The sequence below is a fragment of the Ambystoma mexicanum genome, chromosome 12 (genome assembly GCF_040938575.1).
Source record: "Ambystoma mexicanum isolate Mex_15411 chromosome 12, UKY_AmexF1_1, whole genome shotgun sequence".
In the NCBI taxonomy this organism is placed as follows: Eukaryota; Metazoa; Chordata; class Amphibia; order Caudata; family Ambystomatidae; genus Ambystoma; species Ambystoma mexicanum.
The window spans coordinates 496,136,935-497,256,163 of NC_090936.1; the positions used below are offsets into that span (position 1 = coordinate 496,136,935).

At 47.0% G+C, this 1,119,229-nt stretch overlaps 1 protein-coding gene and 1 pseudogene across 2 annotated transcripts; one reads left to right on the forward strand and one right to left on the reverse strand.

The window, feature by feature from the left end:
* Window positions 1-37,194: 37,194 nt before the first annotated feature.
* On the reverse strand, window positions 37,195-40,823 carry LOC138514869 (28S ribosomal RNA; annotated as a pseudogene).
* Window positions 40,824-50,621: 9,798 nt separating this feature from the next.
* Window positions 50,622-883,385, forward strand: WDR91 (WD repeat domain 91). Of its 2 annotated transcripts, XM_069628779.1 has the most exons (17): window positions 50,622-50,737; window positions 98,207-98,345; window positions 144,113-144,292; window positions 144,652-144,858; window positions 173,653-173,736; window positions 217,307-217,422; window positions 237,514-237,688; window positions 259,353-259,511; window positions 263,892-263,975; window positions 334,369-334,562; window positions 450,339-450,489; window positions 591,824-591,918; window positions 657,673-657,841; window positions 755,820-755,928; window positions 815,249-815,361; window positions 815,493-815,690; window positions 882,571-883,381. In XM_069628779.1, the coding sequence occupies exons 2-17, from the start codon at window positions 98,223-98,225 to the stop codon at window positions 882,733-882,735; spliced, it is 2,322 nt and encodes a 773-aa protein (XP_069484880.1). In that variant the 5' UTR covers window positions 50,622-50,737; window positions 98,207-98,222; the 3' UTR covers window positions 882,736-883,381. The 2 variants fall into 2 exon arrangements, with proteins under 2 accessions (XP_069484880.1, XP_069484881.1); XM_069628780.1 differs by lacking the exon at window positions 263,892-263,975 and having other exon boundaries at window positions 144,652-144,859; window positions 173,654-173,736; window positions 882,571-883,385.
* The last annotated feature ends 235,844 nt before the right edge of the window (window positions 883,386-1,119,229 follow it).

A 1,119,229-nucleotide genomic window follows, 5' to 3' on the forward strand; every position in this document is an offset into this window, starting at 1 on the left:
CTCTGACACAGTGGTGGCATGGTGGTTGTCAAACACTTTTGTTTAAAAGATAAATGAAAAGAAAACCCTATCTTGCCCTATTTCTAAGAGGGGATTCCCTGCCTCAACTAAAATGCTAATGGTTCTGTCAGAATGTCCAAAGTAAAAAGTCCACTGTTCGATGTAAGAATTCCAACTCTTTCCCTTATACTATAAAGTAAACCGAAGAAGTAGTAGGTTTCTTTGATCCAGGAGAACAATCCTTTTCTTCTGGACATAGTATCAAAAACCTTCACTGTATAAAGTTGAGAGTTCTCAAAATAAAGTTCAAATCCAATTGGTGGGGGAATATCTCCCTTCTCCTAGCCTTTCTCAGGCTTGTACGGCAGTTCAACAACTGATGAGGGATTTTCTCCCTTCCCCTGGCCTTTCTCAGGATTGTACAGAAGTTCAACAACTGATGTGGGAATGTCTCCCTTCCCCTGGCCGTTCTCAGGCTTGTACGGCAGTTCAACAACTGATGGGGGAATGTCTCCCTTCTCCTGGCCTTTCTCAGGCTTGTGTGCGGGTCACAGACCACTGTTGACAGACCTGGTTCACTGCCCTGTCAGATAATATGCCAAGGAAGAGGGAGTGTACTTCTCTCTCTACTTGATCGTGGGTCACAGGCCCCCTCGTTATCTTCTGTGTCAGGTTTACCTGGTTCACTACCCTGCCAGGTATTCTCTTGTTGCACTCTCCTTATGACTGTCTCTTCCCCTCTGTTTGGTTCCTAGACCCTGGTTCTCTGGCTTCTCAGGTCTTTCCTGTTCTCCCCAACAACCTTGTTGCCTTTGGTTTTGTTTTCAAGTCTTGCAGATGTGAAGTGCTCCTGCCCTCCGTTTGGTTTTCCGCTTCTTCTCTTTCTCACAGGCTCTGCTCTTTCTGTGGCAGCTCTGCAGTGGTTGGTCCCAGACCCTAGTTACCAGGCTTCTCACCAGTTAAGGAGCGTTCCTGTTGCTCTGGTCTGTTCCCCACATTCTTTCTCTCTCGCAGGCTCTTCTCTCTCTGTGGCGGCCCTGCAGAGTTAGAGGCTGGGGGGTTGGAGTCTCTCTACACAGTCGCGTGGTTCGGTGGCTGGCCTCCGCTCTGCTCCCATTCTTCCAGCTCTCTCTTCGATCTGCTGAAATCAGACCAAAAAGGGACATCGCCTCCATGTCCCATCCTCCTCTCCGTCCCAAGCCGGACGACTTCCAGGCTCTCGGCTCCTCCTGAGAGGATCTATCCTTTCTGGTAGCCCTTCCTTCCTATTAATCATTAGGTTTGTCTCACTTGGTCGTTGTTGTCTAGACTACTCAGGTTGGTTCTGCGGTCTATTCGGTAGGGCTTCGCAGCTTTTCCTCGTCACAGTGGTATTACACATTAGTTCTTTCAACTCCAGCCTATTCTTCCTCGTCTCAGTAGTTTCTATCTCGGTAGCTCTACAGAAGCATATGGGAGAGGATGGTATAGATAGAGAGAGTGGGGTTGAAGGAACGGTGTGGGTGTTGTGTGTATATACCGCATTCTCCCCAAATAGTCGTCACTGGTCCCACAGGGGGTTTCCTCCCCATGAGATCCTCCCGCTGACTACCACCCCCAGGGGAACTATCGGGTAGCAGCCTCACCGCCCTGGCCTCATGGGAAGGGGCTCCCTCTGGAACAGCCTCCCTGCCACTCTAAAACTTGAGGAGAACCATCCCCGGTTCCGGAAGCACCTCAAGACCTTCCTCTTTTCTTCTGCCTTTGCTCCCCCTCTCCCCTGCTGATGTGTTCTCTCTTGGCACCGTGCACCTGGCCACCCTCTGTCATTTGGGCCCAGGTACCTGCTCATCCTGCCACCCTCCCGCACTGCCTCCGGGCCACCCCTTGCACTGGGCTCTGTATCTGCACCCATACAGCCCCGCCTTTTTCTTCCTGCACTTATCAAACCTACCCTGTCTGCTGCCTTAAACCTAGCACTTGCAAATTGCTGGCTGCAATACCACTGTTTGTTGCCTTTATTATTTATTTATTGTTATTTATCTGTTTCTCCTCTGCTTCGCACTTTCCACCTCTCCCCCCTTCCATGCACTTTTCCCCTCCCCCCTCTCCCATGCACTTGCGCGTTCTCAATGTCACTGGGCCTAGTAAGATCACTGTTTTGTTCCCCCCTGTTCCCCTCGCTTGCCTTGTCGCGCTTGGAAACACTTGTGTACGAGCGCGATAGAAATAAACTATCAATCAATCAATCCCCTTATGGAAACAGTGACGACATCCTGGGATTCATCATAGCTAATATAATAGAACCATCTGAAAGTCCTTCTTGTTCTATAGTTTTAGTGGCTAAGCCTGATCAATCCCGATCAATCTGTTTGGCAATTATCCCATGCCAAGGATCGATGAGTGCATCGAAAGACTAGGCTCAGCTAAGTACCGTGAACAATCCTGCGGTATTGTCACTGCTTTAGATGTGGAAGCCCGTTTACATGAGGCCATGGGAGGCTATATGAGAGGGACCGAGAGACGTACTAGACATGCTTAGAGAAACATGGGAAGAGAGGGAGGAAGCAATTTTGCCATAATCTCAAACTGTGCAATGAATCAAGGAGCACATGGCGCTGGTAAGAGATATAGTAAACTCCAATCTAGCCAAAGCCCAAGAAAAAGAGAACAGTTATTTTGATAAGAAAGCAACCTCTCGTTGCTATGAACTCTTAGAGCAGACCGCACCATGTAACTACCAGGTCTCTCAACCAGACCGAAGAATAAAAGTGCAGATACACCACATTAACCTCCTTAAGGAGTGGAGATAATACCCAATAGAGTCAACCTCTGTGGTAGTTGCTAATTTGTTAACCAAAGAAGGTGATAGTTTAAACCCAGTCCCTAATGACCTCCTATCCAAAAACAACACGATATTCAGGATCTTCTGATCCAATTTCCTGATCTGTTTTGACAGGAGCCAGGGAGGGTGAAAGTTGTGTATCATCATATTTGCACCCTCCTAGGAAATGTAATAAACCTAAGACACTCCTGGATCTGGAAAGCCGGAAGGGAACTAATCATTCAGGAGGCGGAGAAGATGCTGGCTGATGATATCATATAAACATCTCAGAAGTCCATGGTTCTCGCCAATGGTCCTTGTAGCAAAACCAGATAAATTGTGGCAGTTTTGTATTGACTTTTGCAAATTAAATGCGGTGTGCCGGTTTGATAATTTTCTGATGCCAAGAATTGATAACCTCATCGATCAGCTGGGCACCGACAAGTATATCTCCACGATTGATCTAACTAAGGGCTATAGGAAGGTCCCCCTGAATCCTGATATAAGGACAAAACATCCTTCTCTACCCCTACAGGGTTATTTCACTTTAAGGTTCTTCCATTTGGACTCCATGGAGCACCCGCAACCTTCCAAAGGTTGATAGAACAAATCTTACAACCTTACTTGAATTTTTGTGGGGCTTATTTAGATGACATCATCATACACAGCAAGACATGGAAAGAACACATGTTGCATCTATATCAAATAGTTAGAGCCCTACGTAATGCCGGACTAACAGCCAACCCAAAGAAGTGCCACCTGGCCCAGTCGGCAGGTAAATAACTATGCTTCTTCTTTGTGGGCACCGGCATGGTACAGTCACAACGAGAAAAAGTAAATGTAGTCAAGGAGAACCCTACACCTAAATCTAAGAGAGACCTAAGGGCCTTTTTAGGACTCGTAGTGCATTATAGAAGGTTCTTTCCTAATTTCTCCTCTATGACTTCCTGTTTAACTGACAATTTGAGAAATGCAGAACCACAGAAAATCAAATGGGGAAAAGAAGGTCAGGCTTGCTTTGACTCTCTGAAAACAATCCTGTGTAGTGAGCCTGTATTACAAAGACACACGTTTGGTTACTCACAGTTGCGGTCTTGTGCAGGTGCTGGCAGTGGCTTACAAGTAGAACTTGGAATACGTCCCCCAAAGTGTCCAGAGGCCAGTTACTGGGCTCTGTGCACCTCGGGGGCAGCACCCTTGGAAACCCTTGTGGGGAAGAAAACCCAATACGTCGTAATCCAGAAGATGCTCCAAGATCCCGTGGAGTAGGTGTTTTGGGGTGCTGATGTTATATTGTAGTGGAGTGGTGGCTGAAACAATCGTAGAAAGATGGCAAGTAGACTGCGAAGTGCAATATGTGCGGCTTGCTGTAGTAAACATGGCTGGGTAAGTATGCCGGAGAGCTGCACAGAGAAAGTCACAAGGTTCCCCAGGTGGCGAAGTAATTGCCGGCTGGAGTCTGAAGCGAAGAGGCTCCACGAAGACTGCAGAGGATTCCAGGTGGCAGGTAGGTAGATGCCAGCTAGAAGGCTGAAGCGGGAAAAGGCTCCAAATAAAGCACAGAATCCCGGCGTCTAGAAAACGCTGCCGACAAGGAAAGAAAATAGAAGAAATAGAAGGAAAAAACTGGTAGAGGGAAACATAAAGGCATAGGACAGGGTAAGAAGGAAAACTGAGAGAAAGTATCGTGAAGAAGCGCAATGAAGAAAGTAAGAAGGAAGGGAGAGAGGGCAAACGGAGAGCGGGAAATAAGTAGCACTAATGAAGTAGCGAAAAAGTCGCAGTGCTGAGGCACAGAGCTTAGGCACAACGGAGAGAAACAGAAGGGACACACCTACCCGTTTGTTGTGATTGAAGATATAGAACGGGTAGTGTGCAGTCGCCATCTCAAGAAAGACTAGAGCGCTACATGGGAATTACTGAGACAGACCCGAGGAGGCACCATCTTACATTCCACTGCCTATAACGAGAATGGTGCTTCCTCCATTTCCTCCACAACAACCCCGAAGGAATCCTAACAGTATGCCCTCCCCTTGGGGCTGTTGGTCTAGGTTTCCAGGGATGGCGTTGATGAAATTTGTGTACTAACCTGGGGGCATATACCGATGTTGCAGGTTTCCATGTTCGATCCGAAGGACTGTATCATTTCCAGTCTGAGGTACTGCAATGAACCACGGTGGTATCTGGAATCACAGATGGCAGCTACTTCCTATTCCAGACCTTCCGGAGTGTCAATTGGAGGGGGAGCAATGGTTGGTTTCCTATGGAATCTGTCCAACACATGTGGCTTAAGTTGAGAGACATGAAAAACGTTGTGAATTCGATGCCAAGAAGGGGGAAGTTGTAATCTATAAGCCACTTTTCCTATGGCCTCAATGATGAAAACAGGACCGAAATATTTTGGAGACAGTTTAGACGGTATAAGACACCTTGGTAGGTATTTTGAAGAGAGCCATACCATGTCTCCGGGTTTATAGATGGGTTCTTGTAGGCGTTTCTTGTCTGCTTGTCTTTTAGACTTACTTCTGGCCTACGAAAGCGCTATGAGAGCTGAAGAATGATCTGTTTGTACATCTGACACAAGAGTATCTACTGCAGGTACCTTGGTGGTTTGCGGAGTGGTCGTTGGGAAGCTAGAAGGATGGAATCCGTACGTACACAAAAATTGTGACATCTGTATGGCTGAATGAAGAGAATTGTTATATGCAAATTTGGCATAAGGTAATAGCGCACTCCAATTGTCCTGTGAAGCAGAAACAAAACAACAAAGGTATTGCTCCAATGATTGATTTAGTCTTTCTGTCTGGCCATTAGATTGTGGATGATACCCTGATGTTAAGTGACGTTGTATTCCCAAGGAGTTGCATAGTTATTTCCAAAAGGTGGAAATGTATTGCGATCCTCTGTCAGATATAATGCTGTTGGGTAATCAGTTGAGACGAAAAATTGTTTGTAGAAAACAACAAGCCATTTGAGCTGCAGAAGGTAGCCTGGTCATGGGGATAAAATAGGCTAGTTTGGTCGTAGAGCCTACGGTTACCATGATTGTCGTGTGGTGAGAGAGAGGTGGCAGTTCCACGATTAAGTCTGTAGAAATGCTTTCCCATGGACGGGTAGGCAGAGGTGGCTGAACCAATTTACCTGTAGGTAGTTGTCGAAGAACTTTCGACTGAAGACAGACAGAGCATGATGAAACATAGTCCTTGCCGTCTTTTTGTACCTCAGGCCACCAGAAGTGCCTGTTCATCAGTTCCAATGTGGTAGTGACGCCTCTATGGCCTGCTGTTTTATGGTTGTGACACATATAAAGTACCTGTGGTCTAGAAGTCCCTACAGGTATGTACAGTTGGTCTACATGGAAATAGAGTCCTCCATCTTTTCTAAGATGGTGTTTGTTTACTTCCATCATAGGTACTTTCTGGCTTTGCATTTGTATGTCCTGCAAAAAAGATGATACGAAATAGATGAATGTTGCATGAGGCATCATCTTTTCAGGGGTGAAAGGCAGTGTATTGTAGGAACTTTGGGAAAGAGCATCTGCAATCTGATTATTGGTCCTTGGAATGTAAGTAAGTACAAAGTCGTAGGAAGAAAGGAAATATGCCCATCGGGCTTGGTGACTGTTTTGGCATTCCAAGTTTTGTAGTACTCTCAGGTTTCTATGATCTGTTCGTATTTGAACTGGATGTTGAGCCCCTAAAAGTAGATGCCTCCACTCTTGGCAAGCTCTTTTAATAGCCAGAAGTTCTTTTTCGAGAACCGTATAGTTGCGTTCTGAACATGTCAGAGACTTGGACATGTAAGCGATAGGATGTTCTATCCCCTTTTCAGATACCTGTTTTAGAACTCCTCCTAAAGCAGACTCGGATGCATCTGTTTCCATTATAAAGGGTTTGGTTTGATCGGGTAATCTCAAAACAGGTGCCGTCGAAAAGGTGTTTTTTTAAAAAACATTTCGAGGGCTTGTTGAGCTGCTGGGTTCCAACAGAAGGTCTTTCCTTTTTGAAGAAGATTGGTGAAGGGCTTGATGATCTGGGAAAAGTTTGGAATGAATTTACGATAAAAATGTGTAAATCCTAAGAATTTTTGTATCTCCTTAAGATTCTGAGGTGGTTTCGAGAGGGCGCTAGAGGGCCGACCAAGATGGCCGCTCCCCTGTAAGCTCTCGGCTACCTCCTGCATGAATCCTGTTTAATTGCGGCAATCCTGAGGCGAAACCACTTAATCCACAAGAAATACACTATCCTAGCGCAGCACCTCATCCCTGCCGAGAAATCCACTGCGTGGTGCGGCCCGCACAACCGCGAATTGCGTGGGCCCCAGGAACACCGGCCCGCCTGGCCACAATCCTCCGTAGATGGACAGGAGCTCCCCGTGGGACCTGCCGAGGCCAACGCCAGTGGAGAGCGGCACAGCAAGAATCGTTCGGGACGGGGGTGCCGCCTCGCCGGCCCTGAGGAGCGGCTTCACGGCTCACAGCCAGCAGTAGGACGGTGTCGGAATGAACACACGCAGGTGAGAGGCGGGAAGCGCGCGGAGGCTCACAGAAGCACACAAAACAAGTGGGACGGCGAGTCTACGCTATGCCAACAAGATAGGGTCGCTCTGCGGCGCCCCTGCCATCTTAGCCCATAACGTCTTTCTGCACAGCTGGGTCTTGGCCCCTCGCGCGGCACAAAGCGGCTAAATCTGAACCTGCACTGCGGCCCTCGATCCGTGCACGCCTCGACTGCGCCTTTTCTAAACTCGAAAAATCAGACGCTCCGACACAGCCACCAAGATCAAGATGGGGACGCCTGACAAGTCCCAGAAAAGACTCAATTTTGACGCAGGCCCAGCACCTAAAACGCCCAGGCCGGAACACTGCCCAGAATCCCCAAATAATCCATCGGAGTTAGAGCTACCGCAACAAACGGACATTAGGGAAATCCTGATGGAAGTAAAAGCTGGGATAGGTGGCCTGGACAGCAAGATAGACTCGCTCTCGTCCAAGGTGGACCTGTTGCAGCACCGTCTCGACAAACACAGTGACAGGCTCGACTCCATCGAACAGAGAGTGTCAGATCTGGACGACGGCACATCAGCACTCACCTCCCGAGTCTCCACGCTTCAGGGCCAAATGAAAACCGTACTCGCCAAAAATGAGGACTTGGAAGGACGCTCCAGACGAAATAACATAAGGATAGTCGGAGTCAGAGAACGAAAACTACCAAACAGAATGGAGGAGCACATCGAAAAACTATGCACTGAGCTATTCGGTCCCGCAGTTCTGTCGCAAATATTCGTAGTGGAAAGGGCCCACAGACTCCCTGCAACAAGACCTGCTCCGGGAGCTCCTGCCCGCCCGATCATCGCCAAGCTCTTAAGCTACAAGGACACGGACGCAATCCTTAGAATGGCAAGAGAAAAGGGCAAACTACATTTCGATGGGGACGACATACAGTTTTAACAGGACTTCTCGCCGTCAGTCCAAGCCCAAAGGAGATCGTTCACCCATGTTAAACACAGATTGCGCGCCAACCAAATTACGTACTCGATGCTCTTCTCGGCGAGGCTTCGCATTCAACTGGAGGGAAATAGCCACTTCTTCAACTCCCCAGATGAAGCCACACTGTTCCTCGACCGGCAGAGATACAAATCCGCAAACCAAATGTCCGGAGCCACAAACAGAGAAAGAGCGGGGAGAGTCCCGCCGTGATGAACACTCGCGACACTGATCCAAAGCAAGAAGGTAACAAGCCATCAGGACAATCTTCGCAAACGGGAGGTTGGGGACTAAGCCTCGGAAGGCCACCTGCGCCCCGTGCACAGCACGCCTTGTGTTCTAGTTGGGGGGGTTCCAAACGGACAAGTTGGGGGTTGTCTGTGTAAGGAAAATTGTTTTATTGTTGTTGTTGTTCGAAACGCGCGCCATCGCCTAACCGCTGGCCTCATCCCGAGCCCCGCCGCCGCCCTTCACATGCCCTCCCGCCTGATGCAGCTCCCATGCATTCCAGCCGCCCCAAATGTCAGGACACCGCCGAGGGGTGGCCCACCGCTTTTTCTGCAAACGGGCGCAATATAAAACATCTCCGTTCCAATTCGAAGTAGCAACCTGAAACATTAGAGGGGGCAACATCCCGGCCAAGACACGTAAGATCCTGCAACTACTCAGACGTCACAAGATTGAGGTGGTAATGATTCAAGAAACCCACCTTTTACTGCAAAACGAACACCTGTGGGCCCGCAGCTGGGGATGCCACTGCTACTTCTCTTCATATTCATCCTAAGCCAGGGGAGTCGCAATACTTCTTCACACTTGGCTGGGGTTTCACTTGATCAAAACGGAAAGAGATAACGATGGAAGGATCTTCTGGTTCGGGACATGGTGGAGGGAGAGGAGGTGGTTTTCGTCAACTCCTACGCCCCCAACACAGACGGTGCAAACAACTTTGACTGGGTGCTGTCCCGCCTTACGCAAGTGCGAAACGCTACCATAATCTGGGGAGGCGACCTGAATACTCATCTCGACCCACAGAAAGATAAATCACAGCTAACAACCGCGCACCCGTCCAAGGCCAGCCTACAAGTGCAGGAGATCTGCAAAGCATTTGACCTATCGGACATATGGAGGATCCAGAATTGGGAAGTCAGAGACTACACATACCACTCAAGTGTACATAATAAGAACTCCCGCATTGATTATCTGCTAGTCTCCGCACACAGCAACTGGCAATGGGGCAGTTGCGAAATGCTCCCCAAAACCTTCTCAGACCACGCCACGGTAATACTTGAATGCCGCTTGCCGACTACCAGACCACAGCCCCCCCAATGGCGTTTCAAACCCAGATCTCTCGCAGATCAAATATTTGCTACTGAACTGAGCGAGGAAATCAACACCTTTCTTGACATTAACCATGGCACCGTCAACTCCGCCGGAGTGCTGTGGGAATCACTCAAATGCTATGTAAGAGGCGTCTGTCTAGCCTAAGAAAACGGAATCCTGAAACTTATCAGAAGTGAGCTATGGACCAGCGAAACACAACTGAAGGAACTGGAAAAGCAGCAAGCCGCTCACATCTCAGACCACATCCAGGCAATGCTGAAAGAAGAACTTCTCAACTTCAGAAACCTAGCTGAACGGGAGTTTAAATTTCTGGGCCACAATCATAGAATTAGACAATACGGCGAAGGCCAGAAGCCTGGAGCCCTTCTTGCTCGTCTTATAGCTGCAGACAGGAGGCCAACAAGGGTGGACAGTATCCGGACACCGCAGGGAAATATGCTGCACAAAGAAGAAGACATAGTCGAAGTATTCAGGGCATTCTACCAAGATCTATACAGCGCCGGGTACCTGGCAGATACCGAGGCGATCCGGAACTACCTCAATGACACAGAACTGTACTGGGTGGAGAGGGAACTCCGTGAGCCGCTGAACGATCCCATAACTCTAGAAGAGATCCAAGAAGCCATTAAAAGTCTACCGCCATCCAAACCCCGGGGCCTAATGGGCTAACTGGTGAGTTTTATAAACACTTCGCCCCTCTCATAGCCCCTCTTCTGCTAAATGTCTTAGAAGAATGATCAAATCTGGCATTCTCCCACAGACGTTAAGAGAAGCCAATGTAATACTGCTACACAAAAAAGACAAACCACCCGAAGATTGTAAGTCCTACCGCCCCATATCATTAATTAATTTCGACAACAAAATCCTGCCAAAGATCCTCGCTAACAGTCTTCTCCCGCTAATGCCTGCACTGGTACTCGCTGACCAGGCAGGATTCGTACCTGGCCGAAACACTACATTCGGGATACATAGAATGTTCGGGGTTCTGGCAGCACTCGACCCCAAACAGCAGGTGGTGGCGGTGCTGCTGGATGCCAAAAAGGCTTTTGACTCTGTCGAATGGCCCTTTTTGTTTGCCGTGCTGCAGCAGCTCGGACTTGGGAAACAGTTTATCAAGCTGGTCTCACTCTTCTATAATCAGCCCCTATAAGCAATCACTCTTGGGTCGACTCGCTCGGCATATCAACCTCCAACGCAGCACCAGGCAGGGATGCCCACTATCCGCCATGATATTCGCCCTTGTGATGGAGCCCTTAGCAGCGTGCCTCAGGGAACGCCAAATCCAGAGAGGGCTTAAAATAGGACCTCACCGTCTGATAATATCCCTCTATGCCGACGACATAGTCCTGTACATGTAAAACCCCAGCAAAAACCTTAACCCGATCATGCGAGAAATAATTAAGTTTGGGCTGGTATCAAGGTTGAAAATCAATCAATCTAAATCAATCGTTTTTCCCTTAAACACAAAGACCAAAATAGTTCAAGACGATTTCAACTTCCATTGGGAGAAAGCCCACATCCGATACCTAGGAATCCGAATGTCCCTGAACCACCACGACATATTCAAAGACAATTACGAAAGCACACTGAAATCACTAAGAGATAAGGTGAACAGGTGGAAAACTCTACCACTCACCCTCTGGGGAAGAGCCTCACTGGTAAAAATGCTATTCCTCCCCAAACTCCTGTATCTATTCTCCAACATCCCCATCCTATTGTCTTGGCGCTTCCTGGGTAATCTGAGAAGCCTAGTTCTAGACCTCATTTGGTCAGGCAATCCCGCAAGGGTGGCATACTCGTCCCTCGTCCCTCGTACTCCCTGTCACTAAGGGTGGCCTAGCTCTAGCCGATTTAGAATGGTACTACTGGGCAGCACAAGCCTAGTTCCTCAGTCACTGGTATAAGCCCCAGTTCGTAAAACCGCACTTACAGGTCGAACGGGCACTAGCCTCACCCAACCTGCTAAGGACCGTGATTATCAGCAAACAGGCTGTGCCACACACAACGCTGAACATAGTGCAATCCACTTATACAATATGGCGGAAAATGGCCCAAAAGTACGAGATACAGCTTAGATACTCTCCTCTTCTACCCGCTAAATTCATCCCCGGGATCCCACTCACCGCTGAGAAAGTGTATCTGAACTGGGCGGACAAGTGCAAAATAAATACACTTGGTGGCCTCTTCATACAAGACACCTTCATAACACCGCAGCAAGCGAAGGAGAAAGGTAGCACCTCCTCCCTTGATATCTTTTTGTACTTCAGAGTGCGGTACACCCTTCAGGCCCTCATTCCACACGGAGTCATTCAGGCACAAGGGGAGGGCAAATTGGTCTCATCTATCTACAAAGCCCTGCTCATGGACACTCTTCCCTCGAACCCCAAAACGAAAGCAAGATGGGAAACCACGCTACAAACACCCATTCTAGATGAAGACTGGGACTATATCTTACAACAGACTCAAAAAGTGGCACTCAACTCCCGCTTCAAACAAATCCACTTTAACTTTCTGCACCAAACCTATTATACCCCCAAAAAGAGAAACAGACATCACCCCGGGTCAAACGCATCTTGCGACAGATGTGGGTCCCCTGATGCTGACTTTTTGCACCTGGCGTGGAGCTGCCCAACAGTGACTAAATTCTGGTCAGATGTGCTTGATGAAACTGACGCAATAATTGTGAGAGGGTGGGGCACTCCCCACTAGTGGCACTCCTTGGCTTAACGAGACCCCTGTCCTCCCACGTTAGAAAACTGGCAAGCATGCTATTGGTTCTGGCACGTAGAAGAGTGGCCATGACGTGGGGACGTGGCACACCCCCCACACTAGCGAACTGGAGGAGAGACATTATATATTGCCAAGAAACAGAATCGGAATTCATAAAGACACTACCCCACCACGCGAGACCCCCAGATATTTGGGACCCGTACATCTCTCACCTCCTCTCCAGCACTGTACCAACCGAGCCACCTGATCAGCCACCACAGACTTCACCTGAGCAAATCAAAAGCGATAGATGCTTGTTGTGTGATGGGACTGTTGGGGGGCGCGGGGGCGGACGTGAGGGGGGCAACGGCGGTATGTTAGTAGCCCACTGTTTGGGCTTGTTGGTACACATGTTTACTAAAATGCAAAAATAAAGTTTTTAAAAAAAAGATTCTGAGGTGGTTTCCATTGGTAAATGGCTTTAACCTTCCTTGGATCCATTGCTGCTCCTTCTGTGGATAAAATGAAACCTAAATAAGGTATGCTGGTAGATGCAAGGAACATTTCTTGATCTTTGCAAATAGATGGTGTTTCTGTAGTTGTCTTAACACCTCAGTCACGTGATGTACATGCTCTTGTAAGTTGTGGGAAAAGATCAGAATGTCGTCCAAGTATACGATGAGGGTATGTAAGAGCAAATCCGCAAATATGTGATCTACAAAACGCTGAAATACTGAAGCGGCATTAGCTATCCCAAAAGGCATTACCCGGTATTCGTAATGCCCAAAAGGCATGCAGAATGCTGTCTTCCACTCATCTCCACTTTTTATTCTGATTAGATGGTATGCTCCTCTAAGGTCAAGTTTTGTAAATATGGAAGCACCTCTTACTGCCCTAGATGTCTTGTATGAGAGGTAAGGGGTATCGATCCTTCAAGGTAACCTTATTTAGGCCTCTATAATCTATGCAAGGCCTTAATTCTTTACAGTCCTTCTTTGGAATAAAGAAAAGCGAGGCCCCAGCCGAGCTTTTGGATTCAGTTATAAGGCCATGACATAAATTAGTTTGTAGATATTCCTTCAAGGCTTCTTTCTCCGGACTCAATAGCGTGTACATCCTGCAGAATGGCACTTGAGCATCTGGTAAGAGATCAATGCAACAGTCGTCTTTTCGATGAGATGGTAACTCTTTGAATTCTTAATTAGAAAAGACAGATTGGTAATTCCGATAACATTCCGGTCGGAGGGCTAAGTTGGAAATGGTCAGATTCACAGAGGATGTATCCTGCTGAACCGATGCAGAAAACAGCCCTATGGCTCCTTCAGGTAGACTGGAATTAAGGCATTGTTCAGATCCCAAAAACAAAGTCCCTGCAGACCAGTTTATGAAAGGATTATGTTTGACAAGCCACGGCAGTCCTAGTATCAGAGGGTAGTGTGCCGCCTTTATAAGATCAAAAGAGATACTCTCTACATGGGTGGAGATTTTCATCATAAGAGCTGCTGGGTTTTCTTTGATCGATCCTGAAGAGAGAGGAGCGCCATCAACTCCTTCTACAGGTAAGATCATGGTTTTACTGATACGAGGTATATTATTTTTAGAAGCCCATTCTGAATCCAGGAACAATCCTGCGGCTCTGCGGTACACCAAAGCAGGGACTTGCTGGATAAGTTCATCATGGAATTGTATTGTGACAGGGATCACTACCATGTTTTGGGATTTGGAAGGACTCTCTTGGGAACTCTGCACCAAAGACCCACTCATGGTTCCCTTTATGGGTGGGTGGAGGCGTTTCCTGGACGTCGGGGAGAGGTTAGGTGGCAATCCTTCAATGCATGTTTATCTGATCCGCAATACATGCATAACCCCAAAGTTCTTCTCCAAAGTCTTTCTTCCGGGGTTAAAGGTCCTCTGGCCATACTCAGGTGCATATGTTCTCCAGCGTAGAGACTTCTGATGGTTTTGAGAGCCTCTGGTTTTGCAACTGCTAGAGGCGAACAGAATTTACCCTTGCGTTTTTCTTGATTTCATTCTTGTATGCGGTAATCCAACTGTAGTACCAAGGTGATCATTTCCGCTAGATTCTGAGGGCATGGTACTCTGGATACTTCGTCCTTGAGTTCTTCACATAAATTCCTTTGAAATATGGTCAAAAGAGCATCATCAGCCCATGCAGTTTCATTGGCTAGCTGTTTGAATTACGTGATGAAAGTAAGGATATCCATGTTGCCTTGCTATGTTCTCCTGTGCTGAAACCACTAGTTCCTTTCTGCCAAACATGGCTTGTAAACTGTTGATGAATCCAGCATAAGAATCCATAAGCTGGTTGTTTGTAGTGACAAGAGGTGTGGCCCAGGCAAGGGCACTGCCAGATAGATTTGAAATCAGAAAGCTGACCTTTGTTCGATCTGTTGGGAAAACGAGGGTTTCAGGGTAAATTTTACCAAACAGGAGTCCAAAGATTCTTTACGTTTTTAGGGTTGCCATCATATTGCCCCATAGGTAGTGGTCCTGGAGGGAGTTCAGTATGGGAAGTAACCATTTGCCGGAGGAGTGTGTTTTCGTTTCTTAATGTCTGAACCTCGGTATTGAGGTTCTGCATTGCTGCCATCAATTGTTGCACGTGCTGATCCATTTCCTTTTTTGGCGTTGCTTACTATTACAAAGACACACTTTTGGTTACTCACAGTTGCGGTCTTGTGCAGGTGCTGGCAGTGGCTGACAAGTAGAACTTGGAATACGTCCCCCAAAGTGTCCAGAGGCCAGTTACTGGGCTCTGTGTACCTCAGGGAAGCACCCTTGGGAAACCCTTGTGGGGAAGACAACCCAATACATCGTAATCCAGAAGATGCTTCAAGATCCTGTGGAGTAGGTGTTTTGGGGTGCTGCTGTTGGATTGTAGTGGAGTGGAGGCTGAAACAATCGTAGAAAGATGGTAAGTAGACTCTGAAGTACAATATGTGTGGCTTGCTGTAGTAATCATGGCTGGGTTAGTATGCCGGAGAGCTGCACAGAGAAAGTCACAAGGTTCCCCAGGTGGCGAAGTAATTGCCGGCTGGAGTCTGAAGCAAAGAGGCTCCAAATAAAGCAGAGAATCCCGGCGACTAGAAAACCCAGCCGACAAGGAAAGAAAATAGAAGAAATAGAAGGAAATACTGGTAGAGGGAAATGAAAGGCAGAGGACAGGGTAAGAAGGAAAACCGAGAGAAAGTATTGCGAAGAAGCGCGATGAAGAAAGTAAGAAGGAAGGGAGAGAAGGCAAACGGAGAGAGGGGAATAAGTAGCGCTAAAGAAGTAGCAAAAAAGTTGCAGTGCTGAGGCAAAGAGCTTAGGCACAACAGAGCGAAACAGGAGTGACACAGCTACCCGTTCGTTGTGATGAAAGATTTAGAACGGGTTGCCATCTTGAGAAAGACTAGAGCGCTACACCGGAATTACTGAGACAGATCCGAGGAGGCACCATCTTGCATTCCACTGCCTATAGCGAGAATGGTGCTTCCTCCATTTCCTCCACAACAACCCCGAAGGAATCCTAACAGCCTGTTCTTAAAGTGGCCAACTTTAGCAAAGAATTTGTCCTATGAACAGACACCTGCAAGATAGCTCTAGGAGCAGTCTTATCGCAGTTCTATGACGGGATAGAACATCCGGTGCTGTTTATCAGTAGAAAACTGTTTCCTAGAGAGAGTAATTATGCTACTATAGAGCTAGAGGCCGTAGCAATCAAATTTGCAGTATGACATCTCCTGTACTAACTCACAGGGAGAAGGTTTAATCACTGACCATTCCCAGTTAGTATGGCTCACCCTTACGAAAGACACCAATCCCTGGGTCATGCGATGGTTCCTTGAATTACGACCATACTGTTTCAGTGTGGAACATCGTAAGGGCAAAGAACAGGGGAATGTAGACTTCCTCTCTCGCTTTCCTTTAGGGGAGGAAGTAGTTAAAAATGTAAGGGAAAGGTTATGTGACGAATTCCGAGATATTGTCACTGCTTTAGATATGGAAGCTCCTTTCCATGAGGCCAGGGAGATGAGGCCGCTACCCGATAGTCCCCCTGGGAGTGTTACTCAGCTAGGGTGTATCTCATGGGGAGGGAGGACCCCATTGAGAGTAGTAACTATCCCGGGAGTACGTGGTATCGCTCTGACCCGCCCACCTTCCCTCAAAACCCTTCTCTTACTCCCCCACCAGATGCCCCAATGTACTTTTGCTATACATCTGAGGTGGGAATCTCTGAGAAGGACAACATCCATAAGGTATCCAATGGCAGTACTGAGACGAAAAAGAGAACAAGAGCAATGCAGATCAATGCTGAGAACCAAGACACGCGGTCTAGTCGTTTAAATCTACCGATTGGCCTGCTGTCATTCAAAGCAGTGGAGTGAATGGAACAGTGGTGTCTTCTACTTCTCGGCACAGACCAGGAGCTCGGCAGGCTACGCAAAGGAGGTCAGACCCGAGAAGCAGACAGAGTCAAGCAATGCAGAGTGTCTGCAAGGGTCCCACGAAGCAGGAAGCTTCCCGCAAAGGGGGAAGTGGTCGGACTGGGAGCAGAACTAGAGAAGCACAGGAAACCCACTGTTTGGCTGCTAGAGAGGCTCGCGGAACCCCAGAGAAGGCTCTGGGTAGCTGGAGAAGCCACAGAAGATGGTGGGAGACCTGAACACAACCGGAGAGCAGCAGCCAGCACCCAGCAGGTTAGGGGTGGCTGAGGTCGGGTTTGGGAATATCCAGAGAATGCAAGAAACACTAAACGAAATAAGGACTAACATATGCAAACACTTACTGAAGCACAGTAAAGGGGGTCTGGGACCCATATTGGGAAAACACATCTGAAAGAGCATTAAGAGCAAATACCAATTTTTCATTTGCAATTGACATTCACAGACCTTGGCAGGGGAGTAAACCAAGGCTGTGGCATCAAGAAATATCAGAAAAAAAGAAAACAGTGAGTGTGACCAAGCAAAGGTGGTCTGGGACCCGCATTGGGGAGTGCACCCCGACAAGTGACAACGAGAAATACAAAGCTTATGTGCATCAGTGATACTCAGAGACCTTGGCAAGAGAGTAAACCAAGGCTGTGGGTGGAAGTGAAACCATAGAGAAGGACAGTGAGGTTGTTGAATACCCCACTTGGCATGATAGTGAACCAAGATGGGGATATTGAGAAAACAGCGTCAGGGACCCTCAGCACAGTCTGGGAGAGAGAACAAGGCTATTCTTCCTTGTCACAATACCCTGGGAGACAGATCTGCTCGCAAAGGGCATGGGGGAGACAGGTCTTCCAAACATAGAGGACATATCTTAATCATTGAAGAGACACAAATCACTTTGGATAAAGCTGGAAACACTCTGTGGAAAGGGAAGCAACCCATTGAGTCTTGTGGAACTTTTGTTTGCTTTTCTACACCATTTTGGAATTTTTATTTTGAACTGCAAAGTAGGGCTGCATGTTGGCAGCCAAACACATTCTCTTTGTCACATTATATTGAGTTTGGATTGTGAGGGATAAATTATGATTTGGACACAGGATGTCGAACTTTACTTTGGACATTCTGACATAGACAGTTTCACTAGCTAGTTGTGTTGAGGCAGACCAACTCCTCTTAGGGGTAGGGCTAGTTAGGATTCCTCCAACTCCCACACCCATTTTTGTTGTTAATAAACGTCTTTGCCAATCAACATGCCACCCTTGTGTCTGCCTCTTACTCTTAGACCCTCACAGTGCATATATCGATCTGAGATTTAACCTTAGAATTCTTTTAGATTCTGCGGACTGAGAATAATAGCCTTTTCAACACCACAGTATCTGTTTCAATTCAAGGTACTACCCTTTGGTCTTCATGTAGCACCAGCCACATTTCAGCATTTTATGGACAGAGTACTTAAATCCTATTCAGCTTTCTGTGTGGCATATCTTGATGATATTGTGGTACATAGTAACAACTGGCCAGAACATCTGTTCCTTCTACATCAGATCTCTCGGGCCCTGAGGAAAGCTGGCCTCATGGGAAACCCACGAAAAAACCACCTGGGTCAATCTGCCCTAAATTACCTGAGTTGTTCCATCAGCAATAGCTGCCACAAATGGAAAAAGTAAAGGCGGTTTTAAAAGCATGTACCCCAAAAAGCAAGAGGTAACTTTGAGCTTTCCTAGGCTTAATAGGATACTATAGGAGATGTATTCCCAATTATTCAAGCATTGCCGCCAACCTCACGGTCAGATTGAAGAATGCCCAGCCACAAAAGTTAATCTGGAGTAAAGAAGACCAAGGAAGTTTCCAAAGTCCGAAAACCAATCTTTTCAGCGAACCCATTCTTAAAATGCCAGATTTCAACAAGGATTTTTTGTTGCAAACAGATGCCACTTAAAAGGGGCCTATGAGCGGTCCTTTCACAACAATATGAAGGAATTGCACACCCTATCTTATACATTAGTCGGAAGCTTTTCCCCAGGGAACAATCTTATGCTACTTTAGAACTGGAAGCTCTAGCCATAAAATGGCTGCCACCCATCTACGGTACAATTTAACCGGCTGAAACTCTCTGTTAATTACCTACCACTCACCTCTCAGTTGGATGCGTTTACGAAAAGACACCAACGCTTGGGTGATGGGATGGTTCCTGGACTTGCAACCTTTTTGTTTTTCAGTGAACACAGAAAACGACAGGAACAAGGGAATGTAGATTTCCTGAGCCTATCAATCAAGAAGCGGAAGTCACAGAGATAAGGTGGAGGGTATGTGATGAATCGATGGAACTCATCACTTCTCCCAATGGGGAGCCCCTTCCTGTGAGGCTAGGGTGGTGAGCATGCTCCACAATAACCCCCTAGGGGTAGAGACATGTAGAACATCAGCGGGAGAGACTCCTTTTTAGGAGACAAGGACTTCCATTCCTGTGAGGAACTCCCTCAAGATGTACATACTGTGGCCTACATGGGATGATTCAGAACACCAGATTCCATTAAACACCAAGACTGAGATAAAGAAGGCATCATGTCTGAAACTATGAATCATTCCTACTGGGACGAAAAAGCCATAAGGCCTGAAACTGTGAATCATTCCTACTGGGACGAGAAAACCATAATACCAACAACTGTGAATTATCTCTACTGGGACAAGGAGAATCTTAAAGGATATTTGTATCCAAGAGAAAAATGACATGTCCCTTTAAAATCACACATCCAATCCACGAAGACGTGGATAAACAAAAATCCATTGAGGGACGAACAAGAGAAAGACGGAGAGAAACACACGCACGTAAGCTGCGTCATGCAATCCAGAGAGAAAGAGAGACCTGCACGCCAGCCGGGGAGTTCTCCAAGCTGACACTGAATCGAAGAGAGAGACTCCATACTCGTGCAGCTTTGCCAAGCACTACACAGATAGAAGTGCAAGCAGAAAGCCAGAGAGAACAAGAGAGCCAGAGCCCAATCGAAGGTGGTGGCGAGAAGAGGGATATGAGCCCTTGGTGGTCCAGGTGTCCAGGCAAAGTCACTGATACCACTGACAAGTGGAAATGCCAGTTGATATGGTCAAAAGCAGAACAACCGCACCACAGTGAAGAAACAGGAAACCACAAGGAGAGGGACGCTGAAGCAGGAGAGACTATGGCAACCCGTACATTGAACAAGGGTCTTACGGAGGCTCCAACTGATATTCTCCTATCAAAAGGAAGGTAACAAGGATAATGCTAGGCTTGGGAAGACCCTGACAAATCATTATAACATTCAGTTTACTCGTCCCACTACACAATTTGAAATAGAATTAAATGGAAGGAAAAGGAAACCCAAATGCAGTAATTGTGTACAGCAACCTGTTAAATGGTTACATTCCAAAAGAGAAATGTTTGTTTGTTTGTTTGTTTTATTACTTGTATTGCGCACCAGACCCAAAGGTATTAGGGTGCATTGCATTAGATTACTCACAGCTTAGTTGTACATAAAAATGCATTTACAGTTACAATGTAGTTATACAAAGTCAATAAACATTTACAATAAAAATAATTTACAGTATAATTACAAGAGGGTGTCAAGACTATAGACTGAGATCAAGGTAAGTGTGATCTAGAGAGAAGAGATAAAGTAACCCTGGGAAAAGAAAAAGTTAACTTGACATCCTGTACAAAGTAAAATCAAGTTCAAAGAGGAAACAGAATTTGAAAAAGACCCTAGAGAAAATTGGCCATTGAATCACACATTAAATAAAGTATACCAGGAGACTGCAAAAGCCTATGTTGAGAATCACAGACAAGAAACAAAGATAAATAAGAGAATCTCTAGAGGGATACAACCCGAGGAAAGGCAGACAAGTAATCAAATTTAGGAATTTAAGAATTTAATGAAAACCGTCACAAGAGATTATTCATAAATCATTTATTGAAATAGTGGTATTAGAAATACCCTGTGAAGAGTGGCATCAGTTTCAAGAGACTATTTTTGAATCACTTACATAAAGTCTGGCACTATAAGTACCCTCAGGAGAAGGGAGTCATTCTCTTGACTTAAGTTAGTTTTGCATAGTGGTAGAGTCAGTGAGGGTAGTTTTGGACAGCTTATTTGTTTGGACAGTCATGACTGACTGACGAGCACCTTAGTTAATAAAATAGGCAAGGAACACCCATAGTGATAGGAAAAGATAGGCCTTATGCTTTTTATTTCAAAAAAATACTTAATACAATGTCCCCAATGAGTCTGTGTCCTTCTTCTGATACGCCACACTGTTTATGTTTTTTTCTATTGTCTGCATTTATTATTTATTTATCAAAATGAGACGCTTATATAATGGATTCTGGGCAAGCACCCATAAAGGTCTCCTTATCTCGGTGTGGAACGTAGTAGGACAGAAAAAGTAACGTGAAAAGCTAAATAAAACAGGTGGAAAGGCTACTGTGTGCTTTGTAGCTGCATGATATCTATAGATGACTTGTAAACAATGAGGGGTTATGACTCCCAACAGCTGAAATGTTACATTAGCTTAGTGAGCAGATTTTCAGGATGTAGCAAGCGTTCTGCACGAAGCTTCTGTAAATGTACTTATTTGTGCCAGAGTTGTGTGCTGTTGTTGAAGGTCCTTGAACCTGTACTGAAAAGGTGAATGCATCCTGTGTATTCCACCTGTGCTTGAAGTCTCCAGACTATTATGCATTTGAGAGATAACAGGCAAAGGAGGCATAAAAGAGGGTCAGCCTAGATTGAGACCCAGCTTTGGAGAATTGTTAAGATACTGCCAAGCACATCGTTCCCCCTCTTTGAGGGCTATCTGGCACTGAGCACAAGCCGCAGCTGCCCATAATTCTGGAGCAAGGGGGGTCTTTCAGTGCCCATTGGATGACCAGTTTGCAGAGAGACAGACCATCCAAGAAACCAACATTGCTGTTTTTGCCTCACAGAATTCGGCTGCTTATGTTTTTACGTGCTGTTTACATTCGAGTCTTGTATGAAATAGCAAATGTGATATAAACGTTCTTAGACTTGAGTAATTTTCTTGCCTCTGTTGTTAATCATTGAACACACACCCCAAAGAACTTTTGCACAGCTGTTTGTCTTGACCACTGCAGTCTGGTGTTGGACAGCCGGTATACATAGCTGCTTGATATATACAAAAGGAAGGATGTCAAAGTGCTTCCGCCTATAGTCACAAATATGCATCTTTACCCAATACTCGTTTTTAAAAATATATATTTTTGAATTTTATTGTATATATCACACACATAAAACACAAACAATTAATGTAAAAAACTCACACTCCACAATAATACACATATGTATACACAGATCGTCAATAGTGGATCGTCAACCATTTGTCATTGAGATACTGAGATCCTCTCCACTATTGACGATTTGTGTATACATATGTGTATTATTGTGGAGTGTGAGTTTTTTACATTATTTTTACATGAATCTTTTGTGTTTTATGTGTGTGATATGTATAATAAAATTCAAAATATATATATTTTTTAAAATGTGTATTGGGTAAAGATCCATATTTGTTAAAAGAGCCCTACTCTCCGCAAATCCCACTAGCGGCCCTACATGGAACCAATACAGAAGATCTGATGCATAGCAGGAAATACTGGGAGGAAAGGGGGATAATCACGGTGGGAGAAATATGCCCAACAGGGGAGCCATTAGCATTCCAGGAATTAGTAGAAACGCATGAAGTACATAAAGCCCAATACATAACATATACCAGACTGCTAAAGAATCTCAAGAGCAGGTGGCCAACCTCCCCGAAACCGGAAGCTGAAACCCTGATATTAGGGTTACTGTACAATATGACCGAGGGAGGACACATGGTTTCCAGGATATACCAGGTAATCCTGGAAATTATCCCCATGAACCTACACAGAGGGGAATCCCCCTGGGAAGCAGAGATAGGGAGAGAAATAACAGACTGGGAGTGGTCAAAAGCAATGCTATACCCGAAAAAAGGTATCCAGAAATGCTAGGCTGAAGCAGATACAACTTTACATACTTCATAGGGTGTACATGACACCTCAAAAGTTCTCACAATTTCCAGGGGTGGAAACACAGGGATGCCTGAGATGTGGGGAGGTGAGCTGAGATATAGGACATATGTTCTGGTCTTGCCCAACTATCCAGAAATTCTGGCAAGAAATTGAAAGGCGCCTGCGGGACAAGGGGATACAAGGCCAGGAATGGTTGGTGGAAGCATGCCTCCTGGGGCTATATAAGTACCCAGGAAAAGACAGAGTAATGAGGAGAATGATTGACCTGGTGTGGATACTAGCCAAAAGGAGGATTTCGATGATTTGGAAATCTGAAAATGGACCGAGAATAGAGTCATGGTGGAAAGATCTGAAAAGATGGTCCATGGCAGAGGCAGTAGTGTGCTACGAGGCGCTAAGAACATGCAAGAGAGAAGGCTCTGTAGATATCATAGCATGGAATGCACTAGTGCATGAACTGTTCTCCTCTCCAGATGGCAATCCCCCTGAATCCGACCCCTGACATATGGATACTAATGGGAGACTCTGCAAAATGTACACTGCAGATATTTGTTGCCTCTCACCCAGCCAATGGCCAGAATGACCCAAGGATCACATAATCCTTTTTTAGACTGAGACTAGTTTATAGTTATTGTTTGTATTGGGGTTAGGGTGGGAATGGGAGGGAGGAGGAGGGAAGAGGAATGTGGACATTTTAATGCTTTGTTAAGGTTTGGTTTTCCTGTTTTCCCGTCCTCTGGGATCCCCCTTTGTCTTTCTTTGGGGCTTCTTTAAAACTTTAACTATAAAAAACAAGATTTATATTTGTGACTATAAACTGAAGCACTTTGATATCCTTCCATTTGTATATATCATGTTGAGTACCCATGTTGGACTAGCCATTGTGACACCATTACATAGCTGCTTAACACAGTGTCCATGAGTAGTGTGTGTGTTTCCTCAAACTTTAAACAATCTCTTCATTAATGATCCCATTCATGAGTGCGCTCCGAAGGAAGTGGATCACACTTGAATCTCAAGCTTCGGCCCACCTTAAGAATTATTATTAAAGTTTAACATAAAATACATTTGGATAGGTATGTTCATTTTTCACTTTGAGGCAGACCAACTGTGTCTGTTTTTTGTTTAGAAATCTATTTTTGTTTTATATTTTAGGTATTGTGGTGCTACAGTGGTTCACAGAACCTAGCCATGCCATTGGCAAGTTCACAGTGCCATGCGTCACAAACAGCCACAAGAACACACCAACTCCCATATGAGGTTCAAGTTTTTTTTTAATGGAGACCTTTCAGGGATCCCGGTTGGATAGTGCCTTCCAATCAGTTTGGGAACTCCCTTGCTCTTCCACGCTCTTCTACTCCTTTCCCTGGATCTTAATGTCTCTTTCCCTTTCTCCTTGTATGCTCCCTTCCAACTCCACCCACCATCTTCCCCTTCTCTCTCTCCCTGCCACTACCTATCTTGCCTCCCTGAAGGTCTCCATCTAGTACTCACCTCCGCCCTCCGATCTTACTCCTTACGACTCCCACCCTCCTCCTCTCTTGTACCTCTACCCACTACTAGTTTCCTCAAACCACGACTGTTTCCTTACAGGTGGGAATTCCGAGATTGTGCCCCACATTCAATCCCATTGGAGGCACCATATAAAACAGCTGCAAACAGGAATACTGCAAAGAACCCAGGTACTCGTTGAGTTGTGTACCTTGCCTCCAGCTCAGTGTCATGTAAACAGCGCCTATAAAAGATCACGCAAATAGATGCTTCATTGTGAGTAGGCTAGTTCCGAGTAGACAAGAGGACCTTTCTGCCTCTCCAGGTTGGAGGGCCGTTTCTCTAATGGGAAATAGATGTTTCCATGTGAGTATGCTAGTTCCCAGTAGATAAGTGGACCTTTCTGCTTCTCCAGGTTGGAGGGCGGTGTCTCTAGTGGGAAATAGATGCTTCAGTGTGAGTAGGCTAGCTCCCATTAGACGAGAGGACCTTTCTGCTTTTTCAGGTTGAAGGGCCGTTTCTCGAAAGGGAAATAGATGCTTCAGTGTGAATAGGCTAGTTCCCATTAGATGAGAGGACCTTTCTGCCTCTCTAGGTTGGAGGGCAATTCCTCTAATGGGAAATAGATGCTTCAGTGTGAATAGGTTAGTTCCCAATAAACGAGAGGACCTTTCTGCTTTTCTAGGTTGGAGGGCGGTGTCTCTAGTGGGAAATAGATGCTTCAGTGTGAGTAGGCTAGTTCACATTAGAAGAGAGGACCTTTCTGCATCTCCAGGTTGGAGGGCCGTTTCTCTAATGGGAAATAGATGCTTCAGTGTGAGTAGGCCAGTTCCCATTAGACAAGGGGACCTTTCTGCTTCTCCAGGTTGGAGGGTCGTTTCTCTAATGGGAAATAGATGTTTCCATGTGAGTAGGCTAGTTCCCATTAGACGAGAGGACCTTTCTGATTCTCCAAGTTGGAGGGCCGTTTATCTAATGGGAAATAAATGCTTCATTGTGAGTAGGCTAGTTCCCATTAGACGAGAAGACCTTTCTGCTTCTCCAGTTTGGAGGGATGTTTCTCTAGTGGGAAATAGATGCTTCCGTGTGAGTAGGCTAGTTCCCATTAGACGAGAGGACCTTTCGGCTTCTTCAGGTCGAAGGACCGTTTCTCAAATGGGAAATAGATGCTTCAGTGTGAATAGGATAGTTCTCATTAGACAAGAGGACCTTTCTGCCTCTCCATGCTGGAGGGCACCTTTCCGTTTCCCCAAGTTGGAGGGACGTTTCTCTAATGGGAAATAAATGCTTCAGCATGAGTTGGCTAGTTCCCATTAGACAAGAGGATCTTTCAGCTTCTCCAGGTTGGAGGGCCATTTCTCTAATGGGAAATAGATGCTTTAGTGTGAGTAGGCTAGTTCCCAGTAGACAAGAGGACCTTTCTGCCTCTCCAGGTTGGAGGGCCGTTTCTGTAATGGGAAATAGATGTTTCCACGTGAGTAGGCTAGTTCCCAGTAGACAAGCAGAACTTTCTGCTTCTCCAGGTTGGAGGGTGGTGTCTCTAGTGGGAAATAGATGCTTCAATGTGAGTAGGCTAGTTCCCATTAGACGAGAGGACCTTTCTGCTTCTTCAGGTTGAAGGGCCGTTTCTCGAAAGGGAAATAGATGCTTCAGTGTGAATAGGCTAGTTCTCATTAGATAAGAGGACCTTTCTGCCTCTCCATGCTGGAGGGCACCTTTCCGCTTCCCCAGGTTGGAGGGACGTTTCTCTAATTGGAAATAAATGCTTCCGCATGAGTGTGCTAGTTCCCATTAGACAAGAGGATCTTTCTGCTTCTCCAGGTTGGAGGGCCATTTCTCCAATGGGAAATAGATGCTTTAGTGTGCGTAGGCTAGTTCCCAGTAGACAAGAGGACCTTTCTGCCTCTCCAGGTTGGAGGGCCGTTTCTCTAATGGGAAATAGATGTTTCCATGTGAGTAGGCTAGTTCCCAGTAGACAAGTGGACCTTTCTGCTTCTCCAGGTTGGAGGGCGGTGTCTCTAGTGGGAAATAGATGCTTCAGTGTGAGTAGGCTAGTTCCCATTAGACGAGAGGACCTTTCTGCTTCTTCAGGTTGAAGGGCCGTTTCTCGAAAGGGAAATAGATGCTTCAGTGTGAATAGGCTAGTTCCCATTAGATGAGAGGACCTTTCTGCCTCTCTAGGTTGGAGGGCAATTCCTCTAATGGGAAATAGATGCTTCAGTGTGAATAGGTTAGTTTCCAATAGACGAGAGGACCTTTCTGCTTTTCCAGGTTGGAGGGCGGTGTCTCTAGTGGGAAATAGATGCTTCAGTGTGAGTAGGCTAGTTCACATTAGACGAGAGGACCTTTCTGCATCTCCAGGTTGGAGGGCCGTTTCTCTAATGGGAAATAGATGTTTCCAGGTGAGTAGGCTAGTTCCCATTAGACGAGAGGACCTTTCTGATTCTCCAATTTGGAGGGCCGTTTATCTAATGGGAAATAAATGCTTCATTGTGAGTAGGCTAGTTCCCATTAGACGGGAAGACCTTTCTGCTTCTCCAGTTTGGAGGGATGTTTCTCTAGTGGGAAATAGATGCTTCCGTGTGAGTAGGCTAGTTCCCATTAGACAAGAGGACCTTTCTGCTTCTTCAGGTCGAAGGGCCGTTTCTCAAATGGGAAATAGATGCTTCAGTGTGAATAGGTTAGTTCCCAATAGACGAGAGGACCTTTCTGCTTTTCCAGGTTGGAGGGCCGTTTCTCTAATGGGAAATAGATGCTTCAGTTTGAATAGGCTACTTCCCATTAGACGAGAGGACCTTTCTGCCTCTCCAGGTTGGAGGGACGTTTCTCTAATGGGAAATAGATGGTTCAGTGTGAGTAGGCTAGTTCCCATTAGATGAGAGGACCTTTTGGCTTTTCCAGGTTGGAGGGTCGTTTCTCTAATGGGAAATAGATGCTTCATTGCGAGTAGGCTAGTTCCCATTAGACAAGAGGAGCTTTCTGCTTCTCCAGGTTGGAGGGCCATTTCTCCAATAGGAAATAGATGCTTCAGTGTGAGTAGGCTAGTTCCCATTACACAAGAGGACCTTTCTGCTTCTCCAGGTTGGTGGGCCATTTCTCTAATGGGAAATAGATGCTTCATTGTGAATAGGCTAGATCCCATTCGACGAGGGGACCTCTTGCTCTCCCGTTGATCATCAACTTGTCCCGAATGTACTCTTTCTGATAATGTTCAAAACAGCACTTTATAGTCAACACTCTCAGTGCTGTAACAAACTTCTCAATGCTCTCACAATATTTCTGTTGTCTGATGGCAAAATGATAACAAGCCAAAATGTTATTCCCCTTCACCTCGTAATGCTTGTCCATCTTGGCTATGCATATATCAAACTGAGTCGGTTTCCCATCTCGATGCATCCAGATAGTTTTAAGAAATTGTTGTCCAGCCCCACCTCTTTCTTTTTAATCAAATAATTAGGACCATATACTGCCAATAATATATTTCTGGAATATTTCTTTCCATTTAATAACCTAGGAATAACCCAGTGGCTGGTATGTTTGCCATAATCTTTGAATTAGTTTCTGTTGCTTTCCTATTTTCATGCCCTTGGTATTTGTCACCTTGTTCAGAGGGACAAATGTCTGTAATCTGCCTTTTAAGGTCCAATGAAAGAAATCCTCTGAATAACAGCCAATAGTGCTACGGCACGCCCCCTTCTTTATGTGTGCAAGTGTTTCTTTCGGTCGCTACACTGCATGTGGGAAGGGCACAGCACGGAGAGCAGTACCCGCAGTGAAAGCCTTCATCTTGTTACATAGCTAAGCAACAGACATATCAACTCCTTATCATGTCTCAAATTGCCAGGTAACAACACCAGACGATGCGTCCTTGGGTCACGTGTTCTGCCGTGTGCATGTATGGCTATGCTGCTAGGGGGCTTCCTGTGTCCTCACAGGTTCAGGCACAGCCCAAATACTGCCCAATACAGGCCTAGAGAGTCCCAATGAGCCACCATTCGACTGCACAGCTAACCCTGTACCGGCTAAGCCAGCGCAATCACAATCAATGGCAAGTGCAGGCTCTTTGTCATTGGCGCAACTCATCACCAGTTAAGGAAGTGAACCAGGACACAGCCAGTATGTGTGACTTCATTTCTTTTTTCGTTCATCTTTATGAAGCAAACACTCTCTCTGTCCTCACCCTCACACTAACCACTGTACTACTTGCCTTGCATTCTCTACTAGTGTTCTGTTCGCATTCCACATTCATAACATTCTCTCTGCTGACATTCCTAACACCATGAGGAGGCCCCCTTTCTTCTAGAGGACTTTATTCCTGCTTCCACTTTCTGTATTCTAATATTACTCAACTAGAGTCTGAATGGTTCAGTTAGTCCCCCTATAGTGCTCTATATGATCATGGGTTGACCCGCCTAGGATTGACGATGCATTGGCCCTACTAGGCATGAAGATTTTTTTGCTCTCCTGGCCAGGAAGACCATTTGTCTGTCCTGGGCTTGAAGACGCGCTGGCACTCCTGGGCTTGAAGACAAAAGATAGGCCCTTTCACGGCCAGAAACTGATGATGTGATGCATCGGTAGGGCCAGAAACCGAAGAGAGGCACCACTCACCTTGGTGCTGAGAGTTAGACCACAGTCAAGTTGGTTTACCCAGGGTACTGCACTCCTCCTCACCTTTCCACTAGCCTGCTCTACTTTTGATGGGCTAGTTATTAGATTAAGATGTACAACCAGGTGTCAGCTAGCATTTCTATCGGACGCAGGCCTTCTTCCACAGTATTTACCTTATTTTCATGGTCCACCATCAGCAATTCTTCCTTCCTCCACCTCCCTTTTCTTCCTCAGTACCTCACCTAAAATGATCCTAAATTGGTGGCCCTCATCTTCCTATACCGATTTTGTCTGTACCTTTCAAACTGTTCTCCAAGTAATGTCCTCCTTTCTCATGTCTCACCTTCCATCTCTCCTTTTCCCCCTTGCTAGTTTTCCCCTCTTCATGCTGCTCTCCCCTTTTCCCTGTCCTCTCCTATCACTCTCTACCATCAACCTCTCTTTAAGTCTTACTCTCCTTCCACTCCCTTCGCCTTCCTCTTTTACTCCGCTCTTTACTGCAACACTTGTTTTCCAAACACCCATACTAGGCCTTAGACCCAAGCCTCCCTGTATAGACCTGCCCCTTTTGAAACTGAAAAAGGAAGGGTGTTAATGAATGAACCCAAGTCCTTGTGTACGTGACAAAAGGATTGGCTCTTCGAAGTAACTCATCTTCAGATCTAGTGGTTTGTATCAGTTATAAATTGTCAGCTGCCAACTTGAAGTGAAGCAGCATTGTCATTGTAGCTGCGTGACCCCACCATGGTGCCTCCTGCAGGCAGCGGCACAAAGCCTCTGCCGACCTTGAACCTCATCTGCCAACTTCATTGCATACCCTCAAGCTCAAGTATGTCTTTTTCACAGTCCATCCTGCAGACTGTGGGCCTGATTCACAGAAGTGTTTTAAAATGGTACACTCCCATTGAAAAATGCTGTGTATTCAAATGTACTTTTAATTGGATCAAAGGCGATACCCACAGACCTTTTGGTCTTCTAATGCTTCAAAATTCTACCAGGCCTTGAATTACAGACTGGTACCTGGCAAAGAAGAAAGTGGATAGGGTAGACGCCTTGGGAATACCTTATTTACTGGCTATTATTTTTCTGAAGGTACAGGGCCCCCCCAGGGTCTCGTAGCTCCATTCCCATGTGTCCACCTGGAAACACTGTCACAGTTCTCTCCTTTTTTATGCCTTCATCCAGTTCATTGTTGTACTCAATATGTAATTATTTTCATTGACTGTTTCATATTTTCAGTCATTTATATTCCATGAAAGTATTTATATTGTTAAAGTAGGCCTTATTTTCATTTATTTTATATCACTCGAGTTATCAGTTAATGGTCCTTACATATGTATCATATTCAAGATTTATTATAACCATTTAATTGGACCGAAGTGTAAGATATCTTATCCATTGGCATAATTATGGGTCTATGTGTTCTAATTGAAATTGAACTAGTTGCACATTTTCTGAATGTTTTGTACCTAATGTGGGGTAGGTCTCCCTTCCACCACCCACCCTCCTCCCCACCCCTTACACAATCCAATATGACCTGACCCCAACCCGCCATCTACCTTTGGTGGTGTAAGAAATGTAAAGAAATGGGGGTGGGGGCCAACCAAAAGATATACACCTATAATTATATTGTTAACTGGTGTTATGTTCACTAATATTCTTAATAAAAATCTACACAAATTTAAAAAAGAATAACATAAATAATAGCTTAAAGAAATAAATAGACAATTGGGTAATGGAAGTGTTTTTATTATGACAAGTGTTACACCGTAAAGCAACAAATAGTACATATACATGTTTAGACTGGATACATACTATACATTACACAGTATATTTGGCAATTGCCTTTTGAAAAACAAAGATCGAATTGGTGGAGCCATATGGAGTGAACCTGCTTTACCTGGGGGGATTGGAAAAAAAAGAAGCCTAATAGTGAAACATTTGTGGAAAAACAGTTCTCATAACGGCACATGAAAAGCTGCAAGAATTTGATAACGGAAAAAGTAAACTTTATTATTGCAAATGTTCACAATCTTTTGTCACAATATTTCCTGTAAGGGATCAACAGATATCACAACTTCACACCTCCAGCAGGGGCACGCTGATACACAGTGCCAGAGGTTTGTGACACAATTATCGATCTATACATTATTTGCTTTGAATAATGGTACTGTAGTGTGAACAAGTACAGGTTAACTATACACAACTAAAGATCTTAGAATGAACATTTCCAAATTAAGATTTTCACTATGAAAAGCAACTCACACTGCCTAAAATTAAAAATGTGATTACAGTGGAAGGAACTCAGAAACACTTGACACTTTTCTGAAGCGCACATGGCCCTTTTTGAATCGGTTATACTCTTTGCACTTTTGTCAAGCATTTCCAATATTGACTTGGTGAAATAATATGGTTCTGCATTGACTTTAGGACTCATTTTGCACTCAGCACTTTTATATGGATGTATAATGGATGTGTATGTACAAGGCGGTTTTGTCAGTATTTAACATGCATTTATGTGCTTAGATATGTATTCTTGTTTTTTGATGAGCTCTTTCTGTTAGGTATGCGGTTAGTGTTTTGCAGTAAGTCATTGTGAGCAGGGCAAAATGAGTGGTACGTATTTCTACATTAAAGTGCACCTGCATATATTTTGCTGCCATTACATGTATTATATGCATTAGATTTTATTTTGGTTCATAAACCATTTATGCTCCAAACTGTGTCTGACATATTGAGGAAAATGGGTCAGTATATCAATGTATTATTTAGCAACATTTATTGGTGATTTCAATAAAAACTAGTAATGTTTATTTAGTCAATTAGTTCATGAAGTTCTTTGTGTATTGAGATTTATTGCTGCACAGCAGACAGTGACATTTTGCAGAAATTGGTAGTGCCATTTCTTCTTTGATGTGGAAGGCGAAATCCACCTTTGGTAGTAAATTGGGGTGCATTCTGAGAACCACCTTTTATAACAGAAGGCTGTTCAGCACGAAGCGCTTGAAGCTCACTTATCCGGCAGGCCAGCAACCAAAAAGTCTACCTTTAACGACAACCATTGACAATTGGCTGTTTAAACAATTTTCACATGAGCGCCGACAGAACCACATTGAGGTCCCACTGGTTGCGCAGTATTCTATGTAGACCGTTAACATGGCTCCAAATTATTTGATTTACAAATGACAGCATCCTCAGTCCGCTGTTATAAAAAGCCCCTATCGCTTCTAAATAGGTTATATAAGAGAACACAGACACACCCCTTTCCACTAATTGTGTGATGAAGGAGATATTATCCAGTCTTGCCTGCAGTGGGTTTTTGTCACTCCCTAAACACCAGTGGCAACAACACCTAGACAGCCTTAGTTTGCGCTATATTACATTTTCAAATGATAATAACACCTCCATGTACTTGCGTACTGTGCCCTGGTGGCCCTAATGCTCCCCATGTTCTTTTGAGAGTCCCAGGTGACTGGAACCTAGATCCAGTAACAATCCTTCAAATGGTGTCACTACTCCCCGGGGGCAACTCTTTCTTGGAGTTTAGGGAGGTGAGGCCGGTAACCGATAGTCCCCCTAGAGGTGGTAACATGAGGGAGGACCTCATAGGGAGGAACTCCCTACCTGGGGATAAGGATGATAGTTTGGGATACAGTGCCTTTAACTTCATCACAAGGGGGAATAACACCCAACTCTTCCTTACACGTGATAAAATCAGAGACAATGTATCACTGTAAGGTGTCACACAGTCTACCTGTGATAAGGACTGGGATGAAAAAGAAACAAAGAACACTACAGTCAAGCATGAAGTATTCAACTAGCTGCTCTCAATCAGACTTATGTTATGCTAGGGCAGCCCCTTCTACTCACAAACAGTAAGGAAGGACTAGGAAAACCCCCTCCGAAGAGAGCCACCTCTGGGAGGAGAGTCCGACAAGCAAGGACGCTGACAAAAAGCCCATGTTCTGAGGCTGTAGCAAGACAGCCGTCTGAAGTGCTGAAGTTAAACCAAGGGGTGCAAGGGAACCGTCTCATCCATCAATGGGGAGCCAGCAAACCTGAAGTCGAAAGTCAGTGCGGTGGCGGTGTTACCCGTAGTGCGTGGATCATACGATCCAAGAACGACACCCAGACCATTAGAACTAGCTTACGACAGAGCCACGTGGGAAGTACGAGAAACTGTGGTGGTTGCGAGACCTGTAATGGGTGGACTGTTTGTCTGAAAGCTTGCGTCCTGATCACCATTCATAACGGACCAGTAATCTGGAGGAAGGTGACTAAGCGTTCTTGTAATCTGTGTATCAAGAGTGATAGAGGGGGACCTGTTGGCAAAAGTGCCCAGGCTCCTTATAGACTAAACTGGAGAAAGATGTCTAATTGACGGCCACCCAGACTTCCAGAGCAGCCTGGCCATCTGGTCCTTGCATTCATTACTATGGTCAACTACCAGATGGCAGGGTTCACAGATAGGGTGGCCAACTGTCCTGCATTCTGCGGGATGGTCCTGTTTTGGAGGACTCTGTCCAGTGCTGATGGATAAAAGTCCTGACTCCGTTCAGTTAGGTAAATGCTTTGTTTGTGGGGCACTGGGAGCCCGTCTCCCATGCGTGTCCACCGTCCCCAAGCCTTGCTGTTGTCGCAGGGATCTCCAGTGGGTTCCCCGTCCCTCCCTGCAGGGAAAAGCTCTAAAGGGGCCCACACTAGAGCTCCAGCGCAGCCCGGCCTTGGGCACCCGTTTCCTGCATGGGTCGTCCGCCCCAGCGGCAGTCCTGGGGCGCCCCGGCAGGGTCCCAGTCCCTGCCCAGAGGGAAAACCTCTAAGGCGGAGGGGAAAGCTCTAAATCGGCCCGGCTAGTGCTCCAGGGTCATACGGGGGTGCTGCCCCCAGCCTCAGGCACCTGCCTGGCATGTGGGTCATCCGTCCCCAAACCCAGCAGCGGTCCCCAGGAACCCCGGAAGGGTCCCTTGCCCGGAGGGAAAAGGTCTAAGGGGGGGGCCTCAAGCTCCAGGACGGCCAGGGTGGGGTGCTGCCACCCTCTGCCTGTGGGCACCTGCCACCTGCGTTCCCGTCCGGGCCCATTGGAAAGCATTACACGACCAGATGGCTCTCTGCGAGTAGGGTGGCCAACTTTCTGAAATCATTTTACAGGACACTTGCCCACAAGGCGGGGGAACGATCACTGCTGGGCTTGGGGACTTGCTCACACACAGGTGATACTTGCCACGGGGACCGGGACTAACCCATGAATGCCATGGAACTCAGGGGCAGCCGCTCTTTGCGGTTCTAATACCACAGAGGAAAGGGGCCCAATCGGGGCACCCCTTGACACCAGCATTGCGTTTTAGACTTGGTCACTCACGGGTGACATTACCCTGAAGGCGGGGAAGGCGCCACGGCCGCCGCGGAGCTCCAGCCATGCCGCGTAATCAGCCTCTACCCATGCAGAGGTACGGGGACCCCACAGGGTCGCTAATTCCGTTACTTGCACTTGCCTTAGCTACGCTGAAATTTTAGTTTCAAACAGGTGCCGGAATTTCAGTTTCCGACATCCATCTGTGCGTTCAGTGGAAGTTCTGCACTCGGAAACAGCGTGGCTGGGGCTGGGACTTAAGGTGCAGACTGCGTGCACTAAGCCACCACCTGCAACCCAAGGCCCAGACTCTCTTCCCTGCATCGGAGCAGGTGTCTTCCGCATGCGCCACAGAGCCACCCTGCAGGGAGTCACTTCCACACAGACTTAAGCCCCCACATAGTGGGGGCTGACGGAACCCGACCGGAAGCAAATGTACAAGTCAGCCGGGACTGGGGCCACCTGGTCCGACTGCCCTGCCCCTCGACCAGATGGTTGGTCGGGCCCTCGGGCAGATGGCCCGGCGGCCGTTAGGCTGTGCCTGCCCTGACGCCATCGTCCAGGGGCCGGGGCTTAAGGCACTACCACCACCGCATGCTGGGGCTCAAGCTGCAACGCCTCTCACCCGCCTGCCTCCCATGAGCTGGGTCGAGCCACTCTGGCTGCCGCCGGCTGGACTATTTGGTCTGCAAGGCTGACCGGGAAGTTAGGAGAGCGCCCTCCACCTAGCCCGCACACCCCATGGGTGTCCACCCAGGGTGGGTGGGAGTTTCCCGTGCACCCCGCGGGACAGCAGGAGGAAGGATGGAGGCCATTGTAGCACCTTTTGACAAAAGCTTGGCTCAGAGGATGACTTTCAATAGATTGCAGCGAGGTAGCTGCTCTGCTACTTACAAAACTCTGTCCCAGAATCTGGTCGTCAACAAATGATTTAACATCAGGTTCCCCACGAACATGCAGTGCACTACGGGCAAAATAGGTGGCCCCCTTCCGTTTACATTCGAGCCCAGAAGCGAGTGGCTCGATGCACCGGCCCAGAGGCTATCCTAGGCCAACAGAGGCTCCACAGCACTGGGGTACCGTTACAGATAGGGGGATTCTGACTTCGAGGTATTCAGTCATAATCCCACAGCTGCTAGCTTTGTCCCATTGGCTCCTGTTAGGGAGAATTCTCCTTCAAGGGCTAATTTTCCTCACCTAGTGAGTCCCCCAGCAGCTTTGCTGGATTTCTGGAGTTTCTTTTTTTTCACCTGATAAGAGTGTACATCCTTTTTCCACTCTTACATGTGTTTTGGCCTATGTGTTTTACTCATTGTGTGATCTTGGGCACTGGAGCACACCACTCCAGGTGCCCCTGTTCTTGTATGGGTTACACAGCACCTTCAGTGTAGTAACCCAGGGTTATCTTTAAGACTTCCCTCCGACTCCATTTGGCTGGGGCCGACTACTGTCCCCCAGTGAAAGGTAAAGTTGCCATTTACTTTACGTAGTCACTTTTACCACAGACCCAGTACACCCCATCTTACATGGAGTACTGGAAAGGGCTAATCTGTACCCCTTTTCTGTTTGTACCTCCCTGAGCATTGTTTCGCTCTTTTAACATTTAGACTTGGCTGGTGGCAGTGGTATCTACCCTAACTTTTCTACCGCGATTATATTCGATAAACGTAGTAATGCTTTTGGCTATTTTAGCAGCCTTAAGCATAAACCCGCTTGACCAAATCGTCTTTCTTTTGGCTTCGGCTGGGTTTATTCGCCATTTCTTTTTGTTAATGTCCTTCTTGTGTTTTACTTTGCGCAGCAAACCAGGTTTGCCTTCTTTGTTCACCTTCTTTTGGCGGGCTTCTCCTCTTTGCGCCTGGGTGTCTAGGTAGACTGAATGTGAGGAAGGGGTGTAGTCACCCCCTGCACAGGGTATCCTAGGAAACCCAAGTCGCACTTTGCCATGATTGGCTGAGGTGGTTGTCCAGGCTGGAAACCGCCCCCCCTGCTGCGTGACTGACAGCCAGGCTGTGTGAATGGGGGTTTTGCGCATAAAAGGCAGGTCTCTTGGGCTAGAAGTCAGTCGCCACTGGAACTACAAGGAACCGAAGGGAAGTGGAGAGAACGACGGCTGCTGCAACTACCCCATCCCGGCAAAGCCCTGCTGCAGACCTCAGCTATCTACCCTTCAACGTCTAAGAAGATCCAGTCCGGAGTCTTCTTCCCGTGAGCTTGGTGGGGATAACCAGCTCATCTTCTTCAGCCAGAGGTCGCCGTCGAAATCGCTGCACACTGCTGTAGTGGGCCGGATAGCCACCTGACGAGCCTCTCCTGTTTTTAAGGAGCGCACCTTTTATTCTTTGTGGCTGCTACCGTCTTCATCCCTGTGTGGTGCAGACCCCCTCCAGACGTCCTCCTTCACAACGAAGCTCCACGAATCGTGGGTCTGCGGGAAACCAACAGGAACAACTGCCAGCACCAGCTGCACCATTGGAATAAGGTACTGTGTTCTGCTTGAGGAAACTGGGTGACTCCCTTTTCTTCATCTTCAAGGCTTGCCCTTGTCTTCCCTCCTTCCTTCCGAACATTGACAATATCAAAGTACTCTTGGCTACGTTGAATCGTGAACTGTCTAAACGGTGTGATCTTCGGCAACAGGCCTCCGGTCACTTGAACTTGGCTCCGGCCCTTTGACTTTTGAACTCCTGTTTCTGAGTGTTTCTCGATTCTGTCTGCCTAACCAAAATATTGCCTGTGATTTTTGCCTCCAACTCCCTCTGGTTATCTCAGGTGCTAAGTGTGTTTTTGCCCCGGTAGCATTTCATGTCACGATATGCGTTTATTTAGTAGACCGAACTGTCAAAAAGTGATTGCAACCATATTTGCGGTATCGTGTTTTGTTCATAACACCGGTTTATTCAAACACAGGGTACTTACCTTGAGATATACTGTACAAAGTGAATTGGTTAGTTGTAGTGCATTTAACGTGTGGTTTTATTTACAGTTTAATAGAAGTGTTGTGTTTATAACTGATGGTTTAAAAATAAATGTACTTATATTTTTTACCTGCAACCTTGAGTCAGTGTTTGCTTGAGTCACAGTAATTGTGGTCCCTTTGTGTAATCTCTGCTACTGCTCATATACTCTTGAGATAAGCCTGGCTGCTCCGCCACTGCTACCACTCTGACATAGTAGTACAGGCTTGTACCAAAGATAAACTTGTATTGCCACCTGTAGTCTTAATTGTGTGTAGTGGTCCCTAAGGACATTGCACAGAATTCTGCCCAACAGCTCCTCAGCCAAACACACACACCAACTGCCTGAACCTGCGGTTCCTCTCATATTGAGCAGGATTACTATTGCAACAACACATCATCAGTAGGGTAAAACGACTGTCTCAATCCAGCTCATGTTCCTTATTAGTGGGTGAACAATCCAACGCTTGGTGAATTCTGTTTCACAATGATAGGAAGAGCCGACATCGAAGGATCAAAAAGCGACGTCGCTCTGAACGCTTGGTCATCACAAGCCAGTTATCCCAGTGGTAACTTTTCTGACACCTCCTGCTTGAAACCCAAAAAGTCAGAAGGATCCCAAGGCCTCGCTTTCGCGGTCTGTAGTCATATTGAAAATCGAGATCAAGCAAGCTTTTGCCCTTCTGCATCGTGGGAGGTTTCTACCCTCCCTGACATCTGCATTATGGTTTGCCAGGTGAACCGCCCCAGTCAAACTCCCCACCTGCCACTGTCCCTGAAGCGGGACACGCCGGGCTGTTGGAGCCAGAAGTGAGAGTCCCACAGTGCTCACCCCCGCCTCACTGTGCAAGTGAAAAAAGTAGTATTATTTCACCAGCGGCCTGAGGACCTCCCACTTATCCTACATCTCTCATGTCTCTTCACAGTGCCAGACCCCACTGATACTACCAGGCCTGTTCTCTTGGCTGTGGTGTCACTAGATATTAGGTAGGGACAGTGGGAATCTTGTTCATCCATTTGTGTGCGTCACTAATTAAATGACGAGGCCTTTGGCTACCTTAAGAGAGTCATAGTTACTCTCGCCGTTTCCCCACGCTTCATTGAATTTCTTAACTTTGACATTCAGAGCACTGTGCAGAAATCACATTGCGTCAACACCCACCATGGACCTAATGTGATGCTTAGTTTTAATTTAACAGTTAGATTCCCCTGGTCCGCACCAGTTCCAAGTCAGCTGCTAGGCGTCGGCCGAGGCAAAACACTGATCCCGAACCCTGGGAGGGGAATGGAGAGAGGCGACCACCGCAGCTGGGGCGATCCACAGGAAGGGCCCGTTCACATCCAGAGTCGGCACTGCCACCGGGGGCTTCGCACCCCAGCCCGACTGACCCAGCCCTTCCCGAAGTTACGGATCCGATTTTCCAACTTCCCTTACCTACATTGTTCCAACATGCCAGAGGCTGTTCACCTTGGAGAACTGCTGCGGATATGTGTACGTCCCGGAGCAAGATTTACACCACCTCCCCCGGATTTTCAAGGACCAGCGAGAGCTCACCGGATGCTGCCAGAACCGCAATGCTTTCCAAGGCTCGGGCCCCTCTCTCGGGGCAAACCCATTCCAGGGTGCCCTGTCCTTCGCAAAAAACATAACACTCCCCAGGGATCCCGCCAACTTCTCTGGGATCGTTTGCGTTACCGCACTGGACGCCGCCCGTCTCCGCCGCTGCGGGTTTCAGAATCTGAACCAGACTCCCTTTCGATCGGTTGAGGACAACGGAGGCCATCGCCAATCCCTTCCGAACAGCGTTCGACCATTTCTTAGGACTGACTGACCCATGTTGAACTGCTGTTCACATGGAACCCTTCTCCACTTCGGCCTTCAAAGTTCTTGTTTGAATATTTGCTACTACCATCAAGACCTGCCCCTGCAGCAGCTCCATCCGGGCCCTTGCCCCGGACTTCCGCGCGCACCACACGCCCTCCTACTCGTCGCGGCTTAGTCCCCGCGGCTCTCAGCACCGGCCGGGTATGAGCCAGACGCTCCAGCGCCATCCATTTTCAGGGCTGGTTGATTTGGCAGGTGAGTTGTTACGCACTCCTTAGCGGATTCCGACTTCTATGGCCACCGTCCTACAGTCTATATCAACAAACACCTTTTCTGGGGTCTGATGAGCATTGGCATCAGGAGCCTTAACCCAGCATTCGGTTCATCCCACAGCGTCAAGGTCTGCTTACCAAAAGTGGCCCACTGGGCACTTGCATTAGATGCCCGGGTCCAAGCCAGCGAGCCGGGCTTCTTACCCATTTAAAGTTTGAGAATAGGTTGAGATCATTTCGGCCCCAAGACCTCTAATCATTCACTTTACCAGATAAAACCGGGGTTTCCGTGCACCAGCTATACGGAGGGAAACTTTGGAGGAAACCAGCTACTAGATGGTACGATTAGTCTTTTGCCCCTATACCCAAGTGGGACGACCGATTTGCACGTCAGCATCACTACGGACCTTCACCAGAGTTTGCTATGGCTTCGCCCTGCCCAGGCATCAATTTCCATCATACGGGTCCTATCACACACGCTCATGCTACACCTCCCTGACAGAGCAGGCGAGACGTGCCGTTGGCACGGCCACCGCGACGGGATCCCACCCCAGCCGGCACACGCCAGGCCCTCACCTTCATTGCGCCACAAGGTTTCGTTCGGCACTCCGACTCACGCACATGTTAGACTCCTTGGTCTGTGTTTCAAGATGTGTCAGGTGGGTAACGACATCACCTCAGAACCCTGGGGCCCTTCGCGGGCCTCCCTGCCCAGCGGCGCAACCTGGTCAGGGTGCACTAAGGGTAGTACACCAGAGTAGACAGTCGAATCGGAAGCCCCGTCTCCTCCCCGGCGACCACCAAGAGGGGCCGGGACGGTTGCCGTAGAAGGGCGTGGCGGTCAATCTCCCTCGGCCCCGCGGACACAGCAAAACTGCTGTCCGGGGGCGGTAACACTCTCTGCGGGAGCAGAGAGCCACCTGTCCCCTGGGACCTTTCCAGCCGACCCACAGCCAGTCACGGTGCACCGCCACAGAGGAAATGAGCCCTGCGGGGGCCAGGTGTGCGCGGGCGGCAGTCCTGCAAGGGCATCCACTGTTCCAGGCGACCGCCGTGTTGAATACTGCGGAAGGACTGCAGACTCCACCCGTTTACCTCTCCACAGTTTCATGCCTTCTTGAACTCTCTCTTCCAAGTTCTTTTCAACTTTCCTCTTACAGTGCTTGTTGGCCATCGGTCTTGCGCCCGTATTTAGTCTTAGATGGAGTTTACCACCCGCTTTGGGCTGCATTCCCAAGCAACCCGACTCTGAGAAGACCCCATACCAGCCTAACAGCATCTGCGGGGTGAGACTCGATCAGAAGGACTTGAGCCCCCTGAGCAACACTGGGAAGTCTGTCTTCTGTATGCCACATTTCACACACCTGCCGCTAAACGGGAATTCAGCGCTGGGCTCTTCCCTTTTCACTCGCCATTAGAGAGGGAATCCTGGTTAGTTTCTTTTCCTCCGCTTAGTAATATGCTTAAATTCAGTGGGTCACAACGTCTGATCTGAGGCCGTAGTCGGGGAGCACAAAGTTCAGGGCAGCCGGCCTTGGGCCCGTAAGGGGAGTTGCCCCAGCCCTGTGCTTCCGGCACGCCCGAGTGAACGCTGTCCCGATCTGCGGTTGAAGCCCACATGGTCTCGAGGCCCACGCTCCAGGGCCATCCTGCGCGGCAGCCGTGAGACACCACAGACAGCCACATGCGTGAATGCCAAAGCCCCGCGGTAGGGTGAAGGTGCGTTAGGCTTTTTTAAGGGCCGCTGCTGCCGGCACCACCACCACGGCGCGCCGGGCACCCGAGCCTCCTGAAACCCGCACAAGGCGGGAAAACTGGGGAGGCCAGGACGCGCCGGCAATAAGCCTGTGCGTCAGGTCCAGGGATCCTGCGGCAGCACCAGCCGCGCCCCTGGGAAGGAACCCTGGGGCGATAGATGTTCAAGCGACCCTCAGACAGGCGTAGCCCCAGGAGGAACCCGGGGTCACAAGGTGCATTCGAAGTGTCGATGATCAATGTGTCCACGGGGATGGAGGCAGGCCACTCTGCCGCCGGCCCAATCCACTCTTCCTTCCTCGATCCCCTCTGCTCCCCTTTTGGGGGCGGGCGGCAGAGAGGCAGGCCAGAGACAGCACAGGCAAGGGGTCGGGTGGAACCGCTAGAGTCTTCGAACCCCAGCCCGGCTGCACGGGGCCAAACTCCAGGTACCTGTGCAAGAGGGAAGATGTGGGCGGCTGGAACCTCGACGCCCGCCCATCGATTAAGCCTGCTGCACCATGGCTCAGGGTTTGTGCCTGGCGTGCTGGGCCCCTGTCTGCCTGGGAAGGCATCCCTCAAGAACAGCCAGGTTTCCCTTGGCTCCCGGCTGCCCGCACTCGGGGCTTCCCTGCCGACCAGGGTGCACCCACCAAAGCCCACCCGCTGGTGTGTCAGAGAGGGGAGCGCACGCCCCCAGCCCCCGCCGGCACAGCGGCCAGCTCGGTGAGGAGAGTGCCGCGTGGGGCTCCCTCTTCCGTGCGTGGTTGGGGACATCCCCAGCAGGTTAACCCAACCCTGCCAGGCGTCCCTGTCCATCTGCTGGGTCGAGGACCCCCCCTGCGGTGGAAGGGAATCCCTCTCCCCGGTGCCTGGTTGCCCACATGCCCCGGACCCCTCTGCTGGCCAGACCGTAGCTGCTCCGCTGTTAATGATCCTTCATGCCCCCACTCACAAGCAGATACCCCAGCCCTACATGTCCCAATTCACACTCAAATGCCACATTTCTCATTCCAAACACACATTCCAGATTCAAATGCCACCTTCCTCCGGACCCACATGCCACCATCCCTCCCTCCGAACCCACACAAGACACCAACATCCGTCCCTCCATAACAAAACCAAGATGCTTCACCCCTCTCTCCAGAGCCACACCCATATGCTTCACCTCTACCTCCAGATTCGCATTCAGATGGCGCCATCGCCTTCTCTATACCCACACCCGGAATACCCCATCGGCACACAAATGTTGCCACCCCTCCCATAGACCAACATTCTTCTCTCCAGACATAATACCCCACCCTGCCATTGAAACCCAGATGCCCTGCTTCCTTCCCACCAGAGGGCTCCAGCCCTCACCCAGACCCACATGCTCCACCATTTTTTTTTTATTTACTTGTCTACAATCAAAAGAAAAATTTGATTTTTACAAGAGATCACATCCCATATCTCAGATGTGAATAGATCATCAGAGCAGTCAAATTGCAGAACAGATAGGATCAAAAAAAAGATAAAGAAGAAGAAGAAGACAGTGCAGCATGAAGAGAGAAGAGATGTGATGTAGGACTGCATCGTGGAGATTTTGTTAAATGGGACCGAGTGCGGACCCACTCTCTGATGCTCGCTTAAGAGCCGCCTCCAAAATGTTTCAGCCGCGGTTGACCATTTAGTTTTTTCGCCTGCAACCAGTCTACACCACCATGTATCTTCTTCTCGGAGTGACGCGTCATGCATTAATGGTGGCAAAAAAGCTTCACGCAAATATGCTGTTTTTGCACAGTTCAAAAGTAGGTGCTTTACAGTTTCCTCCTCTTGAGTCTCTGGGCACAGTCTGCATGTTTTTGTGGTGGATTTTGACCGGATGGCTTTGATTTCCTGAGTTAGCATGAGATTAAGCCTCAATTTCATGAAGTTCTTCTGCAGCCTTTTGTCAGGGAATTTTATACAGTAATTCAAAGGTCTGTTCAGCTTGTTAGTAGTTGGCGGCAAGTGAGCAAATAATTTATTTGCCTTCGCTGCCTCGCATGTTTGAATCCAGTCCTCCTGGGCTATTTTTCTCTTTAACTTGGCAGGATTGTGGATTAGGCCTTCTGATGTACAAGCCAAATCAGCCAGATTTTCCTGTAATTCTTGCTCCCATTTCTTCAGAGCGATGCAATGGCCTTGGGCAAGTTCCTTCTGAATTGCTTTGAATAAAGATAAAGCATCTGGAGAAATGATTTTACCCAGAAGTCTGATTTGGCTTTGCTTGACTGACGCTTTCATCGATAGGAGGCCCAATTCACGCCTGATAGCTGAGATAGATGTTGATTTTGGAAGGCCCAGTACTGCTTTCCACAAAAAGCCCTCCAATTTCGGCCATATCGAGTCTTGGATGTTTAGTGCTGCATCCATTGCGTATATCATTGATGGGACCACCTTTTGTTTATAGAATTGTATCGCTGGTAGGAGGGAAAATTTTCCGTATTTCCGATCAACAAGTTTGGTCTGAGTGGTTAATGATTTTATTTTCAGCCACAAGGCCAAATGTGTGGCTTTTTCTGACCGCGTTGCGTCGAACATTATTCCTAAGTATTTTATACTAGCAACTGTTTCGATTTTCTTGTTGTTCAGGAACCAGCGATCGTTGCTACGTGTAGATGGACAAGTTTTTCCCATGATCAGAATCTTGGATTTGGCGGTGTTTATTTCCAAATCGTTCTCAACGTATTAGGTCAGGTTGTTAAGTTGGCGCTGAAGCCCAATTTGTGTTTGATCCATAAGGATTAGGTCATCCGCGTAGAGTAGTCTAGATATTGCAGTGTTTCCTATTTTTGGTGGAAAGACTCTTAACGCCGTTTGGGTGTGTTGGTAGTCACCCAAAAATGCTATGAAGAGGGCTGGGGCAAGCGGACATCCCTGCTTCACGCCTCGTTCAGATGGAAATTGCGCTGACATCAGGCCTTGTTTGTTGAGACGAACTCTCAGCTTTGTGTCCGTATGTTCGACAATTTTGACCAGAGCTTCCGTCGCCCAATTCTATCGAAAGCCTGCGTCAGATCAACGAACGCTATGAATACTTTCGGTGCACCATTCTTCACATTTTCTTTTATGATATTTAGTATCATAATGTTTATACTTGTACTCGCGTTTTTCACAAAGCCTGTTTGAAGTTCGTCAAGGCATGGTGCGGTTCTTGCCCACCCGTGAAAGCGCGAGAGGAGAAGAGTTGCGAAGATCTTGCCCATGATGTCTAGCAGGGCTATAGGCCTATAATTCGCTGGATTGTCTCTACTTCCCTTTTTAAAGATGGGCACTATCAGTGCTTCTGTCCATGTTCTGGGGATCTGTTTCTTTACCTGGCATTCATTGAAGATTTTGGATATTAAAAAGGACCATTCTTTGGGATGTTGCTTTAAGTCCATGTTTGTTAAGCCATCGGGGCCCGGTGCCCTAGAAGTTTTCAGCTTAAGAATTGCAATCAAAATTTCTTCTCGATCTGCAAGATCTGCCCATGTGGTCGTTATCGGAAGAGCAGATGGTTCTGATGTTTCAGGCAGAGATGCAAATTGAGCAGAAAAGAAGGATGTCCAAGTCGATTCTGGTATAACATTAGATAGTTGGTTAGCTTTCTCATTGCTTTTGATCAGCGCCCAGAAATCTTTTGAATTTTTGGTCATCAAGGTTTTAAGCATTTTTTCCGCATCATTCTGATACATGACTCCTTTGTGGTGTTTCAGCCATGCTTCGAAGGATTTTGAAGCGGCTATAGCAGTTTCTTTTTGCTTGTTATTGTCAGAGACTCTAGCCAAACGCCTCAGTTTACGAAGTTCTCTTCTTCTCAGTACTAGTTGAGAATCATATTCATGGGATCTGTTGTCATTTGATGGGTTTTGGATTCTTTGCTTTTTCCTGTACTTCACAAGTAACGGCAGGTAGTTTGGTCTGGTTTGCGAGGAAGTATTGTTGTCATCTACCTCGTCAAATTTCCGGGCAATATCTATGATATTTGATGCTGAAAGTTGTATTCGCGAAAGGTTGCTTGAAACCTCCAAATCAAATGGATAGAAATCTTTTGGAGTCCACACTGACTTCAGTGTCAGACAGGAGATTACGGTCGCTGGCTTTTGTACGGTAGACTTCATAGGAGTCAATAAATGACATAAGGGAATGGGAAGCAAAAATGTAGTCCAGAGTTGCGAAGGTGTCGAGTCGTTCCCAAGTTGGAATCAATGGAGGGCTGCCACGCAACACTGCCACATTGTGGAAATTTCTAGAGTCCATGAGATCCGACCAAAGTACACCTCGTTCCGAGGATGGTAATAAATGAAGGCTTGTCTCAGATTGTTCACACCTAGCGTTCAGGTCTCCGCAGATAAGGATATAGTCCGTGGCCAATTCGATGGTAAATTTGTCTAAGATGTCTGTGACCGCGTTGCAGAACTCCAAATTTGTTGTTCTTTGTGGGTTCCAATAAACGTTTATGATGGCTAAACTGAATTTAGTTTTCTTTCGCGATGGATTTTCATGGTGGATCCATTCTGTTTGTAAAGCCAAAATACCGTAGGATTCTGACACTTTCTTTTTAATGGAAATGCCTGATCCGAGTTTAACTGCGGTTAGAAGGCCAGACGATGGTCTGCCAAACAAGCCCTTACTTGCCGGAGAAATACAGGTTTCATAGCCGTCGATCGTTGGGAGGTCCATCAACCAAGTCTCTTGAAGGCAGATGATGTCAAACTGTGCTAGGTCAAAAGCATCTAGCTTGGTTAAATGTTCATGGCCTCTCGTGTTCCACGAACACATCGATGCTTCTTTTGATACAAGAGATAAGCGAGATTCATGCGCTGTGTTGTCGGTTGGCGTTTGTAAGGTGTTTCGTTGTTATGTTTGAGTGTTAGGATTTAGCACCTTCTTTAGCCATCTCCCTGGCCCCGAGGGTTCACGTTTTTTGTTGTGGGACCATTCCGCACTTTGCTCCGTCGATGAACCATGTCTTCGTTTATTCTCCCATCTGTCGTTCTTACTCGTATTTTCTATGTAGTTTGATCTCTTATGGCCTTCGTTCTCCTTTGTTATGTAATGTCTAGACTGAAATCTACCTCGTCGGCTCTCCCCGTCCCTCCTGTACGTGTAATCTCTTTTCTTTGTCATCTGGAATTCTGTGCCCGATCGATGATCGTGCTGGATTTCTGTCAGTCCACGCGGGGAATGCAAGCGTTTTTCAAATGGTGACAGCGATGGTTTTGTAATTTCTTCCAGGGCGAAACCCATTTCCTTCAAGGATAGAATCACGTCTGGTTTAAGATGGTTACTTGCTGCCTTTGTTACCTGAAGATACGCTTTGGCCCTCTTGTGTCTATGATAGGGTTCAATCAACACGAGATCTGCCGTCCCCAAGGTTTTCAGCTTCGGTATTTTTGCTAAAATCTTAAGAATTGTTTTCCTGTTTAATACTACATAGTTTTTCCCGGCCGTCAATTGCTCCATCTTGAAGGTTCGTGCTTGCGGGAGCCTTGCACTCATGGATAGACCAGTCCGAGGTTTCACCATGTTTTGTTCCTTACCAGGATTCTGCCTTTGTTTAGGGATTTCAATTTTTGCTGCAGTAGAGTTCTCGTTTTGTTGAATTTTCTTTGAAGGGGCCAATATAGCTCTCTTTGCTTCTTCACCCGCGATGTCTGTAGGTCTCTGAGTTTCAGATATGATTGTAGTTATAAGTGGTTGTCTCAGATTTTCCTGAGTAGCAATGTTTTCTGGTGTGTTTGTTTGCAAATCTCGATTTTGATCAGAATCATCTTGCGAGTCATGGGTTCCTTCATAATCCAGGTGAACTGTTAGGTCTGAAAGTGATATATTTCCCGATGAATCGGCTAAAGATGCGCAGGAATTGTCCAATTCAATTATCTCTTGTTCCTTTATTGGGTTTTGACAAACCGGACCTTTAAACATAGTAGTAGTTTTAGGTGGTAGTGCAGAATTGATGGAAATTGGCAAAGTTGCCTTTGCAGTATTGAAGATTGTCGCTATTTTAGTTTGGTTTTCACTTTTTTTCCCCTTTCGGCATTTTAGGGCGTTGGGTCATCTTAATAGGAATTATATTTATCCTGTCAGTTTTTGGGTCCTTCGAAATCGACGTTAAAATTTGCTCCTTTTGGGTCGTCGAGTGTACTTCTTGAAGGGAAGTTGCAGTAATTTTAGCTTCAATTAGGTTTTGAAGCTGAGCAAATTTGGCATCTTGTTGTTTTTCTTTCTCTGTGTTTTGTTGGATTAACGCTGTAATAAAAGCCCTCTAAGAACGTTACTTTGGTGTTTATTGAGGTTGACAGAGTTATATAGTCTTTCATTGAGTCAATTGCTTCACCATTCCCTGACATGCCCCCATCATATGCCCTGTCCCTCCATTCCAGATCGATGCCCCCCTCTGATCCGGACTCTACCAAGATGCCCCATCCTTCCTCATGACACATACCATGATGCCCCATCCTCCCATCACACAGCTAGATGCCCCAATCCCTCCCTGACCAATGAGCCCCCAATCCCTCCTTCCAGACCCACACTAATGCCCCCCACCCCTCCATCCAGACAAACACCAATGTGCCCCATCCCTCCCTCCAGACCCACACCAATGTGTCCCAGGCCTCCCTTCACACCGACAAAATGTCCCATACCTCCCTCTCAGACCCACACCAAGATGCCCCATCCCTCCATGCCAGACCCCACCAAAATGTCACCAATCCCCCCTCGACAACCATACTATGATGCCCCAGCCTCCCTCCACAAAGGAAGATGCCCCCATCCTGTCCCCCAGACTCAAACAAAGATACCTATCTCCACACCAAGATGCCCTATCCCACCCTTCAGACCCAGACACATTTGCCTCATCACTCCCTCCAGACCAATGTGCCCCATCCCTCCCAGACCCACACAAAGATGCCTCATCCCACTCGCCAGATGCACAGATGTCCCCATCCCACCCAACACCTAGATGATCCATGCTACCCTCCAGAACAGATGCCCCATACCTTTCCAGACCGACGCTAATGTGCCCTCATCCATTGCAGACCCCCCCAAGATGCCACCATCAGTTCCTCCACACAGCAAGATGCCCCGATCCTGCCCTCCAGACCCACACCTAGACGATCCATCCAGACCCACACTGTGTCCCCATACCTCCCCCAGACCAATGTGGCCCCATCCCTACCCCAGACCAATATGCCCGTCCCTCCCATCAAACCCATACCAACGTGCTCCCATCCCTCTATCCAGACCCACACCAAACACCCCATTCCCACCCTCCAAATGCACACAGATGCCCCATCCCACCCTCCAGACCAACAGATGCCCCATACTGGTTGCTCCCATCCCCTCTATCTAGACCCACACCAAATACCCCATTCCCATCCTCCAAATGCACACAGATGCCCCACCCCACCCTCCGAATGCACACAGATGCCCCATACCGGTTTCAGACCAACACCAATGTGCCCCCATCCATTGCAGACCCCAAGATGCCACCATCCTTCCCTCCAGACCGACACCAATATGCCCCCATCCCACACCAATGTACCCCTATCCTTCTGCAAACCAATGTGCCTGTCCCTCCCATCAAACCCACACCAATGTGTCCCATCCCCTCCCTCCAGACCCACACTGTTGTCCCCATCAAACCCAAACCAGGATGCCCCATCCCTCCCTGCAGAGCCACACCAAGGCCCCATCCCTCCCCAGGCACACACCAATGTGCCCCATCCCTCCCATCAAACCAACACCAATGTGCCTCCATCCAGTCCCTCCAGAGCCACACCAAGATGCCCCCATCCCACCCTCCAGCTGCACACAGATGGCCCCATCCCACCCACACCAGTATGCCCAGGATGCCCCACCCCAGAACAGATCTCCCATACCTGTTCCAGACATACACCAATGTGCCCCATCCATTGCAGACCCCACCAAGATGACACCATCCCTCCATCCACACAGCAAGATGCCCCTGCCCACCCTCCAGACCCACACCTAGATGATCCATCTCTTTCCCAGACCCACAATGTGCCCCCAGCCCTACCCGACACAGACCCATGTCCCAATCCCCTCCAATTAAATCCACACAAATGTGCCCCCATCCCCTCCCTCCAGACCCACACAGATGTCCCCATCCCACTCAAACCTGGATGCCCCATCCCTCCCCCCAGACCCACATCAATGAGCCCCATCCCTCCCATCAAACCAACACCAGTGTGCCTCCATCCACTCGCTCCAGAGCCAGACCAAGATGCCCCATCCCACCCTCCAGATGCACACAGGTGTCCCTGTCCCACCCACACCATGATGCCCCACCCCAGAACAACAGATGCCCCATACATGTTCCAGACTGACACCAATGTGCCCCATCCATTGCAGACCCCACCAAGATGCCACTATCCCTCCATCCACACAGCAAGATGCCCCACCCTACCCTCCAGACCCACAACTAGATGAACCATCCCTCCCCCAGACCCACAATGTGCCCTTATCCCTCCCCCAGACACAGACCAATGTCCCCATCCCTCCCATCAAACCCACACCAATGTGCCCCCATCCCCTTCCTCCGGAGCCAGACCAATATGCCCCATCCCAACCACACCTAGATGACCCATGCCACCCTCCAGACCAACAGATGCCCCATACATGTTTCAGGCCAACACCAATGTGCCCCATCCATCCATTGCTGACACTTCCAAGATGCCCCATCTCTCCCTCCAGGCCCACACCCATCTGCCCGATCCCTCCCTCCAGACCCACACCAATGTGCCCATATCCAACCATTCGGACCCCACCGAGATGCCCCATCCCTTCCTCTAGACCAATACCATAATGCCCCATCCTCCCTCCACATAGCAAGATGCTCCTTGCAGACCCACTCCAAGAAGCCCATGTGCCTCTCCCGAACCACACGCAGATATATAGCCCCAGCCAACCCCCTGTAAAACCACCCATCCTGTGCACATCCTCGTCAAACATTAAATGACTCTTATTAGCAGTCAAACACCGCCATCCACTGTCTCTGTTCCTATTCTTAGCGCTCCATACCTTTCACGTTGAATAGCTGAACATGATTTTAAAGTAAATGTAATTTTGCGCTCCATGTCTCAATCTGGTGTCTTTCAAGAACGTTCACGGTCGAAGAAAATGCAAATTGTATTCTCAGCCAGCCAAGAGCACGCAGATTGCTGCTGCTCTTGCAAGCTGGCAGCCAGAGTCTTCCTAGTTCCTGCTTAGAAAAACGACGATGAGGGACAAGACGAAGTCAGACGCTTCATCGGGTGTCTTGCAGAAACGTTCCCGGTATCTCGAAGAAAATGCCCGCTTAACCGCTACAAGCCAAAAGCACGCAGAATCCGGTTGCACTTGCACCGGCAGCCAGAGCCTTCCCGCTCACCAAAATTGCTCCGGAAACTCACAATAATGATGTCGGGAAGTCAGGTAAAGAAGAGTAGACAAGCGTTGCTTATGTCCGTTTCTTGGATGGGAACACAGTGAACGTGTGCATCACGTGATAAGAACACGTTGTTGTGGCCTTTCCTCTAATTGCTGCAACTAGTCGTTAGCACGAGAGAGGAACTTGAAGGGCCCATGTGACCTAACTGCTTGTGTGACTGTCATGTGACATGTAGAAAACCTAGGGTACAGCGAGATAGAGAAGTGTGGGTGTACTACGAGGGGTAAGTAAAGCGCAAGGGTGATTATGTCTTAATATTCTATACGAAGGTGGTTGTGCTGTGTTTCGTTCGAGCTGGTAATGGTACGCAAGGGGTTTAACGTTTTTGCGAGGGGTGTAAGCGGGCGATCTGTATACATATGAGTGTAAACTGGTAGTGCCAATAGTGGGGGTTGTAATATAATAGGCTAACAAATACATCGCGAAAGGGGACCTTCTTATGGCGGAGGGTTTTTAAGATGGACCTGTTAAAATGTGAGGTGTGTTAATACGATGGAGAGCGTGGAATGCATAGATGCCAACTTTTCGCACTGTGCTCGAGGGTCATTTGCATATTTTTCCCACTTCACACATGTGCATATTTTGTATAGCATCCCCTACCTCACCAACAGGACAAAATAAGCTGTGAACCCAGACATTGAAGATAATTCCATAGAATTAGAAACACGCACATTTGCCTTGTATTTACTTTTTTTTGTAATAGTGTTTAATAGAATACATATGTATTTGTCCCAGTAAAAGTGACAATTAGTAGTTTGAAATAGAAACGCATTATCTTATTTGAATCACTTACCTGAAGTGTGCACTGCATTGTACTTTCGAGTTACTGTTTAATAGGCAATTATAAGCGATGGGATTGCAGAGGAGGGACTTTTGATCTTGACAACAATGTTCGGAACGTGTCTTTACTAGCAGTGATTTTTCTTGACATAATGAAACGGCAGCAATTAATGTATGTTGCAATGGAGCAAACACAATCGTCTGGATTTACAATTAACTCATTTGTCAATACTTGCATAACAGTACTTGATTTATATTCTGAAATTAGTATTTCTTTCAAGTCAGCCCACCAATAACTTGTGTGCTGATTCCGAAGCACTTAACTCTATTTTTGGCAATGTAGCAGCAAGGCTATACACTTCTGGGCTGCAAAATCTGCTATCTTTAGGAGGTCGCAAGAGGTCAAAGCTCTGTCGCTGGCAGAAGCAGACCTCAGTAAAGCCATTGTACGGAGATGAAAGTCTCGCTTTGCATGTAAAAGGATCATCACTTTAGTAAGTTTTGACCTTTTTTTCTCAGCCTCCCCTGCTTACGGGTTTCTTAGCACGTTTGCAGTCCTTAGGTGTTTCATTTTATGTGTGATTGGCAGCACTGGGAATGTATTGTGGAGCTGCTAAAGTGTGCCAATCTTCTTCCTTTGGGCTGTTTTCAGAGTGCTTTGACAAACTTACAGACATGCATATAGTAATGCCCGAATTCTGAAAATGCAGGTAGTAACCTTGTCATAAATGCATCAAAAAAACGTAGGCAGTCAACTGATGGCCAGCGCCCTTGTCTGTAATCCCAATTTGCCAATACAGTGGTTACAGAAATTGGCAGCTAGTCCCTCTCTTCCATTACCAAACTACTACAGCCGGTTCTCCGTGTTCTTTTCCATTATCTTAAACTGCCTTTTGTGAAATGGTGAGTCCTAGGCCTTTTTAATGTTTTGCTTTGCTGTCCATCACTTTTACATGTAGTACATTTTCACACTTGACATTCTGTCCTTTCAATACTACCCCTTACCGAGGAGATGGATAGTCTCATGCTGCCTATGGTCTATATTTATAAAAGTGAACATTTGTGGGTGGCTGGGTTTGTGGCACAAAGAGTTGTTCCTTATACAATTCCACACTGTTTAACCAATCTGCACCAAACTTTGCATAGTTACCTGTTAGGACCCTCCGGGCATTATTGGCTACATGTCATTTGGACACCACACCCCTTTCCCTGCATTTCAGCACCTTCACACATAAGACGTTTGCCTGGAATCAGCAAAACATCAATGTGGTCTTAGAAGGACCAGTCCGACACAAAGAATACAACTCAAGGTCCCTATTGGACCTCAAAAACCACATTTCAAGGCACTAGGATGCACAGTTTCTGCGATATTTGCACCATAACACCTGGGTGAGGCGACCGGTGGGGAGAGAGCACAGAAGGTCCCAGTATGCATTAGCATACCAACTCTAACCCCCCCCCCCCCCAACACCCCTCAATGTCTGCTCTGGGGTATGTCAGCCAGCCACACATGCCCATTCTCAGTGAAGTTTACTTCAGAGTGCGAAGCACATCAAGCGATAAGCGAATCGGAACAGCAACCTACTGGAGCATTGATTTTCAACAATTGATGAGAGTGTTGTCATGGCTGTCTGTTGGAGACATTTTCTTTGTGCCTAATTATGCTAGTATTACCAATATAAGAAGACCTGTCCATGATGGCTGTACTAATCTACGTTATTATTCCCATTTGAATATATTCATGTTTGCTTTGCCCATAATGGTGATAGATATTTTGTGCATAAGCAGCTGCTGCCACCACCCTCCACTCTCCCCTTTTCTTTCTCCTCCTCCCCGAAACCCAGAATGCATTTGCACCCTATCTACATGCGTGTCCTTCCTTGTATCTACCTCAAGACATAGCAGGTCGGAACATGCATTCTGTGCATCGGTCACCTACACAAGAGAGTTTTATATGGGAGACCGCAATTTCTTAGATGGTGTGCATTCTCATAGAACTTGACCTTATGATGATTCCTCATTTAGCCAACAGAGGGTCGGCTAATGTGCACACACTCTACACTTGCTTGCAAATAAACATGCAGTGTATTTTGAGATCAGTTTGAAACTACACCTTGCTGTTCATTGTGAACACCTACATGAACCTGATCCTTGTTTTAGCCCAATGAAATGCATGGTTCCTGACTATATTATCGCTGCATTATTATGAGCAGACGTGGTAGTAATTAAACAAATAAAAACGTACTTTGCAGAGTTTCAACCAGCACGAACATATCCAATAGAGGCTCTTAAAATGGTTCATATTTCACGGTTCATTTGTACTGTTTATGGCGTGACAGCTCTCGAGTTTGTAATTTTAACAGCAAACTGACTGGATCTCAGTTAAGTGGATTTTCACTAAAATAGAATCATCACTATTTGTGAGTACAGTAACACAAGCTGTTAAATGCTTTGGCCTTCATTTTCCTCCAGTACTACTACACAACCTGCTGCCTCGCTGTGACCCTGGTCAGAATATACCTGAGCCGTTCTGACAGCCATCAATAGGCTGTTTTGGCAGACACCTATTATATGTTCCACTTTCTTTTAGACACTAAGCAGTCACTTATATCATGCCTTTCACGCAACCTCTACTCCCCCATTCGATGCCCATTTTTGGGCCCTGGTTTAAAATAAGTAGATCAGCACCTTGCGGGTTATGCAACTCTAAATCCTTTTCTATCACATGCATTCGTTGCTTGCTGCACAATCCATCTCATCCTTGCCATTACTCCCACCCTCAAGGAGCTCCTAGCACGACAATCTAGGAAGCATTTATAGTTTTTTCGCAATGAGATAATGAAGGGTTATATTCCGCAAAATTGACAGCGTGTCTGTTCCACAATGGATGTATACTATTCTTAGGGGGTTTGGGTAGACCACCAAGAGAAAATTGCAGTGGTGAATTTTAAGTTTGCTGAGTAAACACGTTGATGCACCCCAGACAGAGTTGCTATTTTCTTTTCAGCTAGAGGACGTTGTTGGACAACCCTTTTTATATCTGATGACCATCAGTGATACAAACCTGTAGGAAGGAAAAAGTAACAATCTCCTTTAACTGATAAATGCGTCTTCAATGTTAATCCCTGCAAATCATATTATAGATGGCATATACTAAAATAAGGTTTAACTTAAGTGATTGGATTGATCAACATGGGATAGATTACCCTTCCCTACTTTCCAGCCTTACTCTCTAAACTTGGTATGCCTCCTTTGTGCTTACTTGCCCTAAAAGGACGCATCATATTGATAATGCAGAGCTTTGGATACGTGGTCTTTGGGTCAACTAAAATCATGTCTCTCATTGAAACTGGTGGTTGAATTTTAAATATATCCCAATACAGTATTTGGCAGAAAGATTTTGCTAATGCTCAGAGCAGTGCTCAAAAGGGACACTCGCCAATCACAATTGATGAGATATTTTAATTGGGTGAGTAAGGATTCATGGACAATTGAAATATCATGTATTTATTTGAAGAACAGGGATGCCAATTTCGATCAGAAATGACTTGCAATAACACATTTACAGATGGTAGAGGCATTTCCATGAAGGGTATAATAGTACAAAGATGAGAACAAGTGGTGAGCCAGTTTGAGGGTGTACAAAAAGTGGGTCATTTATCAGGGGCAAAATAAACAGAAAATTATATATATGAGAAAACGGGTGAATTACAAAGGTTACATTAACCTAAGGGGTGCTTCAAACTAAACAGGAGTACTTAAAAAAAAAATATATATAATAATGTAATTTTGTAAGTATCAATGGAGGCAGTGGTGGGGTCAGATAGGGAGGATGGGGTAGCTCCCTCTTTAAAAGTAAGTGAAGTTTAAGCCGAGCTTTGAAAACATCCACAGTTGGGCTTGCTTTGGCTGTTATCGGCAGTGGGTTCTAGTGGAGCGGGGCGAGTAGGGAGAAATACCGCAAGCAAGAGGAGGCACAGGGAGGGTATGGGATGGTGAGGTTGAAGGCAGGGGAGGATTTTAGGGAAAAAGATGGTGAGTAAACTGCGATACAATCAGACAGGTACTGACAGGTACTGAGGAGCAAGAGCATTGATGGCTTTGCAGACTAAGAGAAGGAACTTGAAAAGAGAGCGGTTGTGAATGAAGCCCCAACCAGCATGTTGTTGGTTGGTATAAGTGAAGGAGTCAGGGTAGGGTCTAGAGCGTGCGGGTAGCTATGTTGAGGATTTTGCTTAAAGGGGGAACGAATAGAGAGGAAGACCAAGGAGTAGGATGGAGCAGTAGTCCTGTTTGCCAAGCATGAAAGTGGGGATTAGAGTTTTTGTTGAAAGGTTAGTAAGAAAAGTACACATTTTCGAAATGTGGAGGTGGTTAAATCAGGCAGCAGACGCACTGGAAGGTATGCATTTTTGCATTTTTAGGTCTCTATCAACGAGGACCCCAAGATTGTGAGCCTTGGGCAAGGGACCAAGAAGGTCAGGCGGGAAGGAGATGGGAGGGGGTCGGGTACAGATGGCTTTGGAAGGCTGGAGAAAGACGACTTGAGTTTTTGAAGAGTTCAGCATAAGGCAGCGGAGAGCCATCCAGTGATGGAATTGCAGTGCAACAGTTCATAATCCGATCCAAGATGGCTGGATTGAAGGTAGCAAAGGAGCAAATATTTTGAGTGTCATCGTGAAAGCCAAAGGATAAGAAGACTTCCAAGGGCAGAGTATAGAGAGTGAAGAGCAGATGTCCAAGGACTGGTCCGTGAGGTATGCCGACAGTGAGAGGGGCGAGGTCAGAGGTTGGCGAGTTCAAAGAGAGTTTAAAGGATTGACCTTTCTGGTAGGAGGCGATCCAGGCAAGAGTATATTTTTGAAACTCAAGGTCCTGGAGAGTGAGGAGCCAGAGAGGAGTGGTTGACGATGTCGAAAGCGACAGAAAGGTACAAAAGGAGGAGTATAGCTAAGAGTGGTGAGCATTAGAGCGAAAGTTAGAGACACGCATTAATGCAGTCTCAGTGGAGTATTTACTACAGAAGTCAGATTGAAGTGGATCGCCAAGGCGATTATCCTCAAGGTATTTAGTGATCCGGTTGAAGACCATCCGCTCAAGGACTTTTGAATAATGGGGAGTGAGAGAAACGATAGGGCGATAGTTTGCTGGGACGTTTTGAGTCAGCAGAGGATTTCTTCAGTAGGAATAAGACAGTTACAGATTTGAAGGAGGCAGGGAAGAGTCCAGCTGGGAGAGAGAGGCTAAAAAGCTCAGAGAGATGAGGGAAAGTGATTGAGGCTAAGTCTCTGACCATTTGGCGAGTAAAAGGGTCGATGGGAGCACAAGATGGGTTGGGACTGTGAAGGATCGGTGCTAATTCGATAGGAGATGCGGTGGACAGAAGAATGGAAGTCATTAGCAGAAAGGGAGGAGGTGGTGGATGTTGGCTTGGGAAGTGTGAGCAAAGATTGGAAGGTAGATTAACGTTTTCAGGGGTGTTTGCGAAAGGAGGAGATTAGTTTTGTGAAGTGTAATTTGGCAGTATACAGTGCAGAGGTTGGGGCAGCCAGGGGATGTTTGTAGGCTGGGAGTAGGGTGGTTGTCTGTAATGTACACCAGCGTCTTCGGTCACAGCACATGTTTATTTTGAGGGCCTGAATTTCAGAGGTGGTCCAGGCCTGAGCATAGGGATGGGAAGGTGTGAATGTTTGGGCAGCATGGTGTTTATCAAATGGATCAGTGCATAATGAAAGTCGGTGAAAGTCAGGGAAAGCCCTGTCATTGGAAGAGGCATGACTAGAGGAAAGGGCCAGAGAGAGTCCCTCACGTAATTATGGTAAGGGGTAAGCGAGTCCTGCCTGAATGTCCTCTTAGTCATTGAAGAGAGGAGATGAGATTAGATGAGAAGTGGAAGTGAACAATGGGGGTGATTAGGAGAGGTGTTAATGGGGTTAGTTAGGAGAGGTGTCAATGGAGAGGTCCGAGGAGGGGACAAGGTCAAAATGGTGGATAGACTGGTTGTCGAGGTAGTGGTCCGAACAGAGTGAGTCAAGTCCAAGACACGTGGTTTCAGAGGATCAACTCCCCGCATCATGACAATGGGGATGTTGATAGGAAGTGACTCCAGGAGAAATGCCAGATCGGGGAACGATTTAAGAGGACCAGGGGGGCAATCGAGAGCCAGAACAGTGAGAGGAGTAGGAGGTAGGAGTTGATTAGTGGCTCATTCAAAAGAGTAAGAGGTGATGTCAGGCGGGGGGGGGTAGAGAAGCAGTGTTGAGGGCCTTATTGATTAGGAGCCCCACACTGATGCCCTTTCCAACAGGTTGGGGAGAGTGTGAGAAGGTAGCAGTGCCAGTGTGGAGAGCTGCTAGTGTAGCAGAGCCATGGGGGTGAATCCAGATTTCTGTGATAGCAAGAAATGAGGTGGTACGAAGACTTGTTTCAGAGGGATTATTCGTTCCAGATGCCAAGTGAAAGAGAGATGGGAGGTAGGGGAGAGGAGCAGCTGTTCTGCTGTAGGCAAAGGGGATAGATGAGGTTGGAGATCCTGAGAACACAGGAGCGTCCTATTTGAGTGGTGCGGGTGCAAGGGGGAAGGAGGAAGAAGGGGAGGCCAGAGAGTGATGCAGAAGTTACACCAAGTTGAGGCTGAAAGCTATGAGAGAAGGGAAGGAGAAGAGTGCGTAGAATGAGGAATGGTGTGAGTCGAGGTGCGTGATGAAGGATAGAAGAAATGGGCAAGTAAAGACAATGAAGAAAGGTTGCTGCCCAAGAAAGCGAGGGATTAGGTGGGTCAGCAGAAACGGAGGGGTGAGAAGAAGCGGGTGTAAGTTCTGAGTTGGGCCAGGATGAGGCTATAGGTTACCAAAAGACAAGCAGCAATGTTCCTTGGTCCTTTGAGGTAAGAGCTCTGTGGTGAATGTATAGTCTATGAATAGAAGGATCCCTATACGTGAAAGTGGAATGTCTGCTCACAAATCCGGCAAAGAGAGTGCTAATTGATAAACTGGCATAATGTCTTCAAGTCTCCCTCACAGGGCCGAAATAAAAGAAAATGAAAGGTGAAGATATGTGGCCATGAACACTTTGGTAGATGAAAGCAAAACGAAAAACAAATGCATCACACTTTCTTTTCTTTCTCTCCATGCACACCTTCACTGTGAGTTCTGTTGGTTCGTTGGTGCAAACAGAAAGTTCTGAAGCAAAGAAAGTGGCATTTGAAGGGCAAGCGGACGAGAATGAGGTAGAGCTAAAGGTGTGAGGGAAAGGGAATGAAAGGAAAGGGCAAAGGGAATAATTGAATTTTGCAGCGTGCTACACATTTTGATGATTGACTGACAGAAGACCAATCAGGTCTTAGCCTATTAAAAGGCACCAGATATTGATTTTGTTCAAGTACAGCACGACTTATTTTTAGTAAAATTCAAACCCGCCCCTCAAACCCAAAGCCACACCTTATCCACCCTGCCTAATGAAAGAGTAGGTATGCGCAAAACACAATAAAACAATGTAATTAGAAAAAGCACAGGATTGTTGCCTTGCACAGAAACATTTTAGAGACACTTTTGAAAAGAAACTTTCCAGTCATATTTGTTCATAATCCACATTGAAGCTAAAACCTGCACAGAATAATTTCCAGAACATGACTTTCGGATTGTGTTTTTCCAGCTACCATAATTTAGAAATTGGAGGAAGATCCTTATAATAGATCAGAATGGGTCTAGGGGTTTAATTTCTGTATTTCCTGTCTTTCGTTCAAAGTTTCTTCTAAAAGTATACCAATGGACAGTGCATTTGTTCTTTTATTAAGGATTTGAGCAGTGCTTAAAGTGGGATGAAAAGTGGGTTTCTAGAGTCCTTACAGGGTTCAACTCCTTTCACCAATACATACTTATAGCAGTTGTTACCAATCTTAGCACCCCGTGAAAACAAGGCACATTGACATAGTGATCTTCCCAGGATGATGACATTGTAGCCAAATGAGTACACCTTGTTAATCAATTTTCCAGTCTTTACCCTCCAAGCTCCCCTCTTCCCTCCTCTATCCTCCAAGCTCCTCTCCCCTCTACTCGCCACTTCCCTCTCCATTGTGCTTGCCAACTACTCTCTTCTTTACTTCCCTCCACTTCCAGTCGCCCCTGCACACTTCTCACCCTCGCTCCATTTATTCTCCTACTCTTTAACTAACCCTCACGTTTTTCAATCACGCACTCTTTCACACAAGTACCACTTTCTCTTACACCCAATACCTCACCTTTAACAAACTCTGTGTCTCCTCGACTCTCTGCTTCACCTCTCTTCCTTTGCCTGGTCTCTTGGTCCACCTCCTCTCTACCTGACCTCACCTGAACAACCAAACTCCCCCATTCCGTTTGCTCACTTTTGTAGTGCCCTTCCGGTGCTTGGCCTCCTTACCCTTTTGTGGGATGACGTGCTCACCTGCTTTTCTTCAGGGGGCATGGTGACACAGGTATGGGGCTATAGAGTGCCCTGCAAGTCCACCCCTTTCCCCAAAATATGTTTGGCCTTTCGTGATGGCACCTCTGTGTTGTAATTGTTGAATTTAGTGTCCATATTCTGCTGCAGTGAAGCATTTTTTTTGCCAGTGTGTAGTAAGTGATGTTCTGCCAGCTGTGGCTCCTTTTGGCCTCTCCCGTAGGTTTGGTTTTCTGTTTTCACCGCAAGGGTTTCTGGGCTTTCTGGTTCTAATTCCCGGCACCTAATCCCGCCTCCCCGCACTCTACACTGATTGGTGAACTGCTCAGCAACAAACTAGCGTGGGCCTAGACCCGGTGCGTCATGACCTCTAACAGCCACTTTTCTCCCTGGCACAGAGGTAAGGCGACATCCCCTGCAATCCAGTGATTTATAAAGTTACATTGCCAATTTTCTGCATTTTTTAGTTATTTGCCGACCCAGCGGCTCAGCAATACTTTGTTCCTGATTCCCGCAGCACCTAATCCCACCTCCCCTTACCCTGATTGGCACTACGCCCATACTACACGACACACCACACCAGTCGACTGCCCGTTCCAACCCCCTTGAAGAAAGTGCCAGAGGCAAAGGGCAGCTCCTCCAGATCGTGTTTGTCAGCGGAGCCTGCAGCCGTAATCCAGCAGTGACTGGCAAGTTAAGTGTGGTTCGGGCAGGGGGTGCAGCTATTACTGCTCCCCACTAAACTGACCAACCTGTCTTACTCTCTGTTAGCCTGCAATCTGATGCATACAGCCCAAAGTTTGTATAGTAACCTTATCTTGCATCTTGCCATAGTGTGTTAGCCAGCCAAATCTCGTATTTAGTCAGATTGTGTTAGCCAGCCGTAGCTCGCATTTAGCCAGATTTTTTTGGTAAACCATAATTTCTAGGTGTTACTGCATTTACTGCTGTGCCCCAGTTTTGGGTGCTTTGTCCCTCTGTCTAGGCACCTCAGGCCTAGGTGTTAGTGCATTTACTGTTGTGCCCCAATTTTAGACTGTTTTCCCTCTATCCAGGTGTCCCAAATGTAGGTGTTACTGCATTCACTGCTATGCCCGCATTCTAGGCATTTCTCCCTCTATCCAGGTGTCCCGGATCTAGGATGTTACTGCTGTTGTGCTTCCATTTTTAGGTCCAGCAGTCCCAAATCTAAGTGTTGCTGCATTTACTGCTGTGGACCTATTCTAGGCCCTTCTCCCACTATCTAGGTGTTACTGCATTTATTGTTGTCCCCCATTTTGGGCCCGTCCTCCTCTATCCATGTGTCCCAAATCTGGGTGCTACTGCATTTGCTGGTGTGCCCCATTTTAAAGCCCTCAATCCAGATTCACTGACCACTGTTGCCTCAATTCTGGGCATCTTCGCGCACGGATCAGACTCTCTCAAATCTTGCCCTCCCATCTACAGTAGTATCTCAATCACAGCCAGTGCCTGCAACCCGCCCACCTCCAGCCACACCCTTACACGACTGTGGCGATCAACATACTTTCAAGCCAGACACATGCACTATCTAGATCCCTACACCCCCCACACCTTGTCCTGCATCACTATCGCTTTCACCCAGACTCACTCACTCACTCATGCAAACACTACCACTCATCACACACCCCCACAGACAAAAGCAGCTCTCAAACACTCCACATTACATCACAACCGCCCTACATCACTCACCCTCGCACCCTCATTCTCAAACCATTACCACACTATCCCAGAATCATGCACTCAAGAATATACCACACTCGCCATACACCAGCCACCATTGCACCCTCATTCTCGAACCCATTACCACACTCTCCCAGAATCATGCACTCCAGAATATACCACACTTTCCATACACCAGCCACTATTGCACCCTCATTTTCGAACTCATTACCACACTCACCCAGAATCATGCACACAAACACACAAAGCCTCTCACCACACACCCCTACTCACATACACATGGAGCTCTCAGACCTTCCAGAACACACCCCATGCGCATTTTATCATTCACCCTTGCACCCTCTTTCCCGAACCCAGCATCGCACACACCCAAAATTCCTCATACACACCCCCTCTCACCACACACTACTCCACTCTCATACACAGAGTTCTCAGACATTCCCATTTACACCCCATCCGACCTACATCCTCCACCCTCATTCCTGAACCCACTTCACACCGACAAAACCCTGTCATCTCCGAGCCATCCATTTGAATCCCACACACACATACCGACCCATTTCCACCCCCACTCATCGCACAAGGCACAAATCGCAGACCAGAGGAGCTCCCTGGCCCACCATGAGTGACCCACTTCACTCCCCCTCCCCCCCACCAGCTACCGTCGCTAAACCTCTTCCAACCCCTCCTTCCTGCCCTCCCTCACTGAGAACCCACAGCCTCCCACTTCCTCGCTTTACTGACCCTCCAACTCTCTGACCAGACGGGCACTCTGGCATGCCCAGAAACAACTGATCTCTGCACCATTCACATCAGCCCCTGCCCATTCCCTCCCTGTTCCCCACCTTCCCCCTCCACTTCCCAGGCAGAAGTCTCCCCCCCCCCCCCTCCCAGAGCATCGCACCACGTAGCCTCTAACTCCCAGACCAGAGAGCTGTCTGGTGTTCCAAAAAACATGGCTCCTCCGCCAGCTCAACCCTTGCGACTACTTTCGGAAGCACTCCTTGCACCGCCTTTGCCTCAACCCTGTCCCTTGCCCCCTCAGCTACAAACCTGTAGACCACCACACTTTGGCCTCAGCCCATCTCTCACGAGACAAGCCTCCCCTCAGCCCAGCTACCCCTCCTGTCCTCAAGCACCCTACAATCAGACACCCTCCTTCGCACACACTCTCGACCTGTGCCACATTCTCGCCACAACTAACCCAAAGGAATCCTGGGGGTGCTGTGACAGCCTATGCCAAACCCCTCCCATATCCGGCGCTACCTCCACCTTCCTCGACCCAACCACACATCCCTCACCATCACGCCATCCACCCCCAAAAGGCCTACCCCGGCAGCTCCTTTCCCTTCGCTGAGCTTGGCTTGACTTGGCCTTTTTCTGAACCATCGCCTCAACCCCCTTCCTTGCTGACCCCTCACCCTCTCACACACTCCCTCTGCACCCAGACGCACAGAACTCGGAGGTAGACAACGACCCTCACCTCTGCATGTCTCACCTACCCTGTACCTCTCGATCCACCTACCCTCTCCTTACCCTCCCACCCCCCTCTTGAAGTCTGCATCCCCCTTCTCTCTCCTTCACCCATCATCCGCTCCGAGCTCCTGTACACCATCCCGTAACACCTAGCCAGACTACCAACTACCCACCACGCCGCAACCCTCCGATCCTTTTGCTACCAACCGAACCACCCATCCCACACCACTACTAAGTCGAATACCTGTGATCGCCTGCCCACTCTTCCCAGTTCCTAGCCTCCCGCAACCTTTTTCGCACACACTACTATCCCCACCCACCCCCCCCTTGACCACCTCCATCCTATTACACTGCCCTTCCCAATCAACCTTCTCTGCACCACCAACACCAAACTTCCGATGACCCAGAGCAGCCCAGCCAACCCTGGACAACCAGAAAACACTGCCCCCACTACCTCTCACAAAGTCACCTGCCTCCTTCATTGCTCGCACCTTAGCCAAGAACAAACACAGCATCTATGATCTCCTAACCTCCGAGAACCCTGATGTTATCTTCATCACCGAAACCTGGTTCTCGGATGACCTCAAGCCTATTGCTCACGAAGCATTCCCACTTGACTACTCACTCATCACCCACAATAGACCTTTAAGAGGAGGCAAATTAGCCATCCTACACAAACCACATATCTCTATTGCCTCCACTGAAACACAACCCAGCACAGCTAACTGCAAATCCTTCCTAGTCAAACTCTCTCTCTTGCCCACTCTCTCGCACAGCTTCCTACTCGTCTACAGACCCCCAATCTATGACAGACACTTCACCAACAGCCTATGCGACTCACTAGCAGCCATTCTAGTTAACCACCCGGCACTCGGCCTACTGGGAGGCTTTAACCTCTGGTTTGACCTCCCCAACAACTCCATGACTCTACCCCTGGTCGACAGCCTAGAGGCACTCAACCTCACCGAGCATATCAGAGGACCAAGCCATACTACTGGCCACACCCTCCATGCCATTTTAAGCTCTTATGACCTCATCTTCACGTCCACTCCCCAACCCCTCATCTGGACAGACCACTCAGCCATACCTTTCTCCATCCTCGCATCACCACTACCACCCAAGGCATCCTCTACTCCTACCTCTCAGTTCAAGTGCTGGAACAAGGTTAAGGTACTGCCGGACCTGGCCGAGGGGCTGCTAAGCGCCCTCCCGTCACTCCCGACCACAGCTAGACCCTTACCCATAGAGCTCTTCGACTCCTGGCTCAACGACTCCCTCATTCCCCTAACCCCCTCAAAGTCTGCTCACTCCCGCAAAGGAATTAACCCCAAATGGTTCACCTCCCCGCCTGAAGACTCTAAAAACCCATAGCTGCTCCCTTGAGTGCCAATGGCGAGCTTCCAGAACCCCGCAATGCAAATCAGTATGCGCCCACCACCAAAGAAACTACAAATCTGAGATCTGAAGGGCCAAAAACCATATTATAATAACAGGATCCTGAACTGTCGTAGAGGCAGCAAAGAGCTACACAGGATCATTACAGAATTCCTGAGCCCTCCCTGCACCGCAGCCCTAACTGCCTCCTCACAAATGCTCTGCCACTCCCTGTCTGAACACTTCCCCAGCCCTAGACAAGACGGCCACCCTCAACGCCAAACTCTCCCTCTTGTCCGCCCGCTCTACTCCTACTCTACCAGACCCAGCCTCTCTCCCCTTCAAGAACCCTTCTTTCTGCTCTTTCATCCCCATCTCGAGCGATTGAGTTCGCGAAACTACTATTCGTCAGCCGACTCTCCGGCTCACCCCTTGACCCTTGTTCTGCCTCTCCTCAAATAAATCTTCACCTTCACCTCCACCTCTGCAATAATTATTCCGTATGCAATCGGAATTCACTGCAGATGTTTTTGACAGATTGGCAATCAATTATAAAAAGAGAATTAAAATGAGCTGTTATCACTTCCCTGGTTGAGCAGGCCTTTCCATGTATGGCTCCTGAAAGTCCTTGGTGCTGTTGCTGTAGCTTGTGGTATGCAGGGAACGCTCTGTGCCATAAATAGAGTAATAATTGATACATTTTTCATAATAGTACATATTAAATCGCCCGCCTCTCTGTCTTTCTACAACCATTTTTGTTCACTTCATCCTTGGTGGCACCATCTCATTAATGCATTATACCCTCAGGAATTCATGGTCATTCACACAAGTGTTACTTTGTATAAATTGTAAGCGTCTAGTCTTTTCGGTTGAGTATGGTAATTTATGTACTTTTCTTCTGACCTGGAAGCCCTTTCTGCATTCAAATATTGTCTGTTAGGATGTCCAGTATTTTCTTTTTTGCCCGTTATAAAAAGATTTAATTTCAGACTTTAGAAAGGTGAAGGTGAGCTCTAAAGTATCTAAAATAGTGCAGCTAGTTAAGTGCTTGAACCATATTTGTGGCCATTCTGCAGGGCACGCGTTCAGTGCCATATGGGGCTGGTTCAGTCGTTCATTCGTCCAAGATGGAGAAATACAGAATCATTGCATTTAATGATAATTTATTTTATTACAGTGGCTAGAAGTGGGAGGAACCCATCTTATTTTTTTTAACAGTATATTTATTGAATTGTTCAGTATACCAAGTGGCAAAAAGCAAAATCAACAAGGCAAATCAAACAAAGAACAATTAGGAAGAGGTATGGCAGAAAAACAGCAACATACATATAAACATTTCAGTCGCGTGCGTAATTAAAGGGGCAAGAGGGAAAATAAATAAATCCAAACACAGAGAGGGCGTCCAACTCATTTGTCAAAATCGAATACAGACAGGAATTGAGTGCTTGCCCACAGAAAACCATAAAACAAAGCCTCAGACTAGGGTCCATCCTTTCCATCTGTAATGTCTCTTATTGCAATAACGTAAATGATTGGTGGGGAATCTGTGAGCTATAGTCATTTGTTATCTCAAATTTGACTAAGGGAAGCCATATGCGCCTATATTTAAACAGAGAGGGTGGCAGTGATCTTTTCCATGGCACAGATGTACCAAATTCTGGCCCACCATATATTAAGCGAGGGAGCATGCGTCTTCCTCCAGTACTGAGCGATGGTTAGAATAGCTCTGTAAGCAAGTGGATGGACAGTACTGAATGGGGAGCCTCAATGATTAAAACATCTTGATTATCTATGCCTCCCAACAAAACCACTAGGGATCGAAGGGAAGCTGAATCCCCACTATTTGCTGAATTAAAGTAATAACCGCATCCCAATAAGGCTTAATAACAGGGCAATGACACCATATATGAGCCATGCATCCGATCTCCGCACATCCCCTCCAGCAGCAAGGGGGAGACAAGCGGATATATAGCATGCAAACAGTCAGGTGTGAGATACCAGCTATAAAGCATCTTGTAAGAGTTCTTCAATATGGTGGTATATGTGGATCTCCTAGAAGCCCTCCTCCATATGATTTCCCATGATCTGATGGGGATCACGCGACCCAAGTCTTTCTCCCAGCTCCTCATATATGCCTCCATCCATTCTCCCGTTTCTGCAACCAATTGCTTATATATTTTATCAAAAACTCTTGGCTGCAGGGGTTTGGTCTAACATGGCGACATTAGCCTTGTTGTGATAAATATATTCCAAAAAGCTTCATTAAGTGCAGATGGTCGCGTCTCAACCAGATTTTGGGTTTTGCCAAGGGAAAAAAAACCTCTTGAGCATAAGTAAGAGGTATAAATAACCCGGAAAGAGACTGCGCCCAATGGTCAAAAAAAGTTGTTTTATTCTTTTACAAAGTGCCCTTAAGTGATGATACGTGTTTCGGTCCCCTTGAGACCTTTTTCAAATCAGGGCTATTAATCTGTCATAGCACCATATAGTAATAACAAAAAATTCAATGTAGAAATAAAATGAGACATTCACATAAATGAGCGTGTACAGATAAGCAAATTGAACGAAGTGCAGTAGTTGAATATGAGACAATAATTTCAAAAGAAAGTAAATAAACGAAAAAATAAAAAGCCAGACAATAATTGGGCTGGAGAAAAGGGGTGGCGGAAAAGGTTTTTTTTTATTTTTCAGAGAGATAAATACAAGACACTTATTAGGTAATGTACTTGGTAGTAGGTATGAATCAACATATATTCATTGTAAAACTCATAATAAATGTTTAAATTTTACCTTGGATTCCTCTAGTGCCCCTATTACATTTGAAAGAAATCCTCCTCAATAAACGGGTTAGATCCCTACAAGTGTAAAATGTTGACAATGTCCCCTTTATAACAGTAAGGGTTAAGGTAAATAAGAGATTCAACTGAAATGTGGTAGTGTCTCATTAGTCCTTCAATGCAGAGAGTTTCAACTGAACAATAACGTTAATGCTAGCGTTTACTTTAATTCCTATTTTCCTAGGCAATCTTGCTTAGATAAGTTCTAAAATGCTCTCAAAAACAATGTTATGTGTCATGCTCCTTCATATTAATACAATGATGATAGCCGGCGTGTAGTTACAGATTAGTGCATGTAAGTGCGGTATAAATTAATGGGCGATCGGGTAGGTATGTGCGCACGCTCTCGTGCAGATAATTTAACTTATTTTTCAGTAAAAGGACAGTGAAATGCCAGATGGTCTCTTACCTTCCGTAACAGTTCTGCATCTAATCGCGTGCTGCATGGTTCTTGAGGGGGCACCATTAGGCGTCCTTTCTGTAAGTATATACGTTGCTATGGCGATGAACACCCTGGGCAGTCCCTTCTCCCTGTTTAGGCAAATGTTAATCTGGCGGCCATATTGTAATGTGTTTGTTGTAAGCAATACAGTAATGCGATGCGGATACAGTATTATTATAATTCTAAGATTTACTTGGTTCAAATTAAAATCCTACATTAATACCTGCGTATTGAGGCAAGTAGGTGCACCCAATGTATATGAAAATAAGATCATTTTTTTTCATTTGGAGAGTAATCCTAACGGTAGTTTGAATGAGCAAAAGGTGCATTCTAACATCAAATGCAAGGATATTCTGTGTGAAGAATCAATGGTTATAGTCTATAACCACATATAAGGATATTAAGAATAACTTCTAAAATGTTATGTTGTTTTTAGGAGTGCATTATATTGTGAACGCTCAAGTTGTCGATGCAAGATTGAAACGGAAATCTCTGTTCCCAAGTATCCATAAACCGTGAGTTCTAACCTAGTGACCAGCGGGTAATATTACAGTAGAGATCTAGGTGTATACATGTAACAATGAAACGTAATCTAATAGTCTATCGGCATGCAAGATAACTATATATGGGGAAACGCCCAATCCCTTATCTAGTTAGGTACACAATGAAGTAGTTAGCATTAAAGAAATAGAAGAAATTCACCTACTTAGATCGATCACTGAACCGGTGGATTATGATATCATCAATGTACTAAGAGATCTTAATGTGGAACCTGATACGTTGCCAATTAAGGAACTGAAACCAACATCTAGATTTGTACCCCAATTTACAGCAGATAACATCATTGATACTTTTTATAAGGCAGTATCTCAAGACCTCTATCGAACGGACCAAAGACGACTACATTCAAAAATCAAACCAAATCTCACCCTTAAAGAACAAGAAGCCCTACGCAAACTAGAAAACGACTGCTCAATAGTAATAAAAGAGGCGGATAAGGGAGGGAACATTGTTATCATGGACAGGGAAAATTATCTGGAGATGGCTAAAGGACACTTAAACACCCCAGGATGTTATGAAATATTGCCTGCCAACCCAACAAAGGAAATTGTACATAAATTGGAACTGAAAATGTACGATTGGCACCGTAAAGGTCTTCTCACGGACAATGAAAAGAGTTCTCTCCTAATTAAAATCCCGATCACACCAATCATGTATTTCTTACCTAAGGTCCACAAGGAATATGACCTAATACCGGAAGGCCGACCAATCCTAAGCGGAGTAGGCTGGTCAACTGAAAACATTTCGCAGTATCTGGACAATATTTTGAGACCTAGAGCCATGAAATTGAAATCGTATCTCAAAGATACCACCGATGTAATTATTAAACTGCAATCTTGGAATTGGGAGAACGACTGTTTACTAGCAACCATGGATGTGAAAGCTTTGTACTCATCGATCCAGCATTCATGGGCCTTACAAACAATAGATCATACCTTCAGGGACGATTCAACATCAATGTATCATCAGATTCTAACGGTTAAGGAAATGTTAGAACTATCTTTAGAGTGCAACATCTTCAATTTCAATAATACATACTACAGGCAAACTAAGGGCGTTGCAATGGGTACCAAATACGCCCCAGCCGTAGCAAACATCTTTATAGGCCTATTTGAGGACACAGTTATTTATCAGGATAAGGCATATCGGAAAGAACTTGTTCATTGGTTGAGATATATCGACGACGTGTTGATACTATGGAAAGGCACAGAATTGGAGTTCACAGACTTTCAGAACAGGATCAACCTTAATGAATGGGTATTCAATTCACTGGTGTTTGTAACGCAAAAAGAATAAACTTCCTAGACCTTACAATATATATATATATATATATGTATATATATATATATATGTATATATATATATATATATATATATATATATATATATATATATATATATTGAACAGAATCAAATCAGAACATGCACATACCGGAAACCTACTGAAGTTAATTCTACCCTACACGTGGCAAGCTGCCATTATAAACCAACAATTTTAAACCTACCATCAGGGGAATTCTTAAGAGCGAGAAGAAACTGTCAGACCATGGAACACTTTGAGAAGGAATGTAACCTTCTGTTTTCAAGATTCCTAGCTAGAGGATATTCGGAACTATGTGTCAGCAAAGCCCTGGACAAGAGTTTGTCGGTAACGCAAGAGCAAACGCTATCACCAAGGAACAAAGTATTGGAACAACCGACTATTGGTTTTATCACTAAATACAGCAATGACTACAGACACGTGAACATTTTTTTAGCTAATCCCTGGCATCTTTTGAAATTAGATGAAAACATTTCTAACTTTGTGGATGGTAAACCAAAGATTATCTTCAAAAGTGCCCAGACATTGAAATATAAACTAAGTCCTTCGAATCTACTGGATACAATGGAGGAAACATCGAACTGGTTAAAAACAACTACCAACGGATTCAGGAAATGTGGGACCTGCACGATGTGCAAATATGCACAGAAGAAAACAGACTCATTTTCTAGCAGCACTAATAACATTTTCAAAATCGGACAACCCATCAACTGTAGGACCAAATATGTGGTCTATGCAATCATCTGTGTGTGTAAGTTGGTGTACATAGGCAGCACGATCAGAGAACCCGGGCCCCGAGTACGAGAACACTTAGCAAAAATCGGAAGCCAAGACTGCCACTTGCATGCCATTGGCAAGAGAAACACCAAATGGACAACAAGGCAGATATTCAATGTATTGGCCTCCAGTGACAATAGAAAGATGTGGAGGTGACAAAGAAAAGAAACTTAGACAAACTGAGGCAAAAATAATTTGTAAATTCAATTCTACAGTATTTGGCCTTAACACAGACAATGAAATGGTGTCTTTTCTGTAGGAACCTAGCTAACATCCACATACACGTCTATTGTGGTACCACTAATATGTTTTTCATTTGCTTATGCATAACTTATTATCTCTTCACAATTAGCGTTGGGCATAATCAGGTAACCACTTAGCAAACTCAACTTATTGCTGTAGTCCTATACTTGGATACCCACCGTAGCACCAGTCAACTACTTCATTATGTACCTAACTAGATAAGGGATTGGGCGTTTTCCCATATATAGTTATCTTGCATGCCGATAGACTATTAGATTACATTTCATTGTTACATGTATACACCTAGATCTCTACTGTAATATTACCCGCTTGTCACTAGGTTAGAACTCATGGTTTATGGATACTTGGGAACAGACATTTCCGTTTCATTCTTGCATCGACAACGTGAGCGTTCACAATATAATGCTCTCCTAATAACAACATAACATTTTAGAAGTTATTCTTAATATCCTTATATGTGGTTAGACTATAACCATTGATTCTTCACACAGAATATCCTTGCATTTGATGTTAGAATGCACCTTTTGCTCATTCAAACATTTTTCTACCGTTAGGATTACTCTCCAAATGAAAAAACAGATCTTATTTTTATATACATTGGGTGCACCTACTTACCCTAATAGGCAGGTATTAATGTAGGATTTTAATTTGAGCCAAGTAAATCTGAGAATTATAATAATACCGTATCTGCATCGCTTTACTGTATTGCTTACAACGAACACAATGCATTACAATATGGCCGCCAGATTAACATTTGACTAAACAGGGAGAAGGGACTGCCCAGGGTGTTCATCACCATAGCAACGTATATACTTACAGAAAGGACGCCGAATGGCGCCCCCTCGAGAACCTTGCAGCACGCGATTAGACGCAGTACTGTTACAGATGGTAAGAGACTGTCTGGCATTTCATGGCCCTTTTACTGAAAAATACGTTAAATTATCTGCACGAGAGCGTGCGCACATACCTACCCGATCTCCCATTAATTTATACCGCACTTACACGCACTAATCCGTAACTACACGCCAGCTATAATCATTGTATTAATATGAAGGAGCATGACACACAACATTGTTTTTGAGAGCATTTTAGAATTTATCTAAGCAAGATTGCCTAGTAAAATAGGAATTAAAAGTAAACGCTAGCATTAACGTTATTGTTCAGTTGAAACTCTCTGCATTGAAGGACTAATGAGACACTACCACAGTTAAGTTGAATCTCTTATTTACCTTAACCCTTACTGTTATAAAGGTGACATTGTCAACATTTTACACTTGTAGGGATCTAACCCGTTTATTGTGGAGGATTTCTTTCAAATGTAATAGGGACACTAGAGGAATCCAAGGTAAAATTTAAACATTTATTATGAGTTTTACAATTAATATGTTGATTCATTACTACTACCAAGTACATTACCTGATAATTGTCTTGTATTTATCTCTCTAAAAATAAAACCCTTTTCCGCCACTCCTTTTCCCCACCCCAATTATTGTCTGGCTTTTTATTTTTTCGTTTATTTACTTTCTTTTGGAATTATTGTCTCATATTCAACTATTGCACTTCGTTCAATTTGCTTATCTGTACACGCTCATTTATGTGAATGGCTCATTTTATTTCTACATTGAATTTTTTGTTATGACTATATGGTGCTATGACAGATTAATAGCCCTGATTTGAAAAAGTTCTCGAGGGAGACCGAAACACGTGTCATCACTAAAGGCCACTTTGTAAAAGAATAAAACATCTTTTTTTACCATTGGGCGCAGTCTCCTTCCTCTTACAATTGCTTATATATGTTGGAGACCCTATGACAAGAGAGATTAAGCAATACCAACTTCTCAAAAGACCTCTGATTTCTACAACCACCTCCCCTGATCTCAGAGTGGGACGCCCATTGTGGAAGCTGTGCATATTGGAATTTTTCAGATTCTGGTAAAGTAAAGGCTGTCTTGCAATGCTCGAAGGTAAGAGGGATCCCTTTGTCATATAACTGACCCAGGTCCCGTAAACCACCATCCTGCCACATAAGGAAATTTCAACTAGTCCGTCCTGGGGTGAACAATGGGTTATGAAAAACTGGTTTCAGAAGCGGAGGTGGGTGGTAATTCAATTCCTATGATTTGTCCTTTCCCTGTGTAGGTTAACATAACCAGAGTAGAGGATACGAGGGAGTGCTTTGGAGAGCCTTACTATGATGGAAGCCAGGGTAGGGAGGCCAGAGGGATATCGAGACACGCCTGCTCCAACTCCATCCAACGTTTGACCAACCAAGCGTCCGAGAAATAGAGCATCACAGATATCTGAGCCTCCATTAAATATTGATGTATATTAGGCACCGCAACACCACACTGCAGTTTCGGATGAGCAAGAATTCTCCTAGATCCTCCAGGGGAAAGGGGAGGGGTAAGCAACACTGGGAAAGCCAAGAAAGCCTAGAACAGCCGATGTAGCACATTCATTTTAATGACCGTGCATCTACCAAACCAGGATATCTCAATGCGATTCCACCACTCATGGTCTTGGTAAAGTTCACAGAGGAGAGCTGGGTAGCTAGGGCAAAAGTGTGTGTCATGGGAGCGGGTGAGATAGATTTCCAAATAATGAATTTTGACCCCCGTCGCACCTAAATGGTGGGTCGGGGGTTTGTTTGTTGTAAAGAAAGAAGGTCTGTTCTGGGCATGGAAACATTAAGAGCTGTCGATTTAGCGTAATTGATAGCATATCACAAGATCTTGCGAAATATGTCCAGTTACTTAGTAACCGCTGGAAGCGATGACACAGGGTCAGTCATCATAAAAATAATATCAGAATTAAGGCCCAATTTGTGCGTAGATCCTCCAGTGTTGATCCCATTAATTAGGGGGTTACTTCTTACTTTTATAGGCAGGGTTTCGAGAGCCAAGGCAAATGAGAGGGGATAAAATGCAACTCTGGCATGTGCCTTGATAGATAGAAATCAGTTTGGAATGTTTTGGATGCAGATGGGTAGGTAATATTTGCTAGGATAAGTTTCACGAAATTAGGACCAAAACCAAAAGCTACTAAAACTTCAGTTAAGTAGGACCAGCTTATGCTATCAAAATCTTTTATTGCGACAAGAGGGCCTTGGGGATCTTCCGCTTATTACACCAACGCCAGTGTTAATCACCCTCCGAATGTTCTCCTGAACTTAGCGGGCAAGAATGAAACCTGATTGATCTGGCCCCACCAGCCGAGGAAGTAAGGGGGCAAGGCAACAAGCTAGAACTTTATAATAAATACGTGCTTTGTAGTTTAAGACAGCTATGGGTCGATATGCCGAGCAGTCTTGCAGGTCTTTTCCAGGTTTAAGCAAAAGGGTGAGGTGAGAGCCCGCCATCAGAGGGGTTACAGAGACCGTTAATAAAAAATGGTTTAACAGCCTTGTAAGCGGTGGCACCATTTGTGATGCAAATTTCTTATAAAACGCTATACAGAACCTATCTGTGCCAGGAGATTTGCCCGAGGGAAAAGCCTGAACAGCATGTAAAATGTCTGCCTCTTCAATCGGGCGCTTAAGCTGTAGTCCTATCTTCTGCATTAAGAACGGGGAGAGATAGGCGTTGAAGATACTGCCGCTGTTGCTCGGGATCTAGAGCTTTGGCCTGGAAAAGAGAAGTATATTAATCTGTTAGAATGTTCAGCTTAGCTGCCTCGTCAGAACAGAGTTCACCTCTAGGGGCCCTAAGACACCTAATATGATTCCTAGTTTGAAGACGTTGCAGCTTCCACGCCAAGACCCGGTTCGCCTTATTACTCCTAGAGTAATAGAATAGATTAGTGTGTAAAAGAGACTTAGTCGCCTCCCCATGAGCACATTTTCCAGCTCCCCACTAGTGTTCCTCAACCGACGGTACGTTTTCCGTGAACCCCTCCATTTATGTTTCAACTCCAAATCCTGGGCTTGAGTCTCAAGGGTGGAAATCTGTGTATGTAATAAATTTCGGTGTGCTGCAGACAAGCTAATAAACTCGCTCCTAAACGCGGCCTTCCATGCCTCCCATAGTGAACCCAGAGAATCCTTCCCTGTGTCATTGAGCTGAAAATACTGAATAATATGGTCCTTCACTTTCTCCTCCATAAGAGGGCTCTGCAGCAGGACATCATTGATGCGCCAAAGGGGAGACCTGGGTAGCTGATCCCGTCCCACCGAAACTGTACTTGTAAGCAAAGCATGTTATGAAGGGATTTTCCTCCCAGTGGTAGCCTAAGGACAGTATCCAATGTGGAGAGGGAGGAAAAAACATATCTATCCTGAAGTAAAGGCTGTGCATGTGGGAATAAAGTGTATAATCCCTATCGACTTGGTGTAGATGCCGCTGGGAGTTCTCCAAACCCAAATCCCAAACCCACTGGCAGAGAGAAGCTGCAGAACGGATACATGCTGGGGAGGCCAACGAGGGACAGTCGCTTATCGGGTCCATTACAGCATTAAAATCGCCTTCAAGGAACAATTCACCATATGTGAACTGGGCTATAGTCTGAAAAAACAGTTGGAAAAAAAAGAGCATTGGTCATCCTTAGGGCCATAAATAGAAAAGAAAGTGACAAGAGATCCCCTAAAACTCCAGACAGCCCCCACATACCGCCCCTCTTTATCTAAGAGTATCTGTCTCTTGACGAAAGGCGTCTTCGCAAACTTTTCTGCTTAGTGCCTCTAGTGGCAAAATACTGGCCAGGAAACCCACAGAAGGCCCGATGCCGGAGGAATCCATCTTGAAGGGCTGTATAACCATGAGATGTTACAGAAATGTGACTTCCTCAAATTTGACTTGCTATTGAATTGTTTTGGTATGGAAGTCTACACCTGCATGTTACACACACAATTGATCCAATTACAAATTATTTGAGTGAGTTAACTAATAACAGGTATCTAAACCTGATATCCTGCTTGGTAGAAATTCTGGAATGACATTAAGAAGCACAACAATACAGAAAAATAATGTGGAAGTTTTTCATGGAAAGAAATGTATAATTCCATCAGACTATTCAAAACAAAAGTGAAATGCAATGAGACAAAATACACAGAGTATTTAAACACAACTTGCAGAGAGCCAAAGGGTAGAGCCTTGGGCATAAGGTCAGGTGGAGAAAGGCAATCCCCTTCCGCATTGGAGGACTGTGATCCGGCACCTCGGGAGGTGAGGAGAACCATACAGATAGAACCGAAAATATTTAATGCAAAAGAAGACCTAGGTGAGAAATATTGTCAATCAAAAGGGGATAATGTAAGGTTATCATCCGACAACACCGTTGGACACTGCGGTACATGCCGGTTGGACCAGAGGGTCCCCTTGAAAGCTGGAGTCTCCCAGGCCCAACTGCAACAACATTACTAGGTCCTATCTGTGGTCTGTCCCTGTGAGGGGTGACCGAGTGATATGGATCACCGGTTAGGAGGCCGTAGGAGATACATCGGCAGCCTGTGAACAAGACGCCTTACAGTGTATATAAGGCCCCAGCCCGTGCCACACTGCACAAAAGATAATAACCTAGGGAGGCGGGAGGAGGTGAATTAACCCCAAGGACCTCAAAGCTGCCCCGGAATAAACAGTCTGAATCAGCGGCAACCTGGCGCTGTGAAGTGGTTAAATGCAACAGGGTTTGGACTGAACCCAGAGTGACCATAGGGAGGGGCTTACACTGAGAACGTTGGAGTGAAGGAGAGTGCCGAACCTGCGTGCAAAGGGGTCATAACAGTGGTCTGCAACACGGTCTCCTAGTGTGCACAAGGGGACCCCCTCCATTACATAACTCTAAACCACGAGCCCCGGGCCTGATTGTAGAGAGCCTGCGGAGCCCCAAAAGGGAAGCGTTGGGCGGGAGTCACAGGGCCCACACCCCAGGAAAGGGAATTACCCATAACACAGCGCACCCATACTCGTGAGAACTCTGGACAAATAAACGGCGGCACCTGACTGGGAGGGGCTACAAACGCCTCAGTGGGAGAGCGCTCGGCGGTAGCAAGAAGTGGAGCACCCTAGGACTGAAGGCTAAACGTACACAACGCCTAACCACTATCATGTAGATTCAAGAGTGGTGGAGATGTCCAAATCCAGCAAAGGGAACAAGCAGCAATCTAAACTGCAAATTGACACACCTTCCCAGACAAAAACTAACAAATCAATGGAGGACCCTCCGGAGACACGGACAGCGGCCCAAGATCCGGCAGGAGCGTTCCAAGATATCATGGTAATTTTTGCCCAGCTGCAAACCAGCATATAGTCCCGGGACGGGAAAATGGACACTCTCACATGCAAGGTCGACCACATGCCGGTCGTCTAGACAAACGCGGAGAACGATTGGATGAAGTAGAGGGTATGATGTCCGGTGTGGAGGATGGGACAACATCACTGACCAGGGATATGGCGCTGTTACAACGTGCGTTAAAGGAGCTAACTGACAAGCAAGACGACTTAGAATCTAGGTCACGAAGGAACAATCTCAGAATTATCAGCGTCCCGGAATCAGTGGAGCAAAGAAACATGAATCCTCTGGTGTAGGAGATGCTGCGGGAGACGCTGGGACCAGAAGAATTTTCATTAATGTATATTGTGGAGAGGGCACACTGGATACCTAGTGAGAGGAGGCCAATCCCGTGTGCGCCGCCTCATCCGATTATAGCCTGCATGTTAAATTACTGGGACAGGGACACTGCTCTTCGCAAAGCCCGGGAGAAGGGAACGTTAACCTACAAAGGAGACACAATCCTACTCTTTCCAGACTTCTCAGATAAGGTACAAGCCTCCAGAAGGACATACACCGAAGTCAAGAAACAGCTACGGGACAGAGGTATTCGATATGCCATGTTGTTCCCGGCCAAGCTGTGCATAGAACACGAAAGGCGAGCAATCTTCTTTCAGACCCCAGAAGAAGCCAACGCCTTTTTGGAACTAAAGCCAAGAAACCCCCGGCAATGGGTGAACCACGGGTGACGACATGCTCGGAGATGTATATCCTTTAATAAAACGCAACATTGGACACTGATCAAAGTCCGGGTGGGACAGGAACCAACCATGTAAATACATAGGTGTGTCAGGAGGGCTGGACCTCTAGCTGTCCCTCAAGCAAAAGCTCAAGTTATGTGTGAAGTTGCTGGGGGATACAGCTGATGAGTTGGGGGATCACTGGAGGGAGGGAGGGAGGGGTATATTTGGGTTGGAATAGGAGAGGGGAGGGGCTGCAATGCACTGACGAATTGGGGTTGTCGTTGGGAGGGCAGGAAGAATGGTATAAGTGCTAGAACATTTACGAAGTACGTGATGCCCCGGCAGCATAAACCAAAGATCGTTGGTTGAGTATTTTATCACATGCACATTGTGCGGAGCTTATGTGGCGGGAACAAAAGGAAGCGTGTTGGGCAACTGATCAGAGAGGCTGACCCCTGGAGACACCAATGTCTTAAAGGAGGGCAATGGCCATGCTTAGTTTTCTCTCCTGGAATGTCAGGGGACTAAATTGCCCCACAAAGTGTTTGAAGGTCTTGCTGTATATGCAGCGTCATCAGGTTGGGATCGCATTCTTACAAGAGACCCACTTAACATCAGAAACGGAGTCTAAATTTGGGAAGAACTGGGGATGCAATAGATATTTCCCGTCATACTCCTCGTATGCAAGAGGGATGGGCACCCTTATACATAGTTCTGTTTGGTTTCGCCAGACCGATGTTGTCAAGGATGGGGGGGCAGGGCTCTAGTGGTCCAGGGCACTATCCATGGGAAATTATAAACGCTAGTTAATTATTAAGGTCCGGTAGACCTATTGGATTGGATAGATCGGCAGATGGGGGTGTTGCCACTTGGGGGGGATAATCTGGGCCTGCGACTTCAATGCAGTCATGCACCCTGCACTTTTTTGGACGGGGGATGGTCACAGGACAGGGGGTAAGGGGACTAATAGGCTGCAAGACATGGTTCTTACATGGGAGGTTGAAGACGTCTGGAGGGTGAGACACCAGAATGAGCGGCAGTACACATGCCACTCGGCGCCCCACAACTCGCCATTGCGGCTGGACCTCTATTTGGTGTCAGTCACTGCTTGAGCAGGTGAAGAATGTGGAGATCCTCGCCCGCACCATGTCGGACCATGCCCCTGTATTGATGGCAGTGGAACTATCAGACCGGGCGAAGGGAAAACTCTGATGCGATTCAAAAGCGAAGGTCTCACAGACACAGTGTTCCGGGAAAGTTTAACAGCGGCCATAGATAACTTTTTTGATATTAACGTGGGATCTGTGGGGACATTGTGGGAAAGCTTCAAGTGTGTGGTTGGAGGGGAATACATATCCGATGAAGTTGGGATACTTAGGCAGATAAGGATGGAATTGGCAGCTAAGGAGAGTAGTATACGACCAATGCAAGAGGCCGCTCCCACCCCAACAGACTAAGAACAAGCAGAGATTTTGCAACAACTACAGGAGTTTCAAGTGCCGCACTCGGGGAGGTTAAATATATTGGGGGCCAGGTTGCAATACGCCAATATGGGGAGGGGCAAGCACCGGGACGGACATTGGCAAGGGCAACTAAGATGGATAACCTTAGAGGTAGGATCCTGGCGATAGTGGACGAGCAAGGGATGAACCGGTTTGAGGATAAAGAGATAATACGGGAATTCTTTAGGTTTTACAATAATTTTTACTCCTCCCAATTCCAGGCCTCCGAGGCGGATATAGATGTGCACCTGGACCAGGTAGCCCTACATTGGTGTACGGACGACCAAAGGGAACAACTAGGCCGGCCACTGTCACTGGCAGAGGTGTTGAATGCGATCAAATCCTTACCGAATGGGAAGTCGTCGGGACCCGACGGGTTCACGGCATAATTCTACAAGCATTACGCTGATAGATTAGCCCCTCATCTGCTGGCAATGTACCAACATGGCCTGGAGGATGGACGTCTACCAGAATCACTGAGGGAGGCAATGGTGGTGGTGTTATTAAAGCCGTAGAAGCCCAGTAATGAGTGCTCCGCCTACTACCCAATATTGCTTATCAACATGGATAAGAACATTTTAGCAAAAATCTTAGCGTCCCGACTATCGCCCATGATGTGAATGATGGTGAGGGCGGATCAGGCCAGCTTTATCCCGGGGCGCACCACCTCGTATGGACTCAGGAGAACGTATGGGCTGATCACAGCAATGCAACATGCAGATTTGATAGTGGCAGGCTTACTAGACGCCACTAAAGCGTTCGATTTGGCCATTTCTGTTCTCTGTAATGCGACGCATGGGGCAGGATATAGCCATGGCCACCTTATTATACACTGAACCGGTAGCCAGGGTGACGGTGAATGGTTAGGTGACGCCGACGATGGCACTGGAAAGGGGTACACAACAGGGGTGCCCCCTCTCACCATTGTTGTTCGCCCTGACAATAAAGCCACTGGCGAAAGAATAAGGCAGCTACACTTACACCGCAGGGTTCAGCTACACACCCACAGGGTAGTGATATCACTATATGCAGACTATATGGTGCTGTCTATTAAGGACCCAGTGTTAACCTAGACCCAATTATGAGAGATGGGCAGCAATTTGGGGAACTTTTGGGGTTAAAGGTAAACGCTTCTAAATCAGTCCTCTTCCCACTAACAGAAGGGGTTGAGCGGTATCAAGACTGGTGGGGATTCCAAGGACACATGGTCCAAACCCGCTATTTGGGGACCAACGTAGCTATTGACAACAAAGTGGTATATCACAGCAATTACGTGAGAGTCCTAGAACAAGCGCGGGAGGCCATGTCTAGATGGAAGAATCTTTCTCTTAATCTATATGGCCGGATATCCGTCGTCAAAATGACGTTGCTCCACAGGCTCCTTTACTCTTTTTGAATGCCCCAATAGTGCTACCGTGGCAATACTTCTGAAGCCTGAAATCGGCGATTTCACAGTTCGTATGGGCGGGTAAACGAGCCAGGGTATCCTGGGACAAGCTAGTGGCGCCTATACAGGAAGCATTGCCCGAATTCAAAACGTACTATAAAGTGGTGCAGGCGGGATTTCTCCGGTATTGGTATGAAATACAGGGGGACAGGAGGCACGTGGAGGTAGGGAAGGGCGATTGCGGTGCCGACCTTGCTGAGATCAGTCATTCTTGGTGAATGTAACCTGCAAAGCCTGGACTCGTATATAGCACAAGACTGGGGGGGTGGGTCCTCTATTCCCCTAGTCTCCCTGTGCTCTACATTCCGGGGATCCCTATTAAAAGCGAGGTGGGGTATGTAACCCTGATGAAGAGGTTGGGTGTGGCACACTTTGGGGATCTTTTTCCTCGACGGGATGTTCATAGCATTGGATGGGCTGAGGGGGAAGGGGGAACTATCGGCTCTGGACATATTCCTATACTATAGATTGATAAGCCTGTGCCAGATGTTCACCACTTTTCCTGTGCAGCCACAGGTTTCCCACATACTGGACAGACTACTTCAGGGAACTCCGGGCCGCAGTGTGATATCAGGCCTATATTCTATGTGCATAAATTCTGAGGAGATGGATAGGACCTCGCCACGGAGGAAATGTGAGGGAACCTTAGGGCGGGAGATTTTGGAAGAAATGTGGAAATATTGCTGCGAGAGGACTAGAAAGGGAGCCATCAACGCAAGGTTTAAATTTAATTAATTTTAAATACATCAGTTTTACTACATACCGGCTAAGCTGAAGGAGTACTTCCCGGACACCTCGGGGAGGTGTATTAGATGTAATAGGACGCAGGCAGACTTTCTTTATGTAGCCTGGGGCTGCTTGGCATACAACGATTTTGGGAGCAGGTGTTCAAAACGATCAGCAGCATCACAGGCCAGGTGATGGACCCGGATCCGTTGACGGGCTTGCTAGGTTATACTAAGACGGCACCCAAGCACACTCTGAAACTTTTTGGGCTGCTCCTCAGACTGGTGGCAATGCTGTGGGGAGGGAAACAGAGCCTTAACATTTCTCAATGGAAGGCGGATGTCCTATATTGTAATGACATGGAAAGTGGGTGGGGGTCACTAACCCGAAGCCGGTGTGGTGGTAGAAGTATGTGGGATGCCTATACGCAATTCCTGATCCGACAATCTGGTGCTGAGGGGGAGGATCTTGCTGCATCCGAACCTGAACCATGAATTGAAGGGATGGACAAGACACGGATGAACTGCATATACAATCTCATAAATGCCACAATCAATACCCACCAACCAAGAATGTTAATCTGCATGTATCAATGTAAATATGATCCAGGGCACAACAAACAATGTGTACTTTGCGAAAAAATTGGGTAGTACCGTGGGGGGTGGGGTGGTTGGGGAGGAGGCAGTTTGATTGTTGGCACATGGTGCCGGTTGTTTTCAAAATACCAATAAAAAGAAGTTAAAATAAAAAGGTCCGGCGGAGAAAAGGGAAATGTCAGAAAGAGCGGGAAGTGGTTGCCTGCATGTTAGCCTGTTTAAAATTCATCACGCCAGAACAGATGCATCTTCTCCTACTAATCATTTTTTTTTCCTGATCTTGCAATTCTTTTTCGAAAAGTGGAAGGGGGCCCTGAATGTGAAACAGAAAGTTGCATTGTATCGCTCTGTTAAAAGGCCTCAAGTATTTTTGATTTTGCCTTACTTGGTAGATCCATAATGAGTATTCATCAGTGACATAAATACAGATTAAAGGGTTTGTACAGCTCCTCGTCTCTAAGGTTCCCGGTGACGCGCCGGTGCCCGTTTTCCATGTGCGAGAGTCCTTCGGCAGCTGGCTCTATGGTTTCTACTAGTTTGCCATAGCCTTTCTTTATTAATAGTGCGTAGTGCTTTCAACGTCCAGATCTTGCTCCTGCGGCTGAGGTCATGGGATCCAGATGTTGGTGTATGTGATCATTACTGACTTCCTCAGAGAGAAATGGCTACATTACCAAACACACAGATATGACCTGTTTGGGAATGGTGTCTAGACCGCCGAGAATACCCTGGAGATTTGAATGTTGTAGTGCAGGGTTTGCATTTGAATGGTGCTGGGAGATATTTAGCTTCTGCTTTGAGTAATGATGCTCCTCATATCAGTGCGACAGTCCATAGCAGCCGACTGTCTCAGTACCTGCTGAATGAGCCTCCTGGGAGCTTGCATTACCCAACCTGCTGTTGGCCCCCCTCCGGAAGGAGGGGTTGGAGGACTCTGATGACAGAAGTCATAGTTGGGCAGCTTCCCATTCCGGGTCAGCGATAGAAATTAAATGACGTACGCAAAGTTAGAAAGATGTGAAGATGGTGTGTACCCCTGAAATCTTTACAGTGCAGCAAATAAATGAACGGAAGGGAACGCTTTTAGGGCTAAGCCAAAGAGAGCCGAACGTTTTAATAAAATGTTCAGTTATGAAAAGTCTTAACAGATTAAAGAGGTGCACAGTCCTTCTTCCACAGCCCTACTCCCAAAAGTACATATGTGATTTACCTTTGCTAAAGGAATAGCAGTGAAAACAGTGACACTACCCAAAGAACCATCCGTACTTCAGTGAAGCAAGTCTTACCATCATCTATTATCCCCGCCCCAATTGTTTGTTTTATGGTAAATTTCATTCTGCATATCTTGTTTCTTCTTTCATTTATTTCATGCATTTCTGCTCACAGACAGCCACATGCTCTGTTCCATATAAAATTGCTACAATTGTGTCTTTCATTATGTCATGAAGTGTGGTTAGTAATGGACACCCACCTCCTTTATTTTTATTTTTTTATTATATATATATTTTTTTATACAAAACTGACTTTAACAAGCTGACTCAGTTAAGAGGCATTCACATTTCAAATCTGCTTGCTCTTGACTGAGTTTCTTATCTCTGTCACCCAAACATCCTGAAGCCCGGAAGCGCCTATGATTTGGTGGATGACAACTGTTTGAAAGGCTGCAAACCTGTGATTAGTAGCATAGTTTCCTCTTTAGCCCACATATTCCTACTTAACCTGAAAGTCTACATCCTTACTTTGTCGATTCTTGGGGTGAGTCCCAAAATGCCGAAGAAGACTCACAACTCAAGCGGAATAACGAGGGAGCTTTGCTGGTCCCTGCACATTGCTCTTTTTGGCAAAGCGCTCTCCAGTGTCTGCAGATATCGGACTTCTCCTTAAGAGGAGTTCATCAAGAACATCTGTTAGGTGCAGCGGGTCCCAAGCCCTCGAGGAGCTGCCAGGAGGTGCTTTACCTCTTGCATGCATGCAACTAGCAACGACAGAGGTATTGGACAGAGAGTACTAACAATCAAGAAATCCTTAGGCCATACTTGCGTCCTGATATGAAGAGGTATACAATACTTAAAGAATATCCTATGCATATTTTGCTTTTTTCATCTTAATACTGGTTAATATCCTTGATATAATTCATGATTTGGATCCAGGAATGCTAGACTGAAGCAGATGCAGCTGTATATCACGCACTGAGCGTATATGACACCCCAAAGAATATCTAGGTTTAAAAATGTGGGACGGCAGGCATGCCCTAAGTGTGATGAAGAGAATGTGGGCATGATGCATATGTTTTGGTCATGCCCGGTCATTGAGCGTTATCGGAGCGAAGTGGCACATAAACTAGCAGAAAGAGGTATGAAGATTGTGGTGGATACTGTGTGGTCCTGCTTGTTAGGGGGGGTTCCCTAGGGCGCAGAAACTTAAGCATGTGAGCAAACTAAAAGACCTGGCATATGCACTTGCGAAGAGAAGGATTGCTATGGGATGGAAGACATGTCACAAACCACGAGCAGAGGTATGGTGGAAGGATTTGCAGAAATGGGCAGAGGCAGAAACTATGGTATGGCAGGAAGCCAGCAATGTAGGCGGGGAGGAGGAGGCAGAGTCCCCGATGGCATTGAAATCATTGATAGCAGATTTGTTTGGGACAACGTTAGACCCAATAGAACCTATGGAAGAGGACACCCCGGCACCAGACACCGGAATGGAGCGTTAAAGGGAATGGGCTCATAATGGGGGGGGGGGGCAGGGGGAGTGAACAAATTAAAAGGATGCTTAATTGAAATGTGAATGTATGCACTGCAAGTTTGGTTTGTATTGTTTGTTAACTATTGAATAAAAATAAATTAAATAAAAAACGTATTCATGATTTGGTTTTAAAATGATATTTTTCTTCACTCAATATTCTGTTGAAAACTATTTTGGTGATTGGTATAGTTTCAATTTGTAAAAGAGCTCTTTATTGTCACTACGTTTACTATGATGTATGCCCCATAGAAGAACTTTGAGCATGAAACACATGTTTGCTAATGTAAATGGGAATGGAAATGTTAATTCTTTTAATTTTTTTAAATTGTACACAGATGTTTTACTGAATAAGTTTCATTATTGATACTTTAATTCCATACAAGTAGCTAGTCTTTACTTATCCAATAATCCTCTTATCTAGAAAACTCACACTAAAAGCTAGTACCAAGTCCTACTTAGTAGCACTGAATGCAATTCCTTTCTGACTCCACGTAAGAAACAACCTTGAGCTTTGAACAACTTCTAACCCTAACTGGTCATAATACCAACAGGTGTACATAAACTTCTCCTATCACATTCCATCATGGTCACAACTACTACGTAATGCAGTCCAGCCTCCAATTATTTTTGTTTTACTCAAAGTTGATCCACTTAGTTCTGCCACCTGGCAGCATATCACCTACTCTGGTCTCTTGCATGGTGCTTTCTTTGTGTCTATCAGTCAGTCACAGGCCCCACTTTCGCACATACACACATACACACACACACATACACGCACACGCACACAACACACACACTCCTCTACACTCCTCTACACTCCTCTACACGAATAGAGTAAACCATATATATATCTAGAGTATGGCTGAAACTAGTTTAGTAATATGGACATCATCTGGATAAAAGGCCAGAGTCTGCATTGCCAGTATTCACACTTCCAGGTTACGCAAAGATCTCCTCAGCAGCAAACCATGAACTCAACCGTCTAATGGGTTGAAAGGGGGATACCAATGGGGTGGTTTCAGGAAGTGATGAAGTTCTTTGAATTCATGTGTTCATCTGTCAGAGTGTCCAGATAAATGTGAAAGGAATATCTAATTTGTCATCCAGATGTCTTTGGTAGATTTAATGGGAGTTCTGTAGGAGGAAAGGGATCCGGGTATGTCACAGATTGCCTTAGACACTCACAAATATGGTGGATGGATCAAGGGTTTTTATTAAAAGGGTTCTTGCATCTTTGTTGTGCGTGGTTAGAGGCTGCAGGAAAATTCAACTAAGGGGTTGTTGTTGCTGGTCCTTTAGTCTCCTGTGGGCTCCTTCCACCCTAACCAAGGCTTCCTTAACAGTCAGGTCAGCAGGAATGCTAATTCTCTGTAACCCCTACTGCCTGGGAAAACCGCTTTACTAAGGGAAAAGCTAAAGCCCAAGGCCTTATCTATTCTACTCCTTACAGGACTTTCTCAGGATACCCTTTTTAAGTGTTAGTGATGTTTGTTTAGGATTTAAGATGGTGCCTGTTTTTTAAGCACTCTACTGTTCACGCTCTCTCCTCCGATTTTATGCGTTTCATTTTGTTCCCCTTCCTACTCCCACTTCCTCCTTCCTACTCTCCCACTTTCTAATCACACTTCCCACTCACTCTCTCTCTCCTACCTTCTCGTTCTTTCCTTCTCTCCTCTTTCTCGCCCACATTTGTCCCTTTGATCTTCTCACTCCTCTCTCTCCTATCTCTAACACTTATTTTCTCCACCTACCACTCTCTCCACCCTTCAACCTTGCTTTCTACAAGTCCTGCCATGCTTTTTTCTCTACTGCTCACCCACACACTCTCCCTCTACTCATCACTTCTCTTACACTTCACTCGTTACTCTCTCGTCCCTCTCTCCTCCCTCGTTCCTCTCTCCTCCCTCACCTACACTTGTACACCCCAACCCACTACCACTCACTCTTCCATGCACTCTCTCAATCACGGCTGCACTCTTTCCACTAGGTACCACGCTGTCACACACACACAATACCTCACCTGTACTCCTATCCAAATTCTCCAGACTCTACAGTGCTCTGCTCCACCTTCTGTCCTCCTGGTCTCTCAGTCCACCTACAAATATCCTGATCCCACCCAAATATCCCACATTCTCTGTGGCTCGCACCAGCTTTTTGTAACCGTGCTTTCCAGCTTTTGTTTTTCCCTCCACCCCCCTCATTGGGTGCATGTTATTAGGAAAGATTTTCTTTTTGCTTCTTTCCTTCCATAGACTTATATGGGTTATATGAGAAACCTGAGGGCATTCTTACTCCTAAACCCCTTAGATCCCCTGCGCAGGCGGCCAGGGAAAGGCCATCGCACTTGGAACCCGAAACTGGGGACGGAGAAGCGAGGAAGGATCACCTGGGTGGAGGGTCCTTGGGATCTTGGGAGCCCTTGGGTGAGACATGGTATCTCCCTTCCCAACTGCGACCAGCCCAACCCTTTGCCAACCTTTTATAGGTAATTGTAAGTCAGCTCCCCTTGTTTCCCCACATGTTAACCCTGACAGTACTGAGACGAAGAAGAGGCAACTAAGACTGCACTCTTTTACCCATCTGACACTAGGACGAGGACTCTGCCTGTTCAGAGCAGTGAAGGTTATCATCTCTCTTTAATTGTGGTTCGGCAGGGCTGATTGAACATCCACACCTGCAGCCTGTCAAGCCGTTGCAGGTTTATAAAAGGAGACCAGCCAACCATCAAAATGAGTGACAGGAGAAGCAGCAGGAAGGCTGGTGTAAGCAGCAGGGAACTTTGTTTGGAAAACATGCAGAGACACTGCGGTCTGCAGAGAGAGGCGATCTATGGAAGCGTGGTGCAGGAGCTGGGGCTCGAACATTGTGAAGGGAGCCGTGTGTAGAGGCTGTCCCTTTTCCTTGTGGTCAAGGTGCTCATTTCCCTGTGTGAGGAGTTCACCTCAGGAGTGCCTGAGGATCAGGAGTTGGACTCCTGTCATCACACACAGAAGGCAGTACGATCCATGCTGCTGGGAAAGCTGTGAACGTGACTGGTGAGTTTCTAACAAGTAAGAAACCTGATGCGCAAGCGTTTGAATTCTTTCATTCTAAAGGAATACTTTGTATCGGAGTGTTTTCGAAGGTCTCTGGTATGAACCATTTGTTATCTAGTGAATTACCTAGAATACTTTGTATCGGAGTGGTCGTGCGTTGAAGGAGACACGTTTTCAAAAGTCTCTGAGGGCTGGGCCATACAATTAAAGCAAACTGAAGCATTATTCAACAACGGGTTGAATTGAAAGTGTGTTATGAATGCAACCCACCTTTATTGAATACAAGACCTAACTGAATATAAACTCTACCAATAAACCAAACTGTTATATCTTGAGTTCAGAAATTAAAAACTTTTAAACAACTATATGTTGCACTCTAAAGTGAAAACCAACTGTGTGCTGAATCCTAAAATTAATGAAACTTTGAAATCATTGGCACTTTAACATTGAAACTAGATGAAACTAAATTCAACTAAAACCATTGCATGCTGCATTCTAAAATCAATGGAGCTTTAACCTTGAACCAAAGAAAGACTATTGAATACTACATTGTGTGAAAACTACATTACATGAAAACCAACAATAAAAAGAGGATCCAAGTGCAACAAGGACCTTTAAAATAGAAAGAATGATCAAGCATATTTTTGTGATATTGAAACTGAGTCTTGGGGAAGGGAACCCTGAGATCGGAAGTATTTACTGACTTGAGGACGGAGCCTCAAGGAGATTTTGTGTTTGGAACTGTTACTTGGGCAAGGAAACCCTGAGTATTGGTTAAAACTGTATCACCTTGAACTTTTTGTTGGAACTATTTTATACTTGGGGAAGATAGCTGAAAGAAAGCTGTGAGCTGGAAGAAGCTCAGAACTTTGTTGGGCACTGTTTCCTTTTGTTGCTCACATACCTAAACATTGTATAGGTTGGTTGTGAGGGCAAGTACAGGTTTTGGACACAGACAGTTTCTTAAGTTGAATCTTTTGACTCAGACTTTCTTTAGTTTCATTTAGGTAGGGAAATCACGCTTTAGCACAGGGCAAGTTATGCCTTTTTTCCATCCTGACATTTAAGTTCATAAAAAGTTTTGTTTTGAATTCTGAATCTGCTGTCTGTGTCTTACTTCATGATGCCTCCAGTTACCCATTCTTTTTTTGCTTTGTTTGAACACTGTCCTGACTTTTTGGAGGCAAGTAAATCCTTATGCTTTTGCTGCCCTTGACCTTTTGCCCATTCTTATGAGGAACCTGATCAGTCCATAAGACTATCAGTACTGAGAGACTGTGTCCCTTTGTGCATTTCTTGTACTGTACAATTGCACACATCACCTTTTTAAAGTGAAGTGCAATCAGAATACTTTGTATCCTTATAACTTTTCTGTAATGGCTTTTGGTTACTTTTACAATGTGCTTAGGACGACGAGCTGGTGGCAGCATCTCTTTTTTTAAACTGTATTTTTAATGTTTTTGCCGTGCACTTTTATATTTGCTGCAAACGGCTACTAACTAAAGGTGGAAAAGAATTAAAGTTCCCACTTGTTGGGAACACCCGTCCCCTTCACTCCATCTGTGGCCTAAAAAAGCCAAATGATTCAATATGAGAATTATGATAATAATATTCATGGTTTAGTTTGCATAATTCAGATTGGTAAAGGGCGATACAAATTTAGAAAGAAATACTTATTTGGCATCCAAATCAATATTAACAAACAAGGTTTTTAATTATTCCAAGCAAAAACAGCTGAACCCAACGCATTTCGAGAAGCAATTCTCTTCATTGGAGGTGTAATAATTTACAGGTTCTGAAAATAATCACAAAAAGACCTTTGTGAACAAGGAATCTTCAAAGCAATCTAATAATTTACAACAAAATATGCAATAATGAGTAGCTCAAAGTAGGCTTGGTAAGTCGACTCCTGCATTTTAAAAATTCGATAAAAATGTCAGAATTGTGACCGTCTTCCCCATGGCACTTCTCAGCCACATGCTAGAAGTTATACCAGATCTGTTAGTACATGAGGAACTCATGTTATAACCGTTCTCCACTAGCTACACACATGCAAAATCATATATCATACTCTATTGGTCAGAATGATCATACCTAATTACAGATCCTACCTAATTACAGATCCTTAGACATTGGCAGGAGAAACAATGTGTTTCCTCCAAAACAACTTATTCTTCATGGCTTTTAGCCCTAAATGATTAACAAGAGATTAACAGAGCTTTAATTTCTTACAAAAAAACGAATAACAATAATATGGATACCCTATAGTGGAGCAATAAAGCTAATGTCTCACCAGTGATAACTTCAAGTTGGGAAAATATGGACTAACTCTCAAGTGGACGAAGGACCTCAGCCCTGACCTTCCGTGTTAAATGCCTGTAGAGACAATGCCCCAAATTGTGCCAAAAGATCGCTATATGACTCTGGCTTGCAAATGCAGGTCTGCAGTTAAAAAGTATGAATCAAAAGTCATCTTACCTAAGGAACTAGTCTTCCCAGATATACAGTGTATGCAAGGGAGGGTCTCCCCAAAATTCACAAAATTGAAGAATACCTAAATAATAAAATGTACCATCACTGAAGACTGTGGCTCAAATACAGCGTTCCAGCAAAACTATTAAATCATGTGGAGGGTCATGGACCGCCTAATTCAAATAGTAACTCACCTATCACATGAGCAGGATAGCAGAATAAAGATAAGTGGTCCTCCCACGGTCATCTGCATGCGAGATGCACCGCAAAATGGCCACCATTTTATAACTTTGCAACGTGATGTGATGACATAATCGCGTCACTCGTTGCGCTTTGTTTTTAATGTGGCTTTGGATTCTGAATATCTTTACACTGATCTGTAAAGCGGTTATCATCCACTTATGTGGTGAGGTTGGCAGTGAGCCTCAGTCACCAAATAGCTATTGCTTGCTTGCTAAATGCGAGTGATGGAAAAGGATAAAACAACATCAGATATGTTTACTTAAAGATCTAGCAGACAACATGAGTACTATTATGAAGCCAGCTGACAAGGGCGGTGCTCGTCTCATCATGGATTCTACTTTCTACAACACATGTCGCTTAGAACTACTGTAAGATCATGAACCTATTTGGAACTAGATCATGATCCTACAAAGGCAATCTTGACACTAATAGCGGACACAATTAATAAAGCTTGTGATAATGAGTGGGTAACAGCTCGCAATAAAAGAATACCTAATACAAAAGCATCCAATTATACCATTGTTCTTTGCAGTACCAAAAGTCCACAAGAACCCTCAGAGACCACCATTTAGACCAACAGACAGAAAAAGGAAAAACCAGTCCCTGTACCTTAACTAGGTACTTGATGGATCGATCACTGGCCATAATTCAGTTCGGTGAACTGCATCATTTCAAAGATATCTCGAACACCCAAAAGGATATAATAATTGCATTCTGTGTGTGAAGCGTACATTATATTTATGGGCACTCATAATAAAATGTTAAGAACTACTAATGTAGATCAAATTACAGAGGACATTGATCAAGCCTACAATGTCACAGTAGTAAATGATCTAGATATGTCAAGGTAATCTGGAGTAATGCAGTGAGGACCCATCACATTCTAGTAATTATTCATACGTTATTCATACGTGTATAGTCTCTTAACACATTGTAGTCCATTGGTTACATAGTGACTACGTACAATCTAGAAGTGGTACAATTACAGTCAATTTGATGCAACGTTTCACTGCAACAACATGCCAGTAGGTGTTAATCAAGATGCATTAGGGTGATGAGGTGTAACACAAAGTGGACATGTCGCACTCTTGTGATTACAGGTGCAAGAACAGTATGTTTACACTTTAATGAACAATGATTGCATAGTGACAATATGCAATATTGTCATGTTAAACTCAGTTAATTTAATACAACATTTCAATATAGCGTGTCAATAGGTGTAGTAACAAGGTATGTTATGACGAGTGATCAATGTCACAATTGTGGATCCTACGTACCATTCAAAGGAATGGGCCCAAATCGAAGTCTTCGTTCATCCCGAAGAGGTGAACTGCATCAAGTTGGTGTTTGTTTGTTTTTATTATTTATATTGCGCACCAGACCCACGGGTAACCGGGCGCATTTTATAAGACAGCTCAAAGCTTTGTTACAGGATTACATGGTCAAATAGAGCAGCAAGAATAATATACAACACAAAATGCAGGAATATATGCAAAATATACAGAAATATACGCAAAAATATACAAAAATATACAACATGTAAAGAATGTAAAAGCATGTATTTACAGTCCTAAACAGGAGTTCCTAGGCTTGGGTAGGTCCAGGCAGTAGGAGATCTAAGGTGTGTCTGCGTTTTTGATCCACGTTATAAGGTTGTGTCTGAAGGTGGGGTAGGGTTGGTCGGACTTTAAGGTGGATGGTAGGGCGTTCCAGAGTTGAGCTGCCGTAACCTGAAAGCTGCAGCCACCGACTTTCGTCAGTTTGACTCTAGGTATGGAAAGGTTATTGGAGTTAGCATATCTAGTAAGTCTTGTTGGTTTTAGTTTGGTGAATCTGGCAGATAGGTACTGCGGTGCGGCGTTGTTAAGGCATTTGTGGACCAAAGAGGCAACTTTTAGTTGGATTTTCTCCTGCGTAGAGAGCCAGTTGTTAGCTCGTCTGAGTGCGGTGATGTGGGCTCTCCTAGGAATGCGAAGTGCTGCTCTGAGCGCGTTGTTCTGCAGGATTTGGATTCTTTTGATGACTTCCTTGTTAGCCCCAATGTAGAGTGAGTTGCAGTAGTCTAGTTTTGATAGCACGAGTGCTCTCGCAAGTGTGATGCAGCTATCGTTTGATAGGAAGGGTTTGCCTGCTCTTATCAATTTGCAGGTGTAGGCGGTTGCTGAAGCCATCGCATTGACCTGCTTGTTGAAAGAAAGGGTGGAATCCAGGTAGAAACCCAGGGTTTTAACCGCGTGGGCGGTTGTGATTTGGTTGTTGTCGATATTAAAGGAGGAGTAGTTGGGGCCCAGGCTTTTGAGGGTGGAGGGTGTGCCCAGGATGATGATTTCAGTTTTGTCATCATTCAGGCATAGACCGTGTGGCCATCCATGCCTGGATGATGAGATACACGAGGCCAAATCCTTGTCGTAATCACCGGTAAGTGGTATCAGAATCTGGGTATCATCTGCATAGTTAGTGTAGGTGATGCCAAGAAGGTCCAGATTATCGAAAAGGGGCTTAGTGAAGATGTTGTGTAGGCGAAACACAGGATCCCTGGGGCACTCCACATGTGATGGGGATGGAGTCTGCTGCCGCAGTGGTAGAGAAGACTCTCATTGTCCTGTTATTGAGGAAGGATTGGATCCAATTTGTGGCTTCTTCTGAAAAGTGCGCAGCTATATCTAGGTGTCTGCAAAGGACCTTGTGGTCAACAAGGTCAAATGCGGCTGATAAGTCCAGGAGGAGGAGTAAGGCTAGTTTGCCTTGATCCCTTAGCTCATCAATTTGCGCTTTTAGGTCTAAGAGGGCAGTTTCGGTTCCGTGTTGGGGACGGAAGCCATACTGTCGTACTCCTAGTAAATTGTTGTTTTCAAGGTGTTTCTGTATTTGTGAGTATGCCACTTTATCTATGATTTTTAAGAGGAATGGTACGGTGGTGATTGGGCGGTAGTTCGTGGGTATGGCAGGGTCTAGTGTCTGTTTTTTAAGCAATGGGAGTACCCAAGATTCTTTTAGGTTGCTCGGTATGGTCCCTGTAGAGAAAGAGGCGTTAATACGTTTTGAGATAAAGGGAGCCAGATCTCTGGCTGCGTCCTTTATCAGTTGAGGTGGACATTGACATTGAGTATTCAAATTAACTCTTTCCGCCAGTTTTTGTTGGACTTCTCCACCACGTGGATGTGGATGAATTGCCTCCAAAACACATCTCAACTGTGCTTCATCTCAGAGAAATGTCTATACACCGGGGATCTAATGTTAGCTGTCCTAATGATAGACATGTGTTACGCCCACCTGTTCTCCACCTTTCTGATAGTTTGACCAACCTATTATTTGCCACAAAGACATCTTAGAGCATAAATGACACTACAGGTCTTGCAGGTGGCATAATGTCTCAGTCTGATCTTTCTTCCAGAGCTAGGATGCCTTACATTATCTCCCTTGATTATACTGGAGCAGTGTTGGCAGTTAAGACATGGGAATGTCTCTAGCTTGATCATGTGTAATGTTCTCTGGACAGGTATTTTAGGACGTTCAGCCTCGACTAGGGTATCCCTAAAGTTGTTGCCTCTCTTAAAGGCCAAGATAGGTGGTTCTGGAAAGTCGATTAAGGTAAGGGTGAAGTTTTAATATAACTCCAATTCTTTTTAAAAATCTTACAGACTTGATGATGCAGAATAGTGTAGAGTGGGAATCATCCTAGTGTTCTCTTTCTTCGGTGTTGACCTCAACAAGTCCTCCCTCCTGTGTATCTGCTCTTAAAACAGACTTGTCCAAACAACTTATGCTCCATGGCTTTTAGCCCTAAATGATTAAGAAGAGATTAAGTTGTTTTGGAGGAAACGCATTGTTTCTCTTGCCAAAGTCTAAGGATCTTTTATTAGGTAAGATCATGCTGGCCAATAGAGTATGATTTTGCATTTGTGTAGATGGTGGAGAACGGTTATAACATGAGCTCCTCATGTACTTACAGATCTGGTATAACTTCTAGCAAGTGACTGAAGTGCTATGGGGAAGACTCACAATTTCGACATTTTGATTGAATTCTCAAACACAGGAGGTGACTTACCAAGCTTACTTTGAGCTACTCGTTATTACATATTTTGTTGTAAATTATTAGATTGCTTTGATGTTTTCTTGCTCAAAATGGTCTTTTTGTGATTATTTTCAGAATCTGTAAACTATTATACCCCAGATGAAGAGAATTGCTTCTCGAAACATGTTGGGTTCAGCTGTTTTTGCTTGAAATTATTAAAAATCTTGTTTGGTAATATTGATTTGGATGCCGAATAAGTATTTCGTTACAACTTTGTATGACTATTTACCACATCTGAATAATGCAAACTAAACCACAAATAGTATCATATAATCCTTATATTGACTCATGTGGCTTTTTTAGGCCACACATAGAGTGCAGGGGGCGGGAGTTCCCATCGATTGGGAACTTTTTTTTTCTTTTCTATGTTGTTGTACAGTTCATGTGCCAGGACTGTTTCTCCCCTGCACCTTGGCACAGTTTTTATATCCTATCTGAATTTACTTATACCTTGGGAGATTGTTGTTAACATGTACTATAGAGAGGTGTGCTCTGCGTCCATTTTGTTCTATACTAACTAAAGCTGCCCAGCACCCTAAGATGGCCGTGCCACTAGTTTTGGGTTTGTCCTTTGGTCATATTGTTCTTCAGCCTTCTTCCTGCCTTCCCAGGTCAGGAAATACCATATATGGAATGCCTTCCCAGAGGAAAGCTGCTATTTTCGTGGGTTAAGGGGCAGTTTGTGTGTGAGCCTATATGTGGGGGCTAGGACTGTCTGGTCCCTGTGCACATCTTGGCGACTGAATGATCTGTTGCTGGGCAGATGTTGTGGTCCGTGGCTATCCATCATTGTATAGCCAATTACAATTTCAATGTTTCAGATCCTTACCTTTGGTGAGCTTGGACAAGTTCCCAGACCAAATCTTAAATAAAAGGAAGACTCCTGCAGCCATTTGACAGATCATTTTTGGAGCCAGGTCCTCTACGAAGAACAGTAGCAAGTTGACAACCCAAGGACGACACCTGCATCTGACTAGCACCAACTTCATTGAAGTCCCTGTGAAGCCCTGACCATCTGTCTGATCTCAAGAAGACCATTGGCAGTGTTTTGACCCTTGGACCAGTGGGACTAACCCCTGCTTGAAGATCCATGGCCTCTGAACCTTAGGAAGTGCCCCATGACCAACTGTTTGACCATCTCCTGGGCTACTTCACTGCAGCTGTCACCGTTCCGAGTGCAACCTTGGAACTTGGTGGATCTTCAACTTGTGTAAACAAGCTCCAGCATTTTCAGCCTTCTTGCATCAACAGAAGCGGTTATGGGCCTGCTCCTTTCTTCGTCCATTGAAGAGCAGCTGCCGCTGCCAGATCGTGATTGTTGCAACTCATCTTCATCGCTCCCTGGAGTTGTCCTGAAGTCTGCATCTTTGCTTCCTTTTCAGGGCTCAAAATATGCACTAGCCAGTGGCTAGTGATAAATGACAATTGGCGAGGCAAGAAATGGTGCGTTTGTGTGTATGTAGAATTGAGGTGGTGAGTGACTTTTTATGCTTTACTAGTAGCTTGAAATGTTAGCCCCCTGTTTGGGTGTTCTGCTGGAGACGTCGGGGACCAAGTCCTAAGAACCACAACCGATCAAAACTAAACCCTGTGTCCAAAAGGGACCTCTGCACATGTGACCCCTGTGCCTTCCTCAATGGTATCAGTCACAGAAGACCGTGCCCCAATGGAATCCGTAGCCTCAGCAGTGGCCTCTCAAGAAACTGGAATCCGAGGGGTAAGTTAGCATACCTGTTTATGTCCCCTGTACCTCCTGTTCTCCAGAGGCTTACATGGGTGGAAAGTCCTGTCCCTAAATCACACATTTTTTACTTTCTTTGGTGAAGGTCTTGTCAAGGATCCCTTCTTGGGCCTATCCTAGTGATTTGGGATTGAGTGAATTTACTTAATTGAACTTTACCTACATTTTTGGCACTTTTAGTCATAACCACTGGCATAGTCAATCTCTTAATAAACCTACCTGAGTAGTGTAACTTTGAAACTTGTGACATTTGGGCTCAAGGCCCCAAACCATTATGGAGTTGGAAAACTGTTCTGTGGTTATTCTAAAGTGTCTTTTCAACTTCTAATGCATCTGAATACTTACCTGGGTTGCACTGGTTGTTGAATCAAATGCTTTCCTATATCTCCTAAGGGTGAATCTATATATCTGTTTTATAGTGTTGGTGTGGTAATATTTGATTAGAGGTTTTGCTTGCTTTGTGTGAATGGAAAGGCCTAATAATGTATTGTATATTTTTATACTTGCATGTCTAACTGGAATTATTGGTAGTGCTCTATGTGGACTCATTGTAGCCATAGACCACTCTCATGCCCCCTCCTCTGTCTAAGCACACTGCTACCTAACTTGATTTGGTTTGGCTAAAATCTCAGTGTCCTCTGTGCACCATAATAGGGTGGCCTCCTAAATTCTACCCACCAGAGTTGATTTTGAAAATCCATTTTAGCATATGTTCCACCTGCCTTTAGGGCCAAATCTTGGTCTCTCTTTTCCCCACGGGTGGGTCGCTGCAGTGTAAAGTTACAAAACCCCCTCTTAACCCCACACCCTTCAGGTTCGCCACAATCTGAAAAATATTTCTCCATTGTGATCCCGTCTGGATGTTGAGTCAGCGTTCCGTGTGTTTCAGGCTGCAGTGAGTGCTGTTTCCCTTCTTTGACATGGCAAGGCATAAATTAGTTTCCAAAAATTGATTAGGAGAATTTGCCAATTAAAATATTCTTGGTTAGCAAACCAACGTATTTGATTAGCAATGTTGTCATAATATTGTTAATGCCACCGGAAGGTAGTCATACCCAAGACATAAACTGAGCAACAATATAGCATTTTTGTGATCCACTGAAGTAAGACGTTAGTTAGGTGAGTGTCTGGAAGATGTAAAGGTTAGCTGTCAGAACGGACACAAACAAATAGATATGATGAAAAGGCTCTGAAAACAGTTTTCAGTGCAAGGCTCTGTGCAGTCAGTATTGCACAGGGCGCTGTCATGTATACTGTATGCTTCCACCATCATTTTCTGTGTAAGGAGAAGTTCAGAAGGTTCATAAATCAAAAGGTTCGCAATGTTCAAGGAAAGTCCTAGCTGGAGACTAAATGCATGGAATGGCGTTGCAGCATGCAGGATGATTGTCAATTTCAGATGGACAACCTAGCCCTTCCATTTCATTGATATCTGCTTTTTTTCAAAATTGCGTTAAATGCCACCTCGGGGGAGGGCAGGGCCGGCGTGAACCAGGTAGGTCCAAGCGCAGCATTATCGCCCTGCACCCCCATGAAAGCAGTATTTGTTGCTATGGCACTCTGAGCTGCCTCTGGGGAGCTGATACTTTTTTGTTTTGAAGAGAAGCAGGCTTTTGCTTGCGCAATTCATACTTCACTTAAAAAGAAATTACGCATGTGTCCGCGAAAGGAAACCTCTATTTCTAGGATCTGGATGTGGGCCAACAGGTGAGTGTGGCTCTGCTGGAGTAGGGTTGGTGGTCAAGGTGAGGCACTCCAGTGGAGACCTTTAGAACTGGGTGAACTAGGTGCAATGTTGTAGTTTTCGGACATCTCACTTTCAGCTTAGCTGGTAGAAAGCAATGGTATGATAAGATAGACTGTCAAAGGGTTTGGGATGAGCTCATGGGTGGAGCACAGTTGCACAGATGTGTTGCACCAGCCGATCACATAAGTAGGTTTTCCATCAAAAGCATTTAACTGTGTGCTCATGTACATTTTCAAAAGTGTTTTCTCGTCAATATAATGCACTTCTCTACAAAATGAAATGTAGTTGATGCTATGAGATTTAGATGCACTAAATATCTCCCTATAAAATGAGCACCCAGAAGGGCCAAGGTGCACCTTTTCCCAGAATAGGTTTTCAGGTAGTTTAATTTTCCTTCTTAGCTGTTGAGCAGTTGGATTTAATTCATCACATTTATTGTTATGTTTTTCTTTTTTGCAGGGTGTGGGGAGACGCAATGGGGGCAGCTGTTGAGCGAACAGATGAACTAGTGCGTGAATATCTAATTTTCAGGGGGTTTACCAACAGTCTAAAGCAATTTGATGCTGATGTGAAGGCAAACAAGGAGAAGGGGTTTCGGGTGAGTAAGCAGTCACTGCAAAGTTGTTTTTATGTTAAGCTTGCACACCTAGTTGAAATTAGTTTAGGATTTAGTGTGAATTATTTAGCTAATACATTTAGAAGAGCATCTCCTGAAGCACCCAGCTAGGGCAACAACTGGAATCTGGCTAGCTTCCTCAATCCTGCACTTCATTGAAGATCTGAAAACCATATTCTTCAGACAACACTTCACCAGTCCCCAAACATCCTGCCCATCACTCCAAACATATGTGTATTCCCACCACTGTACAGTGATCTGTTACTTGCACGCTAGGCTTATGCTTTATACATTTCTATACATTCATGCACACTTTGGTACTGGATTCCGTGTGCTGGAAAATTATGTCGTCCAGAACTGTGCAAGTTGTCTGCTCATGTGACTAAAACCTGCTCCAAAAGGAGAGAATGCAGCTTAGTCCCCTTGCTGATATACATGTACTTTTTCCACCTGATAATAATCAATTTGTTTGTAATGAATGCCATTTCAGCATGACCGGAAGAAACCTCACTGGAAATGAGGTGGAAACAAACAAATATTTATATTGGACTATTAATTTTTTCCCAAATTATTTTAGTAATTATCTTTGTTAGGAAGGTTTTTATACAGCCCTCTGGGGAGATCATAACATTATCAACTCTGTTGGCAAGAGCGGGTTTCCAATTAAAAGATGGACCAAAGTCTCTCAAGGGTAACTATGGTAGAGCAGTCTGACTTCATTCTAGGAAGGATGTAGTCCTGCACTGAGGTACAATTCATCCCAGTAGTTACCTCCAGAGAATATACCACATTGGTATACTGAAAAATATACACTGTATAAAAAAATTACATAAAGAGTAACTACACGTTCATATAGGTGCTTTGAGTTAAACGTAGCACATAGTAAAACACAGTGCATGTATAAAAACGGTAAAAGGCCATAGGCGGACCCTTTCTGCTCCTAAGCTAAATGTATGCCCAACACCTACAACTATAAGGCTAAAGAGTGCAGGTAGAAGAATGGGACCTTGGACAATTATAAATGTAAATCACACAGTCTTGATAAGGGCCCGCATATGCCAATACATGGCTAGTCAGTTATCCCTACAACCTTAAAAGGTTAGTACAATCAGTAATATGCATTGTGGTGAGTCAGAGGTGCACACCCCCCATTTGTATTTAGGAGACCTCACAGGGACGGGGGTGGTCCAGCCACTGCTTGATGTGGGCCCAGAGGAGATGGATCCCTGGGCTCAAAATTCCACCAGATGTGCAGTCTAGCTCCAAATCCTAGGCTGAGACACTGGCTACAGACCTCTAAAAGTGACTACAAACTGCAGTATTCCTGCAGTCGGAGCATCATAAACCAAGACAAGGAATCTCAAAAGGCAAAGGATGCATCACAGACAGCCCTCCCCCTACCCTCCTCAGGTTTTCCAGAGCGTAGTGAAATAATAGGCTCACTGTCTGTACAAACCTGAAAAACCATTAGAAGTACTTACCAAAATACAGCTGGCAACGGTAGAGCACTGCAGAGATGCAGGCATATGACCAGAATTTCTAGGATGGCCCAGAGGCCTGCACTCAACTTTAAAACTTTCCAAATATTTAAAAGGTGAAGTCAAGTGCCTGTAGATCCTACTTTTCAAATTATCCAATCCCAGACCACATATAATGACTTAAGGGGAGAGATTTTTGGCCCCCTATCCATGTCCAATCAGGAAAAGGGTAATAGAGTACTTGCAGGAAGACCCATTTGGGTGTCCGCTTACCAGAAAGGCCACAGCCACATGGGTGGTAAAAGAGGCTTGTCCTGGACCTATTGGAGGTAGACTTGTCTACCACTGGTCCCTTCCTGGAAAGGAGACTGCTCTCTGGGATAAGGAAACCTTGGAGTCTTGCTGACCCAGGGGAAGTACAGGTCTCTTCCTCTGTGGCCCTCTTAGAAGGTGAAAGTCCCTATGTGGGAGAATTATATTGCTGGAGCTTACAGAGCTGAGACTTTTGCAGAGGGGTACATGCCTGGACTTTAACTCTGCAGAGCATCTACTGGAAGGAAGAGATACCTGGTGAAAAGGCCACCATGCGAGCTCAAAAGCTTGTGAAAGTGAAACCTGGTGAAAATGATGCTAGACCAATACTGAGACATGTGACGTGAAAAGGACGGCAGCGAGACCTGGATAGCGGAAACAGTGACACCTGGTGAAGGGAATGCCAGGAGAAACCTGGTGAAAAAGACATCTTCTTCTTTGAAGGAATGAAGGCTGGTGGGAGAGATGCCAGCAAAATCTTTGAGAGCGGAGAAGGGGGACACCTGGTGGGAAAGACACCCAGAAGCTGAGAAGCCTGAAGCTGTGAACCCCCTTGGTATTGTGAGTACTCCTGAAGGGAGGCCAAGGGCACACATTTTGATAGAATGTTTTTTTGTTTAGATGTTTTTATTGTTATGTTATTGAATTTTATAACGCGCACACCCACCCGTAGGTATCATGGCGGTAGGAGAGAGGTGGGGTAGAAAAGCCGGCAGGAGGCCAGAAGCATAATTTTAAACCGTAACGTTTTCAAGTTGCGCCAGAAAGTGAGATGGTCGATAGTCTCACGCAGGGATAGAGGCAGATTGTTCCATTCCTTAGCCGCTGCTACCGAGAACGCACGGCCACCTTTACAAACCGATCTAAAGCGAGGTACCGACAGTCGACAAGACCCTTGAGAGCGAAGGGCACATGTGGGTTTATAGCGAGTGAATTTGGCCTGCAAATATTCGACTCCGGCGCCATAGAAGGCCCTGTGCACCATGCACATAGATTTAAACGCGATTCGTTGGGCAACTGGCAGCGGTATCGGGTAATAAAATCGTGGCAAAAATGTTGCAGTAAAAAAATATTGCGGCAAAAATGCTGTGGTTTGACCCGGTAAAGGTGTGCCCCATTATACCATTTAAGGAGGGCGGGGGTTTCGGGCATGTCCCCCGGTCTCCTTAAATGGTATAATGGGTCCAGGTATTGCGGGGGGTGTCCCCCTGCATGTTTTAATGGATCGCGGCGCAAAAACCACAATATTTTGTTACCACAGCAATTTTTGCCACGATTTTATCACATGGAACCCTGGCAGCCAGTGCAGCTGGCGCAACAGAGGGGTTATGTGGGGACCAAAAGGGGGATAGAGAATGGAACAAGTCGCAGCATTCTGCAGAAGCCGTCCTATCAGGTGGGCAGGTTGCGCCAAATAGAGAGTTGCAATAATCCAGCACACTCCGCACCAGCTGTGACCACGGGAGCCTGGTTGATGGCCGGGATGAACGGAAGGACCTTACGAAGGGTCCTAAGCTTAAAATGGACGGATTTACATACCGCGCTGACCTGTTCATCCATAGTCAGAGCGGCAGGGACCCGCACACCAAGGTTGCATACTGATGACACCGGTACAGGAAGAGGACCGAGGGAGGGGGGCCAAAATTCAGTGGTCCAGAAGGATTGTGGATAGTCGTGCCTACCACGAGAACCTCGGTTTTACTACCGTTAAGTTTCAGCCAGTTCTGTGACATCCAGATGCCTAAATCCTCAAGACAGTGCTTAAGGCGAGATGCTGTTTCGGTTCTGGTTAGGTCGAGGCAGACAAGAATCTGGGTGTCATCCGCATAGGAGTAGAAGCGGAACCCATGAGAGGCGATGAGGAACAGGAGATATCGTATATAGATATTAAATAGGATAGGGGACAGAGCTGATCCCTGAGGGACACCGCAGGATAAGTGAACTGGGACAGAACGGAAGGGAGGGAGGGACACAGATTGTGAACGATCTGCAGGAACCCAGTAAACCATTTTAGCACTTGGCCATCAATCCCGGCCTCAGAGAGCCGGGAGATAAGAAGGGCATGGTCGACTGTGTCGAAGGCAGCTGAAACATCTAATAACAGGAATGCCCCGTCACCGCCCTGATCGGCGAAGCACAGCAGGTCGTCCATGACAGAGTTGAGTACTCACTCTGTGCCTCTGCCAGGCCGAAAGCCAGATTGAAAAGGATCAAGAAAATGGGAGGACTCCAGGAAAGCGGAGAAAAGGGGAGACACCAATGCCTCCAGAACCTTCATCAGGAAGGGGAGAAGAGAAATCAGACGGTAGTTAGCCTGAACCTCAGGGTCGAGTGAGGGCTTTTTTAGCAAAGGAATGACCAGAGCGTGTTTTAGAGAGCCTGTCGTGAAGGAGATGTTAACGGCAGAGGTAATCGAATTAATTATGTCCGGCGAAGACTCTTGCAAAAGGGCCAGAGGTATGGCATCATCTGGCAAAGCAGACTTGAGTTTTAGAATAGCGGATAACACATCTGCGTTGGAGAAGTGAGGGAAGGTGGACCAACAAACATACCAACATTAGACAAGCGTTGCAATATCATTACAATGTTTGAGGTACATGTCTCTTACAATATCAACTGTAGGTATCTATTTACAGTAAATCATTGTAGTCTTTCTCCCGTCCTTTCCCAGTGCCTACTCCAGTTCTTTATTCTGGTACATTATGCAAGTCTGGGTTATCTGTCTCAGACTGGAATATAGTCATGTCAAGGTGTTCCGTGCTTCTATCCCTTCTCCTTTCTCATGGTTCTCTTTCTGTAGCACTCTCAGCCACACACACCGCTGTTTCTGCCAGCACCCATCTTTGCAAGTCTGCCCACCAGGCTTCCAGTCTATTTCCTCAGTCGATTTCCAAGTCATGGCAATCTTGCATTTCACTAGTATGCAAATTAGGTCTTTCATTTTGGCGCGGTGGGCGTTTGGTCTACCCCCCCTCGGGAACAGTCCCAACAGGTAGTACTCCGGGGGCCATGTCTACATCTGAATGCCCCCTCACCCCATGCTACTTTGTTTGCTATCGCGCCCCAGAATTTCTGGATAACCGGGCACCCCCAAAACATATGCAACAAATCTGCTCCATCTTGAGCGCATCTCGGACAGCTCCTAATTCCCGTGTTGGTTATTAGCGACAGTCCATGCAGGGTCATATATGCTCTGTGGGTGACGTATGATTGAATGAGCTGGAATCTAGCATTTCTAGAGATTGTGTTTGTGTAAAGTACTATCCTTTCCCACTCTGCATCCGTCAGCGCTCTCCCAATATCTGCTTCCCATTTATGATGCACCTTGAGTTCTGCTCCCCCGCCCGCCTTGTTCAAGTACAACTCATAGAGTCTGGAAATCCTGTGTCCCTCTTCGGATATGTCATACATGGTATCCAGCATCACATCAAACTCTACTTCATCCAGTGGGCCAGACCATCTTCTCCCGATTCTCCTGACCAGGCCTGAATGTAACAGGAATTGATCTTGATGTATGCCATGTTAGTCAATCAGGGTCTCGAAGGTTATCACCTCACTGTCCCTCACGAGGTCCCCAATAGTAGCCACCCATCCGTCCTCCCAGTGTCTCCTGTATTGCACCAGCGCATCTTGCTGATCAACTATTATTGCTGTCAATGGGGCATGTACTGAGCAGGGATCTGGGCTGCTCAGGATTTTCCAAGTTCTGCACCATTTCTTCCTACCTAATTGCAGCAACTGGGAGGGCGGCGGCTCCAGGGCAAGCTTTTCTACCCAAAGTACTTCTTTCAGGGAGTATTGTTTCAACAGTGGTTGCAGCAGCAGGGTTTCAAGGGAGATCTCATCTCACAGCCAACGCACTACATGTTGCAGCTGCTCCGCCAAGTAATAGTTTTCAAAGTGGGGCACCTTCATCCCGCCCTCAGCATAGTCCATCTGCAGTGTACTCAGGGCTATTCTATTTCTGCCTCCTACCCACTGGAATTCCCTGACCTGCTCGTTCAGTTTTCGGAAGAAAGGTGCTGGTATGTTTTACGGCACATTAGCAAAGCAGTATAAGTGCCGGGGGAGTGCAACCATCTTCAGGAGAGTCGCTCTCCCTGTGACTCCGAGGGGCAGCCTCAACCAGAATCTCATGGAGCCGATTACACCATCCACAGCTTTCTGCGTATTGCTCCTATGTGAGGCCTCTGAATTGTGTCTTATTGTGATGCCCACGTAGAAAGGTCTGTGTTTGCCATCTGAGGCTCAATATGGGCAGCATTCGCTCCTCGAGGGCTCTGACCCCTGCGAGCGGAAACGGGCAGGTTTTATCTCGGTTCACTTTGGTCCCTGACACTTTGGCAAACTCATCTATGACATCCAGCAAGTGTGGTAGATTGTCTTCTGGCCTGCTTACATACAGTAGCATGCCATCTGCGTATAGGAAGATAAGGTGTGTTTCTCCATCCATTGCTAGTCCTGCCTCCGCCTATTCTTTTCTGAGGAACACCGCCAGTGGTTCGATGGCCAGGATGTATGGCATTGGTGACAATGGGCAACCCTGTCTCGTTCCTTTTTGCACTCCGATGCCTTAGAAATCTGTCTGCCCGTCTTCACCCTAACCACAGGTGCAGTGTAAATCAACTTGACCCACTGTAAGAAAGCTTCCCCATGCCATAGTGTACCAGGGCCTTCATCAGTTAGTCCCAATAGACTGAGTCAAAACGTTGACTGCGTCTAGTGATGCTACTGCACATTCGTCCGACAGGTGATAATTTTTATCTAGTACATGGCGTAGTGTTCTCAGGTTCCACGTGGTGTTACGCCCTGGGACATACCCTGTCTGGTCTGCGTGTATTAAATCTCCTACCACTTTTTTTAACCTCTTTGCCAGGATTTTACAGTCCTGGTTGACCATACAGAGGGGACTGTACGATCCACAATTCTGTGGTGCTTTGCCTGGTTTGACCGTCGGTGTGATGGTGGCTTCTCTCAGGTTGGTGGGCAGTGTTCCTAATTCGTATGTGTCTGTGAAAACGCTCTGCAATTTTGGGTGCTAGTAGGTCTACGTATGTTTTATAGAACTCTCCCGGGAGGCTGTCTGGTCCTGGGGATTTGGAGATGGGTAGTTCTCTTATTACTTCCCTTACTTCTTCTAGTCTCAGTGGTGCGTCCAACTCATTCACCTTGTTCTTGCTGAGTTTAGGCAAGTCTATAATGGACAGGGTTTCGTCTGCGTCACTCCTATCCTCTTTTGCGCCATCTGCATACAGGGATTCGTAAAAGTCTGAGAACACTTCATTGATTTCTACTTGTGTCCTGCCCAGGTTCCCCTGTGCATCACTAATGGCATTAATCCTCTCCTTCTGCTCCTCGCGTCTGCATTGCCACGCCAGCAGTCACCCCAGCTTATCCCCTTCTGCATGTATCCTTTGGGTGTATCTGGCAAAGTCCAGGCGTCCCACTCCCCCGTATACTCTTGCCTCAACTTTATCAGCCGCCCCGGTTTAGTCAGTGTCCCTTCTTTTGCATCTTCCGCTTTTGCTATTTTATTTTCAATATCCAACAAGGCCTTCATTTGTTTCCTTTCTGAGACCACCCATCTTCCCAATGGCTTTTCCTTGTACAACCACTTTGAATGCATCCCAGGCTGTACCACTGTACGCTACGCTGTTTGTGTTAATAGTAAAGTATTCCTCTATTTGGTTCCTCAGGTATTCACTGAACTCCCCTTCCTGTAGGGCTTCTGCTCTCAGGCGCCAGGTGGGTATTTGGGGCCTCTGGATCTTGTCTTGTCACGTAGCTATCAGTGGGGCATGGTCTGAGAGCGTTCTAGCCTTGTATTCTATATATTAGACATTCTTCAGTGTTTCTGTCCCTGTGAACATATAATCTATTCGGGTATGCACTGCATTGCAGGGCTGAGAAGTGCGAGTAGTTTCGTTCTGCTTCGTGTCTTTCCCTCCATATGTCCACTAATTTGAAGTCTCGAAGCAGGCCTTGGAGGGTTTTGGCCGCCGGCACCAGCCTTTTGTATTTGGTATCTGACCTATCCAGTACTGGATTCAATGTGCAGTTGAAATCCCCACCCCACACCCCTGTTGGCTTCCTGTACGTGGACAGTCGAGTATATAATGATCTGAAGAAGACTGTAGCATCATGGTTTGGGTCGTCAGTATTCACAAAGCAGACCTCCCTATTTTCCCACCACCCATGTACCACAGCCATTTTCCCCTCGTCCAAAGGAGCTGTTGGCGCGATCCATACTAGGACTCCTCGGGCCTATGCCGAGAAGGGTGAGCTTCCTTGGCTAGTGAGGCCTGCCTTTCTGCCGTCAGGTGTGTCTCTTGGAGCATTGCTACTGGATACTTTTAGCAGATAATTAGGTGCGTATTCACAGACTCTTTGTATAATTGTTCAAGCCCCTCACATTCCAAGTAATTATTTTGACCCCTTCAGGTGTCGGCATAATGGGTTATGCTCGGCTTCTTGGCTCCCACTGCCCTGTTGGTCTGCTGGGTACAATTACATGCATCCTTACACTCTCTGATCTGCACCTTAGCATGCACTTTTGATTGTTACAGTGTGTTCTTGTTTTCACTCTAGTCTTCTCCTCTTGGTTACCCCATTTACTCCTGTTCTCGACATCCCTGCACTCTACTTCTGTTTCTCCATGCTTATGGTTCCACTTGTCTAATAACCAAATAGCCCTTGCCTGGTTGACCTCCTTTCTCACTGATCGATCCTGCCAGGTCCAACTTGGGTCTTTCCTCACTTCTATCTCTCTCTACTTGTGGTGTTCCCCAGGGGTCTAACCTCTCTCCCAGGCTCTTTAACCACTATCTGGCACCTCTTGCCCACCGCATCTGTACCTTCTGATCTAACTTTCACTGTTATGAAGATGGCACCCAGCTCTCCTTCAGGCTCCCCTCAGCCTCTTCTAGGAATGGTGTGCCTCCAACGATCTCTGCCTTATTGCCAGTAAGGCTGAGATCCTCCTCATTGGGACACCTGCTCTCGCCTTCCCTCTCTCACTCTGGTCGCCCACCCTGGGTCCTCTACCTGCTCCCACCTGTGAAACTAAGAACCTTGGGTTCATGTTCGACTCCACCTTCTCCTTCTCTCCTCACCTCTGCCACATCTGTCAGGCTCCACAGCTTCTAGGCACAGGAGTGGCACGAACCAACCACCCCCACTGCGGTCTTGGCGCCTGCCAGTCTAGGCTTATACAGACCGGCCTCCGTGACCCCAGAAGGGAAGGGAAGGGAAGGGGGGTTAGGGAAATGCTGGTTGGATAGGTACATTAGTTGAGGGTAACCGGCTAGAGTATTAGGAAGAGGTAGTGTATGGGTTGAGGAGCATAGGTTAAGGTTAGAAACAGTGCAACATAACTCTGCAGCATACCCATGCCACCACATGCATGCATTCCCCTCAACGTTACAACAAACGCAAAACACTGATCTGAACCAGCAAGAGCACTTGGCTCTGGTTGTGAATGCTGGCTGCTGGAGTGTCCCTGTTGACTCCTGCCTGCGTGCGCTCGGGTCCGGTAAACAGGAGCAGTTCAAATGCTGCAAAGAGAGCTTACATTAGTTTGCACGGATAATGCTGCGCGTGGCTCACACGAGTTCATGCAGCTGTGTCTGGCCAACTGCCTGGGAAGTGCATTCATGCAACGTGGGAGCCGCCTGTGGCTTTTAACATGCAAGCCGAGGACTCTGGGGGCCTCAACAGCGTGTTTTCATGGTTTTAAACATGAGGCTTTTGTTAGCTGGCCGCACGTAGCTTTAAACATGCAGCTTTTATTAGCTGGCCGCATGTGGGCAGCACATGGCTAGTTTTGGATACTTGGATTGCCCGACAGGTAGTACGCTGTCCCAGCAGTGAGCAATTGTCTACAGCAGCTTTGCCGGTGCGCGGTTCATGCAGGGAGGGTTTTAACAAGCATCTATCAGTGCGCAGCACTTGGCTTTTCTAGGAGACAGGGAACTTTTCTGCTTGGCCTATGCCCCCTGCGCGTGTTCCCCCTGATGCTCCTCTCCCCCTGCCCCCCTCCCCTCTGAGCCTGCAGTACTTATCTGTAGTGAGCGAGGGGCCGGAATGTAGATTCCTTGCGGTGTGGCCCCTCACAGAGATCCCCGTGACCGGAGCTCTTCAGAATGCGACTTACCAGGTCGTATTCTCGAGCACAAGCCCTGTGCTGTTGTCTTTGTGCACGCGCGCGAACGTGCCACTCCCAACGTGGCCTGCAAAATGTAGTTCCTGGCCCTAGGGCTGCTGGGAAATGTAGTTCGGAGAGCTTTTCTCCTGCAATGAGGGCAGAGAAGTCTTTTGTAAGGCTTAAATGTTTTCCTTTGCCTTTGCTTCAAGTGTTTCTTTTGTCTGGAGCTTTTATACACGCTCATTGAGGTCACACCCAAATCCAGAACACATGCACTCGCACCCTTAGCCCTGACACCATCTCTGATGTCTCTAAGAAGTCACACTATCAGCTGCACCTGCTCAGTGGTATTCTTCCTTTTCTCACTTTCTCCCAGAAGCTCACTGTCTCCAGAGCCCTGGTATTCTCTAGGCTGGACTACTGCAACAGCCTCTTTCTAAATTTGCCTACCTCTACTTTTTGCCCTTTACAATTTATACAGAACAGGACTGTGAGACTTGTCCTTGGCCTCAAGCCCAAGCCCAGGGATCATATCTCTCCAGCCCTGACATCTCTCCACTGGCTCCCTGTGGCTGCAAGGATCAAGTTTAAGACTCTCTGCATCGTCCACAAGGCTTTCTGGGGCTGGGGACCACACTACCTCCTTTCTCTTCCTAAGCATCTTCCTTCTCGAGCCCTCCGCTCATCCACCTCTAACTCTCTGAGGGCCAGACGCTTTTCCAGGCAGAGAGTTGGTGGTAGATCTTTGTCCTCGGCTGGGGCCTCCCTCTGGAACAGCCTCCCTGCCTCTCTCAAACTTGAGCAGGACCACCTAAGGTTCCGGAAGCAACTCTTTCGCTTCCGTTTTCTCTCTCCCACTCCCTTACTGATATTAGCTATGTATACTGGTTCCTGGCCACCCACTGAATCTATGGGACCAGGCTCCTGCACGACCGGTTACCCTGGCACTGCCCCAGGGCCTCCCAATCACTTAAGGGATTGTATTTGCAACCCTACAGTGACCTGACTCTCTGCACATACGAGCCACCTCCTGGCAGCACGTACAAGTTACTTGCACTCTCTCCTCCCCTTCCACACTTGTGCGATCTGATTGACACAAGGCTTAGTAAGATATTGGTTTGTCCTCCTTCTTTCCTCCCTTCCCTTCCTTGTCGCGCCTTAGAGCACTTGTGTACAGGCGTGTTATGAATGACTTGCCATATCATATCTGGGTTTTCAATGTTCTTCTTGGATAGAGGTTCCCACATACTCTCGTACACGAGCTTTCCCACTATCTCACCCCTATTCATCCCTATCGGAGTGGAAGAGAAGTTGAGCAGAACAAATCTCAACTCATCGCCACAAGAGAGAAGGGGTAGTATTTTTAATTCTCTCTTTCTGTGGGTTATGACATAGCTGGCTGAGCTGATGGAAAAGCTTATTTGTGAATCCAGAGAGATTAGGATCTTGTCTCTCCCTGGTACTAGATCATCTTTGGGACACATAACGTGATAGATATTACCTCCACTTTCCTTTCAGGAGGAATTGCTTGAGGGGTCAAAGGATGAAAGGTAACCCCCATTCTGTAGGTGAATTCTCCGGAGAGCTAATTAATTTCTTTCTCATGGGAAAAGGATCTGTTGGTGGAGAGGAAGATTTTGTCTGTTTCCTTATCACCTAAGTTTGTCAGGGGGCTTTGTTTAAGGGATGTTGTTCTCTAATCTGGTGGGGTCCTAACATTTTTTTCAGTTGAGCTGCATCCCACTCTGATTCTATATGTGAGAGAGGCATGGTATCAAGAGACGACATAGACAGACAAGTGAAACACAATTTGAAAACCTTTATTCTCAATGGTCAGGTTGGTGTAACGCCTAACTTGCCCTTACTCTAAGATTGGAATGTTCCCTAACGGAAAGAAAACTAAGGGAAGTCTAAGTCTGTCAGTCCAAAACAAAATACTGTGTCTAAAAACCTATGCTTGTCCTCACTTCTACAGAATAATAGGGTGCATGGGAGTTGGTCAACTCAATAGTGTTCAAAGTTAAGTTAATGTGACAATGAAGACTTTCTGCAGCTCCCTTCCTCATGTTTAAGGCACTCAGGATTAGAAAGTTCCACAAGTCTCTCGTTTCCCTTGGCACAATGTTCACTTGGCAAAAAGGTCACTGTACCTTTACCTGGTGAGTTCTTTAGGCTTTGCCGGGTCTCCTGTCCTTGTACCCAGAAGTCCTCTAGTTCACACTATCATGCAGCTCCTTGCTTTCAATTGGGCTCCGCTTGTCGCGGCGCAGTTGTCAGACCGCACGGTCCACCCATTACAGGTCGCACAACCAGGTTCCTTACCCTTAATAGAGATCTCTTTTCCTTATACCGAGGTCTCTGCAGCCAGCCTGGATCAATCTCCCACCTGATGGCCAACCCAATGCTTTTCCAACAAACTTTGTTTGTTGTCAACACTTTTCTATCTGTTTTGGGAATGTTGCCCCCACTTAATTTCTCGCAAAGCTCCCCCCCCCTTTTATGATCTCTATTTTGCTCACTTGTGTCCACGAAATGCTCCCTTCTTTGCAGACACTTATTTTCTTTAGACGGTCATTCAAGAACGTGTAATCATACACACGACCACTCTGCCACATTCTATCCTTGTAATTCCATTTGTCAATTTCACCCTATGCGTCTCCAGTCTTGCGCGTTCGGGCTACAATGTTGTATCTTGCTCGCTCACTTCAGTACACACCAGACTCTAACTGCGCTTCACTCACCGGTAGTGTTTTTTTCATTCTTTGGTTAACATCTTTGTTATTTGAGGTCATGGTCTCCCCACCTGCCCCTCAGACACTCCTGGGTTCCTGTCTTGGCCCAGGGGAATGAGCATTTCATTTGACCAATGTAACAAGGGATCAGCACGCCTCTCGGCTCCCTTTGGACTTCTCTTCTTTGCTGTAAAACATGGGTCTGTTGCCATGCTTCTCCCGGATGCTTCCTCACACAGACCCTCGGCGTCTGTGTCCCTATTTCTTCCAGCTGGTCCTGGGCAGCCACAGCTCCTCAGCTCTCCTCCCAAGTCGCTCTCTTTGCTGATGGCTAGTGTTCCTTTTTATGCTCTCCTGAAGACTTGATAGGCTGCAGGTGGTCATGGTTGATTTCAATTGCCTGACCCTGCCTGGCCTTGTTAGTGGGACATGGCCTATGAAGATGTTGATGTGCCTGTATCTGCATCTTCTTCGTTCCAGTACCATAGTGGTGTTTCTCATAGGAAATCTGTACTCCTTGATTTCCTCTTCTTTGTCACAGTACTTGTTGGAAATGGGTAGGGGGGAATGGCATGAGATTGGAAATGCCCCTTAAAGGCTGAGGGTGAGTGTGATGATGTATAACTGGGAAAGGGGGAATACTGTGTCTCTGTACCAGTAGATGTTACATATGGAAAAGTGAGGGAAGCTGTTTTACCACAACCTAAAGAGGTCGTGGGATGGTTAAGGGTAGGTTTGTTGTTAGTAGAACAAAGGGGGGTACCGTATTTCACCCATGCATACCCCACACCTATTCCCCCAAGGACCCTCCACCCAGGTGATCCGCCCTCGCTTGTCAACCCCAGATTCTGGATCCAACAGCGATCCAACAGCGATCCAACAGCGATGACCGTCCCCTGGCCACCTGAGAAGAGGATCCAGGGGGAATAGTATTGAGAATGCAGTCCAGTTTCTCACAGAGGAGAGGGTGGATTGAAGAAGCCCAGAAACAATAGAATTACCTCAATCAGTATGTGAAATAACCAAAGACTGATTTAATAAACAAAGCTGAATAGAAAACACTAAAGATTGAATAGCCGTTAATGATTGGTGGTGATTTATGTAGTGTTTCATGCAGATTTCTGCAGCTTCTAAGTGATGTAATATTCAATGTCAATATTATTTCCCAATCATACTCGATGTATGACCTGGAAGAGGTAGGGGTGAAAGGCTGAGTCTGCCTAATGAGTGTCTAGTTCATGGCTCACAACATTATCTTCCTTCAAAGGCCAGCGCATTGTGCTTCAACTGGCCTCAGGACTTTCACCTTTTAAAGAATGGAGGTGAAAATGAATAACATTAAAGTGAGGAACAAAAGAAATGGACCTGTCCCGTGTCAAACCGAAAGATTTGACCAAATCAGTAAAATATATATTTACATACTAACTACTAAATATTTTCCAAAATAATTGCAACATTTTAATGCTAGGCAGTGTTCTGTCATTCTATATACAGTCAGATGCATATTTGCGACCTCCAGATTTTGCTTTTATATACTTTCACAGGATTTAAATATAATGAGAAGTTTATTTCCATTTCTGCAGCCTACAGCGATGCTTCACCAGAGTAAAAGATAGTTGTATACTAGTTTAGCCAACTCCAAAATATGTCCTAGTTTCTTTGAAAGAGATACATTGGCATTTCCAAGTTGGCAAAGGTGTGCTGCTCTGGCTCTGTGTCTGCATCATTTATTAAAATGAAGACTGTTAACTTAGTTCTGCATTTTGACAGTGCTATTGTGCGGATGTGTGGTAGGCAGCGTAGGTTGGCTCACATTTGTTAAGGCACCGACAACTGATGGAAATGCGGATGTTGAATCCTGCCAGCTTTTACCAAATAATCACGTTATCGGGCAGCAAAAGTAGAGAGGTGTAGTTCCATACAGTTGTGCAGAAATAAGTTGGGAAACAAGCATGGTATTAAATTGTGCCACCCAAGCACAGAAACCTCAGTGTTTGAATAGGGTTATACACAATGAGCATCTTGGAGAAAGATAAGATACATTTAGTCGGTTATATTAATAATGTACTTCCTAACAGTACATCCTCTGACTTTGGAGGGCATGGATTTACACCATTCGGGACCTGTGCAATTCCGCTTGGCCGACCCACGTGATACAGGCAACCCCTTTAGCGGATCTTTCCGCCACACCCAGCACCTGACTCAGTAGTATTCCTTACTTTTCCGGTTTGCAACTTTGCTGAATTTTTATTTTTGACCACTTGTTTTTACCACAAAACTACAGATGGTAAGGTTGGGTTTTGTACATAGAAGGGGGAGTGGCGTAAAGAGGGGGTTGGCATGGGGTCCCGCCTATGCTCTTTTGTGGTAATAAAAGTGGTAAAATGGTCCCAAAAGATGAGGCAAAGTTGCATTTGGCCAAAAAATTGTGGGGCTGAATTGCTAATTGGGTGCACCTGCCCACCGGGACAAAGCCTGACGTAGTACGCACTCTGCCTTATGGGCTCTTGCATGCATGCCAACCAATCAACTTTGTTTCTGCGCCACTTCACTAATGGCTGCGATACACTTTGTCATCTCTAAATATGGCTACAGCTCAGCTCGGTCCATGGCTTATGTACTTCCAGGACTCTGTAGAAAATAATATACTGTTATGTTAGGTAAACTTGATAAAGCGCACGTATGCCGGAGGGCATTTTGGCGCTGTTGTGTGAGTAAAAGAGACCTTTAAGCGTAACCGAGTAAGATCATATCATTGTCCGTTTTGTCACTGGAAAATTTACCGTGGCTTAAGTATTAGGTCAAGCATTTCCATATCGGTTTTGTTCTATGTTGTCTCACAATGTGCTGTGAATACATAAGTGTACACTGTAAGGCACTCATGGTGGCAACAGTAAAGACAGACACAAGTGATTACAGTACAAGGGTGTTTATTAAACTGTATATGCAGGTTGGAAAAGCGCCTAATCTAAACCTAAATCTAAGATGGGAGCAAGCTCCGAACATGAAATAATAAAAAGGCAGTTCTAGTGGCATCTTGTCAAATAAAAAGGCCTATACTAAAAATAAATATTGCCAATCCTTACAACTAAATACAAAAAAAGAGTGTGGAATAGGGTTCACAAGAAAGAAAAGTGTTCACAAATGATAAGTCAGGATGTGATAACCGGGGGTGCACGAGACGACAGTTCCGTTCTTGGGTATCGGGGCCTTCAGTGGTTAAGTCTCTTTTCTACAAAAATGATGTGATCAAAGTAACAAACAAAAAGTCCCTTTCCAAATGTACGTTGGGTGATGACCTTTCACCTTTGCATTCCCCCTCTTCCAGGCTCCGACCCCTCTCGAATCAGCCTCCCTCAGTCGGGTTCACTATGGCTTTTCCTCAAGAAATTTCACCTGTGGCATTTACAAGCCTTAATGTCTTTTTAAACAGTTCACTGTGAACATCCCTCTGTTGGGTTCACTCCTGTCAACACACTATTCGTTTGTTCATTAGGACTTCAGACTTCACCCCCTTTTTTTTTATTTATTTGTATTTGGTTCATTTACAAAAGGAAATTTGTAGAACCTTTACAAAACCAACATAAAAAGAACATTAAAATATTTAAATATACATCGTGTAAGTTTCCATCATAATCAGCACACATTTAATAACAAGAACAAAGTTATGGCAGAAAAAGTCACAAGTCCACAGCGCTTATACAGTGATTAAGAAAATAAACATCAAGTCTGCGGGTATCTGGGTGGTGTGGGTGTACTGCCAATACACATCCACAGGACTAGTTGAAGAAAAACAAAGATGTTCCCAGTCTCACTGCGCCAAGAAATTATAATTAGTTGTTTGTGCAAAGAAAAGCCTTTATTGTCTGTGCGAAGAGAAGCCTGACACGTGTTTCAAGCTGTGTACAGCTTTTCATCAGAGGCTTAAATTGCATAGTACATAATTTCCATACAAATTGGGTAAAGTTAAAAATAAAACATACACATGATTGTTTTGTGCAAAGAATTATTACATAAAGAACATAGGCACAAGTTGTGAGCAAGCAGTCCAGGGCGCGATGCAACCACAAAAAATATAACACATGTACATCACATGTAGGAAGAGTAAAAAAGTAGAAATTAAGTTACCACAAATTAACCAATTTCATTCGTAGTAGTCCGTTGACAGACAAACAAAAAAAGAAGAAAAAGAAACATGATTTTAGAAACAAAAGTTGGCCATAGCAGCGCAATCAGTTCCACTTAGTAAGCTAAGTCTTAAATCAAAGACTGTAATGTATTCCAAAAATAAGTATCTTAGGTTGCAGCAATAAGAACTCCACATTTAGAGTAGGACAATGCCAGATACAGTTCTGTAGGCAGATAGATTAAGTAATTTCTGGAAAGCCAATTGCAGAAAAATATTACGTAAGTTACCAAAACAAACCGTAATGCTGTCAATAAAATCAATAAAAACATACCTCAAAATGCCTCGCAGTTGCGGAAAGCTAATTTAGCCAAAGAAACCAGAAAAAGAAAATTAAATCTCAAATTAGTATTCAAAAAACCACCAAAGTACCCATTAGATTAACTCCAATTAACTCGTGATTCAAAAGGACTTCCTGACTGGCTAACCAAAAAAGCCAATTAAAAGTTAAAACTACAACATGGGGAGAGAAAAATATACAGACCTACCGCAATGACCGTTTGTTTCAGTCTACTCGTGTTACCATTGCACAATGCATGAAAGAAAGGTAGGACTAAATATACTGGAATGCAGTATAGCACAATGCATGTCCTTCCAAGTAAGACAAACAGAAGGGGCAAAAAGGATCGCCATGTTGGGTGAACTAAACACACCTTTAGAAAAGCCTAACTTAGTCAAACCGGTCCATAAACCCAAATTAGCCAAAAAATAAAAAGGAGAATTTAGCAAACAATTATTACTCATGTTTTGCTGAGGATATTTATTTTTTGGTTTTTTTGTATTTTTTATTTAAATATAAATATATATATAATTATTATTTTTTTTTTTTTTTTTTTTTTTTTAGAGACAACCTCTAACTCCCTCAGTGTCAGCCGCTATTCTAAGAAACGTGCAGGTGGCAAATCTCTGTCCTCGGCCGGAGCCTCCCTTTGGAACGGCCTCCCTGCCACCCTGAAACTGGAGGAAAACCATCTACGGTTTCGGAAGCTCCTTAAGACCTTCCTCTCTGCATCTGCCTTTGCCACTCTCCGCCCCTATTGATCTGCCTTCTCTCTCAGCATTGCCTCACCTGCCAATGGGGCCCCCTTGACTCAGCTACCTGCCCTCCCGGACATCCTCCGGCACTGCCTCTTGGCCACCCTTGCACTGGGACCTGTTATCTGTACCCTTACAGGTCCCCCACTCCTCTCCTGCACTTATCAGATGTTACCCTATCTGACTTGCCCTGCACTTATCCCTTCACTGGCTGCACCAATCACTGCTCTTACCACCTTATTTATTCACTTATTTTATCCACTAACTTATATTTTTCCTATGCCTTGCACTTCTTTGCCCGCCTCCCTTTTTCCTTTGCACTTTCCCCCTTTCCCTTCCCATGCACTTGCACGGTCTCAATGTCACTGGGCCTAGTAAGATCGTTTTGTTTTTGTTTTTTCGCCCCTGCTCCCCCTCCCTTTGCCTGGTCGCGCTCTGAAACACCTGTGTATGGGCGCGATATAAATCAAATATATCATTTCATATCATATCATTCTAAATAAGGAAAAGTAATCACAAAAGGCAGAATTAGCCCCAAATACTGTATGGTGTGGGTGTGTAGGAGGCTGCATGCAAAGTTCTTTAATTCTGTGCAATATTTTCATCATATATACCTGGTTAGTATGTAGGGATTACTACAATGCAGAGTGCAGGGGCGAGTCATGAGTTGACAACACTGGGTATTGTTCGACTTGGTTGCATATTTACTGACAGAGATTTTGTTTTGAGCTGGGTGGTAAATCAACTTTACAGTTGGTGATGCATTAAGACCAAAGGGTGTTGTACGAAAGATGTGCCTGGCCTTTCTTAGAGCAACAAACTGTTAAATATGATCCTTGCTGGGTCTGTTAGCAGAGACGTAGCAACATTTTATAAGATGCTGCGGAAATTGCAGCATGAAAACTTTGTTTACTTGAGATAGGAAGAGAAATTTGGTCAACGTCTTGACGCCAATGTCTGGGCTAAGATCTGTGGGCAAACAAGTGAAATATCTAGAAAATAAATACACATGGAGCTCTATTTCAAATCCCTACAATCGGTTGTCTTTAAATGAAATGCTAAAATGTTGACCTACGGTCTGTGGGGCACGCCCCAATGCAAGTATGATGATGGGGATTTCATACATCTGGTCTGGGCATTTCTGAAAGTCTGAATATTCTGGGATTCAGTAGAGTTACAGATTTATCATGTTATTCAGTTGTAGACCCTTCTCCATTATTTATTTTTATAAGTCTTTTTATTGTTTTTTAAAGAATAAAGACAACATATATAAGCAAAACAAAACTGGGGCAACACAATCTATACATCTCACCATAACTCATTGCCGGGGGGAAACTTTAACCTCAGGTTCCCTCCTCCCACCCCTATCCCCTCTCCACCTCCCCCTTATCCCCCATCATCCTCTCCCCTGTCCCCCTTCCTTCCCCCAATCCCTTTCCACAACTCCCCTTTTCCCCAACATCCCTTAAACCCACCCTCCCAGTCCTGAGTGCCGTGTTTTCCCATTGCTTCCCATAGCCCCCCTTCCTTTCTCCATAGTTTTCGAGTGAGGTAGACCTCCCCCATCATCTATTTCATCTCGCCCTTTCCTCTCCCTGTACCTTTCTCTCTGTATGTATTTAGGGTGGCTTTAGGTCCTGTGTGGACACCAATTCGTTCAGTAACTGTCCCCAATCCACTACTAATGCGTCTTCCCCCTCCGGGTCCCTATGTTTGTTTAGGTAGTCCACTTCGGCCAGGCCCCATCGGCGTACCTCGTGTAGCCACTGCCGCACAGAAGGACCTGTCACCTTTATTCTATCGCAGTCTGTTGTAATTCCCTTTGCCTTAGAGAGTTTTCAAATTTCCCCTCTCCCCTTTCCCCGACCCCCTCCCCTTCTCCTTGACTCCCCTCCCCTTCTCCCTGACTCCCGTCCCCCAGCTTTAACCACAACTTCACTACTTTGCGAGTTCAACAGGTTGGAGTTCTTTCCCTGATGGTTGAGTCTGTCTCCTTACGTCTGGTAGAGGTCAGATGACATGTGTGTTCCGGAGAAGGCGATGTTTGAAGAATTGGGCTTCTCTATCCCGTATCAGTTCATGGAAAGGGTTCCAGACGGACAAGAATTTTAGATATTTTCCGGTACTAAGTGCATATATCTTCTCCATAGCCATTACTCCCCAAACCCTAATCCACCACCATGCTGATGTCGGGCCCACTTCATTTTTCCAGTTCTGCGCTATCGTCATTCTTTCCGCTGATAACAGGTGGCTGATGAGGGTGGCTGTCGCTCCTGTCATTGCATATTTTCCCTCCATAGGGACACCTAAGAGAATTATTTTCGAGGACATCGGCAGTTCCACTCCAGATATGTCTTTAATGTGGCTTAATATTTCCTTCCAGTAAGCCACCGCTTTAGGACACGTCCACCACATGTGGAATAGGTCTCCTCTCTCACTGCAGTTCCTCCAGCAGTTTGTTGAGAATGACTTTGTGATTTTATGTATGCGGTTCGGGGACATATACCATCTAAGGCATAGTTTGTAATCAGATTCCTTAATCGTAGTGCATCTGGAGGTGTTGTGTGCGCATGTCCATATTTTATTCCATTCCTCCTCCGTTAGCGACTCTTGTAAGTCTCTTTCCCAGTTCACTTTGTATGGAGGCTGTCCGTCGATTGATCGTTGGAGAGCAGTCTATAGAGTCTGCTAACCCCTTTTGCTGTTTGACAGTCCTGCAGGGTCAGTTCTAGACCTGACCGTGTTCTTGTGCCCGCCCTCTTCACCATTGGATGAGTTATCCAGTGCCTTATTTGTGCGTATCTATAGCGCTAGTTTTCCCCCATGTTGAATTTCTGCTGACAGTCTGTGAAGAGTAATGGGAAACCATCTTTGTACATGTCTCTCAAGTTCAGGGTCTCAGCGCCCGACCATCCCACCCAGTACTTTTGCAGGAGACCCAGTGTGAAGTCTGGGTTGTGCATCAATGGCGTGTATGGGCCCAAGCAGTGCGGGATGCGCTTGCGTTTCCAGGCTTTATCTCATCTTTGCAGTGACCATTTCGTCATTTCCAAAAGCACTCCCATTCAATTCTACACCATCCTTTGTGATTCTCAGGTTTTGCACACCTCAACATTGGCGCTAGCTGAGCTGCTAAGATAAATGGTCAATTTCTGGAACTCTGAGGCTGCCCAGTAGTGGGGGACGCATTAGAATTAGTTTCTGGATCCTTGGTTTCTTACATTGCCATATAAATTTAAATATTGCTTTTTGCATCTCTCTAATCTTGGCTGGCGGTATAGGCACTGGTATTGATCTTATTACATAGAGAAGACGGAGGAGGATAGTCATTTTGACTGCTGTGATGCGGGCGAACCATGACAGCTCCTGAGATTCCCATCCGAGCATGTCTTCCTGTAATTGTTTCCACAGAAGTGTTATGTTTGCATGATATAGCTTATTTGGTTCTCTAGTGAGATGGACCCCCAAGTATTCCAGTGATTCCCCCACCCATATTACTGGGAATGTCCTCTCCAGCGCTTCGATCACTTCCCTCCTTGCCGTAATGTTCATAGCTTTTGATTTAGAGAAGTTTATAGAGAATCCCGAGACCTGTCTGAATTCCTCCAACTGGGCCATTGCTCTGGGCATCGTATTTTCTGGGTCGCCCATGAAGAGCATGATGTCGCCCACGTACAGCGCTATTTTGTGGATCTCCTGACCGGCCAGCACCACCTTGATGCTATCATCTTGTCGGATCTGCATTGCGCATGGTTCCATCGCCATTGCGAAGATCAGGGGGGGGAGAGTGGGCAACCCTGTCGCGTGTCCCTTCTAATCTTCACAAACTCCGTACTTTGACCGTTGATGTTGAAACTTGTCGATGGGTGTTGGTAGTTGGCAAGCACCATCTTGGTGCATTCTGGGCAGCAGCCGAAACGCTCCAAGATCAGTTTCAGGTAGCACCAGTCCATGCTATCAAATGCTCGGCTGCCCTGGACGCCACCCACAGCAAACGCCTGTTGTGTTCGTCGCCCTGCGTCTATGACATCTACTGCCCTCCTTGCGTTATTCTGTGTGTGCCGTCCATAATGAAACCCGCCTGGTCATCATGTATTATGTTCGGGAGGATTTTCATCAGGCGAGTGGTTAGGATTTTCGCATAGATTTTTGCGCCTGTGTTCAGCAACACTATAGCACGATAGATTGCACAGTTGTGGGGATCCTTTCCCGGCTTCAAGGGCAGTATGGTTATAGATCTCCCCATATCAGGCGTAACTGTCCCTACTTCTCTGATTGAATTATAGACTTGTCAGCGGGCTGAGTAACTTGAGTGCGGAACGCCTTGTAATAACCGTTGCCAAAACCATCTGGGCCTGGTGTCTTATTTGCTGGTAATGCTGAAATGGCGTTGCTGACCTCTTGTGCCATGAACGGGCTCCCGAGATTGATTGTCTTGTTCCGCGATCTGGGGCAGGGGAAGTGAGTTGATGTAAGGGAGTTGCCGTCCCGGGTCAAGGTTCTCACTACTTAGGAGTTCCGTGTGAAAACGCTTCATTATTTCTTTTTTGTCTAGCTCTGCCTTGTGGGGTTTTCCTTGTACATCGTTCAGTTGTGCTATATAATTACGGGCTTTTCGTTTTCTCAGTTTCGCAGCGAGGAATCGATTCGCCTTGCCCCCATGGATGTAATGGGATTGTTTTGTTTGTAGCAGTGATTGGGTGATCCGGTCCGCATTATGGTTCTCCTGTTGGGCTCTGATTTTCCAAAGCGCGCTTAGGGATTTTCTCGAGCGGCAGGATTTGTGTTGGGCTTCGGCAGCTTTCACCTTCTTTTCCAGCTGGTGTGTCACCAATTCCCTTTCCCTGTAGTATGCAGCTGCCTGTGACATAAATTCTCCCCTGATCACCGCCTTCCCCGCATCCCATATTACCCCCCCAGCTTGTTTCCCCATTGTCATTTTCTTTGAAGTAATTGTTAATGGCGGCCTCCATATGAGCTTGTAGTGCTGTGTCCTTCAGGAGAATTTCATTTAACCTCCAGGGCGGTTTTGTCTCGCTCCCCTCAGCTCCCCAGTCTATTCCCACCAACTCTGGCGCATGATCCGAGTGACACTCTACTCCTATTTCTACCCCCTTATTTGCGGGACTAATGTTGCGGATATTAGGATCATGTCTATTCTGGAGTATCCAAGATGGACAGCTGAATAGTGGGTGTACTCTCTATTGTCCCCTTGAAAGAATCGCCAAGTTTCAATAACCCTTAATTCTCTGAAGAAGCAACCCAGTGCCTGTCTGTTTTTCTGGTCAGCTGTTGTCGGGGGTAGTGTTTTATCCAACAGTGGGTCCATGACACAGTTAAGCTCCCCACCTATAATCAGTTGGCCCTCACACCAGCTGCCCAATGTGCCCAGTAAATTCGTTATGAACACGTCCTGACGATTATTGGGGGCATAGATAGCCAGAATTGTGTACATTTTCCCCTTTATCAACCCCTTGAGCCCAAGATACACCGTCCCTCTCTGTCTCTCTGGAGTTGTAATTTTTTGAAGTGTAGTGCCCTCCCAATTAGTATGGCTACCCTCCTTTTTTTTCTCCCCACTGGATGCATAATATTGCTGTGGAAAGGCTTGGTGGGCCATTCTCTTCTCATCTTTAGGGAGGAGATGCGTCTCCTGTAGGAGCCCTATCGCCGTCTGCATTGCTTTCAGCCTGTCCAGGACGGCCCCACGTTTTATTGGCGAGTTCAGGCCCTGTACATTCAGGGAAATTATCTTTCACTCAGTCATTTCTGTGTAGGGGAAGTTTACGCTGTTTTGACCTTAAGGTGGGGCGCTCTGGTGTCTCTCTCGCCTTTCCAGTTGGTCCCCTCCCGATTTTCTTAATAAAACCTGTGGCACCCTTTCTCCGCCCTCTTCCGTTCCCTGCTGCCCATCCCGGGTTCTGTATCGCTTAACTGTAGTTTGGACCCTAAATCCCCTCCTCCCTCCCACACTTATTCTCCCATCCCCAGCACCTCCCCCTCTCACCCCACCCCCCTGTGTTCCCTGTGACCAGGATCCCAAAGAACCCCCCCCACCCCTCTACTGATCCAGGGCATTGGGTCATTTTGGGATACATTGGTTCAGAGTAATCAGAAAGGTCCTAGACTCGGAGTAGATTCCAAGGTGTAGCGGTGTCCGCTACCGCTCAGGCAAGTCGTGGTCGTGTGTTAGATTCGATTGAGGCTTTATGCCGCTCTTCAGGGATTTCAGTTTGAAACAAGGTTATCGACGCTGAGTTTCTTGTCGTGGTTGGGTGCCTTGTGGGCTCGACAGTTTGGTTCTCTCCTGGATCTGCTTCTTCGTGCTGTGGACTATTCCCAGGAGTTGGCCCCTGTAGGTTGAGAACCTCGTGCTGGACCGGTGTCTCTGCTGTTCTGATCCTTCTCCAGGTTCAGTAAAGTAAGGCCCTCTTCACAGGTACTGATTCTCCTGGCTTTGCCCTCCCAAGTAAACATCAAGCCAAACGGGTATGACCAGCTGTAAGATATCTATCTCTCTCGGAGGGCCTTTGTGACAGGTCGCATGAGCCGCCTCTTGTGAAGGGTTGTGAGCGCCAGATCTTGCATTAGGTGTATCGTGTGGCCGTTCATTGTCAGGTCGGTTGTGGTCCGAGCTGCACGTAGCATACTCTCTTTCATAACATATGAGGTAAGGGCCACCAGCACCCCCCAATATTTCATCACCACTGGGCAGCCCCATACCATGTGCCAGAAGCCATCATGATCCCCTCCACATGGTGTGCAAACATGTGGGACTGATTGCATGCAGTTTTTCTGGCGTCAGATATACTCTATGTAAAGAGTAAAATTAGGTGAGCTGGAATTGTGCGTTCCTGGATGACTTTTTAACCTTTTCCCACATCCGTACCCACTGCTCTTCGGATATAGGTGCTCCTGAGTCTCTTTCCCATTTGCCCTTAACTGTTAGCTCCCCGTCCTTCCTTGCTGACTGCAATGCTCTATATACCCTTGACACTCTACCCCTACCCTGCCCTAGTTCTAGTAGTGTCTGCATCACTGGGTGCTCCTCGGGTTCCTCCGGGATATCATCCCATAAAGCCGCAATGCGCTTTACCACCTTCGCGTATGTGAGGAAGTGGCCCTTCACTATTTGATATGTTTGTCTCCATTCCTCAAATGTCAGTAGTTTACCATCCTTGAAGAGATCCCACAGAGTCGTGCATTTCCTATCCCTCAATACTTTGAGGCCCACGCTTTGCAACGCCAGTCTAATGGTGGCGTTGAACCCAAATGGGAGTCCCTTACTATATAGCTGTTTACCATGCATTTTCTTCAATCGCTTTTCCCACACCGCACAAACTGTTTTAAAGCCCTCTGTGTCCCCTTTAATCCCTATGGCTCCTCACAGCAGCTCAATTCCTTGCCTCTCTGGCTGTATCGCCCCCCCCCAGCAATCCTAGCAGTTCCCCTTCCGACCCAGTTTGCCATTGTGCCGTCGCCTGCAATTGCGCTGCCATGAAGTACAGTTCAAAATCTGGCATATTGAGTCCCCCCTCTTCTCTCTTGCGGCGTAATGTTCGCATGGCCACTCTAGTGCACCCCGTGTGCCACAGCAGTTACCCCAGCATCTTGTCTAGCATCTTGAAAAAGATCATATTCATCCATATATGGGATATTTCAAAAGTAATACAGAAGGCGCTGGAGGACCACCATCTTGCATAGTGCGATTCTCCCCATCAGAGACAGTGGCAATTTCTTCCAAAATTCCACTGCATCCCCAATCCGTGAGAGTGCCCTTGCAGTGTTGTGCACAAACGTCTCCTCCACATCATGGTAGATTTGGATCCCCAGGTATTCGAACGATTCCCATTCCCAGCAAAGCTCCCCGCACAAGATCTCTACACCCCCTCCGGTTCCTCAAGCCTGCCAGTGGGAATACCAGAGATTTCTCTTTGTTTACCCGGTACCCTGACAGTTAGGAAAATTGCCCAGCACCTCCAGTATCACCGGTATGTTTTCCAGTGGGTTTTCCACGTACAGCAGCACATCGTCTGCGTAGAGCGAGATGTTGTGTGTCACCCCCCCTTACCCAAATACCCGTTTCTGGAATGTAGGATTGGAAATATCTCGCCAGTGGTTCAAGCACTACAGCAAATATGATGGGGGATCGGGGGGGGGGACCAGGCATCCCTGGCGTTTTCCACGTTCCAGTCCCCATCTTTGTGAGACCCACCCCCCTGTTCTTACCCTGGCTGTGGGGGAATTATATAACGATCATTGCCACCTCAGGATCCCATGCCCCAGACCACAGACCTCTAGAACCTTAAATAGCCATGGCTATTCCAGCAAATCAAAGGCTTTGACCGCGTCCAATGCCATCAGAGCCAGTTCCTTTTGTGAGTTCTTTACCAAGTCCATGACATGATGCACTCTGCGTAAATTCATGCCAGTGTCCCATCCCCCTATGAATCTGCACTGGTCTGGGTGTATTAAACCAGGGGTCACTCTCGTTAATCTGTCCTCTATCACCTTCCCCAAAATGTTCATCTTTATGTTCAGTAGAGAAATGGGCCTGTAGGCAGCGCATTGTTGTTGCCCCCCCCCCCCCTTTTATGCAGAACTGTAATTATCACTTCTCTCATTAAGTCTGGTAGTAGTCGCTTCTGGAGCGCGTGATCGTAGACCCATTTCAGTTGTGGGACTAGGATGTCTGCAAACGTCTTATAGAATTCCACCGGGAAGCCATCACTGCCCAGTGCTTTGTTAGTTTGCATTGATTTAATTGCCCCTAATATTTCCTGTTCCTCTATGGATAGATCCAGACTTTCCCTATCTTCCTTGTCTATCTTGGGCATGTGTACCACCTCCAATATGTCTGAGGCCTCTTGATCTGAGTACGTCCTTTCCAATAAAAACAGTTGTTTATAGTATCTCTGGAAGACCCCATTTATCCCTTGTTGTGAAGACACCAAGTTTCCCTCTGAGTCCCGCATTTGGGTGATTGCCCCTCCTGGACTTTCCCGCTTTATTAACCATGCCAGGAGTCACCCTGCCGTATCGCCTTCCCCGTGGATTCTTACAGTGTATAATCCCTTCTCGAATTGTTCTAGCGAGTCTAGGACTTCCCCATGTAGGCTTAGTTTCCCGGCTAGATCTTCCCCCACCTGCTGGGCCCCTTCCTGATCAACTTCCAGCTGCTGTATTTCATCCTCCAGACGTTTGATGGTGTTGTCCAGCGTTCTCCGGACCCCCTACTGCCTGGCCCATGGACACCCCCCTTAGCGTCACCTTAAATGCCTCCGATTGCACTCCCACATCGTTCACCGATCCCTAGTTGATTTCAAAGAATGATGTGATTGCTTCTCTCAAGGTCTGTGTGCTGGCTACATCTCCCAATAACCCCTGCCTCATACGCCACAGCTTTATACCTAGTCGATTATTGGAGCTCTTCAGCTCGGCGACTAGTGGCGAGTGATCCGATAGAGCCCTGTCCAGATATCGCGGCTCATGGAAGAAGTGGCAACTTGCCCTCTGCACAAATAGGTAATCCAGTCTGGAGAACAACCTATGCACCCCTGAGTGGAATGAATATCCCTTCTCTGAGCTGTGTTGTTCCCTCCGTAGTTCCACAAGATCCATCCTCTCCACCACCTGTTACAGAGCTTCCCTCACCAGTGGTTTTGTTGGGCCCACTCTTCCCGTGCAGTCTAATTGTGGGTCCATTGCGCAGTCAAAAGTCTCCCCCCCCACTTATATATAGCCTTGCCCGCTGATCCCCAGTCAGTTCCATCACAGAGGTGAAGTAGAACTTATCGTCCATGTTTGGGGCATAAGAGTTCACCAGGCATATATTCTGCCCCTCCCATTGTCCTACCAGGGCTATTGTCCTTCCCTCTGTGTCTCCCTGTGTCCGATCGATCTGTATGGGGACCCCAGAGGCCACCCAGATTAATACCCCTCTTACATATGTGGAGTATGAGGACCCAAACACTTTGCACCCCCATTTGGTTTCCAACCTCCTCAATTCTTCCCCTCTGGAATGGGTCTCCTGTAGCAGAGCCAATTGTACCCCTTGTTGTTTCAGATATTGTCCCACCCTGACCTTCTTGCCTCTATACCCCAGCCCTTGCAATTTCCACGTGGCTATTCTAAGGCAGTTCCCACCTTCGCCTGTATTGTTTTCATGTCTGCCTGGGTGCGCCCCGGTCCTGGAGCCATCTGCGTTGACCTTCTTCCCCTTGATTCTGAGCAGTATTAAGGTCTAACTTGCGTCCAATCACCCCCACTCTATTCGCTTCTGTCTCCCCCGTTTCCCCGCCCTGCCCATTTTTACATTGTATCTGCCTGGGTTTGCTATGGTCCTGAGGCTGTCTTATCCGGCACCCTTCCCCCTTATCTCGTGTGTCCCTTGGACCACCTCTTTGTATGTTTCCCAAAACCCACCCTGCCCCACCAACTCCCCAACCATAATGCATCCAACCTCCACCAACTATCTGTAACTACCTTCCTCCCACTCCCATGTTCGCTTCAATCGGGATAAACCTCCAATTCGCATGCCTTTACCAATGCGTTAGGTGTGTCCCGATCTCGGGGTTAGCTGGATTCTTTCCTGCTCCAGCCACGTTTGATGTGTATAGTCACCATTACTTTACAGTGAACAATCCCGTCTTTCCCCACCTTCCCGAATTGACGGTCCCGTTATCGGGCCTCTTCAGTGTTCCATTTCCCCTTTCCTGTTTTTTGGATTGGCCCCTCACTCCTTCCATTGCCGTTCATCCGGTCCCTGCGCAGTTTCCTTCGATTCTTTGCCATCCAACCAGTCCCAAGCGTCTTTCGGGGAAATAAACACGAAGGATCACCCTCCGTCCATTACTTTCAGTTTCGCTGGAAAGATTGTCATGTAGCGTAGGTTCAGCTCCCGCAGTCTGCAGCGTGCTGTCGAAAGATCTCCTTTGTTTCTGGACCTCCTGCGTAAAATCTGGGTAGTTCAGACTTCTGGCGTTGTCTGCTTCGATGTATCTGGTTCTGTGTGCCACTTGCAGTATTGTGTCCCTATCTCTGACGTTTAATAGTTTGGCAATTATCGCTCTGGGTTGACCCCCTGGAGGTGGTGGCCTGCCCGGAACCCGGCGTGCCCCTTTTATTGTGAAAAGTTTCGATAAGCCCTTCGGGCAGAGCGTCTCCAGGATTAATTTCTCCATGTATAGTTCCGTGCTAGGTCCTTCCTGGCCGCCCGGAACACCCACCAGGCGTATGTGGTTACGCCGAGAGCGCCCTCCAGAGTGCTCCGCTCTCCTCTCCAGCCCTCGTGTTGCTCCAATTAGACCTTGTACTTTTTGAGCATAGTTGGGTCATCTTCCACCGTGCTCACTCGTTCCACCTCTGTCACTCTTTCACTAACCTTGCGCAGGTTTGCTTGCAGCAGAGAAACATCCATCCCAACCTCCTGTATCTTCCCTTCCAGAGACGTTCAGGATTCCCAGATCACTGCCATGAGTCTCTCCAGCGTGACTCCCCCGCCCCCTTTTGCTCCTGATCCGGATCCTGCGGCTTCAATCTCTGCTTCCTGGTCCTTGGTCTGCTTCTGTTTAGGGGCAGTGTAGTAGTCCATCTTTTGCTAGCCTTTCACCATTGTGCCAGCGTCGTCTGTCTGTGCACGGACGTGTGGGGTGAGCTCTCCTCAAAGCACTTTGCCTCCAGGCGAGGGTTCAGTGTCCTTCCTCATTCGTGCCCACCCTGCTGTGGTCTGTGTACAGAGCTCTCTGCCCCTCGTTCGTTCCAGTGTCTGTTAACGTTTCTCTAATGATGTACTTGTGCCTTCCTATGCCTATTCTGTGTAATGACTGTTGTGGCGGCTTATTTCCCCTTTGTGCTGGCTCGCTCCTTCTCAGCCCTGCTCTGCAATCCCTGATCTGGTCCTGCGTTCTCCACGTAGTTCTTAGGGGGCCCCTCTGCGGCCTGCCTGTCTTGCGTGGTCACGCTAAGAGGATCTCTTCAACTGCCAGCCTGTTCCCTGCCCGGTGGTGGGGGGTGGAGGGGCTTCTGTTCCACGTTGTGGAGGGATGCTTATTGTCCGGTTCGCTGTGTTGTGCCAGCCGTTGGCCCCTGACTCCTATCTTTCCCTTGGGGCCAGGGCTGCCTGTGTCTCAGTATGGGTGCTTTCATGTGCCCACCTGGTCAGTCTCTCTCCTGAGGGAGGGTTTTCCCCAATTATCCGGCTGCTCGCAGTCACTGGAAAGGAAGCTGGGATGTTACTGTCTCCCTTTGCTCTCCCTTTGAGGGCCCGTGCTTTTTCACCTCACCGACCCCGCTGCGTACTATTGTCTCGGTGCTCCCGTTTGCCACAGCCCTGGGCGCCTGCCCCCTCATTGCTCCTCACCTCGATAACGCGTGGCTTATTCAGCCGTCTCCGGCCGAGGGATCCCGCTTTGTTCTTCCAGCGGCCCTCTCTGATGTACCGCCTTCGGGTGACTTTCTTCCCCTGCTGCACTCCTCTCCCTCTGCGACCACGAGGGTGGATGGGCGACTCCCTAGCGCGGTCTCCTCTCCAGCTCTCGTAACGCAGCCGATCTGCGCTGCAGGGTGCTCCCCTCATGTCTCTCTCTCTCTCTCTCTCTCTCTCTCTCTCTCTCTCTCTCTCTCTCTCTCTCTCTCTCTCTCTCTCTCTCTCTCTCTCTCTCTCTCTCCCCCTTAGCTGTTCGTCCTTCCACAGCGTCCGATTCCGGCTCCCCGCTTTTTTGTGCAGACAGATTTCGTGCGCTGTCCATCAGGATCACCAGCTCCTGCTGATAGTGGTGGCCATCTTGCAGTCGCACTCGCTGGTGCCTTCCCTTACTGCGCATAACTTCGCACCGGCTCACACAGCGCGTCTCCCGTCCTCCAAATTACACATTCTGCTCTCTAGGTGTTCCGATCCTTGATTCCACCGGTGTCCACTTTCAAGGTGTTTTATGGCAGGATTTTTGTCGGATAGTCATGTGGCATGAAGCAGGAGCTCCGGAGCTTCGCTACTTCATCCGTTGCTCACTGGCCATGCCCCCTCCCTTCTCCATTATTATATCTGCTGTTTTATATATTAAACCTTTAGAAGAGAACCTTCAGGTTTCTATGATTCACCACATTGATGGATAGAAAAAATATTGCTGTGACCTGGGTGAATGTTGCGCCTCCGAAGCACAATGCTTGGTTTAAGAACGTTTCTGTTCCTGTTATAATGAGCAGGAGGATACCTCGGGGACTAGTTACTTTTAGCTCTAATACCATGGAGATTTGGCCATGATTTCAGTTATGAAAGGAAGCAGATCTTAATTGCTAAGGAGGTAAACATTAATACTAATCAAGGCGGTGATGTATAAACTGTACAAATGTGTCTAACCTGCCATTGACTTTCAATTATGCAGCATGCACGTTCCACTCACACAGACACTAAATAGTCTGCATCAGAGCCAGAAAGTCTCACAATCCAACCTTCATCACTCGAACTGTAAACTTCACAAAGATACAGATTATATTGTAGACCAAATGATGCATTAATTAAAGACAGTATTTTTCTCTAAATGGGGTTTGATCTTATTTGGCAGTGTACATTGTATTAATAAATAGGTTTAACCATGTTTTTTTTTTTTTTTTTTTTTAAGACTACCCCAGGAAAAGGAAAGCAGTTCTTACTCGTACCGCAAGCTTTCTGTCCTTTCAGACTCCATAGGGACACAGACGAGGAGCAAGTGCAGGACCACAGAACAGTGATCTCTGTGAAACACTTACACGCCGAAGTGGAAGCTCAGCAGGGCGACATAGTCGGGAGGACCCAATTCTGAAATTCCCCTGTCCCGATAAGCTTGTGCCTACATTTAAAGCCTTGCTGCTACATAATAGAGAGAATTAGGAAAAGCCCATAATTAGCTAGCCCCCATGCAGCTTTAATTCCAGGTCAAGAATAGGTAAGAACCTGGAAATGGGGGGACGACCAATCCGAACCCTGGGTAATAAAAATCAACTAGGTTATAACACATGGATGAGGGGAGGAGAAACAGAGCCTCTCCTTGAAGTATTAAAGGGGTGGGGAAATCCTTTCAACGGACAGAATCTTGGAGGGCATACATCCTGGTGTCCAACTGTCCTTGATGGAAACAAACATGGCATATGGGAGAGCCCTAGAGGAGATGCGTCAAAGAACTCTTGATGGAAAGGGAGGCCATGGAAGACACCACACCTAGAAAACAGGGATGCTAGTCTAAGCCTGGCAGCTGCTGAAGAAAGGTGCAACTCTTCAGACTGTGAAAACCCCTAAACTGGGGGCCTGGGAGGAAGCCAAAAACAAGTGTTTTGCCTAGAGATAACTGGAGGGTCAGAAGCCATACCCCCACTTGCGACTGTAGACACAGAGACTGCCTCCTTCGTGACAGGAGGGAAAATATGAATTTTGCATATTATATGTACATGACATTTGTATTCCTTATAGGATGTTGGTTAGGCTTTTAGGTATGAATGTGAAAGAATGGGTTTATGGTCTTTCCATCGATGAAAATCCATCGAAAGAAAAATGCATCAATGCAAATCCATCGAATGGAAATCGATCGAAATGCTATCTTTTACATGTAAAAGTACATTTCCATCAAAACTTTTCCATCGAATATAGGGATGGACAAGTTTCAATGGATATGTGCTTTTAAATGTAAAAAATAGCATTTCGATGCTTTTATTTCCCATGGTAAAATGTTACATGGAGCTGTTCAGTGCTGAAATGTCGGTACTGGCCAGCTCCTTGTAACGTTTTAATGTTTATTGTATATTGGGGGGGGTTCACCCCTCCATCCCCCGCCAACCCCCATGCGCACCCCCTTAACCCTAACCCAACCCTAATTCTAACTCTTGCCCTAATTCTAACCCTTGCCCTTGCCCTAACCCTAATTCTAACCCTTGCCCTAACCCTAATTCTAACCCTTGCCCTAACCCTAAATTCCATCGAAATCCATCGAATTTTATTAAAAGAAAATGCATTTAGATGGATATGATTTTAGATGAATAAGATTCGATGGAAAAGACTTAAATGCATTGGATTTCGATGAAAAGTCTAGCTACCGAAAGAATGTGTAACTAACATTTTATGTGCTGCAATGTATAAATAAATTAAATTGAAGAATAAGTGTGATTTGTTCCCATGTTTAACAATTTTCTGTATGCAGTTTATTTCCCGGGTTTCATATGGGTGAAGGAGAACCTGCTTTTCTGAATGTATGTAACATATTGTTTTGTCCTAAAGAAATCTCTCATAAGAGATCTGATGCCTTGAAGCCCCAGGGGCATCTCCCAAAAGAGATCATCCTCTTCATACATCATGGCTCCATTTCCCATGAGGGCTTCATAGAAGCGTTAAGCTATGTCCTAAGAAGATTTTAAAAAATAAACAGAAAAAAGGGAAGAAAGTTAATTTACACTTTAATTCGAACCAATGTTAATTTACACTTTAATTCGAACCCATGCCTTGGTATTGATTTGTGATCATCTCAGTGTCTAGATCTTTTTGATTTCTACACTCCTGTTAATGTTCACTCAAATTGCAATCTTTCAGAGTTGTATTGGTGTTCAAATAGGTGCCTAACGTGCATATTCTTGTCTGTTCATCATCATCACCTATATGAGTAGGAAGGCCAGCATTCCCTAGTTGGTTTTGTAGCCTGAGATGGTGCCAAAATATTCCACCATAGTCATAAGTACTGGGATGGATTTTGAGGGGGAAGGATGTATAAGCAAAATGTTATCTGTGAACAGGAGGAATTTTGTCTCTTAAGAGCTCGGTCTAAAAGCTTCTATTGCTAGCCTTTGCAGCATCACTGCGGCTGAATGTTACGGTGTGATGTTGAAGAGCGCCTCAATTAAGAATGCTTTTAAAGGTCCTAGTGGTGAAGTGATCCTAGTGGTGAAGTCATTATATCAAGAAACAAAATGTAATGTATCAATTTTGATATTTCGAGACTAGTAATTTTTGATATTGTGCTACACTCAATATGTCTAGGGAGTTGTTTGCCCAATTTTGTCAGGTTTTTCTTTTGTGGTAGTAGTTGTTTCATAATTTTTTTTTTTATATAATATTTTATTGGTTTTGTATCGTACAAACTGTGGTCCTTACCGGACCAAAACAAACTAAAACAATAATATCGTACAGAGGTACACTCAAACAAGCAAATCATACAAAATCGCAATAGAGTTGCTATACTACGAAGAAGGGTCCCCTGTTGCTAGCACTTTCTACGTTCAGGGGTGTGACGTCGAGTCCGGTTACATGCTTCACACCTCGTTTTCCCATTGGCGCCATATCTTGTCCGCCTTTTCGGGACAACCGCGGCCTTTAAACACTCTCCTTTCTATAGCAATGGAAATCTGTACATCAGTGATCCACTGGCTTATTTGCGGCGTCTCCGCAGCACCCCATAGTTGTGCTATATTCCTTTTAGCAATTGCAGTAGTTGTCATAAAGCAGAGTTTTTCATACCTTGACAGGTCAATTTCACTGTCCGCTCCAAGGAGTAACAGTTTCGGGTCTCTGGGGATTGTTTTATGCAGTACTCTAGTTAGGATGTCACAGCATTGCTGCCAATACTCGCGGCTGTTCGGGCATTCCCACAGTGTGTGAAAGAAGGTTCCCTCTTCACTATGGCATCGTAAACAATTGGGTTCCGCTATCTTGCCCCAGCGGTATAATGCTACCCTGGGGTAATAAATTCTATGTAATATTTTTAGCTGAACCAATCGCAGTCTGGTTGAAATGGCTACCTCCCTGGGGAACATCAGTATCTGAACCCAGTCTTCCGGTAAAATCTCCCCAACTTCGGTTTCCCACTTCGTTTTGAGGCGCACCAGCTCTGTTGTAGCGAAGGAGGTGATGGCATTGTACATGACTGTGGTGACTTTAGCCTGAATGCTATCCGTTATTATATTGCGTTCTATTGGTGTGGTATCTGGCATGTCAGCTAGTGTGGGGAGATGTTGCTGTAGTGCGTGTCGGAGCTGCGTGTAATGGTACCTTTCCGTCTCTGGGAGGTTAAAGGATATAGCCAGCTCTTCATAGGATCTGATGGTGCCGTTGGTTATTATGTCGCACACTCTCTCTATACCACATCTCCTCCATACTGGCCATCTCGGTAATTTGGCTACTTCGTGTAGGTTCCTATTATTCCATAGTGGTTGGATTGGTGTGACCTTGTCTCCCCATCCTATGAAGATGTGTGATTCTACCCAGATACGGGGCGTCTGTGCCGCCATGTTTCGGGAAATCGCTCTGGGCGTTGCTTTGTACAGCTCCAGGGGGGGCGATGCCCGTACATGTGGTAATGCTGGATCTGCGTGCATCGCATCATTTACTACAGACATGTGACTGGCCCAGTAGTATGTCTGTAGTCTTGGTAGGCCAATCCCACCTTCCCATATTGATCTTTGTAATGTTTGTAAGGCAATTCTCGGGCGTCCCTCCCATAAGAGTTTTCTGAGTATGTTATCTACATTCCGAAATTCTTTCATAGGTATATATAAAGGGGCGTTTTGGAGCACATACAGGTAGCGGGGGAGTGTCAGCATTTTGAACAATGCAGCTCGGCCTAATAGTGTCAGAGGCAGGGACCTCCAATGTCGTACATCCCCTGTGAATCTCTCCGTAATGGGTTGTAGGTTATTCAGTGTATGATCGTCTAGGTTCCTCGTGATCTTAATTCCTAGATACTGGAAGTGATCAGGAGCTATTCTATATGGGCATGACTCAGGAACCTCACTGCCTAGAGTATTTAATGCAAATAGTGTAGATTTAGCCCAGTTTACTCTCAAACCGCTAAAAGCACCATATTTCATGCATGTCGTCTTGGGGTCCCTCAGGTATAGCAATAGGTCGTCTGCATATAATGAGACTTTGTCTTCCCGTTCCAAACCACCCGGGATGCCACTCCATATGGGTGTCTCTCTTAGCAACTGAGCCAATGGTTTCATGGCCAGTGCAAAGAGCAGCGCTGATAGCGGGCATCCTTGTCGGGTCCCTCTCCCCAATGCAAAGGGACGTGAGGTCCAACCGTTCACACAGACTTCAGCCATTGGTGCCTCATATAACAATTGGACCCAGGATAGGAACTGCTCCTGAAAACCCATTTTTCGCATGATAGCCCAGAGTGCCTCCCACCGGACAGAGTCAAAGGCCTTTTCAAAGTCTATTGCAAGTACACCCAGGGGAATATTGAGGGTCTGGGCCCGCTCAATGGCTAAATGAAGTCTTCTTATGTTCATCCTCGTGGATCTGCCCGGCATGAAGCCACACTGGTCAGGGTGGACTAGGGATGTTATGACTTGCTGTAGGCGTATCGCTAGAAGTTTGGCCAGAATCTTGGTTTCAACATTAGTAAGGGAGATAGGCCTATATGACCCACATTGCTCCGGAGGTTTATTCACTTTGGGTATAACAATTATTGCGGCTTTCCTGAGGTCTGCCGGGAGGGATCCCATTGTCCGGGCCTGTCAGAACATGCGTAGTAGGTGGGGAGCTAGGTTGCTACAGCCGATCTTCTTCCAGGTTTCTATGGGGAAACCGTTCGGTCCAGGGGTCTTCCCAGACTGGAGCTGGGTCATAGCCACTGCAATTTCATCTTCCGTGATGTCTCTTTCTAAAACAGCAATTTGGATCTCATTGATGATCGGAAGGGTGATATCATCTAGTATAGTTATCAGGGGGAGTTGTGGGGGCCCTGTATAGCTCCTCATAAAATTTTGAAAATTCCTCAGCTATGTCTGGGTCCGCGAGGCAGAATTCCAAGTTTTGGGACACAATCGATCTCGCATGGTGATGTCCCTCGTCCCTCCGTTCAAGCCAGGCTAGGACCTTCCCTGCTTTGTCTCCAGTGTCATATATTCTGGCTCTCATTGCACTATGTGCCTGTTTGGCGTTGTCCAGTGCGATATTTTGCAGTTTCTTTTGAGCCAGTATCAGTGCTCTATTAGTATCTGGACTATCGTTGTGAGATGTGCATCTTCTGCTTGTTTAACATTCGTTTCTGCTTCATGCAGTGATTCCAAGTGTATTTTCCTTTGGGCCGTCGTCCAGGAGATGATTTCTCCTCGTAATACCGGTTTATATGCCTCCCAAAGTACGGCGGGACTTTCTACTGTTCCATTATTGGTCTCAAAGTATTCTGTTGTGACATTTTGTATACGTTCTATTAGTTCGGGAGAGCCTAGATAATAGTTGTTCAATCTCCACATCGGTGGAGGAGCTGGTTTGCATGTGGTAAGTGATATGAGTAGGGGGGAGTGATCCGAGATGCCCCGCGGAAGATATTCAGCTTGCGTTACTGTGTGTGTTAATGTCGCAGGCATGAAGAAATAATCCAGGCGTGACAGCGATGCATGCACTCCTGAGTGGAAGGAGTACCCCTTTCCTTCCGGGTGTAGGTCACGCCACACATCCCTGATGCCAAACGCCTCCACAAACGTGGCCAGATTGGTTCGGCGGTTGGGGTCTCTGTTGCGTAGATGCAAACGGTCTTGTACATTGTTCATGACGTCCTTGAAATCTCCTCCCAGGACCAGAACATCCGAGGTGTCGCTGGTTAGTAGAGGCGTAATATATTCCATAAGTGTGGACTGAAGAGCCGGTGGGGCGTAGATCGCCATAAGGGATATCGTCCTGTTCCAAAGCGTGCCCGTGGCATATGTAAATCTGCCCCCGGTGTCCTGTATTATTTTGGTGAGGGTGAGCGGTAGCCTGTTATGGATTAACATCAATCCCCTCTGGCTCCCATAGTAAAACCAGCTTGTATGGTCGTGCGGTAGTTCGATCGTTTAAATAGCTCATTGGAAGTACCTGCCAAATGGGTTTCAGTTAGGAAGGCTATGTCCGCGCTGTGTCGGTTCAGGAACTGTCTCACTAGCCTCCTTTTCAGGCTGTTTCCTAGGCCATTTACATTCCAGGTGAGTAGTTTTAAAGTTTTGTTCCTGTTATCCTGCAAAGTCGCGTTTGTGTGTATGGTTCCAGCAGGCGATAAGGCCTCCTACAGCAGGGGCATTGGACTCGCTTGATTCGCAGCAGGGAACAGAAATTGCTGTCTGAGTGATCACAATCTTCTGTAATATGTAGTATTTCATTGAGTAGTTCCAACTTGTAAACTTGTGCCAAACTCCCCCCTCCCCATACTTCATCCCCAACCAAAGCATCTGTCTCCCTTTTAACAATTCAAACTTTACTTAAACAGTTTATCTAGGCAATCTAGAACTTTGCCTATCGTTATGTGTACGTTTCTTGCCAAAGAGGGGGCGGGACGGTATCAGCCATTACTTTCTTCCTGCCATGTGAGACACATTTTGTCTGGGTTCGCTTTCTTCCGTGTCCCGTGATTACATTTGTTTTATCCATTGCCATTTTTCATCATGCATTTCCTTGTTGTGCCGCATCCACCTGTCGCTGTGGTGAGCCGTTGTCTGGTGGTCTTTCTGGATGTGGCCTATTACGGTCGTTTCCAATCTTCTTCCTTCCGCTCCAGTCACCCTCAATGTGCTTTTCTGTCAAATCCCATGCTTCCTTGGGATTCGTGAAGTGTACTGTCGTGCCCTTGTAATATATTTTAAGTTGAGCAGGGCAAATCAGGCCATATTTGATTCCACACGATTGGAGGCATTTTTTAAGTGGGTCAAAGGATTGGCGCGCTTTTTGGACCTCCCTCGTGAAGTCCGGGAAGAAGGAGATTTTTGAGCCATTGAAGGTGATGGACCCTTTCGTTCTCGCCATTTGTAGTATGGCATCCCTGTCTCTATAATTCAGAAGCCTTGCTATGACTGCACGCGGTGGTGCACCCGGGGTGATCCTGCCCGTTGGGATGCGATGGGCTCTTTCGATAGAAAAGAATTTGGAGAAGGATTCAGCATCATATATATCCAATAGCCATCTTTCAAGGAACAGCTCCATGCATTCTCCTTCCGCCTTTTCGGGAAGGCCTCGGATGCGGACGTTATTGCGCCGTGATCGACCTTCCCCTTCATCTACTCTTCCCTCCAGGGACTTTATACGTTGTAACATGCCGGTTATCTGGCGGTTAACTCCTTGCAGATTGTCTTCGGTCTCCGATATGCGTGCTTCCGCCTCTCCAGTGCGTGCAGTCACCTTCTGCAAGTCATGCCTCAACAGGGATACCTCAGCCCCTATGGCGTCCATTTTCTTTTCCATGGATGTCCTGGAGCTGGCAATAGCACCCATCACATCCCTGAGGGAGATGTCTTCTTCCATAATACCAGATTCAGCTGGTGCTGGTCTCTCTGGTGAGCGGGACAGCGGGGTGGTTGCATACTGTTCTATCCTGCTTTGCGTGGAGGTTTTCCTCGGCCTGTCCTTTCCCATCTTGCGAAGCAGGCTTTATATTACGAGGAAAAGCACGTTCTGCGGTTGGGAGGAACTGACCGTTACGCCACGGAGGTAAACTGGCTTAGTTGTTCAGGCCAGCACAGCGTACTCTGGGCGTGCGCGGCTCAGGCAAATGATCCGTTGTTCCTGTGTTGTTAAAAGCAAGTATGGTTTCCAGGCTCTTCCTGATTGTCATTAATGTTATGGGATGCCCTTTTCTTCACTGCTTGGAGCACTGTGGTTTCTTTGCCTACTTGACAGGAGATGATTATTCTCTTTACTGCAATCCGTGTCAGTGACTATGCATCTAGCCTGCTTTATGGTGGTGTCCCTTCTCAGAGCTGCAAAAGTGTCCTGCGTGTGCCCAGGGTATAGCGCACAGTTTCTGTGGTCTTCAGGGTGTGGGGAGACGTTCTCCGCCCTCCCGCTTTTATTGCATGGAGCTCCCGGTTCCCGCCACCGTGATTGACTTTCCTACCCCTGCGTGATTGTTGCTGTAGCACTCACTCGGGCTCTTGAGCAGTAGGAGATAGGCCGCAATCGTATTAGCCCGGGATGGGAGAGCTTGTGGGCTGGGCTCATATGATTTTAGCGCCCACGTCGGGGAAAGTGGACGGATCCCAGTTCAGTTCTCGGATCGCGGAGCCCTCGCCCGGAAATCACTCAGGCTGACATGCCATCCCAGGCGGGGGGGGCAGCCCGCATCGAGAGGGGACCGCGGGTGCTGCGGGCGTTCCTCCTCGGCAGCGCATCCCGGGCAGATGGACTGGATTCAGGGCCCGCCCCCGCCTCTCCTTACCGGGTCCCGCGGCTTCTTCCCCCCGGCACAGGTCGGCAGAGCGGCAGGTAAGCAGCAGGCTGGCGGGCGCTCAACGGTGTACGGAGCGCCCGCTTCCACTCGGAAGGTCGGGGGGGCGGGGAGTCCGGCACGGGTCTCCTCTCTGTCGGTCCGTTTCCCGGTCACCCGCCCTCCGGCGATAAGCTGGTCCGCGTAAGGGGAGGAAGGGCAGTCTCCTCCCTCCGCAGCGGCGATCCTCTCTCCGCAGCACCTCTTCCCCGGGGGATCAGTATTTACAGCGTCCCTGGGTTCGCGCTCAGCAGCGCCCGGCGGCCATCTTGGAGTCTTCCAAGTCGCCGTCGCTCCAACTCTTTGGCGGCTTATTTCTCTGGAACTGGCTGTCAGTTGCACACTCGAACCACTGGGTGCGAAAGACGTTATGTTCCGACACTCGGAAAGACCTTTCTCTCCACATGGAGGTTTAGTTTTTCGGTAGGATATTGCAGGATACGGCTGCCGGCCTCAGGAGCACCGAGAGCTCACGTCTTCATGCCACGTCCGTTGGCCACGCCCCCAGTTGTTTCATTATTGAACCATGGAGACTTCTGTATTTGTTGGCCTGAAAATGACTTGGTGCTATGTTGTCACACGCCGGCTCCCCTCTCGTTCCCGCAGATGTTCTTCGGCACTGTGCTTACCTTCTGGCGCCCAGCCCTGCAAGTATTGCTCCTTGGCTTGCAGCGGTGACATCAGTACTCATGACTACGGTGCCACCATGTTGTTCCTTTTTTCCTAGGGATGCAACGTCCTTCCGTGGGCCTAGCACACATGCCGGGACGGCGTTACCTGGTAAAAAGACCCAAACAACCTCGTTAACACACGGAGGCATAAAAGGGCAGTAGCGCTATGTTCCAGTGCGTCTCATTGTTCGTCCTTTTACCATTAATTCTGCTCTCTGTTCACCCATTCTGTGGTGCTTCTCTTGTCCTGGTCTCTTGCCTTTCCTTATCCTTCTTCACTCCTGATCTTCTCTGGTTTGTTTCTCTTCTCTGTTCTTTGAGCCTGTTGTTACCTTGCCTTGTTCCTCGCCTTGAATAACATTACCATTGTGGTGCCCCACTCTAGTGCCTTGCTCTGTTCCCGAATCACGTTAATCTGGGGCCCCTTTCGTTGTGCAGGAAGACCTGTCTACACCCTGCCTCCAAATGGTTGCTCATCTGGTTCGCAGTTGTAGAGTGGGTTTGTTGGTATTACATCTTTTTTTGGACTGCGGAGGACAACGTGATGACTCCTGCCCAATGGACCCCACGTACAGGTACGTGCCAGCGCTCAGTTCTGCTTGACATATGTGTCTCTAGGCGTTCGACTGGTTTAGGGGTGCACAGGTCTAGAAATCTAAAGTATCAGTTGCGATATGCTTCAAGTGCTCATGTTCCACGTACTTTGCAGGATTCTCACAGACAGAACTTTAGGTAGTTTTAGTTAATTAAAAATGAGTTGCTTAGTGATGTGATCACATTAATAGAAGAGTGTAGAATTGTCCAACCAATTTATCTATAAATACCATCTGGCGTATGGATTTCTCTACAGGTAGGGCCAGAGAAAGTGAGGTATAATTGTTCCCTGCCTGACAGTTATTATTACGGTATTTATTGAGCATGGATCTATATTCGGGAAGCAACAGAGCGTTTTTACAAGTCATGGGGGGGGGGGGACACGTGAGGAAAGCAAAGGTACAAATGAACGGGGGGATAGATGGTGGGGGAGGGAGGACAATTTGGTAGCAAGGGATTTGCAGGCAACCAGGGGGAGCAAATCTACCAGCCTCAGGTTGAAGGCTGTATGGGAAGACCATCATCTTTTGCTGTTTATATGGTTGGGGTCTTTTAGCCAGAAGTTTAGTTATAGTTTTGGTTATGTTTTTATGGTTTTTACATCATTGGTCGACTGTGTATAAAACTACCAATAACAGTCGTCCGATTTGAATGGATGATTTAACAGTAGAAAATAATCTGTTACAAACAGAGAGAGCGTGTAATAAGCCAATAAGATTTCGCAACTAGAGAGGCCACAATCATAAACATTCGGCCTACTCTTCAGGTTATGTTGTCCACTTAGCACCACATCAAACTGGTTTACATTCAGACGTTTTAAAGTCTTCCTGAAAGCCTGTTATTTTGTATTTCAATCCTTCTGGCAGAAGTCATGAACAGGCAAATCAAAGCAATTCTTTTTACAAGCAGTTGTGAAAAAATAATCCAATCCTATGTGTTTTGCACCTCTTCTGGTGCTTTCTCAAGGTGTATGTTTATTTAGTCTTCACAAAAATATGTGCATGTATTCATCCCGTTAAATCGTTATATATTTTATGGTTGTTTCTTTATGATTTCAAGCATTTCAGGCCAGCAATCCACCAATCTAGAATTTAAACTCTATTTATAGTTGTCCAGGTGTATTTTTATAAACCGATTCGGTAGAACCACTACCTTTTCCACTTTTTAAAATATTTTTATATCACCTTACTATCCTAACACTTGCTGTAATGCATTTGTAACATTCTAACTCCATTTTAAGGTGTCAAATAGGTTTGAATGTATGCCCTTTTCGTGTGAACGTATATCTAAATTCAAATTGACACCTACATATTTTTAAATAGTCTAAACTGTGAAATGTGGTGATTAATAGAAATTGTAACAGTTGACAGACTTATCTTTTCTGTGGGTGCAAATGCAGCAGCGTCCAACCACATAATGAAACTCGCATACATGACAGAAGCATTGGCATTATTTTGAAAAAGAAATGTTCACGGATCACAAAACCGCAACTGTTCAGTTTTTGGTTGGATGCAGATTTCACACTAATTAAAGGTCCTGAGAGGTTTTAACAGGTTGTCAAAGGCAGTGGGAATACATTTACGTTGCAAGCTACTAGCCAAGAATAAAATGTCACCGCCCTCTCAATTTTCCACATGCACACAACACACCAGGTCTTACTCACCAAGAGTTCATTCTCACTAGCCAGTGGCTCAGTGGACCACCCAGGAGGTTCAGTATACCTTGACCAAGATCAAACCCTGGACAAGGTAATGGAATGGACACTGGAAGGTTGGCCAGGAAAAAGGGGACTATAGGCTTTTTAGTAATTACCTACTAAGTAATCCAGACTATAGGGTTTGGCAAAAATGTGTAATGATGCCCATGTAGCAAAGTGGGACAACAAAAGACATGAAACCAAGTAAAATTTCACGGTAGGCTTATTTTTCACACCAAAATGAAACTAGAAATATCCACATGTGGGGCTTCACCTAGTTTAACTGATGTCTGAGTCCACATTGCCCTTCCTACCACCCCTCACCCCCAATCCCTCCCCTCAACCCCCCACTCCTCCAAAAAGACTCTGCCTACTTGGTAGCCAACGGCCACTCTGTCTCTGGGTTTCAAGTGACCTACACTTTTTGTGGCTTTTTGTGTGTACGGGGCGGGTTTGTCCTCCTGGACTAATGGCACACCTCGCACCACCCCCATGATGACCAGGGTCATTTGTACAGAGGTCAGGAGGCCTTGAGAGCATGTGGGGATATTGGGGTATGAGGAATGGTTTTGATCCTGAAAGGAATAGTAGTTAGAGGGCAGATGATGAACCCATTGTTGAGCTTGAGGAGTCTTACAAATGGAGCCTCAGGAATACCATGGATCACAGTCACCAAATGGAAAGAAATATATACTTATTGGTTGCCTGCCTTAGACATACACATAGAATGGGCTGTTCTGGATTGTTGGGCATGACTTATCTTTGATAAGAGCATCTGAACTGAGAGGCAGCCTCTCAATCTCATTTCCATTATTCAAGGGATTTAGCAATGGCAGGAAATTGACATCATGAGGTTTTACCAGATCTTGGTGAGGAGAAAAGAAATATATCCTCACCATTATGTGGCACTTTTCTAAATGGCTCGAAGTGACCATAGTTGAATTGGTCATCGGACGTACAGTAACTGAGTACTTTGAGGGAGTGCTCAAAGGCGAAGGGTATCCAGAGATAGTAACCAGCGACAATGGACCCAGTTCGCATGTAAAGAAATCCAGGAATGCTGCCATGACAGATAGGGGGATCGAGTGGCGTCACCCTGCTGTGTACCACCCAGCGACCAATGGCATGGTTGAATGCTGAATAGTTGTCAGTGAATCTGTCCAGCAGGCAATAGCCAGTGGTTTGAATGTCATGCCCTATCATGAGAATGTATTCTGGAGCATTCACACCTCACCCAACAGGATTATGAAAGTGGGGCCCTTCTGGCTAATGAGTGGGAGGGAGGCAAACGTCAAGCTGAACCCATGCCAGGTCACTAAAGAAAAGAAAGAGAGCAGCCTCCAAACAGGGCAAGGATATAGAGTAGGTGATGGAAAGTAATAAGTCTGCATGTGACAGAGGAACAAAGCTTACTAAGAGAGTGTTTAGGTTTGGTGACATAGACAATATAGGATGGGGTTTTCAAAGTAGGGAAGTGTAACTCAAATTTTCAAAGCATGTATTCTGAGTAAAGATTCAGAAACATGGTACAGGTTCATGGGGATTTAACCAGGGGCAGTAGCAATAGGCTGACGATTTGTTGGTCGGGAGGCCTCTGGAAATGTAGGGGTTGCCGATCCCAGGGCAGGTCTAAGTGAATCTAACCCCATGCCAAAGAAGAGGAAGACCCAAGGTTGCTTAAGGTTGCTCAAATTAACACTCGGGAGGGTTGAATCTGTTTAGAAGGGGGAGGATGAAGCATGCTGAAAGGGAGTAGAGGGCACCAGTGAAATTGAAAGACTATGAAATATATTGAAATTTGGTCTGTCATGTTTTGTGAAGGAGGAGAAAGAGGTGTTCTGCTATCTGCAAGTGCTGTGTTCACCCTTCTTCAACTATGTCATAGAGTGTAACTCCAAAGAAATGAGGTACTATGGAGAGAATGCAATGTTTGGTGGAAGATGTGCAGAGACAATTGGTCTTTGGCTGAGGAATTCTCAACAAGGTGGCCTTAAGATTGTTACCTACCTTAATAAACCTTCTCCAAATACTTTTGGCTGTCTGTCTGATCCCTACATCACATTTGAGGCATCCTCTTTGCTTCACAGATTCATCCCATCAGTGAACAAGATAATGGTGAAGACCCTTCCGATTTATCAGTTAATTGAAGCTGATTGCGAAGCAACCTCTAATCTTAGGAATGCATCCATTCAAACATTTTGGTGGCCATCCAGTTACTGGCCACCTTCAAACTTAACAGGTCTGTTCCCGGGCTTTGGGTTGGGTTGTGTTTTCCCAGTTGAAGTCCCATGAACCATTCCACACTAGTCTTATTCTGGCAGATTCTGAGCTGACCAAGCAACAGGGCTCACTAGGGAAATGCCTTTCATTTTTGCAATCTATTTTGACCATATAGGGCTGGTTTCCTTGACTGCCTGACAACAATCTGGACAAGTGAATAAAACCCCTCAGTGTCGCTATTTGTGCGACATTTGCTTAAACTTGGTCGACCAGGTCTACGTGCCTCAAATGCAGGGACACAAACCTTGTTTTAATGTGTTGTCCTTTCTAGTTGCCATCATAACGTATAATATGCATGCTGTTGCTAAATTGGAATCCTATCTTGTGCATGAATTGTGGCATTTTACAGAATTCTTTACTATTAATCATACCCATAATTCTATCAGAATTATGTTTTCAGACTCATGTATTTTCTTTCTTTCTCAGGTTGATAAGATTGTGGAACAACTGCAGCAATTCATCCAGAACTTTGATCTTGGTGGACTTCGGGAATACTGGGTTTACCTTGACCGACGTCTTTTCAGCCGGCTTGAGGATGTCTACCGACCCACAGTCAGCAAACTAAAGACCAGCCTATATCGCTACTACCTAGTCTACACCATTCAGGTTTGTGCTCTGCACCTCTTGCTCTGGAGGCAGGCTTGCCGGTTAACAGGTTGTAGAATCAGACAAGTTAGCATATTGCCAGGACCTGGTGAGAAGACATTTAACTGTAGCATTAAAAAAGATGCTCAAGCCCAGTTCCACTGTAAGCGATGTTTATCTGCTTAATGGGCTGAGTATGTACTTTTTTTTGCAGCCCTTTTTTATTTAGGCTATCCAGTGGCATTCAAAACTCTTAACCATAAGATACTATAAAGGAGTCTTGGGAAGGTGGGGTGGAATACTAATATTTGATAAATCTTCTCTAAGAATACATCTCTAATGATGGGCAAGGATGTAAAACATGTTTTCTTATATTTCAGACAAACCGGATTGATAAGGCCCAGGAGTTCTTTCAGAAGCAGGCCTCAGAGCTTCAGAACCAGCCTGAGTGGAAGGACTGGTTCTTGCTGCCTTTTCTCCAAGCGCCAGAATCCAATCCTACATTTGCTCCATATTTCTCCAGACAGTGGGCAGATACCTTTCTGGTGTCACTACACAATTTTCTGAGTGTCCTGTTTCAGTGTATGCATATCCTTTCACTGCTTCTGCAAGAAGCCAAACCAAAAAGTTACTATTAGGGTCTGTCCTTTTTTATTTCTACTTACTTCAAAGGATGCATTGTGTTTATGAAAAAAATAACTCCTACCGTCTAGTACAGTTAACTGTTATTGTTTTACCCAGACCTAGACCCCTCCCTGGATGAATTCACCTCACTGTTAAGAGTTAGCAGAGGGATCAGTGATTCATGACTTCAGTTTTGCAAGAGTTCTCCCTCTGAGGACATTTAGTTGTTGGATGAAAGTCTCTCAGTAAATCACAGCAACAGATTAGTGGGCTGCTCAGGACTTTCTAAACCCAACCTCTTCCAGGTTATTTATCTCCTATTGTCTTTTAACTCCTTCTTCCTTTTCCAACCTCTTCCTAACTCATTCCTCACTGTCCACCTGCTACCAAATCCTTCCTTTGCTCTCCAACTTGCTCCGCTAACTCTTTCTCCTACCACCCAGCTTACCTGACTGGGACTCTGGGCTTATATAGCCATCTAAACCCTCCTTTAAAGGGCTGGTCTGCTACTTTGAATTCTGATTTCCTTCACTGGTGCAGTCCCTTTCTGTGTGCATGCATACTGGAGCCTGTGTTTGCGGTTTGCAGGGTCATTTAGTGACTGGGAGCTGTGAGGAGCCTGGAATGAAACTCTGACACAAGTTGGACATGGTTTTGGCTAAAGACTTTTATTGATAAATAAAAAGGGGTTGGGAAAATGCCTGGCTGTCCTGCACTAGAGGTGTTTCCCTACCTAAACTCAAAACTAAGGATCTATCAGATGCAGAATGTCCAAAACAAAACAGTCCTTTGTCCAAAGTACTATTCTGAGCCTCACATTCTATGGAAATAAATCTTAAGGTGAAAAGGATAATGTCTTTGGCCTTAAGTGTTTCAAAAGTGTTCAAATAGGAAAAGGATTAAATAACTGCAACAACAAGTCTTTCAAGGATAGTGCTCCTTAATCCAGAAGGTGTCTCCCTCAGTTCTTGAAAATAACGGGTACGCTTCAAAGATTCCCTTTTGAAAATGCACTTTTTCCCTCACTTTCAGTATAAACAAATAGCTTCCTTTCTTTATACGGTTGGGCTGTTTAACATTTAAAATGCAGTGTGTTCACCAATACGCCCCGGTGTTCCCTTTGCTCCAGCGCAGAGTCACCGCTCTTACTTGGCATTTTTCCGTTCTGCTCGCAGCCCTCCGATGGCATCTGCCGGATGTTCTCTTCCTCATGCTGCTAGACTTTCGGCTTCCATGCTTCCTCCTGCTTATTGCCGTCACCTAGGGTCAGGATCAGGTAGCGAATGCCGTGCCCTGGTCACATGGGGGACCACTGCCAGAAAGGAAGTAATGATATCATTGGATTGGAAGAGCATTTTTGAATTTGCTGCAGGTTCCATGTCATGAGCGCTGCTGGCTCGTGCTGCAAGGAAACCATTACGACTGGAAAGTTTACTATGTCTCTGAAGTCGGCACAGACTTGTGCTGCCAGTTGAATAGAAAGAAATGTGCCTCTGATGTTGAGCTGGGTCCCAAAAATGACTTATATGCTACTTTTTCACCTTTGGTACTATGACCTCTGTTCCTTTAAAAGGGATAGTGTCAACAATTGCAGCAGTTCCCTGAATGTACAAAATGCTAACATTTAAGGAGAGGGGAAACATTGAATCACTGTCTTCATCGATTTCAGCTTCCTTACTGCAGGTTGGCTGTGCTCCATCACTACTGGCATCTGTGTCTTGATGCTGATTGCTTCAGATGATCCTAAGAGTGTTATCCCCTGTGAGGAAAAAATGTGGCTGCCTCTGAGTCTTGGGTCGGACCATTGAGTCAGCCACCTGGTCTGCGATTTCTTTTGCATATGGCCCAGCCTTTTGGTGGTAGTAAGCCGTCTTGGTCCAAACCAGACCCGAAGTTCTCAATCTAGGTCACTGTTATTGGCGGTGTCGCTGTTGAGGAAACCGATTACTGGTAATCAGGGGGTTGGTGGTTGTTGTTGGACTGGCACACTCCAGACCTGAAAGAGAAGTCCCAGAAAATCTGTCAAGGGTGGAAGTAGGTGGTCGGTACCCTCACCGGCCTTGCCTTATTTGGCCTAAGCCTGTTGATCCCATTTCTTTGGATAGCAGGTCCATTCATAAGTGCAGTGCAAACTATTATTTATTTTGCGACTATAGTAAAGGTTGGACAAAACATAAACAACAAATGGACCGTTTAATTGTAAACCCTATTAAAGGAACAGTTTTCTTATGCCCTCGGGTCCCTTGACGTTGGCAGATATTCGGGCTTAAAGGGTTTCCTGCACCTTTCATTCCCCTTTTTCTTAGGGTATCTCCCTGACCTCGCACACACTGGCTTAAAGGCTTGTGTGCACCCTTATTGTCTCTGCTTTCCAATTCTTGGATTTAAGGGGTTCCTGCATCTTTCTTTTCTGGTCTTCCTTGCATCTCTTGGCACTCAGTCCCAGGATCAAGGGGTGCCTGCACCCTTCCACTCAGGCTTTCTTGGGCGTTCCACCTTTGTTCCTTAACTTCACTTTGCAGGCCAATAGGGTTTGCCTCCCTTAGGTTTAAGAGAGATGAGCTTTAAGAGTGTCACAGAACTTCTGTCATGACTTTGCCACTGGAGCACAAATTGGCACCCATCATGGACTATTTTGGGACTCATTCATCTTGATAATCCTCCCCAGACAATACCTATTCATAATGTAGCCTTTACTTTTTCGTTTGCAAGACTTTGCTACTTCATTGCTTAATTTCACAAACTACATACCTCACAATGCACCGTGTGGCAGTTCTCATTTCCTGACTATGCCTATGCAACACTCTTAGAACTACAATCCCCAGAAGCCTTGGAGATCAGTGCTGCTGTCACTTTCCCAGGACCAGAGAGGGAGGAGGTAGATTACCTTCAGGTGTGCTCCTCCAGGTGCTGTTAATGAGCATGCTCCAGCACAGGGCAGGTCAGTATTTCGTCAGCTGCCTGCAGGAGCACAGGACTCTTGCATTGAGTTTGCTCCCAGCTCCACTATGCTTTGATGCTTGGGTTTCTGCTGTGTCCTGTTGCTTCCAGAACCTGCTCCTGTTCCAGTGCCTTATGCTCCCTGCCTTGCAGCCCTGCTTCTCGCCCTGCTCTCCCCTGTCTTCTGCCCTGCACCTCTGTGCTTCCTGCACAGCAGTCCTGCTCCCCTGCTTGCAGTCCTCTATTCCCTGTCTGCAGCCCCTTGCTCTTAACAACCAATTATCTTGTTCCCTGCCTGCAGTTCCTTGTTCTGTGCCCATAGTCCGTGTTAGCTGGCTTTAGCTTCCTAGATTCCAGTCCTGAGTTTCCTTGTCATCTGTCTGCAGTCCTACCCTTGTTATTCCAGTCCATAGTTACAGTTCCTGGTTACCAGTGTCCAGTTCAGTCCTTGTTATCGAAGTCCTGAGTTTTCTGGTCTATAATTCAGTCTGCTGTTCCTTGGTTCATAGTTTCTAGTCTGCAGTACAGTCTCCTGTACCCTTGCACTTAGATACTTGTCTTCTTGCTTTTTCTCTTTCTTCCTGTTCTGTCCTGAACCTTGCTCACTTTGACTTCCTACTCTTTCCCTTGATATTTCTGTTACTGTTCTTGTCCTCACTTGTGCTTGTGTAATTCCTTTGTTCAGAGTTTGGCTGCTAGGTTTCCCAGCAGGCAATCTCTGCCCCCTTGCTTTGTCGCGTTTCAGTATTGTACCTTGTACCATATAGTTAACAGTATGCTGGTTCCTGTTTCAGGAGGCAGTCACTGTTCAGTTTCTGCTGGACCCGTACAGGCTTCAGTCTTGTGAATACTGTTTCTTGTTAGTGCCTTAGGGTTCATACACAGGCACCCATTCCTGCTGCTCCTTTCCATGAGCACTCAGAGTGGGGCCCTGTAATAGTAACCAGCTAAGAAGGCTAGCATTTCCCCTGACCCTGTGGGAAACTCTTTCCCCATTCTGCATACACCCCAAATGGGAACCTAATGTGCTTGTCATACTTTTACTCAGTGCTCCATATAGAATTATGGAGTGAGAATATGTTACTCCCAATTTGTAGAATTAGAGAGTAAATCCAATTTCAAGAGAGTAAAAATGATTTCCCTCCTTCGCAAAATAGTAAAAAGTGTCTGACAACCATCCAATGTGAGCTTAAAATTAAAAACTTGTTCGAAAAAATAAGTGACAAAACAGCTGTATTCCAGAGTGGTTCTAAATAATTTATTGCATCTGTGGAAAACATTTTCCCCCACACAAGAACTTTGTAGATGCATACTACCCAGCTTCATCTTCATGATACTTCTGATATAATATGATAGGTTATTTATAACTCGCCTAATACACAGAGTTTTCTAAGCGCCGACCTGGGGATCCAACCTGTGTTTCTCTGTGCCGTCTTGCTTCCAAGGCGAGCACGTTGCCGCTGAGCTATCCTCCCTAGACATTTACTTGGGCACAAACTCAGGAGTTACTACAGATGTCAGCTAGTTACATCGGGTGATTTCATAAATCAAGTCCCTCACTCTACCAGCATCACATCTCTGCCTCCTGTGCCTACTGTTGCTGCCTGGCACTACCTGCTTGACAACCTCCATGTTTTTGCTCCATCTCCCCTTCCCTTTGCTACTTTGTTTTTGTCTGTCTCTCACTTTCTGACGCTCTGCCTCTCACCATTAAATGTTGCGATGCCACATTTTGCGGTGTGTTTCTCTGTCACCCTGGATCTCCCATCTCTGCATTCTATTGTTGCTTTTTCCCTCCTGTAGCTCGCTGTATCGGTTGATATAACTCTGCTTCCTCTCTCATGTCATCTCTCTGGCTATATCTGGTTCATCGGGTCTTGCCCATGGAAAAAAATACCTTTCTTCCCGATGTTTGTTGAGGAAAGGATTCTTTGGTACAAGCTATACCTTGCAATTAAAAAGGAAATGTTGAGAAACCCTTGCATGCCTCACTAAGAAAGTCTTAACTGGAGTACGTTGTGCATTTCTGAAGCCCTTATCTTCAAATGCAATAGTCTGGACACTGCTCTTAGACGAGCTTTCAAAATGACCTATGTATAAAATGTTATTGTAGCTTTTGCATATTTTGCTTGAAAACGTCTGCCCACCAGATAGTGCGCCAAAACACATTCACCTTTTAAAATATCCAATCACCATAACCTCTGACGTGTAAGAGCTCTGACTTCAAAAGCGATAGATACAGATTCTGCTCTCTGTGCCCCTTAACGAAAAGGGGAGTATGAAGGGGATCAATAACTAGGGTATAGAAGAGGCTAAAATGGGCACAATCATAGGTTTGGAAGGGGTTCAAATTGATATCGGGGATACGTGAAAGTTTCTTCACAGAGAGGCGGTAGAAAAGGAGTGAAGCCTTGGGGCACATCAAGGTGATAAACAGAGGGGTAATTAAGGGAAGGTGGGAGATAAAGCGTTTTGTTGGGGTGCTTGCGCAGGACTGCTGTTCAAGACTGGCGAAAACGTTTTCTTTGAAAAGGAAAACTGATTAATGGCTAAATATTTCAAATGAAAATATGTAAACAACGCAAAATAAGGGCAAACAAAACCCAAAATAAATCTGAGGTGAAATTCAAACATTGTAGAACTTTGAATCCTTGCTTACTGTGCTTTTGGGGGGCTCATCTTGACCGAAACACGTGTCTGGGTTGCTGATGGTACTCTTGTTCAGAGGAGAATTGCCTAGCATTTCAGTGCTGGCCTGTCCTTGTGGGTGGGACCAGAATGATATGCAAATGGTTATTTCTCCTCTGTGAAGGGTGCAGTGAGCTTAAACGCGGTTGTAGACCTGCCCGATTGGAGGAAATTCCATAGAATAGGTTGCATGAACCATGTTCATTCTCAGTAGGGGGACTCTCACACTCTTGATAACTTTTAACCAGTGTAATAACTTACATGCATGTGGGCCATATACCTTCCATCAAATCCCCAAATTTAGTAAAGAAAAATTACCTAGTATGAATTAATTGGCAATCAAATCTGCCTGCATAGCGTATTTCTTTCAGAAGAGGTGATAAACTGCGAGAGTCGGCGTAGCCTACAATGATTCCTTATGCGAATTCTGAATGAACATGCATGATGTTATGGTGTTTTTCAAAGTGCTTCATTTTATGTTTTCATGATGGTAGCTAACAGGAGGGAACTTGCAGGAAAGCGAGGTGGATCTGAGAGACGTTGATGAGTTATTTATTGCACAGGTGAAGTCTTTTACTCCATGAGGTGTCTAGTTCTCAGATATTGGCAATGTTGACCCTTCCCCCTTAAACAGCTATAAAGCTGGTTGGCAAATCCTCATCCACCTTTAGGTACGTTAGGGCTTCTATAGCCTACCTGTGTGGGCAGAAGTGGCTCTAGTAGTGCAGTGAGGAAGAATAGGAATTGGAGTATGGAGGTTTCCGGATTGGTGGTCTAGATTACCTTCCAGCCCTCCTTCTTTCTCCCAGTCCTACTCAATAAGGGAATAACAAGCAATGCAGGGAATATTGGATATTGCCAAACCATAATAATAGTGTCCGCTAACAATCATGCTGTGTCCAAAGCCATTCTTTAATGCAATTAAATGAGCAAATCTGTTGTCCATATAAGAAAATCCACAGAATCAAGAGTGGGTTTAGATACTCCCAGTTTGTATCATACAGTGTCTAGGGCGATATGGCCATATGGGCGATATGAAGCCCATATGGCCCCTCTGTAAATATCTCCTAAGACTTTCACTTTCAAGACCTCCCATGAGTTTGAGCTATCTCTTCTGGAGTGACCCTGAATAGTAGCTGGGAGTGCATTGTCTGATACCTTATATACTAAGGCAATAGCTAGTTTGATCCACCTGCTAAATGTTGAAGTAGTCTGCTTTTTTTTATCAACAGGCCTGCAAGCAAAAAATGGGGATTCCTACTGGCGTGAAGAACTGGTACAGTCACACTTTAACAATTCTACCAACATCGGGTGGATGAATGACGGAGGCCATTTCTTCCACACCCTTACATATTTAACAGAGCTCTACATTGGGTTTTATGAAGTGGGAGCTGCTTCTCAAAGTACTGTTATTGTGTGGGGTAGTAATTCTACTATAGGTTGAATGTGATTCTCAATAGAAAAGAATATAATGCGAAAAACTCAAATACTACCTGTCCAAAACAGAATGACTCAAAATAAGCATTGCCACAAATGTAAGCAGAGAAAACATATGCTGAAAAATAGAAGTCAAACATGCCCCCATTTATACATGAAAATTATGCCAAAAACGAACTGAATCCAAATCCAAACGTGCAAATAACATTCTGCAAATTGTACATTGACGCAACCGTTGTTCCATTAAATGAAGGCAACCTAGACTTGCTACCAGTTATGAACTGTAACTTTATGAATGGAAAATGGTGCAAATGCTGTGCTGTCCTCATATTGAAACATCTTAAATATGCAGCCAATCACAAAGGGCCCGATATCCAGACCAGTTACACATTTGCTTAAGTCTGGAAAACAAAATGGTGTCAGTATGAATTGGGCTCCTCGTATATTAAAATGTAGATGCAACTTGAACTTTCCATAGTAAGAGCTTGGACTAGATGAATATTTTAGAGAGTCATAGCAGAAAACTGGCTTTAACAAAATAAGAGTAAAATTAAGGGCAGATATTCCGAATGATCTCTGTAAATTGTAGAACACCCTAAAATATCAACTACTCAAAGATCCTTTCACAAGCCACACGATTCATCGTTCCATCCTCCAGGTTCCTCCTATGCTGCCATTCATAAGGACATGGCACCCTTGTGATTTAGGAGGAACGCATTATGGAATTTGGAAGGAACTACTCATATCATGCAGGCCTTTGCTTGGGTCAAGACATGATGTGTAGCAATGCTGGGCTCTCAGCTGCAGGGTTTAAGAACCATGTTTTTATGCTGTGATTTCTCAATCTAGACTAGAGTCTGTGACGAGCCAGGAATGAGAGGAGGACACAGTGAGCTCATGGTTTTAGCTATAAACTTTTATTCACAATAAAATGGGGTTGGAAAAGGCCTCACTATCCCCACTCAACCAAAACTAATGGTATGCCCAGTGTCAAGATCCAAAGCAAAATGTCCTATGTCCAAAATCCTATCCATGCCCTCATATTCTACAAAACAACTCTAATATGTGAAGGATAATGTCTTTGTCCTTGTAAGTGCCCAAACTTTCAGACTCAAAAGAAATGTATAACACCAACACAAATCTTCCCAATGGATAAAGGTCACAGTTGCAGGTGACTACTCCTTTCCCCAGGTTTCTTCTTTGAGGCACCTCAAATACCCAAGGTTATGAATTCTCCTTAGAGTTCATTGTTCAACAAAGTACTTGTATACAAGTCCCAACCCCGGAGGATACCTGGTGTACTCCCCTGCAAGGTTCTTTTCCACTTTGTTCAACTTTACTTTCAGACTTGATTTTGCCTGGTGTATTCCCCTGCCAGGACTAATTTATGTGATTGGATTTTCACACTGGCAAACTTAACTTTGGCCTGCTGTACTTCACTGTCGGGGCTTTTCATATGTATTTTTATTTTTTATTGTATTTGGTTTATTTACATCAAGTAAACCTTTTACATTCACTCCTTAAAAAAACAACTCCATCAATAAAACAACTGCGTCAATAAAAAAAAGAAAAAATACATCCAGTAAGAACATCTCCTTGGGTCTAGAGCGCAATTACCTTTTTCAATAAACTTCATACCTTCCAATACCAGGCTAACCCTGCCCCCCATCATAAACATTTCCCACCATTCCTCAGTTGACAGAGATTTTGATTGATCAAAAAACCCTCCTGGGTAGCACCATCTTACTTCTGTGAACGCACTACTTTCCATCATTAAATGGAATAACAATTAAATAACCCTCTTCTCTGCATTGTCTACGGGCAGCTTCTGTAATCTCCAGCTGTTTCCTCCTCAATTGGTTCTCTCTAGTAGGTAGTTTATTGAGGCGCGCTCTCATAAATAGATCTCAGAAATGAGCCGAAGGAAATTTCTGCAAATATCTGGGAATTTGGTTCAATTACCTGTTCTTCCAATCTGTTTGACTTCCTTGATATTTGGGTATTGATCCAGTCCCAGTTTTGCAGTTTCTTTTTAGCTTTCAATGAATTTTCTATAAGCATTTCAGTTGAAATATCATTATGCTTTAGTATCGCCTCACACTTCTCCTCCCAGTTCTTAAAGCATTCATCCCCTGTTTTTTTAACTTTCTCTCTTAGGATTTCTAGGGGTAGAGTGTCATCATTCATCATACATTCTCGGAACAGCGATGTTGTTTTCCAAGTTACGATGGACTCCATTGACTGGAGCCCCAGCTCAAATTGCATAGATGTCACTGGCAATGAGTTTGGAAGCCTTAAGACTTTCCTCCAGGAGCGCCCAAACTTTCCATGACAAACGTAACATTTTTTCAGCCCCATATGTTAGAATTTGGACCACCTTCTGTTTGTAGAAGGTGATTAGAGGGCGCATTGAGAAAGTTCTGTATTTCCTATGCAATGCTCTACCTTGTGCTGCAAGTTGTTTAGACTTACTACAAAGTTTTCCCAGATGAGCTTCATCATTCACTTTTCTGTTTAGCATTACTCCCAAGTATGTCATTGTTTCCACCTTCTCTAGATGCTCCCCTCCTATATATCATTGGTGAACATCTCTTTGTTTCCTTTGAGCCAGGGCCATAATCAAGATCTTGGATTTCTTAACATTAACCCAGAGACCGTTTGCCTCCAAATACCCTTGAAAGGCAGTCAGTCTCTGCTGCAGGCCTATTTGGGTTTGGTCAATGAAAACCAGGTTGTCTGCATCTAAAACCCAGGGGACTTGTACACCATTGACTTTCAGTGAAAAGGCCTGAACATGCTTCTGGTAGTCAACTAGATCAGCTATGTATTGGTTAAACAGAAAGGGGGCCAGTGGACACCCCTGCCTTAAGCGTGGGGATCTTGGCTGAAATTATTTGAATTGAGGTGTCCATGTATAGGGCTCTAGTCGCTTCCACCAGATATTTCAGCATTTCCTTTTGGTCTGTTTGTCCCAAAGTTTGTCCCTACTCATCCCATCAAACGCTTGCTCCAAATCCATCAATGCTATGTAAATGTATGAACCTGTCTCGATTGTTTTGAGCTTTAGCAGGCCCAACAAAATCGTTGCAAACAGTTTCCCTAGTGAGTCAAGGAGGGCAATAAGTTGGTAGTTCCGCGGATCCTCCCGATCTCCCTTCTTAAAGATCGGTACCACCACTGCTTCAATGCTTTACTCTTGATTGGACAGATCGTCCGGGCCAGCTGCTCTTGAAGTGCTCAGCCTTCCAATCATCATTTAACATCATCTCGCTCAATGTTAATTGCCCAACTCCCCCCTCTCCCAGGTTGCTGCCTTTATGTTGAGTATCAGACACCCTTTTCTCAAATAGTTTGGTATACAAACCTATCCATTTTGACTCAGATCTAGCTAATCATGAGGGCCTGCCCAGAGTCTCCGGCATTATTCAGCAGGCTCCACAGATTTCTTGTATTCGTCTTACAGATGGCTTTCAACATTTGCTCTGCATCAAACTGGGATCATTTGGCTTTAGATGCCAACAACTAGTTAGGATATTGATGCTTCCTTTTTTTTACTTGGGCAAGTACATTGACTGGATTTATTTCTTTAGCTTCCTACTGTGAGCTCTCAATTCTTTTTTGCCATCCTCACCTCCTTGTTAGTGGCATGTATCGGGTGGAACTCGGGCCTTCTAGACACACCCTGTTTTTCCATATAGCCCCTCAAAATCCAAACATAATCGACTTCACTAGGATGAGTCGACAAGTATTCATCAAAACTTGTCGATATCTTTGGGATTTCCCATGCTTTAATTCTAAGCCCATTCCGCCCGCCTGTTGGCTCGACTGGGATGGTCATATGTTGAGTCATCCTCCTTCCTGATATTTCCCAGTTCAGGGCCAACAGGTCATGGTCCCTTGGCTTCATCCTCATTTCAAATTTTACAATGGAGGATGCGATGTTCTCTGACACAAAGCAATAATCTAAACAGGCACTCAATGTCGCATTTCTCCAGGTCCTTGCCCCTGGCATATCGCCTATTGTTTGGCCGTTTAACATAGATATCATTGGAGCCCATTTCGTTCAGCCATCGTAACTCTTTTTCTCCCAGCGCGGTTTCATCTTTTACTACCCCCAAGTTGTCCAAATAATGCAGATTCAGGTCCCCACACACAATTATTTGCGGGGTCTCTCCTGCCATAAAAGCATTCTTAATCTGGGATGTAATGGAGTCCACAAAAGCAGCATCCGAGGGTACACTGGGGCTCCTGTACACATTCCATAGGATTATGGTAGTTTTAATGCCACCTAGGGCATGGATCTGCAACCTTTGGCTCTGCAGATGTTTTGGACTACAACACCCATGATCCCTCACCACTGACTATGCTGGTTAAGACTGATGGGGGTTGCAGTTCAAAACATCTGCAGAGCCAAAGGTTGCAGAGACCTGACCTAGGGGATATCTTTCCAGGGTTATCATTTTGACATATGGGCACAGGTTTTTAGATGAAGTTACTTTCAGGGCTCTACCCATTTTGACCAATGTTAGGAGACACGAAAAGCGCCGACCCAATTCTCCCTTACCAGCTTCGTTAAGGAAGACTGTATAGCCTTCGCAGATGGGTTTAGTAATTGTACCACTTGGATGTCATCTGTGGTAATTTTTCTCAATTTTGGGATGTGGTGCAATAGGACCATTACGTTCCTGCGATTTAGGTACAAGACATCCTTTGATTTATTAGACGCTCCAAATAGATCCGATTAGGATCCCTCTTGGTCCTTTGTTCCGAGCTCCTTAAGTCGAAGACTTGGCTCTCCACTTGCGACGTATTTTGCCTCCTGCTGGCTCCCTTAGTCATAGTCAGTCTCTGAGTATCCTTTTCGTCCCTCCAGATCTTTCAGGTCACCCTGCCTTATTTACTCCTTTTGTTCCACCCTATTCTTTTTCTTGATGTTTAACCTCTTTTCCTCCCATAGTCCTAAATAGGAGGAATTGTTCATCATGTGTTATCTCTATCCTCAACCGTTGGTCTTCTATCTGTTGCTTATTCTCCCCTTTGTTTGAGATCTGCAGGACTTGTCTATCAATTTCCGCCAAGTCTGTAGAGCTTACTGTCCTCCATTCCTCAGCTGCTTCTTCTCTTCTTCTTGTTCAATAATTTCAACACAGTCACTTAAACAAGAGTCCAACATTCCCCCTTGTAGATTGGCTCCCAACTGAGTCTGTACTATGTCCAAAGATTGACCGGCTTAGTTTTAGTGAGTTACTGCAGTTACTTCTTGATTGTCCTTTTTTTGCCGTTTCTCATTTGATGGTTTTATGGCGGGGGGAGGGGTTCTCAGGTTTCTCAGGAATGCCCGAGATCCATTCGATTTTCGTTTCTCTCCTTTTTTTCATGTTTTTTCAGATCTGGTCTGGGGGCTTTAGCCTGAGACCTAAGTTGCCCCCATAGGGATTTTGAGCTTTAGAATATCGGGAACACGTTCCCATCTGCATAATTTATCGGCCTCTCTTTTTGTTGTATATCAAGACCTTCCTTTAGGTTCCCATCTTGGTTGGGAGGTGGGTCATTTTCCCATCTTTTCTACCTCCAGCCGGGTTCTCAATTAAATCCTTATTCAAACTTCTCCTGGCATTTTGTAAATCTTTAAAGTTGTTCTCCATCCACTTACAGTCTTCTAGTACGGCTGTCATCAGAGTGGACTTGTCTAGCTCCTCATGTCTTGCTAAATTACATAGATGATTTTGCCATACTTGAGATGATTCAGCTTCTTTATCCAGGCGTTCCTGTACCTTTCCTACAAAGCCTTCCAAGTAGCTCATTTTAGACTGAGCCATTGCTATAAGCGTGGTTTGGTCTTTTAGCGTGTCATTAAGAGCTTCGTATAGTTTCCCAAAAGGTGCCAGTGACAGGGTAAGTGTTGCCATCAAAGTGTTTCGAAAATAGGCCAGATCTGTGGTATTTCGGGACCCTCCATGTCTTGCTTCGGCCTGGGAGTCCTGTTGGTATATCCTTTCATCAGTCGAAGCTGAGGTTAGACCACTCTTCATGTCTTCATCCCCCTGTCTCCGGGGGAGCCATTGATTGGCTTCTAGATTTTTACTCTCCTCTTGTCCCCTCTTCTAGCAAATTGATAATTTCATTTGGGCAGAATACCTCTTCATTTAGGATGTTTGCCTCATGATTTGGGCTTAGCCAAGAATCATTCCCTAGTTTGTCTCTCAGACTTGCTAGGCTGAGGCGTTTTTTGGTTTTCGAATCTTGCTGTTAGATTTAAAATGTCTTTTGATAGCCGAGCTACCAGCATTAGCAAATTAGATTCCTCTTGTCCCACCTGAATGGTGTTTGATTCAAACATACCTACCATTTCTGGCCGTTTGTTTTTCATCCAAGGTGCCCAGTACACCTGTGGGGGCTCTGTTCTTACCAGCACACTGGCCTTCTTTCTTCTTCAGTTCCTCCAAAACCTCCAAGTCCATTTGCATGGGTAACTCAGCCACAGAGTGATCAAAGGTCTCCCCAGTTAATAAGTCAATTCTTGGGAACTCTGCTCCTTCAGATTCCCTTTGAGGGGACCTGTCCTGGTTGTCCACATTTATAACAGCCGGGGTCGTGGAAGTGTCTATTTCATGTGTCAAGGGAAGGATTTCCATATCCCTCCAAGCGTCCTGTCGTTTGGATTGCAAATGTGTTCTAAAGCCCAAACCCGCCATGTCAGCACCTCGCTCCTTTAACCCTTGCACCTCTTCACCTTCAATTAAGTCTTCTTGGAAACCAGTCCTGCAGGGGTAGCGGTTTATCTTTAGCCCCGAGCCTCCGGCACTGGTTACAATGGATCTTGAAACAGGCGGCTTCCGACGGCCCCGGCACCGCGAACCAAACACTAAACATTCTGCTCACTCTGCCTCAGCTCTGCCAGAGAGAACAAACTTTGGTCTCAGTTGGGAGAAAAAGAAAATACACCAGCTGCTCACACAGTCCGTAGTTTGTAGTATGCAGAGTGCTCACTCCCACAGGGCTTTTCAGATGATTTACTTTATACAATAGCAAACGTGCTTCTGCCTTGTTTACACTCATGCCAGGGTTTTTCATCTGATTCACTTTATACAGTTGCAAACTTGCTTTTCTCTCACATTCATCTGACTTCCTTTTTTGGGTAATATTGAATTTAATTTTCTTTCTCATTCCCTTCATACACTCTTGTCTTTCTTTGTGTGTGTGTGTGTGTGTGTGTGTGTGTGTGTGCGTGCGCCTCCCTCTCTCTCCGGTTTCCCTCTGTGCAGTAGGAGATACCACTCCGATGTCCCGCCTCCAGCTTGGGGTCTTCACCCACTGGCTTCCACGTCCTTCACAGCTCGCGTTTTCCTCTGGGCTCTCGCACCGTGTTCCGAGGTGGTAAGGCTGCTTCCAGGTTCCCGTGGCCGCTAGGAAGTTTCTTTGTCCTTCCCTCTGTGTTTGCCACACAGTGAACCGGCCTCTGCAGTCCTCTGTCCCCTGCTTTCCTCCCGAGTCTGCCGGCACCACGGTCATCTTGGCGTCCTCACAGTCCCTTGGTCAACACAGAGCGAGTTCGGCTTTCCCAGGTAGCGTTCTCCTACTCCATGCTGGGTAAAGTCTGGGAATCTGCTGCTGTCTAGTGGAGGCAGCAGACATTCGTAGATGGAAATATTTCAGAATCAAAGGGAGTTCCCATCTAGGGAATGGGAAACTAATTCTGGGTCAGACATGCTGAACCCACTTAAGGAGGTGGGTGTCAAGGGACTGCATTTCCGCTCTCATGTACTTTTGATCCGGTTGAAGTTCCTAGCCTGGTTCTGGGGACCAACACAGTGGTGGCTCAGGGGGCCGGGGCGGTATGGACAGGATCTCTCCCGCCCACCCCCCCCCACCATTTCCCGTTCACATGGCAGGGACAATAAGTGCCTACACACAAGCCTGTTCTGGTGACCTGGGTTCTTCTCGCTCATTCAGTTAGAAAAGGCCAGCCCTAGAAGCCTTGACCAAATCAGGGCACTAATAATACACACCCTTACCAACTGAGGGAGCCTGAATTGGTCTCTGAGCAGATACAAAAGCTCTACTATATAAAGATAGCTTACCCCTTAAGGAAATTAATTTCCCTTCAGTCTGCAATGGTAGTGTGTGTTTAAATACAGTTTGAGCTTCACATGCTGCATCAGACTTTGTAGGACCCGCAGTGAACTCCGGAGCTCCGCAGAAATGATGTTGCAAGTCTGCTACTTCCGGAATGTTGCAAATACATTGCTGGAATCAGAGTTGCAGAAGCATTGTTCCCAGGCAAGATATTGCCCCACGCTGTGTAAACAATGTTTCAATTTCAATGTGTGTTTAATACAAAAACAGAAACCAAGCATTTGCATTGCAGACCCGTGGTTAAAGCCCCAACTATGGGAGAGGAGAATAAAGTTTAAAAGCACACAGCCCCAGTTGGTCATTGTGGGTTGCAGGAGATTTGCATTTGGAAAAGGCTGGAGACTGGTGAGCCTTGGAAGAAGAAGAGGGTGGGAGAAATGCAGAATGGGGAGGTGGCAGAGTAGAGTAGGAGGAGGTTGTGAGTGATTTGAGAATGTAAAGGATGTGGTGGTGACCGAGGAGGTGGTGAGTGTTCAAGGTAAATGACGAGGTAGTAACATCCAAAGAAAAGCGGGTGAAGGAGGAGGTGGTAATATCAGGTGAAGGGGGAGTTGCTGGAGGTTGATTTCTTTGCATGCAGCTTTGCACATTTACAGAACCAAGCGGAAAATGCAAGAGTAGAAGCGAGCAAAAATGTTGCTCTCCATTTTGTAAAAAAAATAAATAAAAAAAAATAGAGATCTGCCTGTAAATTACGCTTTTCATACAGCATTTACAATAAGTTCTTATGAAATGTGCCTGCTTTTTGTCAGGTGATATGTGTACGCGAATTTCACAGAAATCCAATAATTTGATGCCAGCTTGAAAATGCATGCTTTTGTTAAACCATATTGCCTTTTCAGCCAGAGGAAAAAGCATTACAGGAATGCTAATTCTGTCTTGTGCTCCTTTTTCCGCCTAAAAATGGCTCTACAATGCCTTTTGAGCATGAAAATAAGATGTTAATGGCTAACTCTTTACTTTTACACCTTAATTGTGTATTTGGGTCCCTTAGGCTGGTTAGCTGACCCAAGTCCGCCGAGACCCTAAAATACCCCACATGGCCAGATTAATTTTATGGGATCTATGCTCAAATCCCTCCCCAATACCTTCAAAATATCTACTGTGGCAATTGTTCAACCCTCCCACACTAACCCAGTTATTTTTCCCCAATCAGTCAATACGGGGAAAAAGGTAGTATTAGCTCAGAGATTAAATAATACCCACCTAACCATATTTCTGCCTGGGGTTGTCTTCTGTTTGGCAATTTTGTGGATCAACTTTCCAGTTCAGAATAACTATCACACGGGGACCTGATTATCTTCCCAACAAGTTAACCGGAGCAACAGGTCTATGGTTGGTTGGCTGTAATGGGCCACCCAAATGCCTTTTCGTTTGCAGGAACTATGGGCTTCTCACTTTCCAACTTTGTTTGCTCTGATCGAACTGGAGGTAAAGGATTTTGAGAGACTCTAGGTGGCGACAGAACTGAGGATCGAGGTACCACCAAGCTACTGTAGAACTCTAAATATCTTATACCTCAACGTTCTGGCTAAGAAGATCTTAGTGATGAAGGTTTAGGGCTCCGAAGACGACCGAGGCGAACAGACCCTTTTGGTGTTTAACCAGACTATGGTCGCCGCTCCATATCCTGCTTCGGGACTTCCAGGATCATCTTTACATCCAGCCCCAATACCACTTGGAGAAGATCACCAAGCCAGAGGGAAGCACATGGATGGGTGCTAGTTGGAAAGGAGATCCAGGCAGCTCATAATGGACAAAGATCTACCTTGCGGCACACTGGTGGACCCAGGGGACAGAGTCAAATTCAAGGGTACTTTGGGAGCGTTGACTCATGACCTTTGGATCACTGCATCACCACTTGAGACGGAGTAGAAAGAGATGCCTAATAAAATGGAGGAGTCCATAAACCCCTCGCCCCCTACTCTGAAGAAGGAGTATGTTTGGAAATAAAGGATGCCTTAAAGTGGACCACTAGCCAGACACCTAAGTGCAAGAGGTGATGTTGGGACTATACCTTGTGGTCAACCAGGGACTCCCTATCCAGTTACATTGTTGGCCCAGAGGAGACCAATGGGAGGAACATCCACCAGGTGTATGCAGGAATAAGTAAGACGTGGAGTACTGAAGGCTATCAACTCAACAGGAGAGAAGTGAAGATCCAGATTGTCATTGAGGCAACAAAGGTCCTGCTGTGTTCCCGAAAGAGAAGAGGGTTTGTCGAAGAGTTAATGTCCCCTCTGGAGTGCAGTAGATGAACATGATATTTCCTCCTATTCCAATAACTCTTGGAGGAATGGTTACAGAAGACCTGGCCTGCTTATGAACTGGAAGGTGACCAGGAAACCTATCCTTCTGACCCATCCCATAATGTCAAGTTAGTTATGAGCAGACTTGTCTTCTGGAGGACCCCCTCGCGAAACACATCTTCCTATATTACCAGCAAGCAAGGAATGTTATCAGTGGGTGAATGGTAGACCTGTAAGATGATCTGGGTAATTCAGAGATTGAGGCAGGTCCAATTTTCCAGACTAGCTCTACTCTCCTAGGACAGTCCAGAATTAGTTAGCTCCTTAGGGGCCTTATCACAAAGACCACCCACAAAGTGGCATGATTGAATTGAGGGTTGGTCAGTAAACCTTAGAAAGGAACCAGTAGGCCCAGGGTAGGTAGGTATATATAGTTAAAGCGCTACAAATTCCCGGGAGGATGGCTCAGTGGCAACGTGCTCGCCTTTGAAGCAAGATGACACAAGGCAACACTAGGTAATAAGCACATTACTATCATATCACTAAAGAGTCATCATAGCCCTACAGTCTTAATATCAGTTTTAACGTCTGATAACTATAGGAGCAATTATCAAGGGACCAAAAAGGTTTTAAAATGTCTGAATTTGAGGTGAATATCAAATGAACATAGATATGAACTGAGCATGTTCCTTGGCTTTTAAGCAACATGGTAAAGGAGCGGATGTCCCCACAACATTAATATTTTATCTTCAGGATTACTAGAAGATTAGATGATGCTGATCTGAGGTGCTAGCCTGGAATATAGTAGGAGAGACCACTGCAGATATATTGGGGTCCTTTGTTGGGAGCTTTATGAATCAAACACAAAGCTTTGAACTCGGTCTGTTTAACCACAAGCAACAAATGTAGATATTGAAGAGAGAAGATAGATGCTCTCTCTTAAATGAAACGGCAATCTAGCAGCAGCGTTTTAAATGTACTGGGGCCTGGTTATCTCCTTCTTGGGGGAGACCAAGATAGATAACATTGCAGTAATCCAGACGGATTGATGCAAAATCATTCATCAGTTGGATCCTGGCTGGAAAAATAGAATAATCCAAAAACCTTTTTAATGTTTTGAGTGGGAGAAAACATCTACTTGTGAGCTTGCTTGTTTGGCCATCCATGTGCAGATCAGAATCCAACCGTACACCAAGATTACTGACCAATTTTGATGAACAGGATCCTAAAGAAACCGGTCAGGGCCCATTGCACCCTGATGCACCCTGATGGTGTGGCAAAAGAATAATCGGGGATGGCAATCTGCTGGATCAAGCTATTTTTACAAATCCAAATTTTATTTTATTTTTGCACATTGAGTTGCAGTTGAATTGTGTTCATCCATATTCTAACCTGCTCCATACAGAGCTTGCAGCAGTCGGTTGGTTTATGATCAGCATCAACCAGCCAAGGAATGATCCGTCTGTCTGCTTACATCTAAAACATCATATTGAAACCACATATTAAATCAGCCAGACGTTTAATTTACAGATTGAATAGTAGTGGGCTTAAAGAGCAGCCCTGAGGAACTCTACAAGTGATAACTGTCTGACTGGATTGATATTGGTACTGATACTGTGAGGGTTTGATTGGTAAAATAGGATTTAACCCAACCCCAGGAGCTCCCCTTGGAACCATCTTTTATAGTCAACCTCAGAGAAAGTGGTGAATGGTGTCAAAAGCCATGGGGGGAGCTAATAAAACAACTAAGCCTGTCCCCCCCCTTAGTCTATCCAAACTCTTAGGTCATCTGAAGCTGCAAATACTACTGATTCAGTATTTTGACAATGTTGGCGAAAATGTCTGCAGCTGGGATGTTTCCGCCACTTCCAGAAGCTTTGTTATGTAGGGAAGCTGTTGAATGGGGCTATAATTTGCCAGAGATGATGGATCCAAAGAGGGCTTTTCAATCAGGGTGTGACCCCAATTTTAACAACTAGGTACAAATCTGGTAGTCAGCAAGTGATTAATACTTTTACTTATGTCTCAGGGACTCCTCAGCAAAAGAGTCAACAATATTTTGTTTGGCAGAGCTACCATTTTCTGCCAAACAAAATATTGTTGACTCTTTTGCTCAGGAGTCTCTGTAAGGGGCTAAAATCATGAGTTGCATCTGATAGTATCAATTTTCTCCTCGAAGGATTGCTCTAGCTCTTCATAGAAGGATTGAGAGGGCGTAAAAAAGGTTTTAAGACTAATGAGTTGCAAAGCTCTGAGAGTACCCTAAATAATTATTTGATCTATAAAATACTCATTCAGAGTAGTATCTTTTCTTAGACTATATCACATTGTGTAAGAGTGTAAATGTCTCGATGGAACAGGGCTACAGCCCCCACAGGAACAAGTACAAAACAGGTCTATGGACAAGGCGCGACCTGCTAGTCAAATTGGGAGTTGATCAGTTATTATGGAATAGTTATGTGGTTTCCTGTTGGGTAAATGCAAAGCCACCTTCAAGGCCCTGCCATCCCTAAAAGTCAAACCAGTGGGAAAGAGGAAAGAGAGTGGGGGGAGGGGGTGTATGTGAAGAAGTCTCCTGCCTAATTATGGGAACCACAAAGTCTGTTGCTCATGGATGTTGGGCCCAATGGTGGTATGGGGAAGGATTCCCTGGTCACCCCTACCTTTTGACCCTCTCGCATGGCAGGGGACAATTGCAGTGTCTCGGTACAGGTGAGCCCAGGGGGCCTGAAGTCTTTCATATCCCTCAGTTTGTTAGAGCAGGCCAGCTCCGGAAGAATTGACCCTACCCAAACCAGGGTAATAGTAATGCACTCCCTCTCCAACTGAAAGCGCTATAAGCGCTCTCAGCAGACCTGAAGTTCCAGCATTTAAAAAGATACCTTTCTCCTGAAGGGAAATCATTCCCTTTTAATCAACGATGGAAGCTTGTGTTTAGATACAGTTTCATCTTCACATCGGAGAAGTTTTCAGCTTCACATGGGAGAAGTTATTTTACAGGGTTAGTAGGATTCTTGGTGAACTCCAAAGGTCAGTCCACACAATGTTACAAGTTCACAACTTCCCGAACAGTGAGAATACATCACGGCAAGCAAAGCTGAACAAGCTTTGTTCTTTAGCAAGAGAATAGCATACTGGGGAAACATTGTTTAAATTTCACTATGTTCATAAATTATATGACAGCAACATCTTTATGCTGGATCACCTCTTTCCTAACTGGCAGAATCAAAGCCACAATCATGGCCCCTTACAAATCCAAGACTCGCCCACTGACCTGCCGAGTACGTCAGTGATCCACACCGTCACCTCTCCTCTTAAACATCTACATGCCACTTCTCTAGGGCCTCTTCAAACACTCTATCGTCACTATCTACAGCTTTGCAGATGACGCACAAATCTACAAACTTCAAAACATGCAGTAAACAAAACCCAAATATTTAAATACTTGGCTTACACAAGGGGGTGCATGGATGACTGCAATCAGACTAAAATTCAAGCCTTCTAAAACTGAAGTCATGCTCTGTAATACATTTCCTTCTAACACCATCTCAACCCCCTGGCCTGACTAGATAGGATCATGCACTATACCACCCTCCATGGTAAGGAATCTCCGAACTACTAGGTGCATTGCTCTCACTTTTGAACCACAAGGGAAGGCCATTGTAAAAAAACTGCTTTTTCCAACTATGCACTCTGCGCTGCATCATAACCTACTTTACATTCACCCACAGAACTATGACTGTAATATCTCTGGTACTATTAAGATTACACTATGCAAACAACCTCTATCATAGACTCCCGGAATACCTTTTGACAAAACCTCCTTACTGCCCATGAAACTCTGCAACACCCTACCTAGACCTCTCCCAATGGAGGAGACATGCCTCACATTTATGAAATAGCTCAAGACATGGTTTGTCAGCTTACCAAACTGGAGAAACCGCAATGAAACAAAAACCAGACAAGTTACTATCTGATCCCTCACCATGCAAAGTATACAGACAAAAGTTCTAGCATTCCTCGAAGACACACTACAATCAGACCATCCTACACAGCCTCCCAAGCTTGAACAACGCTTGTAATCCTCTCCCCTCACTTTAAGCAAGTGTGGGTGTCACAACTCCGATTTTAATTTCTCAATGCAAAAAGCCTTGAACACTGAAATAGAAATACTACTTTGAATACAAATTCTATATACCTCACCCCACATGAACCACTGAGGCTTTCAGTTAATAAGACATCCACCTTGTTGCTGATTTACTCCACTACAAGACACTGAAGCAAAACTCAATTCCTCTACTCAAAGGATTGTACGTCCAAGACCCAGGTAGCGACCTAACCTTAGCCACACTTCCTCCCATTTCTCTTTTCCCCTCAACTAACTTCTCACTATTACATTCTTGAAACCTTATACCTCACTCGCTCCCAATCAGACCACGCCCTAAGTGCAGTTTACTAGAAGTACCCCAACCCTTCTTCATCCTCTATCAATAAACAGAACTATCTCTGCCTGCCCTAATATATCCCCCTCCCAAGAGCAGAGTTCCCACATCAGCACACATGTAAAGGATACTTTGACCTGCATGTATAAACACGGTATTAAGTGAAAAGGACCTTTTAATTTTCGCTAAAATGAAAGACTGATTTAGAAAGACGGCACTGAGAATGCTCAAGCGGTCTTTCTAAATCTTAACTGTCACGCACGAGTCAGCGCAGGCAGGGGTGGACTCGCCCTTAGGGAATTCTAGAGATTTACCGGTAGGCCTCTGCATCCTGGGCCTCTTTTGTGTGGTAACCTAGTTTATTTTTTACATTTTCTGATAGGAAGCAACATAAAGCACCTTGACAAGGTTTCTCCCCAAGGGAAACTAAGGGACACCTTTGCATTACCCTGCAATGTGGGGGCCAGAAGTGTCCCCAAGCAGGCAGAAACATTAGAGTTGCGCCCCAGTGAGACCTGGGTGGCTCTCATTGGTCTGGAGAATTACAGAAATCTGCAAAAAATGACAAATATGCCTGAATCAACAAGGACACTCAATGCAATAAATTGCCCTTTTAATTTGGTAGTTTGTTATGCTTCTCAAAGTCCATTCTTGATTGCTTATATTGAAAACAAGCATTTTCTTCATGATGGGCCACCTGTAATAGGCCCCCTTCATCTTGGATCCTATGGTTGCCTTCCTAGCCAGAGACAGTTACATTGTGGTATGCCCTTCTGACATTTTCTCCTCTCTGATTAAAAGCCTTTTTTGCTGATACTTCATGTAATAAAGCTGCAAGGGCACAGCTGAAATGCAGCTGATACAGCCAGTTGAACCTAGTCAACAGTCCACATGTAACCAGAGAGACAAGTTGATAATCTTTATCTTTATTGATATTTGAAAGTATGGTAGATTTGTTCACACGTGTCAACTTCTAAAATAGTTAACCATGTTACCATAGTGGAGTTCACTGATTTAGATATAAAGTACTGCTTTCACACTCTTTCGTTTGCCACTACTCTTTGGGTAGGAAAACAGATTTAGCTGTTTGCTTATCTATTTGCAGTTCTCCAACATGGGGTCTGGCATGTATTCACATGCTCATGATTATTCCCTGTCGTCGGGCTGGGAATCCTTGGTAAAAAGAAAAATCAGTTTTGATTAAGCCTGAAAACTTAATTTCTCCCCTAAACCAATCATTCTGCCCCCATCCAGTGATGGTGATCTCCCTAAGATCCACCCCTGGTGGGTATTTTCAGATTTTTACTTCACATTTCAGTGTTGGGAGTACTCATCTTGCTATTCGAGCTTTTTGACTATTTCATGATTATTCAGATACATCTGTTCGTTTTCTCTCCAATGTTGCTCCTCCGTTGATCGGCTACTGGCAGTGGGGATCCATTGTCTGCAAAGATCTACTTCATAGCAGGTTCTTTCTTCAAGTTCGGAGGCCCAATGCTTTTGCCTACTTTGCACCTTCCACAATGTCTGAAGAGAAGAGGAGTCTCTTCAAGATATGTGCGAAATGTGGACTGGGGAATGTCTATTGAGAATCGGCACCTCAAGTGCTTGTATTGCCTACACCCAGACCATGATGAGGAAGGATGCGAGATTGGCCGTTGTTTTTTCGAGGAAGATTAAAAAGGACCGTTAGAGCAGGCTGGAGGTGTGGCTCAAGTTGGGGAAGGCCTCTGACTTGGCCTTCGCGAGTAGTCATGCCTCATCCAGGACCGGCCAGTCCCATGAGCTGGCTTCTTCTGAGAAGAGGTCGAGGTCCTTTGAGGATGCCCCTTCCCTGGGGGGGTCCAAAAGAAGGCCAAGCACCACGCTACAGATCCCTCTAGAGTCACTGTGGTTGCGTGACCCAGTTCGAGAAGGACACATTCCCCGTCTCAGTTCACGGTGAGCCTGCCAGTTAGGGGTGCTCCTTCTAAGGAAGTCCCTGACCCCTTTGAAGCTTCAATTGTCGTCCTCGGACAAGGCTACACAGGAGAGGTCCTTAGGTAGCTCATCGCGTCCACCGTCGACGGCACCATCTTCGACCACGACTTTGACGACTGCTTCGTCTTCCAGGACATCCACCTCGTCGACGACCATGATCCTGTCAATGACATCCAGGACATCCACTTTGTCGACGACTCCATTAACGACCATCACTATGTTGTCGAAAGGGTGACTTGCTACTTCCGGGGGTGTCCGACACCAAGTCGACAGCGACCCCGCAAGTGTCTTTGCCTCCACGGCCTCCGGCTACGGCGGCGGCTTCGTCGACGACCACGGCTGACGTGCCTGCTCAAGCGCCTATTAATTCTTTCCCTAAGGAGTCAGGTAGGACCAAGGAGCTACCACTGGCCACAGAGTTCTTGCCAAGGCAAGTGAGGATATCCCTGACAATGTTGAGGGATTCTCTGAGGGAGTCTGTTCAGATCTACACAAGCTCCAACGACAATTTACCCGAGGGCTACTACTCAGACCACGAAGTGGCCTGTGGGCCAGTGTCTATGGAGGGATCTCCGAGGGGCGAACCCGATTCATCATCTAGCCCAAGGAGGTGTTCCAGCTCGAAGCTGTTGCCGGCTGTTCCACTCACGCCTCAGCCACCACCTAGGAATATGTTGTTGGACATCCTTGCGACTCTCCACACGTTGGTGTTGGGGATTCAAAAAAGGCTGCCTGCTACTCCTTTAACTGTCCCTGTAAAGTCCTACAAGGCCGCCGGCTAGAACCCCTTCCAGACCAAAGGGTAAAGCAAGGAACCCTTCAGGCCCGAGACGTCAGCCGAAGCCACCACCGCACCGGCCTGTGACCCCTGTGGTGGAGGAGCGCCCACAGACACACACAGGAAACTGGTGCAGATTCGGATGCTACTGTGACGCATACCGATCAGTCAGATGACTATATCCCGGCAGACGGTAAGCTGCAGGGTGCCAATGAGCCCACCAGTGCCTCTCCACTGGGTGAGGTTGGTTCTTTTCATGCCATGATCTCAAGGGCTTCTGCTCTCTTCAACTTGGTACCAGAGGAGACGAGTAAAGAGGGGTTTCTCTCCTAACGCCGAGAATCCAGACCGTAATGTTGATCCCTCTGCTGAAGACACCAGCTACCACTCCCCCCAAGAGAGACAGGCTGTAGAAGTAGCACAGTGTCCCAGACTCGTCCCCCAGGTGCTTGAGGTGCCAGCCTTCTCCGGACACTGTGGTGTCTGCTGCCGCCCGGACGCTCTCATCGAATCCATCATCTTCGCCCATGGTGCCTCCAGACCGGAGGGGAAGAAGCTTGATGCAGTGAGGAAGTGCATCATTTACAATGCAGCCTCCACTGTCCAGGCCGCTAATGCCCTGGCCATCTTAGCCGGCTACGACAGGGAACCATGGTATGTGCTTGAGCCCATTCTCGGCTTCCTGCCAGAGGATAAGAAAGTCGAGGCACTTGCCCTGTTCCAGGAATGAGAGGTGGCCTTGGATCCTGCCATCACAGGGTGTCCCTTTGATGCCAAGCTGTCTGAAGGCCACCAACTTCAGGGCAGATGTCCAGTCCAAGGTGGTGGACATGCCCTTTGATGGGGACAATCTGTTTGGCAAGACTGTGGTCGCGTTTGTCCAGGCGATTACGACAAATACAGAAATGGCACGCTCACGGGGGACATTGCAGCAGAGGAGGTCGTCGTCCTTTCGGTCTTCAAGGGGGAAGTCCAGCAGGTCACCAAGGAGTAGAACACCCCCTTACCGTCAACCCTCCCATTCCACGGTCCAGGAGGCCTACCAGGGCCGTTCACAGGCCTATGGCAGCGAGGACAGCATCGTCGTCGCCACAGGCCAGGACGCTGATACCCAAGCAGGCCTGAACTGGCCCGTGGATCAAGGCCCCCACTTTCGCACCCTAGTCGGAAGCTGGTGGGGGAACATTTTCAACAAGTGGAAGAACATCACCACAGACAAATGGGTTCTGGACATTTACCAGGGGCACACCTTGGAACACCAACACAGGTGTCCTCCCATTCCTCCTGTGGCACGTCAAGAACTACATGTGGCTCACCTGCTGCAGGAGGTTCGAGCCATGTTAAGGAAAGGGGCAATAGAATCCGTCCCCCAGTGCCTCCGGGTGTACTCCTGATACTTTCTGGTATGAAAAAAGACAGTAGGGTGGTGGCCGATGCTGGTCTTAAAACGCCTCAACAAGTACTTGAAGTCCCCGAAGTTCAGTATGGTCAGATTTCAGCACAAGCTCGGCTAGCTGGAGGAAGGGGACTTCCTAGCAATGTTGGATCTGGTAGATGCTTCCTTTCACGTCCCCATCCACCAAAAACATTGGCAGTTTCTATGTTTTGTAGTCCAGGGGCAGCACTATCAGTTCAAAGTGTTGCCCTTTGGCCTAAAATCAGCCCCACAGTGTTCAAGAAGTGCTTGGGTCCGGTGGCGGTCCATCTACGTCTCAAGGGCATCCACGTCTTCGCTTATCTGGATGACTGGCTCATCTGCTCCTGCTCTCATGCACTGGCAAACGAGCAGACGACTGAGACCATTCGTCTGCTGACAGAGCTCTGATTCTCCATGAATTATCCGAAGTTCTGCGTGGAGCAATTGCAGAACGCTCTGTTCCTGGGTATCTGTTTTAACACGGTTGCATGGTTGCCTATCCCCTCGGAGGAGAGGGTGATGGCTGTCCTGGGGAACTGTGAAGTGTTTCAATTTATGGACGTAGCACAACAGCGTAGGGGAAGCTCCGGCCTTGGCTAGGACCTTCTTACATTCCAGCTTCAGGGAATAATGCCCAAACTCTAGGGCTGCAGGAGCCAGGCCGTGAGGCTCAGCGACGCCGGGTCATGGTGCAGCATCGCCCCGTCTTCCCTGGTGAGCGGGAAGTGGAGGCAGCCGGATGGACACAGCAGGTGCTGCGGGCCCACCCCACCTTTATGCCAAAGGTTCCTTCAGAATTCCACCTCAACAAGCCTTTGGTTCTACCAGTCTTCTTCCCGAACGCTTCCACGCCGGCGGAAAGGACGTTGCATTTGCTGGACGTTGCTCATGCCTTGATGTTTTATGTGGCACACATGAAGGAGTTTCACAAGACATCTCGACTCTCTGTGAATTTTGGACCTGTGAATTATGGGAAGGCCCTGTCTAAGGCTTCCATATCCAGGTGGCTCTCCAGCTGCATCATGCACTTTCACTGTCTTGCCAACAGACCTCTTCCAGGTCGGCCGAGAGCCCATTCCATCAGAGCCATCACAGTGACAACAGCGTTTCTCTAGGGTGTTCCCCTGCTCGACATCTGCAGGGCTGCTACTTGAAGGTCCACCCACACCTTCATGAGATTCTACTGCGTCAACTGGGATTGCAGGGAGGAGTGCCAGGTCGGCCAAGCAGTGCTACGCAACCTGTTTATTTGAGGTGAGTCTGTTCCAGGGATAAGGATATTGCTTCTGTTGATCCTTGCCACATCCGTGGTTGTGTATATGTAGTGCTGTATTCTATTCGTGAGCATGTGAATCCTTGCTGGAGAAGGAATATGTTACTTACCTGTAACTCCTGTTTCTCCAGCATTGGTCTGGGATGGATTCATATGCAAACCCTCCCCCATTTCCTTCTGTTGTTCTTCTTGGTTCATACTGCCACTTTACATGCTTTACCAAATCTGAAGATGGCCACCAGGGGTGGAGTTTAGGGAGACAACTGTCATTTGATGGGGGCAGTATGAACCAAAGGACAGTGATTGGTTTAGAGGAGAAATGCAGTTTTCAGGCTAACGTGAAACTGCATTTTGTTTTGCTGAGGATTCCCAGCCTGACGACAGGGAATATTCATGACCATCTGAACCCATGCCAGACCCATGCTGGAGAACAGCAGTTACAGGTAAATAACGTATTCCTTATTCTCATTTGTACTCTAGCTTCCTTTGAGAGTGGATCATGCTCATTTTACAAATATTTGAAAATCGGGGTATTTTTTCAACTCTCCTTGAAAAGATACATTCATTGAAGAGGGACAAGGAAACTTATTGCATGTGTTTGGGACCTGCACTAGCTTTTGCCCTATTAGGAAATGTCATGAATTGGTAGGCAGTAGGAGGAGATACCCAAGAGATGAGGGCTGAAGTGAAACGGGAGTGGTGAATGCAAAGATTGGTGGAAAGTGCAATGGAAATAATTAGTAAGCAAGAGATACTAGGCCTGAGAGCACAATTTCTGAGTCGGGATATGGTGGGGGTGCAGGGAGAAGTGAGTGTCAGAATTACCAGTGACGAACAATGAAAGAACCATATGTGAGCATTCTAAGTAAGAGAAAGTGAGACACCAAAGTTAAAAAAAAAAGACTGTGCAAGAGAATGTCCACAGCAAGGAGTATAAAGCAAAGTGCAAAGTAGTGAGGGGTGCCGGAAAGGGACAACAGAGCATGACTAAGCAGCGAGACACTAACGCAGTTTGTTTCTGAGAAGAAATATTAGAGCGGAAAGTGGAAGTAGGATGCCAGAAATTAAAAAGAATGAGGCGATACCAAAAGAGAAAAATTAAAGGGGTTGGAGGGGATTGAAATATCAGAGGAGGTAAAGGCTAGTAAATAAATGGATCAAAGTAAATGCAAACCTTGCAGACCGAAGTGTTTTGATAATGGGAGATACCTTCGGCAGATGTTACTTTTGATTTGCTGCACTTTTTACTGGTAGCCATCATGGCTTTCTTTCACCATGTGAATAATAAGTTTGTAAAGCTGCGTCCAGTATTAATTCAATGAAGTGTACTGATATTGTTAAAGCACTCGTCTTCTGCATAGTCAAGACTGACAAGCTGTCACCTTTGCAGCTCTATTTGCATCCTTAACCAAAATCACCTGTACCAATTATTCTCAATTTCGAAGCTGAATGCCAGAAAATGTCCCTTTTGCAAGAGGAGAACGAGGCTTTGCGTCAGAAGGTAAGCTCGGCTACCATTAAGTTCTGAAGCTGAAATTTATTTTAGGTGTCCTGTTTTGCGTAGGGATTGCTCATGCTGGAGATTTAGTTTGCTTTTACTTTTAATTATGTGAGATGGTTTCTCTTGTAATCCTTTGTCTGAAGAGGAGCAAGCTCTATATATATTTTGCCTTGCTGCAATTGCACTGATGTTAATGTAATTTGTACTTGGAGCGCTGGATGGCTCCACTTGTTTACCTCCGATGAACCAACATTTGACCTGACTTTGATGGGTGTTATTACTATGTATTAACTTTACCAACAGACTTTGATTTGGAATGCTCTTTTAATGCACTGTTGTTATTGATTCTCGTACAACACAATTTTTGCCAATGCATGCATTTTCATGGGTTTATGGCATTCGGGGACCCTGAAGGGAGAAGCTGGATTGGTTTTGCCTGTAAAGTTAATATGAGCAGAGTGAGAAGAACAAGGCAGCTGTTGCTGCTTGCATAGTGGAAGAATGTAGAATTTGTGAGCTGGCATTTTTCTAGGCATTGTGATGAATCCTATGAAGTTCTCACGAAAACCTCCTCTCAGGTGGCCAGGGAAAGGCTGATGCTTCCTGATCCTGACCTTGGAAGCAGTGTTAGCCAGGACGATCACATGGGAGGAGATGGGCCCCAGGGAAACAGGAGGACTTCATGGGATGAAATGCAGTACTTGTCTACCTCCAGGAAGGGGATATCATTAATGCCAGTACATGTAATGGCATGTTGTCAAAAGAGAATGGGTACTCCCTAAAGTTAATGATAACAATTTGAGGGAAGACCATTATAACCGGTCATGTATTAGCTTGAGAAAAGCTCTGACCAAAATGGCAACATTCCCAGAAATGGGAAATCCTAGGAGTCTAAGGAAAAGCATTCAGGGGTCTTTTAAAATGACCAATCTGAAACTGGAAAAACTTCAATCCTCTGTAAAACCAAATATATCTTTTTATCCTTGTGAAACTCATTTAAGGAATATGCCTGAGGAGGAAAAGGCACTTGGTAGGGAAAATACTGTTGAGACTGACATTTGTAGTTGGGATTTCAAGTCCCAGAATTCCCAGAGTACTGGGACGAAGAAGAGGGTTCCAGAGGCACAAGGTTGCAGAGTGCAGCCCATTAGGGTTAATGACCCACACCTGAGGATGGCTGAGAGGCATAAAAGGCCCCCTCAGGTGCAGGCAATTAGACCACAGTGGAAGGCTGCAAGGTAGCAGCAGCAGCAGCAGCAGCAGCAGCAGCAGCAGCAGCAGCAGCAGCAGTAGCAGTAGCAGTAGTAGTTTGTGGAGAAGTTGTGGAACCTCGACCAGGATGCCTGGAGCAGAGTAGCAAGAGAAATTAATGCCGGTCCTGAGAGAGTCGTATGGGCTCGAGATTTCAGCTGCAGAGGTCGCGCAGCTGAAATCGCACCCTTTGATAACTTTCCCTATTGGAAAGCGTTCCGCTGTGGCAGCCCAGCACTAGACCGCTGGGGAGGTTTCAGCTGCAGAGGTCGTGCAGCGGAAAGCGTTTCTTTCTGTGACTTTCCACATGGTGAAGCGTTCGCCGGTGGCAGGTGAGCACCGGATTGTTGGGGAAGCCGCAAGGACTCTGGAAGTAGCAGACGCAAGATGTGGGAACCCGTGCAGGAGAGGTTGCCGGGCTGCACAGAAGAGCTGAAGAAGAGTAGTTGGGAGCAGCTAGGTAGACAGAAGCGCATGCCAAACCCGGTAAATTCACTATAAGTTGTGATCCCGGAGCAAATTACTGATCATGGCGCATACCAACATAACACTAGTCAGATGACATAACGCAACTTTAAAGGTCTTACCAGAAGGAGGGGATTGTGATATAGTGGGTGATTATCACAACGAATAACACGAAGGGGCAGTTTCTCAAATGGGAAACATAACCCACTTTTGCACTTAACTGCACGGACAAAGAAAAATTCAATCTACACGCCAAACAACCACAAACTCGCCTAGGACAAAGAGGCTATTCGAAAAAATCTATAAAAATGGCCAAAAAAAGAGCAGCAAACACAGACCATTCCGTCTATCTCACCACCAAAACCAAGGATCCCGTAGACAGGACTGTCTGTGTCACAAATTTGAACCCAGTAAGCAACCTCATAAAAACGACCATCAGCAAACAATGGCACCTCATCAAAAATGAAGGAAGTCTAGGAAAGAAACCACTATTCGCATTCAGAAAGAACAAAAATCTAAGGGACACTTTGGTCCATACTTTTTTGGAACCCTCTAAAACACCAGCGACATTATGGAACCTGCCACCAGTCGTGGGTCACTACAGCTGCGGACACTGTGTGGCTTGCCGCCACACGACCAATAGCAAGACTTTCACCTACAAAGATTTCACATGGAACATGACGAACCACACAAACTGCGAAGGTAGATCTGTTATCTACGTCATCAAATGCCCATGCGACATGATATACATCGGAAAGACCATCAGACCTGTTAAACAGAGGATCAACGAGCATAGATCCTGCATTAAGAATAAAGTACAGGATAAACCCCTGGTCGAGCACTTCACCAAAAAAGGCCATACGCATGAACAATTCACCTGGACTGTGCTGCAACAACTACAGCCACAGAAACGCAGAGGCAACATAGACATGGCCCTCACAAAACTGGAACAAAAGTGGGTCCGCAGACTAGACACAGTCTGCCACGGCCTCAACATAACCGTAGAGTGGAAACATTTTTGGGTCTAATCCCCACCCACGAGGCGGACCCAGAGACGCAGTACCTACTGCACACAATAATGCCATATATTGTTTGTTTGACCCTCAAAATTTTACCCAGAGGCTAGGTGTTTGGACTGAGTACATGCATGTCACTAAACTGTATGAACCCATTTGGACTGTTTTTAATCACTGAATAGAACTGTGGCCACATGCTGTGTCTAGTACTTGATATGTGTTCAACATCGCTTTGCCGTACCACATGATGAGGCACCACATATCCCAGTATCCATAGCGCCTCTCACTAGTTCCTGTCCGCCCTCAGTGCTCCTCAGCGCCTCCACTAGACCAGGTACCACATGTCCCAGCACCTTTAGCATTTCTAGTAGTTTTAGTACTCCACCGAGACAGTCTTCCATTCGCAGAACGGCTCAGACTACTCCCATTGGTCCTAGCACCTCCCGCACCCGTGCCATTGGCCCAGGCACCACACTGGGATTAGCTTATTAGCCAAGCTGGTTTCTTTTGGATGTTACAGCTACCATTACAGCAGCAGATCCCCCGACGACGCACGTTGCTCTCACGGCTTGCGGTAAGTGCAAAATCCAGCTGTCACGCCTCCAGAGGCTGTTGTCACGATGCCTGCCCCCGGAAAGCCAGACCAGGCCCAGCAACCCCAGAAGCAGGCATCATGCCACTTGAAGCATGCCCACAAACCCCAGTTAGGGGCTCTTTGGCTACAGTCCTGGCGCCTATGGCGCCAGGCTCATAAGAATAAAGTCAGTCCTGGCACCATGGGCGCCAGGCTCATTACAGAAATCTTACCTGTGGCAGACCATGCTGCATACCTACCTGATGCAGACCATGCTGCACAAAGCCACAAGCCAAATGAGGCTTAAAGGGACTACTTTACCTCAGGGACTCCTTTCCTCTCGGGTGGGGCTGTGGAAGAATACTTACCAGGGACTTCTCCCAAGGCTATTTAAGCCACACCCGGACAGCCACACGTGCTTCGCGTTATTCTGCTTGCTGCAGCGTAACGCTCACCGTGTCTTCAGCAGCTCCAGTCTTCAGCCACGCCCGCTTCAGCCCTGGAACACCGGAAACAAGAAAAGTAGAAGGAGAAGAGGTCAGAACAAAACCCTTACCTGAATCCTTGATCCAGCACATCGTCGATCTGGAAGAGAGAGGCCTTCTCAGGTGCATTGCCACGCACCTCGCGGAGCCGCGCTGAACTCGCCAACCGAGGCTGCATTCCTTTACTCCATCGCGAATCCAGCATCTCCAGGCCATTCTTCAACACCTGGGGGAGAAAAGAACAGATAGGTGAGCAAGGGCAATACAAACCACCCCCAAAGACTTACCTGATTTACCATAGGGGGGTAGTCACCTCATCTCGGGTCGGCGTAGTCAATTCTGCATCACTGCCACACCCCGGCCCCTAAGGGGGAAAAAACAAGGACAATACAAATCACCCCCAAAGACTTACCTGATTACCACAGGGGGGTACTCACCTCTTTTCGGGTCGGAGTAGTTAATTCGGCATCATCGCTGTACCCCGGCCCCAAAGGGGAGAACCACAATAGACTTACCAGGATCTTACCTATTGCCACTTGGAACTCTTCTGGTGGTTTAAATCCGCAACCTGCAAGGAATCTGGCAGAGTGAAGATCAGACTTTTGAACTCTTACGAACAATTGGACTTAGAGTCAATACTGGAACTCACCAATTCCTCCACGCCAGTGAAGTAACTGGTCGTCTACGCGCCCCTGCGCTCGACGCAGGATGGAGAGCTCATCTTTCCAAATCTTCAGAAAGATATTCGTACGAGTCCAACAGATGAAGCTAAGTGGGTCTGTCCAGTCTGTCATCTCGGCTCTATGTGTTACTCTGGTGGAAGCAACAGCGGGCCAGTGCAGATCGACGCCCCTGTGGGAATCAGGTGAGCGTAACAGAACGCGAAAACTACCCACAAATACCCACCTGGGCGTCATGGAGACCTTGGAAACCGATCAGTTGGCCCAATTATTAGGGGAACTAAGGGCCGAAGTGCATTCCGCCCGCCAGGAAACCAATGCCCTCAGGAGGGAATTGATAGTGTCAAAAGAACTAACAGATGATTTGGCCAGACAGCTATTACAAAACCAGGCTGGACAAACACCTCTACCTGGACTCGGGGCCAGCCCAGCTCCGGTGCCACCGAGTAACCCTGTGCAGATAAACCTTGCTATATTCATGAATCAATGTCGCTTACACTTTTTATGTAGACCTGGAGCTTTCCCAAACGATCAAGCCAAGGTAGCTTTTGTACTGTCATATCTCAGCGGCAGTGCAGCGGACTGGTCCATTCCGCTAGTAAATCAGGATGACCCGATTCTTCGAGATTTCCAAGGTTTTCGAACTAGCATGTAAAGACTGTTCGCCCGACATTCCCAAGGACAGGCTTTGGATAACGAACTTTTATCCTTACGGCAAGGTAATCAGGATCTTTTATCTTACATTGCAACTTTCAATAGATTAGTTGTGGAAACCGAATGGCCTGAAGCCAAGCGAATTGCATTATTCCATCGAGGGCTTCGGTGAGAACTCAAGGATGTTTTAGCCCAAGTCGTGAACCCGCCTTTAGACTGTGCTGAATATATAGATTTTGTGGTCAAGTTAGATCAGACTTCAAACCAGAAAGGCTGATCGAACCAAGTTTGAAAACAAGGTCTTGGTTAAAACCTACGTACCCTCGAAGGGGGTAGATGCCTCAGAACCCATGCAAATCGGGGGGGTTAGAGGACCCTTAACCCAGAAGGAAAGGGAAAGAAGACGGCAACAGCAATTATGTTTATATTGCGGAGCTACTGGTCATTTCCTTCGGAACTGCCCTGTAAAACCACCCAAGAAAACTATAGGAGCAGCAGACGAAAACCACTTGAAACCTGACTCGGGGAAACGATCACGCCTGGCAAGCGTAGAGGTCAGCTTGCCGAGCTTAAAGAAGGACACTCTGACCTCGCATTTCACCATACCCATGGTCCTTATAGATCCAGAGCAGCCATCACGCATGCACGTGGTAAAGGCGTACGTAGATAGTGGAGCCATAGGAAACTATTTGGACTATGGATTGGCTTCCAGGATGAATCTACCTCTCACCCGAAAGACCACTACCGATGTCGTCGCCACTGTTGATGGAAATGAAATTGCCTCTGGGCCAGTAACTCATTCCACTGCAGAGATGACTTTGCTGGGTCAGGATGGACACCGAGAGGTTATGGTGTTTGATTTAATCAAGGCTCCACAGTTTCAACTGATACTGGGAATCCCTTGGTTGGAAAAACACAATCCCTGTATTGATTGGCGAGAGAAGAGACTAACCTTCCCAGAATGTGCCAACACCTGTTACCCAAAGAGAACTCTAAATTCAGTACTGGCCCCAATAATCCCAGCTGCCATACAATTACCTGCTGAATACCAAGACTTTCAGGCTGTCTTTCAAAAGGAGCAGGCAAACACCTTACCGCCGCACAGATCGTATGATTCTCAAATAGATCTCATACCAGGAGCACAACCACCTTGCAGCAGAATCTATGCCCTCATGGAACCTGAAAATCTCCACTTGCGCCAGTACCTAGACCAGTATCTTGCTAATGGCTTCATCCGCCCGTCCAAGTCCCCTGCATCTTCCGCTTTGTTCTTCGTGCCAAAAAAGGAAGGCGACCTTAGAACATGCATTGACTACCGCGCGCTGAATCAGATAACTATCAAGAATCGGTACCCATTGCCTTTGATCCCTGAACTACTAGACCAGGTAAAGAACGCTTGTATATACACAAAACTAGACCTTCGGGGGGCATATCATCTGGTACGCGTCAAAGAGGGTGACGAATGGAAGACTGCTTTTCGCACCAAGTACGGATTATTTGAGTACCAGGTGATGCCTTTCGGACTGTGTAACGCACCAGCAGCCTTCCAGTTCTTCATGAACGATGTCTTCCGAGAGCTCATCGATGTTTGTGTAGTCGTTTACATCGACGATATCTTAGTATACTCCCTATCAGAATCCGATCATGTAAAGCACGTCCGAGCAGTCCTAGAAAAGTTACGCCAGTATAAGTTATACGCTAAACTGGAAAAGTGCATCTTTCACACTACGGAAGTAGATTTTCTTGGATTTATTCTGACCCCGAAAGGAATCCGGATAGATACATGGAAGGTGGACGCAATTCTTAATTGGCCTTCGCCAAGCTAAGTCAAAGGAGTGCAAAGCATGCTCGGCTTTGCCAATTTCTACCGTAGGTTTATCCCGGACTTCTCACACATTGTACATCCCATTACAACACTATTGCGAAAGAATAAACGCTTTACATGGACATAAGAAGCCGAGAACGCCTTCCAAGAGTTAAAAAAGAAATTCACGTCCGCTCCTGTATTACGACACCCGTGCCCAGAGCTTCCCTACATAGTGGAAACAGATGCATCCAGTTCAGCTATGGGAGCAGTGCTCTCTCAAAAGGATCCCGAAACTAACCAGCTGCACCCAGTGGCGTTTTGGTCAAGAAAGTTTTCGGGTCCCGAATTAAATTATGCTATAACCGACAAGGAACTGTTGGCCATCAAGTCCGCCTTCAAAGCTTGGTGGCACTATCTGCTGGGCGCCAGGCATACCATTACGGTCATCACTGATCACCGCAACTTACAATACCTAAAGGTAGCCAAGGCCCAATCTTCACGCCAACTCCGTTAGGCATTGTTCTTCGCCGAGTTTGATTTTGTAATAACCTATCGACCAGGTTGTAAAAATTGAAAAGCTGACGCCCTGTCCCGAATAGGAATGGGAGAAACAGAAAGAGCTTTAGAACCTGTACCCATAATTCCTGAACAGAGGATCCTTGGTCTGACATCCATACACTCTCTGGAGGACATTCAAGAAAAGGTCCATCAACTCTTTGATTCCGATGCCTTACAGGGCTGGGCAAGGAAAGGCCCAGAGTATTCTGTCACCAACAATCTACCTTATTACCAAGGCCGGCTATGTTTGCCACTAGAGGAACTACAGAAACTTGTCATTTCTCATTACCACGACACCTTGATGGAAGGACATCCTGGCATTGCTAAAACTGAAGCCAAAATCAAGAAACAGTTTTGGTGGCCCACCTGGCGAAAAGATGTCAAGTTGTTTGTCATGTCTTGTGGCATTTGTGCTCAAAATAAAGGGGAAAAGAAAAATCCCGCTGGATTATTACAGTTCCTTGAAAATGTTGGCCGTCTACATGGTTTTCCTTCCGTGTTAATTTCAGACCGGGGAAGTCAATTTATTTCACATTTTTGGAGGAAGTGCTGCCAGCTGGCACAAATTGATGTTAGGCTTTCAACCAGCCACCATCCCCAGACCGACGGTCAAACTGAGAGAACCAACCAGACTCTTGAGCAATACTTAAGTTGTATGCTACATCAATCTGAGGAGGATTGGAAAGACATTCTTTGGATCGCCGAGTATGCATACAATAATTCTGTACACTCAGGAACTAAACAAAGCCCTTTTTTTACCATATATGGTCACCATCCTCAAACCTCAGACTTAGATTCTCCCCAGCATTTAGAGATGCCTGCGGTGGACCATCTCCACGCTGTTCTCACACAAGCCTTTAAAGAAGCGACTGCACATTTACAAAAGGCTAAGGATAAATACAAGAAGGATGCTGATCAACACAGGAGTGAAGCACCGCAATACCAAGTAGGGGACCAAGTATGGTTAGCCACCAAGTACTTACCACTCAAGGGAACACAGACTTTTAACCCCAGGTACTTGGGACCTTATTCTATTAAGGCTATTAACCCAGTGGCCGTCAAGTTGGACCTGCCTGGTCATATGCGTGTTCATCCTGTTTTTCACGTGTCTCTTTTGAAGCCTGTGCAACCAGGAACTAGACTAACCACCCCACCTGAACCTATCCTCATAGACGGGGAACCCGAATTCGAAGTCAAGAATATTTTGGACTCTCAAAGGGTGAGATCAAAACTCTATCTCATTGATTGGAAAGGGTATGGTCCGCAAGAAAGATCTTGGGAGCCTAGTGACCATGTGCATGCACCTCAATTAGTGAAAAGGTTCCACCAAGAATTTCCAGACAAACCAAGGCCGAGAGGGAGAACAGCTTTAGGAGGGGCCTTGAGGGGGGAGTGCTGTCACAATGCCTTCCCCCGGAAAGCCAGACCAGGCCCAGCAACCCCGGAAGCAGGCATCATGCCACTTGAAGCATGCCCAAAAACCCCAGTTAGGGGCTCTTTGGCTACAGTCCTGGCGCCTATGGCGCCAGGCTCATAAGAATAAAGTCAGTCCTGGCACCATGGGTGCCAGGCTCATTACAGAAATCTTACCTGTTGCAGACCATGCTGCATACCTACCTGATGCAGACCATGCTGCACGAAGCCACAAGCCAAATGAAGCTTAAAGGGACTACTTTACCTCAGGGACTCCTTTCCTCTCGGGTGGGGCTGTGGAAGAATACTTACCTGGGACTTTTTCCAAGGCTATTTAAGCCACACCCGGACAGCCACACGTGCTTCACGTTATTCTGCTTGCTGCAGCGTAACGCTCACCGTGTCTTCAGCAGCTCCAGTCTTCAGCCACGCCCGCTTCAGCCCTGGAACTCCTGAAACAAGAAAAGGCGAAGAGGTCAGAACAAAACCCTTACCTGAATCCTTGATCCAGCACATCGTCGATCTAGAAGAGAGAGGCCTTCTCAGGTGCATTGCCATGCACCTCGCGGAGCCGTGCTGAACTCGCCAACCGAGGCTGCATTCCTTTACTCCATCGCGAATCCAGCATCTCCAGGCCATTCTTCAACACCTGGGGGAGACGAGAACAGATAGGTGAGCAAGGGCAATACATACCACCCCCAAAGACTTACCTGATTTACCATAGGGGGGGTACTCGCCTCATCCCGGGTCGGCGTAGTCAATTCTGCATCACTGCCGCACCCCGGCCCCTAAGGGGGAAAAAACCAGGACAATACAAATCACCCCCAAAGACTTACCTGATTACCACAGGGGGGGTACTCGCCTCATCTCGGGTCGGCGCAGTCAATTCCGCATCACCGCCGCACCCCGGCCCCTAAGGGGAAAAAACAAGGACAATACAACCTAATCCCAAAGACTTACCTGATTTACCACAGGGGGGTACTCACCTAATTTCGGGTGTGCGCAGTTAATTCTGCATCATCGCTGTACCCCGGCCCCAAAGGGGAGAACCACAATAGACTTACCAGGATCTTACCAATTGCCACTTGGAACTCTTCTGGTGGTTTAAATCCGCAACCTGCAAGGAATCTGGCAGAGTGAAGATCAGACTTTTGAACTCTTATGAACAATTGGACTTAGTCAATACTGGAACTCACCAATTCCTCCACGCCAGTGAAGTAACTGGTCGTCTACGCGCCCCTGCGCTCGACGCAGGATGGAGAGCTCATCTTTCCAAATCTTCAGAAAGATATTTGTACGAGTCCAACAAACGAAGCTAAGTGGGTCTGTCTAGTCTGTCATCTCGGCGCTACGTGTTACTCTGGTGGAAGCAACAGCGGGCCAGTTCAGATCGACGCCCCCGTGGGAATCAGGTGAGCGTAACAGCTGTGCCCTCTACGCTAATCCGTTTACTCACTCACGGGAGGTCTTCGATAGCGGAACCACGTCCTTCTCCGTTTGGGTCCACATTACCATTTTGTGTATAAAATGCACAGCAACCACATGTTGCTATTCGGCCCTTCCAGCGCACTGCGATCCATCAGAGGAACACAGACGCACCACTAGTTTGGACGCACTTTCCAACAAAGGCACTATTTTTGCGCTATTTTAATACCAACTTGTCCTCACCCAATGGGGCGGTAACACCCTTCACGCCCTAGATCACTTAAGGCAACAGTTGACACCACGTTGCCCACACGCCCTGGAGCGTTTATGCACATATGGCATTCACCATTACACAAACGTCCAACAGTGTTTACTAGACCAGGGACACCCTCACCCTAGTTCTAGACGTGTGCATCGATGCTTAAAACTCACTTCCATCATTGCTTTTTTACAGACGAGGGACCTTTCTGGGCCCTCTTCTAGCCAATAGGATCCTGACCAAGTCGATACCTCAGGAACCCACGGCTCCCTCTAGTGCAGTCTTGCACCAACCATCCAGCACTAATCCTTGGATGGTTCTGTACAGCATCACCACTGCTACCACAGCAGCAGGTAAGCTGTCCTTCGACATGGCAAAACTAGGCCTCAATTATGAAACAATAAATAACACAATTAGACCCTGAGATCCTCACAAATCCTTCTCGATTCACAGACAAAACGGACTACACCACATTTGGTGCTCATCCTGAAGAAAGCCAACACCATCCAGGCAACAATTCTGCCTTCCTGGCCGAAACACACCTGTGTCACTCAATCACTCTTGTCTGTTCTTTTTGAGCCTTTCATGCTTATCGGAAGCTATGTAAACTAATTGAACAATAACACTTGTGGTTTTCTGAAATAAACTCTTTTGTTCAGAACCGTAGCTTGCTTTTTTGTAGGATCTCACATCCTGATTATTTTTGATTATTATAAGAGTAGAGATAGTGAGGCGTTTATCCAACCTTTTGAGTTAATAAAAATGGCATTTTTTTCAAAAACCTTCACAAACTTGTCCGCATCACATTGCTGGCCCCTCACAGCATGCTGTCTGGTGAGTCCCAACCTGGTTATAACATGTAGAGAGTGTGTATGTGTTTGTGTTTTTGTGTGTGTTTTTTGGTGATGTCCCATTCGATGCATGCTGTGTGTTTTGAGATTTTGCTCAAGTTTGTTTGGCATGTAGTGTTCTACTGTCATGGTGATGTGGATGGTTGGTGCGGTTTCGGTTAGGGTGGGAAGCTGAAATGGTAGTTGGTGGTTAATGTTGACATTGGGTAAGGCAATTCCATGGGGCACTGCGAAGGTCCCCTCCACCTACATAGTTCACCTGTGCCTAATAAAAAGCATTGGGTGAGAAAATTGCAGAATCATAAACATTTGGCAAGTTTATACCTTGAAAGTGGACATTTATATAACAGTTGATGCAGAATAGCATAACGGTTCATGCAGAAGATAGTACAGTATCCCCTGCCCAGTGTGGTAATGCGGCAGTTGCAAAGTGTGTGGTTACAATGTGGTATGTGATTAGCTATGTCATTTGCTAGTGCATTGCCTACCATGCTGTATAGTAACCCTGTGTAATGCTCTGTGTTGCTACACTCCTCTGTAAATCACTTCCGCTTTCACTCTCATTCTGCTAGTGTATGTCACTGTCTGTCGCACTCCCTTTCATGAGTGCTCTCCCCCTCCTACTACTTCCTCACTCTCTCTAACTCCTCTCCCTACCTCCTCTTTCTTCCTCTCCCTCCCTATCTCTCTTACTCTTCCATTTATCTCCCTCTATCTCTTCGTTCCTCTCTGGTGCCCTCTACACCCTTTCCCCATCTCCCTCCCCCCGGCACACCCTCGCTATCTGTCTCTCTCTCCCCCACCCTATAGACCCCCTTCTTTCACCACATCTTTTTAATCTGTTTCTCCCTCTTCCATCGCAGATCCCTCCCAACATTCCCTCCCTCTTGACCTCATGGATCCTTATTACTTGGTGGGCATCAAGGATCAGGGAATGGCAGATAAGGGGTGGTCTGCCTGGGGTTTCCACTCCATAACATAGCGGCACTGCTAAGGATTCTGGAATTCATTAACTTTAGGTTGAGAGAAAGTGTGCCGGAAAAGGAAAAAACACAGACCCCTATTTCTCTTTCCTTAGCATGTTGGGGAGCAGGCTGCAAGCTTTGCCAGCCACCGCCCTACGGTGCTCGGGTGTTGTGCCAAGTGTGGCTTTCCGGGACTTTTTCCCCTCAGGCAATTAATGTCATACATCGTGGGATTGGGCAACATCCAGAATCACTATTTGTCCCTGAAGTCTTCATTAGGGCCTCCAACCCCTCACATGGCAGATAAAGGCCACATGGGACTTCCACTCACTTGGTGTTGTCAGCTCCACATCCTAGGTTTCAGATTGATGCTGAATCTATGCATGAGGATTTTTACAGGAGGGTTGATGAGATGCACAGAGCAATTAAGAGAAAAAGTGGAGTGAAGATTCCTCATACCGACATGTAAAGCTAGATGCACCATTTCTCAGCCTAGATAGGGCACCACAGCTTCAGGATGGCAAAGAGAAATACGTTGACGGCGAAATCAAGGGGGCAGGGTCTACTGCAGTTCTGACATTGATTAGAATGGGCAATCACACAGTCCTGCAATGTTGCATTTGTGATGTCTCTGGTCTCCTGTTACATACAGGTCTCATTTCACAAGTCTGCTCACGTGCAAAATGAATGAGCCTTGCTGTAACGCTGTAGGATGAGTGATTTTCTGACAAATTAGGGTGGAACAAAGAAAAAAGGCTTATTGGCACTACAAGCCTACCTCAAGAAATATGGAAGGCTGCCAATGGCATCATCTAACAAGGTAGGCAGTCCCAAACAAGATCCTCTTCACGCTGCTAAATTCTTACCGGTGGTTCTTTAGAGTGTCCCATCAAGCAAAATTCACCTTCGGTCAGCCTAGAGTTATCCAGTTCTCAAAGATAACGGCTTTCCTTGATGGAGAGGTATGGGCCGAGGGACACAATTGTAGAAGAATATTCTTTTGACTTTAAATCTGTGTAGTGACTGTCCAGCAAATGCTTCAAAAGACAATTGTGCCTTAGCAGCATTTCCTTTACTGTGTAATCGGCCCTTTTTCCACAATAGCACAAGTAAAAAACAATCGTTACAAATACACAGGTTTATGCAAAAGTGACTCTTGGAACTATATCCAAAGTAAACAAGACTCGGGAGGAGTAATGTTATAGGCGTATTCCACAAACAAGGTTCTGCACTTGAGAATGCTCAAACTCCCAAATGGGGTGTACTTTTGTTTGGTAGAAAAGATTAACTAACTCTGCAGGTATGATCCTGCTCATTATCTCCTTGCTGAATCCATTTTGTGTGCAAAAAACAAGGCTCTGAATGCTGTAGGATAGAAGCCTGGAGTTCACAGTGCAGAGTTTAAAATTGGAATTTACGGAGCAGGAGCTGAAAGTTGCTCCTGGGTCTCAGGATTTCCATTCGGCCAGACATTATTACCCCAGAGCTATTAAAGCCCATCTTCATAAATAGTGTGAATGACAGATTGCTTGCCTTTTTGCCAAACTGTAAAAACACACATTCATTGAACCCCTCTTTCGAAGGGATTGTGTAATCCCAAGTATTCCGTATCTAATGATAATTATCCTTCCAGCTTTAGCTGCTTCAGAATAATTTTTCGACAGGGGGCGCTGTGTGCCGTCTCATCGAATCGATGTCCCTCGAGGGCCTCCGTTCGACTGTCGACGTCATCATCAGTATAAATAGTGCATGCAGCGCCAGTTGGCTACAGTACTGTTTTTCCGAGCTAACGCCTCGAAGAATTACAGCGTGCTTCGGTTCTTCACTGAACTTAGTCACTATTTTCATAATCGAAAAGAAAAAGGTCTTCTTCATCGGCTACATCAATGCCTACGACAGGCTTCAAGAAGTGTCAAGACTGTGGATCGAAGATGTTGATCACCGACCCCCACCACCTACGTCTGTGGTGTCTTGGTACCGGTCACCGTACCTCCGACTGTAACTCCTGTCAGGCAATGACCAAAAAGGCTCTGAGGGAGCGTAAAGGTAAATCAGCTTGGGGAGGTTGCCTTCGAAGTCTCCTTCGAAGAGTTCCAAAAGAAAATCTGAAGAGTCGAGAAAAGGTCGAGAAGTCATTTGCGCCATTCTTCGTCTTCTAAGAAGGCTAAGAAACGGCATCACAGGTCGCCTTCAACATCCACTGATTCCTCGGCCGAGGTAATCAAATGTCAACTAAGTCGGACTCCACAGCTAAATGGGATGCATTTCGTAAAGAAATGCTTAAAATCTTCACAATTGCGGCACGACCCCCTCGTAGGACAAGTAGAAAGCCCATGCCCCTGTCCATCTGCATCAAGATGGCAAAGAGAAGTCAAAGACAAAACTTTTAATATCTTTGAGTCTGAGCCATAAGCCAGAACTACATTGAGAGAAATCTCGATCTGACGAAAAATCGTTGAGGGCTTCTACAAGCCAGGAATCCAGTCCGTCGAAGGTTCCTTCGAAAAAACATAAAGTCGGCAACTCCGGTGGCCTCGCTAACGCCATCAGCGTCAGAGCCATCGACGCCAGTGTCGACTCTGACAAAATCGACTCAAATTTTGAAGATGTTGTCGATGATTTCTTCCAAGTTGTTGAAGCCAATAGTTACTCCGGAAAAGGTTTTCAAACCCTTGCCAAAGAAAGATTTTTTAAAGTATTTAACTTCAATCTATGAAGACAATGAGCCTTCAGACGATAATAAACCACCATTTGGTTTTCAATATGGCACCCCAAATGTGCCAGAGGAGTTGATTTCTGAAGAGTCTAGGTTAAAGACTTGTATGATCACCTACAATCAGCCAGTGGTTAGACCCCCCTCTCCAGAACTGGAATTGGGTAAAGCCAACTAATGAGCAATGTGGTTGATTTTCTAGGTTGGAGCGGGCCTACACCTTCTTTCTCGCAGAATGACCTGACAGATATTTTAGATCGGGGTCCCCAAAGAGATCCAATTTTGCCTTTTCACATTGCCGTACAAAAAAAGAGTTTCATCAAATTGGGAAACAACAAAGACTGCAGCTGCAGTAAATTATTTTGCAAAAAATATAGGCCATCCAGCAGTGACCTAGATTACTTAACAAAGCACCCAACACCAGAGAGTTTGGTGGTTCAAGCTCCTACATGTACCAAGCAATCAGCATATCCTTCTATCCCTCCCGATAGGGACAATAAGAGGGTGGATGCCTTGGCGAGAAAACTATTTACGGCTGAAAGTATGGCTTTAAAATCAACTAACACAACCTGTGCCTTGTCAAAATGTACGTTTACTCTGTGGGACTGCCTAACTATAGCGGATGACCACATCCCGGAAGGAGAAGAAAGAGACGGCTTCCTGGCTATCAAGGATGGTAAGGATGTGTGAATGCCTCCCTGCATGTAGCATTAGCAGATCCCTGACAACTAGCAGTGTGTTGCGCAGATTTGCGTAGTTGAGGCAGTCCGGATTTGCACAGGATGTACAGTCTAGACTCCTCAATATGCCGTTTGACGGCTCGAAGCTATTTGGCAGCAAGGCTGATGAAAGTTTGGAAAAGCCTCAGACCTCAAAAGCGGCGGCTAAATCTCTTGGTGTCACCATTAGGCAGCCTCAACACTCCTCCGGTTCATCATCTTGGAGGGGTAAGTCCTTTTGATTCTACTCCTCAGTTGGAAGAGGAAGAGGACAAGCCAGTCATAGAGGTCAGAGAAGATTCCCTTGTGGTGGATAAGGGAGAGGTGCTAAGTCAGCCTAAGCAACAGCAGTTTTACACGTAGCTGCCACTTCAGCTGCCTCAAAACCACTCTGAGGCCTTAACCCACAAACCCCGGTAGGAGGCAGACTTTCTCAGCATCTGAAAGAATGGTGGGGCATTACTTCAGATGCTTGGGTATTGGAAACTATAGCCTAAGGTTACTGCCTTCCTCGTCTAAAAAGGCCTCAGGATCATCCACTGGAGAACAACTGTTTCAAAATTTTGGATGCGCTCCATGTGCAGGAAATGTTGACCCTGCTAGAGAAAGGTGCTATAGAACTGGTACCTTTGGCGGAGAGGAACAAGCGTTGGTACTCCCTGTACTTTCTATTTCCCAAAAAGGACCGAGGATTGAGACCCATCTTGAATTTAAGAAACTTGAACAAGTTGCTTAGGGAAGGACAAGTTCAAGATAGTTACCCTTTCTCAGATCCTTCAGGCCCCCCAACTCCAAGACTGGATGGTGTCATTGGACCTTCAGGATGCTTACTTTCATGTGCCTATCCCTCGCACGCACAAAGTACCTGAGGTTCGTGGTTGGCGGTTCTCGTTATCAGTTTCGAGTTCTGCCATTCTGGCTGACCTCTGCCCCAAGGGTGTTCACCAAATTAATGGTGGTGGTGGCAGCGAGTCTCAGGAGAGGGGGGGGGGGGGGGATTCATGTCTACCCCTACCTAGATGATTGGCTGATCAAGTCATGTTCACCCAAACAAACCTGGGAACATCTCAGCGTAACCTGCCAATCTCTCCACAGACTGGGGTTCTCCCTCAATTACAATAAGTCCCACATGATACCATGTCAAAGTCTCCAATTTATTGGAGCAGTCCTAGATGCTTCCTCTGGAAAAGCCTCACCACCAGAGGTGAGGCCTCAACACATTCTGCAGATGATCACCAAATTCCAGAGTGCCCATCGTCTTCCAGCCTTTGATTTGTTTGAGGTATCTAGGTCTCATTGCATCCTGCATTTTCCTGGTGCCAGAGGCTCGCCTGAGAATGAGATCCCTCCAATGGGCTCCCAGGACTAAATGGTCCCAGTTCTCAGGCAGAATGTCAGACCACCTTCAAGTTCCGAAAAGAGTTGCACAGGATCTTTTGTGGTGGGCTTGCAAGGACAACATTCTGAAGGGAGAGTCTTTTTGGCAGCCATGGCTGGAAATCACAGTAGTGACGGATGCCTCACTTATGGGGTGGGGAGCCCACGCCAACAATCTGACAATCAGCGGTCATTGGTCTCCATCAGAGTCCAAAATACACATCAACCTTTTGGAGCTGAGGGCAATCGGACTAGCACTGAAGGCCTTCCTGCCCTCTGTACGGGGAAAAAATGTCTTGATAATGACAGACAACACAGTGGCTATGTGCTACCTCAACAAGAAAGGAGGCGTAGGGGGCGTGGCCAACAGCCGAGCGATGAGGACGTGAGCTCGCTTCGCTCCCGGGCCGCCAGCCGTATCCTGAAACAATCCTGCTTCCCGCACAACCCAAAAGTACCTATTCGACGTGGGAACCTCTGCTGAATGTTCCGACCGATTCCTGGAGAGAATCGATGCCGCGGAACCCACTTAGTAAGATATTTATGAATGCGAGCGGACGCGCCACAGAGCTCGCAAGATGGCCGCCGCGGACCGCGGATGGACGAAGGGCGCCGTGGGTCACCAATAAACACTACTGAACTCTCCCTGAACACCGGCTGGACCGGACCGTACGGCAAACGAAGGATCCTAACTTCGAGGGCAAATCGTGAGACAGAGGGGCTACGCCCCTAGAAGCGGCGCCAACGGTCAGTGATCACAGGCACACAGCCTCGCACCAATATTCGCCTACACGCGGCTGCGGCCTACTGACACCATCGGAGCGCCCACTCCCGCCCGTCACCGAATAACTACCACCTCTATCCTGCGGTACGGAGAAAGGGGAAAGCGGGAACCCGCCATTTTGGGGCACAGGGACCCCGTAGGAGCGAACAACATCCTCGCGCATCCTCCGCTGCCCAGGAAAACAGCCGACACGGGGATACGAGGTAAAACTATCTCACGACACATCTACCCACGACGGAACACCGACGATTGGTGGTCGCGGCGTTGTACAATCTTGAAGCAGAACCCAACTGCGCACTGGACCCTACCACAGGATCCAGCGGCCCACACCCGGACGACGCTGTCCAACGGAACATTTGCCTCGGACGCCACCGTTCAACGCCATAGACCATGCCGGCCACTACGGGGAAAGACAAAACAAAAAGGGGGACCAGCCAAAGTAGAATAGACCAATTTACCACGGCCGCAGCAAACGTACAAACGGACCATAAACAATCGAACTCCATGCTAGAAACAGAACAAGCCATATCCCTAAAGGATATCATGGCTGCGATAACCAACTCCAGAACCTCCATGGAACAAAAGATGGATAGCATCAGTACAGATGTCTCGCTTCTCCGTCATGATCTTCAGAAACTGTCCTCCCGTACGGGTGAAGCGGAGCAGCGGATTTCTGGGACTGAAGATGGGCTGCGCACCATGGAACAGAGGATGGCTGGGGTGGTGGCGCGCCTGAAAACACTGGAGGAGAAGGCCGAGGACAGTGAAGGCCGATCGAGACGAAACAACGTTCGCATCCTGGGCGTACCGGAGAAAACGGAAGGCCCTTCCATGGAACTGTTCCTTGAACAATGGATCACAGACATGTTTGAACCCCAGACATTCTCGAGGTTCTTTTCAATCGAACGAGCGCATCGTGTGCCCACGGGAAAACCAATACCCGGCGCCCCTCCACGCACCATAGTCGCAAGACTGCTGAACTATAGGGATAGAGATGCGCTACTCCAGACGGCGCGAGCCAAAGGCACCCTGACCTTCAATGGATCCAGAGTGACATTCTTCCCTGACTACACGAGGGAGGTTCAGAGAGCCAGGCAATCTTTTGATCAGCTCAAAAAGCAACTCCAGTCCTTACACGTAAAATACGGCCTGCTCTATCCGGCCCAGCTCAAAATTTATCACGGTGGGACAACAATACATTTCTCAGACCCGAAAGAAGCGTGGACCTGGGCAGAACAGCACATTGAAGGCGATTGGACACTTGCAAACAACAGAAGCAGAAACAGAAACAGAAACCGCCGCCTGCCACCGGACAGAGGACGCCCAGCTCCACAACCCCCGGTGCTGGAACCACCACAACAAGAAGAAATGGATTGAAACATTGGCACTGATGAGGCATTTTATTCCGCCGCGACCCATCCAACGGACTATAACATCACACTGTGCTATGTAAGGCACGCGGCCCGGGAGGCACGGGGGCACTCACTGCATCGGCCAAAGCCACGCCCTCAGATCGGGACTTGTGACCTGGATCACCAGACTTGCATAAGAACAGTAAGTCGAGAGAAAGGTGTAAAAAGCTCACATTAAGTTAATCTGGCGATATAGTTGTTTGAAGCCAGTAGAGTTAGGGCGACAGATACTTCATGTTGGGGAGGAGTATAGGGAGGGGGGATGGGGATTTGTTTCAAGTTAGTTATGTTCCGAGATACCACACCACCTGCAATGCCAAAAATCACACCGCCCCTGGCGCACCAATTGTCCATCCGCCCTTGCTAGCACTCTACACATCACGAATGGAATCACACCCGATCAGACACCAGCCTGCTTCCAACCTTGGCAGTTCTCACTATAACATGAAACATCACAGGGCTATCGGGGGACTGGCGCACCCTGTTATCGTTGAAACATGTGATAAATGGCTGGAATCACTAACGTGACCAGAAACAGAACAATCCGAGTGTTGACTTGGAACGTCAATGGGCTCGGCAATTGCATTAAAAGACGCCTAGTACTACAAATACTGAATAGACACTCCCCGGATGTAGTATTCCTGACCGAAACACATCTAGCCGGTACCAACTGCTCATTCTTTAAACGCACCAACTACAGGCTAGCATTCCACGCCGGTTTTACCATGGGGTCACGAGGGGTACTGATCCTAATACATAAAAGACTTCCCTTTGTCCCCGAATCCACTACGCAAGACACGGGAGGGAGGTTTGTACTCACGACAGGCACGATTGGAGAACGCTCGGTGACCATGATGGCGGTGTATGCACCTCCTAACCTATTGACCCCCCTGACTAACGACATTACGCCTCTAATCATGAATAACCTTGCAGACCTCACGTTGATCGGGGGAGACTTCAATGAGGTAATGGACGTGGACCTTGATAGAACACACAGAAGATCTAGAAACCCGAACACACGCACAAAACTTGCCACATTTGCGGGCGCACTGGGACTACAAGATGTATGGAGAACGCTACACCCCGCCACAAGGGAATACTCATACCACTCCGGTGCACATGCCTCGCTGTCTAGGCTAGGCTATCTCCTATTACCACTGAACAACATGCACGAGGTCCGTGAGGCACACTTTCTCCCCAGAGGCATATCAGACCATTCCCCGCTTGTGATAACACTTAATACCAACAAATCGATTCCACCACCCAGCTGGCGACTGAACAGTTACTATTTAGGCTTCCCAGAGCTAGTTGAACACATCCAAAAGACCACTGAAGAATATTTTGAAAGGAACACCAATTCAGTAGATAGCCCGGTAATCGTGTGGGAGGCGTTCAAGACAGTACTCAGAGGGGAAATAATAGCCTGGACCACAGCCCATAAAAAGAAACGAGCAGAGGCAATACACCATGCCGAAGCGAATGTGCAGAAAGCGGAGACCGAACACCTAGCCCATGACAACTTGGAAACGCACCGCGCACTACAACTGGCGCAGGCGCAACTCCAACACATAGCGTTAGACAACGCAAAGCAGGCGCATACCGCAATGCGTGCAAAGATATACGAAACAGGGGATAAAGCCGGGAAGATGCTGGCATGGCTGGAACGCAAAGACCTGGGATCCAGCCAGGTCAGGCAACTAGTAACAGGAGAATCAGAACCATTGGTGAGAGACGTAGACATAGCGGAGGGTTTTGCAAAATACTACACTGAGCTATATAAGGCACCAACCTCACCACCCGTGATGAATATCCTAGAGGAAATTGCCCTCCCCTCCTTAAGTGCAGAACAGTCTACCCTACTAGAACAGACAATCACTGAAGACGAATTAACCCAAGCCATGTCAGAAATCCAATCGGGCAAAACCCCGGGCCCGAATGGCTTCCCCATTGAAACATGGAAAAAAATAGGTGCACACGTAATTTCCCCACACTTACTTCGCGCACTACAATACTCTCACTCACAGGGCTGTCTCCCCCCTGACCTAAGAAAAGCCACAATTGTGGTCTTGCCCAAAGCAGACAAGCCACCCGACAAGTGCAGCTCCTACAGGCCCATTTCCCTCATAAACTGTGAGGCCAAAGTGCTGGCCAAGGCACTAGCCAACCGCCTCCAACTGGTCATACACACACTCATACATCCCGACCAGTGTGGATTCATGCCACAGCGATCTACTAGACAAAACATATACAGGCTGCTTACTGCACTGGAGAAGACGTCTGAGATTCAGGACCCTTTGGCTTTACTCGCCGTAGACTTCGAGAAGGCATTCGATTCAGTCTATTGGGAGGCAATATGGGCGATTATGCAACGTATGGGCTTTGGACCATACTTCATGAGCTGGGTCAAATTACTTTACAACCGCCCCGAAGCAGCCACGAAAGTGAATGGACACGTCTCCAACCCCTTCTATTTAGGTAGGGGCACGAGACAAGGTTGTCCCCTGTCCTCCCTAATCTTTGCAATAGCAATTGAGCCTCTAGCAATTCTATTAAGATCTACGCAAACATGGAGTGGCTTTAGATGGGCAGAAAACTGGGAAGACAAGGTATCCCTTTACGCATATGATCTGTTAATATACCTGAAAGACCCACGTATATCCTGCCCCATAGTGACGCGATTATTAATTAAATACAGCGCATTCAGTGGTCTTCGCGTCAACTGGAATAAATCCATATTGTTCCCACTGCAACACATAGACAACGTGGTGCCAGATGACTGTCCATATTATGTGGAGAAGGAGAAATTCAGATACCTAGGCATACAAATCACGAATAACCTGACAGACTATGTGCCCAATAACCTATATCCAATAATGACGAAATTCAAAGAAGACGTCCAGCATTGGATGTCCCTACCACTGACACTACTAGGCAGAGCCGCACTGTTTAAGATGCTGGCACTCCCCCGCTTCCTTTATATACTTCAAAATGCACCGCTATCTATAGCACCTAACGAATTCCAGAAAATAGACCAGACGCTTCGCAAACTGTTATGGAAGGAAGGTCATCCGCGCTTAGCACTAACCACGTTACAAAGATCTGTATGGGAAGGTGGGATTGGGTTGCCCCGAATGCAAACCTATTACTGGGCCAGTCAAATGGCAATAGTGAACGACAAACTCCACGCGGACATGACACTACCACACAACAGAGAACCAGACCCTAACCAAAATGAACGGCCCATACTTCGGTACCTCTACCGACAAAAAGATCGAGCCACTACCCCATCCATGCTATCACACTTATCTCTAACATGGACGAACGTCCACAGATACCTAGGTTGGGATAGGAGGCTGACCCCAGCTCAACCTTTGTGGAACAATAAACTACTTCCGGAAGTGAACAAACTTCCAAAATGGCACTCCTGGACCCAAGCGGGTATCACTAAAATTGGCGATATAACGAACGAAATGTAACGAAATGATACCACTTGCGGACCTAATCGCCAACTCCGGTCTGACGATTAAAGAGCAGTATCGTTACACACAGCTTAAACACGCAATACAAACTCATCTTCCTGAGATGTTGGACATGCCTGAGTACACCCCTTTGGAACGAAACCTATTCCCAGACATGATTAAAAGCAAAGTGACATCTACCATGTATGGTGTCATAACATCATTTGCCACCGCAGAACTAACGAACCTGAAAACAAAATGGGAGGGGGACATAGGTAACATACTTCCAGAGGATTGGGTAACTGCCCTGATGTTCCCTAGAGAAATAGCGATCTCCTCCAGATTGAGATTGATACAACTAAAAATACTGCATAGAATATATTATCCGAGGGTAGCACTTTTCAAGTGGGGTAGGGCTCCCTCTTCCACCTGTTTGAGATGCAAACGAGATGAGGGCACCTTTTATCACATTCTATGGGACTGCACTATAATTCGACACTATTGGCAGCAGTGCTGTGACGATCTCTCAAGGGTATTGGGCAAAACAGTTCACAGAAATGCAAAACTGCTACTACAGGGGATAGATGATGAGATTGAACTGTCACGATACGAAAAAGTGCTATTGTTCACGGCCAGTGCATTAATCAAAAGAAACATAGCGCAACTCTGGGGCTCTGAATCAGCACCAAACTATGAACAATGGACCACGGATGTGAACATTTGTGTCGCAATGGAGAAAAGAATCTACACGGCTAGGGGATGTCCTGAAAAAGGCCCGAAAATTTGGCAAAAGTGGGAAGACTTACACTGAAGGATGCCCCCTGCCCAGCAGTGGGGCAGCACCCAAAGACATGTACGGATATTGCAGAGTCACACACTACTGGCATGATAAAGACAATTGACAACGCTTAGGGGCACTATAGTAATGGGTATGTGGAATGCGCTTGTTGGTGGGTGGGGGAGGAACGTAACCTTTTTCTCGCTGCGCGAGATGTGTGTTTTCTTTGAGTGAAAAAACAATAAAAATTGTTGTATTAAAAAAAAAAGAAAGGAGGCGTAGGGTCACTACCACTGTGCAGAGAAGCAAGGCAGCTCTGGTTCTGGGCAATTCAAGAAGGAATCTCTCTCTCTGCAGTTCACCTAGCCGTAGAAGAGACCGCAGCAGCTGACACTGAGCAGGCAGAGCACACTCTCCCACGAGTGGAAACTAGCTCAGGAAATCCATCAAGAGATCTTTACCCTTTTGGAGAACCCCTCAAGTCGATCTGTTCGCAACCAGTGTCAACCGTAAGTGCAAACTGTTTTGCTCCAGGGAATCTCCTCGAAGAGGAGTTCTAGGGGACGTGTTCATAATGGACTGGGAGTTTCCACTCCTGTACACATTTCCTCCAGTCCCCGTCCTTTCTCAAGTGATCAGGAGGTTGAGAAAGTTCGAGAAATCCAGGATCCTAATTGCCCCGGATTGGGCCAGGAGGACGTGATACCCGGACCTTCTGGACATGGCCAACTCCCCTCCAATATGTCTTCCACAAACAGAGCACCTTCTTTCGCGAGAGGAGGGTTGGGTTCTTCAGCCAGAGGTCAAGACTGTCAACATTCATGCATAGTCTGAGAGGTTGAGATATAAGGATTGGGATATCCCGGATGATGTAATCGAGATCTTGCTTTGGGCCAGAAGGCCAGCAACATAATCTTTGTACTGCTGCCATTGGAACAAGTTCAGCAGTTGGTGCAGGGATAAGAATGTGGATCCTTTTCTTTGTGATCACATATGGTGCTTTCTTTTTTATTACATCTGACGAATCTGGGGCTCCAGATTGGAACAATTAAAGGTTACCCGGCGGCGCCGTCTATTTTCAAGCACTCTTGAGGGGAGGATTCATATTTTAAAATCCCTCGGATTGTTCAATTGCTAAAGTGTCTTACTAACGTATTCCCGCCAGTTCTTTCCAAGCCCCTATACAGGATCTTAACCTGGTGTTAAAATGTCTAGCATGCATCCCTTTTGAGCCAATACATTCATGCCCATTAAGACTGTTAACTTTGAAAACTGTTTTACGGAGAGCAATAACGTCAGCCCGCAGGGTAAGCGAGTTGCAGGCACTTTCTTGTAAACCTCCACATACTGTTTTCTATAAAGACAACGTTGTTCTCAGGGTAAAACCTTTTTTTCTACCTAAGGTAGTCTTCGACTTCCACTTGTTGCAAAAGATCATTTTGCCAACTTTCTACCCACTGCCTCATCCTGGAAAGGAGGAGGAAAGATTACATAGGCTGGACCCAAAAAGGGCTTTCAGCTTTTATATATCAAGAATGGCTAATATCTGTCAAAATGGCCATTATTCATTGGCTACACAGGCCCTAAATTAGGTTTAGCTGTGACAAAACAGACCCTATCCAGATGGATCATCCTGCTTATTGGAGAATGTTACAGGTTAGGGGGCAAAGACCCGCTGGAAGGCTTGAGAGCACATTCCACAAGGGGCATGGCAACCTCTGCTGCTCTTCAGAGAGGTGTTCCAGTTAAAGACATTTGTTCAGCGACCACTTGGTTGTCTGGTCACACTTTTGTGAAACATTACTGCCACCACCAAGTTACTTATCCCTGGTAACGTTCTTTCGATTGGATGTTCCTCCCACGTATTCCTCATCACCCCTCCCAGCCTACCGCACTGTAGAATTTACGTGACTTTACACTTTACACTTTCTTGGAGCCAACTGTCTTTGGTACTCTTGGCAATTACTCTATAGGAGGGGGAAAAACAGAACGGAAGCCAACTGGCGCTGTGTGCGCTATTTATACTGATGATGACGTCGACAGTCGAATGGAGGCCTTCAAGGGACATCGACTCGACGAGACGGCACACATCGCCCCCTGTCCAAAAATCTTTGCGAAGCAGCTAAAGGTGGAAGGATAATTATCATAACATGAGTAATTTGTGGGAGGAACATCCAATCGAAAGAATGTTACCAGGGGTAAGTAACTTGTTCTTCTATCCTGTGTTGAGTGTAGAATCGGAAGGAGGATGCGGACACTGTGAAGACATTTTTACTGGGTTGCCTATTTAAAGTAAAATAAGGGCCATCTTTCCCTAGGACTACGCAGTGTTCCCTAAGATGCTCGTCAGTCAGTATGAATGTCCAAAGGAAGTCCGTCCTCTGTCCAAATATGACCTATCTGACCCTACCACTAGTATTACTAACTAAGGCCAGGAGAATGACTCCCTTCTCCTGGTTGCTGTGTTTTATTGCAGGGATTTCTTGGCTTTCTTGTTCTGCTCAATAGACCGAGTGTAAATAGTCTTTGGCTATTCTCTGGATTAAGTTCTGAAGTTCTTTTAGAGGACTGGTCGTCTCCCTGTCCTCTTTCTTACAGCTTGTTTTAATTCTCTTCAGGCTCTTTCTCTCCTGTAGCTCTTTGAGGCCCTTTTGGTATATTGTTCTCCTCTCAGATATGTTGATGGCTCAATTTCCCATTGCATTTCACCTCTTCACAGAGTGCGGTTTCATATGAGTCTTAACTTTCTGAGCTCATGGGTCTGCACTCCCCAAGTGTCTTTCGAAGGGATTGTGTCCTCCGACGTATTCCTTATCTTTAATAATACGTTTCCAGCTTGCTGGCCTCGGAAATTTTTTCTGTAGAGGGTGCTGCGCGTCGACGTCCGCCGAGTCGATGTCCTTCGACGGCCACTGTATCGGCGCCGACGTCACCATGCCCATAAATAGCCACGCGCTGCGTCCATTGCTCAGTTCCGTTTTTGCGCGCTTCGTGGGGCCTCGGAACGTCGTTGCTCAGTTCAGTCAGGATAACTATCTATTTCTACTCAAATATACATTCTCGTTCTCGATGGCTTCTTCATCAGAACCGACGACGCCACGATCCGGCTTCAAGAAATGACGAGACTGCGGTAAAAAAATGTCAATAACGGGTCCGCACAGGATCTGCTTATGGTGCTTGGGATCCGAGCACCATTGTTCGGAGTGTGAGGACTGCATGTCCATGACGGCGAAAGCCTTAAAGGAGCGCAAGGGGAAGCTCGAGAGAGGTAAGTCAGCCAAAACATCCTCGAAAGTTTCGTCGGCTGAGTCGAGGCATTCGTCTCCTCGCCGTCGAAAACATTCCCATTCTAGATCTCGAAGCAGCTCCCACCATTCGTCCAAATCAAGACACTCAAAAAAGAGACGTCGAAGGTCCCATTCCTCGTCGTCGTCTGTGTCCCCAGAAAGAGTCTCCTGTCCCACTACACACAGTTCTCAAGCTGAGTGGGAGGAATTCAGAAATAAAATGTTAAGCGTCTTCGAGAACGCGCCTCGACCCCCTCGAAGACAGCTGAGGGTGATACCCCGGGTGAAAAACCCAAAAAATAAAAACGCTGCGAGTCGCAGCACCCGGCGAAACATTCCACCCGAGAGCGCCATGAGCCATCGGGTAAAAAGGCGCCATCGACGCCGTTGTCGAAGGGTTCCTCGACGCATCGGTCGATCGACTCGACGCCATCGTCAACGCCGTTGAAAGAGAGGACCAAGGCCACCCAGCCAACGGTGATTTCAAGGGCCTCCGGCACGACGCCGAGACCGTCGTCGATGCCCTCGAGTAGGATCCCGATCCTCTCGAGTTCTTCGAGACCCCTTCCAGTTTTTTCGACGCCGTTTTCAGCGCCTTCGAAGCCTGTTACATCGGCGTCGACGACATCGACGTTTTCTCATCCAATAACGACGAGTTTGGCTCCTTATGCCTTAGAAATGCATTTTACTCCATTTCAGAGGTCAGAGTACCCTGGACTTTCTTCAATTTATGAAGAAGGGGAAGATTCTGACCAGGAAACATTCGGGTTACAGAGGACCACACTGCCTATTGCAGAGGATTTCACCTCTGAGGAAAGAAGGCTGAAGGAACTACAGGAGTCACTACATGAGGCAAGTGGGCTGGACACTTCCCCAGAAGTGGAATTTGTTAAGCCAGACCCAGGGGAACATGCCGAAACACCCTATAGAACCCTGATGGTAAGAATAATTGAGTTTATGGGTTGGTCTGCGCCTTCACCTGTTTTCCAACAGGATGACCTAACAGATATATTAGACAAAGGCCCACAGGAGGACCCGGTGGTCCCCTTCCATGCAGCCTTACAAAGGAAAATTGCATCTAATTGGGAAACTCCCGAAGTTATCCCTGCAGTCAAAAGATTGTCAACCAAGTATAGGGTAACGGCTGCTGACCCTGAATACGTATCAAAACACCCGACCCCAGAGAGCCTGGTGGTTCAAGCGGCAACTTCATCTAGCAGTAGGACCGCTTACCCTACTGTTCCACAGGATAGAGATGACAAGAGGTACGACTCTATGGCGAAGAAAGTCTTCTCTGCCTGTAGTATGGCATTGAAGTCCATCAACGCCACCTGTACGCTCGCCAGGTTCAGTCACACACTATGGGAGTGTGCTTCATCTGCGGCTGACTGCATACCCGAAGGAGAGGAAAAGGAAGCCTTCCTTAACATTATTAAAGATGGCAAAGATGCCATGTGCAAATCACTTCTCGCATTGATTCCGCTGACAGTATCAGCAGGGCCATGGCGGCAAGTACAACAATCCGCAGGCATGCGTGGTTGTGAAAGTCGGGCTTTCCTCCAGATGTACAGGCCAGACTTTTGAATATGCCTTTTGACGGCTCTTCATTATTCGGGAAAAAGGCTGATGACAGTCTGGAAAAGTTACAGACTTCTAAAGCAGCAGCAAAATCTTTAGGAGCTGCTATCCGCCAAACTCCTTTTCGCCCCTCAGGAACCTCTGGGAGAGGAAAGTCCTTTCGCTATTATTCTGCATTTGGGAAAGGCGGAGGACAGCCGGCTCAAAGAGGCCAAAGGAGATCCACCCGAGGTGGACGGGTCAAAAGTACTAAGACCGCAGCAGCAGCAGGTGCCTCTTTACCCTCGGCATCTGCATCAGCCGCCCCCAAACCACTCTGAGGCCTTCCCACACAATACACCTGTAGGGGGCAGGTTCGCTCACCATCTGACGGAATGGCAGGCTATAACGTCAGATGCTTGGGCATTGGAGACAGTTGCCCAAGGTTACTGCCTACCCTTTCTACACATTCCTCAGTCATCCACCGGGGAACAGCTCTCTAAAAGTTCCAGATCCGCTCCTCTTGCAGGAAATTATAGACCTGCTAGAGAAAGGTGCCATAGAACCGGTACCTGTAGCGGACAGGAACAAGGGCTGGTACGCCCCCTACTTTCTCATACCAAAGAAGGACGGAGGACTGAGACCCATCCTGGACTTACGAGAATTGAACAAGTTCCTCAGGAAGGACAAGTTCAAGATGGTAACTCACTCTCAAATCCTTCAGGCCCTCCAGCTCTAGGATTGGCTGGTATCTCTGGACCTTCAGGATGCTTATTTCCATGTGCCAATCCATCTCAAACACAGGAAATACCTGAGGTTCGCAATTGGCGACTCTCATTATCAATTTCGAGTTCTGACATTTGGGCTGACCTCCGCCCCAAGGGTCTTCACCAAGCTGATGTCGGTAGTGGCGGCGAGTCTAAGGAGGGAAGGGATCCACGTCTACCCCTACCTGGACGATTGGCTGATCAGGGCTGTATCTTCGGAACAGGCCCAGGCCCAGCTAGATTATGTCTGCCGCTTCCTTCACAGACTGGGCTTCTCCCTCAATTTAAAGAAGTCACAGATGATACCATCACAGAGACTCCAGTTCATTGGAGCGGTCCTGGACACTTCCCTGGGAAAAGCCTCACCACCAGAGGTGAGGGCTCAAGATATTCTACAGATGGTCACCAAGTTTCAAAATGCCCAACGTCTCCCAGCCTTTGACTTTTTGAGGTTGCTAGGCCTCATGGCATCCTGCATCTTCCTTGTGCCAGAGGCTCGCCTGAGAATGAGATCGCTTCAGTGGGCACTGAGAAGTCAGTGGTCGCAATTCTCAGGGAGAATGACAGATCTCCTCCGGATTCCGGAGAAGGTAGCCCGCGACCTGCAATGGTGGGCCTATCCAGAGAACATCTTGAAGGGAGAACTGTTTTGGCAACCATGGCCGGAGATAACAGTAGTCACAGACACCTCACTCACGGGGTGGGGAGCCCATGCCAACGACTTCAGCGGTCGTTGGTCTCCATCGGAGTCCAGACTACACATCAACCTATTAGAGCTGAGAGCGATCAGACTAGCGCTGAAAGCTTTCCTGCCATCAGTACAGGGGAGAAATGTCCTGATAATGACAGACAACACGGTGGCCATGCACTACCTCAACAAAAGAGGAGGCGTAGGATCACTGCCACTGTGCAGAGAGGCGATGCAGCTCTGGTTTTGGGCAATCCAAGAAGGAATCTCTCTATCGGCAGTCCACCTAGCCGGAGAGAAGAACTTGACAGCGGACGCTCTGAGCAGGCAGAGCACAGTCTCCCACGAGTGGGAGCTAGCTCAGGAAGTCCTTCAAGAGATCTTCGTCCTTTGGGGAACCCCTCAGGTGGATTTGTTCGCCACAAGCACCAACAGGAAGTGCGATCTGTTCTGTTCAAGGGAATTTCCCCCGAGAGGAGCTCTAGGAGATGCGTTCGTCGTGGACTGGGAGTTTCCACTCCTTTACGCGTTCCCACCAGTCCCTGTTATTCCTCAAATGATCAGGAGGTTGAGAAGATTCTGGAAAGCCATGATCCTAATTGCCCCGGTTTGGGCCAGGAGAACGTGGTACCCGGACCTTTTAGATATGTCCATCTGTCCTCCAATCCGTCTTCCACTCAAAGAGAATCTTCTCTCGCAGAAGGGAGGTCAGGTTCTCCATCCAGACATCAGAACCCTCAACCTTCACGCTTGGCTTCTGAAAGGTTGAGGTACAAGGATTGGGATATCCCTGATGACATCATGGAGGTGTTGCTTTCGGCCAGAAGACCGGCAACAAAGTCTTTTTACCGCTGCCGTTGGAATAAATTTTGCAGCTGGTGTAGGGAAGAGAATATCGATCCTTTTTCATGTGGTACACCAACGGTGTTATCATTTCTACTCTACTTGGCAAACTCAGGCCTTCAAGTGGGCACTGTAAAAGGCTATCTTGCAGCGCTTTCTATCTTCAAGCGCACTGCGGAGGAGCCTTCGTATTTCAAAATTCCTCTAGTGGTACAATTTCTCAAGGGACTAACTAATGTATACCCTCCAAAACCATTCCAGGTTCCCTTATGGGACTTAAATTTAGTCTTAAACTTCTTAATGGGCACTCCATTCGAACCACTTCACTCTTGCGCGCTGAGATTTCTCACGCTTAAAACTGTCCTATTGGTAGCACTAACATCTGCTAGGAGGGTGAGCGAGCTACAAGCTCTCTCCTGTAAACCCCCACATACAATCTTCCACAAGGACAAAGTTGTCCTACAGGTGAAGCCTAATTTCCTCCCAAAGGTGGTTTCTGAATTTCATATTACTCTGAAAATTACCTTGCCTTCGTTCTACCCTCCTCCCCATCCGGGGAAAGAGGAGGAAAGGCTACATAGGCTGGACCCTAGGCGAGCTCTTAGCTTTTACATCAGCAGAATGGCTAGGATCAGGCAAGCAGACCAACTGTTTGTAGGATACTCAGGTCACAAGTTGGGACTACCCATAACAAAACAAACCATCTACAGGTGGATTATTTTGGCCATCCAAATGTTATAGACTAGCAGGGAAAGAGCCACCCCAAAATCTCAGGGCTCATTCAACCAGGGGTATCGCAGCCTCTTCGGCTCTCCAAAGAGGGGTACCGGTCCGGGACATATGTGCGGCTGCCACATGGTCGTCCGCACATACATTCACAAAATTTTACAATCTGGATTCCTCCACTGCTCAAGAGACCAGATTTGGCAAGGCCGTATTACATTCGGTCCATCCCTAAAGGGATACATAACACACTCACTCCCACCTCCAATTACATGCCACTGCTATTGGAGTCTATCAAAGATAAGGAATACGTCGGAGGACACAATCCCTTCGAAGAACAAGTTACTTCTTACCTGGTAACGTTCTTTCGACGGGATGTTCCTCCGACCTATTCCTTATCGCCACTCCCAACCATCCCCGCAGTGATAACTTCCCTTGTGGTTGCAGCTTACGCTCCTTCAAGGTCAATAACCAATTCAGGCATGACTTTTCTTATGCTACAAAACGGAACTGAGCAATGGACGCAGCGCGTGGCTATTTATGGGCATGGTGATGTCGGCGCCGATACGGTGGCAGTCGAAGGACATCGACTCGGCGGACGTCGACGCGCAGCACCCTCTACAGAAAATATTTCCAAGGCCAGCAAGCTGGAAACGTATTATCAAAGATAAGGAATACGTCGGAGGAACATTCTGTCGAAAGAACGTTACCAGGCAAGAAGTAACTTGTTCTTCTCTGTTATCTCCTTCTTATCCTCGGAGTACGGGTTAACGTCCCCCTTTTTCCCTGGTTAGCAAGTTTCCAACTCTTCCTTTCCCACTTAGTGGTTATCGCATTTCTTCTGATCACATTACCACAGTTCTGGTTCATCAAATTATTTCCACCTCTTTTAGCATTAGTACTGGGCTGAGTTTTGATTAGCTTATAATGAGTCCCTCTTGTTTGTTCGGTTTTACTGTTCCCCATTCTACCTTCTGTGTTAAGGGGCGATGTTGCTGGGACCTGTTGGACCTTGGACTCTTTTGGTGTCTTCTGGCCTCTGCGGCTTAGTTTCTGCTGTGTTTCTCTCATCTGTGTTTCGTTCTTGTTTTCAGGATATCACTGGTGCCGTGACTCTGACCAGAGGTGGTTCCTCCTGCTGGTGGTACCTGCATCGTTGTACGGGCGGGTTGTCCACTACGATTGCGTGGGGTCACGCCACCACCTAACTCTGTTCCCCCTTCCTCAGAGCATTTCTCGCTCCAAGTTGGACTTGCGCAGGCTTACGCGGGCTCTTTATTCTGTGACAACCCCACCCCCTTCCACTCTGCTACATACAGGGGGACTTCCCCTGGTTCTCTCACTCTCTCTGGGCTTTCTGCCCTTCCTCTGCTCTCTGCCCTCTCTCGGCTCTTCGTTTTTTCTAGCTGGTTCTTTGGCATAACACCCCTTTTCTGTCTCCTCAGCAAAGTCCATTGGAGACTTGGATCTAAAGGGACAGCCTCAGTTTCTGGTTGTTGATAATATAGGTACACTATATCCTGAGGAAACTGATAATATTCTGGTGTATTATAAAAGTTCAAATAAGCCAACACTTGGATGCCACCAGGGAGTTCCTCACAGGAACGGGTGTCCTTTTTCCCAGAGGGGGACTCTCTCCCGGTGAGGTCCTACTTGCCTCAACTTCTAGGGCGGATGTTATGGAGTGGGCTCACTTCCCTAGCCTCACAGGGGGGGCAGGACTCCCCTTAGGGAGAAGGGACGAATTCCCTCAATTCATCACAGTTGCTATGTCTTGTACCCTGTTGCTGTCTGAGGGACTCCTCACGAATTGGGCAGTAGCCCAAAAAATGCGGTGGTAACAGTATTACCGCTGCATTTAAGGGCTGGCCCTATCACAAGTCTGGCGTGTTTACCCTCAGCTCAGAGCTGGGGGTAAGCACGCTGAAGAAATGCCAATTTTCAGCGCAATTACCGCCAGCGGTATTAACCGCGTGGTAATTGCATCAAAGATTCCCCATTGGGTCCAACGGCCCCAATGGGGAAGGGGTACTTACAGTTGGCACCCAACCCGTGATCCAGCGGTAATACCACCGGACCGGTGGTCCATACCACTAATAATGTTGGGCTGTATTACAGCCCCGATACCCTCGTGATGAGGCCCCGTGTCTGTTGAATCCTCTGTCTTTTGCCCGTTGCTTTACATGCCTTCACTTATGTTCACTTGAAATTGCTTTCCTTTTAACATTTATTTTCTGTACTTTATTGCTGCTGGCTCTGCTTTAGTCTGTACTTATGTTTGCTGCTACTTCATAACTCTTCCATCACATCTGTTACTGCATTCATCTTTGTTCCTGCCACAACATTTTTATCTCTGCTGCCGCCTCTTTTTCTGCGATGAGACCTTGATCACTCTGTCTCTATGCTTCTCTGCAGAATGAGTTGCTAATACGTAGTATGTAACAAATCTAACTTCCAAATGAGGTGCACTATAACGTTGTCCAGTACATACAGCCATTCATGTTTTACATGTCTGCTAGAGGTTTACTATTCCATCTTTTTTGCAAATTCCTGGACACGTAGTTAATGTCAGATAGGTATGTATGTATGGTGCCAGTTGACTTGGGGAGCTAAAAGTAGCTCACAGTAGCTGTTGATGTCAAACTGACCAGGCTTTTTTAGGCCCTATCCAGGAGGTAAATAACTGCAACTCCAACATTCATCAATGCGTTTGAAATGAGAGACCTGTAACCATATTACACTAGACCTGTCCTGCACAAGAATTGGAAGTAGAACACGTGTGAACACTTGTAGATGGTGTGTTCTCCTAATCCAAATATGATGACATGAAAGTGTGAGAGGTTAATGACCAGAACCAAAAGAAGTAGGATCAGTCACTGAGTATGCTTCGATTGCAAAAGCCCAATGTGAACATAACAGTCACTATTTTAAGTGTCAGGAAGCACATGGACCCAATGAACTAATTGGAGTATTCAGTCATGCATCAGAGATCCAGATGGGCATTGAAAACTACTGTGCATGGTGTTTAAATTCCATTTTATCCAGTTCTTCTCCAGCTAAGTGGACTCTTCATTCAATCACAATATTGAATGCTTTCTTAGGACTCCTATGAAATAACATGGATTCAAATGACGTAACTTGCTAAACCTTTTGATGATCCATCAAAAAACACTATATAGCTTATTAGGACTCTTTAAATAGACAGGTCCAACTGGAAATAAATAAGAACCCATGGTCATCTGCTTGATGTTCCTTTACTGGAACAAGAATGCTTTTATGCTGTTAACGCAATTCATACAAGGCCACACAGTGCAGCATTTTGAAGATTGCTTGCAAGTTGATACCTACTGTTTACATATAGTTTGAAAGGGGTAGCATGCCTCTGATAGCAATCTTAATTGCCCCCACTAAGATTTGTCCATGGGTAAGTTGAGTTGAAAACATTTGAACATTTTTTTTACACTAATTGTAGGTCTAACCAACTGCACCATCTAAATTCCTGGCCTGTGCAGTTTTGCTAACGAAAGTACTTTTTCTTAAATAACGAATCTGAGAAATGTTATGTTACGCTTGCCTGGTATCCACAGGGACGCCACCCAGCCGGGTTACTCGCTGGTATGCTTCTCAGCTTTGCCCTGATGTGGTCTGCGGGGAAGGTTCTGCCTGAAAATACAGGAGGACTGTGTTCAAGACTGACCGACTGGGGTAAGTAACCTTCCTTCCACCCCCGTATGATTTCAGTCCCTCTGGCGCCCTCTCCTCACCTTGTGGTAGAATTAGGCGCGCTCTCCGTCCTGCCTTCTTTGCAGGGGCGCTTTGTCTTTCATGGGCGAGTGCGGTCCAGTTACTTCACTGACGCCGGCCCGTTTGATATTGTTCTGGTAGGTCTTATTGCTGTTCTTTAGTTTTGTTGCTATCATGCATGCCTTTCTTTGTTTAAAATGTCTCTTTTCTTCTCCCTTAGGTATGCAGAGCTTCAGCGCGGCGAACTGGCTTGGTTGAGCCCCGCTGGCAAATGATGGCGCATTAAGAGCGCTATGATGCGGTAAGTAAGCACTATGTGCAGCGCTGCGAAGTCTTGCCTTTGCTAACCTGTGTTTTCCTTCCTTGTAGGTCGCAGTGTTCTTCAGCACGAGTGGAATGTCCGGAGTGATGCCAGCCGAGAGGTGACTAGCCAGTTAAGCCTTTTGAGCAGTTCGTAATTTGTAAGTGTCTCTACTGCTTTCTTTAATGTTGCCTCTATCTTCCTCTTTCAGGTCGTTCTGTCCGGGAGGCGTGCAGATTCGAGGAAGCTGTTCTCAGTAGCTGCAAGTGTTTAAAGATGAAAACTGCAGGTAAAATGCTGCTGCTAAAGATGTTCCTTTTTTCTCCTTGCAGGTTCTGCTTCTCTTAGGTTCGAGGGAATAGCTGGTGGACACAGTGAGCGCAAGTTGCAAAGTAACGCGAAGCATGTTGTCTTGCTCGGGTGTGGTTTAAATAGCCCCAACAAAATAGTCCAGGTAAAGTAGTCCCTAGGCTGCCACACCCAAAACGCTAGACCGCATAGCTTGGTTCTTAGGAACCAAGCTATGTGGATGCCTCCATGTTGGCTGACAATACAATAAAGTAGTTCCCAAGCACATTGTTTTTCATGGTGTATGTGCCTGGGGCCATGAGGGCTTTTTAAGAGGATGCCAGGCTCTAGAGGCCAGAGTCCTGACTCCACCTGGCCAATGGGTTTGCCAAAGGGGGTTTTGGGCGAGGGTCGTTACATGTTAGTAATGGTTGGGCAGAACTGATTTCAATATACATTTTGAGATGCAAGGAGGGAGAACAAATCAAAGGAACTGTAGGGGAACCCCGGCAAGCGGAAAAGGAAGGCAAAATGCCCAGAAAGGAAGGAAAACATGAGGAGGTTTAGGTTTCCAAGACAAGGAAAAATGGCATCCTGCAACGGGGAAGGACTATTGCGATGATTCACAGCACAGGTGGATTCAAATAGCGTTCCTTCGGGGCCGAACTTCCAGGCGCTTAACATCACTATGCGCAGGGGTGCACGAAGACGATATCCTCCATATTGGTATTCAGTTTGGTAAGAGTTTTGCTGTTCTTATGGCCTCCAAAATATCCGGGATCAAAGGAAGAGAATATCCTTTTTTGTGATGCTGTTCAGTCCTCGGTAGCCTATATAGGTTCTAATTTCATATGTATGTTTTTTGGACATGAAAAACAGAGGCCCCTGTAGATGACTTGGATTCGGTATTAAGTCCATTGGGCAGGCTTCCTTGTAAGTATGACCAAAGCGCCTCGACACAAGGTAAACATCCGGTTGAAAGGCATCTCTGAGTTAGGCAGGAGATCAATTGCAGAGTCTTCTGGTCTGTGAGGTGGTAGGGTTTTTACTTTGTCATTTTCAAACAGAAGTTGATACTCCTGGCATTTGGCTGGTATCAAACAATGAATAGATGAGGTTAAGGTCAATTCCTTAGATGGAACTGAGAATGTAATAGTGGTCATCCTAGTAGATAAACGGGTAGAAAGAAAGTGTTCAGAACCTAACAAAAGACTGTGTACCTTCCAGTTTATATATGGGTTATGTTCTTCCAACCAAGGCATACCCAGTATGACTGATGGTCTGTGTCAGATCGAACAACTTGGTCTCTTGATGATGTATTTGCATCTGTAGGGGTGCTGTGTTAGCCACAGAGGGACTTCCTTACAACAGACGTCTATCAACTCCCTGAACAGGTAGGGTAACTGATTTCCTTTGAATGGGTATAGCTTTAGATCTGGCTCAGGAGTCGTCCATAAATATGTCAACAGCCCCGGAATCCACCAAGGCGGTAGTTTAGACATTACTTATTGAAGGAATCACTATGGTAACATGTAGCACCAGCAAAGTAGTACTAGTTGTATTTGAAATACCAGTGATAAATAAGGGATTGTGTGTCTTCTCCCGTACCGTTGTCCTGCTTAAGGTCGGGAGCTGGCATTTCCGGAACGCCTCGGTGGGGCTACCGGACAAAACCGAAGTAGGTTTTCTGTAGATCCACAGTACATACATAGGTCCTTGGTCCTTCCACGGTTCGTTCCTCATCGGATAACGGATCCCTAGCCGTACCAATTTGCATAGGCTTTGAGGTGGTATTCTCTCTGAGCACAGGAAGAGGAAAGTGTCAACCAAAGCTTTTGTTTCGTTGTTTTTTCGGATTTTGGTTCCTGGAATCTAAAATTCATTTGTAGAGTCAGTTTGACAAGGTCATCAAATGTTCGAGGACTGGGTACACATGCTATTTCGTCTTTTAAATCCTCATTCAGGCCTCTGAGGAACAAGGTGAAACGAGCCTCCTCAGGCCAACCTGTGGTTTGGGATATCTGGAAAAACTTTGTGATGTACGTCAGTGTCCATTCTTGGACAAAGTCCTACAGCGTATCCTGGCTGGTGTAAGTTAACTCTGGGTGATCAAACATTCCCTTGAAAGGCTGTAATGAATCCTGTGTAGTTGTCCAAAATGGGATCCTCAGCAGCAACCAAGGGTGTGGCCCAGGCTAGCACTCTTCCGGATAAATGCATGATAAAAAATCCAACCTTAGAACTATCAAAAGCAAAAGCATTTTGGCATAAAGAGAATACCAATAGATGGGCATCCAAAAACTCCTTCACAATTTTGGTATCACAATGGCATTTATCAACCATAGGCTGACTGGTTAAAGATAGATCAGGGGTGGTATCCTGATTCATAAGTGCCTGTCGAAGATGGCTATTTCAGTCTTCAGCTGTTGCATTTCAATTTTTAAACCCAGGACAGTATTTACCAACTCCTTTATTGATCTTGAAGACATCGCAATCTGTCAATATCATGTCTTACCTTGTTATCAGTAGATGTAGACCTGGGTCAAAAGTTGGGCCTGATTCCCCTGGACAGCCACCGTGACAAAAGAAGTGAAAAATGGTTCTTGGCTCTGCCCAGGGTATGCGGAGCCAAGCAAGAGTGGAAGAAATCCTTCTAGGGTAGAAAACCTGCACTGGATGAAGCAGGTAGGAATTCGTGGAACATGGCTGAATCGAGCAGCAAAAACAGAAAGGAATTCCAAGGCTCGAGCAGCAACGGGCAGGACTCCAGAGAGCGAAGGATGGCAGCAAGGAGAAGAACCAGACGAAGGAACAGTAGGGGAACCCAGGTAAGCAGCAAAGGAAGGCAGAATGCCCAGAAAATAAGGACAATATGAGGAGGTTTAGGTTACCAAGAAAAGGGAAAACGGCATCCTGCAACGGTAAAGGAATATTGCAACACGATAATACACGGTACAGCCGGATTTAAATAGCATTCCTTCGGCGCCCGACCTTCTGGGCGTGAGACCTCACTACACGCAGCGGAGTGCAGAGATGACATAATCCTCCATATTGGTATGGGAGACAACAGCGCCAATGTCTCCATAGCGACCAAGTCCAAGAACGAGGACTGCAGTGGTGAACCATGACACATTTGTGGGGCAGTAGGCTGGATTGACGAGAGTATTGCTGGGCTTTCAACCTGGTGGGTGGACCTTGATTGGCAGGACTTAGTTGGCAAGGCCGATATTATATTGCTCTCCACGATATCTGGTGTCTCAATAATATATCTATAGAGAATTATGCTTCATTCCATGTACCGGCAATCCCTTCCAAGAAGGGTTGCCCGAAGAGTGATCTGGTGGTCAGTGAAACTGGCAGTGGAAATTGAACAGGTTGTCACTGGGTCTGCCAACATACTGTGCATTATTCTAAAGCGGGTCAGCAGGGTTGTGCTGATCATGTTTACTTTGTTTAATGGGGCTCAAACGAGTGATTATGTAATGCCCCAATATTCAGATTGAAAGGTCCCTCAGTTGTTAAGAAACGTCCATCAGAGTCGCCCTATATGTCAGCATAATTCCTGACTTGCCGATTATTCAGGATATTGGAGTCATTCCCCACACTATTAACTCTGCCAGTGCAAGAATTATAACTATTAGTGGCATTTAGTTGTCAATCAAAACTCAGTTTAGCAGCTCTCAGAATTGGTCTTGCAGTACATTCAGATACCAATGGTTTGATAATGAGTGCAGAAGGGTGAGGAAACTGATTTCCAAGGCAGTCAGGAAGGGCAGGTAGAACAGTAGATCTTCTGGGAATAACCCTAGATTGGCAAGGTAGCAATATCAAGTTCTTGTCATGGGGGGAGGGGGTGAGGGTGGTGGGAGAGATGCCAGAGAATTGGCTTGGCAGGAACTCAATGCTGACAGAAGATCTAGTGACACTAAAGCTGTTTGGTCAGTAGTTATGTGGGGGTGCTGTGAGCATCAACCCATCATAAGTATTAATCCCTCAGTGATAGTGTTTTAGGGACCCTTCAGGGGCCTTTATAGTCTGGGTGCCTTCTCTCGCACCACTGTCAAGGAGTACCAAGATCCCAGACGAGCGGATTCCTGGAGGTGGGGAGGGCTTTGAAATTGCAGAATTGACCACATGGGAAACCCAGAGGGAATTGGCCTCTCGGAAGGCTCAATGCTCGAACATTGTCAGCTCTGGGTGAAGTTTTGACATCCGATGTCTGAATTTGCCCCGATTCCCCTCTAACCGCCTTGCATGATGTCGGGTGCCTGTGGAAGAGATCAGGGATCAGGTTAGCAAGCCACCTTGATGGTATAACCTTAAATGTAGCTAAATCACGAGGTAAGCCTGATTGCAGTGTCCCAGAGGGAAAAAGCAGGAAGCAAAAAAACCTCTGATGCTTCGAGGGAGGTTTGGACCTAGAGGAGCTAGATGACTGAAGAACAGGTTGCTGGGGTCGGTAGGAGCAGGATGGCTGAAGAGTAGGTTGTCAAGAGATGACTGAAGAAAGTCATGACCTTGAAGAGGCTGGGAACCAGCAATCCAAAGGAAGGCATGCAAGGTCTAGGAAGGAGAGAAGGGGGTGAGGCGAACAGCAGGTATCGGGAGGAAATGGGCAAGAAAAAACAGACTGCATCGATAGGCGAAGTGCCTGTGTTGCGACACGCTGGTCGACTCAGTTCAGCAGTTTTTATCCTCTGCGTTGGACGCATCATTTTTTTTTTTTTTTATTGAAATATAGCTGAATTCGATCAACTTTTTTCAACAAGCATTTCATAACTTTCCATAAAAACCTATGGTACAGAATTACTGACTTGCAAGGTTACAATTATAGAATTTGCAAAAAGAAAATTAAATTGGACGCATAATACATAGCGGTCTAGGAACGTGATGGAGCTCCCTGCCGTGGATGGAGCCAACATTTCCAGAGGGGCCAGCTGTTCCTTGACGGAATCCTCACAGACATGGCTCCAATTAACTTTTTAAATCAGAGACGGGGTTTGGGGTATTGTGCCATATGTTTAATGCCATTTACACCTCTCTGGGTTATTCCTCCTTTGTGGTATTTTGCTGAGTGATCCCTATTTTCAAGAAAGGTGATGGGACCCTTCCAGGGAACTATGGACCTATTTCATTACTAGATACAGTCAGTAAGGTTTTTGTTATTTGGGATAACCAACTGGTTGCATGAAGCCTCCACGTGTGCCCTCCTGCTGCTCCATGTATATATCGACCTGTTGGCCCACCGCTACCTTGTAAATAACTTTGTTGTATCTCTTTTTCGTTTTATGTATTATCTATGTGTTCTGTAACTAAGCTTTGAAAATTCTTGTAAAGGCTGCCCCCTGATACCTTCGGGTACACTCGCGCATTACAAATAATAAAACAAACCACAAACAAACATCTTCATGCAAGGGCAGTTTCGCAAAGGAAGTTGGTTTGGTTGAACAGGGCATGAGGCTTATGTTCCTTGAGGCCAAACTTGTAGACGCTCATGAAGATTCCCTATATTTAGGATGTGTTGATCCTTCAGTGGCCTTTTATTCCGTGCAGTGTGTTAAATTATGGGCCACACTTATGCAGGAAGGAAGGGACTCTGCCCTGGTGGAAGTACGTCAAGCCCTTAATGAAAAAACAGTAGGATGCTTTCAGCTTGGAACTAAAGGCAAAGGCCTCGTTATAACACTGCCGGTCCGGAATGAACGTGCCGGTAATTTTGTTTACAGGCATGTTTCCGGACCGGCAGAGTAATCGTTTGCCGGTGGGGTAGCCTGATTTACCTCCAGCAAATAGCTGGAGGTAATTCAGGCACCCGCCCGGCAGAAAAACAGCCAGTATTATCCTATGGGCTCCATGGAATGGGGATTTACCTACCATTGCCGGCACCTGTAATATGCTGGTAATTCCTGCATTTCTGGTGCCGGTAACGGGAGGTCTGTTTGCCGATATCCTGCCGGAATTACGAGCTGGATACCAGCAAACTTATGAGGCCAAAGTGTTAGGGAGTTTCCAGTTTTGAAGCGGGTCAGGCAAGGATGTTATTGCCGCCACATTGTTAAATCTTTTTTTAATGTTCTAGATCCTTACCTCCAGAGGAAGGGAGCTGATGCTCCCAGGTTGGGGGGCGTTAATGTTCCTGTCTTTTGGTTTACAATGCAGTACTACCTTAGAAAAACAAACAAGGTCTCATTAAATTGATGGCCAATTTTCAGCAGTACTGCACACACTGGTTGTTTCTCTCCATCAGCAGCTTTAAAACCAATGTCCTTATGTGGAAGTGGCATTCCATAAGGAATACGATGGTTGTGGGTGGTTATGAAAGTGTTGGAGATCTGACAACCAGGCCGAAACACGTTTCTGGGGTTGCTGTTGGTACTCTTGTTCAGACGAGAATTGCCCGGCATTTCGGTGCTGGACTGCCCTTGGGCAGGACAAAGACTAATATGTAGTGTAAATGTTTCTTCTGTGAAAGGATGGTGAGCTAAAGACTCTGGTTGAGACTGTAACCCGGGATATAGGCCGGTAGTAGAGAAACTCCCAGGACACCCCCCCCACCCCCTTGTTTTTGGACAGCTATGATTACCATGGGATCTGTTTTTCCAACTCTGGTTCTTGGCAGTCCTAGATACTTAAGCGATTTAGCTATTAAATGGGTTGGGTGGCATTTTGTGCTTGAGCAAGAGATTGAGCCTATCAAGTGATCGGTGCCCCTAGTGTGCTATATGCTTGCCAACTATGGGGACATGCCAATACAGAGTCCTTGCACGTTGCAAAAAACCTTTCAAAAAATTATTTTAACATATTCCCCAATGCTCATCTAATGCCCTGGTTTATGAGGAGCTGGGATTCAGACTACTAACCAAAGAGAGAGCACTTAGGCCTGTGCTCTTATGGGCCAGAGTGTGGGCAACAGAGGGTGATACAATCTATGAGCACCATCTCAGGGAACTGCTGGTATGAGTAGTTCTGCTTCCCTCCGCTGCTTTAGGCACATTAAAGGCCTATTGTGAGCATTACATTTTGTAAATCTCTGGGAATCGCCCTAAACAATTGCTTGATCTCATATCCACCTTATTTGGGAGACACTTTGCCGTAAAACTCGAATGTTGTATTTAGTCCAAGGCTGAGCTTGTACTTTGAGCTGATGGCTTCCTTTTTGGCGTCCAGCCTTATTTCGACACATTCTGGTCAGCTGAGATGCGCAAACTATATATTAAATTCCGCAGTGGAATTCTTTCTCTGAATACTGTTATTGGGTGCTGGTGAGGGCTTGACCCTTGCAAGTGCCTTTGTGTGAGACAAGGGACAAGAAACCGCACACTTTTTATTCTTGGACAATCAATATAGTATGATGAAGTGTGGTACTCTACTGCCTCTTATGCGCAGCAAGAATAACTCGCCTTTAGGAAGCCCTACTTTGGGCACATTCTTCTTCTAGCTGGGTGGTGGTCCATGCAGTAGCCAGTTTGATCTATAAGGCTTGGGAAAGGTGTAAGCCCTTCAGACGTCACTTCCTAGTATTTCTTGGGGACTGTGAGGACTTTGCACTTTTTTACACTCCCTCCTCTAGTCTTAAATTTTGTTAATATTGTATGTAGAATTTTTATGGCGTTTTATGATGTGGTTTCATGTAAATGTATTTAAAAATTGGATTTTATGGTGTAATGACTTTAAGTTAGACGATAAATGCTAACCTAAACTTGAGAGCACTTTTGTTGTCACTTGCAGCTCTTCGCTTTGCAGGCAGAGGCCTACCGCCTGAGGAAAGAGGATGAGGAAGAGGCCATGCAGCACAAGCTGCCCGCATACGTCTCCGGCATGGATCGTCTGGTTGATTCAGAACTGTAAGTGGCAAGGAGTAGAACTTGAGCTGGATAAACTCAACCACAGGACTTCGTGCAAAACCTGTTTCGCACTTGACTTCTCTGTCTCATTGTTTAAAGGCCAGCCTTGTGCGTTTGGAGTAATAGCAGGTGGCTTTGTCGCCAGGAGGAGATGAGGGAAGCTCGCATGTGTATTTCTGTGAAATGAGTCGGCATTCAGTCTCCTAGTTGTACCAACTGCACATATTAACCCATATCTATATTCTTTTTGTGTACTGTATCATTGCAGGTGGCAGCACTGACCATTTTTACCAATTAACGATTTTCTGCTTCAAATTGAAAAAGCATGCATGTTTTCCTTTGTCATTTCCAACGGATTTCCACTTTGTGCATATCCTCACACAGTGTGTTTAAAGGTCTGCAAACATGATGAATCTTTTGGAGATATATACATATGTATAGTGGCTGGGATTTGCCTACTTGAATGCCAATTATAAGCTCTTTGGAGTGTACTGTGAATGATAAATTATTTGCTCAAAGGAACAGCACAGTCTGTAGAGTATCAGAACATGCCCTGGGATCTCTCTAGCCACGAACCCTTTGCTGACAGCTATACTTGGAGTTTTAATCTGCACTGGCTTTGTGTCTCCAGTTTCCTAAAAGAAAACTATTTCAACTACAACACTTCCTCAAATAGTGTTGCACCTCGTTGGACGAGCATGGACTTTGCGTTTGGGCACAATTGCAAGCTAAAGGGGCTCTTTGCTATTTTGATGTCATCCACAACAGACTCGTTTGACACTACACCAGCATCGAGTAAAATCTGCATAGTCGTGAGGAAGAACTTTCATAGAAGTATGTTGAGGCCGAATTGAACAAGAAGCGAAAGAGCATGAATCGCCCCCTCTATCGGATAAGTCCAACATTGCCCAAACTTCAGTTTATTTTGTCTCCTTTGTCTAGCGAGGTACCAGTATTTTGGCCAGGCAGTGCATTTAACATCTTGGGATGAGGTTTATGATGGATGACCTTCCTTTATTAGCGTTCTGTACTGTAATTTGTTCTTAACAACTTAGGACTCTGATGGAGAAAATCGTTTTTTAAAGTACCAATTACCTGCATTGTAATGTACAGTATTTGTAATTGCCATTAGTACAGCATTCCTTTTCCACTATGCTAAAATGATGGTCTTGCCGAGCACCTTTGTTCATAAAATAAGAGGTGTATTTGTAGAGCTCAAATTCACCCACAGAGGAGCATCTTGGCGCTATTGACGGATAACCAATGTTTTATTGTGCCCCAACTTAATGATAGTCATTTTATCGACCTCAGACAGATGAAAGGCTGAGTACCAGGATTCGAACCTGTATGCATTAGTCCACTGAGCCACAGACCCGGCGTATATAGGGGTAGCAAAATATGAATGCACCTTCATAAACATGATGCCCAAATGTAAGCATTTAACACCAGCTTGTGTGCTCCAATCCTTATTGTGGGGGGAGGTACACTGAGCTGTATCTCTCATCCCTGAAACTATAATACATCCATTGATGTGCTGAAACGCATCTTTTTAATTAATATTATGTGAATGAATTCTGTAGAGGTACATGATGCTGACATTGTTCCTACTCAGACTAGTTGGTTTATACAGTGACATGGGGCGGGATTAAAAGGAATGGGCTGGGATATTGATGCTCGTATCCGGAACAAGAGCAAATCCCCTATGAAGTCAAGATTGCTTCTGACACTGACAACTACTGCAGGTTATCGCTAAGGTTTACTCTTCTTCAAATTACCAGCCCTCACCATATTGATTGAGGCCACCCTAACCAGGTAGGCGTACTGAAGGGCTGCATTTGTGCCGTCATCTTAAAATTAATGTGGTCGTTATTTATTTTTTGACAGATGAGCTGAAAGTATAATTGTGGGTCTTCAGAGCGAGGAGGAGTTGGCCTGGAGAGGAGGGGCTGCCATGTGGATGTTGAAATGTTTTTCATTCTCTCACCCCCATGACTAAGGCTGTGGCTATGGGTTGCCCTGCCTGCTGTTAGCCCAATTTCTTGAGAATCTCTTTGATATCTGTACATGGATGGCTTTCAGTGCTTGCATGCTGCTGGGTGCGCAAATAACTCAATGTAGCACTTCTGCTCTCCTCCGCTAAAAGGCAACGGCCCGAAGGCGAGCACTGCGTCCTCCAAGGAGATTCCTGTGGAAAGTGAGCCGCCTTAACAGTTTTCTTTATGTGCCTTCTCCACTGAGCTCGGAGGAGGAGGGCTCAGCAGCTGTCGTGTTGGCGAAGATATGGTCATTCTCCACCCCCCACCCCCTAATACCTCCACCCTGTGTCCTCCCTGCAGTGCCAATCTATCTTAACGTCCTGGGCTGTGTGGCAAGCTTTGCAGACGGCATCAGGGGTTGCTTGCTGAGACCCCCCAGCCTGCACTCAGGGACGTTATTTCACCAAAATGCCAGTGGAAGCGGAAGTGACATCACATGGCCCTTGACCTCTTATGACATTACAGGAAGTGATGTCATTTGACCACGCCCCAAGTGACATCACAGGAAGCCTTCAGATGCGTCTAACACCCGTGTTTCAAGGTGCTCTCATTTCAGCCAGATATAAGAACCGAGGCACAGAGGAAGGCGTGATTTGTCCATGATCACACATTTGCGGAATGTCACTTTCCAGATTCGACATGGAGCCTATATGTAAAACATACATAATGCAATACTTGTAACAGGGTAACTGAAATCTCTAACTCAGGCTACAGCTATTGTATGAAACACCTATAGATCAATGGACACTGAAGTACTAGTTATCTGTGGCATTGATGTGTTAAACAAGCTAAAAAAGCACTGACCTGTGGAGGTGTGCAAGGCCTGAAAATTAAATAAATGACCAGTATTTAGTATCAACAAAATAACCTGGTTATAAATGTATCATCAGCTACCACTAAGATAGAAGAAACCTATTGTGCGCGTGTAAGCTGAGGCCATCTGTGTGTGTGTTTATCTTTGTTATGTGAGAAGCAACCACATGTTGTCCCCCACAACCCATAGCCGAACATAACACCTTAATGTCCTAGGCTTTGATGTATGAGAGTTCTTCCTTTTTTAACGGGGTGAGATGTGGGGAGAAGGGGCTGCACTTCCCTCAAGAGTGGGGCTCAATGCAGCTACAATTTTCAGAGCTCTATGTACGAGGTGCGTTATTCAATGAACCCACCCCAAAACCGGGTCGTGAATGAAGCTTCCTCAAAGCTCTTTCCAAGAAGGAGGTTGAGTGGGGAGGGGTGGGTCACTCGATGACTCGCTCACTTCTGAGACTCTGTGTCCAACGCTTATTTTCTTAAACGGTGTTGTACCAGAGCAGGGTCCTGGCCTAGTTTGCAGACCCTCTCACCCATTCACATCACACTTGAATGTGTTCAGGGTGTGCAGAGCCCAGTCAGTGGCATAGCACAACATTTGCCCCCCCCCCACTGTGAGTCATGCTGAGGGTCACCACCCAAGCTCCTTAACAAAGCACAGGGCACGTCGCCCCCAGGGCCGGCCCGGACCCCTACGTTTGCGCAATGTCCATGATGATTATGCCACTGCAGCGGCATGCACTACTCCAAGTGAAAGAAGTAAATACGTTTTTTTTAATCAAAGCTTACATGTTTCACCTAGTGTTAAAAGAAACGGGGGTGCCTGGTTCCAAAATGTATCGGCCACCAATACGCACACAAACTAATGGTGCACCTCTGTTTATTATGCCCCTGAGTGACCTGAAGCCTCTCAAATTGCAGTGCCCAGTGGTACCCTGTGTTTTCCTGGCCAAGATACCTTGACCAGTTTGCAATGTGTGCCCCGAAGAATGGGGTCATACAGATCTGTGCAAAGTACCCTTGGCACCTCTCAGAAAGCAGTAATTTGGGAATATTATTGATCTGTGGCATCGAGCCCATAGGCAGCGCTTTTGTATTCCAAGATGTGAAGACATTTCACAGCTAAATTTGACTTCCTTTTTATGAAAGGAAACCAATGTGGCCATTGTGACGCATCATGCAAATCTATCACTTCTAAATGTGAGGCTAGGGAGTTGAACCTGCTATGCAATACCCTCCCTATGGATAGAGACAAGTGTGACCTCACCGGGAGAGACTCCACCCCCCCCCCCCCCCCCGCACCCTGCCCTTTTGGGGACAAGGATTCCTTTTCTGATGAGGAACTCCCTAAGAAACACACCACCAACATACCTCTAAAGACATCCAGTGAAGAAAGGTATGAAGAGCGTACCAACATCTGTTATTGCCATCAAGATGCACTGATTATTCCTCCAAGGGAAAAACTGCCTGACACTTGGACGAGGGAAGAGACCTGTGGAGGAATACAGATCAGGAAGCAAACAGAGAGAAAGAGCTGTAACATTACACTGGGGAAGGCCCAGGAAAGCGTAATAAAGGAAGTAGACTGAGACTGGGAGAAGAGGGAGAGAATCTGTGAGTTACGAACTTGCTTTTTGAAATATCCTGAAGGAAAGCTGCAGGCGTGACATCCTGTGCGAAGGCGAAATACAGTTGAGGTCACCTACGTGTGGTGTTGGAGAAGAGAAGGGAAGAGAGAAGCCGAAGGGTAGGCGAGGCGTCCTAGCCCAGAACAAGAGCTAAGTGGTGGCGTTGCTGAAGTTGTGCAGATGTGGACCAGGAGATCCATGAACAACGCTGATACTACTTTGTTGAATGAAAGGAGATCAAACGAACCACTGAATCGGAAACCACAGAGACCATGTGTGAAACCGCAAGAACTACGAGGGGCCAACCTGACTACTGCAGAAGAAAGTTTCAACCCGTGGAAAGTCCGGTGACATTGTCCTCGAGCTTAAGAGGTAATGGGGGAAACGGGAGACTCGGGAGGAGTACTGGAGAGAATCATTACTCGCACATTCCTACTCGACCCAGTCAGGACAAAATATTTGCAGTGAGTAAAGAGAACGAGAATGATTACTGGCACGCTCATACTCGCCCCAGTCCAGATCAGATATTGAGACTGAATGAAGAGCTTGAGAATCATTACTGGCACGCTCCTACTCGTCCCAGTCCAGATAAGATATTTCCTTTGTGTGAAGAGAAAGAACCATTACTGGCCCACTAATATTCGTGCATGTCAAGATCAGATACTGACATTGAGTGAAGAGAGAGAATCATTACTGGTACACTCGTACTCGTCTCCGTCAAGATAAGAGATTGGCACTGAAAGAGGAGGAAGAGAAAGAATCATTACTGGAACGCTCATACTCTTCCCAGCAGAGATAGGAGATTGATGTTGAATAACGAGAGATTGATATTGAAGAAAGAGAAAAAAATCATTACTTGAATGCTTACACTCGTCCCAGTCGAAAGAAGAAAATTATGTTGAACGAAGAGTAAAATAAATTATTATTGAACATTCATACTTGTTCCATTCAAGGTATAAAAAAAAAAAAAGGAACGGAGGGAGAATCACTCCTGGAACACCTAGTTGCTCTAGATGAGTGAAGACATTGATATGGAATGATAATCCTTACTGGAAGGTTTATAACCTAGGAGATCAAGGGGAGAACCCTGAGATATTACCGAATAGGAGATACTGTGAGAGGAATAAATCAAGATATCAGATTGAAATAGAAAATAAGGGCCAAAGTGAAACCAAAGTCTGTGAAGTAAAGATTAAAAACTCAGGAAGCCGGGGGCGTGGCTTCGTGTCATGGCGGTCGGTTTGGCTCTGTGAGAGCTCCCGGCTGGCGCCACGCTACCAGCCACAATGCCCGGTGTAGACTGAACCCTGAATACCAGAAAAGTGAGACAGTGCCGTCCTTCAGCAACGGATCACTTCGGCCAGCGGCTGCTGATGTGCCTGCCTCTGAGGTCTCTTGAGGCCTCTGCATTCTCCCCAGCCCCCAGACTGTGTTCGGCAAGCTTGCGGGTTCCGACCAAGGAATCCTTACCAAGTGGCGCGCCAGAGCCCTACGACAGTTCGCCCCCGACGGGAGGGCCCCTCTGAGGCACAACCCTAGACGCACCCCCCCCTCCAACGTGGCAGCGGAGGGGGGCTGGCGGCCGGAGCCTCGCGGGTCTGAACGTCCCTATCCATTGTCCCGGACCGGGTCTCCGTTATCCCTGCGATCAGCAGCTACAGTGAGTCCAGCGGGCGAGACTTCCTGGGTGACCGCCATCCTCCTCAGCGGTCAGAGTGAGGCACCCCCCTCCACAGCAGCCTTCAGCTCTCTGACTCTCCGTGCCTTCCCGTCCGGCGGAGGCAATCTTCTGGAGGGGATTTAGTGTACCAAGGCCCGCTCACCCAGCAACGCGGTCCCCTCAACAGGCAGAGTAGACTGCCCTCCAGAGCCCCGGGGGGCCCCAACATCGCTCCAGCAGCTGTACGCGGCTAGTGTGACTGCCTGCCTGCCTCTGAGGCCGCTGCACTCCTCACAGCCCCCAGTCTGTGACACAACCAGGGAAACCTCTGCCTCGGACTTCAAACGGTGCTTGAGGGGGGGCCCCGCCTGAGGGCTTCGGCGATCTGAATCGGTGCCAGCCCACATCATCCTTCCCGGGGGTGGGCTTCGGCTCCCACCACTAACCCAGAAAAGGTAAGGCGGCACCTGCCGCACTATACTCTGTGGGACACCACCCCATTGGGACCAGAACTGCCCAGCCACTGGCGGTTCTCCGCCCCCCCCCACTCCCACCCCCCGGGGCCGAATCAGCTCCCGCCAGAGCACATCACCAGCTTGGACCTGGGCTGCGAGCCCCATCTAACTACCAGCCCGGCCCCTGCTTAGGCCCCGGCGCCCCTGAAGGCTCAGTAGCCTCCCGTGTCTGGCCTGGGCTTAGGTGCCTGTAACTTACTTAGTTGAACCCCTCATCAGCAAGGGCCTATTGATTAACCCACGCCACCTAAGCTAACGAGTCTCCTCCCCTTGATGTTCAAAGAGGAGTGTAGCAGCTTGGGAGGAATCGCTAGAACTGGTCCAGCAGGGGACCCCCCCCCACCCTATACTATCGGTACGGGGGTGCACGTCATCAACATGTCCAAAGCTAACAAAACCACTAAGCAAACGGACATTTCAACACTACTGAACACTCCTGTGGGGGAATAAAAACAAGAAAAGTGAGCGCAACGAGGGTGGGATGGATAATCACCCCCCCCCCCCCAGGGCCAGACAGCCATGGCTTCCCATCTGTCACTAAAGCTGACTTGCATGACCTCCTATCAGCTCTTACAAAGGAATTCCAGAAGGGCACGGAAGAAGTAAAGAGTCAAATCACACGGCTGGATAAGAGAGTGGGGGAGATCGAATCGAGAACCAAGGAAATCGAAACCACACTCTGCGAACAGAACTTTGAGATCGGAGAAGGAGCAGATAGAATCAGTGCCCTGGAGTGCAGATGTGAGGCACTCGAAGCCAAACAAGAAGATGCTGAAAACTGCTCGAGGCGGAATATTATCAGGATAAGGGGTATTCCATTGTCGATCCTAGAGAAAGACCTCCCATCCTACGTATCTGACCTCTTCCGCCACATTATCACCCTTCCAGAAAACGCCCCCCTGGAGCTCGACAGAGTGCATAGAGCGAGGCCTAGGCAGGGTCCCAATGGTGCAGCTGACGTACTGATGAGAGTCCACTTCTACAAGCTCAAGGAGGAGATAATGCAAGAAGCCAGGGCCATGGCACACATTCACTTCCGGGATGCAGAGATCTCCCTGTTCCAAGACTTGGCAGCATCGACATTAGCAAAACAAAGAGCCCTCAAACCCATGGCTGACTGGCTACGCGAACGTAAGATAACCTACCGTTGGAGCTTCCCCTCAGGCCTTGCCTTCACTTGGGAAGGGAAAACTCAGCAAATCCCTTCCCCACGAGAAGCGGAACTATTCATGAACCCGAGCGCAGGGGAGGAGGTCCCCAGGAGCTTGAGCCACTCACCCGAGGAGCCTAACAGGGAGTCTCTCCGCTCATGGTCCCGAGTGGGGGGTCGTCGCAGGATGCACGGCCCGCCCTCCAGGGGGAAGAACATCAACAATCGCTGAGGCCCTCCCCTCCTTCACCTCCGAAAACATCTCCGTGGCGGAGGTCTCTCACTGAATTAGGGGGTCCAGATCCTCCTGGGTTGGACTTCCCGAACTGACGTCCAAACTCCCTTGGGGCTTCGCCTGGGTGCCCAGAACTGTGCAACTGGTCCGGCCCCGCAGGGCCAAGCCGGAATAATCTCCATGCAATGAGCCCCCTTGGCTGAAGTAACCCAACTGCGCTCTTTCCCGCACTGATATGTTTTCACCGACCATGCACGAGGCCCCCGGGTCTCCCACCTAGCTGGTAGCTATGGCCCAGCCGACAGCCCCGTTGGTAGAAGGCTGGTCTGGATACCGATAGTTGTTCACTGTTTTAGGTTTTGTTCTAGTTCTTTTTGCTTGTTCACCATGGTCAGAGGTAAGGGGGGAGCTGAATCTGAGGAGATAGCTGAAGGAAGGGGGGAACCAAGCGTTAGGGTGCATTCTGCAGGGGGGGTTTTCCCTCTATACGGATCCACCGCAACACTGACAGCCCACTGGGGAAAGGGAGACTTCATCCCTACATCCGGGCAAAAGCAAGGGAAATCCGCCAACCAACTCATTGACGAATGGCCCAGCCGGATAGAGAACTTTCTGTGTTAACCTGGAACGTCCAGGGTCTGAACGCCCTTCGGAAGAGCAAGTCCGTGGAGCACAGGCTCTCCCAACTGGCACCTGATATCATATGCCTTCAGGAGACTCACCTCCTCCGGATAGACGAGCGCCGTATCTCCTTCCAGCACTATACAAAACGCTTCTTTGCCTCTGCGGGCCTCAAGAAAAGAGGGGTGGCCATCTTGATAAGCCGAGACGTCACGCTAACTAACATCACGATCAAAAGAGATCCAGAGGGGCGGTATATTCTGCTGAAAGGCCTGCTAGTAGAGCTTCCCATCACTATAGCAGCTATATACTGCCCAAACTCAGCGCAAAGCCTTTTCCTTCGCAACCTCCTTCCTGTTCTCATAACCATCACTGAAGGTCAGCTGCTCGTAGGGGGCGACTTCAACTTGACTCCAGACCCTAACCTGGATAAGACGCTCCCTGCATCCAAGGAGGACTTTGGCAAGGCTCTCGCCATGGCAGAATTCCTGAGAGAAACCGACTACATAGATGTCTGGAGATGGGCCAACATGGGGTAAAGGGACTACACGTTCTTCTCCCACGCCCATCTAGGGCACTCAAGGATCGATGTGCTGCTTCTCTCCAGCTCTCTCATCCCCTGCGTGGAAACTATCCAAATAGGACACAGGGCCTTCTCGGACCACGCTCCGGTTATAATGAAACTGAGGGTACAGAGCTTTCCCGAGCCGTTCCAGCGACAATGGAAACTTCAAGACCAGATCTTGGCAGACTTAGCAATCAAAACGGAAATGGCAGACTCCCTCAAGAACTACTTCAGGGAAAACACCACCAAAGACACATCAATATCCACGATCTGGGATGCCATGAAACCGGTCATCAGGGGCACGGCTAATGACTGCACCGCCCTTCTCCGACGTCTAGGCAAGCTACAACAGGATAAACTCGAAGCGGAGGTGACCGAGGCGGAACGTATCCTGAAACAGGGACAGAACAGGAAAGCGAGCCGTGCGCTCCAGAAAGCGAAACGAGCTCTAGAAATGCACCTAGCAGACAAGGCGGCCAGAGCACTAACATATACCAAACAGTTCTGCTATGTGCACAGCAACAAAGCAAACCGCCTCTTGGTCCACAAACTGAAAAAACTGCACTCGAGGAATAACATTCAATATCTCCAGGACGCACAGGGGACGCCACGCTACGCTAACTCAGAGAAAATGGACATCATGAATGCACACCACAGAGTAATCATGTCGGGCTCCCCCACTGCCGCAGACGCACACTCTAAATACCTAGCAGGAGTACAGCCGTGCGACCCACACCCTCAATGGGCAGCCCTAGAAGCCCCAATCTCAATAGAAGTGAGCGAGGTCATAGCAAAATTGGAAAAACTCCACTCCAGCTCAATTTTATAAGAAGTTCTCATACATTCTTGCTCCCCAGCTGGTGGCCCTCTTCAACTCTTTCCTATCGTCAGGGTCGACCACCCCCTCGATGGAAGAGTCACTAACCGTGCTGCTACTGAAACCTGGCAGGGACCGGAGCCTCTGTGCCTCTTATAGACCCATTACTCTCCTGAACTATGATGCCAAAATCTTTGCCAAAATCCTAGCGAACAGGCTGGCTCCCTTACTCCCAGACATCATTCACCCAGACCAAACCGGATTCATTCCCGGCCGTAGCACTCACGACAACATAAGGAGAACCATAAACCTTATCGAATCAGCCACCAGGAAGGGTTAGGAGCTGATGGTGCTCTCGCTCCACGCTCACAAAGCTTTTGACATGCTAGATTGGGGCTATATCCAAAAAACATTAAAACACTACGGCTTCGGTCCCAATTTCATAAAATGGACACTGGCAAACTACCAGCATCCATCCACCAGGCTGCGAATCAACGGAACTAGATCTGACCTAATTCACATATCAAGAGGCACTAGGCAAGGATGCCCCCTCTCCCCACTGATCTTTGCCCTCTCCATGGAGCCGTTCGCAGACAGGGTACGACGAAACGCAGCTATCCAAGGACTGGCACTCAAAACCCAAATATACAAAACCGCTCTGTATGCTGACGATGTCCTCCTTACATTAACCAAGCCCAGGGAATCCATGAAAGCTCTGTGGAGGGAACTGAAAGAATTTGGGGAAACATCGGGGTTCAAGGTCAACCTTTCCAAGTCAACGGCGCTGAGCATCAACCTACCTCAAACCCTAACTTCAGAGCTGTAAAACGAATATTGCATACCCTGGGCGAAAAAGCACTTACCATACCTTTTGGGTCCAGCTGACGTGCACACCCAGCAGCCTATACAAAGCCAACTTCCCGCCTCTGTTCAAGGAACTCAAGTCCGATCTACGACGCTGACAGAAACAGGAGATCTCCTGGTTTGGGAGAATCACGGCGCTGAAAATGAACCTGATTCCAAGATTACTTTATTACTACTCAGCCCTACCAACTCCCATCCCAAAGCAGGCGGCAAAAAATCTGCAAAGGGGTGTTAGGCAGAAACCTGTGCAGCTCCCTTAGGGACCACTGCAAAAGATTTAGGACTACAGGTGTTGGCAGTAAACACACTTGGTAGCAGTCTGTACCACCCAGATTTACCTGGTAGCTGTGGCTGAGCAGTCAGACTTCCCTCAAGAAGAGTTAGGCAGTATGTAAAGTATACACAATAGGCACTCAGACACAATAGCACAAGCAAACACTGACCAGAGCTTTGGTATCAAGGTATATAATTATTTATTTAAAGACACACTTGTTGAAACACTCCAGCACTATTATTGTAAATCACTTCAAACACAGTTACTATTAATCTATATACATCCCTTATTCCTTATCAGACAAGTCTTAGTTAACACCACTTATTTCCAGACAGAGGTGAGCGCTTAACTATAGATGGCATTCCAATAAGTTAACGAAAAAGGGAGGGAAAAAGGCAGAATGTAGGAAAATACACCACACTAATACTTAGGAACTCTTAAGCAAGGCAGGAAAGTCAAAGGTTACTTGTGAGCCAAAGTCCATAGGCCGGGCCCACTCTTGGAGAGAGCAGGGCACAAATGCACCCAAGATCACACAATGACAACCAGGCTTAAAAAGTCTTGCAGGGAGTTCAGAAAGGTTTTAGTTAGGCTCAGAAAAGTTTTGCCAGGGTGTCCCAGGCTAACCCAGGTTCGAAAGCCGGGGGCTAAATCTACCCCGTACAGTCGGTTGCAAGGGAAGCCAGGCGGAACACGGTACCTTATGTGGAAAGGATCCTCCAGCGGGGGCAGTTGTTCCTGGCAGCGGGTGCAAGTTGCGGCGTCGTCCAGAGGAAGAGAAGATCTTGACGTGGAGGAAAGATGAAGGTCGTTGCACTGCCATGGAAGAAACCAGCCGCAGAGTCTTCCAGTTAAAGGTACCACCCTTTGTTTCGCGGTTGTGTAAAACGTGGTATCCCGGTTGCCGGGGTGCTTGGCACGGGCAAGGCGGCCACGAGATGCTCCAGGAAGCGAAAAAGGAAGGCAGACTGGTTATCCCAACCAGTCGAAGGAAGAAGACTCTCCGGATTGGAGATCTCCTCTGTCGTTGGGAAGTGGTTAGACGGTTCAGCAGGGCTCCACCGGTGGTGTCATCGTTGCAGGTCGGCTCAGCTTCTCCCTCTTCGGATTCTTAGGTCCTGTGGTGACTTTTGAAGAACCAGTCCCCAAGACCCTGCTTTTATGCAGCAAACCGCCATTCATCAGTCCTAGCTGTCACTCAAACATGCTAAGTGGCCAACCAGAGAAGAGTGCGACTTGGGTTGCCAAGGCAACGCAGTCCAGGGTGCCTAAATCCCCCTCCACCCCTTCTAAGTACCCCAGACAGAGTGGCACCACTTGGAGGGCTTCTGTGGAGAAGCCCGCCAAAAAGGTGGAACAAAGGGCTCGAATTGGGTTGGGGTCACAGAAGCGAACACAAACGCCATTTTGGAACAGAGTTTCGGCAAAATATACCAACCAGCGATTTTATATTAATTTAATAAACCGGCAGTATGTTCGAGGCTATATTAAAAAGTGGTAGCCTCGAGCAATGGGAAAATCCCATAGGGATATATTCGCGGTCGAATATAAAAAGTAATTTCCACTGCCACCAGCCAAAACTCGATCAGGGGGGACGGAGACGTGCCCCCTCGAACAACAGACCCCGGGGCAATCGAATTACCCCGACCAGTACGTCCACAATATGATGGTTTGTACTGGTTCTGTTCAGAATTTGCGACTAGTAAAGTCAATGGTGACTTTACATGCCCTGGGAGACAGTAGTCAGTCCCAGGGTATGGAGTCTATGTTTGGGGATCACTATGACACCCCTGTGTTACTGCACTGAGGGTGCTGTGTAACATACATCACAAAAACACATGAAGCCCTATGGAGTAAAAGACCCCATAGCCCATAGAACACATATAGAGTCAAAGAAACACACTCAAATCATGTCCAAGAGTGAGGGTTAAAGAGTCTCACTCTTGGCAGGAGAAAAAAATAAACCCCAAAAATCCAGCAAAGCTGCTGGGGGACTCAGTAGCTTTGGGAAATTAGCCTTTACAGAGAATTCTCCCTAACAAGGGGCCTTATGAGATACATCGGGGAAGGAAAACCACCACGTATCCCCAGGAAACTCATGCTCCGGGGTCGGGCCTTGAGGGGTCTGGGAGCGCCAGATGTTGCCAGATATATCCTGGCCGCCCAGCTCTCGCATGCATTCGCCTGGCCCCCTGCTTCGCCGAAACCGCGCTGGCTGGAGCTAGAAGAGGCCTGGAGCCCTGTCCCGATAAACTCGCTCCCACACATTTGTATTTGTTTATTTGTATTGCGCAGCCTGCCCACGGGCATCAGGGCGCATGTTTAGAAAGGTGGTTACAAGAAAGTGTTACAACAGGTAGTTAGAGGTTACACTTATGTATACATAAACATATATAAATTATGTACAGCATTTACAAGGGTAGTATGCAGATGCAATATATACAAGGTAGCTGGAAGGTGCAGCATGCATCCAGTGTTACATAGGACTGGCCGCCATAGCGTCTTGCTCATGGAGCCAGTGTTTTGTTTTCCTTTTGAATGAATGGAAGGAAGGGACATTCCTAAGTTCATTGGGTAGGGAATTCCAGAGCTTCGCCGCAAGGACTGGGAAGCTCGAGCCTCTGGCAGTTTGAAGCTTGAAACTGGGGATGATAAGTGTGTGCGCTTGTGCAGATCTTAAGGGTCTGGAGGCTGTGTGTTGGCTAAAGCGCGCTGATAGGTATGCCGGTGCAGCGTTGTTCTATGCTTTGTGACTAAGAACAAGTGTTTTGAGGGCGATATGCCGTGCAATAGGGAGCCAATGTATGTTGCGTCTGGTGGAAGAGATGTTGGCGCTCCTGGGTATGTTAAGGGCCGCCCTGATAGCGTTATTCTGTGTTACCTGTAGTTTATCAATGTTTCTTTGGCTCGTACCGAGGTAAAGGGCATTGCAGTAGTCAATTTTTGATAAGATGAGGGTTCTGGCGAGAATAAGGCAGTTGTTCGTTGTAAGAAGGGGACGGCAAGCTGTGATCAGTTTACACGTATACGCGGATGCTGAGACTACTGAATTGGTTTGTCTGTTGAGTGATAGGGTGGAATCTAGGTAAATACCGAGGGTTTTGGTGACATTAGTAACCTTGATAATGTTGCCATCAATGTTGAAGGCCTCATATTTACTGTCGAGTTTTGAGAGTTTGGGCTGAGATCCTAGGATGAGTAGCTCAGTTTTCTCGTCGTTTAGGCAGAGCCCGTGGTGGGCCATCCACGCTTGGATGGCAGTGTAGACGGCATTAAGCGCTTTGGTGTCCGTTACATAATCCCCAATGATAGGGATGAGTATCTGGGTGTCGTCAGCATAATTTGTGTAGGTGACACCCAGCTAGTCAAGAATATCAGAGTGGTTTCGTAAATACTCCATCGACCAGGCGGATAGGGGGCCTCTGACGGCAACTGAAAACACGGTGGTGAGCTGGAGGAAGGCGGCGCGGTTGTGGAGAGTCCGCAGCACTACGGGCCCACTCAACCCGATCTGGATGAACCCGGAATTTTTGCCGGGCTGCAACCCCAAGGACTTCATGAGGTGGAAGGAGGGAGGACTGGAGAGAGTGCAGGACTTTTTCGAGGAAGGGAACCCTCCCGACTTCGAGGCATGCAAGGTGAAATTCAACGTTCCTGAAAATGAGAGGTTCAGATACTCCCAACTGCGGCACTGGCTCTCAAACAGGAGCATGAAACTCCTCGGAAGCAGAGACCTCACAGCCCTGGAGCAAACCCTCACTTCGACTCCCCCCAAGGGCAAGGTATCTACCTTATACAAGATCCTAGACAGATCTGACCCGTCCCGGAAGGAGCCATACATGCTCAAATGGGAGAGAGAAATTGGGCGACCCATCGAGCCGGAGGAATGGGACCACTTCTGGACAAGAGCAAATAGAAGCTCGAAATGCGTGACCAGCAAGGAGGGGGCATTCAAGGTATGCTACAGGTGGTACCGAACCCCAGAATCTCTCAACAAATGCAATCCGGCAATCCCACCGTCATGCTGGAGAGGTTGCCCAGACAAAGGCACACTATACCATCTGCTCTGGACATGCCCCAAGGCGACTCAATTTTGGAAAGCGGTGTTAGATCAAATCAACACGATCAAAGGCTTGTCAATCCCATGGGACCCGGGTATCGTACTGCTCAGAGCAAGCAGCGAGGGCCAATTCCCCCTATCAGGCCACAGAGCAGAATTATGCGCCCACCTGCTGACGGCCCGCCAAGATCTCGGTAGCAAAAAACCCAGAGGGCCCGGCGATCCAGATGTGGTGGACTAAATGTTGGGACATTATAGTGGCAGAAAAAATTACTGCCCTCCGGTTCGGGAACAGAGACAAATTCTTCCAAACTTGGTCTCCTTTCCTGGACTACGCACACTTACCCAGGCTTTGCCCGTCAACCCCCCTTTCTACGGTGGATGGATAAATATGACAGATAGTGAGTATGGAAGGGCAGCCAAAGTTATCGGCCGGGGGAGTTCCTCGCCTGCCTGTTAACTCAGAGACGAAATATCGAAGCCCTTGACCGGGGTAGTGCCTCCTCCCCCTTCCCCAAGAGGACCCCGAAGCATGTTCAGCCTCCCCGAGCTCTTAACTCGTAGAGGGGCGCCTCGATTAGTTCACCACCTCCCCCCTCCCCCCGCCCTGTCCTCCCCCATGGACTTGTCTTCTTCTCTGACCTAATGTTGTTCATGTATTCGGTTTGTTTTTGTTTTCTTCCTTGCGCTCACAAGCAAGGCAATGCTGACTGAAGCATTCTCATCGTACATGCCATAATGTATAACTTTCTTGCATAAAACCAATAAAAACATATTTGGGAAAAAAACTCAGGAAGCCAAGAGATAAGTTCTAACTGTTGGACAAAGTTATCCTATGAAAGGCAATGGATAAATAAAAGTGTAGTAAGATAAGAGAAATGCAAGAAGGAACAAAAGAGGAAAGAAAAGAGACACTCCAAAGTTTAAAGAGCACAATAGTAGAACTGTGTGACTTAATAAAAGTGCTTACTAAAAACTACTTAAAATTACTTAAACTACTAATTAACTGCTTAGAAATCGGAGGTGTAAGCCATCTAATGAGCCACACATAAATGGGTTTCAGAGCAAGAAGGAGATAGCTTTGCAAGGAGAGGAGCTGGCATATGAATGTGCACAGGTGTTCATGAATTGAAATCTTCATATTGATGCCCTTTCCATTTCCTGCACCCGTTACAGCCTTCGTACTTCGATGTTAAGCTCCTCCCCCATCTAGCTCTGTCAGAAAGCTTCTTACCATTCTGGTACAAAAGCGCAGGCATATTTAGTATACCTCCTTTCCTGACATCCTCTCTGACCATCCATTGCAGTAAGTGCTTCTTTGTTTGGTGGGTATTTTCTACTGATTGTTTCCAAGTAAAATGTATTGAAAATCGAAGTAAGTGACTATTATCAGAAGTGTGGAATTCTGAAGAGAATTGCAGAAAAATAAAATGTGTTGCTTTCTAAACCCTATAAAAATGTTCATACAAAAGGGCAGGGAACATGCAAGTGGACTTTCTTAATGACGTAACGCTTTTTGGGAGTCTTTGGTGGGGGGATTAAAAGAGAAGACTTTCTGCTTTAAATCTCAGAGCAGAAGAAGGCAGGGGATGGAATTGTTGATGTAGACCCGAGGACTCGTAGCATTTTAGATTGTGCACAGCTTAAACAGGAACACAGCTAGTGATCCACCAACAAATGAATCAAGACTGAGTTTTCCTCCCTAACCTTTAACCCCTCTCTTCACGTCCTTCCAATTGTACACTTTATAGCCTAGCCTTTGCTCTACACTATGGCACCCACTTCCTTTATCCTCTTGTTGTGCCCCCCACCCCATTTCTTCACAGCTTGGTTTGCACTTTATAAAACTGGCACACACATCTCCCACCAACTTCACACTTGTAGCCAAGGCAATAGCTATGGGTACCCTGCCCACAACCAGAAGAACTGTCCCCCTGAACCCACCCAGCCAACCCCAGGAATTGTTTTATATCGGTACTGTAACAGCTTGCCATGCTCGCGCTCCTCAGGGTAAAGACGTTGGTGCGTCAGATTTCTGCCACTAACTAAAATTATGATATGCAAGGGAGTGATCTCAGCTTTCCTACCCCCAGGCTGATCAGTGGGTACCTATTTTGGTCAGCCACCTCTATTCCTGCCACCCGTCACCACTAAAGGGTAATGTTGAGGGGCGCACAGCCTCCCTTCATCACCCTATGTGTTATTCTCCAGGGCAACTGTTAGGGAGAATTCTATGTTAGGCTGAATGTCCTAACCAAGTCGAGCCCTTTGTTCCACTTTTTGGCGGGCTTCTCCACAGAAGCCTCCAAAAGTGGTGCCACTCTGTCTGGGTACCACAGGGGGCGTGGGAGGGGGTTTAGGCATCCTGGACTGAGTTGCCTTGGCAACTCAAGTCGCACTCTTGTGTGATTGGCCCAAGTAGTGAGCCGGCAGGCTCACCACTTAGCTTGTTTGATTGACAGCTAGGCTGAATGAATGGGGGTTTCTTGCATAAAAGCAGGGCTTTTGGGACTGGAACTTCAGAAGTCGCCACAGGACCTGAGAATCCGAAGAGGGAGAAGCTGAGCCGACCTGCAACGACGACACCACGGTGGAGCCCTGCTGAACCGTCTCACCACTTCCCGACAACAGAGAAGATCTTCTTGCCGGAGAGTCTCTTCCCCTTGAGCCGGTGGGAACAACCAGTTTGCTTTCCTTTTCACCTACCAGGACGTCTAGTGGTCGAATTGCCATTGCCATGCACCCCGGCAACCGGATAGCCACTTACCACTGAACCGCGAATAAAAGGACCACTCCTTTGAATCGAGAAACTCTGCGGCTGGTTTCTTCCCTGGCAGTACAACGACCCCCTGCTTTCCTCCTCGACGAGATCTTCTCTTCTGCCGGACGAAGCACCAACTCGCAATCGCTGCCAGGAACAACTCCCCCCACTGGAGTGTTCTCATCATTTCAAGGTACTGTGTCCGCCTGGCCTCCCTCTCTATAGATTGCTACAAGGTGACAGTAAATCCTTAACCTTCTAGACTGGGCTGGCCTCTTGACCATCTAACTGGTCCCTTTCTTTTGGTCCAACTTCTTTCTGAACATTTTCGAGACTTTTGTGCACTTTTCAACCGTGTGACCTTGGACACATTTCATTCTGATCCTCTTAAGGTGGATCCGGCTTTCTGGACTCTAACTTCACGGTTTGATTCTGCCTTCCTCTCTTGCTGTGTTCTTTTGAAAGTGTTGGGATCTGTTTCAATTTATGCTCTGCCTTTCTCTCCCTTTTAACCCGAATTATTAGTGTCATCTGCGTTGAGCGCTCACCGCTGTCTGAAAATAAGTGGGGCTTTACTTAAGACTTGTCTAATATTCTTTTAAGGGAGTGTATATACTTTAGTAACTGTGTTTTTGAACTTGCTCGAGATTAGTTCCAGTGTGTTTTCTTAGATGTGTTTTTAAATAAATAATTGTATATCTTTTACACCAAAGCTCTGGTCAGTGTTTGCTTGTTCTACTGTGTGTACCTGCCCTATTGTGTATGCTCTGTATACTGCCTAACTCTTCTTGAGGGAAGTCTGACTGCTCAGCCACAGCTACCAGATAAATCTGGGTGGTGCACACTGCTACCAATTGGGTTTACTGCTAACTCCTGTAGTCTTAAACTTTTTGCAGTGGTCCTTAAGGGAACTGCACAGGTTTTTGCCTAACAGCAACATATGGCTGGTGGAGACGCACTTCATGCAGCTGAAGGGTGCTGATAACCTACACCCCAGCAAAGACCCCATGCCTCTAAGTAGGTTTCCCAGGTCCTGATGGAGCCTTGCTACAAATGGACAATATACCAGAAGCACATGAAGAGACACTGTACGAGTTGATGGATCTGCAAATAAAGGGTAGCTTGATAGAACCTCGCTATTGCATGTCCCCACACTCCGCTCTTATCCCCTACCAACAAGCCCCATCTCTCCTTGCGCTCTTTATTATCTTTCTCTTTACTCAGACCCACACTCACTTTCTCTTCTCAGCAAACACCTTTGCTGTCTCGCTCTTCCTTTATAACTGGTACCTTACATACATTCCCTTGCTTTTACCCTTGTTGCATCTTCTCTCACATGCACCCTTTTATTTTCCCTCTTATTCCCTCTCACATTATTGCCTTCTTTCACCCTCTTGCTTACCATCACTGCACCATCATTGACATCATCACTAGCATCCTAGCTTGCTCGCACCTTCGCTCTCGATTCTCAACCACTCTCTCTCCCTCTCTGTTGCATTCTCTCTCATCCTCTTATGCCTTAACGATTGCCTTTGCCAGGGCTTGTTAGAGAGATTTCCCACTCTCAGAATAGAGGTTGTGAATTCTTAGCAGGCAGGTAACGTGCAAATGTTTAAGCTGTTGATAAAACATATTTATTTATTTAGTGTGCTTTAGTTTATACAAACATTTCACACATTGTACCAAATTTATATTTACTATTTTCATATAATAAAATATACTGTGTCTAGCAAAACCTTTTGCAAGTTAAGTAACTGACTCTGCTCTCACTGAAAAAAGCATTTGATCAGTTGTAAATAAAAATAGGAAATTGGATGCATGAATTGCAGTTACTATTTTTACCTCTGAGATTTCCTTGGGGAAAAAAATAAATTCTATGTAACCTATTGAATAACAGGGCACATCACTTTGTGAAATATGCCTTTTTTGTCCCAATAAGAAGCAGAGTGATTCTATTTGACCCTGTATCACTTTACTGAGTTTGAACTTTACTTCTCAGAGAGCAGGTGAAGTGAGTTTTATTGAATCCTGTGTTGTTGACATAGGGAAGAATGCATATATATTTCACATATTCTGCTTTTTTCTTCTATAGGGCAATGGCGAGCATACAAAGGAACCCCTTGCATCTTCAGACCCAAAGGTCCTTTCTATCTTCGCTGCTACCACAGAGCAAGAAGGTCACATCTAAGACACCCCAGGGGTCTGGCCTCTCTCCAACCTTGACTGGAGGCCCCCCACTTCTGAGAAAAGATCCCCAGAACAGTCAGGTAGCCAGAACATTACCTTATTTTTTTCTATAGAGAAAATGGGTAGTCAAGGCTTCCATGTAATAATGATTTAAGATCAAACATTAAACAAATGTAAAGCTATATACATACTTTATTCTCATCATTTAATTGTGATCCTCTCTGCCAGTTGTGCCTTTGCATCCCGTTTCCTACAATTTACACCTTTTGTCCAGCCTCTCAGATAGATCTTTCACTCTCATTGGTTACCGGAAGCCATGCTGATCCTGGACCTGTGCACATAGAGCACTGCAGATTGGCTGAGCGGACAGGTTGCAGCTCACAGATTGGTTGCCTCTGCCTTTCACAGCTCACTTGTCTGCAGTGCTGGAAATGGGAAAAATTGACTGGGGGAACCCTCTCCTCCTTGGATTTGTATAAAAGCAAAGAGCATTATGGGAACATAAGTTTGTTCACAATTTTAAATTTGAAACAGGTCTTATAGTGATTCAGCAAGAAACCCTTTTGAGCGAATAATGGAAGTTGGGCTCTGCAGTTTTGATTGGTCACACTACTCGCCCTAAGAAAATAAATGCCTGTACATTGCAGGACATGTATACCAGTTTGGACAGCTGCAACAAGTATGTGAGGCTTTGGCTGTTTCTGTATTCAGCAGAGTCTACTGAAAGTGTCTGTTAAAACGTGGATTGCTCGTGCGTGGGATAACTCGACTTCAGGGAGGATCCTGTTCTTCAATTATCACACATGCAAGCAACCCACGCTTCAATGAAAAGACGACTTTCAGAATACTTGGCAGCGCTGCAGTCTTCTGAAAGCCACCTGCTTTTTGAAGCCCGGGTTGCGCGTCTTTCCTCCTGATGTGTCACCGACAAGCCACAGTAGACGGAAACACCACTTGCTTCTTCTGACAGCTGAATCGTGTGCAGATGTTTTTCCACTGGGTGCCTCTTTCAGTAAAGTAAATTTTTAGAAATCTTCAGTTACCTTAGCCCACATTTCCTCTAGTGACTTGGTGCAGTATAATATCGTTGTACATATCCTAAAGGGAAACCAAACTACTACCACCCCCACGAAAATGAATACATATTTTTTTGTAATTTTGCACTTTTTTCATGGAGTTTAAAACATGACATTCAAATTGCTAACATGCAACTCCTCCCGAATGTTGATATCAAAAGGGGTTCCAGCTGTGCAAGCAGTACAGATCACTATTTTCCTTCCCTGTGAGTCCATTTTGGAGCACATTCGCATCTGTTCCACTCCCATCCTCTCTACTTTGGCTGACTGCAAATACCCCTCAGTGCTGATCTTTGGGTACAATGGTGTTCACGTTTTTTGGCTTTTGACCTGAAAGCTTCACACCCTCTCCCCTCTCCCCCCCTGCTCCTCAGCCCTCTGAAGTGGCATTTCTATGGCAAAAAGAGCTGTACAAAATGTGTTATCGCCTCATGGTAACGGTCAAAAGATCGTAGCATTATATGACGGAAGGGTCCTGGTCTGTCACTGCATGCAAGAGGACAGGCATCTGGCCCACCTCTCCCTACCTACTGTGAAGTGTCAGGAATGAAACACAGACACAATGGATTCATGTTTTTGGCTATAAACCTTTATTAGAAAAAATGGGTTGGAAAAACACCTCTGTCCCTGCTCTAAGCAGTATTTTCTCTACTAAAAAATAATGGTTTGGTCCTTTGTCAGAATGTTCAAAACACAAAGTCATGTTCCCAAAGTACTATTCTGACCCTTGCATTCTAAAATCAACTCTAAAGTGAAAGGGGGCGTGGCTAGGGAGCCATGGACTGAGTCGCGTATCCGTGCTGTTCCTTAAGATCCGACATTCATCCTGCATTGGCACTCATGGAATCTGTTGCCTTTGAACTATAAACCTAGATGCTGGTATGGGAACATGAGGTGCACAGACTGAGCGCACTCAGCTGCAGAACGGCGAGGGGAAACTAATTATTGAAGAATTCGTTCAGAGGAAGCTCCAGTGCGAGGCATACAAAATGGCGCCTGTATAGCATGAAAGGACAAAGGAACTCCTCGAGCGAAGCCGGAGCGTGCCCGAGGCGGACTTTGGCTGGGGACTGCTGCGGTCGTTCGATATTGGCAAGGGGCTACATGAGGCTGCAATGATATGGGTGGAGGAGCGGAGGTAACCCAGAGAAGAACGGAAGGCTGATCGTGTGCTGGGCCCCAATGCCGAAGCGGAGGGTGTGCGAAGGCAGCCCCTTTGTGATAATGTGAAAGCTGCTGTGCCGGGGCCCTGATATTGACGCGGTGAGGATCTCCCGTGATACTTTTGTTGCAAGCCCTGCAATACTATTGCTTTGGAAACAGCATCCCGGGGCGGAGGGAAATTGGACGCATATATCAACACGAGAGCGGGAGCCCTTTCCCTTTTGTCGCTTCTGCAAGCAGTGTTGCCCGTGTGAGGCCGCGACCAGTTGCGGCCACTCCTCAGCCGAAGGAACAGCAATAAGCCTCCCTGTGAGGCTGTGGGAATTGCCTGGCAGGGATTGTAAAGACTGGATGATGGGCAATGTGCTCCGGTGCGTACTACACTGTTGCACAAACCCGCCAAGCAACGAGGATCATGGCAGAAGCAGAAAATCGTCTGTGAGCCCATATATCGGGCATTGATACGCATCCACATGCCACAATAGGACGCATGTGCAAGACGCCTATGGCCCTGCCTGACACTTAACCCCTGTGGTCCTGGAATAACACTGCCATAGCGGTCTGGTGGACCCTCCTTGTAAGGGAAACGTGGGATACAACATAATTGACCTAAGCCTCAGGGGGAGGGCCAGCAGGAGAGGAAGCTAGAATAACATTGCTTCTGCACTGTTGGAGAGTGCACACCATACAGGGGACGCCCCCTCTGGTTGGTGGTGATCTTGGAGAGTGCAAGAGCACTCCTGCATAAGAGAACTTTCCAGAGTGCAGCACATATCGAGCCACATTGAGCGCGAGAGTGGCTGCAGTGGAGTAGCACACAGATGATAATTATGCGAGGAATGCCTTAATGTCAACCAACAAGGAGGTCGAGGGGGCTAAGCTACTCTGATGACGCCCACTGAAGGGCAGACAGTGCGAGTAGGAGGTGAACGCCCCAAGCCCACCGCTTGACACCTGCAGTGGCCCTACCCATTAACCATACAATTGACCAAGCCCCATGTTGGACGTGCTGAGGCCTCGCAGCAGTGAACATTTGGGGTAATACTGCTGCAGCAGCTAGCAGGTACCGGTGGACACCGGGCGAGAACAAAGGTTAAAGTCTGGTCTGGGATGCACAAAAGAGATGGAGCCCAACCCATAGGGGACAAAGGATCCGTAAGCAGACTGTAGGGGCACTGAATACCCGGGAGGATCATTTGGGGTGTGAAGGCGCACAGGAGTAGTGCCCAGTCGGCAACAAAGCAGTGTACAGACTGGAGACTGAGGGAGGGGCTGAGGACCCGCTATGGTGGTATCAATGACAGTGGACCCGCCCGTTACACAGAAGTAGTGCGTGCGAGACTGGATTGCAGAGGGCCTCAGGCGCTCTTTGCGAGAGGGCTGTCATTCAGCATAAGAACTGATATTGCATTGGTGCCTCGTGACTGGGTGCAGAAGGCAAGCCGGACCGGCGACGGAGAGAGCAATGGCGCTTAAGAGTTGCAAAGGCAAAAGTAAACGGCCAACGATGGACGTATTCACCAAACCGCTGCAGTCCCCAACCGTGCCTGCACAGGCCAAAGGTAACACACAGGATACAGTCGCCTCGCCGCGGGATGACCATCTGATCCAGGACGCCATTGCAGAGCTGAAATCCTCATGGGGGACCACGATAGCGGATCTGAGAGCATCACTGGAATACAAAATCGATGCAGTGGACGTCAACCTCCTGAGACAGGATGTGAGAGCACTGGCCGAACGCACGAGTAACCTAGAAAGCGCTGTGAAAACCAATACGGAGATCAGCACGGCCAATGCCAAGGAGGTCGAACAACAGGTGCGTCACTTTGAGAACCGAGGGGAGGAGGCGGAAGTGCGAGCTAGATGAAACAATATTCGTGTGGTGGGGCTGCCTGAAGGAGAAGAGGGCACGGACCCTACGGACTATGTGTATAACATGTTGATCCAAGAAATAGGGGCTGGAAAGCTCTCCCAAGGGTTTGCGGTTGAACGGGATCATAGGGCCCAGACGAGGAGGCCCCAGCCTGGGTCTCCGCCCGCGCAGTTATTGCCAAGATTTTGAACTACAGGGATGGGGAAAAGATCCTGGAGTACTTTCGTAAGGGTGGAACGATAAACTGAGCATCAGCAACTGTCCCTGCTGGTGCAGAGACAGTGCTTCAGCTACGTGGCAGTGAAGAGACGATTGAGAGCCGCTGGTTTCAAATGTATGCTTTTGTATCCTACGAAGCTCAAGGTTCTACACAAGGGCAAGGCACACAAGGGAGCCGGAGGATGTGACGAGTTGACTGGACGCCCAAGGCTGCCCAGAAGATGCGAATCAACCGGAGCAGGGAGGACAGGATAAGTGAACCAGTGCCATATTGCTGATCGCTAGACGGTTAATGTCGCAGTGTTAACTAGAGGTGGGGTAGGGGGCATGGAAACAGGGTGTAAATATAGACTATATGGCACACTCATCATGTGGACTTGTTGGACTGGAATATAGATGTGTGCAACGTTAGACATGCGCTGGGAGTGCCTGATGGCACCAAGACAGGAGGCACAGAAGGAGCATGACTTGCACCCAGTAGTTAGAGTAGTTCAATCGCCAGTAGGGTGATACCCCCTGCTGTGTCCTGAGTACTGGCATTTGCCGGGAAAGGGGCTAGATGCGGGGTGGCCTGAGATCCAGGGATGGAGCTGGGCATCAGTTTGAGTGGGGGAAGGATGGGAGAGGGCTAGTAGGTGGGGAGTTTGAGTTGGGAAGGGGGTGGGTGGAGGGTGGGAAGGGCGTTGAGAAGTTTTTAGTTTGGTGGGGTTAGTCGGGGACCGAGCTTATGTCTACGTGCCAATGCGGCGGAAGAGGATTGCAAGTGAAGGTGGGGTGGGATATGGTTGAGATGGGAGACCTTAAGATAGTTACTTGGAACGTCAGGGGGCTCAATAGTTATTTGAAGAGAAATAAGGTCATGATGTATTTGAAACGACAAAGGATCGATATTGCCCTATTGCAAGAAACGCACTTAACGAAGGAGAAGCAAGAAACAGTGGGGAGGAAGTGGACAGGCACCACTATAGGAGCAACATACTCAGCATATGCAAGGGGAGTTATCACCTGGATAGTACCACATGTCCCCTTTCAGCTACTGCAGTCTACCATAGATCAGGATGGGAGGATGGTGTTGATAAAGGGCCTGGTGGAGAACAGAGAATTGAGTATCATAAACATGTATTCCCCGAACCAGGACACAGTGGGCTATTTCAGGACCTTATATGGCAAACTCAGTCCATATGTGTGGGGAGCAGTTTTATATAGGGGGTGGGGGGAGACTTGAATTGCACGTTAGACCCCCGAATTGATAGGTCGGATAGAAAGGTAATGCACCCAAGCCCAGCAGCTAAGGCCCTCCGGGCCCTGTTGGAGGACTTTCATTTGATAGACATGTGGAGGTTACATCACCCATAGGACGGGCAATACTCTCACTACGCATCGCCACAAGACCTACATACGCGGCTGGATTATATGTTTGTCTCTGAGGATTTGTTGGGAGAAGTAGTGCGTTCGGAGTATAAAGCTAGAGTCCTTTCGGATCACTCAGCATTGATCATAGAATGGCAGTATTCTCCACCCAGGGCGAGGATTCCGACATGGAAACTTAGAGCGGAGGCCTTGAAGGATGTGATGTTCAGGGAGGACTTGAAAAAAAATAGCGATAGTTAAATATTTTGAGCACAACACAGGGAGTGTGGTGTCGGCAGGTACGCTGTGGGAAGCATTTAAGGTGGTGATGAGAGGGGCTGCAATATCGAAACCCAAGGGGTTGATGGGTGAGATCACTAGAGAGCTATGCAAGACAGAGGAAAAACTGGAGGAGATTATGCCCAAGGGCGGGCACTCACTGGAGGAGATTGAGACTGTCAGACGTTTGCAACAGTAATGTGAGACTCATTGGGGGGAGACCGTGTAACCTAAATTATAAAAAATATGTAGAGAGACAGCATGCAGGAGGAGATAAGCCGGGCAGGCTGTTGGCTTGCTTATACAAGTGTGAAACGCCCAGGCAGCCTATTAGAGTGATATGGGATGGACATGGGCAAACGCTGGATACCCAAAGAGGGGTGAACTAGGTTTTGTTGAGTTTTACCAGCAGTTATATGCAGATGCTGGTGGGGAGTCAGATACGGATATCATTGACACACTGGAGGAAATTGGCCTTCCCCAGATAGAGGCGTCAGATAGAGAGATACTAGAAGCCCCAATTACTACAGAGGAATTGGAGGCAGTGATTAACCTCCTGCCCACCAATAAGGCACCGGGGACAGACAGACTCCCTAGCGAGTTTTACAAAGCACACATGGCGGAACTTCTTCCTCCGATGCTGGCAATGTTGAATGAGGCACTCAAGAATGGGGTTTTGCCGGAATCCCTGAGAGAGGCGATTATTATTCCCCTCCTTAAGCCTTGCAAACCAAGCATGGATTGCGGATCCTACAAACCGCTATCCATGCTTAACCAAGACAGCAAGATCCTGACTGAAGTGTTGGCAAACAGGCTGAAGCCAGTCATAGATAGACTGGTCCATCCCGATCAGACGTGGCATGTCCCACACAGGAACATATCCATCAACCTTAGGAGGCTCTATTACATTATGGAACAGGCGGGAAAGGATCCACAGGAGGTTGCGGTCATATCATTAGATGCAGTGAAGGCCTTTGACTAAATCAAGTGGCCTTGGCTAATAGCGGCCCTAAAAAGCTACAGGATGGGGCCAGTGTATATGAGATAGGTACATCTGTTATACAGCACGCCATTGGCTTGGGTCAAGACGGGCGTGATAATCTCTGACCGTTGGCAGCTTGGTAGAGGCACCAGACAGGGATGCCCGTGGTCCCTGATGCTGTTTATCCTTTCCCTGGAGCCCCAGGCAATTTATCTGAGGAAACAATACGGGGAGGTGGGGATGCACACGAGAGGAGGGCAGCATTTAATATCGCTGTATGCGGATGATCTGCTGTTGTCTCTGAGGTACCCCGATAGAATATGTATTGGAAGTGATGGACAAATATGCTGCATTTTCTGTGATAATGGTGAACCCCAAGAAGTCTTGTATAGTTCCCCTTGGTAGGTATAGAGGGATATCGTGAGAGAAGTTGCCGGTACTCCAAATACCATGGGAGAGGTTGATGTTTAAGTACCTTGGGATAGATGTCTATCACACGACCGAGGTCGAGTATACACATAACACTGTGAAGTCGATGACGAATATTGAACACAGTATGAAGTTTTGGGCCAAGCTACCCTTGACTATGATGGGAAGGGTGGCAATGTTGAAAATGGTGGTGTTGCCCAGGTTATTGCACTTCTTCGGGAACACACCCTACATGATACCTAAGAGGTACTTTGTTAAACTCCAAAGTTTGTGCAGGGGGTTTATATAGCACATTGCAAGAAATAGGATAGCACTGTGGAAATTCCAAAACACATATGATGGGGGGGGGGGGGGGGGGTTGCATTAAATTGCCTAACTTCGAGATCTATTTCCTCGCTAGTCAGTTACAATATGTAGCTAGGTGGTTATCAGATGACGCAACACCTGAGTCTAGGTTATTGAAAGTGGAATGCACCACGTTTTTTCTGAAGGAATGGATCTGGCTGCCGAAATCGAGGCAGGGGGAATGCAAGAGTATGTTGGAATTGGGAAGGAGGGTTTGGCAGAGGGCGAGCCAGGCCATGGGGATCCCAGCCCCATGTTCCCTGCAGATAACATTGCTTGTATTTTCCGAGGTGGATGACCAGTTGCGAAAGGTGATTCGAAGACACTGGGAACCGAATGGTGTTGCGACGTTGGGAGATGTGTGGCAGGACGGGAAAGTTTTGGAATTCGACACATTAGTTGAAAGCACCGGTCTGGGTCGAGGACAATATATTGCTTATGCTAGGCTGATCCGGATGATAAAAGGTACGTGGGAGGAAGGGGTACTGGAGAGTCTGCCAGGCGCAGCCATAGAAACTATTTGACATGTCGGAGGGGATCATGAGGTCTCGCGGATTTATGAACTGTTAATGTCTAAAGTTGGGAAGGAGGTGATCCGGTTGAGGAGGGACTGGGAAGAAGAAACTGGAGAACCCATGGGGGATGGGTTGTGGGTGCGGGCCCAGAGGCATCATAAGAAAGTGTCTAGAAATGTGAGATTGCAGGAAATTCAGTTGTCTATCACCCATAGGGCGTATATGACTCCCCGGAGGATTGCCCAATTCAAGGATGCGAGAACGCAGAAATGTCCTAAATGTGGGGAAGTGAATGCGGGCATGATACACATGTTTTGGGCATGCCCTGAGATAAGGAGATACTGGAGAGTGGTGGCTTGCTACTTGAATGAGAAAGGCATTAAAGTAGAGGTGGAGTCCCTGTGGGCGTGCATGGTGGGGGGGTTTGCCAGGCCACGTAAGATGGAACATGTAAGTAAACTAAAAGACTTGGCTTATATTCTTGCCAAGCAGATGATCGCCATGGGCTGGAATGCCGTTCAAAGACCAAGGGTGGAGGTGTGGTGGTGTGAACTTCAGAAATGGGTAGAAGCAGAGACCGCGGTGTGGAGCGAAGCAGCTAATAGAGGAGGGGATGACTCGGGGGAGTCATTGATGGCTTGGAGACACTTAGTGGCACACTGTTTAACTTGGCGAGGAACGACTCTGGAGATGAAGACTCCTCCGGTGGTGCAGAGGCGTGTACACTCTTAATGGGTGAGACAGAGGTTGATGCAGAGTAAGCTCGGGTGGGGGGTGGAATAGTGGGGTAATGGTGTGGGTGTGATATTTTTGTTAAATTTATGAGTGTTATGGTTTGACTTGTTTTGGTTGTATATGTTGTTAAAAAAAGAAAATCAATAAATTTAAAAAAAAACTCTTAAGTGAAAGGGAAATGTGTTTAGCCTTAAAGTATATAAATGTTCAAAAGAAGAAATGTTAACTCCAACACAAAAGTTCCAAAATAAATATGGCTCACAACTCCAGAAGGTAATTCGCTTCCCCTAGATTTCTCTTCACTTAATAGCAGTTCTCAGAGTTCTTTTATCGCAATAGAATGAGCATAAAAAGTACTGCCTGGTGTACTTGCCTGCCAGGCTTCCTCTTACTCCGGGATATGTTTTATTTACACTCCTTAGTTATCTCTTGATATATATCTGTCCGGATTCTCTTGTATAACATTGTCCAATTTGACCCTGCCTGGAAAGTCTTTTTGCCAGGGCTTGCCTTAAACCCCTGCTTGCAAATGCCTGGTATACGCTCCTACCAGGGCTTTACAATTCTTTCATATACTTGTATTTTGAAATGCCTGCTATACTCTCCTGCCATGGCTTCTTTCACTTGTGATTTGTACTTCCTGGTATACTCTCCTGCCAGGACTTACTTTCAGATGGACACTTGTTAATTTGACAACCTCTTGTTGTAACACTGTTTGGTCTCTAAGTATTTTAGTGTCTTTCGTCCCGTCTCATTCAGCTCATTTGCTTTATTTTCCTCTCAGCACAATTGTTTAAACAAATGCACACTCTTGCAACTTTGATAGTCTTTTGATATTATATGGTTCAGTTTCTTGAAATGATATGGCACCTTCCTTTCAATTTCATTCATTATATTTACTTTGGTTTCCTTTTGGCACCATTGTTCGCATTCCCCGGTGTCCCCTCTTCCTTCAGGCGGAATTACCGTGTTGTTGCAATGGGGATAGTGTCTCGCTCGGTAAACCGTGAACGGACTGCGGGCATCCCAGTACCTTCTCTGGGGTTCGCCTCCTCTGCTACACGATTCCTGTCCTTCTCGCTTGTCTTGTCTTCCCGGACTCCAGTAGTGCAGAGGCTGACTCTGGTATAGCTGCATGTCGCAATGCCATCTTCCTCACTCTGGCGTTCCTGCAGTCTGCCGAGCTAAGCAGTCTTCCTCCTCGGATTCCTCTCCTGAGCTGCCTGGCTCCACGGACATCGCTGGTAGTCCCTCGGTTAGCACTGAGTGGAATCTTGTCCTCCATGCAAGTTCTGCTACACAGCTGATCTATATGTTTAAATGTTCTGTCCGAAGTCAGGTGCTCGCAACAACTTGAATGCAGTGTGCGCTCCTGGCCTTTCATGTTCTTCATTACTTGGCTCATCTTCAAACAGTGGTTTCAGTATTAGAAAAAAGAAAGTCAACTGGTGTTATGGTTGTATTTTTTTGTGACTTTTATAGCACTTTACGTCAAAGTGCTGAAGAGAGAACACACTTAACATTACAATAAAATGCAGTGTTAAAAACTACAATTAGGTATTCATGGTTGTCGTTCTAAGTGAAGAAGATAGTTCTTAAGAGTAGTACGAAATAAAGAGTAAGAGGTAATAGAACAAAGAAATAGGGGAAAAACATTCCAGTTATACAGAGCTAGCAAAGTAGGAGCGAAACCGTGATTGGGCACAGGGGGGAAGAGGAACTGATCATAGAAATTGAGACCGAGAACGAAGAACACGTTCAGGAGAGTAAATGGAAAAAAGAGAGGAAAGAGATGAGGGCGCAAGGCCATAGAGATTTAAAGACAAGAGAGGAAGTTACATTTGAGACGAAAGTGAAACGAAAGCCAGCCAAACGAAGTCAATGGCAGAGTTTTGAGGATAAGTCTTAAGGGTAAGATTGACCTTCTTTGTGTAGGGGTTGAAGTAATGTTTTTCAGTAATTTTAGAAGGGGCATTTGGCAAATTATTTCCAGAGTGGGAAAAAAGCATTTCCAATATTCTCGGATGGCAAATCGGGTTTTAAATAACTTGAGGGCGATGAACATCAGATTACCTGGGGAGTAATTCTCATCACCCCATGCCTCTTCCTCATTCCCGTGGCCCGCATAGTCTCCCTGCTGGGATTTTGATGGCCAGACATTCCATCCCCACATCGAGATAAAAATTGAGGGTAACAACATGCCATTAAGACATGGGAAACTGGTGAAGCACCCTTTAAGGGAAAAGGAGGATATGTGATGTCCTCCAGTGTTGTCATCGGGTATCCCTGAGAGGTACCCCCGCAAACCCCCACAGGTGGTCCTCCCTCATATAACCACCTCCAGGGTCCACATCAAGTAGCGACTGCCCTCCTCTGCCCACATAGGAGGGAGGTCTCCTAGGGAAAGAAGTGATGGCATCCTTGAATTCATCACACTACACTGTTTGGTTGCACATCCACCTCTGCCTTTCAGACAGCTGAATGAACGTATCCTGCAGAGGGAGCTTAGTCTATATTTCTGTAGAAGCCCCTGCATTACTATACTTTGATAACCTATGTGACACCTTGGCCATGTCAAGATGGGACAGGAACCCCTGTCAGCTGGGGGTTGGAGGTCTCCCAGGGAGCCATCCCGAGCCAGGCCTACCCCTGAGGTGGACAGTGACATCGGAGAGGGCCCCAAGTGTGCCCGCATGCCAGAATGCCTAAGTGCAGAACCCTGTCTCCTACCATGCCTCTTGACAAAGATGCTCGACAATGTGTCTCTTCTTGTTTCAGATTCAATGCAACACCAGACTTATCAGCCTGACTGAACCAAGTGAAATGCATAAATCAAAAGCCTATTCATCCACATCAAATGTAGAGAACTTTGGATCCTACCGAGTGACTCATACAGGCCTGACCTAGCGAGAAAGAGAGCCACAGCGGGTAGTCGCTAGCGTACGCGTCTGTCCCAGAGGCAGTGAGGTCCCGTTTGGCCGCGCCAGCAAGTGTTTCCCATACATCCACTAAGCCACCAGAGATAACCCCAGAGACTTAGCACCGTTGTGGAAGTGTTCCACTGTAATACAAACTTGATACACTGCCATTATGCGGCAAGTACCTGTGGAGCCAGTGGGCAGGGCTTAACCCCCATTTGAAAATATCCCTCTACACTTACACATCCTGGGAGGAGAGAGCAGCCCAGATTGGCTGGGACAGAGAACCAGTCCCTAGGAAGGGAAAGATAATTAAGGGATGACATGAAGCAGGAAGTGGTGGGTGTACTGGATGAGGTCAGCATTTGAGGATGACCGAGACCAGCAGGACTAAGAGTCACAAATTGTGGAAGACAGTGTTGGAGCAGGTGAGGTATTAGGTTAGGAGTGATAGTAGTTCTGAAGTTTGTGTACATGTTTCTTTGGATGCGAGAGAGTAGCAGGAGGTTGTGTAATGCGTGAATAGGAAGTGAAAGATACTGAGTGAAAGACAGTTGTTTGTGTAGTAGTGGGAGGAGCAGTGTAACAGTGGGGGGAGCAGTGAAGCAGTGGGGGGAGCAGTGTAGCAGTGGTTGGGGAAAGTAGTGCGAGGAGGAGGAGTAGTAGTAGTGTGGGAAGAGTAGCAGTGGCAGTTGGAAGGAGGCGGGGAGAAGTAACATCAAAGGGTGGAGGCACGAAATAAGAGGAGGGACACATTGGTTGGGAAAGAAGACAGATAGGGAAGGAGTTAAGGGAGAAGGAGTAGGTAGAGAAGAAGGGAGAGGCATGCGTTGCTGTGAGTGGAATAGACAAGTCACACAGAGCATCCGCAAGGCACTATTCCCAATAGAAAATATAACCGTGGCAAGCCTAGGGGAGAGCTGGGTGGACCCTGAGGAAGTCGGTGACCCTGTGTTTGGGGACACCATTAATAGTACAAAAACAGGATTTAGTAATTAGAGGTTACTATTGGGTAGCACTAGCAAGGGGTTTTGTATACCCGAGTTAGGGTGGGAATCCCACAGGGGGGATTCAAGGGTGGGGGCGGGGGTAGAGAGACAGACACACTACTAGGCCCCACAAATAAATCCATAAACGCCCTTGAACTGTCCTTGAGACTTGGGGTGGTTTCTGTGCCACTTAATAAAAAATAAATAGATTGACATAACATGAAACAAACTCTTAATAATAACCTTTTTGACATCCAGTTGCCAGGCCTTTTCTGGTCCATTCCCTTAACCTGTTGCAACAACTTTCACATGTAATATACAGTCTATTCTTGACTACACCACTCCTGGTTTGCGCTTTGCATTCACAGAATTAACATTCTGGAGTATGACGTTGGCAAAACATATAACAACGCCTGTGCAAGTGAGCCACCGAACATCCAGGAATTCCAAAGCACACTCTCAAGACCCTCATGCATATTACTAACTGAAAACTCTCCAAATCTTTTTTAAAAAAAACTTTATTTGTTCAGTGCGATGAAAAACATACATCTTTGCTAAACAATCTACAACAGAGTTGCAGCAGATACATCGATCAGAGGAATACGTGTAGATAGATTTGGAGGACATTTATCGAATGTGATAAATTGCATACAGAGTTCGCTTAGGCATCATCACACAGTGTTCTGTGCAGTTAGGTGTGCCCGGAACAGGCCCCAGATATTTGTCGGTCTGCAGGACGGCATTACGAGAGACACATAGGCCTCCGCGCATTCATTGGCATAGGTCATTTCTCGAATCCACATTTTAATATCTGGGGCTGATCTGGATTTCCATCGCAAGAGAATACAGTTTTTGGCCAACAGATAGCCTCTGTCGAATAGTCGTCTAAGCTTTATCGCTATCTTACCTATATCACCAAACAGATAATTGGGAAGTGTCAAATGCGGGGGGGCTCCCATGCATGTGTGCACTACTTCTGCTACCTCTTGCCAAAATTGGGTTATCTTGGGGCATTCCCAGTACATGTGATGCGCCTGGCAATCTTTGCAGTAGTGTAATGTAGCCTGTTGAGCACTTTGGATTGTATGAGTCTGTGTCTGGCATTGAGAGATACCTCCTATGTCAGGCGGCACAGCGGGTCCACTGTGTGTCTTCCAGCATGGTTCCTATATCAGCCAACCATCTCTCTCTTACCTTCTTGGGTTGTGTAAGTGCATCTTGGCATTTTTTGTATAGCCTTGATACCATGCCCCTGGGAGCCCCGGCCAATAACACTGCACTCAAAACTTCGCACTCCTCAGGTTCATTCGGGATTGATGGCTAGTGACCTCTAACGGCTGCTCTTATTCTGTAATACTGTAGTGTTTTGATGGGGCTGGTGCCCAGTTTTTCGGAGAAGTCAGTGAGTGCAACAAAAGAGCCCCCTGGGAATAGGTTGTGCAGCATCCTGCCATCTGGGTCCCACATATTGTGCATGGCCATGTCATATGTAGGGGGGAGCCCCAGGCAGTTCCAAAGGGGGAGTGCTCCCACGTAGGGTGCTGTGATGTTCAGCCTCTTAAAAATTCTGGTCCAGGCGTGGACAGTCATGCGAACCGGGCCAAAAGTGCATGTGTCAGAATGTTGGTAGCTCAGAACTGTTATAGGCAATTCTGAGGGGGATGCGCTATATTTCTCGAGGCCTGGGTGGAGTGGTTGGGAGTGTGATGGGTACCAGTGCCCAGCAAAGTCTGCCTGTGTGACCTCGTAATATAGCTTGCGGTCCGGTGCTTGGAGCCCTCCCTGGTCCGATGTTCTAGTCATGTCCTCCCACTTCATCCGCGGTGTATTCTTGCCCCATGTGAAGCCAACCACGAGAGACCTCGGTTTGTCAACAAATACGCATCGTGGCCATACCGGGATATTGATAAAGTAATACAGTAGCTTTGGGACAATTCCCATCTTAAGGAGGGACACCCTACCATACAGCGTGATTGGGAGCCGATCCTACAGATTCAATTTATCTTTAAGGACACACATGTAATTATTGTGATTCATTTCCAATAACGAGTGGTGTTGTCTAGTGACCACGATGCCCAGATACTTCAATCTGTCTTGAGCCCAGCGGCAACGTTCCAGATTAGGGCGGGGACTGGTGGCTTTGTTCAAAGGGAATATTTCCAACTTGGCCTCAATAATGCGGTATCCCGAGAATATAGCAAATTTACAGATCTCATTCAGTATCAGGCCGAGATTTGTAGCAGGGTCCCTGATGTATATGAATAGTCTGCATATAGTGAGACAATGTGTGTGGGGCCCTTACTGCGTAAGCCACAATGGATGTGCCTAAGATGCATAATGCATGCCAGTGATTCTATGGTAAGGGCGAACAGCAGTGGGGAAAGCGGACAGCCCTTTCTCGTGCCCCGCTCCAGCAAGAACATAGGGGACAGCATGGACCCGGTTCGAACCCTAGCCGACGGGGAGGCATATAGTAGGCGGACGCATTGTATGTAGAACTCGCCGAGACCCATACGGCGCAGCACCGAGAACAAGAATTGCCATGAGACCGAGTCAAAGGCTTTTTCGGCGTCCAAGGAAACCGCCACAGCCTGCGCCTTCGGATTGAGCTATGAAATGACGCCAAAGAGCCTACATAAGTTGAAGGCTGTCGTCCGCCCGGGAATTAATCCCGATTGGTCGGGGTGCACTAGTTCAGTCCTATGTGGGAGCCGTCTGGCAGCTAATAATTTGGCAAAAATGCTTGTGTCTGAATTAATCAGGGACAGTGGTCTATACGAGCTCATATCTGAGGCCGGTCTATTGGGCTTCAGGAGGACTGTGATCACTGCTTCCGACATTGACGGGGGCAGCCTTCCGGTATTCAGAGCCTCTTTCCATATTCGTAGCAACTGGGGCGGGGGGCAAAGGTGGAGCTCAATTCTTTGTAAAGTTCGATCCCCAGGCCGTCGGGGCCTGTTGCCTTACCTGAGGGGAGTGACTTAACTGCTTAAATGATCTCCTCAGTAGTCAGTGGCATGTTAAGGTCCTCTTGGGCCTTATCCGAGATCGCCGGGAGCGGTATCTCATTCAGTTATGATTCAAGTTCCAGTGTTGTGCAGTTGTCTGAGTTAGTGTATAGGGACTTAGAAAATTCAAAGTTCACCTCTTTGGGAGTGTTCAGGGTGGTGCCAGTAGCCCCGAAAATCCCAGTAATATGTTGGGCCCCAGTCCCAGTTTTGATCGAGTTCGCCAATTGGCGCCCAGGTCTGTCGGACTCTCTGTATCGCCTAACCCGCCCTGGATAATAAAGTAATTGGGCTTCCGTGTCAGCTAGTTCCTGGAACTTTATTACATTCCCCTTAATGCAACCCAGTAGGGCACGATTATGAGTGTTACCATATTCACCTTCCAATTGTTTGAGGTCGGCTTCCACCCCATTCAATTCCCGCCTAGTGATTCTCAGTATCCCAGATGCAGTGGAAATGATTTCCGCCCTGATCCACACTTTGTAGGTCTCCCATATTGTGCTGTGGTGTTGTACAGTCCCTTCATTTCTAAGGAAGAATTTGACTGAGCTATTGTGCAGTCCCTCGAGAAAGACTAGGTCTGCCGAGCACGAGCTGGGCAAGCGCCATAGGGGCCGCAGGGTGGGCTGTGCATTCCATTTCATGGTCAGAAGGATGTGTGAGTGATCAGAGATCGTGCGGGAGAGAATTTTATATTCAACTACGGTTGCCACGAGTGAAGCAGAGACCAGCCCGAAATCTATTCTAGAATATGCGTCGTGGACTGTAGAGTAGTACGTGTATTTCTGTGTTAGCTGGTTATGAGCCCGCCATGCGTCTGTTAATTCCAAGTGCCCCACTACACTCTGTAGCATCCGGGCTGCAGCGGATAACTCTCTCTGCGTAGACCTGGATCGATCCATAATGCAGTCGAGGATCAAGTTGAAGTTCCCCCAGCCCCCACACAATATGTGAATGTGTTTCCCTCATCAGAATATTGAGAATATGGCCATAGAACTGTGGGGCATCCATATTAGGGTCTTAGGTGTTTATAAGGGTTTGGGTACACCCGCCAGGGTGTCCCAAAGGATAACATACCTGCCCTGTGGATCAACGTTTCGCTTGGACTCTTGAAACAGAACAAATCGGTGTATTAGTGTGAGTACACTGCGGGACTGAGACAATTAGTTGGTGTAGCAACATTGCCGGCTCCATGTTTTAGTGAATGAGACATTAATTGGACCCTGGGCATGTGTCTCCTGTAACATGACCACCTTAGGGGCGTGCCTGTTTATGTAAGCTACAACCTTGTGTGCCTTAATAGGGTGGTTGAGGCCACATATATTCCAGGACATAAACATAATATTAGTACCGGTCATGTGTGAACTGTACCAAATAGTTGCCCGACTGTAGCTGGGGCAAAACTAGAGTATGAGCATATTCCATGATCAAGGGGTGATTCGCACTGTTTTCCAGCTTGAACACTTTAACTCCGAACCATGGCCTTAAACAGCCATTGGAATTATAAACCGTTTCAACAATTCCCGCCACCCCCACCCACATCATCTCCCCAAACTTGACGATGAAATCCCTTGCAAGACGTAACATTTAAGAACCTTCTTGGGGTGTACTGTGTGCAGATCGCAAGGCTAGTCAGATGGCTGTCAATGTGCCGCCAGCCCCGCGGCAGGAGTTGCATGTGCCCGGTCATAGCTCCGGGTTAAGGCTCAGCCACTTAAAGGAGGTCAGTCATTCTCAATGTTGGACGGAGCGTTGTTGTCTCTAGGAGATCTGTAACCATCCTCACGGTCACGCCTTGGCAGTGGGATGGAGATGTTGGACTCGATGTACGCTGTGGCTTCATCAGGGTCTTCAAAGAACTGTGCCCCGCATGCTGTATGCGTAGTTTTGCCGGGTATAATGGGGCATATTGGACCTGCCGGGTACGTAGCAATTTCTTAACTGAATCAAATGATTTGCGCTTAGACAGCACATTGGTGGCGAAGTCGGGATAGATGTGTATGTCGGCGGATTCAAAGCGGCGAGCCCCCTTCTCTCTCACCATACGCAGGATGAGATCTCTGTCCCGGTAGTTCAGCAGTTTAGCCAGCGTGGTGCGAGGGGGGGCTCCTGGCTTGGGAACAGGGGCCGAGACCTGTTACCCTCTTTCAACTAAGTGCTGCGAGAATCGAGTGGAGTCAAATAGTGTTTTCAGAAGGCTTTTAACAAATTGTTCCATTGGTCCTTTGCAAGAGGGCTCCGGAATCCCTATGATCCGGACGTTGTTCCGACGTGACCTAGATTCTAAATCGTCGCATTTATTGCCTACTTTACTGAATTCATGCTGGAGGTGTGCAATGTCACGGTCGTGTTTCACTGCTTTGTCTTCTGCTTCACTTACTCGCGTTTCCACTTCTGTGATCCGGGGCCCCTCCTTTTTTTTTTTTTTGAGTTTGGACTTCAGGGAGCCAGTGGTTGAGACAATGTCATTGAGCTTTACATTTACAGCTAAGAAGCCATTCTGCATGGCAGTGAGCAGGTGGTCATCCCTGGAGGCCTGGCACGTCGAGGAGCCTTCAGTTTCGGGTGTCGCAGCTGCAAGATTTGAGGGTTTGGCGGTAGTACTGGTGTATGTATCCATTGGGCCCTTCTTTTTGGATCCAGCCCCTTTTGTCATGGTGGCCACAGTTGCAGTAGTCACTTATTAGGGGGAGGTAGTCAACAGTGGATCCCCCCCAGTGTTGCACAGCTTTTCGTCGCAATGAGTTATCCCCACTCAGCGCCTGTACGAGTTAAGCGTTTTCCAACAGTAGGCGGTCAACCTAGGTGTATCATCTGCAAAGCCTGTTGAACTCTGGGGTAGTAGGGACGCACCCACCGCGCCAGAAAACCTTACACAAGGCGCAGGCTCACAGAGGCCCAGCCAGCAGCGCCACGGACCAGGCCGTCGGACAGGACAGATGCAGTGTAGGGCGCCGTAGAGGTGCAAACCTGAACAAGTGTTGGATGTAGGTGCGCCACGGATGAAAGGATGTTGCACTTTGTAGTAATCGTAGCTCAACTGTGCTCCTTGCGCCAGGGATACCCCAGCACAGTGCATGCTGCACCCAGTTATGTTGCATCGTGGGTTGTCGCATTAGGTATGTTGCTTGATAGTCTGCCCCAAGCCCGTTTCTCATGGGTGCTGCAGCGTGGTGTTGGGTGGTTGCACACCAGCTCCCGGCGACCTTGGCTGTGTCACCGCGGCACGGTCAGCACCATTCAGGACGGCCACAACTGCCTTCCTCACAGTTGCTGTTATGGGTGTGCGGTTGGGTTTGCGCAGCAGCAGGCAATGGGTCGCAGTACACACTAAGGGGGGCTCAACCCGATCCGCCGGTGCGGTGGAATGGCAGGGCACGGCCCCACTGGGGGTAATACATGCATCAAGGGTGGATTACCTGGACGTAATAACCCACCTTCATGCGCATAGCCACGGAGCTCACCATCAACCGCAACACAGCACCTGCTTGCAGCCGGGCACACATGCAGCACCGCGGGGTGAAGCCGACCCAGGAGCGTGGGCCTCCAGCACAACAGCAGGTATCTGGTAGGGCGCTACACGTTTCTGGAGTCCCCAGGCAGCAGAGGGAGCAGAATTGCGGGGCGAAGCAGTCCCAGAAGCGCTGGCCACCGCCCACAGTCACAGCGCAATTCCAGTGATGAGACGGGTCAGAGCCCAGGCCCCTAGCACAACAGTAGCAGGTCTCAAGTAGGGCTCCCCGTGCTCACAGGCAGCGGAGAGAGCCCAGCGGCGGTCCGGGTGGAGGCAGTTCACAGGGTCAGCGTCTCCTACCTCGTCACCGGGCATGAAATCAGGGCGCCATCTGTCTTCGGGGTGCAGGTACGTCCATCGCCGACCTCCGGCGTCGCACCCGACCCCGGGCTCAGCCCGGTCCAAATTCAGCAGCCACAGCAGGAGTAGTGATTTCCTGCAGAGCACCTCACTCGGTGCCGCGGCGTAGGGCAGGGGCTACTCCCGATGACAGTCCGATTATTGCTGTGTTAAGCGAGGTTATCCCGGCAAGGTTGGCAGCCCATCTGTCCGCTCCGTCAGGCAGGCAGATGCACGGCAAGGCAGGGCGCACAACGGCAGGGGCTGGATGGTGGGTAGTCCCCAAGCCAAAGCGCACCAACAGTTCCCCCGGCGCTGTGCTGCAAAAGGGGCAGAAATGCCGGATATTCAGTCGGTCGCCGCTTCTCCAGCACAGTCCGATTTTACTTGGAATTTCGCCCACAGATGCCCCATATCTTGAAGTAGCGTGGGCTGCAGTTCATTACTTAAACAATTTGGCACAAACAGATTTCTTGACGTTTTGGATTTGTACAAGGCTTGAGCTCCTCGTTCGGCAGCCATCTTGCTGGCTGCTCTACAGCGTCCCCTCAGACTCTCCAAATCTGTATTGGAAACGCAACCCCCATTATCACAACATATTAGGATATATCGGCTCCTCCCTTTTCTAGAACCATGGTCCATTTAACTGGACTGACATGCACCCATGTTATCACAAAACATTGTTCCCCTGCTGTATTTCCTCCTCCCTATTTCTTGCTTTCCCACCTCTCATCTTCCCCCTTGCTCCTTCTTTCTTCCAGCAGTCTGTCTGGTTACCCCTAGTGCGCCACACTCCAGTCTAGGTGCTATGATTCTAATACTGATGTGATTTGGTGCAGTATAAAAGCATATTAACAGAATTTCAAGACACTGGATTTGATTAGCTATTCACACCTGGAGAAGGGCACTCAGCCAATCGGATGGCTTTAAACATGGACAGAAACTGCCAGTGTCTGCCCGCGTTCCACCAACCACCTGCATCCCTTCCCCAGGTGCCGGCATTGCTTTTTTGATGCTTCAGTGCTGTAGCCCCCGTGCCCCCTCACCAGCCCCCACGTCATTCCCAACTCCGCTCTCCCCCAATGCCTCCTTACCTCCAGGCCTGGCTCCAGCTGCCCGCTTCTTTCCATGTGTGCGCTGGGCAGCTACATTAGAAATAGAAAAGAGACTTTGTCCAACTTGTTTTTCTTTTGTTTTACGGGAGATTGGGCATACGCAACATCCTCCTGTACAAAAATATTTGTTATCGGCACCACGGACGAAACCCCTCAGTGTGAATAGGTATCACTCCTTTGTCTGGCGATATACAGGGCCTGAATCAGCCCTGAGCTCTCACTGAGGCCTGAGCGTACCAGCCCTGTACATCCCCAGACACGGTGGTGATTGCTATAATACAGGTCATAAACCTATTTATTTTATTTATTTATTGCATTTTTAAAGCGCTCACACAGCCCGTGGGCATCGAGGCGCTGTTACAGGAATTGTTTTAGTTGCGTAATTGCTTTTGTCTTAGTTGCGTATTCATAACGCGCTTAAACACCCAGAGGTTTCTAAGCGCGGACCAGGGGATCGAACCTGTGTTGCTCTGTCTTGCTTCCAAAGCACGCACGTTGCCGCTGAGCTATCCTCCCGGGACCTAATCTTAACCGTTGCATACTGCTTCCTTGTGTCATTTTGCTATGCTACGAATTAATGTACCCATGCCAAGCATATTATAGGAAATTCTACATCATTAAAGTTTTTGTGCTTAGTTGCACATAATATCCCGATAATATATAGTTGTGAATACAGCCATCCCTATAATAGATTGTAAAGTGGTCTGCTTTATGCTACATTAATCCATGCACGTTCACTAATTGAGGCTGTAGTATCTCACTCATAAGTGAAGCCGAAAATGTCATGACTTTAGTCTGATTCTCCACTCTGCCAATTGGGTCACTGTAAATCCTAATAGAGTTAACATTACTGTTTGAGCTCCATGAGCTTTAAAAATGTTCTCCTTTTTCCAGAACACTAAAGGAAAGGAGGTGCTGATGACTTCTAAGGATGTAAAAAGCCCTGTTTTGGGGACAGCGGCAAGTGAAGTGAGTGCGCTCCTTCCAAGACAGAGGCGGTTACAGGATCATGGGAAGGAGAGAAAGGAGTTGCTCTCTAAAGCATCTACACAGGTATTGAAGCTTTATAAGTGTGCTCCCTTTACTTGTCCTTTTACTGTGTTGAATATTATTCAAAGTTATTTGTTCGTGACATGCCACACAAAGGATCTTTAAATAATGTATTATTTCTCTAGCATGGGGTCTGGCATGGATTCACATGCTCATGAATATTCCCTGTTGTCTGGCCGGGAATCCTCTGTAAAATAAAAAAAAACAGTTTCACTTTCAAACTCTATTTCTCCTCTAAACCCATCACTGAGCTTGGGGGTCATACTACTCCCAGCCAATGACTGCCCTCTCCCTAAGCCCGCCCTCTAGCAGCCATCTTCAGATTTTTATTGCACGTTCAAGTGTTGGGAGTCCTCGTGTTTTGCTCTGTGAGCTTACCTATTTTTTTCACACTTTTTCGGTAAAAAGTTCGATTTTTGTCAATTTGGAGCCTGTGTGCTCTTTCTCTACATCGGCCGACAAGTGGGGATCTGTTAGTGAATTTCAACGCCGCTCAAGGGCAAGAAACGTCTGAGTTTCGTCGAAAGGAGGAGGATGAGGATGAGGAAGGCCAGGGCCCCAGCCCCGTGTCCCCAAGCAGGCATGAACCGGCAGTGACCTCTGGCCCCCACTTAAGCACCCCAGTGGTAGGGCGGCCAATGAAGTTCGTCAGCACGTCGAAAAAGTTCACCACCGAGAGATGGGTGCTGGACGCTCTCGGACAGGGGCACACGTTGGAGTTCCAACAAACGTGATCTCGTATTCCACCAGTGCCACGACAGGAACAACACGTCCCACAGCTCCTACGAGAGGTGCGTGCCATGTTACAGAAAGGGGTGATGGAACCCATCACCTCCTGCGACCGGAGCATATTCCAGATACTTTCTGGTTTGAAAGAAAACAGGGGGTTGGAGCCCAATCCTGGATCTGCGTCAGCTCAACTAGAGCTTTAAGTCCCAAAAGTTTCTGGATGGTTCTTACAACAAATGCTCACCAAGCTGGAGGATGAGGATTTTATGAAGTCGTTGGCTCTGGAGGACACCTTCTTCCACATTCTCATTCACAGAAACACAGAAAAATCCTACGTTTCATGATTTAGGGTCAGCACTACCAGTTCAAGGCTCTACCTTTTGGCCTGAAATTGTCTCAGAGGGTCTTTAAAAAGTGCTTGGCCCTGGTGGCAGCACATCTTCGTCTACAGGGCATCCACGTGAACCCTTATCTGGACGATTGGCTCGTGTGATCCCGCTCACACGTGCCGGCGAGCAAGCACACATCGAGAACCGTACATCTGCTGACCGAGCTTGGGTTCTCCATAAACTATCCAAAGTCCTGCTTGACGCCAGACCATGCTGTTTCTGAGTGCCCTGCTCAACACAGTAATGTGTTTGGCATCCCCCTCGGAGGAAATGCGGTGGCCATGCAAGGGAAAGTACAGCGCTGGTCATCGATGCAGACAGCAACGGTGCGTGCCATCAAGAGGCTGCTGGGCATTATGTCCTCCTGCATCAGACTCGTCCACCTCTGCAGACTTCAGAAGAGGCCTCTCCAGGAGTTCCTGGATGAGAGATGGATGCAAGTATCGGTGACCTTTGTGGACAAGATCTCCCTCAACGAGGATTGCCCTTGGAAGATAGTGGTGGGATGTACGACTGCATCTCTTTCAGGGGACTCGGTTTCAAGTCCTGCCTTACCAGGAGACCGTCACCACGGACGCCTCTCTAGAAGGCTTGGGAGCCCACATCGGACAGCTGCCCGCTAGAGGCCTCTGGCAACCAGAAGAAAAGGGCCTCCACATCAACGTCCTGGAACTTCGGGCGATATTCTGGGCCCTCAAGTCTTTTCTACCGTCATTGAAGGGCAAGGTGGTGAGGATCTTCACAGGCAACACCAACACCATGGTTTACATCCAGAAGCGAGGACGGACCCGCTCACCTGCACTCTCCAAGTAGGCCCACGACCTGTGCCGCTCTGCCATTCATCAGGACATGTTCCTCGTCCCTTTTCACCTGGCGGGCATCAAGAACACCATTGTGGACCCGCTCAGCAGAGAGCTGCGTTCTTGCCACGAGTGGGAACTTCGCCTGGGCCAGGTGGACCTTCTGTTCGACAAATGGAGCCAACCCCAGATCGATCTCGTCGCTACGGCGACAAACTCCAAGTGCCAGAAATTCGCCAGCAGGTTCCCTCACCTGAGAAGCATGGGGGGACGCCTTCTTGTTCCTGTCGGAGGGACAGTTCCTATTCACTTTTTCTCCATTTCCACTCCTGCTGCGTGTGATCAACACACTCCGACAGTGCCACTGCAGGATAATACTAGTCGCCCCAGCGTGGCTGCAACTAAACGGGTACCCAGACCTACTGTGTCTGTCAGTGGCCCCATCCATCAAGCTACCACTGTTCCTTCTCACCGGGGAGGGAGCAATTATGCATCACGACCCGGAGTCGCTGAACCTGAGGGCATGGCTCCTGCAGCCCGAGAGTTTGGAGGTTATGCTTTACCCACGTAATGTAAGGACATCCTGACCAGGGCCAGGCCTTTTCAATGTTGAAGTGGTTTGGCCATAAATGGAAGCTCTTCTCCGTGTGGTGCCGGACTCAGAAGATTTCCCCTCTGTGGGTCACAGCCCCGTAACTTCTACCATACTTGCTTTCCGTGGCCAATGTGGAATTGTGTCACGCCTCTATGAAGGTGCATATCTCTGCCATATACATGTATACCAGGTCTCCGGGTTAACCTTAGCTGTGGTCGCCCAGACTCGTTGAGGAGTTCCTCAACGGACTCTTCAGGACTTTTCCGCCGGTGAAGCCTCCTGTTCCGGCCTGGGAGCTCAATGTAGTGCTAACTAGGCTCAATGGAGCTCCTTTTGTGCCTATGCATCAAGACCCGCTCAGGTTTCTCTCATGGAAGACAGCCTTCCTTGTGGCTATCACCTCGGCCAGGCGGGTCGGGAAGATCCAGGCCCTGGCTTGCAAGCAGCCTTACTTGTCTTTCCACGCCTCAATGGTGGTACTGCATACACACCCCACCTTTATGCCAAAGGTACTGTCAGAATTCCACCTCAACAAACCTTTGGTGTTACCTGTCTTCTTCCCGAATCCGTCGTCGCCAGGGAAAAGGGCCTTGAATTCGCTGGACGTTGCTCGTGCCTTGCAGTTGAATTTTTGGTAGACTTCTCATTTGTTCATCAACTTTACACCTGTAAATCATGGAAAAGCCTTATCGAAGGCTTCCACCTCCAGGTGGCACTCCGGCTGCATCATGCACTGTCATCGATTGGCTAGCAGGCCACTGCCAGGCAGGACGAGAGCCCACTCCAGCAGAGCAATCGCAGCAACGACAGCGTTTCTCTCTGGGATGCCCCTGCTCGACATCTGCAGGGCTGCTACGTGGAGGCTTCACGAGTTTCTACTGCGTCGACTGGGATTCCAGGAAGGAGTGATTAGTTTAGATGAGAAATACAGTTTTAAAGTGAAAGTGAAACTGTTTTTCTTTTACCGAGGATTTCCAGCCTGACGACGGGGAATATTCAGGAGCATGTGAATCCATGCCAGACCGATGGTGGAGAACAATAGTTACAGGTAAGTAACTTAAACCTTAGGCTCTGCTCCCTTTAGGCAGAGTCCAAAATCGTGCTTGATACTCTGTGCCACTGTCACACCCATAGGTGGCTTGACCAGCACTCTCTTCCATCTCGGTTTGCTAGAGTTACAGCGCCTGTGCACTACATGTGAATAAAAAAGGGGAAGCAATCACAGTAAAGTATACACTCTATTTCAATTACTACTTCGGTGGAGACAGAAAATCGTTTTGGAACACCCTTGACCTAGATAACATCCCTAGGAGGTGGGTGCAAACTAATTTCAGCGCCCACGTGAGAGCAAGAATTTTTTGCAATGGCAGGCCAACTTCAAATGGGCTTGAGCTGTATTTGATTTATAAAGCATGTAATTCATCTGTAAAGCATGTAATTCGCCTAGTGGCATCTTGCCACGATTGAGTGCAGACAGCAGTGATAAAATGTAGTTGTGTGTTAAGTAAAATTAGGTTTCAGCTATGTTGACTAGCCAACTTTTGATGCTACACGAAATCGTGATGGTTAGATTCATGGACGCTGAAGAACGCAGCAAGCTACAGTTGGTGGGTGCTGGGACAGAGAAGGCCTTACTAATATGCCAGAAAAGCCACTCTGAAGCAAACATTTATGCCCCATGACTCCCCCTCATGTTTACTAGTATTGTCATTTAGCTTCCTGTAGCCCAGCAAGTTTACTATCCCCAATGCAAGTAGGGTTCCACAGGAACCTGGTGTCCGATCCTTAAATTCATTTCTACCAAAATTGATTTGCTGAAACCACCCTGTAGCCGGGTTGTGAAAAGCCTTCTTGGTCATTTATTTCTCAGGCCTCAAGTGACATCCAAACTGGTCATGAGATTTCAGCACCCTCTGGAGTCGACCGCCATCTTGCTGGTGCCTGCTGGATTCAGGTTGGTAAAGAGTGTTCTCGCTATTGTACTTTTCCCTGCTTGTTTGTCCTTTTTAATATTCAACTTGTGCTTCGCATTCTTCACATAATGTTAGAAAGGGGCAAATAGGTAACTTATTTTTTTTAATCATTTGATTGTTAGGGCTAAACGCGGAGAAGGCATGCAATGTAATGGGCCAGCTAGCTTTTATGGTCACCACACCAAATGTCAGGTTCTTTAATTCCCCCCATAGTCTTACTCTGCCTCTTTTAACCAAAAACAAATTATGAAGCTTGATCAGCTTTTTCTCCCTGGCCACTTGTTTGCACATTTCTTTAGTCTTATTCTTTTGGGAGACTAGGCAAACTAAGAGTGGTTAGTTCATTGCTCTCAGAGAAGAGGGAGAGATCAAACTGAGAGGAAGGTGTACACCACTATTGCACTGTTGCATGCCCATCCTATGGGGTTAATACAGGTTCTTGTTGACGGAACCCAGAGGATATTGGCAGTTTTACCACAAGACTAGCTCAGGAAAGACCTTGATGTTTTTGATCAATGAAAATTCCTATCCTGCAAGGCTTCTTACTCCCTTTTGGTTTCCATAAGGCCACAGAAATGCTGTATAAACAGGTTTTTGTTTTTTCTTTTAAATTCATCATCTCCACCGTCATGATCTTCTTATTGAGTAAACCTTTCACCCACCTGAATGTCAGTTGCTGGCCCAGGTAAATTGGTGTGGTACACCTCTTACTTGGTAAGGCAGAGAAGCGTAAACTGGATGCAGTCTGGCAAGGATAACCAGTACAGTTAATTTTAGCGTAATGAGACCAACATTTCTGTCACCTATTACAGGTATAGGTGCAAAAGTGCAGAATTGTTCTTAGAAGAGGGAGAGTAGATTTAGGTAGACCTGTCAATCCCAGTCGTGAGAGGGCCAGAGAGCAGACAATGGTCAGAAAGTGTGAGGTCAGAAATCCTAAACTTCACTCTGGCAAGAGGCCATTTTGTTTATTTTATTTTGCTTAATAGGTTACTCAACTTTTCCCTTGAGTCATAACGGGCCCTATTCTAGATCCACATCAGAGATGCAGATGTACTTTATGTGCCTCAGAGAGAACCCAAACCTCGCAGGGTCAGGGTACACCAAGTATCATTTTCCTCCTTGAGTATTTTCTCACACAATGGCTGAGAGGAACCTCCCATTTGGTGGCAGATTACCTAATCATATTTTGGTACAGGTTTATCTTGGAGGTGGCTCTATTGATCACCTTGCTGAAATCCAGAATGGTGTACTAGAGCATCCCCGGTTTGCCTTTGTGTAGTTGAATGTTTTTCTTCTCCTGGCCTGATTGAACAAAATGGATGGTTCAGGTGTAGCCTTGTTTAGTCGTTTCCTGACTGAGCCCAGTTGCTGAGTCAGCTCAGAAGTCTTCCTGAATAAAACTAATGTGAAAGTGGTGTCTGGGCTCTGATTGGTGTTGAGAAAGATGGTCTTTTTACTGCTTTCCTCCCATACACTTCTATGTGACACCATGTTTTGCTATTGTTTGCTAGCAGACTAGACATTTTGGAGGTAAGTAAAGCCTTCAGGTTTACTACCTTGATTTTTGCTAATTTTTTATGGAGAAACTGGTCAATCCGTAACACTATTAGCACTGGGACACTATGGGCCTCATTACACGGTAGGCGGTAAGGGATTACTGGCACCGGTAAGGGCACCGGTGCCGGTAATCCCTTACCGCCCTACTACGAGGTCCCTTTGCGGGGTCCCTCCCCTAACGCCTTGTTTTACCAGGCGTTCTGGAAGGGACCTGCTAAGGGACTTCAGAGCTAATGGTACCGTTATTAGCTCCTTCCCCATTCCCATTGAGCCCTATGCGTGCTCAAATGGGAATGGGGAATGATTCCCGGAATGGGGATTTACCGGGTCCTCCAAGGTCGGAATGACCCGGTAAGTCCCTATTCCAGGAACACGGACCCGGAATGCGGTAAGGAGGTAGCCATGGCGCTAATAGCGCCATTGCAAACGCATTCCGTGTAATGAGGCCCTATGTCTCCCTTAGTGGATTTCTTGTATTTTTAAAGTTGCACACATCACCTTAAAATGAACTGTGGTTAGGGTACTTTGTATCCTTACAACTTTTCCTTTTGTTACTTTGTGGTTACAATTACAATGTGTCCAGGATGGGCTGGTAACAGTGGATCCTTTTCTACCTAATTTTTGACTTTTGACTCGTGCACTTTTTACATAATAATGCCATAAAGAATACCATATACTCTAAAATGGCTGTGCCGTGAGATATTTGGCTGTCTTTTGGCCATTTTGTACTTTGGCCTTCTTCCTGCCCTCCCGGGCCTGCAATTGCCATGTATGGAAAGCCCTTTGCCTGGGAAAGCTTCTGCTTTCCGGTGCAGAGTAGTGGTCTGTGTGGGTGGCCGGATGTGGGGGATGGGACTGTCTGGACTCAGTCCAGATCCATGCCACGGTGCTTTTGTTGCTAGGCAGAGTGTTTGGCCAGTGGCTGCCCATGAATGGGTAGCCACTGCCAGTTTGAATGGTGCAGATCCTTACCACTAGTGGACCTGGCCACTCCAGTGAGATCTTTGATAAAAGGAGGACTTCTGTAGCCATTCACCAGATCATCGTTGGAGCCAAGCCCCCTACGAAGAAGCGGAGCCTGCTGACGACCCATGGATGACCGTTGAAGCTGACAGTCATCGACTCCAACCCAGTCTCAGTGAAGCCCTTCTATTCTGTCCTGTTCCCAAGAAGGCCCTTGTTGGTGTTTGGACCTATGCTGCCCTATCTTAACTGGGTTTGGCTAGACTTTAGTGCATTTCCTGTACACCAAAATAGGTTGGCCTCTCAGAATCCACCCACCGAGTGGATTCTCAAATGCCATCGTAACATATAGGTTGAACAATAATAGTGCAGTTCTCGCTAAACTCCCATGAACCGCAGTACATAAATCAAGGTATGCCATGCGTAGAGGGAGACCTGTGTCAGACCTAGCCCTTCTGGTTTTGGAGATTTAATATGAGAATATTGAGTAGTAGCCAACCCTTTTCTAAACGCAGCTTGAGATGGTTAAAGGAGTTTCCTCTATTCAGATCAATTAACAAGTTCCATCAATAATATAATGGCTAAAGGTTTGCTGGAGGCATCCAACATTGTACATTATTTATAATTAGCAGGGTTAAGTCTATCACCCCTTTAGAAAGATATAATAAGTACTCCCTCCAAGAGGTCAATATACAATTATTCTTAATTATTTATTTGAAAAAGAAATGCAATGTTTGAGCCCATGTTCCAGGATCTTTCTTTAGCTCAACATTCATTAGGCCGCCGGCGGCATGGGCACAAGAGTTGTTTACTGTATTTACAATGTTGTATACATCTTCCGCAAAATATGGCTGCTCTTAAGGGGTAGAAAAGGATAACTGCTATTCAGTACCAGATGTCCTTCTTGTCACAAATGTCTCTTCAGTTTGTTTATATCAAACATTCTCGCCTAAGGAGTTAACTTGCACTTTATACGCTTCGTCCTTACATTTATTAATCAGACTCCACAATTACTTTGTATCATTGCAATTTAATACCCTCTGCATTATCTGCCTACAATGGGCATTATGAATGGAATACTTTGCCAGTTTTTATACGTTCACTTGTCTCTTCTTGTAAGTCTTCTACGGTATGCATGGTGTGACGAATCTTGGAAATTCGTCCATTTTCCCAAGCGGAGCCACCTCCATTGAGGCTAGGGAGCTAAGTCTGCTCCGCAAGACCCGCCCTTGGGGTTTGGGCAACCGGGACCTCATTGGGAGTGACTTCCCCCTGTAATGAGAAACCCTGTGACTCTCCGCCTACTCTCCGCTTATATGGGGGCCATAGAAGTTGTAAAGGTGATAAACTGACCCCTTCGCAGACTCAATATCCTGTCATCAACTATGCAATGCCTCTCATTGCAGAGTCTCCTATAAAAACAACAAAGCCCTCATCTGGAGGAGAAGATTCCCTGACGCAAAGCCAAACTGCAGGGTGGAGGAGCCATACATAGCAGACGCTGCTGCTGGAGCATGGAATGAGGAGAGCCTGGAGGGGTGACTCCACAGAGAGGACACGGTGGGCCCAGAGGCCGCAAAACATCACTGAATCCAGGAACATAGGGGGCAAAACCTTTTCAGCCCCTGTACCAAGATAGAGCCACGACCACTGGCAAGGCCCGCAGAAGGCCGCCACAGCCAGAGGTACGAACACGTCCGGCAGAGACAAATGCCACCGATACCAGAATCACATGTCTGGCGGAAGTGCTGCAAGAGAGCAGGTATGGAAACAGCACAGGAAGAAGGGAGACTGTCGGTTGATCGCTGCGGGGAAGCCCAAACCCTGCGTCATTCACCAGCTAGTGAGCCCGTGAACAACCTGAGTGAGGACCGAAGCTTCCAGAGTGATAAGAATACTGAAAGCCAAAAGAGCCAAATGGAAAAGTCGGGTTCGGAGAAAAAGACGCAAACCCTGTAAAGCCCAGGGGTTAGAGAACCGGTGAATAGCACAAGGTCCAAGGTATCCCGAGGGAAACGAGAACTAATACTGAAAAACCAAGAGAACCATAAATGTGAATTGAAAAGTGTAACAGCCACAGTACCCCAGACTGTGATGGCTTGAGTGAGCGAGTTGGGCCGTGAGATACAGCATTTTTGGAGGGGGATAGGTGGAGCACCCCGTTAGATTCAGGCTTTGAAACATTTGTTGAATTGAGCAATACTTTTGGTGACTGGAAAACCTTTCCTGAACTGAGGGACTTTGTAATGAGTAGAGATGAGACAGACTTGGATTTTCTAACTTTTTAGATTCTTTTTTTGAAAGCCGGTGTGGAGACTCAGGCTAGGCACCGTGTCCTATAATGAACATTTGATTCTTAAGATTGTCTGCAGGAGAGGGGGTAATCTAAGAGGTGTTGACAACCTCCAATGTGAAAACACTTTTTCTCGTTGGTCGGACCAGTTAGTTGGACAGGTTAGTATGGAGGACTGATTTTTAGTCATTTGACGTCCTGACAAGCACCTTCGTTTTTAGTTGTTGGGAAGGGAACTCCTTCTAGTAATAGGGAGGCCTTTTCTCTTAATTTTCTTTTAATTTGAATAAGATTATCGTGAGAACATGTCCTCTGGTCCAAGTCTTACTTCTTGTTAGCCACAATGACTAATTTGTTTTTCATCGATTTGTGTATAGTTTGTTGAATTTGTCAATTTTATAGAGCTATCTTAGCATCGTATATCATATTTTGGCTTCTCTTTTGTTCGCTAAAGCAAGACCGAGTTCCATGTGCACATTATTAGAGTATTTATTGAGCGCGGACCTAGCTTCGAATGCAACAGATCGCTTTAGGGAGAAGAACATGGTGAGGGGAGCAGAGAAACAAGGCAGTAGGGAGCTAACGCGGGAGGGGGCAGTGGGCAATTTGTCAACAAGCTGAGGATCTAGAAGCAACCAGGAGAGAAAACAATGGTTATCAGATCACCCAGCCTCAGGTAAGTGAGTGAAGGGGGTGTGAACTGTGGTGGCTCGGAAGGAGGAGTCCACTTTGAGGACATTCTGTACTCTCTTTATTAAAATGAAAGAATAAGGCCTATCTCCCTATGCTAAAGGGAATACCTTACCTATCTAAAGAAACTAAAAGTGCTTGTCCGATGTCAGGAAGTCCAAAGTAATTATGTCCTCTGTCCAAACTAACCCTATCCCGACCTACCACTAAACATAACTGAAGTATTTAGGCCAAGAGAATGTCTCTTCTTCCCTTGGTCTTCTTTGTTCTGGATAGTTCTTTTATATGCAGGTTTCCTTTTGGATTACATACTTCTTAGCGTAATCTCCTTCAATAGTCTTTCTTATGAACTCTTGTAGTTCCTCAAAATAACTCTTGGCTCTTTTGCTTTCTGTGATCCTCTCTTTGTAGTACTTTTCCTTACAATAGTTCCTCACACACCTGTCACCCCACAGCCTATTTGCTTAGTGTTTTCCAAAATATATGTACTTGCATTTCCTCTCTGGCTTTCCTTTTCAATGATACTCTCCCTGAGGCTCACTGTTCCTTTATCCTGTTCAATTGCGAGACTTACCTCCTTTTCCCCGTGATATGTTTCAGGATTACACTTTCTCTAGGCTTCAACTTAGCATGTATGGGGTTCCTGCTCTTCCCCACATGTGTTCTCTTCCAAGTCTCTGTTGGCTCCCCACCTGACTTGTTCAAATATCACTCTTATATTTTGTTCACTTCCTTAGTTAACTGGAGTCTTAAGTAATACTTCGTCCTCAGGATTGGGGCGAGTTCCTCTCCTCATATACCGCCGGTTATCTTCTTACCTGCAGCCTTGCTCTGGAGATTCTAGTTGACTCTGCCTTGTGCTGCCTACTGCAATGAAGGCTTTATGGCTCACGCACAGCACACAACAGGAACCAAGAAGATGAGGGCTCCCCAGATCCTGCATTGATATGGTGGAGCTGAAGTGCCTTCCCTTTGCTGCCCCTTTGGCATCTGGATGTGTGGGGCAGTGCAAGAGTGCCCCGCTCTTTCAGCCTTGCAGTACCTCAGCCTCAATTCCCAATGGGCCATGGAAGGCTAGGGAAGCATCCCCGGCCTTGCATGGCTTGTTGGGCATGTGCGCTAGAGTAATACTCCAATGCCAAAGGGAACCTAGAGGTTTCCCTTTGACAGTTCGGTTAGAGCCAGGCCAGGAGCGCTCCCATAGCAGCTGTGAGATGGCTCAGTGTTTTCAGAGGCTGGCTTAGGTCAGAAGGACTTCTAGTACCAGGAGCGGCTCATCTTTAATGGGCGACAGGGCATCGACCCATCACTCGTTATGTTCGAGCTACCCCTGGTAGTTTGTCTTTCTGATTACATTGCCCCCTGGATTTGCACATCAAATTCAGACATTATCTATTTTCCTCTGGGCTTATCACAACCCTACGGTCTCCCTGAAAGACCTTTGAGGGCAACTGTCATGGAACATCTGACCCTCCTGTACACTGTGAGGTATGTAGCTGCTGTACACATGATGGGACTATACAAATGACAATGCAGCCTTCAGGAAATCAAGAAATAGGTTCTAAGGGTGCCGGGCGGGTCTGTTTCGATGTTGAACAGAGTTGTCTGGTTTAGTCATGCATATTGACCTTCCTCTTTGTGGTCTCACTTAGTGGCATATAAAGCACTTGAACAATGGGGCCACCTTCATTCATAAATATGAATGCACCTCATTTCCTTTACCTCTTGTAACCATATTGGGAAGTCCTGATTTTTATGCCACTCTGATTGGTTTGCATTTAATGAACTGGGAAAGGGAGAGTTTCACGAAATTCGGGTTATTGATGTGGGAATGGGGTCCCTCTTCACCACTTTGAGACTAGCAAACCACAGTTTGACTCAACAATGTCAAGTATGCTTCACCATATATAGTAGCACAATTGACTCATACAGAGAAGGTAAAGAATGGTGCTGAAATTGATCTGACAGGTCTTCAGACCTTGACTCTCCAAAAAATGTGGTATCTCATCTCTACAAGGTATGCGGATGATTCAAAGACCACATTACCCTATATTTTAAAATGGGAATCAGATTTAAACAAGGAGAATTGACTTCACATGTGGTCTAGGGAGAAGAAATTCTCATGTTTTTAAATAACAGGGAAAATGTATAATCTGTCCTGACCCACAACATGTTGAGAAGATGTTACCCTGTCAGGTTAATGTTGTAGTGGGTTCGAAAAGAGGATCACTGGGTAGTGGGAACTGCTTACAGATCTGAACATTTTGGAAGGCAATCTTGTTGGACATTAAAGACATCACAGTTATTGCACCAGATGGCAACCCATTAGTGATTCTTCTAGGCGACTGCAGCTCAAATCAAACCTACTCTTTGCATTCTGCTATAGGCCAACGTATCGTCAATCTCCTGGTGGCAGCCTGGATATCTTTGGTTTAGTGTTGTCACACCTGTGACTGGGATTCAATGACCAGACACAAACTAAAAATGTATGTTTATGGGGTTTTCTTATTTTTCTTTATTTTTTTATTGACATTGTACATACAAGGTAGGGTGCAACAACAATCCCCACCGGCCATACAATAGGCAAACAGACAAAGATGTCAACATTTTTATTTTTTTATCCCATTCCCCCTCCCCCTCCCCCCACCCTCTCCACCCCCCCAACTTTGCAACATACCAAGTTTTGAGGTTTTGCGGGTTATAGAAGCTGCAGAGAGAACATTCAAACATCGTTGTATGCATTATTATACACTTTGACATCGTGGGATCACCGTGATTCAAAGCAAAATGAGGGCCAAACTCTAGCTGTGGGGCCGGTGCTGCGATAAGCACGGATGGTACATAATAAAGCATATTTTTACAGACGCATTGAAACACATTCGTCATGAAGGAGAACTGCGGTCCATTCCTGCGTGAATTCCGACACTGTCATTTTTCACTGCTGTAAGCTTTTCATACGTAAAAATCGACCTTAGTTTACAAAGCCATTCCTCCTTGGATGGTGCTAGAGCGCTTTTCCATTTTTGGGCCAATGCTAGCCTCCCCGCCCTCAGCATGGCCCCGATGACCCTCGGGAATGCATTCTGTTCCGTTTCCGGCATGGGGGTACCCAGGAGGATTTCTAGGGGGAGTAGCGATGGCCTGAACCCCTCTATATCCTTAATCCAGCTGAGAAGCTCCGACCAGAATAACCGGACATCCCCACCACATATGGAACCATGTGCCTCTTTGGAGACATAACCTAGGACAGTAGGGGGATACCTCTACAAACATTCTGGACAGGGTGGCCGGGGGGCGATGCCAGGAATGGAGAATCTTGAAGCTGTGCTCCATGGCTGCGGTATACAGGGAACCGGTGAATATAGTTTTGAAAATTGCCCTTCATGTGTGGTCATCCAGCGTCATGCCCAGCCTTTCTTCCCAAATTGTTTGAAAGGTTGCCTGCCCTCCAAGTTAGCCGTTATCAGAGTACTATAAAACTTGGACAGAGAGCCCTTCCGAGAGACACTTTTAGCTATTACCTCTTCAATGGAGGTGAGGGGGCGATTAAGGTTGTCAGCCCACCGGGGGTGAGACAGAATTCCCTTCAAACGCAAATACTCAAAGATCGAGGGTGGTTTGTCACCCAGTGCTTCGGTCAATTGGTCGTAATCTATGAAGCCCTCTTTGCGGGAGAGTTGGGAAATCCTCTCCAGACCCATGTCTGACCAAGCTTGAGTATCACGGAAGCCTCTGGTGCCTAGATTGATAGGGGGGGCCCCATAATGACGTTAAAGGGGGCGGCCAGGATGACAGCATTTTGTTATCTTTATTCGGTTTCCAGACTGCCCATAAAACCGCTAATGTAGGGTGCGCTCTAAGATGGGACGGGAGGGTTTTAGGGGAGGCCCATAGTAGATCTCTAACTTTTTTCGGGTGGGTATGGATATCCTCAATGTATGTCCAATATGTCCTCATATACTCATGTGCTCCAACATCACCCGGAGCTGAGCTGCTTTATAGTATAGTCTAAAGTCAGGAAGGCCGAATCCACCGTGAGACTTTGGAAGGGTCAAGGTGGAGAATTTGACTCTTGCTCTCCTCCCGTCCCATATAAACTGAAGGACTCGGGCTTGTAAAACCTCGAAGAAGGCATCAGGAATGACCACAGGGAGGGCTGCAAAAGATACAGTAAGCGAGGTAAAACATTCATTTTAACCGTTACCATACGCCCAAACCAAGAGAGTGTAAGAGGTGCCCAGCGTTTGAGATCGCTGCTAATCTTGGCCAAAATCTCTGGGAAGTTACACTGATATAGTAGCGAAAGGTTCCTAGGAACGCAGGTGCCTAGATACCTAGTGGACACTCGTTCTATACTTACTCCCAATATTTCGGAGCGATCCCCAATATCTTGGCCCCCGGGACCCATAGGCATAATACTAGACTTGGACACGTTTATCTTAAGCCCCAAAAGGCACCATAGAAGTTTATAAGATCGAATAATCTAGGTAGTGAGACCTGGAGGTTGGTTAGGTAACCCAAAATATCGTCTGCAAACAGGGAAAGTTTAAAGTCGCAATCATCACAGCGTATCCCTGTGATTTCCTGGCCCGCTCTGATCGCTATGGCCAGGGGCTCCATTGCCAGAGCATATAGAAGGGGAGAAAGAGGGCAGCCTTGCCGGGTTCCTCTAGATAAGGCCAGGGATTCCGACGTGCCACCATTGACCAAGACTCTTGCCGTAGGGCCATTATATAGTGTTGAGACCCACCCACAAAAATTCTCCCCGAGGCCCATTTTCTGGAGAACTCTACCCATATAAGGCCATTCGACGCGGTCGAAGGCCTTTTCAGAGTCTAATGCAAGCAAGTAGCCCTCTACCCCCTGCCTCGAAGCCTCATGCATGAGGCCTAGGGTCTTCCGTATATTATCCGAACCCTGGCGTCCCGGAATGAACCCTACCTGATCTCCATGTATTAGAGAGGGGAGGAGCTTTGCCAATCTATTCGTCAGAAGTTTGGCCAGGATCTTAAAATCCACATTAAGATGGGATATAGGGCGATATGAGTGACACTGGGAAGGGTCCTTCCCCTCTTTGGGGATTACTACTATCAATGCAGACATCATCGAGGGTGGGAGGCTGCCCTGATCAAGTGCTGAGTTAAACATCTTGGCCATAAACGGGGCTAGCGTTGACCGATAGGTCTTGTAAAACTTAACTGTGAACCCATCATCGCCTGGCGCTGTTCCACTCTTCAAGGAGGATATGGTATCTATTATCTCCTCTGGGGTTACGGGGAGTTCTAGTATAGTTGCCTTTTCGGGTGAGAGGCCGGGAATCGGGAGGGAGTCCAAGAAGTTGTCAATCTCGGTTCCGTCCCCTGCGTACTCCGAGCAATACAGGTGCTCATAATACTGCCGAAAGTGTTCAGCTATTTTACTATCTCTTACCGTTGATTCCCCTCCCGGTGGACGGATGGAATTCACCCTCCTACTATTTCTGAGCTCACAGAGCCTCCAAGCTAATATTTTATCCGCCTTTTCCCCTTTTTCCATGTACTTCTGTTTCAGGAAGGACAGCTTTTTTTCCGTTTGTCCCACCTGGAGGTCTGCCAAGCTTGAGCGCAACCTTTGGAGTTCCTCCCACTTTCCGGGGAACATTTGCGTTTTTAGTTTCCCTCCCGGTTGGATAGCCTCTATCTTTTCCTTCAATAATTTCTCCTCTTGGCCCCTCTCCCTCTTTTTTTCTTGAACCTGTCTCGATGAGAATGCCCCTAATGGTTGCCTTGAATGCCTCCCAGACTCCCATGACCCCGAACTCCCCATTGTCATTGATGGAGAAGTATTCTGTAATAGCTGTCAGGAGGGATTGCTGTACCTCTTTGTCGTGCAGAAGGAGGTCATTACACCTCCATAGGGACCCAGGTGACAAGGCCGGGGGTATACCCATTTTTATTCTAACCAAGTCATGGTCCGTCCAAGGAACCACCTCTACCCCTGAGTCTGTGACCTCGCCCCGAAGCGTGGAGTCAACTAAGATGTAATCAATACGGGAAAATGTAGCATGAGGTTTTGAGAAAAATGTGAAGTCGGGATCACGATCTTGCTTAGTGTGGTGTGTATCGCTCAAGCCCAGATCTTTAACTGTTTGAAAAGCCTCAGCCAATTTTTTATGGAGTCGCTGATTAGGACATAGGTTGGGCGACCTCCTGTCTCGGTCAGGGCAAAGAACCATGTTAAAATCCCCACCAACCAGTAAATTACCCTCAGAAAATGCTATAATTTTCTCTCTCATCCCCCTCCAGAAGCCATCTTGCGCCTCGTTTGGAGCATATATACAGACCAGGGTGAACAGCCGACCCCTCACCTCCCCTTTAACCATGATATATCGTCCTTCCGGGTCTGACCTCTGAGCTTTGAGAACGAAATGTGCCCCGGGAGAGACCAATAGGGCAACTCCTCGTTTCTTAGCCTGGAAGGACGCTGCATACACTTGTTCAATGGCTTTAGCTCTCAGCTTTGGTTCCTTGTCCCTAACCCAATGTGTTTCTTGTACAAATAAGAAGTGGAGCCGGAGCCTTGAAAATTCCCTCACTATCAACGACCTTTTAGCGGGAGAGTTGAGCCCCCGCACATTTAACAAACCCACTGACAAAAATTGAAATGAATCATCCATCATAGCGATAGTAAAAGCTTGTGTCTCCCTCCACAGGACGGCTAATTTCAGTGCTCCCGCAGTACTTCCGGCCCTGCTATAGTCAAAGAACAAATCTGCAGTTACGAAACAGGCCAGCAAACTTGGCTTGTCCCAACTAAAATCCTCTCCCCAACTTTTCCCTCCCTCCTCCCCACTCCATCCTCCCCCCCTGAACGCCTGGTAGACCAGCGGCTTCATCCTGTCGCTGAGCCAGGCCACCATTGTCTCCCTCCTCCGGGCTCTTGAGCTCTTCAATAACAACAACTTGAGCCCCCGCACCCCCCTGTCATATTCAGATTGTAAATAATTACAGTGCTCCCCCATTTGGCATAAAGAACAAACTTGACCGTGAAGCTTCTTGGGGTTCCTCAAGTGTCAGGTTGACCAGGGGATGTCGGAGCCACTCTTCTGAACTTCCTGTGGCCTCGGACTTTACATCTCTCCTGTGAAGCCTTAATTCCCCCGGGGCCAACCGGCTCACTTCCGCGCATCTTGCTCTCCCACTTCCATGTTTGGTTCTTAGAGAAGTTCTCCCGACACCCTACGAATGTCATCCTCCGTGACCAGGGCATATTTGTATCCTTCCAGTTCAAAGGAAAGTGAAAAAGGGTATCCCCATCTGTATCGGACCCCCTTGGTTTGGAGCATTTTCGTCAGCGGGGAGCAGAGTCGACGTCTTGCCAGGGTGAAGGCGGACAGATCCTGATAGACCGAAATCCAGACCCCTTCCCAGTCCACCGGGCCCTTCTTACGTGCCAGTTCCAGGATTTTGTTCTTCTCCATGAAGTAGTGGAAACGTACGAGAATGGACCTGGGGCCCCTGTTAACCGCACCCGCCCTGTGAGCTCTATCAATAGTTGGTTCATTCGTGTTCGCCCCTTCAAAGAGAGTTCCCACCACCGCATTTACAGCTTTGATTATGTCCATTTGCGTTTCACCCTCCCGCTCCGGAAAGCCCAAAAAGCGCAGATTACAGCGACGTTCTCTATTCTCTAAGTCATCGAGCTTTAGGGAGCATTTCTCTTCTCTCCTCTCGAGTTCCGATAAGCGCATGTCGAATTGAGTCTCAAACGTCATTCGAGGCTGTGTTGTTTTCAAGCGTTTGGACCTTGTTGTCTATATTGTCCACTTTTTTATCCAGGGTATCCAACCGTAGCCTTATGTCCGCTCTGAAGCCTCTTATTTCCTCCAGGAGGGCAGCCATACCTTTGGTAACTGTGCTAGTATCAGACATTTCCTGGTGCGTTGGGGCTGTCATCTCAGGGCAGGTTGGTGATCTTGGTGATCTTGGGGGCAGGCGCCGAAATTTCTGTAGGGCCTCTTTCCAGGTCATAGACTCCCCCCGACCATCTCCACAAGGGCTCCCCCCGGACTCCACAGATCAAGTGGGCTGCGCCCCCCAACAACTCTAGGGTGCGCGCACCGGGGGGATTTATCTGTATACGGCCTTAACTTTATACTCTCTGTTGAGAGGGGGGGGGGTTACTCGTGGCAAATCGTCAGGATTGAATTGGGGCGCTCTCATGCCACGTGGGGCTCGCAGAACTTTCGTCACACCTCACCTGTGAAAAGCAGAGTCCAGGGAAGGCCGGATGTATGAAAGTTACAACTGTTCTGTTGTTTTCAGCTTCCAGAACTGCTTAATTTCTCTAATTGTCACCTTCACCTCACTGCAAAGTACTGTGCTGAGGAAGATGCAGGCTTGTGGTTTGAGGATTACTATCCGTGGATGGCCAAAACTTCTGAAATGATCACACGTAAATGCACACTCTCGGGTGTTTTCCTCTAGCCACCCTAGAACGTTGGTGCTGGTCTGCTTCTCCACGTGGTGGCTCCGAACGAGAGCATGCATCTCGGCCCTCACTGCCAGCGCAGACCCGAAAAAATGCTCTTCCTGTCGGGTCTCGCACACCGCAGGTGCCCTAGCCTGCATTGCCTGTGCTCTTGCTGTGTTAGGCTCCTCACGTTGCTCCACAGACACTGCACACCCAGCGATCTCTGTGCCGGTATGCAGGCAATGAGACGCTTGCTCGCTCGACAGAGTCAACAACACCTTTAAAATACTCGCAGGCTGCCTTTCTGACTGCAGATGTCACAGGGAACAGGCACCGGTCGCTTCACTCCTTCGGACTCTTCTTTTGGCCCCTAACAGCTGACGGGATCACAGGGAGAATACAGGAAGCCGCAGGCCCCAACCCATCCGCGGCTCTCCGTTAGTTCTTGCGGAGCCGCAGCGCGGGGGAAGGAGGAGCTCCCTCTCCCTCCTCTCTCAAAAGGCAAGAACTCTGCGAATTCTCTGCGCCGGAAGATCGGAGTTGGGGCCCGCGGGGGCTCCGCTGCAACAGCAATCTGTGGGGGGGGTCGGCACTGTACTCCTGGGGTTCTGGGGGGGCTCAAGTCCCTCTAACGGCGCCCTTTGGAGGAGACCAGTGCAGATGCATCAGTGCATCTCTGCGCCCCCTGGTGGTTCCTTATGGGGTTTTCTTAAAGAACATTTACAGTGTGGGGACATTATAACAAACTTGGCAGAAATAAAGTGCACATGAAATGTCAGGATTAGTTTGATAGCTTGGACCAACTAAAGGTTTGGGGAAACTGAAAGTTCAAAAGTGGCTTCCCTTAAACTTCGGTTGGTTCCTGGGGTATCCTTCGAAGGAAACCACTTTATAACACAAGAAAGTACTGCAGCAAAAGTGTCTTGTTTCAGAAATGTCCTTCTTCCAGGCCCTATGCTGATTACAGGCAAATACTAGTTTCACTGGCACAACTCCCCTTTCTTGTGCCTTCTGTCACCTGGCCCTACTAGTCTGCAATGTGAAAGGAAGTGTGAGGAAGTGTTCTGCGGTACCTGCGTTCAGAATTGCAGCTTGCTTTCTTTTTCTCACCGCTTTCAAAAGGGGTTACGACTTTGCTCCATATTTCTGCTGTTCACAATGTGTGTAATTACTTTTAACTGAAGTCGCCCCACCCTGTGGTTGCTCTAATTAAACAATTACTATTTCTTTATTTGGATGGAGCTTGTTTTATTTTTGGAACTGCTACTGGATTGATTCAAGCAGTGTCTGCTTTTAGAAAACCCGGCATGTGACTGCAGAGGTACTAATCCTCTTTGAGCCACGCTGAGTCTCATCTATTACAAACAAACATATTACATCAATTGTTAGCAGCTGCTTTGTACTCTTTGTGTAAGCTATTTATTTTTTTTCCTGCCCACATTACACAGCTGTCATTTAGACATTTGGATTTGGCGTGAATTGCTTTTGGATTTAATTAGGCAAAGATTTGTTCACAGAAAACGTGGTGTGTGACTGTGGAGGATTGTATCCTCTTTGAGCCATGCTGTACTCTAGTTTACTAAAAGTGAAATAATATAATCACATCAGCAGTGTTGGTGACTGTGGAGAAGCAGTACTCTTTGAGCCGTGCTGTACTTTGGAGCAAAACTCAAACCAAATCATTCTACTTACTACAATTTGGGATCTACGTACATAAAAACCAGGGCAGCATTGGAGCAGAGTGGGTGACTGCGGGGAGATATATCCTCATCAAACCACACTCTGCCTATTTACGTTTTGGTTTGACTCGACTCTCTTTATTATCTCTGGAAAACTAAAAGTCGATGAACCCGATTCTTTCTTATGATATATCATACATTGATGTGAGGGTAACAGCTTGCTTCCTGTTGATTTGCAATTTCTTTCCCTTCAAAGTGTGAATAATCAATCCTCTGTGATACTTGGGTGCTTGTTAGCAACTTCTGCTGCTATTAAAATGTCATTAACGTCTGGCCTACGTAGCCAAGTTCACCAAGTGGATAGCGATGATAAAAACACTATTGTTGAAATTAATGTATGTGCAAATGAACCTGTTCAATGCCTGCACTTGAACAATGCTGTTTTGCGTGATTCGAATGAAGAACAAGTGGCAGCAGTCTTATATTAGAACTTTGAAACACCTCTTTCACCAATAGACTTAGCTGCTAATTTAAAGAGTTACTTAGAAAAACCTATTGCAAAGGGCTGCAAAAAGCAAGGCGTAAACAATTCTACCGATGGGGGTGCAGATACCACTCCTCATCGCTCGCCGATTGCTGGTCAGCGAATTTGTGACTATTTTCCTAGAATGATGGGAACAAGTACAGAGATCAAACCTGCTGTTGTAACTAAACAAACAGCTACTATTGACTGTACACAAATGCAGAGTTTACATTTCCTTGCCCCTTATTGAATTTGTCGACTCACTGGCCCTCCCGGTGCATTGTATGAATGTAGGGAATGTAACCCAGCAGACCTGCGATGCGACACAAATTGGTTCTCCTACAGAACTTACCAACTACATATCAGATGAAAGCCGAAGATGTCTTTCTATTTCCTCTCCCAACTATTCTAATCAACCTAGTGATGGTGCAATACATCACAGAGGTTGACGACTCTATTAAATTGTCTTCCCCCAGTTTATCTGCATTAAATATGGTACTTGGCTCTTTCGTTAACCTCTATGACAATATCTGGGAGGAGGTAAAAATCCATTCTACAATGTTGTCCACTATATATACACAAGTTGAGGACCTCGAGTTGTGCGTCGGACGATTGGCAGCCAAAAACATGCATGATCTGAAACAACTGATTACACAACAGCCAGAGACTGATAAGTTATCTCACTCTATTTATAAAGAATTGGGAACTGCTGAAGTGCCGACAACGATTGATATTAGTCAGGCCATAAAATCCCTTGTCATGTCCATCAAGCTTGTTGGAGTTACAGAAATTGTTTGTTCCGATGTTCCTCAGATTGTGCCCCAGAAACAACAAATTGTTCCACCAGACTGGCCTGTTGGGAGAGTGGCACAAAGAAAAAAAAATGAAGAATCAAAAAGCAATGAAGAGAAAAAACAATTCCTCCTTAAAATGGTTGAGAAATGTGTCTATTCTCAACGCCTTACAAGCACACACTAACCAAACTAAACCCTTACTCCCTGTTTTGACACCTATACAAGAAGAAAGTGGTTCTGATTTGTTATCTGACTTACCGACATCCTCCTGTCATGCCACACAAACTGCTTTTGTGAAAACTGCCAACAATTTGATTCTAAAGGTGATCTCGTCGCTAGGGGAATCTTCTCACTTGCACCCAAGTAAACTGGCTATGCGTAAAACCAAAGATGGGTCTCTCGATACCAATTGTAGGCCTAGAGGAGCAGACATTGATACCCTAAGGAAGATTAGCAAAGATGTTTGTGTACAAACAACTCCTTTAAATGAAAATAGGAAACCCGTGTCTGAACCCTCTGTATGCCTGACAACCTCTAAATTGTCGCTACTTGTGAAAGAGTATTCCTCTCCAAACGTGACCAGTTCCTGCTGTGCAGTGACTCTGTCCTTGGGACCAAATTAGAGCTCAAATAAAAAAGAACAGTTACCTTTCTCCACTACCTTGGTCCAAGACGGCTCCTCTGACTTGGGAATCCTTCACAACAATCACATCCCAAGTGTTGGTGACAGGGTCAATAACGCAATTAACTTTGGCTGTGGGAAATCACAACACACCACCAGGATTTATTGACTCAGGGAAAAATGACTTGTGATAATCTGCAGGTCATTCTGTTATCTATGTGTGCATCTGAAACAAAATCTAATTCCTTACTAGTCCATACTTCTGTATCATACAGAGAGTTGTGTGAAGGTCATGAAAGACATTTTAATCTTGGAGCCTTACTCGACAAGCTTTATATACCATCCAAGCGCAATTGTGCGATGGCTGAAAGGGGCGTTGCGGCTTTCCTTGACCAAAAGCAATCAAGTTCTGACCCAAGTTCTGGTCACTCTCGCGACTGTGCTCAGAGTCATTTAAGACATAGTAATGGCACAGCTCGGGCGAGAATTGACAATCAAAACAAGCCTCATACAACTGCCCCAGGTCTTGCGCAATCGTTAAAACCTGATGTTGGGAGAATAAGTGTAAATGAGGACACTTTAAGGCTCTCTTTTTGAAATCATCAACTTTCTGACCCCCAATATATTATTTCAATGGCTAGTACATTAGGCTCATCAATACCTATATGCCTAAATCATATTGAACATTCTACTAATACAAGCAAACATAACACTGCAATATCTTCTGCTGACATTGAAAGAGTTCCCTTTCTGGAACAATTGGACGTAACATGTGCACATATCCACCTTCAATCAAGATTGGTTCTTTATCTAATTTTGGCCGAAAGAAAAGCACTCCTGAATCTGGGTTTTCTGGTGGCCCAAATAAAGGAGGAACATGTTGAGGTTCAGGATATTCCCGAGATAACCAACCCCTTTATGAACTATTTTAAAAGGTGGAATGATGGCCAACAAAATATGGGGACATGATTAGAAAGAGCTTCCACAATTCGTGGACCCGCCCAAAGCAATAATTGGTAGGTTCAAAGATGAGTCTGTCCCCCGCCCACCAAGCAAATAGAGGGTTGAAAGTCCTCTCGTGGAATACCTGTCCAAACTAATTTAGCCGTCCTTGAAGTGCTACAGAACGTGTAGTGCATTTTATTACAGGAGACCTGGCTGACTTCCAACCCTGTTCTAGATGGGTTTCAGATTTTTTGTCAAGTTGCAAAATCCAGTGGGAAAGGAAGGCCTTATGGTGGCCTATTGATTGCCTTAAAATCTGATCCCTCCATAACAGCATCCCATATTTCTCCAGCATGGGGTCTGGCATGGATTCACATGCTCATGAATATTCCCCGTCGTCAGGCTGGGAATCCTCGGTATAGAAAAAAATTAGTATCAGTTTCGTTTCTGATCTGTCTTTCTTAGTAGTAACCAATCACTGGTCTGTCAGTCATACTGCCCCCAGCCAATGACTGCCCTCTCCCTAAGCCCCGCCTCTGGCAGCCATCCTCAGATTTTTACCGCACGTTCAAGTGTTGGGAGTTCTCGTGCTGTAGCTCTCGAGCTTTTGCTGCGTTTTCACATTTTTTCAGGAGATTTTTCAAATTTTTTGGTTAAATAGAGCCTCAAGCTCCACCGTTTCTACATCCGATCAACGGGGATCTGTTTCGGAGTTTTCTACGCCCCTCAAGGGTGAAGATTTCGTCAAGTTACGCTTTTGGAGGATTCCAGAAGTTCCGAGGCCTACCCTGGACATGGCCCAGGAGAAAGGAAGCTCGACGCCCGGGAAGCTGTTCAGGACCTGCCCTGGATGCCAGCTTCAGAATGTTTTCAAGGAGGACGAGCATTCGTTATGCCTCTACTGTCTCCATGAGGACAAGACGCACACCGAGAAGGACTGCGTTTTGTGGGAACATGTCGGAGCGGACCATGAAGGATTGCCACCTCCGTCTCGCCAACTGGCTGGAAGGGAAGAGCCCGTCAGGCGAGAAGAAGAAAAAGAAGTCCGAGTGGTCTTCTAAGTCCTGTGAGGGCGCCCCGGCGACCGGTGCCCAACAAAAGGCTAAGCACCGCGAGTCCGCGGGCACCGGGATCGCCGAACGGTCGGGCTCTTTGGCTGCCAGGCAGGGCGCATCCTCCCCGGCGCCATCAACCACGAGCCAACGCTCTGGCTCGGGTAAGAGGAAGTCTGAGAACCCGGCGAAGCTTCTGGAGAGGCCCCGGTCGATCTCAAAGATTCCGGCAGAGGGGGAGTGAGGCTCGGACCCTCCCCCCAAGGTGATGGCCGCAGGCATACAGAAGGTGACGATGGCCTTAATTCACCCTGCTAAGACCTCGATTGTGGATGTCGCCGCGGCCCTGGCTCAACCTGTGGAGGCTACACCAGTGGAGGCAACCTCAGGACCCAGAGTCTCCCTGCCACCGCGGAGGGAGTCGTCTTTCAGGCCCATTGAGAAGACCCCCACGAAGTCCTCGTTGGAAAAGGTGGGGGAGGGGCTGGTGGCCATCGTGGATACGGACACGACCTCTGAAGAAGAGCTCATCGAAGTCGTGGGATCCCGACGAGGGCGACGACGAGAGCGACTGTCGCCGGCGAGGCTCCTCAAGAGCCCTCGCGCCTGTCGTTTCCGGCGCCGCAGGACACTTCGGCGGCCATTTTGTCAGCGATTCAGTCCTTATGCTTGGAGATAAGGACAAGGTTGCCCCTCGCCCCCGACGGAGGTACCTGAGCCAGACCCGACAGGGGAACCGGAGCCAGGACCTTCGGAAAGTCCACCGCATAAGAGGAGGACGACGCATCCTACGCCACCTCTGCGGCCTGCTCTGCCTTCCCCCCGGTCTACTACCCACGGGGATGATAGAGGCACGGACACAGCTACGACAGGTACAGATGACGACGGAGGCGACGACGGGACGTGTCCCCCGTCGCCCCCTGCTCGGGCGTCCCCGCCCGACGAGATTGGATCCTTTCATGCCATGATTTCCAGGGCATCCGAGCTCTTCCAGCTCTGCCCAGAAGAGAAGAAGAAGGAAGGGTTCCTTTACCAACGGCGTGAGGCTAAAAGGAAGACGGTCCTCTCCGTACTGCTTCTTGATGACCTCTGGGATGAGGGGCTCGCTCTCCTCAAGAACCCTGCCACGGCGCCAGCAAAGAGGGACCTGTACAAGAAGTAGTACCGGGTCCCCCGACGCTGCCCCCTTGTGCCTTCGGGCGCAACTTACCCCGGATTTGGTCGTCTCGGCGGCGGCAAAGAAGAAAGCTGGGGAGCATCGGCCTTGACATCAACTTCCCCGCCGGACGGTGAGGGCAGGAAGCTGGACACGATGGGACGACGGATCATCTCATCCGCAGCGACGACTATCAAGGCGGCCAACGCCCTGGCTATCGTAGCCCGCTACGACATGGAGTTGCGGTTCAAAATGGCCCCTCTGTTGGACTTCCTTCCGGACGCCAAAAGGGCTGAGGCCCTTGAAATCCTACAGGAAGGTGAGATTGCGTTGGACCACGCCATCACAGTGGCAACGGACATCGCCGACACCGGTTTCCGTCAGTTGGGCAACGGCGTTTGCTTGAGACGACGGGGATGGCTCAAGGCCACGGATTTCCGCCAGGACGTACAAACCAAGATTTTGGACATGCCCTTCGACGGGAACAACCTGGTTGGGAAGGCGGTTGATGAGTCCCTTCAGGCCATCAAGACAGACACAGAGACTGCCCGGGCACTGTGAGTGCTCCAACAACGACGGCCGTCCTTTCGGAGCTCCGGAGGCAGACAAGATGCCTCCAAGGGATCCGGCAGTGGCTCCTCCACGTACTGCCAAGCGGCAAGATCTTCGTCCCAGGAAGCCTACAGGAGACGCGGCAAGTCAGGTGGTGCCCGTCGTCGTCGACAGGGAGGTCAAGGAGGCAAGGCGGCCTCCAAACAAGATTGAACCGACCGTGGGGTCGGGCCCCCGCAGAAGCACCCCTGTGGGAAGCCGGCTGGCGAGGTTCGTCAGCATGTGGGAGTCCATGTCATGATGCCTACCTCCAAGGAGCCAGGTCCGACCCAGCAACCCCAGAGGCAGGCATCATTTCCCCCAGGGAAGTTCCAGCGGGCCCAAGCTGGGGCCCTTTGGACGCAGTCCTGGCGCCTTAGGCGCCAGGCTCATGTTGGACCCCAGTCCTGGCGCCTTAGGCGCCAGGCTCATAAAGCTGGACATGTGTTCAAGTGTTTTTATGTGCACTTACCTGATGCAGACCATGCTGCTACATCCAGGACCTCTTGATGTCTGAATGGGACTACTTTACCTGTGGGACTACTTTCCACCTGGGTGTGGTCGGGGAAGGATACATACCTGATCGGTGGAAGGATACATACCTGGAACTTCTTCCAAAGCTATTTAAACCCCACCCGAACAGCCACACATGCTTCGCGTTGTTCTGCACCTAGCAGCTGGACGCTCACCGTGTCTGCTCCTGCTTCTGGACTTCAGCCACGCCTGTCGGCATCCTGGGACACCTGCAAAGGGTGATAAGAAGAGAATTCGAGAGGAAGAAGGCCTTACCTGCTAAACCTGCATCACAGAGACATTTCACCGACGATCCTGAAAAGGAAGACATCATTTTTAAAAGCATTCGCTCTGATCGCTGCAGCGCTGCATTTCACTCACCTTTCTTGGGCGCCTCCATCTTCAGCAGCGATCAACCGGATCCGCAGCCACTTCCCAGAGCCCAGAGAGAAAAAGACAAGAACACAAGGTGAGAGAAGGAAGGGAATAGGAAAAGCTCAGTTTCCTTCTAAGACTTACCTGTTGGGTCATTCCCATTTCATTTCGGGTCTTGCTGCTTCCAGGCATTTTCCGGACCCCGGCCCCTATGGGGAAAAAAGACAAAGACATTAGATGAGCGAATGCAAAAACATTACCTGAGCGCTCATCTAGGACTTACCTGATCTTTACTGGAACTGCACTTTTCACTTCGGGTCGGCGCCATATCTCCGGCATTCCGAACCACGGCCCCTATGGGGAAAAGACATCAACATTAGCGCTTTGTTGCAAGAAGTCTCCAAAGGAATCTTCATTCATCACCTGAAAAAGACAATGAACATTATTATTTAAAGCTTGAACTTTTGAACTTGCAACAGAACTTTTACAGCGCCTTACCAGTATAATCAAGCTTACCTGAACTCCCATCCAACCTCAATCCAGTGAAGTAACTGGGTTCAACGCGCCCCTGCGTCAGAAGCAGGATGGAGAGCTCGTCCTTTCAGACCCTAAGGTGAGACTTCACGGGGGATCGTGGAAGGGTATCGAGGAGGGTTGGAAGGAAGTGGGAGGCTCGAGCATTATTCCGCCAGATTGTAATACTCCCTTTTCACGTACAGGAGGATATTCCTGCGAGCCAGTTTAGCCAGAGTAGAGGGGCCCGTCCTATCCATCTTCAGAGCCCTGCGCTTCACCATTGAAGAGGCATCAGCACTCGAAACCAGGCCAGCGCCCCCCTGGGAATCAGGTGAGCGTGACAGAACGCGAAGCCTACCCACAATTTCCCACCCGGGCGCTATGGAGACTTCCGAGACTGACCAGCTGGCCCAGCTTTTGGGGGAATTACGGGCAGAGGTGCACTCAGCCCGCCAGGAGACTAACGCTCTCAAAAGAGAACTGATCCTATCCAAGGAAAGAACAGATGACCTGGCCAAAAGGTTATTGCAGGCCCAGGCAGGGCACACTCCTTTACCGAATTCCGGTGGTACTTCCACATCAATGGGTTTGAATAACCCGGTACAAATCAATCTACCTGGACACATGCCTTTGGCCCCGCCTGAACGTTTTGCGGGGGATCCCAAGAAATATGCCGTCTTTATGAACCAATGCCGTTTACACTTTCTATGCAGACCCGGGGCCTTCCCTAACGACCAGACCAAGGTAGCCTTTATACTATCTTACCTCAGTGGCAGTGCTGCCGATTGGTCTATTCCATTGGTAAATCAGAATTATCCCATTCTCCAGGATTTTCAGAGCTTCCAGGCCAGCATGGAAAGATTGTTTGCTCGACACTCTCAAGGACAGGCCCTTGATAACGAACTGCTATCCTTACGACAAGGTAATCAGGATCTCCTGTCCTACATTGCCACCTTTAATAGACTGGTTGTGGAAACTGGATGGCCAGAAAATAAAAGGATCACATTGTTTCATCGAGGCCTGCGCGGAGATCTTAAAGACGTTCTAGCTCAGATAGTAAATCCACCCCAGGTCTGCGCAGACTACATAGACTTTGTGGTTCAACTTGATCACAGACTTCAAAATAGAAAAGCAGATCGGTTCAAGTACGAAACTCGAGTACCGATCAAAACCCACGCTAACTCCAAGAGCGCCGATGTATCCGAACCTATGCAAATCGGCGGTGTTAAAGGACCATTAACGCAGAAGGAACGAGAGAGAAGGCGGCAAATGCAACTTTGTCTGTATTGCGGGGCTTCCGGTCACTTTCTCCGAAATTGTCCGGTTAAACCACCTAAGAAGGTGGTTGGAGCCACTGATAACGATTTATTGACACCTGATTCGGGAAACGACCTAGCCCGACAAGCGTAGGGGTCCGCTTGCCGAGCTTGAAAACAAACTCTTTGACCTCGCATTTTGTCATGCCAACGGTGCTCGTGGACACAAAACAGCCTCAGCAGTTGCATGCTATAAAAGCATACATCGACAGTGGAGCTATTGGAAATTACGTAGACTGTGAATTGGCTTCCAGGATTAAGCTCCCTCTCCACCCGAAAGTAACCCAAGATGTCATTACTACAGTAGATGGAACTGAAATAGCCTCAGGGCCTGTAACGCATTCCACTGTTGAATTGACACTGGTGGGTCAGGATGGACATCGGGAAGCAATCGTGTTTGATGTGATCAAGGCCCCACAATTTCAAGTAATTCTTGGAATTCCTTGGTTAGAAACACATAATCCAAGAATAGACTGGCGAGCAAAGAAGATAAGTTTTCCTGATTGTGAACCAACTTGTTATCCAAGAAATCCAGCTATGGGGTTAGCCTCAGCAACTTCCACCTCTGTGCAGCTACCGTCAGAATACCAAGAATTCCAAGACGTTTTTCAGAAAGAACAGGCTAACACGTTACCTCCCCATCGATCTTATGATTGCCAAATCGATCTGGTACCCAATGCTCAACTACCTTGTAGTAGGATTTATGCTCTTACGGAACCTGAGAACCTGCATTTGCGTCAGTATTTAGATCAGTACCTAGCCAATGGTTTTATTCGCCCGTCCAAGTCTCCTGTCTCTTCAGCTTTGTTCTTCGTGCCGAAAAAAGAGGGCGACCTTAGAACATGTATAGACTATCGCGCCCTAAACCAAATAACGATTAAGAATCGTTATCCTCTGCCCCTGATCCCTGAGCTTATCGACCAGGTTAAAGACGCTAGTGTGTACACCAAGTTAGATCTCCGAGGAGCTTATCACCTGGTGCGTATAAAAGAAGGCGATGAATGGAAGATTGCATTCCGCACCAAATTTGGGCTCTTCGAATATCAGGTGATGCCCTTCGGTTTGTGCAATGCACCTGCCGCCTTTGAGTACTTTATGAATGATGTTTTTCGGGAACTTATTGATGTCTGTGTCATTGTTTATATTGACGACATCCTGGTGTACTCTTCTTCTGAAGCCGATCACAGAAAACATGTTAGGGCAGTTCTTGAGAAATTGCGCCAGCACAAACTATTTGCCAAGCTCGAAAAATGCGTTTTTCATACCACAGAAGTTGAGTTTCTCGGATTCATCCTGACACCTCAAGGAGTCCGAATGGACTCGCGAAAGGTGGACGCCATCCTCAAATGGCCATCTCCTAGCTCGGTGAAGGGAGTTCAGAGCATGCTTGGCTTTGCCAATTTCTATCGAAGATTCATCCCGAAATTTTCCCGAACAGTCCAACCCATCACAGCTCTCCTAAAGAAAAATAAACGCTTCGAATGGACTCTTGAGGCCGAACAAGCCTTTCAGGACCTGAAAACCAAATTCACCTCTGCACCTGTATTGAGGCACCCGCACCCAGATCTCCCTTACATTGTGGAAACCGACGCATCCAGTTCGGCCATGGGAGCTGTCCTGTCGCAATGAGACCCAGAAACTAACCAACTACACCCTGTGGCCTTTTGGTCCAGAAAATTCTCTCCGCCTGAAATCAACTACGCAATTACCGACAAAGAGTTACTGGCTATTAAATCTGCTTTCAAGGCTTGGCGTCACTACCTTCTCGGGGCAAGACACACCATCACCGTAATTACGGACCACAGAAATTTGCAGTATTTAAAGACGGCCAGAGCTCAATCTTCACGACAACTCCGATGGGCTCTATTCTTTGCGGAATTTAATTTTGTAATTACCTATCGCCCTGGCTGCAAGAATGGTAAAGCAGACGCCTTATCCCGGATTGGCATGGAAGAACCCAATTCGAGTTTAGAACCTGTGCCAATCATACCTGAACAAAGAATCTTAGGCTTAACTTTATTGCAAACTATTGAGGATATCCAACCGCAAGTAAAACAACTTCTAGACTCTTCAGCCTTACTGGAATGGAGTCAAAAGGGTCCTCATTACACCGTTAAGGATGATTTACCCTACTTCCAGGAGCGGTTGTTTCTGCCAAGTAAAGAATTGCAGGAACTTGTTATTGCCCATCATCATGAATCATTAATGGAAGGACACCCTGGTATCGCTAAAACGGAGGAAAAAATCAAACGCCACTTCTGGTGGCCTTCTTGGAGAAAAGACATAGTCTTTTGTGTTGTCTTGTGGAATTTGCGCCCAAAACAAGGGTCAAAAGAAAAGGCCTGCCGGCCTACTTCAACCCTTGGATATTCCACCGGCACCATGGCACACCTTGTCAATGGACTTTATAACTGACCTGCCTCCTTGTGGTGGTTACAACACTATCCTTGTAATTGTGGATCTATTCTCCAAAATGGCCCACTTTATCCCTTTAAAAGGGTTGCCTTCAGCTTCCACCTTGGCCAAGGAATTTCTGGAGAATATAGTTCGCATACATGGTTTCCCTTCCATATTCGTCTCGGATCGTGGAAGTCAATTTATCTCCCATTTTTGGAAGAAGTGTTGTCAACTAGCACAAATAGATGTGCGGTTATCCACCAGCCACCACCCCCAGACCGACGGACAAACCGAGAGAACCAATCAGACTCTCGAGCAATATCTTCGGTGCATGTTACACCAATCCGAGTTGAATTGGAAAGACATCCTTTGGATCGCAGAATATGCATACAACAATTCAGTGCATTCTGGAACCGGACAAACTCCTTTTTATACTTTGTATGGTCACCATCCTCGGACCTCTGACCTAGATCCACCTCTGACCCTGGAAATGCCCGCAGTAAATCATCTGCATTCCACAATAACCCGAGCCTTCAAAGACGCTGCAACTCATTTACAGCAAGCCAAGAAAAAGTATAAAGAAAACGCTGATTTGCACCGAAGTAAAACTCCTCCTTACCAAGTAGGAGACCAGGTATGGCTAGCAACTAAACATTTACCCCTCAAGGGCCCGCGAACCTTCAATCCCAGATTCATAGAACCTTATCCCATCAAAGCTATAATCAACCCAGTGGCCTTTAAACTGGATTTACCGTCCAACATGCGTATTCATCCAGTTTTTCATGCATCACTTTTGAAGCCAGTACAACAAGGAACCCGACTGTCCAAGCCTCCAGACCCAGTTCAAATTGAAGGGGAATTAGAATTCGAAGTTAAAGACATTTTAGACTCCGAGGTGTTAAAGTTGAAACTCTTCTATCTTGTTGACTGGAAGGGATATGGACCTCAGGAGAGATCGTGGGAGCCTAGTAACCATGTTCACGCACCTCGATTAATACAAAGGTTCCACCGGAGATTTCTGAACAAGCCAAAACCCCCAGAGGGAACAACCTTGGGAGGGGCCTTGAGGGGGGGTACTGTCATGATGCCTACCTCCAAGGAGCCAGGTCCGACCCAGCAACCCCAGAGGCAGGCATCATTCCCCCCCAGGGAAGTTCCAGCGTGCCCAAGCTGGGGCCCTTTGGACGCAGTCCTGGCGCCTTAGGCGCCAGGCTCATAAAGCTGGACATGTGTTCAAGTGTTTTTATGTGCACTTACCTGATGCAGACCATGCTGCTACATCCAGGACCTCTTGATGCCTGAATGGGACTACTTTACCTGTGGGACTACTTTCCACCTGGGTGTGGTCGGGGAAGGATACATACCTGATCGGTGGAAGGATACATACCTGGAACTTCTTCCAAAGCTATTTAAACCCCACCCGAACAGCCACACGTGCTTCGCGTTGTTCTGCACCTAGCAGCTGGACGCTCACCGTGTCTGCTCCTGCTTCTGGACTTCAGCCACGCCTGTCAGCATCCTGGGACACCTGCAAAGGGTGATAAGAAGAGAATTCGAGAGGAAGAAGGCCTTACCTGCTAAACCTGCATCACAGAGACATTTCACCGACGATCCTGAAAAGGAAGACATCATTTTTAAAAGCATTCGCTCTGATCGCTGCAGCGCTGCATTTCACTCACCTTTCTTGGGCGCCTCCATCTTCAGCAGCGATCAACCGGATCCGCAGCCACTTCCCAGAGCCTGGAGAGAAAAAGACAAGAACACAAGGTGAGAGAAGGAAGGGAATAGGAAAAGCTCAGTTTCCTTCTAAGACTTACCTGTTGGGTCATTCCCATTTCATTTCGGGTCTTGCTGCTTCCAGGCATTTTCCGGACCCCGGCCCCTATGGGGAAAAAAGACAAAGACATTAGATGAGCGAATGCAAAAACATTACCTGAGCGCTCATCTAGGACTTACCTGATCTTTACTGGAACTGCACTTTTCACTTCGGGTCGGCGCCATATCTCCGGCATTCCGAACCCCGGCCCATATGGGGAAAAGACATCAACATTAGCGCTTTTGTTGCAAGAAGTCTCCAAAGGAATCTTCATTCATCACCTGAAAAAGACAATGAACATTATTATTTAAAGCTTGAACTTTTGAACTTGCAACAGAACTTTTAGAGCGCCTTACCAGTATAATCAAGCTTACCTGAACTCCCATCCAACCTCAATCCAGTGAAGTAACTGGGTTCAACGCGCCCCTGCGTCAGAAGCAGGATGGAGAGCTCGTCCTTTCAGACCCTAAGGTGAGACTTCACGGGGGATCGTGGAAGGGTATCGAGGAGGGTTGGAAGGAAGTGGGAGGCTCGAGCATTATTCCGCCAGATTGTAATACTCCCTTTTCACGTACAGGAGGATATTCCTGCGAGCCAGTTTAGCCAGAGTAGAGGGGCCCGTCCTATCCATCTTCAGAGCCCTGCGCTTCACCATTGAAGAGGCATCAGCACTCGAAACCAGGCCAGCGCCCCCGTGGGAATCAGGTGAGCGTGACAGTCCATCTCCACCGACCTTTGGGTGCTGCACGCCCTGGCCCAAGGACACACCCTCGAGTTTCAGAAGAAGTGCCCTCGCGTTACACCCGTGGCCAGGAAGGAAAATTACGTCCCTCAACTACTGTTGGAAGTAAGGGCGATGCTCAAGAAGGGTGCCATCGAGCTCATCACAAAGAGGCTTTGGGGCTCCGGAGTTTACTCCAGGTACTTTCTCGTAAAAAAGAAGACAGGAGGATGGCACCCCATCCTGGACCTGCGACGACTGAACAAGTACATCAAGGCACAGACGTTCCGTATGGTCACCCTCCAGCATGTGCTGGGACAGCTGGAGGAGGGCTATTTCCTGTCGTCGTTGGACTTGGAGGATGCGTACTTCCACATCCCCATTCTAAAAAGACACCGAAAGTTCCTCAGGTTCGTGGTCCAAGGGCGGCACTACCAATTCAAGGCCCTCCCGTTCGGATTGAAGTCGGCACCCAGGGTGTTCACCAAGTGCCTCGCACCGGTGGCGGCGTGGCTGCGCCTATAGGGGATCCACGTCTACCCCTACCTGGACCACTGGCTCATCAGGGCAAGGGAACTCGCCGTGGAGCACACTGCGAAGACCGTCCAGCTGCTCACAGACCTGGGATTCTCCATCAACTTTTCATAATCCCACCTGGTTCCGTCGCAAGTCGCCCTGTTTCTGGGAGCCAAGCTCGTCACAGTGGCGCGGCTGGCCTCGCCATCGGAGGAAAGGACCAGGACCATTCTGGGCAAGGTGCAGCGTCTGCTGGCCACGGACATGACCAGGGTAAGATCTATCAAGTCCCTCCTCGGGATGATGTCCTCCTGCATTTATCTGGTGCACCTTTGCAGGCTTCGGATGCTCCCCTTACAAGAGTTCCTCGACGCCCGCTGGGTCCAGTCGACGGGCAGCTTCGAGGACAGGATCCCTCTCAACGAGTGGTGGGGTACCCGCTCCCATCTGTCGGCGGGCACAGACTTTCAGACCCCAGCTCACCAGGTGAACGTGACGACGGACGCCTCCCTGGAAGGTTGGGGAGCGCACTCCGGAGATCTTCACGCGAGAGGCCTTTGGCTCCCGGAGGAGAAGTCACTCCACATCAACATCTTGGAGCTCCACGCAGGGTTCTGGGCCCTCGGGTCATTTCTTCCGTCCCTCAAGGGCAAGGTGGTGAGAATATTCACCGACAACACCACCACGATATTCTACATCTAGAAGCAGGGCGGAAGCAGGTCCCCGGCCCTATCCAAGGAAGCCCAGGATCTGTGGCATTGGGCCGTCGCCCAACGGATGTTCCTGGTGCCTCTTCATCTGGCAGGAATAAAAAACACGATCGCCGACTCACTCAGCAGGGAGCTGCGCTCGTGCCACAAGTGGGAACTACGCCAGGATCAAGTGGATCGACTCTTCCGACGATGGGGCGAACCCCAAATCGATCTCTTCGCGACGGCGACGAATTACAAGTGGCGGAGGTTCTCCAGCAGGTTCCCCCAGCCGAGCAGCATGGGCGATGCTTCTCGTTCCCCTGGGACGGCCTATTTCTTTATGCGTTCCCTCCGCTGCCGTTGCTGCTCCGGCTCATCAACCAGCTCAAGAGGTCCCGGTGCAGGATGATCCTCGTCGCACCGGCGTGGCCGAGACAGATCTGGTTCCTGGACCTTCTGGACTTGTCAACATCCACACCAGTCAGGCTGCCGACGGATGCAGACCTTCTCTCCAGAGAAGGAGGCGCCATTCTTCACCACAGCCCGGAGGCGCTGAACTTACAGGCCTGGCTCTTGCAGCACTAGAGTTTGGAGGGTACGACATCCCGGCCGACTGCAGAGAGGTTCTTGCAAAGGCCAGGGCGTCCTCAACTCTCAAGTGCTACGGACATAAATGGAAGAGTTTCTCTGTCTGGTGCCTCTGCGGATTGCGGCCCCTCAAGTACTGCCGTACCTACTGTCGCTGGCCAAAGCTGGACTGGCTCACGCTTCCATCAAAATACATCTGGCTGCAATCTCCCGATATACCAGGACTATGGGACGGGCGTCCTTGTGGTCTCATCGCCTGGTGAAAGAATTCATGAAGGGACTATTCCGATCATTCCCGCCGGTGAAGGCTCCTGCCCCGGCGTGGGAGCTTAATGTGGTGCTGACCAGGCTCATGGGGGGGCCCCATTCGAGCCTATGCATTCAGCGCCTTTGAAGTTCCTGTCATGGAAGACAGCTTTCCTCGTGGCCATCACCTTTGCACGACGAGTGGGAGAGATCCAGGCCCTATCTTGCAAGCCTCCATACTTGACTTTTCATGACACGAGGGTGGTGCTGAGGACGCACCCCTCCTTTATGCCCAAGGTGCCGTCGGACTTCCACCTCAACGAGCCCTTGGTGTTGCCAGTTTTCTTCCCGCTGCCTTTGTCGCCGGCCGAGAGGACTTTGCACTCGCTGGATGTAGCTAGAGCGCTGAAGTTCTACGTGGACCGCACAAAGAGTTTTCGGAAGACGTCACAGCTGTTTGTGAACTTTGGGTCTGTGAATCAAGGGAAGGCTCTCTCGAAGACTTCCATTTCCAGATGGCTCTCCGGCTGCATCATGCACTGTCACCGGTTGGCAAACCGACCGCTGCCCGGCCGTCCAAGAGCCCATTCGACCAGAGCGATCGCTGCTACCACGGCATCCTGTCTGGTGTGCCACTGCTGGACATCTGCAGGGCTGCGACATGGGGGTCGACGCACACCTTCACAAGATTCTACTGCGTCGATCGGGACTCCAGGGAGGAGTCCAGGGTCGGCCAGGCAGTGCTGCGCAACCTGTTCGTCTAAGGTGAGCCTGGTGAGGAGGTAAGAGATGCTTAATGTTGAGTTGTTCTATTGCTTAATGTTGAGCCTGTTGCCACCTCCCGTGGTTGTGCATGTGTGTACTGGTATGTATTCTCTTATTCATGAGCATGTGAATCCATGCCAGACCCCATGCTGGAGAAGGAACAAGTTACTTACCTGTAACTGTTGTTCTCCAGCATGGGTCTGGCATGGATTCACATGCGAACCCTCCCGCCTGCGGCTCTTCACTTGGTCATACTGCCACTTTACGTGCTACCAAATCTGAGGATGGCTGCCAGAGGCGGGGCTTAGGGAGAGGGCAGTCATTGGCTGGGGGCAGTATGACCCAGAGACCAGTGATTGGTTACTACTAAGAAAGACAGATCAGAAACGAAACTGATACTGATTTTTTTTCTATACCGAGGATTCCCGGCCTGACGACGGGGAATATTCATGAGCATGTGAATCCATGCCAGACCCATGCTGGAGAACAACAGTTACAGGTAAGTAACTTGTTCCATCCAATTTACCTTATGGTCTTCTAGCAGTGGAACTTGAATTCCAAATGTTTCCCTTTTTCTGCTGATGACACTTTAGATTACTTAATGATCAATTTAGAAATAAGGAACTAAACCAATATACATGGTTTAGAGGCATTAGCAAAAGCACAATCGATTAGATCTTTGTTGATCCTGTGCTGATTTCTCAGTAATTCCCACAGACTGGAGCGATCATTGTATACTGAATGCCTCATTACAACTTCCTTTCTCAGTGTTTGAATGAGGTACCATTGGGCCCATTTACAAAAGTCTGCCCAAGTGGTAAAGCTGTACGTTGTAAGACTATGAATATCGATAAAGTTGGTAGATTATTGTTTGAAGCAATAAATAGTACCACCTATGAATGGAAGCTGTACATGTTTAATGCCACCAACTACGAACACTTTAAGTTCAGATGCAAGGGATATCTCATTTTATAACCTTTGCTCAAAACGTAAGAAACATCTTCATGTGTACAATCCACAGCTAGCCTAAACTAAAACCCGTGTGAGGAGAACTCTACAAGATATAAAGTGCCAACCTATTTCGCTTGACTTGAAAATTGTATCGAATGGCTGTTGCGCCGCAGCAAGATGGCTGCTTGAGGGAGAAGCTCCGGACTACGAGAGCGCATATCCTTTGATGTAGCCCTGGAAAATGCGTTTGGGACCCTTATCATTGCTATGGCCGTGAGATCAAACTATATTCTACATTTGGGCTGACTTTGGGCCCTGGAGATCCTCTGTGTGCCTCGCCACTGACACCGACTGCAGGGCGCTGCGGGCTGCTGCTCCGTCCCGTGATAGACCTCCGTGGAGCTTGGATCGGCGGAGTCACCCGATCCCCTGGCGTGGGCGGCCTGTGTGGGGAAGGGGCGCCGGAGCGCGCCTCCCGAGCTGTGTAGCCGCGCAGCCTGCCTGATCTCCGTCGGTCCTGCAACTACACTACGCCTTTGTGGGCCGGTGCTTGGGGCCCGGGACAGGTCCCTCCTTTCGTGCAGAGCGGGAGCCGTAAATGGCCGGACCCGCTGCGGCTGGCCCCTGCTTTTGTGCAGCTCGTCTGCCGCTCTCCCTCTCTCCCCTCCTTCTGTGGCGGTCAGCCACGGGCTGACATTGAGGTAAGGAGGTGGGGTGGCGAGGAGCGGGCTATCTTCCGTTGGGGTGAGGGTCTCACCTCTGCAACCTGGACTGGCCTAGGCTCTCTCCTCCCCCCGTCGATGTGTGGATTGGTGGGGACAGTTGGCTCTCCCGCCGCGGCTAAGTGAGCCGCGCACTACCCAAGCGCTCCCCGGGGAGCGGCTCAAGCTCTGAACTCCTTCTTCGCCCGGATTTTGTGTGAACTCTTCTCCCCCCTGCCCCATCATTCCCATTGCACAGTGGTTCTACTAAAGGACCAACGTGAGACTCCCTGAGTGCGTGCTCCCTGGCCCCTGGAGGATTGGGCTGGGTTGGAGCGCCTCGACTCCTGTGCACTTCTGGGACATTACCACTCTAATCCACCCTAGGCACCTATACAACATTGACTGGAATACTCGCCACACGCTGCCCTGGGGTGAAGGGGTGCCACCCCTGGGCTTCAGCCCCCACCGTACACTGTGCTGGCCTGGCTGCACTGGACCACCGATTCCTTTATCCCCCGCTGATCCTCCCCTAGGGGTCGGCCCCCACTGTTACTGGCACGGGTCCAGTTCTGCATATTTTGTAGTACACATATGCTTTGGCAGGGAGACTGAGGCACACCTTCGCTGCGAATTGGTCACTGACCTATTGCCCTGTGAACCTGCACTGACCCAGACACTCTTAATATACAGCTGTTGCTGTGGAGCCGCACTTCCTCTGGTGACCCTGGCTCTCCCTGGATCCTGATCCCCAAGCCTGAACCATTTGTTTTATGCCTCCTGCTACACGAGGGGACCTGAGATCAAGGGAGACACCCGGATACTGGATCTACTGGGGGGGGCAACCCCCCTAGAGTGTAAACCCATCAGGCCAGCTAATCCAACCCTGTGGACCCTGCACAGCATCGGTCTCGGCACTTGCTATTCGCCCACTTGGTGAGGGGTGGCGCCGCCCTGGGCCCCGGCGCCTGTCTCATACTAAACCGGTCCTGCGGTGTTGAACCACCGGTGCCCTCGCTCCCACGGACTCTGCCTCTGGGGGACCCCCACCGCTGCCTCCACGAGGGTGGGCCCTGTCTGTCGGGATACGCTCAAATTACTTGGAAAATAGACTGGGGCCGTAACTTTACCATAAGTTGGACACTGACCCACAGACCTGGTAAACTACAAACTGATGGCCCAAGTTTCCCTAAGCTACAACTATCATTGTGGAATCTTACCACTTCTGAGTAACTACTCTCCTCTGTGGTCCCGGACCCTGTTCCCGGCCTCCATCATGACCAAGGGGGCTGGTGCTGAAGTTTATTGAACATGTTCGTTAAAACGCCATCCAAGCCTGTCCCCGATGACCTTGAGGGGCAGCCTACTACCTCTGCCCCATCGACCTCTGACGACTCGCAGAAGTTGCTGGAATATATTCGGGATGGCTTCACTACACTCCAAACCAAACTGGACGATATGAATGGGACCATCTCCTACATAAAAGCCCATATTGAAAAAACTGATGGAAGGATCGCTGAGGTCAAAACCAGACTGGGAGTTGGCGAAGATGACCTGGGCTGTCTATGCGCCGCAGTCTCCACGCTCACCAATCGGGTGACAGCGGTGAAGAAGAAAAATGACGATCTCGAATCCCGGTCGAGACGGAACAATTTGTGCATCATTGGAATACCCGAGGACAATATTACAGAGCCCAAGGAAGACTATGTGGAATGCATCCTAATGACAATCCTTGATGCCCCTAAACTTTCCTCACAATTCGCCATTGAGAGAGCACACCGCTCCTTAACTGCAAAACCCAGACCGGGCGCTCCACCACGGCCCATTATAGCCAGGATTCTAAACTTCCGGGACCGCGATGCCCACCTACGGGCGGCCAGAATCAAGGGAGAGCTTCTCCTCGGTGCGAATAGGATCCACCTTTATCCTGACTACTCTGTAGCGGTGCAACAGGAACGCCAATCATTCATTGCTGTGAAAAAGACTCCGAGACTTAGGAGTCAAGTACTCCATGCTGTTTCCCGCAAAACTGCATATTGAACATTCCAACAAAACGTTCTTTTTCACGATTCCGGAGGAGGCCTCTAAGTTCCTTGATGAGCACTTCTCTGGCTGATTCACCGCTGCTATGGGCCCAACCTATTCTGACACTTATTACGTTTGGTTGGGACAACGGTGGGCCATATTACACTCCCCCCGTAATGGATCCTGGCCATGTACGCCAACTCTGGATGTTCTTTCTGGTTATTCCTGCTGGCTTGATCCTCAGAGTTGACTGGTATTAATATACTACAGTTCCTCCAGAGTTTGGCGAGGTCCGGTCCCCTGCAGGGGAGCCGGTCTTACTGAAATGCTTACAAATATGACATGTTATGGCTGGAATCTGTGGGAATGAATAACCATGTTTCGTGGCCCACCTGTCTTTACCTTATATCCTCTACTCATGTAACCCAAGCTGAATGCACTTGTTGTTCCTAATGTATTGGCATTATCCTTACTCTCTCCAAGTCCGTCGCGCCACGGCTAGGACTGCTAACAGCCCCCCCAGGCGCTGATGCCGATGCCGGCTCACCACTTAGCATGTTTGATTGACAGCTAGGCTGAGTGAATGAGGGTGTGCTGCATAAAAGCAGGGCTTTGGGGACTGGAACTTCAGAAGTCGCCACAGGACCTGAGAATCTGACGAGGGAGAAGCTGAGTCGGCCTACCACGACGACACCACCGGTGGAGCCCTGCGGAACCGACTCACCACTTCCCGACGACAGAGAAGATCTCCGGGCTGGAGAGGCTTCTTCCCCTGACTGGTGGGCACAACCAGTTTACCTTCTTTTCCTCGCATCCCAGGACGTCTTGTGGTCGAGTTGCCCGTGCCAAGCACCCCGGCAACCGGATAGCCACTTACCACTGGACCGCGAACCAAAGGACCGCTCACCAAAGGACCGCTCCTTTTACCCGAGAACTCCACGGCTGGTTTCTTCCCTGGCAGTGCAACGGACTCCTGTCTTCCTCCCCGACGAGATCCCCTCTTCCCCCAGACGAAGCACCGACTTGCATCCGCTGCCAGGAACAACTGCCCCCGCTGGAGTATTCTCACCACTTTAAGGTACCGTGTCCACCAGGCCTCCCTTTCTAAAGATTCCTACAAGGTAATAATAATCCCTTAACCTTCTGGACTGGGCTGGGCGCCTTGACCATGTAACTGGTCCCTTTCTTATGTCCAACTCTTTTTTAACCTTTTCAAGACTTTTGTGCACTGCAACCGTGTGACCTTGGACACCTTTCGTTCTGATCCTCTTAAAGTGGATCCGGCCTTCTGAACTCTAACTTCACGGTTTTACTTTGCCTTCCTCTCTTATTGTGTTCTTGTAAAAGTGTTGGGATCTGTTTCAATTTATATCTGCTTTTCTCTCCCTTTTTAAAACAAATTATTTGAGTGCCATCTGCGTTAAGTGCTCACCGCTGTCTGAAAATAAGTGGGGCTTTACTTAAGAATTGTCTAATATATCTTTTAGTGACCGTGTTTTTGAACTGCTTAACATTCATGCTTGTGTGTTTTACTAGATGTGGTTTTAAATAAATAATTATCTCTTTTACACCCAGCTCTGGTCAGTGTTTACTTGTTCTACTATGTTCTTTTGACCTATTGTGAATACTCTGTATACTGCCTAACTCTTCTTGAGGGAAGTCTGACTGCTCAGCCACAGCTACCAAGTGAATCTGTGTGGTACAGACTGCTACCAAGTGGGTTTACTGCCAAACACCTTTAGTCCTAAATCTTTTGCAGTGGTCCCAGAGGGAACTGCACAGGTTTCTGCCTAACAGAAGGTTGGGTCCCTATGCTCTTCTAGATCAGGTTTTCGCTACCGAACTCGAATCCTCCATTGAGGAGTTCTTTGAGATTAACACAGACACTGTGTTGACACACGCCACACTCTGGGAATCCTTTAAAGCATACACTAGAGAAGTCGCCATTTCCAAGGAGTGTGGCATCCTAAAGGAAATCCGGGCAGACATCTCCGATAGTGAATCAACCCTAGCCAATCTCGCGACACAATATGCTCAAGACCATTCCCCGACCACTTTATCGACATTGGGCGCGGAACTGGACAAGTTTCGCTCCCTAGCGGAGCGTGAGGTCAAATTCCTGGACTCCCCCAGTTGGCAAGGAAATATGGTGAGGGGGAACGTCCCGGCTGTATGCTGGCAAGACCGCTCCGTCGCGAGTTCGGAGCCCCGAATATCCAGGCTATGTCAAGGGCTGACGGCTCATTGGCCACCTCCCCTCAGGACATCAATTCTGAATTCCTATCCTTTTACGCCTCCCTGTACTCGGAGGTCGATAGCCCCCCTATACCAGAAATCGACTCCTACTTAGATAATCTCCTCCTCTCTGTCCTACCCATTGTGGCTGTCTGCTCCCTGGAACGCCCCATCACCACTGATGAGCTCACTGAGGCCATTGAGACGCTGGCATCGGGTAAGGCCCCCGGCCCGGACGGGCTCCCCATGGAGTTTTATAAGCAGTATATGGCACTCCTGGTCCCACACCTCCTGGCCCTTTGGGAGGAGTCTTGTGAAAAGGGTATACTTCCTCCCTCCCTCCGCGAGGCACTAATACAGTCCTCCTCAAACCCGGTAAGGTTCCTACCCAGTGTGGCTCATACCGTCCCCTCTCGTTGATTAATAGTGATATCAAAATATACGCTAAACTTTTGGCCAACCGCCTAGCCCCGATTATGCCTCATCTCATCCACCCTGACCAGGCAGGATTAGTCCCGGGTAGATCCACATCCCTAAATTTAAAACGACTCTTTAATGTGATCAGCAGGGTCAACCCCACTACACAGGCGGCGGCTGCCACCCTGGACATGCAGAAGGCATTTGATTTGGTGTCCTGGAAATATCTGGTGGGTCCTCGAGAAATGCAGGTTTGGCCCCAATTTCCGCGCCTGGGTTAAGCTTCTATACACAGCCCCTTCGGCGAGAGTTCGCACAGAGGATAGGTGCTCCGCCCCTTTCCAGATATTTAGAGGCACACGGCACGGATGCCCTTTCTCCCCGCTAATCTTCGCTATCGCCATTGAACCCTTTGCCGACATGATGCGCCAGTCACACTCACATAGGGGATTACGTACAGTGGGTCAATCCGATATAATTTCCCTCTACGCAGATGACGCTCTTCGGAAACCAACCTTGCCCCAATCCTTGAGGATGTCGCCCGTTTTGGTGACATCTCTGGATTGAAGGTCAACTGCTCCAAATCTGTATTATTCCCCCTCACAAACTCCACACATCCCCCACAGGACCTGGGAGGCTTCACCTGGTCTCAATCTAGCATCACTTACCTGGGGTGGTGGTCTCCCGACACACGTCACAGCTACGCGAGGACAATTACCAGAGTTATCTGAAGAACCTGGTTACGAAAACTTCCAGCTGGACTAGGCTCCCCATTTCGCTTGCAGGCAGGATTGGAATACTTAAAATGGTGGTATTACCTCAGCTTCTTTATCGATTCACCAATCTGCCCATATGACAGGGGGACACATTATTCAATCATTACGTCAAATCTGTAACACCTTCCTCTGGCACTCTGGCGCAGTCCGCCTCAAACTCTCTACACTGGCTATCCCCAAGGAATTAGGGGGGTTTAACGCCGCTGATTTCATTAGATACTGGGTGGTGGCTCAATCCCAATTTGCATCGTGTTGGTTTAACACCACTCACCCCCCCACCCCCCGCATGTTCGTTTGGAGAAACTAACTGTCGCTGAACGGGTGATCGGCTCCCTAATCCTCAAACCCTTACTTCCCGACCCTGACTCTGCAGACCCCGTAGCCAGCACATCCTTAGCATTAACTAAGCTATGGGCTATGGTTGATACACGTCACCCATTCCATGGGGACCTACCGTTGTGGAATTTCTTCCCTGATGTCCCATCTGTCCCACAATCCATCGTTAACCGCTGGTCGGATGCTGGCTTCCTGACGCTCCGCGATATATATACACAAGACAACTTTATTGAGTGGTCTGATCTCCCACCTTCCCTCAAACGCTGTCCCACAGTGTGGTTACAATTCTCCTCCCTCCAGAGGAACCTCAAATCGAAATACCCAGACTTCCCCACGCTACCCCCTGAAGAACCCATTGTTGCTGAACTCTGTTCCTATTCCTCCTCCAGGGGCAAGGTGTCGAGGCTCTATTCCCAGCTACAGGCTAGGGCAGCCCCACCCTTCACTAGATTGAGGCGCAGCTGGGAGGAGGACCTGGAGGTTGAGATCACGGACGAGAGATGGTCCCGGATGTGTGCTCGCACCCATGATGTGTCCTACAACTAGAAATTTAAGCTAATACAATTCAAGGTACTGCAGAGGTATCATCATACTCCTGGGAGGCTGCATCTTATGTTCAGCGAATCCCCTCCCTACTGTCCCAGGTGCGGCTCGGATCAGGCTACCTACATTCATATGCTCTGGCACTTCCCACACCTTACCCAATTCTGGTCTGACATCTGCTCCACATTATCAGATGTATTGGAGCACACCATCGCCCCCACCCCACTGCATTGTCTTTTTCACGACTTCCCCCAGTTGGGACGTGATTGGAAGAAACTAGCGGGGCTCTGCATGCTGCTGGCGGTTGGCTGTATATTGTTGTGTTGGCTCCGACCCAGGGCACCCACATACGCTCAATGGCTTAGAACAGTTACATGGGCACATGACACGGAAGAAGCCTGGTGTGCAATGCAGCACCCACACACAAGGCCCAGAGATATCTGGCGTAGGTTTCGTGAGTACATGTCTGCCATGGATTCTCCCTCAAACTCTGTTCATTCTTCTCCAGGTTGTTCCCCATAATGTGACCACCTTGTGATCTTGGTATCCGTCTCTCAAATGCCAATGCTCTTATGCGATTTGTATTCCTGCTTTCCTCCATGAGTTGTTCACGTTCTACTGGAAATGATGTAAGTGTATTGTTATTGCTGCTAGAGTCATGTGGCTCCCTGAGTTGTTTCGTGAGTTGTCAAGACAAATAATAAAAAAAGTTTAACATTTTTTTTAAAATAATTGTATCGAATAATTTAGTCAAACAAAAATACTGTCAGTTTTGTAAACAATAGCGAGCAGTGTTGCTTCAGCAGGATGCCGAATTGATCCTTCAGTCCTTGGCTAAAAAAGACTGCGGATCATTTTGGGCTCTAATAAATGGTCTTGAAGTCGCTACCTGTATTGCACAAATAATTTGGTCTCTGAAGCAATATGGGCAGAGTTTTTTTGTTTTTTTTAACATATATACAGCGAGGCCTGTCAAACCGTTTGTTGTGCTACCTGAGCAATGTGGATTACTCTGTCTATGTAGCCCTTACAATTTGCAAGTAGAATGTCTATAATTTGATTCAAAAGAGTAAGCTATTGAGATCAGCCGGTCCAAATGGGGTGTCTAATGCCATACTTAAGGCTGAACCAAGACATTGGGCAAATGTTCTGAACATTCTATTTCAAAGTGTATTAGCTTCTAAGATTTTCCGGATTTCTTGGCAAACAGTGTACATAGCACCAATCTTCAAAAAGGGTCTGAGGACGGAACCTTCTAACTATCGGCCAATTTCGCTCCTCGACACCGATAGCAAGATCTTTTCTGCAATTCTCCTTCAACATCTTGAGAGTTGGGCTGTATCATCAGCCAGAATATCCAAGTTTCAAACTGGATTCGGAAAGGGGTACTCTACATTGCTTAATGGCCTCATTCTTAGACACATTCAGCAGACCACCTGAGATACGCCCCACTCCTGCACCTACGTGGCATCAATTGATCTATCTGCCGCCTTTGATCGTGTGGATCGTAATAGTCTGTGGGCAAACCTAGGATTTGGGGATTCCTAATACACTTTTGGAACTAATTATAGTCCTTCATACCAACTCCTCTGTAAAGATTAGGTTAAATAAAGATGGGGGCATGTCCCGAAGTATTCCAACTGAGTCAGGTCTTCGGCAGGGGTGTACATTAGCAGCATGTTTATTCATCCTATACGTGTCGAATGCTGGCAAATATCTAACTCCAATTGCCCTAATAGCTCCGAAGATAGGCTCACAACATCTGGCCTGGCTCGCTTACGAAGACGATTTCTTCTGGTTTGATAAATCACACGTGGGGTTGAGACATCTATTAAAATCTTTTTCCACATTTGCTTCGGACAATGGGCTGAAGATCAATTCAAAGATAGCAGGAATCTTGGTTGTTTCTAGAAGCCTGAAAAAGCGACTTCAACCATGGGTATGGGATGATACATGCATAATCCCTTCCTCTAATATGACATATATGGGATACATAATTTCAGCTACTCCTGGTATTACGAATGTGAAAACCACGTTATACCAGAGGTCAACAATGCTTGTGTCTCAAAATTTTATCTTGGCAAGGCCGTTCCGAAATTGATCTATGGCTAGGAAGTGTTTTACAATTCTACCCTGAAATGCCTAGAGGTATGGGAAGCTAAGTTTTGAAGGCCGGTGTACTGGGAGTGCCCAACAGTGTGCTGCTCGTGGCAATAAGATTTGAACTAGGGCTATCCTCCATCTCTGTTACGGTGGAATGGCATCGGCTTTCTTTATTTAGAAAAATACTTATGTCTTCTGGGGATTCCTTGTATGTGAATTTGCTTGAAAGTATGCAGACAACTTGTGTTGGGGGAAAAAACAGAATGCTGTGAAGACAATTGGGACGCATTGTGCACAAATTCTTAATTTCTTAATGAAATCAATGTGGATATTGAGACCCTAATATCAAATCCAAATAAAGTGAAATTCAAATTACTGGATTTTGAATGGATTGAACATTTGGAGAAATTCCACGGATACCCCTCTATGGCACATCTAAATAAAGAATATAAGAAACGAGGGGTCAAAGCTTGCTAAGTTCCCAGATAAACACCATAGGCCAACTTTATGCAGGTGCGTTGGAATTTACTAAATACAAAAGAAATTCTTGCACGACGCGGCATGATTGACCATAAGGATTTGGTTTGTCGATTTTGTCATCTAGATACTTCTGTTGCGTCAATAAGATTTATTCTCCTTCTGCAAGGAATTGAACAGGAAACGAGAATGTTATTTGGCAAACGTGTATCCTAACCACCAATGGGCTAATTGGCATCAAATATGGCATAGGTGCTTGAGCGGGTGTAACACTTCAGAAACTCTTGCTGTAGCCACCTTCTTTAACTCTTTGAACCTGAAAGAAGATAATTTTATTAATAATATTGCACCGAATCCAACAGCTTTGTAATTTTAAATAACACTCCTTGTGTTTTTTTTAATTTTCTTTAAAAAAATAAGTTTTATTATTTTAAGCATGAATTTGTGATCAATTCGCCATGTAAGGTTTTTAATTTACAAGTTTATGTGATTAAGGGGTTTATTTGTAGATTTTATAAATGCATATATTCATTTTTTAACATTGTTAATTTGGTCGATTTGGTTTTGTTTGTTTAATGATGTGGATATTTTTGTAAAGGTTATTTAACCACAAACAATACAAAAAAAAAAGAAAAATAGTCTGTAGTCAGTTGTCTTCCTCTGGGATCCCCACTGTCTGCTCCTCAAGGCAATTTCTCTCAGTGGAAAAGTCGGTGTCCCGTAGCAAATGAATAAGTGGCCTGGGTAGCAAGCTTACCACTTCCCACAGTCCTAGAAGCGGACCAGGGGAGATTGGCAGGTTGAGACGGTGGCCAAGCACTCTGTCTGGATCTCAGCCCCTAGGCTTGGCAGAATACTTCCCCTGATCTCTTTTCTTCCATCCTCCTGCTTTCTTACCTGCCCCCTTTTGTTGACTACCAGCTCAGCTTCAACAAACCAGTTCCTGTTTTTCTTTTCAAGTGTCAATTTCCTCAATTAATCTTTCTATAAACTTTCTCTACGTCTTCAAGTTCCTTCTCTCCTTTTGTGACCATCTCTGATCGGTGTACTCTTCCTTCAACTTCCAGCTGCGTTACATTCTCTCCTACTTCACTCATTTGTGTCCTATTATCAGTACTTTCCTAATGTCTCTTCCTCTCACCCTTTTGGGTGCTTTCTTTGCTCCTATGAGCACCACTCTTCCTCTTTCTATTTTCAGCCTCAATAATCTCTATCCGCTGTGCGTTTCGCCTTCACCACCTTTGGCCTCTGATTTGCTTCACTCACTACTGCCCTGCTTCTCACTATGTTCACCTTCTACCTCACCCCTTTGGGTTTCACTTTTCACTAGCTTCCAATCTCCCCTTTTGGCACCACTCCTGCACTCTGTCACATTCAAAGATTGCTAGGTCTTTCTCAGCTTCTTGACTCTACTGGGGTCGGTCTTTGCTATTTTGGGCCAGAAGCCCATTTTTTTATTTCACCCTCTTTGGCTACCACTCTTCTGCTCGTTGTCTCTTGCTCTAGCCCTCTTGCCTATTTGGCTCGGTCTCCTCTGTATCTCCTCCAGCTCTCAGATTCTTCAATCTTTTGCTCTCTCTTCCAACCAAAGTCCTCTCTCCACTCTCCAGCTTTTATCCCCAAACACCTGCAATGCTAGATTGGGCTTGTGAGATTAAAAGCTTTAATAGGGCTTTGGTCCTGACTTCCAGCCTCACTCTAATGAAAAGGAACGAAGGTGTGTTAACTGGGATGGGGATTGGCTGTGGGCTCTGTGAAATACCTGAGAGTATCTCACCTAACAAACCTCGAGAAACCTGTATTCAGGTGGCCAATGAAGGGCTGATACGCTCGGATCTCAACTCTAGGGGTGAAAGAGCGAGAAAGGCTCACCAGGATGGGGGAACCTGAGGTTGTACTCAGGTCAATAACCCAAGGGAGACGCAGTATTGTACCGAGGTAAAAGGAGAGGTTGAGGAAATCTGAGTGGTTTTTGTAGGCTACAACACGTCTACCTCGCCTCCTCCCACTAAATCTCTCCTACCCCAATCAAAATACCCCTCCGTCCAGAGCTAATCCCTTAAGATCTCCAACCCGCTTGCATCCAAAGATTACCCATCTCATACTCCTTGTTTCCCTGCGCCCTACCGGAATTCTTAATCATTTTCTGTCCCGTCCCTCTGATTATTATTTCCTGCACTCCCAACCCGCTCAAGCAAAATACTACCGTTCCCACAATCCCTTTTGTTTATTTCACGATCCTAGGTATTCCTGTTTGCCCCGCAAACCCTACCAATCCCGTTGCTCTGTCACTTTCCGAACGCCCAGTCGAAAGTGACCAACAATTACAGTTTCCACAAACCCTCCTACTCATTTAGAAAACCCTACAAAACCCACCCTTCCGAAACCACCTAACCCTCTAGAACAAAGACTGTAATTCCATGTAACACCCCTCCCCTTTCCAACACGAACACTGCGTTGCCTCATGAAAGACAACGGACTGGTAATACAACTGTTTACCTTACCTGCCCCGACACAAGGGTCAGGCAAAGTCAGGCAATTAAATTAAATAACACACACCTGAGGACCCTTTACTTTCCCCACATGGATAAAAGGTGGAGCAAGAGAGCACAGTACAAGAAAGGCAGACCGCATGACGAGACATCTATCCAGAAACCGGCAGTTCAAGAAGAGGATAAAGGCAGCAAAGTCAGCGAGAGGCTGACGAGGAGAGACATGACCTTGCCCTCTACGACAAAACCCAGTGAACCCTCCGCTGAAAGAATCGTAATGCTGAGGACAGTAGCCCAAGTATGCTGCAGCAGATGTCAACGGTACACAGAGCGTATTGACGCTGATAAACCGGAGCGAGAGAGACTCCTGCTTCTGTGGTACCGGCCTTGACTCCAGTTAGGAGGAACACCAGGCGGTTCATCACAGCTGGTGAGTCGAGGGGAGAGCCGATAAGAACCGGGCTGTGGTGAATGAAAGTCGCAAAATGGCAAAGGGAGAAAAGCTTAGACACCAGAAACATTGTAAAGGGGAGGCCAGCTGCAAGAGAGGGCCGGCACTACCTGGGTGCTGCCCCAAGAAACCCTGGTCAATCCCTGTATGAATGAAACTACAGATACCAGAAGGCCGTAGGAGAGTTGCCAAGATAGGTCAAAGTGGTCATACAGGAGGTCAAGCAAAACCCCCGTACAGTCGCATGCCTTTGACCTAAGAACTGTGAGAAAGCAAGGGAAGTGAATCCCGCAAACATTGAAAACAAATCTGAAGTCCGCAAGAGTGAACCCGCAAGAGGGGATGCTGACGAGAAGGGGGCAAGTCTAAAGTCCCAAGAAACAATGTGTTGACAAGAGTGAACGCACTGTGAACACTAAGGGATGTCCACTGGAACTGTTTAAAAAGAAATTAAGATTTGTAAAGGAAGGAAAAGCCATAGTGAACTCGGTAGAGGGAGGCTGAAAGTAAGAGAAGGGTCAACGCCTGGAAGAGGGGGACCCAGGGCTGAACCCATCACCTGAGAAATACGTAGAACAGAATTTTTTTCATGGAAAACCTATCAGGCCCTCAGGACCAGGAAATTACAACCACCAAGACCTTGATATTGATAGGAACTGTTTTGGGATCCAAGCCTGGGAGAGGGAGATCCAAGGGGTGAATGGCTATCACCCAAAAATCACAAGGAACAAGGGTCAGCGCCCGGAAGAGGGGTACCCAGGGGTGAAGAATCCTCACCATAAGTGAAACCAAGAAACAAACTTTCATTCTGTTGAAGGAACTTTTGTGTTAATATTTGAATACGTCAGGCCCTCGAAGCCAAGAGACTCTCAAGAGAAACAAGACTTGGCCATCGAGGCTCCTGATAAACTGGAACAGAACTATCGTCTTGTGCTGGGGAAGCTCAAGAGTGTGCTGTGCTCCAAGATCCCACCTTACCCCCGTGCTCAAAACACGGGGAAGGGAGACCCAAGCTACCGCATCCTGACATGTTATTTGTGAACACTTCTTTCCTTTCTAGAGAACTATTCCACACCCTTGTTGTATTAGTTGTAAGGTTTGGCAATAGGTTTCTTAGTATAGGCCCTTTTTATTTGACACAACGCCACTAGGACTGCCTTATTTTCATTTGATGGTTGACGCTTGCTCCCATCTTAGATTTCGGTTTAGATTAGGCGTTTTTCCGACCTACATACAGTTTAATAAACACTTTTGAACTGTGATCGCTTGTGTCTGTCTTCACTGTTCCTTACAGCCCCTCCTATGGCGATGGCTTACAAGCCCTGATGTGAGGCTTGGCTTCCCCGTACAGTTTGGCAGGACTCTCTCTGCCTGCCACACCCGGTTCCTGCCTTCTAGCCCTTCTCCAAGGTAAGGGAACTCAGCTGTCACTGCAAGCAGCACATAGTCTGGGCCCTACCGCACTCCTGGATGGCTTCCAGTTCTTATGTAAGATTTGGGGCTGGCTAGTCCATCTCCTTGGGTAGGCCTATCTCTTGTTGTTATACCCTAACCCTTGCCCCATGGTGAACACCCTTAGCTGAGCTGTTCTGGAGTGGGATGGAGCCGCGTCTCCACCGATCTATCTTGTGCCCCTTTTTCTATACCCCTCTGCATATAGGATTCATGTACACACGTGAGGGGTGATGACAACGCGGGCAGTTCATCTCTGTGGGACTGCCGTTGTTTGATCCCCTTTAAAGAGGCAAGAGTATCTGTGTGGCAATGTGTGTATCCCCCTGTATTTAGTTGCAGCTACATGGGGGTAACCAGAAGATCCTCCCCATAACAGTCCCAGGTCCTTCATCCCCAAGCTTGGGGAGACTCCTGGCCGCCTTGGTCAACCAACTGGAAATCCCCAGAAGGGCACTTCCTCACAGATGGAAACAAGCAAACCTTCCCTGATTCATCTTTGGGGGTCAACGGTACGGTTGTTAATGGCAGTGGACAAGACTTCTTAGATCCAGCTAGATAGCTATTGCACATTTTCAACAACCTGGGAACCCATTTGGACACTTGTTAATTTTAATGAGTAAAGGCCCACATCGGGGATGTGCCAGCTGTTCGACCCACCCCCTATCTGACAAATTATGGTTTCGCAGATTGATATATAGTTACACTTTCATGGGATTTCTTGGTGTCTTGTATGTCAAAAACGGATTGGGATAGTCCAACTGACTATTTTTGAGGGCTGATATTATCTTAATATATTTCCCTGGGGAATATGCCACTAGGGTACAATCAGTTACTTTTAGGATCATGTCTTGGCCTCCAGAAATTGGCCTGTTGGGAAAGATTTTCTTGTGGCTGTGTAAAGATGCCCCTCAACGCTCACACCAGAAAGAACACAGCACCCCTCTTGCAAGGAGAACAAGGTTTATTCTCATAAAAGTAAAGTACACAATAGCAAAGAACTCTGCTGCCACGGAGCGCTCTAATGAAACCAACATTATTAGAGCCGCTTATAGGGGCGAAACCGTCACAACTGACATACATCATATAGGGTACAAATCCACATAGCTGGTTGGTATGACCCTATACCTAGGCGGCCTGCTCCATATGGGATGCCAGGTCATCGATCCCAGCTCCTTCTGTCCATCTTCTTCCACATGGGGCTCTTCTAACCGCGTCATCAGGTGCTGTAATTAGCAATTAAGCGTGGAACACATAACATTCCCCATCAGAGGCCCAATGTGCACCTGGTACTGCAAGCATGGGTGCAGAGGCTACATTCGAGGTCATGTTATCTTACAAACCCCAACTCGATCCCAGACGAGTCGGCGCTGTCCTAGGCCTTCCCACCTTGGGTGTTACATTTGTTACTTTACCTCACTGGCACCTCGCAGAACAAATCCTAGGGTCCTTCAATATTCTGTTTGTGATCTTTATAAGGACAGTTTTATGTTCTGGTGTCTTGGGCTGCTGGTGCCTTGGAATGTTGGGGTCTTGGGATGGGGGCATTTGGACACTATAACTTAGGGTTTGGGCCGCACTGGGTCAGAGGCTCACGCCCTCCTTCCCGTGGGATAACTGCTTGCAGGGAGCTCTCGGCCCCCTCGTGGCCTTGCCTGGTGAATTCTGTCTTGGTTACATGTGCTAGCAGTATGAGACAGTGGAAGGGCTATGGAACCTCGTCAATTTGGCCTTCCCCACTAACCGCCCAGGTTGATATGTCTTGTGCTTGGGTCTACTGTCGTGGCAGCAGCGCAAAGCCCAGCCTCAGTTTAAAGATGGCTGCTATTTTCTGAGATGGCGTTCTATGACTAGTACATTCTACACCCAATTTCACTGTGATCTATACCCTAATGCAACTTCTTTGGACAACCCCTTTATCCCTATATTCTCTCCAGACACCTACAGCACAGACTTGGGCTTCTGCCGCATTCTAAACCTCCTGGTGGCCTGGGACGATAGCCCTCGCTACCCAACAGCTGCTTTCCCTCTCTGGAATCCCCAGGTTTTTGATTTTGTTTTGAACCCCTCCTGACTTTAGAAGGTAAGTAAGCCTTCTCGAGCATGTGGTCTGGCATGGATTCACATGCTCATGAATATGCCCTGTCGTCAGGCTGGGAATCCTCTGTAAAAGAACAACCGTTTCACTTTCACTTACAAACTGTATTTCTCCCATAAACCAATCACTGTCCTCTGGGTCATACTGTCCCCATCCAATGACAGTCCTCTTCCTAAACCCCTCCTCTGGCAGCCATCTTCAGATTTTTACTGCACTCTTCAGTGTTGGGAGCCTTCGAGTTTGCTCTGTGAGCTACTTCTATGTTTTTACATGTCAAAAGATTCTATTTTTGTTCCGAAAGAGCTGGTGTGCTCTTCTCTCCATCTGCCGGCAACGGGGATCCCTTATCAGTGAATTTCAGCGCCCCCTCAAGGGCGAAGATCATCGAAGTTTCCAGGAGGCCATTAGGCCTACTTTGCGCCCTCTGACCATGACGTAGGAGAAGGAAGGAAGGTTCCTCTTCAAGTCCTGCACCAAGTGCGGGCTTCGAAATGTGTTTGTGGAGGACAAACACCTGCAATGCCACTACTGCCTGCATCTGGACCACGAGGAAGGAGATTGTGAGATATGCCGTGGATTCTCCAAGAAGACTACAAAGGACAGGCACAGTAGACTGGTGGCGTGGCTGAATGTTAATGTTAATGTTAATGTTAATGTTAAAGGTCATTTGTACCGCGCACTATCACCACCGGCGTGGTCCCCTGGCGCTCTGGCGGCTCTGAAAGAGGGAGGGAGGGGTGGGTTAGTGGGTGGAGGCTGGAAAAGTGCAAGATTGCAGTGATGTGCTGTTGGCAGCCTCAGCCCGGTGGTTCCGTCGGCTGGGCCTGGGGTGTATGCGGCCGGTAGTCGTCGTGTGCTGATGTGCGAGTCTATGTGTGTTTTTGTTTTGTTGTTGCAGTGTAGTGAAGTTCGTGCGGTTTGCTGTGCTGGAGGTTTGTGGTTGTGTTTGGTTTGGAGTTTGAGAGGTGTATGCAGAGAAGGAAGTTGTTAGTGGTATTGGTTAGTTGGCATCTCTATCCTGGATTGAGCCGGTTGGGCTCGTGTAATCTTACACGACGGGATGCTTGTACACCCTGTGCTTCAGGAGGTACGTGCTCGTTTTTTTTTTTTTTTTTTTTCTCCATTCGAGGCCGTTTGAGGATTTAGCTGTCTCCTCCGCCCGCTCCCTTAATAACTTTGCATGCTCCTCACCCCCCCACATGACTAGCGCAGCTGCTAGTGTCCATACTTCCGTTTGTGTGGTGATTAGTTGTGTCTTGTCCGTTCCACAGCTCGTGGTACCTAGTTGTGGCTGTACGGGTGATGGGGGATGGTGAGGGTTGGCTGGAGTCGTTGCCTCCGTCTCCCTGGGTCTCGCAGGTGGACCCCTGTGTCAAGGTCCTTTTTGTTGAGTCATTTGTCTTATTGTTGTTTCGGTTTTAGTCTCTGGTTTTGAAGAGCCAGGTTTTTAGTAATTTTCTGAATTTGAGGTGATCTTTGGTGTTCCTTATTATTTTTGGGATGCTGTTCCAGGTTTTCGCGGTTCCTCCGAGTTTCTTCTTGATGTAAGGTTTTTGTTCCAGTCAGATTTCATTGGTTGACCTGAGCGGTCTCGTTGGCTTGTAGATTATTTTCTTTTGTAGGAATTCTGCTCCTTGTCCGCTGATTGCCCTGTGCGTTATGCACATTGTTTTGAAGATGATGCGCTGTTTTACTGGGAATGCTAAGGCCTCTGACCCGTGCTCTGAGCAGGATCATGCCTCACCCAGGGCTGTCGGTCCGATGAGCGGTCTTCTACGTCCTGTGAGGGCGCCTCATCCGTGGGGGCCCAAGATAAGGCCAAGAAGCGCAAGTCCGGGTCTACTGGGGTTGCGGCGGAAGCGGGTCCCACAGCAGACAGCTGGCAATCGCGCTCCAACTCGAAGAGACACACGTTCAACCCGGCTAAACTGCGGTAGAAGCCTGAGAAGCGGCAGAAAGAGGAGAAGAAGGCCGAACTGCCCAAGAAGGCCCAGGCGGCACAAGATAAATTGTCGTCGACGATAGAGCTAGTGGCGGCGGCTCTCTCGAAAGTTAAGTGGGCTGACCCTGAGAAAATAGTCCTCACAGCGCTGAAGGTATCCCTTCCACCGAGGCGCGAGACCATTGTAGTGACTTTGACAAGGTCTGTCGGCACGTCGGAGAAGGGGATACCTTCAAAGAACCCGGGTCCAGCCCTCAGGTTAGAAAAAAATAGGAGCAAGCAGGCCCCAGATCAGTCCCAGGCTTTGGCCCAGGCCATTGAAATTTTGTCCAGACGGCAAGGACCTGGAGTCCTTGAGCACGGTCCACGACCACGTGGTAGAGGGGGACAGCGACGATGGCGCAGGGCCTAGTGTTCCGATCACGCCAGCTGCACCGTGGGATGTGTCTCTGGACATCCTATCGACCCTCCACACCCTTGTGTCGGAGATCCAGAAGAGGATGCCACAAGGGCCGGTTCCAATGGTCCCCCAGGCCCCTGATCAGCCACCAGCAAAGATGAGGAAGTGTCATCCAACGCCCCCATTTCAGCCTCCACACTCACATCGGGCACCCTCTCCCCCAGCAGACCCAGACACGGGTACAGACATGGATACGGCCACGAAGAACGACAATGATATTGTGGCGGCGGGTCCCAGCAGCCTACGGTGTCCCCACCGGACGAGATGGGGTCGTTTCATTCCATGATCGGCAGAGCCTCCAAGCTGTTCCAGCTTGTGCCTGAAGAAACCAGGAAGGAGGGTTTCCTGTACTAGAGGCGCGAGGCCAAGAGGAAGACAATCATGGCGGTGGCCCTCCTGGATGACATGTGGGAGGAGGGCCTGGCCCTCTTGAATAACCCTTGCATGGCTCTAGCCAAATGGGATAGGCTGGAGAAGTAGTACCGGGGTCTGCACTCAAGTGCCTGAGGTTGCAACCATAGCCGGATTCGGTGGTGTCAGCGGCCGTGAGGAAACGGTCGGCTAACCAGTCCTCGTCATCCTCAGTCCCTCTGGACAGTGAGGGAAAGAAGATGGACGCCATGGGAAGGAAGGTGATTTACACTGCAGCGTCCACTATCAAGGCAGCCCTGGCTATACTAGCCAGGTAAGGACAGGGAGCTGTGGAACAAGCTGTGTCCCATTTTGGAGTTCCTCCTGGACGACAAGAGGATGGAGGAAATCTCTCTCTTCTAGGAGGGAGAGGTAGCGTTGGATCACACCATCACAATGGTGCTGGACGTTACCGACACAGGTTTCTGGCAGATGGGGAACGGTGTCTCCCTTCGTCGCCAAGGCTGGATGAAGGCCACGAATTTCCGCCAGGACGTCCAGGCGAAGGTCCTGGGCATGCCTTTCGACAGAGATAACCTTTTCAGGAAGTCCCTACAGGGCATCAAGGCGGATACGGAGACGGCCCGTTCCTTGGGCACCCTACAGCAGCACTGCAGGGCCGGGTGCCGGTGCAAGCCTAAACCGACCAGGACATCGGGCCCCGGTGGGAGGCTGGCTGACGAGGTTTTGTCAGCAAGTGGGAAAAGATCATCACCGACAGATGGGTGCTAGATACTCTCGCCCAAGGACAAACCCTGGAATTTCAGCCCAGGTGTCCGCGGATTCCTCCGGTGACCCGTCGGGAGCAATACATCCCTCAGCTCTTAGAGGAGGTATGGACCATGCTATGAAAAGGGACGATAGAGCTGGTTCCCCAGCGACTGCGGGGCTCAGCAGGCTATTCCAGATACTTCTTGGTCAGAAAGAAGACTGGGGTTGGGGGGTGGGGAGCTGGAGGCCCATTCTAGACCTACGACATCTGAACAAGTACCTCAAGTCTCAGAAATTCAGGATGGTCACGTTGCAACATTTGCTCAGCCAACTGGCAAGAGTGGATTTCTTGACCTCGCTGGACCTAGACAACGCCTACTTCCACGTCCCCATTCACAGGAAACCAACAGTTTCTACGTTTCGTGTTGCAGGGACAGCACTACTAGTTCAAGGCCCTTCCCTTCGGCTTGAAGTCGGGCCCCCAGAGTGTTCACAAAATACCTGGCACCAGTGGCGGCCCATCTGCCTCTACGAGGGATATACGTATACCCTTACCTCGCCGACTGGCCCATCCAGGCCCGCTCACGAGAATTGGTCGTAGGACACACAGAGGCGGCCCGCTCACGAGAATTGGTCGTAGGACACACAGAGGCGGACGTCAACCTACTGACGGATCGTGCTCTTCCTGGGAGCCATGCTCAATACAGTTTCCGGCCTGGCATCACTTTCGGAAGAAAGAGTAGCGGCCAGTCAAGGGAAGGTGCAGCGGCTGTTGTCGAGGAATACGGCCACGTGCGAACCATCAAGTCCTTGCTCGGCATGATGTCGTCCTGCATATACCTCATCCGGCTCTGTAGGTTACAGATGCGACCTCTTCAGGAGTTCCTGGACGCTCATTGAATACAAATGTTCGGAAACTTTGCGGATAAGATCACTCTGGATGACGAGTTCTGGCGAGCGATAAGGTGGTGGGACGTCCGCCCCAACATCTCCCGTGACATGTCACCACGGACGCTTCCCTGGAAGGCTGGGGAGCCCACACCAGGCATCTGCACATCAGAAGTATGTGGTTGCCGGAGGAGAAGGATCTCCATATCAATATCCTGGAGGTAAGGGCTGTGTTCTGGGCCCCCAAGTCTTTCTTTCCACCTCTGAAGGGCAAGGTTGTGAGGATCTTCACAGACAACACCACCACGATGTTCTACATCAGGAAACAAGGGGGCACTCGATCACTGGCGCACTCCAGGGAAGCGCAGGACTTGTGTCGCTGGGCCGTCGGCAGTGGTCGAAGTGTATGGAAAGAAGTAGTGGAACTATGTTCCCTACTGGCCTGCACCGCTCCCCACAAACCCCATCGCCACGCACCCTCCCATGCACAATACAAACCCCAAAACACATGCGCCTGCTGTTTCAGGGAACGTTCGGTGCATTGCACTGAAAGTGCATGTTTCAACTTCTTCCTACACTTTTATTTTAAATGAAACCATTCCGGAATGGTTTCTTTTTAAAATAAAAATATAGGAACTGTAAAACTTAATTAGAAGAAGTAGAGGAGCACCGCGCCCGCCCACTTCGACCACTGGCCGTCGGACAAGAAATGTTCCTAGTCTCCCTCCACCTAGCGGGAGTCAAGAACACCATTGCAGACTCCCTCAGCAGGGAATTGCACTCCTGCCACGAGTGGGAACTTCGTCAGGACCAGGTGGACCGCATCCTTGCCAAATCGGCGCAAACTCCAAATGCCAGATGTTCGCCAGCAGATTCCTTCAACCCAGGAACCTAGGGGACGCATTGTTCTTCCCGTGTGAAGGGATGTTTATGTACGCGTTTCCTCAGTTGCCTCTCCTGCTATGAGACATCAACACACTCAGTGTCAGTGCAGGATGATACTCATCGCCCCGGCGTGGCCGAGGCAGATTTAGTACCCAGACCTTCTCAGCCTGTCAGCGTCGCCTCCGGTCATGCTACCAGCGGTCCCGTATCTTCTCACCAGAGAAGGAGGTGCAATCCTACATCACAACCCAGGATCGCTAAACCTGAGGGCTTGGCTCCTGCAGCCCTAGAGTGTGGAGGATATGAGTTGCCTGCAGACTGCAGGGAGGTCCTCACCAAGGCCAGGGCGTTGTCAACTTTGAAGTACTACGGTCACAAGTAGAAGCGTGTTGCTACGTTTTGCCGAAATATTACCCCTCTGAGGGTCATGGCCCTGCAGATTCTTCCGTACTTGCTCTCCTTGGCCAAGGCCGGACTGGTGCACGCCTCGATCAAAGTACATCTTGCGGCTATCTCACGCTACACCAGGTCTCCAGGAAGGTCTTCACTTTGGTCTCATCGACTTGTCAAGGGGTTCAAGGACTTTTTCAATCTTTCCCGCCTGTGATACCTCCTGCCCTGGGAACTCAACGTGGTCCTGACGAGGCTCGTGGGTGCCCCCTTTGAGCCTATGCATCAGGCCCCTCTCCATTTTCTCTTGTGGAAAATGGCTTACCTTCTGGCCATCACCTCCGCCAGGAGGGTGGGTGAGATACAGGCCCTATCCTGCAAACAGCCATACCTGACTTTCCACAAATCGAGGGTGGTGCTGCGGACGCACCCCTCTTTCATGCCGAAGGTTCCGTCGGAATTCCACCTCAACGAACCTTTGATGTTACCTGTTTTTTTCCCAAAACCTTTGTCACCGGCTGAAGGGGCCTTGCACTCGCTAGAAGTTGCTCGTGTCATGAAGTTCTACGTGGCACGCACAAAGAGTTCTTGAAAGACTTCACAGTTGTTCGTGAATTTTGGTCCTGTGAACCATGGGAAGGCCTTGTCCAAGGCTTCTATCTCAAGGTGGCTCTCCGGCTGCATCATGCAGTGTCATCGGTTGGCGAACCGACCGCTGCCCGGCCGTCCGAGGGCCCACTAAACCAAAGCAATCGCTGCGATGACGGCGTTCCTGGCTGGTGTTCCCCTGCAGGACATCTGCAGGGCTGCTACGTGGAGGGCCACACGCACCTTCAGAAAGTTCACAAAGTTCTACTGCGTCGACAGGGATTCCAGACTCGGCCAAGCAGTGCTATGCAAACTGTTCCCTTGAGGTGAGTCTGTGCCAGAGGTAAGAGTGAATTGCTTCTGTTGAGCCTTGCCACCTCCCATGCTTGTGTAATGTTGTACTGCTGTGTATTCATTTTTCATGAGCATGTGAATCCATGCCAGACCACATGCTGGAGAAAGAACGAGTTACTTACTTGTCTAGCATGAGTTTGGCATGGATTCACATGCAATCCCTCCCTGCATCCCCTCTGCAGCTCTTCTTGGTCATACTGCCACTTTATGTGCTTTCAAAAATTTGAAGATGGCTGCCAGAGGAGGGGCTTAGGGAGAGGACCGTCATTGGATGGGGGCAGTATTACCCAGAGGAGAGTGATTGGTTTATGGGAGAAATACAGTTTGTAAGTGAAAGTGAAACTGATGTTCTTTTACTGAGGATAGCCAGCCTGATGACGGGGAATATTCATGAGCATGTGAATCCATGCCAGACCCATGCTGGAGAACGATAGTTACAAGTAAGTAAAGTGTTCCTTATTACTTTACTTGCTTGGCTCCCCTTTGTTGGGGTTACTGGTCAGTCCCTATGGTTATCAGTGTATGGGGACTCTGTCCCCTATTACAAAATTCTTATGTTTTACACTACACACATCTTACAGTGAGGTGCGGTAGGGATACTTTGTATCCATTTTTCTTTAGTTTTTTGTATTTTTATGGTTACTTGCGTGATGTGTGCAAGATGGGCTCGTGGCAGCGGATATTTTTCTACCGTGTTTTTTTTACTTTCTCATGGGCTGTTTTGCATTTCTCTGCATAATGCCTTTTATAGTACAATATGTGCTAAAATAGCTGTGCCATGAGATCTGGAGCTGTCCTTTTGCCATCTTATCTTTTGGCCTTTTCACTGCCCTCTTAGGGCCAGATATGCCATACATGGTAAAACCTTTTCCAGGCAATAGTTTTTGCTTGTAGCCGGATGTAGGAACTGGTACTGTCTAGTCGGTATCGGTTAATAAAATCGCTGCAAAAAATGTCGCCGGTAAAAAAAAATCGCGGCAAAAATGCTGTGGTTTGAACTGGTAAGGGTGTACCCCATTATAACATTTAAGGGAAGCGGGGGTGTCCCCTGCTCCCCTTAAATGGTATAATGGGTTTGGGGTTGCGGGGGTGTGTGTTTAACATTTTTGTGTTCATGGACTGTGGAGCCTCACCTACTCCACAGGCATCATCTTTTTACTGTGTGTCACACAGCACCTTTTAGTGCAGTGACACAGGGTTGTCTTTTTAGGCTTCCCAACTCATACTCCATTTTCTGGGACTGACTACTGTCTCCCAGAACATGTAAAGTTGCCATTGACTTTATTGGTCTTTTTAAATTCACAGACCCAGTACAAACTATCTTGCATAGAGTTCTGGACAGGGTTAATAGTTATCCCTTTTTGTCTGTTTCTCGTGGAACATTATTTTGTTCCCCTTTCTTTAAGATTTGGCTGGTGGCTGTGGTATCTACCCGATTATTCCTACTATTTAAATAGCCTTGGTACTGTTTTAGGCTAAGTTAGAAGCCTCGAACTTAACCCCATTTACTTTTATTTGGTTCCGCCTGGGTTTATTCGCCATGTCTATTTCTAAAGGTCTTTCTCGTGTTTTACTCTGTGCGCCAAACCAGGTTTGGTTCGTTTGTTCGCCGTCCTTTGGCGGGCTTCTTCACAGAAGTCCTCCTTAGGCACCTGAATGTCTGAGGGGGACAGGATGTGAGGGAGGGGTTTGAGACTCCCTGCACAGGGTCTCCTTGGAGACTCATATCGCACTCTGTATGATTGACTGTGGTGACTGTCCCGCCGGGACAGCCATCCTGCTGTGTGATTGACAGTCAGGCTGTGTGAATGGGGGAAAACTGCATACAAAGCAGATCTTTGGGACTGAGAAGGAAGGGTCACCACTGGATTGAGAGAACCGAAGATAAGCTGACAGAAGAGGACCGCTACCACAATTGAACCTCCTGGTGAAGCCCTGCTGCAAGTCCGAATCTCCAAACTTCGACGACAGGGAAGATCTGCAAGGTATCTTCTCCCCTTGAGCTGGTGAGACCAACCAGTTCGCCAAACTGCAAGCAGGCCTCCCTCCTCAGGTCGAATTTGCTGTGCACAGCTACAGTGAACCGGATAGCCAGGAGGACCGGACCCTACTTGGGTTTTAAGGAGCGCACCTTTTATTCGTTGCTTTGCTCTGCTGCTGGTTTCTTCCCTGGGCATTGCAGGACGCTCCAGTCTTCCTACTTCGTGTCAGTCCGACAGGCGCTTCAGGAACAGTGAGCCTGCAGGACCTGCCAGGAACGTCCGCCTCAGCTGCAGCCTTCTTTTTCATTTAAGGTACTGTTCAAACCCGGTTGTTCGTTCCATCCGACCGCGGTGAAAGTGTGTGAAACCTTTCGCCAATCCGAGGGCTTGTCCTTCTCTATTCTTTAAGGCAACTTTTTGTCCGACCAACTTCGTTCTGAACTCTTGGCAAAGACTTAACCGCGAACTACCCTGAACTGTGTGATCCTCTGCAAAGACTTTGGTCCATTTGACTTTGGCCCAGACCTCTTGATTTGATTTCCTCACTCTAGATACTTTTTCTAGATTGCCCTGTTTACCTACTTGTTGGTGCTGCTCAACCTTTGTCTAACCCTCCCTTTTTAAATTGCTGGAGTGCCATTTTGCTCACACTTCATTTTGAGCTTAACTTGTCCAGAATCTATTGGGTTAGGGTGTAGTATATTAAGAGTGTGATTTTTCTACTGCTTTACTTTAGTGAATTGTTTTACAACTGATGTGTAAATAAATGTATATTCTTTTACTCAGAAACCTTGAGTCAGTGTTTGTTTGAACCATAGTAATTGCTGTCCTTTGTGTAACTATTGATACTGCTCGCTTTACTCTTGCGATAAGTCTGGCTGCTCAGCCATCGCTACCACTTTACTGTGTTGCACAGGCGTGTACCAAAGGTGAATTTGTACTGTCACTTGTAGTCCTAATTGTGTGTGGTGTTCCCAAAGGGTACTGCATATGATTCTGCCTAACATCGGGTGACTCCAGCTTGAATTCCGGATAAAAAGTGGACTCCTGCAGCCATTCTTCAGATCGTCATTGGAGCCAAGAACCCCTTCAAAGAGGAGCATCCTGCTGACCTGTGGATCGTTGTTGCCGCCAACCAGCATAGTCTTCAGCAACCGTCCCAACAAAGCCCTGCTCTTTTGTCTGTTCTCATGAAGTCCTTCATCGGTGCTTCAACCCCTGGACCCATGGGAGTAACCAGTGTGGACCCATGGGAGTAACCAGTGTGGACCCCTGCTCGAGGATGCTGCATTTGGAAACCTTTGGCAGTATCCCGGAACCATCATATCACTGACCATCTCCCGCCTGGACTACCTTGTTTCATCAGTCACCATCCTGAGTTTGAACTTGGGACTCCACAGACCCTGACTACTGAGACGAGAGGCCTTGCTCCTGCAGTTGCAGCTCTCCACCATGAACAGGGGCTTTGCAGGACCAGCTTCTTTGTACCCTCCACAAGGGTTGTTTTCTGCCATTTGATTGCAGTGGTCATCGCTGTCTCCAACTTGCAATGTGTCCTGGGGGTCCGTTCCTCATTTTGCCAGGGCGGTCCTGCTGTTCAGTGCTAGGAACCATCTGCCTTTGTGCGGACCTAAATACCTGAAAGTGGCCTCTGAACCAGTGACTACTTGTCCAAAAGAAACAAGACCGAAAGTAAGTCGGCCCAGTGGTTTCAGCAGCCTCCAAAGTGGTGTTCTGGCAGAATCTTAGTACAAGGTGTGAGTTTACGTACCTGGCTCTACGGCACACTTCTTACATGGGGTTTAGCAGGTGCAAAGCCCTAACCCTACTTCTCTCTTAGCCTCATTGGGATCGGTGGAGTTCTGGCAAAAGATCTTACCCTGGGTTTCCCCTAAGGTGGTTGGATCAGGAGAGGACCTCATAAGAACTGTGCTTGATTTGTTCTTCACGACTTAAGACACTTAGGCCTACATGTTGGCATTGCCAACCCTGGACAGTCTTCTTAAAAGCCTCCTAGCTCCCTGAAAAGGTTCACCTGTGAGAAAAGTAAGGGGTTGGTGCTCTGTAGCCAGTGTATTTATAGTAGTTTACTTTCCTGTTATTTTAGTTGATTAGAATGTGTTCAGAGTCTGATAAAAATATTGTATTTTTATACATTCTGTCTAACTGGAAATGCCAAGAGTGCTCAGTGTTGCTTAACTGAACCCTTCACTTCCCCCACACCCCATTGCTCAATCAGTCATGCTATCTTGATAAAGTTTGGCTAGACATTTGTGTCCTCTCCTATTTATCAGAATAGGGTGGCCTCTCAGAATCAGTCCACAAGCCAGATTAATAATTGGTGCTTCAGAGTGTGATTATGTGATTGGTACTCACAAAGACTTGCTGGAGGAACCTGTTAGTGCTTGTTATACAGAACTCTTAGACTTCAAAGTCTGAGGCCTGTAAATGTTGCTATAACTGCTATTAACATGGAAGCACACGTTGTTGAAACCATGCCCATGCACAAAGTAGATTATTTGAAAAAGTTGTGTTTAAAAAAAAAAAAAAAAGGGTTTACCTACCTCTGGTACAAAGCTGAATTAGTGCAGAGAATCATGGGTCACCAGATCCCTAAGAACATTGCTTTACCTGTCTCTGTATAAACTAATGCTGGTGTAGGCCCCAGTGTCAGTGGGGCCTAGAATGATTCTCCTAATGATGATTGAAGTAATGATTCTGTTGAGGACGACTCTTCTATTTATACTGTTAATAGTGTCAATGCTGCAGATACTGAAGCTTTTATTGATTTTGCCAGAGAGAAATGCGGCTCAAAGCTGTTGAATTGAAGTTTAAGTTGGTTAAGTTAGACTCTGGAAATGTAGAAAAGGAAATAAGCATAGTCGGTCAGCTAGAAGTGGCAAGACTTACTGGGGGGTTGAAGTAACTTTAGAGTGTCTGGGAATGGCTCTGTGTCTGGGTCCCCCTCTCATTTTCAATTTCCAAAGGATCTGTTGGGTATGTATGATGAGAACGATTATATCATTGAACAGTTGACTGCATTTGAATTTTCTTGTGAGGTACAAGAGGTAGCAGATGGGAATAAGAATGCTTGGCTTCTAAGCAGGTTTCCTTGAGTGGGTACATTATGGAGTTGCCTAAAGCTGATACAAAAGAGTTCAACAAATGTACAGACTCCTGCCCATACTTAGATGTTCAGAGACCACAAAAAGGAGAATGTCTCTTGGTTCACCTATGGGAATGTCTCGCTTTTAAAAACCTGTGAGTAGGTTGAAGACGATAAAGTAACCCCTTTTGCTGGCATGATGAATCTGGTCATGCTTGAGCAAATGTTTGTTTCCTCTTCCCCTGAGCTAAAAGACCACTAAGCTGATTCAAAGGAATTAGATCCTAAGATATTGGCTATTGCTGCTGACCTGTGAGTCTCTTAGAGTGTGTCCCATAAGGGAAAAGGAAAGCCGAACGAGAAGGAAGGGTGGTACTGATAAAAACATTCCATATGGAAGGTGGTAATCCATAGGGAGGCTCATGGAAAGATTAGTGAGACTCATCACAAACAAGAGACTGGGCACTCTAAGGCTCCTTATTTTTACAACCACATGATCAAATGATCCTGTAAAGGGGGACCTCAGATGTTAGGGTAGGACATTCTCCTCCTCGCTCTTTGCAAAGTGGTGTAAGAGCTGAGGTTGCATTAGTGGCCCTTGGGACAGCAACAATTTGCTGAAGGGTTATGGTGCTATTCCTGATAACACTAAGTGCTACTTTAAGGATAGTGTACCGGTAGATGTGGTGGATTCCACATTGGTAAACCCAGAAGAGCTGGCCAAAACTCCTCTGAGGCCCTCCAAATTGGCTGTTTGTCCCCTTCAATTGTTCCCAGGAATGCCTGGCACTGTAGCAGTGATTGGTTAAGATTCATGAGTGTTCAGAACCAAATTCCAGGAAGGGTTCTGCTGGGAAATGATCTCAAAGAGTTAGGTCTTGAGGGTGATACAGCAGAAAGACACGGTTCTAGGTGTCAGACAGAAAAGGCTACCTCTGCCATGTTGAAGGCAAAACCTAGGCTTAAAAGGAAACCCAAGGCCAAGGAGTCAAGGATTCCAAAGAAGAGGTAAACCTCAACCACTAAAATACCTGCAGCCACTATTGAGGTACCTGGCCCAGGACTTGAACCTCAGTAAAGGTTATAGAGAGTGCCCGTTATTGGCAGGCTACATGAGAAGGGCCTGTTCCTAGTTGGAGGTTGAGCCCACTGGGAAATATAGGATTTTTTTTAGGAAGATGGGTTACTTTACAGTGTACCCCTTGGCGTCCTCAGGTGGAGAACATAAGCAGTTGAGGGTCCCCCAGTCTGTTCGCCCCTTTCTCTTACAGTTGGCACATGAAGTCCCCCTTGAAGGCCATCTTGTAACAAAGAGGACCAAGGAGAGGTTGAGCATGTTTCTACTGGCCCACGATTGGGGTCTAGATAGAAAAACAATGTAAGAGTTGCCCCATTTTATAGTTGTATGCCAAAAGAGGAGCAACAATCCAAGCACGTTTGGTAACAGTACCTGAAGTTGGTATACCATTTAAGGAGTTAGGGATTGAGGATGTTGGTCCCTTTGACCCTTCTACATCCTCTGACATTAGGTTTATTCTGCTAGCAGTTGACTATGCCACCAGGTATCCAGAAGCCACCCCACTAAGGACTGTACCTGCCAAACCAGTTGCTAGGTCCTTGCTTGCTATCTTGACCAGAGTTGCCTTTTCTGAAGAAGTTGTGTCAGACAGAAGCACAAACTCTGTATCCAAATATATGCAAGGGGGAAATGTGAAGTTCCCTTCAAGTTATTGTCTGCAAATCATCCACAAACCAATTGACTGGTTGAGTGATTCAACAGGCCATTAAAAAGCATGATTGGAGCTCTTCAAGAGCCCTAAAGAAGTAAGTGGGACATTCCTTTAACTTGGTCTTTTTCTTTGCTTTCATAGAAGTGTTAAAAGAAGGGGTTGGGTTTAACCTTTTTGAACTTCTTTTGGACACTCATTCAGAGGATGCTTAACTCTGGTGAAGGATGGGTGGTACGCTCTGTATACTTCAACCACCTTACATGTGGTGGACTTTGTGTTGGGTCTGAGGAAGAGAAGGTTTCTCTTGATGGCTGAAGCTAGGAACAAAATACAGGCTGGTCAAGCAATAGTAAATCACTAGTACGGCCAGAAGCCTCACCTGTTCATTTTACCTCTGGCTAGGAATTTCTGATCATGGACCCTGTGAGGCCTATAGACTTTCTGGACAAATGGTCACAACCTTATAGAGTTGTAGACCGACTAGTTGCGGTCAACCATTTAGTGGAGGTGGGATGCCCCAGAGAGGCCCCTAAAGTGTTCCACATAAATAGACTAAAGACTTTCATCCATTCAGTGAAAAGGGAGCCCTGATTTCGGTGTCGGTTAGGGAAGAAGAGGAGTCCGAGCCTCTCCCTGACCTATTCCAAACCATCTCTTCATATGGCTCAATTGAGGGTCTTCGCCAAAACCACCAACTGAGATAATGCAATATGAATTAGAGATTGATTGTAGCGCAGTGCGCCTTACGATTACAGAAGCAGGTATTGCACAATTAATCAATCAATACTCTAATGCTGAAAACCAATAAATCAATAGATTATCGTCCACTTCTTATGGCCTTTAGGAAACCGGATGAAAAACCAGCAATTTGTATAAGATCTACAATCCACACATACGATCAAGATTTAGTCACAAAGCGTAGATGGATGCGCAAACTGAAGAGACAAGCAAAAAAAACATCACTCAGCATAAAAGCAGATCCATTAAAGCTGAAAAAGAATACAAAGTCTGGGCGAGAAATCACAGGAAGAAAATGTACCAGTCTGATTCCGAAGAGATGCTGAGGGCTATCTGCGGGAGAAAAATAAGTACTTTGTGGACCCTAGTAAAAACTACTATAAGATCATCCAATGAAACCCTACAGAACAGTGTGGGAGAAGAAAAATGGACTAACCACTTTAAACAGTTGTATCAGGAAAAGAACATCTGCCCCATACAGATACCGGAAGAAACATCTGAGTCATGGGTCATTCCACACAATCCGGCCCAAATGCTAACCAAAATAAGAAAACTAAACCATTGTAGAGCCCCTGGCCCTGATGGGGTGACCAATTTCGACTTGAAAAAACAGGAGGAGGCTTGGTTGATATTCATTTCCAAGGTATTTAAAAAATGTCAGAGGACCAGATCAATTCCAGTGTCATGGAAATGCGCAAATATTGTCCCAATATTCAAGAAGGGTGCAAGGGACAACCCAAAACACTACCGACCAATCGCACTACTTGACACAATCAGAAATATCTTCGCCTCATGCTTATTGAATCAATTTCAAACTTGGACCAACAATAACAACATCAATGATCCTCTGCAGTCTGGATTTGTCAAATCCGTAGGAACAGCAAACATTCTTCTACTGAGCATACTGAAGAACAAAGTTTTGGAAGGTAAACCAAGAGTATTCATGGGATTTATAGACCTCGTTCAAGCGTTTGACCAGGTCAACCGGTCCAAACTTTGGAATAAACGCATTTCCTGGAAATACCCATTACAGCAGTTGGCACAAATTAGAGCTTTACACTCCAAAACAACAATTCAAGTACGCCTTAGCAGAGTGGGTTAAATAACAAAACCTATTGAAACAACCCAGGAGGTCAAGCAAGGCTGTCTCCTCGCACCTGTGCTATACAATGCATACATTGCCTATTATAAGGAGAGTGAATTCGAAGTCCCAGCTTTCCCTCCAACTTTCGGGGGTAAACACCTACCCCGACTAATCTACGCAGATGACATTATCATCATTGATCAAGCTCAAATAGGCCTCCAAAGAAAACTGGACAACTTGGCTTCGTTCATCAAAGCGAATGACTTGGAAATAAACAACTCCAAAACCAAGAAAATGTCTTTTGAAATCCAAAAGAAAAAAAAATGGAAACTCAAAATGGTTTATTGAGGGAAAAAAACTAGACACAGTTACCAGCTTCATATATTTAGGTGTGATCCTTAGCTCAAACAGAAGGGACTTACCAATGCAGGACGCCCTACAAGAAAAATTGAAATCTCTGATTGCCCAGACTAAAGCCGTGAATAGGAAATATGGAAGATTTTTGTTTATACTGGTCCTGAAATTCTATAAGGCTAAGATCATACCAAGCCTAACATATGGCGTAGAAGCAATGCCAAATCTCCCGGAAACCCTATGGGACAAGCTGGAAGGAAAGTTTTGGCGGAGGGTTTTGCTATTGCCACAATCAACTCCGATAGCATTGATTCGGAGGGAGCCAAGTCTTCAATCCATCTCATCAATAGTCGCTCACAATAAAATCATGCTTTACAGGAAGATAATTGACACAGCAAGCCCTCATATATTTGGCCTAATTAACAAAGAACTCCAGGAAGTCAGTACTAAGATCATGTCTAGATGGGTCACGGACATTCAAATGAGACTGGGCCAAATCGGCTGTACAGAGGAGGATCTTCTGAACAATCCAACAAAAATAAAAAATAAACTACTTATTCAGAATTGGATATTAATGCAAGATCAGGCTAACAAAAACAAATTGACAAAGAATATACCTCTGATAATAAACAAAATCAATCAACCTCCAAACTACATCCAAAAATTTCCCAACAAAAATCTAAGGGAACATTTTTTGAAAATAAGACTGAATCTACTAATGACTAAAGAGGTAGTAGCCATAAGAAGCAAACAAGGTGAAAACTTCTGTCGGTTTTGTCAAAACAAGAACTCGACTGAAAATTTAAGACATCTATTGTTAAATTGCCAAGCACTTGAGCAGCAAAGAAAAGTCCATTTTAACCATATTCTTTTTGACCTCCATTCCTATGATGAAAAGGAATGGTGGTCTCGTCTCATGAGCGGCGAACGAACTACTTGGGTAATTGCAGTCACCAAATTCTTCAAGAGCCTGAAATTAGATAATACGAGACCAGATTGAAAGCTAAAACGAAAGACTGCACAAAGGAATGGGGGTGGGAGAAATTTTGAATCAATATGGGACTTGTAGCTGGAAAGGGTACCAACCATTTAAGGATCACATCATATGCTCGTACTGCCTCATCATTTAACTACCCACCCCCTTCAGAGGATCTTGACTTTCTTTTAAAGTTTTATTGGATCATAGAAAAGATGAAATTGCTGATTCTTGTAAAAATTGATTTTCAATTAAAACAAGTAAGAAAATAAATAAAAATAAAATGGAGGGTCTTAAATTGCCCCCTCGAATGACCCTGCAACAGCAAGAAGAGGTGCAAACTTTGTTTAGACAGTTTGCCTCCTTGTTTTCACTAACTCCATGCTCTGCACCTTGCTGTCAGCACAACATTGATCCTGGAGATAGTGTTCCTTCCACATCTAACAGTTACAGCATGTCAGACAAGGTGAGATCCCACATCAAGTCTGTGGTCAAAAAGATGTTGGATCTTGGGGTGACAGAGACCTCCAGTAGTCCATGGTCCAGCCAAAGGCATGTACCTCTAATTTGAGGTTCTGTGGGAATTATAGAGCTCTAAATGCTGTCACCAAGAAAGATGCTCACCTCTTATCACAAACAGATGAGTTTGTCGATAAGGTTGGTGCTTCAAAGTACCATTTTGCTTTCTAATGTTTGTATAGGAAATTGGGCTTAATTCCCCAGGTGGTATGGGTTGTTCAAAGAAGTGTCTTTCTCGGGAAGGACTGGACTCTTTGTCCTGGTCTATAACAGGATATTCATTCAGGTCTGTCTGTGATGGATGTCTGACTTTGTTCCAGCATGCACCAATTTCTTAACCATTAGTCCCCTCAACCTATTCTGGGTGTTCAGCAGTTTCTCCATCAGTTAGTTCTTGGAATTCTCTACACTCACTAGCTCAGTATAGAGGTGAAAGAGTGTTTTTTCTGTTTGTTCTGGGCCCTTGGATCTAGGATCCCCGCATGTACCAAGTCGCAGTGTGTGGTTTCTTCAATTTGCTCTGCGAACCTGGACTAGTGTTCCAGTATGCATTGCTTTTTTCCACAAATTATGTCTCTCCCTCTCCCTCTCCTTGCTCAGCTCATCTCTTCTGCGGACAGTGCTCATCCTATATGGCTAACAGTTTAGGTAGACCCAGGGGATCGAAATTAAGATTGGATGAGCAGGAGCTAAAATCGGGTCCTGGTTACCATCCTTAACCAGTGACCACTGGGGAACGAGGAGCAAGTACATACCATGCTGCAAATCTGACTTCCACAAAAGATACAAATGTATCATTTTGTCCATTATGTATGACCGCTTATGCTTTAAATGTAATGCAGATGTGTCCTAATGTTTATTTATCCATTGTGCGTTAAATTTGCATAGGTATGTTTGTTCAGCATCAGATGGATTGGGAGCTAAAAGTAGCTCCTGGGTAGAGGTTGGTGTCTATCTGACCAGGCTCTTCTAGCCCAAATGCAGTAGCGTAATAGCTCCCATCTCCCCTCAATTTCAAACCCTGAGATCCTATTCCTGTTTGGAGATCTTGGTTGTTTTAATGCAGCACACAACACTCTACAGTGAAGTGCTTATTATCCCTTTTTCGTTTTTCTTTTGTACATTTTGGTTACTTTTATGAATTGTCCAAGACTAACTGACGGCAGTGAATATTTCAATGCTGTGCCTTTACTGTGTGCACTGTTGCATTTTACCGCATAATGCTGTTTTGAGTACCATATAATCAAAATGGCCGTGCAGTGTGTTTCTCGAGCTATTCTTTGGCCATCTTGTCCCTTGGCCACTTTCCTGACTTCTCAGCTCAGGAAATGCCATTTATGTGAAGGCTTTACCAGGCATAAACATGGGGGTTTCCAAGGCAAAACAGTGGTTTGAACATCTGTCCGAATGTGGGGGCTAGGACTGTCAAGTCCCAATTCACACTCCAGCCAGTAATAGGTCTGTTGTTGGGCAGATTTGGGGCAGGTGATTTGTCCATGATTCGACAGTCTTTGCCAGTCTGAATGGTGCAGATCCTTGCCATTGGTGGGCTAGCGGGTGGCTCCAGTTCGAATTTGGGCTAAAAGTAGGAGCCCTGCCGCCAGAACTTCAAATTGTTGGTTGAATCCAAGACCCCTACAAGGAGTTGCATCCTGTTAAAGTCCTGAGGGCAACCATTGAAGATATCCTCCAGCATTGCCTTTAGCCTAGTCCCAGAAAAGCTGTGTCTCTCTGCATCGAACACAAGAAGTTCCTTGTTGGTGCTTCAGCTCTTGGGCGAATGGTTCCAGCCAGTCCAGTCCCCTGCACAAGGATCCTGCCTTTAGAAAACTTTGGGAGCCTCACAGAACCATCATGTGGGCTGACCAGCTTCATCCAAGGCATCTCTGTGCATCAGTCCCCATTCTGAGTTTAGGCTTGCAACTCCGCAAGTTATCAGCTTTTGGCCCAAAACCAGTGATCCTGTAGCTGTTGCCCTCCATCACAAAGTGGGGCCTTCCTGGAGCAGTGTCTTCCTCATCACCATGAGTCTCACCTGCCGCCCCCTGTTCGGGTGTTCTTTGTTGCTGCCCATCTGAGTGAATTCTTGGGGTCTCCTGCCATCATGGGATCTGTGGTGGTGGGCATCCTGTGGTGCCTGGGTCAAGTTTCAAGGTATCAGGAACCGACTTGTTGAAATGCGGAATCGCTGCCTAGCCATACCCAATTCTGTACCCAAAGAAATTAGCTTCATGGTGATTCCAGTACTCTACTAGGCCTACCTTTCCCTGCTTCACAACTGTTTGGAATAGCCTGCACAAAAGAAGGTGGTGCTGTCACTTTAAAGAGTTTTGATTGGGGTTTGGTACGTGCACGCATCCCTGAGCGCCACCAACCGACACCTCCCAGTTCCTGTTTTTATGCCTAGACGGTTGGATATGAGAAGACTTTCTTTGAGCACCTCCCTTTTTTGGGGCGTTCAATTTTTCTTCTTTCGCTGTCTCCTCTCCCTGAGGAGTGCATTTTTCGATTCAATTGGATATCTTGGTGTCAACATTGCCTCTTCCGGGTTCAAGCGATGCATTGGATACAGTAAGTACTACTCGGTGGGGGACCCTCACAGAGCCTACCACTGCTGTCTCAGGAACTTGTATCCGGTGAGTTCTTGTCACTTCTGTGTGGGAATGAAGCCTAGGTGGCTGAGAACACGCTTGGTCTCTTTGCTGAAAAAGGGTCCAGTCCCAAAAGCTACTGTGGACTTCACAGAAGGACGGAAAGACTTTGCTTCCTAGCAGTAAGAAGGATTTAGAACTGGGCTTGTGCTCCAATTCAGCAATGCCTTTTGGTATCAGTGTTAAGGTTGCAACCGCAGATAGACCTAAGGGCCCTTCCACCACCCGTTCAGGAGTTCACTGCGGTCACACGCCCTTACAAGTACATCTTGGTGGGAACGCCAACCAGGTCATAAAACTTGGCTTTTGGTGCCGGCCTAATAGAGTATTTTTGTGCATTCTGTTTAATTTTATTTGAGTGTCTGGGTGTGTCTTATAGTGCCATTACACCAATCCAGGGTCTCCTAAAGTCTTGCTGTACTGCTCGACTACCCTACCTTGATTGAGGTTGGCTATTTGTAAATGTCAATAACTAACTAGGGGGGCCCCCTCTCGTAACCCTCCTACAGGGCCAGTTCAGAAAATTCATCTTCACGTCCATTTGAACATTTTACCTGCAACTCCTATTCACCGACTACACCGTTCCAGTACTTGAATCAACAGCAAAGCAGCTCCATACCCAAGTTCCAACAGTTCAACAATTTGTCTCTGGAGTGGGTCTGCACCCTCTCTAGTGGATACGCTACCCTACTTCGATTCACCACCTCGTCGTTGCCATCTGCTTAAGAACTGGAGACCAACTCTGTCACTGGTAAACGTTGGAAGTTTTCCAAAGTTTTGACAGCTAACTTTTGGGTACCATTGGAGAATATCTGCCGCAAGCACTATGCAACTGAGCATTTTTCTCTAACATTAGGTATATGCTTAACTTTGTTGGGTACTATAGCATCTGCACCCTTATCCCATTCAATACGTCAGAAGCCAGTTTTTAACATCTTTGTATGGACATTCCTTTAATGAATGTTCTATGTGTTATACATATCTTAATCACCACATTTCTCTCCCAAGAATTGCTCTGGACTCCTCGCTACTACTGGATGAGAAAAGAAGATATTGTGCGAAACCTTGTAACCATCCTAATGCTTGATGCCATGATGTCAAGTGCAGTTTACACACACAAGATCTTTCCTATTGCCATGCTATGGTTTTAAGCCAGATAATTGATCTCCCTGAGTTTTAGTTTCTCCATGTAGATAATCAAGAAGCAGTATTTCCACACATGAAGGGACAAATACATCATTTAAAACATAATTACAATGAAAATCCAAAACAAGCAGGTGATGGATGGGTGTTTTAGAATTAATCCTAACCAATGGTATTTCTCCAGGCAACCTTCCATTCCTTTGTTATTTAATCCATATACTGTTATAGATGGGGGTCATACCTATGCAAATTATTATTTATAAATATTTAAACTAAATTAGTCTTGATCCTGCTACCATTGGAAGCAGTCAAATCAGAACTGCAAGGCCACTATCCTTCTGAAGTGGAAATGACACTGCTCAGGGCAATAAGTGGTTATCATTAATAGAAATGTTGCCATCCATCACTTTTGGTGTCTTTGATAATAATCGTGCATGGCTTCGTGCTTTCATTCATTTGTTTATAACAAGCTTTCATTCATTTGTGTATCTTGGGGACTCTCCATCCCCTCCTTAAAGATTTGATCTCATTTACTTTCCATGCCTGCAATACAATCTGCAGCTTTTGAGCTTTCTTGGTAGAGATGTAGTTCTGTGTGGTCTGATTGTGCCTCCCTTGGAGACAGAGCATCGAGAAGAAGGCCAATGGCACAGGAACTGAAGTGGACAACACCCTGGAAGCCAACTTCGATGCAGTGGAGCCGGTGACCAGAACGCCTGCTGCGAGCACAGAGGGAGGAGGGGTCAAACCAGAGCAGCCCTTTATTGTGCTGAGCCAGGAAGAGTATGGGGAGCATCACTCATCCATCGTGCATTGCAGGTAAAGGCGATATTACGAGGCACATGCCAACAGTTGAATTCTTACTCCTCGTCCACTGCTTGCAATGATTGGGGTTGTAGGACATCCTCAGAGGGTGGGGAGCAAATAATCATTCATCAGACCCTGCAGTTAACAAAAAGAGATCCAAAACTATGGGTTGAAAGCATCACAGAGCCATACTCCTTAGCACATAAAAAGGGTATTGAAGTGGTCAATAGCAAATGTAGTCAGCATTACGTCTCAGTTTTGTACTGTATGTGACTGAAAGAACACACACTAAATGAGCAACTCGTTGTAGCAAGCTTGTTTTTTTCCAGTAATCTTAAACACTGCACAGACCTGGATCAAGCTTGTATCAATTTGGCCTGCAACTTCATATTACTTTAAATGTTGTTGGCATGTTAGTCCATTGCACAGGTACTGATCGTGGTCACTTTAGCTGACCCCAATCCGTACCAGTTTTTTGGACTGCTGTCTTAATTCATTTGTAGTGCCCGGGGCCTGCAAGAGTTACTTTTATGGCCAGAAAGGCTTTTCCTGTGCTGTGACTGAAAACCTACTTAACATACCCTTTACAGAGCAGCAAGGATGTATTTTGACTTAGAAAATAATACTTTGACACAGGAAGACTTACCCAGCATCCTTGTGACGATAAAAAGTGATGAAAGAGGCAGTCTACCCAACATCTCATTGAAACACCACAACAAGTGATGGTAATTAGAGGTGTTACTGCTGTGACTGGGTGGCTGCCACAGATAACCACACTGACTCTGGATAGAAGTCCAAGGGTGCCCTTTCTCCCTGCACTTCCCCAGCCTTTTCCCCGTCTACCTACCTAACAACTTCTTATGGAACAGTGCCACCTGTCTGCTTCTGGCTGGAATTAATGGTGTGTTCCCAGAGCCGATGGCTACCTATCTCCGTAGGGTCCTTCTAACTTTCGCTCTCATATACACGCTTAGTACACAAAGGGAGTAGGGGATGGTGCCTCCTTCCACCCGGTTCCACTTGCTCTTCTTGCACACACGGTTTCACCTGACCCTTCTCTGCACTGGACCCCAAGATGTTCTCCTCCTGCCGTCGGTTCTCCCTTGATTCTCACACTCTGATTACCTACCTCCACCCTTTGATATTGTTTCTCCTCTTACTCCTGTGCTCACTATAAATGTTATCCCTCTGCTACTATGTTTAAATCTTCTCCTTCCTTTGCTACCTCCTTACCACTACTACCTCTCCAATACCACTTCCACCTTCCTACTTTTCCCCAAATCATAGTCTCCTAATACCTCCCACTGCTACCACTAATACCTCCTTCTACCACCACCATTTACCATTACTACTACTCCCCCTCTACTACCACTTTTGAACTACTGCAGCTCCCTCTCCCTCTAGTCCTACTACCAGTTCTCACTCCCACCACTACTCTACTGCTGCTGCACTCACTGCCATGGTCGAACACACCAGAGACCCTTCTTTCCTTCTCTGGTCTCTCGGACATCCTGATCTGCTGTCCTCGCCCAACTAACCCACACTCAACCATCCACATGTACTTTCTTATACACCCCACTCTGTCCCAGGATTGGTTACTTTACCCTGTCCAATGACTTAATGACTTGCCTGTCTCTAGGGGGTCTTACAGGGGAAGGGATCAAGAGAGGCTTCTTAAGGGCTTATAAGCCATGATCCGTTCTCAGGCAGTCTGACTGTGTTTCTGGTTTGGAGCCCGTATTGTCTCACAGGTACTAGTTTCTCTTTTATGCCTCCCTTGGGGCCTTTGTCCATTTCTATAACAGGTGGTTTAGTGGATTGGTTTATTATGCCCGATCCCTGACGGTTTAGTGATCGTTCCAATTGCTGCTGTACTGGCGTTGCGTCGTTTGCTGCATCCCATGCTTTGGCTTGCAATGTTTTCCTCTGGTGCCTGGTGTAAAGCTGGCCACTGCATTCCACGACGTCCCCAACTGGCTCTGCTCCGGCATCCCGCCGTCAGCTGTTCTGTGGCCGGCGCAGTCTTCCTGGCTGCAGTGAGACCTGCTGCAGCCCTGCTGACTCCTCTCCTTGCGGCGTTGAATTCCGTTGGGCCCTGCCTACACCATTCTCAGGTAAGCCGGGGTAGGAAGGGGGCCTGCCCACACACGCAATGGCACCTATGGGGCTTTTTGGGGTTGGGCCCTGTCCCTCCTCTGACAGGGCCATGAAGGTAGTCCTGTCACACTTTCCACAAGAGAGGAGCCTTATGATTAATGAGATACAGCAAATCATCTGACATAGTATTAGCCCATTGCACAGAGCTTTAAATTTGTTTTACCATGATGAAGGTCGTTACTAGTACTTGGGAGTGAGAGTTTGTAACATTGTGGTGTTCACTGTGCTTTTATATTTGTTTTTGTTGAAATTGTATATGGCAGTGTTTGAGGCTAAATGTCTAGCACAAGGTCAAAGTGTCAGTTTTGTGAATATGTTTCTGAGAGAATGCAAACACCTACTCGATGCTCAGGTCAATCTGAGAATTAAAATGTTAAAATGTTTAGTGTCAGTCCATATTCAAATATATTTGTGTATGTACATTCCTTGATGTGTTTCACTTACTAACACCGCACTGTGATTGCTTGAGTGTTTTAAATCGTGCTGAGCTAATAATAAATTAATATATTTCCATCTGAGATTAATGCGAAGGGTTTCTTTTGAAGCTTTCATTGAGACAGTGGTGCATTTGATGCAGATAAAATAAGGGTACGTGGGTACACAACAGGCTGACTGGACAATATATATAGGAAATGTTACAGTTAAAATGGTCCAGTCCTCACCAATAACTCGCACCTCAAAAACTCTTGCTTGCCTTCCATAATGCTTTGTCAAAAGCAGAAGGAACTACTCCCTCTCTACTACTCTAAAACACCTTTCGAGGGGATTGGGTCCTCCGACGTTTTCCAGATCTATGACAGTAATCACCACAGCTGTGCTGCTTCGGAAAATCTTTTGGCGTCCTGCGTCAATGACGTCGATACGCTGTCCTCGAGGGCCTCCGTCGAGCCGACGTCACCGGATGTTATAAGTAGGACAAGCGACGCCCGTAGCATCAGTTCTGTTTTTTCCGCGAATGTGTTCACTTCGGAGATCTCGGCGCGCCTCGGTTCTACTGACTCCTGTTCTTTCGGTTCTTCAAACCTGTTTCTTCCTTGCGATATTGTATGTCGTCTTCGGCTTCTTCCACCCCGCAGTCCGGTTTTAAGAAGTGTCGGGTGTGCGGGTCCAAGATGTCGCTGACGGACACTAATGACGCTTGCCTCTGGTGCCTCGGGGAGGACCACGATACGGATGACTGTGTCGACTGCCAATCGCTCACATTGAAGGCCTTGCGGGAGCGTAAGAAGAAGCTGTCGGTCAGTAAAGTGGCCAAGCCCCGGAAGTCGCGTTCCACTGGTCTTTCGACAGATGATTCGAGGGGCGACTCTCTGCATCGTCGTCGTGAGTCCGGGGGCTCTCGGTCTGGGAGTCGGCCCCGCCATTCCTCTGCCTCTTTGAGGCACTCCAGGAAGCGCCGTCACAGGTCGCCTTCCCCGTCCTCCACCGAGGACTCCGCCCGTCGGCGGGTTGCTTGTTCCAACAAGCATTCCACTGCTGAGGAATGGGATTCCTTCCGAAAGGAGATGTTGGCGATTTTCCAATCGCAGGTCTCTGGTCCGTCTGTGCGTCGAAAGACACCGGCCGGGACCGTTCTAGAGACGCTGCTCGTACGCCTTCGGGCTCTAGCCAAGGCTAAACATGTCTTTGTTCCTTTTTCTGTGCCCTCCTTCCAGCCTATGGATTATATTTCTGAGGTGGATGAGGGGTCTGAGGAAGGTGTGGCTCCTGCAGAGGTTCCTAATGACCTCCTTTCTGGTCATAGCCAACTTGAGGGCCTGCGTCAGTCGTTGCACAATGCCAGTGGTCTAGACACCTCTCCGGAGGTGGAGTTTGGTAGGCCTGAGCCTGGCACGCATGCCGCGTCCTCATACCGGCGCCTGATGTCGAGGGTCACGGATTACCTGGGGTGGTCTGCCCCCCCCTGGGGTTTTTCAGCAGGATGACTTGACTGATATCCTCGACCAAGGTCCACCAACTGACCCAGACCTGCCAGTTTGCCTTGCAGAGAAGGGTGACTGCGGCTTGGACTTCTCCGGAGTGTCTCCCGGCAGTGAGCAACTCCTTGCTGAAGAAATATCGCCCAGCCAGTAGCGACCCCTGCTACTTGACCACGCACCCCACTCCGGAGAGTTTGGTGGTGCAGGCAGCTACGGCCCCCGCAAAGCAGGCGTCGTACCCTACCATCCCTCCTGATAGAGACGACAAACGTTTTGAAGGCTGGGAGAAGAAGGTGTTTTCTTCTGGGGGTATGGCGCTTCAGGCTGCCAACTCCGTTTGTGCCTTGTCTCGTTTCACGCACACTCTGTGGAACTGTATTTCCTTAGCGGCTGATCATATTCCCGAAGGGGTGGAACGGGATGGTTTTCTTGCTATCGTGCAGGATGGCAAGGATGCCATGTGTGAATCCGTTCAGTCGGGTCTGGACATGGTTGATTGCGTCAGCCGGACCATGGCAGCGAGCACCGTAATACGCAGGTTTGCGTGGTTGCGGAAGTCGGGGTTTGCTCCTGATGTGCAAGCCCGGCAGCGAAGTCCTTGGGCGCTGCAGTTCGCCAACCTCCGCCTTTTCGTCTTAGGGGACAGCAATGGAGGGGAGGTTCCTTTTGATATTACTCGGCCTTTAGTAAATCGAGAGGAGCTGCAAGTGAAAGGGGCCACCATAGGAGTGCCAGAGGTGTAAAACAAGGTACTCGAGGTGCCAAGGCCGCTCGAGCAGTTGCCTCTTTGCCCTCAGGCACCATGCTTCACCGGTTGGGGGAAGACTGGTGCAGCATCTTGTCGAATGGCGTGCCATTACTTCAGATGTGTGGGTTCTGGAGATCATAGCGCACGGCTACTGTCTTCCTTTCCGGCAGAGGCCTCACGACAATCCACCAGGGAATCTCTCTTTGAAGAGTCCGGATCCGCTCCTTGCGCAGGAAATACAATCCCTGCTGGAGAAAGGCGTCATAGAACTGGTGCCTGTAGCGGAGAGGAACAAGGGATGGTATTTTATTTCGAAGAAAGACGGGGGATTGAGACCCATCATGGATTTGCACGGTTTGAACAAGCTCCTCAGGAAGGGCAAGTTCAAGATGGTTACTCTCTCTCAAATCCTCCAGGCCCTTCAACTTCAGGACTGGTTGGTGTCTCTCGACCTCAAGGATGCTCATTTTCATGTGCCGATCCATCCCAAGCACAAGAAGTATCTGAGGTTCGCGGTTGGCGACTCGCACTTTCAGTTTTGGGTCCTGCCGTTCAGATTGACCTCCGCCCCGAGGGTCTTTACCAAGCTCATGCTGGTGGTGGCAACGTATCTCAGGAAAGGGGGGGATTCACGTCTACCCCTACCTGGACGATTGGTTTATCAGGGCACGCTCTTCTGAGCAAGTCCTGGATCATCTGTCCGTCACCTGCCACTCCCTTCACAAGCTGGGCTTCTCCCTCAACTTAAATAAGTCCCACTTGACGCCAACTCAGCGGCTCCAGTACATCGGAGCAGTGCTCGACACGTCCCTGGGGCAGTGTTTTCCTCCCCAGGGGAGGTTCACCACATTCAGCAGATGGTGCACAAGTTTCAACATGCCCAGAGTCTCCCAGTGTTCGAGTTCTTGAGGTTGCTCGGCCTGAAGGCATCCTGCATTCTTCCGGTGCCAGAGGCCAGGTTGCAGATGAGATCTCTGCAATGGGCTCTCAAGCTCCAGTGGTCATAGTCCTCCGGCAGGATGTCGGACCCCATTCAGGTGCCGCCCTCGGTCGCCCAGGACCTTCTGTGGTGGACCGTGGAAGGCAATCTGATGAGGGGGGCTCCATTTTGGCTACCCTGGCCAGAGGTGACGATTGTGACAGACGCATCCCTCACGGGATGGGGAGCTCCTGCCAACGAGTTGACAGTCAGCGGTCGTTGGTCTCCGTTGGAGTCCAGACTCCATATCAATCTGTTGGAGCTGAGGGCCGTCAGGCTTGCCCTGAAGGCTTTTCTGCCGACTGTGCAAGGAAAGAATGTCCTTTTTCTGACGGACAACACAGTGACCATGCACTACCTCAACAAAAAGGGGGGGGCAGGGTCACTTCCTCTGTGCAGGGAGGCAATTCAGCTCTGGTTCTGGGCCATCCAGCAGGAAATTTCGATCTCGGCAGTTAATCTGGCCGGAGATGAAAATGAGACGGCGGACGCTCTGAGCAGGCAGAGCGTGATCTCTCACGAGTAGGAGTTGGCTCAGGAGATTCTCCTGGAGATGTTCGCCCTTTGGGGGACCCCTCAAGTGGATCTCTTCGCCTCCAGTGTCAACCGGAAGTGCGAAAGGTTCTGCTCGTGGGAATTTCCTCCAAGAGGAGCCTTAGGAGACGCGTTCGTGGTGGAGTGGTCCTTCCCACTGCTGTACGTGTTTCCTCCAGTCCCCGTCATCCCACAAGTGTTGCGGAGGTTCGGTTCCCGGATGATCCTCATTGCTCTGGCATGAGCCCGGAGGACGTGGTACCCGGACCTTCTCGACTTGTCCATCTGCCCTCCACGTCGTCTTCCCTACCGAGACGATCTGCTCTCACAGGAGGGGGTCAGGTTCTCCATCCAGAGGTCAGATCCCTCACCCTTCATGCTTGGCTTCTGAAAGGTTGAGGTATAAGGATTGGGACCGCCCTGAAGACGTGATGGAGGTGTTGCTTTTGGCCACATGGCCAGCAATAAAGTCCCTGTACCGTTGCCGTTGGAGAAAGTTCTGCGACTGGTGCAGGGTTAAGAATGTGGATCCTTTTTCATGTGACATTCCTGTGGTTCTGTCTTTTTTGCTTTCTTTAGCCCACAGGGGCTTGCAAGTGGGTACCATTAAAGGATACCTGGCGGCGCTGTCCATATTTAAGCGCTCGTCTGAGGAGTGTTCTTATTTTAAAATCCCTTTAATTTCTCTGTTTCTGAAAGGGCTCACTAATGTGTTCCCTCCGTCACCTTTCCAGGTGCCCGGTTTGGATTTGAACCTTGTTCTCAAGTTTCTAATGGGTGCTCCATTTGAGCCTTTATATTCTTGTCCTTTGAGACTGTTAACCCTTAAAACTGTGTTTTTAGTTGCGGTCACTTCCGCTCGCAGAGTGCGTGAGTTACAGGCACTGAAGCCACCCTTCACTGTGTTTCATAAGGACAGGGTTGTCCTTAGAGTTTGTCCTTTCTTTCTTCCGAAAGTTGTGTCGGAATTTCATTTAAGCCATTAGGTCATTCTTCTGGATTTTTTCCTCCTCCGCATCCTGGTAAGGACGAGGAGAGGCTCCATAGGTTAGATCCTAGGAGAGCTTTAAGTTTCTACATTTCACGCATGTCCCAGGTCAGAGTGAATGATCAGCTCTTTATAGGTTACGCTGGAAGGCGTTTGGGACAAGCTGTTACTAAACAGACTTTGTCTAGATGGATTATCTTGGCAATTTCTGAATGTTACCGCTTGGCGGGTAAGGACCCTCCGCTAGGCTCACAGGCCCATTCTACTAGGGGTATGGCAGCCTCTACTGCCCTGCAGAGGGGTGTTCCTATTCGTAACATCTGTGATGCAGCCACCTGGGCTTCGGTCCACACTTTTGTACGTCACTACTCCATAGATTCTATCCATGGGCAGGATCTGGCCTTTGGCAAGGTGGTCATTTACTCTGCAATTTGATTGGGCATTCTAAATTTGTATATTCTAAATTATTTTACCACCTCCTTACGTTGGTACTGCTTTGGGAGTCTGTCATAGATATGGAATACGTCTGAGGACCCAATCCCCTCGAAGAACAAGTTACTCTTTCACCTGGTAACGTTCTTTCGATAGGATGGTCTGACGATGTATTCCATATCGCTCCCTCCCTGCCTACCCCGCTACAGAATTTCTTCTGCGATTGCAGCTTATGTTTCTGCAAGGCTTTCTGTGGTCATACTGGCAGAAGATTGGTGCCACACGTTCTGGGGAAAAAACTACAACTGAGGCTACGGGCGTGGTGCGTCCTACTTATAACATCCGGTGACGTTGGCTCGACAGAGGCCCTCGAGGACAGCGTATCGACGTCATCGACGCAGGACGCAGACGCCGAACGATTTTCCGAAGCAGCACAGCTGTGGTGATTACTGTCATAGATATGGAATACATCGTCGGACCATCCCATTGAAAGAACGTTACCAGGTAAGAGAGTAACTTGTTCTTTTGCTGTATAGTGTGCCTTATAAATGTTCAGTAATGAAAAATAATAACTACTACTTGCGGAACAGTGGCAGCATCTTGCAATGACAATTTCTGACACGACTGTTTTGTACCTTGTTTGCCAAAGTAATGACTTTATTTACCAATTTGGAATTATACATGTGCAGATTGAGTGGTAGAGTAGGGCAAGGTTTTGGGAGAGGATTCATGAATCTAGTGCCTGCAGGTAAGTGTGTTAGATGTCAAACCCTGAAGACAGAAAGATGAAGCATCTGATAATAGAGCCAGCCTTAATCACTGTACCTTCCAGGCAGCAGAGAGCAAGGCTGTTCTACATAATGGTGGAGGTGGTGCTACGTAAAGGGTCACTTTAAGCAGGCTATCAACAAGATGCTGACATTGTAACCGCGGTCTTGCAAACATCTGACAGCTGAGTAAAATGGTGCCAATTCTGCATTTCACCGAACCTAGTGGTTCTTATAAACTAATCAGAACGTTCAGTGTTTGAGCTGCAGGATAGGCTTCTGTCTCTTGAACTTTTGTTTTGTATACTTCTTAATAAAATGAAGTGAACTGACATTAGTCTTAAATTCTGTTCTCTCAATATTCTTGTTTGGTGCACACCGACATTTCTTGTTTTTTACTGTACTAGAACCTGTTTCATATGTACTTACTAGTGAGACCCAGGAAGGATATAGGTCCTCAACTCCTCCTTGCACCACCTGCTTTGTGTCACATGCATGCCTGCCTCACCTCCTGAATTTCATTTCTTCTAACCCTCGGTCAGACAGGAAATGTGCCTTCTACCAGTCTTTTCAATTGGGACTGCATAGTTTTGTATTTATAAGGGTCCCAAACTATTTGCAGCAGGTGCATGCCATGAAGGCCTGGATGTATTTTATTGCTTTTATATAATTATGAAACCGATTATGTTTTACATTTTGGAGGAGCAATGGGTGGAGTTCTGATGGTGGATGTTGAGGAGGTGAAGGACTAAATGTGTGGGCAGAACCAACAGACTGGAAGTGAATTTTATAGTAAAGGGGCTAAGAGGGAGAGAGATCGAAAGCGTGAAAAAGTGTTTGAAGGATGTGTAGTTTTAGATATATTTGTGAAGAGAAAGGGAGGGGGAGAACAGGTGTGTGAACCATAATTACAGAGGAAAGGTCCAGCCAGGCCCTGAATGTATTTATAGACAATGTGATAATGAGGGCTTTGGCTGACTTGGAAATAGTCAGATGTTGCATAGATTATACAATTCTTAGCAGCAAGGTTGGCAAGAAGAGAAATGTGCCAGAAGGGATTCTGGGAGAAACATAGTTGAGAGCTCGACACATACAAGAAGGTAATAAGGGGCCTGGGAGGCTTGCACATACTTTCAACTTGTGCTTGCATTTCAGAGATGGCCAGCATTACTCTTGATACCTGGCTGCAGCACATGTGAAACTTGAAAAAGAATTTGGGACCAGGTGCCACACAAGCTGTGAACTCTCCATACCATTCCCTAGTAAAGTGAGGGATTTTTCTCCTTTCTATATGCATTTCAGAAGACACGCTAATATAGGGGTTGTCATGGTGTCATGGTATAGGGAAGCCAAACTGCACAACTGGCTCCGACATTGACCTCGTCGGACTCCTTGTCTGAAATTGCAAAGATTTCACATGATTCAGTGGCACCTATGTCAATGTCTTCACTGATCATATAAAATATTACGGAGCAAAGCCTGATGCCTGATCTTCTTGCAAGAACCAAGAGCACTTGACAATGGAAGTGAAGTTCTCTGGTCTAAACTATCACCAGTCTGAACACTGTCTATCTGGAGTTCTTCACTCTCAAGACAGGAGATATCCAAGGCAGCAGTCATAAGAGGCAGCAGTCATAAGAATGAGCAGCCACTCTTTCAGATCCACCAGAGCGCCAGGGGACCACTCCGGTGGTGATGGTGCATGGTTCAGATATCCTTTAACATTAACGCTACTCTTCTTGCACTTGCCTAATGGCTTGTGTGATGAATCAGGAGTATTTGTCCCTTCTCCCCAAGGGGGAGCCCACCCTCTTTGAGGCTGAGTAGGTGAGCCCGCTCCGCAAGACCCTTCCTAAATGTTTGGGCAAGTGGGGCTTTGCTGGGATTGACTCCCCCTTACGGGACAAGGTCTCCCATTATCCAAAGAGAACTCGCAATGCAGAACACTTTATCTGCATACATGTGACTGCTTTGCATCCAAAACACTGTGCCCTCCTTTTGTTCAGCTGCAGGTAAGGTGGAAATCAACACATTATCTGAAAATAAAGGAGATATCACTTTAACAAGAAATGGATATGAAAATGGGATGAGGAGGCCCAAACCAAAGCGATTCAGCGGGGTACACAGGGGAAGCACCCTGGCGTCGGAACGCCAAGGAGAAGCAAAGCTGAGTGCAGCCGTGTAGTCCTAGGTACTCTGGGAAGGCAATTTGGAGATGCCAGAGGACTGGTATAGCAGACAGCGGGAGAACCATTGTCAGGACAGAATCGGAGGAACCATCTGAAGAGATGGTGTGGCAAAGGAGGTGCTGTGGTGGGCCTGGAGCCCCCTTAACTATGCCGAAACCTGGATGATGGGAAGTGAGGAAAACCTCCACCCGCTGCCGTTCGGGGAACCTGGTGAGCTACAGAGAAGCCGAGACTGGAGAAACCGAGAAGCGAAAGCGAAGAGAGAAAATTGACCTACCCGAGCGTGAGCCGACTCCTGCAAAGTCACCCTAGGCTGATGCAGGTACAGATGTGTGCTGGAGGAGCGGGCTACCTCTTAGAGGACGAATAATTAAGCAAAAAGACTGATTGTAATATATGTATCAACAGAACAATGAGTGAGCAGAAACCGATATCCGAGGAGATATTGAAAAGCCTAAAGCAGGAAAAACGTTGGGAAGCTTTAAGAAAGTGGAAAAAACTATTGTGGGGAAGAGAACCCCCCAAGAAGTGATTTCAAGAGAGAAAAGTCTTAATTAGTGGGGAGACCTCTATAAGAAAAGTTGTGAAAACTATTGTGAGTTAGGAGTACAAAGTTAATTGCATCATGAAAGAAGAAACGTGTTAAAGCCATCTCAGAGGTGGGGAACTTTCAAAACTAATAAGTCAGAGGAGCAACAAAGAGTGAAAGGAAAGTGTTTTAGGGACTATATTCAAGAGAACAATATTAAGGGTAATTTGCTCTGGAAAATACGACCAAGCAACAGTTGGGAAGAGCTGCAGGAGCTCATGAAAGAGAAATTTCCGTACCAGAGGAGATCATAAGGAGTATTTTTGTGATAGAAGAGACATTTAGATATTACAGACTTGTACGAAACTAGAAGACCCTGGGAGAAGCTGCAATACAAAAAGGCAAAGGAGAGACCACCAGAAGAGAGATTCTTTTGGGCCCAGTTTAGTTAGTATTATGAATGGTAGGGTCAGATAGTTAGGTTTGGACTGAGGACATTTTTTATTTTCGACTTCCTGACGACAGACAAGCACCTTCGTTTAATTTAGTTAGATAGGTCATTCCCCTATAGCGATAGGGCAAGCTAGGCATTTTCTATTATTTAGAATAAAGCACTTAAAAATGTCTGTGCTGTGTTCCGACTCCTTCTTCCGACCTGCCACATCTGTTAGTGGACAACATGGGACTCTCGGCCCTTAAATACTGTAACACTTAATAAATGTGAGAGATTCTCTATTTCTCGAGACAATGGGCCTCATTACGAGTCCGGCAGTAGCTGTGCCGGAAAAACCGGCAGGAAGCCGCCGGACCCGAAATAACATTCCGCCTCCGTGATTGCCGGAATCACTGGGGCATTACGACGCCGTTGACCCGGTAATTCCGGGGGCGGAATTCCGTAAATCCCCATTCCCATGGAGTCCGATAGGACTCCATGGGGGTGGGGACAATGTAAACACTGGTTCCGTCTATAAAGGAGCCGGTGTTTCCATTTCCGCCTGCAGGCGGGTGGCGTTAAACCCGCCAGGTCAGACCTGGCGGGAGTGACACCTCCCGCCTACAGAACTCGTAATCAGCCGGTCCGGAAACAATGGTGGCATCAGATTTACTGCCACTGTTCTTTCCGACCGGCAGGATCGTAATGAGGCCCCATGTGTTCATCAGTGTGGGCACTCGGATGGAGAGGGTTTTTCATTAGAGATCTGCTATTTCTTTCGGGATGTGTCCTTGCCCAAGAGCTCATTTTGACCCCTTTTGTGTGAAGCATGAAAGCCTTTCTGGAAAAAAGGCTTTTTTCAGGACCACCTTCATGCTTTGCTTCCTCTGGGTTGCTGGACTGATCACAGCAGCAGGGATCCTGAAAGTGTGCCTACTGATGTGCAACAGAACAGTGTGTTTACACTAACACACTGAACATAAGGCTAGGTCCAAGTCGGTGAAATATATAAGGATATTCCAAAAAAAGCTTTTGCCATTGAGTTAATGTAATAGTGATATCCAGAGATGCAACTGGCATTGTTTACAGGACAACAAATATACACACAACAAAATGATATCAATAGCCAATTAACAACTGTGAGGTACCAGTAGTAAGGCTCAGACACGAGTGGCATATTTTGGGGTATAGACTTTTATTGATCAAAAAGGTTGGGAAAAAGGTCTCTATCCGTAAATCTAAGAGGGGTTTCCCTGCCTTAAAAGAACTAGTGAAAACAGTCAGAATGTCCAAAACTAAAATACCTGTCACTGTCTTGTCCAAAAACCTACTACTGCCCCTAACACTAATATAAGTTAACTGTGCAAGGACAGTCTCTTCAAAGTAACAAGTGTTTGTTGTGTTTTCAACCAACAGAAAAGCTCCCAGTCTCTCATGTAATCAAAAAGGGCTGCAAAACAACGTACCAAAGAACGGTTTATAGTCATAATGTAGAAAGTCAAAATGTAGAAAGTCAAAATGTAGAAAAAAAAATGTAGGAAAAAAAAATGTCGAATTTTATTTTGACGTTTTTTATAAGAAATGGGGGGTTCCCCTCCAACCCCCCTTTTTTTTACTTTTTTTTTTTGTTTTACCTGTTTTTTTTTCCGGACCCCAAAATAAATATATAATTAAAAAAGAGGGAATTCGACATTTATTTTTTCTACATTTTTTTTTTCAACATTGTCATTCTACATTTTATTTTCGACATTTTGACTGACCGCCCCAAAGAACGTTCCAATACTAGGGTTGTGCTCCTTTCTCCTAGACTTGTTATCTCCACAGTTCTTTTGTCCTATCAGTTTGGCACATTCCGCTACCAAGCATAGGATTCCTTTTATTTAACCAATAGAAAAGTTCCCAGTCTTTCTGGAATTAAGTGATGAAAGATAATCATTCAAAACACAGGATTCCTAAGGCTAGGGTTATGCACCTTTCCCTAGACTTATCCTTCTTATCTTAAGTCCTGAATATCTCATGGAGAACTGTTGCTTGACTTTACTTTGCCTGTACCCTACCAGCTTGACACAGTCTGCTATCAAGCTTAAGATTTCCTTCTCTCAGTCCCAGGGTCCTTGACCCTCCTTGCTTCAAACTTGGGGCTTCACATGTGGGTGCGAGGCCCAGACTTGCAAGGTTGTGTTGTATGCTCTTGCTTCGCTCTCCTGCCAACTCCACAATTCCTTTTTAAGTCCCAGACCCTCTTTACTTTATACTTTAGCTGTATTTGTGGTTGCGAGTCGAGTCCCAAGATTGCCTATGGTTCTCTCTCAGCTGCTTCAGGGTCTACAACCCTATCTCTCATCCGGCTCCCAGACCCTCTTGCTTTTGGATGGGGGTCCCAGACTTGCACAGTTCTCTCACATTCGTTTGGTTCACTCCCCTGCCAAGTATACAGCTGTTTCTCCCTGTTTTGATTTGGGGTCCCTGACCCTTCTGTCTCCCTCTGCTTTTCAAATGGTGCGTTACCAGTCTCTCTTATGCTTGGTTTCTCATTTATCCCCCTCTGACTCTCACAGGGTAGGGCCACCAACCCTCTTATTCTTGGTTCTTTAACTCACTTTCTTTCTCCCCTAGACCTCCAGCACCTCCCGGGGACCCTGGATACCTGTTTTCTTACTCCTTAAAGGTATCTGTGTTTCCCGGGCAGCTGCGTCCCTACCTGAGGCTCCGGTAGTGTTCAGGGCTCCAGCGGAGTCTGATCCAGTGGGAGTTTCCAGCTGCCCTCAGTCCCTATCACACTGCTGGGGTTCAGGCGCCCCCCCTCCTCTTTCTGGGAGGCACACTGCTCAGTTCCCCACAGGATATTGGGGTTCAAGGGCGCCCCCTCCCACTGGATGGAACAGCGGTCCTTCGCCTCTTCACGTGCAACACCGGATTCCTGCTCCTTGCCCCTCCAAAGAGGGCTTCTCTCATGCTTCCTGAGTCTGTCTTCCCGAATCTGCCTTCCCTTTTTTACTGGCTATGGCCAATAGTACTTGGGGAAAGACTAGACTGCTGGATGTGGTTCTTACGGGCAAACTTCTTATTTTGCACAGCTAATTTTAACCTCTTAGTGTGTTGCAAACATTTTAGAAAACCTTTTAAAAAATTGCCTAAATTTGATTTTAAAAGACCAATCGTGCTGCGCCGCATCTGGTTTCTACTCATTTTATTAATTTCGAAGTGTTATATGCTTGTAGGGGTTTTATTAACTGCCTAACTAGCTGAATGCATTAGAACTGCAATTAGAACCACAGTTCCCTTCATTCTTGTACTCCTCACAACCTTTTATTACAAGCGCCAGCACGTCAGAGCTGTTTTTTTTTCTGGTTTATGCTTGGTGAGTAGTACAGGAACATCTTGCTACTAGAAATCTCAAGCTTAAGCAGATTATTCTCAAAGTAGCTCAGCAGAATGTCCCGTATGGATCTGATTTCTAAAATCCAACTGAACCAAAAGGCCAGAATAGTGACAGCTATAGCTGATTGCGCATCTGAAGAGACACTGATACACAATGCTGCAGTTCAGCTAGACCCCTTGGTACAGGAGCCTAATCAGGTTAGCCTAATTTCCGGCGATGGCCCAAAAATTCAAACAAGTTTATCAAATGACGTTGATTAAGTAATCAATAGGAACGGATGTTTCTGTCTGTAAATCGGACACTATTATGTAATCCGGCATTGACTTAAAAACTGTCCTACTGAATACCTGCTCACTTGTATGCCATGCTACAGAACTATCAGACTTTATATGCAAATCAAAGTTCAATTTTGCTATTATAACAGAGACCTGGTTACAGGAAGCAAGTCTACACGCTGCACAAATTGCTACCCCGGTCGTGTATAAGATATTGCATTCAGACTGTGTGGGTCAGAGAGGAGGGGGTGTGGTAATAATATTCAGAGACCATTTTAAAATGTTTATATCTAATATACCAGCTGTGGATTCTTGTGAAGCCATGCTGGTGAAAATTGGATGAAACTATACAACCACACTAAGTATTTTTATACTTTATCGCCCACAAATAGCAACCCCTAATTTTGAAAAACAACTTATGGCCTTTCTGGGATCTATCATAAAACCTTGCGCCTCAGATAAAGTTGCTAGCTCATTGTTGAATCTCCTGGATAGTCTGGGATTTAAACAGGTAAAAGTATCCACACATAGTGGAGGGAAAATTCTTGACTGGATTTTAACAAAAAGCAAACCAAGCCATCTCATTAATTGACACTCAAAACTGTATATGGTCTTCCCTGCTATTTGACATTCAGCGTCCAGATGTATTAGCGAAAAGTATTCAAGTAAGTGCTAAATCCTTTCTTTCTAGAAGGACCCGGAAAGCCACATATGAGGCTTTCAAGTTTGTTATTCCTCAATTAACCTCCCTTGAAGAAAGCATTTCTCTTGAGCCCCTCTCACTAACCAGTTTCCTACTGTTACCAACAGAGATTTTGAAACTCTGGACCCCTATGCTTAAGGATCCTATGCTTAAGGTTAAAAAAGGAAACAAACTTAAAGCAGTGGTTTTCTGCTGAAGTCCTGGCTGCCAGGAAGGTTAAGCAGATGGCTGAGCAGAGTTGGAGGAAAACTCCATCAAACTCCCCTCTTGAAATGTATAAAGCGGCTGCTAGATGTTATAAGACAACTATCTTTAAGGCAAAGGAGACCAAACTTGATGAACGGGTTAGGGAAGCCAAGTCAAACTCGAGAGAGCTATTCAGGATTTTATAAGAGTTAAAGGGGACTGTAAATGATTTGCATGTTGTCACCGATATTCTTTAGTGTCAAAAAGTGCATGAGGGATTTACACAGAAAATAAATTGGCACCAAGCAAGCATCGCAGACTGCATTAATAACATAACAGAATCTGACATTGTAACCAGTGCTCCTAGGGTAGAACCAAATCCTGACGATTTTTCATTTACTTTAAAACAAGTCGCAGATAGTGAGGTGCGCACCAGACGAAGTACCTGCAAGTACCCCTTAGCCATTGGTACCCGCTGGAACCCTTGGCTCCAATAATCATCACTGAAGCGGTACACTTTCTTCCTGTGGCTTTCAACACAGAGGACTTTTACAATAGCTGCTGATACAACTGGAACCATTGATTTACACTGTTTCCTTGTATTTCCTTATTTTTAGATCATTATTATTGCTTTCCTGATTAGAGTGTTAAGCTCTGCCCACTATTTCTCGGAATCCTTTATTAACAACTATGCACAAGTGCACGTACACCAGCCGAAGTACCTGGAAGTACCACTTAGCTGCTTGGCAGCGAGTCGAGCAGTGAGCGAGTCTTCCTTTACTTGGCACATTGTTATATAACTTTCCTGTGAATAGGTTTTGCATTGGTTCTGCCACTGTGCGATAATACAATCAAGATCAAACACGTCTGTCTTAACCCCTGGAAAACGGCAATGTCGAAAAACGCATACCATTTGAAAACTGGTATGCCGTCACTAGTTGACACTTTTAAAGCGTCTCTGCAAACCAAGCGTACACTGCAGCGTAATAACCCCGCCGGCACATCGGCGAGCAAATCCCCATTCTCCAGCATGGGGTCTGGCATGGATTCACATGCTCATGAATATTCCCAGTCGTCAGGCTGGGAATCCTCGGTAAAGAAAATATCAGTTTCAGTTTCCTTTCTGAACTGTCTTTCTCCTAATAACCAATCACTGGTCTCTGGGTCATACTGCCCCCAGCCAATGACTGCCCTCTACCGAAGCCCCTCCTCTGGCAGCCATCTTCAGATTTTTACCGCACGTTCAAGTGTTGGGAGTCCTCGTGCTATAGCTCTTGAGCTTTTACTGCGTTTTGCGATTTTGTTTTTCAAAGAGTTTAATCTAATTTTTTCGGTCAATCGAGTCTCAAGCTCGACCGTTTCTACTTCCGATCAACGGGGACCCGTTTCAGAATTTTCTACGGCCCACAAGGTCGAAGTTCTCATCGAGTTTCACTTCTTGGAGGATTCCTGAAGATCTTTGTGGCCTACTCCGCGTGGACATGGCCCGGGACAAAGGAAACACGACGCCCGGATCCAAGCTGTTCAGGAGCTGCCCTGGATGCGGATTGCAGAATGTCTTCAATGTCTTCAAGGAGTATGAGCATTCTAGATGCCTCTATTGCCTTCACGAAGACACGTCGAGAATGACTGTGCGTTTTTCAAAGAACATGTCGGAACGGACTATGAAGGATCGGCGTATCCGCCTCATCAACTGGCTGGAAGGGAAGAGCCCAGCAGTAGGTGAGAAGAAGAAGTCCAAGCGGTCTTCTAAGACCTTTGAGGGCGCTCTGGCGACGGGGGCCCAACAAAAGGCAAAGCACCGCAACTCCACGGGCCCTTTCACTGACACCATCAACCACGAGCCAGCGCTCTGGCTCGGGGGAGAGGAAATCTGAGAACTCGGGTAAGCTTCGGGAGAAGCCCCGGTCGATCCCAATGGAGACAGCCGAGGGGGGCGAGGCGGTGACCCCCCCCCCCAAGGTGAAGGCCACAAGCGCGCCCAAAATCTCAAAGGCCCTGATTCACCCGACTAAGGCCTCTTTCGAGGGAGTCGTGGCGGCCCTGGTGAAGCCTGTGGAGGCTACCTTTGCAGGCGACCTCGGGGCCTAGAGTTTCCCTGCCACCGTGGAGGGAATCCTCTTTTCAGCCCATCGATAAGACCCCCGTGATACCCTGGGTGGAAAAAGAGGGGGGGGGGCAGGTGGCCATCACAGACACAGCCTCTGAAGAGGAGCTGGCTGGAATCCCGAAGATCCTGAACAAGAGGTTCGAGGCGGTCCGGTCCCACGGGAGGGATCCCGACAAGGTTGCCCTTACCCCCAACGGACAATCCAGCGGAGCCTGGACCATCGGAAGCCCTCACCCCACCCCCGTCCCTTCCAGCCTTCACAGCCTTTGCAGCCTTCTTCTCCTTCTCCGGATCCGAGGGATGACACGGGAACAGAGACGGCCACAACGGGGACGGATGACGACGGGAGTGACGACGGGATGGTCCTTCGACATCACCACCTCCTCGGGCCTTCCCGCCCAACGAAATTGGCTCCTTCCACACCATGATCGCCAGGGCATCCGAGCTCTTCCAGCTCTGTCCCGAGGAACAGAAGAAAGAAGGTTTCCTCTATCAATGGCGTGAGGCCAAGAGGAAGACGGTCCTCTTGGTTCCATTACTTGACAACATCTGGGACGAGGGGCTGTCGCTCCTGAAGAACCCGTCGATGACTCCTGCCAAGAGAGACCGGTACGAGAAGATGTACCGGGTCCCGGGTTCCGCCCCCAGGTGCCTTCGGGTGCAGCCGACCCCAGACTTGGTCGTCTCCGCGGCAGCCAAGAAGAAAGCGGCGGGGGCCGGACGGCTAGGGAAAGAAACTAGACGCCATGGGACGGTGGGTTACCTCATCGGCGGCGACGACGATTAAAGCGGCCAACGCCCTCGCGATTGCGGCCCGCTACGACGGAGAGCTGTGGTTTAAGATCGCTCCCCTGCTGGACTCCCTCCCAGACGACAAGAGGGCTGAGGCCCTGGAGATCCTACAGGAAGGCGAGGTGGCGTCGGACCACGCCATAACGGTGGCCACGGACATTGCTGACACCGGTTTTCACCAGATGGGCAACAGCGTTTGCCTTCACCGGCGTGGTTGGCTCAAGGCAACCAATTTCCACCAAGACATGCAGACCAGAGTTCTGGACATGCCTTTCGACAGGAACAACCTGTTTGGCAAGACAGTGGACGAGTCACTGCAGGCCATCAAGGCCGATACAGAGACGGCTTGGGCCTTGGGTGTTCTGCAACAACGGCGGCTGCCCTTTCGGAACTCCGGAGGCAAGCAAGGTGCCTCCAAAACATTCGGCGGCGGCTCCTCGACGTACCGCCTGGCGGCCCGCGCCTCGTCCCAGGAGGCCTACAGAGGGCACGGCAAGTCAGGAGGATCTTGTCGTCACCAAGGAGACCAAGGCGGCAAGGCCGCTGCCAAGCAGGACTGAACCGGCCGTAGCGTCGGGCCCCCAACAGAGCACCCCGGTGGGAGGCCGGCTTGCAAAGTTCCTCAGCGTGTGGGAGCCCATCTCCACCGACCGATGGGTGCTGGATGCACACTCTCGAGTTTCTAAAGAAGTGCCCCCGCATTCCACCCGTGGCCAGGAAGGAAATCCATGTCCCTCAACTCCTACTGGAAGTAGCAGCGATGCTGAAGAAAGGAGCCATCGAGCTTGTCCTAAAGAGGCTCTGGGGTTCTGGAGTGTACCCACAATACTTCCTCGTAAGAAAGAAGTCCGGCGGCTGGCGACCCATCCTGGACCTTCGTCGTCTAAACAAGTACATCAAGTCCCAGAAGTTCCGGATGGTCACCCTCCAGCACGTGCTGGGACAGCTGGAGGAAGGAGACTCCCTATCGTCGCTGGACTTGGAGGATGCCTACTTTCACACCCCCATTCTAAAAGGACATCGAAAGTTCCTGAGATTCGTAGTCCATGGGGGACACTATCAGTTCAAGGCCCTCCCCTTCGGATTGAAGTTGGCACCCAGGGTATTCACCAAGTGCCTAGCACCAGTGGCGGCACGGCTGCGCCTGCAGGGGATCCACGTCTACCCCTACCTGGACGGTTTGCTCATCCAAGCAAAGACAAGAGAACTCGCCGTCATGCACACAGCAAACACCGTCCAACTGCTCACGGATCTGGGATTCTCGATCAACTTTGCGAAATCCCACTTGTTACCGTCGCAAGTTGCCCTGTTCCTGGGAGCCAGGCTCGACACAGTGGTGCGATTGGCTTCTCCGTCGGAGGAAAGGACAAAGGTCATCCTGGGCAAGGTGCAACGGCTGTCTACCATGGACGTGGCCAGGGTGAGGTCCATCAAGTCCCTGCTCGGCATGATGCCTTGTGCATCTATCTCGTGCGCCTGTGCAGGCTGCGGATGCGTCCACTGCAAGAGTTCCTCGACGCCCATTGGATGCAGGCGGCGGGCAACTTCGAAGACAAGATCTCGCTCAATGAGACTTTCCGCCAACCAATGCACGCGGGTGCCCCACCACTGGATCTGGCGGCGGGTATGGACTTCCAGACCCCGGCACATCAGGAGACGGTGACGACGGACGCCTCCCTGGAGGGATGGGGAGCGCACACCGGAGATCTCCATGCAAGAGGACTTTGGCGCCTGGAGGAGAGGCCACTGCACATCAATGTCCTGGAGCTCCGAGCCGTGTTCTGGGCCTTCAGGTCGTTCCTTCCGTCCCTCAAGGGCAAGGTGGTAAGGATCTTCAAGTAACACCACCACGATGTTCTACATACAGAAGCAGGGAGACACCAGATCCCCAGCCCTATCCAAGGAAGCCCAGGATCTGTGGCACTGGGCCGTCGCCCAAAGGATGTTTCTGGTACCCTTCCATCTGGCAGGAATAAAGAACACCATCGCCGACTCACTCAGCAGGGAGCTGCGCTCGTACCACGAGTGGGAACTGCATCAGGATCAAGTGGATCTACAACGATGGGGCAATCCCCAGATCGACCTATTTGCGACGGCGACGAACACCAAGTGCCAGAGGTTCGCCAGCAGGTTTCCCCAGCCGGGGAGCTTGGGCGATGCCTTCGCATTCCCCTAGTACGGCCTGTTCCTGTATGTGTTCCCACCGTTGCCATTGCTGCTGCGACTCATCGACCAACTCAGACGGTCCCGGTGCAGGATGATCCTCGTCGCACTGGCGTGGCCGAGACAGATCTGGTTCCCGGACCTTCTGGACATATCAGCGTCCCCCCCAGTCAGACTGCTGACGGACGCGGATCTCCTTGCCAGAGAAGGAGGCGCGATCCTCCACCACGACCCGGTGTCGCTGAACTTGCAGGCCTGGCTCCTGCAGCACTAGAGTTTGGAGGGTACGATATCCCGGCGGACTGCGAGGAGGTGCTTGCAAAGGCCAGGGCGTCCTCAACTCTCAAGTGCTATGGACACAAATGGAAGAGGTTCTCTGTCTGAAGATTAACCCTTTGCGGATTACGGCCCCTCAAGTGCTGCCGTACCTGCTGTCGCTGGCCATGGCGGGGCTAGCTCATGCCTCCATCAAGATAGATCTAGCAGCAATTTCCTGCTACACCAGAACTCCGGGGCGATCATTTCTGTGGTCTCATCGCCTGGTGAAGGATTTTATGAAAGGACTGTTCCGATGATTCCCACCAAATAGGTTGATTCCCGCCGGTGAAGGCTCCGGCCCCGGCGTGGGAGCTCAACGTGGTGCTGAGCAGGCTCATGGGGCTGCCATTCGAGCCTCTGCATTCAGCACTGTTGAAGTTCTTATCGTGGAAGACAGCGTTTCTTGTGGCCATCACCTCCGCACGACGAGTGGGAGAGATCCAGGCCCTCTCCTGTAAACCACCCTAGCTGACATTCCAAGAGATGAGGGTGGTGCTGAGGACGCACCCCTCCTTCATGCCCAAGGTGCCGTCGGACTTCCATCTCAACGAGCCCTTGGTGTTACCTGTTTTCTTTCCGTCGCCTTCATCGCCAGCCGAGAGGAATTTGCACTTGGCTGGATGTGGCTAGAGCACTGAAGTTCTAAGTGGACCGCACAAAGAATTTTCGGAAGACATCACAGCTGTTTGTGAACTTTGGACCTGTGAACCAAGGGAAGGCCCTCTCGAAGGCTTCCATTTCCAGGTGGCTCTCCGGCTGCATCATGCACTGTCATCGGTTGGCAAACCGACCGTTGCCCGGCCGTCCGAGAGCCCATTCAACCAGAGCGATCGCTGCTACCACGGCGTTCATGTCTGGTGTGCCCTTGCTGGACATCTGCAGGGCTGCTACGTGGTCGACGCATACCTTCACGAGATTCTACTGCGTCGACCGGGATTCCAGGGAGGAGTCCAGAGTTGGCCAGGCAGTGCTGCGCAACCTGTTTGCCTGAAGGTGGGCCTGGTGAAGGGGTAAGTGATGCTTAATGTTGAGTTCATGTAATTGCTTAATGTTGAGCCTTGCTACCTCCCGTGGTTGTGCATGTGTGTACTGCTATGTATTCTTGTATTCATGAGCATGTGAATCCGTACCAGACCCCATGCTGGAGAAGGAACAAGTTACTTACCTGTAACTGTTGTTCTCCAGCATGGGTCTGGCATGGATTCACATGCAAACCCTCCCTTCTACCCCTCTGCGGCTCTTCTCTTGGTCCTACTGCCACTTTACGTGCTACCAAATCTGAAGATGGCTGCCAGAGGAGGGGCTTAGGTAGAGGGCAGTCATTGGCTGGGGGCAGTATGATCCAGAGACCAGTGATTGGTTATTAGGAGAAAAGACAGTTCAGAAACAAAACTGAAACTGATTTTTTCTTTACTGAGGATTCCCAGCCTGACGACTGGGAATATTCATGAGCATGTGAATCCATGCCAGACCCATGCTGGAGAACAACAGTTACAGGTAAGTAACTTGTTCCTTACCCAGTTCTCCCTCACGGAAGAAAAAGATGCCATCACAAACCCCCGACATAAGACAATTTTGTCAGATATGTGAAGCTAAAACTCCAGTAGCCCAATCAGTCATCTCACAATCCCTAGTTTTGAGTCTGACGAACTTCTCCGAAGAGACCAGTGTGATTGTGATTTCAGACTCGTTAATAGTGGCGGCTTCTCGGGTACTCCGTCTGACTGTCCACCTGATCGAACTCCGAACACAATCAGTCAACCTTTTGTTACAGTGCCATCAGTTGAAACAGCGACGACACTGCCCCCGGCTCCAACTAGAAACTTACCTGGCCGTGATTTCAAGTACAGCTCTGATTCACACGAGGTCACCGCCCCCACTTCACACAACCAAGAGACTCCAACCCTAATTTCCATGATACTGCCTAATATACAGAATCAAACCCATTCACTCGAACACAACACACAGGATTCAAGTAGCTTTGTTACTCCCTTGGCCCGAAGGTGTCCTGATATATCGAATGCACTGAAGTTCCAACGTGAGGCAGAGGATTGTCACATCAAACCCTGAGACCAACAACAACCTGTCTCAATCCCTGATAATTTTCGGGCACTCCTTACAGAACTCCTCAGTGCTGTCTTTATCTTTTACACGTCCAATTCCTTGCAAAACCAACACTATACTTCAACCTTCAGTAGCCCCTCAAACACAGTCATCCTCGTCTACTTTAGTGGACATCACACTGTGTGCAATGAACACATCAATGTCATCTTTAGTCAAATGATTTGAAACCTTGGATGCAAAAATAAGCAAACAATCCGCTCTCATCACGAAGCTCCTAAATCGTGATTCTCTTATTATTTCTACATTAACTGAAAGAGGTCTTGTTTTTCCCTCCTTACCAATGACAACAACAAACAGAAGATCTAATTTTTATCCTACTACTTGTGTTGCTCAGGACTCTGCAATTTCAAAAGGTCCAAACTTCATGAACACAGCCTTACCAATATTTGATCATATGTTTCGCCCAAGGGAGGCTTTTGAATCTAACATCGACTTAACCCAGGATCTTCCCTTGCCGTCCCATTCATTAACAGCACTGTGACAGCCAGAGCTATCAAATGAAGCAGACAACTGCTCTTATTCCATCTTTTCTTCAGCAAAGAAAACCAAACATATAAAAAAGAAACTGATACGCCTCATGCTTAAGGGAAAAAAAGAAAAAATGTGAGCATGCTACTCCAGTCTGCAAACTCGAGTACAAAGCAGTTCATAAAAAATATCTCATTTTCCCAAAAACAATCTGACAAGGCCTCATCGGCGGTCATTAAGAAATGTTAAAACATTTTGCAAACTAAGAAAAGTTAGCAGATCAGGATAGGTTGTCCATAGAATTGTATTCTCCTCTAGATGATTTGATCATCGCAGCTGAACAACAGCAAAACGTGACTGCTGTCATGCCTACTGCATCTAATCCTATAGTCAAACCAAAATCCAAAACAGTAGATGTATTACTCCCCGTGCTTCCGCACTCTGATCAGCACACTCCTGAAAAAAGACGGATACAAATCGGCAACGAGGTAGGTCGATATGTCATCTCAACATCATCCTATGCCGTCCAATCAAGACACAAATTCAGCCACAGAATTCTATAGCTGTGAAACACTTCAGTGTGTAGGTTTTAACATGCAGTGGCCTATATCAAGAACACAATGCTGGGCTAAAAGCCCTCCTAACAAGCCATTCCCTTATCCACTTCAACAACAATAACTCCCAGCTAGACAAACAAATCAACCTTCGACATACTCAAGATCATCACTGGGACTGACTACTGTCTCCCAGGGCATGTAAAGTCACCATTGACTTTACTAGTCCAAAATTGTGAACAGAACCAGTACAAACCATCGTATTGTGGAAGTACTGGAAGGGGTTCATTTGATTGCTCCTGGGTCTGTTTTCAAGGGGGCACTGTCCAGTCCCCCCTTGTCGAGTTTCTGGCTGTCGGCAGTGGTTACCACGCAAAATATTCCACCGGAATATTTCCTATGGGATTTTCCCATTGATTTTAAACACACCACTTTTTGGTGCAATGTTAAAGATACCGCCGGTTTATTTATTTACTATTAAATCAACGGTTGGGTCTTTTTGCCAGAACTCTTTTTCTAAAATGGCGTTTGTGTCCGTCTCTGTAACTCTAACCAATGTCGAGTCCTTTGTTCCACTTTTTGGCGGGCTTCTCCAGAGAAGCCCTCCAAATGGTGCCCCTCTGTCTGGGTTCCACGGGATGTGTGGGGAGGGGAATTGGTACCCTGGACTGCATTGCCTTAGCAACCCAAGTCGTACTCTATTCTGATTGGCCCAGTGGTGAGCCGCCCGGCTCACCACTTAGCATGTGTGAGTGACAGCTAGGCTGTTGAATGGGGGTTTTTCTGCATAAAAGCAGGGCCTTTGGGACTGGAACTTCAGAAGTCGCCACATGACCTAAGAATCCAAAGAGGGAAGAAGCTGAGCCATCTGCGACGACACCACCGGTGGAGCCCTGCTGCAACAAACTCACCACTTTCCCAACGACAAGAGAAGATCTTCTGCTGGACGAGTCTTCTTCCTTTGAGCTGGTGGAATCAACCAGTTCACCCCTTTCGCCTTCCAAAGACGTGTCTTGGTCGAATCGCCCGTGCTAAGCAACCCAGCGGCCGGATAGCCAAGCTTCACCACTTTGATCGCAAATAAAAGTAACGCACCTTTTTACTGACGAACTCCGCGGCTGGTTTCATCCCTGTGCAGTGCATGGACTCAATGTTTCCACCTCGATGAGATCCTCTCTTCCCCTAGTCGAAACAGCGAACTGCAACCACTGCCAGGAACAACTGCCACCGCTGGAGCTTCCTCTCTCTTTAAGGTAATGTGTCCTGCCTGGCCTCCCTTTCTTCGGTTTGCCCAAGGTGACCCTTAAATCCTTGGCTTTCCAACTGGGTTGGCCCCAGACCTTCTAACTTTACTTCTTGAATCACCCCAACCTCTCTTGAACATTCTGCAAAGACTTTTAGTGCATTTTAAACTGTGTGATCTTGGGCACATTTCGCTTTGCTCCATTTAAAGTGGGCCTGGCCTATGAACTTTGGCTCTACAGTGTATACTGCCTTTATTCCCTTGCTTTGAACTTCTAAGTGTTGGGAACTGTTTTATTTTCATGCTCTGCCTTTTCGTCTCACCTTTAACTTAACTATTGGAGTGCCATCTAGGTTACGCGCGCACATCTATTTTAACAAATAGTGGTGCTTTAACTCTGACTTGTCTAATAGTTATCAAGGGAGGTGTGTATACTTTACTGACTGTTTTTACTTGCTTTTGATTTAGAGTGCTAGTGTATTTCCTGAAGTGTGTTTTAAATAAAGAACTATATACTTTTGATACAAAGCTCTGGTCAGTGTTTGCTCTACTGTGTTTTTAGCCCTATTGTGTAGACTCTATATATACTGCCCTACTCTTCTTGAGAGAAGTCTGACTGCTCAGCCACTGCTACCAGGTAAATCTGGGTGGTACAGACTGCTACCAATTGGGGATACCGCTTACTCCTGTAGTCTTAATCTTCTTGCAGTGGTCCCCAAGGGAACTGCACAGGATTCTGCCTAACACTGGTGTACAGTGGTGGGATTTGTGTTGAGTAAACATTGTAGGGTTCTTCTGATACTTTAGTGCAACTAATCACAAAGCTTAGCACTGTAAAAGCTATTTTCTAACAAGTCAACTATGGAAAGTTACAGCCAGGAATCCTTGTCTGCCAAAACTGCTGATTGTTTAAGAGTTCTTTGTAGACATAAGGATCTCCCTGTAAAAGGCAAGAAAATGGAACTTATTGAAAGATTGTTAGAAAATCAAAGTCTGGGTAGTGGTTCAGAGGAACCTACCTCCCCAGCAAATGTAGACAACAGTGATGAAGTTAATATGGATCAAAGTGTTGATAATATTGTTGTAGAGTCAGATGAGGACAGTGAGGCCAATGTAACTGCCGCTACTCGCCCTCTGCCTGCTCTAGCACCTCAAGCATTGTCTACTGGACCTTTGTCAGGTCCCACACTAAGTCCTGCATTGATTGAACTAGAAAAAAATGAGACTTGAATTAGAGTTCAAAAGAATTGGTGCCCATCTGAACAAAAGCACCAAGAACTAAGGCTCAGAGAAATGGAGCTCAAGCATGAGCTAGAGATGAAGAAATTGTCTGTTGAAAATACTTCTCTCCCCGGATCCTCTAGGAGTTCCAGTCCCAAAAGACCCCGGATGCCTAAAGAGATTGTAGGTATGTATGAACCTAATTTGGATGTGTTGGATTGGTTGGCTATGTTTGAATATAATCATGGGCTCCAGGACATCACAGGGAATCGGTTGCTTCCTTGGTTGCTCTCTAGACTCCCCCCTATTGCATCTGATGTGGTAATGGAGTTGGCAGAGGTGGATAGGATGGACTATGAATGTGTGAAGCTAGCTTTAATAGCTAGATTTGGGAAGACCCCTTCCCAGTACTTTAAGAGGTTTAGGACCCTCAAAAAGCATGATGGTACCACTTGGGCTACCTTGGTGAGTGAAAGTTTGAAACACTTATTGGGATGTATTAAGGGTTACAGAGTGAACACTTATGAAGGAATGAAAAATCTTGTTATGTTGGAGTCAATTTATGATGCCTGCTCTCCTGAGCTCAGACAGCACTTGGCTGATTCAAAGGAAATAGATTCCAGGAAGCTAGCTAAGGCTGCTGACTTGTGGGTTGCCAACAGGGCTACTCACAAGTATTCTGGGGTAACTCAGAAAAAGGATAAGGGAAAACAGCATAAAAGGACTCCAAAGGAATTCCAATAATTCCAATCCCAAAGAGGGCCCCAAAAAGCACCATAAGGGTGAGCCACATGGGAAACTAAATCAGGCTAGTGTACCTTCTTGTCCCAGAAAAGAAGGAGGTCAGAGCAAGCCACCATTTGTGAAGGTATTTGGTAAATGCTATGTTTGTGGCTCTACTGTTCATGTGAAAGGGGATCCCAGATGTAAGGGTAAACCTTCAGGGGTCCACACTGTCTTCCCTAGCCTTCGCTCCAGAGGAGGAAGTACCAATGACAAGTGGAAACTTTCTACTACTGGCTTATGATCCCATTGGAGTCTCAGCCAGTGTTTCTTTAGTGTCCCTGGGGTTGTGGGAACAACAGAATTTAGATGTATATAATTCTATCCCAGATAATACCAAAGAGTATTATAAGGACAGTGTCCAGATGAATGGTCAGGAGACTCCTGCCATTAGGGACACTGGGGCCAGCATAACTGTGGTGGATGAATCTTTTTTTTTCAAGGCAGAGGAGGTTGCTAGGGCACCCAAATGCCTCACCAAGTTAGCTGGAGGGCCTGTGCAGATGTGTCCCCAGTTACCAGTTCTCATCCAGTGCAATGATATGACTGTGAAGATACCAGTCAGTGTACAACTCTCTCTTCCTAAATATCTGCCTTCACGAGCCCTTCGCTCATCCGTCTCCAACTCCCTCATGGTCAGCCGCTTCTCGAAGCAACGAGCTGGGGGTAGATCTCTCTCCGCAGCAGGGGCCTCCCTCTGGAACAGCCTTCCTGCCTCCCTGAAACTTGAGGAGAACCATCTCCGGTTCCGGAAGCACCTCAAAACCTTCCTCTTCGCTTCTGCCTTCTCTCTCCTTCTCCCTTGCTAAACCTGCTAAACTCCCCACTGAAGTCTGCACTAAACCTGCATCTGGGCCACTCTGTGACCTCGGTCCAGGGCCCAGCCACTCTCCACTTGCACTGCCTCCCTGGCTCCTCCTGCACTGTGGGACTGTCACTGCATCCCTACAGCCCCCTTCCCAGCACTTGCTCTGCACTTACCTCGCACTTGCCACCAGCTGGCCCTTTTATTTATTATTTATTATTTATTATTTTATTACTCTACTTACCTTGTACTGCACTTTCCCCCCCCACCTCCTCCCCCTGCACTTTCTCCTTTTCCCCTTACCTCTGCACTTGCACGATCTGAATGACACCTGGCCTAGTAGGATCGTTTGCCTGTCTTCCCCTTGTTTCCCTCCCTCCCTGCCTCGTCGCGCCTTGAAACACTTGTGTATAGGCGCGTTACAAATACCATATCATATCATATCATATCATATCATACAATGTGCGGTACCAGGAAGGGTTCTGTTGGGAAATGACCTGAAAACTCTTGGAGTTGTGTCACATACCCCCAGACCTCCTAGTAAAAGGTTACAGGAACTAACCAGACCTGCAAGGGAGAAAACCTTAAGAGGTTCTCCTAAGGAGATGATGGAAGAAGAAATCACTCCTACCCCACTGGAGCTACTTACGGCTATAGCTGAACAACCAGAAGCAAAGGGGAAACCCAAGACTTCTAGAAGGAAACCAGCAGCAAGCACTCCAGTGCTTCCAACAAGTACTTCCCCTAGGTTGTCCAAAGTTCCACCTGTAACTCCACCTCCAGCTGAGGCTGAGGCTGAGAGGGAGGTACAACCCTGTGTGGTTGAACTAGACTCTGAAGAAGAGCTAGTAGGAGGCCAAGAACTTATTGGAGATCTGGAGCCTGCTGACCATCCTGAGCTGCAGTCTTTACTGGCAGACAGTGGACCCAGCAGGTCAGCTTTTCGTAAGGGACAAAGAGAATGTCCAACTCTGGAAGGTCTCCGCCACCAGGCTGCTTCTCAGGGTGATGGGCAAGAGCCTGGGAAGCATAGGTTGCACTGTGAAGATGGCCTCTTCTACAGTGAACCGACTGAGTCTGCACCTGGAGACTGCAAACGACTTGTAGTCCCCCAAGAAAACAGACTCCAGTTCTTGCAACTGGCCCATGAGATTCCTTTGGCTGGTCACTTGAGTTTCAAGAAGAGCAAGGAAAGGCTCTCACTCTACTTTTATTGGCCAAAGATGGGGGCTAAGTTCTGCAAGAGCTGTCACACCTGCCAAACTTCTGGTAAGAGTGGTTCCAAGAATGTGGCACCTTTAGTGCCTCTCCCAGTGGTGGGAGTCCCATTTGAGAGGGTAGGGATTGACATTGTTGGTCCCCTTGATCCTCCAACCTCCTCAGGCAACAGGTTTATCCTTGTTGTAGTAGACCATGCTACTAGGTACCCTGAGGCATTTCCTATGAGGACTGCTGCAGCTCAGGCTGTGGCTAAGGCCCTCCTTGGTATTTTTACCAGGGTTGGATTTCCTAAGGAAGTAATCTCTGACAGGGGGTAACATTTTATGTCCCACTACATGAAAGCCATGTGGAAAAACTGTGGAGTTACCTACAAGTTCTTGACCGCCTACCACCCTCAGACAAATGGGTTGGTTGAAAGGTTTAATAGGACCATGAAGAGCATGATAGGTGCTTTAGAAGAACCCCTTAAGAGAAAGTAGGATCTTCTACTGCCATGCCTTCTCTTTGCTTATAGAGAAGTCCCTCAGGAGGAAGTAGGTTATAGTCCCTTTGAACTTCTTTATGGCCATCCAGGAGACCGGTGAGTTTGAGACTGCGAGTCCCAGGGGCTAACGAAGCACACAGCATTTATGCCACAACTAGGCTCTCCCTAATCACATTCTCACCACTGAGAGTAACCAATTCGTCTCCCACAAGTAAGTGACTGCCCACACGGAAATCGTGCCGTTCTGTTAATAAGTCAAATTCGATCCGCCTTACAAAGCTTGCCTTCATGCCGTCTGCACTGACCGTAAAACAGCCACAGAGCACAGGGTTCATGTTATGCGACTCCCTACCGCTAACTGGGCAATTAAGTATTTTGGCAACTGTATATTATAGGGCAGGAGCTCTGCACCATAGCCCACAAACTAGACAAAGATCACAGCTAACATTGGTGACTATAACTTAGCGAGTACCAGTGCAAGTTATTTGTTCGCTACTAAACACTTTACCTGATATTCATTATCTTGTCCCATAATCAGCAAGAAGCGGACCGGATCTTAGACACACAGGATCGCATTCATCTAAAGCGCACAGAAGGCGCATGAAGCATAATACTCATACAGCCACCTGCGACTCTGTAAAGAAATCCTGCAGGTAGGATACAGCACAACACACATTCCAGGAACTATGGTCCCTGCAGAGATACACCCAGTTTCTAATTTGTACGTCCTTACCTTTAGATGTCCCTCCACTGTGATACATCACGGACACCACCAAGTCCTCCACACTCGTCCTGAAGACGGCACCTGAAGACTAGCAACCCACAGGCTGCCAGAAACACCACTGAGTGTCGACTAGATAAATGTGTAGACAGTCATTCCACAATTGAAAGTCACCAGATGTACTAACTCACACTGCATAAACTGTATGCCAATTGTATTTGTGTTAGGCTAAGATGAGATGCCTAGAACAGTACGCTATTACCCAGTGATCACGGACAACAAAAGGCATTTGGATGATAGCTCTGTAAAGCTATTTTTTTTATGTTTTATGAAGTACATGAATAAAATTGTTTTATATGATAAGCAACCAGGGTGTTTCCTGATTACAGATCACCGTAGGGGGCTGTATAAGTGTGTTGAATCCATACCGGGCCGGAGCCAGATAGGTGGGGTAGCCTAAGTCTCTGTCACTATTATACATCCAGTCAGAGGTCCATTGGCCCTGATTAAGGAGGGGTTGGAGAGTGCTCCTTCCCCCCAAGCCAGTCAGAGTGACTGACTACGTGATAGGACTCCGGAGGACAATTTCACAGATGATGGCCCAAGCTATTGATAACTTGAAGGCTGGTCAAGCTTTGGTCAAGCATTGGCATGATCAAAAGGCTAACATGGTTGAGTTCACTCAAGACCAGCTAGTTCTTGTTATGATTCCAACAAGGCAGAGGGCCTTGCAAGACAAATGGATGGGACCCTTCAAGGGTGTGGGAAAACTTGGAGAGGTGAACTATCTGGACTTGGGCAATCCCAAGGAGGCTCCCAGAGTCTTCCACACCAACAGACTAAAAGCGTATGTCTCTAGACCTGAAGTAGGAGCCTTGCTTCTAGCTTCAGCAGAAGAGGAAGAAGAGAGTGAACCTCTCCCTGATCTCCTCAGAGGCTTACCTTTGGATGAAAAGATTGAAGGAGTTAATCTCTCTTCAAATCTGACACCTGAGCAACAAGAGGAGTGCAAATCTATGTTAAACCAGTTTGCCTCCCTGTTCTCACTTTCACAAGGCTTGTCCCCTTGGGGCCAGCATGATATACTCACTGGTGACTGTCTGCCAGTAAAAAGCAGAGGGAACAGAATATCAGAGAATGTAAGAACCCACATAAAAGGAGAGGTCGGCAAGATGCTTGACCTCGGGGTAATAGAGCCCTCTACTAGTCCATGCTCTAGCCCAGTTGTGTTAGTACCAAAGGCAGGATCCAAAGAATTGAGATTCTGTGTGGACTATAGAGCTCTTAATGCAGTCACCAAGACTGATGCCCATCCTTTGCCAAGGACAGACGAGTTGGTGGATAGACTTGGGGCAGCCAAGTACCTCAGCACATTTGATCTGACGTCAGGCTATTGGCAAATAGCCCTGACAGACCATGCCAAGGAGAAAACTGCATTTTCTACCCCAGTTGGCTTATACCAATTTAAGGTTATGCCTTTTGGACTGAAAAATGCACCTGCTACATTCCAAAGGATGGTAAATCGGGTTCTGACTGGGATGGAGGACTTCTGCATGGCATACTTGGATGACATTGTAGTATTCATCCAAACCTGGGAAGAGCATGTTGACCACCTAGGACATGTTTTGCAGGTTCTAAAGCAGGCCAATCTGACCATAAAGGCAAGTACATGCCAGACAGGACAGAGTAAAGTGGTCTACTTTGGACATGAGGTAGGAGGTGGAGAAATAAGGCCTTTGCCCAGCAAGATTGAAGCTGTGCAAAATTGGACAACACCAACTACTCAGACCCAAGTGAGAGCCTTCTTAGGCCTCACTGGGTACTACAGGAATTTCATAGAGACCTATTGGACCATAGCTTCTCGACTGAATGTGATCTCCTCTCCTAAGTTCCCTTAAAAGGTCAGATGGAATGAGGAGTGCAATCAGGCTTTTGAAAACCTGAAGAAAGCCCTTTGTCAAGCTCAAGTGCTAAGAGCTCCTGACTTCCACCAAACTTTCATTGTACAGACAGATGCTTCTAATGCAGGTATAGGTGCAGTCCTTGGTCAACTGGATGGGAAAGGTAGGGAACATCCCATTTGATTCATCAGTAGAAAACTGAAGGATCCTGAGACAAGGTGGGCAACTATTGAAGTAGAATGTTTTGCCATTGTGTGGGCTCTGAAGAAGTTTAGACTATACTTGTATGGTTCTACTTTTGTTATTCAGACTGACCACCAACCCTTGAGATGGTTAATGCAAATGAAAGGGGAGAACCCAAAACTATTGAGATGGTCAATCTGCCTCCAGGGGTTTGATTTCACCATTGAGCACAGGTCAGGGTGTCACCACCAAAATGCTGATGGTCTCTCTAGGATGTTTATAACCGAATAGAGGTATGAGATTCATCCAGAAGTGGATTCAATCCTCCTGTCCCTTAGTCTGGGGTGATTGAGTGTTAGGGAGAATTCTCTTATAAGGCTAATTTCCCACACCTAGTGAGTCCCCCAGCGGCTTTGCTGGATTTTTGGGGTTTGTTTTTCTCTCCTGCTAAGAGTGAGACTCTTTTCCTCCCATTCTTAGGCATGATTTGCGGTATGTCTTTGACTTTTTGTATGTGCTTATGGGCTATGGGGTTTTTACTCCATAGGATATCATCTGTTTTTCATGTGTTACACAGCACCCTCAGTGCAGTAACACAGGGTTGTCATAGTGACCCCCAAACATAGACTCCATACCCTGGGACTGACTACTGTCTCCCAGGGCATGTAAAGTCACCATTGACTTTACTAGTCCAAAATTGTGAACAGAACCAGTACAAACCATCATATTGTGGAAGTAATGGAAGGGGTTAATTCGATTGCCCCAGAGTCTGTTTTCAAGGGGGCACTGTCCAGTCCCCCCCCCTTGTCGAGTTTCTGGCTGGTGGCAGTGGTTACCACGCAAAATATTCCACCGGAATATTTCCTATGGGATTTTACCATTGATTTTAAACGGACCACTTTTTTGGTGCAATGTTAAAGATACCGCTGGTTTATTTATTTAATATTAAATCAACGGTTGGGTCTTTTTGCCAGAACTCTTTTTCTAAAATGGCTTTTGTGTCGGTCTCTGTAACTCTAACCAATGTCGAGTCCTTTGTTCCACTTTTTGGCGGGCTTCTCCACCGGTGGAGCCCCGCTGCAGCAAACTCACCACTTTCCCAACGACAAGAGAAGATCTTCTGCTGGACGAGTCTTCTTCCTTTGAGCTGGTGGGATCAACCAGTTCACCCCTTTCGCCTTCCAAAGACGTGTCTTGGTCGAATCGCCCGTGCCAAGAACCCCGGCAGCCAGATAGCCAAGCTTCACCACTTTGACTGCGAATTAAAGTAACACACCTTTTTACCGACGAACTGCGCGGCTGGTATCATCCATGTGCAGTGCATCGACTCCACGTTTCCTCCTTGACGAGATCCTCTCTTCCCCTGGTCGAATCAATGAACTGCAACCACTGCCAGGAACAACTGCCACCGCTGGAGCTTCCTCTCTCTTTAAGGTAATGTGTCCTGCCTGGCCTCCCTTTCTTTGGTTTGCCCAAGGTAACCCATAAATCCTTGGATTTCCAACTGGGTTGGCCCCAGACCTTCTAACTTTACTTCTTGAATCACCCCAACCTCTTTTGAACATTCTGCAAAGACTTTTAGTGCATTTTAAACTGTGATCTTGGGCATATTTCGCTTTGCTCCATTTAAAGTGGGCCTGGTCTATGAACTTTGGCTCTACAGTGTATACTGCCTTTATTCCCTTGCTTTGAACTTCTAAAAGTGTTGGGAACTGTTTTATTTTTATGCTCTGCCTTTTCCTCTTCCCTTTAACTTAACTATTGGAGTGCCATCTAGGTTACGCGTGCACATCTGTTTTAACAAATAGTGGTGCTTTACCTCTGACTTGTCTAATAGTTATCAAGGGAGGTGTGTATACTTTACCTGACTGTGTTTTAACTTGCTTTTGATTTAGAGTGCTAGTGTATTTCCTAAAGTGTGTTTTAAATAAATAACTATATACTTTTGATACAAAGCTCTGGTCAGTGTTTGTTTGTTCTACTGTGTGTTTAGCCCTATTGTGTATACTCTATATACTGCCCTATTCTTCTTGAGAGAAGTCTGACGGTTCAGCCACAGCTACCAGGTAAATCTGGGTGGTACAGACTGCTACCAATTGGGTTTACTGCTTACTCCTGTAGTCTTAATCTTCTTGCAGTCGTCCCCAAGGGAACTGCACAGGATTCTGCCTAATAGCTTGTTATACTAAATTGTGTATCTTTGGAGTAGGCAATATTTGTGATTTCACATTACTTGTGCAATCAGCAGCTTTTGAGTAAAATCAATGAGGCGGCTTGCTATGCTAAATTGTAAATCTTTGGAGTAGGCAAATTGGTGATTTCATATTACATGTGCAATCAGCAGCTTTTGAGTCAAATCATATATCATTTCTTGTGAGTAAGCAAATTTGCAAATCTAACAAACTCATACTCTTGGACCACAGTTTATCGAGTGTGTTTAAATGAGATTACTTAATTAGACTGTTTTTTGTACGTTATGTGAGGTGACCATACCTGCTTATTAACCTCCAAATAAACCAAGCCATTTGGTGATTTTTTGATAACTGTTTTCATATCATCTGAACGTGAATGCAAAATGAGAGAATATAATTCATCTTGGTTCTATTTTTCAGGTGAATGTGAGAAGTCACCTATTGTTCCTCATTACTGCAGCACACTTTTTGTACTCTTCGTTCATTTGCATTGTTGAGTGGTTGCGCACACCCAGTATAAGGTTTTCTCACACACTATTTTTACAACATTAAAAAGCTCCAAGTGAGTCAGAATGGGGCAGTCAGTACAGTTTGTGGTATGGACAGGATGTCACATATCTCTGGGGCCCATCTGAAGTTGCACTGGCTCCCCATTTAACATAGAATCCACTTCAAAGTGTCTAGTGTGGCATACACATGTTTGGCTGTTAATGCCCCTCCGTATCTCAGTTCACAAATTAAGGTGCTCTTTGCGTTCAAATAAGGATAAGCTTCTGTTTCAGCCACGCTATTTCCTGAAGCGGTTTGGAGGAATCGGCTTTGATTCGTGGGCACCAACCATGTGGAACATCTTACTATTGTCACTTAGAAATTCTTAGTTTCCTGTTATATGCCTTGTGAGCGCCCTGAGGCCTGTGGACGTGCTGGTGCAATATAAAAAAATCTATAGAATAGCATTTCGTGCCCCCACACTTCTCCCTCGTCACAGTGCTGAGCTTAGGACTCCCTTGTGAGTCATTGGGGATCTTCATTGTCACAGTACTGGGAAAGGAATCTTCACTTGGGTACCTCCTATTCTTTCTCTTCCCAGTACTTTCTAGGGGAATGGCAGGGTGACTACAGCTTATGAGCTTATTAGGGAAGGGGTTGTCCTTAGAGTTGTAGGAAGGGGGTCTAGGGTCAGGTGTTTGTTGGGGTGCGAGAAACCAAAGGGTGTCTCACTGCTCAATCCCTGGGGTACTGTCATCCAGGTGGCCAGGATACGGCCATCACCTTTGGATCCTGTTCCTGGGGGTGGACCAGTGCGGGAGGATCACCTGGATGGGGGGTTCCCGGGCAGTGGAAGTGGGTCACCCGGAGGAGAGACACAGTTTTCCTATACCCATTTCCCTATAGAGCACCATCAATACATGTGCTATCTAGGAGCTTTATTCCCCCCTTTCCTACACACACACTACGGCATGGACAAAGCGCTTCAGGGAAAGACAGACTCACACACAACCAGTCCATTTGACATGTCCTAACATCAGAGTCAGGCACGTAACCCTAATTACTTGCACCTGAATCCTGCTACCTTTCCCCACTGGGATAAAAGGTAGAGCATGAGAGCACCCAGAGAGCAAGGTGAGAAGGGCAACCGAAGCGAGCGAGACCAGCAGAACGGAAGGGCAGGAAATCCTGGGACGGCGACGCAAATATGGAGGCAGAGCAGACGGGACCAGGAGGTGAACGAAAGGCTGTGGTCCTACCAGCTGCGAGGTGAAAGTCGCTACAGATTCTCAAAGGGGCAACTCCCTGCCACTGCAGAAGGTCACAGTGGTACCTCCTTATTGTGCAGCGTGAGGACTTGAAAGGAGACTAGCCGTGCTGTGCCAAAAAGCCTTGTCTGAACGGAGGGTAGTGATAAACCGTATGTGCTGCTCTCGGTGAGTGAAAAGGGAGACCGGCTTGTGATGAATGCAGTGAAAAGAACGTTAAGATTTGAAGGGCTCATTGGGTAATCAAGAAACTGTGAGCGGATGCACATGGTAGCAAGAATGAAGAATGCCAAGATTGTGCGTGTTAGAGAAGCCATGAAAGAAAATAACTAAGAGGCAAATAGTCAGTGGTCATACGAGGAGAAAGTCAAGGGTACAAGCCCCCTCGTACAGTCGAAAGTCTTTCACAAAGAAGTGAAACGAACTGCAGATGCCAGAAGGCCTCGGTAGAGGAGGCCGGTATAATCCTTTGAACTGTACCCAGATTGTGGCTTGCGCGCAGGAGGGCAACCGTAAGAAAGAGGAGCTGGATTGTGAAAAGCAAACGCACTTGCTACAATATAACAGAGTGGCCTGGCAAGACATGATCGCCTATCCAAAGTATCTGCATCAAACTGCCAAGTACCTAAAAGTGAAAGCGGGAAAGATTGCAAAGAAACAAGTGTGATGCTGGCGGTTTGAAGGCTTGTGCCCGATCGAGCGAAGCGAGAACCATCTACAGAGGAAGATCTAAGCCCAGAGGGTGTGTGAGGGGGGACCTGAGTGAACTGATGAAAGTGATCCAAATATTTGTTTAAAAGGACATTAACAATGTTTGAATGCTATAAGCTAGAAGAACTGGTATAATTAACTGAACTGTGTTTTAAAGGCTACAGTGAAACCAACAGAGGGATGCCAAGCGAGAGCAAGGGAAAGTGAATCCTGCATTTTGATAAAGTAACTGAACAGTGGTGTAAAGACGAAGATGAACCCAACAAAGGGGTTTCATGAGAAAGCCACAGAAGAGTGGAATCCTTCCATGGTGAGAGCTTGGGGAAAGTCTGGTGCTGCCAGGCAAAAGACATTGATTCGAGGGATCCTGCTTTTTCAGGAGAGACGGCTACCTGATTCCTATAGACTCAAGGGGTGCTCACAGTCATGCCACTGTTCCGCCTTGTGCCATGATGCAACTTGGGGAAGGGAGTCCATTAGTTCAGCAGTCCTGAACTACCGGAACCCTTTTGGACATTTTAGTTTGCATTACACTCTTTTTTTATTTTTTATTTATTTATTTTTTTAATACACCCGCCTCCTTTTGTTATATAGAGTAGGGATTTGGCAATAGGTTTATTAATATAGGCCATTTTGTTTTGACACAACACCACTAGGACAGGGTTTTCTTTACTTTGATTGTCGTAGCTTGCTCCTATCTTAGTTTTGGGGTTAGATTAGGCATTTTTCTCACCCATACACTGTTTAATAAACACCCTTGGATTGTATTCCTTGTGTCTGTCGTGCTTCTGATAACCTTGCCTTCCTTACAGGGGATACCTCATTCTCTGGGGAGGGTCATCCCTCAATCCATAAGGGACTTCCTCTCCCATGCAAGTCTCCCTGGTACACCACCCCCAGGGGGACTATTGTACTCTGGACACACCGCCCAGGCCCCATCGGGAAGGTCTCCCCCTAAGGAAGAAGAGAACCGCTCAGATTTGTCACCCAACAGCCAGCAAGTTATACAATCTATGGAAAATGCCTCGTAAAAAGAGTTCCCTGTTAATCCAATTAAAAAAGCACAAGTTTGGGGACAAGTGTTCTACTCCCTCAGCCCTTGCAGATGATGTAGGTACAGAGGAGCTATCTCTATCCATTGGTGTGTTCTAAAGTGGGACCCTTAGTTAGAAATCTATTGTGAGTTCTCCAGCTAACCTTGTTACCTTTGTGTGGAAGAAAACAGATGAAGCCATACTTATGACCTCTTTGGAAGAGCAAGGACATGAAAGTCCACATGTGGCTGGATTTCTGAGGAGAATCTACAATTTGAGTAAAAGCCTGGGAAGTTAAATGTATTTATTTTATTTATTTATTTATATCTAGGAGAAACAATGTTCTTTTGATCCCAAAAGAGCGTACAATAAGTAAGAAATCAGATTTGACAGGAAGCAGTAAGCTTCTTATAATGGGGTGAGTTTGAGGGAAATTCTGATCAGGTTATGGAGGGGAGTAAATGGAACAGTCACTGGGGACAATACATAAGTGGACAGTCCTAGATTAAGGACAACCAACAATGGACATTTTTAAGTCCAGGTAGGCTGTACGGCCAGCTGTGCTCAGGATGTGACCATGATGGGTGAAATGCTTTAGTGGAGGCAGAAGAAGTGAGGGGCAGAGGCAGGTTAGATGTGAAGGAAATACTGTTAGCTATCCTGCAGATGGGTAACTCTTAAAAAAATAAAAAAAATAAATAAATAAAGCAAAAGGGGAGATGGGTAGACCTCTACTTCGCTGACAAAGAGGAAGTAACAATTATAATATACACAAAACGTGTCAGCGGAATCAGAAATCAAGTTATGGAGGAGTCCGGCAAAAGGAGAGGGAGAGGGGCCTCCAAATTCGGAACCACAGATCAGACCACACAAAAAAGAACGTAATTAGAAAACATGAATATTTTATTTAAATGTCATTATTTGTTTTAAAACATACATATTAAATCATGTTTCAAGCTCATATCTAAATAGCAACATTTTGTTAGAAAATAAAGTGCATAATCAGACAAAGTGCTTATATAAAAACACGACTGATAATTCAGTCAGTACTGGCTTAATGTAGCCAAGCAATCTGGACATCAAGCCGGTTGAAGGGGATCATCCGACTGGTGGTCAGAAGCTACGGCCACGTTTGTTAATATGGAAGCAACCACAAATACATAGACAAGGCAATAATGGTTACTTCAAAAGTTGGAACTAAAAAGGGGTGCCGTACGTCTACGATGGGTAACTCTTAAGCACAGAGGTAGGCTTTTAGTTTGGTTTGAACAAATATGTATGGACTGTATCTCGGATGTACGGGAGAAGAGAATTCCATGTAAGTGGAGCAAAAAGAGAGGAAGGGCGGAAGTGAGAGGAAGCACAGGCAGTGCGAAGAGCCACAAAAATATTTGATGAGGTAGGACAAAGATTTCGAGAAGGCTTGTAGAGTTGAATAGAGGAGGATAGATGCAGTGGTGCCTTACCATGGTTAGATTTGCGAACCAGGAGAAGAAATTTTAATGTGGCCATGTTTTGCATCATCGGCCATCCAGCCTGGTGACGGTACGAGGATGTAGGTGTGAATTGAGGGAGTTGAAAGAGGATCCTGGTAGTGAAGTCAATCATCTTGTCGAGAGAGCAGAAAGCACAGTTGGAGAGACCAAAAAGGGTGCTGGCAGAGTAGTCACGTTTGGAGAAATAGCCAGTGAAAGTTTGAATGTGGCAACCACCAGTAATAGGTAGGCAACCAAATCTTTGAAAGCGTTCAATCTTCTATTTATAAGCAGAATTTGCACTACAGTAACAAGTTTCCTATTTAACATGGGAGTATGCACCTTGACTTTGTCTAAGCCTGGGATGAGTCATGAAGCAAGAAAAGATGATGCCAACTTGAAGATCATGAGGATGTCCTGCTGCTGCATCTTGCCAGATCAGTCTGATGGGGGAGTTATGCTTATGCCTGCTGACCCCTGACTTATTAGGAGGCAAGAGGAAACTGATGGATGGCGGTCTATCCCCTAACATGGATGGCACATCTAGACTGACAGTCTCAAAGACCACATATTTCTAGAATAAGCCTGGCTGCTCATCCCTCCGTGGATTGAAAACCGAGGGGTAGTGTTAGGAAAGATTTCTCTTTTAAGCAACTTTCCCTCCATATTCTGTGGACCCCCAAACTTTTTGCCTAGGTTTCTTTTTTTCTTTTTTTTCCCTCTTTTAGTATTCTCTAGCATGGGGTCTGGCATGGATTCACATGCTCATGAATATTCCCCGTCGTCAGGCTGGGAATCCTCGGTAAAGAAAAAATCAGTATCGGTTTAGTTTCTGATCTTTCCTTCTTAGTAGTAACCAATCACTGATCTCTGGGTCATACTGCCCCCAGCCAATGACTGCCCTCTCCCTAAGCCCCGCCTCCGGCAGCCATCCTCAGATTTTTACCGCACGCTCAAGTGTTGGGAGTCCTTGTGCTTAGCTCTCGAGTTTTTTGTATGTTTTCACGCTTTTTCAGGAGATTTTCGAATTTTTTTGGTTTAATCGAGCCTCAAGCTCCACCGTTTCTACTTCCGACAACGGGGACCCGTTTCGGAATTCTTCTACGCCCCTCAAGGGTGAAGTTTTCGTCGAGATAACACTTCTTGGAGGATTCCGGAAGATCTGCGGCCTACTTCAACGGACATGGGCCAGGACAAGGGAAGCTCGACGCCCGGATTCAAGCTGTTCAGGTGCGGCCCTGGATGCGGATTGCAAAATGTTTTCAAGGAGGACGAGCATTTGCGATGTCTCTACTGCCTTCATGAGGACAAGACGCATGTGGAGAAGGACTGTGCGTTCTGCAAGAGCCTTTCGGAACGGACCAAACAAGATCGTCGTTCCCGCCTCGCCGCCTGGCTGGAGAAGGGCACAGCAGGTGAGAAGGTGAAGAAAAAGTGTGAGCGGGCTTCTAAGTCCTGTGAGGGCGCCCCGGCGGCAGGGGCCCAACAGAAGGCCAAGCACCGCAAGTCTGCGGGCACCGGTAGCGCCGAAAGGTCGGGCTCTTCGGTTGCCAGGCAGGGCGCTACTTCCCCGGCATGTTCGACCACGAGCCAGCGCTCTGGTTCGGAGAAGAGGAAGTCCGAGCGGACCCAGTCGATCTCGAAGGGGGAGCGAGGCGCTGACCCTCCCCCCAAGGCGAAGGCCCAGGACGCACCTAAGGCCTCTATCGAAGTGGTTGCTGCGACCCTGGCAAAGCCGGCTGAGACTACGCCAGTGGAAACGGCCTCTGGGCCCAGAGTATCCCTGCCACCGCGGAGGGAATCCTCTTTCCAGCCCATCGTTAAGACCCCTGTGAAGTCCCTGGCGGAAAAAGAGGAGGGGGGTGCAGGTGGCCATTACAGACTCGGAATCAGCCTCTGAGGAGGAGCTGGTGGAACCCGAGAAGGGCCTCAACGAGAGGTTCATAGGCCTCAACGAGAGGTTCAAGAAGGTTCGGTCCCAGGGGGCGATCCCTACTGACGTGATCGAAGATAGCGACGATGACGACGAAGAGGGCCCAGTGGAGCGGCCATCCCGTCTGTCGCAGCCATTACCCGAGCCCCAGGATAGCTTGGCGGCCATTTTGTTGGCAATCCAGTCCTTATGTACCGAGATAAGGATGAGATTACCACGGACCCCGACGGAGGATCCAGAACCAGGCCCGTCGGGAAGAGGAGAGGAGAGTCCACCCCGCTCAGCCCTTCGTGCCTGCGAGACCTGTGGACCCCGCATCCCCCTCGCCGGACCCTATAGAGGATACAGCGACGGGGACAGACGATGACGGCGGCGGCGAAGACACAGCGGACATCCCATCATCACCCCCCCCCCCCCGCGGGCTTCTCCAGCCGACGAAATTGGCTCTTTCCACGCCATGATAACCAGGGCATCCGAGCACTTCCAGCTCTGCCCTGAAGAACAAAAGAAGGAAGGGTTTCTGTACCAACGACGAGAGGCCAAGAGGAAGACGGTCCTTGCGGTGCCTTTGCTCGATGACATCTGGAAAGAGGGGCTTGCTGTCATCAACAACCCTTCCACGACACCCGCCAAGAGGGACGGGTACGAGAAGAAGTACTGAGTCCCCGATGCCGCCCCCTTGTGCCTCAGGGCCCAGCCCACGCTAGACTCTGTCATCTCGGCAGCGGCTAAGAAGAAGGCAGCGGGTGCGGCGGCTTCAACTTCCACTTACCCGCCGGACAGCGAGGGCAAGAAGTTGGACTCCATGGGACGACGAGTCATCTTGTCGGCGGCGACGACGATTAAGGTGGCCAATGCCTTAGCGATCGTGGCCCGCTATGACAGGGAGCTCTGGTTCAAGATGTCTCCCCTGCTAGACTTCCTGCCTGACGACAAGAGGGCGGAGGCCCTAGAAATTCTGCAGGAAGGCGAGGTGGCGTCGGATCACGCCATAACGGTGGCAACGGACATTGCCGATACCGGATTTCGCCAACTAGGCAAAGGAGTTTGCCTCCGACTAGGAGGATGGCTCAAGGCGACAGACTTTCGCCAGGACGTCCAGACCAGAGTGTTGGACATGCCGTTCGATGGCAACAACCTCTTTGGTAAGGCGGTGGACGAGTCTCTACAGGCCATCAAGATCGACTCAGAGACGTCCCGGGCCCTAGGGATGCTTAAACAGCGACGGTCCTTTCGGAGCTCCGGAGGCAGACAGGGTGCCTCCAAACGATCCAACGGTGGCTCCTCCACTTACCGCCAGGCGGCCCGCTCCTCTTCCCAGGAGGCCTACAGAGGTTGCGGCAAGCAAGGGGGATCCCGCTGTCGTCGCCAAGGAGGCCAAGGCGGCAAGGCCGCCTCCAAGCAAGACTGACCCGGCCGTGTTGTCGGGCCCCCACCGAAGCACCCCGGTGGGAGACCGGCTGACGAAGTTCATCAGCGTGTGGGAGTCCATCTCCACCGACCGTTGGGTGTTGGACACCCTGGCCAACGGGCACTCGCTGGAATTCCAAAAAAAGTCCCCCTGCATTCCACCCGTGGTCAGGAAGGAAAATCACGTCCCTCAACTGCTATTGGAGGTAAGGGCGTTGCTCAAAAAAGGTGCCATCGAGCTCGTCCCGAAGAGGCTCTGGGGCTCCGGAGTGTACTCAAGGTACTTCCTCGTCAGAAAGAAGACAGGCGGTTGGCGCCCCATCCTGGACCTGCGTTGGTTAAACAAATGCATCAAGGCGCAGAAATTCAGGATGGTCACCCTCCAGCACGTGCTGGGACAGCTGGAGGAAGGCGACTTCCTATCGTCGTTGGACCTGGAGGATGCTTACTTCCACATCCCCATTCTAAGACGGCACAGGAAGTTCCTCAGGTTCGTGGTTCAGGGACGCCACTACCAATTCAGAGCCCTACCGTTCGGATTAAAGTTGGTGCCCAGGGTTTTCACCAAGTGCCTGGCACCAGTGGCAGCGCGGCTGCGCCTCCAGGGGATCCACGTCTACCCCTACCTGGCTAATCCGGGCAAGGACAAGGGAACTCGCCGTCGAACACACGGCGAGGACCGTCCGGTTGCTCACGGAGCTGGGGTTCGCCATCAACTACCCCAAATCCCACCTGGTTCCATCGCAAGTAGCACTGTTTCTGGGAGCGAAGCTCGATACAGTGGGGCAATTGGCCTCCCCTTCAGAGGAGAGGACCAAGACCATTCTGGGCAAGGTGCGGTGCTTGTTAGCCACGGACGTGGCCAGGGTGAGGTCCATCAAGTCCCTTCTCGGGATGGTGTCCTCATGCATCTATCTTGTGCTCCTTTGCAGACTTCAAATGCGTCCGCTACAGGAGTTCCTCGACGCCCGCTGGTTTCAGGCGAAGGGCTGCTTCGAGGACAGGATCCCTCTCGACAAAGAGTTCCGTCGGGCTATCCTATGGGGCACCCGTACTCACCTCACTACAGGCACGGACTTTCAAAACCCGGCGTTTCGGGAGACGGTGACGACGGACGCCTCTCTGGAGGGTTGGGGGGCCCACACCAGAGATCTCCACGCAAGAGGCCTTTGGATCCCGGAGGAGAGGTCTCTTCACATCAACATTCTGGAGCTCCGAGCAGTGTTCTGGGCTCTCAAGTCGTTCCTTCCGTCCATCAAGGACAAGGTGGTGAGGATCCTCACCGACAACACCACCACGTTCTACATACGGAAGCAAGGGGGCACCAGATCCCCAGTCCTATCCAAGGAGGCCCAGGATCTGTGGCACGGGCCGTCGCCCAGGGGATGTTTCTGGTTCCCTTCCACTTGGCAGGAATAAAAAACGCCATCGCCGACTCACTCAGCAGGGAATTGCGCTCGTGCCACGAGTGGGAACTGTGCTAGGATCAAGTGGATCGGCTCTTCCAACGATGGGGCAAACCCCAGATCGACCTGTTCGCGACGGCAACGAACTCCAAGTGTCAGAGGTTCGCCAGCAGGTTCCCACAGCCGAGGAGCATGGGCGATGCTTTCTCGTTCCCCTGGGACGGCCTGTTTCTATACGCTTTCCCTCCGTTGCCATTGCTGCTCCGCCTTATCAACCAGCTCAAGAAGTCCAAGTGCAGGATGATCCTCGTCGCACCAGCGTGGCCGAGGCAGATCTGGTTCCCGGACCTTCTGGACTTGTCAACGTCCCCACCAGTCAAGCTGCCGGCGGACGCGGATCTTCTCTGCAGAGAAGGAGGCGCCATTCTCCATCACGACCCACAGTCGCTGAACTTGCAGGCCTGGCTCCTGCAGCACTAGAGTTTGGAGGGTACGATATACCGGCTGATTGCAGAGAGGTTCTTGCAAAGGCCAGGGCATCCTCAAGTGTTACGGTCATAAATGGAAGAGGTTCTCTGTCTGGTGCCGTGCACAGAAGATTAACCCTCTGCGGATTACGGCCCCTCAAGTACTGCCGTACCTACTGTCGCTGGCCAAAGCTGGTCTGGCTCACGCCTCCATCAAAATACATCTGGCCGCCCTATCTCCCGATATACCAGGACTACGGGACGGGTGTCCTTGTGGTCTCATCGCCTGGTGAAGGAATTTATGAAGGGACTATTCTGATCATTCCCTCCGGTGAAGGCTCCTGCCCCGGCGTGGGAGCTTAATATGGTGCTGACCAGGCTTATGGGGGGCCCCATTTGAGCCTATGCATTCGGCGCCTTTGAAGTTCCTGTCATGGAAGACCGCGTTCCTTGTGGCCATCACCTACGCACGACGAGTGGGAGAGATCCAGGCCCTATCTTGCAAGCCTCCATACTTGACTTTTCATGGCACGAGGGTGGTGCTGAGGACGCACCCCTCCTTCATGCCCAAGGTGCCATCGGACTTCCACCTCAACGAGCCCTTGGTGTTACCAGTTTTCTTCCCGTCGCCTTCGACGCCGGCCGAGAGGACTTTGCACTCGCTGGATGTAGCTAGAGCGCTGAAGTTCTATGTGGACCGCACGAAGAGTTTTCGGAAGACGTCACAACTGTTTGTGTTTTTGGGTCTGTGAATCAAGGGAAGGCTCTCTCGAAGACTTCCCTTTCCAGATGGCTCTCCGGCTGCATCATGCACTGTCACCGGTTGGCAAACCGACTGCTGCCCGGCCATCCGAGAGCCCATTCGACCAGAGCGATCGCTGCTACCACGGCGTTCCTGTCTGGTGTGCCCCTGCTGGACATCTGCAGGGCTGCTACGTGGAGGTCGACGCACACCTTCACAAGATTCTACTGCGTCGATCGGGACTCCAGGGAGGAGTCTAGGGTCGGCCAAGCAGTACTGCGCAACCTGTTTACCTAAGGTGAGCCTGGTGAGGAGGTAAGAGATGCTTAATGTTGAGTTTGTATGTAATACTTAATGTTGAGCCTTTGCCACCTCCCGTGGTTGTGCATGTGTATACTGATATGTATTCTTTTATTCATGAGCATGTGAATCCATGCCAGACCCCATGCTGGAGAAGGAACAAGTTACTTACCTGTAACTGTTGTTCTCCAGCATGGGTCTGGCATGGATTCACATGCGAACCCTCCCGCCTACCCCTCTGCGGCTCTTCACTTGGTCATACTGCCACTTGGCGTGCTACCAAATCTGAGGATGGCTGCTGGAGGTGGGGCTTGGGGAGAGGGCAGTCATTGGCTGGGGGCAGTATGACCCAGAGATCAGTGATTGGTTACTACTAAGAAAGACAGATCAGAAACAAAACTGATACTGATTTTTTCTTTACTGAGGATTCCCAGCCTGACGACGGGGAATATTCATGAGCATGTGAATCCATGCCAGACCCATGCTGGAGAACAACAGTTACAGGTAAGTAACTTGTTCCTTATCACATAAACATTACGATCAATACAAAAGTGAGTACAATAATTAAACAATCCAAGCATATCTATCCAACCAGAAATATTCAAAACACAACTCATAAGTATACTCTCTACCCACCCTTAAAACTCAATGTAAAGACACAGCACAAACTACATGAATCACAGGACAACATAAATCCCCCCCTAACATCTATCCCCCACATAATCAGCAAATATTAATAACTACACTATATAACCTACCTCTACCCATATAAGTAATTGAAGGCTCCCCATTTTTCCAAATATTCACCCCCTCGACTGAATCTGGCTGATTGAGATTTTACAAAATGGGAAAGTGCATGCATATCCATCAACCAATTCTCAAGTTGTGGCTTTTTCCTAGTCTTCCATACCTTTAGAATTTGTTTGGTTGTCATCCACAAAGCTCTATCAATCCAAAACGACGAGTTACAAGCATCCTTACATCTACCCTCACTTGAAAGAAAAAGGATAGCCACAGCAATCCGTGGAAAGGAAATATTTACCACAACATCAATTCTATCTATAATTTCTTTCCAAAAGTCTACCACCCTCCTACAATCCCATAACATGTGCACCAAAGAGCCCCTTTGCCTATGTTTCTGACCTGTCCTGAAGTTGAGCCCTCAGCTTCACTTCTCTGGTCTTTTGCTCATTTGTCATGGGGAAACGTTAGTCCTTCAGGCTCTCAGTACTGGGAACGGTTTCCCTTTTTGTCTTTCTACTTTTTACCTTCTTTGGTATCTTTTTAACATTGCATTCAGCATCTTTCAATGCAGTACAGCGGGGTTACTTTTGTATCACCCTAGCCTTTTACATATGGGATTGTTGGTTACTTTTAAATGTGCCTAAAGACAAGCTGCTGGTAGCAGATACATTTTTACGTTTTTTACTATATTTTTAGTTGGCATAATCAGGTTTACTGCATTTGGCTATTAACAGTGGCTGGTGTCCTAAAATAGCCTAAAATTGCTTGTTCTTTGGCCATTTTGTGGTTTGGCCGCCTTCATGTTTTCCCAGGTAAGGAAATCCCTAATATGGTGATACATTTGTCCTGGAAAGCTGCTCCTTTCGCAGTCTAATGCATGCCATTTGTGTGTGGACCCAGAAAATGGGTTGGGACTGTCTGGTCCCAATTGACAAACTGGTAGCAAAATGTCTAGTGTGCACGCACAAAAGAAATCTACAGTGGTCCCTGATGAACCACTGCTAGCTGAGTGAGTGGGGCATATCCTTGCTATTGGAGGGCTGAGTTTGATCACTTAACTGAATGTAGGATAAGAAGAGCAGTCTCGCAGCCATTCCAACAGATCATAAATGTAGCCAAGTATCCTGTGTAACTGTGCAGCCAACTGAATACCCATGGGTGACTTCTGAAGAGGCCTGGCAACCTTTCCTGCAATTGCCCCAGTGAAGCCCTGCTGGACTACCTGATGTCAGAAGCCCCCCATTGGTGCTTCGACTCTCGGACTGGTGGTACCTACCAGTCTCGATTTCTTCTCATGGTCCCGCAGCCTAGAGCCTTTGGAAGTGTCATTAGACCACCCGGGAGACTGACCACCTCTGAATTGGGCTACCGTGACAGAAGCGTCGCCGTTCTGCGTTGTTGCCTGGAACATCGGTTGTCACCAGCTAATCCTACAAGTTGCCTTCCTGCCAAGTTTCAGCTTCCAAGCATCAAGGGATCCTGTCCTGGAAGACTGCCAATGTTCCCGATTGGAGAGACGCCTGCTGTCGCCCATGTGCGTTGACTGTCGCTGGAACCGGGTCCCCTGCGTCTTGTAGAGTGTCCTGAAGAGCCCTTCATTGGTGCCTGCTGCATATCCTCTTCGGAAAGGTTTGTACTCCGCTCCTGGACACAAACGGAATATTCCTTGAACCTGCAGCTCCTGCGTCTTCTACTGGACCCCAACGGCGGGAAAACCTACTGCAGTCGACCTGCCAAGTCACTTTGGAAACTCCGAGTAAGGTCTGTGAGTAATTGCAATACTTACAGCTGCCCTTATCTCATCCATTCTAAAAGGTTGTAGAGAACTTTGATTTATTCCATTCCTTCGCTTTTTAACCATTTACTTAAAAGGCTGTTCTAAAATATACAAAACAGTACCTTACTTAACTGTAAAAGCCTTGAAGTCTTCTGGTACATTTCTTACTACCAGAGGAACATCTCCTAACTTTGTCAGCTCCCTTAAATTAACTTTGTGACTTTAGGACCCAAGGCCCCATTCAATTTATGGATTTCTTATAAAGTTAGGGCTTCTATTTTGTGAACTCGTTTTCTTATTGACAGGAGAGCGACACAGGAGTGGCACTTTTGGTTGGCAAAGACTTTTATTGACTCAACAAATGAAAAGTAAACCTGTCTATCCTTGACATGAAGAGGGGTTTTCACTGCCTCAACTAAACTAAGGACTCTGTCAGGATGTCAAGTTCAAAATAAAAATAGTTCACCGTCCTGTGTCAAAGCTTATTTCCTTCCCTTACGTTCTAGATTCAACTAAAGAAGTGATGAGTCTTCTTGGTTGAGTGGCTCGACCTTAGCCTCAAGAGTAGAGGGGGACTTTGCCTGAGAGAATGACTCCCTTCCCAGGTTTCTGTTCCTTTTCCAAGGTAAAGTTCCGGATTAGGGAAAACAAAGTTCCAAAGTGTATCAACATACAGTACCAAAGTATGTGCAACTAATGTTACTCTGTGGTCGTGAAGAGAACAAAGTTGCAACAAAAAGAAATGTACTTGCCAAGAGAATGGCTCACTTCTGTTGATCTTGCTCAGATTTCTCCCTGTGCTCACAAATACCAGGAGGAATGACCGTCTTCCCCTGGCTCTTGGCTCTTTTCCATAATGTTCAATACCAGTTCTGACTCCCTTCTGGTCAAATTTTTGCATAAGCAAAGAGGATGCATTTGTCCTCTTAGCTCTTTACACAGTGTTTGTAGGATTTACTGGTTCACTATCGTGCTAGGTACTGTGACTATGAAGATGTACAGGCAAGTAATCTTCATATGATTATGCGAGTCCCAGACTCATTGGTTTATATTTTTCACAATGCAAAGGAGTATAGCTCTTCCCTGGGCATTGAGCAAACGTTCCATACTTTTCTAAACTTCCTTTCCAGTTCGGAACAACACCAGATATCTTTCTTGTGGGTCCCAGACCCTTGTGTAATGGTTTGATAATAGTACTTCCGTCGCGTCCCAGACACTTTTTCGGATAATTTAATTCTTGCGGGTCCCTGACCCCCTTATATAATATATAATATAATATAATTGTTCATTTATAACGCGCTTAAAACCAATGAGTAGTTTCTAAGCGTGGGATCAGGATTCGAATCTGTGTTGGGCTGCTTTGTCTTGCTTCCAAGACAAACTCGTTGCCCCTGAGCTATCCTTCCCCTCAAAGGTATTCTGTATTCTCGGTTACAGACCCAGTTTCTATGGCTTCTCATACTTTCTTTTCCTCTCCCTAGCTTCTCTGTATCCCTGCTATCCTGCTGGTAACCCGTGTACCTTTTTCTTTGGTGCGCAAGGTGTTCCGTTCTTGTTGGGACTTGTGCAGACGTCGTCAGGTCTCTCCCAACAGTATTCGGCTTCCTTCAGCCTCTGGAGAGTTGGTAATCTTCTCTGCTTCAGCGGTGGTGGAACTGCTCCTTCCTGCTTTGCTCTGTTGGCCAGACTGTGTGATACGTTGGTCTACGTGTACTCCTCGCAGGAGTTCTTCTCGGGAGCGGCATTTCTGCCCCGCCTTGGACCGCCCAGCTTCCCGATTCCGAATGCCTCACTCCACTCAGGTTTCTGAATTCAGCGTTTGAATTTCCCTCTCCTATTTCAGTCACATCTTGGCCAATCGAGATTGCCAAAGACTAGAATGCTTACTATGGTTTTCATCAGTATTCTTTATGCTTTCGCAGTTCTTCATCGCAGTACTGACCTTGAGAATTCCTAATGTATCAGTGGGTCTCTCCTTCCTCTCAGTACTCCCCTAAGTGGCAGAGTGGCAAAAGCATATAGGAACTTTATGGAAACTACTAACTGGGGGAGATTGGGCTGCTGGGCTACGGATACGTGTGTTATGGGAATACATGTTCTCTCCAGGTCGTCCCTAGTCCCATAGAAGGGGTCCCTCCCCATGCGACCCTCCCGCTGAGCAACATCCCCAGAGGGACTGTTGGGTAGCGGCCTCACCGCCCTGGCCCCATGGAAAGGGGCTCTCGCTAGGGGAGAAGGGAAAACATCATCTGAAGATTTGTCACACTGCTTACCTTACTTTCAAGTATTTAGGTGAATTGTTTGCATTTCTATAACTAAAGATGACTGTATATATGTTTTATATTTAGCGTGTTGTGTGATATTACCTGCTTGATTGATTTTTCTAGTTGTTTTTCGGCCTATAATAGAGTATTTTTGTACTTAACTGTTGAAGTAGAAACATTGTGTATTTCACTGTGTGGACCCCTGATCCCACTCGCCTCTCCTGAGACTAAGCCTTGACCACTCTCCACGCTTACCTTGATTGGGGTTGAGCTGCCTGTCTGACTGCCCTTGCTACTCCGAAGAAACCTACGAAAGTTTCTTGGTCTGATGAGTGTGGGAAGGCCTTCCAAGGACTGATTGATGGATTCCCTTGCCAGGCTCCTGTTCTCAGGGCACATGATTATCAGATCCCTTTCATTGTGCAGACAGATGCCCCTGACACTGAGATAGGTGCTGTCCTTTCACAGTTAGATGACAAAGGCAGGGAATATCCTATGTTTTTTTTTCTCCAAAAAAGAAATTTATTAGCATTTAAAATAAGGCATTACACATCGTTTCACGTCACCCTTTCAAAGGCCAGCCTGGCATTACACCCTTCCCAACAGTTACTACCCCATCCCTCACCCAAAACACCTCTCTCCCATGTAGCAGACTCTGATTGACTCAAGTAGTTTCATACTGAGGGCGTCCACCCCCTCCGGATATGACCGTCTCAAGACCCTAAGGCTGATTTTACAGCTGTTTCATAATGAGCCACATTTTGCAGGGTGGCGTCTGAGGCTATAGATCGCGACATGGAGACTCCTTCATGTTCAAACCAGGCTGCCCTGCCATGATTTAAACCCCCAACGCCAGTGATGTTCACCGGCCATACTTCTAAAAAAAAAAGGGCAGCCACAGCCCTTCATTATTTGATCGGGACTCATCCAGAAGGTGGGTAAGGAACTCCATGTCATATATGAACCGAACTTTAGCCACCCATTCTCTTTCCGTAGGCAAATGTGAACTCTTCCACAGCTGGGCTAAGCAGCTTCTGGCGGCCACCAACATAACCCGTACCTTATGCCCATCATCCACCTCTTCCTCCTCATCTAATCTCGCCCCAAACAGGAGAAACCACGGCGAGAGGTTCCTTTGAACCCCATCGACCCCCTTGATCCACGATAAAACTTCCCTCCAAAAACATTGCATGCTAGGGCAGCCCCACTACATGTGACTGTAGTCTCCCTCCGCCCGGTGGTACTTCCAACAGTGCAGGTCATACCCCTTACACATCCTAGCCAACACAGCCGGTGGGTAGTACCACCTATGTAGCAATTTCATGGCCTAATGTCTGTATTGCAGGGAAATAGTCGAGTCTGCAACCCTCCTACAAATCTGTGCCCACAAGGCGCTGTCGATATCCTTCCCAAAGTCTTGTTCCCATCTGATCCTGGCTGGTGGTGGGTCCCTGTGTTCCACCAACAGTATTGCCCTATAAATCAGGGCAATAAGACCCTGAGAGATCGCCTTTGTGAGGAGTAGTTGCTCAAATTCTGTCAACCCCCTCTGTAAATTCTCATCCCGTTGACTGTTCGTCAGCACTCCCTTCAATTGAAGGTAGCGGAACGCAGATAGCTTTCCAGCACCCAGGCATTCCTCCAGAATGCCTAAGGAGATGAAAGACCCACTTCCCACATTTGATCAGTCCTGCATGTACCAAAGCTGCAAAGCCAGCGACTTCCCGTCCCCATCCCACAAAGGCAAGCCCAGATGCAACTCAAGGGTGCCGGCCAAGTGGAGAGCTATCTATTCTCTCTCCCCCTCCTTCCATAAGGACCACAGGACCTCCAGAACCGGGTGCTGCACCCTCCTCGGGATTCGGGATCTGGGTACTGTGAGAAACCCGAGGCGCTTCTCCTATGTTATTCCCAGGGATCATTTGTTCAGGTGGCCAGGTGAGGGCCATTGCTCTTGGATCTCAAGCCTGGGGGTGGACGAGCAGGGAGGATCACCTGGGCAGGGGGTCCTTGGAGACTGCGAGAGGATCGCCCTTGGGCGAGATACAGTATTCCAATTTTTCCAGTTCACCCCTACCCAATATCCCAGCAGTCTTTATGGGATGTTGTCACCAAAATCCCATCCCCACTAGCACTTTCCCTTACGGAAAAGACAGAAAACGGGAACTCCAAATTACCTCTAAGACCCAATACAAACACCAACCCCCATAATACCCTTCCCCTATTGAAATCCACAAGGGCTGGGACAAGGAAGAGGCAGATGGGCGCTGTGAGGATTACCCATAGGAATCATTGGGCAATGGATTCTTAAGGGGCAGTCTCCATGTTGTCTCGGGAGGCACAACCATCCACACCTGACGCCAATTAACTCTAGGAGTATAAAAGCAGCAGCCAGGAACAGCATTGTGAGCGAGAAGGGGATGCTGGAAGGTACCGTAGAGCAGGAGAGAGCCCTAGTGAGCTGGAGAGACCCCGGGAAGCCTGGAGGAGGAGAAGCAAACCACCCAAACACTGGCCCTGCTACCAGACACAAGATTGCAGTGTGGAGGAGGAAACTGTCCCTCCAAAAGGCAAGACCAGGGGCACCTGGGTTTTCCTGGCGGTACCAACAGTAAAACTCCTCCCCTGAGCCAGACAGGCAAGCCCAGGTCTCTGAGGGGCAGAGGGAGTGACCCTGACCTCCTACAGACATGATATGATCGGTTGTTTATAACGCGCTTAATACCCAGAGGTTTCTAAGCAAGGACCCGGGGATGGAACCTGTGGTGCTTTGTGTCGTCTTGCTTCCAGCACGAGCATGTTGCTGCAGAGCTACCCTCCCGGGTGAATCCCCTTTTGGCTCCTGCAGCTCCCAAAGACAAAGTGCCATTTCGGGGAGCAACGAAGTGGGAGGAAAATCGTCCCAATGCATTCTGGGACTACCAGTCCCAAAACCTTTTTGTTAAAATTGTGACTTTTTGGAAGCAGGGTCTAAGCCTGGCAGAGGTAGAACCTTGAAGAACTTCAAGAAGGTTTCGAGCCCGACAGAGGGAGACCCAGTGGTGAAACTACAAGATGCAAATAAAACCTCCAAGGCCAGCTGCAGTGTGTTCCGGCGCCATGCGTGTGCTTGTGTGAAAGACTCTGGCTGATTCCCCCCCCCCCTTGTTTTGCATTGAAACTACAAGAACCAGAAGGCCGTGCAAGAGCCACAAGAAGAATGTCAAAGTTGTTCCACAGAGGTTGAGCAACATCCGCTGTGCAGCCGAGTACCGGCAAGCAATTGAAAGCTAAAGGAAATGAAAACTGCATGGTGAGAGAGAAGATTGGCAAGAGTGAACCCGGCAGAGGGATGCCATCGAGAGGTGTTTGCGCCTGGAAGAGGACGACCCAGGGACGAAGAACCATCACCCTACAATTGTGTGAAAAGCCATAGTGAACCCGGCAGATGGAGGCTTAGCTTCGAGAGGGGTCTGCACCCGGAAGAGGGGGACCCTGGGGTGAAGAACCACACCCCAAAATTGTGTATAAAAGAGGCAGATTCTGATGCCTCAATGAACAGTAGTGCTGACAATGGTGAACCCAAGAAAGGGAGGCTCACCATGAACTGGTTAAAATGACATAAAAAATTGTGAATGTAACAGAGAAGATTGGTTACAGAGCTATCTTGGAATACAAGCCAGAGTGACCCTGGCGGAGGGAGGTTTACATGCAAGACGGGTCTAAGCCCAGAAGAGGGGAACGCAGGGGTGAAGACATCACCCACTGAACATTTGAAAGGAACTTTTGTTTTGTTCTTTTTGGAACCCATCAGGTCCCTGGAGGCAAGAGACTTTTTATAGAAAAGCGACTTACCCAAGGAAGAACCTGATACTTGCAAAGGCTTGTGCTGGGAAAGCTCAAGTGTGTGCTGTGCACAGGACTCGCACCTTATCCTGTGCTAAAAACGTGGGGAAGGGAGACCCCTGGCTAAAGCCCACCCTGACTTCTAATTTGAGAACACTTATTTCCTTACTGAAAACACCATCCCACATTCTTTCTTTATTAATTGTAAGGACTGCCAATAGTTTATTTTGAGTATAAGCCTTTTTACTTTGACCAGACGCCACAAGGACTGCCTTATTTTTCATTTGATGGTCAAAGCATAGGCCCATCTTAGATTTAGGTGAGATTAGGCATTTTTCCAACTTGCATATTGTTTAAATAAACACCCTTGAATCATGATCACTTGTGTCTGTCTTTACTGTTGCCACCATGAGTTCCTTACAGTACCCACAACCATTCCCCCAGAGAGAGGGTCGCGTTATCCATCGGCACCCATTTCTTGTCGGTTAGAGGGTCCAGATGGTCTACCAAGACACAGAGCTGGGCCGCCTTATAATAGGTTAAGAGTTCCAGGAACCCCATTCCCCCCTCTTCTTTGGTAGAATCATTGTCTTGTAGGAAATCCTATGCTTGGCTCCTGCCCATAGGATTTCAACAACGCTGTCTTAACATCATCAAGAAAAGACTGCCGGAGTACCACCGGAAGCATTTTGAATAAGAATAAGAATTTGGGCAGCACCACCATTTATGTACAATTTAGGCGTGCCATCCATGAAAGCTTCAGCCTCGCCCACCCCTCCATATCTTTCTGCACAGTCGTTCTCAGCGACAAGTAGTTCTTAGGAAAAAGTTCCCTGTGGTGACGCAAAACCTGTATCCCCAAATAATGAAGAGTCCTCTTGTATCTGAAACGGAAGCCCCTTGATGTATTCCCTCTCCGCCACCCAGAGTCCCCCCCCCCCCCTCAATGTTGGCCACCGATTTCTCTGAGTTAACATTAAAGCCTGATAGCTCCCCGTATCGCGCTAAACTCTCCAGCAAGCACGGTACTGACTGTGCTGGGTTAGTGATGTAGAGCAGGGTGTCGTCTGCGACTGAGCTTGCATACTTGCCCCCACTATCGGGATCCCCCCTATTCCTGCATCCTTCCTCACCCCTATCGCCCACGACTCCATAACCAGTGCATCAAGCAACGGAGAGAGCCAACACCCTGGCTGTCTGTTTCAAGTATAGATCCGCGATCTAACCCATCCATCGGGGGCCCATCCCTATGGCCGAGAGGACATCCCCCATTAAGGCCCAACTCACCCGATCAGAAGACTTCTCGGCATCTGAGGCAAGTAATAGGGCCCCCTCTCTCACCACCACTGACGCGTTGAGAATGTGAAGTGTCTTACGCATGTTATCAGCACCATGCCTGTGCATAAATAAGCCTGTCTGGTCTGCATGAATCAACCGGGGGAGGCAGGACTCCTGGCGAGACGCAAGCACTATGGCAAAGATTTTTGCATCCACATTTAGTAGAGAAATGGGCCTGTATGAGGCGCAGTGGGTATGGTCTTTCCCTGGTTTTGGGATTACCACAATTAAGGCCTGGAGGAACGACCCTGTTATGGTGCCCTGTCCGACAATAGTTAAACAACTTGGCCAGTGGTGCCGCCGGTAGGGACTGGTACTGTTTCTAGATGTCTATGGTGAACACATCCTCCACAGGGGCTGTGCCCGCCTTTAACTTTTGGATATGATATATGACATGATACTTTATTTATATTGCGCAAATACACAAGTGTTTCAGGGCGCGACGAGGCAAGGGAGGAAAAATCAATAAAAACACAACGATCTTACCAGGCCCAGTGACATTGAGAACGTGCAAGTGCAGGGGAGAGGAATGGGGGAAAGTGCAAGGTGAAGGGGAGGAGTGGAAAGTGCTGAAACAGGAGTTAAAAATAACCACAGATAGTGCGGTCGGCAGGTGGTAAGTGCAGAATTTAAGCGCAGGTAAGGGGACTGTAGGGTTGCAGATACAGACCCAAGTGCAAGGGTTGCCAAGAGGCAGTGCGGGTAAGCAGACTGGGTGGTAGGGATCTGGGCCCGAATACAGAGGGTAACCAGGAGCCCAGTGCAGAAACGGACAGATCAGCAGGGGAGAGTAAGGGAGAAGGCAGAATCAAAGAGGAAGGTCTTGAGGTGCTTCCGGAATTGAAGGTGGTTCTCCTTGAGTTTCAGAGAGGCTATTCCAGAGGGAGGCCCCAGCCGAAGGAGATCTACCACCAACTTGTTACTGGGACAAGCAACTGACCCTGAGGGAGTTGGAGGTAGAGGAGCGAAGAGCTCAAGTAGGAAGGTATTTCCGGAGGGAGAGTTGAAGGTAGTGCGGACCAAGTCCCCAGAAGGCCTTGTGGACAATGCAGAGGGTCTTGAATTTAATCCTTGCAGCCACTGGGAGCCAATTAAGAGATTTCAGGGCAGGAGAGATACGCTCCCTGGGTTTAAGGCCAAGGACAAGCGTCAGTCATGATTTGGATGAGTTGCAAAGGGCGGAGAATGGAGCCTGTTGCAGTAGTCCAGCCTGCAGATAGCCAGAGCTCTACAGACAGTGAGCTTCTGGGGGAAGGAGAGGAAAGAAAGAATACCCCTGAGGAGGCGCAGTTGGTAATTTGATTTCTTAGAGATGTCAGAGATGTGTGGAGAAAAGGAGAGCGTGGAGTCGAAGATGACCCTGAGGTTCTTAGCCTCACAGGTGGGAGCAGGAAGGGGGCCAAGGGAGGCCGGCCAGAGAATGACAGGTAAGGAAGGTGCAGGAGTGCCAATGAGAAGGATTTCTGTCTTACTGGCATTGAGGCAGAGATCATTGGCGGCACACCACTCCTGGATTGCAGACAGTCAGAGATGACGGGAGGGAGAGGAGGTGGCCGAGGGGAGCCTGAAAACGAGTGTAGTGTCATCTGCATAGCACTGAAAGTTGGAACAGAGTGCAGCAATGCAGTGGGTGAGGGGGTGCCAGGTATTGGTTAAAGAGCCAGGGAGAGAGGTTAGACCCCTGGGGAACACCACAAGTGGAGGGTGAGATGGAGGAAAGGAAGGAACCAAGTTGGACCTGGGAGGGTCGATCAGAGAGGAAAGAAGTTACCCAAGCCAGAGCCTGATCAGTATTACCCAGGTTATCACAAAGGTGGTTGATCAGGATGGCATTGTTGACCGTGTCAAAGGTAGAAGAGAGATCGAGTAGGATGAGGACAGAGGGGAGATTAGAATCAAGTTTGGAGAGCAGGTCTTCACAGATGTTCAAGAGAGCAGTTTCCATGCCCCTGTCGGCTCTTAAGCCAGACTGATGGTCATGAAGACAACCAACAGAAGAGTTTGCCCAGGAAAGGAGGCATGAATATCGGGCGGTAGTTCTCCAGAAGCGAGGGATCAGCTGTAGGTTTCTTGAGAATAGGGTGCACAAGGGAGTGCTTCAGAGCTGAGGGGAAGGCTCCAGTGGTGAAGAAATGGTTGCATAAATCGTCCAGGGCAGGAGTGACAGTGTCATTATGGTCCTTGATAGTTTTTGATGAACAGGGAAGAACCTGTATTGACGAGTCTTTCATAGATCGGACCTGTCTAGAAATCTCGTCAGGGGAGAACAGAGGAAAGGAAGAGAAAGAGGGTGGAGAGGCGGCTTTCAGGGGCCTGAGGTAGCGGGTGAGAAGCGGGAAGAGGAGGAGAGGAAGAGAGGGTGTGAAGGATGTCCTGAGTTTTTGTTATGAAATTAGGAGCCAGGGCCATGCAAGGTGGAGACTGCAGCAGAATTGGCCAGCTTGTTGCAGATTTTAAGGAGTTCAGCCAAGTTGGTTGATGCTGCAGAGACGCAGTCTTGGATGTGGGTTCTCTTCTTAGTGCGGACAGAAAGCCGGTATTTTCTTTGGAGCAGGCAGCAGGCCAGTTTGTCAGAGGATGCACAAGAAGCCTGCCATTTCCTCTCAGCAACCCTACACTTGCGTTTCAGGATGACGAGGTCGGAGTCGTACCAAGAGTTTCACTTGGCTTTGGGCTTCAGACGGATCCTCATGACGGGGGCAAGAACATTGAGAGTATCAGAGATAGCAGAGTGGAGCTTGGAAAGGACAGTGTCAGGATGAGAGTCTGCCAGAGGTGGAGGAGGGGGAGAGAAAGTGGCAGCGAAAGCCACAGCTGACACATGCTTCATGAGCCGGATGACTGAGAAGGTAGATGGCACTGCTGGAGCTGGCTTGGCCTGCAGGGTAGAGATGAAAGGAAAGGAGAAGGTGGCCACTCCAGGAGAGAGGAGTGGTGAGAGGGGTAGAGAGGGGGAAGTCGGGGGCATTGTTGAGAGCATCTAGAGTGTGCCCTGCAGAGTGAGTCGGGCCAGAGGGAAGAATAGAAAGAGAGTCGCAGAGGTCGTGAAAGAGTACAAAGGAGGGACAGGAAGCATCCAGGTGGATGTTGAGGTCGTCAATGAGGAGGAGTTGAGTGGTCGAGGGCAGAATGTAGGAGGAGAGGTCCGCCCACTCGGGGAGGAAGGAGGTGATCTGACCAGGTGGCAGTTAGAGAGTGGCCAGGAGAGAGAGAGAGAGAGCCTACAGGCCAGACATTCAAAGGTGTAGGCCTGATTGGGTATAATAGAGGCAGGAATCCACTCAGGGAAGATCAAGGCTACACCCCCACTGATGCAGTTGGCTCTGGGCGCGAAGAGGATCTTGTAGCCATCGGGAAGGAGTGTGGCAAAACAACATGTGACAGAGCCGGCCATAAACGATATCTTTGTGAGACCAAGTACATTGAGGTTATGCTCTTCTAAAAGACTGCAGATGTCAGAGGAGTGTTTGACAGCTGAGCGAGAGTTTAGAGTGGCGAGGTGGAGAAGGTTGCCGTCCTTCAAAGACTTCCGGGCAGGGGGACAAATCAGAGGTACTCCCTGCGGAGGTGTAGTAGGAGCCCGAGGAGGGGCAGAGTAGCCAAGGTGGAAGAAGGTGCAAGAGAAGTGGCGGAGGGTGGTGGCAAGGACGCAGCAGAAGGGGGAGAAGGGATAGCAGGAATTAAATTGCTAAGGCATGGGAAACTGTCAAAGAAGAGGAGGTTGGCCTGAGGGCCTTGGACAAAGACAGTGCCATTCCAGTAAACATTAATTTTGACCTTAGAGGAGTGAGAGGAGGTAAGGAGGGCCTCCCGGCGGGTGCCACCATTGATGGAAGAGGAGGAGACGGTGAGAGCACAGACACCATATGAAGGGTCCATAGGTCTGGCGAAGGAACAACAAAGAGAATGTCAGCGAGGGTCTGTCTGGTGGAAGCGCTGGTATAGGTAACAGCGATGGGTAGGCCTGTGTTAGAGACCAGGATATCCTTTTTGAACTTCTTCCTACCAGACTTGGTGAGAAGGGAAGGATAGTCGATAGAGTAACAGTTGGGAAAAATAGAAGAGACAGAGAGCACCATATCTGTGGAGGGGAGAGAGGGAGAAGAGTGGGGAATGGAGACACAGTGGGGGGGGGGACAGAAGGCTAGGGTGGTAAGGCAATCGGGGGAAGCACAGCGGTCACTGGGCACAGCACAATTCAAAAGGTGGCAGTCAGATGAAAAAAACAATGGTAACTGGCACAGCACAATTTGAAATGTGGCAGGCAGATGGAGAAACAATGGTTACTGGCACAGCACAATTCGAAAGGTGGCAGACAGATGAAGAAACAATGGTAACTGCCGCAGCACCATAGGTGAAGAGGAGGAGGGGGGGGGGGGGAGAGGGAGGTAGGTGGGAAAAGCAAGGAGAGTGGAGATGGGCGAGAGGAGAAACGGGGGCATGCAAGCAGATGAGGCGGAACTTGACAGGAAAAGCAGGCAGGTAAAACACAGTGATCACTGAGCACAGCTAAATTTGAAATATAAAGCAGGCAGGTAACACAGTGGTCACTGGGCACAGCTTAAATGTAAAGCCGATGGAGATACAATGAAGACGGAGTGATGCAGGGAAAGTCAGAGGGTTGAGAGGTTGTGATGCGACTAACCCACAAGGAGGAGGAATGTCACGAAAAAGTTCAGCAGACATTGATCCTTTCCACTCTCCTCTCCGCCCTACATCCCCCTCACCCTATTTGACAGACATGTGCTGACGGCGTCACCCTTCTCATAGTATTTCCACCGCATGACCCTCATCCTATTCACCACCTTGCCTATCGACACCGAGTGGAGCTCCTGCCTCTTGTCCCTCATCTCTCCCAGGAGCTTCTCCCTATCTGCACCCTTCTGGGTTAGCTGGGCCCTTAGATCTTTAAGTTCCTCCCGAAGTCTGCACTCAACCAGCCCCCTCTCCCTTTTCTTCATGCCCCTTCCGTGATAAGTAATCTCCTAATCATAGCCTAGCTGTCTCCCACACCATAGCCATGGCCACCTCCCCGTTGTCATTGGTTTGTATAGCCTCGCCGGCCCTGGAAAGTGGCCCTGCAGATGTTCGCCCAGTGGTAATCTTACAGGAGGGGCCTGAGAGTCTATATTCTCCTTACCCACCTTCCTCGGCGTGGGGGTTTGGCCCTTTGCTGACCACAAATCTAGCACTCGATCGGCTACCAGATTGAAATTACCCACCAGGATCGTGGCCCCTTCTGCCCAACCTTCCAACACCGCACAGATCTGGCGCAGGAATCCCACCTGCCTTACATTGGGCGCATACCAATGCAGTCAGTGTGGGATGCCCAGTATGTCTTGCCGATGTCTTTGCTCTTTATTGTGGATTCCGACCCCTACTTGTAATGGGTTTCCTGTAGAAAAAGGACCTCCAGGGGCTGCTTCTGGAACATGTTTCTGTTTAACAATCTCTTATTTTGGGAGTTGAGCCCCTTTACTTTTAACGTGTCCACCCTCCGCTCAACCATAGCCCTTCCTTATCTTTCGCCATATGTCCCTCCAATCCCTCAGTAGATGTACCCTACCCTCCCCTTCTGGATAAGCCACTGCATTCCCCCCCACACCCCAACTCCCCCCTTCGCTCGCCTGCCTGAGGTCTTCGGCCGTGTGTCTAGACGATCCTGGTCACACCTGCCGAACCACCAGGGATACAACCTTTTCCCTGGTCGTCTTACCGTCCCCACCCATCACAGATCGATGCACCCCGCTCCCACCGAGCCACCCGTGTTGCCTCCCGAGCTACATTTCAACAAACCCCACAACAACTTAACTCCCCTCACAGCCCCCCCCGCTCACCTCCCACTCCCCCAACATAACACATAACTTTAGAAAGCCAACTCTGAGCCCCACAGGGAATAAACACATTCCCCCTCCCACTCTTCCCGCCACCCCCCCTCGACTGGGATTGCGGAAGACCCGTGGAGAAGGTGCCGGGGATTCATAAAAGACATAAGGATCAGTGCAGCCCTCCAAACCTCCTTCATATCTGTCTGGGGTGAGGGGGTATTGAGTCTCTGAAATTTCCTGACCCCTTGGACATTGTGCCTTCCCGGAGGGGCCTTTGGGTCTCGGGGCTCTCTGCGAGGACCTGCTCTACTTTCTCCTTCTTGAAGGGTCCCACATCAGGGCCCCACCAGGTCCTCCATGACACGCTTGACATCATCCTCCGTGACCAGTTGGTATATCGCCCCTTCCCACTCAAACACTAACGCAAATGGGTAGTCCTATCTGTACTTCACCCCGTTCTCCTGGAGCCATCTGGTGAGAAGGCCGCATTTCTTATACCTCAGCAGCGTGTGGGCTGACAAATCCTGGTAAAAGGCCCCTGTAGAGTCGCTGTACTCAAAATCGCCCGCACATCGCTCCTTCTCAAGGATCTGCACCTTGTCGTCGTAGTAGTGTAACAGTGCCAGGACTGAGAGTGGTCCTCTGCTCCCTCACCCAGCCAGCACGATGCACAGTGTCCAGGGTTACCTGTTCACCCTCCTTTGAGCCCTGGACCATTCCAATTTCCTGGATCTTCTGCTCCAGGCCAGCAGGGGATTCCCCTTCCAATTCCCGCAGCCCGAAGAACCGGAGGTTGTTCTGCCTCTCCTGATTCTCCATGTCATCTACCATGAGGTGCAGCTCCTGCCCCCCTCCCCCGTCTCTCTACCTTCTGGAAACATGCCTCTGCCTGCGCCTCCAGGTCCCCACAGAGTTCTGGTTGGCCTCCACCCTCTCCTCCCTCTCCTCCAGGGTCACCATCTTCATCGAAAGATCTGTCACCTTCACCCCTATGTCCGTCCGAATCCCACCTATTTCATCCAGGAGGTCTGAATGGCACTTTTAATTGCACCAATCTCAGCAGTGCATGGCAGGGCCCCCCCACCCCCCATCTTCCTTGGCCTTTGCCATCCCTTCGCTGTGCGAGTACCTGAACTGCTCAAGGGTACCACTCCAACTCATTCACCTGGGCCCTCTCTGCCTGGCCCAGGCTGTTGGGCAACGCTGAGGTCTGGGCACCAAAGACCTTGATCTGCTTGATCCCGCTGTTCACCTACACTGGTGGTACTCGCGAGTTCCACCAGGCCTCCGTTACCCAGGTCTTCCAATATCTGTCGATCTCCTCAGTGGACATCCTAGTCAACACTCCTCCTCAGGCTCCCCACGGTGGCCTGTCCACACAATGGGATCTCTATAGTCCCCACAGTGCGGCTATCCGCCCAACGCCCATCTCCACTGCCACTGCCTCCAGAAGGGGTGTCACTGCATCCCCACCACAGGGTTGTTTACAGCCTCCTGCGCTGTCCAGGCTCCACTACCGCCCACCACTGCACTGTCCTGCTCAATCAGCCTCCTCTGTGCTCTCCAGCTGTCCCCCCATCCTCCTGCCTGGGGACCCTGCACACTAGCTCTTCCCAGCCAGCTTCTCAACAACACCTACTTCCAGAACTCAGGCTCCAGTAGGCACCCCCAATGTTGGCACTGGCGGCTGCTGGTACCTTCACCCACATGGGGGTGCTGTTGGGTTTGACCAATCCACTCTCCCCAGTACTTCTGAGAATGGCAGCGCCAGTGGGGGTCGCCCCCAAAACAAGACCTTGTCCAGCATCTCCTCTGGGGGATTCACTTGGGCTGCAGGTGCCATCTCTGTGCTTGCCCAGCAACCTAGCTCTCACTGCGCATGGCTTTCCCTGAGACCAACTTCTCCGTAGTTGCTCCCAGCATGTGGTGGAGTCCTGCACCCAGCGCCGGCTAGCCGTTGGTAGCTCCCCTCCAGCCAGCTACAGGATGCACAGCGTGGCGCACTCCTCCCTTCTCTGCTGCACTCAGGGGAAGGGTCAGTCAGTTGTGGCACCAGCCTCAGGCACAATCAAGGCTTCTCTTCTGGCCCTCCAGCCTCCTCCCTAAGCCTCAGTTGGAAGGGATATTGCAGACACCGCCTCTGCAAGTGGGGGGGTCTGCCTGCACTGCTCCATTCTGGGCACCCCACGTCTCAAGGGAGGCGCGGCTGTTCGCACCCTTCCCCCTCCAGCCTGCTCACCATGTGCTGGTTGCAGGCCACAGTGCTTCGGTCTTGGTTTCACCCAGTGTGCAGGGTAGCTTCTGCTCTCTCCCTACAGCACCGGTGTCGCACTTCTTCTGACGCTTGGAGACCCTGTTGTAGCCGGGTCCCAGATGTCCCAACTCTGCAGTGTTGCCACGTATTGCCAGGGCAGGGGCCGGAGCTCGGCGCTTAGGCATCCATATTGCCCGCACCCCATGGTGGCCTCCCATATCCTATATGTGTAATCAGTCGCCAGTTTAAGGATAGAAAGTTCAGGTGGTCTACTGTGGAGGAGTGTTTTCCATGGTGTGGAGTCTTCGGAAGCTGTGATCCTACCTCTATGGGGCTCACTTCAGTGTGCAAACTAACCATGGGCCCTTAAAGTGGTTGATGAGCATGACGGGAGAGAATCCTAAGTTGCTCAGTTGGTCCATAGGTCTTCAAGGCCTGCTGCACAACATTGCAATACAGGCGGTCAGTCCAGAATGTATAACTGACTGAAACAGGACACCTATCTAGGGGGTACATTAGATCCCACTGTCCCTAGTCTGGGGGTGGTGATGGCGAATGTTAGGAAAGATTTCTCTTTTAGCCAACTTTCCCTCCATCTTCTATGGACTCCCATACCTGTTGCTTATATTTTTTGACGCCAAGGACCTCCTTGGCTTTTTGCTCATTTGTTATAGGGAAACTGATTAGTCCTTCAGACTATTAGTACTGGGAAACTGTTTAAAGCTTAAAAAACAGGTAATACCAAAGCTGGTTCAAGACTACAACAAGGCCATTGGGAGGGGTGAAGAGGTGGTCGAATACAAATGGCTGCTCGAAGCATTTGAAGTCAAGTCTGATCCGAATAGAGTAAAAACAATTGAAGCGAAACACGCTTATGATGAACTTCTAGTGGCCAGAAGAAAACAATATAGAGCTGAACTGACACGGATAAAAAAGTCTAACTCCGGCGAAAAATATGATTTACGGAGGAAGTGGCAGCAAACATACAAAAACTGGCTACGCTCTACTCGTTTCCTGAGAGCACAAAGAGATGCACAGAAAATGTTAGCCGCAGTGTCAACAAATAACGCACGAAGCACATGGGACTTACTTAACAACAGAGACCTTAACCAATCTGCAATAGGTGTAAATCAAGTCTTGGAGGAACATTGGTTTAACCACTACACCCGATTGTATGATGGGAAAAACAAGAAAAGGTTTTACAGAGAAGACACCCGAACAAACTCCCTGGGCCCTGGAATTCGACAGACGACATTGTAATGTTGATTAAAAAACTCAGCGGGCCCTGATGGCATCTCGAACAAGATGCTGAAAGACAGCTGTGAAGACTGGTCGGATTTAATATATGCGCTGTTCCAACAAATAAAACAAGCTAGGCAAATTCCCTCTTCCTGGACAGAGGCATACATTGTCCCAATCTATAAAAAAGGGGATCGAGGCAATCCAAGAAATTCTAGGCCGATAGCGTTGCTGGATTCAATTAGCAAGCTATTTTTGTCCATTCTGCTAAGAGACTTAAAAAAAAAAAATGGGCGACCCAGGTGAATATCCTGGACGAGAGACAAACAGCTTTCATCAGCGGAGTAGGAACTGGTTTAAATCTGTTCCTGATTAATCTGATGAAAGCAAAAGCCCTGGAAGGAAAGAAAGCTACCTACCTAGCCTTTATTGACCTCGAACAGGCGTTGTATGGGGTAAATCGGAAGCGCCTGTGGATCAAAATGATGAACTGGGGATGCCCGCCAGACCTTCTAGAAGCTATTCAAGCCTTATACACTGGCACCACTATACAGATCCAAACAACAGCAAATGGATGGCTGATAAAGATCGGAACTTCCCGTGGAATCAAACAGGGGTGCACCTTAGCCCCCTTTCTATTTGTCATATACATGGCAGATGTGAAGATCTCGCAAACCCAGATCCGTGCCTTCCCCTCTAAGATAAATGGGACTGAAGTGCCGTGGATGCTGTATGCGGATGACGCTGTATTTGCCCACCAAGCGGCCATAGGACTTCAGCGACGGAGAGCGGCCTTTAACAAGTACCTTATAGAAAATGACATGAAAATAAACATCAAGAAGTCTATGGTATTAATAATGAAGTCCTGTCGAGGAAAAAAAAAAAGCTGGCAGGGAAACATTATGCTTGGTCGCTAGAGAAGGAAAAACTGGAGGTACACACTATATCTTGGGGTAAGGATAAATAAAAAATGCAATGAAGATGGGCACTACGCATTGATCCGGGAAAAGCTAACGACCTTGACCAATCAAGGGCTAGTCATACACCAAAAGTATGGAAAGTACTCTTTAACGCCTATAACAACCTTCTATAAACAAAAGGTTGTGGCCGTAATTACTTATGGAGCTGAGGCCCTGTTAGCCCTGCGGTGGGAAGTCTGGAATCTGCGTGGGTCCTACTTTTGGCAGAAAATGTTATGCCTCCCGAATTCGCTGCCAATTGAGCTTAGAAAAACTGAGCTAAGGCTCCAATCCTTTGTATCAACTGTGCTGTGGAAAACCTTATCTCTCTACAGAAAATGTATCCTTGACAAACCACCCCAACGGTATGAAATACTAGCACGGACAGGGCCATTAATTGGAGACACGATACTCCAATGTTGGAAAATTAAATGCAAGACCATCTTGGACCAGTTCGGCATCTCTGATGACACCTTGAAATCCAATCCAGACAAGGCCAAAAGAACCATCCAGGAAAAGGATTGGGAAGAAACTCGGGAGATTAGACTATGAAGAAATCAGTGCCATAACATAATATGGGAGCGCAAAGCCTTAAATATGCTCCCACCGTACCTGGCGAAATTGCCATCAAGCCATTACAGAGACCTCCTGCTGAGATGTAGACTTAATATCTGGAACTCTAGAGAGGTAAAATGGAGAAGAAAGCTTATGGAAAAATCAAAAGCGTATTATAGGTTTTGTAAAAACAAAGACCACTTGGAATCCATTAGACATGTGATGCTAGCCTGCCCGGCTCTGATATCAAACCGCCAGACAGCTATGGGAAGCTATACTACCAACATCTCCTCGGAGACGGAGGAGGACTACTGGGAGAGATTACTGACAGTTGAAAAAGTTGGCAGAACATTAGACGCCCTAAAATTTGTGGAATCCCTAAAATTGGAAATGGAGGAAGATGGACTCGAAGAGGGAGAAAATCTAGTGGGCCCACAGCACTCCCTTGCTTAAAACCAGCATAGGAAAAGATCACCACTTAACAATAAACAATGGTCATCTATTAGATGTGACACTATTGAAGATGGAGAAATGTTAAAGGTTTAATCTGGTTAACCAATAAAACCAAAAAAAAACCAAAAAAAGTTTCCCTTTTATCTTTCTACTTCTTACCTTCTTTGCTAATTTTTAACAGTGCACACAGCATCTTTCAAAGCAGTGCCATGGGGATACTTTTGTATCACCCTTGCCTTTTCCCTATGGGATTTCTGGTTACTTTAAAATGTGGCTAAAGACAAGCTGGGGGCAGCAGATACATTTTTTACAATTTTTGCTTTATTTTTAGTTGGCACAATTGTGTTTACCGCATTAGGCGACTAACAGTGGCTAGTGTCCTAAAATGGGCGTGCCACACAATCTTTTGCTTGTTCTTGGCTGTTTTGTGGTTTGGCCTTCCTGCTTTCCCAGGTCAGGAAATCCCTAATATGGTCATGCATTTGCCTGGAAAGTTGCTGATTTCGCAGTCTAGTGCATGCCATTTGTGTTTGGACCCAGGAAGTGGGTTGGGACTGTCTGGTCCCAATCCACAAGACAGTCTAGTGTGCATGCACAGAAGATTCCCACAGTAGTCCCTGATTGGACCTCTGCTGGCTGAGTGAGTGGTGCAGATTCTTTCCGTTGTATGGCTGAGTTTGATCACTCGCCTGCATTTAGGATAAAAGGGGCCGAGCAGCCATTACAGAGGATCAGAAACTGAGCCAAGTATTCTGTGTAGCTGTGCAACCGACTGAAGACCCTTGGACGACTTCTGAAGAGGCTTGGCGACCTTTCCCGCAATTGCACCGGTGAAGCCCTGCTTGACTACCTGATCTCAGAAGGCCCTCCTCAGTGATTAGTTCCTTGGATTGGTGGGACCAACCAGTCTCGAAGCCTTCTCATGATCTGCAACCTAGAGCCTTCGGAATCATCCCTGTACCACCCGGTGGACCGACAAGCTCTGAATTGGGCTACCATGAAACAAGCGTCACCGTTCTATGTTTTTGTCTGGAAATTGGGTAGTTGTCATCTAATCCTACAAGTCGCCTTCCTGACAACTTTGAGTCCCGGATGAACGCCAGCATCCAAGGCTGCCTTATTGATGAACACAATTTGCAAAAAGGCACCTGGGTGGACCATCTTGAGCCCACGCATCTCAAACACACTTACAGATGCGGCCAAACAGTGTGAATGCAGCACCCCATCAACCAGAAGACGAGCAAAAATTCAATGTACTACCGAAAGACACACAAGTGTCCAGCAGTAAACATCCAGAAGCAGGAAACTTAGTCCCCCTTCTTCTCATAAGAGCCAAGCAGCCGACAAGGGAGGACAGACCAGAGCTCATCAATCCGAAGGCCCAGTCGAAGGGGCTCACATTACCAGCCGAAACATCTATGGTCAAGGACCAACTAGAACGCCTCACCATCCTATTGAGTTCCATACTATTCATAGAGACGTAGACCAAGGATTGGTTGAGACATGCTCTTGACGAAAAACAATGAATTATTCAAATGTTTAATTGCATTAACACTTGATATGATTTCAAGATTTATTTATTTGTCACAGTTGTTTTACAAATGTATGTCACAAATTTTTTCTGTGACATGTTGAGATTTAAATGTTGTCTGATCAACCGTATTTTGTATGCGAAAGTACCAAAGCATCATCCATAGCAGCGGTATTCAAACTGTGGGGCGCGCCCCTCTGGTGGGCCGCAGCCTCATGCCAACGGAGGCGCACACTCACAACCTGAAGAAAAGAAAAAAAACAGGACGCAAAAGCATTGGGCTGTTGCTTCATCAAGCAGCAGCCCGATCCACGGCCCCTGTCACACATGCTTAGTGCGACAGGGGCCGGGCCTTTGTGTGGCCTCAGGCTCCATTAAGAGCCTATTTGGAAAGACAAAAGAAAAAAGCACACACCTTCTTTTGCTGTGATGACCAGTCATTGCGGCAAAAGAAGGTGTGTACTTTTTCTTTTGTCTTCATGGAAAGGCTCCTAATGGATCCTGAGGCCACACAAAGGCCTGGCCCCTGTTGCACTTGGGACAGGGGGCGGGCCTTTGTGCAGCCCCTGGCTCCATTAAGAGCCTATGTATATAGACAAAAGAAAAAGCACACACCTTCTTTTGCCGCAATGACCAGTCATCTCAGCAAAAGAAGGTGTGTGCTTTTTCTTTAACGGCCTTTCTGGTGACCTCCTGCTCAACGTCGGGACAGTTTCTAGCCAAATTGGTGCACAAGGGGAGCCATCAGAATGCGACTGCCCACCCCCCCTCCCCCAAATGGCACACATCACTCTCAAACTACACCTTTCGTGTGACAAAACCTCTCCTCAATATGAATACATAATTTCTATAGAAATGAAGCTAGTTTCATCATATTGTAATTCAAGTAGTTTACAGAAGAATTCTAATGTGCACACACAGCTGTTGCTGCCCAAGTAAATGTTTTTCTGTCACCTGCTCTTGGCTTAGGGAAGGCCTTGCCTGAATGCAGTTTCAAACTGTCCGTACTGGCACACTGCAGTGTGATCAGCCTATCGGGGTCTGCGGGCCCACTGGCCTGGCCCTGTGTTGCAGATGTTCTGTTTGTACCACCTCACTTGTATTTCGCAAGGGACAATACTACACTAACCATATTAATAATTTTCTGATAGAAGGTTATCATTCCAAGATGGACAGTCTGGTACACTCTTATTGCACGCTTTCAAAATACCTCTCTGAGTGTGGGAAAGGGGACAAATAGCACCAATGAGGATTCCTGTATGCTTTGCATTAAATCACAGCATTTTAGGACCATACCAGTGATCAGAGATTGCTACATTTGATAATCAAGTCTGTGATAAAAGGATTGTATGTGTGAATCTCTAAATTCATAACTGATGCATGGCTTGGTGCTCACATCATGGTTCACAATACTCACCCTAACATTAAAATGTTAGGAACCATGAGCCATGCATGCTCATTTGGACAGCTTACGTTTTTGGATGCAAGTATAAAATCGAGGGCTATTTTGCTTCTTGGTTTGGAAGAATTTTAGAGGAGGAAGGGCTGGGTCTCAGTGTGGGCATGCCCAACCCCAATACAGAAACATCTTTAGGGAATTGTATCTACAGACATGACAGGATACCGCACAAGAGAGACCCAATAAACAATGCACAGAAAGGCTACACAGAAAGGATTGTACCACCTTTAAACTTTAGCCTGACCAGTAATAAGCTGATGAAGTGTTTTAAAGAAAACCGTCTTCTAATGCATGGTAGATGTTCCACAGATCCCCAGTCACTACCTCCTCAATATTACACAGGCCTCAGGGGTTATTTTGGCAAAAAAGAGGATGCCCATGCTTTATCTAACAGAGCTGGCATTAGCATCTCGTTATTAGTGCTGGCCTGCAGCTAGTGAAAATCACAGAGTGGCAGTGTAAAAGGGCACTTGACCTAGTGGATTTACAACACGAGGCAACTTCTTTGATTGGCATGCTAGTCAGAGTCTCGTATACAAAACATTCCAGTGTGCTCGTGTATGGACATAACGCATTTCACAGCCATCTCTATAAAAAAAAAACACCAGCACAGAGGCATTGGGCAGGGGGGCCCCGAACATTTTATGGTTTGCTCAGGGGGACCTAGGCATAAAAAGTTTGAAGACCACTGATCTATAGAGATGCATGATAACTTTATCAAAACATATAACTAACTGTAAGAAAGAAAAAAGCAAAAAGAAATAAAATTGCTTGAAAAGACACTAAGTGTCATGCACTCATTCTTAAAAAAAACTGTTCTAGGTAGGTAACTGGAATTTAAGTACCACACAGAAACACTTGACTAAAAACCATGCAAGAATGATGCATGTTGTAAACTAATATGGCAGAACACCTTGTGTTATATTTCAATTTAACAACCCACTGTCCATGCCACTTCAGGACTACCCTTCAGTTCTACACCAAATTTCAGCTTCCCAGGTTCAAGGAATCCTGTCCTGGAAGACCATCTTTGTTGGCGAGAGAGACTCCTGCTATCACCTGTGTGCAGTAACTGTCCCTGGAACCTGCTCCCCTCTGTCTGGTAGAGTGTCCTGAAGAGCCCTATATCGGTGCCTGCTGCATTTCTTCTTCGGAAAGGGTTTCACTCAGCTCCGGACCCAACCGGAATCTTCCTGGCACCTGCAGCTCCTGGGCATCTTCTACTGGACACAATGGTGGGAAAGCTTGCCTCTAGCGACTTCCAGTCGACCTGCCAAGTCGCTTGGGAAAATCAGAGTAAGGACAGTAAGTAATAGCAATACTTACAGCTGCCTCTATCTCCTCCATTCTAAACGTTTGTGAAGAACTTTGATTTATTCCATTCCATCTCTTTTTAGCCGTTTATTTAAAAAGCTGGTCAAAAAGCTAGAAAAAGTACCTTACTTAACTGTAAAAACCTTCAGAAGTCTTCTGGAACATTGTTAACCACCACAGGAACATTTCCTAACTGTGTCCCCCCTCTTAAAGGAACTTTGTGAATTTTGGGCATAAGGCCCCATTCAACTTAAAAAGTGAGGGCTTCTATTCTTGTGAAATAGTTTTCCTATTGCATAACTACTTACCTTACGTTGAGGTGTTTAGGTAAATTGTCTGCATTTCTATAACCAAAGGTGATTGTATGTATGTTTTATATTTAGAGTGTTGCGTGATAATATGACCTGCTTGATTTGTTTTTCTAGTGTGTTTTTGGGCCTATAATAGAGTACTTTTGTACTTAACTGTCAAAGTAGAATCATTGTGCATTTCACTGAATGGATTCATTTGGAACCCCTGGCCTCACTTGCCTCTCCTGAGACTAAGCCTAGAACACTCTCCATGCTTACCTTGATTGGGTTTGGCTAACCTCTCAGAGTTCCCCTGTTCACTATAACTAGGGTTGTCTCCCAAAATCTGTCCACCAGGCCCGATATGAGAAATCCATCTTAGCCGGTAGAAACACTGTAAACCCTGAGAGTAGACCACAAGTGGAGCCATAAGCCTTATCATTACAGAACCAAAGACAAGCTACAAACTCTAGACTTGTCGATCAGTCTCAAGAGGGCTTCATTTCATACAGAGTGCAACTGCTGGTCACTGACTACATTGTTACAATACTGGAACCATACTGACTGCCAACAGAATATATCTACATTGTACCTTTGCTTCAATATTTCGTCTTGCCTTCGGTCAAGCACCTTGTCCAGTGGATCTTCTGTCATCCCTCTTGCTTGCAACAGCTCACGACCAGAGCTGTTGCTGAATAATCAGATAACCGCACTGCCACAGGTGAGCTTGACTATTCTAACTTCCAAGGTTTTGGCAGCCAGTGTTGGGTTATCGTGGGGGCTTGCCTTCAGCGAGTACTAGCCTACACGATTGAGACCTAACTGAAACATTAGGCATATTCTTAACATTGAGGGGAATACCCTAGAATCAAGAGTATTAACCCAGTCAGCTAGTCGGAAGCTGATGCATCTTTCCCGTTCATTCCTCTTAGTGACTGGCTTCCATTTGAGAAAATATGGCTGCCAAGGCAATCCATGATATTAACCACATGATTTACTTTCTACAATGTCAGTGGATCTAACTGGTAGCTGTTGGGGCAAGCGTTCAAGACTCTATCTTTGTCAAGAGCTGTGTACCTTTGGCTTTTTCCTTGCTTATTTACCAAACTCTTTTTGTCCCAAATGAGTCCTAATCAAAGGCCTCATCTGGGCTATGGCTCTGGTATACCCCAGAGAGACTGCCCTTCTGTGCTGAGGTGTTCCAGAGATGTCCGGCCCCAATGTCAGCTTCTCTGCAAAGTTACCTGGAACTTGTTGATTACATGCATTATCTTGCACATTCACTTGCGGGCTCCACATGAGTCAGAAATGTAATATGAGTTGTGCAGGTAAATCTGGTTCCTTTTGTGTTCATGGAAACCAAGGTCTTGGATTCTACCTGAGTCAGAAGGCGCGGGATGGGGTAGCCAAGACCAGAGCTGGGCAATACTGAAATGTCTTGGATTTCGGGGTAAAATCCACATTTTAAGTACTGGTTTGGATGTTATCCTGGGAGAGTTGGTATGCACCGACCACCAGTAATTATGCGACTGCCAAATGTTTGGCTCTCAGTATTCCTGTGTAAAATAGGAGACATCTCTGTTACTTTCTATAATCATGACAAGAATGCCAAACTAAAGCAGCTTGTGAGCTTTCTAGTTTGATCACTGGATTAAATCCTACACCCCTATTCTGAAGACATAGTTCCACCTATGCCTTTTTAAATCTCTCCCTGGTGACGTTTTCTCTCCTCTTGAGGTTATTTTTAATCCCACTCTCGCCTAAGGGTTGGTTTCTGACTAGTTGAAGCTTGATCTCATTACCCTCCTGTTGAAAAAGCTTAAGACGTATTTGTACACCATGTCGACTTCAGAGACCTTCTTATTTCGGATCAGTCAGGCTTTTGGACAAATTATTTTACCGAGAGTGTTATTCGGCAGGTTGTGGGAGACATCCTCTACATTACAGATAGGTGGGGTACTTAAAAGCTGATGTTGCGAAGTCTCTTGGTGGAAACTGATATGGTCGACCATCTTGTTTATTGTGCTTCCTGTTTCTGGCGACAAGTTTGGCTGCAGTTAGGAGGTGAGTGATAAATTCAGCTAATCTTACCAACTACGGTTAGCTCCCCTCCGCAATGTCCCCAAACATCACCACCGGAGGTTCCATAGTTAGTTCTATTCCAACAATATCTTTTTTTTCCAGTTTTATTTCCTTCCAGAAAATCTTAGATTTAGGGCAGACATGGGCCCTTGCGCGCACTTCTCCACAGTCTCTTGAACACATTGGGGATTGACCTGGCCAGAATGTATGTGTCCGCTCTGGAGGGAGATACCAGTAGAAGCAAGCCTTGTACGAGCATTCTCTGTTAGTAAGGCGCCTGGACGATTTGCTCGCTCTGTACAAAATATGGGACAAGGATTTGGGGTTAATTTGAATGCCCAAATCCTTTTCCCCAACTCCTCATGTATTGATGCCCCTCGGTGGGACCCAGCCTATCAAGCAGTTTCTTTTAAAATATGGGAGATTCAGGTTTTAGGTAAGTCACTTTGTATGGTAAGTTCTATGCCCACCACCGCCACCTGATTGGGGCCTTGCTCCTTTGTTGCAAACACTGGTTGGTGTTACTTGTGATCTGTGGGCCCAGCGCTGTTAGCAGCAGTTGCCTAAGAACATCGAGGTGAGCCCGGCGCTGTTAGCAGCAATTGCCTGAGACCCTCGAAGTGAGCATTGCTCAATCCGAGCTCCTGCTCATTTTCGAATAACTTCTGAGGATACTTTTTTGTTTTTTGTCTCTATTGCTGCATCGCAGCCTTTCTCCCTGCTTTTCCCCCCCTGACTTGCCCGCCCCCACCGCCTGATTGGGCCTTGCACCCGTGTTGTAAAAACTGGTTAGTGTTACTTGTGATCTCTGGGCCCGGTGCTGTTGGCAGCAGTTGCCTGAGACCATCGAGGTGAGCATTGAGATGATATGTTATTTATAACGCGCTTGATACCCAGAGGTTGCTCAATCCAATCTCCTGCTCATTTTGTAATGGGATACATTTTGCTTTTTGTTTCAGTTGCCGCATTGCAGCCTTTCTTCCTGCACCCCCCAGCCTTACCTGACCTCCAGCCTGTGTCACGATCCACTTCCTGAAACCCCCCTGGCAGGTCCATGGGCCAGAAGGGGTCTCGGCTCGGGCCCCCAACAAGCTTAGGCATCCTTTGCCTAGGCCCTCTTGGGGCCAGTCCTGGCGCCTTCGGCGCCAGGCTCATACTTAATGAAGACTTGTCCTTGGGGACTACTTTATTTCAGTGCCAGTCAACATGGAGGCAACCACATAGTTTGGCTCCTTGGAACACAATTGTGCCGGCAGCTTACCTCACGAATCGCCCATTGCCCAGCATCGCCTTGGGACTTCTTGCTCCGGGTGAGCACCACAACCTACGGGAACAAAGACAACATGTTAGCAAAGGAAAGGCATCATAGTGCTGCGCATAGCGCCTACTTACCGCATCAAGGCGCTCTCGAAACACCATCACCTGCCGGCGAGTCCCAATTCACCCAACGTTCCACAGCAAACTTCCGCGCACCTAAGGAGAGAGAAAAGACATTATTTAAATCCAAGAAAGGCATACAGTATAACGGTAATAAGACCTACCTGGAAGTCTCTAAAGGGCCTGCATCAGTGAAGTAACTAGATCGCACTCGCCTACAAAGGACAACGCGCCCCTACCAAGAAGGCAGGACGGAGAGCACGCCAAAACCCATGACAAGGTGAGGAAAGGTCCGGGGAGGGGCTGTCGGCATATGGGGTGTTGGGAGGCTCTTACCCCAGTTGCCCAGTCTTGAACATTGCCCACCTGTTTTCCAGGCCGAACTTCTCTGCTGATTATACCTGGGAGCGGCTGAGAAGGGCACCAGAGTCCCCACAGCTCGGTGGCATCCCCGTGGATACCAGGTGAGCATAACAGAACGCGAAGCCTGCCAAACCAATCCACCTGGGTGCCATGGAAACATCAGAATTAGACCAATTGGCCCAATTGTTGGGAGAACTTCGTGCCAAGGTTCACTCTGCCAGACAGGAGACTAACGCTCTCTGGAGAGACTTATTGGTGACTAAAGAGCGTACCGAAGATATCAACAGGCAAGTCTTGAAATCACAAGCGGGTCAGACGCCTCTACCTGGGAACAACCCACCGATGCAAAATCCTAGCATGTCATCCACTGTCTCTACTCCGGTACAAGTTGTGTTACTGCAGCGTTTCAGTATTTCATGAATGACGTTTTGAGAGAGTTAATTGATGTCTGCGCCCTAGTGTACATAGATGATATCTTAGTGTACTCAACTTCAAAACAGGATCATATTAAGCACGTCCGTTCAGTCCTCTCGAAGCTCCGGGAACATTGTTTATATGCAAAGCTGGAAAAGTGCTTTTTTCACGTCACCGAAGTTGAGTTTCTGGGTTTTATTCTTACACCAGGAGGCATCAGAATGGACCTGCATAAAGTGGACGCCGTTTTGAAATGGCCATCACCAACATCAGTAAAAGGGGTACAGAGCATGTTGGGCTTTGCAAACTTCTATCGCCTGTTCATACCAGACTTCTCACAGGTCGTACACCCGATCACCACATTGCTAAGAAAAAATAACAGAAAATTTGCCTGGCCCGAAGAAGCAGAGAAAGCTTTTCTGGAACTCAAGAAAAGGTTCACCTCCGCACCAATCCTGCGACATCCTCGCCCAGATCTTCGTTATATCATGGAAACAGACTCTTCCAGCATAGCGATGGGAGCTGTCCTCTCACAAAGAGACCCAGTAACAGGCCAGCCACATGCAGTGGCCTTTTGGTCGAAGAAATTCTCTCCCCTGGAGAATGAATTATGCCATCACGGACAAAGAACTCTTGGTGATCAAATCCGCCTTTAAGGCCTGGCGGCACTACCTTCTTGGGGTCAGACACACCATTACAGTTATCACGGACCACCGAAACCTGCAATACCTTAAGACAGCTAAGGCCCAGTCTTCACGCCAATTGCGGTGGGCCATTTTCTTCGCCAAATACGACTATGTCATCACTTTTCGACCAGGGGTCAAGAATGGAAAAGCTGACGCACTCTCTCGTACAAGTACTGATGACTTGGTATATACGCCCCCAGATCCAGTCCCCATCATACCGGAAGACAAGCTCTTGGGCCTCACTACAGCCTTAACCCAAGTTGAACTGAGAGATGAGATTCAACGAACCATGAAACCAGATGCCTTCCTCGCATGGCAAGCACAAGGAAAACAATATTCCATCAAAGATCACTTACCCTTTTTTAAGGATCTGTTATATGTACCCACCAAAGACTTACAACAACAAATTGTTTCAGGTTATCATGATTGCCTGATAGAAGGGCACCCTGGAATCACCAAGACTCTAGCCAAGGTAAAACAGAACTTCTGGTGGCCTGCCTGGCGTAAGGATATCATCCAATATGTTCAGTCCTGCGGAGTCTGTGGGCAAAACAAATCGCAAAAACCATCCGGTCTTCTGCAACCTTTGGACATTCCGCCCACTCCCTGGCAAACTCTTTCCCTCGACTTCATCACTGACCTGCCTCCCAGTCAATGGTTACACCATCTTGGTAGTCGTGGACTTGTTCTCAAAGATGGCACACTTTATTCCACTTAAAGGCCTCCCTGACGCACCCACTCTAGCCAAAGTGTTCCTGGATGGCATTGTAAAACTACATGGCTTCCCATCAGTCCTGATCTCCGATCGAGGTAGCCAGTTCATCTCCAACTTCTGTGTTAGGGAGAATTCTCTGTAAGGCTAATTTCCCAAACCTTGTGAGTCCCCCAGCAGCTTTGCTGGATTTTTGGGGTTTATTTTTTTCTCTCCTACTAAGAGTGAGATTCTTTTGCTCCCACTCTTAGACATGATTTGAGGTGTTCCTTTAACTTCCCGTGTGTTTTATGGGCTATGGGGTCTTTTACTCCATAGGGTCTCACGTGTTTTTTTGATGTGGGTTACACAGCACCCTCTTTGCCGTAACCCAGGGGTGTCGTAGCGACCCCCCCAACATAGACTCCATACCCTGGGACTGACTACTGTCTCCCAGGGCATGTAAAGTCACCATTGGCTTTGCTAGTCCCAAATTATGAACAGAAACCAGTACAAACCATCATATTGTGGACATACTGGTCGGAGCAATTCGATTGCCCCAGGGTCTGTTGTTCGAGGGGGCACGTCTCTGTCCCCCCTGATCGAGTTTTGGCTGGTGGCAGTGGATACTACTTTTTATATAATTGACCACAAATATATCTCTATGGGATTTTCCCATTGTTCGAGGCTACCAACTTTAATTATTTAATTCTTATAGCCTCGAACATACCGCCGGTTTATTTATTTAATATTAATTCACCGGTTGGTATTTTTTGCCAGAACTCGATTCTAAAATGGCTTTTGTGTTCTCTTCTGTGACTCCAATCCAAGTCGAGCCCTTTGTTCCACTTTTTGGCGGGCTTCTCCACAGAAACCTCCAAAAGTGGTGCCACTCTGTCTGGGTACTACAGGGGGTGTGGGAGGAGGTTTAGGCACCCTGGACTGAGTTACCTCGGTAACTCAAGTCGCACTATTGTGTGATTGGCCCAAGTGGTGAGCCGGCCGGCTCACCACTTAGCATGTTTGATTGACAGCTAGGCTGAGTGAATGGGGGTGTGCTGCATAAAAGCAGGGCTTTGGGGACTGGAACTTCAGAAGTCGCCACAGGACCTAAGAATCCGAGGAGGGAGAAGCTGAGCCAGCCTGCAACGACGACACCACCGGTGGAGCCCTGCTGAACCGTCTCACCACTTTTCCCAATGACAGAGGAGATCTCCAGCCCGGAGAGTCTTCGTCCTTCGACTGGTGGGGATAACCAGTCTACCTTCTTTTCGCCTTCCTGGAGCATCTCGTGGCCGCCTTGCCTGTGCCAAGCACCCCGGCAACCAGGATACCACGTTTTCACCACTACCGCGAACTGAAAGGGTAGTACCTTTTGTACCGGAGAACTCAGCGGCTGGTTTCTTCCCTGGCAGTGCAACAACCTTCATCTTTCCTCCACGACGAGATCTTCTCTTCCTCTGGACGACGCTGCGACTTGCACCCGCTGCCAGGAACAACTGCCCCCGCTGGAGGATCCTCTCCATTTAAGGTACCGTGTTCCGCCTGGCTTCCTATGCAACCGTTTGAACGGGGTGTGTTAAATCCTCGTCTCTCCAACCTGGGTTAGCCTGGGACACCTTAGCTAACTTTTTCTGAACTGAACTAAACCTTTTTCGAACTACCTCCACAAACTTCGAAGACTCTGTGTAACTGTCTGATCTTGGGCATCTTCCACCTGGCTCCCTGGAAAGTGGGCCTGGCACCTAAACTTCCTTGCTCACCAGTAGACTGTGCCTTCCTAACTTGCTGTGGTTCTTTAAAAAAAAGTGTTTAGTGTGTATGATTCCATAATTCTGCTTTTCCCTCCCTTTTAATTTAACTTGTTGGAGTGACATCGAACGTGAAGCGCTCACCTCTGTCTGGAAATAAGTGGTGTTAACGAAGACTTGTCCAACAAGTAATCAGGGATGTGCATATGATAATAGTGATTGTGTTTTAAACTTATCTTACCAATTTAGTGCTAGTGTGTTTTATAAGAGTGTGTTAAATAAATAATTATACACTTTTACACCCAAGCTCTGGTCAGTGTTTGCTTGTGCTACTGTATTTCTGTACCTATTTTGTATGCTCTGTATACTGCCTAACTCTTCTTGAGGGAAGTCTGACTGCTCAGCCACAGCTACCAAGTGAATCTGTGTGGTACAGACTGCTACCAAGTGGGTTTACTGCCAAACACCTGTGGTCTTAAATCTTTTGCAGTTGTCCCTAAGGGAACTGCACAGGTTTCTGCCTAACATTCTGGAAAAAATGTTGTGCAATGGCACAAATTGAAGTCTGGTTATCCACTAGCCATCACCCCAAAACGGATGGTCAGACCAAGAGGACCAACCAGACCCTCGAACAATACCTACGGTGCATGTTACACCATGAACTAAGAGACTGGAAAGATTTATTATGGATAGCCGAGTACGCATATAACAACTCCTTGCACACAAGTACCAGACAAACACCCTTTTAAACCCTTTATGGTAGACACCCACGTACCTCAGAACTAGATGTCCCAACAAGTTTGGAAATGCTAGCAGTAAAAACTCTCAACATCACTCAGGCTTTCAAAAAGGCCAAAGAACATCATATTTTTGCCAAAGAAAAACAAAAGCAATTTGCCGACCAACACCGGAAAAAGGCCCCAGACTATCAGGTAGGAGACAAGGTTTGGCTGGCTGCCAAGTTTGTACCCATCAAGGGAACCCGGACATTTCAACCCAGGTACTTAGGACCTTACACCATCAAGGCAACAATCCAGCGGCCATCAAACTAGACTTACCACCTAACCTACAGATTCACCCAGTATTTCATGTGTCCCTATTGAAACCAATGCAGCCCGGTACACGGATTGAGACACCACCAAAACCCATACTTATTGACGGAGAACCAGAATTCGAAGTCACAAGCATCTTGGATTCCAAGTATTCGAGGGGAAGGCTATACTACCTAGTTGATTGAAAAGGATTTGGACCCCAAGACAGATCCCGGGAACCCTGTGAAAATGTTCATGCACCACGTCTGATCAGAACATATCATCGCAACTTTCCAACTAAACCAGGGCCGGACAGAAGGAACACCTTGAGAGGGGCCTTGGGGGGTGGGGTGGAGTGCTGTCACGATCTACTTCCTGAAACCCCCCCGGCAGGTCCATGGGCCAGGAGGGGTCTCGGCTCGGGCCCCCAACAAGCTTAGGCATCCTTTGCCTAGGCCCTCTTGGGGCCAGTCCTGGCGCCTTTGGCGCCAGGCTCATACTTAATGAAGACTTGTGCTTGGGGACTACTTTATTTCAGTGCCAGTCAACATGGAAGCATCCACATAGCTTGGCTCCTCGGAACCAAGCTATGCGGTATAGTGGTTTGGGTGTGGTAGCCTAGGGACTATTTTACCTGGACTACTTTCTTGATGCTATTTAAACCACACCCGACTTGAATTGCACGCTTCGTGTTACTTTGCAGTCCTGCAACGTGACGCTCATTGTGTTCAGCTGCATCTGCGAACCTCGGAAGAACAGCATCTAAAAAAGAAAAGGACATCGTTAATAGTAGCAGCTTACCTGTGATTCCCCCGCTAGCTGCCCTCCACTCCTGCAAACAGCATCCAAGGAACAGCGAGCCTCCCGGACCGTCGGATCTGCAAAAAGGAGAGAAACAGGACATTAGACATTTTACAATTGTGCCGGCAGCTTACCTCACGAGTCGCCCATCGCCCAGCATCGCCTTGGGACTTCTTGCTCCGGGTGAGCACCGCAACCTACGGGAACAAAGACAAGAGGTTAGCAAAGGAAAGGCATCATAGCGCTGCGCATAGCGCCTACTTACCGCATCAAGGCGCTCTCGAAGCGCCATCACCCGCCGGCGAGTCCCAATTCAGCCAACGCTCCACAGCAAATTTCCGCGCACCTAAAGAGAGAGAAAAGACAATATTTAAATCCAAGAAAGCCATACAGTATTACAGTAATGAGACCTACCTGAAAGACTCTAAATGGCCTGCATCAGTGATGTAACTAGATCGCACTCGCCCACAAAGGACAACGCGCCCCTGCCAAGAAGGCAGGACGGAGAGCACACCAAAACCCATAACAAGGTGAGGAAAGGTCCGGGGAGGGGCTGCGGGCATACTGGGTGTTGGGAGGCTCTTACCCCAGTTGCCCAGTCTTAAACATTGCCCACCTGTTTTCCAGGCAGAACTTCTCTGCTGATTATACCTGGGAGCGGCTGAGAAGGGCACCAGAGTCCCCACAGCTGGGTGGCGTCCCCGTGGATACCAGGTGAGCGTAACAGCCTGCCCAGCCACCTGATTGGGCATTTTGCGCACTTAGGTCAAGTCTCTAGCGCAGCCCCACTGCCCATTGCATCCCCTGTTGCAAAGGGCCCTGAGGCAACGGGCAGCTGCTACAGTAGCAACTCCAGACTGTGTTCGCCTGTGTTCGCCGTAGGAGCATACAGCGCAGCTGTTAACCAGAAGCAATTGACAAGGTAGGAAAGGTGCGGCAGGGGGATCAGCCATTGTTGCTCCCTATTTAACTGTCCCTCCTCTTTTATTACTCCTATTAGCTAAATTTGCAATCTGCTGCATGTCGCAGTTGTATGCTATCCATAGCTGGCATTAGTTGAACTGTCATACTTAGCCATACGGGGCTTTTTCCCCTCTATCTAGGAAAGTCACATCTGTGTGTTTGTATTTGCTGTTGTGTTTGAAAATTCGGCTTTTCCCTCTATCTCTCTATCTAGGATCGTTAGGTTAGATTTTCATAGTAATGATAAATCTCCCTGACCTATGTCAACCCCAGAACGTTTTGCTTTACTGCTGGATTATTGTTCCCTATACCTCAGTGAGTGAGAACCTTTTTCCACACTCACACAATCTTTTACTCTTTTTATGGGTGTAATTTTTTCGACTCCATAATGTCTTTTTGATTTCATCCTCTTTGACAATTTGTGGTACATACTGCCTATTGTTGCTGGGTTGCCCTTTGGGCTCCCCTTTTAACTTTCTCTGGCTAAATGTGTGAGAACTACAGTCCCCAAGGGTAGAAAGGATCTTTGGATCCCTTTTACATTTTATTAGGTAAAACCAGCACCCCCACCTTTCTCATTTTAAATGTAACATTTATGTTACAAGGAAATACTTACCTTTAATGGCTGGTGGCAGTGAACCTCTTCATTAATTTGGTGCACCTTAACCATGGGCTTTGTGCACACCCCCGGTAAAGGCACCCATGGGTGCTCTTTTTACTAAAATGGCCCGTCTTCTTTTTTTTGCCATTGTTCCTTGTCCTTTCGTGTTCCTTCCCCTGACATCCAGGGTGGGAGATTCCTTTGTGTGATTTTTATCTTCGGCGGGTGTCCTGTGGATTCCCTGCCCAGACTCCAGAGTGTCTGTGAAGTCCTCAATCGAGGGAGGAGTCCAACACTCTGCAGTCCTTTGTCTTCCAGCCTGCCTGTGCGAATCCAATTCAAACTGGCATCTCGCTGTCCTGAAAGGATTGCCATCCCCCCAAGTTTGAATGTTGCATGGCTTTTTGATTGGCTGGGTTCCTGCATAAAAGTCTGATTGTGGAAGCTGAAGAGGCAGTCGACCACTGGAACCAAAACCAAAGAGAAAGATGAAGAATTTGCGGCTCAAATGATTTCCAGCAACCAGAGCCTGCTGTTACCCTTCCTTCCAATCGTCCTGTGGACTCTGAAAACGATGACCCCAGCCCAGGACCTTGTGAAACCCACTAGACTCAAGAAGACCTGCATTTTGAGCCATTGCATGTCGTGCTGCGACCTTGCGGGGCTGCAATACCCCAACACCCTGGGACCTCAAGCCATTGTGCGCTGCACGGTCTTCCGAATTCTGAATCTTGCTGAAACTTTGTGGGCATCCTGCTGGACCTCCAGAGACGTGAATCGAGTCTGAAAAGTCCTCTCACCAGAGTGCTGGAATTTGCAAACAACGGAAAACCTTGCATGTAGCCTTTTTCCATGATCCCTGCTGCAAAAGTCCTTCCTTTCATCTTCTAGACAAATGAATCCATCGACCGGGTTTATGGCTGGATATCCTGAAGTCTTCCTGCTGCCACACTTCTTCTGTGCTGAGGTACTGTGTTGGCTGGGAAATGTACTTACCTTCAGTCTCTTGTGACTGCAGTGTATCCTTGGGGTGTTTTCTGTGATTGGGAGTCCTCTTGTCCAGTGCACCCAGGTCCCTGCTGGAATCCTCCTAGGGTGCCTTCTGTGAAGTCCCTGGACCCTCATCTAACTCTAAAGTAAAATACTTACTTGTTTGAACAATCTTCCTCTGGAACTCATAACTTTGCCTGAAACTGAGCCCTATCTCACCCTGCCTACAGCTGGCTCCTATGGTCCCTCTTCTGCCACAGAGAGAACTCATGTACTAGAATTGGGAAGGGCTGGATACTTTAAAGCGTCTGCCTTGAAAAGTAAAACAAGTTTTGAAAAGTGTACTTACTTGTGAATTAGTGAGTTGGTAACTTTAAACTCAGAGTGAATAGTTACAAAAATGTATTACTTACCTTAGATATGTTTTGCCATTCTGATAAGTATATATAGGATTTACTTACCTTGAATAAGCTGTGTGCCTTCTTAAATAAGAATTCTCAAAGTCTTACTTTCCTTAAACTGTTTCGTCATTCTAGCAGAAAGTAGGTAAAGGGTTAACTTGCTTGCCTGTGAATTGTGTTCCCCTCTTCCCAAAAGTAATGCTATTGGTTTCACTTTATTATTCCTGTTAGGAGAGTCCTCAATTGGGTATTGCTTCCCCTGACTTGCTGTTAGCCTGTCCAGAATAACTCTGCCTTAGTCGTACTTAACTTTTAGTTTGCTGGTAGCTCCTTACAAATGTATATAGGTTTTACTTAGCTTAAGTATAACTGTGCTATCCTAAACTAAGTTGATTTATTGATTCCCTTAGTCTGTGAACTGAAAAGCAACTGTAATTGAATATTACACCCCAAGGTCCAACTCCCCTAGAATAAATGTGTCAGCGTTATAGGTGTTTTATTGTTCCTAGACTAAGTGTACCACTATTCTGAAAAGTATATTGTCCAGTTGACTTAGTATATGATTTCTTGCTGAGTGTCACTGTACAACTACTACCCTGGTATTACTGAAAATAATCTGAAAGTAACTGTTGGTTTGACTTTCCTAGAACTCCTGTTAGGTGTTCCAAATAAGGTTATATGGGTTTTTTTGTGCAGCTTTAAGCATTGTGTTGTGATTTTTTTTTATAAATGTGTTTGACTCTTTAACCAGTACTTACCCCAAGACTTAACTTGGCCTACTTTTATTTAAAATAAACCTTTATTTTTTTATAATACTTTTGGTTGTCTGTGTTTGTATTGATTCATTTGTGTGTTATAGATTTGTTGTACCTTTCTACAGCCCTCTATCCCATCTAAGATAAACTTGGCTGCTCCGTCTACGCTACCATGAACTCAGGTGGTACAGCCTTCTACTAAGAGTGGAGTCTTGTACTATCTCAGTTGAATGGTTTTACTAAGTCCTTAGTTGGACTTACTGTTCTAACAAGGATTTTGCCCTCTATCCTGAAAACTCGCTTCTAGGTGTCTTGCTCTTCTGCTGTATGCTGAAACCTAGGTCTTTCCCTTTTTAATGGACACTTGGTTATAGATTGTTGCATTGCTGTTGTGTTGAGGTTGGGCATTGTGCACTGCAGTTTTCCCTCTCCGTCCTTCTCTATGCGCTCTCCATCCATGGTGCTTGCAATCTCCCCGCTTCTCTAACTCTATCACCTATCCTATCTCTCTTTCAAACTCTGGAAGGAAAAAGTTCAAGAAGGATCGCCTAGTCTCCAATCCTGGCCTGCCCATTGCTGACACCTATATCAATGCTTTTTCCAGGCAGACTGTCACCAACATCCTGTTTGTCGTTCCCTATCTGAACATTTGGATTCCCCACATGGTCTCCGTGCTCTCCCCCTTCTCTTCCTCTCCCATTAATGGTGGCACCTGTTGGTAGTACTCTTGGCATTCTTCCTTTCCTCTAGGGCCATCATTAATGTCTTACTGAATGGCACTGTCATGGTCCAAGGCTCTCAGTTCAACCTCCAGCCTTCTTGATAGGCGTCTTCTGTCTCGCATCAAATTCCTCCCTTCTCATGTCACTCTTCCTTCTGCCACCCCACTGGCCCCTCTGCCACCACCGACGGGTGTACCACATTCCTGTACCCCTCCTGTGAAGACCTTCAAAAGTGGCAATCGGCTCAACTTAGCTACCCTCAACTCTCGCTCTGCCGGCAAACACTCCTCTGACATCCTCCACCTCTTTGAAGACCTCGACTCCTCTCTCTCACCGAGTCATGGTTCACGGCCAGCTCTATCACAAGTTTTGACACTCTGCCGAGAGGGCTACAAGATCCTCTTTAAGCCTAGGCCCAATCAGTCCAGGAGCGTAGTGGCCCTTATCTTCCGGGAATGGGTCCCTGCTACTCTCATACCGACTCAGTCCTACTCCTCCTTCGAATGCCTCATCTGCAGGCTTGGTGTCTCTCCTGTCCTTTAAATGTTTCTGGCCACCATCACCAGGACCCCTGTCCCAGTCCCCCTCTTCCTCTCAGAGTGGTTTGACCTCACTTCTTCTTTCCTGGCCTCCACCTTCAAGCGTCTTCTCGTTAGAGACTTCAGTATTCACCTTGACTCCCCTGATGTGGTCTCTGGGCTCTTTCACAACCTATGTTACTCTTTCACAGGCTGGCAGGTGGCAGGCTTCAAGCACATCCTCTGACAAACTGGCCTGCCACCTGCTCCAAAGGCAATACAGACTTTCCATCTGTTCAAAAAAAGAGGGCCTATATCGAAGCCTGCACTCTGGGGCCACTAACAACATTGCTGAACTTTTCAAAATCTGCAAGCAACTCCCCAATCTTACCGCAGTCTCAATTTCTTCTACGCCTTCCCTGGCCCTCTGCACTGCACTGGCTTCTCACTTCATTATTAAAACTCAGGATATCCTGTCCTTGCTCTCCTCTACACCACTCCCTTCTCCCTGACCCTCAGGCCTCCCTTGCCCCCGACCTCCCTCCTACTCTCCTCTTTCTCTCCCATATCTCCTAATGAGGTTTCTAGACAAGTCTGCTCTATGAAAGTCTCATCCAAACAGTGGTGTTCCCCTGCTCCTCCAGAACTATCAAGGGCAACATTGTTCCCTTGCTCTAGCCTTGGCTGATTTCTGCAATCACTCAGTTTCCACTGGATCCTTCCTGTTACTCCTCAAGCACTCCCTTGTGCACCCTCTCCTCAAAAAGCCTTCTGCCGATCCCTCCTGTCTGGCTAACTTCTGTCCTATCTCCATTATCCCCTTCCTGGGCAAACTCTTGGAGATGCTGGTCATCTCCCAGTTTATCTACCCCACTGAATCTGTTGGTTGTCTCCACGACCATCAGCCTGGCTTCAGAGCTGCCAGAGGCATGGATACTGCACTCCTGACACCCATGAAGACTTGCTCTCTAATCTCGATTCCAACTCTCCTTCCGTTCTCATCCTTCTTGACCTTTTACCTGCCTTTGATACGGTCAATCATGCCACCCTTATAAAACGGCTCTGTGATACCTTTGGCATCACAGACCTGGATCTGGACTGGTTGATCCCCTTCCTCACTGTATTGCATTGTATTGTAGAGATATTTATAGAGCCCAAACAGAGACCAGAAAGGCATCAAGGCGCTAGTGAGGTATAGATGACAACCAATCCAAACAAGTTTTAGAAAAGATGAGATTTAAAGATCTTCCGGAAGTGAAAATATTCGCAAATATTGCAGAGATCAAGTGGCAGAACATTCCAGAGAGTAGGAGCTAGCACCATGAAAGATCTTCCTCCTGCTGTGCATGGCGGAATCTAGGAATAGACAGCCGTGATTGATTGGCAGAGCGAAGGAGCTTACTAGGATTATAGGCCGTGAGCCTAGACCGTAGGAATTCTGCTCCAGCATTGTGAGTGGCTTGATGTACAAGACATAGGATTTTGAACTTGACTCAGCTCCTAACAGCAAACCAGTGCAGTTGGCAAAGTAGGTCCAGAGAATGTGATAGTCTGGGAGCTCTCAAGGCAAGACGAGCAGCTGCATTTTGAAGAGTCTGCAGGCGTTGTAGCAGGGACTCAGGTTGGCCCAGATGGATGCCGTAGCAGTAGCCTATGGAGCCCATAATGGAGTCAGTGACAATCTTAGTCCTAAATGCAGACGGTAGGAAAGGTAAGACTTTAAAAAAAACTTTCGTTTTAGTATAGCCCGATTGGCAGACAGCAGAGATTTGAGCCTCTTTGGAGCCAGTGGGCGTTAGTTTAATCCCTAGACTTTTCAGTACAGGGGTAGGCTCAGGACTGGGGCCTAGGGAGGTTGGCCAGTAATGAAAGGTCCAAGACCTCCCTATGCTGTTAGGTCCAACCAGAAGGACCTCGGTTTTGTCTCCGTTAAGTTTGAGACAATTATTGGCCATCCACTCTGACCGCAAATAGGCAGTCTTTCAGTTTAGAAGGAGGGTGAGACGGAAAAGAACCTGCGTGTCATCAGCATATGAGTAAAAACATATCCCAGGGCTCGTAATCGGGTTAATCAGAGCCGCATATATAAATTGAACAAGAGGGGGGAACAAGTCAGAGCCCTGGGGAACCCCACACTTCAATGCTGTGGGAAAAGGCGTGAAAGGAGAAAGGGAGAATGTTTGACCGACCTTCCCAGGTACAACTAGGCCCTTTTCTCGCCTCCATCTCACTCCACCTCTGGCTCTCCTCTCCTCAGGTCTCTATCCTCTCGCCTTGACTTTTCAACATCTACCTTGCCCCTCTAACCCATTTGATCTCCGCCTTCTCTCCTAACTTCCAGTGTTATGCGGATGACACATACCTCTCCTTCAAGCTTCCCTCTGCCACCGCCTCTTCCTCTCATTTCTGACGGTCTGTCTGCTATTCAGGCATGGTACACTGCTAACGATCTCTGCCTTAATGCCAGTAAGACTGAGATCCTTCTCATTGGGACCCTCACCCTCCTGTGATCCAAAAAATCTTGCCGTCCTCTTCGACTCCTCTCTATCCTTCACTCTTCGCATCACAGACCTTGCCAAGAAGACCCACTTTCAGCTGCACCTCCTCTGAGGCATGCTCCCTTTCATCACCTTCCCCCAGAAACTCAATGCCTCCAGAGCTCTGGTCCTCTCCAGGCTGGACTACTGCAACAGCCTCTTCCTCAATCTGCCTAACTCCTCCGTTCACCCCCTTCAACTAATCCAGAATAGGACTGCAAGGCCTATCCTTTGCCTCAAGCCCAGGGACTGCATCTCTCCAGCCCTAACATCTCTCCACTGGCTTCCAGTTGCTGTGAGGATCAAGTTCAAGACCCTCTGCATCATCCACAAGGCTTTCTGGGGCCTGGGACCTGCTACATCCAACTCACTCTCTTTAAATACCTCCCTGCTAGAGCCCTTCGGTCTTCTAGCTCCAACTCTCTGCAGATCAGACGCTTTTCCAAGCAGAGAGTAGGGGGTAGATCTCTCTCTCCTCCGCAGGTGCTTCCCTCAGGAATGGCCTCCCTGCCCCTCTCAGACTTGAGCCAGATCTCCTTAACTTCCGGTGCTTCTAAAGACCCTCCTTTTCTCTTCCTCCTTCCCTCTCCCACTCACCTGCTAATGTCCCCCCTCTCTCTTTTGACTGCCTGGTTCATTCAGGTTCTTACAGATTCTCAACAATGCTACCCCTGCACTTGGGCCCCCATCACCGCTCCCCACCTGCACTTGCTCTTCTGGGCTCCCTCCCCCTGCACTAGCCTGACTGGGCCTGCACCCCTTGAGCGCTTCCAGCTCCGTCCCTCGCACGTAACAAGTGGACCTTCTTTCCCCTGCACTCTCTGCATTCTCCTTGCTCTGTCCACCTGTCCTCCCCTGTCACTCGCTTAACTCACGGGCCCTTACGCCCTGACTGGCACCCCCTCCCCCACCCTCTACCTCCCCCACACTTAACCTTAATGCACATGCACAATCTGAATGTCACAGGGCCTAATACGACCGTTTCTTTGTTTTTCTTCATCCCTGTTCCACCACCCCTCTTGTCTTGGTGCACCTTGTAACACCCTTTGTATAGGCGCATTATAAATACGAAATAAATAAAATAAATTAGTGGGGACCTACATAATGATCTAGCTGGTAACCTTATGTGCAGTGACATGTCTATACGTGTTTCAAGGGCATCTTGTTCAAGGTCCGCCCAAAACAGGCAAGGTTTGAAATTGGTCCATTGAAAAATCACGACTGAGTAGCACAGACCTATTTTACGTTTGCACTCAGTCCTCCAGTGGCTGTTCTCATCAGTTTTGCTGAAATTGTTGAGCGCTTTCATGCCCATATCAACTTCAGAATGTTTTGTTGCAGTGAAGATATGGGCCTGTTAGGCTATTGTATTGAAATTCCTTTACAAATATTTTGCATCCTTAGGATCTGGTTCATTTTCACAGCTGTAATGTGGCCTACCCATTAGATTTCTTGATAGGACAATCTCTCCTTGTTATTTATGAAATCTGTTATTAAGGGTAAGACATTGGTTTTGTGTAGTTCACAGAGTGAAGCTGATGATATATGGATCCCCAGATATTCCAAAGGATTGGAGGTCCATTTAAAAGGAAATTTCCCTTTCAGGTCTTTCACCATGCTTTGTGTTAGCTAGATGCCTTTTGAGCGATTTATATTTAATCTGCTACTTTCTCAAAGACTTCTAATTCGGGCATCAGAGCTGACAGGAAATTGGGGGCTTTGGTTAAGCACAATAAAATATCACTGTATAATGAGATCTTATGGACCAAAGTATCCCCTTGTAGGCCCCAGATCTTGTCATTTGCTCTAATTCTTTGCGCAAATAGTTCCATTGAAAGTGCAAAGAGCAGTGGAGACAATGAGCATCCCAGGCGGGTGCCTCTAGTTATTGCTATTGTGGATATAAGAGAGCCATGCACATTGATCCTCATGGAGTGATCAGTAAAAATATAAAAGATCTGGGTTGAGAATCTTGGGCCATATCCGAATAAGTTTAATATTTTACAAGGAAAGGACTAGTCTACTCTGTCAAATGCTTTATGTGCGTTTAAAACTACGAGTCCTAAGGGCTTTCCTGTTCCAGACCTCGATAATGTTTAAGACGCTAAGAATGTTATTGTGAGTGCTATGTATGTGTATAGATACCGTCTGGCCTAGACATATCAGTTTAGGAAGAAGCTTCCCCATTTGCGCCGCTAAGACCTAGGAATACGTTTTGTCGTTGACTTTGAGGAGACTGATTAGCTGATAAGATTCACATTTGAGAGCATCTTTCCTAGACTTCAGAAGCAAAGTAGTTAGAGATTCTGCCATCCTGGGAGACTCCCTTTGGGTCAGTGTGAAGGAGTTAAAGAGTTGGGTTAAGGGTCCTGGGCGCTGCTACTTGAATGTTTCAAAGAAAAGGGGGTTGAAGCCACCTGGCCCTGGCATTCCTCAGGGTACATATATTCATATTGAGTTCAAAGTTTACTTGAAGTAGTGTAAAATTCTGTGCTAATTTGACTTGTGAGAAACCTGAGGGTGTTCTCACTTGTAGACCCTGGGGATTCTTTGTTCAGGTGGCCAGGGCAGGGCCATCGCGCTTGGGTCCCAACCCTGGGGGTGAACAAGCAAGGAAGGATCACCTGGGTAATGGGTCCTTGGGGAGTGGGGGTGGAACACCCACTAGCGAGACATGTTATCCCCGTTTTCCCCGACAGCTTCCCTACTCCTATCCCAACCTTCTTTGTAGGAGACTACAACTCACATGATCCTCATCCTTCCTACTCTATCAGTACTACTGGGCCGAGGAAGATCAGGAACAGAGTCATGAAGATTACCTCTGACTCTTTTCAATGGCTCTGTCCTGGTAATGAGGCCAGGCAAGGTCAGGTCTCCATTTCCAATCATCCCCACCTGAAACCTGTTAACTTCCCCACCTGGGATGAAAGGCAGAGCACACAGGTACACTCTGAGCGAGGCTGGGAACGAGTTGGGAACCGGAGAAGAAACGCAAAGAGTGAGGAGACTTAGAAGAGAAAGTCGTGCTGGGTATGGCAAGAGTACAAGAGCTCTGAAGACTGAGGCCAAGCGTGCAAAGGAGGCCGTATTAAAAGCCTGCCTTCCCCCTTTTCATTTGAGAATCTGTTCCCCTGTGGTTTGGAAAACACAGGAGGGTCTGTGAGATTAGAGGAAAAGACTGAAACTGCCTATGCCGGCGAGACGCTGTAATCGGAAGACATCAAAGGAAAGCTGGTGAAAGCTATGAAGCAGGGAGCCCCTGTGAATCTTCTAACTGCGAGGTAACTAAAAACAAGATTTCCACTGACAGTTTATCCAGCAAATACAATGTAGTGGAGCATATGTGTGTGAAGAAAGAGCATGTGGTGGAAAGGCTCTGTAACACCCCGGCCTGTGATGGAAAAACGTTTTAAAGTGTTTTCTTCTATTCAGAAACATTGCATGTGAAAATAAAGTAACAAGACAATATTCTCCATTAAACTGAAGTAAATCAAAGACACAGAGGCTCGTTCAAAGTGAAAGACCAACTATTTGAATTAATAATATAGAACTACATCATGGGACGTGTAGTAAACAGCCAAACCCCTAAATGAAAAGGGACAATGTGAAACTATTGGAGAGGGTTTGGGACTTATGCGTGAAGAAACGAACTGTGATGCAAAGTTACAGTGTGGTCCTGTGAAGGGAAACCGCATTATTGAAAGTCCCTGTAAGGTGTGTTTTGAACTGTTGAAAAGCAAACATGAGAGGTTAATACTGCTGTTTCAAAAGTCTTCGACTAATAAAAGCAAGGAACTTGGGGGAGGTAATCCCTCCAGAAAGACAGGCTTGAGTCCAACGGAGGGGAGTCTGTGTGAAACTGAATACTGAGCGGTTTCAAATACAGGAGCCAACAACAGGTTTGAGCCTGACGGAGGGAAGCAAGCCTGAAAGTGTAAAAAGACATCTACAGGCCTGAGCCTGACAGAGGGAAACCAGTAATATTGAGAGTGGCTCGAGCCCGATGGAGGGAAGCCCATAATCCTGCAACTACAAGTACCAGAAAGCATTGGGAGAAAGTGAAGGTAGTGGTTGTCGAAGTGATCAGGCATAGTCAGAAGTCAAACCCATGCCGTCTCAAAAGTCTTTGACCAAAAAATCCTGAGGAAGGGTATCCCTTAGATCTTTGTGAAGATATTGACTATTAAGGTTTTGTTTCAAGACGAAGTCTATTTGTGGAAAAACATTTGTAACCTTTGTTTTTGGTAAGCCCAAACTGAAATTTGATTTCGAAAGAAGCCTGAACATTCTGTTGACTCGCTCTAGTAAGCCAGAGAGTGCCTCACTGGGGAAAATTGTGCTGCCCAAGTCCCTATGCCCTTGAATCCCATTGTCCCAAGGTAAAATCGTGGAGAACGGATTCATTATTGTCTCAAACCCCTTGCCATCCTGATCCTTTTCGTTGAGAACACTATCCTTTTCATTTTGTGTACATTTCCCTTACACATTTCTGTATTAGAATTAGGGCAGGCATTAGGTTTAGAACCTTTTGTTTTGACTGTGCCTACTAGGACTGTTTTACTTTTACTTAATGGTCGAGTTTATTCCCACTTTTGATATAGGGCTAGTTAGGACGTCTCCGACCCCTTGCAAAGTTATAAATAAAGCTGTTGAACTTGCATCTCTTGTTTGTGAATCTCCTTTTGATACCACAAGTTCCTTACAGTCTTTAAGTTCTTGGTCCCCGAGAATTGGCTCACATAACCTCTAAAGAGGACGTTGAGGGGTTGTGGTGGTAGAATTCCTTTTTTAAAACATCTTTTTATTAGTTTTATCAATACACAACACCAGAACTCCTCCCCTCCCCCATCCCCTCCTTCCCCATCCTTGTCCCCCGCACCCCATGGTCCCAAACGCGGTCAACTTTCTCTGCATGGTAATGCTCAAGTATGTTATTCCCAAGGTACGTAGTCTTTGTGGGCATTTGGATTCTCTATAGTCATTATACAGAAAGGACAGTACCGGTCACCATTCAGTACTAAATTGTGCTTGTTCACCCTGTAGGGAGTAAGGCATGCACTCCAGTGAGACAAAATACTAAATCTTAAGTATCCAATCTTGCTCCCCTGGTGGGTTAATCTGTTTCCACCTCTGGGCTAAAACCAGGAGCCCTGACAGAGACAGGATTGTGTATGCTTTCCTTTGGTGTTTGGTCATGCCTTTCTGTTCCTGACATTTAATGCCCAGTAGCCCTTGTTCCATGTCCCCGTCCCTCTGTGTTCCGAACATTTCCCCAGACTATTTTTCACGTCACCCCAGAATTGGTGGCAGGACCACCAAATATACCCCTATTCTCCTGCCTTTCGGCCCCCCCTCCCGCATGGTGGGGAAGTGTTTGGGTAATATCTGTGTAGCTTGACCAGGCTATAGTGCCACAGTGTCACCACTTTCACCCACATCTCCCTGATCTGAATCACCCTAGTCGGCCTAGGGCTATTCGCCCAGAGCCTTTCCCATTGCTCTTAATTGATTGAGTTGCCCAAAACTGTCCATTGTAACATATATGGCCATTGTGGGGTCGCAGGATCGTTGGACAACAATTTATATAATGTTGTGACCAGATTTCCTTCCCCCGGTTTAGTGGTGATCTATTTTTCTAGAGGTGTAAACTATCTGGTTGCTTCACCTTCAACCTGGGGTTGGCCACCCAATGCTGCAGTTGTTGGTACCTGAATCTTTCTTTTTCCTGTATCCCAAACTCATTCTTGCATTGGTCGAAAGACCAAACTCCTGATCTCTTTACATGTCCCATAGTCTCAAGCATGTGTTTCCTTTCCACTGTTTATATGCTCCCTATTCTAATCCTGGGCCGAATTGCGGGTTTTGAAAGACTGGGGTGAATGGGCATAGGAAAGTGGTGATCCCTTTCCGTTTGACCTGCTCATCCCAAAGCTCTTCCACTAGCGCTGTAATCTCACTTTGTGAATGTTCTCCGGCCAATCTCTGTAAGCGAACCAAAGAACTTCATCCAAAGGTTTCCCCACAACAGCCCTGTTCATTCTACACCATATCTTACTACTGTTGCCCGATAGCCACTCTCTGATGATCCTGAGCTGCGCCACCACGTAGTATGTGCGAACGTTCGGAAGTGGCATGCCCCCTTTGTTGCACGCGGCCATGATTAGTCTCATGGCTAATCTGGATTATGCCTCCTTCAAATAAAGGCGTTGTGGCTTTGTCGAGTGTTTTGAAAAAGGATCGCAGGAGTCTTACCGGTAGGGCTTGGAAGAAATATAGTACTTTTGGGAGGATCACCATTTTTATTGTTGACCCTACCCAACCAGCATACCGTCGGCAGGCCCCATTTGCTCAGCAACTGCTTCACTTCCTGCAGGATGGCGACATACTTGGCTTTGTAGAGCAATGCTGTGGATTTGGTAATCTCAGTCAGTTGGGTGACTATCGTTGTGAATAGGGAGTTTTGCAGCAGTGTTGTTAATGTGGAGTCACAATTAGACAATTTCAGAATTTCTTATTTATTGGCATTGATTTTCAGGCACGCCACTGACCCAAAGCCTGCTTTTTCCCTAATGAGCACCAGTACTGACCCCCCCTGGATCTGTAATTGTATCAAATCACCTACAAATGCCAAAATGTTGTGGTCCCCTACCCTCCTTCCCCCGAATGGGATACCCTTAATTAGGCTTGTCTGTCACATTTTTGTTAGCAGGGGTTCCAGATAAATTGCATAGGGCAATGGGGAAATTGGGCAGCCCTGTTTTTGTAGCCCTCTGATGCTTATTGGTTGGAATAGAGGTCCATTTATGGATAGCCTAATAGTTGTGGTGGCATAATTGGCCTAAATCTTGCAAAGAAATCCGGTGCCAAAGCCCATGTACCCCATATTCCTTTTTAGTTGCCCTGCTATGGTCCTGTACCATCCGTGCCATGACCCCCTTAAATTTGGTTTCTAGCTCATCCTCCATATGCCTCAATTGCGTATCTCTTGTGGCTGTCACTGCTATGGGATACCTCCTTGTGACCGCTTTAAATGCATCCCATATTGTCGCCGCCACATCCGGAGTACTATTTTGGGCAAAATATTCCCTTATATTATCGCCAAGTTCACCCGGCCACAATCTTTTAGGATCTCAGAGGGGAATGATCATCTCCATAGATGTTCAGGTCGCCCCAGTTGATGTTATGGTATTACCAACGGGGCGTGGTCGGAAGGTGAATTGTCCCCACCTCAATTCGAGTGATCCTGCCCATTATCATGGAAGATGTCAATACATAATCTATACGCGAGAAGGTGGGATGTACATGTGAATAAAGCGCATGCCCTTCCCCTGTGGCGTGTAGGGTCCTCCAAACATCGTTTAGTGCTAGACAGTTCATTTTTATGTTTCAGGGCTTTTCGTAGGGGACACCTGTCCATGATATACGTCCATGATATATTGTAGCACTGTGATCTTCCTGTGAGTCCCATGCTATGTTCAGTTCAGCCCATTAGCAGAATGTCTCCCATGGCAAATGGCTCCAATTTGGCTACGGTAGCTCTAAGGAAACCATCTTGGCCAGTGTTTGGTGCAAATATCGATGCAATTGTCATGACCTGCATACCCAATCTACATTTAACAAATTTGTATCTCCTGCCTTGGTCACCCTTCGTGTTTAAGATCATTAGGTCTTGTATCTGCCTGAACGCTATAAGGGTCCCCCCCTGTTTTCCCTTCTACGTTAGATTGGTACAACAGCAGGTACCCTCTTATTTTTAACTGCTTTTTGTCCTTTTTACGGATATGTATTTGCTGAAAAGCCGCTTTTTGGCCAGATACTGTTCTAATTTCCTCCTTTTCACTGGGGTATTTAGCCCCACTACATTGTACGTGAGACGCTTATGTTGAAGACCCATCCCGCGACTGGTCTAGTCCACACTGCATCCCTTGTATTAGTACATGATGTTGTGCCCACCTTTTTGTTCGGGTTTCCAGAGGCAAATTCCGGCTGTGCATGTGAAATGAGCTCCTTCGCTGCTAGGGAGACTCCCTCCCCAACCCTGACTGCCCCCCTTCACCTCCCAAGCCCGTGTTCTCTCCCTCCTCCCCTCTTTGAGCCCCCCTCCCCTTCGCCCCCTTCTCTCTGGTGTGAGCCAAGGTTCCGAATGAGCCTGGGGGCAGCATACTCCCCAAATGTGCTTGCCTAGGAATCTCAGCGAAACTGTGTAGGGAAATAATTAACCCCTACTTGGAATCCTGCGGCCACCTTCCTTTCCTCCCAGAGGCCAATCTCTTTTTAAGTACGATCCGAGTCACATGTTTAACAATTGTTCAATTTATGATGGTGTCATTTTGTTTATTGCAGTCCTTCCAGCTTGGTGTACAAAGAAGCGTTGATAAAATTCAAAAGATTACGGGGATCCGCGTCTGCACTTTAATTTTTCATGGGGGTGCTCCCGGTTCTTTCCTGAGGAGTGGCAGCCCACCTCCCCTCATTCCTCTGAGACCTTCTGACACATGCTTTTAATATCATGTTGGGTCAGGTTGTTCCTGTCTTTTCTGAGTTCCTTCGACCATTCCCATGGCTTCTTTCTCATCTGTATACTGATCATTCTCGGAGTTGCCCCCTGGTAGTCGTCATCTTCGATTTGAAGTATGGCCAGACCCTGCTCGCAGTTAGTGGCTCAGTGCTATTTGCCTTCCCATGTAAATAGGAGCCCAAATGGAAATGTCCATTTGTATTTATTTTTCTTCTGTACGAGTACCATTCATCTTTGTAGCACTGACTGTTCTCACGGCATGTAGGATTCTCTCCTTCTGGCAGTAGGTTGACAATGCTGCAACCACATCCCGCGCCTTAGAGCCAGACTCTCTTCTTTTGAGGCCGGCCTTGTGTATTCAATCTATTGGGATTGCTTCTTCCTGGTCCCCCCCATGATCTCTCTGGAGACGTTTTGCATTGTCTCTTTCACGTCCCTATCGTCGATAGTCTTCGACAGGTTCTTAATGCAGATATTGGACCTCTGGGAACGATTGTTCAGGTGCTTGCATTGTATTTCTAGATTTTGTGCCATCTGCAAGAGATTTTCCAGCAATTCCTCATTTTTCCTGGTGTCCTCACCAATTCCTGAAGGGCATTTTCCATGGCATCCGTACACACTCCCAGGCTTGCTATGTCTCCCCTCATCTCTTGCAGTGTCTGCTTCATGTCCGCGCATTGTGTTTGTAGGGATTCTGTTAACTTATTCTGGAACTCCTGGATGCATGCAGCAGATCCTCCTGGTTCTTCGACATGTCTGGGTGGTTCGCCGCTTTTCACCTGTGCCTTAGCGGTATTGGCGCAGCGGTCCCTCTGATCTTCTTGCCCCGGGCACCTCTGTAGCCTCAGTTTGTGCAGTCTACTCGTTGATTTGATGCTGGCTGGTGCTTCTTTCATTTTGGTTTTGGGCATTGAGTATGTAAGTGAAGATCCCCCAGTCTGGACCCCCGGGCCTGCCTCCTCAGCCCCAGGCATATATTTTGGGTCCCCGCTTCTCAAGGGCCCCTATTGCTGCCACCTCAGAACATCCCCTCCTCCTCACACGACACTCCTTGTCCAAGTGAGGTCTGGTGGGGCCCGTTCCCCACCTGTGCCTCCTACTGCAAACTAACCCTTTGCCCTGGGATCCCAACATCCCCATGTAGTCCTGGGCTGGATCAACACTCTCAATGGGCCTGGGCTTGCCAGGCTGACAAGCCCAGGCACCTAGTCTTTCTCGGCATCCAGGGGGTCCACCCCGTGTCTGTGCACACGTGGGGCCCAGCCCCATTGCTGGCACCTCAGGCTTGACATGCCGGGAGCCCCTCCCCATGCGCCGCTCCTGTTCTGCTCAGCTCCAGGCTCCACGCTGATCCAACCAGTGTACTTCCGAGCCGCCCTGGGATTGCCTGTGTGTTCGGCAGGGGAAACCCTGGTGCGCTCAGCTGTTGGGATCAGGCTTCGAGGCCCTCGCTGTCAACGCAGCCGGGATAGCCCCCACTGCACTTTGTTTCTCCGGTACACTGATCTCTCTGGCCTCACTTGCCTTTGTCAGCTGGCATTGACTGACTCTGTTTGGCCTTCTGGTGCTGGTGCCCACGGTCTCCCTCTGGCGTCCTGCTGGTCCCCTGTGCTGCTGCGCTGTGTATGGGGGGTACCGATGATGTGGACTGCTTCAGTCCTGTAGCTGTCCCCTGCCTTCCATACAACTCCGCGTAGAACTCCGACCCGGATAAGAGTTTCTTTGAGAGATTCTTATGTGTTTCAGCCACGGGAGAGCAGAGTTCACCCGCTCACGGTGTTCCCTTTCCGGGAGCCATTTTAGGAGTCCATAGATTATCCTAATGGCTGCAACGACCGGAGCATAATCTGACATAACTCTGGGTTAAATGTTAACTTTGGAGGTGTGTGGGATTAATTTGTGGAAAGCAATACTCAGTCGATTCTGGAATGGTCTTTATATACATATGAGTAATGCATGTAATAATTTTCTCCAGGGTGAAAGAACCTCCGGGAGTCTTATTAAACTCAGGTCTCTTAAACTTTTGTTAAGGATAAGGCAGATTAAAGCATTTTTTGCAACGGGGCACCCTGTTTCAAAAAAACATTTACACTATTTTTGCACTACGGCATTTTTGCCCTGATGCTTGTGCCATGAAGAATGACACTTGTCACGGTGCTAATGTTTTTTTATTATGGCCCGATGTTTTTAGAACTAGGGTGCTAATACAGTGCAACATTGCACTTGCACTGGTGACAAAATTCAGTAATCTGGCCTCTGGTGCTCTGGGTAGTAAATCTCCAACCTTGATGGGGAAAAGAGCTTTAATTTCTATTTTAAATCGGTGGGCCCTTCCGGATGGGTTTGGGGGTATCCACCCACTCGCCCGCGTCAACATTCCATAAAACGGCCATGGTGTCAAAAGAGTTCACCTAGCATAATTTAGGCTGATTCCTTGTCTAATTATCTCTCAAGCCTAGAAGATAGCAATGTTTTGCATTTCTTGTCAGGTTCACTTATGCTTGTTCTGATATATTTAACCAGCTCGCCCCCCATGTTCTGTTTGACTGTATGTAGGAGGCGTTTGCCAGACTGTTTTCTTTTGTGGGGTTGCAGGTATTTTTAACAGTTTTAATTTCCCCCATATTTGACCTACCAAGTCCTCCACTCTCCTTTTCCTCCCTCCGAATCCTCCCTCCAGATCAGCCTGTTGTGAGGATCAGAAGGCTTTCTGATTGAACTCCTTCTGGTTGACCAGCATGATGGTTCTGATCTTCAGGGTGTAGCTTAACAACCATCTTTTCCCTTCTCAGGTGAGGTTTTCTGAAAATGGGAACCTCCATCTGTATTTCACTTTTCAAGCCCGAAACCAATCGGTTAAATAATGCATGGCGTTTCTACTTTGTTGTGTGAAATCAGAAATGCCTTGAAATATTTTAATTTGCGGGTTTCTAAATGGAATGTTCGGTATCTGTCTGGCTGCTCTCATAATGCAAAATGTACTCTTGCAATTACATCAGGTGGCCATTTTTTTTGTGGTGGGGGAAGGTCCTTGTGTCCAGTGCGTTCTATCTAGTTCCATGTCTTAATTATCCGTGAGATGGAGAATGCTTTTGAACAGGTCCTGTACAAATGGTTCCAGCTCCGCGCTTGAAAGATGCCTCGTAATTCCTCTGATTCTGACGTTTTCGTGATGTGACCTATTTTTTAGGTCTTTTTGTTTCCATTGACAGTGCACTGATCATCCAAAGTTTTGACCCTCTGTTTATTCTGCTAATTAGTGGTGTTGCCCGCACAGCGCAACTTTGCTTTCTACAATGCTCTTTTCTGCAGCAAGGACCTGTTTGTTGAGGTTGTTAATCATTTCAGACAGCTCAGCTATACTTCACTGCATTTCATTCTTGATTATTTTTGGTTGCTGGTGAGTCTGGTTCGGGTAGGTTCCTGGTCTGTGTGTACCTGTGCGACTGCATATACCTCTCCACTCTTCTCATTCTCCTGACTCCCCATCATGGCCAGTATATCAGAACCTTTGGAGGGTTTGGGATTTTGAAAGGCATTTGCTCTTTGCTGGATGCATGGCCACTTTAGTTTATATATTTGTACGGCTCACCAGTGGCCCGAGGGCATAAAGGCGCACAAAAAACAAGCATATGGACAAGACATAACTGATGAAACCACCCATCAGTAACGATGATACTGTCAGCAGATACACATTATCAGAACATGAAAGTCTTCAAGCACCAATTGAACAGTTGTTTGAATCCGATCTTCCTGAAATCTGGTGAGATTGAGTTCCAAGCGATAGAAGTTGCTGCAAAAAATACACCTTTACTGATCATGGTCAGCTTAGTCCTGGGCACCACAAGGAGATTGTCCTTGTTAGATCTCAAGCACCTAATCTCAAGTTCTTTTTCTTAAACTTTCTGAAAGGTAAGAGGAGCTCTTGCCGGAGAGGCAGTTGTAAGTGATAGACAGTTGGCAAAAAGAAAAATCTTGCCTCTATCGGCAAGGCTGCGAACAAATGCGCTCTTCTTTTAAGACCTACCACAGCTCTGACAGCCTGGTGCAGTACCCTTTGCCAATGCCAACCAATAGACTACCACAGTAATTGATTTTAGTGCATGCGATGGCTCTGGCCCCTGGCGCACAGTTCTTTTCCGCCAATAAAGGGCGTAACTGTGACAGAAGTTTGATATAGTACACCCAGGTAGAGATGAGGTTATTTACCTGAGCATGCATATTTAAAGTGTTATCTAAGGTAACTCCCAGGGTCTTCGCTTTTGTTGGGTCAAGATTCTGCAGCCAGCCAGCTGTATGTGTTGATATGCTGGCTCTAGCTTGAGAATTCTCCTTGGGTAGCCCACTGCCATTAATTCGGTCGTTCCATCATTTAGTGCCAATCCCTTCTGTATCATCCATCTCTGAATCACTTTGTATGCCTCATTAATCTTGATGACATCATCAGTGTGTTCTCCTGAGAGGGTAATTAGGCACTGGGTGCCACCTGCGTAGTTAGTCAAACAAATTCCCCTCTCCTCAAGCAGATTGAATAGCGGGACAGTAAAGATATTCTACAAGGATGGGGAGAGACGGGCCCCCTGTGGGACCCCGTAGAGTAAGCATTCTGGGTCGGCCTCCATATCCCTGCTGCAGAATCTTACTTGTCTCTCATCCAGAAAGAATTTAACCCATGCTGCAGCTACAAATAAAGTTTGCGACACTTTGCAATCTGTCGATCAAAAGGGGATGATCGACCAAGTCGAATGCAGCCGATAAATCCAATAGCAGGTGTATGACCAGTTGTCCTTTGTCAATATACTGAAGAATGGAGGACTGTACGTCTAATAGTGCTGTTTCCATTCCATAACCTGGTCTAACCCAGACTGCCATTAACTTAAAATGTAATTCTTAGCCAGCTAAAATCTGCTCATACGAATACTGTCACGGATTATTTGTATCAAGAATGGTGTATTCGTAAAGGGTCTATAGTTGCTGGCCAACAAGGTGTCCAGTTTAGGTTTTTTAAGGAGGGCAGTGTTAGGGAGAATTCTCATAAATGTGTGAATTCCCTTCCCCTTAGAGACCCCCAGCAACTTTGCTGGATTTTGAGGACTTGATTTTTTTACCTCCAGAGAGTGTGAACCTTTTTCCCACTCTCTCATGTATTTTGAATGTGTTTTACTCATGTATTCTTTGATGGAGTTTTAGACAACTCCATAGGCATCATCTTTTCATTTGTGTCACACAGCACCCTCAGTGCAGTGACACAGGGAAGCCTTTTAGGCTACCCCACTGTTTAAATACCTACTCTGGGATAAACTACTGTTTCCCAGAGAATGTAAAGGAAAATTGACTTTACTAGTCTTTTCAAATTCCTAGACCGAGCACACCCGATTTTACAATAGAGTGCTGGAGGGGTTACCTAGTATCCCCTATGTCTAGAAACTCATGTAGCAGTCTGCTGGTGGCAGTGGTTTTACAAGAACTACCATGATTTTTCCCGACCGCGAACACCGGTAGCGTTAAATCGCAGGAGCCATGTTTTTCAAGATGGCGTCTGAGCCCCCTTTGTTTAAACAGGTCCCGGTCTTCTTTTTTCGCCATTTCTTTTTGGAAACGTCCTTCTAGAGTTTGTCTCTGCGCACCAAACCAGGTTTGGTCCCTTTGTTCCTTCGCCTTTGGCGGGCTTCAGTACTGAAGACCGCCTCTGGTGCCAGAGTGCCTGGGGTGGCCAGGAAGTGAGGGAGGTGTCCGAAACTCCCCGTGCTTAGTCTCCTAGGAGACCCAAATGCACTCTGGCGTGATTGGCTAGCTGACTGTCCGGCAAGGACAGTCACCCTGCCGGGTGAGTGGCAGCTATGCTGGAATGAATGGGAGAGAACTGAATAAAAGGTGAGTCTCTTGGCTTGGAAGGCAGAGTCGACCACTGGAACGAAAGAACCGAAGACGTGCTTGGAGAGGATGGCTGCTGCAACTCCTGGACCGTTGGTTTGCCCGGTGAAGCCCTGCTGCAGGTCTGAATCGCTAGTTCATCTCGACAGAGAATCCCTGCAAGGACGACTTCTCCCTTTTGAGTTGGTGGGACCAATCACCATAAGCCACCTGGATACCATTCTCGGAGCTGGTTGTATTTTCCTCAGAGTGCTGCAGGAAACTGAATAACCAGGGAGAGGGACACCAGTTTGTGTGCCTGACTACAGCTACCGAAATGGAAGATTTGCCAGTTGTCAGCTTTTCGACCAGTCCCAGTGCAGTGCAGGAGTCCCCCGATGTCTTCCCTCTTGTCCCTACGACTGAGGCTCAGGAACAGCGAGACCTGCAGGAACTGCCAGGAACAGAAGTCTTCAGCACCTGCCAAGTACAATCTAAGTACTGTTGGCTGTGGATTGGACTGGACTGCACTGTCTTTTGGATTTCTCCCGCAGCGCCGCCTTTGTTCTGCGCTGCACCGCGCTTCTTCTTCTTGTTGCCGTGTGTACGGCTTGGATTCCCTGAAAGCCAGGAGGACGTCTTACTGTGTGACACACAGTTTGCCTGGCCCTCGAATGAGGAAAGGAGGTGACTGTTTCCTACTACTTGACTTGTCCCTGCCCACTTGACTTGCTTCCTCTCACTTGATTTGTTCCCCGGGAAGGGAACCTTTCTCGTCATACTATTTTTGCTGCCTTACTGTTTTAATTGTGTACTTTACCAGCGTTGCCCTGGAGGTGTGGTTAACGTTTTTCCCTCTGTGTTCCTCCCCCCTAGGTTTCCCTTTCAGAGGAGGCCCCACCCCCTTGTGCCGAGTCACGCCCAGGAAGCCTCTTTAAAACCCAGCCTCCTCGCGCACCCACGCCGCGCACCTGCCAAGTACAATCTAAGTACTGTTGGCTGTTCGCGGTTCGCGTGGAGCGCGGAGGCGGCTTTCAGGCTTCCGGTAGCGTCCTGCATGGTTTAGTGTGGCGAGTGCTCCGCTATTCCCTTTTACACAGTCAAGGTGCAATCCATCCGATACTTTTGTTGCAAACTTCGGTACTGTGGCCCACCAGTCTGAGAACCGGGGGGGGGGCAGGTCCTGGGGAGTTTCCCTGAGTGGGGCGCCTTCTTCATTGCGTCCAAGGCTAGATATGTGTACCTGCTCTGGCATAATTCTAATATGTTATTCTTATGTGTTTAGAGTCTATGTCTACCCTTTGGTAAATCTCTTAGTGAATTCACAGAGGATATTTCTAGAAGTGTGCGCTTGTCTTATTGCATTACCTGGCCCTTTGTTGTTTGGCACTACCCTTGTCCCTGGATAAAAAGGGGTGGGTTTCACTGTTTGGTTTTGGGGTGTGTACAGCTGCTGAGCATGAGCCCGACTTTAAGAAGTGGCTGTAAAACCGGCTCCTCTCCGCAGGAACCCGCTCAAGAGTCTGTTACTAACACCCAATTCACTCTTCTTCCTCTGTTTCCGGCAGCATCTGCACCTTCATTACCTATGTCTAGCCTCTTAATAGAGAGGGGGGTTGGGCTGGGCCATGTGGGGTGTAACGAGACTGTCGTAACGGCTGTACCACCATTGGTCATCCCCTTATCTCTACATGGCCCGCCCCCATCTTTGGCAGTGTCAACCTTCTCAGTCCAAGAAGCCAATGATTGTCGGGGATGAAGGTGACGTGACTAGCCATGGTCTTGAATCAGATTGTTCTCCTATGCAAGGCCTTCGAGGCCTTCCTTGTCTCGCCGACACGTCTATCTTGGCACCTACCATTGTCAGCGAATTAAGCAAAAGAGTGCGGCTCTCTTTGGGACCCTCGTCTCCTGCGTCGTCTGCTTTTCCCTTTCGTGAACAAGTTCACTTTCACCTTCCCTCAGAAACCAACAGTGAAAAAGATAGCGGCCACGGGTCTGTCCCGTCGACCTCCCATAATAGGGGTTTGGAAGGGGGATCTGCCTCTCTCTATGACAATATTCAGACTGGTGAAGAGTTGTCGGTAGGGCCTTTTCCTTCAGGAGGTGTGGACCCTTTTTCTTTGGTGAATGAAGAGGCAGACCTTGCAGCTCTAAAGGGAGAAGTTAGATCGGCCTCTACCCCAGAGGACTTCTGCTCACACACTCAACTCAATGAACCCTTCAACTTTCCCGTAATTTCACGCATTCTCAACTTGCTGGACAAGGGGCATGAGCTTACACATTGCTCCATAAGGGAGATGCAGTCTTCATTATCTCTTATGAAAGACAAGATGGCCAGACTGGAAGGCTTTATCCTAGCTGAAGAACACTCCAGATCCTTCTATCTGGCCCAATTTGAAAAAATGCTGGAGAATGTCCCAGCTAGAGCAACTCAGCTCCCTACTACTATTTCGACTTCCACTCAAGGGTCCCAAACTGATCCGGGAATTTGTTCCATAGTTTCCCCACAGACTTTTCGTTCCCAGGTTGTGAAAGGGGTTAAGCCGGTTATGTTGGAGCATGCAAACTCGGAGGCCATAGACTTGGTGGAGGTTCTTAAACTCCAGCACGAACGTCTATTACAGGTAGAGCAGCTTCTTTATAAGCTGGCTGTAACCCAACATCATTTGGATCCAATAGATTCCTCAAGAGAGGGATCCGAAGTTACTCAAGGTTTTGTTGCTCCTCCGGACAGCCCCTCTCCTCTGACTGACATTATTGAGGCCCCGCCTAGTCCTGCATCGACGGTGGCAGATTTATTCCCGGACTTGGAGGAAGGACCTGTGGTGCACGAAGGAAGACACTTTGTCTCGCGTAAAGCTAGGAAGTCCTTCCTAAGAGCTCAAAAACGCCTAAACCTTACCAAGGCTAGCCAAAAGAAAGCTATCTTTAAAACAACTCCGGTTTGTGCCCAGTTGATCTCTGAATCTAAAGCAAACTTGGGTATTGGGACTAGCCACGATGACCTTGGTTTAGTCTTATGCGATCTTGATGAGGAAAGCAGGAAACACCTACAGATTGCAGCTTTGAAAAATGGCAATATTCAGATCGCCCCTCGTGGCCCTCAAAGAACTCCCACGGTCAAGCTGCAATCTCAGCTTCATTCCTTCTTTCCCAACATCCAACCTAGTAAGGCGAGCACTACGATTCCAGCTGAGGCTACAGTGACACCTGCTGTGAGCCCAAGCAGTGCCCCCTTACAGTTGGAAGGGTCTTTGGATGGTAAGGTAGTAGCTGCTATTCCTTTAGCACCTCCCGTTGCGGTAAGTGAAGATCGCGCTTGTCCTCCTCTCCTTCCAGAAGCGCCTGTGATTTTGGCGTCTCCGGCACGGCCTCCTAATGTGGAGTTTGTGCACTTCCCGCAAACATTGGTAGGAAAATCTATTCCTGACGCCTTGTCCTTCACGCACACACCAAAGGACATGAAACTAATCCTTGGTTGGACTAGTAATCCAGAGACAAATGGCCCTGCTCGTATAAACAGGTCATTTTTGATGAATTCGTTTTTCCAAATTCCAGCTCTTAGGAATCTTTCATCTAAGGACCTCGACTGGGTCAAATTGGCAACTCACAACAACCATAGATCCCTCTGCAGAGTCCGATCGCAGATTATAACTAAAATGCTGTTGGAGTTTGCTGAGGACTTTCACTCCATTGGTCTCACACCATGCCTATTTCCGGATATGGACAGTGCATGGGCTTTTCTTGACTGGGTGCCTCCCACTTTGCCAGTATGTCCAGTGGGGCCAGGCATAGATTCGTCCGACTCCCAGGTTACTCAACTATCACTCCAACTAGCATCGCTAACCCAAGTATTGAGTGGGCTAGCTTGGCTGGAACCCCTGATAAAAACAGCTGCAGCCATTAAAGGGCCCACTCCGGGCTCATAATTGGCCAGTCTGACTATTTCATCCTGGAATTGTTGTGGCCTGGGCAACCTGGTAGGATGGCATAAGTGGGTTGTTCCTGATAAGAAACCCGACATCTTATTTCTTCAGGAAACGATGAGCCTAAATGAGATTACTCTCGACGGTTATTCCAGCTTTTCTGTTCCAGCCAGCCGCATACTTGCAGGCCGTCCTTCCGGGGGTATTGCTGTTCTTATTAAAAATGGTCTAAAAGCAGTGCCCTCTATTCTGGATACCTCGATATCATGCATCTTAGTGGAGTTGTCGTTTGAACACGCCAAGGTCTTGCCCTTGCTTCTAATGTCGTTGTATTGGAATCCTAAGTCAGTTTCTCTTACTCTTCTCTTGGAGGATCTGGACAGGATTTTGGGACATGCTTCTGTCTCGTGCCCCAATCATGAAATTGTGATCGGAGGCGATTTAAACTCATACCTCCAGTTTTCTAATATACTATGCTCTTCTACTTCTTCCTCTTTTTATGCTCAACAAGCTTCTCATAGAGGGCAACAATTGATAAGTTTCTTTGAAAAATGGGGCATTTACCCAATTCACTTGGCACCTCATTCTCTACATACTTCATGGTCACGGGGCAATGCCTCATCCCTTAATGATTATGTCCTTGAATCCAAAGTGTGTTCTGGGTTGCTTGAACCAGTCTCAATTTTAGACTTGGGCCTGAGCGACCATCACATGCTGTGCTCGGAACTCCATATGGGGTGTGATGCCTATATGCCTTCACCCCCTGCCTGTTTGGCGGCTCCCGACAGAAATACCATCTCTGTCAACTGGAATCCTGCCCTGTGTAGGAAACTGGTGTTCCTGGTGAATAGAGATCTCATATTATGCCAAGATGACTTCATATCGCTGGGGAATATTCAAAAAATTAACGAAAGAAATATCAATATGATTCAGACACACCTTTTATCCTTAGTGAAGGACGCTTTGGGTAAAGGTATCCCCTTGGATGCCCATCTAAACTTGAATCAGATAGCAATCCTAAAAAAGCAAAAAAATTGCGAATTGGCTAACCTAAGAAAAAAGTCACTCAGCCCTCTTATCTATCATCGTGAAAAAAATTACATCATTAGTCGCTTTAAGCACCAAATAAAGCATCTCCGCCAGGCTGCCTACACCTTCGCCAATCAACGTATGATTAGTCTGCTCTGCAAAAAAAAAACTCGAGAGATATGGGCCACTTTAAGAAACCTGTCAGGCAAGGCGGATACCCGCTCTGTGGCGACCATCTCGGGACCGGAATGGGAGAAGTTTTTTTCCCAAAAATATGCTTTGCCAACTATGCATTCCAAAATAGAAAGTAGAAATATGCAATTGTCCTTTCCGCGGGTCTGTCCCTGTGACATAAAAGATATTATATGGGCAATCTCCCAATTGAAGTTTTCTAAAGCAGCCGGTCCAGTTGGGCTGCCCCCTTGCGTCCTAAAAGACGATCCTTATTTCTGGGCCAGGTACCTCCTTCCTTGCTATCAGCTGATCTACAAAACTGGCAACATTCCGAAATCATGGCTGACCGCCATAATTATTCCAATACATAAAGAGTGCTTTAAGCAACCCTTTAAATTTTAGGCCTATTGCCCTTATAGCTACAGCTGGGAAAATCTTTGCACGATTGATCCTGTCAGAATTGGAAGTCTTTATACATAACCTAAAAATTCTCTCAAAAGCCCAGGTTGGTTTTCGGAGAGCAATGGGCACTCAACTAAATGCCTCAATTTTAGCCCATCTCCTTCGGAATGCACACTCCAAGTCAAATGGCACCATATAGATGGCAGCACTGGATCTTTCGGCTGCATTTGACAATGTACTTCGCACTCGGCTTTGGAAAAAGATGCTGGCTTATGGTATACCATCTCCACTAGTAGCGTTAATTGCAGCATTACACCAGAATACATCCTACCGGGTCCGTATCAGTGCGGAAGGGCTATTGACTGACAACATACCTACGTACATAGGTGTTAAACAGGGCTGCAATTTGGCTGCGGTCCTATTCAATCTTTACCTTGCCGATATCGACAAGATTTGGCAGGGTTCTAATTCTTTCCCGGCAATACTGGGTTCTATGCGGCTCCACTGGCTAGCATTTGACGATGACGTCATAATATTCGATAGAGTGCCGTTTGGACTCCAAAATAAATTAAACCTGTTTGGCGAATATTGTAAACTGAATAATATGACCATTAACTCAGCCAAATCACATATATTGGTCTTCACCGCCAAAAAAAAACTTCCGAGATTCAACCTTACAATAAATGCTCAGCCGATCTTGAGAAAAGAAGAGATTAAGTATTTGGGCTATCACCTATCGAATGGGACGTCTGCTAGCAAGTGGCGCACAGTGTTGAACGCGAAGTTTAACCCACTATTGGCCCAAATGAGAATCATTTTCACCAAATATTGTCGTTATTCCCTCCTGCCTCTTATACAATACTATACTATGAAAATAGAGCCCATCCTCCTATATGCAGTAGACATGTGCCTTCTGAATTTGGGGCCCCTCTTAAATCTCCTACAAGGTAAACTTTGGAAGAAGATTTTGGGGCTTCTCGGATATCTACCCAACGCTATCATCATACATGAATTGGGCTTATATCCATTAGAAGACAAATATCTTTGGCGGACTGTAACTGCATTTTCTAAAATGATTTCTCCACCCCCAAACTCACTCTACGAGGACTTTCAGGAAATGCTTGCTGGAAAGTGTCCAATTTCGATCTTCAAAGTGAAAGAGATGACGCATGCGATTTTAATTTCATTGAATATGACGCAGGATGATTTGATTAATACCCCTGCCAAAGTCAAAAGGCGCTTCTTCAAAAATTCCTGGGCTCATAATTCCGATCAGATTGGAGGCTACTCTTCATTTACCAACTATGACACTTTTAGGCATGCAGTTACACCTCGGTTGCCATATATCTCATGTTTCCCAGACAAAGTAGCAAGAAGGTCCTATATGCGCTTCCGCCTGGACCTCATCCAGACGGGTGCTCGTATTAGGAATTGGGACTGTTATAGGGTTTTGGCAAAATGGGAGGGATGCAGATTTTGCCTAAACACATCTGAGCCCGAAACTCTGGAACATCTCTTCATGTACTGCAACTTCTTTCTCAAGCATAGGCAATGTTGCTTGGTCGCATATCTTACCTCTTACTCCCTGTTTGAATGTCATCTAGTATGGCTGAGATGTATGCAGGGAAACTCAAATTCCATCATACTAGCAACTGTCAGACTTGTTGCAATAATTGAGGAGCAACTGTTGTCACTCAATAGGACCTTTTGGAGTGGGTAAATTTTGGGTGTCTGAGATTTTGTCTTCCTTACGATTGATGGCATTAGCCAACTGTTTTTGGGAGTATTTAAGTTGGTGGAGGGCTGCGATGCCATATCATCATTGTCATGTTATGTTAGGTATGCTATCTGATGTTGTAGATTCCCATTTGCGATTTTTGATGATATATTGGAAATATGCTCATGTGTTTTTATCATCTTTTAGTTCAAGTATTGATCAACTTTGATTTTTATGATTTTACATGATTTCTATGTTATGTACTATTTGTAAAGGTGTAAATTAATTTTTGCTACCAAAACAAATAAATAAATTAAAAAAAAAAAAGAAGTCTTCAGCTGCATCTTTTTCTTCTTTGTAAGGTACTGTGAAAATGCGACCGAGAGAGCTTACCTCTCACTGTGAAAGTGCTTGAAACTTTTGCAACTTGCAGGCCTAGTCAGCTTGTGACCCAACATATGAATCTTTCTTTTAGAAACTACTTCTGAGAACTTTGGCAAAGACTTTTCCGTTTAACTACCAGAAATGCTTTATTCTATACAAGACTTTAGCCCATTGACTTTGGCCTAACCTATTGCATTGAATTGGCTCCTCTGGTGAACTCAAACTATTTGCACTGTCTAAGAATAACTGTAATCTTCTTTTTATTAACCTATGCCTTTTTGCTCCTACTTCAAAGTACTCCGAATGCCATTTTGCTCCTCCTTCAAAATAGTTTAAATGCCTCAGAAATGTACACTGTAAAGTACTGAAGTATATTTGTGTGAGATAGATATTGTCTCCTTCTAGTGAATGTTTTATAACTGACTGTGAAATAAATTAATAAGTGTTTTACCAAGAAACCTTGAGTGTAAGAGTCTATTTGAATACTTGTGATTGTAGACCTCTGTGTAGCATCATTACAGCTCACATTCCCCTCTTGAGATGAGCCTGGCTGCTCAGCAACGCTACCAAAACTGTGTAGTACAGACTTATACCAAAGGTTGGTTTTGCTTACACCTGTAGTCCTAGTTGTGTGTAGTGGTCCCAAAGGGTACTGCATACAAACTTTACCTAACAGGGAGTAATCCATGCATTTTTAAGTTCTGTAGGTACACAGTTCTCCTTGAAGGAGAGACTAACACATTTTGTGATTGTGCCCATCACTTTCCACAATCCCAGTCTGTTCCTACTGTTAGCTTATCTTTTATATTTTATTTGTCAACCATTTAGCAGTTCATGTTAAGGCTGAGTATCCTGGGATTCACTTATTGAGGCTAGAAGCGACACTTGTCCTCTCTTGATCCACTTAATGGTGCTGTTTGAAGTCACCATGTAGCAGTGTGGAAGAACAACACAATAGCCACTGTGGTGGGTCAGAAGAAGGACACAGACACTCCAAGGACATTTTGACCATATATTTATTAAAGGAATGCCTATGTTTCTATGCCGCTATAAGGGTGTTCCCTACCTACTTTACTAAGGTGCTTGTCAGTCATGAATAATTGTCCAAAGGAATCCCTCTACTGTCTAAAACTAACCTAACTGACCCTACCACTATTATGATCAACTAAGGCAAGGAGAATGGTTTCCTTCTTCTGGTAGGTGTACTGTTGCACTGGTGTTCTTCTATTTCAGAGTTCTGTTCAATATACAATTTGTAAATGGTCTCTCATTATCCTTTGTATTAATCTCTGTAATTCACTTAGAGGATTGACAGCCTTTCTCTCCTCTTTTGTTTCTGGGGTTTTCTTTGCTCTTATGAGACTGCTCCTCTCATTCTTAGAGAACTCTGTGTTCTTGTATAGTGTCTTTCTCTGGATCTTTCGTTGTCTACTTCGTTATAGTTCACCTTGTCCTGTTGTACTCTTCCTTGTATAAATGTTATCCTTGGGAACCCTCTGGCCCTTACTACACAAGTGTCTCTCTCTCTTATGTTCAACACCTTCTTTCTTGTATGCGGGGTGATTTCCCCCTTTTCCCAGAGTAGTAGTAATCCAATTCTACTGCCCTTGCTCTCTGCACTTCCCTTTATTGCAAGACAAGTTCATTTATCCATTTGCTTTCCACACTTGTATACTTGTATTATCGGTACTGGGACGAGTTTCACCAAGTCTTAAAAAGTCCCCTTTGGCTTACTGGTATTCCTGTTCTCTGTATTACCTTCTGTGTTGTAGGGGAACATCTCTGGTGCCTGTGGGTATGGGAAACCACCTTCTTCCTTCGGTTTAGTTCTTGCTTCGCGTTCCGCAATGTCTGCTTCGTGTGCGTTCCCGGCTCCTCCTCAGCTTCTCAATACCATCACGGGTATCTGATTCGGGAGTTGCTTTCTTCCTGAGGTGGTGTCGGCGAAGTTGAGAGGGCATCCTGCCCACCACGACTTTTCTGTGGTCATGCCATCATGCCACCACCGAGCTCTGCAGTGTCTTTGGTATACCATCCTTTTTCAACCAACTCAGCTCAGTCCATTGGAGATTTCGATTTAAAGGGACAGTTCAACTTCTCTTTGGGAATGGCATAGGTTCACTTTATCTTCACTCCAGTCATGGAACTTATGATATTTGCGTGTATTGGATAGTTCCATATAGGCCATCACATGGCGGACATCATGGAGTTCCTCATGGGAACAGGAGTCCTTGTTCCATAAGGGGGGAATCTCTCCCAGTGAGGGCCCACTTGCCTCAACCCCTAGGGAGGGTGTTGTCTGCCTAGGGATTAATTCCTAGCCTCACAGGGGGTAAATGGGGGTTAATCCCTCGATTTGTCACACCACACAGCCCCTAGGACATCCAAGAAAGACAAAGAGCCAAGAAAAAAGTGGTCGGGGCACTGTAAAATCCCAAGACTGTGAGAGACTTTGAACTCCCGGGAAGGGAGGCTTTACCCTATGGAGAGAGCGTGCGACTGCAGATCATGGTCCAAAAGTATGTTCAGAACTGACTGTCAGACTGTTTTCACTGTTTCCATTCATACCCACCTGTGAGGCTTCAGTCAACCCTAATCCCTTTGTTTTTTTGAGGGCAGGGTCTTGATCCTGTCAGAGGGGAGCATGGACCCCTCTCTTCCTGGGGTGTGCAGCCTGCCAAGGCCTTGAAAGAGCCTGACCTACCCCACAGGTAGAGTAAGGTAGTTCAGAGGAACCCCAGTCCCTGCCCCGCTTAAAGCCTGAACATGTATATGAACATGGCACCACTGTTTCATCTGCAATGCATATCAGCCTGTGTCTGGGCCAGTTTTCTTGTCTTTGTATTACCGACCACCACTGCCAGAAGCGTGCAGTCAGCTGCAAGAAAATCATGTACCGGAACCGCTGAGATGACTTGGTGGCCCTAGAGAGAACGACTCAAGATTTGCTTTCCAAGATGTGGAAACCTCAATCCTTCAACAATCACGCTAAAAACAAGTGGGGTAATGAAAACTCACCTACAGTGGTAGCCAAACTCGGCAAATACATACTGTTCTTACCAACATGGATGCCAAAGACTAAAAAGGTGGCATGGTCGCAAACCAGACTTTTTGAAGCCTTTGGAAACCCATCCAATCCCAGGGGAATGGAACAGGCAGTAACTGGCCCGATAGGAGTGGGTTTGGGGGCCAGTGGGAACTGGAAGGATCGGGAGCACAGGGTAGGCTGGGCTATAAACACCCAGCCAGTCCAGACCAGAGTGAAAGGTGTTCGGATGAGTTTGGGTGCAGAGTTGGGTGAATCAAAAGACCTGGGGGGGGTGGGGGGCGTGGGTGTGTGTGTGTTTCCGTGGTAGAAGAGTGTAGGTGACAGTGAGCGAATGGGGTAGTTGAGTGGTGGAAGCAAGTAGATTGGAGAGTAGAGCAAAGTCAGCAGGTGAAAACAGGAGGGTAGAGTATGAGAGAGAGAGAGAGAGAGAGAGAGAAATAAAAAAGAGACAAAAGACAGCAGGGGTTAGTGCATTAGTGTCACACTGTGAGAATTTATACTGGGAAGTAGGAATGCCTGGGTGGGGGTTAAGAAAGACATAGGGGCATTTTTGTTTATCGGCCCCAGAATTTTCCAGAGCACACCTTGTTGAAATCCAATAAAATCTTGAAACATACGCTTTCTCGTTGGATTCTTGGAGCAATCTGACGTGATATTTCAAGCTGATGGAGCTAGTGGGGGAGGCAGAGGGGTTTGTGTTTATATGGGTTATATGAGGGGCTCTCCTGAAGCTGTACCCTTTAATTATTTTATTTGTGTTGAGCATACATAGGTCCAAAGCCGGATATCCAATGAGCCTAGGTGCAGGGGGAATATGCACTAAGAGTACCATAGTTTCTGCAGTGAGTTTCCTGTGCTCCAAGTTTCTACTATTTTTAACATTCATCCATGTTCCTCTGTAATGCATTCAAATTAACCTAACTGACAGTATGGTGGCCTCTTGGTGCAGTGTCAGTAGGTTTCGTGCTTGCATTTGGATGGCTTTTGATGATGACAGATTTTGTTACTGCTTGTGCTAAGGAGGCAACCTGACCATACATGCACAAGGGTATACATGTGCTTTGAAAGCTGGATCACAGCCTCGATAAACATACATTCAACAGACTAGGAACTGATTCTTTGTGTGCCAACAGATTTCACTTTTTATACAAATACATTATTTAGTCACTGATACTGTGGATATTGTATTGTGTACACTCTTGTCAGGTTCGTTGCCTTTATGATCAAGGGATTAAGTCATTTGCGTAATATGCTACTATAGTGGTGTGTTACTAAAGGAAGCATGTTGTATTCAACATTATATTTTGAAATCCCGAACTTAAGGAGAGAGATTGTTTGTCAACAGTTGGGTTCAGTCAATTTCAACGTTTCACTTCCCTCATTATTCTCGGAGCAGGTCATGTTTCAGAGAGAAGCATAGCATCCTGTAAAAAAAGCTATTATGTCTGCTTGCGTGACCATTGTTTTTGTTCTTTGCCTAGGGTGGATTGCTCAGGAAGGAGAGTGGCTAGTGTGGATTCAGACGGAGTTATCAAGGTCTGGTCGCTCAATCCATTAATGCAGACAAAGGCATCAGCCATCTCTAAATCCCCTCTGCTCTCGCTTGAATGGGCTTCAAAGCGGGATAGGCTGGTGAGTGAAAGTGATTAACACAGCTCTGATACAATTTCTGTAGATTTGTCTACATCTGCAGCATTCTGTGGAGTTTTGCTGCTAGTAAGATGACTGCACACACTAAAGGTACCAGGGCATAGTCTTAATGTCCTTTTCTTTGTGGAAAAATGTGATTAGTTAATTTTTTGTCTAAACGGTTGACATTTTATAACGATTACAGTTAAAACTACCAGCAATATTTTGAAAGACTGTCTTTTAGGGTTTGCGATCGGGGGGGGGGGGGGGCATGATTAGAGGTTAGCAGCATGCTTTAAATCGATGCTTCCTGCACCCTCGAGCCATTTTTCCTCCCCAGTGACGATGTCCTTGATTTCAGTTTCAGGGTTCTATTTAAATACTAACTTTTCATTATTTCACTACATGGGACTTTTAGGTGATGGGCATTGATATATCTGGCTCTCTTTGCAGATTAATGTCTCCTTACTAATTGTAACAATGGGTGGTAATTGTATTGCTGCTCTCTCCTCCAGCACCTGAAGTCAGAAGATTCTTTCTTTCCGGTTTCTTTTTATAATAGTCCTGATCAGGGAGCAAGTGCTCCCATGTTTGACACTTTTCCATAGCAGCCTGCTAATGTTGCAGGAAGAACTTATTTGCTTTTTTTTTATTTCTTTTGTTTATATTGTGTGGCATCCCTTTGTGTTAATCCCACATGTTGGGTTGGGAAATTGGTAAAGATTCTGAGCAAAGGATGCAGGCACTGTCACAGTGAGGGACCAGTAATAATGGCATTCTTACGGGTAGCAACTAATGACAACCTTTGTGTCACTTCAGTTCTATTGCACAGAAAGCTATTCTGGCATCGCTAAACAAAGCTTGCAGGGTAAATGAGGCATGGTGGTACTCTGCATGAACAACATAATTTAGAGATGCTTTATAGATTAAATGTGTATTATCTCAATGATGCTATTGCTCTTACATACCATCCTCCTTCCTCCTTACCTTGGGACATCCCACGAACAGGGATGGGGTCAGAGCCTGTTATAAAACAACATTTAACAGAACTTTCTAGTAAGTACCAGTAGGGACATGTCCTAGCCAAACCCTCATGCTGCACCTGCCGCACACTCGGCTCGCCCGTCATTCTCTTTCTCTGCACCAGACGAGATGTAGCTTGGCACTGCAGCTTCGCCCACATTTAATTTCAACCTCTGTATCTCTTGCCCAATGGGTTCAAACGTTGTGTGGGTACTACCTCTTTAACTGTTTAGTGGAAAATACGACACTGTGTAGAGCACATCGAGGAGGACAACGTGATAATAAAGTCTTGTGAACTGGTCTGGCTTTTACTTTATAGTAACATTTGTATTTGTTTTCTGGCTGCATTAGGCGCCATCTCTCTGAAAGAAGACCCTCCTGTAACATGTTCTGCATGGTTAAGTGAGTAGATGTTTATTGGTGAAAAGGGCAGTGGCACACTACTAAACCGAAGTTCATTAAAGTTCCCACTAATGCAAATTAAACCTGTGGCTTTCTTTTACACTTAATTTCAGACTGTTATGGAGCTTGTATGTTACCCTGTTCTTAAATTCCCTTCTGTATGCGCTCAGCACTGGTGCTTGATTTGACTAATGCCTTTAAAAGATTACTTTAAATGATTACTTTGTTTACTAATGCAGCACTGAATTTTGTGGATGCCAAGGGATAAACAGTTTCCAAACATGTATTTTAAATGTCCAGGATTGCACAGAAAACACCCAAGGACATTTCAAAGCTTTTTATTGATTTTGTGGGGCCTATGACCGTCCCTCCCGCTCTCTCCTCCGATTTACCCTCCACCATAGCCCAGGCGTCCTTAGCCCCAGGTTACTGCTACCGATTGTTACACCCTCAGTTTGCTAAAGGCTAGTCCGAACTGTGTTGGTTATCCTAAAGGCGTTTGGCCGTTTCCCTCCGGGACATATTAACTCTCCCTTCAGTAAACCCGGATTAGTATTTTACCAGAATGAATAGAGTGCCTTCCACTTACCCAGTGGGATTCAGCTAGCTTCAATCATGCCCATGGACACCTTGTCCTTTCTTCACTACCCACCATACCCCTCCTCCTTACTTCTCCATCCCTCCTCTCTGCCCCTTTGATGGTGCACTCATCCTAGGTTGATCTCTACCCTTTGATGCAAATGTTCTCCCAATTCTACTCCTACAACTCTACTATTACACTCCTCGCACTACTACACTCCTCGCACTACTACACTCCTCACACTACTACACTCCTCTCTCTAAGTACTATGCAAACACCCTTCTTTCACCCAGTTTCATCCACTTCACATTCACTCCTCACTCTGTCTTCTACTCACTAGCCACACAAATACTGGCCCTCAAACAGGAGAATCACTTTCATTCCTACACCAATACTTCACCTGTTCCAACATTCTCTTCCACAAGCTGCTACTCCATCCTTCCTCCTGCTGGTCTGTTGGTCGTCGTCCACTTTCAACCTCTGCCGTAAACCTACATTTTTCCCTTCTTGTTCTTGTCGTAGCTATCCCTCCATGCTCTGGGATTGGCTAGCTCTCCCTAAGCATTCCTGGCTGCGCTTCCCTACACAGGATGTGTTTGTATACGAGGGTTCTTTAAAATAGAGTCTAAGCCCTGCTCACTTTCTCCACGTGGCCTCTCCATGACGGTATACCTAGTTCGAAATGATAGTTTGTTTCCCTGTTTTGAGGTCTTGCGGTATGATTCTCAGTGAGCAAGACTGTTCTGTATTCCTGGCTCTTGTGCAGGGTTCCGTCTTTCCTCAGCAGCTCTCTCTCGGTTTCTCGTTCTGTGAGCAGCCTTGTGCTGGCTCACTGGAGGGATTACATCTCGCAGTTTGGTACCGTCATCTCTTTGGGTGTTTTGGTGCTGCTTATCTTACTATTTTGGACAGCATCTTATCTGCAAGCAAAAGATAAATCCTGACAAGCATTTTGGCATTATGACTGGCGATAAGGGTTTACAGCTGTTCATTCTGGCAGAAGGTGGAGTACAGGGCATTGGGGCCCTTTCTGCTGCCTCTGTCCATCTCAAGTGTAGGACTGGATTTGGATGGTTCCATGTCAGGCCTCCCAGCCCCAGCTGAGAGGGCTTCTCATCCCCTTGTGACAAGGTATGGCTACTAGCCTTGTCACATACTGCCACCCTTCTCATATGCCCTCCTCTTTTTCCCCCTCTCCCTGTCCACTAGTTGATTGAGTATAGCGTGACAGATACTCAACGTTGGCCTGTTTGGACTCTACTCGATATTCAACCTTGAATGAAAAAGGCGGTAAGGTCAAGAACCATCAGAGGATTCAGGGATTTGTATATTTGTTTCTGGCCATTCATACCAATACGGCATGGTCCTTAATTATGTTATGTTATTGTGATTTATACCGCACACTACTGACATTTTCATGGTCTCCAGGCACTCTCTCTGGCAGATCTGAAGAGGAAGGTGGAAGGGCTTTAGTTAGTAGGATAGAGACGGAAAGCACGAGAGCTGATGTGCTGTTGTTAATGTCAGCCAGAAAAAAAAAACGGTTACTCCGTACTAGGTTTGTTTTTAGTTGGTACGGGTTAGGTCATGTTTGTTGTATGAGTGCGTGTGAGATGATGCGTGTGTAATTTGTTTTTTATGTGGCGTGTTTTATTTAGTTGGGTGTTGAGTGTATGCATTTTGTGGTGGTTTTAGGTTTCTGCTGTATGCAGGATATCGTAAAGTTTTTAGTAGGGTTAGTGATGTTAGTGGTCTGTGCCCTTCTATGCAATTGTTATGTTGGTCTGGCAGGGGTCAAATTCTTCTAGGGTGGTTTGTCTTAAAATGTTTTCTTTGGTTGCGGTATCCAGTTTTCGGTACATAGGTTTTGTTTGTATTGGGTGTTTCTCTTGTGTTCTGTTGGCTGTGTCCCTTTAACAGTGGGCCTCATCACAAGTTGGGCGGAGCAGTAAAATGCACCGATAACACTATTACCGCTGCATTTACTGCTCTGCCCAATCTCAAGTTCGGCTTGAAGTTTTTGCTGGAGGTAAACAAATCCACTTTCTGCCTGTTTTTCGCCACTATTAGCACAGGGATGCCCCCATTGGGTCCATTGGGGATTTACCACCTTACCACTACTCGTGATCCCGCGCAAATTGCGCCAGACTGAATAGCGGTAACACGAATTGCTTTGGGCGGTATCCCAGAGCAATTACTCGAAGGTCCAGTGGGTCTCCTTCCAGGAGTAGGTCTCGCCACTCCTCTGCCTCTTCGAGGCATTCCCAGAAGCGCCGGCATCGGTCACCTTCCCCGTCCTCTTCCGAGGACTCCGCCCGTCGGCGGGTAGCTTATCCCACCATGCAAGCGACACCGGAGGAATGGGCTTCCTTCGGGAAGAAGATGTTAGCGATTCTCAATTCGCAGGGCACCGGTCCGTCCGCGCCTCCGAGTGGGGTCGGTCGTGATCGGTTGAGAGACACCGCTGGCACGCCTTCGTGCTCGGGTGGTCGGCACGGTTCGCGGGAGTGGTCCCGTTCGGACAAGGGTAACCGTTCTCGCCATGCCCGTTCCAGGTCCCGGTCCTCGACGCGCTCGAGACCACGTGATCCTGTGCAGTCTTCGGGGAAGACGTCGACGGTATCTCTCGAGGCTCCGCCTCTGAGGGGTTCGTCGACGCTGTTGGCGCCTAGGTCGTCGAAGAACACGCTCGGAGCTCTGGCTTCGAGGCCTGTGTCGACGTCGTCGATACTGGCGGCGCTGCGGCTGACGTCGATGCCGATTCACTCGGCGTCGACGCCGATTCTCTCGGCGCCCTCAACGCCTTTCAAGGCGGTGGTGTCGAAGGGGCCCTGTGGCACGGGGAAGCCCCTAGAAAGGCTCTGGCTAAGGTCAGGCATAGCTTTGGCCCCCAGGTGTCTTCCTCTCATCACCTGGAGTACATTTCAGAGGTTGATGAGGGCTCTGATGAGGGCTTGGTTCCGGTTACGGTGCCAGATGAGCTTCTCTCGGGCCATAGCCAATTTGAAGACCTGAGGCAGTCACTGCATGATGCCAGTGGACTGGACACCTATCCGGAGGTGGAGTTTGTAGGCCTCAGCCTGGCACTCATGCCGATTCTTCGTACCAGTGCCTTATGTTTCGGGTCACCGAGTACTTGGGATGGCCGGCTCCTCCAGGGGAGTTTGTTCAGGATGATCTTACGGACATCCTCGATCTTGGTCCCCCCACTGACCCGGTACTGCCGTTTCATATGGCTCTACAGAGAAGGGTGGCGGCGGTTTGGACTGCTCCGGAGAGTCTCCCGGCAGTGGGCAAGTCTTTGTTGCGAAAATACCGTCCAGCCAGTAGCGACCGCTGCTACTTGTCCAGGCACCCAACTCCGGAGAGTTTGGTGCTGCAGGCGGCTACGGCCCCGGCAAAGCAGGCGTCGTATCCTACCATCCCTCCAGATAGAGACGACAAACGTTTTGATGGCTGGGCGAAGAAAGTGTTTTCTTCAGGGGGTATGGCGCTACAGGCGGCCAACTCCGTATGTGCCTTTTCTCGTTTCACACACACACTGTGGAACTGTGTTGTATTAGCGGCTGAACATATTCCCAAAGGGGGAAGAACGGTATAGTTTCCTTGCTATGGTCCAGGATGGCAAGGATGCCATGTGTGAGGCCGTTCAGTCGGGTTTGGACATGGCAGATTGTGTCAGCCGGTCCATGGCGGCAAGCACCGTAATACGCAGGTTTGCGTGGTTGCGGAAGTCGGGGTTCGCTCCTGATGTGCAGTCCCGGCTCCTCAACATGCCCTTTGACGGTGAACATCTTTTTGGCAGCAAGGCTGACGAGAGCCTTGAGAGGTTGCAGACCTCCAAAGCTGCAGCGAAGTCTTTGGGCGTTGTAGTTCGCCAAACTCCACCTTTTCGTCCTAGGGGACAACAATGGAGGGGAGGTTCCTTTCGTTATTACTCATCCTTCAGTAAAGCAAAAGGAGCTGTCGGTCAAAGAGGCCACCGTAGGAGTACCAGAGGTGGAAAACAGGGTACTCGAGGTGCCAAAGCCGCCTGGCCATTACTGGCCATTACTTCAGATGTGTGGGTTCTGGAGATCATAACCCACGGCTTCTGTCTTCCCTTTCGGCAGAGGCCTCACGACAATCCACCTGGGAACCTCTCTTTGAAGAGTTCGGATCCGCTCCTTGCGCAGGAAATTCAAGCCCTGCTGGAGAAAGGCGCCATAGAACTGGTGCCTGTAGCGGAGAGGAACAAGGGATGGTATCCCCCTTATTTTTTGATTTAGAAGAAAGACGGGGAATTGAGACCCATCATGGACTTGCGCGGTTTGAACAAACTCCTCTGGAAGGACAAGTTCAAGATGGTTACTCTCAAGTCCTCCAGGCCCTTCAATTTCAGGACTGGTTGGTGTCTCTCGACCTCAAGGACGCTTACTTGCATGTGCCGATCCATCCCAAGCACAAGAAGTACCTGACCTCCGCCCAAGGGTTTTCACCAAGCTCATGGTGGTGGTGGCAGCGCATCTCAGGAAAGGGGGGATTCACGTCTACCCCTACCTGGACGATTGGTTTGATCAGGTGGAGCTCTCCCGAGCAAGTCCTGGATCATCTGTCCGTCACCTGCCACTCCCTTCACAAGCTGAGCTTCTCCCTCAATTTAAAGAAATCCCATTTGACGCCAACACAGCGGCTCCAGTACATCGGAGCAGTGCTCGACACATCCCTAGGGCTGTGTTTTCCTCCCCAGGTGAGGGCTCTTCACATTCAGCAGATGGTGCACAAGTTTCAACTTGCCCAGACGCTCCCGGCGTTCGAGTTCTTGAGGTTGCTCGGCCTCATGGCATCCTGCATTCTTCTGGTGCCAGAGGCTCGTCTGTGGATGAGATCTTTGCAGTGGGCACTCGAGATGCAGTGGTTGCAATCTTCCAGCAGGATGTCGGACCCTGTTCAGGTGCCGCCCTTGGTCGCCCAGGACCTTCTGTGGTGGGCCGTCAAAGGCAATCTGATGAAGGGGGCTCCGTTTTGGCTTCCCTGGCCAGAGGTGACGATCGTGACGGACGCATCCCTCACGGGATGGGGAGCTCATGCCAACGAGTTGACAGTCAGCGGTTGTTGGTCTCCGTCGGAGTCCAGACACCATATCAATCTGTTGGAGCTGAGGGCCGTCAGGCTAGCCCCGAAGGCTTTTTTGCCGACTGTGTGAGGAAAGAGTGTCCTGATCCTGACGGATCAACTAAAAGGGGGGGCAGGGTCACTTCCTCTGTGCAGGGAGGCGATGCAGCTAGAGTTCTGGGCCATCCAGCAGGATGTTTCGATCTCGGCTGTTCATCTGGCCGGAGACGACAACGAGACGGCGGACGCTCTGAGCAGGAAGAGCACGATCTCTCACAAGTGGGAGCTGGCTCAGGAGATTCTCCTGGAGATCTTCGCCCTTTGGGGGACCCCTCAAGTGGATCTCTTCGCCTCCAGTGTCAACCGGAAGTGTGAAAGGTTCTGCTCACGGGAATTTCCTCCAAAAGGAGCCTTAGGAGACGCGTTCGTGGTGGAGTGGTCATTCCCACTGCTGTACGTGTTTCCTCCAGTCCCCGTCATCCCGCAAGTACTACGGAGGTTCGGTTCCCGGATGATCCTCATTGCTCCGGCGTGGGCCCGGAGGACGTGGTACCCGGACCTTCTCGACTTGTCCATCTTCCCTCCACGTCGTCTTCCCTACCGAGACGATCTGCTCTCACGGGAGGGGGGTCAAGTTCTTCATCCAGAGGTCAGATCCCTCAACCTTCACGCTTGGCTTCTGAAAGGTTGAGGTATAAAGATTGGGACCTCCCTGAAGACGTGTTGGAGGTGTTGCTCTCGGCCAGACGGCCGGCAACAAAGTCTCTGTACCGTTGCCGTTGGCGTAAATTCTGCGACTGGTGCAGAGTTAAGAATGTGGATCCTTTTGAATGTGACATTCCCATGGTTCTGTCTTTTTTGCTTTCTTTGGCCCACAGGGTCTTGCAAGTGGGTACCATTAAAGGTTACCTGGCGGCTCTGTCCATATTTAAGCGCTCGTCTGAAGAATGTTCCTATTTTAAGATTCCTTTCATTTCTCAGTTTTTGAAAGGGCTCACTAATGTGTTCCCTCCTTCACCTTTTCTGGTGCCCGGTTGGGATTTGAACCTTGTTCTTAAGTTTCTTATGGGTGTTCCGTTTGAGCCTTTGCATTCTTGCCCTTTGAGACTGTTAACTCTTAAAACTGTGTTTTTGATTGCGGTTACTTCCGCTCGCAGAGTGAGTGAGTTACAGGCACTTTCAGTTAAGCCACCCTTCACTGTGTTTCATAAGGACAGGGTTGTCCTTCAAGTTCGTCCTTCCTTTCTTCCGAAGGTGGTTTCGGAATTTGGGCCAGAAGGTTGTTCTTCCGGGATACTATCCTCCACCGCATCCTGGTAAGGAAGAGGAGAGGCCCCATAGGCTTGATCCTAGGAGAGCGTTGAGCTTTTATATTTCACGCATGTCCCGGGTCAGAGTGGACGATCAATTCTTCATTGGTTACGCTGGAAAGCGTTTGGGACAAGCTGTGACGAAACAGACTGTCTCGTTGGATTATTTTGGCTATCTCTGAGTGGTTACCGCTTGGCGGGTAAGGACCCACCGGCTGGCTTGCGGGCCCATTCTACCAGGGGGTATGGCTGCATCTACTGCCCTACAGAGGGGTGTTCCTATTCTTAACATCTATGATGCGGCCACCTGGGCTTCTGTACATACTTTTGTACGTCACTACTCCCTCGATTCCATCCGAGGACAGGATCTGGCCTTTGGCAAGGCAGTCCTTTATTCCGCAATTTGATTGGGCATGCTAAATTTATGTTCTAAATTCTTTTCCCACCTCCTTGCTTTGGTACTGCTTTGGGAGTCTGTCAAAGATATGGAATACGTCGGAGGACCCAATCCCCTCGAAGAACAAGTTACTCTCTTACCAGGTAACGTTCTTTCGATGGGATGGTCCGACGACGTATTCCATATCGCTCCCTCCCTACCTTCCCCGCTGCAGAATTTCTTATGCGATTGCAGCTTACGTTTCCGCAAGGCCTTGTGTGTCTGACTGGCAGAAGACTGGTGGCATACGTTCTGGGGGAAAAAACTACAACTGAGGCTACGGCGTCGTGCGTCCTACTTATCACATCGGGTGAAGTCGGCTGTCGGAGGAGGTCCTTGGGGATGGCGCATCGACGTAGGACGCAGATGCCGAAAATGTTCCAAAGCAGCACAGCTGTGGTGATTACCTGTCAAAGATATGGAATACGTCGTCGGACCATCCCATCGAAAGAACGTTACCAGGTAAGAGAGTAACTTGTTCTTCTGAATCTTTAGGTGATCTTCTGTTTGTATTTCCTTTGGGAATGAATTCCAAAGTTTTGCTGAGATGCAAGAGAAAGCTGATCCACGAAAATACTGGTTTGAGTTTATCGAGGGAAATGATTTCCTTCCTGTATGAATTAAGCTCCTTGGCTATGGATTGCTCTGTGGGTTATGCAGAGTGTTTTGAAAAATATTCTTTTTTTTGACTGGTAGCCATTGTAGGGTTTTCAGTGCTGGTGTGATGTGTTCCCTCTTAGTGAGTCTGAAGAGTAGCCTTGCTGCTGCATTCTGTATTCGTTGTAGTTTTTTGTTAAGGTACTCCTGCATTCCAAATTAGGTGCTTCTGCCCTAGTTTATTTTTGACATGACGAGGGAGATGACGGCAGGTGTTCTGTGGGAAGGTGATAAAAGGTAGTATCCGCTTGATTGTGTGTAGGTGGAAGAAACACTTCTTTACTACTGTGGTTCGCATGTTAATTAATTGTCCATTAATATTATGATGTTTTTGATCACTTTGGAAGGTTGCGGTCGATTTCCCATTTCAGTAGGCCATGGAATGTGGTGCTGGTTTGACGGGTCGTTGGGCGAAATCTTGATTTCAGTTTTGTCCGGGTTGAGTTTAAGGCTGTTGGTACTCATCCAGTGGTATATTTCTGTGAGGAAGTAGATAAGGGTTGGGTCTAGCTTTCCTCTAGTGTTGATTTTGAAGATGATTTGTGTGTTGTCTGCATAGTTGTAGCAAGTGAAATCATGTCTTTTGATGAGATTTATCATGGAGATGTTGAAGTGCAGTGGTGAGCATGATGAGCCTTGTGGAACTCTGGAGGTTGTTCTGATAGGTGCTGTGTTAAAGGGGTTTAGCCACATTTTTTCTGTTTCTGCTAGGAAGAATTTTAACCATGGTAGCACTGTGTTGCCAGTTCCTATTTCTTTGAGACTTTTGATGAGTGTTTGTTGGTGGACTGTGTCAAAGGTTGCTGATAGATCCTGTAGTGTTAGTGCCGATGTGTCGTTGGAGTCTGTGTTGGTTTTTAGATCATCCAATCCAATATAGATAGTAATGCTGTTTCCGTTCCGTTCCTCTCATGGGTATGAAGCCGACGTGTGCATGGTCTAGTGTTAGGACAGATTTTCTATATTCTGGTGGACAGATGTATAGAGGGCCAACCTAGTATTGTGACAGGGACAACTTTGGGAGCTTTAGCCACACCAGTTCTTTAAGGTAGCAAGGCAGTGGTCTAGGCTATGTCTCAAGAGGTAGTGAGGTGGTAACGGGCCCACAATGAGCACACACAGTAAAACAGTCAAGGAAAACACTTAGAAAAACAGGTATAACTATCACACAACACTAATAATAGATAAATATGCACAATCACTAGAGTAGGGCAAAGTACAGATCAAACCCCTGAAAAGGAAGGTAAAGATTAGCATTAGCAATACAGGTCCACAGAGATACAATCCTAACTTCAGAAGTCCATCACTAAAATGTATGGGATCTAGTGCCCAAATGTTCAGCAAAGTTCCATACAGTTTTGTGAAGCTTGATAAAATGAAGGTATGCTCTCTGGGGTCCAGTGAACAGTTCCAAGTGTTAGGGAACAAGTTAACGAACTAACAAACGTGTTCTCAACTTTTGGAGTGCTTGTGTGAACAAGCAATGGCAAAGCCAAACTATCACAAAGTTATAAAATGTATCAAAACTTTTAAGAGGGAGTTGGGGGGGTTAAGGTAAGTATCGCTACACCGTACCCCAGTACTCCGATTCTTGGTAGGTCTGCTGAAGAGGGTTAATGGTCCCTTTTCCCGCTGTCCGCCTCAGCCCTTGATCCCCAGGGGTTGCAGGTTCAAGCCCTTCTCCGTCTGCGACTAATGCTGGTGCAAGGTCTTCCAGTTAAAAAATTCAAAAGAACAAGATGCAATGCCCCTCTCAGGATGCATGTAAGAAGTTTTGGACGACGGCCACCGAGATGCAAAGAGATTCAATTGACGTGGTCAGACTTCCCCTCCTATCTCAGGTCCCCCTGATGCTAGGACCACCAAAAACAGCAGAGTCTTATAGGACAAGCTGAAGATCCCCCAAGTTCCAGGCCTCAACTCGGAACAGTAGCACAAACTCAGAGCTGGTTAGCTACTGGACGGTCCAGGGGCACTTCCAAAGGCTCTTCTTCGTAGGACTCTGAGCATGGATGTTCCTTCCTCTCCAAGGGTTGCAGCTCCTTTGCAGGACTGCTGGAGATCTTCCACAAGACGGGGCTCTACCAAGACAGCAGCAGAAGTTGGTCGCCAGACATTCTTCCAAAGGGTCTCCAGTCTCTTTGCGGGTCTTGCAGCTGGACAGGATTCCTGGCTTCTTCGGTTTAGTCCAGGATCTCTCCAGAGTGGGTACAGGAGTCATCTTCTTATCCCAAAAGCCAGGCAAGAGCTGAAACTCCCACTAGCCAATGACCAGTCTGGCCCACAACCCAGCAGTGGTCCAATCAGGACCACTGGCGGCAAAACTGATGCATGCCACTCAGACACACTGAAACCAGTTTATGGATTGGGACCAGAGAGTCCCAACCCACTTCCTGGCAGCAAACACCCATAGCCCCTCAGTAGCCTGCCAATAGGCCCTGCTTTCCCTGGCACTGGAAGTCCATATAAGGATTTTCCTGGCTTCACAGGCCAGGAAGAAGTGTTAAAGACAGGATGGCCAAAGGACAACCAAAAAACCTTGTGGCATGGCCATGTTTGACCACTAGCCACAGTTCGTAGCCAAATGTGGTAAACGTGGTAAGGATAAAACCAAATACACCAGAAAATAGCAAAAAAGTAATTGCTGCCACCAGCTTGTCCATTTAGCACACCTAGAGTAACCAAAAATCCTCTGAGTGTTAGTCTAAAGCAAAACAAACAGCGTTCCCCTTTGTACTGCATTGTAAAATGCATTGTACAATGATAAATTACTAAAGTGATGACAGGTTACCAAAAGTAGTAACAAAGTAACCAGACTAAGGGAAACAATGTTTCCCACTACTGACAGCCTGAAGGACATGTCAGTTTCCCCATGACAAATGAGCAAAAGCCAATGTAGTGAAGCTTAAGGCTTCACTGCACTGCAAAAAAAGCAGGTCATATACAAAAATCATAGCAAAAAGAGAAATCTTTCCTTACATCTAGTATCAGATTGTTATGAATTTAAGACTGGTTAAATGCCACCGTAAGCTGTATAAATCCCACTTGATGGATAAGGACTCTCGCTCTAATATGGGGTAGTTTGAAGGGAGCAAAACTTGTATCCGCCATTTGTGACTGGTGAGTAAAAATTACATTGGGGCAAGTTGGTGTTAGGGAGAATTCTCTGTAAGGCTAATTTCCCAAACCTAGTGAGTCCCCCAGCAGCTTTGCTGGATTTTTGGGGTTTATTTTTTTTCTCTCCTGCTAAGTGAGATTCTTTTGCTCCCACTCTTAGACATGATTTGAGGTGTTCCTTTAACTTTCCATGTGTTTTATGGGCTATGGGATATTTTACTCCACAGGGTCTTGTGTTTTTTTGATGTGGGTTACACAGCACCCTCCGTGCCGTAACCCAGGGGTGTCGTAGCGACCCCCCAACATAGACTCCATACCCTGGGACTGACTACTGTCTCCCAGGGCATGTAAAGTCACCATTGGCTTTACTAGTACCAAATTATGAACAGAAACCAGTACAAACCATCATATTGTGGACGTATTGGTCGGGCCAATTCGATTGCCCCAGGGTCTGTTGTTCGAGGGGGCACGTCTCCGTCCCCCCTGATCGAGTTTTGGCTGGTGGCAGTGGATACTACTTTTTATATTCGACCGCGAATATATCTCTATGGGATTTTCCCATTGTTCGAGGCTACCAACTTTAATTATTTAATTCTTATAGCCTTGAACATACCGCCGGTTTATTTATTTAATATTAATTCGCCGGTTGGTATTTTTTGCCAGAACTCGATTCTAAAATGGCGTTTGTGTTCTCTTCTGTGACTCCAACCCAAGTCGAGCCCTTTGTTCTACTTTTTGACGGGCTTCTCCACAGAATCCTCCAAAAGTGGTGCCACTCTGTCTGGGTACCACAGGGGGTGTGGGAGGGGCTTTAGGCACCCTGGACTGAGTTACCTTGGTAACTCAAGTCGCACTCTTGTGTGATTGGCCCAAGTGGTGAGCCGGCCGGCTCACCACTTAGCATGTTTGATTGACAGCTAGGCTGAGTGAATGGGGGTGTGCTGCGTAAAAGCAGGGCTTTGGGGACTGGAACTTCAGAAGTCGCCACAGGACCTAAGAATCCGAGGAGGGAGAAGCTGAGCCGGCCTGCAACGACGACACCGCCGGCGGAGCCCTGCTGAACCGTCTCACCACTTTTCCCAACGACAGAGGAGATCTCCAGTCCGGAGAGTCTTCTTCCTTCGACTGGTGGGGATAACCAGTCTACCTTCTTTTCGCCTCCCTGGAGCATCTCGTGGCCGCCTTGCCTGTGCCAAGCACCCCGGCAACCGGGATACCACGTTTTCACCACTACCGCGCACCGAAAGGGTAGTGCCTTTGTACCGGAGAACTCCGCGGCTGGTTTCTTCCCTGGCAGTGCAACGACCTTCATCTTTCCTCCATGTCAAGATCTTCTCTTCCTCTGGACGACGCTGCGACTTGCACCCGCTGCCAGGAACAACTGCTCCCGCTGGAGGATCCTCTCCACTTCCCAACGACAGAGGAGATCTCCAATCCGGAGAGTCTTCTTCCTTCGACTGGTTGGGATAACCAGTCTGCCTTCCTTTTTCGCTTCCTGGAGCATCTCGTGGCTGCCTTGCCCGTGCCAAGCACCCCGGCAACCGGGATACCACGTTTTACACAACCGTGAAACAAAGGGTGGTACCTTTTAACTGGAAGACTCTGCGGCTGGTTTCTTCCATGGCAGTGCAACGACCTTCATCTTTCCTCCACGTCAAGATCTTCTCTTCCTCTGGACGACGCTGCGACTTGCATCCGCTGCCAGGAACAACTGCTCCCGCTGGAGGATCCTCTCCATTTAAGGTACCGTGTCCCGCCTGGCTTCCCTTGCAACCGATTGAACGGGGTGTTTTAAATCCTCGTCCCTCGAACCTGGGTTAGCCTGGGACACCCTAGCTAACTTTTCTGCACTGAACTAAACCTTTTTCGAACTACCTCCACAAACTTCGAAGTCTCTGTGTAACTGTCTGATCTTGGGCATCTTCCACCTGGCTCCCTTGAAAGTGGGCCTGGCGCCTAAACTTCCTTGCTCACCAGTAGACTGTGCCTTCCTAAACTTGCTGTGGTTCTTTAAAAAGTGTTCAGTGTGTATGCTTCCATAATTCTGCTTTTCCCTCCCTTTTTATTTAACTTGTTGGAGTGCCATCGAACGTTAGGCACTCACCTCTGTCTGGAAATAAGTGGTGTTAACTAAGACTTGTCCAATAAGTAATCAGGGACGTACATATGATAATAGTGATTGTGTTTTGAACATATCTTATCAATTTAGTGCTAGTGTGTTTTATAAGTGTGTGTTGAATAAATAATTATATTACTTTTACACCCAAGCTCTGGTCAGTGTTTGCTTGTGCTACTGTATTTCTGTACCTATTTTGTATGCTCTGTATACTGCCTAACTCTTCTTGAGAGAAGTCTGACTGCTCAGCCACAGCTACCAAGTGAATCTGTGTGGTCCAGACTGCTACCAAGTGGGTTTACTGCCAAACACCTGTAGTCTTAAATGTTTTGCAGTGGTCCCTAAGGGAACTGCCCAGGTTTCTGCCTAACAGTTAGAAATTGTGCGCATGTGCTAATTAGCTAACCTCCACATGCATCGTCTGTGTTCGTGCTAATTAGACTAGGCAGGGTTAGGACGGCTGTTTGACATGCAGCAGCACCATTCAAGTGCTGGAGCTAGCTGCTACATGGCGCTCTCATGTCTGCATGAAGTAGCCCCATTATCACTGCAACGTCAATTGATTCTAAAGACCCTGGAGTTATGCATATGGGTGTGACTGTAGCACATTATCTGTATGAGCTATTGATGCCCACGAGGGAAAAAGAGGTATCCGGACTTGCGGTCTACCAGTTCACTCCCATTTTGCCCAATGTAAGTGCTGTCACCTACACCCAAATACCCACCTGTCCCCCTCCCCCGAATGACTGCACCCCTGCCCCTACAGTGTGCCCAAATGGTAAGGCCTGTGCCTCTGTGATTAGTTGAACGTGGGAGCAGGACGCTGAGTAAATATTTCATTTAGGGTGCAAATTCAGTTTGGCATGGTGTCCCTGGGGAGGAAGCATGGAAAACAGTGTTGCCAAGTCAGCCCACTCAGATGGGCACCGCAACACTCTGAACGCGTCAGTTCCAGTCTCCTCTGTCACAGTTAAGATTTCTTGAAAGGCCCATCACAGGCTGTGAGATTTCATGCTTTTATGTCCTAGAGTGTCTGAAAAAAAGTGAGAGCAGAAGTTGTCATTCAGTAACGCCTCTGTCTACAGCCAGGCTCACACACCACGTTAAACCCAAGGCCTTGGAATGTGTACCGGGCCGGGGCAAGCCTTGACATTTCTGGGGGGCTGAATGACCATTTTGAAAGCTGGTAGTAAGTGGTGCCATCAAAACCATCACGCTTTTAACCTCCATTCGTGCCCTCCTCTAAGCCCAGGAGGTTGAATAGATTTGCACCTTAGTAGTAGAAGGGGCCCGCTTTTCTCTCAAGTTAAAGTTTGACAGGCAGTCATGCCCGCTGTTGCCGGACTTTGTCCCTCCCCCTTTTGATGTGCTTTGATAAAAACTTAATATACATTTGAAATACAAATTATGTAAAAAAATGTTTTTGGATTTAATGTATATTTTTATAGGAAGTGTTTTCTAATTTATATTAGTTTTGATATAAGTGAATATGCATTTTATATCAAATCTATATAAAGATGGAGCAGCGATACGATGTTGCTCTGTCGAGTGCCGAGAGCGGAATGAGCTCTGAAGACGGGGACTGTGAATCTAGGGTTTTGCAGAGTGAGGCGTTGATGATGTCACAGGGGCGGTTTCGCCCCTGGGGGATAGGAAGCGGATATACATTTTTTTAAACAACTTTATTTAAAGTCAGTTGCAACAGAATGGGTACAGAAATTTGTGAGCAAACAATATTTTAAATTTGACATCATTATCACAGCTCCTCCCTTTCCCCTTAACGTCCCCCCAACAGTCTGTGGTTCAAGCATCTCCTCCATTAGGCTGTCAAGGTCCGCCGGACAGTTTTGGTTTAAAGGTGAGTGCCGGGAATTCCCAGTCGTATTCTAGCACAGGGGACCAACAGTCTGTGAAGCGATGCAGAGCTCCCTCTTTTGCAGCTGTGATCTTTTCTGCCACTAAAATGTCCCAGACTTTCACCCACCATAGTGCTGTTAGGGGCCCTCATGTGATTTCCAATTCCGGGCTATGGTGATCTTCGCCGCCAAGAGGAGCTGGGTCACCAGTCTCACCGTTCGACCATTCCTTGGGTAGCTGTCTGTCGCTGGGGCTCTCAGTAGGATTACCTCTGCATCCTGTGGTAGTTCACGGTGTGTGATCGTTTTGATGGACCAGAGCACCTCCTCCCAGAACTTTCCAGCTATTGGGCAGTCCCACCACATGTGGAGGTACGTACCCCACCCCACACACTGTCTCCAGCATTCTGGACTCAATGAACTCTTAAAATGGTGCAGGCGCTCCGGGGGGGGGGGGGGGGGAAGTACCACCTGTATAGTAGTTTAAGTGTGCATTCTTTATTTGTTACGCATCTGGTGGCTTTGTTGTTCCTTGTCCATATCTCGATCCATGTGACATCATCTATTGGGTGGCCTAGATCTTTTTCCCATTGGGTCATGTAGTGGGGGCGTACTATCGGCAGATCCTCCTGTAACAGTTTGTATAGCTTTGAGACAAGGCCTCTTCTGGAGCTTTCCTGCAGCGTTAGTTCTAGGAGGCTCAACGTTTCTGGTAGCTTCCAGTCCTCAGACGTTTAGGGGGTGTTGCCCTCGTACAATTGTGAGATCCTTTTCAGCCCTCCTTGTTTCCAATTTTTGAAGTTGGCCATTGATAGGCTCAACGTCTGGATTTAGTAGGACTGAAGAGTTTGGGCTCAGCCCTTTAGTGATCCCTTTCTTCCATAGGGCCCATTCCCAGGCCTTGCAGGAGGTTCTCGTCGAGGAGAGGACAGTTGTCCAGTGACCGCGGGCTGGCCTCGTATGCAGGAGGGAGCTCAATGGCGGAGGGCACCTGGCTTGTTCTATCAATGCCCATTTCGGGGTTTGAGTGGGGAGTGCCCACGCCACCGTGTTCGTGAGTTGCGCAGCCACATAGTAGTGGCACAAGTTTGGCAGTCCCATTCCACCCCATTTGGCTGCCCCTGTCATTACTGTCCTTGGGATTCGGGCCTTCTTTTTCTTCCATATAAACCGGAGGAGTGATGTTTGGAGGCGTTGGAGTGGTTTGGCAGGGATTTCCACTAGCAGGGTCGAGCATGCGTACAAGAATCTGGGCAAAAGGTTCATTTTGCAGGACGTGACCCTTCCGAGAAAAGAGATCGCCTGGTCTGCCCATCTGTTAAGGTCTGCTTCCAGGTCGTTGAACAGAGGGGTGAAGTTCTCCTCGTAGAGGTGTCTATGGCTTGCTGTTATCTGTAGTCCCAAGTATTTCACTGCTTTCTTGTTCCATGCAAGCGGGCATATCTGCCGTTGTAACGCTCACCTGATTCTCGCAGAGGCGCCGGTCTTGACTGGGCGACTACCGTATCTTCAAAAGTGATGTGCACCACCCGGTTGGCTCTTTGGGCTGGACCTCTGTGCACTGTATGCCTGACTCGAAGAGTGAGATGTCTGCAGATAGAAAATATGGGATTAATGAACTGGGGTTATTGGGGTGTCCCTATCTCTTTCCTTTTCTCCTCTCCTGTAGAACCCCAAAGGTTAACGCTCTCACCTTAGGTAAGTGAACGCCGAGCTCTCCATCTGCCTCGGGGCAGGGTGCTGTAACCAGTTTCTTCACTGGATAGGTAGCGCAGGCCTCTTGACTTCAGAGGACTGCTGTCCGTCGTTTACTTCACGAACGGTGAGTTCCGAATATTTCAAATGTCTTTAAAAGTCTTTTGTAATGCTGTCTCTTATTTTGCAGGGTTCCGGCGATGGCGGTTGACTGGCTGAAGTGAGTTGAGGATGGACCCGTATGCGGAATAGAAGCGCCTGGAAGCGCGTAAGTAAGCGCTTGTTGCTTGCTTCACGATGCGCACTAACTGTCCTTTTATTTTGCAGGTACCAGTTCGGAGCTGCTGAAGGATGCCGGAATGCCCACTGAGTTCGGCGTGGATGGAGTAATGGCACGTGAGTATTGAACGTTACCCAATGTCTTTAAACGCACCTTCTTTTGTCTTACAGATGCGGGATGCAGCGCCGAAGGCCTCCCGAGCGCGTGAAAAGTAGGTCAGCCTTTGTCTTTCAGATGCAGGAATGCTGCGCGAGGCGTTGATGACAGCCGATGGACCAGGTAAGGGATGCGCTGTCACTGAAGACCGTAGTGCTAACCTGTTCTTTCTTGTCTTTATAGATGTTGCTGAAGACTGGATTCAGGATGGTAAGCCTTTTTCCTTTAGGCCCAGGATCAGATGCAGAAGACACGATGAGCGTTCTGCTGCAGAGGATGCAGAATAACGCAAAGCAAGATTCATCCATCGGGTGTGGTTTAAATAGCCTCCTGTAGTGCTTAGGTGTCTCCTTCCACAGCCACGCCTAGGTAAGAAAAGAGTTCCTGCTTTCCAGAAGAGTTCCAGTGTTCTGAACCTAGGGAGTGGCTCCTGCCCCACCCAACAGGAAAAGTAGTCCCAAACAGAAGAGGATCAGGGGTTCAACTGGCAGGTAAGTAAGCAGCATGGTCTGCTGCAGGTAAGTCCACCCAAGCATTATGAGCCCGGCGCTTGCAGCGCTGGGACTGGGCATATTTATGAGCCTGGCGCCACTGGCGCCATGACAGGGTCCAAAAGGTCCCAATTGGGACTGGCTGGCACTCGGAACCTGGGTTATGGGTCTGCTTCCAAGGGAGTTGGGTAAGTCCTGGCCTTTTGGAAGCAGAGATCATGACAGCCGTAGCTCGTTTAGTGTATTGTCGGGCATCGCTATTGCTAGAGCCCCAGATTTGGGGTAATTGACAGAGAAGCCTGCCACTTGTTCAAATCGCTTCAGTTCGTCCAGGGATCCCAAAGAGAGGAGACACTGTCTGTGAGGGAGAGCATTACATCGTCTGCATATAGGGATACTTGGTATTGTTCACCCTTTACATCTACGCCTCTGATAGCTGGGTTATTGTGAATTCTTTGGGTAAAGGGTTCCATTTATGAGGGCTAAGACCATGGGGGAGAGAGGACATCCTTGCCTTGTCCCACACAAAAGCGGGATTGGGGTTGATCGCTTCTGGTTCATTTTCAAGGCTGTATTCGGGGCTCTGTAGTTGGCCAGTATCATTTTGCGGAAGAGATGGCCAAAGTGGAATGCCTCCAGGACCAAGTTCGTAAAGGCCCAGTCTATTTTGTTGAAGGCCTTAGTGGCATCTAGGGATAGTAGAGCCATCTCCTTGTGTGCCGTTGACGTTACTTCGACTAGGGTGCTTGCTCAGCGGATGTTATCTCAGGCACCTCTCCCCAATATGAATTCCGCCAGGTAAGTTTCTATTAGGTCTGGGAGGGTTTTCGCTAATCTGTACGCCAGGACCTTGGAGTATATGTTCGTGTCTATATTTAGAAGTGATATGGGTCTGTACGAGGAGCAGTTCCTTGGATCCTTCCCAGGCTTCAGTAGGAGTATTGTAGTTGATTCTTGCATCAATGGGGTTATTGTTCCTGTTTCCCCGAATGATTTAAAGAGTTCTGTTAGTGTTTTCAACAGGGGGGGCTTTGAGGAGTTTTGTAGAATTTGGGGGAGAAGCCATCTGGGCCCAGGGGTACTCGGTTTTAGAGTCTTTATTACTGTGTCTACTGCCTCAGCTCAGATTGGCAGTTCTAAGGTCTGTCTGTTTGTTCCCGAGAGGTGGGCAAGGGTGGCTTCCTCAATATACTGTTTTTGTTGGTCTATTGGTCTGTTGGAAGCTGTCATGGTGGCTTGTGCGTGTTCCACAGCTATTCGTAACTTGGTGGCCTCCGCGTACTGCGTTACCCCATCAGTGTCTTTGTGTGGGCAATGAGCTCCCCTCTTATGACTGCCTTCATCACTTCCCATTGTGTGGCAGCAGATGCGTCTTCAGTGCGGTTTTCTACAAAATAATTGTGGATGGCTGTAGTCAGTGTGTCCCGTAGTGACAGATCATTCAGTATTGAGTCGTAGAAGGACCATTGGGGTCTCGTCGGCGGGTCGTATACCTGGGCTGACAGGATTACCAGGGCATGGTCGGATATCGTTTTTACTCCAATAAGTGTCTTGTCTGTGAAGGAGAGCAGCTGGGAGCTAGCGAGCAGTAAGTCAATACGGGAGGAAGTGCGGTGCACCTGCAAGAAGAAGTCTTTTGTATCTGGAGTCAGGACCCTCCAGGCGTCCACTACTTCGCAGGTTTTGAAGAAGTGTTACGGAGCTCTTCTCCCTCTTGTCTCCTCCACGAATGCTGTTCTCTGCTGCAGTGTGGACGGGGTGGATCGCTTCTTGTTCCACCACGGCGGAGTGGTGCACGGTTAGGCTTGCACCACTTCAGGGGGCTGCCATGTTGTGGGCAGGCCGTTGATGGGCTGACCTGTTCTCCAGTTTCTTGGAGTTGTAAACTCCGATTTTCCCTGCAATTTGGATATTTTATGTAGAGGGGGTACCACCGCTGTTTAGCGCTGTCCCTAGTTCAGTGCCATGGGTCTAAGCCCATGTAATTGTTTATACGGCTCGGAGCCTGCCGCAGCTCTCACGGGGGCGACCGCGTAGCCGGCGGTCCAAGCCACGCCTCACGGAAATACATTTTAGATCTAATTAATAAGCCCCCGAAAGTTTTTGATAGCAATTTTATTGAACCCCAATAATTGTTATATGCATTTTATATATTTTAAGAATCCCAAGAATATTTTATATCAATTTTGATCTACTGGGACGGCCCTAAGGCTACGATGTGGGCGGAGGGTCTTACAACCATTGTGGTAGACCTGGGAAAGGTTTCCAGGGGCTATTTGGGAAATTACAATTATGAACAGCTACAGTCACGACGAGGGGAAAGCACCCCCTGGAAGCCCCAGGGGTATGACGATAGTCATATTTCTGATTGTTTTGTGGTGTATGATGGGATGGAAGACGCCCAGGATTTAATGTCCGACTATGAACCTGAAGAGTTTTGGGACGACAACGATGTGGATTTGGAGCAAACAGCCACTGCCAATGTGGGCTCAGGAGATAGGAACTGTGAATCTAGGGTTTTGTAGGCAGTGATGATGCCAGAGACTGATCTAGCCCCCTAGGTTACTTGATGAAAAACGAGTCCTGTGTGCGGGGGTCAGGAGCTCCATGCTGTACCAGAGACTATCAATAGGTATTGTGTTTGCTGCTCAATCCAACTTTGAAACCTGGTGGATCCTGACAATCGCCTATGCAAGTAATGTGATTCGCTAATGAAGATCGGTAGCGTTAACGACAATGCTATTATTCATTGTACCTGCTGCTCAAAACAAACTGGAAGCCCTGGGGATAACAGTCTATGTAAGGAATGTATTTCACTAATGGAGACGGATACGGACACACCGGCTCTCTCCAGTGTTGATATTCGGGCCATACAAGGTTTTACGGCCATAGTGGCTGGGGCGTGTTTAAACAAGACTTTTACTGATGATGCCCACCTGGGCAAATCGGGGCCTAGCCAGGTGCCCTTTTATTACCTGATGCTGCTACGGACATAAAATTGATGATCACCAGCAGGATGCTAACGAATGTTTCGAAATACCTTACACAGATAATTTGCTACGTAAAATATGTTATGTGTTGAGCCCTAAACGTCTAGTAGATTTTCTGCGCTTGACGCAGCTGTTAACACAGATAAGGATTGGCGTCGGGACTGAGCAATGTGTGTCTAAAACATTATGGGGTATAGAATCGCGTGAATAGCCCCCTTTTGAAAATGAAGCAGTTTAGACACGTGTGTCCGACGTCTGTTAGAAACATCATTGAGAAAACTGTTCCCAAGTGGGCGGGGATAAAGGATATCTAATTGAACGCCTAATGGAATGTTTGCTTATCGAGGCAATGGCGTGCAATGTATCTGTGTAGTAATTGCATGTACTACGGGAATGTTCCAGTATTTTAATGCAAATACATTTTGAATCTTAAAAAACAAAATCTGTTTATAAAACCTGGTTGCGTCTTTATGTTGAGCGGTTATGGGTGAACATGTCTGGCCTGAAACTGTTGTAAATATATTATGATGAAGGAAGTGTTGGTAGTTATGGCAGGGTTGAAGGCCCGTTCTGTAAACTGCAAACCGATGGTGAGAAGGTGTTACGGGGAGCGGTCAAGATGTGGCTTTCAGGGTAGGAGGCCTACACGCTACAGAATCGGCCCGAAAACATTTGAAGCAGTGAATGACCGTGGTATCTGAAGTCGACCAACAATGGCAGGCAGATATTATGGATTTGAGACAGTTCTGCGAAGACAACAATGGTTTCTGCTACATTCTAGCCGTCATTGACGTTCTATCAAAATTTGCCTATGTTGAGGCTTTAACGAACAAGACGGGTCACAGCGTGACGACTGCTTTTAAATGCATATTTAACAAAGGCTGCACCCCCGCTAAAATACAGATGGAAGCTGGTAAGGAGTTTTTAAATAAGCAGCTACAGAGTCGTAACACACTCCAAAGTTAAAGCCTCCATTGTAGAACATTTTATACAAACCTTTAAAACGCGCTCTGGTGATTTTTCGCTGTTTAATACACCTGTAGATATGTGGAGGTATTGGCCGCTTTTATAAATGTGTATAACATCAGGTATCATAGATCTATTAAAACCACCCCCGCTGATGTAACGCCACAGAATTCCCTGGAGGTCTGGAAAAAACTGTCTGCCGAAAGAAATTTTAAAAATACGACAATTATGCCCCTTAAAAAAGGGGGAATCATGTGCAGATCTCAAAACACAAGGCCATCTTTACAAAGGGCTATGAACAGAGCTACAGTGATGAGATCTTTATCGTAGATGGAGTGACTCAAAGGGAGGGCATCTATATATAAACACTAATTGATGATTGGGGCAACAGTGTTCAAGGTGTTTTTTTAAAGGGAGGAGATCCAGAAAGTCAGTAAAGACCAACAACGAGTTTATAGAATCGAAAAAGTAATAAAGAGTAAAGGTGGTCGAACCAGGAAACCGTATCTACTCAAATGGCTAGGGTGGCCTCACACATTAAACAGTTGGGTGCCTGCCGATTCCCTAGAGGCCATGGGTGTGTAACAGGGTGGCATGGAGTCTGCACCTTTCTGTATTATGCTCTCCAGCAATGCTTCAGCAGAGACATTCCCAGGGAACAAAATATCCAACTTTACTGTGAAGCTGACCAAACCCGTACATTTGCAAGGGCAATGGACAGTGGCGCTCACTGAAGTTCAGTACATCCGATCGTGGGACACTTTAGCCCCAGAGGAAGCCACGTTTATCATAAAATGAACAAACCTTCCAAGGCTCTTGACTTTTTTGTTTCTAATGGGCTGTTTGCTTACATTGTACTGCCTGCATTTTTGCTGTGTTCATCTTTTACTCTAGGTTCCTGTGGTGATTGTTCTGTTCCTGGTTGTTTCTCCAGCGTTGTTTACTTTACTTCTAGGTTCCTTTGGTGTTTGTGTTCCTTGACGTTTTTCGTTCCCCAGGGTTGTTTGCTTACATTGTACTGCATTCCTATGTGTTCATTCCTTACTTCTAGGTTCCTTTGGTAACTGACTTGTCTAGGCATTTCATCTGATTTTCTGTCTGTGTTCTGTCTTCAGTGTGCTCCTCCTCCTTCTGTGTCCCCCCTAGTGTTTCCCCATGCCTGCCTGCTTCCCAGCACTACCCCCACCCCCTCTTTTCCACTCTGATTGGGCACCCCCTCCTCACCCCTTCCTCTCTGCACACTCTATGGTGCTCTCTGTCTCACCCATCTTCTCGAACTGCTTTTCTATCGACTATCCTATCCCTGACACTTAGTCTGGTGGGAGGAAGCTCAAGAGCGATATCCTGGTGTCCAACCCAGGCCTCCCTATCGCTGATACCTACACTGGTGCTTCCCCCAGACAGACCCTTACCGACATCCTCTTTGTCGTTCCCTCTCCAGGCCTATGGACTCCCATATGGTCTCTGTTCTCTCTCATTTTTCTTTTTCATCCATTAATGGTGGCACCTGGTGGGAGGCCTTCCTGGCTCCCTTCCACTCCTCGCTCCCTTCCACTCCTCCAAGATCATCATCAATGTTTACTAAATGGCATTGTCTTGGTCCAAGGCCCTCAGGCCAACCTCCTCCTTTCTCCTTTTTGATAGACGCTTGCTGCTCCTTATCAACTTAATTTCTTCTCCTGCTGTTGCTTCTTTCCCCTCTTTGGCTTTGCTGCTACCTCCTTCCTCTGCCACCTCTACGGCTACCTCTGCTGCTTCTCCGACCACCCTCTTGGCTTCTTCCTCTGCCACTTCTCTGGTACCCACCTCCTCCTCCCTGGCTACCTTGCGTTCTCCTTCTTCCTCCTCTGCCCATCCTTGGGCACCTGCAACACTTTCGCAGGGTGTACCTCTGACCTGTACCCCTCCACGGAAGTCCTTCACAGGGGGCAACCTGCTCCACATTGCTACTCTTAACTCTTGCTCAGCTGTCAAACACTGCTCTGACCTCTGCCGTCTCCTGGAAGAACTCAATTTGGATCTACTCGGTCTGACCAAGACTTGATTCACGGCCAGCTCGGTCACAAGCTTTGACACTCTCCTTCCTGATGGCTACAAGACAGTGGCGTAACACAAAATGTGGGGGCCCCCCTGCGAGCCATGCTGACGGCCCCCCCCAACTCGGCAACAAATCACGGGTCACGCCACACTCTGGGTCGTCTAGATTGTCACGCTTGCACAATACACACAAACGTGCTGCTGAAGGGGTATGCCGCACACTGCACTAGGAGAAAGATATAAATATGTATTTTAATGCAATATACAGCACACTTTCGGAGAAAAATTGGCTATAAAAGCCACAGTGTTTGCAATTATTTTGTAGGGTTACACAAATCCAATACATGCAAATCACCAACAGTGCACAGGAACATTAATGCTTTGCTATTAAAAATGCAATGCCACAATGAAAACATGTCCAACCGGCTGCACAATGTAGACGAGTGTAGACACGTAATAACATTACAGTAAAGCATGCCAGGCCACATTTAGACATACCTAGACTGGTTGAAACCAAAATTTCAGACAAAGCAATAACACTCATCAAGAAGACAGCACACATAAAAGCCTGCATCTCCGCAGCCTCTACCAACACGGCCAAACTCTTTAAAATCTGCAAGGAACTTGTCAATCCTGTTGCGGTCTATACCTCTCCTGTCCCCTCCAAGGCCCACTGTACGGCTCTGGCCTCTCACTTCTCTGCTAAATCTCAGGACATCCTGTCCTCTATCTCATCTTCCTCTCTCGGCCCCCTTTGGCCATCTCTACCTCCCCCCTGCTTTTTTCCTCTTTCTCTCTGACAACACCGGACAAGGTTTTTAGACCAGTCCGATCTATGAAAGCGTCGTCCAAACAGGTGCTCCCCTGCTCCTCCAGAACCATCAAGGACCATATTGACACCCTCGCTCCAGTCTTTCTGTAATCACTCTTTAGCCAGTGGAACGTTCCCCTCTCCCCTTAAGCAATCCTTTGTGCACCCACTCCTCAAGAAGCTGTCTGCTGATCCTACTTGCCCTACAAACTATTGCCAAATCTCCATCACCCCTTTCCTGGGCAAACTCTTGGAAAAGCTTGCCATCTCCCAGCTTACTCTCCACACTGAATCTGTTGGTTGTCTCCATAACCATCAGTCTGGCTTCAGAGCTGCCAGAGGTATGGAAACTGCTCTCCTGAACACCCATGAAGATCTTCTCTTTAACCTTTATTCCAGCATTCCTTTTGTCCTCACCCTCCTTCTTTCCTCTGCTTTTGAGACGGTCAACCACGCCACCCTGATCAATCGAATCTGTGAGAACCTGGGCATCACGGATCAGGCCCTGGAGTGACTGACCTCCTTCCTCTTGGACCTTCCTCTCTCCCAGGTCCAACCTGGTCCCATTCTCTCTCCCACCTCTCTCTACCTGTGGCGTTCCACATGGCTCTATACTCTCAACCTGGTTTTTCAACCTCTACTCGGCCCCTTTTGGCCACCTGATCTCTACCTTCTCCTCTAATTTTCAGTATTATGCGGATGACTCCGCTTTCCTTCAGGCTCCCCTCAGCCTCCTCCCTTGCTCATTCCTGACTGTCTATCCGCGATTCAGCATTGGTGCGCCTCCAACGGTCTATGCCTTAATGCCAGTAAGACGGAGATCCTTCTCATTGGGACCCTGGCACCTGCTTTCCCTCTCTCACTCTGGCCGTCCGCCTTGGTCCCTCTTCCTTCACCTTCCTGCAAGGCAAAAATACCTTGGTGTCATCTTCTATGCCACTCTCTCTTTCTCTCCACATTTCGGATGTCACCAAGAAGTTCCACTTCCAGCTACTCCTCCTCAAAGGGACTCTTCCCTTTCTCACTTTCCACCAGAAGCTCACTGTCTCCAGAGCCCTGGTTCTCTCTAGGCTGGACTACTGCAACAGCCTCTTTCTCATTCTGCCTTCCTCTACTCTCTGTCATCTGCAACTAATCCAGAACAGGATTGCAAGAATTATCCTTGGCCTCAGGCCCATGGATCATCTCTCCAGCCCTGAAATCTCTCCACTGGCTCCCGGTGGCTGCAAGAATCAAGTTCAAGACCCTTTGCATTGTGCACAAGGCTTCTGGGGCCGGGGCCCGCACTGCATCCAACGCTCCCTTCCAAAATACCTTCCTCCAACTCTCTAAGGGTTAGACGCTTCTCCAGGCAGAGAGTGGAGGGTAGATCACTCTCCTCTGCTGTTGCCTCCCTCTGGAATGTCCTCCCTGACCCTTCAAACTTGAGCCAGACCATCTGAAGTTTCGGAAACAGCTCAAATCTTTCCCTTTCTCCTCTGCTTTCTCTCTCTCCCTCCCCTGCTGAGCTACCTGTCTGCTGTACCGACCGGTTGTTTGGATACCCTCAGAGTCTCTCGGAGTCCAGGCTCTTTCTTGAGCGGTCACCCTTGCACTGTGTCTGTGCCTACCATGCACTTAGGGGCTGTAACTGTAACTCTGCAGCCCCTTGTTCTCCTTGCACTACCCATAGCCGCGCTGCCCTGGCTGCACTTACTCAGAGCATTGCAGCCCTGTTTTCCCCTCCCCTCTCCCTTGCACTGCCCCCCTCCCTTTCCTCTTGCACTTCTCGTTCTCGCAATGACACAAGGCACAGTGAGATCGTTTGTCTTGTCCACCCTCTATCTTCCCTCCCTTGTCTTGTCGTGCATAGAACCACTTGTGTACAGGCGCATTATAAATGGCTTTTATCATATAATTTTATCACAGATACCCAGAAAAATATACAATGCTGCCGTAAGAAATGGCTAGACTGTCAGCACCCAAATGCCAATCTAGCCAGGTCATTATACTTAGCAGGACTGCTTTATCAGAAATTCCCAGTTAAAAGAAAGTCATACCAAACTGAGGAATGACCAGACTGGCTGCACCAAAATGCCTCTCTAGCCACTAATACCACAGATCAAGCCTTCTTAGCCTGGACATGGACAACCATTATGATTTATCGCACAATCCCGCCTTCATCACTCCCCATCCCCCGGCTATGTTGACTCGACCTGGCTGACCTTTAGAGCAGTTGCCGGACAGAACAGGACACAGATGTTAAACAGCACCTGGGTTTTGCTGTTAATAAGGGCTCAGCAATTACCAACGGAAAGCATTTCACTGTTAGTACCTGCATTCAAATGCCACATTTTTTAGGCAATTGAAATTGCGATGTGGGTCTAGTACTTGCATGCCATGGGAGTGATTGGAAGGGTAGGGAGGGAATAGGAGACTTAAAGGAGAGAGTTAACTGCTTGTAACATTGAAGCTGCACTAGAATAGTCTCATTAAAACGCGTGAAGAAGTTAGATGCCCCACACAAAAAGGTTTGCCCCTCCCCATCACCCATGAAGTTGGCGCCTCTCCCAACATTTGAAGGGTTAGCCCCCCGAAATGGAGGCTTTGTTGTGCCCCTGTACATAAGCACATACACCATTTACCATATACACACCCAGCCATTCATACATTTAAGTGTGCACCCTTTCACCATACAGGCACACTCAGGCAGCCACCCAATCATTTAAGTGTGCACCCTTTCACCTTACACTCCCACACGTCCACGTCATGGGGTTGAGGGGAGCCCTATTACTTAAAAAAGGAATTGGGGCTCATTACAGCTCCGGTGGTAACCGTGCCAGTGCTACCGGCGGATTGCCGCCAGGACGTAAAAAATTACCGGCGCCTGACATCCCGGTGCCACCGGTTTATTCCAAGTCCGTTGGCCGGGAAGTCAGGCGCCGGTTATTTCGGTAATCCCCATTCCTGTGGAGTCCCATAGGACTTCATGGGATTGGGGACACAGAAGCACTGGCACTGTTGTTAACGGTGCCGGTGCTTCCTTGACGGGTCTGCCTACCATGGCCGCTGTGCCCGGCAGGGTCAGACCTGTTGGGCACAGCGGCCCCAGCAGGTAGACCTGTAATATGCCGGTCCGGAAACAACGGTGCTGGTAAGATTTACCAGCACTGTTGTTTCTGGGCTGGCATGGTCAGAATGAGCCCCATTGTTTCCTTTTGAAGTCACTCTATCTTCATAAAGAAATTATTCAGTTAAGGACCGAACCATAACGGAAATAATTTCTTTATGAAGGCAGAGTGACTTCAAAAATAACTATTTTTGAAGTCATAGGGCTCCCCCAACCCCATGACATGGAGGCCTCCAGCCTGGGGTCTTCCATGTCATGGGGTGGGGGAGCCCTCAGACTTCAAAAAGAACGTTTCTTTTTGTAGTCACTCTGCCTTCATAAAGAAATGATTTCTGTTACAGAAATAATTTCTTTATTAATGCAGAGTGAATTCAAAACAAAACTTTTTTTTCTTCAAGTGGGGCTCCCTCCCAGGACATGTGCTGGCGGGGCCCCCCGCACCGCGGGGACTACAGGGACCCCTGTTACGCCAGTGCTACAAGATCATCTCTAGAATCAACCATCCCTGTGGAGGTGTAGCCTTGATCTTCCCGGAGTGGATCCCTGCTTTTGTTATTCCTATGCAGGACTACTCGTCTTTTGAATGCCTGGTCTGCAGGATCTTTCTCACCTGGCCTTTCTCTCACTGTGGCCACTATCTACAGGCCGCCTGGGCAGGTCGCCTGCTTCCTCTCTGAGTGGGCAGGCCTCGCCTCTACCTCTCGACTTCTCCTCAGAGACCTTAACATCCACCTAGATGCTGCCGCCCTTCTTCAGGACTAGTTCGCAACCTCTGTGTCTCTCTCTCTCTCTATTCTTCCCTCTGGCCTGACTCACTCAGCAGGGTACACCCTGGTTGTTCTGATATTGTCATGATCCCTGCTTCCAAGGGGTCAGGACTTGCCTCACATCCTTGGAAGCAGGCCCATAACCTTGATCCTGGGTACCAGCCAGTCCCTATCGGGACCTTTTGGACCTTGTCCTGGCGCCAGTGGCGCCAGGCTCATAAAGATGACCGGTCCCGGCGCTGGAAGCGCCGGGCTCATAATGCTTAAGAGTGCTTGGGTGGACCTACCTGCAGCAGACCATGCTGCTTACTTACCAGCTCGATGGTCTTCAGATCCTTCTCTGCCTGGAACTACTTTTCCTGTCTGGGTGGGGCAGAAGCCACTCCCTGGAATCAGAACACAGGAACTCTTTTCTTACCTGGGCGAGGCTGTGGAAGAAGACGCCTAAGCACTACAGAAGGCTATTTAAACCACACCCGATTGATGAAACATGCTTTGCGTTATTCTGCATCTGCAGCAGGACGCTCACCGTGTCAGCTCCAGTCTTCCTGAGATTCTTCAGCTCCAGTTCCTGTGAAAACGAATTCCTTGCCTGCTAGAGATCCGATCCTCAGCTGCACCTGCCAAGACAAAACAACAGGTTAGCAGAATTCAATTCGAGAGCAGCGCTCTTACTTACCAAATACGGCGGCATCTTCCAAAGCCTTCCACCGCTTTCTTCGGCTCCCCATCGATATCTGCAAAGAAAAGGACTTGATTAAGCATTGCATTCTTGAATTGCTTACCTGCGCTCCGCACGTTCTGAACTTCAAGAAGCGCTGCATGCCGGCATCTGCAAAACAAAGGGAGACATTTTAAGGCGCATTCTAAACCAACCATAAACTTTCTACTTACGCGCTCGCACGTTCGCCGGCATCCATCTAGCAACGCTCTCTGCATCCACGATCTGCAAGGACAAAAGAGACATTAAGGCGTTCTTTTGAAACAAACAGCAGTCATTTTACTTACGTGCACCGTGCTTCATCTTCTTCGTACATACGCGCTTGCACGATCCTGGACACTTATTCATCAGCGTCCATTGCACCTAAACCTGCAGGACAAAGAGAGACATTAGAAAGGGTGACAGCAACCGGTCATCTTTCCTACTCACCTGCTCGCCGCATCATTCCTCTACAATTTCAATCTAGACACCCTGAGACTGAGCAAGGAACTAAATTAAGGGTGCTCCAATAACTATCAAGAAACCGCTCGTGCGGTAAACGGCGGTATCTTCCAACATCAACCTCTGCAATCAAGAGGATTGTCAGTGAACGAGTGAAGTAACTGGTACTTGCGCCCCTGCAAAGACGCAGGATGGAGAGCCCGGCCTTAATATATCTAAGGTGAGCAAGCCACGCCCTTGGTTCGAATAAGAGGACTGTGGAAGGAGAAGTTCAGTCAATCCATTTCCTAAATCCTTGTTCTTCCGTCTGCAGACACCTCACTCTACACGTCCGGTACATCGTGAGAAGGGGACCAGCCCTAGGAGAAGGCCGAGATCTACGAGTCACACTAGAAGACACGGCGACAGCTCAGTCCAGCCCAGCGCCTCCGTGGAAATCAGGTGAGCGTTACAGATATCCCTAGACTTCCCCCTCTCCAACTCTCTCACCACTCTGCTCTCCTGGCTGTGATCACTTTCTCCTTTCCTCCCACCTCTCTAGCCCTCTGGTCAAGCCGACTCAGCGCTGCCACCTACGTTCTCAGTCATCCGACCCATGAAGCGTGTTTCAGCTAAGGCTTTTGCCGCTACCTTCTCTCCTCCCTGACAGAACTTTCTAATCTTATTCTTACTATCTCTAACACTCTTGATGTACTTGCCCCTGTCATGAGGATCCGCTTGAATCGCTATGACTCTGACCTCGTCACCCACAAAATCAAGTGCACGGTGGCCGAGAGGAAGTGGAGGGCATCATGCATACCCTCTAAACTGGCCTGCTGCCTGCTCCAAAGGCAATACAGACTCTTTGTCATCGCCAAGAAGAGAGCCCACGTCTCTGTGGCATCTAACAACTCGGCCGAACTCTCCAAAATCTGCAAGGAGCTGGCCAATCCTGCTGCAGTCTCTACCTCTCCTGTTCCCTCCCAGGCCCTCTGTACGGCCTTGGCATCTCACTTCATCACTAAAACTCAGGACATCCTGTCCACCTTCCCTCTTCCTCATCCACGCATGGCCCGCCTGTGGCCGTCTCTCCTCCTCCCTTCTGTTCCTTTCCCTTGTTCACCCCTGACAATGTTTCTAGACAATTTCTGATCTATGAAAGTCTCGTCAAAACAGGTTTTCCCCTGTTCATCCAGAGCCATCAAGGACCACATCAACACCCTTGCTCCAACCTTGGCCAATTTCTGTAATCACTCCTTTGCCACTGGAACATTCGCTTCCCCCCATTAAGCACTCCCTTGTGCACTCCCTGCTAAAGAAGCCCTCTTCCGATCCTCCCTCTCCGGTTAACTGTCACCTGATCTCCATCGCCCCTTTCCTGGGCAAAATCTTGGAAAAGCTGGCCATCTCCCAGCTTCATCTGCACACTGAATCTGTTGGTTGTCTCCACGACAACCAGCCTGGCTTCAGAGCTGCCAGAAGCATGTAAACTGCTCTCCTGAACACCGTGAAGATCTGCCCTATAACCTTGATTCTAACCTTCCTTCTGTCCTCATTCTCCTCAATCATTTTTCTGCCTTTGATAAGGTCAACCATGCCATCCTGCTCAATCGCCTGCGTGATAACCTGGGTATCACTGTTCAGGCCCTGGCATGGCTGACCTCCTTTCTCACTGACCGACCCTCCCAGGTCCAACTGGGGTCTTTCCTCTCTTATATCTCTCTCTCCACTTGTGGTGTTGCCAGAGGTCTAGCCTCTCTCCCTGGCTGTTCAACCATTACCCGTCACCTCTTGCACACTGCATTGCTTTCTTCTGCGCCAACTTCCAGTATTATGCAGATGACATCCAGCATTTCCAGTTGCACCTCGCACTGTCTCCCGGCTCCCCTAGCACTTGTGGTCTGTATTTGCAACCCTACAGAAGCCTGTCAGATAACACAGCAAACTAAGCGCTCGGCCCTGATATTCGAATCCCGGGGTGGTCAACTCAGCCTTACATCCTTCCAATGTCGATGAATTGAGTACCACTCTGTTGGATAATACGGTCTTCTGTTATTTCAGCGCACCGAGACCATTGGTGTGTAGCCGTATATAAGAAATAAATAATAATAATAATTATTATTACAGTCCCTTCTCTCTGCACTTATGAGCCACCCGATGGCTGCACTTCTTGATTTACCTGCACTGAGCCACACGCTGGCTGCACTTTTGAGTTACCCCCTACCCCCTGCGGCACTTCTCCCTTTCCTCTTCCCTGCTCTTGCACGATCTGAATGGCACAGGGCCTAGTAAAATTGTTGTTTTGTCCTCCCTAGGTTTCCCCCCTCCTTGTCGCGCCTAGAAACACTTGTGTACAGGCACGTTAAAAATGCCATATCATATCATATTGTAAGGAAGGCATGGTATCAAAGCAAGACAGACGCAAGTGATCACAGTTCAAGGTTGTTTATTAAACTGTCAAAATGGGTGAGATAAACGCCTAATCTAAATCTAAGATGGGAGCAAGCTATGGCCATCAAATAATAAGAATACAGTTTTAGTTGAGTATAATCAAATAAAAAGGGCTTCTACTGAACAAAAAATTATTGCCAATCCTTACCACTATGCTACATTATTTAAGGTATAATGTTCACAAGAAAAGAAAGAAATGTCACAAAATAAAGTCAGGATGTTGTGGCCGGGTTCTCCCTTCCCCACGTTTGAAGCACGGGACAAGGCAGGACTATCGAGCACAGCACACTTCTGGGCTTCTCCGTCCCGAGCTCACAGTTCTTTTCCAATATCAGGGCCTTCTGTGCCCAAGTCTTTTATGCAATGTCTTTTGCTTCAGAGTGCCTGATGTAAAACAACAAAAAAAAAAGTTCCTTCTATAAATCTTCAGGTCGGGCGACTCTTCTTCACCCGAGCATCCTCCTCAGCCAGGCTCCGATCCCTTTCACAATGTCAGCCTCCCTCAGTCAGTTTCAGACCAACCACTCACTATGGACATCCCTCAGTCGGATTCACATTTGTCGACACAATGTTCACTATTTCTCAATGTCATCAAAAAGCGGGGTTTCCCCTTCCCCTAGCTTTCTCTCTGCATCCCTCCTTTGGGTTCACATTTGCCACAGTGCACCGTTCAACAAAAAGCCATTCTAGGCCCCTTAGGATCTTCCCTTTACTCAAGTCCGGGTCTCAGCCCCAGTCAGGCTTTATCTTTAAGCCCCCAGTCATGCTTCACACAGTTAATTCACCACAATGTTCAGGGGTATTTTAGGGTTCACCCCAATCAGCAGACATCCCTCAGTCGGGTTCATGTTTGCCTCCTACAATGTGTCAAGGGCTTTCGACTGTACAAGGGGTTTGGTTTGACCCTCGTATGACCACCCTGACACTTCACACCGGCCTCCGCTAGGACCTCTTGGTTCTTGTAGTTTTCTCAGTTCAATATATTCTCCTTGTTCAGGAGTGGGGCATTCGTTAGAATCTTACGAATGAGCGCTCACTCTGCGCCGGACCATTCTAACACGTATACCTCATTTGTTCACAAAAAGACCTTTGTCTATTATCTTCTTTTCTTTACGCATATGTTGCCACTACAACCATGAGCTTAACACAGTCCAGTTTACTATCAGTTCCCTCCAACTCACCGGCTGTGCTGAACTCATTGGGCTTTCTTCCGCTGGAGTGAAGGACGGTACCACAGCGGTAAGCTCTTTCCCCTGTCCTGGCTATCAGTGCAGGAGGGCCCAGTGTACCGTTGACATCTCCCACACCAATCATCAGCCGCAATTCCCGGTCTTACTGTTCCTTTATCGAAGGCTTTGCGGGTCTGGGTTGAAAGGGGCAAGGGCAATTCCCTCCTTGTCATCCTTTTGGTTTCCTCCGCCTTTCTCCTTCGTTTGAACGGCCGTCCCGGAATTAAGGCTTCCTCGTGATTTTGGCCTTGCTCAAAGTGTGCTCACGTGCTCCGCCTTTTATCCCTATGGGGAGAGAAATGAAGGTTGTGTGTGTGGTGTCAATGTGTGGTGCCTGACTCTGCCTGATCTTATTAGCGGGACAGGACCTCAGGGTGAAGTTAGAAGTATATCTTTCCTTAGGTTCAATACCCGAGACATATATTGAAGAAAGGGGATTCTTACTGCCTCCTATTTCATTAACCCTCATCCTAAGGGGGTTGGTAAACTTGGAAGGGTGAGAATGGTAGGGTTTGTGAAGTGAATGGGAAAAATCTGCCAAATATTAGTTTGGAGGTCTGTCGATGGAATGACCGGAACTATTGTAGTGAAATGAATAGGGGGGGGATTGTGGGAACTGTGGTGTTTTGTCAAAGCAGACTGGGAGTCCGGGAAAGAATAATCAGAGGGACAGGGAGAATGATGACTGGGAGTACTCTGGTAGGCAACAAGAAAACGGGCACTTTGGGAGAAGTAGTTTCCCGCTATAACCTTCTTTGGGTTCCTAATAGGTTTACCAGATGCGAAGGGGTTGTTGGATTCTGATAAGGGGGGTTCATTGGATGCAAGGGATATTTATTTTGAATATCATTCAAAAGCCTCAAGGACTTAGTCTTCCTCGTCCGCTATGTAATACCGCGTCTAACCTGAGGCATTCCCCCAAGCATAACCCCGGCTTTCCCCTACCCAGGTGTTCCTCCCTCGCTCGTCCACCCCCAGGGATGGGATCAGAGATCGCCAGCCCTTCCATGGCCACCTGAATAAGGGATTCTCAGGATCTACTGGGAAGAATACACTCAGGATTCTCACACATATCCTATCCAGACTCTGGCCGGGCGGGTTACCTCAGGATGATCACCCAAATTTACAGGAACTTGTCAGAGTCAATAACAAAGCTGTATCAGTCATTCCCGAGTACAGTGATACAACGCTACACCTAGACCCGCACGGGCAGAACATTTTTTTTTTTTTTACTGGGTCTGGACGCACCAGTTACATTTTCAACAGTGGGAACTTTGCGACTTGGGAGTAGTGGGGTGTGTGTGTCCTTACAGATTTGATACGGGATGGGCGACTCATTCCGTTTGGTTCATTGCAGGACACTTTCGTGTTACCAAACAAGGAACACTATAGACACCTGTGGCTAACGCATGCCATTGGTTCTCAGTTCCCCGTCTTGGAGGGGGTTCCGAAGTGCTACTTCCTGGAAGCCAATCTTTTCCCAGAGCAAATAGCGACTTCGGTCACCTCCACGCTGTACCAGGTGCTGACGGCGTTCGGGGTGCAGGAGTTATCCAGACTCAAAGAAAGATGCAAGCGGGATGTTGGACCACAGGAGCAAAAGGAATGGGTAGAAGCACTCATGTTTCCACAGGACATCGGAGTCACCACCAGGCTCCGCTTAATCCATCACAAAATATTGCACCAGGCGTATTACTCTTGAGTGGCAGTGGCACGGTGGGGGGTAGTGGACAGCGGCATGTGCCTGAGATGCGGGAGGGTAGAGGGCACCTTTTTCCACATGTTATGGAGTTGTGAATCAATCCAGAATTTCTGGGGGAAGTGCAAACGTAGGCTATTAGGGGTGCTCAGGTCTCTGGTCCCATGTGACCCGAAACTGGTGCTGTTGGGGATGTGGGGGAAGTCAGGTTCACCAGGTATGAAAAAACATTCCTCTCTGCAACGCTGGGCTGGTGAAGAGGCTTATCGCTGCAATATGGGGCTCAGCAGAGAGACCAAGACTCAGAAGCTGGTCTGCGGAGGTTGACAGATGTGCGTCCTTAGAGAGGCGAATTTACAATGGTAGAGGTTGTCCACAGAAACTCTGCAAGTTATGTGGCGGGTGGGTGTGCGAGGGGTGAGAGATAGCTACTGTGCCTCCTTTGCTCATAGGTTTCTTGTCGCCTGGCACAAGACTGAACTGTTAACTGTGTAACCATGATCTAGAATGTTTTACTTATATTTTTGACACCATGTAACCAAGTTTTGTCAATCGTTTGTTTGTTTTGTTATGTGTTTTATTTGAAAACAATAAAAGATATATAAAAAAGCAAGACATTACATAATGTGTACAGATGTCGCAAAATGTTCAGTTTGTCAAAAGTTTAAATGCGGCTCGTCTATCCAATGATGCATGTATTGATAGAATAAGCGTTGTCATTATACATAATAAATAATACAACGTAATAAAAAACCAGCTGGTTTTACTATTTGAAAACATTTATTAATACAAAAAAAGATATACTTAATACAGAAAGAATTAAAGTTATACCACAAACATGCCAATACAGCAAAGAAGAAGCGTATACATTCAGACATTGATGGGGAGCGCATTAATCGGTTAACCATAAAGGAGGCACGCATCCCGGACAGAGTATACATGCTTCAGCGATATGGTTGATGGAGGCATCGTAAATTTGTGAGGGGGTGGGTAAAGATTCCTTAACCCAGCTAGTATTTAACCCCTCACTGGGACTGGGGGGGGGGGACGGGTTCTGCTCACAGGGCTATCTAGAGAGCTGTTTTGTTGATGAGGAGTGACGGGGGTACCCATTTTTAGCCGCTCCAGAAGGCATTGTTCGTTCCAGCCGATGGGGGCATTCATTATAGAGGTGGGGTATTGATTCATAACCCCCGCCCCGTACTAGATTGTGCAGGTTTGAACCCCTTACAACTATGCCTCTGTAAATAAACTTGCCCATATCGTTCCAGCCGGCCACATACTTTGCCATTTCCATCTTGTGTAGCAATAGTTCTGCATTAGGTTTATAGCGTCGGCTAAGGGTCTTCACAATGTCAGCCGCAACCGGATCTGGCCCTGGTGGAGCCTTCACACAACTAGATTCCTCGGGCGGCATTTATAAAGTTAGTTTGTTTCTCTCTGCATCGCCTTGCCGGGGGTGGTTTAAGTATTTAAGCAGAATATCAATATATGAGGCCGCATTATCATGCGTCGGTAAATCAGGTCCGCTTAAAACATCCTTTATTTCCGAGTCGAGACGCATGGTGGCGAACTTAAGTATATCCCAATTTGACAGGGGCATGGGGGTCTTCATACTTTCTAACTGGTGGTTGGCCACCAAATACACTTTGTGTGTGCTCCATCACTGACCCCCGAGCAAGCTGGTGATTAGCGGTAGGGCTATGCCTATCAAAGACCCTATGAATCCGCCACCCTGCAGGACCGCTTTTATTTTAGCCCTTAGCGATATTCGCTTATTGACCAACTTCTTGATGACCTTCTTTTTCAACACACTTATTTGACGGTGTGTTAGGGGCACATGTCACTTTAAAGTGTTCTAAGCAATCTCCGAAATAGCGGCCACCAGATCGTCCGAGGCCACGACTAGAATGGCCTTGCATTGAGTGGTGGTGTATACAAGCATTATGAGCAGCTCAATGTTTCTCTGTATGCCTGTCGACATGGTGAAAGCCCGACCGGTGACTGACTCTGTAATGCGATTAAATGTTGTTTTTTAGATGTCTTTTTAGGTATATACACAGCAGGTAACCTCAGCAGGAATATATCGGTGCGCAGTCTATAATCCTCTAGAGTGGTTGTTTTTAAATCAACCAGGAGATATCCGTAGGACTTACTGATCATGACTTCAAAAGCCTCCATAAAGAAAATGCGTTTTGGACGGATGCATCTGGCAGGCTATCACAGCTAGTTGTTGTTTATTCTGTTTTTTTTTTTTAAATAAAACTATATAACTAGTATTATAGATTTGTTGCTCTTGCCCTTGTTGAACAAGTTATGCACAATGTAACAAATGCTTAGATTGTGGTGGTGGGAGTATTGAGTAAAGGCTTTTTCTAGCTCAGCGTTCTGACCACCCCTTGGTCACGAAATCATCCACAATGATCATATTCACCATGCTTGGCGGAAGTAAACGATTGTCGTTGAGACTGTCGGCATACCCTCTACAAACCGAAGGTGTTTACACTGCTGTTGCAAGATGGTATAAAGAGATTGCCAGCAGCTGTAGAGTTACACAATATTATCGGGAACGTGTAATCGCGTTGTGGACATTTTCTAGACGGTTTCTGACAAAAAAAACTCTTGCCACAACTGGAAGGACCTGCCAGCACACACGCAAACAGATGTTGTAGCCTGGTATCCATAAAATACTTGAGCGCTAACAAACCATGTACAGATATTTACAAGCGAGCGCCCCGGGTGAGGTTAAAACAGTCGGTGGTTAGCCTTTCAACCTTCTAGGGATTGGTAAAACAAACACTGCTGTATCTGGGTGTGTATATTTGGCACATCAGCGTCATGTGAAAACCCACAGATGAAAAGCATGGTCTTCTCTAGCAGACCTAGAAGCAATGAATAAAAACATGTGAATGTTTTTGTATATTTTCTTTAGCAATATGACATTATGGACTATATAAAACCCACAGCCACTACTTATGATAGACGACATACCTTGAGATGTTATAATGAATCATCCAACATATGGCTGACCCACCCCATGGTACCTGCAGGACAATGCTTCACACTTAAAAACTGTAGCGGCCACCAGCACATCCTGTAGTGGTGGTTGTTGAGGTCAAAGCCACTACCTACAAAACTCCATGATTGGTACCCTGATGGATGTGGCACCGCCCGAGCTGTATGCCCTCTAATAATGACAAAACAACTGCTGTTATAGGCGCTTGGGATTGCAAATAGCGACAGCGTCAAAAACCACTGCTGCTTGTCATGTATTTCCATGCTGTCGATTGTGAGACAGCCTTAAAGCGCCCCAAGAGCCATTCTGAAACTGGGGCAGACCCCCATCATCATTTGGGTCTGGCTGGCCCCAGAAACCGATGGGGCGTGTTACGTTGGATGAATCAATCGCCATGAACCCAATGGCTGCCAGTTGTTGGTTGACACAATTCACATCCAGAGGGCACCTACAGCCTTGGTATTCACAGCTCCTTTGCTGTATACCCCCTCGTGATGACAAAGCAATGGGTGCCATCACCCCGCTCTACTGTGTGCTTGCGGATAGCGACGGAGTCCAATAACCTTGCTCTGTTCTCGGGACATTTCCACAACACTGGTTACAGAGACCCCTTGAAGTACCCCAAAAGCCATTCTCCATTGCCCTTGGCCACCCAAGGCATTTGTGGCATGAAGGCCCCTGAAAAACAGCCCCCTTTAATGGTACACATAACCTTGCTACCCACATCCATCCTCGATGATTGCGAGGGCCCTTTAGTCCTATCCATAGGCAGCCCTAATTCCATGGCGTCGGCGTATGTTGGTTTCGATCGGTCACTATGCACATCCATGGGTAACCCTAGATGCATGAATTCAATGTCTGCCGCTTGTTGGTTGCCACAATCCACATCCAGAGACGCTGCCCGCTGGGCCATCCAGTTGTTGGAAGACATGGCGGTTCTAAATGGAAAGAACATGGAGTCAGAATAGAACACCTTTTACACAGAAACCTTCCATCAATACATGGCACAACACCAAACATCTCAAGCCCGGTGTAACACCCCAGTGCATGTCCCCTTTAAAATAAAATCTGTCATGCCGGCAGTTTGTACAAAATAAATCTCTGCTATACCATTTGTGCAACATGTGCGATCTCTGGCACATTCTCAAACACTAACTTCATACTGCATGTGTTGTCAAAATTGCATAAAACACTGCAGAACCATATTTTAAAAGTCCTTGCACACTTCTACCTCACCCATTTGTTTTAAAGCAGACCTTACAATTTCACATGTAAAGATGCAGGCCAACACTCTGCGCTCCCATTTCAGCCACTCTGCATACAGAATAAAATAAAAAGTAGCGCCTCCTTTGAAGTACAAAATGTATCTGGCACAATCTAAAACATGCACTGGCACATAAGCCAACATTTACACATCTCAAACATCACAAGCCCGGGTATAACACCCTGGCACTCGCGACTCTTAAAAATGTCATCAGCTGTAGTACTTTGTGCCAGTAAATCGTGGTTATACCATTTGCGCAACATGTGTGATCTTTGTCGAAAACTCAAATACTAGCATCACAATGCACGCTAAAAATATTTCATCAACAAGTGCCCCACGATTGCAGTTGGGGTTTAATTAATGTTTAATTTGATGTCTGGAACGGCTAGAACGGCGGTGGGTCCAAGCTTCAAGATTGAAGTATCTGATTGATTGTGTGAGTGTCTGATTGATTGTGTGGCAGCGCTATAAACACTTACAATACCTCTCTCTCTCTCTCTCTCTCTCTCTCTCTCTCTCTCTCTCTCTCTCTCTCTCTCTCTCTCTCTCTCTCTCTCTCTCTCTCTCTCTCTCTCTCTCTCTCTCTCTCTCTCTCTCTCTCTCTCTCTTTCCCCCCCCCCCCACCCCGGCGGTACTGACATCTATGTGCTATCCTAGCCGTCATTCATAACTACAGATCATGCCAAGTAAACTATACATTTTCAAACATGTCATTAAAGAACACAGCTATTTAGTTAAAAATGCACAGCCTGTCTCAGAAAGGACCTGCCTTGTGGCAGGACTCAGAAAAGGTTAGAGAAATGCAAAAGCAATATCCCAAGCTCTGGTTCTCTCTTTGTTGGACTATTGTAACAGCCTCTTTCTAAATCTACCTGCCTCTACTCTCCGCCCTCTGCAAATAATCCAGAACAGGATTGCGAGACTTGTCCTTGGCCTCAAGCCCTGGGATTGTATCTCTCCAGCTCTGAAATCTCTCCATTGGCTCCCAGTGGATGCAAGGATTAAATTCAAAACCCTCTGCCCCCCACAAGGCTTTCTGGGGCATGGGTCCAAAATACCTTCAGCTATCCCTCCGCAAATACCACCCCTCTCGAGCTCTTCGCTCCTCTACCTCTAACTCCCTCAGGGTCAGTCGTTTTTCAAAGAAACGAGCTGGGGGTAGATCTGTCTTCGGCTGGGGCCTTCCTCTGCAACAGCCTCCCTGCCACTCTAAAAGTTGAGGAGAACCATCTCCGGTTCTGGAAGCACCTCAAGACCTTCCTCTTTTCTTCTGCCTTAGCTCCCCCTCTCCCCTACTGATCTGTTCTCTCTTGGCACCGTGCACCTAGCCACCCTCTGTCCTCCGGGCCCAGGTACCTGCTCACCCCACCACCCTCCCGCACTGCCTCTGGGCCACCCCTTGCACTGGGGTCTCTATCTGTACCCATACAGCCCCCCCCCCTTTTTCTTCCTGCACTTATCAGACCTACCCTGTCTGCTGCCTTAAACCTAGCACTTGCAAATTGCTGGCTGAACTACCACTGTTTGCTGCCTTTATTTTTTATTTATTATTTATCAGTTTCTCCTCTACTTCGCACTTTCCACTTCTCCCCCCTTCCATGCACTTTTCCCCTGCCCCTCTCCCATGCATTTGCGCGTTCTCAATGTCACTGGGCCTAGTAAGATCGCTGTTTTGTTCACCCCTGTTCCCCTCCCTTGCCTTGTCGTGCTCTGAAACACTTGTGTACAAGTGTGATAAAAATAAAATATCAATATCAATACATTAAAGTACTGAAATAACCCTAAAACTCATTTTTTTTGCTGTTGTTGAAATATAACTCTTGAATAAACAGCAGGCCAGACATCCAATTAAAAGGCTTTGCAAGGGTCCACATGCCTACAATCAAATCTGGAATAAAAGCACGGTACATGATGTTTAAGCAAGGTAAGGCAGAGTGTACAAAAGTGCCTAACAGCAGTACGGTCTGATGTTCCTCACCATCACACCTCCTAAGATTACCCAGGGGCTCTCTTTGGCTTTAGTAACTTCTTGCTCTGTCCCTCTCAGGGGGCGCTTACATACAGGATTTCATCTTTCCTACTTTGCCAATTAATGGATTGGGAACAATGCCATTTGCTGTGGTGCAGGGAATAAAGCTAGGTTTTTGGCGTGTCTCCAGAAAAGCCCACCATTCCGCCATAAACATCCCAATGTCATCATGAAGCATATAGGTGAGTTTCTCAAGCATAAATACTTTCCATACCTTGTGCCACTGACAGTCTACCAGCAGCAACCATGCCTCCCACATCCTTGAAAGCCTATAATGGGTCAAATGCTTTCGGGGGAGGAGGGCACTAAAGAGCACTGTGAGGGGGGGGGTTCCTTCCCTGGCAATTTCCCAGCTTTTCTTTTGTCCAACTGAGGAGCTCTGTCCGGTATATCTGTATACCAGCATTCCCTCTGCATATGATTGTACACTCGTGTGTCCACACCTTCTTGGGTACATCAGTACGCTACCTGTAAACATTTTGGATATCTTAGCCGGGTTGTGGTGTCATCTGTGTAGGAGCTTAAAGTTTGTCTTAGCGTGTGTGAACAAATTCCAATGGAATGTAATATATATTTTTGCCCATAGCTTTTACTGGGGTTCTTGCCAGAGGTCCCTTTTCCATTGTGTTTGAAATGTCCCTTTCTCTTCTGTTCCCCCAAGTAGAATTGCTTTATATATCATTCCATTTCTATTTGTGGCCTTGTCCCATATATTTTCCATATGTGTTAGTGCTCTACTGACTTTATTCTTCCACTCGGTTTTCAAGATTGTCCCCTTAATTTATAGTATTGGACTGCGGGGGTCTACCTTCACCCGACATTTCTCGTACCTCCTCATAGCCACGAAAGATGCTGTCTGCAAAGAACTGACCCACCATTTCCAGTCTCGAATCCAACCAGCATCGTGCCTCTGCCTCCCCCCCCCCCTGATTTTTCCTAAATCTATTGGAAAGCCAAACACTGTGCTCATCAGGGAAGACCAAGAGGACAGGTGCTTATTAAAGAAATCCTCTTTCCATATGTCCCATATGATCCCTAGTACTGGGTGATTTAGTACTCATTTTGGAACCACCTTCCTCGGGGTCCAGAGAAGATCCCCGACTTTCTTTGGAAATGTCGGACAATCTTCTACATAGGGCCAATACGTTCTAAATTCATCCCTTATATGGTCCAAAAAGACTCTTAGTTGTGCTTCCTTATAATAGCCCGCAGATCCGACAGACCAACCGCCCCCACTTCCTACTTCCTCATGGGGAGGTTCTCCTGGTAATCCTGGCTTTCTTCTGCCCCCATTTAAACACAGAGATTTCATGTTGTAGTTCTCTAAAGAAGCTGTCTGGAACCACCACCGGTAGCATCATGAAAAGGAAGAGTAGTGTAGGTAACACATTCTTCGAATGGATTGTGTCCTCCAACGTATTCCACATCTTTGACATGTAATGTCCACAGCTGTGCACTTCGGAAACCTTTTCGGCAGAGGGCGTCCTGCATCGATGGCGTCGGGTCCATGTCCCTCAAAGGCCTCCGTCGAGCACGATGTCACAGAATGTTATAAATAGGATGCACGGCGTCAGTAGCCTCACTTCCGTTTTTTCCGCGAACGTGTTAACTTCGTGAGACTCGGCGTGCCTTGTGTGTTTTCTTCGTAGAAGATGTCTTTCTGTTCGACCCCTCCGACTCCGCGGTCTGGCTTTAAGACCTGCCAGGACTGCAAGTCGAAGATGTCGCTCACCGACCCCCATCGCATTTGTTTGTGGTGCCTGGGCGAGTCGCACGACACCGATGACTGCTCAAAATGCCAGTCGCTGACTGCCAAGGCCTTGTGGGAGCGGAAGGGGAAGCTCCAGGTAGGTAGGGGCTCTAAGCCTGTTAAGTCCCTGACTTCCAAGTCCAAGGGGATGGTGGACAAGTTTCAACATGCCCAGAGTCTCCAGGCTTTCGAATTCTTAGTTTCTCTGTCTCATGGCATCCTGCATTTTTCTGGTACCAGAGGCCCGGCTGCGGATGAGATCCCTGCAGTGGGCGCTCAAGATGCAGTGGTCGCAGTTCTCTGGCAAGATGTCGGATCCCGTTCAGATTCCACTCTCGGTCTCCCAGGATCTTCTGTGGTGGACCAATGAAGGGAACCTGATGAAGGGGGAAGAGCTTTGGCAACCGTGGCCAGAGGTGACGGTAGTGACGGTTGCTTCCCTCACAGGATGGGTGGTTCGACGGTTGGGGGCAGACTGTCTCAGCATCTCAAAGAATGGTGGCCATTACTTCAGATGCGTGGGTTCTGGATACCATTGCCCACGGCTACTGCCTTCCCTTCCTTCAGCGGCCTCACGACAATCCACTGGGGAAACTCTCTTTGAAGCTTCCGGATCCGCTCCTTGCGCAGGAAATCTTGAGCCTGCTGGAGAAAGGCGCTATAGAACGAGTCCATGTAGCTGAGAGGAACAAGGGATGGTATTCCCCTTATTTTTTTATCCCAAAGAAAGACGGGGGATTGAGTCCCATCATGGACTTGCGTTGGTTGAACAAACTTCTCAAGAAGGTCAAGTTCAAGATGGTCACTCTTTCTCAAGTCCTCCAGGCCCTTCAACTTCAGGATTGGTTGGTGTCTCTGGTCCTCAAGGATGCTTACTTCCATGTGCCGATCCATCCCATGCACAGGAAGTACCTGAGGTTTGCGGCTGGCGACTCGCATTTTCAGTTTCGGGTCCTGCCGTTCGGATTGACCTCCGCCCGAGGGTCTTCACCAAGCTAATGGTGGTGGTGGCAGCGTACCGCAGGCGAGGGGGGGATTCAAGTGTACCCCTACCTGGACGACTGGCTGATCTGGGCGCGCTCTCCTGAGCTAGTGTTGGATCATCTCGGTGTCACCTGCCGCACCCTTCACAGGCTGGGCTTCTCCCTGAATTTCAAGAAGTCGCACCTGACACCTTCCCAACAGCTCCAGTACATCGGGGCTGTGTTGGACACGTCCTTGGGGAAGTGTTCTCCTCCCAAGGTAAGGGCTCATCACATTGTGGCGCTCATGCCAACGACTTGACCGCCAACGGTCATTGGTCTCTGTCAGAGTCCAGACTCCACATCAATCTGTTAAAGCTGAGGGCCATCAGGCTAGCCCTGAAGGCTTTTCTTCCCTCGGTACGGGGGGGAAAAGTGTCCTGATCATGACAGACAACACAGTGGCCATGCATTACCTCAACAAAAAAGGGGGGGGAGGTAGGTTCACTTCCGTTGTGCAGAGAGGCAATGCAACTCTGGTTCTGGGCCATCCAGCAGGACATTTCGATCTCGGCAGTTCATCTGGCCGGAGACGAAAATGCGGCGCCGTACGCCCTGAGCAGGCAGAGCACGGTCTCCCACGAGTGGGAGTTGATTCAGGAAATCCTTCAGGAGATCTTCGCCCTTTGGGGAACCCTGCAAGTGGATCTCTTCGCCACCAGTGTCGACCGGAAGTGCGAGAGATTCTGCTCAAGGGAATTTCCTCCAAGAGGAGCCTTAGGAGACGCGTTTTGTGGTGGATTGGTCATTCCCACTGCTCTGTTTCCTCCAGTCCCCGTCGTGGGGGGGTGGGTGGCGGGGGATCAGGTTCTCCATCCAGAGGTCAAGACTCTCAACCTTCACGCTTGGTATCAGAAAGGTTGAGGTATAAGGATTGGGACCTCCCGGATGATGTGATGGAGGTGTTGCTTTCGGCCAGGCGGCCTGCTACCAAATCCCTGTACCGTTGGCGTAAATTCTGTGACTGGTGCAGGGATCACAATATTGATCCTTTTCAGTGCTCCATTCCTATGGGTTTGTCTTTCTTGCTTTCTTTGGCCCACAGGGGCTTTCAAGTGGGTACCATTAAAGGTTACTTGGTGGCGCTGTCTATCTTTAAGCGCTCGTCTGAAGAATGTTCTTATTTTAAGATTCCTTTGATTTCCCAGTTTCTTAAAGGACTGACTAATGTATTTCCGCTGTCACCCCTCCAGGTACCGGTTTGGGATTTGACTTTGGTTTTGAAATTTCTCATGGGTGCTCCGTTTGAACCTTTGCACTCTTGTCCTTTGATATTACTGTCCTTCAAGACTGTGTTTTTAGTTGTGGTTACTTTCGCTCGCAGAGTGAGTGAATTGCAGGCCCTTTCATCGAAGCCACCCTTTACTGTGTTTCACATTTGAGTCAAAAGGTGGTTCTTCCATCTTTCTACCCTCCTCCTCATCCTGGTAAGGAAGAGGAGCATCTCCATAGGTTGGATCCTAGGAGAGCTCTTAGCTTTTACATTTCTAGGATGTCCAGGGTCAGAGTGGACAATCAACTCTTTGTAGGATATGTTGGACACTGATTGGGCCAGGCTGTTACCAAACAGACCTTGTCCAGGTGGATTATTACCATTACGGAGTGTTACCGGTTGGCGGGTAAAGACCCTCCTGATGGGTTGAGAGCTCATTCCAGTAGGGGTGTGGCTACTTCCACCACCCTCCAGCGGGGTGTTCCTATTGGGAATATTTGTGATGCCGCTTCTTGGGCTTCCATCCATACATTTGTGAAACATTATTCCCTGGATACAATCCATGGTCAGGATATGGCCTTTGGGAAGGCGGTTCTTTATTCCGCAATCTAATTGGGTACTCTAAACTCTTTTCCCTCCTACATTTACTGGTACTGCTTTGGGAGTCTGTCAAAGATGTGGAATGCGTTGGAGGACTCAATCCATTTGAAGAACAAGCTACTTACCAACTGGTAACGTTCTTTCGACTGGATGTTCCTCCAACGCATTCCACATTGCCCTCCCAGCCTGCCCCTCAGGAGAATTTCCTATGCGATTGCAGCTTCCGTTTTCCACAAGGCTAAGTGCAGTCCAGCAGGCATCAGACTGGTGCCACACGTTCTGGGGGTGGGGTGGGGGAACAGAGGCTACGGCCGCCGTGCATCCTATTTATAACATCCCGTGACGTCGCCCTCGACTGAGACCTTCGAGGGACATGGAACCGACGCCATCAACGCAGGACGCCCTCTGCCGAAAAAGGTTCCGAAGTGCACAGCTTTGGACATTACATGTCAAAGATGTGGAATGCGTCGGAGGAACATCCAGTCGAAAGAACGTTACCAGTTGGTAAGTAACTTGTTCATCTTCATGAAAGTCATTCTACTGACACTTATACTGAACAGTGACCCCCAGAGAAAGAAATATATGTGTACCCCTGGTATAAACTAATCTGTAAACAAAACAACCCTTGTGTATGAGACAATCAATGCACCTCCTAAATCAGTATTGCATACATTTATTGAATTTATCAAATTTAACAAATGCCATATGTCCAGTGCCTAAAAACCTTTAGTAAAAAATCAATGTTCCACTGTTCTTCTAGTTTAAACACCCTAACGTTATCACATAACACCATCAAGCACAACTACATTTGTGACAGAGAGCACCTGTAAAGCATAGCTCTTCATAGGCTGTTTGACGCGCTGCACTCGTACTCATTAATTCATTCCAGAAGTGCTATACTCATTCATTTGATCTTCCAAATCTAATCTCTTAAAAAATGCATATCACATATTTAATACACATCTAAACCTCCCCAACATGTTTCGTTGCTCATCGGCTAGATAACTAATCAACAGAACTTCTTCAGGGGCTATTCTTCGTGAAAAAATGTTTATATTCCACAGTAGGATGCTGTTCAAACGCACATTGCATGCTTGTCCCAATGCCATCCTTGTATAGTGTTGCACCTCTCTTTATATGATATATAGAGGTTGCTTCTTCAATCGGCATACATGAATCTTTCATGTGCATTGCAGTCTTGTTAGTTTTATAAGCTCTTGCTTCTCTGCTTTCGCAGACCTTTAGTTTGTTCTCCTGTAAGCAGACAAACATACGCTATGTGTTCACTTGCTTATGTCGCACATGACACATGGCATTTGATAATTAGGTCTCTTCAGCATGCTGCCTTAATGCAGCATGCATACTGGCATCTTGAAACGCCTCTCCCAATCAGGTATTTCCTTGCACCCTTCGCCTTCACCTCACTCCAACACTACAGACCTCGTAACTAGACCACCTTGTTGTTAATCCACAATGGTGATATCACGCTATGCTACTCGTGCTCCATAACATGCATTGTCAACGGGAAAACCGCCCGTCTGTGATACTAATTTGCTCACCCTTTTCGTGCATTGGAAACTAATCCTCCACTCCACGCTCACTTATGTTGTGGCGTCACCTATTATGGAGACAGTGGAATATGCTATCTAGTTTCTCTTAACTACGGTATTGAGCAATTCTGTCTGCTCATAGTGACCGCTTCAAAACATTACTCACAATTCACTCTCAGTTCTTCAATCATATGCCATTTCTTTATTGGCATCGGAGATGCCCTCTGCCAGTTCGTCTGCGTTGCCATTGGTATCTACAAAACAAAGCAAACACACTTGTCATGGCTGGCCTTCATGAGTTTGTTCGTTTCGCCACTGACATCTGTGCTTACCTTGTTAGTACTTGTGCCGCCTTATTCTCCATACAGTCACATGAAAACTACTTCTGCTCTTGTCTGCCGCTCGCAATACTAGAGTGTTTTTGAACAAACTCTACCTTTGCTGTTAAATTTCCTGTTGTCCTATTCATGTGGTTCCGGTTTGGCTCACAAGGCTTTATGGTTATCGTATTCCTGCTCACTAAGACATGATGTCGCATTATGCCTTCAACGGCTTCATAGCATCTAGATTCTCGTCTTGCTCGAAAACCTGTAATTGGTTTATTGTCTGTCACGCTGTTTCGAGTATGCCTTATCTGCCTCGCATTTTGTTGTCATGGCCAAACAGGGATACAGCTTCCTTGGACAGTGCCGTTTCTTAGGTATAAAAGCAGCACTACCATGCATTTCCATTCTGATAAGTCGCTTTTTAAATGTGTCGGCTCATCTCAATTGCTCAAGTTGGTAGTTAGGTTGGGTACTGTCCCTTCTCCAAACAGTGAGGTATTGGCTAACAGCCATGCAACATATTTATTGTCGTAACTCTAACATTTATCCATGGCCGTGTTATATCTACAAGGTGTCCTAGTTAATGCTGCTTGTGTTGTGGTCTACATGCTAAATGAGTGCGATGTGCTAGGAACTCGGTCTCACGACCAAAGGCCGTACTTGAACTCACACTCACACTTACACTCAACAGAGTGTAAGGGAAAGAAGGGAAAGAAACACACGGGTGCCCCTGGTATATACTAGTCACTCTACTGAGCCAGGAGACAGTTTGCTTTTGCCATTTAAACAAATCCGATTTTAAAGTCGTCATTATAGGTGTACACTTTAACTCATAAAGCTTCTCAGGTTTTTTTCTGTAGGTGTATGCCATTGTACTTTGTGTTCCTTCTCTGCTCATTCTGTACACTTCCGTACTGTTGTGAGGCCTCTCACCTTCCGCCACTGCAAGGAAAATGCATGATTTAGCACGATTCACCTTCAGTCCAGCCAGTTTTCCATATTCGTCCAGCTTCTTCAAGGTGTACTTCATGCATATCTCCAGATTGGTTAGACAATGGAGATTGTCGCCTGCAAATAACAATAGTTTGAATTGAATATTGTTACTTTGAAGGCCTTCTATTTTTTTTTTTTGGTACATTTCCACTGCAAAGGGCTCGATCACCAGGGCAAACCGGAGGGGATGGGGAGAGTACGTGGATCTAAATAAGCAGCCTGCGGTACAGAAGGTGCCCACCAGATAAGTCACCCTACGAAGCTGGTGCACTGCCAGGGAAGGTCTGCACTATTCATCAGCGTTAGACCACCGTTGGAGGGTGCTGCATGGAGACTGCCACACGGGTGCGCAGAGCCACCGCCCTGTTGCCTGGCAATGACTGTTCCGACGTGAGATGATGGTATGAGAATTGGTAAGATGCGCTGTGTGATGACTGGGAACATGTGAGTTTTGCCTTTCCTGCCTGCATTATTTCTGCTGCATCTGAAAGAGGCTGTTCTGGGTCCCCAACCAACATATAAAGCATTGCTCAGTCCGTCTGTGCCTGCACCAGTTCCTCAAAATCCGATGGGATCGGATTCAGGCCATGGCGGAAGCTACAGTGGATATGACCTTGGTCAAATGTTTCCCCAGCCTTTGGTAGACAGTGAGCCTGCCCCTAAGAAACAGGTCCTGGAGGAAGGGTTGAAGGTGCCCCTGCAGTACCAGGGGGACGGCTTGAGTGGAAGGGGGAATTTGCAGGAATCTGCAAATAACGATACTTTGAATTGAATATAGTCACTTGGGAGGCCTTACATTTTTGGGTTTTGGCGACTTGCCACCGGCAAGGGCTCGATCACCAGGGCAAACAGGAGTGGAGAAAGGGGCAGCCCTGATTTGTCCCCATGCCCAATTAGAATTCTGTAGATTCTAGCCTCACTGTTGCCATCAGTCTATCGTACATGACCCTTACCCATTCTGTGAAATTGATTTACATCTCTGCTTTTTCCAAGACTTTATTGAGAAACAGCCATTCCATGGAGTCAGACACTTTTCCTGCATCAAGTGAGACTAACCAGGCTTCTTCTCTTCTTTCCTGCACCAAGTGTATAAGGTCAAGGCTCTTTCTAATATTGTTCCCCCAGATTGCCAGCCCTGGATGAACCCTACCTGTTCCCCATGCACGTCAGGTGTAAGGGCTTCAATCTATTTGCTAAGGTCTTTGCTAGAATCTTCATGTTCACGTTCAGGAGAGAGACTAGATGGTAGGCTTCACATTTGGTCCTACCTTTTCCCTCTTTGGGTATTACCGAGTTTATAGCTCTGAGCAGTGTTCTGAGAAGGGCAAGCTCCACCAGGACCCTATCAAATACTTGTGGTGGTTGCCACAAAGTTACTTAAAGATATTATAAAACATAACATTGTAACCATCCTCCACTGGAACTTTCTCACTCAGCATTTCTTTGATTGCCTTAACTATTTATTTTGTTATTACACGCTAATCTAGACGGCAGGCTGCCTCATATTCTATTCTAGGAAGTTTGAGTTTGGCTAGGTAGACCTCTATGCTCTCTTCATCCTCTTAGGCTTCGGCCTCGTATAACATACATAATCATTTTTTTAATTCTTCCTCTATTTTTATCCTGTATAGTTTGGTTCCTTGTGTCTCATAGCAAGTCCACCATTCTTGAGCTTTGTTGACACCTCAATCGGTAAGCCAGTAGAATACTGTAATGCTCTCCTGACTCCCACGGAGGCGCTGGCCTGGTTCGCGCTGCTGTGACCTCTTCTAAGGTGTTGCGCAGGGTTCGGAAGACGGACTGGACCGGGCCCCCAAATCTGGCTTGTCTGGCTAGCAGAAGTATCCTTCTGTAGGTGAAAATAGGGGATTAACTGTCTGCGGGGTAATGCAATCAGCCTCCCACTTTCCCCTCTCACCCTCCTCGAAACCCTCTGTGATTCCTCGTAGCGTCTCACCTTAGGGTCTAGAAGGACGAGCTCTCCATCCTGCTTCTGATGCAGGGGCGCGTTGGTATCCAGTTACTTCACTGGATTTTCGGATTGGTGAGAACCAAACTTGCTTGGCTTCCAGGTAAGTTTTTGATAAGAGGTTCCCATTGTGTCTATGCATTAATGTACTAATGCTAGTGTCTTTTTCTCCATAGGGGCCGGGGTACGGAATGCCGGGGAACAGGCACCGACCCGAGATGAGAGGTGAAATCCTTGTAGAAATCAGGTAAGTCTTTAATGAGCGTTTTTTGGTAATGTCTTTTCATTCGCTCATTAACGCTGATGTCTTTTTCCCCTTAGGGGCCGGGGTCCGGAAATGCCAGGATGCGGCGCGGACCCGAAATGAAGAGGGAATGAATCAACAGGTAAGTCTTAACATGGAGATTTAGCTTTCCTTATTTCCTTCTCTCTCTCACCTTTTGTTCTGATCTTTTTCTCCTTAGGCGCTGGGGCGTGACTGCGAATCCGGATGATCGCTGCTGAACATGGAGGCGCCCTATAAAGGTGAGTGGAATGCGGCCCTGCAGCGATCGACGCGATGAGCTTTTAAATAAAAGTCTTCCTTTTCAGGATTGTCGGCAAGATGTCTCCGGGATGCGGGTTTAGCAGGTAAGGACTTTTCCTTCTTCTGTTCTCTTCTTCTCTTCCTTTGCAGGTGATCCAGGATGCTGGCAGGCGTGGCAGAAGTCAGGATGCAGGAGCAGACACGGTGAGCGTCCAGCTGCTAGATGCAGAACAACGCGAAGCACGTGTGGCTGTTCGGGTGGGGTTTAAATAGCCTCGGAAGAAGTTCCTGGTATGTATCCTTCCTCCAATCAGGTATGTATCCTTCCCCGACCATGCCCGGATGGTAAATTAGTCCCACAGGTAAAGTAGTTCCTTTCAGGCCTCAAGGAGGCCGGGATCCTGCAGCATGGTCTGCATCAGGTAAGTGCACCCAAGCACTTCCATAATGAGCCTGGCGCCTATGGCGCCAGGACTGATGTCTTTTATGAGCCTGGCGCCATAGGCACCATAGGCGCCAGGACACTGTCCAAAGGGCCCCTATATGGGGTTGCTGGGTCCTTCCTTGGGGACTGGATGTCCGCTTTCGGGGACGCAGGGCTTGAACCGGCTCCCCGGGAGCGGGCATCATGACACATACCTGCCTTTTTAGCCCTCTCATCCTTTTTTTTTATTTTTTATTTTTTTAACATCTTTGTTTCGGTTACAGCATATAAAGTTAGCTAAGTACACAAGGCAACCCGCCTCACATTTGACATGAATGAAATACATTTGACCATGCCCCCCCACTCACCCCATTGCGGTCGCCTCCGTGGATCATTAGTCGTTGACGCCTGTAGGCGGCAAGGGGGCTACTCAAGATCTTAGACATTTTCCCACCAACTGGGCTGGAACGTCAGCGCTGGGAATCGGCTGTGTGAGTCCAGCACTGGGGCCCAGCAGTCCGTAAAGCGATACAAAGCTCCCTCCTTTGCCACTGTGACTTCTCAGCCACCAGGATTTCCCAAACCTTTATCCGCCAGAGAGGTATCGGGGGGGCCCTCCTGTGCCTTCCATTTGCGGGCCACCGTTATCTTGGCCGCCAGTAGCAGATGTGTGAGCAGTTTGGCCGTGCGCCCTGTTTTAGGGTAGCAGTCTGGACTTGCCATTCCTAGGAGGATCACCTCAGGATCCATGGGTAGCTTACGCTGAGTGATGTCCTCTATAGTGTGTATGATCACTGTCCAAAAGGCCCGCACCGTTGGGCAATCCCACCAGATATGAAAGAAGGGCCCCGTGCACCACAACGCCTCAAACAGCTCGTGTTTATGGGTGTGTGGCAGTGGTGCAGGCATTCTGGGGAGTAATACCAGCGGTGGGGGAGCTTCCGAGCACATTCCTTATTCACAATGCATCTGGAGGTTGAGTTGATCCGTGTCTATATTTCCACCCATGTCTGGTCCTCGATGGGTTGTCCCAAGTCTGCCTTCTACCTGGCCATGTATAGAGGTCTGGTCGTCAGGATGTCCTCTTAAAGGAGTCGGTACAGCCTGGTAATCTGCCCTCGTTGGGAGCCTTCCTGGAGCGTGCGTTCAAGAGAATGCAAGTCTGTTGTGGCCCTCTGTTCGACCGCGGGCTGCCAGATCCAGTGCCTAATCTGGGCATATGTGAATCTCTCCTCTGCAAGATGAAAGTGGCTCTTGCATTCCTCGAAGCTGAGTGGGGTGCCACTCTCCTAGAGTTGTGAGAGGGTCCGAAGGCATCCTCTGGACCATCCGCTAAAGTTTTCACTATCCATTCCGGGGAGACATCTGGGTTCCAGAGGATCGGGGAGAGCTGGCCTGAGCCCTTAGGTAGGTTCTTCCTGCGCCGGGCCCATGACCATGTGTCCAGGGTTGCTTTGGTGGACGAGAGCATTGTTGGCCAACGACTACGAGTGGAGTCTGCGATGTGTAACAGGGAGCTTAGCTGAAGCAGGCTTTTAGCTTGTTCGATGCGTGTCCATTTTGGGGATTCATATGTTTCGCCCAAGCCAAAGCGCTTGAGAGCTGGGCTGCTATGAAATAGTCCATGAGGTTGGGAAGGCCCAGGCCCCCCCACTTGCTGCCCCTGTCATGACCCTCATCCGGATTCTGGCCCTGCGCCCCTTCCAAATGAATTTCAAGAGTTTCTTTTGGAGCTGCTCCAGGGGTGTTTTGGAGTGGGGAGGGGGGGCGACAGGGTAGAGCACACATGAAGGAGTCTCGGGAGGAGGTTCATCTTGCACGCTGTGATCCTGCCCAGCAGAAAGATTTATTGGCCGTCCCAGCGCTTCAAGTCAGTTTCCAGCTCTCTAAATAGGGGGGGGGGATTCACTGCATACAGTTGTTTCGGGTTGGCAGTAAGACGTATCCTCAGGTAAGCCGAGGACGCGGTGCTCCATGACAACGGGCAGAACGTCTGGAGACTTGCCATGTGGGGAGCATCCAAGTTGATTCGCAGTGCCTCGGATTTAGAATAGTTCACCTTGAATCCAGCCGTTTGTTCGAAGACTTTCAATTCGTCCATGACGGCGGGAAGAGCGGACCGGCAGTCAGTGATGGAGATCATCACATCATCGGCGTACAGGGAGATCTTAAACTGCTCACCCTTTATATCCAACCCAGCTATCTCATCATTCAATTCGGATCCTTTGGCAAATGGTTCCATAACAAGGGCAAATATCGGCGGCAGTGGGGGCAGCCCTGTCTTGTCCCGCACGATAGCGAGATCAGGACTGAGGTCTTTTGGTTCACTCTGTGACGTCCTTGGGGTTTGATAGTTGGCTAACAGCATCTTGCGGAAGGAGGGGCCAAACTGGAATACCTCCAGCGTGAGTCGCATAAAGTTCCAGTCCACCCCGTCGAAGGCTTTAGTGGCGTCTAGGGTTAGGGCGGCCAGGCCCTACCGGTTCTGAGTGTCCACCTCGATGAGGTTGAGGGCTCGGCAAATATTGTCCCCTGTGTTTCTCCCTCTGATGAATCCTGTTTGATCTTGGTCTATGATGGACGGTAGGACCAGCGCCAGCCTATTCGCTAACACTTTTGGATATGAGTTTGCATCTATATTAAGGAGCGATATAGGCCTATATGATGAGCACTCCATTGGGCCCTTACCGGGGTTCAGGAGCATGATTGTAATGGACTCCTGCATAGAGGAGGTTATGATGCCTGTGTCTCGAAATGAGTTGAACAGCTCAGTTATCGGGGCCAGGAGAAGAGGACGAAAGAGTTTGTAGAACTTAGGCAGGAAGCCGCCCGGGCCTGAGGCCCTAGGCTTCATGGTTTTAAGCACTTCCTCGACCTCTTCAGCCATGATGGGGGCCTCCAGGGAGGATCTGTCTGCTTCTGAGAGGTGCAGGAGTCTGCCAATTGATAGGAGTTGTTCCTGTTGTGCTTGTGGGTGAGGGGAAGAAGTCAGTGTGTCGGCCAGCTGGGCTGCCGCTACCCATAGCTTTGCCCCTTCTCCATAGAGTATTGTGCCCTCTGGGCTCTTCAGAGCGGCAATGTGGTTCCGCAGGGGGGGTTCTGGCTAGCTTGTTTACCAGGAATCTGTTAGCCTTGTTTCCATTTACATAATAGCTCTGCTTTGTCCTAATCAAGGTCTGGGCAGTGTCCTCTGCATAGTGAGCCTCTAGTTTCGTGCGGGCCAGCCTCACAAGTTTGGCAGCTTTAGGTGACCATTTCTTCTTATGAATTGCCTTAGCCTCTATCTCTTTCTCCAGCTGGTCCTTCCTTGCAGCTCGTCTATTCCTATATGCGGAAGCCTGGGCTATTAGTTCCCCCCTGATTACTGCTTTCATGGCTTCCCATCTTGTTGTTGTAGAGGTGAGATCCGGCGGGTTTTCCTTAAAGTAGTTATGGATCGCCTTAGTTATGGCGTCCTGCACTGCCATGTCATGTAACATTGGCTCGTAGAGGGCCCAACGAGGTCTCTCCGGGGGGGCGGGGGTCAAAGACCCTGGCGGTGAATAGTATTGTGGCATGTTCAGACAGGACCCTCGTGCTGATCTCCACCTCATCGGTGAACGCCAAGAATTGTGGGCTCGCTAGGATCAGATCTATCCGGGATGATGTGCGATGGACATGCAAAAAGAATGAAAAGTCTGCGATGTGTCAGGAATCTAGGGTACACAATAAGGTTTTCACATAAGGGCTTTCATTGTAAAGGTCGTCCTTTTAGAAGTATATTTACAAGTACATGCTTGACACACTCTGGCAGAAGGAGGTAAAGGGATAGTGATTTGTAGGAGGTTGAAGTTGTATGGGTTATGGTTTGAAAATAAAGAAACTTTCCCTTAAGTAAGTTTTCAGGAGGCCTCGGTTTCCCCAAGGCAAGATGGAGTCTCAACAGCAGCAGTGATTGGAGGTGACTGGCAGTGAGGTAGTTTGGAATTCTAAACTGCCTTTCATTCAAGCAATCGGCGAACCAAGTCACAGTTGTATAGCTCAGCAGAATTTTTTGAAGTAAAGTTATAAGAAGTTCTAGTTAGAGATTATTTATAGTTGAGATATTAAAAAACTTTGAAGCAGAAGAAGAAATCTGCTGTTTTGAGAGCAGAAGAAGCTGAAGAAGAAAGTCGTGAACAGATGAAGCAAGATAAGTGCCAGTGAATTATAAGGAAAAAAACAGAAATCTTAAACAGTAATTTGTATTTAGTATCTTTAATTGCTTTAAGCGTGAAGTTCAAGGACACGCTAGAGTTAACATTTGAAACTATATAAAAACAGTAGAAGTCAGATGGTCAAGGTGTTCGAGGAAGCATTGAAACTGGTGTTTTGTTTTCTGAAGTGTGCGCGTGTAAACTTTTGTGCGCGTGTTTTTTCTGTGCGCAATCATTTTTGCTTGTGTTAACACATTTTTAAAAAATTTAATAAGGCGTGCGGTCTCGTTGCTCGTGTGTGCGGCATGAGATTAATCTGCTAACCTTTCTAAAACTCTTACTAACGTAATTATTTACTAATAGTTTTATATTCTTTCTTTCCTCGCTCGTCGCGTTGCGTCTTGTTTTTCGAGCGGTTTTGAGTAAAAGACCTCATGTTTTGAAAAACCGTTTGCGTAAGTCGTTCAGCTGTGTATTCCGTTCGGTATTTTTATTGATGGTTGGTCTTCCGTGCTGCCATTCCTTCAAGATCGTCTTTCGGAGCAGTTTTCTGCGGATTTACAGAATAAATTAAATTGGTAAGAAGTCGGAACTTTTAGAGAAGGCAACTAAATCCTGAGGAGGTTTTAAAAGCAAGCCAAATCTCCTGAACTCTGAAAAAGAGAAATTACATAATTCATTGCATTCATTCAGGCGTCAGTAAAAGCAGGAAGTAAGCAGCACAGTGAGCAGGCAAAGCAGTTCAAGAATAAACTCTAGTATTGAGCAAATAAGATACTTGTCAACTTTCACGGCAAAGAGATTGACAATTACTATGTTTCTTTTGAACTCTCATCCACTGAAGGAAAAGCCTAAAAGGAGAGTCAGGGAGCGGAGTAAGAGAAGTTTCTGGGCATTCAAGAACTTCTTCATCAACAGTTCTTAAGTTGTTTCTAAGACTTTTCAGAAATAACATTAGTAGATAAAGGAAGCCTATTAGCTTAACAGCATAGGCTGCAGGTATTGGAGGGTCTTTAAGGACAAGATGATAAGGTAAGAGAGAGCTAGTTGAGAAGTGTTAAATAATAGTTTAATTGTGATTGTTTTTAGATCCTCAAAGTATCTGACTCAAGAGAAAATACAGAGTCAAGCTTAGCAGTCCAAGAAGAAGGCAGAAGCTGAGGAAGCTGTGAAGATCTGTTATTTTATCCAAATTCCCCTTTCTCCTTGGGTTTGCCTGTTAAGTAGTTATTTCAGCTAAGAGACTATAGGGCGGGCATACTTGGGGGGGAGGGGAGGACAGCATAACTCCTGCAGGAAGTTTCTACAGGACCTGACAGATGTCCGGGTGGATGATCCTCCAAGTGTCCACGACTCGCAGGGTCCAGAATAGGTGACAAAAGCTTAGTGCAATTTTGAAGTCTCTGGGTGTTGGTAGGCCCGATTTGTCCAACAGGGGTTTGGGGACCCGTTAAAGTCACCCTTTATGACTACTTGGCCTTCGATGAATGGGAGGGGGGATGACTCCAGGTCGGCGAGGAAGGCCTCCTGGCCATCATTTGGTGCGTAGACGGAAATCAGTGTGTGGAGTTGGCCATAGAGATCACCCTTTACCGCCGCATATCTTCCATCTGGGCTACGCAGGGTCCTTCGTTCCCTAAAGGGAGTGCACTTTGCCAGTAGAATTGCTATGCCCCTTCTCTTACTGTTTCCTGATGCCAAGTATTGTACCGGGAAGGCCCGTCCACGAAACCTGGGAAAGTCTTCTGCAAGGAGATACGTCTCCTGGAGGAACACCACAGAGCCCTGGAGGTCGTGCAAGTGCTGTAGGGTAGATTTGCATTTATCGGTGGAGTTCAAGCCTCTGACATTCAATGAAATTTAGCGCAACATGACATGTGGTGGGGGGGGGGGTCCCGCTGTCCTCCTTCAGCTATCAGGTGCGGGGGGGAGCTACCAGGAGGGGCTTGTCTTCCAGTGCCAGGCTGTGAAAATTGGTCTGCTGCAACCAGGTTTTAGTCTTATCCAAACCGGGGGCCAAACGTGGCCCGACAACCAGCGAGGCCAAACGTGGCCCAACAACCAGCAGGGCCAAGAAGGGGCCCAACCAAAAAAAACAAAATTCAACCAAACTAGGCCCAAACTTGTCAAAGCAGACTGGGAGTCCGGGAAAGAATAATCAGAGGGACAGGGAGAATGATGACTGGGAGTACTCTGGTAGGCAACAAGAAAACGGGCACTTTGGGAGAAGTAGTTTCCCGCTATAACCTTCTTTGGGTTCCTAATAGGTTTACCAGATGCGAAGGGGTTGTTGGATTCTGATAAGGGGGGTTCATTGGATGCAAGGGATATTTATTTTGAATATCATTCAAAAGCCTCAAGGACTTAGTCTTCCTCGTCCGCTATGTAATACCGCGTCTAACCTGAGGCATTCCCCCAAGCATAACCCCGGCTTTCCCCTACCCAGGTGTTCCTCCCTCGCTCGTCCACCCCCAGGGATGGGATCAGAGATCGCCAGCCCTTCCATGGCCACCTGAATAAGGGATTCTCAGGATCTACTGGGAAGAATACACTCAGGATTCTCACACATATCCTATCCAGACTCTGGCCGGGCGGGTTACCTCAGGATGATCACCCAAATTTACAGGAACTTGTCAGAGTCAATAACAAAGCTGTATCAGTCATTCCCGAGTACAGTGATACAACGCTACACCTAGACCCGCACGGGCAGAACATTTTTTTTTTTTTTACTGGGTCTGGACGCACCAGTTACATTTTCAACAGTGGGAACTTTGCGACTTGGGAGTAGTGGGGTGTGTGTGTCCTTACAGATTTGATACGGGATGGGCGACTCATTCCGTTTGGTTCATTGCAGGACACTTTCGTGTTACCAAACAAGGAACACTATAGACACCTGTGGCTAACGCATGCCATTGGTTCTCAGTTCCCCGTCTTGGAGGGGGTTCCGAAGTGCTACTTCCTGGAAGCCAATCTTTTCCCAGAGCAAATAGCGACTTCGGTCACCTCCACGCTGTACCAGGTGCTGACGGCGTTCGGGGTGCAGGAGTTATCCAGACTCAAAGAAAGATGCAAGCGGGATGTTGGACCACAGGAGCAAAAGGAATGGGTAGAAGCACTCATGTTTCCACAGGACATCGGAGTCACCACCAGGCTCCGCTTAATCCATCACAAAATATTGCACCAGGCGTATTACTCTTGAGTGGCAGTGGCACGGTGGGGGGTAGTGGACAGCGGCATGTGCCTGAGATGCGGGAGGGTAGAGGGCACCTTTTTCCACATGTTATGGAGTTGTGAATCAATCCAGAATTTCTGGGGGAAGTGCAAACGTAGGCTATTAGGGGTGCTCAGGTCTCTGGTCCCATGTGACCCGAAACTGGTGCTGTTGGGGATGTGGGGGAAGTCAGGTTCACCAGGTATGAAAAAACATTCCTCTCTGCAACGCTGGGCTGGTGAAGAGGCTTATCGCTGCAATATGGGGCTCAGCAGAGAGACCAAGACTCAGAAGCTGGTCTGCGGAGGTTGACAGATGTGCGTCCTTAGAGAGGCGAATTTACAATGGTAGAGGTTGTCCACAGAAACTCTGCAAGTTATGTGGCGGGTGGGTGTGCGAGGGGTGAGAGATAGCTACTGTGCCTCCTTTGCTCATAGGTTTCTTGTCGCCTGGCACAAGACTGAACTGTTAACTGTGTAACCATGATCTAGAATGTTTTACTTATATTTTTGACACCATGTAACCAAGTTTTGTCAATCGTTTGTTTGTTTTGTTATGTGTTTTATTTGAAAACAATAAAAGATATATAAAAAAGCAAGACATTACATAATGTGTACAGATGTCGCAAAATGTTCAGTTTGTCAAAAGTTTAAATGCGGCTCGTCTATCCAATGATGCATGTATTGATAGAATAAGCGTTGTCATTATACATAATAAATAATACAACGTAATAAAAAACCAGCTGGTTTTACTATTTGAAAACATTTATTAATACAAAAAAAGATATACTTAATACAGAAAGAATTAAAGTTATACCACAAACATGCCAATACAGCAAAGAAGAAGCGTATACATTCAGACATTGATGGGGAGCGCATTAATCGGTTAACCATAAAGGAGGCACGCATCCCGGACAGAGTATACATGCTTCAGCGATATGGTTGATGGAGGCATCGTAAATTTGTGAGGGGGTGGGTAAAGATTCCTTAACCCAGCTAGTATTTAACCCCTCACTGGGACTGGGGGGGGGGGACGGGTTCTGCTCACAGGGCTATCTAGAGAGCTGTTTTGTTGATGAGGAGTGACGGGGGTACCCATTTTTAGCCGCTCCAGAAGGCATTGTTCGTTCCAGCCGATGGGGGCATTCATTATAGAGGTGGGGTATTGATTCATAACCCCCGCCCCGTACTAGATTGTGCAGGTTTGAACCCCTTACAACTATGCCTCTGTAAATAAACTTGCCCATATCGTTCCAGCCGGCCACATACTTTGCCATTTCCATCTTGTGTAGCAATAGTTCTGCATTAGGTTTATAGCGTCGGCTAAGGGTCTTCACAATGTCAGCCGCAACCGGATCTGGCCCTGGTGGAGCCTTCACACAACTAGATTCCTCGGGCGGCATTTATAAAGTTAGTTTGTTTCTCTCTGCATCGCCTTGCCGGGGGTGGTTTAAGTATTTAAGCAGAATATCAATATATGAGGCCGCATTATCATGCGTCGGTAAATCAGGTCCGCTTAAAACATCCTTTATTTCCGAGTCGAGACGCATGGTGGCGAACTTAAGTATATCCCAATTTGACAGGGGCATGGGGGTCTTCATACTTTCTAACTGGTGGTTGGCCACCAAATACACTTTGTGTGTGCTCCATCACTGACCCCCGAGCAAGCTGGTGATTAGCGGTAGGGCTATGCCTATCAAAGACCCTATGAATCCGCCACCCTGCAGGACCGCTTTTATTTTAGCCCTTAGCGATATTCGCTTATTGACCAACTTCTTGATGACCTTCTTTTTCAACACACTTATTTGACGGTGTGTTAGGGGCACATGTCACTTTAAAGTGTTCTAAGCAATCTCCGAAATAGCGGCCACCAGATCGTCCGAGGCCACGACTAGAATGGCCTTGCATTGAGTGGTGGTGTATACAAGCATTATGAGCAGCTCAATGTTTCTCTGTATGCCTGTCGACATGGTGAAAGCCCGACCGGTGACTGACTCTGTAATGCGATTAAATGTTGTTTTTTAGATGTCTTTTTAGGTATATACACAGCAGGTAACCTCAGCAGGAATATATCGGTGCGCAGTCTATAATCCTCTAGAGTGGTTGTTTTTAAATCAACCAGGAGATATCCGTAGGACTTACTGATCATGACTTCAAAAGCCTCCATAAAGAAAATGCGTTTTGGACGGATGCATCTGGCAGGCTATCACAGCTAGTTGTTGTTTATTCTGTTTTTTTTTTTTAAATAAAACTATATAACTAGTATTATAGATTTGTTGCTCTTGCCCTTGTTGAACAAGTTATGCACAATGTAACAAATGCTTAGATTGTGGTGGTGGGAGTATTGAGTAAAGGCTTTTTCTAGCTCAGCGTTCTGACCACCCCTTGGTCACGAAATCATCCACAATGATCATATTCACCATGCTTGGCGGAAGTAAACGATTGTCGTTGAGACTGTCGGCATACCCTCTACAAACCGAAGGTGTTTACACTGCTGTTGCAAGATGGTATAAAGAGATTGCCAGCAGCTGTAGAGTTACACAATATTATCGGGAACGTGTAATCGCGTTGTGGACATTTTCTAGACGGTTTCTGACAAAAAAAACTCTTGCCACAACTGGAAGGACCTGCCAGCACACACGCAAACAGATGTTGTAGCCTGGTATCCATAAAATACTTGAGCGCTAACAAACCATGTACAGATATTTACAAGCGAGCGCCCCGGGTGAGGTTAAAACAGTCGGTGGTTAGCCTTTCAACCTTCTAGGGATTGGTAAAACAAACACTGCTGTATCTGGGTGTGTATATTTGGCACATCAGCGTCATGTGAAAACCCACAGATGAAAAGCATGGTCTTCTCTAGCAGACCTAGAAGCAATGAATAAAAACATGTGAATGTTTTTGTATATTTTCTTTAGCAATATGACATTATGGACTATATAAAACCCACAGCCACTACTTATGATAGACGACATACCTTGAGATGTTATAATGAATCATCCAACATATGGCTGACCCACCCCATGGTACCTGCAGGACAATGCTTCACACTTAAAAACTGTAGCGGCCACCAGCACATCCTGTAGTGGTGGTTGTTGAGGTCAAAGCCACTACCTACAAAACTCCATGATTGGTACCCTGATGGATGTGGCACCGCCCGAGCTGTATGCCCTCTAATAATGACAAAACAACTGCTGTTATAGGCGCTTGGGATTGCAAATAGCGACAGCGTCAAAAACCACTGCTGCTTGTCATGTATTTCCATGCTGTCGATTGTGAGACAGCCTTAAAGCGCCCCAAGAGCCATTCTGAAACTGGGGCAGACCCCCATCATCATTTGGGTCTGGCTGGCCCCAGAAACCGATGGGGCGTGTTACGTTGGATGAATCAATCGCCATGAACCCAATGGCTGCCAGTTGTTGGTTGACACAATTCACATCCAGAGGGCACCTACAGCCTTGGTATTCACAGCTCCTTTGCTGTATACCCCCTCGTGATGACAAAGCAATGGGTGCCATCACCCCGCTCTACTGTGTGCTTGCGGATAGCGACGGAGTCCAATAACCTTGCTCTGTTCTCGGGACATTTCCACAACACTGGTTACAGAGACCCCTTGAAGTACCCCAAAAGCCATTCTCCATTGCCCTTGGCCACCCAAGGCATTTGTGGCATGAAGGCCCCTGAAAAACAGCCCCCTTTAATGGTACACATAACCTTGCTACCCACATCCATCCTCGATGATTGCGAGGGCCCTTTAGTCCTATCCATAGGCAGCCCTAATTCCATGGCGTCGGCGTATGTTGGTTTCGATCGGTCACTATGCACATCCATGGGTAACCCTAGATGCATGAATTCAATGTCTGCCGCTTGTTGGTTGCCACAATCCACATCCAGAGACGCTGCCCGCTGGGCCATCCAGTTGTTGGAAGACATGGCGGTTCTAAATGGAAAGAACATGGAGTCAGAATAGAACACCTTTTACACAGAAACCTTCCATCAATACATGGCACAACACCAAACATCTCAAGCCCGGTGTAACACCCCAGTGCATGTCCCCTTTAAAATAAAATCTGTCATGCCGGCAGTTTGTACAAAATAAATCTCTGCTATACCATTTGTGCAACATGTGCGATCTCTGGCACATTCTCAAACACTAACTTCATACTGCATGTGTTGTCAAAATTGCATAAAAACACTGCAGAACCATATTTTAAAAAGTCCTTGCACACTTCTACCTCACCCATTTGTTTTAAAGCAGACCTTACAATTTCACATGTAAAGATGCAGGCCAACACTCTGCGCTCCCATTTCAGCCACTCTGCATACAGAATAAAATAAAAGTAGCGCCTCCTTTGAAGTACAAAATGTATCTGGCACAATCTAAAACATGCACTGGCACATAAGCCAACATTTACACATCTCAAACATCACAAGCCCGGGTATAACACCCTGGCACTCGCGACTCTAAAAATGTCATCAGCTGTAGTACTTTGTGCCAGTAAATCGTGGTTATACCATTTGCGCAACATGTGTGATCTTTGTCGAAAACTCAAATACTAGCATCACAATGCACGCTAAAAATATTTCATCAACAAGTGCCCCACGATTGCAGTTGGGGTTTAATTAATGTTTAATTTGATGTCTGGAACGGCTAGAACGGCGGTGGGTCCAAGCTTCAAGATTGAAGTATCTGATTGATTGTGTGAGTGTCTGATTGATTGTGTGGCAGCGCTATAAACACTTACAATACCTCTCTCTCTCTCTCTCTCTCTCTCTCTCTCTCTCTCTCTCTCTCTCTCTCTCTCTCTCTCTCTCTCTCTCTCTCTCTCTCTCTCTCTCTCTCTCTCTCTCTCTCTCTCTCTCTCTCTCTCTCTCTCTCTCTCTTTCCCCCCCCCCCCACCCCGGCGGTACTGACATCTATGTGCTATCCTAGCCGTCATTCATAACTACAGATCATGCCAAGTAAACTATACATTTTCAAACATGTCATTAAAGAACACAGCTATTTAGTTAAAAATGCACAGCCTGTCTCAGAAAGGACCTGCCTTGTGGCAGGACTCAGAAAAGGTTAGAGAAATGCAAAAGCAATATCCCAAGCTCTGGTTCTCTCTTTGTTGGACTATTGTAACAGCCTCTTTCTAAATCTACCTGCCTCTACTCTCCGCCCTCTGCAAATAATCCAGAACAGGATTGCGAGACTTGTCCTTGGCCTCAAGCCCTGGGATTGTATCTCTCCAGCTCTGAAATCTCTCCATTGGCTCCCAGTGGATGCAAGGATTAAATTCAAAACCCTCTGCCCCCCACAAGGCTTTCTGGGGCATGGGTCCAAAATACCTTCAGCTATCCCTCCGCAAATACCACCCCTCTCGAGCTCTTCGCTCCTCTACCTCTAACTCCCTCAGGGTCAGTCGTTTTTCAAAGAAACGAGCTGGGGGTAGATCTGTCTTCGGCTGGGGCCTTCCTCTGCAACAGCCTCCCTGCCACTCTAAAAGTTGAGGAGAACCATCTCCGGTTCTGGAAGCACCTCAAGACCTTCCTCTTTTCTTCTGCCTTAGCTCCCCCTCTCCCCTACTGATCTGTTCTCTCTTGGCACCGTGCACCTAGCCACCCTCTGTCCTCCGGGCCCAGGTACCTGCTCACCACCACCCTCCCGCACTGCCTCTGGGCCACCCCTTGCACTGGGGTCTCTATCTGTACCCATACAGCCCCCCCCCCTTTTTCTTCCTGCACTTATCAGACCTACCCTGTCTGCTGCCTTAAACCTAGCACTTGCAAATTGCTGGCTGAACTACCACTGTTTGCTGCCTTTATTTTTTATTTATTATTTATCAGTTTCTCCTCTACTTCGCACTTTCCACTTCTCCCCCTTCCATGCACTTTTCCCCTGCCCCTCTCCCATGCATTTGCGCGTTCTCAATGTCACTGGGCCTAGTAAGATCGCTGTTTTGTTCACCCCTGTTCCCTCCCTTGCCTTGTCGTGCTCTGAAACACTTGTGTACAAGTGTGATAAAAATAAAATATCAATATCAATACATTAAAGTACTGAAATAACCCTAAAACTCATTTTTTTGCTGTTGTTGAAATATAACTCTTGAATAAACAGCAGGCCAGACATCCAATTAAAAGGCTTTGCAAGGGTCCACATGCCTACAATCAAATCTGGAATAAAAGCACGGTACATGATGTTTAAGCAAGGTAAGGCAGAGTGTACAAAAGTGCCTAACAGCAGTACGGTCTGATGTTCCTCACCATCACACCTCCTAAGATTACCCAGGGGCTCTCTTTGGCTTTAGTAACTTCTTGCTCTGTCCCTCTCAGGGGGCGCTTACATACAGGATTTCATCTTTCCTACTTTGCCAATTAATGGATTGGGAACAATGCCATTTGCTGTGGTGCAGGGAATAAAGCTAGGTTTTTGGCGTGTCTCCAGAAAAGCCCACCATTCCGCCATAAACATCCCAATGTCATCATGAAGCATATAGGTGAGTTTCTCAAGCATAAATACTTTCCATACCTTGTGCCACTGACAGTCTACCAGCAGCAACCATGCCTCCCACATCCTTGAAAGCCTATAATGGGTCAAATGCTTTCGGGGAGGAGGGCACTAAAGAGCACTGTGAGGGGGGGGTTCCTTCCCTGGCAATTTCCCAGCTTTTCTTTTGTCCAACTGAGGAGCTCTGTCCGGTATATCTGTATACCAGCATTCCCTCTGCATATGATTGTACACTCGTGTGTCCACACCTTCTTGGGTACATCAGTACGCTACCTGTAAACATTTTGGATATCTTAGCCGGGTTGTGGTGTCATCTGTGTAGGAGCTTAAAGTTTGTCTTAGCGTGTGTGACAAATTCCAATGGAATGTAATATATATTTTTGCCCATAGCTTTTACTGGGGTTCTTGCCAGAGGTCCCTTTTCCATTGTGTTTGAAATGTCCCTTTCTCTTCTGTTCCCCCAAGTAGAATTGCTTTATATATCATTCCATTTCTATTTGTGGCCTTGTCCCATATATTTTCCATATGTGTTAGTGCTCTACTGACTTTATTCTTCCACTCGGTTTTCAAGATTGTCCCCTTAATTTATAGTATTGGACTGCGGGGGTCTACCTTCCACCCGACATTTCTCGTACCTCCTCATAGCCACGAAAGATGCTGTCTGCAAAGAACTGACCCACCATTTCCAGTCTCGAATCCAACCAGCATCGTGCCTCTGCCTCCCCCCCCCCTGATTTTTCCTAAATCTATTGGAAAGCCAAACACTGTGCTCATCAGGGAAGACCAAGAGGACAGGTGCTTATTAAAGAAATCCTCTTTCCATATGTCCCATATGATCCCTAGTACTGGGTGATTTAGTACTCATTTTGGAACCACCTTCCTCGGGGTCCAGAGAAGATCCCCGACTTTCTTTGGAAATGTCGGACAATCTTCTACATAGGGCCAATACGTTCTAAATTCATCCCTTATATGGTCCAAAAAGACTCTTAGTTGTGCTTCCTTATAATAGCCCGCAGATCCGACAGACCAACCGCCCCCACTTCCTACTTCCTCATGGGGAGGTTCTCCTGGTAATCCTGGCTTTCTTCTGCCCCCATTTAAACACAGAGATTTCATGTTGTAGTTCTCTAAAGAAGCTGTCTGGAACCACCACCGGTAGCATCATGAAAAGGAAGAGTAGTGTAGGTAACACATTCTTCGAATGGATTGTGTCCTCCAACGTATTCCACATCTTTGACATGTAATGTCCACAGCTGTGCACTTCGGAAACCTTTTCGGCAGAGGGCGTCCTGCATCGATGGCGTCGGGTCCATGTCCCTCAAAGGCCTCCGTCGAGCACGATGTCACAGAATGTTATAAATAGGATGCACGGCGTCAGTAGCCTCACTTCCGTTTTTTCCGCGAACGTGTTAACTTCGTGAGACTCGGCGTGCCTTGTGTGTTTTCTTCGTAGAAGATGTCTTTCTGTTCGACCCCTCCGACTCCGCGGTCTGGCTTTAAGACCTGCCAGGACTGCAAGTCGAAGATGTCGCTCACCGACCCCCATCGCATTTGTTTGTGGTGCCTGGGCGAGTCGCACGACACCGATGACTGCTCAAAATGCCAGTCGCTGACTGCCAAGGCCTTGTGGGAGCGGAAGGGGAAGCTCCAGGTAGGTAGGGGCTCTAAGCCTGTTAAGTCCCTGACTTCCAAGTCCAAGGGGATGGTGGACAAGTTTCAACATGCCCAGAGTCTCCAGGCTTTCGAATTCTTAGTTTCTCTGTCTCATGGCATCCTGCATTTTTCTGGTACCAGAGGCCCGGCTGCGGATGAGATCCCTGCAGTGGGCGCTCAAGATGCAGTGGTCGCAGTTCTCTGGCAAGATGTCGGATCCCGTTCAGATTCCACTCTCGGTCTCCCAGGATCTTCTGTGGTGGACCAATGAAGGGAACCTGATGAAGGGGGAAGAGCTTTGGCAACCGTGGCCAGAGGTGACGGTAGTGACGGTTGCTTCCCTCACAGGATGGGTGGTTCGACGGTTGGGGGCAGACTGTCTCAGCATCTCAAAGAATGGTGGCCATTACTTCAGATGCGTGGGTTCTGGATACCATTGCCCACGGCTACTGCCTTCCCTTCCTTCAGCGGCCTCACGACAATCCACTGGGGAAACTCTCTTTGAAGCTTCCGGATCCGCTCCTTGCGCAGGAAATCTTGAGCCTGCTGGAGAAAGGCGCTATAGAACGAGTCCATGTAGCTGAGAGGAACAAGGGATGGTATTCCCCTTATTTTTTTATCCCAAAGAAAGACGGGGGATTGAGTCCCATCATGGACTTGCGTTGGTTGAACAAACTTCTCAAGAAGGTCAAGTTCAAGATGGTCACTCTTTCTCAAGTCCTCCAGGCCCTTCAACTTCAGGATTGGTTGGTGTCTCTGGTCCTCAAGGATGCTTACTTCCATGTGCCGATCCATCCCATGCACAGGAAGTACCTGAGGTTTGCGGCTGGCGACTCGCATTTTCAGTTTCGGGTCCTGCCGTTCGGATTGACCTCCGCCCGAGGGTCTTCACCAAGCTAATGGTGGTGGTGGCAGCGTACCGCAGGCGAGGGGGGGATTCAAGTGTACCCCTACCTGGACGACTGGCTGATCTGGGCGCGCTCTCCTGAGCTAGTGTTGGATCATCTCGGTGTCACCTGCCGCACCCTTCACAGGCTGGGCTTCTCCCTGAATTTCAAGAAGTCGCACCTGACACCTTCCCAACAGCTCCAGTACATCGGGGCTGTGTTGGACACGTCCTTGGGGAAGTGTTCTCCTCCCAAGGTAAGGGCTCATCACATTGTGGCGCTCATGCCAACGACTTGACCGCCAACGGTCATTGGTCTCTGTCAGAGTCCAGACTCCACATCAATCTGTTAAAGCTGAGGGCCATCAGGCTAGCCCTGAAGGCTTTTCTTCCCTCGGTACGGGGGGGAAAAGTGTCCTGATCATGACAGACAACACAGTGGCCATGCATTACCTCAACAAAAAAGGGGGGGGAGGTAGGTTCACTTCCGTTGTGCAGAGAGGCAATGCAACTCTGGTTCTGGGCCATCCAGCAGGACATTTCGATCTCGGCAGTTCATCTGGCCGGAGACGAAAATGCGGCGCCGTACGCCCTGAGCAGGCAGAGCACGGTCTCCCACGAGTGGGAGTTGATTCAGGAAATCCTTCAGGAGATCTTCGCCCTTTGGGGAACCCTGCAAGTGGATCTCTTCGCCACCAGTGTCGACCGGAAGTGCGAGAGATTCTGCTCAAGGGAATTTCCTCCAAGAGGAGCCTTAGGAGACGCGTTTTGTGGTGGATTGGTCATTCCCACTGCTCTGTTTCCTCCAGTCCCCGTCGTGGGGGGGTGGGTGGCGGGGGATCAGGTTCTCCATCCAGAGGTCAAGACTCTCAACCTTCACGCTTGGTATCAGAAAGGTTGAGGTATAAGGATTGGGACCTCCCGGATGATGTGATGGAGGTGTTGCTTTCGGCCAGGCGGCCTGCTACCAAATCCCTGTACCGTTGGCGTAAATTCTGTGACTGGTGCAGGGATCACAATATTGATCCTTTTCAGTGCTCCATTCCTATGGGTTTGTCTTTCTTGCTTTCTTTGGCCCACAGGGGCTTTCAAGTGGGTACCATTAAAGGTTACTTGGTGGCGCTGTCTATCTTTAAGCGCTCGTCTGAAGAATGTTCTTATTTTAAGATTCCTTTGATTTCCCAGTTTCTTAAAGGACTGACTAATGTATTTCCGCTGTCACCCCTCCAGGTACCGGTTTGGGATTTGACTTTGGTTTTGAAATTTCTCATGGGTGCTCCGTTTGAACCTTTGCACTCTTGTCCTTTGATATTACTGTCCTTCAAGACTGTGTTTTTAGTTGTGGTTACTTTCGCTCGCAGAGTGAGTGAATTGCAGGCCCTTTCATCGAAGCCACCCTTTACTGTGTTTCACATTTGAGTCAAAAGGTGGTTCTTCCATCTTTCTACCCTCCTCCTCATCCTGGTAAGGAAGAGGAGCATCTCCATAGGTTGGATCCTAGGAGAGCTCTTAGCTTTTACATTTCTAGGATGTCCAGGGTCAGAGTGGACAATCAACTCTTTGTAGGATATGTTGGACACTGATTGGGCCAGGCTGTTACCAAACAGACCTTGTCCAGGTGGATTATTACCATTACGGAGTGTTACCGGTTGGCGGGTAAAGACCCTCCTGATGGGTTGAGAGCTCATTCCAGTAGGGGTGTGGCTACTTCCACCACCCTCCAGCGGGGTGTTCCTATTGGGAATATTTGTGATGCCGCTTCTTGGGCTTCCATCCATACATTTGTGAAACATTATTCCCTGGATACAATCCATGGTCAGGATATGGCCTTTGGGAAGGCGGTTCTTTATTCCGCAATCTAATTGGGTACTCTAAACTCTTTTCCCTCCTACATTTACTGGTACTGCTTTGGGAGTCTGTCAAAGATGTGGAATGCGTTGGAGGACTCAATCCATTTGAAGAACAAGCTACTTACCAACTGGTAACGTTCTTTCGACTGGATGTTCCTCCAACGCATTCCACATTGCCCTCCCAGCCTGCCCCTCAGGAGAATTTCCTATGCGATTGCAGCTTCCGTTTTCCACAAGGCTAAGTGCAGTCCAGCAGGCATCAGACTGGTGCCACACGTTCTGGGGGTGGGGTGGGGGAACAGAGGCTACGGCCGCCGTGCATCCTATTTATAACATCCCGTGACGTCGCCCTCGACTGAGACCTTCGAGGGACATGGAACCGACGCCATCAACGCAGGACGCCCTCTGCCGAAAAAGGTTCCGAAGTGCACAGCTTTGGACATTACATGTCAAAGATGTGGAATGCGTCGGAGGAACATCCAGTCGAAAGAACGTTACCAGTTGGTAAGTAACTTGTTCATCTTCATGAAAGTCATTCTACTGACACTTATACTGAACAGTGACCCCCAGAGAAAGAAATATATGTGTACCCCTGGTATAAACTAATCTGTAAACAAAACAACCCTTGTGTATGAGACAATCAATGCACCTCCTAAATCAGTATTGCATACATTTATTGAATTTATCAAATTTAACAAATGCCATATGTCCAGTGCCTAAAAACCTTTAGTAAAAAATCAATGTTCCACTGTTCTTCTAGTTTAAACACCCTAACGTTATCACATAACACCATCAAGCACAACTACATTTGTGACAGAGAGCACCTGTAAAGCATAGCTCTTCATAGGCTGTTTGACGCGCTGCACTCGTACTCATTAATTCATTCCAGAAGTGCTATACTCATTCATTTGATCTTCCAAATCTAATCTCTTAAAAAATGCATATCACATATTTAATACACATCTAAACCTCCCCAACATGTTTCGTTGCTCATCGGCTAGATAACTAATCAACAGAACTTCTTCAGGGGCTATTCTTCGTGAAAAAATGTTTATATTCCACAGTAGGATGCTGTTCAAACGCACATTGCATGCTTGTCCCAATGCCATCCTTGTATAGTGTTGCACCTCTCTTTATATGATATATAGAGGTTGCTTCTTCAATCGGCATACATGAATCTTTCATGTGCATTGCAGTCTTGTTAGTTTTATAAGCTCTTGCTTCTCTGCTTTCGCAGACCTTTAGTTTGTTCTCCTGTAAGCAGACAAACATACGCTATGTGTTCACTTGCTTATGTCGCACATGACACATGGCATTTGATAATTAGGTCTCTTCAGCATGCTGCCTTAATGCAGCATGCATACTGGCATCTTGAAACGCCTCTCCCAATCAGGTATTTCCTTGCACCCTTCGCCTTCACCTCACTCCAACACTACAGACCTCGTAACTAGACCACCTTGTTGTTAATCCACAATGGTGATATCACGCTATGCTACTCGTGCTCCATAACATGCATTGTCAACGGGAAAACCGCCCGTCTGTGATACTAATTTGCTCACCCTTTTCGTGCATTGGAAACTAATCCTCCACTCCACGCTCACTTATGTTGTGGCGTCACCTATTATGGAGACAGTGGAATATGCTATCTAGTTTCTCTTAACTACGGTATTGAGCAATTCTGTCTGCTCATAGTGACCGCTTCAAAACATTACTCACAATTCACTCTCAGTTCTTCAATCATATGCCATTTCTTTATTGGCATCGGAGATGCCCTCTGCCAGTTCGTCTGCGTTGCCATTGGTATCTACAAAACAAAGCAAACACACTTGTCATGGCTGGCCTTCATGAGTTTGTTCGTTTCGCCACTGACATCTGTGCTTACCTTGTTAGTACTTGTGCCGCCTTATTCTCCATACAGTCACATGAAAACTACTTCTGCTCTTGTCTGCCGCTCGCAATACTAGAGTGTTTTTGAACAAACTCTACCTTTGCTGTTAAATTTCCTGTTGTCCTATTCATGTGGTTCCGGTTTGGCTCACAAGGCTTTATGGTTATCGTATTCCTGCTCACTAAGACATGATGTCGCATTATGCCTTCAACGGCTTCATAGCATCTAGATTCTCGTCTTGCTCGAAAACCTGTAATTGGTTTATTGTCTGTCACGCTGTTTCGAGTATGCCTTATCTGCCTCGCATTTTGTTGTCATGGCCAAACAGGGATACAGCTTCCTTGGACAGTGCCGTTTCTTAGGTATAAAAGCAGCACTACCATGCATTTCCATTCTGATAAGTCGCTTTTTAAATGTGTCGGCTCATCTCAATTGCTCAAGTTGGTAGTTAGGTTGGGTACTGTCCCTTCTCCAAACAGTGAGGTATTGGCTAACAGCCATGCAACATATTTATTGTCGTAACTCTAACATTTATCCATGGCCGTGTTATATCTACAAGGTGTCCTAGTTAATGCTGCTTGTGTTGTGGTCTACATGCTAAATGAGTGCGATGTGCTAGGAACTCGGTCTCACGACCAAAGGCCGTACTTGAACTCACACTCACACTTACACTCAACAGAGTGTAAGGGAAAGAAGGGAAAGAAACACACGGGTGCCCCTGGTATATACTAGTCACTCTACTGAGCCAGGAGACAGTTTGCTTTTGCCATTTAAACAAATCCGATTTTAAAGTCGTCATTATAGGTGTACACTTTAACTCATAAAGCTTCTCAGGTTTTTTTCTGTAGGTGTATGCCATTGTACTTTGTGTTCCTTCTCTGCTCATTCTGTACACTTCCGTACTGTTGTGAGGCCTCTCACCTTCCGCCACTGCAAGGAAAATGCATGATTTAGCACGATTCACCTTCAGTCCAGCCAGTTTTCCATATTCGTCCAGCTTCTTCAAGGTGTACTTCATGCATATCTCCAGATTGGTTAGACAATGGAGATTGTCGCCTGCAAATAACAATAGTTTGAATTGAATATTGTTACTTTGAAGGCCTTCTATTTTTTTTTTTTGGTACATTTCCACTGCAAAGGGCTCGATCACCAGGGCAAACCGGAGGGGATGGGGAGAGTACGTGGATCTAAATAAGCAGCCTGCGGTACAGAAGGTGCCCACCAGATAAGTCACCCTACGAAGCTGGTGCACTGCCAGGGAAGGTCTGCACTATTCATCAGCGTTAGACCACCGTTGGAGGGTGCTGCATGGAGACTGCCACACGGGTGCGCAGAGCCACCGCCCTGTTGCCTGGCAATGACTGTTCCGACGTGAGATGATGGTATGAGAATTGGTAAGATGCGCTGTGTGATGACTGGGAACATGTGAGTTTTGCCTTTCCTGCCTGCATTATTTCTGCTGCATCTGAAAGAGGCTGTTCTGGGTCCCCAACCAACATATAAAGCATTGCTCAGTCCGTCTGTGCCTGCACCAGTTCCTCAAAATCCGATGGGATCGGATTCAGGCCATGGCGGAAGCTACAGTGGATATGACCTTGGTCAAATGTTTCCCCAGCCTTTGGTAGACAGTGAGCCTGCCCCTAAGAAACAGGTCCTGGAGGAAGGGTTGAAGGTGCCCCTGCAGTACCAGGGGGACGGCTTGAGTGGAAGGGGGAATTTGCAGGAATCTGCAAATAACGATACTTTGAATTGAATATAGTCACTTGGGAGGCCTTACATTTTTGGGTTTTGGCGACTTGCCACCGGCAAGGGCTCGATCACCAGGGCAAACAGGAGTGGAGAAAGGGGCAGCCCTGATTTGTCCCCATGCCCAATTAGAATTCTGTAGATTCTAGCCTCACTGTTGCCATCAGTCTATCGTACATGACCCTTACCCATTCTGTGAAATTGATTTACATCTCTGCTTTTTCCAAGACTTTATTGAGAAACAGCCATTCCATGGAGTCAGACACTTTTCCTGCATCAAGTGAGACTAACCAGGCTTCTTCTCTTCTTTCCTGCACCAAGTGTATAAGGTCAAGGCTCTTTCTAATATTGTTCCCCCAGATTGCCAGCCCTGGATGAACCCTACCTGTTCCCCATGCACGTCAGGTGTAAGGGCTTCAATCTATTTGCTAAGGTCTTTGCTAGAATCTTCATGTTCACGTTCAGGAGAGAGACTAGATGGTAGGCTTCACATTTGGTCCTACCTTTTCCCTCTTTGGGTATTACCGAGTTTATAGCTCTGAGCAGTGTTCTGAGAAGGGCAAGCTCCACCAGGACCCTATCAAATACTTGTGGTGGTTGCCACAAAGTTACTTAAAGATATTATAAAACATAACATTGTAACCATCCTCCACTGGAACTTTCTCACTCAGCATTTCTTTGATTGCCTTAACTATTTATTTTGTTATTACACGCTAATCTAGACGGCAGGCTGCCTCATATTCTATTCTAGGAAGTTTGAGTTTGGCTAGGTAGACCTCTATGCTCTCTTCATCCTCTTAGGCTTCGGCCTCGTATAACATACATAATCATTTTTTTAATTCTTCCTCTATTTTTATCCTGTATAGTTTGGTTCCTTGTGTCTCATAGCAAGTCCACCATTCTTGAGCTTTGTTGACACCTCAATCGGTAAGCCAGTAGAATACTGTAATGCTCTCCTGACTCCCACGGAGGCGCTGGCCTGGTTCGCGCTGCTGTGACCTCTTCTAAGGTGTTGCGCAGGGTTCGGAAGACGGACTGGACCGGGCCCCCAAATCTGGCTTGTCTGGCTAGCAGAAGTATCCTTCTGTAGGTGAAAATAGGGGATTAACTGTCTGCGGGGTAATGCAATCAGCCTCCCACTTTCCCCTCTCACCCTCCTCGAAACCCTCTGTGATTCCTCGTAGCGTCTCACCTTAGGGTCTAGAAGGACGAGCTCTCCATCCTGCTTCTGATGCAGGGGCGCGTTGGTATCCAGTTACTTCACTGGATTTTCGGATTGGTGAGAACCAAACTTGCTTGGCTTCCAGGTAAGTTTTTGATAAGAGGTTCCCATTGTGTCTATGCATTAATGTACTAATGCTAGTGTCTTTTTCTCCATAGGGGCCGGGGTACGGAATGCCGGGGAACAGGCACCGACCCGAGATGAGAGGTGAAATCCTTGTAGAAATCAGGTAAGTCTTTAATGAGCGTTTTTTGGTAATGTCTTTTCATTCGCTCATTAACGCTGATGTCTTTTTCCCCTTAGGGGCCGGGGTCCGGAAATGCCAGGATGCGGCGCGGACCCGAAATGAAGAGGGAATGAATCAACAGGTAAGTCTTAACATGGAGATTTAGCTTTCCTTATTTCCTTCTCTCTCTCACCTTTTGTTCTGATCTTTTTCTCCTTAGGCGCTGGGGCGTGACTGCGAATCCGGATGATCGCTGCTGAACATGGAGGCGCCCTATAAAGGTGAGTGGAATGCGGCCCTGCAGCGATCGACGCGATGAGCTTTTAAATAAAAGTCTTCCTTTTCAGGATTGTCGGCAAGATGTCTCCGGGATGCGGGTTTAGCAGGTAAGGACTTTTCCTTCTTCTGTTCTCTTCTTCTCTTCCTTTGCAGGTGATCCAGGATGCTGGCAGGCGTGGCAGAAGTCAGGATGCAGGAGCAGACACGGTGAGCGTCCAGCTGCTAGATGCAGAACAACGCGAAGCACGTGTGGCTGTTCGGGTGGGGTTTAAATAGCCTCGGAAGAAGTTCCTGGTATGTATCCTTCCTCCAATCAGGTATGTATCCTTCCCCGACCATGCCCGGATGGTAAATTAGTCCCACAGGTAAAGTAGTTCCTTTCAGGCCTCAAGGAGGCCGGGATCCTGCAGCATGGTCTGCATCAGGTAAGTGCACCCAAGCACTTCCATAATGAGCCTGGCGCCTATGGCGCCAGGACTGATGTCTTTTATGAGCCTGGCGCCATAGGCACCATAGGCGCCAGGACACTGTCCAAAGGGCCCCTATATGGGGTTGCTGGGTCCTTCCTTGGGGACTGGATGTCCGCTTTCGGGGACGCAGGGCTTGAACCGGCTCCCCGGGAGCGGGCATCATGACACATACCTGCCTTTTTAGCCCTCTCATCCTTTTTTTTTATTTTTTATTTTTTTAACATCTTTGTTTCGGTTACAGCATATAAAGTTAGCTAAGTACACAAGGCAACCCGCCTCACATTTGACATGAATGAAATACATTTGACCATGCCCCCCCACTCACCCCATTGCGGTCGCCTCCGTGGATCATTAGTCGTTGACGCCTGTAGGCGGCAAGGGGGCTACTCAAGATCTTAGACATTTTCCCACCAACTGGGCTGGAACGTCAGCGCTGGGAATCGGCTGTGTGAGTCCAGCACTGGGGCCCAGCAGTCCGTAAAGCGATACAAAGCTCCCTCCTTTGCCACTGTGACTTCTCAGCCACCAGGATTTCCCAAACCTTTATCCGCCAGAGAGGTATCGGGGGGGCCCTCCTGTGCCTTCCATTTGCGGGCCACCGTTATCTTGGCCGCCAGTAGCAGATGTGTGAGCAGTTTGGCCGTGCGCCCTGTTTTAGGGTAGCAGTCTGGACTTGCCATTCCTAGGAGGATCACCTCAGGATCCATGGGTAGCTTACGCTGAGTGATGTCCTCTATAGTGTGTATGATCACTGTCCAAAAGGCCCGCACCGTTGGGCAATCCCACCAGATATGAAAGAAGGGCCCCGTGCACCACAACGCCTCAAACAGCTCGTGTTTATGGGTGTGTGGCAGTGGTGCAGGCATTCTGGGGAGTAATACCAGCGGTGGGGGAGCTTCCGAGCACATTCCTTATTCACAATGCATCTGGAGGTTGAGTTGATCCGTGTCTATATTTCCACCCATGTCTGGTCCTCGATGGGTTGTCCCAAGTCTGCCTTCTACCTGGCCATGTATAGAGGTCTGGTCGTCAGGATGTCCTCTTAAAGGAGTCGGTACAGCCTGGTAATCTGCCCTCGTTGGGAGCCTTCCTGGAGCGTGCGTTCAAGAGAATGCAAGTCTGTTGTGGCCCTCTGTTCGACCGCGGGCTGCCAGATCCAGTGCCTAATCTGGGCATATGTGAATCTCTCCTCTGCAAGATGAAAGTGGCTCTTGCATTCCTCGAAGCTGAGTGGGGTGCCACTCTCCTAGAGTTGTGAGAGGGTCCGAAGGCATCCTCTGGACCATCCGCTAAAGTTTTCACTATCCATTCCGGGGAGACATCTGGGTTCCAGAGGATCGGGGAGAGCTGGCCTGAGCCCTTAGGTAGGTTCTTCCTGCGCCGGGCCCATGACCATGTGTCCAGGGTTGCTTTGGTGGACGAGAGCATTGTTGGCCAACGACTACGAGTGGAGTCTGCGATGTGTAACAGGGAGCTTAGCTGAAGCAGGCTTTTAGCTTGTTCGATGCGTGTCCATTTTGGGGATTCATATGTTTCGCCCAAGCCAAAGCGCTTGAGAGCTGGGCTGCTATGAAATAGTCCATGAGGTTGGGAAGGCCCAGGCCCCCCCACTTGCTGCCCCTGTCATGACCCTCATCCGGATTCTGGCCCTGCGCCCCTTCCAAATGAATTTCAAGAGTTTCTTTTGGAGCTGCTCCAGGGGTGTTTTGGAGTGGGGAGGGGGGGCGACAGGGTAGAGCACACATGAAGGAGTCTCGGGAGGAGGTTCATCTTGCACGCTGTGATCCTGCCCAGCAGAAAGATTTATTGGCCGTCCCAGCGCTTCAAGTCAGTTTCCAGCTCTCTAAATAGGGGGGGGGGATTCACTGCATACAGTTGTTTCGGGTTGGCAGTAAGACGTATCCTCAGGTAAGCCGAGGACGCGGTGCTCCATGACAACGGGCAGAACGTCTGGAGACTTGCCATGTGGGGAGCATCCAAGTTGATTCGCAGTGCCTCGGATTTAGAATAGTTCACCTTGAATCCAGCCGTTTGTTCGAAGACTTTCAATTCGTCCATGACGGCGGGAAGAGCGGACCGGCAGTCAGTGATGGAGATCATCACATCATCGGCGTACAGGGAGATCTTAAACTGCTCACCCTTTATATCCAACCCAGCTATCTCATCATTCAATTCGGATCCTTTGGCAAATGGTTCCATAACAAGGGCAAATATCGGCGGCAGTGGGGGCAGCCCTGTCTTGTCCCGCACGATAGCGAGATCAGGACTGAGGTCTTTTGGTTCACTCTGTGACGTCCTTGGGGTTTGATAGTTGGCTAACAGCATCTTGCGGAAGGAGGGGCCAAACTGGAATACCTCCAGCGTGAGTCGCATAAAGTTCCAGTCCACCCCGTCGAAGGCTTTAGTGGCGTCTAGGGTTAGGGCGGCCAGGCCCTACCGGTTCTGAGTGTCCACCTCGATGAGGTTGAGGGCTCGGCAAATATTGTCCCCTGTGTTTCTCCCTCTGATGAATCCTGTTTGATCTTGGTCTATGATGGACGGTAGGACCAGCGCCAGCCTATTCGCTAACACTTTTGGATATGAGTTTGCATCTATATTAAGGAGCGATATAGGCCTATATGATGAGCACTCCATTGGGCCCTTACCGGGGTTCAGGAGCATGATTGTAATGGACTCCTGCATAGAGGAGGTTATGATGCCTGTGTCTCGAAATGAGTTGAACAGCTCAGTTATCGGGGCCAGGAGAAGAGGACGAAAGAGTTTGTAGAACTTAGGCAGGAAGCCGCCCGGGCCTGAGGCCCTAGGCTTCATGGTTTTAAGCACTTCCTCGACCTCTTCAGCCATGATGGGGGCCTCCAGGGAGGATCTGTCTGCTTCTGAGAGGTGCAGGAGTCTGCCAATTGATAGGAGTTGTTCCTGTTGTGCTTGTGGGTGAGGGGAAGAAGTCAGTGTGTCGGCCAGCTGGGCTGCCGCTACCCATAGCTTTGCCCCTTCTCCATAGAGTATTGTGCCCTCTGGGCTCTTCAGAGCGGCAATGTGGTTCCGCAGGGGGGGTTCTGGCTAGCTTGTTTACCAGGAATCTGTTAGCCTTGTTTCCATTTACATAATAGCTCTGCTTTGTCCTAATCAAGGTCTGGGCAGTGTCCTCTGCATAGTGAGCCTCTAGTTTCGTGCGGGCCAGCCTCACAAGTTTGGCAGCTTTAGGTGACCATTTCTTCTTATGAATTGCCTTAGCCTCTATCTCTTTCTCCAGCTGGTCCTTCCTTGCAGCTCGTCTATTCCTATATGCGGAAGCCTGGGCTATTAGTTCCCCCCTGATTACTGCTTTCATGGCTTCCCATCTTGTTGTTGTAGAGGTGAGATCCGGCGGGTTTTCCTTAAAGTAGTTATGGATCGCCTTAGTTATGGCGTCCTGCACTGCCATGTCATGTAACATTGGCTCGTAGAGGGCCCAACGAGGTCTCTCCGGGGGGGCGGGGGTCAAAGACCCTGGCGGTGAATAGTATTGTGGCATGTTCAGACAGGACCCTCGTGCTGATCTCCACCTCATCGGTGAACGCCAAGAATTGTGGGCTCGCTAGGATCAGATCTATCCGGGATGATGTGCGATGGACATGCAAAAAGAATGAAAAGTCTGCGATGTGTCAGGAATCTAGGGTACACAATAAGGTTTTCACATAAGGGCTTTCATTGTAAAGGTCGTCCTTTTAGAAGTATATTTACAAGTACATGCTTGACACACTCTGGCAGAAGGAGGTAAAGGGATAGTGATTTGTAGGAGGTTGAAGTTGTATGGGTTATGGTTTGAAAATAAAGAAACTTTCCCTTAAGTAAGTTTTCAGGAGGCCTCGGTTTCCCCAAGGCAAGATGGAGTCTCAACAGCAGCAGTGATTGGAGGTGACTGGCAGTGAGGTAGTTTGGAATTCTAAACTGCCTTTCATTCAAGCAATCGGCGAACCAAGTCACAGTTGTATAGCTCAGCAGAATTTTTTGAAGTAAAGTTATAAGAAGTTCTAGTTAGAGATTATTTATAGTTGAGATATTAAAAAACTTTGAAGCAGAAGAAGAAATCTGCTGTTTTGAGAGCAGAAGAAGCTGAAGAAGAAAGTCGTGAACAGATGAAGCAAGATAAGTGCCAGTGAATTATAAGGAAAAAAACAGAAATCTTAAACAGTAATTTGTATTTAGTATCTTTAATTGCTTTAAGCGTGAAGTTCAAGGACACGCTAGAGTTAACATTTGAAACTATATAAAAACAGTAGAAGTCAGATGGTCAAGGTGTTCGAGGAAGCATTGAAACTGGTGTTTTGTTTTCTGAAGTGTGCGCGTGTAAACTTTTGTGCGCGTGTTTTTTCTGTGCGCAATCATTTTTGCTTGTGTTAACACATTTTTAAAAAATTTAATAAGGCGTGCGGTCTCGTTGCTCGTGTGTGCGGCATGAGATTAATCTGCTAACCTTTCTAAAACTCTTACTAACGTAATTATTTACTAATAGTTTTATATTCTTTCTTTCCTCGCTCGTCGCGTTGCGTCTTGTTTTTCGAGCGGTTTTGAGTAAAAGACCTCATGTTTTGAAAAACCGTTTGCGTAAGTCGTTCAGCTGTGTATTCCGTTCGGTATTTTTATTGATGGTTGGTCTTCCGTGCTGCCATTCCTTCAAGATCGTCTTTCGGAGCAGTTTTCTGCGGATTTACAGAATAAATTAAATTGGTAAGAAGTCGGAACTTTTAGAGAAGGCAACTAAATCCTGAGGAGGTTTTAAAAGCAAGCCAAATCTCCTGAACTCTGAAAAAGAGAAATTACATAATTCATTGCATTCATTCAGGCGTCAGTAAAAGCAGGAAGTAAGCAGCACAGTGAGCAGGCAAAGCAGTTCAAGAATAAACTCTAGTATTGAGCAAATAAGATACTTGTCAACTTTCACGGCAAAGAGATTGACAATTACTATGTTTCTTTTGAACTCTCATCCACTGAAGGAAAAGCCTAAAAGGAGAGTCAGGGAGCGGAGTAAGAGAAGTTTCTGGGCATTCAAGAACTTCTTCATCAACAGTTCTTAAGTTGTTTCTAAGACTTTTCAGAAATAACATTAGTAGATAAAGGAAGCCTATTAGCTTAACAGCATAGGCTGCAGGTATTGGAGGGTCTTTAAGGACAAGATGATAAGGTAAGAGAGAGCTAGTTGAGAAGTGTTAAATAATAGTTTAATTGTGATTGTTTTTAGATCCTCAAAGTATCTGACTCAAGAGAAAATACAGAGTCAAGCTTAGCAGTCCAAGAAGAAGGCAGAAGCTGAGGAAGCTGTGAAGATCTGTTATTTTATCCAAATTCCCCTTTCTCCTTGGGTTTGCCTGTTAAGTAGTTATTTCAGCTAAGAGACTATAGGGCGGGCATACTTGGGGGGGAGGGGAGGACAGCATAACTCCTGCAGGAAGTTTCTACAGGACCTGACAGATGTCCGGGTGGATGATCCTCCAAGTGTCCACGACTCGCAGGGTCCAGAATAGGTGACAAAAGCTTAGTGCAATTTTGAAGTCTCTGGGTGTTGGTAGGCCCGATTTGTCCAACAGGGGTTTGGGGACCCGTTAAAGTCACCCTTTATGACTACTTGGCCTTCGATGAATGGGAGGGGGGATGACTCCAGGTCGGCGAGGAAGGCCTCCTGGCCATCATTTGGTGCGTAGACGGAAATCAGTGTGTGGAGTTGGCCATAGAGATCACCCTTTACCGCCGCATATCTTCCATCTGGGCTACGCAGGGTCCTTCGTTCCCTAAAGGGAGTGCACTTTGCCAGTAGAATTGCTATGCCCCTTCTCTTACTGTTTCCTGATGCCAAGTATTGTACCGGGAAGGCCCGTCCACGAAACCTGGGAAAGTCTTCTGCAAGGAGATACGTCTCCTGGAGGAACACCACAGAGCCCTGGAGGTCGTGCAAGTGCTGTAGGGTAGATTTGCATTTATCGGTGGAGTTCAAGCCTCTGACATTCAATGAAATTTAGCGCAACATGACATGTGGTGGGGGGGGGGGTCCCGCTGTCCTCCTTCAGCTATCAGGTGCGGGGGGGAGCTACCAGGAGGGGCTTGTCTTCCAGTGCCAGGCTGTGAAAATTGGTCTGCTGCAACCAGGTTTTAGTCTTATCCAAACCGGGGGCCAAACGTGGCCCGACAACCAGCGAGGCCAAACGTGGCCCAACAACCAGCAGGGCCAAGAAGGGGCCCAACCAAAAAAAACAAAATTCAACCAAACTAGGCCCAAAGGGCCTTGTGCCGGAGCGACTGTTCATGCACTCAGCTGGGGCATTTCGTCGGACGCCCGGGCGCCGAGAGCGTAGGTTCCGGCACAGAGGATTAGCTGCTTCTCGTTAGTTGTGTGTGGCGGGCGGCTTACCTCCCCTAGGGGCTTTTATCCAGCGGTTCAGCTGTGACCTAGGTGTCGAGCTTCGCGCCTTATCCAGGGACGAAGCCGTCAAATCCTCGTCGGGGGTCGAGGGTTCCCCGCCCATGGTGCCTCTGGCTTCTTTGAGTGAATGAATCACCCTTGTCTGGCCATCAAATGAAAGTTGGAGTGAGGCTGGGAAGAGCCACCAATATTGGATCTTTTGGTCTTGGAGGAAGACGGCCAGTGGCCGTAGGGCTCTCCAGCGTTGGACTGTGGAGGGGGCTAGGTCCTGATAAAGTTGCATAACGGCTCCTTGGTATGTCGGGTCTCCCTGCGTGCGACTGGCAGCCATGATTTCTTATTTTGTGGTAAAAAAGTGAACCCTGGTGATCACCTCTGGGGACTCGGAGGCAGAGGCGCCCCTGCGGCTTCGAAGTCTATGGGTTCGGTCTAACATAAGTAGCGACTTGTCGCGATCCGGGATGAGAGTTTGGAAAAGGTCGCTGATGTAGGCCGGTAGGGCTTGGTCTGATATTGAGGTGGGGACCACCCTAATACGAATGTTATTTCTATGGGCCCTGTTTTCCAAGTCTTCCTGCTTGCAATGCATATTTTGAATGTTATCTTCTAAAGATTGGATTTTCCGCTGTAGCTCAGCGATCAGAGCCGAGTGTTCCAGGACTTGGTCTTCCGTGTCGCCTACCCTGCATTCCACCTCTTCCATTCGGTTGTCTAATTCCTCTAATTTAGTTGTGACCTCAGACATACAGTTGCGAAACTCTGTCCTAATGTCTGCTAGGAGGCCTTGGATATCTTCCTTCGTGGCCCAATGGCCCTGAGATCTTTCAGGTGTTGAGGGCTGGGTTTGGATGGGTCCAGTTTTCTTGAATTTCTCTTGCAGATGCAGCATGCTGCCGACCTCGGGTGTTTGTGCTTGGACATCCTGGTGCAGTGGACGGGGGGGCTGGGAAGCCATTGCCCTGTTGCTAGGGAGGGTCTCTGTAGCCAGGGGGGTGTCTATGTCCCTCAGCACGGCTGTGTCTAGAGCGATGTGGTGGGCCCCCTGTGTGAGTTTAGAAGGTCGGGGGGGCTGTCTGTTCTGCCTTCAGGGGCCCACTAGCGGAGTGCCAGTCCTTCCTTTGACAATGGGCCTGGTGCCAGTTTATTCGGATGGATAGGCTCGGAGTGTGTCCAGGGGGGCAATGCCTATTCAGGGGATTGTCTAGCTGAGATACCCAGGGGCTGGGGGGGAACCGCCCCTTGCAGCCGCCTCTAGGGCTTCTTGTTAGCCAATCACCCTCGCCCAGGTCCTCTGTAAGCTCCCTAGGGTCCGGGCCAGGCGTGTCTGTCGTTTGCTGAGGTCTCTGCTGTCTACCCGCCCAGTATGTGGCGGGGGCAGGTGGTGGGGGTCCTCTCCGCTTTATGTGGCTGGCTTGCCCCTTCTGCAGCGGGACAGCCTGGATGGCTTTGTTTCTTCTCCATGGGTGGCCTACCTGAATGGGGCCTGGTATGCATGGGCCTCCTTGTGAATCCGCCTGCACTGTGGCAGGTTGTCCTGGCCTCCGTTTGCTGGGAGCGCCCTTTGCTGCTGGGACTCTTCGGATCCCCCTCAAATGGTGACAGGGCTAATGATCACCTTTGCTGTGTATGTTGAGCAGTGCCGGTACGTGGAAGGTGCTTCAGAGAGGGTTCCGCCACCTATTAGGGAACCCTCGAGTGGGAGTGATGGGATGGGCCCCCTGTGCCAAGCTAGAGGAGCGGGCGGGACCAACGCAGCAGAGTTGCTGCTAGCCTTATGCTGGGTCCTTGTGCCTGTAGGGCTTATGGCAGCCCCCCTCGTTGGATGGGACTCTGTAGTATACAGGCATGCAGGACCTGCACAACAAAGAGGCCTACTCACTCCGGCCAAAGGAGATTGTCAGGGCGGGCCTCTTCTTTTTTTTTCTTTTTTTTATTTCTTTATTAACTTTACAACAATGTTATACGCAGAAGATCATTGATTAATCATTACCATATGAGTGGTTCGAAAGAAACATATAACATGCCCCCCCTCCCTCCCCGCCCACTCCCTCCGAGACCACAGTTGGAACTTCAATCTTCTTTTTGGCCCCCATGTGGGTCTGGACTGTCTGTGCTATCTGAGGCGCTATCTTGCACCGCTGGGTGGAGCAATGGCACAGTTAATGCCACCCAATGGAGTAGTTTTTCGCTGGAGTCTAATCTCTGCACTTGGATTGCTGTTTCCCAGGCAGCAGTCTCAGCAGATATCCATCTTTTTGGGTGGGCCTCTTCTGTTCTCACCACTTTGCAGCGTTATCCTGTCCCTCTATGCACCCTGGGGCCTTGGACCGCCCTTGTGGGGGTTGTGCTTGTGTCCGGCTGGTGTTGCGGCCGTTGTCCTGGTCAGGGTTGCGTAGGGGCGGGTGGTTGCGGCCCCCCCGCTCCTCAACCCCTTGGTGTAGCGGTCTGCGTAGACTCCACTGGTGTAAGTTTAAGGCCCGGGTCCAGCGTGGGTGCTTCACTCCCTGCCAGGGCCTCTACATGAATGGCGGAGCGCTCAGGCCAGTGATGTTGGATCTGTTCAGGGCGGGCTTATTGACTGGAGGGGCCCGGCAGTTGTAGCTATTATGAGGCTGGGGGTGGTGGGGAGGTCTCCTCCCTCACCCACCCCTTGCTCCAGCGGTCTGAGGGGTGGGGGACTGGGGGAGCCTAGTGCCCCGGACCCGGCAGCTGTGCGGCAGGTACTTCTCTCCCCCGGGGCTTCTGCAGATATAGTGTCGCCCGCCCAGCGGGTGCTCTGGGCGATGATGCTGGGTCTGTCCGGTGGGGGCCCTGTTGTCTGGAGGGGCTGGGCCACTATGGGTGTGCAATGCTCCCGTGCCCCCCCCCCCACTCCCGCCGGGGCCTCCGCAGGTATGGTAGTGTCCTCCCAGCAGGGTGCTCAGGGCGGAGATGTTGAGTCTGTGCGGTGCGGGCACGCTTGCTGGATGGGCCTGGCAGCTATGGGTGATTACACGGCCGTGGGCTCCTCTCTCCCCTTCTGCGCTTCAGCGGGTCGAAGGGAGGGGGCAGGGCGAAAATGGGACCCTCAAGGTGCGGTGAGGGAGCTCTTTACTGCACAAGTCTCTGCCGATCCTCCGGCGCTCCCTCATGGACCGGCGCTTCGGGCGGCGAGGTTCTGCTCAGGCTGGGTTACGGGGAGGGCAACGCAATGCCTGCAGCACCACGATGGCCGAGGCGAGTGTTAAGCTCCACTGTTGCAGGGATATGGGTGAGGGCTCCACAGCTTCAGATCGCCCAGCTCAAGAGGTCCGGGAACAGTCAGGCGGGAGCTGCAGCATTGGTGCGACCAGCTCCTCCTTCCATGGGCCGGCAGCGTCAGGGCGCCAACATCTTGGGATCAGGACGTCTACGCCGGTGCCACTTCAGTATGCAAAAATTGAGGCTTCTGTGCTCCCATTTCCTTCGAAGATGGAGGGGCCACCTCAGGAGGGGTTCTGCCACCCGCTGATTTGTTTCTGTGTCGGATTCAAAGGCGATATGGGGCATATATTGGCGAGAACCCGGGCGTCCCACGGAACTCCTAATGAGGTGTCCGCATTGCCGGCGCCTCAAGCCATGCCCCCCTCTGATCATAATTTTGTTTGAGATATCAGTTTCCTTTCCATTTCCTTAGTTAGCATGGTATTCAGTTCAGCCCTTGGTTTTGCCCTAGAACTACCTTACTTTCTCCTGCATCCACTAATGCAGATCATAAGTCTTCGATCTCAGGTCTGAGCTCTGCCTCTTTTTCCTTTTTTAACTACTTCCTAGCTGCAGCCAGTTTCACTTTCCCATTTTCATTAGTTTTCAAATACAGCACTTGCCTTTTTCCTTTAGGAGGAAATCATTATACCTGCATCTCACCTTTTTCCCCACTTTTAGGCCAGTTTCTGAGGAAGGCACGTACTATGTCGTGGTCTGACAATGAAAGGAATATAGTTAAATTTTTTCTATCCATGGCAGTAGAGATGCATCCATCAGGATGAAATCAATCCGTGCGTAGAAATCATGGACCTGCGAGTGGAAAGTGTAGACTCTTTCCTCAGCCCTGTTCTCTCTCCACGTTTCCAACAGTCCCAGCTCTCTTTATACTGTGAAAGTTGACCAATTCTTTTTTTTTGTTGTATGTCTTACCACTGTGATCTAAACTTCTTTCATGGGGTCCAGGACCATGTTGAAGTCCCCACCTACCGTGGGACCCCCACCTGCTAACATCCCAAGTTTCTGGTTAACATAGAACTCAATCTGTCCAACGTTTGGGACATAGATCGATGCCACCATCAGGGCGCGAGAGGGGGGTTTGGGTTGTCCTGGTATGCCACCTTAACGTAGAAGTATCTTCCCCCTGGATCCTTTTTGGTCTCTTTATCTCAAATGGCAGCCAGCGCCAATCAAGATCCCGCCTTTTTACTAGTGTCCGACTCGAAGTACGCTTCTCAAAATTCTTTTCCCCTGGGAGCTGGCTGGCTCCTTTGCCTTCAGGAGGTGTGTCTCCTGATGACACAATATTTCTCCAGCATGGGGTCTGTCATGGATGCCAGCTACAGAATGTGTTCAAGGAGGACAAGCATTCGAAATGTCTCTACTGCCTTCATGAGGACAAAACGCACGTGGAGAAGGACTGTGCGTTTTGCAGGAACATGTCGGAATGGACCATCAGGGACCAACACCTTCGTCGCTCCCAACTGGCTGGAAGGAAGGAGTCCGTCAGGTGAGAAGAAGAAGAAGAAGTCCCACCGGTCTTCTAAGTCCTGTGAGGGCGCCCCGGTGACGGGGGCCCAACAGAAGGCAAAGCACCGCGAGTCCGCGGGCACCAGGAGCGCTGAACGGTCGGGCTCTTCGGCTGCCAGGCAGGGCGCACTTTCCCCGGCACCATCAACCACGAGCCAACGCTCTGGTTCGGGGAAGAGGAAATCCGAGAACCCCGGGTAAGCTTCTGGAGAGGCCCTGGTCGATCTCGAAGGATTTGGCCGAGGGGGAGCGAGGCGGTGACCCTCCCCCCAAGGTGAAGGCCTCAAGCACACCTAAGGCAGTGAAGGCCTTGATTCACCCGCCCAAGGTCTCTATCGAGGGAGTCGCGGCGGCCCTGGCACAGCCTGTGGAGGCTGCACCAGTGGAGACGACCTTGGGCCAAGAATCTCCCTGCCTCCGTGGAGGGAAGCCTCTTTCAGACCCATCGAGAAGACCCCCGTGAAGACCCCGGCGGAAAAAGAGGGGGGGGCCGGTGGCCATTGTGGATATAGACACAGCATCCAAGGAGGAGCTGGTAGAAGTCTTAGAGGGTCTCGACGAGGGCGTCGAAGAGGCCCGTCCCCACGGGAGGAATCCCTGCGACGGCGGCACCGACGAGGGTCCTAGTCACCCGTCGCGCCCGTCGCTTCCGGAGCCGCAGGATAACTCGGCGGCCATTTTGTTGGCAATACAATCCTTATGTTCGGAGATGAGGACGAGATTGCCCTTACCACCGACGGAGGACCCGGAACCAGGCTCGACGGAGGAACCAGAGCCGGGCCCGGCGGGAAGCCCCCCGTACAAGAGAAGACGGATCCATCCAGCCCCGCCTTCTCAGCCCTCGCGGCCTGCTCGGCCCTTACCCGCGTCCCCCGTCCCTGGGGATGACACGGGAACGGACACGCCACGACGGGTACAGACGACGACGACGGTGATGACGGGACGGAGCTCCCATCGCCAGCCCGGGCCTCCCCGTCCGACGAGATCAGATCTTTCCATGCAATGATCGTCGGGGCATCCAAGCTTTTTCAGCTCTGCCCCGAGGGGAAGAAGGAAGGTTTCCTTTACCAACGGCGTGAGGCCAAAAGGAAGGCAGTCCTCGCCGTGCCTCTGCTGTATGACATCTGGGACGAGGGTCTCGCCTTTCTCAAGAACCCGTCTACGATGCCTGCCAAGAGGGATCGGTACGAGAAGAAGTACCGGGTCCCCGACGCAGCCCCTTTGTGCCTTAGGGCACAACCGAACTCTGACTCGGTCTTCTCAGCGACAGCCAAGAAGAAAGCGGAGGGGGCATCGGCCTCAACGTCAACTTCCCCGCCTGACAGCGAAGGGGAGAAACTGGACGCAATGGGACGACGAGTTATCTCGTCGGCGGCAACAACGATTAAGGCGGCCAATGCCCTCGCGATCGTGACCCACTATGACAGGGAGTTATGGTACAAGATCGCCCCCCTGTTGGACTTCCTACCGGATGACAAGAGGGCCGAGGCCCTGGAGATCTTGCAAGAAGGCGAGGTGGCGTCAGACCACGCCATTACGGTGGCAACAGACATTGCTGACACCGGTTTCCGCCAGCTAGGCAACAGAGTTTGCCTTAGACGACGAGGTTGGCTCAAGGCGACGGATTTCCGCCAGGATGTACAAACCAAGGTGTTGGACATGCTGTTCGACGGGAACAACCTGTTTGGGAAAACGGTGGATGAGTCCCTCCAAGCCATCAAGGCGTACACGGAGACAGCTAGGGTCCTAGGCGTTCTCCGGCAACGAAGGCCGTCCTTTCGGGGCACCGGAGGCAAGCAGGGTGCCTCCAAGGGATTCCGCGGTGGCTCCTCTTTGTACCGCCAAGCGGCCCGTTCCTCGTCACAGGAAGCCTATAGAGGACGAGGCAAGTCGGGTGTGCCCCGCCGTGGTCGCCAGGGAGACCAAGGCGGCAAGGCGTCCTCCATGCAAGATTGAACCGACAGCGGTGTCGGGCCCCCACCGAAACACCCCGGTGGGAGGCCGGCTGGCGAAGTTAGTCAGCCTGTGGGAGTCCATCTCCACCGACCGTTGAGTGCTGGATGCCCTGGCCCAGGGGCACGCCCTCGAATTTCTAAAAAAGTCCCCCTGCATTCCACCCGTGGTCAGGAAGGAAAATCACGTCCCTCAACTGCTATTGGAGGTAAGGGCGTTGCTCAAAAAAGGTGCCATCGAGCTCGTCCCGAAGAGGCTCCGGGGCTCCGGAGTATACTCAAGCTACTTCATAGTCAAAAAGAAGACAGGAGGACGGCGCCCCAACCTGGACCTGCGACGACTGAACAAGTACATCAAGACATAGAAGTTCCGGATGGTCACCCTCCCGCACGTGCTGGGACAGCTGGAGGAGGGCGATTTCCTGTCGTCGTTGGATTTGGAGGATGCGTACTTCCACATCCACATCCCCATTCTGAAAGGACACCGAAAGTTACTCAGGTTCTATCAGTTCAAGGCTCGCCCGTTCGGATTGAAGTCGGCGCCCAGGGTGTTCACCAAGTGCCTCGCACCGGTGGCGGCGCGGCTGCGCCTGCAGGGGATCCACGTCTACCCCTACCTGGACGACTGGCTCATCTGAGCAAGGACAAGGGAGCTTGCCGTGGATCACAAAGCAAAGACCGTCCAGCTGCTCACAGACCTGGGATTCTCCTTCAACTTTCCCAAATCCTACCTGGTCCCGTCGCAAGTCGCACTGTTTCTGTGAGCCAAGCTTGACACAGTGGCGCGTCTGGCCTCACCGTCGGAGGAAAGGACGAAGGCCATCCTGGGCAAGTTGCAGCGTCTGCTGGCCACAGAAGTGGCCAGGGTGAGGTCCATCAAGTCCCTCCTCGAGATGATGTCCTCCTGCATATATCTTGTGCGCCTGTGCAGGCTTCGGATGCGCCCTCTGCAAGAGTTCCTCGACTCCCGCTGGATCCAAGTGACGGGCAGCTTCGAGGGCAGGATCCCGCTCGACGAGACCTTCCGACGAGCGAACCGGTGGTGAGGCAACCGCGCTCATCTGACGGCAGGCACAGACTTTCAGACCCCATCCCACCAGATAACGGTGACGACGGATGCCTCCCGGGAAGGGTGGGGAGCACACACCGGAGAACTTCACGCGAGAGGCCTTTGGCTCCCGGGAGGAGAAGACGCTCCACATCAACATCCTGGAGCTCCGTGCAGTGTTCTGAGCCCTCCGGTCCTTTCTCCCGTCCCTCAAGGGCAAGGTGGTGAGAATCTTCACCGACAACACCACCACGATGTTCTACATCCGGAAGCAGGGAGGAACCAGATCCCCAGCCCTCTCCAAGGAAGCCCAGGATCTGTGGCATTGGGCCGTCGCCCAAGGGGTGTTTCTGGTGCCCTTTCATCTGGCAGGGATAAAGAACACCATCGCTGACTCACTCAGCAGGGAGCTGCGCTCGTGCCACGAGTGGGAACTACATCAGGATCAAGTGGATCCACTCTTCCGACGATGGGGAAAACCGCAGATCGACCTGTTTGCGACGGCGACAAACTCCAAGTGCCAGAGGTCCACCAGCAGGTTTCCCCAGCCGAGGAGCATGGGCGATGCTTTCTCATTCCCCTGGGATGGCCTGTTCCTATATGCGTTCCCTCCGTTGCCGTTGCTGCTCCGACTCGTCAACCAGCTCAAGAGGTCCCGGTGCAGGATGATCCTAGTCGCACCGGCGTGGCCGAGGCAGATCTGGTTCCCGGACCTTCTGGACTTGTCAGCGTCCCAACCATTCAAGCTGCCGACGGACGCGGATCTTCTCTCCAGAGAAGGAGGCGCCATACTTCATCACGACCCGGAGTCGCTGAACTTGCAGGCCGGGCTCCTGCAGCACTAGAGTTTGGAGGGTACGATATCCCGGCTGACTGCAGAGAGGTCCTTGCAAAAGCCAGGGCATCCTCAACTCTTAAGTGCTACGGACATAAATGGAAGAGGTTCTCTGTCTGGTGCTGTGCACAGAAGATTAACCCTCTACGGATTACGGCCCGTCAAGTGCTGCCGTACCTAGTGTCGCTGGCCAAGGCTGGACTGGCTCACGCCTCCATCTAGATACATCTGGTTGCGATCTCCCGATACACCAGAACCACAGGACGGGCGTCCTTGTGGTCCCATCGCCTGGTGAAGGAATTTATGAAGGGACTGTTCCGATCGTTCCCGCCGGTGAAGGCCCCTGCCCCGGCGTGGGAACTCAACGTGGTGCTGACCAGGCTCATGGGGACGCCATTCGTGCCCCTGCATTCGGCACCGTTGAAATTCCTGTCGTGGAAGACTGCGTTTCTTGTGGCCATCACCTCCGCACGGCGAGTGGGAGAGATCCAGACCCTATCCTGCAAGCCTCCATATTTGACTTTTCACGACACGAGGGTGGTGCTGAGGAAGCACCCCTCTTTTATGCCCAAGGTGCCGTCAGACTTCCACCTCAACAAGCCCTTGGTGTTACCTGTTTTCTTTCCGTTGCCTTCGTCACCGCCGAGAGGACTTTGCACTCACTGGATGTGGCTAGAGCGCTGAAGTTCTACGTGGACCGCACGAAGAGTTTTCGGAAGACATCACAGCTTTTTGTGAACTTTGGATCTGTGAACCAGGGGAAGGTTCTCTCGAAGGCTTCCATTTCCAGATGGCTCTCGGCTGCATCACGCACTGTCATCGGTTGGCTAACCGACCGTTGCCTGGCCGTCCGAGAGCTATACCAGAGCTATCACTGCTACCACGGCGTTCTTGTCTGGTGTGCCCCTGCTGGACATCTGCAGGGCTGCTACGTGGAGGTCGACGCACACCTTCACGAGATTCTACTGCGTCTACCGGGATTCCAGGGAGGAGTCCACGGTCGGCCAAGCGTTGCTGCGCAACCTGTTCACCTAAAGTGAGCCTGGTGAGGAAGTAAGAACTGCTTAATGTTGAGTTTTAATGTAATGCTTAATGTTGAGCCTTTTTTCCACCTCCCGTTGGTTGTGCATGTGTGTACTGCTATGTATTCTTATATTCATGAGCATGTGAATCCATGCCAGACCCCATGCTGGAGAAGGAACAAGTTACTTACCTGTAACTGTTGTTCTCCAGTATGGGTCTGGCATGGATTCACATGTGAACCCTCCCCTCCTACCTCTCTACGGCTCTTCACTTGGTCATACTGCCACTTTGCGTGCTACCAAATCTGAAGATGGCTGCCAGAGGCAGGGCTTGGGGAGAGGGCAGTCATTGGCTGGGGGCAGTATGACCCAGAGACCAGTGATTGGTTACTACTGAGAAAGACAGATCAGAAACGAAACTGATACTGATGTTTTCTTTACCGAGGATTCCCGGCCTGACGACGGGGAATATTCATGAGCATGTGAATCCATGCCAGACCCATGCTGGAGTACAACAGTTACAGGTAGGTAACTTGTTCCATACCAAATCTACCTCGACATCTGGTCAGAACTTACAGTAAATGTTTCTGTGCCAGATTTTCCCATTTGGCTGTATTTTCACCAAAGGCAAGATCCCCAACGACATCTTCATAGAAAAATGTGTGGCTGAAAAAATCAACACCTCCTCTAGATACTTTTCTAAGCCCATTCTATATTAATTTGACAGATATTATTGAAGCAGAATGCTAGACACTGATTTCTTCATACAGTTAACAATAAAGTGTTTGTTATATTGCTTCTTGATTATTCCTTCTGTAGATTTATAGACTGCAGTAGTCATTCCATAGGTACGGCATGTTCAGACTTCATCTCTCGGATATACACGGACCAAGGTAGTGGCTTTGCCCCTTGGGTACTACATACATTTTCCATGGCCACCCTATAAGAGGCTAAAAACTGTGAGCTCCATAATTTATACCAATATACCTCCACATTACCTCCTTGCCCGGTCTTCCTCATCCCAGTCGAGTACAAGTGAGAGACCTTGGCCACAGGCAGACACATCGCAAGCCAACTTCTTTTGGTTTGTTCATATTCCCTGCCCGTCCAGGGGCGGGGCCCTATAGCCTCCGGCTGCCCCAAGCACTACCTGGTTCTTTTTGTCGGTCCTTGGACAGACCCATGGGGACCTGCCACCCCAGCCGTGTCTTGCAGAGCAGTCTCTGGGATTAAGGGGGAGAATAGTATCCATGGGAGAAAGGCAGCCTGTGGAGCAGAAACCACCCACCAGTCAAGTCAGCCTGCGAAGCCGGTGCGGTGACAGGGAAAGCCAGCCCTGTTCAGCTGTATTTGACCACTGTTGGAGAATGCCGCATGGAGATTGCTGCACAGATACATGGAGTGACCACCCTGTTTCCTGGCAATGACGGTTCCCATGTGAGATGAGGGTATGAAAATTGCTAAGTCGCGCTGTGTGACGAAGATGGCTGGGGAATGGTGAGTTTTGCCTTTCCTGCCTGCATTATGCCTGCTACATCTGAAACGGTCTTTTTTGCGTTCCCAACCTGACATAGAAAGCATAAACACAAGTAGATGCATTGCTCGCTCCGCCTGTGCCTGCACCAGCTTTTCACATCCCATCGGCCCGGATTCAGGCCATGATATAAGCTACCATGGATAAGGCCTTTGCCAAGTGTTTCTCCAGCCTTTGGGAGACCGTGAACCTTCCCCTAAGAAACAGGTCTTTGAGGAAGGGTTGGAGGTGCCCCTCACGACCAGGTGGATGACTTGAGTAAAGGGGGGGAAAAGTATATCTTGAGGGATGTGATGGCAGAGATTATGGCGTATGTTTGAACAATCTGAGCATTCGAGAAGAGGAACCGTCCACATCATTGGATGCAAAGACAAATCAATTGAAGACCTCCCTAAAGGCAGGTCTGCGAGCGCTTCCAGAAATATTTGAGGCTTTAAACAAAGAGTGGTTGGAGCCAGATAAGGCAAGGGTGCCCAGGTCCCTTTTTGAGGCTGTACTCCCTAAAGACATTTGAAAGTGAATCTCCTGTGTGATAAACCTGAGGGTATTCCCACTCCTACTTCCCTGGGATCCTCTACGCAGGTGACCAGGGAAAGGCCATCGCTTTTGGATCCTGACCCTGCGGTGGACAAGCAAGGGAAGATCACCTGGGTGGAGGGTCCTTGGGTATTGAGAGTGGGATGCCTTCAGGCAATACATGGTATCCTCCTTATCCTAATGTCAACCAATCTAGCCCTCCCCCGACCTTTATGGGTTATTGTAGGTCAACTCCCCTTCTTTCCTCTCTTGGGACACACTCTGTCACTGCGACGAAGAAGAGACGGCTAAGAGTAGTGAACACCACACACTCTCCCAGTCTGGTACTGAGACAAGGAAGAAGTAACTAAGAGTAATGAATACCATTAACTTTCACCACTTAGGTACTGGGACAAAGATGTCATGATCACAAGATCCAAGCCCCAGAACCACTCCATGTCTCCATGACTCCTATTGCTCCTATTGGGGTACGGGTCACGTGCAAGTGTAAGAACAGCCTCAGCTCTGGGGAGGACTGGACTGCGCTGGTGCGCTACTGGTGTAGGTATCGAAACAATAGAGACCGATCACCTCTCCAAATTGGAAACCCAACATGGCCGCCGGACATCCGTCAAACCCCTGTGCATGCTACGCGCCCCAGTCTACCAGGGCGTGGCCCAGGGCTATAACAGCCACACCCTAAGAGTCATGCCGTGCTTTGCGTCTATTCTGCTGCACAAGCAGCAGCATAACGCTTACCGTGGCATGACCTCTGGATCAAAGCAGATCTTCAACACAAGTCTGCACCTGCAAGGAAAGCATCGAAAGGCATAAGATTCAGACAGCAATCCTGCGCTATTTGTTCCTGGGACCAGTTCAAAGAATACTTACCTGGTGTTTTTATTGCCTGCCTTGCTTCACCGCTCTGCTCTCTCTTGGCACACATCTGTGTGACCGGCAACCTGCAAAGACACAAGGGGAAATCCGTTAATACACTGGAAATAGCAGCGCGTGTGAGAGAGAAACAGAGAAGACAGCGTTGCACAAATATAGGAAAGAACAAGGACATACTTTCTACAGGAAAAACTCTAAAGGAGATCGAACAGGAAGACAAACAAAGTCAATAGACTGACAAAAACAGATGGGAGGAGGTGCAGAGTTCTTCACAGCGCCAAGCAAGCACCCAGCAAGTTGCAGCAGGTCTGGACTAGCAACAGCCAGTGAAGGAACTGGTCACTTGTGCAAACAAAGGCAAAACTCAACATAGCAACAATCGCACCAAAAGGTGAGTCCAGCCTTCCCCAAGTTGTATATGGGAGGAAGAGGATAGAGGGGAGGAGCGTCGGCAACAGTCAGTAATTGTGCTTTCGATCTAGGGGAACTCACAGTACACTGCAGATACCCTCTATTCAGGAAATCACCTACATCGCATCGAGCACTTTCAGTCCTCCTTCCCTAAACACAACTGTGTTTTTCATCCCATGCTGCACAGGCTTGGGGTGGAGAGAGGTGTGGAACACTCAACACAACAAGAGGTTGAGAGGCTTCCGCAGGATTTCAGGTAAGCGTTCCAGAAGAAGATGCATGAAAGGTAGAAGGTCGGGCATGGCCTCTTAATCAGAGTCAGGCAAGATTGACTGATCGGATACACCTGCAGCCCATTGAAGGACCAAAGGTGTATAAAAGGCAAAGACATGCAGGAGCAAGAGAGCGAGACCTGGGGAACTCGGATGGAGATTACATTGAAACCCAATCGAGAGGCAGCCGTGGTAACTCAAGACAAGACACCGGCACACATGCACAAACTAAGGGAAGCCTCCCTTATGAAGAAGGAAGCCTCCCGCCTGAAGGGGGAGCAAAACGAGCTACGGCAAGGCACAAATGCAAGGCACAAACGCCAGGACAGCTGCACCCAGCCTTGCAGAGGCACTGAGCTTGCTGACGCCGACCAAACTCCTGTCTCTACGCGATAAGGGCTCATTGAAGCAGTGGCCAGAGAGAACCGCCAAAGGAAGACTCTTACAACCTGTGCGTGCTGGGAAAGCTACCCAGAGACTGGGGCGCTCTGGGCGGACTACACAGGTTCCAAACAGTGTTGAGGGAATAAGTACTGGTATTACAAGTGGAACAGTGAAGTTAAATGAAGGAGCGAAAGGCGACTGGCGCAAAAAAAGTAAAAAGTGCTAATATTGAATTCCCGAATTTAATGAAATCAGCAAACTTGCTAATATTGAATACTGAATTGAATGAAACCAAAAAAGCTGTTAATATTGAATACCGAATTGAATGGAAATAGCAACACTGCTAATATTGAATACCGAATTGAATGAAACCAGCAAATCTGATAATCTAGAATAACCAACTGAATTGAAAAGAAAACCCGCTAATATAAAGCTGATGTTTAATAATGCACTGGAAGAAAATAAGAAACTAAAATTGAATGAAGACCTCTAACTGCAGATTTGAAATCAAGTCTGAGAAACTTATTGGGCCTCATTACAGGTCGGGCGTTCCGGAAATAACAGTGGCGGTAAACCCGCTGCCACTGTTAATTCCGGACCGCCGATCTCGAGTCCTGCAGGTGGGAGGTGGCGTTCCCGCCAGGTCTGACCTGGCGGGTTTACCAACGCCCGCCTTCAGGCGGACGTGGAAACACCGGCACTATCACGAGATGGTGCCGGTGTTTCCATGGTCCCCATTCCCATTGAGTCCGATGGGACTCAATGGGAATGGGGAGTTACACCATCCGCCTCCGGAATTCCCGGGTCACTGGGGTTGTAATGCCCCGGTAATTCCGGGAATCACAGAGGCATAATGGTAATACGAGTTTGACGGTAACCAGGCGGTATTACCACCTCGGTTACCACCGGATTCGTAATGAAGCCCATTGTCTTTGAAGCTGCCTTTGAGAAATGACTTGTTTATTGAATATTTGAACTGCTCAGAGGGAGGAACGCAAGATTCCTGGTTGCGTGACCGTTGCGTGACCTGTAATGGGTACATCGTGTGGTCCAACAGCTCCGCCAAGACCAGAGAATCCCTAATTAACCTGTGTAAGGAAGGCATGGTGTCAAGAATAGACAGACGCAAGTGATCACAGTTCAAGGGTGTTTATTAAACTGTATAGGTATGGCGGAAAAATGCCTAATCTAAATCTAAGATGGGAGCAAGCTACGACCATCAAATCAAAATAAGGCAGTCCTAGTGGCGTCTTGTCAAATAAAAGGGCCTATACTAAGAAAAACCTATTGCCAATCCTTACGCTAAATACAAAAGAGTGTTGGATAGGGCTTACAAGAAATAAATAAGTGTTTTCAAATAATTGAGTCAGGATGTGGCAATCGTGGTTTCCCTTCCCCACGTTTTGAGCATGGGACAAGGCGGGGCTCTGGAGCACAACACACGCTCGAGCTTTCCCAGCACGAGACGACCGTTTCATTCTCAGCTATCGGGACCATTGATGGCCAAGTCTCTTGTTCAGAAAAAAGTCTCTTGCCTTCGAGTTTTGTACGTTGGGTGTATGTACGTTCGGTGATGGCTTTTCACCCCTGTAGCCCCCTCTTCCGGGCACAGATCCTCCTCAAATGTTAGCCTCCCTTGGTCGGGTTCACTACAGCTTTAAACACTCTTTATTAGCTTTTATAACATAACAGTTACCACAAACCCCAGAAGTATCCTCCCACCTCCCCCCCCACACCTCCATCCCAAACTCCTGTGTCCAGGTTGTTCCATTTGGGTTTCCTCCTCCTTTCCATGGTTGACGGCAGACAGTCTTTTGCGTTCAGTATTGTCTCTGAGAACAAGGCGATCCTACTGTAGCTCCCCCGATCCACATCTTCCTTGATTCCCTCATCCATTCCTCGCTCCCCTATTCGACACACTACCATTCATGGCGGCCTTAAGTCATTGTCTTTCGATAGATCATTCAACAATTGGGTCCAATGCAGCGTCACTCTCTCCCCATCCTCCTTAGTTTCTATCTCCTGCAGTGACGCCAGTACGCCATTCCCCATCTACGGACATCCGCCCGCCACATGGCTATTGCCGGCTCCTGTGGGCGCTTCCGCGCAATTGCTACCCTCTGTTTGGCGAGTATTAACAGAAATCGGCCCATCCTCTTTCATGTTTTATTCCCCCCCCCCCCGGAAGATCCCCCAAATGCATATTTTTGGGTCCTGTTCCTCATTTCCGGGTCCCTCATCTTCAACACCCGTCACTGCCCCCAGCTTTACCTCCAGTACCCCTGTTGCCATGTTGCCGCCACCCTGAATCCTCCAACTCCCCTCTGTCCCTGGACCCAACCCTCGCCAACCACCGTCCCCAACTTGGAGTCAGCAGCTCCTGTTTCTCCCCCCCTCCCCTTCCCCATCCCAACTGAACCTCCCTCCTTCCCTCCCCTGTCCCCCCTTCACCCTCTCCCCCCCCCTCCGCAAATACCATTCCTGGGGCTTTCTCCCCCGCACCCACTAACATTTCCCCAACTTCCCATCCCGTGATAACTGGTCGGCACCTTCAAGGGTACCAATCCTTGGTTCCCAATATGTAGACCCCTTGACTGACCCTCCACACCGCCCGCCTTTGTTCTGTAGGTGGTAGCCCACTCATAGTGTCAAAAACCCTATTGCTGTTCCCTTATACAGCTCTGGGTGTCCCCCTCTGCCAAAGTCCCCTTACCATCGAGCCGCAGACCCTCTCAACCAGTCCGTTGTTCTGGCGCCGGCTCTCTGATTCCCCCTGGAGTGGCGGGTTCCCTTCATGTGGTGTAGAGTCCAACCATTCCCACACCTCCCACGGGGAGGTGAAGAACCATGACTTCCCTCCAGAAATTACTTTTAACTTTGCTGGGAAAAACATCATATATTTCAAATTTAGCTCACAGAGTCGTCGTCTTACTGCGTCGAAGGTCCTCCTCTTTCGCTGCACTTCCAGTTTAAAGTCTGGGAAGATGCATAGTTTCGTGTTTCTGACTTCGTAAGAGCCAGCCTTCAGAGCTTCCTGCAGGATGGCGTCCTGGTCACGGAAATTCATTATCTTGGCCACCATCACTCTCGGCGGGGCACCCGGTGCGGGAGGCCTGCCCGGCACCGTGTGCGCCCTTTCCACCGTAAAGAACTTCGATAGGCCCTTGATCCCCAGCACTTTCAGGACCAAGTTCTCCACAAACAATTCCGTGCAGGGTCCTTACACTCTCTCTCCGGGACCCCAACCAATCTGATGTTACAGCACCTAGAGCGTCCCTCTGCATCCTCTGCTCTAACCTTCAGAGTTCTCGTCGCGCCCACCAGGCCCGCCACTTGGTTCTTGAGGGTCTGGATGTCATCCTCCATAGCGCTGACCCTCTGTTCCACCTCCGTGACCCGCTCACATACTTTATGGAGGCCCGCCCTGACCAGGGATACATCTACACCCACTTCTTTGATACTGTATTCGAGGGAGGCCTTGGATGAGTGTATCGCTTCCATCAACACGTCCAGGGTCACTCCTCCTCCAGAACCCCCTTTCACTTCCCTCTCCTCAGGCCAGGCCACTCCCAGCTGCTTCTGCACCTTGTCCCGCACTTCAGCATATTTTTCCACTTTCTGCTGACCTTTCACCATCTCCACTCCAGATTCAGTGCCATCTAGTGATTTGGCTGCCTGTGTATAGATGTTATAAAGTGTCCCGGGTCAGGGGCGAGCAGTGCATGACCCGGAGCCCAGCCCAGCGCCCTGTCCTCGTAACCAGGTGCACTTACCCTCTATGCCCTCAGGAACTTATCCCTGTTCTCGAATGTTCTTGAAGTTCCCAATGATCCCCAGGGCCACTTAGTATTCGCGCCCTGCTCCCGTATCTGTGCTGCCACCCGACAGCTTATTGCCCGATCAGGGATTCTCCCACTTGCTTTCCACGTGCGGGAGCCTCCAGAAGGGTTGCCTAGGTCCGGTGTTATATCGGATGTCCACTCACCCCTCCCATATCATGCTGCACCGGCCTGCATGCACATCGCTTTCCCCGCCCAGCGCACTTTGCACTGAGGGGCTATGTCCAGTTCCAGGCCTGTCTCTCCTGTCACGCTGTATGTGGTCCCCAGCCGGGGGAAGGGGATTCGTTGCCAGGCCACTACAGGCTCAGTCCCTCCTCGGGCCCCCCAGCCATGGACTTGCCTTACCTTCTCCTCACCAGGCGCCCGCGCTCTCAGGACTACCGGAGCACCGTTAATGACTTTGTTGGGAGACCAGGGCTCCCCTGTGCCTCTCTCTCTCCTACTGCACGTACCTGGTCGCCGATCCTAAATCTGCCTGCTTCGGCTTCCCAGCATATGTCCTGGGCAACTTGCTTACCGCTGCACTGTCTCCACCGCCTCTGGTTGCCAGCTCCGTCCCTCGCCTGCACTGCCGTGGCACTTTCGAACCACCCCTGCTCCAATGGTCCGCACTCCCGCTGTCACGCCTTCCTCACTGCCCCCGGCGCTGCAAATTCTGGATCGCCGGGTTTCCCTCTCCGAGTTGGATCCGCTCCAGGCTGCAGGGTAACTCTTCTTCACTCTGCCAGCAGATGCGTGTTAGGGAGAATTCTCTGTATAGGCTAATTTCCCAAACCTAGTGAGTCCCCCAGCAGCTTTGCTGGATTTTTGGGGTTTTATTTTTTCTCCTGCTAAGAGCGAGACTATTTTTCTCCCACTCTTATCCATGATTTGAGAATGTCCTTTGACTTTGTAATGTGTTTTATGGGCTATGGGGTCCTTTACTCCATAGAGCTTCATGTGTTTTTGGTATGTGTTACACAGCACCCTCAGTGCAGTAACACAGGGGTGTCATAGTGACCCCCAAACATAGACTCCATACCCTGGGACTGACTACTGTCTCCCAGGGCATGTAAAGTCACCATTGACTTTACTAGTCTTAAATTGTGAACACAACCAGTACAAACCATCATATTGTGGAAGTACTGGTAGGGGTAATTCGATTGCCCCTGGGTTTGTTTTTCAAGGGGGCACTGTCCAGTCCCCCCTTGTCGAGTTTCTGGCTGGAGGCAGTGGTTACCACGCAAAATATTCCACCGAAATATTTCCTATGGGATTTTCCCATTCATTTTAAACTCACCACTTTTTTGATGCAATGTTAAAGATAACGCCGGGTTATTTATTTAATATTTATTCCCCGGTTGGGTCTTTTTTGCTAGGACTCTGTTTTAAAATGGCGTTTGTGTTCGCCTCTGTAACTCCAACCCAGGTTGAGCCCTTTGTTCCACTTTTGGCAGGCTTCTACACATAAGCCTCCAAAAGTGGTGCCACTCTGTCTGGGTCTGCTGGATGTGTGGGAGGGGGGAATAGGCACCCTGGACTGAGTTGTCTTGGCAACTCAAGTCGCACTCTTGTGTGATTGGTCCAGTGGCGAGCCGCCTGGCTCACCACTTCACATGTTTGATTGACAGCTAGGACTGATGAATGGGGGTTTTCTCCATAAAAGCAGGGCCTTGGGGACTGGAACTTCAGAAGTCGCCACAGGACCTAAAGAATCCGAAGAGGGAGAAGCTGAGCCGACCTGCAACGACGACACCACCGGTGGAGCCCTGCTGAACCGAACTCACCACTTCCCAACGACAGAGAAGATCTTCTTCCAGGAGAGTCTTCTTCCTTTTAGCTGGTGGGGTTAACCAGTTCGCCTTTTTTCACCTCCTGGATCGTCTCGTGGTCGAATCGCTCGTGCCAAGCACCCCGGCGGCCGATAGCCACGCTTCACCACTACCGCGAATAAAAGGGTAGTACCTTTTAACCGGGAAACTCTGCGGCTGGTTTCTTCCCTGGCAGTGCAACGACCTCCAGCTTTCCTCCACGTCGAGATCTTCTCTTCCCCTGGACGAAGCACTGACTTGCACCCGCTGCCAGGAACAACTGCCACGCTGGAGCTTTCTCACCATTTCAGGTACTGTGTCCCGCCTGGTCTCCCTTGCAACAGACTGTTCAAGGTGTCCCCTAAATCCTTGACTCTCTATCCTGGGGTGACCTCGGACCTGTTGACTAACTTTTCTGAACTGATCTAACTCCTTTTCGAACTATCTGCAAAGACTTTTAAAGTGTACTTCAACTGTGTGATCTTGGGCACATTCCACCTTGCTCTCTCCAAGAGTGGGTCTGGCCTATGAACTTTTTGCTCTACAGTAGACCCTGCCTTTCTTGACTTGCTGTGGTTCTTTAAAAGTGTTGGCATTGTGTGTTTTCCTATTTCTGCCTCTTCGCTCCCTTTTTAAACTGAATTATTGGAGTGCCATATAAGGTTATGCGCTCACCTCTGTTTTGCAAATAAGTGGTGCCTTAACTTAGACTTGTCAAATAATTAATCGGGGAGGTGTATATATTTCTTGTAACAGTGTTGGAACTTGCTTGACCGATTAGTGCCAGTGTATTTTTACAAGTGTGTTTTTAAATAAATAATTATATACTTTTATACCAAAGCTCTGGTCAGTGTTTGCTTGTACTATTGTATTCTTGTACCTAATGTGTATACTCCACATACTGCCTAACTCTTCTTGAGAGAAGTCTGACTGCTCAGCCACAGCTACCAGTTAAATCTGGGTGGTACAGACTGCTACCAATTGGGTTTACTGCTAACACCTGTAGTCTGAAACTTTTTGCAGTGGCCCCTAAGGGAACTGCACAGGTTTCTGCCTAACACTGGTGTACAGCGGTGGGATTTGTATTGAGTATACATTTTAGTGTGCTTATAGATACCTTAGTGCAACCATCCACGAAGCTTAGCACTAAAAAGTTTTTCTAACCTGTCAACTATGGAAAGTTATAGTCAAGAGTCCCTTGCTACAAAAACTGCTGATTGTTTGAGTTCTCTGTAAGCATAAGAATCTCCTGACTAAAGGCAAGAAAATGGAGCTAATCGAAAGATTGTTAGCAAACCAAAGTCTGGGTGATGGTTCAGAGGACCCCACACTCCCAGAGAATGTAGATAACAGTGATGATATTGATATTGATCAAAGTATTGAAAATCTTGAGGCAGAGTCAGAAGAGGAGGGTGAGGCTGGTGTGACTGTCCCCCCTAGGCCTCTGTCTGCTCTACCAGCTGTACCTACTGGGCCTTTACCAGGTCCCACACTTAGTCCTCAATGTCTTGAACTAGAGAAAATGAAACTTGAATTGGAGTTTAAAAGACTTACTGCTCAAGCAGAACAAAGACACCAAGAACTGAATCAAGAACTAAGGCTCAGAGAAATGGAGCTCAAACATGAGCTAGAGATGAAGAAATTGTCTGTTGAAAATGCTTCTCTCTCAGGATCCTCTAGGAGTACCAGTCCCAAAAGACCCCGGATGCCTAAAGAGATTGTGGGTATGTTTGAGCCTAAGTTGGATGTGTTGGATTGGTTGGCTATGTTTGCGTATAATCATGGGCTCCAGGACATCTCAGTGAATGAGTTACTTCCCTGGTTGTTCTCTTGGCTCCCCCCTGTTGCATCTGATGTGGTAATGGAGTTGGGGGGGGGGGGTGGATAGAAGAGACTATGAATGTGTGAAGCTAGCTTTAATAGCTAGATTTGGGAAGACCCCTTCCCAGTACCTTAAGAGGTTTAGGACCCTCAAAAAGAATGATGGTACCCCTTGGGCTACCTGGGTGAATGAGTGTTTGAAAAACTTAGAGGGATGGATTAAGGGTTACAAGGTGAACACTTATGAGGGAATGAGAAATCTTGTAATGTTGGAGTCAATTTATGATGCCTGCTCTCCTGAGCTCAGACAGCACTTGGCTGATTCAAGGGTATTAGATTCCAGGAAGCTAGCTAAGGCTGCTGACTTGTGGGTTGCCAACAGGGCTACTCACAAGGATTCAGAGGTCACTCAGAAAAAGGATGAGGGAAAGCAGCCACCAAAAGGGAACCAAGAGACTTCTAATACCTCCCAACCCAAAGAGGGCCCCAAACAACAAAATAACTAGGGTAAGCCCCAGGGTAAACCACAACAGGCTAGTGTACCTTCTGGTCAACAACCAGAAGGAGGTCAGAACAAGCCACCCTTTCAGAAGCATTTGGAGTATGCTATATCTGTTAAGGCAACTGACCATATCAAAGGAGATCCAAAATGTAAGGGTAAACCTACAGGGATCAGCACAGTCTCCTTAGCCTTCTCTCCTGAGGAGGAAGTCCAAATGGCTAGTGTTCACTTTGAAGTCTTTGCTGAAGAACCTTTGGGTCTTCAAGCAAGTGTAATAGTAGAGTCCATGGGTCTGGTTAGTAATCAGAATAGGAGTGTGTACAACTCCATACCAGAAAACTCTAAAGTTTATTATATGGACAGTGTTCTTGTCAATGGCCAGGATACTCCTGCCAGGTGAGACTCTGGGGCCAGCAGAACAGTAGTGGATGAAAGCTTTTTCAAGCCTGAGGATGTTGCTAAGGCACCCGAAGGTCCCACTGAGATGTCTGGAGGCCATGTCCAAATGGTTCCAATTCTACCAGCCCTCATTCAGTGTAATAACATGACAGTGTTCATACTGAGGTGCCTGGGAGAGGCCTGTTAGGGAATGATCTAAGAACTCTAGGAGTAGTATCCAGTACCCCCGGGCCACCCAGTATGGAGACCCAGAACCAAACCAAATTGGCTAGAGAGGCCACCTTAAGGAACCACTCTAAGCCTGTGGGAACCTCTACTGAGAACCCCAGTACAAGCCCTGGTGTTGGTAAATTGACCTCTGACCCAGGCAAATTTCAGGCTAAAATGTTAGGGAAATGGGAGCCTGAACCAAGCTCCATCTGACAACGCCGGGCGCACCTCCAATTCTTCTCCCCTGTCGCTACCAGAGGTGTCCTCTGCTGCTCGCCGGCTCTCCGGCGGCCCAGCGTAGCGATCCTCCCCTGTCCACTTCTGTCAAGTGAGTCGCGGCGGCCATCTTGGTTTTGCAGAGCCCGCCGTTCCTCAGCTGTCTCTTCTTAAGCTGTCTGTGGGCCCCACGGGATACGGCTGCCGGTCCTGCGTAGCTCGGTGGGCTGAGGAACCCTTCACCCAATGTTGGAAGCACTTTTAGGGCCAAAAATGCTGATTTTCTCCAGGATTTGAGCCGGCGGTGTGGGAGCCCCACAGAACTACGAGCACATCGCACAGCGGTTAGCCTCATTCACGAATCTTAATATCTTTTTAAACAGTTCAATGTGGACAACCCTCTGCCGGGTTCATTCTTGTCGACACCCTGTTCTTTGGGACTTTAGCCTCCGCCCCTTTCGATCGGCATCCCTCTGTCGGGTTCACACATTTCCTTTTACTTTCTTATGATGTGGGATTAACTTCCCTTAGCTTCTCGATCATCTGCCAGTCAAAGACTTTCGACTGTACAGAGGATTTTACTAGACCCCAATATGAGCACTTTGACACTCTTCTCGCCTTTCCCAAGGCCTTCTGGTACTAGTAGTTTCTATAATTCGGTAATCTCCCAGAGTTTCTCGAGTGAGCACCCACATGGTGCCTGGCTCATCTACAGCTGGCTTTCCCCTTTCACATTAACAGTTCTTTGTACTTTCTGCCATCAGCCATTTGCTACCTTTGTTCAACACAGTTAAGTTCTTTTATCTGTTTTCCCCTCGACTCACCGGCTGTGTTGAACCGCTTGGCTCTCTTTGTATCGGGAGTTAATGCCGGTACCACGGTAGCAGGAGTCTCCCTCTGTCCTGCTTATCAGCGTAGGCACACTCTTTGAACTGTGTACATCTGCTGCAAAACACTTGGGCCATTTTCTACGGTGTTAGGATTCCTTCCACAGAGGTTTCACAGGCCTTGGTTGGAAAGGGTAAGGTTGCTTCTCGTCTTGTCACCCTCTTGGTTCGCGCCATCTTTCTCCTCCTCTTGAACTGCAGTGCCTGGATAGATGTCTCATTGTGCGGTCTGCCTTGCTCGTATGGTGCTCTCCTGCTCCACCTTTTATCCCTGTGGGGAAGGGAAAGGGCAGTTGGGTGTGTGTAATTCTGGTCAGTTGCCTGATTTTGCCTGACCCTAGTGTCAGATAAACAGCTTTGGTGTTTGTCCGTCGTCTTTTGTGGTGTGCGAAAGTGTTTGTATCGGAAAAGGGGGGGTAGAGTGTTTGAATATCCCATGGGGTAGGATGGGGAAAAGGTGTTATAAGAAGGGGGATACCGCGTCTCACCCGCCAGTGTCCCACTTCCACTCCCTGAGGAACCTCCATCCAGGTGATCGGCCCTCAATGGTCCATCCCCAGGAACTGGACCCAATAGCGATGGCTGTGTCCTGGCCACCTGGATGACAGATCCCCGGGGACTAGTCAGGGAGACACCTTCAGGTTTCTCATACCTGCTACAAAGAGAACTCAAGGCAGCTGGTTGCGTGCCCTGTAACGGGTGGGCTGTGTGGTTCCGACAACTGCACCAAGACCAGAGAACCCCTATGTACTAACAAGGAAACCTGCTATTATATCAAGAGGAAGACTACTGTTGATACATGTATGGCTTGGGGAAGGGAGTCATAAGCTGTGAAGAATTGTTAGAATTGAGCTCAAAGACAAAGCTTCAAGATACTACTTTTTATGACATCATTTGACATTGAACTTGGGGAAAGAAACCCTGAGACTTGCTGGCAAGAAACTGTAATGAATTTGGGTAAGGGTATCCTGACATTTAAAAAGGTATGAAGCTGTCTAACCTTAAAACCAAGAGAATGTGAATTGAACATTGTGGTGAGCATTTTGATATTGAAGGAGAAGCTGAAGACTAAGCTTGAGCTGGAAATAGCTCAGAAATGTACTTTTGGAACACTGTTTAATTTATGGTTGACATCCCTACACATTGTTTTGATTTTAGTTGTGAGGGCAAGCATAGGTTTTGGACACAGACACACTTTTAAGTTGAACTTACTGACACAGAGGGGGCGTGGCTAAGCAGCCATGGAGTAGGACGTGTCCGAGTGCAGCTGCTCCTGTGGATCCGACGTCGATCCGAGAAAATGCATGCAAAGTAACTCAGATGTTCCAAAAATGCTGGTTCATGCGTCGGATCATGAGTCCTATAACTGCTAAAAGAAACAAGCCCATTGAATGCAGCGTGCAGCAGATATGGAGCTCTGATCGTGCAGATCTGGAAATACTCGGATCTGGAAATGCTAATGGACCCAAAATGGCGGACAACAAAGCCCTGGCCATTATAACGATCAAACTGGATCATGGACACTGAGTGGCCCCTCGCTGGGTGCCCACTGGCGGTGGTGCGCTCCTCGGGGCGGCGCTTCATCATCGGGCGAATTGCCAGGCAGCGGAGTGGGACTGAAAGCCCGGGAATAAAGGACTGGGAAGCGAGGTGGTTGCCTCCCGTGCGCTTCCACAAAATACTGGCTGCACGGCGTGAATGTAGCCGTGTGCCCTCGAGCAAGAGGCCACGGAATAAACCGGGCGGAAGCAGCTGCAGCGAAGGACCGGAGCGCGGAGACTGTGTGAGGCCCGCTGGGGCTAATAATAGCTGTGTTCGCCTAGTATGGCTCACGGCGCTGCCTGAAGCAGCAGCGCTCTGCACGAGAAAAGAGGACAGGGTGGCGAGCCGAGCTCTGGAGAGCGAGACGGCAACTATCGGGGCAGGCGTTTGACTCCGACAGGATTCCGGAGCCCCGGGCGGTGCGGGCGAGGCCAGCAGGAGCTTCGTGCAGCGCCTCAAGCTACCGCACAAGGTTTGTGAAGGACCCGCGGTACATAAAGGGACGGCGCGGGTCCTGCCACACTTTAACAGCCAATAATTACAAAGGCGCTGGAGCGACATGTAGTTGATACATTGTGGCACAGAGTTGATAATGTAGAGACGTTGCCTGCATGCAAGAAGGACGGCGGATACATGGACGGACAGAACACAAATTTGATGACGTGCACGCCCTGCTTCCTTGCTGTTGAGCTGGAGAATAGAGCATTGTGCTGCAGCAAAAGGGGCAGCTGATGTAAAGGGCGGCTGCTCACCATCAGTTTAAGCAACCAGAACGGTGGAATCGAGCACTCTATAACAACAGCTACTGGAGGACACCTTTACATGCTGTTGGGCTGACACCGATGGAGATGGCCCTGCACCCCTAGGGGCAAAGGGGTGCGCATTACTGCGAACTTGGGGCATGCTGGGAGGCCGAAGAATCAGCAGATTACCCTGAAGGTGTCACGGAGCCTAAAAGAACAAGACACCATAGAGGAGCACGGCATATGGGGAGTATGCAAGGAAGACTGCTGTGGATATATGCAACGGTGCACAGTGTGCACAGAGCCCAAAAGCCAGGTGATCAAGGCAGAGGTAAAAGCGATTTTTACGATGCAATAAGTCAAAACGTGGGAGAGCACAACCCACTCTAGGAAATAGCCTGACGAACACAAGCCTATACAGAAGTTTTTCTGGACAACTGCCTAAGACCTGAAGTGCCACACTGGGTACGCATCAAAACAGAAGTGCAGGGTCGATACGTCAGAGACCAAGCAACCCCAGACACATAACTGCGTCCGTAAAATGACAGGGCGAGGGGCCATAGCAAGAACAAGAACAAACAATCCACAATGGAAGCTTTTGCTAAAACGCAGCTATCTCCTGCGACCATAGCGCTTAAGGGCGCGACAGCACCGGTGGAGAGCACCATAGTGACGGAAAATCACCAGATTTTGGTGGCTATCACTGAACTGAAAGACTCATGGGGGTTAGCGATAGCGGACTTGCGCACTTCCCTGGAGGCCAAGATAGACGCAGTAGGCATCAACGTCACCCTGCTGAGACAGGATGTTAGGGCGTTGGCAGAGAGGACATGCAGCCTGGAGAGTGCGGTGAAAACCAACACGGATACAAGTAGCAACAATGCAAAGAAGGTTCATATACTGAAGCAACGGGTAGCTAACCTGGAGAATCGTGCGGAGGAAGCGGAACGGAGAGCAAGGAGGAACAACATCCGCATGGTCGGCCTGCCAAGACCCTACAGATTACGTTGAGAATCTACTCTTACAGGAAATAGGGGCCGAAAAACTTTCGGAAGGATTTGCAGTGGAGCGGGCGCACAGAGCCCTTACGAGGAGGCCGAAGCCTGGGGCTCCCCAACCCCCCCCCCCCAACCACCCCCCCCCAACCACCCCCCCCCCCCCCCCGGGCGATAATCGCAAAAATACTGAACTATAAAGATCGCGAGAAGATATTGGAGTATTTTCGCAAAGGAGGAACAATTGAAAGGGCTTCATGCACCATTACAGCGTATCCTGACTATACAATGCTGGTCCAGAGGCAACAGTATAGTTATGTGGCAATTAAAAGGCGGCTACGCGTAGCGGGTATAAAATACATGCTTCTGTACCCTGCGAAATTGAAAGTGCAGCACAAGGGCAAGATGTACTTTTTCGATACCCCGGAAGAAGCAACGGCATGGCTGGACCTTCAGGGCTGTCCGGAACGTGATGCGGAGCAGGCTCGAGAGGAACACGATAAGTGATGGGGACAATGCATGTATATTGAGGGGATGCAGGGCGAGTATCCAGCAGCGATAATGGTAGTGCTTAAGATTAAAAGATTCAATTGAGTAAAGTTTACATTCTGCAGGGATACCTTTGACTGTGTCGAATTTAAGAGACTGGAATATAGTAGTGCGCATACATGCACAGATTGAATAGCAATGCGTGGTTGGACTGTTGCAAACAGGAGTGGCTGGGTGTAAGCACCCTACTCCGCCCCCGAGTAATAATAGTAGTTGTAGCAGGTTAGCCACTAGGGCGACCTCACCCTGCGGAGCTTCGAGTACAGGCGTGAGCCAGAAAGAGCTAGATGCGGGGGAGCCTGAGATCCAGGGATGGAGCTGGGCAACAGTTGAGGGGGGGGATGTTGGGGATGGGAGGGGAGGGAGGAGGGGGGGGGAGAATGGGGAGTTTGGGCAGTTGGGGAGTTGGGGAAGGGAAGGGTGGCTGGCGAGAGGGAGAGAGGGAGGGCTGTGTGGGGTGTTTGTAGTTAGGGGTAGTTTGAACTGGGGAACGAGCCTACATAGACGGAAACGAAAGGAGGAACTGGTCTGCACTGGCGGGAGGGGAACGGGAACTCTAATAAGCCATGGGGGACCTTAAAATTATTACATGGAATGTCAGGGGCCTTAATAGTTATTTAAAAAGGAACAAGGTGATGTTATACCTGCGCAGACAAAAAATAGATATCGCACTGTTACAGGAAACTCACTTGACTCACTTGACGCAGGATAAGTTGGGAACGGTGGGGAAAAATGGAAAGGGGTTGTGGCGGGCTCGACATACTCTGCCTATGCCAGAGGAGTGCTTATCTGGGTGGCGCTGCATGTCCCATTACACAAGTTGCAGGAAACTGCGGAAGCAGACGGGAGAATGGTTATGCTGATAGGACTAAAGGAGAAACAAGGAGGTATGCATTGTGAACACCTATGCCCCCAATCAAAACACGGCAACGTATTTCAGAACCCTGAATACTACTCTGAGCATGTGTATGGGGAGCGCGGTGATCTGGGGAGGGGATTTCAACTGTGTACTAAACCTTAAGATGGACAGATCAGTTCGGAAGTTTGATAGACCTGCCCCAGCGGCAAAAGCGCTACAGACGCTGTTAGGCGACTTTGGTCTGGCGGCCGTGTGGAGAATAAAACACCCCCATGAAAGGCAGTATTCACATTATTCTGCCCCACAACAGTTGCATACGAGGCTGGACTACGTTTTCGTCACGTCGTAGATAATGATGGAGATGGTGCAGGCAGAATATAAGGCGCGGGTCCTGTCGGACCACTCGCCTCTCGTAATAGGCTGGCAATACTGCCCCCCAGGAGTGAGGATTCCGACGTGGCGTCTCTGGGCAGAGGCACTTAAAGACCCCCTTTTTAGGGAAGATATAAGGGAAGAGATTATAAATTACTTTGAGGTAAATATGGGTAGCGTGGACTCAGCGAGCACGCTATGGGAAGCCTTTAAAGTGGTGTTGCCGGGCGTAGCCATAGCGAAATCTAAAGGCCTGCAAGGAGGAATCCTGGCCGATCTACATGAGGCAGAAAGGGAATTGGAAAAGGCGCTGAAAGGAGGAGATGACACTGGAATAGACATGGAGTTGATATTTAAATGGCAACAGACATGTGCAGAGCTATGGGATAGATTGTCTAACCTTAACTACAAGAAATATATAGAAAGACAGCATGCGGGAGGAGATAAAACAGGAAGGCTTTTGGCATGATTGTACAAGAGCGAGATCCCCAGACTCACCATCAGACCAATAACAAGAGAAGATGGCAGTGTAGCTGACACCCAAGAGGAAGTTGATCAGGAGTTTGCAAATTACTACAGGGATCTAAACGGGAATGTGGAGAGAAGCAGTTGTGAAGAAATGAGAGAGACACTAGACGACATAGGTCTGCCCATAATAAGTGCCGAAGAAAGAGAGGAGTTGGATGCACTGATTACCATAGAGGAGCTAGAAGAACTGGTGAGGCAGCTACCTATTAGTAAGACCCCGGGGCGAATGGGTTTTCAAGTGAGTTTTATAAAGTGTATAAGGCAGAAGTGCTTCCCCCGATGTTAGATATGCTGAACGAAGCGTTTGAGATAGGACGGTTGCCAGAGTCACTTAGAGAAGCGATCATAATACCGCTATAGACCGCTCTCAGTGCTGAACCAGGACAGTAAGATATTGACTGCCGTCCTGGCAAGCAGACTGCGAAGAGTCATTGGCAAATTAATACACCCGGACGAGACAGGCTATGTCCCAAATAGGAACATAACTCATAATCATAGGCGACACCATCGGGTTGTTGAGTGGGGGAGCAGAAATGACGGCGAAATGGCAATAGTGTCTTTAGACGCTGTGAAGGCCTTTGACTCTGTCAAGTGGCCATGGCTGCTGGCAGCCTTGGCGGGCTATGGTATGGGACCTGGATACATAAGATGGGCAAAGATGCTATATAGCGAGCCGTTGGCCAGAGTCAAAACAGGATCAGTGATTTCTGAGAGATGGCAACTAGGCAGAGGCACCAGACAATGGTGCCCATGGTCCCCTAAGCTGTACATATTAGCTTTAGAGCCTTTGGCGATATACCTCAGACAACAGTAGGCATCGAAGTGAGAGCGGAGCGACATTTGATCTCCTTGTATGCAGACGATTTGCTGTTGTACCTGAGATACCCGGAGGAGAATCTTGGAGTTTATGGACAGGTATGCAGGGTTGTCTGGCATAGTGGTGAACCCTCAAAAATCTATTATTTTCCCGTTGGGTAGTTATAAGGGGATCCCCGCTGGGCAGTTGCCGGTGCTGCAAGCTCCTTGGGCTGTTGGTACTTTTCGGTACCTTGGGATAGATGTGTATCACACAGTGGAAGAACAGCATAAGCACAATACCGAGGTAGCCATAAGGAAAATCGAAAAGAGTATGACATTTTGGGCAAAGTTGCCTCTAGCAATGATGGGGCGAGGTGCAATGCTTAAAATGGTGGTCTTGCCCAGGCTCCTGCATTAATTTAGAAACATCCCGTATTTAATACCTAAGAAGTTCTTCACCAAACTACATGGCATGTGCAGAGATTTCCTGTGGCAGGGTACCAGGAATAGGGTGGCACTATGGAAGTTGCAGAACTTTTATGAAAAAGGGGGAATAAAACTGCCTAACTATGAGGTCTACTACGTAGCGAGCCAACTGCAATATGTTGCCAAATGGCTCTCAGACGAAGAGACCCCTGAATCTAGGTTGTTTAGAACAGACAGTGCCCCATTTTACCTAAAATAAATCATTTGGTTACCTAAGACAGAAATGAGAGCGCGTCCTAAGATGATGATGTTTGGGTGGAGGATCTGGCGCCGAGCATGCCGGATGATGGAAAACCTAGTCCCATGCTCCCCACAGATACCGCTGGTTGCGTTGGCTGGGGGAGATGTGCAGCTACGAAGGACAATTCGAAACCACTGGGAATCGGTGGGGGTGGTAACTATGGGTGATGTCTGGCGGGAGGGGACTATCATAAACTTTGAAGAGTTAAGAGAGGAAGTGGGGTTACATGTGGGGCAAATATATTGCATATTATAAAATGGTGTAGGAAATTAAGAAAGCTTGGCCAGAAACAGTACTCGAAGAAGAGCGTGATGGTACCATAGACATGATATATGATATAACGGAAGGAGGGCACGAGATTTCTAGATTGTACGAAATGTTGATGTCCAAGGTTGGGAAAGAATTAACGCAATTGAGACTAGACTGGGAGCGGAGGTAGGAGCCCCGATAGAGGATGGGATGTGGGAACGGGCTCTGGGGTACCATAAAAGGGTGTCAAGAAACGCCAGAAACAGATACAACTATATATCACGCACAGGGCATACATGACACCCCTGAGGATATCGAGGTTTGAAAACGCCAGTAGACAGGCATGCCCCAAATGCGACAAAGAAAAGGCTGATATGGTACATATGTTCTGGTCCTGCCCGGTGATTGAGCGCTTCTGGAGTGAAGTAGCGGGGGAAACTAGCAGCAAAAGGGGTCACTATTGTCATAGACTCAGCCTGGGCTTGCTTACTGGGGGGGGTTCCCCAGATCGCAGAAACTTAAGCATGTCAATAAACTGAAGGACATAGCATATGTGCTCGCAAAAAGGATTGCCATGGGATGGAAGGCTTGTCATAGGCCACGGGTGGAGATGTGGTGGAAAGAGTTGCAGAAGTGGGCGGAGGTGGAGACCATGATATGGCAGGAAGCAAGTAATATAGGGGGAGAAGAAGAGGTGGGAACCCTGATGGCGTGGAAATCGCTGGTAGCGGAACTGTTTAGAACAATACAAAATCTGACGTAATCCACTGGAAATGAGACCCCACCACGCGGTGTGGATACAGAGTGAGAGGAACATTAGGCTGGTAGGGGAGGGTGCGATAAGGGGAGCAGTGCCCAATATTGTGTAATGAACAATGTGAAATTTTATTGCTATTTGCACTGCGTGTTTGGTTAGTATTTGCTTTGTTTAATTGAATATGTAATAAAAATTGTTTTAAAAAAAAAAAAAACTTACTGACAAACTACCCTTAGTTTCGTTAGGTAGGGAAATTGCACCTTATTATAGGGCAAGTTAGGCCTTACACCATTCTGACAAGTTAATAAAAGTATTTTTGTTACATTGAATATGTTGTCTGTCTCTCCTTCCATGATGCCAACCTCACACCTGCCACTTATTAAGATTGATTCACTTCTTCCAACCTTCTTGGTATTGACCTACAGTATTCTCTGAGGAAGCTGCGCCTTCTGACCCGGTTGACAAAAAGGTGGAAACTGCATTCAACCGGGCTTATTCCTCAAACTCATTTTGTGATCTGAGCTTCTAACTATTACCCTTATGCAAAGGAGGGCACTCTCCTGCACCCAGAGAAGTTTATGGACACCATTAATTTAAGAGACGGCTACTTTCAAATGCCAATTTCTGGAAAGTACCAGTAGTTTCTACGGTTTTGACTGGGTGAGGGCTTTTTTCAATTTGTACTTTTCCCGTTTGGGTTGAAGACAGCGACAAGGGTTTTTAGAAAGTGGTTGGCTCCCCTGGTGGGTCACCTGCACACGAAGGGTATTGCGATCCATTCATACATTGACTGGTTAATTCACTCCCCTTCAGCGCCCCAGACAATGTTGCATGTCAGGGTAGCGTGTTCCTGCCTGAAGCACATGGTTGGAAAATAAATTACAAAAAGTTACAGCTTACTCCAACCCAATGCGTGAAGTACAGAAGGGTCATTTTTGACAGAGTCCACAACAAGCTGTTTCCTCCTCTTGCTCCTCCTCCTCCTCTTTCGAACTCAGAAGATGAGGAGTCGAGAGACTGCTATTCTGGCTACCCCTGCTCCCACAGCTCGTCACTGGATGCAAGTTAAGGGCAAATTTGCAGCATGTTTGTCAACAGTACCATGGGCTCAGCTTCACCTCAAACCTTTGGTTCGTTATCTTCGACGGCATTGGAATCCATGGCCAGAGGTGTACGAAACTCGGATTTAGATGTCAGTAGAAACTGCTCAGTCCCTGCCCTGGTGGGTAAGAAAACAGGAGGTGACGGAGGGATGGGTCTTCTGGCCTCTGGATTAAATTACGATAACAATGGTAGCCAGCATTCCTGGATGGGCAGCTCTGGGACAGGCCACCCTGCAGGATCGAAGGTCGCCTTAGGACCCCTCCAACTCCTCAAATTGTAAGGAGTTAGTGGCCATCAGCTGAGCATTGCAGGGGTTTGCTCCTCTACTGTTCCTACAGAGAATGAATGTCCCCACAGACAAAATGCTACATCGATCATCAGGGAGGGACTCTTGCAAGTGTCTGGTGGACCTTGCTCAGACGATTTTGTTCCTGGGCAGAAATTGACCTCACCTGCTTGACGGCATACCTGGAGTGGACACTCTCCATGCAGTCACTCTGAGCAGGACCTTCCCATTCTGGCAGGAATTAATGATGGAGCCCCAGTTGTTTCTCCAGATTTGCAGGCAGTGGGGCTGATTTTAGATGGACATGATGGCACCAACACACAACTGAGCTGTTTTTGCTAACTAAGCAAGGAGCTTTCAGCTTGGGGATGTGATGCTCTTATCAATTGCCAGGCCACAGACGTTGCCCCTCCCCCCAAATTCCCCAGATCTCTCCAGGTTCCAGCCATGATTCTCAAAGGAAGGAGGCTCAGGTCCTGCTTGTCATTCCATTTTGGAAGAGGAAATCCTGGTTCCCTCTCGTAGTTCGGCTTGCCTCTTGTCTCCCATGGGTTTTACCCATTGTTATGTCTCCACTAAAGTGGCCCCCAGCCTCTCTCCTAATTCCCTCAGCAATCTAAATCTATCGGTTTGGAAACTGAACAGGACGATCTGATTGCTAAAGGGATCTCCCCAGAGGTTGCAGTTATTCTTCAATGAGCCGCAAGCTGTCCACCCACAAGATCTGTGATAGACGATGGCCATCGTTTTCTAAATGGTGCGATAATGTTAACCTTGCTCATTCATCATGTGACCTATTGAATATTTTTAATTGTTTGAGGGAGTGTTTTGCCATGGGGTTGGTGGTGTCTTCTTTATGGGGTCAACTAGCAGCAATCGGAATGGTCCGGGAATTTTGTGATGGAATTGGTCCTGTAGAACTGTATGCTTTCAGGTTGTTTGTCCTTGCTAAAGGAACAGCCTCCTGTATGTCCAGGTCTTCTAACTTTGGATCTTCCCACAGGACTGGAAGTGTTGTGTAAAGCCCCTTTTGAGCCTTTTGTAGGGGTTCCTCTCAAGAGGCTTACATTGAAGATAGTGTTCTTTTCGGTGGTTACTTCCACCCGCAGGTTGGGGGAACTGGAGGCTTTGTCCTGTAAAGCTCCTTACCTTGACTTTAGTGCTGATTGGTTAGTCCTCAGGGTTCCTCTGTCTTTCTGTACAAAAATTGTTGGTGTTTCATTATTCAAAGGAATTATTGTTCCCTTCAATTTTCAAAACTGATGTGTCTAGCCTGTACCTGCTCAATGTGGGCAGAGCAGTAAACATTTTTTTCAAAGGGTCTTCAGAGTGCCATTCCTGTGACTCCTCGTTGGTGTCCTTTGGCTCAGGGCAAATGAGGACTAAGACTTTGGTGTCCACCATTAGCTGGTGGGTCCATGAAGGTATTTCTGTGGCGTATGATGAGCAGGGAGTGCCATTACCTCTGGTCCCGCAGGTCAGGTCCACCAGGAGAGTTGCTGCTTCATGGGCAGAGTTGAAAAGTTTATCCCTGAGGGAAATCTGAGGGCAACTACTTCTACCTTTGTGCGACACTGTAAGGTATGTCTCGAGATTACTCAGAGTCTTCATTTTGTACAGTTACATTACGTTGTGCAGACACTTAACATACATGGTCTTTTGTTTGTGCCAATAAAGTGTGTTTGAAGATCGGTGCTGATGGTTGTGTTTGTAGTTCAGACATTTGCTTGTTAAGTGTTCACTTGTACTTGACTGGGATGAGGAACACTGGACCTAGAGGTAATGCCCCAATTACTTGCCAGTAATCTTCATTACTCGAAGTCCAAGTCTTCCTCATGCCATTTGCCTTCCCACTCACCATACCTGCCATCCTGACTGAACAAAGCTCTAGGGTGAAGAGGTGGAGCAGGCTAGATGAACCCACCAAAAGAAGTTTGGCTTGAGATGTGCCTACCCGGGGTCAGCAGCCCTCACTTGTACTTGACTGGACAAGGGTAAACTTGGTTTTGGATTAATACGATTACTATTAAGTAGTCGTGGCATCTCCGAATGGCCTCCCTGCAGCAGGCTAAAAACAGTGAGCCTCATAATTTAGACGAGGGGTGTTAGGCAGAAACCTGTGCAGTTCCCTTTGGGAACACTGCAAAAGATTTAGGACTACAGGTGTTAGCAGTAAACCCACTTGGTAGCAGTCTGTACCAACCAGATTTACCTGGTAGCTGTGGCTGAGCAGTCAGACTTCCCTCAAGAAGAGTTAGGCAGTATGCAAAGTATACACAATAGGCACTCAGATACAATAATACAAGCGAACACTGACCAGAGCTTTGGTATCAAAGTATATAATTATTTATTTAAACACACACTGTTTGAAACACTCCAGCACTCTTATTGTAAAACACTCTAAACACAGTTACTATTATAATATATACAACCCTTATTCCTTATCAGATAAGTCTTAGTTAACACCACTTATTTCCAGACAGAGGTGAGCGATTAACTATAGATGGCACTCCAATAAGTTCATGAAGAAGGGAGGGGAAAAAGACAGAATATGGAAAGATACACCACTCTAAGATTTAGGAACACTATTAGCAAGGCAGAAGAGCAAAAGTCAGTTGTGAGCCAAAGTCCATAGGCTGGGCCCACTCTTAGAGAGAGCAGAGCACAAATGCGCCCAAGATCACACAGTTACACTAGGCTTTGAAAGTCTTGCAGAGAGTTCGAAAAGAGTTTAGAGAGACTCAGAAAAGTTTAGCCAGGGTGTCCCAGGCTAACCCAGGTTCAAAAGCCAGGGGCTAAATCTACCCCGTACAGTCGGTGGCAAGGGAAGCCAGGTGGAACACGGTACCTGAAGTGGGAAGGATCCTCCAGCGGTGGCAGTTGTTCCTGGCAGCGGGTGCAAGTCTCGGCGTCGTCCAGGGGAAGAGAAGATCTCGACTTGGAGGAAAGCTGAAGGTCGTTGCACTGCTAGAGAAGAAACCAGCCGCAGAGTTTTCTGGTTAAAGGTATTACCCTTTATTTCGCGGTTGTGGTAAAACGTGGTATTCCGGTTGCCGGGGTGCTTGGCACAGGCAAGGCGGCCACGGGATGCGTCGGGAAGGCGAAAGACAGTGAAACTGGTTATCCCCACCAGTCAAAGGAAGAAGACTCTCCGGCGGGAGATCTCCTCTGTCGTTGGGAAAAGTGGTGAGACGGTCCAGCAGGGCTCCACTGGTGGTGTTGTCGTGGCAGGTCGGCTCAGCTTCTCCCTCGTCGGATTCTTAGGTCCTGTGGCGACTTCTGAAGTTCCAGTACCCAAGCCCTGCTTTTATGCAGAAAACCCCCATTCACTCAGCCTAGCTGTCACTCAAACATGCTAAGTGGTGAGCCGGCCGGCTCACCACTTGGGCCAATCAGGACGGAGTGCGACTTGAGTTGCCTAGGCAACTCAGTCCAGGGTGCCTAAATCCCCCTCCACCCCTCCTAAGTACCCCAGACAGAGTGGCACCACTTTGGAGGGCTTCTGTGGAGAAGCCTGCCAAAAAAGTGGAACAAAGGGCTCGACTTGGGTTGGAGTGACAGAAGAGAACACAAACGCCATTTTAGAACCGAGTTTTGGCAAAAAATACCAACCGGAGAATTAATAATAATTAAATAAACCGGCGGTATGTTCGAGGCTATCGTAATTAAATAAATAAAGATAGTAGCCTCAAACAATGGGAAAATCCCATAGAGAAATATTCGCGGTTGAATATAAAAAGTAGTATCCACTGCCACCAGCCAAAACTCGATCAGGGGGGACGGAGTTGTGCCCCCTCGACTAACAGACCCCGGGGCAATCGAATTGCCCCAGCCAGTACGTCCACAATATGATGGTTTGTACTGGTTCTGTTCAGAATTTGCGACTAGTAAAGTCAATGGTGACTTTACATGCCCTGCGAGACAGTAGTCAGTCCCAGGGTATGGAGTCTATACTGGGGGGTCACTATGACACCCCTGTGTTACTGCACTGAGGGTGCTGTGTAACACACATCACAAAAACACATGCAGCCCTATGGAGTAAAAGACCCCATAGCCCATTAAACACATCTAGAGTCAAAGGAACACACTCAAATCATGTCCAAGAGTGAGGGTAAAAGAGTCTCACTCTTGGCAGGAGAAAAAATTAAACCCCAAAAATCCAGGAAAGCTGCTGGGGGACTCACGAGGTTAGGAAATTCAGCCTAAACAGAGAATTCTCCCTAACAAGGGGTTTCAGTTGAGCTTCAACCCCAATCCCTCTGATGCCCAGTTCCATTCTCTTTGCCCAGAGGGGTGAGGCGTAACAATGATTGTGAATTTTTTGTCCCGCTGTTTCCAATAAATTATCTTTCCTCCCAAGGTCGGAGCATCTGCTTCCAAACTAGTCGTTTAATGCTAATTAATTGATGTACAATAAAAACAAGAATGGGGCTAAAACGCACACACTTTTCCCTTGCTCTCTCTCCAAATCTGACTCTGGCCGTATTCTCCTTGTAAAGGGAGCATACTGCAATTATTAGGGGAAACAGAACTCCCAACTTATCCATTTCACTTCACAGATACTCTCTATACAGTGTCAGACGTTTTTTAAATCTATAAAAGCAAAAAATGAAGTCTGCACTTGTAAAACCGCACATTTTCGAATCCATAAAAATAACCTGAATGCTTGATCAACTATCAAGAGACCCCTTCTATAAACCAACCTGTATACACTAGCGTAGCGGGGGCCCTCCCGCACCATGTACTAAGTAGCAGAGGAGAAAACTTCAGAAAGAAATAATTTCTTTTTGAAGTTAGAGCATTTCTTTCTGACTTCTGAAAGAAATGTTTCTTTTGTGGAGTGGGATGGTGGCTCTCAAGCTCAACTGTACATGTCAGGAACCAGGGGCTCCCCCTGCTTTCTGGTTCCTTTCAGCGCAGAGTGCAGGAGCTGTAGGCCTCCCCGGAGAGGAGTCCTTCAGCGACGACCGATTTTAAAACGGCAGTCAAGAAAACCAAATCTTTTTTTGTAATTTGTGTATGCGCGCGAGTGTTCATGATTTATATTTGTATGCATACATGCATTCAAGCGTGTGTGTGAATGAATGAATGAGTGAGTGAGTGAGTGCATTATGTATGGGTGTCTGGGTGCTCGTGTGAATTCGCGAATTAATGTTGTGTGCATGCGTGTTTGTTTGTGCTGGTCCTGCTGCCGGGGAGGAGTTGTTTTTGTTGGTTGAGGGCGGGGCAGGAGGCAAGTACTACAGCATTTTTTAATGTGTACCCATCCAGGATAAAGCAAAGCATGACGTGTTATTACGTGGCTACATTTAAAAAAACTCAAGGGCAGCTTGCCCCGACGGCATATCAAATGTGACACTCAAATAGAATAAATCCCATTGGGCCTTCTTTATTAAGACCTTGTTTGAGCGGATTGCCGAGACACAAGTACTCCGGGAGTCTTGGAGACAAGCTGTGGTTGTGCCAGTGTTCAAGAAGGGCAATCGAGATGATCCGACAAACTATCGTACGATTGCCCTTCTTAACACTATGGGAAAAGTGTTTGCAACATTCTTGCAGGAAAAACTAGCAAAATGGGCTGAAGGTGCAGCAGTGGCAGATGATCGGCAAAACGGGTTCACGAGGGGAGTCGGAGTTGAATTGAATCTGATGTTACTCAACATAGCTAAACTAGAGGCCTTGAAGAATGGAAAAAAAATATTTCTTGCCTTTATCGATCTAAAACAGGCTTTCAACAGTATCAACAGACACTCTATGGAGTAAATTGAAAGCCTGGCGGGTGCCCTGACAATCTCCTATAGCCGGTAATGGCATTATACTCAAACACCTCGATCAGAGTACGGTTAAACACACAAGGAGATCTAACAGAAGAAATACAGACGAAAAGGGGAGTGAAACAGGGATGTCCATTAGCGGCACTGCTGTTTAAACTCTTCATTTCAGATTTACCAAAGGCATTAAATCAGCCGAGGACATTTCCCCCAAGAGTAAATGGCAGGCAACTTAGCTGGGTCATTTACGCTGACGGCATAGTGCTTCCGGATTCAACACAAATAGGGCTACAAAGACTACTCACAGCCTTCCGATATCTGGAAAAAAATGAATTGGAAATCAATGTAAAAAAATCAAAGATAATATCCTTTGGTTCAAAAATTCACCAAAGTGATAATAACTTCACTTTGCAGGTGAACAACGAACCTTTAGAACAGACGGATAGAATTCGTTATTTAGGTGTCATCTTTAACACATCAATACGGGAATGGAGCTGGAAGCAAGACTTGATCTCAAGAATGCAGATGTTCGCCTTACAAGAAGCAAAATTGCATGTCAAGTTTGGCAAATTCACATTGATACCGGTTCTAACATTCTACCTGCAGAAAGTGGCCCCTGCAATAACCTTTGGTAGCGAAGCAGGTTGGAATATTGACGCAAGTTTCTGGGGCCAACTTGAAGCATTGTTTTGGCGTAAAGTGCTCAAACTTCCTCAGAATGTGTCAATAATCGCCATTCACCACGAGTTAAGCATAGAATCCTTATATGGTACCGTCCTGTGGAAATCAATAACAGCTCTGTGCAAGATGCGCCTCGTTCTAACTGTGAAACTGTATGAGATCTTAAGTGTGAAGACGAAGTACACCTTTACGGATCTATTCAGAATCTGGGAAGAGAAACTATTAAAGATACTAAAGGAAGTAGACATACCAATAGAACAAGTTTTATATATGCCACAAATTGCAAAAAAAAACAGATCTCTCTGTGGAATTGGATAATAAATGATGAAAAACGCACAAAATTGGCTACAGCACTTGACTGTGGAACTTCCTTGCATGAAATCGGTGTACTCCCAAAACATCTGTCAAAATTTCTGTCGCGATATCATCGCAATCAATTCATTAGACTGCGATTGAATCTCTACAAAACCAAAGAGATTCTGATGCATGCCAGCAAAAGAACAATCTGTCGTTTTTGCATGAATTCAGTAGAATCCGTTAAACATTTGGTGACTGACTGCACAGAAAATTCTGCTGTACGCTTGTTACATCTGGGAAAATATGCGCCTAAAAATGGCAACATGGACGAGTGGTGGAGCTACTTAATTTCTGGCATAAATCACCAATTGACTTGTGGAGTTATACATTTTATGGACAGAATTATGTCGGATCTTTAACATCTGCAGTAGAAAACATTTTGAGTTGGATGGATGTTAAGAAAGTAGTGACATTGATGTGACAAAGTTTGTTTCCTTTTTCAAAACTAATGTTACAATTAAAAACATTTTTTTTATGTGGCTACACTGCCATTTTGGTGCAGCCAGTCTAGCCATTTCTTACAGTGGCATGGCATTGTATACTTGCCATCTTTTGATAAATCGAGCATGATGTGTTATTACAAAGCTAGACTGGCATTTTAATGCTCATGTCTAGCTACTACGTAAAGTGGCATGGCATTTTATCATGGGCATCTATGATAAAGTAAACCTGTTAAGTGTTACTAGGTGTCTAGACTGGCCTACATTGTGCATCCAGTTTGCACATGTTTTTTTTTATTGTGGCTTGGTATTTTTTAATGGCAAAGCCAGCAGGAGAATGTCCTAATGTGTGGATACTGCCATATATTGTCACAACTAGCGTAAACATGTTTTCTTATAGTATCATTACTGGCATTATGTACAAAGCAAACCTAAGTATGTTATATGCGACTACTGGCATAGATTCTGCCTCAAGGCATCATGAAAATGTGTTGGGAAATGCACTTGTGCCTACAAAACCAATTGCAAATTGTCTGGCTTTTTACCCAATTGTTTGCAGACGGTATGCTGTATAATAGCCCATTTTAATCCATTATTCGGGTCGCTTAGGGGGAAATGTTTACACCCCTCTGATTAAAGAATTCATCAGCTGCCACTGGGTGATTGGCTAGTGGGTGAATGGGTATAAATGTGTGCGTACAAGGCCAGTGCCCAGACGAGGGGCATTGGAGGATGGACTTTTTCTTGCATGTTTACTGGTGTTTTTGGGCAAAGTCAACTGGATTAATGTTTTTACATGCAGCAGGGTTTGAGGTAGGGGTTTATAGCACAATGCTACAGCCAGACTGAACAATTTCTTTCTGTGGCATGGCATTTTATTTATTCACATAAGGGGCAAGGCCAGTATGAAGTGTGTTCTTACAGTGGAGGGTGGGGTCACTTGTGCAGCCAGCAAGTAAATATTTTCTTACTGTGGTATTGCATGTTTTACTGGTCTTAATGCAAAATGTACATGTGTGTACTGTAGAAAACCCAAGAGTCTTCCTCCTCTCTGCTGCAAGCTGAGTGGAAAGATTGGGGAATAATGCCCAGAGAGAGAACAACACCATTAGGCGAGAGAGTGTATTCCCCCTGATCTATTATATTTTCCTCTCCCGATGTCTCCTTGGTTTCTGATTAACGCTGTCATTTCACCTCATCCTCTTCCCAATCATGTCTCCCTTCGAAATGTAACATCTGTGATCCCAATCATTTTTCTCCACGTCTCTCTGATTATTATTTTCCAATTTACCAATCTGCTTTAACAAAACACTACCGTTCCCACAATCCTCCCTGTTCATTTCACGATAATAATCCCAGTCATTCCCATTAGTTTCACAAACCCTGCCAAACTCGCCCTTCTGAGTTTCTCAAAAACCCTAGTATGAAGGCTATGCTTCCCTGTAACACCTTTTCCCGATCCTACCCTGTAGGATATTTAGAAACTCTACCACCCCCCCCTTTTCCCACACAAACACTTTCTTACACTGTAAGGGACAACGGACTAGCACCAGTGCCGTTTACCTGACATGTCCCAACACTTGGGTCAGGTAGAGTCAGGCAATTAAAAATAATTACGCACACCTGATGGCCCTTTACCTTCCCCACAGGGATAAAAGGCAGAGCACGAAAGCACACTTCGAGCAAGGCCGAACACACAAGGCGACAGCTACTCCAAACCGGCAGTACAAAGGATGAGAAAAGCGGTGAGACCTGGAAAGACGACGAAGGGGGAATCGCCCTTGCCCTTTTCAACTCGGACCCATGAAGCCTCCAAAATGGTAATCATAAGACCGGAAGTTACAGCTGGCGTGTGGAGCTGCAGATATCAATGGTACACAGGGGCCTCCCACATTGATAACGCAGGCGGAGAGGCAAGCTGGCTACCGTGGTAGTATTCTTGACTCCAGAGAACAAAGAAGCCAACGGGTCCAGCACAGCCGGTGAGTTGGAGGAAATGGATAGAAAACCGAGCTGTGTTGAGCCCAAGATTGCAAGTAGCAACATTTTTGAACGCAAGGAATTTACAAGAAGAAGAACTTGTATGTATGTTTGAACTTTAAAGAAAGCCCAGTCGAGGTCCAGGTGTAGAGGGGACCGGCGCCACTTGGGCGCTCATTTGAAAGACTCTGATCGGGACCTGTTTTGAAACTACAAAAGCCAGAATGCCCTAGGAAAGGGTAGCGTGTGGTGTTAGAGCGGTCCTACAAGGGTTACATCAAATCCCTTGTACAATTGAAAGTCTCTGACCCATTGCCAGAGGAAAGCTAGGGGAAGGCAACCCTGCTTTCCACTACGATTGTGAATTTTGATAATTAGCAGATGTGAACCCGTCAGAGGGATGCTGAAAGAAAGCTAGGAGAAAGAAAACCCAGCTTTCTGATTAACTAAGTAATGCATGAAACGTGTTAAAGGAAGGCCGTAGTGAACCCGACAGAGGGAAGCCCAAGCTGCAAGAAGAATCCAAACCCGGCAGAACGAGATCCCAGGGGCGAAGAGCTATCGCCCAACTGCTAGAAGGATCCGAGCCCAGCAGAGGGAGATCCCAGGGGCGTAGAGCAATCGCCCAAAGAACGTTTATTTGTTTTCTGTTTTACGAAAAGGGGTGAAAAATAATACACCCAAGAACAGGATCAACGCAAGTGAAGCCAGTAGAGGGTTGTGCACCTGGTTGTTTGTCTAAACGGATATTAAAGCTCCTAAAGATTACGAGCGATATCTGAGAGCTGTAGTGAACTTGACAGAGGGAGGCCTGTTTTTGCAATGAGGATCCGAGCCCGGTGGAAGGAGATCCTAGGGGCGAAGAGCACTCGCCCAAGGTGCAAGATCACTGAGAGAACTTTTGTTTGTTACTTGGAATCAGCAAATCTTTGAAGGCAAGAGATTTTTGCTGGAAAAATACTTGGCCTCTGAAGGGGTTTTGATAACCTTGAACTGAACTCTGAACCTCGTGCTGTTGAGTCCCTTGAGAGTCCTGCCTAGTCAAGTGCTTCAAATGTGGAGAAGGGAGACCCAGCCATACCATCCTGACTTATCATTTGGTGAACATTTATTTCTTTTCTGGTGAACATTATCTCACACTCTTTTTGGTAATTTAGTTGTAAGGATTGGCAAAAGGGTTTGTTTTAGTATAGACCCTTTTTATTTGACAAGACGCCACTAGGACTGCCTTATTATTGTTTGATGGTCGTAGCTTGCTCCCATCTTAGATTTAGGTTTAGATTAGACGTTTATCTCACCTATTATAAAGTTCAATAAACACCCTTGAACTGTGATCACTTGTGTCTCTCTTTAATGTTTCCACCATGAGTTCCTTACAGTACTTATATGGAGGGCGGAGGCACATGTGCAGCCAAATAAGGAAATGGTTCCTTTCGAATGGATTGTGTCCTCCAACGTATTCCACATCTTTGACATGTAATGTCCGCAGCTGTGTACTTAGGAAACTTTTTCGGCAGAGGGCGTCCGTCCTGCGTCAATGGCGTCGGGTCAATGTCCTTCGTAGGCGTCTGCCGAGGGCGACGTCACAGGATGTTATAAATAGGACGAACCGCGCCCATAGCCTCAGTTTCGTTTTTTCCGCGAACGTGTTAACTTCGTGAGACTCGACGCGCCTCGTGTGTTCATCATTACGATGTCTTTCTCTTCAACCCCTCCGACTCGGGCGGTCAGGTTTCAAGTCCTGCCGGGACTGCAAGTCGAAAATGTCCCTCAGTGACCACCCCCCCCCCGCCTGGTTTGTTTGTGGTGCATGGGCGAGTCGCACGACACCGACTGCTTGCAAATGCCAGACGCTGACTGCCAAGGCCTTGCGGGTCGGGTCAAGGTGGTCAGGTTCTCCATCCAGAGGTCAAGACTCTCAACCTTCACGCTTGGTATCTGAAAGGTTGAGGTATAAGGATTGGGACCACCCGGATGATGTGATGGAGGTGTTGCTTTCGGCCAGGTGGCCTACGACAAAATCCCTGTGCTGATAGAGTAAATTCTGCGACTGGTGCAGAGATCACAATGTTGATCCTTTTCAGTGCTCCATTCCTATGGTTTTGTCTTACTTACTTTCTTTGGCCCACAGGGGCCTTCAAGTGGATACCATTAAAGTTTACCTGGCGGCGCTGTCTATCTTTAAACGCTCGTCTGAAGAATGTTCTTACTTTAAGATTCCTTTGATTTCTCAGTTTTTTAAATGACTTACTAATCTATTACCGCCGTTCCCTTTCCAGGTGCCGGTTTGGGATTTGAATTTGGTTTTGAAATTTCTCATGGGTGCTCCGTTTGAACCTTTGCACTCTTGTCCTTTGAGATTACTGTCCTTCAAGACTGTGTTCTTGGTTGCGGTTACTTCCGCTCGCAGAGTAAGTGAATTGCAGGCACTTTCATCTAAGCCACCCTTTACTGTGTTTCACAAGGACAGGGTTGTACTACGAGTACGTCCCTCTTTTCTACCTAAGGTAGTTTCTGAATATCATTTGAGTCAAAAGGTGGTTCTTCCATCTTTCTAACCTCCTCCTCATCCTGGTAAGGAAGAGGAGCACTCCATTGGTTGGATCCTAGGATAGCTCTGAGCTTTTACATTTTTAGGATGTCCAGGGTCAGAGTGAACGATCAACTCTTTGTAGGATATGCTGGACACCGATTGGGCCAGGCTGTTACCAAACATACCTTGTCCAGGTGGATTATCCCTACCATTACGGAGTGTTACCGATTGGCGGGTAAGGACCCTCTTGAATGGTTGAGAGCTCATTCCACTAGGGGCGTGGGTACTTCCACCGCCCTCCAGCGGGGTGTTGTATTAGGAATATTTGTGATGCTGCTACATGTGCTTCTATCCACACCTTTGTAAAATATTATTTCCTGGATACAATCCATTGTCAGGATATGGCCTTTGGGAAGGCGTTTCTTTAGTCCGCAATCTAATTGGGTACTCTAAATTCTTTTCCCTTCTCCATTTACTGGTACTGCTTTGGGAGTCTGTCAAAGATGTGGAATACGTTGGAGGACACAATCCATTCGAAGAACAAGTTACTTATCAACTGGTAACGTTCTTTTGACTGGATGTTCTTCCAACGTATTCCACATCGCCCTGCCAGCCTGCCCCTCAGGAGAATTATCTATCCGATTGCAGCTTCTGTTTCCGCAAGGCTAAGTGCAGTCAAGCAGGCATGAGACTGGTGCCACACGCTTTGAGGGAACAAATGTAAACTGAGGCTACGGGCGCCATGCATCCTATTTATAACATCCTGTGACGTCGCCCTCGATGGAGGCCTTCGAGGGACATTGACCCAACGCCATCGACACAGGACGCCCTCTGCCGAAAAAGTTTCCAAAGTGCACAGCTGTGGACATTACATGTCAAAGATGTGGAATATGTTGGAGGAACATCCAGTCGAAATAACGTTACCAGTTGGTAAGTAACTTGTTCTACTGTCTCATTGCATGTTATACTGATGGTGAGGGCAAAGTCAGAATGAAGATTATTCTTACATGGTGGTGCAGGGTTGGGCAAGCATTTGTTCAGCAACAATAAAATGTTTTATTCCTGTGGCAGGAGAGTTTTTCACTGGCATTAAGGGCAAAGCCAGCAAGAGAATGTTTGTACATGGGGATACTGGCAGAGCTAACATGAACATGTTTTTATGTGGTATTGTTACTTTGCGTAATATTACCACGCACAGAGCTGGCTGGTATATTTGGGTGTCCGGCCTCAGCAGAGCCCCGTTGTTCTCTGCTTGGTGAAAGATCTATGGTTTGATTAAATCACATACTTAAATCTTTCACCTAGTGCAGTATGCAGTGTTCTCATCTCCTGCAGCAGCAGGATCATCATGCGCATTGCGCATGCATGATGGCCCAGGCCGGCTTGTAGTGTGGTGTGCCCTGTGTTATGTTGCCAAGCTTTGAGGGTGGGTGAGGGTCCGCAGCATGGATCGTGGGGGGAGCAGCTTTTGTGTTACGCCACTGCCCTGACTGTAGTTTTTGGTAGTTGATCCTGTCGACTCAGTCCTTACTGGTAGCTGTACCCTTTGGGGTCAAGCCAGCTGCTATTGCTCCAAAGAACATCAATCTGGAGATAGGGTTATAATCTTTTTTGGGAATAGCATGGCCCTGGCAGAAGGATACAGCATAAAGAAGAGGAGCTTTCCTCTAGTGCCTTTTTTCATAAACTCCCACTGTACAGAGAAAGTGGGAGGTGGGTTTTCTCAAACTACCCTTGCCCCTTAGCCAATAGCTGACAATGTTCTCACTATTTGCTTTGCAGAGGATCAATAGCCTCTCCCTGTGGGAGTCCATCGCTGTTTTCCACCAAGGCCAAACACCAGACTTGGTTTTGACCAGGTCAGGGACCAGATCTTGTCAAGAGCTGGTGGAAAACCCTCTCAACTTGCAGTGGGAAGCCTACCAGGATTTTCACCGGAGCCAGTCCTGCCTCCGTCTCTATCCTATCTACCTGTGCCTGAATGACTTGAAATAAGTACTGCCTTTTCATTACCCCATAGCTGTATTGCACCATGCTCTGCCCCAGCAAAAGCATGATAAGCATGCGCATTGCACTTGGGTGGCGGTCCCGGCCATCCTGGAGTGTGACACGGCCTGTGCTTTGTTACCGAGCTTGACGGGGGTGCTCAGCATGTCTCGCAGAGGGGCCTGGGGGTACATTTTGTATTGCCCACTGCCTGCACAGCTTCTAAAATATGTGCTGCCTATTCCTCTCTACAAACCAGTAAAACTCTACCATAACATTTGGTGGTTGATCTATTAGGGATTTAAGGTGATAATTTGACAGAGCCATACAATCTACCTTTTTTTTTTTGTAAACTTAATTTTTATTGGCATTTGTTCAAGAAACAACACAGTACAAAATACCAGAATCTTAAAGCAAATTACAGCGAACAATCTTGGTCCCCCTTCCCTATCCTCCTCTGCCTCCCCCTCCCACCATACTTCATCTCAAAGTGGAGGCCTTCAAAACCTTATCCTGTCCTTAGTAAGCCCCCAAGAACCCTTGCCGCCGCCCCCCCCCGATTTAGCCCCCTTCTCAAAAACTTGTCCAGGTGTGCAAAAAATACCCATTCTTCTGTGTCTCGCCGGCTCTGGCCTCCTTGTTTCTTTGCTGTCCTGTGCTGGCTCCCTCCGAGGTCCCCCCCCTCAAACCCCTTCCCATTGTACATACTTACTGGTCTCAATGGGCCTCTCTCTTCAAGCCCTCATTTACATAGAAGCGCATTCCACTCCGCATTAAACACACTCAACCCATCGTGCACCACCGCCATCAACCTCTCCATGACCATCATGCGATGTACTTTCCTCTCCCAGACCTTCTTGGACGGAAGTGTTTCACTTTTCCAATTTTGGGCTATGGCCAACTGCCCCGCTCTCAGCATAGCTTTCCACATCCTGGCAAGTCTGTTTTCTTCCCTGTCCTTTCCAGGGACCCCCAAGAGCATCTACAGCGAGTCCAGGCCTATCTGAACTCCTGTGATCTCTTCCATCCATTTTACACTTTCGTTCAGTACATCTGCACCATAAATGCCACCACATGTGGGCCAGAGATCCCCGCTGGTCACATCCCCTGGGACACATGGGTGAGGTCACTGCAAACATCTTGGATAACATCAGGGTATCCCTGTGCCAGCCCATCACTATTTTGAAATTGTACTCTATCGAGGAGGTGAACAGGCTGCCCTGGAGTGTTACTTTGTAAATTTGCAGCCAGTCTTCCTCCGTTATATCCTCCCCCACGAAGTCCACCCAGTACCTCTGAAATGTTTGCCTCCCCACGAGGCAGAATTTGTTCATAGCTTTGTACAGTCTAGATAAAATACCCCTTCCTGTAGCAGACATGTCGATGACCTTCTCAAACTTGGTTAGCTCTCTTGCAAAAGACGCCACCCCCATTTTGGTAAATATGCCCTTGATTCGGAGATATTCTAAAACTGAAGCCGAGTCCCTCCCCAATACCTCCTGCATTGCTTCCAGGTCCAAAAAGTCCCCACCATTGAACAGTTGTCCCCCTCCCCGTTCCAGGCCCATATCAGTCCACTTCTGAAAGAAAGCCAGCCCCATGAGCGCAAAGTCGAATGGGGTACCCCACTCTGAAGACATCAGGGAGGGCCATGGTTGCGGTTACTTCCACTCGCACTTTCTGTGTCGTGCCAGATGGACCAAAAGAGAAAGTGGGATGCCACCTTAGACGTTCAGGGACTGTCCTGAGGAGGTGACCAAAAGTAGTCCCTCACCTTCACTGGGTGAGCCGACAAATCCTCCAATTAAGTCCAATAGGTCCTCGGGTCGTCCCTCATGTGTTCAAGCATCGCTCTTAACTGGCCCTATAGTATAATCTTATGTCAGGGAATCCAAATCCCCCTTATCCCCAGGTAGTGTAAGCATCGCCATTTTCACCCTGGGCACTTTTACACCATATAAATCTACTGAGTTTCCCTGTTATTTCTAGGAAGAACCTCTTCGGGAGATGCCTCGGAAGGGCTGTAAATAGATACAGGAGGCAGGGGAGCACATTCATTTTTACAGACGTCATCCGTCCGTACCAGGTTAGGACAAGGGGGTCCCACCTTTTTAGATCGGCTGTTAACTGCACAAAGAGCAGGCCATAATTTGCTGGGACAAGTTCCTCTAGGTCTCTAGTCACCTAAATATCCAAATACTGTATGTTCTTCATCAATTCTCATGCCCTGGTATCTCCTCCACAAGTCGAGGTGAGGGCTGGGCATAATGCATGATTTCGCAACGTTAATCTTAAGCCCCGAGAGGCGGCCATATTCTGAGATCTGTGCCATGAGTGCGAGAGCGAGCACTGGATGTCAGTGAGGTACCCCAATATGTCATCTGCAAAGAGCGAGAGCTTGCACTCAATCTCCTCCCCCGGCTATGCCCCGGATCTGCCTGTTTGGTTGAATCGCAATCGCTAGCGGTTCCATCGCTAGCGCATATAGTAATGGCAAGAGGGGGCACCCCTGTCTCGTGCCCCTTGTTAGCATGATGGCCTCTGACCATCCTCCATTAACAAAAACTCTAGCCCTGATCCTATTATAGAGTTCTGTCACCCATCTCCGGAAGTTCGTTCCAAACCCCATCTTCGCCAGGACCTTCATCATGAAGGGCCATTTGACCGTGTTGAATGCCTTCTCTGAGTCCAGGGATACCAAGCAGGCATCTAGGCCCCTCGTCTGTGCAGAGTGAACCAGGTTTATGGTCTTACGAATATTATCCGATCCTTGTCTTCCTTTCTTGAAGCCCGCCTGGTCACTGTGCACCAATTTAGGCAATCCCCCCTCCAATCTCATTCCCAGGACTTTCGCCAGGATTTTTACATCATTGTTCAGGAGGGAAAGGGGTCTATATGAGGAACACTTGGTGAGTTCTTTCCCCTCCTTCGGGATTGCTACTATCATTGCCAGCAACATTGTGGGAGGCAAGGTCTCCCCCTGTATGCAGGTGTTGAACACTCTCACTAGGTATGGGGCTAACCATGATCTAAATAGTTTGTAGAATTTCATCGAGAAGCCATCCTCCGTCGGAGCTGTCCCTGACTTCATTCCCTTTATGGCTTGCAGGACCTCCTCTACTGTTTTAGGACACTCGAGATTCTTCACTATTTCCTTGGAGAGCCCTGGAAGGGGGAGCCCCTCCAAAAACGTGTCTATCTGTGCCTCCTCGCTCTTCTGTTCCAACGCATAGAGGGTGCTGTAATACTTGGCAAACTCCTCCCCAATGCCTTTTTGGTCGAAGATGGACACACCCTTCTCAGTCTTTCTGATTCAAATCGTTCTCCACTTCCTTTCTTCACTCAGTCTCCAAGTAAGGATCTTGTCCGCCCTTTCCCCCCTTTTCATGGTATTTCTGCTTCAGGAACAGAAGTTTATTTTCTGTATCTTGAACCAGGATAGCATTTAGTTGGGTTTTATAGCTCTGGAGTTCCTTCGCCTTTGCAGGTGACATGTATCCCCCCAGGCTCCCCATGGCTGGAATAGCGCGATCTTTCGGCGTAAGTCACTTTCCTTCCTCCCCCTCTCTTTTTTCTTCTGGGAGCCTATCCTGATCAATGTCCCCCGAATTGTCGCCTTAGCCCTTCCACAGGGTTTGAATCCCCACCTCCCTGGTATCATTGAAGAGGAAGTATTCCTTGATTCTTGAGAGGAGTTCCTGTTGCAACACCTTATCCTTCAGCAGAAAATCATTGCACCTCCTACCCCACCGCCCCGTCCCCCATACCCTCCCTCGGGCTCGATGTCTGTCCCCTGCCCACTGATATCCTTAGCATATTGTGGTCTGACCATGGAATTGGGTTGTCCGAAACCTGCGCTTTCAGGGTTGTATCTACGAAAATCCGGTTTATGCGGGAGTATGGGTTATGCACCACTGAGAAGTATGTGAATGGCCTATCCCCTTCCATGGGGGGGAGAGAGGGAGTCAACCAAGCCCACAACTTTCCCCTTACGGGTGGTCCCTTCCCTATTCTCTTGCGGTCCCTCACTGAGTCTAACACCATGTCAAAATCCCTCCACCACCAATTGGCCTCTACAAACGCAATTAGTGTGTCCCTCGCTTCCCAGTCGGACGGAGACCAGAACCTCCACTCCTCTCCTTCGAAGTCGGGGTTCCCTTCCCCTCAGCCAGCGTGTTTCCTGAAGACATAGCCAGTCAAGTCGTGCCGTCTTCCAGAGCACGAGCGACCTCTTGTTTGGTGAGTTCAGGCCTTGTGCGTTGAAGGAGCCAACACACATTTCACCAAGTCCAGACATTGCTTTGCTGCCTAAACACTTCATCACTCCCCACTACCCGAGACAGTTCCGTCCTTGGGCTTTTGTCCTCAAGACCCATGGAGCGTTGAGTAAACTTAGACTTGGCGCACCCTGGACAGAATATAGCACAACCAACTGAAACTCCCCCTGCCCCCCACCCTGTAGAACAACCAACTCCACCTTGAGCCACCCCAACCCCTGCGACATCCAACCCCACCTAGATTCATCACCTTACACGGGATCGAATCACAAGTGGTCCTCCTAAACCCGGGACCGGCTTATGCAAGGCACTTTTCCCTGAGCCCGCCGCCCCCCCCCCATCGCTATGCACCTTAAGGCTCATTGCTCCCCCCCACACCTTCTCTCCTCCCCCCTCCTCATCCTGTCCCATCCGTGGGCCTCTGCCAGGCATGAATGATCCCCCTCAGATCTCCACCATTCACGTCCTTGATGTCATTGGCCCCAGCAAATCCCTTCTCAGTGATATTCATAGACTCCCCCTCATTCCCGGGGTGGTGGTACGTTTTTTTAACTTCTGTTGTGTCCTGGGGATCTTTAGTCTGTCCTGCAGCTGGCCACTGCTGCATGCTCCTTCCAGCGCTTCGCCAGGACCCTACGGTGGTGCCCGGGGGTTCCCCATGAGTTCGACAATCACCCTTTGAATATTGTCTTCAGTTATTAGCTTGTACGAGTAGCCCTCGTGCTCAAAAGATATTGAGAAGGGGAAGCCCCAGCGGTACCTCACTCCCTTTTCAGTGAGCCATTTAGTCAGGGGTCCACACTGCTTCCTCCTAGCCACTGTGAAGGCCGACATATCTTGGTAAATTAATATCTTGGCAGAGCCATAGGCCACTGGACCCACTTTCCTCTCCCTCTCCAGAATATTCACTTTATCTGGGAAGTAGTGGAACCTTGCCAGTATTGTTCTCAGCCCCCCCAGCCCTCCTCCTACCCGGTGTGCTCGATTGATCGTGGCTCATCAATTGCGTCCGAGCCAAACAGGAGCCTCAGCACTTCCATGATCGACCTCTTGATATCCCCCTCGGTTTCTCCCTCCCTTTCCGGGAACCTGAAGAAGGTTGTTTCTTCATTCCCTCTTTCTCAAAATCATCAATCTTTAGCTTGATTTCGGATTCTCTCCTTTCCAGTTCTGATAGCGTCAAATCCATTTGCGTCTCCAGTGTATCAAGTAAGGCATGATTGCTCTCCAGGCATTGAATCCTCTCATCGATAGAGTTCATTCTCTGGTGCATCTTGTCCAGCCGGAGGCCCAATGCGGAGCACATTTCCCTTATTGCCTCCATCAGAGCTGCAATGTCCTTCTTATTGGACAGGGGAGCCTGGAACTGGAATCTCTCTTAGGCAGTCCTCCAGCTCATTTATCTCTGGGTTCTTGTTGCTCCCTACTGCCCCTCCAGTGAGCACCCTGGCTGTTTCTTCTCGGATCGATTGCTTGGTCCCAATGTTACGCGACCTTATCCACGGCCCACACGATTTCCACACCTGTTGGGCAGGTGAGCTGGTGCCCAGGGAGTCAGGACAGGGCCCCCCTCTTCTTTGTAGTTGATGGATGCCCCCTGCTGCACACAGGGGTCTCTGTATCTCTCCCTCAGGGCTCCTTGTTTATGCTCCTCCACCACCTCACTTCAGCTACACGAGCGTAGCCCCTCACTGTCCACCGGCACACTCCTGTTGCAGTCCCAGAGGTGTTGTGGCGAGGTAGGTACATGCCCCTCTTTCAACTAAGGGGACCCACACCTCACCACCTGCTCCAAACACTAGTCCCAATTGGCTCAGGCGTCACCCCTCCTTCCACGAGGCACAGGGCCCGGCCGTCCCCAGCAGGCTCACTTCTCCAGGCCACCCTCCACATGGGCCTCACCAGATCCACCAAGTGTCCATGCACTTGGCACGCCCCACCGGGACACTAGTGGCTGTCCCCCGGGGCAGGGGAACCCTCTGGTGTCCCTCTGCTCTGCTCGTTCACCACCTCTCCCCATGCCCACGGTGAGTGGGGCCACAGCGGGGACACAAGCCCTACCTCGCTCTAAGCCTCACTGGTCGTTTCTCCTGCGCTCCAGGCCTCACAGGTGGTCCCTCCTGCCTGGCGCATGTCCTCCTTCCTCTTGGACCTCAGTCGCATCCCGCGGGGGCCTCTGGGCTGCTGTGCACACTCCCGTTGTCTTCACACCCCCAGGGGGAATGCAAACCTCACCCCTCGGGGCTGCCTGGACTGCGGCAGGCTCCTGCTGTTCCTCCCCCTCACTCTGATTCCTCCGGGGGGTCTCTGATGCACCATGCAACCCCTGCCGAGGGGCAGCACTAAGCCGCTGTACATTTCCTGCCCAGGCCCACTCTGTGAAGGGTCGACCCTGGCCTCTCTCTGTCCGCTTCTCCCCCTCTGCTTCATGGCCTGTAAGCCACCTCCGCTGCCCAGGCTCTTCACATGGCTAATTTAGCCGCTCCAGAAATGATCCGCTCCAGACTTGGGACGGAGGTGCCCCAGCCTGTTATCACTGGGGGGCAATCATCCTTACTGCTTGGGGGAGGTGGGAAGGTAAGGGGGCGACTCAGTATCCCTTTGCGTGTCCGGGCTCAGGAGCTGACAAAACAGTTAGCAGTCCGCCATGCGCCCCCGTGACCTCCATCTAACAGCATTATATTTGCGCTATGCCCGCTATCTGGGAATCTATGTCCCACATTGATCTTGTTAGGAAAAAAAAGTGTTAAAGCCGAGATATATTGGGTTTATTTTTGAGTAAATCACCAGGAGTCTGATCGGGACCTGGCGCTTTTGGGGATTTCTGGCCGATTATTGCTAACTTCACCCCCCCCTGTTAAAAAAAAAAAAAAAAAAAGCTGGTCTGTGCCCTTTGGTTTGTCCAGAATCTTTGTAAAAGGCTCAACCATAAGGACTGCAGTAGAATTATTTTATACAGACTCTTGCAATGTGCTTACCAGGTAGATTCTTCAATTAAATATAACTTAGCAGTGTGCTCTGTTGGTTCCCTGCCAGAATCTTCATATATCCTTTGCCCTTACAATGGGCTTTTGAAGATTCCATCTATTTTTCTATGGCCAATTTCTTTTTTAGTGCTATTGCATTTTTATAAGTTTTCTACTGGACACAATTTAATTTTTTTAAATTACCTATCCCTCCTTAAGGGTCTCCATAGGAGACTTCTTTGCTGCACTACAGTCGTTGTCAAACCATTGACTTTTTGAACCTGCTTTTCTACTCTCCATCCTGTAATCCTTAGTACCCAGTTTTAGAAGATCATATATATAATACAATCTACCTAATTGCAGGACATGGACAAGCTATAATGATTTGATGAAGAGCTAAGTCTTCATATCAAAATTATGTTGCTGGCGAAGATTAGATTTTCTCCCAGTTGATCCTCCCTCTTGCAGTCAAAACATTTTGGTGTGCTCCGGGAACAAGCCTGGGATCAGACCGCTCTATATGTCAATATTCAGAGTAAGGACAAGTGGGTCATAATCAGTCATTATTTGTTGTATCACCCGTAAATCGACTGTGAGCTATCAAGTCGACAAAGGCAACATTATATAATCAATAAGGCTCCTTCTTTGTGCAATCCTAAATGCGAGGGCTGTGGGAAAATCGCCCTGTACTCTCCCAATGCAACAACTTAATCCCAAATCATTAAAAAAAAAGGCAGCTAGCTTCTCCACATTTTTATAATATTTGAAAGTGGTAGTCCCATTAAAATCAGCAATCTCCCATACATAATTTAATTTTCTTCTTTCTGAACCTCCTTCAGCATGAGAAAAGATTTGATCTGGCAGTTTAAATAAATATTTTATTTTGCCAGGAGATTTTATCTATTTATCTTGTACTTGCTCCTCTAATCATGAAAGTTTGTTTCTGGTCTGTAAATTGGACCAGGATTGTGTCTGAGGTAAATGCTGCAACTAGCCAGGCACAAACCATCTCTTATGGTAACTTGGATCGCCATTATATCCATAGACTCAGGATTTAATTTAGAAGTCTCTTGGATAATATTATCCGCCACCCATGTAAGCAGCCCACCTTGTGGTCTCCTACGTGGGCCTCTAATGACAGGGGTATGGAAAGTTTAACAACCTTTCAACAAGATTCTGTCAGTTGCCCAAGTTTTCTGGACGCAAATGATGGTATGTAATTTTATAATCAAAAACCACTCTTCATCTTCAAGTTTGTTGCTTAGGCCTGCCACATTCCAGAACAGTATTTTCAAGTCATTACGTTAATCACATGTTGACTTTTTCTCCAGCCTCCAATTTCTCATCAGGAAGGAATATTGAGTCTATCATCTGTTATGTGATCTCTGTTGACCTCGGAAAGTGGGCCTCCATTCTTGTCTCCTTTTCAGTCCGGTAATACCTCTCCATAGCTTCTAGTATCCACTTGAAGTCACTGAGTGGTCCACCTTTTCTATCGTTTTTTGACGTTTAGAGATTCCCTCCATGATATGCAAGTAACCTTTTGCCATATCTACAGCATACTTGCCAACCCTACGGATTTAGGCGGTTGGCTACCGTTTTTATGCAGTCCTACCTTTTGGTATCAGATCCTACCACTATTTTTAGACTCATGTTGGTGTATAACTCCACGGGCTTCTGACTCGGAGCTCAGCCCCAGGACACAGAACCAGCAGCGGCAGAGCGAGACTTATTCTGCCCGTGCTAAGAGGCCCATTAGACAGAGTCTGTAACTGACATGATGTGACTCTGCCGCATGCAAGAGGACTTTAGGTCATCACTGGAGCAGTTTGAAGCCACACATTCCATGCCTGCTAGAGAGCTGTCTTTGTGTGTAGTGCTGCAGTCACAGTGCAGCCCACAGAAATAATCATTGCCCTGGCTCTACTGCCACAGGGTGCGGGTTCTGTGAGGACCTCTTCTGCCAAGGTCATTTAGTGTTTTACATAGGGAGTTATGAGTTCAGATTGACCATTTAAAATCTTTCCAATAAGTGTGTATTGAAAGCTCCAGTGAATAGTGTAATGTCCAAAAGACACAATTAATGCACACTTCTTAGGCCAGAGTAGGATTGCCTTTTCAGCTCAAGACTGCACATTTTAAAAAAATATTTAGAAATATTTCCCACCTATGCAGCAGGCACTACAAATACACTACCCCTCATGTCTTCTAGTAATAAGTGCAATCACACAACTGAATAATGTTCATTTTTTATCAACCTCTGAACAATAAAAACAGTCAAACCAAAACCTGCAGGCTATGCAGAGCTCTCTGCAGCCAGTGCATTCAATACATGATGTGTTTTAGCACCATCAGAATGTAACTTCCTAGAAGCAGCCATTAAGGATATCTCAAATGGTTTCCTTTTTTTAAACAATTGCAAGGAAACAACAGTTTTCCGGAAGGTTCCCTGACGTGTGGGTCTAGACTGGCAATGGATGGGTGGAGTCGCACAAGGGTCTAAGTGAAGGCCGCACAAAGGTTTAGGTCCTATTATCAATATGCTGTCAAAGTGCATTTTTACAAACTTTTCGGACAATCATTTTTTAACGCTCACAGTTCATAACCTTTCATTGACTAGTATCAAATCTAAATTGCAAAGATTTAGAGTACACTATGTAAGGGCACTAACTTCTCTGTTATGTAAGTTCCACACAACTTGCCCCCTTCAACACCTTGAGACACGATTTATAATAACCATCTAACATAAGTGGGCCACTCTCGGTTTGAATGTCTGAATCGTGTGACTATAAAAGTCAGCCATTTTGGATTCTGTCCGACGGGTCGGGGAAGCCGCAAAGCTTTGCAGTGATGAAGCTGAGCCAATGCTTCTCCGACAATTGCTCCGTCTGCGCAGACTTGCTTGTTGGTTAATCAGTAATCAGTATGGATGTTGCAGAACACTGAACGTTTTTGTGAGAGGGCGGAGGGGAAGACATTTCTCAGCCATTAGGTTTTAATGACTGGAACCCCGGGGCTTGTATAACCGGGAACACTTCTTCCTACACTTCGAGTACTTAAAGGGCTAGTAGGCACCATATTACTCGTGCGATAAGCTGCTCCTTGTGCCTTCTGGCATGGTATGGTTGATCAATGGCTCCACTCCATTCTGCCCCTTGGTCAACCTTTGGTGTAAGACAGGAGACTTAATCACAGATCCCTGACACTACAGTTGGCTGTAGTGATCACAGCAGTTCCTTTGGCCATAGGAACCCCAGCTCTTTGGACCTCTTGTTAACCTGGTACTTTTGATCATGTAGACTCTGGCACTGTTCACCACCAAGTACCTCAGAATATTAGAGTTTTCAAGACTCTGATATGATTTCTGCATCACACATTCATTATTATGCACTGGAAACAGTGCCACTATTGTTTCCTAGAACCCACAGGGATGCTGCATACTGGTGCCCCCAACAATACTGGATATTAGTTACCTCGCCTCTCATATGATGCATGTTTATACATTATGTAATTGGTTCACTGCTTTTCATACTACTTCCGTTACCACCTTTCTTTTTATACAGCGTCCTTTGAACATTTACTAATCCTCATGTGTAAATATAATCTTTACTCAATTTAATTCCTGTGCTAGGTTTATAAATTGTCTTTGCACATGGGGGATTTTTGTAAGTTATCCTTTGCATTCTTTAGTTTGATGCTGTTCATCATGCACTGGATGTTTGTACTGTTTCACACACAGACCACATTTTATGCAGTTTACATGTTTTTTCTTTACTCTGCCTCTCACAATAGGTTGTGGCGTGTCCCTTATATGCTAACTTTTTATACTGCCCTTTTTGTATGATGTATATTTGTGCTTTCTTTTACTTGCTTTCTTTAAGTACTGTCTTGCACGCTTTTTAAATCCATTCCTCACACTATGTATTCATATGCTATCTCACTTGGTTTTCTTTTCTAAAGCTTTTGCTGGGAAGTGGTGTTGGGACTGTCCGACTCTATGACACAGAAGCCAAAAAGAACCTTTGTGAGATTAACATTGATGAAGACATGCCCAGGTAAGCTTCCCCAAACTCACTGCAGTGCAGGCCCAGGTATTGGTTGTTATTTCTTCAAGAAATGCCCTGGTAACCTCTTAATTTCTTCCAGAGATGCTGTAATGAATGAATGAATGAATGAATGAATGAATGAATGAATGAATGAATGAATGAATGAGTGATGAATGAATGCAAGAATGTAAAGGTCCTTTTTAAGTGTTGCACAGTTTTTAAAATTCTGAGAAATGTATTCACATAACGAAGCATGTGAATTCAATGGTTCATTGTGTATAACAACCAAACACAAATCATTTTGATTCACAATTTCAGCATTATATTTTTGTCAAATTATATTTTTGTCAAATCAGAGGTTTTTCCAAAAAGACAGATATTGTGATGCTCTGATAGTTATGGGGAACATGTGTTTTAAGATGTACATTATGCAACTGTTATTAAACTGGGAAGCCATTTACTTTGAATATTACAAAGATGTAATGTCTGCAGTACAGTGGAACAGTAGCAGTTTTGAACATTCTCAACTTGACAATTTAAAAAAGGCATATTATTATGATACTTAAAAATGGACTTTATTAAAATAAAACAGTCCAGGTTTTAGTCAAAAGTAAATGTGGGAACAAATCTGTTTATAAAATACTTAAAGCTTTGTGGCAATTATGTGACTGTTAGCATTTTCCTTATTTAGTGACAAACCACTAATCCATTGTGCCTCTCCCTGTAACCTAAGAAGCAGGCGCCAAAAGCTCCAATCCTCCGTTCCACATGTTTGCTCCTTTTGGCCATCCAATCGCTCAAGCCCTGAACCCTCCAGAGGCCAAAAGCCCCATCCTCAGCAAGATCTTCTTTTTAGCTCTAGTTTTGCACCCACCCAGTGTCAATTGAAGAAGAGATTCCTCCATTCACCAAGTGTGGCGCTTACAGACCAAATTTAGAATGTTACTCTTGATTCCAAGGCATTAGTCTTTCCCATGATCACATCGGCTGACCATGTCCTTGCCTGTTTTCCCTAGTTCCTGCCCAACAGTGTGATGAACAGTGAAAAAACAGAAGACTGAACTTTTCTGATGCCTCTAGCAAATCTTTCATGAGAACGAGGGTAGATCAGAATTCCATTCAAGCTACATTATTCTAATAATGTTTGGAATTGATTTTATATCATTTCTTAGGCCTAATGATCATCAAAACAACATGGATTCTATATTCCATTTAGTTAGTCTCACAAAATCTTGTATTCTGCACATCCCGTGGCTGTAATATGTATGCATGTTTTTCTAGTTTACTTACTACTTCCCATTAAGTTATGTGAGGTAGGGTAGCCAGCCATACATTAGATCTCCAAACCCAATCATGAGATAATAGCAGCCACGAACTATAAGGGATTGAGTAGTGAATGAAGGTGAAGAACATTGGAAACGGGGAGAGAAGACCCCCTTTGACTGGTAGAACTTTGTTGGTTTCTTTTACATTTTAGAACTTTGTTGGTACTTTGGAAAGGAGCTGAAGGTGATCAGCTAAAAGACATTTTCCCCATCATGTTATATTGAGTTTAGTGTGTGAGGGTCAGGTTAGGATTTTGGACACAGGATGGAGAACTTGTTGTTTTGGACATTCTGACACGGACGTTCATTAGTTTTGTTGAGGCAGGGAAACCCCTCCTGGAGTTGGGGATAGGTAGGATTTCCCCAACCCTCTTTAACTTTATCAATAAAAGTCTTTAGCAATCACCATAATGCCACTGTGTCTGAGTCTTACTCTTTATCCCTTACAGATTCTTTTACTCCTGTTTCCATGCCATATTGGGCATCTAGTGCAGGTTCTTTTAAACCCAAGTCTCATTCTGATTATGCAATCCCAGCTTGCTTTTTAAAAGATCTCCCAGCAGAAGTTCTCTCTTCTCGGTTACTTAATTTGGACTTCTCCCTAAGCCAACGACTATTTCCAGAGTTGCTAAAAGTGTCTCTTATTACTCCTCTCCTGAAAAAGCCTCATTGCAACCTACTTGTCTAAGTAGTTATAGACCATTCGACCTGTCTTCCATTTCCCGGTACAATCTCGGAGAAGGCTGTCTTGATGCAACTCCAGGTTCGCATTGAGAACCATTAATTGATGTCTTCTTATCAGTCGGGTTTCCTTCCTCAACATAGCATCGAAAGCGATATCCTTCATGTTATAGATGACATCCTCCGATCTATTGATAATGGTGTTCCTTGCTTTCTCATTCTACTTCAATTCTCGGCAGCCTTTGGCAAGTTAGACCTTTGGAGGTTCCTAGCTATTCTGTTTTTATTATTCTATTTGAATGGGCTTGGGAGTTTGAGTGTTGAGTTGGTTTAAGTCTTTTCTCTGACAGATCTCAAGCAGTTCTGCTGAGATCCCTCAACCATTTGCCTGAATAATATAGCATGCTTCAAGTGTTAAATCTTTCGCCCATTTTGTTTTCTCCTAGATCAAGCCTCTGGGATGCCTGTTGGCCAAGCATGGGGTAGTAATTTGCCAGTATGCCGATGCTACTCGGTTGTACTTGAAGAATTCTGCTACTGGGGATTTTACTCGCCTGAAGGGTTAACTGGATGTGATACAATCATGGATGCTGCCTGCTAATTTAAAATTCAATTGGTCCAAAACAAAGTTTCTTTTGTGCTCACAAGAGAATTAAGAGTCAGTAGTTAGTTCAAGATTGGCTCTCTATTCTTCGTCAGAAAGGTATTTCAGCTTTACCTGTATCCTCTGCTTGCTCTCTGGGTTTTTGGTTAGATCCTTAACTTTTTATGAAGGTTCATGTGTCCAAGAAGACTCAAGCTGCACAATATCAGATCTCTTTATTGCGCTGATTCAAGCCATTCCTCCTGTCTGAGCTGGTGCTATCACAAAATGATGGAAGAAATGCTGTTCTTCTGGGTGTTACTCACCAGCAGAGGATAGTAAGCAGAGGCAGTGAAAGGGGAGTACTGGACTCCCAAATGGCAGCTATTGATTGAAGAACCTGGGTTAGCCCTTAACCCAAGCCTCGTCACTTGAGCTGTATCTTGAAGATGTCAAACAGAGGAGCAGATCAAACGAAAGAGCTGGGAGAACACACTGCCACAGAACCAGGCTGCAAGGCAAGAACACAGTAGTTAATGTGATTTGGTAAGTCTGGTATCTAAGCACCTCTATAATAATATTGAATAACCTGTTTTGGCAACTGGGGAGCCCAAAGGTAAAGCGCTACAATCCCTCCTTTCAAAGAGTCTGATACTAGTAGGGACAGCCGCGAGGCGAGAGTAGTTCAGAAGCACCCGGCTAATGGAAATCAGAAAGCGGGCGTGAGTCAACACCAGCGAATCAGTGTAAGTTCAAAGCGGCAGACGGAAGCAGTCCATGCAGGCAGGGGTCGGTAACAACAAGGCAGGTACGGTACAGGATGAAGAGCGAAGCAGTCCGTGTGTGCAGGCAGGAGTCTGCAACAGCGAGGCAGGTCCGGTACAGAGAAGAAGACAAAGGGAACTCCGTAAAGCAGGCAGTAGTCAGGGAATCTGCTAACAAAGTTCAGGAAACGAGGAGTCCGAGGGTAGCTCACTTAATCAGAAGCAGCGAGCAGTGAGTTTACAGGCTTCTTATGTGAATGGATGGGGCAGAGCCCAGCGTGTCGAGCAGCTGACAAGAGCACATGATCGTCTATGACGTATGGTGTGTTGTGCTCAAACTCCGCCTCGCATAAAGGAGAGCGGCCACTGTCCTTCTCCATGGCAACCGCCAACGCCGGAAAAACGGGCCAGCCAAGCATTTACCGCTTCTGAAAGCTAGCACTCTCATTTTGACTGACGAGCCCTGCAAACAGGAACGACACCTCAGAATCACGACACTGGGTCTCCCAAAAACTGCTCTTAACCCCTTAAAGTTCTAATTTCCTAATGCAGCTCGATTTATATTTGGGGCCAAACATTTTTATCAGGTTTCCTTCATTTTAAAAATCACTTCACTTGCTTGGTTTTAAAGCTAGAATTCAATTTAAAGTTTGCTGTATTGCTTTTAAAGCCATTTGCCTTCAAGTATCTTTTGTACCCGTTTAAGAAACTGAATATTTCTGCAGGACAACATACAGCTAGAAGCAAAGTTCTTTTCTGCCTTGAAAATTCACGTTCGGAGAACCAGCACTTCGAATCAAGTATTCTCTGCAATCGTGCCTCATATTTGGAATGCTTTGTTGGATTATCTTTGCCTTGCGACCTATTCTCTTCAGTTCCTTAACTATTTAAAAACCTTTTTGTTTCCTGCATAGAACCTTTTAAAGAGGAAATCGTTTTTTTCCCCTATTTCGACATTTTGTATGGCAAGTATTATTTGTTCTCTTTTTGTGCTGCATTTCTTTAATTGTACAGAACTTGGATTGCCTTTGGCAAGGTACACCCTTTATCAGAACTAGCTAGGGAAAACGAAAGGTTTGACATGATGAGGTAGGGGGAAAGGTCTTTGTGTCAGGAAGCGTGGCTTTAAAACCAATAAATATTCCTTAGGCCCAGGGGACATGCAGTACTCCTATGTTTCATCCCTTTTCCTCCATGTTTGTAGCTATCCGTCCCATCGTGATGATACCAGCGCACCAAATATTGTCCCTCACAATTTTGAATTCAGGGGCAGAATCCTTAAGTGTGGGCATGGCCTCATCAAGGATCGCCCACCGACAATGCCCAATAGTCACTGTTTCCACACAGACTGGCCAGACAGCACAGCGGCACTCTGGCTGTCTTTTCGTTTTCCTCACAATTACTTCATACGCCCTGGTCTTCCCTTCCCCGGTTTATGCCGTGAATAAAGGTAGGGTTCTGTGCGGGTCGGTGCAGGGCCCACACTCCGTTGCTTGGAGTGTTAGCGTCCCACTATAAACATTTGGATGTGAGAGGGGCTGCAGCTTGTTGCCACACTGCGCTCTGTAGAATTGATTTCTCTGGAAGAGAAACGGTGGGAGGCGATTTTTCACTCGTCCCTCCAGATCCATTTACGGGTCCCCTTGGAGCGAGATAAGTGACGCAATCTCTTTCAGAGCACCCTTGTGTAGAGAAACCTTTCCAAGAGGGATCGATCAGATCTTTCGGCGGCACATAGCCGCTCCACCAAGGGCATCCTCAAGCCTCTAAGACTCCTACCACTGTTTGCGCCAAGGATTCGGCTGGGTCTCATACTGGTGCATGCACTAAGGGCTCATCAGGGCCTTTTACTGGCCGAATGGCTGAGTACTCCTTTGAGTCTATTCAAAAACTCTAACCGGGACAAACCCCTAGGGTGTTATGCCTCACAGGCCTTTGTTCACGCTTGTTACTACCATTAGTAGGACTCATCCCATAGGTGTAAAACCTTCAGTGGCAGCTCTTCAAGAACCCACAACTTTAAAAGATTGTTTTCGTCTGTATTGCAATGCCTTCTTTGCTTTATTTATACAAGTCTGAAGTATTCTTGCCTTTCGATTCTCTATACCCTCAACGCCCACATTCCAGCTCAGTGCACCTTCCAAGCTGATCAGCTGTTTAAACTTTTGTTATCATTAGGGAACATTATCAAGATTAATGTGTATTGGTTGAATGCTCTACTGTACCTCTTTTTTTGTGTGCAATTCTTTATTTATGTTTTTCGGTTTATAGTACATCATAACACTATCTGTTCCGTACTCTCACCCTCTGCCGTGATCAATTCCCCATACATTAAACCACTATTCTCCTACATGTATCCATGATTTTCTCTACCGGTCTTAGATATGAAAACACAGAGAGCTTTCCTATACCCAATGCTTTCTCCAGCTCCTGTATTGAAATATGCATCCCCTTCACCCAAAGTTGGTCCACTCTCTCTAAGCCAGCCTCATGCCATGCTTGAAATTTGAATGGGTCTGGTACTCTTGTTCAGAAGAGAATTGCTATAGCGTTTTGGTGATGGACTGCCTATGTTTGTTTATGTTTATGTTTAATAATTTATAATGTGCACCAAGGTACCCGAAGGCTGATGGGCGCAACAAAACAAAACACCATAGATAAGACAGATTGTACAGAGTAACAAAAAACAAACAACAACATAAACCAACATCCCAAAGGATGGTAAGCATCAAGGACTTGATAAAAAGAACATAATGAGGCTACATAGATGGGTGGTTTCCATAACATAGATGTACATCAGATGATTAAATTACACCTAGACGACCTTTTGGGGAGATATTTACAGAGCCTAAGGAACATGGGTAAAGTACTCGACCCACAGCCCACTAGAACACAATCGTTGTTGTGGTACGAACACCATTCTTTAAGGTCAACCCTCCGGACAATCTGTAGATCTGATAATCGGACCACCCCAGGCCCTGTCCTTTGTCTTAACCATGCTAGGACCTTAAATCACAAAGCTTCTCTGGATTCCGGCCCTTCCGTCTTGCGAATGTTGGTGATGACAAAGTTTCTTTGGTCCATAACAAAATCATGTGTACAAGTGTCCGCAATTTTAGGCATTTGGCACTTTCTAAGACTCAGATTCTGTGAGGATCCCGACTTGCAGAAGGCATTCACCGTTGGAGGTTGTTTAGGCATTTTCTGACCCATGTACTGAGCAGAAGTCAGGGAAGAGGAAGGTAATTCCGGTACAGAGCAGATCATGTCCGTATCAGAGATGTCAATCCTTTTGATGACTGTTTTAATGGGACTAATAGGCACCACAATCTCCCTACTGGGATAGTCAGTTTGTGATGCTTGCTCCAGCAACTCATTTTGGAAGTTAGATTGACAAGACTTGTCCCATTTGGATGAATGAGTCCCGTCAATAGGACTAGGGGGTTCAATGGTTTGAGGAGTGATGTTATCTCTCGGGGAACGTAGTTCCGCCACCCAATCATTTAAGGAGTACACCAATAGTCCAAGGTCAAATGGAGTGAAACATAAAAGTAGCTCTTTGGCTATACTGGCCATAAAACCTGGCTATTGATCAAGAACTGATTGTTCTGGTTGACGAGGGTTAAGCATAACTCCCTCTTGCAAAGCAGCATTAGAAGGCATAAGGGAAACCTTAATGTCTGTATGATCCTCTGACCCTTCCAAGGCTAGGGAAACATCAGGAGTAGGGGCCAACTCCATAGTATTAGCATTATCATTTCTTGGAGTATCCCCCAAGGATATGGGTACTGCAGAAGAAGGCAAAAGAGAATTATCATGAGAATTATCAAATTCTTGAGAAGGACATGTGAGCAGAGAGGCATCATACTCAGCTCTGTGCAGTTCCAGCTCGGAAAGATCACACTGCAGTCTCCGTCTCCTACGGGAACTGCGAGTCAAGACCTCTAGGACGTGGTCTCTGATGGGTGAAACAGCAGAGGTCACTAGTCCTGCAGATCCCACCTTCAACTGACTTACAAAAGAATTGTGAAGTGGCCCAGGCGTATCAAATATATACTCCTGGTCCCTTGATCGTAATCCATAGGCCCCTCCCTTTCTACTTGCAGCCATGGTTGTGGCCATAGTCAAGATCCTTAAATGAAGGTCGCTGATGATGACTGAAAATTACTGATGGTCACTAAAAACACAATTGAAAGTAGCGAAAGCAGTGACTGGGCTGTCACTTCATTGACCACGGAGGAAAAAGGACGGATTCACAGCAGGAAAGGGCGGGACAAAGACAGATATGCAAATGGGTATTTCCCTTCTGTGAAAGGTACAGTGAGCTAAAGTGTGGCTGCGGACTCTCCAGTGGGTAACTTCTCAAAGAACAGGTCAATTAGCCGTGTTTGTTCTCATAGAGGGCGCTTATGGCTAGTTTTTGATTGTTTAAGGGACTTGGGTTTAGCCACCCTCAGTTTCCTAGCGTCATCCAGAGGTGGACCCCTTACTCACTGTGCTCAGAGAGGCACAGCTCCACCTCAATGAGGAGACCCAACAAGGCTGAAACACGTGTCTGGGGTTGCTGTTGGTACTCTTGTTCAGAAGAGAATTGCCATAGCGTTTCGGTGCTGGACTGCCCATGTGGGCGGGACAAAGACTGATGTGCAAATGGTTATTTCCCTTCTGTGAAATGTACAGTGAGCTAAAGTGTGGATTTGGACTCTCCAATGGGTATCTTCCCAAAGAACAGGTCAATTAGCCGTGTTTCTTCTCGTAGAGGGGCACCTATGACAATTATTTGAACATATAAAAGTAAAAAAAAAATCGCAAGTGGAAAAAGCTAAGGTGATATATAAGTATCCTCATTGCATTGCATTTCAAGATGCTGTGTGCAATGTTAGCCAGTTCCAAAAGATAAAAGGGAAACATAGTTTCCCAGTACTGATAGTCTGAAGGACTGATCAGTTTCCCCATAAATAAATAGCAAAAAGGGAAGTGAAGCTGAGGGCTTTACTTCCCTTAAAGTTATAACATGTTCAAAAACAAAGCCAAAAGATTGGGGTCCATAGGAACTATGGAGGGTAAGCTGCCAAAAGAGAAATATTTCCTAATACTGGGCAAACCACAGGCTGCTTTTCAGTACCTTATTACTAAAGTGGTAGATAACTTAGGGCTATCCTCCCGGGCCAAGGTACAGTACAAGCTGACGGACGTTCTGGACAAGGGCCCAAGAACGATAACCATTTTGCTTTTCAATCAGGCAGGGGAGGCCCTGGTCCTGAAGCTATGGTCAAGACTGTCGTCTGCAACCTTACAAAGAACCACAGGCCTGCGCCCTCACACCTGAGTTTTCTATCCACACATGAAGTAGAGGAGAGCTAGGTTGTACAGCCTGCCACAGCAAATCTGAAAACCACCTGCTTCCTTTTTTTGCAGATAGGGAGAGCAAACATCTGGATGGATGGGGAAGAAAGATTTTTGTGTCTGCAAGCCTGGGCCTGTGATGCGTCAACGCCTTCTGTGCACTGGCCAAAGTTTCTTTCAGACTTTGGTTCATCATATCGGAGGTGGATGAGCACATCCCAAAGTATGAGATGGGGGATAATTCTGAGGCTCTGGTCAAGGACGGCAAGGACACCTTTTGCCAGATCCTCCAATCGGGCCTGGATACTGCAGGCGTTCTAGACAGGGCAATGTATACCAGCATGTTCTTAATGAGCTACTCATGGCTGAGGGCATCAGGCTTTGCCCCAGATATCCAGGAAAAACTTCTGGACATGCCGTTAGACGGTAGCAACCTGTTCAATACTAAGGTTGATGAATCCCTACAAAAATTCCAGACCACAAAGGCGACTGCAAAGTCTCTGGGGCTGGCTGTCTAACAGCAGCTATCTGCAGGCAGGGCCAGGCCATATGCTTTTGTCCCTTCGCCTCCTATGCCCACAGGGAAAGGGGTCATGCCCCCTCTGCAAAGCAGATGAAGTAACGCCCCAACAGGGTTCAGGATCGAAGTGCCCCCAGGGGGGATATCACAACCTCAAGTGTGCCCTCTGCTGTCTTAGATGCAAAGCTTCCATCAGTCGGACTTTCACAACTTGTCCCCATGTGCAAGGCAGATTATCCCACTTTGGCGGGAAATGGGGGATGACCACTTCTGACACCTGGACCTTACAGGTCCTTCACCAGGGGTACTGTCTTCCTTTAGCTCTTGGCCCTCCAGATCAACCGCTGGGTACCCAGTTCTTGCCTCCTGTTGGAGGAGGTCTGTCAGCTTCTGGCAAAGGAGGGCCATAGACCCTGTACCATGAGGCAAGTTTTGTATTCAACCTATTTTCTGGTGCCAAAAAAGAGAGGGGGTCTTTGTCCCATCCTAGATCTGCGGCTATTGAATTTGGACTTGCACAAGGACACGTTCAAGATGGTTACCCTAGACTAGAGCCTTCAGGCCTTAGATCTGCAGGTTTGGCTAGTATAACTGTCCATGTTTTTGTCATTTGTCCATGTGCCTTTCAACAAGAAATTGCCATTACCAGTTCAAGGTCCTGCCATTAGACCTTTCTTTGGCACCCAAGGTCTTCACCATACTGCTGGCAGTGGAAGCAGCTCGCATTAGAATGGAGGCATTCATGTGTTACCCTATCTGGCCGACTGGTGCATCCGAGATCACTCTCCAATGCAGGCGTTGGCCAATTTGTACTGGATGTGCAGCCTGTTGCACAGCTTAGGCTTCTCCCGGAACTTCAGGAAGTCTCAAGTTCAAGAAAATCTTAAGTCCTACCTTGCCCTCTGATTTATCGGGGCTGTCTGGGACAGTCCCCTGGTCTCCTCCTCCCTGCTCGAGGACAGAGAGATGAACTTATTCAAAACGGTTCCTGTCTTCCAGTCACAGGAAAAGCTTCTTGCCTCAACTTTTCTGGGCTTGCTTGGCCTCATGACCTCTTGCATCCTTGTAGGGTCAGAAGCCTGTTTGCACATGAGGTCGCTTCAGTGGCTTCTGATATGCCAATGGTCTCAGTTTCAGGGGCCACCATCAGCTATTCTTCTGTTCTCAGCGAAAGTGTCCAGAGACCTGGAATGGTGCTCACAGAGAGACAACGTTCTGCTGTGGTTTGTTCCAACAACTCTGTTCCCAACTTAATCTAGTCACAGATGCAGGCCTGAAGGGCTGGGATGCTCGCCTCCAAAACCTTACAATGAGCGATCTGTGGTCCCTGTCGGAGTGCAGGGAGTACATCAATTTGCTGGAGCTGAGGGTGATCAGGCTGCCCCTGGTAGCCTTCCTCCCCACTGTATGAGGCAAGATGGTGTTGATCCTGATGGACAACTCGTTCACCATGCACTACCTCAACAAATGGGTTGGTGTTAGCTACTTGCCTCTGTGCGAAGAGAAGTCATGCGGTTGTGGGCTCCTGAGAATAGCATGTTTCTGACGGCAGCTCATCTGGCTGTCAAGAAGAACCGATCACTAGCGGATGCCTTAAGCAGACAGTCCTTGACCTCCCATGACTGGGAGCTCTGCCAGGAAATTCTGGAGGAGATTTGTTCCCGTTGGGGGACTCCTCATGTGGATCTCTTTGCTTCCAGTGTGAGCAGGTAGTGCAAGTGGTTCTGCTCCAAGGAATTTCCTCAGCAGGGCGCTTCAGGGGATGCCTTGACAGTCGAGTGGGACTTCGACCTGCTCTATGCGTCGCTTACTCTCAGGCGGCTATACCGGTTCAGGTCCCCAGGGATCTTGATCATTCCAGATTGGGCCCGCAGTACGTGGTACCCAGAATTGCTGGACATGGCCATCTGCCTTCCTTGGAGCTTACAGCAGTGACCAGATCTACTCTCTGTAAGGAACGCATGGTATCAATAGTAAGACGGACACAAGTGACCACAGTTCAAGGGTGTTTATTGAACTTCAGCAAGGGTGTGATAAACGCCCATTTAATCCTTAATCTACAGATGGGAGCAAGCTATAACCATCAAATAATAATAATAATAATAATAATAATAATAATAATGCAGTCCTAGTGGAGTCTCGTCAAAATAAAAGGACCTATACTATAAAAACCCTTTTGCCAATCCTTACCGCTAAATACAAATAGTGTGGGGTAGTGTTTATGAAAACGAAAGAAGTGTTCACAAAAATGATATGTCAGGATGTTCAGGCCGTTGGCCTCCCTTCCCCACATTTTCAGCACGGGACAAGGCAATTCACTCGAGCATAGCACACTCTCTGGCTTCATCTGCACGAGGATACAGTTCCATTACCAGCATTTTTCTCATCAAAGACTCTTGATTCCGAGGGCCTGATGTACCAAAACAAAGTTCTTTTCCTCTTACAAGTACTCAATTCAGGTGATTCACTCTACTCTTCACCATGGATCCCCCTCAGCTGGGCTCAGATCCCTTTTATACAACGATTCGTTAATTTGGATCCCCTTCTCCAATGTTCAGAGAATATTCTTTCTCGGGTGACTCACGGTTCACCCCAGATCCACGTCAGACGGGCTCAGATCCTTCCTCTTACACAATTAGTCTCCCTGAGCCGGGAGACTAATTGGCTTGACCCGTTGCATGACTACTTCAATTTCACAATTCCTTTTTACATTTGCCACCTCTCAGTTGGATACCTAACAGAGACCTTTGAATGAGCACCCACGTGGCGCCAGACCACTCTGTATACGGTATCTATCTGGACTTCAAAAGTTCAGTCACTCATTTGATGTTCAATTATATTTGCGTCGCTCATCACATACGCTTCACACACTATTCTCTTCAGATTTCTCCAAACTATGTTGCTGCTTGCAACTTTGGTTCTAACACAGACCGGTCTTCTATCAGTCTCCCCGACTCACTGGCTGTGCTGACTTTACTGGCGCTGCTTCGTTGTAGGAGCCAAGGACAGTACCACAGCGGCATACGCTTCTCCCCGCCTTGGCTATCGACGCGGGAGAGCCCCGGGTAGCTCCGACACACAATACAGGTTTCTTCAACTTTAATTCCAGGTCTTATGTTTCTTATTCTTGAAAGGCTCGTGAAAGTAACAGTTTTTCTGTGAAAACGTCAATGGCACTTTCCTCCTTGCAACCCTCTCTGGTCTTGCCGTCTTTCACCTCGTATTAAGCTGCCATCTTGGAACTGCTGCTTCCTCGCATGCTTTGCCTTGCTCAGAGTGTGCTTTCGTGATCCCCCTTTTATCCATGTGGGGAAGTGTGATGGAAGTCAGGTGTGTGTAATGATCAGTAATTGCCTGACTCTGCCTGACCGTTGTGTTGGGACATTTTCAGGTATACGGCTCGGGTGTTAGTCAGTTTTCTCTCCCAGGGAGTTGTCCGTGAGAAAGTGTTCGTGTTGGGAAAGATGGGTGTGGGGGGGGGTGTTGAGTTCCTAAGTTTCTTAACTGGTAGGATGGGGAAAAGGTGTTACAGGGAAGGGGATACAGCGTCCACTGAAGACCCCCCCCCCCCCAATTCCTGTGATGCTCCCGCACTGGTCCACCCCAAGAACTGGATCCAACAGTGATGGCCGTGTCCTGGCCACCTGGATGACAGATCCCGGACACTATCGGGTGAGACACCTTCAGGTTTCTCACATCTCCCATTCGTAGGGGCGGCCCTGAACCAGAACCATCACAGCCTGAACCTTCATCTTCAGCTGCTGAAAGGCTGAGTTATAAGGAATGGGATAACATCCTTGACATACTAGTCTCGGAGGAGGCCCACCACCAACTCCATTTATGTCTGCAGGTGTAAGTTTTCAGCTTGATGCCAGGGGAAGGATATGGATCCTTTTACCTGTTCCACGTCTTTTGTTATGGATTTTATGCTCTTTTTGGTTCGTACGGGTCTGCAGATTGGCACTGTTTAGGGCTATCTTGCTGCCAATTTGGTTTTCAAGAGAACCTCAGTGCTGCCCTCTTTTTTCACGAGCCCCCCGCACCGTCATGCAATTCCTGAAGGGTTTTGATAGCATGCTGGTTCTAGGTGATGCTTTTGAATATCGAAGGCCGCATGCCAAAAAGACTGGTTATTTTCCAACATTTTTGTGCGGTTTTCAAAATTTGCAAGTATCACTTTTCAACCCCCCTGAAAACTGCTCCTCCACCAGTCCTCACCCTTTAAATTGGGGGAGGGCAGGGGTAAGTTGCACCATCTGAACCCTCTTTTGTTCCCCTGCCATGATCTGGCTGGTAAGGTGGTCTCAGGGCTCACTTCACCAGAGGGTTGTCCGCCTCCTTGGCTCTGCAACGTGCGTGCAGTCTCAGTTCTGCACATTTGCAAGGCAGCTACGTGGGCTTCTTTGCACACGTTCGCTAAACATTACTGCTTCGATTTCACGTCTGGTCAGGACGCTCATTTTGGCCAAGCTGTCATTCATAGTTTCCTGGTTTAGGCATTGTCCTTACTATCCTCCCTCCTCAAGGTCAATGTACTGCTTTGGGAGTCTATCAAAGATGAGGAATACGTGGGAGCGAAGAATCCATTAGAAGAACAGATTACTTAACCTCTCTGCAATGTTCTTTCTAATGGATGTTCCTCCCATGGATTCCTCATCACCCTCCCTACCTGCCCTTTTTCGTTCTCTGGTCCCTCAACGGCAGAGTGCTAGGGAAAAAGGGTTGAACTGAGGTCACAGGGCACCGCGCCTCTATATATATTGGCCCCAACATCATATCCGACGTGGGGCGGGAGCAGGCAGAGCTGCGTTGCACCCCTTGGCAACGAAAAAGTTTCTGAAGAGCAGCTCTGCTGGGAGGTAGATATGAAAGATGAGGAATCTGTGGGAAGAACATCCATCAGAGAGAACATTACCAAGAGGTAAGTGATTTTTTTTTTGTTGGTGGTTATCCTTATTGCTTAACCCGTATGCAGCATTGTTAAGGTGTTTTGTGAGAGACCTATGCCCTAGAAAAAACCTGACTAAAATCTAATGGTTCAAATACATAGACAGTGCCTTGTTTATGGCCCAGTGCCTTTCTTTATTTTCGAAGAAAAGAGGTTTGCATTTATCTCATGGAGTGATTTCAGGACTTGTAGGGAAAGCATTCCCTGAAAAGGTCTTGGTGTGCACTACCCCGGATCCCTCATTTTCAGGGTCATTTTGCCCGCCCACCATTGGATAGTGTTCAGCTCACTGTCCTAGGTACAGTGCTTCTCGTGCTCAGTAGTCACTCCCAGATATTATCCCTCTCTGGTTGGGTTGCTCTCCAAGCATGATTCAAGATCATGGGTTCTGGTGCTTCAGCCCCCCTTATCCCTTCACAACCTCTCAGCTTCCCCAGACCTTTAGCCCTCTCAGGTCCTTGTAGATCGTTGAGGTCTCTCAGCTCTTTCAGGATATTCAGTGCCTTTAGTTAAGTCATTCAGTGCACCTGCCAAGATCAACATTCGGTTTCCAAGGCTTCTCCATGTCAATTCCGTGTCTGCTCTTAGTTGTGCTATTTGGCTTTTATTCTGCGTGAATCCCCACCATAGTGGTCTTAAAGCACAGAGTCCTTGACTGTGGTTGAGCGAGTTGTGACCTTCCCCCAGTGTGTCAAACCAAACCGTAGACTGAGGGATGAGAGGAAAAGAGAAAGTGAAAAGATGGGAAGAGTGAGTTGGGAGAACGGGAGAATGGGTGAACGAAATATGACAAAACAAACATTTGGGTAAAATGACAACCAGTTGAACGCAGGTGTGAGCAGGGACGTATGCATGAGATATTTAGCCATTGATTGGGAAATGCAAGGTATAACTAAGAGGAAGAAAGGAAAGGACCTTAAGGGCTACCTCCACTTTATATTGTGCACAAATATCTTAAATGTATGGCAGAGATTTATCAGTACTAGTTTTGTGAGTAGCCTCCTGTATCTGCCTATCAATGGTTATTTGCTTTCTATCTGGATTTTGCATTAGCTGACACCTCTTCCTCGTCAGCCTTTCTGATAGGTTTGCTTTTTCTAGAGACTACTGGACTCATTCAGTGGCCCTGGAGTGTTCCTCGGAAGCTTAAAGAATACTCCATCCTTATTGCGGCTTCACAACTGCTTTCTCTATGTGCTCCTGCCATCACTGGATGTCCTGGCAGCTTCATTGGCTCCCCTGTCTTGGCTCCACTTCTCCATAAAGGTTTCCCTCTTGTGGCTGAGAACAAGTAGGAGTGATCATTTCCACATTGCTAATCTCTTTTCCTGACATCTAATGACCTGTATTGTGACAGTCCGAATAGACCCCTGCAGGTCTTGCGACAGGGTCAAACCTGACGTCGAACTCAAGGTCAGTAGTAACATTGAAATGCCCCCATTTAGAATTTAGAACCTATAAACTCATGCCATCTTGTGAATACAGCCTCAAAAAATGAAAGCTATAACCAAAATGTTGACAAGCATACTTTTAACATCTGCCCTGCTTGCAGCAACAATTGCAAACCTACCGTGGAGGTGATTTGCCACTTTGCTACACTGCAACTTTCAGTGCACCAGGAGATGTGAGAACCAGAAAGAATCACCACAATATTTACCAACCCAGCAAGGCCCTCCAGGGAAGCGTTTTCCATGCACAATGTCATTTAATTCAGTGTTTACATCATTTAAGACCTTCAACTACTTAACACTGTTATTGAGACCCTTTCTATTTCATGTAACATTGTTTATCTGCAGTCCTTTCCAGAAACCATGTTAATTTGTAGTTAGGGGTGAGGGGATGTTCACACTTTACTCTCGGGCTATCTCTAATCGACAAATGCATCAGAATACTTTCTACAGTCAACATGAACTTTCATGTCCATGATGCATAATAGCGTAGACATGTCATATAACAAAAAAAAACATCCCCAAGCCGGTACCACTCTTCCTCCCACATTAGTTTATCCACATCATCAATGGTGCACCCAATCTAACTGAACCAAATCCACAACTTTGCTAATTCTGTGTCGTTATAGGCACTGGTGAAGAAAAACACTCGCTCCTCTCCATTCTCACCCCAATCAAGGGAAATAAGCCACCTAACTCTAAACATAACACCACAGCTCAACAATACAGATGTTTGAGTGGATGGGACCTTCAATAGCACTGGTATCAAAGAGATGATTAAAAAGATAAGTGAATAAAACATTATTATGTAAACCAGATGTCCCATGGTTGAGATAATCTTGTCTTGCAGTTGGAGATCTACTCACAAGACGGGAGCGTTGTGTATTGCGATTCACAAACTCAATTGCTTTACTAGGAGCCATGAAACAATGTGCCTTTTTGTTGCATATTCTTTTAGCCTTAAAGACAATTATGAGTATAGCTAATCCTTTTTTGAATTTTTTTTATATTTTTTGCTTTTATTGCTAATTTTCCAATAGCACTTACATTTTCCAACAGTACGAAATCTAAAACTTTAAATAACAATACGCAGAAGTACTATCAACAGTCCCTTCCCCCTCCCTCCCCAATATTCAAACGGATCACCAGTGGGTGCCATGACGGTTAATCGGGCAAGTTCAATTACGCTTGGCTTGTGTCAGTCTTCTTCTCGATTATTTATAGGCCTCTAGGAACGGCACCCATTCTATTTCTCGACCTAGTGTAACGTCGTATAGGCGGGCTGTAATATTTTCCATATCAGGGGCATTGTTAGGAGGGGAGCTAAGGGGGCTATAGCCCCTGATCTTTTGGTTGTAGCCCCGCATAGAATCTCAGGAGCTACAGCCAAAAGACTAGCTATCCCCCAGTCCCAACAGTTCCGACATCAGCTTAGCCCCGGGTCTTATCCAGACCTAGCAACTCCCCTGTTCCATATCATAGTGATCTTTTGCTTTTTTGACCCACTTTGTTTCCGCCGAGAGGGATTCAGATTTCCAGCTTATCACTAAGTACGCCCTCGCTGCCAGGAGTAGGAAGTGAGTCCTATGAGGCATCCTTTTCCAATGCTCTTTCTGTGGCTCCAGTCCAAATAGGGCCAGTCTGGGATCCATGTTTCTGGGAATTCCCTCACTTCTCCTAATCCAACCTAGGACTTCCTTCCAGTATGATTGTGATTTGGGGCATGCCCACCACATGTGCCAATAATCCGCTTCAGTGCCACAGCCTCTCCAGCACATTGGGCTTGTCTGGGTGAACATTTTCGATAGTGTCTTGGGATCAAATTGCCACCTATGTAGTAGTTTCAATCCATGTAGCTTATACTGGGCGGAGATAGACGTTTTGTAGGTTGCCCTGCAGGTTTGCTACCAAATTACATCAGTTAACGTAGGGCCCATGTCTCTCTCCCATCTCTGTCTAATGCCCTCCATCTTGTTTCCTTTTGCCTCTATCAAAGCTCTGTATATCCCTGAAATGAGGCCGCTAGTGTGGGTTGAGTCACTTAGGATTCTATCCATGGCTGTAAGTTTCCTTTCAAGCTTCCCTTTCCACTTTCCCGACATCAAAGTTCCCTTGATTTGCAGGAATTTAAACGCGTCCAGTGGACCTATCTGGAGGCCCGATTCCAATTCCTGGATTGTGATTCACCCACTTGGCTTCACCATCTGGCCCGCCCTTTGAAGTCCTGCTTCGTACCAGTCCTGGAAACGTGTCGGGTCCCTGATATCATCACGTATTGGAGGCGCCCAAATACAGCTCATAGGAGCTGGCCATGTTGTAAGTCCACACATCTCTCCCTTATTCCAGCACAGCCTTAGAAGGGTGCCCATTGCAAAATGGTTAATGCCACTTTTCGCGAAAGACTTTCTTGGGGCCCATAACCATTCCCCAGTGTAACTGGTCTCATTCGATGGTTCTCGATGGCCACCCATTGCTTCTGTCTGTCTTCCCGCAAGTGTGGAAGCAGTGCTCTAAATTGTGCAGCTTGATAATAAGTATACATTTACGGCAAGCCAACCCCTCCCTTCTCTCTAGGTTGCGCCAATGCCTTGTATGCTACCCTCTGTTTTTTCCCCTGCCATAGAAATTTTCGGATCATCCCTTTCTGTGAAGTGGTGACTTGGAATAGTAATAGGGAGCATTTGGTAGATATATAGCAATTTGGGGAGCGTCACCCTTTTTAGAGCATTAACCCGCCCCAGCCACAATCTAGTTAGTTTAGCCCATCGTTCCAGATCCCTAGCTATTTTTTTTAACAAGGGAGGCAGATTTGCCTTATATAGTTTTTCCATGGTCCTGGTAATGTTGATTCACAAGTATTTAAGCCCTTGATAGGTCACTGGCATCTGTGTTCAGGAGTGATATGGGTCTGTAGGATTTACAGCTTGTGGGGTCCCTCCCAACCTTCGGAATTACTGCTATATGTGCCAATGGGAATGGCGGTGGTGCCACCCCCTTCTCTCGTATCTGATTGAACAAATTTGCTAGGTGTGGTGCCAGGGTATCCCCAAATTGCTTATAGAACCTCATACTGTATCCATCTTCCCCTGGAGCTCCCCCCCCCCCCCACCCCCCTGGTGGGAGCCTTTTTATGGCTGCTTGCACCTCTTCTGCTGTGATATCTGATTCCATAAGGGTGTCCTCTGAACCAGTCAGGTGCGCTAATCCGGCCTCTCTGATAAAATCTTTCATTTCACCACCCATCCGGGACCCCTCCGAGGTATAGAGAGTTTCATAGTATTGAGCGAAACACCTTGCTATTTCTTCCGGTGATCTCACCATACCCTTCCCCTCTGTCTGTAGACCCTCCACCCATCTTTCTGCTTTTTGAGCCCGAAGCCTGTTGTCCAGCATCCTGTTGGCCTTGTCCCTTTTTCATAGAATCTTTGCCTTAGGAATTGAAGTTTTCTTATTACCTCCCCTTTCCCCAAATCTTTCAGTTCCTCCCGTTTTGCTTTTAGGGTAGTTTAGGTGTTTTCTGCGGTATGACCCTTGTGCATGTAGTTCCCCTCCAATGCTATTATCTCCCTCTTAGTTTATCCTCCAGTAATTTACGTTCCCTCTTTCTCCTAGCTCCTTCTTTTATAAGGTGACCCCTCCATACCGCTTTACCCGCTTCCCACACTGTGACAGTGTTTACCTCTCTGTCATTGTTCATCTGGAAGTACTCCTCAATTGCTTCCTTAAGTTCCTGGGTATATATGTTATCCAACCATGAGGAGTCATTACATTTCCATCTGGTGTTTCTCTGCCCCCCCCCCTCTATCTCTACGTTTGCTTTGACCATATCGTGGTCTGTCCATGCCACTGGTCGGATCAAGGCGCCATGCGTTCTGGAACTGTGTTCCTTGTTTGTCAGCAAGTAATAAATTTGTGTGACGGTACCATGGACCTCCGATTTGAACATATAGCCCTTTCTGCCTGGATTGCACGCTCTCCAAAGATCAAACAGACCCCCCCCCCCTCTTGCAAGGTCGTTGCAAATTTGTTGCCCCCCACCCGGCAGGGACCCTTTGATCGAGTCTTTGTCTGTTGCCTATCCACTTCGGGATCCGCCTAGGTATTAAAATCGCCCCCTATCACTACCAGTTCCTTGTCATTTCTTCCTAGGGATGCCAATGCAGCTTCATTGAAGGGAGCTTGTCCCTGATTGGGAGTGTATCCCCCTACTAGGGAGATCTGTGTCTTTTCCCACTCACCCCGGACAACTATCCTTCTACCTTCTGTTGATCGTTCCAGTATCGGGTTTTCAATTCTGAACCTCTTACTCCATAGAATTTCCACTCCCCCTCTTTTTTGGTTCCCCGAGGCCTAGAACACTTACCCCAGTCCTCTTCCCCTCAGTAGTCTCTCCTCCCCCATTTTTAGTCTAGTCTCCTGCATAAATAGGACATCCAGCTCTGCTTTTATAAATTCTCTTATTATGAGGGATCTCTTACTTGGTGAGTTGAGCCCCTTAACATTCAAAGTAACCCACCCTTAGAAAAGCCCCCCCCCCGACATTTGGTCAGTTCGATTTGTCATGTCTTTATCTTGGTTCCCCTTGTGCCCCTCCTCTCTTGTCGGCCTTGTTTCGTGCTTGCCAAAGTCACTTCAACCTGCATGGTGTCCCGTTGGTGTTGCTCCCCCTCCAAATCCCTCCATAAAATTCCCCCATAACAATAAACAATAATTAACTGCATGAACTGAACCGCATCCCCAGATGACTGTTCCGGTTCCCGGGTTTGAGACGCCCTCCTTAAGTCGAGGGCCATCAGGGTTTGGACCCCGCCTTCCTCCGGGGACAGTCCCAATTGTTCTGATCTCCTTTCCCATTTCCCCCCTCGTGCTTATTTTCATGTGTTCATATATCTTTGTTAACGTCCACCTCCCCTTATTTATTGTGACCCCCATTGTCATACCTTTATCATGGCGGCTTTGCTGGTGAGACAGGGTTCGGCTTGAAATATTTCCTTACCACTTTCGCTTTTCTTTGCCTGGGCTGAGTGCCCCCTTGCTCCTTTGATTGGGAAAGCGCAGCTTCATGTGGGCCTATGGGCCCGCTGGCGTTCATCTTGTCTGTTAAGCCATTAAGGACTTGCTTCGCTTCCTCTTGCGTGGTAATTCTATAGTCCTCCCCTCTGAACTCAAATGTTAAGTCAAATGGATACCCCCATCTGTATCGAAATGCATGCTGCGTGAGCCACACTGTGAGTGAGCAGCATGCTCCCCTTCTAGCCAGCGTCGGGGTAGAGAGATTCTGGAATTTTTTTATTTTAGAGCCTTGGAAGTCTATCTCTTGTTCTTGTTTTGCTTTGGCGAGGATTTCTGTCTTTTCTTTGTAGCTGAGAAACTTGACTACAATTGTCCGTGGACCTCCTCCAAACGCCCTACCTCCCCTATGGGCTCTTTCAATCGTTACCACCTTTCCTCCTTTGTTCTCGAATAGATGGTTAACAATGTCTTGAACCTTTCTTTCCACTTGTTGCGGGGACTCCCCATCCTTTTCTGCTAGGCCCAAGTGTTAGGGAGAATTCTCTGTTTAGGCTGAATTTCCTAACCTAGTGAGTCCCCCAGCAGCTTTGCTGGATTTTTGGGGTTTATTTTTTTCTCCTGCCAAGAGTGAGACTCTTTTACCCTCACTCTTGGACATGACTTGAGAGTGTTTCTGTGACTTGCTATGTGCTTATGGGCTAGGGGGTATTTTTTCCCCATAGGCTATCATTGGTTTTTGAATGTGTGTTACACAGCACCCTCAGTGCAGTAACACAGGGGTGTCATAGTGACCCCCAAACATAGACTCCACACCCTGGGACTGACTACTGTCTCCCTGGGTCTGTAAAGTCACCATTGACTTTACTAGTCTTAACTTAGGAACTTAACCAGTACAAACCATCTTACTGTGGAAGTACTGGTAGGGGCAATTAGCTTGCCCCTGGGTCTTTTGTCGAGGGGGTACTGTCCCGTCCCCCCTCGCCGAGTTCTGGCTGGTGGCAGTGGATACCACGGAAATACTCCACCGGAATATTTCCCAATGGGATTTCCCATTGTTTTTAATGCACCACTTTTTGGTGCAATGTTAAAGATACCGCCGGTTTATTTATTTAATATAAATTCACCGGTTGGGATTTTTTGCCAGAACTCGCCGCCAAAATGGCATCTAGGTTCACTTCAGTAACCCTGAACCCGAGTCGAGCCTTTGTTCCACTTTTGGCGGGCTTCTGCACAGAAGCCCTCCAAAGTGGTGCCATTCTGTCTGGGTACCACAGGGGGTGTGGGAGGGGGTTTAGGCACCCTGGACTGAGTTGCCTTGCCAACTCATGTCGCACTCTGGTGTGATTGGCCCAAGTGGTGAGCCACCCCGCTCACCACTTAGCATGTTTGAGTGACAGCTAGGCTGTATGAATGGGGGTTTGCTGCATAAAAGCAGGGTTTTTGGGACTGGTTCTTCAGAAGTCGCCACAGGACCTAAGAAGCCGAAGAGGGAGAAGCCGAGCCGACCTGCCAAGACGACACCACCGGTGGAGCCCTGCGGAACCGTCTCACCACTTTTCCCGACGACAGAGGAGATCTCCCGCCAGAGAGTCTTCTTCCCTTAACTGGTGGGGACAACCAGTTTCTGCCTTCTTTTCGCTGTCCCGAAGCATCTCGTGGCCGCCTTGCCTGTGCCAAGCACCCCGGCAACCGGGATACCACTTTTTACCTCAACCGCGAAAGAGGGGTGAAATCCTTTGTAACCGGAAAACTCCACGGCTGGTCTCATCCCTGGTAGTGCAACGACCTTCAGCTTTTCTCCACGTCGAGATCACCTCTTCCTCTGGACGACACCGCGAATTGCACCCACTACCAGGAACAACTACCACCGCTGGAGGATCCTTTCCACTTTTAAAGGTACTGTGTTCCGCCCGGCTTCCCTTGCTACCGATTGTACGGGGTAGATTTAGCCCTCGGCTCTCGAACCTGGGTAAGCCTGGGACACCCTAACTAAACTTTTTCTAAGCTCAGTAAAACCTTTTCTACTCACCTGCAAAGCCTTGACATTGTGTGATCTTGGACATATTTTCGCCTGGCTCTCTCTAAAGCGGGCCTCGAACCAATTCTCCTTGTTCCACAATTGACTGCCTTTTCTAACCTTATGTGAAAAGTGTTTTACCTTGCTGCTTCCATTACTTCTGCCTTTTCCCTCCCTTTTTCAATAACTTGTTGGAGTGCCATCTGACGTTAAGCGCTCACCTCTGTTTGGAAATAAGTGGTGTTAACTTGTCCAACAAATGACTAGGGATGTACATATAAGTAATAGTGACTGTGTTTTGACTTACTTACCTTTTTCTGTGCTAGTGTAATTTATGAGTGTGCCTTTAAAATAAATAAGTATATACTTTTACACCTAGCTCTGGTCAGTGTTTGCTTGTACTACTGTCCCTCTGTACCTATTCTGTATCCTCTTTATACAGCCTAACTCTTCTTGAGGGAAGTCTGACTGCTCAGCCACAGCTACCACAGTGAATCTGTGTGGTACAGACTGCTACCAAGTGGGTTTACTGCCAACACCTGTAGTCTTAAATCTTTTGCAGTGTTCCCAGAGGGAACTGCACAGGTTTCTGCCTAACACCAAGATCCGCAAAGGTCCTTTTCCAGATCATCCATCTTGAGCGTGATTTCTTCTTCTCTTAGTTCAATGTCCGTCATCCTTGCATTGAGTTTCATTTCCACTAGGTCCACATTGGCTTGGTTGTTCTCTAAGTTTTCCACTTTCCCCTCTATTCGCTCCATTTTGCTCCTCAATTCAGATATGGACGTCTGTATGTCTGATCTCAGCGCTTTAATCTCTGCCAGAATTCCCGCTATATCTTCCTTCGTGGCTGCCATGCTCATTTCCGTTTCGCTCCCCGGTGTTACCCCGTGGTTCTCTTGCTTTTCTCTTCTATAGGGTTGGAGCCTGCCAAGGCCTCCTTCAGGGTGGGGGTTTGACATGTAACTGTCCACTTTCAGGGCAGGTGATTCCTTGCAAATTACATTGTCTGTTAGCCGCACCTGCTTTCCGTCTTCCACTTTCCTACAGTTGGAGATACCCCACCAATTGTAGCACCGGCTTGTTTTGAGTCACATGCGGGCTCTTGTCGTGGGGGAGCTTTCAGCCCTTAAATTGTGGGGTGGTGCGCCCTTAGTGCGCGTAGTGGGGTCGCCTCGTGGTCTTAGTATTTGCTTCTTGAGCAAGGCTTTAGTTTCTGGGCGCACTGCTTGCTTGTCAGCTGATCCGGGGTTCTCCTCTATAGTGCCCTGATTCGGTCTGTGTCATTTTCTTTCACCTGCCTCTAGTATTTGGATCACACCTCCTTTTTGTCAGGGTTTTGTAGGTGTTTAGCGAGGTGTTCGTGGAGCTTCCATGCGCTTTACAGCTCTTTATGTGCCTCCCCCACTCACTTGCCTCTGACGCTTCAAATCAGCCTTCTCTTCCCGCTTACGCGCGTATAGCACAGTTCCAGGCCTCCCCCCAGCTTGACACTTCAATTGTCTCCTTGCAGTCTTATTGTCCTCTCTTTTTGGTTGGGATACCTCCATACCACGTTGCCCTAACATTGAGTGGTCAGAGCATGACTTTTCCCCAGCTTCCCCCTTTCTTAATAGCCCTGCGCCTCTTTCAGTGCCTGTGGGTCAACGCTTCTTTTAATCACATCCCCAACTCACCGGCTTCATCCTATATCATGCTCTTTCACTGCCACACTTCCTCCTTGTCTTGTGGCCTTCTCCTGGGAGCTCTTCCTTCCTCTGAATTGTGGCAGGCAATGGCGTTCCGAGTACAGCCCCCGAAGCAGGTCCCCTCCTTCCCTTCAATGCTCCTCACAGGGATGATGTTCCAATGCTTCCCTGCTCCTGTTGCACTGTGTTGCCGTACTGCTCGTGGGGTACTGTTTGGTGGCGCCAGCCGTTTCCCTCTAATGTCCTTAAAGTCCTGTCCTGGATATGCTTCATCGCTTGCTCCCACCGCTTGTTTCCTTTTCTCAGGACGCCTCGATCGCGGCCCCTTCCTTCTTTCCGCCTTGCCGTATTATGGCTGGAATCTAGCTGTTCCGTCTGGGGCTTTGTGAGCACTGTGTGCTGCGGACCCCTTCTACGCCGACGGCGGTGCCTCTATCATCAGCATGCCACCTTCCGCCGAGCGCTGTCCGCCTCTTCTCCCTCGCTGTTCGCTCCGGATCTGCTGCCTTTCTCCTCCTTCCTTGCTTCACGATGTGGCTATCTATTGCGGGGCAGACCGTTTCAGCGTCTCTTTAGAAAGCCACCTCTGTTTCTCGGTTCCAGCGGGACCCTTCTGCTTAGCCCACCATTTTCAACGTTCCATGGGGTGAAGGGCAACCATCAGTGATTTCTTCTCCCGTTACAATTTTGATACAAATACGGCTTTCCTTCCTTCTTTGTGGTACCGAGGCAAATTATCTCTTGTTTCTGCCAAGTTTGAATATCAGGAAACGCTTTATCTCATCTCTGTTGTCCCCTCGGGCTACGGAGCCGAGCTTCAGGTGGCCATCACCGTCTGCGACCCCTGGTGGTCTCCCTAATCCTTTTTTGATCTCAACAAATTCCTTACATGTTTGAAAGTCTTTCTGGCTGATTTACGCCCTGGCCTATACGAAGATATAGACCTTAGCTGATTGATATGGAAGATTGCTCTATTTCTGGATAGACAACAAAATACAATCTGTCTCGCTGGTTAAATATTTTGGCAATCGCTTGCAGAGGGAGGGGGCCTGCTGTGGACCTATTTATTTATTGGGTATTTATAAAGAGCCTTATATACATCAAATGGTGTTTCAAGGCACCACAAGACAAAAAAGGGGGGGCGGGGCATGGGAGAAAACAACAATAGCGGTCCTACTAGGCCTTGTCATTCGGATCGTGCAAGTGAGGTAACAAAAAGTGCAGGGGAGAGGGGAGGTGGGGTTTGGGGGGGTATTGGGTGCCGGTGGGGACAGAAGAGATAATGCTAGGGTGGGAGGGAAGTGAGGGGCAGAGCGATGGCATACAAGTGCAGGGGGAGGAGGAGAGGAAGAGGAGGGTTCTGGGGCTAGGCAAGTGCTAAGGGGAGGCCAGGTGGGCAAGTGCCAGGGAATGCAGGGAGTGCAGTGAGTGAGGACCATATTCTAAGTGCCAGGACGGGGTGGATTAGACTCAGTAGGGATGCCACCCCGCCAGGCTAGTCAGGGGATGGGGGTTGGGGGGCTGGGAGGGCAAGTGGAGGTTAGGGGGGGTTAGGTCAGGGAGACCGGGGTGCTGGGGTAGACTGAGCGAGGAGGGCCTGATGCCCTGTAGGACTCAGAAGGGACCGGGCAGCCAGTAAATGCAGCAGATGGAGCATTAGGGGGGGAGAGGGAAGGAAGAAGAGAAAAGGAAGGTCTTGAGAAGCTTCTGGAACTTAAGGAGATCCGTCTCAAGCCTGAGAGAGGTAGGGAGGCCATTCCAGCGGGAGGATCCTGCCGAAGAGAGAGATCTACCCCCACTCTCTGCTTGGAAAAGCATCTGATCTGCATAGAGTTGGAGTTAGAAGACCGAAGGGTTTTAGCAGGGAGGTATTTAGGGAGAGAGAGTTATATGTAGCGGGGTCCAGACCCCAGAAAGCCTTGTGGATGATGCAAAGGGTCTTGAACTTGATCCTTGCAGCCACCGGGAGCCAGTGGAGAGATTTTTGGCTTGGAAAGATGCGGTTGCTGGGCTTAAGGCCAAGGATAAGTCTTGCAGACCTATTCTGGATTAGTTGAAGGGGACGAAGGGAGGATGAAGGTTGATTGAGAAAGGGGCTGTTGCAGTATTCCAGTTTAGGGAGGAACAGAGCTCTGGAGACATTGAGTTTCATGGAGAAGGTGAGGAAAGGGAGAAAGCCTCTGAGGAGGTGCAGCTGAAAGTGGGCCTTGTTGACAAGGTCCACGATGTGAGGCAAGAAGAAGAGAGAGCGAGAGGAGTCAAAGGTGACACCAAGGTTTTTAGCCTCACAACAGGGTGAGGGGAGGTGACCCATGGAGGGCGGGCAGAGAATAGCAGGGAAGGAGGGAGCAGGTGTCAATAAGAAGGATCTCAGTCTTACTGGCATTAAGGCAGAGATCGTTGGCAGCGCACAATGCCTGAATAGCAGTCAAACAGTCAGGAATGAGAGAGGAGGAAGTGGAAAGAAGCTTGAAGGAGAGCTGCATGTCGTCTGCATAACTGGAAGTGAGGAGAGAAAGTGGAAATCAGGTGGGCCAGAGGGGCAAGGTAGATGTTGAAGAGCCACTGAGAGAGGCAGCAGGTGGAGAGTGTGGTGGAGGAGAGGAAAGGGCCGAGTTGAACCAGAGAAAGTCAACCAGTTCAATGCCAGCTCTGTGATACCAAGGGTATCACAGAGATGATTTATCAGGGTGTCATGATTGACTGTACCAAAGGCAGAGGAAAGATCGAGAAAGATTAGAACAGAGGGAGAGTTGGAATCGAGATTTGAGAGCAAGTCTTCACAGGTGTTCAGGAGAACAGTTTCCGTGCTTCTGGCTGCTCTGAAGCCAGACTGGTGGTTGTGGAAAAAACCAACAGTTTCAGTGTGATGGATCAGTCGGGAGATGACCAACTTCTCCAAGAGTTTGCCCAGGAAGATTGGAGATAGGGTGGTATTTAGCCGGGCAGGAAGGGCCAGCAGAAGGCTTTTTTAGGAGAAGTGGAGTGGCATGGAGCCTGTGGCAAAGAAGTGATTGCAGAAATCAGCCAAGGCTGGAGCAATGGAGAATATGTTGTCTTTGATAGTTCTGGAGTAGCAGGGGGAGCACCTGTTTGGAGGAGACTTTCATAGAGAGGACTTGTTTCGAGACCTCATACTGTGCAGTGGGAAAGAAAGAGGAGAGTAGAAGGGAAAGGGAGAGGGGGCCAAGGGAGGCATGGGTGTTGAGGGAGGGGAGGGGAGGGGAGTAGAGGAGAGTGAGGACAGGAGGGCCTGAGTTTTGGTTGTGAAGTGGGAGACCAGTGCAGTGCAGAGGGTCTGGGATGGCAGAGGAGAAGTGTAGACTACAGTAGAATTGGCAAGTTCCTTGCAGATTTTGAACAGTTCAGCCATGTTGTTGGAGGCCCCAGAGATGCAGGCCTCGCTATGGGCCCGCTTCTTCGATCAGATGGCGAGTTTGTATTGACTTTGGAGCAGGCGGCAGGCCAATTCGTCAGTTGATGTTCTTGAAACTAACCACTTCCGTTCAGCAACTCTGCACTTGCATTTCAGAGAGGCTAGGTCAGAATCAAACCACGTGCTGTGCTTAGAGGCAGGATTTATGTGGATCCTCATGTCGGGGGCAAGGATATCCAGGGTGTTGGAGATGGAGGGGTGAAGGTTAGCAAGGGCTGTGTCCACATGAGAATCAGTAGCTGGAATGGGAGGTGGAATGAAAGTGGCGGCAAAAGCAGCAACGGACACTCATTTCATCGGTCGAATGATGGAGAAGGAGACTGGCAGTGCGGGCAGAGACTCAGCCGAGGGACCCAAGAGATCCAGGTCAGAGGACAGGAGAGCATGGTCAGTCCAGGAGAGAGGTGTAATGAGAGGGTTGGAGATGGGGGGGTGTCTGCTGAAATGAGAGCATACAAGGTGTGTCCTGCTCAGTGGGTCGGACTGGAGGGCAGAATGGTGAGGGAAAGAGAGTCACAGAGGCTGCAGAAGAGTCCAGTGGCCGCATCAGGAGAGTTAAGGTGAATATTGAAGTCTCTGAGGAGGAGAAGCTTGGAGGTAAAGGCCAGGAGAAAAGAGGTGAGATCAGACCACTCCGAAAGGAAGTGGGAGACTGGACCAGAGGTCCTGTAGATTGTGGTGAGAGTCAGCGAGAGGATGGGAGAGACACCAAGCCTGCAGACAAGGCATTTGAAGGAAGAGCAGGAATGAGTGGGTATGATAGTAGCAGGGACCCATTGAGGGAAGATCAGGGCCACTCCGCCTCCAAACAACCGATTAGGACTGGGCTTAAAGAGGAGGGGAGTGTCAAAATCAGTGACAGAACTGGCAGCGAACCACGTCTCATTGAGAGCGAGGACTTTCAAGGTTTTCAAGGAGGTCACAGATGTGAAGCTGGTTGCCACCTTTGAAGGTCCTCCGAGGAGGGGTACAGGGATGTGGTACACCCGTCAGTGGTGGCAAAGGGTTTAGGGGGGTCTCAGAATGAGGAGTGGCAGGAGAAGGGAAGAGGTTGATGAGCGATGGAAGATGCATATCATGAAGGAGGAGGTTGGACTCAGAGTCGTGGACCATGGCAGTGCCATTCTGGTAGACATTTATGATGCACCTGGAGGATTGGAAGTGCGTGGAGTACTTCCCCTCTGGTTCCACCATTAATGGGCAAAGAGGAGAAAGGGAAGAGGGCTGAGACCATATGGGGAGTCCATAGGTACGGAGAGGGGGCGACAAAAAGGATGTCAGTGACATTCTGCCTGGAAAAATTGGAAGTAGGCTTTCAGCGAGGCGCAGGCCTGGTGTTGAAGACAGGAGATCTCTCTTGAACATTTTCCTTCCAAGCTTCGAAAGAGAGGTAGGATAGGTGATATAGTAGTAATTAGAGTAAATAGGGGGGATGGAGAGCACCATAGAGGGAGAGAGCAGAGCGATGGAAGGGGGTTAGAAAGAGATAGAGAACTGTACGATTAACTAACCAGACGGCCTAGCAGCAAGACAGGCGCACACTGATCAGGTGCACAACATCACACAGGTCGCCGAACGGGTATTTCACTGCTCCAGCAGCAGAAGAGGAAACGAAGGCGACACAGGTGGGATGAACACTTCTCTGGAATATGAGGAAAGGGCCTTAATCACCAGTCAGAAGGCACTACTTGTGATTGCTTTGTTGTGGCAGCTCAACATAGAAAGTGACCAGCCTGTACTTGTCGCATTTCCCCAGTAATCGTAGGCAAAACATTCCAGAATCGCTGTGCTCCCAGTTCTAGGCTGTAACCCTTAGCACGCAATTCCCAAGAACACAGTGATGCAACTCCCCTTCTTCATTGTCGTTTATACCTCTTCCCCACAAGGTACTGCACTATCAGAGTGTCACCTTAAAATCTTGATACATATGCTGTACTTCTGCAATGCTGAGACCAGATTTGGAGGAAAGAAGGGAAATGCTGATTTATTCTGTATCCCCAACACACAGACTTATCCTCTACACTGGGAGTCCGGCTGTGAACGGGGTGTCGTCCATCACACAGCAAGCCCAGAGGCATAGGAGCTCTCCAGCAACGCTGCAGCTCAAAGCTCTTCCTAGGTCTTACCTGACATATGACTGCCCCCAGGGCCAAACTCAGCCTTTCATCTTTCCAACGTCGACAAATGACTACCACACAGGAGCTATAACCTCTTCAACCTTGTGTCTAGTTTCTGGCTGTACGGTCCCAAAGGCTTTTGTAGTGCTTCCCCTTGCAGATGAGCCGATGGCTCAAACATGCAGGTTGTTCTAGGATCCCCAGCAGGGCTAGACAGTCGGGAGCGCTGAGGGTAATCTTCTCTCAGAAGATGACGGGAGCTGCCATTATCATGATGGTAGAGGAGCAGGCCTGCGGGGAAACAGACTCCTCTGTAGAGGCCCAACCCCCACTCTGGTGCTCGCAGCAGCTGCTCACCAGGCCAGGAGCCCCAGGGTTCTCGTGAGCCCGGCGCGGTCACCACTCAGACAGCGCTTGCAGCTCCGTAATGGTCTGCGGATCCAGCCCTCCCTGAGCACACGATCCTCCATGGGCAAGTGGTGATTGGGGCAGCAAGGGAGGGTCAGGCCGCTGGATCAGCGATCCCACACTCCCGGCGCAAAACGCCACATCGAGGCCTCTGTTCCAGTCAGCTTCTCACGGCAGCCTGGGAACCGAAACTCCATTCCCAGGTGCACCACACATTCCGACGGGGATCACCGATGCCGGTAAATCGTTAGCAGCCACGATCTGTTTATTGACTGGTGTTTAGTTCTCCACGGCTCCGAAGGCACTTAGCATTTGGCCTTTTCCACTTGAAATCATTGAAAGAACACAACACAACCCAGCACCTCTTGATAGCATCTTCTCCAGAACGACCTTAATCGACCCTACAGAATTATGTAGACCTAAAGTGCAGATATCATTTTTACAGGGTCTGTTCTCAAGATCTTCCTTCTTTCCTCTCACCACTAGCAAGGCCTGTATTCCACATCTACATTATTTGCAATTGCCTGTTCGCCCTCTTTTTCCACCTCCACCTGGAAAGACCTCCATACTGCATTGCAGTTTTCTCCTCTTCGTCAGGTCACCGCCCACAGAGGTACCAGTCACACCAATATCTGCTGTTATCCCCCGGCATCCTCACTTCCAAGGATGACAGCATACTCCTTCATGGCCTAAGAGTCTGGTCTAGATTGATTTTCATTGGTGTCAATCCAGGTATATCACACTTAACTGCAAATGTGTGGATCAACAAAGAACGCCCCCTCCTTCACAGCACCCTGTCTTTAGGTTTTCACTGTATTTGGACGTCCTGTCCCCTTCTTCCATGTTAATGGGATGTCCTCCGTCCAATTAAAGTCGACATATGCGTGATAACATACATCTGACCCCTCTTGCATTTTTTTCCCACCCCAACCACCAGTACTTTTTCCATATGGGGATGGGGTTAGAGCTTCTTAAGAGCGGGTGTTTTTAGTTACTTTGAGTCCTGTGATGGATTTTTCTCTGATGCGTGCCCGCAAGGATTTTGGCCAGAGTGTATTTTGTGATACACCTTTAGTGTGTTCACTATGGCGAAGTCTGTGTAGGTGGGAGAAAGCTTTTCTTCCCTTCTGCTAAAGACGCTGAAGTGTTTCATTGAGAACAAGGTAAAAAGAGGCTTACTCGAACGGGCCCCCGACAAGGTGACACGTTCCTGCTTACCCTTCGGTTGGGAGGGGATAGTCTGGTTTCTTCCTGTGCTATAATGAAAACAGCAAAGGGGCTATCCCTGAGGTTCAACGGGGTCCAACACTGCTCCTCGGTCCAAGGGGAAGTAGTCTCACAACAGTATTCGTTCTGAGAATGTGCTCTTGCAACCTTTCCCCAGCCGCAAGGCAGAGGGTCGTTTCCTTTTTCACCCAATGTCACGATCAGATGCAGTACTTGCTATTCTGTACACGTTTAGGAGGGCCCTTTTAAGTCTTTGATAGACCTGTGCAAACACATGGCTGATAAATCGTTATGGACACAGCCCCCTGTGGCGGGTCGGAAGGAGCAGTCGGGCACGTTGAGGACATTCTCACTTGTTTTTAATGGAATTAATTAAATGAATAAGGCCTATCTTTCCATACTGCTAAAGAGATTTCACTGCCTATCCAAAGGATCCAAAGATGCTCCTCGGTCATCAAGAAGTCCCAAAATAAAATGTCCTCAGTCCAAACCTAACTCTACCTGACCCTACCACTAATTTTACCAACTCAAACGAGGCCATGAGAATGTCTTTTTTTCCTCAGGTCTTCCTTTACCTTTGGTGTTTCAAAAAAAGTCACTCCACATGTTTCCTAATATCTTCTGGAATAGTCTTTCGATATTTCCTTGATAAGCATGTGTATCTCTTCCACAATGTTCTTGGGTCTTATTGTCTCTTTACTGATATACTTGTGATAATTCTCTTTGAGATACTTTCCCACAGTCTTGTCTACACTTGTAAATCTTGCACAATCTTTTAGCTTGGGTTGAATTTGAATCCAATTTGATATTTCCCCTTTCATGTGTTCTCTCTTTATAAATCTCTCTTTATCTTGTTCACTTGGCAGTCTTATCTCCCATCCCTCATTACAGGATTGTAAACCAGGCTTTCTCCACTCTTCACCTTTAAACTCATAGGGTAATTTCCCTTCCTTCCATGGTATTCGTTTCCAGTCTTTAACTATTTCCCATGTAAGGTTGCTCATTATTCTCTGTATCTGTGATCCGCACTTCCAGTTAAACATTTTGTTAGTGAATATCTCGTCCTTATTATTATTATTATTATTATTATTAATTTTCGCATTTATATAGCGCTACGAACCCTCAGGTATCTGAGCACTGCTTATTATTACCCACGGTGTGTGGTAGTCATTTGTCGACGTTGGAAAGATGAAAGGCTGAGTTTGGCCCTGGGATTCGAACCTGCGTTAGCAGGGTCTGCACGAATGTTAAAGCGAGTACTCCACTCGCTGTGCCACTTGACCCGCAATGACTGGGACGAGTTTCTCTCTTCTTATAATCTTGCCCTGGGGGGCCTTCTGCTTTTCCCGTTGTCCCCGGTACCTCACTATATGCAGTGGAATGATATGGAGCTCGACGCTCGCTCAGGCAGTCCTCTTCGGTATCTTGCTTCTCGTGCTACTGCTTTGTCAGCTTGCCGTTCTCGGCTTCCCTTCTGGCTGCTGACGTATACGGGTGCTGGCAATAGGGAGCTGCTCATAGTCCCTGCTGTGATGGTCTGTGCGTGCTTCACCGGACGTCCAGCCCACCACGATCTGGTTGCGGCCACGCCACGACCTGGTACAGGATTCCAGTCTCCTGCTTCACAATGGTCTCCCCATTGTTGTATGAGCTCAGGCGTCTCACGTTGTCATTCTTCGCCTCCTTGAAAGTTGCGGGCTCTGCGGCGCATCTCTATTCCGCCTCTCTCAGACGTGATCATGTCAGGGAGCTTCCCCTGCTTACGACACTCTCTCACCCTCATTACTACACTCGTCTCAATTAAATGTACTTTTCTCCTTAAAGAGACATCTTCTTTTCCAAATTAGTTGTTTCAGCATTGCCTTCAGCCATATATACAGGAATCACATTATTCTTGACAACAGGCAGTCCCTTTTATGCAGCTATGGTGTGTGGCCTAGGGAGCTCCTCCCAGGAATGGGATTCCTTTTCCTCTAATCGATCCAAGCACCGTATAATGGTAATCCTCCCTTCTCCATAGATGATTCACTTACCAGGTACAATATCAACCCATTTAACACGGTTGGCAACCCACGCCTGAACCCTGTTTGGAAACGGGACAATGCTCCAACCTGATCCACCCAAGATGTAAGCTCTTTGACTATCTGGCTGCTGACGTATACGGGTGCTGGCAATAGGGAGCTGCTCATAGTCCCTGCTGTGATGGTCTGTGCGTGCTTCGCCGGACGTCCAGCCCACCACGATCTGGTTGCGGCCACGCCACGACCTGGTACAGGATTCCAGTCTCCTGCTTCACAATGGTCTCCCCATTGTTGTATGAGCTCAGGCGTCTCACGTTGTCGTTCTTCGCCTCCTTGAAAGTTGCGGGCTCTGCGGCGCATCTCTATTCCGCCTCTCTCAGACGTGATCATGTCAGGGAGCTTCCCCTGCTTACGACACTCCCTCACCCTCATTACTACACTCGTCTCAATTAAATGTACTTTTCTCCTTAAAGAGACATCTTCTTTTCCAAATTAGTTGTTTCAGCATTGCCTTCAGCCATATATACAGGAATCACATTATTCTTGACAACAGGCAGTCCCTTTTATGCAGCTATGGTGTGTGGCCTAGGGAGCTCCTCCCAGGAATGGGATTCCTTTTCCTCTAATCGATCCAAGCACCGTATAATGGTAATCCTCCCTTCTCCATAGATGATTCACTTACCAGGTACAATATCAACCCATTTAACGCGGTTGGCAACCCACGCCTGAACCCTGTTTGGAAACGGGACAATGCTCCAACCTGATCCACCCAAGATGTAAGCTCTTTGACTATCGGCTTCATAAAGATATTGGTCTCTATATCCAGAAGGGCGATAGGACGGTAGTTTGCTGGATCCGTCCTATCGCCCCCCCCTTGAAGAATGGGATTACCAAAGCTGTTTTCCAGGATGGAGGAAATTGCTTTGCCTTTAAAATCTCCTCAAAGAGTTGCATCAAAAGCCTTGCCCAAAACTCTGGTTCAGTTTTGAGGACCTGATATGTTAGTTAGGCCACTAGGGCCGGCAGCCTTGGATGATGAGGAATTGCGGATTATATCTGCAATTTCTTCTTGGTTCAAGGCCAATTTCCAGTCACTATTTGGTGGCATAATTGTCTCTTCCTCTCAGGCGTTTCTGAAAATACGGGAAAGCTGTTCTACCCATTTGTGTTCCGGGACTAAGTTTCACAAGGAGCTGTCCGATTGTGAATCGAGCTGGCTCATGACCGACCAAAAGCTTCTCGAGTTTGTTTCCGCTAGAAGCTTTAACATCAGCTCCCTGTCATTTTGCAACCGAGCCATCCTATGGTTTCTCGACCAATACTTATAATTATTTCTTTTACTTTTTGCTTCTTTTAAGTACGCATTTTGGTTCGGAGATAATGATTTTAATTTACGAAGATCCCTTCTTACTACTCGTTTTTTTTTATCTCGATTCTTCGTCGAACCCGTGTAGATACCTTTGCCTAATTCCCATGGATGGCATTTTGGGGGGGAACAGTTGACCATATAAAATTAACATGGCTTCTCCGGCGCCCACTGATAGACGGGTTCCCCCTATGCTGGTTCTCCGCCCAGGGCCACCGGGCTGCCACAGTCTGCTGGGGAGCTCCTCAGCTCACAGGGCAGAAATTTCCTTTTGCTCTCTGTGGTTCTCGTGCGTGAAAATTCCCCGCGTCTTGGGGGCCCTTTTTGTGCTGGTTATTGGGCCGCCGCCGACGGGGTGGTGGGCACCATTTGCCAGTCAGCGTCTGTAGAGTGCCGTCAGCACGTCTACACTATGCTGGTGGCCATCTTGGAATCGCAGCATCGCCATATTCTTACCACTCAAGCTCAAAAGGCAGATGCTGATAAACCGATTGACCAACAAACCGAATGAACAAATCCAAGCCTTGCTGGAGGCAATACAATCACAAGAGGAATGACCGATTACAGTAGAAATAAAATATCAAGAGGCTTTACTGTGGTTGCAGAGGTGATTACTTTGGCTAGAGTGCATCTAAATATCCTTCCCTCACTACCTGCAGGTGTCTCGCCCTGGAGTTCACTCAAATTTTTTCTCCAACTTCGAGAGGGTTGCTTGCACAGCAAGCTGACCATTGGAATGTTGGGGTCAGTACACTGCTCAGTTATTAACATGCAATGGGCAACTAGCATACCAAATTGCAAATCTTAGAGGATAGCTTTTATATCAACATCACAAAATTTGCTAAAGAACTGATATTAGGTATTAGACCAAGAGGCTTGAAGGCAGAGATTTAAAGCCCTGAAATAATCTCATGTGAAACAAATCAGCAGTTGTACTATTAAGTCAAGGGTGTTGCAGTAAAGTGGTTCCTCCAACCTGTTAGGTAAGATTTCCACAGGGCTGGTAAATCTTCCTTGCCTGGTTCAACTCCAGAACTTTTTGCTTTTCTAGTGAGATATTTTCCATTAATACCTCAGTGAGTGGGAACCTTTTTCCACACTCACCTGTCTTTAACTCTTTTTATGGGTGTCATTTTTAAGACTCTCCATAGTGTCTTTTTAAAGTTATCATGTCTAACAACTTATTGGGCAATAAGTGCCTGTTGTTGCTGGGTTGCCCTAGGGGCTCCCCATTTAACTTTCTTGTGCTAACCTTGAGTGAACTACAGTTCCCAAGGGTAGAAAGGATCTTTGGATCCCTTTTACATTTACTTCTGTGAAACCAGCACACCCCACCTTATGTGGAGTGCTGGGGAGATACAATGTGTATCCCCTTTCACATTTAAACTGTAACAATTCTGTTACAGTGACAAGCTTACCTTTAATGGCTGGTGGCAGTGATACCTTTTACTAATTTGGTGCACCTTTACCGCGTGCTGTAATCACAGCTGCAGTAAAGGCACCTAAGGGTGCTCATTTTTACCAAAATGGCCCCTGTCTTCTTTTTCTGCCATTTTAGTGTTTCTTGTCGTTTCTTGTTCCTTCCCCTGACATCCAGGGTGGGAAAATCCTTTGTTTGAGTTTTGCCTTTGGCGGGAGTCCCCTGGACACCCCGCCCAGGCTCCAGTCAGTCTGTAAGCACAGGAAGTGGGGGAGGGGTCCCAAACTTCCCCCTCCTTTGTCTTAGGTCTTCCTTCAACTGGGCCAAATCCCAGTGGGGGGGTTGGCTGTCCTGATTGGACAGCCAAACGCCCCTTTCTTGTAAAATGCGGGGAGAGAATGCAGAGGTTGTGTTGCAGCTCCTGATAAATACTGGAAACCTGGAAGCTGAAGTCATGTCGACCACTGGAACAGAAAACCGAAGAGGATGACGAAGGAAAAGCGGCGGGAATGATTTCCAGCGGCCGGAGAGCCTGCTTTGTAACCGGAGCCTGCTGCAGCCCTTCCTTCCGATCGACCTGGGGTCTCTGAAAACGACGACCCGAACCCAGAGTCTGGTGAGACCCACTAGACTCAAGACGACCTTCATTTTGAGCCATCCTACGGGTTGCTGCGACCTTGCGTTCTTGCAATACCCCAATACCATGGGACCTCCTGCCACTGTGCGGTGCACTGTCTTCCGAATTCCGAATCTCGCTGAAACTTCGTGGGCATCTTGGTCTATCTCCAGAGACACGAATCGAGTCCAAAAAGTCCCCTCACAAGAGTGCTGGACCTTTTAAACGACGAGAATTCAACCGCGATTTTCTGTCTTCTTCTGTGCTCCTTGAAAAGGCACCAAACCCACAGAACCGCATTCAGCCGCGAGAGAAATCTTGCCGAGAGCCTTCTTCATCGATCCCTGCTGCAAAGTCCCTTCTGAGGTCTTGTGTTCAGTCTCCAGGACAAGGAATCCAGTGACCGAGTATTTGGCTGCAGTCCCTGAAGTTCTCCTGCTGCTTCTTCATTGCTGAGGTACTGTGTTGGCTTGGGTATATACTTACCTTAAGCCTGTTGGGATTTCTGTGTAGTCCTGGGGTGTTTTCTGTGATTGGGAGGTCCCTCGTCCAGTACACCCAGTCCCACTGCTAGAATCCTGCTGGGGTGTCTTCTGTGAAGCCCCTGGACCCTCTTCTAACCCTAGAAGTAAAGTACTCACTTGTTTGCCCAGTTTTCCTAAGGAAACTCTGGCTTTTGCTACTAAAGAACTTATTCTAACACTGCCTGTTGGTCACTAGTCCTAGTGACCCCCCTTCTGCCACTGAGAACACTCATGCTTCAAGAATAAGGGAAAGACTTTGAAGGGATTGGGACTTCTGCCTAGAAAAGAAATCAAGTGTTTTTACTTACTTGTAAAGAGTTGGTTGGTAACTGTAATTCTAAGAGTGAACAGTTACAAAAGTTCTTACTGATCTTGGATGTGTGATGCACTATTCTTAAAAGTATGGTTAATATCTTTCCTTCCTTAGCCACTGTTTTGCCAGTCTAAAAGAAAGTAGATGTGAAGGTATTTTACTCTCCTGTGATTAGGTTGTGCCTCTTTACAAAAGTAATGTGTTGGTTTCACCAGATTATTCCTGAAGGGTAATTGTATGAGTGTCCTCCAACTGTTGGTATCACCAGGTTAGTCCTGTTAGGATAACTATGAGTGTCCCCCAACTGGGTCTTGCTTCCCCTGACTTGCTGCTAGCCTGTCTTTAATAAGTCTACATTAGGTTGTTGCCTACCTAGAATATCTATTCAGTAAAGTGTGACATTGGGTTTTACTTTCCCCTTCATTGTGAAGTTAAAGTAAGTGGGTTTTACTTACCTTGTGTTAGCTGTGTGCCATCCAAAACAAGTTACAAGAGTTATTGCTTACCTCAATCTGGGGTTCCCTGATTTCCAAAGCATCTGTAATTGTATATTACATCCATTATGTTTTGCTCACCTGGTATAACTGTGTGTTATGACAAAAGTAGTTATAGGTTTTTACTGCACCTAGAATAAGTGTTTCACTATTCACCAAAAGTATATTGTCCAGTTGACTGTTTGTGATTTGTTCCAAGGGTCACTGTACAACTGGAAGGGCCTACTGTCCTTGTATTACCAAAAGTAATCTAAAAGTAACCATTGGTCTTTTACTCCCAAAGAATAGGCTTGGCCTATACTAAATGTGTATAACAAGGTGTTGACTTCCCTAGAACTACTGTTAGGTGTTCCAAATAAGGTCTATACTTGGGTCTGTGTACTTTCAAGTATAGTGTTGTGTTTTATATTGTGATTTCATATAATGTTTCTGTATTTACTTAACCCCTAGATTTATCTGGGCCTACTTGTATTTAAATAAATCCTTTATTTTTATAATACATAGTGTTTCAGTGTTTCTTTGGATCATTTGTATTACAATTTTCACTTGTACTGTATCTACTGCCCTCTCTCCCTCCTAAGATAAGCCTGGCTGCTCTGCCTACGCTACCATGTACTCAGGTGGTACAGTCTTATACTAAGAGTGGAGTCTTGTACTGCCTCAGTTGAATGGTTTTACTAGGCCCTTAACTGGACTTCAGAAAAACTGTCCTAACACAACCCAACAATACCATCCAACATATCATGGAAAAATGGTTATGCACAAATTCCTTGACTCATTAACACCAAATATATGGAAGTGGGTTAGACGCCATCGCCGTTTGGGTAAGAAACTATGTAGATTTTGATAGTTTAGCAAAGAGCTGAGCCTAGAACACCAATCCTCTCCAGTGAAATACCAGGACTAAACAAAAGAAAGCAAGGAGACCGTCATCAGGTCTGTAAAAATGGATCCTGTGACAGTGAGGATTATGGACTCTAACCCTACAAAAGAAAGGCCAACACCTGTATTCCCTACCAGTGGGCCGGTGAAGTGCTTTGCTTATTTTGAGCTCGGGCATGTCTCAATAACTGTACAGGTTGTCCTCACAAAAGAACTGAAAATCCTGTTGATGTTTGTTAGCCTCCTGAAAGTCTATCATCTGTGCCAAGAATAACAAGCAACCTGCTACCATGCAGCCTCCCACGGTCCAGGTTATAACTATGAATAGCCAAGGATAGGGCCAGACCACAACATCTGTCAGAGGTGGTGCTCTCAGACTCCATTTATATGGGCAGTTAAGCCCAACATGATGGGACCACTGTAAAAGGAAAGGAAGTAAATGAGCACGCCAACCAATTTAAAGAGCAGATTGGAGTTGATAATTGGAAAATGAAGCCGTACTAGATTCAGGGTGCAGGCAAACCACGCTGTAACTGCACTTGGTGGACCTACCAGAGATTGTGGAAGGATACAAGGTGGGATTCAATTGTGTTCCTGGAGAGCTGAAAGTTGCCTTGGAGGTAGAATGCCTGCAAGTTAAATGTATTGAATCAGTGATGCCCCACTTATCCATACCTGTTGTCTTCATCCCAGTCTTTCTGAATTAAACCAGAAAGAATTGCACCAGGCTGAATCCAGTAAAGCTACTATGCTGAAAGAACAAGTGAGGAAATCACTTAGGCCTACTCGAAAGACTATATTGAACCTTTTTTAAACTTGCTTGGGGAACGGTCTGAAATGGACACATCCAAAGATTATGGGAAAAGATGGGTCATCGTGCAGGGCCTCCCAACTTCTGATCCATCGCTGGCTCGTCTTGGGTCTGGGGCTTCGCCTGCAGTCCGGGTGCATCACTTACTGCAGCAGTGTTTCTGCTCCAACTCTTCAATCCCTGGCTTCTGGTACTCAAATCTGGGGCTTGAGTTGCACTGGTAGGGTCCACTAACTTCTCAAGTCTGAAGGCTGTATGCTCCGCAGTTTATGGAAAATGCTGGTAATACCTTACTTTCGGTGATCACCGCAAGCTGCGTACATACTGTGTCCCATTGAACGCAACAGACAAACACTTTTTAAAGTATCTTAAACTAACTAGAAGTATTGAATTATTTCACGTAGCTTGTAAAATATATAGAATATCTCTTTAGATGGGAGTTTGCCATTTTTAGGAACAATGGGCCTCATTACAAGTTGGGTGGTCCAGGCAAAATGTGGCGGTAATACCGTATACCTTTGCATTACCGCTCCGGCCAACTATGAATTTGGCGTGGTGGATTCTGAGCTGCAGTTAAATCCACCACCTTTCAGCTACATTTCTGCAGAATTATCACCGGCAGAATTACTGTCAAAGTAATTCCGCTGAGATCCCTCATAAAGTCCTGTGGATTCCAATTAAATGGGGACCAACACCGCCAGTTGTAATCTGGCGGTAATACCACCGGAACAAGTGGCGGTAACTGTAATTTTGTTTGGTAGTATATCAGCGGATTTACCGCTGAAATACCACCAAGTTCATAATGAGTGCCAATGTTTGGATTATTAATACCTTTGAATCTTAAAGTATTTGTTTTCTTTTATGAACTCTTCTAACACTTTAAGACTCCATAAAGAGCGTGTGCTTTTTAGTCACCTCTGCTACTGTTCTTAAAGGCATTTGTTTTCTTTTAGACACTTTGTTTTCATGGATGTTATGCTATCTTTTAAAGTACTTATCTTTGCTGTCGCATAACCTAATGATTGGAGCTATAATTACACAGTATAGTTACTGACAAATATACTCTTTGAGTTACCTTTGTTTGCCTGTATGTGATGTGATGAATCCAGTGATGTCATCCTTTCTTTCGAATGGATTGTTTTCTCCCACATATTCCTCATCTTTGATATACTCCGATATCCTGCTTGCAGTTTGTAAACTTTTCTCAGCAAAGGGCGCTGTGCGTGGTCGACTGTCTCCTTCGAGGGACTCCGTCCTCCTCGATTATGATGTTGACGCTGTTATGAAATGCACCCACAGCGCCCTATGCCCCAGTTCCGTTTTTCCACACAGCTACTCAAAACGGTTCTTCGCCTCGGCGTGTTCGATAACTGTAGTTACTAAATATGTCAACTCATAACCCGAAAATGGGCTTCGAGAGATGTGCTGAGTGTTCGCCTAAGATGTCTATAACCAATCCTCATCGGGTATGTCTCTAAGGGCCTGGGGTCAGGCACATCGTCAACGCTTTAAAGGAGAGGAAGTGGAAACTTGCTTTGGGCAAGCCATCCCCGAAGTTGTCTTCTGTCAACCCCACAAAAAATTGAGATCTCCACACTGGGCCAAGAGGCATGGTAAGCGTGCTAAGTGTTCGAGATCTTGTCGTTCCTCTTCAACGTCTTCGAGGAGATCTAAGAACAGGCATCATCGCTCCAGATCGTCCTCTACGGAATCTTCTTCCGAAGGGAATCTGGTAAGCTTTGCGAAGAAGGGGCTAGTAAAGCCGAGCTGGAAAAATTCTGCCTGCAGATGTTGGAAGTGTTTGAGACGGTAGCGACATCAGCATCTTCGAAGAAGTCGTTAGAGACTCCCGACCCCATTTCGCAGAAGGCTGACAGTGTGTTGATGAAAACCCCTGGCTGCGTGCTCAAGATCCCGGAAAAAAAGGTTGTTGAAGGCTTTAAAGGATTAGAAGACCTCAAAGCCATCTAGTGCGCTTCGCATGGCTTTGACGCCTCGAAGGGATACCCCTCCTCCTTGAGTGCATCGATGTCAAAGTCATCGGAGTCGAGGCCCTCAAGGTCTTCTTTTGGAACCGTCAAAGGTTTAAAAACCACAAGACAAGAGACTTTTTTTTATGTCTATGGCCTCTATTTATGAGGAGGTGGTGGAGGAGGAAGAAAGCCCTATTCATGGTTTTGGACAGCAGTACAGCACTCCTGGTGTTCCAGAGGAACTGATATCCCAGCAATGAATAGTGAGGGACCTTGTGGATACCCTGAAGGATGCCAGTTGTCTGAATACTTCCCCGAAGTTGATTTTGGCACCCCTGAAGGCTCGGGACATGCTGATGCTTCTTATAGATCAGTAATGGCAAAGTTTATAGAATACCTGGGCTGGGGTAGATAATCTGTTCAGTACGAACAAGATGACATGACTGGTATCTTGGATAAGGGACCACTTAAGGACCCAGTCCTTCCTTTTTATACTGCAGTCAAGAATAGGGTCTTGGAGAACTGGAAAGGTCGGACTCCATTCTTGCAGTCTACAAAGACTTCACTAAGAAATACAGACCCTCATCAGTGGATCTGGAGTTTCTTTCGAAATATCCAAGTGGTCAAAGCCTTGCTGTTCAAGCAGCCACTGCTGCTTCTAAGGGAGCAGCCTATCCCACAATTCATCCAGAGGGGATAAAAGGCTCGATGCTATTGGAACGAAAGGGTTTTCTTCAGGGAGTATGGCACTGAAGGCAGCCAATGCAACATGCGCACTGGCAAAGTTTACCTACACTTTGTGGAAGGTCATTGTCATGGCATCTGAGCACATCTCGGAGGGTGAAGAAAGCGATGTTTTTATGAACATTATTCCGGACGGGAAAGAATTGCTATGTATAAGTCCTTGCAGTCAGGCAAAGGGGACAGAGAAGGCAACCACAGGTCTGTCAAGGTCGTTCGGGCAGAGGAGCTGCTACAGCTACTGCCTCCTTGTCTTCCGCACCGGCCAGTTCCCCAAAACCAGTTTGAAGACTTAAAGCATTTGTGGAGGTTGTATCTACACCAATGTTCTTCACACCGCCGACTAAACCACCCAGCATTAAGGGCCATGTGAATCAGGGTAACCCCCCCTGTTACTAATATAAGCCATGTAAAGATGGAATGCTCAGAGCAAGTGCTCAGAACAAGTGCCATTTATCCCTATCTATCCCATCGATATCAATAATAAATCTGCATTCCACTTTCCCATGACGCTACCCGCTGATGTGAATACTCTCACTGAGCCGAAAAGTCCAAACAATATCAGCATGAGCTCTGACAATATGTTCTACGCCATGGTGAATCTATTGACTATATTGATCTCCAAGTGTGAAAACCTGGAGAAGAAAATCAATATTCAGTCATTGATTATCCATAAAAACATGCATGGTTGTTGTCACACTCTGCCTGATCCTTCTACCAGTGATCCATCAGAAAGAGTATGTATAGCTCCATATCAATCCTCTAAAAAACTTAAGAAAAGAGTAAAAACATACCTGCCCCCTATAGTGCACCATGCATTTATGTATCGCAATAAAAAATGATATAAAAGAAAACAAAATCATAGAGATCCGCCTGGGATAACTTCCCTCAGCAGTGGTGAAGGTATTAGCTCAGCTGTTGATTCCTTGCATGCAAATGTGGCAATAGTGAATTCATCAATTGATGAATCACTGGTGCTGGCTGACCTAGCAACTAACATCTCTGACAAGCCATCTCTTTTAAAAACTGTAAAAAAACCGACAAAAACACAGAAGAAAAAAGTTGTCACTAACTTGGCTAAACAGGTAACATGCACTCCTAAAGACATGAACACCCAATTGACTCCCCCGAATGTCTGGGCACAGCCCAAGAGTAAACCGGATGAATCTAATAAGTCAAACGGGGGCACTTGCCCCAAAGATTCAATATAAATGGTGAAAATACATCAAGGTTTAACTCCCACACCGTTGAATCGCGCAGCAGTATTGTGCATTTCGAAGGGATTGTGTCCTCCGACGTATTCCTTATCTTAGATAGAAATCCTTCAGCTTTGCTGGCCTCGGAAAATTTTTTCGCCAGAGGGCGCTGCGCGTCGATGATCGCCGAGTCGATGACCCTCGACGGCCTCCGTGCCGACGTCGACGTCATCCTGCCTATAAAGGCCGCGCGCAGCGTCCGTTGCTCAGTTCCGTTTTTCCGCGCTTCGTTGTGCCTCGGAACACCGTTGCTCAGTTCTCGTCAAGATAACGTATATAATAACTACTATTTACCTCGATATCGATGGCATCCTCCTCCGACCCGACGACCCCTCGGTCCGGTTTCAAAAAGTGCCGAGACTGCGGGAAGAAAATGTCGTTGACGGACCCTCACAGGGTCTGTTTGTGGTGTCTGGGAATCACGCACCAGAGTTCGGAGTGTGAGGAATGCCTTTCCATGACGGCGAAAGCCTTGAAGGAGCGTAGGGGGAAGCTCGAGAGAGGTAGGTCAACTTTAACTTCCTCGAAAGCTTCTTCGGTAGAGTCGAGACGTTCGTCTCCTCACCATAAAAAACACTCTCGATCTAGATCACGAAGTGGCTCCCACCACTCGTCGACATCGAGACACTCGAAGAAGAGACGTAGGAGATCCCCTTCGTCATCTTCGTCGAGTTCTCCTGAGAGAGTTCATTGCCCCACAAAACGCAGCTCGCAAGCTGAGTGGGAGGAATTCAGGAAAAAGATGCTAAGCGTCTTCGAGAAAGCGGCCTCGTCCCCCTCGAAGACAGCTGAGGGTGATACCCCGGGTAAAAAACCCAAAAAATCTAAACGCCGCGAGTCGCAGTACCCGGCGGAAAAGTCAACCCGAAAGCGCCTCGAGCCATCGGGAGATAAAGCATCATCGACGCCATCGTCGAAAACTCCTTCGAAACAGAGGTCGGCGCCATCGACGCCGTTGTCGAAGGATTCATCGGCGCATCAGTCGATCGAGTCGACGCCGACGTCGACGCCGATATCGACGCCGGTGAAGGAAAGAACCACGGCTACTCCACAGCCAACGGTTAGACAAAAGACCTCCGACTCGACGCCGAGAACGTCGACGTCGTTCTCGAGCAGGACTCCGATCCTTTCGAGTTCTTCGAGGCCTAGTACACATTTCTCGACGCTTTTCACGGCGCCTTCGAGTACTTTCACGTCGGTGTCGACGACATCGACGTTTTCAAGGCCTGTGATGATGGCTCCTTCTGCATTGGAAATGGGGTTTATACCATTCCAAAAACCAATGTATCCCCCTTTAACCTCGATTTTTGAGGAAAGGGAGGATTCAGACCAAGATATTGATTTACAGAGGACCACATCACCAGAGCCAGAGACTTTCGCCTCTGAGGAAGGAAGATTAAAAAATCTTCAGGATGCACTTCAGGAAGCTAGTGGCTTGGACACTTCTCCTGAAGCAGAATTTATCAAACCAGACCCAGGAGAACATGCGGAGACTCCATATAGAGCTCTGATGTCTAGAATCATAGAATTTATGGGTTGGTCTGCACCTTCTCCTGCCTTTCAGCAGGATGACCTCACTGACATACTGGACAAGGGCCCACAGGAGGATCCTGTGGTTCCATTTCACTCTGCTCTACAGAGAAGGATTTTGACAAACTGGGAAACGCCAGAAATTATCCCGGCAGTAAATAAAAAACTGTCAACAAAATACAGGGTGGCTAGTTCTGACCCTGAATATTTGTCAAAACACCCTACTCCTGAGAGCTTGGTTGTACAGGCTGCAACCTCATCAGGCAGCACATCTGCATACCCCACTGCTCCGCAGGATAGGGATGACAAAAAGTATGATGCCATGGCTAAGAAGGTTTTTTCTGCCTGTAGCATGGCGTTAAAGTCTATTAACGCGACCTGTACGCTCGCTAGGTTCAGCCACACCCTTTGGGAGTGCGCTTCATCAGCGGCTGACTGCCTCCAAGAAGGAGAGGAAAGGGACGCATTTTTAAACATCATCAGGGATGGTAAAGATGCGATGTGCGAGACCCTACAAACTGGCCTAGATTCTGCTGACAGTATCAGCAGGGCCATGGCGGCAAGTACCACAATCCGCAGGCATGCGTGGTTGAGGAAGTCTGGTTTTGCCTCTGACGTGCAGACCAGGCTTTTGAATATGCCCTTTGACGGTTCTACCCTCTTTGGAAAGAAGGCGGATGACAGTTTGGAGAAACTGCAAACGTCCAAGGCAGCAGCCAAGTCATTGGGAGCTGCTATCCGTCAGAATACCTTTCGTCCTTCGGGATCATCGTGGAGAGGACGGTCCTTTCGTTACTATTCCTCATATGGAAGGGGCAGGGGACGACCGGCTCAAAGAGGCCAAGGAAGATTTACCCGTGGTGGACGGGGTAGGGGAAAGAAAGCCGCACCCGCAGGAGCAGGAGCCACTTTACCTTCGGCAACTGCATCAGCCGCTTCAAAACCACTCTGAGGTCTCCCCTCACAGAACACCAGTAGGGGGCAGGTTAACTCACCATCTGACGGAATGGCAGGCTATTACGTCAGATGCCTGGGCTCTGGAGACAGTGGCCAAAGGTTACTGCCTGCCCTTCCTACATATCCCTCAGAGTCATCCACCGGGGAACAACCCTTTGAAGCTTCCAGATCCGCTCCTCTTGCAGGAGGTTTTAGACCTGCTAGAGAAAGGTGCCATAGAACTGGTACCTGTAGCGGAAAGGAACAAGGGTTGGTACTCCCCCTACTTCATAATACCGAAGAAGGACGGAGGACTGAGACCCATCTTAGACTTACGGGAATTGAACAAATTCCTCCGAAAGGACAAGTTCAAGATGGTGACTCTCTCTCAGATCCTTCAGGCCCTCCAGCTTCAGGACTGGTTGGTATCTCTAGACCTCCAGGACGCTTATTTCCATGTGCCGATCCATCCCAGGCACAGGAGATACCTGAGGTTCGCAATTGGCAGCTCTCATTATCAATTTCGAGTTCTGCCATTTGGGCTAACCTCCGCCCCGAGGGTCTTTACCAAGCTAATGTCGGTTGTGGCTGCAAGTCTAAGGAGGGAAGGGATTCATGTCTACCCTTACCTAGACGATTGGTTGATCAGAGCTGTATCTTCGGAACAGGCTCAGAGACAACTAGATTATGTTTGCCACTTCCTTCACAAGCTGGGCTTCTCCCTCAATTTAAAGAAGTCACAGATGATACCATCACAGAGACTCCAATTCATTGGAGCAGTCCTGGACACTTCCCTGGGAAAAGCCTTGCCACCAGAGGTGAGGGCTCGAGATATTCTGCAGATGGTCATCAGATTTCAGAATGCCCAATATCTCCCAGCCTACGACTTTCTGAGGTTGCTAGGCCTCATGGCATCCTGCATATTCCTCGTGCCGGAGGCTCGCCTGAGAATGAGATCCCTCCAGTGGGCACTGAGAACTCAGTGGTCACAGTTCTCAGGAAGGATGACAGATCTCCTTCGGATCCCGGTCAAAGTAGCCCGAGACCTTCAGTGGTGGGCCTGTCGGGAGAACATCCTGAAAGGAGAAATGTTTTGGCAACCATGGCCGGAGATAACAGTAGTCACGGATGCCTCACTCACGGGGTGGGGAGCTCACGCCAACGACTTGACCATCAGCGGTCGTTGGTCTCCATCGGAGTCCAGACTACATATCAACCTGTTGGAGCTGAGAGCCATCAGACTAGCGCTGAAGGCTTTTCTGCCGTCTGTACGGGGAAGAAACGTCCTAATAATGACGGACAATACAGTGGCCATGCACTACCTCAACAAAAGAGGAGGCGTAGGCTCACTACCACTGTGCAGAGAGGCGATGCAGCTCTGGTTTTGGGCAATTCAGGAAGGAATCTCTCTATCGGCAATTCACCTAGCCGGAGAGAAGAACTTGACAGCGGACGCTCTGAGCAGGCAGAGCACAGTCTCTCACGAGTGGGAGATAGCTCAGGAAGTCCTTCAAGAGATCTTCGCCCTTTGGGGAACCCCTCAAGTGGATCTGTTCGCCACCAGTATCAACAGGAAGTGCGACAGATTTTGCTCAAGGGAATTTCCTCCGAGAGGAGCTCTAGGAGATGCGTTCGTAGTGGACTGGGAGTTCCCACTTCTGTACGCGTTCCCTCCGGTCCCTGTCATTCCTCAAATGATCAGGAGGTTGAGAAGGTTTCGGAAGACCATGATCCTAATTGCCCCGGATTGGGCCAGGAGAACGTGGTACCCGGACCTTCTAGACATGTCCATCTGCCCTCCAATTCGACTGCCATACAGAGAGGATCTTCTCTCGCAGAAGGAAGGTCAGGTTCTCCATCCAGCCATCAAGACCCTCAACCTTCACGCTTGGTGTCTGAAAGGTTGAGGTACAAGGATTGGGACCTTCCGGATGATGTTATGGAGGTGTTGCTTTCGGCCAGAAGGCCGGCAACTAAAACTCTATACCGCTGCCGTTGGAACAAATTTTGCAGCTGGTGCAGAGAAAAGAATATTGAACCCTTTTCTTGTGGTACACCTATGGTGTTGTCATTCTTACTTTACCTGGCTAATTCAGGCCTACAGGTTGGCACAATTAAGGGCTATCTCGCAGCGCTATCAATCTTTAAGCGCACTGCAGAGGAGCCTTCATACTTCAAAATTCCATTGGTAATACAATACCTAAAAGGATTAACTAATGTTTATCCCCCGAAACCTTTTCAAGTTCCCTTATGGGATTTAAACCTAATTTTAAACTTCCTAAAGGGTGCCCCTTTTGAACCACTACACTCTTGTTCATTGAAGCTTCTCACCCTCAAAACTGTTTTGCTAATAGCATTGACATCTGCTAGAAGGGTTAGCGAGTTGCAAGCCTTATCGTGTAAACCTCCACATACAATCTTTTACAAGGACAAAGTTGTTCTTCAGGTGAAGCCTAACTTCCTCCCGAAGGTAGTCTCGGAGTTTCACATCACTCAGAAGATTATATTACCTTCTTTCTACCCTCCTCCTCATCCGGGGAAGGAGGAAGAGAGACTGCACAGGCTGGACCCTAAGCGAGCCTTGAGCTTCTATATCAGCAGATTGGCTAAGATCAGACAAGCAGACCAACTCTTTGTAGGTTATGCAGGACATAAGTTGGGCCTTCCAATAACAAAACAAACCATCTCCAGATGGATTATTTTAGCCATTCTGGAGTGCTACAAATTGGCAGGAAAGGAGCCTCCTCAAAATCTAAGGGCTCATTCTACCAGGGGTATCGCAACATCCTCAGCCCTTCAAAGAGGGGTGCCAATTCGAGATATATGTGCGGCTGCCACATGGTCGTCCGCACATACATTTACCAAATTCTATAGCCTGGATTCCTCCTCTAGTCAAGAAACTAGATTCGGCAAGGCTGTGTTACACTCTGTCCATTCTGGAAGGGTAACATAACTTTTATTACTCCCGCCTCCAGTCACAATACCACTGCTATGGGAGTCTATCTAAGATAAGGAATACGTCGGAGGACACAATCCCTTCGAAGAACTAGTTACTCTTACCTTGTAACGTTCTTTCGATGGGATGTTCCTCCGACGTATTCCTTATCGACCCTCCCATCCATCCCCGCAGTATGACTTCCTGTGGGTTTGCAGCCTATGCTCCTTCAAGGTGATTAGTCTAATCCAAAAACATTACTGGGGACTACAAAACGGAACTGAGCAACGGACGCTGCGCGCGGCCTTTATAGGCAGGATGACGTCGACGTCGGCACGGAGGCCGTCGAGGGTCATCGACTCGGCGATCATCGACGCGCAGCGCCCTCTGGCGAAAAAATTTTCCGAGGCCAGCAAAGCTGAAGGATTTCTATCTAAGATAAGGAATACGTCGGAGGAACATCCCATCGAAAGAACGTTACAAGGTAAGAGTAACTAGTTCATTTAAATCCATCGTTCCACTCTGAGTTATTACATCGTGACATACGTATTGTCGATCAAGTTGTAGCTAGGAATCAGTTTATAAGCAACATCTGGTTCGAAACAAAAGCCACTCTAAATTATGTTTTAGTCTTCGAAGAGAATTTTCTGCGTGTGGGTTACAATATTTATCGGGCAGAAATCCCCTTAACCAAGTTTGTGACCCCAAACTCTCCAAAACCAATCAGTAAAGCACAAAAACGCACCCATACAGCAGTAACCGTACCCAACCCTGACCCCTCAAATCTACTGGACAATAGAACTGAGGGTTTGGTTGACGACCAATGTTGTCCTCTAATCCTACCCACTATATTGTCGACAGAACCACCGCCTTGTCAACCTCTTGAGGCTTATTGGCAGTGGTTACCAGTGGCGTTCAAGTCCCATTTTAACGCTAATCAGCAGTGATGTATCAATGTGGATATGCTCTATTCTTGGAATACTAGAGGGCATACCCACCTTTTTGAAAATGATGGTCTGGTGAGTGTGATGGACATTTTTAGTGTGGTAGCATTATAAGAAACATGGTTGTTAGCAGAAGTGCAACTTGATGGTCGTAGTACTGTGCACCAGAGAGCCAGCAAAGGCCCCCTCAGTCGCCCAAAAGGTGGGCTCCTAGTGTCAGTGCTGCCCCCCTGGCAAGTTGTAAAACTTGATCTCTCCACTGAGTACATCCTAGCTACGCGCATATTCACACCTACATCTGATATCATATTAATAAATGTCTATGATCCTCCGAATATGGCAATGACAGCTGCTAATATAAGGATTGTTAATGCATTATTGTTAAAATATAATGATGTATTACCAGTATGGATTGTTGGTGATTTTAATGGATCCATTGGACATCTCCCAATGTGTAATGATAACATTTGTAATTTCTCGACCTCTGCCGCAATTACACAGAAGGTAAATCGTCAGGGCTCTAAATGGCACTCTGTGTTAGCTGCCCACAGAATTGTGAAACTGAATGGTATTACACCTAGCAATAGCCATATGGCATTCACAAGAGTAGAAGGTCGCTCTGCATCTACCATTGACTATGCCCTCTCTAACGATTGTGGCCTTGCTTATATCAAGGATATGGCCATAGTCGTCAGACATGAAAGCGATCATGTTCCCATGTGCTGGCTTTTAAAGCTACCAACCCCAAGGGACTCTATCATCGAATATGATAAACGGTCAGCTATTTTTGAATGAGGGTGGAAATTGTATCTCTTGGCATCCGCGTAACATTGATAAAGCTAACAATGTTGTAGTTAAACTGCTCCCAGACTTTATACAAACCCTATATGATGGAGTGAACATCTCTGCAAACTTGTTGCCCGCCTTTACTAATATTATGGCAACAATTGCGTCTGAAGTAACTGAAAAGCGTAGACCTATTGGAAGGAGTGAGCTATTAAATAAGCCATTTAAGTGTCGGGTTGGTTTTGATGCCGCGATTAGCAAGGCAAAACTAAAAATGAGATACGAGATCAAACTCATATTGACTGAGACTACACCCAATTATAGATCTGAGGGTGTTTCCTCCCAAATTAAAACCGTAAAAAAGAACTATAAAAAATGGCTAACCGCCCACAGGGTGATAAACAGTGCGAATTTATGGCAGCAGATTGCCGAAAAAGCCACCTCTACTGACTCTGTTGGCATATGGCAACTGCTTCGTCAGGCCAAACCGCGCCCATTAACTGCATCTCTGAATTACAATGGCAATCCCACATTGGTCAAACCTTAGGTTGTGCTGTCTCCACCGTTTCCAACCATCCCATTCCCACTGCCCCCTGGGCTTGTAAGGCAACAATATTAGACATCATGGTGATTATCTCAAATTTGAAGAACTCTAGAGCCGCAGGGCCTGATGGCGTGTGCAATGTATTAATTAAACAACGGCCAGAATTATGGGCCGCCGCTCTGCACAAACTATTCACCTACATTGGAATAATGGGAGTAATACCACCATCATGGCAAACTAGCCATATATTAACCGTCCACAAAAAAGGAGCATGGGATTGTGCAGGTAATTTTAGGATGCTTGCAATGCTCGATACATCATCGAAAATATTCGCTAAAGTCCTATTACAGGAATTAAATGCGTGGATCTCTGAGAAACAAATACTACCCCCTAACCAAATCGGATTTTGTACTAATTCGAGTACAACGCATGGGCTTTTGTTATTATCCACCGCTATCGAACACTCTTGGACTAGGCGTAATTTAGATGTGTATTGTGTGCCTACATCGATTTCTCTGCAGCGTTTGACACCGTGCAGAGAAATAGGTTATGGCAAAAGTTGACTGATTGGGGCATTCCCCCCGGCCTTTTAAGAATGCTGATGTTGCTGCACTCGGACACCACTGTACGCATTCGTCTGAACACGGCTGGTAGATTGTCGGCGCCGATGAAGACATCCAGTGGTGTCAAACAGAGGTGTATGGTTGCCGCGATCTTATTTAATTTGTATTTGCAGATATGGTTGAAGTGTTTATCATTGCCGCTGCAAATCCTGTAAACATTTTTGAGGTGATTTTAGGGTGGTTAGCCTACACTGACGCCCTTATTTTGCTTGACTACACACCGACGGGTCTCCAGTTAATGCTGGATGCTCTAAGTAGTCACTGTACCCTCAATGGCCTATTGATTAATATCGATAAAAGCAAGGTGATGGTATTCACAAAAAAACAGTGCCTAAAAAAAATACACGTGGTCTATGAATGGTAAACCCCTAGAACAAGTGAAATCTTATAAATATCTGGGGATTATCATAGATGATCATATGACATGGTCCGCCCAATGGACCGCCCTACAAGGTTGATGTCAAACAGCCACTAATGCTCTAAGCATATTTATTGGTAAGAACAGTGGCTATTCGGTCTCTGCGATATTGACCATATATACCGCTAAGATAAGATCAATAGTATTGTATGCAATTATCCTATGGGGACATAAATACATCAAATTGGTTGTGCAACTTGAAGCTTCTTTGCTTCGAAAATTGTTCCGCCTACCTCCATGCGTAAGTGTGGAATACCTATATCTCGAATTTAACCTGACAGGTATCTCTTACGTGTTTATTAACCATTGCGTACTAAATTTTGAGAAGTTGTTGCGCCTAAGGACTGAAACCATCTGCCCTTGGTTAATGGTACAAAGTTTGAAGTAATGGGTGAACTAAAAAAACTTCATAATAAGTGGGCCTGCCAATTGTCTCTAGATGCTTTAATGAGTATTCACTCTGTGAAGGCAATTTTAAAAAATGCTCTAAAAGAGGTCAGCCACGAACAGCAGATAACTGACCTCTCAACAAAAATCAATAGCGGGGTCTATTGTAATGAACTTGTATTACGTAGCCAAACCCCCAGATACATCATTGCCTATCCCAGCCCACGAATAGTGAGGCAATATCTTTTATTGAAGTTTAATATCTCTGAGGCACTCGAAATTAAAGGCGCATATATGCGCATCCCACGAGATCGTCGTTATTGTCGCTTGTGTGGCACGAATGTAATTGAGACGCTTCATCATCTTTTAATTGTATGTGAAAGCCTATATGCACTCCGGTATAGACATATGAAATCATACAACAATAATTTTAACCCTGATGAAATTGAGAGTCTCTGGCTACTATTTGAGTGGCAACGACATAAATTTAATGTATTTTATGGTGTTATTTTATATCAAAATTGTACAGATTTTACACTGTATTGAATGACTATGTGAGATTATTGCAATACATGCCTTTGAATCACCTTAGTTTTAATGAATTGTATAACTTGGCAATGCAATTCCCATGGAAATGAATTAATAGGTCATTATTGTTTGCTTTTAAATATAAAATTGTAAATGGTCGTTTCTAGACATAATACTGTAAATGTCAATGAAATGATATATAAAACATTTGTTTTGTTATATGTATATCAATAAACTGAAACTGAAACTTAAAGCATTTGCTTGCAGTGGGAGGCACGTTAGCCCAGCATCTGTAGGAATGGTGAAGCATTACAACAGATGCTTGGGCTCTACAAACTGTCACCTATGGCTACTGCCTCCCCTTTCTGAAGAAACCACCAAACTGTCACCCAAGAGGCCAGTCCTTGAAAGTACCATATCTGTTCCTCCTACAGGAAGTTCAGACACTGTTAGAGAAGGGTACAATCAAACAGGTCCCTGTAGCAGAAAGAAATCAAGGCTGATACTCTCCTTGATATATGATATGATATGGCATTTATAACGCGCCTGTACACAAGTGTTTCTAGGCGAGACAAGGCAAGGAGGGAGAAACATAGGGAGGACAACATCGATATTACTAGGCCCTGTGTCATTCAGATCGTGCAAGTGCAGGGAAGTGGAAGGGGAGAAGTGCCAGGGGCTTGGGGCGGGGGGGCCAGAAGTCCAGGTAACTCAAAAGTGCAACCAATGTGTGGCTTAATGCAGGTAACTCAAGAAGTGCAGCCAACTGGTGGCTCAAGTGCAGAGCGAAGGGACTGTAGGGTTGCAGATACAGACCACAAGTTCTGGGTAGCCGGGAGGCAGTGTGAAGTGCAGCTGGACATGAAGGAGCCTGGGCTCAAGTTCAGAGGTTAGCCAGGTGACCAGTGCGTACAGCAGTCAGGACATCAGCAGGGATAGAGGAAGCGAGAAACAGGAAGCAAAGAGGAAGGTCTTGAGTTGCTTGCGGAACTGGAGTTGGTTCTGCTGAGGTTTGAGAGAGCCAGGGAGGCTGTTCCAGAGGGAGGCCCCAGCAGAAGATGGAGATCTGCCCCCAACTCTCTGCTTGGTAAAGCGACTGACCCTCAGAGAGTTGTAGGTAGATGTGCGGAGAGCTCGAGAAGAGAGATCTTTGGGAAGAGAGAGTTGGAGGTAGTGAGGTCCCAGTCCCCAGAAAGCCTTGTGGACGATGCAGAGGGCCTTGAACTTGATCCTTGCCGCCACTGGAAGCCAATTAAGAGATTTCAGGGCTGGAGAGATACGATCCCTAGGCTTGAGGCCAAGGACAAGTCTTGCAGTCCTGTTATGGATACGTTGTATAGGTCTGAGAGTAGAGAAGGAAGATTTTGAAAGAGGCTGGTGCAGTAATCCAGCCTAAAGAAGACCAGAGCTCTGGAGACAGTGAGCTTCTGGGGGCAAGTGAGGAAAGGAAAAATACCTCTGAGGAGGTGCAGCTGATAGTTTGACTTCTTAGAGACATCAGAGATGTGAGGAGAGAAGGAGAGGGCGGAGTCGAAGATGACCCCAAGGTTCTTGGCCTCACAGGTAGGAGGAGGAAGAGGGCCCAGAGTGGGTGGCCAGAGAGAGAGAGGAAAGGAGAGAGCTGGTGTTCCTATTAGGAGGATCTCAGTCTTACTGGCATTAAGGCAGAGATCATTGGTAGCACACCATTCCTGAATTGCGGTCAGACAATCTGGAATGATAGAAGAAGAGGCGGCTGAGGGGAGCCTGAAGGAGAGCTGGCTGTCATCTGCATAACACTGAAAGTTGAAGCAGAAGGAAATGATGCAGTGGGCAAGAGGTGCCAGGTATTGGTTGAATAGCCAGGGAGAGAGGTTAGACCCCTGGGGAACATCACAAATAGAGAGAGAGAGAGATAGAGGAGAGGAAAGACACAAGTTGGACCCGAGAGGGTGGTCAGTCAGTGAGAAAGGTGGTCAGCCAGGCCAGGGACTGATCAGTGATACCCAGGTTATCACAGAGACGATTGAGCAGGATGGCATGGTTGACCGTATCAAAGGCAGAAGAAAGATTGAGAAAATTGAGGTCAGAAGGAAGGTTAGAATCAAGGTTGGAGAGCAGGTCTTCACGGGTGTTCAGGAGAGCAGTGTCCGTGCTTTTGGCAGCTCTGAAGCCAGACTGGTGGTCGTGGAGACAACCAACAGATTTGGTGTGAAGATTAAGCAGGAAAATGGCCAGCTTTTCCAAGAGTTTGCCCAGGAAAGGAGTGATGGAGATCGGGCGATAGTTAGCCAGAGAGGAAGGATCAGCATAGGGCTTCTTTAGCAAGGGATGCACAAGGAGTGCACAAGGAGTGCTTAAGGGGCAGGCGAAGGTTCCAGTGGCAAAGGAGTGATCCTTATTTTCTGATCCTGAAAAAGGACAGAGGGTTGCAACCCATCTTGGACTTGAGAGGCTTGAACAAGTTTCTCAGGAAGGACATGTTGAAGATGGTCTCTCTTTCGCAGATCCTCCAGGCCATTCAGCTCCAGGATTCAATGGTATGATATGATATGGCATTTATAACGCGCCTGTACACAAGTGTTTCAAGGTGCGACGAGGCAAGGGAGGGGGAACAGAGGGAAGACAGACAACAATCTTACTAGGCCAGGTGTCATTCAGATCACGCAAGTGCAAGGGAAGGGGGCAAGGGGGAAAGTGCAGGGGTGGGAGGGGACAGTGCAGTACATGGGATAATAGAATAAATAACAATAGGTAACAATAGTGAAGTACGGCCAGCAGGTGGCAAGTGCAAGGGTAAAGGGTAAGTGCAGGCATCGGGTGACAAGTGCTGGTGGTGGTGTCATTGGATCTTCAGAATGCTTATTTTCATGTGCCAATCCATCTCAAGCACAGAAAATACCTGAGATTCGCTGTTGGCAGTTCTAACTATTGGTTTCGAGTGCTACCATTTGGAATGACCTCCGCCCAAGGGTATTCACCAAGGTGATGGGGGTGATAGCAGCGAATCTATGGAGGGGGGGTTCACATCTACCCCTAACTGGATGATAGGCTGATCAGAGCCCATTCACCCGAGCAGGTTCTGGAGCATCTGGACAGCATCTGTCGCTTTCCACAGCTTGGGCTTCTCCCTCAACTTCAAGAAGTCCCACATGACACCTTCCCAAAATCTGCAATTCATTCACACAGTCCTGGACTCTTCCTTGGGGAAAGCCTCCCCACCCGACGTAAGGGCTATCCACATATCGCAGATGGTGAACACATTTCTGAGGTTGCTCGGTCTCGTGACATCCTGCATTTTTCTGCTGACAGAGGCACGCATGAGATTGAGGTCCCTTCAGTGGGATCTCAGTACTCAGTGGTCACAGTTCTCCAGCAGGATGACGGATCTGGTACGGATCCCGAGCAGAGTTGCGCAGAATCTCCTGTGGTGGGCCGTCAAGGAGAATGCGTTAAAGGGGGATCCCTTTTGGCAGCCAGGGCCGGAGATTACAATTGCTACAGACGCCTCCCTCTAGGTTGGAAGAGGGTCATACCAACGGTTTGACGATCAGCAGATGCTGGTCTCTGTCGTAGTCCAAACTGAATATCAACCTATTAGAGCTGAGGGCAATCAGACTAGCGCTGATGGTCTTTCTGCCCTCTGTACGGGGAAAGAGTGTCCTGATAATGACAGACAACAAAGTGGCCATGCATTACCTCAGCAAGAGAGGGGGTGTAGCGTCACTACCACTGGGCCGAGAGGCGATGCAGCTCTGGTTTTGGGCACTGCGAGAAGGAATCTCTCTCTCGGCAGTTCATCTGGCTGGAGAGGAAATCACGGCGGCGGACGCTCTGAAGAGGCAGGGTACGGTCTCCCACGAGTGGGAGCTAGCTCAGGAAGTCCTTCAAGAGATCTTTGCCCTTTGGGCAACCCCTCAAGTAGATCTGTTCATGCCTAGCGTCAACTGGCAGTGCAACCTATTCTGCTCAAGGGATTTTCCCAGGGAGGATCTCTAGGGGATCCGTTCATAGTTGACTGGGAATTTCCACTTCTTTGTGTTTCCGCCAGTCCCTGTCATTCCTCATGTTTCAGGAGGCTGAGGAGGTTTTGCAAATCCATTATCCTAATTGCCCCGGACTGAGCCAGGAGGACGTGGTACCCGGAATCTCTGGAAATGTTCATCTGGCCTCCAATTCATCTTCCATAAAGGGAGGATCTCCTCTCGCAAGAGGGAGGTCGCATTCTTCATCCAGAGATCAGGACCCTCAACCTCCACGCATGGTTTCTGAGAGGTTGAGGTACAAAGATCGGGACCTTCCGGAATACGTCATGGAGGTGTTGCTTTCGGCCAGAAGGCCAACAACTAAATCTATAGAACGCTGCCGTTGGAGCAGGTTCTGCAGCTGGTGAAGAGATAAAGGAATTAACCAATTTTCTTGTGACCTCCGTTTTTCTCTTTTCTACTACATCCAACCCATCAGGGGCTACAGGTTGCTACGGCCTAGGGATATCTGGCTGCGCGGAAGGACACAACCCAGTAGAAGAACAAATTACTTACCCCTGATAATGTTCTTTCGACTGAATGTTCCGCCCACGTAATCCTCATCACCCATCCCAGGCATCCCCTCTGCCAAGGAGTTTCCCTGATTTACACCTTCCTCTACGTTAACGCTCAAGTATTTCTCTTCTTCGAGACTGCTGTGCTGGTGAGAGAAAAAACACAAACTGAGGCAACTCGCGCGGTGCGTGCCTTTATATACCACTGTCGACGTCGTACTCAAGGAGGATGCAGGCCCTCAAAGGACAGAAGGTTGACACACAGCACCCTCTGCTGAAAAAAGTTTCCAAGCAGAATATCAGAGTATATCAAAGATGAGGACTGTGGAAGGAACATCCAGTCAAAAACACATTACCTGGGGTAAGTAATTTGTTCTTCCCTCTCCCCAAGTGGCCAGGGGACGTAGCCGTTTCCTGACCCTGGGGGCGGCTATATGAGGGAGGACCACCTGGGGGAAATGACCCTTGGGCAGTCAGGTGACATCATTGGAGAGAGTCACATGCCCTGCAGACCCTTTTAGGGAAGTCCCCTCCATTTCCCGTTCCGTAATGGCATATTGTGACATTCTCCCTCAACACTGCATCAAACCTACGTTCAACACTCCCCAACATGACACAAATAATGATATACCAGTCATTGAGACGAGGAAGAGGCAATGAGCAGTAATCATCACTCCCAAAAGGATCTGATAGCAATTCCCTCAACATCATATAAGGGATGACGTAATCACCACTGGGACGAGGAAGAGAGATCGAGCAATGCGGATCACGAAGACCGGCAAGCCCACAGACCGGTCTGGTCTTTGGAAACTCTCCAATCAGCCCGGGAACTTTAAAACTGCTGCTGCTGCAGCAGCTAAGAATGAAACAGAGTCAGGAGAGCTGCAGGGGCTGGAGCATACAGCATCCTGCACGGAATGCAACCGGCATAGCGGGAGAGGGAACGCTGTGGGAGACGGTGTCGGAGTGCAGCCAAACAGCAGGGAAGGAAGCAGGAAGGTAGACGGCTCATCGCCTGTGAATGAGAGGCAGCGGTAACCGTTTAACGAGTCAGCGTAGGCACAGTGATTGACAGGGCGAATGCCGAGCCAGCAGCCAGAAGGGAAAGCGAGCAGAAAGGTCCGGGAAACACTAACGGCACACGGAAAGCACAGGGAAGTCCACATGGTTGCCAGGTTGCCTGAAAGTGCGTGCTGCTCAAGAGAGCGATCCGAAAGTAATGAGAAGGTTGATATGCCTGCAAGCTGTAACACAGAGGGGTCGCTGAGCCCACACTATAAAGGAAGAGAAACACAAATAATTGAAAATTAACTGAGAAGCAGGGCTAAAGCCTGTTGTCTGAGAGAGAGAACCATTGTTGAGGTGAATACAGTAGAAACAGGAACAATGCGCCAGCACTGGGCCAAAGTAAAGATACTTATAAATAAATGCATGAAAGCCCTTGTAGAGGGAAATGCACCAGGTGAAGGTAATGCTTACAAGTAAATGCATGATATATTTTATTCATATTGCGCTCGTACACAAGTTTTTCAGAGCGCGACCAAGCAAAGTGAGGGGAACAAGGGAGAACAAAAACAACGATCTCACTAGGTCCAGTGACATTAAGAACGTGCAAGTGCATGGAAAAGGGGGAAAGTACGTGGAAGGGGGAGAAGTGGAAAATGCGGAACAGAGGAGAGAAAAGAATAGATAATAAGTGAAATAAATAAATAAATAAATACAGGCAATGAAAAGGTGATAGTGCAGCCAGCAAGTGCATGAATTAGTCAGATAGGGTATATCTGATAAGTGCAGAAGAAAAGTGGGGGGCTGTATGGGTACAGATACAGATCCCACTGCAAGGGGTGGCCCGGAGGCAGTGCAGGAGGGTGGCCAGGTGCACAGTGCCAAGAGAGAAAACAGATCAGCTGGGTAGAAGAGGGGCAAAGGCAGAAGCAAAGAGGAAGGTCTTGAGGTGCTTTCGGAACCAGAGATGATTCTCCTCAAGTTTCAAGGTGGCCGGCAGGCTGTTCCAAAGGCAGGCCCTAGCCGAAGACAGAGATCTGCCCCTAACTAGTTTCTTTGAAAAACAACTGACCCTAAGGGCGTTAGGAGTAGAGGAGCGAAGGGCTCGAGAGGGGAGGTATTTACGGAGGGATAGTTGAAGGTATTTTGGCCCCAGTCCCCAGAAAGCCTTGTGGACAATGCAGAGGGTTTTAAATGTAATCCTTGCATCCACTGGGAGCCAATGAAGGGATTTCAGAGCTGGAGAGATACGATCCCAGGGCTTGAGGCCAAGGAAAAGTCTTGTAGTCCTGTTCTGGATTAGTTGTAAAGGGCGGAGAGTGGAGGAAAGTAGATTTAGAAAAAGGCTGTTACAGTAGTCCAGCGTAGAGGGAACCAGAGCTTGAGAAACAGTGAGCTCCTGAGGGAAGGAGAGGAAAGGCAGAGTACCTCTATGGAGGTGCAGTAAGAAATTTGACTTGTTGGAGACGTCTGAGATATGTGCGGAGAAGGAAAGTGTGGAGTCAAAGATGACCCCGAGATTCCTGGCATGAAAGTCCTGGCAGGAGAGTGTACACCAGGTGAAAATAAAAATGTACAAATAATTGTATAAAAGGCCTGGCAGGAAGACATACCAGGTGAAGAGAAGTGTTTTGTAGATTGCTTGGAGCCCTGGCAGGCGAGTGTACAAGGCCCAAGCAAGTGTCTGTATAACTGGTGAGAAACTCATGGAGGATACCTACCCTTGGGATTGTGAAGAGTGCATACCCTTGAAGTCTATATTGATGGTAAAAGGAATCCCTAGGAAGAGTCATGCCCTTAGGATTCTGAGTTGTATGTTAAAGGAAAAGAGAAATCCAGGGAATGGAATTGTCCCTGAGAACTTTGAGCATTGTCTGCTTGGAACCTTTTTGTTGGAGTTGAATCTTTTGGTTGGAGTTGAACATTTGAACATGTTTCAAGAGTCAAAAGTCAATAACCTTTACACCTTAGAATCAGTTTTAGAATGTCAGGGCCAGAATAGGATTACAGACACAAGATATATTTCGTTGGACATCTTGACAAAGGACATTCGTTTTTTTGGTTGAGGTAGGAAAAACCTCCTAGAATAGGGAAAGTGAGGAATTTGTGAACCCTTTTTTTGTTTCAATAGATGTTTATGCCCAAAACCATGAGTCCTCTGTGTCCGCGTCTCATCACTGGCTCCTCAAAGTGACTAGATGTACTTTCATACCCCCGTCCCTCCCTTCCCTTGTAATGGGATTCATGGAAAAGCTTCCAAACAATATTAAAGCTAAAAGGGGTGGTATGAGGCAAATTGCACACCTCTCATGAACTTAACCACGTATAAAACCCTCTCTTTTGTGCAAACTCTTGTGGAAGCAGAAATCGAGCCACTCCACTCTGGACTGCAAAGAACACCAACCTCTAGTCAAACAACTTCAGAGAAAAAGGAAATTAAATCCAAAAGGGTGACCTGAGTTTTTAACACCACCCCTGCCTAAACAATGAGATCAGGGATCAGAAAATGTGAATGATGGCCATGGTTTGGAGACTGAGACAGGCAAAGCAATGACACCAAAAAGATCTAGGGACTCTCCACCAATGGGATATAAACTAGAGGTATGAGAATAGAAAGTGGTTCATCAGAGGGAGAGAAGCAGTGGAGATCTAGAAGAGATGACGCATATGCAGGAACTGCAATAGTCTGGAGGTGAAGGGGGCTATAGGGTGCAGTGAGGCCTAGAGAGAGCTGTGAGGCATCTGACAATGCACAGAGAGAAAGAACTGCACTGCAGAACCCAGGCTTTTGGACGGGTTCTGAAGCCTGGAGGATGTGCTTTGAAATTGGCAGAGAGACACCAGGAGAGGGGTTTGTCTAAAGAGTAAGAGACACCAGAGGTCCTGCAACGAAAATCTTGCAAAGTTCTGCGTGCGGTGGAGGATTGTGATGGAGATCTGGAGTATGGAGTGGTGTGTGCTGCAAGAAGGTACGGAGACTGATGTTGGTGGCATCTGGGAAGGCCCAACAATGAACTAGAGGAATAGAGAGGAAAGAGCAGAGGACAGTCCCTGGAGAAACGTGAGGCTACATCCTGGGAAGCATAGTGAAAGTACCAAAACTTATAAAGGCTATTGAGATAAACATAGCACTGAAGGTGCATTCTCAGAAAAGTAGTGAAAGTGGGGCAGGCTGGGTAGGGGGGACACTGATGAGCAGCAACTAAGATGGCTGCTTAATTTATCAGCTCTGCATCCAATGACATCCTGTCCTTGTAAAATCCTGCTTTTCGGCACAGCACTTTGGAGTAAATATATTGCTAGACTGCTGACGGTGGCGGCGATGAGCTGTGCAAAATTTGTGTGCACCTGATCCCTGGCGGTGGAGATATTGGCGGCGGGTGAGGCTGTGAGAGACCCTGTGGCTGCTGGACCCGTTCCCCAGTGAGGGGGAGTAAGGAGCTGGTTGTTGATGCTCCCCGGCCGCTAAACACACTTGAGGGGCCAATCGGGGTGGGATTCACCGCAGGCGCTGGTGCCCTGTCGGGACTGTCCTGCACAAATCTCTGTGACCAAGCAGGGGGGGACCTCGTGCCGAGCTGCTTGGCGAAATGTGGCCTGCTCTGTGCTCCCATCCCCCGCGTGGAGCGCAAAATCGGCTAACTCCTGATGGCCTGGTAGATCCCTGTACGGACTCCTTTTCTCTGCAGTTCTGCTGGGGCCAATATTTTGACGCAGAGTGTGTCCCTAGGATTGATCAAGATGCTGCCACTGCGGTGCATGTTCGAAACTGCTTAGTAGGGGAAAGCTGTCTCCTAGAATTGCCAGTGACATTGCTGCTCCCAGTCAGAGACATCTTTCCTGCAACTTTTGCCTGTGTGCATACAAGCCTCAACCACTAGATACTGCGTCCGCCGTGGGCTGCATGCACACTCTGATGCCACTTAGTGGTCTCCTGCTATGTGGATGCAACTGGGCTTGCTTGTGGTCAGGGCTTTTCCTACCCTACTAATACTGGCCGGTATGACTCGCAGAACAAAAAGGGCCCCATGGACTCCTACACAAGTGCTTAGCAGAGGGAGCCTCCCCCTGTTGAGACCCCCAACACTGTGGACACTGATGGCCCCTCACCTGCTGCCAGAATGGACCCCTAAATGTCAATATTGGAGGCCTGGTTTGCCTTTGTAAATTCCAAGCTCAATGACATTGTGGTCAATATTAACTCACTCTGCATGAAACTTGACAAAGAAAGTGGTTGAATCACAGAGGTGGAGACGCGGAAGAGTGACATTGAGGACACTGGGAGTCCATGTGCAAGACCTAAAAGCTTTTAAAAAGGAGCTCCTTGCGGTGCGCACGCAATGTGAATATCTTGAATCTTGTTCACGCCGTAATAACATATGGATAGTGGGCATTCCCGAGAGGGCAGTTAATGGCTCTATCAATTTGGGAAGGAGATTCGGCGGTCCATTTTCAATAAGACACTGTTTTCGGTGCAGTTCCTGGTTGAGAGAGCGCACTGCTCGTTGTCCCCCGCTATCGAAGCCTTGGGCGCCTCCCCGTATGATTATAGGCCGTCTTTTGTATTACCGTGACCGTGATCTGGTGCTTCGTATTGCTTGTGGAAAAGGTTCACTTCAATATGACTCTGTGAAAGTTCACATTTATCCAGACTTCTCCTCGGGGGTTCGAGCAGCGGGGAAATCATTCGACCATGTGAAGTGCCTTCTATGGGATGGATAGATTCAATATGCTATGATGTTTCCCTCCAGGTTGCGCGTTCAACATGCTGGAAGGGCACGCTTCTTCGATTCCCCGGAGGAGGCTACCTCATACATTGAACGGTCCATTCCTGTTCCAGTGTTCATGGTGGTGCTGATGCTGGGCGTAATGATGGGTCAGCTTGATAGGTGGAGCTGGCATCTGGTGTTAGAAGTGGGTCCTATTGTGACTGACCAGGTCTGAATGGTTGCGGTAATTAGTCTGTCAATTAATGTGAAGAGGGATTTGTTTTATCTTGACCTCCTACATTTCGCCCCAAGGACATTTGGGCTGCGCTTAGATTGTATTTAGCGGACTCTAACTCTGAAACTGCCAGCAATGGGGATGCTGATTATGCTGCTATTTAATTCAGGCTTACTGTGTAAAGCATAAATGTGCTCTGTACTTTCGTTGTAATGTTGTATTGTGATTCACTCGATGTATGACTATCTTAGAAATAAAGGTTAAACAAAAAAGTAAAGTAGTCAAAGTGCTGAATGTCATTGTGAGAAAACCTTGACGGCCCATTCTGGATAAAGGAGTGAAAGTATCCAAAAGACATTGTGTAAGAAGCCTCAAGTTACAATCTGGGAAATGTTTGGGGAAAACTCATTCTAAGATACTGAGAGCCTTGACAGTACATCCTGGAAAGTGAATTTCCCCAAAAAATCACCTAGAGACTTTAAACAAGAAATTCTATTCGGCAAATTTAATCTAAAACATATAAATATATTGCTGCGTCTGTGGCTCACATCCACTACAGGGGCCTGTGTTTCACCTCAGGGTCTCAGGTTTGAATCCCTGCAGGTCCACCCAGCCCTTTATCCTTCTGAGGCCGATAAAATGAGTACCATTAAGTTGGGTTACAATAAACATCTGTTATCTATCAATAGCACTAACCTGGTATGTTATGTTATTCTACACAAGTTGTTGTGTATCTTACCCTGGATGGCCACAAAAACCAATCTGAAGATGGTGTCTCCTTACAGATCCAAGACTGGAAGAACATCCTTGTCATACTGGCACCTCGTTAATTACATGTCCATTTTGAGATTTATTTAATATATATATTCTTGTAACAAACACCTATGATAAATGGTTGCCATAGTTGCAGTTGACATTGAGGTTTTTTTTAAGACCCTGGTGTGTGTGTGTGTGTGTGTCTCTCTCTCTCTCTCTCTCTCGCTCTCTCTCTCTCTCTCTCTCTCTCTCTCTCTCTCTCTCTCTCTCACACACACACACTCACACACTCACACACTCACACTCACACACTCACACACACTCACACTTTCTTCTAGCATTCTCATTGCCTAGTTTTTAAATACATTTTAAATACATATTTACATGATCTGGTTGATTGACTATGTATCTTAAATGTGATCAATATATTAATGCTAAATCTCATAAAATAGAAGACATTCTAAATGTTGTTGTGGCGTATAGCCTACACACACACTCCCGTGATTAACCACACCAGCCCCCTCTGCACTCAAGCTCCAGGTACTATTTTCTAAAATTGTTTCAAACTTTTATTTGTAAATTCACTGGTTCCTCTCAGTTTGTATTTGTTTGCTTTCCAGCGCTACATCTGTATTTTGTATTTTGTATTGATTTACCATAGGCTAGTAAGCTGCATTTGTGGAATTTTGTTAAGGTTGTTTTACCTCTTTCCCACCTGCACCAACCATGCCATCTATCACTGTGCAATGGGACTGATTGTGGCTCACACCTGAAGTTGATCTTTCCAGGACAGGTTAGAATTAATGAGCAGTGTAGCCTATGTTTCCATTACGGCTTGCTGTGCTGCTAGTTTACTCGTATGCCATCTGCTTCTGATTGTTGATGTAATCTCAACTCATAGATGTTCTACGAGTGTTGCATACAATTGATTATTCGCTATTGCTTTAATGTCTTGTGTTTTTTGTGACAGAATACTATCGCTGGCGTGCAGCCCAAGTGGTGCCTCCTTTGTCTGTTCAGCAGCATCTCCAAGTCTGATTACACTTCTGGATGCTTCAGCACCCGATTTTAGGGAGCGAGGTGCAAACCTGGTGCCAGGAAGGCTTCTGCTATGGGACACCAAAACAATGAAACAGCAGGTACATCCCTTTCTCGTTCAGATTCCATGTAGAACCCCTTTTTTCTGTTTGGAACATTTTAGGTGCTGCACATTCCATGAAACAGAATAAAAGCGCAGGCCCAGAAGGTATCCCAGGAATTCTTATTTAGCATATACTAGAAATGTGTCTACTCTCTTATGTACCATCTTTAATGCTATGCTTAATATTGTCCTCATCCCAATTCTTTGAAAAGGACAGTGATCTTCCCTATTTTTAAGCGGCCAAATAATTTCAGTTATAAATATTTTCTTTTTTAATTCTGATCTATTTATATCACTGGTTATTGGTAGGGCACAGTGACTTCCATATGTCAGCATCCACAAACGGGCAAATAGATGCCTGGCTATTAGTTGGAATGGTTTGTAGCTATAAAAAAGTGGCAGTGTTGTCACTGTAAGAGTGCATTTATAATGATTATAATGACTTAGCAAAATATTGCCAACATTGGCCTATTTAAGTCACGTCTGTGCTGGTTTTGCCCAATTATTGCCAGCTCTTTCCCCTGCAAGAACACAACTGTAATAGCTGTGTCCCAAACTCCAGTTTTGGCCCCTCTAAGGCCACACCTGTGATGGCTTTGCCCAAATATTGCCAGCATTTGGCACTTTGACGGAACCACCATGCCTGTGCCCCATATATAACCAGCATTTGCCCCTGCAATAACACACCTGTAATGCTTTTGCCCCAAAACATCAGAATTGGATGGCTTTTCCACGAAATGCCAGCATTTGCCCCTTTTAGGACACACCATGCATAAGTGTAAGTGCCTTGAACTTGAATGTCTCCAGAAGACAGTAAAGAGACTGCAAGCCTTTGGAGACATAGTAATATTTCCTTAGGCCAAGTACTGATGTAGCTGTCACCTTACATGTCATCTGAACAGGTTTTAAGAGCTTCTGAAGAATGCAAAGTTAATAACACTCTAGAGTTTACCATGAGCCCAATCACTATCTGCCCGAAAAAGAGAGTACATAAATTCTCATGACACAACAATGCAATCCTTGCACTCTGAGTTGCCCATGTCAAAGAACAATATAGTCCAAATATATTCATTACATTTATTTGGAAACCTATTTGAAGTTGAAGGGCATTTCCATTATCTTCATATTCAATACACATTTGAATGCAACACATTTCATCACATGTATTTGTTCATTGTATCTGCAGGCTACTGTGGTCTCTACATCCGGTTTGAGATTGATCTGTTCAGTTATATATTCATTTGATTGGTCTGCAACTTAGTAGGCATATCCCTTGTATAAATTGGTAACTAAGTTACGGTAGGAGCTTTGAATTTTTGTGGCATGATAGTCGATTTTCTTTCTGTTTCTGAGCTCTCACCATTCACGCTTGGCTGAGGCATATTTGCTACAACGACTTAACAACCCCAGTCAATCACAGGTACCTAACTACTTTTAAAGGTAAAGGAACTAGACATGATGGCTTAAATCCTCCTATATTGCAAAAGAACAGTGAAATGGTTGCAGCACCAAAACTATTCTGTTCATTTGCTTTATAGAAACAGAAAATATTACAAGGACTAGGGATGGCTTTTGTAAGTACACGTACACTGCAACACTTTGAGCTCTGAGTAGGCCGAGCACCAGAGGTCAGTAAGGTAGACCTAGAAGTCCTGTGATGGCTTTTCCCAAAAATGCTAGTTTGTTGTTTTTAAGGAAACATCTTTTATGGTTCTGCACCAATTTTCCAGCATTCGCCATGGCAAGGTCACGCCAGCAATGGCTCTGCCCCAACATGCCAGAATTGTCCCCTCTTAAGACATACCTGTGATGCCTTTACCCCAAAATGCCAACATTTGTAAATGTAAGAAAATGCTATGTGTTTCATTAAGAATAAACATAGTCAACAGACATCCGTTCAACCCTGTGAATGGATGTCTATTTATTATGTCTGTACTTAATGTAATAGTATACAAACCCTGGCTTGCACGTGTTTGTCAGAATTATAAGATATTTACTGGATATGTGAGAATTCTTTAAGTACTCTGTCAAACTACAGCACAAATTAATTTGGTCCCCATCTCAAAATGCACTCAAATTTCCTGAAGACTACTTAAATAATGGCCATATACTTATAAATACCTTTTGAAGGCTGGAGAATGTGTTCAAGATGGGGTTAATAGCTAAGCATAGATATATAAAAAGTCCTCTATTCACCACATTGTAGGAAAGTCTTTTTTAGTATGACTGCTTAATGTAATTGTGCCTACACACTAACGTTGGGAATAGAGGCTGTAAAGGGAAAATTGTTGAGTAGAAGTCTCCCATTTTAATCTTCATGGTGCAGTGATCAAGGTAGTTGGTGATCCACTCCGACAGTACCATCTATTCCCATCTGAGCTTTTAATCTTTGTATTAATGCCTCACTGGTATCAAACAAGAGCTTCTCTATATAGCCGATACAGACTTTAAGACAGCCTTATATTCTGTCCAGAGGGACAAGTAATGGGCCACACTCAAAATATTGGGTGTTCTATTCTACCGGTTTGAAATTCATATCACCTTACATAACCAAAACTCAGCTGCAATAAGATTGGGCACTGAGGCTCCATTAACTACGGTGTTGCCAATAACATAGGGCATCCGGCTGGGGTGCATGTTTGCACTCCTGCTTTTTAATCTCTTTCCCAATTCACTATATGAACCTTATTGGATCTTAATCTTGATGTGCCTATAATGGAATTGGTGCAGATTCCATATTTGGCTTATGCAGATTACTCTGTTCTCATTGCTCGAACTCCATGGGCAGTACGATGATCTATTGATGGTTATTCCAATTATGTGGCTGTTTCGGGCATTTCTGTAAATGCAAAATAATCTGCAGTGATGGTCTTCCATTCTACTAAAAAGATTATTCCACTCCACTTTTACATCAATGGTGATTTAATTCCAACAGAGAAATTGTATTGTTATATATCTGGGTAAGGTTCACCTGTAATCTCTTCACGGTCATACACTTTGATAATCAAGCTTTTTCGGTGGACCGATTAAGCAAGGAAATCTTCTGATCACATCTGCATAAGCCAACCAATATACATGATAAGGTCCAAACTTAGGGTGAACATTTACAGCGCCCCAAAGGGATGCTTCTGATGGAAATTAAAAAGGCATAGGGCCAAAACACAGGCTTGTTTCAATCCTTGATTCATTGTGATCTTAGAAGACTTACCCTGTATTGAGTCTTATATGCACAGACATATGGTCTTCAGAACTAAGGTCCTCACTTGGTTACTCAACAAATAACCAACCATGTATGTATGCATACCTAATGTACAAATGTTTCTTATTATGTTTGCCTATTTTCATTTATGCACTAACTGCCTGCTTGACAACCTTTACTTTTGCCTCATTACTGTTGTACTATTGTTCCCTACTGTTGCCTGTAACCTGATGCTCAAAGCGCACATATACCCCTGGGTCAAGAGCGCTATACAAATAAACAAAAAAACAAACAAACAAATATCTGCACTTAGAAGAATAATCAATTGTAAAAGGCCATTATGTTAGGTTATGTTGATTTATACTGTGCACCACTGACATTTCTATGGTCTCCAGGCGCTGTTATCTATCTCCCATGATATTAACCTTTGCTGGAAGTTGTCCCTATCAGGCCACATTATTTACAGCAGAGAAGTCCAAATAGGAAGCATATAGTTGTGTGCTCCCCTTCCTCACATATTTACTTTGGATTCATGCATTATCTATTATGATATGTATGCTGGTTCCAAAGCCACTTCTGAGGCCATTTTGGAAGAGGGAAAGATTAGCCTACTCTAACAAAACAAAAGAACAGCAAAAACTTTGCTTGACACATTTAGTAGTAGAATCAATGAGATCTTGATCTTCACCCTTGCCTTTTTCTATTGATGGGTACTATCAGAGATTCTACCCAGGTTTTAGTAATATTTCATGTTATTCTTTTTTCTTCAAAATGTTGGCAAAATATTATTGTAATCCTCCTGATTATACTTTAGCACCACATTTCCTAGACCATCTGGCTCGGGTGCTCTAGATTTTTCCAAGGAGGCAATCTTTCTCAGGATGTCTTCATATGCAAAAGATCCTTCCAAATATCTATGTATCATTTTTTCAATAGCATGCTGTCCTGTACATCCATGTTAAAGTATTTGTTTATATAATCCATTCTAGCTCACCAGTAGGATTAACTCAAGGGAGGGATCTTTCTTTGATTAACATATTCTCGCATGTGTCCAAAAATATTTGGGTTACCCTTACAAATAATCTCAGAAAAAATAAACCTCCGTACATTGATACGGAAAATGAGACTAAAAGTATTTTTTTATCTACAACCCACAATACAGTCTCAATTTACAACACACAAATATCTGGAGATGAAACCGAAAAGCCAGTTTGACCCACAGGTCAACAATATGGCCATTCAATTGTTCAGAGGGACAAATGCTGAAGGACCTGAAGAAGGTGAACTTTACTAAAACATCAAGGTATAACATCAGACGACACCAGAGCCAGATGATAAAAGATCTAGCAGATAATCACACAATAACTTTGAAACCAGCCGACAAAGGAGGCGCTATTATCATCATGGACACCACCCTTTATGACAACCAAATTAAGGGACTATTGGAAGATGAAAACACATACATCAAAATTTAACAAGATCTGACCAATCACATTGCACAACTAATAAAAGATACATTGGAAATGCATGTCAAAATGATTGGATAACAGAGAAAACAAAACGTTTCTTAACAAACTACCATCCAATAACACCAGTATTTTAGTGGCTGGAACTGACAGCATTTTTAACCCGCTACCAGTGTATGTGGATAAGGCACTACAACCATTAGGACAAGCAACTCCAACCGACCTAAGGGACACTACTCACTTCTTAAATTCCTTGGAATAACTGGACGATCTACTGTAAAGCAATCTACTAGTCTTTCGATGTGCAAAGTTTATATACGTCAATTCCACATCTAGATGGACTAGAGGCATTGCAATGGTCACTAATCAGCAATAACTGTAAATCCAATAAAATATTGATACTTGAATTAAGCAAAATCATACTAGTGAATAACTACTTCCGCTACAAAACACAGTTTTACCTACAAGCCTCTGGTACCTCAATGGGGTCTTCAATGGCCCTGGTATATGCAAATCTATTTATGTACTACCTAGAGTCAACTCAAGTACACAGACGCATGATGGAAAACGAAAATTATATCCTGGAAAAGGTACATAGATTACATTGTCATCTGGGGAGGAGAACAACCAGAACATTTGTTGGGAATTCTTATTTTTTTAAAACTTTATTTATAGTTTTCAAGACAAAAAGCAAAGAAATACAAACAGAAAACAAATACAAATCAGCACTTGGTTCGCCCAACTGTGGGTCGGTCAACTTGCCCCAGTTCATCCCTCGGTGACTCGCCCAGCCTCCTTCCCCTCCACCCACCCTTGACTGCAAGTGTTCATTGCATTATTTTTCCCATGCCCAATGCAGTTTTCTTGGTTGCTTCTCCCTCTGTACTAGTTCGTTGGTTTCCCTCAGCTTGTTGATTGACTCGGAGTTGCGGGGGACAAAGAGTCTCCCTTGCTGTTTATCAGGTGTCTGACATAGGGACCCCAAATGTACAGAGTGCGTGCATGTAGGGGTAATGTTTTTATGAACTCAGTCTCCATGTCTTGACAGTAGAGTACGTCCTTCTGCCATTTTGTGAATGTGGGAGCAGGGCCTTACCCCCAGGCCATGGCTACTCTCCTGCGTGCCAGCACCAGCAATACATTTGCTGGCTTCCTTACTGAAGGTGTCAATTGTTTTATCATTCCAAGTAGCGCTATTGTGGGAACGGGTTTTAGTTCTCCAATTATTGCCTCCGTCTCTTGGAGGACTTGCGACCAGAAGGTGGTTAGTGCCGCGCAGCTCCAGGCAAGGTGCAGGAAGTCAGCTGCTGGCTTTCCGCATCTCTCACATTTCGCTGCTGACTCTGGTTTGTGTATGCATCTTTTAGCTGGGGTATAATAACTTTGGTGTAAATACTGGAAGTGGATCAGTTTAAACTGGGAGTTCAGTGCGACCTTCTGACTCTGATTAAGTATGTACGCCCATTATTCGTCGGGAATGGAAATCTGTAGCGCTTTTTCCCACCTCTTTTGTACGTGGATTTTCTGTAGCCGTATCGGCTAGGGGAGATCTGTATATTGATCTTACTAATCTGCCCTCCCCCTGCGCCTGGATCATGCCGTGAAGCAACTGCCAAGTTGGAGGCTGGTGTGGGGATGACGGGAAGAGAGCCTGGATAGCGTAGCGCAGTCTAAAATATATAAATACATCTAGTGAGGAGGTGCTCCCTCTTTCTTTAGCTTGTTGTGGTGTCATGAATGTATTTTCAATGAATAGATCGCTGAACGAGTGGACGTGTATTTTATCTGCCCATTGGAGGAAATTATTTTCGTTCGTGAGGGGAATTCCAGGTATGAATCTGGAGGGGAGAGTATCTGGTTATTAGCCCGTACTTGTGAGCAATTTTTTCCCAAATAGCATAAGTAGCCTGTACCACATTCAGCGTGGTGTGTGGCACTGCTTGTTTGCTGATGATGACCGCCCTCAAAAGATTAGGTGATGCAAGGGCTCGTTCTATTTGAACGTGTGGTCTGATGAAATGGGTGGAGTAGCAGTAGCTCAGAAAGTGCTCCTGTGCTGCCCAATAATACTGTTCGAGGTCAGGGACCCCGAGCCCACCTCTTGTCGTCGGTAGTGTAGGTATAGAGTAGGCCACTCTCCCTGGTTTCCCAGCCCAGATAAGATCTAGTGTGAGGCTCTTTAATTTCCCCAGGAAAAGACGCGAGAGTAAGATTGGTAAACAGGTAGAGGAGTTTAGGTAGGTTTATCATTTTAACCAATGACGAGCTACCCCATATCGTCAATGGTAGTGATTTCCATCTATTTACTTTCTCTTGGAGTGCTCTCAGTGTGGATTCGTAGTTGTCTTGGAAAATGTCTTTGTGACTCAGGGACAGAAGGATCCCGAGGTATTGTACATGGGAGTATTCCCACTTAAGGTTATATTCATCGTCAAATTTTCTGGTGCTGTGGGTTAGGAGGAAAATGATTGACTTAGAGTGGTTAGTTTTCAGGCCTGAGACCGCGCTGAATTTATTTCTCATGCATTATGGGGTTTAAGTTTTCGTCGGGTTTCTGAATGAATAACGCAACATCATCTGCGTATAGAAAGATAACCACTCTGTGGGGTCCTATGTTCAGGCCTCTTTGAATGTGTCGTTATCGTAGACCGGGGGCTAGTGGTTCCATCACCAGCGTGAATATCTGCACTGATAATGGGCAACCTTGTCGGGTCCCCCGTTGGATGTTTACTTTTGCGGATTTTGATGAACCAAGGATGATGGTTGATTGGGATTTGTTATAGAGTAACGCTATCATTTTGATAAATTGGTTCCCCCGTCCGAGTTGGCTCAGTACCGTGATCATGAAGGGCCACTTAACAGAGTCAAAGGCCTTCTCGGCGTCGAGAAGGACTGCAACTGCCTAATGTATGGGGTCAATCGCTCCCATGGCTGTGAACCTCCTTCTTATGCCGAATGTTGTATTGCGGCCAGGTATGAAGCCTGCCTGGTCTGCAAGAACCAGGGCAGGCATGAGGGGGGCGGGGGGGTCAGCCTGTTGGGCAGTATTTTGGCTAATATTTTGTTGTCGAGGTTTATTAGGGAAATTGGTCTGTAAGAATCGCATTCCTCGGGAGGTTTGTCTTTTTTGTGTAGGAGAATTACATTGGCTTCTCTCAAGGATTGGGGGAGAATGCCTGACTCTAGTGCCTCTTCATAGACCTCCAGAAGGAGTGGGGCTATTAGGGGCGTAAATGCTTTGTAATATTCACCTATTAAGCCGTCGGGTCTTGGGGCCTTGGTGTTGGGTAAGCTCTTTATTACTTCCAATATCCCATCTAACATGATGGGGTCATTCAGAGGTTTGCGGAGTTCTCTCTCTACCCAGTACAGCTCAGTGTCTGCTAGGTACTTGCGTAATAGCTCGGGGTCACTGGGGTGTTTTGCACTGTATAGGTCTTGGTAAAAGGTGCGGAAAACCTCAACTATTTCTGTCTGTGTGGACTAGTGTGCCTAGTGGGGATCGGATTCTCTCTACCAGGGTGGGCTTTCTATCAGCGGTGATTAGGCGGGCCAGGAGCGCTCCAGGTCTCTGCCCTTCGCCATACTGACGGATCAAGTGGCCATGTCGTAGGAACTTCACCTCTCGTGAATTTGAGTAATTCTTCTTTCAATTCTGCTTGGGTATGCTTTGGATTTGTGGAGGTGAGTTGCAGCTGCAGGGCTTTCAGGTGTTCTTCACTTGTAGCTAGTTCACGTCGGATTGTTTTTAGGATTCCGTTTTCCTTGGCAATGCATACTCCTCTTATATAACACTTCAGTGTTTCCCATAGCGTTCCAGCTGACGAGACAGAGCCCTGATTGACATTTAAGAAGGCTGTGATTTCTTCCCGGAGTTCCGTTGCGAATACCTGATCCGTTAAGGCCCCGGGTTTGAAGCGCCAGTGTGGAGCTCTTGATTTTCCATTGGGGAAAAATGCACTCAAGAGTCAGTTGCGTGGTCAGAGAACGTTCTAGGAAGGATCGAGCACTCTCCCCACTGGAATGCACTTTGTGCAGATACAAGAAGGTAGTCTATTTGCGAGCGTGTATTGTGGACTTCAGAGTGAAAGATGTACTCTCGATTCTCCCAGTTACTGTGTCTCCATATGTCTACCAAATTGTATGCTCTGCATAACTGCTGGACTTGAAGGCTGGCCTTGGACGTGGGGGTTGTGTTGACCTGTGATTTGTCTTTTTGCGGATTTAGGTGTGTGTTGAGGTCGCCGCCCCATATAATGGTTGTTGCGCCAGTCTGTGAAAGATGACAGAGGACCCAGTCAAAGTTATTTGCTCCGTCCACATTGGGACCGTATGAATTCACGAACACGACTTCTTGCCCATCAATAATTCCCAGCACCAGGAGGGCTCTGCCTTCAGTGTCTTTTTCTACTTTTATCAGGCGGAAGCCGACTTTAGGGTTGATGAGGGTGGCCACCCCTTTAGCGTACGATGAGTAGGAGGAGAAGTAGCGGTGGCAGCCCCAGTTACGAGCCCAGGCGTGTTCTTTGCTTGGGATCAGGTGAGTTTCCTGTATCATGGCCACATCGATTTTGTGGCACTTAAGGAGCCGCAGGATCTTCCTAGTTTTGGATGGAATGTTACCTCCTCTGATATTCCACGTTGCTAACTTGAATTGGGTTGGCGTGTTCCATGTTCACGGCGTTTGGGCTGCGTGTTGGTTTTCAGCGATTTGAATTGGTACTGTGGTCTATCTGGAGGCATGGTCGTGTCTGTTTGGCTTAGACTTTGTGGGCGGGGGGTAGGGGAGGCTGAGGTGGCGCGGGAGTGGGGCCGGACAGTGCTGAACCAGAACAACATTCGTAAACAGAACCTCACACGGATAATGCCCAACTCATCCGTTCGGTTTCCACCCAAAAAAAAGTTAATATTGCTGTGCATGGGGCACTAGCGACCTTCCAGAGGTGGGTGCTCCTTTTTCCATCTAAATATGATGTCCCGACGTCTGGTGTCATTTAGTCATGGTAACGAAGTGCTGCTTATTCGTGATTCATATTGGTTTTCTCTCAGCTCGCTCCCTTCGTGGGGCTGCCTGGTTGCCACTTGGTGCCCCGCACCCGTGCCTGTCAAGGAATAGGGAAGCGTCCTCCGGTGAATTGAAGAAATTGACTTTCCCCTCAAGTTGGAAGCAGAGTTTTGTGGGGAATAGCATTGAGTATGCACTTTGATTGTCGCGTAGCCTGTGTTTGACTGTTGTGAAGGATCTTCTTTGGGCTTGGACCACTGGGGAGAAATCGGGGAAGATTTGTATTGCATCTCTGTCATATTGAAGGTTGCCTTTCTCCCTTGCTAGCCTCAGGATGGTGTCTTGGTCTTTGTAGTTCAACAGTTTGGCTATTACTGGGCGAAGTGGTGCGCCAGGAATAGGTTTAGTGGTCGGGATCCTGTGCGCCCTTTCAATCATGAATAGTTGTGAGAGAGCCGTGTCGCCAAAAAGGTCTCTGCACATTTTTTCTACATGTCCTCCATTTTGTTGCGTGTTGATTGTTCTCTGATTCCGATCACTCTTATATTGTTTCGGCGGGAGCGACCCTCTAAATCTGCGTTTTTGGCTATAAGCGTTTTCATTTGGCTTTCCAGTGATGACACCCTCCGCGTTAGTGATGCTGCGCCGTAGTCCAGATCCGAGATTCTCAGTTCAGCGTTGTCCAATCTGTCTTTGTGCTTGTCTAAGCGTTGTTGGAGTAAGTCTACTTTTGACGACAGTGAGTCGATTTTGCTGTCCAGATTCCCGATCCCTGTTTTTAGGTCTAATAGGATCTCACAGATATCTAGCTGCTGTGGATGATCTTCTTCTAGGCCTTCAGGGTTTTGTGGGGAACCCGGGCGATTTTCTTGTCTTGGGGTTTTGGACGAGGGCCCAGCATCGAAGTTGAGCTTCCGCTGTGATTGGTCTGTTTTGCCCATTTTGGTGCTTATCAGGAGGTCTCCGAGCATGGGCGAATCAAGCGGTCTGTCGTGGGTCGGGCTCGGTCCAGGCGAGTTGGTGGGCCTTCTGGTGCCAGGAGGAGTTGCGCGCAGGTGGGCCCCTTGTTATTGCGCTGTGTTTGGAGCAAAGCTGGTTGGCAGCACAGATCTGGCGGAGAGGGGGTCTGGGCCTCGTGACACCACCTGTGGTTCTGTAGGCTGGGGGACCTGCGCTGCTGCTTTGACTGATGTTGTCCCCCGGTTCTCTGGGAGCTGCTTCTTGTGCAGGGCGGCGGGGGGGTGGGTCGCTCCCTGCTAATCCAAGCGGAAAAGAAATCAGCTCTGTGGGTATTCTGTGGCCACGGACCCAGGCCTGTTGTGGGTTAAAATACTTTTGTGGGTTGGTTTTCATGGAGCGGTGGTCCCGTCACAGAGGCAGTCGCAGGGGCCTCTTATTTTGTTTGCCGGCGGCGAACGGGGGGGGGGGTGCCGGCTGAGCTGTGCCAGTGTTATGTAAGTCATTGGAGCGTATGGCAGCCCTTGCTTTGTTGAGGTATATTGTATTACGTCCTGCAGTTACCCCCCTGTTCCTGGAAATGCGTTCTTTCCCTTTGCTGCGTGTGCCGCTTTCCCTATGCTGTTTACCGCCTCTCAGTGATCTAGTCTGCGCTTAAAGCGCATAGGGAGAGTGGTATGTGTTTTTCGGCCAGGAATACTATGTAGCTGGGAAGTCCGGGCGTGGCGAGGATGTGTCACCGCCCCTATGGTTCGTTCGTTGTGGTGGCTGGTTCTGATCCTCCAGGCCCATTCCAGGCCGCCTCCGGCCTCCAGGTGAGATATTCCCCCCCGGCTCTGTGCCCCGATATTGGGGGGAGAGCCCGGCCCCGTGGCTTTCCGCGCCTTCTTATTAGGGGTCTGCTTGCAGTCTGCCCTGGACACCATGGTGCGGGAAGGAGGACACCGTGGGGGGGGCGCCCGCCCCCACCTTCCACTCGCCTGTCCCCCGTGCCTGGCGAGCACTCTCCCCCTGCCTATATTGCACGTTCTGTGCCGTCCCCCGCCCCGCCACCGACCTCCTCACCTCTCCGGTGCTGCCTAGGATGGGAACAGCCTCCGCGGCTGGGGTCGGCGCTACTCCCTCCGCAGCTCCGCGGCAGCCGCACTTCAGTGGCACCGGCCCACTCAGTCTGAGGAGGCCTCCAGGGCACAAGCCCCACCCGCCGCCTCGTTAGACAAACTGGACAAACTGTACACTAACTTCTCCATTGACAACTCCATCATCCCCGTGTCCACAGCCGTCAAGACACTGGGAGTATACCTTGACTCTTCGCTATCAATGAGTAGACAAGTCAGCGCAATCACTCCCGCATCCGCACACACCACCAAACGTATAAACGCCATCAAGCCCTACCTCTCTAAACCTAACTGCCTCTCCATAGCGAGGGCAACCATTGGAGCCAAATTGGACTACTGCAATGCTCTCCTAGCAGGCACATCAGCCAAAAACATAAATAGACTACAAATCACACAGAACAACGCTCTCCGGGCCGCTCTTAGTATCCCAAGAAGAGAGCATATCACCCAGGCCAGGCTCTCAGCCCAATGGCTCCCAGTCAAAGAACGGATCACCCTCAAAATCCTCACCCTCACTCACAAATGCCTCTCCTTCTCCGCCCCGTCCTATCTTTCAGATACCATCCTCAAACCTTCCTCCACAAGTCCCACTAGGACGCAATACGCTAACCTACTCTGCACCCCACGCATCAAAAAAGCCAAAGCCGGAGGTCTAGGTTTTCCCTACATTGCAGCACAGACATGGAACGCTCTCCCTTCAGACATCTGAACGGAAAACTCACTTCCCATCTTTCGCAGGAAACTGAAAACCTCGTTCCTTGCAAAATAACTAGCAAACTCTCAGGAAGCCATGTAAATATACTGCCTTGCTATTGTATATATTTCCTCTGTAATTTATGTACTGCTTGTAACTACGGTTTCCTTTGCAACTAAGATGTCTGTAACAAGCGCCACGATGCTTCTGGGCTGATGTGCGCTCAACAAATTTGAATAAATAAATAAACTCGATGATATTGTGAGCTTGCGCCCAACACCAATTCCTGCTCTTGTCGCCTGTGGGCCGGGGTCTATCTCGACGGCGCTCTGTGTCAAAGGGGAAGTCTGTCGCAGCCACACGGGTACGGCCTGTTGCAGGGACGCCTCCCGCAATGCAGCCAAACAGCGTTCAGGATCTCCCGGGGCGATTTGAGTAGCTGACACTGTTTTCTTTGCTGAGTTCTTTTTCTGCAGAAAAGCTATCTACACGTCAGGATTGCAGCGATTTGTACAGGATTAATCAGGAGTCCCTTGGGAGCTCACAGAGGAACCACCATCTTGGTTGCCCCTCTAGCGCCCCCTCCTTACTTTGGGAATTCTTAAACTCAATTCATGAATGTATAAAGTTCACCCTGGAAGTGGAGACACCGAAACTACACTTTCTGGATGTTGAACTAGAGCTGAGAGGTAATGGGATAATAACAAACATATTCCATAAAACCACAGATGTAAACAATTCACTAAGCCACCACCCGCAAAATCTGAAGAATAACCTACCATATTGTCAATTCTTACAACTGAAAAGGATCGTATCAACGGAAGAAACATTGAGAGAAGAAAACCTTAAGATATCAGAGAAATATGACAGGAGGGGATATCCGAGGGTTATCATAGAAACAGCTTGGGAGAAAGCAAGTGCCTTGAATAGGAAGGATCACCTAATTCCAAAAACAAAGTCCAAAGAAATACCGTTTTTATATGCCCTCAAATATTCCAGCCAGAGCCATTATATCACAAGACTCATCAAAATGAATTTGAGACTCATTGAATTGGATCCACAACTGCAGGCACTATTCCCAAAACCTCCTAACATTGCCTATAAAAGAGGACGGAACCTCAGGGACCAATTAGTATAGGTAGAGGGACCCAAAGTAGACAAAAACAACAAGCACTCAAGAAAAGGAAGACTGGCACGTTTCCCTACCTGAATTGCAACAGCTGCAACAACGTGGTGAAAAGCAGCTATATAAGCCACCCACGGAATGTGAATAAAATAAAACTGAATGACTTTGCAACCTGCAACTCAAGATCAGTGATCTACGAACTCCGTTATCCCTGTGAAATGTTTTACGTTGGACAGACAGTAAGGAACGCTAGGGAATGGTGGAATGAACACAAGAGCAGTATCCGCAAACAATGCCAGGTCACCAGTGGCACAACATTTTGCAGAGAACAGGCATACAATAGCCCAACTAAAAGTGATAAAACTGGAAGTAGTGATAAAACCTCAAAGCGGCCCTTGGAAAACGCATGGACCAGAGAGAACTGTTCTGGATTGAGAAATTGGGGAGCTTAGACCCCAACTGAATGAATGAGGAATTCAACTTGTGAGCTTTCCTATAAATCTCTAAAAAAAAAAAAAAAAAAATACATTATTTTTATATAAAATTATAGTTGTATGGAGATTCACTGATCTAATACCAAAGATAATGTCTGAGTGAACATACAAATTGACTGTTGAATCGCTAGAAATCATAATGGCCCAACAATACATACTGTATCATGCTGCCTAACAGAATATAGAAGATAGATGACTGATGTTAAAATAACCTAAAGTGCATTGGGTAAAGTCCAAGGAAGTGACTATTCTGGTTAAGAAATGTTTTTTTTTATAAAGAAGTAAGAACTGAATGTACCATAACAGTATAAGACATGATCAAAACAATATTTAAGGAATATGTCACAAAGTTTTGTAGAAGGTGAGCATGATTCGGTTGATAAACATATGGAAGGTGTAATGGGGTCTCCTGACCCACACATTGTCATAAATGCCACTTTCATCACAAAGGACAACCAGAGCAATAGTTGCTTTTAACCCTTGAATTTGCATATCCATCAAAATAACCCTTGAATCTAGATATTGATTACAAAACCCTATACAAAGTGCACACAATAACACAATGACAGTCAAAAGAATGACGTTAGGTAAACAAAACGTCCTGATGACATCATCACGCTGGACCGTGATGACGCAGCATCACAAATAGCAGCCATTTTAGAACAACCGCGGCTGGAAGTGGTAGTAAGACGAGACACAGACCAAAGGATACAAGCCCTGGTAAGTAGGCTTAAGACATGAGAGGATAAACGGGTTGATCTTTGTGACACTGTGTGCACTAGAATTTCGCCAACGGCACAGTAAATCTTACCAATATTCCATCCATAGGAGACTGACTCGGGTCATTGGAGATACTGAGGGAGAAAGCGCCATCAGGTGCATGTAATGACCTGAATAATAAGGGAGACATCTAGCAACCGCGAAACGCATTAGTGGGAAACTATTGCCACCAGTACACAGGTAGCAGTAAACACAGCTTTTACTTCCTTCATAAAAAAAAAATTTAAAAAATGTATGAGTTAAGTGAGGCTATTATTTTTATTCCTAGGGAGATTCCTGACGTACAAGAGATTATTTTGGAAAACACTATGAGCTCAAACAGAACACATCCAGGTGATTCTCAATACGAGAATCATGACAGAAACGTTAAGGATTGTATATAAAAGCAAGAATTGATAGAAACACTTTCCATTAGCTTTCCTATAGATGGAATTGACAAACAGATGGAATAGAAAGAAGTAATACTGAATAGACAGCTCCTGATGAAGGGAAGTGTGTTTTCCTGAAACGCGTAGAGCAAAACTCAGCAAATGAAGAAACACCAATCCTATATGCATTAAGGATATCTCTGTTCCAAGATTAAGTTGATTAGTGCTATTCTGGATGCTTGAGAAATTGTTGTAAAATTTGTGAAATCTTTATGATTTAAATATAAAGAAACTTTGTTTAATTTTAGAAAAAAAATGAATTCTTGTTATTGATTGAATACATAAAAAGGAGACAAAACATTGTTTGGCTTACAATACAAACAGGTGTGCAGGGAACGGGAGTGTTCCACAAATGTGTAGACAGATGCTGATTTTCTAGTTGACTGTACAACCCAGTGTCAAGGTTGTTTTTCTCCCTTGCACCATACTAGATACCCTAAACTAATCGGGAATAAAAATAAGAAACAAGATGTGCATCTGGACTAACAAAACAGGCATAGCAGACTTAACTCCCTATTCCCAAAGCGGGTGACACCCCCTTGGGGAGAGGGAACAAACTGCTTGGAGTGTAGACAGGGTGTCCGGTGTGCCGCGGCCTCTTGTGCAAAGTTTTTCATTTCTGCTGGATATTGCCTCCTACGCTGAAGAAAGCGTTGAGAACTACAGACTGACCTAGTATTTTGCAGATACAGTCTTTCTTTGCTGGTCACCACCACAAATGAAACGCGCTGCCCGCGCTGCCGCTCTCCCTACCTCAAAAACAGAGTTGGGAGCGAAGCGTAGCAGAGTATAGACAGGGTGTCTGGTGGCAGCGGCCAGGGCACAGGACCATATATCTCGGCCTGACCCGCTTCGTATCGGCAGGTAAGAAGGTCTGGGGAATTGGGTGATTGGGCCTAGTCCAACGGTCTTTTACTGAACAGTTATGCTAGCCAAGGAGTTACTAGTAGCTTCTCCTGGTGTGCGGGAAGTTAAGACTAGGGCACAACCATGACCACTAAAGACATGGAACTCAAGTTTGGGGAAAAGGGTAGAGTCCCTGCCTTATGAGAAGGAGGGAGATGACTGCACAACGCCGACCTGGGCGGCCAAAGCAGCGACCCCCGTCTGATCAGGAGCCAGATACCATTTAAAAAGAAGAAGTGAAGGTTTATCAGTTTACAGTTGAGGTTTAACATTGGAGCTAGCACCGCCCAATACATTGGTGGTCTGGTGCTGACGGATAAAGAAGCAGCCAGCAATAATGGCAATAATGGGATTGCAACAACAATAAATGAGATGCAAGACTCAGTCAGCAAAGAAATTCAGCCAGACATAGATGACAGTCTAGATGAGATGACTAAAGACAACAAGGTGGAAAGCATAGAAAAAAACAAGGACCACCCCATTAAGTCCTCAAATGACAAAAGCCTAGGACCTGAGCTGAAGAACGAAATAAGGTGATTACAGGAGCAAAGGAATTAGGACTTAACCAGGGGCAGAGTCCATGCTTAACATCTAACGGCATAGATAAAAGACCGTCGATTACAGAGGGCATTATGGACAATGGGTCGGAAGGGGCCCTTCAGTGTCAAGATTTGCAACCAAAGGATCAGGAAATAACGGCAAGAGTAAATCCGGCAAGTCAACTCACCGTAAAAAGAACTAGGACGCTAGACCTAGACGATTGTGAACTAAATCGGGTGTCAAGAATGTGGTTGCCCAACAAAAGAGCTAATAGGGGCATGCTGACCCAACATAAAGGGAACATGCATGATGGCCCCTTGAAAGGGAAAAATATATGGAAACCACAGACCTTAACAGCTTCATGAGACTGTCTAGTTTTACTTTTAATGGGTCACAAAAATCAAACCCAAGTGACCAGCATAAATGGGGGGTCAATTTCGAAAAATCAATCCATGACAAGCGGAACAGAATCAGAAATTCCAGACAAAGTTCTTCTAGAAACTTCTAAAAACATGTAAACCGTGAATATGAACCAAACACCACTGAAGAATTACAGTAGAACTGCAGAACCCTATTACAAAGGGATTAAGTTAAGTTTGTCATTAACAGACCAGACTATGCAAACTAGTGGCTGGAAAGGAGCCGAGTTAGAAAAGCATGACTACTCGGATTGCAAAATAGTTGGTGAAAAGGAGCCGCGCGATCCAAAGGATAAACCCAATACAACCCCAAATTTCGGACCCTTACCAGCTAGAAATCAGGATAATAATTTCTTATTAGTATCTACAATGACAGCGATTTTAGCGCCATTCATGAAATTATATTGCGGGCTCCTTGCAAGATCACACTACATTATTAGCCATGGTGCATTCCACAATGATTTTCATGGAAGGCTTTGTATCCGCCCTACAAAACAACATGGATAACAGTTCCGCTAAAGTGTCACAGTTTCTACACGACATACTAGAACCCATAATAAAAGTGAAAAGAGAGAGGAAAAAGGCTGCCTTGGCGGAAGTCCGAGAGAGCCCGCAAACTATTATTTCTGACCTAATCCCCACGACAGAAAATAAAACTGTGCTTGACATCGAAACCGAAGGGATTTCACCAAACAGATCCACGAACAATACACGAGGGGTACAACAAAGAAGTGCCCCACAGCCTAGGAGAGGAGCAATTATACCAAATAACAAAGACATAGAGCTAGTCAAGGAACCTCACCCGGTTGAATGTGAAGCTTGAGTACAAGAAAAAACAGCTCAACCACTTGGTCCGAGTAGAGCTAAGGACCCAATGGAGAGCGATTTGGTAAATGGATCTGATGTTAAACCAAGAGAGGAGACCATTAAATAAAACAACAACAAGGAGTAACGACTAAACTAACCCTACAAGGAACGGCAGATAAGGTCAATAGCGAACCCGAAATCCAAACAAAAGAGCGGAAAACTAGGACCAAGAGTCAGGAAGCAAATATATGTAAAATCTATACAAAAGATTCTGCCAAAATGGTCATTTGGACAATTCGAAGGACAAGACCCAAAAAAAAAAAAATAACAAAATATAATACTAAAGAAGGCAAAGAATCAAAACTTGCCGCTGACGCAATAATCCAACAAAAGTCGGTCTTTTTTCAAAAATGTGCCTTTCCCGAAAGATCCCAGTAATGCCAGAAACACACTTCCAGCTTCAGCGAACATGGAAATAAATGAACGTGCTAACAAATCAATACCGTAGATAGTGGAGTTAATGGAAGACAAAGATTGTGAACAGAATTTAATGGATCTATCGACATACTCTATTTCGGAAGAAGAAAGGTATGAGGCAGAGCAATGTACGGAAACTGAAATAGATACGGATCAAGATAATGTATCACAATCGGATGACAGTGATACCAGCCGATATGAATCAGATACAGAAGAATCTTCGCTGGAGAATAGAGCTGGTATTGGTAGAGAACAACAAAAGAATGTTGATCAACAGCGATCGACAACTATCAAATCAACTCGGCTGAAAAAAAAAACTAGAAGGATATATGGTGAAAAATTGAATAACAACCACCAAGCAACGGTGATACCGATCAGAGAAGTGCCGGTGGGTAGAAAGTACCAGCCAGGTCGACGGTCAGAGACACATTCGAAAGAAAGTAAAAATACTTGAAAGAAGAAAGGTACCCTGATGACCACTGAAAGAAGAATAATGATTAGCCCTAAACAGGGGAAAAACAAGAAAATAAAATATCGAGATCGGATAACGACAATGATGGAGTAGACAAAAAGCAACATGGACTCTTGTTGGAAAGAATACTATATCTCGAGGACGATTTGATATTAAATAGATCAAACGTAACTAGACTGTTGCATCACATGCCAGCGTTGATACTAATAACATCAAACGACTTTGCTTTAGCTGAATTTCCCAATGAGGATTGCACAGACAAAGTTTTCTTGCATACAGTCTCAAGACTTGTTAAGCAACTTTTATTGGATGAAGCTGATCAATTGCAGTCTATGGGCTTCGACATATATGAGGAAGGTTGCGAGATTAAAACCAGCATGTCCCACCACAATCTAAGCCTCGTAGTACCGGCAAGCAACACGAAGAACTTAAAGACCCGAAAAATACCTCTGTTTCAAAGAAAAACATAAGGAAGGATAGAGCTCCTCTTAACTCAAGAAAATGATCACAAAAGACTGATAAAGAAGACAAAAAGTGGAAATGGTTAACCAACCCATTGGCGGAAAAAATGCAGGATCAATAATGCTCAAAAAATGCTGTAGGAGGGCTCTGGATGCTAACAAGTTGGAATACCAGAGGCCACAGCCATTTGTTTAGAAAAGGAGAGCTTCAGATATAGGGATTTCAAATCCTCCGTTTACAAGAAACCTGGCTGACGGAACTGCCTATATTAGAAGAATACTGGGTCTTGTTAAAGCCGGCAGTAAAAGGAGCCAAGGGATGACCAATGTCGGGATTACTAGTTGCTATTAAAAACGACTTAAACTGGGAGCTGCTGTACACCTTGAAACCAACTCCATATATACAGCTGATGGCATTAAGGTTAGAAAAGAACGGTGGAGAAAATCAACTAGTATTGATTGTAATAAACATCTACTAGAATCCGATCATTCCCTCAAATAACACGTTGCCAGAGGACATCGCTGTGTTAATCGATGATCAGAGGGAAAAATGGCATGATCCATATATTATAATAGCGGGCGATTTAAACTGTACATGCATGGATAGCAGTAATCAACAAATAGAGCAGGAGAGGGTAAGTGCAACGAAAAAACAAAATCGAGGTCAGTTGTGGAGGACCGTAATCCAATCGGGACTGTGTAATGCTGAATGACATTACACAGGGAGATGTTCCAGGGAGATTAACCTGGAAAGGTCCATATTCATCCGAAATATTGTATTATATATGTACTTCTACCAATATGTCTACAATCATTCAAACTCCGGAAGTAATAACTACATCTGCGAGTGACCACAATTTATTAAAACTTACTTGCAAAAACAGTCAAAACCTAAAAACTGTTCAGGGGAACTCTCAATTAATGTCAATTCACCTGGGAAGGAATAAATTAAGAATACAACCCGTACAATTGCCAGCTTTAAAGTTCAATCAATTTCAATCAATCAATCAAACAAGTTTATTCGGATATATAAAAATATCCATTAAACGACAAAAATACAATTATACAGAATTACAAATTCCCAGTTTTCTTCAAACAATTTACTCCCAAGATCATGTACCACCGCACCGACCCCTTACCTCTGCAATCTCCCATAACACATTGAACCCAAAGCAGTCAAGTTTGCCCCTGAAAGGGGATTCTTACTGGGAAGATCTCCTGTGCGACACACATGGGTAGGGTAATTTAAACCTAAAAGAATTGATAAGCCAAATGCAAAGTCAAGAACGGAATTCCGACCATCGATTATACCCCTTTATTTAGGCAATACAAACTAAATGCATCTAGAAGGGAGAACAAACTGAAAATGTCATGCTTATGATATAAAAATAGTGGAACGAAAGAAAAGTCCAAAAAATGCCATAGCATAACTTAAACAGAACACGAACCTTGGTTGTGCAAGAGAAATACATAAACTCAAACAGAAATATCGCAATTGGCGTTATCTACATAAGAAGACAATGCTAAATCAAGATGCAGAAATGATGCTACAAAAAATCAGAACAAAAAATACTGCGGAGATTTGAGTTACCATTAATGAAATGGATGCACTACAAGATGCTTTGATGTCAAACCCTTTAACAGCCAAGATGTGGTGTGAATTCTATGCCGAGATCCAAGAAAAATCAAGCCCAGAGATAGAATCAAAGGTCAAATGTACAACAATGGACGTAAGATTAGACATAGAAATGGACACAATCGAAGTCATTATATGTAATCTTAAAAATTCAAGAGCTCCGGGCCCTGATGGGTAAACAAACGCTATAATGAAGAGTAATCCATCTGAGTGGGCATAATTTTTACACCATTTAATTAAATACTCATTATCAGTAGGAAAAGTTCCAACATCATGGAAAGCGGCAGTTATAGTGCCGATCTTCAAAAAAAGGTCTTAGGACAAACCCTACCTACCACCGTCCCATAGACCTTTTTAGATGTGACAGGAAAAGTGTTTGTGTCAATCCTATTGAAAGCTCTATCTAAATGCAGCATCACAGCTAGCAGAAGAGACCCCTGGCAATCGCGATTCGTGAAGGGGAAGGGTACAGGGTTCAACATTTCCTGATCAATTTATAATATTTGTGGCCTTTGTTGATTTATCAAAAGCCTTTGATACAGTAAGAAGAGCGAAACTGTGGAACAAGCTGATAAAATGGAACTGTCCCTCGACAATTATAGAAAACATCCAAGATCTGTACACAAATACGGTCATCCGAGTCAGATTGGACAAATCTGGACTATTGTCTGATCAAATACAGATTAAAACAGGCTTAAAACAAGGTTGTCCACTTGCACCGGAATTATACAATCTTTTTGTCTTTGACATTGAAGAAGCATTTCAATAGACACGGTCATTTCCGCCAAAAATAGCAGGAACCGAGATTGGAAGGTTGCTCTACGCGGATGATATGGTCCTGTTAGATCAGACGCCAATAGGCCTGCAATGCCAGTTGGAAGCTCTACAGGTCTGTCGATGCCAATGATTGAATAATCAATCCGGATAAGTCCTGCATATTAAGGTTGAAGGTTTCCCACAACAAGCTGAAGGGAGGATCGAAACCAGGTTGGTTCTTGAAAGGCGAAAAAATCCTAGAAGTCAACACCATTAATTACTTGGGGTCTTGATTAACAGCAGCAAAGGGTAGAATTGATGAAACAGAAGGCAAGTAACTTAGCGGCTCAAGGGAAGATATTATTACGGAGATACTGTGGTTTTACTCTTATCCCAGTGACAACTTTCTACAGAATGAAAGTAGTCCCAATTTTGACCTATGGTGCTGAATCAGCCTTTAATCTATGCCCGGATTTATGGCCTATTTCAGAGGGGATATTCTGGCGGTCTGTTCTACAACTTCCAAAGTCGACACCAATTTCCATAATAAGGAGAGAATTCGCTTTGACATCTCTAAAAGCAACGGTCAACTGGAAAAACATATCATTCTATTGGAAATGCCATGAAGACCCACCTATTGGAGGTTTTAAGGTCCTAAACAAGACAATGCAAGAGTGTTCAGATCCTACCCTCAACAGATGGCAAAGAATGTGTGAAGATATCTTGCAAGAGTTAATTGAAACAAAAGAGGATTTACTAAATAATCCAGGAAAACTGAAAAAAAAATATATATAAGAGACTGGCTACAAACGCAGGAAGAAATCCAGAAGTATAAAAACTATGAGGAGTTCTGTTCGAGTCCTAGAAAACTAAATACATTACCTGATTATTTGAAACTCTTTCCAAATTGGTTTCGTTTAAACATCCTACCCACTCGGGAAGTAATCTACAGGAGATCAAAGGTAAAAGAACCAGTGGAATGCAGACTTTGCCAAATCCCAAACACAGTGGAATCACTGAAGCACCTAACTTTGATCTGTAAAGGTTTAAGAAAAGAACAAGATCAATATCTGGGGGAGATGGTGCAGAACTCCCATATCAACGATTTTGTAAACCAAAATGTGCCTAATAAATAAAAAAATTTAAAAAACTGCTTGGATTCATCACAGTAGGGTTAGGAAAAATGATGACAAGAGAGAAGATAATGAACAGAAGATGTGATAGGAAACGGAATTAGATTATAAGGTGAACAATTAATGAGAGAAATGATCAGTGGAGGGGAGGTATGGTATATGAGTGTGGTACTAGGGGTGTGTGGGTGATAACTAAGTATGTTATTGATGTTAATGTGAGAAGGACTCAGGGAAGTGGTACTTTATTATGTTGGCAGTATCAAGAACTGCATAAAGTGTGGTATTAGATAGTTGGTGTGTGGTTGATTGATGAACTTGAGATGTGCTCAGGCATATCCTAGTGATGGGGAGGCTATGCCCAGGTCAGTTTGCAAGAAAATCTACTCATGTATCCGGAGATCACTGTGTTTTCTGAGCCAGCTGATAAGTGGTATCAGCACTAATATTTGGACTTGTATACATATATGCATGGGGAGGCATCTGGTAAGGCGATAAGATGGGCTTGGGTCCGGTGATTGTAGGCTTTCTAGTCTCTGCATTAAGTAAGACTCAACATGGATTAGCAGTATCTGAGGTTAAATAAATTGATGTTGCCGTCTTTGAATAGCTGCATTGTGGTAGGTCAGAAAGTCTAAGGTTTAGGACTTTAAGTTCACCCACTTGGGGGCTAGATGGATTCTGGCCTCCCTCAAGTGATGCTAGCTTGAGCAGGTGGTGCTGAGGTATTACATAGGTGTGTTTTTCTCTTATTCTATAGCTATGCACTCTAGATTCTTTGCATTCCTAAAATTGCTTTAATCAAAAATGTAATTAAAGCAATGCCAAACATTCACCTTTCTAGGTGTTTGGGAATATAATGCATCAAATTATGATAACAATGGATGCTATATAGGTAAATAAGCAGAGTGTAGTCAATTAGAAGACGTGCACATGTATTGGAATATAGGAGTTGTTTCTTCTGTGAAACTCTGGAGGTTTAGGTATCCATTGTATGAAAAGTGCATAAAGTGGATGACCTAAAGACCATTGAGCCGGACTAAAATGAATTAGGCAGAGCTAAAAGTGACCACTGGTCTTTCTGCATAAATGATCAAGAATAACAAAACATCATGTACTTAAGAGAAATAAACGGAGATGAGGGTGACCATATATATGAATTAAGCATAAAAACATAATGGTGCTCATTACGAGTATTTGTACAAAACCGTGTTAAATCCGCCACCGCAGAATGACTGTTACCACCATGGCATACAGTGGAATTACCACCATTTCACAACATGGTGGGAACGTGCACCCACCATTAACAGCAACAGTAATTCCGTTTACCAGAATTACCACTAAAAATCAATTAAGCAACTGTAATTCTGCCAAATATTGGCAGAATTAACGTTACCACCAGGTCTTTCAGTGCTAAATTTGCATGTGGAATTTCTGCCGGAGGAAATAGCATCATCACTGGAACGGGAAGCGCGGTAGCCATTTAGAAAAACGCAATCCAATAAAATCACAATTAAGGGATTGCCATCCAAGCCCAAACCACACCCCAAACATGTCCTCGGGCAAAGGTAAAGGAAAGGTGCCAGAAATGCACCAAAGAAAGCCACAATTCACTGAGCGGGAGCTCACTGTGCTAGCCGAAGAGGTGGTGGCTAACGCAGAGGAGCTATATGGGCCACACCACCGAAATATACTCCCCCCCCCCAGTGCAAGAATGCCATATGATCTGAAATAAGGGACAAGGTGGCAGCCGTGGGAAACCTTCCACGGGACTGCTATGAAATAAGAGAGCAGTATAACGACCTGAGAAGCAGGGTGCAGATGTTTGTCAACACCCACCGGGAAATTTAGATGCATGCCGAATGTCGTAATTCGTGTGTCACAGCTGACATGGGTCTTTGCCATTTGAAACGTAGGGCAAAAATAAATACAATAGCTTAAGGAATTTGCCCCATCAGAGGGCAGTATGTTATTTAGAATCAATAGTGAGCAGCAAATTAGTTTCTTATGATGTGGGCTGTCAAACCTCAACATTTTCTAGTGCCTACTTGGTGACATGCTGAAGACTCAAGTCGAGTGGGTAGGTTGGGACATCTACGAGATACCCGAGTTGGGTGGGAGGGAGAACCATGTTTTTCAGATTTTCCATGGTATGTGAAAACAAAAAGGGAGGGAATTGAAATTGCCAAATGGGCAGAAAGACGTTTTTGGACAATAGGGGATGAGATTAAGGTGTGGGAACTGGGTGTGCAGGCATCCAGTGCTATATCATGTGTTCCACAGTGCCAGGCATAGAATGCATGAAAGAACAGGTAGGGTTGGGTAGGAATTTGTCAGAGATGCAACCAATGTTGAAAGCAAAACTCCATTGTAAAGTATCCATGTGCCTGTAGTAGGGAGTTATAGATGGATGGGTCAAAGAACACTGCGGCCACGTAGCAAGCGACTACCAACAATACATGTGGAGGCAATTATGTTGATGGGCATAAAGCCCTAGATCAACTGACATGTGCCATACATTTCCTTTTACTTTGGGGCCAAGAATTAAACCTAAAGCAACAGAATGCAAGCTAGAGTAGGAAATTTGCCAAAATAGCAAGTCAGAAGAATGATTCCATGAAGTAGGGATAAAGGCTGGGAAGGATGCAGAGATAATGCATTGATCCAAGTAACTGATGTGAGTGTGGGATGCTATGAGCCATCCATAAGAAAAGGAGACTCCTGTCCTTGGTTGGGGGAAAGTGGTCAGGAACATAAAAGAATGTTTAGGTGTTCGTGGGTTCAGCAGTTAAATGTTGGCCTTGAATATGTTGAGAGACTGGTATGTAAATGTGTTCAAAACAAGGATGCAGTAAAAGCGTTGTAATCTCAAAGCTTCATAGTCTTGCTCTGTTTACAAAAACAGGGTGTTGCCCTAAATTTAAATCTCAGGATATGGAAACAATACTATTTTGTTTGGGCTTTGTTCAGTGGGGAAAATAAATGCAGAGAATAAAAGCCCTCTCAAGTAAGAGTAGTCAATTTGGAATAGCCGGAAAGAGTGCTGAGACCAGGATATGTGGTGCGAGGAGGCAGAACTGGAATCTGCATTTGTTTCTTTAAAATGTACATGGAAAATCTGTCATCTGTGGATTAGGCTTAGATCTCTGCAGCAGGGACTCAACCTACTGAGCTATTATTTTATTCCGCACTTAAACCTGGCCCCACTGGCTCCTTCGAATTTCCTGATGGTATGCTCTAGACTTCTCAGAGCAAGCTTCATGAAAACTGAGTAAACGTATGTATTTATTCTATCTACTGGCGAATTTAGCAGTACCCATCGCTCAAGAAACATAACCCCTTTCTAGAATTTGCATCTGCTTGTCCTTGTCGCACACCAGCTTATCAGGTGGGTCTTGTGTTTCATGCATACTTCTCTGTCTCAAGGTTAGACAAATTAATTCAGCTTCCAATTGGAAGGGTGTATTCGTTTAAACATGTGGCATCACCGAATCCCTGATGATTAATACATTCCCTGGCTACATCCCGGGCAAACCCTCAGTTGTGGATTTTGCTAGAGAATACCAGATATCGTGTGAATATCCAGCCAGGCCTGACATTTGCTTCTCCTGAACTTGCCTTCCCAGTCAGTAGGTGTTATGCCCATACATTGCTCCATCCTTTTAATTTTGCACAAAGGAAACAAGGTTTTCACTGTAAAACTCACTCTGGACTTTAAGAACAGGTGGCCTGCAACCTGGGAGTCACCAGATACTTTGGACTATGACTCCTATCATCCCTACCATTGATTGTGCTGGCTAGGGCTGATTGTAGTTATAGTCCAAAACATCTGCAAAGCCAAAAGTTGCAGATCACTAGGGCATCCTGCGGGTTCTGAAGGCAGAATCCTACTATTCATCAAATGAAGGTACTGTGAAGTGTCAGGAATGACAATCATACACAATTTAGAAATGGTTTTGGCTAAACACTTGTATTGATAAAATAAAAGGGGTTGGGAAAATGCCTCACTGTCCCTCTACTAGAGGCCTTTCCCTACCTAAACTCAAAACTAAGGATCGGTCAGTGTCAGAATGTTCAAAACAAAACCGTCCTATGTCCAAAGTACTATTCTGACCCTCACATTCTAATGAAATAAATCTTAAGGTGAAAAGGATAATGTCTTTGGCATTCAGTGGTTCCTAAAGTGTTCAAAAAGGAATTAATTACTAATATAAAGTCTCTCAATAATATTGCTCCTTAATCCAGAAGGTGTCTCTCTACCCTGGATTCTTCTTCACAATTTCTTGACAATAATAGTTCTTATCTTTTCTCTTGTTTAATATCAAAGTCACATATTTATCTTTGGCCTTTAGGTTGTCAGGATACCTAGTATACTTTCCTGCGAGAGTTTCTGTGTTTCCATGTATTTTGCACACTTGTGATTGCCTGGTATACTCTCCTGCCAGGGCTTCTTGTTTTCACACACTTGCGATAGTTTACCACATTAGCCCTTTTGACTAATTCCTTTAATCCATAGTACATTGCTTCACTAGCGTTTTGCTCACACTTCCAATAATTCACCACCTTAGCATATCTGGTTAATTTACATTGTATGCTAAAGATTCCATTCTCTGGCCAATGTGCTTTTAACTTCTTACTTTCATTATTAAAAAGATTTTCGCTCTATCCGACTAGCATTGTATAATGTTTAACATACGACGTGTTCGCCAATATGCCCGGTGCTCCCTTCATCACAGCATGGACTTACCGGCTCTTCATGGTGTTTCCTGGTCTGTTTGCAGCTTGCCGATGACAGCCATGGGATTCTATCTCCTTTGCGGTGTTCGGCTTTTGGTTTCCACGTGCCCTGTGGCTCTGACTTGGCTTCTCGTTTCCTCGCAGCCCTCCGGGAAGCTTCTTCTTGTGGTTGTCCACCGGCGAACGCACAGGAGCACTGTGCTTGCTTCTGGCCTTCCCGTGTGGAATTTTCTTTGCGTCTTCCTCTGCTGCTCACTGCATGTGCCGGTTGGCTCCTATGTTCTCTCTTTGGTTCTTCGGCAACACAGAGAGCTGCAGTCCGCTCCCACCAGCAGTCTGTTGTTTCTTCTGGTGATCTTCTTTTAAATGTCCCGAGCACAGGTGTATGCTCACAACAAGAGCATTACCTGTACTCCGGGCTTCCTCTGCATTCCTCTATTCCTCTTCCTCGTCGCAGTTTTTAAATTTTTTAAATCCTATATTTTATTGAAGTTTCGAGTGACAAGCGATTTAAACAACGTCACATGAACATTCCATGAGTGACGGCATTACATCGAAAATTCATTTTTTCTTTCTTTGTATAACTTAGAACTATAACTGTTTTGCTTAAGATAGCTGCCTGATCAATAGGTGCAGGTTGTGAATTAAGGGGGCGGTAAAGAAGTCGCTCTAACAGGAATTTGAGGTTAAAGTAGAAGTGAGGAAGCGAAGAAGGAGAAGAGAATGAAGAGGAGAGAGAAGAAGGAGAAAATAATCAATGAACACAATGCCAGTTATTAAGGTCCTCGTCGCAGTTTTAAGGTGTTTCTGGGAATCGTAGTTTCTTTTTACAAATGTTCACAAAAACATTGGAGGAATGGATGTAACATGTCCTGAGAGTGAATCAAACTTTGGAAATTGCTCTGCAGAACTGTTTAAGGGAAATTGAGCATTCCCTTTTGAGGGAGCAGAGAAAGAACCACAATATACCATTAGGATGTTGTGTATGGGAGATTTATCCTTTAAGGGGGTAGAGGGATACCATGTCTCATCCATGGACACCACCACTCCCTCCCAGAGGTTGTCTCCCCCTATGTGATCCTCCTCCGTATAACCGTCCCCAGGGTCCAGATCAGGTAGTGGCTGCCGCCCCCTGGCCACATGGGAGGAGGTCCCCTCCCGAAAGGAAGTAATGATGCCATCGGATTCATTACAGTACTTTGTGCTACCTGACAGTTAATCACACAGCTGCACTTGCAAGGGACTCACACAGGGTGTCTTGTCCTAAATTTGGGTAGCCAATGGTCTCTTAGGGGCACACAGAGTGGTGTCCCAGATGAGGCTGCAGCTTCCGACTCATCCTGGGGGAAAAATGATTCAGTAAATGAGTCAGGAAAAAGTACATGGCCTCTCAGCAAAGGTCCACTCTAGGATTTTGGCCTCACAGGTCCTCCTGTGTGAAAGGTCAGTGCCAGTTTCAAGCTAAACTTTGTTCTGTTTGGTGTGAAGGGAAACCGATATGCCATACATGGTCATGGCTTTTGTCTGTCTTGGACAGTGAGGACAGGAGAAAGCAAGATCGGATCTGGCCAGATACATGAATGGTACAAGTTGAGCAAGTTCACATCACAAGCGTGTTCTGGGGAAGTCACGTAAAGTGTGAATGTGGTTACCGACCACCAGAGAATAAGGGGGTTGCTGAATCTTTGAATGGATGCTCCATCCTAATTGGAAGAGGAGTTTGCACTCTTGTCCCAACATTGCTCTACAACCAGAGAGTTTGCTCAAATATGTTGTCATGCTCTGGGATCAGTCACAAAGCACAAGAAGAAAACGCAAACTATTGAGCCCTCTGAGGGAAGGTCTGTTGCTGCATTTTCTGACGAGACCAATCTGACTGCGAAGCTTCGCCAGTGTGTGTGGACACTGGACTACTTAGGAGACACTTAGGAGACAGCATGGAATTGACCGATCAGTGCTTCCTTCTCTGGGTTGGAACAGCTAGTTTGAAAGTCTCTAAGGCCATGCTTCCCAAGAGGTCTTGTGGCTCATCCATGCACAGAACAGTCGGGAAGACACAGGAGGGGACAGCAAGACCTTGATGATGTAGAGGATGGGGCCCAAGGTCCCTTGTTAAAATACCAAAGTTTTGTTGGGGCTCCAAGGAGTGCATTTCTTAACTGAACTTTGACCACTGGAAAGCATGTTCATTTGCAACTATACCTTCTGTGAACAGCAAAGTTGCACTGTACTTAAGCTTCAAGAGTGTCCTTCCACTGGTTCAGCGCCTTCTCCAGTGGGCTAGCAGTCATTCTGCTTTTACGCAGCACCACGTCAGCACAGAAGAGCCAGAGACCAGCCCTGCCACTGGGAGTGTGTCCCATTTGGCCAAACAAAAGGCAGTCTGTATTTCCCATTGCTTCCTATGAGAGGTGTAAGGAAGACATTGTATCAAAGTAAAACAGATACAAGTGATAACAGTTCAAGGGTGTTTATTAAACTGTAAAGATGGGTGAGCTAAACGCCTGATCTAAACCTAACTCTAAGATGGGAGCAAGCTACGGCCATCTAATAATAATACAGTCCTTGTGGAGTCTAGTCAAATAAACGGGGCCTATATTTTTTTTAAAACTATTGTCAATCCTTACTGCTATGCTACAAAATAATTTGGGATATTGTTCACAAAAGTGTTCACAAAATAATAAGTCAGGATGTTATGGGTGGGGTCTCCCTTCCCCACATTTTTAGCACGGCGCACTCCTGGGCTTCTCCAGCACAAGGTTACAGTTCCTTTTCTCAATATCAGGATCTTCTGTGTCCAAGTCTCTTTCGTGCAAAGTCTCTTGCTTCAGAGGGCCTGATATGCCATTAACAACAAAACAAATGTTCCTTCTGCTAATCTTAACGTCGGGTGATTACTCTGCACCCTTGGATACCCCTCAGCCGGGCTCAGATCCTTCTGTCAATGTTAGCCTCCCTCAGTCGGGCTCAGACCACCCACTCACTGTGGGAATCCCTCAGTCGGGTTCACACTTGTCATCACAATGTTCACAGGTGTATTACTGCTCACCCTAATTTGCAGGCATTCCTCAGTCTGGTTCATATTTGCCGAAATACACAGTTTACTTTGTTTTCTCACAATGCAGGATTCACTTCCCTTGGCTTCCTACTGGCATCCCTCCATCGGGTTCACATTACCATTTTAACACAGTTCAAAAGAAAGTCATTCTAGACCCCTTATTGATATTGATGTTTTATTTCTATCGTGCTCGTACACAAGTGTTTCAGAGCGCGACAAGGCAAGGGAGGGGAACAGGGGAGAACAAAACAACGATCTTACTAGGCCCAGTGACATTGAGAACACGCAAGTGCATGGGAGAGGGGGAGGGGAAAAGTGCATGGAAGGGGGGAGAAGTAGAAAGTGCGAAGCAAAGGAGAAACAGATAAATAATAATAAATAAATAATAAAGGCAACAAACAGTGGTAATGCGGCCAGCAATTGGCAAGTGCTAAGTTTAAGGCAGCAGATAGGATAGGTCTGATAAGTGCAGGAAGAAAAGGGGGGGGGGCTGTATGGGTAGAGACCCCAGTGCAAGGGGTGGCCCGGAGGCAGTGCGGGAGAGTGGCAGAGTGAGCAGGTACCTGGGCCCAGAGGACAGAGGGTGGCCAGGTGCACAATGCCAAGAGAACAGATCAGCAGGGAGAGGGGGAGCGAAGGCAGAAGAAAAGAGGAAGGTCTTGAGGTGCTTCCGGAACCGGAGATGGTTCTCCTCAAGTTTTAGAGTGGCAGGGAGGCTGTTCCAGAGGGAAGCCCCAGCCGAAGACAGAGATCTACCTCCAGCATGTTTCTTTGAAAAACGAATGACCCTGAGGAAGTTGGAGGTAGAGGAGCGAAGAGCTCAAGAGGGGAGGTATTAGCGAGGGATAGCTGAAGGTATTTTGGACCTAGGCCCCAGAAAGCCTTGTGGACAATGCAGTGGGTTTTGAATTTAATCCTTGCATCCACTGGGAGCCAATGGAGGGATTTCAGAGCTGGAGAGATACAATCCCAGGGCTTGAGGCCAAGGACAAGTCTTGCAGTCCTGGTCTGGATTACTTGCAGAGGGCGGAGAGTAGAGGCAGGTAGATTTAGAAAGAGGCTGTTACAATAGTCCAACCTAGAAAGAACCAGAGCTGGGGAGACCATGAGCTTCTGGGGAAGGAGAGGAAAGGTAAAGTACCTCTGAGGAGGTGCAGTAGGAAGTTTGACTTTTTAGAGACATCAGAGATGTGGGCGAAGTAGGAAAGTGTGGAGTCAAAGATGACCCTGAGGTGCTTAGCCTCGCAGGTGGGGGCTGGAGGAGGGCCAAGGGAGGCCGGCCAGAGAGTGAGGGGAAAGGATGGCGAACGTGTGCCAATGAGGAGGATCTCTGTCTTGCTGGCATTCAGACAAAGATCATTGGCGGCCCACCAATCTTGAATGGCAGTTAGGCAATCAGAGATGAGAGAGGGAGAGGAGGTGGCCGAGGGCAGCCTGAAAATGAGTTGTCGTCAGCGTAGCACTGGAAACTTTAGCAGAAAATGGCAATGCAGTGGGCGAGAGTTGCCAGGTATTGGTTGAAAAGCCAGGGCGAGAGGTTAGACCCCTGGGGAACACCTTAGGTTCTTCCCTTACCTAAGTATGGGCCTTAGCCCTTAGTCAGGCTTTCCCTTAGGCCCGCAGTCAGGCTTCACACAATTATATCACCACAAGGTTCTCAGGTGTGTTACTGTTCACCCTAATTCGCAGGCATCCCTCAGTCGGGTTCACATTTGCCCCAGTAACAAAGTTCACTTCGCTTCCACAGCGTGCTAGAGACTTTCGACTGTACATGGGGTTTGGCTTGTTCCTTGTATAACCACTTTGACACCTCGTGCCGGCCTCCCCTAAGGCTTCTGGGTACTTGTAGTTTCAATAATCTTAGTTCAATACTTTCCTTGCTCAGGAGAGGGGCACCAGCCAGAGACCTTCGAATGTGTGCCCACTCAGTGCTGGACCACTCTGTCTCTGGTGCCAATTTCACTTGCAAAGTTTCCAAGGTTTTCCCTCTGCCGGGCTCGGACTCCTCTTAAGGTTCACAAAGGGCCTCCCTATTAGGGCTTCCACCCTGCTCCCAAAAGTTCTCTCCAAAAGACGACAGGGGGTCTCCCTCTGCCGGGCTCGAACCTCCTTTGAAAGTTCACAATCCACAAAAAGGGTTTTGGGACTTCTAGTCCCAGAATGCACTGTCAGGATCTTTCTCCCACTTCTCAGCTCCCCAAAACGTCATTTTCTGGCATTGGGAGCGGCAGGAGCTAAAAGGAGATAATGTTCTGAGGTCAGGGTCTCTCCTGCTGACTCTCAGAGACCTGGCTTCACCTGACTGGCCCAGGGGAGGAGTCTTGCAGTGGGTACTGCCAGGCAACCCCAGCTGCCCCTGGTCTTGCCTTCTGGAGATACAGCTCCCTCTCCACAGTGCAGTCTCTCCTAGACTCACAGGGCCAGTATCAGGGCGGGTTTTGTCTCCTCCAGGTCTCCCAGCGTCTCTGCAGCTCTTCTGGTCTTCCTCTAGCTTTGTGTACCTTCCAGCATCCCCAACTCGCTCAAAGTGTGCTCTCCTGCTCCGACTTTTATACTTCCTGGCAGTAGTGATTGGATCCAGGTGTGAATGGTTGGCAGGGAACGTCTGACATTGCCTGTCCCTGTTAGCAGGACAACATGGCAGTCGTCCATAGGAGTTAATGACCCAGGGATTCCTCTGGGTAATCCCTTGTTGCTTCCGTTTCTTCAAAGTATTTGAATGACAGGGTGAATGAAGGGGATTCTGGGAAATGTAGTGAGTTGTAGATTTTGGGAGAAAATCGGCTGAATATTTAAAAAAGGGTTGCCAACAAAAGAACAGGGATTATGGGGTTTGTAGTGTTTGACTGAAGAGGGCATGTTATTGTTTAAAAGGGGGGGGAACAGATGTCTCGTAGGTTTTCTCCTGCCCTTTCTTAAAGGAAAGCACTGGGGTAGGATGGGACTGTGGTGGCAATGTCCTATAAAGACTGAGGGGTTGTCGGGTAAGGGTTTGTATCGCAGAAAAGGGGCTACCGCATCTCACCCGAAGGCGTTCCTTCCGCGGTCCCCAAGGGCCCCTTGTCCAGATGACCCTCCATCGCTTGTCTGCCCCCAGGTTCGGGATCCAAGCGCGATGGCCCTCCCCTGGCCACCTGAACAAAGGATCCCTGTGGTCTATAAGTGAGAACACCCACGGGTTTCTTACAGAAGCTAATCCTCGCCTACATAAAGTTGAGCAGATTTGGATTCCAAGGTGCCCCTGAGGTCTGAAGTAGCAGATTTGACTCTCAAATAATCAGTAGGACTTTGTCATTGACCCTCACTGGCAGGATCTGATCCTCTGAACTCTAAAGAACTCTTCCTATGAAAGTCTCAGATTTAGTTGGCACACAGTAATGTCTGGTTCACCAACCCCCTCCTCACCTGAATCAGTATAGAAAGCGGAGGATTTGTCTATGCTGGGTTCCAAGGAGTCGTCTGAAGAGATTTCCTTTCTTCCTTGTCTCCAGGTATCGCTGGGTTTCTTCTTGTTTGTCTTTTCCCTCTGTTTGGAGTAGTGGGTATGAGCTCCACCGGAGGCCACTTTGCCAGTAATGCTGTTTGCCTGGCAGTGGGGACCCCAGCGAGCCCACCCCAGGCCAGGGAAAAGCCTTGCCGAAAAACCCTGGCAGGTAGTGTAGAACTGTTCCAGACGAGAACTACCGATACCAGAATGCACTGCTGTGAAGGAGACGATGCGGTGGCTCCAAAGCGGGTATCCGTAGATTGTTCCAGCAGGAGACGATGCGGTGGCTCCAAAGCGGGTATCCGGAGATGATTCCAGCAGGAAAGATGGACAGACAAGCTGTGAAGCAGAGGTCCAAATAGGAACGGTACAGAAGACTGAAGCTGAAGCACTCCGAGCACGGGGTGAAGGGGGCGTGACCAAAGGAGAGGAAGCGAGCACCGAAGAGTACTGCACGGGACAAGGTAAGCAGGCAGGAAAGGAGAAAGGAATGATTAAGCAAATGAACAGCAGGAACAAGGAGGGGGAAAGCTGCCTGAGAGCGGAAGGAAAACAAACGCACCGGAGCGCTGGTAGAACTTCCCGAAGCACTGGAAGTTGCAACGCAAGCGTGTTAGCAACTTCCGGGTCTTTAAAGGCTGGGAAGACTAGAACGCGCATGGCGTTATCGAAGGGATTAGTCCTTCTACCATCTTCTCCACCTTCCCCATAGCTTCCACGGCCAGCGAACCATGACAGAAAGTGTGCTTGCCTGTAACCTTAACCGAAGATACTTACCTTCACAGAAGATCTATTTTTATTTTATAACCTCTTTGTGTGGACATTGTGACAGGGTCATGGGCCTGACCCTATTGGGGATACAGGGACCCATCCCAACCTGGGGTAGGTGCCTTACCAGGGTGCATACCATAGCTGAACCTACCCTATAGGCGGGGTAAGGGAGTTTGGCAGTGGGGGTGCAGTCCCTGGACTACCTGTATTAGTGGCACCACTGAAGCACCATGCCTTCCAGCCTCTTGTCTGGCCAGTGTTTTTTCATTTCTTGCAAAACTGCTGGCTCCAGAAACCCATTCGATAGCAGCAGAAATCTTTGGGAGTGGAAACTGGTAGTCTGGATGCTGGTCTCACTGCACTGACACCATTCAAACTGCAAAAAGAACACACTTCCCAGGCGGCAGGAAGGAGACGTGCAGCACAGACACCAACAAGACCAGGCCACGGAAGGGATACGAACCCATGAGAGTGAAAAGGGGGTGATCCAAAAGAGGTTTTTGAAACCGTGGGCCAAAGTTACCCAGCTCCCCCAGGAAAGAATGGGGTAGATTGGCCAATGTGGTCAGGTGACAGTTGGGACCAATTGGGAGAGGGAGGAGGTGGTAGAGAAGGATCGCCTGGGTATATAGGACCTGTGATCACAAATATGGATGGGAATGTTGGGTGGGATCAGGAGAAGAGTAAGTAGACGAAGATACCAGATGGAAGGCAGAGGTTGGAGCAGTGCTGAAGTGTTGTTGGAGATCTTTGGAGAGAGTGGCTGTTGGGAGAGTGGGTGTGAGAACGAGTGGGTGTTGAGAGACAGTGGGTGGGAGATGAGAAAGAGTGAGAGTAGAGGGTGAAGACAGATTTTGGACGGTACGATTGAGAGGGAGGGAGGAAGGGAGTGGGTGAAAGGGAGAGAAGACTGGTATAAAAGGGACAGAGGATACTGCAGTAGCAGGGGGAGGAGAGGTTGAAAGATTGAAGGACCAGAACGGGGGGAGAGAGAAAGAAAGAGAGAAAGAAAGAGAGAAAGAAAGAGAGAAAGAAAGAGAAAAAGAAAGAAAGAGAGAAAGGAAGATTGATTTTGAACATCATGTTGTCTGGCATCAGTAAAGTAGAGGGATCCTTGGAGAACTTCCAGAAGTCGTGAGGCCCTCAATTGAAGTACAAGAAAGCACCATAAAGTAGGGGTTACAAATCTATCGTCTTACTTGATGGCCGGCTGGGGAGTAGGCGAGCCTGGACTATGGTGGAGGGAGCCCAAGTGAGTGATGGACCAGGGACTACCATTAGTCTGGCCTTCCTGCAGTCTATAGTCAACTAAGTTGTGAAATTTGGTAATAAAAACCCTGAACTATCGACCTGCATCCTTGAGTTCTTAAAGCCGTCTGTGACCATATTCTCTTATTGAATCTTACATGTGTGTTATACTGTATTGTAAACTATATAAAGTGTAGACTGCGCTCAAATCTTAGTGATAATAGTTACTAAGTCGTATATATTGGTACTATTATTGGTGCTGGTATACATAGGTCTACAACTACTGCCTAATCAACAATTAACCAAGGTTACATCTGTGTAAGCAATGCAGCACTTCCAGGGGAATAAACCCATAATAATTCACAATGAAATAATTTCAATATCCATACCAAAAGTTCAACTCAATATTCAAGCAGTTCATACCATACAGTCGGTCACTATTAAAGTATACCGGTTAGTCATAATTTATGACTTCATATAAATCAATAATGAATACACGTAAACATTCATTACATTTTTGATTAAAGAAACTGAACCTTTTTAACATCGAGTTGTAAAGTTCACAACTATGTTAAATGTCCCATGTAATGGTGACACACGCAACATGTTTCGGGCATTCATACACCCTTCTTCGCAGGAAAAACGGGGTCTAACTTGATTCAGTCTCTAATGGAAAAATGTCACTATTTTGTAAAATACCTGGTCCTTATATCAAACTAATTCCCCTAAAAGAGAAAAGTCGCTGACCTGCTCATGGAAGAACATTTTCAAAGGTCTGTTGCACCGTGTTGACTCAGTTATTTAATTATCAAATCTCTGCATAGACTGACCACGCTACATCACAGGATCTCTACACCATCTCAAACAAATGATTACATATTCACATTTAAGTTCGTCAAATGTCCTATAAAGTAATTGGCAATAACCAAAACCGTACCTGTTTAGTGTAGAGAATAGCTACAAAATAATCAAGTGTAATGCCTAATTAAAACATATATAAAATGTCAATGGAACCTTAAACAAATAGTCTGTGGAATTAATCATATATGTCCCCACTTGTCTACAGAACAAAGGTGTACCTCAAAACATTGTTTTGATGTTAGTAAAGGATCGTAAAGACTGCTGGATTTCCCATTTTTGCCTGATGAAGAGAAACATTTCTTTGTAACACCTGCGACTGCGTGCTTTCCAATAACTAGTCTGTTAATAGAGTTAGTTTTGAAGTACTGCCATCTTTCAATGGACGGTTGCTTCAACCCATAGTGTTTGCGTATTGCCTCTCTAAAAGCAAGGTCAGATAACTTGCATATCATCCCTTTCACCTAAATCATAATTTTTGTACTTTAACCCTCTAGATAATGCATACAGGAATGGTATCTATAAAATCAAGCTCCATCTCATTTGAATATAACAGATCCTCAATGGTTCTGATATAGCATGAAAGTATGGGACATTTAACATCAGGTGTTTACAAAGATTAATAGTACATGGTAGAGTTGCCACCAAATTTCATATTTAATATACAGTTTGAAAAATAAATCCACAGTCACAAAAAATAAGTGTACAAAATAAACATTAATTAGTTAACCCCTTAACTGCCCAGGGTTCACCCCCCCTGCATTCCCCTGTGCCAAGGCCTTTTTTGGTGATTTTGGTATGTCGCCATTCAGTCCGTGTAACTTTTTTGTTACATCAGATATCCCAGCCAAATTTGGCCCCTTTTCTTCCCATATGTAGGCGGTCATAACGCCAACAAACAATCCTTGTTTGCTGTAGGGGGGTGAGAGAAGATGACCAAAAAGGGAGAACATTCTTGAAAATGCCAATAAAATGATGTACAAAGAAGCCTGTGGTTTTGTCCTTGTAAGAGCTAAGAACAAATGGTTTGCTGAGTTCGCCATTTTCCAGGCTTTCAGGAACAGGTTGAGTGGAAACCACAAAAACATATTTTGATAGGGATACAAGCCTTTTTGTGAGAGGTAGGCAATTTGGCCTTTTTTTCCCAATAGGACATGCGTGGACGGAATGGAAGAGGAGGATAGGAAAGCTGAATGGGAAGACAGAAAGGCATACATTTCTGAAAAGTAAACAAAATTCCAAGTTTAGGAATGGGTGATTTGCGCAGGACAGGCAACAACTATGTAGGAAAAAATTCCATAGTTTGGGGAAATATTGGGAAAATGACAGATAAAGAAGCTATGTGGTGGACATGTTTGGCCCGGTAAGGCAATGGCTTCTGTGAATTTTGAGAAAAGCAATGGACCGCTACATTCCCCGACCCTTCCAGTTAGGAAATCACACATTTTTTGTAATGTTTCACAAAACAAGCAACAGCACAAGCCAAAAACTGAGCCATGTTACACACGCTTTTTATGCTTATGGCCTGAACAGACGTACTTAGCATGTGTAAGTAAGGAAAACAAATGTGGTGAGGAATGGCACGCATACATTTTTTGAAAGAGCACAGGCTGACCTTTTGAAGGGTAGATGACTTGCGCAGGTAACAAAAGTGTATAGTGCCTAGAGCAGCAACTATTGCAGGTCACATTTGGGAAACGAAAGGGTTGTGTGCCAAAGTGCAGCAGCAAATGTTCGAAAACGGTATGAAAACCACACAAACACAACAAATGTCCTACCTTTCCGCGTTCCCACAGGTGTCCTGACGGAAACGGTACCTCACATGTGTGGGTGCACCTACCTGGGCGCAAAGGGAAAAGGCTAAACCACAGGTAACCCCAAGTGTTTCCGCAGAGCAGATTTTGCGGGAATTTCCTCTTGTGGACAACCTACAGATTTGGGCCTGGGGTGTCGCAGCCACCAAGGAAAACAGGCAATCCCATGGATTTCTGAAAAGAAGACACCCGTGGGAATCCAGAGGTCTGACTTGTGCGAATCGCCCCAGAATTTATTACGCACAATCTCTGGCAAAGTCTGAAATTTTGCTAAAAAAACACAATTTCCAGACATTTCCCTCTTCCCACCCACCGAAACACGTCGCCAACAACACATGTCCTACCTTCCCTCGTTCCCACAGGTGTCCCGACGAAAACGGTACCTCACATGTATGGGTGCCCCAACCTGGGCACAAAGGGAAAAGGCTAAACCACTGGTAACCCCAAGTGTTTCGGCAGAGTAGATTTTGCGGGAATTTGCTCTTGTGGACAACCTACAGATTTGGGCCTGAGGTGTCGCAGCCACCAAGGAAAACGGGGAACCCCATGAATTTCCGAAAACCCACCCATGGGAATCCATAGATGTCTGACTTGCGCGAATCACCCCAGAATCTATTACACACAATCCCCGGCAAAGTCCGAAATTTGGCCCAAAAAACACAATTTTCAGACATTCCCCTCTGCCCACCCACCGAAACACGCCGCCAACAACGCATGTCCTGGAGTTCTGACTGGGCTGCGTTACAGCTTTTCACTTCGGGCAGGTATTGGCACACTGCCGAGCTCCATGGTGGGGAAAAGCTGTAACACAGGCCAGCAAGAACTGCAGGACGGTTGGAGTTGATATTCCCGGCCGTGGGCATCCATTTCCCATGTGGGTGTACCGTCCCCAAGCACAGCGGCAGCGCCAGGGAGTCCATGGCAAGTTCCCCTTTCCTCCCCAGGAGGAAACTCTGTAACACAGCCCAGCCAGCGCTCTAGGATGGGCGGGGGTGATGTCCCTGGCATTGGGTGGCTGTTTCCCATGTGGTTTGACTGTCCCCAAGTGCTGTGGCAGTCCCAGGGAGCCCCGGCAGGGTCTTCGACCTTTCCCGGAGGGAGAAGCTGTAACGCAGGCCAGCCAGAGCTCCAGGATCGACCAGGTTAATGTCCCTGGCCTTGGGTTGCTGTCTTCCATATTGGCCGACCATCCCCAAGTGCAGCGGCTGTCTCAGGGAGCCCCGGCAGGGTCCCCATCCCTTCCTAGAGGGAAATTCTATAACACAGCCGAGGCAGCGCTCCAGGATTTGTCGGGGGGGATGTCCCGGGCCTTGGGTGGCTGTCTCCCATGTGGGTCGACTGCCCCCAATTCCACTGGCAGTTCCGGCTGGGTCCCCATTCTTCCCCGTAGGGAAAGGCTATAACGCAGCCCAGCCAGAGCTCCAGGCTGGGCTTGGGGATGGTTGACCCACATGGGAGATGGTTGCCAAAGGCCAAGGACATCACCCCGACCATCCAGGAGCTCTGGCTGGGCTGTTACAGATTTTACCTCCAGGAAGGAATGGGGACCCTGCCCAAGCCCCCGGGAACTGCCGCTGGGCTTGGGGGATGGTAGACCCACATGGGAAATGAATGCTCAAGGCTGGGCACATCACCCCTAACTGTCCTGGAGTTCTGGCTTGGCTACGTTAAAGCTTTTCCCCCCGGAAGAGATTGGCACACTGCCGGGCCTACCTGGTGGGGAAACGCTGTAACGGAGCCTAGCCAGAACACCAGGACGGTTAGGGGTGATGTCCCTGGCCTTGGGCATTCGTTTTCCATGCTGGTATACTGTCCCAAGCCCAGGAGCAGTTCCAGGGAGCCCCGGCAGGGTCTGCGTCCATTCCCAAAGGGAGAAGCAATAACGCAGGCCAGCCACAGCTCCAAGATGGTGGGGGGTGATGTCCCTGGCCTTGGGCGGCTGTCTCCGATGTGGGTTGACTGCCCCCAAGTCCAGCGGCAGTTCCGGGGAGCCCCAGCAGGATCCCCATTCCTCCCCGGCGGTGACCTCTGTAACGCAGCACAGCCAGAGGTGCAACCTGGGCTTGCGGACGGTCAACCCCCAATAGAGACAGCCGCTCCCAGGGAAACACCAATGTTACACTGTCATGGGGGCCTATTTGTGGGCTGACCCTGCAATTGTGTCTAAGTCCACCAAAATACCTCTTCAGACGGCCCACTGCCACCCACACCAACAATCCAGCCCCAGTCCCACCCACCCCACTGATAATGGGCACTAACCATCGAATAATAAAAAACAGTACTCACATAACGTTGCAGATGCTCGTGTAGAAAAAGCTGTGAAGGAAACAAAAAACATTTGTTACCTATGGTCAGCCCAGCAAAAACAAATGATAACTACTACTCTGCGATCACAGCCCCCCTTTCAAGCCATCCCTGGTGGTCTACTGACCCTCACCCCCCCCAGGAAAAACACATGTTCCCCTTCGTAGGAGCAGATTGCCAGATTGTACTAGCAATGTGCCCCCAGGGAGGGCTACATGAGAGCCACCCCCCTCCATTTTGGGTGGGGGGAGCGCCACCCCCCCTTTCCTTTACCGACATCCGTGGTGGTTTAGTGTCCCACCTCCCCCACACCCCAACTAGCGCATGTATATTATCATTTTCTTTTGGTTTTGCCCCTTCTGTTGGGGCAGATGGGCACATTAGTGTGCCCATCTGCCCCCAGGGTGGGCAAAACGTACTGCCCCATGCATTGGGGGGCCATTCCAATGGGTTCTGGTGGCCCTCCCCCTCCACCCCAAATGGATGGGGGGCATCTCATGTACTCCTTCCTAGGGGCAGATTGCACTAGCAAAATGTCACTCACAAATGTCTACTCTGAAACCAGCACGTTTCAATAGATGTCAGGACTATGACACAAAGACGTTGATCACAGATCCTCGCAGGATTTGTCCATTGTGTCTTGGCACAGGCCATGACGTTGTCGAGTGGGGCTCTTGCCAATCAATGTCTCCTGGTAGCACAGGCAGTGGGGAACATCCCTAAAGGGGAGATGCAAGAAGCTTTTTACAACATTGTTAGCAATGGGAAAGGAGCCGCATGTCTATCCCTGCAAACAAGTCTGGATACGTCTGACTGCTTAGTCAGATCTATGGGATCTAGCGCAGTGGCTCTGCGTTTCACATGGTTATGGAAATCAGGACTTGCACCCAGTGCCGAAGTTTCAGTTGGTAACAATGTTTCAAGTGGACGCACCCCCTCAATATACCAGAACCCAAGCGCAAATACAACTGTCAGACCAGTTAAGATTATTACAAGAAAACAGTGAGTCCTCAAGGACCATGATTTTTGCTGCTCAATGTCTTTGTTAGCCACACAACCACTATTACGATCCGTACGAGTAGAGTTAGAAAAGGGCATTGTTCCTCAAAATCCGTTCAAAAAGTATCTTCGTCAAGTTCTTAAAGTCTGCCCGTTGGTGATCACCTGACCACGTGGCTAATCTTGATTGAAGGTAACTTTGCCGGTCCCGGCCACTTATTTATGTTTCAGTGAGAGAGTGGCAAGGGACTAGCTCAACGGTGGTTTCTTGTGGGCACAGCCGTGCTGTGCTGTAAGTCTAGTGCCGTGGATGCAGATTGTACCTCAAGACTCCAGGTACGGTGTGATCTGCAAACCGTGTCGTTGCTTCCTGACGGAAGTGATGAAACAGAAGCAAGATTGCTCAAGGGTGCAGAAAGATGCAAAGAAGAATTCGAATACAAAGTAGCAGTGTCCCCAGGCCCTACAGGCTCAGGAAGAACTTCAGAAACACCCTTGATTTTGTTCAAAACAGGCTTATTGTGCAGAACAGAACAGTTTCCTTCTCTTCTCCTTCGTCGAGTGGCAGAGGAAAAGGTATCTTCTTGACGTGAGTCACGTGTATCCAGTGTCTTTTCAGCTACTCGTACAGCGTTCTGTGTGGCCAATAAGACATGGAACGGTCCTCTCCAGCGCGGTGCGAGACAGGATGCTCTTTCGAAGGATTTTATGAGCACCCAATCTCTAGGTCAAAGTCGATGACCTGGCCCCTCGTACTTTACTGGGAGGGCTTCTCGCACCTGTTGATAAATCAAATACAAGTTTTGAGTTAACTGGTCAAAATATTCAGAAAGGAGCAAGTGCTCCACATCTTTCAATCGTTTTGGCTTCGGTAGGTTCCAAATATTAGCTGGCCTCCCCATCACGATCTCGTAGGGAGAGAGCCCAGTTCTGGTCTGTGGGGTCGTCCGCATGGAAAACAGAGCTATTGGTAAGGCATCTGGCCATTTCAAATTGCTACTGGCGCAGAATTTTGGCCAATTTGTTCTTTAGGATACCATTATGGCGTTCTACAAGTCCGGCAATCTGAGCATGTCTGGCCGAATGGAATCGTTTATCGATCTGTAATCCTGTGCAGTATAACAGCAGCGATAAAATGTGGACCATTGTCCGACCAGATGACCCTTGGTAAACCAAACCTAGGAAAATATTCCTTAAGCATGGTTTTTTCCGTTGTCATTGCTGTGGCATCTTTCACAGGGAAGGCTTCAACCCACTTGCTAAAGGCACAAATGACTACCAACACATACTTGTAATTGTAACAGCGCTCTATTTAAATGAAGTTGAAATGTATCACTTTGAATGGCACAAATGGGGGGCCAAAACTACCCCTTGGTGTCGATGTACCCTTTCCCACATTATGCTGTAAGCATACCATACACTTTTGGACCAAACGCTCAGCAGTTTTCGAGATGTTTACGTTTACCCAAACACGTTCTAGTAATTTACAGATTTTTCTAGCACATATGAGTAGGACCATGAGCCATCGTAACCATAGCGGTGACATAAGCATCAGGTTGCATCCATCTATTCTTTACATTGTATATCTAACAACCTTCATCATCTAAACTTGCTAATTGCTTAAGCTCTTCTGAAGTGGCATCAGATTGAATATTCTTTATCGAATCAATTCCTTTATCTAATATACAGGTGTTCATGGCATCTTTTGTTATATACATTTCTGAATACAAATCATTGGCAGTCTGTTTGGCTATCCTGTCAGCAAAAGCGTTTCCTCTCCCTACATCATCTGTTACTTTCTGGTGTGCGACACACTTTATGATTGCTAGTTGAGTAGAAACCGCAAGTGCTGAGAGTAGCCGAACTATCAACGTGCCATGCTGAATCTTAGTTCCGTGTGAGGTCAAGAAACCTCTTTCTGCCCATAGTCTACCGAAGTTGTGAACTGCCACAAAGGCATACTGGCTGTCTGTAAATATATTTGCTCTAAGCCCTTCGGAAAGTTGACAAGCTCGAGTCAATGCGATAATCTCTGAGGCCTGCGCACAGTTATGCGAAATTCTTTTGGTTTCCACAATCATGCTTAATGTAGTGATGGCATAAGCAGCAGTGGATGTACCATCCAGAAGTTTGAAACAGGAGCCATCGCAAAACAATTCCCCTTGTGGATCTTTCAATGATGTGTCATTTAAATCAATCCTGCCTTTTGTTTCTTGCTCTGTGGTCTAGAGGCAGTCATGTGACATTCCGTCACTGCAAGCAGTTTCTTGCGGAAGAGGCAATAGTTCAGCCGGATTTAATGTGCAACATCTTGTAATTTTGATATGCGGTGCAAATAGAATCTGCTCGTATCCTGTTAATCTTGCTGATGTAAGATGTTGCGTTTGCGTTCTGTTCAAGAGAACGTCTACGGAGTGCAGTACCCTCACGGTTAAAGAGTGACCTAAAACCATATCCTCACTTTGTTTCACGGACGCAGCAGCAGCAGCGACAGCTCTCAAACATCTTGGCAAAGCGCATGCAACAGGATCAAGCGTGGAGGAAAAATAACCATACGGTCTATTCTTCCCCTCGTGTTCCTGCGTTAACAAAGCCAAAGCACATCCATCACATTCATGCACATACAGAGTCAAGGCCTTTTCATAGTTTGGTGTGCCCAAAACTGGTGCAGTTTTGAGCAGATCAAAAGCTTTCTGGTGTTCTAAGTTCCACGGTAATGGCAAAGAAATGCCCTTCTTTGTCAGTGCCAACATTGGTTTTATCACTAGTGAGAAGTTCGAAATCCACTGTCTACAGTAAGAAGCCATTCCTATCAAGGCTCTGACCTCTTTCTGTGTATTTGGGACAGACATGCTAGCAATGCTTTTTATCCGTTCAGGTGTCAGTCTCCACCCCTCCTTTGACAGGAGATAGCTTAAATAGGCAACCTTCTGTCGACAATGTTGAAACTTTTTCAATGAAGCCTTATGCCCGTGCTCTGCTAGATGAATAAGAAACACGGTGCCCACCTTGCAAGCAACTTCTGAATCTGCAGCTAAAAGAAGATCGTCAGTGTACTGCAACAATGTACAAGTGGGAGGCAACTCAAGTGTATCGAGCTGATCCTTCAAAGCTCTACTATAAATACTCGGACTCTCCGTGTACCCTTGTGGCACATGAGTGAATGTAAACGAGCGTCCCCCTAGGGTGAATGCGAACAAATATCTACTATCCACGTGCACGGGAATACTAAAGAAGGCATTCTTAAGATCCACCACACTGAAATGAGTAGCAGAAGTAGGAATCATCGTTTTTTTTTAAAAATAATTTTTATTTTATAACAACACACCAAACATTACAATAATTAGGACTTCGGTGTTCAGGTTTAACAGCATAACATTACAAACTGCGCTCTTCAGTCCCACTCCCTCCCACCCCCCTAACTTGAGCCAGTATGTCCATGGCATCAGCCTGTGTTTCTTCAGGCGGGTTTATCATCATCTCATTATCCGTATCAGCATCACTCTGATCGGACTGGGGGGGGCCTCATCGTAGCCACCAGCTGCCTCCATTCAATTAGGGGTCCTACCTCCTCCTCCCCTCCCCTCCCCTACAAACCGCGTCAAACCAAGCAGCCGTTTCTGCCTCTGCCCATTTCAGGAGGTCAGCCCACCACAACTCTATCCTTGGCCTCTAGGCTGCCTTCCAGCACATTGCTATCCTTCGTTTGGCCAGGATGTATGCTAGGTCTTTCATTTTGCTAATGTGCCTTAAGTTGCGTGGCCTAGGGAAACCCCCCAACATACATGCCCAGGCCGACTCCACCTGCAGCATAATACCGTTTCCGGCTAAGCGTGTCTTCAGTTCTTCCCACCTCTGGGCAGGCCCAGAACATGTGTAGCAACCCAGCCTCCTCCTCCCCACACCTAGGGCATCTGAGTCGTCTGGCCACCAAACCTGGCGATCTTACTAGGGGTGAGGTAAGCTCTATGTGTGACATACAATTGGATCTGCTGGAGCCTTGCGTACCAGGACACTTTTTTATGATATCTTTGGGCTCTATCCCAGAGCCCATCCGACATGGGCTCTCCCATCTCTTCTTCCCAAAGTTGTCTCAATTGGGACAATTCCCTCCCCACCTTAGATCCCAACAGCTCATATATACGGGATATCTCATGCCCACCCTCTGAAATGTCATATATCGTCTCTATGGTGGCATCCGGTTGCTCAGTGAGCACCGCCGCCGGCCACTTTACTCGCAATGTTTTAACAATTCTGGTGTAGGTTATATACTTCCCCTTGTGCACCCCGGTGTCTTCTATCAGTCTCTGGAACTCCAATGCCTCCCCTTCTTGCCATATGTCTCCCAGGGTGGCCAGGCCCATTGGTTCCCAGTACCTATGGACCCCTTGTATCAGTTGGGGATCTTCTCCACATAGTGCTGCTAGCGGCAGCTGCATAGAGAACGGAACCGGGTATCCCGCCATCTGCCATGCCCTATGCCACATCTCCCAGCCAAGTACCAACAGCCTTGCCATCTTTAGAACCTTTGGTTTGGACAGCCACACCACTTCTCTGAGGAAGAAGGGAGCCGGTTCCCTGCACAGCAGCCTGGTTTCTGCCGTCTCCTCCTCGGACAGCCATCTCGCCACATACTGCAGCTGTCCTGCCAAATAGTATAGCTCAAAATTCGGCAGGTTTATTCCTCCCCTTTCACACGAGTTCTGTAATTTCCAAAGGACCACCCTGTTCCTGGAGTTGTTCCAAATAAAGCCCCTGCACAAACAGTGGAGACTAGCGAAAAAGCGCCTCTGGATCACGTGCAGGATATTTACAAAGAAATGCAACAGTCTGGGCAAGACTACCATCTTGAGCAGAGCAGCTCTCCCCATCTGTCATGATGCCTACCCCCGGGCAGCTGGACCAAGCCCATCCGCCCCGAAGCAGGCATCCGGACATTTGTTTAAACCTCAGAAGCCCTGGCTAGGGGCTATCTGGGTTCAGTCCTGGCGCCTTAGGCGACATGCTCATAGTAGGAATCAGTCCTGGCGCCTAAGGCGCCAGGCTCATAGTCATCACTTACCTCAGGCAGACCATGCTGCACATGCATCCAGGCCAACATGAGACCTGGAAGGGACTATTTTTCCACAAGGACTACTTTTCACTCGGGTGTGGTTCTAGGGACTTCTTACCTGGGACTACTTTTGAAGCTATTTAAGCCATGCCCGATCTACAACACACGCTTCACGTTATTCTGCATTTAGCAGCGTAACGCTCACTGTGTCTGCAAACCTGCATCCAGTCTTCTGCCACGCCCGCCTCGAACACGGAGCCCCTAGGAGAGAAAGGAAAATAGGAGAAGAGGTTAGATTACGGACTTTAATCTGATTCCTTACCTGATTTCGGATTTTGCATCACTCCGAGCCTGAAGGGACATTCTTCCGGCACGCGTCGCATCCCAGTTGCAGCGCTGCTCCATTTTCACCAGCCCACAGCATCTCCGACTCGGCGCTGCCTCCGTCACTTTTTTCGGTGATTTTCAACATCTGGGGAAAAGACAAGAAATAGCAAGGTGAGCCTAAAGAGACTAAAAAGACAATCACCTATATTACAAGACTTACCTGATTATCACCGGAGGCTTTATCCTTCAATACGCCGCATCTAGGAAATAAGGAAAAGACAGTGAGCTAATCTCACGCAACTTTACAGGATAGTTTGGGTGATACAGACTCTTACCTGAACGCCGCCAGCAACCTCCAGACAGAATTTGCCGCCGCAAATCAACAGGGAAGTGCAAGAGTGAACATTGGACATTTTGAACTCTTTAAACTTGGCAAACTCCGGACTCAATAATCGTCCAGAACTCCAGCACCTAAAACCAGTGAAGTAACTGGTATCTACGCGCCCCTGCATGCCACGCAGGATGGAGAGCTCACCAATCAAAAACATAAGGTGAGGACACTGACTGGGAATATGGGAGGTGGCAAGTGGGGATAACGGGAGCAGGGACGGGGGGGTCTGCATTCACACCCACAGGGATAAATACCTTTCTCCATCTACAGGAGAATATTTCTACGAGTCAAGCTTACAAGACTAAGGGGGTCCGTCCAGACGGTCATCTTTGCCCTACGCTTCACGCTGGTGGAGGCCGCAGCTGTCCGGGTTCGATCTACGCCCCTGTGGGAACCAGGTGAGCGTAACAGAACGCGAAGCCTACCTAAAAAAAAACCCACCTGGGCGTTAAGGAAACCTCTGAAACCGGCCAACTAGCCCAACTGTTAGGGGAACTTAGGGCAGAGGTGCACTCTGCACGCCAAGAGACTAATGCCCTCAGGAGAGAACTTATTTTGTCAAAGGAACGCACTGATGATCTTGCTAGACAACTGCTGCAAAGCCAGGCCGGCCAAACACCACTAACTGGACTCGGAGGGAATCCAACTCCTGTCTCGTCGAGCAATCCTGTGCAAGTGGTTCTACCAGGGAGCATTCCTTTAGCTCCACCCGAACGCTTTGCTGTGGACCCGAAAAGGTTCGCCGTGTTCATGAACCAGTGCCGCTTGCACTTTCTATGCAGACCAGGAGCTTTCCCAAATGACCAAGCTAAAGTAGCCGTTGTACTATCGTACCTTAGTGGCAGCGCAGCAGATTGGTCAATCCCGCTGGTCAACCAGGATGACCCTCTTTTTGGGAATTTTCAAGGTTTTCAATTGAGCATGGAAAAACTATTTTCCAGACATTTGCAGGATCAGGCCCTGGATAACAAACTTTTATACCTATGACAAGGCACTCAGGATCTGCTAACCTATATCGCAACCTTCAACAGGTTAGTGGTGGAAACCGGCTGGCCAGAGGAGAAAAGAATTACTTTATTTCATCGTGGGCTTCGGGGTGAACTCAAAGATGTTTTGGCCCAAGTGGTGAACCCACCCCAGGATTGCACAGAATATATAGACTTAGTAGTCCAGTTAGACCACCGACTCCAGAATCGAAAGGCTAAATTCGAGAATCGAGTACTGGTCAAACCACATGTTACCTCCAAAGGAACTGACACATCAGAACCCATGCTGCAGATCGGGGGGGGGGGGGGTGTTAAGGGACCCTTAACGCAAAAAGAGAGAGAAAGAAGACGACAAATGCAATTGTGCCTTTATTGTGGGGCTTCAGGACATTTTCTAAGGGATTGCCCTATTAAACCATCCAAGAAAGTAGCCGGAGTAGCTGTTAGAAATCAAACAGAGCCTGAATCGGGAAACGACCACGCCCGACAAGCGTAGAGGTCTGCTTGCCGAGCTTGAAGAAGGACGCTCAGACCTCGCATCTAATCATACCAATGGTCCTCATTGATCCAAGACTCCCATCACGTATGCACGCAGCAAGGGCATATATCGATAGCGGGGCCGTAGGAAACTATATGGACCGTAAATTGGCTTCTAGGATGAATCTATCTCTCTGCAAAAAGACCGCTCCGGATGTCGTCACCACAGTCGATGGAACTGAAATTGCCTTAGGGCTTGTAACTCATTCCACTACAGAGATGACATTGCTGGGTCAGGACGGGCATCGGGAGACTATTGTGTTTGACTTAATCAAAGCTCCACAGTTCCAAATAATACTGGGGATACCTTGGTTAGAAACACATAATCCTTGTATTGATTGGTGAGAGAAGAGAATAACCTTCCCGGATTGTGCACACACCTGCTACCCGCAAAAACCCTTGAACAAAGGCCTGGCCACAGTCACTACTCCAGTCGTGCAGTTACCTCCGGAATACCAAGAATTTCAGGACGTTTTCCAAAAAGAGCAGGCAAATACCTTACCGCCGCACAGATCATACGATTGTCAAATCGACCTCATCCCCGGTGCACAACCCCCATGCAGCAGAATCTACGCCCTCACGGAACCCGAAAACCTGCACCTACGACAATATCTAGACCAATACCTTGCTAATGGTTTCATTTGTCCATCCAAGTCCCCTCTTTCCTCAGCTTTGTTCTTCGTACCGAAAAAGGAAGGTGACCTTAGAACATGTATAGACTACTGCGCATTTAATCAGATTACTGTGAAGAACCGATACCCATTGCCTTTGATCCCTGAGTTACTAGACCAGGTAAAGGATGCTTGCATTTACACTAAATTAGATCTCAGAGGGGCATATCATTTGGTACGTGTAAAGAAGGGTGACGAATGGAAGACTGCCTTTCGCACCAAATACGGATTGTTCGAATATCAGGTGATGCCCTTCGGGTTGTGCAATGCACCAGCAGCCTTCCAGTATTTTATGAACGATGTCCTTCATGAACTCATCGACGTTTGTGTTGATTACATTGACAATATTCTAGTGTACTCTTCCTCAGAATCAGATCATGTTGAGCACGTTGGAGCAGTCCTTCAGAAACTACGTCACCACAAGTTATTTGCGAAACTGGAAAAATGCGTTTTTCATACCACGGAAGTAGAATTCGTAGGATTTATCTTGACTCCAAAAGGAGTCCGAATGGACTCTCGAAAAATGGATGCAATCCTCAAATGGCCATCACCCAATTCAGTTAAAGGAGTACAAAGCATGCTCAGATTTGCTAATTTCTACCGGAGATTTATTCCAGACTTCTCACAGGTCGTACACCCCATCACAGCACTTTTGCGAAAAAACAAACGCTTCTTGTGGACCGAAGAGGCTGAAAGAGCCTTCCAAGAGTTGAAGTCGAAATTCACATCAGCTCCTGTCTTGAAGCATCCACGTCCCGAACTTCCATACATAGTCGAAACAGATGCATCCAGTTTAGCCATGGGGGCTGTCCTGTCCCAGAAGGATCCCGAAACCGGTCAACTTCATCCTGTAGCCTTTTGGTCCAGAAAGTTTTCGGCCCCGAATTAAACTATGCGGTTACCGATAAAGAATTATTAGCCATCAAATCCGCCTTCAAAACTGGAGACATTACCTTCTCGGTGCTAGGAACACCATCACAGTAATCACTGACCACAGGAACCTGCAGTATTTAAAAACAGCCAAGGCCCAATCATCCCGTCAACTCCGATGGGCGCTATTCTTCGCCGAATTCGATTTTGTTATTACTTATTGACCTGGTTGCAAGAATGGTAAGGCAGATGCCTTATCCCGAATAGGAATGGGAGAAGCATTTTCAAACCCAGAACCAGTACCCATAATTTCAGGACAAAGAATCCTTGGCGTAACTACTTTACAGACTTTGGAAGATATTCATATAAAGATTCAACAACTTTTCGATTCAACAGCCCTGCAGGACTGGGAAAAAAAAGGCCCAGGTTATTCAGTCATTAATGAGTTACCCTACTATCAAAGGGCATCTGTTTTTACCACACAAGGAACTGCAAGAACTGGTAATCTCCAATTACCATGATGCTTTGATGGAAGGACACCCAGGTATTGCCAAGACTGAAGCTAAAATTAAAAGACAATTCTGGTGGCCCACCTGGCGAAAGGACGTAAAGTCATTTGTGTTGTCTTGTGGGATATGCGCCCAAAACAAAAGTCGGAAGAAGAAACCAGCCGGTCTCTTATAGCCTTTGGATATTCCGCCTACACCTTGGCACACTTTGTCCCTAGACTTTATTACAGATCTACCTCCATGTAATGGGTTTAACACCATTCTAGTAGTTGTTGACCTTTTTTTCAAGATGTCTCACTTTATTCCTTTAAAGGGATTACCTTCCGCTTCAATTTTGGCCAAGGAATTCCTTGAAATCATTGTTCGAGTACATGGATTTCCTTCTGTATTGGTGTCAGATCGAGGTAGTCAATTCATTTCGCAATTCTGGAAGAAATGTTGTCAGCTAGCGCAAATCGACGTGAGGTTATCTACTAGTCACCATCCCCAGACCGATGGTCAGACGGAAAGGACCAACCAGACTCTGGAACAATACCTATGTTGCATGTTACATCAGACCGAGGGCAATTGGATGGATATATTATGGATTGCTGAATACGCATACAATAACTCAGTACATTCAGGAACCGGACAAAGCCCCTTTTATACCATTTATGGTCCTCATCCTCGAACCTCAGAACTTGATTCACCCCAACACTTGGAAATGCCGGCAGTGACCCATCTGCACTCTACTATTACTGAAGCCTTTAAGGAAGCAACTGAACATTTGAAAAAAGCAAAGGAGAAATACAAGAAGAATGCCGATCAGCATAGGAATGACACTCCCCATTATCAGATTGGAGATCAAGTTTGGCTGGCTACCAGACACATACCCCTAAAAGGGACTCAAACTTTTAATCCTAGATATTTGGGGCCTTACACCATTAAAAACATTATCAACCCGGTAGCAGTTAAATTAGAATTGCCCTCTAGTATGCAGATCCATCCCATCTTCCATGTTTCACTTCTAAAACCAGTTCAACCCGGAACAAGATTAGCCAAGCCACCTGACCCCATCCTAATAGATGGAGAACCTGAATTCGAGGTAAAAGATATTCTGGACTCTAAGATGGTTAAATCTAAACTTTTTTATTTAACCGATTGGAAAGGTTACGGACCACAAGAAAGGTCATGGGAACCCAGTGACCACGTCCATGCACCTCGATTAGTGAAGAAATTCCATCAGAACTTCCCAGACAAACCAGGGCCCAGAGGAAGAACAACCTTAGGGGGGATTTGGGGGGGAGTGCTGTCATGATGCCTACCCCCGGGCAGCTGGACCAAGCCCATCCGCCCTGGAAGCAGGCATCCGGACATTTGTTTAAACCTCAGAAGCCCCGGCTAGGGGCTATCTGTGTTCAGTCCTGGCGCCGTAGGTGGCAGGCTCATAGTAGGAATCAGTCCTGGCGCCTAAGGCGCCAGGCTCATAGTCATCACTTACCTCAGGCAGACCATGCTGCACATGCATCCAGGCCAACGTATTTTTCCACTAGGACTACTTTTCACTCTGGTGTGGTTCTAGGGACTTCTTACCTGGGACTACTTTTGAAGCTATTTAAGCCACGCCCGATCTACAACACACGCTTCGCGTTATTCTGCATTTAGCAGTGTAACGCTCACCATGTCTGCAAACCTGCATCCAGTCTTCTGCCACGCCCGCCTCGAACACGGAGCCCCTAGGAGAGAAAGGAAAATAGGAGAAGAGGTTAGATTACGGACTTTAATCTGATTCCTTACCTGATTTCGGATCTTGCATCACTCCGAGCCTGAAGGGACATTCTTCCGGCACGCGTCGCATCCCAGCTGCAGCGCCGCTCCATTTTCACCAGCCCACAGCATCTCCGACTCGGCGCTGCCTCCGTCACTTTTTTCGGTGATTTTCAACATCTAGGGAAAAGACAAGAAATAGCAAGGTGAGCCTAAAGAGACTAAAAAGACAATCACCTATATTACAAGACTTACCTGATTATCACCGGAGGCTTTATCCTTCAATATGCCGCATCTAGGAAATAAGGAAAAGACAGTGAGCTAATCTCACGCAACTTTACAGGATAGTTTGGGTGATACAGACTCTTACCTGAACGCCGCCAGCAACCTCCAGACAGAATTTGCCGCTGCAAATCAACAGGGAAGTGCAAGAGTGAACATTGGACATTTTGAACTCTTTAAACTTGGCAAACTCCGGACTCAATAATCGTCCAGAACTCCAGCACCTAAAACCAGTGAAGTAACTGGTATCTACGCGCCCCTGCATGCCACGCAGGATGGAGAGCTCACCAATCAAAAACATAAGGTGAGGACACTGACTGGGAATATCGGAGGTGGCAAGTGGGGAGAACGGGAGCAGGGAGGGGGGTCTGCATTCACACCCACGGGGCTAAATACCTTTCTCCATCTACAGGAGAATATTTCTACGAGTCAAGCTTACAAGACTAAGGGGGTCCGTCCAGACGGTCATCTTTGCCCTACGCTTCATGCTGGTGGAGGCCGCAGCTTTCCGGGTTCGATCTACGCCCCTGTGGGAACCAGGTGAGCGTAACACCATCATAGCCAGGGGTAGCCTGGACCAAAATCCCATGCTATTTTTCATTTCTTCTACTGCCTTTATCGTATTGTTGTATGTTCTTCTCCTGCCGTATACTATATGTCAATTCCGAGGTATCGGAACGACTTGGTGCGCCAGGGTATTGGTAATATCGGCAAGCCCCTGGGTAGGACAAATCTGTATCTCCCCAGGGGGAACATGCTAGACTTCTTGGGGTTAACCGCTATGCCTGAAAGGGCGGCAAATTGCTCCATCACATCCAGAATGTATTGCATGTTCTCTTCTGGGTAGCGCAGATACAACAGTATGTCGTCAGCATATAAAGAAACAAGATGCAAACCACCCGCAGTACGGATACCTATCTCCTCGTATTGCTGTCTTAGACAGACGGCGCATCGCCATTGTAGTAAAGCATTGTCCATACTTGGGTTAGGTTGCTTATAAGTAAGTTTACTTCCAGTTCTTCAGTTACATGTTACAGGAAATAAAGACATAAGGTATAAGACATAAGATAGATCACCGGCACCCATCACCCAGGGAGGGAGGGACCAACTGACCCATAAACAGAACACTCAGCACAGCCTTCTCTCACTCATACATCAACATTCCACTTGGTACTTGCATGACGTCACAGTACCAAGTGGCTAGCTCAGCTGGCTCAGGCAGTGCCTGAAGAGTGTGACATAACACATCTCCCTCCTTACCGAAACATCTACACGAACAATAAGCACTTTACATATAGGCAAGTCACATCACCATCCACCATACAGCTTCACAAGAAATCCCACAGCTATGCAATTCCAAACTTCACCTACATATCCAGGTCACCCTCAATACCAACACAAATCACCTTCTGTCTATCCCTGCCACGGACAAACTCTAGACTCTCACCTTAGACATTTGCCAGCCTATACACCAGGCTAAAGCTACCCTACAAACCAAACACTCGCTAACATAACATATATCCTTACGCCCACCCCTGCCACAGGCGAGCCTCCAGGGTGCCACCCTGAAGCATGGCTTGTGATCCTGGCGCAATACTAGACATCCAAGAAAACAACAGAATCACCATACCTATTGAGAGAATTCATAAAACCGCTAACCACTGCTGAAATATCACCAAACTGTGCCTACATCACGAATATACAAACAAATACATCGAAAGGACTAGGCCAAAAGAGCCCAACTCAACCACACCAAGGTAAACGCATCCTGCAACAACTCGAAGATACTGGCCAGGCATCTCCAAGACCACCAACCAAACAATGGGGTTGGACTAAACGCTCAACTCAATGGCAGCACTAACGAGTCCCATAATCCTGACCTTGGGGTACCTTGGCCTGGATTTACATATAACACAAAAAGAAAACAACTACAAGACAACTCTTCATCTTGGACAACATATTTCCGTTTAGCCAATGTTTCCACCAGAGGGCGTCCCCAACCAGTACAACAGCCAATTCTAAGATAACCACTACCACATCTTCATCCAACAAAACCACCTGTCCATTTCAGATGAGAGTTGACTTCTTCTAACAGTGCACTACTACTGTTCCCAAGTTCTTCCTAAAATCACCCGACCACAACTCCCACTCACCTTAGTGCACTTCTCCACTTACTCACTCCTGCACCTGAAAGGGCGCTACCCCCATTAAAACAAGTGTCCATTGCCAACCAATTGACACCTAAATGAGGCGCTACCTCAATACAGCCAATTTAAGTAAAAGCGCTACCTCCATCTCAATACAGCTGGACAGTAATCCTAACTGTCCTAACCTACCCATCAGAATAATGACTCAAAGTCATTTGAACATGAACTAAGCTCACATCATTCCTAACCAGATACATATCCATCAGGTTTACATATTCACAGTCAACCTTATGTACAATGTATGTACCACAAATGACATTTCTTTAGAATTGATGATTTAACAAAAACATTTCCTACATAGTTCTTTTGCTTGTCCATGTTTTGCATTAATCCTAAATGCAAAATATTACCTATATAGTTCTTTTGCTCATCCATGTGCTGCATTAATTCTAAATGCCTAAAAGTCCAAAAGTCTATAAAACACTTTGAACCTAAAAATCCTCAATAGGTTGCACTAGCTCGTTCACACACAAAGAGCTCCACACCGTATCACATTGCATTTAATTATGCACCTTTCATTAAACTGTGTAAAATGTCCATAAACCTGCAAATGTTAAAGAAATGGTTAAATTCTAACTGCAGTGACTTAACCCATCCCATGCACACTCTCACCAGACCAGCATTTATCATACAACAGTTTTCACCAAAGCCCACACTAATACTCAGTGGAATTACCATTACAACAACCAACATTGCATTAATTAAGTTCTCAACTTGAATCCTAAATGCAAAACGAAATGAACTCCATCTCAACATGCATTTATGCATTATCAAGTCTCATACGAGTAGCATTGTGCAACGATTACCAACACGTTGACCGCTGATTTGCGCCTCGGTAGTGAGGCGGAGCGGCGTTACCTGCACCCGACCTCATCAGCAAGGATGCTTTCCTCAGTACTTCGCCATGTTGCCCGCCACATCAACAAAAGCGGAGAAGCATTCTGCCACGGTCGCACTCAAAAGAGGCAGAGAAGCATTCTTTGCCGCGGCCGCCACTGCCTTGAACATCCTAACGGGCAGAGCGGCTCTGCGTCCCCTTGAAGAGGTCCATTACTCGAGCATTCGAAGGGATTCCATAACCCGCTTGCACTTCCGAAACCCACAACATGACGTCTTCAAGTCGCAGGACGGCATCAAGGTCCTCTATTCTAATATCACCCTTCAGCGCTCCAACTTTCAGAAGCTCCTCACCCGGACACTGAAACACAGAATTCCAAAGCTTCGCTGACTCCCACAGCTCCAATGTGACGTCATCACAATTGAAAATGGCACAGAACAGAAAGGTACTGCTGCGCTCACTACTGGACTAACGGTCACTCAGCCAGCACCTCTGTTATAGAGTCATCTTACACAAAAATGCATTTAAGAACCACGCCAGCATTTCTATGGCCGGTTGTGAAAGCAAATTTGGAAATGTTTTCAGTCCTGCCCATGTTGCGCAAACACTCCCGTCGCATACACGGCCCGGTCAATCATTCCCAATCCATTTCTGAGGCTGCTGCAGTTTGCAATCACAAACGTGCAATCTTTTCATAGTCTCAGGAATCCTTAACATTTGAAATTAAGTGGGCTGCTTCAGTATTGACCCACTTGACCAAACTCCCTTAACCAGTACGTGCTCTAGAGGCGCCTGGAACACAGCACTCCCACAAACCATGGGCTACTGGTTCATCAATAGATTTGGGACGCCCTTCTCAAGTTCCTTATAACCAAAGGGCCAGCACTCCCAGGACCCAGCACTCCCAAGAAGCCATGGGCTGCTGATCCAATCTGCTATGGTCCTCCTGCTCTCCTCCCTCTCCTCCCTTGTCCGCCCTGGGTGATGGGTATGCTTACTTGGGGGCGGTGATATCTTCTTCTCTCCTTGGTCCTGTTGGTTCCTGCACCCCCCGCAGCAGGTCTCTGCAGTCACCTTCCCTTCCAGCTTCCCTTTCACCAGGGTTCTTCTTCCAGAGATCCTCGTCGCCATTGTAGTAAAGCAATATCCATACTTGAGTTAGGTTGCTTATAAGTAAGTTTACTTCCAGTTCTTCAGTTACATGTTACAGGACATAAAGACATAAGGTATAAGACATGAGATAGATCACTGGCACCCATCACCCAGGAAGGGAGGGACCAACTGACCCATAAACAGAACACTCAGCACAGCCTTCTCTCACTCATACATCAACATTCCACTTGGTACTTGCATGACATCACAGTACCAAGTGGCTAGCTCAGCTGGCTCAGGCAGTGCCTGAAGAGTGTGACATAACACGGCCAATGGCTCCAACGCTAGTATATATAATATGGGCGACCACGGGCAGCCCTGTCTAGTGCCCCTGCTTAGTTGCCATTTATCTGATATGATAGCGCCCGTTTTAACCCTAGCAATTGGAGAGCTGTATAACATTTTCACCCACCTGAGGTACCCCGGCCCCATTCCATAGCCTTCCAAAGTCGCAATCAGCCAGGGACATCTTACTGAATCGAAGGCCTTGACCGCATCTAGTGAAACTATTGCCAATTCACCTGGATCTTCCTTTGTTTGATCAATAATATGATGCAATCTCCTGTGATTATCAGTTATATTCCTACCCGGGACGTAGCCTGTTTGATCGGTATGTATCAGTTTACCAATGACTGTCTTAAGCCTATTTGCCAACACAGCAGTAAGGATTTTGCTGTCCTGGTTAAGCATCGATAGGGGTCTATATGACCCACAATCCGTGCTTGGCTTACCCGGCTTTAAAAGCGGAATAATCGCCACCTCTCGTAGGGACTCTGGCAGCCTGCCTTGCTCGTATGTCTCGTTAAAAATAGCCAGCAGCGGGGGAAGCAGCTCCTGCTTATAAGTTTTGTAGAATTCACTTGGAAGCCCATCTGACCCAGGGGCCTTACACGTGGGCAGGTGCTGAACCACTTGCTCATGTTCTTCCATTGTAATAGGGGCATCCAGGTCTGCCCGTTCTACATCATCTAGGGTGGGCAGGCCTATATCCTCCAGCGTTTCCTGGATTTCGTGGTCCCTTGATCCGCCTGGGTCCTCATAGAGATGTTTATAGTATCTCAGGAACTCTTCATTCACCCCCTCCTGGGTATTCAGGGTCTGACCTCCCTCCCCTTTAATTTCCCTGATCACCGGTCGCAGTGCCTCGCTCTTGTATAGCCAGGCCAGCAACCTGCCCGGCTTATCTCCCCCTGCATGCTGTCTCTCCACATACTTCTTGTAGCTTATTTTACATAACCTGTCCCAGAGTTCACCACTAGCTTGTTGTAGCTGCCTCATCCTGACTCTCTCATCATTAGAGGTGCCTCCCCTACGCATAATTTCCTCCAACTCCTCCTCAATTCCCCTCAGCTCCTGCTCTATGCCCCCCTGGAGCCTGCTAGATTTCTATATGGCAACCCCTCGCAAAACCACTTTAAATGCCTCCCACATGGTTCCCATAGAGCTAACACTGCCAGTATTGATCTCGAAGTACTCCGTGATCACCTCTCTTAAGTCCTCCTGGAATCCCGGGTCCTGCAGAGCCTCGGCTCTGACTTTCCAAGTAGGAATCCGCACCCTAAGAGGTTGGTGTCATCACTCCAGGACCAGGGAGGAGTGGTCCGAGAGCACCCTGGCCTTATATTCCACGCCTTGCATCTCTTCCGCCCACTCTGCAGCAGCAAACACGTAGTCCAATCTAGTGTGCAGGTTGTGTGGTGCCGCATAGTGCAAGTATTGCCTGTCTATTGGATGCAGCTGCCTCCAGACGTCAACTAGGTTGAAGTCTCTCAGGAGGGCCTGTAGTACCTTTGCAGCCGGGGTGGGTTTGTCTAGCTTATCATCTGATATGTCAATTTTAGGATTAAGTACACAATTAAAGTCTCCGCCCCACAGTATCCCGCCACCTAGTAGGGGGCTAATTTTGCCATACAGAGTCCTAAAGTAAGATGCTGTATCTTGGTTGGGGGCGTATAAATTTACAATACACACTTCCCGGTTTCCAGCATCCCCCTCTGACGTTCCAGGTAACCACTCTAAGGCACCCTGACGCCATGGCTACAATATCCTGCCCTCCGTCTCCGCCCCTTATCCCGCCTGTTAAGATTTGCGTTTTGGCTCATTACCTTTTCCCTCCCAACAAACACCCCCTCTACCCGCTTCCCAACTTCAAACCCCCACACTCCGCCCTTACCCTCCCCCCACCCTTCCCAACCCCAACAAATGCCCAGCTCCATCCCTGGATCTCAGGCGACCCCGCTTTTGGTTCTGCCTCGGTATGCCGAGGACAGAAGCCCAGCAGGGTGTCACCGGACTACCAGTGATCTAACTAAACTACTCTAAATGGGGGTATGAGGACTAGCTCCGCGAGGCTCCTGTATTATGCTAACAAACTTAGTCCTCATGGGTCGTATTCAAATATAACCTGATCAAGCCCGCCCTTAAGCTACATCTTGCACAATAATCAAGTCCCATAGTCTTAGGCCGCGACCCCCTCGGTGCAGCATACGCAGCTTACTTATCTCTTTCATCACCGTCTCCTGACTGGATGCCCGATTCCTGGGCGCAGCTTTGCGTGTCGAGCCACCCCATAGCTTCTTCCGGGGACTCGAAAAACAAGCTTCTGTTTTTGTGGAACACCTTCAGCTTCGCCGGGTAGAGCAACATGTACTTGTGGCCTGCTTCACGCAATCTTCTTTTGACAGTCCCAAAGTTCATGCGGCTACGTTGTACCAACAGGGTATAATCTGGGTATGCAGTTATATTTGCCGTTCCTCTTTGTATTGTACCGCCCTTCCGAAAATGTTCAAGGATCCTTTCCCGGTCGCGATAGTTTAGGATCTTGGCAATCACCGGCCTGGGTGGTACCCGGGGGCGGATTCCACCGCGAACCCCTGGGATGACACTCCTCCAGTTATAAATAGAACAGTGTGGTCCAAAGGCCAATGTGAACAACCAGCGCTAATACTCAATATTAGGAATATAAAAAAGGCAGCGTTCAACTTGAAAATTTGAAGGTGCCAGGACCAAGAACCCTCAGTAGTAGATAAGTTAAGTGTAATCAGTGAACTGCGCCAATTAACAATAATACAATAACAATTGTTATATTTTTAATTCAATTCCACAGCATGACACGTGTTTCGAGCAAAGCTCTTTTTCAAAGGCTGTGCATAGTTTCAAATATAAAATCAATAGCATGTTCATTATTGTATGCACATTATAACAATTGGGCAAACACCAAGGGGTTAAGAAGGGAAATTGGCAAAAATAAATGTGTAATACATGACAACAAAGTTAACATCATGACAATATTGCACAACCATTATGGTTAAATAACATTAAATGGTAGTGAAAACATTTTTCAAATTCATACAGTCAATTACCGTTTGATAAAAGGCATCCATCCGGTTCCAAAACCAATAAAAGGGATGAAAAAACAACATGGAAAAAGAATAAGTGCGTGCGGTGATCAAACAACCATAGATGAATTAATATGCCGAATCAACTAAAATAGTCAAGACTATCTAGATATATTTACTGATGAACCTTGTCCAAGAAGAATCTGTACAACAAAAATTCACAAAGATTATCGATTGCCATAGCTATTACGTCCACAGCCCAACCAAAATTCCACGACATTTAGTATGAAAAATAAAAAGGAATTACCTTAATATTACTTGCAATTGCAATAACAATTAGAGGAAATCTGCAGTAATTCACGTACGAAAGGGAATTGTTGCCCGTAAGGATGCAATAATCAACCAATTCAGGATGAACCACGTATCCAATGTCAGTAGATGATTGAACAGTTAACAAAAAGGAAAAAGGGGAAACAAGCACGGAATTAGGTGAAAGCGCCTGATTGAAACACAGTGACCGTATCAAAAGGACATGCAGACCGCTTACCAGCCTTCCGGCAACAACAGTATCCAAGGGAGAGCGCGCGCGCGCGTAGTACTGCTTGTGTAGTTAAGGAGGAAACTAGATCGCATAAGCATCAACGTGACAGAACATCCAGCGGCGGCCATATTGGGTGAGGGAGAGGACCGGCTCCAGTCAAGTGACATGCTACTGAGCCGTAATTAAACACTAGGATCCACCAATTAATTGTGAGATTAAAGCGGATATGTTAGTACTTTTACATGCATAATTTAGGTGTTGATACGAAATAAAATTAAAATTAGCGCACTGAAAGTAGTGAATCCTGGTTACATAATCAACACACACACACCCATTCGTGGAATTTTGGTTGGGCTGTGGACGTAATAGCTATGGCAATCAATAATCTTTGTGAATTTTTGTTGTACAGATTCTTCTTGGACAAGGTTCATCGGTAAATATATCTAGATAGTCTTGACTATTTTAGTTGATTCGGCATATTAATTCATCTATGGTTGTTTGATCACCGCACGCACTTATTCTTTTTCCATGTTGTTTTGTCATCCCTTTTATTGGTTTTGGAACCGGATGGATGCCTTTTATCAAACGGTAATTGACTGTATGAATTTGAAAAATGTTTTCACTATCATTTAATGTTATTTAACCATAATGATTGTGCAATATTGTCATGATGTTAACTTTGTTGTCATGTATTACACATTTATTTTTGGCCAATTTCCCTTCTTAACCCCTTGGTGTTTGCCCAATTGTTATGATGTGCATACAATAATGAACATGCTATTGATTTTATATTTGAAACTATGCACAGCCTTTGAAAAAGAGTTTTGCTCGAAACACGTTTCAGGCTGTGGAATTGAATTAAAAATATAACTCAATTGTTATTGTATTATTGTTAATTGGCGCAGTTCACTGATTACACTTAACTCCTCCAGTTATATCCTGCAGTAGCATGGATTCAATGAACTCTGTAGGGTTGGATCCTTCAGCTCCCTCCGGCAAACCAACAATGTGGATGTTGTTCCTTCTGGCGCGTCCTTCCGCCTCTTCCACCCTACTTTCCAAGTTGCCCACACATTGCACCAGGGCGTGAAGATCTGCTTTGTGAGCTGTACAGTCCGCTGTGTCCGGGCCAACCTCTTTTTCCAAATTCTCTGTGCGTTCTGCCAGCGACTTCACATCTTGCCAGAGAAGGTTCACTTCCTCTTGCACTGCACTGACTTTAAGTTCCAATGTTGCTTTCCGTTCAGTCATAGCCAGGCCCAACTTGGTCTCCCAAGCCACTTTCAAATCCACAATTGCGGCCAGGATCTCCTGATTAGTGCCCATAGTGACAGCGCTCCGGGCCGGGGTTTTGTCTTTACTCTTGGCGCCTTCTGGACCCGATGGTGTTCTGGCGTATTCCTCCAGTGTAGGTTTGCTTGCTTTTCGCTCTTATAGGTTTGCTGGACATGGCGTCGTGCCACAGGCTTGTGGGCGAGCCTCGCTACCAGCCAGCTTCAGCGGGATTAGATAGCTAGTATCGTCTGTGCCCGGACTGGCCACACAAAAGGGGTCTTGGAACAACTTGTGAGCAGCAGGAATGGGTTGTGACCTCCCACGTAGGAATGTAAGGCTGCGCTCTGATACGTCACCCGCCCACACTGTGATCTATCCAGACAAGGCACCGTTTATCCTGGAAGGCTGTGGGTCCGGACAGGTCCTCCAGCTATCAGCATATAGCCCGCCTGTGTCTCTCTCCTTATGCTCACACTCTCCGCGTCATGCGCACTTGGTAGTTATGGCCTTATGAGGTATTTGTCCCAAATGTCAATCTGTGCCTATAATGCCCCCGGTGCCTCTCATCGTTTAGGATCCACTCACAGTTTATACCCCTCTGCAAACTGCACCACTCTCAGTTCCACCGTGGAGTAGGGCAGTCCAGTGTCGATCGGCAACTGTTATTCACTGCGTGTTGCTGGAGGCAACACACCGCCCCACCTGCTTGACTCATGTACATAGGGGCAGCTACTTCCATTGCCTCCAATTGTCGTAACTACTTCCCATAGATTGGGCTGCAGTGTGCCTCCTCTTATCACGGTGTCTGACCAGTCCGTTCTTTAGCACTATAATGGGTGCTGTCACAGGCTGTTTATCCAGATTGGGTGGTGTCTCTCCTGCCTTAAGTACATTTAGCGCTTCCGTGATACTGCGCCTTTGTTATCTGGGCAAGGGCCCTTCATACTTCAATGCGAGCGTCCTTCACTATAGGTTACCAGCCATTTTGTGCCGCATTGTGTGTCAGTGCCTCATTTCGTAGTGGCTCACTGGCCAACACTTTCAAATGCCCGGGTCTCACGCTGCGATGCTGCTCCGTCTGAGTCAGCTGGTCCGTGATATATTGTATCCCTTTAATTCCCTTTTTCGTTTGTTGCTCAGGGGCGGGGGGCCACACAATAGGCTTGTTTTTCTCGCCATTTTTGCTACAATTGTAGTGGCGACTCACCGCTGGGCCCGGCTCCGCTAATAGATCGGCTGTGTTGTTGATACATTTGTAACTGCAGGGCCCAGCTAGCTCACTCCCTTACGCGATCTCTTCCATCAGCTGGAGGATTCCAGTGCCTCACTTAGGGTGCGCGACACCAGGCTTCGCCAGTCACACACATGAGCAAGAGCGTACCTCCTTTACAGCACGGTTACTGATGAGGGTGCTCTCGCCATGAGGCTTAATGCGGTGCCGGTGTAGTCCGATGAGCGGTCCGCCGAAGTCAGATTCAAACGTCCCGAATCTGATCTCTTTGTCTGCAGGCGGCCGCCATTTTCTGCAGCCAAAAGGTTCTCCTCCTCACTGGGCCGTGCAGCTGGGGCAGAACTGTTTATCTGCCTAATCCGAATCTGGTGCATGTGGGGTGCTCATCTCTGAACTGCTTGCTAAGCAGAGATTAGCTATTTTTTGGTCTTGGGAGCGCTCGTGCTGCATTCCAGATAAACGTTGCTACAAGTACTGTCGAGGCCCCCGTCGTATTCTCATGTGCTTACAAGCTACAATATCCTGCCACAAAGTAGCTTCTAAGCGCTCGTATCGTCCGCTGCTGTCACCAGCTCCTTTGTCCGTTGCCACACGCAGTATCGCAGTTGTGACAATCTTTCCGACGCGCTTCACCTACTCGGTCCAGAACAGGCATATTCTTAGTTATTTCCTGGCGGTTTCGCTTTGCCTGCGCGACCTCGCTCTGTCAGTCCTTCCTCGCAGAATCAGATCAGCTGGACTTGCAGGCAAATCCTCACTTTACATTGCTCACGCCGCATCCATCTGCCGTTCCCTTTGTTCTGCGACGGTCGCCATCTGCTGCTGTCCCAGGAAACCCTCCAACTTCATCGCCACCGCACTCTCTTCTCCTTACACTATTTCGGTCAGACTTATCACCACTGCATGCCCATTAGCTTCATAGTGTCATAGCTTTACTTCCGCACTTCTTAGCTGGCTTTGGAGAGCCTATTTTCTACGGATCAATTTCGGATCAGCAAGAGCTCACGGTCCTCACATCCTAGTCTGTGGTCATGTAGCCACACCCTCAAGCAGGAATCATCGTTAATATTGTGGTCACATCAGGCACAATTGGAAATTGTGGAGCAACAATCTTATTAATAGCACGCAAATCGATAATAAAAACGGAAAGGAATCGCATTATCTCCTTTCTTGTACACCGATAAAATCGGACTATTGCATAAACTTCCTGCAATTTCCTCATTCACTCCACGATGTACAAAATCAGAAACTATACTTCGAGGGGATTGGGTCCTCTGACGTATTCCATATCTGACACTAATCACCACAGCTGTGCTGCTTCGGAAAATCTTCGGCGTCTGTGTCCTGCGTCGATGACGTCGATACGCCATCCTCAAGGACCTCCTCCGACGGCTGACGTCACCAGATGTTATAAGTAGGACGCACGACGCCCGTAGCCTCAGTTCTGTTTTTTCCGCGAACGTGTTCGCTTCGGAGATCTCGGCGCGCCTCGACTCTTTGGAGTTTGTTCTTTCGGTTCTTCGAACCTGTTCGTTTGTTATATCGGGATGTCTTCCTCTTCTTCCACCCCGCGTCCGGGCTTCAAGAAGTGTGGGGACTGCGGGTCCAAGATGTCGGTGACAGACTCGCACGACGCCTGCCTCTGGTGCCTCGGGGAGGCCCACGACACAGATGATTGTGTTGACTGCCAGTCGTTTATGTCCAAGGCCTTGCGGGAACACAAGAAGAAGCTGTCGGTCGGTAAGGTGTCCAAGCGCCGGAAGACGAAGTCCACTGGGCTTTCGACGGACGATTCGAGGGGTGACTCTCCGCATCGTAGTCGTAAGTGTAGGGGGTCTTGGTTCCGGAGTGAGTCCCGCCACTACTCTGCCTCTTCGAGGCACTCCCGGAAGCACCGTCATCGGTCGCCTTCCCCGTCCTCATCCGAGGACTCCGCCCGTTGGCGGGTTTCTTATCCCACCAAGCGTTCCTCTCCGGAGGAATGGGCTTCCTTTGGGAAGAAAATATTGGCGATTCTTGTATCGCAGGGCTCCGGTCCGTCCACGCCTCCGAGAAGGGTCAGTCGTGACCATACTGGAGACACCGCTCGGACTCCTTCGGGCTCGGGTGGTCGGCACGATTCGCGGGAGAGGTCCCGCTCGGACAAGGGGAATCATTCCAGTCATGCCCGTTCCAGGTCCCGGTCCTCAATGCGCTCGAGCCCGTGTGCACCTGTGAAGTCTTCGAAGAAGACGTCGACGCCGAGGTCGTCGATGGACTGTCTCGAGGCTCCGCCTCCAAGGAAGTCGTCGAAGCCATCGGCGCCCAGTCTGTCGAAGGACACGCTCGGGGCTCCACCCTCGAGGCCTGTGTCGAAGCCGTCGATACTGTTGGCGCCGCGCTCGACGTCGACGCCAATTCACTCGAAGCCCTCAATGCCTTTCGAGGCTGTGGTGTCGGAGGTACCCCCTGGCACGGGGGAACCCCCTAGAAAGGCTCTGGCCAAGGCAGAACATGTCTTTCTCCCTTATTCATTGCCCCCTTTCCAGCCTATGGAGTATATTTCTGAGGTGGAAGAGAGTTCTGAAGATGGGTTGGTCCCGGACACGGTACCAGATGAGATTCTTTCTGGTCATAGCCAGATTGAGGACTTGCATCAGTCACTGCATGACGCCAGTGGTCTGGACACCTCTCCGGAGGTGGAGTTCTGTAGGCCTGAGCCTGGCACCTATGCCCAGTCATCGTACCGGTGCCTTATGTCGAGGGTCACAGACTTCTTGGGGTGGTCGGCACCCCCAGTTGATTTTGTGCAGGATGACCCGACGGATATCCACGACCAAGTTCCACCCACTGACCCGGTACTGCCATTCCATATGGTGCTGCAAAGAAGGGTGGCAGCGGCTTGGACTGCTCCGGAGAGTCTCCCGGCAGTGGGCAAGTCTTTGCCGCGAAAATACCGCCCAGCCAGTAGTGACCCCTGCTTATTGACCATGCACCCCACTCCGGAGAGTTTGGTGGTGCAGGCGGCTACGGCCCAGCAAAGCAGGCGTCGTATCCTACCATCCCTCCTGATAGGGACAACAAGAGTTTTGATGGCTGGGCGAAGAAAGTGTTTTCTTCAGGGGGTATGGCTCTTCAGGCAGCCAACTCCGTATGTGCCTTGTCTCGTTTCACGCACACTCTGTGGAACTTTATTTCCTTAGCGGCTGAACATATTCCCGAAGTGGGCGAATGGGATGGTTTTCTTGCTGTTATTCAGGATGGCAAGGATGCCATGTGTGAGTCCGTTCCGTCGGGTTTGGACATGAAAGACTGTGTCAGTCGGTCCATGGCGGCGAGCACCGTGATACGCAGGTTTGCGTGGTTGAGGAAGTCGGGGTTTGCTCCTGATGTGCAAGCCAGGCTCCTCAACATGCCCTTTGATGGTGAACATCTTTTTGGCAGCAAGGCTGACGAGAGCCTTGAGAGGTTGCAGACCTCCAAAGCTGCAGCAAAGTCGTTGGGCGCTGCAGTCCGCCAACCTCTGCCTTTTCGTCCTAGGGGACAGCAGTGGAGGGGAGGTTCCTTTCGTTATTACTCATCCTTTAGTAAAGCAAGAGGAGCTGCAAGTCAAAGGGGCAACCGTAGCAGTGCCAGAGGTGGAAAACAAGGTACTTGAGGTGCCAAGGCCGCGTGAGCAGTTGACTCTTTGCCCTCAGGCGACGTCGCAGCCGCTTCTGCTCAGTCATGAGGCTCATGCTTCACCGGTTGGGGGAAGGCTGGCGCATCATCTTGTATAATGGCGTGCCATTACTTCGGATGTGTGGCTTCTGGAGATCATAGCCCACGGCTACTGTCTTCCTTTCCGGCAGAGGCCTCACGACAATCCACCAGGGAATCTCTCTTTGAAGAGTCCGGATCTGCTCCTTGCGCAGGAAATACAATCCCTGCTGGAGAAAGGCGCCATAGAACTGGTGCCTGTAGCGGAGAGGAACAAGGGATGGTATTCCCCTTATTTTTTGATTTCCAAGAAAGACGGGGGATTGAGACCCATCATGGACTTGCGCGGTTTGAACAAACTCCTCAGGAAGGACAAGTTCAAGATGGTTACTCTCTCTGAAGTCCTCCAGGCCCTTCAACTACAGGACTGGTTGGTGTCTCTCGACCTCAAGGACGTTTATTTTCATGTGCTGATCCATCCCAAGCACAAGAAGTACCTGAGGTTCGCGGTTGGCGACTCGCACTTTCAGTTTCGGGTCCTGCCGTTCGGATTGACCTCCGCCCCGAGGGTTTTCACCAAGCTCATGGTGGTGGTGGCAGCGTATCTCAGGAAAGGGGGGATTCACGTCTATCCCTATCTGGACGATTGGTTGATCAGGGCGCGCTCTCCCGAGCAAGTCCTGAATCATCTGTCTGTCACCTGCCACTCCCTTCACAGGCTGGGCTTCTCCCTCAACTTAAAGAAGTCCCACTGGACGCAAACTCAGCGGCTCCAGTAGATCGGAGCAGTGCTCGACACGTCCCTGGGGCAGTTCTTTCCTCCCCAGGTGAGGGCTCACCACATTCAGCAGATGGTGCACAAGTTTCAACATGCCCAGAGTCTCCCAGCGTTCGAGTTCTTAAGGTTGCTCGGCATCCTGCATTCTTCTGGTGCCAGAGGCCAGGTTGCGGATGAGATCTCTGCAATGGGCTCTCAAGCTCCAGTGCTCTGTCCTCCGGCAGGATGTCGGACCCCGTTCAGGTGCTGCCCTCGGTCGCCCAAGACCTTCTGTGGTGGGCCGACGAAGGCAGTCTGATGAGGGGGGGCTCCGTTTTGGCTACCTTGGCCGGAGGTGACGATCGTGACGGACGCATTCCCTCACGGGATGGGGAGCTCATGCCAACAAGCTGACAGTCAGCAGTCGTTGGTCTCCGTCGGAGTCCAGACTGCATATCAATCTGTTGGAGCTGAGGGCCGTCAGGCTTGCCCTGAAGGCTTTTCTGCCGACTGTGCGAGGACAGAATGTCCTGATCCTGACGGACAACACTGTGGCCATGCACTACCCCAACAAAAAGGGGGGGGGCAGGGTCACTTCCTCTGTGCAGGGAGGCGACGCAGCTCTGGTTCTGGGCCATCCAGCAGGAAATTGCGATCTCGGCAGTTCATCTGGCCGGAGACGAAAACGAGACGGCGGATGCTCTGAGCAGGCAGAGCACAATCTCTCACGAGTGGGAGCTGGCTCAGGAGATTCTCCTAAAGATCTTCGCCCTTTGGGGGACCCCTCAAGTGGATCTCTTCGCCTCCAGTGTCAACCGGAAGTGCGAAAGGTTCTGCTCGCGGGAATTTCCTCCAAGAGGAGCCTTGGGGGACGCATTCGTGGTGGAGTGGTCCTTCCCACTGCTGTACGCGTTTCCTCCAGTCCCCGTCATTCTGCACGTGCTGCGGAGGTTACAGAGGTTCGGTTCCTGGATGATCCTCATTGCTCCGGCATGGGCCCGGAGGACGTGGTACCCGGACCTTCTAGACTTGTCCATCTGCCCTCCACGTCATCTTCCCTACCGAGACGATCTGCTCTCACGGGAGGGGGGGGTCAGGTTCTCCATCCAGAGGTCGGATCCCTCAACCTTCACGCTTGGCTTCTGAAAGGTTGAGGTATAAGGATTGGGACCTCCCTGAAGACGTGATGGAGGTGTTGCTTTCGGCCAGACGGCCGGCAACAAAGTCCCTGTACCGTTGCCGTTGGAGAAAGTTCTGCGTCTGGTGCAGGGTTCAGGATGTGGATCCTTTTTCACGTGGCATTCCTGTCGTTCTGTCTTTTTTGCTTTCTTTGGCCCACAAGGGCCTGCAAGTGGGTACCATTAAAGGTCACCTGGCGGCGCTGTCTATATTTAAGCGCTCGTCTGAGGAGTGTTCTTAATTTAAAATCCCTTTAATTTCTCATTTTCTGAAAGGGCTCCCTAATGTGTTCCCTCCGTCACCTTTCCAGGTGCCTAGTTGGGATCTGAACCTTGTTCTCAGGTTTCTTATGGGTGCTCCCTTTGAGCCTTTGCATTTTTGTCCTTTGAGACTGTAAACCCTTAAAACTGTATTTTTAGTTGCGGTCACTTCCGCTCGCAGAGTGAGTGAGTTGCAGGCACTGTCAGTTAAGCCACCCTTCACTGTGTTTCATAAGGACAGGGTTGTCCTTAGAGTTCGTCCTTCCTTTCTTCCAAAGGTGGTGTCGGAGTTCCATTTAAGCCAGAAGGTTATTCTTCCGGCATTTTATCCTCCTCCACATCCTGGTAAGGAAGAGGAGAGGCTCCATAGGCTGGATCCTAGGAGAGCTTTAAGCTTCTACATTTCACGCATATCCCGGGTCAGAGTGGACGATCAACTCTTTATTGGTTACGCTGAAAGGCGTTTGGGACAAGCTGTTACTAAGCAGACTTTGTCTCGATGGATCATCTTGGTAATTGCCGAATGTTACCGCTTGGCGGGTAAGGACCCTCCGGTAGGCTTACAGGCCCATTCTACCAGGTGTGTGGCTGCCTCTACTGCCCTGCAGAGGGGTGTTCCTATTTGTAACATCTGTGATGCAGCCACCTGGGCTTCGGTCCATACTTTTGTACGTCACTACTCCCTCGATTCTATCCGGGGGCAGGATCTGGCCTTTGGCAAGGCGGTCCTTTACTCTGCAACTTGATTGGGCATTCTAAATTTGTATATTCTAAATTCCTTTCCCACCTCCTTACGTTGGTACTGCTTTGGGAGTCTGTCATAGATATGGAATACGTCGGAGGACCCAATCCCCTCGAAGAACAAGGTACTCTCTTACCTGGTAACGTTCTTTCGATGGGATGGTCCGACGACGTATTCCATATCGCTCCCTCCCTGCCTACCCCGCTACAGAATTTCTTTTGAGATTGCAGTTTACGTTTCTGCAAGGCTTTCTGTGGTCATACTGGCAGAAGATTGGTGCCACATGTTCTGGGAAAAAACTACAACTGAGGCTACAGGCGTCGTGCATCCTACTTATAACATCTGGTGACGTCGGCCGTCGGAGGAGGTACTCGAGGACGGCGTATCGACGTCATCGACGCAGGACGCAGATGCCGAAGATTTTCCGAAGCAGCACAGCTGTGGTGATTACTGTCATAGATATGGATTACGTCGCTGGCGTGGCCTGGAGCCGATGGCGTACAGAGGCTGAATAGTCGAGCTCCGGCCGAGACGCCGTTTCTAGATCCTTCTTGCTGGCATAAAAAGTGCCTCTGACCACAAAAAGCTGATGCAGAGGTGGGAGAAGCCTTGTGAAGCCTTCTGTGGAGAAGCCTGCCAAAAAGTGGAACAAAGGGCTCGACTTGGGTTGGAGTCACAGAAGAGAACACAAACGCCATTTTAGAATCGAGTTCTGGCAAAAAATACCAACCGGCGAATTAATATTAAATAAATAAACCGGCGGTATGTTCGAGGCTATAAGAATTAAATAATTAAAGTTGGTAGCCTCGTACAATGGGAAAATACCAGAGAGATATATTTGCGGTCGAATATAAAAAGTAGTATCCACTGCCACCAGCCAAAACTCGATCAGGGGGGGCGGAAACGTGCCCCCTCGAACAACAGACCCCAGGGCAATCGAATTGCCCCGACCAGTACGTCCACAATATGATGGTTTGTACTGGTTTCTGTTCATAATTTGGGACTAGTAAAGCCAATGGTGACTTTACATGCCCTGGGAGACAGTAGTCCGTCCCAGGGTATGGAGTCTATGTTGGGGGGTCGCTACGACACCCCTGGGTTACGGCACGGAGGGTGCTGTGTACCCACATCAAAAAAACACATGAGGCCCTATGGAGTAAAAGACCTCATAGCCCATAAAACACATGGAAAGTTAAAGGAACACCTCAAATCATGCCTAAGAGTGGGAGCAAAAGAATCTCACTCTTAGCAGGAGAGAAAAAAATAAACCCCAAAAATCCAGCAAAGCTGCTGGGGGACTCACTAGGTTTGGGAAATTAGCCTTACAGAGAATTCTCCCTAACAGGGACAATACATATTTTTCTTCATACAATCATCCTGCAGGTACTCTACCATTACCTGCAACGGTTATAGGTGAATGGATCTAAAACAAAAGGATCTAATGGCTTTTTTTCGACACCAAAAGGACCGAAAAAAAGGGTCGGATGCATTTAAATTTTTTTTTTTTTTATGGGGGGTCCCCCCACACCCTCCCGTTTTCTTTTTTTAAACAAACTTTTGTATGCCTACAAAACAAAAAAATAAATAAGCATTCAACCCTTTTTTTTCGGTCCTTTTTGGTTTTGAAAAAAAGGGCATTCAATCCTTTTTTCGATCCTTTGACTGGACACGACCTGCAACACTTTCTTCTGCATTTCTGGAGCATACTGACTAAACATAACATATACTTCTATGGGAGATAACGACACATCCGAAATCCATCTAAGCGCATCCATTGTGCAAATTCGCGTCTCTTCACTCGTTGACTTGCAAGAAAGAAAAAAACGTTTCTGCACATACAGAGCATCCAATCTATCACCATCTACTTCATCATTCTGTAACCAATCCAACTCCCTCCTAAACTCAAAAAACCTCTCAAAATGCTCTTGTACTTTCTCTGCAGTATCCCAAGAATAAACAAAGACATTCAAATCCCTTAATCCTTGTGGGACATCCTTGTCCGTCAAATCATTCCACATTACAGCCAAGTGTATTCCCATCCCTTCAATCAAAACATTCTGTTCGGGAATACTTTCTAGATCAAAAAGTGTAGCTAAAACAGCTGATTTTTCACCTTTCTCTATGCATTTCTTAGCCCATACGTTCAATTCTCTCTTCCTATCTTTAGAAATTGTACTATGAGTCACTATTTTTGATTCAACATTCGCCCCTTCATTTGCTACAACTGGAGCAGAACCGCTTGGAAAAGAGAAAGTAGACAAATCCTGTACAACAGGTAGTGGAGACACTACCACTGGCAACAAAGACGGAATCACAGGAACAGTAATAGTCGATAAAGGTGGAGATACAGAAGGAGGAGTAACAATAAGAAGAGGAGCAACAGCTGGCGGCAGAGGAACAACAGGAAGAACGGGGACAGCTACGGGAGGAGGTGCAACAACGAGAAGAGGTTAAACAGCAGGAAGAGGTACATAAGGATGTGGTGCAGTGGCACCATTCCTACGCTCATTTAAAAGCTTATCAATTAACTTGTCTGAGGCATGAAAATCATTAGACAGATATATTTTCTGTACACTAAGTTGGAAAGCCCTATCCATGTTTCTAACAGACTGTTTCTGTTAATCATACAATAATGCCTTTTCTGAATTGGACATGTGACGACGTGCATGTTTCTCTTTACTTTTAAGTTGCTGAATAGCTTCTTTTTTCCAATTCTGAATTACATCAAATGCTGCATGCCTAGCCTTTTTCTTTAACAATATAGACTCTAGATACTCTATACGGGCAATTTGAAAACTACCATTAACTGGCCACTGAAATTCGGAAGAATGTCTAGTTTGTCGGTGCCAAATATCGTTGAATACTATACTACCAATGCCGTACTTGCAGTACTTAGTACATGCCGGTGACCCCTCCTGTGGTGCCAGTCGGCCAAATTCCAAAGATTGTCTGTATCTGCGGAATAAACCCCTGAAACAGGCAGACAATTTCCCAGGCATGTCAGATCACTGGTGTTACCTGGCGTCGTTTGTGCTCATGAGGACAAAACTGCAACCAAATATCAGGATACTTAGGAATCGGGTCACGACTCGCCTGATTTCAAAGTACTAAGGACGTCCGATCGGATTACAAAGAACCCTTGTGGTTGGTGATTTCGCCAAAACAGCCCGCCTCGATATGAGGACCCTTGTCACGATGCCCTCTCGAACCCACATGCTCACCGTCCAGGGATCGGATTGTGCAGTACTGTCGAGGTGTTGCATCTCATACAAAGGGGCCCCCTTTTTCTCACTGTCCGATCCCAGCCCAATGGCCGCGTCTTCCTCTTAACGAGCTGGCATCAATCTTGAGGGTCCCTATTCGGGTGCCATTTGAAAGACCAAAGAAATATCGAGGCTTAGTACCACAAATGAAATACACCAATCACGGGCTGAAAAGATGCAAGTATCTTTTATTACTGTACAGTTACAAAGCAAAAACAGATATGTATCTGGCTCCCAACGCCTCGCAGTGTGTACCAGCAGACACAGTGAGGAGTGAGAGTGCTGGACATCTAAACACAGACATATTTCTACTATTTTCGAGATGTTGTCCAGCTCTCTTGAAGCTAATAATTCACATGCTAGAGTTCGTGCCTAGTTCACATGACAGATGTTACAATATTGTATAACGGATTTAACAAGTGTGCATGTCCATGAAGTTACAATGATGCCTGTTGGCTCTCGGATCCACGGTAAGCCTTATTCCACAGATCGCTACAATGTCGTTCAGCTAAAACATACGACCAGAGTTTACTTTCCATTGTTTCGGTGTTTACACGAGGATGAGGCTAGTGAGTGCAGACAACACTTGAATGGCAGTTCATATGAAGCACAAGGTTTCTTTGCGCAAGTTAAACAGTCTGCTCTCGGTCCGCCTAAATATTAACGAGAACTCAAAGGTCGTACAGCTCGGCTGCAAGTTGAAAACACACAGTCCACCATTTTAGAACATTGAACATGAGTCAAAATCAAAATGGCGGCTGATTCCTAAAATGGCGGCGAAGTTAACCCAAAATCGGAACTTTGCAAACGCGGTTTTCTGTGTAATGCGAATGGGCTTAGGCCAATATTCGTAATAAGGAGCCACTATATAATTACGGTTTAACACCATGACACCTCTGAGATGTCTCCACACAACACCTCTTCCCACTTTCTCATGTATGGAAGTTTCTCTTCTGGGGGTTCATGCTCCAACAAGCGATAAAGTCGGGAGATTTTCTTTGATTCTTGCCCATCTCTTACTAGCAGTACTAGGCCCGTTGGGGTCCGCGATCCCACTAATTTCACCCCACTATTTGTGATCCAGTGGCAGATTTGGGAGTAGCGTAAGCGTTCTATTTCTTGCAGATTTCATTTTTCTGTACACTCAGCAAATGAGAGGGCGACCCCATCTTTATATGGTTCTACCACTGTCAAGGTGCTTAACGCTTCCCAATCCTTAAAGACCCTGCCATTTAATTCCATTGTAAAATCTGGGTTCTTTAAAAAGGGAGGGGTCCCAGCCCAGCTTCAATTCCCCATTGACTACAGGCTTTATCCCAGTACAACAGGGCGGTCTCTGTGGTGACCAGGCGGCCCGGAGCACAGTGCCTGGCCCTTGTTGGGAGGAACAGAAGGTGAGAAAGCGGAAAGGTTAACTGTCTTGTTCTATCGAGATCCATTTCAGGGTATTCAATTCAGAGGCCCAGTTCAGCATAGGGGCCAGATGGGCAGCGCAGAAATACCTCTGAATAGATGGGACATTAAAACCTTCTATTAATTTGGACCTAAGGAGAACCCTATGGGAAACCCGGAGCGTGGGTCTTGTCTCTCCATACGAACTTCCCAATTTCCTTTTGAAGATATAGGAGATTCCGCTCTGGAACCCGGAGCAGGAATATTTATAGCAATTTGGGAAGCAATGTCATTTTAATTACATTAATCCGACCTAGCCATGAGATCTCTTGCAAATCCCATTGCTTCAGTGGATCTTTCGCTTCTTTCCATAATGGAGGGATGTTGGCTGTCTTCCGGGATTCAGAGCGGGATGTGACGCAAACGCCCAAGTAGGAAATCTCTCCAACTGCACAGGGAAAGCGGAATCAAGATTTCAGAGCATCTATGATGTCGGGCGTTTCAGTGATATTCAATCCAACTGATTTTGTATGATTTATCTGGAAACCTGACACAGAGCTAAACTCCTCCAGTAGGGTCATAAGTGTAAGACACCAACAGGTCTGAGAGGTTGCCCTTCTCAATAGTAATTGGGGAGGACCATTGGCTGTTTACCTTTACCTTCGTGGGGGGGATTTGGAAATTTGCCTTTATATATTTAGACACATTTGGGCCAAACCCATATGCTGAGAGCAGCACCTCAAGGTATTCCCAGGACATACTGTCAAAGGTTTCTTGTATGCTCCCTTATTTTTTTATAAATCCGGTCTGATCATTATTGATTAGAAGTGGGAGTATGTCACCCATCCTAGCGGTGAGCACCCTGCTATATAACTTAGCATCTGTGTTCAACAGCCCAATGGGACGGTAGGCAGCGCAATCCTCCAGGTTTTTTCCTGGGTTCAAAAAGAGGGAAGTAGCCGACTCTGCCATCGAGTCAGTCACCTTACCAGTATCAAGAAAATAAATTGAACAGTTTGGTAAGGTGGGGGATTAGGACATGGGCAAAGACTTTGTAAAATTTGTTTGAGATCTCCCCAGGGCCTGGATGCCTCACAGATGTCCCCAGGGATGGTGGGAAGGGCTGCCTGGGCCAGAAGTGACAGATGTGCGTTCGGTCCCCCTGATGCTTAGCTGACACCACACAAGTATTCTTCTATGACCCCTAATTACTGTGCTTCAGTGATTATCCGTTGCCCTTCTTTATCCCTTTGGTCCCCGATATAGTTGCGAGAAGCCAGTTTGGAAACTAAAGGTTTGTTGCCTTTGTTGTCCTTAGAATCGCAAAAATGCTTCGTGAGGAGGATAGAATGGGGTAGCCTTCTCTGCCAAATGCACTTCCAGAGCTTGTTGCGCCAGACGGAGGTCTTGCAATGATCGATGTGATCCAAGTTGCGCATGCATCCTTCGTTTATCTTTAACTTCTGTTATGTTAAGTGAATTTGTAAAGTGCGGACCATCACCAGCTAGAGCATCATGGCTCTAAGGAGGCACAGACTGAAAAAGGCAGCGGAAAAAGAAAACATGGGATTTAGGCAGAGAACAAAAGGTTTAATCGCCCACCAAAACAGCAAATGATACTACAAAGTGTTTTAGGTAAAAGGTTCCATAGCAGCGCTGCGGCAGCCGAAAAAGAACTGCCTCCCATGTGGACACGCTTGAAGCTACGGACAGAAATGCAACATGCAGCAGCAAATCAGAGATAACGGGAGGGGATGTACTGCTTAAATTGCGACTGCAGATACTCCGGGCCAATCATGTAGAAGGCCTGGTGGACCAGGCATAGTGTCTTGAACTACACACGTTGGACACCGGAAGCCAGTGCAGGGGGGTGAGAATAGTGGAGGCAGAGGAGAGACAAGGAGCCCCAATGGCCAGTCAGGCCGCAGAGTTTTGCAAGCATTGAAGAAGATAGGCTGGTTGGGCAAGATAGAGGGACTTACAATAGCAGATAACAAGGGGGGTTCTGGGAGACTCTCTGCCAGACATAACTCCTGGTTACAAGAGCCTTACCCAGAGTCTTTAGCTCACTATCTTTCACAGAGAATAAATATCCCAAACATATCAGTCTTTGTCCTGCCCTGGGGCAGTCCAGCACCGAAATGCTAGGCAATTCTCCTCTGAACAAGAGTATTAACAGCAACCCCAGACACGTGTTTTGGTCTGGTTGAACCTCATCAGTAGGGTGTAGCTGTGCCTCTCTCAGAATAGTGAGCAAGGGGTCCACGTCTGGATTCCCCTAGTAATTTAGGGTGAGACCCAAAGTTACTTGAAATATGCAGATAACAAGGGGGGTCCTGGGAGACTCTCTGCCAGACATAACTCCTGGTTACAAGAGCCTTACCCAGAGTCTTTAGCTCACTATCTTTCACAGAGAAGAAATATCCCAAACATATCAGTCTTTGTCCTGCCCTGGGGCAGTCCAGCACCGAAATGCTAGGCAATTCTCCTCTGAACAAGAGTACCAACAGCAAACCCAGACACGTGTTTCGGTCTGGTTGAACCTCATCAGTAGGGTGTAGCTGTGCCTCTCTCGTTCAGAGGAGAATTGCCTAGCATTTCGGTGCTGGACTGCCCCACGGCCTACTGACTCTAACCTCACGGTGTTACTTTGCCTTCCTCTCTTGTTCGTGAAAAAGTGTTGGGATCTGTTTCAATTTATTCTCTGCTTTTCTCTCCCTTTTAAAACAAATTATTAGAGTGCCATCTACGTTAAGCGCTCCCCGCTGTCTGAAAATAAGTGGGGCTTTACTTAAGACTTGTCTAATATTCTTCTAAGGGAGTGTTTATCTTTTAGTGACCGTGTTTTTGAATTGCTTACTATTAGTGCCTGTGTGTTTTTCTAGATGTGGTTTTAAATAAATAAGTATATCTCTTTTACACCAAGCCCTGGTCAGTGTTTACTTGTTCTACTATGTTCTTTTGACCTATTGTGAATACTCTGTATACTGCCTAACTCTTCTTGAGGGAAGTCTGACTGCTCAGCCACAGCTACCAAGTGAATCTGTGTGGTACAGATTGCTACCAAGTGGGTTTACTGCCAAACACCTGTAGTCTTAAATCTTTTGCAGTGGTCCCAGAGGGAACTGCACAGGTTTCTGCCTAACACTAGACACCCACGAATGTGCCCACTCCTATAACACCTCGTCTGTTTATCTCAACAGACCTCACAAGATACTTCCCGCTTTGGAATATCTCGTCCTGATGAAGGCCACACCATCAGAGCTCATCCAAGCTCACCTTCTGGCCGAAACACTGTCGTGTTGACTGTTATATTGTCTGCATTGTCCTTGTTCAACCCCACATTGTTTTGATGTATATGTGCTGATTATTACATGCTATCACCTCACTAAATCCACAGGTCTCCTTCCCAAGGACCGCTTAGTGGATGTGTAAGCATTGAAAAGACGTTACAAATATTTGAAATTTGTCACTCACAAACTGGTTACTATACCTTCAAAATGTGTAAATACTGTTGTATCTTGTGTTACTCTCAATTAAGTGTATCTACAAACACGTAAACTGCAGTTTTATTAAAAATCTGACTGCAGTATTCAGAACTGTCCCGATACATTTTTGTCAGAAGTCATTCACAGTAACCTGTACACACTTACCAAGGTGTAACCCCCATAGGTGTGTGTTCACCCTTCGTTCATCAGCCAGGTATCCCATGACCTTGCTCATTTTTGCTCTTTAATACGTGACTACCCACCTGGGTAGAGCAAGGCATCAACCAGGTGCCCTTTTTGATAAACATGGTACTCAAGCCACCCATCATGCAACATCCACTTAGACCAACAATTGACGATGCTCTTTGGCAACACAAGCCAACACATAAGGAGAGCAGCGATTCTAAGGGCATTGGCCACAACGTTCAGTGTGGGTCGAACAGCGATGCGTCCATTTCCGGGCCAAGTTCTCCAAACCTGCTTTCTTCCCCTTCGGCCTTTTACTTGCCATGGGCTCTGCGAGTTTTGGATGAGTATTCGGGTCCCCTGCTACGTCGACAGGCTGCTCCTCCATGAGAAATTCCATCAGCTCAGCCGCCTCTTCTTCTGAGGCTATGGAGTAATGCGGATTGTGGTACTCAAACAGGAGCTTGCATGGGAACCCCCATCTGTATGGCATTCTGTGTGACCAATGCCAGGCCATCACCACATTGAGTTTGCACCTGTTCGCAAGGGTGCAAGGTGAAAAGTCCTGAAAAAGAGCTGTAGAGGCGTCCTGAAAAACAATACCTTCTTGATTTTTTTTCCTGCAATCAAAATCGCCTCTTTCTATTGGAAAAAGTGCACCCTAGTAAGCACATCAGGCAGGAGGTCCTGGCGTTGCTGTAAAGAGGATACCAGGTGCGTCCTGTCTAGGGAGTTTTCAGAGTCATTGGGGAGGCCCAAGAGGTAGTGGAACAAGTCCCGATCGTAGGCGCCAAGTTCCTGATCTTGAATCAGTCGAGGAATGCCCCGAAATCTGAACGTTGTTCCTCCAAGATCTATTCTCCAGGTCTTCTTGTTCAATCTGCTCTTCAAGGCCGACCACCCACTTCAGGAGTTCTGCCTGGTCGTGGGCCTGCTTGCAAACCTTGATCTACATTTCATTCACTGTAGATTCCAAAGAAATCATGCAAGTGTTCATTTCCACAATGGATTTGGATAGTTTATCACGAGATGCTTTGATCTCCAATGTAATTTCTTGTTTGACATTGTAGAGCATATTAAAGAGGTCCTGTTTTGTTATCATTGCGTCGCTTTAAGCTACTTCCGGTGGGGGTGGACATCAGCCCTCACTGCTTGAGCAGCCTTAGGCTTGTAATCTTGAATTTTGAGCTGCGCTTTGATGTCCCCAGACTTCGATTTAGGTTGAGGCTTTGACATTCTAGGCCAATTCAGACTTTGGCTGGTACTCAGCGCTGCAAGGCCTGGCCAAAAGTACCCAACTCAGCCGGCAGGGCGTCACAGCCAACGGATGATCAGCAGACAGGGCAGCCGCTCGCAGCCTCGAGCTGCCCGATTGCTGAACCCTGGAGCAGCAAGACTCTTCAGAACCACTGCAGTGCACGGCTGTAAAAGGAACAGGAGTAGAATGAAGGATGACGCCAGCTCATTCTTCAGGTCACACAGAGCCACTCAGTCAAGTAGGCACATGAGATTACAACAACGGCAGCCCCAAAAGAGCTGGCTGCATGCTTAATTCCCAGTAGCACTGGTGCAGGTAAATAAGGTAGCTGGGTCCAGGGCAGGTTCATCGCCTGTTTCTAAGGTGCTGGTCAAGTCACCTCTGCAGTAGCCACCCCTCCTCCGGTCACCCCAATCTTAAGGCTCCCACCATGGAGGGTGCGGGGGGCTTGTTAGTCTCTGGGACTGCCTGTCTCAAATTGCAACTGAAAAGCCAGCATCCACCATGACTGTCAGGATCCTCTCTCAGCGGGGGAGCTGGTGAGCTTCGGACCGCCCGGCTGGCAACATCAGTAGGGGCTCCTGCCCCAGTTGCATGAAGGGCCACGTTTTCCGTTCCTCGTCGGCAGAGTTCAGCCTCGCAGCCTGCGCCCGGTGGCCCAGTCAGAGCAGAAATCCCGCTGCGGTGGGGTGGGACCAGCCTACAATGAGGTAGCCCCACTTCTGCTGCAATCTATATCGGGCTGAAGACGTTGGCAGGGTGGCACATGCTAGAAGCCGGCATCAGCATCATTCGCAGCAGCGCTGGATAAACCTGGAGTGCGCCGCCACCATCGAGAGCGGTTGCAGCCACAGTCCCCATAACTCGCTCCTTCCTTCTTTGTATTGCCGGTCGATGGATCCCCTGACTCCCAGGTGGCTGTAGATCCTAGGGGGTCGGCTATCTTGGGGGGAAAACAGCAAATTAGCGCTGCTTGGGGACTCGGATAGGGGCAGTAAAGCAGACCCTACAGCAGACACGTTTGCATTGCGTGCACCTGGCCATGACCCCGCCTTTGAAGGTTGCTTGGTCTCATGGCATACTGCATCAATGAGGCCTGACACAAATGAGACACAGTTCAAGGGTGTTTATTGAACTTCAGTGGGTTGGTTGAATGCCTGTCTAACCCTTAATCTAAGGATAGCTACGACCATCAAATAATAATGCATCCCTAGTGGAGCCTCGATCAAAATAAAAAGGGCCTATACTAATAAACCTATTGCCAATCATTACTTCCAAATGCAAATGGTGTGGGAAAATAATGTATGTGAAAAGAACTGTGTTCAAGAAATATGTTCAAGAAATATGTCGGGCTACTTGAGCAGTTGGCTTCCCTTCCCCATGTTTTCAGCACAGAGCACGGCAGCATGTTCGAGCTTCGCACACACTCTGGCTTCTCTGCCACGAGGATACCATTCAAACCATAGCTTTCATGGCATTCTGCCAAAGCCTCTTTGCCAATAACATTCTCTTATTGCAGAGGGCCTGTCTTAACAAACAAGCATCAAAGTTCCTTTCTTATCAGGATTTTCACATTCACAAGTTCCCACTTCCAGTGTTCTTCATGGGTCTCCCTCCTTCAGGCACGGACTCTCTTTTTAACACAGTGTTCACAATTGGTCTCCCTTGATCGGGCTCAGACCATGTATCTCCCTTGTTCGGGCTCAGATCACCTAAGCACAAGTACAGTTTGTCAAGCCCTTTCAAATGTCCCAGGTTCCTTCCACCTGAGTTTGAGTTGCAAGGTTCACCATCTCAATTTGTTCAAGGATTCCCTCTTTTCCTTTGGTCAATGAAACAATTCCATATAAGACACACTTGCTGGATGAGGGGGGGAGGGGGTTTGGTCTGAGACTTTCCAGATCGCAGAGTATCGACTTCCTTCTGCTGCGCGACCACTCAGACTACCCCGTCACCTCAATCCTCTTTGTTCTGCTTTCTTTCTGTTCTCGTGCCCCCTGCACCCTCTTTTCACTTGTTCGGGCCACGTGCCCTCTTTACTTCCTTCAAATTTTTGCTTGGGTTAGCCCGGGCCACTTTCCCGCTTTACTTTCTAATTTTCCCCTTTCTCCGGGCTTCACCAACCCTTTTTTCTATTTTCCTTTGCAGCTAGTGATTCACTTGTGCTAACATGGGTTTCTCATAACTCTTGCCGGCTTGCATTCAATTTGTTTTTGCTTTCACTGCATTTCAAAAAAGAATTACAAGTCCCATAATGCCTTCCTTGGGCCTTTTATTTCCTGCTTTCTTTCTCAAAGTCAATGTGCTCAAGCCACACACACGCCACCGGGATTCCTCTCTTGCCATGAGACTCACCCGGTTAGCGCGGGTCTGGTGAGCAACTTCTCTGGAGCTCTCTGGGTCGAGGTCAGGGTCTTCCAAGCACCTGGGCTTCCCTGCATGTGCCCAGTGCAAACGAATACTTCTGTGGACAGAGTCAGCAGGATATGATCTGCCCTCTCTGGCTATTGGAAGGCACATCTCCTTAGCCCAGCTTCAGCGCTTTAACAACACAGGATCAGCGTCTTGGCCCTCAGCTCCCTTCCAGACTCTCCAGGGTTCTTTCAGCATTTTCCTCTGCTCTTCAGCTCCTCTGGTCCACACTGCATCCCCAGCTCGCTCAGAGGGTGTTCCTGTGCACTGCGTTTTATGCTGGTAGGGAAGCTTAATGTAAGTCAGATGTGGGTGGTTGAAAAGGGTGACTCATCTCTGCCTGTCTTCGTTAATGGGATAACATGGAAACTGCCCATAGGAATCCATGGTACATTGGTTTCTATGGGCAATCTTCATAGCTCTCTTGCACTTCTTCTTCGTCCCAGTGTTTGTGAAAAAAGGCAATGGGGAGGAAGTATGGGAGTTGTAGTTTTCCCTAATGATGGAGGGAAACTTCTTTAGGGTTTGTCACGGGGTAGGTGGTAGATTCATGTTTGTATGTGAATGGGTTTTAGATGATAATGTCCCATAATGACTAAGGGGATGTCGTATAGGGATATATTTCTTCTCCTACGCCTCCCTTTAATGTTTGTGCCTGTTGGAATTGGGGAAGAGGGCAACGGGACAGGATTCATAACGACCTATAAAGGTGGAGGTGGTGTCGGATAGGGGGAATACCGCGTCTCTCCCCTGGATGTTTCCTGGTCATTCCCTAAGGTTCTGGCAGTGAAATACCTTGAGGTTTTTCACAACTCTCAGATCCCAATGGTCACATTTCTCAGGTAGACTGATGGACCTGGTTCATGTCCCGAGCAGGGTGGCTCACAACCTTCTCTAGTAGAACCGCAAAGAGAACTTGATGGCTGGAGAACCATTTTAGCATCATGGCCAGAGATCACTGTAATCAATGATGCCTCCCTCAAAGGATGGGGTGCACACATGAACAATCTGACAATGCGCTGATTATAGTCCCCAACAGTATCAAGACTGCATATAAACTTGTTGGAGTTGAGGGCGATCAGACTAGCGCTGATGGCCTTCCTTCTTTGGATCCAGGAGAAGAACGTCCTGATAATGACGGACAACACAGTGGTCCTGCATTACCTCAACAAGAGAGGAGGTGTAGGGTCACTACCTCTGTGCAAGGAAGCAATGCAACTCTGATTTGGGGCTTTACAAAATGGAATTTCTCTGTCAGCAGTTCATTTTGGCGGGGTGGAGAGTATGACAGTGGACGCTCTTGAGCAGGCCGGGCTCAGCCTCCCACAAGTGGGAATTGGCTCAGGGTGTCCTTTATGATATTTTCCCTCTGGTGAACACTTCAAGTGGATTGTTCCCATCCAGTTCCAACAGGAAATGTGTTCTGTTCTGCTCCAGGTAGTTTCCCCAGACAGAAGCACTTGGGGACATGCTCATAATGAATTAGGATTTTCCACTCCTTTACACGTTCCTGCCAGTCCCCATCAGTCCTAAGGAGGTTAAGGAAGTTTGGGAAAACCATGATCCCGATTGCCTTGGCTTGGTATAGGAGGACGTGGTACCCAGACGTTCTGGTATATCCAGTTGCCCTCCATTTTGTCTTCCCCAGAGAGTGGATCTACTCTCACAGGAAAAGGGGTCGCCTTTTCCACCCAGGGGTCAGGACATTGAACATACATGCCTGGCCTCTGAAAGGCTAAGGTACGAAGATTGGGACCTTCTGGAAGACGATAAGGAGGTGTTACTTTTGGCCAAAAGACCAGCAACAAAGGCCCTATGCTGCTGCTGTTGGAATACGTTTTGCAACTGGTGTACAGCAAAGGATATACATTCCTTCTTGCATAACAAACACATGGTTCTTTCTTTCTTTCTTAATACACTTGGCCCATTAGGGCTTACAGGTGGCTACTATTAAAGGATACCTGGCTGCACTCTGTTTTTAAGCGTATACCAGATCAAGGTTCTTACTTTAAGATGCCTATCATGATCCAGTTCTTGAAAGGAATGACAAACATCTGTCCCCAGTCCCTTTTTTGGTGCCAGTTTGGTACTTGAATCTGGTCCTCACATTCCTGATGTGGGTACCCTTTGAGCTACTTCATTCTTGTTCACTCAGTCTTTTTTCTTGGAAAACAATATTTGTAGTGGCTATTACGTCCGTATGCAAAGTTAACGAGTTGCAGCGCCTTACTGCGCGAACCACCACTCAGTTTCTCTAAGGAGAAGGTCATGTTAAGAGTTTGTGCTTCCTTCCTCCCTAACGTAGTATCTGAACTGCAGTTGTTTCAAACGATCTCTTTAACAGCATGTTATCCTCAACCCCTTGAAAGAGGGGGAGAGGTTGCACAGACCGGACACAAAAAGGGCTCTCAGCCTTTAACTCGCAAGAACAACACGCAACTTCAGTCAAGACCAGTTAGTCATTGGTTACACTGGCCACAAATTGGGTATGGCTGTGACCAAACAAACCCCATCAAGATGAATCATACTCTACATTTCAGAGTGTCATTCTATTGCGGTGAAAGAAAAATATAATTATATTAAGAGCCCACCCCACCAGGGAGTGGCGACCACATCGGCACTGCCAAGGGAAGTTCCATTGAAGGACATATGTCAAGCTGCAACTTGGTCGTCTCTTCATACATTTTCAAAACACTATTGTCTAAACACCCTGTTGGGTCAGCATGCTCATTTTGGGAGAGCGGTGTCATGAGATCTCGCTCTACCGCCACCATCACAAACACTGTATGTGAGTCTAAGATGAGGAATCTTTGTGAGGACATTGTTACAGGCTCGTCCTGCTTCCCACGACACACTTCAGGCACTCGGACACAAGTAGTACACAGGAGACCAGAAGTAGAGAGAGCTGTAATGCAAATCACACCAGTGTGTGGGAGGGCTGCTTAATGCTCAGCCCCTCCCCCGGCTCATCCATATATACAAACGAAGTGGCTAAATCCATTCTCCACCCATAAAACAGCACATATAATGCACGTAGAATAATAAACCGGTCCATTTCAGAGAAAAGGGGGAAGCAGTATCCTGCATTTGCGAAATGCACTGTCATTTCTGCGGGGCAGCCTCTGGCCTTGGTGATTTGAGCTAGCAGTGTCGTCAGCTTTTTGCATCTGGGTAGGGGAAAGAAGATGATTCAACCTAGGAATCCTCCCGTCCCCTGCACACTATCCAATGTTGGTAAAAACCAATTGATAATACTTTAGATAGGTTTAATCAAGATTACCATGAACATGTTTATCAAAAGAAAGATATTCATGACAAATATGTTTTTCTGAAAAAATATATATATATTGTGTTGGATTTACAAGCATAAAATATACAAAGCAAAGCAAAACAGTAGTCCGTTTTCTGTGGAGACGTGTTTCGAGGATTCTTTCCTCTTCTTCAAAGGCCTTAACGGACTGTTGGAAAAGAGATTACATAAAAAAGCTGGATCAACGACTGAGTCGGTGAATTTAAAGTCATAGCATAATAACAGTATATACAAAAAGATTCATTTTAAATCCACATCAATAACTGAAAATATTTATTTCAAATGAATGCATTAATGTAGAACCTAGTTCATGAGGCTACATATATCTGGTAATTGGTATGTGGAAAGTGCCTGCTGCCAAACACATAAGACAAGACCATTTTTCATGGTGTATGGATCATGGGTTAACTTGCAGCCAAATCTGGCTAAACATAAATCTCCAAAGCAATAATCATAAATTAAGAACTTGTAGAGCATATTTCTGAAAACTACAGCTGAGCTATCAGCGTTTCACCATGTGGCCATCCTGGCCAAACCAGATACAGTAGAACACGGAAAGGTTAGGAGAATGATTACCTAATATTGAGTATCCACTCGAATTACTCATAATTCCAATCCAAATGGAGGACGCCGGTACTGGCCATTACAATGGTTTCCTAATACGCGTCCAAAGAGGCGATATATAAAGGAGAATGACAATTCATCAAAATAGATGCCCTGCGGGGAATTTAGCGGTCTAAGGATCAATTGGAAGAAATCTGTTTTCTTCCCGGTGAAAGGAGGGGGGCAGCCCGACCCATCTGATTGCCCATACCACATAGAACAGCTTGGCTTCCGATACCTTGGGATCTGGATAACAACAGATCTTACCAGTTATAGCATGCACAATCTCAAACCTATCATGGACCGATTCTCTAATGATGTACAACATTGGAAGCTTCTCCCCCTGACCCTCATGGGTAGAGCCACCCTTTTTAAAATGTTAGCTCTCCCACGATTCCTTTATGTCCTTCAAAACGCCCCGTTGCAGATCCTGGGGGCTGGATTTGGCCGGGTGGAAAACCTCCTTAGGGAGCTCCTATGGGGCGGAGGAGGACAAGCGCGCATAGCCCTGGCCACACTTCAAAGGTCGGTCTGGGAGGGTGGGATCGGAGTGCCCCGCCTTCAGACCTACTATTGGGCCTCCCAGCTGGTGGTGGTCAATGACCTACTGCACGGAGACCGGGAACTACCCCATATCAAAGCCGATGTGGGAGCCATGTACGACACCGATCCATTGCAGCTACTGTATCAAGCCCCCCCCTAGACCCTCCCCACTAACAATGAAGGCACAGATTATTACCACTTGGAGGAACGTACACAAGTTTGTGGGGTGGGGGAACAAAATATCAGCAGCGCAGCCCCTATGGCGAAACGCCAACCTGAGGAAAATTGCAAAGCTCGAACCTTGGCCGTGCTGGGTGAGGGCTGGCATTCAGAAAGTGGGGGATGTCTTGAAAGACGGGAATCTTGCCCCGTTTGCAGACCTACAATGCAGATTCCAGTTCCCAGACACTGAGAGATACCACCACATGCAAATGTCCCACGCCCTAAGAGTCCACATATCGACAGAGGACAATATCCCGGAATGCTCACCTATTAAACGCAACATTTTGCCTGAATATATCCCCTCCAAATGCACATCCATTCTCTATAATTGTTACGCTCACCTGGTTCCCACAGGGGCGTTGATCGGACCCGGACAGCTGCGGTCTCCACCAACGTGATGCGTAGTGAAGAGATGACAGTCTGGACTGGCCCGCCTAATCTTGTCTGCTGGACTCGTAGAAGTATTCTCCTGCAAGTGGAGAAAGGGATTTAGCCACCCGTGGACTTTAGTGATGGCCCCCCAACAGTTCTCGTTCTCCCCACTAATCACCTCCGATATTCCCTTTTGGTAACCTCACCTTATGTTTTTAAATGATGAGCTCTCCATGCTGCATGGCATGCAGGGGCGCGTAGATACCAGTTACTTTACTGGGTTGAAGGTACTGGAGCAGTTCCGGAGGAATATTGACTCCAGTGTCTATAAAGTTCAAAGAGTTCAATATGTCCGATGTTCACTCTTGTTCCATTCCCTCGTTAGGTTGCAGCTGGGTCCAAAAGAATTTTGTCTGGAGGCAGCTGATTGCATTCAGGTAAGAGTCTGTATTACCAAACACTATCCGGTAAAAGTTGCATGAGTTTAACTTGCTGTTTTCTCTCCCTTTATAGGTGCGGCATAGGAAGATGCGGCGAATTAAAGAATAATACCTCCGGTGGTAAAGCAGGTAAGCCTATGGTGGCAAAGAGATTGTCCTTGTTGGTTTTCTCGGCTCACCTTGTTATTCCTTTTGTTTTCCCCCCCAGGTGCTGGGTTTCGACAAAGAAAATGATGGAGGCAGCGCCGAGTCAAAAGATGCGGTGGACTGGTGAGTATAACGCGGCACTGCTGCTGGCGAAGCGAAGCGTGCTGAAATAATGTCCTTTCCAGGCTCGGAGATGTGCTGGGTCCGGAATCGGGTAAGGAATCAAATAATGTCTGTGATCTAACCTCTTCTCCTTTCTTTGCCTTTTGTCTAGGAGCTCCGGATTCGAGGCGGGCGTGGGAGAAGACTGGATGCTGACTTGCAGACACGGTGAGCGTCACGCTGCTGGATGCAGAATAACGCAAAGCATGGGCTGCTGTTCGGGCGTGGTTTAAATAGCCTGCAAAGTAGTCCCAGGTAAGAAGTTCCCCAGAACCACACCCGAGTGAAAAATAGTCCTTGTAATAAAATAGTCCCATCCAGGCCTCACGTTGGCTTGGACTCATTTGCAGCATGGTCTGCATAAGGTAAGTAAAGTCTGAGCCTGGCGCCTAAGGCGCCAGGACTGAATCCAAACAGCCCCCAGCCGGGGCTGTTGGGGTTTTAATGAGTATCTGGATGCCTGCTCCCAGGGCTGATGGACTCGATCCGGATGCCCGGGGGTAGGTATCATGACAATAATGCCATCACATCCTTTGCGACTCCTGAGCTCACCATTCTAATGGCCAAGTGCGAAATAGATGTAGGGGATATCGACCCCGAGGACTGGATCTGGGTACTAATGCAGCCACGGGAAGCCGCCATCTCCTCGAGACTCATACTGGTGCAACTTAAAATACTGCATAGAGTGTACTGTCCTAGAACTGCACTGTTTGGTTGGAAAAAAGCAACAAACCCGAACTGTCTCAGATGTGGGGATGAAGAGGGGACCTTCTTTCACATTCTGTGGTCCTTCCCCCGCGTCCGAATTTTTTGGGAGGCCTGTTGTCGGAAACTGGCCCGGATACTCTCCAAAACAATACAAATGGGCCTGAAGGTCCTAATCCTGGGAGTACCGGTGGAGCACGAACTGAATAAATGGGAAGAACTGCTACTGCATATGGCGGCCGCCCTAATGAAACGCAATATTGCACAAAAATGGGGAGTCCCGGACTCTCCGACGCTGGAGCAATAGGCACTGGACATGGACACATGTGCTATGATCGAAAGACGGATCTATACCGCAAGAGGCTGTCCCAACAAAGCCTCTAAAATATGGACGGCATGGGAGGAGGGAGGGCCCTGATGTATATGGACTCGGGGGATGTTACTCTGAACACTTACACTGTGAACTGTAGTGGTATTCCATGAGAATGGTGATGCAAGACATACTACTACTGTAAGACGGGCCGTGTCGGCCCCATTGGATGTAGCTGCCTTGTCTTTCTTTTGTTCCTCCCCTTTGGTTTTGGTTGTTTTGTCTATGTTATAACCAATTGATAATAAAAAATGTTTTATAAAAAAAATAATAGATGCCCTGTGTATCAGGAGAAACTGGATCTAAAAGAGAGTACACTGGTTTTAAAAATGAATAAATCCTGGGAATAACATAGACATGAAGTGACTAAAGGAAACATCATAGTGGGATCGGAGGCAATTGGACTGATCCAATGTAAATGCCAATCGAGAACTTCAAGTTGGAGAAAAATAGGTCAGGAGGGGGTAGTCGGCAAGCTCACCTCAAGGTGACGATGGCGCCAGCTGCCCTTGTATAGATAATGGAAATGGAGGCTGAACAGAGAAACTATCTTCTGGGTTTAGAGAAAAGTGGTTACAGGAGCCTAATCGGAAAACAATTTGTAGAAATTAGGTTTTCAAATAAATTAAGCGCGGCCATAAAGCAGCCAATCGTTTGGTCTTAGGTATGTATGTATAAATACATACCTCTAATAGATAGATTGCATAAACACGGCCTGGCCCGGATATACACAGTTCAACAAACTAGTAAGTACGGATCCGATGGTGGTGTGCTCGAGGATGCTGGCGAACAGCAGTACGGTAAGAACTGCAAAGGCATAAGGAGAAGCGCAAGACGCATCTTAACACACATCATTTTGATAAGGTCCCTAATGTCAGAGAGCAGGACGGAACAGCCTTACTGCACTAGTAAAGGCGCTTAGCGAAGTCTGACTGCGGGTATCTGGCGGGGCGTCCGTATCCGTGGAAATGCCAGACGCTATTTTGGAAAAGGTTTAAATAGTGAGGATGAAATAAAAAAGAGGAAGGACTGAGTGATCATAAGTGCTCGATCTTAGAGAGTCGCCATCTTGAAGTGGACTAAACTAACATCCACCCAATGGGTCCAACATCACTGTACGCAATTATGGAAGGGTGAAAGAGATGCATCGTATGGCACAACAAATAAAATAAAGTATACGTTAATAGAATAAATAAATAGAATATTAAATTCAGTGGATAATTTCAAAGTGATGGGTATGGAAAAAAGATGGAATGCTTAATGAATGAAACTACACTCAAGATAAAAATCAATAGCGGGCTACCTATAGCTGTCATAACATATCCAGCTACACGGATGAGGAGTGTAAAATATTGATTAGAGATGGGTAGAGATGGATTTAAAAGAAAAAGATCAACACAAACTGAATCCGAATCATATAAAGAAAGTAGAGAGAACAAAAGGGAGACTGAGGAGAGAGGTAGACCTATGCTATAAGTAAAATATAGAAAAGGTTACACCAAGATGGCCCACATGTGTCAAGTGTATCCATAGGTGAAACAGTACATAATGAATCTCGGATGAACAGTTCACTGAGCACAATGGATTTCATTAAGTAGTTACATCATGTATTTCTAGAATGACAAGTTGTCATGCATAAAGTGATTTATTGGCATAAATATTACAATGATGAGCCTATATATAACTATATATAGTAGATGTAGAGAAATGTATATTGTTAGCAGAAAGTAAGACAAGAATGTAAGTTAATACAGAGATCACATATCATAAAAAGCAATTCAATGAGCATTCTTCATTCAAACCCCTCGGTTGAATAGTGTCTAACAGATTAATCAAATAGAGCTCTCTTTGTAGAAGGAGGAAATGGTAATCGCCTCCTCTCTGTGAACGTTTGACCACCTCAAGGATCTGAAATTTAATCTGAGCTATAGTATGCTATTGTGCTGCAAAATGCCTAGCTACTGGTGAGCGTTGGTTATTACACTGTATGTTTGATTTACGCTCAGTCCACCTTTCCTTCACTGGTCTCAGTCTGACCAATATACAGTTTGCCACAAGGACATTTGATCATATAGATTACTCCTGACTTCATGCTGGTAGAGTAATCTCCGAAAGAGATGTTCTTACCCATACGAGGGTGAGAGACCACATCACCCTTGATGACATTGTTGAAGTGCGTGCAACAGAGGAACGGAAAAGTACCCTTCCTTTTTGTCCTCAGGAGCAGTTGTTTCCCTTTAGATGGTTTTCATCTCAGGAGGGGCCTGAACTGGCCTGGGCAGCCAAGGCATTACGCATTCCACAGCTCGGCTCTGCGACCTCCCTTTGCATGGGTGTCCTGCTGTAGGCCAGTATCATTGCATCTGATGTGCCTCAAAGAAACCAAAAGTAAATGCAGTATCAGAATTGGTAACAGACATGATCTTACCCCTGGTGGTGATCTTTCTGATGGATGTTCCTGTAACGGATTCCTCACCCCCCCACCTACCCATCTGAATAAAGACAAGCTTTCATTTTTTCTCTTTTGACACCCATTCATTGTTGCATCACTTTCCCCAAGGCGATTTAGCACAGGGAAAAAGAAAAACGAAGAACTGAAGGAACGGGGCATGGTGCAAGCTATTTATAGTACCATCAACCTCTCATCCAGGACGCGAGTATGGAGGTCGTCGAGGGACTCAGATGACTCACGGCACCCCCTGCTGTCTAAAAATATTTCGAAAACTCCAAAGCAAGAAATTAATATCTAAGATGAGGAATCTGTGAGAGGAACATCCATCAGAAAGAACATTACCAGGGGTAAGTAATTTGTTCATGGATGGCACTGGCCTAGCAGGCCTTAATTTAAGGCCTAATCAGCATCAATCAACCAGGTTTACACCAAACAGATCTGCGTAAGCAATGGTGCATTCTCCACAGCAATAAACCCATCTAAATAATTTCAATATCCATAACAATAATTCAACTCAATATTTCAAGCAATGTATACCATACAGTAGGCTACTATTACAATTCAGTTTAATCAAACTTTTCAATTCAAATAAAATCCGTCAGGAAAAGGGTATACCTTCATTAAATGTTTTTACAGAAACCACTTTATAACTTCCAGTGGAAAGTGCACATCTATGTTAGAGGTCCTGTATAAGGGCCACAGATATCTCAATGCGTTTCGGGCATTAATACATCCTTCTTCAGGAGAAACTGGTTCTAAGATCATTCAATCCCTAATGGAAAATAGAAATAGAAACATATGTCACTATAGCTATACGGACTACCTGAACCGTATGTCAAACTCCTTTCCCTAAAAGCGAAATGCTACTGATCTCATGTAAGAAAATCCTCCATTGTACTGTGTTGACTCAATCATGAATGAAGTTAGAACTGGTTTCTTCTGAAGAAGAGTGTATGAGTGCCTGAAACGTGTTGAGATAGTATTACCGTTATACGGGACATCTAACATCTATGTAAACTTTACAATTGGATATTTAAAAGCATATGTTTCTTTAAACTAAAATGTAATGACCGTATGCATTATTCTTGACTTATGTGAATTTAAAAATTATGATTATTCTGTACACTAATAGTGACCTACTGTATGGGATTTATTGCTTGAATTATTGACTTGAATTATTGTTAAGGATATTGAAATTATTTAGTTGTGAATTCTTATGAATATATTTCCCTGGATAGCGCAGCATTGCATACACAGATTTGTTTGGTATAACCTTGGCTGATTATACTGTATTATAACCAGTCTCATTGCCATCCAGTCTCATTCCCATCCCAAGAGTTGCCCTTGAGTGCTTATCCTTAGCTTCCATTATGTGCGAGAGAAAGTTTACAAGAAACCCTCTAGCCTCACTCTTTGTCAGTGGCCTTCACTACCCCTGAAAACATTACTGGGTGAAACTATCCAACTACATTAATAGCCTTGTGAAGATGTTAAAAAGATTGCACCTTGTGGCATCACACAAGTTATAGGTATCGTTTGGGACTTGGATGCATTCATCTGCACAAAGTGCATGGCACCAGATAGGAATGAAGAGCCTATGCAGGTGGACTGAATAGAGATCAGTGCCCCATAGCCAACTAAGTATAAAGCCTCTGAGAGATTGAAAAGTATGAGGAAATGGCACCACTCTCGTTCAGCATGCACATGACCTCATTAGAAAACTGTCTGTCCTACACTAGGACGGGAAGTCAAAAGTACAGTTGTTTTGGTAGCAGTTGGTAAAGTCAAAATGTTTCGTCATCGCCATCTTGAGGTTAAGTCGATTCATTGATTTTCACAAAATAAGTGACAAATTGTAATAAGTCACTGATTTCACCACACGTGAAGTAATAGTTAGTGCCAGTAATTGCGCTTACAAATTGAAAAGAAGTTAAGAATTAGAAAGGATGTGTTTACTATTTAGCCCTGGGTTTGTGAATTGAATGTCATTCACAGATCCAGTACTACAGATCCTTCAAAAGGGAGTTGCTTGGAAGACGGTGCGGAGTGTTGAAAATTGCTTTAAATGTTATCCATTGTCAGGGAGATTTATCATTGTTATGCTTCATCCCTTCTCCTAGTGAGACCCCCAGCACTTTTTGCTGGACTTCTGTAGCACACAGCTTACTACTGTAGCACACAGCGCCTTATGGGCAGTGATGCTGGGGACCCTTAGAGTCCCCCTTTGAGATTATTTTTCTATATCCTCAAGTAACTACAGTTCTACTTGCTATCTCTCTCAAAACTCTATAGCCTGGGAGATTGGCACACACCACCTTCAGAGTAGTGCCAAAGGGATATCTAGTATCCCCCTTCTCTCTGCTCCTGTGACTTTTTAGTTACATAGACAATCTCCTAGTTATGGCTGGTGGCAGTGGATGTGTTCTACCAACTATTGTGTCTTTTTTATACCGCAGGCTTTGCCCATAGCCTCAGTAGTGCACAATAGGGGCACCCAAGTACCAACTTGGGGCCTCCCTTCTTTTTTCACTATTACTAGCATGGTAGTTCTTTGTTGGACCTTCTGCTACCATACTGGGAGGGGTAGGTCAGTGTGTGTGTGTTTTGCCTTTGGCGGGAACCCTTTGGTATGTCCGCCTAGGCTCCAGAGTGTCTGGGCAGGCAAGAAGTGGGGGAGGAGTTTTCCACCCCGCTGTCCTTTGCTTGCCAGAGTGCCTGAATAGGTCCAGCTCCCACAGGGGGTCTGGTTGTCCTGATTGGACAGCCTAATGCCCCTTTCTGTGAAATTCTGAGAGAGATTGCAGAGGAGCGTGTGCTGGAACTGTATAAAAGGTGAGGCTTCTGGAGTGAAAAGCAAGTCGACCACTGGAAGCTGAAGTAACCAAAGAAGAAGACTAGAGAGGCCTGCATACCCTTTGCAACACTGTGAAGTGACCACTGCTGTCCTGACCCCGTTTTCTGTGCGACAGAGGAGCTCCAACGAGGACAACACCCTCCCTTTGGCTGGTGGGAACAACCAGTCTCAAGATTAAATTTGAAACAAGCCATCTCCCGAGGTCCTAGGAGTTTCCAGAGCTGCGGAAGCCCATACCAGGAGACCTGCTGGCCATTTCAAGTACATGGTTGTGGAAAGGACGAATCCATCCAAATCTTTGTTGAACCTGTAAGGGCACTCCAGAGATCCGATCCAACTCGCCAAGACTCCCTCGTCAGAGTGTGGGACTGCAGGAAGTGAAGAAGATTGACCGGGCGATCCGTGTCCTTTGTTAGTGCTGCAGAAAAGGCGCCAAAACCGCAGAGTAAACCAAGAAGTTGCTGAAAGTCGTGCTACAGGTCCTCCCTCGAAACTGCTGCTGAGATACACCGTCCATTGTCCTGCCTTTTGTCATCAGACCAAGGAATCCGGAGGTCGGGTCCAGAGCTGCCACATCGCAAAGAAGCCAACACAAACACTTTCTTCAGACCAAAGGGGAAAAGGTATTACTTACCTGATTCAAAGAAGTCACTCCAGAGCGTTGGAGTACACGTGGAGGTGTCCAGGGCAACCCCTCTTACCTCAGACCCAAGCCGCTGCTTGTGTCCCCTTCTCAAGTCCGTTTTAAAGTCTCCCTTGTTAGTTGTTAACTTGCTGCTTCATTAACGCTAGAAACTGGAAGAAATCTACAGTAACCCTTCATAATTTGCTGATTGTCAAGACTTCAAGCCCTCTCTGAACTGCCTTTATCTAGGGTTGTGTTTTTGGACTTAAAGGGGCAGTTCACTCAAAAATGTTATTGTCTCAAAAGATGGGCCATAATAAAAAAATATATACAAAAAATATTTTTAAAGAAAGTTCCTACGTAAAATTTTGAGCAAATGAGGCTCAAAGTAAAATCTTTAAAGTACTAGGAGGCATCCATTTTGTGAAATGAATGAGCCTTCTCTGTTCATGTTAAGCTCTGCTATGGCGGCATTTATCAAGCAAAAGTTTTTGCTTATTGCTGGCCGAGAGCATAGCTTAAAATGAAGAGAGGAAGCTGCCTTGACTTTCATTATATGTTTCCTGCGCTCCCAAGCCCAGGGAAGCACAGAAAACGTAAAATGAAAGGCACAGCAATTATAAATACTTGGCCGGCTGCTGGCAGAGTTTTCATAATTGCTGCAAATTTCTTTTCTAGTTTCCTGAGCACGGGAAGTCGAAGACAATTATGAATACTCTGCTGGCGGCCGGCGAAGTATTCATAATTGCCTGGACTTTCTTTTTAAGTCTCCTGGGCTCCCCCAGGATCGGGGCAGCCCGGGAGACTTAAAAACAAAAACAAAGACCCAGCAATCATAAATACAACAAAGTTGTATTTATAATTGACGGCACTTTCGCTTTAAGTCTCCTGGGCTCCCCCGGCTCGGGGAGCCCGGGAGACTTGAAACAAAAGCCACAGCGATCATAAATACAATAATGTTGTGTTTATAATTTCTGGTACATTCTTTTTAAGTCTCCCAGGCTCCCCCGGCTAGGGAAGCCCGGGAGACTTAAAAACAAAGCCACAGCGATCATAAATACAATAATGTTGTGTTTATAATTTCTGGTACATTCTTTTTAAGTCTCCCGGGCTCCCCCACCTCGGGGGAGCTCGGGAGACTTGAAACTAAAGCCACGGAAATCATAAATACACCAACAATTGCCTGGACTTTTCGCTTTGTTTTCCAGGCTCCCCCAGTTCAGGGGAGCCCGGGAAAGCAGGAAAAATAACAGCACAAAGAAGCACTCACTAGCAGCACGGGGAGGAAGGAGCCTGACAGCAGTCTCTGCTCTCCGGCTGTAACAAGCAAAAGCTACCAGTACGTGGCTTTTGCTTCATTATTGCAGCGAGAGCAGAGCTGAACACAATCACAGGAGGCTCATTCATTTTACTAAATGGATGCCTCCTAGTGCTTGACATTTTTTACTTTGAGCCTCATTTGCTCACAATTGTACATAGGAAGGTTCTTTAAAAATATTTTTTGTATATATTTTTTATTGTGGCCCATCTTTTGAGACAATAACATTTTGAGTGAACTTACCCTTTAAAGGACGTACTAGACGAAGAAACTTGTCTCTAGAACCTTGAATTAAGCATATGTTACACTAACTAACCATTTTCCTCCCTACAGTAAGCAACTTTACTATATGTGTTTGTAGAGTAAATGCATTACCGTATAAACCGTTGAAAAACACATGAGTGCGCAATAACCGATAACATTGTCTTTTCCCTTTCTGACGTTGCGACAAATGTAACCGCAAACAAACACATACATTGTAAGTGCCCTTTGAAGTGTATTATCAAGTATTCCTAAGTGTTCTAGTATAAACGTCTGAAGTATTTAAAGTGATTCTGGTGTAAATATAATAAATATATACTTTTTATATAAGTGTAAGTGCTTCTTTGCTGTGCCTGTCTAACTAAGATTCAGTGTACTTACCTACAGCTCACATCTTCCTCTTAAGATAAGCCTGACTGCTCTGCCACTCTACCAAGATCCTGAGCTAGTACAGACTGCTACTAAGAGTTGGGGGATCTACAAACCACTGGGACAGCTTACTAAAGTCTTACTCACATTAGGACTTTAGCAAAAGCTCCCCTAACATCCATACCCTTCAGCAAAAACAGGCAATTTATTTGAATTCTCTTTTAATCAGTACAGGTCTTGCAAGTGTGTACCATTAAAATAGTGTGGCAGGGTGTGTTGCCTACCTTCTTTCTTAGACTAGTTGTCTGCATTTTTTTCTCAATGCCAGTTGTGCCTGCCAGAGAGATTTGTCTCGATCTGTACCGCTGGAACTTTAAAAACAAGAGACTATGTAGCAGAGATAAAATCTCTTGTATTGTTCGGCCTTTTCTTTTTAGTTGGGTGAAGCTAGAGATGTAGAAAGCAAATGAAAACATAAATGTACTTTTTTTTATTTCTTCCTTGTAGCTTCACTTTTCACTTGAACCAGAACCGATTGCCATAAACTGCACAGCATTCAACCACAACGGGAACCTGCTAGTGACTGGCGCAGCTGATGGGGTAATTCGTCTCTTTGGTGAGAATGCTTCTGTCATCCCTCAGCTGGAAAGCAATGGTCAGAGCTTGATTGTGCTTTTGCATGAGCTTCTCAACTTATCCAACTATGTCAAACCCCACATCTAGATAGATGTCCTCTGCATTGAAATCAGAAGTGTCTAATGGACATGGAATTGAAACTGTTTAATTACAGGTAAAGGTCAGTTATAGACATGGACTGCCAATATTTAAAGAGGGCTGTAATGGACTTCCTAATGGCAGGCGTGGCTACTGCCTTGCATCTGCATGAGCAGTTATGCAAACTGCAAGGCGGAAGCTCCCACCATTAGGAAAAAGCCCACCCATAGGAGCCTCCACCCCAATCCGCTAGCAGATACCGGGTGGGTGGAGAGCATGGGAACATGCCTCCTGCTAATCTGCTTTCCACTCTTCACCACCTCATAATGGTGAATTCATATTTCAAGTTAACAGTGCAAGGAGGAAATTCACCCAATTTTAGACCAGGTCGGAGTTTGCATAAAATGTAGTAGGTTTTGTTTTGAAACCACTGCCTGTAGAGACCACGCCCATCACACCAATGAGAAGGCCATAAAAGGCACTGTGTAGTGCCTGACCCCCCCCCCCAGAAACACTGCCATTCATCCCATTCTCTCATGGCAGCCAGACCGGCAAATGATCTGGCAGTGTATGCTACCTTTGTTATTCCACTCCACTCAGGCTTTATGACCAGCAGAAATATTTACTCTCAGCAGAAAGTAAATATTATATGAGGCCATTGTTATTGAGAACAAGCGATCACTCGAGAAATAATTCCTCCATGGAGAGGCCAAAAACAAGATTGGTTTTTACGTAGTTGGCACCTCCAGCTTTTTCCATGAAGTGGTCCCGCCAAACAGTGTTGTGTAAACTAATGACATTTTAAACAGTAGCTTAATTGTCTCGAGTGTACCTATTTTTGCATATTGGATTCTTGTTTATTATATCCTTACTTTCCTTTTTGTCACTGAACTAATCTAATCCCAGCACACCGTGAGGGACCGGAATGTTGCTAACTCTATTTTAAAAGCGCCGATCCTGCACAATTTCCTTCATTTGCCACTTACTGTCATCACTTAAATTGTCCTTTGGTGTCAACCTTTTCAAAGCATTGCCACCCTAAAGTAGAATGATCTCCAAAGAATGTGCCACACCAGTGTTTCTGGTCTGTTTATTTTAAAATGCATTGTTTTTTGTTTTTTTTGATCATTTAAACTTTATTGTGAGCAGTTCCTCTCCTGATAATGATAGTGCTGCTGCTCTCAACAGTGATGGGCGCATTTCAATAATGTTCAAAACCTTTCTGGGTCCAGTAAAGGGTTGTAAACATAACATTCCGCAACTGAGAGGGAAGATGTCTGCTCTTGAATCTCTCCATTGCTTCCCAGAGCTTCCCTTTTGTTAAAAGCCTCTCTTCAACCACATCTCAGCAATTTGGCCCAAAATAAATCTTTGTTTATGAAAAAGACATATTTGCTTTTCAAGAGATAATTGATCCTTTGCAAGGATGTTTACATCAGAATACACATCAATCCACCAATCTCAACCTTTACATTGCTGAGGAAGAATGAAATGGAAACCCAAACAATAAGGGCACAGAGGGAAAAAATATAAAATAACTGCAAAGCTTTTACACCTTTCTTAATTGCAAATGTAATGCATCACAAAATGTGTATCATGATATCAATAGGGAGAGAGGTAGGAGAAACCGGAGACCCCCACCTTTGCATACAAATAAAGGCCATGGGGAATCATCTCTCTATATATACATAGAAGGGAAATGTGTGGATATGTGTGTGTGTCTGTTCGGAATGTTCAGCATACTTCCCAACATGCTACAAACCTAAAATTTGGCATGTGGGTTCCATAGTGTAGACAATGTAAAACATTTCAGATGTATGCCCATTAGCCTCTCTGTACAAAGTTGTGTTTAGAAGTAGGTCCAGTAGCTCCCTTGTGAAAATCGAATTTTGAAGTGTGTCCAGTACCCTCTCTGTGATAGTTAATCTAGAAGTGTGACCAAGAGCCTCTCTGTGGAAAGTTGAACTTAGAAGTGTACCCAATATCCCCTCTGTGAAAGTTGAACCCAGAAGTGCATTAGAAGTCGGATTAGAAGTACGCCCAATAGCCTCTCTGTGAAAGTTGCATTTAGAAGTGTGTCCAATAGCCTCTCTGTGAAAAGTTGCATTTAGAAATCTACCCAATAGCCTCGCTGTGAAAGTTGCATTTAGAAGTGTGCCCAACAGACGCTCTGGAAAGTTGCATTTAGAAGTGTGGCCAATAGCCTCACTGTAAAAATTGAACTTAGAAGGGCACCCAATATCCTCTGTGAAAGCTGCATTTAGAAGTGTGCCCAATATCCTTTGTGAAAGTTGAATTTAGAAGTGTGCCCAATAGACTCTCTGGAAAGTTGCATTTAGAAGTGTGCCCAATAGACGCTCTGGAAAGTTAAATTTAGAAGTGTGCCCAATAGACGCTCTGGAAAGTTGAATTTAGAAGTGTGCCCAATAGCCTCTCTGTGAAAAGTTGCATTTAGAAATCTACCCAATGGCCTCGCTGTGAAAGTTGCATTTAGAAGTGTACCCAATAGACGCTCTGGAAAGTTGAATTTAGAAGTGTACCCAACATCCTCTGTGAAAGTTGCATTTAGAAGTGTACCCAATAGACGCTCTGGAAAGTTGAACTTCGAAGTGCGCCCAATATCCTCTGTGAAAGTTGCATTTAGAAGTGTACCCAATAGACGCTCTAGAAAGTTGAATTTAGAAGTGTGCCCAATAGACGCTCTGGAAAGTTGAATTTTGAAGTGTGCCCAATATCCTCTGTGAAAGTTGCATTTAGAAGTGTGCCCAATAGCCTCTCTGTGAAAGTTGAATTTTGAAGTGTGGCCAATAGATGCTCTGGAAAGTTGTATTTAGAAGTGTGCCCAATAGACGCTCTGGAAAGTTGCATTTAGAAGTGTGCCCAATAGACGCTCTGGAAAGTTGCATTTAGAAGTGTGCCCAATAGACGCTCTGGAAAGTTGCATTTAGAAGTGTGCCCAATAGCCTCACTGTAAAAATTGAACTTTAAGGTGTGCCCAATATCCTCTGTGAATGTTGCATTTAGAAGTGTGCCCAATAGCCTCTCTGTGAAACTTGAATTTTGAAGTGCACACAACATCCCCTGTGAAAAGTTGCATTTAGAATTGTGCCCACTGCCCAGTATCCTCTGTGAAAGGCGCATTTAGAAGTGTGCCCAGTAGCCTCGCTGTAAAAGTTGCATTTAGAAATCTACCCAATATCCTCGCTGTGAAAGTTGCATTTAGAAGTGTGCCCAATATCCTCTGTGAAAGTTGACTAAAGAAGTGTGCCCAATATCCTCTGTGAAAGCTGATCATAGAAGTGTGCCCAATATCCTCTGCGAAAGCTGATCATAGAAGTGTGCCCAATATCCTCTGCGAAAGCTGATCATAGAAGTGTGCCCAATAGCCCCTCTGCAAAAGCTGATCATAGAAGTGTGCTCAATAGCCCCTCTATGAAAGTTGCATTTAGAAGTGTGCCCAATAGCCTCTCTGCGCAAAATCTAAGTCAGAAGTACTCCTAATAATGTATACAGTCGAACTCAGAAGTGTATCCATCAGTACCTAATACCCTAATATCATCTCAGTGTACAGTTGAATCTAGAAGTGCACGTAATAGTCTAATATCGTCTGTGCAAATTGAACTTCGAAGTGTGCCTAATAGCGTCCCCCCGCTCAATTTAGAACTAAAATTAAAAAGCCTGCCTAAACTCCTCCTAAAGTCCAACTAAAACCATACCTCCTACCTCCTTAATAGTTTACATGTATTCCAGCTTTCTAGAAAAGCCTACCCAACAGCGTAACTGTGCTGTAGCGACAACTAAATAGGCCACCTAATTAGCATTTCCTAAGGTCTAGCTACACTTCTAGCTACACTTCAAAACTATTCCCAAAACTATTCCCAACGATGATCACCCACACTACCCTGCTCCCTCTCCAGCTTTCACTCTCGCCGCCACCACCCCTTTCCGCTCCAGCTCCGAGACCAAGATCGCCTGCCGATGTGAACTGCATCCTATTCAATGCCCGATCCGTAGCAAAAAACAGACACTGCATCTTTGACTTCCTCACCTCTGACAAACCAGACCTGGTTTTCATCACCGAAACTTGGTTCTCTGACGACTTCGCCCCAATCACCAACAAAGCCTTTCCCCCTGGCTACTCCCTCATCCCACTGAACCGTCCCTCTAGAGGAGGGGGAATTGCATTAGTCTTCAAGTCACTCTTCCGCGCCTCAATCATCGACAACCAACCTTCCATGCCTTCCTGTGAATATCTCCTCATTAAACTATCCCTCTCCCTGTCGCTCTCACATAGCTTCCTAATAATCTACAGACCCCCTGGCTATGATAGACAATTCGCAAACAACCTCTGCGACTCTATTGCCACCCTTCAACTAAACCATCCCAACCTCACCCTTCTTGGAGACTTCAACATATGGCGCGACATCCCCACCAACCCTATGACACACTCTCTGGTTGACGGTTTAGACGCAATTAACCTCCAACCCCACATAAATGGCCCGACTCACTATAAAGGACACACTCTCGATGGCATCTTTAGCTCCAACACCCGGATTCATTTAAACCCACCCACCCCTATCATCTGGTCCGACCACTTTATTCTCTCTTTCACCATTCGCTCACCCGACCCCCTTCCTGTACTCTAATTTGAACCTCTGAATCTACGAAAATGCTGGAAAAAACGAATAATCCTGCCAGACCTAGCCGACGCACTCCACCAGTCTCCACTGCCTACCTGCCAACTCAATAAACAACTAACCCCTGACGCCTTTGACTCGTGGCTCAACGCATCTCTGATGCGGCTCACATCCCCCTGCAAACCATCTACCCGCCGTGGCCTCTTCCCCAGAAGGTTCACTCCTGAGTTGAAGACCACTAAACAACTATATAAATACCTAGAACGCAAATGGCAGAAAGACAAAACCCAGGAGAGCAGGGCCACCTTGGCCTGACACCTCTATCAGTACAAGGCCGAAATCTGGAAAGCAAAAAAAGCACACTACAACTCCCGAATCTTAAACTGCAAAAATCCAAGCAAAGAACTCCACAAAATCATTTCCGAATTCACCAAACCGGCTTGCACCACGACCATCCCAACCCCCTCACAATCACTGTGCAACTCACTCTCCCTCCACTTTTACAACACGGCTCTTGAAAGAACAAATACTCTAGCCACCAAACTAGCTCTCTTACATCCACCAGACAATACTCCTCCCATACCGTCCAGTCCATCGGCTGCAACCACTACGCAACCAACGTTCGAATCCTTTAGTCCAATATCTCCAGAGCAATTTCTCAAACTTCTATCTGCCAGCAAACCATCTGGCTCTCCGCTGGACCCTTGCCCAGCCACAACCCTCAAAGAAATGTTCGCCTCCACCTGCGCAGGAGAACACGCAAGATCCATCATAAATGCCTCCCTATCCTCTGGTATCTTTCCTGACGCATTCAAAATGGTTCATGTCAAACCTCTAATTAAAAAACCTTTGCTCGACCCTCTCGAGCCAAAAAACTACCGCCCCATCTCAAACACCAGATTACTTGCCAAACTCATTGGCCGAGCCGCCTACTCCCAACTAAATGCCTTTGTCGAAGCCAACAACCTCCTAGATCCCGCACAATCAGGTTTCAGAGCCCGTCACGGAACTGAACCACCCTAACCTAAATCTGGGATGACCTTAAAATGACAGCAGACTCCGCGGGATGCGCCGCTCTAATCCTTCTTGACCTGTCCGCCTCCTTTGACACAATCAATCACTCAATCCTCCTAGACCGCCTCCACTCCCTAGGAATCCGTGGAACCGCTCTTAAATGGATAGCTTCATTCCTCAAAGATAGGCACCAAATAACGATACTCTCCACCTTTACCTCCCAAGCCCGACCAGTCGACACGGGAGCCACACAAGTAGCATACCTATCTGCCCTCCTATTCAATCTCTACTTGATCACCCTCCCACCAATAATTCGTTCGCACAACATCCTGTGCTACAACTACGCTGACCACACTCAACTAATTCTAAAACTCTTGAACTCAAAACCCAACTCCCGACCTGACCTGGCATCCTACCTCCTGGATATAGAACTATGGATGTCCCAAAGCCACCTCTTGTTAAACCTCTCCAAAACGGAAATGGGCAACTCACCGACCCCCTCCAACTCAGTAAAAAATCTTGGATGCACCCTTGACTCTGACCTAACACTCTCGCGCCAAGTCAACAATGTCTCAAAGTCCTGCCACTACCACCTTAAAACCCTTAGGCGCATCTTTCCATATCTCTCCTTTCCCAACAGACTCTCTGCGGTCCAATCAATCGTTCTATCAAGACTGGACTATGCAAACCCCCTATACCTCGGAGTCCACGCGTACCAACTGTATAAACTCCAAAGGGCACAAAATGCGGCAGCCAAATTGCTACTTGCGCTCTGCCCAAGAGACCACATCTCCCCGGCCCTTAAGACGCTGCACTGGCTTCCAGTAGCCCGAAGGGTGACCTTCAAAACCTTATGCATCTCCCATCGAGCACTGCATAAAACTGGACCTCAGTATCTTCAAAACAAGCTAAAACCCTATCGCCCCCGTGCACCCTAAGATCAAGCTCAACCGGCCTCCTAGTCATACCAAAGACAAACTCAGTCAGGTTAGGCGGTTCATCATTTTCTGCTTTGGCCCCCACACTATGGAACTCTCTCCCACCCCACATCCACCTAACTGAGGTTTTAACGTCTTTCCGCAAACTGCTGAAAACCTGGCTCTTCCCCTAAAACCAACCCGTCCCAAACTAACCCAGACAGACTAACAGCAACTCAATGACTCCAATCCAACAAACTACCTGATGCAAGAAATTGACAGCTAATAACCCCTAATATAAACTAGAAGGACAAACAGAATTAAACAAATAAATTACATCAAAGCAGTGAAATGGTTAATAAGTAAATCATACGGAAACAGTAACGAGATTTAATCTCCTGAAATGGACAAAATGCATGAGGAATGAACGAAGTGAATGGCGTGGATGAAATAGTTAAAATGGATGAAGCAGGTAGAACAGATGAATGCGCGGAGTAGAAGAATGCATGAGTGGAAGAACAGATAACTATATAGTTCGAACGAGTGTGGAAATCAAATGAATATTTAGATCGGATGAGTGTATAAAATGGATGAACATGATGAGCGGATGAGAGTGTAGAGCGGCTGGGTGTATAGAGCGAACGAGCGTGTAGTGCGGATGAGTGCGTAAATACAGAGAAGCGAGTAGAACGCAGGAGTGCGTAAACCTGATGAACGTACAGAACCGATGAGCATAAACCGGATGAGTGTGTAGAACAGACGAGTATGTGGAGCTGATGAGTATGTGAAGAGCATGAGTGTAGATAGCGGATGAATACGGAAGTGCGGAGAGTCTGTAGATCGCCAGAGCAGATGAATGTACAGACCTGGCGAATGTATGGAGCGGATTGAGTGTATGGAGCGGATTGAGTGTATGGAGCGGATTGAGTGTATGGAGCGGATGAGTGTATGGAGCGGATGAGTGTATCGAACATATGAATATATGGAGAGGATGAGTGTACAGAACATATGAAGGTATAGAACAGATGAGCATAGAGGTGAATATATAGAACAGGATTTCGAAGGGATTGTGTCCTCCGACGTATTCCTTATCTTAGATAGAAATCCTTCAGCTTTGCTGGCCTCGGAAAATTTTTTCGCCAGAGGGCGCTGCGCGTCGATGATCGCCGAGTCGATGACCCTCGACGGCCTCCGTGCCGACGTCGACGTCATCCTGCCTATAAAGGCCGCGCGCAGCGTCCGTTGCTCAGTTCCGTTTTTCCGCGCTTCGTTGTGCCTCGGAACACCGTTGCTCAGTTCTCGTCAAGATAACGTATATAATAACTACTATTTACCTCGATATCGATGGCATCCTCCTCCGACCCGACGACCCCTCGGTCCGGTTTCAAAAAGTGCCGAGACTGCGGGAAGAAAATGTCGTTGACGGACCCTCACAGGGTCTGTTTGTGGTGTCTGGGAATCACGCACCAGAGTTCGGAGTGTGAGGAATGCCTTTCCATGACGGCGAAAGCCTTGAAGGAGCGTAGGGGGAAGCTCGAGAGAGGTAGGTCAACTTTAACTTCCTCGAAAGCTTCTTCGGTAGAGTCGAGACGTTCGTCTCCTCACCATAAAAAACACTCTCGATCTAGATCACGAAGTGGCTCCCACCACTCGTCGACATCGAGACACTCGAAGAAGAGACGTAGGAGATCCCCTTCGTCATCTTCGTCGAGTTCTCCTGAGAGAGTTCATTGCCCCACAAAACGCAGCTCGCAAGCTGAGTGGGAGGAATTCAGGAAAAAGATGCTAAGCGTCTTCGAGAAAGCGGCCTCGTCCCCCTCGAAGACAGCTGAGGGTGATACCCCGGGTAAAAAACCCAAAAAATCTAAACGCCGCGAGTCGCAGTACCCGGCGGAAAAGTCAACCCGAAAGCGCCTCGAGCCATCGGGAGATAAAGCATCATCGACGCCATCGTCGAAAACTCCTTCGAAACAGAGGTCGGCGCCATCGACGCCGTTGTCGAAGGATTCATCGGCGCATCAGTCGATCGAGTCGACGCCGACGTCGACGCCGATATCGACGCCGGTGAAGGAAAGAACCACGGCTACTCCACAGCCAACGGTTAGACAAAAGACCTCCGACTCGACGCCGAGAACGTCGACGTCGTTCTCGAGCAGGACTCCGATCCTTTCGAGTTCTTCGAGGCCTAGTACACATTTCTCGACGCTTTTCACGGCGCCTTCGAGTACTTTCACGTCGGTGTCGACGACATCGACGTTTTCAAGGCCTGTGATGATGGCTCCTTCTGCATTGGAAATGGGGTTTATACCATTCCAAAAACCAATGTATCCCCCTTTAACCTCGATTTTTGAGGAAAGGGAGGATTCAGACCAAGATATTGATTTACAGAGGACCACATCACCAGAGCCAGAGACTTTCGCCTCTGAGGAAGGAAGATTAAAAAATCTTCAGGATGCACTTCAGGAAGCTAGTGGCTTGGACACTTCTCCTGAAGCAGAATTTATCAAACCAGACCCAGGAGAACATGCGGAGACTCCATATAGAGCTCTGATGTCTAGAATCATAGAATTTATGGGTTGGTCTGCACCTTCTCCTGCCTTTCAGCAGGATGACCTCACTGACATACTGGACAAGGGCCCACAGGAGGATCCTGTGGTTCCATTTCACTCTGCTCTACAGAGAAGGATTTTGACAAACTGGGAAACGCCAGAAATTATCCCGGCAGTAAATAAAAAACTGTCAACAAAATACAGGGTGGCTAGTTCTGACCCTGAATATTTGTCAAAACACCCTACTCCTGAGAGCTTGGTTGTACAGGCTGCAACCTCATCAGGCAGCACATCTGCATACCCCACTGCTCCGCAGGATAGGGATGACAAAAAGTATGATGCCATGGCTAAGAAGGTTTTTTCTGCCTGTAGCATGGCGTTAAAGTCTATTAACGCGACCTGTACGCTCGCTAGGTTCAGCCACACCCTTTGGGAGTGCGCTTCATCAGCGGCTGACTGCCTCCAAGAAGGAGAGGAAAGGGACGCATTTTTAAACATCATCAGGGATGGTAAAGATGCGATGTGCGAGACCCTACAAACTGGCCTAGATTCTGCTGACAGTATCAGCAGGGCCATGGCGGCAAGTACCACAATCCGCAGGCATGCGTGGTTGAGGAAGTCTGGTTTTGCCTCTGACGTGCAGACCAGGCTTTTGAATATGCCCTTTGACGGTTCTACCCTCTTTGGAAAGAAGGCGGATGACAGTTTGGAGAAACTGCAAACGTCCAAGGCAGCAGCCAAGTCATTGGGAGCTGCTATCCGTCAGAATACCTTTCGTCCTTCGGGATCATCGTGGAGAGGACGGTCCTTTCGTTACTATTCCTCATATGGAAGGGGCAGGGGACGACCGGCTCAAAGAGGCCAAGGAAGATTTACCCGTGGTGGACGGGGTAGGGGAAAGAAAGCCGCACCCGCAGGAGCAGGAGCCACTTTACCTTCGGCAACTGCATCAGCCGCTTCAAAACCACTCTGAGGTCTCCCCTCACAGAACACCAGTAGGGGGCAGGTTAACTCACCATCTGACGGAATGGCAGGCTATTACGTCAGATGCTTGGGCTCTGGAGACAGTGGCCCAAGGTTACTGCCTGCCCTTCCTACATATCCCTCAGAGTCATCCACCGGGGAACAACCCTTTGAAGCTTCCAGATCCGCTCCTCTTGCAGGAGGTTTTAGACCTGCTAGAGAAAGGTGCCATAGAACTGGTACCTGTAGCGGAAAGGAACAAGGGTTGGTACTCCCCCTACTTCATAATACCAAAGAAGGACGGAGGACTGAGACCCATCTTAGACTTACGGGAATTGAACAAATTCCTCCGAAAGGACAAGTTCAAGATGGTGACTCTCTCTCAGATCCTTCAGGCCCTCCAGCTTCAGGACTGGTTGGTATCTCTAGACCTCCAGGACGCTTATTTCCATGTGCCGATCCATCCCAGGCACAGGAGATACCTGAGGTTCGCAATTGGCAGCTCTCATTATCAATTTCGAGTTCTGCCATTTGGGCTAACCTCCGCCCCGAGGGTCTTTACCAAGCTAATGTCGGTTGTGGCTGCAAGTCTAAGGAGGGAAGGGATTCATGTCTACCCTTACCTAGACGATTGGTTGATCAGAGCTGTATCTTCGGAACAGGCTCAGAGACAACTAGATTATGTTTGCCACTTCCTTCACAAGCTGGGCTTCTCCCTCAATTTAAAGAAGTCACAGATGATACCATCACAGAGACTCCAATTCATTGGAGCAGTCCTGGACACTTCCCTGGGAAAAGCCTTGCCACCAGAGGTGAGGGCTCGAGATATTCTGCAGATGGTCATCAGATTTCAGAATGCCCAATATCTCCCAGCCTACGACTTTCTGAGGTTGCTAGGCCTCATGGCATCCTGCATATTCCTCGTGCCGGAGGCTCGCCTGAGAATGAGATCCCTCCAGTGGGCACTGAGAACTCAGTGGTCACAGTTCTCAGGAAGGATGACAGATCTCCTTCGGATCCCGGTCAAAGTAGCCCGAGACCTTCAGTGGTGGGCCTGTCGGGAGAACATCCTGAAAGGAGAAATGTTTTGGCAACCATGGCCGGAGATAACAGTAGTCACGGATGCCTCACTCACGGGGTGGGGAGCTCACGCCAACGACTTGACCATCAGCGGTCGTTGGTCTCCATCGGAGTCCAGACTACATATCAACCTGTTGGAGCTGAGAGCCATCAGACTAGCGCTGAAGGCTTTTCTGCCGTCTGTACGGGGAAGAAACGTCCTAATAATGACGGACAATACAGTGGCCATGCACTACCTCAACAAAAGAGGAGGCGTAGGCTCACTACCACTGTGCAGAGAGGCGATGCAGCTCTGGTTTTGGGCAATTCAGGAAGGAATCTCTCTATCGGCAATTCACCTAGCCGGAGAGAAGAACTTGACAGCGGACGCTCTGAGCAGGCAGAGCACAGTCTCTCACGAGTGGGAGATAGCTCAGGAAGTCCTTCAAGAGATCTTCGCCCTTTGGGGAACCCCTCAAGTGGATCTGTTCGCCACCAGTATCAACAGGAAGTGCGACAGATTTTGCTCAAGGGAATTTCCCCCGAGAGGAGCTCTAGGAGATGCGTTCGTAGTGGACTGGGAGTTCCCACTTCTGTACGCGTTCCCTCCGGTCCCTGTCATTCCTCAAATGATCAGGAGGTTGAGAAGGTTTCGGAAGACCATGATCCTAATTGCCCCGGATTGGGCCAGGAGAACGTGGTACCCGGACCTTCTAGACATGTCCATCTGCCCTCCAATTCGACTGCCATACAGAGAGGATCTTCTCTCGCAGAAGGAAGGTCAGGTTCTCCATCCAGCCATCAAGACCCTCAACCTTCACGCTTGGTGTCTGAAAGGTTGAGGTACAAGGATTGGGACCTTCCGGATGATGTTATGGAGGTGTTGCTTTCGGCCAGAAGGCCGGCAACTAAAACTCTATACCGCTGCCGTTGGAACAAATTTTGCAGCTGGTGCAGAGAAAAGAATATTGAACCCTTTTCTTGTGGTACACCTATGGTGTTGTCATTCTTACTTTACCTGGCTAATTCAGGCCTACAGGTTGGCACAATTAAGGGCTATCTCGCAGCGCTATCAATCTTTAAGCGCACTGCAGAGGAGCCTTCATACTTCAAAATTCCATTGGTAATACAATACCTAAAAGGATTAACTAATGTTTATCCCCCGAAACCTTTTCAAGTTCCCTTATGGGATTTAAACCTAATTTTAAACTTCCTAAAGGGTGCCCCTTTTGAACCACTACACTCTTGTTCATTGAAGCTTCTCACCCTCAAAACTGTTTTGCTAATAGCATTGACATCTGCTAGAAGGGTTAGCGAGTTGCAAGCCTTATCGTGTAAACCTCCACATACAATCTTTTACAAGGACAAAGTTGTTCTTCAGGTGAAGCCTAACTTCCTCCCGAAGGTAGTCTCGGAGTTTCACATCACTCAGAAGATTATATTACCTTCTTTCTACCCTCCTCCTCATCCGGGGAAGGAGGAAGAGAGACTGCACAGGCTGGACCCTAAGCGAGCCTTGAGCTTCTATATCAGCAGATTGGCTAAGATCAGACAAGCAGACCAACTCTTTGTAGGTTATGCAGGACATAAGTTGGGCCTTCCAATAACAAAACAAACCATCTCCAGATGGATTATTTTAGCCATTCTGGAGTGCTACAAATTGGCAGGAAAGGAGCCTCCTCAAAATCTAAGGGCTCATTCTACCAGGGGTATCGCAACATCCTCAGCCCTTCAAAGAGGGGTGCCAATTCGAGATATATGTGCGGCTGCCACATGGTCGTCCGCACATACATTTACCAAATTCTATAGCCTGGATTCCTCCTCTAGTCAAGAAACTAGATTCGGCAAGGCTGTGTTACACTCTGTCCATTCTGGAAGGGTAACATAACTTTTATTACTCCCGCCTCCAGTCACAATACCACTGCTATGGGAGTCTATCTAAGATAAGGAATACGTCGGAGGACACAATCCCTTCGAAGAACTAGTTACTCTTACCTTGTAACGTTCTTTCGATGGGATGTTCCTCCGACGTATTCCTTATCGACCCTCCCATCCATCCCCGCAGTATGACTTCCTGTGGGTTTGCAGCCTATGCTCCTTCAAGGTGATTAGTCTAATCCAAAAACATTACTGGGGACTACAAAACGGAACTGAGCAACGGACGCTGCGCGCGGCCTTTATAGGCAGGATGACGTCGACGTCGGCACGGAGGCCGTCGAGGGTCATCGACTCGGCGATCATCGACGCGCAGCGCCCTCTGGCGAAAAAATTTTCCGAGGCCAGCAAAGCTGAAGGATTTCTATCTAAGATAAGGAATACGTCGGAGGAACATCCCATCGAAAGAACGTTACAAGGTAAGAGTAACTAGTTCATTGCTGTTGATTGCGTGAAAACCACCAGTGCTTAAAGCGGATGAGTGCGTGGAGGGGATGAGTGCGTGGATGGGATGAGTGCACAGGGGGGTGAGTGCGCAGAGGGGGTGAGTGCGTAAAATCAGGTGAATGCATCGTACGCGGTCGAGCATAAACCAGATGAGTACCGGGAGCGAACGAGTGCCCAGAGCGAACGAGTGCCCAGAGTGAACGGACGCGTTGCGTAGAGTGGATGAGTACGTACAACGAACGAGCACAGATTGCATCCAGTACTGATGAGTACGAAGAGCTGCTGAATGCGTAGAGCGTGGGGCAGTCAAGAGTGTATGCATGGGGCAGACAAAAATGCATGCGAAGACAAGAGTGGGGCGATCAATAGTGCATGCGTGGGGCAGACTGGAACGCGTGGGGCGGATGGGAACACATGGGGCGGACGGGAATGCACGGGCGGACTCGAGCGCGCAGGGTGGGCCGGAATGCATGAGTACGTGGAGGGTACCAGTGCATTGACCAGAGTGGGGTGCATCGAGTGGATAGGAATGCATTGAAAAGACTGGAGCGCATAGAATTGCGTGACATATATAGTATGGTTTGGAATGCAGAGAATGTTTGAAAGAGCATATAACCCATCATATCACACCGCCACGCTTACTCTCTCCTTACATCACCACTCAACTAGAACACAGAGATACTATGACACCATTCGGTATAACTGTTCTCATACCAACATCCGCCGCTCACTCCACATCATTCTAAGTAAACACTGCTGGTATCACACCCCCCAACCAGGCTTACTCCTCAGGCTTAACGCAGCCACATCCGTTCTGGATAATTCCTGCCAGAACAAACACATTCTCCTGACCTCTCAACCACCACACCTACCGCTAAGAAGCAGCTATTACACGATTACCGCACAAGCTCCACACATACCCGGTGCCCACTCGCACCTTTTGACTCTCACTACTCTCTCTACTATTCTGAACTTCGGTTCCCAAGGGCGTTCAACCTACCAGCGCCTTCAGACCATACCAATGGTATATAAGGCGCTATATAAATGCAAAATACCATAATATAACATAAAAAGTATAAAATATAAATGTTTCTAATTTGTGCGGTCTGCAATGCTTTGATATTTGTGCGCCTGTTCAAAATGTTTAGCATACCTTCCAGCATGCTACACACCTGAAATTTGGCATATGGGTAAGTTCCATGGTGTAGACCATGTGACAAGTATAAAATGTACCTTTTTTCCTTTTTTTTTTTTAAAGCGGTCTGCAATGTTTACCTCTGCCATATGGCTCTTTGCGCTGTAGTTCTACGTTCATTGTTCCTAAAGTTCAGCAGTTCATTGTTCCTAAACTTTCCACGCTATCAGCATTCTAGCTGACATTAGCAGCATTCACTTTTGAAGTCATGCGGGTTACACAATGGTGTTTTTGTAGTAATACGGATGACAGGAAACGGTGCATGTTTCTTCAATACTGTCCACAATGACGTTGTCCGTCGCATCGTGGCAAATCTCTCATGATAATTACAGAAACAAAATTTCCCACGGAAGTTGATGAATGTATGCCATCTCAACAGTACGAAGCTTACATGCTTCAGCCATACATATACAGGTACAGCACTTCGAGCTTACACGCTTCAGCACTACATGTACAGCACTTATGTTGAGGTCGCTGCTGCCTCGACTGTGGATGGGGACACCAATAATGTTGCTGCGCAATCTCAATGCTTCAACTCAAAGTAGCTGGAACCGATTTATGGGATTCATGCTTTCTCATGGTCAGCTTGGCTTGCTCCAGGTAGGAATGCTTGGGGAGTAGAGTAGATCTTTTTAACGGGATGTGTAACCCATGTTCTATTCAGAGCTACTTGTTATCCTGTCTTTGTGCTCAACAGTTTAGAGTTGCAGCAAGATTTACTGCACACATGTATTATGCCTTATTAGGAGTTCCCAAGTCTCCCTTTCGTCCGTATGCTCATAAGTTTATTGCTTGAGATTCTTGGGGTTTTGTTCTGCTAGATAAATTTGAAAATCTTTTTTTTGATCATTTGGACCATTTTGCACTGGATACAGAGAGGGAGAGATTGCAATACGTATAATAGTATGGGAAGGAATTTCATCGTGACCGCATGCACAATTCCCACCCACAAGAGCAAAAAACAATGTGATAGCTGGAAGGTTTTGAATTAATCTGAACCTTTGGCATTGATCTGGGCAACCCTCCAGCCCATTGTTCTTCACCTGCCAAGCCATCACAGAAAGGGGCAGTCCAGCCCGGGCTGCTTTGTCACATCCCTTCTACTCAAGACCACAAGAAACCCCAGACATGTTTTGGCCTAAGTGGGTGTCATCCGTGAGGTGTAGCTTGGGTCTCTAGGCACAGCAGACACAGGACCCATACCCGTCCCACTCTGGGTGACTAAAGCACCCACTGCATTTTTGGGGAGAAATCCACATTGGTCCTATATCCAAAAAGTAATAGAACAATCTAAACGATGAAAGGCCTCTTCCGTGTCTACTATGGAAAGTGCACTTTGGAAATTAAGGTTATTTACATAGTTAATGTTCGATAGCTTTCTAATGTTATCTTATGTACCCTGGCCTGTGATGAAACCGGATTGATAATCCTTGAGGCTTAATTGGAGCAAGTCTAGAGGTTTACACTTTAGAGAATATGCGTTTGTCATAATTTAACACCACTAAAGGTAGATACGAGGTGCAGAGGGGCGTGGCCCTTATTTTGCTTGCCTAACAGGGGAATCACTGACCCACCCAAGAGTTCTCTAATATTAGCTTTGTACTAGCTAGACCATTTTAGGAGCCAAAATATGTGGCCATGTTTTATAAAATAATGGAGAGAAACTGTATCATTTCGGTGTCTTATTGAAGGGTAGGTTTTTTAATTACCTGCAGTATTTCTTTAGATGAAACGGCAGTGACCAATATGCCTATCTCCTCAGCGATAGGGAAGGTGAAAAATTCCCTTTAAGTAGTGGACTTTTTGTTTCGAATTAGGAGGTTAGGTTTGTGAATAAGTAGCTGAAATGACTGGTCAGAATTTTTAAATTTGCCCTCCTCCAAATAATGCTTAATCCCTTAACTGTTTTGTACCAAAGCAATGGTGTTACATGATTTCAATTTTTAAGCCATGTGAGACAGGCTTGGTATCAAGCGATGACACAGAAAATAAATGTAACAGTTTCAAAAGCATTTATTAAAATATCAGGATGGATGCAACGCCTAACTTCCCCGATTACTATGGGGGGCGGGTGGGGGAATTGCCCAACCTAAAGAAACTAAGAACGTCGATTTCTAAAAGTCCAAAACAAAAGTCTGTCTGTGTAAAAACCTATGCTTGCCTTCACAATTAATACTTCAATGTAGCGTAGGGATATGCCAACTCAAAATAGTGTTCAAAGTAAAGGTTTGGAGCTGTCTCTAGCTCCCTTTCCCAAGTTCAGGATACAGTTCCAAAGGATAATGTTCATTAAAGACTTCAACTCCATTTCTCCAAGCCTGAAGTCTAAGTTCACAACACACAAGTTCCAATGAACAATGTCTGTAAGGGGCTCAGGGATCCTTCCCCAAGCTATATGTTCTGATGCATAATCAACAAGGTTCCAAAGAGACTCGGGATCTTTTCCAAGCTTCAAACCATAGTTCACAAACACAGTTTCCAACGAGCAATGGGCCTCATTCTAAGTTTGCTGGTCCGGAAACAACGGTGCCGGTAAACTTACCGGCACCGTTGTTTCTGGACCGGCAAACTACAGGTTAGCCTGCCGGTGCCCCTGTGCAAGACATGTCTGAACCTGCCGGGCACAGCGGCCATGGCAGGCAGGCCTGTCATGGAAGCACCGGTACCGTTAACAAAGGACTCTATGGGAATGGGGACTTAGAATTTGCCGGCGTCTGACTTTCCGGACCGCTCTGGTTGTAATCCCCCAGTGGCACAGTGAAGTAACTAATTACAGGTCCGGCGGCAACCTGCCGGCAGCACCAGCACGGTTACCGCCGGACCCGTAATGTGGCCCAATGTCTTTAAGAAGACATGGGATCCTTCCCCATGTCTCAAGTCAAATTCACAAGGTAGCAATTCTATAGAGCTTGGGGGTTCCCTTCCCCAAACTTCAGTTCGTAACATATGAGGTAATAGTTCAAAAGCGTTTACGGGTTCCATTCCCCAAACTTCCTGCCTTAGTCTGAATGGGCTGGATTATTTAGATGGGCTGCATTCCAGCCTCAGTTAATAAAAAACAATGTCTCAAAGTAGCTTAGGGGCTCCCTTCCCCAAGCTGCCAGCCTTTGTCTTGATGAGCTGGAATTTCTTCCCCGGGTTTAGGCGCAGTTAACGGGCCACACGGCCCACTCATTCCAGGTCAAGTAACCAGTATGGTTCACCCTATGTTCAGCCATCTCGGCCTTTCTTTCAGGCTCACCAATTCACTGTAATTCAAAGAATCGAAGACTATTTGTTTAGTAACTTTTGGCCTTTTCTGTTCCTCTAATATTCTTCCTTGGCAGTCTACCAAAGCCTTCACTCTGCTGGTTTAGTGTAAGAACGTTAAAGGACCTTCTTCGGCATTTTGCTCCCACTTCGCTAGCTCCCCTCGGCTGTGCGTTTACTAGCGTTTGGTTTTCCAGTAACATTGTTTCTTGCACTATAGTAGCATTCAGATCCTCAAGTCTTTTCAATTGCGTTCCATCAGAGGATTTCGACAACGTTCCGTCTGCATGCGACCACTCCAATACAATGTAATGCCTTTAATTGTCTTTGCTTTAATACGCATGCTGGGTTTCAATACGGTTCTATGACACTCACCGGCTGCCGTTTTCTCTTCTCCGTTCAACACCTTGTTGATACTTGAGGTCACGGTCTTACCTCCTGCCCCCTAGACGTCCCTGGAGAACTTTTCCTCAGAGGGGAACGAGCACTTGTTAAGCATGGCAAAGGGGGCCACCACTCTCCACCGCTCCCTTGACGCACTCGGGCTCCTTGGAGACACAGCTCCCCCCAGGGCACACAAAATCTACTAGCCCACTAGCATTAGCAAGTCGTTTTTATGCATGGCAAGTACAATTTGCATGATGCCCGACCTTTCTGGCGAGTATGGGGATGTTCGAAACGTATTTTTAATTTACTGCAAACACGCTGTTTGCAGTAAATGGCAAATACAGGTTTCACTGTGCGTGCTTGACAGCATTGCAGCAAAGATGAAGTGTGCTTATGGCGACATGCACAATTTTACAAAAAGCACTGGTAAATATTTTGTCACCAGTCAGCTTGGAGCAAGTGCATTCTCTTAGGTCGAGTATCTAAAATAAAAAACTTGCCCTGCAGGTCTAGTAGGATTTTTAAGGATTTGCAAGACCTGCACTCGCCACGCATCAACACTTCACCTGGCAATGTCTCCTTGCAGCGTCTTGGCGTCCCGTGCTCCTCTGGACTATAGTGCTCGCTTCTCCTCCTCTTCATCAGCCTCCCTCTCTCTCTCTCTCTCTCACAGGTCTCTCTTTATATACACAGGTGCCCAGGGCTTTCAGGTGTGCACCGCTTCCTTTATTTGACTGACTCCAATCAGGCCAATTATTGGGACGGGCCTCACCTTTAGAACTGCAGCTCTTTAGGCTCCCTCTTTTTCGTCCCAATACTATAATAGTACTTTCTATAGGTAACCTGCATTATTCTTTGGATGATCTTCTTCCCAGTACTGGACTTCACTTCAGGGGAATCAATAGGATAAGAGTGACAATATCCTATGAAAGCTGAGGGAAGGTGAAATATGTCACTGTCATGAAATGGGGGATACCATGTCTCGCCCTCTAGTACTCCCCAATCCCCAAGGACCCTCCGCCCAGGTGATCCTCCCTCGCTAGTCCACCCTCCGGGTCGGGGTCCAAAAGAAATGGCCCTTGCCTGTCCACCTGAACAGAAGATCCCTGGGGAGTAGATGTAAGAGTGGCTTCAGGTTTCTCACAGCCAGCAAATGGTTGGATTCATTCGAGCTGACAAAGTAAAATTGCTTAGTTCTGAGGAGGTTATATGCTGTTTCACTTGCCTACACATTTTCTAACTCGCTGTTGCCGTTCGTAATTGCCTAAACAATTGTATTTGAGCTGGTTGCTTTGTGTTTAGACCAAGCAGACCAAAATGAAGTGCTTTGCTGGCCGACAAACCCAAAAGGCAGAGCCCCCCAGCCCTCTCACCTGGAACAAAGGCAGGAGGTGCAACCCTTAGCAGAACAGAAGAGTAATAGCCAAGTATTAGAGGCGATATCGGGCTCTGTGGTCGTCCATGGAATCCAAAATAGACGAAGTTAAGATAGATATCAACTTGCTGAGGCAGGATGTTAGATCGCTCACCGGAAGAGTGGCCGCTGTGGAAATGATATTTATGAGCCTATGAATACCACAAAGAGCTTACAAGCCTTGATAGATGACCTTAATAAAATAACTAGGATACTTGAATATAAAGTTGAAGACAATGAGGGGAAGTCGAGGAGGAATAATATAAGGATTTTGGGCCTGCCGGAAGGTGAGCGAGAGCAAAGACCCGACTGAATATGTTGAGAATCTGCTATTGCAGGAACTTTGTCCGGGTAGGCTTTCGCATGGGTTCACGATCGAGAGGACACATATAGCCTTGACGAAGATACTGCTGCCTGGAGCTCCTCCAAGAACACTAATAGGACAGGTTCTGAATTTTAGGGACAGATAGCAGATTCTTAAATTCTCTCGGGATGTAGGCCATATCCAGAGGTTTCTTCGCGTTGGCCATTTACCCAGATTATTCGATGCAGGTCCTGAAGAAAAGAAACGTGTTTGTACCTACTAAGAAGAGATTGCGCCAGCAAGGTTTAAAGTACATGCTGATCTATCCGACCAAACTGAAGGTGCTTTATAAAGGGAAGTCCAATTTCTTTGACACTACGAACACTGTGAATCATTGGATGGATAGTAACAACATGGGGGCACTATAGGATAAGAACACAATCTCCAAGGAAAGAAGGGAATGATATACTGGAAGCTGAGTATTATGATGTGCTGGGAGGACCTTGGTCTGGGATGCTGGAGCTCGCTGGAAGATCTGCACAATACCTGATCCTGTGACGAGACAATTGGGGGTTATTTTGTGGCTTTGATTGTCCTCATGCTAAGCATTATATAACACAATGCAGGGAGTTGGGGATGGGGGCTCCCCAAATGTTTTGTATTTTCTGGATGTGCACAGGGTTTGGTACTCCGATACCTGCTGCTGCTTATGTTCTGGGCAGGATGGGCATGGCGGGTCCTCTTGAATAGCATTGCACTATTGAGCATTTGGTTTGGTGTTATATTTTGGTTGTTATTTTGTAACTGTTTATTTGAAAAGAGAGAGCCCCTCCTTTTTTTTTTTGTGGGAGGTGCAAGACTTATTGCATAGTAAGCACTGGCGTAACAGGGGCCCCCGCGGTGCGGGGTGCCCCGCTAGCACATGCCTGGGAGAGGGCCCCACTTGGAGAAAAAAAAATGAAATTTGTTTTTTTTCTCAAAATATTTTTTTTTTACATTTCTTTTTGAAATCACTTTGCCTTCATAAAGAAATTATTTCTGTAACAGAAATAATGCCTTTATGAAGACAGAGTGACTACAAAAAGAAACCTTCTTTTTGAAGTCAGAGGGCTCTCCCTACCCCATGACATGGAAGACCCCAGGCTGGAGGCCTCCATGTCATGGGTTGGGGGAGTCCTATGAATTAAAAAAGAAATAGATTATTTTTTAAGTCACTCTGCCTTCACAAAGAAATGATATCCGTTATGGTTCGGTCCTTAACAGAAATAATTTCTTTATGAAGTCAGAGTGATTTCAAAAAGAGACAATCAGCCTCATTAAAAGTTTGGCGGTAGCCTTGCCGGTAAAACTGGTAGGCTGCCGCCAAACTTGCACTTTTTTCTGGCACCTGCGAATCGGCAATTACCGGTAATTGGCCATTCGCGGGGGCCGGAAAAAAATGCTCCCCATTCTCATTTGATCCTCATAGGGTTCAATGGGAATGGGGAGCTCGGATGCACCGGCACCATTCAGAATGGTGCCGGTGCATCCGACATGCTCTGCTTGCGAGTGCCGGTACGCCCGCCAGGTCAGACTTGGCGGGCGTGAAGGCACCCGGGAGCAGAACTCGTAGTTTGCTGGTCTGGTAACAACGGTACCGGCAAGCTTAACGGTACCGTTGTTACCAGACCAGCAAACTTATACTGAGGCCCAATTTCTTTTTTAGTAATAGGGCGACCCTCAAACCAATGAGGTGTGTGAGTGTATTGTGAAAGGGTGTACACTTAAATGTGGAGGTGGCTACCTGTGTGAGTGTATGGTGAAAGGCTGCACACAAATATATGGGTGACTGGGTGTGCGTGTGTGCGTGTATGGTGAAAGGGTGCACACTTAAATGTATGAATGGCTGCCTGGGTGTGCCTGTATGGTGAAAGAGTGCACACTTAAACGTAAGGATGGCTGGGCGTGCATGCATGTATATGGTGAATGGTGTTTGTACTTGTGTTCAGGGGCACAACAAAATCTACATTTCGGGGGGCTGATTCTTCAAATGTTGGAAGAGGCGCTAATTTCACGGGTGGTGGGGGCATCTAACTTCTTTACGCATTTTAATGAGACTATTCTAGTGCAGCTTCAATGTTACAAGCAGTTAACTCTCTCCTTTAAGGGTAAAAGCACCCACTTATGAACTGTTGTGAGAATGAACAGTCTCCTGTTCCCTTTCTACCCTTCCAATCACTTCCCTGGCATGAAAGTACTAAACCCACATCAAGTTTCAATTGCCTAAAAAATTTGGCATTTGGATGCAGGTACTAACAGTGAAATGCTTTACGTTCGTAATGGCTGGGCCCTTGTTAACAGCGAAACCCAGGTGCCTGTTCTGTTCTGTTCAACATCTGTGTCCTGTTCTGTCCGGTAACTGCTCTGAAGGTCAGCCAGGTTGAGTCAACATAGCCCACATTTTCTGGGGGTGAGTGCTGCAGCCCAGTCAACTGAATATTGTTAAGCCCCTACTTGTGTTTAATGCCTTAATTACTTATTGGTAATCGTCATTAGTCCTAGCCCTATTCTTTCTTGTCCCTGTACTTGTGTATAAGGCAGTACTTGGGTATGAGGCACCATGCCTCATACACAAGGACTGGGATGAGGTAGAGGTACATGGAGGTAATGCCTGACTTAGCTACCTGTATATTCATTACTCCTAATCCCACTCTTCCTCATGCCAGTACTTACCTATGAGACAAGGATCCTCAAACGTAAGCTCTGGGACAAGGAAGAGGGACATGAAGGTATTCTGGGCCAAGGAGCTGATTTTGGGGGTTGGGGTAGGGCATGGGAGGGAGAGGGGATGTGTGGGCGGTGGGATTGTGCGATAAATCATAATGGTTGTCCATGTCCAGGCTAAGCAGGCATGATTTTGTGGTATTAGTGGCTAGAAGAGGCATTTTGGTGCACCCAGTCTAGTTATTCCTCAGTTTATTAGGACCTTTTTTTAACTGCACATTTCTGATAAAGCAGTCCTGCTTAGTGTAATTACCTGGCTAGATTGTCATTTGGGTGCTGCCAGTCTAGCCATTTCTTACTGCAGCATTGTATATTTTTTTGAGCATCTGTGATAAAATGATATGATATAAGTCTATTATAACATGCCTATACACAAGTGTTTCTTGGTGCGACAAGCAATGGTGTGAAGATAGGGGGTGGACAAGACAAATGATCTTACTAGGCCTTGTGTCATTCAAATCGTGCAAGTGTGAGAATGAGAAATGCAAGGGGAAAGGGAGGGGGAAGTGCAAGGAAGAAGGGAGGGGAAAACAGGGCTGTAATGCTCTGAGTAAGTGCAGCCAGGACAGTGAGGCTCTAGGTAGTGCAAGGAGGACAAGGGACTGTAGGGTTACAGTTACAGTCCCTAAGTGTGTGGTAGGCCGGAGGCAGTGCAAGGGTGACTGATCAAGAAAGAGCCTGGACTCAGTGAGACTCTGAGGGTAGCCAAGCAACCAGTCGGTATCGCGGACAGGTTGGTCAGGTAGGTCAGCAGGGGAGGGAGAGAGTGAAAGCAGAGGAGAAGAGGAAAGTTTTGAGCTGCTTCTGGAACATCAGGTGGTCCGCTAAAGTTTGGGAGGGGCAGGGAGGCATCTGCAGAGGAAAGAGATCTACCCCCCACTCTCTGCCTGAAGAAGCGTCTAGCCCTTAGAGAGTTGGAGGTAGCCGGGGGAAGGGCTCGAGAAAAAAGGTATTTTGGAAGAGAGCATTGGATGAAGTGTGAGCCCGACCCCAGAAAGCCTTGTGGGCAATGCAAAGGGTCTTGAACTTGATTATTGCAACCACCGGGAGCCAGTGGAGATATTTCAGGGCTGTAGAGATATGATCCCTGGGCTTGTGGCCAAGGATAAGTCTTGTTGTCCTGTTCTGGATTAGTTGCAGAGGGTGGAGAGAGGAAGGCAGCTTGAGAAAGAGGCTGTTGCAGTAGTCCAGCCTAGAGAGAAACAGGGCTCTGGAGACAGTGAGCTTCTGGGGGAAAGTGAGAAAGGGAAGAGTCCCTTTGAGGAGGAGCAGCTGGTAGGTAGTGGACTTCTTGGCAACGTACAAGATGTGAGAAGAGAAAGAGAGAGTGGAGTCGAAGATGACACACAAGGTTTTTTACCTCGCAGGAAGGTGAAGGAAGAGGGCCCTAGGTGGGCGGCCAGGGTGAGAGAGGGAAATCAGGGGCAGGGGTCCCACTGAGAAGGATCTCCATCTTAATGCCACTAAGGTAGATGTCATTGGCGGTGCACCAGTCCTGAATCACAGATAGACGTCAGGAATGAGCAAGAGATGAGAGGAGCCTGAAGGAAAGCTGAGTGCCATCCCCATAACACTGAACGTTAGAGTAGAAGGTAGGCCAAAGAGGCCAAGTAGAGGTTAAAAAACAAGGGTGAGAGGATAGAGCTCTGGGGAATGCCACAGGTAGAGAGGTGGCAGAGAGAAAGGGACCAAGTTGTACCTGGGAGGGGCAGTCCAAGAGGAAGGAGGTCAGTCACTCCAGGGCCCGATCTGTGATGCCCAGGTTCTCACATAGTCAATTTATCAGGATGGCATGGTTGACTGTGTCGAAGGTAGAGGAAAGATCAAGGAGGATTAGGACAGAAGGAATGCTGGACTCAAGGTTAGAGAGCAGATCTTCCCAGGTGTTCAGGAGAGAGGTTTTGGTGCCTCTGGCAGCTCTGAGGCCAGACTGATGGTCATGGAGACAACCAACAGATTCAATGTGGAGAGTAAGCTGGGAGATGGCCAGATTTTTTCCAAGAGTTTGCCCAGGAATTTGGGTGATGGAGATTGGGCGACAGTTTGCCTGACAGGTAGGATCGACAGACGGCGTGTTGAGGAGTGGGTGCACAAGGGAGTGCTTAAGGGTAGAGGGAACGTTCCAGTGGTGAAAGAATGATTACAGAAATCGGCCAAGGTGCAGAGAGGGTGTCAATATGGTCCTTGATGGTTCTGGAGGAGCATGGGAGCACCGTTTGGACAGCACTTTCATGGATCAGACTTGTCTAGAAACCTTGTCAGGTGTTGTCAGAGAGAAAGAGGAGAAAGGACGAGGAGAGGTAGAGATGGCCAAAGGGGGGGCCAAGAGGGGGAGAGGAAGAGGAGATAGTGGACAGGATGTCCTGAGTTTTAGCAGAGAAGTGAGAGGCCAGAGCCATACAGAGGGTCTGGGAGGGAACAGGAGAGGTGGAGACCGCAACAGGATTGACCAGTTCCATGCTGATTTTAAAGAGTTTGGCTGTGTTGTTAGAGGCAGCAGAGATCTAGGCTTCAATGTCTGCTCTCTTCTTGATGAGTGTTATTGCTTCGACTGGCATTTTTGCGCAACCAGTCTAGGTATGTCTAAATGTGGCCTGGCATTCTTCACTGTAATGTTATAATGTGTCTACACTGGTCTACATTGTGCAGCCAGTGGGACATGTTTTCAATGTGGCATGGCATATTTAATAGCAACGCGTGGTGATTTCAATGTATTGGATTGGTTTTACCCTATAAAACAATGGCAAACACTCCGGCTTTTTTGCCATTTTTTCTCAGAAAGTGTGCTGTATATTGCATTAAAACACATATTTATATCTTTCTCCTAGTACAGTGTGCGGTATACCCCTTCAGCAGCACGTTCATGCGTATTGTGCAAGCGTGATAATCTAGGCCGGCCCAAAGTGAGCTGGGGGGGCCCCCCTCAGCATGGCTCGCAGGGGGGCCCCCACATTTTGTGTTACGCCACTGATAGTAAGTGCAAGAACTGTGATGGATTTGAAATGCCTAGTAAAATTTAAGATAGTTAGATATGGGAGTGAGGTGCTGGGATATGTGGATGGGGGAGGTGGTACAAAGGCAGGCCGCTCGGGGCGAGGGCGGGACAATTCCATAACAAATGGTGAATTTTAAGTGGTGACGTGGAATGTCAGACAGATGAATAGTTTTATAAAAAGGAATGGAGCTGACTCTTACGTACAAAGGAAACATGTGATGATCGCATTGCTTCAACAGACTCATCTGATGGATGCTGGACAGGCTGCTCTCATAGATATCTAGAGTGGGATATGGAGTGAACTACTCTACCTATGGTATGGGGGTCCTGATATAGGTGGCAGGTTCAGTCCCCTTTAAGCTGTTAGATATGCACACAGATGGGATGGGGAGAATGGTGTTGGTGCATGGGTATGTGGAACATAGGGAGGTGTGTATTATAAATACCTGTGCCCCCAATCATGCTGCATCTGTTTTTTTCCTCTCTCTCTATATAGTACACTGGCCCACTCCGGAATGCATTGTAGATATGGGGAGGAGTTTTTAATTGTACTTTGGACCCTATGCTTGATAGATCGAACAATACATGTATGGGCCAGTCTCTGCCTGCGAGAGCTCTCAGTACTGTACTTGAAGACTTAGTAGGGTGAATCATGCAGGAGTAAAATGTACTCTTATTCCTCAACCCCTAATAAGATATGCATGCGTTGTAAGGGTGTCAAAGAAAAAGCCGACACAAAGGTGGCATGGTTTTGGTTATAGACTTTTATTAGTGTATAGAAAAAAGGTCCTTAGTATCTCTACTAAGAAGAGATTCCTTGCCTCAAAACGAATACTAAAGGGTTTGTCAGAATGTCCGTCAAAGTAATCTCCACCATCCTGTGTCACAACCTACTTCTATCCCTCTCAATGCAATTACAGGATAAACTAACAGAAAATTCCATCTTCAGGAACATGGCTCCCTTCTCCTGCTTTTCAGATAGTGTCCAAAATAATGTTCTCTTATAACAAAAATGCCAGGGGGTAATGACTCCCTTCCCCTGGCTTGCGGGTTTCACCCAGCCTTTTTACAATTTCACATCCAGGAGAATGGCTCCCTTCGAAGGGATTGTGTCCTCCGACGTATTCCTTATCTTTGATAATACGTTTCCAGCTTGCTGGCCTCGGAATTTTTTTCTGTAGAGGGCGCTGCGCGTCGACGTCCGCCGAGTCGATGTCCTTCGACGGCCACCGTATCGGCGCCGACGTCACCATACCCATAAATAGCCACGCTCTGCGTCCGTTGCTCAGTTCCGTTTTTCCGTGTTTCGTGGGGCCTCGGAACGTCGTTGCTCAGTTCAGTCAGGATAACTATCTATTTCTACTCGAATATACCTTATCGTTCTCGATGGCTTCTTCATCAGAACCGACGACGCCGCGATCCGGCTTCAAGAAATGTCGAGACTGCGGTAAAAAAAGGTCAATAACGGATCCACACAGGATCTGCTTATGGTGCTTGGGATCCGAGCACCATTGTTCGGAGTGTGAGGACTGCATGTCCATGACGGCGAAAGCCTTGAAGGAGCGCAAGGGGAAGCTTGAGAGAGGTAAGTAAGCCTAAACCACCTCGAAAGTTTCGTCGGCTGAGTCGAGGCATTCGTCTCCTCGTCGTCGAAAACATTCCCATTCTAGATCTCGAAGCAGCTCCCACCATTCGTCGAGATCAAGACACTCAAAAAAGAGACGTCGAAGGTCCCATTCCTCGTCGTCTTCTGTGTCCCCAAAAAGAGTCTCCTGTCCCACTAAAAACAGTTCTCAAGCTGAGTGGGAGGAATTCAGAAAGAAAATGTTAAGCATCTTCGAGAACGCGCCTCGACCCTCGCGAAGACAGCTGAGGGTGATACCCCGGGTGAAAAACCCAAAACACCGCGAGTCGCAGTACCCGGCGAAACATTCCACCCGAGTGCGCCATGAGCCATCGGGTAAGAAGGCACCGTCAAAAACAAAGTCGTCGAAGATTCCTTCGACGCACGGATCGGCGCCATCGACACCGTTGTCGAAGGGTTCCTCGACGCATCGGTCGATCGACTCGATGCCATCGCCGACGCCGATGAAAGAGAGGACCAAGGCCACCCAGCCAACGGTGATTTCAAGGGCCTCCGGCATGATGCCGAGACCGTCGTCGATGCCCCAGAGTAGGATCCCGATCCTCTCGAGTTCTTCGAGACCCCTTCCAGTTTTTTCGACGCCGTTTTCGGCGCCTTCGAAGCCTGTTACATCGGCATCGACGTTTTCTCGTCCAATAACGATGAGTTTGGCTCCTTCTGCCTTAGAAATGGGTTTTACTCCATTTCAGAGGTCAGAGTACCCTGGACTTTCTTCAGTTTATGAAGAAGGGGAAGATTCTGACCAGGAAACATTCGGGTTACAGAGGACCACACTGCCTATTGCAGAGGATTTCACCTCTGAGGAAAGAAGGCTGAAGCAACTAAAGGAGTCACTACATGAGGCAAGTGGGCTGGACACTTCCCCAGAAGTGGAATTTGTTAAGCCAGACCCAGGGGAACATGCCGAAACACCCTATAGAACACTGATGGCAAGAATAATTGAGTTTATGGGTTGGTCTGCGCCTTCACCTGTTTTCCAACAGGATGACCTAACAGATATATTAGACAAAGGCCCACAGGAAGACCCGGTGGTCCCCTTCCATGCAGCCTTACAAAGGAAAATTGCATCTAATTGGGAAACTCCCGAAGTTATCCCTGCAGTCAATAAAAGATTGTCAACCAAGTATAGGGTAGCGGCTGCTGACCCTGAATACTTATCAAAACACCCGACCCCAGAGAGCCTGGTGGTTCAAGCGGCAACTTCATCTAGCAGTAGGACCGCTTACCCTACTGTCCCACAGGATAGAGATGACAAGAGGTACGACTCTATGGCGAAGAAAGTCTTCTCTGCCTGTAGTATGGCATTGAAGTCCATCAACGCCACCTGTACGCTCGCCAGGTTCAGTCACACACTATGGGAGTGTGCTTCATCAGCGGCTGACTGCATACCCGAAGGAAAGGAAAAGGAAGCCTTCCTTAACATTATTAAAGATGGCAAATATGCCATGTGCGAATCACTTCTCGCATTGATTCCGCTGACAGTATCAGCAGGGCCATGGCGGCAAGTACAAAAATCCGCAGGCATGCGTGGTTGCGAAAGTCGGGCTTTGCTCCAGATGTACAGGCCAGACTTTTGAATATGCCCTTTGACGGCTCTTCATTATTCGGGAAAATGGCTGATGACAGTCTGGAAAAGTTACAGACTTCTAAAGCAGCAGCAAAATCTTTAGTAGCTGCTATCCGCCAAACACCTTTTCGCCCCTCAGGAACCTCTGGCAGAGGAAAGTCCTTTCGCTATTATTCCGCATTTGGGAAAGGCAGAGGACAGCCGGCTCAAAGAGGCCAAAGGAGATCCACCCGAGGTGGACGGGTCAAAAGTACTAAGACCGCAGCAGCAGCGGGTGCCTCTTTACCCTCGGCATCTGCATCAGCCGCCCCCAAACCACTCTGAGGCCTTCCCACACAATACACCTGTAGGGGGCAGGTTAACTCACCATCTGACGGAATGGCAGGCTATAACGTCAGATGCTTGGGCATTGGAGACAGTTGCCCAAGGTTACTGCCTACCCTTTCTACACATTCCTCAGAGTCATCCACCGGGGAACAGCTCTCTAAAAGTTCCAGATCCGCTCCTCTTGCAGGAAATTATAGACCTGCTAGAGAAAGGTGCCATAGAACCGGTACCTGTAGCAGACAGGAACAAGGGCTGGTACTCCCCCTACTTTCTCATACCAAAGAAGGACGGAGGACTGAGACCCATCCTGGACTTACAAGAATTGAACAGGTTCCTCAGGAAGGACAAGTTCAAGATGGTAACTCTCTCTCAGATCCTTCAGGCCCTCCAGCTCCAGGATTGGCTGGTATCTCTGGACCTTCAGGATGCTTATTTCCATGTGCCAATCCATCTCAAACACAGGAAATACCTGAGGTTCGCAATTGGCGACTCTCATTATCAATTTCGAGTTCTGCCATTTGGGCTGACCTGCGCCCGAAAGTCTTCAGCAAGCTGATGTCGGTAGTGGCGGCGAGTCTAAGGAGGGAAGGGATCCACGCCTACCCCTACCTGGACGATTGGCTGATCAGGGCTGTATCTTCGGAACAGGCCCAGACTCAGCTAGATTATGTCTGCCACTTCCTTCACAGACTGGGCTTCTCCCTCAATTTAAAGAAGTCACAGATGATACCATCACAGAGACTCCAGTTCATTGGAGCGGTCCTGGACACTTCCCTGGGAAAAGCCTCGCCACCAGAGGTGAGGGCTCAAGATATTCTACAGATGGTCACCAAGTTTCAAAATGCCCAACGTCTCCCAGCCTTCGACTTTTTGAGGTTGCTAGGCCTCATGGCATCCTGCATCTTCCTTGTGCCAGAGGCTCGCCTGAGAATGAGATCTCTTCAGTGGGCACTGAGAAGTCGGTGGTCGCAATTCTCAGGGAGAATGACAGATCTCCTCCGGATTCCGGACAAGGTAGCCTGCGACCTGCAATGGTGGGCCTATCCAGAGAACATCTTGAAGGGAGAACTGTTTTGGCAACCATGGCCGGAGATAACAGTAGTCACAGACGCCTCACTCACGGGGTGGGGAGCCCATGCCAACGACTTGACCATTAGCGGTCGTTGTTCTCCATCGGAGTCCAGACTACACATTAACCTATTAGAGCTGAGAGCGATCAGACTAGCGCTCAAAGCTTTCCTGCCATCAGTACAGGGGAGAAATGTCCTGATAATGACCGACAACACGGTGGCCATGCACTACCTCAACAAAAGATGAGGCGTAGGATCACTGCCACTGTGCAGAGAGGCGATGCAGCTCTGGTTTTGGGCTATCCAAGAAGGAATCTCTCTATTGGCAGTCCACCTAGCCGGAGAGAAGAACTTGACAGCAGACGCTCTGAGCAGGCAGAGCACAGTCTCCCACGAGTGGGAGCTAGCTCAGGAAGTCCTTCAAGAGATCTTCGCCCTTTGGGGAACCCCTCAGGTGGATCTGCTCACCACAAGCACCAACAGGAAGTGCGATCTGTTCTGTTCAAGGGAATTTCCCCCGAGAGGAGCTCTAGGAGATGCGTTTGTAGTGGACTGGGAGTTTCCACTCCTTTACGTGTTCCCACCAGTCCCTGTTATTCCTCAAATGATCAGAAGGTTGAGAAGATTCCGGAAAACCATGATCCTAATTGCCCCGGATTGGGCCAGGAGAATGTGGTACCCGGACCTTCTAGATATGTCCATCTGTCCTCCAATCCGTCTTCCACTCAAAGAGAATCTTCTCTCGCAGAAGGGGAGGTCAGGTTCGCCATCCAGACACCAGAACTCTCAACCTTCACGCTTGGCTTCTGAAAGGTTGAGGTACAAGGATTGGGATATCCCTGATGACGTCATGGAGGTGTTGCTTTCGGCCAGAAGACCGGCAACAAAGTCTTTATACCGCTGCCGTTGGAATACATTTTGCAGCTGGTATAGGGAAGAGAATATCGACCCTTTTTCATGTGGTACACCAACGGTGTTATCGTTTCTACTCTACTTGGCAAACTCAGGCCTTCAAGTGGGCACTGTAAAAGGCTATCTTGCAGCGCTTTCTATCTTCAAGCGCACTGCGGAGGAACCTTCGTATTTCTTAATTCCTCTAGTGGTACAATTTCTCAAGGGACTAACTAATGTTTACCCTCCAAAACCATTCCAGGTTCCCTTATGGGACTTAAACTTCTTAATGGGCACTCCATTTGAACCACTTCACTCTTGCGCGCTGAGATTTCTCACGCTTAAAACTGTCCTATTGGTAGCACTAACATCTGCTAGGAGGGTGAGCGAGCTACAAGCTCTCTCCTGTAAACCCCCACATATAATCTTCCACAAGGACAAAGTTGTCCTACAGGTGAAGCCTAATTTCCTCCCAAAGGTGGTTTCATATTACTCAGAAAATTACCTTGCCTTCGTTCTACCCTCCTCCGTATCCGGGGAAAGAGGAGGCTGGACCCTAGGTGAGCTCTCAGCTTTTACATCAGCAGAATGGCTAGGATCAGGCAAGCAGACCAACTGTTTGTAGGATACTCGGGTCACAAGTTGGGACTACCCATAACAAAACAAACCATCTCCAGGTGGATTATTTTGGCCATCCTGGAATGTTATAGACTAGCAGAGAAAGAGCCACCCCAAAATCTCAGGGCTCATTCAACCAGGGGTATCGCAGCCTCTTCGGCTCTCCAAAGAGGGGTACCGGTCCGAGACATATGTGCGGCTGCCACATGGTCGTGCGCAAATACATTCACAAAATTTTACAATCTGGATTCCTCCACTGCTCAAGAGACCAGATTTGGCAAGGCCGTATTACATTCGGTCCATCCCTAAAGGGATACATAACACACTCACTCCCGCCTCCAATTACATGCCACTGCTATGGGAGTCTATCAAAGATAAGGAATACGTTGGAGGATACAATCCCTTCGAAGAACAAGTTACTTCTTACCTGGTAAGGTTCTTTCGACGGGATGTTCCTCCGACGTATTCCTTATCGCCCCTCCCAACCATCCCCGCAGTGATAACTTCCCTTGTGGTTGCAGCTTATGCTCCTTCAAGGTCAATAACCAATTCAGGCATGACTTCTCTTATGCTACAAAACGGAACTGAGCAACGGACGCAGCGCGTGGCTATTTATGGGCATGGTGACGTCGGCGTCGATACGGTGGCCGTCGAAGGACATCGACTCGGCGGACGTCGACGCGCAGCGCCCTCTACAGAAAAAATTTCCGAGGCCAGCAAGCTGGAAACGTATTATCAAAGAAAAGGAATACGTCGGAGGAACATCCCGTCGAAAGAACGTTACCAGGTAAGAAGTAACTTGTTCTTCTCTTGGTATTGCTTGGCACAGTTCACAACAAGCCCAGGGGGAATGACTCCCTTCCCCTGGCATCTTTAACACAACTCCTGGTTTGGTACCAGGAAAATGACTCCCTTCTCCTGGTATCGCTTGGCACAGTTCTTTCTTGCTGTTTTCAGCTTTGTGGTCTTTGCCACTCTGGTTGGTTGGTTAGCAAAGTCACAAATCTTGTTGGGGTCCCAGACGCATCTCTGTTGGTCAGCAGTTCTCTATTTCCCACTGTGACGAGGAAAATGTTGTCTTATGTTCTCATAACTGCTTTCAGGTCCCAGACCCTGCAGTGGTTATGCCAAGTAGCAGGCTTCCCACTACTGAGGCGAGAGAGAGCTCTGTGAACCAGCCTCCCTTGTACCCTTGGATCCCCTTCGGGTCTCCCGTACCTCCCATTACCATGTGTGAGATTGTGGAACATCATTGGGGCTTCCTGGGACTGCAGGTCTTCTCTCCAGCTCTGTTGGTTCATTGCCGTTGCTCTGTTGGCTGCGCGATACTTCCTTTGTCTGTTCCGTGGCTCCACTCTCTTGCTTGGTCTTCTGCTCCTGTAGCACCAGTGGAGGATTCCCATGGCACTTCACTGGCTTATTCTTCCCTCCAGTCATTCGGCAACCCCTGGATCTCCTGCGCTGGTTTGCCTCCACACCTGCTGCCAGATGCACAGGGTTTGACACGGCCGCGCTTGACACGGCTGGCTTGACACATTTTATAGTCTGTTGTTTCTTTTCATACATTGTATCCAGTTCTTCTTATGCGCATTGTGAAAGTCCTTTGTCTCTGTTAACACCTTAATCCTCATGCCTCCTCTGGGCCACTTCGGTTCAGTACTAGCACAGTCAGTGTTCTTCATGTCTCCTCGCCTTTGTTACAACAATACATAGGTTGGTTTTCAATGTATATAATGGTTGTGTTGAGCTATCCCTTGATAGTGCGCCGAAAAATAATGGAATGGCAAGTAGTGATGATTAATCAATTCCTGTTTATTTTTTGTGATGTTAGAGCCTTTGTGGATGACACGTGTCCGCTCGTACATACGGAGGACTTCTTTGTATCAGGAGGGATTCATCCCTGTGAACTTCAGCACCTTTATGCATTATGCAGTGACTTATGAGCTATCTATATAGCCTGGATTCGATAAAGGCAGCTCTGCCGAAACACGTGTCATCCACAAAGGCTCTAACATCACAAAAATAAACAGGAATTGATTAATCATCACTACTTGCCATTCCATTATTTTTCGGCGCACTATCAAGGGATAGCTCAACACAACCATTATATATTGTCACAAACGGAGTCTCCGTAGTAGCTAAACCTGGTGCGACGCAAGATCTTTAACATCACCTCAACTCTCATGGACAAACCCTTTTAATTTAACGGGGCGCGTAGGTACTGCAGCAGGTGTCATCACAAACAGTCCCTCACCAAGAATGCAATGGTTTTCAATGTAGTGGTTCTAAACCTTGGGAAGGGCTAGGGAATCTCAGGGAGTGACAACATTCAATGGGCTGTACCTCAGGTGATCGGCCTTGTCCCCAGATGGGGAGTCCCTCCACATTAGGTCCTCCCGCATTAAACCACCCCTAGGGGGGTTATTGGGTAGCGGCCGCACCTCCCTAGCCTCATGGAAAGGGCTCCTCCTTGGGGAGAAGTGACAGCACCTTGTGAATCATACAGCATATTGATTATATGTTCACTAGAGCTTAATATGTACAGTAATTCCTCAGTATAGACTATATGGGTAGGTCGATTTCCAAACATGCCCCACTGCTTATGTTACCAGGGGGTGTGCCTCATATACCCACATGGAGACTGAGAGCGGAGTCCTTGTTAGATGACTGTTCCAAGTTTACCTGAAAGACGGAGCTGTGGAATTTTTTGTGATAAATGAGGGGAGTGTGAAAGGCTGGGATATGCTATGGGAATCCTTTAAAGTGGTCATCTGGGGAGATCAGCTAAGGCTGGAGGAATTAGGAGGTCCCAGGCGGATTAAATATATGGAATCGTATCTGATATTAGAAATATGGAGAGCTCACCAGGATTGGATGGTTGGACGGAGAAGGACTTGATTGTACTCAGACATCAATGTATCAGAGCATGGGAGAGGCTTGGACGATTTGGCTTTCAGGCATACACGGAGAAGCTGCATGAATGAAAAGGGTGATAAGGTAGGCAGTCTACTGGCATGGCTGTGTTTGAGGGAGAATCCTAGACATAAGATTTGCTCAATGGCAGATGAATGTGGTGAGGTTTGGCGATCTCAAACTGAGATCGATGGGATTTTCCGAAGATAGTACGAGTCGCTTTATGGGGAAGCTATGACACCGGATATTGAAGAGATTGACTATGCTTTGTCCCAGATCTCGCTAAAGAGACTGTCACCTGAATAGGTGGAAACATTGGATGCCCTGCTGAAGGAAGTGGAGCTGAGGACAGTGATTGCTTATCTAAAATTATGGGAAACGCTGAGAGGCGATGTCCTACCGGCTGACTTTTATAAGATGTACAGCGGCACTCAGATACTGAAGCTACTGAAGGTGTTTGAATCAGCCTATGATGGGGCAGGCTGCCTCTGAGTACGCGGGAAGCTGTGATAATCTTGGTACTCAAACCCGGGAAACGGCAACATCTGTCTGAGTTGTATAGACCGCTATCCATATTAAATCAGGATGTCGTGATCCTTGTTGCTCTGTTGGCAAGGAGACTGAGGCAGGTAATATGCTCCCTCATACATTGGGATCAAACAGGATTTGTGCCAGGCACAAATACATCTTTGAACCTGAGAAGGCTTCATCATGTAATTGACAGGACACAGACACATGAAGCACCATATGCTGTAGCCTCGTTAGATGCAGTCAAAGCCTTTGATTCAGCACAATGGGACTGGATGCTTGCTGCGCTGAGATGTTTTGGGTTTGATGAAGGCTTTCTACACTGGGTGTGATTGATTTATACTGTACCTCGGGCTAGAGTTGGAACTGGTAGACCTATATCTGACTCCTGGGAACTGAAGAGAGGGACTAGGCAGGGTTGCCCCCTATCCCTGATGTTATTTATACTGAAGCTGGAACTATTGGCGGTGTTACTACGGTCAGAGTTTGGGGAGGCAGGAATATCGGTAGATGGGACCAGACACTTAATTTCCTTATACGTTGACGATATATTATTGTATGTACAGAGGCCTGAACACTACTTGCCGTACATATTGGAGGAGTACAATAATTTGCCAAAATATCTGGTATAAACATAAATCGCAATAAATCCTGCCTTTTTCCACTGGCCAAGCTGGATGCCGGTGGGAATAATGAACTACTGGATCTCGGGATCCGATGGGCTACTGAATCGTTTAAATACTTGGGGATTAATATTTGTTGTGATGTGAAGGATTCGCATGCACACAATACTGTACGGGTTCTGGAGGGGCTTTCACGATCCATGGGGTATTGCAGGACGCTGCAGCTGTCCTTAATGGGTCGTGATGCGCTCAGGCTCGAACTAGCCTATAGGACAATAGGCCCATGGTCGAACCAAAAAATGCAAACTGCTGGTGTGGGACCGTTTTTTTGGTCACAGTGGGCCACTTTATTTAGCCAATTTGGGCCAGTTTGATCAGTTACTTTATTTGACCAGTGTTGCAGAGTAAATATTCTCTAAAATGCATAATTTGCATCACATTTTATTAAAAAAACTCTCCCTTGGGTACCATTGAAATATTAAAAGGAATGAATAGCCATTTGCCACTTTTTCATTGGTCCCGAGCCAATTATATGGCCCAGTCCGACCCTGCATGCGCTGGTCAAGATGGTGATACTGCCTCAACTCCTGTATCAATTCATAAATGTTCCATTCATCATACCTAAACCTTTCTTCAGGTTGCTGAATTCCCTGGTTGGGGTTTTTCTCATAGATTCTGGGAGGTGCAAGATCGTGCTGGAGACTCTGTGTCTGCGATATAAGGAAGGTAGAATACAACTTCTGCAGTTTTATTAATTGGCCGGGCAGATTGAATATTTCTATTGATGTATCTCTGCTGAGTCTACAATGGATATACAGATCTAATTCAGTCAGCCACACAGTTGGGTATGTAAACGAAGTCGTCCTGTGTATAGATGATGGGTGCTTGCCGTGTTGCCCTTACCTTCTACGAATAGGTAGGGGACTTTGGCTTGGGACTCTTTGGCTGTTGGGATTACAGGATTCTTATTCCCTGAACATACCACTGGCGGCTACCCTTTGTAGGGACATTGGGGACATCCAACTCATGAAAGGTTGGGAAAACGTAGGGTTGGCTACATGGGGCAATGAGTTTCGGGATGGGATGCTACTAGAATTTCCGGAGTTGGTTGCGGAATATGGCTTGCATTGAGGAAAATGTCTGACGTATATGAGACTGAAGCGGACGGTCGGAAAATTGTGGCCGGATTTACCTGCGGAACCAGAGGTAGATGAGATGTATGAATTGGAGGATGGCAGGAGGAGAGTGTCGAGGTTATATGGGAAACTGCTTACTGGTTTTGCATGAAGGGACACTTCAGGTAAGAGCTGTGTTGGAGAGGTGTCTGGGTTCTGTTACACAGGATGCAGACTGGGATAAGGCCTTGAGATAGATATATATATATATAGTGGAAGCGGCAGAGTATTACAGTTTGTTTATCGAAACTCGAAAATGGGCGTCGACACAGGGCTTGCCAGTAATACTATCCCTAGTGTGACGTCCACTGTACCCATGATCCCTCACGCGTCTAGGACCCTCAGATTGTTTTTTTCCACCATGCTGGTCGGAAGCACTGAGCGGAGTTCCCTGACTTAGTCAGATTTTGCTAATATTGTTATATATATTTCCCCGTTTATTCCACCTCTACGTCGAGTCTCCGAACATCGACACTCGACGCCGGATCAGAGAAAATTCAACCGTCGGACTACAGTGACCGATTTGGGCCTCGGAAGGCCTCTGGCCCTGCAAGTAGGGAGAGTGGGGGGTGGCACATATCCTACACTCTGATTAATATAGGTACATTACTTATATTCCTACACTCCCAGCCCGCTGCCACAGGGTGCATATGGAGGGTACCCCTTTTCAATTTTGCCCCAAGAGCAACCGCAAGTATCCTTGGGTTGACAGACATGCCGCGTGTAACCTCTGCTTGCCGAGGGACCACCCCGATGCGAATTGCAGAGCGTGCAGTCGGTTTAAACCGAAGACCCTTAAGGACCGTTCGACAAAGCGTTGGGCCCACCACGCCAGGTGACAAGAGGCCATGGCCGCGGAGGGTGCCTTCAGCGATGGAAGCGACGCCATACTTTCGGACGGCGAGGGCAATGTGGCGTCGATGGACAGCCAAGCGCAAGTCCCCGACCTCGGAAGGTTGTCCGGCAGGGCAGCTATGCGGAAGACCCCCGGCGACACGAGCGCTACCCACACCACTTCCAGCAAACAAAGGTCCAACCGAGACTCGACGCGCACATTGAGTTCTCGGAAAGAGGCACGTAGAGAACGGTCCACCGAGTCAGTGTCCTCTGGGCGTTCGCGATCGCCTCATGACACCAAGCAGCCCTCCACTGTTGCTAAGAGTGCCTCGCTCCCCTTAGTGACTGAGGTTCGGTCGTCGGAGGACGACGCCGACCTCTACACCCCAAGCCGCACTCCAGGAGTCGGCGTCTGCAGGCAGCGCGAAGGCTATTACCGAAATCCTTACACTCTCCAGAGACAGGGACTCTACCCCCGAATTTCGGCGCCAGGCATCGAAAAGCTCTGATAGGGCCCAATAATCGGGGAAACACTCTTCCACCCACGGGGAGGGGGCAAACAACGAAGTAAGCAGTCCCAGCCTACTTCCACTCCTAAACTACATTCTACTCCACCTAAACAGACGGACAAGTCTCAGTCTCTTGTCCCTAAGGCCCCTGTTCAGGCCAGTAGGTCTAGTCAGGAAAAATCTCAGTCTGTTGTCCCTAAGACCCCTGTTCAAACCAGTAGGTCTAGTCAGGATAAAACAGGGAAAGCACTCCAGGAAAGAGTTATTCCCAGTTTAAGGGAATGGTCCAGTGATGACATAGACAGAGTAAGGTCAAGGATGTCATCATTGGCAGATTTCTACGCCAAAAACCCGGAACACTTTCTCTCTTATACCCCAGAAGGGTCAACTCCCTCAGGCTCTAAGGATCCAATACCCCCAAGTAAGAAGTCCCGGGGTGAAGCACCAACTCAGTCTTCAGACCCTTTCTATATACAGACCTATTTTCAATATCAGGAAGATCCATCCTTTGGTGAGGATCCAGACGTGGGCATGTTCGAAGAACAAACTGGGACAGGCTATGAGGAGGAGGAGGAGGAGGAGGAGGAGGAGGAGGAGGACGACCACCCAGATACATACAGGGTAGATTCCCCGGTAGAGAAAGAGCCTGCGGTTACCGTCTCCCCTGTCGACAACCAGCCTCTCCTGAATGAGGTCCTGTCCAGAGCGGCACAGCACTTCCACATTGACACCCAAGGTACTCAGGAAGAGAGGGACTTTGCAGAGGAACTGGTGGGAGAAAGGAGACGTGTTGCTCAGGCCAACCCTATCCTTAAGTCAATACAAAGGAGGATAGACCCTTCCCTTGTTAACCCCAATCTCACTAGGGCAGTAAACCCCAGAATTGAAAAGCTTTTCAGGGAAGCCCAATCTGACCCACTGTACATAAGGGGACATCTCAAACCGGACTCCCTGGTTGTTACAAACACCCGTAAGAGGGCGGGAACACCCTTGTCATTGTTCGAAGCTCCCCCCGACAAGGAGAGCAAGAAGATTTATGGCTTGGGCAGGAAAGTAGCCTCCACTTCCGCCTACCAGGCAAGGATTGCCAACTCCACCACCCTGCTGGCTAGTTACAACTGCCACCAGTGGGAAGAAGTCGCGGCTCTCATAGACTCTGCCCCAGAACCCTTAAAAAGCCAATTGGCACGAGTTTCGGCAGAGGGGAGAGCCGTGTCGGGTTGCATTTTAAAATCAACCTTTGATGCCGTGGATAACGCCGGCAGATTAATTGCTGAGAGCACGGTCATCAAGAGGCATGCTTGGCTACAGCAGTCTGGTTTCAAGGCCGAGACCCAAGCATCATTGATAGATAAGCCGGTGGAGCCGGATCTATTGTTTGGAAAGGCGGTCGAGGACGCGCTGAAGAATGCCAAGGACGAGTACGAGACACTCGAGTCCCTAGGACAACTAACCAACAAACCCCGTAACCAGAAAGGGAATGGCAATTTTCGTCGGCCTCGCAGACAAAGCTCCCAAAGAGGCTCAAACTATTCCCAAGGCCAGGGTACTCCATGGAACACTAACCAGCAGTCTACCCAGAGTTATGGCAGGGGTAACAAAAGAGGTTGTGGTAGGGGTAGAGGCAGTCCCAATAAAGGAGGGGGCACGCCTCCACCAAAACAGTGACGCTCCGTTCAGGGTCCCTTCTCACGCATCCCCAGTAGGGGGACGCATTTCCATCTTCACCGAAGCTTGGGAAGGGATCACATCAGACAGATGGGTGCTGTCCACAGTATACTGCATTGAACTCCTAGAGCGTCCAAAACCACCCTCCACGACAAAGAATACACTCCTTAGACCACCAGAAGATCCTACTCGAAGAGATCGAAAATCTTCTCGCAAAGGACGCGATAGAACTCGTCCCGGGACACCAGGTAAACAAGGGTATTTATTCAACTTACTTCCTTGTGCCAAAAAAAGATTTGACAATGCGCCCAGTATTGGACTTATGGCCTGCAAACAAGTATGTCAAGCCCCAAAAATTTCGCATGACTACTCTCCAAGAGGTAATTCCCCTCCTAAAAAAGGGAGATTACATGGCAACATTGGATATGAAAGATGCCTATTTTCATATTTCCATGTTCCCAGCGCACAGAAAATGTCTGCGCTTCAAGGTGGACAGTCAGCACTACCGGTTCAAGGTACTGCCCTTCGGGATAGCCTCGGCCCCAAGGGTATTCACCAAGGTACTGGCGGTGGCAGTGGCACACCTACGCAGGGAGGCAATCCCAGTGTACCCTTATCTGGACGACTGGCTCATCACGGGGGAAACCCCAGTAATTTGCAGGACAAACATTCAAAGAACTATCGACCTCCTCTTCGAATTGGGCTTCTCCATAAACGAGATAAAATCAAGTCTGGTGCCCAGCACCTCCAAGCAGTTCCTAGGAGCTGTTCTAAATACTCAAGAGGGGTTGGCTTTTCCTTCAGAGGAAAGAATTCAGAATATACTACTGCAAATTCCGCAATATCCAACCGGTCTCCAGATAACAGTACGCAAAGCAATGCGTTTGCTGGGCATGATGGCGTCAAGTATTTACCTGGTCCCCCACGCGCGCCTGCGCATGCGTCCCATGCAAGAATGGTTGGTGAAACTGTGGTCTCAGGCAAGTGGTCAGTGGGATGATCTAGTGGTCGTTTCGCCAACACTTGTACAAAGCCTCCACTGGTGGACAAGAGACAATCTATCCAAGGGGAAACCCTTTTACGATCCCGAGATACAGGCGGTAGTCACGACGGACGCATGCCTGGCAGGATGGGGAGCTCACCATCTCCACCACACAGCTCAGGGTCTCTGGTCTCACACAGTGGCCAAGAATCACATCAACCTGCTAGAGCTTCTGGCAGTTTTCAGAGCACTTCAAGCATTCAAGCCCCACCTACTGAACCTGTCGGTGCAGATCCGGACGGACAGCACGACAGCCATGTTCTACCTGAACAAGCAAGGAGGGACTCGTTCTCCAAATCTGTCCAGACTTGCCCAGAAAATTTGGATATGGGCACTCAGACGGAACATCTTTCTGTCATCTCAACATGTTCCACGGGATCTCAATTCTCTAGCGGACGCTTTGAGCAGAGATCCCCTTCCGGAGGAACACGAATGGTGTCTATACAGAGAAATCGTAGAAGATCTCTTATCTCAGTGGGGTTTCCCCACTATAGACCTATTCGCCACAAGCGAAAACGGACAGTGCCCAGGATTCGCATCCAGGTTTCCCCAACCAGACTCCCTAGGGAACGCCCTGTGGATGAACTGGTCAGGGATGTTTGCGTACGCTTTTCCACCAACTCCTCTCATCAGGAAGGTGGTGAACAAGATGAACAGAGAGTCGATGACGCTCGTCCTAGTTGCTCCCATGTGGGGGAGGCAACCATGGTTTCCACACCTTCGCAGACTTTCGGTGTGCGATCCCATCAATCTCCCGGGCTGGTACAATCTTTTGTCCCAGCACCAAGGTCAGAAGGTGCATCCTCTACCCAACTCCATGAACCTAGCAGCATGGCTTCTGAGGTCATAGAGTTTGGACATCTCAATTTACCACAGAGGTGTATGGACATCTTAAAAGAGTCTAGGAAACCGAACACGAGGCATTGCTACTTCGACAAATGGAAGAGATTCGTTATCTGGTGCCAGAATAAACAAATCAACCCAGTTGATTGCACTCCTTCCACAATCGTGACATACATGCTCCACCTGCTGGACGCAGGGTTGGTTTTCAACTCACTAAAGGTACACCTGGCAGCACTGTCAGCGTACACAACCTCACATAGCAAAGTGTCGTGGTGGAAGGTACCCGTGGTTAAAGCCTTCATGGAGGGAGTAAAGAGACTTCATCCTCCTATATCTAACCCACCACCAGGATGGGACCTAAACGTGGTGCTATCTAAACTCATGGGCCCCCCTTTCGAGCCCATGCATAAGACAAGTCTCAAACACCTGACCTATAAGACTGCCTTCTTAGTAGCCATTACATCCATAAGAAGGAACAGTGAAATTCAGGCTCTGTCAGTGCAGGATCCTTTCTTTACTATTCATAAGGATAAGCTGGTTTTACAGACACACCCTAGGTTCTCACCTAAGTTTATTTCTAAATTCCATGTAAACCAGTGCATCAAGCTTCCGGCTTTCTTCCAAAACCCACAAAACTCGTCTGAGGTTAAACTACACACCCTAGATGTGCGTAGGGCGGTCCTTTACTACGTAAACAAGACCAGACCGCTTAGGAAAACAGCTCAACTGTTTGTCTCCGTAGCCACAGGCAAAGAGGGAGATCGCATCTCTAAGGGTGCCATCTCCAAGTGGATTGTCAACTGTATCCAGTTGTGTTACTCTCTTTCTGACAAAACTTTGCCTTTTACGCCCAGAGCCCACTCGACAAGAGGCATTGGGGCCACTCTGGCTTTCATTGCAAATGTTCCCCTTGACACCATTTGCAAAGCCGCTACTTGGAGCTCTATTCACACTTTTACTCAGCACTACTGCTTTGACACCCATTCCAAGACAGATACCCAAGTGGGACAAGCGGTTCTAAGACATTTATTTGCTCATGACCCTTCTCAAATCCCACCTCCTTCTAACACTGCTTGCTAATCTATGCACAGCATGTGATCTAAGCAGATTCCACAAGCCTCAGAAGGGATACATTACTCACCGTAATCGTATTTCTGATGCTTGTATCTGCTTAGATTCACATGCAACCCACCCTTCCTCCCCTCTGAGAGAAGGCGCATGGATGCTGGTAGTCTTACCTTATCTATCTTCTATCTGCTTGGATCATCTGTACTCGCGCTACTCCTCATGCTACCTCATGTCAGAAAAAATACAATCTGAGGGCCCTAGACGCGTGAGGGATCATGGGTACAGTGGACGTCACACTAGGGATAGTATTACTGGCACGCCCTGTGTCGACGGCCTATGCACAGCATGCGAATCTAAGCAGATACAAGCATCAGAAATACGATTATGGTGAGTAATGTATCCCATATACAAAAGGTTTTTAGAAACCCCTGACATAAACGTATCCAGTTGCATGTCCTACATGAACCCTTACAAGATATCAAGCTTCTCTCCTATAGCGAGTCCTAGCTGTCCCAGATGTGGTGATGCTGTTGCTAAGTACAAGCATATGTTTTGGGTGTGCCCATTGATACTTTTTCTGGGGGACTATTCACCAGAATATTGAGGGGGCGGGAATCTCTAGTTTTAGATTGTCCCCTGGGACGTGTTTGTTGGGTATATGTTCTTATTCGAAGGCCACAAGACATGACGAAGCTCCTTGATCTGGCTTGTTTATTAGCGAACTGAGAATTGTCATGACATCTGGCCCATTGTTTGCTGTGTGGTGGGATGATGTGAGAAGATGGTCCATGGCTTAGTGTGGCATAGGACTATACATAGGGGATCACACAATGTTGATGCTAATGCATGGAACTCTTATACAATCATTCTTCTACCCATCCGATGATATGCCGCCTTAAATGCTGTAAACGAGGGTTGCTTCTTGGAGCGCTATGCGAAGGTCTACCTTTGATGGAGACTGGGAATTTCATTAGGGACACATTGGCAGTGAAAGGGCCCCCAGATCAGGGGCGAACTCTCATGATGTTAAACATGGACACTTATGGGCATGGTATTGTACAAGCTTGGATAACATCTGTGCACATTGTTGATGGCAAAGTTGTGGTTTCTGTGGGTTTTTATTTATTTTTTGTTTTCTCTCTTGCTTATGTGTATATTGGATGGCTGCCCGAATTATGTTAATTCCAACCATTGTATTGCTTTGATTGTTGTATCTGGAAAAAAAACAAATGTAAATATTTATCTCTTAACTCTGCCTGTTTTACCTTTATGATTGTTTTGACTTGTGGTTTGTAGAAGTGTGAGGGCTGAGTAGGCGGTTTAGCCTCTGCTCTTCCTTCTAATCCTGCAGGGCAGTTACAATCACATAGAGCAAAATGTTTTTATCCTTTCCCTCCTTCACCTCAGCCATCTCGCGACGGATTGTGAACTCTCTCACTGCAATTAGTCACTGGTTGGCTCTCCGCTGCCTCATGCTAAACTCTTCAAAAAGTTGTCTTTCTCCTGGCTTCTAGTGCCATCCCTATCCCCTTCCATCCTATCTCCTTCGTGGCTGACCTTCTTACTTACCTCTTTGATAGCAACCTCAACTGCCTGTGTTCCTTGTATTAATCTCCTCGACATTCACAAAATTCTTCCTTTTCTTACTAACCAGTCTACAAAAACTCCACTCTTGAGCTCAGCAAACTGGACCACTACTCAAGCCATCTCCTTGGCCTTCCTCTCTATTCCTTTCTCCCCCTAGACGAAGTCCTCAAGTTTGCTACCTAAACACTACAACCTAACCAGATCCTCACCCACTTCTGACTACCAACAACATGCTGGTTGATTCTCCATTCACAACCGCCCCCTTTTAGTTCCTTCTCCTAGCCTACAAAGCGTTCAATGCATTTGCACCTCCGTCCTGTCATGTTGTGTCTCAGTTTGCTCACCAATCTTGTTCCCTCCGAACTCCCTCGTCACTGAACCGTATTTAGTGTTTGTCATACAACTTTATTAGCACCCGGGGCGCAGCCAATCGGGTTGCTCGGATGACGAGCTGAAGCCCACGATCCAAGCCTGCGTTCTGAGCAACCATGCGGTTCTCCTGCCGCAACATCTTCCATTCCTTTTTCTCTTTTTTAAAAAAACGTATTCCAACCCCCCCAGCCCGACTTACCCATTGTGGCACCACCACCTACTCCATCTCCCTTTGCCGGCCACCACGGAAATGGAAGAGAGGGATCCGTAAGTAGCCCCGCCTTCCATCTCTGTGGTGGCCATCTTGGAACAGTATTCTCTATGAATGAACGTGACACCGTGAGGCGTCCCGTTCATTCATAGAAAAGACCCCACTATCCGCACTCCGGGTTACTGCTTTGGCAACCCGCATTGCTAATAGTGTTACTACCCGATCCAGTGTGCCGGATCGGGTGGTATCGGCCCAGAGACCCTCGTTGAAGGCCCTTGCTATGCTCAGGCCTTCAATTTGGTAATGCAATATTAACGGATGTTAACAGATATATTTGTCAGATATAAAGATTTGTGTTCATTATGCCCCTGCCCATTCCTTCCATTGTTTTAAAATTGATATACACTGTAAAGGATCACGAGTACGACTCGGACACTGTGCCATGCTGCTTGTTTGCTATAGACTTTTATTTCTCAAAACAATAAGAGCGTTGGGGGAAATTCTATCTATCGATAACCTAAGAGGGGTTTCCCTGTCTTAACAAAACTAAGGAATGTCTGTGTCAGGATGTTAAACAAGAGTATCCTCCGTCCTGTGTCCAAAACTCCTAATCTGACCCTTACACTATGAACTTAATATAATGTGCACAAGGGGATTTCTGTTCCAAGATGGCCACCACAGAGATGGAAGGCGGGGCTACTTACGGATCCCTCTCTTCCATTTCCGTGGTGGCCGGCCACATAAGGGGAGGTTTTCCCCAGGGGAAACAAGGATTACTTTGCTAGATTCATTACATACTGTTCCCCTAAGGTTCTTGGTCTCTTTGTCCTTTAGGGGAAGGGATATAGGTGATCCAATTTCCCTGGTACTGCACCATTTTTGCATTCTTTGAAAAATAGAAGGTTAAGAGACCCAACACCTTATCCTTCTGGATTATCCTTTTGAAAAGGAAGATGTGATTCCCCTTGATTTTTTAGTAAGTGGCTTAATCAATTGGGGAATTCCCAACGTATTGGTTTTTAAATATATCCCTATCCAGGCCAGCTGGGATACCCATTGATCGAACTGGGGTATGTTACTCCCTATAACTAAATGTGCTAGTAATTGTGGGATCACGGCTGCTGTTTCCAGGCTTCCTTTTTAAAAATGGTGATAGGGAACCTTCCAAAAGGATACAGCTCTCTATTCATGAACACAGCAGATTTCTTCACTGTGGGTACTTCTCCAATTTTTAGGCAACACCTTGGGTCTAATGGCAGACTATCTACACCCACTATCCAATTGGGCCCACACCTGTTATTGTTGGATGGTGAGGGATTGCTGATATAAAGTGTTACCGTTCATGTACAGAAATCTGGTCGTCTTCTTCCCATTTTTATTTCTCTTCCCCTTGGGATTTCCCCAGGTTCTCTTATCAGCTAGTTATTTTTTCACTGGACTGACTAAAGAGGATAATTACATAAGAGGGTTCAGTGGTGGATTTCCTAATTCCCTTCTCTTAGTAATGTTCTTTTAATGATGGTGTAGTTGGGGAATCTATCCTGTTTGATGGCCACTATTTCGCTAGATGTCTAAATTCACCACAGGAATAACACTGCTTTTCTCATATAGACGATGGGGGTATAAGGAATGGCACAACTTCTTCTTCACACCCTTTCATTATAATGTCTGAACCAGACCCACTACCTTTAGATCTATCATGTGTCTTTGATCTTTGTAATTCACAATGAGGGGTTCCCGGGTTAGGTATTAGCTGCTCCTCTTGTTCCAAAGAGCAGTAGCCTGGCGGGAATCGTCTTTTGTGAGAGTTGGGATGGTTTCCTGTCTATAATCTGCCAAAGGGAGATCAGAAGTCTTTTCCGGTAATATGGGAAAACCTATTAGTCAAAGGGGGCTCAGGTTTTTCTGATTTTTCTGACTCCGGAAAACAGAGGGTTACCTCTGAAGTGGATGGATCCCCTTTTCTAGTTCTTCCCGAAGGCAGTCTTGGTTTGAGATTTCTGAATGAGGTTTCTCAGAAATCGCTTCTTTATCAAGGGATCTTTGGAGGTTTCCAAACACGATGAGGAATCAGGAAGGTTGTTACTTGCTTCGGCCGGTGTACTAACTAGGGTTTCATACATTTGTAAGGTTGGCAGGGAATCCTCTATCAGTTGTTCAGGTGTTTTAACATTCTTAGGGTGTAGAGAGGCATTTTCATCTCCTCCCAGTCCCATAATGTTCTAACCCCTGTGGGAGGTAAGGAGGCTTTAGGCTCCAGAATTTCTGTCTCTTGAAGGTAGGAACTTTCCAGAGGTTTTTAAGGTCGTAGTTTTTCGGGTGTTACAATTTTACATTCTCCATGGGAAAGGGGTCTCCCGTGATATTAGGATGTTTGAAGATTTCATTCCTTCCCAGGAAACTCTGGACTCTGATTGATCGTGATTAGTGTCCGAGTTTAACTCTAACTTTGAGTCATACAAATAAATGTCCCATTTCCCACTGGGTTGTCTCTGCATTTTCACTGTTTCCCTTCTTAGAGTTTTGTTGAAAGGGAGGTTCCCATAGGCTTTCATACACTAAGGATCCCATCAGCTTGTCTCTTGTAATCGAATTATAGGAAAAATTCAGGAGGGTATTTCTTTATCTCCTTTTAGCTGGATAGGAGAGATAGTATTCTTAATTTCCTCTTATGGCTAATCCCTCCAAGAGGCATACTATAGATAACAGAAGTATTGGGAACCTTTATCCCGAGTTCTAGGGAGATGATGATTTTGTCCCTACTAGGAATTCGGTACTCGTGGGGAAAGAAAAGGTTATACGTATTTCCCTCCACCTTTTCCCTAATAGGTAAGATGGCTTAGTAAATCAAGGGGAAAAATAGGATTCCCCTTCTATGACCTGGATGATAAATGGTTTCTTGATTTCTTCATATAGGTCCCGACCCACTGGTGGAAAAGAAGATTGGAGCTGACCACCTACCCGATATATAACCTGTGGGACTGGGACTAGTCCTAGTTAATTTGCCAGTTTCTGGGGTACCCCAGTTTGTATCAGCTGAGCATGATCCCTCACTGACACCTTATGTAAGGGATCAAGAGTAAGACTCGGACACAGTGGCATGTTTGTTGTTTGCTATAGACTTTTGTTTCTCAAAACAATAAGAGGGTTGGGGGAAATCCTATCTATCCCTAACCCAAGAAGGGTTTCCCTGCCTCAACAAAGCTAAGGAAAGTCTGCATCAGGATGTTGAACAAAAGTGTCCTCTGTTCAAAAACCCTAATCTCTAAATGTAATATAATGTGCACAAGGGTTTTTCTATAGACTATGTATTTGTAGCCTTCTTTCAAAGTTCCAAAATATAACGTTTAAGGAGTAGCAAAGAATGAAAGAAAGTTCCACTTGAAAAGGGATTACCCTTCCCCTAGATTGCTTCTGGTACTTTTAACAAGTCACTTTATCACAGTTCCAGTGTTATTCTCAAGGTTTTACTTCACAATTTCAAGGGGGATTACCCTTCCCTTGAACGTTCACACAATTCCTCTTGATTGTTCCACTTCTTCACACTCTGTATTCACTTGCTTTCTGGGGGTATCGCTGTACACTTCTCCACTGATTGCTCATCTTTATGTCTCTGGTGTACTCTCCTGACAGGGTATTTAATTTCTTTCTCACTGTTTCCAATAAGAGGTATAATTCTTCCCTTTAATGTATTGGTTTGACACTTTCCCCTATTTCAGGTTCACTTTCCTTCCCACTCCTGGTTTATTCTCCTGCCACGATGTCGCACTCTTTCACAAAGTCCATTTCTCCTGAGGGGTTGAGCCCCAGACTGGCTATTTGCCTGGGTGACTAACCTGCCACAGCTTTTTCATTCTGCAATTACTTTTTTTATCATCCACAAAACAATCATTTCTAAATCTTGGGTCACCAACCCTTTCTCATTACAGTTTGTTTCTGCTTTCACTTATTCCTTCAGATATGGGATCCTCAACCCTTTTGCACCACTGTTTGCACTCGCACCAATTCCTCTTTTGAAACATTGGGTCACCGACCCTTTTCTAAAATTGCATGCATACGCATCAACTTCTTCAGTGATGTTACTTAACATGACACAGCATTCACCTACACGCGCTTCAGTAACCCGTTTGCTTTCTCTGGGTTTACCGGGCGGCTTTGGTGTACATTGTGTATTCCCTTCTCTGTCTTCTTCAATTCGCTGACTCGGCTCGCTTTCCATGAGCAGGTTAGCTTTTGCTTTTCCCTCCTCTGCTGCGCACGGTTCTTGCCGCTTCGGGCCCTCAAGCGGTAAGCTTCCTTCGGTTTGCCTCTCCTGCAAGCCGTTTTTCTCAGCCTCAGGGCAGATTCTGTTGGTCTGCTTGTCCTCTGCGCTCCGACCGGGGTCCGATAACTCACTGACGGAGCCAGCCTCTGCCTCTCTCTTCGTTCTGGTGTTCTCTCAGCTGTGTCAACTTTAAACTTCCCGGCATGGTGTAACTTCTTCCAAAGACTACAATGTGGTGTTGGTTTACTGCTTCTGGTCATCTTGATTACTCCATCTCTATCCCTCTTACTCGTCCTAGTACTGAAAAGGAGGTATGGGGGGGCACATAAGGTTGTTTGACTGCGGTAAGGTGGGATTTCTTCATTTACACCACAATAAGCTAAGCATATATGTTGTAGAGGCATATATGTGTCATTTGGAATTGTGACTGCAAGACTATTTTGGTCTAGTATTTTTCTGTCCCTCTGAAGGTTATCTTCCCCTACGTGGTCCTCCCACAGATAACCACCCCCATGGTCAGAGTCAAGTAGCTTCTTCCTTTCCCTGGTTTGTTCCTCTGGGAACCAGTGACGACTTTGCTAGATCCGTCACAACACATAAACTGTTCTAAGTAATCGCATTTCTCACACAAACACATGTTCAAATTCATAACATGCATTTTTTAAACCATTGCAAAAATTAGGAATGTTCCATACAGTAAGGTAAAGGTTAAAAATGATGCATCGTTAAACAATATTAAGAGCATGCTTATGCTCAAGTAAAGTTCAGAGTTGCCACAGATGAGCACTAAAATGTTGTTTAGAAACTAGCACTACTTTCACTTGCTTGGTCCATGTTCCAGAAGGCTGTGGCCACTGTGACGAATTGCAGGGTTTTGTCACTTATCTCCAGATGGGAGCCTTTCCATGCGAGTCTAGGGAGGTGAGCCCACTACGCAACATTTCCCCCTAGGGGTGGCGGAATGCGGACCTCAAAGGGAGACACTCCCCTCTTGGGGAAAAGGACTCCCATTCCATCAAGGAACTCCCTGAAGTCCTCTCTTGTCAACCATCAATAACATCCATGCTTCAGAGGAGTTCATCAGAACAAGCCACTGTTTGTTATTGTAATATTAGCCCTAACATTCATCTTGAAGAAATGTCTGTCAAAACCACTGAGTAAAAGAAGAGAAATGATCAAGTAATAAAGATCACCCCATGGTCTAAAGCCAACCAAACTGGTACGAAGAAGCCTGGACGAGTAAGAGAGAATGCTCATCAAAGAAAGAAAGAAAGAAAGAGAGAGAGAGAGAGAGAGAGAGAGAGAGAGAGGACTTTGATGTTACACTGGGGAGGACCCAGAACTTGGATACAAGAATAGAAGAGGGACTCATGGTATAGTCTGAAGCCCAGGAAGTTTGAACCTGGGAAGAGCTGTGAGCTGCCCAATACCGAAAGATCCTCGGTCATGAGGACCTGGCTAGTGGGAATACTGAAGAGAGGCACAGGGAAAACGGAGAACCGTGTTCTGCGAGGTAAGAGAACCCCAAGGAAACAGAGAACCGAGTGAGCGGTGCCATTACCTGGTAAAGGTGGAGACCCTAGTCCAGAAACAGGGCCAAAACCGATGCAGCTGTAGCTACGGAGGGCCACATTGTAGAAACCAAGAAGAGTCCTCGAGATCGCAGAAGCCTTTTTCCGACGCCGAGAGCTAACCTGATCCCGAAGAGAGAACCAGCGGCGCAAGCCTGTGAACAAAAAGTTGGAGAGGCATGAGGCACGGAGCACAGACAGACGCAGCCTACTCATCCTAGTGAAACAAGTCTTCATAAGAGTATGAATCATTACAGGACTGGCTCTACTCGTCTCAGTGAAGCAATAACTGATGTGAAGATTGAGAATAACTATGGGACTCGCTATACTTGTCCCAGTGAGGCAACAAGTGTTTATAGAAGTAAGAATAACTACGGCACTTAGTCTACTCGTCCCAGTGAAGGGACACGTATCATTAAGAAACAGAATAACCCTACGAAAGAAAATTATACTGGAACCAGTCTCACTAAACATTGCAAGACGGAAATTGAAGAACAAAACCCTAAGTGATTTTGGAATACCTGATTCGGTCCAAGGCAAAAGTAGGCTTAGCAGGCCAAGCAAAGATTTATGAAAAACATGTTGTTTAAGAGGAAATAAGGAACCAAATGAACACAGACCCTTAGAAGGGACATTTAGGTTCCTCCAAAGTACTGGAGAAAAGGAACCTTACAGAGATACCACAAGAAGACGCAATCCAAAGGGGTGAACACCCAAATACAGCAAGGAGATAAAGTTCATCTTCAAAAGGAAAGGGGACGCCAGGAGGATGGAAAAGTTCCAGATAAGAACTAAAGGAGTTAATTCAAGAAATAGCCAAGAACTAATTGAAAATCACCTATTGGAGCCAAACAGACTATCCAGGAAAAGGGAGTCATTCTCCTGTACGTTTGTTATTTTTCCTTAGTGGTACAGCCAGAATAGATTAGTTTTGAGACACAGGACAGACTGTTTACGTTTTGGACTTCGCTACCAACGACAAGCACACTAGCTATTTTTGTTAGGTAGTGAAACCCATAAATTGAGATAGATGGGCCATTGTCTTATTATTTAAATATCCACTTGGTGCATCTGACAAAAACTAGTCTGTCTCCTCCTTCCCACCTACCACACCACCCAAAAGGAGCAAACATGAAATAAATGTTTAGAAATTAAAATGGCGAAGGGAAAATCTAAATGCACAAGTGCCTCAAGAAACCTGTGAAATGATACGTAATGCTAACAGCAGGTCTGTAAAGACTCATTAGAATAATGTGAAGGATGTTTGATCTTTTTATTCAACATTTGTTCCTGTACCACCTTCATGCATTTCATTTATAAGTACAAGATCACATGTAAAATGTTATTTGTTGTCTGAACCAAATTATATTGCAGATCGGTCTAGGAGCTTGCCATTAGGTGACAGCAGGTGACTAATGAGAAAGCATGTATTAGCCTGGACATGAAATTCCACTTTGCAGCTGTTCCACACTTGTGTCTAGTTGGCAGACAGCTTATGTTTCCATTGCTTCCTCTAAAAAATTACTCTCTGACCTAAACAGAAGTGGGTAATCGACCTCAACAAGCAGCTCTAGTGTACTCAACTGTAGACCACTCTCTCTGCCCTCTCCAAATCCTTGGAATCTGAGATCTGGAAACACACTTTCAGCTAGCATACCATAGATGATAACATGCTTGAATTAATTGAGTCAAAGTAATACCTTTCTAATCCATGCAATTTTACAAATATTCTAATGTTGTTATGAAGCCAAACTGTGACAAGGTGGGAGTGAAGAGACACAGTTTGACCAAAGGTGGAAGAGTCTGGTGACTGGCATAGTCTGAAAGTGCAGAGTCTGCAAAGAGGTCAAGTAAAGTTGGGAAGAGGAGGGGGTGCATGCGCTTAATCAGGCCTAGGACAGCAGAAAGCCTAAATATGCCACTGATTTCATGACACTTGAATGGATTGGTGAAGTTAGGTAGGGAGGATGGGAGAGAAGGCAGGGGACACTCACATTTTTAGCAAGTAAATTAAGTTTAAACCAAACTTTGACAAAATCCACAGTTGAACTAATTCTGATTTTTATGAGCGGTTTGTTCCAATGCAGTGGAGTGAGTAGGGATAATGGGCAAAGTGAAAGGAGGCACCATGGGCATGGGACACAGAGATTGAGTGCAGAAGAGAATCAGAGGGACCAAGATGGTGAGTCGACAGAGAGACAGACTGGTATTGAGGAGCAAGACCATTGATAACTTTGTAGTCTGGAAGAAGGAACTTGAAAAGGGAGCGGTTGTGGAGAGTCAACCAACATGGTGTTGGTAGGTAGAATTAGGGGCAGATGTGGGTAGGTTGTTGGGAGGTTGTGAGCGAAGTTGAGGACTTTGTCTAGAGGGAGGAGCAGAGAGGAAGGCAAAAGAGTAGGCACAAACAGTAGTCCAGTTGCTGAGCATGAGAGCAGAGATTTGCATTTTCGTTGAGTAAGAAATTTATGCATTTTCAGAATGTTGATAAGGTTAATATGACAGCATAAGTGATGAATTGTTTCTGTGAGAGCTCGCTATTGAGGAGGACCTCAATGTTTCAAGCCTTGGGCGAGGGAGCAAGAAGGTCAGGCGGGAAGGAAATAGTGGAAGGAGGGTATTGATGATTTTGGATGCTAGGATAAAGATGACTTTCATTTTTGAAGAGTTAAACATGCGACAGCAGGGAGCCATCCAGTTACAGTTTTCATTGAGATTATTGGTAATCTGCTCCGTGATGTCTGGGTTGACGGAGGAAAAGGAGAAATAGAAGAGTGTCCTCTGCAAATAGGTGCTAGTGAAAGCCCAAACTTCAAGCTAAGACTTCTTAGGGCAGAGGTCTAAGGACTGATCGTTCGGGGATGCTGAGGGGGAGAGGGGCAGGGTCCAATGTTTGACTCCCAGGAGATTTTAAAGGAGCAACTTTCCAGAATAGAGGCAACACAGGCCAGAGCAGATATTTGCAATATCCAAGGTCCTGAAGAGTGCAGTGGAGAGAGCAGCATAGAGGTCCAAAAGGATGAGTATAGATAGAAAATAATTTGTATTGGTGAGCATCAGAGAGAATGTTTGGGACATGACAGTGCAGTCATGGTGTGGTGTTTACTACAGAAGCCAAATTGAAGTGGACTGTAAAGGCCATTATTCTCAAGCTACTTGGTCATCCGGTTGAAGACCACCTCACAAGGACTTTTGAAAAATGGAGAATGAAGGAAACTGGGCATTAGTTTGCTGGAAGGTTTGGGCCAACAGAGGGTTTCTTCAAAGGGGTAGGATAGTTGCAGATTTTAAGGTGGCAGGGAAGAGACTACCACAGAGGTTAAAGAGCTGAGCGAGATAAGTGCAGGTGATTGAGACTAAGTCTTTGACAGTATGAGGAGCAAAAAGATTGATAGGAGTGCGATATGGTTGTCACTACGAATGATGGGTGCTAATTCTGGTGAAGTGCTACAGGAATAGTCATCGGGAGTAAGGGGTAGAGGTGGTGGACAGGAGGAGGGTGGGGAAGCAAGGGAGGAGAGTGTCGCACATTTTAGAGGAAACCTAGTGATCAAAGTCATTAGCAGAGAGTGTAGAGGCAATGAATTGTGGCATGGGAGGCATGAGCGAAGCTTGGAGGGTAGATTATCGTTTATGGGAGTGATTGCAAAGAGAGGAGATTAGGTTTGTAAGGTAGGAGGATTTGGCAGAGCAGAGGTGAAGGCAGCAAGGTAATATTTGTAGGCTAGGAGTGGGGGTGGTGGTCTGTGTTTTGCACCAGTGTTGTAGGTTATGATGCATGTTTGTTTTGGGGGCTAGATCTCAGGAAGTTTTCCAGGACTGGACATGGGAAGATGTGAATGTACATGCAGGATATTGTTGGTCAAAGGGAATCTTCAGTGCATAGTGCAAGTCAGAAAAAGCATGGCCAGTGTAAGAAGAATGAATAGGCGAAAGAGACTGTAGAGAGGTCCTCACATCATCAAGTACCCTGCTTGAATTTCCTCTAGGTCATTGTGGAGGAAAGAGGAGGTGTCAAGGGTGGAGGGACAGAGATGTTAGTGAATAGTGGAGTGATCAGAGGGAGCAATGGAAAGGTCCGAGGAGGACAGTAAAGTAGAAAGAAGTGGTCAAAAGAGTTTCCACTGGAGCGGGTAAGCTGGCAGTTGAGAGAGTAGAGGGATTGGCCCGATAGGAGGCAGTTAAGTCAAGGGGCGGTGGCTACTGAATGATTGGGAATGTTAAAGTCCCCCAGCAGGACAATGAAGATGTCAGTGGGAAGTGACTCAAGTAGAAGATTCAGATCTGGGATGAAGGTGAGAGGACAAGGGGATGATGAGCGAGTCAGATTTGTGAGGGAGGGATGAGGAAGAAGTTGAATAATGACATATTCAAAAGAGGAAGAGGTAATGCCAGCTAGAGACAGGGGAAAAGTAATAAGGGCTTTATTGATAAGGTTCCTCCCTCCACCATCCTTCCCTGCAGGCGGTAGAGAGTAGAGGAAGGTAACAGAATCCACATGGAGGGATGCTAGTGCCACAGAGTCGTGAGGGGAGATCCAGGTTACTGTGATGGCATGAAGTCAAAGTGGTCAGTGATGTAGGAACACATTTTACCTAGGGATTGTGCATTCCAGAGGTCAAGTGAAAGAGTGATAGGAACAGCTGTTGTGCTGCAGACAAGGGAGATGCATGAAGGTGGAGATCCTAGTAGAACAGGAGCATCAGATTTGAAGAGTGCTGATGCAGGGGAGGGGAGAGTGAGGAAGATGTTAGACCAAGTTGTGGCTCAAGGCAATGAGAGAAGTTGAGGAGAAGAGTTAATACAAGTTGGAATGGAGGAAGGTCAAGGTGCATGATGGAGGATAGATGAAATAGACAAGTGAAGACATTAAAGGAAGGGTGCTGCCCAAGAGGGAGAGAGATGGTAAGTGGGTGAGCAGAAAATGACGGGGGGAAAGGTTGGCTGCGAAGGAGCCGGTTTAAGTTCTGGGTTGAGCTGGAATAGAGCTATAGGTATCCAAAAAACAGTTAACCGGCCCAACACAGGGATGTTTCTTGGTTTTTAGAGGTAATGCAGTAAATGAAGAGTCACTGAATTGAAGAATCCCTATGTGTGAAATCAGTAGTCGGGCAAAGGGTGAGCCCAGCAAAATGCTGGCATGAGTAAGGGCTCTGGCCTGGACCGACCATCATTGTATCACCTTGACCATACCTAAAGGTACTCACCATAGCACACCCGCTATCACCGCACCACAAACCCTGTCTAGGAACAAATGTAATATAACCTTAGAGAACCTGCTACCACTGCTACAGCCCATCATTAACCTTCCTCCTAACACTAACATAGTCCCATCCTCCTTGATCAACCTTTACAATGGCACCTTGGAACAAGCCCTCAACCTAATTGCGCCACTAAAATTGAGAAAGGCCCAAATGGTTCTCTGCAGAACTAAAAGCGTTACATAATATCAAAAGAAAATCTGAAGCCAGTTGGAGAAAAGCCCCCTCTTCTCGATCTAAGGAAAGGTTCTCCACTGCGGCGGCCACATATAAAGCGGCCATTACTAATACTAAAAAGGAGATCTTCAATACCAGAATCCAGGACGTTAAATCGGGCACTAAAGAACTTTTCTCTATCTTAAGAGAACTGGAGTCCCCTGGCGCTGCTCATTGACGACTGTATTAAGGACAAAGCCTGGTGCACTAACATCCAGCAAGCCTCATCAGACAAGATAGCACTTCTGCAAGCCAAGATAGAGACCAAAAAGACTAGCCTCGCTTCCAATGCCCATTCACGCAATACGCCCAGTTCACTTCTGCCCTCTTGCCCTCCTTTCCACTTCTCCCCTGTAACGGCGGAAGAAGTGGTAAACATAATGGCGAGCCTCAAACCATGCAACTGCCAAGGAAACTTCTGCCCGGCGTCTGTCATCAAGGACGGTGCTAAAGACTTGGCACCTATCATCACTGCCTTAACTCCTCCTTCAAGAACTCTTCAGTCCCCACCAACCTCAAAGAAGCTTGGGTCATGCCCCTACTCAAAACACCCAACATAGACCCCAACATACCGACTAACTACAGACCCATCACAACTGTCCCATTTCTCCTGAAGATTCTAGATAGGGGGGCCTGTCTTCAAATTCAGCAACATTTGGAAGCCAACAACCTACTAGGTTTGCGACAATCCGGCTTTAGACCCAGGCATGGCACCGAAACAGCCCTCCTGGACCTAAAAATCCAAATGGATGAAACCAAAGACGAGGGCAACTTGGCCATCCTGCTCTTGTTGGATTTATCTGCAGCCTTTGACCTGGTTGACCATCAAATCCTGACAAAACACCTCTCCATGGCTGCTGCATTCTCACTGAATGCCACTAACTGGATCCAATCCTTCCTCTCTAATAGGACGACTAGGGTCTTTGCACCATTGGCAGTGGCTGATCTAGTTCCTATCCAGTGCGCAGTCCCAGAAGGGTCTTGTGTCTCACCCATGCCCTATTATATCTTTACTAAGCTCCTCTTTGATCGCCTTGATGGTGTTATGTACACGAACTGCGCTGCCGACACCCAGGTCCTCGTTACCCTCACTGGTTGCTATGAAAAAGATACTGTAAAACTAAATGAAATCTACCTAGAGGTACAGGCCTGGATGGCTACACACACAGCCTCTGCTTAAACGACAAGACGGAATTACTGATCGTCGGTACACAAGCCTGTCTCAACAAACTTGACCCCTGTTACCAATCATTCACCATCAACGGTAATATCATTAAGGTCTCCAAAGAGGTCAAAACCCTTGGCGTCTACCTCGATTCCACTCTCTCCCTCAAAAAGCATAAACTCCTCAGCCTCCACCACAGCTTACACTAATAAATTTATCAAAGCATGCAAACCCTTTCTGTCCACTAACCGTTGCCTCACCCTAGCCACTGGATTACTGTAACACTCTTTTTCTTGGTTCCACCATTCACAACCTGAATAGATTACAAGTTCTCCAGAACACCGCCCTTCGATGCGCGTTAAACTTACCATGTGCTAATCACATTTCTACCATCAGACGAGATGTACGCTGGTTACCAGTACGCGGTAGAATCAAATTATGCACCTTTGTCATCACTCACAAATGCTTGTCCTTGACAGCACCCCAATAGTATCTGACAAATTCTCAAGGCATAGTTCCACCAAACCTTCTAGATAGAGCTCTTTACTTACACCGCCTTAACATACTACCCATGTTTAACCTGAAAACAGCAGGTGGCTCGAGCTTCCCGGTGCTAGCAGCAAAGTGCTGGAACTTGCTCCCTTCAGACATTAGAGCTGAACCCTCCTTTTGGTCTTTTAGATCCAAAGTGAGGGACCTGCTCTTCTCTCAGCAACCTTAGTTCTCCACCTTTTAGTACTGCATCTCCAGTAGTTGGACTATGATTTGCTTGTCTGTTTTAATTACTGTATCGGTACTATTTCGATGCCTTTTGCTATGACCACTTTGTAACCTGGTCTTCACAATGGCCTTGCGATTCATATACTGCAACTGTTCCTCTGACCTTAATGTAACCGCTCTTCACAAACCTGACGCTCTGCATCCTGTGTATGTATCTGTAACATATGTTCTGTGATTAAAGTTCCCAGATACCTAAGGGTTAGGCTGCGCTATACAAATAATAAACTATACTGAACCCTTTCCAGCCCCAACAGACCAAACAAGGAGTTCCCCATTGCTACTTCTGGCCCTAATCTGCAAACGCCCTGGCTGAATGCCTGTGGGGAGACACAATAACATGGGAGGCATTGTGTCGCATGACCCTCTGGGAGCCACTCAACATGCTCAAAATGGTTTCCAGACTTGCAGAAAGGGTTGAGGGTGTTGTAGGTCCAGGGAGCTTTGTTTTTGTGGCAGGTATCTCAGATGGTGCACAGTATCCTATGGGAATGAAGGATGTGGAAAATCAAATGACTGTAAAACGAAATTCCATTCACAGGATATGACTTCACATCTCTCCCCAACATCTCTATCTCCTCTTTATTTGTTCTGAGTCTCCCTTAGTGTTCCTTTTACCCACTCACGGCTTCTCTCTTCCACGCAGATATGCAGCAGCACCAGTGTGCCATGAGTTGGCAGGCTCACGATGGAGAGGTCTATTCCGTGGACTTTAGCTATGATGAGAACACAGTTTACAGCATTGGAGAAGATGGAAAGGTATATATTCAGTGCAGAAGGCTAAACGCCTTAAGTTGGGTGCTATTTGAGCAGGATCTAATGGTGATTGTGGGGGATTCAGATATGCAAATAAGTCTGTTTTCACACTTGTCTTTTCTTTTCTGTTCCAGTTTATTCAGTGGAACATCCACAAAAGTGGTCAAAAAGTGTCTGAATATTTTCTGCCTTCAGATGCGACAGGACCCTTCGTGCTCTCTGGGTACAGTGGGTACAAACAGGTCCAGACTCCTCGAGGGCGACTCTTCGCATTTGATTCCGAGGGAAACTACATGCTGACCTGTTCATCTACTGGTGGCACCATTTACAAGGTAATGATATAAGACTCCATGAACAGAAAAATAAGATCAGTCTTTAAGCTCTAAAAGCAATGACTAACAGACAATCTCTGTACCAGTGTGTTAGGGAGAATTCTCAGGAATGTGCTAATTGCTTTCTACCTTAGAGACCCCCAGCTCTTTTGCTGGACTTTAGGACTTTTCATTTCTAACCTGGAGAGGGTGAGACCTTTTTTCCACTCTCCCATGTATTTTCCTGTGATTTGGACTCTGTGTTTCATTTAACTTTGGAGTCTGACAAACTCCATAGGCATCATCTTTACATTGTGACACACAGCACCTTCAGTGCTTTGGCACAGGAAAGTCTCTTAGATTTCCCAAAGGTTTAAATACCTTCCCTTGGTGAAACTACTGTTTCCAAGAACAGTGAAGTAAAATTGACTTTACTTACATTTTGTAACTTTCTGGACCCAGTACACACTCTCTTACCATAGGGTGCTGGAGGGGTTACTTAGTATCCCCTTTGTCTAGTTTCTCATGTAACATGTTTGTTACCCTTCCTGCAATTAATGGCTGGTGGCAGTGGTTTACTTTTTACTACCATTGTGTGTTTTTATCGCGGGTTGCGTTCGCAGCTGCATTAAGGCACCCATGGATGCCCATTTTGTCAAAATGGCCCGAACTTCTTTTTTCGCCATTTCTTGTCAGAAAGGTCCTTCTTGAGATTTACTCTGCACGCCAAATCACGCTTGGTCCCTTTATTTGTTTTGCCTTTGGCGGGATTCACGAGTGAAGCCCGCCTCTGGCTCCAGTATGTCTGGCAGGGGCAGGAAGTGAGGGAGGTGCCCGAAACTCCCTGTGCTTAATCCCCTTGGTTACAGGAATGCACCCAAAGGTGATTGGCCGGCTGGCTGTCCGGTAAGGACAGCCACCCTGCTGTGTGATTGACAGCTAGGCTGGAATGAATGGGAGAAACCTGCATAAAAGGTGAGGCTTTTGGCTTGGAAGTCAGAGTCGACCACTGGACGAAGGAATCTGAAGAAGAACTTTCAAGAGACGCCTGCTGCAACTCCTGAACCGTTGGTTTGCCCCGTGAAGCCCTGCTGCTGTGCTGAAGCTCCAAATTTGTTTTCGACTAGAGAAGCCCTGCAAGGATGACTTCTCCCCTTGAGTTAGTGAGACCAGTCAACTCCAAAACTTCAAAGTGAACTTGTTTGGACATCCTCTCAAAGCTGGCTGTACTTCCACTGCTGATGCTGCTGGAGCTGAAGTGCCAGGGAGAGGAACACCAAATCGAGTGGATCACTTTTAAGTCAGACCCGAGCGCCAGGAAGATCCTCTGGACTTCCCTGGAGCAGGATTGACCACTACTCAACAGAGTGCTGGACCCCAGATGCAAGGAAAGTCTGAAGTGGTATCCGAGAATTGCGGTGTTGCTATATGCTGTCAGACGCGAGGAGCTGAAACACTGAAGTGCTGCTGAATTGAAGTTTGCCCATTGCTGCCGCTGACCTTCCCGTTGCAGTGCAGGAGTTCCCAGACGTCTTCCCTCTTGTCCCCACGACTGAGGCCTTGGAATAAAAGGATTTGCAGAACTGTACAGGAACAGAAGCCAGCTGGAACCATTTCAGTCTAAGAGAACTTACCTCTTGTTGTGTAGCCTTACTTGCTCTCAGTTGAGACCTGTCTTGGTTGCCCTTGCAAAGTGGCTTACAGCTTTGCCCCTCACAAGCCTCCCAGCTTGTGCCCCTTCAAGTAAATCTTATTTCTACAAACTTTTCTAAAAACATTGTGCAAGACTTTCACTTACCTGCAAAGAAGATCTTCGGCTCCCCTAGACTTTGTTGAACTAACATTGACTGTCCTGGCTCCCTGAGAGACTCTTCTTACCTTTGACTCTGTGCCTTTACCTTTCCCCCAGGAAATGGTTACATTTACTTGACATTGGAAGGTTCAAAATGTACTTACCCGTTTATGAATTATTTGTTAACCTTTGTTTTATTCCCATATCTAACCTTTACACCAAACTCAGTATTGCTCTAACTGTACCAGTGATAAATCAAGGTCCACAGTGTCCTAGCTATTTAAGTCACCTGAGGGTGTAGGACGTGTCTGTGTGCCATCCCCAATGGGTATCGTCTATTTAGAGAAACTAAGAGTGTGTTTTGCTCCCTTCTGAAGAAGGCTTATATAACTGACTGTTAAATAAATTAATAATTGTTTAATCAAGAAACCTTGAGTGTAAGTGTTTATTTGAATAGCTGTCACTGTTACAACCTTACTTCTCACATTTACCCCTCTTGAGATAAGCCTGGCTGGCTGCTCAGCCACACTACCAACCTGTATAGTACAGACTTGGGTTCCTATTAGGGTACTGCACACAATCTTGCCTAACACGGTGCATGGCTGATATCACACCACTGCCTTACTGGAAAAGTCACATGGTAAAGAGACTATTATACATTCATGTACATGACTGATATCCCCAGAGGCCAGGACCTTCACAGCTTCTGTACCTTTGCATTTCTGGGATCATCCCCCACAGCCTGAAGCATCACACCTTTTCTTCTTGTTTCTCACCAATATCATCCCATTGGCACTTGCATCGTGTTCCTGTTGATCACTGATTTCAGAGTCGTTGCACAGTCTGGAACTTTATCTTACTGAGATCACCACCTAGTGCAGTGCTCTTTACGCCCTATGTGTCAATTACTTCATCTGCAAAGGCAGCAACTACCCATGACTAATATCCCAATAAAGACACTCATCCTCTGTACTTTGTCACAGGGTTGTCAGTGGGAAGCACAAGGATGCAATTCTCAAAAGACTAGGTTAATTTATATAACAAAAATAACTGAGACACTCCCCACATTCATATGGTGAGCAAACACGCTTTTCTTTTGATGTTCTGGGCTCGGGCTCGCCCTGGCCCCCAATTCATTGTCCAGTGAAGCACCATTGTCTTTCTATTGAGTTTGCAGTGTTCCTGATTTCAGTTCTGTATGATTCACAATACGGACTCTTCAAGGCAAAGACATCACAGGTTTGGCAAAGTCTTAGGTTCTCAATAGTCCAAGACAGATGTGGAAATTTTTCAAAACTGGGCTGCTCTCCCAAGGGTTTAGGAATGTATTAGGGTGGGCCGTTGTTCCCTCTTTCTAGGGCCATGGTCCCAGGAAACTCCACCCCGTGCTAATGCGGATGTAGACTTCATGCACCTTGGTGAAGTTGCACCGCTTTGTTCCTGCTCCAGCCTCTAGAGTCTACCCTGGACTCGACCTTGTATGCTGAAATATCCTTGTTCTTAATGGCTACTGGGTCACCTCACCTCCCTCCTCAGGCTGAGTAAGTGGATCTCCCCCTCCAGCCAGATGGTACCACTCCACTTTACTCTTCTCCAGCTCGTCAAAACTCCCTTTCTCTCCACCATCCTTAAACTCCAAATGACTGCCCTCCTCGCCCAACAGCACTTTCTGTCCAGATATTATCCCTGCTCCACTACATCTCCTTCCTGCTGACAACCCTTCTCCAATACAACTTTCTCCACTAGACAAGCCTCCTTCTTTACTATGTCTTTCTTCTTCCAACCTCCAACTACCTCCTCCAACCTGTTTCCTCTTCACTAGAGCTCCTCCTTGCCAACCCCCTCTATATGCCTTCCTCTAGCTTTTTGAACACCCCACACTCTTGGACTGAGCAGGCTGGCTTTTAAAGTCTAGTCTCTCCTTCCCTTGGGCGGTACCTAGGTACATGAATTGCAGCTATATATTGCAGGCTAGGCTTGCCTATGATTTGGTCATATGCATGTGGTTATGTGGGCTGAAAGGGATTTGGCCTGAGGTAATATCCAGGCCTGCTGCCATCATGGATTTTAAAATGGTCCTGGACATGTGAGCATTCTACTTCCCTCTCCTTTGGAGCTTGCTGGCATGGCCTGCGTTGAACTCCGCCCATCTGTCTCCCAAGCATGTCAGTCAGAAGTCAGGGAAAACATTGGAAGCGGGGGAAGTTGTTGGTTAATTGACAGCTTTTGTTGCTGAGAAATAACATTGTAATCCATTCAGCACTTCAGAGTTCAGGAGAACAAGGTTGTTTCGTAAGTCTCTTGTGCTGTAAATGTGGTACCTTTCTTTACATTTGTTATTGTTATTGTGCATTTATATAGCGCCTTATATACCATTGGTATGGTCTGAAGGCGCTGGTAGGTTGAACGCCCTTGGGAACCGAAGTTCAGATCAGTAGAGAGAGCCAAAAGGTGCGTGTGAGCACCGGGTATTTGTGCAGCTCGTGCGGTATCCGTCTAATAGCTGCTTTTTAGCGGTAGGTGTGGTGGTTGAGAGATCAGGAGTATGTGTTCGTTCTGGCAGGATTTATCCAGACCAGATGTGGCTTGCCCCGCGCGTTCGAGTCCGCTCCTCGCGCTCCAGTCCGTCATGTGTACTCCAGGCAGCCCCACGCATGCACTCTTGTCTGCCCTGCGCGTGCATTCTTGTCTGCCCCACGCATGCACTCCTGTCTGCCCCACGCATGTGCTCCTGTCTGCCCCATGCTCTACGCATTCGGTAGCTCTACGTATTCATCACCTTCATCAGTATTGGATGCAATCTGTGCTTGTTCGTTCTACGTACTCGTCCGCTCTATGCAACACGTCCATTCACTCTGGGCACTCGTTCGCTCCAGGCACTCGTTCGCTCCGGCATTCATCCGCTTTATGCCCTCACATGTACTATGTATTCACCTGTTTTACGCACTTACCCCCTCTATGCGCTCACCCCCTCTATGCGCTCACCCCCTCTATGCGCTCACCCCCTCTAGGCGCTCACCCCCTCTAGGCGCTCACCCCCTCTAGGCGCTCACCCCCTCTAGGCGCTCACCCCCTCTAGGCGCTCACCCCCTCTAGGCGCTCACCCCCTCTGCGCGCTCACCCCCTCTAAGCACTCCTCTGTTCCCCGTACTCATCTGCTTTAAGCACTCGTTCTTTTCACACATTCAACAGAAATATCCTGTTCTATATATTCATCTCTCCACTGGTCCGCTCTATCCACTGTGTCCGCTCTATCCACTGTGTCCGCTCTATCCACTGTGTCCGCTCTATCCACTGTGTCCGCTCTATCCACTGGGTCCGCTCTATCCACTGGGTCCGCTCTATCCACTGGGTCCGCTCTATCCACTGGGTCCGCTCTATCCACTGGGTCCGCTCTATACACTCATCCGCTCTGTACATTCATCTGCTCCAGCGATCTACACACTCTCCGCACTTCCATATTCATCCGTCATCCACACTCATGTGCTCTACATACTCATCTGCTCCACATACTCATCTGTTCTACACACTTATCCTGTTTACGCTCATCTGTTCTGGACATTCATCTGTTTTACGCACTCCTGCATTCTACTCGCTTCTCTGTATTTACGCACTCATCCGCGCTACATGCTCGTCCGTTCTACACACCCAGCCGCTCTACACACCCAGACGCTCTACACACTTATCCACTCAACATGTTCATCCATTCTATACACTCATCCGATCTACATATTCATTCGATTTCCACACTCATTTGAACTATATAGGTATCTGTTCTTCCACTCATTTATTCTTCCACTCAGCGCATTCATTTGTTCTACCTGTTTCATCCATTCTAACTAATTCATCCACGCCATTCACTTCGTTCACTCTGCATGCATTCTGTCCATTTCAGGAGTTTAGGTCTCTTTACTGTTTCCGTATGATTTACTCTTATTAACCATTTCACTGCTTTGATCTACTTTATTTGTTTAATTCTGTTTGTCATTCTAGTTTATATTAGGGGTTGTTAGCTGTCAGTTTCTCGCATCAGGTGGTTTGATGGATTGGTGTCATTGAGTTGCTGTTGGTCTGTTTGGATTAGTTTGGTACGGGTTGGTTTTAGGGGAAGAGCCAGGTTTTCAGCAGTTTGCGGAAAGACGTTAAATCCTCAGTTAGGCGGATGTGGGGTGGGAGTGAGTTCCATAGCATGGGGGCCAAGGCTGAGAATGATGATCCGCCTAACCTGATTGAGTTTGTCTTTGGTATGACTAGGAGGCCCGCTGAGCTTGATCTTAGGGTATGTGTGGGGTGGTAGGGGTTTAGCTTGTCTTGAAGATATTGAGGTCCGGTTTTAGTTTAGTTTGTCAAGTTCAGCTTTTTATCAGCGGGATTCCCAGTCTTTGCTGGTCTGACACACTTGTTCGAATGATATTGCACAAAGGAAAGAACTGTATCCAAGCACTTGCTAGTGAATTCCGAATACTGCAGTCGCGTTCCCCTAAATTGAAAGCCGTTCATTCCTACAATGTTTGGGTCTGGCTAGTGGATTGGACTCGCTCTCCAGGAGTACCAGTACTCTAGCTAGAGATGTCCTCAATGTTATGTTATGGTATGTTTGTTAGGTTTATATAGCGCTTTAATCCAAGGTTTTTGGAACTGATCCCTTTACTGCAGCTGTAATTGTTGTTTGTGAAGGTGAGTACTCCTGTGTCTCCTCCCTGCTGTGATCTCAGGATCGCTCATAGACCTTTCCTGGATAAAGTTTCCAGTAGATCTGGGTGGCACATGGCCCCTTTGCCCTCCCCCCCCCCCCCCCACCACAGTCGGTTTCCAAGGTAAGACATGGCCCTTCATCACAACCTTGACATGTTTGACTGTAGTTTGGATTCCAATATTGGTAGGTGACAGGTTATCTAGTGCTTTGTGTATTTTTCGGTCACTACTTTTCCCTGATGGCAAGTGCAACTGTTCATTATTGATGTCTCCTCCAGGAAAAAAGACCAATGAAATATGTCATTGTTATGCTCACTTTTGCCATATAGTGAACACTGTTCAATAAAATGCTTTTAGACTCTTATCAGCCACATGGGCAATGAGAGTCTAAGAGCTGCCCGGTAAGGTGGAACATAAGGTATAAAAACAGAGCGGGGTGCAGTAAATTGCCACAACCAATAAGGATGGGGTTCAGTGTGAGGGTTTGATATAACTTTGAGGCATTGTAAATGAACAAGCATCAACCTTTTGTGAACAGGCAAAATCAAGGTACTCCAACAAGGTGACTTTGGAAAGGCATAATGGCACACCTTCTGCTGCATGTCTTTCAGTTTAAGCTTTGAGATTGAAAGGGCCACTCTGAAACTGACTTATGATTCATCCACACTCCTTTAAATAAAGAGTTCACTAACTAGTAGCAAAATAGGTTTTCCCTAAAACGAGGTTAACAACCCCAGCATACCCTCTGTTCTTTTTCCCTTACCTCCCCCGAACCCTTCACTAGACAATTCCTTGCACTGCCTCCTGTGTTTCATTTCCTTTTTGTGAATTGATTGTGTTTTTGGGAACATATTTTAGAAGCTGCAATTTGTTAACATTGTATCAGAGCAGGTATTCAGTCCAAAGTTCGATGTTTGGATGATCTGCTTCTGACCTAACTTAATTGTCCCAGTTTCTATAAATACATATCTTATCTTTCCCTTTGGCATGCCTCTTTCTCTAAAACCACAGGTCACAAATGATTCATTCCTTGTTATCCTTTTCTGTGAACTATCAAGTCACTGTCTTCAACAGATTTATTTTGTTACACTTACACAAAGCAAGGTTTGTGTCTTAATAGTCCCATGAAATAATTACAAAGCAGTCGGAGGGCAGAAAGCAGAAGGACATCTGCTTAAGATGCTAACGTTGTTACATCAGCTGCCTGAGGTAAAGAGTTATTTGTGTATCAAGAGGAGACAGAAGCTTTGGAGCCTTTGCCCCAAAAGTTTGGAATGATGTCCCACTGGAAATTAGAATGTGCAAAACATTGGATATATTTAGGAAGAAACTTAAAACCTTCCTATTTAAATAGGGAGGATAGTGGTGGAATTTGGATTCTACTTCTGTTCTCACTCTGTATTCCAACACTAAAGCAGTAGTTAACATCTGTGCCCGAATACAGTTCATTCTGTCTGGTGCGCTCTATCAATCCTTCAAAATCAAATTTAAATGTCGACATCGCTGACTTTCCCATTTTATGCACACTGGGAGTTAACAATATTTACATATGGAATCATTATGTGTCATGTTGCATAGGGAAATGTGAAAACATGTCACTCTGTAACCTTCAAACTCATCCATTAATTAGAATGCCTCATTTAGTAAAGAAAGTTTGGGACCCCAGTGCAACACATGCCAAGTTCGTGGAAATTGATAAACATTTTTATGTTGCAAAAGGGGGTTTTCAGACACCCAAAAACATGCTTTGAGGGGATTGGGTCCTCCGACGTATTCCATATCTTTGACAGTAATCACCACAGCTGTGCTGCTTCGGAAAATCTTTCGGCGTCTGCGTCCTGCGTCGATGACATCGATACGCCGCCCGCGAGGACCTCCTCCGACAGCCGACGTCACTGGATGTTATAAGTAGGACGCACGACGCCCGTAGCCTCAGTTCTGTTTTTACCGCAAACATGTTCGCTACGGGAATCTCAGCGCGCCTCGACTCTTTGGAGTTTCTGTTGTTTCTTGGTTTCCTCGAACCTGTTTGATGTTTGTGAAGTATTTCTTTGTGAAGATGTCTACCTCGTCTTCCACACCGCGTCCGGGCTTTAAGAAGTGCAGGGTCTGCGGGTCCAAGATGTCAGTGATGGACTCGCACGACGCCTGCCTCTGGTGCCTCGGGGAGGCTCAATGACACGGATGACTGTGTTGACTGCCATTCGCTCACGTCCAAAGCCTTGCGGGAGCGCAAGAAGTTGTCGGTAGGTAAGGTGTCCAAGCCCCCGAAGTCGAGGTCTGCGGGGCTTTCGACGGACGATTCGAGGGGCGACTCTCCACGTCGTTGTCGGAAGTCCATTGGGTCTCACTCCGGGAGTCGGTCCCGCCACTCCTCTGCCTCTTCAAGGCATTCCCGGAAGTGCCGGCATCGGTCGCCTTCCCCGTCCTCTTCCGAGGACTCTGCCCGTCGGCGGGTCGCTTATCCCACCAAGCATGCGACACCGGAGGAATGGGCTTCCTTCGGGAAGAAAATGCTAGCGATTCTCGAATCGCAGGGCACCGGTCCGTCCACGGCTCCGAGTGGGGTTGGTCGTGATCAGTCGAGAGACACCGCTCGTACGCCTTCGGGCTCGGGTGGTCGGCACAATTCGCAGGAGAGGTCAAGCTCGGACAAGGGGAATCGTTCTCGTCTTGCCCGTTTCAGGTCCGCGTGAACCTGTGAAGTCTTCGAAGAAGACATCGACGCCTGTGGGGCCGAGGTCCTCGACGGACTCTCTCGAGGCTCCACCTCCGAGGAAGTCGTCGGCGGCCAGGATGTCGAGGGACACGCTCGGGTCTCCGCCTTTGAGGTCTGTGTCGACGCCGTCGATGCTGTTGGCGCTGCGTCTGTCGTCGACGCCGATTCTCTCAGCGCCGATTCACTCGACGCCTTTCGAGGCTCGGTGGAACCCCCTAGAAAGGCTCTGGCCAAGGTCAAGCATGGCTTTGGTTCAAGTTCTGTGCCTTCTTACCGCCATCTGGAGTTCATTTCAGAGGTGGATGAGGGCTCTGATGATGGCATGGTGCCTGACACGGTGCCAGACGAGATTCTCTTGGGCCATAGCCAGTTTGAGGACCTGAGGCAGTCCCGGCATGATGCTAGTGCGCTGGGCACCTCTCCGGAGGTGGAATTTTGTAGGCCTGAGCCTGGCACTCATGCCAACTCATCGTACCGGCGCCTTATGTCTAGGGTCTTACGGATATCCTCGACATTGGTCCATCAACTGAGCCGGTACTGCCGTTTCATATGGCTCTACAGAGGAGGGTGGCGGCAGCTTGGACTGCTCCGGAGAGTCTCCCGGCAGTGGGCAAGTCTTTGCCGTGAAAATACCGCCCAGCCAGTAGTGACCCCAGCTACTTGTCCAAACACCCTACTCCGGAGAGTTTGGTGGTGCAGGCGGCTACGGCCCTGGCAAAGCATGCGTCGTACCCTACCATCCCTCCTGATGGGGACGACAAGCGTTTTGACGGCTGGGCGAAGAAAGTGTTTTCTGCAGGGGGTATGGCGCTTCAGGCGGCCAACTCCATATGTGCCTTGTCTCGTTTCACGCACACTCTGTGGAACTGTGTTTCCTTGGTGGCTGAACATATTCCCGAAGGGGACGAACGGGATGGTTTCCTTGCCATGGTTCAGGATGGCAAGGATGCCATGTGCGAGGCCGTTCAGTCGGGTTTGGACATGGCAGATTGCGTCAGCCGGTCCATGGCGGCGAGCACCGTAATACGCAGGTTTGCGTGGTTGCGGAAGTCGGGGTTTGCTCCTGATGTGCAGGCCCGGCTCCTCAACATGCCCTTTGACGTGGAACATCTTTTTGGCAGCAAGGCTGACGAGAGCCTTGAGAGGTTGCAGACCTCAAAAGCTGCAGCGAAGTCGTTGGGCGCTGCAGTTCGATAACCTCTGCCTTTTCGTCCTAGGGGACAGCAATGGAGGGGAGGTTCCTTTCGTTATTACTCATCCTTTGTAAAGCGAGAGGAGCTATCAGTCAAAGGGGCCACCTTAGGAGTGGCAGAGGTGGAAAACAAGGTACTCGAGGTGCCAAGGCCGCTCAGGCTGTTGCCTCTTTGCCCTCAGGCAACGCCGCAGCCGCTTCAGCTCAGTCATGAGGCCATGTCCCACAGTTCGCCGGTTGGGGGAAGGCTGGCGCAGCATCTTGCAGAGTGGCGCGCCATTACTTCAGATGTGTGGGTTCTGGAGATCATAACCCACGGCTACTGTCTTCCTTTCCGGCAGAGGCCTCAAGATAATCCACCGGGGAATCTCTCTTTGAAGAGCCCGGATCCGCTCCTTGCGCAGGAAATTCAATCCCTGCTGGAGAAAGGCGCCATAGAACTGGTGCCTGTAGCGGAGAGGAACAAGGGATGGTATTCCCCTTATTTTTTGATTTCCAAGAAAGACGGGGGATTGAGACCCATCATGGACTTGCACGGTTTGAACAAACTCCTCAGGAAGGACAAGTTCAAGATGGTTACTCTCTCTCAAGTCCTCCAGGCCCTTCAACTTCATGACTGGTTGGTGTCTCTCGACCGCAAGGACGCTTATTTTCATGTGCCGATCCATCCAAAGCACAAGAAGTACCTGAGGTTCGCGGTTGGTGACTCGCACTTTCAGTTTTGGGTCCTGCCGTTCAGATTGACCTCCGCCCGAGGGTCTTCACCAAGCTCATTGCAGTGGTGGCAGCGCACCTCAGGAAAGGGGGGATTCACGTCTACTCCTACCTGGACGATTGGTTGATCAGGACGCGCTCTCCCAAGCAAGTCCTGGATCATCTGTCGGTCACCTGCCACTCCCTCCACAAGCTGGGCTTCTCCCTCAACTTAAAGAAGTCCCATTTGACACCAACTCAGATGTTCCAGTACATCGGAGCAGTGCTCGACACGTCCCTGGGGCAGTGTTTTCCTCCCCAGGTGAGGGCTCATCACATTCAGCAGATGGTGCACAAGTTTCAACTTGCCCAGACTCGCCCAGCGTTCGAGTTGTTGAGACTGCTCAGCCTCATGGCATCCTGCATTCTTCTGGTGCCAGAGGCCAGGTTGCGGATGAGATCTTTGCAATGGGCACTTAAGCTCCAGTGGTCTCAGTCCTCCGGCAGGATGTCGGACCTTGTTCAGGTGCCGTCTTCGGTCGCCCAGGACCTTCTGTGGTGGGCCGATGAAGGCAATCTGATGAGGGGGGGGCTCCATTTTGGCTGCCCTGGCCGGAGGTGATGATCGTGACGGACGCATCCCTCACGGGATGGGGAGCTCATGCCAACGAGTTGACAGTCAGCGGTCATTGGTCTCCGTCGGAGTTCAGACTCCATATCAATCTGTTGGAGCTGAGGGACGTCAGGCTAGCCCTGAAGGCTTTTCTGCCGACTGTGCGAGGAAAGAATGTCCTGATCCTGATGACGGACAACACGGTGGCCATGCACTACCTCAACAAAAAGGGGGGGGCACGGTCACTTCCTCTGTGCAGGGAGGCGATGCAGCTCTGTTTCTGTGCAATCCAGCAGGAAGTTTCGATCTCAGCAGTTCATCTGGCAGGAGACAAAAACGAGACGGCGGATGCTCTGAGCAGGCAGAGCGCGATCTCTCACGAGTGGGAGTTGGCTCAGGAGATTCTCCTGGAGATCTTCACCCTTTGGGGGACCCCTCAAGTGGATCTCTTCGCCTCCAGTGTCAACCGAAAGTGCGAGAGGTTCTGCTTGTGGGAATTTCCTCCAAACGGAGCCTTGGGAGACGCATTCATGGTGGAGTGGTCATTCCCACTGCTGTACGTGTTTCCTCCAGTCCCCGTCATCCAGCAAGTACTGCGGAGGTTACGGAGGTTCGGTTCCCGGATGATCCTCATTGCTCCGGCGTGGGCCTGGAGGACATGGTACCTGGACCTTCTCAACTTGTCCATCTGCCCTCCATGTCGTCTTCCCTACCGAGACGATCTGCTCTCATGGGGGGGGGGGGTCAGGTTCTCCATCCAGAGGTCAGGTCCCTCAACCTTCACGCTTGGTTTCTGAAAGGTTGAGGTATAAGGATTGGGACCTCCCTGAAGACGTGATGGAGGTGTTGCTTTCGGCCAGAAGGCCTGCAACAAAGTCCCTGTACTATTGCTGTTGGAGAAAGTTCGGCGACTGGTGCAGGGTTAAGAATGTGGATCCTTTTGCATGTGAAATTCCCATGGTTCTGTCTTTTTTGCTTTCTTTTGCCCACAGGGGCCTTCTTTCGATGGGATGGTCCGACGACGTATTCCATATCGCTCCCTCCCTACCTTCCCCACTACAGAATTTCTTATGCGATTTCAGCTCAAGTTTCCGCAAGGCTTTGTGTGTCAGACTGGCAGAAGACTGGTGGCACACGTTCTGGGAAAAGACTACAACTGAGGCTACGGGCGTTGTGCGTCCAGTTATAACATCCAGTGACGTCAGCCGTTGGAGGAGGTCCTCGAGGGCAGCGTATCGACGTCATCGACGCAGGACTCAGACACCGAAAGATTTTCCAAAGCAGCACAGCTGTAGTGATTACTGTAATAGATATGGAATATGTCGTCGGACCATCCCATCGAAAGAACGTTACCCGGTAAGAGAGTAACTTGTTCTTTAGATACTGTGACAAAGTCCTGATGTGACCTTGCTGGTGAATGATGGAGTTACCAATGGGACAGCCACAAACCGAATGCGAGGGCAACTTGAAGATGATCCACTGGGGACCCCCTCCATGCCATGAGTGGGAGGCAAGAACTCATCACATTGTCACTCCAAACCTTGCTGGCCCTTTAGACAATCTACGAGGTGTGATCTAACGTAGCTCTCCACATTTGAATCCCCTCAACTTGGTACCGAAACCTATCATGCAAGACCACAGGGGTGATGAGCGGGGGCGGAGCTAGGAGATGAAATGCAAGCAATACATCAGTCTTTGCCCAAGGGCTACCTTCTGATGCATCTAAGACTGGGTAGGCTAAGAGAGTCCAATCCAAGGACAAGGTCGCAGTGTAGCAGGCAGAGAGAGGAGGGACCAATGGGAGATACCAGCCAACCTTGACCTACATCGGGGCTCTGAGCCATCACCAGGGCTGTGGCCTGTCAATCAAGCCCTGTTCCAGCAAACTGATGAAGAAAAGAGGTTAAGTTATTCTAAGATGGCAGATGTGGTTCTTGATGCTGCGGTCCAGCAGACGCTAGAGACTCATAAGGCCTAGAAACCTACGAATCCCAAGTTCCATACCAAGCCTGCACACCCATGTCCCCTAACATTAGAATAAGGCTGGAAGGTGGGTCCAAAGCCCTATTAACAGCAGGGCCTGCAACAGAAGGTGGTTCAAGTTGGATGAAAAGAGTACATTTAGAGCTGGCTGGAGAAGGACCTGGAGATAGGAGACTGAAGGAGAGCCCCTGGAGCCTGGGGCAACCAGAAGACAGGAGGCTGGAGGAGATGCCTAGAAGGCTGGAGTAAAAACAGTCAAGGAGGCTGCAGGGAAAAAAGACTGACTCTGGAAGTGGGGAAGTAAGGGACTCCATGTATCGGAGGAGAAAAACCCAGGGATCTGGAGAGAGAAAGAAACAGAGGATTGGAAGGAGGAGGGTGGCCAGCGGATTGAAGAGAGTGGGAAAGAAAGTAGAGAATTGGAGAATCTTGTCTGTCACGAGAGCTGCCCAAGAAGGTGGGTAGCAACGAGACGGCTGGGGCAAGAGAACACTGATGAGAGGCGGATCCAAAAAAGTGGAGACCTAGGAAAGAGATGAGCTGATGGAAGAATGGTGAGAAGTGGTGGAATAACAAGGAGGTGGCGGAAGGTGGTGGTAGGAGGAATTATTTCATTTCTTGAGGGGTAAGTAGGTGTACTGACCTGAAACACTTACAAATCCTGCGTTCGGTGCCGTACAAAGGAGGTGTTAGGAGTTGGAAGTAGACGATTGTTTGGAAGGGTGTAATTGATCCTGAAGAAAGGTACAGGACAGATGCACATAATGTACAGGAGTAGACCGGATTAGATATTTACGTGAGTTATTTATATCAGTAATGAGGAGGTGAAGAACGGTTAGAAAAGTTGGTGGATCCAAGATGGCCGCTATGCAGTGAGGACACAGCTTTTAGAGCTCTGTTCCCCGGTATAAGCTGAACTGCGATATATGCCTTAATAAAGCTTAAAATACAGGATCCGACTACCCAGTAAGTCTAGGTGATTCTCAATGAAGCTGATCGCAGTGTCCAACCAGATGCCGGAGCATCACAAGAAGAGCCACAATTTAGAAGCAGCACAGAACTGAAAAGTGAAGCACGACTTCGGGGAGACAACACATGCAGCTTGCAGAGGTATACAGAGGGCTATTGGAATTGCAAGGACTGCTATCATAGTGCTGCCGGGTTTTCGTGGGCAGGAGTCCGATGGAGCGCGGAAAAACTAGGGGGATCCTGAGGACACAGTATCGAGGGACTACACCCAAGACGTCGTTCGGACTTTCAGAGCATGATCCCTGGCCTCGTAGGCACAACTGAATCACAGTGAACCCCCCAACCCCCCCCAGGCATACGGACCTGCACTGTTCAAGAGTTCTGGATAATTAATATAACATATGCCGCACTCTGCGCCCTTACCTGAGATGCCCGGGATAAAGCAAACGCAGCAACGCTTTAACCTTGCATGCTTCTTGAAAGTGCCCCTCCCTTCGGTTCATGAGGCTGCATGCTCTTCGTGCTGGGACTATTAAGCACATTATATGGCTACGAGAGAGTTCAGTTCCGTTGTAGCTTATTACTCATTCTAGGTTGGGCTGAGCTTTTTGTGTTGTAAAGTGACTTCAGGTTGTATTAATCTTCATGCATCCCGGTTTGGAACCCGTTGCGCTGCTTTTCACCTGGCTATTGAGCCTAAGTGAATAAAGTAGCCTACAAGATCACAAATGCCCTATACCAGGGTCACCATCTCCAATCCATTTGCCTGAGTTCTGAAGCGATGCTTAAAGGGGACATATTTCTGTGACCACCTTGGTCTTTTAAGACACCCTCGCTGGGATGCATAGAGATAGAGATAGATAAATGCTGAGGGAAAAGAGTTTTTGGTCATCCAGAGCGCTTATAGGCATTTTGGAAGCAAAATTGCCTAATCACTGTGGAATACAGGGGAAGGAAATGGATTAAAGCGATCCTTGCAAAACATTTCCCGAAACTCTACAACCTTTACTGGAGACACGCACTTGCTTCAACAGTGTCTGGATGATGAGAAACACATCCTTCAGAAGAGCAAGTAACCGGCGAGGGTTAATTCTCTCATCTAGCTATTAGGGGAAAGCCGATTGCAATTTCACTCACTATGGCCATCTTCAGAAAAACTACAAGGTCGAATTGGGGTAGGAGGTGAAAGGGAAAAGTTTGACCACATTTGATATTGGGAAAAACTCAGAGCAGCAACCGGTCAATGTCAGGACCTGGGGTTGAAAGAAAGGATCGCACTTCCTCGCTCCCATCTACTACTAGAGAGAATCCAATAAGAAGCTGTTGGCTTCGGTCCGGGGGAGCCCAAGAAGACCTTGAATATATGAGTGGACCGGTTGAGCGGCAACAGGGCAATCGAGACTCTGAGATGGCGGCAACAAAGAAGGATGTTGAGCTCTGTTTTCAAGTCTTCCGGGACAAATTTGCTGCCTCGTTGCAAATACAATTTGACAATTTTACAGCTGAATTCAAATCTGCTCTAGCAGATATACGCAAGGATATCGCCTCTCTGGAGGAAAGAACAACAACTACTAACGAGTTGGCTATACAAGATTTGACCCAGGAATCCACAAAATCTGAGGTCCTTCTCGAACAGTTGGCTAGAACAACATACAATGTGGAGCAACAATGTGAAGACCTGGAAAATAGATCTAGGAGGTCCAATATTCTCATTCGCAATATTCCAGTCAGTGACAGGCTCACCCTTCAGAGTGGAAGTTACTGGAGTTTTTAAAGGTCTATTAAACACGGACGAGGAGGTAGCAATTCCGATGGCTAGGATTCATAGAGATGCTCCAAAATGTGAAGACCCGGACGCTTGCCCCAGAGACACATTGGTGGCAATGGCAAGATGCCACCAGAAGGAACACATTCTTAGAGAAGCCAGGAAAGCGCCTCAGATTACACTTAATGGGAGTGAAATTCAAATGTTTCAAGATCTCTATCCAAAGATGCTACAGAAAAGAAGGGATATGCGTGAGATCCTGCAGTATTTACAAAACCAGAAGATTCCATATGGATGAACTTTCACTTTTGGTCTTTTATTTCAATGAGAACGTAAACAACGGCGAGTTACAACAATGGAGGAAGGGGCTTGTTTACCATGGCTAGACCTGGAGGATCAACCGTCCCCTAGTACAGGGACGAGACCTTAGGCTCCCCAAGGACAGAGACATTGGGAAATAGACAACTGTACAACGGACCTGCTCAGGAAAAGGCTCTCTACCAGCAGAGAAACCTCCGGAACCATGAAGGATCGAGACTTTACCTGGGTATCAATGTTTCAGTGCAATAAGGTATTTGTCGCAGAATGGAACTGTTAAAATGTTCAGTCTGGGCACAGTAGAAGGTCGTCTTGGATCTTACTAAAGACATAAAGGGGCTTTTATGATAGCCCGCATTTATCTCTGGTTTAAGTGGTAGGCTATCTCTGAGGAAGGCATTTGAAGAGAGAGTAGCAAGGATGGTCTACACCAGGGAGAAGGGGAAGTTGTTGAAGTTATTGGGGAAGTGTTAGGGAGGGGAGGGGAGGGGTGAGTGCAGTCCTAGGGGGTGGCATGGGAATGTTTTGGGGGAGGAGGGGTGTACACAGTATCATAGACAGTGATAAAATGTGGGTTTTGGAATGGTATATTCAAAGTAGTGGTTTTGAAAGGTGGTTTTACTGTCTAACTCTTAATATTACAGGGCTTAATACCCCCGTAAAAAGGAGGAAATTGGAAAAATTACTTAACACACATCAGCCTGATCTCATAGCTTTAAAGGAAACACATTAAATGCCAGGATCGATATAGGTTGAAATTAAAATAATACATGTTAATTAAACAGGCGAATGCAAAGGTGAAGACAGCTTGGGTGGGTGCTTTCAAGACACATTTTCAGGCTTCTAGTCTGAGGGAGCAGGCTGACAAAGAGGGTCGTTTCCTCTATAGTGTAGTACAGATGGGATTAATGATCTTAACCTTAGCTTCTATTTACGCCTCAATCACTGGTCAGGAGTTTTGTTTTTAAGTCGGCACTATCTACGTTGGAACAATTTGCCATGGGTGAATTGATTTTGATGGGGGAGCTGAATATTGCATGGGGCCCTTTACGGGATAGAAGCTCTACTACCTCATACGCTCGTCCTTTACCTTCTATAGCCGTTACACAGAAATTTGATCAGTTGACACTGACGTTTGGCTTACTTTGAAATGAGAGGAAAGGGCATATACATTATATTCTCATGTACACAAATCCTTCTCCAGGATAGATTACTTCCGGGCCACAGCCAAGCTGATAGGAAATGTGGCACAAATCGAAACCCACACAATTACCATCTCAGACCATGCCCCCCCGACTATAGACCTTAATTCCCCCAAAGCCCTTCCCACGCTTTGGAGTTGGACATTTCCAAAATACTTAATGTCATATCCAGTATTTTGCGATGAAATTGAGTGGAAAATTTAGGAATTTCTTTTATTTTAATCTCGATGGGAATGTGAGCTTGGATGTGGTTTGGAATTCATTTATAGCGACCCTTCATGGAGACCTCATCGCGATATGGGCACATAGGGAGAAGCTTAGACAAAAGATAGATATAGCATTAAAGGTTGAAGTGAAAGATACCTTAAACAAATGGAATTAGACTCATCCCGGAGCCTCGAAAGGCAATATCGGAATGCTAAGGGTAAATTAGATCTAATACGAACTAAACAGGCAGTGAAAAGTCTATTGTATTTAAAGCAGAGAATATATGGTAAGGCAAATAAAGCTGATAGAATGTTAGCTACACAATTAAAACAGAAAATAGCATCCTAAACAATTCAAGGAGTGGAAGATAAAACAGGGAATAAAGTACCGATGACAGAAGAAATGATGACCCAGTTTCACAGATTTTACTTCGACCTTTATAAATCAGACACGCCAGAACAGAGAGAACAGGAAAGCCATCTACAAACAATCCAGTTGGAGAAAATCTCAGAAGAAGATAGGGTAAATTTTGACAAAGAGATTACTAGAAAGAGGTCCTATCTGTCATAGCTAACCTCCCAATAAATAACGCTCCAGGACCGAATGGTTATATTGCTTTTTATAAAAAGTTTCAAGCAACTTTAGCTGCTAAGCTAACTTATCTCTCCAACTCTTTTATTACAAGCGCTAAAATATCAGCCAGGGAAAGACCCAATTAAGTGTCGATTGCACTGCCTGATTGCGCTCATCAATATTGACACAAAAATATATACAAAGATTCTTGCGTCAAACGCATGACAACATTCGACAAATCTGTCATTTAATTGAACAAGTATCCAAAAAGGACGATGCTGCCGTGTTAGGTTCAATAGATGCTGAAAAAGCATTTGACCGTGTGGAGTGGTGTGGAGTGGTCTTTCTTATTCCATACCATATGAGCTATAGGCTTTGACCCCAAATATTTAGCTATGGTAAAGGCTAATTATGTGCACCCCTTGGCCAGATTGCATATGAATGGATAGTTATCTTCTCAGGTTTCTCTTTGCAAAGGTACGAAACAGGGCTCGCTCCTTTTGCCTCTTCTTTACAGGTTACATTTTGAACCACTGCTAACATGACTTCGACAAACTGATCAAATAGCAGGCATTTCTTTCAGGGTGAGACTCATAAACTGATGGCATACGCAGATGATATGCGCCTCACGATCACTACTCCGAGTATTTCATTACCTATGGCACTCAACCAGATGGAACAATTTGGCAGAGTGGCTGGCCTTAAAGTTAATATTACAAAGTCGGAAATTCTGAACTTGGGGCTTAAACAGGCTGAATTATCTAAAGCGAAAGAAGAGACACAACTTCGCTGGATGCCAATGAGCATTTGGGGTCCTGGGAGTAAATATTACACAATCACTAGGGGAATTATATTGGGCTAAATTCCGACCATTATTAACCAAAATTCAGAAACTTCTTCAATCCTGGAGCCCGTTCATGGTGTCCTGGCTTGGACAGATTAATTGGTGATCTTACCTAAGGTACTATATTTGTTTCAGGCCCTCCCAATCCAGATCCACGTTTTCCTTTTTTCGTACGCTGCATAAAAGATCAAAGTTTATATGGAAAAATAAACCCCCACGTATGGCATTGAAGATACTAATGCTCCCTTCGAATAGAGGGGGAGTTGGTCTTCCTAATTTTAGAGACTACTATCGAGCGGCACAGCTGTGTGTTACAAAGGATTGGTTCAGGGAGGAGATGAATAAGAGATGGAAACAGATGGGTCCTAGAATGCAAGAGATTATGGCTGCCTAGATCAGATAGACCTTGGAGCATTCACTGTAATGTAATCACGGGAGTGGTAGAGGATATATGGGATCAGGCTATCTGTCAACACTCCTTTATTTCGTTTCCTTGCCCCTTCACCCTGCTATTTGCAAATCCCTAGTTTACCCCGGGAACCTCTGCTTGTTCCTTCCCTGAATGGAAAAGGGAGGGATGTACAAAATTCCGGGACATGTTTCAGGGACAAGAGATTAAGTCTTTAGCTTTATGTAGAGAGGAGTTGGCAGGAGAGTCACCGTGTCAATATTTCCAAGTTAGTCATTGGCTGATGGCTCCACCTAACAAGTCAGCAGCCATTAGGTCACTTAATTTGAAAATACAAAGCATGTCATTACAGACATCTTATAGTTTGGACAAAAACCTAAAGCAGAAGAACAAAATATAAAAACAGATCAGAAATGGAAAACATTTAAAATGCATGCGCAAACACACACTGCCAAATGCCAAAAGTACAGCGAAGAAAAATTCATTTTTTTTTCTTTTTGCATCCTTATTTTACTCCTCTTTGACACACCTGACCATGCAGTTGGAGAAACCACACGTACATCAATTTTGGGTAATGACCGGCAGACAGCTTTACTGTATTGCAAGACAGAAAACACCAGCATCCTATGTCTATCAGGAATTGACCACCATAATCTGACAAACTCTCCAGGACCCTTTTCCTTTATAGATCAGTAGTCACCTGACCGATTTGCAACCTAATAACATTCTGGAAATGATCACTAGGTCTTGGGGCAGAAACATTCCACCTCCCGCCAATACATTTCCTCTTCACATTTAGCTCATCATCGGTATCAACTTCTGTTTACTGTGTAACATGACAAGTCTTCCTTGGATGTGTACTACCAAGGTGCGGTCACTCCCCTTTCTTTGTGTAGTCAGTGGCGTTTTCTGAGTGTTCCTTTGTCCGTACGGTATCTTGCCAGTTTTTGCAGTCATGCAGATCTAAAGGCCCTTGGCTGGAGTTTCTTCAACACAGCACTTTTCCAGCCCTATCTTATACGCATGCTTGGCAGTCTGTTGGAAAAAAAGCCTGAGCCAACTTGAATAAAACATTGGAGTATAATACTCTCTGCTGCAAGGAAGGTAGCATAAGGTCTTCACTTATGCAGTATCACTGGGAGTGTGGACTTTATTTTATTTCTCTTCATGTATTCATTCCCTTTACTTACTAATGTCTTTATTTTATTCCATCTTTCCTTCCACTACACTCCCAAGAGAAATGCATGTTGCTACTTTTTAAATGTTAAGCAGCACAACGTCTGCTATTCCCTGCAATAAAACTGCCAACCACAATGGTGGCCATTTGGAAACTTGTCTCAGGCCTTCAGTCAATCAAAATGGTTGTCTTTCGACTAGCCCCGCTGGTTGCTGCATACTAAAAATTGCCTTCCATGCAGGTATTTGAAAGCAAAATGGCCAATCAAGACCCTAAATACGGACTTATGAGTCTCCGAGCTAGGCTCTCGCTAACAGGATTTTGTGTACTTTTGGGTGCCTTAAAAAGCAAAATAAAAGCTACTCTGCTTTTCACAAAATCAATAAAGGTTTGCGAGTCAGACCAGACGCTAGAGCACATTTGGTGCAAATCTATTTAATGTTTTTGCTGATAGCAAAAATTGGGCTTTGAGAAAATGCATTGGAAATGTACATTCTGGGACCCTACTCCCCCTATTATTTTGACAAATTATCCTCTTTTCCCCCATGAACAAGTTGTTTGTAGAAAGCAACTTGTAAAGTGCTGTTTCTAGCAGGAGTTTAACATAACTATTAGTACGGAATCGCTGTTATTAATGGTGATCACCTGAAATAATGTAGTGCTGTATTGAAGCACCTTTGGCTAATGGGACTGTATGTGTACAGGGCCTAACAGAATTCCACAAATTGGTTAGTCATGGTCCATAAAGCCACCTTAACTCAGCCACTGCTCATGACACCTTGTGTGTGTTCACAGTCATGGAGGGTTGGCTCGTGAAATTAATAGCTTGTGTTGGCTGTCAAATTATATTAGAAGTGAGCATAATCAGTATAGGGTACCAATTTTTTCTTTGTCTCTTTAGATTTTGAATGTCCTACAGGAACAATGTGTAATTTGTGATCGATTTTACAGCATGAGGAGCAGTGCATTGCTAATCTGTGTCGTTTTATTGTTTTGGACTGCAACCATAAACTTGCTTTCACCAAAGTTTTTTTTCAATGAATTTCAGTAATTAATACTGCCATTGTCCATGAAAGTTTACCAGAATTTTTCAAGCTACTGATCCAGTTACATTTGAACATTTATGCCTAATTTGGTGAAGTTTCATGGGCGTTTTTATGTCAAAAAAAGAATATTGAAAAAAGGGGATTTTTGGATCAGTTTTTCCATTAGATAAAAAAAAGCATTTGGACATAGATCTCAAAATGTTCTGCTTAGATTTTTGAGATCTTCGCCATACACCCAGCCCAGCCCTGAACTGGAACTGGTGCACACTGCAGACATTTTGGAAATAAGCCACTTGAAGTAAGCAGAGTCGGTGCAGAGTCTCTTGGAGTGTGAAGAGTGGAGGAGGTGCTATTGTTGACTGGCCATTTCGTTTCAACTGAATCCAACCTTGCGAGTAAGAGTCTTTTTTCATTATCCATTGTACAGAGGAGGAGAAACTGACTCTTAGCATCTGAGTCCCTTGCGGAGCGGAGCAGAGTCAGTGCAAAGTCTCTTGGAGTCTGCGGGAGTCAGCGAGGAGTCTGTGGCCCGCACGAAGATGCGACAGGTAAGCCTGCAATCACCCTGCCGACTGACATTGTATACTTCCGCCCCCTGAGCTGAATCAGGGCGAATCGCCATTCTCTCTCCTCAATTAACTTCTGTCCCAATTAACATGGTTGCCTCCACCGGCCCACTTACTAGACATTGGGCTAAAACATGCCCGCTTTCAAACAAAGCCAAACATATCCCTGGCCCGGTGGTCCCTATCCTTCTTACCTCCCCTTGTCAGACGCCGTGTCTTGCGCCCACATACATTCTAGCTCCAGGGGATAGCAATTGCGACTTCGAAAGGATGGAAAAACTCCATACAAGCCGTCCGGCCATCTGTATAATGACGAGGAGCTGTCAGATCTGATTACACAATCAAGAAAGAGTGAAGGAAATGACACAGTAATGAATACTCCACAAGACTCCAATGTCATATTTGGCCACATTGATTCTCCATCAATTTCAGGGGGAAAAATTCTGCTTACTCAAAAACAGGATACAGAACCATCTAAATACAAGACCAAACCGATAAATCCTCTACCTTGCACACTTTTGACTGTGAATAATAATCTGAGAGGGACTCGCGATCACATATACAACTCGCAAGAACCAGGAGAAAGGAACTATGGGAGCATTACATACTCGCACACAGACAAAGACCCTACTAAAAGTAATGCACCCTCTCAAGATCAAAAAGGCAAGGACATATCGCCTACCACTTTACAAAAAAAAGGTGATATTAGCCAAGAGACTTTGGCAACAGAAATATGATCATTCTCATCTTCGGAAAACAGACAATACGCCTGCCATGAATAAGGTTGACAAACAACGCTTAGCAAGACTGTCCTTGGATATTACTGAGATTGAATCCCTAATGCAAAACCACGAGAAACCAGAAGAAATATTTGGGAGCTTTATTCTGTCAAAACTTGATTTAAGAGAAGTAGATGGAACCTCAACCCCGAAAACTTGCGAAAGATCCTCTTAAATGAATTATACCAGAGACAAATCCAGCCAAAATTCTAACCGAAGAACCTTGCAACGCTGGAAAACTCAATCAGTGTATACATGCCCCTAAAGACAGGAGGACATATATTAACAGCGTGAAAAAAGAAGAGCAATGCCAATGCGAAACTCGGACCAATGAATTTGAGACTCCTATACCAACTACTATGGCAGAACTACAAAGCTCCCTGATGGCAGCTACTGGCCATGCATTAATCCCTTTCATCAAGCTTTATGAATCTATCAGCGACTCCATCCGTGTTCAAGCAACATTAATCGCCTTAATACACACCAAACAAATATATATGGAATCCCTCGCCACTAAAATCCAGTCTTGCCTCGACTCTGACTCTGTATCTCATCAGTGGCAGACACGCCGGTTCGGCATAGCCAGAAGTGATCGCCCAGGAAAAGAACAAATTATTACAACTTTATTGAATCACTTCACGGCCAGAGAACAGGAGAGACTACCTATACAAAAGAATATCGAGAGAAGGCCATCACACAGTTTGGAAGTCACAAATCAACCTACTAAAACCAAAGGTTTGATCAATAATGCACCCATTGAGCTCAGAGACAACATCCTTCGCAAGCAAGTAAACAATCCAGGAAAGCCACCTCCTCCAAACTCTCAGAATGTTGATAACCCACAAGCTGATCCTCACAATGAAAAGAGAAACAACCAATGAATAACAATGCACTCATGATGACGAATAGAAGACACAATACCACAACAGTTCAGAATCCCAAAGAAACCATATCCTCGATCCCTCAGAAAGATGGGACTGAAGTGGAATCTTTTTCAATCTTTGACATCTCCAAGAAACCAATAACTATGCAAGGAAAAAAGGCCTCAGAACCGATGAATAAACAAATTCAAAAACGTAAACAAAGAGGATCACAAGCCTTCCTAAGGAATTTGACAATGCCCTCCAACCTCTTAACCAACTCTAAACAAAAAGATGAAAAAGCAACTCCAAAGATTCCAGACATACGTGCGTTCCAGACCAATGTGTCACAGAAACTACAACCGATTAAAGCCAATACAATGGAGGAAAAAATACAAATGGACCTTCTGCTCAATTTAACGACTCACGAAGTTGAATTCTCAATGATTTCCAAGGATGGAAATGAGAGCTCTACGGAAGAAATTCCATCTATCATCATCCTTGACGAGTTTGAAGAAGGACATACTATTTCTAGCGAAAGTGACATTCTGTCAGTAGAAGATATATCACAAAATGAAGGGGAATGGCTAGAGAACTCCACTGCAAATAACAAAATCCCAAATGAATCACCAAACGAGACCATATACAATTCTGAGCAAAACCATGAAATAAAAGACCGGGATAAAGCCTCAAAAGTCAAACACAAACCTACAGAGTTTGCATCAAAGGCTGGAAGTAATTTCGATCAGCTGAAGCTACCTTTATTTCTAGACCCTAGAATTAATCTTGTAAGAAACTCAGTTAATATCCAGAGAAAAGCAGAACAAAATGATGGATTGATATTGATTAGAACAAATCTACTTCGAATAATGTATGCCATCCCTTCGCTCCACATAAGATCTGAAGACATAAAAGTTGTAGAATTTCCAAGAGATGAAAGAACTGACCAAATCGAAATTCAATTAATAAACCAAACGACATGTAAACAAAGTTCTAGCTGCCTAAGAACGGTTCAGCCAACTAGGCTTCAAATGTTTCCCTAACTCTGTGATGGTTTGTGCACTTTGTACAACTTTTAATAAATTAGTTACAACCAACAGACTACAAGAAAGCGACACCCCAAGGACAGACTTCTGCCGGTCTACAGAAAGGAACTTTAACATTCCGGTAAGAAATACATGGGTACGAAGAAGCACAAGGCACCAAACACGGACAATTTATAGACATGGCAACATGAAAACTCATTTATGACTGTCTCAGAAAGAGGAAAAATTTGAGATAAAACTATGTTCATGGAACACCAGAGTACACTCACATCTGTTCAGAAGACGTCATCACAAGCTATTAAAATATCACATAATCTGTCTTCAAGAGACTTGGCTCGCCAGCCAACCCATATGCAACGGCTGCATGACGTGCATCAATTGTGCCCTTTTGGGTACCAAACGACGTCCACAGACAGGTCCACTGACCCTATGGAAAACAGAAGCAAATGTTCTGTTATGAATCCTATAATCCCAACTCTTGGATTCAAATAACTGTATTAAATCATGTCAGAAACCTCGTAAAAAACCACCAGAAAGCAAAAGAACAGAAACTAATTGTCATTATAAACATATATTGGAACTCTGCGGCAATTAGTGATGTCATGTTTCTAGACAAGGTTTTAACCATCATAGATGAACTCCAAGCGAAACATAAACAACTAGATACGATCATTTGTGGTGATTTGAATATTCATTTATTCTGCCCCAATGGTGTGGAAAAACTGTTCAACAAACTTGAACCCAAAGCCAAAAATTGGGTAAAAGAAATAACGATGAAAAACCTAGCTCTGGTGAATGGGAAAACACTTGGAGATACCCCTCCGCAACCCACATGGTCACGAGGCAACTCTAAAGCTTATCTAGACTACATCTATGTATTCACACATATCATGGAAGAAACCACAAATCTCGCAGTCATCCCGGTGAGCCACAGCGACCATCACAAGATCAACTTGACTTGTTCAGCTCGATATCACACCATGACAAAACAGAATCCAAACATTGAAATCACCAACAGACTGTGAATGTCTGCTCTCCAGATGAATACTTTTAAAAAAACATTTTGCGAATCTTCGAGATCTGAAAAAGAGAAAATAGATTACGAATGGATCCTGACACCCTTTAAGTTCCACCCGGCACAAAGAAACAATCCTAAACTGGGCCACACACATTTCTACAATGAGTTGATTGCGGCCAGGAAGAAGCAACAACGTAAAAGCCTCACTGCCGCTCGATAAATGCCAACTGATGAAGCAACCAAAGCAATTAAAAGCTTGAAATTAAAGTACTGCAATTGGACAAAAAATATGCAAGCAATACTCTCCCAGACGATGCTGAAGCAATGTTGCTAGGAATGAGAAACAAAAACACACATGATCTATGGAATCTCCTCAACAGAAACACTGCAAACCAACAAATGATGATCACTGATGTAGCTTAGAAAGAGTGGACATCTTATTTCTCCCAGCTTTATCGCCAACCACCAGACCAGACAGAACAATTATCGAATCCAGCAGAATGAGAAAATAATTGGTACAACAATTGGGATTACGAAGAAATCCTCACTCACATAAAACAACTCGACAGTTCCCGTGCTACTGGCCCGGACGGCCTCAACAATAACATCATAAAGACCCAGCCCGTAGCCTGGGCGGAACTCTGCATGGAAATCTTCGCTTTGATTTCCAAACATAAATATGTTCCGGAAACCTGGAAAACGGCAATATTAATTCCTGTATTCAAACAAGGCTACAGGACTGTACCCAAAAATTACAGACCTCCTGGCAATGCTTGACCCACTAGGAAAAATCTTCGCCACCATCTTACTAAAAAGATTGAGAGTGGGCAAGAAAAAATGGAATTCAAGATCCGCAGCGGACTGGATTCATAAAAAAAACTGGAACTAACATAAACCTTCTAATCCTCAATTTCCTGTAACAAGAATCAATAAGAGCCAACAGCCAAGTCTATGCCGCCTTCATAGATCTTCAGTTGGCATTCGATACCACTCAAGTCTATGCCGCCTTCATAGATCTTCAGTTGGCATTCGATAGTGTCAACAGATCAAAATTATGGACAAAACTAAAGAGCTGGAATTGCCCCACAGAAATACTGGCCCACATCAAAGCGCCATACACGGACACGACTGTTAGAGTTCGCCTAACGATAGATGGATTCGTAACATCAGAGATCGAAGCAGCGAGGGGAATCAAACAAGTTTGTCCCCTGGCGACGACGCTTTTCAATTTTTATCTCGACCTCACAGGAAACCAAAATAACATTAAGGCAAATCTGCCTATTGTGAATGCTACACACATCCCATATATTCTATATGCAGACGACCTTGTAGTGTTGGACAGGACTCAAGTCGGTCTACAAAAAAGACTGCAGGTGCTTGAAGACTATGTAAAAAAAAAAACGATTTGACGATTAATACCACCAAATCCTAAGTGATGTCCTTGGGCCCAAGGAAAAGTAGGAAAGCAAAACCCTTTCGTGTTTACCTAAAAGGGAATCAACTTGACCAAGTCCAAACGACAAAATATCTCGGATCTGGCTTAATCAATAAACACACAATGGTCAGAACACCTGAAAACTAAAGCCCGTTCTCTTGCCAGACAAGGTTGAATCATGCACAATAAATATGGTCAATTTTCAATGGCCCTGATGATCACTTTCTACCTGCAAAAGGTGACTGCAATCTTAACGTATGGAAGCGAGGCAATAATTAACATCTCTCGCCAAATATGGAAGAAACTTGAAGGAATATTTTGGCGCAAGATCCTTTCTCTTCCAACATCATTCCCGATGCCGAGAATTGGATTCAAATTGGCAATCCAATCACTTGAATCGATTGCCAATTGGAAACAGCTTGATCTTTTATAGAAAGATTATCTCTGATGAAGACATTCCTGCTATCAAACTGTTCAGATCCAAAACCAAATCTTCGAACGACATAATCCTGTATAGATGGAAAGAATCATGCTTCCATCTTCTAAACAAATATGAGGTAGCATCCGAAACATTGACAAAAAGACCCATGGAAGCAAAAAAGAAGATTCGACAACATGATGGGATAAATACCATCGATGAGAAGACTCAATACACGATGACTATAAACTCAATTACGGAAGTTAGAGCATTGAACGAACTACCGCAATACTTAACTAAATTTCCCTTTCGCCGAACAAGAGACATTTTTCTCAGACCACGTCTTAACGTCTTGCCAACCAATGAATTTCTTGTGAAGACAATACCGCTCCCACTAGAGAATATAATTTGTAGATTCTGCAAAAATGTTATAACATCGAATCAATCCACCACATAATGGTCTGTCCTGCCCTTTGCAACCAAAGGAAAATATTTGGAGACATGCTGCATCAAGAATGGGTGCAACATGACCTCAATGAGAGATGGTCACAGATCATATCCGTCAACAATAAATGGCTAATTTTCGGGACAATTCAATTTTGGGAAGAAATTATGGAGGTCAAGCCAAGTAACTAGAACCTTTGTATGAATCAAGAATACAATAGGTGTTCTCATTTTTCCTCATACCCTTTCCTTTTTCCATATGTTTTAAAGTCAAGAAACACTCTATTCACAACACATGAAATGTTAAAAGTTTGTATGCAAACTATAAAACAAAATAATAATAAAAAAATAAGCATTCCTTTTTTTAAAAATTTCATTTGCATTCACTAAACAACACAATACCAATAAGCCCCACATAAACATAATTACAGTGATCCAAACAAATATGTATTCTCCAGCATGGGGTCTGGCATGGATTCACATGCTCATGAATATTCCCTGTCGTCAGGCTGGGAATCCTCAGTAAAAGAAAAAACAGTTTCACTCTCACTTCAAAACTGTATTTCTCCTCTAAACCAATCACTGCCCTCTGGGTCATACTGCCCCCATCCAGTAACAGTCCTCTCGCTATGCTCCACCCCTGGTGCCATCTTCAGATTTTTACCGCATGCTTCAGTAATGGGAGTCCTCAAGTTGCTCTCCGATTTTGTGCTTTTGCAAATTTTTATCCAAAATATTTACAAAAAAAAAACAAAGGACAGTGACTGGCAGCGGTGATCCGCTACCGGCAAACATCTTCATCCACTGTCGGATCATCATCAAAGTTTCGAGAAGGCCCGGCCTTGGGCCTACTTTGCGCATTTCAGCCATGACTGAAGAGAAGAAGGAAAGTCGAAGCCTCTTCAAACTCTGCTCGAAGTGTGGATTAAGAAACGTCCTTGTGGAAGATCGGCATCATAAATGCTTATATTGCCTGCAACGCGGACCACAACGAGGAGGGATGCAAGGTGTGCTGTGGTTTCTCGAAGAAAACCAAAAGAGACCGCTGCATTAGACTGTCCGCGTAGCTCAAGTCAAGCAAGGCCACTGATTCGGCCTTGCAGCAGGATCAAGCCTCATCTAGGTCCGGTACGTTCCAAGAAACAAACTACCCTGTAGGAGGAGGTTGAGATCCTTTGAGGACGCCCTGCTTGCGGGGGTCCAAGAGAAGACCAAGCTCTGCAATGCTAGCTATGCTGGGTTCGCTGTTGATGCGGGTCCAGAGTCAGCCAAAAGGCGATTGCCATCACCGTCGCCCTCCACAGTGAGCCTACCCACGAAAGGGGCATCTTCAAAGAGGAAGTCCCTTACCCTCAAACTGTGTGCCCGCAGATAAACCGATGAGGGACAAGTCCGGAGAGGACTTGTCGAAGCTGGCTAAGTCAGCATGCCAAGTAAACTGAATAAACAATGGCGCGGTCAATGAAAGCAGCGACTAGCACATTGTCAACAAAGACAATGACGTCTAGTACGGCAACGCTGAAGGGAGAGTGGGTCCACGAAGGAGATGACGACCACTCCATGGGTGTCCTTACCCCCCAAGGCAAGATATGGCTACGGAGGCAGCAAAGAAGACTGCGGCCACTCCGGGGTCGGGGAAAGACCCAGCTACCACGCCGACCCAGCAACCTTCTGAGAAGGAGAAGAGAGGTGGTCTCTCCAGTGGAACTCCCCTGGTACGCGAACCAACGGGCTGCTCCAGATAGACCGGAGCAGATATGCTTGAGTACCGACGAGGGAGAGAATGATCCGCACGATGGTTGCTACACAGATCACGAAGGGGGAGGATCTGGGGCAGTGGACCCGAGTCCCCTGCTTGCAAGAGAAGACACGTCAGCCTGGACCTCACTCTACTGGCTCCTTTCACCCCTAGACCTAGGGATGTGTCAGTGGACAGTCTAATGACCCTGCACAGTCTGGTCACTGAAATCCAGCAGAGGATGCTGCCACCGGGACCTACGTCTCCACGGGAAACGCCATAGCCTCTGAGGTTGAGCTTGCCCCCTCAGAAGAGGAAGTCCAAAAGGGGCACTGGTCCTTGGTGTCATCCGGCTCCTCCACTACCTTGTCACGAGGAGACCCCACCTAGAGCCCCGGCCCTGGCCACGGACATGACTATGGGCACCGACGAGGATGACGATTTCATCACTGCTGATGGAGAAACACGACACGCAGACGAGCTCCATAGGGCCTCCCCACCAGACAAAGTTGCGTCCTTTCATTCTGTCATGTCAAGGGCCTCTGAATTGTTTCAGTTGGCTCCAGAGGAGACAAAGAAAGAAGGTTTCCTGTACTAGCGGCACAAGTCGAGGAGAAAGGCTATCGTGTCTGTTAACTTCCTGGGCGACATCTGGGAGGAAAAACTAGCTCTAATGAGAAACCCAAGTACCACCCCAACCAAGTGGGACAGATTGCACAACAAGTACAGGATTCCGGATTCAGCTCCCAGATGCTTAAGGTCTCAGCCCTCACTAATTCGGTGGTCTCAGACACAGCCAGGAAGCACTCAGCGAACCCGTCATCGGCAGCCATGGTACCTGCGGACCAGGACGGGAAGAAGCTGGATGCAATGGGCAAGAGAGTAATTTGTATGGCAGTCTCTACCATCAAGCCAGCTAATGCCCTATCCATTTTGTCCCGATATGACCGGGATATATGATTCAAGCTGGGTCCTGGACTTCCTGCCCGAAGACTTGAACTCTTTCAGTAAGGGGAAATGGCCTCAGATCACACCATCTTGGTGGCAGTGGACATATCACCGACACAGGTTTCTGCCAGATTGGGAATTGGGTGTCCCTACGTTGTCAAGGTTGGTTGAAGGCAACAAACTTTCACCAGGACGTTCAGACTAAGGTGCTGGATATGCCATTCGACTGAGAGAACCTCTTCGGAAAATCAGTCAACGAGTTTTTGCAGACAATAAAGCCCGACACAGAGATGGCACGCTCCGTGGGAACTTTGCAACAGTGGCGGCTGTCGTCCTTCCGCTCTTTCAGAGGAAAACCAGGAAGATCTTCCAAGGGTTATAATACCCCATGCCGGCAGCCTTCACGCTCCTCCACTCAAGCGTACAGGGTCGCTGTCAAGGCAGCGGAGGGCCGCGCCGCTGCCTCACACAGGGCAGGTCTCCGACCCCCATGCAGGCCTGGACTGCCCGTGGCCTCGGCCCCCACTTATGCACCCCAGTTGAGGCCGGCTGGTGAAGTTTGTCAGTACATGGGGAAAAGATCACCGCAGACAGATGGGTGCTGGACACTCTCGGACAGGCGCACACCTTGGAGTTCCAACGCAAGTGTCCTCGTATCCCACCATTCAGTGTCAAGAACAACAAGGACCACAGCTTCTGCAAGAGCTGCGGGCCATGTTACAAAAGGGAGCAATAGAACCCGTCTCTGGGGGGCCGGAGCAAATACCGCATACTTTCTGGTTCGAAACAAAACAGGGGGTTGGAGGCCGATCCTGGATTTACGTCATCTCAACAAGTACTTAAAGCCCCAAAAGTTCCTGATGGTCACGTTGCAACATGTGCTTGGCCAGCAGGAGCACAGAGATTTTCTGACCTCGTTGGATCTGGAGGACGCATACTTCCACATTCACAAGAAACGTTACAAATTCCTACGATTCACCATTAAAGGTCAGCACTACCAGTTCAAGGCACTGCCCTTCAGTGTGAAGTCAGCTCAAGGGTTTTTACAAAGTGCCTGGCCCCGGTGGCAGCACATCTTCGTCTACAAGGAATCCACTTGTACCCCTATCTGGACGACTGGCAGGTGCATTCCTGCTCACACTTTCTGGGAAGCGAGCACACATTGAGGACCATACATCCGCTGACAGAGTTTGGGTTCTCCATAACTATCCAGAGTCTTCCTTGACGCCATCTCAGGACGTGTTTTTCCTTGGTGCCCGACTCAACACATAGTGGCGTGTTTGGCATCGCCCTCGGAGAAGAGGTGAGAGCCATAGAGAAAGTGTTCATCCTCTGACAAACTGGCCTGTCGCCTGCTACAAAGGCAATACCGACTCTCTGTCCTCACCAAGCACAGAGTACACATTCAATCTCGTGTCTCTGCGGCATCTAACAACTTGGCCAAGCTCTTTAAAATCTGCAAGGAGCTGGCCAACCCTGCTGCATTCTCTACCCCTCCTGTTGCCTCCCAGGCTCTTTGCAATGCCCTTACCTCTCACTTTATTTAAAAAACCCAGGACCTCCTGTCCACCCTCTCCACCAACGCCCCTCCTCTCCCCTCTCCATCTGTGCTTGCTGACCCTCCTTTAGCCACCCCCCACCCTCATTCCCATCCTTTCCTCTTTTTTTCCCCTGACGAGGTTGCTAGACCAGTCCGATCTATGAAAGCCTCATCAAAATGGTTTTCCCTGTTCCTCTAAAACCATCAAGGACCATACCCTCGCTCCGGCCCTTGCTGATTTTTGCAACCACTCCTTTGCCTCAGGATCCTTCCCCACCCCTTTGAAGCACTCCGTTGTGCATCCTCTTCTCAAGAAACCTTGATCCTTCTTATCCAGCTAACTATCGCCCAATTTCCATTACTCCCTTTCTGGGCAAACTCCTGGAAAAGTTAGCCATTTCTCAGTTAACCTTCATTCCAATTCTGTTGGCTGTCTCCATGACCACCAGTCTGGCATCAGAGCTGCCAGAAGCAGGAAACTGCTCTCCTGAAGATCTGCTCTCCAAAACATTCCCTCTGTCCTCATCCTCCTCGATCTCTCTTCTGCCTTCGACACGGTCCACCACATCATCTTGCTCAACCGTCTCGGTGAAAACCTGGGTATCGGTGATCAGGCTCTGGCCTCGCTGACCTCTTTCCTCTCTGATCGACCCTCCCAGGTCCAACTTGGGTCCTTCCTATCATCTATCTTCCTCTCTACCTGTGGTGTTCCCCAGGGGTCTAACCTCTCGCCGCCCTGGCTTTTCAACCAGTACCTGGCAACTCTCGCCCACTGCATTGCCATTTTCTGCTCAAATTTCCAGTGCTACGCTGACGACACTCAACTCATTTTCAGGCTGCCCTCGGCCACTTCCTCTCCCTCTCTCATCTGATTGCCTAACTGCCATTCAAGGTTGGTGTGCCACCAATGATCTTTGTCTGAATGCCAGCAAGACTGAGATCCTCCTCATCGGCACACCTTCACCATCCTTTCCCCTCACTCTCTGGCCGGCTTCCCTTGGCCCTCCTCCTACCCCCACCTGCGAGGCTAGGAACCTCAGGGTCATCTTTGACTCCACCCTTTCCTTCTCCGCCCACATCTCTGAGGTCTCTAAAAGCTCAAACTTCCTACTGCACCTCCTTAGAGGTACTCTGCCTTTCCTTTCCTTCCCCCAGAAGCTCATGGTATCCCAAGCTCTGGTTCTCTCTAGGTTGGACTATTGTAACAGCCTCTTTCTAAATCTACCTGCCTCTACTCTCCACCCTCTGCAACTAATCCAGAACAGGACTGCAAGACTTGTCCTTGGCCTCAAGCCCTGGGATCGTATCTCTCCAGCTCTGAAATCTCTCCATTGGCTCCCAGTGGATGCAAGGATTACATTCAAAACCCTCTGCATTGTCCACAAGGCTTTCTGGGGCCTGGGTCCAAAATACCTTCAGCTATCCCTCCGCAAATACCTGCCCTCTCAAGCTCTTCGCTCCTCTACCTCCAACTCCCTCATGGTCAGTCGTTTTTCAAAGGAACGAGCTGGGGGTACATCTCGGTCTTCGGCTGGGGCCTCCCTCTGGAACAGACTCCCTGCCACTCTAAAACCTGAGGAGAACCATCTCCGGTTCCGGAGGCACCTCAAGACCTTCCTCTTTTCTTCTGCCTTCATTCCCCCTCTCCCCTGCTGATTTGTTCTCTCTTGGCACTGTGCACCTGGCCACCCTCTGTCCTTCGGGCCCAGGTACCTGCTCACCCTGCCACCCTCCCGCACTGCCTCCGGGCCACCACTTGCACTGGGGTCTGTATCTGTACCCATATAGCCCCCTTTTTCATCCTGAACTTATCTTACCTACCCTGTCTGCTGCCTTAAACCTAGCACTTGCAAATTTCTGGCTGCACTACCTCTGCATGCCAGAGGCCTTTGGCAAAGGTAAGAGAAGGACCTCCATATCCACGTCCTGGAACTTCGGGATGTATTCTGGGCCTTCAAGTCTTTTCTGCCGTCGTTGAAAGGCAAGGTGGTGAGGATCTTCACGCACAACACCACCACCACCATGTTCTATATCCCTTTATTATTTATTTATTATTATTTATCTGTTATTTATCTGTTTCTCCTCTGCTTCGCACTTTCCACTTCTCCCCCTTGCGTGCACTTTTCCCCTCCCCCTCTCTCATGCACTTGCGCGCTCTCAATGTCACTGGGCCTAGTAAGATCGCTGTTTTGTTCTCCCCTGTTCCCCTCCCTTGCCTTGTTGCGCTCTGAAACACTTGTGTACGAGCGCGATAGAAATAAAATATCAATATCATACAAGGCAAAGTGCAGCACTTGTCAGCTTAGACAGCGACGGTTTGGTTCTTCAAGTCGCTGCTGGGCATGATGTCCACCTGCATCAGCCTCGTTCGCCTCTAAAACTTCAAATGAGACCTCTCCAAGAGTTTGTGGATGCGAGGTAGATGCAATTGTCGGGGAACTTTGCGGACAAGGTCTATGTCAACGAGAGTTCCTTCGGGCGATACTATCAACAATGCCTGACGCTGTGGGCGTATCAACAGGGTTATCCGTTATGTTGTCCACCCCACTCGAACCCTGAGAGTCTTCAAGTTCCCCTTCCTCCTCACCTGATGATGATGAGAAGTCCAACTTCTTTCCGCGGGATCGACGTGTAAAAGTCCTCCTCTTCTTGTGTAGATGGGGTCGGCCTCGGGAGGAAGCCACCCCGACCCTTTGGGAACGAATCAGCGGTGACTCCCCCCGCGACAGACAAGCGAGCAAGGGGAAAAGCCTTACGGCACAAAAACCCCTTCGGAGCGTAGAAATCCGATGAAGCGGAACGAGAGGAGAATCCAAGACCAGCTGGATATGGGATACCGGCAAATCCGGCAGGTAAGGGCTCAGCAAGGTGTGTTGAGAGAACGGAACGGATGGAATCAAATGGGGGGGGGAGCCAGAGAGAGAGAGGAAACTCAAATAGAGGCAAGGCGAAGGGAGGTGAGTAAACCAAGTGCCCAAGAGAATAACGGGGCACAGGCAAGAGAGGGAAGAGAAGAAAAACAGAATGAGAGGCAAGCAGGGGAAAAGAGGACAGAAGCGGAACTCCGCCAAGCGAGAGAACTAAGGAGCGCTAGCAACGAAGAGGAATCAGAAGTTGCAACGCGCCGAGCCGCCGAGCGTAAACAGGGAAATACACTCGGCGGCGGCCATGATGGAAAGGACTAGACCGCTAACAGCGCTTGGGAGCACAACGTGGCGGCACAGTCGGACGGCCGCCATGTTTCCACCTCTTCCATAAACGCCAGGAACCCGCGGTTGTGACAGATACAGTGGTGGGGTGTTCGGCCGCATCTCGTCCAGGAGACTCTGTTTCAGGTTCCTCCTTACCAGGAGTGTCACCACAGGTGTCTCGCTAGAAGGATGGGGAGCCCACACCGGACAGTTGCATGCCAGAGGCCTTTGGCAAACGGAATAGAAGGACCTCCACATCAATATCCTGGAACTTCGGGATGTATTCTGGGCCTTCAAGTCTTTTCTGCCGTCGTTGAAGGGCAAGGTAGTGAGGATCTTCACGGACAACACCACCACCATGTTCTACATCCGGAAACAAGGGGGGGACCTGCTCATCGGCACTTTCCAAGGAGGCCCAGGGCCATTCGTCAAGGCATATGTTCCTCGTCCCGTTTCACCTAGCGGGAGTCAAGAACATCATTGCGGACTCGCTCAGGAGGGAGCTGCATTTTTGCCACGAGTGGGAACTTCGCCAGGACCAGGTGGATCTTCTACATTATGACCCGGAGTCTCTGAACCTGAGGGCATGGCACTAACAGCCCTAGAGTTTGAAGGCTTTACCCACAGAATGTAAGGACATCATGGCAAGCGCCAGAGACTCGTTAATGTTGCTACGGACATATATGGAAAAGTCTCTCCGTGTGGTGCCAGACTCAGAAGATTACCCTGCTGCGAGACACGGCCCCGCAACTTCTACCATACTTGCTTTCCTTGGCCAAAGCGGGACTGGCTCACGCCTCCTATCAAGGTGCATCTCGCTGCCATAACCAGGTACACAAGGTTTCTGGGCAGACCTTCGCTGTGCTCTCACAGACTCGTCAAGGAGTTCCTCAAGGGACTTATCAGGACGTTCCCGCCGGTGAAGGCTCCTGCCCTGGCTTGGGAGCTCAATGTAGTGCTAACTAAGCTCATGGGAGCTCCCTACGAACCTATGCATCAGGTTCCGCTCAGATTTCTCTCGTGAAAGCCGGCTTTCCTTGTGGCTATCACCTCGGCCAGGCCGGTCGGGCGATTCAGGCGCTGTCTTGCAAGCAGCCTTACTGGTTATTTCACGCTTCAAGGGTGGTACCGTGTACACACCCCACCTTTATGCCAATGGTACTGTCGGAATTCCACCTCAAAGAACCTTTTGGTGTTACCGGACTTCCCGAATCAGTCGTTGCCAGTGGAAAGGGCCTTGCATTCGCTGGACGTTGCTTGTGCCTTGAAATTCTATGTCGGAAGACTTCCCAGTTCATCAACTTTGAACCAGTAAATCAGGGAAAGTTCTTATCGAAGGCTTCCAACTCCAGGTGGCTATCTGGCTGCATCATGCACGATCATCGACTGGCTAGCAGGCTGCTGCAAGGCCGGCGAGAGCCCACTCCACGAGAGCCATTGCAGCAACGATGGCGTTTCTCTCTGGTGTGCCCCTGCTCGACATCTGCAGGGATGCTATGTGGAGGTCCATGCACACCTTCACAAGGTTCTACTGCGTAGACGGGGATTTCAGGAAGGAGTTTTGAGTCAGCCAAGTGGTGCTACGCAACCTGTTTGTTTGAGGTGAGTCTGTTCCAGAGGGGAGTGTTTATTGCTTCTGTTGAGCCTTGCCACCTGCTTGGTTGTGTATATGTACTGCTGTGTAATCAGTATTCATGAGCATGCGAATCCATGGCAGACCAGGTTTAAGTTACTTACCTGTAGCTATTGTTCTCCAGCATGTGTCTGGCATAGATTCACATGCAAATCCTCCCTCCTTCCCATCTGAGGTTCTTCTTGGTTCATACTGCCACTTTACATGCTTAACAAATATGAAGATGGCCACCAGGGGTGGAGCTTGGGGAGAGGACTGTCATTGTATGGGGGGCAGTATGACCCAGAAGACAGTGATTGGCTATGAGGAGAAATACAGTTTTGAAGTAAAAGTGAAACAGTTTTTTCTTTCACTGTGGTTCCCAGCCTGATGACGGGGAATATTCATGATCATGTGAATCCATGCTGGAGAACAATACTTACAGGTAAGTAACTTAAACCTTCCCTTCCCAAGGACTGTGCATTTCCTTGGTTACAACTCCATATATCATTCAGATATATACAAAAGGCCAAACTGCCAACATGTGTTTCGTATCTTAGGTAACAGTCTCCTATATGAACTAAATGAGCTTCTTCAGGGCTCATTGGATACGTATAACAATATTTCTGAGGCTTGTGGAATCTGCTTAGATCACATGCTGTGCATAGGCCGACATCTAGTGGAAGCTGCGGAGTATTACAGTTTGTTTTTCGAAACTCGAAAATGGGCGTCGACACAGGCTGCCAGTAATACTATCCCTAGTGTGACGTCCACTGTACCCAAGATCCCTCACGCTTCTAGGATCCTCAGATTGTTTTTTTCCGCCATACTGGTCGGAAGCATTTGCGGAGTCCCCTGGCCTTAGCCATACTTTTGCTAATAATCAAATTTATAATTCTTATTGACATCCTTCCCCACCCCAACGTCGACCCTCGACACTCGACGACGGCTGGAGAAGACATCGACCGTCGGCTGCTGCACGACGGATCGGGGCCTTGGAAGGCCGCTGGCCTCGGCCCGGGCCTAGTAGGCCGCTGGCCTCGGCCCTGCAAGTAGGGAGAGTGGGGGGTGGTACATACTCTTCACTCTTGATATATAGGTACACCTTATATATTTCCTACACTTACCAGCCCGCTGCCTCAAGGTGCGTATGGAGGGTACCCCTTTCCAATTCTGCCCCAAGTGCAACCGCAAATACCCTTGGGTCGACAGGCACGCCACGTGCAATCTCTGCTTGCCGAGGGACCACCCCGAAGCGAACTGCAGAGCGTGTAGTAGGTTTAAACCTTAGACACTTAAGGACCGTTCGACAAAGCGTTGGGCCCACCACGCCAGGCAGGCGGCCATGGCAGCGGAGGGCGCCTTCAGCGATGGCAGCGACGCCGTACTTTCGGACGGCGAGGGCATTACGGCGTCTAAAGACAGCCTAGCGCAGGTCCCCGACCTCGGAAGGTCGCCCGGCAGGGCGGCTATGGGGAAGACCCCCGGCGACGCAAGCGCCACACACCCTACACACACTAAACACACTAAGTCCAACCGAACCTCGACGACGTCGACTTCTCGGAAAGAGGCACAGATAGAACGGTCCGACTCGGTGTCCTCTGGGCGCTCTCGATCGAGATCGCCTCATGACGCAAGGCAATCATCCACTCTTGCCAAGAGTGCCTCGCTCCCTAGACTAACGGAAGTTCGATCGTCAGAGGACGAAGACGACTTCCACCCCCAGGCCGCGCTCCAAGAGACGGAGCCCGCAGTTAACATCAGAGAGGCCCCACGCTCGAAAGACACAGATACCTCTTCCGATCCTCGACGCCAGACGTCGAAAGTCTCCGGGGCCTCCAAGGGACAGGGAAAACATTTTTCCACGCACGGAGAAGGGGGGAAACAGCGGAAAGCACATTCTTCCACTCCTGTAAGGCCATCCTTTCCCCCAAAGCACACAGACAAATACAAGTCTAATGCAACATCCAGCAAGGGTACCCTTGATAAGTCCCCAAAATTGCCTACTAAAGTCATCCCCTGTTCCAAAGAATGGTCCAGTGAGGACATAGACAGGGTCATGTCAAGGATGTCTTCCTTGGCAGATTTTTACGACAAGAATCCAGAACATTTCCTCTCGTATGACCCTCAGGGGGCCACACCCTCAGGTTCCACTGATCCTATCCCCCTAAGTAAAAAGGCCCGGTTTGAAAGACCTGAACCCTTTGAGGTGCAGCCTTACTCTACTCCATACTCTACTCCACACCCCAGGTACCAAGGAGAGCCTTTCCCTGAGGGGGACCAGGAGTTTGAAATTATGGAGGAACTAACCGGGGCGGAATACTATGCGGATGATGAGGACCAGGAGGAGGGAGAAGATGAGCAGGAAATTTACAGAGTAGATTCCCCGGTAGAGAACGAAAGCCCAATTACCGACTCGCCAGTCGATAACCAACCCCTCCTTAATGAGGTTCTCGCTCGCGCGGCAGAACATTTTCACATCGACACCCACGGTGTACAGGAGGAAAGGGACTTCGCAGAAGAGTTGGTGGGAGAGAGGAGGCCGGTCGCTCAGACCATCCCTATCCTTAAATCCATCCAACGAAGAATAGATCCATCCCTGGTGAACCCAAACCTCACCAGAGCTGTCAACCCCAGGGTCGAAAAACTTTTCCGGGCAGCCCAGTCTGACCCTCTCTATGTAAGAGGACATCTTAAACCAGACTCCCTAGTTGTTACCAACACTCGGAAAAGGGCTGGAACAACCTTATCTTCGTCAGAAGCTCCTCCCGACAAGGAGAGCAAAAAACTTTACGGGTTTGGCAGGAAGGTAGCCTCAACGTCCGCCTACCAAGCAAGGATTGCTAACTCCACCACCCTGTTGGCCAGCTACAACTGCCATCAATGGGAAGAGGTCGCGGCACTCATAGCCTCTGCTCCTGAACCGTTAAAAGGCCAATTGGCTCGGATCTCGGCAGAAGGGAGAGCCGTGTCTGGTTGCATATTAAAAGCAACTTTCGACGCCGCGGACAACGCAGGGAGATTGATAGCAGAAGGTACTGTTATCAAAAGACATGCGTGGTTACGGCAGGCGGGGTTCAAAACAGAAACTCAGGCTTCATTAATAGATAAGCCGGTGGAACCAGATCTATTGTTTGGGAAAGCGGTCGAAGACGCACCAAAAAACGCCAAGGAAGAATACGAAACACTGAAATCCCTTGGCCAACTAACCAACAAACCCCCTAACCAGAGGGGGAACAGTAATTTTCGTCGCCCACGCGGCCAAAATTCACAAAGAGGCAACTATGCCCAGGGACAGGGTACACAGTGGAACAACAGCCAGCAGCAGTCTACCCAAAGTTACGGCAGGGGTAACAAAAGAGGTCGTGGGAGAGGCAGAGGCAGCCCCAATAAGGGAGGTGGCACGCCTCCACCAAAGCAGTGACGCTCAGTTCAGGGTCCCTTCTCACGCAACCCCAGTAGGAGGACGCATTTCCAACTTCACCTAGGTTTGGGAAGGGATCACCTCAGACAGATGGGTGCTGTCAACAGTGTCCACAGGATATTGTATAGAATTACTGCAGCGTCCCCGGAACCATCCTCCACGACAAAGAGTACACTCCTTAGAACATCAAAATATCCTTCTCGAGGAGATCGCCATTCTGCTAGAAAAGGACGCGATAGAACTCGTCCCAGGACACCAGGTAAACAAGGGTATCTATTCAACTTACTTCCTTGTGCCAAAGAAAGATTTGACAATGCGCCCAGTATTGGACTTACGGCCTGCCAACAAGTATGTCAAGCCCCAAAAATTCCGTATGACCACGCTACAAGAGGTAATCCCACTCCTAAAAAAGGGGGATTACATGGCAACCTTGGATATGAAAGATGCTTATTTTCATATTTCCATGCTCCCGGCGCACAGAAAGTACTTGCGCTTCAAGGTGGACAGTCGCCACTACCAATTCAAGGTACTGCCCTTCGGGATAACTTCAGCACCAAGGGTATTCACCAAGGTACTGGCGGTGGCAGCTGCACACCTACGCAGGGAGGCAATCCCAGTGTACCCTTATCTGGACGACTGGCTCATAACGGGGGAAACCCCAGGGATTTGCAGGACAAACATTCAAAGGACTATCGACCTCCTCCACGAATTAGGCTTCTCAATCAACGAGAAGAAGTCAAGCCTGGTGCCAAGCACCTCAAAACAGTTCCTAGGAGCAATCCTAGATACTCAGAAAGGGTTGACCTTCCCTTCGGAAGAAAGAATTCGGAATATACTACTGCAAATTCCACATTATCAGTCCGGTCAACAAATAACGGTACGCAAAGCAATGCGGTTACTGGGCATGATGGCGTCATGCATTTACCTGGTCCCCCACGCGCGTCTGCGCATGCGTCCCATGCAGGAATGGTTGGCGAAACAGTGGTCTCAGGCAAGTGGTCAGTGGGACGATCTAGTGGTCGTTTCGCCAACACTTGTACAGAGCCTACACTGGTGGACAAGAGAGAATCTCGCAAGGGGAAAAACCTTTTACGATCCCGAAGTACAAGCAGTGGTGACTACAGATGCATGCCTGACTGGGTGGGGAGCTCACCATCTCCACCACACAGCTCAGGGTCTCTGGTCTCACTCAGTAGCCAAGAACCACATAAACCTGCTAGAGCTTCTGGCAGTATTCAGAGCGCTTCGGGCGTTCGAGCCCTATCTACTAAACTTTTCGGTACAGATCCTGACGGACAGCACGACAGCCATGTTCTATCTGAACAAGCAAGGAGGGACTCATTCGCCAAATCTGTCCAAGCTTGCCCAGAAAATCTGGATATGGGCACTCAAACGGAACATCTTCCTGTCATTGCGACATGTTCCAGGGGAGCTCAATTCCGTAGCGGATGCTCTAAGCAGAGTCTCCCTCCCAGAAGAACACGAATGGGTCCTTCACAGAAAGATCGTAGAAGATCTCTTCTCTCAGTGGGGTTTCCCCACTATAGACTTTTTCGCCACAAGCGAAAACAAACAATGCCCAGGGTTTGCATCCAGGTTCCCCCAGCCAGACTCCCAAGGGAACGCCCTGTGGATGAACTGGTCAGGGATGTTTGCGTACGCTTTTCCACCAACTCCTCTCATCAGGAAAGTGGTGTACAAGATCAACAAGGAATCGATGACGCTCATCCTAGTTGCTCCCATGTGGGCGAGACAACCATGGTTTCCACACCTACGCAAGATGGCGAGCCCATCAAACTTCCAGCCTGGTACAACCTACTATCCCAGCAACAAGGTCAGACAGTGCACCAGCAACCCAACTCAATGAACCTGGCAGCATGGCTCCTGAGGTCATAGAGTTTGGACATCTCAATTTACCACAGAGGTGTATGGACATCCTAAAAGAATCCAGGAAACCAAACACACGGCACTGTTACTTTGACAAGTGGAAGAGATTTGTTATTTGGTGCCAGAATAAACAAATCAACCCTGTTAATTGCACTCCTTCCAACATTGTGACATACATGCTACACCTGCTGGATGCAGGATTGGTTTTTAACTCTCTGAAAGTACACCTGGCAGCCCTCTCGGCTTACACCACATCCCATAACAGGGTGTCGCGGTGGAAAGTACCAGTAGTTAAAGCCTTCATGGAAGGAGTAAAGAGACTTCACCCTCCTATTTCGAACCCACCGCCAGGATGGGACCTTAATGTGGTGCTAGCTAAGCTCATGGGCCCCCCTTTCATAAAAGCAGTCTCAAACACCTGACGTATAAAACGGCCTTCTTAGTAGCCATTACCTCTATAAGAAGGGTCAGTGAAATTCAGGCTCTGTCAGTGCAGGATCCTTTCTTTACTATCCATGAAGACAAACTGGTTTTACGCACACACCCTAGGTTCTCACCTAAATTTATATCTAAGTTCCATGTAAACCAGTCCATCGAGCTTCCGGCTTTCTTCCAGAACCCGCAAAGCTCGGCTGAGGTGAAACTACACACCCTAGATGTGCGTAGGGCGGTCCTCTACTATGTAAATAAAACCAGACCGCTAAGGAAAACAGATCAACTGTTTGTCTCCGTAGCTACAGGCAGAGAGGGAGATCGCGTCTCTAAAGGCGCTATCTCGAAGTGGATTATCAACTGTATACAGCTGTGTTACTCTCTTTCTGAGAAAACTCTGCCTTTTACGCCAAGAGCCCACTCTACTAGAGGCATTGGGGCCACTCTGGCTTTCATTGCAAATGTTCCCCTCGACACCATTTGCAAAGCAGCTACTTTGAGCTCCATTCACACTTTTACTCAGCATTACTGCATTGACACTCATTCCAAGACAGATACACAAGTGGGACAAGCGGTTCTAAGACACCTGTTTGCTCATGACCCTTCTCACATCCCACCTCCTTCTTCTGGTACTGCTCGCTAATCTATGCACAGCATGTGATCTAAGCAGATTCCACAAGCCTCAGAAGAGATACATTACTCACCGTAATCGTATTTCTGATGCTTGTATCTGCTTAGATTCACATGCGACCCACCCTTCCTCCCCTCCGAGAGAAGGCGCATGATTGCTTGTCGTCTTACCTTTCTGTCTATCTGCTTGGATTATCTGTACTCACGCTACTCCTCATGCTTCCTCATGTCAGAAAAAATACAATCTGAGGATCCTAGACGCGTGAGGGATCTTGGGTACAGTGGACGTCACACTAGGGATAGTATTACTGGCACGCCTGTGTCGACGCCCATTTTCGAGTTTCAAAAAACAAACTTTAATACTCCGCAGCTTCCACTAGATGTCGGCCTGTGCACAGCATGTGAATCTAAGCAGATACAAGCATCAGAAATACGATTACGGTGAGTAATGTATCCCATATTGAAATTTCGAAGTCCCATCAACGCATGATCAATTAAGAGCACACAAGATCATTAATAGCATAACTGGAAAAAATAAATATGAAAAGAATAGTTAAATTGTTGTATACTTTTATCACAAAGTCTTTAATTTAATTTGTCAGCGCTTAGGTCTCTTTTATTTATCCAAAGACCATCAAAAGTATGAATTGAATGTTAACATGTTTTCTTGCTGTTGTAACAATGACCCTTTGTTCACCAACCAACAATTGTTAAAAATAAATACATGTTATATTATGTATAATATGGCCAATATTTAAGATTTTCTTCTTTGTTTTCCTTATATTTATTGTAGTGTAATGATCTTATCATTGGGATTGCTGTGTATATAGAACGTTTAAATCCAGTATTTGCACATTTGGAGCATAATTTACCCTAATACCAATCAATATTAATACATGTATTTAAAGTTAATATCAACATCACTGCTTATGGTAAATAAAATTAGATGACACACAATATTCATCCCAAAAGAGAGTTGAATTAGTGGTCCTACATTAGGCCTACAATTGTACTTTGATAGTAGAAGATTCTCTTGGCTTCTTGTTGGCATCGTTTCTATCTGTCTCCTCCTTTATAGTGAAACCAGTTGGGGTTATAGTCCAAGAATATTAAGAAGAAGTAGAAGCAATACGCACAAACTAAACTCTCAGAATGTTACAAGCATATGGATATGCTGAATAATGGTAATGTTCAATACTGTCAGCAATTAGAAACATATGAATAACCAAAAAACGTGTAAAAATAGGACGTTCTCTCTGCCTGAAAAAGAAACTCACACAGCTACCTATTGCAGAACAGAAGAATTCTTGTAGTTAATAAGTAGAATGTGTATCATTACGAACTACCACTAGCATATGAATCGGCAGAGCAATCGTAATGCGTAATATTGCATAGGCAAATGAAAGTTCATTAAGTTTGATGTTATAAATATAAATGTGTAAACTAATAAGCAGTAAAGCAAGGCAGGGGTGGGCACCACTTTCGTGTTTCAAATTTTCTTAATCTTTAAATTACTTCAAAACATAAGTGTTGATGTGGGCTGTTTTAGCCTGGAGCTGTCAGAAAAAGAATGGTCCTATGACACAAGGACCATAAAAACTTATGGCAAAAAAATGAAGTGAGACCACCTCATTAGATCTGGCGCTCTCAGTTGGCTCCAGTAGGAGCTGTGGTAATTAATTTGATTTTTTATTTTCGGTATTTTTTAGCATATTCGTGCTTTCTTAATAAAGGAAATTCTTTTGTCTCCATTAGAACATAATTCTATGAAACTTACAAAAAAAAATCCAGGAACTGTTTAATGCACATTCCTGTATGAATATTTTCCACGTGGCGAGTAATGAGACAAAAGTAAAATACAAAAAGTCTATTATATGTACATATGCCAATGCATTTCGGTGCAACTAAGCACCATCTTCAGGGCTGTACTATTTGCTGCATTTATATTTATATAAGAAATAATCATTCCAAACATGATTCAAATATCATGTACAAACAGAAAAAACATACCAGTGCGTGCCAATAGTGTTCAAATTGGATGCCATCAACATTGCAGGGTTGGAGAAAAGGAGAAATTGTGTCAATTACCAACAATCTTAAACTATGATTCTAATTTGTTCATGACAGCTTGTACATGTGTCTATAAGTATCCTACCTCTCTACTCTTTCCCATCACGTGTTGTTTGTGTTCAAATGCCGTCAGAATACTGGCATTGGAAAAGAAGCGGCACCTATATTTAATGAGAAACGTCAGTAAGTATGTGAGCTATGTGTTGCTATTACTTGTGTTTGGGTCCGCTGTGAAGTCTTACCTCTTAGATTGAAAGCCGTACTTCTACGATTGAAACCGCGTGGCTTCACTTTGTATTTAAATGTTGTCATCGTGACGCTGAGAGGCGTCAGGCTCCCGCTGGACTGTAGGAGCACGTACGCCTCGCGTCCCACCCTCCCGTGGCAACGGGAGGGCGGGACTGTCACCATGACAATGCCTGGATGCGGAGGTATGCGCGGAAAAGTATACGATCCGTGCAATTGTAAAATGTTGTTTACATAGTGGTGATCACTATGCAACGGATCATGGGGGTGTGCCTGAAAATAGGTACATATCCGTTCCATCAGTATCAAAGCGAATAATGACAGCTCGCATCCAATGGCAGAGAAACGCTCTGTTTTTTGTGTAAGCATTGTGTATGTTGGACTATGAACCAACCAATCATTAAACGAATAAGCAGAACACTCATAATGTGTATTATTCTCCATTGCGATCGTTATTGACATGCTCTCAACCTATCAGAATGTTCAGGGCACAGTCAATAACTAATGTTATTGACTGCGTTCTGACTTCAAAAGCAGACAGTGGGAGCACAATGCAATTTCCATCCAGGCAAGGTTTCTTTCAACAAGACACTTATTTTCTGGGAGGACCTTTTTTTGCTGTACCATCACCAGAAATAAAACTAAAACGTGGGAATATGCTTTTACTTTCTAATAGATAAGCTGTCTACTTTAACATGGCACATTGGGCACGCTCATGTTAAACTCACTCCAGTTTAACTGAGGTGGAATTAAAATACTCAACTTATGAAGAAACTACAAAATAAAAGCACTTTCAGTATACTACTGGAGTTTGTCTATTTACTTTACTTACTATTAAATTAAAGTTTTTACTTCACCACCGAAACTCCAAAACATGTATTGCTGATACCACTATCGGAGGGAGGATCATTATCACTTGAGATAGTGGCCCTTACCCAACCTATGGCCCGAGGCAGAAAGAGTTTATTTGTTTATGAGGGAGAATCAGTGCAGTAACACTTAGTGTATGATTGAGTTTAAATAGACACATAATCACAGACTTACTTGGTCACCTATAGGTACCTTTTATTGATCAATCAAGGCTAACTCTTAAGTTAGGGGGTTAGGCAATAATGTAGGTTTCCGCGTTATTTTTGTTTTTTCCACATACATGTAAGATAAAAATATTGTTTGTAGTTCATTAAAGTTAAGATCAGGTAACAGGTAAGCAATTTAGGTTCAGTAAGTTTCTCTGAGCATTCTGTGGGTGCCTTAAGGCTTGTATACACTCAACCAGAACTCAATCTTCCATAGGGACTAATAGAAGAGCCAGATCAACCACTTATTGTGCTGGATTCACTGTCCTGATGCTGCGCATGCTCCAATCATAAGAGTGGGACCCAATGTTAGAAATACGGCTCAATGATAAAGATAAGGCTTGGTTTTCAAATCAATCCAGTGCCTTTCCGAAGGCAATCAATAGTACAGAAAATCTCATAACCTTGTATCTTCTGTAATTGGCGAACGTTGGCAATTAATTCCCCGGTCTTCCCTAGTGGCTGGGGATTGGGTAATAGCTAATAGCAGCGGTCTCTATGTTGCAGTCGTCAGGTGCAGGTTCGGTGGTGAAAAAGATCTTCAAGCAAGGATAACTCCTGTGAAGCCACTGTGATGCTGTTGTGCCACAGCAAATTAGTGCTGGGGATGCCCATCTCAAACTTGAGCCAGACCACCTGAAGTTCCGGAAGCACTTCAAGACTTTCCTTTTCTCCTCTGCTTTCTCTCTCTGCCTCCCCTGCTGACCTCGCTCCCATCTGCCTGCTGCAATGTCTAGTTGCTTGGATACCCTCAGAGTCTCACTGGGTACCAGGCTCCTCTATGACCAGTCTCCCCCGCACTGCCTTCAGGCATGTCACGCACTGGGGGCTGTAACTATAACCTTTACAGTCTCCCGCCTCCTTGTACTTACCCAGAGCCACCCTGCCCTGGCTGCATTTACTCAGAGCAATGCTGCCCTGATCGCACTTTCCCCTTCCCTCTCACTTGCACTTCTCCCCTTCCCTTAACCAGCTCCTTGCCCTACCGCACTTGCACAATCTGAATGACACAAGGCCTAATAAAATTGTTTGTCTCGTCTTCCCTCCGTACCCTCCTCCCTTGTCACGCCTAGAAACACATGTGTACAGGCGCATTATAAATGACTTATATTATTATCCTATCAGGAGCTCGGGTTCAGCACATCTGTCTAGTTTATTGGAGATGCATCCTCAGTGCTGTTGATGCAAAGGTAGTCACTGGAGGAAGTTCAGATAGGTGATGCCCTTCTCAGAGTTCCAACATTACCTTTGCAGTTCTACGAGTTATTTTATTTGTTTCAAGTCTCACACGCATGACCTCTGGCTCGGTCGGTTACCGGTGCTTGTGGTGTACACTGCGACTCAGCTGTTTTTCCCAGGTCAGTAGGGATTGTTGTATCCTCATTTCCATCTGGTTGGTAGAAGTTTTGTGTCTGTCGACATCAGAACTGCTTTTTGAAAGAGTGTAGCAATCAACAGACCTCCCTTATATGATATGATGATATGATATGATCCCTGACGATTTCTTTTCAGTTAGATGTCGTGTTCTGTGCTTTGGGACTCGTCCCCAGGTTCAACAAGGTAAGGATACAGACCATCTGGTACATAGGAAAATCACGGCTAAGCAAGTAATTTTGCTAACAATTAGTGTTTAATTCATTTAAACCTTTGGCAGCTATCCATCATGGAAAGCGGGCACTTTTAACTTCTTTTCCCTGGCTTTCTCCCATGTGTGCATTCAGGCTTGAATACAGATACCATAGACCACCAGTAATATTTGGTTTTGGCAACTACAGCCTATGCTCTGAGACAGATAGGGCCATGCCATATATGACCACATTCAAACCCCACTCACTCTCTCATAGGAAGTTTCTCGCCATTGGAATATACTGGATTTACTTGGTGATCTTTGTATTCACATCAGCAAGGTACAGCAGGCTGTACTCCACTATAATCAAATAAAGGCTTCCGCCAACCAGTAGAGCCTACCACAGCTGGATGTGTGGGAGACATGCATAGAGAAACCTGTTGCCTTGGGGACTCCCTAACCCTGATGGACATAGGATTTCTAAAGGTTACATTTGGTAATCGCATGCCTGATGAGGCCTCTGATGGGTATCGGTAAAGCGTTAAGGGCAAAAAAGAAATACAGCCACACGCCAGAAGGAGAAGCTCAAACATTTTGGTCTTGCACAATACATGTTACTGTGCATTGACCCACGCCTTCTATCTGCTTTCTACACTACCAATAACAACTTATGAATGCAATCCATTCAGCACACGCAGGCATGTACCAACACATAGGGACACACAGGGTTGACTCCCAACAGAGCTGACTCTGCCCTTTGTTCTTCCAGGGTTAAGAAGCTGTATTTTATTCAGTAGGGTACTAGCATCTTTAATTGCAACAAATAGAAGGTGACATGGAGAATGACACATAATATAATAATGTTATATTATGTGTCATCATCATATTTGTCTGAAGATGAAGCATCTGTTCTGGACTTGTGCAGGAGGGCACATTTGTACATATATTTCTGGAGCTTGTGGATCTGCTTAGATCACATGCTCTGCATAGTCTGACATCTAGTGGAAGTCAGAGTGTTACAAGATATGTTTTCAAAACTCGAAAACATATGTTGGCAGGGCATGTTAGTAATACTATCCCTAGTGTGAGGTGTACTGTACCCATGTTCCTTCACGCGTCAAGGTCCCTCGGATTGTTTTTTTCCACCATCGAAGTCGGTCGCAAATGCAGAGTGCTCTTCCAGGCTGATGCCTTTAATTAGTTGACCGTTTACTTGCAGACTCTTTATTTCCTTTGTTTGCTTTCCCGCACAGCCAACCGACTGCTCGGCAGCTTTCGATGAACAACTTCGTCATCGATGACTGGCTGATCGACGACCAGACGCGGCCTACACAGACCTCTTTGGGCTTTGGCCTATTACAGTACGGAGAGAGGGGGGGAGGTTTGTCATACTGACCTCTTTAGAGAATGCATATTCTGTCATCCCCTTCCCCTTTTTCTTGCCAATCTGCCCTTGTAAAAAATTATGCACACAACTCCCTTTAAATTTTGCCCTGCCTGCCACCGAAAATGCCCAAGGAAGGACACGCACCCAATGTTCAATTACTGTCTCCTGAGGGATCACCCCGAAAAGGTTTGCAAATCCTGTACACTTTTTCGACCGAAAAAACCTTAAAGGATCGGTGGACCAAACTCTGGCCCGCTCACGCCATGCAGGCCGAGGCCTCCATCGACGTGACAGAAGACTCTAGCGTAGGCAGAATCGGGGTCACGAGTGATGCTGAGGGCGAGCAGGGTTCATCTAAACCCCATGTGCGGGCCCCCGACTCCAAGAAGCAGGTTAGCAGCTCTGTGATGGAGAAGACACCCAGCGGCCAGAGCACACACAAGCAGGAAGACACTAAAAACATACCCCACGGCTGACTTTGGGCGGTACCGTCGAGCATCGAAGCCCACGTGGTGTCCACAGAGAAAGCCTCAGGTTCTTCACTGTCCTCTGGGCCATCTTGTATGCTTTCGCCCCATGACAGACCTCCAAAACCAAAACAGAAGGTCGGTTGGGACACTGCACACAAAAAGGCCCTCCTTTCGCGCGCCGATGAACAGGCAGAAGTTAATTAAGAAACACGTCAGTGCTTCCCTGCTTAAAGTGGGGTCACCAAAAAAATCGCACATTTCGACGCCTTTGGCCTCGAAAAGCACATAGGCTGCAATTTCCCCCCCTGTAGACTCTCTCCGGGGCTATGCATCACAAAGACCAAACTCCCTCCCAGGCCACCTCTATCATATCGATTCTAAGTGATCTGGCCGCGGCCTATTTTGCCACGGCTGGAAAGTTCGCATGAGAAAGGTGCAAACTACCAAACGTTCGCACCTTTCTCATGCAAACACACTTACATACCCACACCCCCACCCACAACCACAACACACCCATTATACACCCCCCACCCACACCCTCAACACACCCCCAACATAAACAAATCCCACTTACTTTGTCTTCATGCTGGTTCCCTGTGGCGCCAGTTCCCTTTCACTTCCGTGATCGGGAACCAGCGCTGCAGGGTCCTTTTCTTTTCTTGTTTTTCTTTTACTGGGGGCTGCAGGGGTTTCCCCCGCAACCCCCGCTTACTATAAATGTAAAGTATAGTGAGCGGGGTGTTGCAGAGGACACCCCCGCAGCCCCTGTTTTTATTTTTTGTTGTTTTTTTTCGGGAGTGCTGCGGTGGTGTCCCCCGCTCACTATACCACACAGTATAGTCAGTGGGGTGTTGCGGGGGACACCTCCTGCAGCCCCCGCATTCTTTTTTTTATTTTACTTACCATAAAGGTTCGCATGGGCAAAAAATGCTACCACCAAAGGTGCAAACTTTTGGTGTTCGAACCTTTGGTGGTAGCATTTTTCTGACTTTTTACCCATGCAAACCTTTATAGTCGGTAAAAATGTACAAAACCATGATGTCAGGCTTCCCACCTTCATTTGACTATACACCTGAACAGTTTACTAAAATCTTAAGGAGGATGTCAAATTTTGTGGACTTTATGGACAGACACCCAGACCAACTGTCATCCCTTAACGATACCTCACAGCCTTGGGCCTCAGCACAGCAGCCCCCTGCCAAAAAGTATTGTCTTGTACCACAACCTAGCACCTCTGCTCTAGGCACCACAGCCTCGACCGACCAAGACCCCTCTCAGGACTATGACGACCCCTCAGGGACTCAAGAGGACCTTTATAGTCAAGACCAATTCTATGACGACAATGATGCCATTTACATAATACAGTCGCCAGACCACCAGGACTAGCCGGTAACAGATTCGCCCATTGGTAACCAACTACAGTACAATTAACTGCTACTAAAGGCTGCACAACACTTTAACATCGACACTCAGGAATCACAGGTCGACAAAGACTTCATGGACGACATTTTGGGGGACAAAAGGTCTGCCACTGAGTTTATTCTGCTCCTGCAGTCGGTACAAAGATGCTTCTAGCCATCCCTATTGGCTCTTAGTCTCACAAGGCCGGTCAACCCCAGAATAGAAAAACTATTCAGACTGGCGCTCACTGACCCCTTGTATAATGGGGGTCAGCTTCAACCAGATTCGTTAGTGGTCACCACCACCAGAAAGAGGGCAGGCACTCCTCTGGCGTCGGCAGAAGCCCCGCCAGACAAGGAAAACAAAAAGATAATACTTTCGGGAGAAAGGTCGCCTCCTCTGTGGCATACCAGACCAGAATCACGAACAACACTACACTTCGGGCTAGTTACGGCTGCCACAAATGGGAGGACCTGGAATGCCAATTCGAAGCCGCCTCGGTACACTTAAAGGCTCAATTGTTAAAAACTATTACAGAAGACAAGCAGATATCAAACTGCATCCTGAAAAATGACCTTGATGCGGCATATAATGCAGGATACATCATGGCAAACGGTATGCTCATCAAACTCCACGCCTGGCTCAGACAATCGGCAACCCTCCTAAACATGCCAGTGGAGCCTAATGTATTATTCGGGAAGGCCGTAGAAGATGCCCTTAAGAGTGCTAAGGAGGAATACGACTATCTCAAATCCCTTGGCCAGTTGACAAATGAGCCCTATGTTCAACAGGGCTCCTCAAACTCTAGAAGGTTTCGGGGTCAGGGTGCTCAACATTCCTCGGGCTACACTCAGGGCGGACAGTCAAGGTTCCTCGTCCAATTTTCAAAGAGGAAATAAAAGGGGCAGAGGAAGAGGCAGAACCTCACTTGGGAGAAGCTTCACCCCTCCCAAACAATGACGCACAGCTTCAGGTACCTTCCCATGCCACTCCAGTAGGAGGCCGAATTTCACACTTCACCCACGCATGGGAGGAGATAACGTCGGCCAAGTGGGTGTTGTCCACTTTGGAAGGCAGGTTTTGTATCTAGATGTTACAATAACCACCCTACCGTCCACCAAGAAACAGGAAAATGTCACCAGAAGAAAAGCTCATACTGTTGGAAGAAGTAAAGGCACTGCTGGAGAAGGACGCCATAGAGACCGTCCCAGCAAACCAGGTAAACAAGGGTATTCATTCATCGTACTTCCTTGTGCCAAAGAAAGACCTTTGCATGCGCCCATTATTAGATCTGCGCCATGCGAACAAATATGTCAAACAGCAAAAGTTTTGCATGACCACGTTCCAAGAGGTAATACCACACCTAAAATGGGGGGACTATGTGGCAACATTGAATTTGAAAGATGCATACTTTCATCTTGCAATGCTCCCTGCACACAGAAAATATCTTTTTCAAGATAGCAGGAGTTCACTACCAGTTCGAAGTACTCCCCTTCGACATCGCCTCAGCACCAAAAGTATTCACAAAGTTACTTGCGGTAGTGGCAGCACACCTGTGCAGAATGTCCATCCCAGTGCACCCTTTTCTGGACAACCGGGAATCTCAAGTCTAGACCCAGCCAAATAAACCAATTTCTAGGGGCTATTCTAAAGACGAAGAAGGAGCTGGCTTTCCCCTCAAACGAGAGAGTACAAACCCAGCCAAATAAAACAATCTCTAGGGGCTATTCTAAAGACAAAGGAGGAGCTGGCTTTCCCCTCAAACGAGAGAGTACAAAACATGCTGTTGCAAGTAGCTCACTACAAGGTTGGTCGCCAGATCCCTGTACCCAAAGCAATGTGCTTGCTCGGGATGATGGCTTCATCCATTCACTTGGTTGCACCCGCGCGCGTGTGCATGCGTCCAATGCAGGAATGGTTAGCAAAACAATGGTCGCAGGAAAGCTGTCAGTGGGACGATCTAGTGGTTGTTTTGCTAATCTTGGTACAGGCCCTTCGATGGTGGTCCAGGGACAAACTGCTAAAAGTAAAACCCTTTTGCGTTCTACAAGCACAAGCGATCCTCACTACAGACACCTCACTTGCCAAATGGGGGGCCCACTTCCTCCACCACACAGCCCACGGCCAGTGCACATGCGCCACAGCCCAAAGACATATCAGCTTCCTGGAACTATTGGCAGTCCTCAAGGCTCTTCAAGCCTTTCAGCAACATCTTACAGGTCAAACAGTGTAGGTCCTCACAGACAGCACCAGTGCCATGTTCTACCTAAGCAATCAAGGAGGCACACTCCCAAATTCTGTCCAAGCTATCCCAAAAAATATGGAAGTGGCTCCTCAAACCTCAACATGTTCCAGGGGAACTTGATTGTCTGGCAGACACTCTAAGCAGACACCATCTACCAGAAGAACATGAGTGGCATCTTGACAGAGATATCCTAGACAGAATATTCTCTCAATGGGGTCACCCCCGTTAGACTTGTTCGCCACAAGCCTAAATGCACATTGCCCAGACTTCGCGTCCATGTTTCCCCAACAAGGGTCCAAGGGGAATACCCTGTGGATGAACTAGTCAGGGGAAATCTGCTCACGCTTTTCCCCCGACACCACTCCTGAGCAAAATAGTGCACAACATGCACAAGGAACAAGTAACTCTAATCCTGGTTGCTCCTATGTGGGTGAGACAACCTTGGTTTCCACATCTGCTCAAACTGGCGATGTGCGGCCCAATCACGCTCCCATGCCCGTACAACATAACGCAACACAAGAGAGCATCTCTCCACCCGCGCTCTCAAACTATGAACTTTGCAGCTTGGCTCCTGAAGCCATGGAATTCGGCCACTTGAATCTTCCACAAAGGTGTATGGATATCCTAAAAGAGGCATGGAAACCCAACACCAGACACTGCTATTTCAATAAGTGGAAGAGACTTGTGATATGGTGCACGTCACAAACACTAAACCCAACACAATGTTCCCCAGCTAACATTCTACACTACATGCTTTACCTACTAGACTCTGGCCTATTATTTAACTGCATCAAAGTGCATCTGGTGGCCCTATCAGCTTAGACCGCTTCACAGAACAAGGTGTCGTGGTCGAAAATTCTTGTCATTAAGGCATTTATGGAAGGGGTAACGAGGCTATACGCCCCTATTTCAAAACCTCACCCCGGTTGCGATCGCAATGTTGTGCTCTCCAAGCTCATGAGTCTAGCCTTTGAGTGTATGCACAAGGCCAGTCAACAGCATCTAGCTTACAAGACTGCATTCCTAGTACCTATCACCTCTATAAGACGAGTCAGTGAGCTACAGGCTTTGCCTGTACAAGATCATTTCTTCATAATACACAAGGACAAGGTTGTTCTCGGGAAACACATCCTAGCTTCTCACCTAAATTCATTTCAAAGTTCCATGTTAATCAATCCATAGAACTCCCTACCTTCTTTAAAAAAAATCCATCAAACTCAGCAGAAAGAACCCTCCATACACTTGATGTACGGAGGGTGGTCTTGTACTATGTGAACAAAACTAAACCTCTAAGGAAAACGGACCAACTTTTTGTTTACATAGCACCTGGAGGAGAAGGCAATCACATATCAATGCCACCATCTCCAGATGCATAGTCAAGCGCATTCAGCTCTGCTATTCCCTTTCCAAGGAATTATTACCTTTCACCCCCAGGACTCACTTTACCAAAGGTACAGGAGCTAACTTAGCTTTCATTGCAAATGTCCCTCTAGACGCCATTTGCAAAGCGACTACACAGAGTTCCATCCATATGTTCACACAGAGTTATTGCATTGACAAACACTCTAAAGCAGATTCACAGGTGTGACAAGCGGTCCTAAAACATCTTTGCTGCTGTACCTTCTCACTTCCCACCTCCTTCTCCAGATACTGCTCGCTAATCTGCAGATCATGTGATCCAAGCAGATCCACAAGATCCAGAAGGCATCCATTGCTCACCGTAATCATATTTTCTGGTGCTTGTATCTGCTTAGATTCACATGCGCCCACCCTTCCTCCCCTTCTGGACTAGAAGGCGCATAGATGGGTTTCTGGGCTATCACTGTTTCTGCTTAATTACACCTGTACTCACGCTACACCTCATGCAACCTCATCTCAGAAACAATCTGAAGGACCTCGACGCGTCGTCCATGGGTACAGTACACGTCACACTAGGGATAGTATTATTAACACGCCCTGTTGATGTCCGTTTTCGAGTTTCAAAAACATATTTTATAATACTCTGCGACTTCCACTAGATGTCGGACTATGCAGAGCATGTGAATCTAAGCAGATACAAGCACCAGAAATACAATTACGGTGAGTAATGTATCCCTTATTAAGTAAGTTGCATAAATTCATGCAGACTATCATTGACCTTAAACGTAAGCTGCTCCATCTAGAATGTTTCCCATGTTGTGATTTTGCTCTTTTGGTTTTCTTTCCCTTCATGGGCCATACAAAAACTAGCCAGCCCTAAGCATGTAATTTACCATTCTAGAAATGATCTTATACTTGGGTTTATCCTTCGGTAGGCCTTGTACCACCACCAAAGAATGTGTTAGCATGCCAACTCTCGATTTCCTTTACCCAGCTCAATGCTTCTTCCTGAAATCTATGTCCTGGGGTAAGAACATCAAGTAGGCTAAGAAGTGCAGTCACATATATTAGTGCATTCTCCTGATGTGTCCAAAAAGGTTTCTAGGCAGTCTCACAGCATTTTTATTATTGTTCTTGGTTTAAACAAAAACCTTTACAAAACAAGTTTATGAATTTTACAAAAGAATAAAAATACATTGTTATAGCTAAAAGTGCACATACATTTTTGCATGTATACAATTTCCTTTGTTCATAAAAACGACACATAAAATTAAAAGTGAAATCCAAAGTACAATGTACAAGAAATGCTAGTTCTCCACAGTAAGCTATTAATTCAGCTCAACGATCCCACGAGAAGAAAAAATACTCACAAATTGACAATACAATGTTAATATCACAGAGATTGAGTCGTTCGAAGTTAGGCCACTCATACCATAGAGCATGGGGGCATTAAAGGGTTAAAACATATTAATTTTGTCATCAAAGCGAAGTTATACAACATAATTGCCACAGAAAATAAAGCACATACATTAGGTACACAATCCCATAGTAACATTAGCCAATTCATTGCTTTGTCATTGTCTATTCAATGAAGACAGAGTAACACAATCGAAAAGTTCAAATAACATACGTTCTTCTGACATAAAAATGGTGCAAATGAGGATCTTTTACAAAGTTAATCTACCCAAGTTAAAGGAACTTCTACCTTCAAGTTGATTCAGAAAAGGTAGATAAGTCAGCTTGAATTATGTGCAACATACCAACCAGGGAGAGAACAAGGGAGTGATTTGTTCCCCACATGCATCTAGACCATAACGGTTCCTTAGAAAAGTTAGTGTTTCCTATGTTGACCTCACCCACAGAGGTTATTCTCAATTATTCATAAAAGGGACAATAAATCACTAAATGTTTTAAGGTCTCCATTTGTGAAATATGTTTACAAAATCGACAGACTCCCGAGTTTTTGATGTTAGTTTGATGCCAATGCTTGATGCGCTTGTCAGTGTTCAACTGATTGAGTTTGAAACTCATATATGTAGAGCGGGCCATTGCAGAAGGAAAGCGTACCAAATACATCAGCCTTGGTAACCGCTTTCTCGAAAACCTTGAGTATTCTTGTATTCCTGATGTGTGTTGTAACCTCCTAAAGCCTTGATGGTATGAGACCAATAAAGTTCATAAAGTTTATTTTTCACAAAAGCTGGACGTGTACTCAGATCCAATGCAGTAATGTTAATATTATGCAGAATAATTTTCATTCTTGTGTCAAATCGTACCATGGATGGCGGGTTGGACTCATGAAGCATCTTGAGAAGATCTTCGTAGAGGCAATTTCTGGGAGGATTAAGAATCTGTGCGTAGGTGTTCAATTGTCTCCATTGGAAATGAGCAGAGAGGTAAAAAAGACCCAGTTCATGATGTAAAATGGCATTAGGCAACGCAGTGGCCAACCCCAAAATACTTTTCCACATGAGCGCTTGAATAGAATTCAAAATGTCATCGATATCAAGAGGGCACATGTCTAGGCCATATAGAAGAACAGCTTCTGCTTTAAGTGTATAGAATTCAATTGCAGGCATAAGTGAAAACTTGCAGTACTTTCTGTAAATAATTTTTAGATGTAATGTGAGATGTCTTGATTTTAATTTCAGTGCATTGTGCCAGTTAAAGAAGACACATCAGACAAGTTATATCCAAGATAACATAATGCCTGAGTGCGCTCAATCGATGAACCATTTAATGTCCAACTAAAAGATGGAATCTTTTTTCTACCACTGAACGTTATGATTTTAGATTTTGCAGTGTTGGCATGTAAATTGTGTTGACGTGCATAGGTGGAAAAAGAGTTCAACTTGTTCTGAAGACCATATTTAGTCCTATCAAATAATATGAGGTCATCTGCAAACGCTAGCCAGTGCAGACGCAGATGGCCTATCCTCACTGTAAACGTGATTTGCTGCTCCCAAATTGTATCCATGTCACAGATATAAGTTGAAGAGAAGTCAAAGCAAGGTTGTAACCTTGCTTGACCACACTCTGAATAGGGATCTCGTCTGTGAGCGTGCCTGTCTGATTAATATGCACTCGCTGACAGGTGTCTCGATGGAGCATGGCAATTATGCGGGTGATAAAAGGACAACCTAACTGTACCATTTTAGTTCACAGCAAATTGTGTATCAAACAGTTGAATGCTGAACTCGCATCTAAAGCGGCCATGTAAACCGGTCCGCTTGCCATTGTTTTTAGATGCTTCTAGCACCATGGTATTTAGGGCAGTTCCCATGTGCTTACGGAGCGCAGTTTGAAAATGGGAGAAAGAGTCATGTTCACAAATAAATCGATCCAGCTTGTTAAGTAACAAGATTGAGAGCACCTTATAGGAAGCGTCCATGATAGCAATAGGACGGTAATTGGATAATATGGAGGGATTCCCTTTTTTATATATGGGGATTATGATAGAGGTGAGCCACGAGCGAGGAATTCTGTTGGTGCTGAAAATATTTTTGAACTTCACTTTGAGGATGCCTGCCCAAAAGGAAGCATCAGTTTTGATCACACAAGTCGGAATTCCGTCTGGATTGGATGCCTTAGAGAAGTTAAGTTTCTCTATGGCCCAAACAATGTCTTTGACTGACCATTGCTTTCGAGCCATAAGTGAGACTTTCGCAATGTGAAAAGCAATCTCACTATGGGATTCTGGAATCTGAAATGCATTAACCATATGCTTGGTCCTTGTATCGGCTGAAATGGATGAATTCATGGTAACGGGAGCCTTAATGGTTGTGGCTTTTAACAAAGACCTTATGGACTTGGAGTCATGCTTGCAAAGATGGTAGATCATGGCCTGATTATCAGCGATATGTTAATGATTATACTTAAGAGCCTTGATGGAGTTCTTATAAGACTGAAGAATTTTATTTTTTAGTGTCTTGAATTTTTCATTTGGAACAAATTGCCTAGTAATCGCCCTTATACTTTTATTTTTATTCCGTTTTAGGATCGCAACTTCCCGAAGATAGTTGTGTTGATGTAATTGTGAACATGATTTTTTTTTTTGTTTAGATATTTGAGTGAGAATATAGCTAATGGTTAAGTTATTGCATTCTTCAATTTGTTTAATGTCGCTAACTGAGTACGAGGCAAATTCATTGAACTGTAAGGTAGCATTGAGCTTGAGAAGGAGATGTTTGCACAGTTTAGTATTCCAATGAACGGATACGAGAGGACGCTCTAGCTCTACGAGACTGAGCATGGGAATGTTAGTTATCTGTTGACATTCCACAGCTAGCTTAAGAGAGATGACCCGATGACCATTACAGCCAACCTCAGTGATGCTAATGGGTTGGCAGATGTTAAGTAAGTTGGAAGAAAGAAAGAAGTAATGTATAGCCGACTGAAGAATCCCCTATGCCACGTAAACGGAGTGATGTTCCAATGATAGGCAGCCATTTGGAGATCCCAGGTTGCTGCCAAATAGTGAATCCAGCTTCGACCTCTGGACGAGTGACCTCGATCAAGAAAGGCAAAGTTTTCCACAGGAGAATCGTGCGACGGTTTAAGACATTTGGAATTGAAGTCTCCTCCCAAAATGATTTCTTAATGGGGATTGAGCAACAGCACATTCTCCAAGAGCAGGTCAAGATAATCAAAGATTGTGCTCATGGGTATGTGAGCAGGGTTCCAATACAAGCATACGAGTAAATACGTGATAGAAGGATCATTGAATGGGTGAAATTCAATGGCTAGAATGGGGTCAGACAAATGTATCACCTTAGCAGACGCTTTAAGATTGTGAGGTACAAGTATGGCCAATCCTCCACAGGGACGCCCAGCACTACCTTTCTTGGTTGTCACCTTGAAGGAAGTATAAGCATTTATGCCAAGATGTTGAAGACTCATGGTTTCCTGTAAAAGGATAATGGATGGAGAGTGAAAAATAGTGTGCAATTCGAAACAAGAAAACAAGATGAATCCACAAGAATTCCATGAGTGAAAAAGCAAGTTAAGATGGCTAAGAAGAAGAATTGGAGTTGTTCATAGTCAAGATTGTTTTAAATAGAGTTTCAACCCATGACCAGACCTTGGTGTTTGATGCGATATAGTAAGCTTGCAAACTGATTTTTGTTGTTGACAACAGACAAACGAATGCCTTGCTCAATGGCTGGAGGTAGATACTCAATGAAAGAGCGGGCGTCCTCTTCTGATTGAAAAAGTGAGATGTGGACCCCTAAATGAGTAAGAGCCTCACGGTGGTACCATAATAATTTTAGGATGATCATAGAGTGCACTTGACACATCATCCTATGGTTGTTGGTACATGCCAATGTAATCCAGTCAATGTCATTTGAGTTAAGAATCCTCAAAGTTGGAATTTGATTGAAAAGTTTGAGGATGAAAGAACGATTTAATCGGTAGGAGCCATTAATCACAGGATCACTTAACCACCCCATGATTGTAGAAGTATTATTAGAGGTTGGCTCAGGATTAGCGGGAACAATTGAATCCGATTTTATCCCGTTGTGAACAACATCTGACGTTGGCATTGTGGGACTGAGGCAGGGCTCAAATTCTCAATCGTGAGGAGCTTCTTGTTCAGACTAGGGTTGAGATACAGGAACAGGAGTACCAGTAGCAATACCGGGAGTGTTGGTAGCTGAATTGATATTCTTGGGCACAGTTGCGAGTTTGCAAGTTTTTCTTGCTACTACTGAGTAAAAACTGGAATGCTGTGATTGTTTAATGCTGCAGTTATCCATCATAAGATGAGCTGGGACTTCAAACAAATCAATTGATTCGTGTTGTGCCAAATTTTCAAGGGGGAGACTACCCTTTATATTTTGGGTTATTTGTTTTCCCCACCTTTTTTGTTCTTCTTTTTTTATTTTTTTGCTTATCAGTAGAGTTAGGTAGGATGGGGAAAGAATCCTCCTGCCCCTGTAAAAGCGTTTTGCTTTCTTCATCTAGTTGGTGAAGATCAAGGATCTCATAGTCAGGAGAAAGATTAGAGAGCTTTTTAAGATTAGAACTGTGACCAGTTATCCTGGTGTTTGGTTGATTTTTAGTTTTTTTTACCTGTCAGATCTGTGTTGTTCTCTTATTTCATCTTTTTGTAGCTCTGAGTTCCTGTCTTTTCAATTTCTGAGAAAGAAATTGAGAAGACGGACTGATGTTATTACTCAGATGCGTAATATCCATAGCTGGTTGTACATCTGGTTTGATGACCGACTCCGAAGCATATATCAAATCAATAAGCAGAGAGGGACTGTTTGGATGAGCGCTGCTTACATCAACCTCATCTGATTCCCTTGGCTGGATGAGAGGTTCATTACTCAGAATCGAAGAAATGAGAGGATTGCATATGATTTTGTAGATCGCAGATCTTTTTAGCATTGATATTGATGCAATCCCATACTTCTCTTAGATTGCGTGGTCATATAGCTTCAGTCAGTGAGCCCGCGTTGCAAGAAACTGAGGCATATGAGGGCTTGAGCGGAAGAGTAATTGCATTAAAAGCTTCAGTTTGGGTAATTGCGGTTTGTACACGTATAGATTCAGTTTGAGAAGCAGTGGAAATAGTGGGGGGAAGGAACCTTTTCCTCCGCTGTGCCAAGTTTAGAAGGCAGAAGCCACTCATATGCACACACAAAGCCCTCCAGCCGACTCAGTTTAACTAGAATATCCGAAAGACTGGATTTCATATTGCGAATCTCGAAGTGTTGGTCATGGCCTTTATCTATCAAATTGAGTATTTGTGTAAGTACTTGAAAATAATAGGATTCAGAGGTATCTGAGTCTTGAAATTAATTGTGATGAACCTGTCCCTACGTTAGAATGTGGAGTAGCGTTATTATTTGAATGTAAGAGTGGGTTTTGAGCCTGCAAGCTATCCTTCATTGCACAAAATGATTCATTGATGGAGAGAGTAGGAGAGCTTGCCATTGGAGCGCTTGGTGCACTAATAGGCGTGGATGGCAACTTGCCAGAACGCTTCAAAACAGTGTGTGGAGTGGTAGCCGTAGAAAAAAGATGCACTTCATCAAGTTGATCAGATGGAAATAGATTGGGGATGCATGGACCTAAGGAATGTCTAACACGCTTACCGAGTTCTTCCATGATTACAGGTGCTAACATGGAAACAAGATTGGTCGAACCTTTCCTGCGTGAGAGCTTCCTGTGAGAGAGAACGAGAGAAGAAGAAGAAAAAAGCGGACTCTTTACAGGATTGACCAATACTGGAAAATCAATGTCACAAACCTCATGAAGAGAAAAGGTGGAAGAGTCACGTTTTATTGATGAGGCACGATGAACCTGTGCACGAGCAAAGCTTGGCGTGCCAGAAGCCTCGCTCAATGACGACAGGGACTACGTAATTGGAGCTGACACATCACAACTCAGAGCAACATCTGTATTAAAAAGTGTTGCTCGAAGGATGAATTACATCCTGGGTGAAACTGGAAATGCTGGCAGGTGGTGCCGGGGCGTGTTGAGTCATGGGGGCAGTGGTGCAATCTGGAGCGAGATGTCTGCCGCTCATTAAACCCCCTACCAAGATTTTGATTATATTTATTTTGATTTCTGTTTATTGAGATAGAGGGGTATGACTTAAATGTAATTTCCCCTGGGTAATAAGAGGGAAGCTTGAGTTGTGCAAATCACGCAGTGTACAATCACCTAAGCACAATGATGTAGTGGGTGTGTATGCAAAAAACAAGGGTTGCTCGAATGATGAAAGACTAGACACCACACCCTCTAGTCTACACAGGTGGCAAGCAAGTAGCATAACAATTCAACGTGAAATGCACATGACAGGAATAGATAGAGCACCGTTTTTTTCTTTTTTTTTTTCTTTTTTCTCTTTCTTCCTTAAATTAAGGACTGAAGCAGTCAGTCACCCCAAACGCAGCCTAAAGGAAGAAACACGTTCTGGAGTGTCGGATCAGCCTGACCAACACAGAGATCAGCACACGGAGGAGTAAACAGAGCGCCGTTAGACACTCGTCTTATGTGGGGACACCGAGTTTAAGAAGTAACGTAAATTTCAAATTACAATGAACCTCACCCGATTTTGTAACGTGATCTTTGCACCGGGCACCAATCCCAGACCTAAACGGCTTAACAGGCACTTCTGAATGGCACTTATGAATGGCAAGGGCGCGCGCAAGTCTTTTTGTAGGTGGCAGTATTGCAGGGGCGTGGTCTCGTAGCTGCAGAAATCCACAGCAATGCTGAAGGCAACTATCCAATAAACCCAGTGCGAGGAGAGTAAACAGGCTTAACAGGCACTTCTGAAGGGCACTTCTGCAAGTACACAACTATATAATTCAACCAGGATTTTTTTTTTTTTTAATTAAGATTAAGGATTCCACAAGTGGTTGTTAGTCCGAAAAGAGCTGACACGTTTCGGGGTACACACCCCTTCTTCAAAAGCACATTCGGGCACATTCAAATTCAATTCAGATAGCACCAAGGATCAACAGGCCAGCTAACAGCACTTGTCAAGCACTTGCTCAATGCACTCGTCTCACAACATTTAATATGTCGAAGCCTCTAACCTCCAGTTGTCTGGCAATCCCCTCTGTAAACATGGTCTCAAATCTGTATCCTAAGCTTTCTCGCAAAGGTTTCTCCCTGCCTTTCCCAGTCCGTCTGTACTTTAACACTTCATAATTGTGCATATCACTATAGAACTCGAAAAAGTAATGGGTATTGAAAGTGTAGTAATACATTAAAGGTCCTGCAGAGGGAAGGCAGGCTCCAGCAGAACAATAAGCACAATAGCTGCCTTGTTATTTAAATGCCCATTTGCTAAGCCCTGTTACAAATACACTATTTAGAGTTGGCCGAAAGGTAGCAATGCCATCTAAAAACAGAATTATCATGAATAATGACCTTTCAGTATTAGTTTCAACATACAGCCGTTTCAACTAGAATACAAATGCAGATGCAGTCAACTGTCGTTTTCTAGCTACCACTGCTGTAAAAAATGCATAGAGGTGGGAATCTCCGCCTTGTTTCTCCTCAGATGTAGAAATGTAGAGCAACCTCTGATTATACGCAAAAAGATAACACTTGTTGATATGTATCTTCCATTTTATTAATTGTATGATATATTGGCTTGCTTTTTTCCAGCCTGCTGAGCATTTATCCAATTTAGACATGGCAGCATCAGTCAGACCTTGGCTGGATGAAAGCATCCGTTTCTCCATTCGTTCCCACGGCACCCTTTCCTTAAGCCGCATAAATGAATGCCACTGCAAGTCTTGAATGGTGACGGATATTACTGGGTAATTTGAGCTGTTTTCCGATCTCACTGGAAAAATAAGAGCACCCCATAGCCCAGCTTGCATTCGAAGCTTTGCTCTATCAAGTCGATCATCATTGAGAAAAAAAGCTGCATTATCCTATTCAAGAATACCCACTAGCTTGAATGCAAAACCTTGCTGCATCAAGTCTGTCATCGTTGAGAAAAAATATGCATGATCATATTAAAGAACCATGCTGTACCATGTAGCAGTTAGCAGGTATAGTGCTGCCTAAGACCTGAAACATAATATATTGCTGAAGTCCGTGTCTGCTGTATTCCCTACCCTGTGTTTTAACTAAATGCCAGCCCAATTCCTCATAGTGCGTATACCGAAGCTCTTTATTACTCTTGAATTCCTTTTTTCAGTTGACGTTCCATAAATAACACCCCTTTGTGTGTTTGTTTAGCCTGCACGTATGAGTTATGTTCAGTAATAGAACAAAAAGCAAGCAGACTAGGCAAAATATTGTTGTATTTAAAATAAATGTTGTGCTTTAAGACATTTAACTGTCCCTCCTGAGGTGCCTCTGTTCTTAAATAGCCAACGAAATTATTGCTTACTGATTGTAATGTAGCAATGCTGAATGGCCACTGTTGTTGCACCAACCAATCTGCTCGTGAGCATTTCGTTTGTATTAGTGTAGGCTACCCAGCAGGAGTAGCCATTATTCCCCTACCTATCTACTCTGTGATTAATGGAGCACTTTATAAATATTACGTAAACACTATATTAACTATCTGTCCATGTTATTCAACATTTAAATCATAACATGCACACATGTAGTGGGTAATGGTGTATGCCATTGAGGGGTTGGGGTTCTTGTAATATGATAATATAACACAAGACCGAAACTGAATGCTGTGTTTGGAAGTGCAACCAGAGCTCCAGCAGCACTGCACTTCCTTTTCGCCTTCATCCTAGTCCTTGGTACTAGTTCTTCTCTTTTGCCCTAGTTCATCTCCTTCAACCTAGTCTTAGTACTTTATCCTAGTATTTCATCCTTCTCCCTAGTCCTCCATTGTCCTAGTACTCAATCGTTCAAGTCCTCCTCATTCATCCAGGCTCTTCATTCTCCTGCATATAGCCCATCTTCTCCTTTTCCTAGTCCTTACAGTCAACCTTACTCTCCAACCTAGTCCTTCTCCTTTGTCCTAGACCTTAGTTGTACTACTTTCTCCTAATCCTCCTTTTTCAGAGTGGTACAGTCCTACTTTTTGGCCCTGTAGTAAGCCAGTTGTTTGGGGGTTACATTGTCCTCTTAGGCCTTGTTCACAGTCTTGGGTAATTGCAGCTTGATGGTGTGTTTTAAGATTGTTGATAATGCCATGTTGGATGGTAGAGCGATCAAAAGCATCTTATGTGTCTGTAGCAGGCTTTGTAAACTGGAGGCTTTGTTGCTCAGCTGCCGATGTATTATGTTGTATTTAATCAGTCAGCACAGGGTAACCGCTCACATAATAATCATGTTGATGACGAGTCCTTCAGCATTCATGTTCAAGGCCTGTAAAAAAGCCAAAAATATGTGCTTTCCCAATTCTGCAATTCAATGCTGAAATGCAGGAATAAACGTCCAGTAATAAATTGATAATGTTTGTTTTCTTATTCTGCAGTTGAACAGTGATGGGAAGTCCCTGGAGACTTGTCTTTCCCTTGGTGGTCACAGAGCCCCTGTAGTGACGGTGGACTGGAGCACAGCCATGGACTGTGGGACGTGCCTTACTGCCTCGATGGATGGCAAGATCAAACTGACCACCTTACTGGCGCAGAAGTCTTAACAAAAACACTTGTGCTGTTAACTTTCTTCTGGCAATAATTACTGTTAAAATCTGATGGATGCAGGAACGTCTATGCGGGAAAACCAAGCAGATTGGGGGGAGGGCTTTGTATAGGGTGGGTACAAATATTACAATATATTCTCGTTTTAGAGTTCAAACTGCCTCTGTCTTTTCATTCGGGTCTTTACAGAGGTGCTAACTGAATTGATTTATTGTTTTAAAAAAAATGTTGTGTCAAGGTCATATTACAATGCTTCAGTGATTTGACTTTTCCAGCTGGATTTTCATTCTACCAAAGGTTGAGATTGGGATCCAAGTTGATAAAGTTGTATTTCTCTGCACCTCCTCTTTTGTTTTTCCCAGCTCCTCTTCCAGTCATTTTTACTCAGATAAGCAATCCCCTTGCCACCCATTAGCTGAGAGGAAGGGTGATGCACATTGGCAGAGTGCACCTTTTAACTTTTCCGAATCATATTTTTCCCCCACCAACACATAATGCATTTTTTCTGGCATGCTGAACATTTTGTCTTCAACCACGCTTCAGTCTGATCAGTGCTGCTTTATGGAGTGCTTTATATAAATTCACAGTATACATCCATCCATTCTTTGCAATAATTAACTATTCTATAGATGAATTCTTTCAATTGATTAATATTTTTGTAAAATTTCTAAAATTCAGAAATGTGTATAAAACAGGGAATACATGTTCACAGACTCTTGCATCACTATTTACATTAATTGGCCATAAGGCCTACTCTTCTTGTTAGCTGTCTCTTGAGAAGAATTTCACTTAAGTGATGTTCAAAATGCGGCAGGAAAATTGTTTTACCATGCCCCTCCTTAGTGCTTGATGACAGCTTTAGCTTATTATTTGAACACTCCTTTGGTGCTCATATTGTTTGAATATTGTGCTAATATTTGCAGCACTGCAAAGTTGTTAAACAAAGCACCTATGTTTGTGGTAGTGAGCCTTTCCTTTGACCTGTAATTATTCTATATAATGATGAATTTGATTTAGAATTTGACCCTGGTTAGACCATTATGTGTTACAGATGCCAATGTCAAGGTTCAAGAGGCAGATGCTGACAGTTGCACCTGAGAGACTGGATATCTTCGTCACCTCTTTCTACTTGGGTACAAACCATAGACACATCCTTTAAGATAAAGCCACCTCCAGTACAGACCGCAATCCTGATAAAATCCACAAGGGTTTGTTTAAAGTGTTCCACACAACCATTCCACTTGGGATGATACTGATACAGGGAAGTGGTAACATGCTTAATCCCATAACTCATGAAGAAGTCTTGAATCTCCTTTGAGATTAGTTGGGGCTGTTGTGCTTCTCTCTAAAATAGCAATTCCAGGAACTTAATGCTGCTAGAAGGTAGTGTCTTTCAACACACACGCCTCTGGCCACTTGAAGAGAAAGTCCACCATGACCAGCACAAAAGAGTTATGTGCCGATTTGAACTTTAGTGGCACAATAAGATCAACAGTAATTTCCTCCCATGGAACTTTTGGGACTGCTATTACCGAAATGGTCATTGGCCAGTTCTGAGAACTTTGTCACTCTCTGCCCTCTACACATTCACCAATGTCTTTCGATATAGGAATCCATGCCTGGCCACCAAACGTCTCCACGTATGATGACTATGATTTTGCTGATGCTAATTCAACCTTGATGCCCCCGAGCGATAACTTTGCAGCGCATTCCCTCTGGCATGACTAATCTGTGGCCCCTGCAGATATATTCTCCTACAACTGCCAGCTCATCCCTCAATCTCTTGTACGCACTGACTGATGGGTCCATGGTTTCATGTGGCCTCCCTTGCTCCACATACTTCTTGACTGTATCATATACCTCATCTATACAAGCTAAATCCAATTAGTTTTTCTTAATTACCTTGAACACCTAGAAAATCTCCTTTACATCATCTGTATTTTGCAACTGAATTCTTCTCTTTCACCAATGGGAAGAGCATTACTTGATGAGGCATCTGCCACTGCATTCCTGCATCCCGCCATGTGTGCCACAGATAAATGTAAGCCTTGTAACCCTATAATCTATTTCACTATCCGTCTAGACATGCCATTCAACACATTTTCTGTTAAATATAGTGACCCACAGGCTTGTGGTTCATTCTGATCAAGAACGGTGTTGCACACAGATATAATCTAAAGTTCCCCATGGCCTGCACACATGCCAATGCCTCGCTCTCTCTAGCATAGAGTATTTAGAATCCGCATCCTAGAGTGGTTTTGAAGCAAATGCTACTGTGTTCTTCTCTTCCTTCATGCTACAGGAGCACTGCTCCTAGCCCACCTTCACTCACTTCAGAATGTAACACTGTCTACAGATTTTCTTTGTGAACATGTGTTTCCGCAATCTCTTTCTTTAATTATATTAAACTCATTGGGCCTCATTACAAGTCCGGCGACTACCGGCGGGTTGCCGCCGGACCCGTAAAAAATTACTTGCACCTAACTTCCTGGTGCCACTGGGCTATTACAAGTCCGGCAGCTGGGAAGTCAGGCGCTGGTAATATTGTTAGTCCCCATTCCCATAGAGTCCAGTAGGACACTATGGGAGAGGGGACACGGAAGCACCGCCGGTGCTTCCGTGACCGCTTTGCCTACCATGACCGCTGTGCCCGGCAGGGTCAGACCTGTCGGGCACAGCGCCTCTGACAGGCAAACCTGTAGTTCGCCGGTCCGGAAACAAGGGTGCCAGTGAGCTTACCGGCACCCTTATTTCCGGACAGGCAAACTTGTAATGAAGTCCATTGTCACGAAGACCATGGAAAGTGGATCACCTTTCTTGTGAGGTGCCTCATTGCCCATGTCTGCCATATTTTTGACAATCTTGGTATAACATTAAATTAAACTCAGGTGGTCTCTTCATAATTTTTTGAACTATGCCTATGACAGATACCAGGCCTAAAGGCATACAACGAAAGGGGCCAAATGGAGTGATTAATGCTGTAAGTTAAATCGATTGAGGGCGAAGTCGCACTTTATGGTAAGCTGATGTGAGGTCCACCAATGTAAATATCACTTCCCCAGAGATTTCAATGATCAATTCTGAGATCTTTGTTAGATCTTTGGTAAAGGAAGTCTCTCAGCAACAACATTGCGATTCAGTTCTCTTAGATCCATAAAGAGCCTCACTGCACCCTTTGCATTTCGCACAACAATTGGGCTAAGCCACCGGGTGGCCTCTACTGGCTCTATGGCCTCTTCAACAACCAGTCCCTTCAGTTCCACCTCAAACTTTGCTTTGAGAGCCCAGGGGATAGTCCTTACTTTGGCAGTAAAGGGCCGGGCATTGCTTTTGAGTCTGATCCAGTGGAAGAACCCATGGAGACACCCAAAGTTTTTGTCAAAAACCTCTAAAATGCAGCTCACTATCCTTCGATTTGGGTTACACCTAACTCCTCTCCACACAAGCATTGACTTCTAATACTTTGTCATTATGAATGAGATCTAACTTGATAAAATGTTCCACTTGGACGTCTTATAATAGCAAATTCCCACCACTTCTTATTACATAAACAGTTCCTCCTGCCCTCCACTGTTTCCATTTTGGATTTGCTTCAAATTCACCAGGAATGTCAATGGATGTTTCCCTGTATACATTGGCCTCTACTTCTATTGATTAAGGGTACAACAATCGAATAAAGACAACCACAAGTGATTGCTGATAATGGTGTATTCCGCTCTACTGTCCACCAATATATCTGTCTTTACACTATTGAAAGAATTTGCAACATCTAGCAAGATGTCCTTTTTTTCCACATTCCCTATATAGTATGTGTATATCCATGCACTCCCTGTCGTTGGCCATGTGATGGAGGCTGCTACAGTGGAAGCACCTCCTGCCACTGGAGCCACAATAGCCTTCCCTTAACTTAGGGATCTAAATGCATGAGTCATCTCAGCTTTTGTATGAGCTGTTCACATGAGCCTCTTCCTTAGTCCATCGATGATGATTTAACTCCACTCTTTTCCTGTCCCATGTACCTTTCACTGCATCGTTCACAGCCCCTTCTGTTTTGTTGACTAGGTTGTTTTCTCCAGTGCCCTTTGACTCGTCACCTTTAGCTCCTTGATGCACAATTCGGTGTGTTCTTCTGACTTGGCTATTTTGATGGCTCTAGCTAGGACATGTCGTTCTCTCACCACAGTACTTCCCTGATCTTCCTGTTAAATGTTATCATTGGTTGATCTCGAATATGCTCCTCCAGGCAATGACCAAATTCACATTTCATTGCCAACCCTTCTAAGCTAGTAACAAAACCCCCTATGGTCTTGCATTTCTTCTGTTTCTGGGTAGCAAAGTGTTATCGTATTAATATCTTCTTTTCTTGATAGCATAACGCTTGTCAAGCTTCACCACACTGTGCTCAAAAGCATTGAGTGGTTGCTCATCGTCCTGTGCAGTTGGCTCTGGTAGGTAATCTTTTGGGTATGACCTGTCCTGCATGCCTAGGGCAATGAAACAGCAAAGTGTCCTTCCTCTCATTCAAATAGTTTGGCCTGTACACTGCAAGAACATATTTCGTGTAACCCTCTTTGCATTTCACCAGCGGATCACCGGGTGAGGACAAAATTAATCTGGGACCGGAAATATTAGCCATAGATCAATGTCTTTGATTAAGGTACTCCCCTGCTTCTGCTGGTCACCCTTCTCCTCTCTTTATTTACTTGTGTACTGATTGTGCAATGTATTTATTTATTTTTTCTACCTTTCAACTTTATTGGCCAGTATTTCATCCTTAATCACAAGGACTGCGTGTACCATGAGCAACTCTGCTTGGGTCTCTCTTCACACGCCCTTGTCTTGTTCTTTTGGTGTCATTTGTTGCATAGGTGATGGTGTGAAGTAGTGTCCCTATGAATGGAGACGAGTCTCCCCTTTCTGTGGCGTAGTGTGCTGCCAAGGTAATGGCACGGCACAACAATGCAGTCATGTGTCAGTGGCCTTTGGCACCATCAGATTGAACACTCCCTACTCTCCCTCTGGCAGGCTAGTGGGGGACACCCCTCACCAGACACCTTTTACCAGCCTCCACAGCACCACTGCTCATCCATGCTCATTATTCTGTGAAGTTCTGCAGGAGGAGGTGACAATCGCGAGCGCCTCTTCCATGCAGGAGATGCCATACGGCTGAAGTGGTTGAGCGGTGAGGTAAGTTTATTTTGAAGGCATACGTTACAGTGACAGTAGCTCCTGCATTGCTCTCACCCTCCAACAGCTTCAACCGCTGCACCAATGAAACCTCAGCCACATGCATCATCAGGTTCTGTGATGTCAGTGGTGAAATCCTGGCACGACACGTAAATAAAGAAGCTTAAGCATAGAAGGGGAAAGTAAGTAGGCATGAGATACAGCGACAGAAAGGGAAAATGTAGATAACAAAACCAACAAGCACCTACTAAGAATTAATATTCAGACATCACAACCGTTTCAAACCAGGTTTAGTCTACAATTAAACAAACTAATCATACATAGTGCCCATGTATCGGGGCTGGCAAGTTGAAGTCTTACCAGAGCGAGAGAAAGTGAAGGTCCCACATTTCCTTATACATTCATGTGGAGATCACTAGTGTTACAGTAAAATTGGAACCCACAATAGTCTTTGTAGAAAAGGTGAACAGGTGTCTCTCTGACTGCTCAAGGTGACATGGGAATCTGGTTGCCCTATGTGAGAGGACACGAACACACGGTCACTAAATTGTTAAGCAACAGTTTGTCTGCCAGGGAAGTGTAACCACAGTTCACAAACGCCTTTAATTAATGTTTCTCAAGTTTTGAAAAGGTGACAGACCTCTGATGTCGACTTGAAAATGAACAGAACAGGCTTCACACACTATAGGAGTTTTTCCAAGAATACAAGTTCCAAAAAAGTATTCAAATACCTTGTGTCCAAAAACAAGCAACCCAATTCTGGAGGCTGCACCCCACAGACCACCCGCTGTGCACTCTGAAGTGCTCACTTTTTGGTCTATTCCTGTGTTAGTTGCTTCAAAAGGGCCAGAGCAATCAGGCTAGATGTAGTGGTTTTCCTTCAGGTGGCCATGTTGGGCGATCACTGACGTGCATGTAAACTCAATTGAAAAGGCCAGCAGCAGACTTTGAAGATCAGTGAATTGTGTTCATGCCCTTTGTTCCCATGTCCCTTTCTACCTTAATTGTGGTGCATCATCCTCGTGAAGGGTCATGATGCAGGCAGCATTGGTGATTTTAAAAAACAATTCCACAGGGCACCTACACATGTGTGGCTGCTTCCGGGAGGGATCCGCCCTCCTGCACGGTTCCGGCCCAAACCTGAGGTCCTGTGTGGCATGGTGGAGTAAGGAGTCTGACAACGGGGTGACAAGTTTCAACAAGGCTTCATTTTATAAATAAAGAAAATAAATTACCTCTCCCTATCTTTAAAGGGTTATCCGTACCTAAACAAATATAAACTTGGGTTCTTGTCATCAGGATGTTTGTCCAAATCAAAAGTGTCTGTCCTCAGTCCAAAAACATACTCTAACCCTACCACTAATCTACAAAAGGGTTCAGCATCCAAATGAAAATAGTACCAGGACAATGACTCCCTTCTCCTGGTGAACTGGCTCAGTCTTTCTCTTATCCAACAATCCTTTGCTCTAGCTTCTGATTCAACAAAGAAAGTGTGGTCAGGAGAATGACTCCCTTCTCCTGACCCACCTTGTACAGCTCTGAGGGCTTTCTTGGGGTAGTCTTTGGCAATAGTCCAAACGTCTCTTCACTTCTTCCCAAGGACTTCTGAAAGCTTACTTTACAATTCCAGCAATTCTTCCCTGTCTTGTGACGTTATAAAGATTACCTCCAGACAGCTCTTGTTGTCCAGTGTCCTCTATATTCCTACTTGGATTATCACTGGGACAAGGGAGATACCTCCTGATGCACTCTTGACTCTTAGATCTTTGTATATCACTACTGTGACAAGGGAGATTACTCATGAGGTTCTCATGACTCTTTGTTCACTGGGTATCACCATTGTGACGAGGGAGATCACTCTTTAGGCTCTCTTGACTCTCTGTATCACTACTGTAACAAGGGAGATTACTCCCGAGACACTCTTGGCTCTTTGTATCACTACTGTGATGAGGAATATTACTGCCAGGCTCTCTTGACTCTTGAGCTGCCCCAAACCGCTACCGGGTGTCATGCTTTTCCCGTTAACTGTAACGTGTTGGGACTGTCTCGCCGGTTATTCCTGGGGTGATGGGCTGACTCGCATTGCTTAAGCAATTCCTGCTTCCTTCACTCTGTTCCCCACTTCGTCCTTGCGGCTCCGCAGAGACTTGAGTCACACAACTCCAGCATAGTTGCAGCACTACACGGTTCACCTCTCCGAGGTCACGCCACTGTTGGCTTCCTTCCCACTCTTCCATTGGTCGGGAACTTGGCTTCCACTGCAGTGCTCCGCCGGCCGTTCCTGGATGTCCCCGCCTCTGGGGATCAGTGTTGTTGCAGCTTCTCATTCCCAGGTGTGAACTTCCCAGGCTGGGCTGGCTGCTCTCTCTATTCTCCAGTCCTTTCTCGCTCTTTATTTCCTGTGGCTACATCCTCCCCAACATAAGGTCAAAGTCCTTCTTTACTGTAGTTGAGATAATCTGTATGCCTCCTTGGGACCATCTCTTCTTAGTACTATAGTAAGGCAACCTGTTATTACTCTGCAGGTTTCTTTGGCTCTTCTTTGTCTGGGTCATATTACTTTGTGTTTCAAAGACGGAAGAGACATTACCATAACAGACAGTAGTGTTATCAGGGATTTCTGACAAGGACTTGGTCCCAGGGTAAAAGGGGTTAGGGAGTTCCTTCACAGAATGACAATCCTTATTCCCAGTAGGGGAGTCTCTCCCTGTGAAGTCCCGCTTTCTACCACCCCTAGGGGGACTATTGGGTACAGGCCTCCCCTCCTTAGCCTCATAGGGAAGGGCTTGCCCCTGGGGAGAAGTGACAAGATCCCATGAATCATCACATTTTCCCTTTATGAACGAGGAGTGGAATTAAAGGTCTCCCCTGTAACTGTCAGAGGATATCTATGCAATCTGATCGCAGTTAGTCTAATACTTGGGTCATCAAATGTTGTGGTATGATGTGTGTGGAACTTCGCAGTGTGTGCATGGTATGTGGCCTGAACGGTTCTGTTAGCATAACAGTATGTGTAAAGCTGTCGGGAAGTTGCCTTAAACATATGCAGTATTTGTGTAGTATGTGTTAACTATAAACTGTCAGTTAAATTAGCACACGATTTGTCCCAACGCTGAAAGTAGTAACATAAAGACTTTCCAACATCCACTTCTGCATCCACATGAAACATTTTGGCATCTGCAGTGGAGAATTCACTATGGCTTTGCCAGGACACTACCAGAGGCAGCTTAGTTTTTAGGATTTTAGAATGTTTTTATTTGAAGATGCCACTGGTAATTCAATTCCTGAAAGGACTCACTAATGTTTATCCTCCATCTCCTTTCCAGGTTCTGTTTTGGGACCTGAATCTGGTTTTAAAGTTCTTAATGTGTGCACCCTTTGAACCCCTGCACATGTTTCCTCTAAGGTTATTAACCTTTAAAACCATGTTATTGGTTGCTCTCACATCAGCACGCAGAGTGAGCAAGTTGCATGCACCGTCAGTAAAGCCACCCTTTACAGTCTTCTACAGAGACAAGGTAGTCTTGAAGGTCAAACCAAACTTTTTACCGAAAATCATTTAGGATTTTCATTTGAACCAGAAAATGATCCTGCCTTCCTTCTACCCCTCAACTCACCCAAAGACTTCATAGATTAGATCCTAGAAGAGTATTAAGCTTTTACATTTTGAGAAAATGCAAAATACGGTTTGATGATCAATTATTCATAGGCTATACAGGACACAAACTAGGTCAGGCTGTTACTAAGCAGACCTTATCTAGGTTGATAATTTTGGCAATTTCTGAGTGCTATAGGCGGACAGGGAAGGACCCTCCTGAAGGTTTGCAGGCTTATTCCCCCAGGGGCATGACTACATCTACTGCCCTTCAAAGGGGGGTTCCTATTAGGAGTATCTGTGATGCTGCAACGTGGTCATCAATACACACGTTTACAAAGCATTATGCTCTGGATGCTTCCCATTCTCAGGTTGTCGTTTTTGACAAAGCAGTACTTTGTTCTGCCCTTGAAAATGTGTGATATGTACATTTCGACACCCTCCTCCAATCATAAATACTGCTTTGGGAGTCTGTCAAAGATGAAGAACACGTTGGAAGACACAAGCCATTCGAAGAACAAGTTACTTACCCCTGGTAATGTTCTTTCGACTGGATGTTCCTCCAAAGTATTCCTCATTTTCCTCCCAAACTACCGCTCTGTAGAATTTCCCATGCTATTACAGCTTCCGCTCCACCAAGGCGGAGTACGGTCATGCCTGTTTTTATGGGCATCTCTGCTGCATGAGGAGGAGGAAAAACGGAACTGAGGCCAACGGACGCCGCGCGTGCTAAATATACTCTCCGGTGACGTCACCCTCGACGGAGTCCCTCGAGGGACATTGACTCGATGACATCGACACAAGGCGCCCTCTGCTGAAAACGTTTTTTCCGAGGCAGCTGAAGCTGGACATTACATGTCAAAGATGAGGAATGCGTTGGAGGAACATCCAGTTGAAAGAACGTTACCAGGAGTAAGTAACTTGTTCTTCTCTCTCTCTCTCTCGTTATAGGCAATTCTATCAGTGAGTTAATAGCCTTCATTGTGTAGATGACCCAAGCCCAGTGTGCTTGATACCTTTAGTAATCATTTAGTCTTTCAGCTCTCCTATGTGTGCATATTATCCTCTTTCTTATACCACAGTAGGAAGCCACAGCCCATGAACTGTAACCTACACCACCCCCACTGAGACGTTGACATGCACCTCAGAGATCTGTCCTTTATTGTAGTTGCCTTGTCAAGTACTCCTGTTGAGACTCCATCTGATGGTGTGAAGTGGAGCTGCTCCTCCACAAAGCGCATTTGCCAAGCCAACACGGCCATCACATCTACAGGAGGAAGATGATTGGATGCCTCACAATAATCACTGTGGATGTAGGCATCAGCACATGTTGTCCCTCGTCCTATGTTTGGGTCCACTGGGTGAAGGGACTATAACATGGGTCATCTAGAGCCCCTGATTACTTTACAGGGCAGACATGATGAAGCTACATGCTCCTGCCATGTCAGACAGCATGGAGATGCCAGCATTTTAAAATACCCCACAATTTAGGCATTGTAATGCACTCCAGATAATGGCCGTAATTAAGTGTTCTGGTGACAAAGTATGAACAGCGCCCATTACAGAGGGATTGCTCTTTACTGCTGTGAAACTGTTCTCTCCCTGGGCTCTAACCTGGTGCATCGACGCCCCACCTGCCTGCAAACTGAGCCGGCCTCTGTTTTCCCCCATAGGTGTGGGACATCAGAGATCTTTTTTGGAGACAGCTGGGGTTCTGCCTGGCTAGCCCTGCCCCCTTAAAGCCTTTAAACGCCCCTTTTGTCCGAGGCAGATGAAGGGGATTGAAAGTATGTCTGCCCATTAATTTTCTTTGTGTGTGGAATGGGTGTCGTGCTGGGTGGAGCTGTCTTGTGCTAAGCATATTGTGAAGGGTCAGCAATGGGAGGCGGACACAACGTTGCAATGTTCTCAATATACGCTATATTTATTGAAAGTAAATAAGTTTGGAAAAAGGCTTATCTTGCCCTAACCAAAAGAGAATGTTCCTACCTATGAAAATAAAATTGTGTACAAAATGCATGTGACCCTCACACTAGTATACACAATCAAAAGGTACAATATAATTTCTATCGTCGCAACCAAGTTCTGCAAAAACCATATATATACAGTTTCAATAAAACAACCCTTATCTCCAGGATTTAGTTTCCCTTCCCCTGAACGGTTTCAGGAAAAAGGCACTTGAAATACTCTGTTTCACTAATGTTCCATTGAGGGTAATGAAACATGTCTCTTTACTGGGTATTCTCCTTAAGATGACAAGGCAAGTGTTCGTTTCACAATATGGTTTGAAATATATTGAAAGACAGTCTTTTATAGTCTGTACCTCTGACTCATGGTTTGTTGTAGCGGCAGAGTTTTGCTTCGGATAGGACTTCTACAGCTTGTCAAACACCTTTTCAGGTCCTCTGCCGGCTTTGTGGATCCTCGCTAATATGGGTGCTGTTTTCTGGACTGACGGCGTCGTGGGCAACTTTTCTCTGGTAGCTGCCCCCTTGCCCTACTCCTTCTGAGCCCGTTGGATTTAGTTGGGTCTCCCACCACGCCACTACATCAGATTGACAAGTGGCAGGTTGGGAGCGCCTCTCTCCTTCAGCCTGGGTCACTCCTGCACGTCTACCTTTCTCCGCGGCTCCACTTAGTGCTCTGTGTACTCTGCAGCCCAATCTGGCTTCTCCTTCACCTTCTCCCATCTGCATGTGTTTCTCTAATTTAAATGTCCCACGCAGTTGATTGAATGGACAACAACTAGACTGCACATTACTATTGGCATAACTGTTGATCCTCATTGAGTCTTTACTCCTCTTCTTCGTGCCAGTACTGGGAATTGAAGTCCAAAGGATTACCATAGTGTTACCATAGGGGTTAGGTACATGTGAAGAATGAAAAGTTCTGCTTAAGTTGTTTAAGAGAAGTAGGTTTTAAGTACTCACAATGAAAGGGTTCTGAATAATGACGGCAGGCCACTAGAAACCCTGGGATTAGGGTTTCCTCTTCACAGTCAAGGGAAGAATACTGCGTCTCCCTTGTCGGAGCCATCACCTCCCTCCGATAGCCATCTCCTCCCATGTGAACCACCCTCAGAATACCACCACAGGGTCAGGATCCGGTTGCGACTGCCTTCCCCTGGACACATGGGAGGAGACCTAGGCTGGGGATCAGTGAAGACTCTGCAGAATTCATCACAATATGTCCTTGTGAGGGCCTATGCCCCTGATTATCTGCCAGCCTGCCTGTGTATTATTATTTTCTGTTTGGCTGGGGTAGGTTTTCTGTACTGCGTTATGCTGTATTGTGCTGCGCTTGGTGTCCGCAGAAGAATGGACAGACAGATGACACAAAACCAGTTACAAGTTCACTTTTTGACTAACAAATAATACAGAGATTATGCTTTCCTTTTTAAATTTTAATTTATTGAAATGTTCATTGATTTATTGTAATATAATGTGCATCAACGTCAATGCCATTCTGGGTGTTAATGAAAAGGTAATGAACATGAAAGTATTGTTTAACTATACATAGTGCATTCTAGGGTGTTAGCTTCATGTCCATAAAATTTCATGAACCAAACCTAAAATAATGTATGTAAAATTGGTATTAGTAGCGCAGTGCATATTGATGGCATCAGATCTGTTGAAGCATTAACAAAGTCTAGAAAGGAAATTCATATGGCGTAAATGGGCACATCGCGGTTACGAAATGTGTTTACCTTACAAACCTCATTCCCTGCTGAGACCCACATAAGCATGTCACACAGGGACATTGTCAATGTGGGTGCAGCCCTCTTTTTCCAGTGCATGACTATGCCTCCTGGCTTTGTAAGGAACTCATGGTGGCAACAGTAAAGACAGACACAAGTGATCACAGTTCAAGGGTGTTTATTAAACTGTATGCAGGTTGGAAAAACGCCTAATCTAAACCTAAATCTTAGATGAGAGAAAGTGTCGCCATCAAATTATAATAAGGCAGTCCTAGTGGTGTTGTGTCAAATTAAAAGGGCCTATACTAAGAAACCTATTACCAAACCTTCCAACTAATATAAAAAGAGTGTGGGATAGTTCTCAAGAAAAGAAGGAAGTGTTCACAAATAATATGTCAGGAGGCGGTAGCTTGGGTCTCCCATCCCCACGTTTTAAGCACGGGGTAAGGTTGGGATCTTGGAGCACAGTACAGTCTCAAGCTTCCCCAGCACGAGACGACAGTTCCACTTGCAGCTACCAGGACTGTTGATGGCTAAGTCTTGTTTCTCTTGAAAGTCTCTTGCCTTCGAGGGCCTAACGTAGTCAAATAACAAAACAAAGTTACTTTTTCACTTATTCTCTGTAGGGGATGAATTCACCCCCGGGTGCTTTCCTTTCACAAATCGTACCTCAAAGTAACAGTTCTTCTCTCAATGGATTTTGGGTGATGGCTTCCCCCCCCCCCGGGATCTCCCTTGTTCGGCTCGGACCCTTCACAAACAGTTTCTATCAGTATCAAGGCATTCAGTGGTTTTGCCTTCTGGTTCCGAGGGCCTGATAGGTTTACAAAAACAAACAAAAGTTCCTTAAACAAAGTGACAGTTTGTTTCCTTGTTTCACTTAGGGTGAGCATTCTTCACCCCCAGGTTCCCCTCTTCCAGGCGCTGACCTCTTTACTTTCAGCCTCCCTCCACCGGATTCACTATGGCTTCAATGACATTTTGCGTGATAGCTTCACCCCTGGATCTCCCTCGTTCGGGCTTGGACCCTTCTCAAATTTCAATGTCTTTTTAAACCGTTCCAGTGGACATCCCTCGGCCGGGTTCACCTTTGTCAACACACTATTTTTTCGGACTTTAAACGTTGCCCCCTTCTCGTCAGCATCCCTCTTCCGGGTTCACTCTTGCCAAATTCATATTCACATTGAATTTCTACGGGATTCACTTCTCTTTCTTTATAGTTCTTAGGTCAAAGGCTTTCGACTGTATGGGGATTTTGCTTGACCTCCTGTATGACAATTTTGGCCTATTTTGCCGGCTCTCCTACGGCCTTCTGGTAACTCTAGTTTCACTCAGACGGGGATCGACCAGAGTCTATCGAGTTAGCCCCCACGTAGTGCCGGTTCCCTCTGCAGCTGGTCTCCCCTCAACACTTTTACAGTTCTTTGAACTTGGTTTGAGTTGCCACTTTGTGACATTCATTCACTGCAGCCTGCCTCTTATCAGCACTCCCCTCAACTCACCGGCTGTGATGAACCGCTTGACTTTCCTCGTAACTGGAGTCAAGGCCGGTACCAAGGTAGCAGGAGTTTCCCTTGCTCCTGCTTACCAACGTCAGCACACTCTGGGTACCGTAGACATTTGTTGCAGCACACTTGGCCTAGTGTCCTCGGTCTTACGCTTCTCTCTACGGAGGGTTGGCGGGTCTGCGTCGAAAAGGGCAAGGCCGTGTCTCTACTTGTCAGCCTCTTGATATTTGCCGCCTTTCTCCTCCTCTTGTACTGCCAGGACTGGGTAGCTGTCTCGTTGTGCAGTCTGCCTTGCTCGTACTTTGCTCTCTTGCCTTTTATCCTTGTGGGGAAGGGAAAGGGCCGTCGGGTGTGTGTGATCCTGATCAATTGCCTGACTTTGCCTGACCCTTGTATTGGGACATGTCAGGTAAATGGCTCTGGTGTTAGTCCGTTTCTCTGATGTGTCGTGCAAAAGTGTTTGTATCGGAAAAGGGGGGGGGACTGCAGTGGTTTTGAATGTCCTACATGGTAGGATGGGGAAAAGGTGTTGAAAGAATGGGGGCTGCGTCTCACCCGTCGGTGTCCCACTCCCCGAGGACCTCCCATCCAGGTGATCATCCCTCACTGGGCCACCCCCAGGAACTGGATCCAATAGCAATGGCTGTGTCCTGGCCACCTGGATGACAGATCCCCGGGGTTTAGCCAGGGAGACCCCATCTGGTTCCTGACAGCTTGTAGAAGGCAGTGTGTAATGATTCTACAGACGGCGCCATTTCGAGGATTCCTTCCCAGCAAACCTCAGGAAGGACATGGCTCCAGCTGCAACTCGCTAAGCCTGGCTAGATACTCCATCACCCCCTCCATTACACAAACCCCTGCCTCATTCTTACAGATTTTATGAAAAAACCCTGAGTCCAGTCGCCAGCATCTGGGACATTCAGCATCAGCGTCCTGTTTAAACGCACTCATAAGGGCTGGTTTAACATATGTGCAATGTAGCCATTTTATTTGTCTGTTTGAAGCGGTCATTCCTAGAAACCAACTTGGTGTGCTTACATATAGATGCCCAAGCCTTGTCCGTTATTGACGTACCAATATCATCCTCCTAAATTTTCCTACATTTACGATGTACTTGGGTCCCAGAGAGCATCACCACTTTGTAAATCATTGTGACCATTTTCCTGCTCCCAACCAAGACCCTCATGGTTGCAATGACCTACAGCTCAGCTGATTGCAAAGGGAAGTCAGACCAATAATTGCATCCACTACTGCAAGATTTAAAAACTGCCCGTTCCCCAACTCCTATGTAGCGATGAAATCCTGTAAAGACCTCATTCTCCATTCACGGAACAAGCTGCCCAGCGTTGTACATCCAATTACATTCTAGTTCTTTGCCAAATGAGTGTCTTTGTCCCGCTATCCCATTGAAAATGCTTTGTGAATCAGGCACAAAAGCTTCCACAGTTCCTAATGAAGTATTAGTAGCATAACGGCACGTCATTGGAAAATGTGCATAAAATATGCATATCCCTGTTTTGCTTTCTGATGCATTTCGATCCTTCTGCTGGCCATCGGTTGTTTGGCAGATGATCAGAATCCACTCATCTGTGCGTAATCTACCCTGCCTACTTTGCACCGGGAAGTCACCCTCACGTTCTTAGGAGGCTTATTTTGTCTGGTTGGAGTCTATAGATAAGGCTGGCCATAGTGGCTAAGCAATTAGATCAAAAATAGTGCCTTCCTCTTTTGTTGCCTTAAGTAGGGTAAGGCCGTGCCAGCAGAGAGGCAAGGACAGTGTCTGCCTTTCTAGTCTTGCCCATAGGCCAGCCAGGGGGAGAGTGAAGTGCAGAGTCCTTCTCTCAAGCTTCCTTGGTGTAGCCCAGAAGGGCAAGAGAGAAGGGTCAGAGTTCCTCTCATTGACACTTTAATGGGGCTAGGGTAGGTGCTTGCTTCTCTAGTTGCCTAGGGGTGGGCAGGCAGGTGGGAGAGGCTAGAGACAGAGCCCTTGCCTCCAGCTGTTCAGGGGAGCACAGACGAGTGCAGCTCAAGGTTGGATTCTGAGAGGCCATCTCTGCAAGAAAGACATGGGCGGTAGAGTCCCACCCTACTGCCTAGAGGATATTAAGGTTGACCTGTTTTTCCCCGACTTTTCTTCTTCCTCCAAGTCCTAGCTTCCAGATCATTCATGTGCAACATTGTTTCCTACTTGGGTGAGGGCATGCACCATTTCTGGAGATGATGAAGACTTGACAAATGCATGTTTAAAGCTGACCGAGCAGACACCAATTTTATGTTTTGGTTCCAAAACAATGTGCAAAGTCTTTTCTTCTTGGTGCACAATATTCATTGAAAAGCAAGCTATCACAAAGGTTTCTCATAGACATAAACAACATGATTCACAGTGTGTTCAATGGAAGTATCCCATTGAAACACTTCGTGAATTGGGCACAAAATCCTCCACAGTTCCTATTGCAGTATTAGTAGGCATAACAGCAACTCATTGGCCAGATTCATTGGAAAAATTGCATACAATTTGCATATCCCCTGTTTTTCTTTCTGATGCTGTTTCGAACGTTCCACTGGCCATCGGGTGTTTGAAAGATGATCAGGATCCACTCACCTATGCCCAGTATAGCCTGCCTTTTCACCGGGAAGTCACCCTCATATTCCTAGGAGGTGTATTTTGTCCAGTGGAGTCTATTGATAAAGATGGCCATTCGTAGCCATTCTGTCTTGGCAATGAGGTCAAAGACAGTGTCTGCCTCTTTTGTTGCTTAAAGCAGGCTGGGTGAGCATAGAAGCCAAGGACAGTGGTCACATCTTTGCTCCCCACATAAGGCCTTGTCAGCAGAGAGGCAAGGACAGTCCCTGACAGCTTAGGCCAGCCAGGTTAGGAGGGAGTGAAGGGCAGAGTACTCTCAAGCTTCATTTGTGTGGCCAGGCACGACTAGAGAGTAGGGACAGGGTAGGCATCTGCTTCAGTAGCTTCCTGGGGGGCAGACTGGCATTGAGGTTAGGGACACTGTCCTTGCCTCCAGCAGTTCACGGGAGCACAGACGGATGACGACGGGTGCAGCTGAAGGTTGCTTTCTCACAGAAGGCCATCTCTGCAAGAAAGGCATTGGCAGAGTCCTAACATGCTTCCGTTGCCCAGAGGATGTTAAGGTTGAACAATATCTTTCCCCCTGCCTTTTCCTTTTCCTCCAAGCCCCAGCTTCCAGATAGTTTTCGTGCAGCATTATTTCCCATTTGTGTGAGGGCATGCACCATTTCTGGAGATGCTGGAGTCTTAGCAAATGCATGTTTAAAGCAAATACCAACCATGTTCAAAGTCTTTCATTCTTGGCACACAACATTCCTTGAAAAGTGCGCTTATTCCTTAAATATCGCAAAATCACATAATCTAGGATCTTTAGAATTGGGGCCTTGCAAAAACCGTCCTTCAAGCTCTGGAAGAATGTTTGACAGACAGAGATCAAGGTTACCTTCTTTGGCATTTTCTTGGATGACACACCATTGAGGGAAAGGGCAAGGGTCCCATACCTCTTGATCAAAGGCCTGTAGCTGCTGGGGATGCCCAAGAAGGCCCCCGCTTGAGCCTCAGTACTGGGAATATCTCAGTCCACCACTGCCCGAACTTTGACCTGGAGAGGCTGTTTCTTACCACCACCCAATTGGTGTCCTAGGTAAGTAACTGTGCCCTGTGTTGTCTGGCACTTGGGTATCTTGATAGTCAAGCCATCCTTCTGCATGGTTTGAAGCACCTGTTTCAGGTGGAATAGGTGATCTTCCCAGGTATGGGTGAAGACAGCGACGTCATCAAGATGCGAAACGCTGAAGTCCTTTGGCCTCTGCCTTGGACACTCCATTTTCACTTCACTGGTAAAGGGCTTCAGAAAGTTAACTCTCCTGACAGAGGTCAAATAACATTCTTCCATGGGTGTTTGTTCCAAAGTGAATCTGAAAAGGAGTGGGAGTCCCCTTCTTTTAAATGCAAAAATCTGAAGGTGATTGACAAAAAGCAAGCCTGCTTTAAGGATCTAATCACTGGCCTTTTAAAAGGTGGACTTTACCCTCTGATATCACAACCAAAATGCTTTGTGTTAAGTAGAGGAGACATGAAAGAAGAGAGGTAAAGAGAGAAAACAAAATGGTGGAACCTTCCGCCAGCTGGTTTGAGCTCTGACTCCACTAGCCCAGCTTCCTACCCTTGTCAATAGCATCAAAGGCCTTTTTGGTATGCATCACCCTGGTGTGAGGCTTGTCCTTTTGGGAAGAGTATACCCTGTGATTCATGTTGCCAGGACAGCCTCCCGTGGAGTGGTTGTCTCAATGGAGTGAGTGTTACCTGCCCTCACAAAGGATCAAAGAGAGGACCCCCCAAATACTACAGTCTTGCTAGGAGCAGCAAAGACAGCCTGGCTGGGGGAATAGGCATATCCTTCCACAGCTCACCTGGGCTCACAGGGCTGACATATGTGATAACAATTTGATGTGGCTGTAATAATTGAGGAATACCATCCACCACATCCCAATGCAGGTATGGGTTATATTTAAGTTTAACGTGCCACCAGAACAATAGACTCATAATTATGGGGGTTTGGAACATGGGTCCATACTTTAAATGCAGCCCCTGTGCTGCCCCAACTTGGCCGTCAACGTGGCTGTGAAGCGGGCACCTGTGGCCTGAATCTGCTCTCTGCCACAGAGAGCAGAAGCTCTAGATCAGACTACTGATTCATCCAGGCACAGGTGTATACTACACTTTTGGCATGGAATTTGTAGAGCAGGGTGTCTAGTCAGGAGGCCACCCTGTTTGAGAGCCAATTACCCACATCATTTTATATTTAAATAAACCTAAAAAAATCCAGTGCTTCTACCCTCTTGCCAAATGGCAATCCTTCACAGCAACACATGATACTGTATCTGTGGCAGTGATCATCAGGAGCTGGAGGGAGTCGGGTGGAAATGACACGACTGCTTCCATTCATAAAATTATGTCAATAACATTTTATTCACAATTTATCAAAAAATTGTAAACGCAGTTAAAACAATTGTACCAAAAACCAGATCACACCAATAACCATTTTCTTTTTGTATTTCTTTCTGTTAATATGTGCAAAAAACAGAACATAATATGTCGAATACCCAATTCATTCAAAAAGGAGGGCACTCCCTATTCTACCACTTGTTTTCACACATAACAGCTAAAGACTGCATAGGTGTCCACAAAACATTAATGCTAAACTGTTCTTTATTGTGCATAAACAGTGAAGGGTATGATGGATTGCTTCAGTCGTGTGCCTTCTTGTTGTCGGTTAGACTTCCACCATCTATATAAAAAAAACTAAACATGTCGATATGTGTTTCGCCTCGGTTCAGGATTGATTTTTAAACGGCCTTCATCTGGACAGAGCGCAGCAGTTTTCATGTGTTCACCCTCATTTGAACAATCTGGCAAACTCAGTTGCAGTAGTTTCTACAAAACATAGTATATATCAAAACTCAATGTGTATCCCATTTTCACCTCTACGCCCACCATATCTCTTGATATGTTAAAATCTAACCTCTATTCTTTTATGTTGCCATCACCTTTGATGTATCTGTTAATTTCCATATGGTGGGGAAGAGTTCATATCTGCGGGCAAGGAACACGGTTACCATTAATGTGAAGTGTTACCAACCCACATAACGTGTGTCAATCTATTTTATTTTGCGCCACATCACAGTATCAAAAAATTATGTTTTGTTATAGTTTTCTGCATGGTGTTATTCCACGCTTTTCTCACATCAAAGTCCATTGTTCATCAGTTTATGATGTTCCAAACGGTTCTGGACAAACCAACAAGTGACTGGTTCTACAAGATTTTTCACTTCTTTTATGACTGTAGTTCTGAGTCAGTCTATCTCTTGATATAGGTCAGGGTTGTTGTCTTGCATAGCTCAGTCACACATAGTGTCTGAATTAATATAGTCGTCCAAAGTATTTATTTGTTGTTCTGGATGTCTTTCTTGGCTGGTGCATGATTTGTCAGGCTGTCCCTTTGGATCTACTGGATTCTCGACTAATGGGTGCAACAACCTCAGCAACCTTATGTTGCCTGATGTGGGTCAGCCATCAGACTCTTCCGAAACAGATTGACTCCAGTGTAGTTTCATATTCCCCTCCTAATCAAAGTGATATGCTAGAGTGTGTCCCCTCTAGTCTCTTTGCACTATGTGAGGTTTCAGAAATGAGAGGTGGACACAAAGCGGTAGTGTTCTCAACATCAGATATCTTTATTAAAAACAAAGGGTTGGAGAAAGGCCTCTCTGTCCCTATCCTAAAGAGATTTTCCCTACCTGGGAAACTATAACTAAAGATCAGTCTGTGTCTCGTCGTGAAAATTAACTAAACTGTCCTTATGTCCAAAACATATCGGACCCTCACACTAGAAATTAAACAATTAAAAAAGTGTAAGGAAAATGGTCTCTGATCTAAGTTTAGCCAAAAAGTGTTCATATGTAAAGCAAATAGATAAATCCAACAAAAACATGGTTTCTTCCAAGAAGGCTTCCTTGGATCCAGAGGATGGTTCCCTTCCCCTGCATTCTTTCAGGAAGGATGGTGAAAGTGTATTTTCCAAACAGTGTTCTCTTAATGATAATAGGAATGTTTTTTCCATATATGACAACTTCTCAAGGCTGGTAAAAGTGTCTTTTTTATACAACAAACACTTCAAGGATGGTAAAAAAGTCTCTTCTACACATTATCTTTTAAGGATGGCAAAGGTGTGTCTTTTAATTTTTTTGTTATTTGGTTAAAACAACCTTTAACAATATTAAATTTATTAAATTACATTAAATTAATTAAAACATTAGATCACATAAATTAATTTATAATTAATTAAAAAAACATTTGAAATCACATTAAATTCAATGTACACTAAAATCAATACATACAATCATCGTATAAATCCTGTCCATGCCTAATCGACCTGGAGTGTCTCAATACAAATTATTGAAACAACATCAATTGGTATAATAAGACATCAAAATTCATCAGACTCACTATTAATATCAATTGTATCGTTAAATTCACCCACACATTACACTAATCACCCTTGACCATTCCAATAAAAACTATTCGGAAAGGAGTACAAAATCCCATTCGATTTGAGAGATAATACTAACCAATTACTAGGTTAAAGTGCATTATGTGTTTGAAGGTACCCCTAATTGAAGGGAGTCCAGAAAACCTGTAACCGCCACAACTATTGCAGTGGTTCTACCTGACAGTCAACATTGCCACGAGGTCCGATTATCACCTGTTGAAAACAATTCAAGGTGTTTTTATGATATGATATGGCATTTATAATACGCCTATACACCACTGTTTCACCCACCTTTTAAAGTAATTCCACCTCTTCCGTTGCACCACAGCACAGGTTATTAAGAGATGTTTTAATGTTTCCTTGTGCTGTTTGTCATTACAAAATTGACAACATCCTTGATCTGGCACCAGTAAACCGTATTGTATTAATACTTCCTTGGTTAATGTAAGATTCCAACGGAAGTGTAGAGAGCATCTTCTTATGTTCCTATCTGGGTAAATGGAGAAATATGTTGCACAAATTCCTGCTTTTAATGATTCCTGTTCAAATGTCTCGAAGATCTATATACATGCATTGAGTCCATGGTGGTAAATCAATCATGTTGAATTAACAACTGTTTAACTTTGCATGGGTTAGAAGCGAAGTCCGAAATAGATGACCCAACTGTAGTTAGCAGCGACAAGCAGAATGATGAAAATGTATTGAAAAATCTCTCCCCCTTCATTTCCAAGATTGTTTTAAAATCAGAAAATAAGAAACTTTTCCTGGGATCAACGATCTTACCATATAGATTTAAGGATTTCCAGCAGGCCCTGACTTTAAGGGAATAGGTTCCAAGCTCGTACCTTATGGCAGAAATTGCCACACTGTTTGGAACCTGAAGGATCTTCCTCCACAGATGGAAAATCTAGGATACAAATTTCCGCAAATTCAATCCCGTACAAGATTGTTGGAACAATCTTACCTACAAAAAAATCTTAATATGGGGTACATTGTGTCTTTTATATAACGTCTCAAGGTTGGCAAAATAGGCTCTTTTATACCATAACCGCTTCAATTATCACTTCCTGGTATAATCCCCTGCCAATAATTCTTCAGTAGATTCTTTAGATCTCCTGGTTATTCTCCTGCCAGGAATCCCCCTCTGGGTCTTGCAAATTCCCTAGTATACTCTCTAGCCAGGTATCTCTTCCCCACAGGCTCACTGCCTGATGAGCTTTGTTCACCACAACTTATTTTAATATTCTTTCAATCTAGTGCCTTTAGATACAGCTGGTTTACTTCATATATGGAGACTTGTTGAAGTTATATCTTCTAACTTCTTCACCAATGTTTATTTGATCATGTCAACACTTGTTCCAACCTTTCCCATATTGGCATCTCAGATATGGAAACTTGTACAAATTCCTGCTTTCAACGTCCTCATTAATATTCATCTGCTTGTAATAACCTTTGCTCCAACTTTACCCATCTTTACGTTTCTTGCATGAGGATTTGCCCAAATTCTGTCTTTCTGCTTTACTTGGTTGGTTTTCAAAATGAACATTCAATTGTTCCTGTGCCTGTGCCTGTCGGTACACCCTGGGGTTCCCACTATCACTGGGTCAACTCAACAGTGTTTTCTGACCCGTGGCACACAAAAAAAAGTGTTGTGCTGGAGAGAGTACCCGTATTGAAGAGAAGGCTGTGATTGCTTACCCGGCATTGCGAGCATCTATTGCGCTCCTGCCGGCTTCATTGTCCTGCCGCGCTTCCTGGAGGAGGCGGGGCCTTACCTGTCACGTGTCCTGATCACGTGATTTCGAGGGGCCTTCATTACACAGAGGCTGCCGCCCGCTCTGTGCGTTGTGCTGGAGAGAGTACCCGTATTGAAGAGAAGGCTGTGATTGCTTACCCGGCATTGCGAGCATCTATTGCGCTCCTGCCGGCATCATTGTCCTGCCGCGCTTCCTGGAGGAGGCCTTCATTACACAGAGGCTACCACCCTTGCGGCGTTAAGCCCGGCCGCAGAGTAAAGGGCGGCGCATTCTTCGGCGGCAAGAACTGTTTTGCTGCTGTTTGGCGCTGGGTCCTGGTCCTGTCTTGGCACTTACTGGATCTGCTGTCAAGCTTAGATCTCGGCCTCTGGTCACTTCCAACTGCAGTTTGTGCGCAGAGTGGTGCGGCATCACAAATAGCATGACCGCACAATCGGGATCAGGGGGCCAGGTAGGGCCACAAACAAGACAAAAGACCATACAACAACGGCGGATGCAGAATCCATGGACAGCTTTAAAAGCAGACTCTGGCCTAGAGACATCCAAGGTAAGCTCAAAATCAAGAAAAAGTGTATCTAAGCAATTAGTGGATCCTTGTCTACAATTCGAACACATTGAGCACACTGTTCTATCAGTAGACTGTACAACCCCTTTGACAAACACTAAAGATTTGGAATATTTACCTAAGGCGTCTGTACATTTATCTACTGTAGAAGCTGGGGCTGAGGTTGGGGACAGAGATGAAACTATGTCAACTAGCCTTTTTGCCCCGTCTGATGAAATGGAAACTTTAAATAGTCTTCCGACACAAGTATTGGCTGATTTACACATCGGCGATAACTCTTTTGTTGCTCCTGTAGTTTTTGATGTTGTGCAAAAATATTCAAATAATTCTGGAGATCCTAGTAGATCCAATAGTGCACCAGAGAATGTCGGTGAATTTGAAGTGACAACTACCTCTGAAGCTACGGAGGTAGTGGCCGTTCCCTTTGTCACTCCACTACAAAAACCACTATTAACTCTGCTCAACCTACCTTTACTCGACCGGAGTGCTCTAGGAATAGATTCACCACTTCCAATTCAATCTGAAATAGTAGATGTTTTTTTTTACTGCCCACGAATTAACAGATGCAGAACTAATGGAAGCTTCTCAAGACGGGGATATAAATGAAGTAACAAAATGCACAGTAGCACCAGAAATGTTTACTCATTCGGTTGATAATGATGACACAATCTTAGCTGGCTCCTCGTCAGTGATTAGCATGACTAAAAAAAAAACTTCTACATTTAAACACGAAAGATCGGTTTCAAATACCTACACGAGTGGTCAATGCAAAAACAACTACACAGATATCACCACAAAGTATTTCTAGGCACTCACGGTTCCGATTTGATGAAGCTGATACAACGCAACGATCGAGCCGTTTTTCATTAGGACGAGAAAATCAAAGTTCTCAAGCGAAATCATCTTGCAACGTCCATAACCTTGAAGTAGAAGCATCAAAAATATCTCGAGAGAAACACAATGTTGCTCAGATGGGGAAATGCTATATTACTGGCCCACTCTTACAAGAAAATTGCTATCTACATGATGAAGTTGAGCAAGATACGAGTACATGTACAACCAAATTAAGAACTCACATGAGAACTTCAAAGAGCTCACCAAGAAAGAATGGATCACGATTGAATCAATTGCAATCTTTACAAGTTCCTGTGACGACCGAATTTGGGAACTTGTCAACAACAAATAATTCCAATTCAGAATCAACAAACAATCTACATACATGTTCAGCAGATAAGACTGGAACTGAGTCGAAACCAAGTGTTTCCTCGGCAGCAGCTATGCAGATATATAACAATGTATTAGCGGCCTCGTCTGCAGCTCTTTTACCATTTTTGAAGATGTATGAGTCTCTTCATGAATCCCACAAAGATCAGACCTGACTCATAATATCATTAAAGGAAAATATGGATAGTTTTGACTCGGCCACAAATTTTCTGCAAGCTCAGTTGACTCAGGAAGCTGAACGTACACTGCGTTGGCAAGAGCGGCTAAGCGATCTTGCCGCACGCCATCATTGTCAGAATGACTCTTTATCTGATGGCTTGCTTGATGCCGTGAAATGGATGCGCCACTCTTCTACATTGATGAACTCTCAAATTCAGTCACATAAAAAAGGATTAACCGTTGCAGGAAAACGTGATGCAGTATCGAAAATAAAATCAAAAAACTCAACTGAAGGTGGGAATAAATTATATGAGCAGTCTCTAAATGGAACAGACGTGGAAATGACGTCTATGACAATTCCTCAAACTATACTGTGCCCTGATGCGGACTTGCCAGCAAATAATATAAATCTTGATACTTGCTGTACTGTTCCCGCTCTGGCACAAAAAAAGAGCCAACAAATGGAAGAAAAAATTAAAAGTGCAGTCTCCCTGATGCCCTCGATGTCTTTTGGAATTTTCCAAGGATCAGCCAAGTCAATCGAGATTACAACAAAAAAGGGTGACTGCACACTAAATCGGCAAAACCAGCGCAAATCAGCGAAAGAAAAAAGGAGGCCTGTCACTAACAAGGAGGCACAGTCTCGGAAATCACAAAATTTTATTCGAAATGTACCCGCAGATGCTAGGCTGGGCTTGTTCAATCGCTCCGAGACATCTAAATCAAGTGTTCCTAATACTATACATGATCTAGTGAATCCTAATAAGGACCCTGTGCGCTTTGTAGCTCCCTCTAGCAAGCGTCAAAGAGTGGGCTCAGGACCGGAAAGTATCAGAAGTCACTCTTCAGGTTCCTCGATCAACATTTGTGATCTGTCTACGTACTCGGATGACACATTAAGTGATCGACAAACTTTAAATCCATGCATGGCTCCTGAAACCCCACGTGTTCCACCACCACAAATTCTAACATCTGAGTTGCAAAAAGATAGGAGTTCTGAATACAGATCAACGGTGACTGAGAAAAGTTCGAAAAACACACCATCACTTTTGAACCCCAAACAACCAAGAACTCAAAACAATAAACAAGTTCATTACCTCTCTCGTGCTTCCACATCTTTGTAATCAGACAACAAAACCTCAAACTATAAATTGAGACTGCAAAATCTCCATCAAGAGGATGATGATTTGAATTTAAACCGCAATAATGTGATAAAATTATTTTCTTGCATTCCATCACTTCGAACAATCACATCCGAAGATATAAAAATTGTGGAGTACGCAACTGAGCGGTGTTGTGATCAAGTGCTCTTGCACATTTCCTCAGCTTCTGTTCGTAATACTATCCTGAATGCCTCTGACGAACTGTTGATGTTTGGATTTGATATATCGGTTGAACCAATTAGTTCTGGTTCAGAGACTTCTATGACCAGTTTGAAGAGTACCTCTCATAAAAATTTAAAACAAAGATGTGCTAATCTACGTCGAGAAATGCAAATTCCAGGCTCCCAAAGATCATGCACAAAGAAGACCATCAAATACAAAACAACAAAAATGCTTGGCAATAGCCACCAGCAATTGAAAATGAAAGTATTCGGGAATTTCTGTCCTGGAATACGAGAGGATTTACTCACTTGTTCAACCGATTTGATGTCGAGATAAAAAAGGTTTTTGCCATCTGCCTGCAAGAAACATGGTTAAGCGATCCACCAGCAAGAGATGGCTTTGTGATTCTCTTAAACCCCGCTATTAAAAACACAAAGGGGCGTCCTTCCTCTGGACTGTTGATGATGATTAGGATAAACACGTGGTGGCGGCTTATCGACTCTTTTAGTCCTAATCCATATGTGCAAGGAGCCTTACTTCAAACAAATAACAAAAATATGAATATAAGGAAGCACCTGCTTATACTAAATGGATATTGGAACCCGAAAAAAATCAGCACAAAATCGTTTCTGGATTCAATAAAACATCTTATTGACAAAGCAATATTGAATTATAAGAACGTCTCAATAATTTGCGCTGGAGATTTAAATTGTACGTGGTTCAAATACGACCAAGTTAATCAGGTGTTTAAACTATCACCAAAAAATGAAGTAAGTAGTCGAGCCACTGTTGGAGCCACGTATTAGGAAATCGCAACTGTAAAATGGTAAATGGTCATGTGCCAGGTGATCAACCGCCAAAGCAAACGTGGTCGGATCATAATGCACAATCGATCATTGACTTTTTCTGGGTCTCCCAAAATCTATTTGAAAAGGATTTGTCACTGTTAATATCTCCTATGTCAAATAGTGACCATAACTTGTTGCGGTTGGCCTGTCCAGTGGAATGGACAAATGAAACAAGAATTCATGATATACCACTTTCTGTGAATGCTGGCGGAAATCGCCTTAGGATAAATGGTTCCAAAATACAAAAACTAAATCAGAAGCTTCTCTATGACAAATCAATGTCGGTTGATTATCTTCCCTTGCTTTCGGATTTCGTCATTGAAAGAGCCTCTAATCTGGTTATGGGACAAACACATAAACATTTGTCATCAACATTATTGACGCTAGCAAAAAAGGCCATGCGACGTGATGTGAGGAAATTGAAAAAATCACGTTTTGCAATAGAATCCATCAAAATTGCAATAAAAAAGCGTCGACACTTGTATCGGAATTGGCTAAAATCCCAAAAAATGATGAAACAGTCCAGAAAAATTCTCGAGAAATCTGGGCAATCCTGAATACAGGAAACTCAAAACATCATTCTGATTTGTCAAATGGGATCGATGTGTTACAATGGGAACTTCATTTTACTAAAATCTTCAGAAATCCACAGCATGAAGAAATAAGATCTGCTGAACATAATTTGTCATCATGGGATATGCAAATCTCAGCTGAAGATATAAAAGCAGTAATACAGACCCTAAAAAATTCACATGCCGCTGGTCCAGATTTAATAACTAATGTAATGTTGAAAAAACATGAAGATGAATGGGCAATGTTCATGGAATTATTGTTCCTACGATTATCAGAAACAATGACGATTCCGGTCTCTTGGCGCGAAGCAATAATAGTTCCCATCTATAAAAAGGGAAATCGGGCAGATCCAACTAACTATCGCCCGATTGCCCTGTCAGATACTATTGGGAAAATATTTGCTTCATTTTTACACCAGAAGCTGGTACAATGGTCTGTTATGAAACAAATTCCGGACATACGGCAAACAGGTTTTACCAAAGGAGTTGGTGTCGAGGTGAATCTCCTATTAATGACTATTTTGAAAGTTGAAAGTTTAAGAACTAAATCACGATTGTATGTAGCTTTCATTGATCTATGGGGGGCTTTTGATAGCATCAATCGATCAAAATTGTGGCAAAAATTGGAAAATTGGAAATGTCCCAATAACTTAATTGAACCTATAAGAGCGTTATATTCATATACCGTCCTCAGCATAAGGTTGAATAACCAAGGCACCTTATCTAATCAGATATCTACAAATATGGGCGTGAAACAAGGCTGCCCATTGGCTGCTGAGTTATTCAAACTGTTTATTGCTGATATTCCAGCACATCGTAAAAATTTAAGATGTTTTCCGCCTATCTTAAATAATACAGAAATCGGATGCATCATTTACGCTGATGACGTGGTTCTCTTAGATAAGACCCTGATAGGTTTACAAAGGCAAATAACAAATCTACATGACTATCTAAATAAAAATGATTTGGTATTAAACACTGAAAAAACGAAGATAATCATCATTGGTAGGACAAATACCAAAAATAAAAATCAATTTAGATGGAAAATTGATGATAAACATCTGGAAGTGGTAGACTCAATAAGATATCTGGGAATCTCATTTAACAATTCATTGTGTGAACAGCATTGGAAAAATGACATGACAAATCGAATGATTCAGTTCAGTATTCAAGCTCAGTTGTTGTATAAAACATACGGAAAATTTACTTTAACCCCCGTACTGACATTTTATACCCAAAAAGTAGTTCCAGCAATAACTTTTGGGTCTGAAGCGGGATGGAACATTGACATCACCTTTTGGAACAAATTAGAAGGCATTTTTTGGAGGCGAGTTCTGAAGATACCGGCGTATATCTCAATGAAGCAGTTAAGATATGAACTTTCTTTGAATTCTCTTCATGCATGTGTCATGTGGAAATCCTTGATGGCTCTGGGGAAAATGATCTCGACGCCAATTCCACCAGCTTATCAAGTTTTCTCCTCCAGACCAGGCACAGGAAAATCAATTCTCCTGGAAGAGTGGAAATTATGTATGGAACAGATCCTAAAACAAGCCGATTTAACAGTAGAAGCTTGGTAACGAGACCACAAGCCGTGAAAAAAAAATGTGAACTTTCATGTTGGATTCAAAATAATGACGAACGTCTAAGGATGCCAACGACTTTAGACTCCGGGTTGGGAGCACATAAGTTAGGAGTACCATGTCGCTACCTGACAAATTGTCCTTCCCGACATCATCGTGAGCAATTTCTACGTATTCGCCTAAATTCAATAAAAACCAAGGCGATGATGTGGCTTCGTCATTCAAAAGAAGTAAATGACAATAAGTGTCGCTTCTGCCTGAAAGAAATTGAATCTTTGGAACATTTACTTACAAAATGTACTCAGATCAGACAAAAACGAACTGTCCACTTGGGAAGCTTCAGTCCAGTGAACTTTGAATCTCGGGACTGGTGGTCATATGCAATGGCTGGCAGTTCAGTGAAATTAAGCTGCGCTGTGGTAGATTTTATAGACTCCTTAGAGCTGGAGGCTTTTTATGATCATTGATCGAAAACTGGTTGTCTTCCTTGTTTCTTTCTTGTTTTCTTTTAGACAAGATGCTGAAGTGTCATTGAAAATACTGAACTGTATGTTTAGTGAGGAAACTAACAAAACTCTTTATGTTGTAACAAAAGTCTGATGCCACAGTGTGAGCACTGAGGCAATCAAGTCTGAAGTTTCAAATAAAAAAAAAATAAAAAAAATAAAATGAAAACCTCACCTGGAAATGGCATTCACCGCTCTACAGACCCTCTGTTAGCTTGCCTGCTGGCTCTGTGCTCACTCGCAGGTGAAGCTGCTGTTTTCCAGCACGGCCGCTCTCTGGACAGCATCGCTGCTGCTGCCGCTTCTGGTGTGGTTTTTCCCTGGTGCCTGCCATGGTTCCTTGGGGCTCTCTCCACTCAGGTAAGGAAGGCTGTAAAGCCGCAGCTTGGAAGCCTCTGCTGCACCGTTTGTTCCTGTGCACCTGCCTTCACTCGTGGTTCTGCTTCCTGCTTTGCCCGCTCTGCTGCTCTTCTCTCGAACGCCGACTTAAAGGCATACTCTAGTAAAAAATGTTATTGTCCCTATGGGTCGGCCATGTTTTTTTAAGGCTAAGTGGGTCGATTTTAGAAAACTTTCCTATGGACCTTACCCGAGTTTTCGTCCATTAAACGCACGCGAAAACAAGCACCTGTGAGCCGCCATTTTCTGATAATCCTATCTTTTCCCCGATCGCCCTGGCGGACCTGCTTTTGCGGCACTAAATCAATTCCCCCGCCCCTGAGCCTGACATTATCAAAACATTCATATTCCCCGCCTCGTTACTGTGCTGCGTAGGCAAACGCGCCCAGTCGTCTTCTGCGCGACTCCACACAGAACCCGGAAACCAACACAGATCAACTCACAACACAGCGCGCCACAATTCGGAATATGAAACTGTACTTTACAATTAAACAGCAACACGGTACATTTGGTAAAGTACATTTATTTGGCATCAAATGTTTAGAGATTAGTCATATGAACTCCGGAAGCCATTTATTTTCTTTTATCTGTATCCGCAATAACTGTTCCGTTTCATCTTGAGTCACGCGCTGTTCCATTATGGCACACAGGGTTTTCATTTTCGTAAAAAGAATCACTTTGTAAGCACGGTGAACCGCAAGGCTGTTCCATCAACTAGGCACTAGTCCAGCCTAAAGTGTGTTATGTTACTTCTAGCCACTAGTACAGCGTAAGGGCATGTGGGCCCTTGGCGATCGTCCCATAATATGGTGATCGTGCTCCAGTTGTTGACACGAAGCTGCAGGTGTCTGCTGAAGAATCCGTCCACCGGTGTCTCAAACAGGTGGCAGTTGCAGAACGGGATCAAATACCTGTTAAGAAAACAAATAAATGATAATTAGTCTCGCTAGCCGAACTTCATTAATATTACTCATTTCATTTATTACGGCCGATCAGAAACTATTTGCTTACAAGGGTAGTTCAATGGAGTATGTTCTTCTCTAACATAAATGCGAAAAGTAACGAGATAAATCGAGGGCAACACACAATGATAAACGACACTCTACATGCATGAGGAATGATATGATATATGATATGGCATTTGTAACGCGTGTATACTCAAGTGTTTCTAGGCGTGACAAGGCAGGTGGGGAACAAGGGCAGACAGACAACGATCCTACTAGGCCAGGTGTCTTTCTGATCGCGCATGGGGAAGGGCTGTACATGGTTAGTTGAATACAAATTAAATAATTGGGCCAGCTGTTGGCAAGTGCAAGGTAAATGCCGGGACAAGGGGCTGAAGGATACAGAGACAGTCCCGTGGTACAGGGAAAAGTGGCTGGGCCAAGGAGCGAGATCGGTGACACCAGTGATCCTGCATGCCCATGTGCCCACTACGAATAGTTTTAACATCTTTTACAGTCTTCATTCATTCATTTATTCATGCATCCATTCATTAAATCTTCATTCTGGTATAAAAGCGTGTAAAGATTTACTTACATTATATTTGAAATTTCCATTGTGTCTCTTAGTAATGCAGTCGGTAAAACGGACCGCACTCTTGACAATGATTTTTCGTATACTGACCTAAAACTGAAACTCGGTCTAGTTTCTGAATTTTCTGCCTTATCGTCTCTTACGTTATTGCGCACTCCCTTCAAATATAGTTCTTTCTGCATGGTCCCTGTCTCAAGGTCAAAAAACAATAGACCCTTATACTTCCAGTGCGACTTGTGGGCCTCCTCTGGGCACTGTCCTTCGCATTCTTTATTTGCAACATCACGTAGTATAGGCATCTATGAGAACTTGAAGTTTTGAACCCGTCTATGAAGTGCGCCTCAATGTGCAAATGCGAACTGGCTTCTCTCCCAAATGCCACGGCCTGCTTGGCTGGCGCGTTCTAAGTGCCCCAATTTTTTCCCCGTTGTCTGCGAGCTTTGCAGCCCAAATTGAGACATTTAATTTTTTGCGGAAGGTCAGGGAAATTATAAAGTACCACAGGAGTTGAGTTAAAAGTGAGATTTATTATTTGTTTGTTTTATTTTTTGCAATACGCAAGCCTCCCCTCCGTTAACAGTGCGCAGCATTTACATTTACATGAGTTGAGACATGAGAAAAATATATACATACACATATGTGAGGTGAATAGAGAGAATTCAAAGATGACACCCAGTTTAGGTTTACAGGTACACTGTACAATAACATTTATTTACAAAAATACAATCCTATTGCAATTATTTAAACCGCGATTTGTACTTTACAATCAGCTGTGCATCGGGTGGGCATGGCACAGTCGCAATGTTTGGTGGCAATGGATCACTGCTCTGTACAGAAACGTCCAAAATTCCATATCTGTGCTTCTCTAACACAGCAACAATAAGGCCTTTAACAAAGTCGAACTGCATTTCATCATAGACTGGTTTGATCACCCATTGCTTACTTCGTTTTGAAAACACCTTGGTGTAGCGAGGCATCCTTACTTTACCCCTAGTCCTAGATTGTTCTCGTCCGACATTGCTGTTATGGGCCAAGACCGCTAGTAGGGTGCGATGTTTCATGCCCCGAAAGCTAAAATGCAAGCGCTTTGGTCTGTACTTTAGGCACATATTGTGGAACACCTCCAAATCTCCTGTGTGACAGAATTCTGTCAGTCCTCTCAAATCTCTTGATAGAGTTTTGTCGAAAACAATCTTCTCAATGGCTTTGTGTGTCGGTGATGATGGAATCAACCACTTCTTCTTCCGTGCCTCCTCTGGGGACAAAGGGCCATGTTCACATTGGTGCAAATGTTCATTTGCTGTCCAGCGGTGAACGTTGGTACAGTGGTGCATCAGTGACCGCCATTTTTCAAGTAGTATTTCCACTGACCCCTCGCAAGTTTTTGAGCTCCACCAAAGATGGTTGGTGATAGAATGTGACCACTGCAAAATACTTTCAAAACCTTTTTTTTTTCCTGCAGCCGAGATTTTCTTATTGATTGATTTAGCAAGATGCCATACGTCAAATTGATGTTTAATATGTGGGAACTGCTCTCTCATTGTCTTGGCAATTGAAACGTGTCTATCCGTGGCTATGAGGTCGATGTGCATCCCCCTCGATTCTAGATCTTCCACTGATTTTATAAATCCTAGTTTCTCCATGGCCACTGAGGATGCACATTGTGTTACCTGCACGACCTCCGAACTCACAATTTTCTTACTATCCATGTCCTGAAAGTGGTAGGTGCAGTACTTGGCAGAAAATCCAGGGCTATCGCACTGTCCATCGCCGGCTAGCCTGAATCGTTTGCCTTCGAATGTACTTGCTAGAGACAATTGTTCAATTCTCCAAGCATCACTAATGGCCGGAAACAGATAATCACGTTGGTATGTGTAGTACAGCGCACTTGAAATGAAATGGAGTCCCACAAACTAAAAGAAAGCCTCTAACTTTCTAAAACTTGAGCCACTAAAAAGTAAAGCCGCTGCACACAGTAAATTGCCTGCTGGCAGTTTCCCCAGCATTGGTTGTGCAGACCATGAGAACCTATGATTTAATCTACAGGCGGCATTTATTTTAAGGTTACTGCCTTTCATTTTACGAGTCACATTAATGAATGGCTTCCCACATACTTTCCCTCTAACGGAATGCACACATTTCAGCATACTTATAATTTCCATCAAGCAACTGTCGAATACAATGTATTTGCTCTCTTTCATTAGACTGTCATCCTGCGTCAACGTTGTTTCGGCATTTGACGTTGTGGAGATGTCAACACATTGGAAAGTAATATCGCTGCTATCAAGTATTGTTGCGTCTATGGATGCTGCGGCTGGTTCATTCTCTCTCATTTCAACATCTGCTAATTCAACATTGATGGGAGAACAAAACAATGTCGACATGTTTTTTGGTGGCAATTTTTTGGCTGGTGTAGATTGTGTAAATTGATCTGCAACTACTTCCGAGCTATCTCCAAAACATTCAATAACATCTTCTTGTGGTGGTCCGGTCGCACAGTAGCCATGGTCCAATGCAACTTTGCTGTAGTCCCCAAACAGAGCTAATTCATGTTCTGGCCATTGGACATAAGCATCTCGAGCCTGAACACGCCTCGCCTCAATTAATAGTTCCTCCATAGTGTACATGGTCTGGCAAGCCACATCTCTCCTTCGCTTCACTGTCTGTGTGTGTATAGTTCTGACGCCGACGGGTAACTGGAGGAGAGATTGGAAAAGGGATGTTCAGTTTAAACACAAGATGGAGTGTAGTAGAATTGACTAGAAAAAAACATAAAATAGTCCCCACCACAACAATTGTTTTAAAGTTATTAACTGTTTGTAACTAACCTTATTTTGTTTTTTTTTTCTTTGCAACTTTTTTGACTCGACCTTCAACATCTGCACGCTGTAGCTCCGATTCGTTTCCGCTTGTCCTCCCTTCCGCTTGCGCTGCAAGGACTATATTTTCTGTATCCGCATAAACAGCAAGGAATGAGGCTCCATCGTCTCCCTGAAACATAGTACTTTCATTACTATGTATCAAAATATTGTTAGCATAAAACACGTGAGGACACACAGGTACATCTCAATAGCCAAACACGATTTAAACATTGTGTGCAACAATCAAACGACAAGTATTCGACCAGTGATGATCTATTTCGATGGAACTGTCAGTATCCATACCTCTGGCTCTGCATGGACTGCCATGAATGGTTGTATTGGAGAGGAGGCATCCGCATCTCCCTGAAACACAGTACTTGCATTAGTATGGTTTTCAATATTGGAAACATAACACACACTTGTGGTCGAACGCACAGGTACATATAAAGAGATAACCGCGAAAGATGCATTGTCCAAAAGAATCAAGGAAAATCCAAATATGATCACATTTCATCGACTTATTTCAACGATTCCTTTACATCTGCATCATCTAAATGAGATGTTCTGATTGTGGTGGAAGCTCCATCGTCTCCCTGAAACACAGCACTTGCATTAGTGAGGATTACAATTGTGAAAACATAACATACACCTGGGGTCGACAGCACAGGTACATATCAACGGCTAACCACGAATGAAACATTGTGTAGAACAATCAAACGACAGGAATTCCGGCTCTGAAGATGACGCTCGATAGAGCTGTCAGTATCCATACCTCGTGCTGCTGAAGAATATCTATGGATGTTGCAAATGTAGTGCGCACTTCCGAAAGCTGTTGCGCCGATTCGTATACTTGAATGTCAGGCTCTGCATCAAGTGTAGGGGTTGACGCTCCGTCGTCTCCCTGAAACACAGCACTTGCATTAGTGAGGATTACAATTGTGAAAACATAACATACACCTGGGGTCGACAGCACAGGTACATATCAACGGCTAACCACGAATGAAACATTGTGTAGAACAATCAAACGACAGGAATTCCGGCTCTGAAGATGACGCTCGATGGAGCTGTCTGTATCCATACCACCTGCTGGTGAGGAACATCTAGAAACGTTGTAGATGTGGCGGACGCTTCAGCATCTCCCTGAAAGACAGTACTTGCATTAGTATGGATAACACTAATTATAACTGAAAACAAACACCAGTGGACGATAACTAAGGTGTATATTAATTGGAAAGCAGTAACCAAACATTCGGTAAAATAATTACACGATAGAATAAAACTATTACTTGACATGCATAAAACAAGTATGTAGCGGATTAGCCTAGTAAGATTACCTGATACGCGCTAGAAGTGGTTGATAACTGCGACCACGTCAAGGATGTAGAATGTTCTTGCTTCAGATTCAAGGGATAGTCAAGAAGTTGTAAAGGTCAATTAATGATTGATAGTGAAATGCCAATATAAAAAATAGCCACGTAAGCCGACAGAATACTTGAAAAATGCTCAATACAGCACAGTTCCCTGTTCCCATATATATACATTGCGTTTGTGGGTTATGAAATCGAAAAAGAATATATTGATAAATGTCATTATTCAAAAAACTATACTCATATCAATATCGAAATGATTACAAGGGATAGAACACCTACAATATCTATTAGTCCATTCGACTACACACTACCACAAGGCCTAAAGCTAAATCCGGACACTTGACTCACCGGTGGCGGAATGTGGACGAATAGAGTGGGAATAGCGTTTTCGTGCAATTTCCATGTCGTTCGCCGTTTATTCTTCTTTGTTACCCAAGAAGTTGTGTACATGTCCAAGGAAAAGTGCCGGCTGCAGATGCGGTATCGATCACCCCTCTTGTCCTCTAAGACTTGTTGGACTCTACTTTCCAGCTCATCCAGTGGATATCCGCAATGTCTGACCCATTCTCTTATTCGATCAACAGTTTTCGGGAATACATGCATTGTAGTGCCTTCAGATTTCGCATGGGTCTTCGAAGGGCAACCGCTAATCGAACAGGCAGGCATTGTTGATAAATCTGAAAAGTAAATATCGACATTATTATACAATCTTCAAGAGTAAAGATTTGATACAAAAGTAAATGAATCATACAATATCAATGCAAGGTTTGTTTTGGTCGCAGGAACTGTACCAGTTCATTATGTGCAGCTTAGTATTTGCATAAATTGCAGAAATGTATAAATGATGTGACTAAAATCTGAACATGTGACTCATCCCTTGGCTGTTCTGTATTGCACGAGAAGGAAACATGCTTACATTATAGACTGGACCCCCGAAGGATGCAATTCGATGACAATAGACACAGATGAAAATAAATAGATCTATTGATAGCATAGCAATGGAAAATCTAGTCAATAGCAATGTGACCAATGAACATAGCACTATTGTGTACTCTACTCGCAAATAGATAGAAATTTAAAAATCTGCGAAATATGACTAGGATACATGGCCTTACCTTGACCAACAAACAGTCGGATTCAGCAAGCAGAGCAGTATGTTGCAGGAGAATAGGTGGGTGGCCACAGGTAGCACACTGATGGGTTTGCTCTAAGCGGTCACAGAAGTTCACGGATAGCACGACGACGACCAGATTAGCGTAGATCTCAGTGGTTGCCAGGTAACACGTTCAGGAGTTGACTTGCAAACCACAAAGATGTTCTCATGAGACATATCAAGTGGTTTATAAAGTATTTGGAACAGGGGTGTGTTTGTGAATGAATGACGTATGTATGTCGTGGTTTTAGGGGGGCGGCCTGCTTCAAGGGTAGGCCTGCCTGGAGACACGGGGTCTGAGGAGACCATGTGAACAATGGCCTCTTGGCGTGGGACACCTTTTGAAGTGTACATGTAGTTTGGCACCTTGGCTTTTCGCGCCCCGGACAGCCCCCCCATGCCAGCGCTCATCCACTGGCGCGAACCGCCTTTGATACAGGGGGGTGGGATGGATGGGCCTGGGGCGTGCAGATAAGGCACAGGAAGACTGCTGAATGGAGACACACTTATGTGGATTGCAGGGGGGCGGCCTGCTTCAAGGGGAGGCCTGGCTGGAGACACAGGGTCTGAGGAGGCCATGTGAACAATGGCCCCTTGGCGTGGGACACCTTTTGAAGTGTACATGTACTTTGGCACCTTGGCCGTTTGCGCCCCGGACAGCCCCCCATGCCAGCGAGCATCCACCGGCCCGAACCGCCTTTGATACAGGGGGGTGGGATGGATCGGCCTGGGGCGTGCAGATAAGGCACAGGAAGACTGCTGAATGGAGACACACTTATGTGGATTGCAGGGGGCGGCCTGCTTCAAGGGGAGGCCTGGCTGGAGACACGGGGTCTGAGGAGGCCATGTGAACAATGGCCCCTTGGCGTGGGACACCTTTTGAAGTGTACATGTACTTTGGCACCTTGGCCGTTTGCGCCCCGGACAGCCCCCCCCATGCCAGCGAGCATCCACCGGCGCGAACCGCCTTTATATGAATATACAGTATATCGCCTTTATATGAATGATAGTATATCGTTGCTTATCAATAACAAATGCCACATACCGCAGATTCTTGTGAGCACAGACCCACACTTCAACCAGTGTATTATAGTGGCCAAGACCCGAAGGCCTGTATAATCCAATGGTAATTGATAGTATAGATATGTGATTCATTTAAAAAATCAAGACAAACGTTGTTAAAATAAATGTGGTGTTTTATTTTGTATCTTATTTTCATGAAAAAAAAAAAATTAGAAGACTTTAAAGGTTATACAGGTCAGGATGCAGCACAGCGAGAGAAAATCCCCTGTATTGACCGCTGTCACTCGGGAACGTGTCTCTAATGGCACGAACGGCACAGGCGCGGGTATCACTCTTCGAACGCGGTGTCCAAGCCTCCTGTGAAGCGACCATGTATAGGAACGATAGGCCACCAGCCTGTACCACCTGTGAAAAGGAATGAAACAAACTGTTTTTAAATGACCCAGATTAGTTTAATAAAAGTTTGTTGTCAATGACAATTCTTGTAACTAATGGCATTTTACACGGACAAATGCTATCTAGACAATGCACACTATTGAACGACTTGCATGCGTTACAATGATATGTAGATGTAATTTTGGATATAGTAGAAGAACATGAAATAGGAGTGGCATGACATGCAGAGTATACTTACTCGTTACTCGGATTACGAGGACGAACAGTTGCTCGAAGTTCGTGCATAAGCACCATCAAGATTCTCAACACGGCCCGTGTGAGGCAGGCTGCCCTGAAGTCTGGCAGCTCGGTGATGCATTGCGGTCGTGGCTCGCCTTCCGAAATGTACGCCAGGCATCCCGAGTTTTCTCGGCAGCAGCAGTTCTCGTCCTCGGTTGGCATTAGCTCGCACCGATTGCATGTGCACCAGGTGGAGACGCCGTCCATGCGACTAAGCCCAGGCTCTTCATCTGTTGAATCGTCCTGCCAACTGCCGTCCGAATCCCCATCGTTTTCGCGTGCTTCCTTTTCCAGTAGTTCCTCCTCGGTATACTCGGGCTCGTACATGTAGGGCATTATTGTAGCCATTGTGTGGTAAACAGAGTAAAATAATTTACCGAGATGGTACAGGTGTTTACACGGGCTACAAGCGGCGAAGGTAGCTGACCAGAGCACTGAAACGAGTCACAGAATACTCAAAGTAACACAGAGAGAGGAATGGAATCGAAAATCGGCTGCTGTGTGTTGTGAAACGGTCTGTTTATACTCATTGAGGAGAGAGGCGTCCTGCCATTTCCATGGCGACACGTCATTAGCTGAAGCGCAGCGAATGTTGACACGAGACGTGCTTTGGCGTTGGGAAATGGGCGGTACGAGTCTGCTGATGTCAGGCTCGGGGGCGGGGGAATTGATTTAGTGCCGCAAAAGCAGGTCCGCCAGGGCGATCGGGGAAAAGATAGGATTATCAGAAAATGGCGGCTCACAGGTGCTTGTTTTCGCGTGCGTTTAATGGACGAAAACTCGGGTAAGGTCCATAGGAAAGTTTTCTAAAATCGACCCACTTAGCCTTAAAAAAACATGGCCGACCCATAGGGACAATAACATTTTTTACTAGAGTATGCCTTTAAAAGGGCAAGCCAATTTTAAAGTATGATCTCCACCATAACAACTAGCCTGCGTATTCAACGTGAGGTTTCTTTAAATCCCTGCTAACTCTTCTTCCTACTTGAGGTGTTGTTGGAGTTGTAGTCCATAGGGTTGTAATCGCTACTTTAGCAAAACAACCCTCTTTTTTTGTTCAAGGGGGCGTGTGAGTTGAGGGTACAATACAACGTGTGAACTAAACAGGATCCCATAAGCTACCCCGCCTTTACACACAAATGGAGGTCAGACTAATTGTGTTCAATACAGAAACTACTGTTCACGAATCAGCAGTTGCTTGAGGTCAGTATCACTTAACACTTTTTATTGAAAGAAACATATATAAAACCTCTGCACAGGGCCGAGTATACATCATAATTCACATCATATTTGTGAAAACAGAAAAGAAAGGGTAAATACCAATGCTATAGACACGGTCAATGATGTATGGCTACATTTGTAACATTAATGATATATAGCGACGTTTGTAGTGCTGTTCATAACACGCTTGAGAGAGCAGTGCATAAGAATCTAAACAGCAATCCTCGAAAGGTGTCAACACATAATGGGGGTAATTCATAGATTTCAGCGCAAAAGCAGCACACGCGAGCAGCGCAGAGGGAGCGTGCGCCAGCCGTGTGCGCTAAACAGCATTCTGGCGCACAGCATATTCATGGATTTCCCAAGCCATTTTGAGCCCTGGCGCAGCGAACATCCCGCAGCGCCAGTTACGCCCCCAAGAACGCCCCTTGCGCAAAGAAAAGCCATCGAAATCCACAATACGGCTCAAAGAGCCGCGCTAACCCTGGACCAGCTTACAGTGCCGCTAAACTGTAATCGTGTGAAAATACTAGGCGTACCCCGCTCACGGCAGTCAAAACACGTGAAAATGTACTTGTGCACCCCATTGAATATGGGTACCCGGCTCGCGGCAGCCAAAACACGTGTAAAACTCCCCACGCACCCCACTGAATATGGGTACCCGGCTCGCGGCAGCGAAATCGCGTGTAAAACTCCCTGCGCATCCCCGGAATACACGTACCCCGCTCGTGCAAGGCCTATCGCATGTGAAACTCCCCGCGCACCCCCGCAATACACGTACCCCGTGTTAGGGAGAATTCTCTGTTTAGGCTGAATTTCCTAACCTAGTGAGTCCCCTAGCAGCTTTGCTGGATTTCTGCAGTTTGTTTTTTTCTCCTGCCAAGAGTGAGACTCTTTTTCTCCCACTCTTGGACATGATTTATGGTGTTCCTTTGAATGTTAATGTGTTTCATGGGCTATGGGGTCTTTTACTCCATAGGGTCTGTTTTTTATGTGTGTTACACAGCACCCTCCGTGCAGTAACACCGGGGTGTCATAGTGACCCCCCACCATAGACTCCATACCCTGGGACTGACTACTGTCAGGGCATGTAAAGTCACCATTGGCTTTACTAGTCCCAAATTACTAACAGAACCAGTACAAACCATCATATTGTGGACGTACTGGTAGGGGCAATTCGGGTCTGTTATTCGAGGGGGCACTGTCCCGTCCCCCCTCGTCGAGTTTTGGCTGGTGGCAGTGGATACTACTTTTTATATTCAACCGCGAATATCTCTATGGGATTTTCCCATTGTTCGAGGCTAATACTTTTTAACATAGCCTCTTTTATAGCCGGTTTATTTATTTAATATTAATTCACCGGTTGGTATTTTCTGCCAGAACTCGGTTTTAAAATGGCATTTGTGTTCTCCTCTGTAACTCCAAACCAAAGGTCGAGCCCTTTGTTACACTTTTTGGCGGGCTTCTCCACAGAAGCCTCCAAAAGTGGTGCCACTCTGTCTGGGTACCACAGGAGGTGTTGGCGGGGGTTTAGGCACCCTGGACTGAGTTACCTTGGTAACTCAAGTCGCACTCTTGTGTGATTGGCCCAAGCCGGCTCACCACTTAGCATGTTTGATTGACAGCTAGGCTGAATGAATGGGGGTATGCTGCATAAAAGCAGGGCTTTTGGGACTGGAACTTCCGAAGTCGCCACAGGACCTGAAAATCCGACGAGGGAGAAGCTGAGCCGACCTGCTACGACGACACCACCGGTGGAGCCCTGCTGAACCGACTCACCACTTCCCAACGACAGAGGAGATCTCCCGGCTGGAGAGTCTTCTTCCCTTGACTGGTGGGCACAACCAGTTTACCTTCTTTTCTCGCATCCCAGGACGTCTTGTGGTCGAATTGCCTGTGCCAAGCACCCCGGCAACCGGATAGCCACTTACCACTGGACCGCGAATAAAAGGACTGCTCCTTTTAATGGAGAACTCCGCGGCTGGTTTCTTCCCTGGCAGTGCAACTCTGCTTTCCTCCCCGACGAGATCCTCTCTTCCCCCGGACGAAGCACCGACTTGCACCCGCTGCCAGGAACAACTGCCCCCGCTGGAGCGTTCTCACCATTTTAAAGTACTGTGTCCGCCAGGCCTCCCTTTCTAAAGATTGCTACAAGGTAACAATAATCCCTTAACCTTCTGGACTGGGCTGGCCGCCTTGACCATCTAACTAGTCCCTTTCTTTTTGGTCCAACTCTTTCTGAACTTTTTGCGAGACTTTTGGGCACTTTCAACTGTGTGACCTTGGACACATTTTGTCCGGAGCCTCTTAAAGTGGGTCCGGCCTTTTTGGCTTTGACTTTATGGTTTTAACCTGCCTTCTTCTCCTACTGTGTTCTTCCGAAAGTGTTGGGATCTGTTTCTATCTTTGCTCTGCCTTTCTCTCCCTTTTAAAGCGATTGATTAGAGTGCCATCTTCGTTAAGCGCTCACCGCTGTCTGAAAATAAGTGTTGTTTTACTTAAGACTTGTCTAATAATCGTTGAAGGGAGTGTATATCTTTTAGTGACCATGTTTTTGAACTGCTTGATATTAGTGCCAGTGTGTTTAACTAGATGTGTTTTTAAATAAATAATTATATCTCTTTTACACCAAGCTCTGGTCATTGTTTGCTTATTCTACTGTGTTCTTTTGACCTATTGTGAATACTCTGTATACTGCCTAACTCTTCTTGAGAGAAGTCTGACTGCTCAGCCACAGCTACCAGGTAAATCTGGGTGGTACAGACTGCTACCAATTGGGTTTACTGCCAACCACCTGTAGTCTTAAATCTTTTGCAGTGGTCCCAGAGGGAACTGCACAGGTTTCTGCCTAACACCCCGTTCGCGCCAGGCCTATCACGTGTAAAAGTCCCCGCGCACCCCCGGAATACACCTACCCCGCTCGCGCCTGGCCTATCGCATGTAAAAGTCCCCGCGCACCCCCGGAATACACGTACCCCACTCGCGCCAGGCCTATCGTTTGTGAAACTCCCCGTGCACCTCCAGAATACATGTACACTGCTTGCGCCTGGCCTATCGCATGTAAAAGTCCCTGCACACCCCGGAATACACGTACCCCGCTCGCGCCAGGCCTATCGTTTGTGAAACTCCCCGTGCACCTCCAGAATACATGTACACTGCTTGTGCCAGGCCTATCGCGTGTAATATTCTGGGGGGACGCGGGGACTTTTACACGCGATATCGCTAGCACGAGCGGGGTACGTGTATTCCGGGGGTGCGCAGGGAGTTTTACACGCGTAAGGCTTGCACGAGCGGGGTACGTGTATTCTGGGGGTGCGCAGGGACTTTTACACGCGATAGGCCTTGCACGAGTGGGGTACGTGTATTCCGGGGGTGCGCGGGGACTTTTACACGCGATAGGCCTGGCGCGAGGACGGTACGTGTATTCCGGGGGTGCGTGGGGAGTTTCACACGCGATAGGCCTGGCGCGAGCGGGGTAGGTGTATTCCGGGGGTGCACAGGGACGTTTACACGCGATTTCGCTAGTGGGAGCGGGGTACGTGTATTCCGGGGGTGCGTGGGGAGTATTACACGCGATAGGCCTGGCGCGAGGACGGTACGTTTATTCCGGGGGTGCGTGGGGAGTTTCACACGCCATAGGCCTGGCGCGAGCGGGGTAGGTGTATTCCGGGGGTGCACAGGGACGTTTACACGCGATTTCGCTAGTGGGAGCAGGGTACGTGTATTCCAAGGGTGCGCGGGGAGTATTACACACGATTGGCCTGGCGCGAGCGGGGTACGTGTATTCCGGGGGTGCGCGGGGAGTATTACACACGATTTGGCAGTGTGTGCCCTCCCGGGTGTGCCCCACCCACCTCCCCATGCCCCACAGGCAACACACACCACAGGGGACCACCCCACACCCCAGGGCATGCCTCGCAGGCAGCCCATCACCCCTAGGCATGCCTCGCAGGCAGGCCACATGGCACCATGCACTTGGGAGCCCCGACTCATGTCCCCACCCACCATTGATGGGTACCTGCCAGCAGGCCCAGACTCATGTCCCCCACCCCACCTCTAGTGACGGGCACCTGCCAGCAGGCCCCGACTCATGTCCCCCCAACCACCCCACCCCATTGACGGGCACCTTCCCGTAAGCCCCGACTCATGTCCCCCACCCACCATTGAGAGGCACCTGCCAGCAGGCCCCGACTCATGTCCCCCACCCCCAGTGACGCCCACCAAACAACATGTCCTAACAAAACAGACCCATGGCCCTAATGCCAACCCAAATCCCCCTTGCCCCGAGTACAAGCATGCAACCATCCACAGCACCCACTCCCAAATTACCCATGCCATGACAGTCTTAAAAGAACCACCATGCCCATGCATAAATGCACAACAGAGCCACACTGTGTCAACACATGACTGAGGCAATGTTCATTGAGACATGCACAAAACCAATCATGAAGTTAGAATCAATGTATTAAAAACATAATGAAATTACATAAAGAAAATCAACTTGAAAATCAATAAACGATGAGATATTACCAAAGATAATGACAATCCAATGAAAAACAAAAATGCACGGCATGAAAAAAGAAGTGGTCCATCGCCAATGTCAATATGAAAAAAATAATTAAAAAAAATTAAAACCATTGATCCATGGAAAATGTCAAAAAAGAAAGTATGGACCAGTCTTCAACTATATAAAATACAAGTCCAAAGGGTCCATGATCCCCAAAACAAATGAAACCTACCAAAAAGTCCTAGGAATGAAAAACTATATACATGAAGTGGAGCAAAGTCCATTAACTCCAAAAAAAAGAAAAAACAAAGGAAAACTAACACTAAAGAACTATGTACAAAGGCAGCGGGCAAGTCCAACGGCTCACTTGTTGATGTTCTGGGCCAGGGCATCATCGAACTGCACGTCGATGTCCCGGAGGCGGGCCTCTTCCCTGGCCTCGTGGTCTCACAGGGATGCAGTCATGGCGTCCTCCAATTCCCTGCGAGTTGTCTGGAGGCACTCAGCCCGCCTCATTGCCCTGTGCATGGAGTTCTCCGCCCTGACCATAGTGAGCAGTGCCCCCGCCGCCGCCGCTCCGCATCTATCCGCTGGCCCAACCGCTGCCACAGGGAAGACACTCCAAATCCAGGGTCCTCCTGCCCTCCGGCCGATTCCTGCCCCTGTGATGTTGAAGGCCCAGAGCCATCATCGCTCGCACCCTGAGCCTGCTGCTGCCGTGCATGTGCCCTGCTTGTCGATGCCTGCACGTTCTCCTCTTGCTGGGGTCCAGTTGTTGGGGTGGCCACCCCTGCTGGACCTCCAACTCCCGACTGTGGCAGGGATGTGTCCTTCACCAGCCTGGCCGCTGGCTCAGGGGCAGCTCCACAGGGTGCCCAGATGATACTTTGGCAGGAAGATTGCACGGACGACGACTGGTGCATAGGGGGTTCAGTTGAGAAGGGGTCGTTAGAAGATCCAGCACACGGAAGAACCCAGTCCTGGTGACCTGTCCTAGTAGGCCGACGCGGTCAATGAGGTATTCGAAATGACGTGCATTGTCCTCACGAGAACCCTGGACGTCACCCCGAATACCACGTTGACGCAACGCCATCCCAACTAGGACAGGCTCAACACGGTCACGGATTGCCACGTCCGCAGGGAGGGGAAGGCCAGTTGTTGTGTGCGCATCCCCTCCCTGAAAACGGGTCTGGACGAAGGCATCCCTGCTGGTGCGGGATGATGCAGTCACAGGATCTGGGACAGGATTACACACAGGCACCTCTGCGGCAGCCTGTGTTGCCTCCTGTCCCTGCCCCTGCACTGCACCACTAGCACCAGTGGAATCCCCCCTCCAGGCCCCGTGCGTGGCCCTTCCACGGCCTCCTCCTCAATCAAAACCCCCACCAACCTGGATGACTCCGTGCCATCTTCCTCCATAGGCCCCTGTGTGGGCTCAGCTGCCCCTACTGTTGCCGAGGAGTCCACCCCCGACCTCCACCTCTTGGACCTTCCCTCAGCAGCTGCGGCCATGGACACGGCACCAGACTCCTCACTCCCGGAAGATATTGTAACCTGGGAGGGGAGCTGGGCCTTGCGTCTCCGGCTGGCGGTGGGAACCCTGCCGCTGTGCTCCATAGCACCGTCTCCGCCCTCTTCATCAGTCAACGCTGCAGACAGGGAAAGACAGAACACAAGCATCAGGGCACTGTACAATGGTTGGATACACACATGACAGTTGCACATGAGTGGCAGTGTCAAACTTCACAGATGGCATCACACTCCCCAACACTCATATCATTTGAACCCACACACATGCACAAATTAACAGGAATCGTGCAGCAAGTAGCAGCAGCCATACACACACAACAGCATGAACATCTGAAGGTTGGCATGACGTCACAAGCAACATGGGGAGTGCCTAACACATGCACACACTCCAACAGACAGACATGCATCTGTACATATCCACCACCTGTCACAACTATGTCACATCTGCCAATTGGGTTCCTACATGTTTGTGTCACATGCATCCATGGTGTATCACAGTCGCACACATGTCAAACACACACACACGCACATGTATGCCGTGCGCGTACATGAAGGTGGAACCAGCATCCATGTGTCATACCCCAACCATGCCATAGTACATACACAGAAATGCTAACGTGTGCATCTCCACATACACCATTGATGTGCATCACACATGACTGGACTCACATGCAGCACGGTAATGTCCCTGCACATGCACATCCATACATGGCCCTTTTCAGACATATGTCCAAGCTGCACACTCCAGGCACACCTCAACATGCACAGCGTCCAATAAGGTTGCATGGACACTTACCGCTCGACTCCGGACTGCTCTGCTTCTCGAGGATCTGGCGGTGGAGCGATAGAACTTCAGTTGGGAGGTTTCTGTTCCAGCAGGGGTGGTCACAGCAACTGGACCCCTGCAGATGGCTGACGTGCTGCAGGCACCAAATAGCAGGGCACTTGGCCAGCAGGCAGGCAGGTGGCAACAGATGGCTGGTGGGAGTGTGCTCGGGGCTCTGGGGGGCAGGAAAATGGCCGCCTGGGCAGGAGCGTGGTCTTCCGTTTGTTGATGCGTGGCCAGCTTGATACAGAGTAATTTTGCACGTGAAAAAACAGCACATCAGCGTGTAATTCGAGTAAAGGCCCTTAGCGCATAACTGCGTAAGTGACGTGATGCGCGCGGGCGTTTCCCTCGGCACGGGTGCATAGTGAATCCGCATGTGCAAAAACTGCATGTCTGGGTGGCACTACCTGTAATTGGAGGAAAGGCCCTTAGCTCGTAAATGACGTAGCACGCATGGGCGTTTCTGTGGGCAGGGTTAAAAGGTACGCGTAGGACGCCATTTTCTTGTGCATGCTTTTTGTGGAGAGCGAGCAGGTGAGTCTTGTACTTCTTGTCGGTTCACACGTGATTACTTCACAATGGTTGCAGTTCGTACTCCTTGTTTACTCAGACAGCGTTAAATTCTTATTTTGGCGGGGGTGTTGCCAACCCACACACGCGCGTCTTTTTCACGTTCTTTTTCCAGGCAGACGGTGAGTCGCGCACTTTTTTTTCCACTGTGGTTGCCTCCGTGTGTCGCGTACCCCTTCAGAGGTCGTTGTAGCCTGTGTGTACCACACGTACGCTTATTTTTGTGTTTCTGGGTGCCACAGCGTAGTGCGGCTCCTTTATTCCACGCACGTGGGCTACCACGGATCGCGTGCAAGTTTGTTTTCGGGGTGCCTGAGTGTCGCGTGACCCGTCATCTTCCCCCAGGGGTCACAGACAGCCTTGCTAGAGCACAGGGGTACGTATTCCATCTAGTACCCTGCCCCCTTCACCACAATTGCTCAGGACAATTGTTTACTGCTCCTCCCATTCGCACAAGAACATCAGTACCATGGTTGGGAGGCGACCAAGTGGTAAGGGAGGCAAAGGTGGCTGACCTCCAAGAGGTGTCCGCGGTAGGGGACGTGGCCAGGATGAGCAGGGTGGCCCGGCCAGTGTGTGTGGGACCTATGCCCCCCCCATGGGTCGGGGAGATGCAGCTGACACCATCCCAGCTCAGGCTCTGTTAACACTTCCCAGATTGGTCACAAAACTGGCACGGGATGACTCACAGGCCGACTTCCGTGTCACAAAGTCAAAGCCACGTGTGGCGGTGAAAGTTGCTGTCACCAGGCCACGTGGATCTGGGGCAGCAATGTCATCGGCTTCCTCAAGTAGCCAGGGTGAGGAGGCTGCAGGGGCAGCTGCAGCTCAATCCACCCCGGCTCTGATTCACCCAGCCGGGTCAGTGTTGGTCCAGACCATCACACCAAGGAAGTTGTGCAACTTGGTCCTGGCAACAGCAGCCAATGCCTGCAGTGAGACCTTTGGTCATTGTGCCATTGGCTGCTTCCAGTGCCCAGTCCACCTCCATTTCAGCCCCTACCGACCAGAGCGGCGTAAGCCACTCAGGGACCGCACCACCTCTCAAGAGGAAGAAGCGTGCTCCTGCACAACAGGTTGGGACCCCAGTCACGGCTCGCCCCTCCAGCACATCAAGGAGTTTCAATGATGTGGAACTAGACACACTTGTGGGCTACGTGTCGGCCCATGGCTGCAAGATGCTGGTGACTGCAGGGTGCAAGACTATGACAGCTCAACGTAGGGCCCACTGGCAGTGCATCGTGGACCAGATTAGTTCCCTTGGATTTGTTAAGCCCACAGCTGATGATTGCTCAAAGTGGTGGAATGACCTCAAACGCTGAGCAAAAAACAAGCTGGCTTCCAATTATGCCTCTACTCTGGTGACTGGCAGTGGATCTCCATCAGAGGAGGATGAACTAACAGAACATGAGGCAATCGCTGGAGGGTTCATCGCAGAGGATCAGATCCAAGGCATGGGAGACCTACAAGATCTTGAGGAAATGTCTGGTGAGTGGCCATGCGTGTGTGTACAAACCATGTGTATGTTGCTTGGGTGATCGGTTCTGATTGAGTGACAGGTCAGGCTGTGTAGTCATGACTGCTATAGCTCACCCATGTGGTGCCTCCAAACCATCCCCCACCCTTGGGTTTGGGTTTCACAGTATCCCTACTGACCGCACAAAACACCCGATGTCTGCACTTGCCCTTCAACTGGCATCATGCCACAACATTGTTAATACTGTTTTTCTTTTCATTCTGCCTGATTGATGGAATCATTTGCATGATAAACACACATTGTTGTGCCGTTCATACTTCAGACATAAATGTCACCCCACAATGCATTTGTAGACTTTTTATGGAAATGATTTCATCAATCAGGCTGATTGACATTTGTGCACATGCACTGCACACAATCACTTTAAAGCCCTTTTTGATTGTTGAACATGACGATTGACTTGTATCATGTCCAAGTGACCTACCATTGATGTATCCACGTGCCTAACTTCACTGTATTAGTAAACACTGGCATAGTTGCAGCGTCTGACACGTGTGGTTTTTCACACTCTTTTGCATGTTCTATTTCATGATGTGCATCTCACATGGATGGGGGACAGTACTGATATACTACCATCTGGGTGTCCTGCTCAATTCTGCCATGGCTATGCCACGTGCCATCTGTGTGCTGGCATGTGTCATGTTTGTGGATTGTCTATGCCACTCACAGGCTAATGTGTGATGCAAATGCTATGCACCATGCAGTACATGTGTTGCTTTTCAATTTTGGAGTCCTGCGTGTCTGGTTTTACGGTCCCCTTCCACTTCATTGCCAGTACATGCATGCCAGAGTTAGTGTCATGTGTGACATGTCTCATTAATGTATTCGATGTGTAGATTGTGATGCCTATGTGTGTCGGCTATGCTGTTAATGCCTGTCTTCATTACTTTTGTTTTATTTTTGTGCAGGTGATGAGGCACTAGATGCTGATTAGGAGGAGGAGATGGCGCAGGGGCAGGATTACTCAGAGCACCAACCAGGCACCAGTGGAGGACGTGGGGTGGTGGTGCAGGAAAATCCATTAGTCCTACAGACCATCCTGTCCATGGGTGCCTCTGGGTACACCTCTGAAAACCTCCATGCCTCAGGTGCTGAATCAGACATTGAAACAAATGTCCAGTCGCAGGTGAGTGTTTCTGGCAGGGATGCTGTTCTGTCCAACCCACTTGCACTGGGTGTAGAGCCCTCAATGGGGCATTCAGTGTTGGAATGTCCGCCTATGGCGGTTACGGATGCAGGGTCACACTCCACTATATTTGCTCCTGTTCCTGGGCCAGCTGATCAAAGGAGGAATGCAGTCCTGCAGCCTCAGGCAGTGCCAGCACAGCAAGGTGCTCATCACCTTGGCCCAACAGGTGTGGTGTCCACCAACGCGGTGGCCGTGCGCCACCAGGCAATACTGTGTGGGAGAACTCCATTTATACTATTGCAGTACAACAGGGGGCATCATATGAGATGATGGCTCAGGCCATGGATAGGGTGGCCACTTCGATTATCCCTCCTGAAAGGCAGGTGGAGCTCCAGCAGTAGGCAACAGAGTCATCGTGCCGCTCACAAAGGGAGGACATGTTGGCGTCCAACAGGGAGCGGCGGGCTGAACTGGAGACTCTGCGCACAGCCATTTCTGCAGAGTCACAGGCCCACAGGGATGCCCTGAGGTTAGAACACAGGTCCCTCAGAGATACTCTGGGTGCACTTGAGGTGTCCTAGAGTACAAGGTCAGAACAGCAGCTGGAGCAGCTAACCCACACAATCTCAGCTGAGCTCCAGGCAACCCGTGAGGAGATCCAGGCATCACGTGAGGCCTTGCAGGCAGAAGTCCGTGCTACCCATGAGGTGCTGCATGGGGATCTCCTGACCATCATCCTGCAGAACCAAACCTTTCAGACCCGCATGCTTGCTGCTATGGAGGAGCATGCCAGGGTTTTGCGTGGTCTGCCTCCCATACCACGCACACCTTCTAATGTACCACCAGAGGGTGATGACAGCGACGGCAGTTCTCCCACTATCGGGTAGCCGTGCAGGCCATGAGCCCATGGAGCGATAATTTTTTTTCTCAACATCCATGCATGTGGGTTTTGGGGTGCACCCTGTACCTCCCCCCCTCCTGATTTTTTTTAATGTTTTTGTTAAAAAAAAATGTAAAGTTTTTTTCATATTTCATTCTGTTTTTGTTTCAATTTTTTAATTTACATTTCCTTTTTTGTTCATAACTATTTTATTTCAGATTGTACTTTCCTGTTACAGTGTGTTGCTTTGTGTGACTCCTGTAGGCATCCACTGTGTGTTCCAGCTGGGCACATGCAGGCTTGTCCTGTGTTTGATTTAGAAACTTGCGTTCCTGACACATATGCCACTCCTGCTTCCCCTTTCCATGGGCTCGCAAGGGTATGACCAAGTGACAGTAACTTACACAGAGGCATTGGACTTCCACAAATTGGGTGGGCAGTCTGTAGTCCAAACTGTGTATACAGCCCTATTGGGGATTGGTGATGATTTATCCACTGCATGCTTGATTTTTTTATTGTATTCCAGACAGGCCATTATGCATATTTGCATGGAGCTTCTTCACGTCTTAACTAGCCTGTCTCCATTGCAGATGCAGGTCATGTATGCAGTACACTGCCACATTTACCTACCAGCACCACACTGCAGATGGAAGGGGTTAGATGTGCTGCCTTTGTCAGGTTGTGACACTTGCACTACTTTCACTTTTTACTGTCATACGTTGCCACTGTTGGGTCCTGTATTAATGTTGTGTCTTGCTGGTATTTGTTCATGTGTGCTGGTTTTCTTTTCATTGTTGACAGGGAATTGTCTCTGTCCTTTTTCCATTTGGGACAGTGCACTTTGTGACACTTGTCATGTGTTGTGCATTCATTTGGTTGCTTTGACATTGCATACCATGCCATGGTGTGTTTGGTAGCTGAAATGGGGTTAGGGAGGGGTTGGGCGACATGCCACTATTTGGGTGTACTATTTTGCAAGGGGATACTCCTTCATGCTGCATGAATGTGTGCCTTTTACTGACACAGCATTGGGTCTGTTTAAGTATCTAGGGATGCACACAATGTAACACTTCCAGGAAAACAATCTCAGGGTGGTATAGTTGTGACAGTTGACTGTCCCTTTTGTCGTCATCATCAATTGTCAGCTGGTATTTGCCAGGCATGTGTGCATTCCACAGGGGGGTGGGATTTTAGGTGAAGAAATTTGCCACAAGCTGAGTACGGGCTGCCTCACCATGTGCACTTTCCCCTCCCATGCGCAGCGGCCGTGCATGTGTTTGGGGATGTGGGGGCACCACCATGTCCACCGGCACACCCCGCCGGGTTGCAACGTTGTACAGGACACATGCTGCCACTATGATCCTACACACTACTGGGGGCGCAAATAGCAGCTGGCCACCAGAGCGGTCAAGGGAGTGAAAACGTGACTTGAGCACTCCGAATGTGCGCTACATTATGCCCCAGGTTGCAATATGGGCTGTGTTGTATCTTGCCTGGGGTGGTATGGTGGGGTTCCGTATTGGCGTCATCATGTAGGTGCTCAGAGGGTAGGCACGGTCCCCTGGGGAGGTGATAATAGTTGTCATTAGTTGGGTTTTCCCATTTCTCAGTGTCTGACATGCATGCATGTGCAGAGGCATTTGTACTCACCAATGAGCCATGTGTCGCCATGCCTCCGAGCTCCCGGTTTAGGGGTGACTTTCTGGATATAAAACTATCATGGCTGGACCCCGGATAGTTGGCATATACTGAGGTAATGATTCCCTCGGCATAACATACAACCTGCACGTTGATGGAATGCCAGTGCTTGTGGTTTCGATAGATGTGCTCAGTGGCCCTGGGAGGACGTAGAGCTACATGGGTGCAATCAATGGCACCTAGCACTTTGGGGAAGTGTGCCACTGCGTAAAAGTCCTGGACCACTGCCTGCCTTTCTGCAGGTGTTCTGGGCATGTATATGTGCCTGCGGACTGAGGGGTGTGCAGTCATGATCGCCAACACCTGGTGTAGGCAGCGTGACTGGGTGGCCTGTGAGACGCCCCCAACTATGGCACTTTTCCGCTGAAATGATCCAGTAGCCAAGAAATGCAGTACATTGAGCACCTTTTCCAAGGGACTCGGTGCTTGGGAGCACAGGGTGGGTGATGTGAGGTCGTCCTCCCACTCAACAACCAGTTCTAGGATGATTTATGGTGGAAACCTGTACCTCCCATACACCTGGTCATCAGGCATCCCAAAAAGGCTGGTCCTGGGTAAAAAAAATGCAGGGCCTGGCTATCCTCCTCCTCCTGTGGTGTCCCACGACCACTGCTGCGAGGAACGGTATATTCATCGTAGTGTATGAGCTTGTTTGTTGTTTGCGCGCACTTTTATGCTTTGCGGGGCCACTTACGCCTGCTTCCTGCTGGCGTACGTGTTTCCGGATTAGTGCGTCTTTTGTGGCGCGCGGGTTTCCCCTGTTCAATTCCATGAATACGTGTTGTTAGCGCGGGTGTGGGCGTTGCAAGGATTTAACAGTGGTTCTTCCCCCCGTAACGCCCACATTTTCACGCGGCGTTCCCCATTCCGCGTGTTCCGCCCCCTTTTTAGGTGCGTGTGCTGCCCTGTGTGCGCCTTCACTGCCCGTCTCGCGCACAGCCTTCGAGATGACGCAATGACGTGTGCGCCACACGTGGGTTCCGCGCACATCTCAGGTAAGTCACGCGCAGCGCATTCCATGAATCGGCAAATGGCTGCATGCGCTGCTTTAGCACGCGTGCGCTGCGATTTTCACGCTTGCGCTCCCCTTTTCAGCACACATTAATTCCATTAATTACCCTGAATGTGTTTCTGGATAAAGGGAAGGACCGAATGAACACATCAATTCCTTATCAGGTGGAACCCTTGAAGCCGTCTTCAGGCCACAGAAGGAATGATAGTGTATGGCCGTGGTGAGGCTCATCTCCCATCAGGTGGTATTTTACCCACAAAGATACGAACAGAACAACAAACAAAGTTAATTAAAAACTGACCTCAATTGAAACACCTTGATAAAAGCAAAGAACAACAATTTTGATCACCCACCTTTCATTGCTTAAGTGTGTGTGAGGCTGAAATATGGAAAGCACGTCAACCAATGGTGCGATAATGTAATCCAGATTACTAAGGATAAGGGAAAAGGTGAAAAATTCTTAATATATCCCTGCAAATTCTTACACATATATGAAATGATCGCAATCATGTGTGGGTTACCTTCTTGCCTTATGTATATGCCCTACTGCTGCAATCTGGGCATCTAAATATTATGTCTGCTTGTAAGCCCGGGGCGATGGCCGATAAGCCTGTAATCTGATTGGAACAACTAGGCGGCGTTCTGTGTGGGCGAAGGACAGAGAAACCACATCATAATTTTACTATAGTGCTAGGCAATGGCGGAATTGTTAAAATGACTAGGGGTCAAAATATGTCTCCCTTACGACCCGAGTGACAAAAAGCAGATAACTTAAACGTGTCAAACTTGGCTGACAGAACGTAGCGGGTAAGGAGAGACGGCCTTTAACTTTCCCTCTGTGCCGTTGTGCCGAAGGCTTCGACAGGGCTAAAGGTCGTCCTGAATGGGCAAAAAAAGTGGAGAGTACATCTTGTTTAAACTGATGTGCCATGGGATAGCACAAGGGTTTAGCCCAGTTATTCAATGCCATAATGTCGATATGGCATTGTCATACTATGGCATTGTATAGGAAGTTACGCATATAATGTCGGTTAGACGAGGCGTAGCTGGCGAAGGGCGAAAGAACCCCACTTGTCGCTGTTCGCGTATACCAATCTGCGAATAAAAAAACATAGAATGGAAAATGCTTCCATAAAGGAAGCTTCCCATGTCTGCGTGTCAGGTTGAAACTGAAAGGTGCTGACGCTTTGCTGTTTGTACGCCAAAGGTGTAAAAAGCTGCCATCTTGGGGAGGGCTAGTTAATGCCACAAAAAACTCCCGTTATGGCCAAGGCAGCACATAGGCATGTAGTACCTGTGGGTACCGTAGGTGAATGCTGCGGTACACAGGGGGTGGTACTAATCAGTATAGCGCGCAGCACCCTGTTGCTCAATGTTTATGTGCACAGTCGGGTTGGCCACTGTGGTGTCACGAGACCCTGCTTGATCTATGGATGGATTAGAAAGGCTGGTGGATATCTATAGATAACAATGTGAATAGATGTTAGTGGATGAATAAATTCCATTCAGTGGCAATATTGAGGCCATTTGTAACAGTATCTAAATGGAAAATCCATGTTTGCTCTGAGGTCTCTCACCACCACGGGGGGCACTTTACTGTTTGAATAACAAACCATAGTAAATCAGTGTGTTTATGTTTAGCCTCCTTAAAGTGTGCAACTAATAGTTTGTCAAAGATTACATTTTTATTTTTTACATGACTGATACTTGCAAATCCGTTGACGGATTTCTCTTTTGTTTTTGTCTATGTATACAAGGCCACATGGAAATTTAATCCCATAGATTGCCCATTTAGTCAGGCAGTTCGTAAAGGAGGCTAGTCTCCATGAAAGACCATTAAGGTCCACTTCCTTCATATTTCTGGTCACAGCAAAGACCGAGCACTTGCTGCATTTGAAGTGACCTATTACTGGTGTTAAATCCCACAACACTGGCATTCTATTGCCTGCCGAAAGTCCATAAAAATGCTACACGCCCGCCTGGTCGACCTATCGTCTCGGCAATCGGTTCCATCCTCGAGCCTCTATCCATCTATACAGATCTTTTCTTGAGACTATTTGTGTGTCAAATGAAATCTTATGTCCAAGACACCACCTCCATGATTAAAATGCTGAACATCGTTACTGTTGGCAAGAATGACATCTTAGTCACGCTTGATGTAGAAGTGCTGTACATAGCATAGAAGTAATGCACTCTTACCTCGATAAAAGATTAGTTCAAAAAAGTCCCCTCTGAATTGATTATGGAATGTATATGAAGGCACTTATCAACAACGCCACGGTACCGGTATGGGTGCTACTTTCTCCCCTGACCTTGCCAATTTGTACATGGACCATCCAGAGCAGGGGGTCTCCAACCTTTTCCTTATCAGGAGCTACTTTTAGATCAGAGACAATGTGCAAGAGCTACTGGGACGCATGGAGATTTGTACCAAGATATGTTTTACTGCAATTCTTTTTTATTTTTACTCCGGAATAAACTAATGTATGCATTCACTGTGGCATTGCAATACTGCAATTCATTTCAAACTACATAAACCGCAAGCTTACAACTACCTCTTCGCATTATAAGGATACAGGAGGTACTTGGGAAGTTGAATGTTACATACATATATTTTGTTCTGCAATCCTTTTGCAGTGTGTTAAAAGGTATTGTGGCAAGGTACTGTAGAGCTGACATGGCGGATTATGGACCTGCTAAAAAAATGGGTCATTTCTTTGTGGCTATTAGGTGGCACTAGATGTGCGCCTATAAGCCAAAACTATTGTCACGGGAACTGCAGACAGGAGGGAGATGAGATGCAAGGAAGAACACACATTCTGTGGGTATTGCTTGAATAATAACAAAACCATGGTCATGGTAGTCCCTCTGGCGATTCCCACTGACGATATTCCCTTCCCTACCCAAGGCCCATGCCCATGGGATCGCAGTCTAGTTATGTTCTTTCTGATCATCATTCTGAAAGGCAATGGCATAATTACAGCTATAAACCAGCCCTTCATGTAATAAAACTGTCTTAACAAGTGTACCATCAGCCTCTTGATGTGCAAGCAGTATGTGTGTCCTTGCAGCGGTCCCTTGTTGCACTTAATTCCTGTTCCAACAAACATTCGGAAATCCCAGAAGTTGTGGCTCTTGTATAGGCATTCGTTAAATAAGCACCTGTCAGGCACTTCCATTATATGCCCAGGTACTAACATAATTTTCAGCTGTTGCCTTCTTATGGCCAGGTAGTAATATTATGGCAATGCCTAAAAAATACACAGATCATGTCTACACAAAAGCCAAAAGTGTTGGCTTTGTTAATACTTGTCATCAGGCAACATCAGAATGCAGCCTGACAAGCCCATGTAATTTAGGAGATGCTCATTAAGTCCTTTTTCACATCCTGGGAAATTAGCTTTTTCCATTATAAATACTGGGCGACAAGCTCCATAATGCAAAGAAAAATAGGAATCGATGAGTAGCTCTCAAATTAACATGGAGCTTTTTGGCATATATTTGCTAATGCAAAATAAATACATGTTCTTACTCAGCTTTTAGTCCCTCATTCAAGCATTTTTCCCCAACACAAGCTCTTCATATTTAAACAATCTTTGTAAATTCCTTTTGAAATGCTTTTGAAAAACCTATGCTGCCATTGCATAAATGGGACAGAGGACTAAGCTACAGGTAAAAACTATTAGTAGGGCTTTCAAACATGATGTATGTGTGATCTTGGGCACATAGTTGATTTAACTCACAGTTACTTATATACTTGGGGAAGGTCATTCCAACAACTCTTTAGCAAAGAATAGTGAATCAAAAAATACAAGAAGCAAATAAAGTATTTATTTTTTTTACACTTGTCCCTTTCTTCTCCAGATGCAAAACAAAATGCACTGCCAGCACTGCATTGTGATCTCATCCCAGAAATTTAAAAGTTCTGAAAAGTACACAGGTCTTACCTGTGGATGTTCTCTTGTGCTGCTGAGTCTGTAATGTTAGGCTGCGGCAGTATACAAATAATTATAACATTGCCTGTATATCCTCACCTGAAAGCCCTTTTGATTACTCAATGTTTGCTGAGTAAACAGAAGTGTCAGCAAGATTCGCCATAGCAGAATCTACATTCTGAGCTTTCAGTGTATGCCACTGATATGTGCTGTGCTTCCAGCAGGATTCGCAAAAACCAGGGGACAAAATAACAATCAGTTATATGCCCAAATCCATTTATTTCTCTCTTCGCAGACTTATACACAAGGCACACCGAATTACTGCCTTGGAAAGTGGCAGCAGCATTGTCTCAACCCCGAGCTGGAGTCAAGCAGCCCCTCTTTCCCTGACTTGGCTTAGGTGCCAGCAAAGGCAGCACAGCTGAGAGAGCTACTGGGAAGCACAAGGTGAGCTACTAGTGGCTCCCGATCGACGGGTTGGAGGCCCTGGATCTAGAGCAATTAACTTTCTTTAATATAGACAACCCTTTCCAAGTGCATATCCGTTCCTGGCATCAATGCATCGATGATGTTTTCATGATTTGGAGTGGTAACCAGCACACTCTAGCACTCTTTTTAGAGTGGCTGAATACCCAAGACAGATTCATTAAGTTCACCATGGCCTCGGCCTTAGATAAAATCCCCTTTTTTAGATCTTGAAATCCATAAAACCATAGATAACAAATTGGCTACAAATCTATTTAGAAAGCCTACCGATAAAATCACTCTCCTAGCATATGGTAGCTTTCATCCTCAAAGCCTTAGAGATAATCTCCCCTTCGGTCAATTTCACCGGATCCGATCTTATTGTAGCACAATGGAGGATTTCAATATCAACAGCAAACAGCTGAGTACCAGATTGAAAGAATGCAGATCTCCTTCAGTTATCTGAAGAGCTAAAAAAAAAAAAAAAGAGCACGCAATACCAATAAGCAGATGTGCCTCACTAAACAATCCAGACAACAAGAGAAAGAAATCACCTGTGTGACATCGTTCTCGCCTATAAGCCACCATCTAAGAAGAACTATTCTTCAGAATTGGAGCGTCCTACATACGGATGACTTCTCTGTTAACAAACCTCGGTTTGTGTTTAAAAGAACTCACAATCTAAAGGACAAACTGGTACACACATATGAACAACCCCTAGTGAGATCACCTTCCCAACCCGCTGTGTGGGATTTAACACCAGTAATAGGTCACTTCAAATGTGACAAGTGCTCTTTCTGTGCCTTGACCAAAAATATGAAGGAAGTGGACCTTCATGGTCTTTCATGGAGACTAGCCTCCTTTACGAACTGCCTGACTAAATGGGCAATCTATGGGATTAAATGTCCATGTGGCCTTCTATACATCGGCAAAGTCAAAAGAGAAATCGGTCAACAGATTTGCGAGCATTGGTCGTGTCTAAAAAATCAAATGATTGACAAACCTTAGTTGCACACCTCAAGGAGGCTAAACATAAACATACTGATTTACTATGGTTTGTTATTCAAACAGTAAAGTGCCCCCCCTGTGGTGGTGATAGGGACCTCATACTTCTGACTAGAGCAAAAATGTATTTTAAATTGAGATACGGTAAGAAATTGCCTCAATATCGCCATAGAATGGAATTTATTCATCCACTAACACATTGTTATCTATAGATATCCACCAGCCTTTCTAATCCATCCATAGATCAAGCAGGGTCGCTTGACACCACAGTGGCCAACCTGACTGTGCACATAAATATTGAGCAAAAGGGTGCTGCGCTATACTGATTAGTACCACCCCCTGTGTACCGCGGCATTTACTGACAGTACCCACAGGTACTAAATGCCTGTGTGCAGCCTTGACCATAACAGGAGTTTTCTGTGGCATTAACCAGACCTCCCCAGGATGGCAGCTTTTTACACCTTTGATGTCCAAAAAGCAACATGTCAGCACCTTTCAGTTTCAACCTGTCGCGCGGACCTGGGAAGCTTCCTTTCCGTAAGCATTTTCGATTTTGATGTTTTTTGTTCGCAGATTGGTATACGCGAACAGCGACAAGTGCGGTTCTTTCTCCCTTCACCAGCTACGCCTCGTCTAACCGACAGTATATGCGTAAGTTCCCATGCCTTGCCACTAGTATGACAATGCCATAGCAACATTATGCCATTGAATTACTGGGCTGAACTCTCGTGCTATCCCATGGCACATCAGTTTAAACGAGATGTACTCTCTGCTTTCTTTCGCCCATTCAGGATGATTTTTAGCCCTGCCGAAGCCTTCGGCACAACAGCACACAGGGAAAGTTAAAGATAGTCTCTCCTTACCTGCCACGTTCTGTCAGCCAAGTTTGACATATGTAAGTTATCTGCTTTTTGTCCCTCTGCTCGTAAGGGAGCCATACTTTGACCCATCGTCATTTTGACAATTCCGCCATTGCCTAGCACTATAGTAAAATGGTTCCATGTGATATTTTCGCCACAAAAATATCACGATGCAAAAATATCGCCATATTTTTGCGGCGAAAATAACACATTGACCCTGCGGGGGACACCCCTGCAACCCCCGCATCATTTTTTTATGTGCGGGGGACACCCCCGCAACCCCTGCACCTAATATTTTCGACACCAAAAATATCGCCTTTGGCTGTTCCCGATGACCATATGTACGGCGATATTTTTGGTGGCGTAAATATTACCTGATAGCAGTAAAATTATGATGTGGTTTCTCTGTCCTCCTGCCCTCACAGGACGATGCCTAGTCCTTCCAATCAGATTACAGATGTATCCACCATCGTCCGGGGCTTACAAGCCGACATCATATTTAGATGCCCAGATTGTAGCAGTTGCTCATGAAGAAGGTAACCGACATATGATTGCGATCATTTCATATATGTGTAAGAATTTGCAGGGATATACTAAGAATTTGTAATCTTTTCCCTTATCCTTAGTAGTCTGGATTACATTATCGCACCATTGGTTGACGTGCTTTCCATGTTTCAGCCTCACAAACACACACACTTAAGCAATGAAAGGGGGTGATCTGAAGTGTTGTTCTTTGCTTTTATCAAGGTGTTTAATTGAGATCAGTTTTTTTGCATATATTTTTATTGATTTTATCAGAACAAAACCTTTAGCGAAACCTTTAACAAAGTGTCTGCCCCCTCCTCTGCTCCCCCCTAACCCACTCGGGTTCGGCTGCGGTCCGGCCTCAAGTCCTTTTTGCTCCAGACAAGGCAATGAGGTCCTCCCTTTCCCTTCAGTGTTTCCGGGCCAAGTGCCTCCTGTGGTGTTGACAAGGTTCCTAAACTAAATTCAGCAGTATCATTCTCATCAGGCACCAAACTATCCTTGCTCCCGGTTGGAGGTAGTCCAGCACCTTTGACCAATCCGATAGAAACCTCTTATGGTCCCCTTGTAGTGAATATGTGACCCATTCTAGTGCTGCGAAGTTCCACATCTTGCCCACCCACTCGTGCTCCTGGAGGGAGTCTTTGGATTTCCAATTCTGGGCCTTGGTAAGTGCCCAGGCTAACGGCATTATCATATAAACTTTCTGTTCGACTTTGGTGGGTAGAGACTCTGGGTGAGTTCCCAGTAAGACCAGGCCTTTGTTTCCCCTAGCTTTTATCTTCATGGTTGCCTCTATTGCCTTGTGAATCAAGTCCCAGAACTTTGCAATCTTTGGGCATTCCCACCATATGTGGCCCCTCGTCCCTTCACTGCCACAGTCCCTCCAGCACATCTTTAAAGCCGAATCGTAGCTCATGTGTAACCTCGCTGCAGTTAAGTGCCACTGGACCACCATCTTCACCCACATTTCCTGCATTTGGAGGAGGGATCTGGTCAATTTGGGAATATGTCTCCATAGCCACTCCTTGTGTCCACGATCACCTGAGCCGTTGACTCCTGCCATTTATTCATGTAAGCTCTCACCCCTTCCACCTCCCCCTGTTTGGCATGTGAATAGATGGCCCCCATCATGTGAGCATTCCCCGTTTCCGTAAGTAGGTACTTTTCGATTTGGGTTAGGGCCCTAACCGCACCCCCAGCACTGGGGCCTGCATTGCCCAATGCTGTATTTGGATATACCTAAACCTTTCCCTTTCTCCCAGCCCAAAGTCTTTCTTACATTGGCTAAAGGTTTTGTTTTCGGCCCCATCAAACAGGTCTTGATGTTTGTGGCACCCTCCCTGCTGCCAGGCGTGGAATCCGTTGTGTCCCATCCCTGGCGTAAACTGTGGGTTGTCGAATATAGGGGCACACGGGGACTGGTACATTGTACATAGCGCTTTCCCCACCAGCTCGTCCCATGCTTCCCCCTACCCCCACTTGTCTATTTAAGGCTTCCAAAGTACCTCTAGTTTGCCTCCCACCACTGCCTCATCCATTGCCCGCCACAGTTTGCCCCGATCGTTCCTCAGCCAGTCTCTCAGCACTCTTGCATGGACGGCCAGGTAGTAAACCCTGAAGTCTGGCTGACCCAGTCCCCCTCTATTACGGGCCATCATCATGACTTGCCTCGCCACCCTTAGTTTCTTGTGGTTCCAAACGAACTTCCCAATCTGCTTTTGTAGAGTGCGAAAGAAGGGGCAGGGAACCTGTACTAGAAGGTTCGTGAAGTGGTACAGGAGTCGGGCAGCACCGCCATCTTGAGCACATTGATTCTGCCCAGCCATATTACGCTGAGCAGGCCCCAGTCCACTAGCTTATTTTTAATGCTCTCAAGGAGGTGTGGATAGTTAGCTCCCGCTAAGGTGTCTAGGCAGTTGGTGAGGTAGACCCCTATGTATTTTAAACCCTTTTTGGCCCATCCTTAGGGGTGTTCCTTTCTGATCTCTAGCTCCATCTGTGGGGGGATGGTCAGGTTCAACATTTCCGACTTACGAGTATTTATTTTCAGGCCCGCCACCGCACGGAACACCCGCAGCTCTTCTTCTAGGTCTATGAGAGACGCTTCTGGTTCCTGTAAGGCTAGAAGCATGTCGTCCGCGAAGGCGGCTATTTTGTGTTCTACTGCCCCAAAGGTTAAAACCTTTATCTTACTATTAGCCCTCATTGTTTCGAGTACTGAATTGAGGTGGGTCGCATATAGGAGGGGTGATGGGGGGCATCCCTGCTTCGTACCCCATTGGACCTTTATGGCGGGAGAGAGCTGGCCGTTGATGGCTAAGCATATAGATGGATGTTTGTAGTTGGCCTTAATTCTAAATATAAACCTCCCCCCGAATCCCATGTTTGCCATTGTAAGGAACGGAAACCTCCACTCCACCCTTTCAAGGCCTTCCCAGCGTCTAGGGAAATCAGCAGTGCAGATGCACCCCTTTTGCTGGACTTATCGATAAGATGTTCTACCCTCCTGGTGTTGTCACTCGTTTGCCTTCCCTTTATAAAACCAGACAGGTCCGGGGATATCAGCTGGGGTAGAACATTTTCCAGGCAGTTCACCAAAGTTTTGGTGTAGATCTTAGCATCTACGTTAATCAAGGCTATCAGCCTGTAGGAGGTGCATTGCTGGGGATCTTTTCCCTGTATGGGAAGTAGAACTACCTTGGACTCCTCCTTTGATGGTGTAACCGTCTCTGATTTCCCTTTTTTGCTGTAGAGAGCTACCATGTGTGGGATCAACGACTCCCTAAATGCCTTGTAAAATTCGGTAGTAAACCCGTCCGGGCCCGGTGACTTATTAATGGCCAGAGAGAGGATAGCCTTTCTCACCTCGTCCCCAGTTATATCCTGTTATAGTTCGTTCCTCTCCTGATGGTACATTTGTCCTAGCGGGCCCCAGCTTTCCAAGTATTCGCCCTGGTCCTCCTCTGCCCCCCCCTCCGATGTGTATAGGTTTGAGTAGAACTTGACAAATTCCCTCTTGATGTCCTTTGTATCTGTGCTCGTCCCCCCTCCCTCGAGCTGCACTTTCAATATGGTCTTGGCTTTTTCCTCCCTTTTCAACATCCTCGCCTGCAGCCTGTCTGCCCTATTTGCTTTGACATAGTATGTGGAGGGCCAATAAGGAGCGCTCCACAGCTCTCGCCTGAATCAACTCCAGTTGCCCTCGCACCTCCCTGTATTCCCTCCTAACCTCTCCGCTTGCTCCCACCCACATTTGGGACATTACCTGCTTCAGCCTCCCCTCAAGCTATTCTTCTGTTCGTATCTTCCTGTCTCTCCTTGCTTTCATAGCTATTATCTTCCCCCTAATGGTAGCCTTGAATTCGTCCCACCTAATCTGAGGTGAAGTATCCCCCTCCTTGTTGTCTCCAAAATATTCTTCTACGCCTGTCTTTATTTCTTCCCACAGCACTCTGTCTTTCAGTAGTTGCACTGGGTATCTCCAAGCCCCTACTCCTGGTGGCCCCCCTTCCTCCTAATCTGCAGTGTGATGGGTGCGCGGTCTGATAGCGCCATGGGGCCCACCTCCATCCCCTTGACTCGACCCAGCAGCGCGCGCGACGTCCAGGCGTAGTCAATCCTGGATGATGTACGGTGCATGTGCGAGTAGTGGGTGAATCCCTCTCTTTCCCCCCTCCCTCTCTCTCCAGGCATCGACCAGCCCCAGCTTGTCCATCTTTGCCAACAGTTCCTTTGACAGGCCTCCCTGTATCCCAGACACCCTTTTGCTTCTGTCTATCCTTGGGTCCCTTGCTAAATTGAAGTCCCCGGTGAGTAGTACTGGGCCTTTTGCGAACTTCGTTAATCAATTCAGTGTCGCTTGAAGGTAGCTGTCTTGGCGCTGGTTGGGGGCATATACAGTGATAATTGTGTACCCTTTGCCACGTGCTTTAAGATTTGAGTGCCACGTACGTCCCCACGAGTCTTTCTCTCTCCCTTCTATTTTTAGATTTAAGTTATTCTGGAGAGCTATTAGGACCCCTCTTTTTCTGGTCTTTTTGTTTCCCTGGCAAATTCTCTGGTACCCCCGTTGTCGCGCTCTGTCCCGGATCCGGACATGTGCCTCCTGGAGGGTTAGGATGTTTGGCTTTTCCCGATTTAGGTATCTCTCTAGTTTTCCCCGTTTCATTGGGGAGTTAATGCCGTTTATGTTAATGGAGCTAATTTTTAGCCTCCTTCCCTTGTCCATCATCCCTTGGGTACCCTGTCACGTGCTTTGTATATGGGCGCCCACCTCCGAACCCCCATCCCCTACATCCCCCTTGACCCCCGTCCCCCTTCTGCCAGGAGTGCTCACCGGCCTCTAGCCCCCCCTCAAACTTCCTCCTCCAGAATTGAGCCCCTTTCTGACCCCAGCAAATGATCCATACCCCTTTCAAGATGATCCCCCGCCCTACCCTCCCCCGAGGCCTTAGTATGCTCCTACATACAAGGCCCTCCCCAGGCTTCCCTTTTCATTGTTGGCCCCCATTTATTTCTGTAAAGTTGGTGTGTTTTAAGTATGCCCACTTTCCCCTTTATGTTTCCAACTTGTTTTAGCTCGCCCTGTTTCACGGCTTCAGGCCTTTTAGTAGCGGTTCATAGGCCCGCTTTCTTGCCTTTTTTGCCTTTCACAGATGACCATTTCCAACTCCTGGGGCGATCCAGGCCCCCACCCGATTGCTCCCTTGAATTGCTTTCCCCTTCCTCAATGCCCAACAAGCTTGCTCCTTCCTCATAGGATCCTATCCTCTTCTGCTTGCCTTGCCAGTCGAACACCAGCCCAAATGGAAAAGTCCGTCTATATTTTATGTCCTTGTCCCTCTGGACCTCTAGGATTGGTGCCAACTTCCTCCTCTTAATCAGTGTTATCTGGGCTAATTCCTGGAACAGGATGGTGGCCCCATTGTACGATATGTGGGTAGCTTTCCTTGACGCTTGTAAAATCTTCTTTGGTTAGATAGTCGTGGAGCGCCAATATTACGTCCCTTTGTCTGTCTCCAGGTTCTAGCCTCTGGGGTCCGACTCTATCTATATGGACTTCCTTCTTGCTTTCTGGGTCCAGAAGGTCTGTGAATATGTTCAAGACCGCTCCCCTTATCTGTTACTTCCTCGAGTAGGGTTTTAATTCATATGTTTGTCCTTCCAGACCTGTTTTCGTGGTCCTCTGCTTGGAGCTTGAGGTTCTGAGTTGCCGCTGCCAATTGTTCCATGAGAACATCCACCTTTCTTGCATCGTAGGCTAGGTCCTGGATCGCCCTATCGTTTGTGTCCACCCTTTTCTCCACCTTACTTCTGTCTCTTTTAATGTCCTACAGGGCCTCTGCAATGTCCTCTCTCGTCTTTTCCATCTGTTTTTGGACAGTGTCCATTATTTTGTTGCTGAATTCCGTGAATAATTGCTTAAAGGGATAGTGTGCTCAAAAATGTTATCGTCCCAAGCGTTTGGGCTTGTGTTTTAAAGCATACTGTGATCGATCGTTAAAAAAAATCTAATGCATCTTACCTTAGTTTTCCTCACTTTTACGAAAAGTGCGGAAAACTAAGGTAAGATGTATGCGAAAACAACGGGTTGTGCGCGGCTATCTTGTGCTAATCTTATCTGTTGCTGCATCGCCCTAAGTTGTAGTGCCCTCACGGCACTAAATCATATCACCCGCCTCTGAAGCTGACATCACTTCACAACGCCAATGCACGTCTCCCGTCAAGGTTCTGTGTGTGCAAGCTATTGACGTGTCTCCATGGAAATGGCCGGACGACTCTTTCCTCAATAAGTATAAACAGACCCCTTCTCTTCAGACAACATCAGAGTTGCTTTTTCAATTGTTTCGCTGTCTTTTTCTTTTTGGATCGCCTGTGACTCGTTTCTGCTCTGTTCAGCTATCTTGGTTTCACGAAGCCTCTATGAGCAGATACTTACACTAGCATTACTATTGATTTCAATCGTTACTTGAGTTTCATTTTAAAAACAATGCAGCCCTACCAGTATGAGCCTGAGTGTTCCGCGGAGGAAGTAATTGAAAGAGAAAGATGCTGAAATGATGGGGAATCGAACGATAGTTGGGAAGAGGAATCACCAGATCATGAGCCTGAGCCTAGTCGCATGGAAGAAGTTTCCACCTGGTGTACCTGCAATCGCTGCAAGGTCATGCCAACCGCGGTGGAGAACTGCTGCTGCTAAGAAAGCTCTGAATGCTTGGCCTACATAGCTGAAGGAGACACACCAACGCTTTGCGTTACCGAGCTGCATAACTTCAAGGCAGCCTGCCTCACAAGGTTTGTGTTGAGGATTATGATGGTGCTTATGCACAAACTTCGCGCAACAGTTTGCCCTCGCAATCCAAGTAACGAGTAAGTGTACTCTACATGTGATGTCATTTTGAACACTTAGACGACTAACATTTCATGTTTGTCTCCTATATTGTCGCAACTTTGGTCAATCACTGACAAACGAATGTAATCTGCAAATTGAATATATTTCTCATGCTTTTGGGAAATCAGTGTATTCCTCTTACGTGTCTTTCACATTCAACTAAGAAACAATATTTCTTTGTGTCCCCAAACGTTATGAATTGAATGGGTATTCACTTTTGTAATGTGTCGAGAGTTCAAAGCCCAAGTTCATTTATCCATGAAGTAACTGTTGTACGGGCAACTATGCCATAGAATACAGGGTCCATTTTCAAGTAAGGGTTGTACACTTTTCAGGTTCATTTAATTACAGTATGTATGTTTCTTTTCCACAGGTGATACAGGCTGGCGGCCTACCTTTCATTTACATGGTGGCTTTATGCGAGGCTTGGATTCCGCATTCGACAAGCAATACCCGCCTGTGCCGTTGGAGCTATTAGCGCCAAATTCCCCAGTGACAGCGGACAGTACAGGGGATTTTCACACACTGTGCTGCAACCTCAAGTATACAATTTGTATTTTTTTTGATCCATCAACAAACTAAATAAAATACAAATTAGCATATATGAATAGTTGTTTCCATTTTTTCATGTACACTTCAAAAGGGTTCTTCTGCGCGGTGACCATTGTTCTCATGGCCTCCACAGACCGTGTCTCTAGTCTCCCCTCTTCTAGACTTCGCCCCTGCAATCCACATAAGTGTGTCTCACTTCAACAGTGTTCCGGGCCTTTCGTGCTCGCCTCATGCCCATCCACCCCCCCCCTACAGTATCAATGGAAGTTTGCACCTGTGGCCATGCGCTTGCTCGGGTGCTGGGAGGATGGGACGCAGGTTACCAACAGAAACGGATAAATACGCCGGCCGTGAGAGAAGACGGGAGACGATTCACAAAAGAAGTGATGAAAGCGGATTCCCAGTGCCTGGAAAGAGCAGGAGCATAAAGATGATGCAAAGAAAAATGGACGCGGAGCGCCTCGCATAAAGGAATGAGTAGACGATCTAACAAACACTGTAGGAGCTGTTAATAATCACTAAAATCAGGAACCGGATCCACAAGAATATTAGGGGAAGAGCATAGTGATCCCCCCAAATCGTATTTGGTAGTCAGCACCCAGGTCGACATAACAGAGCAACCAACAAAAGCTGACAGAGAAGAAGAGGGGCTATATCAAGACGATAAAATTAAGAAGTGAACAAGAATAAGTTATCCGTTTGATGGTTGGACCTTATGGAAGGACAAATGGGGCCTCATTGACAGTCGATCCCTAGGAAAAACCTGAAAGAAGACAAACATAATTGTACATTGCAATGAAATGTGGTATATTTTTTTTACCCCTGAAGAATTTCCTTGTTAGCTGTATGTAAGTGTGAAAGGAATGAAACATGTCGGGTATGGTATGAATGCAGTATGAAAGTAAGCGTGGGTGATATGAACATAGAGTTAAATGTTTTATGGACTGGGATGTACTTCTCTGAGAGAGGAGAGCAAATAACAGATCCCTATGAAAAACATTTTTATTCTTAATTGTTAAATAATGAAATGCTACAGGCTATTGAATGTGCATAGTCAAATTGAAAACTATTGAGATAATGTTTGTTGTTTATAAATTGTGTGGTAAATTTCTACAATTGTAGGACAGAAAAGATAAAAAAAAGTTTTTTTATTAATATGTTAAAAAATAATAAATAACTATTTTTTATACAAATTGGTGTGGTATATGATAATATAATAAGTATAAATCATATGTAAAAAGGAAAAATCACAATAGGATTGTGGGGAAGCAAGTGTACCTGTAAACATAGTGTATTGTTAAACAATAAAATGTTGGTAGAGGGCTGTTTACAAGTGGTCATTAAAAATAACACCTCTGGTCTCTCTAAGTTTGTTGCAACCTCATGTATACAATTTGTATTTTTTTTTTGATCCATCAACAAACTAAATAAAATACAAATTAGCATATATGAATAGTTGTTTCCATTTTTTCATGTACACTTCAAAAGGGTTCTTCTGCGCGGTGACCATTGTTCTCATGGCCTCCCCATACCCAGTGTCTCTAGGCTCCCCTCTTCTAAACCCCGCCCCTGCAATCCACATAAGTGTGTCTCACTTCAGCAGTGTTCTGGGCCTTTTGTACTCACCTCATGCCCTCCACCCCCCTACAGTATCAATGGAAGTTTGCATCTGTGGCCATGCGCTTGCTCTGGTGCTGGGAGGATGGAAATGGCCAAGGTGCCAAACACCATGTACACTTCAAAAGGGTTCTTCTGCACGGTGACCATTGTTCTCATGGCCTCCCCAGACCCAGTGTCTCCAGGCACCCCACCAGAAACATGTCATACATTCACATAGACACCCACTTTTCTAATCCTTTATAAACACCTTGACATTTTACATGAGAACATCCCTGAGCTCTGTAAGGTATCTCTTTATCGTGCTATCTGTTCCCTGGCCACTTGCTCCCCTCCTTGCTGAATCAGCTGGTTTGTTCATCCAGGTAAGTGTAGGTCACCTATTTACTTGTCTGTGTTCATCGATTGCTGATCTATAATTTTCTATCTATTTTCACTGAATGTACCCTGTATTGTAATGTTCATTTACCTCAATGACTTCACCATTGTCTAATGTTTCAAGTATTTTGATCTTGATAAATAGCACATTGCATCAAGGTCCATTGTAATAGAATGGCATCTTTTGTGGTCCATGTCTGTAAGGATGTTTCCTTTTGATGTATGTATGTACATTCAAAAGACGAATAGCATGTTACAATTTGCGGTATACCAATCAATTCTGTAAGAAAGTTATCGGCATGTTCTTTCGACTAGGCTACACAGGTTTTCCTTCTTTGACTAAAAGAACTATTGCATAGAAAGCTGTGATATAATTCCATCAATCACATGCATACAGTAATTTCTTTTAAAATTATATTTTTTATATAGATCTTATAGAACTTTCAAGAATGCCTGCTTGTATGGTTTTCGGTTGCCCTTCTAGGAGCCATTCCAAAAGTCCAGGCACAGTCCTGCATACATTCCTGCAAGATATTGATTTAATAAGAAAATGGGTTAAATATTGTGGTTTTGTGGTGGACGAGATTGAAAGTAGAGCACAGAATGTCTTGAAGGATGCGAGGGCCAATTGATTCCGCATCTGCAGCCTGCACTTTACAGATATGTACGAACAATCGTAGTACACAAAAAATCGTTGACCCAGCACTTTTTCGTAAATTGCTTCCAAATGCAATTCCAACTCAATTTATGCACCCCCTGCTTCAGGCAGGGCCATCGTAAGCACTTTTGGGCCCCCCTCCACCAAACCAAACGAATTAAGGGATCAAGAATAATGGTCGCACCGCCCACCCCCACCCGTTGCGCTCACAACCTATAGGTTGCTATGCTGTCTCGCAGCTTAATAAGCATGTTTACTCCCTTTAAGTCACCTTACCTTCTTCATTCTTGCTCTAATCAGAATGATAAACAAGTAGCATTTGAAGACCAACATTAGGAGTCTACGAATAGGTTACTGCTCTAGTGCATGCAGGATAATTGTTATCAATAACATCCAGGAAGGTGTGCAGCCTGTAGCATTAATGCAGGACTGTATGTAAAAGGTACATGTCACCCATAGTAGACAGAGAACTCCCATTCGCTGCCTCACCGAATGCAAAAGTGCTCATGCATGGACAGAGGAGACCGATTGGAAGCAAGGAGAACGCTACACATACCGTAGCATGGATAGTGGATGCAGATAAGAAGCTACTAGAGAGGTGTCTTTATCCAGACAGATTGAGATTAAAAGTGGGATATGGTTTTCAAATAGTGTTGCCATTAAATATCAAAGGAACAAATGCCTGTGGTGTGCGATATAAATATGCTCACTATTAAAGTGGAATCAACCCTATAGCCAGTGAAACCATGAATAAGTCTTTTATGAAGATCATACCATGAGAAGGAAATCACTCTGAAGGGCTGACAATTTTGAAAGGTTTAGTGACTGCCAATATAAGATTAAATGAGATGCCCAGGATCACACATTGGTTAAGGGCTGAAGGGGTGAAGCTGGGATTTATGCCAACACTGCAATTTCTGCATTTGAACACTTTCTTTTCCAGTTCTTCATCTCATTTTATAAAAATGGACTTGGAATGTACACAAATCACATTACCAAACATGGCCATTTTTAACAACATATTATATAAGGGTTCTATGCAAAATGGGAATGGTTCTAGCTTCATTCTCTCCATCATCAAGGGAAGTATATAAGTACCAGCATACCGATCGATGTTATTTAACAAATGTAATCTGGGTTTGTCCTTTGTATTTTAAAGCTTTAAATACTTCCAAATCAATGGCTTGTGACATTTTCATTTATAAACCTGCATAAAAACCTTTGACTTTTACCAAAAAGCGAACTGTTTTTTGTGTCAAAAAAGCAGACGTTGAAATATGCTTGCCTAAGGCCTGCAACATCTGGTCCGCTCTCTTCTGTCTACCACCCCTTTCACTCAAATAGTCTACATAAGAAGAAAGATCAAGTAATGGGCTAAACGATGCCAGAAGCATGTAGGAAGGCAAACCTCACAGAAGACGGCAAAGTAATGTAAGATATTTTAGATGATTTGACCAGGATCACTGTATCGTCTGCTGGCAAAGCCAGGATACAAGCATGAACGCTTTCGTTCCATAGTCTTGAATTTGGATACTTATTCACCTCTTGGACTAACAGTTGATGCCATCATTGGAGGCGATTGCCTAGGTTTTACAACACCTCATCTGAACAAACCAATTTCTAGACCTTCACCATTCGGATGACATGTTAGTTTTTATAGCATTCCCTTTCTGGTACAGGTACATTGCTGATACCAGCAGATGTTCTGCAAAACCAAGTACATATGCATCCAGTTTTATACACTTTAGACATAGGAGAGGCTCACCCAGCCTTGCTGGAATATGATATTCTAATTTTGCATATGAACACATATCTCTGCAATGGGTGCTTCACACACTGAGCTAACTTCTGAACCATTGTCACACTCAATTTATCAATATGCATTTCACTGTTGCCTATTGCACATGATCAACATAATTCCCACAGGAAGGCAGGAATGCTACAGAGTTGTGCCGTAAGGAACACATAAACTATGTATACCACAGTGAACACAGAAAGCAATACATGATGAATTGATCAAGGCAGAATGTACTTGTCAAAACAGAAAGATAATGGGTTTAAGGACTCAGCAGAATCCCATAAAATATCCTTATGTGTGCTATTTAAGACTGGTTAACAATGTAATCTTCTTTAGATCAGGCAGCCTTTTTGGCCCCCCCCTCCAAGGTGGGGGCCCTGGGCAAGTGCCCCTTTTGCCCTCCCATAAAGACATCTCAGGCCTCAGGTAAGACCTGGATGATGAATTAGCTGTGCTTGTTATGTAGGGCGATGGTCTGCATAAATAAGTATTATCTACGATCTCTGGATCTAATTAGGGTAGGGTAGGGTATTCAAAAGGTTATTCCATGAACGTATTGGTGCTTTCTGTGTATATTTGTGTCTTATGAAAGTTTGCATAGTTACCAGATTGTATTGAATTTTTACTATCCTACATTTTAATATACTAAATCTGTCCCCGCTTTCTGAAGCCTCGACCACTAGAAAAAAATGCCATAGTGCCCTTTAAAAGAAGCATAAGGTTTTCGTAATAGTTTGCTTGACATGTCCCTTTTTTTTTCGTAGAGCACACTGATGGAAGCACAGACTTTCACAGGTGACGAAACCACCGAAACATCCAGTATCCCAATGGTGAGCCCTACCGACACGCACAAAGTGATATTCTCGAGCGTTGGATCTGCGCACAAATCTAATACAACTTTAATTTTCCCATGTACCACTTTATGACAATGCCCTGAAATTGAAGGAGCAAGATTCTGCATCATTTCTTTTTCGGAGTCAACATCAAGTTCACTCGCCTATCAAGCAATTTTATTTTACTTGTCCTTTAAGAGAATGTGTAATGCTTGCATTTCAAATAATATGAAAAAGTTTATGTATGCTATCGGCTATTTACACTAAGTGGCATTTATGGGTGTCTCTCTATATGTACCATTGTCTGCATCTCATTGTCTCGGTTCCATTTCGCTGTTTTCATCTGTACTAAAAGAAGTACTGTGTTACAGGGAGATGCTGGAACTACGACCACAATAACTTCCTCCTTTGCAACTGGTCCAGAGTATGAGGTATGCGTACTTACAGTTCCCTTGTAAGAATGAAAGTAAATCCTACAAAGGATATTAATAGACAGTGAAATGCATATAACCGTGCACTGTTTCAAACCTTTCTGATTTCAGTTCTAACCTTGCACTTCCTACCTAATGCAGAATACATTACAAAAAGTTTGCGGGCAACATTACAATCAGTATGTTTTGCACAGTGATCTCTGATAAAGTACATGTGTCCGTTATTTGGTGAAATTTGGAAAGTATATTATGACTAAATGACATACACGGTTTGCGAGGGGATGTTCAAACTAATGTTCTGTTAGTGTTGCGACAACAAACCTTGTAGTATACGGATCATAATCATTTAATGCTACTTTGTAAGTGCTCTGTGCAATGAAAGATTTTCATTTTCAGTACAATTGAATTTTTATTTTGTTTAATGAATATTCTATTCAAGGAATGTACGCAAGATGTGGAATTAGAAGAGTAGGCACATGGATCAGAGGTGAACATAACCTAATATTGAATAGAATTGGACCACATTGCATTTGGAATACTTTTTAATTTTGTAATGTTTTCTATTCAATCAAGTTGGTTCTGTTTGTAGATATGTTTGTTCGCATTGAAATGAAATGTGCTTGATTTAAACCATATAATACCGCTATTTTTTTCAGCTTGCTGCTGCGGTGGGAAAAGAAAAGCCCACGCTTTCAAAGAAAACAAGGGTAACAAACAAACAACTTGGTTTTGTATACGTTTTTAGGCTTGTGGTTTATTCATATAATGTTTTTGTTTTTAAATTGGTAACTGCTGTATGTGTGCTTCACGTTGAGCCTGTTTTTCAACACATCTCATAGAGGCCCAGAAGGAAGAGAAGTATAAAGACACAGACAACAAATGAAACCAAAGATGTTGCTTGCCAAACAGATTTCCCAATGGAGCAACTGCTAATTTGGGCGCAGCGTGGTCCAGTCAATAAGCAGACTCATGATGCTTATGCCGAATGGCCGGAAACTGAATGGAATGTGACCGACGATCTGTGCAAAGTGTCCATGGACCATTGCTACCATATGACAGCTGGACAAGATGAAACTGAATCAAATGAAGATGCATTGCCATTCCTCGCAGACCCCTTGACACAATCTACACCCACTAAAAATGTTCCACCTAAGAAACATTCGATGTTACCTGTTTCTCTAATTCGTGTGCAAATATCACAACCTGAACTAACAGAGACTGAAGCTTCAACGCAATTGACCGAGGAACTTGTTAAAGATCTCGACTTCAGTTTGCCTAGTTTGGGCGATTTGTCCACTACACTTGAGTCACAAGCCACATTCATGCCGGACGATTGGCTAATAAAGGAGAAAAAATACATTGTATTCAACAGCTGCCTGCTAGAGATTGTACAGATGCTGAAATGTGTCCATACATTGAGGGGGAACATATGCAGGCAGCCATTCGTAAATGTGTCTCATGTATTACAAGGCACTAACCTGAAAATCCAAGCCAGCTTTGTCCACCTCCATAATACATTTTCATGGTCCGCTCAACTGATGCTGGGCAAAGTGCCAGCGGGAAGTCTAATTTGTTCGTCAGCTTTACTTTTCAGTGGGTCGGCTTCGGTAAGATTTCCAGTTTCTGTCAATTTGTGGGAGTTGAGTTACTTGCTAAAACCCACTACTACAAATATCGAAGGGAATTCTTATTCACCGCTATTAGTCAAGCCTGGAAAATTGAACAGATGTCAATTGAAAGCACATTCTCCGGCAAACGTTTCTGGCTGGCTGGCGACGGACAGTGTGACAGCCCTGGATTTTCAGCAAATTACTGCACATACCACTTTCAAGACATGGAAAGTAAAACAGGTGATCTTGCAGGTGTCCGAATGTACATCTTCTGTGGCCATTGAGAAACATGGTTTCATCAAATCCGTCGAACATCTTCAATCGATGGGAATGCACATCGACCTCATAGCCACTGACTGGGATGTTTCCATAGCCAAGGGCATGCGTGCAGTTTCCACATATTCATCATCAATTTGATGCATGGCACATTGCCAAATCAGTCAATAAACAAATTACAGCTGCTGGTAAAAAAAAAGGGTTCAGAGCATATTTTAAAGTGCTGTCAGTCTATCAGCAACCATCTTTGGTGGAGCTCCAAAATTTGTGATGGGTGTGTAGAAATTCTACTTGAAAAATGGCATTCATTGATGCACCATTGTTCCAACGTGCACTCATGGACAGAAAACTAACATTTTCACAAATGTACACATGGACCTTTATCGAAGGAGCAGGAACGCAAGAAGAAGTGGTTGGTGCCATGTTCACCTCCACACACAGCTCTTGAGAAGATCGTGTTCGCTAAAACTCTTTCTAAAGACCTGAAGGGACTTGCAGAATTCTGTCACACCGGAGATTTGGAGGTGTTCCATAATATGTGCCTAAAGTACAGGCCCAAAAGGTCGCATTTTGGCATTGACAGTATGGAGGCCAGAACAATACTAGCTGTACTTGCACACAACGAGAATGTTGGGTGGGATCAAGCGAAAACTGACAAACTTCGGGATGCTTCGTTACCTCTTGGCCTTAACAAAACGAGGCAAGCAGTGGGTGGCCAAGCCAATATAACATGAAATGGAATTCGAATTTGTGAAAGATCTGACATTAACTGTGTTGACCATGCATACTCATGGAATCGATCCGGATTTTGTTCCTAGGACACATAAAATGCCACAAAACATTGCTAACAACCCCTGTCCACCTAAAGCAGAACTTATTGAAAAGATGACTTCCAGATTTAAATGATTTGTAGCTGTCTTCATAATGTGTTCACAATAAAATTTCAATATGTTCCCGAATGTTTAGGACATTGTACATCAACAATCGAATGCTATTACACTGAATTTCAATGCTATAAAAAGTATTTAAAAGTATTTAATTATGAAGATTTTATCAGGTGTATGATTCATTAATGTACATCTTTTACCTTCCCTTCATTTAGATTACTGTTCCTCGATCGATAAGACACATGTCTGTGGTTGCTATTGGTGATATATTTCTGAATAGAATTGCCTGTGCTGCACTGCCCATTTGGGTTGCTGAAATACTGATAGACAAATGGATATTTGCCATCAGTCCAAGGTACACTGATGCTTGGTGTCTGTCAAACCCTCTGCTAGACCCAAACCACATCCACACATGCAGTGCATTGCACTGGGGCTGATGGCCTGTGTTAGCTAAGGTTTTCATAGCAATGATCAATCGCCTGACCTGTGTCAGCCCCATAAGTATCAGAACGTTTTGCATTGGCAGTGTTTTATTTTTTCAAACACATCGGTGAGCGCGCACCTTTTTACACACTCACTGAGTATTTTAGTCTTTTGAAGTGTGTGATTTTTTGGGGGGTTCTCCAGAGCTCTAAATAGCTCACCATAGCGTCCAAATTGTTTTTTCAAATGTATCCTCTTTGTCAACTTTTTGCCAATAAGTGCCTGTTGTTGTTAGGTTGCCATACAGGTTTTACTTTGCATGAGCCCTTCCCTGTGTCCTTCACTTGTGTTCTCCCCACCCACCTCCCCCAGCCTTCAGCTTCTCTCCTCTCCCTACCTACTCTATGGTGCTCTCTCGCCTATCTTTTCTAACTGCTTCTGTATTGACTATCCTGCTCTCCTCACTAAATCTGGTAGTGTTAGGCAGAATCCTGTGCAGTTCCCTTGGGGAACACTGCAAAAAGATTAAGACTACAGGAGTAAGCAGTAAACCCAATTGGTAGCAGTCTGCACCCCCCAGATTTACCTGGTAGCTGTGGCTGAGCAGTCAGACTTCTCTCAAGAAGAGTAGGGCGCAGTATACAGAGGATACACAATAGGACTAAAAACACAGAAGGGCAAGCAAACACTGACCAGAGCTTGTTATCAAAAGTATATAATTATTTATTTAACACACACTTTAGAAAATGCACTAGCACTATAAATCAAAGCAAGTTCAAACACAATCAGAAAAGTATACACACCTCCCTTAAGAATTATTTGACAAGTCTAAGTCAAAACACCACTTTTTTGTCAAAACAGAGGTGAGCGCGTAACTTAGATGGCACTCCAATAATTAAGTAAAAGGGAGAATAAAAGGCAGGTCATGAAAATAAAACAGTTCCCAACATTTTTAAAAGACCAAAACAAGTTAAAGAAGGCAGAGTCTACTGTAGAGCCAATGTTCATAGGCCAGGCCCACTTTAAATGGAGCAAGGTGAAATGTGCCCAAGATCGCACAGTTGAGAAATGCATTCAAGTCTTTGTAAAAATGTTCAAAAGAGGTTGGGTTGATTCAGAAGGTAATGTTAGAAGGTCTGGGGGCCAACCCAGTTGGAAAGCCAAGGATTTAAGGGTCACCTATAGCAAACCGTAGAAAGGGAGGCCCGGTGGAACACAGTACCTTTAAAGTTGAGGAAGCTCCAGCGGTGGCAGTTGTTCCTGGCAAGCGGGTGCAGTTTGTGGTTTCGACCAGGGGAAGAGATGATCTCGTCGAGAAGGAAACCTGGAGTTGTTGCACTGCCCAGGGAAGAGACCAGCCGCAGAGTTTGTTCGGTGAAAAAGGTGTGTTACTGTTATTCGCGGTCACAGTGGTGAAGCTTGGCTATCCGGCTGCTGGGGTGCTTGGCACGGGCGATTTGACCAAGAGACGTCCTGGAAGGCAAAATGGCGAACTGGTTGATCCCACCAGCTCAGAGGAAGAAGACTCTTTCAGCAGAAGATCTTCTCGTCGTCGGGAAAGTGGTGAGGTCGTTGCAGCAGGGCTCCACCGGTGGTGTCTTCGTTGCAGATGGCTCAGCTTCTCCCCTCTTCAGGTTTCTTAGGTCCTGTGGCAACTTCTGAAGTTCCAGTCCCAAAAGCCCTGCTTTTATGCAGAAAAAAACCTATTCAACAGCCTAGCTGTCACTCATACATGCTAAGTGGTGAGCTGGGCGGCTCACCACTGGGCCAATCAGAACAGAGTGTGACTTGAGTTGCTAAGACAACGCAGTCCAGGGTACCAATTCTCCCCCACCCACACATCCTGTGGAACCCAGACAGAGTGGCACCAGTTGGAGGGCTTCTGTGGAGAAGCCCGCCAAAAAGTGGAACAAAGGGCCCGACCTTGGTTGGAGTTACAGAGACGGACATGAACGCCATTTTAGAAAAGAGTTCTGGCAAAAAGACCCAACTGGTGGTATATTAAATAAATAAACCGGCGGTATCTTTAACATTGCACCAAAAAGTGGTGCGTTTAAAATTAATGGGAAAATCCCATAGGAAATATTCCAGTGGAATATTTTTGCGTGGTAACCACTGCCACCAGCCAGAATTTCGACAAGGGGGGACTGGACAGTGCTCCCTTGGAAACAGAACCAGGGGCAATCGAATTAACCCCTACCAGTACTTCCACAATATGATGGTTTGTACTGGTTCTGTTCACAATTTTGGACTAGTAAAGTCAATGGTGACTTTACATGCCCGGGGAGACAGTAGTCAGTCCCAGGGTATGGAGTCTATGTTTGGGGGTCACTATGACACCCTTGTGTTACTGCACTGAGGGTGCTGTGTAACACATACACTAAAACAGATGATACCCTATGCAGTAAAAAGACCCCATAGCCCATAAGCACACAAAACGTCAAAGACATACCTCAAATCATGCCTAAGAGTGGGAGGAAAAGAGTCTCACTCTTAGCAGGAGAAAAAAACAAACCCCAAAAATCCAGCAAAACTGCTGAGGAACTCACTGGGTTTGGGAAATTAGCCTTATAAGAGAATTCTCCCTAACACTCGCCCCCCAAACTAAGGGACAGGAGGATTGAATCCACTCCTGGATGAATCTCATACCTCTAGTCGGTTACAAACCTTCTAGAGAGACCATCAGCATTTTGGTGGTGACACCCTGACTTGTGCTCAATGGTGAAATCAAACCCCTGGAGGCAGATTGACCATCTCAATAGTTTTTGATTTTCCCCTTTCATTTTCATCAACCATCTCAAGGGTTGGTGGTCAGTCTGAATAACAAAAGTAGAACCATACAAGTATGGCCTAAACTTCTTCAGAGCCCACACAATAGCAAAACACTCTTTCAATGGTTGCCCACCTTGTCGCAGGTTCCTTCAGTTTTCTACTGATGAAGCAAATGGGGTGCTCCCTACCTTTCCCATCCAGTTGACCAAGGACTGCACCTATACCTGCATTTGAAGCATCTGTCTGTACAATGAAAGTTTGGTGGTAGCCAGGAGCTCTTGGTACTGGAGCTAGACAAAGGGCTTTCTTCAGGTTTTCAAAGGCCTGATTGCACTCCTTATTCCATCTGACCTTTCTAGGGAACTTAGGAGAGGAGATCACATTCAGTGGAGAAGCTATGGTCCCATCGTTCTCTATGAAATTCCTGTAGTTCTCCAGCATGGGGTCTGGCATGGATTCACATGCTCATGAATATTCCCCGTCGTCAGGCTGGGAATCCTCGGTAAAGAAAAAACCAGTATCAGTTTCGTTTCTGATCTGTCTTTCGTAGTAATAACCAATCACTGGTCTCTGCGTCATACTGACCACAGCCAATGACTGCCCTCTACCTAAGCACCGCCTCTGGCAGCCATCTTCAGATTTTTACCGCACGTTCATGTGTTGGGATCCTCGTGCTATTGCTCTCGAGCGTTAGTGCTATTTTTTCGCGCTTTTTACAAAAAACTTCGATTCTTTCGGTCAAAAGAGCCTCAAGCTCCACCGATTCTACATCCGATCAACGGGGACCCGTGTCGGATTCATCTGTGCCCCTCAAGGGTGAAGATTTCGTCGAGCTACACTTCGGAGGACTCCAGAAGCTTCTCAGGCCCGGTCTCGGAGATGGCCCAGGAGAAGGGAAGCTCGACGCCCGGAAAGCTGTTCAGGGTCTGCCCTGGATGCCAGCTGCAGAACGTCTTCAAGGAGGACGAACACTCTTTCTGCCTTTACTGCCTTCATGAGGACAAGACGCACGTGGAGAAGGACTGTGCGTTTTGCGGCAACATGTCGGAACGGACCATGAAGGACCGCCATCAACGTCTCGCCAACTGGCTGGAGGGTAAGAGCCCGTCTGGCGAGAAGAAGAAGAAATCCGAGCGGTCTTCTAAGACCTTTGAGGGCGCCCCGGCGACGGGGGCCCAACATAAGGCCAAGCACCGCGAGTCCGCTGGCACCGGGAGCGCCGAACGGTCGGGCTCTACGGGCGCCAGGCAGGGCGCACCCTCCCCGGCACCATCAGCCACGAGCCAACGCTCTGGGTCGGGTAAGAGGAAGGCCGAGCACCCGGCGAAGCTCCTGGAGAGGCCCCGGTCGAGCTCTAAGGCAGAGGAGGAGCGTGGCAGTGCCCCCTCCCTCAAGGATAAGGCGGTGAGCGCACCTAAGGTGGTGAAGGCCTTGATCCATCCGACCAAGCCCTCTATCGAAACGGTCGCGGCGGCCCTGGCTCAGCCTGTGGTGGCTGCACCAGTGGTGGCGACCTCAGGGCCCAGAATCTCCCTGCCTCCTCGGAGGGAGTCTTCCTTTGTGCCCATCGATAGGACCCCCGTGAAACCCCCCGTGGGGAAGAAGAAGGGGGGGCAGGGCGTCGTCGTAGAGTCGGCCTCAACCTCAGAAGAGGAGCTGATCGAGGTCTTAAGCCACGGCCTAGGCGTGGAAGAAGGCCAGCCCGTCGGAATGGACCCCGACGCAGGTGACGACGACGACATCGTCGAGGATACCGACGGGGCCCCTGCTCGCCCGTCGGATTCCCCTCTGCCAGCGCCGCAAGACAACTCGGCGGCCATTTTGTTGGCCATACAGTCCTTATGCTCCGAGATAAGGACGAGGCTACCGTTACCGACGGAGGAACCTCTCCCGTCGGGGGATCCAGAACCGGGACCTTCTGGTGTTCCCCCTACCAAGAAAAGAAGGATCCATCCACCACCTCCTTTTCAACCGTCGCGCCCCTTCCAGCCCTCCTCCCCGTCCACCCGAGGGGATGATACGGGGACTGACACGGCAGCGACGGGTACGGACGACGAGGCATACGACGAGGATTTTCCGTCGTCGCCTCCCACCAGGGCCTCTCCGCCCGACGAGATCGGATCTTTCCACTCCATGATCTCCAGGGCTTCCGAGCTTTTCCAACTCTGCCCTGAGGAGAAGAAAAAGGAAGGCTTCCTTTATCAGCGGCGCGAGGCCAAGAGGAAGACGGTCCTCGCAGTGCCTCTGTTGGATGACATTTGGGATGAGGGCCTTTCCCTCCTCAAGAACCCTTCCACGACGCCAGCTAGAAGAGACCGGTACGAGAAAAAGTACCGGGTCCCGGACACGGCCCCCCTATGCCTCCGGGCGCAGCCTACCCCGGACTCCGTCGTCTCCGCGGCAGCCAGGAAGAAAGCGGGGGGGGTGCGGCCTCCACATCGACTTCCCCGCCGGACGGCGAGGGAAAGAAATTGGATACTATGGGGCGTAGAGTCATCTCGTCGGCAGCGACGACGATTAAAGCGGCCAACGCCTTGGCTATCGTGGCCCGCTACGACAGGGAGCTCTGGTACAAGATGGCTCCCCTGCTGGATTTTCTGCCGGACGACAAGAGGGCGGAGGCCCTTGAGATCCTGCAGGAAGGTGAGGTGGCCTCGGACCACGCCATCACCGTGGCGACGGACATCGCCGACACTGGGTTCCGCCAGCTGGGCAACGGCGTTTGCCTTCGACGTCGTGGATGGCTCAAAGCTACTGACTTCCGGCAGGACGTCCAGACCAGAGTCCTGGACATGCCCTTCGACGGGAACAACCTGTTTGGGAAGACAGTGGACGATTCCCTTCAGGCCATCAAGGCGGATACGGAGACGGCCCGGGCCCTTGGAGTCCTGCAACGACGGACGCCCTTTCGGAGCGGCGGAGGCAAGGGCGCCTCCAAAGGTTCCGGCGGCGGTTTCGCTTCCTACCGTCAAGCGGCCCGCTCGTCGTCGCAAGAGGCCTACAGAGGACGAGGCAAGTCTAGCGGACCCCGCCGTCGTCGCCAAGGAGGTCAAGGCGGCAAGGCCGCGTCCAAGCAGGATTGAACCGGCCGTGGGGTCGGGCCCCCACCGAAGCACCCCGGTGGGAGGCCGGCTGGCGGGCTTCGTCAGCGTGTCGGAGTCCATCTCCACCGACCGTTGGGTGCTGGACGCCCTGGCCCGGGGCCACGCGCTAGAGTTTCAAAGAAGGTGCCCGCGCGTCCCCCCCGTGGCCAGGAAAGAACTTCACGTCCCTCAACTTCTCCTGGAGGTAAAGGCGATGCTCAGAAAGGGCGCCATCGAACTCGTCCCAAAGAGGCTTCGGGGCTCCGGAGTCTACTCGAGATACTTCCTCGTGAAGAAGAAGACGGGAGGATGGCGCCCCATCCTAGACCTGCGACGTCTGAACAAGTTCATCAAGGCGCAGAAGTTCCGGATGGTCACCCTCCAGCACGTCCTGGGTCAGCTGGAGGAAGGAGACTTCCTATCGTCGTTGGATTTGGAGGATGCCTACTTCCACATTCCCATCCTAAAGGGGCACCGCAAATTCCTCAGATTCGTGGTCCAAGGGCGTCATTACCAGTTCAAAGCCCTTCCCTTCGGACTACGGTCGGCACCCAGGGTATTCACCAAGTGCCTTGCACCGGTGGCGGCGCAGCTGCGCCGCGAGGGGATTCACGTCTACCCCTACCTGGACGACTGGCTCATCCGCGCCAAGACGAGGGAGCTCGCCGTGGTCCACACGGCAAGGACCGTCCAACTCCTCACGGACCTGGGATTCTCCGTGAACTACGCCAAATCCCACCTGGTGCCCGCGCAAGTCGCACTGTTTCTGGGAGCGAGGCTCGACACAGTGTCCCTTCTGGCCTCCCCGTCGGAGGAGAGGACCAGGACCATCTTGGGCAAGGTGCAACGGATGTTGGTGGCCGACGCGGCCAAAGTGAGGTCCATCAAGTCCCTCCTCGGGATGATGTCTTCCTGCATCTACCTCATTCCCATGTGCAGGCTCCGGATGCGCCCGTTGCAAGAATTCCTGGATGCGCGCTGGATCCAGACGACGGGCAGCTTCGAGGAAAGGATCAAGCTCGACGAGAGTTTCCGACGAGCGATACGGTGGTGGGGCACCCGCGCGCATCTGACGGCGGGCATGGACTTCCAGACCCCAGCCCACCAGGAGACTGTGACCACGGATGCCTCCCTGGAAGGGTGGGGAGCGCACACCGAAAATCTGCACGCAAGGGGACTCTGGCTCCCGACGGAGAAGTCCCTACATATCAACGTCCTGGAGCTCCGTGCAGTGTTTTGGGCCCTCAGGTCCTTCCTTCCGTCCCTCAAGGGCAAGGTGGTGAGGATCTTCACCGACAACACCACCACCATGTTTTACATCAGGAAACAGGGCGGAACCAGGTCCCCAGCGCTGTCCAAGGAGGCGCAGGACCTGTGGCATTGGGCCGTCGCCCAAGGGATTTTTCTGGTGCCGTTTCATCTGGCAGGGATAAAAAACACCATCGCCGACTCACTCAGCAGGGAGCTGCGCTCGTGCCACGAGTGGGAGCTACGGCAGGATCTGGTGGATCGCCTCTTCCGACGGTGGGGCACACCCCAGATCGACCTGTTCGCGACGGCGACGAACACCAAGTGCCGGAGGTTCGCCAGCAGGTTTCCCCAGACGAGGAGCATGGGCGATGCTTTCTCATTCCCCTGGGAGGGCCTGTTCCTCTACGCGTTCCCTCCCTTGCCTCTGCTAATCCGGCTCATCAACCAGCTCAAGAGGTCACGGTGCAGGATGATCCTCGTCGCACCTGCGTGGCCGAGGCAGATATGGTTCCCGGACCTTCTGGACTTGTCAGCGTCCCCGCCGATCAAGCTGCCGGCGGACGCGGATCTACTCTCCAGGGAAGGAGGCGCCATCCTCCACCACGACCCGAAGTCGCTGAACTTGCAGGCCTGGCTCCTGCAGCGCTAGAGTTTGGAGGATACGACATACCGGCCGATTGCAGAGAGGTTCTTGCAAAGGCCAGGGCGTCCTCGACTCTTAAATGCTACGGACACAAATGGAAGAGGTTCTCTGTCTGGTGCCACGCACAGAAGATTAACCCTCTACGGATTACGGCTCCCCAAGTACTGCCGTACCTGCTGACGCTGGCCAAAGCTGGTCTGGCACACGCGTCCATCAAGATTCATCTTGCTGCGATCTCCCGATACACCAGAACCACGGGCCGGACGTCCTTGTGGTCTCATCGTCTGGTGAAAGAGTTCATGAAGGGACTGTTCAGATCGTTCCCGCCGGTGAAGGCTCCGGCCCCGGCGTGGGAGCTCAACGTGGTGCTGACCAAGCTCATGGGACCTCCGTTCGAGCCTCTGCACTCGGCCCCGTTGAAGTTTCTATCGTGGAAAACAGCTTTTCTTGTGGCCATCACCTCCGCACGACGAGTGGGAGAGATCCAGGCCCTTCCTGCAAGGCCCCGTACTTGACTTTCCACGACACGAGGGTAGTGCTCAGGACACACCCCTCCTTCATGCCCAAGGTACCGTCGGACTTCCATCTCAACGAACCCTTGGTGTTACCTGTGTTTTTCCCGTCGCCTTCGTCGCCGGCTGAGAGGACTTTGCACTCGCTGGATGTAGCTAGAGCGCTGAAGTTCTACGTGGACCGCACGAAGGGTTTTCGGAAGACGTCACAACTCTTTGTGAACTTTGGACCTGTCAATCAGGGGAAGGCTCTCTCGAAGGCTTCCATCTCCAGATGGCTCTCCGGCTGTATCATGTGCTGTCACCGGTTGGCAAACCGACCGCTGCCTGGCCGTCCGAGAGCCCATTCCACCAGAGCGATCGCAGCTACCACGGCGTTCCTATCTGGTGTGCCCCTGCTGGACATATGCAGGGCTGCTACGTGGAGGTCGACGCACACCTTCACGAAATTCTACTGCGTCGACCGGGATTCCAGGGAGGAGTCCAGGGTCGGCCAAGCAGTGCTGCGCAACCTGTTCGCCTGAGGTGAACCTGGTGAGGAGGTAAGATGCTTAATGTTGAGTTTATGTGATGCTTAATGTTGAGCCTTTGCCACCTCCCGTGGTTGTGCATGTGTGTACTGCTATGTATTCTTTATTCATGAGCATGTGAATCCATGCCAGACCCCATGCTGGAGAAGGAACAAGTTACTTACCTGTAACTGTTGTTCTCCAGCATGGGTCTGGCATGGATTCACATGCGAACCCTCCCGCCTACCCCTCTGCGGCTCTTCACTTGGTCATACTGCCACTTCACGTGCTTCCAAATCTGAAGATGGCTGCCAGAGGCGGTGCTTAGGTAGAGGGCAGTCATTGGCTGTGGTCAGTATGACGCAGAGACCAGTGATTGGTTATTACTACGAAAGACAGATCAGAAACGAAACTGATACTGGTTTTTTCTTTACCGAGGATTCCCAGCCTGACGAGGGGGAATATTCATGAGCATGTGAATCCATGCCAGACCCATGCTGGAGAACAACAGTTACAGGTAAGTAACTTGTTCCTACCCAGTGAGACCTAAGAAGGCTCTCGCCTGGTTCTGAGTAGTAGGTGTTGTCCAATTTTGCACAGCTTCAATTTTACTGGGCAAAGGCCTTACTTCTCCACCTCCTACCTCATGTCCAAGGTAGACCACTTTACTCTGTCCAATCCGGCATTTACTTGTCTTTATGGTCAGATTGGCCTCCTCAAGAGCCTGCAAAACATGTCCTAGGTGGTCAACATGCTCTTCCCAGGATTGGCTGAACACTGCAATGTCATCCAAGTATGCCATGCAGAAGTCCCCCATCCCAGTCAGAACCTGATTTACCATCATTTAGAATGTAGCAGGTGCATTTTTCAGTCCAAAAGGCATAACCTTAAATTGGTATAAGCCTACTGGGGTAGAAAATGCAGTTTTCTCCTTGGCATGGTCTGTCAGGGCTATTTGCCAATAGCCTGACATCAGATCAAATGTGCTGAGGATCTTGGCTGAACCAAGTCTATCCACCAACTCATCTGTCCTTGGCAAAGCATGGGCATCAGTCTTGGTGACTGCATTAAGAGCTCTATAGTCCACACAGAATGTCAACTCTTTGGATCCTGCCTTTGGTACTAACACAACTGGGTAGACCATGGACTAGTTAGAGGGCTCTATTACCCCGAGGTCAAGCATCTTGCTGACCTCTCCTTTGATGTGGGTCCTTACATTCGCTGACATTCTGTACCCTCTGCTTTTTACAGGCAGACAGTCACCAGTGAGTATATCATGCTAGCCCCAAGGAGTCAAACCTGGTGAAAGTGAGAACAGGGAGGCAAACTGATTTAACATAGATTTTCACTCCTCTTGTTGCTCAGGTGTCAGATTTGAAGAGAGATTAACTCCTTCAATCTTGTCATCCAAAGGTAAGCCTCTGAGGAGATCAGGGAGAGGTTCACTCTCTTCTTGCTCTTCTGCTGAAGCTAGAAGCAAGGCTCCTACTTCAGGTCTGGAGACATATGTTTTTAGTCTGTTGGTGTGGAAGACTCTGGGAGCCTCCTTGGGATTGCCCAAGTCCACCAGATAGTTCACCTCTCCAAGTTTTCCCACAACCTTGAAGGGTCCCATCCATTTGTCTTGTAAGGCCCTCTGCCTTGTTGGTATCATAACGAGAACTAGCTGGTCTTGAGTGAACTCAACCATGTTAGCCTTTTGATCAGGCCAATGCTTGACCAAAGCTTGACCACCCTTCAGGTTATCACTGGCTTGTGCCATCATCTTTGACATTCTCCTCTGGAGTCCTATCACGTAGTCAGTCACTCTGACTGGCTTGGGGGAATGAGCACTCTCCAACCCCTCCTTAATCAGGGCCAATGGACCTCTGACTGGATGGCCATAAAGAAGTTCAAAGGGACTATAACCTACTCCCTCCTGAGGGACTTCTCGATAAGCAAAGAGAAGGCATGGCAGTAGAAGATCTCACTTCCTCTTAAGGGGTTCTTCTAAAGCACCTATCATGCTCTTCATGGTCCTATTAAACCTTTCAACCAACCCATTTGTCTGAGGGTGGTTGGCTGTCGAGAACTTGTAGGTAACTCCACAGTTTTTCCACATGGCTTTCATGTAGTGGGACATACAATTTTACCCCCTGTCAGAGATTACCTCCTTAGGAAACCCAACCCTGGTAAAAATACCAAGGAGGGCCTTTAGCCACAGCTTGCGCTGTAACAGTCCCCATAGTAATTGGCTCAGGGTACCTAGTAGCATGGTCTACTACAACAAGGATAAACCTGTTGCCTGAGGAGGTTGGAGGATCAAGGTGACCAACAATGTTGATCCCTACCCTCTCACATGGGACTCCCACTACTGGGAGAGACACTAAAGGTGCCACATTCTTGGAACCACTCTTACCAGAAGTTTGGCAGGTGTGGCAGCTCTTGCAGAACTTATCTACCTCAGCCCCCATCTTTGGCCAATAAAAGTAGAGAGAGAGCCTTTCCTTGGTCTTATTGAAACTCAAGTGACCAGCCAAAGGAATCTCATGGGCTAGTTGCAAGAACTGCAGTCTGTTTTCTTGAGGCACTACAAGTCTCTTGTAGTCTCCAGGTGCAGACTCAGTCGGTTCACTGTAGAAGAGGCCATCTTCCCAGTGCAACCTATACTTCCCAGGCTCTTGCCCCTCAGCCTGAGAAGCTGCCTGGTGGCGAAGACCTTCCAGAGTTGGACATTCTCTTTGTCCCTTACTGAAGTCTGGCCTGTTGGGTCCACCTTCTGCCAGTAAAGACTGCAGCTCAGGATCCAGATCTCCAATAAGTTCTTGGCCTTCTACTAGCTCTGTCTCTTAAGAGTGTAGTTCAACCACACAGGGTTGTACCTCCTTCTCAGCCTCAGCTGGGGGTGGAATTACAGGTGTAACTTTGGACAACCTAGGGGAAGTCCTAGGTGGAAGCACTGGAGTGCTTGCTGCTGGTTTCCTTCTAGAAGTCTTGAGCTGCCCCTTTGCTTCTTGTTGCTCAGATGTAGCAGTAAGTAGCTGCAGTGGAGTAGGAGTGATTTCTTTTCTCATCATCTCCTTGGGAGAACCTCTCATGGTTTTCTCCCTTGCAGGTCTGGTTAGCTCCTGTAACCTTTTACTAGGAGGTCTGGGGGTATGTGACACTACTCGAACAGTTTTTAGGTCATTTCCTAACAGAACTCTTCCTGATACCTCACATTGTACACCGACAATTATCTTCACAGTCATATCATTGCACTGGATGAGAACTGGTAATTTGGAAAGCATCTGCACAGGCCCTCCAGCTAACTTGGTGAGGCGTTTGGGTGCCTTAGCAACATCCTCTGCCTTGAAAAAAGATTCATCCACTACAGTTATGCTGGCCCCAGTGTCCCTAATGGCAGGAGTCTCCTGACCATTCACGTGGACACTGTCCTTATAATACTCTTTAGTATTATCTGGGATAGAATTATATTTCTGATGTTTGTTAATCTGCTTAGAATCACATGCTGTGCATAGGTCCGACATCCAGTGGTCACTGCGGAGTATTGCATTTTGTTTTTCGTAGTCGAAAAGGGGACGTCGACAAGGCGTGTCTGTAACACTATCCCTATAGTGACGTGCGGTTTACCCACAATCCCTCACGCGTCGAGGTCCCTCAGATTGTTTTTTTCCACCCAGCTTTTGGTCGTCTTTACGCAGAGCTCCTCGAGAGACATTGCAAAACTTATTTCCTGGACCTTGGTCCTGACTTATTACATTAACACATAGATCCCTCCCCTTGACGTAGCTGCAAAGCTGTTTCTCCGCCGAACAAGATCTTCGACGGAGGAGACAAGACGGAGGAGATCCTTCGGCGCCGCCGAACACGTGGCCTGGCCATACAGTAGGGAGAGTGGGGGTGGAACTATCTTGTTTCTCTTCGAGAATGCCTTTCTTTTTCCCTTCCCTTTCCCTCTGGGTTGTTATCACCACAAATTATTGCCTCAGCTATGGAGAGGACACCCTTCAGGTTTTGCCCGCGCTGCAAGGGCAAGTAAACCTGGAAGGACAAGCATAAACGCTGTAATCGTTGCTTGCCCCTCGATCATAAAGAAGACGGCTGCGCGGCTTGTCAACTTTTAAAACCCAAAACTCTAAAAGAACGTAGTGTCAAGAGGTGGGCGGCCTACGCTATGTCGAAGTCCGATTCCTCACCAGCCGCCGCCGTCGACGAAAGTGACGAGGAAGGTGATAACACAACCTCCGTTGCGGAAGTCTTAAACCTCTCTAGGGAGCGCTCACGCTCCTCAACGTCCGTCCCCGGCCCCGACGGGCTCGCCTCACGCCCTGCTTATGGGGATGAACACCCCGGCGACAAGGACGCACAAAAGACTCACTCCCATAAGCACACAACCCACGGCTCTTCTTCGTCAAAGACGAAGAATCCATCAGCGCCGAAGGGGACGCAGGGCACCCCGGCGTCTACCTCAGACCGTAAGAGTCTAAAGCCCCACTCGCAAACACAGCCGTGACCAGCGATTGGGCTTTCCACAGATAAAGGCGCTACCCCAAAACCATCCGACGTAACGCTCCATATAGGAGCGCTCGTCGCAGTACAACACTCAACGCCCGTAACGTCGAGACCAGAAACCTCCACAGACAATTTACTTGTCGAGAGCCTAGCGAGGAATGTTTCCGCCGATACCCATAAGCGGACGATGAAAGACACGTCGAATACCGCGCAAAGGGCTAAGGACACGCCGAGAAAGCCGAAGGGGAGCCAGGAACTGACCCCTTCATCTAGAGGGACTCCTGGCCTACCGCAAGGCTTTTCAGACGGCGACGGAAACCTTTCTTCGACGTTATGGGAGAGGTCAAAGCGTTTCCAGTCAGAAAACACTAATTTCCCCCCCCCCCCTAGACTACTCAGGGGTACCCCATGAAACTCTGGAGAGACTCCATTTCTGTATGGAGAAAATGGAAAGGTTTATGGAAAACCGAAACCTACCAACACCCAAAAGACCAAGAGAAGGCCCCAGGATGACCCCAGGGTCAAATTTCCTATGCTGTTTAATCCTTCACATGAGGAATTAAATGTGTATGACCTCACTGAAGAACAACAACATTTTCAGGAAGAGGATGATTTTATGGGTGTAGAGGAAGAACGAAACCTAGAGGAGGAGGGTTTTCAAGAAGATCCAAATACAGGTGCAGGGGGCTTTGGAGAAGAACTAGAGGTAGTTACCTCACACCCCTGGCAGTCCCCATCAGCATACTCTGACCCTGATGCCATAACCCTATCTCCTCCCAAGAACTCGCCTATTAGAAACACATCTCCTATAGATGACCAGCCTACGTTTAATGCACTGTTGTGCAAAGCAGCAGCGCATTTCGAATTGGACACAGGGGAGACCTCTCCTGACATTGACTTTGTGGAAAAAGTAATTAAGGAGAAACCCCCGGTCAGTCAAACCATTCCACTTCTTGCCTCAGTAAAAAGAAGAATCACCCCTTCTCTTTTCACTCCTGCGTTGGTCAGAGGGGTCAACCCTCATATAGAAAAACTCTTCAGTCCATCTCCTTCTGACCCTTTGTACGTCAGGGGCCACTCCGTACCAGACTCCCTTGTAGTAACGAATACAAGGAAGAGAGCAGGGGTGCCACTGTCCACCAGCGAGGCACCCCCAGACAAGGAGGGGAAGAAGCTGTATGCCCTGGGGAAAAGAATCGCGGCTTCCGCTGCTTTTTCAGCAAGGATCGCTACTAACAACTCTTTACTAGCAAGCTACGCAGACGCACAGTGGAGCAAGCTTCGTAGCGACGCTGAGGAGGCACCAGAACCCCTGCGTACACGCCTTCTGGCCACAATCACGGAAGGGACACTAGTGAATCAAAGCATCGTTAAAAACACTTTAAATGCTGCAGAGACTGCTGGGCGTTCCCTAGTCCAAGGGATACTCCTCAAACGGCATGTATGGCTGCGCAATTTGGGATTTAAACCTGAAACACAGGCTTCCCTGATCAACAAACCTATAGAGGATACCAATCTCTTTGGTAAGGCAGTTGATGATGCTCTAGAAAATGCTAAAAAGGAGTTTGACACAATCAAGACCCTTGACCAGATTTCTAGGCCCCCTAACAGACGCGGCTATGGCAATAAGCGCCTTTTTCGTGGCCAACGCCAGCAGCAGATTCAACAACAACAATACTCTGCCAACAACTGGTCCTCTAATGTCCTCTAGTGGCCAGTACAATTAGAGAGGCCAACGCCGTGGCAAGGGGAGAGGCCGGCCTCTACCCCTAGAGGCTCCCAGTCCAGTAACAGCAAATGACCCGAAGATTCGGGTCCCCTCCCATGCATCGCCGGTCGGGGGCCGGTTAACATCCTTTCTTCCAGCATGGGAGGGAATAACATCAGACCGTTGGTTACTATCAACCATAGCCCGTGGCTACTGTATAGAATTCAACATTTCCCCAACATAAAAACCCCCACGGGGACGACGCATGACACCAGAACACCTCGCCATCCTTCTACAGGAAGTGGAACAGCTACTGGAAAAGGGAGTTATAGAGGTCGTGCCTCCATCTCAGGTAACGGAAGGTATTTATTCAGTGTACTTCCTTGTACCCAAAAAGGGCCTAACCATGCGCCCTGTACTAGATCTGCGCCCAGCGAACAAATTTGTGAAACCCCAAAAGTTTTGCATGGTAACCTTACAGGAAGTAATCCCCTTGCTATCACAAGGGGATAACATGACAACACTGGACACGAAAGATGCATACTTTCATATTTTAATGTTGCCAGCGCACAGAAAATACCTCAGATTCACGATAGAGAACAAACACTACCAGTTCAGAGTGCTACCCTTCGGGATAGCATTAGCACCCAAGGGTATTTACGAAGGTACTGGCAGTGGCAGCGGTTGTCCATCCCAGTATACCCTTACCTCGACGATTGGCTCATAACGGGGGATTCTTACGAAACATGCTTCTCCAATACCCAAAAGAATGTAGACCTTCTGTTCCAACTGGGCTTCTCCATCAACGAGAAGAAGTCCAGCTTAGACCCCAGCCAGATCAAACAATTCCTAGGGGCTCTAATTCGAACAAAGGACGGCCTCGTCTTCCCCTCCGAGAGGGTCCAAAACATGCTGTTTCAGATCCCCCAATATGTGGCAGGTAGAGAGGTGACGGTACGCAAAGCAATGCGCTTGCTAGGAATGATGGCGTCATGTATTTATTTGGTACCTCACGCGCGCCTGCGCATGCGCCCAATGCAAGAGTGGCTCAACAGCCAGTGGTGTCAGGCCAGCGGACAATGGGACGATCTAGTGGTGGTCTCGCAGGCCTTGGTTCTCTCGCTACGGTGGTGGACAAAGGAAAACCTGCTACTAGGGAAACCTTTTGCCACACCCGCAGTGGAAGCCACTCTAACCACAGACGCATCCCTCACAGGATGGGGGGCTCACCTATCCCATCAGACCGCCCACGGTGTGTGGACTCCGAGCATAGCATCCAAGCACATAAATCTACTGGAGTTACTGGCAGTGTTTAAGGCACTGAAAGCCTTCCAGGAACACCTACAAGGAAAGACGGTGATGGTCCTCAAGGACAGCACCACAGCCATGTACTACCTCAACAAGCAAGGGGAACCCACTCTCCAGGACTGTCCAAGCTGTCCCAGAACATCTGGAAGTGGGCTCTCAGACACATGTCCCTACTGTCACAACATGTACCAGGGGAACTCAATCTACTAGCAGACGAACTCAGCAGAGATTTCCCCCTGCCCGCAGAGTACGAATGGCGGTTACACGAAGACATCGTCTTCGACGTCTTCACACAGTGGGGTTTCCCAGAAATAGACCTGTTCGCAACTCTGGAGAACTCACAATGCTGAGATTACGCCTCCAGGTACCCTCAGAACCAGTCCAAGGCGAACGGTCTATCGATTCCATGGTCAGGGAAATTTGTTTATGCTTTCTCCCCCCCCCCCCCCCCCGACTCCACTTCTCAACAAGATTGTGCACAAGATGCACCGGGAACAAGCCACCATGATACTAGTGGCCCCTATGTGGGCCCGGCAACCATGGTTCACTCATCTGATGGAGATGTCTCTGTCTCCACCAGTGAAACTGCCATGCCCGTACAACATGCTGTCACAGGACAAGGGCAGGACACTGCATCCATGCCCTGAAACCTTGAACTTAGCAGCCTGGCTCCTGAGGTCATAGAATTTGGACATTTACAACTGCCACAAAGGTGCATGGACATCCTCAGGGAAGCTAGAAAACCTAACACTCGTCACTGTTATTCTAGCAAATGGAAGAGATTTGTCATCTGGTGTAGAGGAAGAAGCATCAACCCCGCTGACTGCTCTCCCACACAAATTGTTCTGTACCTGACCCATTTGCTGGACTCAGGTTTGGTATTCAATTCTATTAAAGTCCACCTAGCGGCACTTTCTGCATACACCACTTCCCAACTCAAAGTGTCATGGTGGAAAGTCCCAGTGATCAAAGCCTTCATGGAAGGGGTAAAAAGGATACACCCTCCAATAGCAAACCCAGCTCCCGGCTGGGACCTAAATGTGGTACTCACCAGGCTCATGGGTTCACCCTTTGAACCCATGCACAAGGCAACTCTTAAAGACCTCACTCTTACGACTGCTTTTCTAATAGCTATCACCTCCATTAGGAGAGTAAGTGAACTACGCACACACCCAAGGTTTGCACCGAAATTCATCTCGAATTCCATGTCAACCAGTCAATAGAACTACCAACGTTCTTTCAAAATCCCTCAAATCTAGGAGAAAAGAGCCTGCATACACTTGATGTGCGCAGAGCTGTCATGTTTTATATGGAAAGAACTAGACCACTGAGAAAGACTAATCAGTTCTTTGTCTCGGTGGCAGCAGGAAGAGAAGGAGATGCAGTATCAAAGTCCACTATATCTAGATGGATTGTTCAATGCATCACTCTCTGTTATACTCTTGCTAAGAGAGAACTACCCTTCAAGCCAAGAGCGCACTCTACTCGTGGCACTGGGGCATCCATAGCATTCATTGCAAATGTTCCCCTTAAGTCCATCTGCAAAGCGGCAACCTGGAGGTCTGTACACACCTTTACAAAACATTACTGTCTAGATGCCCACTCTAGATCTGATTCCCAGGTGGGACAAGCAGTATTAAGACACCTTTTCTCTACTGTTCCTTCTGACAACCCACCTCCAACTCTGGGTACTGCTCGCTAGTCTATGCACAGCATCTGATTCTAAGCAGATTAACAAACATCAGAAGACAATGCATTACTTACCGTAAAAGCATTTCTGATGGTTGTATCTGCTTAGATTCACATGCGCCCACCCTTCCTCCCCGCTTGGATGGAAGGAACATAAACATCCTTTTATATCTCTCTTTTTTCTGTACTCACTCACGTCTAGAAGGCTCCCTCAGGGCAGAAAAAATACAAACAGAGGGACCTCGACGCGTGAGGGATTGTGGGTACACCGCACGTCACTATAGGGATAGTGTTACAGACACGCCTTGTTGACGTCCCCTTTTCGACTACGAAAAACAAAATGCAATACTCCGCAGTGACCACTGTATGTCGGACCTATGCACGGCATGTGAATCTAAGCAGATACAACCATCAGAAATGCTTTTACGGTAAGTAATGCATTGTCATATCTAAATGCTGTTGTTCCCACAACCCCAGGGACACTAAAGAAACACTAGCTGAGACTCCTATGGGTTCATCAGCCTGTAATAGAAAGTTTCCACTTGCCATTTAGACTTCCTCCTCTGGAGCGAAGGCTAAGGAGACAGTGTGGGCCCCTGAAGGTTTACCCTTACATCTGGGATCCCCTTTCACATGGTCAGTACAGCTACAAACATAGCATTTTCCAAATGCCTTCACGAATGGTGGCTTGTTCTGACCTCCTTCTGGTTTGGGACCAGAAGGTACACTAGCCTGATTTGGTTTCCCATTTGGCTTACCCTTATGGTTCTGTTTGGGGCCCTCTTTGGAATTGGAATTATTGGAATTCTCTTTGGAGTCTTTTTTAGGCTGTTTCCCCTCATCCTCTTTTCTGAGTTACCCCAGAATCCTTGTGAGTAGCCCTGTTGGCAACCCACAAGTCAGCAGCCTTAGCTAGCTCTTGGAATCTATCTATTTCCTTTGAATCAGCCAAGTGCTGTCTGAGCTCAGGAGAGCAGGCATCATAAATTGACTCCGACATAACAAGATTTTTCATTCCTTCATAAGTGTTCACTCTGTAACCCTTAATCCATCCCTCTAAGTTCTTCAAACTTTCACCCAGGTAGCCCAAAGGGTACCATCATGCTTTTTGAGGGTCCTAAACCTCTTAAGGTACTGGGAAGGGGTCTTCCCAAATCTAGCTACTAAAGCTAGCTTTACACATTCATAGTCCATCCTATCCACCTCCCCCAACTCCATTACCACATCAGATGCAACAGGGGGGAGCCTAGAGAAGAACCAAGGAAGCCACTGATTCCCTGTGATGTCCTGGAGCCCATGATTATACTCAAACATAGCCAACCAATCTAACACATCCAACTTAGGTTCATACATACCCACAATCTCTTTAGGCATTTGGGGTCTTTTGGGATTGGAACTCCTAGAGGATCCGGGGAGAGAAGCATTTTCCACAGACAATTTCTTCATCTCTAGCTCATGTTTGAGCTCCATTTCTCTGAGCCTTAGCTCTTGGTGCTTTCTTTCAGATTGGGCACTAATTCTTTTGAACTCTAATTCAAGTCTCATTATTTCTAGTTCAATGAAGGCAGGACTTAATGTGGGACCTGACAAATGTCCAGTAGACACAGCTTGAGGTGCTAGAGCAGGAAGAGGGCCAGTGGGGGCAGTTACATTGGCCTCACTGTCCTCATCTGACTCTACAACAATATTTTCAACACTTTGATCCATATTAACTTCATTACTGTTGTCTACATTTGCTGGGAAGATAGGCTCATCTGAACCACTACCCAGACTTTGGTTTTCTAACAATCTTTCAATCAATTCTATTTTCTTGCCTTTTACAGGGAGATTCTCATGTCTACAAAGGGCTCTTAAACAATCAGCTGTATTTGCAGTAAGAGACTCCTGGTTGTAACTTTCCATAGCTGATTTATTAGGAAATAACCTTTCTGGTGCTAAGCTTTGTGGTTAGTTGCACTAAAGTATCAGAAGCACTCTAATGTATCCTCAATACAAACACACCGCTGTACACCAGTGTTAGGCAGAATCCTGTGCAGTTCCCTTGGGAAACACTGCAAAAAGATTAAGACTACAGGAGTAAGCAGTACATCCAATTGATAGCAGTCTGCACCACCCAGATTTACCTGGTAGCTGTGGCTGAGCAGTCAGACTTCTCTCAAGAAGAGTAGGGCAGTATACAGAGGATACACAATAGGGCTAAGAACACAGTAGGGCAAGCAAACACTGACCAGAGCTTGTTATCAAAAGTATATCATTATTTATTTAACACACACTTTAGAAAATACACTAGCACTATAAATCAAAGCAAGTTCAAACACAATCAGAAAAGTATACACACCTCCCTTAAGAATTATTAGACAAGTCTAAGTCAAAACACCACTTTTTGTCAAAACAGAGGTGAGTGCGTAACTTAGATGGCACTCCAATAATTAAGTAAAAGGGAGAGTAAAAGGCAGGTCATGAAAATAAAACAGTTCCCAACACTTTTAAAAAACCAAAACAAGTTAAAGAAGGCAGAGTCTACTGTAGAGCCACAGTTCATAGGCCAGGCCCACTTTAAATGGAGCAAGGTGAAATGTGCCCAAGATCACACAGTTGAGAAATGCATTCAAGTCTTTGTAAAAATGTTCAAAAGAGGTTGGGTTGATTCAGAAGGTAAAGTTAGACGGTCTGGGGGCCAACCCAGTTGGAAAGCCAAGGATTTAAGGGTCACCTTTAGCAAACCGTAGAAAGGGAGGACAGGTGGAACACAGTACCTTTAAAGTTGAGGAAGCTCCAGCGGTGGCAGTTGTTCCTGGCAGCGGGTGCAGTTCGTGGTTTCGACCAGGGGAAGAGATGATCTCATCGAGGAGGAAAGAGACCAGCCGCGGAGTTCGTTCGGTGAAAAAGGTGCGTTCCTGTTATTCGCGGTCACAGTGGTGAAGCTTGGCTATCCAGCCGCCGGGGTGCTTGGCACGGGCGATTCGACCAAGAGACGTCCTGGAAGGCGAAATGGCAAACTGGTTGATCCCACCAGCTCAGAAGAAGAAGACTCCTCTTTCAGCAGAAGATCTTGTCGTCGGGAAAGTGGTGAGGTCGTTGCAGCAGGGCTCCACCGGTGGTGGTGTCGTTCAGATGGCTCAGCTTCTCCCCTCTTCGGATTTCTTAGGTCCTGTGGCGACTTCTGAAGTTCCAGTCCCAAAAGCCCTGCTTTTATGCAGAAAACCCCCCATTCAACAGCCTAGCTGTCACTCATACATGCTAAGTGGTGAGCCGGGCGGCTCACCACTGGGCCAATCAGAACAGAGTGCGACTTGAGTTGCTAAGGCAACGCAGTCCAGGGTGCCAATTCCCCCACCCACACATCCTGTGGAACCCAGACAGTGGCACCAGTTGGAGGGCTCCTGTGGAGAAGCCCGCCAAAAAGTGGAACAATGGGCCCGACCTTGGTTGGAGTTACAGAGACGTACACGAATGCCATTTTAGAAAAGAGTTCTGGCAAAAAGACTCAACCGGTGATTTTATATCAAATAAATAAACCAGCGGTATCTTTAACATTGCACCAAAAAGTGGTGCGTTTAAAATCAATGGGAAAATCCCATAGGAAATATTCAGGTGGAATATTTTGCGTGGTAACCACTGCCACCAGCCAGAAACTCAACAAGGGGGGACTGGACAGGGCCCCCTTAGAAACAGACCCAGGGGCAATCGAATTAACTCCTTTCAGTACTTCCACAATATGATGGTTTGTACTGGTTCTGTTCACAATTTTGGACTAGTAAAGTCAATGGTGACTTTACATGCCCTGGGAGACAGTAGTCAGTCCCAGGGTATGGAGTCTATGTTTGGGGGTCACTATGACACCCCTGTGTTACTGCACTGAGGGTGCTGTGTAACACATACACTAAAACAGATGATACCCTACGGAGTAAAAAGACCCCATAGCCCATAAGCACACAAAAAGTCAGACCTACCTCAAATCATGCCTAAGGGTGGGAGGAAAAGAGTCTCACTCTTAGCAGGAGAAAAAAACAAACCCCAAAAATCCAGCAAAGCTGCTGGGGGACTCACTAGGTTTGGGAAATTAGCCTTATAAGAGAATTCTCCCTAACAGTTTGGAAGAAGTTTAAAAAGGACATCCTGGTCTCCTCATCTTTAGAATGTCTCATCTGCTGGTTCTCTCTCTCTCTCCTGGCCATGTTCTTACTGTCTGCCACCTGGTCAGATCTCCTCTTTCCACTACGAGTGGGCGGACCTCTCCTATTCCCTCCTTGTCTCGACCACTCAACTCCTCCTCCTTGGAGAATTTAACATCCACCAGGATGCTTCCTGTCTTTCATCTGGACTCACAAACTGTTTCTGTATCCCTACAGCCCCCTACCTGATGTCTGCACTTACCCTTGCACTTGCCACCAGCTGGCCGCACTTCATTTATTGTCTTTATGCATTTATTTTCACTGTTTATCTTATGCCCTGCCCCCTCCCCCTTTTCGTCCTCCAATTTTCTCCTTCCCCCCCACACTTGCCCGATCTCAATTTCACCTGGCCTAGTAAGATCGTTGTCTCTGTCTTCCCTCTGTTCCCCCTCCCTTGCTTTGTTGTGCCTTGAATCACTTGTGCATAGACGCATTACAAATGCCATATCATATCATCATACCATATCATGGTTTGTTTTAGACAGACACAAAAGTAATCTTAGGTCGCACCAGCCTTTCAATGGCTTGTAGTATCGGTTTTACTTTGAGTGTAACTGTTGTCCAAAACTAACTTGAAGTAATTGCATCCCCTACTCTGTGGACCGAAAAACAACTGTAATTGCATGTTACACCCCAAGGTCCAACTCCCCTAGAATGACAGTAATCTAGAATACAGTTCATAGGTTTATACCGTGCCTATTATGAGTATCAGAAGATTAGAAAAATGTATTGTCCCATTTATTAGTCTGTGATTTCTTGCTGAGAGTCACGGTACAACAGATAGGGTCTAGGACAGGAATTAAAGGTTGGCTGGGTTAGCCTGCACTCATCATCTTTTCTCACGTTTTGAAATCTGATCTGCCGCCAAGTGCACATCCTACTCGAACAGTTAGAACCAATTCATCATCGCCTCAAGCCCCATCTTGACTTGCTATGCCCTTCTACAGACGAAACGCTTTTTGCTTGACCGTTGAGATTGTGCGCTTTCGCGCACTACTGCAATGTCTGCATCAGAAAGTTAGAGAACTAATCAGCACTTGCATGGCCGATTAACACAAGGACTAGTCGGATCATGAATGCAACTAACTTGGTTTGGGCAAGCACTGTAACCTGTCTCGCTTGAACGTACACAGGGCTGCCTCAGGTGGGATAGATAGTCTGAACGGACATGCATAAATTATAGAAGACGGCGTGCAATTGAAGGGTGTGCCCTGTTACACTAACAACATAATGAATACATACCTCTCGGGGAAGAAGCCAAGAGATAGCTTGCCGGGTTTAACAAGGTTAACTTTTTCTGAAAGTAAAAACAAATCTTCAAAGGTGTCTGCTCTTCGAGAACGTTGAGACTCCAGAATGAATGATATAACCCATAGAAAGGCCACCGCGTCATCAATGACATTGCATATAGGTTCATAACCCGCACTAGTGATGGGTAAATAAGTATTCATGATCGCATGGCATTGGTGGATACCAGCAAACAAATGGTTTATTTTTCAGGCGTATTTCAGATGCCACGTTGGGCTCATCGCTCCCATGGAGTGAAGCTCACTGCGTGGGATGATGCTTGTGGGGATAGAAGTATAAACTCAGGGTGGGCTTTTATAGGGCTGGTCGGTTCGGCGACATTGACTTGATTTCTTGCTATTAGTTTTGTCTACGAAACTTACGTCTATTTTCTAAACTTCTTCAATGTTGTTGCTACCTCTGTCGCGTTCTATCTGAGCGTTGTGGTGACAAAAGCCCAGTAAGTGACCAAGAAATAATAGACTACGTTGATGCTCAAACATAAGAAATGCGCCAGTAGTTCTTAGTCAAGTGCAATTTTGTTTAATACATCTTATTGGCCCTTGTTGATGACACGTGTTTTGGCTAATTACATCGCCTTTTTCAAATCAGGAGTCATATTACTTCATTTAAATTTCAATTACACGCAGTGTACAGATTAAAGACCATACGTGAGAAAAACATATAAGTATTATATCAACAATGTTACATCACATCATTGGTTTAAAACAAATGTTATTGTCCACAAATATATGCATCCAATACACAGAGATGAGGGTTGGTAAAGGGGAGGATTAATTAGGATTGAAGAAGTAACATATCACATAGAGATGAGGAGAAAATAATAAACAAAGGTTATTTTAGTTGTCTCCTTTCCTTAATATTACAGTTCAATTTGCCATACTAGCATACTTGAGTTAGGCTGTTACCTTAAAGTCGTATTCTTATTTTATTTCTTTTGAAGGTTGATGAATTTATTGGGTTAATCCCTGTTGAAAAATATTTTGTTGAATAATTTTAGCGGTCTTAAATTCCCTGAGTAAATGCATCATGCGCTGAGTTCGATATTACACTGTTCATTATCATTATTACGTATTTAGGAACTACCTTGCTGGTAATGGCCAGTATTCACCACTATTTGCGTGTGGGACTAAAGTTAATGTATCAGTGTGCCCGCTCTGTGCATTTTGATTCGTCCCTGTTCCGGGGCTGCCTTGCCAATTGTAAATAATTCTGCCAGTTGTGGAGAGCTACATCTTGCGCTTATGAAAGTCTTACATACATGTTAACAATCTACCAATAATATGCATTACATGTGTTTGTCCATATTTATATATCAAATTAAATGCAGAGCATGAGGCATCATGCAGTTGCATTATCCATGTTGTTTTTCCGGCACTCACTTATTTATTTAAGTGTTGCCCACTCATGTTTGTATAGCGAACTCGATTCAGTGTGTGCGGATAATAACATCATTCCATTACCTTATCATGGCAGATGTATAGTGACTCCTCTCTCGCACGTATTTTTACTGCTTGCTCACTCTAATTATCTCCTTAAAAATCGTGATGGTCTCTTACCTCCTGATCGCAATGGGTCATGTCTCTCGCGTCGGCTGAGTTTCTGGTGCGATTCGCGTCCTCTTCTAAACACATAGCTGGTTGTTGCTCGGGGCAATGTTTACCATCAAGTCCTTTTTCTATTTCGCATAACTTTACCGTTGCTCGCCCCCATGATAGAGTGTAGCACGGCACCTATTCTATTTTATGAAACCTCTGTAATACCATTGCGCGAATCGCGCTACTTGCCCATACACCTTTTTAATTCAAAGTTCTTGAAAGATACCAAGTCATAAATATGAGTGAGTAAAATGGTGTACTTGAGCAATTTATGTCTGTAATTATACTACCGCTCACCTTTTTCAACATCTTCTCAAACAGTAATAGGTGCAATTATTTCCTACAATTACATTCTCACATATTTAAAACACACTGCATATGTACGTGAATCAGACATTTGCAATTTTACCAGTTCACACGTATTTTCACACGTTTCACCATCAGACAGACATATTGTCAATGTTGTGTACTTGTTACAGATATGGTAAGCACAATGTCTAATATCTCATATTGAGTGATGAACAAGCGAAAGAGAGCGAAGCAACTGTGTCTCCAGTCCTTTAATCATCAAGATGGTGAATCCTTCAATGTGACTAAGTCTTCTAAGTATTAGAGAATTGAGATCAATTAATTGTCCGAATTGAGACCGGTAAGTGTAGCATTGAATTTGCAAATGGTCCTCCCCTTTACCTACCCTCATCTCTGTGTATTGGATGCATATATTTTTGGACAATAACATTTGTTTTAAACCAATGATGTGATGTAACATTGTTGATATAATGCTTATGTTTTTCTCATGTATGGTCTGTAATCTGTACACTGCGTGTAATTGAAATTTAAATGAAGTAATATGAGACCTGATTTGAAAAAGGCGATGTAATTAGCCGAAACATGTGTCATCAACAAGGGCCAATAAGTTGTGGGGATAGAAGAAACTAATCAGTTCACACTGATGCATCTTGTCCAGTATGTTTTATTATTGTGGCATTCTCGCACAAAACTAAACCTACCAAGCATGCAGGCTGAAAACAAGCATCAATTGTTATTTGACCTTGGACTAAAGGAGCAATCGCTATGCTTGAAGGACACAAGGTGTCGAATACACGTAAAAATGGTAACATTTACTATTTTGAAAGTGAACATTGGGAAATTTTGTTTCAATTTATGCAAACCGTTGTTCTGATCGGACACTGCGTTACACCAAGAGAATGGAACTACCAAACGTAATATAAGTTCAGCTATCCATAATATTTTTGTGATTAAAAATGGCATTTCTGCTGTATGCATACGGATCAATTCAGACACGTGTGCGAGTATGCCATTTGACTTAAATAGTGTAGAGAATAAATGTATACTTAAAAAACCAATTGCGTAACTCGCGGTTTGTTTATAAGACTACTAATAATTGTTATTTGTGTATAGTTTAAAGAGGAATGAGTAAAGGTTTGATTTTTTTTTTTTTTTACCAATATTGCTTACTGAAATTGTTATGGGTTGTTAGAGGATATTCTGACGATTGTTTATCGACGACCCGCAACCACATACTGTATTCAGGCTAGTGAATATCTAAACCAATTCATCCCATGGAATATCAGGGCGTGCTATCAACGTTGCATTAATGGATATGCCGGGGGCAGAACATTTGCCAAGGGAACTTGGTTAGCTTTTCGATATATAATATTCCAAGTTCTGTTATAATTCCATCTGTCTGTTATTCCATTTATCCGTCAGCTTCTCCATCCCATTGGGAGCTATACCTACTTCACAGAGCCAAACTTTCATGCACATCGTAGTCTGAAATACTACCCCATGTTCTCTGTGTGTTGTCATTGTTTGTGGTTTGTGTTCGTTATTAGGTTTCACCCGGGGCAGAATTACAGGGTAAATGGATATATTTGAATAAAGAACGGCTACTAAAATATATTTTTATTATGTTATCTACACAGATATATTGTGCCGTTCTGCGAGTGCCATAGTTTCCAGCTATCGTGGAACGGTTTCTTCAGCCAACAATGGCAGATGCGCCTAAACTCCTCGATTTGCATCACCCTCATGTGGGACCATAGACTGGGACCGATATGCCCTTTGGCGGTACCAGCGACAAGGAACAACCTATCATCGTTTACGTTCTAGCAAGAAGCTGATGCCAAAGCCCTGGGATTGATGTCCAATCCGCATCTTCTCCTGAAAGGAACAGCATGTGCGCCATTCTAAAGTTTTGATGCTCTAATCCAACAACTGGTCTTTGAGCGAAATGAGCGGATCATGATAATGTTGTTTGTGGAGCGTACTTCGTTAAAAAAAAGCACTTACTAAATTGCAAATTAATGATGTTTCCTTTAATAATATTGTTTTCAAAACCGATTTGGGACGCACTGTGAGAGGATGTGTGTGTTGATCTTCCGGGTTCTGTGTTAACTGACGTTATGACGTAGGTGATGACTGGGCACATTTAGCTACGCTGCCCACTAACAACATGAAAATAGGTGGAACGTATCGTTTGGAATAGTGATGACAACTTCAGGGGCGGGTGATATGATTTAGTGCTGCGACGGCACTCGAATTTAGAGTGATGCAGCAACAGATAAGATTAGCACAAGATGGCCACGCCTGACCCATTATTTTCGCATGTGTAAAAGTGAGGAAAACGAAGTTAAAATGCATAGGAAATGTTTTTACGATCGATCACAGTATGTTTAAAAACACATGCCCAAACGTTTGGGACAAGAATATTTTTGAGCGCACTATCCATTTAAGGAGCATGGTTGTGACCACTTCGTCCCCGGATTCTTGTGGTTGGGGGTCCCCTTTCCCTGGTTGGTCGTCGTCTTCTCCCTGGCAGTCTTCCTCTGTTTCTCGGCTCCACAACTTGGACAGGCTAGAGTCCTGGGGTTTTCTGGCCCCCTTTGCTATTGGATTGGGGTCTTTCCCTTTCACCTTGGACACAATGTCCTATGTTGTTGGCCAGCTCTGTTGTTCCGTGGATGGGGTGTAGAGATGCACACCATTAGATTTAAGAAATTTAAGATTTAAGTTTTAAGGTCAATTTGATTGGTAAATTAATTACAAACAACTTTAGGTGCTCCCAGAGAGTAAAGTGCTACCTTTACTTGAAAATACTGAAGCTGGGAAGATTCACTGCAAAAACACGGTGAATGAACTGAGGCACAGCAATAGGCAATCGGTATTGCAAAAATTTAGTTTTATGTAAGGAAACCTTAATGAGCATATTTAAATCAAAAATAATTCAAATAATAAGCAGTTGTGTAAAGTACACAGTACATTATTTCTTTTTATATCTTTTTATATAGATAACATGTATTGGTATTTCAGCATACACTAATTCTTTAGTTAGTACAAATTCTAGTAAACTGTAAACAAAAAAACTTAAAGTGCTTTGTATTTCAACAGCAACTTCATAAACATAGTAACCATCTCATGACAAAATTCAAAAGAAATATCCAAAAATCAAATCAAGTCCCAATATATGAGTAGACTTCAATTGTATGTTATTGGTATTACAAATGTCTTCTCTTCTTAACTACGCGTTTCGGGCGGTAAACGCCCTTCTTCAGGTTATCTATATTGGGTGAAGGCTCTCTAACTTCCTCCTGAATGGTGGACCTGGAGTTAAGTCCAAATATTTACATTCATGTAAGCTGTAAATTAGCTAAAAGTTAATTACAGCCAGAGTCAATCTGCTTAAGTCGGAAGTGAAAATTTGGAGGATTCTCGGAGTGCCGGATCAAGTTCGGATACCGGACCTGTCTCGAGGGCAGCATTCAGTATATCATCTATCCTGATGCGAGTCACCACACAATCGCTCAATTTACTCGTGTATATAGGTAACGGGAAAATTCTCTGCTTAAACGTATGAGTCCACTCAGAATCCTATTCTCTGCACAATCCAATATCAATTTGCCACCGCCGTCTCAAGTAAGTTCCCCCTGCTGGTTACTTGGGTCTCTTGGGACAGAAAACCCAGCTCTCCTTCCTTTGCCTCAGCTGGGTGATTCCCAGGGGCGAGTTTGTGTGGCCCTGGTGTTAGCCTTGGCTGGGCCGCCGGCTCTCCCCTTTATCTCACTCCGTTTGTCTCTGTTCAGACCCTCTATGCATAGAGATCTGCCCGCATACACTTTGGGTCCCTTGGACCATTAGCGGGACGCCTGTCCTCTGTTTCTTGTACCCCGGAGGGATAGGCCGGTTGTGAGTCCCCTGTGCGTGTACCCGTTTCCCCTAGTCTTACGCCTGTGGCCGCTGTTTTTTAGCTGGAGTGTTTGTTACATTGCAGTCCCTCCTTGAGGCCCCGCCTGCTCAGTCACCCAGGGCGAGGTCCTCCAATGTCTAGCCCCAGGCCCAGCACCTGATTGATGAGACCCCCTCCTCCCCTTTCCCCCTGCTTCTTTTAATGTGTGCGCAGTTATATCGGGCCCGGCCTGTGGGTGTTGGGGGTGGGAACCTGCTAATCTGCTGTTCTTCGGGGATGGAGCCTGCTTGCAGGGCCCTAACGTAGATATTCTGGGGGGGTCCCCCCGGGTACCACTCAGCTTTCCTCCCCGACTGGTCCGACGCTCTCTGGGTCTCCACGTACCTCCTTGAGGGATTCAGCAGAGGGACTCCGCCTGCTCGCCCCACACGCACCTGTGTCACGCCGACCGGTGCTATCGTCAGAGAGCATATTCTTCCTAGTCCTATCCTCGCCACCTTCGGGCCGAGGCACGTCTCAGTTGCGCCTCGGGCTGCGAGATCCTCCATCCGCTCTCCCCAAGGCTCTGTAGATGGTACTCGCCAAGGGGGTTCTGGTGCTCCTCCCAAAGCGTTGGCCGCTTTGATCTACTTTCGAATTAGCTGATGGTTTTCGGCGGGCTCTTCTCCGCTACCTCTCGGGAATCCTGCCTGGCTGCTGAGGGTTGCGCCTTCTCGACTGCCTTTCTACTGGCTGGCTGTCCCTCCCAATGCTCCTCTCTGCCACCGCCTCAGGCCCTGCGCCAGCCAGCTGTGCAAACCGGAGGCCCTCTCCTCCCTGCAGGGTTCTATTCTCGGGGGTTTGCTCACCACTTCTCGTGCCTGGGGAGGGCAGAATACTGGTATTTTATCCCCGCACCAGCCCCGAGGGTTGGAGGAGCATCTGTCTCGTTGCTCCCACTTCGGCGGCCATCTTGGAGTCCAATTGAGGTCATTTTTTAATTCACTTTTTGTTTGTTATTCGGTTTGTATCTTTGTGGGTAAAATAGCACCTGATGGGAGATGAGCCTCACCACGCCAATACCCGATCACTCCTCTGTGTCCTAAAGACGGCTTAAAGGGTTCCATCCGATAAGGAATTGATATGTTCCTTCTGTCCTTCTCTTTAATCCAGAAACACATTGTGTTGACACCTTTCGTGGATTGCTGTTTAGATTCTTTGCATGCACTGCTCTCTCACGCGTTACTAACAGCACTACAAACGCAGCTATATATCATTAATGTTACAAATGCAGCCATACATCATTGACACATTTATGTAGCATTGGTATTTACCCTTGCTTTTCTGTTTTCACAAATATTATGTGGATTATGATGCGTACTCCGCCCTGTGCAGAGGTTTTATGTGTTTCTTTGAATAAAAAGTGTTTTAAGTGATCCTGACCTTAAGCAACTGCTGATTCATGAACAGTATTTTCTGTATCGAACACATTTAGGGCCTCATTACAACTCAGGCGTTAAGGGTTAACGCCACCGTTAACCCTTAACGCCTGATTCTGATTTTAACGCCTGCTTTTAGCAGGCGTTAAAATCCATGGCGCTAACCTGCCATGGTGCTAATTACGCCGCCGTAATTTACGGCGGCGTAATTAGCGCCTTCCCCACTCCCATTATGCCCTATGGGGCAAAAATGGGAATGGGGAAGGGAAAATGGGAAATGGGGATTTACCGCCCCACTCACCTTGGAATGGGGCGGTAAATCCGCCATCCACCATGGTGTAAACAGAGTTTACACCATGGTGGTAAAGTTGGTGCACTTAGCACCAAGGTTGTAATGAGGCCCTTAGTCTGACCTCCATTTGTGTGTAAAGCTGGGGTAGCTTGTGGGATCCTGTTTAGTCCATAGGGTTGTCAAGAATAAAAACATCAGAGCAACAAGATGTTAAATGTGAATTATGTGTATTTGAGGTTTGAATGTCATTCTGCTCATAATGTTTTGCATGAAGGGTTCTTTGGGTCCTGTAATGGGAGGGATTTATAAAATGACAATCCTCCATTAAGGATTCAGGAATTATGTGGTCTTACTCATTTATAAGGGAAGCATACTGTGTGTCCTCTGATCACCACTTTCCCTGACAGCCATCTCCTCCCATGTGATCCTCCCTCATAAAACCACCCTCGGGGTCACGATCAGGTAGCAGCTGCCTTTTTGTGGCCACATGGGAGATCTTTGGCTGGGGATCAGTGATGATTCCACAGGATTTATCACAAACAACCAACCCCAACTGGCCATTATACTGCCACCTGCTCCACCAACTCTGGAGCAGCATTCTGGCCTAGTTCTTCCACCACAGTCCCTTTTGCATGCTTCCTTCTCTGTAAGTGGGTCTTCCTCTCACTACTTTGTGCTTTTCCATTCTCTCTTGATATCTCTCCTCCTTCTCTTGCTTGATGTTGCTGCACCTTCTCCTTTCTCTCTTGATATTTCTCTTCTTCTCACCTATGTCTTGATTTTGCTCCTCCTCTCTCCCTCAAAGTTTCTCCTCATTTCTCCCTCCCTTGCTGTTCTTCCTCCTCCCATCTTCGTCTGTCTTGCACTACTTTGTCCTCCCCCGCCGCTGCCTTACTCTCCTCTGCTGTCTTTGACAATCAACTCCAACACTACCATCTTGGTCAGGCTCTCTTATATATCTTACTCTGGCCTGGAACGTTTGTTTTGAGGGCAAAATCTGAGGCACCTGTAAAGCAATTGGGAGTGGACCAACTCAGTGACATGCACCTGATTGGACTACAAATTCTTCAAGTGAATCTACTTGTTCAAAAGAACAGTTTGCCATCTTTGGGTCAGGTAGTCTCATCTGCTTGGCTGTCCAATTCCACAGTTGCACAACCAGTGCAACTCGCTGCTGTGATTCATTCCATGTGTGTTCCTTTTGACTGTCCGAACCATGTGCTCCCCTGTATCAGCAGGGGGATGTTTTGCAGTGTGTTCTGTGAACTATGTTAATGATTCTGTCATTTGGTAATATTGACTTTGATGCAGTATGCGGTTCGAAGGGGCTTGGAATCTGAACTTTTGTCTTCTAAATGTCGACTACATTTTATACTCTGGAACCATGGCTGGGGGTTCCCTATATCTATCTCAGGTGCTACAAATGTGGCTAGGGACAGGGTGGAGGTCCTGTGGGATACCCCATATTCAGCATCTGGGTCCGGCATTGCATGAAGAGTGCTGGTTCCTAGTACCAAAGTGTATCAGGTGCCAACCCATAGTGCCTCCAGAGAGATTCTTTCATGCTGGTTAGTGAGTTGAGGAGCCCCTTGTCCCATTGGGGGTCGTTGTCATGGTGTCTAGCTTATGTCTAACTTATGGGACAGTCTTGCAGAGGGTCGGGAACCTAATGACTCCTAACAACTTCCAGACTGGGATTGTGAGGGTGAATATTGGTAAGGAATTGTAGAACCATTAATTCTCTAGATGATCTAGATTTGGGAGTGACTGGCAACATTTAGGATGCCTGCGAGTTCCTCCTCATACTCGGGAGTCTGCTGGTGTGTATTAATTGGTGAAGAGGGGTAGGGTGTAGATCCTAGACAAGGAGAGGAATAAAGTGAAAGAAAGGCAGATCAATGTGGTATGCTTATGTGGTGCTGTGGTATTTACATGGTGCTATGTTATGAACATGGTGGTGTGTGCATTGTCGGGTATGCTTTTTATTCTGTGTTTATTGAGTTGTGTGGTATACATATTTTGTTAGCTGTGTACAATCTGTGGCAGGTGTGCTTAATGTGTTTGCATCATAATATTTATAGAAAGCTTAGCATAGTAGATATGCCGTGTGTACTGTGTGAGACAGGCATGGTGTAAAGAGATGACACAGACAATAGATGTCACAGTTTTGAAAACCTTTATTAAAATGCCAGTATGGCTGTAACACCTAATTTGTCCTATAGCTATGGTGGGGATTGCCCTTCCTAAAGAAATTAAGGAGCGTCTATGTCCAGTAGTTCAAAACAAAAGTCTGCCTGTGTCAAAACTTATGGTTGTCCTCATGTCTAATATCTAAATGTAGTGCAAGGATATTTTAACTCAAAAAGGTGTCTAAATTAAAGTCTGGAGCAATCTCTAGCTCCCGAAGTTCAGGATACAGTTCCAAAGAAAATGTTCTCAAGAAACTCAGGCTTCCCTTCCCCAAGTTTCAAGTACTAATTCACAACACAATGTTCAAAAGGAGCTCAGGAGTCTTCTACCAAGCTGCGGCTACTGGCTTACCAAAACACAGTTCCAAAAGAACTCAGGGTTCCCTTCCCCAAGCCTTAATCATGTATTCACAACACAATGTTCCAAAAACGGCTCGGGGCTCTTCCCCCAAGCCCACAGGTGCTTGTTCACACCAAAGTTTCAAAAGATAATGTTCCCAAGAAGCTTAGGTCTTCCTTCCCCAAGCTTATAGTCTTGCTTCACCAATAATCTCAGTGTTCAGTAGGAGCTTTAGTTTCTTTTCCTCCAAGCGTGTTGCACTGATTCAATATCAATATTCTGCTCTTCCTGGTTTCTCTATTGTTTGTTACAGTTCCTTTTCATTTTGTTGGGGCTCCTTGGTCTAGGCACAGTTGACAGACAGCACGGTCCACCCACTACAGGTCGCACAACCAGTTGCCCTTACCCAAGCGCTTTATCCCTGTAACCTAGGATTGTTGGGTTATTCTCACTTGGAAGATTCAAATGCAGCTTAAACGTTCAGTTCGGTATTTTGCTCACACTTTGCTGCTTTCCTCAGCTGCTTACTTGCAGAAAGCTCTCTCATAATTTCATTAGCTCACGTTGCTTTAAAAGAGTCTTTTGAACACGTATACTTCCTTAACTGTCGAAACATCGTTATTCATTAGCCCATTGTTGGCTTTGCATTAGTCTTCATTCGGTTTTCATCAGAGGTTTTTGAGAACATGCTGCCTGTATGCGACCACTCCGATACAGTGTAGCTTCACTAACTATCAAACACGCACTGGGTTTCTCGCATTCATAGGCACTCACCAGACACGTAACGGTTCTTTCTCAGTTTCTTGGTTCGTACGGTTAGGATCTCCGTGCCTGCCCCACAGACAACCCTAGACTGTTGTTGCCAGTCAGGGAACGAGCACCTCTTGGCCACAGCATAGGGACTGCCTGTTTCCACGGCTTCTCTCTCTTGCGCTCCCCAGCTCCTTGGAGACACGGCTCCCTCGCCACCCACTGACACTGTTATACTGTGCCTTTCTCCAGCGTCTCAGCGTTCCGTTCCCCTCTCGCTTCTCACGGGCTGTACTGGCCTTCCTGTTCCTCTCTGACTCCACAGGCGTCTTGCTTCCCTTCTCGCCTTCCTTTGCTGTTTGTGGACTCCACCTTTTTATGCACCTGTGAGTCTCTAACAGGGTGCGGGTGTGAAGTCCCAGGTTCAATTGCCTGACCACATTATTCCAAGTAATAGGACATGCCTGACCTTCAGCTCTATAGCCTTCAGGCTCCCTCTTCTTCGTCTCAGTAATATAGTGGTGTCTCATAAAGGTAATCCACTCTCTGGGTTAGTTTCTTCTCAGTACTTGGTCTGACTTCAGGGGGGAAAGCAGGATCTGGCCAGCAATATCCTACAAAGGCTGATGGGAGGGTAAGGCGAATCACTGTCATGAAATGGGGCATACCGTCTCTCCCCCTCTGGTTTCCCATTCCTGCTCTTTAAGGACTTTCCACTCGATTGACCTTCCCTCATAGATTCACCCAAAGGGTGTCGGGTTCTGGCAGCCTTGTCTTTCTCTTGGTTACCTGAGGGGGGGACCTAGGAGTGTCAAATGTGAGAATGCCCTCATATTTCTCACATATCCTTCCCCTATGAATCGGGTTACCCGCAACAGGTATACTTTGTTGGTGAATTGGAGTCCCCCCACCCCCTCAAGGAAAGGGTTTCCCTCTCAATTGGGTTTCTGATTCAGACCTGGGGTGTTTTAGTTCTCTTAGGTGGGGAAGTTCAGCCTTAGAGGTTTTCATTTTTATTTGTGCCACTTATGAAACCCATTGATCAAAATGGGACAAGTCGTCCCCCAGGATTAATTGGGTTGGCAGGTTGAGCATCACTACCATGACGAGATGTAATTTCCTACCCAAGATGGTAATGTGAACTTGGCTCTGTGGGTATCCTTCAACATGACCATGAACAAAGCAACTTTTGTCTCACCAACTGGTTTCCATCCATGGGAAAGCAAGTCTGGTTTTATATCACATCTCCTTCTCCGGGTATCCTAGTGTGCCAAAATAGGTTTTCCCTCTAGGATAGCAGTGATTCTATAGATGGTTTTGGAACCTGCATATAAAAAGGTATGGGGTTTTCTCCTGTCCTTGTTTAGGTTTTTTTCATTAGATTGGACACAGAGGATATTCTTATTAGAGGGGGTTGCTCTTGTTTTATTCCTTAACCCACTTTGCTTGGGATTCTTTATTGACGGTATACTCAGGAAATCCACTTTGTTTAATGGACAATATCTAGTGACATGCCCAAACCCTTGATATGAAAAAAAATGTGGTCTTGGGTAAAAGATGTAGATAGAGAGGATAGAAATTCTCCATCGTCAACTCCTATCACTGTTTTGATGGTCTCTGTTCCTCCTAGGGTGTCCAACTCTTGATAATTAGATGTCATTGGCAGGGTCAAAGGACATGGTTTATTGAGATGGCTATCTTCCCTGCATGAATGACATGAACTTTCATTATCTAATGATACTGGAAGAGGAGATATACTCTCACTCCCTCTCCTCAGAGTATATAACTCAGGTCCACTACTTTCAGAAGTAATGGATAACTCTAGTTCCAGGGAGGATGACATTTGTTCTTCTTTGTTGAAGGGGAAATCTGTTCTGGGTTATCCTTCTGTGAATATTTCTTTAGATTGAAGGTAAAATATATTGGCAACAGAAGACTTGGTTTCTTCTTTTCCCTCTGGGTTTAATTTCTGCTCAGAATGGTATATGGGTGCTTTAAAAGAAGATATGGGACATAGGTGTCCTGACTTCAGGTTTCATCTCTGACTGATGAAGAATAGGACCATCATTTTCGAGCCTTGAAACACTTGTGTATAAGCGCATTATAAATGCCATATCATATCCTATCTCCTCTATATGATGCTCAGAGTCTTCGGGGAAGGCTGCTGTTAAGACGGATTTCTGAACTCTGTCCTGGTGGCGCAGAAGTTCAGAAGGCCAACCTAATTACTTGGAACAGGGTAACCTCTGGACAAGCCAGACCAATCAAGGTAGCGATCGCGGCGGTCAAGACTAGGTCTCAAGAGGGGTGAGGGTGACTGAAAGCCCGCAGTGAGCACACAAAGCAAGAGCGCTTACAAACTACTCCAAACAGTTGTTATATCAAAAATATATACACATTTATTTTAAGGCCTTTAAAATAATGACCGTAGCGAGAAAATCACAATATCACAATATTAAACCAACACATACCATATCAACACAATATATATACAAATACGACAGTCTTAAGCATTATAAGCACGAAATGTGTAGTCCACCTGCCAGGGAAGGAAAACAGGCAGTGCGATAACGCTTTAGACTCAGTTCGCCTTCAGAGGCACCTAACTAGATGGAGGTCCGAGCCCTGCGAAGAGTGGAGCCTTGTGCTCAAAGTACCTGCCACGCCGGTGCCAACGGGCAAAAGGGGAAGCTCTTCGTAGAAAATCAGGCAGTTCGGGTTAGTGCACAGCAGAAGGAGAACAGGTTCCGCAACTCAAGCGCAGCCTCCACAGCGGGCAGAAGCAGAGCGCGAGTACGGCAAAAAGGGTGCTGTTTTTACACAGCAGGGAAAAGCAATGGGATACTGCAGGAGGGCGACCAGATCCTAGATATACTACTCACCGGTCCCCGAAGCAAGCAGACCCCGGCTTCTCCACGTTAGTTTCAGCAGCTGGCAGGTTCACAAGAGCAGGGAACGCCTCGTAGTCGTGTAGAGCAAAAAGACGTCCCAATCGACGAAACCAGCACAGTTTGTTGCCGCAGCAGGACAACGGAGCGGCCGTGTGTATTCAAGCCAAATGTACACTCCTCCCTTCAGACTTGGGAACGCCAAGCGTACGAAGCGTGGGAGAGTGACAAGGACTCGAAATACAACACAACCTGGCGGCAGTTACAGAGCAGGACTCCCTTGTAAGCTGGTCAGTCAACTGGATGGCCCAGAGACGCTTCCGAAGGCTTACTTGGCAGGAGAGGATGAAGTCGCCGGGAATAGCTGTTCCTGCTATTCCAAAGGTCGAAGCACCAGTACAGGCCTTCTGGTTCGATCAAAGGAGGAAAGGGTTTCACAGGACGACAGCAGTGCAAAGGAAGATTCCTTCAGCGGGTCACCAGCGATTCCTCGGTCCAGCCTCTTGGTTGCAGGATACTTGGCTCCTGTATTCCTTCGTTCGTGAGAACTCAGAAGATCGACATGGTAGTGGTGTTTCCAGCTCCCTCTTATCCACGGTTCCCTTCGTGCCAAAACGGAGGGGAGCCAATGGGAGATCCGCTCATCAACACACATACCATACGTGGACCAATCACGGACCACGGTGGTCCCAGGCATTCACACCACCCTAGACTCTCTGGCACCCAGGATGTGTATTGGGACCAGACATCCCAGCCCACAGGCACACAAACGACATGTAGAAGCCCGCGAAAGCAACCACGTTTCGCGGGAAAGTACATGCCCAAATAAGGAAGGCCCCGGGTCGCCCGACCTGGGGAAGGTGAAGGGAGCAAGACGGTCAGTGGACAGGACAAAGGAGCCTCGTGGACTGGCCATTTTGGGAGCCAGGCCACCATTTTGGGTTCAGTGCGAAAAACGTGCTCAGAACGCCAAAAGGAGCTCAAAATAAACAAAACGATCGCTGCCACCATTCCAGTCCCTGAATGACTTGCACCGATCAAAATACCATCCTAAAAGAGTATCTAGGGCCTGTAGAAGGCTAGAGACCCAAGAGAGCTGTAACTTAGCTTACAGTGCCCTCTTGTGTCATGTTGCACTAAAGCCGCAACACGATAAAAGAAACTACGGGAAACAGCGTTCCCCGGTACTGACTGTCTTAAGGGCATGTCAGTTTCCCCATAAGAAAAGGAGCGAAAGCCCAGAGGAGTGCGGCAGAAGGCTGCACTTCTCTGGCAAAGTCAAGAACAAGGTGAAAAACAACAGCAAAACGTTTAGGGGTTGCCACATGGAAGGAAAATTACCTACAATTACGAAATCTTTCCTAACAGCTGCGATATGCCCATCTTCTCCTAGTCGCAAATCTGGTTCACCAGCAGGCATCTCTAGTTCTGGAAAACCACTGAAGGGTGTTTCTAAGGTGGAAATATTGTTCCTCTTCCGACCTACAGGAACATATCCCAAAGAGGGTTTCAACTTTTCCCATAAAGGATCTGGCCCGTTGTTTGTAAGGGAAAAGGACCTTGTGAATGGTGTCTCTGTGACTGGAGACTCACAAAGAGGTATCAACAGGGCCAAGGCCTCTCCCTCCTCTTTCGCTCGTGCCTCCATCAATTCCTCTACGTTCTGGGGACAGAACTCCATCACATGGCCCAAATCCCCACAAAATCAACAGTGTTCCATGTAGTAGGATTCTGACCCATCTAAGAAGATAGTAGGAGACCCAGAGAGTGATTTTCCCCTTCCTTGCTCAGATAGAGAATCATCATATGTGGGGCTGTCCTGTAGGGTCTCTTGATCTATCTTCTATATTACAGAAGCATGTTCTAGTGAAAGAGGTGATAACGTAGATGATAACTGGGTCTGGTCCCTATAAAAGGGTTCTTCTAGAACTGGTATTTCTTCTTTTCCCTATCAATCAATAAGATTATTATTCTGGGAGGTAGTCATCACTTTGTTCTTCCTTAATCTCCCCAGTGGATGAATCCCATGAGACTTCGTATATTGGGCTCCCTACCTTTTTCACTTGGTGGATCTTCATTGGAGTTGAAGCGAAATTTAGAAATACTAATTTCAGTTCATATCTGTAGGAGAGGTAAGTTGTTCAACTTTCCTCTTTGGTAGGTAACATATAGAGAGACCAACTAATGGGATTCTCTATTTGTAAACTCATAGATACTTATACCTTGTCCCTTCCTGTTATCAAACAATCTTCAGGACAGAAAAGGTGATAGGCGTTGCCCTCTACACTCTTCCTGACCATTAAAATAGCCCAGTGGGAGATCGGTTGGAAACCAATCCCCATTCTACATGGGGAATGAGGGAGGAACTTATCAGTGGTCAAGGGGATGATATTCTCAAGGGTGGTAACTGATGGTCTTAATACCTTGGGTTTTAATTTTTCATATTTCAAGTTGGGGTCCCCCAACTTGTCAGTTGAGCTGCATCCCACCCTGACACCATATGTGGTACAGGCATGGTATCAAGAAATGACGCAGACAACAGATGTCAGTTTTGAAAACCTTTATTAAAATGTCAGGATGGTTGTAACGCCTAACTTGCCCTATATCTATGGTGGGGATTGCCCTACCTAAAGAAACATCTATGTCCAGAAGTCCAAACCAAAGTCTGTATGTCAAAAACCTGTGTTTGCCCTTATGGCTAATACCTAAATGTAGTGCAGGGATATTCTAACTCAAAAAAGTGTCCAAATCAAAGTCTGAAGCAATCTCTAGCTCCCTTCCCGAAGTTCAGGATACAGTTCCAAAGAAAATGTTCTCAAGAAACTCAGGCCTCCCTTCCCAAGTTTCAAGTACTAATTCACAACACAAAGTTGAAAGGGAGATCATGATTCTTCTATCAAGCTACAGTGATTGGCTTGCCAAAACAAAGTTCCAGAAGAGCTTGGGGTTCCCTTCGCCAAGCTTTAACCATGGATTCACAAGGGGGGCGTGGCTAGCATACGAGCAGCAAGGACATGAGTGCTTAAGAGCTTCGATGGCCGCTGACATCATCCTGCAGAAATATCCTGTTTGGCGAAGCGTATAGAAAAACATACCAGCAGAGAGAAGACCGCTTGCAGCATCATCGGGGGAAATTAGAGCTCCAAAAACGAACTCCTGCCGGAGTTATTCCATGCTAACCACCGCGCCCGCCTGGTGCGAAAAGTATCCCAGTAAAATGGCTGCCGCGGACCATGTCTGCTGACCAAACAGGCCGCCGGAGCTGGAGCACAAGAAGGTGCCAAAACATCTATCCGTCGTCGGACAGCTGTGGCAGACCATTAGTGAAAGTCCTTCAATACTGAGCGAGTGCCGCTGACCGGAGCAGCGCGGTCGTGGGCGACGAGACAGAACCTGCGGGCGATGCTGGGGACAGCGCCTCGGCTGCGGGTGGAGCAGGAGACACTCGCGGATGAGGCCGGCCGAGATCAAATGGAAGGTAGCCATAGTGAAAACTCCATGCTCGTGGAGGAGAGCAAATGAGGCGGTGCGGTGGCTAGACCAACTGAAGACCCGACCACCCGCACCCAGATCGGGGGGAAACCCCCCCTGTACCCCCATCGGTCCCAGACCACCTCTGGGGCCTGCGCAGAGGGGGGGGTCAGCAATCCGCTGTCCCTACAGCAAAACCCCGAAGCAAGTGGGTGAATGACTGCGGAGAGCTGTGGATATAAGCAAAATGTGACCCGCACTCCCTGCTACACGCGTATGGTGGATGCGTTACGCACGTAGCACCGGACTGAGGGAGCCGGAACGAACACATGACACTGGGGAGAACCACAGGCTGCACCTCTGGGACAACGGACTACTGCACACAAGTAAGCCAGACCTGCTTCGCTGATTGAACAGGGAACTAACTCTGCACTCCATGAATGCACAATCCCTGAACCTCCAGATGCGGTGACGCCCCCCCCCCCAATCAGGAGACTTAACTGCCCGACCCAGTCCGGCTGTGTGCCGCCCGGGAGGACCGCGGTGATATTAGTAGCTGCAGAGTGATTGTGTAACGCTTACCTGAACTCTGCGGGAACACCCTGAGAGATCTTTACCAATCCTTTCTTCAAGGAACAGAGAATTACTGTGGAAACATCAAACAATAACTTTCCTTAATATCCACCCCTTGGGAATTTCTCTTTCAACAGACTGTTTAGGATTTTAGTCCCCAAGTATACCCCCAGGCTCACCTGATTATTATTTTTTATGGGCTCTCCATCCTGTTTTCACACAGGGGCGCAAGTCCTGAAGAATGTTGTTATTATGGAGGCAGCAACACTAACGGGGGGTAAGATGACTAGAGAGTTCTAGAACATGAGGTAAACCCTAACTCTAGTCACCCTTATCCTAAATACCTAAGTGAAGTTTAAGGGAAAAGGAATAACCCTATAATAACCAACGGTAGTGAGTGTAACAACCCTCCATCTAATGCCTCAGAAAATATACATAAATGGGATTGACTATCGAGTGATGTGCGGGTAATTTACATTTATCAACTTGGCTGAGGAGAAATTTCGTTATTTTAATATCAACAGCAATTACACAAAAGCCTGAAAACAATGCCTAAAATGTCAGAGGCAACTCCACTCGAAAAAACTAACACGCAGACAATTATATGTAGAGGAGCGCCTCTTGAAAACACTAGCAGCTCTGAATATTACGCCACAGCTGCGTGCGCTCCTTGCCGGCAGTTACAACTGTCAACTGTGACTAGAAATTTGCCACGTAAACGGCGACAAAAAGAAACACTGACTAGCATAAGAATATTCAAGACTAAACCTTCGCAATTACAACAACACCACAAAAGAATACTTGTGAATTGTTCCAGTATACCTGCCGGTATTCACTGAAGAGAAGTTTCACAACACGATGCAAAAAGAATAAAATGTAATGGACCGGAACTAGACTAAATGGATGGGAGGCGGGGAAGAAGAAATGAGTAGAAACTACGGGCAAGGGCAAGGGCAAGGGCAAGGGTTCTGACGGGAAACAGCTGAGGAGCTTCCTGAGAGACCGCGGTAAGCGTTAGTACTGCAAGCAGTCAACGATGCGAAGCGCGAGTCTCCAGGTGAGCCTGCAATATATAGGAAAATACTGAAATAGACTAGACCTGTGAGAGTAGTCTCTGGATGGCGCAATGAGGTGGCCATTGCAGGAAAACAGGAAGTCCTATTGATTCAATGGAAATTACCTGTCTATCCCCGGGCAGCACCACTATCTGCCTGGAATTAACCCTTAAGACTACTATTAACCTACGAACTGGCCTGTGATCATGACAGTACTCCCCCTCAAAGATCTTCCTCCCGGTTTGGTAGGGTGGTTTTGATGGAATTTCTTTAATAATCGAGGGGCATGAATATTCTCTAATGGTTCCTGTTAGGGAGAATTCTCTGTTTAGGCTGAATTTCCTAACCTAGTGAGTCCCCCAGCAGCTTTGCTGGATTTTTGGGGTTTATTTTTTTCTCCTGCCAAGTTTGAGACTCTTTTACCCTCACTCTTGGACATGACTTGAGAGTGTTTCTGTGACTTGCTATGTGCTTATGGGCTATGGGGTATTTTTTCCCCATAGGCTACCATTGGTTTTTGAATGTGTGTTACACCGCACCCTCAGTGCAGTAACACAGGGGTGTCATAGTGACCCCCAAACATAGACTCCACACCCTGGGACTGACTACTGTCTCCCTGGGTCTGTAAAGTCACCATTGACTATACTAGTCTTAACTTAGGAATTTAACCAGTACAAACCATCATACTGTGGAAGTACTGGTAGGGGCAATTAAATTGCCCCTGGGTCTGTTGTCGAGGGGGTACTGTCCCGTCCCCCCTCGCTGAGTTTCTGGCTGGTGGCAGTGGATACCACGGAAATATTCCACCGGAATATTTCCCAATGGGATTTCCCATTGATTTTAATGCACCACTTTTTGGTGCAATGTTAAAGATACCGCCGGTTTATTTATTTAATATAAATTCACCGGTTGGGATTTTTTGCCAGAACTCAACGCCAAAATGGCGTCTAGGTTCACTTCAGTAACCCTGAACCCGAGTCGAGCCTTTGTTCCACTTTTGGCGGGCTTCTGCACAGAAGCCCTCCAAAGTGGTGCCATTCTGTCTGGGTACCACAGGGGGTATGGGAGGTTTAGGCACCCTGGACTGAGTTGCCCTGCCAACTCATGTCGCACTCTGGTGTGATTGGCCCAAGTGGTGAGCCGCCCCGCTCACCACTTAGCATGTTTGAGTGACAGCTAGGCTGTATGAATGGGGGTTTGCTGCATAAAAGCAGGGTTTTTGGGACTGGTTCTTCAGAAGTCGCCACAGGACCTAAGAAGCCGAAGAGGGAGAAGCCGAGCCGACCTGCCAAGACGACACCACCGGTGGAGCCCTGCGGAACCGTCTCACGACTTTTCCCAACGACAGAGGAGATCTCCAGCCGGGAGAGTCTTCTTCCCTTGACTGGTGGGGACAACCAGTTTCTGCCTTCTTTTCGCCTCCCTGAAGCATCTCGTGGCCGCCTTGCCTGTGCCAAGCACCCTGGCAACCGGGATACCACTTTTTACCTCAACCGCGAAAGAGGGGTAACATCCTTTTAACCGGAAAACTCCACAGCTGGTTTCTTCCCTGGTAGTGCAACGACCTTCAGCTTTCCTCCACGTCGAGATCTTCTCTTTGTCACGCTCACCTGATTCCCACGGAGGCGCAGGTCTGGCTTCGAGTGCTGATGCTTCTTCAATGGTGAAGCGCAGGACTCTGATGATGGACAGGAAGGGCCCCTCTACTCAGGCTTTTTTGGCTCGCAGGAATATTCCCCTGTGCGTGAAAAGGGAGTATTACCTACTGACGGAATAATGCTCAAGCCTCCCACTCCCTTCCAACCCTCCTCGATACCCTTCCACGATTCCCCGTGAAGTCTCACCTTAGGGTCTGGAAGGATGAGTTCTCCATCCTGCTTCTGATGCAGGGGCGCGTTGAAACCCAGTTACTTCACTAGATTGAGGTTTAATGGGAGTTCAAAATAAGCTTGACTATTCAGGTGAGGCGCTGTAAGAGTTCTGTTGCAAGTTCAAAAGTTCAAGCTTAATAATAATGTTCATTGTCTTATTGCAGCAAGCGCTAATGCTTATGTCTTTTTCCCCTTAGGGGCCGGGGTTCGGAATGCCGGAGATATGGCGCCGACCCGAAGTGTAAGTTCTGGATGAGCGTTCAGGTAATGTCTTTGCATTCGCTCATTCAATGTCTTTGTCTTTTTTCCCCATTGGGGCCGGGGTCCGGAATGCCAGGAAGCGGCAGGACCCGAAATGAAATGGGAATGACCCAACAGGTAAGTCTTAGAAGGAAAGTGAGCTTTTCCTATTTCCCTTCCTTCTCTCACCTTGTTTTCTTGTCTTTTCTCTCTAGGCTCTGGGAAGTGGGTGCAGATCCGGATGATCGCTGCTGAAGATGGAGGCGCCCAGGAAAGGTGAGTGAAATGCAGCGCTGCAGCGATCGAAGCGAAATGCTTTTAAAATGATGTCTTCCCTTTCAGGATCGTCAGTGTGATGTCCCCGTGATGCAGCTTTAGCAGGTAAGATCTTCTTTCTCGCCAATTCTCTCTTATCTCCTTTTGCAGGTGACCCAGGATGCTGACAGGCGTGGCTGAAGTCCAGATGCAGGAGCTGACACGGTGAGCGTCCAGCTGCGAGGAGCAGAACAACGCGAAGCGTGAGTTGCTGATCGGGCGTGGTTTAAATAGCTTTGGAAGAAGTTCCAGGCATGTATCCTTCCACCGATCAGGTAAGTATCCTTCCCCGACCACACCCAGGTGGAAAGTAGTCCCACAGGTAAAGTAGTTCCATTCAGGCCTCAAGAGGGCCTGGATGTAGCAGCATGGTCTGCATCAGGTAAGTGCACATTAAAACACTTGAACACATGTCTAGCTTTATGAGCCTGGCGCCTAAGGCACCAGGACAGGGGTCCAACATGAGCCTGGCGCCAGGACTGTGTCCAAAGGGCCCCAGCTTGGGCCCGCTGGCACTTTCCTGGGGGGGGGGGGTGATGCCTGCCTCTGGGGTTGCTGGGTCGGACCTGGCTCCTTGGAGGTAGGCATCATGACAGTACCCCCCCCCCCAAGGTTGTTCCCTCCGGGGGTTTTGGCTTGTTCGGAAATCTCCGGTGGAACCTTTGTATTAATCGAGGTGCGTGAACATGGTTACTAGGCTCCCACGATCTCTCCTGAGGTCCATATCCCTTCCAGTCAACAAGATAGAAGAGTTTTGACTTTAACACCTTGGAGTCTAAAATGTCTTTAACTTCTAATTCCCCTTCAATTTGAACTGGGTCTGGAGGCTTGGACAGTTGGGTCCCTGGTTGTACTGGCTTCAAAAGTGATGCATGAAAAACTGGATGAATACGCATGTTAGACGGTAAATCCAGTTTAAAGGCCACGGGATTGATTATAGCCTTGATGGGATAAGGTCCTATGAATCTCGGATTGAAGGTTCGCGGGCCCTTGAGGGGTAAATGTTTCGTTGCTAGCTATACCTGGTCTCCTACTTGATAAGGAGGAGTTTTACTTCGGTGCAAATCAGCATTTTCTTTATACTTTTTCTTGGCTTGCTGTAAATGAGTTGCAGCTTCTTTGAAGGCTCGGGTTATTGTGGAATGCAGATGATTTACTGCGGGCATTTCCAGGGTCAGAGGTGGATCTAGGTCAGAGGTCCGAGGATGGTGACCATACAAAGTATAAAAGGAGTTTGTCCGGTTCCAGAATGCACTGAATTGTTGTATGCATATTCTGCGATCCAAAGGATGTCTTTCCAATTTAATTCGGATTGGTGTAACATGCACCGAAGATATTGCTCAAGAGTCTGATTGGTTCTCTCGGTTTGTCCGTCGGTCTGGGGGTGGTGGCTGGTGGATAACCGCACATCTATTTGTGCTAGTTGGCAACATTTCTTCCAAAAATGGGAGATAAATTGACTTCCACGATCCGAGACTAATATGGAAGGAAAACCATGTATGCGAACTATATTCTCCAGAAATTCCTTGGCCAAGGTGGAAGCTGAAGGCAAACCTTTTAAAGGGATAAAGTGGGCCATTTTGGAGAATAGATCCACAATTACAAGGATAGTGTTGTAACCAGCACAAGAAGGCAGGTCAGTTATAAAGTCCATTGACAAGGTGTGCCATGGTGCCGGTGGAATATCCAAGGGTTGAAGTAGGCCGGCTGGCCTTTTCTTTTGACCCTTGTTTTGGGCGCAAGTTCCGCAAGACAATACAAAAGACTTTGTCTTTTCTCCAAGAAGGCCACCAGAAGTGGCGTTTGATTTTTTCCTCCGTTTTAGCGATACCAGGGTGTCCTTCCATTAATGATTCATGATGATGGGCAATAACAAGTTCTTGCAATTCTTTACTTGGCAGAAACAACCGCTCCTGGAAGTAGGGTAAATCATCCTTAACGGTGTAATGAGGACCCTTTTGACTCCATTCCAGTAAGGCTGAAGAGTCTAGAAGTTGTTTTACTTGCGTTTGGATGTCCTCAATAGTTTGCAATGAAGTTAGGCCTAAGATTCTTTGTTCAGGTATGATGGGTACAGGTTCTAAAGTCGAATTGGGTTCTTCCATGCCAATCAGGGATAAGGCATCCGCTTTACCATTGTTGCAGCCAGGGCGATAGGTGATTACGAAATCAAATTCCGCAAAGAATAGAGCCCATCGGAGTTGTCGTGAAGATTGAGCTTTGGCCGTCTTTAAATATTGTAAATTTCTGTGGTCCGTAATTACGGTGATGGTGTGTCTTGCCCCGAGAAGGTAGTGACGCCAAGCCTTGAAAGCAGATTTAATAGCCAGTAACTCCTTGTCGGTAATTGCGTAGTTGATTTCAGGAGGAGAAAATTTCCTGGACCAAAAGGCCACAGGGTGTAGTTGGTTAGTTTCTGGGTCTCTTTGCGACAGGACAGCTCCCATGGCCGAACTGGATGCGTCGGTTTCCACAATGTAAGGGAGATCTGGGTGCGGGTGCTTCAATACAGGTGCGGAGGTGAATTTGGTTTTCAGGTCCTGAAAGGCTTGTTCGGCCTCAAGAATCCATTCAAAGCGTTTGTTTTTCTTTAGGAGAGCTGTGATGGGTTGGACTGTCCGGGAAAATTCCGGAATGAATCTTCGATAGAAATTGGCGAAGCCGAGCATGCTCTGAACTCCCTTCACCGAGCTAGGAGATGGCCATTTGAGGATGGCGTCCACCTTTCGCGAGTCCATTCGGACTCCTTGAGGTGTCAGGATGAATCCGAGAAACTCAACTTCTGTGGTATGAAAAACGCATTTTTTGAGCTTTGCAAATAGTCTGTGCTGGCGCAATTTCTCAAGAACTGCCCTAACATGTTTTCTGTGATCGGATTTTGAAGAAGAGTACACCAGGATGTCGTCAATATAAACAATGACACAGACATCGATAAGTTCCCGAAGAACATCATTCATAAAGTACTGAAAGGCGGCAGGTGCATTGCACAAACCGAAGGGCATCACCTGATATTCGAAGAGCCCAAATCTGGTGCGGAATGCAGTCTTCCATTCGTCGCCTTCTTTTATACGCACCAGGTGATAAGCTCCTCGGAGATCTAACTTGGTGTACACACAAGCGTCTTTCACCTGGTCGATAAGCTCAGGGATCAGGGGCAGAGGATAACGATTCTTAATCGTTATTTGATTTAGGGCGCGATAGTCTATACATGTTCTAAGGTCGCCCTCTTTTTTCGGCACGAAGAACAGAGCTGAGGAGACAGGAGACTTGGACGGGCGAAAAAAACCATTGGCTAGGTACTGATCTAAATACTGACGCAAATGCAGGTTCTCAGGTTCCGTAAGAGCATAAATCCTACTGCAAGGTAGTTGAGCATTGGGTACCAGATCGATTTGGCAATCATAAGACCGATGGGGAGGTAACGTGTTAGCCTGTTCCTTCTGAAAAACATCTTGGAATTCTTGGTATTCTGACGGTAGCTGTACAGGGGTGGAAGTTGCTGAGGCTAGACCCATAACTGGATTTCTTGGATAACAAGTTGGTTCACAATCAGGAAAACTTATCTTCTTTGCTCGCCAGTCGATTCTGGGATTATGTGTTTCTAACCAAGGAATTCCAAGAATTACTTGAAATTGTGGGGCCTTGATCACATCAAACACGATTGCTTCCCGATGTCCATCCTGACCCACCAGTGTCATTTCAACAGTGGAATGCGTTACAGGCCCTGAGGCTATTTCGGTTCCATCTACTGTAGTAATGACATCTTGGGTTACTTTCGGGCGGAGAGGGAGCTTAATCCTGGAAGCCAACTCACGGTCTATGTAGTTTCCAATAGCTCCACTGTCGATGTATGCTTTTACAGCATGCAAATGCTGAGGCTGTTTTGGGTCCACGAGCACCATTGGCATGACAAAATGCGAGGTCAAAGAGTTTGTTTTCAAGCTCGGCAAGCGGACCCCTACGCTTGTCGGGCTAGGTCGTTTCCCGAATCAGGTGTCAATAAATCGTTATCAGTGGCTCCAACCACCTTCTTAGGTGGTTTAACCGGACAATTTCTAAGAAAGTGACCGGAAGTTCCGCAATACAGACAAAGTTGCATTTGCCGCCTTCTCTCTCGTTCCTTCTGCGTTAATGGTCCTTTAACACCGCCGATTTGCATAGGTTCGGATACGTCGGTACTCTTGGAGTTAACGTGGGTTTTGATCGGTACTCGGGTTTCGTACTTGAACCGATCTGCTTTTCTATTTTGAAGTCTGTGATCAAGTTGAACTACCAAGTCTATGTAGTCTGCGCAGACCTGGGGTGGATCTACTATCTGAGCTAGAACATCCTTAAGCTCTCCGCGCAGGCCTCGATGAAACAATGTGATCCTTTTGTTTTCTGGCCATCCAGTTTCCACAACCAGTCTATTAAAGGTGGCTACGTAGGACAGGAGATCCTGATTACCTTGTCGTAAGGATAGCAGTTCGTTATCAAGGGCCTGTCCTTGAGAGTGTCGAGCAAACAATCTTTCCATGCTGGCCTGGAAGCCCTGAAAATCCTGGAGAATGGGATCATCCTGATTTACCAATGGAATAGACCAATCGGCAGCACTGCCACTGAGGTAAGATAGTATAAAGGCTACCTTGGTCTGGTCGTTAGGGAAGGCCCTGGGTCTGCATAGAAAGTGTAAACGACATTGGTTCATAAAGACGGCATATTTCTTGGGATCCCCCGCAAAACGTTTAGGCGGGGCCAAAGGCATGTGTCCAGGTAGATTGATTTGTACCGGGTTATCCAAACCCATTGATGTGGAAGTACCTCCGGAATTAGGTAAAGGAGTGTGCCCTGCCTGGGCCTGCAATAGCCTTTTGGCCAGGTCATCGGTTCTTTCCTTGGATAGAATCAGTTCTCTTTTGAGAGCGTTAGTCTCCTGGCGGGCTGAGTGCACTTCTGCCCATAATTCCCCCAAAAGCTGGGCCAGCTGATCTGTCTCGGAAGTCTCCATAGCGCCCAGGTGGGAAATTGTGGGTAGGCTTCGCGTTCTGTCACGCTCACCTGATTCCCACGGAGGCGCAGGTCTGGCTTTGAGTGCTGATGCTTCTTCAATGGTGAAGCGCAGGACTCTGATGATGGACAGGAAGGGCCCCTCTACTCAGGCTTTTCTGGCTCGCAGGAATATTCCCCTCTGCGTGAAAAGGGAGTATTACCTACTGACGGAATAATGCTCAAGCCTCCCACTCCCTTCCAACCCTCCTCGATACCCTTCCACGATTCCCCGTGAAGTCTCACCTTAGGGTCTGGAAGGATGAGTTCTCCATCCTGCTTCTGATGCAGGGGCACGTTGAAACCCAGTTACTTCACTGGATTGAGGTTTGATGGGAGTTCAAAATAAGCTTGACTATTCAGGTGAGGCGCTGTAAGAGTTCTGTTGCAAGTTCAAAAGTTCAAGCTTAATAATAAAGTTCATTGTCTTATTGCAGCAAGCGCTAATGCTTATGTCTTTTTCCCCTTAGGGGCAGGGGTTCGGAATGCCGGAGATATGGCGCTGACCCGAAGTGTAAGTTCTGGATGAGCGTTCAGGTAATGGTCTTTGCATTCGCTCATTCAATGTCTTTGTCTTTTTTGCCCCATTGGGGCCGGGGTCCGGAATGCCAGGAAGCGGCAGGACCCGAAATGAAATGGGAATGACCCAACAGGTAAGTCTTAGAAGGAAAGTGAGCTTTTCCTATTTCCCTTGCTTCTCTCACCTTGTTTTCTTGTCTTTTCTCTCTAGGCTCTGGGAAGTGGGTGAAGATCCAGATGATCGCTGCTGAAGATGGAGGCGCCCAGGAAAGGTGAGTGAAATGCAGCGCTGCAGCGATCGAAGCGAAATGCTTTTAAAATGATGTCTTCCCTTTCAGGATCGTCGGTGTGATGTCCCCGTGATGCAGCTTTAGCAGGTAAGATCTTCTTTCTCCCCAATTCTCTCTTATCTCCTTTTGCAGGCGACCCAGGATGCTGACAGGTGTGGCTGAAGTCCAGATGCAGGAGCTGACACGGTGAGCGTCCAGCTGCGAGGAGCAGAACAACGCGAAGCGTGAGTTGCTGATCGGGCGTGGTTTAAATAGCTTTGGAAGAAGTTCCAGGCATGTATCCTTCCACCGATCAGGTAAGTATCCTTCCCCGACCACACCCAGGTGGAAAGTAGTCCCACAGGTAAAGTAGTTCCATTCAGGCCTCAAGAGGGCCTGGATGTAGCAACATGGTCTGCATCAGGTAAGTGCACATTAAAACACTTGAACACATGTCTAGCTTTATGAGCCTGGCGCCTAAGGCGCCAGGACAGGGGTCCAACATGAGCCTGGCGCCAGGACTGTGTCCAAAGGGCCCCAGCTTGGGCCCGCTGGCACTTTCCTGGGGGTAATGATGCCTGCCTCTAGGGTTGCTGGGTCAGACCTGGCTCCTTGGAGGTAGGCATCATGACACTCTTCCTCTGGACGCCGCCGCAACTTGCACCCACTACCAGGAACAACTGCCACCGCTGGAGGATCCTTTCCATTTTAAAGGTACCGTGTTCCGCCCAGCTTCCCTTGCCACCGATTGTACGGGGTAGATTTAGCCCTCGGCTCTCGAACCTTGGTAAGCCTGGGACACCCTAACTAAACTTTTCTAAACTTGGTAAAACCTTTTCTACTCACCTGTAAAGACTTGTGACATTGTGTGATCTTGGACATCTTTTTGCCTGGCTTTCCCTAGAGTGGGCCTGGCAACCGAACTTCCTTGCTCCGCAATAGACTGCCTTTCTAAACTTACTGTGAATCTCTGAAAAGTGTTTTACCTTGCTGTTTTCATTACTTCTGCCTTTTCCCTCCCTTTTTAACTAACTTGTTGGAGTGCCATCTAACGTTAAGCGCTCACCTCTGTTTGGAAATAAGTGGTGTTAACTTAGACTTGTCCAACAAATAACTAGGGGTGTACATATAAGTAATAGTGACTGTGTTTTGACTTACTTACCTTTTCTGTGCTGGTGTAATTTATGAGTGTGTCTTTTAAATAAATAATTATGTACTTTTACACCTAGCTCTGGTCAGTGTTTGCTTGTACTACTGTGCCTCTGTACCTATTATTTATGCTCTATATACTGCCTAACTCTTCTTGAGGGAATTCTGACTGCTCAGCCACAGCTACCAGGTAAATCTGGGTGGTACAGACTGCTACCAAGTGGGTTTACTGCCAAACACCTGTAGTCTTAAATCTTTTGCAGTGGTCCCAGAGGGAACTGCACAGGTTTCTGCCTAACACTGGTGTACAGCGGTGGGATTTGTATTGAGTATACACTTTAGTGTACTTTTGAGATACCTTAGTGCAACTAACCACAAAGCTTAAGCACAAAAAGAAAAAGTCATTTTCTAACATGTCTGCTATGGAAAGTTATAGTCAAGAGTCCCTTGCTACAAAAACTGCTGATTGTTTAAGAGTTCTCTGTAAGCATAAGAATCTCATGACTAAAGGCAAGAAAATAGAGCTAATAGGTTGTTAGAAAACCAAAGTCTGGATGATGGTTCAGAGGAACCTACCACTCCAGCAAATGTAGAGAACAACAATGATATTGATATTGAACAAAGTATTGATGATCTTGAGTCAGAACCAGAAGAGGAAGATGAAACTGCTGTAGATGTTCCCTCTAGGCCTCTCTCTGCCTTACCAGCTGTACCTACTGGACCTTTGCCAGGTCCCACATTTAGTCCTCAATACTATGAACTAGAGAAAATGAAACTGGAATTAGAGTACAAGAAACTTAATACTCAAACTGACAAAGAACTAAGACTAAGAGAAATGGAGCTCAAGTATGAGCTAGAAATGAAGAAATTGTCTGTTGAGAATGCTTCTCTCTCTGGCTCCTCTAGAAGTTCCAGTCCTAAAAGACCCCGGATGCCTAAAGAATTGATTGGTATGTATGAGCCTAAGTTGGATGTGTTGGATTGGTTGTCTATGTTTGAGTATAATCATGGGCTCCAGAACATAACAGGTAATGAGTTACTCACCTGGTTGTTCTCTAGGCTTCCCCCTGTTGCAACTGATGCAGAAATTGGAGTTGGGGGAGGAGGATAGGAAAGAGTATGAATGTGTGAAACTAGCTTTGATAGCTAGGTTTGGGAAGACCCCGTCCCAGTATCTTAGGAGGTTTAGAAGCCTCAAAAAGCATGATGGTACCCCTTGGGCTACCTGGGTGTGTGAAGGGTTGAAAAACTTAGAGGGATGGATTAAGGGTTACAAAGTGAACACTTATGAAGGAATGAGAAATCTTGTAATGATGGAGTCAATTTATGATGCCTGCTCTCCTGAGCTCAGACAGCACTTGGCTGATTCACAGGAATGAGATCCTAGAAAGCTATCTAAGGCTGCTGACTTGTGGGTTGCCAACAGGGCTACTCACAAGGATTCTGGGGTAACTCAGAAGAAGGATGAGGGGAGACAGCCTAAGAAAGACTCCAAAGAGAATTCTAATAATTCCAATTCCAAAGAGGGCCCCACACCACACCATAAGGGTAAGCCACCTGGGAAACCACAGCAGAGTAGTATACCTTCTGGTGCCAAACCAGAAGGAGGTCAGAACAAGCCTCCATTCCAAAGGACCTTTCGGGCCTGTTATGTTTGTAAGGCTACTGACCATGTGAAAGGAGATCCCAGATGTAAGGGTAAACCTTCAGGGATCCAGCTTGTCTCCTTAGCCTTCGCTCCAGAGGAGGAAGTCCCTATGGCAAGTGGAAACTTTCTACTACTGGCTGATGAACCCACTGGAGTCTCAGCCAGTGTTTCTTTAGTCTCTCTGGGGTTGTGGGAACAACAGAATTTAGATGTCTATAATTCTATCCCAGATAATACTAAAGAGTATTATAAGGACAGTGTCCACGTGAATGGTCAGGAGACTCCTGCCATCAGGGACACTGGGGCCAGCATAACTGTGGTGGATGAATCATTTTTCAAGGCAGAGGATGTTGCTAAGGCACCCAAATGCCTCACCAAGTTAGCTGGAGGGGCTGTGCAGATGTGTCCCCAGTTACCAGTTCTCATCCAGTGTAATGATATGGCTGTGAAGATACCTGCCAGTATACAATGTGAAGTACCAGGAAGGGTTCTGTTGGGTAATGACCTGAAAGCTCTTGGAGTTGTGTCACATACCCCCAGACCTCCTAGTAAAAGGTTACAGGAGCTCACAAAACCTGCGAGAGAGAAAACCCTGCGAGGTTTATCTCAGGAGATGATGACAGAAATCAGAAATCACTCCTCTTTCACTGGAGCAACTTACTGCAGTGACTACCAGATCAGGAGCAAAGGGGCAACCCAAGACTCCTAGGAAAAAGCCTACAGCAAGCACTCCAGTGCTTCCAAAAAGGACTTCCCCGAGTTTGTCCAAAGTTACACCTGTAACTCCACCTCCAGCTGAGGCTGAGAGGGAGGTACAACCCTGTCTGGTTGAACTAGACTCTGAAGAAGAGCTAGTAGGAGGCCCAGAACTTATTGGAGACCTGGACCCGGCTGACCATCCTGAGCTGCAGTCTTTACTGGCAGAAGGTGGACCCAGCAGGTCAGCTTTTCGTACAAAGAGAATGTCCAACTCTGGAGGGCCTTCGCCAACAGGCAGCTTCTCAGGCTGATGGGCAAGAGCCTGGGAAGTATAGGTTACACTGGGAAGATGGCCTCTTCTACAGTGAACCAACTGGATCTGAACCTGGAGCCTACCAACGCCTGGTAGTGCCCCAAGAGAACAGACAACAGTTCTTGCAACTAGCCCACGAGATTCCTTTGGCGGGTCACTTGAGTTTCAAGAAGACCAAGGAAAGGCTCTCTCTCTACTTTTACTGGCCAAAGATGGGGGGGCTGAATTAGATGGATATTGCAGGAGCTGCCATACCTGCCAGACTTCTGGTAAGGTTGGTTCCAAGAATGTGGCACCTTTAGTGCCTCTCCCAGTTGTGGGAGTCCCATTTGAGAGGGTAGGGATTGACATTGTTGGTCCCCTTGATCCTCCAACCTCCTCAGGCAACATGTTTATCCTTGTTGTAGTAGACCATGCTACTAGGTACCCGAGGCAATTCCTATGAGGACTGTTACAGCTCCGGCCGTAGCTAAGGCCCTCCTTGGTATTTTTACCAGGGTTGGGTTTCCTAAGGAGGTGATCTCTGACAGGGGGTCACATTTTATGTCCCACTACATGAAAGCCATGTGGAAAACCTGCGGAGTTACCTACAAGTTCTCAACCGCATACCACCCTCAGACAAACGGGTTGGTAGAAAGATTGGTAGAAAGGTTTAACAGAACCATGAAGAGCATGATAGGTGCTTTAGAAGAACCCCTTAAAAAGAAGTGGGACCTTCTACTGCCATGCCTTCTCTTTGCTTATAGAGAAGTCCCTCAGGAGGGAGTAGGTTATTCTCCCTTTGAACTTCTCTATGGCCATCCCGTCAGAGGCCCCTTGGTCCTGATTAAGGAGGGGTTGGAGAGTGCTCCTTCCCCCAAGCCAGTCAGAGTGACTGACTATGTGATAGGTCTCCGGAGGAGAATGTCACACATGATGGCAGAAGCAAGTGATAACTTGAAAGCTGGACAAGCTCTGATCAAACATTGGCATGATCAGAAGGCTAACATGGTTGGGTTTATTCAAGACCAGCTAGTTCTAGTTATGCTTCCAACAAGGCAGAGGGCCTTGCAAGACAAATGGATGGGACCCTTCAAGGTTGTGGGAAAATTTGGAGAGGTCAACTATCTGGTGGATCTGGGCAAACCCAGGGAAGCGCCCAGAGTCTTCCACACCAACCGCCTCAAAGCCTATGTCTCTAGACCAGAAGTAGGAGCATTGCTTCTAGCTTCATCAGAAGAGGAGGAGGAGAGTGAAGCTCTCCCTGACCTCCTGAGAGGCTTACCTTTGGACGAAAAGGTTGAAGGAGTTAATCTCTCTTCAGATCTGACACCTGAGCAACAGGAGGAGTGCAAAGCTATGTTAAATCAGTTTGCCCCTCTGTTCTCACTTTCACCAGGCTGGACCCCGTGGGGACAGCATGATATACTCACTGGTGACTGTCTGCCAGTCAAAAGCAGAGGATACAGAATGTCAGAACATGTCAGAACCCACATCAAAGGTGAGGTCAAGAAGATGCTTGATCTCGGGGTAATAGAGCCCTCTACTAGTCCATGGTCTAGCCCAGTGGTGTTAGTACCAAAGGCAGGATCCAAAGAGTTGAGATTCTGTGTGGACTATAGAGCTCTTAATGCAGTCACCAAGACTGATGCCCACCCTTTGCCAAGGACAGATGAGTTGGTGGATAAACTTGGTGCAGCCAAGTACCTCAGCACACTGGACCTTACGTCAGGCTATTGGCAAATACCCCTGACAGACCATGCCAAGGAGAAAACTGCATTTTCTACCCCAGTTGGCCTATACCAATTTAAGGTTATGCCTTTTGGACTAAATAATGCACCTGCAACATTCCAAAGGATGGTGAACCAAGTTCTAGCTGGGATGGAGGACTTCGGCATGGCATACTTGAAGACATTGCAGTCTTCAGCCACCCCTGGGAGGAACATGTGACCCACTTAGGACATGTTTTGCAGGCTCTTGAGCAGGCCAATCTGACCATAAAGGCAAGCAAATGCCAAATTGGACAGAGTAAAGTGGTCTACCTTGGACATGAGGTAGGAGGTGGAGAGATAAGGCCTTTGCTCAGCAAGATTGAAGCTGTGCAAAATTGGACAACACCTACTACTCAGACCCAGGTGAGAGCCTTCTTAGGCCTCACTGGGTACTACAGGAATTTCATTGGGAACTATGGGACCATAGCTTCTCCTCTGAATGTGATCTCCTCTCCAAAATTCCCTAAGAAGGTCAAATGGAATGAGGAATGCAATCAGGCCTTTGAAAACCTGAAGAAAGCTCTTTGCCAAGCTCCAGTACTCCGAGCTCCTGACTACCACCAAACTTTCATTGTACAAACTGATGCTTCCAATGTAGGTATAGGTGCAGTTCTTAGCCAACTGGATGAGAAGGGTAGTGAACACCCCATTTGCTTCATCAGTAGAAAACTGAAGGATCCTGAAACAAGGTGGGCAACAATAGAAAGAGAATGCTTTGCTATTGTGTGGGCACTGAAGAACTTTAGGCCATACTTGTATGGTTCTACTTTTGTCATTCAGACTGACCACCAACCCTTGAGATGGTTAATGCAAATGAAAGGGGAAAATCCAAAACTATTGAGATGGTCAATCTGCCTCCAAGGGTTTGATTTCACCATTGAGCACAGGTCAGGGTGTCACCATCAAAATGCTGATGGACTCTCTAGGATGTATGTCATCGACTAGAGGTATGAGGTTCATCCAGGAGTGGATTAAATCCTCCTGTCCCTTAGTCTGGGGGGGGGGGGGGGCGAGTGTTAGGGAGAATTCTCTGTTTAGGCTGAATTTCCTAACCTAGTGAGACCCCCAGCAGCTTTGCTGGATTTTTGGGGTTTATTTTTTTCTTATGCCAAGAGTGGGACTCTTTTACCCTCACTCTTGGACATGACTTGAGAGTGTTTCTGTGACTTGCTATGTGCTTATGGACTATGGGGTATTTTTTCCCCATAGGCTACCATTGGTTTTTGAATGTGTGTTACACCGCACCCTCAGTGCAGTAACACAGGGGTGTCATAGTGACCCCCAAACATAGACTCCACACCCTGGGACTGACTACTGTCTCCATGGGTCTGTAAAGTCACCATTGACTTTACTAGTCTTAACTTAGGAACTTAACCAGTACAAACCATCATACTGTGGAAGTACTGGTAGGGGCAATTAGATTGCCCCTGGGTCTGTTGTCGAGGGGGTACTGTCCCGTTCCCCCTCGCCGAGTTTCTGGCTGGTGGCAGTGGATACCACGGAAATATTCCACGGAAATATTCCACCGGAATATTTCCCAATGGGATTTCCCATTGATTTTAATGCACCACTTTTGGTGCAATGTTAAAGATACCGCCGGTTTATTTATTTAATATAAATTCACCGGTTGGGATTTTTTGCCAGAACTCGCCGCCAAAATGGCGTCTAGGTTCACTTCAGTAACCCTGAACCCGAGTCGAGCCTTTGTTCCACTTTTGGCGGGCTTCTGCACAGAAGCCCTCCAAAGTGGTGCCATTCTGTCTGGGTACCACAGGGGGTGTGGGAGGGGGTTTAGGCACCCTGGACTGAGTTGCCTTGCCAACTCATGTCGCACTCTGGTGTGATTGGCCCAAGTGGTGAGCCGCCCCGCTCACCACTTAGCATGTTTGAGTGACAGCTAGGCTGTATGAATGGGGGTTTGCTGCATAAAAGCAGGGTTTTTGGGACTGGTTCTTCAAAGGTCGCCACAGGACCTAAGAAGCCGAAGAGGGAGAAGCCGAGCCAACCTGCCAAGACAACACCACCGGTGGAGCCCTGCGGAACCGTCTCACCACTTTTCCCAACGACAGAGGAGATCTCCAGCCGGGAGAGTCTTCTTCCCTTGACTGGTGGGGACAACCAGTTTCTGCCTTCTTTTTGCCTCCCTGAAGCATCTCGTGGGTGCCTTGCCTGTGCCAAGCACCCCGGCAACCGGGATACCACTTTTTACCTCAACCGCGAAAGAGGGGTAACATCCTTTTAACCGGAAAACTCCACGGCTGGTTTCTTCCCTGGTAGTGCAACGACCTTCAGCTTTCCTCCACGTCGAGATCTTCTCTTCCTCTGGACGACGCCGCGACTTGCACCCACTACCAGGAACAACTGCCACCGCTGGAGGATCCTTTCCATTTTAAAGGTACCGTGTTCCGCCCGGCTTCCCTTGCCACCGATTGTACGGGGCAGATTTAGCCCTCGGCTCTCGAACCTGGGTAAGCCTGGGACACCCTAACTAAACTTTTCTAAACTTGGTAAAACCTTTTCTACTCACCTGTAAAGACTCGTGACATTGTGTGATCTTGGACATCTTTTCGCCTGGCTTTCCCTAGAGTGGGCCTGGCAACCGAACTTCCTTGCTCCGCAGTAGACTGCCTTTCTAAACTTACTGTGAATCTCTGAAAAGTGTTTTACCTTGCTGTTTTCATTACTTCTACCTTTTCCCTCCCTTTTTAACTAACTTGTTGGAGTGCCATCTAACGTTAAGCGCTCACCTCTGTTTGGAAATAAGTGGTGTTAACTTAGACTTGTCCAACAAATAACTAGGGATGTACAGATAAGTAATAGTGACTGTGTTTTGACTTACTTACCTTTTCTGTGCTGGTGTAATTTATGAGTGTGTCTTTTAAATAAATAATTATATACTTTTACACCTAGCTCTGGTCAGTGTTTGCTTGTACTACTGTGCCTCTGTACCTATTATGTATGCTCTATATACTGCCTAACTCTTCTTGAGGGAAGTCTGACTGCTCAGCCACAGCTACCAGGTAAATCTGGGTGGTACAGACTGCTACCAAGTGGGTTTACTGCCAAACACCTGTAGTCTTAAATCTTTTGCAGTGGTCCCAGAGGGACCTGCACAGGTTTGTGCCTAACAGTTCCCAAGATCTGTCTAGCGGAGCATAACCTTTCCAATCGACCAGGTAATATAATTTGCGCCGCACCACCTTTGAATCCAAAATTTCTTTTACTTCGAATTCTGGCTGATCATCTTCAATTTCTACTGGAGTTGGTGCCTGAAGTAAACGAGTCTCTGGTTCAACTGGTTTCAATAGGGACACATGAAAAACTGGGTGGATTCGCATTTTCTTTGGAAGTGTCAATCTCATAGCCACTGGATTAATTACTGTCTCGATGGTGAATGGTCCCAAATACCTGGGAAGAAACTTCTTGGAACCTTTTAATGCCAGGTTTCGGGAAGATAACCAGACAGAATCGCCCACTTGAAAACTTGGGGTATCTTTTCGATGTCGATCAGCGAACTTCTTTTGCGAATTCTTTGCTGTGGCTAAACTAGCTTGAGCATGGCTTGTCGCTGTTAAGATCTTGTCATGAAGGGTCCTGACAGCCGGCATTTCTAATGGAGCTGGAGGATCGAAGGCAGATGTTCGAGGATGTCGACCATGGAGAGTGTAAAAGGGCGTGAGTCCTGTAGAAGAATGAATTGAGTTGTTGTAAGCATATTCTGCCACCCACAAAATGTCCAACCAGGAGTCATCGGTCTGGTGAAGCATACAACGCAAATACTGCTCCAAGGTCTGATTTGTGCGCTCCGTTTGACCATCAGTCTGTGGGTGATGACTTGTGGATAGTCGTACATCAATCTTGGCTAAGGCACAGCATTTCCTCCAGAATCTTGAGACAAACTGACTACCTCTATCGGAAATTACAATGGAAGGGAAACCGTGTAGTTTAACTATTTTCCAAAAAGGTCTTAGCTAAACTGGAAGCAGTTGGAAGTCCTTTTAATGCCACAAAATGAGCCATATCTACAATCACCAAGATAGTGTCGTAACCGTCACATGGAGGTAGGTCTGTGATGAAGTCCATGGATATGGTATGCCACGGATTTGGCGGAACATTCAAGGGTTGAAGAAACCCTGCTGGTTTTTTCTTGGAGTTCTTATTTTGCGCACAATTCCCACAGGTCTGAATAAAGCGAGTCACATCCTTACGCCAAGGGGCCACCAATAGTATCTTTTGATCTTTTCCAAGGTTTTGGTCACCCCTGGATGACTCTCAATCAAGGAGCCGTGGTAATTGGAAATTACTTGATTTCTAATCGCCTCAGTAGGTAAATACAGACGATCTTGGTAGTAAAGCATTTCCTCCTGGATACTGAATTGAGTACCTTGATCAACCCATGTTTGCAATTCTTCCTGAGTCAAAGTCTTCCTTACTTCATTCTGCAAGTCTTCGAAAAAATGGATCCATAATGTGCATCAAACCCAAGACTCCCTCTCCTGTGATGATATTGGTTGGAACTGGGGAAACAAAGGCCTCCTCTCCCTTGCCAATTCGAGACAATGTGTCTGCCTTACCATTACGCACTCCAGGTCGAAAAGTAATGATGAAATTGTATTCGGCAAAAAACAGGGCCCATCGCAGTTGTCGAGCAGATTGTGCCTTGACAGAACGTAGGTACTGTAGATTTCTGTGGTCTGTGAGAATGGTAATTGTGTGTTGAGCCCCTAACAGATAGTGTCTCCATTCCTTTAATGCACACTTAATCGCCAACAACTCCTTGTCGGTAATAGTATAAGTACGTTCTGCAGGGGAGAATTTCTTTGACCAGAATGCCACCGGATGTAATATCTGAGCCTCTGGATTGCGTTGTGACAAGAAAGCACCCATCGCCACATCTGAGGCATCGGTTTCTACAATGAAGGGTAAATCAGGTTGAGGATGTTGTAAAATTGGAGCCTCCGTGAATTTGACCTTTAAACTCTCAAAGGCAACATCAGCCTCCTTAGTCCATTCAAATCTTTTATTCTTTCTGAGCAGTGAAGTGATGGGGTGTACCAATTGTGAAAAACCTTCCACAAAGCTTTGATAGAAATTTTCAAAGCCCAAAAAACCTTGTACCCCTTTTACTGACGTAGGGGCTGGCCAAGTGAGTATTGCATCCACCTTTCGAATGTCCATCTCAACTCCCTGAGAAGATAACACAAAGCCCAAAAATTCGACTTCGGAAACATGAAATGAACACTTTTCCAATTTAACAAAAAGTGAATTTTCACACAGTTTCTGGAGAACTGCAGTAACATGCTTAACGTGTTCCTGGGGGTCTGTTGAAAAAATTAAAATGTCATCAATGTAAACTACTGCGCAAATGTCCAATAGATCTCTTAAGACATCATTCATAAAGCATTGAAATGCTGCCGGGGCATTGCACAATCCAAAGGGCATCACTTGGTACTCAAAAAGACCATACTTAGTGCGAAAAGCAGTTTTCCATTCATCGCCCTCCTTTATTCGAATCGGGTGGTAGGCGCCTCTGAGATGTAACTTGGTAAAGATTTGTGCTCCTTTAATTTGATCCAGCAGATTGGAGATGAGAGGAATGGGATAACGATTTTTAACAGTAATTTGATTTAGGGCACGGTAATCAATACAGGTCCTGAGATCTCCTTCCTTCTTGGGTACGAAAAAAAGAGGAGAAGGCAGCAGGGGATTTTGAGGGTCGAATAAAACCATTTTTAAGTACTGATCTAGGTATTTCTTCAGGTGAGCGTCTTCCTTCTCAGTTAAAGAATACATTCGATTACAAGGAATTTGGCCCCCTGGAATAAGATCAATCTGACAATCGTAGGGCCGGTGTGGGGGAAGCACCTCCACCAATTCTTCTTCGAAAACCTCCTGGAATTCTTTATACTCAAGTGGTAAGACGCCAATTAGCCCAAGTGTAGAGTCGGTAATCCTTGTATCTTGACCGGGACTCTCCAAATTATTCTTTAAACAGCATAAGTCTTCACATTCAGCAGCAAAGGTCAAAGATCTAGACCGCCAATCTATAGTTGGGTTGTGTTTCTCGAGCCAGGGCATACCAAGGATAATCTGGAATTGTGGAGCACTTATAAGGTCAAACGTAATCCTCTCTTTATGTCTCTCCTGACAAATCATAGTGAGATTATCCGTGCGTTGTGTAACAGGACCCGAAGCCAAGGGAGTACCGTCGACTGCCGATACATTTTCGGCTTCGTACTTGTCCACAAGGGGAAAACCCATCTTGGATGCCAGTTTTGAATCCAGATAGTTACCGCCGGCTCCGCAATCAATGTAGGCTTGTATCGCATGCATTTTAGAAGGCTGCTCTTGACTAAATAGGATGATGGGAAATACAAAGTGTGAGGTCACCGAACCTTTTTCCATGCTCGACAAGCTGACCTCTAAACTTGTCGGGCGCTGGAGTTTTCCGAAATGTTTTCCTTCTTTTCCTGGTTGACACCTCCAATGGGCTTCCGAGATGGTTTAATAGGACAATCCTTGAGGAAATGACCAGGCTTTCCGCAATAGAGACACAATTGCTGTTGGCATCTCTTGTCCCTTTCCGCCTGTGAAATGGGTCCTCTGACAACCCCTAGTTGCATTGGTTCTGTGTTACTCTCAGTTCCAGTTCTAATAGGATTTTCCTTCTGGCGAACAAAATAAGTTCTGTTCTCGGAACGGTCCACTCTTCGATCTTGTAAACGCTGATCCAATTGGATGGTCAGGTCAATAAATTCTGCAACCCCCTCAGGTGGATTGACTACCTGTGCTAGCACATCCTTTAATTCACTGTGCAACCCTCTATGAAATAAGATTGTTCTTTTCTCGGTGGGCCAACTGGTCTCTGCCACTAATCTATTAAAAGTTGCGACATAAGCCAACAATTCTTGATTTCCCTGCCGTAATGAGAGCAACTCATTATCCAGAGCCTGCCCTTGGGTATGGCGCGCAAACAGTTTTTCCATTTCTTTCTGGAAGTCTGAAAGATTTCTTAAGATTGGGTCATCCCTATTAACTAACGGAATACACCAATCTGCAGCATAACCCCCCAAATACGATAGTATGAAAGCCACTTTAGCCTGGTCTGTGGGGAAAACCCCTGGGCGGCAGCGAAAATGGAGCCGGCATTGATTAATAAAAACTGCAAACTTCTTAGGATCCCCCAAAAAGTGTTCAGGAGGCGCTAAAGGAATATTTCCTGGAACTATTACTTGGACTGGAGTAGGGGAAGCAGCTGGAAGAGAGGTTGATGGATTTGCTGCAGGCAAGGGAACTTGACCAGCCTGTGTTTGCAAGAGTTGGCGCGCTAAGTCTTCAGTACGATCCCTGTTGACCACTAACTCCCTGCGCAATGCACTAGTCTCAGAACGAGCGGCATGGACTTCCGCTCTTAACTCCCCTAATAACTGCGCCATTTGATCCACCTCAGGTGTCTTCATGGCGTTCAGGCAGAGTGAATTCAGAATAGGAGGCTTTGCGTTCTGTAACGCTTACCTGAACTCTGCGGGAACGCCCTGAGAGATCTTTACCAATCCTTTCTTCAAGGAACAGAGAATTACTGTGGAAACATCAAACAATAACTTTCCTTAATATCCACCCCTTGGGAATTTCTCTTTCAACAGACTGTTTAGGATTTTAGTCCCCAAGTATACCCCCAGGCTCACCTGATTATTATTTTTTATGAGCTCTCCATCCTGTTTTCACACAGGGGCGCAAGTCCTGAAGAATGTTGGCATTATGGAGGCAGCAACACTAACGGGGGGGTAAGATGACTAGAGAGTTCTAGAACATGAGGTAAACCCTAACTCTAGTCACCCTTATCCTAAATACCTAAGTGAAGTTTAAGGGAAAAGGAATAACCCTATAATAACCAACGGTAGTGAGTGTAACAACCCTCCACCTAATGCCTCAGAAAATATACATATATGGGATTGACTATCGAGTGATGTGCGGGTAATTTACATTTAAAAGGGAGAGGAGGTGATCGATTACAAATGGCTGTTCAAAGCCTATGAAGTTCAGTATGATCCATCTAAGCTGAAGCAGATAAAAAAGAAACACGCCTTCAACGAATTTGTAGTCGCCAGACGGAAAAGATACAGAGCCGACCTTAGGCGTATTAAAAAATCCCATAGCCTGGACAAATGCGATCTGGAAAGGAAATGTCGTCAAACTTACAAGAATTGGCTAAAATCAACCAGATATCAACGAACTCAAAGCGACGCAGAACACATGATGGCTGCTTTAGCAGCAAACAACACAAAAAGTACCTGGGATCTAATCAACAACAGAGACTCTAATCAGTCGGCCATAGGTACTAACCAAGTCTCCGAGAAAAACTGAGACAAAGATTATTGGAAAAAGACCAGGGAATGCTACGTGGTCATTGAACTTTGATAAAGATGACATTCAAATGTTGATTAAAAAATTAAGCTCTTCCAGGGCTGCCGGCCCAGACGGCATTTCCAATAAAACGCTGAAAGCAAGCATGGAAGGTTGGTCTGAACTAATTTACGCACTCTTCAAGCAAGTAGCGAGAACCAAGCAAATACCGAGTTCATGGACGGAGGCCTACATCGTGCCTATCTTCAAAAAAGGTGACCGCGGCAATCCAAGAAATTACAAGCCGATTGCGCTACTTGACTCCATTGGCAAGCTTTTCGCATCCATTCTCCTACGGGATTTAAAGAATTGGGCAGTTCAAGCCGGAATTCTAGACGAAAGACAGACTGCCTTCATGTGTGGAGTAGGCACTAGCCTTAACCTGTTCCTGATCAATATACTAAAAGCGAAGGCCTTAAAAGGAAAAACACCTATCTACCTGGCCTTTATAGATCTAGAACAGGCGTTTGACGGAATAAATAGAGAACGGCTATGGGCCAAATTGAGCAATTGGGGATGCCCTGTGGACCTATTGGAGGCAATCCAGGCACTATACACTGGTACCTCAATCCAAGTTCAGATCAATGCAGATGGTGGCCTATCAAGGAGGATCAAGACATCCCGAGGTATTAAGCAGGGATGTGCCCTCGCCCCTTTTCTCTTCATACTTTATATGGCTGATATGAAATCCTCACAAGACCGGATCCGGGCCTTCCCTCCGAAGGTAAATGGCATAGAAATACCATGGATACTATATGCAGATGACGCAGTGCTTCTAGACCAGATACCGATAGGTCTTCAACGCAGGATCGAGGCCTTCAATGAATATCTGAAAGCCAATGACATGAAAGTAAATGCAAAAAAATCTATGATTTTGACCTTGAAATCATCTCGCGGAAAGAAATCGGCAGGGAAAATACCGTCTTGGTCATTAGATAAAGAAAAATTGGCAGTGGTCGACACTACGATCTACCTCGGGATAAGAATTAACAGAAGTAAGAATGAGCGGGATCACTACACCCTGATCAGAGAAAAACTAAAAAGCCTGGTTAATCAAGGGCTACTTGTACACCGCAGATACGGAAAATTTTCTCTATTGCCGATTACAACCTTCTATAAGCAAAAGGTAATAGCTGTCATCACATATGGAGCCGAGGCCCTTTTAGCCCTAAAATGGGAGGTCTGGAACCACTGCGAAGCCTATTTTTGGCGAAAGATCTTACGCCTACCAAATTCGCTACCTTTGGATCTTATAAGAATGGAACTAAGACTGCAATCTATTTCTTCAATAACAACGTGGAAATCATTATCATTCTACAGAAAGTGTATTTTAGACAACCCGCCTGCACCATTCAGAATTCTAGCAAAATCAGGCGTTCTCTATTGTGACTCAATTCTTCAAGACTGGAAAAAGAGCTGTGAAGAAACTTTAAAACACAATTTCCGATGACACTTTGAAAAATAATCCAGAAAAAGCCAAAAGAATAAATCGGGAAAAAGATTGGGAGGAAACCCAGGAAAAGAAATTAGCACGTGATCTATGTCACAACATCATCTGGGAACGCAAAGTCCTGAATCTGCTACCGCCATATCTGATGAAATTTCCCTCTCAGCACTATCGAGATCTGCTTATGCGCTGTAGATTTAACATCTGGCAGTCGAGAGAAATAAGGTGGCGTAGAAGGCAAATCGACAAATCACAAGCATACTGTAGATTCTGTAGAAAGAAGGGCCAACTGGAAACTATAAGGCATGTTATGCTAATTTGTCCGAACCTGAAATTGACTCGTCTGAGGTATATGGGAAATTATACGAGTCTGATCACGGAGGAGAATGAAGAAGAGTATTGGGAAAGGCTCATTACAGCTGAGAAAGTGGGCCATACCTTGGATGCACTGAAATTTGTTGAATCCCTGAACCTGGAATGGGAGGAGGGAGAGTCGGAGGTGGTCGCCCCCTAACAGCTGGCGACTCTGGCCAAGGGGTGATTATTAAGAGACCCCTAGAACCCCTTTGAACACTACCCAATTTTGGGGGGCCTCCACCTCTTTGAGGAGGGACTGCTAAAGGAATGTTAAAGGTTTAACTTTGTCAAACCAGTAAAACAAAAAAAAAAACAAAAAAAAAAAAAAAATTTACATTTATCAACTTGGCTGAGGAGAAATTTCGTTATTTTAATATCAACAGCAATTACACAAAAGCCTTAAAACAATGCCTAAAATGTCAGAGGCAACTCCACTCGAAAAAACGAACACGCAGACAATTATATGTAGAGGAGTGCCTCTTGAAAACAGTAGCAGCTCTGAATATTACGCCACAGCTGCGTGCGCTCCTTGCCGGCAGTTACAACTGTCAACTGGTGACTAGAAATTCGCCGCGTAAACGGCGACAAAAAGAAACACTGACTAGCATAAGAATATTAGAGACTAAACCTTCGCAATTACAACAACACCACAAAAGAATACTTGCGAATTGTTCCAGTATCCCTGCTGGTATTCACTGAAGAGAAGTTTCACAACACGACGGAAAAAGAATAAAATGTAAGGGACTGGAACTAGACTAAATGGATGGGAGGCGGGGAAGAAGAAATGAGTAGAAACTACGGGCAAGGGCAAGGGTTCTGACTGGAAACAGCTGAGGAGCTTCCTGAGAGACCGCGGTAAGCGTTAGTACTGCAAGCAGTCAACGACGCGAAGCGCGAGTCTCCAGGTGAGCCTGCAATATATAGGAAAATACTGAAATAGACTAGACCTGTGAGAGTAGTCTCTGGATGGCGCAATGAGGCGGCCATTGCAGGAAAACCGGAAGTCCTATTGATTCAATGGAAATTACCTGTCTATCCCCGGGCAACACCAATATCTGCCTGGAATTAACCCTTAAGACTACTATTAACCTACGAACTGGCCTGTGATCATGACAGATTGATTTCCCCACTGCCATAATTATGCTAGTGCAGTGCGAAGAGACAAGGGTCCGTCGACTTCTGAGGCGCTGAATCCCTTTGTAATAGCAGCTGAGACAGCCCGGCTGGGATGGTGCCTCTGCCTTCCCAATATCCTGGGGAACCGAGGGGTGCCGGCGAGCTCAAGGTGGTGGCTGGACTGCAGGGCCGAGCCAGCAAAGCTGTGGAGGCGACACCCCACCCCTCAGTTACCTTGAACTGCCTACAAGCATGCTGGGGGACCATGCTGGGCCTACTACCCCACCTCTGGGACGGTCCATGGTGCCTTGGTGAGCGGACACAGGTGCCACATAAGACCGCAAAGGACACAAAGCTGCTCTGTGGTGGACCCGTAGGAAAGGGTTAAATCCCGGCTGACACCTATACCTGGACACACTCCGTGGTGAGGAAGGTACCGGGAGTGTTGAGAAAAGCAAGAACACTCAGAGGGCACACCAACGAAGGTGGTGGTGGGTCTCCCGACTGGCAGTTAACACAAACGGGCTACTTGGATCAGGAACCGCACCACACCCCGGCAGCTGGGTTCGACACCCCCATGCTGGACCCGCAGCTCCCTCCCTCCTCCATCTGTACTCTCACCGTATCAAACACACGCCGGATCGCGACCCCGGTCTGCCTGGGAGAGGCAAGACCTCTAGCAGCTCTGGCACACTGGACTTGCCCGTGACGACCCTGCTCCACATATCCTGACCCTGCGGCCGGAACCCACGGTTGCTCCTGATCCCTAACTCCCCGAGAGACACCGAGCTGAATTATGGGCAAGGACAAAACCAGGAAGGCAAACACGCAGAGCACCATGGATCAATATGCAACCAACACCAGATGGCCTCCTCCTCCACAGTCGAACCTCTAACAAGATGTGATGGCCGCCATTGCCAACTCTTGCTCCTCGATGGAGAAAAAGATGAATGGCATCACGGCAGAAAGGTCCTTTGTCCATCACAACCTCCAAAAGCTATCCTCCTGAGCTGAAGAAGTGGAACATAGAGTATCTGGAGTGGAGGATGACCTCGGTGAAGTACGCCATCAAGTCTCACAAGCAATGACACGTCTAAAGACTCTGGAAGCAAGAGTATATGAAGGCGAAGGTAGATCATGCTGCAATAATATCCACATCTTGGGTCTTCCAGAGAGCACAGAAGGGCCCAGTATGGAACTCTTTTTGGAACAATGGTTGGCTGATCTATTTGTGCCAAAATACTTTTCAAACTTTTTTCGATAGAAAGGGCTCATTGGATGTGGCGGGCCGGCTGATTCCAGGTGCATCCCCAAGAACCATTATTGTTAAACTTTTAAATTAGAGACAGGAATGCAATTCTACAAATGGCCCCGGCAAAAGGCACAATCACACATAATGGCTCTAGAATCGCCTTTTTTATACCCGAGAGGTCCAGAAGGCCAGACAATCCTTTGAGCATCTGAAAAGGAAACTCCACTGCATGAATTTGAAATATGGGCACTTCACCAATCCGCAAGAAGCATGAAATGGGCTGAAAACCCTAGTGAAGGAAACTGGGTGGCGAACGGCCTGGACCCCGGGGGCAGACCCCGAGCTCGCCAAACCGAGACCCGCCCGTAACACAACCCCCACCAAAAGGTCAGAACAACCCGGAAAGAGGAGTGGACCCTTAGGATCAGCGACCTGCATGCAGCGGACTTATCAGGAACATGAAGCATACTCTTGGTGGCAACGACTTGAAAGTGACAAACATGGAAATAAAGTAGTCACTGAGACAGATACGAGATGATGCACCGACCGGGGTATCGACTGTGACTGCACCCTTTTCTCACCAAGCGATCACGTTGACGGCGGCCACCACCCAGAACCCCAGGACTCCAATAGATGTAGTTGGTCTGTTTGGAGTTGGGAAAGTTCATGTTATTAAGTTTGAGTTGGTGGCATAATTCTTGACCATTGGGTATGTTCGGGCGACGGATACTTTGTGTTGGGATGAAGTAAGGGGGAGGGTGGGAAGCAAGCTATGAAACACTGTTTATTATTTGAAGTTACTATATGTTTACGTGATAATCCCGATACACTCAACCACCACATACCACTTGCATGCCCATCCCACGCAACCTATATGACTCAATTGCTACACAACACCCATGGCAGACAAACAAGCTCCGGTGACAACTACTGATCCCCGCAGGTCCCTCAAGCTCCTTAACTGCAATGTGAACGGCATGGGCTCCGGAATCAAACGGCGTCTTATTACCTAATTCCTTAACAGGCACTCCCCTGATATAGCCCTCCTTACAGAGTCACATTTAGCAGGCTCGACATGCAACCTTTTTCGCAGAACAAACTATTGCTCAGCATTTCACGCAGGATATACTATGGGGTCCCAGGGTGTCTTGATTCTCATACACAAGCGCCTTCCGTTTACGCTGCTCACCGTGAAGCAGAATCCCAGAAGCTGATTTGTAGTACTGCAGGGCACACTCTGGGGAGAGACACTGGCCATTCTAGCAGTATACTCCCTGCCAGGGCTCGGGGACACACTTTTAGATGAAATAACTACTCTGGTAGCGAAACATCCGCCAGATATATTGATCCTGGTGGGAGACTTTAACAATGTAATGAGTAATACCTTAGACTGCACTCATATCTGCAACCGTAATCCGAACACCTCCACAAAATTAACATCGTTCACATCTGCAATCGGCTTCTGTGACGTGTGGAGAGAAATCCACCCCGCAGACAGAGGCTACTCTTTTCACTCGGGTGCCCATGCCTCCCTGACCAGACTGGCCTTCTTCTTTCTCCCAACCTCAGAAGCATACAGGGTAACTACCACAGAATTACTCCCCTGGGGTGTCTCAGATAACTCGCCTCTGGTGATGGAGATGTACATCGACAGACCGGCACCTCCTAAGACCTGGAGGCTAAATAATTAGTATCTGGGCTTCTCTGAACTCATAGAACATATTACAGAGAAGTCGGAGGAGTACTTCGAAATAAACTCTACCGCAGTGGAGAGCCCTGTTGTACTGTGGGAGGGCCTACAATGCGGTACTTAGAGGGGAAATAATTTCCTGGTCGTCCAACAAAAGGAAAGTGACTGAGGTGGAGAGGGAGGCAGAAGACTGGGAAGCAAAATATATTCTAGACACTACCCCGGAAATACACCGCTCCCTCTTAAAAGCTAGAGAAGGCCTCCGCAATACAGCTCTCGATAATGCCAAACACGCACACAGGGAATCGAAAACACGGGTCTATGAACACAGAGATAAAGCGGGCAAGTTTCTGGCATGCTTGGAGAGAAGAGAAGAGCGACACCGACATGTTGGGGAGGTTATAGATGAACGAAACACGCAGGCCCAAACAGACCCCGACATAGCAGAAGCTTACGCTACCTTCTATGCCACTCTTTACCGAGCCCCGACATCCCCAACAGACCCCTATTTCTTAGACAATATTGCACTTCCACAGCTGTCCGAACAACAGAAAATACAACTAGACCGTGACCTTGCTGAGGTTGAACTTACAGAAGCTCTCGCCCAGTTGCAATCCGGGAAAAGGCTGGGCCCCAACGGGCTCCCGGTCGAGACCTGGAAAAAACTTGGCAGCGAAAAAGTGGCAACACCCCTCTACAAAATGTTCCTTAAAGCGAGGGACCAGGGTACCCTTCTGTCCGACCTATGCAAGGCCACTATTGTCGTCATTCCCAAACCAGGAAAACCCCCCGACTTGTGTGCCTCATATAGGCCGATTTCGTTGATTAATGGGGAGGCCAAAATTCTTGCTAAACTCTTAGCCAACAGGCTACAATCGGTCATCTCCTGTCTAATTCACCCTGACCAATGCGGTTTCATGCCACATAAATCGACACGAATGAACATACGCCGCCTCCATCTATTGATGGAACTAGCCCCTAGTCTCGACACACCACTTGCCTTATTACCAATTGATTTTGAGAAGGCGTTTGATTCGGTGGTATGGGTCTGGGAGACAATGAGAAATATGGGCTTTGGGGAGACCTTTCTGGGATGGGTGAAACTTCTATATGAGGCTCCACATGCAGAGGTGAGGGTGAATGGTTGGCCCTCTAGGTCCTTACCACCGGGCAGGGGGACGAGGCAAGGGTGGCCCTTTTCCCCCATCCTTTTTGCTTTGGCAATTGAGCCTTTGGCTCAGTGGCTCGGACAGGTTGGCACATGGACGGGGTTCAAATGGCCGGAGGGCGGAGAAGGTAAGGTGTCTCTTTACGCCGACAATCTTCTAATATACTTAAGTGAACCGATTTGCACTTGCCCGGTAGTAACTCGGATGCTAGCACGCTTCAGTGAATTTAGTGGGCTAAGAGTTAATTGGGGGAAATCGGTTCTCTTCCCAGTGAAAGGCGGGGAACAGACAATTCCCCGTAACTGCCCATACCGGGAGGAGCATGGAGGTTTTCGTTATTTGGGGATATAGATCTCTGGGGACCTGAGTATGTGCCCTGTAACCTGCATCCACTTACTGACCGCCTTACGTACGATGTGAAACACTGGATGCTCCTCCCCGTAACGCTAATGGGCAGGGCGGCACTCTTTAAGATGATGGCGCTACCGCATTTCCTGTATTTGCTGCAGAATGCCCAACTTAGGGTCCCTGATTTTGAATTCCATCGGGTGGAGGGCCTCCTTAGAAAACTCATATGGGGAGGTGGGCAACCCCGGATTGCTCTAGCTACATTAAAGAGGTCAGTATGGGAGGGAGGTATAGGGGTCCCACACCTCTAGTCCTCTTACTGGGCGAGCCAAATGACAGTGGTCAATGATTTACTCCATGGTGATCGCGACTTACCACATATTAGGGCCGCATTGAATGTTTTCCACGACACCTCACCACTTCATACGATCTATCAAACGCTTACTAGGCCTCCCCCACCTACAATGGCAGCACATACCGCCATAATCATGAGACAGGCACATACCTACATAGGCTGAGAGAATAAGGTGACCCTGATATAAACCCTATGGCACAATCACAATGAGTTAGAGAAACTCACTCAATGGCCAAGGTGGGTGGAGGCAGGTATCATCAAGGTGGGCGACATCCTTATCAAAGGCTCCATTCGAAACGCTGCAACAGAAGTTTGGACTCTCCGAAACGGAACATTACCACTATTTGCAATTGGCCCATGCCCTTAGGAAAAACCAGCACTCACTGATGTGCCCAAATTCACACCTCTGGAGTGCAATCTCCTCACAACGCACATTCCCACCAGAGTCACCTCCATTCTATATAATGCCATAACGGCTTTTGCTACCCCAGACCTGGCCAATCTTAAAGCTAAATGGGAAACAGACATAGGTAACATTGAACCAGAAGACTGGATACAGGGCCTAATGCACCATCGGGGGATTGCGATAGCCTCCAGACTTCACTTGATACAGCTCAAAACACTACATTGAGTCTATTATCCTAGGGTCGCATTGTATGGCTGGAAACGTGCCCTAGATCCGAATTGCTTACGGTGCCAAGAAGGGGAAGGCACCTTCATACATATCCCGTGGCCGTGGGAATGCCCCCAGATCATAACTCTCTGGAGACAATGTTGCGATAAACTTACAGAGGTCCTGGGACACAATATTTCACTAGATCTGAAAATACTGCTACTGGGTGTACCAGATGAGAACAATGTTAACAGGTGGGAGAAACTGTTCTTATCCACAGCAGTGGGGTTGATAAAACGAAATGTAGCCTAAAAATGGGGAGCGACGGAATGCCCGACACGATCGTTAAGTGACCCATCCACATAAGCATTGGCAAAGTAAATTTGTGAAGGTCCTATTAGCAATTGGTAAAAGAATCTCATGCTAAATGAGGATGAGTCTCATATTATATACTAATGTCAGAATGGTTCTATGAGAATTATGGCATGTTTTATGTCTTCCAACTAAGAACATATTGGTTTAGTTAAGTTCCTAATATGTTAGGCCCTTTCTTCTTTCTTTTTTTTCTTTCAAATTTTATTTTCTTTTTTAAATCTTTTTTAAATTGCTTTCAAATTGTTTCTTATTACCTAAAATGATTACAATTAAGTCCTAACTGTTTTAGAGATTATATTATATGTTTTTACTTATTTGGCCTATTTGTACAATGTATTACATTATTAATTGAATATTTCTTGTTAAAGTAAATGCTGAATTTCGTTTGTATTTGTAAATGAATATTGTCTATATATTGAAAAAGTTGTTTATTCAACTATATTCAATAAAGATTAAAAGAAAAAGACCCATCCACGACATGTGAAGTGGCAAGATCTGTGTAAGTTGTATGGTTCTTATTGGAAAACAAAATGTTTTATTAAAAAGCATGGATTCACAACACAATGTTCCCAAAAAAGGCTGAGGACTCCCCCCGCCCCCCCTCCATGTGCTGGTTCACAACAAAGTTCCAAAAGATAATGTTCCCAAGAAGCTTAGGTCTTCCTTCGCCAAGCTTATAGTCTTGCTTCACCAATAATGTCAGTGTTCAGTAGGAGCTTAGGTTTCATTTCCCCCCAAGCCTGTTGCACTGATTCAATACCAATATTCTGCTCTTCCTGGTTTCTTGGTTGTTTGTACAGTTCCTTTTAATTTTGTTAGGGCTTCCCTGGTCTAGATGCAGTTGGCGGACAGCACAGTCCAACCACTAGAGGTCGTGCAACCAGTTGCCCTTACCCAAGCACTTTATCCCGTAACGTAGGATTGTTGGGTTATTCACACTTGGAAGATTCAAATGCAGCTTAAACTTTCAGTTCAGCATTTTGCTCACACTTTGGTGCTCCCCTCGGCTGCTTACTTGCAGAAAACTCTCTCATAATTTCACTAGCTCACGTTGCTTTAGCATTGTCCTTTAACTGTTCAGAGTCTTGTGAACATGTTTGCTTCCTTAAACGTGAACACTCAAACATTTTTATTGATTAGCCCATTGTTGGCCTTGCATTCGTCTAGTTCATCATTTGGTTTTCATCTGAAGCTTTCGAGAACATGCTGCTTCCCACAGCGCGCAGTGACTGTACTTGGATGTAGGTACTGATGGTGAAGGTTTCTAAAAACTCAGTTTAGTGGGCCTAAAACAACCCAGTGAATACAAGACTTCTTTTCCAGGAGCAGTTTACAGGATCTATACTGAACCCAGAGCAACGACAAACCGAACGGTGCAAAAGTAAAAAAGAAAACGCCCTTCCCAAGAAAAGGGCCCACGATCCAGAAGTAGATAAAGCAGCGAAGAAGGGGTAGGAACCCAAACAAGTAGATTCCGGCAGCTCGAAGGGTAAGCCGGGGCAGCCAGCGCAACACAGTCCCACAATGGAGGTGATGGACGATGGGCCAGATGAACAATGAATGTGTGGGTATTGGGGTTCCAACTGCCTTCTGGATAGAGGCAGCTTCCTACATCAAGACGGATAAACAAGGTGGTAAAATGGTGAAGCGGCAGTAGGATGGCCCAGAGACAATTGCATTTAATGTGGAGGACAGGAGCAGCTCAGAAAAGTCATCAAGCAGCCAAAAATCCAAACTACCAATTAGCCCAGGACACAGGGGCCAGCGCATATGGCTAGATCGGGTCCTTAAAAATGTGGCAATGCACTGATGTCATTTGGGGATCGCAAAGCCCCTGACGTCTCCTTTGCTACCCCTAACAACAAAACAAAAAATGTTTTTCTTTTTTTTTAAATGGAAGCTCCTGGGTTGTGCCCAGTGCCATGTGGCTTTTCTTCTGCAGTGGCTGGCATTCTTGTTCAGGCCTCTTAAAAAACAAAAAACAGGGGGTTCCACAAGTGTAACACTTTGAGCAGTGACCCTAAATAAGCAAGAATAGGAATAACAAATAGGCTTTCTGGAATTCTAAACAATAATTGACTCATTAAAGATTAATTTTAGGCATACTTCATGGGGTGAGTCACTGATTTAGTCTGTTCTTAAACACCTCAAATTCACAATGCAGACAAAAACTATATGTATTTTGCTTTTCGCAAATTGCAGTTATACCATGTTTATTTCTGCTGTTGTCTGCTACGATCATCACAAGACATTCCATCTCGGTGTCCTTGGTGACTTGACAAAATCCTTGTGCCTAAAAGCTTGTGTACAGTGTAGAAATGTTTGACCATAGCACATCAAGTGACCCTTTATTTCACTGTGTCACAATTAATGCTTTGTTGCAATGTGTCTGCCTTTCATCTCCAAGGCATGCTGTTCAGGATGTTTGTTTGCATGTATGAGGTAACGAGTGCCCCGAGTACGGGATGCCGTGTGAGTGTGCTGCTTTTCCCCTGCTACTCTAAATGCTTTAATACACAGTTCTGAACCCTCTCAATGGTATATATCTTGCCAACCTCTGAAGCCTGAAAAGTAGATCCACAGAGGCCTGACATGTGGCCAACTTTTCACCACACATGCAGATGAACTGACCTGCTATTAAATCTCAGTTACCACTTTATTGGTATCCACAACAGAGTGTAACTAACTTTCTGACTTTGAGAACATTCATACATGTAATTGCTCATTTTACTATAGCTGGTAAGATAGATATAGCTGGTAAGATAGCTCAGTGGGTTGAGCGCTCGCTGCTGCAATGTGTGTGATATCTGCAGGTTTGAATCCCGGCATGGCCAACTCAGCTTTTCATCCTTGTGAGATATATAAATGTGTACCAAAAAAGGTTGGGTGATATTGTATGTATATTGTAAAGCGCTTAAGCGTAAATGCTATATAATAACACAACATTATAATTTGGCCGTGGACGTCTGCTTGCATTCTAATTTGGTAATATGGGCCTATACAAACTGATATTAACGATAGAGATGATTCATTCTTGTATGAAATGCATATCACATCACAGTAATATCGTAACCATATTAATCGAGTGTACTTGAGAACAATGCTATGTGATGCCACTAATTCTTTTTTCAAGCAATGAAATATTGTGTTCCATTGCTTCCTGTGACATCACTTCGGGGTGGGGTCAAATGACATCATGACCTGTGATGTCACCAGAGGTCAAGTGTCATGTGATGTCGCTTCCGCTACCCCTGGCATTTTGGTGAAATGCGTCCCTGCAGCAATTACTTGAAAATGGCAGAAATACTGCAGCAGGTACCTGCAGAGCCCAACAGGACTCTCAGGAAAATCCAGCAGAATGTAAGCATTGTAGAGGTGTAATACACGGCCACAGTAGTGGCCGTGTAGTTATGGTTAAGTTGCTGTTTCCATAGGAAGAGCACTTTTTGGGCGGCTTGTAACTCTGCTCCCCCTGGACGAATCCTCACCAAACTTTGCAAAAAAAAGTATATGGGTCACTCTGAATTTTTTTGCAAAGTTTGGAGATGTTTGGGCCGAGGGGGGAAAAGTTATAGGGGGGGGTCCCAAAACGTCTTTTTTTCCCATAGAATGAATGGGGGGAAAAACTTTGCGCATGGCTACAGGTGAAACCGCTGGACGGATTTTCACGAAATCTGCGGCAGCTACAGCGGCTTGGACCAGAAAGCGTGCTTTTGTAAATTTGGTCACCATCAGTGCAGTATTTTTCTTTATAATTATCAAAAAGTAGGTCTGAAAAAATTTGTGATATCTATGTTTGCTCCGCGGTCACACTTCCCTGTTCGGTCGACGAACAAGATACCTATTGGCTAAGGGGCTGGTGTCATGATCGCGGACATGCAATGTCTCTACCCATTGGCTGCGGCGAGACGTGTTCTGCGTCAGATGGTTTGGATGCGCCCGACATCTTGGATCCGCAGAAAGCGGAGCAACAACCAGCATACACATGCTTTTTTCATGAAACTATTTTGCTGTGTCACAGCATTGGGAAAGGTTCAGACAGTAAGACATGGGTGATCAATGCATTTGTTCTGGGGGTCGGTCGTCATGATGTAATTTCTATGGACACCTTGTAGGCACAGTAAACGTGGGGTGTAATAACGATAGCACTTCAGTCCATGCAGTGGACAGGAAATTTGTAACTGCTGAAAGCACACGCGTATTGGTAGGCAACATTGAAATTGACAACATGCCGTGAATGCATTATTTTTTCCAATGGCTATTATTATATTCATTAGTACACCGCCATGGGTGGCACATGCTACGGTGGTTGTGGCCAGGGCCTAGAGTCTTGGATGCATGGCCGTCGGCCGAAGGCCTTACTTCCAAGACTGTAGGCCCTGGCCACAACCACCGCCGCATGTGCCACCCATGCCTACACCCGTAGTGTTGCATTTTGATTGGCAAGTTGTGGGGCATGTGTGCAGTCTTAGGTGCATGGCCAAAGGCCATGCACCTAAGAACAAAGTGATAAGTACTAGACGTGGAAGACACTGCACACCCATCCCATGTAAGATCCACAGACATACAGCTAGGAGGGAAGCCTCTGGGCAGAAGCACTGAAGGATAACACACCTATAGAATAACCCCCACTACCACACATCACCTAGGTGGTTGTGGGGAGACCCTGCACTCGTGGGTGCAGGGCCGAAGGCCATGCACCAATAATACACTTATACCTACTTAATGTCGTATGTTTTATGGCCTCCTTGTATGCACAGAAAATGAGGGGTCGAATAAGGCCAGTATTTCAGCCCACGCAGTGGACGGGGGAGTTGTTACATTTGTAAGGACACGTGTGGTGTTAGTGAACACTGAAATTGACAACATGCCATGAATGCATTATTTTTTCCGATGGCTATTATTATATTCATTACTACGCCGCCATGGGTGGGACATGCTACGGTGGTTGTGGCCAGGGCCTAGAGTCTTGGATGCATGGCCGTCGTCCGAAGGCCAAAGGCCTTACTTCCAACACTCTAGGCCCTGGCCACAACCACTGTTGGATGTGCCACCCATGCATACACCCGTAGTATTGCGTTTCGGTTGGCAAGTAGTGGGGAGTACATTCAGTCTTGGGTGCATGGCCGAAGGCTATGCACCCAAAAACAAACTTATAAGTACTAGACGTGCAAGCCACTGCACACCCATCCCATGTAAGATCTATGGACATACAGCTAGGAGTGAAGCCTCTGGCCAGAAGCACTGAAGGATATCACACCTATAGAAAAACCGCCACTAACACACTTCACTGAGGTGTTTGTGGAGAGACCCTGCACTCTTGGGCGCATGGCTAAAGCCCATGCACGCAAGACTGAAGTCATAAGCAGTGGAGTTACAAGTCAATATGGGTGTGGTGGAATGCGCTAGTTGTGTTGATGCCCTAGTGTCTTAACTTCATGGCTGCAGACGATGGTCCAAAAAGTAAATTTATAAGCAGCTAATTTACAAGGACCATGGTTTTCATATGCAGCAATGGTTGTGGATAGGAACTATACTCCTTGTACCTTGGTTGTAAGGCGTAGGTGGTAGGTGGTAGGTTACTCACCAAAGATGGAAGGGCAGCCTACAGGCACTGCAGCATATTAGTACCATAGATTAGACGTGTAGATTCCCATGTGTAGAAAATGCCTGCCAATATACTTAATCCTTACTTTGTTCAGAATCCACATACATTTTTTTAATTAGCTATCGTACTTGGCGGATGTATCACTTTTTCCATTTCTGTGATCAAAGAAAAAGGTGTGTTAGTGTTTGTATTTTTTTTAAATGTACTACATTGCATAATAGACAGTTAACCTTTTTTTTTTAACCCTCATATTAGTTTAGAAAACAGTGTACTGTGCATTGTGCTCAGTTTCTGTGTTTACTTTTCTAATCCTTGGGTCTGGAGAAAAAAAATCCTTGTCGGATTAAAAAAAAACGTCATTTCCTATGGTACTTCTTCCTTTTTTCCTTTCAGTGTTTTCTTCATCTTTCTGATCAATGTTATGTTGTTGCCTTCCTGCCCATTTTTAACAGCAGTTAGATACCTGTAGGTGTATTCTAACTGTGCATTTGTTCCTACAGATTTGTGATTCGAGGGGATTGGGTCCTCCGACGTATTCCATATCTAGGACAGGTAATCACCACAGCTGTGCTGCTTCGGAAACTTTTCCGGCGTCTGCGTCCTGCGTCGATGACGTCGATACGCCGACGTCTAGGACCTCCTCCGACGTCCGACGTCATCCGATGTGATAAGTAGGACGCACGACGCCTGTAGCCTCAGTTCCGTTTTTTCCGCGAACGTGTTGCTTCGTGTTTCTCGGTTCTAAGCCTCGTCTCTTTGGAGTTCTGGTTCTTCGAACCTGTTCGTTTGTGACTTTCGGCGATGTCTTCCACTTCGTCTTCAACCCCGCGTCCGGGCTTTAAGAAGTGCGGGGAGTGTGGGTCCAAGATGTCGGTGACTGACTCGCACGACGCCTGCCTCTGGTGCCTCGGGGAGGCCCACGACACGGATGACTGTGTTGACTGCCTGTCGCTCACGTCCAAAGCCTTACGCGAACGTAAGAAGAAGTTGTCGGTAGGTCGGGTGTCCAAGCCCCGGAAGTCGAAGTCGGCGGGGCTTTCGACGGATGATTCGAGGGGTGACTCTCCGCGTCATCGTCGGAAGTCTCGTCGGTCTTCTTCTAGGAGTGGGTCTCGCCACTCCTCAGCCTCTTCGAGGCATTCTCGGAAGCGCCGTCACCGGTCGCCTTCCAGGTCCTCTTCCGAGGATTCTGCCCGGCACGTCGGTTACCCCACCAGCCGTGCGACGCCGGAGGAATGGGCTTCCTTCGGGAAGAAAATGTTGGCGATTCTTGAGTCGCAGGGTACTCAGCCGTCCGCGCCCCCGAGTGGGGTCGGCCGTGTGAGGTCGAGAGACGCCGCTCGCAAGAGTGGTCGGCACGAGTCACGGGAGCGGTCCCGTTCGGACAAGGAGGCTCGTTCTCGCCGTACCCGTTCCAGGTCCCGGTCCTCGACGCGTTCGAGACCGTGTGCTCCTGTGAAGTCTTCGAGGAAGACGTCGACGTCTGAGGCGTCGAGGGCGTCGACAGGCTTTCTCGAGGCTCGAGGGCTGTGTCGACGCCACCGATACTGGAGGCGCTGCATCTGACGTCGACGCCGATTTCCTCGACGTCGACGCCGATCCTCTCGGCGCCGTTGCCGGTTTTCTCGGCGTCGGCGCCGATTCGCTCGACGCCATCGACGCCTTTCGTGTCGGAGGTGCCCCGTGTCACGGGTGTACCCCCTAGGAAGGCTCTGGTTAAGAGCAAGCACTCTCGGGTGCCTTTTCGCCACCTGGACTTTATTTCGGAGGCGGATGAGGATTCTGATGGCCTGGTTCCTAGTCTGGTGCCTGATGAAATTGTCTCGGGCCATAGTCAGTTTGACGATTTGAGGCAGTCACTGCATGATGCCAGTGGACTGGACACCTCCCCGGAGGTGGACTTTTGTAGGCCTGAGCCTGGCTCCCATGCCGATTCCTCGTACCGGCGCCTTATGGCTCGGGTGTCTGAGTATTTGGGATGGTCTGCTCCCCCAGGGGAGTTTGTGCAGGATGATCTGACGGACATCCTTGATGTTGGTCCCCCAACTGACCCGGTACTGCCGTTCCATATGGCTTTACAGAGAAGGGTGGCGGCGGCTTGGACTGCTCCGGAGAGTCTCCCGGCGGTGGGCAGATCCTTGTCGCGTAAATACCGTCCAGCCAGTAGCGACCCCTGCTACTTGACCAGGCACCCCACTCCGGAGAGTTTGGTGGTGCAGGCGGCCACGGCCCCGGCAAAGCAGGCGTCGTACCCTACCATCCCTCCTGATAGGGACGACAAACGTTTTGATGGCTGGGCGAAGAAAGTGTTTTCTTCTGGTGGTATGGCGCTTCAGGCGGCCAACTCCATTTGTGCCTTGTCACGTTTCACGCACACTCTGTGGAACTGTGTTGCGTTAGCGGCTGAACATATTCCCGAAGGGGTTGAACGGGAGGGTTTCCTTGCTATGGTCCAGGATGGTAAGGATGCCATGTGTGAGTCCGTTCAGTCGGGTCTGGACTTGGCTGATTGCATCAGTGGGTCCATGGCGGCGAGCACCGTGATACGCAGGTTTGCGTGGTTGCGGAAGTCGGGGTTTGCTCCTGATGTGCAGTCCCGGCTCCTCAACATGCCCTTTGATGGTGAACACCTTTTTGGCAGCAAGGCTGACGAGAGCCTTGAGAGGTTGCAGACCTCAAAAGCTGCAGCGAAGTCGTTGGGCGCTGCAGTTCGCCAACCTCCGCCTTTTCGTCCTAGGGGACAGCAGTGGAGGGGTGGTTCCTTTCGCTATTACTCATCCTTCAGTAGAGCGAGAGGAGCTGGCAGTCAAAGAGGCCAACGCAGGGGTACCAGAGGTGGACGACAGGGTACCCGTGGTGCCAGGGCCGCTCGGGCAGTTGCCTCTTTGCCCTCGGGTAACGCCGCAGCCGCTCCTACTCAGTCATGAGGCCATGTCCCATGGTTCGCCGGTTGGGGGAAGGCTGGCGCAGCATCTTGTAGAGTGGCAAGCCATTACTTCAGATGTGTGGGTTCTGGAGATCATAGCCCACGGCTACTGTCTTCCCTTTCGGCACAGGCCTCGCGACAATCCACCGGGGAACCTCTCTTTGAAGTGTCCGGATCCGCTCCTTGCGCAGGAAATTCAAGCCCTGCTGGTGAAAGGCGCTATAGAACTGGTGCCTGTAGCGGAGAGGAACAAGGGATGGTATTCCCCTTATTTTTTGATTTCCAAGAAAGACGGGGGATTGAGACCCATCATGGACTTGCGCGGTTTGAACAAACTCCTCAGGAAGGACAAGTTCAAGATGGTTACTCTCTCTCAAGTCCTCCAGGCCCTTCAGCTTCAGGACTGGTTGGTGTCACTCGACCTCAAGGATGCTTACTTCCATGTGCCGATCCATCCCAAGCACAAGAAGTACCTGAGGTTCGCGGTTGGCGACTCGCACTTTCAGTTTCGGGTCCTGCCGTTCGGATTGACCTCCGCCCGAGGATTTTCACCAAGCTCATGGTGGTGGTGGCAGCGCATCTCAGGCAAGGGGGGATTCACGTCTACCCCTACCTGGACGATTGGTTGATCAGGGGGAGCTCTCCCGAGCAAGTCCTGGATCATCTGTCCGTCACCTGCCACTCCCTCCACAGGCTGGGCTTCTCCCTCAATTTAAAGAAGTCCCATTTGACGCCAACGCAGAGGCTCCAGTACATCGGAGCAGTGCTCGACACTTCCCTGGGGCAGTGTTTTCCTCCCCAGGTGAGGGCTCTTCACATTCAGCAGATGGTGCACAAGTTTCAGCATGCCCAGACGCTCCCAGCGTTCGAGTTCTTGAGGTTGCTCGGCCTCATGGCATCCTGCATTCTTCTGGTGCCAGAGGCTCGCCTGCGCATGAGATCTTTGCAGTGGGCACTCAAGATGCAATGGTCGCAGTCCTCCGGCAGGATGTCGGACCCGATTCAGGTGCCGCCCTCGGTCGCCCAGGACCTTCTGTGGTGGGCCGTCGAAGGCAACTTGATGAAGGGGGCTCCTTTTTGGCTTCCCTGGCCGGAGGTGACGATCGTGTCGGATGCATCCCTCACGGGATGGGGAGCTCATGCCAACGAGCTGACAGTCAGCGGTCGTTGGTCTCCGTCGGAGTCCAGACTCCATATCAATCTGTTGGAGCTGAGGGCCGTCAGGCTAGCCCTGAAGGCTTTTCTGCCGACTGTGCGAGGAAAGAGTGTCCTGATCCTGACGGACAACACGGTGGCCATGCACTACCTCAACAAAAAAGGGGGGGCAGGGTCACTTCCTCTGTGCAGGGAGGCGATGCAGCTCGAGTTCTGGGCCATCCAGCAGGAAGTTTCGGTCTCGGCAGTTCATCTGGCCGGAGTCGAAAACGTGACGGCGGACGCTCTGAGCAGGCAGAGCGCGATCTCTCACGAGTGGGAGTTGGCTCAGGAGATTCTCCTGGAGATCTTCGCCCTTTGGGGGACCCCTCAAGTGGATCTCTTCGCCTCCAGTGTCAACCGGAAGTGCGGGAGGTTCTGCTCGCGGGAATTTCCTCCAAGAGGGGCCTTAGGAGACGCGTTCGTGGTGGATTGGTCGTTCCCGCTGCTGTACGCGTTTCCTCCTGTCCCCGTCATCCCGCAAGTGCTGCGGAGGTTGCGGAAGTTCGGTTCCCGGATGATCCTCATTGCTCCGGCGTGGGCTCGGAGGACGTGGTACCCGGACCTTCTCGACTTGTCCATCTGCCCTCCACGTCGTCTTCCCTACCGAGACGATCTGCTCTCACGGGAGGGGGGTCTGGTTCTCCATCCAGAGGTCAGATCCCTCAACCTTCACGCTTGGCTTCTGAAAGGTTGAGGTATAGGGATTGGGACCTCCCTGAAGACGTGATGGAGGTGTTGCTTTCGGCCCGAAGGCCAGCAACTAAGTCTCTGTACCGTTGCCGTTGGCGTAAGTTCTGCGACTGGTGCAGAGTTCGGAATGTGGATCCTTTTGCATGTGACATCCCCATGGTTCTGTCCTTTTTGCTTTCTTTGGCCCACAGGGGCTTGCAAGTGGGTACCATTAAAGGTTACCTGGCAGCGCTGTCCATCTTTAAGCGCTCGTCTGATGAGTGTTCTTACTTTAAGATCCCTTTAATTTCACAGTTTCTGAAAGGGCTCACTAATGTGTTCCCTCCGTCACCTTTCCTGGTGCCCGGTTGGGATTTAAACCTTGTTCTTAGGTTTCTTATGGGTGCTCCGTTTGAGCCTTTACATTCTTGCCCTTTGAGGCTGTTAACTCTGAAAACTGTGTTTTTAGTTGCGGTTACTTCCGCTCGCAGAGTGAGTGAGTTACAGGCACTTTCAGTTAAGCCACCCTTCACTGTATTTCACAAGGACAGGGTTGTCCTTCGAGTTCGTCCTTCTTTTCTTCCGAAGGTAGTGACGGAATTTCATTTAGCCCAGAAGGTTGTTCTTCCGGCATTCTATCCTCCTCCGCATCCTGGTAAGGAAGAGGAGAGGCTCCATAGGCTTGATCCTAGGAGAGCTTTAAGCTTTTATGTTTCACGCATGTCCCGGGTCAGAGTGGACGATCAGCTCTTTATTGGTTACGCTGGTAAGCGTTTGGGGCAAGCTGTGACGAAACAGACTTTGTCCCGCTGGATTGTTTTGGCCATCTCGGAGTGTTACCGCTTGGCGGGTAAGGACCCACCGGCTGGCTTGCGGGCCCATTCTACCAGGGGCATGGCTGCATCTACTGCCCTGCAGAGGGGTGTTCCTATTCGCAACATCTGTGATGCAGCCACCTGGGCTTCAGTACATACATTTGTACGGCATTATTCCCTCGATTCCATCAGAGGGCAGGATCTGGCCTTTGGCAAGGCGGTCCTTTGCTCTGCTATTTGATTGGCTATTCTAAAATTGTTTATAAATTCTTTCCCTCCTCCTTGCTCTGGTACTGCTTTGGGAGTCTGTCATAGATATGGAATACGTCGGAGGACCCAATCCCCTCGAAGAACAAGTTACTTTCTTACCTGGTAACGTTCTTTCGATGGGATGGTCCGACGACGTATTCCATATCGCTCCCGCCCTGCCTTCCCCGCTGCAGAATTTCTTTTGCGATTGCAGCTTACGTTCCGCAAGGCTTTGTGTCTGACTGGCAGTTGACTTCTGTCACACGTTCTGGGGGAAAAAACTACAACTGAGGCTACAGGCGTCGTGCGTCCTACTTATCACATCGGATGACGTCGGACGTCGGAGGAGGTCCTAGACGTCGGCGTATCGACGTCATCGACGCAGGACGCAGACGCCGGAAAAGTTTCCGAAGCAGCACAGCTGTGGTGATTACCTGTCATAGATATGGAATACGTCGTCGGACCATCCCATCGAAAGAACGTTACCAGGTAAGAAAGTAACTTGTTCTACTCATTCATTTGTGTCGTCGTTATATCCTGTTTCCTTCATCTTTCCCATTAATGTTTTGTTTGTTGCCTTCCTGCCAATTTTTAACAACAGTTAAATACCTATAGGCATATTCTACCTGTGCATTTGTTTCCAACGATCTGTGATAATCATTTATTTGTGTCATTCTTCCATCCTGTTGGGTAGTTGGATACCTGTGGGCATATTCTAACTGTTTGTAGTCTTTCACATAATTTGTTGACAATCTTGAAGTACACATTATTTCGTAAATTTTGGCTTCAAGAACATTACATACGCATTTGTTAGGTTAGCTGGCAACCTCTGCTTTAGATTAATGGTGCTATCATTACATTCAAACCATCCAGAATTCTTTTTAATGTATGCAGTGTAGTAGTGACCTGCATTGGTTGTAGCTCCTGCATGGTAGATTATTCCTACTGTTGTAAAGGTTTTCTTTCCAAGTGACATTTGACCGTGTGTGAATCCAGTCAGTTTGCAGTTGTTTTTGGTGCCATCTGCATTATAAAGTAGAAGCATAAGTATTATGTAGGCACTATGTGATTGTATCGGTAAGGTGGAGCAATTGATTGTCTGAATTGCAAATACTACATAATTTGCCATGGTTTGCATTTTGTACAAGTTGCTGAAATGGAATGCTCTCACTATTTGGTATGGAAACATACATAAATCGCTCATTTGGGATTTCTTCCTGTATCACTTTGCTAAAGAGGGTGCATGTATGTTTCCACATGTACGAAATTTGGAAGATTTCATTTACAGGTATGCTTTTGTTTTCCAATACTAATAGTATGTACATTAGAAATTCTTGTGGATGATCTTGTGAGTTCACAGTGAATCTCATCATTCCAGCACAGTCGTCCAATTGTTGCCTTACTCCATGAACACTGTATGCGTTGTCAAGATTTCTTGTTGCATTTCTATGCAGCACTAACATTTCCAAACACAATTGGTCTGTACTGTGCAGGTAAATATTGTTAGCAATTGGTGGCAATTGAAATAGAATATTCATTGCTACATTTGCATAGCAACTTACCCCACTTTCATTTGCAAATTTGAATGGGCCAGCAAGTTCTGTATCTGAGTGCATTTTTTGGTTTTTCTGTTGCTTCTTTGCCGACGTAACTGGGTTACATTCCCTAATAGGTTTGTCTATGTTTGCGGCAATTGATGAAACTTTAGCTTCTTTTCGGAATTTGCTGTTGCATTCTGTTGCATTTCTGTTTCATTTACTTTTCTTTTACCACGTTTCACTTTATCTGGAACAGGGTATTGTTTCAGATGAATGGTGTACAGTGAAGGCAATCTATTGTATTCTAGAATGCAAGGAATATCAGCTTTGACTTTACTTGAATCAAAGTTTATTAGCAATAGACCGTCAAGTGTACGTAAGCGTGATAATGCTACGTAGCTCATGTCTTCCTTAAACACTGTGTTTCCTATATCTATCGATGCTTTGTCTAGGGTAAGACCTTGGGATTTATGAATGGTAACTGCATATGCAAGAGTTAGAGAAAATTGTTCTCTATGTACATACATGTCTTTGAAGAGAAGGAATCGAGCAATTGAGCGCCCTATCCTTTTCACTTCTGAAACTTTATCAAAGCGAATGAATGTTGCTATCACGTGGGTATGATTGAAAGCCAACAACTGTGCCCAGTGCTCCATTAACTAGCCCTTGCTCTACGTAAAGGTTACGTTTAAGCATTACTCTACGATAATACACCAACTCTAATACTTTTTAAGATGTTGGCATAAGTGAGATCTGCAGATTGCTGCATGTTCTCAGTTAATTCTCTGTAATGGAAATGTTGCCAAAGGTTAACATTACTTATGCTATCAAAATCAGTTCACCTTTCACTGGTGTCAATTGTAGAAGATCTCCGAAAACGATAATGTGTTTCCCTGCAAAGAGTTCTTTGTTATTATTTTTAAGTACTTCTTGCAATCTGAGATGAATCAAAGCCAACATTAGGTTGGAGACCATGATCACTTCATCTATTAGTAGCATTTTCATTTGTTTCAATACTCTACGTAATTCCATTGCAGCTTCTGCAGAAAGTTTGTAGTAGTCTAATTTATTTTGATGCTCTACTGGAAGCAGTAGTAATCGGTGTAAAGTCACACCCCCTATGTTGCAGGCAGCTAAACCTGTGGGGGCCGTTACAACAACTAACAGTTTGTTGTTTGTCAATTGTTGAAGGAACTTGCTAATGATTTTGATTAAGAATGTTTTCCCTGATCCAGCTTCACCACTGACGTACAGCAGTATAGGTTTGTAATTTTGACAGGTACATTCTTTATTTTAGTGTTGTACACCATGTACAATTTGTTTTGTTATGTCTTCAAAAATGGTGCGCTGATTTTTAGGTTTTGCTTGTTGTACACTTACGTCTTCTGTATCTTCTTGATACTGATACATGGTGTTTTCTACTTCTGCCATAGCTACTTCAGCCTCATTTGCTATAAGTGGTTGTCCTAATGGTTCCTGACTTCCTGTTACAGAAGGTTGACTACTGTCGGAAGAGTCTTTATCTAGTTGGGCCTGAAGTTCTTCTTACTGTTGCTGCTCATTGTGTAACATTGTTTTGTATTGTGTAAAGTTTACATCGGTGATAGTGCTTTCATTTGCTTTGAAAGCATCTTCATAGCACTAATAATTATCTAGTATGTCTTCCTCTTTTCTCCATGGTTTGAAAAGTTGTAACAGAGACATGTAATATAGTTCTTTCTGTTGAGGAGTTTATAATGACAATTTCACATGATTAATTAAGCTTCGTTTGTTAAGTTTCACTAAGCTCCCTTCACAATCGGTCACTCTGTATCTACGTTTGCTTTCATCGGGTTTTACATTATTTTTGTATGCAAAGTTTTGAGCTATGTGGTATAGACACATGCTTTCCAGAGTGGTACTCCTGTTCAGATAGTATGTGTCCAGTAAATTGTTTTTTAGAATGTCTTGGTTGTTGGGATCATTTCTGTCAATTGTTTCTATGTCCTCGTATGATTTTAGCACTCTTTTTCTAGATTTTGCAGGACCAAGACTGAGCCATACTATGTTGTCTGATTTTCCATACAAAGCAGTGCCGGTTAAACGATCTGCTGCTTCATAGGCCCCACATTCTCTATATGAGAGCTTTTTTATGCCTAGGCTGTACAATTTCTGTGATAATGTTTTGTCTGATACTAGGTCATCCCAGAGGTCTTGAAGCTCTGTTTTTTCTGCTTTTGTTAAGTAGGCTGTAACATATCGTGCAAAAGCAGTTGAATTGTCTGCATTGTACTGCACATCTATGTTTGCATTCCATAATAGGGCAATGATTGCATTGTAATCATTGATATATTTTCATTCTTCCCTTCTTTTTATGTAATACGTGTTTTCAGGTGATTTACCTTTAACACTATGTCGAACTGAAGACATGAAGATGTTTACTTCACCTGTTTCTGTAAATGGTCTAGGGAAACAAAAGCGGCATTTGGTGTAGTATTTGCCTTTGTTTTGTATTTGCTGTGACAATATTTGCCACATTTGTTTCTTTGAAATTGTAAAATCTACCCATGCAGCTCACTATGTGTCTGTTGTGAAGGGATTTCACATGTGACATATTTTTGGATAAACTGCAAAACAGTGCTATCACTGTTGTGCCCAAAGTTCAGTGCACCTTTGATCCATAACAGCATGTGAATATGTGGTGCTTGTAACGCTCACCTGGTTCCCACGGAGGCGCGGCGTCGAAGGCGCAGAACTCTGAAGATGGACAGGAAGGGCCCCTCTATTCTGGCTTCCCTGGCTCGTTGGATACCCTCCTGTGCGTGAAAAGGGAGTATTACCAACTGTGGAACAATGCTCAAGCCTCCCACTCCCTTCCAACCCTCCATGATACCTCCTCCACGATTCCCCGTGAAGCCTCACCTTAGGGTTTGGAAGGATGAGCTCTCCATCCTGCTTCTGATGCAGGGGCGCGTTGAAACCCAGTTACTTCACTGGATTGAGGATTGATGGGAGTTCAGGTAAGCTTGACTGTTCAGGTAAGGCGCTGTAAAAGTTCTGTTCAAAAGTTCAAGCTTAATAATAATGTTCGTTGTCTAATTGCAGCAAGCACTAATGCTTATGTCTTTTTCCCCTTAGGGGCCGGGGTTCGGAGTGCCGGAGATATGGCGCCGACCCGAAGTGAAACAGTTCTGGATGAGCGCTCAGGTAATATCTTTGCATTCGCTCATTCAATGTCTGTCTTTTTTCCCCATAGGGGCCGGGGTCCGGAGATGCCAGGAAGCGGCAGGACCCGAAATGCAGTGGGAATAATCCAACAGGTAAGACTTAAAAGGAAACTGAGCTTTCCTTATTCCTTTTCTCCCTCTCACCTTTGTTCTTGTCTTTTTTCCTCTACGGGTGCGTAGCTGAATCCGGAAGATCGCTGCTGAAGATGGAAGCACCTTGCAAAGGTGAGTAAAATGCAGCGCTGCAGCGATCGAAACGAAATGCCTTTAAAATGATGTCTTCCTTTTCAGGGCCGTTGGAGAAATGACTCCGGAATGCAGATTTAGCAGGTAAGGGCTTTTCTTCTCCTATTCTCTTCCTTTCTCCCCTTGCAGGTGTTCTAGGGTGCTGGCAGGCGTAGCTGAAGTCAGGATGCAGGAGCTGACACGGTGAGCGTCCAGCTGCTAGGTGCAGAACAACGCGAAGCATGTGTGGCTGTTCGGGTGGGGTTTAAATAGCCTTGGAAGAAGTTCCTGGTATGTATCCTTCCCCGACCACACCCGGGTGGTGAAGTAGTCCTACAGGTTAAGTAGTCCCATTCAGGCCTCAAGAGGGCCTGGATGAAGCAGCAAGGTCTGCATCAGGTAAGTGTGCACCCAAGCACTTAAACACATATCCTCTTCTATGAGCCTGGCGCCTAAGGTGCCAGGACTGGGGTCCGCTATGAGCCTGGTGCCTAAGGCGCCAGGACTGAGTCCAAAGGGCCCCGACTTGGGCCCGCTGAGACTTTCCTGGGGAAAATGATGTCTGCCTCTGGGGTTGCTGGGCCCGGCCTGGCTCCTTAGAGGTAGGCATCATGACAGTACCCCCCCTCAAGGCCCCTCCCAAGGTCTTTTCCTCCGGGGGTTTTGGTTTGTGCGGTAATCTTCGATGGAATCTTTGAATTAATCGTGGTGCGTGAACATAGTTACTGGGTTCCCAAGATCTTTCCTGAGGTCCATATCCTTTCCAATCAACAAGATAGAAGAGTTTCGACTTAACTATCTTGGAATCTAAAATGTCTTTCACTTCGAATTCTAATTCTCCATCAATTTGGACAGGGCCTGGGGGCTCAGACAGTCTGGTTCCAGGTTGTACTGGTTTTAGAAGAGATGCGTGAAAAACGGGATGAATCCGCATGTTGGATGGTAAATCGAGTTTAAAGGCCACTGGGTTGGTAATAGCTTTGATGGGGTAAGGCCCAATGAATCTGGGATTAAAAGTTCGCTGACCCTTGAGGGGTAGATGTTTAGTTGCTAGCCATACCTGATCTCCTACTTGGTAAGGAGGAGTTTTACTTCGGTGCAAATCAGCGTTTTCTTTATACTTTTTCTTGGCTTGCTGTAAGTGGGTTGTAGCTTCTTTGAAGGCTTGGGTTATTGTGGAATGTAGGTGAATTACTGCAGGCATCTCCAGGGTCAGAGGTGGATCTAGGTCAGAGGTCCGAGGATGGTGACCATACAGGGTATAAAAAGGAGTCTGTCCGGTTCCAGAATGCACTGAATTGTTGTATGCATATTCTGCAATCCAAAGGATGTCCTTCCAATTCAACTCGGATTGGTGTAACATGCACCGCAGATATTGCTCGAGAGTCTGATTGGTTCTCTCGGTTTGTCCGTCGGTCTGGGAGTGGTGGCTGGTGGATAACCGCACGTCTATTTGTGCTAGTTGGCAACATTTCTTCCAAAAGTGGGAGATAAATTGACTTCCACGGTCTGAGACTAATATGGAAGGGAAACCATGTAACCGCACTATATTTTCCATAAATTCCTTGGCCAAGGTGGAAGCTGACGGCAATCCTTTTAAAGGGATAAAATGGGCCATTTTGGAGAATAGATCCACTATTATGAGAATCGTGTTGTAACCACCACAAGGAGGGAGGTCAGTTATAAAGTCCATTGACAAGGTGTGCCAAGGTGCTGGTGGAATGTCCAAAGGTTGAAGTAGGCCGGCTGGCCTTTTCTTTTGACTCTTATTTTGGGCACAGATTCCGCAAGACAACACAAATGACTTTATGTCTTTTCTCCAAGAAGGCCACCAGAAGTGGCGTTTGATCTTTTCTTCTGTTTTCGCGATACCGGGGTGTCCTTCCATTAATGATTCATGATGACGGGTAATGACAAGTTCCTGCAATTCTTTACTTGGCAGAAATAACCGCTCTTGGAAGTAGGGTAAATCATCCTTAACGGTGTAGTGAGGACCCTTCTGACTCCATTCCAGTAAGGCAGAAGAGTCAAAAAGCTGTTTTACTTGAGCTTGGATGTCCTCAATGGTTTGCAATGAAGTCAAGCCCAGAATTCTTTGTTCCGGTATGATTGGCACAGGTTCTAAACTCGAATTGGGTTCTTCCATGCCTATCCGGGATAAGGCATCTGCCTTACCATTCTTGCAGCCAGGGCGATAGGTAATTACAAAATCAAATTCCGCAAAGAATAAAGCCCATCGGAGTTGTCGCGAAGATTGAGCTTTGGCCGTCTTTAAATACTGCAAATTTCTGTGGTCCGTAATTACGGTGATGGTGTGTCTTGCACCGAGAAGATAGTGACGCCAACCCTTGAAAGCTGATTTAATAGCCAGTAGTTCTTTGTCGGTAATTGCATAATTGAGTTCAGGTGGAGAGAATTTTCTGGACCAAAAGGCTACAGGGTGTAGTTGGTTAGTTTCTGGGTCTCTTTGCGACAGGACAGCTCCCATGGCCGAACTGGATGCATTGGTTTCCACGATGTAAGGGAGATCTGGACGCGGGTGCTTCAATACAGGTGCAGAGGTGAATTTGGTTTTCAGGAACTGAAAGGCTTGTTCAGCCTCAAGAGTCCATTCAAAGCGTTTGTTTTTCTTTAGGAGAGCTGTGATGGGTTGAACAGTTCGAGAAAATTCCGGGATGAACCTTCGATAGAAATTGGCAAAGCCAAGCATGCTTTGCACTCCCTTCACAGAGCTAGGAGATGGCCATTTGAGAATGGCGTCCACTTTCCGCGAGTCCATTCGGATTCCTTGAGGTGTCAGGATGAATCCGAGAAACTCCACTTCTGTGGTATGAAAAACGCATTTTTCGAGCTTGGCAAATAATTTGTGCTGGCGCAATTTCTCAAGAACTGCCCTAACATGGTTTCTGTGATCAGATTCTGAGGAGGAATACACCAGGATGTCGTCAATATAAACAATGACACAAACATCGATAAGTTCCAGAAGAACATCATTCATGAAGTACTGAAAGGCGGCAGGTGCGTTGCACAAACCGAAGGGCATTACTTGATATTCGAAGAGCCCAAATTTGGTGCGGAATGCAGTCTTCCACTCGTCGCCCTCTTTTATACGTGCCAGGTGGTAAGCTCCTCGGAGATCTAGCTTGGTGTACACACGAGCATCTTTTACTTGGTCGATAAGCTCAGGTATCAGGGGCAAAGGGTAACGATTCTTAATCGTTATCTGATTTAGGGCGCGGTAGTCAATACAGGCCCTAAGGTCTCCTTCCTTATTAGGTACGAAGAACAAAGCGGAAGAGACTGGTGACTTTGATGGGCGAATGAAACCATTGGCCAGGTATTGATCCAAATACTGGCGCAAATGCAGGTTCCCAGGTTCAGTAAGAGCATAAATCCTACTACAAGGTAGTTGTGCATTGGGTACCAAGTCGATTTGGCAATCGTAAGATCGATGGGGAGGTAAGGTGTTAGCCTGCTCTTTCTGAAAAACGTCTTGGAATTCTTGGTATTCAGATGGTAGCTGTACAGGGGTGGAAGTTACAGAGGCTAGACCCATAGCTAGATTCCTTGGGTAACAGGTTGGTTCACAATCAGGAAAAGTTATCTTCTTTGCTCGCCAGTCTATTCTCGGATTATGTGTTTCTAACCAAGGGATTCCAAGAAGTACTTGAAATTGTGGGGCCTTGATCACATCAAACACGATTGCTTCCCGATGTCCGTCCTGACCCACCAGAGTGATTTCAACTGTGGAATGCGTTACAGGCCCTGAGGCTATTTCGGTTCCATCAACTGTAGTAATTACATCTTGGGCTACTTTCGGGTGGAGAGGAAGCTTAATCCTGGAAGCCAATTCACGGTCTACGTAATTTCCAGTAGCTCCACTGTCTATGGCTTTTATAGCATGCAACTGCTGAGGCTGTTTTGGGTTCACAAGCACCATTGGCATGACAAAATGCGAGGTCAAAGAGTTTGTTTTCAAGCTCGGCAAGCGGACCCCTACGCTTGTCGGGCTAGGTCGTTTCCCGAACCAGGTGTCAATAACTCGTTATCAGTGGCTCCAACCACCTTCTTGGGTGGTTTAACTGGACAACTTTGAAGAAAGTGACCGGAAGTTCCGAAATACAGACAAAGTTGCATTTGTCGCCTTCTCTCTCGTTCCTTCTGCGTTAATGGTCCTTTAACACTGCCAATTTGCATAGGTTCGGAAACGTCAGTACTCTTGGAGTTAACGTGGGTCTTGATAGGTACTCTGGTTTCATACTTGAGCCGATCTGCTTTTCTATTTTGAAGTCTGTGATCAAGTTGAACCACTAAGTCTATGTAGTCTGCGCAGGCCTCGGGTGGATCTACTATCTGAGCTATAACATCTTTAAGCTCTCCGCGCAGGCCTCGATGAAACAATGTGATCCTTTTATTTTCAGGCCATCCGGTTTCCACAACTAGTCTATTAAAGGTGGCGATATAGGACAAAAGATCCTGATTACCTTGTCGTAAGGATAGCAGTTCGTTGTCAAGGGCCTGTCCCTGCGAGTGTCGAGCGAACAATCTTTCCATGCTGGCCTGGAAGCCCTGGAAATCCCGGAGAATGGGATTATCCTGATTTACCAATGGAATAGACCAATCGGCAGCACAGCCACTGAGGTAAAATAGTACAAAGGCTACTTTGGTCTGGTCGTTGGGGAAGGCCCCGGGCCTGCATAAAAAGTGTAAACGGCATTGGTTCATAAAAACGGCATATTTCTTGGGATCCCCCGCAAAACGTTCCGGCGGGGCCAAAGGCATGTGTCCAGGTAGATTGATTTGTACCGGGTTATTCGAACCCATTGTTGTAGAAATATCTCCGGAAACAGGTAAAGGAGTGTGCTCTGCCTGGCCCTGCAATAACCTTTTGGCCAGATCATCAGTTCTTTCCTTGGATAGGATTAGTTCCCTTCTGAGGGCATTAGTCTCCTGACGGGCTGAGTGCACTTCTGCCCGTAATTCCCCTAAAAGATGGGCCAGCTGATCTGTCTCGGAAGTCTCCATAGCGCCCAGGTGGGAAATTGTGGTCAGGCTTCGCGTTCTGTAACGCTCACCTGGTTCCCACGGAGGCGCGGCGTCGAAGGCGCAGAACTCTGAAGATGGACAGGAAGGGCCCCTCTATTCTGGCTTCCCTGGCTCGTTGGATACCCTCCTGTGCGTGAAAAGGGAGTATTACCAACTGTGGAACAATGCTCAAGCCTCCCACTCCCTTCCAACCCTCCACGATACCTCCTCCACGATTCCCCGTGAAGCCTCACCTTAGGGTTTGGAAGGATGAGCTCTCCATCCTGCTTCTGATGCAGGGGCGCGTTGAAACCCAGTTACTTCACTGGATTGAGGATTGATGGGAGTTCAGGTAAGCTTGACTGTTCAGGTAAGGCGCTGTAAAAGTTCTGTTCAAAAGTTCAAGCTTAATAATAATGTTCGTTGTCTAATTGCAGCAAGCGCTAATGCTTATGTCTTTTTCCCCTTAGGGGCCGGGGTTCGGAGTGCCGGAGATATGGCGCCGACCCGAAGTCAAACAGTTCTGGATGAGCGCTCAGGTAATGTCTTTGCATTCGCTCATTCAATGTCTTTGTCTTTTTTCCCCATAGGGGCCGGGGTCCGGAGATGCCAGGAAGCGGCAGGACCCGAAATGCAGTGGGAATAATCCAACAGGTAAGACTTAAAAGGAAACTGAGCTTTCCTTATTCCTTTTCTCCCTCTCACCTTTGTTCTTGTCTTTTTTCCTCTAGGCGCCGGGGCGTAGCTGAATCCGGAAGATCGCTGCTGAAGATGGAAGCGCCTTGCAAAGGTGAGTAAAATGCAGCGCTGCAGCGATCGAAACGAAATGCCTTTAAAATGATGTCTTCCTTTTCAGGGCCGTTGGAGAAATGACTCCGGAATGCAGATTTAGCAGGTAAGGGCTTTTCTTCTCCTATTCTCTTCCTTTCTCCCCTTGCAGGAGTTCCAGGGTGCTGGCAGGCGTGGCTGAAGTCAGGATGCAGGAGCTGACACGGTGAGCGTCCAGCTGCTAGGTGCAGAACAACGCGAAGCCTGTGTGGCTGTTCTGGTGGGGTTTAAATAGCCTTGGAAGAAGTTCCTGGTATGTATCCTTCCACCAATCAGGTATGTATCCTTCCCCGACCACACCCGGGTGGTGAAGTAGTCCTACAGGTTAAGTAGTCCCATTCAGGCCTCAAGAGGGCCTGGATGAAGCAGCAAGGTCTGCATCAGGTAAGTGTGCACCCAAGCACTTAAACACATATCCTCTTCTATGAGCCTGGCGCCCGCTATGAGCCTGGCGCCTAAGGCGCCAGGACTGAGTCCAAAGGGCCCCGACTTGGGCCCGCTGAGACTTCCCAGGGGAAAATGATGTCTGCCTCTGGGGTTGCTGGGCCCGGCCTGGCTCCTTAGAGGTAGGCATCATGACAGTGCTCCTCTCGCTTGATATTCTTTTCTCCAAAAGAAGTGTTGCACTTCTTCAAGGGGAGGAACAGTTTTATTGCAAATAAAGTGTAGCATTGCAATGAAACGATGATGGAAATATCTTGAGACATTAAATGGATCTAGAGAGCAAAATTCTCCAGGTGTTAATATATCTATGTTGTTTTTGTTGCTGTTTGCTATGCGTAGGAACTCATGTAAATCTTCCCATGCATATTCTGCACAACTTAGCGTAACAAACCAAGTTGGTGGTCCAAGGTTTCTGATCATGCAACGCACGTCTCCGTGCTGTCTGAACCAGTGTTCCTTTGTACCACTCATGTTTGCAAACAAATGTGTTATACTTGATTGTAAAACCTCATCTTTTTCTTGTACTTTTTGTATTAACTGCATAGCTTACATATTTTGAAAGTGTGTTCCAGATTTAAGAATGTGTTCAACTCCATAACTTAGTGTTGCTAATTCACTTTCATAGAGTAGGTGGAATATGTATTCCACATTTTGTCTAAATCGGGGATCTTGCGAATACATTCGTAATGAGCGGTATTCTGATGCCCCAATCTGAGTGGGTCTATCATATCTTCCACCTTTACCAGTAGGAAATAGAAGTGGAAAAGCACGTGCTTCAATACTTCTTTCCCAAATACTCATTGGTGACCCTTTGGTTTGTCGCATTTGGTAAGTTTCTAGTGCATCATCTATGCTTTCATTGGAATGCAATGGATGAATTGTGTAATGGTCCAAAAGAGTGGATACTGTAGCTGGATCCAGAAGTTCGAATTGTCCAGTTTGTAATGGCTCTTGAATTATTTCAGTTGTTTCCCTTAAGCTTTCATCAATATTTATTTCCTTGTAGTACTCATTATTGTCTTTTAGAAATTGCAATGCTTGTCTAACTTTGTTTAAATCCACTAATTGTTGCCAACTTTTTTTTTCCTTTGTTGGTACTCCATTTACCAAGACTATTAAAGAATGCTCTATTGAACGTTCCACTCCTAGAGTGTGTACATTTTCCGTTAGATCTAATGGCAAGTAAACTACCTTGCCACGAATGTCTTTCACCAATTCAGAGGAAGGTAATTTTGCTGTTTTTGGATGAAGGCGTATAATTGCTTGAAATGGGTGAACTGTTTGAATTATTATGCTCTCATACAAATTGAGCTGTTGCAGGATTTTTGGTAATGGAAACAATTCCAAATTATTTGTAATAGCACGAAAGGAGTGTGGTTGTTGTCTAATTTTGCAGTACAGTAATTGCAACATATTAGGCATTCAGTTATTTCATATTTGTTTTCAGCTAAAAAGGTACAAAGCTAATTCAAACCATTTAGAGTCTTCATTGTCTTCTATTTTGTATGCTATGTCCACATTTTTTTTAATCCTTTTTTAAAACGTTCTGTGGCAATACACACACACATGGTTTGGTACTTCAGCCGATGACCTTTTAAATTTTACTATTTCTTTTTTGTATGTGTGTAATAGAAGGTTGCTATGTGCTGAATTGTCGCTACTATGTTCTAAAACTGTTGCATTTTGTACATGGATCTCACTTCCAAAATACTTTTTCTGAATACGGTCCATTTCTTCTTGTAAGTATTTGGGTGTACCATGCAGAAGAGTGGTATTTACATTTCCTAATTCTGAAGCTGGACTTTTTGCATAGTATATTTTATACACTAAATTTCTTACATTGGAATCATGTACTGATACTCTTTTGATATCATGGAAGGTACTTTTGCAAATAGGCCCAGAAATGCAGGCTAATGAATGTCCTTTTAGTCCTGTGTCTTTCCGCACTGGACAAATATCCATATGTTGCAGCACTTTCATTTTACTTTTGTCTTTACCTTTTACATATTGATTGAGGAACTGACGTAAAGATTTGAAAGCTTTGTTTGGAATGGCACACATTGATGTGCACAGCCATTTGTATACTGGACGGTGGGGTTCTGCTGAATCGAGAGGTAATTCTGAGTTTTCAGGAGATAGTTTTGTAAGCAGTGCTTCTTGTTCCATAATGGTAGTATTGATTTTCTCATACCCTTGTCCACTGCTATGGATGGCAATTGTTTGTTTGATTTTGTTTGTATGCTTCTTCATTAAAATATGGCTCTGTGGTTGTTGTGTGACTCCATTCACCACCACAACATGCAACAAATTATTTTTGTTCACGTTCTGTTTATTGCTGAGTTTCTTTTGTAGTTTGGTACTTAGTTTTGTTAGTGCTTTCATCCTATTTAACACTAATATGAACAACTTCCTTTTGAGAAGGATTGCACTGTCCATGAGTGCTTGTATAATTAACTTTCTACGGTAGGTTTTAAGGTGTGAGGGTGATTTTGGTCCTCTTCTTAGTAGATTCTGAAGGACTCTGTGACGAAACATTTTTGCTAAAATACTTTTTTTTTACTAAACGATCAGGATTATTAGGAACATTGTCAGCTGTAGTGCAGCTGTTTTTTGACAACATTTCTGTGTTTTGTGACACTTTTTGATGGAGGAGGTACAGTTTCGGTAGTTGAGACTTCCTTTATTTTGTTACCCAACTGCATTAGCTGGTTTGTACCAAGATTCTCTACACACTCTACAACAGGTGGATGCTTACATTGGGCACCTTTTTATTTTTATTTGCTCTAATTCTGGGTTCCTTTCTACAGAGTTGCTTTTTGGTAGGCATTCTTTGGTGTCTGTTGAGAAATAAAATATTCTTTGGTCTGTTGTCCAATGTATGTGTGCAGTGTGCATGTGTGCATCAGTCTGATGGGGAAGCTCTTTGTCAGGGTGTGTCAATGTACAGTGAACTCTAACAATGATTTGGTAAGGCTACTTTACTGTTTGTATACTACTACAATGTGCTTCAGATTAGAGTACAAAGTGGCCTACTTGTGACGAGAACCATTATTAATAACCAAAATGCCAAAAACTTGCTACAGCAACTTCTTTTCACAATCTAACCTTCTAAGGATTACGTATATTATTTGAGTACCAAACACACAGGGATTTGTCAGCCATTGTGCCTGTTATTCTTTGTTCAATAAATGGACATTTGTAGGTAGAATGGTTTACAAATCAATGCTTGCTTTGGTGCCCAAAATAAACAAATAACCCACGCAGCCTCTTTAAGGAGTGTTACAATATAACGGTTGTACTGTACTTACTTTTTTGTGCAAGATGACCAGGTTTCTTCGGGTATGTCGTCTGCAGTGTAATGCTGTTGATTCTCAGGAGAGTAGTGTTCACTGCAAATTAAAAAAACAAAATCAATTACTTTGTGTGTTTGCAGCAGTGATGATACTGCAGACATTATTTGTGCAGTCTTTGCATAGTACTTGCAATATGGTACTTGAAAGTCCTTCAAAATAACTAAAACTTTTAAGGGTATGGAAATGCCTTGTTTACAAAGTGTACTATGCATAGGAGAGAGGTTTGTAAGCGATAGGGCATAGTACTAGATGGGGAAACATTTTCTACTTTTATTTTATTACTTGTTAATGAAAAGCACGATGTCGAAAAATCGGGAGACTCTCAGAAGGAAATGTCACCACCACAATTGGGAGCGCTTACTATTCTCATATGATAACATTGCGAGTAGCATTACTGTAGGGCGTACAGAGTACATAACTCCGACATTTTCACATACAAAATTGAGGTCTGCCCTAAATAGGCATGCTTGCAACGTATGTACAGGTTATGCGGAAGACAGTAAGCAGTCGTGCGATTTGTGAATGACAAATCGGCAATCTTGCACTTTAAAGGGGTAGCGTTGTTATGTATTTCCTATGGACATTTAGCAGCATTATTTTGTCTAAATTAAATCCTAAGGCTTCCACATGTTCTCTGATTAAAATATACATACCTGTACTCTATATGATGCATGTGGACATGCATGGAGCTGTACGTAGAAATCCGCAATCCTTGCACAGTAGCTTGTGAAGTAGGTGCTTTGCAATGGTATGCGACTTCCATTCAGAATAGTCGACAGTAATTTTGAAGTGCGCAATGTTGATGATGGAGTTACAATTAGTGATGTTCTATGTGATTGGTGGATGATTGTGCGACCGATTAGTTGTGTCCAATGAGGGACTCGCTTTGGTACCGCTGTAGAAAGGGTGTAAGGACTGGGTAAGAGTTGCGTGCCGCACGTAGGCAACGCTTGTCCGCTGTTAGGGCGTGTCACATACGGGTTTCTACAGCAAATTCTGCATGGAAAGGCGACTGTAGGCATCAGCCAATCAGATGTTCTCATGACTCTTTTGTGTCGAAAGACGGTGCGCACACTGAAGATGGCAGAGGTGGAGAGGGTCGGGTTTTGATGCTTGGAGACATTTTTGTGCAAGGCTTACAACACTATGCTGAGAGTAGGCATGTGGCACACCATTTCGATGTGAGAGGAGTGGAGATGGTGTGGAGCACTGACACTGATGCCAATGCTGCGGCAATTCTGCAAGTTTGTAGAGACATGCGTAGAATGGCCACTCCTCATGTAGTAATTTTGCACTACGGTGCTTGCCATTTGGGATACGTGACTTCACGTACTTTGTTGGCAGATTTGGCACAGTTGGTTGAAGCACTCATGACCATCTTCCCAACAACGAAAGTAATTTTTTCTGCTTTACTCCCGAGAGTACAATGGAACAACACTTCCATTTTCTGTCCAGAACAAAGCATAGGGAGGAGTATCGTCAATCGCGGCATGCGTGCATTCATGCTACGAGTTGGTATGTTTTTTTGCAGCCACGATAGCATTGCTCCAAGCAATGCGCATTACTTTGAAGGAGATGGTGTTGCGCTATCTTCTTTGGGAAATGCAATGTTCTTTTGGAACGTAAGGCTTGCTTTAGAGAAGGTTCTGTAATGTTTGCAAGAGTAAAGCAAGGACAAACATTTACAAAAAAACATAAAATACCAGCTGTCTGTACGGTATCTGGCCAAAAATAAAAAAACGTCTCTTTTCAGGGCCTACCTTGAAGGGGAAAAAGGGGAATAGTACTTTAATGTACTGTCGTCACGCCCTGATCCTGTACATGTCCGCGAACATGGTGGTAGTTAGCAGCCAGCACATATCACCACTGGGGATTCAAGGGTGGAGCCGCATGTTAATGAGAATGAGCGGAGCTAGGGATTGGTCCATAAAGTTCAGTAGGTGTGTTCTGACCGACGTACTTTAGTAAGACCGTCTTCTCCCTCACAGGAGACCACACAGCCATGGCTTTCCATGCTCGAAAACAGATTATCTGGATTTTGGGAGATTAATGGATACATTGGTTGAAGGTGCATGCAGAAAGCTGCAGTTTATCTGCAAATCTCAGATTTCAGCATGCGAAAGTGCACTGGACTAGGTACCAATCTGTGTTACATTACTGATAGAGCGTCCTCCAGATAAACTGATCATTCATTGTGGAGGAAACAGTTTAGGCCATGTATCTGGAATTTCTTTGCAATTTGCAATGAAGGAAGGACTCGCGAAGCTCATGGACATGTTTCCAAATTGTCAAATACTTTTTTCCCGTATTGCCCAAAGACAAATATGGCTGTGTTCTTCTGCCTTTGGTCCACAAATGGAGAAAGCGAGATGCAATGTGAATAAGGCTGTGTGTGCATTTTTAAGAGATGTTGGCATGTCCTCTTTCCACAATGAAAACATTTAGTTTTGCAGCACTTTCATTTTCCGCAGAGATGGAGTCCACCTCACATATGCTGGCAATCAGATTTTTCTCCACAATGTACAAAATGCATTGCAACCTCTTTTGCAATCACACTAACCTATCTGACAATACGTTTTCCCAAATCCACTGTTTTTGACCCACACAACACACCACTGAAAGGCTCTTTTCAGAGCCGCCACTTACTCCCAACGTACACTTTATTGCGTTTGCTCCGCTTGCACCCTCCCTTTTTTCCTCTATGACTGTCCACAAACTTTTTCAGAACTCCGCAGGGGTCTACGACCGTCACTTCATAGTTCTATTGTTATACTGAGAAAGGCGGCTCTGAAAAGAGCCTTTTCTGTAATTTTTGTTGTTTTTACGTTCATTGCTTAACAGCACACAGTGTCATGAACTTCAGATCACGCCCCTTTTGGACCTCCTGGTCCTTGTCTCAACGGGGCTTACATTCCGTACTACTTCCAACATGGCCATCCAGAGCTGAAGCCCTTGCTCGCTCCATGCGCTGAATGCGGCGTGATCTATTTATAGACCACGCCTTCCGCGGCTCCGCACGTCTCAATGCTATTGCAAAGTAACAGTAGCTCGCGGTATTGTTTCCTTTGTCCCAGTGCTATTACCCACTCCTGACCCTTTCCCCCTTCCTGATTCCGAGCCTTACTAGCATTTCCCAGACTCCCGGATTCCTGGACTCCGCATTCCCGGAACTAAACGCAACCTGGAACCAGACGAGACTCGGGCAGCACTGTTCAAGACCAGGAGTGTTCGCAAGAAGGCAGCGATCGAAGACACCGGCAAACAACAGAACCAGGTGAGAAGGGGGGATCTCCTGGACAGTTTGAGACGCCACCCAATCGAACCTAAAAACGAGATGGAAGCCGCCGTGCCGGACCTGATGCGACGCAGGCAAGAATTATCAACCGAGGTCCAAAATCTTAAGGCGGAAAACGCTGCGCTCAAACAATTGGGTCTTATCCTGGGATTCTGCCACAAAGGAGGGTGTCCTGTTGGGCGGTATTGTTGACAAGTATGATGGTTCGGCAAAAACACTTTGCGGATTCCTGGATTCATGCCTGGTCCACTTTACCTTTAAGCCTCATTATTTCTCGACTCCTAGGGCTAAGGTGGGTTTCATCAGATCCCACCTTTCCGGCAACGCCTTAACTTGGGCAACACCCTTTGTTAACTCCGGCGATGCCCTCCTAGATGACTATGATGGGTTCATACTGGCCCTTAAAAGCATGTTTGACCATCCAGAGCAGGCCTATACTGCCCAAGAACGTTTGCTGGATTTTCAACAGGGCTCCCAAGATATGCTCACTTATGTGACCAGATTTAAACAATTGGCTAAGGAAGCAGACTGGTCCTCTGAGGCTAGTATTACCCTGTTCAGGAGAGGCCTGAACGATGAGATCAAGGATGAACTGGCCAGGGTGGCTCGACCAAATTCATTCCAAGCACTAATGGACCTTGCCATGCAAATAGACCTTCGCATCCAGGAAAGGAAGGCTGAAAAGAAGAAATCCAGGGGAAACCCACCCAAGACGTCCTTTGAGAGCACAGTCAGAACGGACACAAACCCAAGCCCAGCCCCAGAACCCATGCAAATTGGAGCCTTTCGTGGACCCATATCACCTCAAGAAAGGTTGAGAAGGATTCATACGGGTTTGTGTATGTATTGTGCTTCAGACAAACATTTGGTCAGGGAATGTCCTCTGGCACCTCCTCGGCATTCGGGAAATGCCAGCTCCCGATCTTAAATGGAGCAGAGATTCGGGAGAGAGATGTTTGCTCCACATCAATTCCATCCTTGAACTCTCCTGGACAAAACAAACTGGTCATTCTCTCACCCTCGAAGAGTAAGATCTGTCCCATTCTGGCCTTGGTTGACTGCGGAGCTATGGGAATCTTCATAGATCAGGAATGGGTTGTCAGCCATCAAATCCCATATGAGGCACGAAGCACCATGCAGAATGTGGAAGCCATCAATGGAAGACCCCTCAGTTCAGGGCCCATAAGCCTACAGACCAAGGAAATCCAGCTCTCATTAAACCACCATCAAGAGCTAATCAGATTCGATATCATTAAGTCCGCCCACTACCCCATGGTATTGGGTATGCCCTGGTTACAAAAACACAATCCATATATAAACTGGACAGCAGGATCACTATTCCTAGGCTCAGAGTTTTGTATGTCTCATTGTCTATCCCTGGAACCTCCTTTAACACCCCCTGAGGAACCACCTAAGGAGCAAGAAACTCCACTCATGGTTTCCAATATAATACAGGTTCCAGAGGCCTACCAAGGATTCGCTGATGTATTTTCAACTGCCATAGTCCAGGCCTTACCTCCACACAGACCCGAAGATTGCGCAATTGAAACAGAACCCTCTGCAGTGATCCCTTTTCGGTAGGATGTTTATACTTTCCGAACCCGAGAAAAAGGCCCTCAAAGAATATCTGGATACAAATCTTGAAAACGGTACCATAAGACCTTCAAAATCAACAGCAGGTGCATTGTTGTTCTTTGTTCCTAAGAAAGATACCCAGGAACTCAGACCTTGCCTCGGTTATTGTGGCCTAAATCAATGCACTCTTAAGGACCGATACCCACTACCCTTGATATCGGATATCCTGGAAGCCGTGAGAGGTGCAGTAATATTCACCAAATTGGATCTCAGGGGTGCCTACCATTTGATCCGTATCTGGGAAGGAGACGAGTGGAAGACCGCCTTTAGATCACTAGCCAACGCCCCAGCAGTATCCCAACGTTTTATGGATAGGGTGTTCTCTGACATGTTGTTTCTCTTCGTCATTGTCTATCTGGACGACATATTGATTTTTTCCAAGGATCCTCTGAAGCATGAACGACATGTAAAGGCAGTTCTACAAAGACTCCGGGAACATCACCTCTTAGCCAAGCCTGAAAAATGTTTGTTTCACGTTACCTCTGTGCACTATCTGGGATTTATCCTTAGTCCAGAGGGGATTGGCATGGATCCTTCAAAAGTAAAGGCCATACTCGCATGGCCTACTCCCATGTCCGTGAAACGAGTCCAATCCTTCCTAGGACTAGCCAATTTCTACCGAAAGTTCATAGCCACCTTTTCTGAGATTGTACAACCTATAGTGGCTCTGCTAAAGAAGGATACCCCTTTTGTCTGGTCAACATTACAAGAAACTGCATTCCAGCGTTTGAAGACCGAGTTTACACAAGCTCCTATTTTGGCTCAACCCGATACAAGTCAACCCTTTTTAGTGGAAACGGATGCCTCTAATTACGCTATAGGAGCAGTGTTGAAGCGGAAATATGGAAGGACATTTCGAGAAGAAATCAGTGGAAATTAAGAGCCAAGGAAGGCTACTTATTCAAGGACAATGCACTGCTCATTCCTACACGGAAGTTACAGCAGAAAATAATAAACCTTTCTCATGACACACTCCATTCCGGGCACCGAGGTATCACCAACACCCTCCGTCTTATACAGAGACAGTTCTGGTGGCCTAAAATGAAGTCTGACGTACAGTAATACATCCAAGCTTGTATGATCTGTGCCCAAAATAAACATGATAACAAAAGACCGGCGGGTCTTCTTCTGCAGCCCACTCTACCCACTAAACCATGGGAAATCATCGCTACAGACTTCATAGTGGAGTTACCACCTTCCCGAGGATATACTACCATCATGGTCACCATAGATTTGTTCACCCATATGGCCCATTTTACGCCACTGATGAAACTACCCTCCTCTTCAGAGCTAGCTGGAATATTTCTGGAACACATATTCCGACTACATGGGCTTCCTTCCAAGATCATATCTGACCGGGGTCCCCAATACATTTCACAATTCTGGAAACACCTCTGTCGGATTTTAGGAATCCAACGTGCCCTCTCTTCAGGATATCATCCCCAAACCAACAGAGCCACAGAACGTGCAAATCAGACTCTGGAACAATATCTCCGATGTTTCGCCACCAAGATCCAGGATGACTGGTCTCTCCTGATACCCATTGCGGAATTCGCTTACAACAACTCTGAACACTCAGCGCTACAGACCAGCCCTTTTTATTGTAGTCAGGGGTTCCATCCATCGGTTTTACCCTCGGTTCTTCCTTACCCTAGAGCAGTACCTACTGTTGACTCCTGGATCGAAACTCTTATCAACATTCACCGGGAGGCTAAAGAACACTTAGAAAGCCAGATTACAGACCAAGAGGTATGCGGATTCCAAGAGAAGACCAGGTCCTTCCTATACGGTCGGTGACCGAGTGTGGTTGTCATCAAAACTACTCCCCCGACACTTGCCACCAAACAAGCTCGCTCCCCGCTACTACCTGACTCCTGGAAAAGAATTTATCCAGTTTTTCACACATCCCTATTGAAGCCCTACATCCAATCCTCTCGAAAATCCACTAGACCTCCTTCTCTACTGGTTGACAACCAACTGGATTATGAGGTGTCCCGGATTTGTGACTCCAGGTATAAGCGGGGCCCTCTTCAATACCTAGTGGAGTTGAAAGCATATCCTCCTAGGGAAAGGACCTGGGAACCTGTTTCAAATATCAAGGCTCCTCGGTTGCTCAGAAGATTTCACCTAATACACCCGGGCAAACCTGGAGGAAAAGGCCTTCGGAGGAGGCATGCTGTCATGAACTTCAGATCACGCCCCTTTTGGACCTCCTGGTCCTTTTCTCAACGGGGCTTACATTCCGTACTACTTCCAACATGGCCGTCCAGAGCTGAAGCCCTTGCTCGCTCCATGCGCTGAATGCGGCGTGATCTATTTATAGACCACGCCTTCCGCGGCTCCGTGCGTCTCAATGCTATTGCAAAGTAGCCTCAGATGTGTGTTCGTAGCTTGCGGTATTGTTTCCTTTGTCCCAGTGCTATTACCCACTCCTGACCTTTTCCCCCTTCCTGATTCAGAGCCTTACTAGCATTTCCCAGACTCCCGGATTCCTGGACTCTGCGTTCCCAGAACTAAACGCAACCGGGAACCAGACGAGACACAAGCAGCACTGTTCAAAACCAGGCGCGCTCGCAAAAGAAGGCAGCGAAGACACCGGCAAACAACAGACCCAAGTGAGACGGGGGGAACTCCTTGACACACGCCACACTAGGAGGAGAGGCCAAAGGAGGGTAAGGAAGGGACACCAGCCATGGGGATAAAAAAGGGCAACTGAACAGAGAAAGATTTAGGGTGAGCTTTATTTAGGTAAGGAGCAGATCTTCTGGCGCTCTGTGACTGCAGCCTCAAAAGCACATCGAAAACTCTCCCCCCTGCAGAGTACTGCGTCACAATACGTGCACACTACTGTCACCTTTAAAAGGTAAGGGTCAACAGCATTGTGAATGGCTTGTGAGGCGGTTGGAGGGAGGCGCTCCCCCACAGGAGTGTCTCTTGTGGTGGGAGGATCGGATACCGAGGATGCTGTGGAGGAACTCAAACGACTACCCTCTTCACATGGCACCACCTTGCGAATGTCCGCAGTGTGGAACGAAGTGAGGTGTCGCTTCATGGTTGTCTTACCAAAACTGTACGCTCCAAATCTCCCGCGACTCAACACCACCTCGCACTGGTTACACTTCACCAGGTTTGCACGTGCTTTTGGTACTTTCCCATAAACGGAAAACAACCGCCACACCCACGACTCCCGCCGAGTGCTCCTATTGCAGAGTTCCTTCACTTCATTCTCTTCCTCCTCCTCTTCCTCGATCTCTACATCCTCACCCATATATCTCTCTGCAGGCCCTTGGTGAGGTGGTGGTGGGTTTGGGGGTGGTGCAGAGGCTAATGACCCAACAGCAGCCATGGAAGCCATACCGATTAGTTTCCTTTTGGTCACTACAGCAGCAAAGGCAGCACACCTCAATCTGCTATAGCTAGAAGGACAATGAAGATGCGCTCGGGGGTGTGGCCTTTTGTAGGGGTGCAGGGGTGTGCCTCGTGACCATTTTCATCCCTACAAAGTGGTACACAAATTTTACACAGCAAGTCCTGAGGTGCCCTATTGTCTGGGATGTGTAAAATTACATTTTTACACTCTACAATACTTTGCCTTGTGTCTACAAGTTCTTTTGTATTGTTGCGGAAGCACACCAACCGCGCAAATGAGTCCCCACGCTCAGCGTAGGTGCGGTCACATGATGACCTCCTCAACACATCCGCGCCAGTAATGAAAGTCCCCTGGACAGCAAATGCATAGAGTCAAACGTGCGCATGCGCACAAGTGTCCTACGGACGGTGTTCGGGTTCTCATACTACTTCAAAGTGCAACACAAGTGAGACGGACCGTTAGGAACAGGTGCGATGTTCGCAATACTTGCGTTTCTACTGCGGATGTGCACGCATGCTATGTTCACTGTACGGACAGTTCCAGTGTCCTTAGGACAACTCCATTTTGTTTGCCTAAGAACTTGCCGGCCGCCGTGCCTGTTTTACGGACGGCACCATTTTGGCTGTGCCTGATACGGACCGCTATACTGTCCTTCACACACTCCCATTTTCCTCATTTACACCCATTCCGGACATCTGGTGTGTTCTACGAACATGTATTATCTCGTTTCTAAGCAGTAGGGCAAGGTAGTATATCCTTTGGACACCCCTTTCTGTTTATGTACGCACAATTTCCACAGATGGTGCAGTCACACATCACATCCGTCTTACTTGACATTAGACCGCTCCCACATTCCATTCCTTGCGGATAGGTCGAACAGGCGCACTGTTCGCAAACATTTTACGTCTTTTAAAAAAAATGTTCTACACACAAACTCTTTCTCTACAAACAAATATGGGGGAATTAGGATTCAACACGGGCTGGTTATGAGGAGAAGATTTGTGAGGGGAAGAAGGGATGGATATGTCATCAAAACGTCTATTTTCCTGTTCAAGGTTTGGGGATGGTTCACTAGGGAATGGAGAAGCAGGGCAGGTGCAGGTGGGGCAATGATAACAAACTTTTCCTCTCACACAGTCCTCCACAAACTCCCGTAAACTTTGAAAATTGTCGTTCAATATGTCCATTTTCTGCTCTATCCTTTTTATCTTCTTGTGCCTCGTTTGTTGCCCTTTCTACTTTTCTTTCCTGGTCTGTTCAAAAAAGAAAAAAATACATACATTGAATGCCTCTAAAATACTGGTCACTATTTTGCATATGCAGAGCACTGTGTACCATTATTGTCGCTGTCTTCAGACATTTCCTCATGTGGGAAATACTCCTCCAGCCACTCCAAAGTACTAGCCATTTCTGAGTCAAAACAACAGAAAGAAATTATTATTTCTGCACCACATACCACAAAAAAACCTCACCCACATAAAAAATGACCTGCACTCACTCTTTTGCTGTAATCTCCCTTCGTCCTATCAATGATATTTGTGATGTCATCTTTGATGTCCTGGGTGTTAGTCTTAGCAATGCACGTAGATGGTGCGAGTTATGGTTGCTTAGCTTACTATAATGGGGGAATGTGCAGTGGTGTTTGGTTGCACTGTGAAGTATAACATTTCTTTAGTGATTTTTTTTTTTTACTGAATGCACATATATATGTATGGCAGGGAAGGAAAAGAAAGGGGCTAAACAAGTGATGTCGTCATTGATGTCAGCATTGACATTTGAGATTACATCTTTCATGGTCTGGGTGTTAGTGTAAGCAGTGCACAGGGGTGGTGGCAGGGTTGGGGGCTTAGTTTACCATAACTGTCGAATTTCAGGGGGTTTTCGGTTTTAATTTGAAGCATAAAGGGGAGGAGGAAGTATTTTTTTTTGTGTGAAGTGTACAGGTTTTTGTTAGGGCAACTTAACCATAACATCCCCTCAACGTTTTTTTTGTAGTGAATATGTATATGTGTGTACATATATATATATATATATATATATAATCACACGGCCCGCGGTAGTGGCCGTGTAGTTAGGGTTAAGTTGCTAAACTCATAGGAAGAGCACTTTTTCGGCGGTTTATAACTGCTCTCCCCCTGGACGAATCCTCACAAAACTTTGCAAAAAAAGTATATGGGCCGCTCTGAATTTTACTTTGGTGAAGCTTCGTGCAGGGGGGGGCAAAGTTATGGGGGGGGGGTTCCAAACATTTTTTATTTCCATAGCCCGAAAGGCTGGACGGATTTGCACCAAATTTGCAGCGGGAGCGGGGCTTGGGTCAGAAAGCGTGCTTTTGTGTGTTTGGTGGGAATCCGATCAGTACTTTTGTTACAAACAACTGAAATGTACATCTCTAAAAATTAGTGATATCTGGGTCCGCTCCATGGAGCCATTTCCCTGCTCGCTCTGCGGCCAGAAGTGTCATTGGCTTGCGGTACGGCGTGCTGTCGGAGAACTTTGGACGTGGCCGGTGGTTGGCTGGAGGGAAGCGTGCTCTTCATCCACATTTTTTGACAAACGCCGCCATGGTGTATTGGAGGACAGTGCGCCGGTGGAAGGTTCTGCAAAATATACCGTACGCCATGTGTTGGTGGCAGGAAGGGACGGGAAGGGTGGGGGGAGTGAGAAGTGGTTTATGTGACATATGTAAATAGGTGGAAGAAGACGGAGGAGTGGCTGCAGTATTCGTGCGTATTGTGCCAATTTGTGGGTACCTAGACAGGCGACTACTTTGTGTGGTGATTGGAGGCAGCTGTCGTAACAGCCCGATAGCTTCTGCCGTGACCTGTTTGCAGCAACCTCTTTCTGTGGTGAGTGGGGGCAGGTGAATTTCAGAAGGGGAGTGTATTGCACCTTGCATAGGTTGGGTGGGAGTGTGGGTGTCTCTGCTATGCAGATGGATAGCGGTAGTTGGGCACATGGTGGCATGCATGGGTGCATGAAGTTGCGGTGGGTCTGTTGAAGGATTAGACTATTGGGTGCATGGCCATCGGCCATGCACTCAAAAGCCTAAGGCTTCAGCTCACCCACCACAGCAATGCATGTCTGACTCTGCATCCGGTAGAGGGGGTGCATAGGTGCGTACATAGTGTGGTGTGTGCAGATTGGTTGGAGGAGGGCCAATGTTGTAAACAGTATGTGGGTAGGTTGGCAGTGACACAATACTTTGTGAATGGAAGTAGGTACGGCCATAGAATGTGAATGAAAATGCACAGGGGTGCAGGAGACAGTCTTGCAATTTTTTTCTGCATAGCTCTGTGGCGGTGCGCATGTTGGGTAGGAGTGCTGGTGGCAGTGCTGTGTATGTGGATTGTTGTAGTTGATGACATGCATGGTGGCATTATGTTGCGGTGGGTGTGTGCAAGGCCTAGACTATTGGGTGCATGGCCGAAGGCCATAGGCTGTAGGCCATGCACTGAAGAACCTAGGGCTTGAGCACACCCACGGCAGTAATGCATTTTTGACACTACATCAGTTTAGAGGGTGGTGACTTGTACAGGATGGGTGTGGAGCATATTTTAGACACAATAGAGCAGCAGAAGTGAGCTGCCATGCGTGTATGTTTGGTTTCGCAGGTCAGGTGATTGTTACAACATGGTAAAGTTTTTCTTGTGTGGTTGGAGATGCTGCAGTGAAAAGTCATGCAGTGTGGGCAGTGGGTGCAGTGAAGTTTGTATGCCATGCACTCAAGAGCCTAAGGCTTCAGCTCACCGACCGTACCAATGCATGTCTGACTCTTCATCCGGTAGAGTGGGGTGCGTGCATAGTGTGGTGTGTGCAGATTGGTTGGAGTAGGGCCAATGTTGCCAACAGTATATGGGAAGGTTGGCAGTGACACAATACTTTGTAAATGGAAGTGGGTACGGCCGTAGTATCTGAATGAAAGTGCACAGGGGTGCAGGAGACAGTGTTTTAAATGTACATTATGGTAACTGTTACAATTTTTTCCTGCATAGCTCCATGGCGGTGCGCAGGTTGGGTAGGAGTGCTGGTGGCAGTGCTGTGTATGTGGATTGTCGTAATTGGTGACATGCATGGTGGCATTACGTTGCGGTGGGTGTGTGCATGGCCGAAGGCCATATGCTATAGGCCATGCACTCAAGAGCCTAGGGCTTGAGCACACCCACAGCAGTAATGCATTTTTGACTCTGCATCAGTTAGAGGGTGGTGACTTGTACAGAATGGGTGTGGAGCATATTTCAGATGCAATAGAGCAGCAGAAGTGAGCTGCCATGCGCTTGTTTGGTTTTGCAGGTCAGGTGACTGTTAAAACATGGTAAAGTTTTTCATGTGTGGTTGGAGAGTGTGCAGTGAAAAGTCACGCAGTGTGGGCATGTGGTGCAGTGTTTGCATACTGTCGGTATGGTTGAAGGGCATCTTATATGTGCTTGGATAGTGTACTGTGTGCAGATTGCTTGGAGTATGGGCAATGTTGTGAACATTTTGTGGTTAGGTTGGCAGTGACACAATGCTTTCTGAGTGGAATTGTGTAAGACAATAGTATGTGAATGAAAGGGTGTAGGGATGCCTGAGACAGTGTAAGGTTTGTACATTATGGTAACTGTTGCATTTAACGCTGTGCATATCCATTGCGGTGTGGAGGTTGGGTAGGAGTGCTGGTGCCAGTGGTGCGTATGTGCATAGTGGTAGTTGGTGACATGCTGACATGCACGGTTGCATTACGGTGTGGGGAATGTGTGCAAGGAGCACACCCACTGCAACAATGCAGGTTTGACAGTACATCAAGCACAGGGTAGTGATCTTTGGAGAATGGGTGTGGAGCACATTGCAGACATGCTACAGCAGCACAATTGAGTTGCAAAGCGTGTATTGTGTGTTCCATGGTTGTGGTGATAGTTGCAACATGCTACAGTATTTGGTGTATGGCAGAAGATGGTGCAGTGAGAAGTTGTGTAGTGTGGCCACAGGGTGCAGTGTTTACGTAATGTGAGTATGGAACAGGGTATGGTTGAAGTGCAGCTTATATGTGCTTAGTTACTCTGCTGTGTGCAGATTTATTGAAGTAGGCCCAATGTTGTGAAGCTGTTGTGAATGGCAGTGGGTAGGGGTGGTGCAGGCAGTGGTATGTTTGTGGATGCTGCTAATTGTGACACGTTTTCGTGAATGGGTTGTTTATGGTGTGGGGGAGTTGGGTAGAAGTGCTGCTACGTATGGTGTTTGTGCATAATGCTAGGTGCCCACATGGTCGCATGCATGGATCCATCGTGGTGTGGTGGGTGTGGAAAGGGCAGCACTGTTGTGGGTGTGCCTCAGGATCTTTGTGGATGCTGCAATTGTGCATTCTTTAGCAGAGGTTTCTGGTGGAGGGGCTTTGGAATCAAACAGAACATGTACTGAGAGTGTTTAACAGTAAATATGGAGTGGTGTACAGAAATGGTAGTGTGCAATGCAAAGGCTTTGTATGTGATTGCTGCACGCATGTTTGAAAATTTGACAGCACCCAATGGGGGAGTGCTGTAAAAATGCCTGTGCAAAGGGAAGAAGCACTGTGTGTGCTTTACTGGGCTGTGGTACTCACTGTAGATGGGAAAGCGCACGTGCCACATTCTGCCATTATGAGCATGGTGGAGATGGAAATGGAATTGTGGGAAATAGGCAATTAGGTGTTTAGGGTGTGGTTGACAGGAAGGGGCGGTACCATTTCGTCCCAATACTGTGTCGTGAGGTTGGTCGAGATGGAGAGACGCACTGTGCTTGTTGTCGGTGCTACCTTTGTGCGCCATCTGCACAGGTGTTCTGTGCAAAGAGGTGTTGCTGGTAATTTTGGGTTGGAAGGAGTGGACGCTTTCTGGGGCTGTCAGGGTGACCGCAGTTTCGGCTGGATGTTTCGCCTTTGCAGATATGTGGCATCCGTCACTTTGTCGTGGTGCACCATGGAAGTCTACATTTGGGTTACATGTCGTGTGGACGTTTAATCTGTCACCTGAAGAGTTTGCTGAACACAGTGATGCAGATTTGTCCTACTGCCAAGGTTGTTTTCTCATGCATAACACCAAGAGGAGTATGGGCCCATGACGGTGTAATGTGTCCCCAGACAGAGGTCGGAAGGTGTGTTATAAACAGAATTATGCATGAATTTCTGCAGACTGCTGGCATGTTCTCCACCCGCTATGAGATCATGAGGTCGCAAAATATGCAGTGGTTTCGTGGAAATGGCATTTATTTGAGCGCCATTGGAAATGCGGTTTTCTTTTACACTGTGCAAGAAGAATTGATCAGAATGTGGTAATAATTTGAGGAGAAGCAAACAGAAATGCATATAAAGAGAACAAACAAAAAAATCTTTTACACAGAGCAAGAGGCATTGACCAGAATGTGGTAAAAAAATGTGAGGAGAGGGGGGCATGGCTAGCCGAGGACACCGTTGGATGCCTCCTCGTTGAGCTCCCGGTTCCCAGCCCCTTCTCGAACCCCCAGAACCCCCTCAAACTATGTATGCGGGCCGGTGAGTCCCACCAACGGGTGTCGGAAGCTGCGCAGCATAAGAGGAGCCGTGGGCTTCTATAGAGGCATCATTAACGGGGCTTCACAAACATTTCGGCCTTGGCCCTCCCGCAATCAAAATGGCGGACGAGGCTGAGCACCTTCACTGGGGGACTCACGACCCGTTCGCAACTGGAGAGTTGGAATCTGGTGAGATATCGATCCATGCCGAGGGTCCCTGTGTTTGCGCCGGGGACGTTGGCAGGAGAAATGCACGTCTTGGAGGGCATTGCTTGGTAGAATATCTGAACTTGCGAAGCCACGTTGCGACTGCTTACCCCTCCCCCCCACCTGGTGCCTCGAGGTCCCGCCGGAGCGTAGCGGAGAAGCAGCGTGAGGGACACCCATGAGCAGCTGGGGGGCTGAGGGGCCCAGGAGTGTGAATCGGGCTCCAGTACACAGCACGGCATCACGGAAGGACAGTGAGAGATACCCCTTACTCCAGTGCGTATAATTTGCAGAGTGGCCGCACTGCCGGGATCTGGAGCTCGGAACCGAAGGAGGGGGAAGCTGAGGCAGCACTTTCTCTGCAGGTCGCTGGACCCCTGGCCCCCTGTCTTACGTGAGCTGGGGGAGGCTGTGGGGCACTGAGACCTAACCGGACTGCGACGACCTCGGCCCCAGTCCGGAGCGTAAAGAGATGCACTCGCTGGTCCGTGGCTGGGGGCGAGGGGTGAGGAGGAGCCACGACGGAGGATTCAACCCCATCCTTCTGTGCCACTGGGGCCCACAAGGGTGCAGCCCGGGTGCCGTCGCACTGGTGGGGGAGACCCCGACCCCGGAGGCAAAGAGTCCACCAGGACACCAATGCCCAGTAGGGTCGCTGCTGGAGCCGCGACGCTGCCTTCCGGGCACACGCATCGGGGGGCCTGTCATCGGAGGATAGCTGGCAAATTGGAGGAGCCACTCTGGAGCAGATATTCACGTTCCACTGCGCTGTGCAGACCCCCTGGACTGTTTTGGTACTGTTTTGGGAGGAAGGGTACAATATACAAACATAATACCTCACAACACACATGAGTTGGAACACAATGAAGGGGACAAATGGTAAATGACGGATCTAACTTTCGTCTCATTGAATGTCCAGGGGCTGAACTCTCCAGTTAAGCGGAAATCCACATTAAACAGATTAAGGGACATGCACGCTTCAGTGGTATGGTTACAAGAGACATCTGCTCCCAGAAGATGAATCGAGGTTGAAACATCGGGCCTTCCCAATACAATACCTGGCTTCTAGCGGGTCTAAAAAACGGGGAGTGGGCATTTTGCTGGCAAGAGGTATCAACTTTGAGAAACGTTTTATAAAAAAAGGACCCAGATGGTCGTTATTTGTTGTTGGGGGGGGGGGGGGGAACTGATGGGACAATTGGTCACATTGATCTCTGTTTATGCTCCTAATGTAAAACAAGACCACTTTCTGCTGAGCTTACTGCCCAGGATTGCACAATGGGGCATAGGGAAAATTCTAATTGGTGGAGACTTTAACGGAGTGAATAATGCAGCCATGGATAAAACCCTCCCCGCTACCTCCCATGACCACGCATTCAGACAAGCCTTAGCCAAATTTCTAAGGGAATTACACCTGCTGGAAACGTGGCGATTTTTTACCCACAAAACAGAACAAACCTACACCCATTACTCTGCTGTACACAGAGGCCATTCCCGTATTGATATGGTACTCATTACAGAAACAGTGGTCCCACAAGTCACAGGCCTCGAAATTGGTGTGCGATGCCTATCAGATAACGCCCCAGTAATTTTAAAAATAGAACCAAACTATCCGCAACAACAATCCCACAAACCCTGGCGCCTAAATGAGATAGTATTAAAAGACCTAACGGTCCGAATAGGCATAGAACAAACCTTAAGAAATTATTTCCAGGAAAACATAACACCTGGGACTGATTGGTTGACCATCTGGGATGCAAGCAAAGCGGTAGTATGGGGAGAGTTTATCGCGCAAACATCAAACCCCGGGCTAGGGCAAAACACAACATGGAGGCCAACATACATGTAGCAGAGGTAGAATATCAAAATAGGGGCTCACAAAAGGCATGGCGGGAACTTAAAAAAGCTAGAGCGATTTTGGAAACCCATCTAACGGATGACACAGCATGTCTTCTGGTGTAAACAAAACAGTTTTACTATATACACGGGGGTAAAGCCAACCGATTCCTTGCCGCCAAACGGAGACATCAGAAACTCCGGAACCGTATTACCCAACTTTGTAAAGGGAACAGAGACATAATGAGGGGAGAAAAGGAAATAGAAGAGGCAATGTTCTCATACCACTCCACTAATATGGGGAAAGAAAACCTAGAGGGGGAAGCACAGGTGGCCTTCTTAAAACAACTGGATTTACCGCAAATTAAGGAGGCAGACAGACAACAGCTGGAAGCTCCCATAACAGAGGAAGAAGTGGGGGAAGCAATAGGGGCATTAAAAGGTCAAAAAACAAAAAACCCTGGGCCCAGACGGGTTAAGCAATGCATACTATAACACATTCAGAAATATCTTAGTAGGCCCCCTAACACAACTATTTAATTCCATCAGGGATAAATGGCAAGTTTCCCGGGACATGTGCCCAGCAACCATGATATTACTGCTGAAACCAGGTAGGGACCCTGCCGATTGTGCAAGCTACCGCCCGATTTCCCTATTAAATGGAGATGCAAAGATTTACTCCATGATACTGTCGAGAAGATTGGCAGCGATACTCCCAGAGATAATTCATTCAGACCAAGCCGGGTTTGTGAAAGGGCGACACACATATGACAATATTCTTAGAGCCATAGACACTATTGATTGGGGCCGGAGGACGGGTCAAAAATGTTCAATAGCGGCTCTGGATGCTTCCAAAGCCTTTGATAGCTTACACTGGGGATTTCTCCGGCTAACTCTAGAAAAATTCGGATGCGGGCCAATCTTCGTTCGCATGGTAATGGCTAACTTTGCATACCCCTCCACTAGACGGATGGTCAATGGGAAATTCACAAAAGACATGCCCATTCAGAAAGGCACAAGACAGGGATGCCACCTATCACCCCTGATCTTTGCCATGGCCATGGAGCCATTCGCATGTAAGGTCCGGGGTCACCGGGGGATTCGGGGGGTCGATGTGGGCAATGTGGGACCGCAGAAGGTGGCACTCTATGCGGATGATATTCTTTTGTTTCTAAGGGACACCGAAAGCTCCCTACCAGCGGCCATACAACTGCTGGAGGAGTTTGCACGAGTCTCAGGCTTACACATCAATTATCCGAAATCTAAAGCTCTTAATATTACTGAAGAGGTGGTCCGAATCCCGGGATGGGAAAGCTTATACCCCTTGAAATGGGAACGTAAGTCAGTTAAATACCTTGGGGTACAATTAACCCCCTGTTACGACAGGTTATATGGAGCCAATATCCCGGACCTCCTCAAAACTTTAACTAGTGACCCAAAGCGGTGGGAATTGCAGGAATTGTCCTGGCGGGCACGCATCACAGCAGTTAAAATGACTCTGCTTCCAACATTTCTATACGTGGTAGGCACCCTCCCGATAAAAATCCCGGGTCCAGCTATTCAGACACTACAGAAAGAAGTGATGTCCTTTATCTGGGGAGGGAAGAGACCGAGAATACCAAGAAAGGTACTTTTCAGACCACAAGTGTTTGGGGGGCTGGGAGTACCGGAATTCCGCAGGTACCTATGGGCGGCACAAGTAGCCCCGATGCTACAATGATCAGCTGGAGCAGACCGCAATCAATGGGTAACAATAGAAAGAACAGCGACTAACATACCTTTGGGGAACCTTGGCTTCATCGCTACACGTCACAGGGAAAAAAGGGGTATGCCACTGGAATCAACTAAGACTACCTTATGGTACTGGGGTAGGGTATTTAGAAATAAGAAGATTAAAGTGGGAGAGGGCCCGCTGGCCCAGATCGCCTATAACCCAGACTTTACCCCAGGAATGCAAGCCAACTTCTAGACACATTTGGGGGGCAGGAAGAACAATTTAACCCTAAAAGATCTCTACACAGAGGGGTCACCCCTGATGTTCGAAGACTACAAGGCCAGGTTTCACTTACCGGAGCAGGAACGGTATCATTATGTTCAGCTTAGGCACTGAGTCTCCAACGCACAAGTAAAAGGAAGGGCAACCAGAAACCCAACAGGAATAGAGCTAACCATACAGGAAGGTCAACCAGATAAGGGCATAACCAGATTATACCGTCTAATGGGAGGGGTAGACCCTGAAGAAAAACTCACATATATGCAAAAATGGGAGAAAGACCTGTGGAAACCATTTTCTGAGGAGACTTGGAGTCGCATTTGGCATAGAACAGCTAAATGTTCCAAATGCACCTCCATTAAGGAGGCAGCATACAAACTTTGCCTCCGGTGGTATATGACACCTGCACGTATGCACGCCATTAACCCAGAATATTCCGCAGCCTGTTGGAGGAATTGTGGACAATCTGTGGACCTTATCCATATGTGGTGGTCTTGCCCGCTGGCAGCGACCTACTGGAAGGAGATTTTAAGCCATATCAAAGATATTACTGGGGTGGGATTGCCCTTTGACCCGTTAGTGGTACTACTGGGGGAGGCGGTGGAGGGGTGTTATGCGAACTCAGGGCCTACAGCCACTCTTATAACCCACATGTTGAGTGCGGCCAGGATTACACTAGCACAGGCATGGAAGGCCCAATAACAGCTATGTGGTGGGTAAGACTGTGGGGAGTAATGGAGAAGGTGACGGCAAAGGCCTGCAGCTCCTATTCCAGGTATTTGAACACCTGGCTGCCACTACACAAATTTATGGACAACAAGGAACAGATGTTTTTTAAACCAAGGCTGCTCCGTGCAATATCTATCATTTGATAACCCCGAACTTTAAGCTGGGAATATGACTCAGCCTGTAGAACGATACAGAGGTCTCTGTTCGAGGGTTATTTCAAGCTGCACTCACCATTTGTTGAGCTCGAATTTTACATTTACATTGAAAGTGATCCAACCTGTTGAACTTACAAATCAGAATGTTGTACCTTCTCACCCATAGGTTGGGATGTGTTTGGGGGCGGGGGGGATTAATATGTTATTCATTACATATGCTCTTTTCTTTTGTTAGTTTTTGCTTCTTTTTTCCTTTCTCTTTTTTTTATACGAGCAAAGCAGTCTTATTTTCTTGTGTTGGAACCCCAGATAGGGGCTGCAGTGATTTGATTACCGATATATCCATGTCTGCGATGCTTTGAAAAATTAAATAAACTTGTTAAAAAAAAAATGTGAGGAGAGGCAAACAGAAATGCATATAAAGAGAAAAAACATAAAAAGTTGCACGCACGTAAAAAAAAACTTTAAACATCTACGATGGAAGACTCAATCCCCTACCCATCTTGATATTGCTTACCCTGCCACACCCACCTCACTATCACGAAAAGTAGCGGATTCCACAGTATTTTCAGGATTACATGTGCCACATCCTGGGTGGCCAAGTGGATGTATGTGGATGGAGAAATCGTGCATACTTTTACTGAACTTTGTAGTGGACGTCCTTTGAAATGGCACGACACTTGTACTGTAAATGTGTAACGGTACTTTTGAAGTGTTGTACAGGAGTGACAGTGTTGGATGATGGCGCCTTCAATGCGATTGGTGGATGAGTGTGTGCCTATTTACGCATAACCCAATGAGGTAGTGATGCAGAGAAGATAGTGCAAAGGGAAGAATGACTGCTCCTGCTTTACAGGGGTGCGGCCCTCCCGTTACTTTGGGAGGCGCACGTGCCAGAATCTGCCCTTCGCACCATGTTACCCAATTGACATGGCACTGTGGGTATGGATAACAGGAAGGGGCGGTGACACTGTTGTACATTATACTCTGTGTACTGAGTGTGGCTGACGTGGCAAAACGCATTGTTGACTGTAGGTGATCCCTTTGTTATAGATCTGCACAACTATGCCCTGAAAAGACACTTTGACAGCAATTTTGGTTTGGAAGGAGTGGACACATTGTGGAACGCTGTGGATGAGTGCAATTTCGCCAGTATGCATGTACTTTGTGAAGACCTGGCCACTTTTGCAGCAGTCAGTGTTATCGTCATCCACTACAGCGGCATGCATATGGGTTACCTGGCTTGCTTAGAATTGTTCTGTAGACCTAAGAGATTTCTGGATGTCGAGAAGATGCTTTTTCCCACCGCCAAGGTGCTTTTCTCATCCATAACACCACAAAGAGTATGGGCCACTGCTCATGGATGATGTTCTGAGCAAGAGGCAGGAAGGTGTCTCATCAACATAAACATCTATACTTTTTTGGCCACTCGTGGAATGTTCTTTTGGAACAATGACCTCATTAGTTGTGGAGTTTTTCCAAGAAAATGGCATTTTTTTGTCACCCATTGGCAATGCAGTTTTGTTTGCCCGTCTACAGGATGCAGTGAAGAGTTTACTGTACTAATGTGAGCACATGAAAACACAAAAGCAAATAAAAACCGAAAAAAGGTGTTTCTGTAGAAGCATCTAAAAAAAAGGCTCTTTTAAGAGCCGCCCCTTACCACAAACTCCCCCTACCCTGGTTGCAAGTTATTCCCCCACGCCCGCACGCAGCACGAAGGCCACATCCGGGGATTTTGCGGGTGGCAGCCATGGAAATGGGACTGTGGGGATTGTCCATTCAGGTGCTTAGGGGGTGCGGCAATAGGAAGAAGGACTCATGCTTCACTCGGGCCCGGCTCTCGCCGTACTTAGGGAACCGCACGTGCCACATTCGGCGCTTCTCACCATGCTGGCTGTCATGATCTCTGCTTCCAAAAGGTCAGGGTTTTCCCAACTCCCTTGGAAGCAGATCCATAACCCAGGTTCCGAGTGCCAACCAGTCCCAATTGGGACCCAGTCCTGGCGCCAGTGGCACCAGGCTCATAAATATGCCCAGTCCCAGCGCTGGAAGCGCCGGGCTCATAATGCTTGGGTGGACTTACCTGCAGCAGACCATGCTGCTTACTTGCCTGCCAGTTGAGCCTCTGATCCTCTTCTGTTTGGAACTACTTTTCCTGTTGGGTGGGGCAGGAGCCACTCCCTAGATTTAGAACACTGGAACTCTTCTGGAAAGCAGGAACTCTTTTCTTACCTAGGCGTGGCTGTGGAAGGAGACACCTAAGCACTACAGGAGGCTATTTAAACCACACCCGATGGATGAATCTTGCTTTGCGTTATTCTGCATCCTCTGCAGCAGAACGCTCATCGTGTCTTCTGCATCCGGTCCTGGGCCTAAGGAAAAAGGCTTACCATCCTGAATCCAGTCTTCCGCAACACCTATAAAGACAAGAAAGAACAGGTTAGCATTACGGTCTTCAGTGACAGTTCTTCACTTACCTGGTCCATCGGCTGTCACCAACGCCTCGCGCTGCATTCCGGCATCTGAAAGACAAAGGCTTACCTACTCTTCGTGCGCTCCGGAGGTCTTCACACTGCATTCCGGCATCTGAAAGACAAAAGCTTACCAACTCTTCGCACGCTCCGGAGGCCTTCGGCGCTGCATCCCGCATCTGAAAGACAAAACAAGGTGCGTTTAAAGACATTGGGGAACTTTAATACTCACGTGCCATTACTCCTTTCCACATCTAACCCAGTGGGTATTCCGGCACCCTGCAGCCGCTCCGAACTTGTACCTGCAAAATAAAAAGACAGAGCGCATCGTGAAGCAGGCAACAAGCGCTTACTTACGTGCTTCCAGGCGCTTCTATTCATCACACGGGCTCCATCTTCAACTCACTTCAGCCCGTCATCCGCCATCGCCGGAACCCTGCAAAACAAGAAACATCATTACTAAAGACTTTAAAGACATTAGAATTACTCGAAACTTACCGTTCGTGCAGTAAACGACGGACAGCAGTCCTCTGAAGTCAAGAGGCCTGCTCCCCTTATCCAGTGAAGAAACTGGTTACAGCACCCTACCCCGAGGCAGATGGAGAGCATGGCGTTCACTTACCTAAGGTGAGAGCGTTAACCTTTGGGGTTCTACAGGAGAAGAGAAAGGGAAGAAGAGAGAGACATTCAATAACCCAGTTCCTTAATCCCATATTTTCTATCTGCAGACATCTTACCCTTCGAGTCAAACATACAGTGCGCAGAGGTCCAGCCCAAAGAGCCAGCCGTGTGTTACACATCACCTTTGAAGATACGGTATACGCCCAGTCAAGACCGGCGCCTCTACGGGAATCAGGTGAGCGTTACACTGGCCAATGGAAATGGGACTGTGGGAATGTCCAATCGGTTGCTTTGGGTGTGCGTCACAGGAAAGGGCTGCAATCATTTCTACCATTAGTTTGTGTAGTGCGGCTGGCAAAGATGGCAGGATGCACAGTTTTTGTTGTGGGTGATGCCTTTGTGAAAGATCTGGTTGTGTATGCCCTTCAAGAAGGCTTTTTTGGCAATTTCGGTTTGGAGGGAGTGGAGGCTTTGTGGTGCAGTGTAGAAGCGTGCTGTTTCGGCAGAGTGCTTGTAGAATGTCAACGCATGGCCATTTCCAGACCTGTACATGTTGTGGTCGTGCACTTTGGAGCCTTCTTTTCGGGTTCCATGCCTTGTTCCTGTGTGTACCGTCAACTGAAGAAGATGATGAAAGCAGTGCAGCGCATTTTTCCCACTGCCAAGGTGCTTTTCTCATATTTACCCCTGAGAATAGTGTGGAACTATTCCAATGGTTCCTGTCGCCAGCCAGAGGTCAGAAGGGGTCTCATCAACAGAAGCATGTGTGACTTCTTGAGTGCTGCTGGGATGTTCTCCTGTGGTAATGACAACATTTGTTCTCGATATATATACACCTTTTCAAAGGAAATGGCATGTCTTTGTCGACCAGTGGCAATGACATATTCTTTCACAATCTACAGGCTGCAGTTGAAGACCCTATTGTAAGAATGTGAGCTGACGTAGAAAACACAGAAATACTTATAAAAACCGCAAAAAAGGTGTTTATATAGAAGCACCTTAAAAAAAATGCTTTTTTTAAGAGAGCTGCCACAACTGACGACGTCCCCTACCCTGGTTTAAAGTTATTCCCCCACTTCCATGCGCGCACAGCATGAAAAGTCAGCGAATATTGCGATAGTTCCATGGTGGCACGTGTTAGATACGCCCCTTTTGCAGATGACGGCCATAGAAATGGGCCTGTAGAGGCTACGGGATTGGTCAATAAGATTTCTGGGTGTGGTGTGTACGCACAGACTATGGTACACAGTGTATTTGTGGACAGAAATGCAGAGGGGGCGGTTATGGCTGCGTGTTTCAGGAGCCACAGCGTGCGGGCTCTATGGGGGTTCCAAATACATAGATTGAAAGTGAATGAAAAACTCTGTGCAGTGGCTGCTCATTTTGGAATCTATCATGTGGATGTGTAGTGCTATAGAGTAGCTGCAATGAAGTGACTGATTTTGGTTTGTCTGTATGACACTTTGGTGGCACGCAATCATGCCGACATTATTATTGTTCATTGTGGAGGGAAAATTGCACAGCATGTTACACACGTTTCAGTGCTGTTTGCGATGAAGGCGGCACTTGTGCGGGTCATGCGTTTTGTTTTCGATCTCTTGCGTAACTTATGTATACACCAATGTGGCTGCATCATTTTTTATTTGGTACGCAAATGAAGAAAGTGCGGCACATTGCAAAGAAGTGTATTTGTGCCGGTGTACGACATGTGCCAATGGCGTACGTCACACATGGGAAAATGACGTTTTACAGCACGAACAATTTTTCCCAGCTGTACCGTTCATCTTACTATGCCTGCCATCCCGATTTCTGCACACCCCATCCAAATTGCCTTGGTGCCCTTCTTGAAAGTAGTGGAAAAAATGTTGTACTGAGTGTTGCACACTGACACTCTTCAAAACGCTGTGCAACATGTACAGAAACCACTTTCTACAGCGACTCCCTTTCCAACCGATTGAACTACAGTGTTTTGCACAGTGCCACGCCTCCCTCCCTGCATCCGTTCATTGGCAATTCCTTTTATCATCTCTGAAAGGTGATTTTTTTTTTTATTTCCCTTTTTTCCTTTCCCAGTTCGTTTCCATTTATTATGGTCTTCTGACACACGCCACAGAAGTAACGGCAGGAAAGGCCCGGTACAGAAGGGGCAACACCTACGTGGATACCATAGCGGACGTGCCGAGAGAAGGAATTATTGGGTGGCGCTCACCTACATAGGCGCCAATCATTGTTATGCTCCCGGGCGCACCATTCCCACGCAATTCCAAATACCTTCCCTCTGTAGAATAGCGCGTTGCAGTACATGCACAATACAATGCCCTTTGTTGGGTAAGGGTCTGTAGCACGGCATATGGTCTGCAAGGATCCTAGTCGAGATACTGAGATGGGTTATAACTCGTTTGTATTTATGGACGTTTCGGAGGGGAGGGTTTGCTCCCTACTCTCCGAGTTGAAGGCCACCAATGATGTGCTCTATGCTATACCATCCTCAGTAGCTAAACAAGTATCCTCAGACATTGCCCCATTTGTGACAACATTTGTAAATAAATCTTTAACTTCAGGCATAGTACCCAAAACTTTGCAGAAATCGGTAGTTACCCCGCTGTTAAAGAAAACCAATCTAGATCCTAAGAATTTTCAAAATTATAGGCCAGTGGCAGGACTGCCGTGGCCAGCAAAGATTCTAGGAAAAATGGTGACAACCGAGCTGCAAGAACACGTGGACCGTGAAAACCTACTGGACCCATTATAATTTGGTTTTGGACTAGGGTTCGGGACGGAAACTGTGTTTTTGACAGTATGGGATGACCTAATAAAGATGGCAGATCACGGGGATATGTCCTTGTTGGTTATGCTGGACCTGTCTGCTGCATATGATACGGTAGACCATGGGATCTTGCTGAAACGATTGAGGGAAGTAGGAAGAGTTTCGGAACAAGCCCTTCAGTGGTTTGAGTCCTTTCTTTTTAGAAGGGAACAAAGGGTCCGGCTTGGAGATTTCCTGTCGGAATCTGTCTTACAAAAGTGTGGGGCTCCTCAGGGGTCCTCACTCTCACCTTTGGTCTTTAACCTATATGTAAAATTACTTATGGATATAGTTAGGAAACATAATATCAACTTTCATTCGTATGCGAATGATACGCAGGTGTTCCTGAAGGTGCAGAGACCTGAGGATATGTTTATGATAGTGGAACAGTGTTTACAGGAAGTACAGGCCTGGATGTGTGCCAACCAACTGTTGCTGAATGCCAACAAAACAGAAGTGTCACTATTTGCTTCGAAATATCATCTTCAACAGAACAGACAGATATTACCACTATGCTTCCTAGGGGCACAGCTCAACTTTGCTAAGAAAATCAAAAATTTGGGCTGCGTGTGGGAAGACAACATGGGTTGTGGAGCGCAGATTAGTACAAAGGTGCAATCAGCATTCTACACTCTGCGATCGTTGAGACACATTCTGCCATTTATTGCAAATGAGGATAGAGCAGTGGTTGTAGGGACACTTGTTAACACGCGACTGGACTACGGCAACGCATTGCTGTCAGGAATACCAGCGTTCCAATTGCATAGAGTGCAGATGGCATAAAAATCCTGTGGTTAGGTTAGTGTGCAAGGTAACAAAATCTGCACCTATCACTAACTTGAGAAGATATTTACACTGGTTAACGGTGAACGAGTGAATAGAGTTTAAAACTCTCTGCCTAGTTTTTAAATGTGTGAATAAATTTGGCGCCAGGGTATCTGTCTGACAAACTCAAGAGCTATACTCCCAGCCGGCAGCTACGCTCAGGCGAGAAGAACCTACTCCAGGTTCCGCGGTCTAAATACGTGAGCAAAGGAGACCGTAGATGGTCAATGGACCTAGATAATGGAATAAACTCCCCGGATATATCCGAGAGATTTAGACACTCATGACATTTCTCAGGGCCTTGAAAACCCATCTGTTCTGCTGAGATTTCTTACTTGAAATAGTTACTGGGGCACTTTATTTACCACATTGGAGAAAGACAGTCCAAATGCTAAAGGTTCCACCTGCGCCCAAACACGATTAAGTTCATCCGGTGCGCGGTATTAATGATTCAAACATCAAGGATGTTTTGGAGCTCTGCTGCCCTACGGGAGTGCCCCTTCTGTTGCCCACAGCAGATGTGGCAAATGCTGTACATGACATTTTACGTAACTGTTGAAAGGGCGGTAGACTGCCCACTGGTCCCTTGTGCTTTCATTTCAGTTGTCGTTACATGGCGTACAAACACTTCATGCTATGCCATTAGTCTTATGAGTAGCATTCACGGAGATGCATACATTCTGGAATACAAGAATGTTTACAACAACGCGAAACACAGCTTCATTACGTGGAGGAGGGAGACATTTATTCTGAGCGACCCATGCAGGTACAGTACTTTTCTAAGTACCACTAAGATAGTTTGCGCTCTGCATATTGCACTGTTTGCTTACTTGCCTTTACATGCACTAGTATGGGCGTGACCAAGCTGCACCAGCTTCGCCATTTTGCAGACTGACTACAAACTGTCCCACCTACGTTTACATGTTTTCTTCAACTGTACGACCCGCAGGCGACCTCTTGACACTTTCCGTCACACTGCTCAGTGCAGACACGATGTGTCTGTTTCACGGTCATGGAAAGGCAAACAGCACATCAATCAAATTAATGCGACATTTAACATGCCGCCGTTACCCTGCAGGTTGCTGTTCCTTGTTTGCCAGTGGGCGTCATACAGTCAGATGTGCTTTAGCCACGCATTTGTAGTTTTGCAGAGCCACCCACGTAGTCAGCAGGAGTACTTGAAATGCGTTAGCCTACTGTATGAATCCGTAAGGTTGGGGACATGCGCGGTGTTACCAGCACACAGTGGATGACATATGCATGGGTATAGGTATGGAACGGATACAGGAGCGCTTCCACAACTACTTAAAAGTGCATTCGAAGATGTGGACACTAATGGAGTCATACGGATACTTGCAGTGTGATTGCACATACGCCAACCAGGTGTAACGCTCACCTGATGCTCGCAGAGGCGCCGGTCTTGACTGGGCGACTACCGTATCTTCAAAGGTGATGTGTAGCACCTGGTTGGCTCTTTGGGCTGGACCTCTGTGCACTGTATGCCTGACGTGTAGAGTAAGATGTCTTAGGTAAGTGAATGCCGAGCTCTCCATCTGCCTCGGGGCAGGGTGCTGTAACCAGTTTCTTCACTGGATAGGTAGCGCAGGCCTCTTGACTTCAGAGGACTGCTGTCCTTCGTTTACTGCACGAACGGTAAGTTTCGAGTCATTCAAATGTCTTTAAAGTCTTTAGTAATGATGTCTCTTGTTTTGCAGGGTTCCGGCGATGGCGGATGACGGGCTGAAGTGAGTTGAAGATGGAGCCCGTGTGATGAATAGAAGCGCCTGGAAGCACGTAAGTAAGCGCTTGTTGCCTGCTTCACTATGCGCTCTAACTGTCTTTTTATTTTGCAGGTACGAGTTCGGAGCGGCTGCAGGGTGCCGGAATACCCACTGGATTAGATGTGGAAAGGAGTAATGGCACGTGAGTATTAAAGTTCCCCAATGTCTTTAAACGCACCTTGTTTTGTCTTTCAGATGCGGGATGCAGCGCCGAAGGCCTCCGGAGCGTGCGAAGAGTTGGTAAGCCTTTGCCTTTCAGACAGATGCCGGAATGCTAACCTGTTCTTTCTTGTCTTTATAGGTGTTGCTGAAGACTGGATTCAGGATGGTAAGCTTTTGCCTTTCAGATGCCGGAATGCTAACCTGTTCTTTCTTGTCTTTATAGGTGTTGCTGAAGACTGGATTCAGGATGGTAAGCCTTTTTCCTTAGGCCCAGGACCGGATGCAGAAGACACGATGAGCGTTCTGCTGCAGAGGTTGCAGAATAACGCAAAGCAAGATTCATCCACCGGGTGTGGTTTAAATAGCCTCCTGTAGTGCTTAGGTGTCTCCTTCCACAGCCACGCCTAAGTAAGAAAAGAGTTCCTGGTAAGAAAAGAGTTCCTGCCTTCCAGAAGAGTTCCAGTGTTCTGAATCTAGGGAGTGGCTCCAGCCCCACCCAACAGGAAAAGTAGTTCCAAACAGAAGAGGATCAGAGGCTCAACTGGCAGGCAAGTAAGCAGCATGGTCTGCTGAAGGTAAGTCCACCCAAGCATTATGAGCCCGGCGCTTCCAGCGCTGGGACTGGGCATATTTATGAGCCTGGTGCCACTGGCGCCAGGACTGGGTCCAAAAGGTCCCAATTGGGACTGGTTGGCACTCGGAACCTGGGTTATGGATCTGCTTCCAAGGGAGTTGGGGAAAACCCTGACCTTTTGGAAGCAGAGATCATAACAGTACCCCCCCCTCAAGGCCCCTCCCAAACCGGGCTTCTCCGGGGGTTTTGGCTTGTCAGGAAATGTTCGGTGAAATCTTTTGATTAGGCGAGGAGCGTGGACATATTCAGCAGGTTCCCAGGATCTCTCTTGGGTGCCGTAGCCTTTCCAGTCAATTAGGTAGAATAGTTTAGATTTGGAGATCTTGGAGTCCAGAATGCTTTTGACTTCAAACTCGAGTTCTCCATCCACTAGGATAGGTTTTGGAGATTTGGTTAGTCGGGTTTGAGGTTGCACGGGTTTTAATAGAGAGACGTGGAAGACCGGATGTATCTTCATGTGCGGGGGCAAGTCCAACTTGACTGCTACTGGGTTTACTATGGTAGTGATGGAATAGGGACCAAGGTATCTTGGGTTGAATGTGCGTGGCCCTTTTAGAGATAGATATTTGGTGGATAACCAGACTTGATCCCCTACTTGATAGTGAGGGGCTTCCTTCCGATGTTGATCTGCTCCTTTCTTGAATTGTTCTTTAGCCCTTTGAAGGTGAGAAACAGCTTCCTTAAAGGCTTGGGTGATTGTAGAATGCAGGTAGTCTACTGCTGGTGTTTCAAGATCTTGGAGGGGATCCAACTCCGAGGTTCGAGGGTGACTGCCGTACAAAAGAAAAAACGGGGTTTTCCCAGTTCCCGAATGGACAGAGTTATTGTAGGCATACTCGGCTATCCAAAGGATATCTTTCCAAGTTTTTTCAGTTTGTTGCAGCATGCAGCGTAAATACTGTTCCAGAGTTTGATTGGTCCTCTCGGTTTGTCCGTCGGTCTGAGGGTGGTGACTGGTCGATAGTCTCACATCAATTTGAGCCGACCGACAGCAACTTCGCCAAAAATGAGAAATAAATTGACTACCTCGATCTGAAATTAGAACCGAAGGAAAACCGTGCAGTCGGACGATGTTTTCGAGAAATTCTCGGGCCAGAGTTGCTGCTGTTGGCAAGCCTTTGAGCGGAATGAAATGCGCCATCTTGGAGAATAAGTCCACGATTACTAGAATCGTATTGTATCCGGAGCATGGAGGTAGATCGGTGATGAAGTCCATAGAAAGCGTATGCCAAGGGCGAGGTGGGATGTCAATAGGGCGTAAGAGGCCTGCTGGTCTTTCCTTTTGACTCTTGTTTTGGGCGCATACTCCACAGGACATTATAAAGTCTCTGATATCTTTTTTCCAAGACGGCCACCAGAAGTAGCGCTTGATCTTTTCTGAGGTCTTGGCTATACCGGGATGACCTTCCATTAAAGAGTCGTGATAACAAGAAATTACTTTTTTCTGTAAATCTGTGCTGGGTAGGTATAATCGTTCTTGGAAATACAATAAGTTGTCCTTTACTGCAAAGTCCTTTCCCTGCAGATGCCAATTCTGTATGTCTGCTGGAGTTACAAGTTGCCTGGCTTTATCCTTAACTTCCTCTATGGATTCTGTGGCGATTACACCCAGAATTCTTTGTTCGGGAATGATTGGTACAGGTTTAGGGTTGACCAAGTGTTCTTCCACTCCCATCCAAGAAAGGGCATCGGCTTTACCGTTCTTTGTACCAGGTCGATAGGTAATTATGAAGTCAAACTCGGCAAAGAATAATGCCCAACGGAGTTGTCTAGAGGATTGGGCTTTTGCGGTCTTCAAATATTGCAGGTTTCGGTGATCCGTAATCACAGTAACGGTGTGTCGGGCCCCCAGCAGATAATGCCGCCAAGCCTTAAAGGCAGACTTGATAGCCAGAAGTTCCTTGTCAGTAATCGTGTAATTGATTTCAGGAGGCGAGAATTTGCGGGACCAAAATGCCACGGGATGCAACTGATTGGTTACCGGGTCCTTTTGTGATAGAACTGCCCCCATGGCAAGGCTTGAAGCATCAGTTTCCACGATGTAGGGGAGTTCGGGGCGAGGGTGTTTTAAGATTGGTGCAGAGATAAATTTAGTCTTCAAATCCTGGAAAGCTTGTTCCGCCTCGGTAGACCATTCAAAACGTTTGTTTTTCTTTAACAAGGCAGTGATGGGCTGGACTATTCGAGAGAATTCGGGGATAAACCTGCGGTAAAAGTTAGCGAAGCCTAACATGCTTTGCACACCTTTTACGGAGGATGGTGATGGCCATTTGAGAACTGCATCGACCTTCTTTGAATCCATACGCACTCCGCCAGGTGATATGAATCCCAAGAATTCAACTTCAGTCACGTTGAAAACACATTTTTCCAACTTAGCGAAAAGTTTGTGTTGACGCAATCTTTCGAGGACCATTTTCACGTGTTTCCGATGTTCACATTCCGATGAAGAATAAACGAGGATGTCGTCAATGTAAACAACAACACATACATCTATGAGCTCTCTGAGGACATCGTTCATAAAATATTGAAAGGCGGCCGGGGCATTGCAAAGTCCGAAGGGCATGACCTGATATTCAAATAGCCCATACTTGGTGCGGAAGGCCGTCTTCCATTCATCGCCCTCTTTTACTCGTACCAAGTGGTAAGCTCCTCTAAGATCCAGCTTTGTATATATGCATGCTTTTCTGACTTGGTCCAGGAGTTCAGGGATCAAAGGTAACGGATATCTATTCTTAACAGTGATCTGGTTCAGGGAGCGATAATCGATACATGTTCTAAGGTCTCCTTCCTTTTTTGGAACGAAGAACAAAGCTGAAGAAGCAGGGGACTTGGAAGGACGAATAAACCCATTTGCCAGGTATTGATCCAGGTATTGTCGAAGGTGAAGGTTCTCAGGCTCGGTGAGGGCATAAATTCTACTACAAGGAGGAGTAGATCCAGGTATCAGGTCTATCTGGCAGTCATAAGACCTATGAGGAGGTAGAGAGTTAGCCTGATCCTTCCGGAAAACATCTTGGTATTCTAGGTATTCGGGAGGTAACTGGGGAGTCTCTGAAGAAATTGCGGCCAGTGCAACACCAGGTGGAGGGTGACAAGTAGAGACACATTCTGGAAACTGGACCGTTCTTGCTCGCCAATCGATCAGAGGATTGTGTTTCTCTAACCAAGGTATTCCTAGAATAATCTGAAACTGAGGGGCCTTGATCACATCGAACACGATCTTCTCATGGTGTCCATCTTGACTTACTAGCGTCACCTCTTGAGTGGTATGCGTTACTGGCCCGGAGGCTATCTCCGTACCATCCACCGTAGTAATGACGTCCTTTACAGCCTTGGGACAAAGAGTTAGATTCATCCTCAAAACCATTTCATGATCCACATAATTGCCGATGGCACCGCTGTCGACGTAAGCTTCAATTGCATGTAATCGATCCGGATTATCAGGGCTAATGAGGACCATAGGTATCACGAAATGCGAGGTCACGGAACTGGTTTTCACGCTCGGCAAGAGGACCTCTATTCTTGTCGGGCGAGGTCGTTTCCCTGCTCAGAGTTTGTAACTTTGGTAACTGCAGCTCCTACTGCCTTCTTGGCAGGTTTCACCGGACAGTCTCGAAGAAAGTGCCCTGAGTTTCCGCAATATAGGCATAATTGCAACTGTTTCCTCCTTTCCCGCTCCCTTTGTGTGTTAGAGGACCTTTCAGACCCCCTATTTGCATGGGTTCCCCGGAGTCTACTCCTTTGGAAGGAGTTGGCGGTTTGGAAAATACTCGAGCATCAAACTTGGAACGATCGGCCTTCCTGTTCTGCAGCCTGTGATCTATTTGAACGACCAAGTCTATATAATCCGAACAGTCTTGTGGGGGATTCACTACTTGGGCTAAAACGTCTTTGAGCTCTCCACGTAGACCTCTATAAAACAGCGTAATCCTTTTGTCCTCGGGCCATTGAGTTTCCACTATTAGTCTATTGAAAGATGCAATATAAGCCAAAAGGTCGTGATTACCCTGTCGCAACGAAAGAAGCTCATTGTCCAAGGCCTGCCCCTGTGAATGTCTTGCGAACAGTTTTTCCATACTAAGCTGAAAGGCTTGAAAATCATGGAGAACCGGATCATCTTGATTAACTAGAGGGATCGACCAGTCTGCCGCATTGCCACTAAGGTACGAAAGTACAAAAGCTACTTTTGCTTGATCAGTTGGAAAGGCTGCTGGCCGGCATAAGAAGTGCAACCGGCACTGATTGATAAATACTGCAAACCTCTTTGGGTCACCAGAAAATCGTTCGGGCGGAGCCAGAGGTACATTCCCAGGTAGGTTGATCTGCACTGGATTCATAGAGGATGTTGAAGGAAGATTTGCCCCTGATGCGGGTAACGGGGTCTGTCCGGCTTGTGACTGTAGCACTTGTCTAGCAAGATTGTCTGTTCTCTCCTTGGAAATAATTAGTTCCCTTCTTAGAGCATTCGTTTCCTGACGAGCTGCATGCACTTCTGCCCTTAGTTCCCCAAGTAACCGGGCTAGGGGGTCAGTATCCGAGGTTTCCATAGCGCCTGGGCGAGAGTTTTGCGGTAGGCTTTGCGTTCTGTAACGCTCACCTGATTCTCGCAGAGGCGCCGGTCTTGACTGGGCGACTACCGTATCTTCAAAGGTGATGTGTAGCACCCGGTTGGCTCTTTGGGCTGGACCTCTGTGCACTGTATGCCTGACGTGTAGAGTAAGATGTCTTAGGTAAGTGAATGCCGAGCTCTCCATCTGCCTCGGGGCAGGGTGCTGTAACCAGTTTCTTCACTGGATAGGTTGCGCAGGCCTCTTGACTTCAGAGGACTGCTGTCCGTCGTTTACTGCACGAACGGTAAGTTTCGAGTCAATCAAATGTCTTTAAAGTCTTTAGTAATGATGTCTCTTGTTTTGCAGGGTTCCGGCGATGGCGGATGACGGGCTGAAGTGAGTTGAAGATGGAGCCCGTGTGATGAATAGAAGCGCCTGGAAGCACGTAAGTAAGCGCTTGTTGCCTGCTTCACTATGCGCTCTAACTGTCTTTTTATTTTGCAGGTACGAGTTCGGAGCGGCTGCAGGGTGCCGGAATACCCACTGGATTAGATGTGGAAAGGAGTAATGGCACGTGAGTATTAAAGTTCCCCAATGTCTTTAAACGCACCTTGTTTTGTCTTTCAGATGCGGGATGCAGCGCCGAAGGCCTCCGGAGCGTGCGAAGAGTTGGTAAGCCTTTGCCTTTCAGACAGATGCCGGAATGCTAACCTGTTCTTTCTTGTCTTTATAGGTGTTGCTGAAGACTGGATTCAGGATGGTAAGCCTTTTTCCTTAGGCCCAGGACCGGATGCAGAAGACACGATGAGCGTTCTGCTGCAGAGGTTGCAGAATAACGCAAAGCAAGATTCATCCACCGGGTGTGGTTTAAATAGCCTCCTGTAGTGCTTAGGTGTCTCCTTCCACAGCCACGCCTAAGTAAGAAAAGAGTTCCTGGTAAGAAAAGAGTTCCTGCCTTCCAGAAGAGTTCCAGTGTTCTGAATCTAGGGAGTGGCTCCAGCCCCACCCAACAGGAAAAGTAGTTCCAAACAGAAGAGGATCAGAGGCTCAACTGGCAGGCAAGTAAGCAGCATGGTCTGCTGAAGGTAAGTCCACCCAAGCATTATGAGCCCGGCGCTTCCAGCGCTGGGACTGGGCATATTTATGAGCCTGGTGCCACTGGCGCCAGGACTGGGTCCAACGGTCCCAATTGGGACTGGTTGGCACTCGGAACCTGGGTTATGGATCTGCTTCCAAGGGAGTTGGGAAAACCCTGACCTTTTGGAAGCAGAGATCATGACACCAGGTGCAGTCTCCCTAGGAAACGTCCATATTGCTCATCTGTAGTCATCTCGGCCAGTACTGTGCGGCACAGATTCAGCTTGCAATGTTAACACGAAAAGAGAAACTACTGAAACACTCACCAACATTTACCATGTACATCTGTAATTGCTAAGATACACTAACACTATTCGGAAAAGGAAGGGGTAGCGTAAATGGATAGATACACCAGACAATGTGGCCTTTCCACATGTTTATCATGAAGGCATCCAAGGAATCAGTAACAACCGTTGTTAACGGGATGCTGTGGTTCCGTTGCAGTAACAAACAGCTATCATCTTTACAGAAAACACTATGCTAAAGCAACGTTCTGGTTACAGTGCCCTACTGAACACCTATGAAATTCACTAACAAAAACATTGTTAAAGGGACGTTATGGTTAAGTTGCAGTAGCAAAAACCTATGAAATTCAATGGTAAAACGTTATTACAGGGACGCTATGATTACAGGTAAAACCAAAAAAAAAAAACGAAATTCACCAGTTATGGTAAACTAAGCAACCATAACTCATGCCACCAGTGTGCACTGCAAGGACTAACACCCATCACAAATCTCGTTGATGACATTGTTTTGCCATTGATATATATATATTCGATGTTGGAAGGCTGTAGATAATTTTTTCTTTCAATGCAATGCAAGCTGCAATCATTTGCAGAATTGTAATTGCTTAAGTGAAAAATGTCTCAGGAGGATAGCTCAGGGGCAACACGCTCGCCTTGGAAGCAAGACAACGCGGACTAACACAGGTTCGATCCCGGGTCCATGCTTAGAAACCTCTGGGTATTAAGCGTGTTACAAATAACCAATCATATTACACGGCCCGCGGTAGCGGCCATGTAGTTATAGTTAAGTTGCTAAACTCATAGGAAGAGCACTTTTTCAGCGGCTTATAACTTTGCTCCCCCTTTGCTCCTCCTGGAGAAACCCTCACCAAACTTTGCAAAAAAAGTATATGGCCGCCTCTGAATTTTTTTGCCAAGTTGGGTGAGGTTTCGTGCAGGGGGGGCAAAGTTATAGGGGGGTTCCAAACATTTTTTATTTCCATAGCCCGAAAGACTGGATGGATTTGCACCATTTCCCTGTTCGCTCCCTGGACCGAAGTCTCATTGGCCTGCGGTACACCGTGATGCCAGCGAACACTGGACGTGGCTGGTGGTTGGCTGGAGGGAACCGTGCTGTGCGTTAAAGGTTTTGGGAAACGCCGCCATGGTGTATCGGAGGAGAGTGCACTGGCGGAAGAGTCTGGAAAATATACCGTACACCGGGTGTTGGCGGCAAGAAGGAAGGGGGAGTGAGAAGTGGTTCATGTGAGATATGTGAATAGGTGGAAGAAGACGGAGGAGTGGCTGCAGTATCCGTGCGTATTGCGCCAAATTGCGGGTATCTAGAAAGGCGACTACTTTGTGTGGTGATTGGAGGCAGCCGTCGTAACGGCCCGAAAGCTCGTGCCACGACCTGTTTGTGCCAACCTCTTTCCGTGGTGAGTGGTGGCAGGTGATTTTTAGAAGGGGAGTGATTTGCACATGACAATGGTTGGGTGGGAGTGTGTGTTTCTGTGCGAATGGATTGCGGTAGTTGGGCACATGGTGGCATGCATGGGTGCATGAAGTTGCAGTGGGTCTGTTGAAGGGTTAGACTATTGGGTGCATGGCCCAAGGCCGTAGGGCATGCTGTCAAGAGCCTAGGCCTTTAGCACACCCACTGCAGCAATGCATGTCTGACTCTGCATTCGTTAGAGGGTGGTGCTTCCATAGTGTGGTGTGTGCAGATAGGTTGGAGTAGGGCCAATGTTGCAAACAGTATGTGGGTATGTTGGCAGTGACAGAATACTTTATGAATGGAAGTGGGTACGGCCATAGTATGTGAATGAAAGTGCAAAGGGGTGCAGGAGACAGTGGTTTCTTTCTACATTATGGTAACTGTTCCACTTTTTTGCTGCATAGCTCCATGGCGGTGCACAGTGTGGGTAGGAGTGCTGGTGGCAGTGGTGTGTATGTGGACTGTCGTACTTGGTGGCATGCATGGTGGCATTACGTTGTGGTGGGTGTGTTCAAGGCCTAGACTAATGGGTGCATGGCCGAAGATCCTAGGGCTTGTGCACACTCACGGCAGAAGGCAGAAATGAATTTGTGACTCTGCAGTAGAGGGCCATAGGCCATGCACGCAAGAGCCTAGGGCTTGAGCACACTCGCGGCAGTAATGCATTTGTGACTCTGCATCAGTTAGAGGGTGGTGACTTGTACGGAATTGGTGTGGAGCACATTTCAGACGCAATAGAGCAGCAGATGTGAGCTGGCATGCGTGTACGTTTGGTTGCGCAGGTGAGGTCACTGTAAAACATGGTAAAGTTTTTATGTGTCGTTGGAGATGGTGCAGGGAAAAGTCACGCAGTGTGGGCACTGGGTGCAGCGTTTGCATACTGTCAGTATGGAAGAGGGTTTGGTTGAAGTGCAGCTTATATGTGCTTGGATACTGTGATGTGTGCAGATTGCTTGGAGTAGGGGCAATGTTGCGAACATTTTGTGGTTAGGTTGGCAGTGACACAATATTTTCTGAGTGGAAGTGGGTAAAACCATACTATGTGAATGAAAGGGCGTAGGTGTGCCGGAGACAGTGTAATGTTTGTAGAATATGGTAACTGTTGCATGTAACACTGTGTTGCTACATTGCGATGCAGAGGTTGGGTAGGAGTGCCGGTGCCAGTGGTGCGTATTTGCATAGTGGTAGTTGGTGACATGCTGACATGTATGGTTGCATTATGGTGCAGGCAATGTGTGCAAGGAGCACACCCACTGCAGTAATGCCAGTTTGACAGTGCATTATGCACACTGTGGTGAGCTTTGGGGAATGGGTGTGGAGCACATTGTAGATGTGCTGCAGCAGCACAAGTGAGTTGAAAAGGGTTTATTGTGCGTTCAATGGTTGTTTTGACAGTTGCAACATGCTACAATATTTGGTGTGCTGCAGGAGATGGTGCAGTGAGAAGTTGTGCAGTGTGGACACAGGGTGCAGTGTTTATGTAATGCGAGTATGGAAGAGGGTATGGTTGAAGTGCAGCTAATATGCGCTTGCTTAGTGTGCTGTGTGCAGATGTATTGAAGTTGCTCCAATGTTGTGAAGCTGTTGTGGTTAGGTTGCCAGTGACACAATACTTTGTGGATGGCCGTGGGTAGGGGTGGTGCAGGCTGTTGTATGTTTGTGGATTCTGCTAATTGTGACCCGTTTGGTGACATGGATGGTGGCATTACGTTGCAGTGGGTGTGTTTAAGGCCTCGACTATTGGGTGTAGGCCGTAGGCCATGCACTCAAGAGCCTAGGGCTTGAGCACACCCACGGCAGTGATGCATTTGTGACCCTGCATCAGTTAAAGGGTGGTGACTTGTACAGAATAGTTGTGGAGCACATTTCAGATGCAATAGAGCAGCAGAAGTTAGCTGCCATGCGTGTACGTTTGGTTTTGCAGGTGAGGTCACTGTTAGCAAATGGTAAAGTTTTTCATGTGAGGTTGGAGATGGTGAAGTGAAACGTCACGCAGTGTGGGCATTGGGTGCAGTGTTTGCATATCATCAGTATGGAAGAGGGTATGGTTGAAGTGTAGCTTATATGTGCTTGGATACTGCGCTGTGTGCAGATTGCTTGGAGTAGGGGCAATGTTGTGAACAGTTTGTGGTTAGGTTGGCAGTGACACAATACTTTCTGAGTGGAAGTGGGTAAGACCATAGTATGTGATTGAAAGAGTGTAGGGGTGCCAGAGAGTTTAATTTTTGTAGAATATATTAACTGTTGCATTTAATGCTGTATAGCTCCATTGCCATGCAGAGGTTGGGTAGGAGTGGTGGTGCCAGTGGTGCCTATGTGCACAGTGGTAGCTGGTGACATGCTGACATGCATGGATGCATTACGGTGCGGGGAATGTTTGCAAGGAGCACACCCACTGCAGTAATGCAGGTTTGACAGTGCATGAGGCACAGGGTGGTGATCTTTGGAGAATGGGTGTGGAGCACATTGTAGACGTGCTACAGCAGCACAAGAGAGTTGAAAAGCGTTTGTGCGTTCCATGGTTGTGGTGATAGTTGCAGCATGCTACAGTATTTGGTGTGCTTGTTAGGCAGAAACCTGTGCAGTTCCCTCTGGGACCACTGCAAAAGATTTAAGACTACAGGTGTTTGGCAGTAAACCCACTTGGTAGCAGTCTGTACCACACAGATTCACTTGGTAGCTGTGGCTGAGCAGTCAGACTTCCCTCAAGAAGAGTTAGGCAGTATACAGAGCATTCACAATAGGTCAAAAGAACACAGTAGAACAAGTAAACACTGACCAGATGTTGGTGTAAGAGATATAATTATTTATTTAAAACCACATCTAGAGAAACACACAGGGACTAATAGTAAGCAATTCAAAAACACGGTCACTAAAAGATATACACTCCCTTAGACGAATATTAGACAAGTCTTAAGTAAAGCCCCACTTATTTTCAGACAGCGGTGAGCGCTTAACGTAGATGGCACTCTAATAATTTGTTTTAAAAGTGAGAGAAAAGCAGAGAATAATATGAGACAGATCCCAACACTTTTTCACGAACACAACAAGAGAGGAAGGCAAAGTAACACCGTGAGTTTAGAGTCATTAGGCCAGATCCGCTTTAAGAGGATCAACGAAATGTGTCCAAGGATACACGGTTGCAGTGCACAAGAGTCTTGTAAAGGTTCAAAAAGGAGTTGGACCAAAGAAAGGGACCAGTTAGAGGGTCAAGGCAGCCAGCCAAGTCCAGAAGGTTAAGGGGTTATTATTACCTTGTAGCAATCTTTAGAAAGGGAGGCCTGGCGGACACGGTACCTTAAAGTGGTGAGAATACTCCAGCGGGGGCAGTTGTTCCTGGCAGCGGATGCAAGTCAGTGCTTCGTCCGGGGGAAGAGAGGATCTCGTCGGGGAGGAAAGCTGGAGTCCGTTGCACTGCCAGGGAAGAAACCAGCCGCAGAGTTCTCAGGTAAAAGCAGTCCTTTTATTTGCAGTCCAGTGGTAAGTGGCTATCCGGTTGCCGGGGTACTTGGCACGGGCAATTCGACCACAAGCCGGTCTGGGGTGCGAAGAGAAGAAGGTAAACTGGTTGTGCCCACCAGTCAGGGGAAGAAGTCTCTCCAGCCGGGAGATCTTCTCTGTCGTCGGGAAGTGGTGAGTCGGTTCCGCAGGGCTCCACCGGTGGTGTCCTCGTGGTAGGTCGGCTTAGCTTCTCCCTCATCGGATTCTCAGGTCCTGTGGTGACTTCTGAGGTTCCAGTCCCCAAAGCCCTGCTTTTATGCAGCACACCCCCATTCACTGAGCCTAGCTGTCAATCAAACATGCTAAGTGGTGAGCCGGCCGGCTCACCACTTGGGCCAATCACACAAGAGTGCGACTTGAGTTACCAAGGTAACTCAGTCCAGGGTGCCTAAACCCCCTCCCACGCCCCCTGTGGTACCCAGACAGAGTGGCACCACTTTTGGAGGCTTCTGTGGAGAAGCCCGCCAAAAAGTTGAACAAAGGGCTCGACTTGGGTTGGAGTCACAGAAGAGAACACAAACGCCATTTTAGAATCGAGTCCTGGCAAAAAATACCAACCGGCGAATTAATATTAAATAAATAAACCGGCGGTATGTTCGAGGCTATGAGAATTAAATAATTAAAGTTGGTAGCCTCGAACAATGGGAAAGTCATAGTGCCACCAGCCAAAACTCGATCAGGGGGGACGGAGACGTGCCCCCTCAACTAACAGACCCCAGGGCAATAGAATTGCACCGACCAGTACGTCCACAATATGATGGTTTGTACTGGTTTCTGTTAATAATTTGGGACTAGTAAAGCCAATGGTGACTTTACATGCCCTGGGAGACAGTAGTCAGTCCCAGGGTATGGAGTCTATGGGGGGTGCCACTATGACACCCCTGTGTTACTGTACTGTTGCTGTGTAACACACATAGAAAAAAACACGAGACCCTATGGAGTAAAGGACCCCATAGCCCACAAACACATTAGCAGTCAAAGGAACACCATAAATCATTTCCAAGAGTGGGAGAAAAAGAGTCTCACTCTTGGCAGGAGAAAAAAACAAACTCCACAAATCCAGCAAAGCTGCTGGGGGGCTCACTAGGTTAGGAAATTCAGCCTAAAGAGAGAATTATCCCTAACAGTGCTGCAGGAGATGGTGCAGTGAGAAGGTGTGCAGTGTGGCCACAGGGTGCAGTGTTTATATATGGAAGAGGGTATGGTTGAAGTGCACCTTGTATGTGCTTGGTTAGTGTGCTGTGTACAGATTTATTGAAGTAGGCCCAATGTTGTGAAGCTTTTGTGCTTAGGTTGCCAGTGACACAAGACTTTGTGAATGGCAGTGGGTAGGGGTGGTGCAGGCTGTGGTATGTTTGTGGATTCTGCTAATTGTGACTCGTTTTCGTGAATGGATGTTGTATGGTGTGGGGGGGAGCTGGGTAGAAGTACCAGTACGTATGTTACATTAGTGCATAATGTTAGCTGCCCACATGGTCGCGTGCATGTATCCATAGTGTTGTGGTGGGTGTGGGCAAGGGCTGCACTGTTGTGTGCATAGCCAAAAGGTGTGCTGGGTGCGCCGCAGGATCTTTGATGATGCAGCAATCGTGCATTAGTTAGCAGAAGTTTCTGGTGGAGGGGTTTTGGAATCAAACGGAACGTTTACTGAGAGTGTTAAATGGTAAATATGGACTGGTGTACAGAAATTATAGTGTGCAATGCAGAGGTTTTGTATGTGATTGCTGCATGCGTGTTTGATAATTTGAAAGCATTCAATGAGGGAACGCTGCAAAAATGCCACTGCAAAGGGAAGAAGTGTTGTGGCCCTCGGTGTAGATGGGAAAGCGCATGTGGCACATCCTGCCATTATGAGCATGCTGGCCATGGAAATGGATTTGTGGGAAATGGGCAATAAGGTGTTTAGGGTGTGGTTGACAGGAAGGGGCGGTACCATATCTTCCCAATACTGTGTTGTGAGGTTGGTGGAGATGGAAGGACGCACAGTGCTTATCGTCGGTGATACCTTTGTGCGCCATCTGCACAGGTGTTGTGTGCAAAGAGGCGTTGCTGGTAATTTCGGGTTGGAAGAAGTAGACGCGTTCTGGGGCTGTCAGGGTGACTGCAGTTTCGGCAGGATTTTTCGGCTTTGCAGATATGTGGCCTCCGTCACGAACATAGACTTTGTCGTGGTGCACTATGAAAGTCTACATTTGGGTTACATGTCGTGTGGACGTTTAAGCCGTCACCTGAGGAGGTTGCTGAACGCAGTGATGCATATTTTACCTACTGCCAAGGTTGTTTTCTCATGCATAACACCAAGAGGAGTATGGCCCATGCCGGTGCAATTTGTCCCCAGCCAGAGGTTGGAAGGTGTGTTATAAACAGAAGCATGTGTGAATTTATGAAGACTGCTGGCATGTTCTCCACCCACTATTAGATCATGAGGTGGCAAAAAATGCAGTGGTTCCGTAGAAATGTCATTTAATTGAGCACCATTGGCAATGCTGTTTTCTTTTACACTGTGCAAGAAGCATTGACCAGAATGTGGTAAACATGTGAGGAGAGGCAAACAGAAACGCATATAAAAAAAAAAATACAAAAAAGTTGCTTGCAGGCACGTAGCAAGAAAAAAAAAACATTATACATCTACGATGGAAGACTCAATCCCCTACCCAGCTTGATATTGCTTCCTCCGCCACCCCCTGCCCCCCACCTCACTATCACGCATGGGTGTAATTTTAGGGGGGAACAGGGGTGTTTGTCCCCGCCAACTTTCATGGCACACCATTTTGTCCCCATTCATTTGGCTGGGGCACCTTTTCTTCAGATGTCATGTCCCCCACGCCCCCAACATTTTCAGCAAAGTTACTCCACTGCTATCATGAAAAGGTAGCGGTTTCTGCAGTATTTTCAGGATTACACGTGCCACATCCTGGGTGGCCATGTGGATGGATGCTGATGGAGAAATCGTGCATACTTTTACTGAAGTTTGCAGTGCACGTGCTTTGCAATGGCGCAACACTTGTACTGTAAATGTGTAACGGTACATTTGAAGTGTTGTACAGGAGTGACAGTGTTGGATGATGGCGGCTTTGATGCGATTGATAGATGCGTGTGTGCCTATTTACGCGTAACCCAATGAGGTAGTGCTGCAGAGAAGATAGTGGAAAGGGAAGAAGGACTGCTCCAGTTTTACAGGGGTGCGCCCCTCGCGGTACTTCGGGAGGCGCATGTGCCACAATCTGCCCTTCCCACCATGTTGCCCAATTGACATGGGACTGTGGGGATTGTCTAATCAGTTGTTTAGGGTGTGCGACAATAGGAAGAAGGACTCCTGCTTCAGTAGGGCCCTGCCATCGCCGTACTTGGGGAAGCACACGTGCCACATTCTACATTTCTCGCCATGCTGGCCTATGGAAATGGGACTGTAGGGATTGTCAGGTGCTTAGGCTTTGCGTCACAAGAAAGTGCACCAATAGGAAGAAGGACTCCTCCTGCTTCACTGGGCCGCAGATCTTGCGCTAGTTCGGAAAGCGCATGTGCCACATTCTGCCCTTCTAAGCATGCTGGCCAATGGGAATGTGACTGGGGGATTATCCAATTAGCTGCTTAGGTTCCGCTTCATAGGAAGGGGCGGTAATATTTTCTTACATTACTTCATGCACTCAGACTGGCAGAAATGGAGAGACGCAGAGTCCTGTTACTGTGTGATGCCTTTGTGGTACATTTGCACCGGTATGCCCAGGAAAGAGACTTCCATGGCAATTTCGGGTTGGAAGGAGTGGAGGCATTGTGGTGCGCTGACGATGTCTGCAATTTCGGCTTTGTCCTTGACCTTTGCAAAGAAGTGATTACTTTCACGCCTTTTCATGTTGTCGTGGTAAAGTACGGAGCTCAGCATTTGGGTTACGCGCCTTGTTCATATGTGTTGCATCAACTCAAGAGATTGATGAAAGCAGTGAAGTGTTTTTTTTCCCGCTGTGAAAATTCTATTCTAATCTATACCGACAAGAAAAGGGTTGGATTGTTCTAATGCAGATTGTTCACATCCAGAGGGCAGAAGGTGTATCATCAATGGAAGAATGGCTACTTTTTTGTGCAATTTTGGAATGTTCTTCTTTAACAATGACATCATCGATTCTCAAAATGTGGATTTATTCCATGACAATGGCATTTCTTTGTCGAACGTTGGCAATGGTATTTTGTTGCTCCATCTACAAGATGCGCTGAAGAGCTTACTGTAATAATGCGTGGAATACAGAAAAAGAAAAATCTCTATAAAAAGCTAAAATACTTTTCTTTTCCATACCACTAAGAAGAGTATGCGTCTGTTCTAATTCAGTTGTTTCACAACGAGAAGGCGTAAGGTGTATCATCAATGTAAGCATGTCTACTTTTTTGTACGATGCTGCAATGTTCCTCTGCAACAATGACATAATTGATTCTAAAAATGCGGACTTATTCCATGACAATGGCATTTCTTTGTTCAATAATGGCAATGGTATTTTGTTGTTCCATCTACAGGATGATGTGAAGAGCTTACTGTAAGAATGGATAGAGTGCAGAAAAATTAAAATCTCTATAAAAACCACAAAAAGAGTGTTTCCTTAAAAGCATCTAAAAAAACAAAAAACCACCAAAGGCCCTTTCCAGAGCCACCACTACATATGGAATCCGCTGTCCTGGTTGAAATTTAATCCTCCACGCCGCACACACACGAAAAGTACGCGGACACAGCATTACTTCCGGGATTCCACGTGCGACATCCGGCCATTTGCAGAATGGCGCACATGGAAATGGGTCTGTGGAAGCTACGAGATTTGGCAATAAGGCTTCTGGGTGTGGTGTGAGCAAGAATGTGTTGGAAGCGTAACGTTTGCAAAATAGTCACCAATGAAATATTATAGCACTGTATATAATCTTGCTAGCAGGTAATTGCAATAGATACTGCAAAGGGTGGTCAGGGACTTGGACACGCATTGCGAATGAAAGCCGTCAACTGCAACTCGCTCCCAATACCCACTTGGTCCTTTCTTCTTGCCTGTGAACAAAGGGCCACTCTACAGGTTGCTATGAACAGTACAATACTAGAGCAAATGTATATCTCCAATGTCTGATGCACTAGTCCTAAAGAGCTTGTGCAGTGGCGCTGCCATATGTCTGAATGTCTCACCACAGGTAATGTGTTCTTGCAGATATTGATCTGCAGCATATTGTATGACATGTATTACGCCACAAAACTGATATTTGTACGTCTTCAAATATAGCAATCTATGCATCGAAGTGAAAGTGCCATCACTTGATGACACAACATTAGCCGTATCTGTAGTATTCATGGAGATGAGTACATTTTGCCACATAGGAATGCTTTTCATCAGGAGACACGCAGTTTCATTAGGCAGAGCAACAAGACAGTTGTTCAGGCAGCTGAACGCGCACACAGTACCTTTGCAACCGGCACTCAATCTTTGAGATCCGAAGATTTTGTTGTTTATTTATCTGTTCTTACATTTAACTGTCTGTGAGTTAGCAAGCAGCAACAGCGTTCATATTTTCCAGGCTCACAACGGACTGTCATATGTGCAGTGCAATCTTTTATGCACCTGTACAAACTGCAGTGAGCAACTTGCTACGTAACCGCACGGTGCTAAGTGCAGAGATGGTGTGTCAGTTTCACGGGTCATGGAAGGGCAAGCAGCTCATCAATCAAAGCAATGGGCCATTTAACACGGCCACTGTACACTGGAGCAGCCTGCTCGTTGCTCCCAATGTGCCTCAGGCAGCCAGGCGTGACGCAGCCATAAATCGGTAGCTTTGCAACACGAAATCCATAGGCAGCAGGACGGTTTGAAATGCTGTAGCCTGCATGAATCGGTAGGGTTGGTGACGGGGGCGGCATTACCAGGAGACAGAGGATGACATACGCATATGTATAGCTGTGCAACAAACAGACATCCGGTGCCACGACTAATTAAAATTGAATGAGAAGATGCAGACATGAGGCCAGTACTGTAGTCCTATGGATACTTCCATTGTGATTGGACATACGCCGGACAGGTCCACTCTCAGTAGGAAACCTCCATTTTGCTTACCTGCAGGCATCCGCTTCTGATGCATTCCTTCAATGGAAATTATGTCCCGTTACACACAAACATATCTTTGTAGTGTACATAAAGCAATACATATTAACTACATTACTTTTTAGACTGTGCTGCTTGCCAATGCAGTTACTATCGTTACTCATTTAGTGAAGAGACACATTCTCTTCCAGCCATTATAGGGTGCTTGGCATTGTTGCATACAAAAAAAACAATACCATGGTTTGCTATTGTGGTACACTGCAGAAATTCTGCAATCATAGGAGAGACTTCAGTGTAGTTACCACGTTGCAGTTACGTTCTGCTCTCAATACTTTGCATTCCTTACTCTATTTCCTTCTTCGTTTCCATATACAGCGGCAGTGTGGTTAACATTGTTGGACGCACACGTCACTTTGTGTACTGTGCATTCCGTTATGGTGCATACACTATGCCTTTGGTCTGTTTGTTTCACAATTACAGAGTTTGCACACTTAACTTACTTCATCCTCCTTGCAATGTGGTACATGTTTATTCACTTTGGTGAATGGTAGCTATGGTCATGCTATTTCCAGCAGTTTGAATGCTAGCCGCTATAGACGCACAGACATACAGTTTGTGGTTACTGTGCTCATCGGTATGGAGACATCAATTTCATATGCTGTATGGAACATCTACACAAACTAATGGCTTCCTGGTAAAAGCCTATGCAATTCAGTGAAAAAAGCTTTCTTTAAGGGACGTTATGGTCAAGTTGCGCTAATAAAAACCTATCAAATTCACAGACAAAATGTTGTTAAAGGGACGCTATGGTTAGCTTGCGCTACTTCAAACCTATCACCTTCACTGAAAATGTATACTGAAGGAACTTTCTGGATCCACTGGCCTACTAAAAACCTATGAAATAAACCAACAAGAAATGTTGTTAAACGGACATTATGGTTAAGTTACACTACTAAAAAACCTATGAAATTCACTGGAAAAACGTTGCTACAGGTAAAACTGAAAAACCCCAGAAATTCCCCAGTTATGGTAAGGTACGCAACCATAACTTGCGCTACCACTGTGCACTGCAAGGACGAACACCCATGACCTCAAACATGACATCACATGTGCCTTTAATTTGAATAACAAGCCTCCACAAGGGATTTTTAATATAATGTTGACACAAAACTATCAGAGGTAATTGGGAGAACTATCCTGAGATACATAATTCAATATACAATCCAATGCTATAAACACCATTGCACTACAGACTTCTTTCCAGTATAGCAACCACCTCATGCAGAAAAGTAGGCATGGTCTGCAGCGTGCACCATAGAGGTCTAATATTCAAATGTTTGCCATGTTACATAGTACAATGCTTAATGCTTTATTTTCTGAGTTTTGCGTACTGTGAAACATGTAATAATTACCTAATACCCCCTCACTTACTACATATTTGTACTACTACACACAAACCATAAAGAGAGCACAACACACACAAATATGCCCACATATCGGGAAAGTAAACTAAGCAAAAAAAAGCAGCTGTATTACCAGAAAGTGTTCATAACTTAACTGATTATCTTCATGCACAGAAATGATTGCTGTGTTTCAGGCCTGCCTCTTCCCCTATGTACATGTATCACATGATGTGACTTAACCCTTAAGAAAAGATTGTAAGGACATATGAGAAGGCTAAGGTCTACAAATATAGTTCCTTTTGAATGTTCACTTCCTATCTGTCGGTGAATAAACCCACCTGCCCTGCATATGTCAGTGAACAATAAAAGAGCGAGCCAGACATGTGATGGCATCAGTGATGTCATCAATGACATTTGTGATGTTATCTTTGAGGTCATGGGTGTTATTCCTTGCAGTGCACAGAGGTAGCACAAGTTATGGATGCGTATCTTACCATAACTACTGAATTTCTGGGGGTTTTTCGGTTTTAGCTGTAACCATAAGGTCCCTGTAGCAACGTTTTTCAGTGAATTTCATAGGTTTTTTAGTAGTGCAATTTAACCATAGCGTCCCTTTGACCAACGTTTTTTTTGGTTTGTTTGGTAGGGCAGTGGATCCAGAAAGTTCCTTCAGTATAGATTTTTCAGTGAAGGTTATAGGTTGTTAGTAGCGCAACTTAACCATAACGTCCCTTTAACAATGTTTTTTCAGTGAATATATATTACACTGCCTGCAGTAGCGGCCGTGTACTTATGGTTAAGTTGCTAAACTCATAGGAAGAGAACTTTTTCGGCGGCTTATAACTTCGCTCCCCCTGGATGAATCCTCACCAAACTGCAAAAAAAGTATATTGGCGGGTCTGAATATTTTCACAAAGTTGGGCAAATTTTCGTGCAGGGGGTGGGGGGAGTTATAGGGGGGTCCCAAAAATGTTTTTTCCCCCCCCATAGACTGAATAGGGAAAAACTGTGCACGGCTACTGGTCGAACGGCTGGATGGATTTTCACCAAAATTGCGCCAGGAGCGGAGGCTTGGGCCAGAAAGCGTGCTTTTGTGTGTTCGGTGGAAATCGGACTAATCAATTTGTTACAAAACACTGAAATGTACGTCCCAAAAAATGTGTGATGTCTAGGTCCGCTCCGTGGACCCATTTCCCTGTTCACTCCGCGGACAGATTGGATTGCGGTACAGCGTGGTGTCGGAGAAGTTTGCACGCGGCCAGTGGTTGGGTAGAGGGAAGCGTGCTGTGGGTCAACATTTTTTGTTAAAGCCGCCATGGTGTATCGGAGGACAGTGCGGCGGCAGGGTCGGCAGGGTATGCAAACCTGCAAACGTACATATTGTGTCAGCGGCCATAAAGGAAGGAATGGCTTGGGAAGTGAGAAGTGGTTCATGTGACATACGTAAGATACTATTTTGTGTGGTGATTGGAGGCAGCTGTAGTAACGGTCCTTTAGTTTCTGCCGTGACCTTTTTACAGGGAACTGCTTTCGTGGCGAGTGGTGGCAGCTCATTTGCAGATGAGTGAATTGCACATGAGATAGGTTGGGTGGGAGCGCGGGTGGTAGTGCGCTGCAGATGGAAAGCGGTAATTGGGCACATGGAGGCATGCATGGGTGAATGAAGGTGCAGTGGGTCTGTGGAAGGATTACACTATTGGGTGCATGGTCGAAGGCCGTAGCCCGTAGGCTGTACGGCATGCACGGAGGAGCGTAGGGTGGCATAATACACACCGCAGGAAGGCATGTTTCAGTCTGCATCCGGTACATGGTGGTGCTTGTAAAATGCAGTGTGTGCCGATTGGTTGCAGTAGCGTTACTGCTGCAAACCAATTGTGGGTAGGTTGGCAGTGACACAGTACTTTGTGCATGGCTGTGGGTTGAGGTGGTGGAGGATGTGGTATGTTTGTGCATTCTGGTAAGTGTGGCCTATGTTTGTGATTGCGTGTTTTATGGTGTGGGGGAGTTGGGGTGAAGTGCTGCTACCTACGTGTGGTACGTTTGTGCAAAAGGGTAGCTGACCACGTGGCCATCATGTTAACTGTTGGCATTTGCTGCTGTGTAGCGCCATCGCAGTGTACAGGTTGGGTAGGAGTGTTGGTGGCAGTGGTGTCTGTGCATTGTCGCAGAAGCCGACATGGAGACATGCATGGTGGCATTACGTTGCCGTGAGTGTGTTCAAGGCCTAGACCATTGGATGCATGGCCGAAGGCCGTAGGCCATGCATTCAAGGGGTGCTCTCTGGTTAGAGTTGATGCAGAGAGAAGTCATGCTGTGTGGGGACTGGGTGCAATGCTTGTGCCAGTGGTGCATATGTGGATAGTGGTAGTTGGCGATATGCTGACATGTATTGTTCAATTACGGTAGGGGGGAATGTCTGCAAGGAGCAGACCCACTGGAGCAATGCAGGTTGTGGCAGTGTATGCTGCACAGGGTGGTGATCTTTGGGAAATGCGTGAGGAGCACATTGGTGACGTGCTACAGCAGGACAAGTGACTTGCAAAGCCTGATTTGTGCATACCATAGTTGTAGTGATAGTTGGAACATGCCACAGCATTTGGTGTGCGGCAGGAGATGGTGCAGTGAGAAGTTGATTAGTGTGGCCACAGGGTGCAGTGCATACGTAATTTGACTATGAAAGTGGGTATGTTGAAGGGCAGCTTATCTGTGGCTGGTTACTCTGCTGTGTGCACATTTATTGAAGTAGGCCCAATGTTGTGAAGGTGGTGTGTATAGGTGCCAGTGACACAATAGAATGATTGCTACCTAAGTGTGGTACGTTTCTGCAGAATGGTAGCTGCCCACATGGCCGTCATGTTAACTTTTGCCATTTGCTGCTGCGTAGCGCCATGGCGGTGTACAGGTTGGGTAGGAGTGTTGGTGGCAGTGGTGTCTATGTGGATTGTCGCAGAAGCTGACATGGAGACATGCATGGTGGCATTACGTTGCCATGAGTGTGTTCAAGGCCTAGACCATTGGATGCATGGCTGTAGGCCATGCATTTAAGAGCCTAGGCCTTGAGGACACGCATGCCATTAATGCATTTTTCAAAGTGCATGAGTAAGAGGGTGGGGGCATGTAAGGAATGGGTGTGGAGCCCATTTCAGCCGTTATAGGCCCTTGTTGCAAATAGATTGTGGGTAGGTTGGCAGTGGCACAATAGTTTGTGAATGGTAGTGCGTACACCCATAGTATGTGATTGAAAGTGTACAGGGATGCAGGAGAGAGTGTCTTGTTTGTACATTATGGTAACTGTTGCAATTTGTTACTGCATACCTCCATGGCACTGCTCTGTGGTTGGAGTTGCTGCAGAGAAAAGTCACGCTGTGTGGGCACTGGGTGCAATGCGTGTGCCAGTGGTGCATATGTGCATAGTGGTAGTTGGCGATATGCTGACATGTATTGTTCAATTACGGTGGGGGGGAATGTGTGCAAGGAGCAGACCCGCTGGAGCAATGCAGGTTTGGCAATGCATGCAGCACAGGGTGGTGATGTTTGGGAAATGCGTGTGAAGCACATTGCAAATCACTTGGTCTGCTGTAGCATGTGAACAAAGTGTGAATTGTGCATTCTATGGTTGTGGTGATAGTTGGAACATGCCACAGTGTTTGGTGTGCGGCAGGAGATGGTGCAGTGAGAAGTTGGGTAGTGTGGCCACAGGGTGCATTGCATACATAATGTGACTATGGAAGTGGGTAAGGTTGAAGGGCAGCTTATATGTGGTTGGTGTTACTCTGCTGTGTGCAAATTTATTGAAGTAGGCCCAATGTTGTGAAGGTGGTGTGCATAGGTTGGCAGTGACACAATAGCTTGTGATCAGTAGTGCGTAGGGGTGGTGCAGGCTGCACTACAGTTGTGGCTTCTGCTAAGTGTGACACGTTTTTGTGCATGAGTGTTTTATGGCTTGAGAGAGATGGGTCGAACTGGCGCTACATATGTAACGTTTGTGCATAATGTTGGGTGCCCACATGGTCGCTTGCTTGGATGTGCAGTGTTGCGGTGGGTGTGGAAAGGGTTGCAATGTTGTCTACAAAGCTAAAGGTGTGCTCGGGGCGTGTTAGGAAGTTTGTGGATGCTGCAATACTGCCTTCTTTAGCAGACATTTCTGGTGGAGGGGCTTTGCAAACAAACGGAACGTGTAATGAGAGTGTGTTGAACGGTAAAAAAGGAGAGGTGTACAGAAATGACAGTATGCAATGCAGAGGTTTTGTATGTGATTGGTGCATGCGTGTTTTGAAATGTGACCGCACCCAATTTGGGGAGTGCTGCAAAAAGTGACAGTGCAAAGGGAAGAAGTATTGGCACAGCTTTATTGGGCCGTGGCCCTCACTGTAGGTGGGGAAAGCATAGGTGCACATCCTCCCATTATGAGCAGGGTGGAAATGGAATTGTGGGAAATAGACAGGAGTTTATGGCGTGGTTCATAGGAAGGGGCGTTACCACTTTGTCACAATACTGTGTCATGAGGGTGGTCGACATGGAGAGACGGACCGTGCTTATCGTCGGTGATATCTTTGTGCACCATCTGCACAGGTGTTGCGTGCAAAGAGGTGTTGCTGGTAATTTCGGGTTGGAAGGAGTGGACACTTTCTGGGTCTGTCAGGGTGACAGTTTCGGCGGCATGGTTCACCTTTGCAGATATGTGGCATCCGTTACAAACGTGGACTGTGTCGTGGTGCACTATGGAAGTGTACATTTGGGTTACAAGTTGTGTGGACGATTAATCCGTCTACTGATGAGGTTGCTGACCGCAGTGATGCATATTTTCCCTACTGCCAAGGTGGTTTTCTCATGCATCACACCAAGAGAAGTGTGGATCCATGACGGTGTAATTTGCCCCCAGCCAGCGGTCGGAAGGTGTGTTATAAACAGATTTATGCGTCGGTTTATGCAGACTGCTGGCATGTTCTCCACCCACTATGAGATCATGAGGTCGCAAAATACGCAGTGGTTCCGTAGAAATGGCATTTAGTTGAGCACCATTGGCAATGCCGTTTTCTTCCGCACTGTGCAAGAAGCATTAACCAGAATGTTGTAAAAATGTGAGGACAGGCAAACAGAAACGCATACAAAGAGAAAATACAGAAATAATTTGCTTGCACGCACGTAAAAAAAAGAAAAAGAAAACTTTCACACATATACGCTGGAAGACTGAATACCCTGCCTAGTTGCATATGGTTTACCACCCCCCCCTTCAATATCATGAAAAGGTAGTGGATTACGCAGTACTTTTTCGATGGCACGTGCCATATCATGGGTGGCCATGTGGATGTATGCAGATGGAGAAATTGTGCATACTTTCATTGAACTTTGCAGTGGACCTGCTTTGGAATGGCACAGCATTTGTACTGTGAATATGTAACGGTACATTTCAAGTGTTGCACAGCAGTGACAGTGTTCGATGATGGCGCCTTTAATGTGATTGGTGGATGCGTGTGTGCCTGTTTACCAGTAACCTAATGAGGTACAGCTGCAGAGAAGATAGTGCAAAGGGAAGGAGGACTATACCAGTTTTACAGGGGTGCAGCCCACACACTACTGGGAGGTGCACTTGGCAAACTCTGCCCTTTACACCACCTTGCCCTATTGCCATGGTAGTGTGGGGATTAGCCAATAAAGTATAGTGGGTGTGGTTAACAGGAAGGGGAGGTGAAACGGTTGCACATTATACTCTGCGTACTGAGGGTGGCTGACATGGCGAAACGTATTGTGTTGCCTGTAGGTGCTCCCTTTGTAACAGATGTGCACAACAGTGCTCTGCAAAGAAACTTTGACTGCAATTTTGATTTGGAAGGAGTGGACGCATTGTGGAACGTTGTCTATGACTGCCATTTCGTCGATATGCATACACTCTGCAAAGACCTTGCCACGTTTCCAGAAGTGGATGTTACCGTAATTTCTTACGGCAGCATGCATATGGGTTACCTGCCTTGCTTACATTTGTCCCGTAGACTGAGGAGGTTGCTGGGTGCTGTGAGGATGCTTTTCCCACCGCCAAGGTGCTTCTCTCATCTACAATACCGCGAAGAGCATGGCCTACTGCTCATGGATGTTGTGCCGAGCCAGACGAAGGAAGGTGTCACATCAACAGAAGCATGTATACTTTTTTGTCTGCTTGTGCAATGTTCATCCGCAGCAGTGCCCTTACTACTTGTGGACATGCAGAGTGTTTTCAAGAAAATGGCATCTTGTTGAGCTCCATTGGCAAAGCAGTTTCGTTTGCTCGTCTACAGAATGCGGTGAGGAGTTTACTGAACTAATGTGCGTAGAAGAAAACTCAAAAGCTATTGAAAACAGACAAAAAAGGTGTTTTTGTAGAAGGATATAAAAAAAGAAAAAACCCAGACTCTTTTAAGAGTCACCCCTTACTATGAAATTCCCCTGCCCTGGATGAAAGTTATTCCCCCACACCCGCACGCAGTACGAAAGTCACATGCAGGGATTTTGCGAGTGGCGGCCACGAAAAATGGAACTGTGGGGATTGTCAAATGAGTTGCTAAGGATTTGTGGCAAGAGGAAGAGGGACTCCTGATGCACTGGGGACCGGCCCTCGACGTACTTGGGGACTTGCACGTGCCACATTCGACGATCCTCACCATGTTGGACTATGGAAATGGGACCTTAGCGATTGCCCTATCATGTGCTGCTCAGGGTGTCCGTCAGAGGAACGTGCGCCAATAGAAAGGAGTCCTCCGGCTTTACTGGGGCGCAGCCCTGGTGGTACTTGGAGAAAGGCACGTGCCACATTCTGCGTTTGTGAGCATGCTGGCCAATAGAAAATAGACTATGCCCTTTGGCCAATGAGGTGCTCAGGGTGTACGTTACAGAAAAGAGCACCAATAGGGTGAAGAAGTCCTCCTGCTTCACTGGGGCGCCTCCCTCGCAGTGATTGGGGAAAGGCACATGACACATTTTGCTCTTCTCACCATGTTGCCCAATGGAAATGGACTATGGCCTTTAGCCAATCCGGTGCTCTGGGTGTGCGTCACAGGCAAGGGAGGCGTTCACTTTTCCAGAACTTTGTGTACTATGGCTGGGAAACATGGCAAGGCACGCAGTTTTCGTCGTGGGTGATTACTTTGTGGAAGATCTGTGCGTCTATGCCATCCAAGAAGACTTGTCTAGCAATTTAGGTTTGGAGGGAGTGGACGTTTTGTGGAGTGGTATGGAGTTGTGCTGTGTCGGCGGACTGCTTCTAGAATGTCGATGCGTGGCCTCTTTGGCAACTGTACATGTTGTGATTTTCCTTTTGGAGGATCTTCTTTGGTTCCATGCCTTGTTCTCATGTGTTCAGTTAACTGAAGATTTTGATGAAAACAGTGAAGCGCATTTTTCCTACTGCCAAGGTGCTTTTCTCATGTATACTGCTGAGAATCGCCTGGCATTATTCCAATGCTTTCTGTCCGCAGCCAGAGGTCGGAAGGGGTCTCATCAACAGAAGCATGTGTGACTTCTTGCGTGCTGCTGGGATGTTCTCCTGTGAGAATGAAAACTTTGCCGATACATACACCTTTTCAAGGGAAATGGCAGGTCTTTGTCGGCCAGTGGCAATGAAATGTTTGTGCACAATCTACGACTGCACTGAAGACCCTACTGTAAGATTGTGAGCTGCCGTTCAAAGCACACATTCACGTATGAAAACCGCAAAGAACGTGTTTCTAAGGAAACACCTTTAAAAGAAAAACAAAAAAACAGGTTTTTTTTAAGGTCCACCACACCCAATGACGTGCGCTACCCTGGTACAAAGTTATCCCCCAGCGCACGTGCAGCACGAAAAGTCCACAAATATTGCGATAGTTGCAGGGTGGCAGATGATACATACATCCCTTTTGCAAATGACCCCCATAGAAATGGGCCTGCAGAGGTTACAGGATTGGGCAATGAAGTTTGTGGGTGTGGTGTGTACGGCCCAACAGAGCTACACTGTATATTTGTTCACAGAAATGCAGAGGGTGCCGTAATGGGTGTTTGTTTTCTGAGGAACAGCGTGCGGATTTCAGGTTATGCCGACATACATTCAGTGAAAGTGAATGCAAAACACTGTGCACTCGGTACTCATTTACCAATCTATGATGTACATGTGCACTGCTATGGACTAGGTACAATGAAGTGCCTGATTTTGGTTTGAGTGTGTGATACGCAAACATGCCGACATTATTGTTGTTCATTGTGCAGGGAACATTGCACGGCATGTTACAGGAGTTCCAGTGCCGTTTGTGATGAAGTTAGGCACTTGTTCATGCGTTTCTTTCCAATCTCTTGCATAACTTTCTGTCGCAGTATGCAGCTACCGATGTGGCAGCATTAAATTCTATTTGGTCCGTCAATGAAAACAGCGCGGTACATTGCAAAGAAGTGTATTTTTGCATTTCTTTGTCATGTGCCAATGGCATACTCTGCCCATGCCATTATGACGTTTCACACCACAAGTACTTTTCCCTACCTACAACGTTCAATTTACTGTGCCAGCGATCTCGATTTCTGCACACCCCATCTAAATTGGCTTGGTGCCTTTCTTGCAAGTAGTTATATTTTCTTGCAGTAAGTGTTGCGCTGTTACTGTCTTCAAAACGCTCTGCAACACGTAAAGAAACATCTTTGTGCAGCGCACTCCTTTCTAACCGACTGCACTACAGTGCTCTCCACAATGCCACGCCTCCCGCCCTGCACACGTGCATTGGCAATTCCGTTGTTCATCTGTTAAAGGTGCTTTCTTTGCTTACCTTTTTTCGTTCCCCGGTGCATCTTTATTATCGTGTTCTCATACACGCCACAGAAGGAAAGCCAGGAAAAGTCTGGTACAGAAGGGGCAGCACCTGCCTAGATATTATAGGGGGCATGCCGGGAGACGGAATTATTGGGTGGCCAACACCTACATAGGCGGTACTCATTGTGATGCTCCTGTAACGACCGTTGCAATGCACTTCCAAGTGCCTTCCCTGTGCACAATAGCTCATTGCACTACATGTACAATACAATGCCAGGTAAGGGTCTGTAGTGCAGCATTGGCTTTGGAAAGGTTGTTTTACAGCTCCGCTGCTGTACAGGAGTGCGCCTCTTGTTGCCCGCAGCAGATGTGGCAAATGCTGTACATGAAAGTACCCAACGTCATTCTTTGAAAGGCGGTAGCCGGCCCACTGTTTCTTTGTCCTTCAATTTGAGTTGTAGTCACATGCAGTACAAACACTTTATGCTACGCCATTACTGTTAGTGGTACCATTCGCGGATATATATACATTGTGGAATACAAGAATGTTTACAACAACGCCAACCACAGCTTCTTTACCTATGCCACAAAGCCATTTATTCTGTGCAACTGATGCACATACAGCACTTTTCCAACCACCAGTAAGCTTGCTTGAGTTCTGCATATTTTGCTGTTTCCTTACTTGCCTTTGCATGCACTAGTTTTTGTGTGTGGAAGGTGCACCAGCTTTGCAATTTTGCAGCCTTATTACAAACTGTCCCACTTGCAGTTACATCTTTTCTTCAACTGTCTAACCGGCAGGTGACCCGTTCGTACTTTCCGTATCACTGCTCAGTGCACACACAATGTATCAGTTTCACAGGTCATGGAAAGGTAAGCAGCAGATAAATCTAAGTAATGCCACATTTAACACGCCCACATCACAGTGCAGGTTGCTGTTCTTTGTTTAGCAGTGGCCGTTATACAGTTAGGAGTATTTTAGTCACACATTGCTAAGTTTGCAGAGCCTCCCACGAAATGGACAGCAATACTTTAAATGTGGTAGCCTACTGCATGACTACGTAGGGCTGGCGACAGGGGCGGTGTTATTAGCATACACTGCATGACCTATGCATTGGTCTTGGTGTGGAACGTAAACACGTGTGCTTCCACAACTACTTAAAAGTGCATTTTCAAGATGCGGACATGCAGACACTAATGGAGTCCTATGGATACTTGCCATGTAATTGCACATACGCCAACCAGTTGAAGTCTATATAGGTTACTAAAAAAAGTTTCTCTTTACTGAAAAAACTACCGTAAAGCAACATCATTCTTAAAGTGCTCTACTACAAACCTATGAAATTCACTAACACAAACCCTTGTTAAAGGGACGTTATGGTTAAGTTGCACTAGCAAAAACCTATGAAATTCAATGGAAAAATGTTGTTATAGGGACGTTATGGTTACAGGTAAAACCAGAAAAAAAACTAAATTCGACAGTTATGGTAAACTAAGCAACCATAACTCATGCCACCAGTGTGCACTGCAAGGAATAACACCAATGACATCAAAAATGCCATCACAAATCACATTCCTGACATCACTGAGGTAGAGTGTGGTGGAGTTAGTGGGAGACTGACGAAGAGTGAGGTGGGGTAGTTGGGAACTGATGAGGAAGAATGAGTTGGGGTAGATGGGAACTGTGACAAGGAAGAATGAGGTGGTGGTAGTTGGGGACTGTGACGAGGAAGAGTGATGTTGGGTACTGTGATGAGGAACAGTGAGGTGGCAGTAGTTTGGGACTGACAGGGAGGTGGGGTCATTGGGGACTGTGAAGAGGAAGATTGCAGTGGTGGTAGTTGAGTACTATGAAGAGGTGGGGTGGGGTAGTTGAGGAAGAGTGAAGTGGAGTTAGTGGGGACTGATGAACAAGAATGAAGGGGAGTTAGTGGAAGACTGACAAAGAAGAGTGCAGTTGATTGAGTGGGGGACTGTGATGAGGAAGACTGTATTTGGGGGCTGTGATGAGGAAGAGTGAGGCGGAGTTGGTGGCGACTGCGATGAACAAGAGTGAGGGGGAGTTAGTGGGAGACTGTGATATAAGGAAAGTGCAGTCGAGTTAGTGGGGGGCTGTGATAAGGAAGAGTGAGGTTGGGTAGTTGGAGACTGACAAGGAAGTGTGAGGTGGGGTAGTTGGGGACTGTGAGGAGGAAGAGCAAGGGAGAGTTAGTGGCGGACTGTGATGAACAAGAGTGGGGTGGTGGTAGTGGGACACAGTGCCCAATAAGAGAGAGGTGGGGGACTATGATAGTAGTTGGGGACTGTGATGAGGAAGAGTGAGGTGGAGTTAGTGGAGGACTGATGAACAAGAGTGAGGTGGAGTTAGTGCGGGACTGTGATGAGGGAGAGCAAGGTGGAGTAGTTGGGGTCTGTGACAAGGAAGAGTGGGGTGGAGCTAGTGGGGGACTGTAATGAGGACGATTGAGGTGGGGTACGTGCGGATGTGACAAGGAAGAGTGAGGTGGAGTTAGTGGAGGACTGATGAAGAAGAGTAAGGTGGAGTTAGTGTGGGACTGTGATGAGGAAGCGTTTGGTGAATTTAGTGGGGGGCTTTGATGAGGAAAAGTGAGGCGGTGGTTGTGGGGTACTGCAACAAGAAAGAGTGAGGCGAAGTTAGTGGGGAACTGTGACAAAGAAGAGTGAGGTGGAGTTAGTGGGGGACTGTGATGAAGAGTGAGGTGGAGATAGTGGGAGGACTGATGAAGAGTGAGGTGGTGTTAGTAGGGTACTGAGATGAGGAAGAGTGAGGTGAAGTTAGTGGGAGACTGACGAGGAAGAGTGAGGTGGAGTAGTCAGGGACTGTGTTGAGGAAGAATGAGGTGGAGTTAGTGGAGGAATGACGAAGAAGAGTAGGGTGGACTTAGTGGGGGACTGTGATGAGGAAGGGCGAGGTGGGGTAGTTGGGCACTGTCACGAGGAAGAGTGATGTGTACTTAGTGGGGAAATGTGACAAGGAAGAGTGATGTGGAGCTAATGGGGAATTGTGACAGAATATGGAGGTGGATTTAGTGGGGGAATGTGATGAGGAAGAGTTAGGTGGATTTAGTGGGACTCTGTAATGAGTAAGAGTGAGGTGGGGTAGTGGGATACTGAAATGAGGAAAAGTGAGGTGGAGTTGGTGGGGGACTGTGACAAAGAAGAGTGAGGTGGAGCTAGTGACAAACAAGAGTGAGGTAGTGGTAGTGTGTTACCGAGACAAGGAAGAGTGAGGTGGAGTTAGTGGGAGACTGATGAAGAGTGGGGTGGGGGGATTTGGGGACTGACAAGGAAGAGTGAGGTGGAGTTAGTGGGGGACTGTGAGAAGGAAGAGTGAGCTGGAGTTCATGGGGAATTGTAACACAGAATATGGAAGTGGAGTTAGTGGGGGAATGTGATGAGGAAGAGTTAGGTGGATTTAGTGGGGCTCTGTGATGAGGAAGAGAGGTGGGGTAGTGGGATACTGAAATGAGGAAGAGTGAGGTGTAGTTAGTGGGAAATTGTGACAGAATATGGAAGTGGAGTTAGTGGGGGAATGTGATGAGGAAGAGTTAGGTGGAGTTGGTGGCGGACTGACAAAGAAGAGTGAGGTTGGTGTTAGTGGGGGACTGTGACAAAGAAGAGTGATGTTGGAGTTAGTGGGGGACTGTGACAAAGAAGAGTGAGGTGGTGGTGGTGGTGTGTTACCGAGACGAAGAGTGAGGTGGGGGTATTTGGGAACTGACGAGGAAGAGTGAGGTAGAATTAGTGGGGGTCTGTGATGAGGAAGAGTGAGGTAGGGTAGTTGGGAACTGTGAAGAGGATGAGAGAGGTGGATGTTGTGGGGGACTGATTAGGAAGAGGGTGTGGGCGTATATAGGTAGGATTACTATTCAGAACTGAGATGAGGAAGAGGGATGTAGGAATTCCGGTAGGATTCCTAACTAGGCACTGTGACGAAGAAGGAGGAGGAGGTACAATCATGTAGATATCGTCCTGCCTGACGTCAGGCATAAATAGAGAACTTCACTGTTAAGTCACGTGAAAATCTTGTCCAATCACAAAAAAAGGATATAGTAAACCAGCATCGGCTTACTCCTGTGTGTCGCTACACACTTTTTGTTAACCTAAAGAAGCAATTATACTTTAACACATTTAATACCACAAAAACACTAATCGCTCCCTTATACACACATCCCTGCGAAGCAATCCCAGTAGTTTGTGTATATAAAAAAACAGGTTGCTTTTTAAATTAACTTAAAATACTCCTCTTACCCTAACTAGCAATCACAGTGATTGCCACTCTCAATATATTATAGGTTTGAAGTATTTGCACTTTTTCGTTGCCGTTTGTGCCGATTCTCGAATTGTGTAATGGTGGAATTTCAGAGCAACTACATCATGGTAGATATAACTAACTTTTTGGGTACAGGTGGAAAAAAAAGACTGCACGGATTTACGCCAAACCAAGAAAGGACTTCCTTTGAGCGCTTTGTGCCCAACTTGTTTCTAATTTGATGCAAATCGGTCCACCGGTTTCGGCTGTGCACGTGAGCAAGCATTTGACATTTTCTTAATGGGAACATTAATAGAAAAGTGAATAACGTGGCCTTTTTTTTATACCCTTTATATCTTTTGAACTGTAACACCGATTTGCATGACATTTTCCTGTTCTGGGAATCCCGGGCCTGACCTCTGTTTGTAAATTGTTGTGCTAATCCGTCTACCCTACGGCTTAAAAGTTATTAGACATAGAACTTTTGCATTTCCTATTGATGATCGGTTTCACCTTAACTATAGTGTGTGCGAAATGCAAAAATTCTGGCGTTGTCTGTCACCTGCTCCTTCTATAGGCTGTGCCCAGGCCAACTTGGCCACGTCCCCTTTCTGCAGCTCCCCCTTGATTTTGTATCCCATTAGTGGTGTACT

Excerpts from the sequence above, each read along its gene's own strand:
- WDR91 (XM_069628779.1), top strand. The coding sequence starts at position 98,223 with ATGGGGGCAGCTGTTGAGCGAACAGATGAACTAGTGCGTGAATATCTA. Across the intron at positions 591,919-657,672 it reads ATTGATGAAGACATGCCCAG|AATACTATCGCTGGCGTGCA; the intron begins GTAAGCTTCCCC and ends TTTTTGTGACAG. Across the intron at positions 815,691-882,570 it reads CTGGTGGCACCATTTACAAG|TTGAACAGTGATGGGAAGTC; the intron begins GTAATGATATAA and ends CTTATTCTGCAG.